General features: G+C 42.0%; 7 protein-coding genes, 2 long non-coding RNA genes and 4 other non-coding genes across 55 annotated transcripts; 5 read left to right on the forward strand and 8 right to left on the reverse strand.

The window, feature by feature from the left end:
* The first annotated feature begins 976 nt into the window (after positions 1-976).
* On the forward strand, positions 977-82,808 carry BLTP3B (bridge-like lipid transfer protein family member 3B). 6 transcript variants are annotated; one of them, XM_073327420.2, is made up of 22 exons: positions 977-1,208; positions 17,620-17,766; positions 36,471-36,633; positions 38,034-38,072; positions 42,366-42,457; positions 48,194-48,383; positions 50,120-50,260; positions 50,946-51,116; positions 52,458-52,638; positions 53,120-53,203; positions 55,597-55,779; positions 55,896-56,017; positions 58,173-58,314; positions 59,057-59,250; positions 62,439-63,943; positions 65,571-65,746; positions 67,566-67,702; positions 69,383-69,533; positions 75,184-75,440; positions 77,636-77,744; positions 80,440-80,621; positions 81,572-82,808. In XM_073327420.2, exons 3-22 carry the CDS (start codon positions 36,571-36,573, stop codon positions 81,698-81,700), a joined length of 4,248 nt encoding a protein of 1,415 aa, XP_073183521.1. In that variant the 5' UTR covers positions 977-1,208; positions 17,620-17,766; positions 36,471-36,570; the 3' UTR covers positions 81,701-82,808. The 6 variants fall into 6 exon arrangements, 4 of the variants coding, with proteins under 4 accessions (XP_073183521.1, XP_073183524.1, XP_073183520.1 ...); XM_073327419.2 differs by lacking the exon at positions 17,620-17,766 and having other exon boundaries at positions 978-1,208; XR_012156695.1 differs by lacking the exons at positions 17,620-17,766; positions 77,636-77,744; positions 80,440-80,621; positions 81,572-82,808 and adding exons at positions 73,541-73,799; positions 74,020-74,151 and having other exon boundaries at positions 75,184-75,262.
* Positions 82,809-118,537: 35,729 nt separating this feature from the next.
* ANKS1B (ankyrin repeat and sterile alpha motif domain containing 1B) lies at positions 118,538-865,546 on the forward strand. 10 transcript variants are annotated; one of them, XM_073327424.2, is made up of 27 exons: positions 118,538-118,956; positions 219,654-219,734; positions 231,661-231,817; positions 251,081-251,377; positions 257,465-257,540; positions 259,336-259,437; positions 285,322-285,438; positions 290,966-291,138; positions 309,044-309,184; positions 356,862-357,027; positions 358,233-358,277; positions 383,711-383,847; positions 396,692-396,860; positions 491,673-492,241; positions 501,805-501,877; positions 558,646-558,752; positions 592,782-592,880; positions 615,515-615,667; positions 787,939-788,046; positions 792,335-792,514; positions 806,076-806,150; positions 811,954-812,082; positions 815,301-815,372; positions 833,958-834,044; positions 839,433-839,570; positions 855,418-855,585; positions 863,698-865,546. In XM_073327424.2, the coding sequence occupies exons 1-27, from the start codon at positions 118,823-118,825 to the stop codon at positions 863,806-863,808; spliced, it is 3,864 nt and encodes a 1,287-aa protein (XP_073183525.1). In that variant the 5' UTR covers positions 118,538-118,822; the 3' UTR covers positions 863,809-865,546. The 10 variants fall into 10 exon arrangements, with proteins under 10 accessions (XP_073183525.1, XP_073183528.1, XP_073183527.1 ...); XM_073327427.2 differs by having other exon boundaries at positions 863,701-865,546; XM_073327426.2 differs by having other exon boundaries at positions 806,079-806,150.
* Positions 520,960-525,970, reverse strand: LOC144930101 (uncharacterized). The gene is made up of 3 exons (XR_013635185.1): positions 525,894-525,970; positions 523,786-524,012; positions 520,960-521,062 (listed from the first exon to the last, which is right to left on the reverse strand). It is a non-coding gene; the product is annotated as an uncharacterized LOC144930101 (long non-coding RNA).
* A 13,438-nt stretch (positions 865,547-878,984) lies between the features above and the next one.
* Positions 878,985-970,042, reverse strand: APAF1 (apoptotic peptidase activating factor 1). Of its 17 annotated transcripts, XM_073327438.2 has the most exons (29): positions 969,711-970,042; positions 967,600-967,937; positions 965,019-966,955; positions 961,923-962,103; positions 961,394-961,583; positions 960,431-960,628; positions 959,759-959,942; positions 955,197-955,309; positions 947,249-947,380; positions 946,576-946,814; positions 944,834-945,001; positions 943,021-943,152; positions 939,969-940,082; positions 939,141-939,325; positions 931,453-931,594; positions 923,162-923,287; positions 922,093-922,224; positions 919,381-919,506; positions 915,743-915,904; positions 908,898-909,026; positions 907,968-908,093; positions 907,280-907,399; positions 898,253-898,378; positions 895,295-895,420; positions 892,549-892,668; positions 891,606-891,731; positions 884,519-884,644; positions 883,456-883,602; positions 878,989-880,637 (listed from the first exon to the last, which is right to left on the reverse strand). In XM_073327438.2, exons 4-29 carry the CDS (start codon positions 962,058-962,060, stop codon positions 880,491-880,493), a joined length of 3,774 nt encoding a protein of 1,257 aa, XP_073183539.2. In that variant the 5' UTR covers positions 962,061-962,103; positions 965,019-966,955; positions 967,600-967,937; positions 969,711-970,042; the 3' UTR covers positions 878,989-880,490. The 17 variants fall into 17 exon arrangements, with proteins under 17 accessions (XP_073183543.2, XP_073183546.2, XP_073183544.2 ...); XM_073327439.2 differs by lacking the exon at positions 967,600-967,937; XM_073327441.2 differs by lacking the exon at positions 969,711-970,042 and having other exon boundaries at positions 931,468-931,594; positions 967,600-969,539.
* Positions 970,024-996,204, forward strand: IKBIP (IKBKB interacting protein). 2 transcript variants are annotated; one of them, XM_073327456.1, is made up of 4 exons: positions 970,024-970,229; positions 974,693-974,919; positions 977,967-978,084; positions 981,409-982,348. In XM_073327456.1, exons 2-4 carry the CDS (start codon positions 974,732-974,734, stop codon positions 982,243-982,245), a joined length of 1,143 nt encoding a protein of 380 aa, XP_073183557.1. In that variant the 5' UTR covers positions 970,024-970,229; positions 974,693-974,731; the 3' UTR covers positions 982,246-982,348. The 2 variants fall into 2 exon arrangements, with proteins under 2 accessions (XP_073183557.1, XP_073183558.1); XM_073327457.1 differs by lacking the exon at positions 981,409-982,348 and adding an exon at positions 993,964-996,204 and having other exon boundaries at positions 970,026-970,229.
* On the forward strand, positions 984,051-986,082 carry LOC144930103 (uncharacterized). Its single transcript, XR_013635187.1, has 2 exons — positions 984,051-984,098; positions 984,560-986,082. It is a non-coding gene; the product is annotated as an uncharacterized LOC144930103 (long non-coding RNA).
* Positions 996,205-1,000,734: 4,530 nt separating the features above from the next.
* On the reverse strand, positions 1,000,735-1,003,993 carry LOC140904994 (uncharacterized). Its single transcript, XM_073327460.2, has 2 exons — positions 1,002,328-1,003,993; positions 1,000,735-1,001,786 (listed from the first exon to the last, which is right to left on the reverse strand). The coding sequence occupies exons 1-2, from the start codon at positions 1,002,974-1,002,976 to the stop codon at positions 1,001,722-1,001,724; spliced, it is 714 nt and encodes a 237-aa protein (XP_073183561.1). The 5' UTR covers positions 1,002,977-1,003,993; the 3' UTR covers positions 1,000,735-1,001,721.
* Positions 1,003,994-1,006,023: 2,030 nt separating this feature from the next.
* SLC25A3 (solute carrier family 25 member 3) lies at positions 1,006,024-1,016,898 on the reverse strand. 2 transcript variants are annotated; one of them, XM_073327459.2, is made up of 8 exons: positions 1,016,786-1,016,898; positions 1,016,477-1,016,630; positions 1,011,717-1,011,841; positions 1,008,648-1,008,827; positions 1,008,321-1,008,502; positions 1,007,313-1,007,485; positions 1,006,456-1,006,566; positions 1,006,024-1,006,377 (listed from the first exon to the last, which is right to left on the reverse strand). In XM_073327459.2, exons 2-8 carry the CDS (start codon positions 1,016,622-1,016,624, stop codon positions 1,006,217-1,006,219), a joined length of 1,080 nt encoding a protein of 359 aa, XP_073183560.1. In that variant the 5' UTR covers positions 1,016,625-1,016,630; positions 1,016,786-1,016,898; the 3' UTR covers positions 1,006,024-1,006,216. The 2 variants fall into 2 exon arrangements, with proteins under 2 accessions (XP_073183560.1, XP_073183559.1); XM_073327458.1 differs by lacking the exon at positions 1,011,717-1,011,841 and adding an exon at positions 1,011,426-1,011,550 and having other exon boundaries at positions 1,016,786-1,016,894.
* On the reverse strand, positions 1,007,826-1,008,065 carry LOC140905647 (small nucleolar RNA SNORA53). The gene has a single exon (XR_012156893.1). It is a non-coding gene; the product is annotated as a small nucleolar RNA SNORA53 (small nucleolar RNA).
* A 14,167-nt stretch (positions 1,016,899-1,031,065) lies between the features above and the next one.
* TMPO (thymopoietin) lies at positions 1,031,066-1,075,705 on the reverse strand. Of its 11 annotated transcripts, none has more exons than XM_073327461.2 (10): positions 1,075,313-1,075,705; positions 1,058,827-1,058,953; positions 1,054,859-1,055,017; positions 1,043,510-1,043,610; positions 1,039,143-1,039,262; positions 1,038,934-1,039,029; positions 1,038,262-1,038,372; positions 1,037,326-1,037,430; positions 1,036,907-1,037,001; positions 1,031,066-1,032,161 (listed from the first exon to the last, which is right to left on the reverse strand). In XM_073327461.2, exons 1-10 carry the CDS (start codon positions 1,075,556-1,075,558, stop codon positions 1,031,867-1,031,869), a joined length of 1,455 nt encoding a protein of 484 aa, XP_073183562.1. In that variant the 5' UTR covers positions 1,075,559-1,075,705; the 3' UTR covers positions 1,031,066-1,031,866. The 11 variants fall into 11 exon arrangements, with proteins under 11 accessions (XP_073183562.1, XP_073183572.1, XP_073183563.1 ...); XM_073327471.2 differs by having other exon boundaries at positions 1,038,262-1,038,375; XM_073327462.2 differs by lacking the exon at positions 1,038,934-1,039,029.
* A 17,679-nt stretch (positions 1,075,706-1,093,384) lies between these two features.
* TRNAW-CCA (transfer RNA tryptophan (anticodon CCA)) lies at positions 1,093,385-1,093,456 on the reverse strand. Its single transcript has one exon. It is a non-coding gene; the product is annotated as a tRNA-Trp (tRNA).
* An 868-nt stretch (positions 1,093,457-1,094,324) lies between these two features.
* Positions 1,094,325-1,094,396, forward strand: TRNAD-GUC (transfer RNA aspartic acid (anticodon GUC)). The gene has a single exon. It is a non-coding gene; the product is annotated as a tRNA-Asp (tRNA).
* Positions 1,094,397-1,094,575: 179 nt separating this feature from the next.
* On the reverse strand, positions 1,094,576-1,094,647 carry TRNAD-GUC (transfer RNA aspartic acid (anticodon GUC)). The gene has a single exon. It is a non-coding gene; the product is annotated as a tRNA-Asp (tRNA).
* Positions 1,094,648-1,153,433: the final 58,786 nt, after the last annotated feature.

Below are 1,153,433 nucleotides of genomic sequence, written 5' to 3' on the forward strand. Positions count from 1 at the left end.
AATAAAGAGAGAAAACAGTGAGCTTGGAACAGAAGTTAATTTCTCATTATTAAAAGAGGACAAATTTTGTCATGGCACAAAACTACTCATTCAAGTGATAGTCAACAGCTATTATGTTTTAACTCCCTCCAAATAAAATACAACTGTCTACATTTGATATTTTTTTCTCTGTTATATGAAAACAGTAGAATCCTAGCTCCCTTGTTATGTATCTCACATATTGCATCTGTATTAATCTATTGTTTGTATTTCTTATTTTCAATAAAAGTAACAGGGGAATAGGGATCATGGCTGATGATCTCCTCCTCAAATTCTAGTGATGGAAATATGGGTTGGGGAAGTGAGGTAGGGAAAGGGCCTGCGGGCACCAGATGACACGGTGTGGAATGGGAATACAAATGAAGAAGGAGGCAGGCAGGATGCGGGTCTGGGGAATGACAGTGAGGGAAGGGCAGGGAAGCTTCAAGTGGAAGTGGGGTCGCAAGGGGTCGGCAACAAATATAATGAATAAAATTCGAGCCGGATCACTGCAGGGCGCACTTTAGCGTCTGTTTGAACAAAAGCTGCTGCCCACTCCCCAACCATTTTCGGCCCTGCTGGAAGGGGCAGGGGAAAGGGAAGGGAGTCAGGCTGAGGCGCAGCAGCAGGGCAAGGGAAGGGGGGCTGAAGAGGAAGTTGGCTGAGGTGAGACTGGCAGGGGAAGGCTGGTCAGGGTGAGTGAGAAGGCGGGGGGGAGGCGGACTGTGGATGAGGACGGTCGGGGTGACCTGTGCGAAGGTGGAGGCTGGTTGTGTAGAGACGGGCTCGGGGTGGGAGGCAGGATGGGGTGACTCCCTCCCTCCGGGATCCCCGAAGCGCCTGCCTCATGCAGCGAGGTGCGAGCTGGGTTTTGGCTCCTCCGAGTCCCGTGCGGCGCCCCGCTGGGGCAGCGGTGGCTGCAGGCGGCCCCGGCAGCCCGGGGGGAGGTGGCTCTGCCCGGCGCCGCCCCCTCTCCCCTCCCCCGGTCTCTGTCACTAGGTGATGGTGCAGCCAAGATGGCGGCGGGAGCGTGAGCGGAGGCGGCTCCGCTCCCCGACCCCGGGAGGAGGCAGCGCAGGGATGAGCCGCGTCCCCAGCCCCGTTGGGTTCCCGTGAGGCTCGCAGGGAGCGGGCGGCGCCCGGGCCATGGCGGGGATTATCAAGAAGCAGATCCTCAAGCACCTCTCCAGGTGAGTGCGGGGCCGGGGGCGCCGCCCCCCTCCCCGCGGGATCCGGGTGTGCGAGGCCGGCCGGGTTCCCCCCTCTACACTCGCCTCGCTGGCACCAGAACGTGGCGGGGACCGGGCTTCGCTCAGCTCCCGGTGGAGATGGGGTCCCATGAACGCCCCCCTCCGCGGGAGGGGCTGGGGGAGCCTTGGGGCGCTGGCAGCGGTTTTGTAGGATGGGGTTGAAGTTCTAGGGTAAGAAAAAAATCTCCTTGCTTGGCGCCAGGGTGCGGGCTCCTTGGAAACACCCGCGCGAGAGAGAACAGCCCTGAGGGGGGAGAGGGATTCGCGTTGGCGGGCGTAGGAGAGTCCGGGGATGAGTCACGCTGGCGGGGTTGGTTCCCCTCCAGCCACCCCCAGATCCTTGAAGCGTCCCCGTCCCGTCCCGTCCCCGAGCGCTGCAGGATACAAGGCGGCCTCGCAACCAGCCTGGCCATTTATCGTGCCGGGCTGTCGCAGAGGACGAAGATCCGTCTGTGCCCCTCTGCTCCAGCATCAGTGTGTAGTTGGAAAGGCGGAAAGACACAGTGGCTGAGGTAATATCGTTAATTGGACCAATTTCTGCTGCTGAGAGACAAGCTGTTGCGCTTACCCAGAGCTCTTCTGCAGGTCTGGGAAATGTCCTTAGAGTGTCACAGCTAAATACAAGGTGGGGCAGATTGTTTAGCATAAATAGTTATCCTGGATTTCAAGGGAGGACCATTCAAGGTGAAGAAATTAGATAGGTGAGTGAGTGAGGTGCGTGGGAGGGAGGGAGAGCTGAGCTACAGTCACTGCCCAGGAGAAGTGGAGTGGGTTGTAAATTGTACTTGACACGTTGTATGTGGGAGGAGCAAGCAACAGCATGGCTGATGTCATGGAGCCCAGTGTGCACAGTCTTTGCTGCCTATTCCAGACAGCTCCACAGACACACCACATTTGTCTCAGATGACATGGAATCCAGAACAGTGGTGAAATTTTAGCAGGCCCCACAGCGGATGGGGCAAATGAGTAATCTGGGATAAGAAAATCCCTGACATAGAGAAGGATGACTATACTAGGGAGCTGGCTGAGTGAAAAAAAGAGCACTTTGAAATCTGATGTAGTTAAGATGCAAAACACCTTTGCTGGTCTCTTGAACCCTTGACTTATCACAATCAAAACAATACATGTGTAGCCCCACATGGGTGTTAAATCAAATTCTTTTGCACATTTGCACAGCGCAGGAAGATTCTTTGTAACAATTCATGCCCTATGTGTCAGGCAGTCAAAAGGTTACACTTTTTGTACTGTCTCTGTGATTGATTGTTATTCAATTCACTTCATGGTAAAGGCCAACTCTGTTATAAAATATGCACTCAGTCCTGGGCGTGTACATGAATATGTACACAAACTTGTGTGTTAAAGATAAAAACTGTAACCAGAGGTGCCAGCTGTTATAGAATGTAGTGAGATGATCTGATTAATGGGAGTGTTTTTTTAAATACAATTGAATAATTTGGTTTCACTGTTTTAAAAGGGGGAGCCAAAAAATTTCACTGTATAGTCAGAATCTGTGGTGACAGCACAACATTGGCAGCCCTTCAGAGTTTGTTTGTGATTAGAAAAATTGCTCTGGAAAGAGCACTTTATTACTCTTCTTAGTTGTTTCATATGTGTCTTTCAAGTCATATATGATTTGCAGATTATGCATTTACTGCTGCCAATAGTAATAAATAGCAAATAAAAAAAAGAAAAGAAAACCAAATATAGTTGTGGATGACAGCTGAATTCTCTTGTGCCATATGCACCAACAACAGATTTGTTAGCTAAACTCTGATGCAAAATCTTGGCTCTGTGTTCTCCTTAAGGATTAGTAGTTGTGATGTACAAAGCAAAAATGATACAATTTTATTTTTTCTGATTTTTATAATGGCATTGATGATTGAGAAATCTCTTTATGACCTGAACATAATAGAACACTTTGAGAATGAAAATGGAATACCAAGATATCATTTGTACAGAATCAGTTTGTTAATCATGAGCATACATGAAATTGCAGGCCTTCATTTAGGGCCTGAGCCTATGTGGTGCTTGGCTTCTTCAACTTCCAGTGAAGACGGTAGGAGTTGATGAAGTTCAGCACATTGTAAGATCAACCCCATCATTTTCCACAAGAAGTGGTTGTTCCATATGTAAAGATCAAGAAGTTTGGAGTTCAAAAGCTCTAAGTTCCTGTATGCAGTAGTGGTATATTCTTTTCATAATACAACATTATATCTCCTGTTAGTAATGTGTTAATAAATTGTGTGCACCATGAAAGTAGAAATAGAACCACAATCTTTGTATTTTACGTTAAGGTCTTGTTTGTTTTTTGGTACATGTGCATGCCTAAAATCAGCTGTGCGCAGTAGTTGGTTTTATAATATAAATCCACATCCACATGTTAGGTCAGAATTGAGCCCCTAGGTTATTTTTTTTACTGTTCTATAATTTGCAGTTGGTTTCTAGTGGTTTGTAAGGATATGTATTGGAACACAACAGATCATTCAAACCTTAGAAGTTTGGTGATTTTTTTTAAACTCTCTGATAAGCTGACAATTTGAAATTTGTACAGATATGGGTTTTTATTGTCCTCCTTACACTTAAACTTTTTTATTGTTCTACTTACAATATAGTAGACACATTGTTTCGCAAAATCTGGACCCCATTCTGACACTTGTACTAATTTGGAAATCAGTGGGACTACTTGTGGAGGAAGGCTTTGCTCAGCATGAGTAAAAGGAGCAGGATTAGGCCTCTACTTAGCTGATACAGTTAAATATAGAGATCTGTCATGTCAATAAAATGGCTGATTTGACATGTCAATAAAATGATCAATGGAGAATAAAGAAAACTTTCCATTAACATCAGAAATGTTTTCCCTAGGAAATTAAAATTTGTATATAGTGGGGTATGTATATATGATTGGCTATATAGCTTTATATAGGCTTTATAGCAAAGGTAGAACAAACTGTCTTATGAATAGCTATTTGCTTTGCAAATACTAAACTGTCAGTCTCTAACTCTTGAAACTGTTTTCTGAGTGTGTTCTGTTTGCGGTTTTGGGGTTAATTAGGTATGTTTTAGCACTAGCAGTTAGGTGCACTAAACTTCAGGCTTCTTTCTCATAGTAGTTCTCAGTACTTCAGGGTTCTTTCTCACATATAACCTACTAATTTGTTTGCTTTAAATGTAGGGAAAAAATTGCAAGTTACAAATCAGTGTTTCTTAACCATTTTCTTAACGTGTTACAATAAAAAATTGTTGGATTACAGAGCTGTTAGCAAAAAGAAAAGGAGTACTTGTGGCACCTTAGAGACTAACCAATTTATTTGAGCATAAGCTTTCGTGAGCTACAGCTCACTTCATCGGATGCATCTGATGAAGTACTCCTTTTCTTTTTGCGAATATAGACTAACACGGCTGTTACTCTGAGAGCTGTTAGGTTTGTCAAATCAGTTTTCCAAACCAGACACAGATAAAAGTAGACAAAAGACCCTAGCACAATGGGGCCCTACTCTTGGCTGGAGCCCCTAGGCACTACCATAATTGCAATAAGGAAAAAGGAATCAGAATAGGTGCTCCCTTTACAGTTCTGGATGAGTTGAAATCGCTCCTCCCTCTCTCTCTAGGTATCAGTTCCAGCAGAAACAGAGACCTTGTCAGCTCATAAAGTATCCCAGATTGTCCTGTCGGGCTTAAGGAATAATGTGAGCGGAGATTCAGTAAGATTTATGCTCATTCAACCACTAACTTGGAGTGGAAAGTAAAGAAAAGTAAAAAATCAAAACCAAACTTAAACTGGGTAAATAAAACCAACCTGACAAAAACACCCTCCCTTTCCAGATGAGTTTTATACAGTCTTAGCATAACTTTGGTAAATGATTTTAGACCTTCTTTTTCTTCGGAATCCTTGGATAACAGAACCCTAATAAATAGGTTATTACAGTCTCTCTCTCTCTCTCTTTTTTTTTTTTTTGTAAATAGGCTGAGTTTGTGGGTTCCATTGTTGTGACTGTTCTCATTGTTTCATGTATTATAGGGGAAGCGGGTAGTGACTTCTATCTATATTTAGCTTGCTTAACACTTTCCATTATTACAAAAAGTTATATTGTTATTTTCTTTGAGAAGCTTTTGCACCTCTTTCGTTTGCAGCAGATCTTTGATATTTGGTAAGAGAATAACCCTCAGGCTACACAGATGCCTTTTCTTTGACCCATAAAATTCTCTTCAGCTTTTGCTGTGATATAAATTTAAAGATTGCCATTTCGCTTCTCTCATTTGTGTTCCTCAGGAAAGTGTTGGCAGTGATGAAGTGATGAAGTGAGCTGTAGCTCACGAAAGCTCATGCTCAAATAAATTGGTTAGTCTCTAAGGTGCCACAAGTACTCCTTTTCTTTTTGCGAATACAGACTAACACGGCTGTTCCTCTGAAACCTGTTGGCAGAATGTAACAATAAAAACTGAATGAGCCTGGTCTACAGTATGGGGGGGGATTGATCTAAGATATGTCAACTTCAGCTACGAGAATAGCATAGCTGAAGTCGACTTATCTTAGATCTACTTAGAATCACTTACTTCGTGTCCTCGCGGCGCGGGATCGAAGGCCACCGCTCCCCCGTCGACTCCGCTTCTGCCTCTCACCCTGGTGGAGTTCTGGAGTCGACAGCAGAGCGATCGTGGATCGATTTATTGTGTCTACACTAGATGTGATAAATCGATCCCCGATAGATTGATCGCTACCTGCCAATCTGGAGGGTAATGTAGACGTGGCCTAAGGCTGGACCATGCTGCTGCTTCCCAGCAACATATGCTATTGAGAATGCCTGGGAGGTGCTAGAGAAGCTATGGAGGAGGAGGACTGTGAGGAAGAGATCTGGGCACCACATGGGGATGGAGCTCCCTCAGCCCTCCATGTGGGGGGGGAGAGCTTATCTGGACTGCCCCCACCTTCTCTCCCAGACCACACTCCACACCCAGCATCTAGACCCAATAGTCCATGCCTCTTCTGGTAGCACCATATGGGTCAGGAACTCCCTCACTACTCCTAGGGGTGGTGAGAGAGCTGGGCTCACCCCACCCCCATCTCAGAACACACACCCTGTCTCCCTCTAGTTGGTAGCAGGAGAAGGCTGTTATCCCAATGGTAATCAGTCTTGTAGTTTAAGTGCTGGAAGTTTGTGCTGCAGTTTTGTGAATTAAGCAGCCTTAATTCTGCCCCCTGCTCCATATGCATCTTTAATTACATGTTCACATACTATGGTATTCGCAGGATCCATGTCTCATTCAATGCATAGGATGGATGCACAAGCGGGCAGAATTAAGATGACGTAGGAAGTATCAGATGTACAGTTGCCCAACTTTTGAGTGCTTGATTTTTGCAACCTAAAATAATGTCAATTTAACACTGGGGGGGTTTATATGGATATATTATGAAGATAACTGACTTAAGTAGGTTAAAATAAAAAGTTAATGGAGACCTGAAATCAAACACACAAGAGAAGTCTGATGTGGTTGAGGAACGTGAAAGAAGGATTGTCTTTGGGTTGCAGCTGTATTATTATAATATTATACCTTCTCTCAGCATTCAGATTGCTTTTGAACCATAGAAATGTAGAGCTGAAAGGGACCTTGGGAGTATTAGTTCATTCTGGCCCCCTTCTCCCACTCTTCCCCCCTGGTTCTCCCCAGTGCAGAGGCAGGATCAAATATACCAAGACGACTCGTTTCTTCTGTGACACCCTTAAGAAATTAGCTGACTAATAATGGCAAGGTTGGAGACTCACTAGGGATAGCCTATATCTGATAAGGGGACCGTGGGGGGAAAATATCAACACTTAGCTAACCATAATCATAAACTTATGTTTTTCTCTTTTCTCATGTCCTTTGTCTGTTGATCATACATTTGTTTTATATTTATACAATGACTACCACATTATGGGCACTACAAGGAATAAATAGTAAATAACTTAAATTCTCAGTTTTAATTATAAGGAGGTAATTTCCCTTATTGTAGTACTACAGAATCACCATTGAATTCACAATATTTTCCTATAAAAAGTGTCGGAATTACCCAGAATATCCATCTGTGTCTTAGTTGTAATTAATTTGTCTATCATTGTTATCTAGGTGCTATATAAAGAATTTGGAGAGCATAAATTCTCTCTGCAAGTACCTTAATTTTCCTGTTGTTTTCATTGAGGTGGGATGTGCTTTAGCTCAGTGAGGGAAACTCTTGGCCATTCTATAGCCACCCTTACTGAGGTAAATGAGATGAGTCTTCTGTTACAGTCTGAAGATAGTAAGACTTTGGACCAAATGCAGCTTCTGTATAGGCTTCACCATTGTTTCAAATGCTTTACTCCAGCGTGGAAACAACAAAGATGAGGATTGTTTACTAGATCAGCCTATGAAAGGGCTGCCGTCTTCAGGCTAGTTTAAAATGATAAAAACTATTTCTGGCTATACCTGTGTTTTCATGTCCTGGATTAGTGATACTCTTTGACTTATCTTTCGCAGACATTTTGTTGCTTTTTGTATTAAAAAAAACCTCCATTTATGCAGGATGAGTTACTCCTCCCTATGGGGAAGGAAAGACAGAGAGAGAACAAGAGAGATTGCTCTTTTTGTTTTTCTAATACTTATTAAATCCTCCAATCCTATGGTGATAGGTACAGTATAAGAATCTAGCTAGCTAAAGTCCAGTAAGATTCAGATTGCACACCACCTTGATCATGAGAGCGCAGATACGCTCAGTAACTTAGGTTGCTGCTAATTCTTCAGTGTTGGTCTCTTCCTACCAGTATCGCTTCTCTTTTACTTGCATAGAACCATCTGCTTGACCCAACTCATTTTCTTTAATGAACTTACCCTATTAGGTCACTGAGACATCTGAGTAATGCCATTATCTACCCTTGATAATGAGGTGGAGAGCTGGCTGTCATGTACATACTGCTGGCATCAAAGACCATATAATCTTACAGTCTCCTCTGTTGGTTTGAAATACATGTTGAATATATGGGGAAAATCTTGATCTTCATGTGATTCCACAAGTACCAGAGCTCTCAGGGAGGAAAAGTAGTTCATCAGGATCTTCTGGGGACCAGTCTAGAGGAATGAGCAAAATATACTTAATGCTCCCTGCCCTTCTAGGTCTTCTGTGTGAGTCCACAGGTCAGTGGGGTCAAACGCTGCCAATAGGGTCTAAGAGCACCAGTGTGGATATTTGTTCTGTTTATGACTATAAGGAGATGCTACATCAGTAGATCTCCTTAACAGATCTGGGTCTGAAGCTTGAGTCAGATGTGTCCAAGATACTGACAAGGGTGAGGTGTTGCTGAAGTTGGTTTTCTACCAGGTTCTCTACAACTTTTCCTAGAAAGGAAAGTTTAGTCACAGGGTGAGGTCTAACCTAGGCCCTTATCTTCTGTTTTTATGTGACCACATTAGTGCCTGCAAGATCCACATCCTTTTGTGGAGTAAGCTTTCATTTAAAATAAAAGTTCTAGCATTTTGAAGTATGAAGAAAACCTTCCAAATTGGAATGAATGCTGTATTGTCTAAAGCAGCCCTATATGTTACGAATTGTCCCATTCATGTTAATAGGATGTTAACTCTTAAGTTTAACAATGGCAACTTAAAGGGACACCTTATCTGCTATTTTTACAAATAACATCCAAGCCATTTTCATCTTCCGGTGCCAAAAGCCCCATCTTCCTTCGAAATGGCTTTCAAATCTCCATCTTCACCTTTCTCATTCTTACTTATCTGTGACAGCAGCTGTTAAAAAGCTATACGTTGGTGATACAGAATTCTGTAGCACACTTAAAATGAAAAATTTGGTGGCATCATACGTAATTTGAAAAGTATTCTGAAACAGATTTGTATTACATTTAATATCAAAACCAATAGTACAAGGAATAATGTACTAACTATATTATTCCTTTTCATATTTAATTCAATAAACGTCTCTGTTTTAGAATTTTTTCTCAGCTGATGAAGTGCCATTATGCACCAGAAATCACGGAGAATTTAGGTCTAGTGTATCAGAGAGTATGTGAGAGATAGGTCTAACCCAGGTAGTATGTGTGCTACAGAAATATTTGAGTTGAACACCAGTGTATATTAATGCCTATGAGGCTTGTGACAGACATCCCGTCCGGAAGTTGGTCCATTTAAAAGATACTACCTCACCCACCTTGTCTCCAATATCCTGGGGCCAATATGGCTAAAACAACACTGTAAGCAATTCCACACTTTGAAAGATTTGAGATGGCTTGCTTTGGGAACTCATCAACGTTGCATGGATTGACAAGGATCACCTTCTTGTAACTGCCTTCCCTGGATTGTGTGGATGCCCTCTGAGATTTCCCAGCATCTGCTAGCTAGGAAGGAGCTTTAGTTTTTGTTTACTCCCTTGATTCAGCATCCACTGCTTTAGTGTAATCTCAGTTTTGGGGAAAAGTGCTTAGTTAGGTGCTGCTTCAGAACCAGTAGAGAACACAATTGTATGAAATATTTTTTTATCTAGGTTTGACATAAGTAGCAATTCTTTCTCTTTTCTTGTTATTGAGTTGTATTTTAAAGGGTTCATTCTATGCGATTTTGCATTTTTGGTGGGCTTTTGCAGGTTCCAGATGTGTAGCATATGAAAAATACTGAAAGCAGAATGTTGATAAAGCTACTTGTGAAGCACTTTGATATAGAGATAGAGATGATGTTGAAGTAAGGAAACCTTATGCTGGGTGGAGAACGAGATAACAAGGGAATAAGAATGGTAGTGAACTAACTCAGGGCTGCAGAGGAAAAGGAGAAGAGAGGTGAAAATAAATTAAGAATGCCAGGATAATAGCTACCAAAACTACCTTTAATATTGCGCCACATTTTTTTAGAGAATTTAATTTCTGCAGTGTTTTTTTATTTGGGTGGTGATTTCACATTAAATAATGACAACCTTATACTATAAATTTGAGGCTTAAACTACTACAGTGTCTTTTAACTAACAATTTAAAACCATTAAAAATAGATCATACCCTTTCAAACAGGAGAACAAATATGTAGGAAAAGCCGGCAGAGAACGAGGCATCAGGATAAATGAATATTTACAAGGAAAAAATCATTTATATGGCATAGAAGTACTGATTACATGATCTTTTTTAGAACTACTAAAATGTTTTCCCCAAAATCCACAGCCTAGTGGTCACTGGTGGGACATGAGTATTTTTAGGTTGCGTACTTAAAAAAAAATCCTTGCTGAATTAGTGTGTGTGTTAAAGTTTGCTAGATTTTCAGCACGTTAACAAGACTTTTAACATTAAAGATAAGTGAATTCTTTGTATAAATATATGTATAATTAGTCACTGGCTTTTAGAGTAGATTTTAAGGGACTCCTGAAGTACATCTCCACATACTGAATATTATATTCATATTAATTTAACATTCCAATTTTTATGCAAAAAATTGCATTGAAGTTTATGTGGACTGCTTGAGACTTGTTATTATCATTGCTTACAAAAGAGCAAAACAGTTTGTATCCTGTTATTTCAAAATACTGAACAAAATGCACAGTAAAGGAGGAAAGTTACTATAAATCTTACAAGAAAAGGAGTACTTGTGGCACCTTAGAGACTAACCAATTTATTTGAGCATAAGCTTTCGTGAGCAAAGCTTATGCTCAAATAAATTGGTTAGTTTCTAAGGTGCCACAAGTACTCCTTTTCTTTTTGCGAATACAGACTAACATGGCTGTTACTCTGAAACCTATAAATCCTACAACATTAAGGCAAAATACTGAGTACTGAGCCTGGAAACAGTGAAGATGACTAATTTTTATGGGACTGTCAGGATTATCTTAGAGGCTTGACTGCCTCCCGCATGACAAAAACCCATGTCATTTACAGCCCTAGTGCCAAAATCCTCATCTTCATCCTTATAAGCATAGGTGCACCTCTGACCCCTCTGATGTTTCTATGTGCATCCCTTTGATCTCATGCTCTTACCTTTGCTGTGTTGAAATCACGCAATTCTCCCACTCAGATGGGGTCCTGTGCTACCGTACCCTGTATATTGACCATGCTAAACGAGCAGATCCAGCTGGTTTGGTACCTGCAGATCTTTCCTTTCAGAGTTTGTGAGCAGTCATGAATACAGTGGCCAGGCAGCCATCTTAAATCAAAGTATTGTTAATCCTAACAGTACAAAGCATAACATAAGAGGAAAAAGGATTTTTAGTAGAGCTGTCAAACAATTAAAAAAATTAATCGTGATTAATCACGAGATTAAAAATAAAAGAATACCATTTACTTAAATATTTTGGACATTTTCTACATTTTCAAATATTAATTTAAATTACAATATAGAATACAATGTACAGTACTCTCTATGTACTTTTTATTACAAATATTTGCACTGTAAAAATATAAACAAAAGAAATAATATTTTTCAGTTCACCTCATGCAAGTACTGTAGTGCAATCTTTTTATCATGAAAGTGCAATTTACAAATGGAGAATTATTTTTTTATGTAACTCCACTCAAATAAAACAATGTAAAACTTTAGAGCCTACAGGTTCACTCAGTCCTACTTCCTGTTCAGCCAGTCGCTAAGACTAACAAGTCTGTTTAAATTTATGGGTAACAATGCTGCCCACTTCTTATTTACAATGTCACCTGACAGTGAGAACAGGCGTTTGCACGGCACTTTTGTAGCCAGCATTGCAAGGTATTTACATGCCACATATGCTAAACATTTAATCCCCCCTCATGCTTCAGCCACTATTCCAGAGGACATGTTTCCATGCTGATGACACATTCTGCTTGGTAATGATCCAAAGCAATGCGTACTGACACACATTCATTTTCATCATCTGAGTCAGATGCCACCAACAGATGGTTGATTTGTTTTTTTGGTGGTTCGGGTTCTGTAGTTTCTGCATCGGAGTGTTGCTCTTTTAAGACTTTTGACAGTATGTTCCACACCTCTTCCTTTTCAGATTTTGGAAGGTACTTCAGATTCTTAAACCTTGGGTCGAGTGCTGTAACTATCTTTAGAAATCTCATATTGGTACCTTCTTTGCGTTTTGTCAGGTTCAGGGCCGGCTCCAGGCACCAGCGTTCCAAGCAGGTGCTTTGGGCTGCAGTCAGAAAGGGGCGGCAGAGTTACCGCAGCGGTTGCAATTCGGCGGCAGCTTCTTCGTTCCGCTGGCTGTGGCGGCAATTCGGCGGCGACAGGTTTTTTCACTGCTTGGGGCGGCAAAAATGGGAGAGTCGGCCCTGCTCAGGTTTGCAGTGAAAGTGTTCTTAAATCAAAAAAACATGTGCTGGAGTGTAATCCGAGACTGCCATAACACAAAATATGTGGCAGAATATGGGTAAAACCACAGAGCAGAAGACATACAATTCTCCCCCGAGGAATTCAGTCACAAATTTAATTAACACATTATTTTTTTTAAAGAGTGTCTTTTGTTTATATTTTTTACAGTGCAAATATTTGTAATAAAAATAATAAAGTGAGCACTGTACATTTTGTATTCTGTGTTGTAAGTGAAATAAATATATTTGAAAATGTAGAAAAACATCCAAAATATTTATAATTTTCAGTTGGTATTCTACTGTTTAACAGTATGATTAAAACTGTGATTAATTGCAGTTAATTTTTTTAATCAAGTTAATTTGTTTTCACTTAATCGCTTGCATTAACTTTGATTAATTGACCGCTCTAATTTTTAGAACAAAAGGTCTATGTGCATGTCTACCTTACCTAAGCCCTACTGTCCTTGAAATGGAGACCCTTGTAGGTCTAATTTCCAAGATAACTTAATCTCTGAAGTCAGTGTTCACCTTGGCTCTCACTTTCCCTGTCTGTGAGGGACTGTCTTGAAATCCAGCCAGAAGTGTTTGTTCTCTTAGCTCACGTTCTTGGACCTCGTTCCCAAACCAGTTTGGTGACCTCTGAGTTGAGCTAGGGCATTAAAGCAAGTGGTATTTCCATTGTGTCTCAGGTATTTGCTGAGAAGCATATATCTAGATTCATTTCCCCTTTCCAGGGTGCATTTCCTGAAAATCCTGCTGTTAAATTAACTCAGTATATGCATATAGTAACATCACAATAACCCAGTCAACCCACAATAGTAATAAATTATTACAGGTAACTCCACATAAGATATTTCTGCCTTTTATTTTTTTGATTTATCACAACTGTATTTTTATTTGGAATTATTTTGCTGCAAGTAAACCTATTTTTAGAAGATTTTGTGAGAGGTTTTAAAGGGTCTCTCATAGAGTTAAATTAGAGCTTTCCATTTTTAATGTCATTATAAGTAACTATGGGATCTTGATGTGTAACCTGCATTTGCTAGTATTCCTTTGTTTTAAATAAATGGAACTAAAATATTACATAAGGAATGTGCTACTCTGCCACTTTACATATTAAATATACCAATTATATTACAGTGTATGTTAAAGGTCACAGTAGGCACCAGTCTCAGTAAGGACTAAACCTCTGTACATATGTACGCTAAGATAAAGTTAATTGTATATCATGCTTCAGAATGTAAACTAATCACCCGTGGAATGGATGTCTGGCCAGAAAGATTTCACCCTTGCCTGACTATTGCATAGAATTGTCTGTTTTCACTTTCCTCAGATATTGGTAGAAGAGCTGGTTTGGTTTGCCTTAACAAATCCTTTGTACTAAGTGCCTACCTCAATTTCATTTGTTCATGCTGGTGAGCATAAAGGAGCCCAGAAACAATAAAGTGTTTTGTTTTGCTCTTCTCTTTATATTTATTACAATTAATAAATAGCTTCAGCCAATTTTTACAGCATTTTAGGGGGAAAAATACCCTCAGCTGAAAACTCAAATTGAAACCATTACAGTACCTTAATTACAGCATTGCAATAGTATAATTCATTTTGCTTAGTGTTATTGTTTTGCCAGTCATTGAGATTTTTAGAAATACATAAAATCCAGAAACACTGGTTGTAGAGTATTTGGGCTTTCTAATAATTAGGATTTGGAAAGTTTGGAATTTTTTACAGTCGAACCTCAAGTTATGAACACTTTGGGAATGGAGGTTGTTAGTAACTCTGAAATGATCGTAACTCTGAACAAAACATTATGGTTGCAGGTTTCAGAGGGATAGCCATGTTAGTCTGTATCAGCAAAAACAACAAGGAGTCCTTGTGACACCATAGAGACTAACAAATTTATTTGGGCATAAGCTTTCATTGGCTAAACCCCACTTCATCAGATGCATGGAGTGAAAAATACAGTAGGCAGGTGTGTATATATTACAGCACATAAAGAGATGGGTGTTACCTTACCAAGTGGGGGGGGAACATGCTAATGAGGCCAATTCAAACAGGGTGAATGTAGCCTATTCCCAACAGTTGACAAGAAGGGTTGCATATCAACAGAGAGAAAATTACTTTTTGTAGTGACCCAGCCACTCCCAGTCTTTATTCAGGCCTAATTTGATGGTGTCAAGTTTGCAAATTAATTCCAGTTCTGCAGTTTCTCACTGAAGTCTGTTTTTGAAGCTTTTTTGTTGAAGAATGGTCACTTCTAAGTCTGTTATTGAGTGTCCAGGGAGATGGAATGTAATATATGCTACCATGGGCCAGCAATGCCCCTCTGCCATGTACATTGGCCAAACCAGACAGTATCTACGCAAAAGAATAAATGGACACAAATCAGACATCAAGAATTGTAACATTCAAAAACCAGTAGTAGAGCACCTCAGTCTCCCTGGACACTCAATAATAGACTTTAAAGTGGCCATTCTCTAAGTCACCCGGGTTTGCACTACAAAATGTAATTTTCCCTCTGCTGATATTCACCCCTTCTTGTCAACTGTTGGGAATAGGGTTGGATAAGGAGCAGAGGGTCCTGGGGAGTAGTCAGGGGGCGGTGGGATGGGGTGGAGGTTGGGGGGGGCAGTCAGGGGACCGGGAAAAGGGGGCCTTGGATAGGCATGGGAGTCCTGGGGGGGCCTGTCCGGGGGCAGGGGTGTGGATAGGGTTCGGGGCAATCAAGGGATGGAGCAGGGAGGGTTGGATAGGGGGCGGGGTCCCAGGGGAACGGTTAGGGGCGGGGGGTCCTGGGAGAAGGGAAAAAGGGGCAAGGAGTGGGGTAGGGGTGGATGGTTTGGCGGTTCTGAGGGGGGCAGTCAGGGGGCAGGAAGTGGGAGGGTGCGGGGGGCCAGGCTGTTTGGTAGGGCTGGCTTAGGTTTTTTGCTGCCCCAAGCAAAAAATTTGCCGCCCCAAGCTCAGGTGGGGCTGGGGCTGGGGCTGGGGCTTGCAGGTGGTGCTGGAAGCAGAGGGAATGATGTCACCTCCCAGCGCCAGCAGGGGCTTTACCCCCTCCCCCGCTCGGCCGCGCAGAGAAGTCCCGATATAAGGGGTGGCACAAGGCAGCGCAGCCCGGGCTCCCTGGCAGGACTCACCCTCTCCTCCCCAGGTAGCGGCTGGGCCCTGGCAGCTCAGCATCCCGGGGCTGGGGCTTCCCCTTCCTGCTGCGGCCGGGGGCGCGGCGCCCTTGCCCCGTCTGAGAGCGCAACTGCCCCCCAAAAAAAGGATGGCTAGAATGTTGCCCCTGGAAATGTGCTGCCCCAATCACGTGCTTGCTTTGCTGGTGCCTAGAGCCAGTTCTGCTGTTTGGGGAGGCACAGCCTTCCCTGCCCAGCCCTCCATACAGTTTTGGAACCCTGATGTGGCCCTCAGGCCAAAAAGTTTGCCCATACCTGTTCTAGAGTGTGATTTCAAAAGGAAGAATGCTGGGACATAATGTGGAGTGGGAACCGATGGTCCATAGATGGTCAAGAAGTCTCAAGCCCAGCAAAACAAAACTAAAAAGAAAAGGTATTAGCACACATTAAAGTGAGGGTAAAAAGCATTTTAGCAATCTGGGATATGGAAAACATAATTTTACACTTCTTAGATTTAAAAATATGTTTTCAGGGTACCTTTAAAATCTTTAAAATATTAACTAATTATATTAGTAAATACATAGTGTGATTGTCTGTATCCCTATGTTCACCCTTTCTACAAGACTATGATAAATTTGATACAAAGTATGCCTTGTGAGGTATCATTTGAAAACTCATAATCTGCTGATCATTGTTGTCCTGGTAAAATATGTGTTGCAAAATTACAATATTCTACTGTATAACACATGTTCAGAGTTTAGAAAAGCAAGCACAGACTTGTTCCTCAGAGACAAAAGGCAAACTGACACCTCAGTCAGATGTCAACAAAATCAAATGCACTATCACCGGTTAAGTGGTTTTGGCAGGAAGAAGGGAGTAAGCGAGAAATTAACATGTTGACAAAGAAACAGCTGGAAGTTCCTGTCCCCCAGACTTGCTGTCGCCTGAATCCCAGCTGGAGAGGATTCTCAAAGAAGAGAAATACTATAAGAAAGGGGAGCAAACACCTCAGATTACCTCTCTCCCCTCATCTCTACTCACGGTATCAACAACACTTGAAAGACAAAGAAGGCAGCATTGAACTGGATTTTGGCTGAAGGAATCTAGCCAGATTGCAATAAGCATGTGGCGAGAGAAATCTTTTTGCTTTAAATTCGCTTAGCTTGTTAAGTTCAGTATTAGTTTGTGTTTTACTTTTATTTCTTTGTAACCAATTCTGACTTTTATGACTCTTGTAATAATTTAAAATCTATCTTTCTGTAGTAATAAACTTGTTTTATTGTTTTATCTAAACCAGCGTGTGTTTGGATTGAAGTGTTTGGGAAACTTCACTTGAGATAACGAGATTTGTGAATACCATTTTCTATTAATGAAATGATGGACTTTCTATGAGCTTATATTGTCAAGGAGGGTACTGGCCAGTACAAAACTCATGGTTCTGGGGACAAGTCTGGGACTGGGAATTTGCTGGTGTCACTCTGCAATATAATTCAAGGCTGGCTGGCTGGCTAGCTTATTGCACTCATACAGTATAGCTGGGGATGATTTACATGCTGGAGGCTGTGTGTGACAGACCAGGAGTGGTTGCTGTCCCAGTGAAGCAGTGTAAAAAGCATCCCAGGTTAGAGAATTGAGGGGACACAGCTGATCAACCATCCAAATTGTACCCTGGGTAATGTCACACACAGTGTGTCTGCCTTTTTAAAATTCTACATCAGCTATTTGTTTAAATGAAGTTGCAGCCGTGTAGCATCAGTACAGTGATGGATCTTCTCATGAATGTCCTCCCTTTACACTTTATACAAATTTGTCATTTCATTTTACAGAATGTCATAATGTGTAACGTCGTAATTATCGTTCTCTTTATTTAAAATTCTCTCATTATTGTATCATTCCTCTTCCCCTTTAAACTTGCTCCCTTGTGTGTCCCCTGTGTCCCATTCCCTGCAGCGATCCCTGCTAGCTCTGGTGGAGATTGATTTGATGTGAATATCCTTACTACCAAAATGAATGCCAGAAGCTCCTAAGAAACCACGGGAACTGACCACTTGCTCTCACCAGGAATACGGGCCTTTTGCCTGAATTTCTTGCCCTCAGGTAATACCCCCTTCCCCACCTTTTTAAAATAAATGTTAGAGGTGGTTATACATTTTTTTTAATAGTCTGTTTTGGGGTGAAAACTGTAAGTTACTAGTTGGATGCCTTTTGTGTGCCATCTACAATTCTATGAAAAGCAGTAGATTGTTATGCATCTAGATTTCAAAGAAAGATCCAAGGGTAAATCTGCAAAACTTTTGTGAACTAAACATACAAAACCACATAGCAAATAGGTTTTATAGGCCTACTTTCTGAACATAATTTTTTTCAGATGTTCCCCACACTTTAATGGTATTTTGGATTACTTTCTGATGTAGACTTTCACCTACTTGTGTCTTTTGTATTACTTAATGCTCAAAGACTTCTTGTAGTTGGTAGGAGGGATGCATTTAGCTATATTGAAAGAGGAATTGACACTGGATCTAGTTTATATTGGTGGAGATTTGATGGGGTAATTTAATTTTGTTAAAGAAATTAAAGATAACTCTTAATAGAACAGTGTAGATGTAATGGTCTGTTTAAGAGAATTATTTCATTAATAAGTAAGATTTGGTGCCTATACCTCCAGTTAGCATTAATTAATTATTTGTGTAATGCCATATATGTGGAGACTGCCTCCCCACTTCCTCCAAAAGTGAACTTATTTGAAACTGTCATGCTTTAAGGACCTGAAGAGAATGTATAACAAAAACCATAGTGAAACAGATTGTTCCGATTGTTGCATTCGATGAAGTGAGCTGTAGCTCACGAAAGCTCATGCTCAAATAAATTGGTTAGTCTCTAAGGTGCCACAAGTACTCCTTTTCTTTTTGCGAATACAGACTAACACGGCTGTTACTCTGAAACCAGATTGTTCTAGTTTGTTTAATTACAGTGAAAGAATGGCAGCAGTTTAGAGGAAACACATGCTCACACTCAAAAGCATGCCTTTTATTTTTCAGTGTAAAACACAAGAAGCTAGAATTTTTCACAGTGAAAGTAAGAGAAGAAGAGATGTATCTAGAATACAGCTGGGCAATTTATTTTTAGCCAAATAGTTCATCAAAAAATGCAGCATTGGATCCACCAAAACTATTTGTGAATTTGACACAAATTTGCTTAATAATTTCAGCACACCTCTCTTACCCCTTCCCTCCCATGCCCCCAAAAAATTCAGGCTATATTCACAGGGGTACTTAGATGCCTTCCTAAAAATTGGAGGTGGTAGTGCCCCCTTACACTCAGTAGCCCAAAGGTTAGATACTCGGGATGTGGGAGACATGGGTTCAAGTCCACAACATGGCTGATTTAGAGAAGGAATTTGAGCTTGGGGGTCTCATGTTGTTGGTGAGTGCACTAACCACGGAGCTTTGGAGTATTCTGGGTTAGGGCTCTCAGTCTGTTCTGTTGAAGCTGTTCCATGTTGTATAAATTAAATATGCATGGCAGCAGAGACTGGAACCCAGGTGAGTGTGCTAACCACCAGGCTATAGGGTCATTTTTTCTGTGTGGCCCAATGAATATTTAAATACTTATACAGAATGGAACAGTTTCAACTGGAGAGCTTGAGAGAGACTCTACTCTGAATACCTTTATAGCCTGGTAGTTAGGGCACTGACCTGCAACATGGAAGATTGTAACAGTTGGCCCACCTCTCAAGCACCACCTCTGTTTCCCATCTTCAGGGCTCCATAAATAGACTCCACTATTCCTGAATCCTTAAAATAATACTTTTGTTCATCTAATTTATTTATATATAATTCAGAAATAACACTCAGTCCTGGGGCTTCTCTCAAAAGAGAATGCTCATCTCCCCTCAGCCACTCCCAGGCCTTCCCACTTGGAGTCTTTTGTCCCTAGTACCTCAGAGTCAGTCCTAGGGCTTTTCCTCTTTTCCCTGGAGGTGATCCAAGCCTTGTAGCTTCACTTTGGTTCTCCCCTGCTTTTTGGAGGCCAGTCCTAGCCCAACCTGGCTGGAGTCTCATTTCTCAAACTCTCCTGCATCCTTCTGCCTTGCTGCAGCTTCATTCTGGCTATGTCTACACTTTTGGGGGCATGTAGAGTACATGCACTGCACATGTAGCTTCATGCTGCAGTGAAAGGCAGGCTGCGTCCAGCCTAGACGCTGTAATGTGTAGCTAAAGCCACAGTGAAAGGCTCCAGCAATGGGGGGATGCAGCAGAACACTACTCTGCTAAAAATAGCAGTGTAAACCTGGGAGGTACTGTGTGGGTCTGTAGAGAGCCATGTAGTGTATATATCTTGGGGATTCAGGAGTACAGGGCACTCTGCTCTACTCGCCTAAACTGCGTCTCATTGTCTACACTGCTATTTATACCTGGACTAGCTGGGCATGCAGCATCTGTACTGTACACGCTGCTATAAGTGTAGGTGTACCTTAAGCCACAGCTTCCTCTCATATTTCATGGTGCTGTCTCCCCCTTTATAAGGCCCAGGTGCCTTCCCTTAAGCCCATTTGGGCAGCAGGTAATAAATTACAGGTGCTTTGGACCCTGCTCCCTCTTAAAGGGGCTAGTCACCATGTGGCAGACAGCCAAGCTCAAATCCCTGCTGGCAAAGTGGGAACTTGAATCTGGGTCTTCCACATCTGAGGGCTATAGGACGTAGGGACAGCACCAGCACCACCACTGTTTCTTCCTCCTCGTCTGGGTTTGTGACTGGCGTTTCCATATTTCCTTTGCTTTTAATAATAAAAAAAGAAAAAGCACTTAAAATACCCTGAAAGCAAAATGAAGCATTTAGGGTCAAACGAAACATTTCATTCAATACAAAATGATTTTTTTTTTCACCATTGAACTCAAAAATTCATTATTTTCACAGCTGGAGTCCAGAATCTATACACAGCCCATCTTCCTCAGATACTGCTGTATCCATCTGAATCACTTCAGCACTGTGCATGCTGTCTTCATCAGGATAGGCAGAGAAGGGGAGAAGTAGTGTTGCCAACACTTAGGATATTATTGTGGGTCTCACAATATTTGTTGGGGTTCTTTAAAAGCCCCAGCTCTTGGAGTCTTCTGATTACATGAGAATCTTGGTCTTCATAGCTATGAAGAAGAGCCTGAAAGTGGGAACCCTAAAGCAGTGGCTCTCATCCTTTCCAGACTATTGTCCCTCTTTCAGAAGTCTGATTTGTGTTGCATACCTAAGTTTCACCTCATTTAAAAACTTGCTTACAAAATCAGACATAAAAATACAAACATGTCCCAGCACACTATTATTAAAAAGTTGCTTATTTTTTCATTTTTACCATATAATTATAAAATAAATCAATTGGAATATAAATATTATACTTACATTTTCGTGTATAGTATATAGAGTAGTATAAACAAGTTCTTGTCTATGTGAAATTTTAGTTTGTACTGATTTTGCTCGTGCTTTTTGTGTAGCCTGTTGTAAAACTAGGCAAATATCTAGATGAGTTGATGTACCCCCTGGAAGACCTTTGTGTATCCCCAGGGATACGTGTATCCCGGATTGAGAACCACTGCCCTAAAGGTTCAAAATCCAGTAGGTAAACAACCCCCCCCAAATTTACTATTTCTTAATAGCTAGTGATTTGGGGGTGGGAGGGCTGATGAATTATTTTTGAATACTTAGGGTTGTCAATAATGCAACTTGGACACATGGTGTGGGAGCCAGGAAGGAGGAGAAAAGAAATAAGGGGGAAACCCCCCCCAAACTCACTGCATACACAAGAGAAAAGAGTGTCAGAGAAGGAAAACATCCATCCTGCCAGAGACATATTTATTTAATAAGATTCCAGGCTTGTTACTATGAAGACTGTTATGTCTGTAGAGTCAGTGTGAAGAGATGGAAAAATATGCAAGTGTGGATGAGAGCTCTCTTTGTTTAGAATATCACCAGATTCAATCATCACTTGAATTTGCGGTCTGTTACCAACCAATTTTTAAGGTCTCGGCCATTTTCAAGTTTTTATACACATGATTTTACAAATTACACCTGTAATTTGAACAGCACAGGCTTTCAGCTACTACTTCTCTAGTAAGTCACAGACCAGACAAGCTTGCTATCTGCAAAAAAAAGCCAGTGCTTCACCATTACCTTATTAATTATTTCATAATTTTAAATTCTTCAGACTTTCCCCACTATCAGTCCTTTTCTGTATGAAATCATGTCTCTTCGCTTTAGTTCAGGAACATTATATTTTGAGCAGAAGTTAATAAGCCTTCAAGTACAGTCCATTTGTCAAAATGTGATAAGCTTATTTATTATTTTTGCAGTGCCCAAAGGTGCTAGCTATACTACATAAATTATATACGTTTGGGGTGGTATATGTTTTTGTATATAGGAGAAACTTAATGTTCTTAGTGTCCTGTAGTCATTGTGTTCATTAAGTTCCTTATCTATAGGACTACTATATTTGTAACAGCCCAGCTGGATTTGATAACATCTCTAACAATTTCCAGGCTTTCATAAGTGAACTGTGAAAAGACTATTGTGGGATAGGAAGGATAATTAATATGCTTGTGTGAGGACTTCACATTAAACGAAACAGAAAAAGAAGTAGATTGAAAAGTGTTTTATATTTTTAAAAAGTGATTCCCATTCTTGTAGTGTAAGTGCCTCATTCATGTGTAGGCTTTGGCTGGTATCTTGGAAAATCTGCAATGTGATAATTAGATTATAGCCATTGGTAACAGCAGCTGTTTCTGCTTCATCTATTTGTATCTGAAGAAGAACCAATATAGTTTTTCAAATACAAACCATTTTACCAATATTACATTGAGAAGTGGAATTTGTTGTAATGGGGGATTTGGTATTTGCACTGAATGCAAAAGATGTTGGAGGGAAGTCAGAATATATTAAGCATGAGGACAGGACTCCTTATGCTAGGATGTAAACTTGAGGGCAGTTTGGAGTAGTTAGGTCTCCAGAAAGTAAGCTAAAGCAGCAATCTACATGGAGGCCTGGTATGTGGTAATTGAAATGGAAGTGATTATTTGGAAGGGGCGATTTATTTGAATGTAGAAGCAAAGGATGAAACTATGGTCCCATTGACATCAGTGTTTTGCAACTGACTTCAGTGGGGACAGGCTTCATCCAGTGGGTGCAAAATTAAAGGACAAGTTATTTAAAAGAAAAATCATGAAGGTGTAACCCACTGACTAGCATATGTTACGTATCCACCTGAGTGCCTGATTCAGAGAAGTTATGGTTCTCTTATGGCTCTGGAATGGAGGGACACATACTTTTAGCTTTGGAGGTGCCCAGTTCAATCTCTGGCATGTGAGGATGGCAGCCATCATAAGTCGGACTCAGCTGGAATTCAAACTGTGGTGGGCGTTAGACTCTTGAGACAAGCTACCTCCTGTCCAGTGTAACCTACTGGTGAGTGTGTTTTATTTGTCTCTCTCTACCCAGTTCCCAGAGAATGTGTATCTGTTACAGTTCATGGCTACAGAGCTTGGCTCTTAGGAGTTTCAACATTTTGAGTTAGCTTTCAGCTATAGAGGCTCCCTGTTCAATCCTTGGTAGTTGGCCAAGACAGTGGCCATCTCAAAGGCATTTACTCTTATTGACATTCATGTAATATATTTAATATTGCATGACAATATGTGATACATTTATTAACAAATTGGCCTCCAAAGACCTGCCAACATTTGAACTTTATCAACCAATGTTCCTCTGGGGAATGGAATTTTCCTTCCATTGCCTGTAGACTTCTCCAGCTGTACATGAACATGATGAGAGCCAGGAAGTCTTACTATACCCAAAGCACGGAAGTGTGCCATGGTGTACCAAGTACCCTGACACACATGACCATTCCTGCCACTCTTCCTAATCAGTTTTCTGTAAGGTGGATTTTTTAAATTAAATAAATTAAATACTTTTATCTTTTTAAAAAAAATAAACCTATTTAAAATTAACTTTGAAATTATGACGGCCGATATTAAAGCCTAAACTAAGTATACTTAGGTTTGGCGGAATTTGATTTTTTATTTTTTTCTAATTTCGACAACTTTATTTGAAAGATTTTTTTTTCCAGCTGTGAGAGATAAGATTGGGGTTAGGGTCAGGGCAGTGCTGACAGCAGGGCTGCAGGGGACTCCTTGTGCAGCCAAGGTGCCCAGGACACTGGGGCACAAAATGCAGGGGTCTCCACTGTATACAGGGTTTTACAGTTTGGTTCAATGGCTCTCAGCACCCCCACTATACAAATTGTTCCACCACCCCTGGACCTTTCAGTGCACAGTCACAAGGGAAGAATGAAAAGGTGTCGCACATCTTTGATTTGATATGGGCCCCTAAGATTTGCTTAGGCAGCACTGAGCATTTGTGTAGAGTGGACTTGTCATTTGTTCTGCCTGAGGGATTTTAAAAAGGGTATGTCTTGATCTATCTGACCAAATGGATCAGATCATGTATTCAGCAGGTCTTCAGAGTAGATGAGACTCAGATGCCCAGATGTGATCCAGGCTCACTCCATTTGGGCAGTCTTCTTATTCAATCTGGAAGGTGAAGTTTAAATTGATGAATTATGCAAGGCACCTGGCATTCTCTCCAGACCTTCACTAACCACCAAAATCTGAATTTCCTCCCATCAGCTGGTGCATAGAGTGTCATAGAGTGCTTAAACCAGTACTTCCATAGGAGCAGCTTTCTTCAGGAGGGAAGAGGAAAAGTGTGCCATACAAACAGTTTCCTGAGAGTGGGGGTGTAAATACCCCACACTAGCCTGTTGCACACTAGGTGTCCATGTGGACCATGCTGCCATGCACTAAAAGTTCCTTAGTGAGTTTAATCTATCCTAGAGAGCAGATAAAAGAGCAGTACAGAACTTTTAGTGAGCGGCAGTAGGATCCACGCAGACAGTTGGTGGTGAGGTAGATTTACACCCCACCGGTGCCATGAATTAAGTGTTCATATAGACAAGACCTGTCTGTCCTCTACCCCATCCCTCTCCACCCTCTGTTCAAGTTAGCTTTGTGTCTCTTGACCAACCCTTCCACAAGTGATTTGGGATACTGCTGTTCAGAACCCAAGATTGTCACAGATCAAATCACAGAATATAAATGTTAAAGTGTGATAGAAATTCTCTCTGTATACCCTTTATTTTGATTCTTAATCTTTTGAAAAACTATTCTCTGGATTATTATTGCTTTTTCTGTTTGCAAATGTGAATGTATGTATTGTACAAACACACTTAAATATTGTTTGAAAAGTTCCAGTTGCTTATGTTGTCTTAGCACAGTGGTTTTCAACCTTTCTTTATTTGCGGAGCTCTGCAAAATTTCAAATGGAGGTGCGGATCCCTTTAGAAATCTTAGACATAGCTTGCGGACCTGCAAGGGTCCGCGGACCACAGGTTGAAAGACACTGTTCTATGGTAATGACAAACTTTTATGGGCCCCTTTGACATAGTCTGCGGACCCCCAGGGGTCCGTGGACCACAGGTTGAAAATCACTGCATTAGCAAATCATGAAGATAATGTTTTTTGCTATATCTGAAAATATTTGGTTTAGAAATAAATTATAAATGCTTTAAAATAATGTGTATGCAGATTAACAAGACTTTTTACTAAACAACAAGTATTACCAGATTGTACATATAAATTAAACCATAAATATAATGGCATAATAATACTTAACATTACATATACACATGGTAACCAGTTATGGTTGTTGTATCTTGTGGTGTCTTGACTCTTGTGAGTTGAAGATCTCAAATACTATTATAATATTGCCATAGTTCTTTGAACTGAATATTTGACCTTAGTTTAAAGCGACATTCTCAGATATAAACAATGAGGAGTCCTTTTGGCACTTTAGAGACGAACACATTTATTTGGGCATAAGCTTTTGTGGGATATAACCCACTTCATCAGATGCATTGAGTGGAAAATACAATAAGCAGGAATAAATATACAGCACATGAGAAGATGGGAGTTGCCTTACCAAGTGGGGGTCCAGTGCTAATGAGGCCAATTCATTTAGGGTGGATGTGGCCCATTCCCAGCAGTTGACAAGAGGTAAGAGTATCAACAGAGGGGAAATTATTTTTTGTAGTGACCCAGCCACTCCCAGTCTTTATTCAGGCCTAATTTGATGGTGTTAAGTTTGCAAATTAATTCCAGTTCTGCTGTTTCTCATTGAAGTCTGTTTTTGAAGGTGTGTTTTTTTTTTTTTTTTTTGAAGAGTGGCGATTTTTAAGGCTGTTATTGAGTGTCCAGGGAGATTGAAGTGCTCTCCTGGTTTTTGAATGTTACAATTCTTGTTGTCTGATTTGTGTCCATTTATTCTTTGGCCAAACCGGACAGTCTCTATGCAAATGTACATGGCAGAGGGGCATTGCTGGCACATGATGGCATATATCTACATTGGTAGATGTGCAGGTGAACGAGCACATCTACCAATGATGATGATGTGGCTGATGTGGTTGGTGTCCCTTGAACAGATACGCGGATAGAGTTGGCAACGGGGTTTAATGCAGGGGTTGGTTCCTGGGTTAGTGTTTTCTGTTGTGTGGTGTGTAGTTGCTGGTTAGTATCTGCTTCATGTTGGGGGTCTGTCTGTAAGCGAGGACTGGCCTGTCTCCCAAGGTCTGTGAGAGTGAGGGATCATCCTTCAGGATAGGTTGTAGATCCTTGATGATGCGCTGGAGAGGTTTTGGTTGGGGGCTGTAGGTGATGGCTAGTGGTGTTCTGTTACTTTCTTTGGTGGGCCTGTCCTGTAGTAGATGACTTCTGGGTACCATTCTGGCTCTATCAATCTGTTTTTTCACTTCAGCAGGTGGGCATTGTAGTTTTAAGAACTCCTGATAGAGATCCTCTAGGTGTTTGTTTCTGTCTGAGGGATTGGAGCAAATGCGGTTGTATCTGAGGGCTTGGCTGTAGACAATGGATGGTGTGATGTGGTGTGGATGATAGCTGGAGGCATGTAGGTAAGTATAGCGGTCAGTAGGGTTCTGGCATAGGGTGGTGTTTATGTGACCATCACTTATTTGTATTGTAGTGTCCAGGAAGTGGATTTCTTGTGTGGACTGGTCCAGGCTGAGGTTGATGGTGGGGTGGAAATTGTTGAAATCCAAGTGGAATTCCTCAAGGGCCTCCTTCCCATGGGTCCAGATGATGAAGATGTCATCAATGTAGCGCAAGTAGAGTAGGGGCGCTAGGGGACGAGAGCTGAGGAAGCGTTGTTCTAAGTCAGCCATAAAAATGTTGGCATACTGTGGGGCCAGGTGAGTACTCATAGCACTGCCGCTGACTCACAGATAATAGTTCAAACCTAAAATGTAGGTTTTGAGGGATAGAGGGAGGTTTTGCAAAAGCTAAAGCTTTCAAGATATTGAAAATAAATCAGTGTAAACATTTTTGTGTTTGGATTCCCCTGCAGTAGTAGCAAACCAAATATTTGCAACTTTTTATATTGCAAGAGGCAGGGAGCGGGCAATGAGGACATAGGTCAGAATTATCTTTTGGCCAAGTGGCTGCAGCAGCTTTATTAAACCTTTAATATAACTAAACTATATTCTAAAGTTAGTCTGCCCGGACAGTAGTAAAAAGGGGGTAGGCCTCAGCCAATCCAGCTGATTATCAACTTACTCACATTTTCACTGATAAAATTCCAAGCTTTCTAAATTTTCCATGGTCTGACCATAGTCACTACCAAGTGCAGATCACTGCATGAGGCAATCATTAGGCCTCATACAAGTGCCTGGAACTCCCTACAATCCAGTCCCCTTCTCAGTGAAGGAGAGTTAATGCCCAGTTCGCTGAAAAGGGGTAATTTATTTCCAACCTCTGTGGAGTTGTCAGTACCAGCCATATACTATCATTAACTCTATTCCAGATTAGGGAAATCTCACCCGTGCTGCTAGGACCAAATACTTAAAATTGCGATCTTGTAAATCAAAAACAAAAAAATTGCGATCTTGTAAATCAAAAACAAATTAATTATTCCATGTAATTGTACACTCACTTCAGAGTCTAGATGTGCCTGAATCCCAGAATATGAAGACCTTGCCTCACCCAATGTACAGTAAACATCCACAAAATACTCCTGAGGGCATTCTGCTCCAAAAAATTAAAAATTATGTGCCAAAAAAATAAAAATTTTGTGCATAATATTTGAAAATTCTGCAAGTTTTATTTGTCAATAAATAAATGTAGAGGTACCAGCATGGGAGTGGGGAGTACAGGCCAATGACTGTACGAAGGTGGGAGATCACTGTACAGCCTCCTCACCCCCAGGACACTGACTCAGTGGTGAGGCTGCACCCGACCCTAACACAACAAAAGGCCTGGGCCTGCCCCAGAAACACCCTGGGGGCAGGGTGCACCAGGTCTGGGGCTAGCAGGCACAACCAGGCATGATTCAAGTGTGGAAGGGCTCAGTGTGGGGGATCCAGATGTGGGTTGAGAGGATTCTGTGTGGGACAATCTGGGTGCGGGCAGCTCAGTGGGGGGGTCTAGATATGGGGGGATCTGGATGCACAGAGGCTCATTGCGGGGGTTCCAGGTGCAGGGGCAATGGGACTCTGCAGGGGCTTCCACGTGAAAGTGGTTGGGTCTCAGCAGAGGGGCTTGGGTGTGGGGGTCTCAGCAGGGGAGTCTGGGTGCTAGGGGAGTGCAGCTAGTTGGGGGTCAGTGATGTGGGGGCTCAGGGTGGTGCAGGGGGTGGGGCTCATCAGGGTGGGGTTTGAGTGCAGGGAGCTCAGTGGGGAGTGGTCTGGGTGAAGGAGTGGGGGTCCACAGGCAGGGGGTCTGGGTGCAGGAAGCAGCGGAGGATGCTGAGCTTCCTGCAGCTGGGGGAGGTTTCCGGGGGTGGGTCTGACACAGCCCCAGCCACTCCTTGCAGGGGAAGAGGAAGTCCCACCCTCTCCTGCCTCCAGCCCAGCTGGGAGTAGCAGTTGGTCATGGCTCAGGGTAGGAGCCACTGGCTGGGCTGTCCCCAGCCCTGCGGTGATTTACCTCTCCACTGGCTGCTCCAGGTGCCTGAAACGATGTACCTGCATTGCTAGGGAGTGGTGTGTGACTGCTCTTGCAGCTTCCCTTTGCTTCCTTGCCAGAAAGTCATTTTTCTGCAGGGAAGCAAAGAAATATACTGGGGACATGAATTCTGCGCACACGCAGTGGCGCAGAATTCCCCCTGGCGTAACAAAAAGACAGAGTGACATGAAATTGATGTCCTAGGTGCTAGTAATCTCCTGGGAGGTGTGAGAGAGGAAGGAGGGAAGGTGAGATTTTACAAGAGCATTGTGGGGAGGGTGATGCCTGTTTTGAGCCAGCACTGCTCTTTATGCCCCCTGCCCAGCTGCACGCCATCCAATCCCAGTGTTTATAGCAAGCATTGGGAATTCACCAACATCCTCTCTCCAAAGAGAAAAGAGTTATTGGTCAGCAGTCTTTGTGGTACCGCCCAGAGGTGTGGCCCTACCCTCCTGGCCCCTGGTCTTGAGGGGCCAACCTATTTTAATACATGAAGACCAGAGAGTGAAATCAACAACTGATAATAAGCAAAAGTGAAGATGAATAGTCTATTCTCATTGTGCAAGGTCAAAGTGAAGAACAAACATCACAAACGATGAAGAGCAAACTAGATCATTAATCAGGAAAAAGAAATTAAATTTGAAGTGTTATTAACTAGAGCTGGCTGGAAAAATTCCAGTGAAACTTTTTTCATGAGAAGTTTCCAGTTCACTGGAAACAATTTGATTTTGGTGAACTTCTGATGGAATCCAGTGAGGATGTTGAGGAACCAGTTGCCCTGGGAATCAGGGAGCCAAGGGATCCCAGGCTCTGACCTCTTCAGCAGCCTCTAGGCAGGCTGTGGTAGAGCCAGCACTCCCAGGACTTCCAGGTGCCAGGTATGCTGAAGGGGAGCTTGGAATCTGGAAACTCCAGCTAAGCCTGGAGGCTTGTAGCTTAGCAGCCAGCACTTCTGGCTAGGCTTCTTGCAGACCTAGGCTTCTGGTTCTTCCAACAGGCTGTGGGGGATCCAGGGACCCTGGAAGCCTGTTAGCTGCTGCGTGAAATTGACATGATTGTTGTCAGTTTCCCTGCTGACCACCATTGACTTGCAGGAGTGAAACTAACCAAACTGTTGTTAACTTGACAAAAATTACTTGTGCATGAGTATTTGCAGGAGGCTTATTCTTTCTCCGTTTGATGTGAGATTTAGAAAGAGACCTGTAGATGTACTAACAAGTTTTTGTGAAAATCTTAGAAAAATAGTTTGAATTTTTGGTTGTGAAATGTGGATGTTGGTGATGAATATATAATAAGGAATATATAAAAATGAAATAAATAGGTTCTCTTGAGGTTTCCTATTTTAAAAACACAAAATTCCCTGCAATACTAGTTTGCGATGCTGTATGTTAAAAATACTTAATGTTCCTGTTATGGTTGAAAACACTGAATGTCTACTGTACAGTTCCAGAATCTTGATTTTTAGCCAAAAGATGCAACTGGTAATGTGATCTCTGACATTTGGTGAGGCTTTACATTCTAAAATGAGAGGATTACTCATTCCTGTATTCAAGAAGGTTAATAAGCTTTTCTTTTCGTCTTCTTTTTGTTCCTTTGTTTCACTCCAGTTCTATTTTTATATGTACTTCTTTTTCTTCTGAGGTTGCATTGCTACTTTGGATTTCCCTCATTCTAGCTTTAGCAGCCTCTATTTATCAATCCAAGCTATAAAATAGTTAGTTCATCCTACATGGTAAAATGATGTAATTTACCAATGAGAGTGTCATGACACATCTCTAACTTCCTGTTGAAAGTGTTATGTAGATGGGGTCTCAAAAAAAATGCAAAATTGCCCTAAATAAACATGCATTTTCCAGAGCCCATCAAAGCCATCTTCATGTTCTGTGCATCAGTTGGCTCTTGTGGTGAGTGTGATGTGATAGAAAGTCTAGAGAATCATAGTGGAGCAAGAGCTAGTAAGCAAAATGTGAGGGGAGCTAAAAGAAGATTTAAAAAATTAGGTATATGCTTTAATCCCCTACTACCTTTTGCATGCAGAGTATAGAGAAGTACATAAAATGTATTTTAATATTTTGCAAAATTTTGAATTCTTCTTCGAGTAGACCCTATAGGTCCTCTACTCTAGGTACACTTGTACGCCCTGCCCCTCAGATTGAAGATTTTAGGTAGCAGTGTCTGTTTGTCCATAGATATGTTTTCTTGTTTCTTTCCTCTAGGGAAGTGGACTCTAGAAAGAGTATGTCTGGCTTTCCTGGGTTTAAATGTTACCTTTTGTGCCAAGAGGCTATCCTGGTCAGTGATGGACATTCCCACTGTATATTTGTCTCGGGGAGTCACATGTCCCTCAAAAGTGTAATTTCTGCCTCAAATTAAAGTCAATGTCCAGAAAGAATTGCAAACTAAATCTGTGTCTGCTTATAATGGAGAGTTCACTCCGACCAGCTTTCAGCCCCAGCCCAGGGACCCCTCCTCCATACAGTGGTCCCCAGATGAGGCCCACTCCATCAACTTCCTCAGCACAACACTCCCCTGCAACTTCAAAAAGGAAATCCATGGAATCCTCTCAAAAAGCCTCTAGAAAGCAGGCGTCAAGAGAATCTACCACAGAGACAATCCCTGGCCAGGTTGACTACCGTGGCACCCATTGATCTTCGACTCATTACCCATTGGGCTGCGGGCTCCTAAGGTACTCTCGTCGCCAGCAAGCCTAAGGACTCTAAGAGTTTGGGCTCAGGGAGACTGGTACCATTGGGTGAACAGGGTGGTTGAGAGAAAACCATCTCCTCTAAATCAGTACTGACAGAGTCCCGTGCGGCCTTGGTGCCTAGTACTTCAGCTCCGCAGAAGACCAGACCAACCCCTACTGGTTATTCATTGGAGCTCAAGAGACCTCTGGTATCATCAGCACCTTCTACCTCAGTCACCTCTGTTCATCTTAGCGATACTGCCCACCCTCCCAGTACTGCAGGAATTTTGCTTTCCCAGGTAGTTGGTGGTTTCAGAAATGCCTGAGTCTCCCCTGCTCAGTACCGACACATTTCAGGTACGGACTACCTCTCGCTCTCCACATGGTACCAGTGGAATCTCCCATAGCTTCCATAACTGCTCCACTTCTGCCAAGTGATGAAAAGGAAGACAATGATGATTTCTCATCAGTCTCTCACATTTCTGTCCAAGGCTCTCCTTTTCACTGTCAGGGAGCTTTCCATCCTGAGACCTCTTTGGAGCCAGTTTATTGTCATGAGAGACACTGCCCATCCATTTGGTACAGATGCCTTTGGGTCCCCCCACCCATGCCTTTTGCACCACCTCAGTGCCTTACTGGGGCCCCTGAATGGCTTATTGCCAGCAATTTTTGAAGGCCCGTAGTGTTTCTCACTGGGAGAAGAAAAGGCAGTCCTCTCCAGCTTCTGTCTCTAGAGCTCCTGATCCACAAGAGTAGACCTTTGAGTAGCAGGAAACAAGAGTAGACAAAACTACTCCTGCGACCAGCATTTCTCCATCCTCCTCTGATGAGCCCATTATGCCTCCTCTACTGACCTTGGCAGATGATTTTACACAATTTCAGGACCTTACAAATTCTACTAGAGGAGGTTAAGGAATCACAGCACAAGCTACTCAACTTCCTGCACACCTCATCTGCCCACATTGCATTACCCATTAACAAGGTCTTGCTGGATCCAGCAAAAATAATATGGCATATCCTGACAACGTGTAAGAGAGAGGACAAAAAATACCATGTTTCCTCCAAGGACTCAGACTTTTTATTTTCACATCCATCCCTGAACTCCCCTGTAATCGATGCTGTAAACGAACATGGCAGATGGCACCACACTAAATAGACCCCATGTGGCAGGGATTTTAAATGTCTTCACGTAATTGGATGTAAACCATACTCTTTGGTTATCTTACAATTTAGGATCACCAATTACCAGGCTCTCATGGCAAAGTATAACCATATTAATTACTCCAAACTGAATGCCTCTACTGAGCATCTTCCTACAGATCAGATGGAGCTGCTGACACAGCAACTCATTCTGTCTCCATGGCAGTGGTCATGGGGAGGGCTTCCTGGCTTCAGCTGTCTGGCTTTCCAAAGGAAGTCCTGTCTACAGTTGAGAACTTTCCTTTTGAGGGATCAGAGTTGTTTGTCGAGGAAACTGATAAATCCCTCCACACATAAAAAGACTTTAGCGTCACCGTGCACTCGCCGGGAATTTACACACCTGCACAGAAAAGAAGATCCAGTAAATCCCAGATAGTGCAGAGATCCCAGCCTACTCAATTTCTTTTCCCCCAGAGGCATTATGAACTCCAGCACAAAAGACAGTGATTGCAGGAAAGGAAACCAGCTGCTCCACAAGCATCTACTTCACAACCCTCTACATCTAAACATCAATTTTGATGGGTTGGTTGAGGGCTTAAGTTACCACCCCCATTCTTACCTGCTGCAACAGACCGCATGTCTCCTTCGCTTTGGTGACTGTCTTTCTTCAAAACGGGGAACACATAACTATGGACAAGTGAGTGTTGGAGCTCATTCTACATGATATTCTATCCATTTTACCTCTCTTTCCACCCTGCTACCTGTCCCTCTTCAGGGACCATCTCACAAGCACCTTCTATGACAGGAAAACAACTCTCTACTGAAGTTGGGTTCTATAGAACCTGTTCTCACACAACACAGAGGGAGGGGATTCTATTCCAAGTATTTCCTGATACTGAAAAAGAACAGCAGTTGGAGATCCATTCTAGAGCTAAGATCACTGAACAAATTGGTAAAGGTTCAGAGATTCAAAATGGTAACTCATGTAACAATAATTCCATCTCTGGACCCAGGGGACTGGTTCTCTGCCCTCGATCTACAGCAGTGGTGGGCAACCTGCGGGCTGCATGTGGCCTATCAGGGTAATCTGAATGTGAGCCGCGAGATATTTTGCTGACATTGACCGTCTGCAGGCATGGTCCCCTGCAGCTCTCAGTGGCTGTGGTTCACCGTTCCCAGCCAATGGGAGCTGCAGGAAGCAGCGGCCAGCACATCCCTATGGCCCATCACTGATCTACAGGATGCTTACTTCAATATTGTGATCCACCCATCCTGCAGAAGATTACTATTCATTCTAGATCAGGATCACTTTCAATACAAGGTGCTCCCATTCGATCTATCATCCATTCCCAGAGCATTCTCAGAGGCCCTTTCTGTGGTAGTGGCACATGTTCGCAAACAAGGGATTGTGTGATGGGTTGGATCACAGAAACTCCCTTGGGAACTGCCAACTGATGTGCCGAGACTACTTCTGCCCCTGCTTTCCTGCCCTGGCAGCTTGGGACTTCAATGCCCTGCCTGGTTTGAGCCAGACCCGCTAGCCTGCTTCAAACCCAGAGCCAGGTCTGAACCACGTCCCCTAACAGCTGTAGGCTTTATTGAAAGCAGCTTAAGAAGTGTTCCTGTCTTTAACACTCAGATGCCCAACTCCCAATAGGGTCCAAACCCTAAATAAATCGGTTTTACCCTGGATAAAGCTTATACAGGGTAAACTCATAAATTGTTCACCCTCTATAACACTGATAAAGAGATATGCACAGCTGTTTGCCCCCCCAGGTATTAATACATACTCTGGGTTAACTAATAAGTAAAAAGTGATTTTATTAAATACAGAAAGTAGGATTTAAGTGGTTCCAAGTAGTAACAGACAGAACAAAGTGAATTATCAAGCAAAATAAAATAGAACATGCAAGTCTATGTCTAATACGGTGAGAAAACTGAATACAGATAAAAACCTCACCCTCAGAGGAATTTCAGTAAGCTTCCTTTTACAGACTAGTCTCCTTCTAGTCTGGGTCCAGCAATCACTCACACCCCCTATAGTTATTGTCCTTTGTTCCAGTTTCTTTCAGGTATCCTTGGGGGTGGAGAGGCTATCTCGTGAGCCAGCTGAAGACAAAATAGAGGGGTCTCCCTGGGGTTTAAATAGACTCTCTCTTGTGGGTGGACACCCCTCTCTCCCCCTGTGTAGAATCCCAGCTACAGTATGGAGTTTTGGAGTCACGTGGGCCAGTCACATGTCCATGCATGACTCAGAACTTAGAGGTAGCAGCCATGGTTCACATGCTACCTTGAACATCCTCAAGTAGACTTCTTATGTGGATTGGAGCATTCCAAGATCCATTGGTCGTTAAGTGCTTCTTGATTTGGCACCTAATTTGCACATTCCTTTCTCAAGAAACTGACCAAATGCTTTACTAAGGCTACTTAAAGATCAAGCAAGTACACAGCCAATATTAATAATTTTGAATACAAAAATGATACATACATACAAATAGGATTAATAGATTCAGTAGATCATAACCTTTACAGAGAGATGTTACATGTCATATGTGGCATAAAACATATTCCAGTTATGTCATATGTACATTCATAAGCATATTTCCATAAAGCCTTATGGGGTGCACCGTCACATTATACTCTTTCCATACTTAGCCAATTGCCTGCTTAAAGCATTCTCCTTCAGTGAGGGTTTGATGGGCACACAAAAGGCCATGGACGTACTCCTCCGACTGGGACTACAGTTGAATGTCCACATTAACTCAAGTACATCTGCAGTAGCAGCCAAAGCATTCCTCCCCTCACACAGATTCAACACTGTGGTCAATTTGATCTTGACGGTCCAGGTCAGTCCTCACACATTGGCCAGAAACTGTCTCCAGCTACTGGGACACGTGACTGTGAGCACCTTTGTAATAAATCACATGAGACTTCACATGCACTGCAGAGTGGCTCAGAACAGTCTACTGATCAAGCAAACCCAGCTTAAATAAACTTCTCTCGATGCCCTCAATAGTCCAAAAGTCCCTCAACTGGTGAAAAGGCTATGCACTAGGCTATGCACTGATTGGCACAATCACACGGACTGTTATGCTGATGTAAGTAAATTATAATGCCTTTTAAAAAAATAGTAAAATGTACAGTATGTGTGTCATCTTTGAGATTTCTCAGTATATACAGAAGACCTTGCAATGTAGTCAGATCATGACACTTCAAAGTATACTCTGACAAAAAAACACTTACTGTAGGATTTATAATCCTGTCTTTGAATTGCTACATTGTAAATACACCAGAATCCTATGCAACAAACGAGTTTCTACCATTTGTTTTTGATAAATTCTGAAATTAAACCCTAGTGAATATTTTAAGTATAATTTATACAAGATTTTGTCAAGCTTAAAGTGAGAATAAAGTCAGAAAAGTGACTTTGTAAAAGTAACACCTTCTTACTCAAAAGATCTGCCACCAGATTTTATTCATAATCATATCTACTTATTTAAGGAAAAAATACATTTTCATTAGTTTTTCTCCTGTTAGCCCTGCAGAGCCAAAACAACAGTTCAAAGGAGAATGAGCTGGATTCTGTTCTGGCTCTCACAATGTCAAAAGAATTGTTAGCTAAATTCTAAGTACAGAATGTTTATTCCTGATGAGAGAGAGAGCCAGAAAGAACACATGTTAATTGTTTAATCCATTTGTTTACTTGTAAATGGAGCAGATTTGATATGGAAGTCATTGAGGGACAAATAACAGTGAAACCCCTCAGGGCCTTTTTTATCAAGTCAATTTTAGGGTCAAACTGTACTTTGAAGCCTGTTCTTTTCAGATTATTACTTTGCTGATTTATATAAATTGTGAGCTGTGACATGGCTAACTAATTGCTTTATGTGACATTAACTTAAGTTTTAATGCATATTCTCTTTTAGGTTCACCAAAAACCTGTCACCTGACAAGATCAATCTGAGCACACTAAAGGGGGAAGGTCAGCTGACCAACTTAGAGTTTGATGAAGAGGTGCTTCAGAACATGCTGGATCTTCCAACATGGCTTGCTATAAACAAGGTCTTTTGCAATAAAGCAGCTATTAGGGTGAGTATTTTATTATGTTGGAACAGTAATTAAGCAATCTCCCTTTTTTGTCTTTTCTGCCTTCTTAAAACTTATTTTCAAGAAGTCTGAAAATTGCTAATTCTGAATTTCATAATGTTAAAAATTTGCTGTAGGTGTTTAACAGCTTCATAAAAAGAAGTTGAAGGCATTAGATAGTAGAAAATGTTCTTAATTGTTATCCCTCGTAAGACTATTACAGAAGCAATGAAAATGAGCAGTGATTTAATTTATTTTTTCTTTATCCAAGTGGAATTTTCTTCATATGCACTTTGAAATGGAGCAAGGGATTGTATATTTTTGCAGAGAAAGCTACTGGAGTTTCCTTTGGCTATGTCATACCGTCTGCTTTAATTATTATTTTGTGTGTTACAGTAGAACCCCAGTTACGAACACTTTGGGAATGGATGTTGTTCATAATTCTGAAATGTTCGTAACTCTGAAGGAAATGTTATGGTTGTTGGTTCAAAAAGTTACAACTGAACATTGACTTAATACAGCTTAGAAACTTTTCTATGCAGAAGAAAAATGCTGCTTTTAACCATATAATTTAAATGAAACAAGCACAAACAGTTTCCTTACTTTGTCAAATCTTTTTTTTAAACTTTCTCTTTATTTTTTAGTAGTTTATGTTTAACACAGTGCTGTGTGCTGTATCATATTTGCTTTTTATTGCATACTTCTGGTTTCCAATCAGGAGTGTGGTTGACGAGTCAGTTCGTAACTCTTGTATTTGTAACTCTGAGGTTCTACTGTACTTTTTCTGCCACTTTCTTTCATGTGGTATCACCTTTTTTCTTTTATGCTTTCCCATCCCTCAGAGGCCATATATTATGGTGACATACTCTGCCTGAAAACTAGACAGAACTCTCTCTGGAGCCAATGGACAATGCTCCTTCAGTCTCTCTTGCTAGGAAGTGATGTGATACACAACACTACTACTATCCTGTCTCCCAGACCATGCTAGAATGGGAAATAGAGAAAGCAAGCTATCGTGATTTATATCGTAACATAGCAAATGTGGGGGTTTGTTTTGTTTTTAATGAAGGAATGTGAAAAACTGTTGGACTTTTCTTATGTCTGGCAACACAGAGTTAGAGACAGATTAATTTTTTCGGTCTTTTTTCCTTTCTGCCACCAGTAGCTCCTAAGCTACCTTTCCTTTTGGCCACATGACTTTGTGTGTTATATGATGTATATTTCTCACATAAAATAATTTATTATTTGTACTAGCTTCAAAAGATCACATGCAAGTCCAGCAGTTCAGTGTAAATTTTATTTTTATATCTAGAAAATAAAATTGAGAAACAGATATCTTGATTACTACGTATTTTCTTCGATGTTTGTTTGATTTGCTTTAGCATAATGTTTTATCTTTTCAGATACCATGGACAAAATTGAAAACTCATCCAATCAGTCTGGTAAGTTCTGAAATCAACCCAAAAAGTGTATATATATAAAAGAAGTTTCCAGAAATGACATTCTTTATGTCACTCTGAAGCCTAAAATGTCTGAGTCATTGTGGAGTGATGGAAACAGCTACAATCATAGTCGAGAACTTCTTTTGTTCAGCACAGCACCAGTTTGAATCATTACTGGGTTCTGTGGTCTTTTACTGTCCAGTTTTTAAGTTCTCAGCCACACATCTCTCCCAATATAACACAACTCATATACAAATAAACACAGCCATCAACAGAACAACACAACCAGCATCCACAATAACCTCAGACATCACTCTTAACACTAGGATGCCTGTTGAGTCAGTGTGAAGTGAGGGAAACAGCTATAAGCATGGTTAAGAATGTTTAGAATATCACCAGTCATAAATTATCACTGGAATTTGTGGTTTGTTATAATCCAATTTTTAAGTTTTCAGCCATTTCCAGGTTTTTTTACACATGACTTTGCAAATAATACCTGTCATGTGGTATATGTACCCCACGCAGGCTCAGCAGTCAAAGGGTTAATGGTACTGCCAGCCAGTGTTGATTGGTAGCCTCACAGCAGCTGGGAGAATAACAGGTCTGGGAAGCAGAAGGGCATGGGGCTATTGGAGGAGTGAGCAGATTGGAGAAAGGAACTCCTGTCAGCAGACTGCTGAAGAGCAGTTTAGAGACAACACTCCAAGAAGACATGAACAAACTAACAGTTGAAGAGCCTGCAGAGGCCCAGGGGAACGTAGGAAGGAGCTCAGACCACTGTCAGAGTCTGCGAACCCTGGTCCTGCTTGTCTGACTTGAGGGCCCTGAGCTGGAACCCAGTGGAGTGGCTGGGTTCTCCTACCAACCCCCTGACGGACCTGAGATCAGAGAGCGTTTTCCAGATTCTGGGGTAGCCAGAATATCCTGACAGCCCCACTGAGCTGAGTGAGCTGGAGCTATGCCCTGGTTGGCCTGGAGGGGCACTGTTGCGTTGACGCACCGACTCACAATACTCTTTTGATAGCATTGGCTTTCAGATAGTAGTTGTAAATACATTCCTTTTTAAAAAAGTTTTACGGTTTCCTTGAGGTTAATTAGAAATAATTTAAACCTTAGCTGGTGTGTACATTGTGTCCTTTGATTACCAGCAGATGGAGATGAGAAAACATTCTGGTGACTGTATCCCTATCCTATAAAGATGAGGGTCTCTAGGTTGTTGCTTGAGTCCCATTAGAAAAACTGTTTTTCTGTAATTTCTGATTATTTCAGCTTTACCTGAAAGATGGATATTTGTCTTCTAGTCTCATTGCAAGATCCTGCCTCCTTCTTGTCTGACTTTATTCTCTAAGGCCCTTTCCACACTACGACTGTAACCTAGCCCTGGTACTCAGTGACAGCATGGTTGTCCCCCGACCCAGTTGCAACACAGTTAAAACATGTCCAAGGCTTTAGTCTGGTTTTTAGTTGTAGACAGAACCCAACAAAATTAGGAGATGCATAGAACTGGATGGCTGCCATTTTTCAGTTCTCCATCTCTTTTCTTAGAAGCCTCTCAGGAGAGGTTGGAGAAGCCAGAAGTAGACTAGCTGACAGTCACTGGTTCTCATTATTCAGTTTCCATTTGAGTTTATTAATAGAGATACTTCTTCATTACTTGTATAAGTTGCCTGCAAACAGATTTAATGAATCGGAATTGGTAGGAAAGTTAATAATTCAATGATAGAATGTATCGGGAATTCACTGGTTCTTCTAGAAAGCAATGTATTCACCAGGATGGGACACTTCAGGCTGTTGGCTGAATTCTGCCCTCAATTACATCACCACAACCTCATTATCTTTGGCGCATGTGTGTATTTGAGCGCGCGTGTCACTGAGCAAGGCTCCTCTCTTGCCCTCTCCCCGCAGAAACTGCACAGACTCCTGCGGTTGTACCTTCACCGTGTCCTTTTATTTTAATATCCCGCCATCCTTTTCACAACAATCCCTGTGCAACAGTATATCTACAATGTTAACCTAGCTTTTGGCCCTCTCACCAGGGCCTGAGGGAAACAGGTATCCCTATTTTGAGCCTCTGTGTGGCTAGGCTTGGCTAGCTGTGTTCCTCCCTCTCCCCTCTTGCACTTCCTTCTTGTGCCTCTTCTTGTCAGCCGTGGGCTTGTCAGCATGGGGTAATTGACTCAGCCGGGCAGCCTGATTGACTATTTACCCCTTCAGCTTTTTCCAGGGGAACTAATTAATATCTAAGTGATCAGAAAGCAGGCTCACCTGTTTGCATCCTGCACTCTGTCACAGCAAGGTTGAGCTTAAATAGCCTTCATTTAGTTGGCATACTCTGTATACGTGATTTAGGTAGCTTGAGTATTTAGTGGTGCGCTTGCCAGAACTCAATTGTCTTTTGTTAAAAACTAAGGCTTTCAGGAAATCAGTCTTTTAATATGGTGGCAAATGTTTTAAGTGCCTTTGCTCATAATTAAATTGGCCTTTCTATTTGTACTTGTTAAGCAAAATAATGTCAAGGAGGACTCTTGCACAGACTCTATGTAGCAGTTTTCTGTACTAAAATAAAAACGATTATCAGCCCTTTTAGTGGGGAAAGGGGAGGAATCAGGCATCTATTTGAGAGAGCCCACAGTCAAGCTCTATTGTTTATTTGTATTACAGTAGCCCAATCAAGTCTGGGCTCCATTGTGCTGTGTACTACACAGGCATATAGTAAAATGCAGTCCCTGTTCCGAAGATCTTATTGCCTTATTTTAAGAAAAGGCCTAAGAAACTAGTGAAACAAACAGAAGGGGCAGGGAGGCTGAGTTAGGTAAATATGTTTTTACTTTTTTCATAAAAGAATTGTGTGTGCATTAGGAGTGTCTTTAGTTTTTGTGGGTTTTTTGTTGTTGTTCATTGAGCTAGGTGAGCAATTAGCTGTAGTTTCAGCTCACCATATCAGCTAGCAGCACACTGTAGACATCATAGTAAATGAGTCTTAAGAAGGAATCAGGTAATAAGTTTATGAATTTTTGGGGAGGAGGGTAGGCATTCCAGGTGTAATGGGCATTATGGAAAAAAAGTGCAAAGGTGTTTGTGAGAGAACTGGACAAGTGGGAGATAGAAGCTGGCATAAGTGTGAAGGCAATGGCTGATTGAGATAACTGAGCCATTCGGTACAACAAGGCAAAATTGTGAAGGAACCTGAAGGTAAGGGCAAGATGTTTATATTTGTGGTTGAAGTGGCGAGCAAGTGGAGAGACTTATAATGGGTGTGGTGATGTCAGAACGATGGGCCAAGAATATAATCTAAGCAGCAAAGTTTTCAATTGACTTGAGAGGAGGCAAAGTTACAGTAGCCCAGGCAGGAGGGAAAAAGGTTGCAGGAGCCAAGTTTTAAAAATAGGGATTCTCCTTAGCCGTTATTATAAATTGAAACCATGACCATTTTTAATATGAGCGGGCAAAGAGACTGTTTCTGCATTTAGATGGTCTCTTCCTGGGAATAACACATTGTGGGGTTTTTTTTTTATCATTTGTTAAATTATTTGGCAAGGTGCAGTTGTGCTTTTAATTATATCCTTCAATATCAATGGGATTGAGTGCCTCACACCTTTAGTCTCCTTTTTGAGAAGTCCAGCCTCAATAATAAAAAATAATGGCAAATATGACTGTTAATCTTAAATATTTTTTTCTCAAAAACTACACATTATAGCAAATCTATTGAAGATTCACCTCTGTAAATTTTCTTGCAGATACAAAATGTTTTAAAGATATCAACAAAATGTCTAGCGGCCGCTGATTCATTTCAACAAAAGACCAGTTTCAAACACTTTCCAGTAAAAATGTCTGAAAAGAAAAACACACAATAGAGAAAATTCAAAGGGCATAAAAGCTAATATTATGTGAACCTTCACACTGAAAGACTACTGTATAGAGAAAATCAAATTCTTCCTCATTTTATACTCATTCAGAATTCAGCCTTTGAGAAATATACTACAGTGTGATGAATAGAATATTTCCTTGACTAGAAGTCAAGAAGTATACAAAGTTTATATATGACTGTGAAAATCTAGGAGAGTTGAAAAAAATTATATCTGATATAAGCACTGTATAACCAAAGGTCCAAAAATGTAAATGGTTATGTATTCTATTTAAGGTTTTCTAATAAAATGCTATTGTCAGAGAATATTTATGAAAGATTTTTACTTAATGTTCTTACTTCTTTTTAATTAATAGATAACTTAGATATCTCAAAATCTAGTGCAGTAAATTGAAATTTGTAGCAAATTTCTTCATGTATTTTTCAAGTCCCTGGATAAAGTAATAATGGAAATGAGTACTTGTGAAGAACCACGTGCCCCTAATGGACCATCACCTATAGCGACTGCATCAGGACAGAGGTCAGTTGTAGTTTTTAAATATTGACATGCACTTGATACAAAATATTTAAAATTATCGGATCTGTTCTCATGAAGCAGCTCAGGTTGGAGGATTTATGTGCATCCGAAAGCAGGTTAGATCCATTAGTCTAAAGGTAAAGTATAACAACCTTTAAAAATATAGGGTCAGGGCCTGCTTGCTCAGCACGCCTAAAATTAGGCCACTTATTTAGGTGATTTAATATAGGTTTAGATGTATAATGTTAGGCACCCAAGCTTGAAAATTTACCCTAAATATATATTGCATTTTCTAGTTCATAGGATTGTTTAATCCACATAATGCATTTTAGGGTGGAGGAATAAATCCCAAATACCATAAGAAGAACATACTTTTGGGTAGGTCCAAGGCAAAATAGCTTTAATTATTCAGAAAACAGATATAATGCTTTCAAAATACTAACTTTTGTCTAATAGACAGCATTAAAGACCAGATTCTCAGATGGTGTGAATGTTCATAGTTCAGTTTTCTTCAGTGACTACATCAGCTGAATCTGACCTAAGAGATTTGACGTATAACCCAGTCTGACTAAAATATCAGATAATTGTTGGGACAGGGAGCCCCAGACTTGTGGTCTCATAATTTCTAAATCTGCCTGAAAGAGGAGACTGTAGTAGAGCTCATGGAAGTATTCCTTGAGTCTTCATGTTAATATGGCACCTTGACAAGGTAAAATAGGGACGCTAATATTTGTGGTGTCTAAGCTGCATAGGCAGTTATATTAAGCAGAAAATGTCTTGACTACACAAGGGTGTAGTACAGGGTCTAATCTGAAAATGTTCTGACTGCTGAACATAATTTGAAAAGGGTCAACCAGATGAAAGTGTTAGAAAATCAGTTAAAAGCTAGAACTAGTTAGATCCTGTGAGTACATTCAAATAAAGAAAAATTGAATAACCGTCTGTGAACCCAGCCTATTTGATTTTGACACTGAAGATTCAATCCTTGCAAACAATAACGGATGTGAAGGGCAGGAACTTAATTGGGACTCTTCCACATCTGTGACAGAACCATTGCAACTGCCAGGAAAAGAGCCGTACATTTTGAGAGCAACAGAATATTAATTTACTCCAACGTGAGTCCAATTACTCAGAGTCACAGATCCATAGATTTTAAGGCCAGAAGGAACCATTATGGTTGTGATGGTTTCCCCCTGGGGTGCCACCTGGAACTGGGGTACTGCTGAGCCCTCTGATCCACCAGCCTGGGCTCCCTCTCACACTGTGCTGCTGTGACAAGCTGCAGACCCGCTCCTGGTCCTACACTTCCACCAGCATTCACACAGGCAGGGACGCACCCAGCTGCAGTTACATTCAGGCTTTCTGACCAGCCACTACCTGAACCAACAACAGAGAGGTTACAGTCAAGATAACCACCAGCTTCCCAGGCGTGCACCCCCTTCTGGAGTATAAGCCCAAAATCTTGCTCTGCACAGGGAACTGTACAGCGTAAACTCCGAGAGTTCATTCCTCCCTCAATGTGGAGACGAAATGCAACAGCCCCTTGAGCTAAGATTCCCACGCACTTCACTAATCTAAACCAGTAAGTTTGGAAAGCATAAAATAAGTTTATTAATTACAAAAGATAAATTTTAAGTGATTATAAGTGATAGCAAAGAGATCAAAGCAGATTACCTAGTAAATAAACAAAAATGCAAACTAAGCTTAAGATACTAAAAAGATAGGATATGAATTAGCAAATTCTCACCCTTGCTGATGATACAAGCAGGCTGGCAGATTCTCAAGGTACAAGCTGCTCTTGCTTTGCAGCTTGGAATCCCCAGGTTTTTCATACACAGGCTAGAAATTCCTTTAGCTGGGTCCAGCACTTCCCCCAGTTCAGTCTTTTTACTTAGGAGCTTCTCTTAGGTGTTCTGTTGTGGGGGAATGAAGAACAACAGGTGATGTCACTCCTTGCCTTATATAGCTTTAGCGTATAGCAGGAACCCTTTGTCCCAAACTCAGTTTGTGGAAAAACACTGACATCCCAAGATGGAGTTCACAGACATGTGGCTGGTCACATGCACTGGCATAACTTGCAGAGTCATAGCAGCCATTACTTACAGGTTGTCTGGGATGTTTACAGGAAGGTTAAGTTCCCCGAGGATCCATTCTCTTTGCTGTTGGCCCATCAGCACTATCTGGCTTCTTCATTGTTGTACCAGAAAGGCTAGTTGTGGGTGTCACCCAGAATAAGCATATTTGAAATACAGTTACATAGTCAATATTCCTAACTTTAGATACAAAAATTATACATGCATACAAATAGGATAATCATATTCAGCAAATCATAACTTTTCCAATGACATCTCAGATAACCTATCTTGTACAAAATGCATAATAATTATGCCATAATCATATCATATAATAACATCACTGTGAAGAATATGGGGTGCAGTGTCACAATGATCATCTACTCTGACCTCCTGTATCCCACTAGCCTTAACATTTCATAATTAGGAAGAATCTGGGAAAGATAAAATAGTCCTTCATATATGAAAATGTGGAAGCCATAGTTTTGTATCTTAGCAAATTCATGTGACGCCAAAGAGGGAAACATCTCTGTTTTGGGACATCCTATCTGCTTCCCATTTGCTCAGTAAATAGAATATCACTGTCAGGAATCAGGGTCTGTAGCAGAGTCAGTCTTTGGGCAACCTAATGAAAGCTGCTGGGCTATAGTAGGCTGCCTAACTGGCTACACTACCTGATTGGTTGGAAGAGTCAGCAGACCAGCTCTTAAGTCCAACAGCAGCCGCAGTTCAGCAGCTGCTCAAAGCATTCGCCCATGGCTGAGATAGTTCCTGCTCCTGCCTTGTTCACAGTGCTGATCCTGCCTTGGACCCAGCCCTGCCTCATTCCAGGTAACCTGGTACTGATCTTCGGCTCCAATCCTGACCTGTGACTTCAGGTTTGACTCTGCTTCTGATCCTGAGCTGCTAACTCCAGCTCTGACCCTGGACTATGATTCCTGGCTACCGATGCCTGCGGGAACCACTTGGCCCAATGCCTGCTCTAACCACTAGGCATGACCACCCATGTCCTGGTTACTGACGGTTTGCGCAGCCCCAACACATACAATAAGAGAACTAGAGTTTATACCAGGGGTGGGCAAACTTTTTGGCCTGAGGGCCACATGTGGGTATGGAAATTGTATGGCTGGCCATGAATGCTCATGAAATTGGGGGTTGGGGTGCAGGAGGGGGTGAGGGCTCCGGCTGGGGGTGTGGGCTTTGAGGTGGGTGCAGAAATGAGGAGTTTAATGTGTGAGTGGGGGTCTGAGCTGGGGCAGGGGGTTGGGGTGCGGGGGGGGGATGAGGGCTGTGGCTTGGGGTGCAGGCTCTGGGGTGGGGCTGGGTATAAGGGTTTGGGGTGCAAGAGGGTGCTCCAGGCTGGGACGAAGGGGTTTGGAGGGCAGGAGGGGGGTCAGGGCTGGGGCAGGGGGGTGGGGCGTGGGATGGGGGTTGGGGTGCAGGCTCCGGGTGGTGCTTACCTCAAGCAGCTCCCAGAAGCAGCGGCATGTCTCCCCTCCAGCTCCTACGTGGAAGCGCAGCTAGGCAGCTCTGCATGCTGCCCCGTCCGCAGGTGCCACCCCTGCAACTTCCATTGGCCGTGGTTCCCAGCCAATGGGAGCTGCCAGGGCCACGCTTGGGGCGGGGGCAGTGTGCCGAGCCCCTTGGCTGCCCCTACATGTAGGAGCTGGAGCGGGGACATGCCACTGCTTCTGGGAGCTGCACGGAGCCACAGTATGTGCGGAGCGGGGCAAGCCCCCGACCCCGCTCCCCAACTGGAGAGCCAGAGTGGGGCAAGCTTGCGCCCCGGCAGGATCTCAAGGGCCGGATTAAAATGTCTGAAGGGCTGTATGTGGCCCCCGGGCCGTAGTTTGCCCACCCCTGTCTTATACAATGTGTGTGGATTCTTCAAAGGTCAATATCTGTATGGTGGAGATAGTGGGAGCCCTATAGACATTGCAAGCCCAAGTTGCTGCCCTTCAGGCATAGAATGCAGTCCTGCAGCTCAAGCCTTGGAGCCTTCAGCTCTTACCTCTGCTCCCCACTTGACCGTTCCCCTGCATGACAAGTTTAAAGATGATTGCAACAAATTTTGTGGGTTCCTAAATCAGTGTCAGTTCCTATTTCTGCTATGCCTGTAGTCCTACACTACTGACCATGACTGAGTGGGGTTATCAGCTTTCTTACTGGGGAGGCCCTGGCTCGGGCATCTCCACTCCAGGGACAATTTGTGGCTTCATTCAAGCTATTGCAGTGGCTTTTGATGACCCAAGTGGCAAGCTCCACAGCTCCCATTGGTTGGGAACTGCGGGCAATGAGAGCTGCAGGGGCGGAGGCAGGATGCAGAGCCTCCTAGCTGCAGCTCCACTTAGGAGCAGCAGGGACATGTCGCCACTTGCGGGGAGCTGCCCCACGTGACCACTGCACGGATCTGGCACTCTGAGCCCCCTCCTACACCCAAACTCCCTCCCAGAGCCCACACCCCCTCCCTTACCCCAGCCCTGAGCCCCCTCCCACACCCGACTCCATCCCTCTTAGTTAACCAGAATGTTTTACTTACTGGCACCCCCCATTCTCCCAACATGCTGGATAACAAAGCTTTTACTGTATATATAGGTATAATTGTGGTCCCAGTCATTTAATTGGATCTGCTTATGTCAACCCCTTTAGGGTATGGCTACACTGCACCTAAGAGTGGGCCTCCCAGCCTGGGTTGGCAGACTTGTTTGAACGGAACTCACCTTAGGGTGCTAACACAAGTCTGTGGACCTGGGTTGGGAGGCTCGCTCCCAGAAGCATTAGACATATCCTTAGAGAGCTGGCTCACCTTGACACAGGATTTGCCTGCATCAGTCTGGTTGCAGGGCTGGGACCTACATTAATAACCCTTATAGGTTCTATTTACTATTTAGAGCACTGTAAAAGAATAAAAGGCTGCAAACTACTTCAACTGTCTAAGCTGACTGAAAGCTTTTGTATTTAAAAGGAAAAATGGTGAAAAGTAAATTGGATTTTTAAAATTCTTTAACTTTTAGTAATGCAAGGCATTATTCATAACACAAATAAGAAAATTTCCTTTAAAAACAAGTTTTAACCAAAATGTCCCTTTAATCTTGAAATTCAGCTGCTTGAGTATATGCACTTAACCATTTTTGGATATCTTTTTATTTTATTTTATTTTTTTTAAAGCACAGTTTGCCTATATTATGCCTTCCCATCCTCACCTCACACAAAAAGGCATAAAATTTAAAAGTAATTATAGCTTTAATAAGCTTTGTTGTACAGATAAATATTAGCAAGGCTAATATGCTATTGTGGTGTTATTAATAATGTTAATTCATTTGACATTAATTTTTCCTTAAATATACATAAGTAGATGCTAGGTTGGTGAATAATGCTGAAGACTACTGTAACATTTAAAATGGAAACTTGCATGTGTTACGCTTGATTGAAGTTCAACTGCATGAAAAATTGTTTAGTCGTTAATTTTAAATTAGGAACATACAATAGAGATTATACTTTATTACAAATTTTTCAGTTAAATATATTTAATGAAAATTTATGAATGGGATGGGGTGCACTACAAGTTTGTATGGTATGGTGTGTTTCATGTCTTATTGCTTAATAAGTATCACTTTATGCACTAACATTAGATCTGTAATTTAAATCTTGGCATTTCACTTTCCAGTGAATATGGCTTTGCTGAAAAAGTGGTAGAAGGAATTTCTGTTTCTGTGAACTCCATTATAATCCGGATTGGAGCGAAAGCTTTTAATGCTTCATTTGAACTTTCCCAGTTGAGAATATATAGTGTAAATGCAACCTGGGAACATGGTGATCTAAGATTTACTCGAATACAAGAATCTCAGCATGGAGAGGTAAAGAATACTTTTTGCTATTTGCTTTTGTCAACTTTATAGTAAGGAAGGTAATTAAATTGTGACTTTATGATTTTAAACAATCAAAGGAATGTGCCCTGGGTGTGTCTGGAGGACTTGTGCACTCCAGCTAGTTTCAGCTGTTCCCAGTTGCCCCCAGGGCTGTGGGCAACAATTGTAAACTAGAGCAGCCTGGAGGGTTGTTTATAGAAGAGTGGAATCTGTCAGTGAAGGTAGTGAATATGAGATGTGGGGGTGTACTAAAGAAAGATCTCTTACTTGGACATTTCCTTGCTTTTAAGGATTTGCGTGGGTGAATGTTCTCCTTAAGCAACCTTAACTCATTTCTAACCAAGTTATTTCTTTGTTGGAATTTACTAGTATACTGTACTCTTAATAGTCAAATTAAACCATTCCATAGTGCAAGTAGCAAGGTATTTTAATTTTTAAAAATTATAAAAGTACTAGATTAATGGATACCCTTCTTTTGTTTTCTGCCCAGTACGCAAAATAATAATGTGCAATTGAGCTCAAAGTTAGACTAAGAGTAGCACGTTTATATTGAAAAATGATTTTCTCTAACATATGTTTGGTTATAAGTCAGGTGGACTTCATATTTTGAACTTTGACCTTATTGTTTTATTTAGAATTGGTTACTCCCAGCCAAAAAACTTTCAGCCAGAGTTAAAGTGACTGATGTCTATCATTTACGTAAGGGCAGAAACCCAAAGTGAACATAGTAATGATCTTAAAAACCCAACAAATGTTATCTGAGAAGATCAAAATTAGTCATCCAGACAAATCTTAACTCCCCCTTTTTACTCTTAACCCAGTGTACCTCTTGTAGATTATATGTAAATTAATGACCTGTTAATTAGAGTTTGTATCTATAACTGTGGATTTTTGAAATCCACGTTGTTTGCTTAAAATGTATGTTGAGCTGAGGAATTCTTTAGTACATGGCTTTTGTTGTGTATATACACATGTACACTATTTTATAATCCTAGTTTGTAGACTACCTAATTTTTAGTCTAGGATTAAGAGGTTCATAACCCTGAATAGGTTTTGAATGTGTCATTCCTAAGTCTCTCAGTATGACAACAGCACTTTTACATTTAAATCCCTTATGCTTATGGGGAATTTTGCTGAACAAAATTACTTGTATTTAAGCAATGAAAATGCCTGTCTATTCCATTTGCTCTATGTGGTCTTAAAGAAGGTAGGATTAGTTTTCTGCATCTTCAGCTGACTCCTTGCCTGTTGTATCCCTCATCAACTCAGAGTTATACGCTCAGTGGGATCCATAATGTTTGTAGTAATTCTCTTTAATTAAAAAAAAGTCTGCCATCAAACCTCTCCGCTTCCCCGAACTAACCAACAGCACTAGAATTGAACATTTTGAGGCTATTTGAGGAGTCCAATCCACAGAAGAAACCAGCATAAGACCTTTTAAAAAAAACTAAATGCAATCGAAGTGAATTAACAGACTTTATAATTAAATTCACTATGAAAAATATAAAAAAATCCCTGATCTTAGAAGTGACTGTGTTGGTGGGTGCAAGGGAGTACCGGTGCAGAGTCAGTTGAAGGGTCAGAGCTTTAATTACCAACAGTTTTAGTTGGAGTATGCAAATGGAACATGCCTTTTCTGCTGCTACTAAAACTCCATAAAACTTGCTTATTCTTAATGGCAAATAAATTGGCATATTAAATTAACAGGCTTTGTTTTGTTTTAGGTATTAACTTTTAAAGAGATCAACTGGCAAATGATCAGAATAGAAGCGGATGCAATCCAGAGTTCTCAGCATGAAATCATGAGTGCTCCAGTTCGACTGATTACAAACCAGTCAAAAATCAGGGTTACACTTAAAAGAAGGGTAAATTTGAAAACTTGTGAATCTGTGATATATTTATAAATTCTTTCATTTGTTTTTGTATTTGACATTTATTTTTACAAAGCACTTTGTATAGATAAGCACACAACAGAGATTCTGCACTTGGACTACATAAAATGTGGCACTCTGTAAATTTAAGATATTTCATTTTATTTTCTGAGGAAGCATCATCATAAATAGAATAGTTTACCAAGTTGTGATTACAGTAGTTAGACCTATGCAACGGACAAGAAATAGAGCAGGCAAAATGTGAAGACCATGGGGTTATATAGGTTTAGCTAATGGTCTAATTTGGCCTGTATTGCCTTTATTTGTGATGATGTGTAATGAGGAAAGAATTCAGCTTTACTTCTCAGGGTTTAGGTTGAGTTTGCAGGGTTAGCACTTAGAAAACAGCATCTTTTTATTTGTAAATTGAGCACATTTGATATGAAAATCCTTGAGAGACAAACATAGAACTTCATAATACTATTTTACAGTCATTTTTACTTAGTAGGCAAATCACACTTAAAAAGAAATATTAATGTAATCTTATGGAAAAAGTGTCACATTTCTTGTGTACCACGTCCTTTGCATTTTAACTTATTTCTTTTCAAATACCCATTTCTTACATCAAATGCAATATTCCCATTTAAATTTTTAAAATTCATTTTCATTTATTTAACAGTTAAAGGATTGCAATGTAGTGGCATCAAAACTGGTTCTAATACTAGATGATTTGCTATGGGTTTTAACTGATTCCCAGTTGAAAGCTATGGTACAATATGCCAAATCTCTTAGTGAAGCAATAGAGAAATCAACTGAACAAAGAAAAAGTTTGGCTTCTGAACCCACACAGGTAAGCTAATTGGTTGTCATAGTAAAGTTTTTAGTAAATACAGGTACTCTAAAACAGCATAATAAACAATTAGTTGGTTTAATTTATTTTGGAGAGCTCTTAGGTTATTCATTTTTGATCAAGAGGGTCAGATTTTGCATCTTAAATCATACTAAAAGTTATCGTAAGATCGGTCAATTCTGAGTATCATGACAAGGAAGTAAATTCTATTTATTAAATCATATATATGGAATATTTAAACATCTGTATTTATTTCAACAGTTGACTAAATGTGGTGTATAGTGTTGCATTTACAATGGGAACCATTTTCTGCTTTTGAATTCCAAAATATGTTTAAAGAGAGACTTACACACTAGAGCAAATTTTGAGCGAGAGGGAGGATACTTACACAAAATTTAGAAGTACTGGTACACACTGGTATTTCCCTTTAGTGTTACTGAAAAATTATGTTTTAATACAAGCTTTTCCTCTAACAACCTAGCCTCTCTTGTTTGAACTTGGAGTGAAATCATAAGTCTATATTTGATATCATAATCTGTTACCGTGGAAGTGATAATGATGTCACAAATAGAATATCGTATTATGCTGAAAACCTCCACATCCTCTAAAATACATAGCAAGACAGGCTAGCTGGGCTTTGGAATCTTTTTTCCTCCTTTTGCTGTCCATGAAGAAGCACAGATACTTCCCTAACACCACTACTGTGGTCTGAGGTTGAAGTACTCAGAGTGTCCCTCAGTGAATAATAATGACCAGTGAATCTGCATACTGACAAATCCACTTTCACACTCTTCCATGCAACCTTACTGCACGGAAATGTAGCAGGCTGGCACAGGGATGAGTTGGGGAACACTCTCTGTACACCAGCTGTATAAATCATTTATCACCCTCTCTCAACATCATATAGCAGAAATCCTGCTGAGCTGGGGGACCTTCCCAAACAGAGTAAGATTTGGCCGATCAGATGTGACTGCAAAATCAAGTAGTAGTAGATGTACTTGCTCAAGGGAGCAAGCTCTCAAGCATAAGTAGCACTGATAAGTGGTAGACGTGATAAGAAAAAAGACATGAAAAGATGTTACTATGAAGGCTGATTAAATGAAGTTGCCGGCGTTGAGTACTTGCAGGAAGTGCAGTAATTAGGGGTGAGATTTTCCAAGGCACATATAACAGTTGGGCATCTATCTCCCATTGACTTTCAGAGGGAGTTGGGAACCTAACTGCTACTTGTGCCTGTGAAAATCTCCCCCTAGAATTGTTTTTACATTTCAGTGTTAAAATGTTTGAAGTTCATGCTTTAAGGAAAAGTTTCTCTAAAGTTATGTGACTTAATTTTTTCAGAGTTCCACCCCTGTACCAACCCCTCAGCAAGTGAAAGCACACCAGGCTTCAGCAGCACCTGATCAAAATGATGCAATTGTAAAACTGTTCAGTGATTTTGATGTTAAGGAAACTTCTCATCACTTAGTAATTTCTCATTTGGACCTGCATATTTGTGATGATATTCACTCTAAAGAAAAAGGTAACAAAAATTTCCTTTTCCAAAATTGTTTTAATATCCTCAAACTTATTGTAAATTAGAAGAGAGATTGAGAAGTCTATTAATGTTTGTATAGTCTCTCTTAAATGACCAGAATAAAACTTTTATATACAAATGTACATTCAAACAGCCACAAGGTCATTTTTTTCTATTGTATAGCAGGCTGCTTTATATTTAATGGACATAGAAGAGATTAATAGTAATTAAAGAACCAGGATTTTTCAAAAGTATTGCCTTGATAGTAGCACCAGATTTACCAGTTACAAATTTATGGGCCTTATCTTAGGCATTGGGAGCCCATCCTGGCCATTTAGGCCAGGATACACTAATGCAAAGTTATTTTTGTGATACCTCACTTTTTGATCCAATACTTTTCACCGTGGTGATTCACTGTAATGAAAAAGTGAAAATTTACTGATGTAGGTCAGGCATCTACATTGCTAAATATTGCTTTCTTTTACAGAATCAAACAGAAGTATTACAGGAGGAGCTATGCAGATTTCCTTTAGCCATTTAACTGTGGACTACTACCCTTTTCACAAAGCAGGTATGTGAATTAATATTTATTAGTATATTTATTAATTGTATTTTGGTTTTAAAGATAAAAATTAGTCAAATGTACAGAAGACGTGGGCAATAATATTTCTACATACAAGTATTTGAAATATATACTTTTAAGGTCAGTTCAGTACATTCATATCCATTACATGTGGAATAAAAATACTGAGAACTGAACCAAGATTTTATACACTAGCTATTTCAAGCATAACTCTTTAGTTAACAAAATACTTTGGACATAAATACAGTTGTGTTGGAACATTGTAAACCATTTCATGTGAAGAAAGAGGACCTCAGGATTTGAATGTATTAATTTGAAATTTAAGGGAGAGCAAGGTACAATCTACTAGACGAGCAGTTCCCAAACTTTTTTTTGTTGTTGATTCCGCACTTGATTCTACAAGTGTGGTACAGAGATTCCGCAGAATTTCTTTAGTGCACTTACTTTTGTTAGTGTGCTACTATGGAAATGCAATGAGCTTGCCATGCAGCCGTCATATTAAGTCATGGAAGAATTGATTGATTGGCACCAAAATTGAAGCTTGAATTGCTAGTAGTAAATTCCAGACTAGGATTTGTTGCCAATCATTTTTGGCTAATAGATTTTTCCAGAAATCTAAACATTAAAAGATCATTTTTTTCTTTAGTGTCCATTACTAAATTTTGGCCAAAAGATACCTTTAAATTTGGGATTAGCTACAATTTGATATAGTGGACCTTCTTACATGACCAAGGCAAGCAGTGTATTTCTATTGTTTGTCTTGGAGGAGAAGAAATTGAGAAATTCTGTCTGAGCTACAGTTACCCTAAATTTCTGTTTTAATATAAGTTGCTGGATAAGAATTGATATTGTTGTGTTGGAAGGTGTTAATGGCTGCCATCAGTCACAGACCTGGTTAAATGGGTACAGTAAGTATCATTCGTTCAGGCTAGATGAAAGAGGAATTAAATGCCCCTTTGTGTAGTGACAGCTGGAACAGTAGAAGCCAAGACATTGACCAATATGGCAAGGCCTGAGCAGAAGCTAAGCCAGAAGTTGGGGCAATTGGTTGGTTGCAGTTGTGTGTCAGTGGTAGAAAAGGACCAGAAAAAGCCACGAGAGGGTAAACTGACAACAAGAGGAGCAGTTGTGAACATGTCGCTGAGAGGGAGCAGTGACAGTGCTCCTTGGGGCACAGGAATTGCTGGAAAGGCAGGCTGGAAATCAGTGTTCCCTCTAATTTTTTTCCATCCATGTGTGGAATGTGCACCATATCGAGGTAATGTGTAGATGTGTGCCACCAGAAGAAACAAAAAACCTAGATATAATATGTATTTTAAAAAGTTACCATAGGAATAATTACTCCAACCAGTTAGGCATTGTAGAACTCACTACTCAAAGAATTAAATTAAGAGAGAAATAACAATTATTTCGTAAGAGAAAAATAAAAGAGAGCAATAAAAATTATGAAATGCATAAACCAGTCAAAAAACTAAATCAAGATACTTTGAAAGAAGTATCAAGTAACAACAATACTACAATAATACAAGCAATACAATACTATTATAATAATACTACAATACAATACAATACTACAATAATACAGCAATAATACAAGTATGTGTTGGGAGGTGAGTGTGAAAGACTGTGTGTGTGAGAGAGAGAGAGAGAGAGGGACACACTTCTTTTGTGTGTGTCACTGAGAGAGACACACGCTGCCCCTTTAAGTATGCTGCCTTTTTAAGTAGATCGGCACTCAGCAGTCTGAAGCCTGTTTGTTCAGACACAGCAACAGCTGCCAGCAAGCTCCCTACATCCTGAGCCCTGTCATATCCCCCCTGCCGCTCTGTGGAGATGGGGTACAGGGGAGGGGGACACCCTGACTTCAGCACATCATAATCCCCCCCCCCCCCCCCCCAGCACAGGAGGCTCCTAGGAGAAGAGGACAGGAGCAGCGCGGCGAGGACACCTGAAGTGTGCGGCACTTGATAGCCTTTTGGGCGGCCGCACAGATTAGAGGGAACTTAGCTGGAAATTGTGATCAAGGAAACTGCTTTCTACTGTGATCAAGGAAACAGCACTTTGAGTACATTCTTTGTAGATGGCACTAAAAAAATTCCTTACTCATATTATCAATCTCTTCTCTTAATGGATACAATCTAGCAAGGCCCTGAATATTGCCTAACTGCTCAAGCCAGGGAGCAATTATATTCTTGAGGTCTGTGAGGAGTTTGTCAGTGCTATTACTTGCCATTTACATTACTGAATAGTCACAAGATTTAGTGCGATTACATTTTGAAGAAAATCTGAAAAGTTAAAAAAAAATTTTTCAATCGTTAGAAATATATTTCAAATGGAAATTTTTGTATTAGTTTTGGGCCACATATGTTTCTCTCTTATAGGAGACAACTGCAGTCACTGGATGCATTATAGTGATGCCACCAAAACCAGAAGTGGATGGGCCCAAGAATTATTAGATGAGTTCAAAAGCAATGTTGAATTGCTTAAGCAGGCTGTGAAGGATCATAATATAGATTCTCCTACTAAATCCCCACCTCATGGTTCTCCTCCAAACATACAAACAGGTACTTCGTCTCTATTCACAAATTTTATTGCTTACATTTAATATTCACTGGAGGCAGCAGTGTATCCTAAATGAGGTTGTTCTTTTAAATGACTTTGCCATTCTTATTTCCTACAGGCAAGGACCAACAGATACCTAAAGGAACTTCTAGGGCTGCTTCTGTATCTCCCCAACAACCAAAGGATAAACTCATGTCCAGTCCTGTTGTTGTTAGAGTTGCAGATTTCAATATATACCAGGTATGTTTTTTTCCCCCTAGTTGGTGAATTTGGGGTCGCTTTGTCCCTTAACTGCTTTACCTCTGATATATTAGCATAATTTTTATGGGCCTGATCCAAAGTCCATTGATGTCAATAGGACTCTTTCCATTGACTGTATCGCTTATTGGACTAGACTTTTATGGCTTGCTCTTGTTTGATATTAAAAAATTAATATCAATGGAATTTTTGTCATTGATTTAATGAGAGTAAGACTTTGGATCTGTGAGGGATCGCTGTCGTATAATGACATCACCTGTAGATGCTGTAGTTTAGAATCTTACCCTTTCATTGTGTCATGTGGAGTACTCCAGGGATTTACTGGTTTAGCATGTAGTTTTAGATTTCTCATTTTTAGGGGTTCATATTCCCTGTTTAAATATATGCTGAATTTATTTATTTCAGTGTCATGTTTAAACTGATTTAACATAGCATTATTAATATTTTACTTCCAATGATATTTTTTAATGGACTTTTTGACATTCATTCTTTTTGTTATTTGCTGTTGTTTTAATTACTCTCTCAGGTCCAGATTCACTCTCACAGGCATAGCAAGGGGGCAGCTGCACCAGAGGAGTACTTATCTCCAGGCGACAATGGCAATGATATTGGGGCGGTGCTCTGCTTGGAAAGGCAGCTTTACATTTCAGCTGAAGTCCCATAGTAACCCTGCCAGCAGAGGATGCCTGAGATGTGTGCGCCGTCAATGCATCTTCCAGCCACCCTAACCTTGCCCCTTCCCAGGCCTTTGGTGCTGTGCCTGCCCTAGTCTCCCTGTTAGAGTGGTGGTTGCTACCAGAATCTCACATTTGGATTTGAAATTTTTTTATACACTTCAGTAATGGCATAATTATTATATGAAATGTTTGTTTCTTAGTTTGATAGAAGTTTTAAATTTAATTTGCTTCTTTTCAGTTGCTTTACTCTCTCCTTTTGCCCTCTCTCTATTATTACTTCACAGTTTTTGTAGGACAGCTAGGAAGCTACTTATTTTAAGTTGATGTATTTGTGAAAGTTAAGTTTTGTATTTGTGAAATTATATTTTGCCATCATATTATTTATAATGATTATAGGTATTAATACAGACGTATGAAATTTAAGATATTTTAAGTGGGTGAGAGAGGTTTATACAATTTTACTTGAGTATAATTTCCAACTATACTTATGCAAAATTAATAAAAAAGAAACCAACCAGGATTGTATATTCAAAACTTCAGCTATTTTGAAGGTAGGAAGCTGACATACAAAAGCACTGGATGCAAGCATTTTTGGTTTGGCAGACATTTCTTAAATTAATCCACACTCAAAGAAATCTTAAGCGATCAGAAGAGCCAGATAAATTATGTACCAAAAGTAACACTTTTCTATTGTTGCATAATTTACTTTGGAGGCAATTAATGTAAAGTTTGTGTAACATTTATGTTGTTGAAAGCACAAGTGGAGAGATGTTGTTCTACTAGGGCTTGATTCTGCTGCGATGTGGATCTCAGGGTGTCACTGAGCCCAAAGAACCCTGCATTAGCGTACTGAGCACCCTGCAGAGCAGCATGTGATCCAAAGCCTGCCCCTGGAGAGATGGCACACAAGCTGCAGTGCACATGGCTCCAGAATAGTGCAGAGAGAGGGGAATTTTGTCTGTAGTCACCTCTCCAGCTGGCTGAGCTGGGAACACCATGAGTTGACCATCTTTCAGGCAAACCCCTTCTCTGGCAGACCTGCCTGTATTTTGGTCCATGGTGTTCTTGGTGAAGCTGCAGGTCCTTGCCTGATTCTTGTCTGTGTGGATATCCCCTTGTCTGCTGCATGCGCCTGCTGCTTCCCATACACACATGCACAGGGACTATAGTGCCAGGCCCTGACTCCATCCATCACCATGCCCCTTCTGTCCTCTGTGTATTCCCTTGGAGATGAGTGCATGCCAACTGCCTCTACTACATGATAGTCATGTATGCATTGCTGTCTGCGATGGGTGCAATTGGGGTTCTACATCAGTGGGGTTACCATGCCAGTGCTCAGTGTGTTGCAGATCCCATCTGTGAGGTAGCACTATCCCTTGTACCACTGGCGGAATCAAGCATTTTTAATGACTAACAAAAATAGTTACATATTGAAAAAACTGAACATTTGTCTTTTGCAGGTCTCTACAGCAGACCAATGTCGTTCTTCCCCTAAAACTCTGATTTCTTGCAATAAAAAGTCACTTTATCTTCCACCAGAAATGTCAGCTATTCATATTGAATTCACTGAATACTACTATCCAGATGGAAAAGACTATCCTAGTAAGGTTTTTGTTCTGAAAAATAAATCTCTTGCATTATTTTCCCTTTTGCGAAGCCTAATGGTAGCTTGAGATCTAATGGAAATATTGATTCAAGTTTGACATTCAAAAATGGTGAAAAGCTTTTTGCACTGAATTAATTGTGAAATTACTTTTGTGAACATAATACTTCACCATTTTACTGATGTTTCCTCCTAGCAACACATTTAAAGCATTGATTTTTGTAAATACTATATTTTAAGTACAAAAACGTGACATTTTTACCAGGAAATAAAATACTGATTCTACTATATATACATTTTTTGAACATTTGCACTCCTCTGCTGTTCAAAAGAAATCAAGCTATTGCAGACCTACCAAAGATGTAACAAAAGGTCTGCTAGAGTTATTTTAGTAACATGTGACAGGGTTCAGCATTCTCTCGTGTAAGGAAATCCCAGCAGGCTTCCTGGGGATGATGCTCGGGACAGAGGATCTTCTTTGGTCCTGCCATTTTCCTTCAACTGTGGTGCCCACCTCCTTTTTATTCTAGTTTAATTTAAGTTTTTACATGCAGTGATTGGGACATCAGAGAGAGTTGGGAGTGATACGCTTAGGCTCCTTCAATCTCCCTTTCCCGTGGTCAAAGGAGTGGGTTTTCCATTTCTTCCATGGCAGCAAGTAGAGGAGATGATATGGCCCTGCATTATTAAGCTAAAATAAATATTGTTGTTTGCTCTAATTTTGTTTTGTCTCTTCCTTAGTTCCATGTCCGAATCTTTATGTGCAACTGAATGCTCTGCAGTTCACTCTGGATGAAAGAAGTATTCTTTGGCTAAATCAGTTTGCGTTGGATGTAAAACAAAGTCTCAATCAGTTCATGGCCATGTATAAATTAAATGACAATTCAAAATCTGATGAGCATGTTGATGTTAGAGTGGATGGACTTATGTTAAAGGTACTGTATGGAAGGAGTATTTGGGGATTTTTTGGAGAAAAATACATTCTCTTTATCTCTGAAAAGAGTTATTAGCCAAGTAATGAAAAAAGGAAAATATGCTTACAGAGTATGAAGGTCTAAGGAAAGATGCGTGAGGCAGAACAGAGGACATGATGTAGCAGATCATCGTCTCTTCTGGACATAGCCCCTCAATGCAGAGTAGTCAGTGGGTTTGGCTAAAAGTCTCATTGGCAACAGGCCATCCTGGCTTTGCTGAGAGTGGAAAGTATGCCTGGATCACATATTTATAGTTCAGATCTCTGTGTGCGCAGTTGTACCTCTAATATGCAGAGAACAGTAGTTACTTGCCATAATTTTTTAGTTGTGAGATCTACAGCTTTTTGAGGGGTGTCTATGTTATAAGAGTGCGGTCTTGACACCTATCTGATCATTCCTTTTTCCTGCTCTTTGTAGAACTGCAGCTATTTGGCGGTGATCCTTTAGCATTGTGGATCTCGAGGGGAGAGTGCGGGTTAAGCAGTTTTATTATGCACAGTGAGAATTCTTCCTTTTTTGTAGTAATATACTACAGACTGAACTCCCCTCCACATCATGAAGCTGTAGAGGCCTTATGAAATTCTTGTACTAGAGAGATAAACTCCTGAGATATAAAGATCTGATCAGTTATCAGTTTGACTGTGTGCTTTTGAAATTCATTTTAGTTGGCTTTCAGCTGAAAAACAAACAAGATTTCAAAATGCAATTAAATTGTCATAAATGGCACTGTATAATAAGCTTATCCCTGTGAATGGAAAGGAAAACTCAAAGAAAAGGGAAAACAGAATCCATAACTGCCATTTTTACAGATATTGCAAGGCTTATCCGAATCGGGAGGTAATGCGCTTTACCACGGTGTGATTTCTAAAGCATGCTAATGAGTTGCACTTGAATTGGTCTGTGTAGACCCTGCTAATGCGCTTTAACATACTGCTGTTTCAAACAGTATTACATTAAATTGCACAAGGGAACCTTTAGTGCACACTAGCAGGGTCTACCCGGGCCAATTAATGTGCCACACCTTAGTGCACTTTAGAAATCACACTCCTGTAAAGCACATAACCCCACCATGTAGACAAGCTCTTAGTATGAAAGTGTGATGCTTTAAATGAAACTTCCTAAATATGCATTTTATATGTATATGTCATAATAGATATTGTAAGTTACACAAATACTGATTATGAAAATATACTTGTGGTGTAATGAATACTTACTTACAAATTTGGGATCTAACCCAGCATCCAGTTAATTACATGTGTAACTTTACTCACATAAGTAATTCCATTTAAGATAATAGGACAAAGTTACTTATGTGCTCAAATGGATGATTGCATAAGCCCTAACATTGCAAATGGATTCAGCCATGAAGATCCGTATACAGTAAAAGCTGTATTATCTGGCATTTACCAGCCGGAAAGCTCTATAAACAAGCATTTCTGATCTTCATTGAAAGTTTGATTTATAATCTGGGTGGCGCCGGGCTAGCAGGTTCCCTATCTGCCTCCACGTGGCTCCCTGGAAGCGGTGACATGTCCCTACTGCTCCTAGGCAGAGGAACAGCCATGAGGGGTTCGGAGTGCAGGAGGGGGTGCAGGGCACTGGCTCTGGGAGGGAGTTTGGTTGTGGGAGGGGGCTTGCGGCAGCGGGTTGGGGTGCGGGGTGCCCGATCTGTGCAGCGCTCACCTCGGGCGGCTCCCCGCAAGTGGCAACATGTCCCTGCTGCTCCTAGGCAGAAGCGTGGCTGAGTGACTCTCCACGCTGACTCCGCCTGTAGGCACCACCACCGCAGCTCTCATTGGCTGCGGTTCCCGGCCAATGGGATCTGAGGAGCCAGTGCTCAGGTTGGAGGCAGCGTACACAGCTGCCTAGCCACGCCTCCGCCAAGGGCAGTGGCTCTCAACCAGGGGTCCGGGGCCCCCTGGGGGGCCGCAAGCAGGTTTCAGGGGGACCACCAAGCAGAGCCAGCATTAGACTTCCTGGGGCCCAGGGCTGAAAGCTGAAGCCCCACTGCATGGGGCTGAAGTCCAGGGCCCTGAGCCCCACCACCCAAGGCTGAAGCCAAAGCCTGAGCAGTGTAGCTTTGTGGAGGTCCCTGTGGCATGGGGCCCCAGGCAATTGCCCTGCTTGCTATCCGTAATGCCGGCCCTGGCTTTTATATGAAGAAAACCAGTTATTGTGGCACAGGTGGACCGTGGAGTTTTTATAGCATATTGGGGGGCCTCAGAAAGAAAAAGGTTGAGAACCCCTGGCCTAGGGGACATGTCGCTGCTTGCGGGGAGCCGCCCAAGGTGAGCGCCGCCCGGATCTGGCACCTCGAGCCCCCTCCCGCACCCAAACTCCTTCCCCCTTAGTTAACCAGAATTTTTCACTTACTGGCACCCCCCCCTTACCCCAACAGGCTGGATAACAAAGTTTTTACTGTACCTGGGTAGTGTCCCATTGATCCCACTGGGATTATGTGTGGTGTCAGGAATCTGTGTTAGCAGATCCTCATGCAAGATCAGGGTCTAAAATATTATTTTCTTTTTAACACTTGGAGGGTAAAGATGTTCAATTTGAGATTATTCTAGCACACTGGAATACTTCAAGGTTTTAAGAGTTCTAATAAATTTACTTCTATAATAGCAAAAAAAATTGTTAATGCAACATTAAGGCTGAGATTTTAATCATTTCACGATACTGAGCAATCATGTTACGAAAGTTCCTTTTGTATCCATGTGGAAGGAGAGTTAAGATTTCATGTTCAGTTAACTTTAAAACAATTGAACAGATTTTTCACTAAACTATCTACAAAATCACTTCTGAGCTGACCTAAAGCATGAGAAACTTCATCCCAATGTAACCATCCTGCATATTTCAAAAACTAAAAGCCAGAGGCCCTGTCATGGACATCGCATGGACATTGAGATTCATGGCAACTTTCTTATGAACAGGTTTGCGTGTAGTGGCCTTGGTCAAAATGTGGGGAACCCAGATGAAAAGCAGAACCAGGAGCCTGGCCTCTTCTGTTCTGTATTAGTGTACATGATATCCTACAAAACTTTCGTGTCATTCATTTATTTTACCTCACATAACTATTGTTTTCTTTAAAATGGTGTGTACCTTTATAATCTACTTTGTAACTAGATGAATATATTTTTCTATTGCAGTTTATCATTCCCTCGGAAAAGAAACCTGAAATCCATAAAGATCAGCCACGTGCAATTTCTATTCAGAGTTCTGAAATGATTGCTACAAACACAAGGCACTCGCCAAACTGTAGACACTCTGACCTGGAAGCCTTGTTCCAGAACTTCAAAGACTGTGAATTTTTCAGTAGAACTTTCACCAACTTTCCCAAATCTCATGACAATTTTAATCTTCTACACCCAATCTTCCAGAGACATGCTCATGAACAAGATACTAAGATGCATGACGTTTATAAAGGTTATATCACCCCAAAGCTAAATAAATATGCACTAAAAACATCTGCTGCCACTGATGTCTGGGCTTTGCATTTTTCCCAATTTTGGATAGATTATGAAGGAATGAAAAGTGGGAAAGGCCGACCAATAAGCTTTGTGGATTCATTCCCACTCTCCCTTTGGGTTTGCCAGCCAATGAGATTTGCACAGTCACAAAAGGAACTCTTTTCTTATGATCAAACACCTTTTAACATTCCAAGAAGTGACTCTAGTGACCTAGCTAATAGACTTCAGCGCAAAAAACTTTTGAGGGAATATTATAGCACTGAGACAGAGCCCTTGACCAATGGCATTCAAAAGCTTCATCCTTCAGACAGCACTTCAGGAGTTCTGTCTGCAAGTTCTTCCTCTGATGCAGATGTACATGTCCTTATTCATATTCAAAAACATGTGAGCATGCAAATCAATCATTACCAGTTCCATTTCTTATTGTTGCTCCATGACTCCCTTGTATTGCTCCTCGAAAACCTAAGGAAAGATGTCGAAGCAGTGACAGGCAAACCTGCACAGCAAACAGATGTCTGCATTGGGATCTTACTTGAAAGTGCAGAAATAGCTCTGTTGCTCCATCCAGTGGCTCAAGCAAAACCCTGCAAGTCTCCAGTTTTGGAAGAAGAAAGTCTCATGGCAGAAGATCTTTCACCTTTGGAAAATGAGGAAACTCTTGTATCAGAGAGTAAACTAATAACTAATGATATAACACAGACTGATAGTGTGGATATTAATTATGTAACTGAGTCCGTGAGCACTGAGGTTAACAAAGTCATTTTGATGGACCCCCTTCTTTTAAAATCAGATAGTGATACGGATTTTCAGAAGGGAATATCGTTTTCAGATGATACATCGGATACGTGTTTGGGGAAAACACATGAAGATGACTGTAGTGGACTTTTTAGTAGGAGTGATTCAGAAGAAGTTTGTGTGGCGCTAAGTGACAAAAGTAGCTTGTATTCTAGGGATTTGGTGAATGTTTTAAATAACAGAGAAGATTCTGTTGAGTTATTCATTGATAAAGAGAATGACAAAAATATTTTTTCAAATAAGTTAACTGATCAGAAAAATGGAACTGAAGGCTCTCCTGTTAAAGTGACAGACTTAGAACCAGAAACAGCCTTACAATCTGAAGAGCTTGAACTCAACAAAGAAAAAGTGTCTACAGTTAGAATGCTTGCAACCCAGTCTACATTAAGGTATAAAAGATTTTATATTTTCATTAGTGAGGTCACTCTTTATGTCCCAGGAAAAGTTAGTTGATAGTGCAAGTCAAATAAAATTAATAATTGCCATAGATCAGGGATTGGCCATGTAAAGAGGGCTCAGCCTTCTTTGGGGCGGCGGGGAGCCACATCAGCTCACTACACACAGTTGATGTTTGGGGAAATTAGTCCGGCTGCGGGAGTCTCCCTCGGCGGCCCTTGCGGCAACTGAAATAAGCACCGTAAGCCCTCAGGGCGGGGCAACAGTGAGTCAGGTGCTCAGGCCCTCAAACAGGGGCTGAGCGGTAGCAAACTATAGCAATAAGCCCAGGCCCCCAAAGGACCTGGAAGAGGGGGAGACGGGGTGGCAGGGGGGACGCAGGCCCTCCCACTCCACTGCATCCCAGCCCAGGGCCCTAGCTGTGGCAGAAGACCTGCTGCTGTGTCAGTGGGGATCCTGGCCGCAACACACTGTCATGGGCTCTGGCAGTGCTACAGCCAGACTAGGGCTGGCTGCCCCCGGGCTACTTCCTGATTCCCCCTATTGTGGTACCTGGGTCCAGGTGGTGTCCTCTGGGGCGTCCATCACCATAGGTCCTCCGGGTAGCGGGTGCAGGGCAGGCCTGGCAACTCCCCCGGGTAGTGGGCGCAGGGCAGGTCAGGCCAGTCCTTGGGCTGCTGCGGCTTCCCAGTCACAGGCTAGGCTGGAGGCATCTGGCCTCCCTGGCGTCTGGCACTCCAGTGACCTCTGAGGGTCTAGCTCTGCCCACTCCGGCACGCGGATGGGCTCGTCCCTCTCTGAGGTGGCAGGGAGCCACACCGCCTCTCTATAGGCAGCCTTTGGCACATAGTCCACCAGGGAAAGCTGCTGGCGGGTCAGGACAGTCTCTTTATCAGCAGCGTCCGCAGGTTCGGTCGATTGCAGCTCCCACTGGCCACGGTTTGCCGCTCCAGGCCAATGGGAGCTGCAGGAAGCGGCAGCTGGCGGTTCTGCCAATGGCAGCTCCCACTGTCCACAGTTCGCCACTCCAGGCCAAAGGGGGCTGCGGGAAGCGGCGTGGGCCGAGGGATGTGCTGGTCACCACTTCCCGCAGCCCACACTGGCCTGGAGCGGCGAACTGCGGCCAGTGGGAGCTGCCATCGGCTGAACCTGCGGATGCTGCAGGTAAACAAACCATCCTGGCCTGCCATTGGCTTTCCCTGATGGGCCGTGTGCCAAAGAACTGAGAATTTAGTAGTTCAAAACAGATATCGTTTTAAGCATTAATAAATTCTGTAGATATGCAGTGACAGCGGAATCCCGCAATAAATTAGGGTTAAAAATTGAACATTCTGTTAACTAAACATTTGTTTACAGAATACTGTATTTTCATATTCTTGAATAAATAGTTGTGAAAAGTCAAAATAATTGACACATGTCTACAATGTAATTTACAGACTGCGGTGAATGAATGCTCTACTTTGTTTACCTCTATTTTTTCCCCCTAAGGATTACAGAATTATTTTATATTGCATACCAATGTTTCTTTCATTTTGTTCCTGTGTTGGAGGATTTTGATTTTCTTTTCTAGAATTCCTTTCATTTTAAGTAATAATTTCCTAATATCTTTATATTAAAAAGTGGAAAGCCTAAGGAACGCTGCCAGTCCAACCTCCCTGCATTCTCTGTTTCTTATAAGAACATGAAGAGAAGTCCATCACAAGTCTCTTTGGATACCATTTCTATTGATAGTATGATGTTAGAAGAACATTTGCTAGAGAGTGATGGAAGTGACAGCCAAAGCTTTATGGAGAAAGGTAAACAAATTTAACAAAATAATTACATACAATACATGAAAGTATTATCTAATAGTGTGCTAACAGGATATAGTGGGCTAAATCCTGTTTGGTTTACTCAAGCAGTTCTATTTACTACACCAGTTGGTGGCACAAAATATTTTCCTACTTAGATGAAAGATATCATTTAAAAATAAACTGACAATTGACTCAGTTATTACCTCTTTCCAGGGTGGTGGGTGTGGGATATTTTTTTTTTTTTGGAGGAGGGAACCAAATTATAGTGCTGTTGTAGGACCAGGAATTCCTTGGAACTACTCCTGTTAGTGGACTATAGGCCAGCAGTATATGTTTGCAGGATTGGACTCTAAATTATGGTGTTGTTTTACTATCGCAAACGTGTATCAAGATTTTTGGTTTTAAAAATGTGGGGATGGGTAAGTGGTTTTCTTTGGCATTAACACCAGCAATGCTAGTAACCAGACAGACAGATTTGACTCTCTCCTCATGGTGCAGTTCGTATTTATTGGCTGGATTCTGCTATCAGCTGTATGTCCAACTTCTGATTATTTCAGTGGGAGCCATTTGTGGGTATCTGAGGGATAAATTTGGCCTGATGTTGAATATCTGTTAGTTTTAGATAATCTGTAGTACTGTGGGGTTATGTAAATTATGATGAGCTTCTAAGAGAAGGCCGATGAAATAATTTAGTTAAAAAGTAATACGTACAGTAGCAAGACTCTAAAAAAGTCAGTTTCCTCTGTACTCCTATCTTACATCTGAATAGAAAAGTATTCTCAGCCCATATGTTCTTAATAAAATAAAGCTTTAACAAAAGAAAATAATATAGCCTGACTGAGTATTTCTATAAACAGAAGAACTGTAGTCACTTACACTGAAGGCTTTGAAAATGTATCTGTACATATTCGGCAGATCAGTAACTTTTGGAGGACTTCAACAAACTTCTCACAGGGTGAAATTCACTTCCATTGTGGAAGACAAGAGCAGGGCCCTTCTAATTTCTCTAAAAGTGTGTGAAATTGCCACATAGGGTGCTTGTACATCCCCTCTGCACTGTGAAAGATCTCTATCCTAGCCCATTTATACTGGCATAGAAGCCACAATGAATTGGCTGCGTTAGACAGGAAAGGGGTCACATGTTCATGTGGATCCAGTACCCAGTGTAAAAGACATGGAAGAGCTATGGGTGCTATTCCACCCTACAGGCTGGAATAGCAAGGACTCCACACCATGGCTGCATGGGTTGAAGGGGTGGATTTCATCTCACTAATTGCTCCACCATCATACAGTCTGAATACTTGGACTCTGTGTAGATGGAAAGGAGTACTTGTGCCACCTTAGAGACTAACAAATTTATTTGAGCATAAGCTTTCACAAAAGCTATGCTCAAATAAATTTGTTAGTCTCTAAGGTGCCTCAAGTACTCCTTTTCTTTTTGCGGATACAGACTAACACGGCTGCTACTCTGAAACCTGTGTAGATGGAGTGGATTTCACTCAAAGAGAATATTTTGTGTGAGAGAGATTAGGTGTGTGTATAGATAGATAGATCAATAAGAATATAGACAAATAAATTTCCTTTTGTGTTGCCATTGCTAACAATCTGTTTGCCACATGAACTTAGTAACATGACAAAAATCAATATGCCTATTATTTGACTAATTTATTTTAGTTTTGTTTATTAATAATTATCCAAATAAAAACTTTTATAAAATATATAAATATTAAGATTATACATAGTATCTTAATATTAATGCATGAACAATTCAGATTATATTATATTGACCTTTCATATTTTTCTGATGATATGCATATGGAAGCTATCACAGGCATGAATTACCAAAGGCCAGCAGAAAGTGTGCAAGATGAAGTTACAGGAGTTGACAATTATGGTGGGTCATCTCCAGATGCCATCAGTGCAGCTTCAGAGAGTGCCCAGGAGACTAATGAAGAAATGGTAATGTTACTGAAATTCATTAAAGGAGCAGGTTTAGTAACTTAAACAGTAACTGACATTAAAGTGTTGCTGAAATAATTGTTTTTTCTTTTAAAGGTGACTTGAAAATAGTTTTAAAAATTCATTAGCTATGTAGATTTATAGTCTGAATGCTCCAATAACAAGTAAGAGTGAATTTAAACACATAATTGATTTTAGATTTATCTTCTTTTAGGGTCTTTGAAGTTGAAGATTAACTACTTCTGTTCCAAGTAATGCTCAGTATGTACTATACTAGTGGCATTATACCACTTTGGAGACCCGGAGTATGGAGATGTCCTCTTGAAAGGTCAGTTAAGTGGCTTTTTTCTTTTTTTATATATGGCATGGTTTTGTGAATTTTTGTTAATAATATATATATATATAACCCAAAGTGTAGAACATATTTACTGTAATCTTTGTGTCACCATGCCCTGTAGTTTTAAAAAAAAAAAGCCACTTTTCTAACCATCTCCCCTCCCAAGGCAATCTCCATGCACTAATAGAGTTCCATGGTGGTTGCATCTCCTCTTTCTATTTAGCTGTCCATTTATAACATGCTCATCACTGTGGTTATCTGAGTTTCTTGCATAGTAACTTATTAGCATAATTCAGCATAGTAATCTGAGGGTACAGGGCACCTAAAAAAAGAAAAACATACTTTTGAAATCAGTTTTGTGCAGACTTCCCTCCTACGCTCCCTATGGAGACATTCAGCGTATAACTCTACATTTGCTGAGTTTTTAAAAAACACTTATAAATTACCTTTTTAAAGAAAACCTTACTTAACAAATGATTAGATATATACACTTAGGAGTAAGTATCCTTTGGGGTCAGTTTTCAATAATAATCTCTACATTTGTGCATGTAAATAATAAAGAATGTGTGAAAACAGAATCTGTGTGTGCAAATTAAGTGTGTGCAAATTCCATTTTAACTTGTAGTTTTCTATTTGTAGAAGATGAGTTGAGGCTCCTTAGAAAACTTGGCCTGTAATAATAAAAATAATTAGTAAATATTTCAAAAAGTGGCACCAAGACTTGAAGTTTTGAAGCTGTTGATTATATTTGTTGCCTGACAATAAGGTATTAAAATTTAATAAAATAAGAGGAAAGGGCACACTAGAAGCACAGTGCATTGCTGTGCAGTGTCAGCGTTTGGGACTCTAACTAGCGTTCCTCTCTCGGGCTTTGATTCAGCATTTGAATGGTGTCAGCTACTCACATGCTTAATATAAGGCACATGCTTACGGTACTATAGGTATGACTAAGGCAACGTATTCATTGTCATGGGGGAACCATCTCATGTTGTTGTGACCCTTCTGGTTATTTCCGAATCAGTATTGATGGGTTGCAGGGGGGAATAGCATCTGCTTTTCATTGTGCATCAACTAGTTTATTATAGGGTGGAAGGTGAGGAAATAAGAAGAGAAAAATAACTGTTCTTTGGGTCTCTGAGTACCTCTCTGGTGAGTGGGAAAAAGTGGGTGAATAAGGAGCTTCAATTCCAAAATGTTTGATTGAATTGCATTGATACAAGTTTCCTTTTGTAATATTTGAATGTAAGCTTGTTGCATTGTTTTTATTTGCACACTAATAATTGAAAGTTGTAATTTTAAAAAATTTAATTTATAATCGCAGTTGTATCTTAACTTGTTGATAGATGTCTGTTGTGGTTTTTAAAATCTTTGGCGTTAATGGTGAAATTGACATCAAAGGTGAAGACACAGAAGTATGCCTTCAGGTGAATCAGGTGATACCAAGCCAGTTGGGCAATATCAGTGTTCGACATTATCTTTGCAACAGAACTGTGGGTAAGAAATAAGAGATTTCAATTCTACTCTCACTATTGAATTTGAGTTGAAAAAACATTTGTTTCTACTGTGAAAGAGTTATTGGAAGTTTTATGGTTGTCTTCCCTCTAATACATAATCATATAAAAATATCTGTATTAGTCTCAAACTTAAAATACCAAAAAAGCCTTGTGATTCTATTAATGTTAGAATACCTGTTATCAATCAGTTTAGAATCACTGTACCAATTATCTTCTTTCCTAATTATCAAGCAATGAGTGGGAGGGAAATAAAAATAGAACTGCTCAGGATGGTGAGTAAAAAACAAAACAAAAACCAAATGAATTACATTGAATTCTGCTGATTCACATCTTATCAAATATCCTGCATTAGATTGTTGATATTTTATAAAGTTGTAACTTCATTATTATCACTCTCTAACTTTTTTTAATTTGAATATTTCTTGGTCTGGTGAGCCTTCAATGAGAGCAGATCATTCTTTACTTCAAAATAACTTTAAAAATTCGAGTCTAAGGAAATACATCTCAACACCAACACTTCATGTTAAAGTTAAATTTCTTATTTAAGGAAAGCTACTATCTAGCCCTGTACCCGGAGGGGTGAGGTGGAATTATATGATTTTTTTAAAAGCTTGATAAGATTCTAATGCTTAAATGCTGCAGCTGTGAATGATTATTATCGTAGTGCATTGCCAATTAACAGCACATTAATCATGCTTTTGCAATGATATGTCCACCTGGTCCAGAATCACTTTTGCAGTATGTCCAAATATGTCTACATCTGGAGCTCTACGCATCAAAATAAATAGAACTGTGTCGTGGTACGTGTCTCTTGAATGTATCATGCGATCATCATTTGTACCTTATTTCAATTAAATTAATTGCCTCTGTCCATAAATCAGATGCACAATTCCATAGAGATCTGTGGAGTTCTGTGGAGCATGGCTTCCCTTCTTTAGAGGCATCCCAGGGTAGATTGCAATGAAGGAAAATCCCACGGAGGTCAGGATGTGTATGAGGCTAAAAGCAATGTAGTAGAATGAGCTGGAAGACACTTAGAAAGTTACTTTCTTGGCTAATGCATAGCCAAGTATATTTGGGGAGGATAAGGGATAGCATAGGGAAAGAAATGAAAATAGAAATAGGAAAGAAATTATAATCCAAAATCTGGTTCCTGGTTAGTCATACTTCAATTAATTTAAATTAAATCCACCTTTAACTGTTTCCCATTTCCCAGTCTGAAATTGTTGGAATGCCTAGAGAACTGGAGAGGTTTAATTGAAAACATCTAAATTAATATTTAAAAATAATCCCTCTGTTGTGAAAGGGATAAATTTGAAGTAAGGGCCAGAATCTCAGCATAGTTCAAGTGACTTCACTTGAGTCAGCATACTTCAGTTGACTACGATCTGAGCATCTGGCCCAGTAAGTCTACTCTTTCGTCAGGATACTCAATGTGAATAGTGTAGTACAACTTAAAAATATTTGAGTGCAAGCCTTACAAATTATTGCTTTGTAACAATCAGCCAGTAAATTGATTTAAAAGGATTTTAACTATTCTTTTTGGTACTGATTATTTCTAGTGTGTTAAACCTGAAGAGATAAGAAGTAGAGAAAAGATCTATTTCTTTTGCACAGCAAATGGATAAATATGGAAACTTTATCTAATATTTCTGACCATCTTCCTCTTCTAGAAATTCCCAATTCAGTGTGTCAGTTGCCCTCTACTGGGTAGAGATAATGAGACTAATAATCAGAGACTGCTGCTGTACTTTATTAGTACACACTCCTGTTCCCTTTGAAGTAATGGGAGCAGCATCTGGCCCTTTATTCCAGCTATTAAATTGTGGTTTCAGTTTCCTCAGTTCCAGTTACTTTCTTTATACACGTTAAGGCTTTGATTCAGGGAAATATCCCTTCTTCAAGTGGTTGCACACTTGTATTTCACTCAGGTTTATGCATGCCCAGCACCGGAGCCAGAGAGTTTTCTGTAGCAGTACCTGTTGGGGTGGCGCACACGCCTTGCACATCCTTGTGGCCTCTCCTGAGGCTATATAAGGGCTCTACTGCTCTGACCCCCTTCAGTTCCTTCTCACCACCCGTGGCCTGAGTCAGAACTACCTGTGAGGTTTACTTCACATTTTTTTTCTTTTGACGCCTCATAAGCTTGTGGTGGCAGTATAGCAATAATGCTTGTGCTAGAACTGTGTCAGCGAATTCAGCTTTCTGCTTTTCCTGTAAATAGTTAGTACCCGGTAGTTAGGTTTCCTTTATTGTTTTAACTTGTTTTAATTAGTTTTGAATTAGTTTTTGGTGTGATGCAGCACTCACCGAGCTTTAAGCACTGCTTGTCTTGAGAGGTGTCTATTCACAATAATGACCCCTCCATGCTCTGCCTTTTGTGTCTCAGTAAGGAACATATTAAAGAGAGGCGCAGTATTTGCCATTCTTTTCAAAAACAGAACACAGATATCCAAAAATCTAGGCCTCAAGCATCACTTTATGAAGCAAGCACTGAAACCTGCCTCAGAGTCAGGGCCTTCAACTGCACACCCTGTCTCTTGCATGTAATCTGTTATGGAGGCTGCAGTGATCTCTGACAGATCCCTGGACTCAGACTCTTCTCCTTGGAGAAAGAGAGGTCAGTTATCTTCAGGGCTTCCCTGAAAGAGGACCCATAAAACATATTGGAGCCCCTCCAGATTGAAGAAATGTGGTTGTGGTTCTTCTTTGAAGGAGGACTGGAGACATTGCCGGGACTCCTTGGGTACTCATGTACAAATGGGCCATCAACCTGTGTCTCCCCAGCACTTCAGCGGGAAGGTATTGGTACTGTACCATCAACTCGGGTACTGGCTGTGGGATAGCTCTTGAGTCCAGTACAAAAGACACAGTTCTAGCACCAGCATTATTGGTGGCACCATCACCACAAGTTTATGGGGCATCAAAAGTCTGTCTCTTTCTCTCTCTCATGGATTCTTCCTGTGGTACAGGAGTCTTTTGAAGTGAAGGCATCTCCTGCAGCTCCCAGTCCATCTGGATCTTTGGCTCCAGTACAGAGATTTAGTGGTATCAGTGCCGGTATCAGCCAAGAAACATGACAAAGACTCAATCCTGGCATTGTCTTCGGCACCGATGCATATTGCGTTGGTATCAATGCGATCTTCATCTTTGGCATCAGCCCTCAATCAACAAGTCACCTACTTCCATGTATAAGTGTTGCTAAGTGACCAGATTCTGAGATTTGTAGTGGCAGGTCAACATTATCAATACACAGTACTTCCTTTTGTCCTGTCCTCAGCCCCACACATATTGATCAAGTGCATGGCAGTGGTGGTGGCGTACTGAAGGAGAAAGGGGATATGTGTCTTCCCTTACCTAGATGATGTGTTAGTGTAAGGCAGATCCAAGCACCAGGTTCTCTGCCGTGTCCAGCTTATCTATCTTCTCCATCATCTGAGACTCACACTGAACAAGAGAAAGTCCATGTTAATTCCCACACAAAAAATCAAGTTAATTAGGCCCACTCAATTCTACATATCTGATGGCTTTTCTCCCACAGGACAGGTTCAGACTGTTTGCCAGTTATGCACCTCTCTCTAGTTATACCCCACCACCACAATCCAGGAATGTCTACTGTTACTAGGCCACATGGCCTCATATACTTAAGTGACCCTGCATGCCAGGCTATGCGTGTGCATCCTTCAGGGGTGGCTGAAGTTAGTCCATTGACTGAACAGACACCGGTTGTACAAGTTGATCCAGGTTCCTCCTGCGTTCCCAATAATGGTGGATGGATAAGAAAAACATATGCAGAGGTGTGGTATTTGCTTGCCACCTCCTGATCAAGACAGTCATTAACAATGCCTCTCTGATAGGGTGAGGTGCTTTCATAGGTGGGTGTAGAACCCAAGCTTTGTGGCTGGAGCAAGTAGCAGCTCTTCATTTCGATGTCCTCAAGCTTCGAGAATTCACAATGCTTGCTGTGCTTTTCTCCCTCTCATCAAGGGCTCATCGGTCCCAATACTCACGAACAATTCAACTGCAGTGTACTGTCTGCACAGACCCGGAGGGGCATGATCTGAACAGCTTTGTGAAGAAGTGAAGAAATTCTGGCACTTTTGCATCAGGGAAGATATTGCTCCCATTGCTGCTCACTTACCTGGCTCCCGGAATCAATTGGCTGACCATCTCAACAGGACATTCTCCTGGAATCACAAATGCTCCCTCAAGAACAGTGGGCTGAGGACCGTCTTCAAAACTTGGGGTATTTATCAGTTGACCCGTTCACAATGAAAGACAATAAGGAGTGCCATCAATTTTTCCCTCAAGTGTGTGAGCTTCGGGCTCTAATGGCAGGCCCTCCATGTGTGTTGTTTTCCAAGATAAAGAGCCTTGAGGCCTCATTCTAAATTTTTAACCAAAGTAGTTCCAGCGTTCCATCTCAACAAACAATATACTTACCTGTTGTTTTTTTTTTCCTGAAGCTGCACTCAAGTAGTGATGAAGAGTGACTTTATACTTTGGACATAAGTTGAGCACTGGCCTATTATCTGGACAGAACCAATCCTTTTAGGTAATCTCCTGGCTCTGTGTCTCATTTGCTGACAGTAGGAAAGGTAAGGCAGTTTCAGCACAGACAGTTTCCACATGTATTACTTCCGTGACGGCATATGGGGTAGCATTAAACACCCCTTTCTGAAGAGACTGTTAGCCTGAACCCTCATTGAATGGGCCATCTCAGCAGCCCTGCAGATGTCGATCATGGGGCTGGGCCTAAGAAGTACTACCATTTGGTCCCTCTGTGCATACTTTCATGCATCATTATACCATCATGACTGCTTCAAGATCTGATGCAAATTTGGGAGAGCAATTTTGCCATCACTATTTAAGTAGACTCCAAGCCCCACCTCCTAATAGTACTGCTTGTGAGTCATCTGAGTGAAATACATGTTTGCAACCACTTGAAGATGAAAAAACGATCACTTACCTTTATTGTGACGGTTCTTTAAGATGTGGTTTGCATGTGTATTTCACAACTGCCCATCTCAAAGAACAAGAGTTGCAATACAGGTAAGTAATCATTTTGTTCAGGAGAGCACTTAGTTAAATGTGTTAAGTACTCTCCTGAACATGGATAGACTTAAGTGTTTTCCTGAATCATAGTCTTAAGTAATTTATTTAAAACCAAACCAAACCCCAAAAAAGCTTGTGAAGGGCTTGGTTTTGTATTTACTGTGCATAGAGATCTCCCATTGAAGATGACGAATTTTGCATGCAGAAAGAATGCAGGATCCTTATATATACATGTATACTGTTATGTCTATTACAAGCTACTTGTATGTACTGTTTGTTGCTCCTTGTACTACTTTTAAATTATGAATTAAGAGATGAGAAAAAAGGTGATAGAAAATTGCTCACAATACATTATGTGTATGCACTATTATAATTCTGATTTATCTCAAGTATGGGGTTTTTTGAATAAAAGAGTGAAATTGGTTAATTTGTTGGAAAACTAGTTATGTTTCTACTCCTCTCTTGTGATTATGTAACTACAATGCAGGTAGAAATGATTGCATAATGATTGCTTATTGGAGTGCCTTTTATGTGCTCTAAAATTTTAATCCTAATTTTGTTTTCTTCTACACTAGGTTCAGATCATAAATCTGTGGCTGGACCAATTAAGTCATCACCTGAAATTAATTTGAGATGGGAAAATGGGCCAAGTGCTGTAGTACACTCTCTGCTGGCTGTAAAAAATGGCTTTCTACAGTGTCACGTAGAGAATTTTAGTGCTGAATTCCTAACATCTTCCCTCACGAACATTCAGCATTTTCTAGAAGATGAAACTGTTGCAGCAGTAATGCCTATGAAGATTAAAGTTTCTAATACAAAGATTAATTTAAAAGTATGTTAACTAGGAGCCATTTTGCTTCTCTTAACTATTTAGACTGTATGTTCTTGTTTCTTTGCTGATAAATTAGTAATCTGGATATAGTTAACTTCAAAGAAACTCATATCTTATTCTTTAAAGTCTTAATTGGATATTTACGATTAGATAACACTAAAGCAATTCTAAAAATCCATGAACTGGGTTAGCTCAGTGGCTTGCCTAGAGATAAATTTGGTGCATGACCAAACTGGTTATAGGAATTAATGTTTTCTACTTTGTGTCTTTTTTTCCTTTACCATGTCATGGTCCCCAGAATAGCAGCAGCTGGGAATGTAACAGATAAGGTGTTCCAATTTCCCAGGGGTAGAATGAGCCTTTTGTAGCTTTGCAGTAACACCTGCTTTCCAGTCAAAATCAGCATTAACAGAGAAGTATGCTATAGGCTCATCAGCCCTCCTTCAAGGATAGTTGTGGTGATGAGAGCTTAGCATAGAAGGAGGAAAGAGGTTATAAGGACTAACTAGAGCCCAGATTTCATGTTCTACCCTATCTAGAAATAGTTACTAAATAATACAAGCCTTTGGCACTAGTGTGGCTTAAAATAGCAACATTAAGAGAACACTGCAGTGCAGTCTCCTAGTTTTTTCCCCTAGAACACTTAAAGCAGACAATGATTTCACTGAGGGGCAGCCAGAAAGGCTATTGTAAGTGTAAGGAAATTTATTTTTTAGAGATTTAGGGTTATAATATCACTGCTGCCAAAACCAAAAATTAAAACAACCTCAGACACAAATAGCCTTGGAAAATTTCAAAACAGTGAGAGATACAAGGGACTCAATTCCCAAATTTGGAACCCAAGATAAGGGAGTGCCTAATTCTACATTTAGAGCTCAAGCCTAAACTGTGCCACAGTCATGCTTAAATTTAAGCGCTGCTTTAAGTTGCACCAGCTGGGGCAGTCTCCATTCTGCCAGCTCAAGGAACCGGCACAGTTCTGATTCCCAACTTGTTCCAACAGCTCCTTGTATGCTGGCTTTACACTATCTGAAGATTGTCTGTGCTAGGGAAATTTTCAACTGCTTGCTTAGGCAATTTTAAAGTGCCATTTGCGCCACTGGAGCAGCACAAAGGGCACTTAGTGAAGGCTTTTGCAGCTCAAATGGTCACTTAAGCACCAAGTTGAGTGCCCAAATTCAGAAAGGAATGCTTTAATGTACATCCCCCTAATTTTGAAAACTGGGCTTCTGTATTTTCCTGGCAGGGGGGCAGGCTCAGGCAACGCTTTTTTGACAAAATAGTCAATTTTGTAGGTAAAGACTGTACATTAAGCTGATATTAATAAGAGGTTATGGGCAGTGAAGAATTCACTGTATGTGCATCCCTCACCAAGTCACCATGAAGTCAATCAATTCTTTACTTTGTGGCTGGATTGCCCATTTAGTGGGATATTTTCTTTGCACTGAAGTTGACACACTGTTTCCTGAGTGAGTTTTGAGGGTGGTTTTTTCATACCGCAGTCTTTGCTCTTTGAAAGAGCCATCACACTTTAACAATTTGTTTTTGTTATGTATTTGCTGATGCTGGTAATGCTTTTGATGTGTTTACTTTCTGCTGGCATTAGACACATGGCTCTGCTAGACAGGAACAGTGAACCGTAATTGAGGAGAAACCACCGCAAGCAGTTTGTGAGGTTTCTTTTGTCTTTTTTTCTGCAGTGGTATCGCTGAGCTGTGATAGCTATCATCCCAATGTAAATTCTTTAAAAAAAAACCTTCCCCCAAAGTATGGTAGGTGCAGCCCTACTGTCTTTAAATAGTCCAAGGGACAATCAGATGAGAGATTATACAGCACTGGTTTCTTAACTCCATTTCTGGTGAGGGTTCCTGTACTAAAGAATGTCTTGCTTTGCTTTGTTCTCATTGAGGTATTCTAGTCAAACCATATATGCTGACTTCAGTGGGCTTTCATCAGACATAAATTTGGCTCTTTGTTTTTCTGTAGGTCATACTAATTTTAATAGCACTGAAGTTTTGTAGATATCGGATTAGAAAATTCTGTCTGAATGCACTTCTAATGAGAGGGGTTTGTGAGTTTCATTAAGTCTGTTCAAATATGTTTACCTGAAGTTTTTGATTAGCTGGTTTGATTTCCTACCATTGATAAAGAGAGACAACATTAAAAATCCTGTTTTTATTACTTTTATTCTGTAGGATGACAGCCCACGTGATAATCTCTCAGCTCCTGAACCAGCCCCTGTAACACTGCATATTGACCTACTTTTGTTAGAGAGGAATGACGATGGTTCTTTTTGCATCAGAGGTGTGTATTGATAGATTTTCCCCCAAATCTAAGATGTTAACAATTGAAAGTACATGCTGCTATATTTATGTAATGTTTCTACTTTGTGTGAACATTGTTTTGGACATGTAGCTAGTAATTAAAAGTGAGTTACCCCACAGAATTGCTAATTGCACTGTGACTATGTCTACGCTATGAGCTAGGGGTGTGATTCCTAGTTCTTGTACACGCACTTGTACTAGCTCAGAGCTAGTGTGAATATAAGAGGATCACTCCTGTAGTTCATAGCGTAGATGTAGCCACAGTGGACATCATACATTAAAACTGAAACTTAAGTACGGTCTAGCCAGGGAAAACAATCCCCAATAGCAGTGTTTTGACTGTGGCCCTGGTCCTGCAAGTCAAACCAATGAATGCATAGTGGTTCATATCACTTCATAGCACATGTATTCGACTCCAGATTCTTTCAGAGATGACTAAACACAATTTAATTGTCTAAATGTTGCAGAGAAGTGGTGACTTGTTATCTCAGCTATTTCTTATACATATATATTACAGGTAAATACATAATGAACACTAATTACTGTTACTTATTACTATTTATTTGCATTGCAGTAGCAACTAGAATCCACAGCCCCATTGTGCCAGATTCTGTACATATAATAAGGAAATAAGTTAAAGCATTGTATGACGGAATGCTGAACCAGCACTCTCATCACTGATTAACCTGTTACCCCGCTGGGAGGGGGTTGATTAAGGAGAGGAGTCTCTGATTACCAGATGAGTTTGGAGCTCGCATACTAATTAGCCCATTAACAAGAAGAGTGGATAAAAGAGCACAGGAAGGAAGTGGGAGATGGAGAGAAGCAGAAGAGAGAGGTTGGGCCTAACAAAATGGAGTTCTCTGGGAGGAGACACCTTGTCTCCCCCCTCCCTTTTGGAGAAAGGACAGTAAAACTGGATGACATTGTTAATACTGTGACTAATTGAATATAGAAGGTGGTAGAGTAAAACACTAAATAAACTTAACGGTGGTGTGTACATGAGGGAAGACCTCTGAGCGATCTGTGTGAAGCAAAGAGGACAGGAGCAGTAGATACCTTATCAGATGTAGTTCAAAACAAAAAAATTTTCTGTCTAGAACAAGTATCTGCTTGTGATTCTGTGTATTATGGAGGTACTAGAGCAGTTCCATAGGAAGGATTGCATTGACATTTGCATCTAAAACTGGGATTTAACCTCTTTGTTACATATGAAAAACATACCTGTGTGCATACACTCATTTGCATACAAACACGTAATTTGTCTGGGTGTGTGGACATATGCAGTATGATTTGTGTGTATATAGTGTAACAACATGGCAATAAAGACTTCTACCACTTAGCTTGCACAGATACTTAATGAATCCACCTATATAAAGTGAGGATAGCTTGCATATATTTTTGTGTTATACATCATCTGGTACATTAGAATTATGCTTCTTAGTCATCGTAGATGCTTCAAAACTGAAAACTGTGAGTGTTTGTTATTGTATGTGCAAATATACAATTCTAAGGTCTCTTTCAATCATTTGTATACTTCTCCCCATTGGGTAAAATTTATTTAAGTTATAAAGTTCTCGTATGTTTCCCTAATCCTTTGGTGTAGACACCTTAGGTGCAGTGGATGCCAAAGTGGAGTTCAAGTACCTTCAGCAATGAAGAGATATGTGTATCTGTATATATAGTCATGAACCCTGAAGTATGTTTTTTTAATACAATGGCAAATTCATGTAGTTTAGAGAGAAATGTTTATGAAGATTTAGATTATTAAAAAACTGCACCTCTCATTTTGCCCTGCCTGCAAGTACATTAAACACTCGAGTGTATCTTTAATCATGTTAAATAGAAGAAAGTTTCTTTAATGTTAAACTTGGAAATATATAAAATTGTCTTGTGTTAAGGATCTGGTTCAGAAGGCTTTTCACACCTTGTCTTCATATGTAAGTACAGGCCCCATCCTGACTGGAACCCTTGGGGTATGTCTACACTTCAGTTAAAACCCGCGGATGACTTGAGTTCATGGGACTTGGGCTGCAGGGCTGTATAATTGCAGTGTAGACACTCAGGCTGGAGCCCACGCTCTGGGACACCAGGAAGCAGGAGGATCTCAGAGTCTAGGCTCCAGCCCGAGCCTGATTGTCGACACCACAACTTTACAGCCCCGAAGCCCAAGCCCCATGAGCTCAAGTCAGCTGACACTGGCCAGCCGTGGGTGTTTAACTGCAGCCTAGACATACACTTAGGCACTATTGTAATACACATTTATTATTATTATTTTATTACTATTAACAGACAAAACTCCCATTGACTTCAGTGCAAGTTACATGCATATGACGATCCCAGTCTAAAATATTATTTAGATTTTTTTGAATAGTTAGTTTCCGTATGTTAACTAATCATTTAAAATAATTTTTCCATGATGATGATTTTGACATTGTTCATATTTACTATTTCTTTAAGCTGCCATATATATATATATATACACACACACAGGCACACCTTTTCTCTCCCTTCCAAGATGTATACCTTTTATTTTAATGTGATATTGACAAGAAGATGTAGGTATAGTTATACTTAATGTTAAAATTGTACTTGTTGGCCGTTTTAATTCAATATTAACAAGATTCAATAAAAATTAAACATTTCAAACTTCCTGCTGTGTCTCTATGAAACAGATAATCAAACACTAAGCAATGATGTGTTGAACTACAAGAAATCGAGTGCTACAGTGCAGCAAGTGAGTGGCGTTACCAGACACAAAATGCAGGATTATGTGTCTCAAGCCACACAGACTTCTCCAGAAATCCTCAGACCTTCTGCATCAAGATGGGCTACAGCTGACTTCCTCAGAGAGGAGGTAATGATAAACCTAAGTTAATTTTATTTTAGTTTTATTAAATTGCATTGTAGTAATAAGCAGTCAAAAGTGTTTAATTGTTACAGATTATATATTTTGACTGTTAGAATATCATTTTTCTTGAGAAACTTGTTTTTGTGTGAACATAGAAACAACAAGGCACAGACACCATACTATGGTTAAATGCAGAGGATGCAACTTTAAAACTATTGTCTAATTGGGGTACCCACCCCAAAATAGCCGGCAGAGTTGTTCCAGTGTGGATTTCACCTGGTACCAATGTCCCGGGAATACCACAAATCTTAGGGGGAGTGTGAAGGCCATGCCCCCTCTATAGCCTCAAGCCTGCCCAGAGATTCATCCTTCACACCAGAGGTGGGAGGGTTAAAATGAGATTGAGCCACCAGCTGCATGAGACATAGAGGCATATTGCCTCACCATGCAATATGTGTGCCCAGGACTCGTACCCAAACAGCTCAGTCACACCTTTCCTAATCCAGCCACACCAGAACCTGCCAAAGTTGAAACTGTGATGTAAACTTTCCAAACCATACCTCCTGGCTGTTGGGTGGCAGGTGAGAACCCACTCAGCAGTTTGCCATATCGTAAAAGTCCCTTCTTAGACCCCAAAACTGGCAATCAGCCTAGCCCATGCATCACCAGAGATCCAGCTACTAGATTAAGGGTGGGACTGACACAAGGAGCTCACAGTGGCCACCTTGCCTTGGCAGCAAACTGTTGCATCAACCCCCGCTTCATGCTGCACTATCACCAAATGTGAGCTAATCACCTAGCTGCAGAACATGTCTCCACTGCATCCTACAGCATCAAAGCTGCCCCCCAGCTAGCCGGGTGAGCATCTGGGCCCAGCATTTGTAAATGTTACTCTGACAGGAGAAAGTTGCCCGTACACAGACTAATACCTTTCTCTTTCAATTTAATCCTTGCAGCTTATTGAAGAAAACGAATGTCTTAAACAGGAACTAGCCAAGGCTAAAATGGCTCTGGCTGAGGTCCACATGGAAAAAGACACTCTGCTTCATCGTATAAAGAGGATGACTATTGAACATCAACAGTAGTGGATAATGTGTTCCAAAAGATTGCACTGGAGTAAGAAGGGCTGTATTTAAATACTGTTTGTGAATTAGTGGAAGACAGTCTTTTGACAGGAGCATAGAACAACGTATTTGTGGAATAAATACTATTCTGAGAATTTACAAAAGATTAGGATTAGACATTGCAATTGTGTTTTTCTGTTTAGCCCTGTTTAAACTGCAGTGATGCAGGAAAAATCAGTTTTTACTGTACTTTACTAATTTTCCTAACAACAAGGATATGATCCTCTTAATTGTAATAATATCAGAGGAAATGTTATCTGGGGAACTGATCTGATAATGAGATAGCTCAAGGGGAAGGGAAGATGTTTACATGAGTAATTGAGTAAAATGTGTGTCATGCAGCATTGATATATGGTATCTTTATTCGCTAAGATTTAATGAGTTTACTTTTAACAAATATTTTAAAGGAGATTACATTTGCACTATAAACTGAATGGATCCCATTCTCTGGCCATTAAAACTTAATATAATTGGCCTCAAACTGGCCTAAAGTCAGTGTAACTAGCCCAGGCAGGATCACCAAGTTTAAGAGTAATCTTCCTGTGGCATAGAGACTTACACGGCTCTCTTCCACTGCTGGTATATTTGGGTAAAGGATTGGGACCTTAGGACAAGGATCGTAGCATTGGATACCCCTGCCAGGCGAGTCTTTTGCTTTATTGTGGGTATTGCAGTCTGGTGTAATTCAGATCATCACTTAAACTGTTCTACCCTATGCAGAAGGACTTGTCGTGCACAGAGACAGCAACCAGATCAGGGGTCTGTGCAAGATGAGCTTTAGCCATCTTTACACACACCCCTGCCCCACATGCTGCATGGCTCAGCCACGCCCAATGTATTTAAATATGTAACTGTTCATTTGTTAAAACAAAAACTTACTAAGGTTCATAAATTGTATATTTCTGTGTTTGAAAGTAAACTTTAGAGAATTATTAATTACCCTGTTGAACTTGAGAAGTTACATGAAAATGTAATTATGCAGTTTAAACTGGGTGATTTGTACAAATTGAACTATAATTTTCAGCTAAAAGAACTGATACAAATGTATAAATAAAAAGCACAAAATACAGACTTTGAGTGTGCTTCTATCAATTTTAACAACAACAAACAAAAACATGTACATTCCTTTGAGACTTTGTTTTTGCTAGATGTAATTCACTGAATAATTTAATTAGTGACCTTGTTGCATCTGGCAACTGAAGACATTTTAATTGATACTACACTTTTTGTTTCTGCACCATAGGATATTTGAAGGAAGTTTTGTTTGCAGATATGCAAACAAATCTATCATAGTCTTTAATATCCCATGGTTTGACTTTGCATATTCAGACTACTGAACTGTTTTTAACTAAAGTTTAATGTAGGACATCTTGGAGTCACTGGAAACATCTGCTCAGTGTGCAGTGGCAGTCAAAAAAGCTAGCAGAATGTTCGGAACCCTTAGGAAAGGGATAGATAATAAGACAGCAAATATCGTAATGCCACTATATAAATCCATGGTATGCCCACACCTTGAATACTGCATGCACTTCTTGTCGCCCCATCTCAAAAAAGATATATGAGAATTGGAAAAGGTACAGAGAGAATGCAACAAAAATGATTAGGGGTATGGAACAGTTTCCAAAAGTGGAGAGATTAAAGACCAGGATTGTTTAGCTTAGAAAAGAGACGGTTGAGGGGGGATAAGATAGAGGTCTATCAAATTATGAAGGGTGTGGAGAAGGTGAATAAGGAAGTGTTATTTATCCTTTCACATAAACAAGAACCAGTGGTTACCCAATGAAATTAACAGGCAATGGGTTTAAAACAAACAAAAGGAAGTACTTCTTTACACAACTCACAGTCAAGCTGTGTGGAACTTGTTGCCAGGGGATGTTATGAAGGCCAAAACTATAACTGGGTTCAGAAAAGAATTAGATAAGTTCATGGAGGATAGATCCATCAGTGGCTATTAGCCAAGGTGGTCAGAGATGCAATCCCATACTCTGGATGTCCCTAAGCATCTGACTGTCAGATGCTGGGACTTGATGAAAGGGGATGGATCTCTCAATAATTTCCCTGTTCTGTTCATTCCCTCTGAAGCTTCTGGCACTGGCCACTGTGGGAAGACAGGATACTGGGCTAGATGAACCCTTGGTCTGATCCAGTATGGCCATTCTTATGTTCTAATACAGAATTTGCACTGATATAAATAGTTGGTTAAAATCTATGATTTTTACTAGGAATTTTTAGGAAAGGAGTGGATTGTACACTATTTAAAAGCCCACCTTCTGAAACCCTTACGCTGGTGAAGCCTCCATTCTCTAGTGGAAGTTTTGCCTGAGTAAGAATTTAAAAATGAATTCAAGACTGGACCCAAAAGGAGAAACTAAATATAAATCATAGGGTATGTACTAAGACAATGAAGTGTTGATAGTATAGTCTGAGACTCAACTCACCAGCTCCTCAGCTGATATAAATCTGCTTAAAGTTAATGGAATTAAGCCAGTTAACACCAGCTAAGGATCTGGTCCAAATATCTGAGAGAGAGAAATGTAGAGTTCCTGCTAACGTGCTGCTGGGTTTTGGAGGAGTACTTTTCTGCTTTAAGGTATAGTTAATTATAAACCATAAGAAGGAATAAACCAGCAATGCCAAACACATCCTTGCTAGCACAAGGCAATTTCTCTTTCACTTTAAAAAGCTGCTTGTGGCAATACTGAATATTGGCATTCTGGCCCTGCTCCATTTGCATTCCAACACTGAATGTTTAGAGCTAGTTCACAGTAATGAGCAGTGTCTGGGAACAGTTTAAAAGATATGGTATCGTTTGTGCTGCGTTCTACAGTGTATTTTATGTAACTGGAGAAGGATAACATCCTGCTATTTAAATCCATGTTCTCTACTGAAATCATGTAAAGGGAAAGTTAGCTTGTTAATTTTTGAAATTACAAAGTTTAAAAACTAAGCCTTAATATGTTAAATTATAAATGGCAATTGATGGCCTCAGATTAAGTACAGAATTGTAATTCGTGCTCAAGGCTCTGCTACCATTCGTAAACCATCACAGTCCTAGTCTTAAAATTTGTGTCAGCAGCAGAGTCTCTTGAGCCTTTTATTCACTGAATGACCTTCTATTATCCTTAATGAAGGGGATGAGGGCATGGGGGGGGGAGGGGAGAAAATGAAATTCACACTGAAAATTGACTCCAGAGGGCTCATGGCTGAAGTTGCCACGACTGTATTTGCTGTTTTTCATGTGAGTTTAAATTGGCCTCGAATAAATTAAATGCTAATCCACCATCTTTAAAAATAGTGTTGAATGCCCAATAACTAGGCTAAGAGGTACAGCTTAACTCACTTTTAGTTCTTCTTTGAGTGCTTGTTCACGTCCATTCCACATTAGCTGGAATGGACCCCGTGCATGAGCGTCAGAAATTTTTTCCCTTAGCGGCTCCTGTATGGGCCACTGTGCTGTGCATATATACCCCCGCCGGCCCGACCCCCTCCAGTTCCTTCTTACCGTCCATGGTGGTGTTGGAACAACCTCTCTCTCTCTCTCCCTTTCTCCCTCGTAGAAGAGCAGTCCCTTAGCCTTTAGAGTAGCTGTTATCAGTTCGTTAACGTACCTATTGTGGACACTTAAGTCATTAGGTGCTTGGAGGCCTCCAGCATCTGCGCCACGTGCCACAAACCTATGCCAGTTAGTGACCCCCACGACTCATGTCTACGTTGCCTGGGGGACGGACATAAAATTGAATGGTGTAGGATTTGCAAGGCATTTAAGACAAGGAAAGAAAGAGACTTTCATTTAAAGCAACTGTTGATGGAGGTTGCATTGCAGCCTGTCAGGCCCAGAGCACCCGACGCTGGCTCAGGCTTCCTTGATGCGTAGTGCCCCGGAGCAGTCGAGAGACCCAGCACCGGCTAAACACCCTAAACTCTTGGCCCCAGAGCACCGCTCGTTCTCCCTGGTGCAGCCCCCGGCGCAGCTGAAAGGAAGGCGCTGTCGTTCACCGCACAGGAGGCCGGCGCCTCCTAAGGTCCTGAGCACCAATTAGAGTGGGAAGGTCGTGGTACCAGCATTGACACCGGCGGTCCCGGCAGCACAAGCCCCACCGAGCCCAGACCTAAGTGAGCTCAGTGCGGACAATGGGCTCGAGGGCATAACGGATCAGCCCTCTATGCCTGGCACCTTCGAGGCTGCAAAGGACCTCATTGAGCTGTCGGTGGCGAAGCCCCTTCCGTACGGGGAGAACCCTCTGGCACCCATACCTCGGGTGCTGTCGAGGGGTAAGCCGGCAATGGTGTGCCGCTCGAGGACACCGTCCTGGGACCGCTCAGCCCGGTGCCGTCCCATGGACTCCTGCCCCGGCCTGAGCCGGAGGCCCCTCCCATGGGAGAAGGGGAGCAGGAGGACCAACCAGAGGGGGTCGAGCAACAGCTAACCTCCTTGTCTTCCCCCGATGAGGCAGTGGCGGGTGCAGAGGTGTCCGTCCCTCCGCCGATAGACCATAGAGCCCACCAGGAATTGCTGCGCAGGGTTGCCCAAAACTTGGGGTTGCAGGCCGAGGAGATGGTTGAGCAGGAAAACCCCATGGTGGACATTTTGAGCCCCAAAGGTCCATCCAGAAGAGTGCTCTCGCTCATTAAGACCATTCAGTCCAATTGTAAGACTATATGGCAGATCCTGGCCTCCAGTGCTCCAACGGCCAAAGGAGTGGAGCATAAATACTTTGCCCCATCTAAGGGCTATGAGTTCCTGTTCTGCCACCTGAGTCATAGAATCATAGAATATCAGGGTTGGAAGGGACCCCAGAAGGTCATCTAGTCCAACCCCCTGCTCAAAGCAGGACCAATTCCCAGTTAAATCATCCCAACCAGGGCTTTGTCAAGCCTGACCTTAAAAACCTCTAAGGAAGGAGATTCTACCACCTCCCTAGGTAACGCATTCCAGTGTTTCACCACCCTCTTAGTGAAAAAGTTTTTCCTAATATCCAATCTAAACCTCCCCCACTGCAACTTGAGACCATTACTCCTCGTTCTGTCATCTGCTACCATTGAGAACAGTCTAGAGCCATCCTCTTTGGAACCCCCTTTCAGGTAGTTGAAAGCAGCTATCAAATCCCCCCTCATTCTTCTCTTCTGCAGGCTAAACAATCCCAGCTCTCTCAGCCTCTCCTCATAACTCATGTGTTCCAGTCCCCTAATCATTTTTGTTGCCCTTCGCTGGACTCTCTCCAATTTATCCACATCCTTCTTGAAGTGTGGGGCCCAAAACTGGACACAGTACTCCAGATGAGGCCTCACCAATGTCGAATAGAGGGGAACGATCACGTCCCTCGATCTGCTCGCTATGCCCCTACTTATACATCTCAAAATGCCATTGGCCTTCTTGGCAACAAGGGCACACTGCTGACTCATATCCAGCTTCTCGTCCACTGTCACCCCTAGGTCCTTTTCCGCAGAACTGCTGCCTAGCCATTCGGTCCCTAGTCTGTAGCTGTGCATTGGGTTCTTCCGTCCTAAGTGCAGGACCCTGCACTTATCCTTATTGAACCTCATCAGATTCCTTTTGGCCCAATCTTCCAATTGGTCTAGGTCCTTCTGTATCCTATCCCTCCCCTCCAGTGTATCTACCACTCCTCCCAGTTTAGTATCATCCGCAAATTTGCTGAGAGTGCAATCCACACCATCCTCCAGATCATTTATGAAGATATTGAATAAAACCGGCCCCAGGACCGACCCTTGGGGCACTCCACTTGATACCGGCTGCCAACTAGACATGGAGCCATTGATCACTACCCGTTGAGTCCATGCTCCCTAGTGGACTCAGCGGTAAACAAAAGGGAGCTCCATGGACAGCAGGCCTCAGCCACTAAGGCCAAGGAGGCGAAACGCCTGGACCTTTTTGGCAGAAAGGTGTACTCATCTGGGGGCCTTCAGTTGAGGATTGCAAACCAGCAGGCCATCCTCAACAGGCACAATTTCAACTCCTGGGTGGTGGTGGGGAAGTTTAAGGACAACCTCCTGCAAGGTTCCCAACAGGAGTTCACGGCCCTAGTGGACGTGTAGCCAAGACCTCTTTCCAGGCCTCCCTTGATTTGACAGATGTGTCAGCTAGAACAATCGCGTCAGGGGTGGCCATGAGGCGCTCGGCGTGGCTCCAGGACTCCAAGTCCAGAATACACTCCAGGACCTCCCCTTCGAAGGGTCCGGGCTCTTCTTGGACCAGACAGACATGAGGCTGCCCCTCAACCCCAGGGCAAGCCTCGCCATAGGCATGAGCCTTACCGTAGGCGAGGCAGGGATAACAGGTGATGGCACAACAACAATAGTAACAATAATGTGCTAGGCCAGAACCAAGGCCAGCGCAAACCCAAGCCGGGCACTAAGCCAGGCTTTTGAAGGTGCACTCGAGGACAGCGTACCAGACCAGTCACCAGATCCGTCCCTTTGTTTCCTGAACTGCATGTCCCATTTCTCCCATGCGTGGTCCACCATTACGTCAGACGGTTGGGTCTTACATACGGTGCAGAACGGGTACTTGCTGCAGTTCGCCTCCCTCCCTCCCACCCACTTTTTCTGTCCCTCTTCAGGGACCCCTCTCACAAGCATCTCCTAGAGAAGGAAGTTCGCTCACTGCTAGAGGCGGGGGCGGTAGAGGTGGTGCTGCACAGCGTAAGGGGAAAGGGGTTCTACTCCCGGTACTTCCTCAGCCCCAAGGCCAAAGGGGGGCCTTCACCCCAACCTAGATCTGCGCAGGCTCAACAAGTTCCTGGTCAAGGCCCAGTTCCGCATGGTCTCTCTGGGCACCATCATCCCATCCCTGGATCCGGGGGACTGGTATGCTGCCCTCGACATGAAGGAAGCGTACTTTCATCTCGCCATCCACCCAGCACATCAGCGGTTCCTACGCTTCACCATGGGCCAAGAACATTACCAGTTTGTGGTTCTCCCATTCGGTCTAGCCACGGCCCCAAGGGTGTTCACGACGTGCATGGCGGTGGTGGCGGCCTTCTTACGGAGGCAGAGAATGTGGGTGTACCCGTACCTCAACGACTGGCTCCTGCCAGGCTGATCCGAGGCGGAAGTGCAGGGCCATGTGGAGGTGGCCCTGAGATTGTTCTGCAAGCTGGGGCTCCTGGTCAACATCCCCAAGTCCACGCTCGTACCCATGCAGAGAGTGGAATTCATAGGGGGTGGTCCTGGACAAGGTGCAGGCCAGGGCAAGCCTTCCAGTAACCTGATTCCGGGCTATCCAGCAAGCGGTGGCCTCCCTGCGCCAGTTTCCAACGACAACAGCCAGGTGCTGCCTGCGGCTGCTGGGCCACATGGCAGCATGCACGCACGTGGTCAGGCATGCCAGACCGAGACTCAGGACTCTGAAGACGTGGCTTGCTTGGGTGTACCACCCAGGCAGGGACCCCCTGGACTTGGTAGCGACAGCCCCAAGGGACGTGCTGGACTCCCTGCTGTGGTGGCAGTCCCAGCCTGTGGTTTGCGAAGGCATCCCCTTTGCCGCCCCACAACCGGACCTGACGCTGGTGACAGATGCGTCAGACCACGGATGGGGGGCTCACCTGGGGGACCTCATGACACAGCCCTGACCCCTGCACCCCCCTCACACAAACCCAGCCGTCTGCCCTGACCCTGAACCCCCCACCCTCGAGCCCTCTGCCCTGACCCCTCACACCCCAGCCCCATGCCCTAACCCCTGCACCCCCTCTCACAATCCAGCCCCATGCCCTGACTCCGGCACCCCCCACACACCCCCAGCCCCTGCCTTGACCCCTGTACCCCCCATAAACCCCCCCACCCTGAGCACCAAACAGGAGCTCCTGCACTCCCCCCCCCCACATTCCCACCTGCACCCCTCGCGCCAAATAGGAGCTGCCCAGGTAAGCGCTCCACACCCAAACCTCCTGCCCCAACCTTGAGCCCCGTCCCTCATTCTAGCTCCTGGCCAGACCCTGCACCCCAACCCCCAGCCTGCTCCTTCACCCCCAGCCCTGTTCTCAGCGCACTCCTACTGTCATCTCAATGCAGAGAGAGGAAGAGAATGGTTAGAACCAGGGAGAAGGTAGGTACCTACTCTATGTGGACAGGGCCGGAACCCCAGACCAGCCGCGGGCTGAGCGGGGCCAGCAGCCAGGACCCTGGCTGGCAGGAGCCAGCAGACGGTACCCCAGACCGGCAACGGGCTGAGCGGCAGCAGGCTGAGCTGCTCAGCCCACTGCTGATCTGGGGTCCTGGCTGCCGGCCCCTTGCCAGCCGGGGTCCTGGCCAGAGGCCCCACTCAGCCTGCTTCTGGCCTAGGTGAACGGAATACCAGGTCGGCGGTGTAAGATCAGCATTTTAATTTAATTTTAAATGAAGCTTCTTAAACATTTTGAAAACCTTGTTTACATACAACAATAGTTTAGTTATATAATATATAGACTTATAGAGAGAGACACCTTCTAAAAACGTTAAAATGTATTATTGGCACATGAAACCTTAAATTAAAGTGAATAAATGAAGACTCGGCACACCACTTCTAAAAGGGTGCTGACCCCTGATCTAAACAATTCCCACTGGAAGGTACCTTCGATTTAAACCTAAGAGTGAAGGCTGCGTTTCTTCCACAGCTGGAAAAGAAATATGTGAACTGGTTGGTTCATACATTCACCCAGCACAAAGTACTTTTTGAACCACCATGACTTGATTCACTCAAACAATTTGTTATTATCTCATAAATTGACCAGGAGGCCTACTGAAGGAAGTGATACTCTGGTCCAGTAAAAGCTAAATAGGGAATGTCACCTTTAACAATTTGTCCTGGGGAACAAACTGGCAAGTCATGACGTTGTCATCATATCTCATTACAACGTTATCATGCAATGGTCCAGTGTTACTGTTGTGAAGCAACATCATCACAATGTAATGGCATTGTACTGGTCAAGAATTATGTTTCAGAACATTGGAATGCCCTGTTGAAACTAGAATTTTCATGCAACAATTTGGACACTTTTGAAGGAAAAATACAGCTAGACAAACTAATTCTCAGCAGTAGTAACTGTATTAAGATATTCTTCTCCCGACATAATACCCCCAAGTAAACATAAGTACCATAACCTATATGAAACCACCACTGGATGGTAGTACAAGAAATCATGGTGCATTACTGCTTCGTTTCCTTATGGTTACCATATACTGTCACTGCTTGACTTCTTGTCTCGTAAGCAGTCTTGTTAAATCCATGAAAATCTTAGCATGCACATTTTGAGTTTTTTTTATCTTGTGGCGATGATTAATTTTTATGGCAATATTTCAAATGAGGACATTTTTATGTTAGCTTCTTTTATGTCTACTTTTTCTGATATGCTCAGTTTTGCTCTGCTCTTTAAAATATTTTGCCAGTTCATATTGGTTTCTGAGAAAAACTTCAGTTTCTTTGCCTAGATTTATTTAAAAATATCTTATACATTATAATCTTTCTTACAATAAAATATTCATATTTACAGCACTTCATCTTCTCTGTTGTTGAAATGCAAAGTCTTGGAAATTTGTTCTACTTCCTTTCTCATTGCATAGATAAGCCACTTTGCTTGTACATTTTCAGTTTCTTTGTTTAGCTTTGTAGCTAGCTGGAAAATCTTTGTTTTTCATTCCACTCAATTCTAATGGAAGGTATGTGTGTAAATCCTCTATGCTACTTTGAAAATGTCAGACACATGAACGTTATAACTGGCTACATTCACCATCACTATATGGTAATATAATAAGGTATTTTACTATTAATATTAGCATGAATGGATTGTTATGTGGGGGTCATTTCTTTCTAGATCATATTTAGTGTCTCAAGAACTTCCAAGGAGAATGACTAAATAGGAATAAAACCAGTCCATAGGAATAGTGTCAAAAGCAATCTCCATGAAATTTACCAAAAAAAGTCATTATTTCAAATAAAAAAATTAAAATTCCCACTCCACCACAACTCTACGCAAATAGCTGGAGAAAACAGCATAAAATGCAGATGCATTTTCAGTATTTAATCTGGTTGTTCCTTCCCTCTAATCCCTTTAATAACAAAAATATTTCTGGTCAAGACTCACACAACAGTAATAATCTACCTCGTAGCCCTTAAGGTCGTAGTAACTGGAGAAACATCTTGTAGATATTGTTTCCGATATTTTGGGAGATGTGATGGGTCACAGAGACCCCCTTGGGACTGTCACCTGACCTGCTGAATTTACCTCTGAGCCCGTTTTCTCTGCAAGTTTGGGCCTCCAGAACCCTGCCTTGTTGAGCCAGACACTCTAGCCTGCTGCAACACAGACCCAAGGTCTGAACCACGCCCCAAAGCTGCAGACTTAACTGAAAACTGCTCAGCAAGTACTCCTGTCTTCAGCACCCAGACACCCAGCTCCCAATGGGATCCAAACCCCAAACAAATCCATTTTACTCTGTATCAAGTTTATACAGGGTAAACTCATAAATTGTCCACCCTCTATAACACTGATAGAGAGATGTGCACAGCTCTTTGCTCCCCCAGGTATTAATCACTTACTCTGGGTTAATTAACAAACAAAAGTGATTTTATTAAGTATAAAACGTAGGATTTAAGTGGTTCCAAGTAATAACAGAACAAAGTAAGTCACCAAGCAAAATAAAACAATACAAGCAAGTCTAAGCCTAATACATTAGGAAACTGATTATAGATAAATCTCAACCTAAGAGATGTTCCAATAAGCTTCTTTCACGGACTAGATGCCGTCCTAGTCTGGGCCCAATCCTTTCCCCTGGTACAGTCCTTGTTAGTTCCAGCTCAGGTGGTAACTAGGGGATTTCTCATGACTGGCAGCCCCATTTGTTCTGTTCCACCCCCTTTTATATCTTTGGCACAAGGCGGGAATCCTTTGTCTCTCTCTGGGTTCCCACCCCTCCTTCTAAATGGAAAAGCACCAGGTTAAAGATGGATTCCAGTTCAGGTGACATGATCACGTGTCACTGTAAGACCTCCTTCTTCATTACCTAGTAGCTGGAAGACACTACATAGGAAGGCTTGCAGGTAAACAAACCCATTCACAGTTCATGGATTCTGAAGCACCCTTAATGGCTTCCGCTTAACATGTTTACATCAGTAATACAAGTTTATATCTTATTCTCCTGACTCCAGACATAGAAATAATACATGCAAACGAATAGGATGAACACACTCAGTAGATCAGAAGCTTTGTGATGATACCTTATAAGAGACCTTTTGCATGAAGCATATTCCAGTTACATCATATTCACACTTATAAACATATTTCCATAAAACATATGGAGTGCAACATCACAGGAGATATTACAAAATCTAGTAATACACTGGACACCAAAACAGCAGCAACTGTTGACATAATTATTGAGTCGAGTTTGCTAGAGAAATCAGGCATTTCAAGCAAAATGCATAATAATAAAATGAAAATCCAGAAAAATCTGTTACATCTAAAACATAAGACAAATGCAGCATCTTATAAAATACTTCTTGGTGATAAATGCAAAAACATTTCACCAGAAAAAAAAATCTATTTAGAGAATTCTTGAGTTTTTTAAAGATGACCTAGTCAAGGGCTTAGCTACCAGGTCTCTAAAAGTGTAATCTCCAGCTTTTTAGTGTTTAAATGGCGAGTACAACAAGGATTCGGGTGAGCTGACAACTAATTGCTGTGAAAGTCCTCAAAGCAGCATATTAAACCTATTAATTATTTGTGGAGCTTTAATTTAATCCTGAACCCTAGTGGCCATATACAAACCTTTTCACTAACATCTGACAGTTTACAAATTCAAATGAGGACCTGAGTCAAAAGCTTTCAAACCATTTCCATCTGAAGAAATATCTTAGAGTGGTGATGACCTGAGAAGTGATGTGAAACTTTCCTCTTGCAATTATCAGAAGCATTTTCAGTTTAGACAACAGAAAAGGTGTCCTTCAAAATTATAATGTTAACGAGAATTGAAGAGACTCCTTGAAATGGGAGTGGAGAAACTGTTTCAACGGACAAAGAAAACAGGGAGTTAATCTCATTGCCTTTGAATTTTACAGCACAACGTGCCATATATTTGGCTCTTAGGAGTTAATGCCCTCAGTAAGGGGCATAGGTGGAAAACATAGAAAAGAAGGATTTGAAGTTCTTCCAGTGGCTCTGCATAATCCCACTGATGGGTATTGCGCTGCCTTGTGGGGCCTAATGGTAGAACCTTCTCCATGCAGCATCCATTAGACCATCTGTGCACCCCCTCCTACCTCTCCTCTTAGCATCTCCAAACGTTTTGACTGCTAGGCTTTATAGGGGGGTGCAGCACTCTCGACCAGCTCAGTTCCTTCCAACTGCTGTGCAAGAAAGAAGTGAACTGTTCTGGTCCCTTCGGATCCGTGGCTTTCTTCAGTTCTTAGTGTCTTTATAATTGTTTTAGTATAGTTATAATTTAGTGATAAGTATAAGTTAGTTAACTTAGTGGGTGATGGCAGAACAGAAGAAAAAAGAAGCTGGGTGTAGGTGGATGGGCCTACTGGGCAAAGCAGTGGATGGCCAGGCCTAATGGACAAAACAGCAGGCAACCAGGCCTTGTGGTTGGAGCCAAAGTTAGGAAACATGAATTGGAGCCAAGGGTAGGAGATGGGGGTCAGGAACCAGGCGACAGAGCCGAGGGTCAAACCCAGAGTCAGGAACCAAGCAGGACAGGAGCAAGGCTGGGAACAAAGCAGGAGCAGGATTAGAGCAAGGTTGGTAACAAGGCAGGCACAAGGGCGATCGCAATTGTGGTAATAAGTATTGAGCAGTTGTTGATTTAATACTGTTGCTGCATTTAAAAGCATTTCTGTTGGTTCCTTCAGGCAATCAAGTGATCTGACCAATCAGGTGATTCTACAGCAAGCCAACTGTGATTTAGCTGTGAATCCTCTTTTGCTCACTAGTGAGGTAAAGCCAGCTGGTCCCAGACTCAGCTGAAAGCTCTGCTTCCTGACACCAGGATTCAAGAGATATGCTTCATGTCTAGCTGTCTTCCGGGTGTTGGTCGACCATGTTAGATGTCTGAAGTGCTGGGAAGAGAACCATTCTCCTTCTGGGTGTTCCATCTATCAGACTTTCATATCCAGAACTCACAAGGAGAGGAAGAACATATTGCAGGTGCTTCTCCTTAAGGAGGCCCATGACGCTAAACCTGATTCTGGGCATGCTTCATATCCAAGGTCTAAGAGGCCAGTCTTGGCTCCTGTAACTTCCATCAGCAAGTTGAAGCAGCTTAAAGGTTCAAGGAAATCAGAACCTTTGCCAGGTCCAGCTCCAGATTCTGCTGCTCAAGCACACAGGGCTTTTAAATCACTGGTGTTGGAGAAGGGCAGACTGCCTGCTATGGAACCAAGAGCCATGTTGTTGGCGACAGCTGTGTCAGTTCTAAAGAAGATGGCAAAGGAGAAGATAGCCACTGTTAGTAGTGCTAGATCCTGTATGTCAGATTTGTTAGATTTGTCTAATTCTGACAGAGTCTCTACAGTTCTGGCTCTGAAACCTGGGCCAGCTCCAACTTCAGCTTTGAGGACCAAAGGGGTGGATCTGAGTATTACACTTGGTCCTGCGCTGTTCTGATCTTCAACTCTAGCTTTAACCTCTGCTCCAGTTTTGGGTCTGTTCTCAGACCCAAAGAGGATTTTTATGTTGTACACCATTCAGCTTCTGAGTGTTCCTTGGATCAGAGTGAGGGTCTCAAGGAAGAGATAGGTTTCATTGGTTCCAAGGTTGGCAGCATCTTCATCTGAAAGGAGAACAGGAGATTATTAGTTTTTCTCCTGATCCTTCTTTACTTCCTCCTCCAAAGACGCCTACAGGGTCTCTGTAAAGGCTCTCTCTCCATTTCTCTCCACCCTCCAGGTCCACTGCTGTCTTCAGTGCACTCCATCATGGATCCAAGGCCAGATCCAGGACTAGAGGAGGACAGAGGCACAATAAAGAAGCTTGTTTCCCCCTGGTTCATGCTCCCTTTTGCTCTTCTTCCTGCAGGTATGTTCCCAGATCCCAGTTGCTGAGGAGACTGGCAGTCCTGGGCTGCATGGCCTTATTGGATGCTGCCACAGGAATTTTTCAGTTGTCCTCCTTATGGATGAAGAGGTGATGTTTCATCTGCAAAGGATCTGGTAGTGGAAAAATCCTTGGATACAGTTCTAGAGGATCCATCTGCATGTCAGACAGTGGTGCCTGATATCTGTCTGAAGAGGAAGATGGGGATATAGCTCCACTTTTTGAACAAGAGCATGCTGACACACACTACAATCCTGATTTGTCACCAGATGAGCTTCTGAGAGGGGCTTCTGCCTCTTCCCATTCTGAGGGTGCTCTGCAGTTCCATGGCCTGCTGGATCATATGGCTTCCACACTGAACTTACCTTCAGTAGCTGTGGAGGAAATCTCCTATCTGGTGTTCAACATTCTTGGGGCTACCTCCAAGAGCAAGATATTGTTACCAATTCTAGATGGTCTACTGCGGCCTTAATGGTCTGCAACCTTGATGGTCTGCTGCAGCCGCAGCCCACTCCTGACTCTTGCCAGCCTATTTCCAAGAAGGTAGACAAATTATATACCCTTGGAGGGGTTTTCATATTTTCATAAGCATGCTGTACTTAATTCACTGGTAGTGGGGTTTAAGTCTGGACAAGCACCTTCCACCCCTACTGTTAGAGAAAGGAAGATTTATTCTCGTGGGAGAAAGGTGTTTTCCTCTTCCTCTCTTGATATTAAAGTGCCAAATTATCAAAGAGTTATAGCCCACTATCAATTCCATCTATGGGAAAAGATGGCACTGTTTGTGCAGGATTTGCTGGATTACAAAAAGAAACTTGAAAATGGAATTTTAATGGAGGATCAAAATCAGAATGTAATTTTGTGGTAGCAGGATGCCATTTCCAGTACCAGGTGCTCCCATTTGGCCTATCCATAGCACCAAAAGTATTCACAAAGTTTCTCTCTATGGTAGCTGCTCATCTGAGAAAAAGGGGTATTTTTTGTTTATCCATATTTGGACAATTGGCTGTTGAATGCTACAGTTTGTGACCATTTAGTAAGCCACATTGCCTGTACAACCACTCTTTTTTCAGCCCTGGGGCTGCTTATGAATGTCAAAAAGTCAAATCTCTGTCCAACTCAGATTCATAGCTTCGATACTGGACTTGGTGGCAGAAAAAATCTTTTTACCAGAGAACAGATTTTTTTTAAAATAGTGCAATATGTTTTAAACATTCAAATATGTCAAATTCAGAAAGTAATTTTCTTTCTGGGTCTCATGGCAGCTACTACTTACACGACTCTATTTGCACATCTGAGAATGGGGCCAGTGCAGCTTTGGATGTCTCAGTTCCACAGGCCAAACCTGGACAAACCTCAAATATGCTTTGAGACATTCTGGACTCGTTGATATGGTGGTCAGTCAGAGCAAATGTCCTCAGAAGCATCCACTTCAAACTCTCTTCACCATTAGTGAGGGTAAAGCAAATGCATCAAACTGTGGTTGAGGATGGGTGGGTGATGCATCTGAGTCATCTTATGGTTCAAAGTCATTGGGCTTCTTAGGAGAGGGGCTTACATAAAAACGTCGTGGAGTTAAGAGCCATTCTTCTGGCCCTCAGATCATTCCTCTTGTAGATACACAGGAAGATTGTTGAAGTAGTGATGGACGATACATCCTCTATAGATTACATCAACAAACGGGAGTGCTCACTCTGGTCAGCTATGGTGCAGACAATCAGACTTGGGACTGGTGCATCCTCCCCTACCTTTACCCAGTGGCCCTGGATTTAGCAGGACAGAACAACATGATTGCAGATTATCTCAGCAGGGACAGTTCTCAAATAAAGGATCAGGTCACCCACTGTGATATGTTCACTAAGAGCTTTAACAGGAAATGTCATCTTTTCTCTTTGAGAGCAGGAAGAGACAATCAATCCATCTTGATGCTTTTCTTCTATACTGGGGAAGCTTTCTATATGCTTTTTTCCCTTTCTGTTGATCCAGAAAGTGGTCAGCAAGATTCTTCAAGGCAGAGCAAGGATAACTCTGATTGCCTTGGGTTGGCCACATCAGTAGTGGTTTATGGATCTGCTTCAATGGCACAATGGGATCCTCATTACGTCTTCCTCTGTCTCCAGATCTTCTGTGTCAGCAGCTGGGCAGGATTCTTCATCCAGATCTGCAGTCCCTTCACCTGGCAGCTTTGGCACTTGGACTTCGACACAGTCTACTCTTGAACACACACATTCCTCCTTGGTGCAGAATGTGCTACTTAATTCTAGAAAACAGTCTACCAGAAAGTGTTATTTTTTTAATGGTCCAGATTTGTGTACTGGATGCAGAGAAAATCCAATTCTCATGTCTCAACTTCCAGACTTCATATTTTAGAATATTTAATGTATTTACTTCTGAGAGGTTATCTAACTCATCTTTGAAAGGTCATTTGGCAAGTATTTCAGTTTACCATTTTTGATGATGTATCGCTGTTCTTGCGTAACATGGTTAAAACGTTTACGAAGGGATTATCTAATATATATCCCCCTCTGATGGCATATGTTCCCAGGATAGGCCCTCAGTGGTAAGTCAGATGGAGAAGTAACTATCAGAATCAGACATGATCTGATGAAAAATACTAGCATTTGAAAGAAAACAAACTGACTCAGAATCTAGAGCAAGGACAGCAGGACAGAAAAACAACAGAGCACTATTCTAATTTAGGGGTCTAATTTAGAAGCCAGGGAAACATAAAGCAACCACTGGGATGAAGAAGACTCTTCTGGTACACCCTGAAAGACGGGCAGGGTTTGAACTGTCAAGGAGAGAGTTCTGTCGTGGAACATAGTAAGGGAAATAAGAGACTTAAAAGGGCAAGCCTGAAGAAGGCAGAAGTTGATTTAAGTTTATACTTTTATGCTAGGATTTTGTTAGGGCCTTCCAGGGGAGTGCCCTACTCTAGGGATAATACCCCCTTTTTCTTTTTTTCAGTAAGTTCATTCCCTTGTTTTCCATGAGTTGCCCTATGTAACCTTTGGTTGTCCTATGATATCTGTTCTGCCTAGTAACAGAGAGAGAGAGAGATCCTACCCTTTTTGGTGCCATGCGCAGCCCAAGAAGTGGGCTGGATTCAAAAAGTCAGTTGGCTGTCAGTTTGTAGATCACCGCTCAGAGACAGCTTGGGCGGAGCAATCAAGATGCTGCTATCTGTTCCACCACTTCAGAGGCAGACTAGGCCCTTGAATTACACTTACTCATACACACTGCCCGTTATAGCGATAGCATACCGTACTCACTCTGTCCAACTGGGGTAGTTTGCTCAACCTCTGGAAGAAGAACAGAAGACTAGGAGAAAAACTTACCTTGTGAAGGGATCTAGTCCAGCCACCTGAGGTCCACTGGAGGAGCCAGAGCCTAGCTGTACCTGGATATCAAGACTCCGGAACTTGGAAGTCGAGTGATTGGGAAACCTTATTCCCCCCTCCTCTTCTCATTCTCTCCTCTTTTATCCCTGCCACTATCATTTGCTTGTTAGGGACGTGGTAACCGCCAAACTTATTATCTTTATTATTAAGGTGTTAGTTAATAAATGTTATCTGGTTTACGTTATTTACCTGTCAGTTTTTAATTTAAATACACCTGGTGACAGATACAGAAGGGTTTGAACCTGTAAAAAGGGGTGGGATTTGGGGCCTAGGTTTCATTTCTCCCCTGAATGTTATAGATTTTAAGTGGCCTGTCTGTAACACTGAGTCCTAACCCAGAAAGAAGGATCAATCTAGAGAGGTTGTGGTGAAGAAGCCTGTTGTAGGAAGGAGCCCAGGAAGATAGTGGAGATGTTGGCTGCTGTTTATAGGGTCCCTGGGCTGGAACCTGTGTAGTGGGGTGGCCCAGGCTTCCCTACCAGCCACTGGTAAGTTGGTATGAGTCTGGAGAAGGGGACAAGGATTTTGAAAGCCCTGAGGCCAGGGTGTGAAAACCAAGGGCCCAGAGTTGGGGTCAAAGACCACCATGTTGAGAATCTTGGACTGTTTTATGTTGGACTTTCTGCTACCCCAGAAATGATGGACTAAATCATTACATAGCCAGAGGGCCGAGTTAAGGGAAGAGAGACCAATGCAGTGATGATGCAACCGTCAGCAGGAGTGCCATACAGGGAGAGAGCCACTATGCCACACCTGGCCACAAGGATGCACTCCTCCAGTGAGTGAGCATCTTCACTACCTCTTTGAGGGGTCCTGTCCCTCCTTGGGATCTTAATTTGCTGTCATTTACACTCAGAAAGCCGCTTTTTGAACCCTTGGTTGAGTGTTGTTTGTATTATTTATCTATTGAGGTAGCTTTCATTATTGCCACAATATCAGCCAGAAGAGCAAGTGAGTTAAATGGCTTGATGCTTGATCCGCCATTTACATCTTTTCATAGAGATAAGGTGGTTCTTAGATCTGATCCATAGTTTTTGTCAAAAGTACTTTCTGAATTTCACCAGACAATTAATTTGCCAGTATTTTTTCCCAAAGGCCATATACTAAAAACACAGAATTGGTTTTACATATTTTGGATGCAAGAAGAGTTCTTGCATATTATTTAGACAGAACTACAAATTTTTGAAAATCATCCGGATTATTTGTTACTTATGCTAAGAATCACATGGGTCTTACTGACAGGTTTCAGAGTAACAGCCGTGTTAGTCTGTATTTGCAAAAAGAAAAGGAGTACTTGTGGCACCTTAGAGACTAACCAATTTATTTGAGCATAAGCTTTCGTGAGCTACAGCTCACTTCATCGGATGCATACTGTGGAAAGTGTAGAAGATCTTTTTATATACACACAAAGCATGAAAAAATACCTCCTCCCACCCCACCCTCCTGCTGGTAATAGGTTTCCCTAGACTGTTTCTAGATGGATTAAACAATGTTGAATGTGACACCTTAGCAGAAACTCCTGTACCTACAATGGTATGATGTCATTCCACCAGAGCTGTGGTAGTATCTTTTGCTTTCCTTAAGCAACTCCCTGTTGCTGAGATTTTCAGAGCAGCAACCTGGATTCTGTGCACATGTTTACTAAACATTACACTTTCCATTTGGCTTTAAGGACTGATGCTAGATTTGGTAGTGCAGTCTGTATTCAGTTAGGACTGTGTTTCCTTCTCCAGATCATTTTCAGCACTGCTTATCAAACTGCCCATAAATGGGAATATGCAGAGCCACTTGAAGAACAAATTAAAGTTACTTACTTTTAATCAGAGTTGTTTGAGATGGCTCTGCACATTTACAGTACCCGCTCTCCTTCCCCTTTCTCTCCAACTCCTTTTGTTCTTTCTCTGGGTTGGCAGTGGATGGTAGAGGACTCTGTATCCCCTTATATAGTCTTGCCCTCACGATATTCAGAGATGCTGAGGGGAGGCATAAGAAAGGAGCACAAGCTCAATGGATGCTGGTTGGAGGACGTTCTACTGGTAGGCACTGCCAGGTGGCGAATCACCCATAAGTGTGAATATGCAGAGTCATTTCAAAGAACTGTGGTTTCAAGTAATATTCATATAATCTTTCAACTAATTTTAAATTACTTTACGCAAAATAGGCAAAGGGTATTAAACAGCACAGTCAAAAAGTGCAAAGTCAAACTGTACAACAAATTCTGAGGGCCTCCCTCAGGAAAACACATTTCTAACTATCTGTCTAGATTCTTATATGAGCCTCATCATCATTATATCTGAATGCCTTTAAATCTGTGAGAGTTTGCCTGAGTAAAGAATGAGTAAGGGCTTCAGGATTTTACCCAATGACAGTAATCAGTGATTTATAAACAGTGACAGGATATCTGACGAAGTGGGTATTCACCCACAAAAGCTTATGCTCCAGTACATCTGTTAGTCTATAAGGTGCCACAGGACTCTTTGCCTCAGTGACAAGATAGTCACAGTGTCATCTCGTACATGATGATGAATGTAGCCAACTCCAGAACAACAAAAGCTTCAGTGAGTATATCACTGCTGTGATCCTTACTTCATTGGCTCTCCATTCACTTTGGCACCAAATGCAAAGTTCTGGTCATAGTCATCAAGACCCTAAATGAAACAGGACCTAAATAAATCAGAGAACACACCCCTATCTGTGAACCCCATTCTCACCAAGCATCTTGCACTCCACAAAGATGGTACAGTTGGAGAAGCTCTGGGTCAGACTGTTGTGCACTGGAGGCAGAGCATTCTCATTGACAGAGACCTTGCCTGAACGATAGCCAAGACCCACCTTTTCACTAAACCAGTGTGCTTGATTGAAGTATTTGGGAAATCTCTACTCAGGTCAACAGGCCTGGTTCATATTCATTACCCTTTGTTGGAATGACGGACTAAAATTATGAGATTGTACCATCTAATGGCTTGAACAGTACAGGATGCACATTTCTGGGAGGCAAGGCTGGGACTGAGGGATATGCAGGTGTCTCCCTGTATTTATTCATGGATGCCTGGGCATAGCATTCATGTATTCAGCTGGGAGTGACTTTACGTTTACGTGTTGGTGGCTGTGAGTGAAAAGATCCAGGAGGGGTTTGCTGTTCTCTAGCAAGGCAATATAATGGCCATTTGATTATATGCTATGCAGATGTGTACTAGGGACTTTACAGAACAAGTAAAGCCAAGGTGCTTACCCGGAGTAATTTAACATCTAATTTTAGATGTGAAGAGATTAAATTTTCCTCTTATCTTACTGGGTAGAACTTCAGGTCAAGATGAAGGCATAGTAACACGGTGATGAGGAAAACTTGCATTGCTATTGCTCGTGCTGAGTATCTCCTCTGTACATCCATAGCTAACCTTCAGTCTCCATGATAGAAGGCCAGAAACTTAGTCCAATTAGGCTTGCTGCACACCACTCTTGGGGGCCAGATCCTCAGATGGTGTAAACTGTCATAGTTCCAGTGAAAGAAGCTATGACAATTTTCACCAGCTGAAGATCTGACCTACTAACAGTACAAAACAGATTTAAAACTAGCTTAAGTAGCCAGCTGAGGATCGCCCTGTGTAGAAGAATCTTCTAGCCATCATAGCCAGCTCTATTCCATTCTCCCAGTCATCTCCCAAGTATAAGGGCATGCCATGGGCATGGCTGAAGGTCTGGGGGTGTGGCCAAAGTGCATTTTTGATCCAGCAAATGTTTACTTGCCAGAACAGGACTAAAGCAGTCAAGTGTAACTCAGAGCAGTCCTGAGGCTTTTTTAAATTACGATACAGGCTGAACTGACCCTAAGATCAGGAGTCATAAAGGTGACTGAGAGTCATACCTCTACACAGGATGCCATGCCAAAGAGATCTTGGCCAGGCCCAGGAATCTACTCCAGATTAGCTAGCTTCTACATTCTTGCTCTTTAAAAAAAATTGCATAAATTAGAAAAGACTTATTGGGTCATCTAGTTAATTACACAATCTGTGCAGGATGGTTCCTTATTGAATATTTGCTATTGCTTTGCCTATGCTAGTTTTGAATGCTTCAGATGATGCAATTTCTATTATTTCCACTGAAAGACTATTCTCAAGTCTCACTGACACACCATTTGGAAGTTTTCCTAATTTCATTTTGCATTTTTCCTATTTCAAATTTCTTCCCATTATTCCCAATTATACCACCTTATACCATGTAGAGAGTTATGTCCCTCCCTTAATCAACATTAACCAAAAGGTATATTTTTGAATCTTTCTTCATAAATCAACAGTTCCCTCACCTCCAGTTTCTGACTCATTTTGGGTCAAGTGGAAATGCCCATAAGGCACAGTCTTACATGTGGTGAGGTATGAAGCCATACCCTCTCCAGTGGGGGCTTTATAAAGATTCTGCCTCAAGGGCTTGTGTACAGAAAAGTCTGGTGTACTAACCACCTTTTGGTCATCAAAGCACATGTCCAGATATTCAAATTCACCCAATGGTGATCACTCCACCCTGTTTCAGAGTAGCAGCCGTGTTAGTCTGTATTCACAAAAAGAAAAGAAGTACTTGTGGCACCTCAGAGACTAACAAATTTATTTGAGCATGAGCTTTCGTGAGCTACAGCTCACTTCATCGGATGCATTTAGTGGAAAATACAGTGGGGAGATTTATATACACACAGAACATGAAACAATGGGTGTTATCATACACACTGTAAGGAGAGTGATCACTTAAGATGAGCTAATACCAGCAGGAGAGTGGTGGTGGGGGGGGGAAGAAAACCTTTTGTAGTGATAATCAAGGTGGCCATTACCAGCAGTTGACAAGAACGTCTGAGGAACAGTGGGGGGGGGGGGAGGGGGAAGGGAATAAACATGAGGAAATAATTTTACTTTGTGTAATGACCCATCCACTCCCAGTCTCTATTCAAGCCTAAGTTAATTGTATCCAGTTTGCAAATTAATTCCAATTCAGCAGTCTCTCGTTGGAGTCTGTTTTTGAAGTCTTTTTGTTGTAATATTGTGACTTTTAGGTCTGTAATCAAGTGACCAGAGACTGAAGTGTTCTCCGACTGGTTTATGAATAATTCTTGACATCTGATTTGTGTCCATTTATTCTTTTACGTAGAGACCGTCCAGTTTGACCAATGTACATGGCAGAGGGTTAAGACTTGATCTGAGCAAGGCTAATAGCGATGTAGTTTTTCATTATCTAGTCTCCACCAGTGGAGAGGCAGTGAGGATGGGAATCACTGGCAAAATAGTCCTAGCTGTGCAAAGAGTCCTCCTACTACCATCCCACAGTGCACCAGTTACTGCTTAGGTGGCTTGTCTGGTCTCCCTTGAGTACTCTGCTATGCAGGTATCATGTTTGTCCAAATACATTTGTACAAACAGTGCCTGAATCTCATTTGTGCTCTGTGTTGATGGTAATCTATTTATTCAGCTCTGTTAGCATGTCTCAGGGAAGGCTTTCCTCTGAATGTACCTCCAGCTGGCCAAAACTGATGTGTGGCATGGGTGCACAGATTTAAAATGGAAGACAAGCTGGGCACAAACTGTTTTAAAGTCACATAGAAAGTGCAATGTACCAACTGAAAATATAGGAGATTTGTATTGCAATAAGCTCCATGTTGGGTAAGTTTTTACAGTACGCTGTATGTCAGCCCATGTGCTGGACGGAGGCACTTAATCAGCATGCTGCTCTTACCTGTTAGGATATAGATATTCAGGCCTGTCTGTAAAGTCCTATACTCTAAGAATTTAGGTGTATTCTTATCACTTAGCTAGTTAAAGAGGTATAAAAGAGAGAATTAAAATCACTGTCTGCCGGTGTAAGGCCCTTCTCTTACTGTGACAGTCTGAGGCCCTGTGCTTAGGTTAAGATCTTTGGCTAAGCAGCAGAGGCAGCCATAAGCTGGGAAGCGACCGGTCACATCCTCACATTCCAAACTAATCACATTGAAATAAGGTGCTATTGGGCTGTTAGGCATTATCAGGACAGGACTGTATTCCTATTGCCTCCAGAGAAAGGGAAGTGCCTAGAAGATGTAAAAAGAAACTTAGTTTGATAGCATCCTGTCTGGCAAGAACTCACTTACCAATAGCTGGGATGTGAAATCCTCACTTCTGTATTGTTTTGTCATTATAGTTCCCACTTTGCTATTTTTTATTTGCATGGTCTCTGTCTGGTTCTGTGATTGTTTCTGTCTGCTGTATAATTAATTTTGCTGGGTGTAAACTAATTAAGGTGGTGGGATATAATTGGTTACATAATCATGTTACATATGTTAGGATTGGTTAGTTAAATTTCAGTCAAATGATTGGTTAAGGTATAGCTAAGCAGAACTCAAGTTTTACTATATAGTCTGCAGTCAATCAGGAAGTGTGTGGGTGGGGGAAATGGGAACAGGGAATGGGGGTGGGGAAATTGGAACCATGTTTTGCTAAAGGGGGAAATAGGAACAGGGAATGGGGGTGGGGAAATTGGAATCATGTTTTGCTAAGGGCAGAAATGGGAACAGGGACACAGGTAAGGCTCTGTGGTGTCAGAACTGGGAAGGGGGACACTAAGGAAGGAAACTGGAATCATACTCCATGGAAGTTCACCCCAGTATACATCGAATTGTTTGCACCTTTGGACTTCGGGTATTGTTGCTCTCTGTTCATGTGAGAAGGACCAGGGAAGTACGTGGGTGAAGGAATAAGCCCCCTAACATTACCTACCAGCAATCACATTTCATTCTGTATTTCCATTTAATGCATGAAAAACAGTCAGGCATATTCTGAGAGCAAAGTGATGTAAAACTAGCACACCACATGAGGGCTGTGAATAATTATATTGTTCATTTGACCTGCTGTAATACACCAAATGCATGTAAAGAAATTTAGTGGATATGCTCATTAATTTTAGCCCTTATTATTTGGGCAAAATTGCACCAGGTACAACATGACTAAGGAAGACACCATTGCTATTTACATCAGTGTTACCCCATCAGTCACTTCCTAGTGATTCAATTATCTAGTGTAGGCACAGCTATGCAGCTCCAGGGCATGCAGGGAACAGCAAACTCACTACTATTAGAACCTTATAAGGAATGCAGCACCTTCCTCACTGTATGTTTAGCCAGCTCTGCTAGCCAATATCTGAGGAAACAGAGCCATGACTCTTCCCCATTGGGGTGTCTTGAGCCACAGTTGGCACACACAAAGAATAGCCTGCAATTGCATCCTGCTGCTGTGTAGGGTCACAAGGGTGTGGGGGGGTCATTTTCTTACATGCTTTCCTTGCTTGTACACCTGGACGAGGGCATAATTTCAGCCATTTTGCTGTTTGTTGAATTCCCTCCATCCCTCTGATAATGAGATGCCCAGAACTGAATGTGAATTCAAGGCATGGTCTAATCAGAGCTGTATAAACAGAAACTATTATTTCCATGCTCCATTATATAACACTTCTGGGTATACCATCAAGATGGCATTGTTTTTTCCCCATATGATATTGCAAATTGTGAAGGGACAAGCCCTCACTCTGGTGGAGAGGAGACTAATGAGCTCTTCTGGGCCAGTTCAGCTCTAAGAAGGCACACCTGCAAGTCTTGTTGTGCCTGGAGGGGGTGAGTTTAACAAGGGATAATCTGCCAGCTGAAAGGGAGACAGAAGCAGGCCTCACTTATCCTGAAGCCACATGGTGTAGCTGCACTGCAGTACTCCCCAAGAGGAGGGGCTGGAGGTATATCCCATTAAAAGACAATAAACGGGCTGATTGACTAAACCCAAAGGGTGGAATCCAGGAAGATTGCCTAAGATAGCCAGACTTTCTTTGTTTTCACACTGAGTCCCCTCTCTCACAAGGGAAAGAGATGGGAGAAGACCTCTCTTTTGTCTATTTGTTTTACTCAGAGAAGCCCTCATGTGCTATGAATTTGGAGGGGGAACTTTATAAACAACTGGAAGCAGGGTCTGGAGGGGACCCAGGAAGCCCTTCCCCCTCGCATAAACATGCCTCATACAAAGGGTTAAAATGCTCGCATAAACAGGCCTCATACAAAGGGTTTAAAAAGCCTTAGAGGGGATAGAGCTCAGTTGCTCCATTGAAGATGGAACTGGAGTGGTGGTAAGTGGTTAGTGGAGATGCAGCAGCAGCAAGCAGTTCAGCAACAACAGTTTCAGCAGCAATTCCTGCAACAGTGGACCACCCAGCATTACATTCAGACCACACAACAACAGCTGCTGAAGGAACTGATGGCCCAGCAGCAGGAGTTTCAAAAGGAAAGCAGAAAGTGCCAGCCCTATGCCCCCAGGGTGGCCCAAAGGCTCATGCTTCCACCAAGGGGGTTCTCCTGCCAGTGCCAGTGAAGCTAACCAAGAAGGAGACAGACAATGACCCTGAAGCCTTCTTAAGAAGCCTTCTTGAGTGGGTGGCAGTAGCAGGCTGGTAGCCCCCAAACAATGGGCTCTGATTCTGGACCCATATTTCATGAGTCCAGTGCATGTGGCCTGTTGTGATCTGGTCTTGGAGAGGGAAAAGGACTACAGACAAGTAAAGTCTGCCATTTTGGAGTTCTTGGATATTTCCAAAGAGACCCACCATCAACAGTTTAGCGCTGAGATCTACCCCAAGGGGGCAAGACTCCTTTGTAGCACAACTCTTGAGAGAACACTGTTGGAAGTGGCTCCATTTGGAGGAATGATCAGGGCCCTAAGTGGCCGAGGCCACTGTGACAGAATAATTCCTGAAGATATTACCCACAAAAGGCAGGGAGTGGGTACAATGGCAGCGCCCAGGAATGTTATCAGAAGCCGTAAGACTAATGGATTATTGTGTAGAAGCCAAAGGATCACTAGAGGCAGAATCACCCAAGCATCAGCAGGGCCTGGGACAGAATGGAAAGTGACTGGGAGGAAAAGCTAGAATAATTAACAATCTTTCTGAGGGGCCCAACCCTGAAGGAGTCCTTCCAGATGGTCAGACTACCCCTTAAACCAGGGGGGCCAGGCAGTCGGGCACAGACACAACACTGTCAGTGGGCCGGCCAGGCACCTCAAAGGGACTCACAGACCAGGGTCCAACTCACCCTCATCTAGGAAAGGTGCCATCCCATTAACATGCTATTCCTGTGGACAGACAAACACATAAAGTGGGAATGCCCTCTTATGGAATGTGAATATGCTCAGGGATGGATGGCAGAAATCTGGGCATGGAAAAAAACTTTCCCTAAGTTGATGGTACTGGTGAGGGTTCAAGGGACGATGGTTGAAGGTCTCTTGGATTCTGGCTGCAGTCAGACGGTAGTTCAGGCCTCCATTGCATGGGGTGACACCATTCATAAGAATACGTTCCACCTGAAATTTATACATGGTGATGTCAAAACATACCCAACCCAGCATCTAAAACTGACAGTGGGAGCCCATGCTGCAGTGATAACGGAGTCCTAGCTGAAAAATTGGCTTATCCCATAATTACAGGCCAGGACTGGCTCTTTTTCTGGCAAGTCATTAATGCACAAGCCTGGGTAGTGAGCGAGAATGCAGGGTCATTGTACAGCCAGTGCCCCAGAGCTTGGTGAGCATTGGGGAAGCTGACGACCCTGAAGGAATGTCCTGAGCAATGTGGCCACTGACTCCCCCAGGGAAAAAAGAGATAACCAGTAGGGACTTGGAAACCCTCCTAGAGAGTGGGAATTTTGTCCAAGAACAGTGCAACAACCCTACATTGAGCCATGCATATGAACAACTGGGCTCCATAAAAGACGAGATAACAGAGCCTCACAGGGTGGGCAATATCTGCACTTTTCAGTCAAGAAAGAGCGCTTGTATCAAATTGAAAGGGATAAAATAACTGGGGTGGTGTGGGCCAAGTTACTGGTGCCGCATGGGTACCACTGGGCTGTATTGCAGCTTACGCACGATATCTCATGTGCTGGACACCTGGGGAGAGAGAAGACATTGTTTTGGATATTAGCCCAATTCTACCGGCCAGGCATGCATCATGAGGTGAGAGAATGTTGTTCCTCCTGTTCAGACTATCAGCTAGCCAGAAGCAAAGGGATCCTTAAGGCATCCTTAGTTTCTCTGCCCTTGACTGAGACACCCTTCAAGAGAATCAGAGTGGACATGGCTGGGCCCCTATATTGGGGCATCAATACACATTAGTGATTGTTGACTATGCAACCAGGTACCTGGAGGCTGTTCCTCTGCTCTTCTCAAAAGCTATGGGGATAGCTCCAGAGTTCTTGAAGCTCTTCTTACATATGGGATTTCCTCACAAAATATTAAAAGATCAAGGGACTAATTTCACCTCCCCTCTGAAGGTCAGGACCCTGAAAAACTCAGCATACCACCCACAGACCGACAACCTAGTTGAGCAGTTTAATAAGACGTTGAGACACTTTGTCAGTAACAATCCCAAACAGTGGGACTGGCTACTCCCACCGCTCCTGTTTGCCATAAGGAAGGTCTCACAAGCCTCTACAGGGTTCTTTCCATTTGAGTTGCTTTATGGTGACCAACCATGAGTAATCTTGAACATGTTGCAAGAAGGCTGGGAGGAACAAGATGTGGGGACCTTAAGTGCAACCCAGTATTTCTTACAATTAAGGGAACAACTCATAAATATATGTTTATTTGCCAGAGAGAATCTGAGAAAGGCCCAACACACACAGGAAAGAAATAATAGAGGAGCACGACTATGGACTTTCCACATGGCTGGCCATATCCTTCAGCTACTACTCTCAGCTGAATCTAAATTAATCTCTGGATGGCAGGGTCCATTTGAAGTGGTCCGGCAGATGTGGCATATGGACTATGAGATAAGACTACCTGGGAGGAGAAAGGAAACAAAGATCTATCATGTGAATCTTCTCAAACCTTGGAAGACATGGGAGGCTTTGCTGCTAATTCCCTCTCCAACAGGCCCTGAATTTGGGCCCCAAGTACCTAGCAGCCAAGAACCAACAACTGTATCAAGGGGCTCTCCCCATACAAAGGAAGCAGCTTCCCCAATTGATCAAGGACTTTGGAACAGTATTCTCCACCTTCTCAGGGAGAACGCAGTTGGTCCAACATCACCTAGAAACCACCCCATGCCAGCTAATCAGGGAGCACCCTAGACCATTCTCACAGAGGATGTGGGATACAATCTGAAAGGAAGTGTGAGTGATGCCAGAGATGGGAGTAATTGTAAATCCAAAAGTGAATGGAGGAACCCCACCGAACAGTTTGGTTTGGTTCTGCATTAGCTTTAGGAAGATTAATTCCATCTTGAAATTTGACACATACCCAATGCTAATGGTAGATGAGTTACTAGAGTGACTGGGACCAGCGAAATGCCTGAGACTGTCAATTTAATAAAAGGTTCCCATTGTTTGAAAAAGAAAACAGCTTTCTTCACTCCTTTCAGACACTTCCAATTCAAGACTATGCCTTTCGACCTGCACAGAGCTGCCAAGACTTTCCAACAGATCATGAATAGGATCCGCAGCCCTCACCATCAATATACCATAGCCTACATGGACAACCTTGTCACCTATATTTCTACCTGGATGCATGCATTCTACATGCAGCAAGTAAAGATGGTGTGAAAAGCCCTGGAAGTGGGACTAATGGCCAACTCTACAAAATGTAAGTTAGCCATAGAGAAAGTAATCTATTTGGGGAACTGTGTAGGAGGCACCCTTATGAAACCAGTGATCAACAAGGTACAGGCCTTAAATTACATTCTCCACATGAGGCAAATGAGGCATTTTCTTGGCTTTGCAGGATATTACTGGAGGTTTATCCCCAGTTTCACCTCAATCGCAGGACCTCCTTATGGACCTCATAAAAGGCAACAACTCAAAGGGTATGTCTACACTTAACAGGGATCAATGCGGTGGCATTCGATCCACCAGGGGTCAATTTAGTGGGTTTAGTGAAGACCTGCTATATCAACTGCAGATCGCTCTCCCGTATACTCCAGTACTCCACCGGAACGAGAAGCATAAGGTAAGTCGACAGGAGAGTTTCTCCCATTGACCCAGCGCAGTGTAGACACTGCAATAAGTTGACCTAAGCTACGATGAGTCCAGCTACATTATTCATGTAGCTGGAGTTGTGTAACTTAGGTTGACATAACCCTGGAGTGTAGACCAGGCTTAAGAAGATCCAATGGGATGAGAAATACAAGGAAGCTTTTAGTAAATTGAAAACGTGCTCTTCAGCCCCGATTTTTCCCAGGGGTTCATACTGCACACAGATGCCTCAGACATTGGACTCAGCGCAGTACTCTCACAAGACTTCAGAGGAGGAGAATACCCAGTCCTATACTTGAGTAGAAGCTGTTTCCTAGAGAAAAGGCTTAGTCAATTATTGAAAAGGAGGAATTAGTGATTAAATGGGCCGTGGTTTCCCTTAGGTATTACCTGTTCAATAGCCCTTTCTCCCTCATCACAGATCATGCTCCCCTGTACTGGATTCATACCATGAAAGGCATAAATACACATATAACGCAATGGTACGTTGCACTACAACCTTACAGTTCCAGGGTACAACATTAGGCCGGAAAGGACCATGCTAATGCTGGTTTCTTTTCATGGGAGATCAGGGATGGAGACAAACCACCCCAGAATGCCTTTTCCAGCTTAAGGGGTGGAGTACGTGAAGGGAAACGTCCTCACTCTGGTGGAGAGAATACTAATGAGCTCTTCTGGGCTCGTTCAGCTCTAACAAGGCACCACCTGCAAGGCTTGTTCTGCCCAGAAGGGGCGGCTTAAAAACAGAATCCCTGCCATAGGAAGGGGAAGTGAATGGGAGGAGGACTGCTCCATCTCAGAGACTGCTGACAGCAGAGACCCACCAGCCAAGGGAGAGACAGCAGCAGACCTCACTGCTCCTGAAGCTGCACCACAGTACAAACCAAGAGGAGGAGCTCAAGGTAGACCCCATTAAAAGACAATAAACCCACTGACAGACTAAGCCCAGAGGGTAGAATCCAGGAAGACTGCCTGACAGTCAGCCCCTTTGCCTTTCTTTGTTTTCATACAGAGTCCCTCATCGAGAGTTTCTCTCTCATAAGGGAAAGAAAGGGGAGAGGACTTTTCTTTTATCTGTTTTATTTAGAGAAGCCCTCGTGTACTACAAACTGAGGGGAAGAACATTATAAATAACTGGAAGCAGGATCTGGAGGGGCCTTGAGGGAGCCCCTACTCCCCCCCTTCTTATCTAAGTCTGTTGCACTCAACCACCCGCATGGCAGGTCTCTTAAAACTATTGCTTTCTAAGTGTCTCCCTTTCAAAAATGGTTGCGGTTATTTTTCTCTAGCTGTATTAGCTGCATTTGTCTAATTTTAATTTCATTGTACTACCGGTCATCATATCTAATTTCTCTAGGGGTCTGATCCAGCAAATTGCTAAATGTCTTTTCCTGAGAGGTGCTGACCATTTCCATTTATTTTCTCTATGGAAGACAATCCAGCCATCTCACGGCACTTTCTGTGTTCTGTTTTGAAACCTGCTAGAAGAGCAGGGTATATATGAAGCTAGGCTTTGCACATTGTGTATGGTGGTCATTTGGACCTCACTGTGCCTGTTTGGTTCCTTCATATTATGCTTGTTGTGTAAAGACCAAAACACACAACGCTTTTCAGAGTCTTTGGGATGATATGCAGCACCTTGGGACTGGGAGTGTTTGGGGAGCAGCACCTTTAATTCCTTGGACATAAGGGCAGCAATTGTCTCTGACCTCATTCAGGGTATGCAATGTTGGGGAGAGGGACAAGAAATTTTTTTTCATTGCAAAATTAACTTGACAGGTTGTTTCATTATTTGTAGCTGTCTCATAATGGCTGCCAGCACTCCTTATTGAGTTCTTTGCATTTCTTTATATAATCTTGTGTTGGAGGATTGATGAGATCTTACCTTTTGAATCATTTGTTTTAGTGATATGCTTATGTATTTTATGCAACTGTTTGTTTGATTTTATGTTATCTATAATTTTGCTTGTATATAAAGGGGAAAAAGGAGGGAGAGAGAGAGAAAACCCAATTTAATCTGCCTTCAAATTGATATATTAAAGGAAGAAGGGGAAGTCAAGGAATTATATTCTGTCCTGATGAGATAACAAAACTGTGTAATGGTGGCAGGGTAAAAAAATTAATGAAAAAAAAATGCCCCAACACACTTGTAACAGTGATATCCAGTATTTTGAACTGACAAACACATTAAGAAATTTCTAGTTATGCTAACGCTCTGTCTTTGCTTTTTTGGCAAATAAAAAAAATGGAATCTAAGGCATTTGTTTCTGCTACAGAGAAATTTTGGAACTCTATGAATGATGCCACAATGGACATAAGTGAAAAATGCCTGCCCAAATACTAAAATCACATAATCAAAATTCTGCTCAGGTATGCAACAATATTATTCTAAAACATAAAATGTATTGAAACATATTTTGGAATTATTTTGCAAATTACTCTTATTGTACAAATTACATTTATTTTACAAATTACTCTTATCTCTCAGAATATATCACCAAGCTGTACTACATTTTAAGTCTCTTGAACCTGTTCATGGTGCATGTAATTTTCAAACTGCCCACAATGCAGTACTTATGCCATAAATAATTAAGAACATAAGAACTTTTAGGAATGGAGAGGCCATCTGGTCCAATCTACCTGCATTTCTGGTTCAATTGAATCCCATCATTCTGCTTCTTTTCCACTACACTCTACTATCAGTGTCATCTAGAAACAGATCAAGTTGTGTCCTGAATTCTCTGATTCAGCTGCCCTAGACCAATGTTTCTCAAATGCAGCTATGGTGGCTGCATGCAGCCACCGGCGGCTTTTCATGCAGCCATGACAGTCTTCTGGGCTGTGATGGAGTGTGTGTGTGTGGGGGAGGGGGGGCAAAGCATCGGGCCCTCCCATTCCCTCCTTGTTGCTCCCGGATGTGCTGCCCTGCACCACCTCTGGAGGAGCAAGGTGAGTTCTTGACCCACCTTGGGAGGAGAGGGTTTTGGTAGCAGGCTCCAGCAATGGGACTTCAGGAGCCTGGCTGTGTGACCCCAGGCTATGACCATGGGGCAGTGTGTACTGACCCCCCCAGCTTCAGCCACATGGCCCTGGCCTCCAGCTGCGGGGCTTCAGCCTCTGGCCCCTGATTCCAGATGTGTGGCAGCAGGCGCTGGCTCCAGTCCTGGGCTCTGGCTGTGCAGTGGCAGGCGCTGGCCACAGGCACTGACCCCCAGCCACACGGCAGCGGGCACCAACCCCTGGCTCTGGCCATGGAGCAGCAGGTGCTGACCACGGCTCCGGAGTTTGTCAGTTCCTCCCAGTTCCGGCCATCTGGTGGCAGATGCTGGCCCCGGCCCCAGCCCACCCGGTGGCCCCAGCCCCTAGCATTGATTCCCAGCCTCAGCTGCACAGCAGCAGGCACCGACCACTCCGACTGCGTGGCCCCAGCCCCTGGCACTGATCCCTGCCCCAGCTGTATGGCAGCAGGTGCCAACCCACAACTCTATTCCTGGGATTCCAGCCACACGGTAGTGAGAGCTGGCCCTGGGTGCCAATCTCTGGCTCTGACCACGCAGCAGCGAGCGCAGCCCCAGGCTCCGGCATCCAGCTCTGGGTTCTGGCCGTGCGGCAGCAGGCACTAGCCCCCGGCACTGACCCGCTGCGCAGCAGCGGGCTCTGATCCCTGGCTCCAGCTATGCAGTTCCTGTCCCCAGCTCCAGGCTCTGGCCGCAGGCATTGAGCCCTGGCCCTGGCCGCGTGGCAGCAGACACCAGGCTCTGGCTCTGGCCACGCGACAGTGGGACTCATCACCCATCCCCCCTGCTGCCTCCCACAGCCCCGCATCCATCCCCCGCATTGCTCCGGGTCCCAGCTGCCTCCCCCTGCATTCATCCCACCATCGCCTCTGGCCCCTGCTGCCTCCCCCTTCAGCCTCCCCATCACGGGCTTAATGAGTCCTGGGGCTTGCTGAGAAAGGTGATATTAACAAACATGCAAGTATCACTTTTTACAGTAGACTTACTAGTTATCTGTGAAAAGTGATATTTGTATGTTTGTCAATATCACTTATCACTTTTCATAGCCTCCCAGGTAGCTACTAAGTATGCTGTGATATTTACAAATATACAGATATCTCTCCTGAAGGGGGAGTCTGCCAAAACCCCCTACAAATATAAATTACAATGATTTGGATGTGTATCTGTGCATATTTAATTGTTTTTCCTAAAGTTAATTAAGTATTTTAGGGAAAAGTGTCAGTGCAGCCACCAGTGAAAGTTTGAGGCTGCAGTCTGAAGCCACCAAAAGATTTGTTGTGAGAACCCCTACCCTAGACACTTATCCATGAGTAACCCTTCTATTATATAGTTTGGCCCAAATTCCTTATCATTTTTGCTTTCTAATTTTTAGAATAATTATTTTAGATTATATCTGCTAACACAACCTAATGGATTTTTGGATTTTTTATTGCTGCTGGACACTGGGCTGATGGCTTCAACGGGGCATATTCTGAACTCAATTACACCCAAGGAGCCGCACGGAATTTGCCAGTGTCAGTGAGGGCACAATTTGGCCCAATGATATTTCCACACTGGTCCTCTGTTTCTTTCCTGATCAGTCTCCTGGATGGTATTTTCACTTAGCACATAGTCTGGGGAAAATAAAATCTAAGGACTAATTATATAACATTTGTTTACACTGAGTCATGTTTGCCATCTGCTGGTTCAATCACCTAAACAATCCAAATTCTTAAAATCTGGTTGTTCCTTAGCATTTGCTCTGCTTTCAATCTTCTTATTATCTGCAAACATGCACATTTTGGCCTTGATGTTGCAATGAGCATCACACAGACAGACCTCTGAGCCTGTGTGGAACCCCATTGACTTGAAGAGAGCTCAGCACAAGTGGAGGAGCCTGCCAGTGCAGAGTTTATTGCAGGGTCTGAGCCTTTGTTTTCACTACCTTCATACACACCATGTGCCACATTAGCCATCCACATAGAGGCAATCCCTTTGTCTGATGGAACTAAGGGCTACATTTGGCTAGCCATGTAATAGACAGAAAGCCTAGATTTAGATAGTGGAATATGGGAAATGGGGGTTACTCCATTTATAATTACTTTCACTGTTGGAACTGGATGACTAAGGTGTTCGGTAATAAGCTCTGCATTTTATTCTCTCTACTTTAGATAGATGGTTCAAATGTGACCCAGATCAGTTGTGACAAAGGGCTCAAACGGTAAACCTTAATTCACATATTTGTTTATTTATACAAAAATAAACTTTAATGGAAACACTGACATGAGTAAAGGCTTGCAGAATCAGGTCCTAAAATTTATGTTGTTTATATCAAATAGTGGTATGTATTCAGTCAGGAAGGCAAGAACTATAGAGAAGTCTCACCTAATAATTAGATGCCCTGTTACGTGTTCTGCTACCATTCTAGGGGAAAACATCCATAATTTCCCATACTACAAAATTTAAAATATGTAAGATTCATTTTCTGGATAGAAACTGATTTTTATTTGTTTAAATAGGCTATGAACAGCTATATTTGCAGCATTATGGGTGGACTGGGATTCCAAATGGTATATTTTTACAGTTACTGGAAAGTTTAGTAAAGATATAAACTTTACTTCATTTTTTAAAAGTTGCAATGTAATTAACTAAAACATATGAAATAAAACAGTTATATGATCTGCTATATATGGGGGGAAAGATGGCTCCCTAAAAGAGCAGTATTTCCCACCAAGGACTTAATCCATCTCCTTTTGAAGTCAACAGGTAAATTTGACTTTGACTTTGACGGAAACTGGATAAGGCCATGAGTATTTAATATGGTCTCCCTCAACATACTTCCTTAATCTCTTGCCTACCATGGTATGTTATTTTTGGTTGTTAACTAAGGCCTTGACTCTGCAAACACTTACATGTATGCATTAATTTACTCATATGAGTTTACTGAATCAGGGATTAATTTATTACCTGATCCTGCACCCACTGTTAATGGGTGCTTTGCCATTCCCCTCAATAAGGCAGGGCTTCTAAGGGGCATTGTCTTATTTGCCTGTAACACCTGTGTTGCTACAGAAATAATAAATACTAAAGGTAATCTACTAAATCAGGTGGGGGTGAAAAGGCTATTATTTGGCTTTTCATATATAAACAGTATCAAATAGTGCATTAGACAAGGATGAGCTAATGACTTGGGCAAGAGAGCAAATTTGCCACATAACTCATAAATCCCACTGGAGTTGTGGAGAAAAATTACTCTAGCTGCCAAGGTGGGAGAAAAATCGTCATCATGGAAGAAGCTTCACATTAAAAACACTCAGTGTCGGCATCACTAGCACCAGGATGGGGGAAGATCGAGTCTAAAGGGGGCCCCAGGTCCATCAGTGTTCCCCCTCCTTTGACAAACATGAGACAACCTCAGTGGACCCCTGCTTCCTCAATGAGTGACATCCTGACCCCAATGAAGTCAGTGGGAGTTTTGCCATTGATTATTTATCCTGCCCCGCATCTGCAGGGATCTGCTGTGTGGCTCAGAGCTATACTCCCCCGCATGGTCTCATGGCTGAATCCCAGAGACCCCTCTGTCTGCGCTGCCTGGTGCCTGGCAGGGAGCTGGATGTTGCCACTCCCACCCCAACTCATGCGCTCCTTCCCGTCGGTCCCATTTGCAATCCCGAGCCCCTCTCCCCACACAAGCGACGCAGCCCCGCCCCACCACCGGGCGGGGGGGGGGGTGGTTCACTCTGCCCTCTGATCCCAGCGTGAGGCTCCTGCCCTCTGCCTCAGCAGCACCTCGTCCCCCGCACTCCAAACTCCAGGACTCACCCAGCTGCCGTTATTCCGAGGCCACAGCAAGAACCACCGCCCCTTCCCCTGACCGAGCTGTAGCGGGAACACCTGCTTCTATCACCCCCCGGTAGCGGCCACCATACAGAGCCACTGCCTAGCGCTGTGTGCGACCCCTCCCCCCTTTGCACGCGCAGCGCCTTGTCTTCAGCTGCCGTTAACGGTCCCGCCGCGCGTGGCCCCGCAGTGGAGCGCGAGAAGCTCTTGCTCTTGTTGCTGGGCGGGCCGGGCCGAGCGGCTGAGGGGACAGAATCCCCAGCGCAGCATCAGTAGCGGTAGCAGCAAGGCGAGGCGCTGGGACTGGGATCCGGGGAGGGGGTGGGGCCAAACCCAGCCAGCCACTCAGAGAGAGAGATCTGTGTCTCCCCAGCAACGGGCCTGGCTGGCCAGGGCTGCGCCTCCTCCCTCCATCCCTCCCTGCTGGTCATTATCTCGTCTTCCCCCCGCCCCCCCCCCCCGCAGGTTCTGGGGCTGAGGCAGCCCCCCTCACTCACCCTGCAGGCTGGGATTTGGTGTGTGAGTGGGAAGGTCTTTTATTGGCCTAATTTCCTCCCTCCTAGTCGTCCCCCCCGCTTTCCTGCCACACTCCACCCAGAATTGAGCTAGTGTAACTAGGAGGTGATTCTCCTGCTCCCTCCTGCTGCTGTTCTGTAGGGACTGCAGGGATCTCCTCTCTGCCCAGATTTGAGGCAGGGCTTGAGGCAAGGAGGAGATTATTTGATCGAGGGAGGGGAATTTTTTGAAGGGGCTTAGCTATATCTATAGTATTTTGCGAGGGGGGAGGGAGTGTTTGGTTACTGACCATGGGGAAGGACCAGGAACTGCTGGAAGCTGCTCGCACTGGGAATGTGGCTCTCGTGGAAAAACTCCTGTCGGGGAGGAAAGGAGGGATCCTGGGCAGTGGATCTGGAGCTATTCCCCTATCCAGCTTACTGAGGTAGGGACATGATTCCCTAGCAGCTGCTAGGGATATTCACCTCCTCCCCATCATCACCTCCCTCATCCTCATGCCTGTATTCTTCACAGTAACCATAAATTGTTCACTCTCGCTAACAAGTACAATGTGTCAGTGTTTAAAGTCACAGCCATTCATTATATTAATATAGTAATTTTAAATTCCCTGCCTTCAATGTGTCAGCAGGGTACTTGTTTCTGTTGTATTACTAGCATTGGTGCAGAATTTAGGCATTTATTGGGTGGATTGCTTTGCACAATGGTGTAGTCACTCTCACATTTCCTTTAGAATGGTATCTTTTCTTCTTTGAATGCTTTTTTAATATGTGATCCAGTTGTTAATGACAGAGAAGCTATTGTGTGTTTGTAGTTATATGGAAAAACCCACAACTTCCCCCCACACTCTCACCCATGGTTACTACTGTCACTTGCAGAAAAAATTAACCATCCCATGGTAATGAGTCTGTAAAATGAAGAAAGGGAACCTTCTGATGAGAGGTCTTCAACACAGAATAGGTGTAAAACTTATGAAGCAGGTTAGGTAATAGCAGTGGTACTTTCAAGGTATCTGGATTTAGTTGAGTAAAATTGGGATACTGGTCATATCCAGGTGAAAGGAGTCAACTTTAGTCTTTAGTCATATGTCATGCAGTATGTAACAGGGCTTTTGATGTTAAGTTTCATCATGTTGCAAGTGAGAAGTGCATTATCATAAGCATTTATGACATTTGACATTTTTCAAATAAGAAAAGGTCTGCAGCACGCAATCTGCTACCAGTACTATACACTACACTAGGCGCAACACAGTAAGATAGAATGAATTGAAACCCTATTGACCTAAAACTTGAACTAATCATTAAATGTGCTCTACTGGAAGAAAAGAAGTAGACCCAGATTAATGGAAATTCTTTAAATGAAAGGCAAGAAAGGTTAACTCATTTGAGATTCTATTGTCAGTACATCTCTATTTTCGAGGGCCCAGGCCACTTTATTTATATTACATGTGATATCCTCCATAGTAGAAATTGTAATATTCCTGTCAAATTATACCAATTTAACTCTATTTTAAATTTATTTAAAAATTGTTATGGCAATAAACAACAGTTTAGACACCCTCAAAGTTCTGTGATGCCATAGTGGCCACAGCACAATTAACTTTTATTTAATTACTTCTATGTTGGCCAAAGTTAAAATACATTTGTGCAATTACTTTTGGTATTGTAATTGAATAGCCTGCGTAGCAAGAAAAATGTGAGATAATTGGTTGAATTTAAATGATAAGAATCACTTATTAAAATGTGATACATATTTCTTTGTTAGAACATCATTTTTACCAGAATGAAGTTCATTTCAGTGCAGTGATTATCCATTCATGAACCACTTCAACTAGATATATTTATATAGTTAATTTTTTTAGAGCTTTCCCCTCTGCACTGCTGTTGCACTGTTACTTTCTTATTGTAAATCACAAGTCCTATAAATCTCTGCAGGAAAGTGTGTTTGCTTGTGTTTTTTCTGATTATAGAAAATGGGTATATTAGGTGCATTTACAAAGTGGTTTGTGTAATGTACTAATGGATATAATAGAAAACTGCTTAATGGGTTATGGTAGTCATTGATTATTAGTGACAAAGTAAACATTTCATACTATATAAAGTCAGATATGTTCTTTTTCTACAGTAGGCACCTTGGTTTGTTTTACTATAATGAAAAGAAAACTAGTACATTATTGTGACTATGAAACTTCTAATGTTATGTCTCAAAACAAAGCAATGGATAAGCTTTTTAAACCTTTAAAAAACAAATAAGTGTAAACAGGAAACTTTAAGCAATTTCAGAAATAAAAATACAACATACAACAATTTTAAAGAAAAATTATGAAAGAATTAGATAGTGAACTGATAGATACAAGTGCAAATCTATGGACTCGATCCTGCAATCACTTACTACTCGGTGTAGCATTTTCTACAGTGAATAGTACTATGATGTTGTCACCTGGACTACTCATAGTAGTAAGTAGAGCTGAGCAAAATTTTTCAACCAAAACTTTTTTTGGTGAAAAAGGTAGATTTGGCAACACAAAAACATTTTGCAAATTTGTATCAATTTTGCCACAATGTTTTGGTTTAAAAAAACTACATAGACATAACGTATTATGTTGGGGGTAACAATAATAAAATAAAAGACATACATGAATAGGGAAGGGAAGGGGTGGAGTTGGGGAGGGTCTGGAATTCTTTAAGCCGGGGTAGTCAATTATTTTTTGTCAAGGTCCACATTTCTTGGTTAAGATATAGTCAAGGACCAGACCCCAACCCAGCTCCCCTCCCCTAGCCCCCCTGATTGCCACCTCAAGCTCCCTGATCATCTGCCATCTCCCTGCCCACTCCACCCGGAGAGTAGGGTGACCTTATTTTCCTAAACTGTAAATGGGACACATGGGGGCTGGCCAGAACCACCTATCATTGCTGCTCATCCCCCCTCCCCAAATGTTCCTTGATGCCCCCAATTGAGCCAAATAGCAGAGATGGAGACGGGGTGTGGAGGGGGGAGGAATGGGTATGGGATCTGGGCAGCAAAGCAGGGTGTGAGTGTGTGTGTGTGTGAGAGAGTACTTTTGAGCTTGCAGCCTGGAGAACTATGGACTATTGGACTATGATCCAGCTGGCGATGTGATGCCATGCCCCGCTGGGGGCTCAGATAGCAGAGGGGCAGAAAGGAGGCCCCAGGTAGTGGGAGGGACCAAGGACACTCAAGATAGCAGCCCTGGGGAGGTGGGGGAAGGCCGGGATGTGGCAGAAGCAGGTGACTGGAGGTGGACTGGGGAGGGAAAGAGGCCAGTCAGAGTGGGTGGGTGGGGAGAGGGCTCCGGGGACTGGCCCTGATGGACAGGGGGTGGGGAGGACACAAGACCAGGGTGGAGGGCTCTGGGAACCGCTCAGGGACAGAGACATGAGGCTGGGGTGGAGGCGTCTGGGGCCACACTGGGGGCATGAGGCTGTGTGTGGGGGATTTGCTGTGCCTGGTGCCCTGGCACAAATGGATGCTGTGGGACCCCATCAGGCACTTACCTGCTGGGTTGCCCTGTGGGGCCTACAGCCCACAAGTAGCAGCTCTGTAGTCCAGCCAGCCCTACTGTCTCCAGGGAAAGAAGAGAACAATTTGAATCAGCTCTGCTGTCTGATCGGGCTGCAGTGTGAGCATGTGACACCCCATCATCACTCTCTGATTGGTGGGGCAGGGTGTAGTGGAGACACATTAGGCTGCCCACAGCGGGGTGGAGATGTCTCCTTCCCACCCCCCCAACATTGCTGCTCGCCCCCTCCATCCCTGGACTACAGCCGGTGGAACTGAGGCTGTACAAGCAGCTGCCCAGGGACACACTGTGCCCCACAGCCCAGCCCAGCTGAACCATCCTCTGCTGGGGGGGAGGGGGGACCCAGCACTGGGAAGTGGGCATGGTTCCAGCCCTGGATCAGCTTCATGGTCTGCCTATTGACTACCCCTGCTTTAAGCCATCTCAACATGCTTTTATCCACATCTATCTGGAAATGGGGTCCAATTTTCTTCTAATTCATATGATTGCTCTCTATGTGATAGGCTATTCTTTCTTTTGGCTGTTAACTCAAACAGTTCCGAATACCACTGCTATATTCTGGGCATAAGCCTACTCTTCCATTTTTGTAGAAGAATGCGCTTGGTGATCACTGCAGCCCTCAAACACCAAAGTCTTTGTGGTGGAGCTAAACCCAGCTTAGCAGGTAACTAACTAAGGGTATAACTTTTGGCTGAGGTTTGACTGCTGAAATTGAGCACTATTTTAACTCTCATACCTTCTTTCCACACTTGCCTGGCTGTTGGAGAGTCCCACAGAATATGGGTCAAGGTTCCATTTTCTTTCTTCAAGTACCAACAATCATCAGAGGATAAAGCCTTTATCTTATACAACCTCAGAGGCGTCCAATGCTTTTTGAATAAAATATTTTGTTATAACAAGAATATGTTGAGATTCACAGAGGCATTTCTAAAATTATATAATATGCTGTGGCACTGGGATTCTTTTAAGGGCTCTAATAAAGCTCCTCCACGTGCTTTCATAAAGAACTCCAGACAGTGGAGTTTCTCTTTATTAACAAAATATACATAGTGGACATGGGCCTGGGGAGTTTATTAAGTGTCCAGTAGTTCTGGGACTTCTGGACAAAATGGATAAAATATCAGATGTCAGCTGTACGTACTGCAAGTCCACTTAGGAAGGCAGGTCATAACATTGTTATAGCGTTAGAAAAGGGACAAAGGCCTCATTATTGACCATCTGGGAAATCTACATGATGCCCATACTTAGCCAGTTCTTCTAATTTATAGGTTTGTTCCCAATTTGCAAGTCTGCGTTGCCCCAAATGGGTGCTTTTGCAAGACTGTGAGGGTGAAATTGATACCGCATGGCTGGGACAGCCCAGACCCTTAGTGCAGCCACCACTGTAGTCACCTTATTTTTCTCCATTGGACAAAAGAGAAATCGAGGAGACCAGCCGGGGGAATAAGATGTATTAATGCATGTTTAGTTTCCACCCACATGGGTGTAAGGGTATTTACATGCTGGAACCAGTTTGACATCTGTGACATCATAAAAGTTGAATAGTAATTTTTTAGGTTGGGAACCCAAACTCCCCCTTCTCTATAAGAGTTGGGCTGTTTAAAATGATAGCCATGGGAGTTGACCAGGGCCCCACAGGAAGGCTCTAATAATGCTATTTAATTTTCTAAAATAAGATTATGATCTCCTGGGTCTCAAACCCAGGCCTGTGAGTTCCTACACAGCAATTGCATCCCAGCATCCACCCAATGTCTGATTAAATGTGGTAGGCCAAAGAGCTACTAGGACTAAGCCTCAGCCAATGCACCACCCACAAGATCCCTGATTGGAGGATCACCCAGCTTCACCAGTTGGTCCAACCATGATATTTAAGCCAGAAGGAGGGACAGGAAGTTGTCTGAGCAGCTTGGTGATTCTCTGTTGCTGCTGTATTGGGCCCTGTTTCTGCCTGCATTCTGCACACAGCACTGTTCCTGATTCCTGCTCGGCTCCTGCCTTACCCCTGGTTCCCTGCCTTTGCTCCTGGTTCCCACACAGCTCTGTGGCTGTGTAGTGACCCAGCTAGGCTATGGTAACTGTAAAAAGAGACAGAGTCAAACAAAAAGGATTATTTAAAATTTTTAGAACTTTATAAGTGAAAACCCAAAAGTTGTACCAAGAGGTTAAATAATATAGAACATTACCAAGTACTTGCCACATATAAACTATAGGTTACTAACACAGTAACCTCTGCGAGCTTGTACAGGCTACTCTTCCTTACTCTGTGCAGTTAATATCAAATAACAAAAGAAATTACTCCACAATATACCGGGTCACATTAGGGAAGCATGAACTTTTCCTCTCCTTGGTTGTAAATCCAGCTCTACTCTTGCTGTCCGATTCTTTGCTTCTCTTCAGCTGGAAGTGCTCCTCAGATTCAATGTTTATGTGGCTGTACTTCTTTGCACAAGTTTATCCACAAGCAGAGTTTCTTCACCTAGTAGCCCTCCTTTGTCCTATTAGGCACCTTTGACCTGTGTTCTTTCAGTAGATGTTCAAACATTCATTCTCTCTGTTTGTTTACTTTAGGTCCTCTGTGAGGGTCTTCTTGTTTACTGTTTTCAGGATCTGTTTTCATTTTAACACAGCTTTTTGAGCAATTTGCTTTTTCACCATTATATGTCCTTTCAGTTTTTTCCCTTGATACTCTCTTAGTAAGTCTGTAGATTTTATTTACCTCTGCTTCCCTTCTTTAATAGTGTCTGCTCACGTACCCAGGTCTATTTTCTTCTGCTTTTCCTGACATGAAACCTTTCCTATTTTCTTTCTTTCCTTCTCACTTCCCAGTCCCCTACTTTTATTCTCCTATTCTTTTATCACCTCAGCTCATATCCCAGCTCTGGTTCATCAGCCAACTCAGCATCTAGATTGTTCTCCGTTCCTCCTTCTCTAACAGCTTTTTCCAACTGTCTTTTTTGGTTGGATTCCCAGACCCCCACCCAGCTCGAGCTGCCCTCTCATTGGCCATCTCTCCCCCCAGGATAGCATTATGTGCCACTGCATCACAGCTGCCGGAGGTGCCAGTGCCAGGGTTACTACACCTGATCCTTCCCTCTCCTCCAGTCCTGCCCTTTATGCCTTGCTTCCAACCATTAGTTACCAGTCCTGGTTCTGCCCGCTGGCTCCAACTTCTGACTCTGGCTTGACCCTTGACTTTGACATTTGGTATCTGACCCTGGTTCTGACTCTCAGCTTCGATTCCTGGCTCTGACTCTGTCTTGACCCCTGGCTCTGGTAATCGGCAGTTGACTCTGGTGCTGACCCTCTACTTTTTTCCCCTTCCTGAATGCTGCTCTGTTCAGTAGACCTGACTCCTGCTCTGACCACTAAGCTACACCACTTATGTCCCCTTCGCTATCACTTTGCTTGGACTGGTGGTGCAGAAGGCCCTGCAGAATGGAACCAGTGAGGCTTTCTTCCCAAAGGGAACCTGAAAACACTGAGTGGTAATCCACCTCCAGGCAGACTACCGGGCAACACAGGCCCGTTTTACCCAGTTGACACAGAGAATCAGGCAGCATACTGTGCAGAGAAAGCTGGCCTCTGGACTGCAACTGCTCTGGCACTCCTTGTGCAGGGACCTGTGACTCTGTTGCTGGAACATTTCAATGAGCATGGCATGAAGTTCTGTTGGTTTATAAAGCATTGTTGTGTCCAGTTCCTACTTCAGCTGCAAGTGTACTCTTCTGACCAGGCTAAGGTAGGCCTGGTACTCAGCCTGCTAATGGGGGAGCACTGGATTGGGTATGCCCCCTATTAGAGGGCAACTAACCAGTACTAACCAGTTGGGATGTCGTATGGCAGGCAATGTCAACAATCTTCAAAAACCTGCATTGTGCCTGCACTTCTGAGGATGTCCTCAAGATTCTCCAGAAGCGGCAGGGTACTGTTGCTGCCTATGTTGCTTACTTTTGACATAGGACGCAGAGTGGAATGGGGCAACCAGCTATTCCATTTTCAGTGAGGTCTAAGTGACAAGGTCAAGGATGTTCTGGTTCCAGTGGAAACTCCAGCGAGCCTGGACACCTTTATCGAGCTGATTATACAACTTGACAACCAGTTGTGGGAGCTGTGCAAGGAGAGAAGGGGGTGGTTCCAATCCCCTGTATCAACCACAACCATGAAACTCTGTTCAGTGTGCTAAGCAGATACAGATAGACTCTGCTCGCTGGAAACTTATCCCAAAAGAAAAAGACAGATGGTGATACCTCAATCTATGCTTCTATTGTGGTGAGCCAGGCCACTTCATATCCATCTGCCTGGCTTGAAGCCTGACCCAAAAGATCTGGAGAACAAGCCAACCCAGTCCTGGTCCAATCTGCGCATGAAAGTAAGGTATAACCCTGAGTCCCAAACACAAGTCCTGAGAGGGACACACACTGGATGCCACCAGGAGGTGCCAGAACTCCAAGTGCCTGTTAGGTTATGGATCCCTGGCCAGCCTCAGCAACTGCCCATGCAGAGAGCCCTCATTGATTTGGGCACCAACTATAATTTTATGGATGAGACAACAGCCCAGACCCTGCAGGTTCCCTTAAAATCAAAGACCCGAAAAGAAAAATGCAGACTCTCTACCTCCCCATCGGGATTATGATTGTCCTATAGACTTACAGCCCAGGGCAACAGTCCCATTCAGCCAGGTTTATGCCATGTCTGAATCTGAGCTAGTACCCTTATGTGAGATACCTTTGAGAGAAATACCTTTGAGAGAATTTGGCCACAGGTTTCATCTGTAAATCCAACTCACCTGCTGGGGCACCTGTTCTCTTTGTGAAAAAGAAAGATGGCAGCCTCCTTCATTGTGCAGACTATCGGGCGTTGAGCCAGATAACCGTTAGAAATCTGTACCTGCTGCTCCTAATCCAGAGCTGTTGGACTGAATAGGGGGCCACTTGAATATTCACAAAACTAGTCCTTCAGGGGGCATACAACCTTGTGCTCATTAGGGCTGAAGATGAGTGGAAGATTCTCGGACCTGCTATAGCCACTTTGAATTTTTAGAGATAAGTCCTGACAAATGCCCCTGCTACATTCTAGCACTTCATTAATGACAATGTCCTGGGACATCCTACATCAATACATAGTAGTATGCCTTGATATTATACTTTGTGACAGGGTCGGGCCAGATGGCTACAGGAGAGTAATAGAAGGCAGATATATTAGCCCCAGGTTAAGTAGGTCTCTTTTCCCTGGGTAAGGTAACAGGGAAGGTTCCAGAACAATCAGGAACCTTCTGAAGACAATTAAGACAGATAGGCTGATTAGAACACCTGCAGCCAATCAAGAAGCTGCTAGAATCAATTAAGGCAGGCTAATCAGGGCACCTGGGTTTTAAAAGGAGCTCACTTCAGTTTGTGGTGTGCGTGTAAGGAGCTGGGAGCAAGAGGTGCTGAGAGTGAGAACGTGGACTGTTGGAGGACTGAGGAGTACAAGCATTATCAGACACCAGGAGGAAGGTCCTATGGTGAGGATAAAGAAGGTGTTGGGAGGAGGCCATGGGGAAGTAGCCCAGGGAGTTGTAGCTGTCGCACAGCTGTTCCAGGAGACACTCTAGACAGCTGCATTCCACAGGGCCCTGGGCTGGACCCCGGAGTAGAGGGCGGGCCCGGGTTTCCCCCAAACCTCCCAACTCCTGGTCAGACACAGGAGGAGTCGACCTGGACTGTGGATTCATGAAAACTGCCAAACTGAGGGCTGCCGTGAAGCTCCAAGGCGAGCAAATCCGCCAATAAGCGCAATACCCACCAACGTAGAGGAGGAGGAACTTTGTCACAACTTATTTTTTCAGGCAATCCCAAAGAGCACACAACTCATGTCTGAACTTCCTGGAGGGGCATCGCCAATGTGGACTGTATGCCAAATTGAAAAAAGTGAGCCTTCGACTGTGTTTCTACTGACTTCCTGGGATTCATTCTATACCCAGAAAAATCAAAATGGATCTAGAAAAGGTAAAGGTGGTCCTCGGCTGGGCAGTGTCCCGGAACATCTGCAAACTGCAGTGCTTTCAGGGCTTTACAAATTTTGGCCGCTGGTTCATCTCAAAATTCTCAGGGCAGATCAGCCCTTGAACCCCGTTGTGTAAGAACACCCAGTTCAATTGGATTCATGAGGCCCAAAGAGTCTTTGAGCGCCGACAACTTGCATTGACCATTGACCCTTACTAGCTCACCCTGGTACCACATAAGTCTTCATTGTGGAAGCAGATATTTCTAACCTGGCAATTGGAGAAGTGCTCTCCCAGAGACCTGGGCCCCAGCAAGTGATGCACCCATGTGCCTTTTATTCTAGAAACCTCATTCCCACTGAGCAAAATTATGAAATCCTAGACAAGGAACTCCTGGGCATCAAGACTGCCTTCAAGGAGTCGTGACACTACCTCGAAGGGGTCCAACAGTCAGTCCAAGTATACATGGACCATAATAACTTGGAATATTTATGGAAGACCAAAGCCCTCAGTCAGCAACAGCTGTTCTTCTCCCAATTTAATTTTAAAATCTCCTGTCATCCAGGTACTAGGAACAACAAAGCAGACACCCTATCCCAAAAAGAGGAGCACTATGCTGACCTGAAGGGACCCACCAAAGAGACCTCCTACATCCTTAAGTCCCATAACTTCCTTGGTACAATGCTGCACTCAGATCTGTTTGCTATAATCTGCTCAGCCTCTACCAAGAAGACTTCCCCGATGATCAGGAAGCCACCAACCAAAAAGTGCATGATATCCAAGATGGACTGACCTTAGTGAAGGGACACACATATGTTTCCCATGGTTGCCCCCATATGGTGGCCCTGCAGATGTGCCATGATTCCCCCCAGTGGTGCATTTTGGCTGTTCCAAAACCCAGCATCTAGCCTCCCATTTCTTTTGGTGGCCCCAGATGCATGCTACAACACAGGCATATGTAGCATCCTGTGACGTGTGCGCCCACTAGATTTCATCATGGAGCTACCTGAGTCCAATAGCTATACAACAGTCTTAACTATTGTTCACCACCTCACAAAGATGGTCCACTTTGTGCCCTGCACCCAGGTACCCTTGCCTGAGGAGACTGCCTAGCTATGGGTAAACCAAGTCGTCTGCCTCCAGGAACTCCTGGAGCACATTATTTCTAACCGGGGTACTCAGTTCATCTCTCACTTTTGGCAGTAGACCCTCCGATTGTTGGGAATATGCTCCTGCCTCTCTTCAGCTTGTCATTCCCAAACAAATGGCCAGATGGCAAGGGTGAACCAAATCATGGAGCAGTATCTCCAGTGTTACATCAACCACCATCGGAATGACTGGTCCTTGCTGTTACCCTATGCAAAGTTCACATATAATAGCGCCGAACACACCTCTTTGGGACAAAGACTATTTTTTGCGAACTAGGAGTTCCATCCCCTCTTCCATTCTGAACTATGCACAACTTCCCCCAACCTGGCAACGTTGGAATGGGTACAACTGATCCATTGTATTCAGGGAAAGCTAAAGACCCACATGGAGGAAGCAAACAGGATTACAAGAGGTACACAGACCAATGATGACAGAAAAGTCCCAACTTTGCTGTAGCTCAAAAAGTATGGCTCTAAGCAAGGCATCTCCATACTGACAGACCATCCCATAATCTTGATCACCAGTTCTTTGGCCCATATTGAATCTGTTGACAGATCAACCCTGTCACCTTTGAACTCCTCCTTTCTCATTCTCTCATAATCCACTCTGCATTTCATGTATCCCTGTTGAAGCCATATGTGGCTAACCCTTTTCCACACAGGACCCAGCCAACCCACCCACTGGTGCCTGTTCAGGACCACAATGGGTATAACGTTCACAAAGTCCTTGATTCTAAAACTAAGTGGGGAAAGCTGTGGTACTTGATTAATTGGAAAGTTTACGGGCCTGAAGAGCATTCCTGGGAGCCTGCTGAAAAAGTCCATGCCTGCAAACTGTAAAAGCCTTTCACAAGAACCATACTGAGAAGACCAGCCCATTGACATCCTGAGGGTGTATGTGCGGTGATGTCCTGTGTCTCAAACCTAGGGCTGTGTGTTCCAGGACATCTGTCACATCCTGGCCTCCACCCAATGTTTGCTGAAACCTGATGGGCAGAAGAGCTACAGGAACTACACCTCGGCCCAGGTACCACCCACAGGATCCCTGATTGGAGGATTGCCCAGCTCCAACCATGCTATTTAAGTCAGAAGGAGTCACAGGAAGGTGTCTGAGTAACTAGGTGATTGTCTGTTGCAGCTGTATTGGTCCCTGCTTGTGTCTGCATCCTGCATTCTGCACCGAACCCTGTTCCTGGTCTGTACCTGACTCCCGCCTTTGCTCCTGGTTCCCACCATGCTCCTGCTCTGTGCCTGATCCTTGCCTCTCCTTGGGTTATGCCTCACTTCCAACCATCACTTACCTGTCCTGGCTCTGATCCCTGGCTCCGACTTCTGACTCTGACTCTGGCTTGTCCCTTGGATCTGGCATTTGGTATATGACCCTGACTCCGACTCTCAACTTCAATTCCTGGCTTTGACTCTGACTTAACCCCAGCTCTTGTAATCCACAGATGACTCTGGTGCTGATCATCAACTTCATTTCCCACCCTGGACCCCAGCTTTGTTCACTAAACTGGACTCCTGCTCTGACCACTAGGGCAGACCGCCTATGTCGCAGTCCCTAACACAGAAAGAGGAATATACACAGGTAGGTTGTTTAGACTATAGAGGAGCCTAGGCAGAATATTCATTTTTATTGTGTTAACCCTTCTCCACAGGCTCAGGGAGAAAGGGATACAAATAGATGGCATCCTAACTATATGAGAGAGGATCTACATTTATTTTCACTAGTTTGTTAATAATTCTTGATACTTTTATACCTAGGTACTTAATTACATCAGTTTGCCTTCAGAAACTCCATTGAGAGAAAGCATCACTACATGACAGTTGAGAGATTTCTAGTACAGTAGAACCTCAGAGTTACAAACACCTTGGGAATGGAGGTTGTTTGTAACTCTGAAATGTTTGTAACTCTGAACAAAACGTTATGGTTGTTCTTTCAAAAGTCTACAAATGAACAGTGTTTAAATTTACCATGCAGAAGAAAAATGCTGCCTTTCCTTCCTCAGAGTTCACGCCTGGGGACTCAGAGAAATGTCCCTTTTACTGTGGGCCACAATATTAATAGCTTTGGGCATTGATATCATGTCATTACCACCCAACAAATCAGCTGGTAACTTCTCAAGAAGCCCCACTTTCAAAGTACCACTTAAAACTTCCCCTTCCAATTCAATGTAGGCTAAAGACATCATTGTTAAATAGTCCTAAAGCTAGCAGGTTTACCTCCTCTCTTGAAACCAAGTGACTCTTCTGATTCACATTTCTCCTGATCAGGGAAACCTGAGCACCATAGTCTTCCCACCTCTGGCACACTTTGCTAGTTACTTCGGCCATTTTTATAAATTCTTTGTCTGCCTCCAAGAGGTCAGACCTGACAAAGTTAACCAAAGTTCCCTTTGCTGCTACTGAAGTCTGACTCAAAGGTAGCTGCATTAATCTGAACGGATCAGGGAGTGAAATTGGACACCTCTCCCACTTTCTTAGCGCATTGCTTTTTCATGTGATCGAGGGACCCACATGACTCACACCTTCTTGGGCCCCTTTTTTGGGCTAGGGTCGGATAACAGAGTTATTAGGTGGACACCAGTACTGGTGTGGGCTAGACTTCACTCCCTCACCCCCTCCCAGGGACAAACCAGGAACCCACTCTTACTCCAGGGTTTTGCCCTTCCTTTTGGGGCTTGCACTCCCTGTATAATCTCATTTGTAAGTACAAGTCAGCTATTTTGGCAACTGCTTCCACTGATACTAGAGTTTTCTCCACAGCAGTTAACATTTCCTCAGTGCAGGCTTTACCATATGTACATGCACAAGAGAGAGAAAGAGCACAGACCTCAGTGAACAGCTTCTGAGCAATTAGATCTATCAGCTGGTCATGGGTGTTTGCCCCTTTATTGTTTATATATTTTTTCAAATAATCCACCATTTAATGCACATGTTCTGCAGGACCTAATGTACCAACCTTCTTGAGTTTCCTGAATTTGAGGTGATATGCCCTAGTGTAATTTGAAACCTTTTACACGGAGACATTTAAAAAACATTGTATTTCATAGCCTCATTTACATCCATATAATTAAACATCTGTAAAGTTTTACAGTTAACTTGGAGATCAGAACAGTCATTCTTCAGACAGCAGGGATGTTATGTACACTGGAGATCCTTTTGAAGGTGCATAAATATTCTTCAGTGCAATCAGTCTTCCTGTAACTTGGGCACAATTTGTCTCAGTCATGTGGTCTTTGGAGTGGAGGAGTAGCTGGTGCCTGAGGGATCTCTCCTTTTTCCAGTATGCTCATGGCATGCAGCCTCTCCTTTCTTGGGCTTCTGCTTCTCGGGCTTTGCACCTTTTGTCTTCCAGCTCCAAAGCTCTCTGATGTGCAGCTATCTCTGCTGCCTGTTCTCTGTCTGCTGCTGCCTGTGCTCTCTCCGCTGCTGCCTGTTTCTCTGAGGCCACCCACATCTGGTATTCCTAGACCTTTTCTGATTTAGCTATCTCCAAGCTGCTCAGCTCTATCTGCAGAGCTGTCTTCACTGGGGGCAGTGCCTGCTTTCATCTTATCTTGCTTCATGAAGGGAAATCTCAATTCCTCAGTGTTTTTCCCTGCAGTGACTAAACCCTGACCTGGGCATTGCTCCTTTAGCTCAGAGGTGGGCAAACTACGGCCCATGGGCCACATCCGGCCTGCGGGACCATCCTGTCTGGTCCTTGAGCTCCCGCCTAGGGAGGCTAGCCCCTGGCCCCTCCCCTTCTGTCCCCCCTCCCCTGCAGCCTCAGTTCGCTGTGCCACCAGCACTCTGGGCGGTGTGGCTGGCTCTGGCCAGGCAGCACAGCTGCCAGTCCTGGTGCTCTGAGTGGTATGGTAAGGGGGCGGGGAGTGGGGGAGTTGGATAAGGGGCAGAGGTTTCCAGGGGGCAGTCAGGGGACAGGGAGCATGGGGTGGTTGGATAGGCATGGGAGTCCCAGGGGATGGGGGTGCGGATAGGGGTCGGAGCAGTCAGGGGACGGCGGGGGGGGAGTTAGATAGGGGGTAGAGTCCCAGGGGGGCGGTTAGGGTGGGAGTGTCCCAGGAGGAGGCGGTCAGGGGGCAAGGAGCGGGGGGGAGGGGGGATGAGGATGGGTTGGGAGTGGATAGGGAGCAGGGGCCAGGCTGTTTGGGGAGGCACAGCCTTCCCTACTCGGCCCTCCACATGGTTTCGGAACCCGATGTGGCCCTCAGGCCAAAAAGTTTGCCCACCTCTGCTCTAGCTGCTGCTTATTCAGTTTGGAGTATGTTTCTGGTCTACTCATTTTGGGGTTTTACTTCATTCTATTTCCCTTACCTAAAACAAACAAATAGAAAATACCTCACTTTTTCACAAGTGAGAAGATTGGGAACAGGCAAAGAAACTTAGGTTTTGTCTACACTGCCAATTGAATGGCAAAACTTGTCATTCACAGGTGCTTAAAAAAAGCCCCTCCCGAAAGACAAAAGTTTTGCCACAGCAAGTGGCAGTATAAATGGCTCACTGTCGGCAGGAGCCCTGTCCTGTCGACAATGTGAACACTGCTCATAGGGTGTGGAAATATTTTGTTGGCAAAAGTGCCGACAAACAGCGTTTACACTGCTTGACTTTTAGAGACATGGCCGTGTCGCTAAAAGCTGTGTAGTGTAGACAAACCCTTATACTCTAGTTTACAAGTGCTTGGAGTTCTGATCCTTAGCTAATCTGCAAAGTGGGTGTAAGATCCTGTTGACTATGCCATTGTGACACTCCATAGGTGTACCCAGTGTTATGAGGCACCTCACCAGCACCAGCCCTCAGCATGACGGAGTCTTGTTTGTGCCTGCTGTGGATCTGCTCCCAGCACAAGCACTATCTACCAGGCCTTCACAGGCCTCACTCTCTTTGTACAGGTTAGCGAAAGGCACACACCAACCCCGCAAGTCCTCAGAGCGTTCCTTGTCATGTGCAGCCCCCTGTGCACTGAATTACTCTTGGGGGAATTCTGCACCTAAAAATTCTGTGCATAATTTTAAAATTATGCAAATTTGTCAAAACACTATAATCACACCAGTTTCAATTATTTTTGTAATTTATTTCAAAATACCTGTCAGCAAGTATGTCTGTAACAATACAGACACACAAAACAATTCTCCCAGGAGCAGCCTGTAGAACAACCGAGTTCCTGTTTTTCTGCCCCCCTTCGCAGAGTCCAGCCAGGGGGCCAGACACTCATACCCTCTACTGTCCTAGTGCCCAGGGATCCAGAGGGAGAAACGGCCTGATACTGGGTCCTGGGCTTGCATGGAGTTCCCTGCGTGCTGCCGTCTCCTTCCTTCAGGATGTGCTGGGAACTGCTGCTGCTGGGAACCCTCCAGCTCCTTCCTCCTCCCCCTAGCAGTGTCTTCTATTTTTGAGCTGGGCTCTGCTGGGTCTGGCAGCCCCTAGTGGCAATCAACATCTCTGCAGCCCATTTCTTTGGGGAAAAAAGGAAATTCTGTGTGCACATTAGTTTCTGCAAAATTCTGCATTGCGCAGTGGCGTAGAATTTCCCCCAGGAATAACTGAATGCTCACAGAATTAGTAGGTCTGTTGTTCCTGAAAGGACAGTATCCAGCAGCTTGTAAGACTCAACTCATGATCACCACTTTACTTAACACCACAACACTTAGTTATATGTATAGTGAAAACAAGAATACTTTTTTTTTTAGAGTGACCAGATGTCCCAATTTTATAGGGACAGTCCTGATTTTTGGGTCTTTCTCTTATATAGGCTCCTATTACCCCTCACCCCATCCCAGTTTTTCACGTTTGCTGTCTGGTCATCCTATTTTTAAGGCTATGATTTTTTTCATGGAAGTTGTGGAAGTCATGGAATCCGTGACTTCCAGTGACCCTCTGTGACTTCAGCCCATAGTGTCCAGGAGCTGCAGGGTTCTCCCGCCACCTGTGGCAGTTGGCACCGCCCACTCCCCATGAAAGCTCCCGTCCGTTGTGGCCAGCAGGGCCCCCTGTAGCTCCCAGCCAGAGGAGCCCCTCTGTAGCTCCTGGCTGTTAAGGCTGGAGGGGCCCCTCCGTGGCTCCTGAAGCTCCTGGCTGCCACAGGGGGAACCCTGGAACTCCAATCCCCCACAGGCAGTGGGGGCAGCTGTTGAGCTTCCCATTTTGTCACAGATATTTTTAGTAAAAGTAACAGAGAGGTTACGGGCAATAAAGAAAAATTCATGGAACCCCATGACCTGTCTGTGACTTTTGCCCATGACCTCTATGACTTTTACTAAAAATATCCATGACAAAATCTTAGCCCTATTTATTATTAAAGAACAGAGATTCAAGTGATAGTGAGAATATCGGAAACAAATGGTTCTTCTTTGAGGAGTGTCCCTGTGGGTGCTCCACTTTAGGTAACTCTGCATCCCTGCACCTGCAATCAGAGAATTTCAGTAGCAGTGCCCGTTTGGGAATCATATTCGCTGTCCCTGCCTTGCACCACCTCTCGCAGTTACATAGCGCTGTGTGATCAAACCCCCTCAGTTCCTTCTCTACTATCCTTGGCTTGAGATGGAATAATCAGCAGTGCCTCTGAGTTTGCCTTCATCTTAAAAATTAGATTTAGCTTTAGTAGTTTTAGAGCCCAGTTAGTCAGTTTAGCCGTCCTTCTCTTCCCTGTTTGTTTCTTTTTCAGTAAATAAAGAATACTTAATCCACTAAGAAATTATTATTCCCAGTTACCCCCTTAGCATAGTATAGATACTCCCTCCCCACCCTGGGGAAACGTTATTCTTAGGGGCATGCCTGGATCTCCAGGTTTTAAATTCTGCCTAACTTGCCAGCAGTCAATCCCGGTCTCCAACAGACACTCACAGTGTATCTGCTGTCTCAGTGAGACACACATTCCACAATAGGGCTCGGATTGCCATAATCTTAAAATCTACACCAGAAAAGCAAGGGATCTTAAACTAAAACTTCTTTTGATGGAGAAGTCTCTGTGCCTGGCTTCCAATCCAGGATCGCGGATCCCTCCTGGACACTGGTCTTCAGTGACAACATCTGACAGACATTCCTCATCACCCTCACAGAGGAAAGAACACTCCTCTAAACAAAAAAAAAAAAAGAGAAAAATGGGCTACAACCTCTGCTTTCTGGGAATCAACTAAAAAGAGGCAATCCCCGACTCGTCAGGCATCTGGTTACAGACCAGGGCCCTCTGGTACCATGACAGACGAAGACCCTGAATGGACAGGCTCAGAGAACTCAGAGAGGCAAAGGGAACTTACCCTCCTTTTGAGTGGCTCCAGTGGTACCATGAAACATGCGGCACTGAGAAACTCAACAGCGTTGCTGTCTGTGGTGCCACCTTTTGCCTCTGTTGTGCATAGCGCTCAATCACTGGCACCGCCAACAACGTCTTCCTCAGTACCAACATTACCACTTTACCTACAGTACCACACAATCCAGGGCAGGTGGTCCTCCTCGGAGTCAACATTGCACATCAACCTACCAGAACTTCAGGCAGTCCACAATGCATGCTCACACTTTCTGCCCATGATCAGGAACAAGACCATAAAAGTGTTGACAGACAACATTGCTTATATGTTTTATATAAATCGACAATGGGGGGGCATGGTCACACTCCCTGTGCACAGAAGCAATGAGATTATGGAACAGGTGCATCCACCACAACATCAATATCTCAGCTTCCTAGTTGCCAAAATGCCAGAAAACCACAGTGGATGTGTTGAGCAGAAAATTCTCCCAGAACCATGAGTGGGAAATAAACACCACGGTATTACAGAAGATATTCAAATGCTGGGGTTTCCAACTATAGACCTTTTTTGCTATAAGAACACTAAGTGCCAACACTTCTGCTCGAGAGCAGGATTAGGACACTGATCTCTGGGCAATGCTTTTCTCCTCAAACGGGAGGTGACTTTACTGTATATGTCCTCCTCTGCCCCTCTCCTATCCAGGGTCATACACAAGATAAGGACCAACCAATCCAGAGTCATCTTGATAGCCCACATGTGGCCCAGATAAACATGGTTCCCTTACCCGCTGAAGGTGGTGGTATGCCACCATGCAGTCTTCCCCTTCTTCCATATCTCCCGTCTCAGGATGCAGGTCAGGTCCGCCACCTGAACCTGGAAATACTCCACGTGAAGGCATGGTTACTCCATGGGGTTCCAGGGCAATGAAATGACCTATTTGGAGGAGGTAAGGGTCATACTGTTAAATAGCAGAAGGGTTACTACACAATATACTTACCTGCACAAATGGAAGAGATTCCGCATATAGTGCCAGAATAGACAAACAGTGGCTACTACCTCTGCTTTACATTAGTATTAGATTATATACTGGAACTCAAGAAATCGGGCCTATCAATGAGATCAATTAAAGTACACCTTGCAGCAATCATGGCTTTTCATTACAAAGTCGAAGAGATCTCAGTCTTTGTCCACGCTACCACTAAACAATTCCTGAAGAGTATTCGTAATGCCTATCCTAAAATAAGAGTCCCTACTCCACCTTTGGATCTTAATCTCTTGCTATGTTGCCTTACTGGGCCCCCGTTTGAACCCTTGGCGACGTGCTCACTTATGCACCTCTCAAGGTGGCTTTTCTCATCACCATCACATCAGCACAACAAGTAGGAGACCTTGGGGCTCTCATGGCACACCCCCATACACAGTCTTCTTCAAAAACAAAGGTACTCTAAGACTACATCCTAAATATTTACCTAAGGTACCTTCCTTGTTCCACTTGAACCAACTTATCCATATAGCGTTCTTCCCTAAACCTCATGGGAACAAACGAGAAGCTATGTTCCACACCCTGGACATCAGAAGGGCACTAGCATTTTATGCCGAAAGGACTAAACTCTTCAGAAAGCTGACAAAGTTATTCCTTTCTATTACTGAAAGACCTAAAGGAGCTGCCATATCCAAGCAAAGGCTCTCAAAACGGATTTCTGGATGCATTGATCTTTGCTACCATCAACAGGAACTACAACCGCCACCAGGGACCTGCACACACTCCACCAGATTGCTTTCCATGTCGATAACCTTCCCCAACAATGTATCCATCATGGACATCATGGACATGGACATCATGGACATCTGCAAAGCATCTGTACATGCATTTTGCGATGATATTGATGACCAGCATGACACCAGCTTTTATTTGAGACCTCACATGATACTCTTTAGTGAACTAGAATGTACATCTGTCATAAATATAAAGGGAAGGGTAGTCACCTTTCTGTATACAGTGCTATAAAATCCCTCCTGGCCAAAGGCAAAACCCTTTCATCTGTAAAGGGTTAAGAAACTAAGGTAACCTCGCTGGCAGCTGACCCAAAATGACCAATGAGGGGACAAGATACTTTCAAATCTGGAGGTTAGGGGAAAACAAAGGGTTCTGTCTGTCTGTGTGATGCTTTTGCCGGGAACAGATCAGGAATACAGCCTTACAACTCCTGTAAAGTTAGTAAGTAATCTAGCTAGAACATGTGTTAGATTTTCTTTTGTTTAATGGCTGGTAAAATAAGCTGTGCCTTTTTGTAACTTAAGGTTTTTGCCTAGAGGGATTCTCTAAAAGTTTTGAATCTGATTACCCTGTAAGGTATTTACTATCCTGATTTTACAGAGGTGATTCTTTTCCTTTTCTTTAATTAAAATTCTTCTTTTAAGAACCTGATTGATTTTTCATTGTTCTTAAGATCCAAAGGTTTGGGTCTGTGTTTACCTGTACCAACTGGTGAGGATTCTTATCAAGCCTTCCCCAGGAAAAGGGGTGTAGGGCTTGGGGGGATATTTTGGGGGAGACGTCTCCAAGTGGGCTCTTCCCCTGTTCTTTGTTTAAAACGCTTGGTGGTGGCAGCATACGGTTCAAGGACAAGGCAAAGTTTGTACCTTGGGAAAGTTTTTAACCTAAGTTGGTAAGAATAAGCTTAGAGGGTCTTTCATGCAGGTCCCCACATCTGTACCCTAGAGTTCAGAGTGGGGAAGGAACCTAGACAACATCCTTGACCCAGGAGTTTCCTGTAAACACTCTGCTCCCCTTTACCAGATTGCATTAAGAGGTTCTTGGGTCTCACAGATCTTGTTCCATACGTTTAGAACTTAACTCATGGTGACAGTAAACATAACTTGACAATACCCACTTCACTGTCTCAGGTTCCTTTTCCCTTTAAGGATTGTGTTTGTCAGCCTTTCTCCCTCTTCTCTGTGGGAGATCAGCCTTCTCCTAGATGTAGGTAGGAGGGATAGTGGGGAAGAGGGCTCCCTAGTGATTCATTGGATTGAAGAGAGGAAGTTTATAGGCTTCTGTGCACCGAAGGGGAGTGTTACAAGCTTTTTCCCCTGCTCAGGGTGCCATTCTGCTTCAAAAGTCTTTGTAGCAATAGCTCCTACTCTTCCTGTCATCTTGCAATAGAGTAGGTGATATCACACTAGTCATCTTTTTGGTAACAGAGGAAGTGTCATCCTGTCTGAAGTGGCTCACAACTGTGAGTGCCATCTTAGGTCAGATAGTCAGAAAACAGACCAGACACCCAAACTGGTGGCATATTCTATAATTAGATTTCACCAAGTCAGTAACAAATGTGTACTCCTGGACCACTATATTAGTATTACCATGGACTCACAAACGTACCCTTAGGCTCTCCTTGCTGACCAGACAAACTGGACTTAGTGTTACTGGTTGCTATACCAAATAGTGCATCACATTAGGTTACTCTCAACCCCAGAGGGTCAGTCACTTACCCCAAGTCAATGGATACTCTTGGGCTCATACCAAAGACAATGCTGGCAGCCAGTTTCTCTAGTAAACTAACTAAAGATTTATTAGCAAAGAAAAAGAAATGAGTTGTTGAGAGTTTAAAACAGGTAAAACACAAACTTAGACTCACCTGTTAATGTAAGTCCAAAGTGATAGAAGAGATATAGTAATCTGCTAGTTTTCAAGAAGTCTTTTCAGGGTTACCCAAAATAACTGTGTGGATCTCTGTCTTGCATCTGGAACATTACCTTGTGCATGTCCAAATAGCTCAGAGATACAGGATTGATCCCTGGATCCATTCTTATAGCACCTTTCCACAGAAGGCAATTTGGCAAGTATTTTTATTCACAGCATGGGCACTTCCTTTGTTGATTAAATGCAAACAGAGTCTGTAAATTTCCATTGTCGGACACAATGACCCATGCTTTGAAGTTAGCAATTTTTAACATTTTTAAGGTTCCACTCTATGATGGATGAACATAAAGTAAACACAATATGACAGCCAGAAACAGTCCTTCATTAGTTTTCATGAAGTTTACACATCCAGTACATTCACATCTTAAAACTAACATACACTTTAATCTAGGGTTATCCAATTATCGGTTATACATAATGTAATGTGATAGTAAACGACAGATTACAGGTAAGTGAAGACAATAACATTAACATTTCTTTGACATTCACCCACAAATGAATTAGTCTATGGCTTTGATCTGAGCTGGCTTGTCAGCGTCACAGAAAATATATGACCTTTTGTTTTTGTGTTACATATATTTTTGTAAACCAATGTGTGGGATAATCTATTATATAACAATCTTTCAAATGATCTGTCATATCTATAGTGTGCCTTATGAGAGTTTGAGAACCACTACAAAATAACTGTAGAATGAGGAAGGTGTCTATACTAAATGAGGTGAATAGGTACCTAACTAGGAGGTGAGCTCTTGAAAATCTGGAACCAGTTGTGGATGCTGAGATTTTTTTGAAAATATGGCCCTGTTTCTATTGATTTTGAAGTTCTGCTGAATGGTGTCTTCAGTGGTGGTCTAAAGATGCAAAGACTTAACAAATAGATAACTATAAGGCCAAAGACAAACCAATTGCAGGTTTTATTTTCAGAGTAATGCAGTTAATTGACTCTCTCCCTAAGAAAACTGAAGACTGTTTACAATGAGACGACTTACACTGCATACGTTGGGATACATATTTTTTCCAACAAAGAAAAACATTTGTTAAAAAAAATGTTAAGGTTGCTTAAGAGGAAGCCCTGGCTTTAAAAGTCCTTAAGTGCAAGGAAATATCCACTTAAGGTATTTTCTCTAAAATACCACACACATTTTCACTGACAGACTATTCATCTGTAAAAAGTGTTCCAAATATCTCCAACATGTACAGTAATACAATACATACATTACATTCCTCATGATCAGACTATAATTCAAAACACTTTCAATACAGAGTATTTCCATTCGTTCTCTCCTCTGCTCCCAGAGTGTTTTCACAGTTTCTATCCGTGGTAGCAGCTTACCTTTGCAGAGAAGGAACCCTGATATTCCCATACGTGAACAAGTGGCTGCTGAAGGGACACTCCTACAGCAAGTCCTTTGTGGCCACTCAGAAAGCCTTAGATCTACTTTTCAGACTGGATCTGCAGTTAAACACTGAAAAGTCCACCTTGACCTCAGTATAAAGATTGGACAGGACTGAGCCATTTTGAAAGTCTCCCAGTTTGTTTGTGTGTATTGCAGACAGACTCCAACGAGAAACTGCAGAACTGGAATTAATTTGCAAACTGGACACCATTAAATTAGGCTTGAATAAAGACTGGGAGTGGATGAGTCATTACAGAAACTAAAAACTATTTCCCCATGCTAATTTTCCCCCTACTGTTACTCACACCTTCTTGTCAACTGTTTGAAATGGGCCATCTTGATTATCAATACAAAAGTTTTTTTTCCTCCTGCTGATAATAGCCCACCTTAATCGATTAGTCTCGTTAGAGTTCTCTGTATGTATGTGTGTATGTATATATATATATAAATAATGTGTGTCTGTGTATATCTTCCTACTGTAGCTTCCACTGCATGCATCTGATGAAGTGGGTTTTAGCCCACAAAAGCTTATGCTCAAATAAATTTGTTAGTCTGTAAGGTGCCACAAGTACTCCTTGTTCTTTAGACAGATCTAAGGGATCTTCAGTTGCCAAGCAAAGACTCTCTAGATTGATATCTGGCAGCATTACCTGTTGTTATCATTCTCAGTCTCCAATGTCCTCTGAGAATATGAACACTTTCAACGAGATCTCTCTCTACTTCAGTAGTCTTTCTTAAGTATGTCCCATTGCTGAAATATGTAGAGCTGCAGTTTGGACCTCTGTACATACCTTTTGTGAACATTATGCAGTAACCAATGACTAAGCTTCCAATGCTATGTTTGGCTTTACTGTGCTATCTTCAATTTTGGACTTGACCCCTGAGCCCACCCACTCTCATTACCAGGGTACTGTTAGGAAGTCATCTGAAATGGAGTACCAATGGAGTCCAGGGGCAACAAATTCTTCCTAAAAGTGGGGGGGGCATGAGGCCCCACCCCTTCTGTGGCCCCGCCCCTGCTGTTCCTCTTCCCCCATGAGGTCTTCCCCTCTGGCTAAGGTAGAAGCTGGAACTGGGCTGGGCAGCCTGGGCCCCTCCACCTGTCCAGGATGGGGGGGCCTGAGAGCAGCCCCCGGCCCATGTCCCCACCCCCCAGGTTCACTGCTCAGTGCAGATGGAGGGTCTGCGGCTTCCCATAGCTGCCTGTGTGGATCTTACCCTGATCCAGCTCTGGCTTCCAGTCTGGTTGGGTGTGGGGCCTTGGGGGCTGAAGAGCCACAGCTGGGCCATGGTAACAGCCACCCCAATGGGGTCACTACTTGAAGAAAAGGAAGGGGTTACTCACACTGTGCAGTAACTGTGGTTCTTCGAGGTGTGTCCCTATAGGTGCTCCACTACTTGCCCTCCTTTTGAGGTATCTACCGTGGAACTTTGCTGTAGAGAAGGAACTGAGGGTGGTATGTCCACGCAGCTCTATATAGCCATGGTGCTGAGCAGGGGGCCAGATAGGGCATATGCGTGGCCTGAATGGGCATTGCTATCTAAAATCTCTGATGAAAGGCACATGAGGTGCATGCACACTGGAAGTGGCACATCCATAGGGACACACATCTTGAAGAACCACAGAGAGCTTTTGAGATCCTAGAAAGCCTAATGCAACCCTAACTATGGAACTGTCAGTGCCTCCATAATTTTACTATAGAGTCATTTATATTTTGAATTCAGAAGCTGGAAAACAAGGGAATACTATTATTTTTGTTTTCTCTCTCTAATAATAAAGAGGCAAGTACGTTTTCTAAAGAAGCTGTCCAAGTTTTATATAGGAAGAAAAAGTATAGCTAAAAATGTACTGAATGCTTTTTACTTTTTTCCAAGTATTTTATGACTTTTACTTATACGCATTTGTTGTATAACCATACAAGCTACCAATACATAGGATACGAGTCTATACTCTACAGGTGAATGATAGTTCTGAGGGTTAAGAGAATATGATTAAAATTCTTTTAAATGTAATTGTTGCCTTGTCAATGTTCATTGGTTTCAATTTTAAGTAACTACTAAATATGACTAGTTTATCTTTACATCTAGGTCAGTGCTGTAGGTTAAAAAAAAAACAATAACATTGGAAGTACTGACCCCAGGATCCCAATTAAATCTCTGCTCTGGTTTTCTCAATAACATCAGTGTCACTTATTTTTAGTGTTCTATTTTCCCAAGTAATTATTTATCCACTTCCATATCCTGCTTGGCATCCCTGTAGCTAATCTGTCAAATTATGCACATAAATAACTTGCAATCACTTTGCTTCCTGTATTGTACACATATATTGCAGAGTAATATCATATGTAGTCAAGTGGCCAAGTGATGATTCAGGGACCTTCTTGCATAATGGGGATAAGTAACATTTCAGTGCACCAAATATAAATGTTATATATAAACTAAATTATATTAATATATGTTATCAATCAACCTTCTTGCCTGTTATGAGAAGGTTTTCATTCTGAGCTAGACTGTGCATTGGACTATGTGCCTTTGTAAGGGAGTAAGTAGTCCCCATGCCTACATTTGTGTGCTACATGGACATTGGGTCCAGGAGCATAGGAGTAAGTGGGGCTACTCACCCACTTACTTCCTCCCTGGAACAGGTGGGTAATGTGTGGGAGGCAAGGAATAGTTGTGTAATCTACATTGGTACTCCTCTTCCCAACTCTCTGGCCAGAGTAGCTGAACCAGCATATGTGAAGGGGATGAGGGAGGTGAGGGGGAGAGGAAAGGAGAAAGAGTAGCTGTTGGTTCAGGTAGTAATTTACTGCTGGTAAAGGCCAACACTAAATTACTACCTTCCCGAAGCAAGAAGGAAGCAGGGGAGGAATTGAGACTCAGAAGTGTGAGTCTCTAAGGCAAACTAACATCTGGGGCTACTCCACTGTGGTTGCAGCTTATGCACTATTTCTTGCTTAAGGCTGATATTCAGGCCTGGGAGCACCACCTATTATTAAGGTTCCCTGATACATTCCATTATAAAGATGCTGTTTTCAGGTTTCAGAGTAGCAGCCGTGTTAGTCTGTATCAGCAAAAAAAAAATGCGGAATACTTGTGGCACCTTAGAGTCTAACAAATTTATTTGGGCATAAGCTTTTGTGGGCTAGAACCCACTTCATCAGATGCATGCATTGGAAAATACAGTAGGAAGATATATATATACACACAGAACATGAAAAAAATGGGTGTTGCCAACTGTAACGAGACCAATTAATTAAGATGGGCTATTATCAGCAGGACAAAAAACAAATTTTTGTTGTGATAATCAGGATGGCCCATTTCAAACAGTTAGACTCATAGAATATCAGGGTTGGAAGGGACCTCAGGAGGTCATCTAGTCCAACCCCCTGCTCAAAGCAGGACCAATCCCCGACTAAATCATCCCAGCCAGGGCTTTGTCAAGCCTGACCTTAAAACTTCTAGGGAAGGAGATTCCACCACCTCCCTAGATAACGCATTCCAGTGTTTCACCACCCTCCTAGTGAAAAAGTTTTTCCTAATATCCAACCTAAATCTCCCCCACTGCAACTAGAGACCATTACTCCTTGTTCTGTCATCTGCTACCTCTGAGAACAGTCTAGAGCCATCCTCTTTGGAACCCCCTTCAGGTAGTTGAAAGCAGCTATCAAATCCCCCCTCATTCTTCTCTTCTGAAGACTAAACATCCCCAGTTCCCTCAGCCTCTCCTCATAAGTCATGTGTTCCAGTCCCCTAATCATTTTGTTGCCTTCCGCTGGACTCTTTCCAATTTTTCCACATCCTTCTTGTAGTGTGGGACCCAAAATTGGACACAGTACTCCAGATGAGGCCTCACCAATGTCGAATAGAGGGGAATGATCATGTCCCTCGATCTGCTGGCAATGCCCCTACTTATACATCCCAAAATGCCGTTGGCCTTCTTGGCAACAAGGGCACACTGTTGACTCATATCCAGCTTCTCGTCCACTGTAACCCCTAGGTCCTTTTCCGCAGAACTGCTGCCGAGCCATTCGGTCCCTAGTCTGTAGCGGTGCATTGGATTCTTCCGTCCTAAGTGCAGGACTCTGCACTTGTCCTTGTTGAACCTCATCAGATTTCTTTTGGCCCAATCCTCCAATTTGTCTAGGTCCCTCTGTATCCTATCCGTACCCTCCAGCATATCTACCACTCCTCCCAGTTTAGTGTCAAGTTGACAAGGTGTGAGTAACAGTAGGGGAAAAAATTGGCATGGGGAAATAGTTTTTACTTTGTGTAATGGGACTGGAGGTCAGGCAGACCTGGGGAGCTGGGAGGGAGACTGGAACTTGCTGGGCAAGCAGATTGGGACCGAGAATCAGTAAGGTAGGGAGTGGAAGACAGACCTGATGAGGAGCGAGAGTGTCGGGGCAGGCAAAGAAGTGGGACTGGCTAGGCAATCAGACAGGACAAGCAACCAGGGCGTGAGATACTGAGAATATGTCTACACTGCAATCAAAGGTCTGATTATACCCAGGCTAGCTCTAATCTGGCTTCTGTGGCTAAAAATTGCAGTGAATACTCAGTGGTGCAGACTTCAGAATAGGTTCCAGAAGCCTTCCCAGAACGCTGTGTATATTCATGTTCTTAGTTCATGCCAGGGTCCATGCCAGTGCATCTCCACTGATATTTTTCGCCATCTGTAATGGTTACAGCTGTCCCTCCAGAAGGGAGGCTACACCCCCTCGCTGCAAAGCGTCGGGAGGGGCACAGTTCCACCACTCAGCAGCGTAGAACAGTCAGTAAACTCAGCACAGGCCCTCAGGCAGGGCTGGGCACCGAACAGTTGGAGGTCCTGGCTCTGGCGGACCATTGACAAACATAGGCCTTTTGGCCTAGAGTGGGGAGCCTGCCATCTCTGGGTGGGATGGCAGGGGATAGGGGAATCTGGGCCCACCTGCTTCCACTGGGTCCCAGCCCAGGGCCCTAACAGTAGTGGAGTGGTCCGCCCCTGGGTCAGCAGGTAATCCGGCTGCAACACCCTGGCCAGCTGTCAGTCAGCATCGCAGCCAAACCATATTCAGGTTTCAGAGTGGTAGCCATGTTAGTCTGTATCAGCAAAAACAACAAGGAGTCTTTGTGGCAGCTTAGAGACTAACAAATTTATTTGGGCATAAGCTTTCGTGGGCTAGAACTCACTTCATCAGATGCATGTTATGATTCCTGACAACATTCAAAAACCAGTAGGAGAACACTTCAGTCTCCCTGGTCACTCAATAACAGACCTAAAAGTGGCAATTATTCAACAAAAAAAACTTCAAAAACAGAGTCCAACATGAAACTGCAGAACTGGAATTAATTTGCAAACTGGACACCATCAGATTAGGCTTGAATAAAGACGGGAGTGGTTGGGTCATTACAAAACCTAAACCTAATGTCCCCAATACTAATTTCCCCCTACAATTACTCACACCTTCTTGTCAACTGTCTGAAATGGGCCACTCTCATTACCACTTCAAAAATTATTTTTCCTCCCTTGGTGTCCTGCTGTCAATTGAATTGTCTTGTTAGACTGATCTCACACTTGGTAAGGCAACTCACGTCTTTTCATGTATTTATACCTGCTCCTGTATTTTCCACTCCATGCATCTGATGAAGTGGGTTCTAGCCCACGAAAGCTTATGTCCAAATAAATTTGGTTAGTCTAAGGTGCCACAAGAACTATATTCAGCTTCCCTGGACCATTTCCTACACTCCCGTTTGGGGGGTACCTGGGTCCTGGAGTCGTCATTTGTCTCACTCGGGTAAACAGCTAAAGGCAGCCCCAACAGGTCCTCAGTGACCAGCAGCTCCAGCAATCCCTTCAGGTCTTGGGCGCTGAAGCGGCCATTGTTGCATCCGAGCTCCAGCAGCAGGTGGGGGACATCCTTCTCCTTTGGTGGCTTCTCTCCAACTGAGCTAGAGGGCACACCTTTTATATTTCCGGCTCTTGTACCACTTCTCTGCTTCCGGAGGGGCAGGTGTGAGTGTCCTGGCTCTGCCCACCAGGGGGTGGTTGTAGCTATCCCTTCGTATGTCTGGGAGGGAGGCCACACCTGCTTGCTACACCATGATAGCTAGTAGTTTAAAACTAGCACAGGTATACATACGCAAGCTGCAATCACACCTCCAGTTTCAAGGAGTCCAAGGAGGAAGACTGGGACAGGGAGCCAGTGGGGAAATGGTATGTGGGTGAGGTGGGTGTTCACTAGTGGTCAGGATGGAGATGAGAGACTGATTAGATGAGGAACTGATTAGATGGGAGGGGGAGGAATTGGGACTTGCTGGGCAAGCAGACTGGGGACAAAAGGCTGGAGGGAGGGGGAGATTGGGAATGACAGAACAAAGAGACTGGCACTGAGTGATGAGGGGGAGTTTGGGAGTCCAGAGCGGTGAGAATAGGACTTGCTGAGTAAGGCGACTGGAACTGGGATGAGAAGCCTGAGGAATAGAGACTGGGACTGGCTCAATGAGAAGAATGGGACTGGGAGGAGGAGCCGGAAGTTGGGAAGAGACAGGACTGGGACAAGGACAGGTTGGAGGGGACAGGACATATTTATAAGGGGGCCACTTTAACATTACACAGGCAACCTAAAATCTCCCATTTACTAATTTTTGAATACTTGATTTTGCAACTTTAATAATGTTCTTTTAACATAGATTTTTGTATGCAATATATATTTATATTGCAAATATGGCTTAATTATATGGAAGTAAGGTAAAGAAATGGAACATACTGTGATGGATTTGGAGCTGCCTTTAATAATGTATGAATACTGTATTTTGCTGCCTGCCTCTAGCCAAAATCACTGTAGAGACCAAGGAGGATTTAGGAATCTTGATGATGGGAATATTGGAGTATATTCCATTTTGATATTTTGTTGGGAAATAATGTTGCACGATTGAATCAGGCTTCTGTTCTGTTGTCTGAGAAAGCTAAGTTGGGGTTGGAAGATCAAGTGCTGATTGCTTGTCACAGCAGAAGGTCATTTGTGAAGATGCAAGCTCAAAGCTTGGGGTCTTTCCCCCCACCCTGCTTGTGAAAAGAGAGAGAATAATTTCTGAGGAAACAGCAAAGGATTATCTCCAAGAGAGAGGATGGTTCCTCATAGTCACACAGCCCAGGGATAGAGACAGACACCCTGAGACATGGCAAAGCTGGAGGGGCTAGGAATTACTGCTTGGTTAAAACCAGCTTTACCAGGGATTAGGCCTCTCCTACCAAAGGGAGAGAAAACCCAGCATACAGTCTCAATAGTTAGCACATAAAGCATAAATTATCAATGCTTACCTCAATCTCTAGTAGGTGAAAGGAAGGGGGAAGTGGCTAGTTCAGGTCCCCGCTGCAGAATCAGAAATTTTGGGGTAATGCTGGTATGCAAGGGCACATAAAAACTTCCCATGTATGCCTAGAAGCATACTCATCCAGTTTGATATAAAGAGGGGAAATATGTGATGGAGTTGAAGCTGCCTGTAGTAATTTATAAATACTGTATGTTGACTGGGTTATTCTGATGTTTAGTGTATTTATATGTAATTATATCTATATAAATAAGACAGAGAAAAAGTTAATTGAGTAGCAGGAGTATCAGGAAATGCAACCAGGAGGGGGACCGTAGATCCAGATATACTATACTTTTCAGCAAACACCTGAGAGAAAATGTAAATGCCATTCACTTTCATACCTTGGCTCAGTCTCCTATGGAGTTCGCCAAGCTGGTTTTGGCAGCAAATCTAAGCCTGGAAAACTGGTAACAAAGAATTCTACCTTTATTTAAAGACAGGGCTTCAAGGACAGGGGAGAGGGAGTTGAGGGGAACAAACAGACACAGACCTCAAGAGGGTAGGGCTCTAGGGTAAAATAGGTCTACCTAAGAGTCTAGGTAAGAGACATATGGAAACCTGTTTTAAAATAATTTTCTCTTATGCAATGCTTTGTCTGTATGGTTAAACAATCAATATGTTAGTTTTAAGAAGGCTGTTTGAGGTCACTAACCCCTGGCTCTTAAAAAGAAAGAGCTACAGGTTCTAAATCTAGTTGGACCTGTTGGGTGAGCACAGTTGGTACACAGGGTAATGTACCTGGGACCTGAATTAAGAGTGGGGGAATTGCATGATTCTTCTTTGAGAGATTACACATATGCATTCCATTCTTGGTGTGCATGTGCTCTGTGCAGAGTTGTCAAGAAATTTTTCTCTCAGTGGTACCCATGGGGATGGGTTGAGCGCACTCTTTTGCCATGCACCACTGCAGGCTAGTAAAAAGGGCTCAGCAGCCTCCGAGCTCTCTCAGTTCCTTCTTACTGCCCGTGATGGTTGTTGGAATCGTTTGGCTTGCCTTAGCAAATGCTCGTGGTGTGTTTATTGTAAATTAATTGAAGGTAATTAGTGTAGATAGTGTACGTTCTCTTTTCTGGCCCCAATTAGGGTTTTTTTCCATTACTTGGTACCAAGGGATGCCTCAATTACTGGTCTTCTGCAGTGACCATGCACAGGAGCTCTTGACTGCAATCCCCAGGGCTTCCACAAGAGATCCAACAAACTTTACAGGATCTGCTGTTTGAAGGGTCTTTGCTGTTTTCAGAGCAACCTGACGAAGCTCCACTGCTTGAAGGACTCTAGGGCAGCTCTAAAATCTTTGGGGTAGTACAATCCAGCCCCATCCAGAAAACACTTCCACCCATAGCTGACCACTGTGACTCTACCCTTTCTCCTTGGCAGAACCTGCAGAGAAAGAAGAGTAGGCATTATAGACAGACCTCTTCCTTCTTCTGCCTCTGCATCAATGCCTGGTCCATCTAAACACCCAGGAGGTGCTAAACAAGCATTCTGATAGAACTCTCAAGGTTGCCATGCCTGTTTCCAGGATGCCAGATTCCATTTTCCCCAGGTTTGGAAACTGCATTTCCCACTTCCTCAGTGTTTTGTCCTGGATTACCTCAGACTACTGGATATTAAGCACTGTGGAAATGAGATATATCTTTCAATTTATTTCTACCTCTCTCTCCCAGTCCTTCTTGAGGGACCACTCTCACAAGGCGCTCCTAATCCATGAGGTTCAGTCTCTCCTTCAGGTAGGAGCCATAGAAGAGGTTCCACAGTGTCAGAGGAAAGGGGCTTTATTCCCTTTATTTCCTAATCCCAACACCAAAGGGAGGTTGTCTCAGACCAGTTTTAGACATCAAAGAGATAACGTTTTGCATGGTTACCCGGGCTTCCCTTAGTCCCTCCATGGATCCTGGAAACTGGTATGCTGCCCTCAAATTAAGAGACATCTACTTTCATGTGGCAATTTATCAAGGTCACAGAAAGTTTCTCAGGTTAATAGTGAAGCACTCTCATTATCAGTTCACTGTATTGCCTTTCAGCCTGTCAGCATCTCCTTGGGTTTTCACAAAATGTATGTCTCTGGAAGTGACATTCATGAGGAGACTAGGAGTATAGGTCTACCATTACCTGGATGACTGACTAGTCAAGGGCTGGTTCAAGGCTCAGATTCTCTCCAGTGTTAAACTCATCCAGTCAACCTTCGAAGTTCTAGGTCTACTGATGAACTTAGACAAGTCTACCCTTTGTCCAATGAAGAGGATAGTGTTTATTGGAGTAGTCCTGGGCTCTACTCAGGCTAGAGCTTTCCTTCTGGATACAAGATTCCAAACAATTTGATCTCTTGTGGCAGATCTCAAGGTTCACCCAATCACAACAGCTCAGAACTGTATGATATTCCTGAGACATATGACTTTGTGCACATATGTTGTCAACATGCCAGGCTGCACCTTAGTGGGTTGGCCTCCATTTGTTCATCAAATTGCCACCATCTGAACACTGTGCTCACTGTTTCCTCGCAGGTACTGACTTTGTTAGATTGGTGGACAGACCCACTCGATGTTTGTGGGTATTCCTTTTGTCCGCCTTTGGCCGTCTCTGACACTGGTGATGGATGCATCTGCCCTGGGTGGGGAGCTCAACTAGGCCCCCTCTGAACGCAAGGCTTGTGGTCTTCAAGTGATCTCTTTCTTCATATCAATGGCAGACAGCTAAGGGCTGTTTGCCTCGCCTGTCAGGCCTTCCTACTGCACATCAAGGGGAAAGCCTGTTTGTTCTCACAGACAACAATGCAGCAATGTTTTACCTCAACAGGCAGTGGGGAGCTCGCTCTTTCTTGCTTTGTCAGGACGCAATTCAGCTGTGGAACTTTTGCATTGCCAATTCAAACAATCTTAAGGCCTCTTACCTTCCAGGGGTGCAGAATGAGCTTGTGGACCACCTAAGCTGATCATTTACTAGCCATCACAAGTGGTCTCTCCAGCTGGGTATAGCCAGATCCTTTTTCCAGCAGTGAGGGATTCCCCAGGTAGGCCTATATGCAAGCAAAGTCAACAGGACATGCCAACAATTTTGCTCCCTAGAAGGCCACAGTCCCGGTTCCATCACAGATGCTTTCCTGCTACCCTGGATGAACAAGCTCTGCTATGCTTTTCCCCCAAGCCCACTCCTACACAGAGTGCTGCTAAAGATCAAGCTGGACCAGGCCGGAGTTATATTAGTAGCCTGAGCATGGCCTTGACTGCACTTATTCTCCACTCTATTGGATCTGTCTGTAGCAGCTCCAATTTTGCATTTCCCTGCTGGGCTAACTGATGGCACATTCCACAAGATTGCAGGAAGCACAGTGGCATTCCTTGTGCAAGTTCCTATCCAGAACATTTGCAGAGCAGCAGTCTGGTCTTCAGTTCACACCTTTGCATCCCATTATGCCATTACTCAGGACTCAGAGATGATGCTAAATTTCATAGATTCATAGATACAAAGGTCAGAAGGGACCAATTTGATCATCTAGTCTGACCTCCTGCACAATGCAGGCCACAGAATCTCACTCACCCACTCCTGGATGGTTTTGTACTCCAGTCTCTGTGCACATGAACTCTGATCCCTCCTCCTGTGTTATGGCTTGTGAGTCACCAAGAGTGGAATGCATATATGCAATCACTTGAAGAAAAAACAGTTACTAACCTTTTATAACTGTTGTTCTTTGAGATGTATTGCACATGTCCATTCCACAACCTGCCCTCATACCCCTCTGCATCAGAGCTGTCTGGCAAGAAGGAAATGAGGAGCTTGGGCGTGGCTGGATCCTTTATAATGGCACACAGTGGGGCATGGCAGCAGAGGGCACTCAAGGCACATTGACAGGTATCACGGAGAGAAAAATTTCCAAGAACTGTACACAGAGTGTGCACACACCAAGAGTGGAATGCAAATGTACAACACATCTCAAAGAACATTTACAAAAGGTTAGTAACCATCTTTTCCACTCTAGGGCAGGTAAAGGCATGTGGTCTAAAACCTGTAAGGGGTGTACTCAGAGATGGGTCAGAGATGCAACTAACTATAGCACATACCTTAAAGCAGTGTTTCCCAAACTTGGGATGCCGCTTGTTCAGAGAAAGCCCCTGGTGGGCCGGGCCGGTTTGTTTACCTGCCACATCCACAGGTTCAGCCGATCGCGGTTCCTACTAGTCACGGTTCGCTGACCTGGCCAATGGGGGCTGCGGGAAGCGGCATGGGCCGAGGGACGTACTGGCCGCCGCTTCCTGCAGCCCCCATTGGCCGGGCACAGTGAACTGCGGCCAGTGGGAGCCGCGATAGGCTGAACCTGCGGACACGGCAGGTAAACAAACCGTCCCGTCCTGTCAGGGGCTTTCCCTGAAGCAGCATCCCAAGTTTGGGAAACACTGCCTTAAAGAAATGTATGATATGTTTTGAAATGACTATCCATATATGCAAGTATTAATATTAATGTTCTCATTTGAAAATCTATTTATAAATTATATAACATTATGAAAATAGAGTCTATATGGGTAATAATTACTCATTTTCTACAAAATTACTTTTATGAAGAAAATGAAGTAGCCTCTTCATAGTTAAGGTTGCAACCAATTTCCTTGATAAAAATCTCTTTGTAACCATGGCACGAGGACAATGGGGGAATGAAACAGGGATTCACAGAAACCATTGTCCATAAATTTGCTCCTTTCTGCCATTTAAGTAAAGGAAGGAGGTAGAGTTATGACATGAACAGATATTAATGCTGCTCAGCCTGAGTTAATTATCACAATTTGATATACCCTGTTTTATCCTGAAATAATAAGCTAAGAACAAAGGTAATATCTTCTCAATACATTACAACATATTTTTGTCTCTGGCTCAGTAATTATATTAGCAAGGTTACAGCACTCTGCCAATTAGGGTGAAGAAGTAAATGTTGTAAATTAAACCAGTATTCTTATTCTTATCTAGTAAAAAAGAGTGGGATAGTCAATAGAACAGATGAACAAATACACTTGTAGAACAACTAGCCAAACATCTGAAACATTAACCCAAAACCATTGTGGCAAGATGGCCAATGTTAGTCTGGTGGGTCCTGCGCTTTTCTTGGTGGGGAGCTAAGATGCCACCCTTTGCCCCTGCTCTTGGGTGCCGAGGGCCCTGCTCCTAGCCCGAGAAGGTGGTAGAGGAGGGAAGCAGAGGAGGGGGCTAGATTTGCTCCTCGCTCTGAGTCCCAGCCCCTCTCAACGCCTGCAGGTTTCTTACCCTCATCCTGCTTAGGTGGGGTTACCCTTGGTCCTTAGATGCTTGGGGGAAGGGAGTCTCGCTGTCCTGCTGGGGCAGGGTCTCCTTTACTTCAGTTCTCAGGTCTTCCAAATCTCTCAACACACCTCCAAGCTCCCGTCGTCGTCGTCGTCGTCCTCGTCCTCGTCCTCCTCCTCCTCTGTCTGCCTGACTCAGGTGGTTTTATTAGGTTCCTAACAGGACCTTAATTGACTGCAGGTGCTCTAATTAACCTGCAGCCACCTTCCCTAGTCTACAGGGAACCACGCCTTAATTAGCCTTGAGCTTATATATTTCCCCTCTAGCACTCTCCCACTGTTCCCTGGCCTTCCTGTATCACACCAAGTAATACTTTAGACCCTGATTCAGGAATGCACTTAAGCTTGTGCTTAACTTTAAGTGTGTTTAAGTCTCATTGAAGTTAATTTGTATACAGAGCATCAGTGAAAGCTTTCTATGCTAGATGTGCAATTTTATCTTATTTTTATTTTTTATTCATTTTTTAAATGAAGAGATGTGTCATTGGGTATTACAATTGTAGTGTGTTAAGGCTTAGGCTATGTCTACACTACATCTTTTACAGTGGCGCAGCTGCACCGATGCCGCTGTGCCACAGTAGCACTTCTGGTGAAGACACGAGAAGGCAATGGGAGAGAGCTCTCCTGTTGTCTTAATAACTCCTGCCTCTGTGAGCAGTGGTAGCTATGTCGGCGGGAGAAGCTCACCCATCAACATAGCGCTGTCTACACCAGAGTTTAGGTCAGAATAATTTATGTCTCTCAGCAGTGTGGATTATTAACATTCTCAAGTCATGTAAATTATACCAAAGTAATTTGTAGTGTAAACGTAGCATTAGAGATTGGAATTGTGCTGGGTTTCAATGTTATCTACATATTTTATTTACTTGTCTGTTAACGTTTGCATAGTAGTGAGGAAATACCTTGAGCAAACTTAACTTCACTTAGTTTTTGGTGGGGGAATTAAGTTAAGTGAGCGATTAACACTGGCCAAGATAATATAATTTATAAATCATTGACTTTGAAAAAAGGAAATGCTTGTTTTATAGCAGTTATCTTTTATGTCTAATTTATTGAAAACTGATATTTTAAAACCACCTAGACTTTTGTAGGTAGGAAGAGCTATATCTTAATTGTCTATACTGAAAGAGCTATCAACTACAAAATCCAAATATTGGTTAGAATTTGAAGAAGACTTCTTGAGTGTTGACTTCTGAAAAGGAGATCTAGAAATGCTGAAGTGAGAGAACTAGCTATCCTCACCAAAGTATCTTCATCAGTACATTGGGTTCTGTTCTTCTGTGCATAGGCCAGATACTGTTAGGATGATGACTTGCATGCTTCTCTAGCTGGAAGAATACACTCATCTCCCACATTCTTTCTTCAAAAATTTGCAGTTCTGCTCAGACAGAACTTGGTAGTTGTAGAATTCTTGCTTCTCTTAAAGAAAATGAATTTTACTCTACTTATATTTAATCTTTCATTGAAATTGGCCCTCAATGAGTTCAGTTAATTGAGGAAATACTTTCTTTTAAAAAATCTTATCTTCAGTTTATTTTCTTTTGATCACAATGCACAGGAGTGTTCAACTAGTTATTAAAATCTTGGGGAAAAAACAAAAATAGACTTGTCTACATTAGTGGTCAAGAACACTGATCTTTAAATCCACTCTGAAAATTGACAGGGAAAAGCAGTAACTTTATCACCTGAAAGACTGCACATCTAACAGTTCAACTAGTATTGCATTGCAGTGCTGGCCCTGGCTATACATAATATACTATCTGCTTTCCTCATGTCTAAGTGGTTCTTTCATTTAGTCTGGAAACGAGAAGACTGAGATGGGACATAATAACATTTTTCAAGTACTTAAACGGTTATTACAAGGAGGAGGGAGAAGAATTGTTCTTCTTAACCTCTGAGGACAGGACAAAAAGCAATGGTCTTAAATTGCAGCAAGGGAGGTTTAGGTTGGACATTAGGAAAAACTTCCTAACTGGTTAAACACTGGAATAAATTGCCTAGGGAGGTTGTGGAATCTCCATCACTGGAGATTTTTAAGAGCAGGTTAGATAAATACCTGTCAGGAATGGTCTAGATAATACTTAGTACTGCCATGAGTGCAAAGGACTGGACTAGATGATCTCTCGAGGTCCCATCCAGTCCTATGATTAATAACAGATTTTTTTGGACAATAACTGCCTGCTGGCTAACAGTGTTATACTGAATATAGATCTAGTTTGTACCACTTAAAATTGGTTGTCAGGCTTTAGCTAACACTATATTTCTTGAGCACAGCATTTGAAGAGTAAGGCACTATTAAACAATTCACATTTCATTCATACCTATTAAGCTGTCTAGAGCAGCTCACAAATATGTGTGCCAACCTCAGTGCAGAGTGGTACAAACCAGGGCACAAACCCCAACTTGACTGTGTGTTCTATAATTAGATTTCACCAACCAAGTATCAAATGTGAATTTCTCAAGCACTATGGCAGCCTTAACATGGAGTCACAGACTGGAGTGCCCATGGGGTCAGTCTACCTTGCCACCTAGGCAGGCCTGCCTTTGTGATAGATGGTCCCTTACATCAAAAATCACAATAATATTCAGGTTACTCCCAGTCCAAAAGGACCAGTCACTTATGCCAGGTCAATTGTACCTTAGATCGCTCACCAAAGACAATGCTTGTAGCCAATCCTGTAATAAACTAACTAAAGATTTATTAACTAGGAAAAAGAAATGAGAGTTATTTACAAGGTTAAAGCAGGTAAATATACACACACAGATGAGTTACAGTTTTAGGTTTCAATAAAGCCATATGTCAAATATAAAGGGAAGGGTAAACCCCTTTGAATTCCCTCCTGGCCAGGGGAAAGCTCCTCTCACCTGTAAAGGGTTAAGAAGCTAAAGGTAACCTCGCTGGCACCTGACCAAAATGACCAATGAGGAGACAAGATACTTTCAAAAGCTGGGAGGAGGGAGAGAAACAAAGGGTCTGTGTCTGTCTGTAGTCGTCTTGGCCGGGGATAGACCAGGAATGGAGTCTTAGAACTTTTAGTAAGTAATCTAGCTAGGTATGTGTTAGATTATGATTTCTTTAAATGGCTGAGAAAAGAATTGTGCTGAATAGAATAACTATTTCTGTCTGTGTATCTTTTTTGTAACTTAAGGTTTTGCCTAGAGGGGTTCTCTATGTTTTTGAATCTAATTACCCTGTAAGATATCTACCATCCTGATTTTACAGGGGGGGATTTCTTTATTTCTATTTACTTCTATTTTTTATTAAAAGTCTTCTTGTAAAACACTGAATGCTTTTTCATTATTTTCAGATCCAAGGGTTTGGGTCTGTGGTCACCTATGCAAATTGGTGAGGCTTTTTATCCAACATTTCCCAGGAAAGGGGGAGTGCAAGTGTTGGGAGGATTGTTCATTGTTCTTAAGATCCAAGGGTCTGGGTCTGTAGTCACCTAGGCAAATTGGTGAGGCTTTTTACCAAACCTTGTCCAGGAAGTGGGGTGCAAGGTTTTGGGAAGTATTTTGGGGGGAAGGACGCGTCCAAACAGCTCTTCCCCAGTAACCAGTATTAGTTTGGTGGTGGTAGCGGCCAGTCCAAGGATAACGGGGGTAATATTTTGTACCTTGGGGAAGTTTTGACCTAAGCTGGTAAAGATAAGCTTAGGAGGTTTTTCATGCAGGTCCCCACATCTGTACCCTAGAGTTCAGAGTGGGGGAGGAACCTTGACACCATAGAAGCTGCTGTAATGTGCAAGCTTTATATGTCCTTAGGACTAACCAGGCTAAGCTTGCTTATGCTTAGAAATTTTGCCCTCTCCGAATTCCAGGCAGCATAGTGATACAATTCCTTCTGGTCAGTGATTTTTATTCCTTTCCCCCAGAGTTCAAGCTGTGATGGGACGAAGGTTTATGCATGTCCCCTCTTCATGGGTGTGGGGGGAGCAATCAACAAAGTCTTTTGTCTCTGATGTTCCACAATGGCTTGTCTAGTGTCTACAGGCCTTCTTTTGTTGGACAAGAGATTATGCCTCTTGTGGTAAACTAGTATTTTGCACTTGGTAAGATGGGGGGGGTTCAATTTCATAGCAAAAGCAAATACTTAAATATTAAATTATAACATGGGATACAGGTATTATAACTGAGAATAATGCATGCAGCAACTCACAAGCATTTCATAATGTCCAAACACTAAAGACTTTCTTAAAAACTTAACAACTATTTTAACAGTGCTAACACACAGGTAAGCTAGACTGGTTTCCAGCTATGCATTTGCCAGTGTTCAGTGAGGCCTATGGGCCATGGCACAAGCTGGCATCTGGTCTGCCAGTGTCACAGTACTCTTAGAATATATTTTTGTGTACTCCTTTTATTCACTATATTTTTGCTTTATACACTTCCTAATCCTCTGAGAAACTTGTGCAAGAATTTTATGATTTTTTTGTTTTTCATATACTTGAGCCAACTTCCCTCAAAGTATTAGTATTAAAGTATTAGACTTTAATATTAGCTCTTATAATCCAGTTGAACCACTTTCAAAGAAGACTAGCAGTCTTTTGAAGTTATTGAATTCTGTAATGACACTGTTCCTGTACCCATTTGGGCTAAATGTCACACATCAATTTTTTCCCCCTTACTTTGACCATTCAGTTCTTTCTTTTTTTAAACAGCTCTGCCAGTTCCCTCATCTATTCCACACTTCATAGTTAGTAGTCAACTGTCCTGTCAGTTCTTTGATAACATAGATTTTCCACTACAATTCCACTACAAAGTTCCTTTTTGTAAAATTTCCATAAAAAATTTGCAGCATTTACTGATCCACCTGTTTCTTTGAAGCACTGATGTCCCTTTTATGTACTCATGATTTAGGGCTAAATGTCAATGAAAACTAGAGTAGGAGTAAAAAGTGCTTAGAAGACATTGCAAATGAACTTAAATAGGTCTCTCCTTTGTAGCAAAAACTACGCTGCCTTTGGGGAGGGGTGAGGGCATGACCATAAAATCATGTGTCCCTCTTGTGGATTCTGGAACATCAGTGAAGAGAGCCAGTCTCTCCCACAAGAGCATAGCTTCCTCAAAAGTCATGATGCCATTGGCTCTCCCTGATATCCATATGCCCAATTTTCTGTCAAGGGGTGTGCATGAATGTGTGTTTAAGACACTAGAGGGGGAGTTAATTCTGGTCTAACCAGTATTAAAATAATACTGGGTTGCCAGGGCACTATACTGTAAAGAAAAGGTGTTTTCTGGCTCCATCCCTCCTGCTCAAACTTTCAGTTCTCCTTGGAGTGATTGTCCATATATATTCCACTCTCTGTGTGCATACACCCCAGCTGCTTCAGATTGGGAAATTTTGGTCAACAATATCACTTATGTCTGAGGAGGTTTCTTGAATGTCCTTGTGGTCTGTACCAAGGGCATAGCAGGCCCAAATGCCCCTCAGTTCTTTCTTACCACTTGTAGCTGGTAGATTGAACCATAGTGTCTGCATCTTACCACATTTTTTTCTGATCTTTAGTGTAGAAAATTTGTATGTTATAATGTTAGTTAGGTTTAGTAGTTAGGGCAGCTTGCCTGCTGGCAGTTCTCTCACAGTTGAGCTGTTTTGTTTTTATTTTTGATGGAAAGATTTTCTCTGGTACCAGGTTTAGCCTAGGCCCAATCCTAAATCCATGGGATTAAGAACTGTGGGTAGCCCTCTTAATGATGGTCACATTGGATGCCTTGTCTGCCTTGGGGAGGGTCATATCCCTGATACATGTTCTATTTGTAAGTCCTTTTTCAAAAGGCAAGAGGGGTATGCCATACACTATTACTGTTAGACTGCTCCACGCAGCGTTTCTCCGATCAGGGGAATGTAGACCACCTTGACTACCTCCATCTAACTCCAGAAATGCCCCCGTGAGCTCCAGATCATCATCTATCTTTCAAGCCCAGTCTTCTAAGATTGCTACAACTGCAGACTCAGTAGGACTGTTAGAGCTTGAGAGAAAAAGGAGCATTGCTCCTTGGGAAATACAGGGAGTCATCCCTGTCAGAAGTCCACAGCGAGAATAGGTTCAAATCACCTCACTACTCCCACTCTAAGAGGGCTTCACGATCCAAATTGGGTACCACTGGAGCCCTGTGGGAGCACAGTACCATATCCTCAGCACCATCTTGAGAATTGAGACTTCCTGGCTTGGATACTGAGTTCACTGTACTGATCTCTACCTCAATACAACCCACTTGTGCATCAATCCCTATGGTACCACTCACCTTGACACTAACTACTTTGGCATCATTCACTTTGGCACCGCCCACCCCAGTGCAGTGTATTTCTGCACTGAGATTTATTGCACTGTTTTTCTCTGTACCAAGGACCTTTGTGGTAGCATGAGAGCTCTGTGTAATGAAGAAAGCAGAGTATCTAGTGCTCTCCGTGGTGCTGAATATTTTCACCAAGGCAATAACTACCGCTGTAATACCAACTACCTCTATGGCACTGACTAAAACTACTGGCATGGCACAATCAAGCCCACATCTAGGATTGCCCATCCTTTCGATGAAAAGTGTTCCTTCTCACCTGATTGTAAACAGAGTGGTCAGGGATCCCCTATAAATTTCACAAATTTCATTTTATTCATATGGGTTGGAAAGATGGTCCAGGGATTCCTGTATGTCCCAGTCGTATAGGGTAATAGAGATAGGCATGTGTCTTGCTAACCTTCTCACTGGCTCTTTTCCGTACACCATTCAATCATGGCCCTATTGGAATCTTTGGGCTTTGCGCTACATGAGATGAAGTACATTGCATCTTCTGAAGTGAGAGTTTACTGCCCTTGACCTGCCCAGATAGCAAGGGTGTCTCAAGTGGCGATCTTCCAATTTGATCAACCAGAATAGCTGTCTGAAAAGGGAGCACTCTCAGATGGAAGAACAAACCAGGTCAGCTGCTATATCTTCATCCCTGGATGAGGCAATGGTTCCAACTATACAATCTTATCCCAGAGATTATGAGAACTTTCAAGATTTGCTCAAATGTATAGCTGATTCCCTAGAAATCCTAGTGGAGGTGGTAGAGGAGAGCTCCCACAGACTTTTGGACATACTCCATACCTCCTTACCTGGTTGCCTGGCATTACCCATAAATGAAGCCTTGTTAGAGCCACCACAGTTTATCAGCATCAGTGACACCTACCTCTAAAAAGGCAGATTAGTGGTATCAAGTACTGGTTATAAGTACCTGTACACTCATCTAAAACCTGTCTTGCTGATGGTTGCAGTGGCTAATGAAAGAAACAGGCAACCACCAAGAATGATACCAAAAGATAGAAAGTCAAAGTGACTCAATTTATGTGGAAGAAAAAGCTATTCATCAGCTACCTGCTATTTAGGATCTCTACGTACCAGCATTGTAAACAAGATATGAATTATTATGAATTCTTGGATTTCATTTAAAAACTCCTGCAGGAGTGCAGGGAGAAATTTAAGTCTTTGATTTTAGAGGGAAAGTTGATAGCGAAAACACCCATCCAGGCAGCTCTAGATGCCTTTGACACCACATCCCATTCTGTGGCAACTTGCATCATCATAAGAAGAGCATCCTGGCTCCCATCTTCCTGAGAGACGTGCAGTTGATGGAGGAATTCTTTGTGAGTCTGGATCTTTTTAGTGCAAAGATGTATGAGGCTTTTCATTCACTCAGGGACTTGGGTCATGCTTTATTCTCTTGGAGTGCGCACGTGCGCACACACACACACACACACACACCCCAAGAAGGAAGCAAGGAAAGCTTACATCAGGCAGAGATCATCACCCGGTATCTTTTACCACTAGAGGTCCACTGAATGTCCATGAATGTGGCAATGCTTTCAAAAGAGGGAGATATTCAGACACAACATCATCCAATCTCATGCTGCAACTATCTCAAAACATTCATTTTGATGAGTTGGTTGAGAGTCTGTATACAACCATGCTGATAGGTCTTTACCCCTCCTTCTCCATATTTGGAAACCATCTTTATTTGTTTCAGGGAACGTGGAAACTAATAACATCAGTTTGCTGGGTTTTAGAAATAATTTCCCTGCAGTCCCATATTGCTCCTATCTCTCCCTGCCTCCCCTCCCTTTTCACAAAGTCTGTTAGTGGAATTGGAAGTGGAATTGCATCTCTCTCTGGGAGCAATAGAGGAAGTAGCAATCCAATATAGGGAAAAGGGGAATTAGAAAATAATTGGAATGAAAACCAAAGAAAGAAGGATGGTCCCCTATCCTGGAGTTGAGGGGACTCAGTGCCTTCATTCATCACTTCAGATTCAGAATGGTAACCATAGCCTCCATAATTCCATTGTTGGATCCACAGGTCTGGTTTGTGGCTCTTGACCTGCAAGATGCTAACTTCCATATCTCCATATATCCCAGGCACAGAAACATCTAAGGTTTCAAGGAGGACAAAACTACTATCAGTTCAGGGTACTACCCTTTGGGCTGTTGTTCTGTCCACAGCAGAGAATTTTCACCAAATACAGAGTTCTGGTGGTAGCTCATTGCAGAAAATAAGGAACAACACCTGGCCAATCCAAGGAAGGTCACATCGGCAAGTGGAGAATTATATTAATCAAATTCTCCATCTATTCAGTGAGTTAGACCTGAAAGAAATAAAACCTTTTGACTTCACCACAAGGAATAGACTTCATTGATAGACACCACCACAATCAGAGCTGATTTGCATGAGGAAAGATTTGAATCCATGACCACGCTTATCAGCCAGCTGCAGCATCAGCCATATATCTCAGTGAAAATGTTTGAGTCTCCTCAGGTACATGGCTTCTTGTACATACATCACACAGCAGGCCAGACTTCACCTATACTGTAAAAACAGCTGGCTGAAGTCCGTGTACCTACCAAATAGACACCATATAGACATATCAATGCTACTTCTTCCCATGGTCCTTTCCGCCCTGAATTTATGGAAAAATCCCAATCAGGTATGCGAATGAGTACCATTCTCCCCACCTCTTCCCACCAAGACCCTAGTGACCAACACATATCTTGTAGGGTAAGGAGCTCATCTGCACCACTATTTACCTATGAGAAGAGATTGGACATAAACGTATTAGAACTAAGGGTATTCATTGAGTCTTCACAGCATTTCTTCCAAAGATTCAAGAATTCAGTCATCAAATTGTGACTGACAACATGGCATTTGTGTTTATATACACAGACAGGGAGGAGTTTGTTCAACCTCTATATACTAGGAGTCTGTTCTGGAATTGGTGCATCCACCATCAAGTCTCTCACGTAGCACTTCACCTTCCAGGACTACAAGAAGCTCAGGGAAATTGCCTGAGCAGACAGTTCTCCAGGGACCACAAGCAGACTGTCAATGAGTCCATAATATGAAGCATCTTACAGGAATGAGGTCAATCATCAGTAGACCTCTTTGCGATACACAGAAACAAAAAATGTCACAAGTTCTATGCAAGGGGAGGCCTAGCCATAGGATCCCTATCACATACATTCCTCATTTCATGGTCTCCAGGTATGATATATGCTTACTTTCCAATACCTCTGATCTTGAGAGTATTGAGGAAGATCACACGGGATTTAGCCACAGTCATCAGCTTAACCATGGCATTTTTGGTACTCGGAGCTGATGATCTGATCAATTCATTCTCTTTACCTTTTCTGTCAGACTTAATCTCTTAGGATGACAGGGACATCCTTCACCCAGATCCTGCTTCCCTCCACCTCACAGCCTGGATACTGGATGGATGACTGACAGACAGATCCTACTCTGTAGATGATCAAAACATTTTTATTCAGAGTGGGAAGGATTCCTCCAGGATAATATATGTTGCCAAGTGGAAGAGGTTCTCAGTATGGGCTGTGCAACATCACCTCCTATGAACACTCAATTCCCAGATACCCTGGCTTTCTTTGCAGATTTTAAAGAATTCAGGATTATCTGTTTGTTCTGCTTGGATGCATTTAGCTGCTGTTTCAGCATATCACCATCATTACCCCAGGATGCACAATTTTCTCCTACCCAAGTGTGAGCATTTTCCTCCCTGGGACTTCAGTGTGGTCCTAGTGGGTCTTGCAGACTTCTGTTTGAGCTCTTGGCAACTTACTCTGTTACATTTATCCATAAAAATAGCATTTTTAGTAGCAATTACATCTGCACTGAGAGTTGGGGGAAATACAGGCTCTTATGGCAGGCAGCCAATAAACTGTGCACACACATGACTGCACAGCAATATTGTATATACTGCACAGGTCAGAAACTGTGCTGCTCATGTCTGTGCAGCCCCAGCAGAAATTTGGCATGGCCCTTGCTGTATTCTGTTCTCCCCTCCCCACATAACAAGGTGTGTGGCCTCACCTCCTCACTGGAGGGCAGTGGAAGCACTTCTGGTCTCCAGGTCACACTCAGCCCAACCAGGAAGAGACTGTGGCTCTGGGGCACCCCTTGTGCGGGAGCTCAGGTGACAGACCTGGCAGGGCTCTCCACTGCCATCAGAGGTTGTAGAGCTGCAGCCTGACAGGGCCAAAGCACCACCCCCACCCTCTGCCCAGCAGGTGGTTTCCATAGGGATGGACATGGACACACACACCATTTTGTGTTTGGGCAAGTGTAAGCCCAAAGAAAATTTGGAGGGAATATTGACTGCAGGTCCTCCATATACAATTTTTCATAAGGATAAGGTCATCTTTAGGCCCCATACCAACTGTTTGCTAAAATACTTTAATTTAAACCAAATGATAAATTTACCAGTTTTCTTTCCCAAACCAAATACCAATCGGGGGAGGCTAGATTACTTTTCTCAGAGCACTATTATTATTTACAAAGGACTAGACTCTATAGCATATGCAGTCAGGTTGAAAGGGCAAGCTATTTCAACCCAGAGACTCTCAAAGTGGGTGTCTAGCTGCATTTAACTATTATGAATAAGGCTAAGATTTTGTCAGGGATATTTTTAGTAAAAAAGTTACGGATAGGTCATGAGCAATAAAGAAAAATTCACGGAAGTCCGTGACCTGTCTGTAACTTTTAATAAAAATATCCATGACAAAATGGGGAGCTGCAGAGTCCCCACACCGCTCAAGGCGGCTGGGCAGCTGCAGGGGCCCCAGCTCAGCTCTCTGGGGGCCCACACAGTTCCTGGACACCACAGGCTGAAGTCATGAAGGGCTCTTGAAGACACTGATTCCATGACTTCCACAACCTCCGTGACAGAATCATAGCCTTAATTATGAACTAGCCAGCTTAGATGTCCCACCTCAGATTAGTACTCATTCTATTTGAGCTCAGGCAGCACCTGCAGCTTCCTTGAGAAACATACCTCTCTCAAAAATATACAGAGCGTTTACCTGGGCTTCAATCCATATTTTTATAAAACACTATTCCTTAGTTGAAGCATCAAGATCTGATGTTTCTTTCAACAGTGCTGGGGAAGGACAAAGGAGCTGGGGATCGCCAGCCTGGCAATTCCCCAGGCTGAGGCTTTGGTTAAGACCTAAGCAGGTACTGGGGCTGCAGCCTGGCAAAAGGCAGAGGCAGCTGGTCCAACCACTTGCTGGTGATGAGTGGCTACTACGGACTGCAGTCTGCCCCTTGAGAAAGGGCCTAGATGGTGACTGGCAGTAGCCACTGAGGCAAGGTGGGTGTAGTGGGTTGGGGGTTCCCTTAGGAGGGGAGACCCAGCGTGTGAGGGTACTGCAGTGGGCAGAACCTTGAGAAAGAAAAGGACACTGGGGTCTGGGAGGGACATGGGGGCCCTAAGGCAGGCGAGACACTGGCCTGCAGAGGGTGCTCTGGGCTGGACAAGAGCTAATTCCCTGGACGACCAGCAGGCAGCGCTGCACCAGTGAATCATTGCTTTGCTACATGTGGTCTTTGTTTCGGTAGACTACTCACTCACTTCCATCTCAGCAAGTCACTGCTTGTGAGTTGCTAAGAGTCTGCTATATATGGATGATCAATGAAGAAATGATTACTTACCTAACAGTAACTGTGGCTTTTTGAAATGTATTCCATGACCCACATTCCACAGACACCACATCTCATCTCATCTCAAAGAGCTATGGTTACTGTAAGGTAAGTAAGTATTTCTTTCCCAACGACATGGTGTTTGTGCATAGAGGCTTTTGTGGGCTCTCAGGAAACAGCATGTTTCAGAACCATTGTGCTACCTTCAACTTTAGCACAATTTGAGGTGGATTTTCCACGTCATTTCCCCCCCTCTTTAGTGTGGAAAGGAGGGAAGTATGGGACCCTTAACTGCTGTATGTATCTAAAGTATTACCATATCCTTATGGAATAATCAAAGACTTCACAATATTAAGTGCACTGTTCATAGGCTTGAGTTGGTCTGGCAATGAACAACACTTGAGATAGTGCTGAGATGGGATCAGCCTATCAATCCATTCTTGTTCATAACAAGGTTTTTATATTTATACAGTAATTTTCATCAGCTTAAATGACTTGTGTCACAGTGTGTGTGCTTCTTAATAGTCTGGAGAAAAGTATGTGTTTCACCAAAACAGCTTAATGAAGCATTACAGCAGAGACTTGCCTGTTAAGTATTTCTAGCTCCAATTTTCTTTTTTTCACAATCTCACCACTCTTATTTTATTTCATCAATATTTCAACATTAGCATCCAATAGCATTAAACATATTGCCACTTTTTCTAATTTCAGTGTAGAAGACCCCCAAAAGGGAGTGATAGTGCTACTTTGAGTCAGTTTCTTTATGGATTAGATTGTTTTTCATCTTTCTTGCAATGAGCTCTCAGTATTTTCACATTATAGTATATGAGGATATCCTTATGTCAAGCACAGTTACTTGAGATGAAAATATAAGTACAACATTTGCAGCTGAAGTCACAAGGAGCATCATATGAAACAAAATTAGAGAAGGAAAAAAAGCAAGGAACATTATCAGTTGAAAGAATAGATCAAGTAAGTAGGAGGAAGAATATGGCAACAAGCAGTAATAAGAAAAGGTGCAGCTTTTGTCTAGTTACAAAAAGATTGGTGTTCTGACCTTAGAGAAACAGATAAGTATCATCAGATTGAAAACAGGTCAAAGCCAGACATTAACCCGACCAGTAACCAAGAAGAATGGCCTGAAATGAAAGAAAGAAGAGGCAAGTAAAACTTACTGGCAACTTCATAGTGCTTTGAGTTTGGATGGAGAATTTTTTGTGGTTCAGACTAAATAAATATATTTGGATATTGTATTGTCCTCTGGGGACCAGGGCAGCTATTATCACAATCAGTGGAAAATCCCAGGAATTTTCCATTCTTATACTAAAGTTCATGAGGGAACAAAAACCAATTAAGAAAGATCGGATAAGAACATAGAGTATTTCAGTAATTTGAAAAAGGAATTTAAGAACAAAATGAGATCTGATGTATCTGATGACAGTTGCAAATCGAAAAATAAGAATATTGATACTATGAATTACTGACAGTGAAGAGAAAGGTTTTGGATAGGTAATCATAACGATGTCTTTTGTGACATAAGCTTGCTTGCATTAGATGGGTGCCGTTAGTGTACTCTAGGCAAAGGCGACAATAGATGAATGACAATGACAATGAAATGGTCTAGTGTGGACTTTTGAATTTATAATGGAGGTAGGAAGATGGAGTTTTATTCCACAACATGAAGAATATTAATGTGCTAAAGCAGAGGCGGGCAACCTACGGCCCGTGGGCCACATCTGGCCTGCAGGACCGTCCTGCCCAGCCTTTGAGCTCCTGGCCAGGGAGGCTAGCCCCTGTCCCGTCCCCCGCAGTTATGCCGTTGCATGGGCAGTGCGGCTGGCTCCGTCCAGGCAACAGGGCTGTGAGCTCCTGCCGCTCTGAGTGACAGGGTAAGAGGGCAGCAGCGGTGGCATGCACACGCGACAGTGAAGGCGGTTAGGTAGGTGGTCCTGGGGGGCTGTCAAGGGACAGGGAGCAGGGGGGGTTGGATGGGGGTGGGATCCCAGGGGGGTGGTTGAGGCAGGGGGTGCCGGGAGGGTTGGTCAGGGGACAACCAGCTGGGGGGTGGGGTTGGATGGGTCAGAGCTTCTGAGGGGGGCAAGTGGGTGGGGGTGGATAGGGCGCAGGGGCCAGGCTGTTTGGGGGGCACAGCCTTCCCTACCTGGCCCTCCATACAGTTTTGCAGCCTCATGTGGCCCTTGGGCCAAAAAGTTTGCCCACCCCTGTGCTAAAGGGAAGTGCAGGGAGCATGGGGAAGAACAACATCGATGGCGATTATAATCTAGTGGGCTACAAAAAACTTGGTGTGATGATTCTGATAGCTAGGATGTGAATATAGAAAAATCATAGATTATTTAAACCCCAAAGAAGCTTTATGCAGGGGTGTAATGGTCCTCACTCAGGGTCTGTTGGGGAGCATGGCCTAGGGCTGCAACCCCTGACTGCCAAGAGGTTTGTGAGGGAGGGGATGAGCCCAGGCTACCAGGGCCCTTTGGGCTACCAGTGGTCTGGCAACCAAGGCTGCTTAAGGCTCTCCTCCCTTGACTGTTTCCTCTCATCTCCTCCCCCAGTCAGCTTAGTCCAAGGCTTTCCTCTGTTGGGGCAGTCCAAACCAAAATAAGTAAGAGGGGGTTACCAATATCCAGGGTCCACAGGTGAGGGAGAGGGGGATACTTCCCTCTCTGATTATCTCTGGGGTGGGTCCAGCTGTGTCAGAGCCTTTAGGCTTCCCTCTGCTCTGGTCAAACTGTGGACTGCAGGTCTGTTCACCTCCAGCTCTTTTACCCAAATGAGTTAATTCCCTGTCTTTTAATTCCTCCAGCAGAGGGCACATTTGCTGCAGGTGTGGTGGGGTGGGGGTGGCTGAGCCCAAAATAATCCCATAATCCCTTGATGCCCAGTGTGGGGTTGTACACACCATCCCAAAGGAGAATGATTGCCTGGATATCTGATGAGTAACAAATATGAATGATCATAGAGATTCGTAATTTATATAGAAGATTTCACACACAGAAACTATATTAAAAGAATTAAGGTTGCAAATGAAAGCATTCAAAAGTTAGGAGATGTCAGAATTAAGGTTTCCTGTTGCGCACACAACCTTAATTTGCCCCTTTTGTATGTATGCTTTACAGGGCTCGCTCTAGGCACCAGCTAAGGAAGCTGGTGCCTGGGGCGGCAAATCAAAAGGGGCGGCACTTCGGCTGTTCTTGGGGCGGCACTCCGGTGGGTTTTTTTGTTTATTTTTTCCTTCCTCGGCGGCACTTTGGCAGCAGCTTTTTTATTTTTTCTTCTTCGGCGGCCGCTTTTTTTTTTTTTTTTTTTGCTTAGCTGCTTGGGGCGGCAAAAAAGGTAGAGCTGGCCCTGATCCTTTATGATCCAGTCTTTAATTACATGATCACATACTATTTTTTCCACAGGACCCATACATCAGTCAGTGCACAGGATGGAATGTGTGCACTCAACGACCAGCTATTAAGTATTTTGTTTTCTTGTTGTTCAGTGTGTGGCCCTGTGCCTTAGTTACTCCACACTATTTAAACCCTGCTCTGAAAACTAACTTATTGATTTCCTCCCTATAGTATCTGAGTGCTTCACAAACATTAATTTATTTTCACAGTAATCCCTGTGAGATGAGGTATCCCCATTTTACCGATGTGGAATTGAGGCACAGAAAGGTTAAGATCAAAAGTATTACTAATGTTGGATGCCCAATTTGAGACTAGGACCTGATTTTTCAGCGTACTTAGCATTATATAGTACTCTGAATGTTCAAAGCACAGCTTTCATTGACTTCAGTTGCAGACGTGAGTACTCAATACTTCTGAACATCAGACCCCAGGGTCTCAAGTTAGGCATCCAAAAAGATGAGGAACACCACTTACTACTTAAAGTCACTTGCCTAGCATCACACAGGAACTCTGTGACAGAGGCAGGGATAGAATCCAGTTCTCCAGGGCAGAATTCAACAGCCTTAACCATGAGACTATCCTTTCTCTTCTAGCTCTCCCTTGCCTCATTCAGTATACACATTCCAACTTGGTCCTGCGTACAGCAATCTTCTTCATTACACAACTGTGATACTTCCCTAGAGCAGGTCCTGTGCACTGAATGATGCAGGGGTCCTGTGGAAAAAAAATAGGAAGCAATCCTGTCCTAGTTCCCCTCCCTAGAGAGATGCTAATCTGTTGGAAGTGGACTCAACCACTGGATCCCATGTGCTGCTAAAGCCCTGGGTCCTGGTGATGACTGGTCTCTGGTTGTAGCTCTGGGTCTCTCAAGCACACTCCTAGGTGCAGACTACAGGAGTGACACCCTTCTAGGCAGTGGGACACCATAGTCTAGCCGCCTTAGACCCCTGAACCAATGCCACAGCCCTCCCAAACCCCTATTTGCTTAGGCATGTTTCCACAAAGAGTGCACTTGGTTGTCGGAGCTCTGGTTTATAAACAAACCCTTCAGGAAAGCAAAGAACACAAGCTTAACAAAGGAATTTCTTAGCCACATACAGTTTACTTTTGAAAGCCCACTATAGCGTTACAGACCTTTGAAAAACAGCAAATTAGTGAATGCAACCTCCTTGGTCTAATCTCACCCTTTTTATGAGTTTAAAGCCTGGTCATGGGTGATTGGTGAAGCTTCCCCTTAGGGAGGCTAGCTCCCAGTGCCACCTCTTCCGGCCAAGACCACCTCCCCAATCACTGCTCTTGGCCACTCTGTGGCCCAGCTGGGGCAGGGGTGGGGTGGGGTTGACAGCCCAGTCAAGGCCACGGTCAGGGTCGAGCTCTCAGCCCCAGCTGGGACTGCAGCAGAGCTCTGGGACCTGGCCAGAGCTTTGAGCTCTGGAGACCCTCTCCCACTCTGCCCCTTCTGCCTGCAGTCCCACCCATGGCCCCGCCCCATTCTGCCCCTTCCCTCATGGCTCTGCCCCATTCTGCCCCCACTTCACCTCTTCCCCCAAGGCCCTGCCCTCGACTCGCTCTTTTCCATCTTCCCTTTCCCCACACACTCCCCCACTGTGGCCCTGAGTCTGGAAAAGCTCTGTGGCTGCAGCAGGGAGAGAGCTCCTCCAGCCCAGGGGCCGTGGTGGGGGGAGACTTTTCTGGGGACTCCAAATTGGCTGGTAATCTGAGACTGCCTCTCTCCACCCCCCCGGTGGTGTGAGGTTTAGGAATGCTTAACTTCCCCCAGCCTCCATTACAGGCCACCCAGGGGTCTGGTCAGTGTCTGTCACTTGCTCTCCCCACCCTCACTCACTTGCTCATTTTCGCTGGGCTGGCTCAGGGAGTTGGGGTGCGGGGGGTGGTGGGGGAGTTAGGGACCCAGCTGGTGGTGTGGGCTTTGGGGTGGGGCCGGGGATGAGGGGTTTGGGGTGTAGGAGGGGGCTCTGGGCTGGGTGGTGGAGCCGAGGGGTTCAGGGTGTGGTAGGGGGCTCTGGGCTGGAGCGGGGAATTTGGGTGTGGGGGGGCTGAGGACTCCAGCTGGGGTTGCAGGCTCTGGTGTGGGGCCAAGGATGAGGGATTTGGGATGTAGGAGGGGGCTCCAGGTTGGGACCAAGGGGTTTGGAGGGCAGGAAGGGCGCTGGGTTGGGGCAGGGAGTTGTGGTGTGGGGGGATGAGCGCTCCGGCTGGAGGTACGGGCTCTGGGGTGGGGCTGGGGATGAGGGGTTTGGGATGTAGGAGGGGGCTCCAGGCTGGGATCGAGGGGTTTGGAGGGCGGGAGGGGGATAAGGGCTAGGGCAGCGGGTTGGGGCACAGGAGGAGGGTGGGGGGGCAGGCTCCTGGCGATGCTTACCTCAGGCAGCTCCTGGAAGCAGTGGCATGTCCCCCCTCCAGCTCCTATGCGGAGACGTGGCTAGGTAGCTCTGTGCGCTGCCCCATCCGCAGGCACTGCCCCTGCAGCTCCCATTGGCCGCAGTTCCTGGCCAATGGGAGCTATGGAGCTTGCATTTGGGGCATGGGCAGTGCACAGAGTCCCCTGGCTGCTTCTATGCCAAAGACCCGGAAAGGAGACATGCCACTGCTTCCCGGAGCCTGCCGTAGCCCTGCTGCACTGCCAACCAGACTTTTAATGGCCCGGTTGGCAGTGCTGACTGGAGCTGCCAGGGTCCCTTTTTGACTGGGTGTTGTGGTCAAAAACTGGACACCTGGCAACTCTACTTAAATATAGTCTTTGACCCCTTTGGCCATATGTCCAGGCTGTGGGACTGCCATCCCTTCTCCTCGACAGTTATGTTTAGAAACTCATTGTTCTTGTGGATGGGCTGGTAGTTGAGAGACAATTGGAGTTGATGGCCCTTGATGGCCCTCTCATTGGCAGCCCTCTCCTAGGATTCCTACCCCTTAGCATGAGCACAGCATGGTCTAGAATAGACTGACCTTATCAAGATCGATTGGTTTTCCACAGTATCTTGATATTTTTAACCCAACACGGAGGTTACAACACAAAGTGAAAATTACAGTGAAAGATACAATCAAAATGGCAGTCCCAAAATATAACTGAGTTCACATATATTCCCAACTTGTCACCCATGTAATTAAAGACCATATCATAATACATACACATGGGGGGCCAAATTAAGGTTACAGAGGTTCATTGTTCCCAGTTTCCTTTCCTAGACCATTTCCCCCCCCCTTTTTGGCTCCCACTGTCCCCTGTTTCCCTTCCCAGATCACAATCCCAGTCCCAGTCTCCTTGCCCAGCCAGTCTGTCTTCCCCCTGCATCCCAAGTCCAAGTTTCAATTTCCCTCTCCTCCTGTGTCAGCCTCCAGTCTCAGTTTTTGCCCATCCAGCTATGCTCCTCCCTGCCTTTCCACCTCCACCACAAAAAGTTGTAGTTCTTACCCTCTCTGCATACAAATCAGACAGCTTTCTCCTCCGCACTATCTGGGCCCAGCTGGGGGATCATTGAGAGCACAAAAGAGAGAGACTTCCTGCTCTCAATTCAGATGTCTGAACCTGGTATGGTTCACAGCAGCTGAGAGCTGCAATTGCAGGGGAAATTCTGCTCAGTCCCAGGCTGGAGCATGTTCAATATGGACGGAATCTTAAGGGAATTTAGGTGCTAAAATCTAAGAAATCTCTAATGACCATGTGCAATCTACAATTCTCAGAAGGTTTTAACTTGGCCAAATTTGTGCCAATTTTTCAGGGGAAAAGCAAAAGGCATGTCATTTATACAGAGGCCAATTTCAGGTCCAAAGCATGGTGGCACTAAAACTTCCCAGAAAAGGTTTCCAGAATTTTTTAATATGGGCAAAACAGTGTATTTCCCTTATTTTCTTTCTTTGATTTGACAACCATTTTCCTAAATGTTTCCAAAAAGAAAGACACCCAACATATAAAATTTCAGCCCAAATGACTGAAATGTGGCAAAGTTATAAGCTAATGAAAACAGGGTCTTAATGGGAAGTGTTGGTCAACCTTGATAATAGGAGCTACCAGCCCCACCTATGATGACTTTACCATTGAGAAAGTAGACAAACCAGCCAGAGAAGTAGTATTCTTGAATCTACTTTTTATGGGTAGGGAGAAATTGATTGAGGAAATGTGAGATATCTTAAGAAGGTTGGCCCAAGAGACCATGACCTACTTGAATTCAGTATAATAGGATGAACAGATTCACAGCAAAGTAATACATGGGTAATTACACTCAAGGAAGACAAATCCTGGAGAATGAAGAAATCTGGTGAGTAAAGTGTAATAGAAAAAGTCTTAAATTCAACTAGTGTGGAAAAAGGCTGTGGAATCCTAAAAACATTGTTAAATGATGGACATTTCAGAAATGAAATAATGCAAGAAGCTTCCAATATGGCTTCACAAAAAACCCTCAAAACATTGTGATAGAAAAAGTGAAGAACCTATAGAAGACTACTTAGCCAGTAGAGGCTAGCGGGAGCAGCAAAAAAGCAATAAGATGATGGTCCACAAAAGGATTTAAGGAGGAATAAAAGGACACTTACAAATGTGTCAGGAGGGAAACAAAGAAGGTAGTACGGAGAAAGCAAATCCATCAATAAAAGAAGAGGAGAATTTAATTAATGTTGGCTCAGAATGGCTGAGATTTTGAATTCCTTTATTAAGACAGATTTTAACATGAAATATACATTTTAAAAGTTTTTGAGCAACTGATAAGGAAAGAAGATACTGTAGAAATAAACATTGATAAAGATGAGATAACAGAATACAATACTTGAATATTTGTTTATTCTGAAGGATAAGCATCCTATGGTATTAAGGAATTAGCTAAGAAACCTACTCTGACATTTATTTTTGAAATACCAAGGAGAACTGCGAAGATACTGAAATATGAGAGCAGCAAATATGATACAATTTGCAAAAAGGCAAAGAGATCCTAGAAGTTGCTGTCCCTAGAATAAATATTCAATTAGATTTCTTATTATTAGAATTATAAAAAAATCACTAATTTTCTACAATTAGCAGCAGTGATTTATGAAGAAAAAGTTGTGCCAAATTTGGGTCCATGTTAGGATAGAATTTTAAAATTGGAGGAGGAAGAGAATACAGTAGGTATAATATATTTGGATTTTAACTTATAGTGATGCAGTAGCTCCACTATAGTTAAGGTTACATCACAACATCTGTTTCAAGGTCAGCCTAAGTCCTCTAAAGTTGACATGTGTAGTCAGATTTCTTTGAAATTTGCTGTGCCTCAGGAGGGTGCAGTGACCAATATTTGGAGTCATCTGAGCCAATGGTTCCAGAGATATAAGACCCCCAGAAAATAACCCTTTTAAAAAAGTTTCTATGTGGGGGGTTTTTGCCCAGAGCCAGAGATCAAACTATTGGTGCAGGTCAAAATGGTCTCAATCTGTTGAGTTTTACCCAAAGCAGTGCATGGTGCCCATTAAATCTCTGGGGGACCCAAATTGAGAACAGTATTTAAGAAAATGTACATTTTTTACACTGTGCTTATGCCAATACAGAAAAAAATCTAGAGAGTTTCCATTCCTGCCATTTTATATTCTTTAAACTTGACACTTAAGAACTCTAATATCGAAATGGTTACTCAGATTGCTTTGAAATTTGGTGTGCCTCATGGGGGAACAGAGTAGCATTAGTGATCCAAATTTGGGATCATTTACAGTTTTCTCAATAAAACAGTTTCCTTTTGCTGCCTTGTAGAGTTAAACTGCGGCTATGTACACACTGTAGGTTTGGTCGGTATAAGTTATGTTGCTCAGGGGTGTGCATAAACCACCCCCCTCAGCGACATAAGTTACACTGACCTAAGCACCAGTTTGGACAGCACTATGTCAGTGGGAGAGCTCATGGGGGCTGGAGTAATTAGGTTGGTGGGAGAGCTCTCTCCCTTTGGCTTAGAGTGTCTGCACTAGCAGAGCTAGAGTGGTGCAGCTGTGCTGCTGTAAGCTCTGTAGTGTAGCCATAGCCTGAGAGGTACTAATATTGACTGGCTGAATCACAGACCTCTTGATGGTTGTGCAGAGGCGCCGACTTCCCCGGTTCCTAGTGGGTGCTTGACCCTCGCTCCGCGTCCACTCCACTCCTTCCCCCAAGCCCTCACCCCTCACCCTGCCTCTTCCTGCCCCTGCTCTGCCCCCGCCCCACCACTTCCCACCTCTCCCCCCACCTCCTCCTGCCCCGATCCTCCCCCTTCCCCCCAGCACCTCCTGCATGCCACTGAACACCTGATCACAGAGGTCAGGAGGCATTGGGAGGGAGGGAGAGGAGCTGATTCATGGGGCTGACGGTGGATGCTGAGCACCCACCATATTTTTCCTGTGGGTGATCCAGCCCTGGAGAATACCTGGTAAATTAAAATTTAAATTTAAATACCTGGTAAATTAGATCAAAACTTAACCAATTTGTATGCACCTAGGGGAAAATAATTTGCTAAATAATAGGCAGTCATTGTTCATTAAAAAAGAATTCCTAGGTAATCTAAATATATTATTTGATAGAGCAACAAGATTAGTGGATAAAGATGTGATGAACATAGCATAGTAAATATCTTGGCGTTAGTCGATTATTTCATACTGTTCCATATGGCATTCTTCTAGGGAAACTAGAGAAATCTATTTTAGCTGGGTATACAATTGGCTGGAGTCAGACAGCTTAGAAGCCTAAGTTGTTTTCTTGTCAGAATGAGTTAGGCATCTGCCTTACTCCACACAAAATGGCTGAAGGAGGAGGCAGTGGTGCTGGTGCCTACATTACAGCTTTTTAGCCCAGTGGCTAGAGCACTCACCTGAGATATGGAAGACCCAGGTTCAATTGCCCTCTTTTGCCGGATGAAGAGAAAGGGTTTGAGCAGCGGTCTCCCACCTCTCAGGAGAGTGCGCTAACCACTGAGAAAATAAATAGAGCTGACTGGAAAATGGAAATCCCTTCCTGCAAGGGGTTTTTAATGTTTTGTCCCAGTGTGGAATGAAAAGAATTACAAAAATGCAACATTTTTTGTGGAAAAGGATTTCCGTTTCCCAACCAGCTCTACTTACTTTTTTATTTTGATTGCTTTAAAGTGCTGTTTTACACTGAAAAGTGCCTCTGTATAAATGGCATTGTAAAGTAGTGAGGCTTGCACCATGTAGTTCTCTGTTATGTTGCACCATGTGTAGCTTTGACTGAGCTCTCTGGGTCCGCAGAAAGGCTGAGGGACAGAGTCAAAGAGCTCTGTGCCTGTTCCTGCCTTGCCCCCAGCTTTGCCTCTGTCCTATCCCTTTTGTCAATTTCCCTGCTAAAAGAAGTTGCAAGTGGGTTGTGTTCTTAACAAGGGCTAGTTTAATGAAAGAAACAAAAACATATACCCTAATTTATAGCAATATCTTCCTTACTTTAGATCTACATTACCTGAGATCTAATTAAAAAGATAGCAATACTGGAAGACAACCAAAACATCTCAAAGTTCAATTTTCATTTTGCATAGAAACAAGCTAGTCCTGAAATGTTTTGCACCCTCACTATTATTATTACATGTACGACCATAGTGTCTAGAAGCCCTAGTCATGGACCAGAACCCCATTATCCTAGTGTCAGGAGTTAGGGCCTGCAGCAGAGCTAATTTCCAGGCAACCTCATCAGTACAGCTGCAGCAGACTGCCTGATTGGCCATGCCACCTTTTTGGCTATAGGGGCCAGCAGGCTAGCTCTTAAGCCAGCAGGCAGCAGCAGTAGAAGCTTGCTGGCTTCTCAATGCTCATGCCCACCCTGTGCCTGCTCCTGCCTTTCCCCCATCCTTGCCTCTGTCCTACCCCTGCCTTGAACCCCTCCTTGCCTACTACCCAACTTACTCCAGTTCTTGCCCTCTGGTTTGATCCTTGGCTTTGGCTCCTAACTACTGACTCTGGCTTGACCCTGGGCTCTGGTACCCAGTGCCTGCCTTCCACTTTGACCCTTGGGGTTTGTTCCTGTCTGCTGACTCTGGCTGTATGGGGTGTGATGCCTGACTCTAGCTCTGGAGCCTGAGTGCCCTCATCCTGGTTGTCTGACACCTAGATGCTAAACAAACACAGATAAAATAGATGGTCCCTGCCCCAAGGAGTTTACACTCCAAGTAAGTGCTTACACTGGCTTGTTTCCAGATGTTGAGAGTAGTAGGCAGTTCTGTGCCAGAAAGGATGGTTAATTTAGATACTGGCCTACCCTGCCTTTGATCTGCAGCTGGCTTCCCCTCCACCCTGGCCTGAGTAAAAACCTAATTCCAGTTCCCATTGCTGCCTGGACCTCATTTCAGGAAACACCAAAGGTGGGCAATTCTGAAAATCTGCAAGGAAAAGGATGAGGTAGAATAGGCATAGAGCCCAGAGTACCTTTGCATGAAAGAATTCAGCCACAAGGAGAGTGAAGAAAGGGGAGGAGCAGATGCATCTCCTCCTGCCTTTTTTGATTCTTGCTGGAAGAGGTAAATTAGTGAGGCAGTAGGCACCTCTTTCAAAAGGAAAGAAGATTAAGAGAAGAATGAGATTAGGCTGAGATAGTATGTAAGAAAAAGATGTAAAAAGGATGGGAGTTGTGTTAATATAGAATTCCAAGAACAGATACACTTGTCGTTTGGGATTTAAGGGTTAAAGAAACAGACATCATCACTGCTGTCAGACTTCAAATCTAGCAATTATCCTGAAGCCAGCTGTCCCTAAAATTCCATTCTAAATTTAATATCCTCTAGAAAAACGTTATCTTTCTGAATTAAAATGATTTGCAAAGACATGGGTAAAACATAGCCAACTAATACATCCATACAGTCACAAAAACCCCCACCATCTTTACTACACCATATTATGCATTAGCCCTCACAGAATATTTACGATTTTATTGAAGATACCCTTGTCTCTTCTCCTGCACCCTCTTCTTCCTGCTCTGTTTCACTTTTTAAAGTTAAATCTAAGCTAAGTCTCAACCCTACAAACATTGGGCCTGTGTTTATCTTTATGCATCAGACTAGTCCCATTGACTTCAGTTACATTACTCACATACATAACTTTATAAAATAAAAGTACATTTGGGTGCCTATAGAAAACTTTTTTGAATTTTAAAAGTTCTTGCTTTACTGTATAGTGCCACTCCCTCAGCAGCATGATCTACTCTCATTCCTATATATTTTGTACCATGGTATTACTCCGTCCCATTGATTATTATCATTCCGTTAAGTTTCTGTGATGCCTATTACATCAATATCCTCATTTAATACCAGGCACTCAAGTTCCTCCATTTTAGTAATTAGACTTCTTGTATCTATATACAAGCACTTATACAATTTGTCAATATTTAATTGTCTGCCTTCATGTGATATAATTGAATGGGACTCTTTTTTGTTTGACTGTTTCTTTTCAGTTCCTACCCGTACTTTATCAGCTTTTATCCTCTCCTCTTTACAAGGATATAGAGTATCCCTCTCCCTTTTTCTTGCTGAGGCCCCCCTCAACATGCTATAGAAACTCCAGGGCCCAGTGAGGGCGGGGTGGGGGGAACTCAGGGCTCTGGGCCAGGGGGTGGGAGGACCTTTAGGCATAGGCATAGTTTTACTTCTATTTGGGGGCGGGGGGCAAGGGCTGGCAGAGCTCGAGCCAGCTCTGCATCGCGGGGTCCAGAGAGGGAGTGACACCTCCACCCCCGGACTCGCTCAAGAGGCCACCCAGCCTGTCTGAGCTGTGGGGGAATGCAACCAAAAAATATAACTCAAAGGAGAGACTTGGTTAAAAAAGTTTGAAAACCGCTCCGGGTGCAGGGAAAGGGTGGCTAGGGGCTGTGTACAGGTAGAGGGGTAGCTTAGGGTGCAGGGAGGGGTGTAGCTGGTGCTATGTGCAGGCAGGGGGTAGCTAGGGGCTGTGTGTGGATGGGGGAGGGTCCCCAGTGCAGCTCCCAGCTTCAGCGGGGGTGACGAGGGAGGTTCTGGGGTACCTGGCTTCAGCCCCCCACTGTTCCTGGCTTTGGGGGGGTTGTCGGTTTCAGCCCCGTGCTGCTCCCAGCTTCAGGGGGCTGGCGTGTGAGTGCCGGTGTAGTGGCACAAACTGCCCTCCATGGCAGGAGCTGCCCCCACTGCCGCGGCCCCGCCATTGGCCGTGGTGTCCCTCCCCACTGTTCCCTCCACCAGCTCTGCGGGTTCCCCTCCTCCGGCCCTCAGGGCATATGCCCAGGTGGCGGCAGCCCCTCTACCTGCCACTACATCATCTCTCCCGCCCACCGCCTCTGCTACCATCTATAGCGGTCGGGGCCCCTTCCCGACCTTGACCAGGAAGCACGGCGTCTGTTGCCTCCTGGTGCCCGCTTCGCCCCATGTAAAGACCTATGTGCGGGCATTAGCAAGGTTGGTGGGACCCACGGCCATTGTGGTGGCCTCCAAAATAAAAAAACAAAAACAAAACACCATCATCTCATCCACGCATTGAGACTCCACAGTTAGGCCTGTCTAACTGGCCCTGCTCATGGAACTGGAAGTATTTCTACCATGGAGATCCTGAACTTCAATCTCTTACCTAACAGCCTAAATTTACCCTCCAGGACCTCTCTCCTACCTCTCTCTTTGTCATTGGTACCTATATGTACCATGACAACTGGCTCCTCCCCACCACTGCACATAAATCTACATAGATGTCCTGAGAGGTTGCAAACTTCACACTCAGCAGGCAATTCACCATGTTCTTTCCCCCAACTAATTTTGTAATAGCTTTTTGCTATTGATCATGGGAGGTCGCCGTGTGAGTGGCAGGACATTTTTGGATAGTTAATTCTAGTTCTGTTGTGAATAAGCTTTAATAGTTTTGAATTGTCTGGTCTCTCTCAAATCTAGCATGTCTGATGTCACTCAAGACTAGCATGAAACACTGAGATTACTTTGTTATCCCTTCTACTTCATTGCCTTACACAGAAACATAAGATCTCTACACTCATAAGTTTTCCATCACGCATCTGCATAAATGTATTCTACAATCATCTGGATGGAAACAGACCTGTAATTACCTTCTCATTCATTCTCCTGCATTATGGGTCCAATTCTGCAAAGCACTTAAACATGTGATTAACTCTAAGCATATGCTGAAGAACAACCCTATTCAGCCAAGCACTTGAGCATGTGCTTAAATTCATTGAAGTCAGTGGACTTCAGCATGTGCTTAAAGTTAATCTTGTTTATTGAGGTCAGTAACAGGATTTCAGTAGTATTATGCCATTTCTAACTGACAGTTCTCAAATTTAGGCTTGAATACTTCCAATGAAGGTGCTTCGGTAACTTCCTGTGATGTAACCACCAATGGAGGAACAGTTTAAAAGGACAACGGTAGCCCAGGAACCTGCAGATGGCACCAGGAAGCAAGGCTGATGCTAAAAACTGTCAGGAATGGTAATGGCTTTGTGAAGGTTCCTTTAGCCGGAGTGGTTTGGTTTCCCGCCTTCTCTTTGGGAGCTGAAAGCCCTAAAGAGATTGAACAGGTCACTAAGAGACCGAGGAGAATTTGCTAAGCCAGTGACCATGCCCCAAACTGAGGAGCTCCATTTTGGTAGAAAGTGACCCAAGGGAAACACAATTTAGGGTAGCCCAATAACTGGGCTGAATTCTTTGATAAACCCGTAGGGCCCTGGGGCAGGACCTGGTGGAGTGGGTGGGCTGTGATCTCCCTATTTTGCCCCCTCCCCATTCTTCTGTAGTGACAACCTGTGGGTGATTGAGGCTCTATCTGGGGGCCCCTCTGGAATGACTAGGCTGGCAGAAACCATAAGGCCATGACCAGTATGCCAGCTGGTCATCAGACCTTCCTGCTACATTTCCCTTGACAACTTGTTTCACTAGAAATGGGGGGAGTTTGTTTTTGGATTTTTTGGGAACACAACACATCAATATTCTGTGTGGCTGATCAAGACCATTACATCTTGTTATGTTCTCATTTATTACCTGACCTGTTTACTTTATTAGTAATCTCTTCACTGTATTTGTGCAGTTAGCGATCTACCTTTTTCTTCTCAGCAGACAGAACATGCCCAGTTTTTTCATCCTTTTGTTATAGGTCTCATTTCCAAACCTTCTGTCATTTGTTTGTTGCCTCTATCCTACTTTCAATTCTATTTTTTTAAATAAGGTATCTAGAACTGAATATAATATTCCATTTGAGGTCCAACTGTATTTAAATCTACTAAGTAATTATTGTGATTATTTTACATATAATAATCCAATTAGTACAACCCCCTTTAGATTTTTTTTGGCAACAGCATCATGTTTATTCATATTTATTTTGTCATTAAAGGAAGGATAGTTCTGTTGTTCTCGGACTCAGAAGATCTGTCAGTTCGTAGTTCTACCACTGACTTCTTTTCGCTGGGCAGCTAACTTAATTCCTCTGTGCCTCACCTGTAAAATGGGGATAATTTTTTTCTGACTTCCTTTCTCACACCATTCTTCTGTCTTGTCTCTTTAAACTGTGAACTATTTTATTGGGAGGAGGGTGATGTAATAGAGTCCTTGGTGGGGTGGTGCCACCTCCCTATGTGGCAAGTCTTGCAGTCCAGACCCTCTTTTAATCAGTGGTGTGGTGAGGTGGGCAGTGGTAGGGGAGCCCTGGACTGCCCACTTCACCAGGCTTTGACCCAGAGCCTAGGAGGGTCACCAATGGCTACCAAAAGTACCCTCCAAGTTACCTTCCCTGGATTATTTCCTACCATCTGTTTTTCTCCCCCAGCTACCAGTACAAATTTAAGGTGAAAAACAAAAGAAAAGGCAATCAAACCATCAGCCCCAACCAGATTCAGCATACAGTCTGTGTCCCTCAGAGAGGCTTCTTCAGCTCCTCCCTGTTTCTGAGTTGGTTGCTCCCTTTTCTGCTTTTCCTCCAATTGGACCATGCTCTGCAGGGCTGGAGGTACCTGGGCCCAGCACTTAGGCTGACCAGATAGCAAGTGTGAGAAATTGGGACAGGGGTTGGTGGGTAATAGGAGCATATATAAGAAAAAGCCCCAAATATCGGGACTGTTCTTATAAAATCGGGACATCTGGTCACCCTACCAGAACAATCTTTTAACGCCTTCTGTGGGGTTTCACATTATGGGGTTTCTATTATGTGTATGTGAAGTATGTAGCACAATGGTGTCCTGATCTTGGCTGGGGTCTTTAGAGACTATTATAATACAAATAAATTATGATAATTATAACCCCTGGATGCTTCTGTGTGGTAACTACTGCCTAGTCAGTACTCTTTCCTCATTCTGTATTTGTGCATTTTATTTATTCTTCTTATGTAACCAGTTTTACAGTTTTCTTTATCAAATTTCATTTTATTGATTTCAACCCATTATTCTAATCCTATCCTCTAAAGTATTTTTGATCCCCTCCAGCTTTGCATCATCTATAAATCTGAGTAACCTACCCTTCATTCCATCCTCCAAGCTGTGAATGAAAATACTGAACTGGAAATAAACCCTTGCAAGTCCCCATTTGACAACTCATTTCAACTTGACACTGAGTCGCTAATAATTATTTTCTTTGTTTGATTGTTTTAGACAATTGTATATCCAGCTAAAATAGATTTCTCTAGTTTCCCTAGAAGAATGCCATATGGAATAGTATGAAATAATTGACTAACACCAAGATATTTACTATGCTATGTTCATCACATCTTTATCCACTAATCTTGTTGCTCTATCAAATAATATATTTAGATTACCTAGGAATTCTTTTTTAATGAACAATGACTGCCTATTATTTAGCAAATTATTTTCCCCTAGGTGCATACAAATTGGTTAAGTTTTGATCTAATTTACCAGGTATTTAAATTATACTTATAGAGAAAGGTTCTCATTAAGTCATTGATTGTTGTACACCATCATAGTTTTAGCATAGAGATTGCACATGGAAAAGACATTTTAGGTCATATACTACATGTTCTTCATAGTACCGTTTTTAGTATTTTGTCCAGTCTAGTTTTAAACATCCTACACTATACAGCAGCCCAGACTTAGGTGCCTAATTCCCTGAGAGAGGCAGGGTTTAGGATACCTCCCTGTCACGGGCATCTCCCATTGGCTAGCTTAGGCTTTGTCTAGCATGCTGGCTTTTGGGGATCTCATTCTTAGGCCAGGTCTACACTATAGATCTATATCGGTATAACTACATTGCTCAGTGGTGTGAAAATCCACACCCCTGAGCCATGTAGTTATACTAACCTAGCCCCCCATGTAGACAGCACTGTGTCAACATAGCTACAGCCTCTTGGGGAGATGGATTAACTATGCTGACAGGAGAAGCTGCTGTAGCACTCTACATGAAGACAAGCTCTTAGGCACCTATTTCTCCTCATGCATTGTATAGGGAACCTAGGTGCCTAACTTAGGCTTTGGTAGATCACAGTGTTGTTCCAGTGATTTTCTAGGTGCCTAAAAGCTAAGCATTGCTACACTGTGCGTCACAATGCCTAAGACCCTTTTTGAATCCAGGCCTTAGTAACCAAGGAGGATGTTAAACAGCATGTAACTAACGCTGATGTTGAGTTCACTGACAAGATCTCTGGCACTCTGGCTTTAATTTTTTAATGAATCATGGAGAATTCCAGAAGACTGGAAGAGTGCTCATTTTGTATCAATATTCATAAAGGGCAAGAAAATGACTTGGGTTAGCCAGTTAGCCTGACATCAATCCCAGGCAAAATAACGGAAAACTGATATGTGATTCAGTCAGTAAAGAAATAAGCATGGGAATATAATTAAATGCCAGCCAATATGGTTTTATGGAAAATACGTCTTGTCAAACAAACCTGATTTCATTCTTTGATGAGATACGAAGTTTTGTTGATAAAGATAAGTGCATAGATGTAATATATTTAAAACTTTGTAAGATGTTCAACTTACTATGCATAACATTCTGATTAAAAACCAAGCACTATAAAACATCAAAGCACACATTAAATGAATTAAGAGCTGGCTAACAGACAAATCTCAAAATGTAGTTATCACTGGGGAATCATCATCAAATGAGGGTATTTCTAGTAGAGTTCAACAGGGATAGATTCTAGGCCCAACGCTATTAAATATTTTGATCGATGATCTGGAAGTAAATATAAAATCACTGCTGATAAGATTTGTGAATGATACAAAGACTGTAGGAGTGGTAAATTTATGATGAGGACAGGGCAGTCATTTGGAGTGATCTGGATCTGCTGATAAGCTGGATCCATTCAAAGTATGTGTTTTAATATAGCTAAATACATGGCTGTACATCTAGGAAAAAAAGAATGCAGGACATAGCTATAGAATGGGGGACTGTATCCCAGAAAGCAGTGACTCTGAAAAGGTTTTGGGAGTCATAGTGGATAAACAACTGAGTATGAGCTATCATTGTGATATTGTGGGGAAAAAGGGCTTGTGACAGTGCTCCCCATAAGGCTTTATGGAAATATGCTTATGAATAAATATGACACAACTGGAATATGTTCTGTGCTACATATGCCATGTAACATATCTATGTAAAGGTTATGATCTACTGAATCTATTAATCCTATTTGTATGCATGTATCATTTTTGTATTCAAAGTTATGAATATTGGCCGTGTACTGGCTTGATTTCTAAATAACCTTAGTAGAGCATTTGGTCAGTTCCTGGAGAAAGGAATTCACAAAGTTAAGTGCCCAATTAAGAAGCACTTACGGAACAATGCATCTTGGAATGCTCCAATCCACATAAGAAGTCTTCCTGGAGACATTCAAGATACCATGTGGGCAATGGCTTCTGCCTGTAAAAACTGTGAGTCATGCATGGACATGTGACTTGACCAGGTGACTCCAGAACTCCATCCTGGAGCTGGACTTTGCATAGAAGAGAGGAGAGGGTCTCCATTCACAAGAGAAAGTCTGTTTAAGCCTGTGGGAGACCCCTCCATTTTGTCTTCAGCTGGTTAAGGAGATAACGTCTCCACCCTCAAGGATACCTGAAAGAAACTGGAACAAAAGACAGTAACTACAGGGGGTGTGAGTGATTGCTGGACCCGGACTAAAAGGAGATTAGTCTGTAAAAGGAAGCTTACTGAAACTGGTGAGGTTTTGTCTGTATTCAGTTTTATTAGACATAGACTTGCGGGTTTTATTTTCTTTTGCTTGGTAATTCACTTTGTTCTGTCTGTTACTACTTGGAACCACTTAAATCCTACTTTCTGTATTTAATAAAATCACTTTTTACTTATTAATTAACCCAGAGCATGTATTAATACTTGAGAGGGGGAAGCTGTGCATATCTCTCTATCAGTGTTATAGAGGGTGAACAATTTATGAGTTTATCCTGTATAAACTTTATACAGGGTAAAACAGATTTATTTGGGGTTTGGACCCCATTGGGAGTTGGGCATCTGAGTGTTAAAGATGGGAACACTTCTGTAAGCTGCTTTCAGTTAAGCCTACAGCTGTTAGGGGAGGTGGTTCAGACCTGGGTCTGGGTTTGCAACAGGCTAGCGGGTCTGGCTCAAACCAGGCAGGGTGCTGGAGTCCTAAGCTGGCAGGGCAGGAAAGCAGGAGCAGAAGTAGTCTTGGCACATCAGGTGGCAGCTCCCAGGGGGTTTCTGTGATTTAACCCATCAGAGTGGCATAGTCAGCAGGATCCAAACCCATCACAGGGCTAATGTCCCTTTTGGATGTATAAACAAAGGAGTACCGAGTAGGAGTAGGGAGGTAATTTTACTCTTGTATAACACATTGGTGAGACCAGTACTGGAATGCTGTGTCCAGCTTGTGTCCACATTTTTAAAAGAATGTTGAAAATTGTAGGAGTGCAGAGAACAGCCACAAAAACATTCTGAGGGCTGGAAAATATACCTTGCAGTGAGAAACTTAAATTGTTCCATCTGTTTAGTTGGTCAAAAAGTAAATCAAGTGGGGTAAGTACCTTCACAGGGAGAACATTTTGGATACTCAAAGGCTCTTTAATCTAGTGGAGAAAGACATAATAAGAGCAATGTCTGGAAGTTAAAGCCGGATAAATTCAATTTAGAAATAAGGCACAAATTTTGATGGTGAGAATGATTAATCATTGGTACACCCTCCTAAGGGAAGTGTTGGATTCTTCATCTCTTAATATCTTCAGATCAAGACTGGATGCCTTTCTGGAAGATATGCTTTAGTCGAACACAAATTACTATTAATTCATTAAAGAGGTAACTGGCTGAAGTTCTGTGGTCTGTGGTATACAGCAGGTCAGACTCTGGATGTGAATTAAACTAAACCAAATTAAGGCCTCTTTAATTATGAATGAGAGTGTTCATATTGGTTTGCAGCAGTTTAACAAAAGCACTTTCAATCTCCACCTTTAGTTTATTCAGATTAACTTTCCTGATGTCCCCGTGTAGACAAGTCCCTAGCTTTGGTTAGGCAAACCAAATTACATCCCTAGTTATACTTGAGCCATCCTATTGAAGGTAACCTGGGTTTGCCCAAGTTTAAGTGAAGACATCATTTGGTCAGAATAACCTTGTATGCAAGAAGCTCAACTCAATGCGATGTCATACATATTCTGTACCTGATTTTTCTCTGTAGTTTTAAGATGTTGCTTCAGGTACAATACATTGCAGTAATCCAGTGTAGAGGTGATAAAGGCATGGATTACTATCGAGAGATCAAAAAGAACGAGGAGTACTTGTGGCACCTTAGAGACGAACAAATTTATTTGAGCATAAGCTTTCGTGAGCTAAAGCCCACTTCATCAGATGCACCAAAAGAAAGGGGCACAGCTTCACTGCCTGTACTATTGACATTCCAAAGAGTACAATGATTTCAATAAATGAAAGAATGGGCAAAATAATTTTGCCTAATTTTGAACCTACTTGAATATTATGGGAGTAAACAGAGGAACAGAATTTGTACCTTTTGGAAGTTCCATTGAGAACTAACATAACATCACTTCTGGCTGCAGCTGAGAGCTTTGCACAGACGTTTCACCTCCTTCTCCCAACTAAACATGGACTGGAAGACAAAAATTCTGATTCTGAACATTCACTCACACACGTGTGCATACATCCCTGGCCCTCCACATCATGCTTCTGTGAAAATAGGAAGGGGGAATGTGAACAGGTGGAGTTATTGAGCAGCTCTAAACCCATCTATTCACACTGGACCAAATCCTCATCTAGCATAAATGGGCAGCAAGTTACACCAGCTGAGGATATGTCCTGCTATATTTAGTCCAGATTTAACCTCTTCCTATGATTTGGCTTCAGTGATAACTCAAATAATAATGACAGGTTTCAGAGTAACAGCCGTGTTAGTCTGTATTCGCAAAAAGAAAAGGAGTACTTGTGGCACCTTAGAGACTAACCAATTTATTAGAGTATAAGCTTTCGTGAGCTACAGCTCACTTCCTCAGATGCATATTGTGGAAGTGAGCTGTAGCTCACGAAAGCTTATACTCTAATAAATTGGTTAGTCTCTAAGGTGCCACAAGTACTCCTTTTCTTTTTTCAAATAATAATGACAACCAAAACTTAAAACTCATCCTAAATTACCTCCCCCAAAGGGTCACTCATGTCTCTTATGTCCAGGATGGAATTAATGAGCAAGGCCTGTCACAATGAGTCAGTAGGAAACACATCTCCATATAGGATTCCAACTCCAGCTAACAGGGTGGTTTATCAGAAGAATCCTTTATGCTTCCCCAAATGTTGAGCCATATTTTAGGGTAACGAAAATGGATGAGGCAACTAATAACTCCAGAGGATGATGGATTGGATGGGGTATTGGTCACCAATTCTTCCCCCAAATGACAATCAAAGGCAAGAGTATGGAAGAACAGAATTTGTTTGAAAAGGAAGGTTTGGAGGAAGAGTTATTGGCATTTTCACCTGTCCCTCACAATGGAAAGGAAATAAAAAAGAAAGAAAGAAAAATGGACAGGGATTTTTGTCCATTCCTTCTTCTTCTGAAAGGGGGTAGAGCAGGGAGTTAGGAGGAAAGGTACGGGAGGAGAAAGCTGGAAAATTTGCAAGCCTTTCCAGTTATTTTTTTCCTAAAGTTCTGAGTTTCATAAACCTCAAACTCATTTAGTGCAACTTCAAAATATATTTTTAATGGCTCAACAGGCTTGTGAACCCTGAAGTCTTCAAGGTTCACTAATCCCTATTTTAAAACAATCCAGTAGGTTTCTTAGAAAGATTATATTTGTTTCTGTAAAATTCAGTTAGCGCTACAGATGAGTGAAAGTTTCCTCTCAGAATTTTGGCAATAACAAAGTTAATCTTTTTAGATATATTTAAAGTTGTAAAACTTTAACATTTGAATTCCCTTTTTCCTGAAAAAAAATCTTTGTTTAAAGGGGCTTTCCCTTGTTATATAAAAAAGAAAGACCAGACATACATCTTCATTGTGTTACTTATTTCAGTTACTATTTATCCTCAGATTATTTGTATGTTCATGTAACTGTCAAAAAGAACAAGGGAAAAAGAAAAAACAAAACATTATTTAGTCAGACTGGTCTCATATCTGTAGTAGTATCTTCTGTTCTTGAATCATCTTGAACCATAGACAAAGTAAAATTAGCTGATTCAGCTTCAATAGTATATACAATTTACATTTGGTAAGATTGTACCAAATGCTGTAGTAAAATGCAAATTAAAGCCTTTGTAGTATCCTCATGTTGACATCTTGAAGTGTTGTTTTCTATAGTAGATATATTGACCTTTATATTGTTTCTCACTTGTAGGAGGTTTGAGCTATTTATTTCCTGGTTAGTAAGTCTCTGAATGGGTTCCTGTATGAAAGCAAAGTACCAGTATTTTCTTCGGGAGGAATTTGGAGCTTTTTACCAGAGATGTTAAGAATGTAATTTCTGCTTGGCATAGCTTAATGTCTAGGGACAAGACTGATTTCCAGATACAGGTAATGCACATTTGGCCTTAGGAAGAGACAAGTAAATAAACTTACTGCCTGTTTATATTTATCCAATTACAAAGTCTTCCACAGAATGTAATATACAGAAGATTGTCACACTAAATTTGTGGGTATGTGATTTTGTTTATAACATCTACTATATTTAATTAAAATTAAGTTTAAGATAGAGTCACGTCATATAGTTAGTATGCAAGGAGAGATGTAGTTTCCAGTTCTGAATTGTGTGTATATGGGCTAAATTGCTGTCTGTGAGCTGCTGTTTTCTTTTTCCTTTTTAACTGTGATCCGTGGGCTGGGGTATAAATTTAAGATTATATACTTTATTTATTTATTTATTTATTTATTATATAATTTAAGATTATAACACTATCTTTTATTATTTAAGTGCCTTATTGTTATATTCAGTATTATTCAGTAGGACCACTACTCTTTCAGTTTATTGCGTCTTTTCCTTTCCCATCTTTCTCAGTTTGTCTCTTCTTTCCTTGTCTTTGTATGTCTTCCTCCTCCTTTCTTTTCTTTACATTTTCCTTCCTGCATCAATGTCCAATCCCACCCATAAGGGCTTCGCTTCCACCGCAGTCTTCATTCCATGTGCTAAAATGAGCAATAACATATTAAATATTGACTTCTAAGTGTCATTTGTTGGCTTTAGATTGTATTGAGTTGAATGATGAGTTCACTCCTCTCAGAGCAATTGTTTCACACTGTGACCAGGCTCAGGGAAGACAACACAGCATCAGTTTATGTTTGGTTCAAGTGTGGAAAGTTTTCTTCCTAATCACGAGGGACAGACATTTTTTAAAAAATGAAAGCTTAGATTCTACAGAATCTGAATATGTCAACCAGGTCACATAAATACATCAAGCAGCTTGGCTAGCACTTCATCTACTAAGCAGGTTTTGTTTGTTTGTTTGTTTATTTCTACATTGTTTCTGGATGTTGTGTTCTTGGATGTTATGCTAAGGGAAAAAAAGAGTATTTACCTAGAGGGTTTTAGATACCTCACTGCTGCTTCCTTACTCAGTGTCATGCCAAGCTTCTCTACCACACATTTAGTGTCTGTGGCCTCTCTTAGATTTAGAAGGCCCATATCTTTCTTTTCTATTTTAAATTTAGTCAACCAGCGTCACCACTGGTACACATGAGTTATTGATACTTATTTCATGCCTGCAGTGAGTTTTGCCCAATAGCCAAATTATATAATAATTTGTCTCTGAGCCAGGGAGCAATAAATTGTTTTGAGTGGCCAGGTAACAAGAGTGATCATTAAGAATTGTCACTCGCTCACCTGAGACTGGCAAATGAGTTGATTAAACTATCAGTAGGAAGAAGATCATTATCTCAATAGTTTAAAAAAATAACAAGCTGTCAAGAAACAGATGATACTCCGAAACAAGCAGATCAACCTGGTGGAGACTGATATTTTAATAGTACTGTTCCCTCCTGTTGAATAGAATGGAAGAAAAGTCTCTAGATTGAGATCTTCAGGAATGTTATGAAGCATTGGATTGTAAATTACTTTGTAGTCATTTGTTTCACACAGTTATTACATATATTTGTATTCTTAGATATTTTAAGTGAGCTCACAAGTTGCAGCTGTTAGTCTTTGGAGAGAAAAGCTTGTACTATCTGTATGGTTTGTCTTATCCCAGTTCAATTTTAACCCAATATTGAGTTTAAGTTGCACACAACATATCAAAGAAAAGGGAAAAAGAAGCGTGAGTTTTACGATATAAATAGGATGATATTATGCACAAACTGAGATGTAAAGTTTGTAACCTGCCCATTTCCATTGCCTAATCTTCTGGGGCCATTTTTTAGCACTTAAGTCTAAAATTCCTCTTGACATTTAAAAATAGCCCCCAAACCTTCTTCTTAAATCAATTCATTTTTATGTCCTGAGTTTGATATTAAACTTGTGTCTCCCACGTGACTGCACTGTACTGTCAAAGAAATATACCGTTGCATGTATCTGTTCTGGGAATCCATTGCTCCATCAGCCTTTGAACTGCTGGGTTTTTCCATCTTTTCCTAATATTAGAAAAATATTAGAAAAAAAATATTAGAGGCAGGAAAGAGATATTTTGGGTTGGCTTTTTTTTTAAATTTCAATGTGATTTGTCTGTCAGTGCTTTCTGCCTTTCTATAACCACATCTGGTGAATTGCACAGACTTTGCATTCCTTCTGTTTGCATGCTCAAAGATGAGTTAGCCTCAGTAGCTCTCTCTGCAGACTCTTTTCCTGGAGAAGTGTTTGCCTGTTCTTTATCTGTCCACACTGGTCTCCATCTGGCAGGGTCAGAGTCTTTGTGGGAACACTTTGATGAAACCTGGGAATCCTATCCCTATCTGCTTCAGGGTCCCAGCTAACAACATCAAAAAGCCCCTGTTCTGTTCCCATGTTCAGCTCCTTCCACCCTTTCACTTCAATCAAGAGCTCCCCCCAGAGCTCTTCAGGATTTCCAGCTCTGGGATAGTCCTCCTCCAGCCTTCAATCTATAGGTGGTTCAACAACTAGTATGAATCTGAGGGTGAGCCTGACTAACCCTTACCCTTAAGGTGCCAGCTCCACCTAGACACCCTCAAATCATGTCACACTGTGTTCATATAGCTCCCTGCAAATCCCCACCACATGGACATCCCTGGTCATTGGTTCTTTAGACAGCTCCCCTTTTTGCCTGTCACCTCACTTAAAACACCAAGGATGGGTCTCTCTTTTTTGAGACCCTTCATGTGAGGGTGATAAATACCCTCCTCCTTAAAGAATAAACCAGTCTTCTGAAGATTCACCTGGATAATACAAGTATTTGTCCCGATTCTCAGCACATGAAGGGAAATTATTCTCCTACTCTAAGCATCCCAATTCAGGTGATTCAGGTTGCCTATTGCCAAATGCAAATGTGGAATTCTTGGTTGAACTGAACTATTCTGCTGTCAAGATACCTGAACCAACAACCCAAACTCCCCTTGTCCAGGGAACCATCAGAATGAGATGTAGGAAAGACAGATCTTTTTTTCCCCCCAATATTGCAATCCAAATGAAAAGGCCTGTATTATTTTCCTTTGAATTCCTTCAATAATTACTATCCAGCCAATTATCTTTTCAACCATACATTTCCATCTCCTCCTTCAAATCCCTCCTCAAAACCCAACTTTTTCAATAGTTCTTCAAACAACTATAAAAAAAATGACCACTCTCCTGTGTGAATGCTCTCAATTTAATACCCTTTAAAATAATAAAAAGAAATATATATTATATAAATGTTTTAAGAATAGCAGGAACTAATGTGAAACTCCCATCCCACCCTGAGCAACCTCATAATCTTATTTTGGGTATTGCTTCCCTCTTGCCTGTCATACTCATATGCACTTGGAGAGTAGATTGTGAAATGGGACTTGCATTTTAATACTAGCAAATATAATGTCTCGAAGTTATAAATCATAAAGCAACTATTATGTATCTTAGATTTTATCCTTCCCATCAGCCACATACTCTCAAAAGTCATAATTCTTTCTACCATTCTTTCACATGTGACTTTCTGATTGTCAGTAGCCAAAAGAACTTTTTCAAAATATTCTCTATGGGATATTTATTTTTTGGAGCCCCAAAGACATGAGTCTTTTCCCCCCGCAAAAAAAAAATTAGTAAGAGAACTGGATCAGAGCTGATCATAGTATTTCAGGACAGAATTGTGTACTCTTTTCAGTAGCCTCTGGCCCCTGTCAGACAAGATATTTGTTCATCAGAATCACATCATCCACAATCCGAAAGGTACATGTAAAAACACAGTATTGCATTACATCCTACTCAGTTTAGATTATAAACTCTTTGATCCGGGATAGTTCTACCATATGTAAAGTGCTATGAGCACATATGGGACTACATACAAATGTTAAATACAAATAGTAATAAGGGCTTCATCATTCCTGCAGGAGCTGTGGGGCCAAGAGTGGAGGTTGGAAAGTAAAGTCCACAGTCCCTCCAGGATGGCTTCTGTTTCATTGTCTTAGTAGGCTCCTTTCTCTATGGTTTCCTAAAATCAGTGGGATAGAGAGGGAGATATGCCTCCAAATTCCAGTCCCCCAAACACCTCCTTCAAGAAGAAGACTAACATTCCTCCCTTGCTGGCTGATTCCCACAGACTTTTTCACAGATGGGAGTCTGATACAGACAGGCTTGTGAACTGTCCTACCCGTTCCGCTTCATATGGGAGCAGGGGTACCAGGTAACAAGAGCACTAACAGTCTATTTGATTAATAGATTAGACATAATCTAAAATTTTGTATAACCAAATTTGGCATGTATCTTCTGCTGGATTGCTGATATGGTCATGGTCAATAAGACTACAATCTAACAGAGCACTTACAGTACAACTTGATGTACTGGTCTTGGTCTTTGGTCTTGCAGTATTATTTTGACATATGCAGTAATTATGGGTTTAGCATTTGTAGTTCACAGTTTTTGTTGTAGACCCCAAAAGCAGGGTGTTTATTTTAGATACATTTATTCAGTAACTATAAGTTCAGCATTAGTTCATAATTTTTTTACAGACCGCAAAAGTATGATGTTCTTTTTAGATAAATTTAGTAATAAGCCTTTTGTAGACTTTGTTTCAGTCTGGGGTATTATCTTAACATGAGCCAGATCTCTCTCTCTTGTAGTACATATTGCTGTGCCATTTGAAGATCTGAGTCTTGGGTTTCATGCCTACATTTGATAAGTGTTTTTTAATAGAAAAGAAACAATAGCCCATCATGGATTTGAATGAGAAACTTGAATATTAATTGACTGCAAACCAGATTCAGTGAATGTTTCTTGCAGTAATTACAACATTTTGCCTTGTAAGTTCTATTATAAATTATTTGTTAGTTTAATAAAAGACATTATTAGCTACATTTGTCTTTTTCTGGGTCATCCAAATGGTTACAAGCATTTTATGCACAACATTTTATTGGTGATTTGACAGCTTTGACCTGCAAATCTTTCATTAAACAGTACTGTATTATTATTTTAGAGAATAAATTATGAGACATTTGTGAAGGTCTTGTAAACCACCCAAAATACACTGAACAAACCTAGTGAAACCTTTAAACCTTTAGTTTCTCCTTTTAACTTATATTATTCAGCTTTGTTGTTAAAAGGGGTTTTCTGCTGGTGGGACAATCCAAATCATGCTCACTAGAGTAGTAAGAAACATGAGGCTCTGGGTGTCACTGTGCTGTCTCTGGCCTCTGTGGATGATGCAAAAGCAGATCAAGCATGTGCTCTGTAGCATCCTTTTGCCTGAGCAAGATTCCATATATGGGATATGGCTCACAGGAGAGATGGAAGAGATCTGTCCTACACTCATTATTCAGGGAAAGCTCTCTTTGACTTCTCCCTTTTTCAGCTTGAGTATGGAGTGTAGGATCTGGCCCCAAATTACCCTAGTTTATTACATTTCATGCCTGGTGTAGTGAATACTTTTGTCATAGAAGACACTTTGTGCTCTACGCTGGTACCACCTGGAATTTACCAAATTATGACTATTTGACATATTAAGGAATTACATTCTGAAAATTTTTGTGGAGACTGTAAAGATAATATTAGGTTATGCACTATGTCTGATATATTTTATAGCTGGCAGATTATAATCTGATATTCAAGTCTCTTAGAAAACATGGTCAGTGACTTGGTTTTGATCAACATTAAATGATTGTAATAACTAACTTCATATAATGTCAGTTCAATTAAAAGAAATGAACAATGAATTATTAAATTAAGGGTGTCTAATTAGGTATTATTTGCTATTTTATTCAAGAATCATAACTTGAATGCCAAACTGACGTACAGATGCAATTATATCTATTGAATTGTCATTTATTCAACATTAATTTCCATTACTTTGGCTTGTCATTTACTATATCTTTCTGTTTTACAGATGCCTGTCCTAATTTTCTTTGCTTAGGAATGGTGGTTTGATGTTAATAAAAGGCAGCAAGGGTTAGCATTGGGTGGGAACACATACGGTGTGAACATGTGCTGTGAACTTTTCCACACAGTTTTTACAGTTCACCTGTAATATGTGTTACTCCAGAAAAGACACTACTAACTGTGGCAAATATTGTAGTGCTTTTGCATCATGGTTCAGTGTTAAATCAGGACTAGTTTGAGACCATTCTGATCAAGGGCCATTTTGAATTATTTACAGCCCTGGAAATGTGTTCCTTAGCAGGTTACCAATAAGCTCTGCTCAGCCGTGGCTCATGACCTCCTTGGGGCTACAGAGGCTGAATAAGTAGGGAACTGTTATTGCAAAGAGTAGGAAAGATCACATGCTACTTGTATTTTAATTTATTTTCATAGGTTTCTGGTGTTGTGGATCTTGAAGCCTGCCTCAGGATTCTTATATAGGCAATCAACTTCCGCGGCTTCACCCATTCATTGTCCTCTTGGGCAACAAGCTCAAGCAACACTGCTTTAGTTAGGAGATATGGAGGCTTGGGAATGAGGTACAAGGTTATCGTGGGTACTTGAACTAACATCCTTCAGATTTAAAAATCTGGGGTAAGACTCTCATCCCCACTCTGGTCCCTGTATGCCAGGTAAAGAGAATTTCCCTGATGAAGGAATTAAATGTCACAGGCTGTTTTTTGAAGACCCCTTTGCAAACCTTATAATAAAGGGTGCCAGGCGTCCGAGCTGGAGGTGGGAGGGGTGCATTGGGGGCAGGAGGTGGCAAAGGGTATTTAAAGCCAGCTTAAATTCACTGCCCATAGGGTGCAAATTATGTGCTGTACCTCTTAGTGTATGTCTACATTGCAGTCACATGTGATTGCATCTCATGTAGACATATCTGAGTTAGCTTTAATCAAGTTAGCTCCGATAATGGAGAAGTGAAGCCATGACAGTATGGGCTTCAGAGCTGGGTGTCCAAGCACACCAGGAACCCTGGGTAATTACTCAGATAGCTAGCCAGAGCAGAAGCCTGAGATGCCAGGGCTTCACTGCTCTGATACCCAAGCTAGCTAGATTAAAGCTATTTTAGGTATGATTACATGAGCTGCAATCACATGCCATGATTGTAGTGTAGACATTCCCTTAGAAGCGTAGCACAGAATCTCACCCCTGGAGTTTTGTGGCAGAGTAAAGTCAGCCCTTTACTCTGGAATTCAGTTACTCCACCCATAGTCCAACAGTGTCACATTTCTTCTTGGGTATTCTGAGAGAGCAAAGGAAAAGCCTTGTCCTACACAAATAGTTACAGGCTTGAGTATCTATTACTTTCTGAAGAGTGCTAAACCTCCTCATAACCACAAGCTCAGGATTCTAGGTCCCATCCAGTCAAATAGCATAAATGTTCCACAGTTCTTAACATTCCACAAGATATCCTTGCGGAATAAATATTTTCCTGTCCCTGATGGATTTAATCATCATGAAAACATGTTGGTTCAACATTATACAGTGGAGCTTCAAAATCTTATTTTGAGAAAGCCAAACATAATTGTCTTCATTGAGCTTTCAACTGCAGCACTATTAGGAAGTCTCATCCCTTCTAATAAAAAAAACCTATCAGGCCTGTGCCACTGGGAGAAAGAGGAAAGGGATTTATTTCAGGTGGTGTCTGATATGAAAAATGTCAGAAGGCTTATGACTCATTCTGGATCTTAGCTATGTTAACCATGTGACGGGTTCAGTCACAGAGATCCCCTTAGGACTGTCACATGATATGCTGAAATTACCGCTGAGCCCATTTGCCCTGCCAGCTTGGGACTGTCTTGTTGAGCCAGACACACTAGCTTGCTGCAACACACACCCAGGGTCTGGTCCACACCCCCAAAGCTGCAGACTTAACTGAAAACAGCTCAGCAGGTTACCTGTCTCCAGCACCCAGACACCCAGTTCCCAATGGGATCCAAACCCCAAATAAATCTATTTTACTCTGTATAAAGCTTATATAGGATAAATTCATAACTTGTTCACCCTCTATAACCCTGATAGAGAGATATGCACAGCTGTTTGCTCCCCCAGGTATTAATCACTTACTGTGGGTTTATTAATAAACAAAAGTGATCTTATTAAGTATAAAAAGTAGGATTTAAGTGGTTTCAAGTAATAACAGACAGAACAAGTAAGTCACCAAGCAAAATAGAACAAAACATGCAAGTCTAAGCCTAATACATTAAGAAACTGATTACAGGTAATATCTCACCCTCTAAGAGGTTCCAATAACCTTCTTTTACAGACTATACTCCTTCCTAGTCTGGGCCCAATCCTGTCCCCTGGTACAGTCCTTGTTAGTTCCAGCAGACATCTCAGGTGGTAAGCAGGGGTTTTCTCATGACTGACCACCCCCTTGTCCTCCTCCATCCCCTTTTATAGCTTTGGCACAAGGCGGGAATCTTTTGTCTGTGCTTGTCCCCACCCCCGCTTCATCAGTGGAAAAGTACAAAGATTAAGATGGATTCCAATATCATGAGACATGGTCACATGTCACTGTAAGACCCCTAGTCTCCATTCTTCCTGGGTTGGCCCACACGTACACAGGAAGGCTTGCAGGTAAATAAGCCATTTACAACCAATTGTCCTAGTCAATAGAAGCCATCAAGATTCTAAACCACCATTAATGTCCCACACTTTGCATAATTACAATAAGACCTCAGAGTTATACTTCATATTTCTAGCTTCAGATACAAGAATGATACATGCATACAAATAGGAGGCATATATTCAGTAGGTTATAACCTTTGTTATGATACCTTACAAGAAATCTTTCGCATAAAGCATATTCCAGTTATGTCATATTCACACTCATAAGCATATTTCCATAAAACATGGAGTGCAACGTCACAAACCAGTTCTCTTTAAAAAAGAAATTCAGACTAGTTTCTCTAGGAGTAATTTTACTATTGTTTGAAACAAAATACTCTAGAAATGTGCTCTAGAGCTTATGAATGCTTACATTCACGTAAAGATACTTCCCAGTCACTAGATACACAAACATGTTCAAATCCCTTCTCCCACTTCCACTGCTATGCCTACAAGAAGTCAGCCACACATTTAAATAAATGGGTTAAGAGGCAGTTATCTGACAGGAATTTAGGGAATATTTATTTATTGATGTAATTACAAAACTAATACATGTACATTAAAATGTACATAGTCAAATATATTGTATTGCCTCAGTCTCTCCCCATTCCTGGTATGTTTCTCAAATGCTTGTCTTTTTAGCTTGTAAAATATTGATGACAGGGACTATGTTTGTACAGCATCTGCACAATGAAGTCCTGAACTGGTTGATGTGTTGGGGTGTTACTCTAATAATAATAATAGTAGTACCCGGTAATACGTATTTCAGACTTCTGAAAGATGAATATTGTGACCAATTCAAGTTACTTCCTGTTTGGTCTGGCTTTGGCACTGCATGTTTTTACAAAAAGGTTAATAGTTGTTGACAGTTGTTAACACAGAATAGGAGTTAATATTTCCCCCATCTGGATGACTGGATGCTCAAGATCACCCCTCTTGAATGGATCCAAGGAACTGTCTGACTGATCACTGGCAAACTGGAGTTACTAAGGGTTACCATAAACTGAGCAAAGTCCCAGCTTGTCCCTATAGACAACTGGAATTTGTTGAAATCCTTCTGTCATGGCTCTGATGAAAGCCTACCCCCTTTAGTCATTCAGGGTGTATTGGACTTGACTTTAAAACTAAGACAAAGCCAGCAGATATTATCCAGAAACATACTGTACTATGAATATTGGGTATTATAGCCACATGGTATCTAACAGCCATGTTTCCTGTTGAGACATCCATAAATGTCAGAGGTCATACACAAAGTTACCCTATCTGTGTAACGGAGTTCCTTTAACAAAATTTGACTTTGTGGGGTTTCCTGCATCTTCATGCTTATTTTTACATAATTCAGCTAAAAGTGAAAATGTGCCTCTTTCATTTCAGTTTTAAAGGGCCATATTTTTATCTCAGTTACACTGATATAAAGCTACTATAATTCCACTACAATTGCGTCATATCCACCTAAATACAGTTATTCCTGAGTTAAGGTATACTGGTCTAACAGAGTTCAGAACCAGACTGAAAATATTTCCAACAACTTTTGTCAGACTTCCATTCATTAGTTTTAACTCTATCTCAAGTACTAAATTAGAAACACCAAGTTTTCTTTCCTGTTCTCCTTCCGCCCCCTTACCTTGCTTGCCATTTTCCCAAGCAGAACATTTCTGGATTTAAAAAAATACCTATTAATACGTAAGCTTTTTAATTTGTTGGCTTGTAAAACACAGCTCAAAATGGAATACAGTTCTTATATTTCTGATGTTCTAAGTTCAGATTTGTCATGTAGGCTAAAAAGAAAAAAAAACAGCTTCTGCAGCAGTGTACTATACGTTTTTTAGACTGCAGAGTTTAACCTTCATGCGGATGGAGACAACAGATTCTCGATTGACCAATCATATACTGCAGCTGTCTTTTGCCGAATCTAAGTCTATTTTGCTTGCCAGTAAGTATGACAGCTCTGCTTGATTTTAAGCTATGTCAACTGAACTAGCAAAGTGTTTACAAAAAATTCTGTCAATTTCAATAGATTTGCAAGTCTGTGTAAGTGTTTCTTTTTAAGGTGGCTACATGAGAGCTAATAGATATTAGTTGTTTCTTTTTAATTTAATTGAGATTGCTTTCCATTTTCTAATGGGATATCGGTCATGGTACCATCTTAGAAGTTACAATGTCATGAAGAGAGAAGATTCACAGCAGAAAGTTTCCTGAATGTTGTAAGCCATTTAAATTCAACCTACCTATGTAGTGTTGATTTTTTTGTATTCTGTAAACAGATCTTAAGCTATTCAGAAAGAAAATTTAAATACAGTGATTTTTTTTTATAATGAAGGCTTTTTTTTTACTGAGTAATTAGGATCCCTAAATTTAGGGATGATTGGTGGTGTGCTCCACAAAGAACATTTCTGAGATTTTTCAGGAAGATTGATGTACATAGAAAAGACCAAACATTTTTTGAATGATAGTCCTGAATTCTAAAATCAAGCACAACAGGTATGGTAGGAAGATTCTGTGACTATTAACAAGGTTATTTTATAGATAAATTAGGTTAGAATGATCTGGCTGGAGCTGGGAAAAAAGTTTCAGCCAAAGCTATTTTTCACTGAAAAATGCAGATTCAGGTTGACTGAAATATTTTGTGTATTCATATCAAATTCACTGAATTGTTTCAGTTGAAAAAAAAACCCAGAAAAATCCTAAAAAGCCTAAATGTTTCATTTTGACATTTTCAAAACAAAACCTTTTAATTTTTCACTTTTTTCCCCCCACTTACATTTTGAATTTTACTTCATTTTTTACAAAAGCTCAAAAATGAAGCATGTTGTTCAACTGAAACAATTTCTTTAAAAATGATTTTTGAGAACAACTAGCAAACTGAAAAATCAGCTACTCAGACAGCTCTAGATCTGGCCCTGTTTGTTTGCTTTGTCTCTCTGCACTCTTCTGTGCCTAATGAGCAGCTCAAGTAAGTATGCTGTGTGCCGGAGATCTCTATGGAAGCTGGGAGGAAGGCAGTATCTCCAGTGAGGGAATGGTTATTGTATCAGCATAATGATGGACCAACTGGCTCTGTCCTTGTTCGGTTCCTCGTCTGTCCCTTTTCCTCCTCCAGGTTCCTACTACATCCTGGAAGGAAGTAAATCCCAGTGGACACAGATCCATGTTAGGAAGGGGATGCAGACAATGTTAGGTTGTCAAATCTGTCCACTGCCCAGTGGAGCTGGATAATTTCCTTTGGCATCAGGGACCTCCATGGCCAAAGAAATGGGGAAGCAGGATTTGCCTTTTAACCATTAGAATCAGCATGTCTAATTCTGCTCTCATTTACACCAATAACTTCATTTACTTCAGTCAGTATAATCTGAAAGCAGAATTTGGCACAGGGAATAGGTGGCCATATCAGCAACTATTTTTAATAAATCTTGGTAATATTTTAAACCCAAATCTTCACAAAAAGATACAGTGGGAGCTGCAGAACCTTATCAAAATCAAGCACTTTATTAAGTTAACACCTTAGGTTAAATTGTACTTTCTGTTACACCAATATAAATTAACTGAGGAGTCACGCCAGAATCAGTGTTCTAACTGAACAATGTTTTGCCCCTTCCATCCAAATCCTGCAGTCCTTATTCTGTCTTTACTCAGGTGAACTCCCATTGTCTTCTATGGTAGTTTTGTCCAGGTAAGCTCTGCAGGATTTAACTTACCTGACCATATCTCTATAAGCAGAAAAAAACAATCTACCAAACATATTCGTGCTGAGCTCTTTATGGCTTCATCATAGGCAGTATACACATATGATTAAATTCATCCAGGACATTCACCTGTTCAAGGTGCATCAAGGGAACAGTCCCTGGATCCAAGAGCTCAGAGTTCTTCTCAGTTGTGACAGGCTTTTACATAGGCTACACAAGGAGGGGATTGGTGGCTTCCTGCACACCAGCTGCCTCAAACGCTATCCCTGCATTAGGGTCACTCAGAACATGATCTTTCACTTTTTAAAATACTCTGATATTTAGCAAAAAGAAAAGGAGTACTTGTGGCACTTTAGAGACTAACAAATTTATCTGAGCATAAGCTTTCGTGAGTGCCTCTGAGTAAAATTATCACTGCAAACTACATTATTTCCCAGGTGGATTTTAAAGCCCAGATCTGCGAGCTTTGTTTTCCCTCTCCTAGTATAGATTGAATGGGGCATCTGACTCAATATTTCCTAATAGAAAGGCTGTGATATTACAATCAGTACTTTGTTCCAGTTATTTCTTTTACTTACTGCCTGCAGGATTTCACTGAAAAATGTTCCAAAAAGAGGAAAATAAAGAAGAAAGCATAATATCAACAGGGATAAAGTATTAACTCTGAGGGACTGTACCTCCCTAAGTGCACAATTGCTCTCTGAACTTTCCCTAGGGACGGTCAGCACTTGCAAGATAGCTGGTTGAGAATTTTTGACCAAACTTTTTTTTTTACACAAAATGCTGATTCATTGAAATCAAAACTGTTTATGAAACAGGATTGATTTCAACTAACCTTCCTACTTGAAAAATTATTGGGAAAAAAGTTTTGAAATTGTTGAAATGTCTTGGCTTAACATTTTCAAAACAAAAAGTTCAGGGTTTTTCATGTAGAATTTCTATTTAATGTAGACTAAAAAAAGTCTAAAAAGGGGGGGTGGTGAAGTTGAAATCTAAATGAAATGTGTCCAAACTATCAAAACAAAATGTTTTAATTGACCCAAGCTAAAAAATTGTTTGGTTTGTCAGTTCCCAATTTTTTTTTTGAGATTGTGACTTTTTGTCCTGGTTCAGGAGAGGAAATTTTTATCAAAATCTCAAAAGTTCTTGTGGGGTGGGAAACCTTCCTACCATGTCCACTTTGCACTGTACTGCCTAAAGGAATCATATAACCTGAAAGTAAGAAAGAATTTTTAAAAATGTAAAACCATGAAGTTATAATAAAAGCCTTACTTTAGATTTCAACAGGTAACAACAATATCACAACAAGAGGCTTGAATGGTGTCTCAATTTTAAAGAATCCCTTTGTCAGTTTATATTTTGGTTTGATGATAATATCTACTGAAATAAGGAAAAACTTCTAACATTTATCTTTTGGACTGTTTTCTCAATTTTCAGTTATGGTTATTTTTTATTCATTTGGCTTTTTAACACTCTATCTGTGTGTGCAGTAGCCCTTTACAATATTTCAGTGAAGATTTAAAATAAAAAGGATATTTTCAGCCTTTGTCAGTTCAAAACTTATAGTTGAGCTTGCCCACAAAGAATCACACTATGCTTTTTCTTTTCGGTCTCTTTGCATGCACAACTTTTGAATACTCTGGATTGTGTATAAAAACGTGTTTATTGGACTATATTGTATGTGAAAATTGTAGCTTGTCCAATTTCATTCACTAATGCATGCATTAAAGCTTTTAAACCTACTTTCTTGGGAAGCAATTTGAAAAAAACACCCCTAAAATTAAATGAAGTAGTACAAAATTATATAGAGAGCTATAAGAAAAGGAAAGAAACTAACTATTATTATGAAGAATAATAAATTTTATTTAATATTGGATTCCTCAAAGCTGCCACTGAAGGAGGAACTCTAAAAAGTTTAAAAGACATTTAAACTTTTTGAGCACTTTGTCTGGTAACAATTCATAAAAAGAAACTTTGAAAAGACTCATATATAATGGACTAGAAATTGAAAAAGTGATATATTAAAATAATTGTGGATAGGGTGACTAGATGTCCTGTTTTAGAAGGGTCAGTCACATATTTAAACCCTCCTGCAGGTGTCCTGACTTTTTCTTAAAAATGGGCAAATTGTCCCGTATTTTCTATCTCCCCCGCCATCAGTACTGGTGGGTCCTGCTGCTGGCTGGATCCCTGCTCCCTAGCCACCCTCCCATCAGCAGGGAGTCCAGTGGCCGACGATGGGGGTGGGAGTGCAAGGCTGGTGGCGGAGTGAAGATGCAGCGCGGGGGCTGGCCACTTCTCCCGTTGGTCTGTCAGTGCAGTCCCTGCAGCGTGCTGGCTCTGAGCCAGCAGGGCCCCACTCCCCGTCCCGTTTCCGGCTGGCACTGGCTCTGCGTTGGGAGCTGCAGTGGCTGGTGAGTGCGGGCAGGCGCCAGACAGCGGCCAGTTACATGTCGCTTCTGTTGCCCACCCATCAGCCCTTTATGTGCTCCCCCTCTCACTGTCCTCTCCCTGCTTTTCTTGTTCACTTCTCCAGTCCCTCCATATCCCCACTGGTGGGGCTTGTCCCACTCCCAGCGCTCTGCGGAGAATCGGCCCCTGGTCAGAGCACTCAATTCACCAGCAGCCTGGCCGGCATGCTCTTTCCTTCCCCCACTGCCTCTGGCTGGGCAGGCACCCTTGGAAAACCCAAGACAACTCTGGTTTGGAGCACTGGCCATGAGGTGCTGAGACTTGCTTGTGCCAAAGCCCTGCACAGCGCTGGCACAGGGAAGCCTCTCCGCCCCTCAGCTAAGCTCTGGAGTGGTGGTGGTGGTGGTGGCAGGGGTAGCAATTTCCAGCCTGTTCACGCCCCAAACCTGCAGCTCCACAGCAGCCCCTGGGGCAAGGGCTTAGCACCCTCTTCACTCCCCCACCCCAGGTCCTGCCCCCAGGGAACGTGGGGCTGCTCCGTCCCCTAGGCACCCTCCCCTACTGAGCCACCTCTCTGGAAAGTTTGCTGACGCCCCTGAAGTCAGGTTCCCTGGGCCCTGGTGCACAGTGCACCCTTAGAGCTTAACCCCTTCCTGCCTGCACTGTAGCCAGAGGTGACAGGAGGTGACTGGCTTATGTTGGTGGCCAGTAGTAGTCTGGAGGTGTTAGTTGCCTTTTGACACTGTGCAGGCAGGAAGGAACAAGCTGCTTCCAGCCATGGGTGGGCATAGGGGGATAGAAGAAGAAGTGAGCTCTGCCAAGACAGGGGCCCCCTTGCCCCACTCCTTCTCCCCTGCGACTGGAGCAGCTCCCGTCCCTTCCCTCCCACACAGTGCTGCAAGGCTGTTGCTGGCCACATTCTGGTGTGAACCCTGGCAGAAATCTGTGGGGGAATGTGACTCTGCATGCCCCCATATGTTGCCTCGGGAAGACACAGTGCCAGGTTCCAGGACAGGCGGTTCTGTCTCGGGGGCCCAGCCAGGCATGGAGAGCGGAGAGCACTGGGTCAGGTCGGGTTGGTTGGTTGGTCAAACTCCTGTATGAGAGAGATGTATGAGAGTGAGTGTGTGTCACCTCTCCCCTTGTGTGTGTGTGGGATAGGGTTGTGTGTGTCACCTGCCCTGTGTGAACTCTAAAGCCTTAAAGATAAGAAAAACAATGAGAAGTCTGGTGGCACCTTAAAGACTAGCAGATTTATTTGGGCATAAGCTTTCATGGGTAAAAACCCCACTCCTTCAGATGCATAGAGTGAAAATTACAGATGCAGGCATAAGTATACTGACACATGAAGAGAAGGGAGTTACCTTACAAGTGGAGAACCAATGTTGACAGGGCCAATGGAATCAGGGTGGATGTGGTCCACTCCCAATAATTGATGATGAGATGTCAATATCAAGAGAGGGAAAATTGCTTTTGTAGTGAGCCAGCGACTCCCAGTCCCTATTCCACCCCAAATTAATGGTGTTAAATTTGCAAATAAATTGTAGCTCTGCAGTTTCTCTTTGAAGTCTGTTTCTGAAGTTTTTTTGTTGAAGTATGGCTACTTTTAAATCTGTTATAGAATGTCCAGGGAGATTGAAGTGTTCTCCTACTGGCTTTTGTATGTTACCATTCCTGGTGTCTGATTTTTGTCCATTTATTCTTTTACATAGAGACTGTCCGGTTTGGCCAATGTACATGGCAGAGGGGCATTGCTGGCACACGATGGCATATATCACATTAGGAAGATGTGCAGGTGAATGAGCCCCTGATGGTGTGGCTCATGTGGTTGGGTCCTCTGATGGTGTTGCTAGAGTAGATATGGGAACAGAGTAGGTAGCAGGGTTTGTTACAGGGATTGGTTCCTGGGTTAGTGTTTCTGTGGTGTGGTGTGTAGTTGCTGGTGAGTATTTGCTTCAGGTTTAGGGGCTGTCTGTAAGTGAGGACTGGCCTGTCTCCCAAGGTCTGTAAGAGTGGGGGATCGTTTTACAGGATAGGTTGTAGATCATTGATGATGTGCTAGAGAGGTTTTAGCTGGGGGCTGTAGGTGATGGCCAGTGGTGTTCTGTTATTTTCCTTGTTGGGCCTGTCCTGCAGTAGGTGACTTCTGGGTACCCATCTCGCTTGGTCAATCTGCTTCCTCACTTCCCCAGGTGGGTACTGTAGTTTTAAGAATGCTTGATAAAAGATAAGAAGGTAAATAAAAAGAATCCAACTGTGCAGTCTTTCTTTTTAATGGGGGCTCAGTCAACTTGATGTTAATTTGAACATTTGTGCTGCATAGTTCTGATTGATTGCCATTGAACTCGCTTGAATATGAGTAATTTTACTAGGTGTCCTGTATTCAGCACAGGGAAATATGGTCACCCTAATTGTGGACCATGTGGTAACTATGTATTAAATAAAAGAGGGATGGGAGCTAGTGGGCATTTGTTCACAATGAGACAAAATTATGGTTTTGCATTTTAACAATTTGATGGTGTGTATAACGTGCAGAAAGATCCATATTTTCAAAAGTGCTCTTCAAAAGTGTGTGCACATTTTTGTGTGTGCCCAACCTGTGTGACCAAATTAACATGGGCAAATCAGGAATTTTTGCAGGCACATAACTCCTCACTCATGTGACCCTAACTTGGGTCTGCATATCAGGTGTATGCAAAAGTGAACATGCACATATGAAAATATGAGTCATAATCTTAGCAATAAAAGAAATCTATATGTCTTTTGCCCCTCCATTTAAGGTCTTAACTAGAACTCAAGGAGCAGCCTCAGCAGATACTACAGTAGTAGGGGTTAAGGACACATGAGGCACAACCAGAGCCATCCCTGCCACATAATAAGCTCAGACCCAGTAATGTGCAGGTGTGACCTCCTTTCCCCATCCACTCCAGGGGCATTGACACCTGAAGTGCCACCTTCCTCTTCCTAGCCATGTGGGTTCAGAGAAGAAAGTAATTCCAGGGAGGAGCTAGACCCAGGGATCAGTGAAACTTAAGAGCAAGAGCAATCTAGTGAGCAATCTCAGCAGGGACCACTGGCTACTGATGATGTCACTGGACTGCTTTCTATAGCGTTCTATAGCATTCTTATTCCTGTGCTGATTGCCTGTTTGCTCCAGCTATCTCACAGGCTTTTCACCTCAGCCTCACTCCACCCGCCCTCCATGCTCCCCTCTTTCCTTCCTTCCATCTCTCTTCTCTTCTGCGTTAGTCCACTTACAACTTCTGTATTCTAGGTTTCCTCTCCCTTCCTTTGTCTTTCTGTTTACCTAATTTCCTCCTAACAAAACCCCAGCCAAAAGAATTACAAAATAAAACAACCTGCTGTCAAGCTTCCTGCCTCCCCTAAAAAAACCCCAACAACATGGAACTAACATGATTTGTGCAAACCTTTACTCTGTAATTCTGCATATCTCTTTATATCCTTTTCTCTTACCTTTTGTGTAGTCTATTCAGATTGTAAATATTTGGGGGCATGGACTATCTATAATTCTATGTTTGTACAGTGCCTAGCTCAGTGGAGACTCATAGGCTTTACTGTAAAAAATAATTAATAAAGTGGTGCATAGGTCCTTGTTTGGGTCCTTTCCACAAGGGTGAATGAAGTGACTGTCTCTAAATAACAAATAAAAGCAATGAAAAAACTGCTATTCACTGTGGGCTAAACAATTTCTTTCATACTTTTATCTCCAGTATGACCTATACAATGTATTCATAGTTGGAAGTACATTGAATTTGATTCTGCTGTAACTCATAAAGGAAGTGAGCAACTTGGTGAGAATAGTGAGTTAGTAAGAGTGTAAGTCATGGGTCAGTAAAATGCTGCAAACATCAACATACCCATGTGAAACACACAGGACTGGTTGTGATCATGATTTTCAAGGCGACACAACATCTTTCAGTGAAACTGTAAAAGCTTTAGCAGTCAACTGAGAATGAAACATGGTGAAAGACACAGCTTGAAATCCAGTTCCATTCTACTCGTACCAAATGACAGTCTCTGAAATATTTGGACATTGTGAAGATTAGATTAGTGCCAGAGTTGAGAATGCCAACTTGAAAACTGTCATGACATTGAAGGACGTGGGCACTTTCATTATTTTATCACTTATCTCTGAGAATTCATTTACTGTCCACATTTTAATACTACCTCTTTCCCTGTAAGTGTACCTGTCCAAGCATAGGGCCTTATGTGGACCTAGATCTCTCTTGAATGCTAGCTGTGAGGTCCAGCTAACATGAGAGAGGACATATTATGATCTCATTGTTGTCATGATCCCCTGCACACTACGGGGAAGTGTACACTGCTTTTTTTTGTATTATGGTGTAGGTTCATAGATTATAAAACCAGAAGAGACCATTATGGTAATCTAGTCTGCCTGCTGGAAAGCACAGGCTTCTCTGAATTAATTCCCATTTGAATGAGAGCATATCTTTTAGAAAAAACATCCAATCATAACTTAAAAATTTCCAGTAATTAAGAATCTACCAGAACATTTGGTAAGTTGTTCCAATATTTAATTACCCTCACTGTTAACATTTTGCACTTTATTTTATTGTAGTCTAAATTTGTCTAGCTTCAACGTTCAGCAGTTAGTTCTTGTCTGCCCGATTGAAGAGCTCTCTATTATCAAATTTCTGTTCCTCATGTAGGAATTTATAGATTATGATCAAGTCACCACTTAGCTTTCTTTTTGATAAGCTACATAGATTGAGCTCCTTGGATCTTTAACATTAAGGCATGTTTTCCAGTCCTTTAATCATTCTCAAGACACTTCTCTGAACCTTCATCAGTTTTTCAACATCCTTCTTGAAGTGTGGACACCAGAAATGGACAGCGTTTTCCAATAGCAGGTGTACTGGTGCCAAATATAGAGGTAATATAACCTCTGTACTCCTACTCAATATACCCATGTTTATACATCCAAGGATCACATTAGACTTTTTGGCTACTGCATCACACTGAGAGCACATGTTCAGCTGATGATTATCCACCATGACCCACAAGTCTTTTTCAGAGATACTGCTTCCCAAAATAGTCTCCCATCCTGAAAGTATGTCCTGCATTCTTTGTTTCTAGATGTCTGACTTTACATTTGGCCCTGTTGAAATGACAATACAATGTAATAATATAAACAGAATAATTCCCCCTCAACAACATTTAGTCATTTTGTTCTTCACAGGAACTCTCTGCTCAGCCATCCAGTCCTCCCAAGGCACCTCATAGTTTAAGAGGAAAATGTTGCCCTTTGTACAGATAGTAGCTAAAATTTGCAGTACTATACACCACAACCATAACTGTCCCCCTAGGAATGCCAGCCTCTCATCATTGTGTTCACCAAACTACCCACTCCCGTCACACCGAATTACTACCCAAAGCACATACAACTACTAGAGTTGGGCGAAGTTAGTATGGTTAAGGGGTTTCTGTAGAGGGGAAAGTTGAGGGGGACAAATTCAAGCTGTGATATATGGTCTGTACTGTATGGTAGGTTGTGGTAATGGTAATTACTCTTGGGAGAATTCTACACCACTGCGCATGTACAGAATTTGTGTCCCCTGCAGATTTCTTTGCTTCCCTGAAGAAAAATGACTTTCTGATGGGGAAGAAAAGGGAAGACACAAGAGCGGTCATATGACCCTCCCCAGCAGTATGTTTTGGGTGCCCAGGACAGCTGGCAGAGATGTAAATCACTGTGGGCCAAGGGGCTGGACTGGGGAAGACCTGGCTGGTGCCTCCTATCCTGTGCTGGGCTCAGCTGCTATTCCCATCTGGGCTGGGGAGGATGAGACTTCCTCTTCCCCTGGCTGCATGGCATCCAGGGCTGTGTCAGACCCACCCCCAGATTTCTGCCCCTGGCTGTAGGAAGCTCTGCAAACTGCTCCCGTGCGCTTCCTGCGTCCATCACTCCTCAGCTGCAGGGGGAGAGATCACTGTACAGGGAGCTGCTTCCCTATACACCCAACCCCCATGCATCCAAACCCCCTCATACCCAGACCCTTCTGCTGAGCCTCACTCCCCCTGCACCCAGAACTCCTCCTGACAAGCCCCACTCCCCCTGTACCTGGATCACCCCACCGAGCCACCTGCACCTGGATCCCAACCCTAAGAAGCCCCAACCCGCTGCACCTGGATCCCTACCCCACTAAGCCCCAGTCCCCAACATCTGGAGTCCCCCACTGAGCTCCCAACACCAAGACCCCCCTGCCAAGCTCTATCCCCCCACACCCATACCCACCCACTGAGTCCCAACCACCTTCACCTGGACCCCCCTGCAGAGTCCCATTACCATTGCACGCAGAACTCCACAACAAGCCCTTGTGCATCCAGATCCCCCCCGCATCCAGATCGCCCACTGAGCTGCCCGCACCCAGATTGCCCCATACAGAACCCTCTCAACCCAGACCTGAATCCCCACTCACAAAGTCCCTCCACACTTGGATCCTGCCTTGCTGAGCCTGCATGCCCACACCTGGTGCACCTGGCATGGAGGGGCAGGGCCCCCCATGGGGTGTTTCTGGGGCAGGCCCAGTCCTTGTGGTGTGTCAGGTTTGTATGCAGGCTCACCTCTGAGTCCGTGTCACTGGGGGGAGCTGCACAATGATCTCCCACCTCTATACAGCCAGTGGTCTGTGCTCCTCAATGCCATGCTAGAGTCTCCACATTTATTTGAGAAATGAATTTTGCAGAATTTTAAAATACTGTGAACAGAATTTATAATTTTTTGGTGCAGAATTTTTAATTTTTTGGCATAGAATGCCCTCAGGAGTATGGCAAGGTGCAGGCCTGTGTGTGGAGGAGTATAGGCTATGTAGTGTTAGGTGGTTTAACGTCTAATTTCCTTGCTTTTGTGTTAGGTATGTTGCATGTGTAGCAATACTTACTTCACAATGAAGATTTTCTGGTGTATTAATATGTTCAGGATTTGTGATATGGCTCAGTTAACATTGTAAAATCAGCTTTAACTTTTGGAATTTCCTATCTCAAATGTTTTTCTTGCAATTTTAACATTCTATAAATGCTACATTGATGGGTTTTGTTGTTGCTGTTCATTTTAATTTAACTTATTCAGACTTTAAAAAAGTTTTTTTGGTTAATATTTTCCATCTGCTTAAAAAGGTCAATTTTGTCTACACTGAGAGTAAATGCCACCAAAAGTCTTCATGTTTCTACCAATGCAGTTGAAGCAGCACAAGAAACACAATTAAGTTCCTTTGTGCTTCTCTTCAGGAAATAGTTAATAGAAGAAATTAATTGTTGGATTCAATTACATAGTTTTTATTCAGCATCAATTTAAGCTTTACTTCCTTGAAAAAAGGAAAGTCTTCAAAAAGGAAATTTGCTTCATAAAATAAAACTACAATTTCATTATATTTTTAAAAGTATTAGGACAGGCTCAATAAATTTCATAAAACTCACTCTTACATTAGCTAACAGCAAGATTTCCCAGACTTTACTAATGTTTATAAAACCCTGTGAAAAGTTTCTGTTTGCTAAATGCACAGAAGAAATTTGGAATAGCAAGTTCGAGTGGTATTAAATACAAAATCACTTAAAGACTCATTTTTCTGTTAAGGAATATTCTTTCCTGGAGACTGAATGGTAACTTGATTTGTTTCACATTCCCTTTAGAGACAAAGAGTTGTCTTCCATAAGACATAAACTATTAAATGCATCTCATATATAGGTATCCACTGGTCTTGTCACTACTCATGGGTTAAACTTGCTAATCTCACAAGGAAGGCAATTTATGCTCCTCCCCTTCCTTCTTTGAAATAGGACTTCCTCTGTGGGACTGCTGCAGCACTGCACTCCTGCACCATATACTCTAACTCTGAGAGCTGCTTTAAACTAACTACTAGACACAACAGAGAGCTTTAGAGTGTGAGAATTTCCGCTCACAAACTGCTGGAAACCTCAAATGAATTAGATTTCCAGTAATTGGAGCCTTTCGACTTTCCTTTTAGGGCAAACTGAGGATCCCCTGTGCTGAATCTGCACTAATTCTGCCTCCCTCAGTGTCCATGAATGTCAGTGTCCATGCAGTACAGCTTAAACCAGCCTGTCATGTCACCACACTTCCCTTGGGCTTCCTTCAGCAACATAGCAGAGTGGTCTGACCAATAGCGGCAGCTGGCCTGTGTCAGTAGACTACATTCTTTCTGGCACCCTCCAACAGTGTGGCTCAGCCCAACCCACTATGTTATCACATCTTCCATAGGCTTTGCATAGGAGTGTAGCAAAAGTAGTCTAGCCCATCACACTAGCCTACCTGTGCTAGTAGACCTTCTGTATCCCACCACTTCCATAAAGTTTGGGTCTGTGAGTTTGTCAGTGCAGCCTGCCATTTGACCACTCCTTTCACTGGCTTTTCTCAGCAGCAAAGCAAATCAATCTAGCCCAGGGGCAGGCAAAGTTTTTGACCTGAGGGCCACACAAAATTGTATGGAGGGCCAGTTAGGGGAGGTTATGCCTCCCCAGACAGCCAGGCGTGGCCCAGCCCCCATCCTCTATCCAACCCCCCCCCACTTCTTGCCCTCTGATGCCCCACCCCCAGGACCCCTGCCCCATCCACCCCTCCCTGTCCCCTGATTGCCCCCTGCCAGCCCATCCAACCTCTTCTCTCATTCCTGACTGTCTCCCCGGGACCCCTGCCCCACCCAACCACCCCTTCTCCCTGACTGCCCCCGGAACCCTGCTCCTGACTGCCCCCTGCTGCCCCATCCAACCCCCCTCTCCTTCCTGACTGACCCCCAGGACCCCTGCCCCCATTCACCCCCCCCCCGTTCCCCACCCTCTGACCATCCTGACCCCTATCCACACCTCCGCCCCCTGACCACCACCCCAAATTCCCCTGTCCTCTATCCAACCCCCCTTGCTCCCTGCCCCCTTACTGCGCTGCCTGGAGCACCAGTGGCTAGCGGCGCTTCAGCCGCACTGCCCAGAGCAGCAGGACAGGCAGCTGTACTGCTTGGCTGGAGCCAGCCACCACTGTGCAGCACAGAGCACCGGGTCAGGCAGCGGCTCTGCCGCCCCGCAGCCCAGAGCATTGTGCTGGTGGTGCAGTGAGCTGAGGCTGCGGGGGAGGGGAAACAGCAGGGGAGGGCCCAGGTCCTAGCCTCCCGGGCCAGGAGCTCAGGGGCCAGGCAGGAGGGTCCCACGGGCCGGATGTGGCAGTGCAGAAGAGAGGTCTAATATCTCATGCCACCATCATGCTAGTAGACAATACAAATGGCTTTAATCCTGTAGCAGTACATCAGTATTAAGGGAGAAAAGTGGCCCAAATATGACATAGTTGTACAGCCACTGTAGCATGTCTATCTGAGCAAGGGAAGGTTCTCAAACACCAGTGCTACTGCCCAGCAATTCTAGTCTCTCGGTCTTAACCTCTCCTTTGTCAGAGGATGTTCCTCTCTTAGTTCAAAGTGTGCATTGTGTTAGCAGCAAACTGCTGTAGACGTAGAGGAGTCTAAAATCTCATTAGAATGTTAGTCAAGACAAAGACCCCAAGGATTTTTAACATCTTGTCCTTAAAGAGCCTTCCACCCATGAGGCAGGACAAGTAGGAGTTTCTCCCAAATATTTCATGCCTTCCGCAACTAGTCAAAAATCCTATGGGAAACATGAAGGTCAACAGGCTTGAAACTGCTGCATTATTTTCAATATTACTTTTTAGAAGACCAAAGATAAATCAATAAATCAATAAATAATAGCATTTGGAATGAACAAGTTGTAACCATTTTCCTTTTTTCTCAGAAGTGATCCTGATAGCACAGGGGAAGAAGAGAAAATGTATATTTCAGAGATGCCAGCTGTCTCTAATTTTCCATAATCCCTGGTATTGCTCAATCACTGCCCTATGTGGACCTTGCTGGACTATGTTAACATCCTCTAAGTACCTCAAGTATGCCTCCAAGGTCCACAAGGGGCAGTTAGAGCACAACATGCATCCTGTGGCTAGTGAAACCAGCACCCCAAGCCACACTGACAATTGCCACGGCTTGCTTCCTGTCAGACCCTCACTGTGCAGTCTGCAGGGGAGGAGAAACCTGAGGGGCAGGAGGAGGCAGTGGTAGAGGAGGAGAGTGAAAACATGAGAGATGAGAGAGAAAAGGAGTAGGATCATCCCAGGAAAGTGGCCAAGGCCCAAAACTAGTCAAAGTAATTAAGGTCCCTTGGTGGCGTAGGAGAGAGGCTTTCCCAGGGCCGATCCTCCCCTTCTCTCTTTTTAGGGGTGGGGGTCAGGGGCACAATGCGGGAGGGCGCACAGACTCCCCCTCCTTGGCAACATACAGGGAGGGGAGGGGAGAGGAGCAGGTAGAAATCCTGGTTTCTCCAGGGGCAGGGGAAGTGAAAGAGGAGGGGACTGGGGCAGAGAGGTCCTGTTTTCTGCAGGGGGAAGGAACGGGAGGAGGCGGGGGGAGAGAGAGAGAGAGGTCCAAGCCACCTCCCTAATTCCTCCCTAATTGTTTTCTTAAACAGCCCAAAAGTCTCAGAGCGAGGTTATCATCTCTGACATCTACATTGCTGAAAATGTATTTAAAGAAAGAGTCTCTCCACATAGTCTAGTATAGTGGTTCTCAAACTTATTTGATCGTGTCCCCCTTCTTTGTGTCTGTAGTCGTTTACATACCCACCCCACTCCCGCCACATAAGTACATATACTGCCACCCAGCTCTGAAGGCAGAGTAGGGAACGGTGGTCGCTGTCTGGGCACCCAACTCTGAAGGCAGTGCCGCCACTAGCAGCACCACAGATGTAAGGGTAGCAATCCATACCATGCCACCCTTACTTCTCCGCTGCTGCTGGCAGCGGCGCTGCCTTCAGAGTTGGGTACCCAATCAGCAGCTGCTGTTCTCTGGTCTCCCAGCTCTGAAGGCACTTGGAGAGAGAGAGAGAGCAAGAGATGGTCTGAAACCTGACTTGAGAACCTGACCTTTTCAATCCAAAACCAGACTTTTTGATACAATTTAATTTCACAAAAATGTTTGAAAGGTTTTGTTTTGATTCCAATCCAGCACAAAAACATAATATGAAACCTCGAAATCATGGCAAAATGGAATTATTGTCCTCTGGTCAACTCTACTTTTGAAAACTTTAGCTATGGCCCTCGGTACACAGTCTGAGCTTAACAATATACGCCCTGATCCTACAAACAAGCATGTGCTTTACTTTAAGCATATGACTAATCCTATTGACTTCAATAGTTTTGTATTTTAAGTACATAGTTTGTACAATAGTTATGGATTTCATGTACTTAAAATACACATATACTTAAATCTAAGGACATGTTTAAGTGTTTTCAGAATAAAGGCCTTAATAATAATTTTAGATTCAGCTGTATTTTGAATACATTCTTTCAGTGTTGCGTAAGAAAAACTAAAACAGTAAAATATTAAGTACTATATTAATAGCTGTAAAATACATTTACTCATCACTCCCTCCCCCCCCCCCTTTAAGGGTATATTTGGCCTAATAAATGTGTTGATTTCACAGAAGAGAAATTAAATGGCAAGAATTTGTTTCTAAATGATTCCATCATTCATCAGTTGTCTCTAAAGCAAAGTAATAAGCAATGCAAGATAACTCTTAGAGAAATTAATAAAGCAAAAAAGAGGAAAAGTTAGTATCCCATGAACAACTATTTATTGAATTGACACCTTAAAAATAAGGAATCAAATATGTTGAGATGAAAACAATTTTTGGTCTGGTTTTTTTCTACATAGCATTGAATTAGAGATACTCCCTCTTTTTTCTATTGAATGGAAACAATTTTTGTTCTTTGATTTGTCTAGAGGCTCAGCCTAAGTACAACCATCAGTGACAAATTAGTGGATATGTCATCTTTAGAAGAAAGGAATTAGCATCTAATAATGTTTCTTTTGTCAATTTTTTAATATGCCAAAATGCCTTTCAATTCTTCCTTCTTCAGGAAGCTGAAATTAACTTTTTAATTGAAGGGTCCAGAGATAAAGGTGACTCTTACAGCTGCAAGTTGCTCTCATGACATATTGAGTAACATTTTCAAAGTGGCTGGAGTTCCTATTATTGGACACACAGTGAGAATCTCTGGGTAAAAAAGTATAGACATAGTGCTTTGTATGTATAATGTTAGAACATAGGAAAATTGAAATACAGCTTTATAATTCTTGAAAGACACCAAGAAATAGATTTTGCTTCGTAATAACTTCCAAGAAGACATTTGAAGTCTGAACCTGCAAGGGGCTGAGTGTCCTCAATTTCTATTGATTTCAGTGGGAGGTGAGGTATTTAGCACTTCATAGAATCAAACTGTCCATAATGTACGGTGCTATTTATATAGAATGGCTATAATATTCTTCTTGGAAAAATACAATTATTTATAATTCTGAACTAACTAATCATTCAGGCACAAGTAGTGAAAAAAGATTGAAATATGGAAATAGGTAATCTCTAGAGAACAAATACAGACCTTAATATAAGAGTATTTTTAAAAAATCTATTAGACACATCTGGCCATTTCTACAGCCATGTCTGGTGACTTTGGTCATAGCAAACTATAGTAAAAGCAGAATTTGTTTTTTTAACTGAATTGCTTCAGACCATTTTCTTTGAAAACACAGCACATAATTCCCTAAGGAAGTAAAGGAAGAATATTGTTTGTCTGTGAAGGCTGAAAATTATGTTCATACTCGGTATGAATCAGGACAGCTGCTTAATTCTCATAATTCCATGCACTGAAAGTTAAAACATTAATTTCTTAAAAGTCCATATTAGATAAAGTAATATAGTACTAAATGCTTCCACAATTTAAAGGGACATATTTTGAAATTTAATCAATTAAAAATGAATTGAAAATACTTTCAGGTGCTGCATTGATTTTTGTAGTTTTACAATCATATTTTCCTACTTTAAAAAAAAGGTTCTTCTTCACGTCGATTCCAATTAGGTGTGCGCGCGCCGCGTGCATGGTTGTCGGATACTTTTTCCCTGAGCAGCTCCCGTCGGGTCAGCCAGGGAGCCCCCTGGAGTGGCACCCTCATAGTGCTCAATATATGACCCTGCCAACCTGACCCCCCTTTGGTTCCTTCTTACCATCCGTGGTGGCTTGGATACCACTCGTCCACAAGGTTCTCCTCAAGAATCCTCCTCAAGGTTCCTCCTCAAGGTTCTCCTCAAGATCCGCAGGGACAAGGCAGAGGTAATTCTGCTTGCTCCAGCGTGGCCGCGCCAACATTGGTATACCACACTTCTGGACATGTCAGGCAGCACCACAATTGCGCTGCCACTCCTTCCCGATCTGATTAGACAGGACCACGGCCACCTGCTTTACCCAGACCTCCAGTCCCTGCACCTCACGGCATGGAAGCATGGTTAAATGCAAGGGAGCTCCAGTGCACGGAATCGGTGAGGGAGATGCTCCTTGGTAGCAGGAAACCTTCCACCAGGGCCACCTACCTGGCCAAATGGAAACGGTTTTCATGCTGTTGTAATCTCAGTCAAGTATCTCCACTCCAGGCATCTATATTGTTCATCCTGGACTACCTCCTACACCTGAAGTGGCAAGGCCTGACCGGATCGTCTATCCAGGTGCACCCTGTGGCCATCTCAGCATTCCACCCTGGAGAGTTGGGCTGTTCAGTCTTGACCAGTCCTATGGTGGGCCATTTCCTTAAGGGCCTGGAATGCTTATACCCTCAGTTTTGCCCACCGGTACCGACTTGGGACCTCAATCTGGTCCTAGGTAGGTGATATTGGAGCCCCATTTGAGCTGCTTGCTACATGTTCCTGTCTGTATCTCTTGTGGAAGGTAGTCTTTCTGGTGGCAATCACATCGGCCAGGAGGGTATTGGAGCCAAAAGCATTAACCTCCAACCTCCCCGTACACAGTCTTCCAAAAGGACAGGTACAACTCAGGCCGCACCTAGCTTTTCTCCCCAAGGTAGTATCCCAATTCCACCTCCGCCAAGACATTTTTCTACCCATTTTCTTCCCCAAGCCTTATGCAAATGCACAGGAGCAGAAGTTTCACTCTTTAGATGTGCGCAGGGCATTAGCATTCTACACTGAGTGCACAAAGTCAAATCAGCTGTTTGTTGCAGTGGTGGACTGGATGAAGGGGCTTCTAGTGTCCTCACAGTGCATCTCTTCCTGGATTATGGATTGTATCCATTCCTGCTATGACCTTGCCAAGGTTTCAGCCCTGGCTATAATGGCCCACTCGACAAGGGCTCAGGCCTCTTCCACCGCTTTCCTGGCCCAGATACCCATCCAAGAGATCTGCAGAGCAGCGACCTGGTCCTTGGTGCATACCTTTGCTACCCACTATGCCATCACACAGCATGCTAGAGATGATGCAGCTCCCAGTAGAGCAGTGCTCCAGTCAGTGATTCCTTAACTTCGATCCCACCCCCGTGGGAGTCACCTAATTGGAATCGATATGAACAATCACTCGAAGAAGAAAAAACGGTTACTCACCTTCTTGTAACTGTTGTTCTTCGAGAGGTGTTGTTCACGTCCATTCCAATACCCACCTTTCTTCCCCTCTGTCGGAGTATCTGGCAAGAAGGAACCAAAGGGGGGTTAGGTCGGCAGGGTCATATATTGAGCGCTACAAGGGCGCCACTCGAGGGGGCTTCCTGACTGACCCGACGGGAGCTGCTAAGGGAAAAAGTTTCTGATGACCGTGCATGCAGTGCGTGCACACCTAATTGGAATGGACGTGAACAACACCTCTCGAAGAACAACAGTTACAAGAAGGTGAATAACCGTCTTTTTTTTTGCCATGTTGTTTTGTGAATAACCGAGGTAATCAACAGGGTAACTGATTGTAAAGGACAAATAATGAAGCTGATGATACAAAAATTACTGTCAAATGCATAATGTTAGCATGCTTAATAAATAGAGAAAATATTTTTCACCGATCTTTCAGTTATATAATCTGAGCAGTTATTTGTCAAAACAAGAAGTACATATAATGGGCAGAATGTGATTTTTAAATTGACAGTATCTCTTTAAAGGAGGTTATTGACAACAACTAATTTCACACTAATATAAAATAGGAGTAATTGAACTGAAGTCAACAAAGTTATACTGGTGAAAAACTGGTGTATATGTAATCACAATGTATCTCAACATATTCAGTAGAGAATTCCAAGTAACAGAACCTTATTGCTGGAAGAAGAGATCTGACTGAAATTACAAAATAGTCATTAATCGTTAAGAATTGCCCTACATGAAGTTCAAGATTGTTATAAGATAAACATACGCAAAATGATTTTTATAAATGACTTTATCATCAATATGTCACTTTCCACATACAAGGCATTTCTAGATAATTTGTGCCCGATAAATTAGCCACTTACATTGCAGGATCTTTACATTCGTATTATAATTTTGCCTATCTTCAAACATTTTGGTTTGCCATTACGAACAGTAATTTTACAATTGTGTTTTATTTGCAGCATCTGGCGAGGCCCAAATATAAACTGCACAGACAGTTCGGGTTACACTGCTTTACACCATGCAGCTTTAAATGGACACAAGTAAGTGCCATGTGCCCAATATTTACGGCCATATTTCTCTGGGTAAATTTATAGCATGTAGCATAACACTGACTTCTTCTTTGAGTATTGTCCCTATGGGTTCCATTTCAGGTGTTCATGTACCCCATGTGACTTTGATCAGAGAATTTTGGTAGCAGTCCCCAGTGTTCCCTCTAATTTTTCCCATGTGTGGAATGAATTTTGTTATGTGCACCAATATGGAGGTGATGTGTGACACATCACCTCCATATTGGTGCACATAACTAAATTCATGTGGTGGGATGGGGCTCAAGCCTGGGGCAGAAGGTTGGGGTGTGGGGGGGCAGAGGGGGAGGGAGAGGGCTCCGGCTCGGGGTGTGGGCTCTGGGGTGAGGCCGTGGATGAGGTACTCAGGACTAGGGCAGAGAGTTGGGGGGTGGGGCGGGTTGCAGGCTCTGGGGTGGGGCCAGGGATGAGGGGTTCAGGGGTGGGGCAAAGGGTTGGGGTGTGGCGGGGGTGAGGGCTCCAGCTGGAGGTGCAGGCTCTGGGGTGGAACTGGAGAATAGGGGTTTGGAGTGCACTGGGGCTCTCTGGGGCTATGGTGGGGAGAAAGGACTCCCCTTAGCTCTCTGTTCCCACAGCAGCACCTGGGCTCGGGGGGAGAAGCACCTCTCCCCCAGCTGCAGCAGGTCCAGGCTTAGCTGAGTTGGGGCCAAGGTAGGGGCGCCTGTCCCCCAGCCGCAGCAGGTTTGGGGCTGAGCTGAGTCAGGGCTGGGGGAGAGGGCAGGGCGTGGCAGTTCTGGGGCTTGCGGGGAGGCATCTCTCCCCACCGCAGCCCTGAGCACCTGCGTGATGCTTAATAAGTAGCTGCTCAGCCGTGCAGCTTAGAGGGAACTTAGGCAGTGCCCATTTGGTCTGCACCTGTACCCTAGCTAGCCTCATGCCCCATATCAAGTGTATATAAGGCAGTGTCAGACGAACTGCCCTCAGTTCCTTCTCAATAGCTTCAGCCTCAGATGGAGCAACTTTCATTGTGCACTTCTTTACAAGTTTGCTTTTAGAGCTAGTTTTTTCCTATAATTTAGTAATTATATATTAGCCTCCTTAGTTTTATTTTTTGTTACTGTTTGCGGGGATTTTTTCCAAGACAACTTCCATCTCCCTCCCATGCCTCCCCTTTTTTGAAGTCACCCCCTCTAACTTGCTGAGGGGTTTCTCCTTCTTCTTTTGAAGGAAATTATTTTCCTTGCTTGGGTTATGCCTGGATCCCAAGGTTTTAAGGATTGCCTAAGTTACCAGGAGTGGGTATTACACCACCAACCAGGGACCTTCAAAGATCCAGTGTGGTTAATGGAGACTTTCTTGAGGCTGAAGGGTTGCTAGTGGCAGAATTCCACAGGGCCTTGACATCACACAGGTCGGACCCGAGAGAGACCTGGGAGGGCAACGTCCAGTCAGTAACATATACTCTAAGGGATCCACCCCCAGGGAAGTCCTCCAAGATGGTTAGACTGACCACTAGACCATGGGAAATCCAGGGGGCAAGTTGGTTGGGCTCGGACATGAGACCACCAGTAAAACAACCAGTTATTTCAAGCAACTGAAATAGGACCTGCAGAATGGGGGGCTGGCCACTACTCCATGGCCGAGTTCACCCCAAGTTAGGAAAGATTCTGTCAATGCCAGCCCAGTAACTTGCTAATCCTGGGGGCAGGCAGAGTACATCAAGACAGATGCCATCTTATGGAATGTGAATACATCCAGGACTGGACTGCAGAAACCCACCTATTGAAAAGGATTCTCCCCAAGTTGATGGTGCCAGTGATGGTCCAGAGGAAGGGAGTTCAAGGACTCTTGGACTCCACCTGTAGTCAGACAGTGGTCAGTGCACCAAGCCTCCTTAGTATGGGATGATGGTACTCATAAAGGTTTGATTCATCTATAGTGTATACATGGCAATGTGAAAGCTTACCGCAACCAATGTTTACAACTGACCGCGGGGACACATACCAAGGTTATAACCGTAGCTCTGGCTGAGAAATTGGCCTACCCTATAATCATAGGCTGGGATTGGGCATTTTTGGCAAGTCATTAACAAACAGGCCCACCGAGTGAACAGGAGTCCAGATTGGTCATTGCAGAACGAACCCCAAAGCCTGGTAAACCTTGGAAAGTTGGAAGACCCGAAGGAGGGCACATCACAAGCAACAAGGTCATAAACCCTGTAGGGAAGTAAGAAAGGAAGAGGTAATCAACTTTTAGGGTAGAAGGTTTGTGGAGGAACAGAGGAGTGATCCTATACTTAGAGAAAAGGAGGCATTAGCGATTAAGTGGGCCATGGATTCCCTCAGGTATTTCCTGCTAGGCAGTCCCTTCTCCTTGATCATTGATCATGTTCCTCTATGCTGGCTCCATACTATGAAAGATCTGAACCTGCATATAATGTGGTGGTGTCTTATGCTACAGTCCAACGGCATCAGGGTGAAACACCAGGTGAGACAGGACCACATTAGAGTCAATTTTTTTTCTGCGGGAAATAGTAGACGGAGGTGACCTGCCTCAAGATTGTCCTTACAACTTGAGGAGTGGGATAGGTGAGCTGGCATGCCTTCACCTATTGAGGAGGAAGCTAACAAGCTCTTCAAAGAAGGAAGCCAATGAGCTCTTCTGGGTCCAGGCAGCACTAACCAGGCACACCTGCAGGGCTTACTTGGCCTTAAAAAAAGGAAAACCTGTCACAGAAAGGGGTGACAACTAGGGGAAGACTCAGAGACTGCTGGTTCTTCTTTGAGTGATTGCTCATGTCCATTCCATTGTAGGTGTGTGTGCTCATCACATGCACTGGCGCTGGAAGTTTTTTCCCTCAGTGGTATCTGTAGCTACCAAAAGGAGGAGGGGTGTTTCAGGATGGACTCTAACCCTGATCAGGACAATAAAAAGCCTGCCAACAAGCTGGGCCCCAAAAGGTGAATGAGAAACTGCCCAAGAGACTGAGCACTCTTTTTTTTCCTTTTTCCTTTCTTTGCTTTGATCCCCTCATCCTTGGGGAAGGGGGAAAGACCTTTATTTTGTCTAGCTTTACTCTTGTATACCCCAAGCAAGGGAAGGACTCTGTGAGTGTCAGAGAAGGGAAGCAATCCAAACTGTGGTCTGGTGGGAACTCAAGGGGTCTCCACCGATCACAGGGACAATTGTAAGACTTCCTAAAGACAGGCACTCTGCTCTGCTCACAGGACTCACTCAGCTACAGCCTCTAGACTTGTTACAAGTATGGGGAGCTGAAGAGTGCCCACAAGTGGTAGCTGGCCAGGAGAAGAATGTCAGGCAGCACTGGAGGAACAGACACAAGGGGCTTTTGCCAAAGGCCCAATGATGGGTCTCGGTGGGTGACTCCATTTTGTTTCTTTGCTCCAGACGCGAGTTTGGTTGGAGAAGAAATTTGGGCTGGACCCCCATAGGTACTATGCATTGTGTGTATCATGTGAAAAAGTTCTGGGGGTGCTCCTGCCCTTATCTGGGGTCTTCCAGAATTAGACCTCTTTGCCGCTGCCTCAGTAGGAAGTGTTGGAAATTTTGTTCAAGAGGGGGCTTGGGTCATCACCCAAAGGGCTAGTCTATACTAGAAGCACTCCATCGGTGCAGCTGCACTACTTACATGTGCCTGGTGAAGACACTCTGTGCTGACAGGAGAGAGCTCTCCTTTGGTATAATTACTCCACCTTCACTAGACGCAGAAGCTATGTTGTCAGGAGAGCCTCTCCCACCGACATAGCAAAGATGTGCACAGTGCTTAGGTTGCTGTAACTTGTCTCTCAGTGGGGTGGCTTTTTCACACCTCTGAGCTACGTAAGTTATATTGATTAAGTGGTAGTGTAGACATGGCCAGACTCTGTTAGAGTTCATTTAGAGGTAATTACAGCTTCCCATTCTGTGGTCAAAGGACTCTCAATCTTTGCTCACCCTACCACTTCTTGATTTACCAAACCTTCATCAAACCTTCTACTACATCTTAGACAACTGACCCTGACATGGGATTTAAGCTTGTTCCTCAGTGCCCTGATGAGACTTCCTTTTGAACCGGTGGATCCCTTCTACACCTCTATAAGAAAACTGCATTCGTAGTGGCTATTATATCTGGTAGGAGAATTAGGAGCTTTAATGACTGACCCTCTCTACACCACCTATTGTAAAGAAAACACCCTCCCTTTTTACCTAAGGTCACTACATAGTTCCACATTAACCAGGTCACTCAGCTGTTGGTTTTCTACCTCAAACCTCACCAAACTAAAGATGAAGCTTCTCTTCATATCCTAAATATCAAAAGAGCATTAGCCCTTTATTTGGAAAGGACTAAACTCTTTCGGGCCTCCCTCAGATTGTTTGTCTCTTTCACACATAGAGTTAGTGGAGCTCCTGTCTTGACTCAGAGACTTTCTAAGTGGTTCTCTCAATATATCCTCTCTTGTTGCAAAGCCACTAATATCCAATCCCCTCCTTGGGTATCAGCCCAAACCACTAGATCACAGTCTATCTCTACAGCCCTATCAAAGAATGTTTCAACTGCAGAAATATGCAAAGCTGCGACATAGGCTTTGGTTCACACCTTTTCTAAATATTATGTTCTAGTTCACACCAGGGCATTTGTTGCCTGTGGTTCTGCAGTTTCCAGATAGTCTTAGATCTGTCTCCGAAGCCCCTACCTCCTAGAGGGTCTGTTTGGGAGTCATCTGAAGTGGAGCACCAGTAGGGGCAATACTTTAAGAAGAGATTACTTACCTGGTACAGTAACTGGAATTCTTTGAGATGTTTGTCCCTATGGATGCTCCACCACCTACCCTCCTTTCCCTCTGCTTCACTGTCTTTGCCTTGTGGACTTCGCAGGAAAGAAATAACTGAGGACAGTTTGTCCGATACTGCCCTATATATCTTTAGTATGGGGTACAAATATAGCAAGGGCACATGTGCAGACTGAATAGACACTCTACCAAAAGTCTCAAATCAAAGGCACATGTGCACCTAAATGGAACACTCATTCTCAAAGAACTCCAGTTAATGTCCAAGGTAAGTAACCTCTCAGTCTTAACATGGGTGAAAACAGTCTAATAAATAGACTTAACAAAAATATTTGCATTAAACTCCTTTCCCAAGTGGCATATTTACAGAAGAATTTCTGAGACTATATGATTGGCATGGAAGAGACAGTATCATGCTCAAACAATTAGAACAGGAAAATGAGAGTCAGAATCAGAGTTCTGGATTCTGTTTTGATTGTTCCACTGTCTCTTGTTTGACTTTGAGCAAATCTCTTAGCCTCTCTGCCTTGATTACCCCATTTTTAAATTGGGGCTATTAATACTGTAATGTCTTTTCATGGTTTGAAGAAGAGTTGGACATCAAGACTGGAGATAAGGGCCTGATTCAAAGCCTATTGAAATTAATGGAAAGACTTGCACTGACTTCAGTGGGCTTTGGATCAGACCTAAATAAAACAACATAGACCCAGAATAATTGTATTCCTAAATCTATTTTATTCACAAATAGTTACACTCTTGGCTGCAGAAAGGTGAATTAAGATAGAAAAGACAGGGTATTTATTATGTGTGATTAATTGTGTTACACAAACCTGCCATTTCTCTAATATTACTTGTAGACTATATTCATCTTACAGCCCATAAGTGCTAATTTTATTTATAAATTTACAGACACAAGAGAAAATAATGCTAAGGTCAGCATTTTGAATCCTCCAAGCTTCACTCCTGGAGCTAGATCCAGAATAGTCAATTACTGTCATTTATCTCCCTGGAATTAGCCCAAAGTAATTAATGTAGTCCACTAAACTCTGTCTTTTTGAAAAAACAGAAACATCATGGGCCTTTTCTTATGATTTATTCCTTGTGCAACTGTGTATTCCCAGTTGTCAGAAGACTAAGGCTTAGCTTGCAAAAACTGCCCAGTTTTTTTAGTTTAGCTGTGAATATTTCAGAAAATATGGGAGTATTGAACACGAACCACCGCTTTGCTACTTTAAAAAGTGAAAATCTGAGCAGAAGCATAAATGTTTCTATGATATCCAGAACCAGCCATAGACTTCAGGCTAATCATAATAACATATTAGCATTCTCGAACATAAGGAGGATACGATGCCTCTTTAGGTCTGTTTACATTATCTATTTAGTTAATGTTTTCATATCTTACACTATTTTTTCTTTAAGAGATTAGGATATTACTTTCAAACACACTCATCGTTAGCCTAATTCTGCTTCCATTGAAGTCAAAGGCAGGTTTAGATAGGATTTTTTAAAAATAGGATTACAGCAAAAATGGCTAGAATTTGAAACTTGAAAGTTGGTATGGACATAAGGCACAATCCTATGGGGTATAAGTACCTCCTGACAGTTGCAGAGCATCCTCAACTCCGACTGACTTAAAAATCAATTCTAAGCATGCTTATTATAATTTGGTAAGAGTTAGGAACACCTAATGAAGCCTCAGTCTCCCCATCACCACTCTGAGAGATCACAGTGCACATTTATCCTGCCCATTTTGACAGGCAAGAGGACAGCTGCTTCCTTGAGTAAAGGGATGAGCAAAGCAGGTGCATCTGCTGGGAAAATGTATATGAGGGAATTTGTAAATATCACACTGGTAAACACAGGTTTTAAAATTGTTCAAAAACAATGTCTGTCTTATCATCGGGGACAGAAAACAAAACAAGAGTACAATTTTTCTGAAGATCCTGTGATTGGGTATTTGCATATTTGTTACATTCAATAGTATTTACCAAATATCCAGCTTTTACTATTCTTTTTAAAAAAGGAAATATCTCTCTGCGTTGTAACAAAAGAGCTGTCAAAATATAAACCTGTTAAAAACACTCTCCAGCCAAACAAAAAACAACCACCTGCAAGTGTGGAAATTAACTCTGCCCCGTTCCCATTCACCTCAATAAATTTGTTTGTGAAATTCACATGTAAATGAAAACAATTTACAGTAAAATTAACAACAGATGATGTCTTTTTTTCCCTTTTAATTTTAAATAGCAAAAGAAATGAAATGACAAAAGGTACATTAAAATGTTAGGGTTGCAAATTAAAATCACAAATAGTCAGAAAATTAAAAAATAGCATTTTCTATAGCAACATTAATTGGCTGTATTGCAGATATATTGCGTTGTCTGTTCCTGCCATTTTCTCGTTAAGCTTGTATGTTATAATAAATATATTACTATTTACTATAAAATATACAGGATGTACAGTGGAGCCCAATCAACATTGTTACTGGAGTCATAATTTTGACATTTTCTGATTGTTTGTGATTTTAAATATGAACCTTTAACATTGCTTTAATGTGGTTATTCACATTTATATAGAACATTTCTGTTAAACTCCTTTAAAGCTATTTTTTAGCTTTAGTCCATGACCTCTGATTCTTGTGTCCTATCAAAACAGCTTTTATCCTATCAGTTTCATGGCATCACAGTACATACTCTTCAAATGAGCTGTTAAAAAGACATCCATTCTTTACATTTTTGATAGATGTCTGTAGTAAGTTAAGGTTACCTTGGCACTCTTTGAAAGAGTAGAAGATCACAAAATGCGGAAGAGATGGCCAGCCCTCTGTGGAGATAGAGGCGGTTAGGGACTATTTAGAAAAGCTGGACGTGCACAAGTCCATGGGGCCGGACGAGTTGCATCCGAGAGTGCTGAAGGAATTGGCGGCTGTGATTGCAGAGCCACTGGCCATTATCTTTGAAAACTCGTGGCGAACCGGGGAAGTCCCGGATGACTGGAAAAAGGCTAATGTAGTGCCAATCTTTAAAAAAGGGAAGAAGGAAGATCCTGGGAACTACAGGCCAGTCAGCCTCACCTCAGTCCCTGGAAAAATCATGGAGCAGGTCCTCAAAGAATCAATCCTGAAGCACTTGCATGAGAGGAAAGTGATCAGGAACAGCCAGCATGGATTCACCAAGGGAAGGTCATGCCTGACTAATCTAATCGCCTTTTATGATGAGATTACTGGTTCTGTGGATGAAGGGAAAGCAGTGGATGTATTGTTTCTTAACTTTAGCAAAGCTTTTGACACGGTCTCCCATAGTATTCTTGTCAGCAAGTTAAGGAAGTATGGGCTGGATGAATGCACCATAAGGTGGGTAGAAAGCTGGCTAAATTGTCGGGCTCAACGGGTAGTGATCAATGGCTCCATGTCTAGTTGGCAGCCGGTATCAAGTGGAGTGCCCCAGGGGTCGGTCCTGGGGCCGGTTTTATTCAATATCTTCATAAATGATCTGGAGGATGGTGTGGATTGCACTCTCAGCAAATTTGCGGATGATACTAAACTGGGAGGAGTGGTAGATACGCTGGAGGGGAGGGATAGGATACAGAAGGACCTAGACCAATTGGAAGATTGGGCCAAAAGGAATCTGATGAGGTTCAATAAGGATAAGTGCAGGGTCCTGCACTTAGGACGGAAGAACCCAATGCACAGCTACAGACTAGGGACCGAATGGCTAGGCAGCAGTTCTGCAGAAAAGGACCTAGGGGTGACAGTGGACGAGAAACTGGATATGAGTCAGCAGTGTGCCCTTGTTGCCAAGAAGGCCAATGGCATTTTGGGATGTATAAGTAGGGGCATAGCGAGCAGATCGAGGGACGTGATCGTTCCCCTCTATTCGACATTGGTGAGGCCTCATCTGGAGTACTGTGTCCAGTTTTGGGCCCCACACTTCAAGAAGGATGTGGATAAATTGGAGAGAGTCCAGCGAAGGGCAACAAAAATGATTAGGGGACTGGAACACATGAGTTATGAGGAGAGGCTGAGGGAGCTGGGATTGTTTAGCCTGCAGAAGAGAAGAATGAGGGGGGATTTGATAGCTGCTTTCAACTACCTGAAAGGGGGTTCCAAAGAGGATGGCTCTAGACTGTTCTCAATGGTAGCAGATGACAGAACGAGGAGTAATGGTCTCAAGTTGCAGTGGGGGAGGTTTAGATTGGATATTAGGAAAAACTTTTTCACTAAGAGGGTGGTGAAACACTGGAATGCGTTACCTAGGGAGGTGGTAGAATCTCCTTCCTTAGAGGTTTTTAAGGTCAGGCTTGACAAAAGCCCTGGCTGGGATGATTTAACTGGGAATTGGTCCTGCTTTGAGCAGGGGGTTGGACTAGATGACCTTCTGGGGTCCCTTCCAACCCTGATATTCTATGATTCTATGATTCTATAACAAACAACCTTGAACATCAAAGACTATTTTAGTAAAAGAAGAAATGTTGGCCAGGACATAGAGGTTATTTACCACCGAATGAATAATGTGCTATGTTTGACCTCATAATCACTGCCCTATCCGTAGTAAACTCAGTGCTTTGTAAAGTGCTGTGGGGTACCTAGAAAGAAAAACGCCTTAAAATCAAATTCAGAACTATTCTAATTATACTTTTTTACCAGCTGATTCTATCACTTCTATCATTGTTCTATTCTGTACCTTTTATATCCCACCAATGATCTTTTTTTACTGCCAGTGTTCATCATTGTGTACTGCAGCCTACTAGTAGTCTAATATGTTATAATACGTTCCTTTAAGATGTCATTTATGGCCATCCAATATTTCTATTGTATGTCCTTATATTCTATTAGTTCTTGGTTATGTTTGTTCTCACTCCCAGGTCTTTTTATTGCTTAGTGTTCAGTTAAAAGTATACTCTTTAGGCAACTTTAACCCCCCTAGACTTCATTAATTTGTATCTGCCCAAACTGCAACTTCTGAGCTACCATGCTCATAAACACTCTAGCTTTCCCTGAATTTTGATTTCATTGTTCTACATCATTTGCTGATTCATCTGATTTGGAGAAAACAAAAGTATAAAATATGTATTTATTTACTACTCCATCTTAGTTGTATTTTGATCAAAATATTTTGTTTATAGAATAAATATTGGATCTAATCCCAATTGCTGCAGTACTCCATTCATTATCTTCTATGTTTTTTAACTTTTTACTAGTACAGTATGCTACCCTTTAAACAACATATTATATTTTCTCAATCAAATGGCTCTCATTCTGAAGCAAACTCCTAAGTTAACTATGCCCATCAGCCACTTGAGACAGTTCAAGGCACATTTTTGTTGAATGTAAAAGTGTTGGCTGCCGAAGAGCCCACATCATGTCAAACCTCTCAGTCATTTGCTTCCACCAGGAAGTAGTTGAACTTATTTCTTGGGTCCACCCCTTTTGGAGCAAAGAAGTAGTGAGGCTAACCTTGCTGCCTGTGGCCTTTTTTCACAGTTTGGCCTACTCAGTGGTAGGTAAAGCCCAGCATAAGATGTCACTCAAGTCCCAAGTGCAATGGTCCATTGAACTGCACAGCCTTTATTTGGCCTCCTTGTGCCAGATTTGTCATGTCTTCTTCTGAAGGCAGCAGTGCTCTTTCAGTGGCAAGATATGAGTGCGTCTCAGTCACTGGTAGGCTTTCTCCCTCCTTCGTCCAGTCTCTCTGACAGTATGCCATTGTTCTTATTGCAGTGTTTGGGACAGATTTAGGGACCACCGCTATTTCCTCAGGGTTTACGTTTGCCTGTATTTTTAGTCAAGGCCTAAGTTCTTAAGGTATTAAATAATGTTTTTTGCAGTCTGCTTTGAAAGTACTCCTAAGGTTTTTGGTACCTGCCAGCGCTTAAAGAGCCACTGTTTGCTTGCCAAGAACTGCCTCTACTAGCTGATGGGTTTAGTTAACTTATTAATTATTCAGGGCTGTAAGAAGATCATTCCATGAGAAGACAAATTTACAGGTAGGACACAACTGATTTATTTTTTAGCATACTTGCTAACTGTAGCTCATACCTTACTATCATTTTTTAAGCAGAACTCCCTGTTGAAATCAATATGGAATTTTGCTTAAAAATCAGTGGCTTAATATAGCCCCTTCTATTTAATCTCTTATTATAAAGTATGGTAAATCCCTACAAATTACAATTTAAAAATGGGTTTCAGAGTAGCATCCGTGTTAGTCTGTATCCACAAGTGCCACAAGTACTCCTTTTCTTTTTAATTTAAAAATGCTACCAGGAACCAGAGTAACAGCCATGTTAGTCTGTATCCGCAAAAAGAACGGGAGTACTTGTGGCACCTTAGAGACTAGCAAATTTATTAGAGCAAAAGCTTGTGCTCTAATAAATTTGTTAGTCTCTAAGGTGCCACAAGTACTCCTGTTCTTTTAAGAGGAACCAGATATAGATGAAAAAATAATAAAGTTGTTTTGTTCCTCATTGATCTTGGGAGATGGAGAGTAAGAAGCCAAAAATGAAAACAGGATTTGCATTGAGATTAGTAAACACCTAAGTGTGGTATCGTTAGATGATCTCTTGCTATGAGACTCTGTGGAGGCAATGTCATGAAGAAGAAAAAGGGGTTACTTACCAACCATAACGCTTGTACTCTACATAAACTGCTTTCCACACTGACCCTCCTTCTTCCGCTGTGCTTCAGAGCTCAACTCATAGCAATACTTCTGAAGGGGAAGAGGAACTAGGGAGTGGGATTCTTATAGCTTCATTCTGTGGAATGTAAGTCTGAAGGGACATGCATGTGCTCTCTTACTGCCAGCTACTGTTTAAAAAGGTTCTGTGACTATGTGGATAGGCTCATGTGTCTTACAATGTGTCTCTGTGGAGGCAATGCGTTAAAAGAATCAGCATTACTGTCAGTACGTAATTTCTTTATTCAGTCAATAAAATAAAGAACAAACATGAAATTCAGTCACATATACCATTTTGGGCTATGTTTTGTGGTCTGTATTCAGTTCTTAGACAAATTAATTTCAGTAAGTTTGCATGAATGACTGTGGGATTTGGCTTATCTGTTATTAAGAATAAACAATTTGACAATGTGTACAAACTTCATAAAACAAGCTGTCCTCTCAATTTTTAGCTTTTTTTCCTCCTTCCCCCCTGTTTTCCAGGGATATAGTTCTCAAATTACTTCAGTATGAAGCATCAACTAATGTGGCAGATAACAAAGGTTATTTTCCTATACACTTGGCTGCTTGGAAAGGAGATGTAGATATTGTGAAGATTCTCATCCATCATGGGCCATCACACTCCAGAGTGAATGAACAGGTGAAGTGATTAAAAATCTTTGTTTATGTCATCAGAAAATAAAACTAAGTATTGTTTAGGCTTGACAGAGTTACAGCCAGATTCAGCAAAATATGTCTGTTTTCCATGCAATTTAATGCTCTAGAAATTTATTTTTGGGTTTGGTAAAGTCTTCCATGTTGCATGCGCAGAATATATTTTCTGCTGAATTGGGCATAGGCACTAAAAAAACTATATTTAAGGAAGATTGAGACATTGCTATTTGTTTCTAGAGTTCTTTTGAAGGCAAAACTTTAGCTTTCACAGTACCCTCATTGTACAATCAAGTACAATAAGCAACATACTCACTTTTAACATATTCACTTCCTTAAAAAACTCTTATGCAGTAAATTACAAAATTTTCCTATCTATCTGGAATATTTGGAATGTAACATAAGACAAATTTATTGTGCAAACATATACTATAAACAAACATGGTATGCATATATCTGAGTAACAGGGGCTAAATTATCCATCCTTTCTGCTGTATGGCAAATGCTGGCAAAAAAGAAATTATAGTAGGTAGGGGGCAGGGTCTATTCAACAGGCTATTGACTGATGATATGGCTACTGTAAGACCCTCTGTGGCTGTTATGCATGTTTTATAATAGTTGTACTTGTGGGATTAGTGGCCAGACAGCAGCCGATCCTTGAGCAGAGCCCATGTCAACTGACCCCCAGGCTCAGGTATTTTCCTAACCCCACCAGAGCTGTAAATTAGTCTGTGTAATGGCACTACCTGGTCAGGAAACCTCTCGGTGCCTTGCAGTGTAACAGATTCTCTAGACTTCCAACCTGCTCTGAGGATGGTTCCTGTTCCTGCCCCAGCCTTGCCTAGGCCCCATTTCAGCCTTGTACATGCCCTGTTCTGATCTTGCTCCAGATCTGTTATACACCCGCTCCAGCCTGCATCTGCCTCCTCACCCCCAGACCCTTGGACTCTGACCATCCATATTTGAACATAAGAATATAAGAACGGCCATACTGAGTCAGACCAAAGGTCCATCAATCCCAATATCCTGTCCTCTGACAGTGGCCAATGGCAGGTGCCCCAAAGGGAATGAACAGACAGATTATCATCAGGTGATCCATGCCCCATCACCCAATCCCAGCTTCTGGCAAACAGAGGTTAGGGACACCATTCCTGCCCGTCCTGGATAATAGCCATTGATGGACCTATCTTCCATGAATCTATCTAGCTCCCTTTTGAACCCTGTTATATTATTGGCCTTCACAACACCCTCTGGCAAGGAGTTCCAAGGGTTGGCAGTGCGTTGCATGAAAAAATACTTTCTTGTGTTTGTTTTAAACCTGCTACCTATTAATTTCATTTGGTGGCCCCTTGTTCTTATATTGTGAGAAGGAGTAAATAACACTTCCTTATTTACTTTCTCTATACCACTCATGATTTTATAGACCTCTATCATATCCCCCCATAGTCGCCTCTTTTCCAAGCTGAAAAGTCCCAGTCTTATTAATCTCTCCTCATACGGAAGCTGTTCTATACCCCTAATCATTTTTGTTGCCCTTTTCTGAACCTTTTCCAATTCCAATGTATCTTTTTTAGATGGGGCTACCAGGCAGTATTCAAGGTGTGGGTGTACCATGGATTTACATAGAGGCAATATGATATTTTCTGTCTTATTATCTATCCCATTTGACTTTTGGCATGTAGCTGGACTTCAGCTACAATACTCATTTGACTTTGTCTATGGACTCTGATTTCAGTTTTGACCCCAACCTATGCCTGAACCCAGGTGCCAGCACTGCCCTTATCCCAATCCTGAACCTCTGCTCCATCCACAATGCCTGACTACCTGGAACCAGCACCTGACAAGGATGAGAACAGTTGAGTTACAGGATTATCACATTGTCAATGTGATGCACTCTTCTGCAGTTAAGTGCTGCCTCTGTGCAAGAAAGAAGCAAGGCAACCACTATGGCGATACCTGGCCACCACCTTGAAGAGACTTCTCAGGCTTCCTTGTAGCTCCTGGGTTCTTTGTCAGCACACTTGGAGAAGTAGGGCTGGTTGGAAAAGATGTTGTTGTTTTTTCATGAAAAAATTAGAAAGAAATGGAAACTTTTCATTTCCATTAGAATTTTTTTATTTTTTTTTTATTTTTTAAGAAAAACATTCAAAATGAACTAAATGAAAATATTCGGTTTGCTTCAAACGGAAAAATTGCATGTCTTTTTGAAGGGAGGGAGAGTTCCCTCCTTTTCTGAATGAAATAAAAATTGCATTTAATTTATTATTAAATTTTTCATTACAAAAATCAAACCAAATGAAAATTTTTCATGATAAAAATTTTGACCAGCTGTACTCTAAATCTGAAGAAAAAGCACATTTTCTGCTTCCTGAAGTAATGATTTGCCAGGAGCTGCTGCCAGTGCACATAGGAATAATGAACAGTTACTGGCCTTACTGAGGCTGTGCAGGTCCCTGCCAAAGGGCAAACCATCCCTGTTAGCCTACACAAAGACAGAAAGAACTCACTTGCAAGAGACGAGGCCCTGAAAGAACAGATGAGTCAGAAGATGAGGTAAGGGTTGTCAGCCCCTTTCAGTCTATGTCCCTACCCACACAGTCATTAGGTGCAGTAATAAATGCTTCATGAAGGCTTATACTTCTAAAAAAATCTTTTTTCTATCCTCCAAAGGAGTCTGGCTAAGACCTTCCTGGAAAACTTCCGTAACTTTATCCAGACAATTATTTGCCTCAGCCCCTAAGACTAAATCCATGAGTATAAGTGCCAGGCTTTGGCACTTCCTGAGTCTTGTTGTTTTGTTGCCTCCCCAGTTACCTCCTCAGGAAGGTGAGGTGTCAGATTAAGCTTGAGGTGCAGCCTGCTGATTTAGCAAGGAATCTCAAACAAACACTGGGAAAATGGTCTGAGGAATGTCTGAACCTATGAGACTTGGAAGGCCAGAGGAGAAACTGGATCCTTCAGAGCCACCCTTTTCCTGGGGGTGGAAAAGCAAGAAAGAGCTTGCCCTGTGCCTGAAATTTTATGTAGACAGCATTTACCTTCATGGATGACAAACAAGATTGTTCAGAAGATGTAGATGTCACAATGCCTGGAGTGACTCACAGTTAAGAATGACAAACTCAGGACCGACTGTCAGAAAATAGGACAGATAGTCCAAAGTGGTGGTATAGTCTATCGTTAGATTTCACCAAGCTGGTAACAAAAGTGTACTCCTGTATCACTATATTAGTTTTATCCTGGAGTCACAGACAGTCCCATTAAGCATTCCAGCCCCCTTTTACCACCCAGAAACCAGGCAGTCCAGAAATTAACAATCTCTCCCAGGATCCAGTATTTTATAGATCTTGCTCATAGCAAGACAAGCTGAAAACAGTTTGGCAGGTGTTCCCAGCATAGCATGTGTCTATAGATTTCCCATTGTGGGACATTCAATGACCCACTCTTTGAGGTTAAAACAAGGAGGAGTCCTTGTGGCACCTTAGAGACTACTCTGAAATCTTTGAGGTTAACCTTCTACTTCCCATGCATATACATGTAATCCAGTTATACTGATTTACATAAGGTAATTGCCAGCCATTCATTATAACAGAGATAGATAAGTGAAAACAATACAAACTGAAATTGTGGAAAAGCAGCATCACTTGCCCCATAACCTCAGCCATGCGGAACGCAATGCCATCCACAGCCTCAGAAACAACTCTGACATCATAATCAAAAAGGCTGACAAAGGAGGTGCTGTTGTCATCATGAATAGGTCGGAATATGAACAAGAGGCTGCTCGGCAGCTCTCCAACACGAGTTTCTACAAGCCATTACCCTATGATCCCACTGAGAGTTACCAAAAGCAACTACAGCATTTGCTCAAGAAACTTCCTGAAAAAGCACAAGATCAAATCCGCACAGACACACCCCTGGAACCCCGACCTGGGATATTCTATCTACTACCCAAGATCCATAAACCTGGAAATCCTGGGCGCCCCATCATCTCAGGCATTGGCACCCTGACAGCAGGATTGTCTGGCTATGTAGACTCCCTCCTCAGGCCCTACGCTACCAGCACTCCCAGCTACCTTCGAGACACCACTGACTTCCTGAGGAAACTTCAATCCATCGGTGATCTTCCTGATAACACCATCCTGGCCACTATGGATGTAGAAGCCCTCTACACCAACATTCCACACAAAGATGGACTACAAGCCGTCAAGAACACTATCCCCGATAATGTCACGGCTAACCTGGTGGCTGAACTTTGTGACTTTGTCCTTACCCATAACTATTTCACATTTGGGGACAATGTATACCTTCAGATCAGCGGCACTGCTATGGGTACCCGCATGGCCCCACAGTATGCCAACATTTTTATGGCTGATTTAGAACAACGCTTCCTCAGCTCTCGTCCCCTAAAGCCCCTACTCTACTTGCGCTATATTGATGACATCTTCATCATCTGGACCCATGGAAAAGAAGCCCTTCAGGAATTCCACCATGATTTCAACAATTTCCATCCCACCACCAACCTCAGCCTGGTCCAGTCCACACAAGAGATCCACTTCCTGGACACTACAGTGCTAATAAACAATGGCCACATAAACACCACCCTATACCGTAAACCTACTGACCGCTATTCCTACCTGCATGCCTCCAGCTTTCACCCTGACCACACCACACGATCCATCGTCTACAGCCAAGCTCTGCGATACAACCGCATTTGCTCCAACCCCTCAGACAGAGACAAACACCTACAAGATCTCTGTCAAGCTTTCTTACAACTACAATACCCACCTGCAGAAGTAAAGAAACAGATTGATAGAGCCAGAAGAGTTCCCAGAAGTTACCTACTACAGGACAGGCCTAACAAAGAAAATAACAGAACGCCACTAGCCGTCACCTTCAGCCCCCAACTAAAACCCCTCCAACGCATTATTAAGGATCTACAACCTATCCTAAAGGATGACCCAACACTCTCACAAGTCTTGGGAGACAGGCCAGTCCTTGCCTACAGACAGCCCCGCAACCTGAAGCAAATACTCACCAACAACCACATACCACACAACAGAACCACTAACCCAGGAACTTATCCTTGCAACAAAGCCCGTTGCCAATTGTGCCCACATATCTATTCAGGGGACACCATCACAGGGCCTAATAACATCAGCCACACTATCAGAGGCTCGTTCACCTGCACATCCACCAATGTGATCTATGCCATCATGTGCCAGCAATGCCCCTCTGCCATGTACATTGGTCAAACTGGACAGTCTCTACGTAAAAGAATAAATGGACACAAATCAGATGTCAAGAATTATAACATTCATAAACCAGTCGGAGAACACTTCAATCTCTCTGGTCACGCAATCACAGACATGAAGGTCGCTATCTTAAAACAAAAAAACTTCAAAACCAGACTCCAGCGAGAAACTGCTGAATTGGAATTCATTTGCAAATTGGATACTATTAATTTAGGCTTAAATAGAGACTGGGAGTGGCTAAGTCATTATGCAAGGTAGCCTGTTTCCTCTTGTTTTTTCCTACCCCCCCCCCCCCCAGATGTTCTGGTTTAACTTGGATTTAAACCTGGAGAATGGTCAGTTTAGATGAGCTATTACCAGCAGGAGAGTGAGTTTGTGTGTGTATGGGGGTGGGGGGGATGTGAGAAAACCTTGATCTATGCAGGAAATAGCCCGACTTGATTATGTAAAGAGTTGTCACTTTGGATGGGCTAGCACCAGCAGGAGAGTGAATTTGTGTGGGGGGGTGGAGGGTGAGAAAACCTGGATTTGTGCTGGAAATGGCCCACCTGTTGATCACTTTAGATAAGCTATTACCAGCAGGACAGTGGGGTGGGAGGAGGTATTGTTTCATGATTTCTGTGTGTATATAAAGTCTGCTGCAGTTTCCACGGTAAACATCTGATGAAGTGAGCTGTAGCTCACGAAAGCTCATGCTCAAATAAATTGGTTAGTCTCTAAGGTGCCACAAGTACTCCTTTTCTTTTTGCGAATACAGACTAACACGGCTGTTCCTCTGAATACAGGCAATATTCATTAGTTTCATGCAGAGTATACACATCTTTGATCTTAAGGTTAATTAAAAGAAAAGGAGTACTTGTGGCACCTTAGAGACTAACAAATTTATTTGAGCATAAGCTTTCGTGAGCTACAGCTCACTTCATTGGATGCATTCAGTACAGGTTACAGACAGATGAAAACAATACCATCAATACATTTTCCTTGATTTCTTATCAACATCAGTGAATGATGCCTACCAACTCAATTAACATCTCTTTGATATCCACTAACAAGTGAATGGATACAATTAACACTTCTTTGTGGGCTAGCTATCAGTGCCACAGTAGCTTCCTCAGGAATTTATAGAAATACGAGTTTCAGAGTAACAGCCCTGTTAGTCTGTATTCGCAAAAAGAAAAGGAGTACTTGTGGCACCTTAGAGACTAACCAATTTATTAGAGCATAAGCTTTCGTGAGCTACAGCTCACTTCATCAGATGCATATCGTGGAAACTGCAGCAGACTTTATATATACACAGAGAATATGAACCAATACCTCCTCCCACCCCACTGTCCTGCTGGTAATAGCTTATCTAAAGTGATCATCAGGTGGGCCATTTCCAGCACAAATCCAGGTTTTCTCACCCTCCACCCCCCCACACAAATTCACTCTCCTGCTGGTGATAGCCCATCCAAAGTGACAACTCTTTACACAATAAGAAAAGGAGTACTTGTGGCACCTTAGAGACTAACCAATTTATTAGAGCATAAGCTTTCGTGAGCTACAATGTGCATGACAATCAAGTTGGGCTATTTCCTGCACAAATCCAGGTTTTCTCACATTCCCCCCACCCCCATACACACACAAACTCACTCTCCTGCTGGTAATAGCTCATCCAAACTGACCACTCTTCAAGTTTAAATCCAAGTTAAACCAGAACATCGGGGGGGGGGGGGGTAGGAAAAAACAAGAGGAAACAGGCTACCTTGCATAATAACTTAGCCACTCCAAGTCTCTATTTAAGCCTAAATTAATAGTATCCAATTTGCAAATGAATTCCAATTCAGCAGTTTCTCGCTGGAGTCTGGATTTGAAGTTTTTTTGTTTTAAGATAGCGACCTTCATGTCTGTGATTGCGTGACCAGAGAGATTGAAGTGTTCTCCGACTGGTTTATGAATGTTATAATTCTTGACATCTGATTTGTGTCCATTTATTCTTTTACGTAGAGACTGTCCAGTTTGACCAATGTACATGGCAGAGGGGCATTGCTGGCACATGATGGCATATATCACATTGGTGGATGTGCAGGTGAACGAGCCTCTGATAGTGTGGCTGATGTTATTAGGCCCTGTGATGGTGTCCCCTGAATAGATATGTGGGCACAATTGGCAACGGGCTTTGTTGCAAGGATAAGTTCCTGGGTTAGTGGTTCTGTTGTGTGGTATGTGGTTGTTGGTGAGTACTTGCTTCAGATTGCGGGGCTGTCTGTAGGCAAGGACTGGCCTGTCTCCCAAGATTTGTGAGAGTGTTGGGTCATCCTTTAGGATAGGTTGTAGATCCTTAATAATGCGTTGGAGGGGTTTTAGTTGGGGGCTGAAGTTGATGGCTAGTGGCGTTCTGTTATTTTCTTTGTTAGGCCTGTCCTGTAGTAGGTAACTTCTGGGATCTCTTCTGGCTCTATCAATCTGTTTCTTTACTTCTGCAGGTGGGTATTGTAGTTGTAAGAAAGCTTGACAGAGATCTTGTAGGTGTTTGTCTCTGTCTGAGGGGTTGGAGCAAATGCGGTTGTATCGCAGAGCTTGGCTGTAGACGATGGATCGTGTGGTGTGGTCAGGGTGAAAGCTGGAGGCATACAGGTAGGAATAGCGGTCAGTAGGTTTCCGGTATAGGGTGGTGTTTATGTGACCATTGTTTATTAGCACTGTAGTGTCCAGGAAGTGGATCTCTTGTGTGGACTGGACCAGGCTGAGGTTGATGGTGGGATGGAAATTGTTGAAATCATGGTGGAATTCCTCAAGGGCTTCTTTTCCATGGGTCCAGATGATGAAGATGTCATCAATATAGCGCAAGTAGAGTAGGGGCTTTAGGGGACGAGAGCTGAGGAAGAACACTTCAATCTCTCTGGTCACGCAATCACAGACATGAAGGTCGCTATCTTAAAACAAAAAAACTTCAAATCCAGACTCCAGCGAGAAACTGCTGAATTGGAATTCATTTGCAAATTGGATACTATTAATTTAGGCTTAAATAGAGACTTGGAGTGGCTAAGTCATTATGCAAGGTAGCCTGTTTCCTCTTGTTTTTTCCTACCCCCCCCCCCCGATGTTCTGGTTTAACTTGGATTTAAACTTGAAGAGTGGTCAGTTTGGATGAGCTATTACCAGCAGGAGAGTGAGTTTGTGTGTGTATGGGGGTGGGGGGAATGTGAGAAAACCTGGATTTGTGCAGGAAATAGCCCAACTTGATTGTCATGCACATTGTGTAAAGAGTTGTCACTTTGGATGGGCTATCACCAGAAGGAGAGTGAATTTGTGTGGGGGGGTGGAGGGTGAGAAAACCTGGATTTGTGCTGGAAATGGCCCACCTGATGATCACTTTAGATAAGCTATTACCAGCAGGACAGTGGGGTGGGAGGAGGTATTGGTTCATATTCTCTGTGTATATATAACGTCTGCTGCAGTTTCCATGATATGCATCTGATGAAGTGAGCTGTAGCTCACGAAAGCTTATGCTCTAATAAATTGGTTAGTCTCTAAGGTGCCACAAGTACTCCTTTTCTTTTTACAGAAATACGGTGATTTGACCTGTCAAGTGGATTTTGTAGTCCTGCACTGGTCAAAGATAGCTGATTTAATCTTGGATTCCAACGTCTCCTTCAAGGATTCCTCAGATAGAATGGTGGTGGAAGTTACCAGAAAGATTTTTTTTATCAAAGTCCCATTCAATTCTTAGCTCCTAATGATTCTTCCTACGTATTCAGATCTTCCATCTACTGGTTGTCTGAGATAAAGCAGAATCTAGAATTTTGTGCCACTAACCCTAAAAATGATGTGAAATCTCTCAAAGATTTTGCTTGAAATTAATAGTTTAAATCAAATCAAACACCCTGCTCTTCTTCTGACAGCTAATGCATTAAGCTCGTTCCTAATGGCATGACAAACCCTATAGGTGGGGGAGACCTTTCCTTCTGGAATCATGGTCCTCAAAGCATCCACTTTTGGGGCAAAATACTGAATTGTATCCTCTCAGAAAACAAGGTGTCCCTCCCATGTTATAAAAGTCCAATCTTCTGGATTTTACACAAAGGGTTACTACGGTGGACGTGTTGTCCCTTGACTTTAGCAAAGCTTTTGACACGGTCTCCCACAGTATTCTTGCCAGCAAGTTAAAGAAGTATGAGCTGGATGAATGGACTATAAGGTGGATAGAAAGTTGGCTAGATTGTCGGGCTCAACGGGTAGTGATCAATGGCTCCATGTCTAGTTGGCAGCCGGTATCAAGCGGAGTGCCCCAAGGGTCGGTCCTGGGGCCGGTTTTGTTCAATATCTTCATAAATGATCTGGAGGATGGTGTGGATTGCATCCTCAGGAAGTTTGCAGATGACACTAAACTGGGAGGAGAGGTAGATACGCTGGAGGATAGGGATAGGATACAGAGGGACCTAGACAAATTAGAGGACTGGGCCAAAAGAAATCTGATGAGGTTCAACAAGGACAAGTGCAGAGTGCTGCACTTAGGACGGAAGAATCCAATCCACCGCTACAGACTAGGGACCGAATGGCTTGGCAGCAGTTCGGCAGAAAAGGACCTAGGGGTTACAGTGGATGAGAAGCTGGATATGAGTCATCAGTGTGCCCTTGTTGCCAAGACGGCCAATGGCATTTTGGGATGTATATGTAGGGGCATTGCCAGCAGATCGAGGGACGTGATCGTTCCCCTCTATTCGACATTGGTGAGGCCTCATCTGGAGTATTGTGTCCAGTTTTGGGCCCCACACTACAAGAAGGATGTGGAAAAATTGGAAACAGTCCAGCGGAGGGTAACAAAAATGATTAGGGGACTGGAACACATAGCTGTTTTCAACTACCTGAAAGGGGGTTCCATTAGGATGGATCTAGATTGTTCTCAGTGGTAGCTGATGACAGAACAAGGAGTAATGGTCTCAAGTTGCAGTGGGGGAGGTTTAGGTTGGATATCAGGAAAAAACTTTTTCACTAGGAAGGTGGTGAAACACTGGAATGCGTTACGTAGGGAGGTGGTGGAATCTCCTTCCTTAGAAGTTTTTAAGGTCAGGCTTGACAAAGCCCTGGCTGGGATGATTTAATTGGGGATTGGTCCTGCTTTGAGCAGGGGGTTGGACTAGATGACCTCCTGAGGTCCCTTCCAACCCTGATATTCTATGATTCTATGATTCTATGATACTTTTCTATCCCTGAACAAGTGACTTATCCAGTATTGATATCTTGTCTCTTAGTGCAGTAAATGACATGGTAGAGGATGGTACAGTGGCCAATTCCCCTCTTGTGTCTAATATTCTGAAACATTCACTTATTGAGACTCCCATTTGGTCCTTAGTTTCTCCCTCTTGTGGTAGAGAAACTAAGTAAACCATCATTTTAAGCCATTCAGTGCAACAGACCAACATCTTTTTACCTTGGAAGTGGTGTTTGTAGAGCCATTGAAATAAACATATTATGTGAATTACTATAGTGCCTCTGGACCCTGATCAGGATTTTGCTAGACACTAAGAAGACACACTCCAGATGAAAAAAATCTTACAATCTAATTAGAAACAACTTCAGCTATGAAGGTTGTGGAAACTGTGGCCTTATCTTGCCATCCACCATAGTTAACTTTTCACAGGCATAAGGTATTAGTTAAGGCTTACTCCAGTTTTCTTCCCTCAGTTTTCTCCCCTTTTATTTGACATTTCCTTTCCAAATTTCTGATTCTGCCTCCAGGCAAAGATAAAATGTGGCACAACTAAGATTTGAGAAGCACCCTTAAGTTTTACTTAACCAGGAATGAATACTTCCATAGAGTGGACTGACTGATCTTTTACTAGCTGTCTAAAGAGGGAGAGAGGGTGTAAAGCTATTTCACAGCCAGCTGGATCAGATCCAGTTTTCAAGAAGCCTGTGCAGCAGCTGAGACCCTGTGCCAGATCAGAATTTGGGCCCATTCCACTTGGGTTGTTGCCATCTCCTGCACAAAAAGAGGAGAAATGATAGTTGATGAGCTGTGCAAAGCAGCAACTGGGCATTATCTCTATACCTTTACTAAGCACTACCAGCATTTTCTCACATCAGTCAGAGTGCTTAGAGCTGTGCTTCCATCTCTTTCAGGATGGAATGGGAATGGAAACTCAGTCTTCCTATTCTGTGTCCCTCCCCTTTCCCTGTGCCCTCTGCTCAGATTAATTTTAGGTGTCCTGGCTGGCCCTCCCCGAGGGTTTGTGGTATGCTGCTATATGGAACCCATGGTTTCTGCTTTTGACTACAGAGAAATGAATTTTAAACCCATTTAGCTGATTATTTTTGTGTGTGTGTTTAGCCTGTGCCATCACAAAGGCCCTCCCTAAGGGACATTTATTGCAGCAGACACTCACCAATAGCAAGAGTAGGCTAACAACTTTTCTTTCAGATTGAGAGGAGTCAAACAGGAGGGGAATGGGGGGCCTAGAGAGTTCAAAAAATCCTGTAATTCAGTTGTTCATTATTTTGTCTACACCTAACCATCATAGGAATCCATGATCACATACAAATCCAAATCACATACAACTAATTTATAGGTAAGTGGGATTCAAATAGTTATTAGGCCTCACAAACTAATGCTCAAACATATGAAATGAGATTAAATATAATTCTGCTGCAAATGGAAGGTAGTAACAAAATAAGAATACTTAGGCTTGTGGAGAAAAAATAAGATTTTGAAAAACAAAATACCAAGTGGAATCATGATATCTGTTTAGAAATTCTTGATGGGAGTAACAAGGAGAGAGACACATTTTTAATGTGGTACAAAGGGATGTAATTAGAAGTAATCAGGTGAAAATAAGAAAAAAAATCATGGTAAGATTGATCTGTTAACAGCCCCCAAGGAAAGAAGTGGAAGCATTATAGTTTGACAGGTTTTAAAACTGATTGGAAGGAGCACTAGATAATATACTGTAGGGAACAAGCCCTCACTGGCAGTGGATTAGACTTGATAACTATATACTATAGATCTTTTCCAACTCAAATATCCATGAGTCTATGGATTTATATGGCAAATTGCCATATTATTTAATGTTCCATGCAGCATTAAGTCTTCCATGCAGCTTCTTCTTCCCTTGGAGGGAGAAGTAAGGCACAGTCACAGTTAGGTAGCCAATGGCAGTGTGGCAAGGCAACTGACCTGACTATGCTGTCAGAAAGGTAAGGGTGTTACCTGAGTGAAGCACAGAGAACATGGTATTCCACATAAATGCCTCGAGATCTGTGGAGTTGAATATATAATTTCCCACACATCCTCAGACTCTTCCTTGTTTTATAGCCATACTCTCTGCCACTTCTTGGCCATCACATTTCTCACCCACCCATGCAAAGTCAGTTTTTTGCATGGCTTGCATTACTATTTTCTCTTCTCTGGGTTTTTCTGCAGAAAGGGATAATTTTGGGCATGATTAAAATTGTTTACATTAATTTTGTAACATACCCTTACTTGTCACATAGGTTATTGCAATGTTATGTAAAATAAATGTTTCTGAAAAGAAAACAATATTAAAGAACAGAGCAAGAATCAAAGATGTACAGCAAATGAGAGCAGCATGTCCTACATAATAGTATTACATACACAAAACATATCAATTAATAGATTTCATATATGGTATTGTAAGTAAGCAGAAATATTTGCTACAGATTTAAAATATAATCTGCTAATGTCATAGAAACATATTCAGCATTTTAAGCTCTGAATGCCCCCTACTGTTCCAGTTATGTAAAACTGTGTCTTATAACCAGTAAGGAGGCCAACAATTGCATGACAATCATGGGAGAGGGAAATGTAGACTGACAACTCTCCAGAATAAACATAGATCAATAACTGTAGGGCAAATAATATATTATTAAGATTAGTGAAGGCATTATTTACATAGATATATTTTAGCTAATGTGAAAGGTATGTAGATTGAGTTACAAAACGTAAGAGGGTTGATATTGCAAAATGGAAAAATGTTTAAACCAAACTGATGTGGAATGCTGAAAATGTTTAAACTATAATTTGGCTGTAGATTGATTGACAAATGAGAGATCTGGATTCATTAATAAATTAATGCATCATATATCACTTAAAACTATAGGTACTATAAAAATATAATTGTCAGTATGTTCAGGCTAATACTTTCATAAATATAGTTCCATCTATTCGAGCATTTCTTGTGGCAATTATAATTTCTCATCAAAATATGTATGTATATTAAGAAGCCATAATATATGTTTTTAAAAGTTAACATTAACCAAAGAATAGCCACAAGATGGCTCAATATGTAAATGTGAGTAGTGCAAGAAAAACTTGAAAACATAATCAGGTATAAAAAATGAAAGATATGGAGGATGACTACCTGGTTCAAATTGTGATCTTTCTACATTTATTGACAAAATATGAACATTAACACATTTAGAGAAATGACATGGACACTGATGATGTTTCTAGGTAATTTTCCTCTCTACAGTCTGTTAACTATCTCTGCCCTTTTCTCAGCATCTGGCACAGACTTTTCCAGAACTTTATGCATTTAATTTAGAGCAGCATGCTTCAGTGCATCAGATTGTATTTTTCATTACAAAAGTAATCTTGTTTTATATTTCTGTAGTGCCTCTAGTACCTGTTCAAAAATCTGCTATAAGATGAGGAAAGGAGTGCTGGATGTCCTTATTGCTGTAATAACATGTTAATAATTAACTTTTGATACATTTATTGGGGCCCCTGAATCATCAGAATGAGGTATAGGTATTACATGTTCTTATTGATGTCACTTCAGTGACTTCAGTGGATGCAAGGATCAAGCCCAAAATAGGCTAAGAAAATGTCTTTTTTGGATTCTGTATTTAATAAAAAAAAATCTATTCTTCCCCCCACCCTCCATTTTTAAATGAGGATGTGGGTTGTCTCCTCCCAAGCATTCAGGGTATGCATAAAGCAACTTGAACTGCACTTACAAGAAAAAAAATGGGGAGAGATCTGAGTGTCATTGATTAAAAAAGCTCAGTACCTTTAATAGCTGCTTCCCTAAAGGAGAGAAATGAAAAGAAACATAATATCTCGCAACAAGAAGAGTAAATGGTCCTCAGCTCCTAATTAAATGATTATTTAAACATATTTATTTTCTTGCAACTGGCATTTGTAGCATCTGGTAGATAATTCTGGAATTTTACTACATTTCTGTTGCAAACATACTTAGTCTACAGATACTTAGTTCTCTTAAATGTCCTTGTGCTGGTTTGTTTGATCTTCTGATCTGGCTAACCACTGGACTTAGGTTTTCTTACTGGGAACTGTCCAAGGCTAGTTTATGTGAGAACAACCTATCACTATTCTCTCATGATCTCTAGATAGCCCAAATCATCCCTTTTCCATCCCCCACCCCCACCCAGTTTATGTTCTCCAGAAAACTATGATAAGATAATGGAAGCCGCATATATGCATCCAAGAGCAGAAAACAGTTATGGAAATGCAGACATTTTCTTAATTGAAGGTTAACATTAATCTCATCCCTGTATTTAAATCACCCAGTGGTTGATTTGTCATAAAATATTTGTAGTTTTCTGGGCAGACCAGGCCTTAGTAGGTCACGGAACCCAATTCCTCGACAAGGCAAGATAGCAGAAAGTTCAAACAGCTATCGAAGCCCCTAAATTAACAAACTGAAAGAAGCACACAAATCTCTGGAAAAATGCAGACCTCATATTAGAGAGCTCAAATAAGCAAGCTCTCAAGGTCCTACTTTCACAACTCTACATTTGCTCTAGGCTGGAATAGTTCTGTGAATGAGGGTTATTAGAGGAGTGGGGAGAAGATTGGGTCTTTAGTCTGTCTTAAAATACTCTGGATTTTTAATTTAAAAAAAATACTTGACTGTATTGGGCATGGGGTGAGTTCTGATTTCTGTTTGTTTTTGGATGGAGCGAGCTGTTTGTGTGGAAATATTTGGGCTGTACATGGCCCTGTCACTGCTCTTCCTTAGTTTACTAGTCCATTCCTGAAGCAAGGAAAGAAGAAGGGCAGGTGTCTTTCTAAACTTACTGTAAAACAAAGTCTGCACACCGAAAGAATCAAAAACAAATCCCTTCCTAGGGCATGGCTTTAACAAAGAAATTAACATCAAGCTCAAGAGTTCTCTCCAGTCATAGCTGCCCTTAGGGTTCCTACTACAGGATTAATCAGCCATTACCCCTTTCTAGAAAAACACTCCCAACTCCATTATAACCAAATAGAGTTAGGAGAACCTGCTTAACTTTTTCCAGCAGGATCAACACTTGATAACAGGGTGGAGTGCTTCAAGCAAGCACTGTCAACCTGTTATATGGCAGGAGGTGAATGTGGTTCATTTAGGATCACCCATTTATCTGTCTAGTATGTGTACCAACTCATGCTTTTGATGTCTCTAAGTCCTTGTTGTCACCGTGCCTCAGTGGGTCATAGCCATGTTAGATTTTTACTTTCCATAGGTCAAGTTAATTCATTCCTATGGTAAAAATAAACATGAGGGGTCTTTGGGGCAGGAATTTTGTAAGGATCCCCTTGCAAAGTTCCTTCCCATCATTTCAGTGGAGAGCAAGGTTTGTCTACCCTGCCTGGTGGATCTCAACAGTTTGGCATGTGTCATAGAAGGTCAGGGCTGTTTGTGTGGATACCCAGTGCCTCTTCACTGGCTCTAGTTCCTGGGTTCCCACCCTACTCCCCCGCACTCCCCTTCTTCAACCACACCCTGGCAAGGCTGTTCTCAGGATCCTCAGGAGTGGGCTCAGTGGAAAATACCCAGGCTGTATTATTTTTTCCACCTGAACTGCATAGGGCTGGAAACGGTAATTGTATCCCCCTTCCCTCTGACATGCCTCCTGTTTCTCTTCCAGCCAATCCAGTCTCTACACCCTCCCCAGTATCACCTTGCAGAGTGCATTCTGTGGCATCCGAAGGGCAGGGAAACAGTGCTGTGGAGATGGCTGATCACCCCCGCCCTTTTTCTTCAATGCACAGATCTGGTGGGATGATTCAATCCTTGGTGATGAGCATGCCATTGCCAGCATGTTTTCAAATACAGTCCACTCCTTATGCAGAGTCCAAACTCCTTCCTTCATGGGAGTTGATTTTATTAACACAGAAATGAACAGAAATATATTAAGTTCAGCTCAGATCTTATCTCCAAGACAAGTTGGGCAGAACTACTCTATACAAATCCTGTCTTCTGTCTCTGGAGAACCTCTTCCACCCCTCCTACATTCAGAGTATTCTGAATGTAGGAACCCACTTAATGTTCCTCACTAGTATCACTACTTACTTACAGGATAAAGTATTTCAGGGGAATACTGACAGTCTGTCAAATTAGTTAGATAAATATTGTACAGGGTCCCCAAATAGGTTGGAACTCTCTCTTTAAAAGTCAGTTATTCTGTCTCTCGTTCACGAATAATTCCATCCGTTATTTTTTTTTGGAGAGGTGTGAGGTTATTTTGTATTATTAAGGTTAATTAAAGGTATAACACAGTATATACATTGCCTGTTCTATCAGCAGATATATATTGTTTAATTAATATCAGGTCTTTTCCAAATTGGATCTATTTCTAGTTCAGCAATGCCTATTTTTTTAATTTCAAAATCAGTTTGTCTTATCTTTAATCCAAGTATAGTTTTACTTATGCCAGTGGGCATATGCGGGTTTATGCAAAAAATGTAGAACAATATTTTTCAGAGAACTGTGGTTTCCAAAAGCTCTTATTTAAAAATAGTGTTTTAAAATCTATTTTTCTTTAAATATGTTCTCATATAACAATTCAGGTCAGGTATTCATTATACAAAAGGAGTTAATTTTCATCCCATCCTACCGTATTAGGATTTTGGACTAATTGGTATCTTTAGATACCTATATGTTTGCAGCTAAACACATTTTGTTTGAATCATCCTTAGGAAAATGTAAATAGCCAGATCATTAGGGATGTGTGAACTGCAGATGATTTAATGAAAATGGAATTGAATTGTTTTCAGACAAATATATCAAAATATTGACATGAGATTCCAGATGTTTTATATATCATCCATGAATGGCTAAAAAAGTTATAACCCTTCAGATTAAAAATTCAATTGTATATTTGATGGGTAGCTATATCTGATTTATAATTTTATATTAAACTTCTGAACCTTTATAAAATTTCTAGGGCCCACATTTTAAATTTTATCCATACAAAATGTGGATGCAGCTACACATCTAATTTCTATGTGAAACTACTTCCATTGCATATGCAGATAAGGGAATTGCATGCACAATGTACCATAATTGCCTATTTTGTTCTAATTATCTGATGTGCATACATAATTGCTGTAAGTGTGCATGAAAATTAGGCTTCAATTGCCTGTTTATTTTAGTGCAGTTTTGTTCACAACGTTTTGAAAATTTAGGCCTGTATGAATGACTTGTACTTGTGGTTTGGGGTACGGTATTGGGGACAAACTGTTTACAGAGCTTTTCGTAACTGAGACTTGTATCATCAAAGATGCACTGGGAGTCATTAGAGCATACAAAGGATCTCAAAAATCTCAACCATTGTAGTTTGTCTGCAAGACAGGAAGAGTGCAGTCAAAGAAGATATTGCTTACTCTCTATATTGGTTAGGATGTGGACCCAAGGAGGTGTTTGAACCAAACTGATTATGGAAGATGAGTCCCCCAGTTATCAGTTCACTTTAGCAGGCATGCTCCACCTAGCTTGCACACCAGATACCTGCTTGGGGTAAAAATAAACAAAAGCTTTATTTAATGGACAAACCACATTTTCAAAGATGAAATAGTAAGGGAGAGCTAACATATACAAGTTGCACAGTAAATAAGCATAAAGACACAGCCTCAGGCTTTGCAATTCTATATTAGATAAAATTCCTTTTCTAATACAAGTTACCTATTGCCTTTGCACATTTTGCCAACCTACCCCCTAACTGTAGGGGGGATCCAGTGTTTCACAGACAGTTTCTGGATGAAAGACTTCTCTCGCCCCGCCCCCCCTTCCTGGCATGATGACTCATGGTTATTCAGATTGGGGAGAATTCCCAGTTGTCTCAATGACTTTCCATTAATTCTAATGGCCCATCATTTGTCTTTTCTTGGATAGTACAATGCTAGGGGCTTGGAGCTAGTCTCCTCTGGCTGAGAAGACTGCCCCTCCCTGCCTAACTGCCCTCCACCCCACTGTGAGGTGGCAGTGAAGCTGTAGTACAGATCATGAGAATGGTTTTCTGTAAACACAACTACATAAATCATAACCACAGTCTGTATACATATCTCATAATAACCATTAAGTTTATAGCATTAAATGTTTTCATGAAAGATCTTACTCCACATATTTTTATAGCACAATAACATTATAGAATATAGAATCAGTTGATTCAGCGGCTTATTCTTTTGGGTTCAAACCCCCGTTCTCCCCGGGGGTGTCTGGACTCTGATTATCCCACAAAGATCTTGCCACAAAGGTTTATAGTTGTCTTTAGCAGCAATATTTATAGTTAGATGCTAAATGATTAAAATGTTATTTAAACAATTTTCATTTTCCAAGTTTTCTCTGTATTTCTCTACTATCTTAACAAACTTTGCTTTTATTTCAAATGACCCGTTGTGGCAGGGCAGACTATTAAGTTGGGTGCTGTTAGAGCATTTCTGAGCAAAAGATCTTGAACCGTAATTTCAGAGGAAGCTGGGTCAAGAGAGAGGTAACAGGTCTTGCCAGATGGTCAGGGGCAACAGCACTGAAATTTCTTCCACTAGCAGTATGGTAAAGAAGATGGCTGCGACCAGTGTGGGCAAAGCTGAATTGCTGGAGGGTCACCAGGCTTGGTTAGAGACATTCTTACTAAATTAGTAACACTTCAGTAGATTTGTTTCCCAGGGTTTAAATTGCATCATATTTCAAAGCTTTTATTTACAATGGGTTAGTAAAGGCAGAGTTAGCATTCTGTGTTATTGAACATGAACTTCTTAAGATTTTCTTTTTTAACAGAACAATGAAAATGAAACGGCTTTGCACTGTGCAGCTCAATATGGACATTCAGAAGTAGTTGCTGTTTTACTGGAAGAACTAACAGACCCTACAATAAGAAACAATAAATTAGAAACTCCTTTGGATCTGGCAGCACTATATGGGCGTCTGCAGGTAGTGAAGATGATCATCAGTGCATATCCAAACCTGATGAGCTGCAATACTAGGAAACACACACCTTTGCATCTTGCTGCACGTAATGGCCACAAAGCTGTTGTACAGGTGCTACTAGAGGCTGGAATGGATGTCAGCTGCCAAGTTAGTGTCCTATTTTCTGCCAGTCTTTATATATAAATGAAGCTCCCAGTCATTTTTCTGTTTTAAAATACATGTATGTGGCATTTTTAAAAGAAATCATGAAATTCTGCAAGGTGATGTATAAAATAGACTAATATTTACAATCTATGGCATGTACTTAACTGCATACTATAGCCCTGATTCAAGAAAGTGTCCCTTGCTTAAATCCCATTATTTTAAAGTTAAGCATGTGCTTAAATGCTTCCCTGAACCAGGGCCTATGAGATTAATTGTATAGTTTGGGCCAGATCTTCATCTGATGTAAATTGGCATAGCCCCATCCTCAGCTGGTGTAAATTGCTATACCTCCCTTGGCCTCAATGACACTATGCTGATTTATATCTATTGAGGCTATGGTCCTCTGTGCTAAACAGAGTATGGAAGCTGGAAAATAAGTTTACCTGAAATTTCGCTTTAAATATACAGATAATCAGTTTATTCAACACACATAGACTTGAAGAATATATAAGAATGCCAAAACACAACTTAAGAAGACAGCTGTTGGCAAGTTCAACTGCATCCACTGATTTGCCTGCCTCACTAGACCGCTTTGGTTGTCACGTGTTTCTAACTCCACCAGTTAAGTGAAGTTTGCCTTGGAAGCTGTTTTGTTTTGTAGGGGTGGTTAGAGCCACATAGCTTCCAGTTTCCAATGGTCTATCCAGCTCTAAAGACAAAGATATGGATGCTCAGGAGTTCAATTTTCTGATTTTTTTGGTCTTATTACATAAGCCTAGTACAAATCAATATTCACTGCACCAAAATTGTACTGCAAGAGATTCCTGAAACTTCCGACTCAACATAATTATTTTCAGCAGCATACAATTCCATATTTAATAGGGTGCCAGTTTTAAATAAAAAATTATAGGGAGGCATAATAATACAATACTGTAGCAATAAACCATGTATATCCACTCTTCAATGTGAGGAAATGATCTGGCTTCTAAGTTAAAGAGTACGAGTAGAAATGTAGTGTTTGACTCTGTCTTACATAATATATGTGATTTCTCTTGTTTTGTATGGCTGGACTATGTCTGGAGTATAAATAATGTTTTTACTTCAAATATAAAATTGCTTGCTGGCTGCTAGGATTATCCTTTTTAGTTACACTATTTGAAAGTAAGAAAGCTAGAGAAAGGAGGAACACATCCCCCCAAAAAGTATTTCTGATCATATATCTCCTTTTGCATCTCCAGAAAATGAATGGGGAAGAAATAGACTGAAACTGCATTAATGCTGGATTGCATAAGAAATAGTATTTTGCTCTGAAAATCATCCATGTTGTAGAGCCATATAAATCAATAGAGTTACGTCAGGGATGAATTTTTATCCAATATCTTTACAAGATATGGGATATGCCCTTGTTATATAACTGGTATAATTTCACCACTGTTTTGAATTCTCCTAAGTCAATTTTATACAGTTTCATCATCAGTATAATACTTATTAACTGTCATATAAATATCTAGTTATAATGTATAAAATATTTTATTGAAAACATTCTTCACTCTATGCCTACTTCACCCCTTGACTCTTATTGTTGCTGATTCTCAAAAAAGTTAATGAAATTTCTTAAATGTGACCTCTCATTTTAAATCAGTGCTGTTTTTGAGCAGTTTGCAGCTGTTGGAGTGTTCTACATGATGTCCTACTAGAAACACTGATGACAGACAGTGTTTAAAAGACTTTAGTTTCTTAGTTTTGACACTGATCCTCTTTTAAATATAGATTTTACTTTAGTTTCTTGCTAGCCTTTATACAATAACTCACCTGTTTTTAGTGAATTATGAAACATATTCACAACTTTTTAATGTAATTCTGTTTGCCATCTATGTTAGAATCCTACAATTGCCTTTATTTTCAGGTGCTCTAATTTTTCTTAACCAGTTTTGAAGCTACCCTTAGTTTGTTTCACTTTCCATTTTATGTGCTGGATCAATTTCTGTTTCTGCTATGTTTGCTCTTCTCTCCATAGTGAAGAATTTATTTATTTTCCCAGCAATATCCATCTTCTCTGTCAATAAATTCCCTTCATTCTGCATCTTGGTATATTGCCAAGTTGGCTCTGTCTATATTCTTAACTTATTAATTCTGTAACCTCTGAATACTTTTTTGTTGATAATTACTATCAGTTCATTAAACTGAACAGAGCGTACAACATAAGTCTGTTACTTAAAACTGAACTCAGCTGTTTTAGTATTCATTAAATTGCTCTGCATCACTAATTGGGAGAGAAAATATAAAAAATGTAACCCCGTGTGGTAAATTAAATTGTACATGTTCATACTCTTTAAACAAATTCAGCTTTATCAGCAGTAAAGGACTCTCAGAATGTAGAGACACAATTATAGAAGTATCTGCAATCTCCTTTGTGTTTGTAAACATTTATTTGTGTAAATGGAAGGTTTACTTTAGCCATTTTATTAATCTCTTCTGCACTCCCTGACCACTTTTAATCTTAGTAAATATTTTGGCTAATAATAGACAACATTTAATTTTGGATTGAATTAATCACACATTTTATTCATTTCCCAGGTCTTTCCAATGTCCTTCAGTCTGAAATTATTTAGAAGTGGGCAATACAAATCTGCTTCAACTGTTTATGCTTTGAAGTTTTCATTTTAATTGAAACATATGAAAAATACACAGGTTTTGGTGAGTGATAGACTTTGGGCCCTTAGTCTTAAATGACATTGCACAGTAGAATGTGTTCCATGCATAGTTGTGAATGCTGTTCACAACTTAGCTACCTCTGTTTATCCAATCTTTTATCTTACCCTGTTTTCACCTTCCCACTCTGTTTCATTAATGACGGCAACCTCCATTGCCTGTCAGTCCATTTCTCCCACAAACACCTATGCCCTAGCCTTCTTGTTGCCACTTGTATGTGGAACACACTCCCTGAATCAACTTGCAAAGCTACCGCCTTGTACTTTAAATCATCTTCTCCAAACCACATCCATTATGAACTGCCTAATGATAAGGACTGGGCATGTTGTCTAGTAGAGATTCATTAAAATCTCTTCTTTACTTATATATTAAAACTAGGGCTGTCAAGCCATTAAAAAAATTAATCTCGATTAGTCATGCGATGAAAAAAATGTATCCTGATTAATCGCGCTGTTAACAATAGAATACCATTTATTTTAAATATTTTTGCATGTTTACTACATTTTCAAATAAATTAATTTCAATTACAACACAGAATACAAAATGAACAATGCTTACTTTATATTTATTTTTGATTACAAATAAATGCACAGTAAAAAAAAACATTGTATTTTTCAGTTCACCTCATACAAGTACTGTAGTGCAATCTCTTTATCATGAAAGTTGAACTTACAAATGTACAAAAAAACCTGCATTCAAAAATAAAATGATGTAAAACTTTAGAGTCTACAAGTCCACTCAGTCCTACTTCTTGGTCAGCCAATCACTCAGACAAACAAGGTTGGTTACAATTTGTAGGAGATAATACTGCCTGCTTCTTGTTTACAATGTCACCTGAAAGTGAGAACTGGCATTTGCATGGCACTGTTGTAGCCAGTGTTGCAAGATATTTATGTGCTGGATGCACTAAAGATTCATATGTCCCTTCATGCTTCAACCACCATTCCAGAGGACATGCTTCAATGCTGCTTGATAATGATCCAAAGCAGTACATACTGACACATGTTCATTTTCATCATCTGAGTCAGATGCCACCAGCAGAAGGTTGATTTTCTTTTTTGGTGGCTCGGATTCTGTAATTTCTGCTTTAGAGTGTTGTTCTTTTAAGACTTCCATACGCATGCTCCACACCTCGTCCCTCTCAGATTTTGAATAGCACTTCAGATTCTTAAACCTTGGGTCGAGTGCTGTAGCTATTTTTAGAAATATCACATTGGTACTTTCTTTGCATTTTGTCAAATCTGCTGTGAACGTGTTCTTAAAATGAATGTGCTGGGTCATCATCTGAGACTGCTATAACATGAAATATCTGCAGAATGTGGGTAAAACAGAGCAAGAGACATACAAATTCTCCCCCCAAAGAGTACAGTCACAAATTTAATTAACGCTTTTTTTTTAATGAGCATCGTCAGCATGGAAGCACGTCCTCTGGAAAGGTGGCTGAAGCGTGGAAGTGGCATATGAATGTTTAGCATATCTGTCATGTAAATACCTTGCAGCATCAGCTACAGAAGTGCCACGTGAATGCCTGTTCTCACTTTCAGGTGACATTGTAAATAAGAAGCAGACAGCAGTATCTCCCATCAATGTAAACAAACTTGTTTGTCTTAGCGATTGGCAGAGTAAGAAATAGGACTGAGTGGACTTGTAGGCTCTAAAGTTTTACACTGTTTTGGTTTTGAGTGCAGTTATGTAACCAAAAAAAACCAAAACAAAACCTACATTTGTAAGTTACACTTTCACAATAAAGAGATTGCATTTTAGTACTTGTATGAGGTGAACTGAAAAATACTATTTTTTAAATCATTTTTACAGTGCATATATTTGTAATTAAAAATAATTATATAAAGTGAGCATTGTGTACTTTGTATTCTGTGTTGTAATTGAAATCAATATTGAAAATGTAGAAAAACATCCAAAAATATTTAATACATTTCAGTTGGTATTCTATTGTTATAAGTGCAATTAATCACAATTAAAAAAATTAATTGTGATTAATTTTTAAGACTTAATCATGTGAGTTAGCTGCAATTAATTGACAGCCCTAATTAAAAAACTAACTAATAAAAAATCTTGCAGCTTGCAAGTGAGCCTGCAAATTGTACACCTAGCTGATCTTTGTATCGTGGTGTTCCAATAAAAGTTATAAAAGTTTTCTTTTCCCTCCCTCCTGAGTTGTTTTCTACCTGTTATGTATTCTCTCTGTTTAGCTATTAGCTACTTGGAGCAGGGACTGTCTTCTACTATATACCTAGTACAATGGAGTCTCAATCTTGATTAGGGCCTCTGTATTTACTGCATGGAAAACTGAAATCAGTGGATTCACTCTAGATTTGAGGGTAACATATACTCCAGAAGGATATAAAAGCCTGCAGGGAATAAGACAGAGAAAGTTGACTGTAAGTCTTGACTTTACTTGCTATAACATCGAGAATAAAAGTGTGCTATTATATTTGCATTATCAGCTGTAAATGAAAAAGGTCTTCACATTTGACACTTTAAAAAATTCTGTTTTAGTTCAAAATAATGCCGTAGCAAGAGATATTTCCAGTTTTTGCCATTTTATGTGGAACTAAGTTCTTGCTATTGCAAATCTGTGTAACTCTCATTATTAAGTTTCATGCTGTGTTGCACCTGAAAGGAATATGGTTTGTGTCATAAGACCGGTACATTCTTATAGTCAGGAATAACCAAAATCAGTAGTTTAATGCACAGAATAAAGGTATTTTTTCATTGAAAGTCTTTCCACCATAGCAAGAGAGAAACTCACAACACTAATACCCCCTTCTACTCAAATATACCCCTCAAGAAAAGTAAAAAAGAAACAACAACAACAACAGATTTAAAACACGCACACAAACAAATCTGTCCCCAAGTAGAGTTTTTACCTTGAAAATGGAGAAGAGCCAGAGATTCTCTGGGGTCCACTAGGGATTTCACTATTACTATTGATTTTGTATGGAAGGCACCCATATACTTTTGTGATGGGTACCAGTATGAAACCCTAAGATAGATTTATTTACTTACCCTAAGTTTTGTTGTCAGAGCTGCAATTTTTACTCAGGCAAAACTCCCAGTGATTTCACTAGGAATTTTGCCTAACAACTGCAGAATCAGGGCCACGTTTATTTACTGTATCTTGTTTTTATACGGTTATTAAGTGACCTTTATCATAGAACTTTCTCTGCTTCTGTATGTTGCAGCCCTATATGAATGGTTTTTAATAAATATTATTGGTAATTATTCTTGCCCAGACAACAGTCTTTTAATATAGTTAAGAGAGCAAAAAGTAAATGTTCTTTGTCTAAATATATTACTTTTTGAAAAGATTCCTTGGTACTTTAGTGTTTTTAATGCATCAGTATTGTTCTATTCCAGACAGAAAAGGGGAGTGCACTTCATGAAGCAGCCTTATTTGGAAAGGTGGATGTAGTACGCATTTTGCTAGAAACAGGTATACCACATTTCTCATGTGATTTCTAGACTATCAAGTGTCCTTCATATTTCTGATTTCCTAAAGTGCTTTCTTTTTGATCTTCTGTGTTAGCCTAGATGCTTGGGTATAGTTCCTCCTTGACCGCAGGTAGAGATTGTATCTATGTTGAGACTTTTTGGTGATGTCAACTTTGCATATTAGGGGCTCATCAGCTTCCAGAGAACACGGAGTAGACCACCGAGGCTTGGAAAGTTTCTAGCTGTACACTGTGCCTACAGAACAGCCTACTCATGCAGTGAGCCAGTCCTCCTGCTCCAGGGCCAGGAAGTTACCATTCTATCTGGCTTCCACATACAAGACAGACCCTAAGTCAGGTTATTCACCCATCCAAGTAGGTAGCAGACCAGGAAGTAAAACAGGTACAAGGTTAGGCTGAGACCATCTTTCCTACAAGAATCCCTCAAATGTGAAGGAGTCCCACGAAGGGCAGATTCCTGAGACACTCTCAATTGTAAGACGATTTAGGCAGATCAAAGCAGATCTCTCCTCAGAGGATTCATGCTTCCTTCAGATGGATTGTTAAAGAGTTTCCCCCTGCTTTTTCAGGTACCTCTCACCTGGCACCCTACCTGCGCTAGGGATTCCAACTCATTCTACAAGCCCCTCAGTGTCCGAACAAAGAAAGCCCCTTGTGCAACCTAGAGAAACATGGACTCCTCAAGTCTGGGCCCCTCTTGAAGCAACACTACCTATGCCCTAAAGCGCAGAACTGGTTGCTGCTGCCTCTTTCAACCCTTGTATTTACATATACACAGAGTAAAGCATGTATGACAGTCTAAATTAACTTTATTTTAGATTAAGCAAATACTACAGACAAAAAGGAATAAAAGTAATATCTCCACTTAAGGACTCAATGTTTATGTGACTCAGTTTATATCAAACTAGAGGCAAGTTTGAGACCGAAATATCTGTTGTGCTGTACACACAGAAAGAGAGCCAAAAATGTATGGGTTCAGCACACAAAAAATAAAGGACATCAGCAACAAGTCCCCCATCCCTCTCCATCCACAGGAGCCTCTGACAATCTGAACTCTGGGGGGTTTCTTTGGAATAGGCTTACTGTTTGAATATAGCCCAGGTATAGGTATTTTGCTATGCCACCTAAACACAGGTTTTGCCTTAGCAAAGAGAATGTGTTTGACTTTGTTCTAGTACTCATGTGCTTGGTACCCAAAGTGTTTTGTAGTTTCTGTAAGGGTAGAATGCTAGTATGTTTGTTGTTGATGTGTTGGGGCATCATTCAGAGAGATCAGAGATAAGGTATATACAACATAACCTTATATACCTTAACTCTTTGTGTCCTGGTTTTCAGAGGTTTAAATTTAGTAACTCTCCACATTCTGGAAGAGTACAATGCACCACTGGGAAACCTTAACTTTGCATTAACAAAGCTTTTGGGTATTTCATTTGTGTGTGGGGGGAGGGAGGAGTGTAAACTAGTTTCTCGGTTGCCCGATGTACTACAACCAAACTCTCCTTCTACCTCTCACTACTTGGCAACAATTACTCTGGCCACAGCATGCAGTGGTTGCATATTAATTCCATCATTCCTCCTGCATCATCTCCTCATTGCTTGTCTCTCTGCCTATCCAGCATAGCTTGATTCTCCCTTCTCAGGAAGAGATTCTCCTACACAGGGAGAGACAGGTGTTAGTAGCCATTTTGCGAACCTTGATGTACTACATTTATAAAGTGACACATTTTGAGTTACATTTTTCTCTTTCCACAGTACATTATAGTTTTTTTATTTCAGGAATTGATGCCAACATAAAGGACAGTTTAGGTAGAACTGTTTTAGATATCCTTAAAGAACATCCATCTCAGCAGTCACTACAAATTGCTACGCTACTTCAAGGTAAGTCATATTAAATTGTATACTAATCAAATGAAAGATAAATTAGAATAAAGTTACGGGTAAATTAAAATGTATACTATTCTATTCTTGTGTTACTTCATGATTTTCTTGTGAATTAAAAAGACTGCAGTCCATGGTTATTGGTTGGAAAGTAGATCTCATACAAAGTTCAATGGTTAGCTTTTGTTGTACCATGTTTAAAATTTCACCCTTTTCTCCCTCTGATAACAAAATATAAGACACACTTATTATGTCATTTGCACTTGATATTACATTACTATTTGTAAAATTAACTTTTGGTAATATCTCACTTCAGTTTCATTGTTTGCAGTGTTGTAGCCATGTTGGTCCCAGGATGCAACAGAGACAAGGTGGGCTAATATCTTTTATGGGACCAACTTCTGTTGGTGAAAGAGACAAGCTTTAGAGCCCCACTGACCTGAAGAAGAGCTCTATCGAGCTTGAAAGCATGTATTTTTCACCACAGAAGTTGGTCCCATAAAAGATATTAACTGACCAACCTTGTCTCTACCAATTTCATTAGAATTTATTACTTTTAAGTACTGTAGAACTGATTGGTCAGTACATTAGTAGTAAAACTGATTGAAAAATGAGGAAGCTACTCCACTGGCTTACCAGAGGCGAGCCAGGCCCATGCCAGTATATGCAATGCCAGCATTGAGTGCAGGCAAATTTGGCATCCTTGAACATCACTGTTGACCCTAAGGCAGGCAAAGCAATGAACATAGCTGCCATTATGGGCATAGTTGTTTCACACAGAAAATTTGAAACCTCTGAGCAGCCTTCTTTGCTCCTTTGAAGACATACTTGCAAGAACAGATTGGATGGCACAGCAGCAAAAAAGCATTAAAATGGATTACATTCTTTTTGATGTTTAGAATTCAGAGCATGCACTGATGCACCAAAAGACATGAGAGACACTGGAATGCCCTTATTCAGGGGCTGATGTACCAGGTAAGACAAGGTTTCATAGTTCAGGAGCACTTCGAAGAGAACTGGTTACTGCATGGAGCTGAGGTTACAATAATATGGTTCTAAAGAGCTGAGACAGGCACCAGGTTTGACACCAAAGTGACAGAAAAAAACCAGAGGAGTGGATGTTACAAAGTTATGCACTGGGATGCTAAAGCCTAGGCTGAAGTGCTTGAGGCAACCACTTAACAAAATATATATGCAACCATATGAATTGAGCATATATGGATGGGTAAATATGAAAAGAATATACTGATCTTCAGTAACACAGTTGGAGCAATGCAGAAATGAATTCTCAAACAGGGAACCGCTTTGCCAATTACAATCAAGAAATGAATGGAACATTCAAAGGTCAATATTTATACTTGGCAAATGATAGTCTATAACATTCAGTTGCAGGGTCAGGCTCATGTTCCACCCTTCTACAGCCAGGGGCGGCAGGTTTGTATAATTTTTGGTGGTGCCCAGAACAGGTCCAAGTCCCGCCCCTCTCCACCTGTCTTGTAAGCCAATATACAGTAACTCCTCACTTAAATTTGTCCCAGTTAACGTCGTTTTCTTATTACGTTGCTGATCAATTAGAGCAGTAGCTCTTAAACATTTTTTTCTGTGGACCATTTGAAAATTGCTGAGGGTCTTGGCGGACCACTTAATGATCTTTCCAAATATTGTTTGTACCGTTAGCTAACTATTGTAAAGCGCTTTGGATAAAAGTGCTATATAAAAAAACCCTTAATAATTATTAACTTTTTTTGTTCTACAGATAAAAGCACACAACTCATATTTTAATATCGGTAGTCTTAACCTTTCTAATGCGATGGATGTGCCCTCTCCCCCACCACAGCAGCCCCCAAGCTGGGACTGGGAAGAAGGGGGGGTTCTCTCCCTCTCTCCCCCACCGCAGCAGCCCTTGAGCTCGCGCTGGGCCACAGAGCTGAAGCTGGGAAGGAAGGGGGTCTCTCCCCAGCAGCTGCAGCCCTGTAGCCTCTTTCTCTGGCTGCAGTAGCCCTGCACGTCCCAAATTCCCCCCACCCTGTCTTCTCACACCACTGCCCCCTCCCACCTACCTCCTGTTCCCTCCAAGGCCACCACCTCACCTTACATGTGCATCTTCTCCAGGGTCCAGGCACCTAATTAGTGGAGCCACACCTGTGTGGCTCCACTAATTAGGTGGGTGGCCCTTCATTCTCCACGTGCGGTCGCCCAGGAGTGCACCTTAGAGGGAACAATCCATGGACCTGAATGGAGCTCGTGAACCACTGGTGGTCCGTGGACCACAGTTTGAGAACCTCTGAATTAGAGAACATGCTCATTTAAAGTTGTGCTATGCTCCCTTATAGTGTCGTTTGACAGCCGCCTGCTTTGTCCACCGCTTACAGAAAGAGCAGCCCGTTGGAGCACTAGTGGTGGGGGCTTGGAACCAGGGTGGACCGACAGCCCCCCTATCAGCTCCCCTAAGTTCCCTGTGCGGCTGCCACCCAGCAGACTATCAATTGCCGGCAGTTCAGCTGTCCCTCCCCCCCACTGCCTTCTGCTGCTCCTGCCCTCTGCCTTGGAGCTGCTCCCGTGAACCTCCTCCTTGCTGTGCAGGGAGGGGAGGGGGAAAGAGGGGTGCTGATGTCAGGGTGTCCTCCTCCCCCATTCCTGCCCCTGCATCTCCACAGAGCAGGGGCGGGATAAGACAGGGCTCAGAATGGAGGGAGCTTGCTGGCAGCAGCTGCTGTCTCAAAGTCTCTCTCTCACACACAGGGAGTGTGTCTCTGTCTCTCTCTACCATGCTGTCTTCCACCCCCCCACCACCCCCGCCCAGCCCCTCCATTGTGCTGCCTTATAGAGTGTGAGGCTGCATTAACAACATGTTAACCCTTGAGGGCTCAGCCAAATGCTAGTTCATCAGTTAGCAGTAAGGCATCCCCTAGGAAATATCCCACCCTCTGACTCCATCAACCAAGCTTCACAATCATCATTGCTGTGTACAGTATTAAATTGTTCATTTAAAATTTATACTGTGTGTATATATAAAATATAATCTTTTGTCTGGCAAAAAAAATTCCCTGGAACCTAACTCCCCTATTTACATTAATTCTTATGGGGAGATTGGATTCGCTTAAGATCATTTCACTTAAAGTAGCATTTTTCAGGAACATAATTACAACATTAAGCGAGGAGTTACTGTATATTTTTTAAAAAAATGTAAAAATGTGAGGGCTCTGGGGTGGGGCTGGTGATGAGGAGTTTGGGGTGTGAGGGGGCTCAGGCAGAGGTTTGGGGTGCAGAAGGGCTGTGGATGAGTGGCTTGGGGTGTTGGAGGGGGCTCGGGGTAGGACAGAGGGTTTGGGTGTGGGGGTGAGGGCTCTGGGGTGGGGTGGGGCTGGAGATGAGGGGTTTCGGGTGTGGGAGGGGCTCAGGGCTGGGGCAGAGGGTTGAGGTGCAGGGGGTGAGGGTTCTGGCCGGGGGTGCAGGCTCTGGGGTGGGACAGGGCTGGGGATGAGGAGTTTGGGGTGCAGACAGGCTGCCCCGGGGCAAGGGCCAAAGAGGAGGATTCCCCCCAGCCCTCTCCCCACAGGCAGCAGCGAGCTCCGGGGGAGGGCCCCTCTCTTCCCCCCTGCACCACACTCACCTCATACCACTGTCACTGCACTTGCTCCTAGGGCCCCTCTCAGGTACAGGAAGCCCCCTTGCCTTCCCTGTGGTGGGTGCCGCGGGGGGCTGCCATCACATTTGCACCTCCTGCCTTGCTGCTGCTCCTCACTGTAGCCTCAGTGGGGGTGGGCCTTCCCCTTGTCCAGCATGGGGCAGGAGCAGTGACTGTGGGCGAGGGGGGGGCTGTGCTGGTGGAGGGTCCCGCTGGAAAATGAAAGGGTCTGAGTGGGAAGGGCAGACCTAGCATGGGTGGTACTAGGACCCTGCGGTGGCAGTTGATGCTGAGAGGCAGAATGGAGCTGCAGGGGAGAGACAGAGACGCTCCGGGCCCTGGGGAGGTGCGTGGGGACAGCAAGTGGGGACCGGGGGACACTTGGCAGAGGTGCGTGGGGGTGACAGACAGGGCCGGGGGAGAGACCCAGCCCCGAACATTGCTGGAGCTGGGACCCCGGGCCCTGAATATTGCTGGAGCCAGGGCACCACGGTCCCATACAACTCCTTGCCCCTGTCTACAGCCATCTTCTCTAGGGTCAAAAACTTAAGTAATTGATGGAGTTCCATCAGTCTCATTCTAAGGAACTAAGATCCAAGAACAAGAATCCTGCCCAGATGGTATCTTAAAAAAGTATAATATCACTGTCATCAGCACAATTACAGAATTTGCTGCTAATTAGAGATGGTCAAAATTTGAAATTTCAACAAAAAATGAAAAGAAAAATGTAGATCATTCAAGAAGAGGACTTAGGTGGCACGGGACCTTAAACAGCACCTGCTTGAGCTGGCCTTGAGGCCTGACGCAGTACTGAGGCCTTCTTTGGGCTATAAATTGCCTTCCGGTTCAGAAAGTGCTGCTGCCTCCTGTTCCAGGTCAGGGGCCTCTCCAAAAAGGCACAGGAGTCATTCTTTGTTGTCGCAACAAAGAAGATGTTGAGTTGGACCAATCGGGAGCACTACAGGTCCCATGGAAACTCTTCTGCCTCCCATAAGAAGAGCATGGGCTGGCATGGGGCATCTCTGGCATGTGGGATGGCAAAAGTGCCTCTGAACCTCCCTCACTACAGAGCAGGGAGGGCAGACACCCCATACCGTTGATTCCGATTCTGGCCTCTGGGCATCCGTTGAGACAAGTACCAACGGGAATGATGCTGGTGCTGACAGTGTCAGTTACATCAGTGTATCAGGCCGCCGAGGACCTACTCTGCCTTGTGGTCCCATCCTCGCCATTCCAGGCTTCAGCCGCCAGAGTGGGGAGGTCAGGGCTTGAGCCCTGTGGGGTGGAGGGCTTGGGGCTTCTGCTCCACATGGCAGGAGGCGGGGCTGAGGGCTCCAGGATTCAGCCACCGGATTCAGGGACAGGGCTCAGGGCTTCAGCCATGAGGGACTGGGAACTCAGGACTTTTGCTCCACAGGGTATCAGGGCTTGGAGCTTCTGTCCCACAGATTGCCAGGGCTTGGGACTCTGGGCTGCCAGCATTAGGGACTCAAGGCTTGTGCCCCATGGGGTTGGAGGGCCCGAGGTATCTGACCCATGAGGTGGGAGGGCTCCTGCTTTAGCCCAATGAGGTGGGGCCGGCTTGGGGCTTAGGGTTCCCGGCTTTAGCACTGTGGGCTAGAGCAGCTCGGGGCTTCTGTGGAGTACCGGGGCTCAGGGCTTTAGCCCTTCAGTCTGCCGGGGCTCTGCGCTCCCAGTTTTAGCCCTGTGGGGCACCAGGGCTTGGGGCTCCGGACTCTTGACTTAAGCCTTCTGGGGAATTGACAGGGCTTGGGGCTCCTGGCTGTAGCTCCACGGAGTGCTGGGGCTCAGGCCTTCTGACCCATGGGGTTGGGGCGGGGTTGGGGCTCCAGGCTCCTGGCTATATCCCCACAGGACTGGGGCTCGGGTACTCCCTGAAATGGCTCATGGCCCCCGAGGGGGCTACGGACCTCCGGTTGAGAACTGCTAGTCTAGGCCACTGTTCCAGTTGTTCTTCCTCTCTTGTCATCTCCCTGTTCCTTTGGGGACAGGCTGGCCTGCTTTTACAATGCCTGGGTCTCGATTATTTTGGACAGTTGGGTCCTGGGCTATGACACTGTCAGATTGGGCTATGCCATCCAGTTTCTCTCCACATCCCCTCCCCTCTTCTGTGATCCCTCTCATGAGACACTGCTCTTGAGCAGGTCAACTCTCTGCTAGCATTGGGAGTGATGGAGGAGGTTCCGTGAGAACACTGGTGTTGTGGGTTCTATTCCTGGTATTTCCTGATACCAACATCCAAGAGTGGGATGAGGGCCATTCTTGACCTCCACAGACTTAACAAATTAATCAAATATGTGAGGTTCCGCATGGTCACTCTGTCAGCTGTCCTCCCTGCTTTGACTAAGAATGACTGGTTTGCTGCTCTGGACCTTCAAAATGCATACTTCCATGTGATGATTGTGCTGAGCCATATGAAGTATCTTCACTTCATCATAGGAGATTGCCACTTTCAGTACACAGTTCTCCTATTTGGCCTCTCTTCTGCTCCCACCCAAGTCTTCACCAAATGTATGGCGGTAGTCACGGTATATCTCAGGAGGAAGGGAATCTATTTCTTCCCCTACCTCGACAACTTGTTGCTGAAGGGTGGCTCCAGAGAGGAGGTTCTCACTCATGTTGACACCATGCTACTCTTACTTGACCATTTGGGACTCATTCTAAATACCGTGAAATTGACCTTTGCCCCCACTCAGCAAATAGATTTCACTGGGGCCCTGTTAGATTCTGAGAAGTTGAGGGTATTCCTGCTGACCAACTGCTTCCAGGTGATTTGACAGCTGTGCTCAGTTTGCACTCACAACTGTCTACAACAGTCCGTGTGTGTCTGAGCCTACTGAGCCTATTGAGCCTGCCTGCATCCAGATGGTCCAACTCACCACGTTGCACCATCACCCTCTTCAGATGTGGCTCACCCGGCCCTGCATTCTCTGGACAAGTTGGTTTGCCTTTCTCCATCAATCAGTCCTTGCACTGGTGGGAGTCCCCCTGCAATGTGTGCCAAGGTGTACTCTTCACTTGTTCCTCTCTGACCAAGTGTGGTTACCAATGCATCCCGTCTGGGTTGGGGAACACATCTGGACTCATTGAGTATGCAGGGTCTGTGGTCGGCAAAGGAGGTCTCACTTCACATCAGTGTGCTGAAGCTTCAGACCATCCTCAAAGTGTGTCGTGCCCCTTGGGACCACATCAGGCATTCAGTGGTTTGCATACTTATGGACAATACCACCGTGATGTACGATGTGAACAAACAAGGGGGAGCTCACTCCAGATCACTCTGCCTGGAGGCGATCACGCTGTGGCGGGTCTGCATCAAAGAGGGCATTACCCTGATAGGTGTCCACTTGCCAGGGGTCTAGAATTGTCTTGTGGATCATCTGAGCAGGGTTTTCTCCCCTAGCCACAAGTGGTCCCTGAAGATAGAGGTCCTTCAGATGATGTTCACAATATGGGACATCCTCATGATCGATCTCTTTGTGATGAGGGAAAAAAAGCAAGTGTCACCAATTCTGCTCTCGGGAGGGGCTCAGCCTGGGCTCCCTCTCCAATGCTTTCCACTGCAGCTGGTAGTCGACTCTGCTGTACTTGTCCCTCCTGTTCTGATCCTTCCACAGGTCATTGCCCAGGTGTGGCCAAGGCAGCACTAGTTCTTGGACCTTCTTGCTCTGGTGGTTCAACTTCACAAGCCAATTCCTCTCCTTCCCAATCTCCTCACACAGGGCAGCGGCCACACCCAACATTCAGCAAGCAGCTCCCTGCACCTTATGGTGTGGCTGTGAATGGCTGAATGAGAAGGAACGGCATAGCTGCTATCAAACAGGTTGTACTTAACAGTAGGAAGACTTCCACTAGAATCGCCTACTTGGCAAAGTGGATAAGGTTTTCCATGTGGTCCTTCGCTTGTGGGATCCATCTGGTGGGGGCTTCCATCCAGAACATCTTGGAGTACCTGCTACATCTGCAGGAATCAGGCTTGGCACACAGTTCTCAGAGAGTTAACTTGGCAGCGATATTTATGTTTCATCCTCCTATGCAAGGAAAGTCGGTTTTCTCCAACACCATGGTGATGAGATTTCTGAAAGAAGTTCTCTGTCTACATCCTCCAATTCAAGAGCTGGTCCCCTTGTGGGATCTGAACAGTGTGTTAACAGGTCTAATGGGGCCTCCATTGGAGCCCATTGGAGCCCTTCCTGCCCGCTGCCCCTCCTGTCTCAGAAAATTGAATTCTTGATAGCCATTACCTCTGCCAAGAGCGTGTGTGAGTTGCAGGCCCTGATGGTGGGGCCTCCTTAATATGCAGTTCTCCAGGGACAAGGTTACGCACCAGCCATACCCAAAGTTTGTATCCAAGCAGGTTTCTCAGTTTCATTTAAACCAGGCAGTGTATTTGCCGGTATTTTTCCCCGAGCCACATTCCTCCACGCAGGAGCAACATTTCTATATGCTAGTATTTAGACATTGTTTAGCCATCTATCTGAACAGCCTCACTCCTGGACTTGTTCCTCCTCCTGGTTACTCTGGGGATTAGCTCCAGGCCAATACCCCCATTCATGGTTTGCACACCATGGCTTTGGCTCTCCTTCCGGCCCACAGCTCCTCTCTCAGCCTCAGGAACTGCCACATCCTTTTCATGACTCAGCCCTCTGGCTAGGTCACTCTGTGTTTCCCCCTTCTGGAGAGGGGGAGTATAACTGTCTAATAGTCCAGCCACTTCCTCAGTGGCGAGTGCGGGGAACTGGGCCTGCCCGCTACTCTGGGTCCTGATCCAGAGACCATATGGATAGCAGCCTCTTGCTTTGACTCTTTAAATTCTCCCTATGCTGCTATGTCTCCCTGGGCCACTTCCCCATGCCCCCAGTACCTTTTTGCCCTTGCCTCAGGGCATGCAACTACCAATCCCAGTAGCCAGCAAGGAGCTCCCTCTTGCTCCCCGGTCCCTGCCAGCAGTTGCTCTGTCCCAGGTGCTGCAGGTCTCTCAGACTGCTAGAGACACAGTCCTCACTCCTTGACCTCTCAGCAGTGACTGACTCTGCTCTGCCTTGCAGCTCTTCTTATATGGGCCTATTGGCCCCAGATCGGCTGCTTCGTGCAGACCTTCTCTGATTGGCTGCGCTGCACACAGCCTCTCTATGCTACTTGGAGGACTCACCTCCACTGCTGCTTTCTGGGGCATGGTATGGTAGGACCCCAGGGCCTCCTTTAACCCCTTCCACTCCTGTGTGGGATGGACACCCCATCATAGGTGTGATTCCCCTGCTTTGTATACGCATACTCATGCTAGGCACTGTAAATTGTGCTAGTGTGAGTGTAAATAGCAGCAAAGTGTGAGTGTAAATAGCAGCATAGCCACAATAGCACATTTAGCAGGAGAAGAGGCAAGGCAGAGCCAAACCATGTACAAACCCACCTAAAACCAGTGAGTATGTACTTGGCACAGCTCAGCCATGCCTCTGCTGCTGCTTCCTATGCCACCAAGGCTACACTGCTTTGTATTTTAGCCAGTGTGAGTATGTGTACACAAGCAGAGGAATCACATCCCTAGCTCATAGTGTAGATATATGCCTTCTCTTACATGAATAAAGAAAAAGCCTATCATTCTTGACAAGATCATGGTACTCCTGCAAGAAGGTCTCCAATATTTGAAAATCAAAGATGAAAGTTTCTGTGGGAATGGTGGCCTCAGTTATCATGCAACCGTTCCCAAAGGGGTTTTTGAGAATTTGTGTGTTTAAAACAAGTAAAAAATGTTGCATATAAGAATTTTGAAGAGATTCTAGTAGTGGCTGTGATATTTTTACCTCACAGTCTTTTCCATCATTTTGATTAATTCAAGCTCTTGCACCAACAGTTTTATTGTGTCCCTCATTTGGGGTCTTTGTTTCATTTTGTGTTCAATATATGAGACTTGGGTGGTAGAGGAGTCTGCCCACATCTGCAAAAAGGTCTGCCCATTTTGTGCTAGAAAGAAAACTGATTAAATCACTTGCAAAAGCAGTCAAATACAAAATGATCAAACTACACATCTGTTTAAGTATTCTGTTGTAGTTATTAATCCTAGATGGATTGAATGGAAATGACAGTTCAATTTCTAAATATTTCCCATATGCTAGATGGAGTCATTTTCTGTGGTTTGTGTAGATGTGAGTTGCGTAGAACTTCAGAGTTAAAACAAAAATTGGAACTACTTATTGCAGTTTAATTGTCTTCACTTGCTGCTGAACAAATGCCTTTGTAGGCATTCTCCATTCAAACACTAAAATATCAGGATTTGCCAAGTAAGGCCAGTTTACTGGATATTTATTCAATGGATATAGCAAAATGATATCATTAAATATTGAAGTAGTTAACAGTGCTGGCATTTAGGGAATTATAATTAGGCTTTGAAGATGAAAGGAATTCTGCCAAGGCGGGGAGACCTAAAATTAAACCAACCAGCTGTGTTTTAGTTTTAGCACATGCTAATATGATGCAGGTGCATGTTGGACCATCCTTTAACTCTTCTCTGCAGCCTGCCCTACCCTATATTAGAATCCTTCTCTTTGACTAATTCAGGCAACAGGATTCTTGCTATTATGAAAAAGGGAGACAGTAAGCAGGCAGATCAGAGAAAAGAATGTGTTTTCCCACAAATGCAAAGAAAATAAATTTTCTTTCGATTGGTGTAGGATTATACAGTACAATGGTGAGGCCTATTCTACCTTCTTACTCTTTACTCTCATTGTAAACAATAGGACTGCTTCCAGAGCAAGAGACTATGCAACATGAGCAGTAGAGGGCAGAATGTGTTCTTGAAATTGCAGATTTCTTTAAGTTCCAGATTTCTATTTATTATTACAATTATTATTATGGTGATATTACGGGAATAACTATGCTTACCTTGTTTTATAAGTGCTTTGAGATGTACTCTGCTACAGGAGCTAGATATCATTATTGTTATTATTATTTATTTGTATTTTCTGTAGAGCCTAGGAGCCCCAGAGGGACCAGGACACCACTGTGCTAGGCACTGTACAAACACATGACAAAAAGACAAAGATTTTACAATATGTTTGACTCAAAGATTTTACAGTCTAAGAACTTGTCTACATGAACAATATGTTTGCAGCATGCTAGGGTGTGAATCTACTCTGCATTAGCCTGCCGTGAACTAATTGTCCATGTGCACACTCCTGATGAGCATTAATGTTTGTTAATATGCTTTGATCTAATCCTGTTTCAAAGAGGGCTAGTTTGACAGTTCTTTTCCTGTAACATAATGTGTGTGTGTGTGTGTGTGTGTGTGTGTAGGGTTTTCTTACTTGTCGTTTCTCTGTTTGTGGGTTTTCTATTCACCACTGGTCACTGGGTTTCAAGCTTCTTCCTCCAGGCCTGTGCCAGTGAGCAGACCTGCTCAATAGTTCCTGAAGTGCTTGGGAGAGGCAAACACAAATGACTATGCCAGATTTGCAAGGTGTCCAAGCCTAGGACGAACAATAGGGAGGCTAGGCTGATATTCATGCTAATGGAGATAGTGCTCAGGCCATCATTGGAGCTGTCCCAGTCTGACTTAATGCCAAGTGCTGCAGCTTCAGTGTGACATTCACCTCCAGGGTTAGCAGAATCATGGCACCATTCTCCCTTGCCTGTACCAAGAAAAAAACACAGGGCTTCCAGATAGGCACTTGCCAAAGGAAGATCTCCACCCTCTAATTCTGGTAAGAGCACCACAAGGAGTGGAGTAGAGTGCACCTGCAACCTAGGCACTCCTCCTCCAAATCTGTGCCTAAGTTGGCACAGTTGGCTTTAGTGCCACAAGGGACACAGTCGAGTCCAGTGCTGAAAAAGGTACCATCAACTTCTTCAGCACCGCAACAAGAGATCATCTCAGTGCTGATTACCACTGAGGCTTTTGCGGCAGCAAGAAACCTGCTTTGTCTCAGTGCCAGGTGCTTCCACCTCTGGTACCACAGTTGCCTGCTTCTTGGACAAGCAGTCTCTCAGTACCTTCCAAAGGGAAGCCTGCAATGATGGCGTCCCTCCACCCATCTCCTGGCCCCTGGCACCAACTGAATTGGCTCCACCATGGTGAGATGAAAGGGAATCCTCCTCATCAGACTTGAAGGTGGGGTTGTACATAATTCAATCCCAAAGCAGGACCCACCAGTCTCCGCACAGATCCTCTGCTCCCATTTACCACCATGATCCTTCAGTGGCACCTCCTATGGGAATGGAGCCTGGGCAATGAGGCCTGCCCTTTATGGCCATTTTGGATCCCTTGGGGGTTTCCCTGAACATCCAGATCTTCCCCACATCCTACATACTCACTGGCTTCATCTAGAAGGGCTGAGTCTACTCACTGAGCTACTCTGTCCCCAGAATCCAGTGATAGTCATGGTACGGAGCATCAGGAGGAGGTTCCAGAGCGAGAGCAACAGCTGGTAGAGGAGATTCTACCTCCTCCTCCAGTCTTGGCTTCATCTTTGTCCTCGCCAGGTGAGGCCCTTTCATCTGGCACAACTTCACTTCCTCCAGATTATTTTAAAGTTTATCAGGAGTTGCTAAAAGAGAGTGGCTGCAGACCTAGATGTACAGGTCAAAGGGGTCAGGGAATCTTCACATCACCTTGTCACGTCACATCACATTGACATTTTATCATTGGTGGGTACCTCCAGGATAACTCTGCCAATTATTGAGGTGATAGAGCCTATAAGGCTGTATGGCAGTCTCCGTCTTCATTGCCTCCCACCTCAAAAAGAGCAGAAAGAAAATATTATTTGCCCTCCCAAGGTTTTGAGTACCTCTGTACTCACCCACCACCAGGCTCATTACTCATGATGGCGGCTAATGAGAGAGAGCATCATGGGCACCAGGCTACCAGCCCGAAATAGAAGGATGCTAAAAACCTGGATTTATTTGGCAGGAAGATTTATTCAACACAGCAGTTCTGTATCACTAACCAACAGGCTTTGCTGAGGTGGTACAATTTTAATTTATACAGCTCCATGGAAAAGTTAAGAGAGCTGCTTCTGGAGAATGTTAGACAAGCGTTCTCTTCCCTTGTTAGTGAGGGCAGGCTAGTCAGGAGAACATTGCTGAAGGTGGGGCTCGACGATGCAGACTCAGCAGGTAAAATCATGGCTTCTGCAGCAGCCATATATAGATCATCCTCACTGCAATCTTCTGGTCTTCCCTATGAAGTACAGAGTATTGTTCAGGTCTTGACATTTGAGGGTCCTTCTCTGTTCTTGGATGGAAGGAACAGCAAGCTCCATGAACTTAACAACTCTAGAGCCACCGTGAAATCCTTAGGTCTGTACACTCCTGTTCCAGTCAGGAAATACGATTGGCCACAGCAGACTCACCATTTTTTTAATGTTCCTTCTCAGCAGGACCTATCAAAAAAGAGATCATAGGGTAATAGGTTGAGGTCTCCCGCTCCTGCTGCTTCATCTCTGGCTCCGGGCCCCTGAAGACACCTGGGAACTGCAAAGCAGCCATTTTGATGGGTCAGTCAGGATTGGCAAACCAGTTTTCATATGTTCAGACCCAAACCTCTCACTTTTGCAAATCGTCTGTCCTACTTCCACAGTGCTTGGTCTGAGAGTACTTCAGACCAGTTGGCCTTGAGCACAATAGAAGTTGGATATATTCTCCAGTTTTTATACCCTCTGAGGTTTTCAGTCAATTTCCAGTACTGAGAAATGCCTCAGTCACTGGGCTTCAAACCCTGCATTTCCTGCAATCAGGCTATGTCCATGAGTGACTCACACTCAAGCTGCTTGAAATGCCTTGGGGAAGCTCATATTGGGAGCCAAATTTGCAGAGACTTTAAGCCTTGCATGAAGAAAGATCATGAAGCCAGGCTAAAGTTTCTCCTTGTGGAGGTGGTCTTGAGACCTCCATCTGAACCAGGTTGGTCAGACTCAGCACCAAGTACCTTGGCATTGGTAAGGAGTGTGCCTCCTACTGTGCCTGAGTCCTGACATCATTCACCATCCCCAGTGCCTAAGAAAAGGCATAAGAAGCTGAGTGCCAAAAGGGGGAGATCCTCAGAACTGAAGTCTGCTAAGCATGGGGATAAGAATAGAGTGCAGTCTAAGTCTAAGCACGCCTCTGCTTCAGTATCACAGAAGACGTCACCATTAACTCAAGCACTTAGGCAGGTTCCATCAAATCTGGAGTGAGAAGGAGTTCCTTCCACATCCATGGCACTGCGCCATACCAACACTATCTCAATACCACCACGCCATAGACATTTGCGACTGCTAAGGTCCTCCTGACCTTATCACTGGCAGTACAGCCTCGGCACTGATCACCAGAACTGTCTGGAATGGCAGAGGTTAGGTCCTACATTTCTTGGAGCTCCTCTTGCTACCCCTCCGCTAGAGGTTTCCACTCTTCCATGGATCCTGTCACCTGACTACCATTGAGTGGTTGGCCAGGAAGTTACTGGGGACCTCCACCTGTCCAGTGGCCTTTCTGGAATCAGTGGGGCTTTCCCCACCCTCCAGATCGTATTTCAGGCACTCCTATTCAGTGGCATCAGAAAGGCATGTGGCACCGACCCACTGGGCAGCACCCATTCTTGACACCAGTAGTGAGCTGGGTACCAGACTCCAAGAGCTGGTTCAACAGGACCATTAAGATCACAAAAGGGAGGCAGAGCATCTGCAGCCAGTGCTGGCCTCTTCCTCCTCATCTGACAAGGCAGTCTCAGGAGGGGCATGTTGACTCCACCAGAAGACTATAAGGGGCACCAAGAATTGTTAAAGAGGGTTGTGTTAAGTCTGTGCATATAGATGGGGAAGTAAAAGAATCCTCTCATTGCTTGGTCAATATTTTAGCCACTATAGGTCCTTCCAGAGTGGCCCTACCTTTCAGTGGGCCATTATGGACCAAGTTAAGAGGCTGTGGCAAACCCCTGCATCCCTTCCCCCAACTTCAAAAAGGGCTGAGTGGAAGTATTATGTACCCACCCAACATTATGAATTCCTCTCCATTTCATCATCTGCTGCAATTGAGAATGAAAGGCAATGGCATCAGGGCACAATGCTAAAATCAAAAGACTCAAAGAAGTTAGACCTGTTTGGTAGGAAAGTTTTATTCTACCCAGGGTTGCAGATCAGGATTGCAAACCAGCATGCACTTTGGGGCAGTTATGATTTTAACGTATGAGACTCCATGCTAAAATTTAAAGGCATGCTCCCAGAAGAGGCTAGGCAGGAGTTCTCCTTGCTAGTGGACGAGGGAAAATTGATGGTAAGGGCCTTGCTACAAGCTGCTCTGGATGCTGCTGACTCAGCTGCTAGGTCCATGGCTTCGGCAATGGCCATGCATAGGAGCTCCTGACTGCAGTCCTCTGTGCTCTGCAGGAGGCCAACAGACTGTGCAAGACCTGCCCTTTGAGCGATCCTCGCTTTTTTTGGAGCAGACTAATGCTAAGCTCCATAGTTAAAATGCTTGAGGGCAAGCCTAAAGTCCCTTGATTGTACACCCCAGGTCCTTCCAGGAAGAACTTCTGGCCTCAGCAACCCCTCTGGTATTCTGCTCCAGCTGTTTATGAAAACTTGAAGAGAAAGAAGAGTTGAGGTTATTGCTATAGACTACCTCCTCCTTCTACCTCTGCATCGATGCCTACCACACCTAGACATGCAGCAGTTTCTAAGCAGGTGTTCTGATGGGCTGCTCAAGGATGCTGTATTAGTTTCCAGGATGCCAGGCCCCATATTTCCTTTGTTTGCAAACCACTTTTCCTGTTTCTTCAGTGGTTGGTCCCGTGTTACCACGGACTGTTGGGTGTTGAGCACAGCAGAAGTAGATACACCTCCATTTTATTTCTGTCCCTCCTTACCACCCTCCCTCCACATCCCTGTTCATGAACCTGTCTCATGAAGAACCTCAGGTCCAGGAGGTTCAATCTCTCCTTCAGGTGAGAGCCATAGAGGAGGTTCTGCAGAATTTTAGACAGAAAGGTTTCTACCCCCATTATTTCCTAATCTAGAAAGCTAAGGGAGGTCTGAGACCTATTTTAGACCTGTGTCAGCTCAACAAATATCTCAAAAAGATAAGTTTTACATGGTCACCCTGGCTCCATTAATCTCTCTCTGGATCCTGGAGTCTGGTATGTTGCCCTCGATTTAAGAGACACCTACTTTCATGTGTTGATATACCAAGGGCATAGAAAGTTCCTCAGATTCGTAGTGACATACTCACATTACCAGTTCACGGTGCTTCCGTTTAGCCTATCTGCAGCAACTCGGGTGTTCACAAAATGTATAGCCATGGTAGCAGTGTTCTTCAGGAGATTAGGTGTGCAGATCTACCCTTAAATGGATGACTGTCTAGTCAAGGGCTGGTCCAAAGCTCAGGTTATATCCAGTGTTCAACTCATTCAATCAACCTTCAAGGCTTTAGGCTCATTGATCAATGCAGACAAGTCTAACCTTATCCTGGTGCAAAGGATAGGATTCATAGCTATGTGTGGGACTCTATCCAGGCCAGAGCACTCCTCTTAGAGTTGAGATTGCAATCTATTTGATCTCTCATATCAGACTTCTAGATTCATCTAGTCACAACTGCCTGAAACTGTATGAGGCTCTGTGATGGTCCTTGCTCAGGGTTGGTAGGATAGCATCTCCTAGTGGCCCATTACCTGTGGGCGGGGAAGGGGGGGGAAGGAAGGTGTTTGGTAGGGGTCCCCAGGTCCTCCTACGTACCTTCCGGTGGCTGTGTGTAGTATGGGTAGCTCTTCTTTCTCGGATGGCACTGCTTTCTCCCACAGTATGGCCCACCCTCCTGAGCCAGATCAGTCCTACGGCTTTCCCCCGTGGGGGTAGTCCAAGAAAAATAAAGGGCATTAATAAAGTCTGGAGTTCATATGAGAGGGACAGGGGAATTCTTCCCTCTCAGTCTTTTTCTGTAGTAGGTCCTCCCTTCCCTCAGGGTGGGACCTTTGGGCAGTTGTCTTAGAAAGAAATTCTGCCTTTCCTCAGCTGCTCTCTGCTGGAGTTGCAGGTTGCAGGTCTGCTCTCTTCCCTGGTCTGCCAGCAAATGGGCTTGTCCCCTCCCTTTTAACTCCCCCTCTAGTTGGTGCATTTCCTACAGGTGTGGTGGGGACAGGGCTGGCTGAGCTCAGAGCAGTTGCTTAACCCCTTGTTGCCCAGTGTGGGGGTTTGTACACCTCATCACAGACTACTAAGACATATGACCTTGTGCACATATGTAGTACAATACACGAGACTGCACCTCAGACTCCTTCAGACACAGCTGGCCTCAGTGTATTCACCACTGTGCTCATGGTACTTTTGTGGGTTCTGATTTTGCTGAATTGGTGGTTGGATCCCCTCAAAGTTTGTGTGGGCATTCCCTTCCTCCACCCTCAACCATCAATGACTCTGGTCTCAAATGTGCTGGCTCTAGAGTGGGGAGCTCACCTGGAGCCCCTCCAAACTCAGAGTCTTTGATCCTTGACAGAGCTCCCTCTTCATATCAACATCAGAGAGCTCAGGGTGATTAATCTTGCCTGTCAGGCTTTCCTACCTCATATCAGGGGGAGAAACCTGTTTGTCCTTACAGATATCAAAGCGATGTTTTACCTCAATGGGCAGGGAGGAGCTCAATCATTCCTCCTGTGTCAGGAAGCAGTTCACATTTGGGAATTTTGCATAGCCCATTCAGTCAACCTTGAGGCTTCTTACCTTCCAGTGGTGCAGAACAAGGTAGCAAACTGCGTGTCATTTTCCAGTCACGATAAGTGGTCTCTGGGTCCAGATGTAGGCAGGTCCAATGATAGACCTATTTGTGAACAAATACAACAGAAAATGCCACCAATTCTGCTCCCTGCATGACCACAGTGCAGTCTCCATCACAGATGCCTTCCTGCTACTCTGGACTGAAAAGCTTTACTATGCTTTCCCCCCAATTCCACTTCTACACAGAGTGCTACTAAAGGTCAAGCGGGAACACGCCTGGGTTATATTAAGAACTCACCAACACTGGTTCTACACTCTACTGGACTTCTCATTTGCAACTCCCATCTCACTCCCATTGCACCCAGATTTGATCTCTCAGGAGCATGGATGGCTGCTCCACCCAAACCGTTCATTTAACAGCCTGGAGGCTTCATGGTTAAATTCCAAAGAACAGGCTTCATTGGAGAAAGTTCGCCAGGTCTCACTGAGCAGCAGAAAGCCCTCCACCAGAGTCACCTACTTGTAAAAATGGAAGCTGTTGTGAATCTGAGCTTGTCAAACCAGAATCTCACTATCTATCCAACAAATACTTGACTATCTGCTGCACCTGAAACAGCACGACTTAGCAATTTCCTCTATTAAGGTTCATGTGGTAGCAATATCAGCTTTCCACCCTCACGTGGATAACTGTTCTGTAGTCAAATAGAGTCCTGGAAAGTTTGTACCCTCAGTTAAGGAAGCCCATTCCCTTTTGGGAATTGAACTGGTTTTATCTAAACTTATGAGACTACTATTTGAGCCATTAGTAACGTGCTCCTTACTACACCTTTCATAGAGGTGGTTTCCTAATTGCTATCACTTAGGCGAGAAGGGTCTCTGAGCTGCATGCTTTCACATCCAAACTACTGTACACAGTCTTCTTTAAATATAAGGTGTACTTATTCTCTCATCTGAGTTTTCTCTCCAAGATAATTTCAAATTTTCATAACAATCAATCAGTATACTTATCTGTGTTTATCCAAAACCACAGACAAATAGAGATGAGCAATGGCTACAAACATTGGATGTTAGATGAACACTGGCATTCTACATAGACATTATCAAACCATTTTGGCAGCCTACCCAACCATTTGTGGCTGTAGCAGACAGAATGAAAGGTTTTCAGATCTCCTCATAGAGTACAGAGTTACCCTCTTGGGTAACTTTTTGTATCCGTGCTTGTTATGAACTGGCAGGCTGTTCACTACCAGAAAGCTGGGTGCTCACTTCTCAAGGTCGCAAGCATCTTCAATGGCATTCCTAGCACAGATCCCTCCCCTGGACATCTGTGAAGCAGCAACCTGGTCATCAGTGCACACTTTCTCCTCCCTTTAGGCCAATACTAAAGAGATGCTGCCAAATTTGGTCAAGCTGTACTACAGTTTGTGTGTATATGAACTCCAATCCCTTCACATATTTAACTGATTGGGAGTCATCAAGAGTGGAATGCACATCCACGATCACTTAAAGAAGAAAAAACAGTCACTAACCTTTTGTAACTGTTGTTCTTCGAAATGTATTATGCATGTCCATTCCATGACCTGCCCTGCTACCCCTCTACATCAGAGTTTCCAGAAAGAAGGAAATGAGGGTGCTTGGGGTCGGCTGGGCCCTTTATCCCAGTGACAGTGGCATGTGGCAGCAGAGGACACTTGAACCGCCTCTATGGGTACCACTGAGGGAAAAAATTCCAGCATGTACACCAACAGTGGAATGGACACGTGCAACACATCTCAAAGGAGAACAGTCACTAAAAGTTAGTAACCATTTTTTTCCACGTGGCCTCAGCGGGAAGGTGTTTTATTCCCAATATTTCCTAATTCCAAAAGCAAAGTGGGGGGTCTAAGACCAATTTTAGATTGGCGTCAACTCAACAAAGTCTTAAAAAAGATAAAGTTTGCATGGTCACTCTAGCTTCTATTATCCCTTCCCTGGATCCTGGGGACTGGTATGCTGCCCTTGACTTAAAAGATGCCTACTTCCATGTGGCAACCAATTAAGTTCACAGGAAGTACCACTGATTTCTGGCCAATCAAAATCATTACCAGTACTACCTTTTGGCCTGTCAGCAGCTCCCAAGGTTTTTACAAAGGTTATGGCAGTAGTAACTGCATTCCTTTGAAGATCAGGAGTGCAGGTTTAGCCCTACCTAGATGACTGGCTTCTCAAGGTCTGGTCAAAATGGCAAGTGCAGAGCAGTGTTGCTGTGATGCAGTCAACGTTCAATGCTCTGGGACTGTTAATCAACCCAGAGAAATCTCTTCTGTCCCCAGTCCAGAGAATAGAGGTATAGGAGGTGTACTGGACTCAGCTTAAGCCAGGGTGTTTCTTTCGGACTCCAGGTTCCATGCAATTTGTTCAATTGTCATTGGATTGAAGGCTTACCTGGTCACAACAGCATGCTGGGTCATATGGCCTCTTGAACTTACATGGTTCAGTACGCCAAACTAAAACTCTGCAGGACTGGCTGGCATCAGCCTACTTGCCAAGCTGCCATCAATTGATTCTGTGGTATGTGTGGCCTCTCATGTCCTCACCTCCCTAGATTGGTGGACACATCAACCCAAAGTATGTGTAGATATTCCATTTGCCCACCCACAACCAACTCTCACGCTAGTCGCCGATGCTTCAGCCCTGGGATGGGAAGTCAACCTCGGTTCTCTAAAGATGCAGGTTCTATGGTCCTCAGAGGTCTTAGCTTTATACATCATTGTAAGAGAACTAAAGCTGTCAGACTGGCTTGCCAGGTATTTCTGTCACAGATCAGGGAAAGCAACCTGTTAGTCCTCACAGACAATGTGGCGGAAATGTTTTACCTTGATAAGCAGGGGAGAGCCTGCTTTTCTCCATTCTGTCAAGAAGTGACTCTACTCTGGAAGCTCTCAATTGCCAACTCAATATTTCTAGAAGCATCTTACCTGCCAGTTATACAGAATGACCTAGCAGACTACCTGAGCAGATCATTAATGAGTTATCACAAGTGCTCTCTTCGCCTGGTTGTGGCCAGATACATCTTCCAGCTGGCTTTTTTCCCCAAGTAGACCTATTTGCGACAAAGTCCAACAGAAAGTGCCAGCAGTTCTGCTCCCTACGGGGCCACAGTCTAGGTTCCATGACGGATGCTTTTTTACTGGTGTGGTCAGTCATGATCATCTAAGCTTTCCCACCAATCCCACTCATTCAGAGAGTACTGCCAAAAATAAGACAGGACCAGGCCAGAGTCAGACTTGTAGCCCCAGCAGGGGCCCATCAGCACTGGTTCACCACTCTCCTGGTGCTGTCAGTCAAACCTCCAACCACTTCCACTGGACTTGGACATAATCTCCCAGGATTATGGTTGACTTCTCCACTCAAGCCTGCAATCCCTTCAGTTAACAGCATGGATGCTCCATGGCTAGACACTAGAGAGCAGGCTGCCTACATTTGTTAGTCTCTAAGGTGCCACAAGTACTCCTTTTCTTTTTACAGATACAGACTAACACAGCTGCTACTCTGAAACCTGCTAAATAGTAGAAAGCCTTCTACAAGAGTGACTTACCTTGCTAAACGGAGCATTTCTCCATCTGGGCTCATCAGTATGGGGTATTAACATCCAGTTCTTCAGTTCAACATATTCTGGATTACTTGTTATATACCTTAAACACCAGCATTTGGCGATTAGTTCCATCAAGGTACATCCGGCTGCTATTTCAGCATTCCATCCTAAGGTGGACAATTGCTTTATTTTCTCCAATGTCCATAAGATTTTTAAAGGGCTGAATCAAATTATGCCCTCATGTACAAGACCACATTCCCCTTTGGGTTCTAAACTTAGTATTGTCAAGACTTATGAGTCCCCCATTTGAACTGTTGGATACCTGCTCTCTGACGCTTCTACCAATGAAAGTGGCTTTTCTGGTAGCTTAGCTGGAAGTATGGGGGAGCTGCAGCCATTAATGTCAGGACCTCTGTATACAATCTTCTTTAAGGATGAGGTTTGCCTACCTTCTCATCCGAAGTTCCTCCCAAGGTGGTTTCCTGTGAGCAATCTGACCCTCAGTCCTAACATTTGCCTCCCACTGTGTTGTGACTCAAGACTTCAGAGATGAATCTAGGGTGGGATGAGCTGTTCTCCAATCTTTATTGAAATAGACTCTGATCCCACCTCCTGTTCTATGGCTTGTTAGTCACCAAGAGAGGAATGCACATGTGCAGTCACTCAAAGAATTAAAAACAGTTACTAACCTGTTCCTTAACTGTTGTTCTTTGAAATATGTGGCTCATGTCCATTCCACAACCTGTACCGTTCTACATCGTAGTTATGGCAAAAAGGAACTGAGAGGGGCTAGAGGTAGCTCTGCCTTTTATACCTGCATGCAGTGGTGCACACCAGCAGGGGGAATTTAAGCTACCTAACAGGTACCACTGAGAGAAAAAAAGTTTCCAATTGCCATGCTCTGGGCACACAGACACCAAGGGTGAAATGGACATGTGCAACACATCTCAAAGAACAACAGTTACAGAACAACTGTTTTTTATTGGATATCCTCCAGTCAGTAACACCTACCAGAGTTACCTGTCTGATCCGTGAGGAACTTCTGGTTCCTGCTAACATGATTTGGCAGATCCCAGCAACAGTACAACCAATTTGGAAGAGATCTGGCAAAAAATATAATGTCCCCAACAAGGACTATGAATTTCTGTTCTCCCATCTCACACCTAATTCTCAGGTGGTTGAGGCAGTGAATGAGCCACCCAGAAGGCCTTTCTTTGTTTCCACGGTTAGGACTCCAGCTCAATATAGAGAAATCCATATTAACCCCAGTACAGAAAATACATTTCATAAAGGCATCCTTGGTCATCTCAAGAGGCCAGCCTTCACATCAACCTATTGAAATGAAAGACAGTCAGGAGTGCCTGTCTTCATTTCCAGCTTCTCATTAGAGGAAAGTTTATTGAAGTCATGACAGACAATGTAGCCTGCATGTTTTATATTAACAGGCAAGGCAGAGCAAGATCCACCTCTCTGTGTGTCAATGCAGTAAAGATATGGAATTGGTGCATAGTCCATCACATTCGCATTTCAGCAATATACCTTCCCAGAGTGCAAAACTCCCTGGCCAGTGTTCTCAGCTGGCACTTCTCCCAGGACTACAAATGGGAATTGGATCCATGAATACTAGATGACATATTTTGAACAAGTGGACCTCTTTGCCACTGCCACAAACAGGAAGTGCCATCTGTTCTGTTCAAGAGGGGATTGAGACCCCCATTTCTTGGGGGATGCCTTCCTTCTATCTTGGTTGAAGGGTCTGTATTACATGTTTCCCCCATTGCCTCTAATTTTAAATGTGATGAACAAGATCAGGCAGGATAAAGCCAGGGTTATCCTAATAGTCGCAACAAGGCCAAGACAGACATGGTACCCTTACTTGTTTCAACTGTCTCCTTGCCTGGCGATCAATCTTCTGTGCATCCCTTGTCTCCTCTACCAGGCCGTCAGCCAAGTACTTCATCCCAACCTATAAATTCTCTGTTTCCAGGTGTGGCTCCTCAGTGGTTTGCAGGGATAGAATCTACCTGTTCTGAAGACGTACAGCAGGTATTTTTAAACAGCAGAAAAAAATTTACCCATAATATTTACTTTCAGAAGTGGAAAAGATATAACTATTAGTGTGAAAATCAGCAAGTTGCACTTCACTTTCACTTATCCTGGATTATCTGATACAACTGAATATAAAGGGTTTATCAAGTAGCTTAATCAAGATTCATTTGGCTGTGACAACAGTTTTTCATTCTCTAGTTGAAGGGTTTTCAGCGTTTTCTCAACCTACAACTGTAAGGTTCATTAGAAGTCTGAAGAACCTCTTCCCTTAAGTGAAGACTCCCACTCCAGTTTTCAGAGTAGCAGCCGTGTTAGTCTGTATTCACAAAAAGAAAAGGAGTACTTGTGGCACCTTAGAGACTAACAAATTTATTTGGGCATAAGCTTTTGTGAGCTACAGCTCACTTCATCAGATCTTAATCTAGTTCTCAGAGGTCTCACAAGACCTCCATTTGAACCAATGGCAATCTGTTCCTTACTGAATCTGTCTGGGAATATTGCCTTGTTAATAGCCATTCCTCAGCTCTTAGAGTTAGAGAAATTAGGGTGTTGATAGCTGATCCTCCCTTACGGTATTCTTCAAGGATAGGATTTCCCTATGTCCACACCCTAAATTCCTACCTAAGGAGTCATCTGAATTTCATCTAAACCAGACCCATTTTCCCCCAAAAAACCTCGTAGCTCAGGACAGGAAGCTTCTTTGCATACCTTATATGCCAGAAGAGCTTTGGCCTTCTATTCAGATAGGACCAAATCATTTTGGGAGTCTCCTAGACTATTTATCTCCATTGTGGACAGATCTAAGGGATCCATTATTTCTACAAAGAGACTATCAAGATGGATTTCAGAGTGTATTATCACTTGTTATGTTTCCCATTGTGATGGCCTTCACTTGGTCAGGCCTTAGACCCTTTGATATGCAGAGGGAGGGTTTGATAGGCGAGCCTGGGCCCTTCCACTCCATCAGGCTCTGGCCCAGGGCCCTGTGAAGGCAACAGATGGGTCTGACACCCAGGAGCACCTTAAAGCTGCTATCCCTGTGCCACTTCCTACCACATCCTATTGTCCAAAGTTCACAATCTGTAACAGGAGGCTATGAAGGGGGACAGCTCATCACTTGGCACCTTTGAACAGCTGGGCATGGCATAGTAGCTCTCTCCCTCTTGGGGTGGTGGCTGCTTCCTCTCATGCCTCGGCACTACGGCCAGATCATTTCCAAGTCTCTCCCCTTCCGGGGTAGTCCATAAACAAAACACAGGAAGCCGACACAAATAAACTTGCTTAGTAGATGGGGGGAATGCCTCCCTCTCTGAGCATAACAGAAGCAGGTCATCTCTTCCATCAGAGAGACCTTCAGGCAGTTGTTGAGGGGAGAGCTTCTGTCTTCCCTCAGCTCTTTTCTCACAAGCTGCAAGGTAGATATCCTTTCTCTTCCCTGGTCTGACCACAAGCGAGCTTTTCTGCTCCCTTCTAACTTCTCCAGTTTGTGCATCTCTGCTGGTGTGGTAGGGCAGGGCAGACTGAGCCCAGAGCAGTGCCTTAACTCCTTGTTGCTCACTGTGGGGTTTGTATACCCCGTCACACCCTCATTCTATAAAAAAGGGGAACATATGACAGTCCAGCCAGGAGAAAATTGCTAGTCAAGAGAGTTTATAAATGTCACCCAGGAAACATACAGTTGTAAAACTCTTCAAAGAATTCTGAAAGGTAAGATGCTTTACTTGGCATATATTGTTTCCTTGCTTATCCCAGTCTTTGCCACAGAGGATTATTTTTAATGTGGAGTTTTATTATTTACATTATTATTATTGTTGTTATTACTAAACTTCATAACCAGGCTAAATTAATATGTTGCTGACCATGGATATTAAACAGCTTGGGAAGATTTCACTGTCAAGGAAATAAGCCAGTTATTGATTTATAAAATAACTGCCCACACTACAAGTGAGATACCAGTGAGTTAACTTCTTGTGGTTCTCTCCCATATGTTACTATACGTACAATTATCTCCTCTTGTTATTAGAGTGTCTGCATAAGCAGATAACATGAAACCAAAAGGGTGAGGAGTCAAAATATCTTTGTCTAAACTAAGTCTAAACTATCTTTGTCTAAACTGAATCACTTAGAAAAACGAAGTCATGTAGCACAAGTTAACTTATTATGTATTGTTCTTATTTAATGTTTGTATTACAATAGCACAGAGAGGCCCCATTCAGGATCAGTATCTCATTGTGCTAGGCAGTGTGCAAACATGTATTAAGACAATCAACTATATACAATATGTACATTTACATATTTGTTATAATAAATTAAATCAGGCTTCGTCTGATCATCATTCTAGCTATAATAAACTGGCTGATCTCTTATAAGCATTTAAGCAGAGTTGATTCCTCAGGAGAGATTGGAAGGAGGAAAGGGTATGGATCAAATCAAGAAGTTAACGTTTAGAATACTGCATTTTCTAGACTGCCAGCTAAAATAAAGTTTAGGAGGATGTTGAGCGTGCATGTGCATGTAACATGGCATATTTGATCGCCAAAGTATTAATAAGCAATATAATTTTTTTACATTCATTAGCTAATTTTAATAAAAATAAATATCAGTTTAAAAAACAAAGATTGAAAAATGTCTTTCAACAATAATAACAGAATAGAGCATTTGATATGTGCATTTTAAACAGAGAGAGAGAGAAAAAAATCATTGCAGAAGCCAGAATTGATTAATTCTAAAACGAGATTTTAATATTTTCAGCAAATTAAATGAGGTGACTGGCTGGCCATTATGATGCTTTATAATATTTAAAATAAATAACACTGCACAGCAGTCAATTGTGCATGGGAAACTGAAAAACAGAAATACCTTTTCATGAGAAAAAAAGTTGACTTATTTTTGGTTGGAAAAAAGATGTATTTAAGACTTGTGGTGTGTGTTTTTAATTACAGAGTACATAAAAACAGGAAATGCAGCCATTTTGGAGGAACCTGCACAGGAATGCTTAGTGCCAGAACATCAGTCTTGCATTTTATCCCCAGAAGTTTCTCCATCTCAAACGACTAAACGTAAATATTTCTGTTTTATGACTGCAGAACCTAAGCCAAAGATTATCTCTCTAATAATATATTTTATACTACTAATAAGAGTTTATTTTATACTAATATACATTAGAGAGAAAGGAAATAAAGGAAGATATTGACATTAAGAAGCTTTATTTCTCAGGGAAACTAATGAGCTTGCCTCCACACTCCAATAAATAGAATAGCCGATTTTCTAATATTTGCAATATACCCAGTAATGAGTGTTTTGTAGGAAGTAGAGAGCTATTAATGGACCATAATACATTATAATGAATTTGTCTTATCTCTTTTTAAATTTGTTTAATGTTAAGATACAACTTTCACACTGAAGCAAAATAGAAACATGCTCTATGTGCCACAGGGCTTTGCTGGCACTTCCCCTTTAAGTGCCCAACACCGTTTACTCTTGCTCTCACATGCAGCTAGCTTCCCCTTTATTCCCCCCCTCCTCCTGTAAAGATCACTTTTATATGTTGCACTCCTATTCTCCAGGCAGAGAACTCTTACACCATGACTTTCTTGTACCATAACATTACTGTGGTTCCTGGGTGGTTTCTCCTCAGGTTACGCACTCACACACTCTGCACAGGACCAGAGTTTCATACTTCCCTTCCCCCTCGTCCCCTTCCACAGTTAAGAGCTCTCCTGTGTATGATGCACTCTGTTTAGAAATACCCCTGCTGTAGATACTCTCCACAACTTTGGTAGAAGCAACCCTAAGTCTGGCTCTTGTCACCCCAAAAAGAAACATTTCCCTATGTGAAATTCTAAAGTACTCTCTGGCAATAAAGCTTTATCTTTTCACTTTTACTGCTTTCTTCCCCTGCAAGAATGATCTAGACCGATCAGAAAACTCAACTTACTCCTGAGGGCCAGATTCTGATATTCTTAGTCATTTTGAGTAGTACCTTACTCCACAAGTAGCCCTTTTGACTTCAGTGGGATCATTCCTAGAGTAAGGTTCTTTTTAACAAAAAAGAGTATTAGAATGTGGCCTGAAATTAATTAATAGAAATTTAAGCATAACGTTTCTTTTCTTTTTAATAGTAAGGTCTTGGTCTTACATTTCTTGTTTCCACATTCAGGATGTGAATAATGTAAGAAAATATTATTAATTTTGTTTTTTGAGTTTTCTTTAACTGGACTTTTAAAAAAAGGCACAGAGACATGGTTTTAAAATATTTTTAATAGTGATCTCTCTAATTTTCATCTTATTTTCTTTATTACAACATGCATTTTTGTTAACTTCTGTTTTCTAATCAGAAAGCAAAATATGAAGGATTAAAAATCTTGATTCTGAGCCATGTTCTACCATAATTTTTGTGCAAAAATCCCATTGCAGTTAATGGGAGTTTTGAATATGGAAAGTCCATGGATTTTCAAAGTCAATGGGAGAATTTAACATGCAGCTCCTGCTGGTGGCTTTGAAAATCTCAGTCATAACTTTGGCCTTCATTGTATTTTTAAAAATTATCCTGAGCTAGATCCTGACATTTATGCCCTACTCTGCATAGGGGGCAGTGCAGAGCTGCACCAGGAAGCACATCTAAACTAAACTACTACATGCCACAAGAGGCCACAGCAGTGGTTCCCTTAACCCACCCAGCAATATTGTCAATCTATCCAACTATACTCTTAGCCCAGCAGACGAAGCTGTCCTATCTCGGGGCCTCTCCTTCTGCCCCTCCACCCCCACGAACATGATACAGTTCTGTGGTGACCTAGAATCCTATTTTCGACGTCTCCGACTCAAGGAATATTTCAAACACACCTCTGAACAACATACTAATCCACAGAGACCTTCCAACCAACACTACAAAAAGAAGGATTCTAGGTGGACTCCTCCTGAAGGTCGAAACAACAGACTGGACTTCTACACAGAGTGCTTCCACCGACGTGCACGGGCTGAAATTGTGGAAAAGCAGCATCAGTTGCCCCATAACCTCAGCCGTGCAGAACACAATGCCATCCACAGCCTCAGAAACAACTCTGACATCATAATCAAAAAGGCTGACAAAGGAGGTGCTGTCGTCATCATGAATAGGTCGGAATATGAACAAGAGGCTGCTAGGCAGCTCTCCAACACCACTTTCTACAAGCCATTACCCTCTGATCCCATTGAGGGTTCCCAAAAGAAACTACAGCATTTGCTCAAGAAACTCCCTGAAAAAGCACAAGATCAAATCCGCACAGACACACCCCTGGAATCCCGACCTGGGGCATTCTATCTGCTACCCAAGATCCATAAACCTGGAAATCCTGGATGCCCCATTATCTCAGGCATTGGCACCCTGACAGCAGGATTCTCTGGCTATGTAGACTCCCTCCTCAGGCCCTACGCTACCAGCTCTCCCAGCTATCTTCGAGACACCACTGACTTCCTGAGGAAACTACAGTCCATCGGTGATCTTCCTGAAAACACCATCCTGGCCACTATGGATGTAGAAGCTCTCTACACCAACATTCCACACAAAGATGGACTACAAGCCGTCAGGAACAGTATCCCCGATAATGTCACGGCAAACCTGGTGGCTGAAATTTGTGACTTTGTCCTCACCCATAACTATTTCACATTTGGGGACAATATATACCTTCAAAACAGTGGCACTGCTATGGGTACCCGCATGGCCCCACAGTATGCCAACATTTTTATGACTGACTTAGAACAACGCTTCCTCAGCTCTCGTCCCCTAATGCCCCTACTCTACTTGCGCTACATTGATGACATCTTCATCATCTGGACCCATGGAAAAGAAGCCCTTGAGGAATTCCACCGTGATTTCAACAATTTCCATCCCACCATCAACCTCAGCCTGGACCAGTCCACACAAGAGATCCACTTCCTGGACACTACAGTGCTAATAAGCGATGGTCACATAAACGCCACCCTATACCGGAAACCTACTGACCGCTATTCCTACCTACATGCCTCCAGCTTTCACCCAGACCACACCACAAGGTCCACTGTCTACAGCCAAGCTCTATGATACAACCGCATTTGCTCCAACCCCTCAGAGAGAGACAAACAACTACAAGATCTCTATCAAGCATTCTTACAACTACAGTACCCACCTGCTGAAGTGAAGAAACAAATTGACAGAGCCTGAAGAGTACCCAGAAGTCACCTACTACAGGACAGGCCCAACAAAGATAATAACAGAACGCCACTAGCCATCACCTTCAGCCCCCAACTAAAACCTCTCCAACGCATCATCAAGGATCTACAACCTATCCTGAAGGACGACCCATCACTCTCACAAATCTTGGGAGACAGGCCAGTCCTTGCCTACAGACAGCCCCCCGACCCGAAGCAAATACTCACCAGCAACCACACACCACACAACAGAACCACTAACCCTGGAACCTATCCTTGCAACAAAGCCCATTGCCAACCGTGTCCACATATCTATTCAGGGGACACCATCATAGGGCCTAATCACATCCGCCACACTATCAGAGGCTCGTTCACCTGCACATCTACCATTGTGATGTATGCCATCATATGCCTACAATGCCCCTCTGCCATGTACATTGGTCAAGCTGGACAGTCTCTATGTAAAAGAATAAATGGGCACAAATCAGATGTCAAGAATTATAACATTCATAAACCAGTCAGAGAACACTTCAATCTCTCTGGTCACTTGATTACAGACCTAAAGGTCGCAATATTACAACAAAAAGACTTCAGAAACAGACTCCAACGAGAGACTGCTGAATTGGAATTAATTTGCAAACTGGATACAATTAACTTAGGCTTGAGTAGAGACTGGGAGTGGATGTGTCATTACACAAAGTAAAACTATTTCCCCATGTTTATTCCCTCCCCACCCCCCACTGCTCCTCAGACGTTCCTGTTAACTGCTGGCAATGGCCCACCTTGATTATCACTACAAAAGGTTTCCTTCCCCCCCGCTCTCCTGCTGGTAATAGCTCATCTTAAGTGATCACTCTCCTTACAGTGTGTATGATAACACCCATTTTTTCATGTTCTGTGTGTATATAAATCTCCTCACTGTATTTTCCACTGAATGCATCCGATGAAGTGAGCTGTAGCTCGCGAAAGCTTATGCTCAAATAAATTGGTTAGTCTCTAAGGTGCCACAAGTCCTCCTTTTCTTTTTGCGAATACAGACTAACATGGCTGCTACTCTGAAACCTATCAAGGAGATTGTGTCTCAGGCAGGCACAATCTGTCTGAGGCTTCTTAAAGCACACAGACATTGTACAAGCTGCTCCATTCATTAGGAGGGATTAGATTGCTCTTCCTCAGTACACTGGCACCACTCTGTGGACTGGTGAGAAGGTGGAGAGGTCCCTCTTTTTCAGCATCTTACTCCCCAGGGTGGAGCAGAATGGAGCAGTCCTTGTACTAGCTAGAGCAGAGGTGGTGTTTGCTTATTGGGGGTTCTAAGCAGGAATATTTTTTGGGTCGCCACACAACACATACTAAAAAAGCAAATGGGGGTCACCTTGAACTGCTTGGGGCCCTAAGCAATTGCTTAGTCTGCTTATGCATAGCTCTAGCTCTTATCTAGAGCATAGGGAGTGAAGGGCCTTCTACTGAAGGAAACCTGTGCACACTTGGGCAAATGAAGGAGACTTCTTGTATGGCCCCTTACCATGGTCACTTACAATGTGGTCCTTCCTGTTGAAGGAAATGGTTTTGTACATACAGTGCAAAAGACATTTGTTTAGGGCCAGATTCTGATACTATTACTCATGCTGAATAGCACCTTACCCTGGAAGAGGTCCTACTGATTTCAATGGACTATTTTCAGAATAAAGTACTACTCAATATGAGTAAGAGTATTAGAATCTGGCTGGCCCTAATTAATTCATGGTCCCCATGGCCTTATCATCTGAGGACCTTGCATCACTAAAGGCAGCCATTAAAAAAGGAATAACATCTTCAAAGTAAAGAATTTAATAACCCTTAATCCTGCATTACCCTGAAACTCACCAAACTTGGATTTTTGTTAGACTGCTATAGGGAGCAGATTCTAGTATTATTTGTTTTTCAAAACATCTTGTCACAAATCCCAGAGAGTTTGATCCCTGGGACAGACAGATGGAATCTTATAGAACCTAGCCAACACCTTAATTGCCCAAAGATATAAACAGGTAGCCAATGCAAAGCATTCTGTGTGGTTATAGTGGGTTCTCCATTCTAGAGATGAATGCTGGTGTTCTTCACTAGCTGCAGTTTTTCAGGCTTAGAGGACAGAGAGAAGGTGGAGTCATGGCCAATGCCCCATCCACAGTGGCACACAGTGTACAAGAGAAAGCAGAGGATATAGAATGCCTCTCAGTGCTCCTCTTGGAGCATTACACTATCCTTTATTCAGGGTTGTGCGTCAGAGTCAAGATGTAGACTATAAGGCATGCAATGGAAGGAATAGTCTTAGTACCATTATATCTACCCCAAGATTCAAAAGTTTTGCATTACTTTTTAGCAACAAAAATCCCCCTTAAATTCTAATTATTCTGACTAATTATATCTATTTTTTAAAAGGTGAAGCTGTGACTGGAGAGTTATCAAAGCTCTTAGATGAAATCAAACTGTGCCAAGAAAAAGAATATTCTTTTGAAGATCTGTGTCATACAATATCCGACCACTATCTGGACAATTTTAGTAAGATATCAGAAGAAGAATTTATGAGCAATGGAATCCAAACTAAACTTATAGTAAGTAAGATGGCATATCAAATTAACTTTTTCAATTATATTTTACATTACTTATTGTACATTCAAGAATTAAAGAAAGGAAGTAATATAAAGAAGACTGATATAAGAAATCTAAGTATCTGTAAAAGTATACACTGTGTGTGTCTTACAAATATGGGACCAAATTATGAATCCCTTACTGGTGAGCAGTTACTCACACAATGACTTCAATTGGTGAGAAACTGCTCGCCAATGTGAGTAGAGGATTTATAGTCTAGCTCATAAGGCTGCATTCTGCAAATAGTTACAACAGAGCATAGAGCTTTCTATTGTCTATTTCTATTGAAGTCAGTGGGACTACTTAAGTTTTCAACTATTATACCTAGTACTAAGTGCTCACAGGACCATGCACAAAGTACGGTACTCAGTCCTGTAAGATGCTGAGCATATTCAACTCCATCCTCATACAGCATTAAAAATATATGGGTATGCAAAGGGATTAATAGCATTAAAGGAATAGGATCTGGTACTGTAACTCTTTATGGACATTAGTAGCCATTGACGTCAATGATTTTAGATAGGAATTTGACTTAAATAGGACTATTCCTGTGAATAAAGATTTCCAGGATTAGTTTCTTTTTGTACAGTAACAAGATTGCTTCCTTAAACCTGATTCTTCCACAATTATTTATGTTGAATTGTACCCTACTTGCTGAGTAAAATCAGTGGGACTACTCATGGAATAAGGTGGCTGAATTGGGCCATTTGTGTTCTTAAAGGAAACAAAGTCAGCTGCACCTTCAGATAATACAGTTCTAAAAGAACAGAACACTATATAGATACAAGGAAAACATAGGCAATTGAATCATCTTATGTGCTATTGTCTGTGTTATAGTATAGGGTCTCAGGGCCAGATTTATAAAGGTATTTAGATGCCTCAAGATGCAGATAGACACACACACACAAAAGTGCCTAAGCAGGTCAGGCATCTAACTCCCTCACTGAAGTCAATGTGAGTTATGTGCCTACTATCCTGTTTAGGCACTTAATAGATCTCTTTAGGCATCTTAAAACCTTTGCAAATCTGGCCTTCAGTTACCATCTTTGGTATATAATATAATCAATATAATCCTCTAATCTAAAATGGAAAATCTTGCAGAACTATACACAGTTAAAGGGAAAGGTAGTAGGAAATACTGATATACTTTAAAGTCTGTTCTTTACATGCAACAGACAAAAACAATGGTAAATTAGATAAATATATTTACTGAAAGTTCATCTAATCAAGATAATTTGTGTATTAAATTAGTAATAAAATTTGATCTTTAAAAAAATTGCGCTAGTTCATCACTAACAATTGTGGGAGAAATCCTACAGCCTTTTTCCAATCTTCACTCAGGCAAAATTATTGTTGAAGTCAATGGGAATGTTATTTGAGTAAGGACTAAGGACTGTGTGGTTTGCAGGCCCACTATGAAAATGTATGTTTTAAAAAGATAGTATAATATAAGAATTTTAACAGCTATGGTAAATACAAAGGTAAATACAAACAAAATATACTGAAACAGATTTTCTTTCACTCTACTAGGCAGTGGTATCCCTTTGATGGGGTAATTTGATAAACAATATCATACCTTGGAGGCAGGAGGCTTTGGAGGAGGTAGGGGCTGTTCTATCGTACTGCCCTGCTTCAGTTTCCTGTGGGAAGAAGTCTCTTTACCCTAATGGGCTGCTATCCTCTCTGCAGCTGACAGCTCCATTTCAGATTCATAAAAACATAAGAATGGCCATACTGGGTCTGACCAATGGTCCATCTAGCCCCGTTTCCTGACTTCCAACAGTTGCAAGTGCCAGATGCTTCAGAGGAAATGAATAAAACAGGGCAGTTGTCAGCTGATCCATCCCCTGTTGTCCATTCCCAGCTCCTGGCAGTCAGAGGTTTCGGGACACTCAGATTATGAGGTTATGTTCCTGACCATCTTGGCTAATAGCCATTGGTAGACCTAGCCTCCATAGACCTACCCAATCCTTTTTTGAGCCCAGTTATACTTTTGGCTTTCACAACATCCCCTGCAATGACTTCCACAGGTTGACCTTGCATTGTGTGAAGAGGTACTTCCTTATGTTTGTTTTAAACCTGCTGCCTATTAATTTCATTGGGTGACCCTGGTTCTTGTGTTATATGAAGGAGTAAATAAATTTTCCTATTCACTTTCTCCACACTATTAATGATTGTATAGACCATTATCATCTTACCCCTTAGTTCTCTCTTTTCTAAAATGAACAGTCCTAATCTTTGTAATTTCTCCTCATCTGAAAGTGTTCCGTACCCATAATCAATTTTGTTGCCCTTCTCTGTATTTTTCCAATTCTAATATATATTCTTTAAGATGGGGTGGCCAGAACTGCACACAGTATTCAAAGTGTGGGCATACAATGGATTTATATAGTGGCACTATGATATTTTCTGTCCTATTATCTATCCCTTTCCTAATGGTTCCTAACACTCTGTTAGCTTTTTTGACTGCTGCTGTACATTGAGCAGATGCTTCCAGGAAACTATCCACAATGACTCCAATATTTCTTTCTTGACTGGTAACAGCTAATTTAGACCCTATCATTTTGTATGCATAGTTGCGATTATGTTTTCCAATGTGAGTTACTTTGCATTTACCAACGCTGAATTTTATCTGCCATGTCGTTGCTTAGTCACTCCGTTTTGTGAGATCCCTTTGTAACTCTTTACAGTCAGCTTTGAACATAACTATCCTGAATAATTTAGCATAATCTGCAAATGTTGCCATCTCACTGTTAGCCCTCTTTTCCAGATCATTTATGAATATGTTTGAATGGCACAGGTCCCAGTATAGGTTCTTGGGGACCTTCTATTTACCACTTTCCAATGTGGAAATCGACCACTTATTTCTACCCTTGGTTTCCTGGTTTTTAACCAGTTACTGATCCATGAGAAGACCTTCCCTCTTATCCAATGACTGCTTACTTTGCTTAAGAACCTTTGGCGTAGGACGTTGTCAAAAACTTTCTGAAAGTCCAAGTACATTATATCAACTGGATCGCCCTTGTGCACATGCTTGCTGAGGTCCTCAACAAATTTTAATAATTGGTGAGGCATGATTTCCCCTTACAAAAGACATATTGATTCTACCCCTACAAATCATATTCATCTATGTTTCTGATCATTCTATTCTTTACTATAGTTTAAATTTGCCTGGAACTGAAATTAGGCTTACTCACCTCTAATTGCCAGGTAATTGTACGTCATAAGGTGTCTTTAGTCCACTCAGTCTCTCCCTGGCTGCCAATCAGTCTGGGAGCACTTTGTCCCCAGTGTTCATAGATTCATGGATTCAAAGGTTAGAAGGGACCATTGTGATCATCTTGTCTGACCTCCAGTATAACACAGGCCGGAGAACTTCCCCCAAATAATTTCTAGAGCAGATCTTCTAGAAAATCATCCAATCTTTATTTAAAAATTGTCAGTAATGGAGACTCTAACCATTAAAAACGTATGCCTTATTTCTTGTCTGAATTTTTCTAGCTTCAGCTTCCAGGCATTGGATCATGTTATACCTTTCGCTGCTAGATTGAAGTGCCCATTATTTAATATTTGTTGCCCATGTAGGTACTTACAGACTGTAATCAAGTCACTCCTTGCCCTTTGTTATGCTAAATAGATTGAGCTTTTTGAGTCTGTGAGTATAAGGCACGTTTTCTAATCCTTTAATCATCCTTGTGGCTCTTCTCTGAACCCTCTCCAATTTATCAGCATCCTTCCTGAATTGTGGGCACCAGTATTCCAGCAGCAGTCACACCAGTCCCAAATACAGAGGTAAAATAACCTCTTTATTTCTACTTGATGATCGGATTAGCCCTTGTGGCCACAGCATCACAGTGGAAGCTCATGTTCAGCTGATTGTCCACCATGACTCTTTTTCAGAGTCACCTCTTCCGAGGATAGAATCCCCCATCCTGTAAGTATGGCCTACATTCTTTGTTCCTAGATGCATACATTTAACCATTTCAAAATGCATATTGTTTGCTTGCTCCCAGTTTACCAAGTGATCCAGATTGCTTTGAATCAGTGACCTGCTCTCTTTATTATTTACCACCCACCCAATTTTTGTGTCAGTTACAAACTTTATCAGTTGATTTTATGTTTTCTTCCAGGTCATTGATAAAAACATTAAATAGCATAGGACCAAGAACTGATCCCTGTGGGATGCCACTGGAAACAACCACCCTCAATGACGATTCCCTGTTTACAACTACATTTTGAGATCTGTCAGTTAGTCAGTTTTTAATCCATGTAATGTGTGCAATGTTAATTTTATATCGTTCTAGCTTTTTTAACAAAATGTCATGCTGTACAAAGTGGAATGCCTTAGAGAAGTCTATGTATATTACATCACCACTGTTATCTTTATCAACTAAATTTGTACTATTATCAAAAAAAGATATCAAGTTAGTTATATAGGATAAGTCCCCAATTATTATTCACATTTTTTCTGAGTAAATTCTTCCTCACACCTTATTTGGCTCATAATTGTTTTCAGCTTTGTGAAATTGGCCCTCTTAAAGCACTATACATTATTATAATATATTATAATATAATTATTAATATAATATATAATATATTAATATAATATATTAATATAATATATTATAATATACATTATTCAAATATGATCAAGTCATGATCACTTGTACCTTAATTACCATTAATTTTCTGTGATCATTTCCTCTTTATCTGTTAGAACAAAGTCTAATATAGAATTCCTTTGTGTTCGTTTCAATACTGTTTGAGTTAGAAAGTTGTCATCTATTATGTTTAGAATTTCCAATGATATTTTACTACTGGCAGCATGAGACCTCCAGCATATGTCACTCAAATTTAATTCCCCCATGATCACACAGGTTTTTTCCCTATACGTTGCAGATAGATGTGCAAGGAAGCAGTCACCCTCTTCCCAAGTGAGAACTGGTGTTCTGTAGTATACACCAACTAGTAATCTTCTGCTTTATTTATTAAGACATTGCTCCATAAGCATTCAAGATAATTTTCTTCAGAGCAAAAGTGACTTGGAAACAAGTAATGCCACTTGTCCTTCCCTTTTGCCAACTCAATACTTCCTAATTAGGTTATAATCATTGATTTTAACAGTCCAGTTGTGCAGATCATCCCACCAGGTTTCAGTAATACCAACTAGATAGAATTTATATTCATAAATGAACAATTCCAATTCCTCTTGTTTGGTACCCAGGCTCCTAGAATTGGTGTAAAGGCAATTAAGGAATTTCTTCTCTTCATGTCCTTTGGTTTCTTGATTAATTTTGTTCTTAATTAAAGACTGTATCACAATGCATACACACAAGAAGGCTAAATTAAAGTTGCACCTTAATTCTAGCAATTTCCAACTTAGAGTGCTTGACTTTGCACCCTCAACTTTCTTTTAATGCAGTTTTTTGGATTTAATATTAGTTAAAGTAAGTATTAAAATAATTGATTTGTTAATCTAAATTCATCTACCACAAAAATATCCATAGTACAAGTTGTTGGTCATCAATTCCTTGCTAGCACTCTTCACCTAGTTAACGGCCTTTATCTGAAACCCTGACTGTGGGATGTTGTTCAAATGAGCCGTTCCAGGAGGAATTGCAAAAAAAAATTGTAATTCTGAGGCACTGTTGCCCCTGAGCTCCTGTGTTGCTCAAGGGAGGGGGAATATGTTGAGTTGGCCTGTTGCCAAAAACAGCATACTTCCTTCTCTATGTGCTGTGATGGGTGAAGTCATGGCTGTTCTTACCCTACACTGCTTTCTGCCCATTAGTTCACACTGGGGCATTTCAGCCCTGTTGAGTACACTCTCCCTCCACAACCCTACATAGACTCTTCGTCTAGGTAAGCCCTGGATGGCTGTGCAGCTGAATTAGAAGAGCTTTATACTCCCTTACTGCCCTACGAAGGCACCCAAGTCCATGTCACAGCTGTCAGATAACACAGTGTTTGCATCAGAAGAAATTGCTCAAAGAATAATTGAGATTGACTAAACAACAAGGAATGAAAGGAACCCTGGATTGATGCTTGTTTGAAAATATATAATGGAAATTTGAGTAGAAAAAGACATAGGGCAAATCTTTCACACTATGTGTAGCCTAAGTAAACAGGTTTTGCATGTACAAACATTCCTTTTAGGAGAAAATCAAGGCTATCTTAAGCATGATTGAATAGAGTGGTGTCAATGACAGCCTTTGACAATGAGATTTCCTAGTTTCTGATGTATTTCACTTTCCCTTAGAAACAGTATAATTTAAAAAACCTTTATTTTCCAATAGATGGCAGTCTGGCTCAGTATTTTAAAGAACAAAAGGAGCCATCTTATATAAGAATTTTTCAGCTTATTATTTTTTTCTTTACTGTGTTAAGGTGATAGGTTTTTAAACAGAATTTGCTGGACAAATTGCTTAGAAATAAAAAAATCTTTATTTCTTTTAATGAGAAACTCTATTGATGTAGTAAAAATGAATAGCATAGGTGTATAAGAAGCAAGCTAAAATCTAAGGGACAAATTTAGGGGTGTTAGGTAAGGTAACTTACATGTTAGTAAGTGGATGCTAAAGGAGTTTAAATGAATCCAAGGGAAGCTAAGGATGCCTACTTGTGTTCCAGGGAGACAGAAGAAAGGGATGTAGCAAGAGACCTAATACAGGGATGTAAACACACATGCACACACACACAACACTTTCTTACACCTTCTTCCGTCCCCTCTGTATGCATATTGCTTCAGCTTAGATGCCACTTTCCTTAAACTCTAATATATAGCTTACACCAATGCAAATTTCTGTGCAGGCTTGATATTGCTGCACAAATTTTTAAGCTCCAGAGTCAAAATAGAAATGTGCAGTCTTTATAATAATGGATTTGTTTAGCTATGCTTATGTGAGAGAAAGAGCAGAGAAAAAATACAGATATATATATATATATAGATTGTGCTAATACACACATACAGAGAAGGTGAATTAGCACAATCTATAATGGAAATTTGCAAAGTGGCTGCTTGGAGCTTGATTTAACACAATTCTTTTTATGTTGGAGTCTGATAAGATACCCAATTCAGGAGAACAGTCCTTCAGTCTCTTTTTCTCCTAATGTTCCTCAAACCTCTTTCTAGGGGATTGACACTGCTATTCTTAATGAAGGAAGACAAAAGGTTAATTTATAGTAAATAGAGTTCTCCACAAGCGTTGCTTCAGCAGGTCCACACTCGCCCTCCCTCTTTCCGTATTTCTTCAAGATTTTAATGAAATTCTTTCGAAGGACAAGAACTGAAGGGCATTTGATAAACAGAATTCTCTTCATAGCCTCTGTTTTTAATTTACTTGGACCCATAACAAAAGCACAAACCTATGCCCCAACTGTTTTGAATGGTTCTGTGGCATTATGTGTAAGCTAACACAAGTATATAGATTTGCTGATCTCCTGAGCTAATAGAGTACCTTCTGACAACTCGAGGTCAAGAGAACCTTCCTTTCTCATCTCCTTCTGTCATCTTTCCTATTTTAGAAAAGATCTGAGATCACCTGTTATCTTCCTTTGCCAGTGCAAGATTGTGCCCTATAGTACATTTTCTGGTGCTTTGGTCAGCTGAGTTTTAAATTTCTCAAGCAATGGGGTTTCCTCCTTCTCTGTTGGAGGACGATTTGACACTCTAATTGATCTCACTGTTTACTGAGAAACAGTATACATTCAAATTTCCATTAGTACATGGCATTATCATGAGAAACGTGAAATTGATTAAACAATACAGTTCTGCTGTGTTTTTGATAGCATTCAGAATGGATTTCTATACCCAAAAAATTGTCAGAGAGAAGGACAGTGTTTGCAATGATATTACCAACTGTAACTCCTTTTTATTACTTGGGACAAATTTTATGTACCAAAATTTTATTCCCCCTACGGCAAAAGGACTGCTCAAGAATAATGTATTAGGTTGATCTTTTATTCTTGATCCCAGTTCCCGTTTACCAATAACAGGCATATGCTTCCACAGGCATATGCTGATTATCATTTCTACTCAAAATAAAAATTATGTCCTTCCCTCCCAAACAATGGAAATGTCATATTTAAAATGCTTTCCTCATATGGAAAGGTCTATCCCCTCTCAAAACATAAGACTAGTACTCTTAAAATGAGATTTTTTAGAAGATACCACCTAATTACGATTCATCTAGGAGTCTTGGTTTCTAGTGCACATGATATTCCCCCATAGAGAAGAGTTCTACGTAAATTCATCACAATATAAGTACTTCAGAGCAAAGAACTTGTTTGTCTTTATGGTTGTAAAGCACCATGTACCGTTGGGATGCTTTAGAAATGATTAATAATAGTTTATGTATGCAACCCTATTTGTTTTTATTGCTGTATCCTACAGGGCAGATATTTTTATTAAGTTAATTACTATGGCTCTTGGATCTCTTTTCAAAGAAGATCCTACATTTTCAGAGCCTTTCAATAATGCATATATATGCCATAGAAGACTAAACTCTGCTCTTTGTTACAGCTGTGAAAATCCAGATTATCTCCACTGAAGTTGGTGTAATTATTTTGGAGAGCAGCCTGGCTACTGAGACAAAATGCTGGGTTAAGAATTTGGCCCTGGGCATCATCCTTTGCTAGTTACACTTTCAGCTACCTTACTGTGCTGGGCAAATGGTGTGAGCTCTCACACAACTGATTCCCAGTTGTTCCCATGCACCAATTTAATATAGTCATATTTATCATGTACGATACAACACAACAAACCTCAACCAGCTCGTCACTAATGGGATCAGAGTTAATACAGCACAGGTGTTCTTCAAAGTCTTTTTGACTATCCATTCTTATCCATCCTTCAGCTTCAGATGACTAACCTGTGACTCTTCGAATGGCTTTGCCCATTCAGACATGATTTCTCCGAGACCTTTATTAGAACAAGGAATTCTTAATCAAAAACAACTGCACTCTCAGTAACACACTTCTGTTGAGAATAAGTATTTTAATCCAAAAAATGTGTGAGCTGTTAGGAGGATAATAAAATGGTGACTGCTGCCCACTCACTTATCACATAATTTTTCCCTGCTTCTTTAATTTCTGTTCCCTGCTGCCGTATTTCTTGAACAATAATGCATTTTCTATAAGCTCCATCATTCTGCCACCCACCTATCCATCCTTTCTTTCACAACTTAAAGCAAAGGAAAAATATACATTTTCCAGCTAATTTGCTTTTAAACTGTGTTGAGATTTACAAATGTTTTTATGAGGATAACACTCAGATATTATAGTGATGGTGGATATATAGCTACATTTTTAGGTGTTTTACATGAAATGTTTTGATTTTTTTGCTGGGTAACTGCATTATAAAATATTATAGTTATGTTGACCCTAAATTACTTTTTCTTATATGTACTAAAACTAAACGAGCTTCAGTTTTTTCTTCACACTTAATTGATATTTCTAAAAATATTAGCCCTTGATTTCATTTTTCTTTAGGCCCTGATACCCTTTATTGCTGGTCTCTTTTTTATAGTAAATATTACACTGGTTCCACACATTGAGTCAAATTTTGGCATGATTCATTCAGAGTGAACATTCAGGCCTAGATACAGTGAGATACTTAAGCTCATGCTTAACTTCAGGCACATGAGAAGTCCGATTAACTTCATTGGAACTAGTCATGTACTTCAACAGAGCCCCCTACAAACACTCATTTTCTGCTACATGTGTGGGCACTTACACTGTGCTTACACTTGCTAGCTGTATTTCACCCCTAGGGCTTGGGTGGAGCTGGTTGAGGAGTCTTTGGCAGGAAAGGGGGTGATGTTGCCCTTCCCCCCATGGAGTTTCTTATGGATGAGGTCTTGGAGGAAGCCACCCACTTCTCTGTCATCTGTCTCCCTCATTGGAGAGGAGGTGGAAGTCCCAGTGGTTGCTGATGGAAAGGCCCCCATTTTGGATAGTGGAGTCCTCCAAGCAATCTTCAAGGAGATCAAGGCCCTGGGTCTGACCTCAATGCAGGTAATATTCATATGAAATATTTTGCACAGTTTTGTAACTTCCAGATTATTTTGTCAGATGCATACAACTCCCATTGACTTAACTATCAATTGAAAACACATAGCTGGTGATGTTGTTTGGCCTTTAATGTATTTTTCTGCTTGAACACAGCCATAGAATAGGAATAACACAGTCTTCAAGAGGCAGGAATTTTTGTATCAATGTTTCCAAGGGGTTAAATAAAAGAATATAGAAATACCGGCAACTTGGGTGAGGGGGAGAACAGAGTTAGAGGACAAATGTCTTACAGCTGGATCACTCTTACAGCTCAAACCTCCAGCTCTGAAACCGTAGTTACAACTGAGTATTCAATCATTGTTCCTAATGTGGCATCTGTTGTAAATATAAGTTAATAAGTAGGCATCAGAATTAGGTGATGAAAAATGCTAAAAAAGCTCTAGTACCAAATCAGACATTTTTGCTGACACTGAATTATTCTAATGGATACTGATTTAAAGTCAACATATTAGCCATGCTTCTACAGACTGAAGGTAATTAGGCTAAAATGGAGATAAGATAAGAAGAGAGGCAGTTTACTGTTTGGTTTTAGATCTCAGCTGTGCGGCATGGATTGCCATAGCTCTACTGGGTACACAGTAACAGATAATTTTTTAGCTACAGCGTGGTCAAAGATCAGAATTTCATGCTGACTATTTTGAGGGAAGCAACAGAGAATCAATCTTTATTATAGGTATTTTAACTGAATCTGATAGAGTGAATGCTGGTCTAAGATAAGGAGTTAATGGAGTGCCTTGGAACTAGGTGATTAAATCAGGTCTGCCCACCAACACCTGCCACAATCATCAATCTAAGAGGGTGGGACCACCAGCTGTACTTAATAACTGAGGGAAAGACAGCAAATAAAAGGGAGTAAAGCAGACTTATGGGTAATAGATATTTTATCTTTGGAGAAGGTCTGTCTAGGTAGTGAAGTATATAGTCAATGGCTTTGACTAATATGAGAGAAGGTCCAAACTTTGGACTGTTAATATACAAGGTGAGAAGGAGAGACTGTGGAGGCTGCCCTGAGAGGATGGATGACCTGGATTATGAATTGAGGAAGTGTTTTTATTTTTATTTAGAGTGACTGTAAACTATAATTGAGGGAAATAAAGAGACTGTTTTTGTTGAGTCCAGGGATGCAGAAGTTTGGATAAGTAAAGAGGATTTTCTCCTTCCTTCCTCTTCCCACTGACCTTTGGGTGCTGGTCTGTGCTCTTGGGTGCTGGGAATGGCCAATATTTATTATTAATAATAATTTAAAAAACTCTCATGGAGACAGAAAACCATGCTTACAACTAAAAACACATGTTTAGCAAAGTTATGGCTTCTCTAGTATGTTGGAGAGGGTGCAGATGAGCTTCACGGTAGATGGACATTCCATGCCTACCTTCTGGAGGAGTAATTCTGGGTGCTCAACATCTGAGTCAAATTCTGGCCCAGTTAAATTCAATAGTAGTTTTGCCATTGATTTCAGTAGGGCCAGGACTTCACTCTAAATCTTTTACTGTTATGAATATCTAATACTTATTTCATGTGTTGATAATCAAAGCAGCTGGCTTCTTTAAGGCTTTTATTAGATCTTTGTACCCATTAATTTCTTGTGGTTTTCTTTCTGGCTATTCCATTTTGGGCATCTTGTACAATTTCTCAAGGTTTCCCCCCCCCCTTTTTTTTTTTACATATGCTCTTCTGCTCCTGATAAACCTTTTAGGTTAGGACTATTAGAAATGCTGAAATTCCAGAAGACCATTAGGGTGTAACCTGTTGTTAATATGTTAAACTCAATTAATTTAGGATCCCTTACCTAATGGCTTTACCTGTTACTAATTCTTTTCTGGTGGTGACTGCTATGTATAAGAGAGTCTCCTTGTTTCTATTTTAATCTTTTGTAATTCAAACCTATCCTTTTGTAATTCAAAACATTTTTGGAGGTCTTCTGCTTCACTAAAGATTCTCTCCTCCCCCCCGCCAACAACTGTCTGGATAGTTGGAGTCACCCAAGTGTACTAATTCATTTTATTCTAGCCATCTGGCTAATGTCCATTAGACTCTATTTGTCCTTATTTACTCTTTGATGGGGGCAGTCTAGAAATAATCTGCCTAGAAAATATTTTCCATTTCCTCTGATTTTTTTTATCCATAGCATTTAATTCACACTACCGTGAGCCTGACTTACCTCAATTTCATATTTGTTTTACATAAAGTAAATCACCCCTTTCCTTCCTGTATTATATGGGGAAAGTTTATATTCATCTGCTGTTCATTAGCATGTCATCTGTTTGCCCCACTGTATTTCTGTAATGGCTAAATGATCATATTCTCTCTTTCCCATAATTCCCATTTATCCATTTTATTATGCATATTCCTTGCTGTTATGTTAAAGGAGCCTCTCATTTTATATATACTTTATATTTTTTATTTAGATTAGTTTATATTCTGTGAATTGCTTTCACTTGCCTATGAAGTTAGACTAGTTTGTTGCATTGTTTCTAGTTGTCAGGTGCTGTTACAGTTCTTTGCCACTTACTATAGGGGGCATCTTTAATATTGGTCTTTGGGCTGGGAATGCTTAAAATAACTTATCCCCTTTGCATGTAGTAAACTACAGTTGTTTTAGTAGTGCAGATAACTGGGCACATTGGAGGGCTTGGACTGACACCCATTTTACAGATTAGTGAAAGATGTACAGTCCTCTTAACAATATAAGTGGACCTGCTTGATTGCAAATTCACTCTCCCATGTTCTCTACTCCACACCCTCAATCTTGTTCTTCACTCTTCCTTTGTAGCTAAGCAGTATAGCTTTGGGATCATCAACTGCACTGTTTATGCCTTTATTTCCCATCTAAGCCTCAGAAGTCAAGTCATTAATGAGTTTGCTTAGTTTGTTGCCCACTTCTTATTTAGAAGGATGGAGTGATTGCAGATAAGGATGGGGAGAGAGTTGCACAAAGTTCAACTTCTTATAGGTTCAAATTTCCTGAACTCAAACCTTCAAGCAAACCTGCAGGTATGAGTCAAATTTTAGTTCTGGAGCCAAGTGGCAGAGTGCAATTGGGAGACACCAAGTAAAATTATTTGTTACACTGCATTTGGAGCACAGTATTAGTCACCTTATCTGAATCAAGAAATGAAGTTGGAGAAAGTAGGACTCAGATATGAGAATTTGAAGATGAGATACTATGATTAAAGCACTTAAAGCTGAGTGGTTATGAAAGTTAATCTTGACTGGTCTGAGGTCAGTGGACAGGCTGGAACTAGAAGACTAGAATTGGAGAGTGTTGTTTTATTATGCCAGCAGTGAAGGGAACTTTTTATTATACTCTTCCAGGGAATAAGAAAAGGAGTACTTGTGGCACCTTAGAGACTAACAATTTTATTTGAGCATAAGCTTTTGTGTGCTACAGCTCACTTCATCGGATGCATTCAGTGGAAAATACAGTGGGGAGATTTATATACATAGAGAACATGAAACAATGGGTGTTACCATACACACTGTAACCAGAGTGATCACTTAAGGTGAACTATTACCAGCAGGAGAGCGGGGAACCTTTTGTAGTGATAATCCAGGTGGGCCATTTCCAGCAGTTGACAAGAATGTCTGAGGAACAGTGGGGGGTGGGGGGAGGGATAAACGTGGGGAAATAGTTTTACTTTGTGGAATGACCCATCCACTCCCAGTCTCTATTCATGCCTAAGTTAATTGTATCCAGTTTGCAAATTAATTCCAAAGCAGCAGTCATTCGTTGGAGTCTGTTTTTGAAGTCTTTTTGTTGAAGTATTGCCACTTATAGGTCTGTAATCGAGTGACCAGAGAGATTGAAGTGTTCTCCAGCTGGTTTTTGAATTTTATAATTCTTGATGTCTGATTTGTGTCCATTTATTCTTTTACGTAGAGACTGTCCAGTTTAACCAATGTACATGGCAGAGGGGCATTGCTGGCACATGATGGCATATATCACATTGGTAGATGTGCAGGTGAACGAGCCTCTGATAGTGTGGCTGATGTGATTAGGCCCTATGATGGTGTCCCCTGAATAGATATGTGGACACAATTGGCAACGGGCTTTGTTGCAAGGATAGGTTCCTGGGGTTAGTGGTTCTGTTGTGTGGTGTGTGGTTACTGGTGAGTATTTGCATCAGGTTGGGGGGCTGTCTGTAAGTAAAGATTGGCCTGTCTCCCAAGATCTGTGAGAGGATAGGTTGTAGATCCTTGATGATGCGTTGGAGAGGTTTTAGTTGGGGGCTGAAGGTGATGGCTAGTGGTGTTCTATTATTATCTTTGTTGGGCCTGTCCTGTAGTAGTAACTTCTGGGTACTCTTCTGGCTCTGTCAATCTGTTTCTTCACTTTGGCAGGTGGGTATTGTAGTTGTAAGAACGCTTGATAGAGATCTTGTAGGTGTTTGTCTCTCTCTGAGGGGTTGGGGCAAATGCGGTTGTATCATAGAGCTTGGCTGTAGACAGTGGATCGTGTGGTGTGGTCTGGATGAAAGCTGGAGGCAGGTAGGTAGGAATAGTGGTCAGTAGGTTTCCGGTATAGGGCGGTGTTTATGTGACCCTCACTTATTTGCACTGCAGTGTTCAGGAAGTGGATCTCTAGTGTGGACTGATGCAGGCTGCGGTTGATGGTGGGATGGAAATTGTTGACCTCATGGTGGAATTCCTCAAGGGTTTCTTTTCCATGGGTCCAGATGATGAAGATGTCATCAATGTAGCGCAAGTAGAGTAGGGGCATTAGGGGACGAGAGCTGAGGAAGCGTTGTTCTAAGTCAGCCATAAAAATGTTGGTATAGTGTGGGGCCATGCGGGTACCCATAGCAGTGCTGCTGATTTGAAGGTATACATTGTCCCCAAATGTGAAATAGTTATGGGTGAGGAAAAAGTCACAAAGTTCAGCCATCAGGTTTGCCGTGACATTATCGGGGATACTGTTCCTGACGGCTTGTAGTCCATCTTTGTGTGGAATGTTGGTGTGGAGGGCTTCTACATCCATAGAGGCCAGGATGGTGTTTTCAGGAAGATCACCGATGGACTGTAGTTTCCTCAGGAAGTCAGTGGTGTCTCGAAGATAGCTGGGAGAGCTGGTAGCATAGGGCCTGAGGAGGGAGTCTACATAGCCAGAGAATTCTGCTGTCAGGGTGCCATTGCCTGAGATGATCGGGCGTCCAGGATTTCCAGGTTTATGGATCTTGGGTAGCACATAGAATACCCCAGGTCAGGGTTTCAGGGGTGTGTCTGTGCGGATTTGTTCTTGTGCTTTTTCAGGGAGTTTCTTGGGAATGTTTCTATATTTTTGGAGTGGCATAAGCAAATTGCCACAGTTATAAAAACAAAAGTAAGCGTGCCAAAGCATGCAGAAGGCATTGTTTATTATAGAAATCTAAATTTTTGTGACTAGAAGTAGATTGTCACCTTTGGGGAATAGAGGGCAAGCTAGGTTTTTGTTTTGTTTTTTTGTTAAGGGAGTGCTTTGTTTTTTGTCACAATGCTTAAAGCTTATATATTTCCAATGTAAACATATAGGATAAAAATGACAGATGGTAGCATAACATAATTTTAGATAGCAAGGCCCCGGGGGCTGCTTCTGATCCTACACAACTATATAACAATAGAACTCCTTCATGACCCAAACCCTGCAGAGTTCCCCCAATTCTCTTAATAATCCATGCAAAAATGCTGTTGCTATAGTAACACATGCTGTAGCACTACTTGACTGTCAGAATAACCTCAAAAAATAACAGATTTAGAAAATGAATCTTAAAATGCAAAGTAAACAAACATGCACTCTTAAAAAGCCCCCTTTCTCTTTTCCCCCAAGAAAAACCAACCACTCAAAAAACAAAAACAAAACAACAACAAAAACCCACCTAGGGTTTGATGCTCCAGTATTGTAATGGGTGATACAGTGAGTTTAAACCAAGGGAGTAAAAACTGGTGGAGAGCAATAAATTCTGAATTTAATCTTGGGTCAATGGGCTGGAGTCTGAATTTAGGACTACTTACTCGCATTTGGACAGTATATTTGCAAACGTGAACGCTCCAAACTTTTTTCTGTTAAATGAAAGTTTAGAATCTGAATGTTAGTGGGGCCATATAGATTCATAGATACTAAGGTCAGAAGGGACCATTATGATCATCTAGTCCGACCTCCTGCACAACGCAGGCCACAGAATCTCACCCACCCACTCCTGTGAAAAACATCTCACCTATGTCTGAGCTATTGAAGTCCTCAAATGGTGGTTTAAAGACTTCAAGGAGCAGAGAATCCTCCAGCAAGTGACCCGTGCCCCATGCTACAGAGGAAGGCGAAACATATCATGCAGGCTGGAACTGGTTCATGGGCCGGTTATTCTATATACGTGAGTTAGACGTGAGCAAAGTAACCACATGAGGCATGGAATTAAGATGGAAGTGTAATTTAGGGATTGTCTTCACTACTGCGCTACGTTGGTGCAGTTGCATTGACGCGGTCTCCTGTCGATGTAATTACTCCACCTCAACAGGAGGCCGAAGCTATGTCGGCAGGAGAGTGTTTCCCACCGACATAGTGCAGTGTAGACACTGCTTTAAATCAATGTACCTTATGTTGGGGGAGGGAAGGGGAGAGGGTTTCAAGTTACATCAACTTTAGCAGTAGTATAGATAAGCCCTTACAAGATGTGTAACTTTATTTAGTGTAACTTTGTTCTAAGGGTAGGGTTTTTCAGAAGTGTTCAGCATTTACCTATATCATCTACTGAAATAAATGATAAAACTGTGATTCACTTCAGTGGGATCAAAGATAGGCTAACACAGTATAATTTTGAAAATCCCACCCTACAACTCCTTACTAAGGATGGGGGCAGGAGGTAGGATCACAGTCAAGAAAAGGGGGATGATCTGTGTAAATAGAAAAATGCCCACCTTTTCTCCCAACAACCGTTATAGAATAATGACAGTGTTTAAAATGAAAACATAAAATGTGTTTCAAATATCCTCAGTGGCTCCACAGTAGACATAATTTTGAGTCTGTGCAACAAAGACTTGAAGCAGGAAACAAAACGGTAACAATAGAATCACTTTCCCTGAAACCCCTTGCCCTTGCTGTTTAGGGCAAACAAACATAGCAGGTTTTTTTTTGTTTTTTTTTTTAAATGAAAAAGCAATAAGTATTCACCATACATAACAAGTTACCTTTTTTCATCATTGGTAAACATCAAACTAAAAATGAAATCCTAAATTGTGATTAAATTTCTACTACTTCTCTGCAAAAGCCACTGGCCAATTCAAGCTAAAATGATTGTAGTTATATATATATTTTTAATTAATATAATATTTGGCTGTGGAAAGAAGATCCCATTATCTTCTGGTGTTTCTGCAATATTCTACCTACTGTACAATTTCTAAGAGCAGTAAAAATTTAATGTTAGTTTTCATTCTCTGCAAGCTGTAGTGGAAAAATAATGTAAAAATTAAAATTTAAATTAAAATGCTCTTTTTTTCAATTGAAAAGTTGCAGGGTTTCTGGTGTTGTACATTATACATAATCTGAATATTATTTGTAGACTGAAGGTGAGTAATAAGAGGATTTCAGAGACAGAGACTATTTAAAATACAGCTTACTGTAGCTCATCGCATCTTTTTTTCTTTAGGTAATATAATATGCTTTACTGATTATTGATTGAATAGATGCACTGTATTAAGTTGAAAATGCAGTATATTTATCAGTTTCTGGAAATGTGAAGTTTCTCAATCAATCTTAGCATTTTTAACTATGGTAAAATAAAGCAAAATGTTTCTGCATAATGTTCCAGTAAACTTAATTTTCCACAGAGGCCTTCATCAGCAAACCTCTCACCAGGGGAGGAGGAAGAGGAAGATGTCCGGGAAAACAGTTGTGGTCCTGCAGGTTTATGGGAGGCACTGACACCCTGCAATGGATGTAGGAACCTTGGATTCCCCATTCTTGCACAGGTATTTATCTTTCTATCTTAAAATCTGTAAGTTATAGAGCAGTGGTTCTCAAATTTTTTTTCATAGATCACTTGAAAATTGCTGAGGGTCTTGGTGGACCACTTAATGATCTTTCCAAATGTTGTTTGTACCATTAGCTAACTATTGTAAAGCGCTTTGGATAAAAGCGCTATATAAAAAATGTTATTATAATGAACATTTTTTGTTCTACAAATAAAAGCACACAACTCATATTTTAATATCAGTAGTCTTACCTTTCTAATGAGATGGATGTGCCCTCTCTCCCCCGCTGCGGCAGCCCCCGAGCTGGGGCTATAAAGGACGGGGGGGTCTCTCCCTCTCTCCCCGGCCGAGGCAGCCCCTGAGCAGGTGCTGGGAAGGATGGCCATCTCTCCCCAACAGCCTCAGCCCTGGAAAGTCACCTCTTTCTCTGGCTACCACAGCCCTGCACATCCCAAATTTCCCCCAACCCCCTCTTCTCATCCCACTGTCCCCTCCCATCTACCCCCATTTCTCCTAAGGCCACCACCTCACCTTACATGTGCGTCTTCTCCAGGGTCCAGGCACCTAATTAGTGAAGCCATGCCTGCGCGGCTCCACTAATTAGGTGGGTGGCCCTTCATTCTTTTGTGTGCAGCTGCCCAGGCGTACACCTTAGAAGGAACTATCTGCAGACCACCTGAATGGAGCAGTGGTCCGCAGACCACAGTTTGAGAACCTCTACAATAGAGTATTCTTACAATCTTTCTCTGCCAGACCCTTTGCAGCTGTTTCTATTATCATGTTTCTAAATCTATAGGAGTGCAATACAGTATCATCTAGATCAGTGACTACTCTACTCCTTAAAGGAATCTGATTTGTCTTGTATCCCCAAGATTCACCTCATTTAAAAACTACTTGCTTACAAAAGTGGACATAAAAATACAAAGTATCACTGCACACTAATACTGAAAATTTGCTTACTTTCTCATTTTTACGATATAATTATAAAATCAACTGGAATAGAAATATTGTACTTACATTTCAGTGTGTAATATATACAGCACTATAAACAACAGATTGTATGAAATTTGAAATTGTATGAAAATTTGCTAGTGCTTTTTATGTAGCCAATTGTAAAACTAGGCAAATATCTAGATGAGTTGATGTACCCCTGGAAGACCTCTGCATAGCCCCAGAAGTATGGTTACCCCTGGTTGAGAACCACTGATCTAGATTATAGACGTAATCTACTGGCACAAAAGTATCTACTACACACTTCTATTTATACAAAATAATAAATCTTTTCCCTGTGCTTTCCTCTAGAAAACAGTAACATTTTAAAAATGGAATAATGTACAGAAAAATAAATGTTATGAACAATGGACATCCTGTAGAAGTAGCAAAATTCTAATTTCCTGAACACTCTTTAAAAAGACACAGAGCAAAAGTGCCTAAGTGATTTCGAGATCCAATGAGACTTAGATTCTGAAGTGCCTAAGTCACTTTTGAAAATGGGAATGTCTCCTAAGTCACATAGGTACTTCTGAAAATTTTGTCTGCAATCTTTTAACTACAGAATTTAAAAGGGTAAGCATCATATTGTATTACCCATCTAGTTAAGCTTTATGTACAAAATGTTCAATTTACAAAGGCAATTTCAGAGGTTTGTTTACCCATGGTTTTGGCAGATTATTTCATTCTTCTTGGGAAATTCACAGGCTTTTCACAAGGCAACTGTGGGTGTCAGGGAGATGAATTTCTTCATGGTCACGTAAGACCATTAGACCACTGTACAGCTGCTACTGCATACACATGGGACAAATTCTCCTCTCAATTTTGTAACACATGAAAATTTGGCTGTATGTGTCTGATATTTTAGGCAAGAGTACATCTTGAGCTTAATATCTTAAGCTTTCTTGGAGAGCGTATTTACATATAACATTTTAGATAAGCTAAAATAGGTGGCTGTCTTTCAACTGCATCAAGCTTTCAGTAACAAGTTGTTTGGGGTTTTTTTTTGTTTTATTTTTTAGAGCATGAAATCTACTGTATAAAAGGGCAGCTGCTGTTGATGCCCCTCCCCCCAACCCCCAGAATAAGGAAATGTTTTAAAATAGCATCAGAATATGTAACATTTGTTAATATTGGAGCTGTTTGAAAATATTCAAATGGAACAGTTTTCCATTGAAAAATATTGATTCAATGAAACTGAAACATTTGTTTGAACTTTTGTTGTATTATAAATTAGAATATAATAGTCAATATGACAAAGATGAAACGTTTAATGAAAATTCCAAGATTTCAGTTTTTCTTCCTAGTTTGGGATTAAACAATATTTTGAAATCTTGAAATTACCTGCAGGTCAGAAATTCCTTCCCCTCTTAGTATAAAGGCACTGCAGTTCCTTCCTCCTAGAGTAGTTTGGGGACTTAATACTACATCTGAAGTGATATAATAGTATACCCCAAGACTCCTCCTTTGTAGTTTGTATAACTTCCCCAAAAAATCCACTTAAATCCTGACATTTGTCAAGTAATCATTAACACTCTTGATATTCTGGAAAAGGATAAAGGAAAATGGCTAAGAAATGTAGGGCTAAATCCTCCTTATCCACTGGAAGACTAAACACTAGCATCTATGCAGGCATGCCAGTAGGTGAGTCCTGTGCAAGGTGAATCATACTGCCACAGAGCAGGATGGCATATCAGGAATGTCCAGCTCATCAGGTCTGCCCAGTACATCAGAGTACTTGCTGTCTCCTTTCTCATGGTGCAACTTTCTTACTTCTGTTATGTCTTGCACTTTTGTTGTGCTACTGAATGTGGGCTTGTCCAATTTCTTCTATCGATTTCAGTGAAGCAGGATCAGTCAATTAATGAACTTGAATAGTGACAATCAAGATTTAGTCAGTGCTCCAGCTTTTTATGAGCTGCTTGTTTCTTCAACATTTCAACAGTTGCTTTCTACTTCATGACATTTATAATTTCTAGACATCTTTAACATCTTTGGTATGTAACAAGGTGCAGTGTTATCAGATCTCTAAAAGATATAGCAGTATTTTAGGTTCTTACTGGTTATCAACTCCTAGTTTTTCATAAATTACTTTTAATGTTGGTACTTTTCTGCTTTGGAGTTATGTCATTTATTGATTGATTATGCATTAATCTTCCCATGGTGAACATGTGTGAATCATAGAAAAATAGGAATGGAAGGGATCTCGATGGGTCATTTAGTCCAGACCCCTGCACTGAGGCAGAACTAAGTATTATTTAGACCATCCCGATGGATGTTTGTCTAGCCTGTTCTTAAAAAACCTCCAGTGTTGGAGATTCTGCACACTCCTGAGGTAATTAAATACCCTTACAGTTAGGAAGGTTTTCCTAATGTCTAACCTAAACTGCCCTTGCTGCAATTTCAGCCCATTTCTTGTCCTATCCTCAGAAGTTAAGGAGAACAATTTTTCTCCCTCCTCCTTGTAAAAACCTTTTATCATGTCCCCCCTCAGTCTTCTCTTCTCCAGACTAAACAAACCCAATTTTTTTCAATCTTCCCTCATAGCTCATATTTTCTAGACCTTTACTCATTTTTGTTGCTCTTCTCTGGACTTTCTCCAATTTGTCCACATCTTTTATGAGGTGTGGTTCCCAGAACTGGACATAATACTCCAGTTGAGGTCTTATCAGTACTGAGTAGAGTGGAAGTATTATTTCTCATATCTTGCTTACAACATTCCTGCTAATACATCCTAGAATATTTGCTTTTTTGCAACAGTATTACATTGTTGACCCATACTTAGTTTGTGATCTACTATGACCCCCCAGATCCTTTGCTGCAATACTCCTTCCTTGGCAGTCATTTCCCATTTTGTATTTGTGAAATTGATTATTCTTTCCTAAGTGTAGTACTTTGCATTTGTCCTTAGTGAATTTCATCCTATTTAACTCCCATTTCTCTAGTTTGTCAAGATCATTTCGAATTCTAATCCTGTTCCCCCAAAGCACTTGCAACCCTTCCCAGCTTAGTATTGTCTGCAAACTTTGTAAGTGTACTCTCTATGCCATGATCCAAATAATTTATGAAGTTATTGAACAGAACCAGACACAGGAGAGATCCCTGCAGGACTCCACTCAATGTGCCCTTTCAGCTTAACTGTGAACCATTGATAACTACTTTCTGAGTATGGTTTTCCAGACTGTTGTGCTCTCACCTTACAGAAGGATCGTCTAGGCTAGTGGTCACCAACCCATCAATCATGTTCAACTGCTTGATCCTGGAGCCTCTTCCAGTTGATCACGATCTCTAGGCCGCTAAAAGTCTGGCAGCGCAGCGGTGCTCAGGCAGACTGCCTGCCTGTCCTGGCACCATGCCACTCTCGGAAGTGGATGGCTGCTGGCACATCTCTGTTCCCCTGGGGGGACGGGGGAAGAAGGCGGGGTGAGGTTGCTCCGCACGCTGCCCCCACCCCCAGCACCATCCCCGCAACTGTCCCCACAACTCCCCAAAAAACAAAAAATAAGTAAAAAGACATTTTAACGTTTTGGCCATGCTGCGTTTTCTGTTCTCTTTCCTTCCTCGTGTAGTAATGGCCCTATCCTGTTTCTGGTCTTCCTCTTGTTTCTCATGTATTTGTAAACTGCTTTCTTGTTACCCTTTATATTCCTAACTAGTTCAACCTTGTTTTGTGCTTGCTCTTTCTAATTTTGTCCCTTCATGCTTGTGTTGTGGGGTTGTTTTTATATTCATCCTTTGTAATTTGACCTAGTTTCCACTTCTTGTATGACTCTTTTTTGAGTTTTCATATCATTGACAATCTCCTGGTTAAGCCAGCATTGCCTCTTACTATACTTCTCATCTTTCCTCTGCATTGGTATAGTTTGCTCTTGTTCCCTTAATAATGTCTCTTTAAAAAACTGCCAACTCTTCTGAACCCTTTTTCCCACTTAGACTTGCTTCCCATGGGATCTTACCAACCAATTATCTAAGTTTGCTAAAGTCTGCCTTCTTGAAGTCCATTGTCTTTATTCTGATGTTTTCCCTGTTTCACCATTCCCTAAAATCAGGAACTCATCATTTCATGATTTCTTTCATCCAAGCAGCCTTCCACCTTCAGATTCTCAACTAGTTCCTCCCTGTTTGACAGAATTAAATCCAGAATAACCTCTCCCCAGTTGCTTTCTACACCTTCGATAATAAAATGTTGCCTATGTTGCATTCCAAGAGCTTGTTGGATAATCTGTGTCCTGCTGTATTTCCCAACAAATGTCTTGGTAGTTGAAGTCCTCCATCACCACTAAGTCCTGTGTTTTTGGATGATTTTGTTGTTTAAAAAGTCTCATCCACCACTTCTTTCTCCTATTTAGGTGGTCTATAGTAGATCCCTAGCATGATATCACCGCTGTTTTTACCCCTTTTATCTTTACCCAGAGACTTTCAACTGGTCTACCTCCCATTTCTCTATCTCAGCCTCGTGCAAGTGTATACATATTTGATATACAAGGCACCTTCTCCCTTTTTTTCCCCTGCCTGTCCTTTCTGAACAATCTATACCTTTCTATACCAGAATTGCTGTCATATGAATTATCCCACCAAGTTTCTGTGATGCCAATTGTCATATTTGTGATTATTCGTTAGTATTTCTAGCTCTTCCTGTTTATTTCCCATACTTCTTGCATGAATATACAGACATCTAAGATGTTTATTAGATTTCCCCTCTGTATTCCCTCTTGTGTCTCCTTCACCTGGGCTGTGATTTCCCATATTGACCCCCAGATTCTGACCTCTCACCCAAGTCTCCATGTTTTGGATTTACCTGTGGGCTTTTGGGCTCTCCTGCCCCCATTAAACCTATTTTAAAGGTTAGCCAGTCTGTATCCGAAGATAGTCTTCCCCTTCCTTGATGGTGGACCCCATCTCTGCTCAGCAGTCTGCCTTCTCAGAACAGGGTCCCATGGTCAAGGAAGCTGAAGACCTCCTGTCGACACCACCCGCGCAGCCATGTATTTACCTCCAGGATGTATCTGTCTTTGCCCAGATTATTTTGAGTGATTTCATAATTTAAAAATAATTTTCCTTGCCTATTTTTAACATAAGACAAATGTAAGGGCTACTATAGTAGCAATGAAATTGGTTCAAGATTGTTTTCCAGATATGGGCTGGTCCCTTTTCCCTTTTAATAAAGGAGGTTCATTTCAGGATTTACTTAAACTGGAGGACAGTAATTTCCTGAACTAGTTTGCTTCTTTTACACTTAAATTGTTTACACTTACATTGTTTACACTAGTTTGCTTCTTTTACACTTAAATTGTTATTAAGCAAATTCAGTTTTAATAAAAATCATCTGTCACTCACTAAGAGGATAAAAAGGCTCTTTAATTGTGTACACTTAACTCTGTCTCTTTATTTTTGCCCAAGTCCTCCATTAGGTCTCAAAATATATCTAGACAAGTATTATATAAAAATGAGCTTTTGTTTTTTCTATTTTTTTTCCTATCGGACTAAAGGGGAAAAAGCCAAAGAGTAATAACATTCAAGAAGATACAGGGATAAGATCTGTGGTCGAAATGACAATATACTATATCTCAGTATCACTGTAGAAATGTCTATGTTGATATTAATACTGCACGTCTCTATCGGGACATCTGTAATTCTTATCCAAATGCTTCCATGCTCTAAATAGGGATCAGCACTGCCTGTGCGCAAAGTTCATAAGAGGCTTATTACCTTAATAAACCCCTATTCTAAATTTGGCCAAACTAAAGCCCATGTCAGACACAAAAGAAACCACATCTCTGGTGTGTAATCAGCTACCACAGGTAAAGAGCCACTAGGAAGATGGATGGGCATACGTATATTGCTACAGATATGGGTGTCTGCTGATGCTTACCACATAATGACAATTAAAACTTTGTGTGGCCACTTCCGGAAAGATAGGGCTGTAACTCTAGAGAGATTTGCAAACCTTGCTCCAAGTTAAATGTTTGTATTTTGTATCTTTGATGTATCCTTTGTATACATATCCACAATTAACATGGCCCAAACTAAGACTATCATAATTCACACATTTATAGTGAGCCTCCGAAAATAGATGAACTTTGGAGTGTGACTTGGTCTGCAGATATGGGCTCTGGAAAAACAAATTCCAGAATTGAGGACTCCTCACTGAGAATGTAGAACTGTTAACTTAAGCACTTTAAAGTATTGCAATAGCTAATGAAGAGAGAAAGAAACTGTTTTCAAGTTATCCAAGACATAAATCATTTACATTTTTTTAGATTTAAACTAACAACTTGATTTGGTTCCTCAGCTTGTGATGGGTTCAATCCAACTCCTATATTTCTCATGTAACACTGCAATAAGAAGTGTTCTTACTAGTCATGTCAGCACATTTGACATGTCAGAAATTCAGATCTCATTATGGAGACACATACAAATATAGAAATAAAGTATTTGGCTTCATCCTTTAAAAAATGCACCTTTTTTTTCCTGAGAAGCCAAATAGGAAGAATGGTCTGTCAATTATTGAACACCATCAGTTAGTACATTTTGCATTTCTGTTCTAGCTGGGAATAAATCTTAACTATTCTCTAAACACTGTATTTATAGATTAAAGGGGAAAGGCAAATGGAAGTTGATTTCTACTTTAGATAGGCAGTTGGCAGAATAATTCTAATTAAAAAGGTAAATCCTGAGTGAGATGAAGACAGTGTTTGTCTCTGACCTAATGAGCTAGCAGTATTAAGGGAAAAGAAGGATTGATTTTCAAGTTTGAGACTTGTTTGGTTTCTTTACTGTATTTGTATTTTAGTTCAGAAAAAGAGGTTGGCTGGCCAGAGTTCTGAGTATGTAATAGCTAATATCACATCCATACAGAATTCTGCTGCAAAGCGCAGTTTCCTAGTGCAGTTTGACCATGTCATCCCTCTCTTCGAATCCCTCAACTGGTTCCCTCTTCTCTATCCTGTCAAATATAAGCTACTTTTATTTATTTTCAAGGTCCTTTATATTCAGTCCCCGCCCTACCTATCAGCTCTCATTTGCTATCAATCTGTCGATTGATTGCCTCCACTCAGCCTACGATGACAGCCTTCGCTACCCACTTGCTAAATTTCAGACAAACACCTTTGTGCTTTCTTTCATACTGCTCCACATGCTTATGTGGTGCTTATGTAAACATCTGCAAAGCCACCTAATTATCCACCTTCAAATCCTTCCTCCGAATTCTCCTTGTGATAGCTACAAAAAAAACCTTGACAGTAGTCGGGCTCTTAGTGTGCAGGGACCATTACCTGTCATGCTGACCAGTATTATCTCATTGTATTCTTGTACTCCCCAATCTGTTTTTTATCTTATACTTAGGTTGCAAGTTCCTGGGACAAGAACCATCCTTTTGTTCTGTTTTAGCACAGTGCCTAGTGGGGTTGTGGTCCATGACAAGGTGTCGTGGGTGCTACGGTAATACAAATTAATAATAATAATTTCTGTTGTACTATGCGTAGGTTTTAAAAATATCTGACAATAATAACTGAACTTTCATGAAAGTAGCTCTTGTAGTCAGTGAGGACACAGCAGCTCCATACCCACTCCAGTTCAGTGTAGGAGGGGAGACCCTTATCCCCAGCAGTGTATCTGCATAACAGAAACCTTCCTTTACCCCCTCCTCGACCCTGAGATAATTTTAAATAAAATAAAACCCAAATTAAAAGTTGGCCAGAGGATGAATTCAGCCTACAACCCAGAGCTCTCAGTCCCCGCAGCACTCTAAACCTCTAGTGCTGGAGGGTTCATTGGCATTTGTTTACCCTGAAGCAAGCTTTTTGGTATGTTAATACCAGCCTTTATTCAGGTGAAGCGCTGTTAGAATCTCTTAGAGTACTTTCTGAAATAACTCTTAACATTTTAGTGATTGAATCTAATACTGGCTCTATCTAGCCTTCAAACAAAGTATGGCACTAATGAAAATTCTGCCTGTCCCAAGAGCCGGGCTTAAAGAGAAAGATACTGCACACAGAGTTCTTTGTTAAAATTGACTCAAAAGTGGGAAATGAGTAAAGAACTTTTATTTTTCATTATCTGGAGAAATCTCACTCCACTTGATCAGTGAGTGAAGGAGAGGACACTGAGAGGAAACCCTAACCAAATAACCATGAATGATGCCTGTTAATATGTTTTGTACAATTGAGAACAAAGTAGCCCGCTGAAACATGGAATCTTGAATCCAGAACATGTGCATAAGTATGTCCAAAATGTGGCAATATCTATTGGCTGAACTGTTCCCAAATATAGGGAAATATAGAACCCCGAAGTCCCCTTTCATACCTAGATTAACATTTATATTTGATCTATAGGAGTATTTCCAAATGAGATAACTGGTCTGCTGGCTTGGTCCCCACAGGTAATGGGTTAACTTTGAGACTATGGCCTATTTTTCAGAGGTATTGACTACCCGTGGTGTTCCCATTGACTTCACCTGATGTTATGGGTTCCTAGCACCTCTGAAAATCAGGACTGTTGTCTTTATATTGAAGTGTACAACACAAACTCTTTTCTTCTAAACTTTTTTGTGAAGAGACAAGTTTTCTCACTCAGCTGCCCTTCCAACAGAGCTGCAGTGAAGCTTTATTCAGGCATGCAGCAACAACCCAGCTGCACTAACATGCCCTTCCACTAGAGCCTACAGTGACTCAGCCCTCAGGCATGTGGCAGCAACCTCTCCCTGAGTCCACCCAGGGTCAGATGACCCCCATGCTCAGGTATTTTCCCAATCCTGACAGAGTTGCAAATCAGTCTGTGTAACAGCACTGTCCGGCCAAGAACCCTCCTGGTGCCTCGGACTGTATCAGACTCTTGAGACTCCCTGCCTTGCTTTTGCTCCTGTTCCTATTCCTGCCCCTACCTAGACTGAGCTCTGTTCCAGTCTTGTCCTTGCCATATTCTGACCACACTCCAGCCCTGTTACTGACCCACTCCAGCCTTGTCTCTATTTTCTGACCCTCCCCGGACTGTCAGACTCTGACCACCTGGCTTCAACTTCTGGCTTGCACCTGGACTTCAGCTATGGCACTGGTTGTCTATGGACTCTAATCTCAGTTCTGACCTGGCTTGTCCCTGGATCTTGATTCTCGTGCCACCCTTGGCCCAGTCACAACCCTACGTCTGGTTTTGACTTCTGTGCCAACAGCTAGGCCTGAGTGCCAGGAGACAGTGCTTGACAATTCTTTCCTTAATCATCAGTGCAAAGTGTTCGTAAACAAGCCACAGATTTACAGCAAAGAATTCTTCCTCTGTAGGGAGAACCTTTGCTTGCATAGAGCTGGCAGAAGCAGTATAGTCACCCCCTACACTAGCAGCTCCTCCACCCCCTGACATAAGGGAGAGGAGAAGATGTGAGGGAGTGTGATGGAACTGAGCTCTGCTGGGATCAGTCTTCCACTGGTGTAAGGGACCTTGCACCAGCAGCATAAGTTAAAGCAAGATCTCTGTAACCACACAACTCAGAACATATGGTTTCTAAGTAGAAATTTGTCATGTAGTCATTTGTTCTTTTCTTATCTATGCAGCAAAGCAAGGACAATGTCAGCATTGTGGAGCTACACTAATCTAGACCAGATGAGATTTTGGCTCAGTGCCTTCGGAAACCAGCAATTCTGATTGGAATTCTTATTCCTTTTTGTGTTTTCCTAAGTAATGTTTTAAAAGCTTTTAAGAATATGAAGGATGATTGATTGAAATAGGTAAACCTCTTACTCCATTTTCTGGATTTTTTCATAGTCATTCTCCTTTTTAGCAAAAACCAAACTTTATAACAAAAATATTGAGATATTATTCATATATTCATCTTGTTGACAAATTCAGAATTTTATATTTTGTTATCCTAATCTCAGGACACTCTCAAGGTATTTTAAATTTTAATTTTATATATATGTATATATTTGCTTTTTATTATAATCTCCTGAAATCTTGAGGTTGAAATCTGTCTATTTACAGAATGTATTTCCCTACTTGCTACATTCTGGATTGCTAGTGCTTATGATTGCAAGGCTGCTTATATTGCTTTTTCAGAAAGACCATTGAAACATTTGTTTGAGGAAGTGGGTTCAGGGACGGGAGTGGGAAGAAACATGGTTTCATAGATTTTGAAAACCAATATACTGTGCAAATAAATGCTTTGGGCCTGCCAACCTTTAAGCTTCTGCTTCTGGATGAGTTTCCACTGAACTCCAAAGGACTAGTCCCCTTCCTGGAAAATAAGGTCACTTTTAGTGTAACTGATTTTTAATTGATTTCTATTGCCTTAGGATTGAATTATTCCCTCAGGTATGCGCACACTGCACCATTGAAGTCAGTGGAAATAGCATGCATGAATCTGAGGGAAGCATTTGGCCCTTAAATTTACTTCATTGTAACATCTTAGTTTGACAGTTATTTTATTGTTATTTTCTAGTTCGATAATGCATAGTGTTTCTACCTGTTATTAAACAACTTACAAGGCCAGTAATGATAATGACTTGGGCCTAAATGTAGAATCCAACATCCAGCTTGAATAACTGAGCCAGGAACTGATCATACATAGACAGGCTGTGGGTTGGAATTCTTCCTTCCCAACCTCTTCAGCTATAGAGTAGTTGTGCATACAATCTAAACTCTCTCTCGTGCTAATACATACATTTGTTCTGCTATATTTCAAGTTAAGACCAGCTTTCCTTTTAAAGCTTGACCATTCTAAGTGCTCTAAAATCTGTACAGTTACTTCGATTGTCTTGAAATTTGGTGTACCTCACTGGGGTTCAGCATAGAGTCAGTGATCCAAATTTGGGGCCATTTGGCCACAGGGTCCTGAGATACATCCCCCTGGAAAATTTTTTCTTAAAGTTGATCTATTCTGGCAATGCTTTTTTTCTCATAGATAGGAATCAAATAATCATACCAGGGTCTCCAGCACGTGAGGATTACCCTAGCAGAGTGCATGGTACCCACCAGCCCTTTGATGGAAATCAAATTAAAATATTATTTGAAAAAAGAGTTTTGCTTCTCCAGTGGTTTCAGAGTAACAGCCGTGTTAGTCTGTATTCGCAAAAAGAAAAGGAGTACTTGTGGCACCTTAGAGACTAACCAATTTATTTGAGCATGAGCTTTCGTGAGCTACAGCTCACTTCATCGGATGCATACCGTGGAAACTGCAGCAGACTTTATATACACACAGAGAATATGAAACAATACCTCCTCCCACCCCACTGTCCTGCTGGTAATAGCTTATCTAAAGTGATCATCAGGTTGGGCCATTTCCAGCACAAATCCAGGTTTTCTCATCCTCCACCACCCCACACAAATTCACTCTCCTGCTGGTGATAGCCCATCCAAAGTAACAACTCTACACAATGTGCATGATAATCAAGTTGGGCCATTTCCTGCACAAATCCAGGTTCTCTCACCCCCTCACCCCCCTCCCAAGAACCACACACACAAACTCACTATCCTGCTGGTAATAGCTCATCCAAAGTGACCATTCTCCCTACAATGTGCATGATAATCAAGGTGGGCCATTTCCAGCACAAATCCAGGTTTTCTCACATCCCCCCCACCCCCATACACACACAAACTCACTCTCCTGCTGGTAATAGCTCATCCAAACTGACTACTCTCCAAGTTTAAATCCAAGTTAAACCAGAACATCGGGGGGGGGGGGGTAGGAAAAAACAAGAGGAAATAGGCTACCTTGCATAATGACTTAGCCACTCCCAGTCTCTCTTTAAGCCTAAATTAATAGTATCCAATTTGCAAATGAATTCCAATTCAGCAGTTTCTCGCTGGAGTCTGGATTTGAAGTTTTTTTGTTTTAAGATAGCGACCTTCATGTCTGTGATTGCGTGACCAGAGAGATTAAAGTGTTCTCCGACTGGTTTATGAATGTTACAATTCTTGACATCTGATTTGTGTCCATTTATTCTTTTATGTAGAGACTGTCCAGTTTGACCAATGTACATGGGAGAGGGGCATTGCTGGCACATGATGGCATATATCACATTGGTGGATGTGCAGGTGAACGAGCCTCTGATAGTGTGGCTGATGTTATTAGGCCCTGTGATGGTGTCCCCTGAATAGATATGTGGGCACAATTGGCAACGGGCTTTGTTGCAAGGATAAGTTCCTGGGCTAGTGGTTCTGTTGTGTGGTATGTGGTTGTTGGTGAGTATTTGCTTCGGGTCGGGGGGCTGTCTGTAGGCAAGGACTGGCCTGTCTCCCAAGATTTGTGAGAGTGTTGGGTCATCCTTTAGGATAGGTTGTAGATCCTTAATAATGCGTTGGAGGGGTTTTAGTTGGGGGCTGAAGGTGACGGCTAGTGGCGTTCTGTTATTTTCTTTGTTAGGCCTGTCCTGTAGTAGGTAACTTCTGGGAACTCTTCTGGCTCTATCAATCTGTTTCTTTACTTCTGCAGGTGGGTATTGTAGTTGTAAGAAAGCTTGACAGAGATCTTGTAGGTGTTTGTCTCTGTCTGAGGGGTTGGAGCAAATGCGGTTGTATCGCAGAGCTTGGCTGTAGACGATGGATCGTGTGGTGTGGTCAGGGTGAAAGCTGGAGGCATGCAGGTAGGAATAGCGGTCAGTAGGTTTCCGGTATAGGGTGGTGTTTATGTGACCATTGTTTATTAGCACTGTAGTGTCCAGGAAGTGGATCTCTTGTGTGGACTGGACCAGGCTGAGGTTGGTGGGTGGGATGGAAATTGTTGAAATCATGGTGGAATTCCTCAAAGGCTTCTTTTCCATGGGTCCAGATGATGAAGATGTCTATAGTAGCTGCTGTTAAAAAGCTGAATTTAAATATAAGTGTATATATCAATCATAAGCTACTTCTGAGTTCACCATAAACAGATACAGCTGCTAAGTTTATCTAAATATTTTTATTAAGAACTATACATAAGTAAATATCAGTTTTTTTCATTTTTCTAAGACACATCTATACGGTGATTTGGTGAGCAGCAAGCTGGGGTATAAATCTACAGTGCTCTAACTTGCCATGCATTAAGTGGAAGCATGGCCACCGCTGCTGTGCAGTAAAAGTTCTGTAGTTTGAAAAAGCAGCAGATCAAGTGCACTACAAAACTACTAGCATGCAGCAGCAGGGGCCACATGGTCACTTAGTAAAAAGAAAAGGAGTACTTGTGGCACCTTAGAGACTTAGATGCATCCGATGAAGTGAGCTGTAGCTCACGAAAGCTTATGCTCAAATAAATTTGTTAGTCTCTAAGGTGCCACAAGTACTCCTTTTCTTTTTGCGAATACAGACTAACACGGCTGCTACTCTGAAAAATGGTCACTTAGTGAATGGCAGGCTGATACGCTGCAGATTCACACCCAAGCTTGCTGGACACTAAATATCACTGTATAGACAAGCCCTTAGATCAGGGGTCAGCAACATTTCAGAAGTGGCGTGCCAAATCTTCATTTATTCACTCTAATTTAAGGTTTTGTGTGCCAGGAATACATTTTAACATTTTTAGAAGGGGTCTCTCTAATATATAACTAAACTATTGTTGTAAGTAAAGTAAATAAGGTTTTTAAAATGTTTAAGACACTTCATTTAAAATTAAATTAAAATGCAGATCTTATCAGTTTAGTGTGATCCTTGCCCTTGCTTTTCCTTGCTGAGTTTGCCAATGTCTGGCACATATTTGGATACTTTAAGCTGCACACAGGCTTCTGAGTGATCAGTTGTTAACCAGCCCTGAGAGGGGCAGAGGACAGATTTTCATGTGTGAAAATACCTGTTCATACAGGTTTGTGGATCCAAATGCTGAAAGCATTGCAAATGCAATTTTCTTCAAACAGTTAAATTTCACTGGCAGGGACGTCCAGCAGGTCAGAATAGAGGCCCCATAATCTCTCTCGATAGCTTTAAGTGCACTCCGCAGATCTCCAAACTTTGATGCCCACAGTTCTGAGCTTTTTAACTGAGTGAGCTACATTTTGAAATCTTCAACACCCATCCACTGAAATACAGACAAATCCAAGTCGCTTTCGGTGAACTTTTCCAGTTTAATTAGAAAAGAAAGCATTGGGCCAAATCGCTGGAAATCTTGAAATCTGTCAGAAAATTCTGATTCCAGTTCTTGCATGTACATTCCAATCTCATCGACACTGACAGTGCAATGTGTCAATAGCTCTTTTTTGTGTTGGAAGTAGCAGAAAGTCAAAGTTTGAATATCCTGATAAAAAACTGCTAGTTTTACAACAAATGCCTTCCAGGTTTCATAAAGATCCAGAACCATTTGCCCTGCACCCTGGAGACGGAGGTTGAGCTCGTTTAGATGAGTGGTGATGTCAGTTAGAAATATGAGCTTACATAGCCATTTGTCATCCAGTTCGGGGTAGTTTTGTCCTTTTTCCGATAAAAAGGCCTTGATTGCATCAAAACAGTTCACAAAGTGCACCAAAACCTTGCCACGACTTAGCCACCAAATGTTGCTGTGAAGTGAAATGAACGGACATCTAACTTTGCTTTCTTAGGAGCTGACATTTTGTCAAATGTACCCCTCAACTTATAGTGGGGAAAAAAATTGCGACAGACGGCACGCACGTCAAACGGAATGTGCTGTTCCACGTGACATGATAAGTGATGTAAGCAGCAAATCAAGACTTAAAAATATCCCAGTGGCGCCGGAACAATTTTTATGGTGGGGGTGTTGAGCTGTGCCACTTCTTGCCGCTGTCTGCACCCCTCACTGCCCCAGCTTGGGGCCAGTGGGCCACAGCTGGGGGTGGCTGCAGAGCCCCAGGCGGGTGGCCAGGACCCCAGGATGGCAGCAGAGCACCCGGGACCGGTGGCCAGGACCTGGGGCTGGCAGTGGGCTGAGTGGGGGCCAGTGGCCAGGACCCTGGGTGGCAGGGGGCCGGCGGTAGGAACCCAGGCTGGCAGCAGAGCCCCCAGAACTGGTGGCCGTGACCCAGGCAGTGTGAGTGCCACTCAAAATAATCTCACGCACCGCATATTGCTGACCTCTGCCTTAGCTGACGTGCTATTATAAGAGAGCTTTACATAGCTTTTATCATTAAGACTAATAACAAAGCTGTCTGCTTATACAACTGTTTCATTCCTTAGGAGCAGTAATATCTGAAAATTTTGGCACAAAGTTAAGATGTGCTACACTTCCATAGATTTTGCCATGGAAGTGGAATTTGCTGCAGATACCTCATTCTTGGATTTAGAGGAAACAATAAGACAAAATGGACCCTGACTTCATTAACAGGAAGTAACACAAGTCATGCACAATACTGCTCCATGCATTTCTGTATATTGACAGGCTGTGATGGGGGAAAGTGTTGCTGATAAATTTATGGCATTGGGAATATTTAGACTTCAGAGTTTGAGGATTAATTAATGTCTCCTGTCCTACTTTATCAAGTCTGTATTTTCATTTAGAGCACCACAGAAAAAGGAAATGGGATTTCCTCTCTCCAGCTGAAGCAAATCCCCCCTTCCAATCCCATATCACGATACATCTCTTTCCATATTGCTAGGGTTAATGCTGGAACTATGAAAAGTGTGATATTGATAATGGTTGTGTTGCAAAATTTCTATTCTCAAGACATTTCAGTTTACATGGAAAATGACTAAGGAAACTAGGTCAGAGGATGACTCATTTGTCACATATCCATCAAGTCAACTGATGCATGTTGCTGGACTCAAGGGAGTATCAGTATAAGGGCGATTTATTGGTTGGTCTTCATTCTTTTTGTTTTACTTTAGCATATTCTTCCACATTTAAGTTTTTCCCCTTATTATTTTCAGTTGCATTTTAGATAATTTTTTAAAGATTTGATTTGTCAGAGACTCCTAGCCATCTCCCCGTTAGTCTGCTGAGGTGCACTGGGTAGCATAAATGTTGAATGGGCTTTCATGGTACTCAATGAAAGCAGAAATAGAGAACACAATAATTTATTACTATTTTTGGCTAAAGTGCTTGAATGGATTGTACCCTAGCAATTGTGTCATCACTCTACTGTCACTATCTCCTAATGTATTTAATAGAAACACCCTCAAGTAGATTAATACAGAAACAACTAAGACTAACATTTCTTAATGCTGATGATCACAGAAGTCAGACGGAAAAATCCTATCGCACTACCTGCGAAAATATATATTAACTAATCAGGAAAACTCTCCTCTTGTTTAGTGAGCCATACAACTAATACCAGCAGCGGAAAACTTCTGTGGGTACACTTTATATTCTTGATTTGACAAAAGAACAGGAGGAGTCCAAGTGGTACTGTAGTTAAAAAGCCCTCATTACCTACATAAGGAAAACAAAGTTCTGAACAGAGACACTTTCTACAACATTCCCAGGCAATTTCCTAATCATAATAGCCCTAGTTGAGGCTTACTACTTATGCATCCCCATGAGAGAATGTCAATTGCAACTTCCTGAGATTCACTTCTGGAGGTACTCCTTTTCAGTACCAGATACTCCCTTTCTGCCTCTCCTCAGTTCTTTGAGTGTTTTCAAAAGTTTTGATACTCTATGGGACCAAGAAACTCACTTTCTGGATCACATGCTTATTGTGTCCATTGTTCTAGAGAGGAGTTTGCAATCTAGGGACACTAGTCATTCTCCTTACTCATGGCTTCATCATAAATTTGAAAGAGCTTCTCGCAAATACCAAGAGCCTGAGATTGGAAATCATCACAAATATTTGCAGTAATTTTATTAATTTTCATGTTGTTTCCCAACTTTGAATGCCTACCTAGAATTGCAATGACACTTTTTTTTAATGCCGCATCATGCAAATGCAACCGAATAAAAGGGTTTTGAGTCTGTATTTACCATCAATCTAATCAATTGCCAGAATGATGATGATTTTTAGTTGAGGTATGAGTGAGAGGTCACAGTCCCTGCGTAGAAAAGGGAAAAAAGTGAATCATGTTTAAGAGTGCCAGGGACCCACTACCCAATATTGAATATTATGACTGAGTTTCTCAGGTTGTCAGCCTGTTTCTGCATCACTAGTAATAAAGATTCTACTGTCTGAACACAGTTACCCATTCTGTTGATGTGGTGAAGAGAGAAGAATTCAGTTCACTCGTTCAAAGCTGTATTGAGTCTGCAGTGTTAGTAAACAAACACAACATAAACTTAACTCACACAACACCAAAAACACACATTTTCCTTCAACCCAAACTAACCTATTTGTCTTTCTGATTTCTCATGGATGTCCACCCATCAACTTCAGCTGAACATGGCCAAAAGTGAACTTTTGATCTCCCTGCTTCATCCCCCTCCCCCCAAACACTTTCTCCTTTCTTAGTCACTGGGGACAACACCACCAGTCACCCAAGCCTATAACCTGACTCTGCCCTTTCCTTTCTCTAGTTCCACACATCCAAGTCGCATCCAAAATTTTGAAGATTCTTCCAGCAAAACATCTCAAAGATCCAGCTTTTCCTCTCCATCCACCAGTTAAAATTAGACATTCAGGTCCTCATTATCTGATGTCTTAACTGCAGTTTCTTCCTTTCTGGTGTTGACAAATTCTGTCTTACTTTCTTACATTTGTTCAGACTACTGATGCAAAAATAATCTTCCTGACTCATTACGTTAACCATATTACACTATCTCTTGCACCATCCTCTGGCTTCCCCTTTTGCATTTCATTAGGCACAAACTGCTTGTCTTCACTTTTAAGGCCTTTCATGGGCTATGCCCTCCCACCGAAGCGTCCCTTATATGCTATTAAGCTGTTGACCTCCTGTCTCTGATTTGCCAATAATACCATCCTTGATTATCCTTTTGTGAAATTTTCCAACAACTCTGGACTTTCTTCTGTGCCACCCTTATGGATCAAAGAGATTCCTGTAAAAATCCTCAAATCTCTCCTTAAAACTCACCTTTGCCATGATGCCTGCAAAACAATTACAATAGCTAAGGAGCTAGTGTACTGTGATCACTGCTTATTACATAATCATATCGGGCTCACTGTTTCCTTGTACTCACTCTGTTTTCTCTTCGCTGGTCCCTGCCCCAAAGAGCTCATGCTATCCTTTCATTATCTATGCTCAGCCATGTAACACAATGGTGCCCTGATATCAACTGGGGCTTCTAGGCACTTCTACAATATAAATAACCATGGTAGTAAATGTTTTTGCCAAGTCACTTTTCTGACAGTAATTGCATTTTAAATTGGTCTCCATAATGTCCCACCCTTTCTAGTCTTGACCTAAGGAGATACAACCCGATTAGCTTAACTGAGTTTGTTCCAGACTCAAATTTTGCCCAAAATCTTTACACCTTTTTTTCTTCAATTGATAACATGTCAGCTATATTGTATTTAAGTATTTGGGGATATAGTTTATATTAAAGATGTGAGAGGGTCAGATCTTCCACTGGTGTAAATTAGTGTAGCTCCATTGAATTTGGGGCCATGCCATTATAAACCAGACAACAAGGCTAGCTCTAAGAAGTTCAAGGTATATTCTTTAGATATTACTCTTGTTTTCAATTTGATGCCATGGATTATGATAGTTTGTCCAACTCACAAGGAAAAATGAATAAATGAATTAGATAGCCCAAATGAGACAGGAAGACATTTATAGGAGTATAATTCTTCACTGTCATCTTTCCCTGTTAAATTGCTAGTTATAGCTTATTAAGATAATTATACCTATTACACTAGTGTTGTATCTGCCAGTTCATGTAAGTAGCCTGAACTACTTATCATGGTAGGGAATGGAGACAGGTGCCAGAGAGTGGTGGGACTAGTACAAGAAACTTTTACCTAATGACAGGTTTCAGAGTAGTAGCCGTGTCAGTCTGTATCCGCAAAAAACAGGAGGACTTGTGGTACCTTAGAGACTAACAAATTTATTAGAGCATAAGCTTTCGTGGGCTACAGCCCACTTCATCGGATGCATAGAATGGAACATATAATAAGATATACAGAGAAGGTGGAAGTTGCCATACAAACTGTAAGAGGCTAATTAATTAAGATGAGCTATTATCAGCAGGACAAAAAACTTTTGTAGTGGTAATCAAGATGGCCCATTTAGACAGTTGACAAGAAGGATACTTAACATTAGGGAAATAGATTCTATATGTGTAATGACCCAGCTACTCCCACTCTCTGTTCAAACCCAAGTTAAGGGTATCTAGTTTGCATATTAATTCAAGCTCAGCAGTTTCTCATTGGAGTCTGTTTTTGAAGTTCTTCTGTTGCAAAATTGCCAACCTTAAATCTTTTACTGAGTGGCCAGAGAGGTTGAAGTGTTCTCCTACTGGTTTTTGAATGTTTTGATTCCTGATGTCAGATTTGTGTCCATTTTATTCTTTGGCCAAACCGGACAGTCTCTACGCAAATGTACATGGCAGAGGGGCATTGCTGGCACATAATGGCATATATCACATTGGCAGATGTGCAGATGAACGAGCCCCTGATGGCGTGGCTAATGTGATTAGGTCCTATGATGGTGTCACTTGAATAAATATGTGGACAGAGTTGGCATTGGGCTTTGTTGCAAGGATAGGTTCCTGGGTTAGAGTTTTTGTTGTGTGGTACGTGGTTGCTGGAGAGTATTTGCTTCAAGTTGAGGGGCTGTCTGTAAACGAGGACTGGCCTGTCTCCCAAGATCTGTGAGAGTGAGGGATCATTTTTCAGGATAGGTTATAAATCTTTGATGTGCTGGAGAGGTTTTAGTTGGGGGCTGAAGGTGACACATAGTGGCGTTGTTATTTTCTTTGTTGGGCCTGTCCTTTGTAGGTGACTTCTGGGTACTCTTCTGGCTCTGTCAATCTGTTTTTTCACTTCAGCAGGTGGGTAGTGTAGTTTTAAGAATGCTTGATAGAGATCTTGTTTGTCTCTGAGAGATTGGTGCAAATGCAGCTTGGCTGTAGAGCTTGGCTGTAGACAATGGATTGTGTGGTGTGTCCTGGATGGAAGCTGGAGGCATGTAGGTAAGTATAGCAGTCAGTAGGTTTCGGTATAGGGTGGTGTTTATGTGACCATCGCTTATTAGCACAGTAGTGTCCAGGAAATGGTGGTGGTCTCATTTGTTGCAAGCCAGTTGAACAATTCTTTCTAGCATGCACTTAATCTGCCTTCAACTTGGCAGGTTCTCCATTAGCCTTATGAAAATTGTTGCTAAACTAATTGTGTTATCTTTGTAATTTTATAAAACTAGATTATAATTTTATTTAAATGAATTTCATCTGGGAAACTACAATATCCATAAAAAATTAAGATTATTTTTCATTGAACTCTTGCCTTAATGGTGTTTCTTCTACAGTTCAAATTAAACTGAAGGTAATTTCAAGAACATACCACCCACACATTCAAGCAGCTACTGAAAAGTGCAATATGTATTCTGCACAGAAAGAATCAGCAGGTGATGATTATACCCTGCTGAACAGTGATGTAAAATCAGCATATTGGGAAAAAAAAAAGTTGTGCCTTATTTTAATGCTACACTACATACTAACTGGTTGTAGTTTTTGAAAAAAGAATTAAACTAATCACTGACTCCTTGATTTAAAATATAAAAGTCCAGTTGTATATGCTTTCTGATGTACTGTAATGTATGCATTCTACTGTAGCAATTTAAAATCCATGGGACATTTTAGACACAAATTGAATGCAGAAAATATTCTGCAAGATTTTGTGAAACACCATAACCATTGTCACTGAATTATAAATACACTCACTTTAGTCATCTTGTGTAAAAAAAAAAAAAAAAATTATATATATATATCACATGAACATTTAAGGTCTAAGATGGAGCCCTGCAATGGGACTGGGAATCTGCAGATAATAGCAGGAGCAGGATAAAAATTCAGCGAACAATGTGGGAGCAGGTGGAAGTGATAGTGGGCATTGTGGGGTGGGATGGGAGCAGAGCAGGATTAAAAAAATAGTCCTGTGCAGAGGTCTAGTCTAAATTTCCCCAACACAAGAGCATTTGTAGTAGGGAGTAATGTGGATGTACACTACCCCAGCAGGAGCTCCGAAAGCACTGTGCCTTCAGAGTAGAGAGCCAACATGGGCACTGCAACATGGGTTTGGGTACAGATAGCTTCCTCTTCTCTCTTGTCCTCTCCCCATACTGGCTGTTGTGCGGGGGCTGGGCTTTGGATCTGTTTCCTTCCCATCACTTTTGAGAATGCTAGTGATGGCAGCTGTGCTGACCTTAGAAAAGTGCAAGAATAGCCAGTGTGACACCCCCCCACACACACATTTGCACTTCTACACAGGGGCTGGAAGGCTCATTATGCCCTTTCACCTACACAGAGGCCAATCACAATCTTGACTCAAATATAAAGGTCAAATCCTGACCACTAGATTTGGTTCACAGTACGATCACTATGCTAATGCAATATCAATAGTTAAAAGTAGCCAAAAAGTTTCAGTATATGAGAGATGAGGTCATGAGGCATGAAGGCAACTTAGTATGGAGACTATACTTATAACTTAAAAAACAAGTTAAACTAAAACTGTCTTATTTTAGGTATAAAAAAGCCAAGTGAACAAATAAGCACTAGGACTGTGAACTATTTCAAGTAGGTCAAGTATATACACTGAAATTAGAATACGATAAATATCTAATTCTCTTTTATTTTTGGGAATTAAGAGTAATGGTCAGTGATCAGCAGATATTAAATCTGAATCCAGATACTGACATGGCATGGTATAGTATAACTGTAGTGGTAGATGTATAAGGAGGATGCCAAAGTATACTTTATATGGCCATTTTCATGGGTCAGTAGTTATCTTAAGTACTGGCTGTTGCACAGACTTTTAAAATTAAGTTGTATAAGTATAAATCTACTAAAGTAGCTAGATTTCATCTCCACATCAGTTCTGAATCACAAATTGTAATGTCTGTAACTGAACTATGGTAAGGCACTCAACTATGAGGATTTTCAATATTGTAATAAATGTTTTCTTATGGTACTGTATAATTTGCAATTTTGTGGTAAACAAAATTAAATGTTTTCATAGATCGTCTTTGCTTTCTGTGCAGTTTTTTGCCTGACAAGTAATGGGGAAAAAAGAAATCTACATTCAATTTTAATATTGAAGATTAGAGTCATGGATAGCAAATAGTTTTGTATGCATACCACTTCCACTTTGTACTTAACACTTATGCTTGAACCCCAGTAGCTCAGATTTGGGGCTATTAAACCATCAAAATGGTCAACTGGAGCTGAAACTTCCTTAGAGGTTTGTTGGTTCAGCTGCCCAACTTTGGCTAATTATTAGTTTACAATTATGATTTAGGTTAGAGGTATCTTGTAGCTGTTGCTGCTGACTAGATAACCTGGAGTGAAGAGCCATTGCCAAGAGACTAGCAATTTGGCTAGCTGGAACTGCAAGATAGCTGGGGGTGCTGGTACCCATGCAGGAGTAGCACTGAGGTTCCAGAAGATATTGGTAATTTGTTTCTGGTCTGTAGCAGATCGAGCACTCACTACTGCAGCACCTCCTGCAGGTCATCTGGGAATTAGCTCTTTCCAGCCTTGGAGAGCCCCCAGCTGGCCGGTGTCTCTCCTGCCTCAGGCGCCCATGTCCCTCCCAGACCCCGGTGCCCTTTACCTTGGGGTTTTGCCCACATTCTCTGGGTCTCCCTTCCCAGGGGAACCCCCTCCCCTGTGCCCACCTTGCCTCAGTGGCTACTGCCAGTTGTCATCTAGCCCCCATTCTCAGGGGCAAACTGCAGTCTGTAATGGCCACTCAACACTGGCAAGGGGGTTGGACCTACTGCCTCTGCCTGTCTCTGCAGACTCAGTACCTTCTTAAGCCTTTAACAAGGCCTCAGCCTGGGGAGTTGCCAGGCTGGATCTCCCCAGCATCTTTTACCCTTCCCCAACACTGATCTGCTTCGGATACCCTTGTGCTCCCAGGCAGCTAGGTCCTTCTCTCTCCAAATCTAGAGAGAGACTATTTGCTCTCTGGCCCGGCAGCTCTTTTTTAGGGCCCAGCCTGGACCTGATAGGCTGCCTCCCAGCCTTTTCTTATTGGCATTGCCGCAGCCTTCTCCAAGGGCTGGCTTTTAACCCTTTCAGGGCCAGAGTGGGGTGACTGCCCCGCTATATGGTCCTGTTGGGCTATTGGAGATGCTAGTGATATGGTTGCAGATACTGAGCAGCTCCCAGTTAATCAGCATTGGATTTTTTGGACATTTTAACACTTTTGGGTGTCTTTTTTGATTTGGCAACATGTTCCTTTTTTTGCTGGTGGGGCAAATATATTTGAGAACCGTTGATGGGGAAATATTGAAAACTGTTGGGTAGTTTGTGTTTGTTTTTTCAGGAATTATCAGGAGTTGAGGGATCCTGGCTCCAAACAGCAATAAGAATAAAATCCCCAAGAAGTCCAAAAATTGACAGGAGTTGGTTGACAATTTTCTGGTTGCAATATCAATGATGTAGCAAATTCTTTGGTCAAGAAATTGCAGAATGCCTAAGGTATAATTCTGAACAGAAATTATCAGACTTACACATAGTGGGGAAAATAAAATGGATTTCTTGTAACAAAGAGCAAATGTGTTAGAATGCTGTATGAAGATCTGCCTGCTCTAATGGTGCATTTCTCATTGACTGTTGTAATAGGCCATCACCCCTACTTATTTACAAATTGGGAATATTGATTCTACCTTATAATGTATCTTTACACTCTCTGTATTGTATTTTAAAAAGTTCTCATAAATATTCACCAAAAATATTGTGTTAAGGGCAGACATTTAAAAAAAGATCTGTGCTGTAATTTAGGGATTTCGTATACATTTTAAATACCCTGTAGGATGTTTAGAGGATAACTTCAGGATAGTCTGTTTCCATCCAATTTGCATCTAATTGTCTATGCAATAATTGAGTATAAATTAAAGGTATTACTCATAACAGATATGTTTATTCTCATGTTACTTTTTGTTTGACTTGACTTTCAAAGAATTAAAATTTTAGTACTTGAAAGAAAAATATTTTGGAGCATCTCCTTGTTCCTGTAGTTAATTTAAAGGAAATACCTTGTTATGCTTGCAGTACTAATTTGTTAAGCTGAATATAATTAGATTTGCATTTCCTCAAGTAAAACTGGAAAAGTTATTAATGATGGGGAATCCCTCTTTCTGAAAATAATAGCTTTTACTTGCAACTTTTAAATCCAGTGATCATATCATCAGTTCGCTGGTTTCTGAGAGTGAAAGAATTTATAAAATACTACGGTTAGTTGAGAACAAATTGTACTGTTTCCCCACACAAATTTCTAATAATGCTAGAGAAGATGCTGGAGAGTCTCTAGAAATGCAGACATATATACAGAGTAACAAACAAGGAAGTAACAAACTGTGTTGCAGAATACTGGAAGGAAGAGGGAAGTGCTTCAATCATCCCTCACTATTGAGGTCATCTTCCCTTCCTAGAAGTCTCCCAGCATTTCTGGACTGTTTATCCGAACAGGGCTGAGAGCCCAAAAATATATGAAGAAAAACACCTATTTGTAGCAGTCCCTCAGAAAATGAAGAGTAGTTTTTCTCCTGGCAGCAGCAGCCTTCCTAAGAAACTGCCCTCTTTATATGTGCTTTTGAAAGTTAGGTGCAGCTGCCCTTTGTGTGTGTGTGTGTGTGTGTGTGTACACGCACGCATGTGGGTTTGGGAGGGAGTCCTCTGAACCATAGCTTCCTAATGCCCAAACAGATGTACTTCTGTTCACTACAGAAATTGGTTCATGCCGATATCATGTTTACAGGGGTCCTTGCTGATGTCCCAAAAGATCTGTACAACTTGTCAGAGTGCCATCTAAGTAATTGTATAGATAGACAGGGATTAAGTTACTGTATGTATTCCTAGTATTCTAAATAAGCAGTAATATGTAGGATTTAATCATTTTATTCTAAATCTTTTTCATCCTGAAAGTTTCTTTAACATGCTGATATGTACTCTGTATACTGATGAGTTTATTTTATTTATATTTTCTGTTGGGCAAATATTGCAAGTTTAAAGATTACAGAAAAATAAACAATTACCTGAAATAAATATTGTTATCCATTTCCATGGAACTAATAGTTTAGCTAATTTTATCTTTTCAAGGTCATACTTAATCTTTTCATGCATTTCTCTATAGAGTGATCTGCTTTTTGTTTAAAGTCAGCTAATGAAGACAAATGCAAAAATGCTCAGATATCTAGTTTGGAACTGCTACTATTGCTTTTTGATAGCCTAAATTAAGAATTATTGTTTGAAGCCAGTTACCATATTTTGCAATGTTAACCTAGATAATCATCAGCATTTGCATGAAACAAATTATTTAGAGTTTTAACAATATATTATTTGTAAGAGTAAGTTATTGTAGAAAGCTTTTTCATTACCTCCTCTTTGTATGCATGAGGTGGCATGTAGGAGTCTACAAACAATCTAACTGAATTTTAAATTGCAAACATTTATCAGTTAGAATTATGAAATCTCTTCTCTCAAAATGATGGGGACCATTCTATAGAGATTTCTCCTCTGTTGTAGTTAAAATTGTACTAGCATTTTCACAACTCACTCCTGTTTCTCAGATACTTATAACTAGAGCTATACTTTTATTTTGTTTTGCAGTGGTTTCGGCAAACATTCTTTGGTTTCAATTTGCAGGGATTCATCTCCATGTAGTTTTGCTTTGAGATGTTAGGTTTGAATGAACTTAAAACCTCTAAGAAAACTCACTTGTTTTCTTACATGTTGTAGCACAGAAGTCAAGTGCAAGCATGTTTTGGAGTGCTATATAAATAATCTTCAATTTTCGAAAATGCAGTCACGCGTTAACCCAACTTTGTGTGAACAATTTATGAACACTTCTATGAACATGATCTGAATTTCAAATTTATAACAATCTGTAGCAAGATGAGTCGTCTTGTTCAGAGTTTTGTTGGGAACATTTCTCTCCGCTCTTCAGATGACAATGGATATTTACAAAATCTGTTCCAAGTGTGGGAGAGGAAGAAAATTCATTTCAGCTAATCTTTGGGTATTTAATTCATATTGCTGCCTGTGGAGTGGCAATGTTGGTTGGTTGCCCCTTCTTAGGGTGCTGTCTTTATATGGTTTCTTAGCAGTTTGCTGGCAGGAGTTCCCTTCTTCAGCCTGCTTGCTCTTCTGGCAGCCACCCCACGCCTCTGCTTCCCAGCTGTTCCCAGTCAGCTTGGTCAATGGTACCTGCATTAATCCTTTGATTGCTGGGCCACCATGGAGTACATACACTGCCACAACAAATCCAGTGGTTCAGTCCTAATGCCCTTCCTGAAATGGGTATGACAAACTCTTTTTAAACGAGTACTATGAATTCTTGGCGCAAGCCAGAAGCAAATCCTACAGTCCAAGTGATTGCCCCTAACCGATGCCATATCACCACCGGGGTTCCCTCAAATTCTGTTATAAGCAGGAAATGAACCTTATTACCCATTCTGTGATAAATTACATATTCATGTAGCTAGCTGTCATAACAAAGTACATCTAACATAGTTTGACTCAGTTATAAAATGGTTCTAATTATGACATTACAAAAATTACTTGCATTAAATTACTAACAGTAGATAAAAAAAATCTCGTTTTTACTGTTCATAAAATTACAGCAACTCTACTACTTTCACATGAATGGAAAGCCACTCATAATGAATTATTTGCTATCTAATTATGTGCTTGGGTTATTTTGAAATTGGAAATATTTTCATATCATTTTTAATTCTACTTTATAACCATTTAAAGGTTTAAGAAAAATTCTCCTAGAACATAATTGTAACTGGAAAACAGATTTTCTAAAGACATCACATAGAATGGATTCCTACTCTTGGGTCTTGGCTCCCTAGCAGAAGCTATGCTAGCATGTGTTCGCAGGAACATTTAACACCCAGAAAAAAGGGAACCTTTCTCAGATGAAAAGAAAAGGAATACTTGTGGCACCTTAAAGTTAGTCTCTAAGGTGCCACAAGTACTCCTTTCCTTTTTGCGGATACAGACTAACATGGCTGCTACTCTGAAACCTTTCTCAGATGAGTAATTCTGCTCTACTTCTAATTCTATTGTCTAGAACTAATCAATATTTACGATCGTATCTCTACTTTAATGCAGTCTTAATTATCTGACAATATAATCTAAAATTAGTAAAATTCCTCATGTTTACCTGATTTCCCGTTCTAGCCCAATGACATCCCTCACCAGCTTAGAGTATCATCATGCAATAGTATTGTTTGCAACTACTTCTATCCCCATAAGTTCTTTAATTTACAAGTTAAAAACATAATGAGGAAGATTCTATCCACTCCTTATAGAAAAGCAAATCTCTCCCCATATTTCTGCAGTAACCAGAAACTGCATATTGTTGCACTGATAATCCCTGAGAGATATGCCTAGACACTTTTGGAGCCACTTCTCCTGACAGAGAATTTTATTTGTAAATTTTATTTCGTAAATATGTTGTCTGGGTAAATTGTAGACTATTGATTGATAATGCTCATCAAACTGTGCTGCTTGTGGATTCCAAAAGCAAAGAGGCTCACCTGAGATCATAGAATCATAGAATATCAGGGTTGGAAGGGACCTCAGGAGGTCATCTAATCCAACCCCCTGCTCAAAGCAGGACCGATCCCCAATTAAATCATCCCAGCCAGGGCTTTATCAAGCCTGACCTTAAAAACCTCTAAGGAAGGAGATTCCACCACCTCCCTAGGTAACGCATTCCAGTGTTTCACCACCCTCCTAGTGACAAAGTTTTTCCTAATATCCAACCTAAATATCCCCCACTGCAACTTGAGACCATTACTCCTTGTTCTGTCATCTGCTACCACTGAGAACAGTCTAGAGCCATCCTCTTTGGAACCGCCTTTCAGGTAGTTGAAAGCAGCTATCAAATCCACCCTCATTCTTCTCTTCCACAGACTAAACATCCCCAGTTCCCTCAGCCTCTCCTCATAACTCATGTGTTCGAGTCCCCTAATCATTTTTGTTGCCCTCCGCTGGACTTTTTCCAATTTTTTCACATCCTTCTTGTAGTGTGGGGCCCAAAACTGGACACGGTACTCCAGATGAGGCCTCACCAGTGTCGAATAGAGGGGAATGATCATGTCCCTCGATCTGCTGGCAATGCCCCTACTTATACATCCCAAAATGCCATTGGCCTTCTTGGCAACAAGGGCACACTGTTGACTCATATCCAGCTTCTCGTCCACTGTAACCCCATGTAAGTTAAATATTAGAAATGGCACTATCAATCACTGTAAGAATTTTGGCCAGTAGATGATAGCAAGTGAAGACAAATTTGTTTTGAACTCAGTGACATTTTCAAGAATAAACATGGTTAAGAACATCCATGCACCTATTTGTGATGCTTCCTAGGGGTACCCAGGGCTGGGGCACCTTGCTATCACCTGCCTTTAGTGTGAGGAAGTTTTGTCTGTGCCTGCTGGGTGTCAGCTCCCCAACTCCACCGGCCAAGGGCAACACAAGCACTCCCCTCTAGGCCTACTCAGTCCCCTCTCTCTTTCTCTCTCTACAGGTTAGCAATAGGCACTTTCCAACTCTTGAGACCTCTAAGCATCTCCCTGGAGCATAGGTGCTGGAACTAGGAGTGCAGGGGGTGCTGCTGCATCCCCTGACTTGAAGTGGTTTCCATTATATACAGAGTTTACAGTTTGGTTCAATGGCTCTCAGCACCCTCACTATGCAAATTGTTCCAGCACCCCTGCCCTGGAGTGTCTATGCCCTGTTCCGAGGTACATTCACAATAACCACAGATTTGCTGCTCCCAAAGAAGCAGTACACCTCAGTTTACTAGTTTCACCTCAGACCACCGCTCTGTTTAACACACAGCATGTGGATATGTTGCAGTGACAATAAGCCAATGTTTGTTTAACGAAGAGGAGAGATTCAAATGATAGAAAGTAGAAATATTGGAAACAAATGGCTACCTGTAAAAATCATAACGTGTATTTTAGAACCTAGGCTGCTACTATGAGTGATTGCACATGTCTGTTCCACTGTAGGTGTGTGTGTGCCCTGTGCACAGACCCTGGAGATTTTGCCCTTCAGTGGTGGCTTGAGTGCCCTCTGTTGCCACATGCCACTGCATGCTGGTGTAAGAAAATGCAGTCACCCCTGATCCCCCTCCATTTCTTCTTACCACCAGTGATGGCAGTTGGAGCGATTCCAGATTTGATTAATTCAGGTACTTTCCTCTCCTCTTTGTATATGTTTGTAAATTAGTAATTTGTTAGTTATAGTTAAAACAGTCTAAACTGACTAAAATTAAAGCTATGTTTCTGTGGAGGGGGTTGGTCTCTTTTTGACCATTTTTTTCCTCTTTTGGGACCAGTACTAGTATGACTTTCTTGCTGGCATTTAATTGCGGTTGGACCTGCACAAAACCTATGCTGGTCAGTGACCCGCACCCAACCTGCCTGAAATCATAGAATCATAGAATATCAGGGTTGGAAGGGACCCCAGAAGGTCATCTAGTCCAACCCCCTGCTCGAAGCAGGACCAATTCCCAGTTAAATCATCCCAGCCAGGGCTTTGACAAGCCTGACCTTAAAAACCTCTAAGGAAGGAGATTCTACCACCTCCCTAGGTAACGCATTCCAGTGTTTCACCACCCTCTTAGTGAAAAAGTTTTTCCTAATATCCAATCTAAACCTTCCCCACTGCAACTTGAGACCATTACTCCTCGTTCTGTCATCTGCTACCATTGAGAACAGTCTAGAGCCATCCTCTTTGGAACCCCCTTTCAGGTAGTTGAAAGCAGCTGTCAAATCCCCCCTCATTCTTCTCTTCTGCAGGCTAAACAATCCCAGCTCCCTCAGCCTCTCCTCATAACTCATGTGTTCGAGTCCCCTAATAATTTTTGTTGCCCTTCGCTGGACTCTCTCCAATTTATCCACATCTTTCTTGAAGTGTGGGGCGCAAAACTGGACACAGTACTCCAGATGAGGCCTCACCAATGTCGAATAGAGGGGAACGATCACGTCCCTCGATCTGCTTGCTATGCCCCTACTTATACATCCCAAAATGCCATTGGCCTTCTTGGCAACAAGGGCACACTGCTGACTCATATCCAGCTTCTCGTCCACTGTCACCCCTAGGTCCTTTTCCGCAGAACTGCTGCCTAGCCATTCGGTCCCTAGTCTGTAGCTGTGCATTGGGTTCTTCCGTCCTAAGTGCAGGATCCTGCACTTATCCTTATTGAACCTCATCAGATTTCTTTTGGCCCAATCCTCCAATTTGTCTAGGTCCTTCTGTATCCTATTCCTCCCCTCCAGCGTATCTACCACTCCTCCCAGTTTAGTATCATCCGCAAATTTGCTGAGAGTGCAATCCACACCATCCTCCAGATCATTTATGAAGATATTGAACAAAATCGGCCCCAGGACCGACCCTTGGGGTACTCCACTTGATACCGGCTTAGGTGAATGTTTAGGAGAACCCCACATCAGTGACAAAGGTCCCATCTGTAAAGGTTTCAAGCCCAGCTCAAAAACATATAGGGCAGTAAGCATTAAGTGCTTGCTTATGAAAGCAGCACTTCGACCCCCATTGAAGTTGTCACAAGGGGAGAGTGCCCCAATTGTATGGAACGCCCCACTGGAGATGTCTACTTCTCCTTGATTTCGTTCTCTGCTACCAAAGAAAAGACTCAGGCCTTCCTTGGGTTCCACTTCTTGCTCTTGTGTATCTATAGCAAAGCAAGCCAGAGGTAGGGACTCCATGAAGTGTTTGGAGAGAGGCTATCCCTAGAATGCTTATCACCTACCAAGAGGGAATGGCTGCCTCTGGAGCCTGTGTCAGGTCTGTCAAAGCTGCCCCCTTGTGGCAGGGTGGACTAGGTCCAGAGGCCCCCTGCTGGAAGCCTCATGGCCCTGCACCACACTGTCCCAAAATGGAGCAGTGAGAAGTCCTCCAGGAAGCCTAGAGTGGCTGCAAAAGAGTGGCCAATCAGAGGGGCTGATGGAGCTAGAGGAGTGAAGACTGGGTAACTGGCTGGCTGAAAGAGCAGCGGTACCATGGACAGCTCACTGTGGAGAGCTCACTGTGGACAGGACTGAAGCCCAGAGAAGGCTGCTGAAGACCAGGTGCCTGGCTGGCTGGAAGAGCAGCAAGACCCGCAGAAGGTCAGTGCAGGCAGGCTGAAGCCCAGGGGGACTGAACCCAGGACTTGGACAGACCAGGTTAGGATACCAAGATGGGCTCTGCTGGTCTGGTTGCAGACTAAGCCCAAGGAGACCTGCTGAAAAGGACACCAGCTGAGGCTACCAAGATGGGCCCCGGCTGAATGGTTGAAGAAGGCAGTGCCACGGGGAAGAAGCCTTAGAGCTACAGCCCCCTGAGAAAGAATTTGGATTACATACCCCGGAAGGGAGGACAACATGTGCGGCTTGGCCAGAGGGCTGAGCTGCCAAAGATCAGCCAAGAGAACCAGTGGCCAGGAGGTGGTGGTGTGTGGTTACAAGCAGCAGGTGCCATCCTGATGTAAGACCAAAAAAGAAAATCAGACTCACACCTAACTGAGAGAAAGGGGGCCGTCCATGAGAGGTGGGTGCCTCCTCCCCCCGTGAAAAGAACTGTGATTGGAGGTATATCAGCCAGAGAAAAGGGGGGCATGCAAAAGAGGCAGGTGCCAAACCCATTTCATCCCTTAAAGACATTTATGGAGCCAGCAGACAGTGCAGATCCCAAACATTCCAGAGGCATATGCAGCTGCAATAGACTTGCTTATCCTCTCGGTACCACTATCACCAGCAACTTAAGGCCTCCAACCAGTGTTGATGCTGATGCCTGTGGCAGATACCTCACCACACCAAGATCCTGTGGTACTACTTCCCAAACCTCTGCTGAAGTCTGTCTTGTTGAAAGGAAAACCTCCCATGATTTCTTTAGTACCGCCTTTCCAGGGTACATGAACCATTCACCAGTCCCATCTGAATTGGGCCCTCCTCTCTCAGAAGCATCTGAGTTCTCCTCAGACAGAGATGAGATTCTCTGTATCCAGTCCAGGACATGGCACATACCCCACAATCAAAGTCAAGGCCCATGGGCCATGCAGCAATGTCAACACTGGCCTCCTGCTAAAGATCAATGGCCCAGATGAGGATGAATCCTAAGTCCATATCAGTGGCCATTGTGGTCACTGTAGGGATTCCCCTTCAATCGTCTTGGACACAGCTGTGGCGGGCACACTGGAGACACCAGCACCGAGAGCACCATCCCCCAATAACCAGTGCGGAGACCAGTACTGATCACTGAGAGCAACATTCTCTTGTGCCCGCTACTGAGACTGGTACTGAGCATCCAGAACTCACTCAGACAGCCTCTCCACTGCAAGTTATGGACCAGACACCACTTCAGATGCCTGTTGTGTTCTCATCACCAGATGAGGTTATTGAGCCGTCAAGTCATTTACCACAACTGGAGGACTTCAGAGCCATTCAAGATCTTTTTAAAAGAATGACCTCTGCACTTGACATTTAAGCAGAAGTGGTGTACAAAATCTCTTTCAGGTTGGTGGACATCCTGGTGTCGGCAACTCTAGCTAAGGTGGCTCTGCTAATTAATGAAATTATCATGGAGCTGGTCAAGGCTTTTTGGCAGACACCCACCTCCCTGCCTCAACCTCCACAGCAAAACAAGCTGAGAAGTAGTACTTTGTCCCCTCTAAGGGATATGAACATTTTTATTCTAACCCCCTTGCCTGGATTCTCTTGTGGTGGCAGCCACCAATAAGCGGGAAAGATTGGGACAAGAAGTTTCCACGCCAAAAAGCAAAGATTTGAAGAGGCTGGATCTGTTTGGCTGCAAGTTTTATTTTTCAGGAAGCCTTCTCTCTCTCTCTCTCTCACCTAAGAAGACAAAGGAGGCAGACATCTGACTTTGGGAGAGATCCTGACCTGAAATTTGGCAGCCCAGTTGCTGAGAGCATGTGGTAAGAATTTTGTCTTGAACCAAGTCTAGTTTAAGTTTTAGCACTAGAAAGCACTTTTATCTTTTTATCTTGTAACCATTTCTGCCTTTTACTTGTACTCACTTAAAATGTCTCTCTGTTGTTAAATAAACTTGTTTAATTCTTTAATCAAATTAATCCACTGCTGCATTCAAACTGAATTGTTTGGGTAACTCCATTTAAAATAGCAAATTGTTAGATATTGTTCCCTTACAGGGGCAACAGATCTAAAATATTGAATTTTCCAGGATAGTGAAGAACACACATTTTGGGGGGAAATTCAGGACTGGGAGTGTGTTGGAGTCACCCTGCAAGTGTTAACTAAGGCTGTGGAAGCCAAAGTGTGACTGGAGTGCTGCTGGCAGGCTGCAGCTATACACAGACACTCCGGGTGTGACCTACATGCTGTCTGGCTGTTTGTGAGGGGGCCCAGGTTGGGAGCTACAGCAGCAAAGCATTGTGAGGTACTCCAGGTTGCAGGGCAGGTGGTGACGCAACCCCTCACTGGTCTGGATTGCACCCTGGAATGTCAGAACATTTAAAAATATTCATAGACCAATTATCAGATGACTGTAGACACAATTTTTCAGTAATGGCTGAGGAGGGCAAGCTGGTCACCAGGACTGACCTTCTAGATAGTTTGGATAGTGCAGATTTGGCTGCTCAAACAATGGCATCAGCCATTACTATGAGAAGGTATTCATGGTTGCAGTCATTTGAGCTACCCCAAGAGGTCCAACAGACTATCTAAAACTTCCATTTAAAAATTATCTCTCTGTATTCAGAGAAAACTGATGACAAGATTCATAGCCTCAAAGATTCCAGGGTGACACTCAAATCCTTTTGAATCCCCCAGAGATTAAAATAAATCAGTTTCATTCACAGCAGCCATACAGACACCAGAGTTTTATTCCCTGAGCCCAAGTTCCAACAAGAAAAAAAGGAAGGGCCTACAGGAGGCGATATCTACAGTCCTCCTCTTCAGCATCTGTAGACTAATCCCATCCAGCTACCTGTTCCAAACAATCATTTTTACGGGACAGTTGAGGACAGCATACCAGCTTATCTAAATTCCATCTGTTCCCCATCTTTTATGTACCAATCACTTATGAAGTGGGATAAGTGCTTGGGCCCACATAACGTCAGACCAGTGGGTCTTAAGCATGGTGGAACAGGCGTATGGCACCCAGTTCATTTCTACTCCCTTCCCTATCCCTCTTCAGGGATCACTCTCACTAGTCTTGTCATCCCTAGATTGGTGGATGGACCCTTTGAAAGTTTCTGTTGGGGCTCCCTTTCTCCCCGTGCTACCAACCTTCATGCTAGTCATGGACACATCTTCTCTGTGTTAGAGAGCTCATATGGGGTTATTCCAGGCTCAGGAGTCTCACTCTTGAGACTCCTTTGGTCAACTCAAGATCTAGAATCTCACAAGTATGAAGGAGTTAACAGTGGTACAGATAGCCTGCTTGGCCTTCCTCCCGCACATAGTGGTGAAAAAAATCTGTTGATTCTGACAGATAATTCAGTGACCATGTTTTACATAAACAGACAAGGAGGATAACAGTCAGACCAACTCTGCCAGGAGGCAGTCTGCCTCTGTGATTTTCGTATCACCCACTTAATTCATCACAAAGCTGCTTACTTTCTGAGGAAACAGAACATGTTAATGGATCAGGTTAGCGGATCCTTCTTCAATCAACACAATTGGTCATTATGTCCAGACGTGGCCAGGTTCATCTTCCAATTACGGGGGACTTCCAAAGTGGATCTTTTTGCAACAAGAACCAACAGAAAGGACCATCAGTTCTGTTCCTGGGGAGGGTTCGGCCCAGGATCACTTGACAGACGCTTTTCTCCTATCCTAGAAGAATTCCATCCTGTATATCTTCCCTCCAATTCTTTTACTTCCCAGAGTCATATTCAAAATAAAACAAGACCATGCACTCCTCATCCTTATAGACCCTACTAGATTTGTTGATTGAGCCTCCTCTGCCCCTTCTGTTGGATACAGACATAATCTCCCAGGACCATGGGCGCCTGCTTCATCATAGCCTCTGAGTTATCCATCTCATAGTGGGTATGGTTCATGGCTGACACCCTTTGAGAAGTCCTGCTTTAAGGATGTCCAAAATATGCTTCTGATAAGCAGATAACCCTAATCTAGAAACAATTAACTAGCTAAGTGGAATTACTTCTCCATTTAGTCTCATAGGAAAGGTGTATCTCCAGAGTGGGCACCCCAGGATCTTGTGCTGAACTATCTTCTAGATCTAAAACAGAATTTGGCTATTAGCTTTATAAGCGTGCAGCTGGCATTTATTTTGACGTGCAACATATCTTTAATTAAAAACAGTTATGGAAAGGTAGGTAACCATTTTCTTATTTAACTAGATACTGTCATGTCATGCAAAGCTCACCCCAAAGTCCTTCCAGCATTTTTCAGCAATGTCTGTCTATGATCCATTTGTCATGGGACAAAATGCTCTGCCAGCTTCTGCCCTAGGTAAAAGATATTGTATGTTTCTTTGTAACCCCAGTTATATCAAAACAGTGCCATGATCTTTATTCATAAACTGCTGTAAGGGACCGAGTCATAGGCAGTCAGGCCAAGTGGTTACTGCTGGGCTGGTGCCATGGAGTCAAGGGGTAATCATGAGGCAGTGGTTGGTTAGCAGGGGTCAGAGGAGTTGTGATAGCTGAAATCAGTAGGGAAAAGTCAGGATCAGTCAGGCTGAGGTTGGAAACCAAAGATCAGAAATAGCTACTAAGCTGGAGTCAGGAGATAAGAGTCAGGATCAAAGTTAGGCTCAAGTTAGAGATCAAAGATGAGAGAGTGAGGCAAGTCCTGGAGCATCAGCAGGCTAGACATCTGCATGGTTGCCTTGCCAGTGTTAAATAGTAAGCATGGCCAATCAGAGTGCCAGAGGGGGCTGTTGCTCTGGCACCTTTTGGGTGGTACTTTCTGCAGCACCTAATCTCCAGAGTGCTCCTTGGGAGTAGTTCTGCATGGCCTCCCAGAGGCAATGGGGGGATGTCAGCTGTCCCAAGCTCCACAGACCCAGGATCCTTACAAACAGACATGCTCCTGTTGTGTGTGTTCCTTTCTGTAGATTTTGCAGTTTTGGTTAGCTGGTGGCTCAGGATGTATATAGACTTACATTGTGAGAGACACAGTAGACACTAACCAGACAGAGAGAAGCGTCTACTACCCCATGCCTGAACAGAACCTGTTCAAGGCATATCATCTCTGGTGTCCTGAGCCACCATATGTAAAATATGGAGGCAACATTTAATTACATTAAAGTCATATATCAAAATAGAGACTTATGCACATGTTTGACTAGTTAGTTTTCAGATGACAGAGTATGCTATGGCCTTCAACGCCTAATCTAGAAGGAGTTGAAAGTGTTCATAAATTTAGAGTCCATAAATTATAAATAAGATATTATATGGTGACTCATGACATACTTATGTGAATTAACATTATGTAGAAATTGTGAATGAGTTTTAACACCACATTTTTAGAAAGGCAGTATGTCTGCTATTACTTTCCTGGCAGTGATTCCTGATTTTACTATTTCCCATGTTCCATAAGAGACTAAAGAGGCTTCAACTGGCTTGACTTCTATAGGATAGGAGACAGAAAGTATAAAAAGCTTGCCCGCAAATGAAAAGTCTTTCTTAATGTCAGTTCAGACTAGAGACTCCTTAACTCTCCACAGTTGGTGGTGGTTTTTGTTTTTAAGGTCACTTTTTGAGAGCACTTGACCTTGCCCATGATCCTAATTCTGCAGCCCAGAAGCATGTAAAATTCATATTATTAAAATGGGAATTATGTGCCCATAAAGAATGCAAGAGAATACAGTTTGCACTGAACAACTAAGCACAAAGGCATGACAAATATGGAATAATGAAGTCTTAACTCCAAATTTCCTACTTTGAGGATATTACCTGAGTTGTATAACATTGCTATTTGCATTTTTATGTGTTTAATTTGCCCTGGAAGTGTTTTCTACAGACTATTGTCAAGTGAAGCTGTCCTAAAATGACATTTTAAAATATTTTACCTCCTGATAATATTTATAGTATCATCCCTCCAAAACAAGAGCTGCCATGTTTAATGTCTCATCTTCGCAGTGGCTAATCTGTTACCATAGAGTTAAGTGAAAAAAATTCACTCCTGGAATATACTATTAAAAATAATGTTTTTAATGGATTTATTAACAATTTTGTCTTTCTACACCATTTTGTACTGTCAAAAAAGCAACAGGTGAACCAGAAAGATAAGATAATTTTCACACATGTCCAAGAACTAAAACAAAGCTGACATGGTATGTATGATTTTAGACAACTTTTAAGGACCAATCTTGACAATATCTCTTTAATATAAACATAGATTTTTGTTTCTATGACAGGATATTTAGACTATATATGTTTTCTAGTGTCATTTCACTAAAGGCAGGTTATTCAGTCTATTTAAAATGAGTTCTATTGGCACTCCAAGAAATAGCTAGTGAATTTTTAAATAGTGTTATACATTTGATGTGCTAGGTGAAAACCAAACATATTTCTGAATCCGTATTGGTGTACAAAACTGTCTGCACTAGTAGCAGAGAGAAATAAAACTGGATTGCTTTTTTCCATAAATGAAGTAGATGGATAATATAAACATCTGTTGTTATGTTATATTATCTCATATCTGACAATGAGATTTTTGTCAACATGCAAGTGGGAAATAATATTTTTGTGATATTATGGATTCAGCTTCATGGAACAAACAGGAACTCCTGAGTTCTAATTCCCTTCTCCAACCACTGACTGATGATTGAAAAATTGAGCCTCGATGTGACTCAAAGGTGGTGTTTAATCCTGGATACCTCAGTTTTTGGGTGCCCATTTTTAAACAGCTAGAGCCTGATTTTCAGAAGTCCTGAGTGCACTCATCCTTCATTGGGAATCTCAGTAATTGTGGCCATGTCTGGAGATATGTGCCTTAATTTCTGCGTTTGAAATTCCATTTGTGTAAAATAGGGGTAATGACATGTACTTCTCCACAGTGGTTTCCATTTTAAAAACATTTACTATGGATGCAGTATTTTTAATTTTTCCTATATTCAGAATAGGAAATAATGTGGTTAAGTAAGAAATAGCTGGAGAGGTGTGAATTAGTAAATATTTGTAAAATGCTTTGAAGCCCTGAAAGCACTATATACAGACATGGCAAAAACTCACTTTTCACTGGTCAACAGTTATCACACACAGATCCAAGAAGATGCCTAAGGCCCACTATATCCAGTGGGAAGCCTCTCACTTAGCTGAAAATTGCCTGGCAATACTACCTCCATAATTATTGTGTTTTGTTTGTATTGAACTGACTATCCAGATGTGCAGCAAGTTGCTGCACATCACGTCCTGCAATACTGTTTAAGCAGCTTTCAGTGATGCATGTAAAGTTGAGGGCCCCTTAGTTAAATCAAAATGATTTAACCACTAATTGACCACTAACCTTTTGTTAATCCATGTGAACCAAAGACTGTGATTCTGGTCTCCTGACACCTCAGCAGTTCCCAATAAAATTGAAATTAAGCCTATTAGGACATCACTGTCTTTAGGGTTTTTTCCCTAAAGCACTGAAGATAATTTACTTACACAGTAATGTCAAGATCAGACATCTGCAGTCCTATTCTTCCCTCACAGGTGTAAGTAACTCCAGTTGATTTCAGCAAGGTCTACTCATCTCATGTGACAAGAGAATAGACTTTCAATGAGCTTCCCTTTTCTCCAGTTTGTCAACAGTATTCGTAAAAGAAGTATTAAGTGCAGTGTCTAAGTTCAAACTGAGACAGTAGCTCAGGCTGGATTTGAACCATAGTTGCTTCTGACTTTCGGTTCTTGAGCCAAATTTATATAAGTGAGTACAACTGCAGCAGTGATTTGTCTCTTTAAAACTAAGCAGAAGGTCATACAGTCAGCCTTCCCATTGGTGTAATTTTAAGTTTTGAGCCCACTGGCTCACACAAATAGAAGCAACAGGTGAACCAGAAAGATGAGATAATTTTCACACATGTCCAAGAACATCTGGAAGATGTTACCACTCGCAATGATTATGTGTTGAAGATCTGTAAGATCTGTAACCTAAATATAGTGCATATACTTTGAGGTAGTACTCCTGAAAATGGCATCATAATATGATAAATTGACATTAGAGTGAATACAGACAATTGAGCCTTAAAGAAGCAAAATGGGGGAGGGAGGAAAATAAGGGCAGTTAGAGATAAACATTTTGTGTACCATGCTTTGAATTTACTCTAGTGGATTTCCATTCTCAGGTCTAGTCAAATAAAGTGACTGGCATGCAGTAACTTGAATAGAGGAGGTAGGGTACTAGCTTTATAGATCAGTTCAGGGAGGTAGTTCCTTCCATAAGGGCAGTATGCAAGAAAGCACAAAGGTGTCGGTGGTATATGTGGAGAAACTATCAATGATGCCAGACTCAATTGCCAGAGTGTACGGGCATAGGGCCAACATGATAAGAGATAAGTGGATAAGTATATTATCTGAGTATATTCTAACTGTGAGGGGTATAGTTGTAGAGGGTCTGGAAAGTGGAACAAGAAGCATGAACTGGAAACAGTAACGAAAAGGCATTCAAAGGTATTCAAAGGGAAGGCATTCAAAGAGAAGAGGTGCTGTGTTTAGATCTATAGTTATGAAAGGTTTTCTTGGCAGGTGTACTTTTGTATAGATTATAGGAAGTTATGTGGGTATGAAGGAGGCCAGAAAGGATGCCATAATAAGGCTTGGAAATAGTGTCCTGAAGTGGTTTTTGAAGTGTGGACAGAAAAGGTTGGATTTCAGAAGATTGTATGGAAGATGAAGTGGCAAGATTTAGATGTACAGGAATTGGGAGGAAAGAAAGATGACTCTAGGTTATTATCCTGAATGATAAGGAAGATGTCAATAGTGACAGAGAATGGAGTGAGTAGGGTTTTGACCATGTTAATTTTAAGAAGAGATGCTGAAGAGATTGGATGAAATGCATGTTTGGATGGTAGACAGGTCAAAAGTAAAATGGTAGATTTGTGAATCATGATCAAGATGATAGCTGAAATTACGTGAATGGATGAGATCACCAAGACAGAAGGTATAAAAGGGGAAGGAGGAGCCAAGGATTGAGTCCCTTGGAGACACCAAGAGGATGGAGAGGTGAGGTGGATCCACCAAAGGACATACTAACACCTTTTTTTGTCTAGGATTTAAAGGTGCAGTGTTATCTAGCTCTCTCTACCACTATAATGGGGTCAGCACCCATCTCTTGTGCATGCCCCCTTTTCTCTGGGAGATAGTGCTTGCAAACACAGTTCTTTTCACTGGGGGGGGGGCACCCACCTCTCGTGGATGGCTCCCTTTCTTTCAGTTAGGTGTGAGCCAGTTTTTGGTTTTACATCAGGTTGGCACCTGCCTCTTGCAAGGACCGCCCCCGGCCACCAGTTCTCTTGGCTGATCTTCGGCAGCTCAGCCATCCAGCTGAGCCGCACACGCTGTCTCCCCTTCTAGAATATACAGTCCTGAATTCTTATCATGGCCCTGTTATGGGGCTGTAGCTCTTGGGCTTCTTCCTAGAGGCACTGCCTTCTTCAGACACCCAGCCAGGCCCATCTTGGTACCCTCCTCTGATCTGGCCAGGTTTTGTGCTCAATCCCCCAGGCTCAGCCTGCCTGCACTGACCTTTTGATGGCTCTGCTGCTATTCTATCCAGCCAACCAGGCATCTAGTCTTTGGTAGCCTTTGCTGGGCTCAGTTCTGTCTGGTGAGCTCTCTGAAGTGAGCTATCTGCAGTCCTACTACTCATCTAGCCAGCCAGGCACTTGTTCCTCCCTCATCGAGCTCCACACAGCAACTGAAGGTTTTGTTCTGCTCCTTGCCTTTTATCTGGCCCTTCTGGCCCCTTATTGGTCACGCCAGCAGCCTCCAGACCTAGTCCACCCTGCCATAAGCATCTTTTAAATGTCTAGTCCAGATCAGGAAAGTTGTGCTTTAGCACATGCTAACCTAATCAAGATAAAGTATAGCAGGCAGCCTAGCCTTTAACTCAACCAGCTTACAAGTATGCCTTCTTTACAGTCAGCCTTTAAAATGTGTCTGCATCTAAGCCACAATATCTTTAATCCCTAGTTGAAGCAGGAGAATCAGGAGAAGATGGAGCCTTGGAACGCAAGGGAAGACCAGATTTGTGCCCTACAGTGTCAAGAGCAACAGAGGTTTGGTTTGTATGTTGATATGATCTTATTGAGCATTGTTATTCACAAGACCAGAATTTGGGCCATAATTTTCCAATTGAGAGATTCCCTTAATGTAATATTTCATTGTTCTGTTATTTTTTTCAATAGCCTATAGTGATGTAAATTAGATAGACTTTTGCCTTCTTCATGGCTTCCTAGCGTTTGTTTTTTATTTCTGTCTAGGAATCTTTTCCCACATATCTCAATCTTTTTTTCCTGTTTCTGCTCTCCACCCATCTTGCGCTCTTGGCCTAGATATGACACTTAAATCGTGTAGTTGAAAAAAATGAAACAGCTAATCAGTTGATGCTCAGAACCGTGCAAATTGTCTGGAGGTCTTCCAATCAGGGGGACTGGTGTGCCCCTGGCAATCTTACAGCAAATGCAACTCAGCACACTACTGTCATGATTAGGAGCAGCAAAGGCCAAATATGTTTGCTTCACCTGTTGCACTGCACTGTTGCTAATGCTTTTCCCACTGGTTGCAATATTTTTCCAATTATGTTGTTTATAATGTTCATCCTCTCTACTACACTACTAACTACAACATATTGCCAGCTCACATAGCTTACTTTAAAACTTTATGAAGTTCTTATTCCAAATTAGAACTAATTCTGACAACAGTTAGCTACTAAATAGCTGATATGCAGTTATGTATATAGCTTTTCTATCAAATCCTAGACAGCTCTGACATTTCGGATTAGTTTATAGACATTCAGGATTGAATCATCTCTAACTGGTTAAAATTAAATCCAAATACAAGTGAGATTTTGATTCTGTGTATTAAAGATTACTCAATAGTAATGCAACTATAATTTTAATGGGATTTATTATGTGCATTTGTACATTTAGGAGGCATGTGAGTCCAGTGTGGACTTACCACACGCTAAAATTGCATGGGGGATTGGGGTGGGGAAAAGGGAAACAAAAGCTCCCAGTACTTAAGCTTACTACACACAGCTTTCCATTTTAGAAATAAGCGAGGATTAAATTGCTTGGTGCCTGAGACTTGAAAACAATTTTATGTGATTTGCTAACATCTAGCTATTTAAATTGTACGTAAATATGCAATTCAAGAATGGACTTTGGCACATACAGAAAGGAACATATTACACCAACCAGGAAGTCTTCCCATTACTTTCTGCTGAAACAAGAGGTCAATTTTATATTTGCCTTTTTATCTACATATTCTTTATTGAGTTGAGGCTTAATTTTTTGAGTAAATTGCTTATCTGATACTGTTCCAGATGTCTTTGGATATTGGTTAAAGATGAATTTTTGCCTTTGGCATATGTAACTTACACTGGCCATTTTATTGGCATTATTTGAACTATTAGAATATTAGGGGGAGTTTGCTTGTTTGTAACTCAGCTTCCACCAACTTCACTAGTAACCCTATTACCTTTAACAATTTTTGCCTGGCACTTTATAGCAATCTTGCAACATGAGTTGCGCACATTTGTCCTGAAAGCAGAATTTGCAAACTGGAAATGTACATCTTGGGCATCCCTGAGCACCTTAGGCATGGCCACTCTCCAGACAAACAGTGTTGGTGCCTGTGGGCCCCCAGGTAGCTTGAGTTATAATCCAGTCTAGGCAGATTTGCCATCACCATGAGCCCTGCACCCTGTATTATGCCAGCAGAAGATGTCATGTACAAGGGCTAAATTGAGCTCTGCTATTGTATTTGGTTGCCATGGAAAATAAATTTGTGCTATCTGTCATTGTAAAATACAGTCATAAGCACAAAGGGGCAAATCCTTCCCCAGAGGTCATGGGAAGAAATCCTTTCCTTTGCTATGGAGTTGCAGCATCTAAAAACCCTCTGTGAAGGAGCTGTAGCCACTGGATTTGCAATGCGTCAGAACCATCCACACTAACCTCCTCCTCCTCCTTCAAGTTCCCTTGTGAGACTACTTGTAGGGAACCTCTGTGGAACAGAGTGCCAGGGGATGCGCACCCTTGGAATGGGCTCTCAAAATCTCCACCCTTCAAATAAAGTGGAACCACATGGGCTTGGTTGTGTCTGAGGACTGTACATCCCTGTGTGGGAGGGGAGATAGAGTACAAGCTTCATCTGAAAGTCAGGACAACTGTTATTTCTAAATTCAGAAGAAACCATGTTGTTTGCATCCCTACACTAATTTGAAAGATTTCTTCTCTTCTGTCCATTCATTAATTTCATCTACACAAAACAAACAAGAATAATCTATTAGGATGGGAGTTAGCATAGATAGAAGAGGTATTCTGCTTTTATTCTGAATGAAAGAAAGCAAACACTTTACTAGTACAGTGCTATCATTTCTATAAGAACGGCCATACTGGGTCAGACCAAAGATCCATGTAGACCAGTATCCTGTCTTCCGACAGCAGCCAATGCCAGGTGTCCCAGAAGGAATGAACAGAACAGGCAGTTACCAAGTGATCCACCCCCTGATGCCCACTCTCAGTCTATGGCAAACAGAGGCTAGGGACACCATCCCTGCCTATCTTGGCTAATAGCCATTAATGGACCTATCCTCCATAAATATATCTAGTTCTTTTTTTAACCCTGTTATAGTCCTGACCTTCACAACATCCTCTGACAAAGAGTTCCACAGGGTGACTGTGCATTGTGTGAATAAATACTTCCTTTTGTTTGTTTGAAACCTGCTGCTTATTTTCGTTTGGTGACCCCTAGTTCTTGTGTTATGAGCAGGCATAAATAACACTTCCTTATTTACTTTCTTCACACCAGTCATGATTTTATAGACCTCAATCATATCCCCCCTTAGTCATCTTTTCCCCAAGCTGAAAAGTTCCAGTCTTATTATCTCTCCTCAAACAGAAGCTGTTCCCTACCCCTAATCATTTTTGTTTCCTTTTTCTGTACCTTTTCCAATTCCAATATACCTTTTTTTGAGATGGAGCGACCATATCTACACACAATATTCAAGATGTGGGTATACCATGGATTTATATAGAGGCAATGTGATATTTTCTGTCGTCTTATCTATCCCTTTCCTAATGATTCCCAAGATTCTGTTAGCTTTTTTGACTGCCACTGCACTTTGAGTGGATGTTTTCAGAGAACTATCCACAGTGACTCCAAGGTCTCTTTCATGAGTGGTAACAGCTAATTTGGCCAACTCATTTTATATGTAATGTTGGGATTATGTTTTCCAATGTGCATTACTTTGCATTTATCAACATTGAATTTCATCTGTCATTTTGTTGCCCAGTCACGCAGTTTTCTAAGATTCCTTTGTAACTCTTCTCAGACCCTTGTGCAAAATACAGGGTTCTGTGTGAGCCAACTCGAAGGCACCAATCCTGCAAAGACTTGTCTATGTGCTATATTTTTCTCACTGTGAATAATCCCATTGTCCTCAAATGGACATTTTACCATGTTTAAAGCTAAGCCCATGTGTAAATCTTTGCAGGATTTGTATCAAATGCACCATTTTGTACATTCTTCATCTGGGGAATGAGACCATTTTGAGTTAAAAAAAATCATACTTAACAATGCAGGAGGCCCAAATGCAAAACTTGCCCAACTCTTTATTTATACAGTGCCCTAAAGTGCATTAGGCACTATACAGAAATATAAACAAGGATGCTGTCCCACAGAGCCTACATTCTGAATAGACAAACATACAGACAAAGGATGGAAAGGTAAAAGATGTAACAGTTTTTTTTTCCCTCCCCGTTCATTGTTTCCTTTTCTAAATTTTATTTAGAACCCTATTTGCTTTTGTTTCTCAATGGAAATTGTTAATCTTTAATTATTTATGCTAGCCTGTTTATTCTTTTGCATATATTCTATTTATTACAAATTTATATTTTTATTTTCTCTGAAAACCATTTACTATATTCAGTTGTTTAATCCACCATTTTCCATGATGTTGCTTTTCTTCCAGCTTCTTCTTTATACATGTCTTTCAATAGTCATCTCCTCTTTCTAAATCCACACCCCCCTTCTCCTGTTTCAACAAACAGTTCACTGAAATTTGGTTCTGCTAATGTTAGTATGTGGAATCATGAAGCGGCTATGAGGGTACTCATGCTGCTCTTGCCATGACGCTGCTGCCAGAGTCTCTGCCTCCCAGTAGGTTCAGAATTATCTGCTTTTGAACTTCCATATGTATCAGGCATAACTGAATAGAGGAAAAAACTGCAGAAGGTTCTAGTAGTTTAAAGGGCCAATGAATGCACAAATCTTCCACAGCAGAAATGGTCTGGTTATTTACAGCCATCTGTTTGCCTTGGGCTGGATGAAATATTTTTTAGTCTATGGGGAAATTGATATGCCATGAACTCCTCTGGGTGGCACATTCTTACATTGTTTTCTGGGAAGTACTTTACTTATGTGTGACTCTTATGAACACTAGTGTTTTCTGGCCCGTTGCATAGTTTCTTGTCCTATCAGATTTACATAGTGTCTGATTTCTACATGCATCCATATTGGTGACACAGAATAACCAAACACTGTGTTCCCGTGAGAGATTGTCCTTAAATGCTTTATCATATTTTGCTGGATTGCAACCACGAAATTAGAGAAATTCCTGTACCAGACTATTTTCACTCATGTTCTGAACCAGCCAAGCTCTACTTAATTTAGTGGTTTTGAATACTGAAACCAATCTCATGTTTTGGCAGAGTGAACATGTCATATCTTCTATCTGTTTGCTTCTTTCCAGCATTAGTAAATGTAGGGAGCTCATACTCCTAGAATACACCGCTAATATTTAAATATTTATTTAAGGCACAGTTTAACTCCACTTGAAGTCCAATAGGAGTCTTTTTATTGACTTCAGGGGGATTTGAATTGAGCCTGTAGATATCAAGGGATGCCTCTTATTTCTCAGGAAATCACAACTAGTAAGTATCCACTTCTAATTGTTTCTATTCACAAAAAAACACACACGTAAAAGAATATCCAAAGAGAGCCCTAGTGCCCATAACACTAGTCATTCAGGATATTCAAAGGAAACTAACCTCTTCTGGGTTCTGCCATCAAACAATAGATCAGGTTATCCATGTGTTATATGTATAGTATGAACAGACTCACAAAATCCGTGAAAACAAAGAAATTCCATTTATTAACTCTATATAATTCTGTTTCTTTCACAAAATACACTTTTAAAACCTGATCAGGATATATACCTGAATCAGAACTTAACAAAAATGGTACAATAAAAGCAACTGCATTAGAGTACTTGCCATATGTCAAATGAAGAGTTAAAGAAATCCATACACAATCTTCACAAATAATTTTAAAAATGTAATATTCAACAGTGAAATTTATTTATGATAGACTATAGGTAACCCCTTCTAGTCACTAAATTTAGGGTTTCAATAGGAAGTGATCTATTTAAACTGTTGAATTTTAAGTTCTGTTTTTGACAGAGTTATTGGACCATTTTCTCTTTTACAGTTTTACTGCATCCACCAAGGCTATTTTTATCATGTAGTTGCATTTCTACTTTTCAGGAGTCTTACCGAAAGAAAAGGAGCTATACACTGGAAGTAGTACCTTCTGGTTCTCTTGATGCTCATCCTTCAGAAAATGAAAACAACCTTTGTGATTTCATGGACATAGCAGTTACGAAGAAACCTTGTTCATTAGAAATAGCAAGAGTACCTTCCGCAAGAACAGGTAAATCACCACTATTCTCTTACCTTATCACTGGTACAGTCTGATGATATGTGTAATATTTCATTGTTGGCTTATAATATTTTTCACTACTATAATGCCTTCCATCCGAGGATCTGAGGGTGATTTATACCATTAATGAACTTCTGTGAGGGATGTAAATATTATCCACATTTTATAGAAGGAAAGCTGAGGCAAGGGTTAAATGACTTCCTAGATTCCCATGGAAGTCTGTGGAAAAGCCAGGAATAAAAGCCAAATTTCTAGAGCAAATTTCCCAGGCATGTGCAGTCACTTCCTCACCATCCTATTTTTACCAAGTACTTAACACTAATCTGTAGTACAAACAACAAAATAAATAAAAAAGATTCTGAATAGCTAACTACCTAACAATTACAAAATAACCACCAGAGAATAAAATTAAAGAAAGTACCTTTGAATTAATATATATGTATACAAAATAAAAGACCAAAGCGCCTATTTCATATAGATGCAGTGAATAAAAACTGAAAGAGACATGAAATGACAGTCTAAAATATTTTTAAATTTGACAAATTACTATGTGGATTACACAGTTCTGAACAGCAGTGAGTTATGTTTACAAGATAATAACAATTATACTGAGTCATATGAATAATACTATAAACAAGGGCTCTGTTTACATTTTCCAGAATTACATACTTCTCCCTGTTGCCCTTGTTTTGACTTTTCCTGTGTCACCACTTTGTACCAGATTTGCAAGGTATAATCTTCTAATAATACAAATAATTGGAATAAGAGCACGTTTTGACAAGTAAGAAATCACAACAGTATATGGAACTATTGGGAACAACACCACTGATTTTTTGATCATCATAATCTTGATCATGAATCATGGGTTTGGAAATATGTATGAATGTCAGATTATTAAGGGCTAGATCATGAGTTAATTATCTACTCTGAGCAAAGGGCAGCTCCTTCTTTTCCCCTCTGTTCCACTGTGGATAAATAATGCAAGAGTGGAGCAGGTGGACTGGATCTTGGGGCTCCCACCTCCTATCTGGGTGCCCTAACCACTGGTCTATAGTCTCTCTCTCTCTCTCACTCGCTCACTCTCGTATTTATCCACGGTGGAACAGTCATCAGGCCAGAGAGAGAACGACTGTCATTCAGTGGGAACACAGGGTCCAGTCCCATGCTCCAATCACTCTTTTGTTATTTGTTCACAGCAGTACAGCTTCAACAGGAGAGCTGGAGGGAGCCCCACACCCCAGGTGAGTTCTCTAACCACTAGACTAAAATTGGACACCTCTTCCTTCACCATTCTGTGTGGAGTGAGGCAGGTGCCTAACTTATTCCTACAAGAAACAACTTGGGTGCCTAAACCTCCGGACTCTGGGTGGCTGGCTCCCAATCATGGATTGCTAAGCAGAGATAAGCACCTCACTACAGTCTAGATGTAGTGCCTAACTCCAAGAGAGGGGTGGGATTTAGCACACATCTTTGTTGTCACCATTGACTAGCTTAGGTGGCTTTGCTCCTAGTTTGCTGGCTTTTGTGGGTCTCATTTTTAGGTGCCTATCTCTCCCCATTCATTGTATAGGGAGCCTGAGTGCCTAACTTGGCTTTGTGGATCACAGTGTTCTTCCTGTGATTTTCTAGGTGCCTAAAACTTACACAGTGTGATGCTCAGCTTTGCAAGATCTAAGTCCTTTCATAGATCCCACCCTCTGTTCTGTTCCTGACTCTGCAACAGGCTTGCTGAATGACTTCATCTCTCTCTGACACACCTTTCCCACATCTGAAATTAAGATAATACTTACCTTTCTCACAGCAATGTTCTGAGGCATTCATTAATTTTTCCAAGGATAATTTTGCAACTTTGGATTGAGTGGAAGTTCTATATTAAACAAAGTTTAAAAAAAGAATTCTTTCAGGCAATTTTTTTTGTTAGGTAGTCTGCAAATTGGGGGTTGAATTGCCTTTCTCATAACGGATCAGAAAAGTTCATTTGATCCACCTACTTTGGCTTTTTTCCTGAGTAAGACCTGGATTGCCTGCACTGGACACTTTTATTAGGCATTTTAATTTACTTATTGTCCTTCTTTAAAAAGATCCATGTATGTGACATACTTAACCTTGTGAAATCATAAAATCATAATAGTTAATAAGGCAGACATAATATTCTCCTGATCTTAAGGCTGTAGTCAAGCTTTGTGAACTTTTATCAACAACCATCATCCACTGAAAAGGTGTAAAAGAGGCCTTAGGCACTGGATAATTATGTTGCTAAAATAGTAACTACCAGGCACCTGCAGTGATGTAGAGTTTGCCCATTTTACATAAAAATCAATTAACTGGTGACTAAAATACCAGGAAAAGATGTTAACTGGATTGTGTGAGAAAATGTAAATATGCTAAGTTCTGCTAGTGTGCTAAATGCTGTGTTAAACACTTTAAAAAGTCCACACTGTAAAATCTCAAGACTGTTTTAGCTCGGTAGTAATATTTTATCCTGTGACAGTGGGCTTTGAGGATTTGTCAATTTATATTTCATAGCAATGGGAATTTGAGTTGGGCCATTTGTTTCAAACTAGGGGATTTTTTTTTGTAAAAGGTCACACCCAAACTCGGTGTTCTGCAGTAATGAAGATTGGGCCTGGTCTAGTCTGAAAAGGGTTATGGTTTATAATTTTAGTTAGGGTGTGATTTTTTTTTTTAAACAAAATAGTTATATCAGGAAAAAAACCTAGTGTAGGTGCAGTTTACTGTTAAAAAGTGATAAAAAGGTGGCATATACTAGTATATTCCTACACTATATATACACTATATACAAGTTTGCCCACCTCTGCTTTACATGATCACTACTATCAAAATTGGAAAGAACTCCTAAAAGCATGTCAGTAACCACTGCATCCACCCAAAACAAGAAAAAAGATATAGCTCAGAATACTATGCACCTTGGAAGCACATGCCAAAACCTAGGCTTGTGTGCTGGTTCAGACTGGGAATTTCCCATTTGAATTGGCAGAGACTAACCCACTGCAGGGTCAAACTGTGTATTTTCCAGTGCAAATAGTACCATTTCTCAGATTGCTCAGTGCCTAGCCAAAAGTTGAACCCAGGCAAGACTGAGGTGGAGCAGGTGGGAAAGGAGTGCTCCAAAGAACTAGCCATTTCTGCAACATTCCTCCCCCTCTCCATCCCCTGAAAGCACCTGCCTTCATATTGTTCAGTTAGTTTGTAGCCTTGGGGTCTGCAGAATAAGTGCTTCTGGATACCCCAAAACACTGACTTTCATTTGTGACTGACCAGAAGGTGGCACCCCATCCATTGAACTGCCATGATGCACTATTACATGAACTATTTTTCTGGGAGTCAGTAGAGCTACCATACCATAACACCGTGAGCTTCTATGCTTGTACTTGCATGTGGACTGAAACTGATGGTCTTAGTTAAAGGCCTAGCAAATGAATTTAACTTTAATGACTACACGGTGGCTGAGGGACAAAAACACACTATAGCTACAGCAACACAAGGCATTACCCACTCTATCCATGTCTGTGGATACTGCAGATGCAAAGATATGGATGGGTCATCTGACTCTGAGCCTAAATTCAGCATCACAACACATCCAAGATCTTCTTTTCTCTTCTTTTTGTGTTTCCACGTGTATTCATTTCAAGCGTAGTCTCTGTAGAAGTCAGGGAGATAATATCCATGCATTATTCCCCACCACTACCATATTTTAATTCTGATTCTCTTAAGCAGATGGAATCCAAGATGGTTTATGAGACCCACATATGCTTTTATCTGATCTTGATTAGCCCTTTGAGCAGTTTCTGAGCTCTGTAGAGAGTATTTTGGTCTTAACAAAGAATCTCACAATTTACTTCTCCTTAGAGGTTAATTTATAAAGAGCTATGCTCTGCATTCAGAGCTCCAAAATATAAATCATCAGCAGAACACAATGTAATAGATTCCATACTAAACTCCTCCTAATAGGGTGACAATGATGGCACACTTAATTTTTTTATCATGCTCACTGCCATAATATAGAGTGCACATTTCCATATAAAAATATCCTAGATTAATGCACCAGTATTTGTTTGCAAAGAGAACTTTTAAAATTTTACACTCAAAGTTAGTGATGTTTGGTGGAGGTTGGGGATTCTTCCCATGAAGTAGTATTATTTCTAAGCACCTATTCTCCAGTAATATAACAGATTTTCTGAATGTTCCCAAAACAATGCCTTAGAACCTTTACTGGTCAGATATTCCCTTGAGTACACAATTAATTTTCTCCTTTTAAAAATTTGCTGACATTTGCTGAAATTGCTTTTCTTTTACTTCCTCTCAAATTACCTTCTATTATTTGTGGGAGGCAGAACATCCTAGGGTTGCAATTTCTCTTCACTAATTATCTGAAATCATATCCATTTATTTTGAATCATATTTTTTCCAATGCAAATATAGATTTTTGTAGTGTATCCTCCTTTTTATTTACAATGGTCCCTGGAATGAGTATTATTGACCTTCTCTGTGTACTTCTCAAGTCCTATAACATCTCATATAAATGGTAGTGAGTAGGAGACAAGAACTTAATATTGTTCAAATACAGTAAAATCATAATGTAACTTTCACCTTGCTGTCTTCTCACATGCTGTTTACTTATATTAGTGGAGCATTTTAGAGGAATACTGGCAAACACTAATTTTCTTTGTCGTCTTGCATTATTTTATTAATTTTAAATGGTAAGTATTCTTATTCTGCTTTATTCCTACAATACAATTAAATGTCACTAACCATATTAACCAGCTTTTATTTGGTCTAAATGAGCATCCTTGCTATTGGGCTTGCAATTTCATCTGCCTGTTACTTTAATATTCTTCTATGGAGATTATCCAGCCCCTGCCCTCCCCCCCAGTTTAGTCCCATTAAGATGTTTGAGTTTGACTTCCACCTCAGATGTGGTAATTTCTACTTTCATATCCTCGTTCCCTTATTAAAAACCGAGGCAAATTATTTGCTTAGGTGCTGGGCCATGGATAGATTATTTTTAATTTCCACCCCATCTCCTCCGTGCTTAGTAGTTCCATTTCTTGTTTCCTTGTTTTCTTTTTATTTATATGGCTCTAGAACCTTTTACTATTGGTTTTAATTTTCTTTGCAAGGTCCCAATCTGTCTGGTTTTTGAAAATTTTCACTTTATCCCTACACTTTCTGACCTCCAGGAGGTAGCGTTCCTTGTTGATCCTTCTCATCTTCCATTCCTTGTAAGCTTTCTGGTAAAACAGTTGGCAAAATACTGGGATCTCACTTGGTAACCTTTCCATTAAGTTACACAGGGGAAATGACAAAATTTCAGTTATGAGTAATGTCCCAGTGGGCACTCCACTTTAGGTGCACATATGCCCCTATACCTTTGCTCAGAATTTTTGGTAGCAGTGCCCATTTCACCCACGCATGTGCCCTTCACATCCTCATACCCCATACTAAGGCTATATAGGGTTGCACAGGTGAACCGCCCTCAGTTCCTTCTCAACTACCTTCTGTCAGAGACTGAATTTAGCATGTGCCTCTTTATTATCTGTTCTGTTCATTCCCTCTGAAGCATCTGGCATTGGCCACTGTCAGAAGACTGGATACTGGGCTAGATGGACCTTTGGTCTGACCAGGTATGGCCGTTCTTATATTATGTTCTTATATTCTCTTTGCTCTGTGCCTGTTCCCTCTTTTATTAGCATTTTAGCTTTGATAGTTAGTTCTTAGTAGTAATAGGTTTAATACCTTAGAGTTGTTGAAACATTTCCTCCCCTTTTCTTTTTTCTTTTCTTAAATATACATGTAAATGGTTTTTCTTTTTCCCTTATTGAGGGGCTTGAACAAGTTTTCTTCTGTAGCGGATGCTGGGATCCCTGGGGTTTAAAGGTGCCTCTCATGTTGAGATGCAGTCCCCATTAACAATGGGCATTCCCAATGCATTCATTGTTTGGGGGACTCTCATAGTCCAAGCAAGTGCAAGATCTGCACTTCTTTTATGGATATACACTCTTAATGATGGAGCAACCCTTCTTTTAAGGGTACAGGCTCTTACTGATGGAGCAAGCCTTAAGACCGGCTTCTGATCCAGGTTCAGAGAACTCTCCTGACAGGGACCCTCCACCTCTGTCAGTGCCCTGTCATTGTCAAGAGCATGATCACTGAGACCTTCCAAGGGGAAGATGGCATTGAAACTGCAGTCTCAAACACTCTCCATGAGTGAGGTGTTGATAACCATACCAGCAGTACTGAGAGCTTCCCACTCAAACTCCAAGGAGGGGAGTAAGAGGAGGAGAACAGAGAGTTCCTCATCAAAGAAGATCCAGTCACAGGAGATCTTAGGTCCCAAGAGAAGTGCTAATGAGGCTCTGAGCACTTTGGGTACCATGAAGCACACTAAGACTTCAACTAAGTCCCATACCTCAGTGGTAAAGGGCTCGGTACCAAAGACTACTATGACCAAGGGAACAGTGTCAATAAAATCTTTGGTATAACCAGTGCCATCTTTCTCCTATCCAGTCATCTCTTTCCACAATCTTGGATTATCTGTTGGAATTGAAAACATCAGGCCTTTCTATGAGTTCCATCGAGGGTTTTTTTAGTGGCAGTAACAGCTTTCCATGTGCCAGTAGAAGGTTTGTCAATATTCACTCATCTGACTCCAATGAGATTCCTAAAAGGCCACATGAATTTTTTCCACATTAGATCCTCTACACCACTTTTGGACCTTAACCTGGTTCTTAACTGTCTCATGAAACAGCCCTTTAAGCCACTAGCTACATACTCACTGCTACATGTGTTTATGAAGACCTTTTGGTAGTCATCACTTTGGCTTGAAGGGTCTGGGTGATGGGGCCTCTAATGGCAGGCCCTGCATTTATTGTGTTCTCCAAGGAGAAAGTATTACTATGACCCATCCAAAGTTTTTTCCTAAAATTACTTCTGACTTTCACTTTAACCAAACTATCCACTTTGTTTTTATTTTCCCTAAGCCACATCACTTTACACATGAGTATGTCTTTCATTCGCTAGATGTTAAGAAGGCCTTTTACTTGGACAGAACTAGGCCATTCCGGAAGACCCCCCTGAATCTTTGTCTATTGCAGATAGCTCTAGGGGAGCCTCTGCCTCCACATAGACTTTCTAAATGGATCTCTGGATGCACTATTGCTTTGTTATGGTTTTGCTGAGATTCCACCTCCCCTGAGAGTGATTGCACACTCTGCCAGATCACGGTTTGTCTGTGGCCCCACTCAAAGATATTCCAGTTTCTGAAATCTGCATGGATGTAACATGATCCTTGGTGCACTCATTCTCTGACTACTATACAAGGGAGTCACTTGAAGTGGAGCACTCACAGGGGAAAACCTTTCTTGAAGAACTCCAATTACTGCAAAAGATGAGTAACCTTTTCTATGCGTCACAGTTCCTGTGGTAACTGCACCCCTGATCCTTTCATGGGCTCCTTAAGGGTAACTCACTTTTGTCTCAGGACTTGAGCTGTCATCTTTCTTGGTGTGGAGTCCTGTGACACACTCCCTCTAGATCTGAGCCTTAAACTGTAGAATCCTGCAATTTACTGTGATTATCTCAGCAGGTCTGACTTTAATTCAGCACCTGCTGTCATGCTGTCTTTGGCAGGGCCAGCTCCAGGCACCAGCGTTCCAAGCAGGTGCTTGGCGTGGCAGTCAGAAAGGGACAGCAGAGTTTCCATGGCGGCGGCAATTCGGCTGCAGCTTCTCCATTCCGCTGGCCATGGCAGCAATTCAGCGGCAGATTCTTTCTCCCTTGCCATCCATGGCGGCAATTCGGCGGCGGCAGGTTTTTTGCTTGGGGCGGTAAAAACAGTAGAGCCGGTCCTGCTCTTAGGGTATGTCTGCACTGTGATAAAAGACCCACGGGCATGGCTGCGGCTGTTGACTTGGGTTTGCAGGGCTTGTGCTGTGTGCAGTGTAGACATTCAAGCTCAGGCTGGAGCCCAGGCTTTGAGATCCCAGAAGGGGGAAGGGTCTCCGACCCCAGGCTCCAGCCCAAGCCTGAATGTTTACACTGCAATATTTAGCCATGCAGCCCAAGCCCAATGAGGTCGAGTTAGCTGACCCATGCTCTGAGACTCAGTGCCATGTAGACATATCCACAGGGGTAATGATAAGGTTAACCAGTGATCACTGCCAGCTTTCACAACCCAAACATTGCAGAGAAAACATGTTTAAAAAAAATAAACAGATTACACGCAGATCTTAGCTCATCAGGCATTCACCCATCTTCCATATGGAGACCCTGATGGCACTGGAGAACTTCAAGTAATTTCTGAGGGCCCTCTCTCTTTTTTCCATAGTTTCATTCAGTCATTGGACTGAGAGTGACCACCCTCCTTGTGTCAGAACGATTGCTTTATACCATTAACAGTTCTTTGACTGTCCGGCCTCTTGAACTAGGTCAAATCAATATATGTTGTTTTCCCCAAGGGGTGAAACTTCCAGGGGCTTGTTACTAGCATAGGGATTTGCATTAATTCCCTTCCCACTCCCCGTGATTTTGGTTCCTGTCAGTAGAATAGTTTAGCTCACCCATTTAGCTTGGAATACAATCATTAGTCAGTGCATAAAGATACACATTAACATTTATAAATCTGATACAATAGTCTTTGAATACTCCATGTGTTCCCTGCATCATATCTGTCACACTGGCACATATATAAGCACCTATTTCACTGCTATGTGGCTCAGTTTACATATGTATTCTCATAGCAAATGGATAAGAAAAATCAAATTATAAAGTTGTCCAGGCAGTATGCTGCTCTTTCTCCTGAGCAGACTGAGGAGTAGAAGACAAAGCCAACAGTCCCTCCCATCTGCTGTCCCTGTTAATCTGCATTTTAAACACCAGAGATATCCTCTAGGACAAACATTTACCATGTGAAATGTGACTGAAGACCTGAAATCCTCAAATTATTCCATAACTAGAAAGTGTCGAGGAGCTGCGAATGCAAAACATGACTTGAAATTTTTAGTTCTTTGCTGGATTTGTAAAAAAGGCAAAACTGTTCTTTTCTCTGTTTCACTTAGCTATTTCTTGCCTCTAGCTTAAAGCAGCATTTGCCAGTTAAACTGTTTTGCACTAAGCAAAAATGAAATTTACATGTCACAGATGGGGTAGCAGTCAGTGGAAGCTTTTGATTAATACTGCTTCTTGCTGTGTCACATTTTCATGGGCTGAATCTTACCCATGTGACCAGTGATGCTCAAACTCCCGACAGAAGGCATTTGAAGAGGGAGAGAGCTCATGTAGGCTTCTTGGAAGAAAAGCATAAAAATAATGTATAAAATTAATTTTCATAAATTGAAATGGGTTAAAACTGTCTAATTATTATTTTGTTTTCACCATATTTATGAGAAAGAAGGGACAGTATATGATAAGAAATAGTGATGGAGATGGGTGCAATTACAATCTTATATAAATATGGAAACAGACCCATTTTTAAAATCATTTCAGCTGCACGCATAGATTATATAAATGTCTGTGTCAGTGGCCATGTGTACATTGTGGCCCCAAATTCAGCAAAACATCTAATCACATTCTTAGGTCCCAATGAAATGTGCCTAAGTCCTTTGATAAAAAATATATAAATAGAATAGAGCCAAGAACCAATCCCTTTGGGACCCCACCAAAAGTATCTGCCCAATGAGTCTCCACTTACAATTACATTTGAAATCTATCATTTAGCCAGTTGTAATCCATTTTGTGTGTGCCATTCTGATTTTGTAACATTCTAGTTTATTAATACAGTACCAAGTCAAATGCCTTGCAGAAGTCTATTACATCACTATTTATTTTTATCAGGTTAGCTTGACAAGATCTGTTTTCCATAAAACCCATGCTAATTTCCATTTATTATACTACCTCCTTTAGTTCTTTATTAATAAAGTTGCATATCAACCATTCCATTATTTTGCCTGGGATAAATGTCAGGCTGCCAGCCCTATAATTACTCAGGTCATCCTGCTTTCCCTTTTTAACTGTGGCAATATTAAGTTTTTTCCAGTCCTCTGGAATTTTCCCAAGTGTTTCAAGACTTATTAAAATCAGTATTAATGGTCCAGATTGCTTTTGGCCAGGTCTTTTAAAACTCTTGGATACAAGTTAACCAGACCTGTTGATTTTAAATGTGTAACTTTAGTTGCTACTGTTTAACATCCTTATGAGTTACTGTTGGAGTCGAAAGTGTTTCATTTTCATGATGTGACTGTATCATCTGTGTGATAGGGTGCTATCAGCCGCACCCTGATCACTGATAATGCTGCAACCTGGAGAAGGCTGCAGGCTGAGCTGTGGGAAATTATACACTTTCTCTTGCGGGATTGTGAGCACCTGTGTGTCAATCACTGGGGTAACAAGGTAAGTGGGGAGACTATCAGGAGACAAAACAGGCTGGGGAGTGAGGGCTGCAGGGAAGCCTGTCCTGGCTATAACTCTGTGTTGCATGTTATGGGGATGTAAGAGGGACATAAATCCACACCTTGGTGAAGAATAAACAGCCTGGCATATGACTGTTTATGACTGTGGAACCACCTGAACTAGTCAGGCAGTGAGGTTCATAGGGTAGCGATGGAGATACCCTGTGACAATCTGTTTTTTCCCAAATACAGAACAGAAATAGTTATTGAACTTTTATGCATTATTATTGACAGTTTTACCATTGCCATCTAGTAAATGGACCAGTGTCATTGTTAGGATTCTTTTTGTTCCAAATATACTTAAAAACTGACTTCTTACTGTCCTTAACTCTGCTGGCTATAGAGTTCGCCTTGTGTCCTTTTGCTGCTCTTATCAATTGTCTACAATTACTAGCTTCTAATTTCTATTTATTATAATCAACTCCCCTTTTCCCATTTGTTATATAACTTTATTTTTTAAAATACTGCTTTCACATCCTCACGAAGCCAGGCTCGGTATTTGTTTTTTTTAAAACTAGTGTAGCCTTCTTTGACAACAGTTGGATTATGGCTTTTGGGTATCTAGTAAATTGTTCTTAAACAGTTCCCAATTATCATTCACATTTTTATGTTTAGATATTTTCTTCTATATGATTTGGCTCATAATCATTTTCAGTTTTGTAATTGGCCCATTTAAAGCACCAAGTGTGTGTGTATGTGTGTTTGTGTGTATAATATTACTAATTAAGACTTCATTCTGTTTCCTCATAACAAATATTTCAAGTCATGATCACTTGCACCTAAGGAACCACTGAATTTTAGTTATTGTGATTAATTCCTCTTTATCTGTGAAGCTGAGGTGTGTAAAATAATTCCCTTGTGTTGGATGCAACACTTCTTGAATTAGAAAATTGATTATCTTCTTCTTTTTCCTTTTTGCCACTTTTCCTGGTGAGGGTCATGATGGCAGCATGGAGAGTAGGGACCAGACCTCCTTTTCCTCTGCAACAGGTTCTGGCTTCTCCTGGGGATTCCCCAGCATTCCCAGGCCAGCTGGGAGATATAATTCCTCCATCATGTCCTGGGTCAGCCTCTGGGCCTCTGCCCAGTGGGATGTGTCTGGTAGAGTTCTAACAGAAGCCTCCTGGGGGCATCCTTATCAGGTGCCCTGGGGCCAGTTTCCATGCAGAGGACCAGTCTGTCGTGGTCTGTCCTCCTGCTGTTATTCAGGCATCTCACCTGACCCTCACCCTTCACCTTGTGGGTGGTGAGCCCACAAGATGGGTCCATGTCAACTTTTCTGGCTGGGCGTGGCTGAGTTATGTGGGTGGCCCAACCACCAGACACTCACCTGACACCACCCTCGGGGGTAGGTCCCAGTGTCCCTAATCCAGGTGAGGTTCGTGTGGACATTTTTGGGCGTTTATGAGGATCTTGAGGTGGATTGTTTTTAGTATGGAACCTCCCCCCAGACCTGTTTGCCTAGGGTGACCCTATCAGGAGCACTAGGCTCCAGATGACATAGCCCTGGGGTTCATTGGAACATGCAAGCCCCTCCATCACAACAAGGTAACAATCCTTGGAGGGGATGTTAACTATAATCTTTAGAAATTTCAAGGACGTTTTTAATACGGGTAGCATGAGATATCCAGACTGTCACTCAGATTATAGTCCCCCATAATAACAGTTTTTTCCCCAACACATTATTGAAGGGTATTTATAGAGCCCATCATCCTAGTCTCTAGTGTGATTTGGTCGTCTGTAGCAGATATCAAGTACCCCATCTTGTGCTTTGTATGTTAGAACATAGATCTATAAGCATTCAAGATCAGCTGCTTCTGAGTTGTCAGGAACATGGAAACGGGTAATCCCATTTTTTATATAGACTGTCACTTCCCTTCTCCTTTTGCTCACTCACTTGGCTTACGAAATAGGTTATAACCAGTGACTTTAATGTTCCAATCGTAAGACTCTTCCCATTAAGTTTCAGTAATACCAACTATGTTGAATGAAATTTGCTCATAAACGAGCAATTTAAATTTCTCTTGTTTACTGCCTAGGCTCAGAGCATTCGTGGATAGGCAATTTAAAGAATTTCTTCTCTTCATCTCCCTTGATACCTTAATTAATTTTGTGCTTGACATCTTCATTTTGTGCTAAATAAGTACTCATTTGTGCATTGAATGAGGCACATTCCACTGAATCATTGAATGAGGCAGGATCCTGTGGAAAAAATAGTATGTGATCATATAATTAAAACCTGTATCATAATGCATTTGTGGACAGGGACCAAATTAAGGTTGCACAGGCTGTTTTAATTTTAGCATTTCCTAACTTTTAAGTGCTTGACTTTGCAACCTTAACGTTCTTTTAATGTAGTTTTGTGTGTTTAATTAAGATGTGTTATGTTCTAATGACTCTGCTTAACGTGCTCCTCCACGTATGTGCTGCGCCGCACAAAAAGAGTTATTCCTAAAAGTACTGTAGCATTTTCCCAAAGGTAATACATGTAGAAATGAAGTAAGAACCTTTAATGGCAATTGTGCAACCAATCATCAAAACACGTGGGTGTGCATCTATCCCAATATGTGTCCATAAACATAGTTTTATAAGGGTAGAATGATCATTCCATTTCCATTGTACTGACAGTCTTTCTTTTACCAACAAAAATGTCAATCTGACATATTGTTAAACACTGCATTATGATTCATTATTTATTATTATTATTATCATCCATTAAACAACAATCAAAGGAAACATAGCTTTCAGGGTATATTTGAACAGTTTTAGGCACTAAGTACTGAAAGTATAATTTTTTCCTCATCAACATGCATAACTTCTAACCAGAACTAGGCTTCATTCACCCAAGTGGGATTACTATGCAGAATGATTGTGTCATAGACTTGACTGCATCTGTTCAACAAAGCCACTTTTTCAAATCAAGGATTCAGTGACATGTAATTGTTTTTGAGGTTCTCTATTTTAGAGTTTTTACATAAATGCTTTTTATCAGATTTCCTTTTTGTTAAATAGCTATTAGTTAAGTTATTTTGCTAGTTCATTTTAATTAGGGATGAAATGCACAGAGGTACTATACAAACCAGTTTAGTCTATTCAATAACTGCATTTTTAAAAAGCCTCTCAGCCATTATTCTGTCTGTAATTTAAACAGATATAAAACTGATGGTTAATTGTAAGTTTGAGCAGGTATATGGAGGATAATGTTGTTTTAAAATCTTATCTTATTTCGCTCTCGGTGGCAATTCGGCGGCGGGGACGCAACTCTTCTTCGGTTGCTGGCGGCAATTTGGCTGCTGCACTATCACTCTGCCTCCGTGTTCGGCGGCAAGTTTTTTTGTTTTTGTTTTTTCCCACTTGGGGCGGCAAAAACGCTGGAGCCGTCCCTGTTCCTGTGTACCCCAGTTGTGCAGGGAAGGAGTAATTTGCTCCTTTTCAAAGTGCAGGTTATTCCTCATGCCTGTATACATCCTGCCAGTGCCACTGGCTGGTGCTTAGATGTGGCAGAATTATGGTCATGTACACTCCCCACCTGCTCCCATCACTTCTGCCTGGAAGGAGCATCTGCTATGTGGTTACTGTGTTCCTTTCACCACCCAGAGCTAGGATACAGTTGCTTTGATATGACTGCATAAGTGTGGTTTGTAGTAATTATATTTCTGCTACTTTCCTGTGCAGTTGTGTTGAGCCAGTCACAGTCTAACACTAAAAAGTTAGGGCCCAGTTCTGAACTTCTTACCCAGACAGATCCCTTATTGTAAGTGTTCTCTGAGTAATGGCAGCACAATTGGGCCCTTGATGTTTTAGCATAATTCACTAGTATAGCTATCAATGTTAACTTCATTTCCTGCTGATCTGTGTCAGTTCTGAACTAGTAATCTAAGTGTGAAATGCTTCATATCTTATTACCAGTCTTTTCATTATCCAGATGCCTACAATTGGGGGGAGGGATAGCTCAGTGGTTTGAGCATTGGCCTGCTAAACCCAGGGTTGTGAGTTCAATCCTTGAGGGGGCATTTGGGATCTGGGGCAAAAATTGGGGATTGGTCCTGCTTTGAGCAGGGGGTTGGACTCGATGACCTCCTGAGGTCCCTTCCAACCCTGATATTCTATGAATTAAAAATTTTAGTTTAGGATTTGTCTGAATTGTTAAGGAGGTTGGCCTCAGAGGGCCACAAGATTTGGCAGTTAAGATTGAAAGAATTTTCATTGTGTTATATCAGGAACAGACTTTGTACATTAGCATAAAAGACACGGTAGAAGAACTCTGAAGTCAACTTTTCTGTAACTTTAGTAGACTTAAAAGGCAAAAATCTTGGCACAGTTTGCTTTATGGTGTTACATTCAAAATATTTGTTAAAATATTTACTAATTACAGAAATGAACCACTTCTGTACATAATGAACAGACTTGTTTTGTATAGTGTTGGTGATTTGGTTTAAAAACACATTGGTTCCCAATGAAGGAAATCAGTATTATATCTTGTAAAAAACCTCTTGTTTTATTTGAAGTTCAATAATAACAAATCTTGTTCACTTCCATTTTCTCTGTTTCTCTCTCCCTTGCTGCATCTGCTATTCGTGACAGCAACGTGGAGCTTGCTGCCAGAACACTGTTTCTTCCATTTTTTCCCTATATTTCATTTTTATTTTTATCACTTTTATTTTATGCAATAAAGAGTCATGAACCAGATTTTTGCATTTATTGCAGACCCAAAATTCCCTTCACTGGTAGGCTTAGGTGTGCAAAAAATACAATCCGAGGCCACCTCATATGGAAATTTTGATTGCACAAGGAATACCACGCAGAAGGTATAGCACTGGGGATGCTATTGCATTGTTATAGATGCAGAATAATTTTACTAGTGTGACAAGATGGCCAATGTTAGTCTAGTGGGTCTTGCGCTTTTCTTGGTGGGGAGCTAAGATGCCACCTCTTGCCCCTGTTCTGGGGGCATCAATGGCCCCGCTAGTGGCCCAGGAAGGTGGTAAAGGAGGGAAGGGGTCTGGGTTTGTTTCTCATTCTGAACCCCAGCCCCTCTCAACCCCTGCAGGTTTTTACCCTCTTCCCCTTTGGGTAGGGTACCTGCAGTCCTTAGATGCGGGGGAAGGGAGTCTCCCTCCCCTACTGGGCAGGGTACCCCTTACTTTGGTTCTCTGATTTTCCAAGTCTCACAGCACACCTCCAAGCTCCAGTCCTCCCTCCTTTCTCCTCTTTCTCTGTCTGCTTGAAGCAGGAGGTTTTATTAGTTTCCTAACAGAGCCTTAATTGACTGCAGGTGCTCCAAATAATCTGCAGTCACCTTCCCTAGTCTACAGAGAACCACTCCTTAATTAGCCTTGAGTTTATATATTTCCCATCTAGCACTCTCCTACTGCTCCCTGGCTCTTCTGTATCACACTAGATGGAATCATTAACTTCAGACAGAATAACAAGTTAATCAGCATCTCTTTTCTCCCCAAAATGTCTCTCTGAATAGTGCAAATGTGGGAGAACCCTTCTGAGAGCACATCAGAGAAAATGTGTTTTTCAGGCTCTTCAAAAAGATCATTCCATTTGCTTTGCACCAGTCTGTACTACCATTTACATTGGGGTGGGCAAACTTTTTGGCGTGAGACCCACATCTGAGTATGGAAATTCTATGGTGGGCCATGAATGTTCATGAAATTAGGGTTGGGATGCAAGAGGGGGTGCAGGCTCTGGGGTGGAGCCAGAAATGAGGAGTTCAGGGTGAGGGAGGGGGCTCCAGACTGGGGCAGGGGCTTGAGGTGCAGGGACGGTGAAGTCTCAGGCTGGGTGTGTAGACTCTGCGGTGGGGCTGGGGATGAGAGGTTTGGGGTGTAGGAGGGTCTCCCGGCTGGGATCGAGGGGTTCAGAGCGTGGGAGGTGGATCAGGGCTGGGGCAGGGATGTGGGAGGGGCTCAGGGATGCAGGCTCTGGGCGGTGCTTACCTCTAGCAGCTCCTGGAAGCAGCAGCATGTCCCCCCTCCGGCTCCTATGCAGAGGTGCAGCCAAGCAGCTCTGCAGGCTGCCATGTCCACAGGCAAAACCCCTGTAGCTCCCATTGGCCGCAGTTCCCGGCCAATGGGAGCTGTGGGGGTGGTTCTTGGGGCGGGGGCCACCTGACTGCTCCTAAACGTAGGATCCAGAGGGGGGACATGCCACTGCTTCTGGGAGCTGTGCAGAGTAGCCCCTGAGCCCGCTCCCCAGCTGGAGCTCGAGGGCCAGATTAAATCAGCTGGCAGACTGGATGTGGCACCCGGCCCGTAGTTCGTCCACCCCTGGTTTACATAGTACATCATATCACCCCATGCAGTGGAGCCCACCCTTCCTGAGAGGTGGTACCTAGAGCAGCCAGTAACAAAATAATTCTAGTGGAGCTAAGCAAACCTTGCTTCTCCCTTTCTCATCCACATACCATTCCCCTCCACTTATTGGAAGAGATTTGAGTGATGTATGTGTTTGCATGCAGAGAGTGACGCAGATGCTGGCCTGGCAGCCACCATGTGCTAGCAGCTGTGACACTTGCAACAAGAGTTACAAGATTACTGCATACACAGCCACCCAGCCGCACAGCAAAATAATACCTGGCAAAAGCGCAAAACAAACAACCACACACAAACCAACTGCCATAAAACATATTTGGACCAGCAGCTGGCAAGGCCATAAAAAAAAAGCCAGCCACACCAGTGAAAAACCACTAAGGTGGCAATCCTAGTTAAGTAGGGAAATAAACTATAGTGGCATGTCACCTTTTTATCTGTACAATTGTGCCCACACTAGATGATGTAATGGTATAACTCAGGGATCATCAACCTTTGGCACATGGCCCGTCAGGGAAATCCGCTGGTGGGCTGGGACGGTTTGTTTGCCTGCAGTGTCTGCAGGTTCGGTCAATTACAGCTCCCACTGGCCGTGGTTTGCCATTCCAGGCCAATGCAGGCTGCATGAAGCGGCGGCCAGCACATCCCTGAGCCATGTACCAAAAGTTGCCAATCCCTGGTATAACTCTTTCAGAAGAAGTCACTTTCCTAGCTGGAATAGTTCTCCTGGTTGAAAAATTGTATGTAGAGCAGGCTAAACCTTAACTAAATTGATATGCTAGTCTTAGACCCATTTAGTAATGTTGAAGAAAAGTGTTGCACTGGACACCTGCCCGACTTCTATAATGACATAAAGCCTACCACCCTTCATGCCATGCCAGGCATGAACAAAGCCCTTCCTGAACCTGCTGTGGGGAAGGCGAAAAAACCCCAACTCCACCTAAGCCAATCTGGCAGTAAGAGAAAAATTCCTTCCCAGCCCCACTAAAACGGGCAGCTAGCACAATGCCCACAGCAGGTCTTGACTAAACCTGGTATTTCACCACCTAAAGAGAAACAATAGTTTCTTTATAGCCAAGGTTATTGTTAGCTGTCCATTGTAAGCTTGATTTGACCATCTTCTCCTTTCATTCTCTGTGACTTTGACAGAATTCAAGTGGTTTGTCTGAAATTTCTCATATATGATCCTCTGGCAAAGGAGACATTTTTGGTAATGTTGGGCAAAAAGATAAGATGTGACAGTTCAAAAAAATCAGAGGCATTTCATTTTTGTAAAAAAAAAAATATTTTTTGCAACATTGTAAGCCAATGTCTCTAGTCTGGTTAAGCTGTGCAAGGCCAGAGATTTGGAGGGGATCCGTATGCTTCCTCTGTCTTGGGGGACAGAAACACTCCCTATGCTGGTAACTGGATGTGGTCAGTGGATAGGATCTGCCACTGTGGCTCTACGTCACTGGAGGATTCACCCATGTTGGGGGAATCTCTGCTGCCTGGATCCACCAGGTTTAAGTCCCCTTTGCTTCAGAGAACCAGGTCATATATCCAAAAAAAAAAAAAAAAAAAAAAAGCTTTATCTAAGAATTCTGTATTTGATTTAATTTTCTGTCACTGGAAATGACGCCTTTGAGTATTTTGCAAATTTTGAAGGTTAATTTAAAAATTAATTTGCTGTAGATTTTTGCAGCTCTTAAAAATCCCTGAGCTTTATGCAGACTTCATATAGTCTGTGGCCTCAGTGGGAGACTGTAAGCTCCACAAGTTGAAACACTTGATGTGAAGAATTTTTAAACGTCTCCAAGATTCACTTCTAATTTTAGTCTTTTAACTTTCTTGATTTGGCTTTGAATGTTACAAAATCCACTGGTACAGCCTACAGAATTCCTTAAATCTGGAGCTTAATTCACTGGGTTAAAGGACTTAAAAGATTCTGAAGCCCTAGAGTTTAAGAAATTGTGCTGCTGTGCTACCAAGCGGAAGATAAATTTGATGAGAGTACAGCAGTGTTAGCTAGTATATGATGTTGTTTAATTTACATTTACTAACCTGTTAGAGAAGGTTCTACATTACATGGACTATTTTGTTCTTGGCATATCTATAAAACAAGAAAAAAGACTAAGGAGATTCCCAGGAAAAAATTTTTAAAACAGAATTAAAATTGTAAAACCTGTGAGAAAATCTTACTAGGATGTTAATTATCAAAATACTTAAAATTCTGGATTTTAAAAAAAGTTTGTATATTTAGATAGGTAATGCGTACATCCACAGATACAGTAGATATTTTTTATCAGTGCTGTAAACACTCATGCTTTAATATCATAAGCCAACAACTAACAGTATTTCTTTCACCTTCCTCTGAAGCATCTTGTCCTGGCCAATGTTAGAGAGAGAATACTGAGCTAGATGGATGACTGGTTTGACCTGATATGTCAATTTCTGTGTTGCCATGAAATTCATAGTACAGAGTCAACAAATTATGTTAATTTTGACCATGTATCAGAGGCTATCCCTGTATGTATACAACAACCCCTTACACTTAACCAATATACCAATGTATAATTAACCAATGTACCAAAAGACCTCTTATGCATTTTTAATATGAAACAAAACCTCACTGTGAATACTTATACAAAAAATATTAAAATAATGATATTAAGGTTGTAAAGTCAAAATGAGAATTAAGGAAGCCGACACTTAACTATAACGTGAGTATCTTAACCTTAACCAATAGTTACCAGACTTCGAAACACTTAGTTGTTATTAAATTTCATCCTTATTGTAGAAATTTCAAGCTTCCAGATGTTTGGTTTATTTTATAATTGCAGTGTTTTTAAAAGGAGTTTTATTAAGTAATTGATACTTGTTAACACAGAAGGAAGGTTGTACATATGTAATGTTGTCTGGAAACTACATTGTGCTGTTGTACAGCAGACTGGATATAGGCGAATACTTCAGACTTTTACTTTGAAGACTGCTGAAGTCTGGTGATTACCGAGAGCAATCTCTGGAGGCTACTGTCAACTCTGCTAAAGTAGATTAGGATGGTTGACTCAGATGACATATCTCTGGTTGCATTCGGAAATGGACTGCAAATAAAGCATACCTCATCTGTCAGCCACTAAAGTTCTGACAATGCTTTCAGAACAACAAAGTCTGTCTATATATGCACTTTGCAAAATATTGTACTATATACAGGGTAGAATTCAATGGCCCAGTCCTGCTCCCACTGCAGTAAAGGGGAGTTTTGCTATTAACATAAATATGAGCACAATCAATCCTCAGTAACATCCTAGATTGTTCTCTTTGGGGTACAGTTTGCTATAGAAGATCAATAAGATGTTCCATTTTTTAATTAATTACTGATGTAATTGAACATTTTGGCATCTATAATGACATTCTTTGCTCTTCATTCACCTTCTAGAAAGCTAACAACTAGAATACCGAAACAAGGAAAATGTGCAAGGTTATGAAATGTCAGTTGTAGACAGTGCAAACATGCCATGTAAATATGCAAAAGCCAATACTAAACACTCATAATTTTGAGGTTACAAAAAACAAAAATAGGATAAATAACTGTAGCATTGTTTTGGGAAGTTCTGTTAGGCATCTACTGCTTGCAGAGGCAGAGTACCAAAAAATTATTCAGGAAATAGTGTAAATGAACAATCATCTCTCATTAGTACTTAATGAGAGAGGTCTTTTCAGACCATTGTCTGGCACTGCTAGGGTTATGCAAATTTGAAAAAAATTGCAAGGTCTATTTTTGCTTGTGGGTGATGAGAGGAAATAAAAAGTTGATAATCATCATACCCAAACTCTCAAAGATGATGCAGAAACAACTAACCAGACTCCCTGCTGCCACTGGAATGTACTTCACTGGTAATTAATTCCAAACACTATCTCAAAATAGCTACCAGATCCAGTACCAAGCTAGTTATAGCTACAAGTGCTTTCAAGAAAACAGTTGCAGCTATATATTTACTATCCAACTCAGAACAATGCTAATTCAGGTTTAAGTACATAGGAAACAAAGAAATTCAAGAGAACAAATGCATATAGTTTAGCGCAACCTGTTCTTCCCATATATCAAGTTTAGCTACTCACTGATTACATGCCTGAGTCTTCAATGTGCTCTTTTCGCATTTTCTCGAGTAATGTTTCTTGTGTCTTTAGATCCTAAAATATGTAATTTGTCCCGGTCTTTAATTCTGAGTTTTGTACCCTGGGGGTAGCTATGCATTGGTGGGGGGTGAGGATTCACCTATGGGGTTCTGCTAAGGAAGGACAGCTTTTACGTCTGAAGCCCCACACTGGTGGAGTCTGCCTGGAGGAAGTACTGAATCAGTGAAACTTCTACAAGTTTGGGAACTGCTCTGCCCAGTTTTGTGCTTGTGCTTGCTGGCTCCAGCATCTTCAGTGACTTGGGCCACTGTGCCTCCATTCCAGGGTGTTTACTATTGCTGGAAACAGCAGTCTGGCTTGCCTAATGGATCCCAAGGGATAAATCAAGCCCAAGTTGTATGGGACTCCCACTTTTTTTTTTTTTTCAGGTAAAACAAATTTTTAAACACAGCTATGTTTGAGTGCAGAATCCTGTTCTTTTTAATCACTGGTGCACTAAAGTCATCATTTTACTAATTTTTCCTTCATAGATGAATGCGCAATTCATGGATGTCTATGGAAGCCTTCATTATTGAAGGGAGTGGTTTCATTTTAGCATTCGCTGTGCTTTGCCAATGACTTCATAAAATAGTGGTAATTTCCTATAGCACTGTACAGATAATTCTGTTGAAAATCATTAAGATGAAAGTTTATGATAAAATCTTTTCAGAGCTAGTGTGGTTATTTTCTTATTTTTAATTTTTTAAAAATGTTATGACTGCCTTTGTTCTGCAACATGCTGAGTTTCAGGAATGTTTAATTTCTAAATCTAAAATTCAGAAGAGATTTGAATGTTGACAAACTATATATGGTCAGATTCACCAATATACTCTAGTTGTTTTACACAACTCCAGAGACAGTGTGACACAATACAGCTGGAAACCTGCTACCACCTAAACCGTATTTACATCTGATTTGTGTCACCAAAGCAGCACACCAGTTTATCTGGCCCCAAGATGCTATATTTAAAAACATCAGTAGAAAGCTGAGGAAAGTGTCTGATTTTAGCAATGTTGTTTGTCAAAAATTTACTGAATTGGTTAGACATTTTTTTAAACGGTATATTCAGGAATACTCAAGTGCAGCATTGTGTTTTAGAAAGGGCCTAGTTTTCTGCTTGGTACTGGCATACTTATTGCCTGCTTAATAATAATTAACAATATAATAAATAGGCACTGTATGAGTGCAATGCTGTCTATCATTTGGTTATCTTAAAATACTTGGCAAAGATGAGAATGACCTTCTGGGTCAGGAGATTTTCAATGTACAGTTGTTCCCCCACGTACAGGAAAATAAAAAACTGCTGCTGTATAAATTACATTGATACTTTGTGTACTACTGTTCATACGATAAGTTTGCTTTCTTCTAATATTGTAGCACATTAAAGGACACAGGCATCAGTGAATTTATATTTTAATTGATATTGTAAGGTCTGGTTTCCACTTGCCTGATTTCTTTATAATTCTAATTAAACCATTAATTTATTGATGTTTCCTTTTCATATGTAACAGTACATTTACATAGCAAGGGGAGAACAACATAGTTTGCAGCTGTAATAAAGAAGGCAAGCTATTTCTGATTTTTGTCATTCTGCTTTTTATAATTTTGGGGGGGAAACTGTAAATTTTCCTAGATATAAGCAACCCTAGTATGTATAAACACTAAGCAGCCACCACTAGCATGAATGAGACCTTCATTCCCTTCCATGACTTTTATTTCCTGTTGGTCTCCTGGTAGCCTATAAACTCTAGAAAAGGGTCAAATATTTCTCATATTGTTTATCATACTAGTAATAATAAGTAAGTTCCATCTTCAGTTAGACCTTTGGAGATAGTGGCCAAGATTTGCAAAAGACTGAGTGCCTATATCTCTGCTCCTAAATTGCTCAAGAATATGAGAGCTGATGGGTACTCAGTACTTTTGAAAATCAAGCGCAACTTATTTAGGTACCTTAATATGAATATAGAAGCCCAACTGTAGGCATCCATTTTGGCAGCCGAAGAAACATCCAGCTAAATATTAAACACTATTAGAAGGGCATTTAATTAAATACACCACATAATCCAAGTTTTATTTTATCTAAAGGTCATTGTGTATTTGAACGGATGTTGCAACAATTTGAATCGCTTTGGGTATTTATCTTGCAATTGTGTAAATGAAAGATACGGACGAAGAAATTAACTCCCAACCTTCTTGTTTTATGAAAAGATTAGTTATAGTGTTAATTCTTATATGTTTACTTTGTTAGAGACACGTTAGTGTATACCAAGAACTAAACTATTTTTTTACATGAACAAGATACCTGGATGACCATATTAATTATGTCTCAAAACTGTGAACTAAGGAGCAGAGAAGATTAGTGTCCCCACCTTTCTGCTGTTACATAGAACAAACTGAGGTTATACGGTAACTGTGTTAACATAATACATTTACACTTCTGTAACACTTAGCGTCGCAGAGGCATTTGACTGTCCTTCCTGACATTCTGCTTTAAAAAAAGCAGTATTCAAAAATCAAGGTAATCCAGATTAAGTGGATTTAAAACTGGTTAACTGACAGATCTCAAAGTAATTGTAAAAGTGGAATAATCATCCTGTGGGAGAGTTTCTAATTGGGTTCCACAGGGATTTGTTCTTGGTCCTGTTCAATATTTGTATCAATGATCTGGAAGAAACTCTGAAATAATTCCTGGAAAAATTCCCACATAATGATGGAGAGAGCTCAGTTATACATATAGATCTGGACTGGCTGGTAAAGTGGGTTTATTTGAACAACATGCTTTTTACCACAGCCAAGTGCAAGTTGTATATGTAGGAGCAAAGAATGTAGGTCATAATTACTTGAGTGGAGACAGTACCCTGGAATGCAGTGACACTGAAAAGGATTTAGGGATAATGGTAGGTAACCAACTGAATATGAGCCCCCTAGTGTAATTCTGTAGTTTAGAGGGCAAATGTAATCCTTTGGTACTCAAACCTGGGAATATCAAGGAGGAGTAGGAAAGTAGCATTACCCCTATATATGGCGTTAATGAGACCATTACTGGAACACCATGTCCAGTTCTGGTATCCACGCTTCAGAAAGGATGTAGAAAAATTAGAAAGGGTTCAGAAAAAAGTTGCAAGAATAATCTGAGACATGGAAAATGTGCCTCATAGTGAGAGACTTAAGAAGCTCAATCTATTTGTTTTTTTCCAAGAGAAGGTTAAGAGGTTATTTGGTTATGGTCTACAAGTACTTAAGTGGGCAAGAGATTTCTGAGGGTAGATGGCGCTTTAATATATCAGAAAAAGACATAACAAGATCAGGTGGTCAGATGCTGAAGCTTTCTAAAAGAATGCTATATCAAACAGAAGTTATGGACTTGATGCAGAAATTAGTGGATGAGTCTATGGTATGTGTTATGGAGAAGGTGGATTAGATCATAATGGTCCTTTCTCTTCTTAATTTCTGAATCACATCATATGGCTAAATTCTGTGCTAACATGCACCCCGGTGCAACAACTCAGTGAAATTAATAGGACTGCCTGGAATGTAAATCAGCAACAACAACAAAGATATTTGTTTGATCTATCTGGGTGTATGTTTATATATGCTCTAGTTTTAGAATTATTTTTTAATAATTTTGGTTATTATTTTTAATGTAAGAAAATATCTTATGGGGGCATATTTTCAGCTCTGCTTCTCTTAGTTTGTTCTGCTCATGTATCTCAAAAGGAGCAAAAAATGACCACAAACCCCTAACATGAGGGAGTTCATAGTGGGCACTGATCAGAAATGGCTTCTATGACACCCTACTTGTGAAAGCTGGTGTGTTAGGGGTAGGAGAGAACGTGACTGGCGCATGGATTATCCACTGGAGATTACTCGAATGCATGCTTGGGGACCATTGGCAGCTGGTGCATGCTAGAACAGCCCCTAGACTACTATAACTTTTCCTGGAACTGGCAGAGAATCAGACATCAGTAACTGGCTCACTGTCAGTTTAGTCTCTGGCTGCCAGCTCACTTTCCACTGGATGCAGCAGAGTCTGGCCCTACTGTTTCAAGGGTAAATTGCTTCCTTTTATCTTGAATTGCTGCACTGAAATTTATATTAGTTTGAATGTATTTACAGTTAGGGCTTTCATAAAAAAAAACTACCTAAAAATATTTTCTTTGGTCCTATTCCCAACAAACAGAAAGGGAAAATAAATTAGAGCATTATAATTATACAATAATTTATATTACAAAATAAAATTAATTCAAGGCTTTTTATTATTAATGAAACTGCATACCATATACTTAAACTAGAAAATATCTTTGCTATAGTTGAATTGGTAATGATTCTCTCTCTTTGATGGAGAAAACCCATGTGGTGCATCATTACTGGTCATCTGATGGTGGGTCATACAGTGAAAATAAAAAGCTGTTCACAATAAGGACATTGTTTATAAGAAACAACTACATATCTGATGCTTTATTCCCTTGAGAAAGGACAGAGGGTCTGAAATGTTGAGCTGTTGGGTTTTTTCAGGGTGCTTGCGTAATCGAAATACATTGTTTGTAGAATTTAGTATCTAAGAATATAAGGTTTCAGAGTAGCAGCCGTGTTAGTCTGTATTCGCAAAAAGAAAAGGAGTACTTATGGCACCTTAGAGACTAACCAATTTATTTGAACATAAGCTTTTGTGAGCTACAGCTCACTTCATCGGATGCATTGCAATAAATTGGTTAGTCTCTAAGGTACCACAAGTACTCCTTTTCTTTTTAAGAATATAAGGTATTCCAATAAACACAAAAGGACCTGATTCTTATCTACACTACTTCCAATTTATGCTGCTCTGGCAGTGTAAAGAAGATTTTAGGTGGGAATACTATATTTTTGCTCACTTTAAGGCCCCTTGCATGACTACAGTGGTGTAAACTGTGGAAGTGAGGAATCAGACCCTAGAGAGTGCACAGGTTTTACATATATTGTAGGCCTGAAGATTGCTTTTCACTGCTCTGGACCTGTAAAGCAGATTTTAAGTAGGGGTAAATTACGTTTACATTCACTTTAAGGCCAGAGCAAGGTAAAGGTGCTTTAGTGTAATTAAGAATCAGGCCGTATATGTATTTATCTTCCTAGAAATGTGTTATTACATCTCTCCCCTACTTCTCTAACAGGATTCATACTTTGATGTGTATATTTTCAGTGGTGTGTCTGTAACATTAATATACCCTAACCCACAGGAGCATATGGGCCTCAGTCCAACATAGCACTTAATCATGTACTTAATTTTAAGCATGTGAGTAGTTACACTGACTCCTGTGGGACTGCACAAATGCTTTAAATTAGGCACATGTTTAAGTACTTTACTGAATTGGTGCCTTGATGGTCTTATTACAGCAAAGCTGACTGAAAAGACCGGCAGTTGATATTTAGCCTTAGATTATTCTGATTATAAAAGCAGTATTAGGAACTGTGATGAGTAATTCAGAAAAATGAATTAAACAATATTTTTTCATTTTGTGTGCACTAATATTTAGGTACCATAGGGGGTGATATATACCAGCTTAAATGGAAAAAAAATATGTACTAAAAATATAGGATAAATATGCAGTATTTTCCTCACTGTCTGTGCTCAACAATGTTAATTTTTCAAAGTTGAAATATTGCTCTGTTTTCAAAAGTATTTTCTGATTTTAAAAGACATATACTGTTCTAGAATATGCAGTAGGTTCATCAAAATGCTATTTTTATTCACAGATAATGCACCTCAGGTAGCAATTACTGCACCAGGAACTGGTAACCATAGAAACAGCTCTACAGGCCCAACACCTGACTGCTCTCCTCCATCACCAGACACTGCACTTAAAAATATAGTAAAAGTTATACGCCCTCAGGTAGGTCATCAGAATAAACTCTCTTGTTAATTGTTTCTGATTCTGTGAACAGTTGACCGTGTGTGCACGCACATGTATGTATGCATGTACTCTGTCTCTAATAAGGACCTTTTGAATATATAAATGTAGATAATTAAAAAAATGGAGAAACTGAGACGTCCAAAATATTTTCTGACCCCGGAAAAAGATCTTGGTTATACGTGGGGAAATTAAAACCTCTGGGAATATGGTCAGAGAGATGTACAATGTCTTAAAATAATTATACAACTATTTCTTGTTACAGAATTAATGACAAATATTTTTTTTTGTTTAATGCTAGTGCTTTATTTGGCTGCCTTTAGTTTTCCCCCAAGTTTTTGTTCTCTTTTTATCCTTTTTCCAGGCCTCTTTCCCTCACTATACTTCTGTCCTCTTGATTCCATACCTTTTGGACATTATTTATTTTACTTTGTCTTATATTATGGTTGAGTCTACATAACTTTAAACTTTTCCACATATTTCTAATTCTGTGTATAGAATAGACGAAAGGGTCTTATACCTGCTTAACACTATAGTATCTAAATATCTTCCAGTAGGGCACTAAGCAACGTGACTAACATCTGTCACAAGTTATTTGTTTGTTCTCTCATCCTTTCTTCAGGAAGAGAAGCATATGCTGTGGTGTGTCTTGTTTTGGTTGTATTAATTTTTTATAAGACACATGTTGCTATGTATCTGTTACAGAAGGCAAGGTCAAAGAAATGTCTTATATTTTGAGTAGAAGGTGATGAGGTTTGTGATAGTCTTTTAGTTCTTGGAGAATTCACTCCACAGGCTGGGACCAGCTCCTCCCCCGCAGATTCTGTCTCCCGCATGGATGAGCTTTGCCCTTATTGTAGAGAACTCTGTTGTGCCAGAGAGCAAAGTTGTTGAGTACAGTCTTCATCCCAGAGCTTTAGGTGGTCTGTTAGCTAACCTGGGCCCAGGCAATGCAGTGCCATGAAAATAAGGACCTAGACTTTGAACTTGATTCAGTAGTACATGGGAAACTTGTGGAGAGACCAGAGAGGCTGAAGACTTCATGCCAAGGTATATCGTCACATTGCTATAGTCCAACTGAGAGGTGACACAGACATGAATGAGTTGATGCCATCCAAACATTGGTCCCTCGATGGTAGTGGTGTGGTTGTATGTGGTGAAAGACAGGCAGAGCTGTGTGTCATCTGCATATTGGTGCCACTTCAGTTGTCTGACCAATTCACTTAGTGGCTGCACATAGATGTTGAAAAGGACTAGAGAGACAATTGATCCTTGTGGGACTCCATGGTGAGGGTCTAGTGGTAGAGGTGAAGTTTCTCATCAGTACTCATTGGGTGCATGCCTCCAGGAATGACTCAAACCATATTAACACATTACTCTGCACCATTGCCGCCTCTCACATGAGAAGCAGTTGACATGGCTGACCGTGTCAAATGCTGCAGATAGGTCCAGAAGGTTGAGAATGGATGTCTGCCCTCCATCCACTGACAGCTGGAGATCATCCATTAGTGCCACTATCGCAGTTTCAGTTCTATGTTCTGGCCTGAATCCAGATTGTACTATGTCTAGAATATTATCTTCTTGGCCTTTTTTGCCTTTTCCCAATTGTCTCCCCCTTTTTCTATTTCTGTAGGCTCTCTCTTTCTCTATCTCTCCCCCTCTGCATCACAGTTCTATTGAAGTACCTTCTTCCCTCTTAGTTGTTTTTTCTAATCGGAGGCAGGCAGACAGGCACTGGAAATACTGTTGGAACAAGTTGTTGTGTGGTAGTTCATTGAAAATAGCATTTAAAAATCTGTTTTCATCATGATATTGCCAACAGATGGACCCAGAACATTGAATGGGATGTTCTTGTGCTAGTTCATCTTGAATAGTGTTCATAGGGACTCAGGGGAGGAGTTGTTTGGATTTAAATCAGACCCATTTACGCACTCTCAGTGTATATGGTATCAGCGCTGCTGTCATCCTACTGCAGAAGAAAAGGGGATATGGTCAGAACTTCACCATTCTTGTTAGAATGGACAGTCAAAATAACTTTAACATAATATTTAGCCACCCTTTTTGCTATGTAGAACACTTCAATAGTAGGAAGTATGTAACCTATTGGTCAGTGTGTATTTATGTGTCTGCATCTGTGACCAATCCACCGTGGAGATGGATCTGTTACAGCTCTCAGCTCCCCTTCCCCTTTTTTTTCCTGTATCTCCCTTAGATCCCTATCTGCTATGTCCCCCCCACCCTTCCTTTATCTTTCCATTTAGCTAATCTCCTCCCAACAAAACCCTACCCTAAGAATTTTTAAAAAAGAAATTGTGGAACTAACATGATGTTTGCAAAACATCACTCTGTTAATTCTGGTTATATATTTACTCCCTTTCCCCTGCCCTTTGTCTGTCTTGTCTATTAAGACTGCAAGCTCTTTTGAGCAGGGACTGTTACTCTGACTGTACAGTGCCTGTCTTGGTTGGCCTCTAGGCACTATCATAATACAAATAAATAATAATGATAATATATAATACACACAGATTAATTCATTTTAGGGGTATATTTTGTTCCCTGTTAGGGCCCCTTTACTCCATTCTGACATTGTAGAGAGGTTTTAAGGGGAACAGAAATAGCCTGCAGGGAACAGCCCCAGCACAAAAGTGGACTAAACTGCTATACCACTTTTTTCCTATTCTCTCTCCAGCATAGTGACATACTAGGGGAGTGACTGGATGGGACAGCGAGTGCTAGAATGTAAAATTCTCTGGCTGTTTGGGGCTACTGAGCTCCTGCAGCCCCTGCACTCAGAGCTGCTTTGTCCTTTTGCAAAGGCATACATCTGCCTCTGTCTTCTAGGACCCCACTTTGCCACTACCCACCCAATCCCTTCTGGATCCTTGCTTCCTTCATATTCCACTGCCTTCCCAAGTCCTCCATTCCCTCCAAAAACCTTCCCTTTACGGCTAGTCTCTAAGGTGCCACAAGTCCTCCTTTTCTTTTTGCGAATACAGACTAACACGGCTGTTACTCTGAAACCAGGCTATAGACAGGCTCCCTACACAGAAAGTTAAGAAGCTGCCTCTGATATGTGAAGGCAGCAGAAGACAGCATCCCACAGATTCCTCTGCCTGCAGACCCAGGGGCTGTGGAGGTCCTGATTTTCCTCAGAAGCAAGCTTTTCCAATTTTCACCATAATCAATAGGCTTATGCTCACTGATATCTAGAACATTCTTTGAAATTGATTCAGAGTTATCATGTTACATACGAACAAACAGAAAAATGGTATGAAGTTCAGCGTATGACTGAGTGAAGGTGAGATCCGTGATTTTTTTTCTTCTTCATTTTATTCAGACAAATTTTGCCATGGTCTAACTCCATCAAGAATTATTTTGATTACTAAACTTTAGCCTGGAAAAGGAAGTACAACTCCTGTTCATGAGTTATGCTTCTATGAAACACCAAGCTGTCACTCTGGAGTGTTCCTCTCACTCCGGAGTTACTCACAGCCCTTTGTGCTGAAAGGAATGATTGGAAACATTTTTTATAAAATGCCATGTGACATCAGAGTTTTGAATATAAATGTTTAATATTTGTGTGTTTCATAGCACATAATTGCTGGTTTCCAAACACTATCAGAGTCATTCTGTAAGTGAACAAAATCCCACTTTTGGAAACACCTTTGTAAAACTGCCATAACATAGCTTTTCGTTTTGTCTGCTTGATTTTATTTGAACCCCTTATTCTTTTATTTTCAACTTCAGTTTTGTTAGAGTGATAGGAGCTCTTGAACCTGATTCTCATTTACACTGAGCCCCCCTTACACTACTCTGGAAGTGTAAGAACCCCTTAAAATGGTCGTAAATTACATTTATGCCGACTTCAAGACTTTCTGATACTGGCAGAGTGGTGTAAAGGGGCTCTGTTTGGACTATGATTTAAAGGTGTGTTGTTAGATTGTGAAAGATAGCTTGATCTAAGTTACACCTTCTAAAACTTTAGAGTCCTTTGAGCTTTATTTTGACCACTTACCATGTACTAAAGTACATCTTGTCTTGTCTGCGCTAGAGCTGTAGAAGGTGTTAGACTGATTATATCTTTAAATCATAGTCTAAAACAAACCTAAAAGAGACTAAGCCCACATGTAAAGTCTTATGTGCATTAGTCAGCACACTGAACAAAGTACTCTGGATTACAGCAAGTCACTTGTTAATCAGCATTTGAATACAGGTATGTCTACACTGCAATTAGATACCAATGGCTGGCCCAAGCAAGCTGACTCCCAGTCTCTTGGGGCTTGGGCTGCAGAGCTGTTTAAGTGCAGTGTAGGCTTCCAGGCTTGTGCCACAGCCGGAGCTCTGGGACCCTCCCACCTTGCAGGGTCCTAGAGCCCAGATTCCAGTCTGAGACAGGAAGTCTACACTGCAATTAAACAGCCCTGCAACTTGAGCCCTGAGAGCTTGAATCAGCACTAGCCAGCTGCAGGCTTTTAATTGCCATGTAGATATACCCTAGGTGAGCCACATTCTCTTGTAATAATGTTTCTATAACGTTTCAAGACACAGATGTAAGGCTCAACCATCTCAGCATCTCCTTTTGTGAATTTGTTTTTCTTGGCCTAGCCATTTACTTGTGGAGTCTTGGGCAATAATCATGAATTTCAATTCTGAACTCTCGGAGAAACCTTTTAAAATTCTTCATTTATTAATTATAATGTATTGACTACTTTTTCTCTTCATGTCTTGCTAAGGTGGGTTTCATGTGGCTAACTGCAGTTATGGTTTTTGATGTCCAAAGTGTGGACTATTTAAAAAATGTCTCAGGCATTATCTTCCGTGAATAAATGCTCATTTTATGTGAACAGGATTGTTCCTTAACATTGTTGTCAGTGATCTGGTGTTTAATAAGTGGGGGTTGTCGGGGGGGCGGGGGGGTGGGATGGCAGAATGAATTTCAGCATTTGTGACAGGTCACATTTAGATGCAAGATTTTTTTTATCCATCTGAATATTACTGGCTAAAACTGGCTTCCTCTCACACTTGTTGTTTATATTGCTCAACTCCCAAATAACCTCCTAGAAGAATTCTTTTTAACATCATGTGTTCCGCTGATTTTGGAAGTACTGTCTTTAAAAGAATGGTAATCTCATACACTAGCAGCATATGGTGAACAAGTCTGAGTGCCAGCCATGGTCTGTCACAGCTGGCAGGTCTAGGAGCAATGTGGAGATAATTTAGGTCTTCAGAGGAGAGAGCAAATTATTTCAGTCACTGTAGAGCCTCTCTGGCTGACACAATGAGTGGCACTGATTTACATTTGCGGAGAAAATTGGATCCAAATGTTTTACAGGTAGATTCCTCCCCACTCACACAAGCATGCTATAGAAAGGTCTTTAAAAATGGCTGTGGGTAGGCAAAGGAGACATTAGAATCCCAGAAGACCATTTTCCCTCAAAAATTGGGCTAAAGCCTAAGGACTTGATCATGCTTTATGACACTACAAACATTACCAGGTATGCTGGGAAATGACTTAACATGCTTTTCCATCAATATGTAATAAGTCATTTTTAAGATGCAGCAATCATCATTAATCTGTGTTACAGTATAGCTGAGAGGTCCAAACTGAAACTGGAGTCCCATAGAGCTATGTGGTAGAAGAAAGGAACTATTATTTACCCTATTTTACAGATTGGAAACTGAGGCTCAGAGAGATTAATTGACTTGTCTAATGTCACACAAGTAGTCTGTGGTAGAGTTAATGACACTGCCAACATTTCAGCTGAAACAGTATGGGTTGTATCTCAAAGATTTTTTGAGATGTTAGCAGCCAGTTTCACAATTTTATTAACAGATAAACCACAAAGATCAATGTCACTGTTTCCCAGCACCTCAGAAATTCCTAGTAAATGCATAATATAGCTATGATTTTTTTCTATTTTTCTGACATTGAGTCAGGGTTACTTGCAGGCAAAGCTGCTGCAAAGAAAACTGGTGTTTACATTTTTTTTTGCTTGTTTCTTGCACTTTAAAAAAAAAAAGAACATAATTTGTTAGATACTGTTCTGGTGCCTCAGGCTGGTCATCCCATCCTCAGCATTACTCATCTCCACTGATTTCAACTTCCTTTAAGAGATCGATCAAAAATCATAACAGAATAGCAGGGGACAGTTAAGAAAATCTTATGAAATATCCAGTGGAACAGCCCTACACATGTGTGGAAATACTCTACTGCCAGCAGACCCATTAATATAGCATTTCATATAGAAAGAAAGAGAGAAAGAGAGAAAGAAAGAGCCAAGTTCTGTGAGATGCTGAGTACTCCCTGCAAAGTGCTGAGCTTCCCAGATTCCCATTAAAGTCAAGGTACTTAGCACCTTGCCCGATAGACCCAAAGCCTAGGCATGGATTTAGGGTACATCTCCACTGGAATAAAAGACCCACGGCTGGCCCAGTTTAGCTGACTTGGGCTTGCGGGGCTAAAAATTGCAGTGTCACATTCAGGCTCAGGCTGGAGCCTGGGCTCTGGGACCTTCCCCCTCACAGGTCCCAAAGATCAAGTTCTAAACCAAACCCAAACATCTGCACTGCAATTTTACAGCTCCACAGCCCAAGCCTGGCGAGCCCAAGTCAGCTGACCCAGGCCAGTCATGGGTGTTTAATTGCTGTAGACATAGCCTTAGTTCCTGATTCTCAGACACTTGTATTTGTTTATATGGAATTATTTTTAAACCTAAAGTGTTTACCCAAATCTACTGGGAATAGTTCAAAACCTTCCTTATCCTAGTAATACTGAAAGCAAGGACGCTTTATGAAATAGTCAAAAAAGAAATAACAGGTATGCTATTAATGTCTATTTAAAAAGCTAACAATTCATATACATATGATGGCAAGCAGAACAAAAAAAAACCTTTTGTAGTATTCTAAAATTATGTATATGAGTCATACATGTTTAGAAATAAAAGTATACTTTATAATATAGTTAGTGAGATGGCTGATAATATCTCCAGAGCAGAATATTTAGAAATCCTTGTTTAGATATTCAGTGACTACTTAACACCATTAACTAAAATATTATTAATCGTGCACATTGTAATAGACCTTCTCTTTTGACAACTCATTACAAAACATTATTCCAATTAGATGATTTTAATTAGAGCTAAGCAAATATGAAAATAAAAACATCTGTTCAATAGACAGTAGTGATGAAAAAAGAAAGCAAGCTGTTTGAGTGCATTAAAGCTTTGATCCACCCTTGGTTCAGCAAAGAATTTAAGCACATATCTAAGTTTAAGCATGTGAATAATCCTCACAATTAGTAGTGATTTGTTTAGAGAATATTGTTTCTAAATAGGTACTTTTCTCTTGTTGAAGATGAATTGCCTCTCTGGAACTGTCCTGTAGTTTTAGTTTTCTAATTCAGTGTGTACATAAGAGTCAGAGGAATTCAGAGTTATTCAGACCTCTATTTACAGTATATGGGCCCAAGCTCGTGCAGTACTGAACATCCTCAACTCTTTGGAGTCTATGATACTTGAGGATCAGGCCTGTTATAGGTAAATGGTTGAAAAGTGGATCACAGAATATGTAAAAGCCTCAATGAATAATTCAATAAACATTTTTCAGTGAATATAGTGCATATACAGTTTGTGAATATGGCGCTTTCTCAGAAGCTAAAGATCCACTGTTAATACTAATCCCATCCTTTAAAAAGGAACCAATACCCACAAAAATGCAACAGCTTTAGTGCATCAGAACAAAGTGGGTGTCACAGGAGGTATAGATAGACTGGCTCCAACCACTAGGTTGTATTATCTTAGTGGTCAGAACAGCACCAAAAGGAAGAGTCAAAGGCATAGCCGGGAGGCAAGCCAGTGGTCAGAGCCAGGAGTTCAGACATAGGCAGGGACTAGGGCTGGAGCAGAACTAGCAAGAATCAGAACAAGGGCCAGCCAAGAAGCAGGCCGAGTACGGATATAAACATGGAATACATAGAGCAGCCAGTGTGCTGCTGTTGCTACAGGGTTTAAATGATGATCTGTTGGCTTTTCTGACCAACTGGGGAGCACAGTCAGTTTGAGAGCATTTTTTGGGCCCAGCTGAGCTCACTGGGTTGCCAGGCACTGAGTCTGGAGGCAGCTGAGTTCCTGAGAGTGGGAGAGCTGCAGTAGAGCTGCTCAGAACTCATTGCTGCTCGCTGGCTGAAATTATGAAATGACAATTGGGGCCCAAGAAAGAGGAGAGAAGCATCATACATACCCTCCTTCACTCCCAGCCACTGGTGTCAAGCAAAGTGGTGGTCTGAGATAAAGCAGGGGAGGAGGGAAGAACAGCACAGCTGATTGCTGACATTTGGTTACCTCATCCAGCAGAGAAGTCAGGAAGAGGCGCTAGGATAACAAAGAGAAGAGGCACTGTGAATGCACAAGAACAGAAAGCACCGTGGATACTCCATGCACACAACAATACACAAAGGGACAATGGCAGCTGTGCCATCGTTGTGTGTATCAGTAATTTTCAGATGTCTCAGGAAGTATGCTAACACACTGTCAGGCCATCCTGAGGAAGTGTGGACCAGCTGAATGAGCAGCATGCCGGAGGTCACATTGTATTAGTTCAGAATCTCTTTAGTAGAAACAGAAGTCACTAGGAATCTTTTGATTAGCAATAAAATTAAATAAATTTAGTTTGAGTTTATTGCCTTTATAGTAGAGAATAATTTATGGTTAAAGAAATGCAAACATTTATTTATCCTTTCATTTTTTTAAAATTCCTATGACGTTATGAGGTTTCTGTTGTAGCTCCTTGGGACATATTTGCTGCTAAATACAGTATAATTACTGCCTGGTGCTCTGAATTAAGATTTTAGGCAAAAAAATCAAGATTATCAGTATGAATGCTGAAACTTGCTGCTTTTTTATCTTTAATTTTAGTCATATTTATAATTTGAGATATGAAATTGTAATAGCCATACCCATGAAAACATTAATGTAGATAATTAAAATGACAGTGTTTCTTCTATGTGTTCATTTATTTTGATGTTTGAAGAGCTAGTTATCTTGGGAGACTGGGTAATAGGACAATCAAGTCTTTCCAACTCTAGATTACTAGTTTGAACCAAACCCAGTTCAGTAGTGACTAAAAGTTGTTGCCATCTGATGACTGATGCTCTCAGTCCAGATCCTGATAAGCAGATGTACAATTAAAACACAGCTGGCACTCTTGTTGCTGCTAATATCAGTAATCAGGCCGAGAATGAAACAGGCATGTTGAGCCTTCCAGGTCAAAATTGAGGTTCATGGGAAGGCACAGGTGTGAAGCCTAAACCGTCACTGCCTATGTTGTACCTGTTCTTTGGGTAAACAGGAGTATTCTCTAGCTTCTGTGGTAATTCAGCACTTTTCATGAGCAAAAATTTCATTTTATGATTATTTACTTTGTATTTGAATAGCAAGGGGTGCAATCTACCACTTTTCTTTATTTTTCAGCTTACAAAATGCACATCTTTTTATAATGAGTGGAGAAACCATTATGCCTAGTATACTTGCCTCTTCCAAGGGATCATAAACCTATAGATGGCTCTAAACTGAGAAGGGAGAACCAAGTTAGATATCTGAATTTGTAATTGTTCTGTGTTGCTATTTTTTAGCATGTGAAATATTTTGGATCAAAAAGCTACAGAAAATTGACTTGCAATGACATTGCTTCATTTTGGACTGATGTCTTATCAAGGTTGTGATGTGGTACATATGAAAAAGGGTGTCTAGACTTTCATTGTTTCTCCACCACTGGCAATTTATAAATGGAAAAAAATATTTTTTTAAAGATATATTCTAGTTCACACAGGAACTAATTCAGGGAAGTCCTATGGACTGTGTTATTCAGCCTTTCCCCTGAGACCATGCCTCATGATGCCAATATTTTGACCCTAAGCTCCTGCAGAGGAGCTTATAGGCCATCAGTTTTCTCATAAAGAGAAATTTTGGCAGTTTTTAATTGCAGCAGATAAGGCTACCCTGTGAGTTTTCATTCTCGGTACTTCTGCTCTGACTTAATTTTGTACTAGGTAGATTTGTGCTTCTAGCCGCAACTAGCATATATTAATGAACTATTAGCAGATTGTAATAGCTTGACATTTTCTAGGACCAGGGATAAGAATCCTCTATTGTGCCACTAATGTTCAGGTGCTAGAACCATGCATAACTATACTAATTGCTGCATGCTGGCAGGTGGTTCTTGTTAGCTCCAATCTGAATATAACAGAATTAGACTGCCTGCCCCTCTAGGGAAAAGGGAACTAAAGGCTGAGCTAGAGAAGTTTCTGTAGAAGAACCCTAGGATTAGAAACAAATCTTGTTAAGTTTTCGTTTTGTTGATTTAAATAATAATGTCAAAGCCCAGGAAGAGGGTAAACTTGAGCTCTGTGTGCGTGTAGACTATATTCAAAGCAGAGTAGGAAGGTTATCTGCTTACCCATCTGTTCGTATGTTAGGTGAATTTGCAATCCCAATGTTCTGCATGCACAGGAATATTGAAGGAGTTCCAAAAATCAGTCCTTTGCATAGTTGTACTAAAAGACTCCTCGCTTAGATCTAAGTGCTCAGGCACCTTTGCCACAGTAGGGTGAAAGCACCTACATACAGACTACTGAGGCTATAGCTACTATCCATCTGCAGGTTAGGCTGCCTTATGAAAGTAATCAGACTTATTATTGGTCATTTAAAGCCGCATAAAGCGTTCCCTAAAACCAGGAAAGCATCACCCGTGGTTCCCTGCCATGCAGCCCTGCTCCAACAGTTGTGTAACATATGACCAAAAGGGAACCCTTCTGGCCTATTGTAATATCCTTCTCTCCCCTTTGCCAATTGGGATTAATGATTATGGCCCCTTAGTATCAGTGTGGGGGGAATTTAGGAGGAGGACAAATCCTAGGATCAACAAGAGATCACTTCTTATCAGATAAGTCCTGGAGACTTACTTGTGCAAAACACTCAAGTGCGTGCATCCATCCCTTTGAAATGAATGGAATACCTTTTTCAAAGATTTGTGCATGAGGTTTGCGCAGAAATTTTCAAAGAAAAGCCACTGTAGTGTATGTCATTCTAGACTAACGTGGTAAATCAGATGAGCAGTAATAGGCCAGCTGGTGGCAGTGTGGTGAATCTGCTGCTGCTGTTCTGACTGGCAACTGATATAGGACAGCCAGGAGGGGAAGGTTCCATGGCAGCTAGGAGGATGACTAGAGGCCTGGAAGAACAAAGATGGAGGTGGCTGCTCAGGGTGACTGAGTTGGAGATTCCAGAGCTGCCTAAGTGAGGTTGGGCCTGTCTCAGTTTAAGAGTAACTAGAGTCCTGTATTTTGTGTGAATAAACCAATTATACCAGACATAACTCCATGACATCAGCTTCTCTCAACAGAAGAAACTGACCTACTGCAAGGCCCCCAAATAAGAAACCTTCTTGCAACATATCCCTTTTAAACATAATTATGTCACTGCTGAATTGCATTTTAGCAAAAATAAATGGTGCACTTTTGTTGCATTTTTGTTCAGATCAGTAGTTTGGCTAAGACCCATACCAGTACCTCTTATTTAAAGCTATTTGATGCGGGAGTCTGTCCGCCTTCATGAAAATCTTCACAGCAATTACTAGCCCTAGGAAGGAGCCTTGCAAGCCATACATTATTTTTTGGATTATTAAAGAAGTTAATTCCCCTCCATAGACTGCAAACTAGTTGCAGCTGTGTGCCTATCCTTAACCTACACAACTTTTTCAGTTTTAACAGGACACAGTCAATTTATATTATGCCCAAAATTTTGCAATTGAACAAGAAATCTTTTACGAAACCTGAGTCAAATTACGTTTCAAAATTATTTTTTTTAACATTCCAATGGAAACAGTTGCTTTTTAGCAAAATACATTGTTTTCTGTATTTGTAATATAAACATTTCAACATTAATAACCTCAAAATGAAATGGGCCATAAACAAAAGTGAAAATTACTTCATTGGGCTAATTGTACTTTAGCATTTTGTGCTGAGTAAGGGGTCTGAGTAGCTACATGGCCTCAAGAAGAGCCATTGCTCCTAGGGTAATCATCTGCTACCGGCCCTCACCGGGAGCAGATTCTTTTCTTCAGATGATCTCTACATATGCTGTGCTACCCTGGCATGTTGAGAGGCTAACCAAAGCTCCACCTCCATTTTTGTACTTTCAGTTTTAATAATATAGAGTATTATACAAATAGGTGAAGGAATGAGTGTTTCCAATATATGGCTTTTAAGATGACATTGTCCCTTTAGTTCTAAATAAGCTTTTAGATCTTTGAGAGTCTTTGATTAATTAAGCTCAGCCTTGCCTGCAGTCACATTTAAGAGCCTTGCCTGTATGAATAAACATCAGGGGGCTGCCTGACCATGCTCAGTGGAATTTATTACCTATTATTACTGGTTTGTTACTTTCTAGACCATCCGTGAGATAGATCTAAATGTTTTGCAAGATATATTGTTGAGTGGAGCAAAAGCTCAGAGCCAGCTATCCAGCTGCTGAAAGGAGTGCACTTCTGTGTTTTAAAAAAGCATTACAATTAATATAGGTAAACCTGTAGAAGCATGTTATCTTCCTAAGCAAAAATTATTCTGTAATTAAGGTGACAAGTATGCAAAACTACTGTTCAGATTTTGGAGAAAAAGTTAGATCTAAGTCACCACACCTTGTCTTGTTTTTGGCTAAATAAATTTTTTAGAAAGAGATGAACTCCAATTATGTGGGGTGAATGTCAAATAATGAAGATGGGGGAAATCATCTAATGTCTGGTGTTAGTTACACTTTGAACTCTACTTTTTCAGCCCAAACAGAGAACATCAATAGTATCTTCTCTGGAATTTCACCGACTAAATCACAGCCACGATTATTTTGAAATCAACTCATCCATTGGATATGCAAGCTTTACTTCCAGTCCTTCAGTCAGTCCAGCTAATTTTTCCATTGGATCAATTGAAGAGAATGAACTTTTAGGTAAGAAAACAAATAAATTTCTTATGAAGCTAGGGAAAGGAGAGACATTGGGTACTAAATCAATTGAGCAAGATATCAGTTTTGTACTTGGAAAGGTTTTCATGAGAAGACAGAATGTAGCTTGGTAATGTTCCATATAATTTTAACAGAGTAGAAATTGGCAATATTTGTACTGAAATATTTTTCCCAACAAAAAAGTGATGCAACATCTACGTTTGACTGGGGAGGGGGAAAGTTTGACTGTGAAAGGGCAAACCTGTGTCTGACAATTTTCATGCAACTCTACAAGTGATCTGACACAATCCTACCACTATGATTAAAATATATTAGCTTTTCCTGGATTTTGGTTTTAATAAGTCTAGATTCTTTTTACATAATTGCATGAAGCATTGATATTATATGTGTGTAAAATACATTTAAGGTTTACAATTTCTGTGTGCATTGGAATAACCTAAAGTTCATATTGTGGAAGCAGGGTAAGGGAAAATAAATTGAATTAGAAATTATAACTTTGCCTCAGTAAAGATGGTGAAGGGAAGGCAAATTTCTTATTTCTACTATTGCAATAGAGTAATACTTTATTCTGTTTTAAATGTACTGTAGAGAGGTTTGTTATATATAATGTTATTCCATAAACACTATCTTTATTTAAAAGGGATTGAGGTTGGTTAAGTGTGAGATCGCCCTCCCTCCCAAAGCAAAACCTAAGAAGCAGGGAAATGCCAATTATAGGATGCTTCTTAACTGTACACCAAAGCCCGCAGAGCACATTTACACTGATAGTGACAGACTCTGTGTTATCACAAGGAACTTCCTTCTGCTTCTAGCTGATAAGAAATCACACTACAGGCAGCACATTAATCTCCCTTGCAAGACCCCAATTATGAGTTCATGCTTCCCCCATAAACACACATCAGTTCTAAATATTTGCTTATGTTCCTCAGGCTGTGATTAAGGTTTCACATTATACTATGAAGACATTTAGAATAGGAGAATGTCGTTAATATAATAGAAAAGATATGAACAAACAATCATTAATAACTTTCTTTATCACAGCCTAATTCATTCAAATGTACATTTGATAGCTGACCATGAGTTGTAATAATATGAAAAGTTTGAAATATAGGAAGCCAGACACTTGTTAGTAAATGGAGTAAAAAAAAATGTTAGATACAGGACATTTATTAAAAGTCCCATTTTTAAATTGGTTTCAATTAACTCATAAACTAAATAATGATTCAGTTGAAAATCCCTAGGGAACTGAATCTTTACTCATGGATTGAGCTGTAAATTACACTATATTTTTCATACAAAACAAAGAGGTTGAATCCTTGCTTTAAGTAAAAAGTTGAACCCATTCTTAATAAGTACAGCTGCTACCCTATCTCGAAAGTATACTTAACATGCAATTGTTTTTGTCTTGCACCTATTCCGACCATATTATATCGAAGTACCTGATACTGACAGTTTAGTTTAACAATATAACTCAAACAGTGTATTGTATTTTAAGTTTTAAAAGACTACCACCACCACCCTGCTTGAGCTCATAGTATAATTTTAAATAATTTCAGACACACATTCTTACATCAGGAACACTTTCAGTTAAACTAAAAATTGTTTTACTTTGTACTGACCAAAAAGAGAACAATACTTGGAAATGTAAATATATTGGGAAAATCTTCCTGATAAATGATCTATATTTCCTATTAATTGGAAGTGCTCATTGTAAAGACCTACTGTAGTTGAGTATTATAGAACTCATTTTTATAAGCTTATTTTGTTTTAGACGTATATCTGCCTCTGCTGATGTACATAATTTTAAGATCTTTTGTGGTTTAAACTGTCTTTCACATGACTAGCTTTTATAGAAGTGCATATCTTAAAAATACATTTTGGTTTAGTTAAGTATATTGGACTGTGGGAATATAACTATAATATAACAAACTGTCTATATTAATAAAAATATACTGAATTCTAAAGGAAAAATGGCATGAGTCAAACAACTCCAACATTTAAAAGCACAACAGTATTTGGAACACTATTAGTTTTGAGGTTGCACATCACCCTATCACTCAAAAGTATCATAACTACTGTAACTGAATGTCCATCATACAATATTACAGGATGCAATATTGATACATTTACATGTCCAATGTTTTGTTATATTTTTCTACTTCAGAACTAATTTAAGAATTTGTTGTTCTCAACTCATAGCAATAGTAAGAAAATGAAATTCTGTCCGTTTCCACCAACAGTTGTAATGGAATGAAAGATTCAGTCAAATGCCACTTTCTGAACATTAATGGCATGTAATTTATGTCTTTGCTAAGGAAACTCATGCTTTGGTGAGTTTACATGAATTGTTAACAGGGCCATTTCGTCACTAACAAACAAAACAATTGCTTTTTATAACTGTAGGTGATGAGCTTTTGACTTAGTGTATGGCACAGTCTGGAATAGTGCAGCCCGAGAAATAACCTTGACGGTCAGCCAGACAAATGTACATTTTATTATAAGGATGCAGGTGTTTTCTCTCACTGTCACACAGTTTATTATACCTGTCTATCAATATCTTTCTATTTCTTGATATATTTAAAAAGAAGCCTTATACACCTACAGACAGGGCTAGATTCAACCTTTGATTGTAAGCAGATATAATACAAAGTGCAGGCCCTCTCACAATGGAAGAGCCCAAAACCTTCCCCCTCAAATGGAAGGGCCTGCAGCTAGCCAGTACAGATGAAGGCCGGCAGAACTGTATGGTGCTGGCGAGGGTCATTAGTAGTATGGGTGACAGAAATCAGTACTGAAAACTAGGTCTGGCAAGAAAACAAGAATTCCATTTAATGAAAATAAATAATAAATCCAATGCCAGAAGGGTCCACTGTGATCATCTAGTCTAACCTGATGTATAAGATTCTGACATTTATTTTCATTATATATTGGAACAAAACTGAGACCTTTTGAATTTTTGTGTAGAAAAAACAGTCAGACTGGCAAGCCCACCCCCAGAATAGCCAGTATCCCAGTGGCTAGGGCACTCACCTGGAAAGTGAGAGACCCCAGTTTAAGTCCCTGCTCTATCTGGCATCCCAGTTGAGTGACTGAAGCACTGCACTGTTGGCTTTTTTTGGCGTTCTCTCTCTCTGTCTCTGACCCGAAATTCTGTCCTGGAACTGAAACCCTTCCTAACTAAATTTTAATTAAAACTGTTACGTTTCCATGAGAAGTTTTTGTTTTTGAATCAGCACTGTCCAACAAAAGAACATTTTGTCAAAAAATTCCCAATCCCAATTTACAGAAAACCTCCAAGCACTCAAATATCATGAGTCAGGTCTCAAACCTCATAACATTGGTTTAAAAATCATAATTTTAAAAAGACATTTGGTTCTTTATATTTGCTCCCTGGCTTTGTTTTAAGGTTTTCTCCACAACCATACAACTACAAACTTAAATTTTAAATAATGAAAGCTAAGATTCTCCTGCATTCTTGTGATTCTGGCAGCTGGGGCTCCAAGAAAAATTCCAAATATCATAAGCATGTGACAAAAGCGGGAGAGTTGGCAACACAGGGATATTCTGATTCAGCTTGTCGCTTGGACAATTTTTGCTCTGTTGGCTACCACAACTGCAATTTACAGCCCTCCTCCCCTGACAAAACCCTAGTGGTAGGCACCAATGGAAACACTTCCTACCTTCCCTTGAGAGTGACTTCTTCTCTCCATGGCACAATAAAGACCCCTCCATCCTTAGCTACTTCCTGGTACCTGTGGGATGAACAGAACCCATGCTGTTGAAACCTCAATACCCCCTTCTAAAAATAACAGATCTTTAACAAAATACTAGTACCTGATTAGCAAGTCATAAAAAGGAAAATATTCCACAGGAAAGTATTCTTTGAGACCCGAATTAACTTTTTCCTAAACCAGAAGGTTTTAGGATAATCAATAACAAGATCCAGCTCCACTTTAAATGCAGCAAACATTTTATAATCGTATATTTTGTTGGTTATTTTTTCCCACTCAAAAATGTCAGTTATTCAGAATAACCAGGGAAAAATCAGACCTCTGTTCTTTTAATAACTCACCCTGCTGCCGTAATTGAAATGCAGATTGTTCTATGGAGATTTGAGGTGAAAGGGGTTGTTGAGGTATAAAAGTTAAATAGATCTTTAATCCTGTGTTTACAGGATTATGGGACCATCATCAGCAGGAATTTATGATGGGTAGATAGACTACATGTGACAGACTTGGTGATTGTTGCTGGCTTCCCCAGCATCTCTTTTTCATCTGACAAATCTGCCTTAATCAAGCACAAGAGTCTATTAAAATCTTCTGAGTACCCTTTCTTTCAGAAAATCTGAAAAAGAATGAATTTGTTGCTGTTAAATTGTCTTTTTTAGACAGATGGAATTTTTTCAAATCGCTGTCTAATACTATACAGAGATAAAAAGAAATGTTAACCATTTTTAACATCATTGGACAAAAGTCTTCTAGCACCAAACAAAGGATGAGAGAGTTAGTCCAGAGAAAATTTTTTAAAAATGGACGCTTTCTGGCAATCATAATTCTCTGTCTTCTCCTCTGAGGATAAGGACAAGCTTACATATTCAATTTTGAAAACATGACCTGTTTTATCAAACCAAGTGCATACATGTATTCATGAATATAGCAAGTCTATTCAAGCTCAGCAGAAAATATTTACTTTAATGGTATTTTTCAGTTATTAGTGTTCATAAATGTTTGCTCCCTGCCACATTACAAATTCATTCTAATGATCAGAAGTTTATTGTGTACAACTGCAATGATGCTAAGCATGTCTTGAGTACTTGAAATTAGACAGAAGAAACATAAAATTAATTTGAGTTGGATAACGAATTTCTGAAAACTTCTTGTTCAGTGCTTTTAACCTGAATTTTAACCTGAGGTCAGGCTTGACAAAGCCCTGGCTGGGATGATTTAATTGGGGATTGGTCCTGCTTTGGACCTCCTCCTGAGGTCCCTTCCAACCTTGATATTCTATGAATACTGTCCTTGCTTTAACTTTGCTTAGGATGTTTGTTTTATGTAGAATAAACTGTAATGTTACAGGTTTATTATAGTCAGTACTTTTCTTTTAATATAGATTATTGTATAGTTTTATTTGCTGTAATAACTAAATTATGTGGAGCTATAGTACTTCTTGCTTACTTATTGTGCTTTCATGATACACTTCCTTTTAACCTGAGAACTGCATGGAGATTTTATGAAGGCTATATTTCTACATTTATCTCCAGTTGTTTTGTTTTTTTAATTTAGATTTATAATACAGACCAAATGACCTTATCCTAAGCCCTAGGCATCTTTGAAAGTTGTTTTAAAAGCACAATTAAACATATAAACAAAATCAGTAACACCCAATGGAACCTTTTAAGTAAGATCTCCTTCCTCAAATACCCCCATAAAAAAAGATTAGCTTGACACATGCCCTGACTATTTGGGCTCTTTTCTACCATTAACATATTTGTAATTGTTTATGCATTCATTAAATGCATTCAAACAATAAAATAAAATATAAAATAAACAGCTGAACCATTCCTCATCCCAGATGGAATCGGAATATTTTTGAAGTTAATGAACATACAAAGTCCTTAACCAAAATCTCCCTACTAGATGAGGAAAAAGAGGGAAAGGCACAGTCTAGCCCATATATTAGAGAAAGTGGGGTGCCTTTGAATGTTTGTGACAGTAATATTTAAAGGGAAATTCATAATTTTAATTGTTTATTATTGCCTTCAGATCCTCCAATTCGGTAAGAACATCTTTTTGGCAAAGCAGGATATTATTACTTTTAAGGTCAATATTAAATCTAATTTTACAAAGAAGAACATCAGGCAAAGCTCAATCTAGTAAGATACTGCAAGATCCCTGAAGAAAATCTAATAGAAGGTCTGGGCTCATAAGTGAATAAAGCATAGCTCATTTGGAACTGCAAGATTCATTTGTCTCCTAAGCAATATATTAAGCCTTTGCAGGAGTTTTTTGCAGTATTATTATTTTGCAGTAGGTTTTAATTAAAAAGATACTTCCTTTAGGTCTGTAAGTCCCGTATTTTTGAGTGTCAAAAGAATCTTCAGTGTCTTTTGGGTGACACATTGATATTTGTCTCCCACATAAAGTATATAATAATTTATTACCTAGGTCTTCTAGTAAAACCCATAAGGTGAAATCCTTCTGTCAATGCCTTCTATTCTTATCTTTGACTTAAATGAAGTCTGCAGTGAGCTGAACTGTGTAACAGTTGCTCATGATTCCTCTGCACTGAGTATACCTGTGACCAGATCCATACATTTGTTCTGATTGTTAAACCAGTATTAAAACAGGTTGGTTTACAGCAGGCATATTCAAGCACTATCATTCTGTGTTTCTAATATGTTTATCGTAGTTAGGGATGGGTGTGTAGATAAAACAAAAACTGGTATGAACATTTGACATTGTCCCAAATCAAACTCCTGAACCTTGCCTTGCACATTTCTTTGACCTTGCCTCTTCTAGCATAAACCATAGCTCTGTATGTGTGTATTATATAAATAAAATCCAAAACAAAACACTCCACTGCACACATTTCTACCCTGGGGAGAGTATTAGAGAATAAACCACATATGACAGATGGTGGCCACATAGAATCACAGAAATGTAGGGCTGGGTGGGCCTAAAGACGTCATCAAGTCCAGTCTCCCACGCTGTGGCAGGACCAAGTAAATGTAGCCCATCCCTGACAGCTGTTTGTCCAACTTGTTTTTAAAAACCTCCAATGATAGAGATTCCACAACTGCCCTTCGAAGCCTATTCCAGCACTTAACTATTCGTATAATTAGAAAGCTTTTTCCAATATCTAACCTAAATCTTCCTTGCTGCAGATTAGGCCCATAACTTCTTGTCCTATCTTCAGTGGATGTGGAGAACAACTGATCACTGCCTTCTTTATAACAGCCCTTAACATATTTGAAGACTGTTATCAGGGCGTCCCTCAGTCTTCTTTTCTCAGGAGTAAACATGTCAAGCTTTTTTATCTTTCACATTCCTCAATGTACTGCTGGAAGATACTCAGATACCATAGTTAGGAGGGCAATAAAAGAACCTATATATATATAGACACAATTATTATTATAAGACTAACAAGCAAGTACTTCAGTTGTATATGTAACTGTAATGCATAAGTTCTACAATGAAGAAAAGAATAAGAGAATTGAGTTCAAACCTAAACTTGAGTCAATTGTTAATCATTTCCATATTCCAAGTAGCTACGTACAATACTCAAATTTCTCCCTATTGTCCCAGTCAGCTCTCCACTTGCTGCTCTTCTTGTCAAGCTGGAAGTAAAATAACCCTGTAACTAGGCTGTCATGGAGTGGGAGCACTGCAGAGACAGATCACTCGGTCCACAGGCAGCTAGCTAGCCTGCCTTGCATTGTTCTGTTACAATCCCTATGGCTATTTAGGGGAAGAAGATTGACCAAGCCTAATGAGGGAGCCTCATCTAAGTTTCCTCAGCCAGAAGAGTTGTCAATGTGAAGTGAGGGCCTCAAGAGTGAAAGCTGCAAAACAATTAGGTGGGGTTTTTTTTCAATTATTAATAAGTGTAAAGGCATAAAAGAGCCTCAGAGAGAAAAATAACCTTTTAGTAAACAATCTCAATTTCTCCACTATTGGTATGAGTAGATCAGATTTCCCTCTCCTCTTGTCTGTTGTGAATACTTTTGAACAACCTTTCATTATTAGCTAGAATATTCAATGGAATTTATATTCAATATATATTTTTCTCTAATTATCCTGCCTACTTATCCTTATTTTGATAGATTTTCTGATTCTTCCCATTGCCAGATTGTTTATAACTTTTTAAAAAGCTTTCTGCTTATCAGTTATGTTTGTGTGGCATATGTGAGATGACTGGAGCAGAAAGAACTGGCAAAAACCTGTCTTTTTTTGTCTTTTTTTTTTAAATAAAAAACCCACAAAATTTCAGTTGTCTTTCTGAGTTATTCTATTGACCACCTGAAAAAAATCACATCCATCTATCTTTACACAGACCAACCAGTACTGAAACATGTTACTTTCAGTTCCCTTTTCCCCTTAGTCCTTTTGTAGAGGAGGGAAAATCTTTCCTGTTCTTTCTCCCTAGTCTCTGTACTCCCAACTCTGCTACACTGTTCTTATCATCTTAATGACCATTCACTGGAATCCTTCCAAGGGTAATGAATGTGACTGAGGACTTTCATTTTTTTTATTGGTACATGAGTGAACCCCAAGGGAGGAAACAATTTTTTTTAATGAACCTAAATAAGTGAACCAGAAGCTTAGATTTTCTTTTTAAAGGCCAGCGAGCGTTAGAGTTCAAAATTAAGTCAAACAGCTCACTACAACATCTGTGCTTAATATAATGTGGGATATCAGGGAAAACTGTATAGTACTTTTCCTGTACCAGCTTAATTCTTTTTTGAAGCACAGACAGACTTCTGTCTTTTCAGGACTTTTCAGAAAACATTACGAAGTCAAGGCTAAGGTTCTCTTTTGAGTGACTGTCAAAATATATATATTCCATTTATGGTATGCATGCACCTGAGATCAGTCTTTTGGCCAACAGTGTCCATTGTGGCTATGCATGTGTTCTGAGTGTTTTCATGCCCCTCACGGAGAACATAAAAGGTGACTTAGCACTTCTAGTTTCAAGATGGAGCTGCTTGCTGGCCATTCTTTATGTAGTGCTGTCTCTTGTGTTTCTTGTGTATAGTCCACCCCAGTTAGTAGTTAGTGTAAGAGATATTTAGGTTAGTTATTTGTCCATTGGTAAAACTTTTTAATAGGTTTCCTTTTGAAAAACAAGAAGAAATATATATGAGACCTGTTCTGTGACTGTTGCATTTCTTAATTTATTTAAGATATGAACCAGCATACTCTGGCATGCTAATAAATCTAGCTCCAACTGTAAGAGCCATTCCCATTGAAAATTTCTGCAGACAACTACGAAACGCAGGCCAGCCATGCTAGTTTTCCATGACAGGGAATATTGCTTCTTGACCCCCAAATAAAGAAATCAGTGCTATCCAGTACTTCTGAGCTCAGATCTTATATGTATTCTTCTTGGGCATCACCCATTGTGACCTATATATAAGCCTATGAGAGAGGTCCATCTGGTTGCTAGCCTTTTTTTTTCTCCTGTTACCGGCTTGCATACTCCTCACAGGCCTGAATCGGCAGGAGAAGAGAGAGTGGTTTCCTTTTGACCAGGAAAATTTTATATTTGTTATTTTTTGATACCAAGGTGTAGGGATCGCGAATCCTAAATCCCACAGATTGAAATATTGAACCTCATGAAAGGCTGCTATGCTTATTAATGATGGGGACACAAGATGCTCATTTACTTTGGGAAATTATACATCCCTGGTAAAACGTGTGATATGTGTGTCCTTTTCAAAAAGGATGTTGAAATCAAGGGAAGTCCACCTTCAAATGTTTTTAATGGACAGATTATTGAGACTGGCATCAGATCCTGGCGTGTCTCACTGCTTGTGTGTGGCATGCCCATCTGCGGGAGTGCTCCTATCAGCACAAGGTCTACCAGCTCCCAAGCCTCATCAGTCAAAACTTTAGCTCCAAGCTTGAGAAAGTCCAATAAGAAACTTTCTGCCAAAAAGGCACATAGCTTGGAGAACGTTAGAGGTAGATCCCCAGCAATTATGTTCTTTGATAGGATGGCTTCCCCATACCATTTGAGATCTAAGGAGACTTTGCAGTTCAGCGTGATTACCATTGAAGATCTCAGTACTGAGGCTTCAGCAGTGAAACAATATATGCAAACTATGGCTGCACTGGTACTGACTCATACTGTCACCTCTGCTTAACTCTCAAAACCATCAACCTCCAGTATAGTTTCCTTGGGACTCCTTGGGACTGCTACTCTGATACCAATTATATCAGTACCGATAATAACAGCATTGCTGACCCTTCAGCTCCACTTTTTGCCCCGCTGCACTGTACAGTACTGACAACATCCATGGTACAAGGGGACCTGCAGGTCAGGCAAGAGCATGAGTTCCCATTGATTTCTTCAACTCTAACATCAGTGGTGTCAAGACCATCTTCATCTATGGTACCAAGTATGTTTACAACTGTGTTTCAGCGATTGACACCTTGCTCTACTGCTAGACCTAGAATGCTTCTTTTCATCATTGTCTTTGTCATCATCTGAAAACAGTATGAGATACTCTCATATATGCTCTTTCAAGGGACACTCTGATTTCTGATACTTTAGAATACTTACTCAAGCTTAAACTTCTCAGTCTTTTGATTTAGTTGTGGTTTACCTTGTGGCCATCTATGTGCCTATATATGCTGAATTAGAATAATTAAAATTTTGCTGTGCTTTTGCTTTGATAGAATTTATAAATTCAGTATTAAATTTTGAATGTGACTCTAAACTTGAGTCAAGTCTGATTATATTTATTCAAGTACTGATGTGCATTAGATTCCCTAATGTAACTTCCAGACCATTGACATGTTTGGTCCTATTAATTTCTAGTTGAATCTTATTTTTTCTATGTTCGCTATAATTTTACATTATCACTTTTTTGATGGAAATACTAAAAGGAGTCAGAAATTTGAGTGTAGCCATAGGTTTTTCTTAGATTTAAACCTGTAAATCTTTGTTGTCTTTATGTTCTGTAACATATATCAGGTGATATCAAGTGCTTTATTTTCTGAAAATATGTAAAACCAATTTGATGTGTGTTATGATGAGACCCAAAATTTGCAACACCTCTCCAAGATCTATGTGAAAAGTGCCTCCCATGCTTTGCATTGATCTCACATGCTCTAATTGTAAAATGATTGGTCCGTCTCATCTTGGGACTTCACAATGGGTTCTGCAAGGCCGGGATCCATACAGTGGGTGTGGGCAGAGACTGAGTAGGCCAAGTCTTGAGGAGAGGAAACATCGCCTCCCCACCAGACCCACAGAGATTCCCAAGGAAAGGTAATACTCTCTGGGCTATATTGCTTTTTCATGCCCCCGCTGCCCCTCCACAGGGGGGAATCCTTTAAAAGGTGGCCTTTGCCATTTGTGGATACCCCACACCTGTGAGTCACTCTACAAGGAGGCAAACATCCTCCACAAAATGGAAGAACACAGGGAAAACACCACAAACTCTTCCAGGTTTTATGGTGGGAAGGAGAAACTGTGGCCTTTGCTTTGGAAGGATCCACACAACTCTCCTGCCAACCCACATGGGATTATATTTCCAAAGTGCGGGTGGAGAAAATAGAAAAAGAAAAATGGAAGCAGCTAGCCCCAAGAAGGATTGTTATGTGTTTTCTTTCCTTATCTTTAAAAACCAACATGAAAACTTAAAATAATTGGATGCCCCAGTTAAAGTTTCCCTTAATCAGCTTTAATTTGTGTGACTAGCATCTGGAAGATTGTGACAGCAACTGATGTTTATTGGGGTCATTTTTCATAGTCATAGTATTTTAATTTATCCACTGCATTGGGCACAAGCACTGTTTTCTTTTGCACCATGAATTGGTTTTCCCTTTCCAACTATTTTTTCTTGAGCAACCCTCAATATTGTAACCACTGAAATATAAATTCTTTTTTCTATTACTGTTGGTGTTCTCTTGTGCTACTTCTGCAGATCTCACAGTGTTGATTTGTGACTGTTCAGTACTTGGAGACTTACTGAAAATGAGAGCAGTGAAACTAAGAGACTTACAGTACTGCTAAAGTATTCATGTAGTGTTATTAATTTGTATTGCAGCAATGCACAAAGACCCCAGTTAGGATTAGCAGCCCCATCATGCGTAGGCATTGAACAAACACAGAGGGAGATATTATTCCTACCCCAAAGATTTAATTTTGGAGACAACATTTTTTGAAAGGGTAATTCTAATCTTGGCAGGAAGATCCAGAGTTTTTCTTCATCCTTGTTCCCCAAATTGTACACTGCCAACAATAGAAGATAATAAGAATGTGGTATTGTTTTTGTATGATCATAGATAGAATGTGCAGAGGCATACCATCCATTCCCATTAATTAAAGAACAATTTGCATTACTTACTAGTGGAGGTGGTCTTTCAATGAACTTGGGGTTCATTGAGTAACAAAGTAGTGAATGAGAAAGTAATAAAACAAACTGGAGAGTTACTGTGGTGAACTGCTGCACACAGCCATGCCCTGTTCCCAGCCCCTGCCTCCAGAGTACATCTCCAAATTATCGCACTCACAACACTGTCCCTTATGAGGGAGCATCTCCAAATCACAATCTTTCTTAAACGTATCTCTATAGTCTTCTTGAAATAGATCATATATTTTGCCATGTTGAGAACATGATTTCTCCCTGAAGGCAGCTCTTCTGCCTATTAGGCACTGGCACCCACATACACTCCCACTGAAGACAGTGTGGCTTTGGGTGGGTGAATGGGCATCTACCCTCACAAAACAGCTTCAAGATTGTGTATCCTCTTGATTAAATTGAAATCTGTTTTGGAAAATTCCATCAACCAGATCTGTATGGAAAGCTAATACATTGTCCCATTTTGATTATCACCATAATTATTTAACTAAGAGTCTGGTTTAGCTTAAATTCAGTTAAATTGAATAAATTGTGGTTCAGTAAATTTGAGAGTTATGACTAATTTGAGTATAGGAAAGTCTGTTTTAAGGCTTAACAGTCTTAACAGATTGAGATATTCTTGCTGGCTCCTTGGGCAAAAAAACACACACACACTCTCTCATTTAAAATATATGTATTAGACCTGTCTTGTTACTGTTGCACTTCTTAATTCATTTAAAATATAAGCATTAATAAATCATCCAAGAATAAAGTGGATAGATCGATCACTGTTTCAGAATAAAACAGTTATACAGTGCATTTTCTGAGACCTGCTAATGCTCAAAATAATTAAATGTACAATGTCAATTTCTTTTGATATTTAGTCTTCAGATCTCTAAACTGTATACTGCTTTTGATAAATTGACTTCCATCTAGAAAAATATTGTCATATATGGGAGAAAAGTATAACTGTTATCCTAATTCTTAGTAATTACTTTACTAAAGCCATTAGCATCCAAGGCTGGCTTCCTAATGGATTCTGCTTATCACTTGCCTTTCTGGTTATTAAATGTTTGTGTCTAAAAGGAACAACAAGGGAATAGATACCAACTTTGCTTCACTTGGAGGCATATTAAAAAAATTGATCAGCAAATCACCTAGTACTCTTCACAGCAAAACCACATTGGTGGGAGTGAGTTAATTTCTGTTGTACTATATGGTGAGTAATAAGCTTCTTCCAGTGAGCATACTTCTCTTTTATTCTTCCTGTCAGCTACACTAAATGATACATGGTTGTGAAGTGCCACTCCAGGTTTATGCAACCCACACAAATAAATACACTGAACACAGGTGTTTGGATTTAAGGTCACTGGCTGCAATACTTTTTCAAAATAACTCCTTTAAAGCAAATTGTTAAAACAGTAAATAATATCCAGCTTTGTCACAGCCAGCAAGGGTGGTGGTACCCAGTGATGAGCTGCCAAAATCTTAAGAACGGGTTTCCTCCTCACCCCACGAGGGGGTCGTTGCCCATGCCCGCCCCTCCAGGACTCCTGCCTCATCCAACCCCCCCCCCCCCCGCGTTCCTTGATGCCCTTCCCAACCCCATCCACCCCCCCTCCCCTGTCCCCTGACTGCCCCCAGAACCGGGCAGGAGGGTCTCATGGGCCACCGTAGTGGGCGCCCACCCCACCCCTAAGAGCCAGAGGCACCTGCTGGGGGATGAGGTGGGGAGTCCCGGAGGTGCTTACCTGGGGCAGCTCCCAGGAAGCATCCGGCAGGTCCCTCTGGCTCCTAGGGGCGGGGGAGCATAGCTGGGGGGGAGCAGGGGAAGCCACTTTTGGCCTATGGTGCCATTTTTGGCCAGTTAAATTTAGAAGCCCTTTTAGAACCGGTTGTCCCTGGCGGAACAACTGGTTCTAAAAGGGCTTCTAAATTTAACAACCGGTTCTAGTGAACTGGTGGGAACTGGCTCCAGCTCACCACTGTTGGTACCCCTATTTCCCTGCCTTTTATGTGGAGAAAAATGGGCATGTTAAGGGGGGGAGTTCTCAATCCTGTGCCACCACTGTCATTCCCAGTTTGAGGCTGGCTTTGTTGTGCTGGGCTAACTTCTGTCATATACTGCAACGTGGACACTGCTTTTTAAGTTGTGACCAAACATGAACAAACCACTTACCTATGCCTAGTCAGTAACATATCCGAAACAATCACTCCATTCAACATATGAACCAGCATTCTCTCACATGCTAATAAATCTAGCTACATCTGTAAGAGCTATTCCCACTGAAAATTTCCTCAGACAGCTACCAAACTCCGCCCAGCCATGCCAGTTTTCCATGACAAAATATTGCTTCCTGACCCCAAATAAAGTGATCAGTGCTATCCAGTACTTCTGAGCAAAGATCTTAAATGCTGGATATTAGCCATTTTAAACCCTGCTTGGGTGGTACCCATTGTGACCTGTAGACAGGCACATGAGGGAGATCCATAATGTCCCTCCACTACCTGCTGGACTTTTATTTCTCTCCTCTCACAAGGTGCCAGGTATCTGTTGCCAGCTCACAAACTCCTGCCAGGCCTGTGCCAGCCAGGAGAAGAGGGACAACAAAAGAGAAATAGATAGATGCCAAGACACAAAGCACTGAAATATCTGGTTTCTGGAGACCTGGAAAAGCCCTTCAGTCTCTGTAAATTATCAGGCAGACTTCTAAAAGTTGGTAAAAATCCACTTGATTTTCATAGAGCAACCTGGGCAAAATACCATCCTTTGTTTTTGTTGTAGTTTAGTTTTGTGTCACCCTTAAGGAGTGATGCAAGTGAATGCTGAGCATTGAAAACAATCTTTGTTTTACTGTATAAAACAATCACCAAATTATTAGGGCTTGGTTGACCCCAGCTTAGCCCTCCCCTACCCAGTGGTAAGAGGATCATGGCCAAAGTGAGCTGTACAATAACAATCCCTGAAGGTAAAATGGCTTCTAAGGTGTCATTACGAGTCAGTGAAACTTACAGCATCTTCTAACTGCTATCCATGGACAGAGAAAAGAGGCATTATTAACCTATTTTACACATGGGAAAGATCCTCAAATGTATTTAGGCCCCTAGCTTTAATGGAAGTTAGGATCCTAAATATTTTAGAGGATCTGGGCCAGAGAGATTATTCCTCTCAACCGTGGGCAAGTCACTTAATGGACTAGAGATCTCCTGAGTCCCAATCCAGCGCCGTAACCCAAGACAATCTTTCAGGAAATGCTGAACTGTTATATTGTGTCTTCTTTTATTCATCAAAATTCTTCCATGTTCTGCAGTATATCACAGAGATTTCAATATCACCAATAGCAACAGTAGCCTAGGGGAAACAATTTTCCTTTTCAGCAGTGAAAGCACACCATTGTCACAAAAGCTGTGCTACATCAGTATTAGAACAATAGCATTTTGCCATCGGTCATCGCTGGAATCTTGACCAGGTGTGCTCTATTACTGCACATTTAAGCTCTTTAGATTTTAGAGGGCATTTCTGTAAATTGAACAAAGTCACATATACTGGACTATGGTACACTATCACTTCTTACTCTATGGATGATCATGGGTTATATTAATACCTATTTCAACTATAAAAATACTCAGTGTAATTGCCTCTGGAAGTATTGTAAAATAATTTCCTTTCTTCACCTTATGGGATTTAAATAAGTCAGAGCTGGATATGCCCTGAATCATTTTTGAGATTTTCAGTATAGTTAAGCCTTGTGTTGAGATTTTTCTCTGTATTGCTTTTATTATAATGGTTAATGGAAAACTACTAGATTTGACTTTTATGGGAGTCGTGCTTCCCTCCAAAGATGGAATTTGGTTCATGGCTCTTTGTCAGAGCTAGCTAGCTATTCACTTTCATGTGCTGGTGCAGGTATGTAAAGGGATCAATCATGTACTTAGTCCTGGGCACAGTTATTACAAGTAGTCCCATTGCAACAAATGAGACTACTCAAGTAATAAGCGCTGCATTCTGGACTGTTAGTCAGCTGGTGAAGTCAATGTAGCTATATGACAATTTACACCAGTTGAGGATCTGCTCCTTACTGTTTGCAGGGTCAGGCTCCAACTCATTCTAATTCAGATTACAGATCTTGTTGAGTTTGGTTTTTAACCCCCGAACATATTGAAATTAAAAATAAATACTGAGCTCTTGGGAAAATATATAGAAAACAGTGAATGGACAGTTGGAACCATACCTCTCAAATGTCACTCATTTTAGTCCCAAAACTACCTATGTTCAGTACATATCTGATACCCCTCAAGAATCATGAGAGGTTATACAAAGAATTATTTGCTCTAAAGGAATGAACACTACACACTAAAGTTTCCTCAATGAATAATTTTTTGTGTTTCTCATTTTCGTTCTTTGTCATCCATTACAGCCTTCGTTTTAATCTTGGTGTTTTGAGAGCTATGGTTGGAACACAATGAGAATACTTCAGGGGTTCTCAAACTTTTTCTTTCTGAGCCTCCCCCAGCATGCTATAAAACCTCCATGGCCCAGCTGTACCACAACAACGTTTTTTCTGCATATAAAAGCCCGGGCCGGCGTTAGGGGGGTAGCAAGTAGGGCAATTGTCCAGGGCCCCACACCACAGTGAGCCCTGCAAAGCTAAGTTGCTTGGGCTTCAGCTTCACTCGGGGCCCTGGGTTGCAGTCCTGCGTGATAGAGCTTTGACTTTCTGCCCTGGGCCCAGCAAGTTTAATGCCAGTCATGCTTCGTGGACCCCCTGAAACCTACTCATGGCCCCCCAGGGGTCCCCAGCCCCCTGGTTGAGAACCACTGCTCAACTTCATAGAATATCATAGAATCATAGAATATCAGGGTTGGAAGGGACCCCAGAAGGTCATCTAGTCCAACCCCCTGCTCGAAGCAGGACCAATTCCCAGTTAAATCATCCCAGCCAGGGCTTTGTCAAGCCTGACCTTAAAAACCTCTAAGGAAGGAGATTCTACCACCTCCCTAGGTAACGCATTCCAGTGTTTCACCACCCTCTTAGTGAAAAAGTTTTTCCTAATATCCAATCTAAACCTCCCCCACTGCAACTTGAGACCATTACTCCTCGTTCTGTCATCTGCTACCATTGAGAACAGTCTAGAGCCATCCTCTTTGGAACCCCCTTTCAGGTAGTTGAAAGCAGCTATCAAATCCCCCCTCATTCTTCTCTTCTGCAGGCTAAACAATCCCAGCTCCCTCAGCCTCTCCTCATAACTCATGTGTTCCAGTCCCCTAATCATTTTTGTTGCCCTTCGCTGGACTCTCCCCAATTTATCCACATCCTTCTTGAAGTGTGGGGCCCAAAACTGGACACAGTACTCCAGATGAGGCCTCACCAATGTCGAATAGAGGGGAACGATCACGTCCCTCGATCTGCTCGCTATGCCCCTACTTATACATCCCAAAATGCCATTGGCCTTCTTGGCAACAAGGGCACACTGCTGACTCATATCCAGCTTCTCGTCCACTGTCACCCCTAGGTCCTTTTCCGCAGAACTGCTGTCTAGCCATTCGGTCCCTAGTCTGTAGCTGTGCATTGGGTTCTTCCGTCCCAAGTGCAGGACCCTGCACTTATCCTTATTGAACCTCATCAGATTTCTTTTGGCCCAATCCTCCAATTTGTCTAGGTCGTTCTGTATCCTATCCCTCCCCTCCAGCGTATCTACCACTCCTCCCAGTTTAGTATCATCAACTTGATCCAATGTTTCTCTTAAGTATCCCTCCTGAATATTATTGTACTGTTTCTGACAAATTTTTGAATTCTTTTATTTTTCATGTTCAATTTTATGTATCATAAGGCAGTGGAAATCAGAAAAGGTCCCTATGGTACTTGAATGGATTTCAGAAACTTCATTCAATGCGACCTCTGATGGACTGGTTTGTAGACTGAAAACTCTTAATGAAATATCTCAAAAAAACTTTGATTAGATACAATGCTCTACAACAGACTGTTCCTTGAAGGCAATAGGACTCCTTATGGGTGGATAGAACCAACTATCCAGATACTTTAGATATGGACCTATGTTTGTGCTATTTATATTTTTAAGTCCTGGTAAATGTAACAGAATCTCTGATACAACCTGTTCATTCTATTAAATTAAAAAAATATTTAAAATTCTGATTAGTAGTCAAAACATATTTACTCTTTAGGGTAAAGCCCATTGAAGTCTATGGGAAGACTTCTACTGAGATGTAGTGGGCTTTGGATTGGATCAGGCCTAGCACAATAAAATTACATGGGTGCTAGTTTCTTTATCACGTCAATTTTTTTTCAGTAAAAAATACTAGAGCCAAATGTATGCATTCAAAAATACTGGAGACACAATTCTAAACCAGACTGATATATGAATACATGTTTGAACAGTTATTTAAAATTGGGCTTTGTTGGACTGGAACACTTAATTGATGAGCCACAGGAGTCTGTCATGCTCTATAAGTGTTCAAATCTGTATGCTTTCCATGTTTTTGAGGTTGAAGATCAAAATCGGGCATTTTAGTACAAGATATCTCTTCAGTTTCATATTCTAAAAATTGCTTTGAAGTACATGCCAGAAGCAAAAATTATTTCTGACCCTAGATGAAATTACTAATTTTCTGCAGCTTCGTCAGATGTGAAGTCAGTAATTGCTCAAGAAAAAATATATTTATAAAATCAGTAACATAAAAACCCTAATGCCAGCTTTAGCATTCAGAACATTATCTGCTAAATTGCGGCATGTAGTCACAAGTCCTGCCCAAGGAGGAACATCAAGGACATTGTGTCTCAGGCAGGTGCAGTCTGCTCCAGTGCTGTTTCATGTTTATGGGAGCAGAGGGCTGGTACAGATTTTCCTCTGGCGTGCCAGCCCCATTGTGCAGGCTGGTGCTGAAAAAACACATAGCCATGGCCTCATCCTCCTGTCTCCAATGCCTTTTGACAACCTTCTTGGAAGCGGTGGGCAAGAGAACAGGAGCGGTCAATCTCTGCATTACTAAGAATACAAGGAGCAAGGGATTGCCATTGTGCGCTGTCCTTGAACAGCTGCACAAGCTTCTATCCCTGAATAGCTGAGCAAAGGCAGCACTCAGTCTGGACCTGTGTAGATTTAGAATGTTCCCTGAAAAATCTTTGAGTCCATAAATATTTTTGGCAGATTTTGGCAAGAGTAGAATTACATGCTATTTGAAATTAAACATTATACTAATTTTCCTCTGATCTTCACTCTGATATACCAAGCCAGCATCTCTACTGCTGTGGGAGGGAGAGGTAAATTAGATCTCACAGTGCTAGCAAGGCTCACTTGGAGGTTTCACCAAACGGGAGGCCAGGACTTGTTATCAGAATCCTTGGGGAGTTCTGGTTGGGGACAGGGAAGCAGTTTTAGTTTTGTCAAGAATTCCAGAAAAGCCCCACCAGTTGCTTAAGTTGGTGCTCTGAATAATGCATCTCTCAGCCATCTCAGCCAAACTAGTGATGTTCAGTATTTAGCTTGCATTGGCCACCTCTGGCGTCTCTTAAAAAGAGGTTGCTTTTTGTCCTGACTCTTCATTGGAGTTTTTGCCATCATAAGCCCTGGATGAATTCAGCCAATTATAGAATCATAGAAGTGTGGAAGTGTAGGATCAGAAGGGACCTTGAGAGTCATCTCGTCCAGTCCCCTGCACTCAAGGCCTACATAATAACTAGATCATTCCAGAAAGGTGTTTGTCTAACCAGTTCTTAAATACTTCCAGTGATGAAGATTCCACAGCCTCCCTTGGCAATTTGTTCCAGTGCTTAACTACCCTGACAGGAAGTTTTTTCTAATGCCCAACCTAAATCTCCCTTGTTGCAGTTTAAGCCCATTGATTCTTGTCCTATCCTCAGAGGTTAAGGAGAACAATTTTTCTCCCTCCTCCTTATAACAACCTGTTATGTACTTGAAAATTGTTTTCATGTCCCCACTCAGTCTTCTCTTCTCCAGACTAAACCAACCTAATTTTTTCAATCTTTCCTCATAGGTCATGTTTTCTAGACGTTTAATCATTTTTTTTCTGGACTTTCTCCAATTTGTCCACATCTTTCCTGGAATGTGGCGCCCAGAACTGGGGGCAATATTCCCGCTAACGCCTTGTCAGTGCAGAGTGAAGAATTACTGCTTGTGTCTTGCTTACAACACTGCAGCTAATTCATCCCAGAATGGTTACAATATTTACTCATATTTAGCTTGTGATCAACTATAACCCCAGATCCCTTTCCACAGTACTCCTTCCTAGGCAATCATTTCCCATTTTATATGTGTTCCTTCTTAAGTGGAGTACTTTATCCGCACTGAATTTCATCCTATTTATTTAGGACCACTTCTTCACTTTGTCCAGATCATTTTGAATTTTAATCCTATCCTCCAAAGCACTTGCAACCCCTCACAGCTGGTATCGTCCGCCATCTTTATAAGTGCACTCTCTCTGCTATTATCTAAATCATTTATGAAAATATTGAACAGGGCTGATTCCTGTGGGTCCCCACTCAATATGCCCTTCCAGCTTGACTGTGAACCATTGATAACTACTCTCTGGGAATGATTTTCCAACCAGTTATACACCCACCTTATAGTAACTCCATCTATGCTGTATTTCCCCTTTTTGTTTATGGAGAGGTCATGTGATACAGTATTAAAAGCTTTACTAAAGTCAAGATATATCACATCTACTGCTTCCCCACTATCCACAAGGCTTGTTACCCTGTCAGAGAAAGCTATTAGGTTGCTTTGACATGATTTGTTCTTGACAAATCTATGTTGACTGTTACTTATCACATTATTTTCTAGGTGTTTGCAAATTGATTGCTTGGTTATTTGGTCCATTTTCTTTCCAGGTACTGAAGTTAAGATGACTAGTCTGTAATTTCCCAGTTTATCCTTATTCCCCGTTTTATATATTGGCACTATTTGCCCTCTTCCAGTCCTCTAGAATCTCTCCTGTCTTCCATGAGTTTTTGAAGATAATCATTAATGGCTCAGATATCTCCTCAGTCCACCTCTTGAGTATTCTAAGATGTATTTCATCGGGCCCTGCTGACTTGAAGACATCTAACTTGTCTAAGTAATTTTTAAATTGTTCTTTCCCTATTTTAGCCTCAGATCATACCTCATTTTCACTGGTGTTCACTATGTTAGACATCCAATTTCTGCTAACCTTTCTGGTAAAACTGAAACAAAAAAATCATTAAGCACTTCTGCCATTTTTACACGTTTTCTGTTGTTGTCTTCCCCCCTCATTGAGTGATGGGTCTACCCTGTCCTTGGTCTTCCTTTAGCTTCTAATGTATTTGTAGAATGCATTCTCGTTACCCTTTATATCTCTAGCTAGTTTAACGTTGTTTTGTGCCTTGGCCTTTCTGATTTTGTCCCCATGTGCTTTTGCTGGGTTTTTTTATATTCATCCTTAGGAATTTGACCTAGTTTCCACTTCTTGTAGGATTCTTTTTTAGGTTTCAGATCATTGAAAGTCTCCTGGTTAAGCCAGGGTGATATCTTGCCGTATTTCCTATCTTTCCTAGGTAGTGGGATAGTTTGCTCATGTGTACTTAATAATGTCTCTTTGAAAACTGCCAACTCTCTCAAACTGTTTTTCCTCTTGTCATAAATATAAAGGGAAGGGTAAACCCCTTTAAAATCCCTCCAGGCCATAGGAAAAATCCTCTCACCTGTAAAGGGTTAAGAAGCTAGGATAACCTCGCTGGCACCTGACCAAAATGACCAATGAGGAGACAAGATACTTTCAAAAGCTGGGGGGAGGGAAAAACAAGGAGTCTGTCCGTGTGGTGCTTTTGCCGGGGACAGAACAGGAATGGAGTCTTAGAACTTAATAAGTAATCAAGCTAGATATACGTTAGATTATGATTTCTTTAAATGGTTGAGAAATTAAGCTGTGCTGAATAGAATGGATATTCCTGTCTGTGTGTCATTTTGTAACTTAAGGTTTTGCCTAGAGGGATTCTCTATGTTTTGAATGTAATTACCCTGTAAGGTATTTACCATCCTGATTTTACAGAGGTGATTCTTTTTATTGTTACTTCTTTTTTACTAAAAAGAAAAGGAGTACTTGTGGCACCTTAGAGACTAACCAATTTATTTGAACATAAGATTTCGTAAGCTACAGCTCACTTCATCGGATGCATAAAGTGGAAAATACAATGAGGATATTTTTATACACACAGACCATGAAAAAAATGGGTGTTCATCACTACAGTATGCATCCAATGAAGTGAGCTGTAGCTCACGAAAGCTTATGCTCAAATAAATTGGTTAGTCTCTAAGGTGCCACAAGTACTCCTTTTCTCATCACTAGAAAAGGTTTTCTCTCCCCCCACCCCACTCTTCTGCTGGTAATAGCTTATCTAAAGTGATCACTCTCCTTACAATGTGTATGATAATCAAGGTGGGCAATTTCCAGCACAAATCCAGGGTTTAACAGGAATGTCTGAGGAACAGAGGGGGGCAGGGGGGAAGAAATAAACAAGGGGAAATAGGTTACTTTTTATAATGACTCAACCACTCCCAGTCTCTATTCAAGCCTAAGTTAATTGAATCCAATTTGCAAATTAATTCCAATTCAGCAGTCTCTCGTTGGAGTCTGTTTCTGAAGTTTTTCTGTTGTAATATCGCAACTTTCATGTCCGTAATCGCGTGACCAGAGAGATTGAAGTGTTCTGCAACAGCCCCCCAACCTGAAGCAAATACTCACCAGCAACCACATACCACACAACAGAACCACTAACCCAGGAACCTATCCTTGCAACAAAGCCTGTTGCCATCTGTGTCCACATAGCTATTCAGGGGACACCGTCACAGGGCGTAATAACGTCAGCCACACTATCAGAGGCTCGTTCACCTGCACATCTACCAATGTGATATATGCCATCATGTGCCTGCAATGCCCCTTTGCCATGAACATTGGTCAAACTGGACAGTCTCTATGTAAAAGAATAAATGGACACAAATCAGATGTCAAGAATTATAACATTCATAAACCAGTCAGAGAACACTTCAATTATAAAAAGTAACCTATTTCCCCTTGTTTATTCCTTCCACCTCACCCCCACTGTTCCTCAGACGTTCTTGTCAAACCCTGGATTTGTGCTGGAAATGGCCCACCTTGATTATCATACACATTGTAAGGAGAGTGATCACTTTAGATAAGCTATTACCAGCAGGAGAGTGGGGTGGGGGAGAGAAAATCTTTTGTAGTGATAAACACCCATTTTTTTCATGGTCTGTGTGTATAAAAACATCCTCAATGTATTTTCCACTTTATGCATCCAATGAAGTGAGCTGTAGCTCACAAAAGCTTATGCTCAAATAAATTGGTTAGTCTCTAAGGTGTCACAAGTACTCCTTTTCTTTTTGCGAATACAGACTAACATGGCTGTTACAGACTAACATGGCTGTTACTCTGAAACCTGTCATTCTTTTTTACTGTTACTTCTATGAAAATTCTTCTTTTCAAGAACTGAATGCTTTTTCATTGTTCTTAAGATCCAGGGGTTTGGGTCTGTGGTCACCTATGCAAATTGTGAGGATTTTTACCAAACTTTCCCCAGGAAGTGGGGTGCGAGGGTTGGAAGGATTTTGGGGGGAAAGACGTTTCCAAACAATGCTTTCCTAATAAAAATAAACCCAGATAAACCTTTGGTGGTGGCAGTGGAAGTCCAAGGGCAAAGGGTAAAATAGTTTGTACCTTGTGGAAGTTTTTACCTAAGCTGGTAAAAGTAAGCTTAGAAGGTTTTCATGCAGGTCCCCACATCTGTACCCTAGAGTTCAGAGTGGGGAAGGAACCTTGACATGGTGGCAGAGCGGTAGGATTAACTTGAAATCATTTTGAGATCAATTTGAGATTTTTTGAACCAGAAAAACAGATTTTAAAAGGAATTTTTTAAAATCCTTTGGGCTGCTAGAAAGCAGGTCTCCAACTGGAAATAGTTGGAAGTGTTTTTTTTTTTTTTTTGCTTTGCTTTGGGGCCAGAGCAGAGACAAAAGGGAATTATCTTTTGTGAATTGCAGTTTTCTCTACCTAAAGGCAGAGTAGTTAACCTCCTGCAGGGAAATTCACAAGTCTTCACAGACCTGAAGTTTTTTTTTATCTAAAAGTAACTAGAGTGGTTTTCTGCCTATGTGCCTGGAGACAAAGGTGTTAGGGGTTTTTTTTAGGATTTCTCTGTAGGCTGACAATCACTATCAGAGAATATAGGTATCATATTCAGCACAGCAAAATTTTACAAGCCAAGTCTTTTCTTTTGTTTTGGTTTTCTGTCTAACTCTCGGGTGTAAAGTTAGTTAAAAACAGAGAAGTTAGGATGACAGATTCCACGGCTCAACAAAAGCAGGAATTAGCCAGATTTGAGGCTGAGGAAAAACAAAAGGAACATGAAAGACAGATAGAACTCATGTGGACGGAAATGGAGGCAAAGGACAAAGAAATGGAGGCAAAGGACAAAGAAAGGGAGGCAGCGAAAGAGGCAGAACAACACCAAGCAGCTGCTCACAAGAGAGCTGTAGAGGCAAAGGAAAAAGAACTGGAGGCAAGGGTCAAAGAACTGGAGGAGAAGGAAAAAGAGAGGAAGCATGAACTGGAGATGGAGAAGGCAAGAGCTCAGCAGAATATACCAACAAACCCTAGCAATCCTTCTCCAGGTACCACTTCCCATCCCAGAAAGTTCCCCACCTACAAGGCAGGCGATGAGACCGAGGCCTTCTTAGAAAACTTTGAAAAGGCCTGCCTTGGGTACAGCATCTCTACAGACCAATACATGGTAGAGCTGAGGCCGCAGCTCAGTGGACCCTTAACTGAGGTGGTGGCTGAAATGCCTAAGGCACAAATGAACCAGTATGAACTTTTTAAAACCAAGGCTAGAGTCAGAATGGGGCTAACACCCGAGCTTTCCCGTCGGTGATTCAGAGCCCTAAGGTGGAAACCAGATGTGTCATTTACCCAACATGCCTACCACATTGTGATACATTGGGATGCCTGGATATCAGGAGCAAGTGTTGAATCTCTAGTAGATTTGCCCTTCCTAATGCAAATGGAACAGTTCTTAGAGGGTGTTCCTGAGGAAATAGAAAGATACATCCTAGATGGGAAACCCAAAACTGTAATCAAGGTGGGAGAGATTGGAGCCAAATGGGTGGAGGTGGCAGAGAAGAAAAAAACTGGTAGCAGTTGGAGCGGGTACCAGAAGGGACAACCTCAGACTGCACCCTATTACGGGGGCCGCCCAAGGCCCCACCTAACCCTCAAGGAACCCTCCAGCCACCTTATTGTCCCGCCACACCGTTCTCCAGCAACCCACCTTGCCCCAGTGATCCGTCAGCTGGACGATGTTTTAAATGTAACGAGCTGGGGCATGTAAAGGTCAACTGCCCCAAGAACCCCAACAGATTGCACCGGAATCACACCAGAGGTCCTCAGGCCCAGATACCTCCCAGATACCCTTGGAGCGGAGGGAAACTGTGAGCGTGGGCGGGACACCCACGCAGAGGGACACCGGAGCACAAGTGTCAGCTATCCATGCTTCCTTAGTGGATCCCAATTTAATCAACCCAGAGATCCAAGTGATGATTCAACCCTTCAAGTCCAACTCTTTCAATTTTCCTACAGCCAAGTTGCCTGTCCAGTACCAGGGCTGGTCAGGAACGTGGACTTTTGCAGTCTATGATGATTATCCCATCCCCATGCTGTTGGGGGAAGACTTGGCCAATCATGTGAAGTCAGCCAAGATGGTGGGAATGGTCACCCGCAGCCAGACTAAACCAGCCGTCATGCCTAGTGCTGTTCCGGAAACTTCTACTAGGACCCTATCAGAGGTGATGGTCCCGGCCCCCGGGCCAATGTCTGCAACAGCAGTAGTGGATCCAGTCCCAGAGACCCAGACAGAGCCAGTCCCAGAACCGGAACTGGCGGAACAACCAGCACCAGACCCATTGCCAGCACTTAATCCAGTACTTGCAACCCCAACACCAGAGGGCCCCACCAAACCTGAACCAACAGCAGCCCATAACCCTACACAAGAGGCTCAGCCGGAGCCTGAACCCCAACTTAGTGCCCCAGCGAAGAGCAGTTCACAGTCAACGGAAACAGCCCCATCCTCTACATCACTTCCAGAGGGACCAAGCATAGGTCCACAATCCAATGAGGAACTGATGTCTCCAGCATCAAGGAAACAGTTCCAGACCGAAAGGGAAGCAGATGAAAGCCTCCAGAGAGCTAGGACGGCTGCACGGAGCAACCCACTGCCTCTCAGCTCTTCTAATTGATCCAGCTTTTTTGCGGAAAGAGGACTTTTATACCAGGAAACTCTTTCTGGTGGACACCAGGAAGACTGGCATCTTCAGAGACAGTTGATAGTTCCAACTAAGTACTGGGCCAAGCTCTTGAGCTTAGCCCACGATCACCCTATTGGCCATGCTGGGGTGAACAGGACCAAAGACCGTTTGGGGGGGGTCATTCCACTGGGAGGGAATGGGCAAGGATGTTTCTACCCATGTCCGGTCTTGTGAAGTATGCCAAAGAGTGGGAAAACCCAAGACCAGGTCAAAGCCCCTCTCCAGCCACTCCTCATCATTGAAGTTCCATTTCAGCGAGTAGCTGTGGATATTCTGGGTCCTTTTCTGAAAAAGACACCCAGAGGAAAGCAGTACATACTGACTTTCATGGATTTTGCCACCTGATGGCCGGAAGCAGTAGCTCTAAGCAACACCAAAGCTAAAAGTGTGTGCCAGCCACTAGCAGACATTTTTGGCAGGGTAGGTTGGCCCCCCGACATCCTCACAGATGCAGGGACTAATTTCCTGGCAGAAACTATGGAAAACCTTTGGGAAGCTCATGGGGTAAATCACTTGGTTGCCACTCCTTACTACCATCAAACAAATGGCATGGTGAAGAAATTTAATGGGACTTTGGGGGCCATGATAAGTAAATTTGTAAATGAGCACTCCAATGACTGGGACCTAGTGTTGCAGCAGTTGCTTTTTGCCTACAGAGCTGTACCACATCACAGTTTAGGGTTTTCACCGTTTGAACTTGTATATGGCCGCGAGGTTAAGGGGCCATTACAGTTGGTGAAGCAGCAATGGGAGGGATTTACACCTTCATCAGGAACTAACATTCTGGACTTCGTAACCAACCTACAAAACACCTTCCGAACCTCTTTAGCCCTTGCTAAAGAAAACTTACAAGATGCTCAAAAAGAGCAAAAAGCCTGGTATGATAAACATGCCAGAGAGTGGTCCTTCAAAGTAGGGGACCAGGTCAAGATCTTAAAGGCGCTCCAGGCCCATAAAATGGAAGCCTCGTGGGAAGGGCCATTCACGGACCAGGAGCGCCTGGGGAGCTGTTAATTATCTCATAGCATTCCCCGTCTCCAACCGAAAGCCTAAAGTGTACCATATTAATTCTCTAAAGCCCTTTTATTTGAGAGAATTAAAGGTTTGTCAATTTACAGCCCAGGGAGGAGATGACGTTGAGTGTCCTGAAGGTGTCTACTACAAAGGGAAAAGTGCGGGTGGTGTGGAAGAGGTGAACCTCTCCATGACGCTTGGGCATATGCAGCGACAGCAGATCCAGGAGCTGTGCGCTAGCTACGCGCCGACGTTCTCAGCCATCCCAGGACTGACTGAACGGTCATACCACTCCATTGACACAGGTAATGCTCACTCAATTAAAGTCCAGCCTTACCGGGTGTCTCCTCAAACTAAAACTGCTATAGAACGGGAGATCCAGGATATGTTACAGATGGGTGTAATCCGCCCCTCTGGAAGTGCATGGGCATCTCCAGTGGTTCTAGTTCCCAAACCAGATGAGGAGATACGTTTTTGCATGGACTACCATAAGTTAAATGCTGTAACTTACCCAGACAACTATCCAATGCCACGCACAGATGAACTATTAGAGAAACTGGGACAGGCCCAGTTCATCTCTACCTTGGACTTAACCAAAGGGTACTGGCAGGTACCGCTAGATGAATCCGCCAAGGAAAGGTCAGCCTTCACCACACATGTCGGGCTGTATGAATTTAATGTACTCCCTTTCGGGCTGCGAAATGCACCCGCCACCTTCCAAAGTCTTGTAGATGGTCTCCTAGCGGGATTAGGAGAATATGCAGTCGCCTACCTTGACGATGTGGCCATATTTTCAGATTCCTGGGCAGAACACCTGGAACATGTACAAAAAGTCTTTGAGAGCATAAGGGAGGCAGGACTAACTGTTAAGGCTAAGAAGTGTCAAATAGGTCTAAACAGAGTGACTTACCTTGGACATCAGGTGTGTCTAGGAACTATGAACCCCCTACAGACCAAAGTGGATGCTATCCAAAAGTGGCCTGTCCCAAAGTCAAAGAAACAGGTTTAATCCTTCTTAGGCTTGGCCAGTTTATTACAGGCGATTTGTACCGCAATATAGCCAAATCACTGCCCCTCTGACAGACCTAACCAAAAAGAAACAGCCAAATGTCAGTGAACTGAAGAGTGTCAGAAGGCCTTTAATCACCTTAAAGCGACGCTCATGTCTGACCCTGTGCTAAGGGCCCCAGACTTTGACAAACCGTTCCTATAACCATAGATGTGTCCGAGCATGGTGTGGGAGCAGTTTTAATGCAGGAAGGACCGGATCAAGAATTCCACCCTGTACTGTTTCTCAGCAAAAAACTGTTTGAGAGGGAAATCAACTGGTTGGTCAGTGAAAAAGAATGTTACACCATTGTCTACGCTCTGGAAAAGCTACGCCCATATGTTTGGGGACGGCGTTTCCACCTGCAAACTGACTATGCTGCGCTACGGTGGCTTCATATCGCCACAGGAAATAACAAAAAACTTATTTGGTGGAGTTTAGCTCTCCAAGATTTTGATTTCGACATTCAACACATCTCAGGAGCTTCTAACAAAGTGGCTGATGCACTCTCCCGTGAAAGTTTCCCAGAATCAACTGGTTAAAATCGTCCTTGAGATGTGGAAAATATTGTTAGTCTTTATGTACTTGGGAGTATATTTAGAGGTGCATGTGTCTTATTAACTCTGTTTTTTCCTAGAGCTCCAGTTTTTTTTCCTAGAGCTAGAGTTTCACCTTAGCTGTGATTTGGGGGGGCGTGTCATAAATATAAAGGGAAGGGTAAACCCCTTTGAAATCCCTCCTGGCCAGGGGAAAAATCCTCTCACCTGTAAAGGTTTAAGAAGCTAGGATAACCTCGCTGGCACCTGACCAAAATGACCAATGAGGAGACCAGATACTTTCAAAAGCTGGGGGGAGGGAGAAAAACAAAGGGTCTGTGTCTGTCTGTGTGATGCTTTTGCCAGGGACAGAACAGGAATGGAGTCTTAGAATTTAGTAAGTAATCTAGCTAGATATGCGTTAGATTATGATTTCTTTAAATGGCTGAGAAATTAAGCTGTGCTGAATAGAATGGATATTCCTGTCTGTGTGTCTTTTTCTAACTTAAGGTTTTGCCTAGAGGGATTCTCTATGTTTTGAATATAATTACCCTGTAAGGTATTTACCATCGTGATTTTACAGAGGTGATTCTTTTTATTGTTACTTCTTTTTTACTGTTACTTCTATTAAAATTCTTCTTTTCAAGAATTGAATGCTTTTATTTTCATTGTTCTTAAGATCCAAGGGTTTGAGTCTGTGGTAACCAATGCAAATTGGTGAGGATTTTTACCAAACCTTCCCCAGGAAGTGGGGTGCAAGGGTTGGGAGAATTTTGCGGGGAAAGACGTTTCCAAACAATGCTTTCCTAATAAAAATAAACCCAGATAAACCTTTGGTGGTGGCAGTGGAAGTCCAAGGGCAAAGGGTAAAATAGTCTGTACCTTGGGGAAGTTTTAACCTAAACTGGTAAAAGTAAGCTTAGGAGGTTTTCATGCAGGTTCCCACATCTGTACCCTAGAGTTCAGAGTGGGGAAGGAACCTTGACACCTCTTAAACTTGCTTCCCAGGGCATCTTCATGAGTTTGCTAAAGTCTTCCTTCTTGAAATCCATTATCTTTATTCTGTGGTTTTCCCTCCTACCGTTCTTTAGAATCATGAACTCTTATCATTTCATGTCAAAAGTAGAGCACAGCTGATAATAATCCTGCTAAGAGACATGGAAATTAATCTTGCATCCTCTTTCTGAGACTCCAGATTTCTAGGATAAGCAAAATGGACACAGTGTTCTGCTAAATTATTTAGAACACCATGTATGAGAGAATAAAATAGAATAGAAGCTGCTTATCCAAAATGTGAGAGGCATTTATGTTTTGTGGCATGTGGCATTCATGTCAATGAAATGGAAGTGTCTAGGATAGTCTGTTATGGAATTATCTTTTTGTTCTCTGATCTATGAGCAGAAATATACAGTTAATATCTGCTTCAGATTATCTTTATAACTGGGGATGACAATATGAATGTGCTTTAGAAAAGGTAATTATAAGTTTGTGTATGGTAGCTGAATCCTTGAATAAACAAAACACACTTAAATGTAGTCCCAAATGTGGTCCAAGTGTGGTTCTGCAAATATTTCTCATAACAAGATCAGCAAATTGAGAATACATATTTGTGATAGAGAAGGATTTGGTAAAAACTGTGCTTTCCTGATAGTGTGCAGAGTTTCTGAAAATCAAGTTAAATGTGAGACTCTCCCAGATGGTAAAATTTCACTCCAAGGAATTTAAATTGGTACTCAAAATGTCATTGTGTTCATGAAGATTCTTTTACATTTCTAAAGTGAAAGCTGCAATGTATTATAATCACTACCACTTATTAGAAAGAAGAGTAAATGTGAACAAAAATTGCAGATGTCAATTTACCCTCCTCCTCCTCCTCCTTTTTTTTTTTTTTTTTAAAAAGTGGCCTGTAACGTCTCCTGCTTTTCCTGTGTTGTAACCTACATAATGAGACATTACTTTCTTCTGGAAAATAGTTAAAAAAAAATGTCTGTGAGACAGACATCAGCACTGTTCATTATGGACAGATTTCTTTCCCCTTAAATACCACCTGTCACAATCTCTAGATGTAGGTTTTGGTCCTAAGAAGTATTTTTTAAATAAAACACTTTATTACATGGTTTGTAGCACTGAGTCAACATTTGATTACCAATAATCATCAAAATACCATTTAATAGTATGATGCTCTGAGGTCTTCTGCCTTTCTTCAGATTCCTTGTCATTTTAATACTTATTTAGTAAGTGCTCTGTTTAGCTATATTGTGTTATAACCCGTGCAATTTTCTTTTAAGTTTTGCATAGTTTTTTGTTATCTCAAGTTTAATACATACATTATGCTATCTGTGAGTCGATGCAAAACAAGAAATGCCTACTTGATTAAAATATTGAAGTTTAGAACTTTACTTTGCTATGTGGTATGCAGTATTGACAGCTAATTCATATAACAGATGTCACTTTGTCTCAAAATCAAGCTAATTATGTTGAAAAATATTAAATTATTTTTCGAAATTGAAATCTTGACACTCTTCTGAAAGAAAAATGGAAACGATTGTTCCGACGTTAAACAGATATTTGTGTGCCCCTATATTAACATGCCCGATTGCCTCAAATTTGTTGCATAGTTCATTAATGTTTTGTGAAAAACAGTACTATATGGGTATTCTTCTGTGTCCCATATTTTGGGTATGTAAGGGAAAAACTATGAAATGATCATGCTTAAATAAAAAAAGATCCAAATTAGCAATTAAGTTTGAGACCAAAAACATAACCGATAGTACATGAGTCCTCAAACTTTCTCATAGTATAGACAATATTGTAGTGTGTCTTGTGGATCACCACACCTCCAGTTCACAATTGTATAATGTTCCATGTTAGCTCCAGTAACATCTTATGTGGAAAGTATTGTGAAAAAAACTTGGTTCGTAATTCTGGGTAATTAAAAAATACTCTTTACTTCATGTGTTCCTCCCTTCTTCCTGCTTATGTTTCCCTGTTGCCCGGTCCTTCTCTCTACTGCACATGACTCCCTGCCGCTTGGTTCTCTTCTTCCCTAGATATTTCTTCCCTCAATAGACCTCTTCTCTTCTTTGTGCTCTGCACACATTGCCTGGCTGCTTCATTCCTTTCTTTACTGTTCTGGTGGACTTTCCTTTCCTGCTGGTGACTGGCAACTCGAGCCCCACCTTAGAGCAATTCCTGTTTTCTCTCCTCCTCCTCCTCATACTTGTTGCAGCAACAACTAGTGGAGGCAGCTAGGGTAGATTTTCCCCTTTGTTGCAGACTGCAAATACAGAGCCCCAGGCTCTTTTTTACAATGAAGAGCCAGCACACTTGTAGAAGCAGCTGGAACTAGAAGAGCTAACACCGTATGACCTGCTAGTTCTCAGCTGACAGCGAGTGGTCATTGTTACCAGCTCTTGTGATTTTATTGCAAGTCTCTCAATATTTGGCCCCAGCTCCTGGAGTCAAGTGATTGTGAAAATCTCAGCTTTCATTTACAGAAACCCAGTAAGTTTCTAGCCATCATGCTTGCAAAGAAAAACTTGAAAACATAACCTGAGTACACACTAAAGGCTCAGAAAGCAAAAGAAAGGAACTGTTTTCTTTTTGATGTCTAACTTATGATTTTAGCATACCTGAGGTTTGCAGTGCTGACTGGTACATTGACTACAGTTTGAGAATTGCTGAGATAAACTAGCCTGCAGTGAAAGAGAGAGAGAATCCAAAATGTAGAGGTGGCTCTGCACCAGGATAAAAATTTATAGCCTTGAATTTTGGAGAAATTCACTTCCAGAATTTAACTTAATGGGTCAGGCCAATCTCCACCAAAAAGTAGAGCTATCCCATGTTTCACAAAACCATTGACAGCACTGCATTCTGAATGGAACTCTCAGATAAGTATAGCTTTCCGTATAGTTTCCCATGAGCTCTTCATTTTTGGAAACAATCATTGAAAGATTTTGAGACTATTAAACTGTTCAGCTGGGAACCTATTCACTTTTTGGAGCTGCAGCATATCTTGTCACCAAGTCACAATGAGCTAGAAAATTAGATATATATTTTTTTTCAGAAATGAAACAAATATTTCAAAATAAATATATTAGTGAAACATTAATTACCAAGGGCCCAATTCTTCTTCCCATTGAAATTTGGCCATTATTTAAACAGGAACTGGATCATGCACTAAAATAATACTTAATCTGAAAAAATAATTTACTGTACAAAAGAATTGCATCACTACCTTTGTCTCTCAGTAGTACAGACATAGCCAGCAGCTCTAAAAGGCCAGCTTTAAAAAAAGGATTAAAAATCTAAGACTAGATGTTGCCCTTGTCTTAAGTATGAAGAGAAAGGAAAATGAAACAGAACTGGGGAAAAGAGTGAAGTGCAGGGGCAGGAACGGGGAAGCAGAGAGGGGAGGAGAAATTATGGCTGTTGCAGCTTACTTTCTTCCATTCTGAAAAGCCATCATAAGAACAAGTACTTCCAAAAGCTCCCCAATGCACAGGTGGAGCACAGACATTGCTTCGTCCAGCCCTGCCCCTCCCTTGCCCCTCTTCTTTTTGGAGTGGTTAGAGTCATGCAGAAGAGCTAAAGGACATTAAAATTAATTGCCTGTCAAACAAACTGATTATTTTGTTTTCAGGTACCTTTTTGTGTCTATTTTTAGTTCAATGTAGATACATTTCTAAATGAAACATCATTCTGAAATGAAAAGCTGCCACATTTTGACTTTTTTTGGAAATTCTTTCCTTGTTTGTTTTGGGCAGGGGGGCTTACACTATTTGCTGAATTTGACCTGAATTTTCAAAATGTTTCAGTCACTCTGAAACTGTTTTTTCAGCAAATAAACTATTAGATGAAAATTTCTTTGCCCAGCTCTAGTTGTGACTGATCTCCACACAGAGGACTCAAGGGGGGAGGCTCCTAGTACCCTCCATCCTCTCATGCACCAATCCAGGAGCTGGTCACAATTAAGCCTATCTAAAGTTTCTGTTTATTGTAACTGAAGGTGGTATATTTTTCACTTTCTGTCCAGGACTATTATGTAATTAAATGGCAAAAAAACCTTTATGATCATATAGTTAAGGTTGCTCAGGGATAGCAGAATGTTGAGTTCAGCAAAATTCAAACCTCAGAAAATATGGAGTTACAGTAAACATTCATGTAACCTTAACTCTGCCCCCTGGATCTGGCAATAGGAATACTAGGAATTACCTGCCTGCTCTTGAGCTGCATTTTCTGTGTGTGAGTCTTATCTATATTGAATGGTTTGAATGGGAGAGGATGGAGATTACTTTGAGGTGCATCTGTAAGAAACTGAGAAGTTGTATGGTCAGGCCTAGTGGTTGGAGCAGCAGTTATCATTCCTAGTGGTCTGGCCGGGGACTTGGCCGGGGCTCAGAGCAGGAATCAAGGACAGGCTGGAAAAGGCTGGATCAGGCACAGGCTAGGCTGGAACAGGAGCAGTCTGTCAGAACCACCAAGCGGTGCGGGATCCTCCTGGCAAGGTAGTGACAATGAGCAGACTGGAGTGGCTGCTCTCATTGGGAGCTTATATCCCTGGCCTTGGGGTCACCTGATTAGAACTGTATCTCTGGATTGTCTGAGCCCTGGTTGATTGATGGCGCCCTCAAGTGATCAGGCTGAGTGATGACTCATCAGGCTCAGCAGCACTTATTAGGCTCAGCGAGCACTCATCAGGCTCAGAGATGATTCATTACAGCATCAAAGAGCTGTGGTAGTGATATGAGGAGAGCAGGGTTTGTGCCCTCCTATGTGTGCGAGTAAAGGAAAGAGGAGCATGTTTATTGCTGGGGATGTTGTGAAGGCCAAAAGTGTAACTGGGTTCAAAAAAGAATTAGATGAGTCCATCAATGGCTATTAGCCTAGATGGTCAGAGATGCAACTCCATGCTCTTGGTGTCCCTAAACCTCTGACTGCCAGAAGCTGGAACTGGGTGACTGGGGATGGATCACTCAATAAATTGCCCTGATCTGTTCAGTCTCTCCGAAGCATCTGTACTGACCCAGCCACTGTCGGAAGACAGAATACTGGGCTAGATGGACCATTGTTCTGACCCAATATGGCTCTCCTTGTGCCTGGCCATGAGGCTAGTCAGTGCGCTCAGGCTAACCTCTTTCAGTCACTTCTCAACTGCCCCTGGCTAGAGATGATGCTACTTGCAGTCAGTTATGACTTTGCTTTCAATTTTGCATTTCTATAGTTAGTTGGCCTACTAGTACTTAGTGTAGTTATAGTCATAGTTTCCCTTTTTTTCTTATCTTTTCTCTCTAAAGTTTTTTTAAAAAGACTTTATTTTCCCAGGGTTTTTTTCCTCATTGGTGAGCCTTCTTCTAATGGGGCTTGCCTGGTTCACTGGCTTCATGAAGTGCCTCTCTTGCAAAGAGGCGATCCCTGTCACAGACAAGCACTCCCAGTGCATACTTTGCCACAGAGAAGGACATATTCAACAAAAGTGTTGTTTCTGCCAGCAACTCAGGCCCAGATTTCTTAAGGATAGAGAGCTCACTCAGAAGATCGTCTCCATGGAGGCGGCTCTCTGACCCTCTCCAGACATCCGCCACAAGTCACCTGGCAGACGTGAGTCTTCCCCACAGCCCTCAATGTCTAAAGGCTGTGGGTCAAAGAAACAAGCCGCTGACCCCTCTCAAAAATTGTCAAAAAAGGGAGCAGAAAGTCTGCACAGAGAGCCCCTAGAATCCCTGGCACACTTGGTATCCTCGGTCCCATCAGCACCAAGACAACCCCAGCTCAGTACCCATGGCTCACGGAAATGTACAATGGCAGGTAACTATTGACAAGCCTATGGACCCGATGGGCACAGGCACTGAGTCAGCAAGGACAGGAGGATGATCTCCCACCTCCATGCAGCCAGTGACCTGTGTTCCCCACTGCCATGCTGGAGCCTCCACATTTATTGACCAATAACATTTGCAGAATGTTGCAGAATTTTAAAATATTGTGCTCAGATTTTGTTTTTGGTGCAGAATTTTAAAATTTTTGATGCAGAATTCCCTCAAGAGTAGAATATGGATACAATGAAGAAGATCTTAACTTTTTTTTAAAGCTTTCTCCTACAATAATTGGAGAGTTTCAGATCTGATTCTGAAAAGGGCTGCCCGATCTTCATCTCTTAAAAAGAAAACCCACACAAGCAGTTTATTACCAGTTTTGCTAATAGGTAGCTGAGTTTTTTAGTATTAGTCACTAATACTGAGAGAGTTCTGTTTTTTCATAATTGGTAAATTAAAACTAATTTTAGATCCTAATTTCTAGAGCGGAGTGTAGCTCACAGTCTTTCAATTATTTATATGGTTTATTATGTGCATTTGTATTTTCAGCTGAGCGGTGCCTGAACTGTGACAGTTGCAGTCTACACCATGTTATTTATTTTGTTTGAGTGGCTATCTGTTGCAGTGGTGGGTGAGTGATCCTTATGTAAAAAAGAGTGAAGAATCAGATCTTTACTTGAAATCAACAGGAGAATTGCCTTCTGCAACAGGATATACAAATCCCACACTGGTAAGGAAGGAGGTAAGCAGTTGCTCTGGGCCTAGGTGGCTCCAGCCTGCCAAAACTTCAAAGCATACATGTCTTGAAGGAGGAACGCAAAAGGAGTACAGACCAAGAACAGAGGGTTGATGTGAGCTACTGAACTACATTCTGAGCTCCTGGGAAGGAGCACTGCAGGGAGTCCAGGTGCTTGCGGTCCCTGGCTCTGGGAACATTGCCAGACTCACAGAGAAGATACTTTTAACACTCAGAAGATCTGAGACTTTACCTTTCCTTTCTGCTACTTAATATCTATTTGATCTCTTGGGAAAGAGGGGACTGGGTAGGAAGTGATCCAAGGAAGCAGCAGTATAGCCTTTCTTGGTGCAGGACTTAGCTACATGCCACTGGGCCCTGGATGGGAACCCAGTAGAGAAGGTAGGCCTACCAACCCCCAGGAGATGCAGAAGGCAGAAAGCCGACCCCTGTCGGGATTCCAGGGGTGTGTCTGTGCGGATTTGATCTTGTGCTTTTTCAGGGAGTTTCTTGAGCAAATGCTGTAGTTTCTTTTGGGAACCCTCAATGGGATCAGAGGGTAATGGCTTGTAGAAAGTGGTGTTGGAGAGCTGCCTAGCAGCCTCTTGTTCATATTCCGACCTATTCATGATGACGACAGCACCTCCTTTGTCAGCCTTTTGATTATGGTGTCAGAGTTGTTTCTGAGGCTGTGGATGGCTTTGTGTTCTGCACGGTTGAGGTTATGGGGCAAGTGATGCTGCTTTTCCACAATTTCAGCCTGTGCATGTTGGCGGAAGCACTCTATGTAGAAGTCCAGTCTGTTGTTTCGACCTTCAGGAGGAGTCCACCCAGAATCCTTCTTTTTGTAGTCTTGGTAGGAAGGTCTCTGTGGGTCAGTATGTTGTTCAGAGGTGTGTTTGAAATATTCCTTGAGTCGGAGACGTCGAAAATAGGATTCCAGGTCACCACAGAACTGTATCATGTTCGTGGGGGTGGAGGGGCAGAAAGAGAGGCCCCGAGATCGGACAGATTCTTCTGCTGGGCTAAGAGTATAGTTGGATAGATTAACAATATTGCTGGGTGGGTTAAGGGAACCACTGTTGTGGCCCCTTGTGGCATGTAGTAGTTTAGATAGTTTAGTGTCCTTTTTCTTTTGTAGAGAAATGTGTGTTGTAAATGGCTTGTCTAGTTTTTGTAAAGTCCAGCCATGAGGAAGTTTGTGTGGAAGGTTGGTATTTTATGAGAGTATCCCGTTTGGAGACCTCATTCTTAATCTTCCCCTGTTTGCTGTAGAGGATGTTGATCAGGTGGTTCCACAGTTCTTTGAGAGTGTGTGGCACAAGCTGTTAGCATAGTCTGTGTGGTATGTAGATTCTACACCTGTGCCCCGCCACAAGGGTGCATCTGCAGTGAGTGAACACCTTCACACCTCACTAAAGCTTAAATATGGATGGCAGGATCTGATCTCGAAACGTTCTATAATATGATTATTCTGTATGCTGTATTTTGTTAGGACTGAGGATATTCTCTGAAAAAAATAAGTGTGAATTGTAGCTTCTTGAACAAATTGATGCATTTTGGAAATATATAATTGTTTAGTATTAGTTCTTTTTCAGCTTTATTGGTTTAAAAATGCTTAACAAAAATTAATGGACAGTTCCTCTGATCTATTCAATAATTTTGTGGTAAATGTAATCACCAATAAGTTAAATACTTCTCATTGTGAATGGACTTCCATACAGTGATATTACTTTTTCATTTTTTTATAATCAGCCTCATAACATTGGAACTGGGTTGCCTAAGCAACCAGAAAAACTCAAGGTTAGGGTTGCCTTTTTGCTACCTTGTATAATCTAAGCAGATATACTCTATGTGATGTGGCTATGTAAATTAACCAGGGTTTGTCTACACATACAGTACTGTAAAATGTCTGGAAATGTAAGAATTATACAAAACACCTTTCTAATATAATGATAATACTTAGTTTTTTTCATCCATAATTCTCAGAGAAATTTACAAAGTAAGATAAGTAAAGGAAGACTGATGGGAGGGACCTGTTATGTCTTCAAATAGGTTAAGGGCTGCTATAAAGAGGATGGGAATCAATTGTTCTCTATTTCCACTAAAGGTAGGACAAGAAAGTAATGGGTTTAATCTTCATCAAGGAAGATTTAGGATAGATATTAGAAGAAACTTTGTAACTACAAGGGTTGTTCCTCAAGGGACATTCAACATTCCTCAAGGGAGGTTGAGGAATTCCCGTCACTGAAGGTTTTTAAGAACAGGTTGGACAAACACCTGTCAGGGATGTCTAGGTTTATTTGGTCCTTCCTCAGCACAGGGGGCTGGACTTAATTACATCTCAAGGTCCCTTCCAGCCCAACATTTCTGTGATTCTATGATCATTAACCCCATTTGACAGAAGGGAAGACTGAAGCACAGACAAGTGAAGTGATCTGCCCAAGGTCACATAGCAGGTCAGTGGCAGAACCAGGAATAGGGCAAGTTTTCTTACTCCAAGTTCACTGTCCTGTTTATTAGTCCACGCTGCCTCCTCATGCTGTCTAAAATGAAAATGTTGACCCATCTATCTTACTCTTCACATGAATCACAGCCATTTATGTCTAAACTTATACCAATACTTATAGGAGGACAGATTACAGTTAAAGTGATCTCAATCACTTTCTTAAATGGTCACAATTAGAGCTGGTTGAAAACTTTCCAACAATTGGCTAGATGTATTCTCTGATGGTGGAGGAGGGCTGGGGTTTGCTTTCCTCTGAAGCATCAGAGATTGTCCACAGCTGGAGATGGGACACCGACAGGGTGGACCAGTGTTCTGAGATGGTACAGAGAATCCGCTTTTCAGATGCTTGTTTGGTGTGTCCTGGTCACATGCTAAAGGTCATATTGGTTGCCGTATTTGGGACTGGGAAGGAATTTCTCTCCAGATCAGATTGTCAAGGAAATTGCGGGAGGGCAGGGGTGTTTGCTGCCTTCTGTAGCATGGGACATGATTCACATGCTGGGATCATCGGGGCATATCTCATCAATCTCATCAATTGATCCCACTTCTCTAACAATACAAGTCTACATTTCAAAGCTCTAGAGTCTAACATGGCTTTAGGTTTCAGACTGGTTAGTCCATATCTGCAAAAAACAACGAGGAGTCCTTGTGGCACCTTAGAGACTAACAGATTTATTTGGGCATAAGCTTCCGTGGGCTAAAACCCACTTCATCAGATGCATGGAGTGAAAAATACAGTAAGCAGTATAAATATTATAGCGCATGAAAAGATGGGAGTTGCCTTGATTGCATGGCCTCGTTAGCATTAAAAAAGTATTTTTCCCTCTCTTGATATTCACACCCTTCTTGTCAACTGTTGAGAATAGGCCACTTCCACCGTAATTGAATTGGCCTCATTAGCACTGACCCACCCCCCCCACACACACACTTGGTAAGGCAACTCCCATCTTTTCATGTGCTGTAATATTTATATTGCTTACTGTATTTTTCACTCCATGCATCTGATGAAGTGGGTTTTAGCCCACAAAAGCTTATGCACAAATAAATTTGTTAGTCTCTAAGATGCCACAAGGACTCCTCTTTGTTTTAACATGGCTTTGTTAGCTGTTTATAAGGAATGGCCTTAATTACCATTTCTATACTTTTCTAATATGTCTTTAAAGGTTGAATTTGGGTCATTTAGCCTGCTGGTTGCTTAACCCTTTCTGGCTCAGTGTGACAACTTAAATTTGAGTTAATTGTGTATTCTTTTGATGGTAATTTAAATATCAAGATTACTGAAAATACTGAATCAATGATTTAAATGAGACTACTGAAGGAGGTAGGGTACTACTGAATGGGAGTAAGGGTGGCAGATTATGACCCAAGGTGATCAAAACATTTGACAACCAGTGGTTTTTCCTTTGTACACGTGTTATAAAATAAATATTAATTTTAAATTAAAATGTATTCTGCACATTTAGAAGAGGCACTCCTTCCAGAGGGCCTGATCATGCTAACAGTTGTACAGGTGTAACTTCACTCACCTGAGTTGTTCCACTGGAATTAATTTAAAATTACAACACGTGTAACTGTATGCTGGCTTGGTCCCTATGCAGGAGATAGGTCGAAATGCAATGTTTTCTCTTAAAAGAATTAACTAAACCATTTTTTCTACTTTTAATACTTTTGAAAACAGCAATGATTACCATAAGAAAAATGCTGCCTGTTTCTGAGGTAATTACAAGGATATGGAATTGACAACAAAATTAGTGCTCTTAGTTTTTATCACGTTATTAGCATCTTCTACATGCAGACTGAATAAATCTATTTTGTGCTGCTGCTCGCTAATTAGAAATATTAATATATTTACTGCAGGGAAAAATACTGATTGGTCATAAATAAACCTCATTAAAATGATTATCAGTAGTCAAATATAAACATCTAAGCAGATTGGATATAACAGATGTATTTAGTTCCTGTTGTCTGAAAGTTTACCAGATTACATCCTAACCAGTGTTAGTCAAGGGTTTTATTTCTGAGCAGTTTCATTTTATAGTCTGTTTTATAAAAAACTGTGTACATTTACAACACTATATTAATTATAATAAATAGGCAGAAGCCTGTGAAGAACTTTTCCATGCTATTAGTATACAGATGTTACAGAATGGTAACCTGACATTTCCAAAATCTAAATGCTTAAACTACCATATAGCCAATGCAGAAAAACAATGCTAGATAATTCTGACAGTTATAATTGCTTATTGCTAGAAAGAAGTAACTTGGATCTAAAAATACTTTGCTGTACAGCACTTTGACAATCCATTTTATTTACTAATTATTGAGAAGTAATGTAACCAATATTAAACTGTGAAAGATGGTTAATATGTATAGCAAAAGTAATAACTATAAATATTAAAGCAGTTTGTCATATAAAGAAACTGATCCTTTTTAAACTTTTTAACAGGATATTAAGGGCCTGATCCAGAGCCAGTCAGGAGAGTGTCCATTTTCTTCAGTGGGTTTTGGATCAAGGCCTAAGTGAAAATGTTTAACTTCAGTGCATTTATCAGCATTTGAAGTTTTCTCAAAAGTAGAATTATAAAATCACTGTTTATACACACATTCCCCATCTCTCACCACCATTCATATCATCCCAAACTCATTGTCCCAAAACTGTGATAGCACACTCTCATGTATTCCTTCAATTCCCTTTTCTGTGTTCCTGCAACAATCACAATGCAGACCCTTTTACCTGTGTTCTATATTCTCAGCCCCATCACAGTAGAAGTGCTATTTTTCATTGCATTTTGGGCCTTGCATTCCCATAGAGGGCTTGGACAATTTGGCTCAAGGAGAATACCGGGCACCATCTGTCTCTGATCTAGTTTCATTGTGTTATCTGAAGAGTAAAGACATCTGTCTTTTTAAAAAGAAAAGGAGTACTTGTGGCACCTTAGAGACTAACCAATTTATTTGAGCATAAGCTTTCGTGAGCTACAGCTCACTTCATCGGATGCATACTGTGGAAAATACAGAAGATGTTTTTATACACACAGACCATGAAAAAATGGGTGTTTATCACTACAAAAGGTTTTCTCTCCCCCGACCCCACTCTCCTGCTGGTAATAGCTTATCTAAAGTGATCACTCTCCTTACAATGTGTATGATAATCAAGGTGGGCCATTTCCAGCACAAATCCAGGGTTTAACAAGAACGTCTGAGGAACAGTGAGGGGGGTAGGAGGGGAAAGGAATAAACAAGGGGAAATAGGTTTCAGAGTAACAGCCGTGTTAGTCTGTATTCGCAAAAAGAAAAGGAGTACTTGTGGCACCTTAGAGACTAACCAATTTATTTGAGCATAAGCTTTCGTGAGCTGAAGTGAGCTGTAGCTCACAAAAGCTTATGCTCAAATAAATTGGTTAGTCTCTAAGGTGCCACAAGTACTCCTTTTCTTTTCAAGGGGAAATAGGTTACCTTGCATAAATACTTAACCACTTCCAGTCTCTATTCAAGCCTAAATTAATTGTATCCAATTTGCAAGTGAATTCCAATTCAGCAGTCTCTCGCTGGAGTCTGTTTCTAAAGTTTTTCTGTTGTAATATCGCAACTTTCATGTCCGTAATCACGTGACCAGAGAGATTGAAGTGTTCTCCGACTGGTTTATGAATGTTATAATTCTTGACATCTGATTTGTGTCCATTTATTCTTTTACGTAGAGACTGTCCAGTTTGCCCAATGTATATGGCAGAGGGGCATTGCTGGCATATGATGGCATATATCACATTGGTAGATGTGCAGGTGAACGAGCCTCTGATAGTGTGGCTGATGTTATTAGGCCCTGTGATGGTGTCCCCTGAATAGATATGTGGACACAGTTGGCAACGGGCTTTGTTGCAAGGATAGGTTCCTGGGTTAGTGGTTCTGTTGTGTGGTATGTGGTTGCTGTTGAGTATTTGCTTCAGGTTGGGGGTCTGTCTGTGAGCAAGGACTGGCCTGTTTCCCAAGATTTATGGGAGTGTTGGGTCATCCTTCAGGATAGGTTGTAGATCCTTGATAATGCATTGGAGGGGTTTTAGTTGGGGCTGAAGGTGACGGCTAAGGCGTTCTGTTATTTTCTTTGTTAGGCCTGTCCTGTAGTAGGTTACTTCTGGGAACTCTTCTGGCTCTATCAAACTGTTTCTTCACTTCCGCAGGTGGGTATTGTAGTTGTAAGAATGCTTGATAGAGATCTTGTAGGTGTTTGTCTCTGTCTGAGGGGTTGGAGCAAATGTGGTTGTATTGCAGAGCTTGGCTGTAGACAATGGATCATGTGGTGTGGTCAGGGTGAAAGCTGGAGGCATGTAGGTAGGAATAGAGGTCAGTAGGTTTCCGGTATAGGGTGGTGTTTATATGACCATTGTTTATTAGCACTGTAGTGTCCAGGAAGTGGATCTCTTGTGTGGACTGGACCAAGCTGAGGTTGATGGTGGGATGGAAATTGTTGAAATCATGGTGGAATTCCTCAAAGGCTTCTTTTCCATGGGTCCAGATGATGAAGATGTCATCAATATAGCGCAAGTAGAGTAGGGGCATTAGGGGACAAGAGCTGAGGAAGGAGAGTGTAAGGAGAGTGATCACTTTAGGTAAGCTATTACCAACAGGAGAGTGGTTTTTGTGGGGGGAGGGAAACCTGGATTTGTGCTGGAAATGGCCCACCTTGATTATCATACACATTGTAAGGAGAGTGATCACTTTAGATAAGCTATTACCAGCAGGAGAGTGGGGTCGGGGGAGAGAAAACCTTTTGTAGTGATAAACACCCATTTTTTCATGGTCTGTGTGTATAAAAACATCTTCTGTATTTTCCACAGTATGCATCCGATGAAGTGAGCTGTAGCTCACGAAAGCTTATGCTCAAATAAATTGGTTAGTCTCTAAGGTGCCACAAGTACTCCTTTTCTTTTTGCGAATACAGACTAACACAGTTGTTACTCTGAAACCTGTCTTTTTAAAGTAAGTATATCCAAATGAAAAGAAAAATGTGTATTGTCTGCACACTTTAATTTCACCCCATTAAAGGGACACTTTTTTGAATAATTATATTTCTGTCTGAAATATGTATATCTACTATATTTACAAGTAACACTTATAATTACTAAAACTGAAAGGAGTTAGAAAAAACATTTTTCTAACTTCTCAGTTCACTTTGTACATTCAACAGTATTTTGTGTTTTAATTGCAGAGTTTTCATTTTATAATCAATTTCTTGCAGGCAAAAATGACTCTTACAAACATCAGCATGGGAGCAGAAAAAGTCTTTAAACATTTTTAAAGGAATTTTAGCACTCATGGCTAAATCTTCAGCTAACGTTATTTATACCAGCTGAGGGCCTGGCCCATTATTTTTGGAAGAAGATACCACCTACCTCTTATATAGCACTTATATACCTCTTATATAGCACTTTCAACAGTTGTCATAAAATAAAGGGAAGGGTAAACCCCTTTGAAATCCCTCCTGGCCAGGGGAAAGCTCCTCTCACCTGTAAAGGGTTAAGAAGCTAAAGGTAACCTCGCTGGCACCTGACCAAAATGACCAATGAGGAGACAAGATACTTTCAAAAGCTGGGAGGAGGGAGAGAAACAAAGGGTCTGTGTCTGTCTGTATGCTGGTCTTTGCCAGGGACAGAACAGGAATGGAGTCTTAGAACTTTTAGTAAGTAATCTAGCTAGGTATGTGTTAGATTATGATTTCTTTAAATGGCTGAGAAAAGAATTGTGCTGAATAGAATAACTATTTCTGTCTGTGTATCTTTTTTGTAACTTAAGGTTTTGCCTAGAGGGGTTCTCTATGTTTTTGAATCTAATTACCCTGTAAGATATCTACCATCCTGATTTTACAGGGGGGATTTCTTTATTTCTATTTACTTCTATTTTTTATTAAAAGTCTTCTTGTAAAACACTGAATGCTTTTTCATTGTTCTCAGATCCAAGGGTTTGGGTCTGTGGTCACCTATGCAAATTGGTGAGGCTTTTTATCCAACATTTCCCAGGAAAGGGGGTGTGCAAGTGTTGGGAGGATTGTTCATTGTTCTTAAGATCCAAGGGTCTGGGTCTGTAGTCACCTAGGCAAATTGGTGAGGCTTTTTACCAAACCTTGTCCAGGAAGTGGGGTGCAAGGTTTTGGGAAGTATTTTGGGGGGAAGGACGCGTCCAAACAGCTCTTCCCCAGTAACCAGTATTAGTTTGGTGGTGGTAGCGGCCGGTCCAAGGACAACGGGTGGAATATTTTGTACCTTGGGGAAGTTTTGACCTAAGCTATTCGACATTGGTGAGGCCTCATCTGGAGTACTGTGTCCAGTTTTGGGCCCCACACTTCAAGAAGGATGTGGATAAATTGGAGAGAGTCCAGCGAAGGGCAACAAAAATGATTAGGGGACTGGAACACATGAGTTATGAGGAGAGGCTGAGGGAGCTGGGATTGTTTAGCCTGCAGAAGAGAAGAATGAGGGGGGATTTGATAGCTGCTTTCAACTACCTGAAAGGGGGTTCCAAAGAGGATGGCTCTAGACTGTTCTCAATGGTAGCAGATGACAGAACGAGGAGTAATGGTCTCAAGTTGCAGTGGGGGAGGTTTAGATTGGATATTAGGAAAAACTTTTTCACTAAGAGGGTGGTGAAACACTGGAATGCGTTACCTAGGGAGGTGGTAGAATCTCCTTCCTTAGAGGTTTTTAAGGTCAGGCTTGACAAAGCCCTGGCTGGGATGATTTAACTGGGAATTGGTCCTGCTTTGAGCAGGGGGTTGGACTAGATGACCTTCTGGGGTCCCTTCCAACCCTGATATTCTATGATTCTATGATTCTATGATTCTAAGCTGGTAAAGATAAGCTTAGGAGGTTTTTCATGCAGGTCCCCACATCTGTACCCTAGAGTTCAGAGTGGGGGAGGAACCTTGACAACAGTAGATCTCAAAGTGCTACAAAGGAGGTAATTATCATTATCCCCATTTTACAGATAGGGAAACAGAGAGAAAAGAGGTGAGGTGTCTTGCACACAATCATACAGGAGATCAGTGGTGAAGCTAGAAATCGAACTCCGGCGTCCCAGTACAGTCCTTTATCCACTTGGCCACACTGCAGCCTTCTGATACTGTATCACAAATTGGACTTCACAAAAATCTGTTATAAACATTCAGCTTGACAGTGCCCTTGTAAGATAAACTATCTGAAACTGTAATAATCTATGTTGTTGTTTCTATCACATAAGGATTTTTAATTACAAATATGTATGCTGGTTAGGGGGCAGCTAACTCCCTTTGAAAGTCCCAGTCATCATTTTAACCTAAACTGTGTCCCTCTAAGAAATGTTGGTTTTGTCCTGCTCACTTTTTTATCATCCATCTTTTGCTTTCTCTTGTTATGATTCAGCTCTGACGTTGAATGTTAATGAGTAAGAACTCAGGGCAAGCCAGGCATTCATTTTTAGTTTTGATAAAGTGATTTCCACAGGTTTTTTTTCTGGTTTTGAGACAGTCCTTTAGAAGGGATAATGTTACAGTTCATATAATTGGAGATTTTCCTGTTAGTGTACACTAGTGGGGATTAATTCTTAGAAGAGAAAGGTATTTTCTTCAAAGTATACCTTCATTTTGATCACTGGGTCTACTTATCTCTTCCACTTATGACATGACCTGGAGAATCCAACAGCCAAAAATATGATCTGTGATCAGTCATGTAATGTTTGACAAATATGTGTGGCAAAGCTTAGGTTGGTACCTTATATAGAAACCTAATTTAAGTTCCTTACCTCTCCACTCAGTACTTCATTGAATATGTTCCTTCAGGAATAAATGATCTTGGTATTGACCTTTTGATTGATAGATTTCTTGGATGTTTGCCAAAATGTAATAGATAATTGCTGTCTTCCAAGCAATTTGACTCAGCTTGTGTGAAATGTGTACAATCAACTATCTTTGTAAAGACCTAATAGCTTCCTTCATTTGTTGCTTGGACAATTGTTGCCTGATTACTGTTTTTACAAGGAAAAAAATTAGCTTAGCTGCATTTTTTCTTTCAATAGAAAAAGGAGTAGATGAATGTCTTCATTCTGGTGAACGTAGAGTTGAAAGGAATTAATTACTTTATTTAAACGATTGATTTGTTTGATATTATAAAACAGAGAACTTGCAGGAAAGCACCTATGGGTTTCTCATTCATCAAGCAAAGCAAGCTGTTACTCTTAAGGATGATGATAAATCAGGGGAATGGAAAATTAACATGACAGATTGAGGAGAGAGTTATATCACAATGAGTGACAGAAATGCATTATGGTAGTCACCCATTGAAATTGTGGAAGGGGAGTTTTTTGTCATAACGGAACGAAAACATCTAGATATAATATCAGTAACAATAGCAACATGATTATTAACACCCCAAACAACATACGTAGTATGTAACACCAACAGAGCCCATCACTGGTGGGCAGGATTGAACCTAGGACCTCTGGAGCTTAGTGCATGAGCCTCTACTATGTAAGCTAAACACCAGCTGGCTGTTGGCTGACGCTGTAGAGCAAACTTATTAATCTCTCTCTTGCGCTGTCTGCGCCACTACATGGGACAGAACACCACACCCAGGAGGTGTGTGGGTTTCAAGTAGACTAACCTTCACTGCATATTTAAGGATAAAAGCATAGACAAATTGACTGGAGTGGGCCCAGTGGTAAGATCTAGCATCCCATAGCATTCTGTCTTCACGAACAAGGTCAGCTCCCAGACTACTGCACTGGGCAGCACAGCATGGGGAGGAGGTGGCCAGCCCTCTGTGAAGAAAGAAGTGGTTCGGGACTATTTAGAAAAGCTGGACATGCACAAGTCCATGGGGCCGGATGCGTTGCACCCGAGAGTGCTTAAGGAATTGGTGGATGTGATTGCAGAGCCATTGGCCATTATCTTTGAAAATTCATGGCGATCTGGGGAAGTCCCAGAAGACTGGAAAAAGGCTAATGTAGTGCCCATCTTTAAAAAAGGGAAGAAGGAGGATCCTGGGAACTACACGCCAGTCAGCCTCACCTCAATCCCCGGAAAAATCATGGAGCAGGTCCTCAAGGAATCAATTCTGAAGCACTTAGACGAGAGGAAAGTGATCAGGAACAGTCAGCATGGATTCACCAAGGGAAAGTCATGCCTGACTAATCTAATTGCCTTCTATGATGAGATAACTGGTTCTGTCAATGAAGGGAAAGCAGTGGACGTGTTGTTCCTTGACTTTAGCAAAGCTTTTGACACGGTCTCCCACAGTATTCTTGTCAGCAAGTTAAAGAAGTATGGGCTGGATGGATGCACTACAAGGTGGGTAGAAAGTTGGCTAGATTGTCAGGCTCAACGGGTAGTGATCAATGGCTCCATGTCTAGATGGCAGGCGGTATCTAGCGGAGTGCCCCAAGGGTCAGTCGTGGGGCCGGTTTTGTTCAATATCTTCATTAATGATCTGGAGGATGGTATGGATTGCACCCTCAGCAAGTTTGCAGATGAGACTAAACTGGGAGGAGTGGTAGATACACTGGAGGGTAGGGATAGGATACAGAGTGACCTAGACAAATTGGAGGATTGGGCCAAAAGAAATCTGATGAGGTTCAACAAGGACAAGTGCAGAGTCCTGCACTTAGGACAGAAGAATCAAATGCACCGCTACAGACTAGGGACCGAATGGCTAGGCAGCAGTTCTGCAGAGAAGGACCTAGGGGTGACAGTGGATGAGAAGCTGGATATGAGTCAACAGTGTGCCCTTGTTGCCAACAAGGCCAATGGCATTTTGGGATGTATAAGTAGGGGCATTGCCAGCAGATCGAGGGACGTGATCGTCCCCCTCTATTTGACATTGGTGAGGCCTTATCTGGAGTACTTTGTCCAGTTTTGGGCCCCACACTACAAGAAGGATGTGGAAAAATTGGAGAGAGTTCAGCGAAGGGCAACAAAAATGATTAGGGGTCTGGAACACATGACTTATGAGGAGAGGCTGAGGGAACTGGGATTGTTTAGTCTGCGGAAGAGAAGAATGAGGGGGGATTTGATAGCTGCTTTTAGCTACCTGAAAGGTGGATCCAAAGAGGATGGATCTAGACTATTCTCAATGATAACAGATGACAGGACAAGTAGTAATGGTTTCAAGTTGCAGTGGGGAAGATTTAGGTTGGATATTAGGAAAACCTTTTTCACTAGGAGGGTGGTGAAACACTGGAATGCGTTACCTAGGGAGGTGGTAGAATCCCCTTCCTTATAAGTTTTTAAGGTCAGGCTTGACAAAGCCCTGGCTGGGATGATTTAGTTGGGGATTGGTCCTGCTCTGGGCAGGGGTTGGACTAGATGACCTCCAGAGGTCCCTTCCAGCTCTGATATTCTATGATTCTATGATTGCAGTGGAATTAAGGAATCCCCCCCTCACCTACCTGTAGAAGAAACTCACTCCGGGGATAGACTAGCAAGTAGCTGTGGCAACATCTTTTTGCAGTCACAAAATTCTTCCAGACAGTAACTCCCCTAACTTTACCAGAACCAACTGTGCATATATTAAATGCATATATGCCGGTAAATGGAGGGGTCTCGTGTTAATGCTCTGTGGATTGCACCAAAGATACTTCTTGCATATAAAACAAAACATTGTATTTGTAATATTTTGGCATTAAAATTGGAATAATTTCAATTTGCATTGTCTTCCTATGTTTTTGTCTTCCTTCTTTTTCCATTTTGTTTTTTTAGTGTTTTATTTTTCTCTCTAGAATCCACCACCTTCTTTTTTTCCACTATCTGGTTCCTTTAACCATAATTTTTCTCTCCCCTTTCCCTGTTGTTTCTCTCCTGTTTTCTCCCACACCTTTCTTTTGTTCATTGCTGAGAACTCTTCCTTCTGTTCAGTCACCACTTTCTTCTTTCTTATCTTGTCTCATGTTCTTTCCTTCCCTTCATCTAATCCTCTTCTCTCTCCACTGCCTGCCCACAACCTTCAATGACTAATTGCAAACAAAACATCTCCGGCACCCATGCACACTCTCACTGGAGCCAACTACACTCTCAGTTGCATCTTCACTAGGAAAAAAAAGTTTGTTCTTAACTTGCGTTATCTAGCAGGAAGTAATATCCTAGTGTAGATAAGGCAGCTTTAGTTTACACATGAGTTAGCAGGTCCAGTCTGACTACAGTTTACCTTCATCTGTTAACTCATGTGAAAACTACAAACTGCCTTATCTACACTAGGATTTAAGTCCTGCTAGTTATCTCGGGTTAGGAACATACCTTTTTTCCTAGTGAAGACAAGGCCTTAAGTCAGGCCTGCACAACTTGTAAAGCGGCGAGAGCCATATTACTCCAAAGAAAACAGCTGAGGGCCAAAATCCCCTGGCCCCACCAAAACACCCCCCCCACCCCCAGCGCCGCCCGGCCCTGCGGAAACAACCCCCGCCAGCGCTGCCCGCCCTGCGGAAACAAATCCTCCTTCCCCAGTGCCACCCCGCCAGGTGTGAGGGGGTGCAGGGGTCAGGGCAGGGGGCTGGGGGTGTGTGAGGGGGTGCAGTGGGCTGGGGAGATGTGGGGGGTGCAGGGATCAGGGCAGGAGGCTGGAGGTGTGTGAGGGGGTTGCAGGGGTCAAAGTGGGCAGAGGGCTGCGGGTGTGGGCTGGGGTTGTGGGGGCGCTCACGGCAGGGGCTGGAGGGGATATGCCTCGATTCCAACCCCTTCCCCAAGGCCACACTCCCTCCTCTTCTCCTCCTCCCCGGAGCAGTGAGCGTGCTGAGGCTCCGCTTCTCCCCCTCCCTCCTGCCAGCAAGCAGCAGCAGGGAGAGAGGGAGGGGAGGGAATGTAGCATGCTGGGGGTAGAGGCGGGGGAGGAGCTTGGCTGCCAGCAGAGCCCTGCTGCAGCAGGAGCCCCAGCTGACGGCAGCATCAAGCTTCTGCCCCCACAGGAGAGAGCAGGAGGACAGAGAAGAGCAGGCCAGGCCAGGGCCCTTTTGGACCCGTGGGCCCGGCACCATTGGCGCCATGGTAAATACGGTATTGCCGCCACTGCCTGCCCGCTCGCTCGGCTCATCATCCCCCCCACCCTCCCGCTGCCCTCTTGCCTCCTCAGCCCCCCTCCCCCGCCGCCAGCTCACCTGCCCTCTGCCACTAGCCTCTTCACCACCGCGCCAGCCGGCCAGCCAGGCAGCCGTTGGCTTGCCCCACCCAACCTACTCACCCCCCGCGGGCCGCACAGTGAGCCCCCCTACTCATCCTTCCTCGGGCCGCACAGTGAGCCCACGGGGGCTGCATGTTGTGCAGGCCTGCCTTAAGTTATGTCCTCGTTCCAGGCTAATTACAAGTTGGGCAATTGTGGGTAATCATCTCATGGTAGCCTAACTCACGAGTTAGTTCTGTCTAGTTCCTCATGCTGCTGTCACACCTGTATCTGCATTGGTGATGTATCTGGCTCATGAGAGGCAGTACAGATATCTGGATCCATATTTTGTGTTTCATAGTACTACAACTCACTATCCTGCTCCAGGCGTGCTTTTGTGCAACTTCTCTGCCCACTCTGGGAATTGTGAGAGGAAACTGTCTAGGCCCAGGAAATACGTTGGGCATATGGGAAAGACCTAAAGTGCTGTAGTGGTGTGCATTGTATCCTGTTGCTGGAGCTATGGATCCCACTATCCTAAGATCTGGGACCAACAGCTGCTGACTTTAATGGAGGAAATGTTTCTTTGGCATGTTTCTGCAGAAGCTGCTGCCAAGATGCAGTGGGTGTTTCCAATGCAGCTTTTTGCCCAGAGAGGGCAGAGGTAGTGACTTGCAGTTACAAACAGAAGCACAGCAAAAACAGACTGCGGTAGCATATTCATGGATACCCACATAGGATGTGCTGTCCAAGTGCATCGTGCCAGGGCGATCTCGAGGTCTGGCGTGCTTTGACACTGAAAAGCTGATACGTTGTTCTGCCTGTAATGACACTGTCATTATTGGGATGTCTGTGAAAATTGTGACTTTTTTTTAGGTGATCCAGCCTTATTTTCTGTTACCCTCGTCTGATGAAGGCTTATCCTGAATTGTACCCACTGGGCAGGAGGCAGTTCAGCTATATGCTGAGCAGGTGCAAGATGGTGGTGGAATGTGCGTTTGGCCACTGAAAGCAATGTGGCGCTGCTTACGGCTTTGTAGTATATATAATCCCATACGTGGGATGGGGGCTTGTTGTGTGCTTCCCACTATATATGAGGACAGTGGTGGTTTGCGGGTCTCTTAGAGACTATCGCCTTGTGCCTGCTGATGCTGGTGCAGGGTCTGTTACAGTAAAAGACATAAGAGATGCCTCATGCACTCACATTCCTGCACTGTGTAGAGTACACAGAGGATAATTAATGGGATGGCACACTGGGGCTGTTGCCTTGAAATCAAATGTTGTGTTTGCACATGAATTAAAGAAAGAAATATGGTTCATTTGGCATTTTTCTTTTTCTTTACTTAAATTTATTGAAGGTAAACATATGTAGGCAGTCCAGCTGCCCTAACACAGTTTAAAGATGGGTGAGGAGGGGAAACAATTGCAAAACAAACCTCCCAGACATAACACAAAACCTTGATGCATCACAAATAATGAAACTGCACATCGTCAGTGTATCTGTTCTATTACCCACATTGGAATGGGTACGGAGTGCAGCAGATACTGGTGATGCATTTCCATGGCTTATTGATTGCCTCAGTTACTGGTTCGCACATCCATTGTTCTCCATAGGTTAGAGGACATGGTAAAAGAGCTAAAACCTGTCCACATATTTTATAATATTTCAAATAATAATACAATGGCTGCACCCATCTTACCCAGCTGAGATGCTGTATTCTCCTCTGGCTCTTCCATGAGGATCCCCTCAACACCACTGTGCTCTTCCTGGTCCAAACCTCTTAAGAGTCCCTGTGACTTGGGACTGAGGTGGTCTTCCGGGAGGGTTGCTGTTTGTAGGGATGGATTCTGTATCCTTGAAGGCATCCAGGTTCCAAACCCATTCCTGTACTCGTTCCACAACGGAGTCCAAGTTGCAGTGGAGCTCTATGCTAAGGGCTCTGCTCAGCATGCAGTCATCTCCTCATAAAATGGGGAGCTCATCGCACATCCATTGTTATCCTTGTCTTTCTAGTAGCTCATCATGATATCTTGAATCTTCTCCCTTCATTGTTGTCTGGTACTGTTGATCCGATGATCAGGTAGTGGTTGTCAATTCACATTGTTATACAGTTGAAGTGAAGGTTCCTCTTCAAGGATCCAAGTCATGGGTTTTGCATGTTTCAGCCCAAAGATCACCCAAGATTTGGTGTCAGTTCCAGCCAGGTGACTGCATGCTGATACATGGGCTTGTTAGCAGGAAGTCTTCCAGAGACCAAAGAGATCCAAAGCAGCAGAAGTAGTGCAGGACTGAAGACCCTAAGTGGAAGCAGATGAAGGTAGTTGACTTCTGGTCAGTGCACAGATAGATGACAATACTGTACTCAAGATTGGGCACACACAGGGCTTGTAAGAAGGAATTGGTGAGCCATCATCTACTGATTATTGGCATTGGTCATATATTTTCACTGCAGTTTCTTTGGGTTAGCAAAATATGAGATAAGCTAACTCAGGCTCTTCCCTATACCTCAGGGCACGGTGGCTGCCTTGTAACGTGGCACAACTATGGCATGACTGTGGGGTGTTGTGTGAATGGGGAGTGCCTTAAGGAGAAAATTCCTGGTGGGAACATAGTTAAATTTCCAGTGAAGACAAAGCCACAGAGTCCGTAAAAGATCTACCCTAAACCTAAGGAAAGAAACCAATGCAACATATCGCTAAGTATCCAGAAAGTCTTGTGGTTCTCCAAAATCATGTTTTTTAAAAGAACCAAATACCTGGTTTTGCAAAAGTAGTTTAGCTGCTACAAAACTTTTCTATGACTTTTTATAATTTTCCCTATGATTCCCAAGAGCTGTGATATTGACAATGTTTTCATGACTCATCCACAAAATTGTCCATGACAAATCCGCAGCCTGAATTATAGCAGATGAAATAAAATGGAATACTGAAAATAATGCCATTATTATTTAAAAAGAAAAAGTTGCATAATAGCATAATTAAACATGTGCAAAGTACACAGTGAAACTAATGACCCCATGCAATGCACTTCAGCTACAAAAGACACAGGCGGAGACTGAGTATTAAACAAGTATTTGAAAGCCTTGGTTTGCCCCTAGACAACGATTTACAACAGATGTGGGAGATGATGGAGGAGAGTGGCTGAAAGAATCAGTGACAGCTAATTTCAATTTTTGTTAACCAAATGAGTTACTCAGCAGGAGATTTAAGTGTAGTAGTGCTAAAAGTATGTGCAAAGTATACCAGTTTTGCTTGAATGCAGCCTGGTATATGGATAAAGTTCTTGATTTATCCCTTGCTTAGATGAGAGCTAGAAATGTGTATGGATGGTTAGGAATAGGAATTTTAGAATCCTTTAAGAGTCTTCCTTAACTGCTATTTTTGAGTTCTTCCACCTTCTGCTTCTTATATATGATCCCCTATGCCTGGAATGTCGTCTTGATTCTGATGCACCAAATCAGTTTCAAATCCTTCTTTATAATCTTCTTGCTTTGCAAATTCTTCAAATGTTTCTCTTTAACATCTGCTTTGTAGAATTGGTATCTGGTGTATCCTAGAAATGTGAGTTACATTGTAAGCCCCTTCATGTAAGTGTCTTTAATACACTTTTGAAGAGCCATGCAAACTTTTAGGTAGAATGACCTAATATTAAAGAAAAAGACTAAGTCAGAAGACAGAGATTGTGTTCCTGACTCTACCTGCTGTATGATCTTCAGACTTAGCCTCTGTGTGCAGGAAGACAATACTTAATCACCTTTGCAATGTTCTTCAGAGGATTCTTTATATTGCAAAGGTGCTATAAAAGAACAAAGTATTATTTGTTATGTAAATAATGTGTTGTATATAAGTGGCATTAGCAGAAACACCACCTTGATTAAATCTTATAACTTGTTAATAAAGTAAGGTCAGGCCTTGTCAGAATTCGAGTGATCTCTCTCTCAAAAAAAAAGGGGGTCCTTCAGGAAGTTGATATTCAATATATGCTAGATGACCTCCTCTAAACCAGGCTTATGTTTTAATTAATTAAGCCTAAATTAAGGCTAAGGATGTAGTTTCATTTTAATCAGCAAAAGATTTTTCATTCAAATGAATAATTTGTAACAAGTATGTTAGTCATCTTTTGGCTGAGTGGTACACTCCATTGGCTCCCTGCTCTCAGAAGCTTGAGACCTGCTGATCATTATTCCTTAAATCTTATAAGGTCACCCTTGTTGACATGTTTGCTATATTCTCCCACAATGCTATTAAACAGCTGATTTTAGCAGTTAGAGTGATCTAGATTTGTATGGCTCCTAACTTCAGATTCCATTGAAGAATTAGTATGTTTCCTGATAGGTGAAACCTGTCTGAGAGGACATTTCTTGTCAATATTTGAGTGATCTGTATCTGAGTGAGAACTACCCTCTCAATCTTCTTGTAAGAGTGCAAGAGTGGTCTCAGGGATTTGTCAAAGACTGCCCCCAAATGTACTCATTAGAAAGGAATCCACTCATTCATATCTGGTTTACTACCAACCTCAGGTTAGACCATAGGTCCATAACATTCTGAGTCTTTGACAAGACCACAGCCATAATGGTTTATAAACACCTTGGGAGCTCAGTGGGAGGGCAAAACAGCATATTTGAAAAACAGTTCATCTTCCACTACAGCCACAGTATTTCTAGGCAGCAAGAGAGACCCTTGGAGGTAAGGCATCAGGTCTGGGAACTTTGAGTCATAGAATCATAGAAGATTAGGTTTGGAAGAGACCTCAGGAGGTCATCTAGTCCAACCCCCTGCTCAAAGCAGGACCAACCCCAAATAAATAATCCCAGGCAGGACTTTGTCAAGCTGGGCCTTAAAAACCTCTAAGGATTGAGATTCCACAACCTCCCTAGATAACCCATTCCAGTGTTTCACCACCCTCCTAGTGAAATAGTGTTTCCTAATATCCAACCTAGACCTCCCCCACTGCAACTGAAGACCATTGCTCCTTGTTCTGTCATCTGCCACCACTGAGAACAGCCAAGCTCCATCCTCTTTGGAACCCCCCTTCAGGTAGTTGAAGGCTGCTATCAGATCCCCCCTCACTCATCTCATCTGCAGGCTAAACAAGCCCAGTTCCCTCAGCCTCTCCTCATAAGTCATGTGCCCGAGCCCCCAATTGTTGCCCTCTGCTGGACTCTCTCCAATTTGTCCACATCTCTTCTGTAGTGGGGGGCCCAAAACTGGATGCAATACTCCAGATGTGGCCTCATTAGTGCTGAATAGAGGGGAATAATCACTTTCCTCGATCTGCTGGCAATGCTCCTACTAATACAGCCCAATATACCATTAGCCTTCTTGGAACAAGGGCACACTGCTGACTCATATCCACCTTCTCATCCAGTGTAATCCCCAGGTCCTTTTCTGCAGAACTGATGCTTAGCCAATCAGTCCCCAGCCTGTAGTGATGCATGGGATTCTTTCATCCTAAGTGCAGGACTCTGCACTTGTCCTTGTTGAACCTCATCAGATTTCTTTTGGCCCAATCCTCCAATTTGTCTAGGTCATTCTGGACCCTATCCCTACCCTCCAGCGTATCTACCTCCCCCCCATCTTAGTGTCATCTGCGAACTTGTTGAGGGTGCAATCCACCCCATCATCTAGATCATTAATAAAGATGTTGAATAAAACCGGTCCCAGGACCAAGCCCTGGGGTACTCAGCTTGATACCAGCTGCCAACTAGACATTGAGCCGTTGATCACTACCTGTTGAGCCCGACGATCTAGCCAGCTTTCTATCCACCTTATAATACATTCATCCAATCCATACTTTTTTAACTTGCTGGCAAGAATACTGTGGGAGACCGTATCAAAAACTTTGCTAAAGTCAAGATATATCATGTTCACTGCTTTCCCCATATCCACAGAGCCAGTTATCTCATCATAGAAGGCAATCAGAGACCATCCTCTTGTCACTTGAGATGGAATCTGAGGACCATTCTTGGGTCCAGGAGGTCTCCATGCCACCTACTTCCAAGAAGGCTAAACCTTCTTATGACCCTGTTCCTGATGCTCCAGTTGATTCTCCATTTCCCTTGACAACTTCTTTACCATGGGGACCCACCCTATCCTTATGGTGCATGAAATTTGGCTAAATTCTGCAGTCACCTTGAATATAGTCTCTTCAACTTCTGAATTTGCCATTGGATGCCCATCTGATTCAGGAAGACATACCTCTCCTCAACTTCATGCTTCTCTAAAGAAGCTGGTCAGACTAGATAATCATAATGGTTTCTTCTGGCCTTAAAATCTATTAATCTAAATGATTAGATATTTAACTTTTTTTTAGACATCTTGCTATTTATTTGGTATCTTAGAGTTCCAGCAAAAGAGCAGATTGGCTGTTCCCCTGAATCTCCTTTCACCAGCTGGGAATCATTAGCTAATGCCTGCCTTTATCCTGCTTATATCCAAATATATGGAGAGATGTTACCAGGTCCACAATGATGATCTGATAAATGTTTATACTCACTCCAAGTCAGGCTTTCTGGTTGTTAAGGTAATTTAATGAGTAGTCAAACCATGTTCCTCACCTTCAACAAGGATTTTAGGGAGAAAATTATGTATCTCTGCCACACTTCAAACGAGACCTGCAAAATTATCAGCAAATACTGATGCGGTACAGTTTCTTGTCCTGGGACAGACAGCTCTTGTTACTGAACCAGCTTCCAGAATTGGCAAAAAGACACGACGACAAGCATTTGAATCCTATGGGATTAGTTTACACTAACATTTGTCTTGACATTTTCTGCCACTGTACTACCACTGGTGCAGCTCCACCAAAGATAGCAAACCGTGGGAACTCTGCTGTGAACAGGCCACTAGGATTCTAACCACCATCATCTAGACTTGGGTTTGGGTTTGAGGGACGTGGTGGCTAAAATGTGGGCAGGTGACTTACACTAATGCTGACACCATTGCTAAAATCAGTAGAGCTAAAATGCTGGTAATGCAAGGTGGAAAACTCGAAGAAAAATGCTGTGGAAAATACATTAGTGGGTTTTAAATAATATTGTGAAGAGTTACTTACTCTTACTATTAAAAACAAAATGTAAATACTTTTGCAATATTTCTTTGCAGCATTGTTTAAAATCCTCTTTGAAAGTCATGTATTTAATTTCTTGGTGATTGATCTTGTTTTGCTTTCTCAAATTAGGATGACCAAATGTCCCATTTTTAAAGGGACAGTCTTGTATTTAAGCCCTCCTGCAGTTGTCCTGTCTTTTTCTTAAAAACAGGCAAATTGTCCCGTATTTTCTGTCTTCCCATCATCAGTACTGGCTGGTCCTGCTGCTGACAGGATCCCTGCTCACCAGCCGCCTGCTCACCAGCGGTGAGTGGGGGTGGGAGGGTCCAGTGGCAGACGATAGGGGTGGGTGTGCAAAGCTAGTGATGAAGATCCAGGATGAAGGATGAAGATGAAGATCCAATGCACAGGGCTGGCCACTTCCTCTGCTCATCCGTCAGCACAGCCCCCTGTCCCATTTCCAACTGGTGCAGCGGCTGGTAAGTGTGGGCAGGTGCCAGGCAGCAGACAGTTATGTGTCACCTCTGCTGCCCACCAATCCGCCATTTACGTGCTCCCCCCTCACTGTCCTCTCCCTGTTTTTCCCCTTCACCCCCCCCCACCCTCCCGAGCCCTACCGCTTCTCCATATCCCCCCAGCGGGGTGCATCCCACTCCTAGTGCTGTGGGGAGAACCAGGCCCTGGTCAGAGTGCTCAGCTCGCCATCAGCCTGGCCAGCAGGCTCCTTCCTTCCCCCCTGCCTCCAGCTGAACTGGCGCCCTGGGAAAGCCCCAAACCCTCTGGCCCGGGATGCTGGCCAAAAGGAGCCGAGCCCTTCATGTGCCAAAGCCCCACACAGTACTGGCACAGGAAAGCCTCTCCGCCCCTCAGCTAAGCTCTGGAGTGGCCGTGGGGAAGCGATTTCTAGCCTGTTAGCACCCTAGCTCTGCAGGTTCCACAGCAGCCCCTTGGACGGGCTTAGCACCCTCTTCACACGCACCACTGCCTTGGGTCCTACCCCTAGGGAGCGCGGGGCTGCTCCATCCCCTAGGTACTCTCTCCTGCTGAGCCACCTCTCTGGCCTGATTTGCTGAAGCCCCTGCAGTCAGATTTTCTGGACCCTGGTACACAATGCATCCGTAGGACTTAACACCTTCTTACCCGCACTGTAGCCGGGGAACAGGAGGCAGCTGGGTTATGTTGGTGGCCAGCAGCAGCCTGGAGGTGTTAGCTGCCTTTTGACACTGTGTGGGCAGGAAGGGACAAGCTGCTTCCAGCCACGGAGAACATGCAGAGGCATAGGGTGGGGAAGATATAAGCTCTGCAAAGACACGGGCCAGGGCATCCTCCCTACACACACACACACACACCCACCCCTGGGGCTGGAAGCAGCTCCCATTCCTTCCCTCCCGCACAGTGCCAAAAGGCTGTTGCTGGCCACATTCTGGTGTGAACCCTGGCAGAAATCTGGGGGTGCGGGGAGCATGTGACCCTGCGTGCCCTCCTACATGTTGCCTTGGAAAGACATGGTGCCAGGTACCAGGAGAGGCAGGTGGAGAGTGCCGGGCAGGGAGGGTCGGGTCAGCCCGTCACCCTCCCTGTGTGAGAGAGGTGTATGGGAGTGTGTGTGTGTGTGTTTCACCCCTCCCCGTGTGAACCTAAAGCGTTAAAGATAAGAAGGTAAATAAAAAGAATCCAACTATGCAGTATTTCTTTTTAACAGGCTCAGTCAACTTGATGTTAATTTGAACGTTTGTACTACATAGTTCTGATTAATTGCCATTGAACTCACTTGAATACGAGTAATTTTACCAGGTGTCCCAAATTCAGCATAGGGAAATATGGTCACCCTATCTCTAATACTACATAGCTGAAATGTGTTCATAGTAGCTTGATAGTAATATTAAATATTACCTATTTTCTGTTGTTCTAGATACTAATCTGAAAGGATAACAAACAGCAAAATGGGTTTAAAATTAGGGATGTTTGAACTGATTTGGATACAATCAAAATATACCACAACCTCAAACTTTCTCCCATTATTATTATTTATTACTACTTTTTTTTTCATAGTGCGTGCAGGCCCCAAACAAGGTTTACGTTCCTATTGTGCTGGGTGCCTTACAAACACTTTAAAAATCTTTCCACCTGAGTGTAAAATATTAAAAACTCAAATCAAACCTAAACCCAACCTATTTTGTGGTATAAAAACTTTAGCTACTTCTCCCAAATGTTTTTTTTTAAATATTTTTCATTACAGCTTTGTAATTCTGAGTTCTGGCTTGGAGCTAAGTGTCAAAATACCACAAGATGGTGGTTCTTACAGTGTTTCTGTCCTGAATGGAAATAAAATAGACTGGAGATCTCATGTATAACCCTCCTTTTGTGGACTCTGCAACCTATAAATGCAGAACTAGAGCATCAGCATTTACCAATAGTTAACTCTTAGTGTATCCCTAAGAACAAGAAATAACTATGATATTTCTGATGCTGTTTGTTCAATGTTGACATTGTGTGTTCATGTGCAATCTTGTTGGAACCAGTGGGAGCTGCATTTGTATATCAGAGGGGTAGAGTTGGACCCCAAATTTGGATTAATGGTGAACATGGAAATGTCCAAGTTATACTGAATCTTTCTTTGCAAATAGTAAAAATGCGAACATACAACATTTGAATCTGATGCTATTAGAATAAGACAAATTACATTTTGGTATAAAAAACCTTTAAGAAGCAGTTACACTGTTTGTGTTTTGATGCAGGGACCTGTCTTGTGTTGTGCTCTTTGATGTGCCTAAACACATCGGGGTGCTGTAAAATAATAAATAATAATGAAAGCTCAGAATTGGGTAGAAATATTTAGATGCCATTTACAAATATATGCCTGCTTTTTCTTTACGCTGCCAAAGTTTCTTTTAATCAATCTTTAAAATGAAGTTAATTTCCTCATGAAAGCATGTGGCATGTTCACCCCATAAAACACAGACTGCTAAATTTATATTCTTATTCATGTGACTCTCATTAGAAATTCTTCATTGGCACACAAAAGACTTATTTATGAATTACTGTTATTATGTAGAACCATTGGAGAGAGGTACATTAAAGACCTCTTAATAACTGTTGCTTAGCTGGATTAATCCTTTTTACATCATCATCAGACTCAAATGTTCTATTTTTTCAAATGTCATAGTCTGAACTAGTGATTTTGAATATAATAAATATGCTGTTAACCCAGTCAGTGTTATCTTTAAAAGCCCTTAGGGATTTATTATTGGAATCTCCTCTGAAAGATCATTTGTGTCTTCATCATCCTTGGGATTACATTGACTGTGCTCTATTGATTAGGTGATATACAAAAGAGGCTAAAATTAGGTCATTTCTTAACACTGCCATTATAGTATTACTCAGTTAATGTTTGATATTTGGAAATACTTTTGTCTATTCAGAAATAGTTCTGTGTTTCTAGTAAGAAAGTAAAAAAGCAACTGCCATTTTAATACCATTTTAAATTATCTATGTAAATATAACAGATTGCACTTTTGTGTCTGAAATACAGCTTTAACAGCACAGCTTGTTTCATAATCGACAAACCGTGATGTGTGCAAGAATACAGACGGCATCTTACCTCCCCTTGTTTTGTAAAGTGCTTTTGAGTTCTATACATGGGAAGAACTATATAAGAGTTTATTTTTGTTATACAACTGCCATTTTCAAGACCAAACTGGCATGTTCAAGTGTTCTAAGTAAAGTATTTTAAATCTCAAAGGTATGAAGTAATTTGTATAGGGGAGAGACAGCATAGCTCAGTAGTCCACATTATATCAAGTAAGTCACCAACAATTTTCACCCTACGTGTCTTTAGTGCACCAGAATGCATCAGAGACTTTATAAACAACCACTCCAAACCATGCAAAAACAGAATGGGAATAGAGTCTAAACTAGATACTCAGTCCAGCCGGGTCAAGGTTGATGTACAGTGTACTGATAGTAGTGAGAGTGAGAATTGTGCATAAGTTTGCATTGCTGCTGTATTAATTGTGCAGAAAGGACTTTTGTCTCCAAAATAGTCAATCCTGCACTGTGCTTGATTAAGTACTTACACGGAAAAAAGAACTTCTGGTTTGCCATAGGGAGGAGTGCAGAGAGAGTTCCTGGCTAGTATATTGATGAGTTATAGGTTGGCCACAGGCTCAGAAAATAACCTTATTCTCTAGAAACCTTGAAAGATGCTGTGAGATGTTGAGTCTTTGCTTTAGGGAGGGAGAGGAGAGCTGCATCATTCCATTCTCAGATGTGGAAGTGGTGCTGAGTGCTCTCTGGCTTCGCTTGAGAAAATATTACTGCAGGTAATTTCTTGTAGGCTTAATTTGCACGTCCATCTATTGGGTTAGCAAAATCCGTATTTGCATACTCAAACAGCCATTTAAGGTGCTCATACAAGTGTAATTGCTTAAGCATTTAGATACTTAGAGGTATATGTACATGTTTTCACATGCAAGGATGTCCTGGTTACAGGGCAAGCTGTATCTTACACCCCTTTTCACAGTTTGAAATGTGTCCCTTGGGTGTCAGACTTTGCTTCCCTCATCTCTCTCTAGGGTGGAACCCCAGAGTTAAACCATTGTGGGACTGGATTTCTGGATTGCAGCCCCCCTGTTTCCCAGTCATGTTAATATAGCAGCCCTAACTGTATTTGGCACTTGCAGGACACTTCTCTTGGGAGTCTGTAACTCCAAACCAAAACCAGTGGGTAACACCAAACAACTTTTTCAAACAGAAAAACAGAAGATTGTTTATTCACTTATGGTTTCATAGCAAGTAGAGAGAAGGTTAAAACATTGCAAACCAATAAGTGTCTGGTCTCACCTAAATGTTATCCTTTTCTTGCAAGTTTTGGAGTTTTGGTAAACTTCATTTAGCTCAGCTACCTCCATCTGTGGGCTGAGAAAGGCAAACTGCCCTACTGCATCTGATGAAGTGAGCTGTAGCTCACGAAAGCTTATGCTCAAATAAATTTGTTAGTCTCTAAGGTGCCACAAGTACTCCTTTTCTTTTTGCAGATACAGACTAACAAGGCTGCTACTCTGAAACCTGCCGTACTGCAGTTTCTCTCTCTCTCTGAACAGCTGCTGCCTGATCACCACCATTCCCCTTACTCTCCAGGCAGGAGGTAGTAACAGCTCAGTGTTCATTTGATTTTAGGCTCAGGCCTTGGAAAAATAGTCTGTTCTCCTGGGAAGAGACAGGCAGGTAGGCATGTCCCAATTACTAGTTCCCTCATTATTCTCTTACGGACCCTTGGTATTTTTTCTGTCATTGTTTTATGTGCTGTTGGTTTCCTCTTAATAGCCTCCTTGGATTCCATGCAGTCTGGCAAAATAATATCAAGGAAGTAAACTTAGGTACATATAATATTCATGCAAAATAATAGATATCTACCTTGTTCTCTACAAATGGCTGTATGCACAATTTTTTATTTGTTCATTTTACAATGGGTGCCTATATATTAAGATTAAATTCTCAAGGTTCAAACACATGCAGAATACTTAGAATCACAATTTTATAGGTTTGTTAGTTTTACATAGAGCGATCAAAAATGTAAAACATTTTTGTGAAAACTTGTCATTTCAGTTCCACTGATTTTTGAAAAGCTTTTTTTATTCATTTGCAAATTTTGATTTTAGAAATTTCAGGCAGTTTTTCCTCCACTTTTACCATCCCTACCTTCTTTTTTCTTTATTCCCCTTTTTCTTTTCCTCAATTTTTTCTTTTTTCCATTTGCACTGAAAAGGGGAGATGGGGCAAGGGAGGGGAAAGAAAAATGATAAATTTAGAAAACTATTTTTTCCAGTTTTATCCAGAAACTGGTTTATTTAAAAAAAAACATTTTTTTTTCAAAAACACTTTTGATTTTTCTTAAAAGGGCATTAAAAAAACTAAATGAAAATTTCAGCCAGCTCTAGTTATGTATTGGTGCCCATCACTGTGGTATCTGAGTTCCTGGGCTGTAACTATAACAAGTGTTGAGTGTTCATCTTTCTAAAGAGATGAAAAAGTAACTTTTGTGAAAGATCTCAGGAAACTGCGATCATATGATTTCCAATTTGTTCCAAGTGAAGAAAATGCTAATTAAAACAACTGTAATATTATTTCTACAATTATTTGTTAATTATGATTGATTCAATAAACTTCTGCCACATGCTCAATCTCTCCTACATGTTTGGTAGATTAGAGCAATTTGTCAGAGCTAGCAGTTCATGTTTGGTTCAAAGAAAGCACTGGAACAGTAAGTCTCATTGCAAAGCAGAATGATCCTGAATCACTGCAGCAACAACTGGTTATAAAATCTGCAATAAAGGGTCAGTTTAACCTAGCTATAGATGTAGAGAGTTATTTTTTCCACAGTTATTTGAACAATCCATTCAAAATTAAATTTTAAATAAGCCGTTTGAATCTTTAAGTAATGGACAGGTTTAACACCTTCATGGATTTCATCAACCAGATGCAAGCTCAGCTTCAAACGTTAATAAGAGTTTGCCTCAGACCTTTGGGTCAAATGGCCTCTTGTACTAATATCAAACAGCATGCCAGATTTCACCTGTTTTCTTTGCAAGGGTGGTTGAAATCTGTGTATCTGCCAAACAGACATCACAAGGAAATGGGAGTGCAGGTCCCCAGAGAAGTCCTCTCTCTCATGGTTAAATTGGTGTAAGGAACCCTCTCCAGATATGTAAAGGGCTACGGTTTTCTCCACTTCTACCTATCAATACATTAGTGACCAATGCTACTATGCTCTGATGGGGAGTCCACTTGGACTGGATCACATACAGACGCAAGATATCTGAACTGTCAAAGAGACTCACCTTCACATAAACTTTCTAGAGCTCAGAGCTATTCATTTAGTGTGCACTGCATTTCTTCCCATTCTATGTGGACAAACAGTACAGGTCATGACAGACAACACAACTATGTTTTATTTCATGGACAGGGAAGACCTCAGACATCACCCTCTTTTTAAAAAAGAACAAACACAAAACCAACTGTCCCTAGAACTGGATTTATCACCAGATCTCACAAGTAGCTCTGCACCAGCCAGGCTTACACAATGTCCTAGCATAGGCAATTCACATGTGATTGTGAATGGACTATCAAGAACTCAGTTCTGCAGAGCATCTTCTCCAGGTGGAGATACACATCAATAGACCTGTTTGCTACAGACCAGAACAAGAAGTGCAGAACATCCTGATCAATGGGGGCGGGGGGGGGGCGGGCGGGGAATCCTGAGTCCAAGTTCTCTGTTGGATGCTTTCATCATCTTGTGGAGTTCAGGGATGACATACGCCTACCCACCAATTCCATTAATCGTGAGGGTCCTGAGGAAACTCAGACAGGACTCTGCAATAGGTTTTTAAGTTCAGGCTTGACAAAGCCCTGGCTGGGATGATTTAGTTGGGGATTGGTCCTGCTTTGAGCAGGGGGTTGGACTAGATGACCTCCTGAGGTCCCTTCCAACCCTATAGTCTATGATTCTAATAGTGGTTAGAGCTGGGTAGAAAATGTTTTTCTTGTCCCATGAAAAATTTTGAGATTTCAAAAAATTTTCCTGTTCCATATCAGGCTGAAATGGCAACCTTTCAAAATTTGTCATGAAAGGGGAGAGAGACAGAAAAATAGACACACACACACACACACACACACAGCCAATGGCCCAGTGGTTAGGATGTTCACTTGGTATGTGGGAGACCCCTGATTCTTAATTATTCTACATGAGTGCCATAACTGCTGTGCTATTGGCTATTCTGCAGTGTCTCCCTCTCTCCGTTTTTTACCAGAAAGTCCACTTATGGCAGATCCACCTTACACAGTGTTCCATAAAGACAAGGTGACTCTTAAACTTCATCCTAAGATTGTTTCAGATTTTTATTTGAAACAGAAGATTCACCTGCCAATGTTCTTTCCCAAGCCCCACTCCAATCAGGAGGAAGTCAGACTGGACACCCTATAATGTAGTTACGGCTTTTTCATATTACCTTGAAAGAAGGAGCCATTCAGCAGCTTCCCAAGGCTATTTGTAGGGAAAGGTCAGAGAGTATCGACCCAAAGACAATCTAAATGGATTTCTAACTGCATTAAATCATGCTATGCACTAGCTAGATTATATCCATCCAGGTGGGTTACAGCCCATTCCACCAGGATTCAGGCAGCTTCTGTGGTTTCCCTGAGAAACATACTGTCAGTTACAGGGAGACCTGCCCCTCAGACCCCTCTGCAGTCCCTCTCAAGTACACCCTTCAGGTGACAGGTTTTGCTACTTTCACCTTTCTCTGGGTAGAACCCCAGAGTTCTACCAATCTTAGTCTGGTTCACATGGTAACAGACGGCCTGTTTCAACCAACTCTGTTTGGCACCTGCAAGAAACTTCTCTCAAGGAGCAGCTGATTGAAGTGACTAAAAACAGCTTCTTCAAAACAAGCACAATGTTTATTCACATAAAGATATGTAGCAATCAGAGAAAAGGATTAAAACAACCAAAGTCTATACACATCTGATCTTGTGTAAATCTTAATCCTTCCATGCAAATTTTGGTAACAAACTCCCCAGCCATAGTCTTTGCCTCTGTCAGAGGCTCCCCATCAATGTCTCCCCTTGAGCAGCTGCTGACAACTAACTCCCCCACCTTTTCTGTAGGGGAAACTACTTTTAACTATTATGGGTCCTTTCTATCTGGTGGCTCATCACCTTGGCAAAGCAGCAACAGTGGTGTCATTTGTGTTGGATCCTGGAAGTCACCTCTTCATAGCTATTGTCTCTCAGCAACAGAAGCAGTTGTTCGTTATCTGAGCTATTGTGTTGTCTTCCGGCTTGTTGTCCAACAGGCCACTATTAAACTGAACCAATACATTTCAATAACCCACTATAACTATGCACTGATTCTTATTAGCAAGATCCTATGTTCTCCACACATAACTATTTTGGAAATTTGTAAGGCAGCTAAATGGGGATCAGTGCACACTTTCACCGAGTGCTTAATTGAAGCATGAAGATCCGATGCCCATCTTAGTAGAACTGCCCTGCAATCATTATTTAAACAGATTGCAAGCACCCACTTCCTGTCTCTGAGGTCACTGAGTCAGCAGAAGTGGAAATGTATAGACAATCACTCTAACAAAGAACAGTTACTTACCCTACAGTAACTGTGTCCTTTGAGATGTAGTTCCACATGTATTCCATGACATGCATGCCTTCCTCATTACTACATAGTCCTATGACACCTGGATTCTGTGGTGGCAAAGAAACTGAGGGCCTGTTCCACCTTTTGTGCCTGTGGTGGGGAGACACGAGGGCCTCCAAGTGCACAGGCATGGCCCCAACAGACACTGCTGGCTAAAGTAATCTAATCTTGTATGCATGGGATGCATGCATACCAGAAATGAAATATGTATGGACAACGTATCTTGAAGAACCATAGCCACTGTTGGGTAAGTAACCGTTCTTTTAAGGAACTTTACTCTTTTTGTCCAGAGAGTCAATATGTTTTAACCGAATTCCCTGATAATATATTTATGTAGCTTGATAGATTTTTTTAAGGTTGATTAGAATTTTAACCGTCTTTAGAGAGGTTCTGCATAGTTGCACACATTAAATTTCATTTCTTGTCACTGTCTTCCCTACACAATGCGGCATAGCCTAGGGGAATGTGCAGTGAGCAGCAAGTCAAAAGATTGTGATTTCCACTCCCAGCTTTTTCAATGATACATTTTAAGCTAATGTTTATGGATATATGTAAATTAGCTCATTAAATTTCCATAAAATATCACCTGGAGTTGCACAAAATTTACAGCTATGGATACTGTGAAAAAATGTTGGAATTTTGGTAATATTTTGATGATTCATGTGCACACCTCAGTTTTCCTATGTGCTTTGTATTGCTATGTACTGAGTGTAAAGGGAAGGGAGGAGATATTTGACTCACATATCCACATTGGAGACGAGCATCATTAACAAACGGAATAGAGCCTATGAACATGAATGAAGGATTTGGAGAAGACAATGAAAACCTCAATGGCTGGGACGAATTCACATCTAGGGACAATAGCCAAGAGGAGAAGTTCCCCATACCTTTCTGCAGGGAAGCAGAGCAAAGGGCCTGAGCTGGAAAACAAAGGCAGAAAGTGTCAGGTGTCTGTGTTAAGAACTGGGCTCACAGATTTCAGAGTAACAGCCGTGTTAGTCTGTATTCGCAAAAAGAAAAGGAGGACTTGTGGCACCTTAGAGACTAACCAATTTATTAGAGCATGAGCTTTCGTGAGCTACAGCTCACTTCCTCAGATGCATATCGTGGAAACTGCAGCAGGCTTTATATATACACAGAGAATATGAAACAATACCTATTCCCACCCCACTGTCCTGCTGGTAATAGCTTATCTAAAGTGATTTCCAGCACAAATCCAGGTTTTCTCACCCTCCACCCCCCACACAAATTCACTCTCCTGCTGGTGATAGCCCATCCAAAGTGACAACTCTTTACACAATGTGCATGACAATCAAGCTGGGCTATTTCCTGCATAAATCCAGGTTCTCACATCCCCCCCACCCCCATACACACACAAACTCACTCTCCTGCTGGTAATAGCTCATCCAAACTGACCACTCTTCAAGTTAAAATCCAAGTTAAACCAGAACATCTGGGGGGGGGGGTAGGAAAAAACAAGAGGAAACAGGCTACCTTGCATAATGACTTAGCCACTCCAAGTCTCTATTTAAGCCTAAATTAATAGTATCCAATTTGCAAATGAATTCCAATTCAGCAGTTTCTCGCTGGAGTCTGGATTTGAAGTTTTTTTGTTTTAAGATAGCGACCTTCATGTCTGTGATCGCGTGACCAGAGAGATTGAAGTGTTCTCCGACTGGTTTATGAATGTTATAATTCTTGACATCTGATTTGTGTCCATTTATTCTTTTACGTAGAGACTGTCCAGTTTGACCAATGTACATGGCAGAGGGGCATTGCTGGCACATGATGGCATATATCACATTGGTGGATGTGCAGGTGAACGAGCCTCTGATAGTGTGGCTGATGTTATTAGGCCCTGTGATGGTGTCCCCTGAATAGATATGTGGGCACAGTTGGCAACGGGCTTTGTTACAAAGCTTTTTCAACGGCTTTTTTTTTTTTTTTTTTTTGTTACAAAGCCCGTTGCCAACTGTGCCCACATATCTATTCAGGGGACACCATCACAGGGCCTAATAACATCAGCCACACTATCAGAGGCTCGTTCACCTGCACATCCACCAATGTGATATATGCCATCATGTGCCAGCAATGCCCCTCTGCCATGTACATTGGTCAAACTGGACAGTCTCTACGTAAAAGAATAAATGGACACAAATCAGATGTCAAGAATTATAACATTCATAAACCAGTCGGAGAACACTTCAATCTCTCTGGTCACGCGATCACAGACATGAAGGTCGCTATCTTAAAACAAAAAAACTTCAAATCCAGACTCCAGCGAGAAACTGCTGAATTGGAATTCATTTGCAAATTGGATACTATTAATTTAGGCTTAAATAGAGACTTGGAGTGGCTAAGTCATTATGCAAGGTAGCCTGTTTCCTCTTGTTTTTTCCTACCCCCCCCCCCAGATGTTCTGGTTTAACTTGGATTTTAACTTGAAGAGTGGTCAGTTTGGATGAGCTATTACCAGCAGGAGAGTGAGTTTGTGTGTGTATGGGGGTGGGGGGGATGTGAGAAAACCTGGATTTATGCAGGAAATAGCCCAGCTTGATTGTCATGCACATTGTGTAAAGAGTTGTCACTTTGGATGGGCTATCACCAGCAGGAGAGTGAATTTGTGTGGGGGGGTGGAGGGTGAGAAAACCTGGATTTGTGCTGGAAATCACTTTAGATAAGCTATTACCAGCAGGACAGTGGGGTGGGAATAGGTATTGTTTCATATTCTCTGTGTATATATAAAGCCTGCTGCAGTTTCCACGATATGCATCTGAGGAAGTGAGCTGTAGCTCACGAAAGCTCATGCTCTAATAAATTGGTTAGTCTCTAAGGTGCCACAAGTCCTCCTTTTCTTTTTGGGCTCACAGAGTCATTCTGGAGACAAAGGGGACAGAGACAGCAGGGACGGAGCACAAGGAAGCAGGGAATGAAGAATGCTCTGTGTTGCAGCTGGCTTCTGCCTCTCTCCTGCTAACCCAAGGATTTTCAAATTCTGTATTCCAGGTAACTAATTAATTGTTACCTTGTTTTTAAAAGGCTACCTGGTGTGCTGCAGATACTGACTGAGAGCATTGTGCCCTGAAAAGGTGAAAAAAGTCAGGGCTTTGGAGCAGAGCCTGGAGCTGGAGCATAGAGCAGCTCTGGGGCAGTGGAGCTGCAGGTTTTTGCCTGGAGCTGGAGTGGAGCCAGAGCACAGCTACAAAGCCCTGAAAAAAGTCTCTCTCAGGAGTCTAGGGTGGCTGGACTTGCTGCAGGAAGCCACAGAGAGAGTCAGGCATTTCTGGTGCCTGAAGGCCCTGTTTTGGTGTTGTACATGTCATGGGCCTGTCCCTGTGGGGATCCTTGGGGTCCAGCATACTAAAGGGGTACTCCCATGAGACTGGTTAAAGGTCAGGGTATAAACCAAACCCTCTGAATCTGTGACCGGTCTGAACATATAAGGGAGTATTTAAGACTTCTAGAGCCCAGTCTGAAATCAGTTCTGAACACTGTTGGTACACAGACATCTTTTGTGCTGATGGTTTTATTTCCTGCTACCTACCAAAAATCAATTGGTGAGAGAAATTTCTTATTACTTCTTGGCACCAGAGAAACCTCTAGTTAAATTAAGCCTTTTGGATTTGGGGACTTATTTGTTTCTAGCTCTTGGGGGGAGAGGGAACATTGATTCTTCTCTTGCCTGCCTTGTAAACATAACAGTAAGAGGAAACAGAGCATGAGGTAAGAGTCCATGTCTCATTGACCAATCACACTCTTGGAAAACTTGAGACGCTTCATAAACCATGGATCCAAGGAGTACCTGGGCTGATTTGGAAACCTTAGTTCTGGCTTCATCTGCTCCCATGGTGTCACCAGCTGTCCAATCCCTAGGGCTCTGGGAGGCTCTCTGTCTTTTGAAGGTTATATGAGATCATCAGCTGTGCCATAGGCTCCAGCTTCCTCAGGGTGTTTATTATTCATTGGTGTGATCTGATAGAAACCCTCTTTTTGATCTGCCAGGGATGAACAAGACTCTTGTTTCAGTAACTTGGTTCTGGGAGCCATTTAGTTAGTCCTTGTCACCATCTGGGATGTACTTTGAGGCTTGGCTAAGCAACTTCTGGAGACAAAGGAGCTTCAGCCTCCAGGGGGTACATGTTCTTTCTATTCAGAGGGTTATCATGCCTCTTGGTGCAACCCTCTGGAGATTCTTAACTTGCTTTCAGATTAACCCTTGGGGTATGTGACCATATTAGCAAAAGCCTCTCAACACCAGGAGACCAAAAAAGGCCAGCTCACAACCCTGTTGGAACTCATTCTGCTGACCCTTCCCAAATTGCTAAGGAGGAATCACCACTTTCTTCATTGCCACCATCAATTATAGATCCTATTCCTCTCTCTCCGCTCTGGTGACTTATCTGTTTCAGATGAAGAAGAGGTAATAACAATTAATCTTATGTTGGTCAGGATGGTACAGCATCTACCACTTTTCATTAAAATAACATCATGTCTTTATCAGTGTAGTAGTCCCCTCCTGGTATCTACAGACTATTTTATGAAGTGTTATAAAATCCTTGGAGCCAAACAGCACCATGATTCAAGAGAAAATACATCATCTCTTCCGTATTTTGAAGACTTAATAGCAAGGGAAGGCAACCCTTCCAAGAGCTTGTTGTACCCTGCTAGTGATTTCTGGTTTACCACAACATCTGCACCTACAGTTGTCATGGAGGTAAATAGCTTAAACCAGGTTTGTCAACAGACTTTCAATATTTCTTCACTCAATCCCTCCTAGCTCTTTGATGCATTATGAAGTCAATAAGAAGTCTCACAAACTGTCCCATCTGAGAAAGAGGTTAAAAAGTTAGATTTCTTAGGCAGTACAGTCAACTCCTCAGGTAGTCTGGGAATCAGCTGAAGTACATGCCTGAGTGGAAAATTTCCGTTTTGAAGGAGATGTCCTTTCCCCTCCTCCCCCAATCTAAAGCTGATGAGAGTCTCGGAAGGATGAAGGAAGCCAGATCTACTGCAAGAGCTCTCAGACTGACTCAGTCTATTCAGAGGAAGACAAGCTTTACTTAGTCTTCCTTTCGATACCAGTCAGTACCCTTCAGTGGATATTTTTATCCTTCTCTAGAATTCTTAATATTACCAGCAGCAGAGGAGATGGGGTAAAGAGAAGGCACTTCAAACAGAGATGGAGTTCTTCTGCTTTTAAACATCCATAGTCTGACAAGTTATATCAGACGGACAGAACAGGTCGTGTGGGGGGCGGGAGGGAGTGGTACTATATGTGAAAGAAAATGTAGAATCAAATGAAATAATCTTAAATGAATCCACATGTTCCATAGAATCCCTCTGGATAGTAATTCCATGCTCTAGTAAAAATATAACAGTAGGGATCTATTATTGACCACCTGACCAGGACAGTGATAGTGACTATGAAATGCTAAGGGAGATTAGAGAGGCTATCAAAATAAAAAATTCAATAATAGTGGGGGATTTCAATTATCCCCATATTGACTGGGTACATGTCACCTCAGGACGAAATGCAGAGACAAAATTTCTCAATACTTTAAATGACTGCTTCTTGGAGCAGCTGGCACAGGAACCCACAAGGGGAGAGGCAACTCTCAATCTAGTCCTGAGTGGAGCACAGAATCTGGTCCAAGAACTATAACAGGACCGCTTGGAAATAGTGACCATAATATAATAACATTTAACATTCCTGTGGTGAGAAGAACACCTCAACAGCCCAACACTGTATCATTTAATTTCAGAAAGGGGAACTATTCAAAAATGAGGAGGTTAGTTAAACAGAAATGAAAAGGTACAGTGACAAGAGTGAAATCCGTGCAAGCTGCATGGACACTTTTCAAAGACCCCATAATAGAGGCTCAACTTAAATGTATACCCCAAATTAAAAAACACAGTAAAAGAACTAAAAAACAGCCACCATGACTTAATAACTATGTAAAAGAAGCAGTGAGACATAAAAAGGCATTTTAAAAAGTGGAAGTCAAATCTTAGTGAGGTAAATAGGAAGGAGCATAAACGCTGCCAAATTAAATGTTAAAATTTAATAAGAAAAGAGTTTGAAGAACAGCTAGCCAAAAACTCAAAAGCTAATAACAAAATGTTTTTTAAGTACATCAGAAACAGGAAGCCTGCCAAACAACCAGTGGGACCCCTAGATGATCGAGATACAAAAGGAGCACTTAACGATGATAAAGTCATTGCAGAGAAACTAAATGAATTCTTTGCTTCAGTCTTCATGGCTGAGGATGTTAGGGGGGTTCCTAAACCTGAGCAGTCTTTTGTAGGTGACAGATCTGAGGAATTGTCACAGATTGAAGTGTCACTAGAGGAGGTTTTAGAATTAATTGAGAAACTTAACAGTAACAAGTCACCGGGACCAGATGACATTCACCCAAGAGTTCTGAAAGAACTCAAATGTGAAATTGCGGAGCTATTAACTATGGTTTGTAACCTGTCCTTTAAATCAGCTACTGTACCCAATGACTGGAAGATAGCTAATCTAACGCCAATATTTAAGAAGGGCTCTAGAGGTGATCCTGGCAAGTACAGACCAGTAAGTCTAACATCAGTACCGGGCAAATTAGTTGAAACAATAGTAAAGAATACAATTGTCAGACACATAGAAGAACATAAATTGTTGCACAAAAGTCAGAATCGTTTCTGTAAAGGGAGATCATGTCTTACTAATCTATTAGAGTTCTTTGAGGGGGTCAACAAACGTGGAAAAGGGGGATCCAGTGGACATAGTGTACTTAGATTTCCAGAAAGCTTTTGACAAGGTCCCTCACCAAAGGCTCTTACGTAAATTAAGTTGTCATGGGATAAGAGGGAAGATCCTTTCATGTATTGAGAACTGGTTAAAAGACAGGGAACAAAGGGTAGGAATAAATAATAAATTTTCAGAATGGAGAGGGGTAACTAGTAGTGTTCCCCAAGGTCAGTCCTAGGACCAGACCTATTCAATTTATTCATAAATCATCTGGAGAAAGGGGTAAACAGTGAGTTGGCAAAGTTTGCAGATGTAACTAAACTGCTCAAGATAGTTAAGACCAAAGCAGACTGTGAAGAACTTCAAAAAGATCTCACAAAACTAAGCGATTGGGCAACAAAATGGCAAATGAAATTGAATGTGGATAAATGTAAAGTAATGCACACTGGAAAAAATAACCCCAACTATACATACAATATGATGGGGGCTAATTTAGCTACAACTAATCAGGAGAAAGATCTTGGAATCATCGTGGATAGTTCTCTGAAGACGTCCACGCAGTGTGCAGCAGCAGTCAAAAAAGCAAACGGGATGTTAAGAATTGTTAAAAAAGGGATGGAGAATAAGACAGAGAATGTCTTATTACCTTTATATAAATCCATGGTACTCCCACGTCTTGAATACTGTGTACAGGTGTGGTCCCCTCATATCAAAAAAGATATACTGGCCTTAGAAAAGGTTCAGAAAAGGGCAACTAAAATTATTAGGGGTTTGGAACGGGTCTCATATGAGAGAGATTAAAGAGGCTAGGACTTTTCAGCTTGGAAAAGAGGAGACTAAGGGGGGATATGATAGAGGTATATAAAATCATGAGTGGTGTGGAGAAAGTGAATAAGGAAAAGTTATTTACTTGTCCCCATAATATAAGAACTGGGGGCCACAAAATGAAATTAATGGGTAGCAGGTTTAAAACAAATAAAAGGAAGTTCTTTTTCACTCAGCGTACAGTCAACCTGTGGAACTCCTTGCCTGAGGAGGTTGTGAAGGCTAGGATTATAACAGGGTTTAAAAGAGAACTGGATAGATTCTTGGAGGTTAAGTCCCTTAATGACTATTAGCCAGGATGGGTAAGGAATGGTGTCCCTAGCCTCTGTTTGTCAGAGGGTGGAAATGGATGGCAGGAGAAAGATCACTTGATCATTACCTGTTAGGTTCACTCCCTCTGGGGCACCTGGCATTGGCCACTGTCGTTAGACAGGGTACTGGGCTGGATGGACCTTTGGTCTGACCCAGTATGGCCATTCTTATGTTCTTAAGTTGCTCAGGACAGAAGGTTCAGTTTGTCTCTAATACCCAACCTTCATTTTGGAAACTGTTTCATCCATTTCCTAGCTTCATGGAGTAGAATTATCAGCTTTTTAATTGTTGAAACTGGTTTAGTTCAGATACCCAATCCAGTTGTATTCCATGCCATCTTCCAAATAACCCTCCACCCACATCTCCTTTTCCAGGGATTCATCTCGGGAAGCACTACATAGTAAAGAATAACCTGCACTCTCTGAGTATAACTGCTTTCGACTCAACCAGCTTCTCTCTCCCACAAGCAAGACAAGCTGATAGAACTTCTTAATGCATTTATACTGTGTATTAACTTTCTGCAATATGCATAATATTTTGCAACAGTTTTCACTCATTTTGCAAATGTTCTCACAAATTTGCAAAGAAAAAAATGTTTCCTCTTGCTGTAGTGCAGAGTTGAGCTACTCAGTCAGAACTTTAGCATCAGCAAGTTATTGAAATGTGTATTTCTCCTGGGTGATATTGTGCAATATTTCATCTATCTGAAATGATGTGAGCTGTGATGAAATCCATGCACTGGATATCCAAAACTAGCTCTATTTCTTTATATCAGTGCTTCTTAAACTGCACTCCATGGATCACATGTGATCCATAATGTACTTGTTCATGGTCTGTAAAATACTACATTTTGAAAAGCAAAATATGAGGGACTGTAATGCTGGAAAATGAGATGGAGTAAAATACAGTACAGGGGCATTGTAATTATTCCAGAAATAAACATCATAAACCTAGGAAATTTCAGAGTTCTGTTTAAAAGTAAGAAATCCAAACATATTACAATATGGAAATTCAAAGTTGGGATGCCCAAGCACCCTTATTCTGCCCTGTAGGGACAGGCAACAGACCATGACATGGTGGGGGAGAAAATCAAAGGTGTCTTTAAAAATCAGTTTAATCTAATTCATTACCACAGACACTAAAATGCCTTAATCATAATCATACGGTTATTGTATGGTATCAATTTATTAATGACAAATCATTTTTGCATCAATATTGAGGTTTCATATGTGTAAATTACAGGGCAAATTGCCATGTTGCCAGTGTTGTGAAGTTGTAGGGAACCGGCCTGTGACTGCTGTGAGTCTTAGCCTATCCATATATTGATCTTTGCAGACTGAAAGAGCTATTGACCATGACTTTTGGCTATTCCACAGTGACACTGAATCTTGCAACCAGCAGGGGTTATGTGACAAAGCAGGGACTCCATAAAGGCCACATAACTGTGGGAACCGGAATGCCCCTTCTATGTAGTTATTCCCCTGCAGATGAAAATCTGGTCCAAAATTTATATTTGAACAGAGTTTTTTGTGCAGTTTTTTTAATCTTTTGCCAGCATGCATACCTTAAATATGTTAATCGTTTCTCCTCTCTGTAACATTAGGGCTGCATGCTTTGACCAGCATTTGTCCATTTCCTATAGATGTGTCAGTGCACTGTGGCATGTAGGTGGAGTTTTTGTGTGAAGTCCTTTCTATCCATTATCCTTATGCTGCTGCCCTTATCCTTCCCCAATCTCTCCACTGAAGATTTAATACTTCATGAACCTGAACCCCAATTCTGAGCCCCTTTTTAGGGAATTGTGTAAAGTAATTCTATTTTTTGTTTGGTTGGTTTACCTTCAAGACCATTCAAGGCAATTTTCTCGTTAATATTTATTCACTGCATGCTCCAAAGTATGGTAGGCTCTGGTAAATGGGACCAGAGTCTATGGTCTGCTAAGGCCACTTTTCACTTTATGCAGCACAACATGGCTCTAAACGTGCCAGAGATTTTCAGTAGAGAATTCCTACTCCATTGGAGAAATCTCCACTGGCATAGAGCAGGCAGAGATAACATAGCTGACCTCTTTATCAGCCACCCTTCCATCCCTAATGTAGAAGAATCAGGGAAGGTTGAGGGTGTTTTGGGATGGAAAGGAGCATTGGAGAGCTGAGCTCTGCTGTACTTAATCTGCTACAGGATCTTTCCACTCTAATTCATGCTGGGACTGGGCAGCTCTGAGTGAGTCTGGGTACAACTCGAACATATTGGAGAATCAGGGCCATGATCTGTACCCCAAAAAGCAAAGTTTAGAGAAGACATGACTAGGAGAAAACAAATAATAGGGAGGGATTGTGGGAAGAGAGGACAAGGGTTACTAAAAGAAGGGCATTGAGCAGTTTTCTAGAAGAGATGATCTAGCTCAACCAGAAATTATGGTCTTAATGCAGGAGTTACTGGGTGAAATTCTATGGTTGTGTTATGTAGGAGGTCAGATTAAATTATTATAATGGCCCCTTTTGGCTTTGAAATCTATGAATCTAGGGATGTCATGAACAGATCTTGAAGGTGAATATAACTCTACAGCACATTTTAACCGATTGATTTTATCGGTAATTTTTTTTAAATGACTGAGTTTATTTTCTATAGTAAGGGAAATGATTTTTTGTGTGGAGAAGAGAGGTTACTAATTGGTTGGATTAAAGAGCAGGAGAAGCAGGGAAGAATAAACAGGGAGGTTACTGATGCAGAGAAGATGGTCATGAGTAGGACCTTACCAAATTCACGGTCCATTATGGTCAATTTCACAGCCATAGGATTTCACGTTTTCAGATATTTAAATCTGAAATATCACAGTGTTGTAACCATGGGGTTCCCAACGCAAAAGGGGATTGTTGGGAGGTCACAAACCTGTTGTTGGGGGGTCATGGGATTGCCACCCTCACATCTGTGCTGCCTTCAGAGCTGAACAGAGTGGGGAGGAAGGGACATGGAGCTATCTGCAGCTGGGAGAGATACCCAAGAGCAGCCCTGCAGGGAAAGAGCAAGTCCTGTCCTGCCACAGCCCGGCCTGTACTAGCAGCTAGGACCCCCCTTTGCTGGGGCACTCCTAGCAGCACAGGGAAGATCAGACTCAACTCCACAAGTCCCCTCCAACTGCAGGAACCTCTGGGGCTGCTGCCCAGTCCCAGAGCATCCTACAGCAGATGGAGGCACCTGGTGGAGGTGGGTCTAGTCCAGAGGTGGGCAAACTACGGCCTGTGGGCCACATCCATCCCACGGGACCATCCTGCCCAGCCCCTGAGCTCCCGACCAGGGAGGCTAGCCCCCAGTCCCTCCCCTACTGTTCTCCCCCCCACCCCCGCAGTCTCAGCTCACCGTGCTGCCAGCACTCTGGGCGGCGGGGCTGCGAGCTCCTGCCGGGCGGCGCAACTGCCAGACATGCTGCTCTGAGCAGCATGGTAAGGGAGCAGGGTGTGGGGAGGTTGGATAAGGGGCAGGAGGTCCTGGGGGAGCAGTCAGGGGACAAGGAGCAGCACGGTGATATGGCTACCAGACATGCTGCTCAGAGCAGCATGGTAAGGGGGCAGGGAGCAGGGGGGTTGGATAAGGGGCAGGAGGTCCTGGTGGGTAGTCAGGGGACAGGGAGCAGGGGGTGGCTGGATGGGACGGAGGTTTAGGGGGGCAGTCGGGGACAGGGAGCAGGGGGAGGTTGGATAGGCGCTGGAGTCCTGGGGGGCCTGTCGGGGCAGGGGTGTGAATAGGGGTCGGGGCAGTCAGGGGAAAGGGAGATGGGGCCCCGGGGGGGCGGTTAGGGGTGGCTGGTCCCGGGAGAGGGAGGTCAGGGGACAAGGAACGGGGGGAGGGGGGAAGTTCTGAGGGGGGCAGTCAGGGGGCAGGAAGTGAGAGGGGGTGGATAGGGGGTGAGGGCCTGGCTGTCTGGGGAGGTACAGCCTTCCCTACCTGGCCCTCCATACAGTTTTGGAATCCTGATGTGGCGATCAGGCCAAAAAGTTGACTCACCCCTGGTCTAGTCCCTCCATTCCCCCTCCCCCCCCCAGAAGTGGCTGTGCAGGGGATGGACAAGTCCTGTCCCTCTCCAACCCAGCCAGAGCTAGGAGCCCCTTTTGCTGGGCCACTCCTAGGAACAAGGGGACATCGGATTTCACGGGGAAGGGCTTATTTCACTGTTCGTGACATGTTTTTCATGGCCGTGAAATTGGCAGAGTCCTAGTCATGAGTGATGAAAAAGAGTACTGATACAAACCAGAAGGACAAAGACAAGGGTCAAGATGAGGCACGAGAGAAAAATGGTGGCAGTAAGTGCCGTTAGATAGGTGTCAGTAATGAACCAGTTGTTAGGTGGAGGAGTCCAGTCAGGTGCCAAAGTGCAGCTAAAATGAAGGCTAAAATGATGTGAGATGAAGCAAAACAAAATATTATTGGGGGCTGAAAAAATCTGGTAGTGACCTCTGGGATACTTAAGGGCTTCAGAAGGCTTGTGCTGTCAGTGGCATTTGATGTTTGTGTATGGCATTTTGGGGCACTGAGAGCAGATTCCCTTGGAGTCAGATCCCTTTGTTTCTAGTAGGGAGAGTTTGAGATAAGACAGCTGGCCATTGCTGCTCCTTATTTGTGTTGCTATTGGTGACTAGAGTTTCACAGTAGAGAAAACACAAGGCTGTGCAATATCCCATGTTCTTGATAAACTGCTTAATAATTACATTACTACGTCTCCCATGCAGATCCAATGTACCTAGCTATAACATTTACTAGAGTGAGAACATACTGCAGCACCTCTTTAAAGAAATTTGCAGCTACCACATTACCTTCAAGTTGCTGGCCCTTGTTCAGAGCACTGTTGTCTGCCATATGAAGTAATAGGTTGCTGTTCTATTGATTTTCCATTTCAGAGCTGAAATACTGGAAATTTGTGACTTTATCTGGCTTATCATGTTGTATCACCTTGAAAATACAAGTGATGATATTGACACGCAAAGTATCCCAGTAGTCAAAGCCATTTTTTTTTGCCAAACAAGCTGCTATTCGCCTACCATCCTCCTAAGCAGGTGGCTCCAACTTGCATAAATATGTAAGAAAGCACAAGAGAGGCTCACTGGATACTCTGCTAATATCACTGAAATTGGATTGCCGGGTTTGTCAACTGAGTGATTATGTGGACTTCAGTGCTGAGGATAGAATTTTGGATAGCTATTACACATGTGCAGAGCATATTTCTAAAAGCATCTTTCCAGATCAAACACAAGCAGAATTTGAATAGATTAGAAGCACAGGTGTCATAATTTGGTTGTTACCATAGCTATGCACAAATCTCTAACAGCGAATTTTTATTCTACATTAGAAACCCTTGCCATGGCAACAACGGTGCTTGTTAAAGATGTAACTTGGTAGATAGAAAAAATGTTCAAAAATGTAATGGATAAATTCTTTCTCCTCACCCCTATTAATAGGCACTACTCTTTAGCTAAGTCTACTTCTGAAATGGGCATCTCTTGGGATGCAAGTATGAATAAGTCAGTTATAATAAGTCAGAATAGGAAATACACATAATGTATTTGAATTTAGAATACTCCTGAACTTTGTTTAATAAATTCAGCAGTCTCTGAGTGAGATTCAGAATGTCGTGTTAGTCTGATGAGGTATTTGTAAATTACACCACTCAAGCAGTGTAAACAGGAAATGGTAGTCAGCAGAAATCCATATTTGTACCACAGGAGGTGTACTGCGGTGCACCCATGTGTAAATAGGTGTTTAAATTGCACACTGTTGTCTAAATCAAAAGCTGGTTGTATATACCCTAGTGATACTAGCAAAATAGCAATATGAGGCTGTGAGATAATGGCAAACCTGGATTATTTAAGTGTCTGTAAATGGAAATATGTTCTAAAATGTTTTACATGCACTGCACACACGGTAATATTATGGACACTTCCATAACAAAGGCAGTCAGATAGGCAGGCAATACATGCACTGCACCCAAGAATAATGATGACATCAGAGGTGCTGAAACAAGTACACCTATATATATTTTTGCATTTCAGACATTGTTCGTGACTGTAAGCTTGTGGAATGGCACAGCAGCAGCACAAACAAGATTAATAAGTGAGATCTCTTCCTCAAGGTTTTTTTCTTTAGGGTTAGAAAGAAAAGAAAATAGTTTAACAAACAGAATTCCTCCAGGTGAGATTCAGCTGAGGAACTATGCCTTCTCCAAGTATTCTCTTTCTTGGGCATCCCAAGGACCTGCTCATATAGATCTTTCTCTGAGTACCTGTGCAAGGATAGGGAAGGCTTGGCTGGTGATGGTAACCCTTTAACAAAACAATGCCCTTACTTCAATGCCAATTAAACAAGTTGAAACAACAATTAAAGATAGTTATAAATACTGAGTGAAGACTGAAGAGCTTTAGAGGGGCTAAGAAAACTAGGGCATTGAGCACATTGGGAAAAACAATTTTAACTGTTCATATATGTGATGGATTTAAAATTAACTGAAACCATTCAAGAAACAACTCTAGGCCTCTATAGACAACTCAGTGAAAACAACACCTTTTCAGTGCCCAACAGCAGCCAAAAAGCAGGGTGGATTGATTTAAAGCAGCAAGCAGGAAACCTTGATTTAAATTGCATTTGTACTTTTCAGTTATTTCCCTGAAGTAAGGTTGATTATTGTTGGTTGGAAACCATTAAAACATGTTGATTTGCAACTAAATATAGCCACCACACAAGAGTCGGTGCTTCTTTTTGCTAACCAGGAGAATTCATTATTTCTGTACACATTTATTTAAGCAATTACAAGAATTTAAAATTAAGAATCTGAATTAAAGTAAGTTTTGTTTATATTAGGTTAGAAAATAGTGAATGATGCATTTCTTATTTATAATGATTAATTTTTACTTGAGATTTGTAGTAAGCTCTGTTTGGAAACTCAAATGCAAAGTAAAAAGTATAAAAATAGCACTATATTTTTTAAATTAAATAAAACTACTTTATATATGCTGGATACATATGTTTAAAATGTTTTGCATTTAAAATTGATTTATTAAACAAAGGAAGTATTATCTGAAGTTAGTAAATTGAACGGATTGTTTCTGGTCACCATATTCTTCAAGCTTTTAAAAGTAGTAGATCTCATCCTCTCACACCCAGTTTTTATTCACAGACTGGAAGAGGAAAACAAGATTTTCTGATTTTTTCAACGCCCACCGGTATCTTAACTTTGAATCACCTATCATTGAATTGAACTAGATGAATTAACGAAAATATTCTCTCTGCACCTGCATAAGTAGCTACTACTGTCAAATCTGGTTTAGCACTTCAACAAATTCGGGTTCCAAATACTTAATGATTTCCATCAGTTCAATGGTTTGACTTTCTTTAAAACCTGGCTGCAAACATGTATTGCTTAAAATTACTTTTGTATTTAATTTAAATAGATTATAATAAGGGTTTAAGTCTTAACATAAATTGTCAATTTCAATCTGTATTTAAATTTAAAAATCAATTTTTTAAAAATTTATTTATAAATAATCAATTTTTATCCACCCTGAAGAGGGGCAAGCAAAATATTGTTATGTATAAAGAATGGGATAGGAATTTAATATGTAAAATATCACATTTTGAGCATCCTTTGTAGGTATAGTCTAGAATACTGTGTCCAATTTTGGTCATCCATCCAAAAAATGATTAAATAGAAATAGGAGGCTTTTCAAGACAAATGATGATTATTAAGAGCTATGGAAAGACATCTATCTGAGAGTGTTTGAAAAAATAGGACTGCCTATTTTGGAGAGAAATAGAAAAGAAGGACATTATATAGGAGTATTTAAAATAAAGAAAGTATAGAGATGTTACATCTGGCACTCCTATGTACCCTCTCTCCTAATTCAAGACTATGGGGATGCACGATGAAGCCAAAAGCTAAAATTTAAAACTGATGAAAGGAAATACTGTTTCGTACAACATATGATTAACCTGTAGAACTCTTTGTGGCTAAATATAATTGAGGCCAAGAGCTCAAAAAAGGAATTAAAAAAATCAGACATCAATATGGATAATGAGAACATCCACAGTTATATTAGACAGAATAACATTTAACGATTTATATTACACCTCATGTTTCAGGCTAATGACTAGCGGTTTTGTGTTTGGAAGAAACTTCCATATGGGCAGGTTATTCTGTGATTATCCATTACTTGCTTCCTTGTGATGCATCAAGAATTATCCATTACTTGCTTTCCTCTGATGCATCAAGAATCGGCCACAGAGAAAGGATATTGTACTAGATAGAGCACTGATCTAGTCCACTGTTGAACTTCCTATATTCCCTCGACAAAATGGCACTAAGCACCCACAATACTGATGCTACAGCAAAATAATTTATTACACACAAAGAACTGTGTTAAAAAATTAATAAGGTTGAAAGTCAAGCTCTCAAAAGTTAGGAAATGCCAGAATTAAGGTTTCCTGATCAGACTGCTTCTAGTCTTATCTGTCTTTACCCTCCCTTCTGGCTTCCAGTTGTCTCCCTCCTGCTCCATTCCTCCCCCTACTGTTTACCAGTCCCAGTTTCCTTGTCTGAGCAATTCTAGTTTCCTCCCACTCAGTCACAGCTTCTCTCTCCCACCCACTCTCTCTCTCACTTCTTGTCGCAATCTATTCTCTTCCCTTCCCCTAGTTCAGCTTTTATCTCCCCTGCATTCAAGTCAGGCAGCTTCTTCATCCACACTGCTTGGGCACCAGGAGGGTGTTCCTTGATAGCATTGGAGAGACATGCTCCCCACTCTCGCTTGTGGTCCCTGACCTCACCGTGGCCCAAAGCTGCCCAGAGTAATAGTTACAGAGAAAACCCAGCAAGATCCCTACAGCCCTAGATTGGAGCATGCTCAGTTCCTCTGTGTGGAGGGTGCATGAGCAATCTGGTCAGCATTAGGAGTTGTGAGGGCTTGGAGCATGCAGTGAGGATGAAATCTACGAGATTTTAGCTGCTGAAATCTGAAATGTCTCTACTGTGCATGTGCAAACTAAGATTTCTTCAAAGGCTTTTAACTTGGCCAAATTTGGGCTGATTTTCACAGGAACAACAAAAGGCACTTGCCTGGCACAAGGGCCACTTCTCTGCAAGATTTCCAGTGCTTACTCCAAAGCATGGGGGCACTAGAGCTATTTGAAAAAGGTTGTTACATTTTGTTAAATGTCAGAACTTATATTTTCCCCTCGCCTTGTTCTTGGAAACAGTTGAATCATTTTGGCTTTAACATTAAAATAAATAAATCAGCCAGAGGCAGATAGCCAGCATAGCAAATTTCAGCCCAAATGGTTAAAGTTTGGCAAAATTATACTTATCTGAAAACAGTGTCTTATCATAGGAAGTGTTGCAGAATCTTAACGATAGGCAGTGCTACCATCCTTGCCTATAATGCACACTATTAAAATGACATTTGGGTGAAACTGTTATATTAAATATTCACATTACACTTCAGTAATATCAATGACCGTAAGTGGTATGTAAAAACAAAAAAAATATGCTTTTCAGTTCCTCTCCCATAATAAATCTTCATTGGGTAAAAAGTGAGCACCCTTCCACCAACGTTTTATATACCAGAAGTTTTACATACCAGTGTGGCTGTCCCACATTGGCCACATCAGATACGGACCCTGCTTTGACCTTTTGACAGACAAATGCAGATATCTGCATGTGTGCATGAATGTAGTTCCCGTTTGTTTCTGTTTCTTTTGTGTTTGGACTTCATTAGTGAAAGATGGATGCAACAAGACTACCAATGCTTTGCTAGTCATCAAAAAATTTACATAAAAAGATTCACATGTGAGGGACATTCGCTACCCACTGACAAAAGGAGTGTCTGTAAGAAGATTTGAATCTTATTCCTAATCACTCAGCTATTTTTAACCTTTGGTAACACCATACCCTTTAAATTTGGGAAGCTATGTTCAATAATTTTGTTATTTGGGTAAACCACACTAGAGGAAGTGTTGAAAGCTAAAATCATAGAAATCTTCCTACTTTTCTTGCACTTTGTACTTGAAAAGTACAGAGAAAAGAATTCAGTGCTCAGTATACAAAAGCACACTCAAGGCTTGTCTATACTACCGCTTAAGTCGAAGTAACTTACGTCACCCCGGGGGGTGAAAAAACACCCCTGAGCGACGTAAGTTACATTGACTAAAAGCAGTGTCTACACCACACTATGTTGGTGGGAGACACTCTCCTGCCAACATAGCTTCCACCTCTCATTAAGGTGGAGTAATTACGTTGAAGGGAAAGCGCTCTCCTGTTGATGTAGCACATCTTCACTAGATGCGCTACATCAGTACCGCAGTGGTGGTGAAAACAAGCCCTCAGATGTTTTTAGTTTGTATAAGAGATCAGTCATCAGCACTGCCATAAAGTAGCTCTTCAATAACCAGAATGATATTTTATTACAATTCTAATGAACATACTAAGCCAGTCACTTGGAACATGTATTTTTATTTGTCCTGTAAAGCACCTAGTAAAGTATGTCTTTGGCCTCTCTGCAAATTATGTTGATTCTACTTCCTAGAAAAAGTCTTCATGCTATGTGTAAGGATCTGGGGACTAGAACACAGTGCTGTAAAGCCTGGGACAGCTGATGGTCCCAAATTGCCACCAGGAGACCAGCCAGAGCCACATTCAGGGAGCACTCTGTAGAGTAGCTACCACAGGAAGTACTGCTCAAGAGACCCAGAGTGACAGTTACCTGCTGCCCTTTGATTGGCCAAGCACCCTATTTAGTCCTAGAGGGTGCCCCAGAAAGTTATTTGGGCAACCACACAGACTTTGGGCCTGCTGCAACTCCAGACATCACTTTATCTCCTGATCTCCAGCCTCTCATCCCAGCCTGACTCTGACTCTTACCTCCTGATTCCATCCTGGTGCTATCTCTGGTCTCTGACTCCAGCCTGGTGCTGACCCTGATTCCAGTCTCTTACTACATTTGATCTCCAACCCTGGCCTGATTTTAACCCCGATTCTTCCTTATTGAACCTGGCTCTAGTGATTCCTTCAACCGCTGCTCACCGACTATATTCCTGACATAGTCCAACTGTGACGGCTAGCAAGACTGTCTAAGCCCCGGTCCCTTATATTTTACTTCCAACCCCCTCCGTGGGAGCCTTTAACAGGTATATGGAAGGGGCAGGTCTAACATCACCCACTGGACCCCATGGGATACTAAATCTGCAGGAGCAGATCATGCATCTTCAAAGCTGTGATCCCAAGTAGCGCAGTTCTTAGCAGGAAATCAGACACTTCACAAGCAGCTAGCATGATCCCGGGAAGAGAATACCATACTTCAGGCTCAGGCTGGGCCATTGCTCTCTGAACAGGACCCCGCAATACCACTACATTAACATTTTGATGGAAACCACCAGAAGTTCAAGGGGTTTCTGAACCAATGCCATCTTTTCCTGCTCTGCCCTCAAATGCATCCCACCAACGAGGCCAGGGTGGGACTACTTATCAGTTTACTTGCTAGAAAAGTGCTGGATTGAGTTTCTGGATTGGCCATTATCTTTGAAAATTCATGGCGATTGGGGGAGGTCCCAGACAATTGGAAAAAGACAAATATAGTGCCCATATTTTAAAAAGGGAAGAAAGAGAACCGGGGAACTACAGACTAGTCAGCCTCACTTCAGTCCTCAGCAAAATCATGGAGCAGGTCCTCAAGGAATCCATTTTGAAGCACTTGGAGGAGAGGAAGGTGATCAGGAACAGTCAACATGGACTCACCAAGGGCAAGTCATGCCTCACCAATCTGATCGCTTTCTATGATGAGATAACTGGCTCTGTGGATATGGGGAAAGCAGTGGATGTGATATATCTTGACTTTAGCAATGCTTTTGATACAGTCTCCCACAGTATTCTTGCCAGCAAGTTAAAAAAGTATGGAGTGGATGAATGGATGATAAGATGGATAGAAAGCTGGCTAGATTGTTGGGCTCCACGGGTAGTGATCAACAGCTCGATGTCTAGTTGGCAGCCGGTATCAAGCAAAGTGCCCCGGGGTCGGTCCTGGGGCCGGTTTTGTTCAACACCTTTATCAATGATCTGGATGATGGGATTAATTGCACCCTCAGCAAGTTCACAGATGATGCTAAACTGTGGGGAGAGGTAGATACGCTGGAGGGTAGAGATTGGGTCCAGAATGACCTAGACAAATTGGAGGATTGGGCCAAAAGAAATCTGGTAAGATTCAACAAGGACAAGTGCAGAGTCCTGCACTTAGGAAGGAAGAGTCCCATACACAGGCTGGGGACCGACTGGCTAAGCATCAGTTCTGCAGAAAAGGACCTAGGGATTACAGTGGATGAGAAGCTGGATATGAGTCAGCAGTGTGCCCTCGTTGCCAAGAAAGCCAAAGGCATATTGGGCTGTATTAGTAGGAGCATTGCCAGTGGATCGAGGGAAGTGATTATTCCCTTCTATTTGGCACTGGAGAAGCCACACCTGGAGTATTGCATCCAGCTTTGGTCCCCCCGCTATAGAAGGGATGTGGACCAACTGGAGGGAGTCCAGAGGAGGGCAACGAAAATGATTAGGGGGCTGGGGCACATGACTTACAAGGAGAAGCTGAAGGAACTGGGGTTATTTAGTTTGCAGAAGAGGAGGTGAGGGGGGATTTGATAGCAGCCTTCAACTACCTGAAGGGGCCTTCCAAACAGGATGGAGCTAGGGTATTTTCAGTGGTAGCAGATGACAGAACAAGAAGCAATGGTCTCAAGTTACAGTGGGGGAGGTCTACGCTGGATATTAGGAAACTGTTTCACTAGGAGGGTGGTGAAGCACTGTAATGAATTACCTAGGGAGGTGGTGGAATCTCCTTCCTTAGATGTTTTTAAGGTCCAGCTTGACAAAGCCATGGCTGGGATGATTTAATTGGGGTTGGTCCTGCTTTCAGCACGGGATTGGACTAGATGACCTCCTGAGGTCTCTTCCAACCCTAATACTCTATGATTTTATTATTCTCCCCTGCTAGAGCAGGACAACCCAGTGTTAACAGACTGGAATTCCTTTCTGCAAGCATTTTAGCCATTTTTTATTATCCTCATCGCTCTCGCTCAGCGGAAGCTGCATGACAAAGGCTCCAGCACGGGCAAGGCCAGCTTCCTCATATGCTCGCAGCTGCCATTGAATGGAATGAGGCAGCCCAACTGCATAATTTTCAGTGTGGACTAAGTGAGGAAGTAAATGATGAGGTAGCCCATGGTGAGACCCTGACCCATTTGGATGCATTCATTGACTTCTCTCTCTGTCTCTCTCTCTCTCTCTCTGCATTGACAACTGGCTGAGAGAGCAAAAGGAGGAGCGGAGGGGCACCCTGCTACTGCTTCATCCACACCAAAAACCCCAGGGTCCAACCATGAACTGCTGCAGGTTGATCTGGTCCACTGACACTGGATTTTGGAAGAAAAGGAATGATGACAGCACAATAACCTGTTTTTTTTAATTGCAGAGCACCAGGACATGCCCTCAGCTCATGCCTGTCATGGACCTCAACCTGCAAGCAATCAGGAAGTGAGTGAGCCCAGGACGTATGGCAGGGATGGCCTGCCCATCGCCATGACACTATGCACTAGACCCACCCCCAACCCTCGAGACATGCAGGTCCTCCCCACGCTTCCAAATAGGAATAGAATTATGTCCCATGGATGGGGCCAAGCCAATTCCCCACCGCTGAGTCCTGATTGATTTCAGGGCTATTGATAACTTCATAGATGCCAAAGCTGCTCAAGCACTACAAATCCCACTCCATTTAAAGCCCATATTGGTTCTCATAGAAATGGTAGAGGGGTCCCTCCTGTCCTTGGGGCCAGTGATACAGGAAACAATACTCCTAGAGGTCATAATCTAGGGCTACTGGAAAGTGCTACAGTTCAATCTGATGAATTCTCAATGTTTCTCCCTAATTCTTGGCATCACCTGGTTGGAGCAGCATGGATCCTTGCAACTCCTGGCAAGAAAAGGATCAGCTTCTCCTCTGAATGCTGCCCTAAGTGGCCCCACCTGCCTACGTGCAGGTGGCCCCAACCCCCTAGTCCAGGATTCCTGCAGCTGATCAGAAATGACAGAACCTGTTTGGAAATGCCAGATGGCAGAAGCTGGCCAGAAAGAGTCACTCCCAAACCTGAGTCCCCATCTCCCTGAAAAGTATGGGGATTATGTGGATGTTTTAGAGAAGAAGAGCGCAGACACACTACCTCTGCACAGGGACTATGATTGCCCCATGACCTGCAACCCGGGTGAAGGTCCCTTATGGATGGATCTATGTAATGTCCAAGCCCAAGTTAGGAGCCCTTCATGCATGTATCCAAGAAAACCTGGCCTAGGACTTCAGCTGGCACTCCATCTCCTCAGCAGGGGTTCCAGTCCTTTTTGTTAAGAAAAAGGATGAAACGCTATGCCTTTGCATCGAATATCGGGCCCTAAGCCAGGTGATGGTCTGAAACAGGTACCCTCTCCACATAATCTTGGAGTTTCCAATCTGCCAGAATTTTCACCAAACTGGACCCCTGGGGCACCTATAATCTAGTGCTCATCAAGGCAGGAGACAAATGGAAGACTGCCTTTCAAACCTGATTGGGCACTTCAAAAATTGAGTTATGCCATTCTGGCTGACCAACGCTCCTGCATTCTTTCAACACTTCATGAATGACATAATTAGACACTTCCTTAACCAGTATATAATCGGCTATCTGGATGACATACTTGTCTTTTCAGATAATCCTGAGCAGCACTGTTGCCATGTTCATTCCATCCTGGAAAGAACATGGACAGAATTCTTGGGTTACATCTTTTCTCCAGACGGCATCAAGATGAATCCCCAGAAGGTGGAGGCTGGCTGCAAATGATCCATGCCCAGGACCTGTTAGGAGTTACACTGCTTCCTGGGCTTTGCAAATTTTTACTGATGGTTCATTCCAGGCTTCTCAGTACAAATAGCCCCCATTACCAACCTCCTCCGCAAGGCTGCTAAATTTGTTTAAATACCCAAAGCTCACAATTCTTTCAAATAGTTCAAAGTTGCCTTCACCTCTGCTTCCATTCTAGCACACCAGCACCCAGCCCAGGCCTTCGTAATGGAAGCTGATGCCTCCAAGGTAGCCACTGGGGCCATACTCTCTCAGAGGCATAGTCCACAGCAAATGTTGCACCCCTATGCCCACTACTCCTGAAAACTCACCTCTGCCAAACAGAATTATGAAATATTAAATAAGGAACTACTTGCAATTGAATTTGAAGAGTGGCACCATCACCCACCCACTGCAAGTCTTTTCTGACCATGAGAACCTTGAATATCTATCGAAGGCTCAAGCCTTGAACCAAAGGCAGCTCAGATGGGTGTTATTCTTTTCTCCATTCAATTTTGTCATCACCTATCACCTGGGATCCAAGAATGGGAAAGCCAAAGCCTTATTCTGAAAGGGGGAATTCTACCACGGGAGCAAGGAGCAACCAAGAACTACCCTTTCTCCTTGCAACTTCCTTAGTGCCGTAATATGCCAAGACCTCCTTGATCTAATCTGATCCACTTTGCGAGGCAATCTGTTATCTCAGGAGGTGACGGAACAGCCTGAGCAAATGAGAGCCAGAATCAAAATGCAGTGCTCCACACAGGATGGGATCACCTACCTCGATGAGCACATGTGCGTTCCACCAGGGCCCCCTGGCTAGAAGTGCTCCATCTCTGTCATGACACTTCATTGCAGGCCACTTTGGTCACTTTAAGACTTTCCACATAGCTTTCTATTTCTTCTGGTGGCCCCATATGTGGCCTGAAGTCCAGGACTATGTTGATTCCTGAGCTGTGTGTGCCCACTAAGATATGAAATTCTAAGTCCCTTGGTGCCCTAGCACCTCTGGAGACCACGCCTAGATTCTGGGCTTCAATCACAATGGACTTCGTAGTGGAAGTCCTTGACTCTGATAGCCACACTGTAGTCTTGATTTCTGTAAACCAACTGACCAAAATGGTGCACTTCATTCCCTGTGACAGCCTGCCCTCTGCAGAAACAGTGGCTCAACTCCTGGTGGTTCAAGCGATCCATCTTTGTGGGCTTCCATACCGAAGCCCAGTTTGTTTCACACTTTGTACATGAAGTAGTCTGGCTCATGGATGTTTGCACTTTTCCCTCCTCCTTTTACTTTTCACCGCGAGACAGATGAGCAGACAGAGAGAGTGAATTAAGAATTAGAGCAATACCTAAGATGCATTGTCAGCTACCATCAAGATAACTGGTTCTCCCTCCTTCCTTACTCCAAGTTCTCATTCAATGCCAATCACGCCTCCATGGGGCAGAGTCCCTTCTTTGCCAGTTATGGGTTCCACCCTTGCTTCTATGCAGCCTTGCTAGCAGCTTCCCTGAACCCAGCAGCTGCTGACTGGATCCAGCAAATTCACCATATCCAGGAAGAGCTTAAGGACACCGCAAAGATGCAAAATAGGACTAAAAGTGATACACAAACCGTCGACTCCAGAAAGGCTCAGCCTTCATGGTAGGCCAAATGGTCTGACTTGCAGCAAAACATCTCCATAGAAACAAGACATCTTCCAAGTTAGACCACCAGTTCAGCAAAAAAAACCCATCACCTTCAAATTGAAGCTCTCTCGAGCTCTTAAAATGCATTTTCCACATAACCCTGCTGAACTGTTATATAGACCTCTTTCCCAATCAGTCCCAACAGCTAGCTTGCCAGTCCAGGTCCATGGGTATGAGGAATATATAGTCCATGTTATCCTTAAATCTAAACTGCAGAGGGGCAGACTGTACTACCTGATTGACTTGGGGGAGGAGGGGCTATGATCCCAAAGAACACTCCTGGGAACCCGCTTCCCAAGTCCATGCCCCTTGACCTAGTAAAAAGGTTTAATCTAGACCACACAGATAAACCAGGCCTAGCACCCACCTGGAGGAAGGGTGCCCCTGAAGGGGTGTAACTAGAATTCAGGGATTAGAACCTTGGTCTGGAGAGCCTGGGACAGCTGATAGTGCCACAGTGCCCCCCCGGTGGCCATGCCAAGCCACAGACAGTGAGTATTGTGGAGAGTAGGCACCACAGGAAGCCCAAGAGATCCAAAGTAACAGAGTCCTGTGAGCCTCTGATTGGTCAAGTGCCTTATTTAACCCTGGAGGGTGCCCGAAGAAGTTGTCTGAGCAACCACACAGACTTTGGGACTGCTGCGACTCGAGACCTCACCTTGTCTCTTGGTCTCTGGCTTCCGATCCCAGCCTGATTCTGATCCTGATTCCAGACTCATGCTACCTTTGATCTCTGGTCTCCTACACCAGCCTGACTTTGACCATGACTCTTGCTTATTGAACCCAGCTCTAGTGATTCCTCCAATCCCTGCTCACCGATTACTGTCCCTAATGTGCGGACCCCAGTCTACCTGTGACTGCTAGGCAAGACCACCTACGCCCATGTCCCTTACACTAAAAACCCACAGTGAGTGAGCAATAATAAAACCAAGCAAATATATATATATAGATTGGATGTATTTACAGAATATTCAGTGTTCAACTCAAACGGAGAAAAGAAAGGATTGTATACAACAAACTATTAGAATATTCTATTTAAAGCAAACTATAGAAAGGAAAATGCCTAAAAAAAGAAAAGGCAAACTATCAACTAACACTTCTAAGTAAATTAGACACACAACCAGAGAGAGAGATCTCACAGTCATGGTTATTCGGTGCACAGTCAGAATGATCCTGCTCTCTCAGTAGAGTCAAGTAAGTCAGCTTATATACAGCTGCCACCTTCCAAATTTACCCTCCAGGTGATGCCCCCACAGAACTCACCCAGCAAATTTCAAAAGGTGAAAGAAAATAAGGGGTTTGCCCTCTTTTTCCCTCCCCAAAACAGACTTCCTGATGTCATTGATTCTGCAAACTCTATCACATCCCACGTCCTCTTCTTTGCCATAACATCCTACAACTTCTCTGTTCCAAAATGCTCAGGTCTGCCTAACAGATATATTTTAGGCATCTGTTTTTCAAAGGAGATAAGTACTTTTTCTTTAACAGGCTATTACATTCCTTCTAGTTCTGCTTAGTATTGTGCAATAGTGTTGAGCAATGTGCTTGGAAGAGTAGTTCTCCAATTTTTCAGACTATTGACCAGTGAAAGAGGAGGGCCTCTTGTGTTCAATCTCCTCTCCCAACTCTCTAGATCTCCCACTGCTTGTTTCTCAAATTTTGTTTCATTTTATGGACCATCAGGAAGGTTTCTATGGACCATAGTTTAAGAACCATGGTTTATGACAAGTTTTAGAAAATTGGAGGAAACTGATCAACTTTCTTGCAATTTATGATATGGTGATAAATTTTATTCCTTCTGATAGCTTCACTGTGCGCAAAAATCAAACTGACTTTAAAGGTTTTTATGTACAGTTTTTACGCTGTTACAATTATTTCCATTAGGAGGGTGATATTTGGTTCGGTTTTTAACTGAAATAGTTATACAGGTACAACCTTAGTGTAGCCACAGTTATACTGGTATAAAAGCACCAGGAATAATAAGGCGCATCTTTCACTGCTATAACTGCATCCATATTAAGGGGGTGGTACTGCTTTAACTTTACCAGTATAGTGAAAGCAGTACAACTTTTGTGTGTGGAGAAACCCTCAGTCCTTTCTCTTGGTCTGTGTAGATACAGGTTTACTAGGGCAAATACATTCCTAGTGGTTGCTAAAAAAGTGTGTTTTGTACCAAATCATACAGAAAGCTTATTGTAAAAAGAGAAGAGACATGGGATACTTTGGAGACAATAAAATGTATTGATTTCCTATTCTTTTTTTTTCTTTTTTTTTTTTATACAATGGCTGCTGTTACTTTGAAACTGTTCTTGCAGATTTGCAAGAAATAAAAACAAAATCCAGAACTGTTCTTTAGCTGTTGTCAGGAAAAATTAATCCTAGTTTAGATGCAAAGTTACTAACTAGGCTGTAGAAAGAATAATTATTGACAGTACAATATCTCTGTCAATCATAGTTGCACATGCTACATACAAGTGTACACAGATAATGTAGTTTATACCAGATTATATAGTTTGTACCTATTTCTTCTCCATAGCAAATTTAGAGAAATCATCATGTTAATAGATAAAAATGACCGTTAGTACCTTAACAATTCCCCTTTCTACTAGCTCTTATTTACATCAGTCCTGAGGTGTTCATGTTTATTTTCCAACCAAAGCCGACCAATTAATCAAATTTATCAAGAAAAAAACAAAATGCAATTTTCTAACAGATTAACAATAAACCAGTGCATGACTGCTATGATAGGAAATATCAAGCTTCTGTTTCCATACATATTTAAGTACCAAAGAGCATACCAAAAATAATCCTGTGTTAGGACCAGTATGGTTTTTAAAGATATTTGATGAAAATTATAAACAAAAAAACCCCTTACTATTTTGCAGAGAATCTTTGTCAGCAAGAAACATCCACTGAAAACAAGCTTCCCAAAGGATACCCCGCTGAGCAATTTGCTGGTCTACTTCATGGGTCATCACCTGCATGTGACCCACCTGAAAATCCACTTCAACTATATAGTAAAGCAAACCATTGCAGCGATCTACTGGAAAGCAGTTTAAACAAGAACACAGTACAACAGCAGGAAAACAGCCCTGATCCTCCAGCTAAGAAAAAAAAACCACAAGTTGTAAACAGAACCATATTTCATACTAAAATTAATCCATTAGAAAATCACACATTGGTTGGCACAAAAACAAGAATAGGCGAGCAATGGGTTATTACTACTGGGGGATTTGTGGAGCGAGCGTGCACACTTGGGAGGATTCGATCTTTGCCAAAGACGTTGCTTGAAATGCATTTATCCAAAAATGTTTCAAAGTCTGACTCTAATCTCATCTCCTATCCACCTAATGGGAAAAAAGCAGGAAGCAGCTGGAGTGAACCCACGCCAAGCCAACAAAATTCTAAAGGAAATTCTGAAAGAACACCATCCTTCACTTCAGAATGGGAAGAAGTAAGTCTTTGGTCACTTTACAAACAAACAAATGCATAAAATCGTGAAGGAACTATTCTCTTTTCAAAGTTACTGAGGGAAGAAATTACAAAGTGAATATGCCCAACAACAAATCCTCAGGGAATGTGTATCGTGGGGTAATAAATACATAGTGGTTTGACAGCTGGGACAAAGTGGAATCCACTTTTGCTCTCAATGACAAACACTTAGCAGAGTCTATTGTTTCCATGGGAAATTAAGTCAACCAGAAGTAATCCTGTAACTTTCTGTGATGTTCAGGAGAAAGCACATATTATATCCTACTAAACCTCTTCATTACTGGAGTTTATAAACTTGATAAAATATCTTCTTATTGCTGCTCTTCCTGGCTATTTCTATGCTTTTTGATTATTTCCATTTGTCTCTTTAGGGCACCAGTTAATGCCCACAAGGGACAATAGAGAATGGCAGATATGAAAAATCTGTAGATCCCACTTTTTTAAGTGGAACAAAACCTGTTGAGTTTCCATAAGCCCTTGATGTATAACACATCCTCTGACATTCAATTGCCCTTGTACACAGCACTTCATATGTTCTTGGTCCTGGCAGGAATAAGTGGGTGTTGGAGGGGAGCTATGCTTGGGGCTGTTTTGATCTGGGATGTGGGTACAGGTTAATGCTGCTTTTGTGATGCGTTTGAAGGACATTTTTCTGTAGTTTCAGAATTTGGTTTAAAGTTTTCAATATTTTTATAGCATCTTTACTCTAATTGAGTTTTTTCCTTACTGCTGTCCTAAATGATAAGCATATAAATTGTCCACAGTAGACACTGAAGTTCCCATCCTATTGTGGTGAATGAGTTGGGAGAGGGGGGCATTTGAAATATTGCAACTCTTGTGTAGCTGCAGTTGCCTTTCTTTAAAGGTAAGCTGCAAAAGGGGAGTATCTCTCTCCACACACACACCCCTCATTTTATGATCTATAAAGACGGCATGAAAGGTGTGGAGGGGTTTTGGTGTTTGGTTTGGTTTGATTTATTTTTAAAGCTTGTTTTTCAAAATTAGAAATTTATGTCCTATCTTTCCTAGAAGATTCTCTAATGACTAGCAAAGTGATGATAGTACAAGATTCAAGAGGGTGAAAACTGAGCAGTTGAGAGGGGAAGCCTTTTAGTCCCTGTTTAAAGATTATTTAAAAAAAATGTTATCACCTATTTGATGTCAATGACTGAGCCCTGGTCTACACTAGGACTTTAGGTCGAATTTAGCAACGTTAAATCGATTTAAACCTGCACCCGTCCACACAGTGAAGCCCTTTATTTCGACTTAAAGGGCTCTTAAAATCGATTTCCTTACTCCACCCCTGACAAGTGGATTAGCGCTTAAATCGACGTTCCCAGCTCGAATTTGGGGTACTGTGGACACAATTCGATGGTATTGGCCTCCGGGAGCTATCCCAGAGTGCTCCATTCTGACCGCTCTGGACAGCACTCTCAACTCAGATGCACTGGCCAGGTAGACAGGAAAAGAACCGCAAACTTTTGAATCTCATTTCCTGTTTGGCCAGCGTGGCAAGCTGCAGGTGACCATGCAGAGCTCATCAGCACAGGTGACCATGATGGAGTCCCAGAATCGCAAAAGAGCTCCAGCATGGACCGAACGGGAGGTACGGGATCTGATCGCTGTTTGGGGAGAGGAATCCGTGCTATCAGAACTCCGTTCCAGTTTTCGAAATGCCAAAACCTTTGTGAAAATCTCCCAGGGCATGAAGGACAGAGGCCATAACAGGGACCCGAAGCAGTGCCGCGTGAAACTGAAGGAGCTGAGGCAAGCCTACCAGAAAACCAGAGAGGCGAACAGCCGCTCTGGGTCAGAGCCCCAAACATGCCGCTTCTATGATGAGCTGCATGCCATTTTAGGGGGTTCAGCCACCACTACCCCAGCCGTGTTGTTCGACTCCTTCAATGGAGATGGAGGCAATACGGAAGCAGGTTTTGGGGACGAAGAAGATGAGGAGGAGGAGGAGGTTGTAGATAGCTCACAGCAAGCAAGCGGAGAAACCGGTTTTCCCGACAGCCAGGAACTGTTTCTCACCCTAGACCTGGAGCCAGTACCCCCCGAACCCACCCAAGGCTGCCTCCTGGACCCAGCAGGCGGAGAAGGGACCTCTGGTGAGTGTACCTTTTAAAATGCTATACATGGTTTAAAAGCAAGCATGTGAAAGGATTACTTTGCCCTGGCATTTGCGGTTCTCCTAGATGTAGTCCTAAAGCCTTTGCAAAAGGTTTCTGGGGAGGGCAGCCTTATTTCGTCCTTCATGGTAGGACACTTTATCACTTCAGGCCAGTAACACATACTCGGGAATCACTGTAGAACAAAGCATTGCAGTGTATGTTTGCTGGCATTCAACCAAAATCTGTTCTTTATCTCTCTGTGTTATCCTCAGGAGAGTGAGATATAATTCATGGTCACCTGGTTGAAATAGAGTGCTTTTCTTCAGGGACACTCAGTATAGCCCATTCCTGCTGGGCTGTTTGCCTGTGGCTGAACAGAAATGTTCGCCGCTGTTAGCCACAGGGAGGGGGGAAGGTTGAGGGGGTAGTCACGCGGTGGGGGGAGGCAAAATGTGACCTTGTAACGAAAGCACATGTGCTATGGATGTAATGTTAACAGCAAGGTTTACCCTGAAAGAGTGTAGCCACTGTTTTATAAAATGTGTCTTTTTAAATACCGCTGTCCCTTTTTTTTTCTCCACCAGCTGCATGTGTTTCAATGATCACAGGATCTTCTCCTTCCCAGAGGCTAGTGAAGCTTAGAAAGAAAAAAAAACGCACTCACGATGAAATGTTCTCCGAGCTCATGCTGTCCTCCCACACTGACAGAGCACAGACGAATGCGTGGAGGCAAATAATGTCAGAGTGCAGGAAAGCACAAAATGATCGGGAGGAGAGGTGGAGGGCTGAAGAGAGTAAGTGGCGGGCTGAAGACAGGGCTGAAGCTCAAATGTGGCGGCAGCGTGATGAGAGGAGGCAGGATTCAATGCTGAGGCTGCTGCAGGACCAAACCAGAATGCTCCAGTGTATGGTTGAGCTGCAGCAAAGGCAGCTGGAGCACAGACTGCCACTGCTGCCCCTCTGTAACCAACCGCCCTCCTCCCCAAGTTCCATAGCCTCCACACCCAGACGCCCAAGAACGCGGTGGGGGGGCCTCCGGCCAACCAGCCACTCCACCACAGAGGATTGCCCAAAAAAAAGAAGGCTGTCATTCAATAAATTTTAAAGTTGTAAACTTTTAAAGTGCTGTGCTTAAAGTGCTGTGTGGCATTTTCCTTCCCTCCTCCACCACCCCTCCTGGGATACCTTGGTAGTCATCTCCCTATTTGTGTGATGAATGAATAACGAATGCATGACTGTGAAGCAGCAATGACTTTATTGCCTCTGCAAGCGGTGATTAAAGGGAGGAGGGGAGGTGGTTAGCTTACAGGGAAGTAGAGTGAACCAAGGGGCGGGGGGTTTCATCAAGGAGAAACAAACAGAACTTTCACACCGTAGCCTGGCCAGTCATGAAACTGGTTTTCAAAGCTTCTCTGATGCGTACCGCGCCCTCCTGTGCTCTTCTAACCGCCCTGGTGTCTGGCTGCGCGTAACCAGCAGCTAGGCGATTTGCCTCAGCCTCCCACCCCGCCATAAACGTCTCCCCCTTACTCTCACAGATATTGTGGAGCACACAGCAAGCAGTAATAACAGTGGGAATATTGGTTTCGCTGAGGTCTAAGCGAGTCAGTAAACTGCGCCAGCGCGCCTTTAAACGTCCAAATGCACATTCTACCACCATTCTGCACTTGCTCAGCCTGTAGTTGAACAGCTCCTGACCACTGTCCAGGCTGCCTGTGTACGGCTTCATGAGCCATGGCATTAAGGGGTAGGCTGGGTCCCCAAGGATACATATAGGCATTTCAACATCCCCAACAGTTATTTTCTGGTCTGGGAATAAAGTCCCTTCCTGCAGCTTTTGAAACAGACCAGAGTTCCTGAAGATGCGAGCGTCATGCACCTTTCCCGGCCATCCCACGTTGATGTTGGTGAAACGTCCCTTGTGATCCACCAGAGCTTGCAGCACTATTGAAAAGTACCCCTTGCGGTTTATGTACTCGGCGGCTTGGTGCTCCGGTGCCAAGATAGGGATATGGGTTCCGTCTATAGCCCCACCACAGTTAGGGAATCCCATTGCAGCGAAGCCATCCACTATGACCTGCACATTTCCCAGGGTCACTACCCTTGATATCAGCAGATCTTTGATTGCGTGAGCTACTTGCATCACAGCAGCCCCGACAGTAGATTTGCCCACTCCAAATTGATTCCCAACTGACCGGTAGCTGTCTGGCGTTGCAAGCTTCCACAGGGCTATCGCCACTCGCTTCTCAACTGTGAGGGCTGCTCTCATCCTGGTATTCATGCGCTTCAGGGCAGGGGAAAGCAAGTCACAAAGTTCCATGAAAGTGCCCTTACGCATGCGAAAGTTTCGCAGCCACTGGGAATCGTCCCAGACCTGCAACACTATGCGGTCCCACCAGTCTGTGCTTGTTTCCCTAGCTCAGAATCGGCGTTCCACAGCATGAACCTGCCCCATTAGCACCATGATGCATGCATTGGCAGAGCCCATGCTTTCAGAGAAATCTGTGTCCATGTCCTGATCACTCACGGGACCGCGCTGACGTCACCTCCTCGCCCGGTATCGCGTTGCCATGTTCTGGTGCTGCATATACTGCTGGATAATGCGTGTGGTGGTTGATGTGCTCCTAATTGCCAAAATGAGCTGAACGGCCTCCATGCTTGCCTTGGTATGGCGTCCGCACAGAAAAAAGGCGCAGAACGATTGTCTGCCGTTGCTCTGACGGAGGGAGGGGCGACTGACGACACGGCTTACAGGGTTGGCTTCAGGGAGCTAAAATCAACAAAGGGTGTGCCTGTACATCAAGGAGTATTTCAGGCAGGACTGCACGGAGGGTTCCAATAAGAAATGGTGCACCAAAGTTATCGTTGTTATTGGAACAAGGAGGTTAGCCTGGCCTCTGATTGATACATGGCTAGATTAACCTCGCTGCGCCTTCTCTGTGACTGACTGCAGTGTGATCTAGACAGGGGAGGAGGAAAATGAGTACAAAACAAATCTGGTCTATTTCTTGTTCTGACCCACTCCATCTATCCTTTACATCTTTGGCTGGCAGCAGACGGTGCAGAAGGACTGCATGCCATCCACATCTCATGGCTGCTTGGCAGAAGATGGTACAGTACGACTGCTAGCCATCTTCATCTCTTGCCTGCCTGGCATAAGATGGTACAATATGACTGCTAGCAATCCTCATCTCTTGCCTGCCTGGCAGAAGATGGTACAGTACGACTGCTAGCAGTCCGTATCGCCTGCCCGCTCACCATAAGACGGTTCAATAGGACTGCAGGACTAAAGAGAATGACCTGGTCAAGTCACTCCAAATTTAGTCCCTGCGCCCATGTCTGCCCAGGCGCTCCCAGCTGACGTGGCCAGGAGCACCTCGGACATGACGAGGACGACTACCAGTCGTATTGCACCGTCTGCTGCCAGAAGGCAATGGGTTGCTGCTACTGTGCAGCAAAGCCGTACCGCGTCTGCCAGCACCCAGGAGACATAGGGTGACGGTTACCTGAGCGGGCTCCATGCTTGCCGTGGTATGGCGTCTGCACAGGTAACTCAGGAGAAAAGGCGCGAAATGATTGTCTGCCCTTGCTTTCACGGGGGGAGGGAGGGTGGGAACGGGGTCCTGACGATATGTACCCAGAACCACCCGCGACAATGTTTTAGCCCCATCAGGCATTGGGATATCAACCCAGAATTCCAATGGGCAGCGGAGACTGCGGGAACTGTGGGATAGCTACCCACAGTGCAACGCTCCGGAAGTCGACGCTTGCCTCGGTACTGTGGAAGCGCTCCGCCAAGTTAATGCACTTAATGCACTTAGAGCATTTTCTGTGGGGACACACACACTCGAATATATAAAACCGATTTCAAAAAAACCGACTTCTATAAATTCGACCTAATTTCGTAGTGTAGACATACCCTGACTAACATTATAGAGAGAGAACATTTTAGTTAAAGCTATGCCACCACTTCTTTTCAATTAAAATGTAAAAACTAACAGTGCATACTCTCAGAGATCTCCATTAGCTCCTCTAGCAAAACCAAGGACAACAGAGATTGATATTCTAAAGCTTGTCTACATTCAGGTTTTGTTTGCTTGTTTTGTTTGCTTCTTTTACATACAAGGGTTTGAAACTGGGCTAAGCCATTTTCTGGTGCAGGTCATTTTTTACACCAGTGCACCTCTATCATCTACCCTCACAGTTTGCACTGTAATGCTACTACATGAGCTACCTCCAGTGGAGACAAGCTCCAGGGTATTTAAAAACATTAAAAAGAGAGAAAAAAATTGAAAAGAACCCCAGAACTTTCACACGCTGCTTTTGTCTCAGAAAAAACTAAATTTTTAAAAAGGTTGTTGCAGGTCACTTTTACAGCTGATTTAATAGAGTCCCAACAAGGTGGCTTGAATTGTGAAAGCTATATCTTCTCAATGAAAAGATGCTTAGAGTCACATCATAATCTCAGTCACTGGTATACATTTTAGGGAAATCATGAAGTTACTGAGATCAAAATTTGACCTTTTAAAAATGAAAACTTAATTTACCAAAAACTGTGTAGTGGTTCTAAAATTGCAGATGCTGGGATTTTTATATCATCTCTCTGATTTTTCTCCTGTCACTGGTATTATCACATAGGAAAAGGTAGAACTCTTTCCTAACATTAAATATAGGAACAAATAAACAAAAAATTATTCTATTTCCAAACACTTTTTACTTATTGTCATCATGCTTTCTCACTTATTGTACTGTGCCAACCCTTGGACCCACTTTTTTCTTTTATGGTCTTCCTTGGAAGGGGGCAGAGGGAAGAATATAGGATTAAATTAATGAAGAATTCAAGGAGGGTATATAGTTAATCAAAATCAACACAGGTTTATTAAAAATAGATCCTGTCAAACTAACTTGATGTCTCTTTTTTATGAGATTACAAATGTGGTTGATACAGGTAATAATGTTGATGTAATATACTTCTGTAAGGGGTTTGACTTGGTATTGCATGACATTTTGTTTTAAAAACTACAACAATTTAAAATTAAAATGGAACACATTAAATGGATTAAAAGCTGGCTAACTGATAGATCTCAAAATGTCATTGAGCGGGCGTGTTTCTAGTGGAGACTGCGTCGTGGCTCTATGCCCTTTAACATTTTTATCAATGATCTGAAAGAAAATATAAAATCATCACTGATAAGATTTTCAGATGACATAAAAATTGGGGAGTCGTAAATTATACAGACGACAGACAGGTCACTTATACATAGTGATCTGGATTGCTTGGTAAATTGGGCGCAAGCAAACAAGGTGTGCTTTAATACTGCTGAATGTATACGGGTAGGAACAAAGAATTTAGGCCGTATTTACAGGATGGGGGACTCTATCCTGGCAGACAGTGTCTCTGAAAAAGATTTTCAGGTTGTGGTGGATAATCAACTGAAAATGAGCTCCCAGTGCAACGCTGTGGCCCAAAGAGCTAATACAATAATTGGATGCATAAATAGGGAAATTTCACATAGTAGTGGAGAGGTTATTTTACTGCTGTGTTCAGCACTGGTGTGACTGCCACTGGAATACTATGTCCAGTTCTGGTGCCCACAATTCAAGAAGGATGTTGATAAATTGGAGAGGGTTCAGTGAAGTGTCATGAGAATGATTAAAGAACTAAAGAACATACCTTATAGTGATAGAGTCACAGAGCTGAATCTATTTAGCTTAACAAAGAAAAGATTTTTACAGTCTATAAGTACCAACATAGTGAACACATATTTAACAATGGGCTTTTCAGTCTAGCAGAGAAAACAATCCAGTGGCTGGAATCTGAAGCTAGACAAACTGAGACTGGAAATAATTCATTTTTTTAACAGTGAGAGTAATTAATCAGTGGAACAATTAACCAAGGCTTATAGTGGATTCTCACCACTGGCAATTTTTAAATCAAGATTGGGTTTTTTTTTCTAAATGACATGCTTTTGGAATTATTTTGGAGAAATTCTGTGGATGGCTTGTGTTATGCAGGAGGTCAGACTACAGGATCACAGTGGTCCCTCTGGCCTTGGAATCTATGAAACTAGTAAAAACCTACAAATTAACAAATGTGCAAAGGCATCTTGCAAGGAATGCAATATGGCCTCACAACCCATATCACGCCACAGTAGGCACAATTATATTTTCCATCAGTAGGCTTGGAAAAACAAACAAACAAATAAATAAATAGAGGATTCAGAAAATTACCCTACAATTTTAAATGAACAGGCGAGGTGGTGCTTAATAATCCAAACCAATATCTCTATCCATTAGTGTGGCAAATATGTCAACTTCCTGCAATATCTTTGGGAGATCTTACTGTATTAAGTTTATATATCATTGTGGGCCAGGGATTTTTTTGTTTTTATGTTTTCTGTGTAATGCTTTTTACCTTAAGAATAAATGTGCTTATTTATACAGGGCCATGTGGTGACGTATAACCACTGTCAATTACGCTGTTCATAAGCCTTCAGAGAGAAAGCAAAGCACAGATGCTGGCCTCTTTAGGCATTCTGGCTTGCTGAGAATATCACAGTGTAGGCAAGGAACCGTACAGTCTGGAAAACCCCAGTGAAATGGAAAGGAGAAGCAGGTCTCCATGCAAGAGAGGTGACAGCTGAGGAGCCAATAGCCTATAATGAGTGCTCTGGATGAACAATTAGCATTGCTGTTTATATAGTCCACTAATGGCTTACAAACATCATCAAACAACTCAGTGCTTCACCTATAAATTATGTTCCCATTTCATAGATATAAAGGCAAAAGGGGCTATTGTCTTCATCTAGTCTGTCCTCCTGTATAATACAGTTCATAGAACTTCCATGAATTAATTCCTTAATAAACTAGAGCATATTTTTTAGAAAAACATCAAACCTTGATTTTAAAATTGCTAGTGATGTAGAATCCATCTTGGAAAGTCAATCCAAATGGTTAATTATTCTCACAGCTCAAAATTTGTGTCTTATTTTCAGTCTGAATTGGATCTTGTTATACCTTTGTCTGCTACACTGAGGAGTCTATTATCAAATTTTTGTTCTTATAAACTGTGATCAATTCACCCCTTAACCTTCTGTTTGTTATGCTAAATTGTCACCATTTATGTATCTTAACTTTTTCATTATTTATATTACATACATCTAAAGTATGACAAAATAGTTGAAAGTATACTGATACAGTTATATGTGAATAGGAGCTTGTGAATAGGAAAAGAAAAAGGAAAAATTAAAATTCAGCTGTGAAGAAGTTGCCCTTTACATTTTTCTTTGCGATCTTCTAGATTCTATTATTGTTTTTATAACAATAATAATGCCCTAGTTTCGGTACTTGAAAAATTGAAATAAAATACAATAGATGAGTTTATGATATTTTCCTGCTTTCTCTCTTACAGATTGATAAAATAATGAGTTCCATAGATGCTGGAATTAACACCGGGCTAGAGGAGATGAATGATGATACTGCAGGTAAGAAAGAAAATCTTTCTTTTCTTTTCTAAATATTATTTAATACGGTGGCTTTTAGGACACATAGCAAAATTGGTGATAGAATTCTACTAAGTAACCCAATATGTTGAAATCATCTTATATTTATTTTCATACCAGTGGACAGAATTTGTTTCATTCACTTTCACAGATGTAGTATGCCAGCTATTCCAGAATCATCACTATAAATGGCATATTGGAATCATTAATGTTGTTTTGAAACCTTAGCAGAGAAAAAGTTCTTGTCTTCGATAGGGAAAAGGTATTGTCTTCAATAGGGAAAAATTTTAACTCATTCAGATGAGTTTTTGTTGCCAGTGTTGGGATCCCTAGTGTAGACAGCCTACCAGCTGGTGACACTGTTTTAAGCACCATGTTATCTAACCCTGCTTGGAGCAAATCTTCGACACTGCTGAAAATGGTGCTGACAGCTTGTGCTGGCAGTCAGAGACTGGTGTTAGAAATAGTGGGAAATTTTTCAAACTTTCCCTAGTATAGACAAACCTGAGGTGTCTAAGTCATAGCTACCATGTTGACATGTCAGTATAAATCTATGTTACTGAGCTGAGAGATCAGATTTTAGAAATTATTTATCATTTCAACTCCCAGTGCTGGTGGAAGAAAGCGTTTCATGGGGAAAGAGCTTGGTGCCACACTACTACTGGAAAATCCCTGCTAGTTCTTCCATGGAGTAATACGTGCCTGTATTGGGCAGGGATTGTGCATTTGATCATTTAGGTAAAATAAAACAGAGTATTCTAATAGCAAGCTATTTCATGGAGCAATACTGATGTCTATACTAGATGAGATTATGCAGCTTATTAATTAGGCAGAAGTAATTGCTAGTCAATAAAAAGAAAATCTGGGAAAAATCTGGGGAAATAACATACTTGAATGCAAATATGGTTACAAAAAAGTACACCCCACATGCAGATTTGTTTCTGGAAGAGAATGATCAGTATGGTGGAAAAACCAGGAAGGTGAAATTAAGAGACTGAAAAGGCATGTTGTGCTGACTTTCTAGAATTTGTAGTGTCCGAAGTAGAATTATGGGTAGAGGACCTCTAGACAGTGTTTCTTAAGCTATGGTAGAGGATAAGCTATTATGGGTAGAGGATCTCTAGACAGTGTTTCTTAAGCTATGGTAAGGCTTCTCCAGCCAGAATGACAATGATTGTTATTATTTTGGACTATAGTAGCACTCAGAGATCTCAATCAAAATCAGAGCCTCGATATGAAGAAACACAAGAAAAATGGGGGGATAGGGGAAAGGGAACAACAAAAGAAATGCTAAAATGCACATCGGGTTACATAGCTTAGTTATGTGCAGATAGGCTCCCATCACTTCTTGTGATCAGAGATTCATTTTCCCTGTGATTTTTTTAAATTGTGTCAGGAAATCCTCCCAATAATTCTAGCCATCAAGCACATGTGCTTTCTGCCTTATCAGTGGCCACTATGTTCCATACTCTTTTTCCTGACACTCACATGTGACATTTGGTTCTCCAGCCCTTTCAACTGACAGGAAATCTATTATGTTCTTCACTCTTCTGTTCCAAAAGAGCCTCTGTGGGTCTCAGCTTCCTTCCTTTCAGTTTGCAGCTGGCTGACAACTCAGCTTTTCCTGTACCACTTTTTCTTTATCTGTGTAAGTTCAGCTGAGCTCCATTATATAATTCCACCATCAGTGAAGAATCAGAAGTATACAAATGAACAAAGTAAGACCACATTTTTCTAATCTAACCATCTTTAATGCAAACAAAGCTACCTTTAAAGAAGTGCTAGTCTCTTTCAGAGCTTGCTACAAACAGCATCACCATTACAATTTTCACTTTATAAGAATTCTCTGTAGTAACTCAGAGCTTTCTCCATCTAATGTCTCATCACCGGCTGATAGCAATCACAGATCAGCTACATGTCATAGGTAGTCTCATCATACCATCACCTCCATAAATTTATCACACTCAGTCTTGAAACCAGTGAGGTTTTTTGCCCCCACTGCTCCCCCTGGAAGGCTGTTCCAGAACTTTACTCCTCTGACACTTAGAAATCTTTGTCTAATTTCAAGCTTAAATTTGTTGATGGCCAGTTTATATCCATTTGTTCTTGTGTCAATATTGGCACTTAAATAACTCCTCTCCCTCCCTGGTATTTATCCCTCTGATGTGTTTATAAAGAGCAATCATTTCTCCCCTCACCCTTCTTTTGGTTAGGCTACCCAAGTCAAGCTCTTTGAATCTCCTCTCATAACGTAGATTTTTCCATTCCTCGGACCATCCTAGAAGCCTTTCCTTGCATGTGCTCCAGTTTGAATTCACCTTTCCTTACACACTAAATTTTAAAAAGACTTCAGCTAGATAAGGTTATGCTTTTTAAAACACATACACAGAAAGAACATTGTTTGATTTACCTGCATCTTAGAGGGCTGTAATAATGGCACCTTTTTTCAAGAAATTCCAGTGTGCAAGACAGAAACGCCTCTAAAATCAAACAGCTGGCTTTTACTGTCACGCTTCAAAGAATGCATGCAGGGAGAGCCATCTAGAAAGGAGTAAAGGGGAAAAAACTAGTTTAGCAGGGAGAACTCATCACAGAGTCATCCTGTATATCCAAAAAGCATATAAAGAAACATCAAGATCTCATTGATGTTAAACAATTGTTACTACATACTCTAACATTTCCAAGATCTCTTTTTATTATATATATATATATATATATATATATTTATTTGATATGATATGATTAAATCTTTTAAAACTATTATATCTGAATGAGATTTGATTTGAATGCTAGGAATATCTTCTATTTTGGCCTGTCTCTTTGCTGTTTTGTGCAGCTCCAATCACAACAAGGTCCTGGTCTGTGGCTGAGGCTACTAGGAACTACAGTAATACAAATAATAAATAATCAGAGATGAATGAAAATTTTCAGACAAATAGTTTATTCATCAAACAGTGCAGTTTCAGGTTGACTGAAACTTTTCACAAATTCATGTCGAGTTTGCCAGATGTTTGAGCCAAACCAAAAAAGTCAAATTTTTTTCAGTAATGTCAAAATGAAATGTTTCGTTTTGACCCCAAAAAATAATTTAGATTTTCAGGTATTTTGACAAGAGCAAAGCAAAGCATTCACAAAACAGCTGGAGGAAGAGGTGGTGTTGCTGCTGCTGCTTTCCTTATAAGCTTTAGATCAATGGATAGAGTGTGGGAATATGACTCTACAGCTTCATAGTTAGGGCACTCACCTAGAATGTTGTAGGAAACCCAAGTTCAAGTCATGCACAAAGGTAGAAGAAAGCCATCATGTCTTTCCTCTCCCTCTCCCAGGTCCTGCAGTGCACTCAGCTCAACCAGTCATGAGGCTCAAGCCTATATTTATATAGGAAAATTAATGTAATATTAAGTGACAATTGTTTTATATAAACTCATATTTTAAAATAATTTTCTAAATTTCATAGATATAGCAAATCTGTAGTTTTATTTAAATGCCTTTGTAAGAGAGTTTCAGAGATGCAGACTGAAAATGGTGAATTATTATTTAGAGTTCACTGTAGAAGTCAGAAAGATTTCTGACAATGTTACGTTCATTTGTTTGAAACTGGTTAGATTATTTAGTATAATTTTCAGGAAACATCAGTTTTAATTTAACAATCAATAAACATTCAAATAATACACACTCTGAAATGTAATATGAAATGGCACACTTCATTTTTATTTGTCTTCATTTGTTACTATGCTATCGTAATTTCAATATATGTTAGTAGAGACAAACAGCAGTTAAATGAAATTTACACACACGTACACTTGTTTAACAAGTATGAAAGGGTTTTGATATTGCATAGTATCTCACTTTCATTGAATTATATTTTTTGTGTATGAAATATGACTTGCATTAATAATAGAATGGCTAAATATAAATCTGCGCTATGATGATTATTATGATAACGTGAGTTAACTGCAGCCAATCGAGAGGTGGAGTTTAATCAACTAAATAGCTGTCTGTTTTTTTGGCAGACAAGATACTTAAATTTGATAAGTAATATACATCCTGCAAGTCTTTAGAAAAGCAAATAAGCTGAAATATCAACCATCTGCACTTCCCTGTAAAATAATAATAATAATTAGTAATAAAGTTCAAATTCACATTTTCTTTTGCCTGATTATAAGCAAATTTTTCTACATAATTTTTTCTTTCAAGGAGTGCAGAGTAGTGTTTCCAGATTAATGAGAGATTCATGGTTGCCCAGCAGCAATGCAGAGATATGGGGCTCAGAGTTTGTTTATTTCTGAAAGTTACTTGAAAGGGAATAACTAAGAGACTAACACTTTGGGGAGAAATGGCTCTTGAACACAAGGAATAGGAAGTACATCATACTAGAAATCAGAATGCTTCAGGGATCTAGTATTTAAATGAGTGATGAGTTAGGCAAATCCTGGATGGTTCCACATCAAAGCAAGTTTGAAGAACATAAGAATAGCCATAGTGGGTCAGACCAGTGGTCCATATAACCTAGTATCCTGTCTTCCAACAGCATCTGGTCCCAGATGCTTCAGAGGGCAGGAACAGAACAGGGCAATTTATAAAGTGATCAATCCCCTGCCATCCAATCCCAGCTTCTGGCAATCTGAGATATGAGGACACACAGAGCATGGGGTTGTGTCCCTGACCATTTTGGCTAATAACCATTGATGGACCTATCCTCCATGAACTTATCTACTTTTTTTAACTCAATTATGGGTTTGGCCTTCAGAACATACCCTGGCACTGAGTTCCACAGGTTGACTGTATGTTGTGTGAGGAAGTACTTCCTTCTGTTTGTTTTAACCTGTTGCCTATTAATTTCACTGGGTGACTCCTGGTTCTTGTGTTAGGTGAAAGGGGTAAAGAACGTTAGGTGAATAACTATTCACTTTCTCCACACCATTCATGACTTTATAGACCTCTATCATATCCCCCGTTAGTCGTCTCTTTTCTAAACTGACCAATCCCAGCCTTTTTTAATCTTTCCTCATATGGAAGCTGTTCCATACCAGTAATCATTTTTGTTGCCATTCTCTATTTTTCACCCCAATTCTATTATATCTTTTTTTTTTAGGTGGAGCAACCAGAACTGCATGCAATATTAAAGGTCTGGGTGTACCATGGATTTACCTAGTGGCATTATGATATTTTCTGTCTTAATATTTATCCCTTTCCTAATGCTTCCTGACATTCTATTTGCTTTTTTTGACTACAACTGCACATTGAGCAGATGTTTTCAGAGAACTATCCACGATGAGTCCAAAATCTCTCTTCTTCTTTTTGTATGGATAGTTGGGATACAGGTGATGGTTCATTTGCAGTTTAATAGTTATAAGTGTTGTTGTGATTGCTCCTGCCTAGATGTACTGAAAGAGGGTGTGAAATGATGCAGGAAGCCTCTCTCTCCCATTCCGTGTACCCATACAAGAGGCAGCTTAATAGACACAGCATCCCCTTGAGCAGTAAACTGCTTGGCTGGCTAATGTGCTAGGTGGTGCTCCTTACTGCAAAAAGGCATATCCATAGCCACATTTCCCCACTATCTTTTGTACCTGCCAGAGTCAGGCTGCAGGTGTTTAGAATAGCGCACACTATTCTTTTTTAAAAGTCTGGATTGCTCCTAGTCAAATGGGTGTGCTGCAGGTGGGGAAAGATTGCAACAAGCCACCTTTTCACTCTGCAGGGACCAAACACATTCTTGAGCACAAGAAGTGGGAGTGTAAAGTGGAGACAGCAGCACTAGGTTCTCCCATTAGGAAGTGATGGAGTGAGGGTGGGACAATGGCCAAAGAAGCTGAATGAGAGCAAGAAGAGCTCATGCTACTTCTATAATACTGTAGCCTGTAGGTGAGCTTTTCAGACCCATGCTTCCCAGATGTTAGGAGTCAGTCTTCCTCTCCTTCTCCCGTCTGTTCTGCACATGCTAAATGATGGGATACCAATACTCAAACATGAAATCTTCCCCTCCTCCAGTGTGCTTCTGCTTGTAAATTCTGCTAGAATTTGGCTTAAAAGACATCAAACTTTCTTTGTACATAGGAAGACTTGTTGGGCTGGCCCTATTCTCTGTTTGCTGCCATATGGTTGCAGCTTTGGCAAAGCAGTCTTCCTCCAAAGCTGTTAATATCCTCCCTCCTCAAGGGCAGAAAACAGATAAATTATAAGTACTTAATTAAGGCAGTATTTTAATTAGATATGTGTAGGCATGTTGGCATAAGGCTGTTTTCACAGTGGTTAGTTATATATTTGCAATGATATACTTTAATTGTAGTTTAGTGTGTTTAGTTTATAGCAATTGCTTCCTCTCTTTAACTGACAGCATTGTTAAACTTAGCACCTTGATATAATGCATCCAGTTCATGTACTTTAATGAGAGGCGCTCTGCTCATCTGTATTCCTTTATTTAGATTTACCATAACTGTCTGCTTCTCCCATTAGAGGGACAAGGTGGATGAGCTAAAATCTTTCATAGAATCATAGAATATTAGGGTTGGAAGAGACCTCATGAGGTCATCTAGTCCAACCCCCTGCTCAAAGCAGGACCAACCCCAAATAAATCATCCCAGCCAGGGCTTTGGCAAGCCAGGTCTTAAAAACCTCTAAGGATGGAGATTCCACCACCTCCCTAGGTAACCCATTCCAGTGCTTCACCACCCTCCTAGTGAAATAGTGTTTTCTAATATCCAACCTAGACCTCCCCCACTGCAACTTGAGACCATTGCTTCTTGTTCTGTCATCTGCCACCACTGAGAACAGCCTAGCTCCATTCTCTTTGGAACCCTCCTTCAGGTAGTTGAAGGCTGCTATCAAATCCCCCCTCACTCTTCTTTTCTGCAGACTAAATAAGCCCAGTTCTTCTTCGAGTGCTTTTGACACAGTCCCATATGAAAGGTTTCAGAGTAACAGCTGTGTTAGTCTGTATTCACAAAAAGAAAAGGAGTACTTGTGACACCTTAGAGACTAACCAATTTATTTGAGCATAAGCTTTCATGAGCTACAGCTTATGCTTATGCTCAAATAAATTGGTTAGTCTCTAAGGTGCCACAAGTACTCCTTTTCTTTTTCCCATATGAAAGTCTCATAAGCAAACTAGGGAAATATTGTCTAGAGGATGAAATTGCTATAAAGTGGGTGCAAAACTGGTTGAAACACCATGCTAAAAGAGTAGTTATCAATGGTCCATTGTCAAATGCAGGGGACATATCTAGTGGGGTTTTGCAGGGTCTGTCCTGGGTCCAATACCATTCAATATTTTAATTCATGAGTTGGATAATGCAGTAAAGAGTGTTCTTATAAAATTTGCAGATGGGAGGGGCTGCTAGCACTGTGGATTAGAATTGAAAACTACCTTGACAAATTGGAGAATTGGTCTGAAATCAGTAAGATGAAATTCAATAAAGACAAATGCAAAGTATGCAGTGTAGTTGTAACAGTGTTGGTCCCATGATATTAAAGAGACAAGGTGGGTGAGGCAATATATTTTATTGGACCAATTTCATTGGTGAGAGAGACAAGATTTCAAGATGCAAAGTGTGCTCTCACCAACAGAAATTGGTCCAATAAAAGATATTACCTCACCCACCTTGTCTCTCTAAGTGCAAAATACTATATTTAGGAAGAAAAAGATCAAATGCACAACTACAAAATGGAGGGAAACTGGCTAGGCAGCCATACCACTGAAAGGATCTAGGGGTTATAGTGGATCACAAATTGAATACGAGTCGTCCATATGATATAGTTGCTAAAAAGACTAATATTCTGTCGTAGATTAATAGGAGTATGTAAGACATAGGAGGTTATTGTCCTGCTCTACTCAGCACTGGTGATGCCTCAGCTGAAGTATTGTGTACAGTTCTGGGTGCCTTACTTGTAAGAAAAATATGGATAAACTGGAAAGAGTCCAGAGAAGAGCAATAAAAATGATAAAGTGTTTAGAAAACCTGATCTATGAGGAAAGGTTAAAAAAATGGCATGTTTAGTCTTGAGAAAAAAGACAATGGAGGGGCAGGAAACAGAGGTAACCTGATAAGAGTCTTCAAATATGTTAAAAGCTGTTATAAAGAAAATGGTGACCAATTGTTCTCCGTGTCCATTGAAGATCCAAGATGTTCTCTATCTCCAAGATGTAATCAGCTTAATCTGCAGCAAGGAGATTTAGGTTAGATATTAGGAAAAACTTTCTAACCATAAGGATAGTTAAGCACTGTAATAGACTTCCAAGCGAGGTTGTGGAATCGCCATCATTGAAGGTCTTTTAGAACACGTTGGACAAACACCTGTCAGGGATGGTCTACATTTACGTAGTCCTGCCTCAGCATAGGGCTTGACTAGGAAGCATCTAGAGATCTCTTCCAGCCCTTCACTTCCATGATTCTATAAGTGCTCAGCAGTTTTGAAAATCAGGCCACTTAAATGCCTCAACATGGGTTTAAGAGCCAAACATCAAAACCAGTTTTGAAAATTTTGACCATCACATTCTGTGTGTTCAAGTAATCTACTGTGCCACATAGGAAGATAGATTTTCGATGAAATCCTTGCCCCATTGATTTCAATGGATACAAGATTTCACCCTTCAGGTTTAAAGTAGACTCTCTTGTAATGAAAGCATGGAGTCATCTGAAGTCTTTACTTATCATTTTCTTCTCTTTTTTCACTATTAAGGAGTCAGAAGGTGGAAACCTAAGGAATTACTTAATAGTGAAGGACATTTCAAGTCATTTGACATTAACATTATATACCAGTGTGCATTTGAGTTTTTGACTCTGCAAGGCCTAAAGTCAAAGAGAGTTTCACTCTTTTGCTGTGTTCTTCTGCAGGAGAAATATGGTATTTTGTGTAACATTCATTTTTTAATGCCTGGGTCAATAATCTGAGTGGAATTTCAGTACTGTTATTAAATTTCCATCCTACTCGGATGTCCATATCAGTGGATAATGCATGGGAATTTGTTGTAAAGGGAAAATTACCTGTAATTCTGCTTCTCTAAAGATAAGTTGCACGTTTCTCGCTCCTGGGCCTTAGCTGTAAGCTTTTAGAACATGTACAGTACAAAATGAGTCGTTCCCCTACCGCCCCCCAAAGGCCAAATCCAAGCTATAGTGCATTTGTAAACATGTAGAGAGAGGGCCATGGAGCTGTTTTACAGCTGACTGATGGAAAAAACCCTGAGGAAGGCCTTGATAACAGCCTTGGCTCAAATCAGCTGAGCTTTGACATGAGTGAGACCAGCCAGGTCATAGCAATGTGAAATTCAGTCAAACATATCATTAGATGTGGTCCTCTTATAGTAACAGCATTGCCTGATGAATAGAAGAAACAAAGACAAAGAAACAAAGAGTTAGGTGGACTTTGAGTATAAGCTCACTGAACATTTAGCATCACACTTATGGAGAAGAGATTCCACAGGAACATTAAAATCTTTGCAGGACAATATGTGCTTTAATTTTACAGATGAATATAGAATGAAGTCATGGTACCACTTTACCCTTATAAAAATGGGTATAAGGTGGACCAGTAACCAGGCCTTGAAGTTCATTTACTTGGCGAACTGAAGGCATTGGCACCATGGAAATTATTATTCTATTATTACTGCCCCTTGGATACCTAGTCATGGACCAGGACCCACTGGACTAGACACTGTATGGACACAGAACAGAAAGACAATCCCTGCCTGAAAGAGCTTACACCATAAGTATAAGACAAGAGACAACAGATGAATACATACTGATAGATGGGGGTACAAGGAAACCATGAGATATTATTAGTCAGCATGATAGGCAGTGGTCACAGCACATGAGCAGCCTAACTGTTGTGAACTTTTTTGTATGCATCAACCAAAGGAGAATTTTGAGGAAGGATTTGAATGAGGATAATGAGGTAGCTTTGTGGATGTTCATAGGGAGCTCTTTCCAAATACAGTGGGCAGCATGGGTGAAAGCACAAACGTGCTGGTTATAATTAGCAAGTGGTCAATGGAGGCTTGTCTCATTGGCCAGTTGGAGGCAGGAGTTGATAACTCCATAGTAAATGAAAGGTGATAGGTAGGGTGGGGATAGGCTGCAAAAGTGAAGACAAGCAGCTTATGTTTGATGCACAACACAATACAAACATATTAGTTTGAGCATGTTAGCTCTCAAGGATTCTAAAAATTAATACTGGCCACTCCAGGCTTGTATTAAACTCCCAGGGTTACAGCTTCTCTCTGACCTTGGATGGGTAGATACTGCCACCACCCAAGGGCAAAACCCCTTGGAACCCAGGAAGGCACACTTGGTAATTCCTTCCTGTGGGGTACCCTCAAGCCCTTTCACCTACCCCCTGCTCCGGGGAAGAACTGAGAAAGGAAAACAAAGAAATCAGCTGTTGCCACCAGCTAACTAAAAAACATGTGCACAAACCTCTTAAGACACAAAAATACAAATCCTGTTCTTAAAAAGGTACATTTTATAACAACAAAAAGAAAGAAAATATATCTGAAAACTCAGGCTATTGCTTGATTTTTAAAAGAGAAATTCCAAAATTTAAACACCCAAAATAGTTTTCTGGGGGTTCAGCTTAAAGGTTACAAGCAACAAAAGCATCTGGGGTTAGCACAGAGGAATCCACAAGCCATAAGAAATAAGCAGAATATACCTAATTGCGTCTTTCTACACATTTTCTGATCTATTTACACATCTGTGTTCCAAATAAGCAATTCTAGGTATGATTCGGATGATTTTCATACCTGACCTTCAGCTTCTCACAGATAACTGCTGCCCTGTTCCCCTCTTTTCCGGAGAGCAACAACAGACACAAAGGGAAAGTTTTTTTCCCAATTTTAAAAAGTTCTAGCCTTCCCATTGGCTCTTTTGGTCAGGTGCCCACTCCCTTCCTTTACCTGTGGACTTTTTAACCCTTTACAGGTAAAGCAAGTAGAGAACAGTTACTAACAGGGATTTTATAGCTAACTGGCTAGCTGGGTGTCCATAAAAGGGAGCTCCCTGCTCCCCCCACCCTTCATTTATCACAGGGCCAAATTCATTCCAGATGTAACTTTGCTCTGCATTAATGGCATTGCACCTGAGATTAATCTGATATATGATGTCCAAAATGGGTTTAGGATGGCTTTCATTTGCCTCAAACTACCTGTGTGTTTACCATTAGAGGCTTTTTGAAGTCTGTATTTGTCACACTTAGAAAAAAGATTTCTTTCTTATAGGTATAATTTTATTCTCCTAGGAGCAGAAGGCTTTTTCCCCTTTTTCCCCAAGTATATTACACCACCATTTCAGCAAATGTTTTAGGAGGTCGTGGATTTATTTTTAGACATTTGGCCCTGTCTGAAAGGTTTATCCTATCACACACAATTCATTGATATGACATGCAGAGCTCCCCTGTAGGCTAGTTGCCTCTTCTTTTCAGGCAGCTTGGAACTGGGAAGTTCTCCCAAAGTTTAGCAGGTCACTTGAAATGAGTTTCCTCCTCAATAGTTGAGATTTTTTTTTATTATTTGCCACAGAAATACACAGATAGCTCATAACTATTTTTAAATGGGTAATTAAATTAGAACAAAGAAAACAGGGTCGATGGATGCATTAAAAAAGAGACTAATAAAAAAGCTTCCTGTAGTATATTAATCAATGGTATAGTATTTTCTGATTTTTAATACTCTGTTCATTTTTGGTCATAGCACCTTATGTTTTATATTTTATATATATATATTTGAGAGTTATCAGGCATACTCAGTGCTGTACAAACAAGAGAAGACCCAATTCTTGCTCCCAAAGAGCACAGACACAGACAATAGTTCAGATGTTCAGATTTAAGTTTTTAATAAAGTGATTGTGCTAGAAAAAACAACGGGGAGTCCTTGTGGCACCTAAGCCCTGGTCTACACTAGGACTTTAGGTCAAATTTAGCAGCGTTAAATCGATGTAAACCTGCACCCGTCCACACGATGAAGCCCTTTATTTCAACTTAAAGGGCTCTTAAAATCGATTTCCTTACTCCACCCCTGACAAGTGGATTAGCGCTTAAATCGGCCTTGCCAGGTCGAATTTGGGGTACTGTGGACACAATTCGACGGTATTGGCCTCCGGGAGCTATCCCAGAGTGCTCCATTGTGACCGCTCTGGACAGCACTCTCAACTCAGATGCACTGGCCAGATAGACAGGAAAAGAACCGTGAACTTTTGAATCTCATTTCCTGTTTGGCCAGTGTGGCAAGCTGCAGGTGACCATGCAGAGCTCATCAGCAGAGGTGACCATGATGGAGTCCCAGAATCGCAAAAGAGCTCCAGCATGACTGAACAGGAGGTACGGGATCTGATTGCTGTATGGGGAGAGGAATCCGTGCTATCAGAACTCCGTTCCAGGTTTCGAAACGCCAAAACCTTTGTCAAAATCTCCCAGGGCATGAAGGACAGAGACCATAACAGGGACCCGAAGCAGTGCCACATGAAACTTAAGGAGCTGAGGCAAGCCTACCAGAAAATCAGAGAGGCAAACGGCAGCTCCGGGTCAGAGCCCCAAACATGCCGCTTCTATGATGAGCTGCATGCCATTTTAGGGGGTTCAGCCACCACTACCCCAGTGGTGTTGTTTGACTCCTTCAATGGAGATGGAGGCAACATGGAAGCAGGTTTTGGGGATTATGATGATGATGAGGAGGAGGTTGTAGATAGCTCACAGCAAGCAAGCGGAGAAACCAGTTTTCCCGACAGCCAGGAACTGTTTCTCATCCTGGACCTGGAGCCAGTACCCCCCAAACCCACCCAAGGCTGCTTCCTGGACCCGGCAGGCAGAGAAGGGACCTCTGGTGAGTGTACCTTTTAAAATACTATACATGGTTTAAAAGCAAGCATGTGAAAGGATTAATTTTCCCTGGCATTCGCGGCTCTCCTGGATGTACTCCCAAAGCCTTTGCAAAAGGTTTCTGGGGAGGGTAGCCTTATTGCATCCTCCATGGTAGGACACTTTACCACTCCAAGCCAGTAACACGTACTCAGGAATCATTGTACAACAAAGCATTGCAGTGTATGTTTGCTGGCATTCAAACAACATCCGTTCTTTATCTCTCTGTGTTATCCTCAGGAGAATGAGATATCATTCATGGTCACCTGGTTGAAATAGGGTGCTTTTCTTCAGGGGACACTCAGAGGTACTCAGAGGTGCCCGTTCCTGCTGGACTGTTTGCCTGTGGCTGAACAGAAATGTTCCCCGCTGTTAGCCACAGGCAAACAGCCCAGCAGGGTTGAGGGGGTAGCCACACGGTGGGGGGAGGTAAAATGTGACCTTGTAACGAAAGCATATGTGCTATGTATGTAACGTTAACATCAAGGTTTACCCTGAAAGAGAGTAGCCACTGTTTTATAAAATGTGTCTTTTTAAATACCGCTGTCCCTTTTTTTTCTCCAACAGCTGCATGTGTTTCAATGATCACAGGATCTTCTCCTTCCCAGAGGCTAGTGAAGATTAAAAAGAAAAAAAACGCACTCGTGATGAAATGTTCTCTGAGCTCATGCTGTCCTCCCACACTGACAGAGCACAGACGAATGCGTGGAGGCAAATAATGTTAGAGTGCAGGAAAGCACAAAATGACCAGGAGGAGAGGTGGCAGGCTGAATAGAGTAAGTGGTGGGCTGAAGAGAGTAAGTGGCGGGCTGAAGACAGGGCTGAAACTCAAATGTGGCAGCAGCGTGATGAGAGGAGGCAGGATTCAATGCTGAGGCTGCTGGAGGATCAAACCAGTATGCTCCAGTGTATGGTTGAGCTGCAGCAAAGGCAGCTGGAGCACAGACTGCCACTACAGCCCCTGTGTAACCAACCACCCTCCTCCCCAAGTTCCATAGCCTCCACACCCAGACGCCCAAGAACGCGGTGGGGGGGGGGGCCTCCGGCCAACCAGCCACTCCACCACAGAGGATTGCCCAAAAAACAGAAGGCTGGCATTCAATAAATTTTAAAGTTGTAAACTTTTAAAGTGCTGTGTGGCATTTTCCTTCCCTCCTCCACCACCCCTCCTGGGCTACCTTGGTAGTCATTCCCCTATTTGTGTGATGAATGAATAAAGAATGCATGAATGTGAAGCAACAATGACTTTATTGCCTCTGCAAGCGGTGATTAAAGGGAGGACAGGAGGGTGGTTAGCTTACAGGGAAGTAGAGTGAACCAAGGGGCGGGGGGTTTCATCAAGGAGAAACAAACAGAACTTTCACACCGTAGCCTGGCCAGTCATGAAACTGGTTTTCAAAGCTTCTCTGATGCGTACCACGCCCTCCTATGCTCTTCTAACCGCCCTGGTGTCTGGCTGTGCGTAACCAGCAGCCAGGCGATTTGCCTCAACCTCCCACCCCGCCATAAACGTCTCCCCCTTACTCTCACAGATATTGTGGAGCGCACAGCAAGCAGTAATAACACTTGGAATGTTGGTTTCGCTGAGGTCTAAGCGAGTCAGTAAACTGCGCCAGCGCGCCTTTAAACGTCCAAATGCACATTCTACCACCATTCTGCACTTGCTCAGCCTGCACTTGAACAGCTCCTGACTACTGTCCAGGCTGCCTGTGTACGGCTTCATGAGCCATGGCATTAAGGGGTAGGCTGGGTCCCCAAGGATACATATAGGCATTTCAACATCCCCAACAGTTATTTTCTGGTCTGGGAATAAAGTCCCTTCCTGCAGCTTTTGAAACAGACCAGAGTTCCTGAAGATGCGAGAGTCATGTACGTTTTCCAGCCATCCCACGTTGATGTTGGTGAAACGTCCCTTGTGATCCACTAGAGCTTGTAGCGCTATTGAAAAGTACCCCTTGCGGTTTATGTACTCGCCGGCTTGGTGCTCCGGTGCCAAGATAGGGATATGGGTTCCATCTATGGCCCCACCACAGTTAGGGAATCCCATTGCAGCAAAGCCATCCACTATGACCTTCACATTTCCCAGGGTCACTACCCTTGATATCAGCAGATCTTTGATTGCGTGTGCTACTTGCATCACAGCAGCCCCCACAGTGGATTTGCCCACTCCAAATTGATTCCCAACTGACCGGTAGCTGTCTGGCGTTGCAAGCTTCCACAGGGCTATCGCCACTCGCTTCTCAACTGTGAGGGCTGCTCTAATCTTGGTATTCATGCGCTTCAGGGCAGGGGAAAGCAAGTCACAAAGTTCCATGAAAGTGCCTTACGCATGCGAAAGTTTCGCAGCCACTGGGAATTGTCCCAGACCTGCAACACTATGCGGTCCCACCAGTCTGTGCTTGTTTCCCGATCCCAGAATCGGCATTCCACAGCATGAACCTGCCCCATTAGCACCATGATGCATGCATTGGCAGGGCCCATGCTTTCAGAGAAATCTGTGTCCATGTCCTGATCACTCACGTGACCACGCTGACGTCGCCTCTTAGCCCGGTATCGCTCTGCCAGGTTCTGTGCTGCATATACTGCTGGATAATGCGTGTGGTGTTTAATGTGCTCCTAATTGCCAAAGTGAGCTGAGCGGCCTCCATGCTTGCCTTGGTATGACGTCCGCACAGAAAAAAGGCGTGAAACGATTGTCTGCCGTTGCTCTGACGGAGGGAGGGGCGACTGACGACATGGCTTATAGGGTTGGCTTACAGGGAATTAAAATCAACAAAGGGGGTGGCTTTACATCAATGAGTATTTCAGGCAGGACTTCACGGAGGGTTCCAATAAGAAATGGTGCACCTAAGTAATTGTTCTTATTGGAACAAGCAGGTTGGTCTGGCCTCTGATTGATACATGGCTAGATTTACTTCGCTGCACCTTCTCTGTGAGTGACTGCAGTGTGATCTAGAGGAATGAGTCCCCTAGACGGGGGTGGGGGGTAAGCAAATGAGTACAAAACAAATCTGGTCTATTTCTTGTTTTGATCCACTCCATCTATCTTTTACATCTTTGGCTGGCAGCAGATGGTGCAGAAGGACTGCAAGCCATCCACATCTCATGGCTGCTCAGCAGAAGATGGTGCAGTAGGACTGCTAGCCATCCTCATCTCTTGCCTGCCTGGCAGAAGATGGTACAGTAGGACTGCTAGCAATCCATATCTCCTGCCTGCTCACCATAAGATGGTTCAATAGGACTGACTGCAGGACTAAAGAGAATGACCTGGTCAAGTCACTCCAAATTTAGTCCCTGCACCCATGTCTGCCCAGGCACTCCTGGCCAACGTGGCCAGGAGCACCTCAGACATGACGATGATGGCTACCAGTCATACTGTACCGTCTGCTGCCACAAGGCAATGGGTTGATGCTGCTGTGTAGCAATGCAGTACCACGTCTGCCAGCACCCAGGAGACATACAGTGAAGGTTACCTGAGTGGGCTCCATCTTTGCCGTGGTATGGTGTCTGCACAGGTAACTCAGGAAAAAAGGCGTGAAACGATTGTCTGCCCTTGCTTTCATGGAGGGAGGGAGGGAACGGGGGCCTGACGATATGTACCCAGAACTACCCGCGACAATGTTTTAGCGTCATCAGGCATTGAGATCTCAACCCAGAATTCCAATGGGCAGCGGAGACTGCGGGAACTGTGGGATAGCTACCCAGAGTGCAACACTCCAGAAGTCGACGCTTGCCTCGGTACTGTGGAAGCACTCTGCCGAGTTAATGCACTTAGAGCATTTTCTGTGGGGACAGACACACTCGAATATGTAAAACCAATGTCTAAAAAACCGACTTCTATAAATTCAACCTAATTTCGTAGTGTAGACATACCCTTAGAGACCAACAAATTTATTTGGGCATAAGCTTTCGTGGGCTAGAACCCACTTCATCAGATGCATGGAGTGGAAAATACAGTAAGCAGGTATAAATATACAGCACATGAAAAGATGGGAGGAGCCTAGGTAACAAAATGGAGGAACTAGAGTTACTGGTGCAGGAAGTGAAACCAGATATTATAGGGATAACAGAAACATGGTGGAATAGTAATCATGACTGGACTACAGGTATTGAAGGGTATGTGCTGTTTAGGAAAGACCAAAATAAAGGTAAAGGTGGTGGAGTAGCATTGTATATCAATGATGAGGTAGAATGTAAAGAAATAAGAAGCGATGGAATGGATAAGACAGAGTCCGTCTGGGCAAAAATTACATTGGGGAAGAAAACTATTAGAGCCTCCCCTGGAATAGTGCTTGGGGTTTTAATATTTTTAATGAAGTAAATACTAATGGAAACTGCATGATCATAGGATGTGGCGGTTCAATGATGAGACAGAACACAGCTTTATGCAAGCAAGCAGGCTGGTCAGCTGAGATGGACTGTTCTGCCCCCCCCGCCTTCCACCTTCTCCTTTTATTATATTTCTCCCCCCTAAGCATTACACACTGCTACCGCAAAAAGATACACAAAGGAATGTATGACGTTGATTAATATACTTATTTACCATCCTCTATCTACTACAATCCTGGTTCTCAGGCCTTGAGCCCAGGCTAAGAAAGCTTCCCACAGTTGCTGTCCCAACAATCAAGTTCTCATGGTTCATATCTAGCCCTTGTCCTTGGATAGAGCAATGTGTGCATTGCTTCTACAAAACAGTCAGGGTGTGCCCTGCCTGCTTCCAGGTGGAATAGCTAAACATGAACCCTTCATCCCCCCGTTTTTTATTTAATGATATTTGGCCATCTCATGGTAGCCGTCAATTTGTTTTGTCATGCTATTTAACTCCCAGACAGACAAGGACATAAGTTGGGGAGCTTTCCAGGGCAAAATTTTACAAAGTCTTAACAAGGAAGGAATACATTGTACACAGCAGCAGCAAAAAATAAGCCCAATGATTACAAACACAGAATAACCAAAAAGCTGTCGCAGCCATTCTAGAGAGGGCAGCCAACCTGTAAGCCAATTCCAAAAACCCTCAAACCCCAGATCTTGGCGTATGTGTGTTGTAAGACTGGCCAATTCAGCCAGTCTAGTTTCTATGGAGCGACTATTATCAGTTAAATTAAAGCAACACATGTGCTGAAACGTGGAGCAGCCTAGATGGTGTTTCAGGAGCAGAAAATCAATGGCTGCTCTGTTATCCAAAATTGCATCCCTTAATTCGTGTTGTTCTGTGTTAAGTAAGGCAATAGCCTGGGATGTTCTATTAATTGCCTTTGCTGCAAAGCATGCCAGGTTATTTAAAGTTCTGGCTGAATACATAGCAAGCGCGGGGACCCCAACAATAGAGGCCGCTAAGGCAGTAATCTCAGCACGACTAAAAAGCTCAACATCTGCAATACAATCATCTGAAAGGGGTACACTTCTTTTACTACGTTTTTGACCAGCAAAAGGCAATATAAGTGTCATTCTACTAAGACAGCAAAGGGTGCCATCACTTAAATTTGCAGGAATATAATTAAAGGTGCGTGAACCGCAAGTAAAAAACCATCCTGATGGTAGGATGATATGGCCATAATTATATGAAACATTAACAGCATGGGAACAATTTAAAAGGGGTTGAGAAATTTTTCGACAGCCCAAGGGCACCTTTGTACTAGTGCAGTTAACTACACGCGCACAGGTGACATTGTGAGCCCCGGTTGGGTACGGTGTGTGGAGGGATATAGCCGTGCGAGGCAGAGTATAGTTGGCCGGGCCCCAATTAGCCATGCTAGAGTACTGGGAAGAAAGATTCGCATAAGCAGAGAACAGTGTCTTATTCTCCATCTCCTCAGGGTGATGACATACTGGAATAAGGCATGTACCTAACAAATCTCCGGCTGCTACAGAATTAGATAGACAAAAGTGGGTAACATTTGCTATTGAAGCCAATCTTTCCCATATATTATATGTCATTCGGGCTCGTAACGGGGGAAGCGCTTCCGAGCCAACCCCTACAGGAAATAGCAGGCTCAAAAGGCACACAATCATCACAGAATTAGCAGTGATTTGGACGAGAATCGCCACAAACAAAGTCTCAGGAGTCTCTGGCTGTTGATCTGCTGCCAGTCTTCGTTGGGCCGCGGCGACCAATGCTTTTTCTGCTCCCCATGTCACGGGCCGGTTTGGGACACTACGCCTCCTCCGTTTCCGTCCCGTCGTTGTCGACTCGGGGGGCAACGCGGTCTCCTCCAAAGTCAGCTGAAACTCTGGTATGGGATTCGACAGCCCCTGGTGCCATGCCATGTTGTTTAAGTGCCGGTCGCACACACCGAGCTGGAACCCACAACGGTCCTGCAGGGAGAGACGCAGCAGCATATCCCCGACCCCAAGTGATTAGAGGTACTGGGCCCAGCCACTGTGGATCGGGCAGCTGACGGTAAAAGACACGCGGTCTTTCCAGTACCTCAGATTTGTGAAAATGCCGATCCGCAGGGGTCTGCTGATCTGCATTCAGTGTTAAATTATTTAAAGTAAACAAGAGGATATGCATTTGTTGTTGAATGTCTCCTAAGGTTCGGAGATGCAGCTCCCCTTGTTTTAATTGTTTATCTAGCAAGGTTTTGAGTGTGCGATTGACACGTTCAACAATGGCTTGGCCCGTGGAATTATAAGGGATTCCGTGTTTAAGACGGACGTCCCAGCGGGCACAAAAGGTGGAGAGGGCTGCAGAGCAGTAGGCTGGGGCATTATCTGTTTTAATTTGGCAGGGGCGACCCATAACAGAAAAGCAGGCCAGCAAATGGTGAATAACTTTGTTAGTGGCTTCCCCACGTTGTGGGGTTGCCCAAAGGAAGCCCGAATAAGTATCAACGGAAATATGTAAAAACGAATAGGGGCGGAATTGTGGCACATGAGTAACATCCATTTGCCACAGCTGATTTGCTGCGGTACCTCGGGGGTTAACGGCATAAGAAAAAGTAGGAGCAGCAGCAGCACAGTGGGGGCAGGAACTAACAATGGAACGTGCGTGATCAGCAGGAATGTGAAACTGCCGGGCCAAAACAGAGGCAGACTGATGAAAAAAGGCATGGCTTTCAATGGGGTCAGAAAAAAGGGAATTTACCTGACCACGCAACGCGCGATTGGCGCGTGCATTGCCCTCAGTGAGTGGCCCAGACAGAGGGGTATGACTGCGAATATGAGCAACAAAGTAAGGGAAATGACAAGTGGCAAGAAGATGCTGCAAAGACAAAAACAGGCGAAGGAGGTCTGCATCAACCTGAGGGGTAATGAGGGCAAGGGGTAAATGATCAATTACCTGATAAACATAATGGGTATCCACAATTAAATTAAAGGGACAATCAGCAAAAAGTTGAAAGGCCAAAATAACAGCAGCCAATTCTGAACGCTGTGCAGAACGCTGAGGCAGTGTAAAACGAGAATGCCAATGAGGGGGGTCACCCAACTGATAAGTGACTACACCTCGGTGGGGAGAGCCATCAGTAAAAAGAGTGACAGCGGAAACAATGGGTTGAGAGCGGCTAAGACGATGAACAACTAGGGGCACCTTTTGGGTAATGACCAACCGAGGATCTTTTGGAGGATTGTAAGAAATCTCTCCCACATAATCACAAAGAGCAACCTGCCAGGCCAAGGAGGTGTGGCACAAAGAGTCAAATTCAGTACGGGACAAGGGGAGCACAATGGCAACTAAATCAGTACCAGTGAGTTGCACTGCACGGTGGCGGGCTTTACGAACAAGATCAGATAGGGCATCTAAATACGGATAAATATTTCGAGGAGGGGTGGATGAAAGGTATAGCCATTCTATAATAGAGACGGCTGTGTCTGTACGGGGTACAAACAGAGCTGCAGTTGGCGTATGAGGGGTGGCAAGAAGAACCAATCGTAAGGGACGGACCTCTGGGAGTCTGTCCACAAACTGCTGACTCAATGCTGCATTGATTTGTCGAATGCAGGCAGTATGCTTTTCAGTGATGGCAATAACTGCACCCGGTGCCCGGGCTCCACGCAGGAGCTCAAACAACGGCTGCAGCATTGAAGTGGGGAGACGAAAGTAGGGCCGAATCCAATTTAAATGACCCAAAATCTGTTGTAATTTAACAAGGGTTAGGGGTTGAGGTAGAATTAATTCCGGACGAACCGGAGCAACATAGGTTTGTAAAACCTTATATCCGAGGTAGTGGTAGGGATAAGAGCGTTGGATTTTTTCTGGTGCCACTAACAGGCCATTTTGGCCGAGAATCTGAGATAAAGATTCAAGCTGTTGTGCCGTGACCCGGGGACCACTTAGCAAAATGTCATCCATGTAATGGTAGACCTTTAGCGAAGGATACCGGGCATAGAAATGGGCAAGGGCTGACACAAGGTTGGACTATTTTTCATTCCCTGGGGCAAGACCTTCCACTGATACCTTTGAGAGGGTTGCTGATTATTATATTGTGGCACCGTAAATGCAAATTTTTCGCGATCTTGAGGGCAAAGGGGGATGGTGAAAAAACAATCTTTTAAATCTAACACACAAAGTTGATCGGTTTGAGGAATTAAATTTGGATTTGGTAAGCCAAATTGCTAGGGGCCCATAGGTTGGATGCGTTTATTTATTTCCCTTAAATCATGTAACAGCCGCCAAGCACCTGATTTTTTCTTAATAACGAACACCGGGGTGTTCCAGGGACTAGTGGAGCTCTCCAGTCACTGTGCTTGCAAATGCTGCTGCACAAGCGAATGAAGCACTTTTAGCTTTTCTAGAGGGAGGGGCCACTGGTCAATCCATACGGGCTCTAAGGATTGCCATACCAAGGGTAATGTGGAGGGCACGGTGGGTGAGGGAGGGTTTTGGGCCATCAGATGTTAATATCGAGGGTGGTGTCTAACTTTGTAAGTAAATCACGGCCCCAAATATTGAGGTGGACAGGGAGTACAAAAGGGCGGATAGTAGCAAGGGTACGGCCTCCCGGTTTAGAGACTGTGACCCAAGACAAACTGTGGCGCCCGGGTTTACTACCCCCGATCCCCCACAATTCTTTAGAAGGAACCGTAGGCCAACTAACCGGCCACTCCAGATCACGAATCACCATAACGTCAGCTCCAGTGTCCACCAGCCCTGTAAAAGGAACATCATTTAAGAGAAGTGTTAACTGAGGTTTCGAGGGGCGGACTGACATTGTCAGAGCAACAAGTGGAGAAGACGCGCTGTGAGACGGCGAGTGAGACAACGTCAATCCAAAGCCGCCTCCACCCCAAGTTCGATCCTCGGCAGCTGGCACCTGATAGGGGACTAAAATCAATTGTGCAATTGACCGTCCACGCGGGAGCGACTGTGGAAGATGAGTCCACACCTGAACCTTAATAATACCAGTGTAATCAGCATCAATGACCCCTGGAATGACAAAAAAGCCCTGTTTCCCAGCATGTGAGCGAGGGAGAACAAGACCTACAAAGCCGGCAGGGAGAGGTCCCGTCACCTGTGTAGGTATGGCACAGACCTCCCCTGGCAGCCAAAAGTCAGTGTCCTCCTGCATGATCAAATCAAGCCCTGCACTTCCAGCAGTCGCCGCCCTCATAGAGTCTACGGATTTTAAGGCAGAGGAGCGGTTGTCTGAGTGGGAAACACCCCTGTTTGGCCCTGGGTTCGGGGGGGACCCGTCGCGCGGTTTCCCGACCCGCTACGACACTGATTAGCCCAGTGATAACCTTTCCCACACTTGGTGCACTTCTTTGAGGGTCGGGCTGGTGCCTTAGATGAGCGGCACTCCCGCTGAAAATGACCCTCCTTACCACAGCGGTAACAACGCTTCCCCTCCTTCCCAGTTTTTCTCAGGGCAGCAGCCAGAACTCCAGCCTTGTGGGCTTGTGTGCCAATGTTCTGGCATGCCCGCAGCATGTCTGAGAGCTCTAAAATACCAGAGGCTTGCGCTGCCTGGAGAGCACGTCGGCAATCCTCGTTTGCATTTTCAACTGCCAATTTTAACAGGAGCTCGTGAGCTGCCTCAGTGTTATCCACCTGTCGGAGGATAGCCTCATGCAATCTGTTGGTAAAATCCAAAAAGGACTCTGAGGCACCCTGACGGATACTGACAAAGCTTTTGGTAGGCTTGCCTGAATCCGGGACCTTCTTGAAAGCATGCTGTGCACAGGTGGAAATAATGGGGAAGACGGCCTGAGGGAGTTGAGACTGCATCTCAATAGTAGCAAACGGGCCCTCCCCTGCCAAATGCTCATAAATGAAACCATGCTCTCTATGTACCTGAGCTTGGCGTTCTGCCATCTGCCGATACTCACTAATCCAAATAACATACTGACTGGGTGATAACATCATGCGCAGCAGCGTTTTCCAATCCTCAGGGATTAGGGAGTACCCAGTACCTATCCCTTCAATGAGACCACGCACAAAGGTGCTAGTCAGGCCAAACTCACGAATTGCTTTCTTTACCTCTCTAACCACCAAGTATGGCAAAGTGGTCCAGGTGCCCACGGGGTTGCCCTGGTCATCATTCTGCCAGGTCACCGGGCAAACTGAGACCAGATCAGCCAGCTCCTCCGCTGTAAGATCTGATCGAGCTTTCGCTGCGTGAACCATTTGTTGCACCAGCGAAAGCTTCTGAGCAGATACAGATGACCCTCCGGGGGGCCCCACGGACGGAGGGTGATCACACACTGGCTCCGGTGGGGAAGGCAAGGGAGGCGGTGGTAATGAAGACACTGGGGGCAAAGCAGGGAGAGGGGGGGCTGTGGGTACGGGAGAGGGTCTTTCCGAAGCGACACGCTGGGTTGCATCAGTAGAAGGGGGAGAGCTGCAACGGGGATGGCTACAGGAGCCGACGGGCGTGGCGAGATCACCAGCCTCGTGAAAGAGGGCCTATCCGAGGTGACACGCAGTATCGCGTCGCGACAGAGGTGCCAGGCATGTAAAGCCTGCACGGGCGCCCGAGGCTCTTCGTGCAATGTCTGGCCCAATCGCTCCCAGTCCGCTAGCTTAAGGCTTCCGGCTTCAGGATACCACGGGCACTGGGCACGCACCTCCTGTAGCAGGAGAGTAAGTGCTCGAGCGGGGCAGTCATGCTGAGCCTTACGCAGCAAATACTGCAGCTCATTGCGGTGTTGCACTTGCAAAGCAGAGAGGGAGCTTCCCATACTTACCACAATGAAAAATACTCACCGGGATCCACGAAGTGGATGAGTGACGCGTCTGAAACCCTTGCCGGGCGAGGTGAGTGCTGAGGGCCCCACGTTTGGGCGCCAGTTGTGGCGGTTCCATGATGAGACAGAACACAGCTTTATGCAAGCAAGCAGGCTGGTCAGCTGAGATGGGCTGTTCTGCCCCCCCCGCCTTCCAACTTCTCCTTTTATTATATTTCTCCCCCCTAAGCATTACACACTGCTACCGCAAAAAGATACACAAAGGAATGTATGATGTTGATTAATATACTTATTTACCATCCTTTATCTACTACAATCCTGGTTCTCAGGCCTTGAGCCCAGGCTAAGAAAGCTTCCCACAGTTGCTGTCCCAACAATCAAGTTCTCATGGTTCATATCTAGCCCTTGTCCTTGGATAGAGCAATGTGTGCATTGCTTCTACAAAACAGTCAGGGTGTGCCCTGCCTGCTTCCAGGTGGAATAGCTAAACATGAACCCTTCCATAGGAGACTTTAACTTCCCAGATATAGACTGGAGGACGAGTGCTAGTAATAATAATAGGGCTCAGATTTTCCTAGATGTGATAGCTGATGGATTCCTTCATCAAGTGGTTGCTGAACCGACTAGAGGGGAAGCCATTTTAGATTTGGTTTTGATGAGTAGCGAGGACCTCATAGAAGAAATGGTTGTAGGGGATAATCTTGGTTCAAGTGATCATGACCTAATTCAGTTCAAACTGAATGGAAGGATTAACAAAATTAAATCTGCAACTAGGGTTTTTGATTTCAAAAGGGCTGACTTTCAAAAATTAAGGAAATTAGTTAGGGAAGTGGATTGGACTGAAGAACATATGGATCTAAAGGCAGAGGAGGCCTGGGATTACTTTAAAACAAAGCTGCAGAAGCTATCGGAAGCCTGCACCCCAAGAAAGCAGAAAAAATTCATAGGCAGGAGTTGTAGACCAAGCTGGATGAGCAAGCATCTCAGAGAGGTGATTAAGAAAAAGCAGAAAGCATACAGGGAGTGGAAAATGGGAGGGATCAGCAAGGAAAGCAACCTGATTGAGGTCAGATCATGTAGGGTTAAAGTGAGACAGGCTAAAAGTCAAGTAGAGTTGGACCTTGCAAAGGGAATTAAAACCAGTAGTAAAAGGTTCTATAGCTATATAAATAAGAAGAAAACAAAGAAAGAAGAAGTGGGACCACTAAACACTGAGGATGGAGTGGAGGTCAAGGATAATCTAGACATGGCCCAATATCTAAACAGATACTTTGCCTCAGTCTTTAACAAGGCTAAAGAGGATCTTAGGGATAATGGTAGCATGACAAATGGGAATGAGGATATGGAGATAGATATTACTGTATCTGAGGTAGAAGCGAAACTCAAACAGCTTAATGGGACTAAATCGGGGGGCCCAGATAATCTTCATCCAAGAAAATTAAAGGAATTGGCACACAAAATTGCAAGTCCATTAGCAAGAATTTTTAATGAATCTGTAAACTCAGGGGTTGTACCGTATGATTAGAGAATTGATGACATAGTTCCTATTTTTAAGAAAGGGAAAAAAGTGATCTGGGTAACTATAGGCCTATTTGACATCTGTAGTATGCAAGGTCTTGGAAAAAATGTTGAAGGCGAAAGTAGTTAAGGACATTGAAATCAATGGAAAATGGGACAAAATACAACATGGTTTTACAAAAGGTAGATCGTGCCAAACCAACCTGATCTCCTTCTTTGAGAAAGTAACAGATTTTTTAGACAAAGAAAATGCAGTGGATCTAATTTACCTAGCTTTCAGTAAAGCCTTTGATACCGTGCCACATGGGGAATTATTAGTTAAATTGGAAAAGATGGGGATCAATATGAAAATTGAAAGGAGGATAAGGAATTGGTTAAAGGAGAGACTACAGCGGGTCCCTACTGAAAAGTGAATGGTCAGGCTGGAGGGAGGTTACCAGTGGAGTTCCTCAGGGATCAGTTTTGGGACCAATCTTATTTAATCTTTTTATTACTGACCTCGGCACAAAAAGTGGGAGTGTGCTAATAAAGTTTGCGGATGATACAAAGCTGGGAGGTATTGCCAATTTAGAGAAGGACCGGGATATGATACAGGAGGTTCTGGATGACCTTGTAAGTCACTTGGAGTAATAGTAATAGGATGAAATTTAATAGTGAGAAGTGTAAGGTCATGCATTTAGGGATTAATAACAAGAATTTTAGTTATAAGCTGAGGACGCATCAATTAGAAGTAACTGAGGAGAAGAAGGACCTTGGAGTATTGGTTGATCATAGGATGACTATGAGCCGTCAATGTGATATGGCCATGAAAAAAGTTAATGTGGTCTTGGGATGCATCAGGCGAGGTATTTCCAGTAGAGATAAGGAGGTTTTAGTACCGTTATACAAGGCACTGGTGAGACCTCACCTGGAATACTGTATGCAGTTCTGGTCTCCCATGTTTAAGAAGGATGAATTCAAACTGGAACAGGTACAGAAAAGGGCTACTAGGATGATCCGAGGAATGGAAAACCTGTCTTATGAAAGGAGACTCAGGGAGCTTGGCTTGTTTAGCCTAACTAAAAGAAGGTTGAGGGGAGATATGATTGCTCTCTATAAATATATCAGAGGGATAAATACTGGAGAGGGAGGGGAATTATTTAAGCTCAGTACCAATGTGGACACAAGAACAAATAGATATAAACTGATCATTGGGAAGTTTAGACTTGAAATTAGATGAAGGTTTCTAACGATCAGAGGAGTGAAGTTTTGGAATAGCCTTCCAAGGGAAGCAGTGGGAGCAAAAGATCTATCTGTCTTTAAGATTAAACTCAATAAGTTTATGGAGGAGATGGTATGATGGGATAACATGATTTTGGTAATTAATGGATCTTTAAATATTCATGGTAAATAGGCCTAATGGCCTGTGATGGGATGTTAGATGGGGTGGGATCTGAGTTACCCAGGAAAGAATTTTCTGTAGTATCTGGCTGGTGAATCTTGCCCATATGCTCAGGGTTTAGCTGATCGCCATATTTGGGGTCGGGAAGGAATTTTCCTCCAGGGCAGATTGGAAGAGGCCCTGGAGGTTTTTCGCCTTCCTCTGTAGCATGGGGCACGGGTCACTTGCTGGAGGATTCTCTGCTCCTTGAAGTCTTTAAACCACGATTTGAGGACTTCAATAGCTCAGACATAGGTGAGAGGAGTGGGTGGGTGAGAATCACCAGCCAGACACTACAGAAAATTCTTTCCTGGGTAACTCAGAGTTTTCACAGGAGTGGGTGGGTGAGATTCTGTGGCCTGCGTTGTGCAAGAGGTCAGACTAGATGATCATAATGATCTCTTCTGACCTTAGTATATATGAATCTATGAAACTGGGGCATCAGTGCTAACAAGGCCCATTCAATTAAAGTGAATGTGGCCCATTCCCAACAGTTGACAAGAAGGGGTGAATATCAACAGAAGGAAAGGTTTCAGAGTAGCAGCCGTGTTAGTCTGTATTCACAAGAAGAAAAGGAGTACTTGTGGCACCTTAGAGACTAACCAATGCTCACGAAAGCTTATGCTCAAATAAATTGGTTAGTCTCTAAGGTGCCACAAGTACTCCTTAACAGAAGGAAAATTACTTTTTGTAGTGCTAACGAGGCCAATTCAATCATGGTGGATGTGGCCCATTCCCAACAGTTGACAAGAAGGTGTGAGTATCAACAGAGAGAAAATTATTTTTGTAGTGACCCAGCCACTCCCAGTCTTTATTCAGGCCTCATTTGATAGTGTCAAGTTTGCAAATTAATTCCAGTTCTGCAGTTTCTCGCTGAAGTCTTGTTTTGAAGTTTTTTTGTTGAAGAGTGGCCACTTTTAGGTCTGTTATTGAGTGTCCAGGGCGCTTGAAGTGTTTTCCTACTGGTTTTTGCATGTTACAATTCTTGATGTCTGATTTGTGTCCATTTGTGTCTGATTTGTGAAGGTGTATAAGGAAAAGTTTAGGTTCCAAAACTGTTCTGTTATATCTGCATGCATTTGGAATAACTCAGTTGGAATCAGTGGAGTTACTCTGGATTTATATTAGTGTAAATGAGAGCAAGATTTTGCTCATGCAGTCAGTGGTGCTGGAACAATTTTTATAGTGGGGGTGCTGAAGGCAGAAACCATGTATTTGGGTTGTTATTACTACTTCAAGGCAGTGGGCGAGGCAGCACCCTAAGTTCTAGCACCTATGCATGCAGTCACTAATGCGTATAGAAGGCTTCGGGAGTAAAAGGCCTGCCAAATTTAGAGAATATAGGGCAGGGGAATGTTTGAGGATGAGGAGTCTGAATATAAGAATGCAACTTGAGACCTGAGAAAGCCAGGAAGCCAGAGCTCAAGGTTGCAGAAGTGATTGCAAAAGATGATCAAGCCATAATTGTAGCAATACAGGAAGGGACATATTTTGGGGATAACTTAGAGGAAGGAACTTCAAAAATTATCAACAGCCTAGATGGTGGTGGTTGAGAAGAAGAAAGAGAAGTGGAATATGGCAACAAGGTTGTGAGCCTGAGTGACAGGAAAGATGGTTAAATGGTGGGAGGGAATAGCCTGTGTGGGAAGGTAGAAACAACTATCAATGTAAAAAGGAGAAGCTGTTGGAGTCTGAGGCTAATAAGTACCATAAGAATTCCCAGAAGTATTACTGTATATCCAGATTTTATAGTTTTCTTCATCTAGAGATAAGTGAGTTGTACAAATAAAGCAAGGGATGAATATTGCAAAGTATTCAGCATGTATATCTCCAGCCTAGCTGTCATTGTACACAGATAGTTTGTCACTTGTTATTTATAGATAAAATATATAAATATATATGGTCCTATGAGTTTTCCAATTATTTAAAATGTGGGGCTATGAACTCTTATCACCACTAATATTTAGGAATTGGCCAACATATATGGACCTGATTCTCTTCTGCTTTACATCTAGGACAGGGGTTCTCAAACTTCATTGCTCCGCGACCCCCTTCTGACAACAAAAATTACTACATGACCCCAGGAGAGGGGACAGAAGCCTGAGCCCGCCTGAGTCCTGCCACCCTACGTCGGGGAGGGCCAGAGCCAAAGCCCGAACCCCACTGCCCCAGGTGCGGGGGCCAAAGTCAAAGCCTGAGGGCTTCAGCTCCAAGCAGGAGGCCTGTAAACTGAGCACAGCTCTGGGCACAGCTGCCCAGGCCTGAGGTCCTCAGGCTTCAGCTTCAGCCCTAGGAGGGTTTCTGCCTCAGGGCCCCAGCAAATCTAAGCCAGCCTTGGTGACCCCATTAAAACAGGGTTGTGATCCCCTTTGGGGTCCCAATCCACAGTTTGAGAACCGCTAATCTAGTATATTCATTTACACCAATGTAAAGTGAATGTAAAAGTCTACCATATCAGAATGGCTACATTTTAAACCTGTTTTAGGTGTAACTGACTACACAAGGTGTGAGGCAATGGAGAATTAGGTCCATGTGTTTGTAAATTTACATGAGATAAATTGTGGTCTTTGACATTCTTTGCAGAGAACATGACATGCATAATATATTGTATGTCCCTGAATATATCATTATGATTATATAAATTTGACAGAACAAATTATAAATAATTGGACTATTGTGCTGTTGGCAAGTACACTGTAGAAGCTTGAAAAGAAGAAATAAAGATATTCCTATATTTTAATGACTTATTGAATCCCAAAACAACCTTTCTAGATGACAAGGAAATAATGGGGCAAATGTTCAAAACGTTTTGTGGGTTTTAAACACAAGCTTCCTATTAAAGTCAATGGGAGTTGGGAGCCAAATACCCTAAGCATCTCCTTCAATATCTGTTATTTATATATTCCAGTTGCACTGGCAAATTTCACCCTGAAGGCTCCTAACCATAACAAACACATATATATTCTCCACACACCACTGAAATGCAGCCACCTTTGCAATAACATGCCACAGGTAAGGAGGAAAAAACAAGAATACTTTATCCAACTGAAACTACGGGGGAATTTTAGTAGCCAAAATACATTAACTTAAGTTTTCTATATCTCTGATATGCTCTCCTTTTTTATTCTCCTGCTTGCCACCAATAGCCTCAATACCTCCTTCACATCTTTCTCTCTTGTGCCTTTTATTTTTCTGTACTGCCCTTTATGCTTAGAATTCCTTCTCTGAACCTGTCCACCAAGCCAATTCCTTTACCACATTCAAATCCCTACCAAAAACCTCACTTCTGTCATTTCACATACTGCAAGCTAGGGGGTTTGGGTGAGGTGGAGTAGAGGTTAGGTAGTCAAGAAATATATTTTTTTAAATATCATGGTATACCTCACTGGGTAACTCAGTGATCTTATTGTCAGTCATGCCCTTCCTCTACCTCTTGGCCATTTGTGACTCTCACTTGTGTCATCCTAAATTTAGACTGACTTCAGTAGGACTCTGTGTGGGCAAAAGGGATTTCTGCCCACTCTGATTTAATTGAAGGATTAAGGCTTAAAACTGCATGATTTCAAAAGTCATTGTACTACTGGAAGTGCCATTTTTGGAGGAGAACTAAAACAGAGGTCCTTACCCACTTCTGGTCATCATTAAACTTTTCCCCAAAGAGACAGTATTAACTCTGGTGCCCTAGTCAATTGTATAATTTTTTAGCATCCAAAAGTGTGTTAAATGCCTCACAAAACAAGTAAAAACATGGATTCTTTACTGAAGAGCATACATTAGTACTATGTGGAGACATAAGGATCTACCTGTAGGAATGTGATGGTAAGACTGAGTCCTTAGGGAGAAGAGCACTGTTTACTATATCAACATATGTGGAGCTGGGAAGGAATTCTCTCCAGGTCAGATTGGCAGTGATCTTGTGGGGGTGGCTCCCCTTCCTCTGTAGAGTCAGGTTGTTTGCTTGCCAAGGTAATCTGGGGATATGTCACCTAACTGGTTTTCTACCATTGCAGAGGCCTTGGTCATTGGTGTACCTCAGTCCTTTCTGTTCTCTGGCTGTGGCACTAATAGTTTAGTGTAAGCAGGGGAATGGTCCCGCTATTGTGGAGAACTTTCCTGGCTTCTGCACTACCCCGGTGAAATGGGCTAGTGAAAGGATCTGAGTCCTCGCTCCCACTTTGTTTACCCAGAGGCCTCCCTGCCCTTGAGGACTCCCCTTCCACTCTCCTGTCTGGCAGAGTCCTCGTAACCCTGACAAGGCTGGGCCCAGGATTCCTGCGGGGCTCGACCCCCAACCCTACTGTGGTCACCTAGGACAGGGGCGAGGGTGTCCCCACTCCGGGGTACTCTCTCTGCACTGGGCACCTCCCTGACCCACCGATCATTTCATACAATTTAAAGCAAATACAAGTTGTTTAATTAACAATTAATTTAAAAAGAGAATAAGGAAAAATGGGAAAGGCTAAAGGAAAACACATCATCCTGCTCTGTGGCAGGGAACATTACAAACAGTGTCTCTGGACTTCAGGGCACTTCACACTATGTTCCTTGTAGGTCCCAGGTCTCCTTCTCAGGCCCTGGCTGTGCTGCAGGGATGCTGCAGGTTGGACACTTGTAATGGTGGTGGCCACACACCTCAGGGCTTTCCAGTGTCAGCCCCCTGTTGGGTTAAGATCCCCCTCGCAGTCTGGCCTGCAAGGACCCTTGGCTGGGGTGTCTTTCTCGGCTGGGCCCTTTGCCCAGGGTCCCCCCTTGCCTGTCCCAGTTGCTCACCATACCTGGCTCTGTGGCTGCAGCTCTGCTCCCAGCACAGCTTGGGCCCCTGCTTTCTTCTTAGCTCGGCCCCACTCTGTCTGACCCAGGCAATTCCAGCTCACACGGAGGACAGGACCCCCTGGCCTCCTGACTCCCTGATTAGCCTGCCTGCCCTGTCATTCAGGCTGACCGGGAGCATTGGCCTCTCCCTATTGTTCCTGGGGACTGTCAGCCTCAGGGTCCTGATTTCCCATCGACACTGGAGCTAGCAACTAAAACACCCCCACTGAATGTTAGTAAGGGGGCAACAGTCCCCTTACATTAGTCTCCTGAGGGCTGTAATTTGGTCTAATTTCAGTTGTTGGGTTTAGTGTGAGGGTGCTGGTGGCCTGTGATGGTCACACTAGATGATCTGGTGGTCCCTTCTGGCTTTAAAATCTATAATTCTATGACCCAGATCATTAACATAAGAGCATGTTCATCTCATTACAATCAGTGTTTACTGACAGTTTATTTCTTAATAAATCCTTGCAGCTGAATCCCCTCAGGTCCTGTGAGAGTTATACTTGCTGTGCTACTTAATGTCTCTAGTTCATAACCTATGGTGCCACAAAAACTCCCAGAACTTTGCTTTTCTGATAAATGTCACCTGATGCTTTTACATTTTAATTCAAGTTAGAAATGGTTGCATTATAAGTCCTCTGTAGTTCTTGTTGAATTATTCATTGCTAATAATGTTGGTGAAAAAATTGTGAATTATTCTTGAACCAAATTTAGTTTAAAAATATATATTTATTATTCATGACTAATCTTTGGATAGTTTGGATGGATAAACTTTATTTTATTGTTTAGAAACTCTCCAATTTGAGTATTTGCTAGTTGTTGTGTCTCATTAGTTATCTGTGCTACTTAGTTATTTCTGTTTTCTGATTGGATGTCTGAAACTTTTTAAAGAGCATAATTGCAAAGAATGGATTCTCTTTTTCAGGCACAAATAACCTTATTTGCATGTGATTATGGTATTTGTATAAAGAGCAGCCATTTCCCCCCAAATTTATGCAAACACAAATCCATTCCCCAAGAATGTTTGCAAACAGTTGAATAACAAGAGAATATGAATGTGGCTGAGTCAAACAGTGGCTCAGAATTTGAGTGAATGTCTACGAATGCTGATTTTGAGTACCCAACCAGCTCTAGTCTTGGGGCTTGTTTACATAAGATAACAATGGCAATACTAGGTCCATCTATCCCAGTATCCTGTCTTATTACAGTGCCCTGTGCCAGACGCTTCAGAGGGAGGGAACAAAACAAGGCAATATATTGAGTGATCCATCCCATCATCCAGTCCCAGCTTCTGGTAGTCAGAGGTTTGGGGACACCCAGAGAATGGGGTTGCATCCCAGCCCATCTTGGATAATAGCCATCCTCCATGAACTTAACTAATTCATTTTTGAACCCCGTTATGCTTTTGGCCATCACAACAACCCCTGGCAATGAGTTCCACAGGTTGACTATGCATTGTGTGAAGAAGTACTTCCTTCTGTTGCATATTGATTTCATTGGGTGACCATTGGTCCCTTTGTTACGTGATGGGATAAATAAGACTTCTTTATTAACTTTCTCTGCATCATTCATGATTTTCTAGACCTGTGCCATATCCCCCCTTAGTTGCCTCTTTTCCAAGCTGAACAGTTCCAGACCTTTTAATTTCTCCTCCACTAATCATTTTTGATGCCCTTGTCTGTATTTTTTCAAATTCTAATATATCTTTTTTGGGAGAAGTGACCAGAACTGCACGCAGCACTCAAGGTGTGCGTGTACCATGGATTTACATAGTGCCATTATGATATTTTCTGTCTTATTATCAATCCCTTTCCTAACATTCTGTTAGCTTCTGACTGCCTTTGCACATTGAGCAAATGTTTTCAGAAACTCTCCATGACTCCAAGCTCTCTTTCGTGAGTGGTAACAGCTAATTTAGACCGCCATTATCTTATATGTATATTTGGAATTATGTTTTCCAATGGGCATTACTTTGCACTTATCAACATTGAAATTCATCTGCCATTTTGTTGCCCATTCATCCAGTTTTGTGAGATCCCTTTGTAACTCTTCGTAATCTGCTTTGGACTTAACCATCTTGAGTAATTTTGTGCCAGCGAACTTTGCCTCCTGTTTACCCCTTTTTCCAGATAAATTATGAATATGTTGAACTGCACTGGTCCCAGTACAGATCTTTGGGGGATCCTTCTATGTAGCTCACTCCACTGTGAAAACTGAACACTTACTCATACCCTTTGTTTCCTACCTTTCAACTAGTTATTGATCAATGAGAGGACCTTCCCTCTTATCCCATGACTGCTTACTTTGCTTAAGAGCCTTTGGTGAGGGTTCTTGTCAAAGGCTTTCTGAAAGTTGAAGTATGCTGTGTCCATTGGATCACCCTTGTCCACATGCTTGTTGACCCTCAAAGAATTCTAATAGACTGGTGAGGCATGATTTCCCTTTACAAAACCTGTGTGACTCTTCCCTAACATATCATGTTCATCTGTGTGTCTGATAATTCTGCTTGATACTGAAGTTAGGCTTGCTGTTCTGTATTTGCCAGGATCACCTCTGGAGCCTTTTTTAAAAATTAGTGTCACATTAGCTATCTTCCAGTCATCTGGTAGAGAGGCTGACTTAGCAATAGGTTACATACCACAATTAGTAGTTCTGCAATTTCATATTTGAGTTCCTTCAGAACTCTTGGGTATATACCATCTGGTCGTGCTGGCTTATTATTGTTTATGCTACAGAACTTACAGTTGCTGACAATAAGTGTCAACAATGGGTGCAACTAACTTGTAGATTTTCACCATGGTTTTTGAAAAGTTACTGAAACCAGTTTATCCATGTCTATATTTGGAGCTAAACTGTGTTCAGGACCAGTTTGGCTGTTGCCAACAAGGGGTAAATTCTACAGTGTGGCCAAGACTGTAGGGTCTTCACACAATAAGCCTACTTTCTGTGTTGCAGTCTTGACTTTTTATACCATTATTATTAGAGCTGGTCTGGAATTTTTCACTACATTATTGTTTTTCATTGAAAGGTGCTGATTTGTTGAACCTGAAACTGTGAAACAGGGTTCTTTTTGACAAATTTCTCAACTGGAAAAAAATGTAGAGCAAAAAAAAAAAGTTTCAAAATTGTCAGACTGTTTCATTTTGAACTCTTCAAAATGAAAAATTTGAGTTTTCCAGTTCAAAATGATTTTTCATTTAAAAATGTAAGCTACTTAGACTGAAAAAAGGTTTTTAAAAGTCTAAATCAAAACAAAATGCTTTGAAATAAAAAAATGTTTGTTTTTTATTATTTTTGAAATACTAACTTTTCATCACGATTTGATCTTTTGGAGCCTAGGGTTAACTTTGACCAACTAAATCAAGGTTAAATGTGATAACCTGCATCTACACTATGAAAAAGGTGAGGTTAAATTGGGATTAGCTCAAACATGTTAGCAAAACCCAACCAAAGCTTGACTATCTTTCCTAGTCTAGACAAACTCAGAAGTGGATTAGCTGCCTTGACGTAGTGAGCGCGATTTTTTTTAAAAAATGACCTCACTCACTCCTTTTCCCCTCAATTCTAAAAAAGGCATAAGAAAGGAGATGAGAGAAAAAGGAAGATGGCACATATAGATGTGATAGATATTGTGAGCAATGAGACACCAAAAATCTAGGGCATGGCAGGAAAGGAGCCAGTGATAAAAGCTGTTAACTTGAGAAGGTAGAAGTAAAAACAAATGAGGAGAGATAGCTGAAAGAAGAGAGGGAAGCATAAAATTCCATTTGAAAGAAGAGAAAGAGGAGGGGTACTGAAAATAAGACAAAAGGAAAGTGTCCTTCCAAAATGACATGACATTAAAAAAAAATCTAAACATTCCATCTTGTATGGATTTAAGATTCAACACCTCGAGACATGAAGTTGGCTACAGTGTCATACAGGTCTTTCTGCCAGTGCCACTGGACCTTATTAGAAATGTAAGCAGCTCTCAAGTTCCTGAATGTTAAGGCTACCATTTATTTTACGGCCTTGCAAACTTTCATAGAATATTAGGGTTGGAAGAGACCTCAGGAGGTCATCTAGTCCAATCCCCTGCTCAAAGCAGGACCAACACCAAGTAAATCATCCCAGCCATGGCTTTGTCAAGCCGGGCATTAAAAACCTCTAAGGATAGAGATTCCACCATCTCCCTAGGTAACCCATTCCAGTGCTTCACCACCCTCCTAATGAAATAATATTTCCTAATATCCAACGTAGACCTCCCCCACTGCAACTTGAGACCACTGCTTCTTGTTCTGTCATCTGCCACCACTGACAACAGCCTAGCTCCATCCTCTCTGGAACCCCCCTTCAGGTAGTTGAAGGCTGCTATCAAATCCCCCCTCACTCTTCTCTTCTACAGACAAAATAACCCCAGTTCCCTCAGCCTCTCCTCGTAAGTCATGTGCCCCAGGCCCGTAATCATTTTCTTTGCCTTCCGCTGGACTCTCTCCAATTTGTCCACATCCCTTCTGTAGTGGGGGGACCAAAACTGGACACAATACTCCAGGTGTGGCCTCACCAGTGCCAAATAGAGGACAGTAATCACTTCCCTCGCTCTGCTGGCAATGATCCTACGAATACAGCCCAATATGCCATTGGTCTTCTTTGCAACAAGTGCACACTGCTGACTCATATCCAGCTTCTTCTCCACTGTAATCCCCAGGTCATTTTCTTTAGAACTGCTGCTTAGCCAGTCAGCCCCCAGCCTGTAGTGGTGCGTGGGATTTTTCCTTCCTAAGTGTAGGACTCTGCACTTGTCCTTGTTGAACCTCATCAGATTTTTTCTGGCCCAATCCTCAGTTCAGTCTACACGGTCCACTGCTTCAGACATTCCTGTGCAGGAAGGGTGCTCTTAATTCTTTTTTGAGTATTTTGTTAAAAAATTCCTTTATGGTCCACTTCTACTACTTTGCAAGACAAGTGTTCCTGAGGACAGAGCCACACAAATACCTGCTTTTAAAAATGTGTTTTAATTATAATGTTTTATGCTGCCATATACTATAGTATAAAATGTTCTTTTCCTAAAAACAGTATCTCAAAATGCTTTACTGAATTAAATAATACATTTTGAATCAGATTGTCATGCTAAATTTGAAGGATTTTAAAAAAAAAAGTAGTTAGAAGCAATGACAATAATTACTCATAGGTGGTGGGCATACTGTTACTGTTATCCCTAAGTACTTCCTGAGAATCTCATGCAAGCAGTAGGAAAAACATTCTCAGTATTGCTTTAATTGCTGCCTTACCACAGCACTTTCTGAGAAACAATCTCTTTCTTCCTCTGAAAAGACTATGGTTCACTTTCACTGAAGCTGGAGCATGAAGGAGTAAATTATACCTCCTGTGCCCCAAGGAAGATTTCTCACAAGGTTGGCAGGTGGTTATGCTGCTGCTGCCCTTCTGCAGGGATTTCTATTAGAAAGAATTTTAGGGGAAGAATTTTAAGTTACACCTAGGGCTCCATTAAGACATGACCCTAGTGTCCCATGCCTCAAACCCCTGGGGGAACAACATGGGGCATGACCTCCACCAAATCCCAGTTTAAGGGGGAAAGAGCTGAGCTGCACTTCCGCTGTAACCTCTCTGGATCCAACACATGGTGCCAGCAGCCCATCCTACTACACTGGGATAAAAGCCTTCTTCCCACTGTCAGCTAGTGTCCTCAAGAAGTAGCAGTGCTGAAGGCTCAGAGTTCAAACCCATTGATGAAGCGTGATGAAATTGTTGTTAGAACGATGGTAACAGAATTTGATTTTACCTTTGTCCTTAAAACACTCTCTCTCTCAGAAATGACAAACAAAAAACTACATTTGAAATAATATTATTTAGGTTGCAAAATCGAGTGCTTGAAAGTTAGGAAAATATCAGATAATCTGATATTGTCAAGTATGCTTAATTCACCCCTTTTGTATGTATGCATTTTGACCTGTATTGCAGGATTACATACTATTTTTCCATAGGACCTTCGTCAAGGAAGGGGGCTGCATTAACGTTGCACTCACAAGTCTAAAACTGGCATTTCCTAACCTTTGACAGTTTGATTTTACAATCGAAATCTTCTGGTAATGGTTTATGTATGTCACAAATATATATTGACATGATAAAGAACAGTTTCAGATGAGTTGTTGTTTGGATAAGTGATATTTGAACAAAAGCAGTTCATATATACAAAAAAAGCCAACTCAAAAAAAGTACAGTTCAGTCAAACTTTGACAAATCATCCAACTAGTTCCTAGCCAAAAGATTAATTATCCTAACAACTCATGCATGTAGGGTTGCAAGAAAAAGGAGAGTTGGAATTCCTCATTTCTTCATCCTGTGGAGGTCAGAAAGTCCCAGGATGGATTGATTTAAATCATTGATTTTAATTGTTTTGCATTTGTGCTTTTTAATTATTTAATTATTTTCCTAAAGAAAGATTGGTTCTTATTGGCTGGTAACCATTAAAATGTATTGAATTAGTACTAACTATAATCTTTACACTATATTTGGTGCTTCTTTTTGCTAACCAGGATGATACACTATATCTGTACACATTTATTTAAGCAATTATATAGCTTAACTGATATTTATTCAGATTCTTATTTTTTAATTATGTTAGAAAATGATGAATGATGCATTTCTTATTTAAGATACCTAGCTCTATTTGGCTGGTAATTCAAATTCAATTAAAAATGCACAAAAACTGCATTTTAGTTTTTTAAATTAAATAAACTGCCTTAAATGTGCTGGATACATAATTTTTCCTCATCAAAACAAGTTTTTCATTAAAAACTGATTTTATTAAACAAAAGAAATATTATCTGTAGTTAGTGAATTGAATTGAGTGTTTCTGGTCACCATGTGGCTACAGGATTTTAGAACTAGTAGATCTCATCCTCTTACACCTAGTTTTTATTCATACTTTGGAAGATGTGCTGTATTAATCTCAATGGAATATATGGGCCTGTCAGGGTTCCTTCCCCAATCTGAACCCTAGGGTACAGTTGTGGGGACCCGCATGAAAGACCCCCTAAGCTTATTCTTACCAGCTTAGCTTAAAAGCTTCCCCAAGGTACAAACTTTGCCTTGGGCTTGAATAGTATGCTGCCACTACCAAGTGCTTTACACAAAGAACAGGGAAAGAGCCCACTTGGAGATGTCTTTTCCCAAAATATCCCCCCAAGCCCTACACCCCGTTTCCTGGGGAAGGCTTGATAATAATCCTCACCAATTTGTACAGGTGAACACAGACCCAAACCCTTGGATCGAAAGAACAATGAAAAATCAATCAGGTTCTTAAAAGAAGAATTTTAATTAAAGAAAAGGTAAAAGAATCACCTCTGTAAAATCAGGATGGAAAATACTTTACAGGGTATTAAGATTCAAAACACAGAGGATCCCCCTCTGGGCAAAACCTTAAAGTTACAGAAAACAGGAATAAACCTCCCTCTGAACTCAGGGAAAATTTACATAAAACAAAAGATAAACTAATCCACCTTGCCTGGCTTACCTATACTGGTTGCAATATTGGAGACTTGGATTAGGATGGGCTGGAGAAAATGGATTTCTGTCTGGCCTCTCTCAGTCCCAAGAGAGAACAAACATGTAAACAAAGCGCACAAACAAAAGCCTTTCCCGCCACCCTCCCCACCCAGATTTGAAAGTATCTTGTTCCCTTATTGGTCCTTTGGGTCAGGTGCCAGCCAGGTTAGCTGAGCTTCTTAACCCTTTACAGGTAACAGGATGTTACCTCTGGCCAGGAGGGATTTTATAGCACTTTATACAGAAAGGTGGTTACCCTTCCCTTTATATTTATGACACGCCCCCCAAATCACAGATAGGGTGAAACACTGGCTGTGATTTCTTCCTGGAGCTTTAGAATAAAACAGAGTTAATAAGACACATGCATCTCTAAATATACTACTAACTGTGTAAAGACTAACAATATTTCCCACATCTTAAGGACGATTTGGACCAGTTGATTCTGGGAAACTTTCACGGGAGAGTGCATCAGCCACTTTGTTATAAGCTCCTGAAATGTGTTGTATGTTGAAACCAAAATCTTGGAGAGCTAAACTCCACCGAATAAGTTTTTTGTTATTTCCCTTGGCGGTATGAAGCCATTGTAGCGCAGCACGGTTGGTTTGCGGGTGGAAATGTTGTCCCCAAATGTATGGGCGTAGCTTTTCCAGCGTGTAGACAATTGCGTAACATCCTTTTCACTGATTGATCAGTGGCTTTCCCTCTCAGACAGCTTCTTGCTGAGAAACATGACAGGATGGAACTCTTGATTTGGTCCTTCCTGCATTAAAACTGCTCCCACACCACACGTGGATGCATCTCTGGTTACTAGGAACGGTTTGTCAAAGTCTGGGGCCCTTAGCACAGGGTCAGACATGAGTGTCACTTTAAGATGGTTAAAGGCCTTCTGACACTCTTCAGTCCACTGAACTGCATTTGGCTGTTTCTTTTTGGTTAGGTCTGTCAGTGGGGCAGTGATTTGGCTGTATTGCAGTACAAATCGCCTGTAATAACCGGCCAAACCTAAGAAGAATTGGACCTGTTTCTTTGACTTTGGGACAGGCCACTTTTGGATAGCATCCACTTTGGTCTGTAGGGGGTTGATAGTTCCTTGACCCACCTGGTGTCCAAGGTAAGTCACTCTGTTTAGGCCTATTTGACACTTCTTAGCCTTTGACACTTCCTGCCTCCCTTATGCGCTTGAAGACTTTTTGTAGATGTTCCAGATGTTCTGCCCAGGAATCCAAAAATATGGCCACATCGTCAAGGTAGGCAACTGCATATTCTCCCAGTCCCGCTAGGCGACCATCTACAAGTTTTTGGAAGGTGGCGGGTGCATTCCGCAGCCTGAAAGGGAGTACATTAAATTCATACAGCCCAACATGTGTGATGAAAGCTGATCCTTCCTTGGCGGATTCATCTAGCGGTACCTGCCAGTATCCCTTGGTTAAATCCAAGGTAGAGATGAACTGGACCCGTCCCAGTTTCTCTAATAGTTCATCTGTGCATGGCATTGGATAGTTGTCTGGGTGAGTTACAGCATTTAACTTACGGTAGTCCATGCAAAAGACGTATCTTCCAATCTGGTTTGGGAACTAGAACCACTGGAGATGCCCATGCACTGCCAGAGGGTCGGATTATATCCATCTGTAGCAGATCCTGGATCTCCCATTCTATAGCAGTTTTAGCTTGAGGAGACACCCGGTAAGGTTGGGCTTTAATTGGGTGAGCATTACGTGTGTCAATGGAGTGGTATGACCATTCAGTCAGTCCTGGGGTGGCTGAGAAAGTCGGAGCGTACCTAGTGCACAGCTCCTTATCTGCTGTCGTTGCATACGCCCAAGGGTCATTGAGAGGTTCACCTCTTCCACACCACCATCACTTTTCCGTTCATGGTAGACACCTTCAGGCCACTCAGCATCATCTCCTCCCTGGGCTGTAAATTGACAAACCTTTAATTCTCTCAAATAAAAGGGCTTTAGAGAATTAATATGGTACACTTTAGGCTTTTGGTTGGAGGTGGGAAATTTTATGAGATAATTCACAGCTCCCAGGCGCTCTTGGACCGTGAATGGCCCTTCCCACGACGCTTCCATTTTATGGGCCTGGAGCACCTTTAAGACCATGACCTGGTCCCCTACTCTGAAGGACCGCTCTCTGGCTTGTTTATCATACCAGGCTTTTTGCTCTTTTGGAGCATCTTGTAAGTTTTCTTTAGCAAGGGCTAAAGAGGTTCGGAGGGTGGTTTGTAAGTTGGTTACAAAGTTCAGAATGTTAGTTCCTTGAGTAAACCCCTCCCATTGCTGCTTCACCAACTGTAATGGCCCCTTAACCTCACAGCCATATAGAAGTTCAAATGGTGAAAACCCTAAACTGGGATGTGGTACAGCTCTGTAGATAAAGAGCAACTGCTGCAACACTAGGTCCCAATCATTGGAGTGCTCATTTACAAATTTACATATCATGGCCCCCAAAGTTCCATTAAACTTCTCCACCATGCCATTTGTTTGATGGTGGTAAGGGATGGCAACCAAGTGATTTACCCCATGAGCTTCCCAAAGGCTTTCCATAGTTCCTGCCAGGAAATTAGTTCCTGCATCTGTAAGGATGTCGGAGGGCCAACCTACCCTGGCAAAAATGTCTGTTAGTGTCTGGTACACACTTTTAGCCTTGGTATTGCTTAGAGCTACTGCTTCCGGCCATCGGGTGGCAAAATCCATGAAAGTCAGAGTGTACTGCTTTCCTCTGGGTGTCTTTTTCGGAAAAGGACCCAGAATATCCACAGCTACTCGCTGAAATGGAACTTCAATGATGGGGAGTGGCTGTAGAGGGGCTTTGACCTGGTCTTGGGGTTTTCCCACTCTTTGGCATACCTCACAAGATCGGACATAGGCAGAAACATCCTTGCCCATTCCCTCCCAGTGGAATGACCTCCCCAAACAGTCTTTGGTCCTGTTCACCCCAGCATGGCCACTAGGATGATTGTGGGCTAAGCTCAAGAGCTTTTCCCGGTACTTAGTTGGAACTACCAACTGTCTCTTTCTATAACAAACCTGGATCGATTAGAAGAGTTGAGAGGCGGTGGGTTGCTCCGTGCCTCTGTCCAAGGTCTCTGGAGGCTTTCATCTGCTTCCTGTTCAGCGTGGAACTGTTCCCTTGATGCTGGAGACATCAGTTCCTCAATGGATTGTGGACCTGGGCTTGGTCCCTCTGGAAGTGATGCAGGTGATGGGGCTGTTTCAGTTGATGGTGAACCACTCTCCACTGGTGCACTATGGGGTATTTCGGGCTCTGGCTGAGCCCCTTGTGTAGGGTCATCTGCTGCTGCTGCCAGTGCAGGCTCGGTGGTGCCCTCTGGTGTTGGAGCTGTAGATGGGGTTGCAAGCGCTGGACTCAGTGCTGGCAATGGTTCTGGTGCTGGTTGCTTCGCCAGTTTCAGTTCGGAAACTGGCTTTGGCTGGGTCTCTGGGACTGGATCCACTACGGCCGTTGCAGTTGTTGGCAGAGGATCCAGTTCCACCACCTCTATCTGGGTCTCTGGTAACACAGACGGGGCCCTGGTGGAAGGCTCAGGAACAGGGATAGGTGTGGAAGCTTGCTTAGTCTGGCTGCGGGTGACCATACTTCACAGGGTATTCAGATTCAAAACACAGAGGATCCCCCTCTGGGCAAAACCTTAAAGTTACAGAAAACAGGAATAAACCTGCCTCTTAACACAGGGAAAATTCACATAAAACAAAAGATAAACTAATCCGCCTTGCCTGGCTTACCTATACTGGTTGCAATATTGGAGACTTGGATTAGGATGGGTTGGAGAAGATGGATTTCTGTCTGGCCTCTCTCAGTCCCAAGAGAGAACAAACACGTAAACAAAGAACACAAACAAAAGCCTTTCCCCCACCCCCCCAGATTTGAAAGTATCTTGTTCCCTTATTGGTCCTTTGGGTCAGGTGCCAGCGAGGTTGTCTTAGCTTCTTAACCCTTTACAGGTGAAAGGGTTTTGCCTCTGGCCAGGAGGGATTTTATAGCACTGTATACAGAAAGGTGGTTACTCCTTCCCTTTATATTTATGACAGGGCCCAAAGAGTAAAAGGTTTTAACATGACCCAGTCACTGTCCATCGTTAAATAGTTTTAAAGAATGTTTGGTATACAGAAACCTCAGCCTGCCACACTAATAATCATTTTAACCTTTTATTAAAGATACAGAAAAGAAGGAAATACAGTTAAAGCATTTGAAATGTAATTAAGTAAGACTTTCATTCAACATTTTGTTTTGTTTCCCTCCTTGTAGCTGGAGAGCATTTTTAGAAGGAACCTTCCCTCTTTGACAATCTTGTGGATGGTACATAACTGTCCTTTTTGAGAAAAAGAGAAAAAGTTGGGCTGGGCTGGGCTTTGCTGGAGCTGAAATTATTGCTGCTACTGTTAAAGTCTGATCCCGTTTTTTCTAGAAGACAAAACAAGACAATAAACACAAAAGATGCAAGAAGGAAATAGCAAAGATGGAAAATGCAGCTTCTGTCTCTGGCGTTCACTCTCATTTGCAACATCCCTGCTAGAAAAATATGGGCATGGCACTTCATCTTATTAGGTGCTCTGAGACCGGGTAAATACATATCAGCATTGGTCTATTTAGGACATCTTGCAGAGTATGTCAATGCTGCAATTATAAATCCATGGTTGGCCCATGCCAGCTGACTCAGGCTTGCAGGGCTCCGGCTACGGGGCTGTTACATTGCAGTGTAGATGTTCCGGTTCAGGCTGCAGGCCAAGTTCTGGGATGCTCTCACTTCTCAGGGTCCAGCCTGCACCCGAATGTCTTCACCACATTTAAACAGCCCTTTCGCCTGAGCCCTCTGAGCCTGAGTCAGCGGTCACAGGCCAGCCAAGGATTTTTAATTGCAGTATAGGAATACCCTGAGTTGTCTCTCTGATCACAGGCTTACAGCAGTGTTGGTCAGCAAAGCCAGACTCTAATTTAATCAGATGGCAAAAAGAGAGGGATAGAAAAAAGAAGAAATAAAGTGAGGGAAGCAAAAAGATATATGGGAGGGAGGGGGATGGTAACAGAGTCTCATATCCCAGGTGGTGGTTGGGATTTAGCCAAAGCAAATAAAGGTAGCAGTGGCAATGGTGATGCCATGTGGGTTCGTCTCTCTTTCTCTCTCACCTGGTCTAGTCAGGACATCTCTGAAGATTATAATGATGAAGGTCCAGCAGTGATGCCTTGGATTCTCGGGGTCCAAGAAGACAGTGGGGATGGGAACCATGATGGTGAAGCTCGTACTTTTCCTGTTCACCCATCTCCCAGCCAGCCATTGTTTTCAGACAGCTTCCTCTTCTGCTAACATTTGTTCCCAAAGGTCTTTTCTATTAAGTATCCCAAAAGGGAGTGATGGGTCGAATAGCCTCCCCTTATTATTTTGTCTGCCAATTAGGCCTAATTTCCAACACACCAATTTTGGTTCATTGATTTCCAGTCCCATACTTCACTTGTTTACCAGGCATGATCTTAACACAGTTCTTGAGAGTTATATCAATTGGCTTTTTGTTTGGACTAATTCAGTCTTTCTGTCTTCCTTTTACACGTTTTCCCATAAACATTTGTTGTTACAAGTCATTGCAACATTTTATAAAGTTTCACTCACTCTTTACTGTTTCACTCACAATTAGGGTAAATTTGTAGGCCCAATTTCCTGCTTTTTCAACTTCCAGTTGGTTTCTTAGCTTTGAAAGAGCTAATTATTGAACTGAACTAGGTGAATAAACTGAAATGAAGAAAATATTCTCTTTGCATCTGCAGAAGAGCCTACTGCTATCAAAACCTGGTGTCGTAAAAATAAAAGGAAGGGTAACCACCTTTCTGTATACAGTGCTATAAAATCCCTCCTGGCCAGAGGCAAAACCCTTTCACCTGTAAAGGGTTAAGAAGCTAAGATAACCTCGCTGGCACCTGACCAAAATGACCAATGAGGAGACAAGATACTTTCAAATCGGGGGGAAGGGACGGGGACGGGGGGGGGACAAGGGTTCATCTGTCTGTGTGATGCTTTTGATGGGAACAGATCAGGAATGCAGTCTCAGAACTTCTGTTAGTTAGTAAGTAATCTAGCTAGAAATGCGTTAGATTTCCTTTTGTTTAATGGCTAGTAATATAAGCTGTGCTGAATGGAATGTATATTCCTGTTTTTGTGTCTTTTTATTACTTAAGGTTTTGCCTAGAAGGATTATCTGTTTTGAATCTGATTACCCTGTAAGGTATTTACCATCCTGATTTTACAGAGGTGATTCTTTTACCTTTTCTTTAATTAAAATTCTTCTTTTAAGAACCTGATTGATTTTTCATTGTTCTTAAGATCCAAAGGTTTGGGTCTATGTTCACCTGTACAAATTGGTGAGGATTTTTATCAAGCCTTCCCCAGGAAAAGGGGGTGTACGGCTTGGGGGGATATTTTGGGGGAAGACATCTCCAAGTGGGCTCTTTCCCTGTTCTTTGTTTAACACTCTTGGTGGTGGCCGCATACTATTCAAGGCCAAGGCAAAATTTGTACCTTGGGAAGTTTTTAACCTAAACTGGTAAATATAATCATATGGGGTCTTTCATGCAGGTCCCCACATCTGTACCCTAGAGTTCAGAGTGGGGAAGGAACCTTGACATGGTGGCAGAGCGGTGGGATCATTTTGAACCAGAGATCATTTTGAACCAAAAGCACAGACCTGAAGAGGTTGTTTGTTTTTTTTAAGGTGAGAGCAGCTAGAGGGTTTTCTGTCTAATTGCCTGTAGACAGAGGTGTTAGTTTTTTACAAAGGTATTTTTCTTTTTTCAGCTGGAGTTTTCTCTACCTAAAGGCAGGGTAGTTAACCTCCTGCAGGGAAATTCACAAGTTTTTCACAGACCTGAAGAGGTTGGGTTTTTTTTCCAAGTTGAGAGTAGTTAGAGGATTTTCTAGCTATTTGCCTGGAAACAGAGGTGTTATGTTTTTTTAAAAAAGGATTTTTCTGTAGGCTGAGAATAGCTCTCAGAGAACATAGGTATCACGTTACAGCACAGCAAAATTTTACAAGCTAGTAAAGTTAGTTAAAAACAGAGAGGCTAGGATGACCCAAACCAAGGCACAACACAAACTGGGGTTAACCAGACTGGAAGCAAAAGAGAAAGAAAAGGAACACCAGAGAGATATGGAGGCAGAGAAAGAGGCAGAAAAGGCCCAGGAGGCTGTCCACAAGAGAGCTGTGGAGGCAGAAAAAGCTCAGGAGGCTGCCCACAGGAGAGCTATGGAGGCAAGGGAAAAAGAGAGGAAGCATGCACTGGAGATAGAGATGGCAACGGCTCAGCAGAATATATCAACAAACCCTAGCAATCCTTCTCCAGGTACCACTTCACATCCCTGAAATTTCCCCACCTACAAGGCAGGCGATGATACCGAGGCCTTCTTAGAAAACTTCGAAAGGGCCTGCCTTGGGTACTGGCAGGTACCACTAGATGAATCCACCAAGGAAAGGTCAGCCTTCACCACACACGTCGGACTGTATGAATTTAATGTGCTCCCTTTCAGGCTGCGGAATGCACCCGCCACCTTCCGAAAACTTGTAGATGGTCTCCTAGCGGGACTGGGAGAAAATACAGTCGCCTACCTTGATGATGTGGCCATATTTTCGGATTCCTGGGCAGAACACCTGGAACATCTACAAAAAGTCTTCGAGCGCATAAGGGAGGCAGGAAGTGTCAAAGGCTAAGAAGTGTCAAATAGGCCTAAACAGAATGACTTACCTTGGACACCAGGTGGGTCAAGGAACTATCAACCCCCTACAGACCAAAGTGGATGCTATCCAAAAGTGGCCTGTCCCAAAGTCAAAGAAACAGGCCCAATCCTTCTTAGGTTTGGCCGGTTATTACAGGCGATTTGTACTGCAATACAGCCAAATCACTGCCCCACTGACAGACCTAACCAAAAAGAAACAGCCAAATGCAGTTCAGTGGACTGAAGAGTGTCAGAAGGCCTTTAACCATCTTAAAGCGACACTCATGTCTGACCCTGTGCTAAGAGATGGGTAACCACCTTTCTCTGTACAGTGCTATACAATCCCTCCTGGCCAGAGGCAAAACCAAGTGTTTGGGTCTATTTTCACCTGTACAAATTGGTGAGGATTTTTATCAAGCCTTCCCCAGGAAAGGGGATGTAGGGCTTTGGGGGTTATTTTGGGGGAAGACATCTCCAAGTGGACTCTTTCTCTGTTCTTGTTTAACACGCTTGGTGGTGGCAGCATACGGTTCAAGGCCAAGGCAAAGTTTGTACTTTGGGGAAGTTTTTAACCTAAGCTGGTAAAAATAAGCATATGGGGTCTTTCATGCAGGTCCCCACATCTGTACCCTAGAGTTCAGAGTGGGGAAGGAACCTTGACAGCTGGTTTAACACTTCAACTAACTCTGGTTCCAGGTGCTTAGCCCATGACTTCCACCAGTTTAGTGGTTGGACTTTCTTTAAAACTTGACAGCAAACATGTACTGCTTAATACTATTTTTTGTGTTTAGTTTAAATTATTGTATAGATTATAACAAATCTGATAACCTATATAAATGCCTGATTTCAAATTTAATTTTAATAGGTTTATTTAAAAAAAACCCCTGTATTTAATTTTTTAATCCAATTTTTTAAATATTTGTTTTTAAAAAACATTGATTTTTATTAACCCTAGAAGGTCTCTAGAAGAGAGGACCTCACCACTCCTAAGACTGTGTTTATATGTACAGCAGTCACCATTGGTGATTTTTTTTTAACTCACTAAATGTGAGTTGGAGAATAGATTTGTCCAGGGTTAGTTTAGCCATATAAAGATGGCATTTCTCCCTTATATTAGAAAGAGAACAAAACACAATTAAGTCTAACTTGGTCACCCTCTCCAGAGTTCAGAGTTCCCATGATTAAGACTATGAAGGAATGTCAAATTAGCCTTGAGAGTGACTTTATTTATCGGGATCATTTATTCATTTTTTGTGTGGTTGCAGATGTATATTCCCATGAGATGTGCACATGCCCAGGGCACTGAAGCTAGAGACCTTTGTCTAGCAGTACCTGTAGAGGCAGTGCTCCCTCCCTGTGGCCCTTAGCCCCTTCCCTGGCTACTTAAGGGTGGTGCCACTCCAATCCCCCTCAGTTTCTTCTCACCACCTGCAACCAAATTTGGAGCATTCAGTATTGTAGTTTACCTTTGCTGCTTATCTCAGTTTTTGCTGGGGCTTTAGTAGTACTCTTAGGTCTAGTTGTACTAATTGGTTAGTTCCTGCTTCCCCAATAATTCAGAAGCATTTGGAAGCCAGGGCTGCTCCTGCTTCTTGTGATGGACCCTTGGCACTGTCTGATTTGGTCACATAGTTGTCTTTGTCAGCACCATATTCGATTCCACCTAAGACTCAGATTCAGAATTGTGGTCAGCATCCTTTTCGGTACCAAGGGGCCCATCAGTGTAGATGCTGTCTTTGGTACTAATGATGTCTTTGTGGCACACCTCATCTTTGGGTTCATTACTAACTTCTGCTCTGGGACTGTCATTTGCACCAGTACCCAGTGGAACTGTGATGCCTCTTTGAGTACTGAAGACACCAACAGCTCCTTCATCCTTGGTACTGATGCCATCTCCTTACTGATTTTGAGATGAGGTTGATTGCTTGCTTGCCGCATTAGGAGCAACTCCTCTACTGCCATCAGGCAACTTCCAGGGCTCATCAAGATAGAGTTCGTAGACATCTTTCTCCTTTCCATTCTCAGAAGTCCTGAAAACCATCCTCTGATCACCATCGGTACAAGATTGGCATCTTTCGTGAATTAAAAACAGGGGTCCCAGGCTTAGTCCCTCCTGGCCACCAATGCCTTATCCCTATGCCCAGCAGTCGCCTTGGAATTACTGAGATGTTTCCCAGTCTGGAAGATCCCATTTTTCAATGCAGTCCAGGGCTATGTTGCTAATTTTGACTGCCGTTTCTCTTCCTGAGTTTTACCTCTATTACAAGCACAGGCTGAGGTCATTCCTACTGTGATGGTCCAGATTGATCCTCTCATATATGAGTCTCTCTCCCATAGGAGCTTGCATTGCCCCGCACCCTCCTTCTTTTTCCAGGAAGGCTCATAGGTCACAAAGGAGGAGAGCTTCTGGGCCCAATTTCAACCAACCATTTCACTCTTCTCCAGTGCTAAGGAAGCAGCCATTTTGACTTGTATGTCCAGGACAGCAGTCCAGTTGTGACCTCTCCATCCCTGTTTCAGTTCCAGGACAGGCTGTCTTGCTTTTCCAGTGCTTGGGACTCAGTAACCATGGACAAATGGGTCCTAAGCACCGTGAGATCAAGTTATGCCATCCAATCTCCCCTTCTCATCCCTCTTACCCCATCTCTCTTCAGGGATCCCTCTCACAAGCCAGGTTTCAGAGTAGCAGCCGTGTTAGTCTGTATTCGCAAAAAGAAAAGGAGTACTTGTGGCACCTTAGAGACTAACAAATTATTTGAGCATAAGCTTTCGTGAGCTACAGCTCACTTCATCGGCATCCGATGAAGCTCATGTAAAGCTGTAGCTCATGAAAGCTTTGCTCAAATAAATTTGTTAGTCTCTAAGGTGCCACAATTACTTCTTTTCTTTTCACAAGCCATTTATCCTTCAGCAGGTCCAGACCGTGTGTGCTTCTGGAGCTGTCAAGGAGATCCCTCTGCAGCACTGAGGGAAGAAAGTCTATTCCTGGTTCCCAAATCTAAGGGAGAATGAGACCTATTCTCAGTTTCTTCGCAGACTCAACAAATACATCAAATATGTGAGATTCCATATGGTCACTCTAGCGATGATTCTTCCTCAATTAAGTAACAATAACTAGCTTGCTGCCCTGGATCTTCAGGATGCTTACTTCCATGTAGCAATTTTTCCCAAGTCACAGTAAATTTCTAAGATTTGTCCTGGCAAGTCAATATTATCAGTACACTGTGCTTCCCTTTGGCCTCTCCTGGGCTCCTTGAGTTTTTACCAACGGTGGCAGTGACTACGTATTTCAGGAAGAGAGGAATTCACGTCTTCCTGTACCTAGACGATTGTTTAGTGAGGGGCAAGTAAAAAAAAAAATCCTTTTACACATTCAGTTCACATTATGCCTTTTCAATCATCTGGGCCTGAGCTCGGACAACGGGAAGTTGATGTTAATACCAACTCAAAAAAATTGAGTTCATTCGGGCCCTACTAGTTTTTATGAGTTCGAGTCTTGTAATCAATCTTTAAGTAGACTCTGAGTTCCACCTCCTTCTGATACTGCCTGTGAGTCACCTGAGTGGAGTATACATCTGCAACCACACAAAGAAGAGACGATTATGCACCTGCACGATAACTATTGTTCTTCAAGATGTGGGTGCAGACATCTATTCCACAATCCACCCTCCCTTCACCGCATCAGTGTCTCAATTCTTGATGTTCAGTACAAAGGAACTGAAGTGTTTCAGCACTGCCCTTAAATATCTAGGGGAACGGCTAAGGGCCCCAGGGCATAAGCACCACCACTGTGGGTATAGCTAGGCAAAGTTCTCTGGCTTTGATATGCTCATTGCGTACACACCTGAGTGAAATACACATCTGCACCGACCTCTCAAAGAATAACAGTTACAGTACAGAAAAGTAATTGTCATTTTTTAACAATTGAATTGATTTTTCTATTTTGGGTTCTTTATATTGTGAAATGTTTAATCAGCTATTGCTTTTTAAATTTAGAAAAGTGGTAATTAATCTGTATGATGCAAAAAATTAATATACATTTTAATAAATATATACTACCAACAAAAATACTGGAAATTTAGGACTAATGCCATTTCTCTGAATGTCAGTGTATATTGGTTGTACACAGAAAGCTCCCTGTAAGCAAAATGTAATGAAAACTAGTTAATTACTCTATATTGGGCCTTATGTTACCCTCATGTGGCCTACTACTCTCCCCTCTTAGGAGTTGTGTTGTCATTGGATTTTCTGCCCATATGTGTACTATATTCCCCTCCTCAAGAAGGGGTAAGGGCATAGAATATTACTCAGTGCTGCTAAGATCAGTATTAATTCTATCTGGATATCTGCATGGCTGTAAGGGAAGCATTTTATGTACAGTGGCTGTTGTCACCTCTTAACGCCTTCAGGCACAACCTTTACCAGAGCCCCATTCCAGCAAACTAGAGAGAGAGCCCCAGATCCACAAAGTCTAGGGCACCTAAACCCTAGACTTAGGCACCAAAGTCCCAGTTTTAGGCACCACTCCAATCCACAGAACTCCCACTCACCTGCTGCGTAAGCATGTAGGCATCTAAACTCACTCAGCAACAGGGGTGAAAGTAAGGCGGTACGGGCCAGTACGGCGTACCGGTAAAAAGTAGCCGCCAGTATCAGCCCATACCGCTGACTGTAAAGCGCTGCCGTGGCACTTTAAGGACCCTCCTTAAAACACTGCTGTGGCAGCTTTAACATCGCTGCCCCTTTTGCGCCCCCCATCGGCAGCCCTGCCAGGTCCCTTCCAGTAGGGCCGCCGATGGTGGGGGAATAAAAGGGATGGCAATGACCCGACAGTGCTGCCGATGGGGGGCACAAAACGGGCAGCGATGTTAAAGCGCTGCTGCAGCAGCGCTTTAATGTCATTGCCCCTTCCCCCCCCGGCCACCAACGGGGATGGCAAAAGAAGTAGCTGCCCTGGGGCTGCGATTTAAAAGGGCTCAGGGCTCCGGCCGCCACTGCCGCGGTAGCCCCAGGCAGCACGGGCCAGGCAATGCAGATGGGCTGGCTGGGGGATGCTGACTCCAGCCGCGCCCCTTCCAGGGGGTCCAGAGTGGCCCCGTACTGGTAAGAGTTCAATTTTACTTTCACCCCTGCTCAGCAACTAAATTTTTGCAATAAAAGTTACCTAGGTACCTATGTTTCTGCCTCCAAGCATGCATGCCACAGCCTCCCTCCAGGGATCTGGCCACATATCTCCTACCTAAGCCCCAGAGGAGTCCACAAACAGGGGGAAGATGGGTGGAGGAGCACCTCTCTCTCCCATGTGGCCTAATCTGCTAAGCATCTTCTGATCACCCCTACTAGATTGGCTCTGTTTAAAATCTGGCAACTGCAGAAGGAGCAGCAGCCGCCACTACCCACTTTATACATTTTAGCCCAGTGGTTAGAGCCCTCACCTGGGATGTGGGAGATCTAGGTTCAATTATCCTCTCTGCCTGATAGGGAGAAAAAAATTGAATAGGGGTGTTTTACATCTCAGGAGAGTGCTCTAACCACTGAGCTTTGGGATATTCTGACGTGGGGCTCCCACAGTCTCTCCTGTTAAAGCTCTTCCACTTTGGATTAAATAACTAAAAAGTAATTGAGCCAGAACAAGAGCGTGACTCTACAGTCCAGTGGTTCCACCAGGCATCCACCTGGGAGGTGGGAGACTCAAGGTCCAGTCCTCCTGTTCCAGTGACTTTTTAATTAGTCTTATTAATGGACTTCTTAATGGAACAGGGCAGATTGAGTGAATCCCATGTCAGAATATCCCATAGTTCAGTGGTTAGGGTGCTCTCCTGAGTGGTGCCTGTTCAGATTCTTTCTACCCATCAACCAGAAGGGGGAATTGAACCCTGGTCTTCCATAACCCAGGTGAGTGCTCTAACCACTCAGCTAATAATTATTAGGTGGGCATGACCAGCACCACCTCCTTCATCTGATTTGTGTAGAATGAGGCAGGCGCCTAACTCTTCACAAGAAATGACTTAAGTGCCTAAGCCACTGGGCTCCAGGAGAGGGCTTCCTGGTGTGGATCACTAGCAGAAATAGGCTCCTGCCTGCAGCCTGGACTTAGGCACCTATATCTGTGATGGGGTGGGGCCCAGTGTATGCACCTCTCGTTGGCCTCTCCCATTTGCTAATATAGGTGGTTCCCTGCCTAGCATGCTACCTTTTGTGGATCCTATTCTTAGGTTCCCATCTCTCCCAATTCATTGTATAGGAAACCTAGGCACCTAACTCAGGCTTTGTGGATTACCATGTTGTTCCATTGATTTAGTAGGCACTTAAATGCTTAAGCCCCTTTATAGATCTGGGCCAGAGATATTTCCACAAGTTTTCAGGAGGAAGACATAGTGCAAAATTCTGTGATGACCTCAGTCCAGCAGTTAAGTCTCTTGGTGGACCCTGTACCTGGACAGGGCTGGTTGCAGGATCAGGAACATATCGAGCAATGTAAATTAGTCATGAGGTGCAAGATAGTCAGGAAACAGATGGATGTGGCAAAGATGCACTGATTTGACATTCTGCAGTACTGCAAAATGAGTCATAGGTTTTATCTATACTAAGAGAGTCCCCTGGTTCAAGGACATTGATTTAAAAATTGATTTAGTTAAAGTAGTGCAAACCCCTAATGAAGACACATTGAAACCAGTTAAACCCTCACTTATATCAATTTAGTTTGTGTTATTAAATTACCAATTTAGTTTAAATTGATATGAGCAAGGGTTAAGTGTGTCTAGATTAGGGATTTGCACCAGTGTAACTAGGCCAGTTTTAAAATCTGTTTAGTTAAACTGATCAACTTTTCTAGTGTAGTCAAGGCAATAGCTTCTGTTACAGAAGAAGGAGAAGGCAGGTAATGGGAAAATGAGGCATGGCTAGTGAAAAAGAGGGTCTGCTCAGTGAGAAAGTCCCAGTAAACCTAAACTATGGACTTGCAAATGTCCAGAAGTCAGTAACTGAAGGGTGTAAGATAAAGCAGCAACCCCAGAGACAAGCTGTAAAATCTACCTGCACCACTGTAGATCTCTCTAGCACTCCAGGCAGCACACACAATGGACATGGACTGTTTGTGTGAGTCTCTCTATGGTTCCTTTGTGCAGTGCTCTGAGCACAAGTAGTACACTAATGTACACCTTCCACTGCAAAATTGGTATCAATGTTGCATAATGGCCATGTGGATAATGACAACAATTTCTTTAAATAACTTGAACTCCAAAGGCCTTTATTTATATTTCCTAGGTCATAACTAGAACTACATGTATGCAAAATATAAAAACTAAATTTTATTGTTTTGCTTCTTCCACAAAAAGTAAGACAGACAAAAAAAAAGATTTTTGCCAGCAATTTCTATACAAATACAGCAAAAATTAAAATAACCAAGTTTAGTCCTGCCCAATAGTGCAATTACTATCATATATTTTGAGAAATACATTCACAGTAATATCAGGACTTCTATTAAGAATTATAAAAATTGTTGTTTGTACTATTTTTGTGTTTCTCCCAGCAGCATTAGTGCCAGGAGTCCAGCTAAAGAGATCTTAGAGAAAGAAATCAGAAGAAATTTCTCTGAGTAAACTAGTTCAGAATAAATCAGTCTGACATCATTATTGCTAGATGCAAATGCTGTATATCATGGAGAGAAAGGGGATTTTCTGTTGTGTTTGTAGCTCTGGAAGGGCATGAGATATCGTACCTTGAAAATTTGAATGGGTCCAGAAGTGAAACTTGTCAAATGAAAAGTCATTGGTTTAAACACACTTTTTATTGGATTGTGTAAGTAACAACACCTTTAACCATTAAAATTCAGAGATGTTAAAATCTAACCAATTTTTTAATACACATGGCATAGCTTACTTTAGCATTTAATTAAGCTTGGATGATGAAATTAGATTTGGTCATGATCTGGCAAATTAATGCATTGGTTCAAATGCTTATGCCTGTGCATATTGCTCCTGTTCCTGACTCTGTTCTGACTTACACCGTTGTGAATCAGCCGTAACATCTTTGGAGTCAATAAAGTTATTCATGTGCAAAGCCAGAGGAAGTAAGGTGAACCATTGTTTTCAATGCAACTCTGTATGAACATAGGTGTTAGCACCAGTATATCTGTCTCAGGACTGGAAGTTTGAGGGTGCCCTTTGTAATCAATGGGAGTCTTCCCATTGACTTCACTGGATGCTGAGTTGGAGCTTTAGTTCATCGTACTTTCTGATTCTCATACATAAGCAAAGTGCTGCAACATTTAGTTTGCAAATGTTGCAGGGGAATGTTTAAATTCAAACTATTTGCATTGATTTTGTTTGTGTGTGTGTATGCCATGAAAACATTTTGGTTTAATATTAGGTTTAGTAAAAGTAATTTATAACAAAACCTAACACAGTCATCCAAAGTAATAGAAAGCTAGCCCACTGGCAAAAATTATTGGATTTAAATAATGCATCTGGTTAGGTCAAAGTTCTATGAAAGGAGGAAAGCCAAAGTCTAAGCACTTGAATTATGTAGTTCTTGAGAGTCCAATTTATCATTTGTGTCTTTGACTTTTCCCTTGTATATTAAGGGAGAATACACAACCTCTTTGCCTTTCATTGAGACTTATATCTGTTATCATTCAACATTGATTTTTTGAGAAAGGATCTGTACTTTCCATTTTACTTTGCTAAAAATATCCCTTTAACTGTTAATTTGAAATGGTAACCTTTTCATGTTGAATCATAAATAGGCTAGAATGAAGGTTTTGTTGTGTCTAATAATATTTTACGGTTGAAAATCCTGGAGATAGTAAACTAATTATTTTGACTAAAAGGTTGTTGCACAGTTTATGTCCTGTGGAGGGTTACAGGAAAAACATTCTAAAATGTATTCATTTGTTGTTGGTTCATTAAAGAAAAGGAATGATTATTTTCAGAATAATGTAAGTTGATCTACAGACCAGTATTTATGATGTATTTAAAAGAGAACATGTAGTAAACCATGCTATAGACTATGGTTAATGCTTTGCATTTCCTGATGTCTTTTGAAACGTAAAAAATCTACAACAAACAGATCGGTAATGCGTAACTGGTATGAAGATTCGATTCAGATTTAAGAGCTTTAGTTTGCTTTGAATCTTTCTATTTTCTGCATTTGTTTTGACTGCTCTCATCATTCAAGATTGACACTTGGATGAGTGTGTAGGAGGAAGCAGCAGCAGCAAGCTTACAGCTTGCAGACAAAAAAAATCTGCCTTATCTGATGGCTATTATTGAAAATGCGAGGTGTAGCCTAGGCTGGGTAATGAAGGGGAGCGAGCGAGGGGGAGCAAGAAGCATGGAGCTGCATACTGATGAGTGTAGGAGTACTTGATAAAAAGAATTCTTGCTGCTGGCAGTGCATTGCTCATTGTGGAGTATTCCAACAATCACATATAACGGCAAACAGCTTAGCTGACAGCTTGATATGTCTTTTTTTTTCACTGTATGACGTTATGGTCTATAGTAAAGAATAACTAAGAAATGTTGAGCTAGGATCAGATCTTACTCTATAGACTGCCCTGTAAACTATGTTTTACTTCTGACTTTCTTCCTTGCTGAAATCATTAATCTGTCAAGCTGGCGGGCTCCTTTGATAGCAACTTTTCCAGGAACATGATGTGGCAATGCCACCTCTCAGCCCAGGACTACCGCTACTATCCAGTGGATGGCTACTCATTGCTTAAACGCCTCCCTCTTCACCCCCTTACAGGACCCAGATGCCCTGTCCAGACAGTGGGACAATGGTTGGAAAATATTGGGCTACCTCAGTATGAGAACCACTTGCTGGCTAATGGATTTGACAATGTGCAATTTATGGTAAGAATCCTTCTCTGTATTGCTGTGTATAGGCACTGTAGCTGTTGTTGTTGTTTTTTTTTTATTGTCTGTATCTCTGTGTTTCTTATGTGATTTTAAATAGCTTAGAACTATTCTGCTTTGCATTGAAATCTGGTAGTGTTTCAGTTTCCTGCATACAGCTGAATCAATATGTAAGGTGTTCTCAGGATAAACTTCCAAAATATGCATGTTATGAAATAATATCTATAGCCAGGGACATGGCCAAGGAGAAGTTGGGGGTTAAGGTTCTCTCCCACCCCCATATCAATCTCCAGGTTTTAAAAAAAGTAGAAATGCATAATACTTGTACACCATCATTGGGAGGGGGCAATTCCCCCGTATGTAAAGGTTTGGCCACACCCCTATCTGTAGCACATCACATGATATTACTTTTATTTAAACATTAGAACCAAGTTAATTAAATAGCATCACATGCCATTGTTACAGGAAGATGTATTTTAATTATGGATAATTATTGAACAAATTGTGCCAACTCTAACTAATTCTGGATGTCTTAGTAAAGTGGGGTTGTTTGGGGTTTTTTAGGTAATCAGTTTATGGGATTCACTTGTTTGAACGGGAAAGCAAGAGTATTCCTTTAAATGGATACCAAAAACTTTAGCTTAACTATAAATATTTCACTGAGATGAACAAAAGGACCAAATTATTTCAGATACCTTAGAATTTAGGGTATACACATGTGGTATGGATGACAAACCTCATGTATACAATCTTTCCACTTGAAATTAATATGGTTAAGGCAGGAAGGTAACCTATAAAATTGCTACATAACCATGAATATACCTCTTCCAATGTTTATCATTTTTATTTGTGGTAAAAGTACTCACCATACTTGTTGTACAGTACCAGATCTCCATACATTATTCTTTGTCCCTAATTAAGGTATTTTTCTCTGTAAATATTTTGATCCTTGGATAGCTCTAGAGCTACTAAATTAACGAACAGCTTACATACAGTATGTAAGATGTACAAGTGGACTTTGGCATGAATATGCTATGATTACAAAGGCATATTTGTACATCAGTCATATTTTTCCCATTTTTCTTTTTTTACTAATACTAAGTACACCTATGGGTTACTGATAAGAAAATTGTGAAACACCCATCTATTTTTATTTCCATATGTATTTTTGATTTTTCTTCCTGCCTCTACATGGCTGCTGTGTGTTCTTTTGCTTATATCAACAAAAATCTTAGCAGTTTTTGCTCCTCTTTTAAATATTCTTGATTTTAAAAGCAGAAAAATTAGACCCAAATAAAAAATAAAATAAAAACACAAATGTAATTTGTAGGCTTCATCCATCCAATAAAAGTTCTTAAATGGATTTCATTGTAGCGAAACTTGCAACCACTAGTATCTTACATATTCTGTAGCTTTAGAATTATGAAAGCAGATGAGCATAAATCATAAAAAGATTACAAAAGGGAAAATGTTCACCAGGGGTCATAGATGGCATAACAAATGTGTAGAGGTGCACCTACCACTAGTAAACAGTGAGCAGGTAGGAGCTACAGAAATTGACTTGGATTGCTTTCCAAACATTTACTAAAGCTGTAGGAGCCTGATCCAAAGTCCATTGGCATCAATTTGGACACTGTCATTGACTTCAGTGGGCAAGTCCTAAATTGCTCATTGACATAATTATGTAACTGTATCTATTCAGCATGAAGTTCTTTTAGTAAATACCCAAACCAAACTTTTTCAGGTGCCATGTGAGTTAAGTTATGGCATGGGTGTTTGTACGGTAACCACAGCATTCTGGTCAGCTTAGTCTACTAGTTCTTTTCTAATTTAATTTCTTCTTGAATATATATTACAGTTAAAACATACAATTTCCAGTGATGTTATTTGGAGTTCGGTGCATGTATGAATAAGAGATTAGAACCCTACATTGAATTAAATAATTAAACATATTGCTGTGAAATAATGTTGTAATGAAACAAGAATGATATAATAACTTTTCAGTATTTACAATAATTTGATATGCTGTAGTTTGGGCCACAATATATCAAATATTTTATTGCAGCAAAAAAGTGATCATAAAATCATAATTTGCTGGTTTATATGTTATTATTTTGCAAACATCATCATTACATAATGTAACAGGTTTCTCCTGGCATAATTCAAAAAATGTTTATTGTCACTAAAATACTTTCCTTTCTATCCAAAATTATAGAGGAAAATTAAACCTGGAATGTAGATATTAAAATTGGAGAATAAAGGTCTGTTAGGGTAATAGGAAAAATGAGATATCTATTAACCTTAAATGTGGAGTGTTACATTTTTCTAAAATATCATAAAATTGTTTATTTTAATCAAAATTGTTTACATATTCATCTACTTTATGTAAACTTATTTATTCAGTTGTAGACTTGGCTAAAATCGGTTGGCTGTCTGCTTTTGAACAACATTATTGTTTTAATGCAATGAAAAATCAGTTAGACATGTCTGTTCTTCATTCTGTACCATATTTCTGCTTTTGTTTTTCCGAAAGCACATTCTGACCTGCATTTATTCATCTTGTTACCTAAGCAACAGCCACTGCACTCCTATTATATATGATGTAGTAGTACAAGTCTTACTAAATGTTTAGAACAAGAAAGGGAATATCATGATATAATTAATGTTAGAAATATCATACCATATCTGAGAACAAATATATTATATTTAGGCAATTCTCAGCAGCAAAATTTTACTAATTAAATTAACATTCTGGTAAGTAAGGTATTTTTTAGATAAAAGGATTTCATGCTAAATCATTCATTAGATTCATAGAAATTATATCCTTGGGTTTATTCTCCCCTCACTGTGCAGGGAAGATAGGCACTTAACTAGCATTACAATTAAGAAGATTTACTCTCACAATTTTCTGTGCACGGACTCAAGAAATAACCTCTTTACCTATAAACTTCACCATCTGAATTATTCTTTTCCAGTAGTTTGTCAGTTCACATAGGAGTGTTACAATTATTTTAAAATATAGCATTTAAAATCAGTATTTGAAAAATTGCTCTTGCTTTTCTTACCAAACCTGTTTCTATTTTTAGAGTATTTGTGCACACAGCAAGCAAAATTCCTGTCATATTATTATTATAATAATAGAGCAGCAACCATGTAACATTTAATGGGACATACATAGGTTCAGTCCCAAGACTTGGCTAATAGTCACTTGTAGAGATAGAATCAAGCTCAAACATATCCAGTCATTATTGTGATTATATTATTTATTTTATTTTATTGTAATGTGTCAAACAAAGGGTTGTTGTATCCTTTTGGATGTACAAACTTGCAGTAAAAGTTTGGTGCAGTGCTGTGGAAGTGTGGTAGAGACATTGATAACATAGAAAATCTGACAATGTAAAGATTCATTTGCAATTAAACTGACTCCCAGACAGAGGAGGATTTATATCCTGACAATTAGACCAGTACAACTAGTTGTAAATTAGAATAAGTTGTCTGGATCTAAGCAATGAGGAAACCAAATGAACTAATGGACACCCTGATGGATGGATGAAAAATACATGAGATCATAGGCTAGTTGGTTGGTTGCATATGTCTGTTTATAACTTTGGAGATTGATCATAGACACTTTCATTTTTGATTAGTGAGATGGATGCCCACAAACAATTGCAACAAATCAGATCACAGTATCTATTGGGGACTAGTTCTGACTGAGGGTTGCGTATGACCATGCATTTGTACATTTTCCTAAGAGTTTAAGTTGAGATGTTTAAATCATATCACTTGCTTAATATTACAGTCTGACCAAATTGAGCTCTGAGACCTATAAACATTATGTGAGAGGAATGTGGATCAGACCACCAAAAAGAGGCAGAGTTCATAGAAAAATATGAGACATTTGATTTGATGGACAAATTATTTTTATCTTCCAACACTTACTGTTCACTAGTATCCAAACATTTAACAGTCCATTAACTTTAATTGGCATTTTGACACTGGAACAATGGTTAGCCCAACATTTTATCCTTCCACTACTTACATATATGGGCCCCTATTTGTCCAGGTACTTATACGGCCTCCAACACCATAGTATCTGACATCTCCCAAATATTGATACATTTATCCCCATTTCACAGATGGGGAACTGAGGCACAGAGAAATTGACTGACATGGCCAAAGTCACACAGGATGTATGTATCTCCTGAGTACCCATTAAACAGCAAGACCCCCTCTTATTATGCAGGAGCACAGGCATCAGCAATTTAGCCACCTCCTACATATGTACATTGGGGGCAGATGAGAGTCACTGCATCCTCTCTCCTTTCTTCACTACCCAGATTCCTTAGAGCATGCTTCCAAATTGAATTCATAGAAACTCCAATTAAAATTAATGGGATCTGCAGGTGCTCTGCACCTCTGAAAATCAGGCCACTTTTACTTAGGTGCTAAGATTTAGGCACCCAAGCTTTAAAAATGTTTTACTCAATTTCTAGTCACAACAGTTCAAATTACATCTGGATGCATGTGCAAATTTGCATTACTCCTTTAACTTCTCTGTCACCTTTTTCCTTCCTAATGGCTGATTTACGTGGGGGCTGAGTTAACTGCTGGAGTTATATTTTTGTTGTATTAAATGGTGTCTTTTTAAAATATTGTCACACTGTCTAGAACCAGACAGATTTTTTAAAATATATTTCCATAAATCAAATAATTTTATCAGGTGTAAATGCAATATATTCTCTCTTTCCCATTTTCGACTCTTGCTCATTTTCAAAGGAGTAAAAATCAAGCATATCAAGCTTAAGGAGATTAAGGGGTGACATGATAGTGGTCTTCAAATACTTGAAAGGCTACATAAAAAAGACAGAGAAAAGTTGTTATCTCTTGCCACAGAGGCCAGGACAAGAGGCAATGGGTTCAAACTAGAGCATAGCAGATTTAGATTAAATCTCAGGAAAAACTTCCAAACTGTAAGAACAGTAGGACAATGGAACAGACGGGCCTAGGGAAGTTGTGGAAGCTCCTTCACAGGAGGTTTTCAAAGGGAGGCTGGATAGCCATCTGTCTTGGATGGTTTAGACACAACAAATCCTGCATCTTGGCAGGGGGTTAGACTAGATGACCCTTGCAGTTTCTTCTAACGCTGTGATTCTATCTGAATAACCTAAACTCAGCTTTAGTGCAATTTGAAGTATGAGATAGGTAATTGTAGACACCGATTACTTTATATACAGTTACTCTCAAAATATGTATCTTAAATGCAATTATTTAATGGGTCTACTTGTGTGACTGGGAAAATCAGGATTGGGCACTAATACCATTACTAGTTTAGGTCGTGCTACAAAAGTGCACTGAGCTAAAAATATGCACTACTCTAAGAAAGAGGGTTAGGGTTAAATACCGTCTCTTCTGTGTGTAAGCACAATTAGGTGTCACCATTGCGTTGTTTAAAAAGAGGGGGAAAATTGAGACCACATGTTTAAAGAATTTTCTTGTTGTCCATAAGTATTAGTATACACAAAATTAGCAGCAAGTATTTTCTGTGAAAGCTGAGTTGAAACAACTGAAATTCAATTAACATGGTATATTCAAGCATGACTCTCTAGAGTGGCAAAAAGAACTGCAGACTGATTCTGCTTCCGTTGAATAATAATAATAATATCTAGCTCTTATACAATGCTTTTTGTAATAATAGGTTCTAGAGCAGTAGTTTTCAACCTATGGTCCGCAGACTCAGGGGGTCCACAGACTATGTCTAAGATTTCCAAAAGGGTCCATGCCTCCATTTAAATTTTTTTAGAGGTCTGCAAATGAAAAAAGTTCGAAAACCACTGATGTAGAGTATTAATCAATGAGACATCAAATCAGGCCTGCCGACAGCAATTCGGGGCCCCAGGGCAGAACAGTCAATGGGCCCCCAGCCCGTGCAGACGCAGTCTGCCTGACATTTGGGCGGTGCTGTGCCTGTGCTGGCTGGTGCCCAGTGAGTTGCCACCTGTGCTGCGAGGCGCGCTCTTCCAGCACGGCCAGGGCTTCCACATGCCACCCCAGCTGCCTTTGCTGCTGCCAGTACCACCCCATGTGCGCCTAGGAGCCCTCCAGAGGCGACTAGTGGGAGGGACACAAAGGGGGGGCACCAACTAAGGGGCGGAAATGTGACCCCTCCTGTGTGACCTCCCACGTGACTCCTCCCCACCGCGATCCCAGGGCCCTGCGCTCTCCCCGTCCCCTCCTCCCCATCCCACGTTACCTGGGCAGGGGGCTCTGTCCTCCTGCTGTGCTGGCCCAGCTCCCCCTGACTATTTGGCTACTCTTCTGGTAGTCAGGCTCTGGAGCCACTCCTGGATGCTGCCCAGTGCAGCACAGCAGCTGCCTGGGAGAGCGTCTGACTGCGGCAGCAGCAGGCTGCCTTCCCAGGCTTAGCTACTGGTGACAGTGGCCAAGCAAGCCGGAGCCCCCTCCCCAGCATGCTCAGAGTCAGCTCCTGTCCCAAGAAGCTGAGCCTGGGCAGGGACAGGGCTGCCGCTGTCGCCGCTCCCTGCCTTGGCCAAGCTCAGCTTCTGGGGACTGAAGCCGACTCTGAGCATGCCAGGGAGGGCTCCGGCTCACGTGGCCACTGTCCCTAGAGAAGCTGAGCCCAGGGCAGCTGCTGTGCTGCACCGGGCAGCATGGCCAGAAGAGGAGAGGCTCTGGCCCTGCCCCTTTCTTTCCCCAGCTGGGGCTGGCTGCTGGGTTGAGTGCCTCGAGCAGGCATCTGGGGAGGGCGGGCTGCCGACCCTTCCCCCCACCCTGGCATCGCCTCTGAGCCCTGAGGCCTGCCCGGGCAATTTAAAAGGGCCCGGGGCTCCCAGCCACAACCACTGCAGCGGTGGTGGCTGGGGGGCCCTGGGCAATTGCCCCCTGTGCCCCCACCGTCAGCGAGCCTGCATCAAATGGTCATGTCAACTGGTTTATTAATCAAAGATTAGACATCTAGGATTAATCAGCATGAATACAGAAAGGTCGTGTATACTGATTCGGGGTCCAGGCTTGTCCACTTCCACTGGTCCACATTGTTAACATTTTCATGTATATTTATACATTACTTGGTAACCTTATATTACAGTTTGTGGTTGGTTGCATTACTGAGCATTATCCAATTATTATCAAATGTCAACATATTCCATTATGCTCTAAATTTCCAGTTACAAAGAATCATAACAACTTTTAGCCTATTTAGCAAGAGCTTAACATGGGTTTAAAACAAGTGTCTTAACCAGTCATTTCATTTTGCTCTTTGCGGTTGGTTACATACTCACATTTAACATTTTCTGCAAGGTGATTTACATTATTTTGCTAATAGTTTCCCATTTCTCCTTTTACAATGTGTCTACCTGCTTCTCCCTTTCTTGTGATTTTTGTTAGTTTGTTATTCACTTAGCAAAAAAACAACCTTAAGCAACTGCAAAAACAGGTTATAAAAGGGTCATGCCCTTAGACACATTTCTGTTCTGTCAGTAGTATATTTTACATGCATTTATATGCCAATATAAAGTCAAATATATCTTTTAGTTCTTGTGACAAAACTTGTGAGGGATTCTGGAAATGCTTAGGCTTGTATGACATTTTCATCTGTTGATCTCACAGCACTTTGCAAAGGCAGGTAAGAACCATTCTCCCAATTTTACAGATGAGGAAACTGAAGTACAGGGAGATGAAGTAGCTTGCCCAGTGTCACCCAGCAGACCAGGTACGGAGCCAGGAACAGACCCCAGCTCTCCTGAATCTCAGTCCAATGTTCTTTCCTTTAATCCAACAATTCTCAAACTGTAGGTCAGGACCCCAAAGTGGGTTGCAACCCGATTTAATGGGGTCGCCAGGGCTGGCATTACACTTACTAACTGGGGACCGGGATCAAAGCCCAAGCCTCACTGCCCAGGGCCAAAACTTAATCATGAGCCCCACCACCAAGGTCCGAAGCTGAAGGCCAAGTGTTTTAGCCCTGGGTGGCAGGGCTCAGGTTACAGGCCCCTTGCCTGGGGCTGAAAGCCTTGAGCTTTGGCTTTGTCTCTCCCAACCACCCCCTGGTGCGACAGGACTCAGGCAGGCTCAGGCTTCAGTCCCCCCTCCTGGGGTCATGTAGTAAGTTTTGTTGTCAGAAGGGGGTCAAAGAACAATGAAGTGTGAGAACCCCTGCTGTAAGCCACACTGTCTGGCACAAGTGACATATTGTCATTGAAGTCAATGACAAGATTCCCAAGGCTCAGAAGTGACTCTACCTGAAATAAAGTGTATGATGCTACTCCTTAGAACTAGGAAGGATACAGAAAAACAGATGAAAATATAAAGAGAGACAACAAAAATGATATAAAGACTGAAAATTGACAAAAGAGTTAAAACTGAGGGAAATAATGTATATAGTTCAGAAAAGAGAAGACTTGAGGGACATATAGTGACTGGATATTTCAATTTATATTCTAGAATATAGATGAAAGAAGAGAAATATTTACAGTGTAAGTTGACAATAGGAATCGAAAGGAAAAGTTTGGTTATTATGTAACCTATCAGGGGGAAGGTCTTAACACCAAGAAAAATTGCGCGTTGTAAGAGATTTCAAAGGAAGCTGGTCAATGCACCATTATGGAAATATTTGAGAACAATATTGCCTGATAGGAAGGAAATAGTTGGGAGGTAAACTCATCTTGCACAATGATTAACTAGTAGTATTCCCAGACTACATTAAGGATGCAGCCATTAGGAGATAGCAGTACAAAAGGACTTGATTACAAGTAATTACATTTTGAAAAATTAAAGGAGTTAATAGGTAAAGCTTAATGGCTAGAGGTTCTATAAGATAACTGGACATGTGCATAAGATCCTGAGAGATACTGTAATCAAGGCAGAGCAGATAACTATCTCCGTACAAAATAAAATTAGGTAGTATGAGGGGAAAACTGGGTATACCAGCAGCTGCTTAAGGAGTGGAAGTGAAAAGTAAATTAAATCTAAAATAAAAAAGAGAGAATACAAAGTATGAACAGGTAGTAAAAGCAGCAAAGGACACTAAGGGAAAAATTAAGCAAGCAAAATGATGTCATACTAACTAGGGAACTGAAATGAAATAAGAAAAAGTTTATAAATATGTCAAGGTTAAAACAAATATTAAGGAAAATATATGACTGCTGTTAAGTTCAGATAATAGAAGACACAGAGAATGTTCTGAAATACTGGAGACTTATTTTGTTTTTTTGCATAAAGAATAAAGTAGGAAGCTGAGTGAAATACAGTAAATGTTAATGAAGACCTCAGAGATATTAGGGACACAGAATTTATAGGAGACAGTTAAAAGAATACTTAGATAATTAAAATATATGAATCATCAGGGTCAGAAGATATTTGTCCAAGGGTCTTAAGAAATTGGCAGAGGAAATATTAGATCTATTGGCAATCCTCTCTGAGAATTTATATGGAAGACATGAGGGACTAGAGGACTAGCAAAAATGCAAAATAGTACCAAGATTCATTTCAGAGAGCAGGATTGCACTCTGGGTACACAGTCCCACTTTACTGATCTATTTTCACTAAACCCTCCCCATTGAGACAATCTGGTGCACCATCCCAGGAGGAAATTGGTAGCAACATTATTACCACTAGATAGCTACTGCCAGTAGTGTTGGGCTTGATGGTGCGGGACGAGAGTAGAGGATAGTATGCAGCAAAGGGAAAAGATTTATTGTACCAGAGACAGTGCCTCTCATCAGTAAGACAAGCAAGCATTACCTCCATCAAAGCCAGTTCAAACATCAAGAAGCCGGAGAAGCTATGGAGGAGGGCCTAATTACCTGCCCATAGCTAAGGGGAATGGGGGAAATTGTGACATGACCCTTTTAAAATAATTTTCTTTCTTCACATGCCTTTGTTTACTGCACACCCTGCTCAGAATACTGAATTATTAATTTACTCATGGGCTTATTTAAGTTTTCACAAACATTAACAAATGTGTTTCATAACTCCCCAGTGAAATGAGGGAGTATTATCCCGATTTTACAGATGGGGAGCTAAGGCACAAACAGATTCGGGTCAGACGTATCTGATAATTTTAGATGCCCAATGTGAGACATCCAGGACCTGATTTTTCAGAGCACTTAACATTATGTAGCACTTTATATATTCAAAGCACAGCTCCCAGTGACTTCAATTGTAGATATGAGTGTTTAGCACTTCTGCATGTCAAACTGTAGGGTCCCAAATTCGGCACCCAAATGAGGATACACCAATATTATTGAACATTTGTGATGAGTTTGGTTTAAGTGACTTGTTGAGCATCGCATAGGAGCTCTCTGGCAGAGACAGGGATATAGCCCCATTATCTAGGGTAGCATGCAATAACCTTAACCATGAAACTATCCTTTCTCTTCCTGGAGTCTCCTGCCTCATTCACTACACACCTTCCAACTTCTGCAAGAAATGAGGCAAGGGTCCGACAAGTCACAGTCTCCTTTATTACATAATCCTGATTCATCTTCAGAGTAGATCTAGTCTGTACCCTGATTGAGGCAAGGGTCCAGTGGGGAAAAAATAGTATGTGATCATGTAATTAGACTGTAGTATAATGTATACACACAACCAGGCTGAATTAATGCTGCACAAGCAACCTTAATTCTAGTGTGGTAGCCATGTTAGTCTGTATCAGCAAAAACAATGAGAAGTCCTTGTGGCACTTTAGAGACTAACAAATTTATTTTGTGGGCTAAAACCCACTTCATCAGATGCATGGAGTAGAACATACAGTAGGAAGATATATATACACAGCATATGAAAAGATGGGAGTTGCCTTACCAAGTGGGGGTCAGTGCTAACAAGCCAATTCAATTAAGTTGGAAGTAGGCAATTCTCAACAGTTGACAAGGAGTGGAAATCAGTTTTGTAGTGTTAATGAGGCCAATGTAAACAAGGTGGCCCATTTCAAACAGTTGACAAGAAGGTGTGAGTAGTTAGCAAGGGGAAATCAGTTTTTATAAAAACAATGAGGAGTACTTGTGGCACCTTAGAGACTAACAAATAAATTTAGTTTTTGTAGTGACCCATCCACTCCCAGTCTTTGTTCAGGCCTAATTTGATGGTGTCCAGTTTCAAATTAATTCCAGTTCTGCAGTTTCTCATTGGAGTCTGTTTTTGAAGTATTTTTGTTGAAGAATTGCCACTTTTAAGTCTGTTGTTGATTGACCAGGGAGATTGAAGTGTTCTCCTACTGATTTTTGAATGTTATAATACTTGACATCAGATTTGAGTCCATTTATTCTTTTGCATAGAGACTGTCCGGTTTGGCCAATGTACATGGCAGAGCAGCATTGCTGGCACATAATGGCATATATCACATTGGTAGATGTGCAGGTCAATGTGCCCCAATGGTGTGGCTGATGTGGTTATGTCCTATGATGATGTCCCTTGAATAGATATGCGGACATAGTTGGCACCGGGTTTGTTGCAGGGTTTGGTTCCTCAGTTAGTGTTTTTGTTGTGTGGTGTATAGTTGCTGGTGAGTATTTGCTTCAGGTTGGTGGGCTGTCTGTAAGTGAGGACTGGCCTGTCTCCCAAGATCTGTGAGAGTGAGGGATCATCCTTCAGGATAGCTTGTAGATTCTTGATGATGCGCTGGAGAGGTTTTAGTTGGGGGCTGTAGGTGACAGCTAGTGGTGTTCTGTTACTTTCTTTGTCGGGTCTGCCCTGTAGTAGGTGACTTCTGGGTACCCTTCTGGCTCTGTCAGTCTGTTTCTTCACTTCACCAGGTGAATACTGTAGTTTTAAGAACATTTAATAGAGATCCTGTAGGCGTTTGTGTCTGTCTGAGGGATTGGACAAATTCGGTTGTATCTTAGAGCTTGGCTGTAGACAATGGATCGTGTGGTGTGGTCTGGATGAAAGCTGGAGGCATGTAGGTAAATATAGCGGTCAGTAGGTTTCCGGTATAGGGTGGTGTTTATGTGACTATTGCTTATTAGCATTGTAGTGTCCAGGAAGCGGATCTCTTGTGTGGACTTGTCCAGGCTGAGGTTGATGGTGGGGTGAAAATTGTTGAAATCCTGGTGGATTTCAAAAATACTAACCCTGCAACAGACCCCAGTGCCAGCTATGTCCGCATATCTATTCAAGGGACACCATCAAAGGACATAACCACATCAGCCACACCATCAGGGGCACTACTTCCAACTTAACTGAATTGGCTTGTTAGCACTTGTCATAAATATAAAGGGAAGGGTAAATCCCTTTAAAATCCCTGCTGCCCAGAGAAAAAATCCTCTCACCTGTAAAGGGTTAAGAAGCTAGGATAACATCGCTGGCACCTGACCAAAATGACCAATGAGGAGACAAGATACTTTCAAAAGCTGGGGGGGAGGGAAAAACAAAGGGTCTGTCTGTATGATGCTTTTGCCGGGGACAGAACAAGAATGGAGTCTTAGAATTTAGTAAGTAATCTAGCTAGATATGTGTTAGATTATGATTTCTTTAAATGGCTGAGAAATTAAGCTGTACTGAATAGAATGAATATTCCTGTCTGTGTGTCTTTTTGTAACTTAAGGTTTTGCCTAGAGGGATTCTCAATGTTTTGAATCTAATTACCCTGTAAGGTATATACCATCCTGATTTTACAGAGGTGATTCTTTTTTTACTTTTTACTTCTATTAAAATCCTTCTTTTCAGAAACGGAATGCTTTTTCATTGTTGTTAAGATCCAAGGGTTTGGGTCTGTGGTCACCTATGCAAATTGGTGAGGATTTTTACCAAACCTTCACCAGTAAGTGGGGTGTAAGGGTTGGGAGGATTTTGGGGGGAAAGGCGTTTCCAAACAATGCTTTCCTAATAAAAATAAACCCAGATAAACATTTGGTGGTGGCAGTGGAAGTCCAAGGGCAAAGGGTAAAATAGTTTGTACCTTGGGGAAGTTTTAACCTAAGCTGGTAAAAGTAAGCTTAGGAGGTTTTCATGCAGGTCCCCACATCTGTACCTTAGAGTTCAGAGTGGGGAAGGAACCTTGACAGCACTTAATTGAATTGGCTCGTTAGCACTGACCCCCTCCCTTGGTAAGGCAACTCCCATCTTTTCATATGCTGTGTATTTATACCTCCCTACTGTATGTTCCACCCCATGCATCTGATGAAGTGGCTTTTAGCCCACAGAAGCTTATGCCCAAATAAATTAGTTACTCTCTAAAGTGCCACAAGGACTCTTCATTGTTTTTGCTTAATTCTAGCATTTCCTAACTTGAAAGCTTGACTTTGCAATCTTTATAATGCTCTTTTAATTTATTTTTGTGTGACATTAACTAGATTTTTAAAAAAGCAAACTAAAAAAACCCCAGATATTTCATCATGTGGCATCATATTGCGACCTACAGCATTCATAACCAGGGCTGGAGCCTTTAGATCCACTACACAGACTTCCACCACTTGAGCTAACAGAATAATGAATAGCATTAGTAGGTTGTCATCTTTCATGTGGACCAGCACTAAAGGAGGAGGAGACGCATTGCCAATGTGGTTCACAGTTATTTGCTGACAGTAGAGGAATGGTTGAGACTCAGGAATCTTGGGTTCTATTCCATGCTCTGGAGGGGCGTGTGCTCTAGGAATCACAGACCTTTGTGTCTGTTATCCCAAAGCTTGAGCCGTTCTGTCCCATCCCGTCCAACGTAACCCTAACGCAGTCCTGTTGCTTCCCCATCCAAGTCTCATTATCCTTTCCTTCCCAGTCTTAGTCTCCCCTCCTCAGACTTCTCTTCCAAGTCCCAGTCTCCTTGCCCAGCCACTTACTCTCCCACTCTTGGTTCCTTGTCCAATTCCAAGTATCCCATTCTCTCTCTGCCCCCATTTCATGTCTAAATGCCCAGTCATTTCCAGTCCCCCCTCTTCCTGGCTCTTCATCCAGTCTCTCTCTCCCCCCATCCAGCTTCCACCCTGCCCCTTTTTTCCACCTCACACTGGCTCCCTTTTCCCTCCTCAGGCTCCTCCTCTCTCTCTCTCTCTCTCTCCCTCTCCCAGTCTCCTTATTCAGGCAGTCCCAGTCAACCCTCTTTCCCCCAGCAATTTGTCTGATCTCAGTGTCCCTCCTTCTCAACTGGTTCCCAGTCTCCACCACCCACATTTCCCTCACCAGCTCTGAATCCCAGTCTCCTTGCCCAATCAATCCCACTGCTCTCCTTGGCTCCTAGTCTCCCCATAATTGCCCCTATCGGAGATTGAGGCCAGGGGTATGTTTATACTTTGAATTGGGGGTGTACTGTAGTTCCCAGTTCAAGGACATATACTCACTCTAGATCTGATCAAGCAAGTGCACTAAAACTACCGGATAGCCACAGCAGTGCAAGTGATAGGAAGGGCCAGCTACCCTGAGTATACACCCGTCTGAGATGCTAGGCATGTACATAGGGCAGCTAGCCCCTTTGACTATTTGCACTGCCACAGCTAAACTCTAATTGCAGCACACTAGCTTGATCAGAGCTCACGTGGTACATGGGATCCCTGCTCTCAGTTCCAGTGCCTGGCTCCACCCTGGCCTGGAAAAGCAATTACAGGGTAAACTGTCTTCATTTCTTTTCGCTGGGGCTAAAGCATGCTCAGTCACTCTGAAGGAACAGCGCATATGAAGTCCTGTCAACACTAGGCATTGTGAGAGGCTGGAGCATGCTCAGTCAGGATGAAATCTACAGAGATTTTAGTTTTTAAAACTGCATGTGGTCTCTACTGAGCATTTGTGAATTGATTTTTTTAAAAGGCTTATAACTTGGCCAAATTTGCACAGATTTTCACAAGAAAAGCAAAGGCATATCCCTGACACAAAAGTCAACTCCTGCCAAATTTCTAGTTCCTGCTTCAAAACACAGCAATGCTAGGGCATTTCAAAGAAAAGATCTCAAGAATTAAAATGGGCAAAACAATGTATTTTTTCCTCACTTCATTCTCTGCAATGGCTAGATCATGACGGCTGAAATTTCCTCCCCTCAAAAAGGTCAGCCTGAAGCAGATGCCTAGCATAGAAAATGTCAGCCCAAACAGTTAAAGTTTGGCAATATTATAAGCACCTGTAAACAAGGTCTGACAATGGGAAGAAGGAGCAATCTTAATAATAGGTGGTGCTACCAAACCTTCCTTTAATTTAACTCAAAATTATCTGGGTATCCAATCTTATTAATATTCATCCTCCCTCTGCCATTTCTTTTAATTGATTTTCTGACTGGCAAAGCCCCAGAGTCAAATTCACGGCTGGTAAATTCATTTGGCTTCACTAGTGTTGCACCTGCTTATACCACAAGTGGCCAGTTTGACCTCCAGTCTTTTACTTAATCCACTTTTGATGGTAGTATAGTTTCAAGAAACAAGTAATGCAAACAAGTTAGCAAATAATTAAAGAACCTGAATTTTGCAAAGAATTATTTATGTATTCTTACCATTGAGACTTATTAGAGTTCCTCATATAACTCCAGTTAGTGTACAGGTGAGATACCATCTCTTAACAACAATAAATTGTATTTCTCTTATTTTGTATCTTCTGAAGCTGATGCTAAATATAACTGTTGATAACATCTAACCCCATGTCTCAGTTGAAATCACAAGTTCCAGACCTTTATTAATAGTCTTTCATGCAGTACGGTATTGAGTTATTGAAATCCAAGCAGACTATCTTTACCATTTTTATTCATGTCAGCTCCTCAGAGAAGTTAATCACATTTATTATATACAACTTCCCCTGCTTTAAAGTTGTGTTAACAGTCTTTGACTGGACAGTATCAATTCAAAAGTTATTATTTTGACTCCAACAAAAAATCTAGATGTGAGTTAGGCAGTACCAGAAAAAACAAGGATCTCATCAGGAACAGCTTGGAGGAATAAGTTCAGTGCAAATACAAATGCCATAATAACAGATGCAAAACCTTGAGATGTAGCTTCACTGCTGCAATGATCAATACCTCCCACAAAACACCTTTCAAGATCCATGGGTCCTATATATGCTTATCACAACATGGGGTGTACCTCATCCAGTGCACTAAATGCCCCAACAACAACTACGTGGGTTACATAAGACAATCACTACACTCTCAAATGAACTCACACATAAAAAAGATAAAAGACAAAACTGCCATGTTACCCATGGACGAACACTTCAAAAAGCGCTCTGACCTCTCATTCTTCATCCTCAAAGGAAACCGGCACAACACCACACCTTCAAAAGATGATCCTGGGAGCTTAAATTCATAACTTTGTCAGAAATTAAAAACCACGGACTCAGTAAAGACACTGGGTTTATGGCTTATTGCAACAGTCTATCACCTACTAACGCTCCTTTGTCCTACAACTTCAGAGGTGTTATCTGCCTACTTCACCTCAAATGGTCTCTTACAATAGTGGTTCTCAACCAGGGGTACTCAGAGATCTTCCAGGGGGTATATCAACTCATCCAGATATTCACCTAGTTTTACAACAGGCTACATAAAAAGCAATAGTGAAGTCAGTACAAACTAAAATTTCATAAAGACAATGACTTGTGTATACTGCTCTATATACTATACACTGAAGTGTAAGTATAATATTTGTATTCCAATTGATTGATTTTATTATTATACAGTAAAAATGAAAAAGTATTTTCCAGTAATAGTGTGTCTGGGACACTTGTATTTTTATGTCTGATTTTGTAAGCAAGTAGTGTTTAAGTGAGGTAAAACTTGAGGGTATGCAACACAAATCAGACTCCTGAAAGGGGTACAGTTGTCTGGAAAGGTTCAGCGCCACTGTCTTACAACATGCTAACTCCTCATGCTAAACAATCTGATCCACCTTGTATTTAGCTGTGACACTCTGAGTACCTTTCCTAGACCTGAAGAAAAGCTCTGTGTAAGCTTGAAAGCTTGTTGCTCTCACCAGCAGAAGTTAGTCCAGTAAAATATATTACCTCATTCACCTTGTCTCTCTCATTGTTAGGTTTATATGTTAACAGTATGTTGATGTTAACAGTGAACACACTTCTCAGTCTGTCTGCTGTCTCCAGACAACACTTCAGTAGATACGTGTGATTCATGTTTTCAAGATTTTCTTCACTAACATGAGGGCACAAAATTGTATATTACCTCTTGGATTTTCCTCTTCAAATCTCCATTATAATGGCAAGCCTTTAGGGAAGAATAGACGGGCTGTGAGGATGTAGGATATCTCCAGGTTATGTAAGGTATGAAACATGAGAGAAAGTGATAAATGCCTTTTAGGGGATGAGAAATTACTGAGAATAGAATTCTTGAATTGGAGGGAACTTTTCTTTTATTCACCAGCAGTGAAGGACTAAGTCAGTCATGACACATGTATGTAATTTGCACAGCAGCATAAAAAGTCATGTCAGGTAGTTAATTTCTCAAACTTCCAAGTGCCTGAGCTGCTCGCATAGGGGAGGAGGGCCCCACTTGTATTGCAAATGACTGAGGTATTAGTAGTGACTGCTGTTTTCATGGTATATCTAAGATACAGGAAATATGTGTAAAGGGGTGAAAAATTGAATACTGTGCGGTTGTGAATGAAGGGGGAAATGTGGACAGAATGAGGGGTTAGACTAACTGAACCAGGTGTGGAAGCATGATTTGGATTGGGAAAAACTAAGTGCTGTAGGAAGAGAAGTAGATGTGGGAGTGGGGTGAGGGAATTGGAAGGGAGGAAAGAGTTTAGTATAATGGGCATGAGGCATGGCCAGGAGCCTAATCAGGTATTCCTTCTCACCTTTGAAAGTCAAAAGTTTTATTGCTGCTGGGCTAGATAATTAAAAGACTATGAAAAATCTGTTTTGATGCGTGTAATAGTTAATATACTGCATGGAATCAACTTTACAGCTTGTGATTTAGTTTGCTGTAGGTGATGCTATGCATGCCACTTGAAATTTTATTAAAAACAATGTCCCAGTGAAACAGTAATACTATAATCAGGGTCCAATTTGTAGAGGAATTTGCTGCAGAATTCACCCCTCACCTAGCCCTTGCCACAAAATTGTTTTCCAAAATCTAACCTTTCATTTTTAAATAAAGTAGTTCTCTGATTGGTGTATCCCATTCCAGGACTCGTTAAGCAAGTATATGTAATTTGCTTCCAATTCTTTCAGTATTTGGTATGGGCCAGATAGTGATAGATCAGTGAATTGGAGGGAGGAGCTTCCCCTGTTCCCTGCATACAGTAAGCATCGGCCTGCCTCAAAACATTTCCAGAGGGAACTGCTCCTTCTTTTAACCCTTGGATGTACATCATCCCAAAGAAGATGGGAAGGAGGCTGAGCCATGGCCCAGCCATCCTATGCCAGGGCAAAGAGCAGGCCTAGCAGAACAGGAGACAATGTTGCAAGCCTGAAGGGGTGCGATAGCTGCAAGTTCCCTCTGAGCACTGGAGGCCAACTGAGCCCCAGATAACCAGCAGAGCTGAGCAGTAACTATGTCCCTAATGATTATGGGCTCAGTGCTGCAATGCATTTAGCACTCAAGTCCCAGTTCCACAAAGCTGTTAGATAAAACAAGTTTAACTTTACTGACGGGTTTTAGAGCAATTTGTGTAGTGGGGGTGCTGACAGCCATTGACCCAAACTGTAAACCCTGTACATGATGGAAACCACTTCAAGTCAGGGGGTGCTGCTGCACCCCCAGCACCTCTAGTTCCAGCACCTATGTTTACTGATATCAATGGAACAACTCATGTGCTTAAAGCTGACCATATATTATGCACTTTGCTGGATCAAGATCTGAGAAGTAAGGATCAAACCTAATACAGAGAGAAGGCCAACTGGGCAGATCTCAGTACATTCTACAAGGCATGTATCTACCTTCCTGGTGTCTCCTCCTCCAATGGCTCCTAGTACAGTGATGTGGCCCATGCACCAGCCAAATGCTAATTAGTCTTGTTTTATCAGAATGTGGAAAGATAGTCTCAAAAATATTATCGGAGAACAATAGCACCGTATATCGACATAAAGCTCCTGGGATCATAAATATAAAGGGAAGGGTAAACACCTTTAAATCCCTCCTGGCCAGAGGAAAAACCCTTTCATCTGTAAAGGGTTAAGAAGCTAGGATAACCTCGCTGGCATCTGACCAAAATGACCAATGAGGAGACAAGATACTTTTAAAGCTGGAGCGGGGAAGAAACAAAGGCTCTCTCTGTCTGTGTGATGCTTTTGCCGGGAACAGAAAGAAATGGAGTCTTAGAATTTAGTAAGTAATCTAGCTAGATATGCATTAGATTCTGTTTTCTTTAAATGGCTGAGAAAACAAGCTGTGATGAATGGAATGTATATTCCTGTTTTTGTGTCTTTTTGTAACTTAAGGTTTTGCCTAGAGGGATTCTCTAGGTTTTGAATCTGATTACCCTGTAAGGTATTTACCATCCTGATTTTACAGAGGTGATTCTTTTACTTTTTCTTCTATTAAAATTATTCTTTTAAGAACCTGATTGCTTTTTTCATTGTTCTTGAGATCCAAGGGTTTGGGTCTGTGTTGACCTATGCAAATTGGTGAGGATTTTTATCAAGCCTTCCCCAGGATACGGGGTGTACGGTTTGGGAGGATTTTGGGGGGAAAGACATTTCCAAGCGAGCTCTTTCCCTGTTAGACGCTTGGTGGTGGCAGCAAAAAAGTCCAAGGGCAAAAGGTAAAATAGTTTGTTCCTTGGGGAAGTTTTAACCTAAGCTGGTAAAAATGAGCTTTGGGGGTTTTCATGCAGGTCCCCACATCTGTACCCTAGAGTTCAGAGTGGGGAAGGAACCTTGACAGGATCATATTACAGCAACCTTGTTGTTGCCACGGTAACTAGAGTGGGCCAGCAAAATGAGCTACTCAGCAGCTGAATTGGAAAGAATAAGAAAAACACAGCCCAGTTCCTATGTGAAATGAATTACAATAACAAGTAAATAAAGAAAAGAAAATTGTCAACCCTTAATCAAATGTTCTTATATTTTTAGAAAGAGTATGGAGGAAATAGAGATTATCTCCAATTACCCCTTGGGTTTCAGGAACATGGAACGTAAAATTTCTGCACACACCTTGAAAGTAAATCACACCAGATTGTATAACAGAAATCTCAGGAGTGTGCAATATTAGATGGCAGCTCATTCAATCATACTATGTGTTGTGTCTGCCTTTAGGAGCAAAGGCCCCGATTTTTAAAGGTATTTAGGTGTTGCTCGTGCTCAGCTTTGCAGCACCAAACTGATTTAGGAGCCTGAGTCCCTTCTGAAAATGAGACTTAGCCAAAATTGTGCTGGCTCCTAAGCCAAACTCAACATTTTTCCCATTGACTTTCAAGTAAATAAGAGACCACAATTCTCAGTTGTTTTGTGGCTGCTCTGTTGTGCTTGCAAATGTAATTGTCTTTAATTTCTGTTTATTTCTTTAATGTCAATGTTACAGATTACTATAGGCATAGCAAAATGTCCAGGAAACGTAATTAAACATGCTAAATCAACTATACTGCAAAAGCACACTTTTGTTTCTAATAATTCTCATTTTCAGAGTTAATTTATCAGATTGTTTTTAAAAGATGTAAACATAAAAGAAAAAAAATCAGTTCAGGTACTAAATTCCTTACTGATGCTTATTATTTTTAATATTATACTATGGAACTCAAATTTGAGCTAGCCACTTTTAATAAGATATAGTCCATGCCCCCAAAGAGTTTACCATTTAAGTCCTTGATCTTGTATTGTAATCATCACAAATGGACTGCTGCATCTCTGTGTATCACAGTGAGTTATCAGGATCAACGTTTTAGATCTGATACAACTGAGGATGACAAATTATAGCAAGGCCAGGAAGGACAAGTTTGATAAAAATAAAATGCAGTTATCTTAAGATGTGTGCGTGAGTAGTACTGTGGGACTTTTCTAGAAGTGACGGGTGGTTTAAGTTTATTACAGACATACTAGTCTCATCTTTATAGTTGAATTCCATTTTTCACTTAAAGCAGGGATTCAACATCTTTATGTGTGAAAAATACAGCGTTTTCTACCCAAACTTACAGCACTTACTTCTGAACTAAAAAATATTTTTTCTGAGAATGTACATGTTAATTAGTTTAACTTAAAATTATTTTAAAATGGGTCCTTTAAGGAATTTAGCATTTAATTCAACATCTTTTCCTTTGTCTCCAATTACCTTAATTATGTAATAATACAGACTCTTCAAAATTAGTTAAAATTAATTGAAATCTTGTGCATAATCTACATTTGAAGAAATTAGGCTGTAATTAAACTAAATCATTAATAATTGTTATAGCTAATTATTGTGATTATATAGATTACATGTAGGTTTAGATCAACAGTTCAGGTAATTCTTAAGTGAGTCACTGTGACATCAAAAATAATTAATCATTTCTTTATAGATAATCTACATAGAACAATTCTGTTGTTTGTAATGAGGAAGAAGTGTCAACAGTTCTCACTGGTTGATTACTTGGTCCAACTGTCACTTCCGTTTGAAGGTTTCTGGTTGATGATAGTTTGGGCATCTGTCCTTGAAAGGCTCCTGATGGCATTGCTGCCTCAGCTCCTGTGAAACAACTTTGTGGGGGAAACCCTTAAAGTGCAGACAGATTGGGACTCAGGAGCTACTTGACTCCTCTCATCCTCCCTTTCACATAATGCTGACCTCACCAACATAGCCTTCTCAAACAATAAATTATCTGCAATTGTAGGGCCGGATTTATTAGTAAACATAGGTTGCTTGGATTTGTTCTACTAGTGAAAAACACCTAGAAAAACAGTTTAATTAGTCAGTGCACACTGGCTGCTTTGCACGGCATTGTATACAGGTGAAAATGCCATGAAAAATATTTTTTTTAAAAAGCGAATGTTGGTACTACATTTCTTTAAACTGTTAAAAATATTGCCTGGTAACATGCTCTTCAGGTTTCTTGTTTAGTGTTCATGTATGAATTTTTAAGAAATAGGAAATTCCAAGACAGAAAACTACAGTAAGTTGAAGTTAAGGTAGAGAGTATGTATCAGTATTGGTAACTTAAGGGTACAAGAATTACAGATATGTTGTAATTATTCCCAAGACAAAAAATTACAAAACCAGGAAAGTCCAAGTTAAGATTACACTTAAAAGAAATCCAAACGTATTGAGTTATAGAATTGTACATTTAAGTCACTTGAAAAACCTTAACCTTCCCAGTAGTGACAGCATGGAGGAATTTTTTTTGAAAAAATCTGGTGTCTTTATTAATTAATTTAATCTAATTTAGGACCACAAATGTTAAAATGCCTTAATCATAATCAAATGGTTATTGCTTAGCATATTAAATCCATTTTTCCTCCATCCACATTTTACATACATTTCACAACGTGACGCGTGTGCATTTATCGTTGCCTCAAGATTTCTTTCTAGGCTTGTAATAGCACTGAGGACATTTTTATAGACTTATATCAGATGGAACTCAGTTAACAAAGATAGAACAAGAGTAAGACCAAAAAGCTTCTGCAGGTGATCTACACCCATCCACCCAATCACTATCATCCATCAATTTATATAATTCTTTTTTTAACCCAGTTTTGTTTTGGCCTTCACAACATCTCCTGGAAACGAGTTCCACAGGTTTACTGTGCATTGTGTGAAGTACTTCCGGCTTCCTGTTAATTTAATTGGGTGACCCCTGGTTCATGTGTTTCATGAAGCCGTAAATAACACTTCCTTATTCATTTTTTCTCCACACCATTTATGATTTTATAGACCTCTAAAATATCCCAATATCCCAATCCTTTAGTCGTCATCTCTTTTCTAATCTAAAGAGTCCCAGTCTTTTTAATTTTTCCTTATATACAAGCTGTTCTATGCTCCTAATCATTTTTGTTGCCCTTCTCTGCACATTTTCCAATACTAATATATCTTTTTTTGAGATGAGAAGACCAGAAGTACACACTGTATTCAAGGTGTGAGCATACCATGGATTTATATAGTGGCATTATGATATTTTCTGTCCTATTTTCCATCCCTTTCCTAATGGTTCCTAAAGTTCTGTTTCCTTTTTAGACTGCTGCTGCACATTGAATGGATATTTTCAGGGTACTAACCACGATGACTCTGTCTTGAGTGGCAACAGCTAATTGAGACCCCCATAATTTTGTATGTGTAGTTGGTATTATGTTTTCCATTGTGTATTACTTTGCCCTATCAGCATTATATTTCATGTATCATTTGCTTGCCCAGTCACCCAATTTAGTGAGATCCCTTTGCAACTCTTCTCAGTCAGCTTTGGACTTAATTATCATGAGTAATTTAATATATTCTGCAAATTTTGCCATCTAGTTGTTTGTCCCCTTTTTCAGATCATTTATGAGTATATTGAACAGCACAAGTCCCAGTACAGATCCTTGGGGGATCCTGCTATTTACCTCTTTCCATTGTGAAAACTGACCATTTATTCTTACCCTTTGTTTCCTATTTTTTAACCAGTTACTGATCCATGGAAGGTCCTTCCCTCTTATACCATAATAGCTTAGTTTGTTTAAGAACTTTTGGTGAGAGACCTCATCAATGGCTTTCTGAAAGTCCAAGTACATTATAGCAACTGGATTACCTTTGTCCACATGTTTGTTGGCGCCCTCAGAGCATTGTAATAAACTGGTGAGGTATGATTTCCCTTTACAAAAGCTGTGTTGGCTGTTCCCCAACATATCCTTTTTATGTATGTATCTGATAATTTTTTTCTTTACTATAGTTTCAACCAATTGCCTGGTACTGAAATTAGGTTTACCATCCTGTAATTGCCAGGATCACCTCTAGAGCCTTTTTTAAAAATAGGTATTACATTAGCTATCTTCCAGTACAGAGTCTGTTTTCAGCAATAGGCTACATACCATAGTTAGTATTTCTGCAATTTCATAGTGGGCATATTGTTTAAAAGGAATCTTGAACCTTTTTATTTTGTGTTTAAAGTGAATAAAGACTGTCTACAAACCTAGAAATCTTTTGCTTAGTGTGGATATTAGAGTATCTTTGAGCTGTTTTGTGCATAAGTTTTTGTGCCATTACTGACAGAGATGGTGCTCTATTGCAACTCTACTGACCTATTCAAAGTAAATTTCTCTTTATAGGGCATATGCATATATTATATCCATATATATCATCCCTGGAATAAAGCCATATTTGGAATGGCTATATTAACCATGGGTAGAGAATGTCATAATTGATATATATGGGTATGTGATGGGGTATATTCAGCCTTTGCAGCTCCTTGTTACGGGCCCACAGTCCTACTACACCCCACCCGCAGAGGAAAAGAGCAGAGAACGAAAGTCCTCCAAGCTTGCCTAGAGGACTCTCCAGAGTGGCTATTTTTGAAACAAGAGAGACCTGGTCCTCCAAGGGATAGAGGGCCTAGCAACAGCCAGTCAGGGCCCTGCTGCCCTGACCTTAGCAGTTCAGTTCCTGGCTGCAAGCAGAGTGACATGGAATGGTATGCCTCTCTTGCCAAAGGAACTTGAAGGATAGACAGAGTTTGTTTTCTGGCTGCATTTTGTATAGCTGGGTTTGTAGGGAGAGGGAGGATCTAAGAACCTTAATGCTGAGATGAGGGTGAAACTAAAAGGGCTGGGTAGGAAAATGCCAGGAGAGGAGCCCCTCTGGACCTAGGCTGGTTACTGGAGGTTCCATCATGGTTGGCACCTACCCTCCTATCATGCAGCAGCACACCAGAAATACCAAAGAGAAGAGGTTAGGCAGACCCTACCAACAACCTGGTGGTATGTTTTCACTGTGGGAAGCCGGGGCACTTCAGTCAGTCATGTCATGTCGTGGAGTATGATTTCCTAGATTGTGGGATTACAGAACTGTGCAACAGCTTGGATCTCAATTTTGATCTGTGCCATAAGGCATATGTAGCCCAAGTTGAAATCGGGGGGGAGGGCACTGTCCAGATTGTGGACTCAAAGTGTTCCCTCACATTGATTCAAGAGGCCTTGCTCAAACCTAACACCTTTCAATATGACAACAGTGTGAAGGTGACATATGTACATAGAGTTGTCCACTCCTATCCTACAGGTTAGTTGCAACTGAAGGTCAGTGACTACAAACCAAAAACCCATACCTTTAATAGATATGCCCTTTGAAAGGATAGGGATTGATATTGTGGGTCCCCTAGAAAATAGCTGCATGGGGACAATATATTGGTCATGGTGAACTGTGACACACAATACCCAGAAGCGGTCCCTGTGTGCTCAGTAATGGCACATTCTGTAGTGAGGAAACTGCTACAGCTTTTCGTTTGGGTAGGCACACCCACTGAGATCCTCACAGATCAAAGGATGAACTTTATGTCCTGATTATGAAGGGAAACATGAGCACTCCTAAATGTTAAAGCCCTCTAGACCTCCAGAAAGGTTTAATCGAACCGTGAAAAACATGTTAAAAAAATTGTATCTATAGAGAACCCTTACAATTGGGTCCAAGTCCTGACATACTGGTATGAGAGGTGCTGCAGGCATCAACAGGTTTTTCTCCTTTTGATTTACTTTATGGTGGAAAACCCCAGGGAATCCTGCACCTGTTCAAGGGGACATGGGAGAAGCAGCCTTCCCAAGACCAAAATGAAGTCCAATACCTGGTACAGATGCATGAACAACTAGTTGTTCTTCAAATAATGTCCCTATGGGTACTCCACTCTCAGTGCGCATACACGCCTTGTGCCTCAGATGAGAGATTTTAGGTAGCAGTGTCCATTCAGCTTGCACCTATGCCCCATGCAGCCCAGTGCTCAGCAGCGTGGCTATAGAGAACTGTGCAGGCAAAACACACTCAGTTCCTTCTCAATTGCCTCAGCCTGAGACGGAGCCTCAAAAGTGTCCAAGTTGAGCTTACTTCAACTGTATTTTTTCTCTTATCTACTAGTCAGTTAGTACGTAGTGTTATTTTTCCATTTTTTATATATATGTGTATATATATATATATATATATATATATATATATATATATATATATAGTGACAGAGCTCTGTCCTTGCCTCCATGGGTCCCGCATTTCCTGGCGGATTTCGCTAGCCTCAGAGGCTCACTGTGACCCTCCACATAACCCTTCTTTCTCTAGAGACAAGGGTCACAGTGCACTGAGCCATTTTCATCATAAGCCAGCGAGGGAGGTGAGGAGAAGTTATCCTTCCTTGCACAGTCTCTGTTGTCTCCCAGTCTCAGTGATTAATCAGGGGACAAAGGTGGGGGGGGGAGCCCGGGCCCACCCTCTACTCTGGGCTCCAGCCCAGGGACCCTAATAGTATCAGCTATGGTAGCTGACCTTTTAGAAACATGACATGTACAATTCCCTAGGCTACTTCCCCCACAGCAGCCCTCACTTCCTCAAGCTCCACTCCACCCTTACCTCAGGGCTTCCTTCCTTGTGCCTGATATGGTGTGTACTACTCAGCCTCTCCAACAGCGCAACTTCCTCCCACAGCTCCTGACATGCATACCCACCTGACTAACTGGGAGGCTTTTAACCAGTTTCAGCCAGCCCCTGATTGGCTTCAGGTGTCCCAATCAACCTAGCATTCTCCCTGCCTTCTGGAAAGTTCTTAATTGGCCCCAGGCATCTTAACTGACCTTGGGCACCTGCCATTTCACTTATCCTGGTACCAAGGATTTGTTTAGCCTGGAGCTAATATATCTATCTCCCACTACTTTTCTATAGCCATCTGGCCTTGCCCCGTCACAATATATATATATATACTGAGAGAGACATACTAGTTTAGCATAAGGACTGTTGTCCTTTTGTGTCCCTTTTCCCCCTCAGAGGAACTTAAACACTGTGAGGGCATGCCCAGTTCTGATTTTAAGCACTGCCTTTCATGCCAGAAGGTAACACTGGTGAATGATTGACACTCCCAATGTGTCCGTTGCCTTGTGGAGTCACATGTTTCCCAAAAGTGTAACTTCTGCCTGGCATTAAAATCGAGAGTCAGAAAGAACTGGAAATTTAAGCTTTGTCTACTGATGACTGAGAGTTTGTGCTGACCGGCTTCTGACCCCAGCCATGAGACGCACCCCAGCCGTGGGACCCACCCCATACAACAGTCTCTGAGCAAGTCAATTGCCTCAGCTTCCTCAGTGCAGCACTCCCCTAGAGCTTCAAAGAAGAAATCTCTGAAATCTTCTCAAAAGGACTCTCGGAGGTAAGCTTCAAGTTCTCTAGGGAGAGAATCTTCTTAAAGAGACAGTCTCCAGTTCAGATGACCATTTTGGCACCTCCCGATCTTCCACTGTGTACTCACAAAGCTGCAGGTTCCTCAGATACTGTGAGCACCAGCAAGCCCAAGGATTCTAAGGGTCCTGACTCTGGAATATCGAGCAGCAGTCTGGTACTGCGAGATTAGCAATCAAGTGGTACTTGTGCCCAAACCAGAAGGCACAACCAAGTTCTGTGTGGATTTCAGGGGCTTGGATGTGGCCACAGAATTTTGCACTTATCCCAGGTCCCAAGTTGACAAACTGTTTACCAGCATGGAAAAGCAAGGTATGTTACAACACTGGATTTGACGAAAGGATATTGGCAAATACCCTTTTCAGCTGACTCCTGGGGAAAAAACAGCTTTTTCCACCTTTTTAGGGCTGTTCCATTTTATAACCATGCCCTTTGGGTTAAAAGGGACACCAGCCACCTTTCAGCTTCTTATGGACCATGTGCTTCTTCACCCCAGGCAATTTGCAGCTGCCTATCTGGATAATGTGGTAATCTTCAGTGAAGACTGGCAATCACATGTGGGGCATACAATGTCTGTACTGCATTCACTGAAGGAGGTTGGAGTCATGGCAAACTTGAAGAAATTTAAATTTGGCATCCAGGAGACCTTGGCTATCTGGTAGGGATTATCATCAGTTTATTCCCCATTTTGCGACATTAGCCACACCATTGACAGATCTTATCAAGATGTCGGTACCGAAAACAGTATTGTGGACCCAGGAATGTTGAACTATTTTTTTAAAAAAAGACATTTTGTGTCCGTACCTGGTGCTCCAATGTCCAATACCTTTTATTTTACACACCATAGACTTTGGAACAATACTGTCTTAGAACTTTCAAGGGACAGAACATCCAATCCTGTAGGAAGCTCCAACAATGCAAGACCAAGTATTCCACCATAAAAAGAGAATGCTTGGCCATACACTGGGCAGTGGTGGCACTATGCGATTACCTCTTGGGAGCCCCATTTGAACTATTCATGGACCACACTCCCTTGAAGTAGATACAGAAGATAAAAAATACCAACTCACGGATTACACAGTGGTAGCTGGCACTTCAACCTTATGTCTTTAAATGATGGTATCACCCAGGAGTCCAACATGCGATCACAGATTTTTTTTCCCAAACAGGAGTGTGATAAATGAGTGGATAGCTCCCTTTTGGGGACACCAAGCCAGCCAGTTAACTACAAAATCCCTGTTAGTAGCTGTTCTTTACTTGCTTTACCTGTAAAAGGGTAACAAGCCCCCAGGTAAAAGGAAAGGAGTGGGTACCTGACCAAAAGAGCCAACGGCAGGGCTTGATCTTTTTAACACTGGGAAAAAACTTCCCTTTGTCTGTCTGTTGCGGTTCTCTGGAGAGTGGAGACACAGAGCAGCAATGCTGTAAGCAGCTTTAAGCCAGGTATGGTCACAGATCATCAATTCATACCTCTAACCTACTTATCTGAAGCCTCAGATATGTAAGTAAATTAGGGAATGTCTAGAAAGATGCGATTAGGGTTATTTCTTTTATTTCTTATTGGATTGTGGACTCCTCTGTGCTAACCCCAGATGTTTTTGTTTGCTTGTAACCTTTAAGCTGAACCTCAAGAGAGCGATCTTGATGCTTAATTTTTGTAATTGTTTCTTTTAAGATCTAGAAAAAAGCCTAAGTTCCAAATGTATTTCCTTTCTTTTGGAGTTTAATAAAATTTACCTTTTTAAAGAACAGGATTGGATTTTTGTGTCCCTAAGAGGTTTGTGTATGTTGTTTAATTAGCTGGTGGCAAAGGCTGATTTCCTTTGGGTCTTTTTCCAGCTCTCCCCGGGAAGGTAGGTGAGGGTACCCCACAGGAAGGGATTCCCAAGTGTTTCTTCCTGGGTTCTAAAAAGAAGCGGGGGGCAGCTACTAACTACACCAGGGGTTCTCAAACTTCATTGCACCACAACCCCCTTCTAACAACAAAAATCACTACACAACCCCAGGAGGGGGGATGGAAGCCTGAGCCTGCCTGAGCCCTGCTACCCTAGGTGGGGGAGGGCCAAGGCTAGAACTCCACTACCCCAGGTGGGGGGCCCAAAGCCAAAGACCAATGCCTTCAGCTGTAGGCAGGGGACCTGTAACCTGAGCACCGTTGCCCAGGACTGAAGTTGTCAGGCTTCAGCCCTAGGAGGTGGGGCTTGGGTTTCTGCCTCGGGCCCCAGTAAATCTAAGCCAGCCCTGGTGACCCCGATAAAACGGGGTCTTGACCCACAGTTTGAGAACCACTGTACTACACCCTGCCCAAAGAAGCAGCAAGCTGAGAGGAAAAGAGCAGTGAAGGTGCGTCCTCCAAACTTTTCTAGAGAGGAGTCTCTAGATCAGCCATTTTGGAAACCACAGAGACCTGGTCCTCCCAGGGCTAGAGAATCAGGATCACAAGAAGGGCATTTGGGACCAAAGGTAAGAGCAGGGGCAAACCTGAGTCTGGGAGTAGTGGAGGAGTTCATAGTGAGGTTCCAGGCCAGGGTCAATACCAAGGGTCAGAGTCTGAGTCAGATTTCAGGATCTGACTCAGGAGATGAAGTCCAAATCAAGCTGAGGTCAAAGCCAGGAGTCTGGAAGCAGGAATGGTTGTGGCAGCTACGGGAGATCTTCACTGTTGCCTGTTCGCTTCCTGGGATGCCCTTTGGGTTTAGGTAGGGTGGGGAGCCAACCAAGAGCAATGAGGCTGCTGCCTGTCAGACCTCTTGAGACAGGATTTCCCATAGTCTGTCTCCACACCAGGTCATGGGCAACGGAGAGTAAGCTGGTTATGGCTGCCATTGAGTGGCAGCATGGAGACATCTGCTGCCTGGCAGCTGTGTAAGCCTGGGTTCTAGACCTGCTGAGCCTTTTATTGAGAGTGTAGCAACAATTAATCAGGGCCCTGCTGGCCTAAATGAAAGAAGCTGCATGGCCTTAGCAGGTCAGTTGCAGGCTGGGGCCAGAGGGGCAAAGGAACTTGAAGGATAACTAGAGTTTGTTTGGCTGCATTTTACCTAGTTGGGTATTCAGGAAGAGAGAGGACCTAAGAACCTTAACCCTGAGATAAGGGTTCATTCAGACTTTGTGAATGAGTTCATTCAGACTTTGTGACTTGCTGGGGGGTCAAGCCACTAAAGACCCACCAAAGCCAGTTGGTAGCCTACAGGGGGCATCAGAGGGAGAAAAGGACTGTGAGCATTTAAGAGGTGAGTGCCCTGTTACAAGATCATCCCAAATGAATGCAAGTAAAATATTTATACTACACTGTCATGCCATTTGTTTATTACTTATTTACAGAAACTATTTTAGAATTTGAAGCGGGAATTAATATGATTTTTCATACCTCTCCTTTTGAAAAGCCAGATTCTCCATCACTGACCATATTTAAATCAGGATTGGATGCTTTTCTAAAAGTTGAGCTTCAGGAATTTTGGGGAGAAAGTTTGATGGCCTGTGTTATGCTAGATAATAACAATAGTCCCTTCTGGCCTTGGAATCTCTGTACAGAATTGCTATCCAGAATTCATATGCAAGACCTCCCCTTTGTCTTCAAATTCTGATCTGTTATACCTGGGTAATTCCACTGAAGACAATTGGGTTGCACAGGTGTAATTAAGGCATAATCTGAGGCTAGACATGGGACTGCCAAAAATCAGCATTTCAAACCTGATTAGACAGAAAAGCAACCTCATAGGAAAGGCTGTTCTCATAAGATTTCCAGCTCAGGTGCTGATTTAATGTAAATATCCAAGCCTTATGAGGTTCATCCATCACTAATAATGCATATTCAGTGTGTTCATAGAAATACTACACTAAGTCATGAGTAAGTAATGTGTTTGCTTTATTGATGTGTTAGCAGCTTTGCTTGAAACAAGTACTTCCTTCCAATACTGATTCACATGCAAAAAGTGTTTGTTGAAGGAAAACTCAGCATAATATGAAAAATATTTGATAACTACTTAAATAACTAATTTTACAAGTCTTACAATGTAATGTAAAAGAATAATTATCAAACAGGAAATTGCCATCTTGATAGTTTGATGCAGATTAGGCCTGAAGGAAAAAGTGCACTGTTTGAAAGTTTATTGTAAAGTGAGTTTTATGTTTTTAATCTTTGGATGGTTTATTAGCAGTGTTTTATCTTAACTGTTAAATTAACTGAAGAAATATTTTTAAAATGAGTAGACTTTAACTTACAAAAGCTTTAAAGCATGCTGGGCCAGATCCTTAGCTGGTGTAGATCACCATAGTTCTATTAAAGTCAATCACAAGGAAATACATTAAAGGGAATGAGGTTATATTAATGTAGAACTGGAATAAGAGAGATCTAAATCTGGCCCACTACAAGCAGTCTTCGCAGATCTTTCCTACTTCAATTCAAAGCTGAAAGAATTTGCTAAGGACTATAGAACAGACTTAAGAAACCTACAGCATCAAAGCCTTTGGTGTTTTCATTAAAGGTGGAGCAAATAACAATACCAATAGTTAAGGTTGCCCTCAAGTGATTGCATATGTCTATTCCAGTGTAGATGTGTGCACGTCTTGTGCACAGTTGTCGGATCGCTTTTTCCAAGTAGTACCCACTGGAGCAGCTTGAGCACCCTCTGTTGCCACACACCTCTGCATGCTAGTATAAGGACAGAGCCGCCTTGATACCCCTCAGTTCCTTCTTACAGCCAGTGATGGTTGTTGGAGCAGTTCCAGTCCTCTATCGCAAGTTTATTTTCCTCACACTTGTATATAGTCTTTTTGTCGTTTAGTAGTTAGTTAGATATAGAGTATAGTCAGTGTTAGTGATAGGTTTCAGTTTTTAAGTGCTTTTTGGACCAAATTTGATTCTTGGTTCCAAGACTAGGAGCGGAGCCATGCCTCACTCTCAGGGTTTCAAGTCCTGCTGGTTGTGTGTCAGACCTATGCCGATCAGTGACCCACACTCTAGCTGCCTAAAATGTTTGGGGGAGTCCCGCATCAGTGACAAGTGTCACATTTATAGAGGGTTTAAACCTTGCTCTAAAGAACATAGAGCAGTGAGACTTAAGTGTCCCCTTATGGAGGTGGCACTTTGCCCTCTATCAGAGCAATTTGGTTCAGAGCATACTCTGAGTGCGGCACCATCAATACTGAGTGCACCTCCTGAGATGTCTTCAGCACCTCATTTGGTGTCCCCAGTACTAAAGAATAGATACAAATCTTCTAAGCACCTGGTACCTTTGGTACAAAGGACGTCTAGAGGCAAGGTTTCTGGGAGGGACTCTGAGGCGAAGTTTTCCCCCAGAGAATTGCTCTGCTACAAAGTGGGGGTTCATTGACTCTGGAACCTGTGTAGGGTCTGTTGAGGTCAACCCCTGAAGTTGCTGTATGCCAGACTCATGACCCAATTCCAGTACAGAAAATTGCGGAGGTATATGTTGCTGCCAGAGAATTGTTTAACCTTTTGGTACCAGCATTCTTGGTGTGCAGGAAGGCTTTCAGTTGGTACCAGCTACTGTAATTTCTACACCAGCTCCACAACAGCATACAGTACCAATGCCACTTTCAGTACCTGAAAGCCTGGAACATTCCACGGGCAAGCCACTGTTAATATCCCCTGGGTTTGGCTCACCTATCTCCTGTCCACATGGGTTCTGCTCCACTGTTATCAGAGTGATCTTTGTCAGTTTCTGAAGTGGGGTCTTTTGTGTCCCATACAGAAGGGAAGCTTACCCTCCATCAGAGTCTTGAGGTCCCTGGCTGTCACAGCAGCCTTGAGGTCCCTGGATGTCACAGCAGTTCTATGTACTGTGTTATACAGGAGGTCAGACTAATGATCACACTGGTTCTTTCTAGCCTTGGAATCTGTATACTATGTATGCCAAGTTTAATTCACTTTTGGGAGTTGAGGGTGCTCTTCAGGCATGTAGATGAGTGGCCTCTTGGCTCCTGGTGGTGGCCACCAGGTAGGCCTGCACGCATCCCCTCACCTCAATTTGCCTTCTTGGATCCCCAAATAAATGCCACAAGTGGTTTTTCCAGTCCGGGCACAATAACCCTACTTAGAGTCTGATTTATTAACTTTAAGTTCAAAACTAAACTCAAAGGTCTTCCCTCCTTCCTTCAGCTGGGTACAGCTCTAACTCCCCTGTTCTGGTCAGAATCCTCCTCACTTAGCAGGCTATTCCAAACCCTTCCTAGCTGGAGCAATTTCCCTGGTCTCAGGGTCTTCCCTACATTCTCTGAAGTCTCAGTACAACCTCTTGAGTTTCCCACTTGCTGCAATCACCTTTTGCTCTTTATAAGAAATGCCTGACTCAGATGGAGCTCATTCTGTGATCAGGGTTTGCTTTGCCCCAGCCTCTCCAGTCCAACAGCAAGCCACCTTGTTACAAGGCATTTTACTAACATATTACTAAATAATTCTATCTACCTGCTTCCACTGTGTTGATCTTATTGTATGTGATGTTTTTTCTGACTTGAGGAAGAAAGGATATCATGTATGGGGCAGGGGGAAGAGAAACAGATGAGGCACTGTATGCATATAGTTAAATTTTATAATTACATCCCTGTCCTCAATCAAATGACAGGAGGGGGTAGAGGAGAAAGATTCACTTATGGGATTTGTTTTTAGTGGGAACTGTAGTTTCTCCATTGGCAGTTCGGCCAGCGCACTAGTAAGTGTCCATGAGTTCAAGGTCCTTTCACATTTTATAGACCTGGAAATCAATGCAATCATCAGTAATTTATTATTCTTGTCATACTATATGTTAAATAAAGTTATTTTCTTTTAAACACAGTTTAAGGGTTTGTTTCAGGATTGTTTCAGATTTGAATATCTCCTTTTTCAGGGAAGCAATGTAATGGAAGATCAGGATCTGTTGGAAATAGGAATTCTTAACTCTGGACACAGGCAAAGAATTCTACAGGCAATCCAGCTCCTTCCAAAGGTACAGTTTCTTTTATTATCTGGATACCAGTAGTATCACCAAGAGCTTTTAATTCTTAAATACCATTTTTATATAGAAATGTGGACATTGTGAGCCTAATTCTCCACTGCCTTGTGCTTTTCCTAGTCAATTACACCATGCAAAGTGGGTGTAAAATACTACCATTCTGGATTGGTAGTGACTTACGTCCACTTTGCACAGACGTAAATGACTACACAAGTGCAGAGCAGAGGACAATCAGGTCCCATATTCATGATGCTAATTATTTTAGAAATGATTATAGAAATGTTTGGTTTTTCAATATGTTAGCACATAAAGCCAACAACAAATGAAGTGGGGCTAGGGATGTATTTTAGGACGGTTTTTGCATATAAATTGTTGCATCACCTCCATAAATAAATTTCTGTATAAATCCCAGAGGAATTTTTCTTAATATAGAGGTAAGATTGGAAATACCATTAAGTAACCCTAGAGACTCAAGATATTCCATTATGGATGCAATACATATCTTTCATATGTGAATTGGAGACTATCAGCAGTTGCTATATTTTATTTGTTTGTCCTGTTGAGTATATGAATTCTGCTCTTCAGATGTGTGATCCTGTAACTTGTACCCATTTTTCCAGTGCACTTAGGGCGTAGGATGGTGTTCATTGCAGATTGAGAATGTGTCAAGCATGCTAAGAGACTACGATTGTATCTTTGGGATTTAAACTACATGCTAGATGGAACACCAAAATTTGCCAGTGGGTAGTTCACAGCTGATTGCTAATACCTGCTTCTTGCTAACTTTGCCTTGTGCAGAAACCTGAGAAGATGGACTGGGCATATTGTGACCCTGAAGGTTGTCACATGATTTTGGAAGCCATCTAAGGGAATCATGCTAGGCCAAGTTGTATTCTGCCTGAGGCCAAGCAGGGCCCTCATGCATATTGGCTCTGTAGAAGATAGAGCAGGAACAAAGCCCATTGTAAGGTGTATGTGTTTGTGGATAGCATGTACAGAACGATCAAGGTAAAGATGGAGCTCTGTATCCAGTCTCTGACCCCTACAGGGAATGTGTGCAGAGCAAATAAAAGATTTTTCCCGTCTGTACAGTGAAGATGAATTAGGTGAAATAGGCTTTCTGGTGCATGGATGGATAAGGAAAGATGTGGTCTTGGGGCCTCTTGTGAAGAATAAGATGATCTGGCCTGTACTGAGAAGATGGACTTGAAGAGTGAGCTTCTGGTGCATCCTTGTATGTAGACGGTCACAGTCTATATGTAGTTCAGCATGATTAAAGATAGTGATATGTATTCCATGGACTGTATTGGGAATATAGATGGAGGTAAGAAGGACTAGGAAATAGATTAGTTTATAGGCAGAGGGTAGGTTAAGGTGCTGAATTAAGTTTGGTGTTTAAATTTTAACTGTGAATTTCTTGAGTTTCTGGCTTTTTTTTTTTTTAGCTGTAACATTGTTAACATCATTTTTTTACTTTTATTGTTAGCTCTGTACCACTGAAATAGTTTGTCTGTATGTTTCCTTTTTTTATTTTTTTTTTAGTGGACGGGCATGCTTTTTTTTCATCTAACTCAAAAGCTAGTAACAGGATTTTGTAATATTATATGTTAGTGAGATCTGCACTTAATAAATGGGATTCATGAAGACTACAAGTTCTGAAGGCTAGACTAGAAACAGTATACAAGACATGCCAAAATTAATTCCCACTATCCTGGTTATTTTTATTATTCAGCCCTAGACGTACATGAAGTTCCTATGCTAAATCCCATGATCTGTTCCATATTTGCAAAACAAATTTGACAAAAAATCCACAACTTGCACAAATACAGAAAATGATAAACGTCCGTTTCTAATTGTGCTTACTGTATGTGGAGCTAGAGACTCAAAGATTCTGCCACACATATTCCTATTGAGTAGTTACCTTACTTTAGAAGTAGGGACTCCTTGAGGCATGAGGTACTACTCAGTATGAGTAAGGATGGCAGAGTCAAGCTCTAAATGAACTCTCAAAACCAGCTGTTTCTGAGAACAAATGAGTCATGCAATTTCCTGTTAGAATCCACATTCTGTAAATCTGAGATAGTTAAATACCTTTGAATGACTGGAATCAGTGCTGTATAACAGTCAGAGGGTGTTTAGAGGTTGCTAGCTGCAGCAAAAAATAGTCCAAAAAGATCACGTTCTTAATGCATCTTTAATGCAGAAATATTATACCAAAATGAAGGAGGATGGAAGCAAAAGCTGTGCATCACAACTCTTTATTTAAATGACTTTGCAACACAAGAGAGCTTACACAGAAACAGTACATCATTTTCTATTCAAAACCCAGGTTATTTTAAGGCAGAGCTGCAAAGGAAGCTATATGACCCATAAATCAGTATTATAACAACTATTATCTAATAGAGCTCATCCTGGTTATATTCTCAATAGCACACTGCAAATTTTGAAAATCCTTTCACATCCTGCAGGGAAACATACAGCACTAGCATATTTGTTAAACTGTTCATGAGTCCAGCCCTATCATATTTTCAAGATAAGTATATACATTTTAAAGTGTGTTAAAATACCCAAACATGTAAGAACAGTAGGACAATGTAACAGACTGCCTAAGAAGGCTGTGGAAGCTCCTTCACTTGAGGTTTTCAAAAGGAGGCTGGATAGCCATCTGTCGTGGATGGTTTAGACCCAAAAAATCCTGCATCTTGGCAGGGATTTAGCCTAGAAGACCCTTTTGCAGTCTCTTCTAACCCTATGGTTCTATGAGTGATGATAGATAAAAAGCTTTTAATTTAACTTGCTTTTAAAGCTTCCCTACTTCCATTCACAATTCTTTTAAAACTTCCAGGAGTTCTTGTGAGACTTTTTTGTATTTCTCCTCCTGTGATTTGTCTATAACTAGAACACCGAAGGAAGGAAGAAGTGCTTTTTTTTGAGAAACTCTTATGTCTTGACACTACTTCAAACCCACCTTCTTGCATCCGAAACTGCCGGATAAGCTTAGAGAGTAAAATAACAAGTGACAAATCTAATGTTAGACTTTCATAGAATCATAGAATATTAGGGTTGGAAGGGACCTCAGGAGGTTATCTAGTCCAACCCCCTGCTCAAAAGCAGGACCAATCCCCAATTAAATCATCCCAGCCAGGGCTTTGTCAAGCCTGACCTTAAAAACTTCTAAGGAAGGAGATTCCACCACCTCCCTAGGCAACGCATTCCAGTGTTTCACCACCCTCCTAGTGAAAAAGTTTTTCCTAATATCCAACCTAAACCTCCCCCACTGCAACTTGAGACCATTACTCCTTGTCCTGTCACCTTCTACCACTGAGAATAGTCTAGAACCATCCTCTCTGGAACCACCTCTCAGGTAGTTGAAAGCAGCTATCAAATCCCCCCTCATTCTTCTCTTCTGCAGACTAAACAATCCCAGTTCCCTCAGCCTCTCCTCATAAGTCATGTGTTCCAGACCCCTAATCATTTTTGTTGCCCTTCGCTGGACTCCTTCCAATTTATCCACATCCTTCTTGTAGTGTGGGGCCCAAAACTGGACACAGTACTCCAGATGAGGCCTCACCAATGTCGAATAGAGGGGGATGATCACGTCCCTCGATCTGCTCGCTATGCCCCTACTTATACATCCCAAAATACCATTGGCCTTCTTGGCAACAAGGGCACACTGCTGACTCATATCCAGCTTCTCGTCCACTGTCACCCCTAGGTCCTTTTCTGCAGAACTGCTACCTAGCCATTCGGTCCCTAGTCTGTAGCTGTGCATTGGGTTCTTCCGTCCTAAGTGCAGGACCCTGCACTTATCCTTATTGAACCTCATCAGATTTCTTTTGGCCCAATCCTCCAATTTGTCTCGGTCCCTCTGTATCCTATCCCTGCCCTCCAGCGTATCTACCACTCCTCCCAGTTTAGTATCATCCGCAAATTTGCTGAGAGTGCAATCCACACCATCCTGCAGATCATTTATGAAGATATTGAACAAAACCGGCCCTAGGACCGACCCCTGGGGCACTCCACTTGACACCGGCTGCCAACTAGAATATGTTAAATATAAAAGTATTAAAGTATAAAATATAAGTAAAATATGTTACTGTTTTTCCCTTAGTAATGATTTATCTGAGGAGAAATTGGTTGAGAGACCAGAGTATAGTATAGCTATAACAGATAAACATAGTTGGAATCATCCAGTCAGATTACTGCTTTCATAATGGAGCCATTGATCACTACCCGTTGAGCCCGACAATCTAGCCAACTTTCTACCCACCTTATAGTGCATTCATCCAGCCCGTACTTCTTTAACTTGCTGACAAGAATACTTTGAAAATGTTGATCTTTTTAAAGCTTTCCCTTACCTGATCCAACCTTCATTTTTGTGGAAATAGGATTGGAAATGCAGCAGAGAGCCAGTAGTGTAAAATGAAAACTGTCCTTTGATGCTTAGATGCTGGTTGCCTGCTGAGTAATGAAACTTTTGTATTTCTGACACCAGTGAAAGATTTAGGAGCTTACCTGCTAAAGCTTACAATATTTTAGAATTAGAAAAAAAATTACTTTTTTTTTAAAAATAGACAAATTTCATTCTATACTCCCCTATACTGTATTTATACCAGTATAACAAAGTGGATTTAACCTAGAATCTTTAAAATATGTTACTGTTTTTCCCTTAGTAATGATTTATCTGAGGAGAAATTGGTTGAGAGACCAGAGTATAGTATAGCTATAACAGATAAACATAGTTGGAATCATCCAATCAGATTACTGCTTTCATAATGCCATTTTTTTATTATAGTGTTGGGTTGGAGATACTGGACCAAATTCTGGTCACTCACTGATGTATGTGTGGAGTAACTCCACTGAAGTTAATAGAGTTACTCAAGATTTATATGAGTCTAAATAAGAGCAGCATATGGCTCATTACTATTAGTTTAGGGTGAGAAGGGATTTCTGTACAAATATAACTTGTGAAATTATTGCTTTTCAATTGAAATATATCATACCTGGTCCTAGCTTGAGAGCAAATTTCTTAACAGAGTTTGACAAAATCTGGGTCATTTGTTTCTGAGTGAAGGGAAATATATTAATTAGGATGGAATAAAGGGCCCAAAGAATTAAAGGTGTTAACATAGCCCAGTCATTGTCGAACATTAAATAGTTTTAAACAGGTTTGGGGCTTGGTATACGGAGACCTTAGCCTGCTTAGCATGATGGCAAATGCACCATTAAACAGTCTTTTAAAGTTTGTTAAAGATACAGAAAAGAAAGAAAAACAGTTAAAGCATTTGAAGTGTATTAAATAAAGCTTTTATTTTAACAACATCCCTTGTTCCCTTTCCCTTTAGCTGAAGAGTTTTGAGAAAGAAAGGCCCCTTGTTAGACAGTTTCTTAGATGGTATTAAAGATGGTATCTGCTGTCCTTTCTTGGGAAAGGAGAAGTTAGTTGAGATGGTCTGGAGCTGTTGATGATGTTACAAATCAGTCCTGTTTCTTATAAAGACAAAACAAGACAATCACACACAAAAGGGGATAGAAAAGAATAGGAAAGATAGAAAATGCAGCTTCTGTCTCTGGTTTGCAGCCTCACTGCTGGAAAAACACAAGCGCAGCACATAGTCTTATCAGCCACTCTGGCAAACTTGTAGCAGCTGTTTTTGGGCATTGTTTTTAGTTGCCTCTTTAGTCACAGGCTTATAGCATCGTTGCCAGCTAAGATAGACTCTTATTACACAGAAGGCAAAAGAAGAGAGATGAGAAAGAAAAGAAATGAGGTGGGGAAGGGAAAAGACGCACAGGAAGGAGGGGAGAAGTAGGAGATGAAGTCCCATCCCAGGTAATGTTTGGGATTTAACCGGTGCCAGTAGAGGTGGCGGTGTTATTTGGGTCCTCCTTTTTGGCCTAGTCTGGTCAAGACATTTCTCAGGATTAGGATGAAGAAGGTCCCAGAAGATAGTGGAGGTGGCAACCCTGATGATAAAGCTTGCTGCAGTGGTTATTGGCAGACAGTTGCTTCTTCCCAAAAGTCTTTTCTTTTTAAGAACTCCAAAAGAAAGTGTTGGGTGGAAGAGTCTCTCCTCTTAGTATTTTGTCCACAAATAGGCCGAATTTCTGACATACCGACTTTGGTCCATTGATTTCTGGTCTTCTATTCCTCTTGATTACCAGTCACAATTTCAACATTGTTCTTGTGTGATATTAGTAAAACCCTTTCTGTTTAAATTAATTCAGTCTTTCTATCTCCTCCTTACATCTTTTCTTAATGATCTGATATATAAAATTGTTTGTGACCATTTATGAATTTCTGCTCACTTTTTACAGTTTAGTTTACAATTAGGGTAAATTTGTAGGCCCAATTATCACAATATATTTAAAAAATAGAATTTAAGTTTTAGGGGTGGAATTTTCAAAAGCACCTAAGTGAAGAGGAAGTACAAGTCCCATTTGAAGAGGGAATTCACACAGTGCACAGGTAAAAGGAAGCGCAGACAAGTATAGAGATATAGGGGGACATCTAGTGCACAGCAGGCTACTGCGGGTAGATTAACATCCCAACTTGCTGCAAACTAAATGTCAGTGTAGAAAAGTCCTTAATGAGGCACTTTTGAAAATTTTACCCTTAGGCAAGAATGGACTTGTCCAGATCCTTGATGGTTAAAACAAGTAATTTAATATGGAGAATGAGAAGCTAATGAAAGGGTTTGAAGGAACATTTGGAGGAATGGGATAGCCATGTGATTTTTTTTAACTCCATTGTTTTGGATAGAATGGAGAGAGAGATGAGAGGTTACAGCTGTCTTTTTCGGTAGTACCAGCAAGAGGCCAAGGACCAGCTGTGTCAAATTGTCCTCTTACTCTTAGAGGTGCTCCCTCCAGGTCAAAGGTTTGAGGCATGTTGGTGGTACGGTGTGGGGAAGCCTGGCCTGCTACTGTCCTTACTATACTACTGTCCTTTCACGATCACTACAATCACATGGAAATGCTTTATAAATGGCCACTAAATGTTGAATCATGACAGTAGATCTGGAATTAATGTTCAAAACTGTCCGCATCAACAGCAAAGCAACAAGTTTTCTCACCATTGTCTATTCATATCACTGCTAAAAAACACACTCACATTGTATGAAAAACAAAACAAACAAAAAGAACCTCCTAGCTACAAAGAAGCTGTTTGTAGTTTACTGTATTATGTACAATGGGAATGGTGTTCATAGTTATCTAATCAAATTCAGTTGCATTTTCTAACGTGTAATCCCCTTAAAAAGGCACACAATATGTCCAGAACTAAAAAACAAAAATTGCAAATAAAGTCACATAGCCTCTTAAATCAAATCTTTTATTTCCAATGTTGTGTTTGGCTATGCCTTTGCGGAAAATACTGTTCTTTAAAAGACACCATACACACAGGATTCCTACTTTTGAGTCTTAGCTTCCTTGCGTAAGACATTTGGAACTCCCCTTATTCTCAGATTTTTTTTGTACTCCGAGGACATCTGTAGTAGGACTTGAGTCCTTTCCTGTGTTCTATTTCAATTACTATTGGCTCATTTCCCTTCAGAATCTTCTCAGAAGTTGTGCCCCAGATTTTTCCCAGTGCTGCTCCAGCTCTTTCTAGGACACTGTCTTACTTCAGGCAGTCCTCTTTATTCTGTATTGGTCTCTCTCTTCTCAGTTGTTCCAATTAATCAGCTTTCAACTGGTATTTAACCTTTTGTCTTGGATTTCCTTTGAAGCTACAGTTGTTTTTTTCTTATTGAAATCTGGGGTTTGAAGCAACTGCTCTTTTTTCTGTCCCTGTGCGTGCTCCACTTTAGGTGTCGGTGCATCCTGGCACTGCTTATCAGAGACTTTTGGTAGCAGTGCCTGGTTGGGATGCGCGTGCATAGTAGCTGCTTTGTGGTACCATTGGTGCTCACACTTCCCGACCCCTTCAGTTCCTTTTCATCCTCAGCTGCAGATGGAGCTCCAACAGCAGTGTCTTAAAACGACCTAAAATGGAGAAATAGAACAATTTAGATAGCAATTAGGGTTTAGTTAGTTATAGTTAGTAGATAGTGTAGAAATGGTCTTAAGCTTCAGTTTAAAACTATTTAGACTTCAAAAAACAAACACACACACACCTCGGAGAGATCCCTCTCCTTCTTTATTTCTGTTTAATTAGGAAATTAGAAAAAGATAATGCCAGGCTTGCCTAGATTCAAAAGATGTACTTTGTGCAAGGACGCGATACCTCTTCAGACGGCCGCTCACAATGCGTCCGTTGTTTAGGGGAAGTGCACATTCCCCAGAAATGCGCCCACTCAAAGCCAGAGCGAGGAGAGACAGGGATCTTAGACTAAAAATGGTCCTAATGGAAAAATCCCTTACTCCTCCATTGGACACTAGCAAGCCACCAGGCAGGGGGTCTCCAGGCACCTCGTCCCTGGATAGAACAAGTACCCTTTTCTCTCAGTCACCTCTTCAAGTGTGATGTTTTGGCTTTGTGCCATCTTTCTAAACAATTCTTGGAATTGTTTTGAGTCGTCCACTACTGTGGGTGGGGAGGGGGGTCATGACTGACTCATCTGGGGATGAAGAGGAGCTATGTTCTCGTGACAGGACCTGTGTAGTGTCTTCCAACTCCTCTACTGTGTCCTCAGGTGCCTCAGAGGGTCCTGTGGCCATCTCCTTAGGGGGTTGTATCTGCTTTCTTTGAATCATAGAAGATTAGGGTTGGGAGAGACCTCAGGAGGTAATCTAGTCCCACCCCCTGCCCAAAGCAGAACCAACACCAACTAACTCATTCCAGCCAGGGTTTTGTCAAGCCGGGACTTAAAAACCTCTAAGAATGGAGATTCCACCACTTCCCTAGGTAACCCATTCGAGTGCTTCACCATCCTCCTAGCGAAATAGTGTTTCCTAATATCCAACCTAGACCTCCCCCACTGCAACTTGAGACAATTGCTCCTTGGTCTGTCATCTGCCACCACTGAGAACAGTCAGGCTCCATCCTCTTTGGAACCCCCTTCAGATAATTGAAGTCTGCTATCAAATCCCCCCCTCACTCTTCTCTTCTGCAGACTAAATAAGCGCAGTTCCCTTAGCCTCTCCTCATAAGTCAAGTGCCCTAGGCCCCTAATCATTTTCATTGCCCTCCCCTGGACACTCTCCAATTTGTCCACATCCTTTCTGTAGCAGGGGGCCCAAAACTGGACGCAGTACTACAGACATGGCCTCACCAGTGCTGAATAGATGGGAATAATCACTTCCCCTCGAACTGCTGGCAATGCTCCTACTAATGCAGCCCAATATGCCGTTAGCCGTCTTGGCAACAAGGGCACACTGTTGACTCATATCCAGCTTCTCATCCACTGTAATCCCCAGGTCTTTTTCTGCAGAACTGCTGCTTAGCCAGTCGGTCCCCAGCCTGTAGTAGTGCATGGGATTCTTCTGTCCTAAGTGCAGAACTCTGCACTTGTCCTTGTTGAACCTGATCAGATTTCTTTTGGCCCAATCCTCCAATTTGTCTAGGTCACTCTGGACCCTATCTCTACCCTCCAGAGTGTCTACCTCTCCCCCCAGCTTAGTATCATCCACGAACTTGCTGAGGGTGCATTCCATCCCATCATCCAGATCATTAATGAAGATGTTGAACAAAACTGGCCCCAGGACAGACCCCGGGACACTCCGCTTGATGGTGGCTGCCAACTAGACATCGAACCGTTGACCACTACTCATTGAGCCTGACAATCTAGCCAGCTTTCTATCCACCTTATAGTCCGTTCATCCAATCAATACTTTTTTAACTTGCTGGCAAGAATACTGTGGGAGACCGTATCAAAAGCTTTGCTAAAGTCAAGATATATAGATATATATATATATAGATACATACATATATAGAGGGAGAGGGAGAGGGGGAGAGAGAGAGAGGAGAGTGACTCCTTTGCAGCTGTGATCTGTATGCCGACCATGGGTCCCAGTGTGCCCATTGCATCAGGAATGAAAAGCATGGGAACATCCATGGGGGTATGTCTCTGTGAGGATGGTCCCTGGCACTTGTGTGGGATGGTTGAGGTTTGATACTGGAAGGGGAGGAGTGTCTGGAGTAGAATACTCCCTCCTCCATGTCATTCTCCTCATTGCTTGAGAAGTGCAGTATGGACGTTGAGTCCTGGTTTTTTTTTGGTGCTGGCGGTCCCAGGGGGCGGTCGGTGCTGAGATGGGAGAGCCTGGTAGAGCGATTATTAGCATGTCTGGAGCTGAGGTAGTTGGTGCCAAGTAGATATGGTCAGGCACCTGCATTGGTGCCGCCCTCTTCTGAGTGGCTTTGGTCAGTGCTGATGTTGGCGGTTTAGATCTTGTGGGTCCTTGCTCCATAGGAGGCTGTATCAGGGGTAGCATTGTTGTTTTCGGTGCTATCAGCACTGTGCCCTTCCTGGGAGTGGTCAGTGCTGTGGAGAAGGAGGCTGTCTTATGCCTGCCACTCAATTCCTTGTCTTTACTGTTCATATTCCTGGTGCAGGCGGTGCCGGAGGTGCCCGGAGCATCGAACATGCTCACCCTGCAAGCCATTGGCACTGAGGGCAGTGATCTTGCTGGAGACCGTTTTCTCTTTAATGGTTCTCCCTGTGTCAGTGATGTTTCCCCTTTCCTCGATTTGTTGGAGGAAAGATTACTTGCTTTATCCAGAGTGGAGGTGCCTGGAGACTCCCTTCTGGGGGCTTGGTGACTGAGAGTCAACACCAACTGTCAGTGTTCCTTCCCAACTCTGAACTCTAGGGTACAGATGTGGGGACCTGCATGAAAACCTCCTAAGCTTACTTTTACCAGCTTAGGTTAAAACTTCCCCAAGGTACAAATTAATTTTACCCTTTGCCCTTGGATTTCCACTGCCACCACCAAACTTTATCTGGGTTTACTGGGAAACGTAGTTTGGACACGTCTTTCCCCCCAAAATCCTCCCAACCCTTGCACCCCACTTCCTGGGAAAGGTTTGGTAAAAATCCTCACCAATTTGCATAGGTGACCACAGACCCAAACCCTTGGATTTTAGAACAATGAAAAAGCATTCAGTTTTCTTATGAGAAGACTTTTAATAGAAGTAAAGGAATCACCCCTGTAAAATCAGGATGGTAGATACCTTACAGGGTAATTAGATTCAAAACATAGAGAATCCCTCTAGGCAAAACCTTAAGTTACAAAAGACACACAGACAGGAATAGTCATTCTATTCAGCACAATTCTTTTCTCAGCCATTTAAAGAAATCATAATGTAACACATACCTAGCTAGATTACTTACTAAAAGTTCTAAGACTCCATTCCTGTCCTGTCCCTGGCAAAAGCGGCATACAGTCAGACACAGACCCTTTGTTTCTCTCCCTCCTCCCAGCTTTTGAAAGTATCTTGTCTCCTCATTGGTCATTTTGGTCAGGTGCCAGCGAGGTTACCTTTAGCTTCTTAACCCTTTACAGATGAGAGGATTTTTCCTCTGGCCAGGAGGGATTTTAAAGGGGTTTACCCTTCCCTTTATTTTTATGACACCAACTATTAAAAATTCTACACCCAGCATCCACAACGAAAATAGCACTATCAGTGAAGGACACACTGATGGAACCAGCGGAAACAGTATGGCAAACACCAGCCACCATACCACCTATGAGCAAAAGAGCTGACAGAAAATGTATGTCCCTGTAACGAGGCGGTGTGGTCCTCCACCGCCCCAGACACCAGAGTGGGTGGGGCCAGAGAGCTATGAGCCCACCTCCCAGAGGGTCAGGCGCAGGACAGGAAGTAGAAAAGCATGGGGACAGAGTTCACTCGGGGCACAGCCGCTGGAGAGGCCAGATGCCTCCCGCCTAGCTCCCAGCTGGGAGACCCCGGCAACTGGCGGCGGAGCCAAAGACTGGCCCGCCCGACCAACACCTGAAGAACTGCCAAGCCCACCCGTCACCAGTTACCTGGAGGAGCTGCCAATACACGATTGGGCATGAATAACTGTTTTGTGGCATCTTCCTGGTCACCCCTGTGAGAGACTCCCGTGACCAGACTGATTCCACACCAGCAACCGTGAGGACATAATGAGGCAGTGTGGTCCCCCGCCACCTCGGAGAGGGACGAGCCCTGTTAAGCCCCTCTACATGTGATGGAGAATGTGGGCAATGGTCCCCTGACCCCTGTGAGAAGGGGTCTGAAGAGGAACGTGCCCAGGATGACCATGGACATGGACAAGCTCATTAAGTTCCTGGCCAAGAGCCAGCAGCAGGAAGCACCCCAGCTTCAACAGCAGCAGTAGCTGGTCCAGCAGTTAGGGACACAGCAGCAATAGCTGATATTGGAGCTGGGACACCAGAACTGGAACCACCAGCAACAATGCCTGCAGCAGTTGGCGACTCTGCTCCCCCATCCTACGGAACCCCAGCCAGGAGACGCCACTGGGCCATCCACTACATCCCCGTTGATCCAGCTGACCAAGATGGGCCCCAGCAATGACCCCGAGGCCTTCCCCATGACCTTTGAAAAGGTGGCATTAGTCGCAGGGTGGGTCCGAGACCAATGGGCCACCCTCCTGGCCTCGTAGCTGACCGGGACTGCCCAAACCGTGTACCAAGGGCTATCAATGGAGGAGGCACAGGACTACACCTGGGTAAAGGCGGCAATCCTAGATGCCTTGGACATCAGCCTGGAAACCTTCTGGCAGCAGTTCCGGAGACTGACATACCCTGTGGGCACCCGACCCTGGTTGGTGGCCCAGGAGCTGAGGGAGGCATGCAAGTGGTGGCTACCGCCCGAGAGGCAAACCCTAGACAACCTCACTGAGCAAGTTATTCTGGAACAATTCATCCACATCCTCCCGCCGCGAGGAAGTACCTGGGTCCTCTGCCATCGGCCTGCAATGCTGGCTGCTGCCGTCACTGTGATGGAGGTTTTCTTCGCAGCTGAAGCCCCGGGGGGACCAGCTGTTCGAGCCCATCCACAAGGGCCCAAGCACCCTAACCTAGAGAAGAAGGGGAGCACCTGAACAGAACTGGAGAACCCTTTACAGGGCCAGGAGCCCCAGTGTAGACATCCCAAGGTGCCAGTTCAACAAGCCCCAGCGCCCCCAGGGGGACCAATTGAAGCCTCCCAAGGAGCACAGTGGGAGCGTCCACCTGGCCTGGGCATCCAAAGATCAGACTATGTTTCTCCTGTGGGAAATACAGACCCCTGCAATGGGACTGCACCAAGATGGACAGCAGCTTCAGTCATGTTTGCACTGGAGAAACCTGCGCCCAACGGGCCGCAGGCCACCAAGATTATGGTGCTAGTAGTTGTCGGAGATTGCCCGACCCCGGCCCTGATTGATTCAGGCTGAGGCCAGACGCTAATCTGCCAAAGTTTAGGCCTCCTAGCTGACCCGCACCTGGGGATGATCTGACTGCAATGCATCCACGGTGATGTACGGCCCTACCCCAGTGCCCGAGTCTGGCTAACTGTGGATGGGGTCAAATGGCTAATGGTGCTTGGCCTAGCTCCTCGATTAGCCTACCCAGTGATCCTGGGACATGATTGGCCCGAGTTCCCAGAGGTCCTTTGCTCAAATGCCGAGAAAGGCCCTGAGGTCACCCCAGCACTAGAAGGGGGCTGCCCTGAGACCCGCTTCAAGGAGGGGGAGGAACCAGACCGCAACGGACTTGGAGGAGAGTCCAAGGACCCCCCGCCAGGGCCTGCCATTGAATCCGTGCTTAACAGTGACTTTTTCCAGGACCAAATGGAGGACCCCACCCTCAGTCGAATGTATGAGTGGCTAGCAGCCATCGATGGGACCCTGATCAATCCGTACCGGGCAAAGCTGTGGCCTCATTTTGAGTTGCATTGCGACCATCTCTATCGGGTAGAACAAGACCCCCACACTGGAGAGCTCCAGACCCAACTGCTTGTGCCTCGATGTCACCAACAAGCTGTAATGTAACTCGCCCACGACATCCTGGTTGCAGGGCACTTGGGCCAGGAAAAGTCTCTCACCTGAATTCTGACGTGGTTCAGAATTCTGAATTCACACGTGCCCGGTGTGCACCAGGAGGTGAGGAACTATTGCAGTTCCTGTCCAGAATGTCAGCCAGCTGCCCCCCCCATGGAGGCCCAAGGCCTTGTTGATCCCCATGCCCATTGTAGAAATGCCGTTCAATCAAGTGGCCGTGGACTTGGTGGGCCCCCTTCCGAAAAGCACTGATGGATTTCAGTATGTGCTGGTCATCATGAACTATGCCACCCATTTCCCAGGAGCAGTACAGCTCTGGAGCATTATCGCCCAAACCATCGCTGATGAACTCATGAAGGTCATCACTCATGTGGGAAATCCCCAGGAAATCCTCATTGACTAGGCCACCAACTTCACCTCCCAGCTGCTGCGGCAGGTTTGCGAGCTCCTGGGGATTAAGCAGCTGTGCATCTCCATCTACCACCTGCAAACCGACGGCTTGGTTGAACGGTTTAGCTACACCCTGAAGGAAATGCTGTGCAAGTTTCCCCCAGAAGACCTACGCTGGTGGGATCAGCTACTCCTGCCCTTGCTTTTGGCAGTCTGTGAGGTGCCCCAATCCTCCACAAAATTTTTTGAGCTATTGTATGGATGTTGCCTGCAGGGGGCTGCTGAACCTCATGCGAGAGATATGGGAGCAAGCCCCATCACTGACCCAGGGCCTCCTGAAGTACATCCTCCAGCTCCAGGAACGCTTCTCTCAAGCAAGAGCCCTGGCTTGGAAAAACTTGAAGGCCACGCAGGAAGCTTAGGCCCAAGCCTATAACGGGGACACCTGGCTCCACGGCTTCAAACCCGGCAATTGGGTCCTGCTCCTCCTCCTCCTTGAGCGAGTCAAAGCTACTGGCCCGTTGGCAAGGGCCCTATGAGGTGGTCCGAAAGGTCAGGCCCATCACCTTTGAGGTCAACCAGCCCGACTGGCACAAGAAAACTCAACTATATCATGTCAACCTTCTGAAGCCCTGACGGGAGTGAGAGGGGCTATTAATTAACCCTTACCCACTGGAGCCAGAGCTGGGCCCCCGTGTACTCCTGACAGAGGACCCTGTGGGACTCCAGCTCAGGGAGACACGTACCAAGGGGCAACGTAAGCAGACCCAGTGCCTCCTGCAGGTGTTTCCGTGAACCTTCACAGTCCAACCGGGCTACAGAATCCTAGTTGTTCATACCATTCAGACGGAACTTGGGGTGGTGATCCGTGAGCCAACCAGGCCCTTGCCATACCGCATGCAGCAAGTCGTTGAAGAGGAAGTACAGGCTGTTAGACCTGGGAATCATTGAACCATCACAAAGCGAATGGCGCAGCCCAGTAGTGCTGGTATCCAAGCCTGATGGAACACGGCGCTTCTGTATCAACTTCTAACGTGTCAATGCCATTTCAAAATTCAATGCATATCCGATGTCCTGTGTAGATGAACTGCTGGGCCATCTAAGGGAGGCCTGCTTCCTCACCACACTCGATCTGAGTGAAGGGTACTGGCAGATCCCCCTCAACCCAGCCTCCAGGGAAAACATCACTTTTGCCACCCCAATGGGCCTGTATCAATTTACTTAGATGCCCTTCGGCCTCCATGGGGCACTGGCCGTGTTTCAATGGCTGATGGACTGCATTCTCCAACCCCACTGAGACTATGCTGCAGCATACCTGGATGATGTGGTTGTTTACAGCCGCCATTGGAAGGACCACCTAGAGTGGGTAGCTGTGATCCTGAGGTCCCTGCAGGCAGCCGGGGTGACAGCCAATCCAAAAAAATGCCGTACTGGATGGCAAGAGACCACATATCTTGGGAACGCTATAGGGAGAGGACAAGTGAAGCCCTTCATGGGAAAGGTTCAGGCCCTGGCGGCCTGCCCGCCACCCACCATGAAGTGCTAAGTGCGCCAGTTCCTGGGACTTGCCAGCTACTATCAGCATTTTATTCCCCAATTCGCATCCATCACAAACCCCTTGACCGGGCTTTTGACCAAAGACAGCCCCCGGCATGTGGTTTGGACCCTGGCGTGCGAAGATGCCTTTTAGACACTCAAAGAGAGTCTCTGCTGTGAAGCTGTCCTATATAGCCCAGACTTTGACCGGGAGTTCATCCTCCGGACAGGTAGGACTTGGAGGTAGGACTTGGGGCCGTCCTGTCCCAGGGGATCAATGGAGAAGAATATCCGGTCTTGTATTTTAGCTGGAAATTGTTTCCATGGGAGAAGAACTACCGGTTGTAGAGAAGGAGGGCCTTGCAGTGAAATGGCCTTGTGACGCCCTTTGTTACTACCTCCCTCGGGGACCCCTTCACGTTGGTCACCAACCACACCTCGCTCCAGTGGCTGGCCAAAATGAAAAATAATAATGCAAGAATAATGCACTGGTACCTGGCACTACAGCCCTGTGCTTTTACTGTTCACCATAGGGCAGGTAAGGACTGCGGACTTTCTGTCCTGCCTGGGAGGTCTGGAAGAGTCTGGCACCGACAGGTGGGAGCCAGACTTGAGTGGGGGAATATAATGAGGTGGTGTGGTCCCCCACCACCCCGGAGAGGGACAAGCCCTTCCAGACACAAAACTGGGCGGGGCCAGAGAGCTCCGAGCCTGCCTTCAGAAGGTCAGGCACAGGACAGGAAGTAGAAAAGCATGGAGCCAGAGCTCACTTGGAGTGCAGCCACTGGACAGACTAGATGCCTCCAGCCTAGCTCCCAGCTGGGAGACCCCAGCAACCTGCAGTGGACCCAAAGGCTGGCCCGCCAGACCAATGCCTGACGCTGACCAGAGCCCAGAAGAGCTGTCAAGCCTACCCCTCACCAATTATCCTGAGGACCCCATGGTGTTTGACGCCCCCGGAGGACACCATCCTGACCCAGGTACCTCTAGAGGGGGAGTTCTGAAGTAGCTGGAGGGCAGCCGACCCTAGTCTGGCTGCAGCACTGCCAGTGCCAATGTCAGTGTGTTGCAGCCAGGATCCCCACTTACGCCGGCAGGCCTTCTGCCGCTGCTAGGGCCCTGGGCTGGGATGCAGTGGAGTGGGTGGACCTGCGTCTCCCCTGCCACCCAACTTGTGGGTGGCAGTCTCCCCCTAACTCCCCGGCCCTTTGGAGCCAAAAGCCTGGGCTTGTTGTTAACCTGGCTGAGCTCAGCCCCTGCCTAAGGGCCAGAGCCTTAGACTCATTGCTGCCCTGCCCTGACCCAGGCCTTGGGCTTGGTAATTGTAGAACTGTTGCTCAGTGCTGCCTGAGGACCTGAGCCACTGCCCACTGGCATTCACCGCCCTTGATTGAGCACATTGTTTTGTGGAATCTCCCTTGTCACTCCTGGAACTGGACTGATTCCATTACAGCAACCATGAGGACATAACGAGGCGGTGTGGTCCCCCGCCACCCTGAAGTGGGACGAGCCAGGCTAAGCCCCTCTACAGTCCCCAACAAAGGCATGGACTTTTTAATCTCCCACCCACAACCAAATTCATTGGTGGCGGATGCCGTAAATCAGAAGGGGAAACAGCCCCAATTTAAGAACACACCTCAAGACAAAGATGCCATGAGATTAGATCTTTTGGGCTGAAAAGTATACTCGTCAGTGACACTCCAATTCTGTCCAGTGAACTATACCGCCCTATTGGCGAAGTATGACCAAAACTACCACCAAAAACTCAATGAGTTCCTACCAAATATTCCGGAGGAAAAGAAGGAGCAGTTCCTTCCAAGCCATCATGATGGAGGGACAACTAGTAGCCTGAACAGCACTACAAGTTTTCCTTGATACAGCAGACACAACAAGCCGTACAATAGCTACTGCCATAGTCATGAGGAGAGCCTCCTGGCTGCGAGCCTCAGGAATCCCACGGGAACTGCAAACCAAAGTAGAGGATCTCCCGTTGGATAGGGAGAAATTATTTTAATCAAAAACAGATGATGTCCTGCACTCAATGAAGGACTCCTGTGCCACACTCCATACTTTGGGTATATATACACCCCCAAATAGACGCAGATGATTCCAACAGTATAACAGGAATCATGACAACCTGAACCAATGATTGGTTGAGGGTCGACCTCCCACAACTTCCAGAGCAAATTATATCGAATACCCAAACTTTGGGTCTCCGACTTCAACCATTTTACCTAGCATGGGCATCCATCACCACAGACAGTTGGGTGCTGGAAATAATATCAAGATATACTATCCTTTTTAACCTTCATCCCCCCTACTCACCCCACTTCCTCATCCCTCTTCAGGGTTCCTTCTCATGAGCATCTTCTGAGACAAGAAATAAACCATCTTGTACAGCTAGGTGCCATAGAACAGGTTCCAACAGAGCACAGAGGGAAAGGGTTCTACTCCCACTACTTTCTAACACAAAAGAAAAACGGAGGATGGAGACCTATCTTAGATCTCAGGAAACTCAACGAATTTGTTCAAACCCACAAATTCAAAATGGTCACACTGACGTCAATAATCCCAGCACTGGAAGACTGGTTTTCAGTCCTCAACCTACAACCTGGCTCCAGGGCAGGCTTCTCCAGAACCTGGGGACACTGGGTGCCCTGGTCAGGCACCGGCCTCCAGGTGGACTGCCTCAGAATCAGAGCTCTCAGGGCTTCCGCGGTCCCAAGCTCTGGGGAAACCTGCCAGTCCCTGTTTTATGATCTAAGACAACAATCTCACATTCATCGTATAAAGTTTTGTATCCAGCACGTGCAACAAAGAGCCAGAGAACAGTGACTGACACCCACGCCCCCGAAGTGTGCCTAGTTTTGCCTGTTCCTCCAGGAAAGTGCAACAAAATAAGATCAAGATCATGATGTGCTAGATGTCTGCCAAGTATTTGAAGTGACAGCATTGTATATTTCGGTGAACACTACTCCAGCTTTCAAAAGCAAACTAAATTTTTTCTACTGCCTTGAATTCAAATTACATTTCAAATAAACTGTAAAGAAATACAATTGGTTCAAGCAAGATTTTAAGTTCAGCACTCTCTACTTTTGAAATTACGTTGTCATTCACTTAAAACTTAAGCTCAAAAGCATTATGCTCCTGTCATACTTGTTTTGTTCTCTTAAAGTAAAAATGTGTATAGCAGAGGAAAGTAGGAGACTAGCTGCCAGCACTCACTATATTAAAGTTTCAAACATACCATAAATTCTGTGCAAAATATAAGGCCTTCTAAACCTCCTAAATCTCCTTTAAAATTTACTACTGTAATATATGACTAAGTTAGCAATAGTTACACTTTTGTTCAGCGATGTGATTCTTATAATATTATTGCACATTGATGCTATTCAGTAGTTCATTCTTCTGGCATATGCAGTTTGATCCAGTACTTATGACTGTCGATTCATCGTAGTTAACTCAGACGATTAACTAAAAAAATTAATCAAGATTAATTTTAATCTTTTAAAAGATTAAATGCAGTTTTAATCGCACTTTTAAACAATAGAATACCAATTGAAATTTATAAAATATTTTGTATGTTTTTCCTACATTTTCATATATATTGTATTCTGTGTTGTAACTGAAATCAAAGTTTATATTATTTTTATTATAAATATTTGTACTGTAAAAATTATAAACAAAAGAAATAGTATTTTTAAATTCACATCATACAAGTCCTGCAGTGCAATCTCTTTGTCGTGAAAGTGCAACTTACAGATGTAGAATTTTTTTAGTTACATAACTGCACTCAAAAACAAACCAATGTAAAACTTCAGAGCCTACAAGTCCACTCAGTCCTACTTTTTCTTTAGCCAATCGCTAAACCAACAAGTTTGTTTACATTTACAGGAGATAATGTTGCCCCCTTCTTATTTACAATGTCACCAGAAAGTGAGAACAGGCATTTGCATGGCACTTTTGTAACTGACATTGCAAGGTATTTAAGTGCCAGATATGCTAAACATTCACATGCCCCTTCATGCTTCACCCACCATTCCAGAGGACATGCTTCCATGCTGATGACGCTTATTAAAAAAGATACATTAATTAAATTTGTGATTGAACTCCTTGGGGGAGAATTGTATGTCCCCTGCTCTGTTTTACCAGCATTCTGCCATATATTTCATGTTAGAGCAATTTCGGAGGATGTACCAATGTGAGATTTCTAAAGATAGCTGCATCACTTGATCCAAACTTTAAGAATCTGAAGTGCCTTCCAAAATCTGAGAGGCATGAGATGTGGAGCATGCTCTCAGAAGTCTTAAAAGAGCAACACTCTGATGCAGAAACTACAGAACCCAAACCACCAAAAAAGAAAGCTGCTTTGCATTGTTATTGAGCAAAACCTGTGTCATAAATATAAAGAGAAGGGTAAACCCCTTTAAAATCTCAGAGGAAAAATCCTCTCACCTGTAAAGAGTTAAGAAGCTAAAGGTAACCTCGCTGGCACCTGACCAAAATGACCAATGAGGAGACAAGATACTTTCAAAAGCTGGGAGGAGGGAGAGAAACAAAGGGTCTGTGTCTGTCTATATGCTGCTTTTGCCGGGGATAGAACAAGAATGGAGTCTTAGAACTTTTAGTAAGTAATCTAGCTAGGTATGTGTTACATTATGATTTCTTTAAATGGCTGAGAAAAGAATTGTGCTGAATAGAATGACTATTTCTGTCTGTGTGTCTTTTTTGTAACTTAAGGTTTTGCCTAGAGGGATTCTCTGTGTTTTGAATCTAATTACCCTGTAAGGTATCTACCATCCTGATTTTACAGGGGTGATTCCTTTACTTCTATTTCTATTAAAAGTCTTCTTGTAAGAAAACTGAATGCTTTTTCATTGTTCTCAGATCCAAGGGTTTGGGTCTGTGGTCACCTATGCAAATTGGTGAGGATTTTTACCAAATCTGTCCCAGGAAGTGGGGTGCAAGGGTTGGGAGGATTTTGGGAGGAAAGACGTGTCCAAACTACGTTTCCCAGTAAACCCAGTTAGAGTTTGGTGGTGGCAGTGGATATTCCAAGGACAAAGGATAAAATTAATTTGTACCTTGGGGAAGTTTTAACCTAAGCTGGTAAAAGTAAGCTTAGGAGGTTTTCATGCAGGTCCCCACATCTGTACCCTAGAGTTCAGAGTGGGGGAGGAACCTTGACAACAGGTAAAGCAAGCAGAGAACAGCTACCAAGAGGGATTTTACAGCTAACTATCTGGGTGCCTGTCCATCAAAGGGAGCTACCCCTCTCCTCCTCCCTCCCCCCCCCGCCCACCACACACACTTCATTTATCACGACTTGTATTCGGTGAATTGAAATATACTATTTCTTTTGTTTTTTTACAGTGCAAATATTTGTAATAAAAAATAAATATAAAGTGAGCACTGTACACTTTGTATTCTGTGTTGCAATTGAAATCAATATATTTGAAAATGTAGAAAACATCCGAAAATATTTAAATAAATGGTATTCTATTATTGTTTAACAGTGCGTTTAATCGCAATTAATTTTTTTAATAGCTTGACAGCCCTACCAGTACTATTATATATTGCTTTATATATTCATATGAATGGTATGTCATCAACAGCTGAACATGCAGAGGTTTTACAATTTTATTCTTTCAAATTTTATCATTAATAGTTAACTTGAAAATCTTCACTTGTGTCATTGAGGGCAATTCAGAAAGAGAAGTCACAGGTCTTTACTTATTTGTAGCTTAGTAGAATTTAGAAAAGTAAAATCAAAATCCTAATACTTCTATGTTTTTTCAGATTGTACTAATCATTAAAGGAATATTCATAGAATCATAACACTGGAAGGGACCTTGAGAGGTCATCTAGTCCAGTCCTCTGCCCTCAAGGCAGGACTAAGTATTAACTAGACTATCCCTGCCAAGTGTTTGTCTAACCTGCTCTTAAAAATCTTCAATGATGGGGATTCCACAACTTCCCTAGGCAATTTATTCCAGTGCTTTACTACCCTGAGAGTTAGGAAGTTAGGAACTGATTCTTCCTTCCTAAGTGGAGTACTTTGCATTTGTCCTTATTGAATTTCATCCTATTTACTTCAGACCATTTCTCCAGTTTGTCTGGATCATTTTGAATTTCAGTCCTTTCCCTCCAAAGCACTTGCAATCCCTCCCAACTTGCTATCGTCTGCAAATTTTTTGAGTGTATCTCTATGCCATTATCTAAGTCATTGATGAAGATATTGAACAGAACTGGACCTGGAACTGATCCCTGTAGTACCCCAGTCAATATGCCCTTACAGCTTTACTGTGAACTACTCTCATTTATCACCTTCTTATCTTCTAGGTGCAAACTGATTGCTTAATTATTTACTCCATTATCTTTCTGGGTACTGAAGTTAAACTGACTGGTCTGTAATTCCCTGGTTGTCCTTATTTCTCTTTTCATAGATTGGCACTATATTTGCCCTTTTCCAGTCCCCTGGACTCTCTCCCATCTTCCATTACTTTTCAAAGATAATCACTAATGGCTCAGACCAGTCAGCTCCTGGAGTATTCTAGGATGTATTTCATCAAGCCCTGGTGACTTGAAGACATCTAACTTGTCTAAGTAATTTTTAACTTATTCTTTCCCTATTTTAGCCTCTGATTCTACCTACCTATTTGGTCAAATGAAGATAACTCTGATCCAAAGAACTTAACACATTTTATTGTTGTCATAAAAGTTGCTTAATAATATTTCTAGTAATACTTAGTCATTTGTATATTTCAGATGAAGCAGATTGGTAATGAGGGCTACAACCCCACCTCTGTGGCAGAGTGGCTGGACTCCATTGAACTGGGTGACTATACCAAATCCTTTCTGATTAATGGCTATACATCGATGGACCTTGTGAAAAAAATCTGGGAGAGCGAATTAATTAATGTAAGTTGATTTATTTGTAGAATTAAAAGTCTGCTATGAACATACTTTTAAATACCCTTCGATGTATCCCATTATAAATCAAAGAGATAATATGAAAAGAAATAGCAATATAAATTGATATTCTTATACTGTTCCTATCTCTTATTTATTGTTAAAGATTACAGCAGGGGTTCTCAAACTGGGGGTCGGGACTCCTCAGGGGATCATGAGGTTATTATGGGAGGGTCATGAGCCGTCAGCCTCCATCCCCAAACCATGCTTCGCCTCCAGCATTTATAATAGTGTTAAATATAAAAAAAACGTGTTTTAAATTTATAAGGGCGGTCGCACTCAGAGGTTTGCTGTGTGAAAAGGGTCACCAATGCAAAAATTTGAGAACCGCTGCATTACAGCTTATATACCTTCAATTTTCATTTACTTGGTCCTTCTCTTAGTCATGTAACTAAATTAGTATGGTATGTCTTTGGCTTCAGGGAGACTAACAACTCTTTTAAAGTACATTTTTCCCAAAAGTATATGAAAACAAAGGTGATAACTATAAAACATATTGTCTCCAGTTTGACTGAGAAGAGTATAGCAACAATACTTGCAATAAGGTTGCTTATAATTTATTTTTTCATATACTCCGGCTAAATGAAGCATAGCTAAAACAAGCCTTGAATGTACTCAAGAAACTATGTTTAAGGAACAAAATATTTTAACTCTTCACTTCTGATTGCAACTTGTTTTCTTATCTCTCAGTTAAGATAGATTTGGTGATGCACAAATACCTGGAAGTAATTGTGAAGGTGTTATATATTGGCCGTAGACCAAGTCCAATTTTGCACTGTTATAATAACTAACTTGACAGCACATTATCATATATAACTTCCACAGAGGCTAAGGTATCTGCAACCGAATTGTTGTCTATTTGTAAAAGATGGATGCTACAACTGCTCCAAGCATCCATACAGACAGCTGAACTGGCCTGTAGGGGGTTCCCTGGATGGCAAAGACCACTTATGTCACTCGCTTTCTGCCCTCCCCACAGAAACAGAGGTACTCCTCTCCCTGGTGAAGAGGGCATTGCCATAGTGCTTCTATGCCCCATCAACCCCTGACTGCCAGAACAGTCCCTTGAGGACCATAGGCAGCCAGGCATAAGTTAGAGTAGCTGCTCTAACTTATGCTGGGGAAAACTCAATGAACTCCAGGGTTGCGGAAAGAGAGGGCATAAAGATGGTATAAAGCCATCTTCCACTATCCCCTGAGCCGCACAGAGCACAGCTCAGATGCAGCCCAGAACAGGGACTTGAAAAAAGAGAATTCATAAATTGAAAGATAAAATTATTATGTGATACAATTTCTTCTCCTCACAATGGTTCCGTGAAAATCCCATTACACGCATTTATTAACATGAAAATGGATTGATGTAAGGACCAATTTCTCCCCAGATGTTCTACACATGCATAATGCCCGTTGAATTCAATGGGTATTGTTTGAACATACCTGAAGACAGTTTAGAGGCTGATGTCCAGATCCTAGCTCTAAATGTGACCTTTTTTTAAAGTATAACTGTGAAGACTGAGGCAGAGTGAAATAAAATCTGAAAAACTTTACTTCAGAAGTTTACACAGACAAATCACCAGCACTGAGCTGAACAAGGTAATAGGTGGAGAACTTTGTTTCACAGGGCTCCCTGTCCATACTACCTATTCTAAAATAATTATGCACTCTGAACACTTTGCCAAAATCAATTGGCAACAAATTACCCTGTAGCTCCCCCCAGTGGCTCTTTAAACTTCATTAAAGGCTTCTGGCCTGATTCTGATCTCACTTAGACTAATGTAAATGAGGAGTAACTACACTGAAGTCAGTACAGTTGCACTACTGTAGAACTGGTGTACGTCAAATCAGAATAGGACCCTACAGTTGTTAAAGATTAACCTTATATCTCCTTTGAGAATTGTCCCTGCTCATTCCCACTTTGGCAGACACCATCCTTGATGCCATCAGCTCTAGAATTATTTGAAAAGCAATAACTCTTGTAGCTGCCCACCTCTTACCCACCAAACTGAACACTGCAGATTAATGGTTTCATGGTTTCTGTGTATATATAAGTATATATAAGTTTCATGGTCTCTGTGTATATATAATGTCTTCTGCAGTTTCCACAGTATGCATCCGACGAAGTGAGTTGTAGCTCACGAAAGCTCATGCTCAAATAAATTGGTTAGTCTCTAAGGTGCCACAAGTACTCCTTTTCTTTTTGCGAATACAGACTAACACGGCTGTTACTCTGAAAACTGCAGATTAAGTTATTCAAGATTTCTTACCCTAACAGTTCTCAGGTCCTAACCTTCTGCCATAAGCAGCAGAGGCTCAGAAGTGTCATCTCAGTCTATTCAATGTATATTTTACTAATTTCTTTTCTCTTTTGTTCTTTTCTTGTTAATTATTGTAGGTTAGCCTATTAACAACTGTACAAAAATATAATTCAGTTAGCAAACTTATAATTTAGGTAAGTATCTACTGTTGTGTGCAGTTGTCATTTCCGATCTTTTTTCTCAGAAATCAACACAAATATTGGGTTTTAGGCATTGTGCATCCTACTAAAAAAAGATGTCCATCTCAGACCAACACGTCTGCTGTTTGAATTGCTTGTAAGAAGGGTCCACCACAAGCAGTTGTTTAGTATATACTGGCTTCACCTTGGGCCATACAAACCAGGAATTTATAACAAAAATTTTCTCAATGAAAGAAACTGTAAAGGCAGAATCCTATAATTCTGGAACTATAGTTTCTGTTTTAATAAGTCAAAGCCCAAGTACTTGAAAGAGAGCAAAGAATCAGATCTGAAGCTCTAAAATCAATTCAAAATATTCTCAGTTGTGCTGTCCTCAACTGTGAAGTTCCAGAAGCATGATATCAAGAAGAAGCACTTCATTGAGCCCAGCACAAATATCCAATAACAAATATATTAGAGACTGCAGCTCTGAGCACCTCTTAATGTTGTCTCCAAGTGTATCCAGTGGAGTCTTTGAATCTGAACCCCTCCTTGGCTCTGTGTAAAGTATCTTTGAGTTCTCACTTAGTGCTTCATTCCTTTAAGTCTATGGGAAGCCCTTGGTGCTTTCTGAGAGGTGAACATTCTTCATCCTACTTTTCTATGTCAGATCTCTGTGTCAACATCTGTTTCTAAACCTGAGGCTCAAATTCATGAATCTTTAGGTTCTGCCTCTGTTCCATAACAATAATATTAAGTGTATGATATGAGTCTGAGATCAGTAGCCTCATCTGTTATCTTATGTCGCTCATGATTGTATTCCTCAACTTCCACGTGAGGTACTGGTCAAGTAGTTGCTTCTTTGAGTGACTGCACACATCCATTCCACTGTAGGTGTGTGCACGCCTTATGCACGGTTGGAGATTTTTCACTCAGCAATACCGGTCAGAGCAGCCCTCTCTGCGTTGTGGCACTGCACACAAGTATAAAGGGCAGAGCCACCCCTGATCACCCTCTCAGTTCCCTCCTACCACCAGTGATGGTTGTTGGAGCTGCTATCCTTGCATTTGCAATTGTTACTCTATTTAGTGTACATAGTACCTGTAGTGTTAATTTTAGTGTAATTTAGAGTCTTTGTACATAGTATAGATATAAGAGTAAATTTAGATAAGTATTTAGTAGTGTGAAGTCACCAGTTCCCATCTGAGTATCAGCACTGGACTCACGCCTTATGTAAGTCTTCAGAATATTTGGTGAAAGCCCCGAGTGGAGGCAAGGACATGGAGTCACTCAAAGAAGAGAAACTCCAAGGCACAGTCTTTAAGCCAAGAGGGGTTGCTGACTTCAGAGCCTAGGAAACTTCCACTGAAACCAATTCCTGAAGTGCTGACAGAACATTACCACAGAGCCAAGAGCCCTTTCTAGAGCTGTCTACTCCCAAGGCTTTTGAGGCAGCTCAAGAATTATAGAACCTGTTGGTACTGGTCGCCCCAGCTACTTAGCACGCCCACCTGGTATTGGCATCTGGCATACACACTTCAGTGGTTCTGGCTCCAGCCCCAATGCACCATTCAGTACAGGAGGCTGCTAAAACAGCAATGATCTTGCCAGTACTTCATTTTCATACTCAGAACTGCTCTCCCCTGTACTGACAAAATCAGATCCCCCTTGGTCTGAGGGAGTGGACTTCTCCCCAAATTCTGAGGTCAGCTCTTATGTATCTCACCCCAGATATGTTCAGCAGCCCCAGTGGGGTGCCTGCCTACTGTGGTACCAGCCACAGCCTCAGCATTCCAAGGACCAAGGGCCCATACCTAATTGTCCACCCTCCATATCAATGGCCCTTTTGGAACCTTGGGGCTTCCCTCCACAATCTAGAGCATCTCTGCTCCCCCCCCTTGTCTTACTCCATCGGTTAGGTGTCAGGAGTATCTACAACAGGTTACTATCTGCCCACCCCCATTACCAGCAACAGTACTGTGCATGCGGAATTGCATCTTCTGGATTCTCCTGTGGATGACTCAGAGAAGGCTTGACCTCAACTTAGCTTTCTTTTCTTCATCTCCTGATGAGGTGGTAATAACAGAGTTTGCTTCTCTCTCTCCCGCTCCTGACAATTACAGAGCTCATCAGAGCTTGTTTAGGAGGATGGCTGCAACTCAGGATATCCAACCAGGAGAGATGCAGAAAAAGTCACATGGGTTGATTGACATTTTAGCCTGGTCAGGACCCTCTAGGATAGCTCTCTCTATTAATGAGGCTATCCTGAAGCCTGACAGGGCATTATGGCAGACCTCATCTTCTACACCTCTTATTTCAAAAAAAGGTGGAGAGAAGATTTAATGTCCCTTCATAGCGGTTTGAACATTTTTTATACCCATCTCCTCCTTTCTACCCAGTAGTCTCAGCTGCTAATGAAAAAGAGACAGTTGACACCAGGTCTCAATGCCAAAAGGGAAAAGAGCAAAGAAGCTGGACCTCTTTGGAAGGAAGCTTATTCCATATGAGATTTATAGCTTAGAATCGTGAACCATCATGTTCTGCTGGGTCAGTATGATTTTAGCCGGTGGGATGGGTTCCTGAAATTTAAGGACAGGCTTCTGGACAAGGCAAAGCAAGAGTTCAGTGCTATGATGGAGGAGGGCAAGCTAGTTGCCAGAACAACCTTACAGGCAAGTCTAGATGAGGCAGATGCTATGGCTTGAGTTATGACTTCCTCATCACTATATGGCATTCCTCTCAGTGGCAGTCATCAAATCTTCCCCAGAGGTGCGACCAACCATCACACACTTCCCATTTGAAGGCTCCTTGCTTTCTGAAAAAACTGACGAGAGGCTACGTAGTCTTAAGAATTCAAGAACAATCCTTAAGTTTCTGATGATTTATACACCAGCAACAACAACAAAAAAAGCTGTTCTGCCCTAGCAGTCCCAATAGTTTCCACTTTTCATGCCTCGTACCCAGACCTGTCCTGAAAGAGGAGCAAAAGTTACAAGAGGGTCCTCCATCTCTTCTGTAGCAGCCAGTTCATCTAAAGACAGGTTTCAGAGTAGCAGCCATGTTAGTCTGTATCCGTAAAAAGAAAAGGAGTACTTGTGGCACCTAAGAGACTAACAAATTTATTAGAGCATAAGCTTTCATGAGCTACAGCTCATTTCATCGGATGCATTCAGTGGAAAATATAGTGGGGAGATTTTATATACACAGAGAACATGAAACTGTACAGACTGTAACAAGAGTGATCAGGAAAGGTGAGCTATTACCAGCAGGAGAGCAGGGTGGCGGGGGGGTTGGACCTTTTGTAGTAATAATCAAGATGGGCCATTTCCAGCAGTTGACAAGAACAGTAGGGGGGGAAATAAACAAGGGGAAATAGTTTTACTTTGTGTAATGACACATCCACTCCCACTCCTTATTCAAGCCTAAGTTTATTGTATCCAGTTTGCATATTAATTCCAATTCAGCAGTCTCTCATTGGAGTCTGTTTTTGAAGATCTTCTGTTGAAGAATTGCCACTTTTAGGTCTGTAATTGAGTGATCAAAGAGATTGAAGTGTTCTCCAACTGGTTTTTGAATGTTATAATTCTTGACGTCTGATTTGCGTCCATTTATTCTTTTACATAGAGACTGTCCAGTTTGGCCAATGTACATGTCAGAGGGGCATTGCTGTCACATGATGGCATATATCACATTGGTAGATGTGCAGGTGAACGAGCCTCTGATAGTGTGGCTGATGTGATTAGGCCCTATGATGGTGTCCCCGGAATAGATATGTGGACACAGTTGGCAACGGGCTTTGTTGCAAGGATAGTTTCCTGGGTTAGTGTTTTTGTTGTGTGGTGTGTGGTTGCTGGTGAGTATTTGCTTCAGGTTGGGGGTCTGTCTGTCTAAGCAAGGACTGGCCTGTCTCCCAAGATCTGTGAGAGTGATGGGTCATCCTTCAGGATAGGTTGTAGATCCTTGATGATGCGACAAACTCATCCTCTTGACAAACATTTTTACCCATTGGTTGAGAGCAGTCTGCCACTCCCCAGAGTACCATCTTTCTCCACCCCAATATTTTCCAATCACCTGTCCCACTTTCTAAGTGCTTGGTCCCACATCACATCACTGGGACATACCCTACAATTTGTTTCTATCCCTCCTTCTCACCACCCTTTCCTATCCCTTTTCAGGAACACACTCACAAGAATGTACTACTTTAGGACTCTAGTCTTTTCTCCTTGTGAGGGCCGTAGAAGAAATTCCCATCTTGCTCAGGGGGAAGGGATTTTATTCCTGGTATTTCCTAATCCTGAAAGCAAAGTAAGGGGTTATCAGGCCTATTTTAGATGTAAAACACATAAATGAGTTCCTTAAGAAAATAAAATTTCAGATAGTCACTCTAGCTTCTATTACCCCATCTCTAGATCCTTTAGATCTTTAGACAATTTAGACCTTGTCTAGATCAAAGGTTTGTGGGAGACTCCCCACATGGATTTATTTGCAACAAATAAAAATGTCAACTTTTGTTTTTTCCTGGGCAGGCCACAGCCCTCCTCCTATCCTGGTCAAAGAGTCTGCTGTCTGCTTTCCCTCCAATTCCACTCCTACCCAAGGTCTTGGCCAAAGTCAAACATGATCATGCTCACTTTATACTAATAGCCCCAGAGTGGCCCCATCAGCATTAGTTCTCGACTCTGTTAGCCCTATCTGTCAGACCTCCACTGTCACTCCCATGAGATGTAGATGTGATCTCCCAGGACCCCAGCCACCTCCTTCATCCCAACCTGGAGGTTCTTCACCTGACATCATGGATACTTCATGGCTGAAACCCTTGGAAGGAGGTTGCTCTAAGGGAGTGCAGGAAGTTCTTCTACACAGTAGAGAGCCTTCAACTAGAACTACTTGATAAATGGAAAAGATTCTCCATGTGGTTCACACAGAAAGGCATTTCCCCAGCTAGAGCACCTATTCATTGTATATTGGATTGTCTCTTGTTTTTGAAAAGAAGGTTAGCGGTTAATTCCATCAGAGTCCAGATGGCAGCTATTTCAGCTTTTTACCCTCCCATGGATAACTGATTGCTTTTTTCAACCCCTATGTCCATCAGATTTCTGAAGGGTTTGGACAGATTATATCCACAGGTTCACAGTCTGATCTCCCCGTGGAACTTAAATTTAGTTCTAGTGAAGTTGAAGGGCCCCCCTGTTGAGCCACTAGCAGCCTGTTCTTTGTTACACCTTTCTATAAAGGTGGCTTTCTTGGTTGCAGTTACCTTAGCCAGGAGAGCAGGGAAATTGTGAGCCTAAGTATCAGAACCTTATATGATCTTCTTTAGAGATGATTTTTTCCTACTTCACCCAAAGTTCTCAACTAAAGTGGATTCCAGTTTTCACATTAACCAAGCATGTATATTTGCCAGCTCCCTTTTCAAAGCCTCTTTCGAGTAAAAGTAAAGAAAAACTTCATACTCTAGATGTTAGAAGAACTTTAACTTTTTACCTGGATCAGACTAGGCCATTTAGGTCTTCATCACAGCTGTTCACTGAGGGTTTGGACAGAATAAAGGGCCATCCAGTATCCATCAAAAGGATCTCTTCCTGGATTTCCAGATATATTCATCTTGCTACTGACTGGCTGGTATTGTACCACCAGGTAGATTGTTGGCTAATTTGACCGGGTTGTAGGCAGCTTCTATGGCCTTTCTGGCTCATGTGTTCATCTTGGATATTTGTAAGGCAGCAACCTACTCATTGATCAATATGTTTGCCTCTCACTAGGCCATCTCTTATCAGTCTAGAGATGATGCTAGATTTAGACAGGTGATACTACAGTCCCTGTTCACTACAGTCCCTGTGGACTCCAAAGCAGCCTCCAGTTCAAAGTACTTTTGAGTCACCTATGGAGGAACGGACATGTGCAATCATTCAAAGACGAAGAAACAGTTACTAACCTTTTTCTGGAATTGTTCATTTTGAAATGTGTTGCACATGTCCATTCCACATTGTTCCTTCCTTCCTCTCTCTATCGGAGTCTTTCTGGTAGGAAGGAACTGAGAAAGGTCAGTGATAGCTCCATGCTTTATATCTTCATGCAGTGGAGCGAGACAGCAGAGGACACCCATGCTGCCCTGACGGGTACTGCTGAGGGAAAAAATCTCCAGTAACTGTGCCTGAAGCATGCACACACCTACAGTGGAATGAACATGTGCACCACAGCTCAAAGAACAACAGGTACAGAAAAAGGTCAGTAACTATTTCTGTCCATTTGAAGGGACAGACTTATTCAACACAAAGACAAATGATTTTTTTTTTTTGCAAAGCAGAAGTAGGTTAGAACTGTCAGACCTCTGAATTTTACTGTCTTGCTACAGAGCAGCTCTTATTCTGGTTCCAACATTAGTTCTAGCAACCCCAGAGCAATTGTCATTGGGGTTACTATACCCAACAAAATGGATATTCTAAGAAAGCCTAAAGAGGAGGGCAGTTTGAGTCTTTGTCTGCAATAGAGGCCAACCCATTTAGCTACTCTAGTTCCTCACTCCATCTTGCTGGCACAAAGCAACTATTTTGATATGCAACTTAACAGCTATGACCTAATGCCTGCTACGGTGTCTGTTATTCTTTCCTTAACCTTTTCAAAATTCTCTCTCATTCCCTTGCACCATGGAGTAGAATTACTTCAAATAGTTTAATCTTTGAAATCACAGGGAAGAAAGCACTATTCACTTCTTCATGCTGGCTTCCAACTTCCTTCCCTATCCTCTTTTCCAGGGACCCTAACTCTGTGAGTTAGACTCTGTTAGATTCACTTCTCCTACATTGGGATCAAAGATTTATGACAGCCTCCCAATCCTCCTCTATTGTGAATTTCTCAGGATGGTGAGATAGGACAGAGCTCACATTGTTTTAACAGCCCGACCTCGGCTTGTCAGGCATAGTACTGAGTTCTCCTTGCTCTGAAAATGGAGTTTCCAGTGTTTGTGCTCTTACCTTTCAGATTTCCTAGTCCATGAGCAAAGTGAAATTCTATATCCAGATTTAGGTTCACTTTATCTAGCTTGGGTGAATGTTTAGACCTTTTCTAGAACTCAGTCTGGCTTTCTGAAAAAGGTTAAGCACATTCTTCTGAAATTGCCTAATTTGTCTAAAATGATGACCTATGCTTTCAAGTGGAAATGCTTTTCCATGTAGATTAATAACAAAATGTTCCTTGCTCTTGCTCAGTGTCTTTTATTCCGAACTACTGATTCTCCCTGAAGAAATCTTGTTCATCTTTCATCTAGATTCGTTTATCTAGCAGCCACAGCAGCAGTATTCCGACACTACAAGAATATTCTGCTTCCATACATTCTAAATGATTTCCTATATGGATGATTCATCTTTATCTTTATTGTACATAATCATTTAGCTTCAAGTGTTCTTAAATTTAATTCTTACCAGATTTGTATCTCCATAGTTTGAGCCTATGGGGAGTGTTCTTTATACCATCTCTCCCAAATTGCATTGTTGGTTTAAATTATTTCCACAAGGTGGGTAAGAGAAATTCAGGCACTTATGTCAGATTGATCTTTCACAGACATCAGCAAGGAGGAGATGGTGTTACTTTAAGGATGAATTTAGGGTGATAATATATTTTTACAATTTCTCTTGAATTCATCTACTAATTTCCCACTCTTTTTCCCAGAATCACAAAGCTTGCCTGAGAAAGCCAGACTGCACAAATGAAGTTTTAAGAGCTGTAGGCTACCATTTGAAAAATTTGAACAAGAACAAATCTTTTAAAAAACCAGCTGTTTATTATTTTTGAAGCGAACTCAAGGAAGGAAGTAATCTCTTTTCAGATATTTTCAATAGGGATCACAATCTGCAGAGATTTTCAAAATGAATCTTGCTCTGTGCCCAGATTTGCTATGACCGGGTAGGTGTCCCACTAAGCAGTGTCAGTCTACTCCTGTAGAGCAAAGGCAGGTTCCACAGCTTGACTGAAAAATGCAAACCATATACAGCTAAATTTTGTACAGCTGCTATATGGTTATTCAGCTTTGCTCTCTCTATTCTGGGCCTAGATGAGATGCTTTTTTTCTCTTTTTTTTTTCTTATTTTTTTTCTTTTTTTTTTCTTTTTTTTTTTTGTGGAGAGTATTCCATCAATCACCCTTCAACTAAGAACATGAGTTCTTCTATGGCTATTTTTACTGCTTAATCTCCCAAAAGTGCCATCTTCAGAGGCAATTCTGGAAGGAAAATGAAAGATTTTTTTACCAGTTACTTACCAACAACAGGCATTCTCAGACAATATTACCTCCTGTGCTATATTTCAAAATAGTTAAAAGAAACTGAGAATGTTTGGAGGCACAGCCCTTTAGACTCTCTCAGGACATTCATTTCTGACTGCAAAGGTTGCAATTGCTTTTCAAATGATTGCAGGACTTTTGGTGCTGAGAAATGCTTTCAAGATTGTGGGACTTGTGTAAGTAATAGTCTCTGGGAACTCAAGTTATTGGTAAGAAACTTTCCTGTTAAAAATTATGGGAGTTTGATGAAAATTTTTTTTCTTTCAGATAACTTAAGAGCTCAGAGAATTCTGTCTGCTTTTATGTGGAACTCCTTCCAGATGTTTAGGAGTTTTTCTCTAGTTTCTGCAGGTTTCAGACAACAGCATGTGCATCGTCAGAACAGAGTCAAATTAGCCAAAGTTGGGCTCTGTGAATATGGACTTATAACAAATATATGTAGTTAAAAGTTAATAGATATCAGAGCTAGTTTAGTGACAGTATTTTAAATTTAGGCAGGTAACTTTAGGAGAGGCAGCCATTTTGATGTCCTTGGTTGGGAGTTCTGCTCTGATTCAAATTTTGCATTGTGATCATATGGATACATACATTTTTGCTTGTTAAGAAGGTTTGGTTCTCTATTAACATTTTACACATTTGGGGCCTGATTGAAAGCCCACTAAAATCAATAGGAATCTTTCCACTTACTTCACTAGCATTTCAATCAGGCCTTTCCTGAAGGGCTGTGGTGGATATGGACATGATATACTACTGTTAGTGGTGTTTTTTTTTCTAGAAGTCATGCTTTTAACATACAGTCACAGTACTTGTCCCACAGGGCTTTTACTCAATGGAATGCACCAATTTCACACTCCAGTAAATGATGGTGGAAGAAAGTGCAGAAGGCTCAGCGAAACCCATTCACACTCACCCCTGTACAGGGGTCAACCACAGTCTTTGTATTCCCAGGGTGCAATGTCCAGGATAATTTAGAATAGGTGATAGTGCTTGATTCTGCAAAAGGGGTGAGATGCATGCGAGGCCATAGACTGACCCCTTTATATACCAAGCACAATTTAGCCACAATGCCTTCAGATGCTGCTGCTTTGTGGGGTTGGGTGGGTTGTATTACATGATCACACGCTATGGCTTAAATGTCATAAAAGAGTCCTTATGGTCTAGAACTTATTTTCGCTTCATCTTATTAAGTTGCCTCTTTGAATCCAGGATACCCACAACTACATTAAATTAATACTTAAACCCATCAAAACAAGGTATGTAGATCTGAAACGCATATTTTTTCTTCCACTTTTCTCCCAACCTGCTTGTTTTTGAAAATATGAAAAGCTCTTGCAGAATACCCTACAAAGCGTTTTTTAAAAAATTTCCATTCACACTTTATTTTTAGATGGTATTTGTTTCTTCTTATCTCTGCTTGAATGCCGCCGCACTAGTAATGTATGGGGCAGAGCCAGCATAGTAGCATTGAGGGAAATGAGACTGGGTCCATCAGAGGTTAGACCGAGAAGTGACATTTCCCAGCTCTCACTCACACACTTTTGGCTCTGACCCTCCCTACCAGCAGGTTCCTTCTCATTCAAATCCCGGACTATTGCCGCCTCCTCCCCCAAGTATCTCTTTGATTTAGAAGGAGATAATATAAACACAGCCACTTTTCACCCGTTAACTCAACAGTTTCCCCTGTTTTAAATAGTAGAGCCTAATTCAGATTGTAATGAATGCTTTGCAATTTTTTCCAGTAGTAAGAATTTCAAAAGACACTTTATTTATTTTGCACTCCTATAATTTAAAGGAAGTCTATCAAAGGCCCAGAATGTAACCTAACTATTTTCAGTACTTTACAATTGTGATTTGTGATCTTGAAAAGTCTGCAAACAAGTCATTTTGTTCAGCTGTTCCAGTGTAGTACGTATATTGGACTCTTGGTTGCACCCAGCTGTGCTAGATCTTCAAAGATTACAGCCAATGTGAAATGACTGAACCTGTCTATTCTTCTGGGTAGATGTATATGATAGTTATATTAGGAACCAGGTATTTCTTGCCTGTCTAGTTATTATGGGAATTTTTAAAGATTTCTAGCAGGCAGCATGAGTTACTGTTCTTTCAGCTACTAGTTATGTAGTCTATATATAGAGGTGATTAGCACATGTAAGAAATTCCTTTCGGTTGCATTTTGAGATGTTTATATATAAATAACCCGAAATACATACATCCACATGTGGGTATATATGTAAATAACCTCGAGTCTGAAACAAAGAATTCATGTATATGATTGATTTGGAGAAATGTATAGGGGGAAAAGATTCAAAATTCATTCAAATACATGCTCCCAGCTTGTCTGTTTGCAAACACCTGCTATATAGTATAAATAGTGGGACCACATACCTATAGTTAGGCAGTTTTTTGTGGATGTTTGACAATAGGATGGTTACTCATACACATAAAACATCACATTTGCAATCACATTTTCATAACACTGCAAAGGAATTGAATGACTTTTCTTGGCATGTTTTTTTTCTTCGTGAGTCTAAGCTGTGTGTATGAATTTGCTCTATATCTCCTGGGAGTAAGAAAATTCTATTGCATATATTAAATTAATTTGGTGCAATATGGTGCAACTGTAAATCCAAATGACAACTAGTTCTTTTTGAAATAGTGTTAGTAATATGTTGTGTTCAATAAGCAAATTGTATGAAAACTATGTATACTGTAATTTGTTTCCCCATCCCCCATTTAGTTATGTGTTTAACATGTCCAGGATATGTACTGAGATCCTCAAAGATCTTTGTATTGTACTGGGTTGTTTTTTAGTTTGGGGTTGTTGTTTTTTGTGGGGGGAGGGGCTCTGTTGTGCAAGGACGGAAGTGCTCAGCTACTGTAGTCATATAGGTCAATTTCTTCTATTGGATCTTGCCTTTGGTCATGGAAAAGGATTCCTTCTAGAATCCTTTTCTTCCCACTTGGAATAATGGTAATGGCCTTATCAGTCACTGAGTCCTTGAACATCTATAGTTGTTGCTGGTTTTTCAAAAGCTATTGTTATGCTTTTAATATTGCTGTCTTCTGCCAGATGTCCTATTGGAAGTTAACAATACTTGATATCCCGCAGTCATGTGTCTAATGTGGCAACAAGTTACTTCACTACCTTTGGATTCTCTGCTGAGGTTATGCTTGTTTTATGAACATCCTTCACTGACAGTATCTCCTGCGAACTGTGATTGCCTCACCTGTTGTCTGGCCTGATACACAAACTGTTTATCCTGCTCTTGATGGTAATACAAAACACCTTCTAAATATATCAGCAACTTCAGCCTATGCTGTTTCTAAGTGAAAGTTAGGATACTGGAAAAATTGCCAGGGCTTGCACAAGTTTTCCCCTGCACTACCATCTGCTCCCACTTCATCTTGGATCTCAACAAGGCTCAGATTCAGGGGAAAGTGGGTGGAAAAATAGTTCCTTTGATTAATAAGTAGTTTGTTCAGTTTTACAATATACATAGGAGTAAAACAGAAGGTAGGGAACATTTCCACTGTGGATCTCATCAAAAGTATAAATAGTTTGCTGATGAAATAGTGAATTTCTTATCTATCTTGTGCAATTCTTCTTCAGAAGCTAATTAATGAGACAATATATGTAAATATAACATAATCAGTTTCCCACTATATTTAATATTCTTTGGAGTTTATCAGTTTAATAAAAATGGTTCACTCTTTCTGATAAAAGTTACAAATAACATGACCATTATAACATGTTTGATTCAGCAAACCTTGTAATTGAAAATGTCATATTTCTTTAAATTAAATTTAAAAATTTCACAGGGAAATTGAAAACTAAGATCTTCAGTAACATAACCATGCCTTATAACAATGCCTCCTACTCATCTCCTGATAGGCAAATGTTTGTTTTTATATTAGGACTGTTTTAAAGACAAGTTACAATTTTTTTTCCTGTCTTTCCTTAACACCTCCACTCTTTCTAAAACACGTTACAGTCAGGTACTGAAACTGCTGATAGGCAGCAATTTTAAGCACTAATAATCAAAGCTGAGCAATGTTAGAATCTATTGTGTGTTACTTGCAGGAGGATTTTCTTATAGTGGAACACTGTGCAGCACAAATGAGTCATTTATTATGTAAGATGTGTTTTTATTATAGAGAGTTTCTCTGTTTGTTGAAGCAGAGGGTGCCCTCCTAGAAATATCATAATGAAGTCTTCCATCATACAGGAAAAAAATAATCTGCCATATCACCTAATCAGCTTTATTAAATCTTAATGTTTTCCTTCTGAAGTCTCAGCATAGTATCTCCATTCTAGGAAGCACAAGAGCAAGATAATAAACTCAAGAGCAACCTTAGCATTCCCACAGCCCTTAAGCAAGTAGAAAATGACCCACCCCTGCCCACACACACACTTACTTCACAGCCCACAGTCTCGCACAGACAACAAACAAATAAAATAGTTACCGTAGGCAACTTTGTTCTGCCTATAGTATGTTTGAACAACCCTGAATAACATAATTATACTTTACCTTCTTAATCCTTTTGGTATCAGTGAACATACACCACAAATACAATAAAATGTGACATGCAGTCAAAAGATGTGTCCTCTGTTCAGCTATCTTAATTCACATTATTTAAGAAATTTAATCACCAGAAAAGCCTCATGAGACACACACCTCCATTTGTTGAGGTCCCAGCAAACATGCAGTCTTACAGTCTCCTTCAGTACCATAAAAAAATTATATAATAGAAGACACTCCCTCTAAAATCACTGAACAGTGACTATTTAAGTTTTGTCTTTGGATTCTAAAGCCTTTTTGTAAGTCAAATAACGTTTGTGCTAATTTTGATGGAACAAATTGTCAGGTTCAGGTTGCTACCTCCCATAGTTTTGGCTGCAGGCATTTAAAAATAGATTAGGTTTTGTGAAGACTGTATTTGAAGTCCATGATAGATTATGTCAGCACAAATATACTGGGGCTAAAGTTATGAGCACATTTATACAGTGTTGTAAACCAATGTTACTACTGCCTTTGTGTGGGAGAAACTTTGGTCAATTGTAGAGGTCACAATGAAGAATCCCCAGTTCATAGGAAAGTGAAACCTGCAGAGTTTATTTATATAATGCGTCCACACACTGCAGTACCGCCCTTTGCTTTTACAGGGACATTGCCAATTTTCAAATAGTGCTCTCTTTGAATAGCTTTCTCAGGGGGAAAAATGTTTAAAGCATTAAAAATAATGTTTTTTATTTAGGTTCTTCAGTTCCTTCGTAGTTTTGAGAGATTTTTATTGTGGGTCTCAGCCCATCTAAAACACAGCCAGAACCATGTCTTCCTCCACCCCCTTCCTTCTCATTGTATGCGTTGCTACCTAGGCGTCTTTCCCTTTCAGTTGCCTTGGCAGACAGCAACCCAACATTCCTAACTCTCACTTCACCTCTCTGCTCCATCCCCTGCCAAGGACTGGAGACCACCACCCTGGCTCCCCAACCTGCTGGCTGCTTGGGCTTCCCCAACTCCTGTGGAGGAAGCCCAGTTATGAAATAGAAGAGCTATGAATGGACTCTGGCTCCTGTGGAGGAGGACATGAGATCCTGAACTTTCCCAGTTGCCCTTCCCTGCCTCCCCCCATGCAGATTTAGTGATGAAGGATGGAAATAACAAAGAGCTTGGCAACAATTTTAGTCACAGAGATAGTGACTGAAAGACACATTTTAGAGACTGTAGTTTTTGTTCTACAACAGGATTTAGGGGTGATAACTCCTCCCTCAGGTATCTACAAACACCAACATTGTTAGCATAGGTGAGGGCAGCATTTTGAAAATGTCAACAGTGATGTAATAGGGAGGAGGAGAAGCTGCTTTCACTTTAGCTGGAAAAGGCCTGTTGCCTTGTCCAGTGCATCCCCAGAAAGTGAGGGATTGTAGCCATCAATACATTTTTGAGATTTTGTGTGTTTTCTTTAATGTCCTAAGCAATGAAGCTTCTGTCACTTCCCATGGGAAACTATTTCATATTCTAATAGACCTCACTGTTGGGAATCCTTTGATATTTTATTTGCATTTTCTTTTATTAATTATATCCCATTATCTCTAGTTCAGAGGTTCTCAACCTTTTTCTTTCTGAGGCCCCTCAACATGCTATAAAAAACTCCACAGCCCTGCATATGCATGGTTTTCTGCATATAAAAGCCAGGACTGGTGTTAGGGGGTAGCAAGCAGGGCAATTGCCTGGGGTCCCATGCAACAGGGGCCCCTGTAAAGCTAAGTTGCTCAGGCTTTGGCTTCAGCCCCTGGTGGCAGGGCTCGGGGCCCAAGGCTTCAGCCCCATGTGGTGAGGCTTTGGCTTTCTGTCCTGGTCCCAAGCGAATCTAACACTGGCCCTGCTTAGAGGACCTAGTGAAACCTGCTCACGGCCCTCCAGAGAGGCCCTGGACCCCTGGTTGAGAATCTCTGCTCTAGTTATACCTTCTTCTGCAACTCCAAATAATAAATCCTCAAATCCTAGCATCTACACCATTTCAGTATTTATAAGAACTTGTTGCTGTTCCCTTCCCTTAGTAGTCACTATGTAACCAGACTATGCATACTTAGCTCTTTTGATCTTTTTTTAATCTCAATTTCTCCAGCCTCCAGATTTGGGGGGAGGGTATTTATTTATTCTCAAAACATGATTCTCAAACTCATATAAAGAAGTTAAAATACTATTTTCGTCAGCAGAAATATATGGTTTAAAAATTCCTTTATTGTAGAATTTGGATAGGAATTTAGGAAAGTGGGGGTAGAAGTGTGTGTATGTCCACTGATACACAGAACAATACTCACATAATGAGTTTGCAGTATGGCTGGTTTAGATCTGCTTTTCTTAGTTTGCTAAAAAACTTGAGAGCTTTCCACTTTGTCATGAAAAATGGCACCAATATAGTTCTAAGCATTGGGAAAATCCTGTACAATGTTAAATCTATGGCTGTTCAGGATCAGGAAGAAATAAAATAAAAATTTTGATTTGGGTGCCTAGTGACTAGCAAATGGTACAAACATTGAAAAAATGTAGTCAGATTCTGATCTCCTTTACACTGTTGTAAATCCATTGACGGTGGAGTTACTCTGGATTAACAACAATGTAACAGATCAGAATCTAGCAAAGTAGTATTTATATTTCTGTCACCCATAGCAATTATTCCTAGTAAAAAAAGAAAACCTAATTACATATCCATTCTCCTAACTGCTATTTTTATTATACATACAGGAATCAGCCCAAGGTTTTGGCCATCCCGCTTTCCTCAGGGGTTACACATCCAAGATGCTACACTACTATTTAAAACAACATCAGAGAGTCAAAACTAAACATCAGGGGTAGACGCAGCTGAGCTGCCTCACAGCTGATCGGCCAGCTACATCATCAAAGAGGATTCCCCCCTCATCCCCTCTTCATGCGTAAGCCACCTGAAGAATCAAAATGCAGCCATCATAATAACTACTGAAAATACTTGTCCTTTCAATGATCAGCAAAGGAATCCATATACTGTACAGCAATAGAGCAAGATTTATGAAAATCTATATAAGTGAATAAAGTGAATTAAACATTCATGTTCCCCAACCCAGGATGTTTCTACAATGTTTTCAATAAATATAACTAAACACAAATCAGTTTGTGCTTCCTGTCTTATGAGTTCAACATCTGGAAGACCTATATTAACAAGAACATTGATGCAGTACCTGAGGAAGATTGGATGGCAAAACTCTGGGCCGATTCCTAAATGTACACTATAAAAAGAGTACTAGAGAATGGATATGTATGTGATTTCTTTTGTTTAAACTAAAAACAATTTGCTAATGGGTATAATAAATTTAAATGCTGTAGAACCTATTCTCTTTCTTCTCACTAATCCTATTAGCACTGGGATGTACAGTGGATCTGGAGTGGGATCACATAGGTTAATGGTGTCTATCTATACCATTAACCTATGTGATCTGGTTTGATATGCGATTTTGTTTTTGTTAGTTTGTGGCTCCCTGGAAAGTGGAAATTCAAAATGTGAATAAGGTGGAGAAATGAGATTGAGGAGTTGAATGTAATATTAAATATGCTTGTCATTTTGTCAAGATTTTTAAAATACAAGAGGATTTTCATATAAGGTCTGACTCTCTTCCCACTTAAACTAGTTTTACATTACAGTAACTCAGTTGCTTTTAGTGGAGTAACTCCTGATTGACATTGGTGTAGGTAAGAAGAGAATTGTGCCCAAAGTGTATATATATCTCCACTGCATCTTTAGAATCAATGATATTGAGATCTAGTATGCTCTCATGCTTAAGTGGGGAATTTAATATAGCAAAAGAGGAGAGAAAAAAAATCACACCTGAATAAAAATGAGCAAACCAACTGAAGCTGACCTATAACCAAAGTTTGCACATACATTCTTCCCAGCAATATACCTTGCAGAAGTTACATCTACCTATCAACAAATAAAGCCTTTTCATTTGTTAAGTAAATTTTGTTCTTCACAGTAACAAAAATAGTTATGTTCCTGAAATCATGACAGTTTGTGTTACATCAACTAAGGCTGTATTTAGTTCTTATTTTAGTCCTTTAGTACTCTTGGCCTCAACCAGACTATAACTGAAACACAAAATACCTTATTAATATCTAATGATTGCCTTTTCATTAAGTAAATGTTACAAATTACCATGCAAACCCCAGCCTGATGGATTAAAACATTTTCAAATTAAGTTTTAGACATGCTCAGTTTGTGTTCTATATGCCAATGGCATCAGTCCCATAATAAATAAATCTCCATGTTAACCAAGCTCGCCAATATTTGTCATGTCAGAAGATAAAATGATACAGGTGCCTCATAACATCTGTATGTTTTAAAAACAGTGGCATGTAATAAAATATTGAAATATGTTTTATAATGAAGTGCTTCATAGTTACGGAACTCCTGGTCCTGAGAAGAATATAAGTATAGTAGTGATTTAGCACTGGGGCTTGCACCAGCCAGGCCTTCATATACCCACCACCCTGGTGATGTCCAGTGACTAAGTAAACCGTTCAGGAGTCCACTTACATCCTCAGACCTCATCTGCATTGGAATAATCATTCCTCATCTACCCTGTGACACATGACTCTGTAAATTGAGTAGTTTGCAAGCTCTTTGGGGCAGGGAACTGTCTTCATGAATTTCCTGAAAGCCATTAGAACACTATACAAGATATTTCCCAAAACCATAGGCTGTACTGTTGATAATTAATCAATGTTTATATAACACCAAAATGGAGCTCTGGAGAAAACTGGAAAGACCCAGACCACGTTTCAAAGCATCCACTATGTATCAGATGAGACAAAACACAGGATCTCATTTCAAGTGGTATGGCTTGCGTGGAGAGTTCACTGGAGAGTAGACCAATGCAGGAAGGATGGTTTGAAGAAGTGGATTTTAAGGTGCTATGCTTGCTAGTACATTTTTATTTTGGGCTGTGCATTAATCAAATTTGCTTTTTCATTGTAAAATTTGTGAATGTTCTTTGGAACTCTGATAAGGAGCAAAAGGGCAACTGCCTGCCTCCTTCTCTGCATTTCCTCAGGCATGCTCTTTGCATACAGCTCTTCCTATTTAATTTGAGTACACTCCACTTACTCTCATGAAGCAAGGTGCTGTAAGCAAATCAGAAGGGATTTCATGTTTAGTGCTGCCCATTTACTGTGTTTCCACAAGTAAGCTAGGTTTATTGCTCTATTTTGTGGCTCTAATATGTACTGTATTTTAGTTTAAGTATGCATTGGGTCTTGGTCTCTCTCTTGTAAGGAGCAAAGGGGTAAATTTTGTTCACAGTTCAGTATGGATCCATGAACAAGGAAGTGAACATTTTTATTTGGATTTGGCAATCATTTGGTTTAACTCTTCCATGTCACCACCTACAAGTCAAATACACAGCAGAACCTCAGACCTCGGGAATGGAGGTTGTTCATGGCTCTGAAATGTTCGTAACTCTGAACAAAACATTGCGGTTCTTTCAAAAGTTTACAGCTAAACATTGACAATACAGATTTGAAACATTACTATGCAGAAGAAAAATGCGGCTTTAACCATCTTAATTTAAATGAAACAAGCACAGAAACTGTTTCCTTACCTTGTCAAACTTTTTCTAAACTTTCCGTTTTTTTAAGTAGTTTACATTTAACACAACTGTACTGTATTTGCTTTTTTTTGTTTCCCTCTGCTGCTGCCTGATTGCATACTTCAAGTTTCAAATGAGGTGTGTGGTTTGTAACTCTGGTGTTCATTACCCTGAGGTTCTATTATATGTCAAGGCCAGGAAATCTAAAACTTCTAGCAGCACGAGGTCAAGGTGAGGATAAATGACTGAGGATATTCAGTACTTGTGGCACCTTATAGACTAACCAATTTATTTGAGCATAAGCTTTCGTGAGCTACAGCTCAGACTAACATGGCTGTTACTCTGAAACCTGAGGATATTCAGAAACTTATGTTTACTGACACTATAGGTAATCAGTCATCAGAATCCCATCTACATCATTCTTACCATCTGAAACTTCACATTAAAAAAATAAATCTAAGATTCTACTTGTTCTTTAAAAAGAAAAGAAAAAGTATAAAAAAAAATAACCCCCATATAGCTACCAATAAGTGTTTGGGTGGATGATTATTTGATGGAGGAAATACCTCTGGGTGAGAATGCTACTGTTGTTTAAATAAAAAATTATACTCTCTCACTGTAGTGCCTGAAATAGACAAGTATTACAAATGGTACCTGGTCAGTCTCCTGCACATGAAACTAACCTGATAACTATAATTTAGCATATTTTATCTATTGGAAAGGGTAGCTGACTCCTGAAAAGCTTTGAAGAACACTGTTCAGAAACAATTATGTTTATACATCATTTTGTTTCCACCCAGACAAACTTTTTTTCTCTCCAGGGATGTTTTTCATGAAAACCGGAGCTTTTGTTGCTTCAGAGTTCTTCTGTTCCTACTGTTAGTTTTTCACTTGAATTCTTAATCCTGTTTTGGTGACAATTCTAAAAGCAGCTCATTGTGGCTCAAACAATAAATGCTGGTAAATGTTATAGGAGGTATACAGAGGGCTTGGCATTTTTTTATTTTTTATTTTTTATTTTTTTTGGTATGGATTAATGACTTCAGTGAAGCTGTGCCCATCTAAGATAACTGACAGTTTGGCTTGTGATATGCATTCATGTCAGTGTGTGTATGTCCCTTCCTATCTATCTAATTTACCTACTTATATGGGTCATCAGTATTTTAGTAACCCAGGATGGATGTTCAATATATTACTTGTTATGCGATGCTCAAGGAGGTTTAAAATGTATGAACTGTTTATTACATTAAGGCAGTCTGAGGAGTATAGATGTGTAAAAGCTACATACAAATTTAATAACATGAAAAGGGGGCAAACACAATGATGTAATTTAAACCATAGCGATGTGATCTGCTTCTTATATTATGGATATCTGGCTCGCTTCCTCCCTCCCCTGCCATCTAAAGCTGAATACTTCTCAGTTTCCTGCCTTTAAACAGTATTGAAAGCAGTAGTGCTGAGAAATCAGGAGGAATGCCATTCTCATGGGGTTTCTGACCTAGTCAGAACTAGGAGGTTCAGTAGATTCACAGTTAAGTTGTTTAATAAAAGTACTTTAGAGGCTGAAACATTTAACTGGACATTTCCAGAATTCCTGCACACTCCAAAGGGTGTTTTATGCCAAATCCACACCTTTTCCAGCTGATGCACAAAGGGGGCATTGTTTGGCAAAATGCACCATTAAGATAATCATCCATGCATGCATTAGAATAAGAAGGCCAATTCAGGTTAAAATATATTCCAGTCATTAGGTGAAATAACTGAAGTGTAGTAATGCAGAGCCACTAGACAGATGGAAGGCTGCATGTTTTTCACAGACGCAGCTGTTAATGTAAAAGGCTCAATGCAAATATTAACATTAACATTAATATGGGACACTTCCCAGATGATTTTATTTCTACTTACAAAAAACTGGCTTGAGAGACCAATTTTTCTCCCAAAGGTGTCATGCTTTTGGAAGGGAAAATTCAACCCTCTTCCTGAAACTATCTTCCAGAAGTTTCAAAAGCTAAGAAGCATGTTTCTGCATGAACCAACTTGGAATTATGTCTTATATAGGAAGATCACCTCTTGAAATTTCAGACATTTGGAATAAGCAAATTATTAGTGTTTCTTTAAACTGGTTGTGAACACTGAGTCAAATTAAGCCCTGGCATAGGTAGGCCTTATGAAATAAATGGAGTTACAACTGCTTACAGTCGAGCTGAATGTGATTCCGTGTAAGAAAACAAAATAGAAATTATTTATCCAAAATATGAGGTGCTGGAAGTGTTATGGCTGTAACATACTGCAGAATATAGCACATCTATTAGGGAAGTGGAAAGGATTGTCACACATCTGTTTTTTAGTCCTGTCATGCTATACAGTGTTAATTTTCATGGCATGTGTGGCACAAAATATAGCAACCACTACTGCTTGCTTTTGTACCCTAATCTTTTAGTGATCGTAATGATGAATTGACAGTGTCCAGCATAGGCATTAATTGAGGATTAGTCTTACTTTGTATTATATGTTATATTGGGGGGGAGGAAAGCGTAGAATAATCCAGTGTAGAACAGACTTTCACCTGAGCTGTTGTGTTATGCTTGGCTTATATCCCAAATATTTTCTGCCAAATCCTGCATTACTCACTTGGGAAAAATTCACATTCAGGTAATTTGGGGCCTGACTTTCAGAAGTACTGAGCACCTACAGCTCCCACTGACTTCAACTGAAGATATAGGTGCTCAGCAGCTCTGAAAATCAGGAAAAAAATTTGAATTTTGCCTGAAGGAGTACTGAAAGTTGGACCAAACTGCACTTAATACGATAAGTTCCAAGAAGGATGATGTTCTTTGTTAAGTTAATTGCAGAGTAATCAGAGTCCATTTTGTGCTTGGCAGCAAGAATAAAACACCTTATACCCAAATACTCACTGAAAATACAGATCCAAATATGTCAGCTAGATTCAGTTGACTATGTGCTTCAGTTTTGCACAGATCCCTTCTTACCTGCAGATCCATATAGTGAGCAGATCTGGGCAAAAAATTTTGGCCAAAACTTTTTTTGACAGTACTAAAACATTTTCATGTCTGTTTTGCCAAACTGTTCATGTAAAAAAAAAATTCCAAAATGCTGAAATATTGACATTTTTAAAATGAAATGTTTTGATTTTTGTTTGAAATTTCTTTGTTTGACATTGCCTTCAAATTTTTAAAAAGTCAAAAATGTAAAGTAATTCTCAATTGAAATGAAACATTTTGTTTCACATTGAACCAAATTTTTCATTTGACCCAAAACATTTTTTTAAACTTTTTACCAACTTTTGATGTGCTTGACCCAATTTTTTTTTTAATTGCCAGCAAATTGAAAAATCTGTAATTTTCACAGCTTTAGCAGTGAGATCTGTCACAGGCTCACAAGGGTTCCAGTTTAATTCCGTTGTCCTGTTCACAGAAAAATCAGGAGGTACACATGTAAAACTCATCAACTTTAGGTTGCACCCATCTGATTAGTGAATGGTTGTGAGGCAAGCCTGACTAGGTCGGTTACCTGTTGTAAAAATGACAACTTATAGATCCAAACTGTCAAAATGTATCTTAAGCCAGGCTCAGTTTGTGTGCACTAAGTTACATGCATGCACGGTTTGTGTACGTCGTTGTCTAGCTATACCAAAAGGGGGACAGGAGACATTTGACATGGGTTTAATCAGGCTGCAACTTTATTATTAGATGTCTGGGACTATCCAGCAGATAAAAGTATACAGTGCATGTAACCCCTATGTTTATTCCATAATTGCCTGGGGGGCTTTTATCAGCTCCCCCCTTTTCCATCTAGGTTCCTCCAGCAGATCCATTGCTGGGACCTTACCATCCACACACACACACCCACCCACACAGGACGGTTAAGGTGGGCTATAAGAATGGGGGATTGGCTCCCTGCCATACCAATCATAGGAGTCCCCAACCGCTCCCCATTTGTTCCTTTAATGAACACTTCTTTAAGTCCTTTTCCAAGCCATTTATCTGGTCACTGTATCCCTTCCCTATGGAATACCTGCACTGGACATCCACCCTACATTTAAAAAATGAGTTGCAATATACAGGCTACCGCCCTTCATGCCATGCATGAACAGAGCCCTTCCTGAACCCACTGTGGGGAAGGCAAAAAACCCCAACTGCACCCAAGCCAATATGGTAGTAAGGGAAAAATTCCTTCTCAGCCCCCCTAAACAAGGGGCAGCAGCTAGCGCAATGCTCACAGCAGGTCTTGACCAAACCTGGTATTTCACCACCTAAATGGGAGGGAGGGTGAGTCCTGCATCAGTCTGCTCCATGTAAAAGGGAGGCTTCAGACACAGAGCTGCCCCTTTTAAACCCTCAAACCTAGGGGATGAGTCAGTGACCATGCTGACCCTTTTGCAGCAGTTTTCATCTCCCCCGCCTTAAAGCACTGTTCCCTTCATTTGGCCCACCCCACCCACACCCATGCTTAAAGGTGTAGGGCGGTCATTGGTGACCACAATACTTATACAGTGCATAGTTGAGGTGTGTAAATTGTTGGTGCATGAATAATAGTGTGCAAAAATGTTGCCTAAGGTTGTGTGTGCACAAGTGGGTTTTTAAATGTGACCCAGAACACTGTGTCAACTCTGTCTATTTAAGTTCTGTAATAATTGCTTCTCTCTTGTCTCCTAATGTTCTGAACAAGAGAGTAAACACCAGGCTAATGAAATTTACAGATGTTACTATATTTGGAGGCATTGCAAACAAGTGAGGACAGAGAAATAGAATAAAGAAACCCAGATGGACAGAAAATAATAAAATGAGATTCAAGCTGGAAACATTAAAGTTATAAATATCTGTGGGAACACATTCACATTATGGGGGGAGGTGTCTAAAAACAATAATGCTGACAGTCTAAGGAGGATTTCTTGCTAGACATGTGATAGAGCACCAAAAGAGAGACCAAAGTAGTTCTCACTTATGAAAAGTATCACAGTGCTAGGAGCTAATAGTTCCTAATGTCACTATACCTGGAATATTTCATTTAGTTCTTGGCACCTTATTGTCAGAAAGATATTGACCAGAATCCAGACAAACAACAAAACTTGCAAGGTAATCAATGAAAATTTACAAGAAAAGGTTAAAAGAGTTAAATATCTATATCTGTGTATATAAATCTTCACTATGCAATGTGAAAGGAAAGTGATAAATCTACATATATGTATGAAGAGTATAAACACTAAGGAGGCAGAGGAATTTATTTAGAATGGTACAAGGGGGTATGACTGAAAATAATAGGATTAAATTAAGAAAAGGAAACACTAAAATGAATTAAGGTAACTTCCTGATATCATTTATGAAGGCTGTGAAGCAGTCTCCCAAAGCAAGTAGTGCATCTATTGGCACATATAAAACCAGAGGAAAAAACAATAGTGTGCAATAGGGGAATGGTCCTGCAATGGAAGGAGATGAACTAAAGACCTAATGTGTCTTTTCCATCCCTAACTCTTAGGTTTCAATGGGTTGTATTATATATTAGCATCTAACATCCCCTGAAGGGAGCTTACATTTGCAATTACAGTTTACAAAATGGCATTAAAAAAATCACTGTAGTAAATGAAAATTCCACTAGGTGGGCCTGGTGTTCTTCTAACAAGTATCAAGAATTTAGAGTGTTCTAATTGTCTTGCTTTGCCATCAAATACTCATGTCTCAAACGATGCTGCATATGTCAGATCCTGAAAATGTGGATATTTTCCCAATGGATATATTAATATCTGGTTACAGGTATGTCAGTATGAGACATCTTAGTATTGTTAAATTGCATTGGTGAGTTACAGTGTAGTGTTTATCAGTTAAATCACTGCTGGAGTACATTCTCTCCCCCCTCTCCCCGAAGTTCTACCTATGCAGCTTTGCTGAAATCTGTAGTGTTGCATGGATGTAAGTGAAGACAAAATTTAGTCCAGTAAACATGGCCATATCATTTCAGTGGACATTGAGCCAGTTTTATTTTGTATGGCAGCATTAATCTGCTGTTATATTTAAAGGACTGAAATATGTTTAGAGGATGCTGCAAATTCTACCAGAGTTAAAACCAGGGCATTTCCCCCTTTATATTATGTAGTTTTTTGTTGGTCCTTTTCTTTGGTGCATGCAGTTAGAGCTAGATGACAATTTCAAAAATTGACAAATCCAGTATTCACTTGAATAAAAAAATTGAATTTGCTTCAGCTGTGTTTGTTGCTCACATATTTGAGTGAATGAATTGACTGTCTGGAATGGTCACATGAATTTTAAGCAAATATTAGAGAATAGTAAAGAAAATAAATGTTGAGTATTTGCACCAGAAACTTGATTATAAGACATGCTCATCCAGACAGGGAGCAGAAACCATGCTAGATGAACTATGTGTCCAGTCAAAATTAACCAGCAAACAGTAGCTGTCCTGTAGAATTTTGAATACTGACAACTAAATGCTTATGAACAAATCACAGACCAAACATTATTTTATGTTCTTAACAGACACTGCCATCTACAAAAAAAAAAAAATTAGACCAAAAGGAGCACAACCAGCCCTTCCAATTCCACCTTCTCAGCTTCCTTCATTTCTCCCACCCCAGGTAGCTGCTGAATCCACTTTTTGAAAAACATTGACACCAGTTGTCTTTTTTGATAGTACTTTCTACAGACATTTCAGACTTGGAGTAAAACAGTCTCTGTTAAAGTGTCTTTAAGCCAAGCTTCTCTTAGTTCACATTTGTGCTGCTTTGTGCTGGCAGCTGCAGTAGTTCATTGGAGTAACTTCTCAAAACTATGTGCACCTTGGTTAGGTCACTTTTCATTTCTTTTGGTGAAATTCATCCATTCCTTCACAAAACCTGAGAAATCAGATTTGCACAAGGTACAAAGCCATAGGGTTGCACCAGCTGGCTTCATCTTCTGTGCCAGCCCATTCCCTTTGCCTCATGCCCAACAGCTCTCTTGAACAGGGACTACATTGGCTGACAGATGTGTGGGGGTGGGGGGAGGAGAGGTTGGTTTTTGTTTTATTTTGTTTTTGTAAGGTGGATATAGGAGGGACATTTATTTCAAGCAATGGACAAAACTGAGATTAGAGGCAATTTGCTGACAAAGAAGACATCAAAAGAAACTGTCACACCAATCACCAGTGTGATGACGTTCAACATGCAAAATAAACAAATATAAAAAGCATTGGGATGTGCTGATTTGGCCGATGTTCACAAAACTCCCTATTTTTCTGTACAAAAAGAGAAGAAACCCTAGAGAAATTCTAAGACAAGAAAAGGAAACAGTTCTTCTGATGCCACAATCCCTCTCTTATCTTGCAATAGCAAACTATCCATATCAAAAATATAGAAAGTGTGTGAGATGAGACACTTTTTAACAATTCACAGGGATCCAGGCAAAAAAATACAACATAAATAGAAGATCAAATGTACAACAGATTAGGATTTGTGTTTTGAAATTGTGGCACTGGCAGACCAGGTGCCAGCTCATGCCAAGGCCTCTAGGCCTCACTGAACACTGAGAAATGCATAGCTGGAAACCAGCCTGGTTCACCTGTGTGATAGTACTGTTAAAATAGATTTTAGAGTGATAAAAAAATGTGTTTAGACTTGATTAAATGCTTGTAGGACTTTGCATCTATTGATCTCTCTTAGAACAGCCGTAACCCAGGGTATAAAGTTATATTGAGTGTTTACATTGTAAACCTCTGTAACTGTGCAACTCACCAGGAAAGAAGCATTAATTACTGTAAAGCTTGCACATTACAGAAACTTCTATTACTTTTTGAAACCTAAAACTGTAACTCATTTGTGTGTGTATGTTTTAAGCTTTAAGCTTGTAAATAACTCTTATTTCTTCTTCCTAATCAATAAATCTTTAGTTAGTTATTATAGGATTAGCTACAAGTATTGTCTTTGGTGGAAGATCTGAGGTGCAATTAATCTGGGGTGATCAGTCCTTTGGGACTGGGAGTAGCATGAATATTGTTGTGATTTTTGGTGCAAGGGGGCATCTATCACGAAGACAGGCTTGCCTGGGTGACAAGATAGGGCGGAGTGCCCAAGGGGACTGTCTGTGACTCCATGTTTAGGCTGTTATAGGGCTTGAGGAATTCACGCTTGATACTTGGTTGAAGAAATCTACGTATAGAACACACAACCAGTTTGGGGTCTGTGTTGGCACTCATGGTCATGAGCCACTCCAGACAGCTTGACTGAAATACCTTTGTGGTTTGTGTTATTTTAGAAGGACAATAAGACCACTTAGATGGAGAGAGATTAATGCAGAGAGATTAATTCTCCCATAGCCAAGCCCTATGTGTCCTGCAATTAATCACCCGATAACCAGTTTTAAACACATAATGTTGAAAGTCCATGCACTTACCAGTGCAACATGTGGCAACTGAGGAGGGCATTGGTGATAGATAAATAGATCTCCCTGAAAACTTTGATCTTTGTGCTTCAAACGTCAACATATGCCCAGGGATCTGATGAGTTAAATGAGAATTGGATGTTACTACTTTAAAGATAATTTGATCACTATTGTTGTACATTATTGGCAACTGCGGAGTATCATTATGACCAATGCTAATATATGGGGAAGTATGGGGAACCAGTGAAGGGCAGTACATGGTGTGAAGACCAGCAAGCCTGAGCCACCATTCTTCACTTTAGACCACATGTCATCCGTTAGACAAATGAGTGGTACAGAATACTAGAATTCCAATAGCCATATTATAAAAAACCCACATGATGTGTGAAAGCAAAATAATTTTCAGCCAACACTTGGCATTTAGAGTGTGTCTCACTTCTGGGAATAAAAACAATAGAAGTGTTAAAATACACAACCCTTTCATTGTGACTTTACCATCTGCACTTTCATAACTGGAATCATAGTAAACTGAAAGATTTTCTGTTCTTTTCTTCTGGTATGCTCAATGCAATGCTTCTATTCTATCTTTAATAATGTCTGTCATTGTGTACTATTATTACTAGAGTACCAACCTATTGTATGTAGTTTCCAATGAGAGCATATAAAATGTCACTGCCAAAACTGGCAAATTTTACCTTCTCTTGATAGTACAGTGTTAGAAACGATCTTAGTGTGCCACTAAAAGTCTTTAAAGAGTAGCTTCAGTCTGGATTCTGATCGCATACGTGTTTTTCAAAGTCGTAACTCCTTCATTCATTCATTTCAGTGACACTTCTCCAGGTTTACACAAGTATAACTTGGACTGGAATCAGGCCCATGCAGCATAGCGTGTTGTAAACTACAAGCAAACTTCTGTGACTTTGCTGGCAGATTAGCAATAGATACTATGCAGGTGGTCCTCAGATTCCCCCCAATTGATGATAATTGTCTGAGTTGAGACTTGACAATGTCAGACTCTCTCAGACTCTTCAGGTGTGGAAAGAATCTGAACACTGACCTCGTTATCAGATTAAGTGAACATTGTAAATTTGAAAATCATATTTTTCAACCATTTATTTTTAGAATATTTGTCCTTTTACTAATCTGTTTATCTATAGTTAGCAGTGTTTTATTTTGCAACCTTTTTTTGGTGGCCCTTACATTTTCCTAAACTGGAGTATGTATCTCAACAAACACCAATCTAGGAACATGCATGTAATTGTTTATTAGTTGATGGAGGGAAACTCTACATTGATGCCCACCTATTGCCCCATTCCTCCCTTCAGAGTTTCTTTTCAAGTCCAGTCCCTTTTAGATTTCTTTTTTAAAGAATAGGTGCTTTAAAAAAAAAGTACATTTTATTTTTGTTTCTTTCCCACGTTCTGATCACTGTCTTCTGTCCTGATAGTCTAGTAGGGATGGTTTGTGACATCAATCTGAACTTTATGTTCACATATTTACATGTATACCTATATTGTGCCACCTTAAAAATCAACAGCGACCAACACACATACTTAACTATGGGCATTTTCCCCCTCAATTTTATTAAATTCCATCATAATCACTGTCTTGCTGGAACAGTTCATTATGAAAATCCAAATGCCTGGATCAGGGATTTAGGAGGCTGAAGTCTGGCAGCAGAGTGGAGGTTATCTAGTTTATTGCACTGAAGGGAGCATGTATGATTACCTGCCTTGTAGGCAGATGGTGTATGTGTGCAAGCAACTCATGGCCATCAGAGACTGAGTCAGTATGAGTTCTTGATACTAGTATGGCTGAACAGAAGGAGTTAAGGGAGACAGGGAGATACATAGACAAGACTTTCTGTGACACAATAAAGCGGTTCTGGTTTCACCTCCCCAGGCTGACAGCCTCTGTGCTGTTGAGGAGGAGGAAAATCTCAGGGAAAGAGAACATAAAGCTGGAATGGAGGGAAACAATCCCATAGTTGGGAGCCTCCTTCCAGATGATGTCACGGGAATCTTTCACACTGAGGGTACCCCAGTTATTAGGAAGAGACAGGTAGTAGTAATGGGGGATTTGATTATTAGAAATATAGATAGTTGGGTCTGTGATGATGGGGAGAATAGCATGGTGAATTGCCTGACAAGTGTGAAAATTACAAACATCTAGTTAGATTTATGTGCAGTGATGGGGAGAAGCCAGTGGGCATGGTACATGTAAGTACCAATGACATAGGGAAAAATGTAAGAGAGAGGTCCTGGAGGCCAAATTTAGGCTGCTAGGTTAAAGTTCAGGACCTCAATGGTAGCATTTTCTGAAATGCTTCCAGTACTACACACAGGGGCAGGTAGACAGGCAGAACTGCAGCGTCTCAATGCATAGATGAAACGATGGTGTTTGGAAGAGGGATTTAGGTTTATTAGGAACTGGGGAACCTTTTGACAAAGGAGGAGCCTATAAAATTAAAAAGGTTGTAGAGGCGTTTTAAACTAAGGGAAAGCTGACGGGGTGGAGGAGCACATGGTTCAGACAGACACATCCCTTAGGGGAGGAGTAATTAAAAGAGATTCTCTAGATCCTAGTAAAGAAGACAGGATAGAAGTTTATAAAGCATAGATAGGAACTGAAGAGAAACAGTCAGATGAAAAAGAGTCCCCCAGCTACAGCCCAGGCCTTAATTAGTCTTTCCGCCCCTTCTGAAGCATCTGGTTCTGGCCAGTCTTGGAAGACAGGATACTGGGCTAGATGGCACATTGGTCTGACCCAGTACAGCAATCCTTACATTCCAATGAAGTGAGCTGTAGCTCACGAAAGCTTATGCTCAAATAAATTTGTTAGTCTCTAAGGTGCCACAAGTACTCCTTTTCTTTATTCTTAACAGGGAATTTTAATTAGTGTGAAAAATATTCCATTTTTGTTTCTCCCAATTCAGTTTTATAAGCAGCAGTTTGAAAGGTTTAAATTTTAATTTGGACTCTAACGTACCCTTTTGACATTGTGCTGTAAATACCAGGTTAGCATATTATAGTGATTTACTTTATTACGGTATATTCCTCTTAAAAGCTGAACTTTTAAAAACTTGGGCAAAGCAAGGATATGGTAGTATCTAGATCAGCGGTCCCCAAACTTTTGAGTATTGCGCCCCCCACTTACCCTTGTCCCCTCTCCCCTGGAGCCAGGAGGGCTGTGAAGGTGCGGTGGTGGACCTGCAGCCAGGCTGCGGTGGGGGCCGGAGGCCGGCAGCCAGGCCCTTGGCCGGGTGCGGCTCCGCTCTGGCCTTGCCCCCAGCCTTGGCCCTGGGCCGGGAATAGAGCCGTAGCCAGCAGCGAGGCTGGGGGCTGGTGCGGGGCCATCAGTGGAGCTGAGGACGGGGCCAGGCGCAGGGTCGGGAGCTAGGATGTGGCTGGACCAGAGCAGAGCTGAGGAGGAGCTTGGTGCCGCTCCCTTCCCACCTCTGTGGGGGCTGGCCCAGGCCCTGCCAAACCCTCCTGGACATTCCTCCACGCCCCCGTAAGGGGGCCAACCCCTCACTTTGGGGACCTCTGGTCTAGATGCTTGGGACACACACACAGAAAACTTAGATTATTTGAAATAATTTGTTAAAGTGGTGTATCTCATTACCAATTTACAGTCCATCAGTCTTCTGTTTCCCAACAGGCACCTATTCTGAGATACCACGATTTGCTCCCTATGGGTATTTGCTTGCTTCAGTAGCAAACAATAACTTCATTTGATAAGTTTACATTGATTTTGTAAGAAAAAGTCTGCTACTTTTTACTTCTGTCAGCTCTGTAGAGCCAACCCAGTCATGGAAGAATGAATTAAATTCTTTCTGGTTTGCACATTAGCAGAGTCATTAAGTTATAATTGCAGAATCTTTGCTACTGTTGATGATGCATGAGCCAGAAAGAAGTCAACTTGACTTTCAGTTGCCAGGCTGAGTTTTCAGTATTGTCATTTAGAAAAATAATTTTTGAAATTGCAAACTAAGTCAGTATGAAAGACACAGAAATCCATGATCCACTCTTATGGAGCTGTTTTGCAGATGGCATGGAACAGTATTTTAGCGGTAGCAAAGAAGAGAAAATAATGGATTTTTGGCGATAGAGGGAGAAACAGCAAGATTTAGCAACAACCTGGAAATATGAAGGGAAATGAATGATATATGACACCATGTTTGTGAGCCTGGGTAAACGGGGCATGGGGTGAAAGATTGACATCTCCTTAGATATACTACAATTTGGTTTTAGGTCAAGGTCATTCTTTGTCTTTGTTTTTTACAATTAGCTCATTGGCTAAAACCCAAAGTCCCTCAAATTGTCTAATCCAAACAGTAATTTGTTATATCCCTCATGTGTTGTTTAGTCAGAGTATGATGCTAGGGTTTTTCTTATGAGGCAAAGCACAGTGAAGTATTTCCTGTTACTTTTGTTAAAATCCATTGTTGTTTTATAGGGTTGGGGAAAGTTCTCCCAGAATATAATTAGCTGGATTTTTATACAAGTATGTTGACCATTTTCTGTACATGTTTTTGTATCAGTGACCAAAATATTTGGATCTTTGCGTAGTTTCCTATATGAGTGTGCAGTGACCTATTTGTCCATATCCTCTCCAGCAAACGTTAGGAATGTTAGACATCATTTGGTTGGTGATTACTGGAATATAGATGTAGCATGTAGTCATTTTCTATTGAGAATCTCTACATGATGGAGGTAGTGATTCATATTTTTGAAGTATATCTGCCCAAACGTCATTTTAGAGTACCTTGAAATTCGGCATTTCATTTTTCCTTTCATTTCACTGTGTGTGGTAACTTAACTATTTCAGCTCTATTCAGAGCTTTATAAAGTATGGTAATATCTTTATCTGGTTGTCTGAATCTTTTCAATATATTTTAAAACTTAAACATGGGTTAATGGATGTCTGTCCATCTGTGATTGCACTGTGGTTGCCATTAGAAAGCCAACACTTACCAACAGATATCACACCGTTACCACAATTATTTCCCATTCAGTTTCAGGAGGGAAAATCTGGGTTATCCCCAATGAAAGTATGTGTTAATTGTTAATGAATCAGGACTTTTTAATGGTTACTAATGTAATAATGTCAGAGATCTGAGTTCAGGTGAGTCAGATGTGAAATCATTTACATGTGAAGGGGTTGATCTAGGTGTATTAGTTTATTTAAGCTATGGTCTTATGAAGGCAAAATCTGGGATATCAGAAAGCTCAGGAAAGTTTTGTCTCATAGCAAATAAATGTGTTATAACTTGGCTTTTGTACCTTGCACCTTTGCATATTTATGGGATGGATCTAAGTACTTATATGACCCCATCATTTTAATATCTGAGCATCTCCTAGGTATTTGAAATAGATATAACAATAACTAGTTCTCTCTCTCTTTTTTCTCAGACTATAAGAGAAATAACTCCATTAATGTAATTTTGTGTGCATGCTGTCCTTGTTAAACTGAAGGAAAGCTAAAGCAAATAAAAGAGTTTTTCATTTAGTTCTGGAAGTAATGAGTTTGGTATTCAGTATCTTTTGTCAGACTGAGTCCATAGTCTAGGCCCCGGTCCTGTGAAGGTTCTGTCTGTTGATAGGTTTCATTGTTTCAATGGAATGTAGCTGAATTTTACAGGGGCACGGGCCTGACAGAGTTGATTTCTTGGATAGCTAGGGACAATAATGGGGGAGCATTGACTGTCAGGATGGAGAACTTGAATTGGAGTCTGTATTCATTGGGGAGCCAGTGCAGAGAGCAAAGCACTGGGATTCTGAGTTCACAACAGCTTTACTGCTAAACAAAGTGTGTGTGACTTATTCTAAGCACCATAAATTGTAATAATCAAAGCTGGAGATCACAAATGTGTGGATCCCCATGGCCAGATTTATGTTCAGTAGGATGGAATACAGATGGAAGTGAGCCATGGCTATTTGGGCATCCAGTAGTACTGAGGAGACCAAAAATATCCCAAGGCTGTGGCCTGATTTAACAGTCTGAGGGAAAATGCCCACAACAGTGAGAGATGTGACAGATGAGGCTAGTTCTTCCATGTGCTTTTCTTTTCCCACCAGTTTCACCTTAGTCTTGCCAAATCTTTACCATTTGCTGATTTCAGCTAGGTTCGGGAACGCTGGGACATAGTGCTGTTTACATATGGCAATAAAGGACATGCAGAGCTGCAAGTTGTCTGCATTCTGGCACTTCAGCCTGCGTTGGCTCACCGACTCACCCATAAGATACTTCTTATGGCACAAATCATCAGACGTCACTGTTACATGGAGTCTTACAAGTTCTTTTTCTTATGTGTTGTAGTTTTTTGAAGAAATACTGTATTGTTGTTAGTTTGTTTTGTAGTTACAGGGTTTTTTTGTGGGGAGTGTTATGGCAAATAGCTAAAGAATTTGTTAATCTCTCCATATGAATACATGCTTGTTGTGTAATTGCTTCTTGGGAACTGGGCATTGGATTTTGGACTGAGATTCCTGAAAGGGGGATTGCCTGTGTGCTGTTTAGGACCACCTCTAGTCAAAGGCTGATCTACAATTTAAAATGAACAAATTGCATTAAGCAATGCCCTGCTAGACTCCATGTCACTTATTTCTCCTCAAAAGAGGAAACTGACCCATGTGGCCCTGGCATCTGCTATATGGCCCCTATTTCTATGGTATCTGGCAACAATTTTTATAGGTATGGAATAATGTGGGAGAAAAGGACTGAGTTTTGTGGGTCTCAACAAGTGACTGGTTTGGAGGTGGAGGAACAGTTGCCCCTAATGACCCTCTGGGTTTGATCTGACAGGGAAGACATGAACCATATCAGGCCATTTCTGATCATCCCTACGACCGTTTGGAGGTAGAACAGGAGTATTAGGTGAGCGAAGTATCTATACTGTAGAGAGGCTATACAGGCTGAGTACGGATGTGTTTTCCTTGTTTCCCCACAAAAAGAAGGTAATTAGCAAAAGGAAGAAGACTGTTGTGTTTCTGGATTTGGTCTTTGCTTGTTGTTCTGGATAGCTTCCTAGGAAGCTATCTAGATGTAACTGATCTTCCATATGAACCGACAATAATTCCCCTCAGCAGCCAATGGTATGTTCTGTAGTTGAGTGGGCTTAGTCTAGGTTTAAAAATAATTTTATAGTCCAGAAAAATTCTGTGGGTCTTGACTGTGCTGTCTCTGTAGCAGAAAAGTTTGTGTGCTCTCCTTCTTTCATGGCAATAAAGAAAGTTTGTAGAAATTCTTTGCTCTGTATTTCTTGATAGCAAAGTGTGCTTCTGACACTGAAGCTTGAGTTTTGTTTTTTCCTGTTCCTAGCTGCTCCGTGTACTCTCTCATGAAGATCCAATTTTTGTTCTAATTTTATTTTACTCTTGTTATACTATAAAGGTCATTCCTAACTGAGAGTATCATATGTTTGTTCTTTGTGTATGTAAAATATTAATAAAAATTTGTCTGAACACTGTCACAAATTACATAATACAGAAAATGCTGTTTAAATTAGGGTTGTCAATTAATCTCAGTTAACTCAAGCAATTAACACAAAACAAATTAACCAGATTAAAAAATTAATTGCAATTGATCACAGTTTTAAATGCACAGTTAAACAATAATAGAATGCCTACTTAAATTTATTATAAATATTTTTTTACATTTTCAAATATATTGATTTCAGTTACAAAACAGAATACAAAGTGTACAGTGCTCACTTTATATTATTTTGGATTACAAATATTTGCACTGTAACAAAGATAAACAAAAGAAACAGTATTTTTCAGTTCACCTCATACAAGTACTGTAGTGCAATCTCTTTATTGTGAAAATACAACTTTCAGATGTAAAGTACATTTTAGTTTTAACCATCAAATGAAAGTATGATTGAATGACTCACATTTATTGGCTCTTCCAGTTCTAAGTAAGATTTCATGGTTATGACAACTTCTTAGTTTTGCCACTGTCAGTCCAAGCTCCACTCCAGAACACTGTGGTGTATGTGAAAATTGCTCAGAGGCTGGCCAGAGCTTGACCACAGAACTAATCAGTGCTAGGACAAAAGATAAAACCTTTCAAGTGCACTTTAACAAGGTCTTGGACAACAACCAAACCTCCAGGCTGGGAAGGCACATCTGCTCCTTCCTAAAAGAGATGAAGCAGATTCTGAAGCGTATTGCATCCACTGAGCCTCCCATGCTATTGAACAGCATCCAGGAACAATCTGGTGGCGTGTGGTGGAGGGGCAGAAGTTGGCAGCAGGAGCAGCACAAAGGTGGGGACTATGACAGGGATGGGGACTCTGAACGCTCCAGATTCTAGGGACTGACTATCAAAGCTCACCACTGGGAATGGAAGAGAGAACTAAGGAGAAGGACCCTCCAGACAAGGTATTTTGCTCATTATTAAAATGATTTTCTTGTGTGTGTTTTTGTGGGGCCAGCCACCAAATTCATTGATGCATTGTGCATACCTTTTGTCATTTTAAGTGTGGATATGGCCTCCTGCATGAAAGAAAGTTGCCCTGCCCTGCCCATCCATTTATAAGTCATCAGTAGGGCCCTACCAAATTCACAGCCATGAAAAACATGTCACGGACTGTGAAATCTGGTCTTGTGTGCTTTTACCCTATGGCAAACAGCCAGGGCATAGGAATCCCAGTGTGTTGTTAATTAACGCCTAGAAAACCAACTGCTTACAAAAAGGAACTCTCAGCCCCTCGCAGGACCACTACCAACCTTGTTCTCAGTTTCCCACCTTTGTTATGAATCTGGCTCTAGGCAACTGCTGTTTTTTCAACTGTGTTATTTCTTCTGAGTCTAGAAGTACATAGGCTTCCCCACTGGTAATTGAATTGCACAGTTACTGATACCAAAATGGCACTAGAATGGCACAATTTAAAAGTTTCAGAATAGACGCAGCCATCATTAAAGCCTATTCACAAAGCCTATTTATCACACTAGGCTACTTAGCAATTACCAGTTAGGCCATTTGTACTTGCCATTAATGAATCAGCCCAGTTGCACTTAGGTGCTGGGACTGGACAGCTGTCTACTACAGGTAACAATTTATCTTTGTTTTAACTTCTCTGTTTACCAGGTTTCAGATCAGTAAGCCACTTAAACATCCATTCTGCCAAGATAGTACTGAGTTTGCAAGGCAAAATAGCCTTTTCCTCTGTTGTAGCTGATAAGGCCTGTCCACATCACCAGAGTGTCAGCACTTACATAAGTTGATGCTAACTCAATTATAAATCGAACAGGGCAGATTTGTCCAATACAAACAGATCTTAGACTGGTGCTGGAACATCCAGGGCTTCAGTGTCTAGTACTGTGCTCTCATTTAACATCTGATCCCATAGGAATGTTTATGTAAGACCCTAGGCTAAACCCCACTCCAAAAAAGTGGTAAATATTAAGAGCCAGATCTTCAGATGAGGTAAATCAGTATAGCTCCTGTACCCACATATCCTTCATGTATTTCATATCTGAAACAGAGTCAGGAAATGCATTGCACTGAATATTCTTCATGCTTTTCACTTCTGTTCCAGATGCTGCTGTGAGAAGGGAGAAGACAGCACAAGACAAAGGCCACACACCAGTAAAAAGAGGCCAAAATAAGCATCAGCTGCAGAACAGCACTGCAAGCTTTATAAAAAGAACAGAAGACTAGAAGATGGCATCTTCCTTGTTTTACATAGGGGGCCAAGGAGGCCATCTGATTTGTTAAAGGCTCTGAGCAAGGGAGAGGAAGAGGAATAAGCAAGGAGGAGGAGGATGATCCTCTGGTTGCCTATTGAGATCAGTATCTACCAACTCTTAGTTAATATTTGGTCCGAGGGATGAGTATATGTAAGACCCAAGACTGAACCTTTCCCCACCCCAAAGTGTTAAATGTTAAGTGCATCCAGGATAGCACTGCAAATAGAGAAGGAAGAATTGAGACTGCAGAAATCTACGCAACACGAGGAGAAAGTGGGATGGATGAAAATTGACCACAGAGTCTGATGGTTGAATTATAGTTTAGATGATTGAAGACTTATGTCAAATCTGTGCACCAAAAAGCTCAGATGTAACATGCCAACAGCATTGCCTAACTCCAGCATTTGCTCTCAGGCCTCCTCCTGCAGGACCAGAGCAGCGAGACAGGATGCCTCTGCCCACCACAGAAGTGGTGAGATAAAGAACAAAGGTGAAAGGAGATTTTCATTAAACCCAAAGCATTTATTAGCCCGCAAGACACAAATAACTAACATACTGACCCATCCTCCAAACTGCAAAGTAACATATCCCAAGAGTATCCACAATACCGTGATTGTTAGAGATCAAAAACCATATGGGAAACAAACTCCCTTAAGCCTCTACAAGCTCTCTTCACTGGCTCTGCTTCCTCTGGAGCATTCTCAAACAAACAACAATTTCCTTCCTCCACACTGTCTTTCCTCCAGCTGCCCTGAGAGGCAGAAGAGTCTATATTTTAAGGACTTTCAAGCAATCCTAGCATGCTTAGCCATTAAAAGACTGACATCCAGACCTTCTCCCCTCACTTCTGAAATGGCATACTCCTTCCTCACTGTTGCAGAGCCAGTCTTCTCTGAATCAGGTGTTGAATCCACCCTTCAGGTAAGAGAGGGATAAACTTTTCAGGGCTAGCTTCCTGTCTTTCAACCCCTGGAACTGAGTAACCATGTTTTCTGTCACTGGACGAAAGGGAAGCACTAATCCACCCTTTTCTCAGACCTACAGTCTTGGGACCTATGACAGAGTTCACTCACCAGAGTGGCACTTCCTGCTCGTTGTCTCGAGGATTAGCTCTCTCAGCTAGCATGCCCTCTTATGGTGATGTCTCTCCTGCTGCCCTGTCCGCCTGCAGACCCAACTCAGCCCCGGAACCGCAGCATCCTTTTCATGACTCAGCCCTCCAGCTGTGCCACCATATGCATCTTCCCCCTTCTGAGGGGGGAATTAGTATTGCAGTCCAAATCCTGCCATGTCCCCAGTGGTGAGTGGGGGAGGACCTGGGCCCACCCGCTACTCCGCAACCCAGCCCAGAGACCCTGTGGATAGCAGCCTTCTGCTGCACCTCCTCCACCTCTGCTGCTTCAATTCCCTGCGGTCACAGCACTTCTTCACCTTCTCAGGGCTTTCAGCCAGCAAGTTGCAGCCAGCCAGGAGCTCCCTCTTGCTCCCTCCTTCCTTGCTAGCAACTGCCCTGTCCAAGGTGCTTCTTTCCTGCAGCCTGCTAGGAACACAGTCCTCTCTCCTTGGGCTCCCTGCAACAACTGACTGTCTCTGGCCCTGCAGGTCCCTTTTATGTGACCCTTTTGGGCCCTGATTGGCTGCTCCCTGTGCAGTCTCCCTAGGCTGCTTTTAACCCCTTCCTTTCTGGTATGGGGTGAACAGCCCATCTCAGGGCCCTAACAAAATATGAACAGGGATATAAAGTGCAGTTGTTAGTGAGACCGATTTCTTTCCTGAGACCCTTTCTTTACCCTCCCGCCCCAACAGCTTGTCCTGTCACATTCTCCTTTCTGCCTTCTCTGGAGCAAAATCAGAGGTAAACCAGGAGACACAATCTTTGAGCACATTTTTATGCTCCTGCTCATTTCAAATAGCAAAATTCTGTGTCCGCATTAGAAGGTACCACCTATTTTCATATGAGTTGTGAGCTTTCATGTTTTTCAACCACTGTAATCCTTTTACTATTCATTTTGAAAATAAAATGTCACCCATGGAAAAAATTGATCCACTGCACTGCCCGTTCTCTTTCTAAACTGGCCTATATTGTTTCTCTCTGAAAAAGCTTTCCCCACATATAAGCTACCTGGCATTGTCCTCCTTTTCCTGTAACAATGCCTCTCCCAGGCCATCTTCAGAGGCATCTACTTGAACTCTGAATACGAGAAAAAAAAACAAGCACTGAAGTACAAACTGCTCATGTATATTCTTTTTTAATGCTTTGCAACCCAGGTGTACTGACTTGCAACTCCCGACACACATCACAGAAATAAAGAGGAGCTTCTTTCTCACAGTTCCTTAAGAGGCATAACTCTGTACTAAAGTCCAAACTGAGCTCCCATTGCTAAAAGCAAGTTTCCTCCTTCCTTCTGAGCATCTTAAAACAAGTAGTGCACAAGGCATTCTTTCATGTGGGACAAAGTGTATGGTGGGATTCACAACTCTGTAGTTTGGGCTTTCACATTTTCATTAATTAAATGTGAGGAATGAGGAGGAAAGCTATAGTGAAACTAATGCATCCCCAGAATAGAGGCTGCCTGCCTCACTAAAGGTTCTTTCTATCTGTAGCGTCTGCCCAGCACCAGAAACTTATTAGCTTTACTGGAAATTAAGTGATCCATCTCCAGAAGCACTTCTGCTCAGTCTTGTAGGTTATAAATTAAGGCTTCTTGCTAAATGAACAACTTTCCAAGAAAAGTTGTTCTGCCCACTGACAAAACAAATATGTTACTGCTTCTCCTTTGTCCCAGTTTGTTTGGGTAGGCAACAATGGTCATATTGTCTATAAATGATCACCTTGTCATTTATATTTTTATGAGCAGTTGTAAGAATATTTGTTAGATTTCCAGCAATAAATTCTTTGGAGCCAGGTTTGTGTTTCTGTTTGTACTGCACATCATCCAGCACACTTTTGCCAGTGGCAACAATAATGAGCTGGTCAAATACAACAAAAAAGAAAAAACCCACCAAAAATGGCCAATTAATATTCAGACAGCTCTAAAAAATAAGTAATCTGAATTTTAGGAAATGTATGTGCATTTTCTATTCTGAATGAAACTACTTTAGCTGTAATGTACTGTTAATTTAACAGGTTTCAGAGTAACAGCCGTGTTAGTCTGTATTCGCAAAAAGAAAAGGAGTACTTGTGGCACCTTAGAGACTAACCAATTTATTAGAGCATAAGCTTTCGTGAGCTACAGGTGGTGATTGTGACTAAAGCTTTGCAAATAACCCATAGTGAATAACGTATTCAATTAATTTTACCTCAGTTTCTGTATGTGAATTAGTCAGGAGAATCTTTCTATTTTCTCAGCTGTATTCACTATTCAAAATATTTCATGGAATAATTTCTCTGAATAACTCTAGGTCTACAGATTGTTCACAATTGCAGGTATTCAAAATTCAAATATTGAGCTGTTTTAGAGGCATACAATTGGAAATAGTATGTTTCTGTTCCAGGACTAGTTGAAAGAAACGCTTAAAATCAGATGTCTATTGTGACTATTCATATTTTCAAGTTCAAAATTTGCTTCATGTGAACGTTCTCTAATAAATGCTTAAAATGATCTGTTTCTGCAAAAAATCCTACTATTAATCTCATTCACTGCAATATGCACAGATAGTAAACACAAAGGACTGAAAACCCAGCCAAAGTAGATTCACTGTGTTATTCAAGCAAATCTTAATGGAAATGTTGAGCTATCCTATGAGATCTAGTTATGACCCACTGGTCAACCCAGATTTCCTTGGGCATGCTCACCTGGAGGTTTCTCTGAGCTGCCAGGGAAGAGATGACCTCATTTTCTCTACCTGGAAAATGGGATCACCTAGATCCTGAAATCTATGGACCCTTTGAAATAGAGGAGATAATTCATGAGTTCTAGATAGCTTGTGCTGGGTTAAGTGCAGGTCTTAGTCCCCCTTGTGACTCTGAGCATGTGTGTAGCCAACTTTACATACTAGCCCAAAGCGTTTAGCTGTCAGTAAATATTCTTTCCTGCTAGAAATTTTACTGACTTCAATGGCACTACACAGATGTACACCAGCAAAGGTCTAGCCTGGATTTTTTATTTATCTATTTAATATTACTTTTCAGGAAGCCTTCATAGAATTTTATAAAGCAATTAGCTTAAACATGTATGGACTTAAGCTACATTGTTAACTAGGCAAAGGTGATGTTGTTAGTGTGAAAATTACACACTAATCCCAACAGACTACAGTTAATGGAAAAGATGTAGAGAAAAAATAATTTGCATGGCTATAATTTTGTAACGCCTAGCAGATTATAGGCAAAGCAGATGTTTCGCTTGATTCATTTCTTTGCTAAATTTGAACTAGATATTTATCAGCTATTACCACAGGAGATGCCTTTCACGTGCAGTCTTGTCTCAGGTACCACTTGATGAAGAAAACATTAGAGGACTAGGGAAGACAGGGTATATGTAGACTTTTCAGGTGAGCAGAGCAATGCAGTTCAGATAATTTTCTGATTTTTTTCCAAATGAGTTTATAGACTGGCTTCACCCTTCCTGACTGATACTAGTGCTAAACCTTGTTGGTAAAATGTTTTACCAGTAACAATCATTTGCAAATTCTAAACAATATAGGGGTCTGTGACAGGGTTGGGACTCACCACCACAGCACCTCCTGCCGTTCACTCTGGGAATTAGCTCAGTTCATGCAGAGCATCCTCCGCTGGTGGTGTCCCATCCATCTCTCGCCCTCTGTTGGCATCTCGACCCACTCCCAGCGTCCTCTTCAGGACACTGCCCCCAAGTCCTCACTTGCCCGCTTCTGGGGAGGTTAACAGCAGTCTTTTCTCTTCACCCCAGCCACAGTGGCCAACCACATCCCCAAAGTCTAACCCCTTCTGTCAGGCATCAGGTGCAGTCTGCTATGGCCACTTCTAATGGCCTGGTGTAGCACAAGGGGGAAGGGGGGACTCAGGTCCACCCTCTACTCTGGGTCCCGGCCCAGGGACACCCTGGTGGCAGCCTCCCTGCCCTCCTTCACTCCCCTTGTCCGCCTCTCCTTCAGTCCCCTTGCACCTTGTGGACCCTTCTATTGGGGCCTGCAGCCTGGTAGGTATTGGGCTGGAGCTCTCCTCAGCTCCCCCAAGCATGCAGAGCAGAGACAGACCTTCTCCCTTCCTGGGCAGCCTTTATATAGGGCCTAGCCTAGCCCTGATTGGCCAGTTGTAATACTGGCCCTGACTGGCTCTCTAATAGGTCCTCCCTGATTGGCTGCCATCTTGCGCAGCCGCTCTGGCCTGTTGTAGCCCAATCTGGCACAGGGGTGGGGCACCGCCCCACCACACACCTCCCCCCTTAAGGCTATTCTCATGGTGGAGGCGGGAAGGAAGGGGATCCCAATCGCCCCAGCTTCCTTCGCAGCTGGGCCCACACTTTGGAGCCACCTGCTTCCCTCTTCTAGGGTCTGGGTTCCCACCATAGACCGCTCTGGTCCTACGTGGGTTCCCCTCTCAGTTTGGGTCACCACTGTAGCCCCCCTAGGTCTTATGTGGGTTCCCAGTTTGGTCTGGGGTCTCTCTGCCCCTGACCGTTCCTTGGTTGGGGTCCCTGCCTTCCCTGTCCCGTCAATCTGGTCAGGTGTGGGCTGGGACCCTTGATCGACACTCCCCTTCTCCTAAGGGGGCAGTGTCTTTTTAAATAGCCCTCTTTGTGGTACTGGAAGCACCTCTTGTGTCTTCCCTTCGCCACGGCCCTCCCACAACTTGTTTTGGGCTTAGCCCTTCCCTCAGAACTAGCTTGGGCCCTGTGAGTCCTGTAAGGGCACTCCCTTTTTATGTGTGCAGGCTCTCCAGAGGCCCAACAAGTTTGGGCCCCCCCCTGTTGACCACACAGGGGGTGCTGGTGGGGGGTGGGGCCCCCTTGCTCCCTCCCAGTGGGGACACTCCCTCCTGAAGTGTCCCAGTCACCCGCAGGTGAAACAGTTCTTGAGCCCAGGCCCTGGCCTCCCGCCTTTGGCACCTGGTCTCTTATAGAGTCTGGGTGCCCACCCCTGCAGCAGCCAGAGCAACCCAGTCTGCTGCTCGGCAAGCTGGGCCGCCCAGGCCCTCCCATAACAGTCCCTTTTGTCCACCATTTTCTCCTTAATCTGTTCTGGGCAACTGTCCCACAGTCCATGCTTTGCCCCTTTTATCAGGGGCGGACCGCTCGTGCCCACATTCTCCACCACTTGTGACGGGGTTGGGACTCACCACCGCAGCACCTCCTGCCGTTCACTCTGGGAATTAGCTCAGTTCATGCGGAGCACCCTCTAAGACTGACTCTAAGACAGACTCTAAGACTGACTGCAGGATAAAATTAAGACATCTATCACCGTTCCTTGTCCTACAAGACCACAATTAATTCAAAGATAATATTTTTGATATGTGAGTAACTACATACAGCGATTAAAATTTACGTTCTGGGCCACTACTATGTAAAGTCTGCTTTCTGTTTTGCTGATACATCGGATTGCCTCAGGCCTGTGACTTTTTGCCTGCTTGCCCATGACTCCACTGTACCATTTGATATAAAACACTTCGTTATATTTTGGTTACCCTGCCTCTACCCCTAATAATATGCAGCAAAGATAGAAATAAACAGAAATAGGTGATTGTGCTCCCCACCATGGTGCACCTGGTATGAAAAGAGCCATGTATGTAAAAATATTGATCATTACAGAATATTTTCCCAACCTCCGTTAGGACCCCATCCTGAAAAGAACATGAGAACGGCCATACCAGGTAAGACCAAAGGTCCATCTAGCCCAGTATCCTGTCTTCTGACCGTGGTCAATGCCAGGTGCTTCAGAGGGAGTGAACAGAACAGGTAATCATCAAGTGCTCTATCCCTGTCGCCCATTCCCAGCTTCCGGCAAACAGAGGCTAGGGACACCATCCCTGCCCATCCTGGCTGATAGCTATTGATGGACCTTAAAAGCACTTAAGCACCTATTTATCTTTAAATGTGAGTAGTTCCACTTATTAAATAGACTTGAGTGGAACTACTCAAAGCTTAACTGATTTGCTGGATTGGGGCCTATGAGCGTAAGAAGACAGTGTAACAGCCCAGATTTTCATTTTGGCCACTCTGGAACTGGAGTAGCTAGAGATAAATGCTTGTGCCAATCTAATCAGAGGCAATGATATTTTTTACAGCAAGCTTTAATAAATTTAGTAAAAAGTACCTAATAAACATTATTGTTTTGGAAGAATGCTTTGTTTATTCTGCTCAATGCAGCATTCTGAAATCTTGCAGGGTAAGAACCATTTCTTGATACGTATAAACTGCCAGTTATATTTTAGAAGTATTTCTTTTTATGTTGGCATTTCTGAGCCTCCTATCATCAGCAAGAATCTTGTATAGTGAAATAGTGATATATTAAGTAACACCTTTTATTCAGTCAGATATACCAAAATTGGTATCATTTACATTCCATTATCATTAACACTTATATTCTAAGATGCAGATTAACTAAAAGGTTAAAAGTTTTAAACATATCTGGACAAATTCTGCTCTTTCTTATACTGAATTGATTCCAAAGTAACTGTCGACTTCATTCTGGAATTACAGAAATATAACTGAGGGCAGAATGTGGGCCATAAATTCCATCATTGACTGCCCTTCTTCTGCTCATGTATCTTCATTGCGGGTTTTAATTTCTGAAGCTAGGGATGCTGTTTCTGGCAACTGTATGAAAAACTATTTAAGGCATTCCCTATAAACAAATTGATGTCTAGAGTGTACGGTGGATGCACTTAAAAAGTGCACTCTGATTTTAGAGATATTGCATCTATGCATATTTGCTAAAAAAAATACTTCAGATAGCAATCCCATTTGACAACCAAAAGGAAAATTGCCATTTTCTCTTTACAAATTAATTTAATGAAAATAAACACTAAGAAATCTCTTATGTTTTATGATGGCTTGTTCTTCTGCCTTTTTTTCAGGCAGAGGGACAACCATACCTAACATAGGACCCCTGAAGGAAAATCTCTAGAAATTCCTGGAAGCACTGCCACCTGTTGGATCATAGCAGAATGGGAGCCCTCAGATATGTAGATGTTAATGATCCATCACGTCTGCTATACTTTCTATAAAGAACAGAAGATACACACAGCCTTCCATTTTAATTTTGGGTAAGCCTCTTTAACATAACTTTTATGAAAAGATGTTGTTGGCTTACCTGAGGCCCTCTGGGATCACTAGCGTGTGATCATCATTATGTGATGTTACTAAGTTAAAATGTAATAATAAACTAAATACCACCAACTGAAAACATTTTTGCATTTATGAGTCTCATCTCTTCAGACAATTGCCAAAGATTATTATCTATCAACATAAAAAACTTAGTAATATAAAACAAATATAAAAGCTATTCCTTCAATGAGTAGATAAACCAAAATCTAGTATCCCTAAAAGACCTCTTGAATAATAAAAAGTGTTGACAAACGTTCCCATCCTTCTGGAAATCAAAAAGAACAAACCTAAGAGCCCAACTACCATTCCTCCCTTTATTAAAGCAAACTGAAAAACATACCAAGACTGACTTGAGGCAGAATTAAATGACTGTGCAGTTGTTTTCACAGTACTACTGGAAATAAACTCTTATAGATACTAAGAGCAACACTACCTTTCCCAAAGTATTCACAAGACAGGTCACATTTGTTATGAAGCACCTGATACATTTTTAAAATGTGCTTCCAAAAAGCAAGATGAAATGAGAGTAGAAAGGTCACATTAGACAGCATCTGAGTGGCTTGTGAAAGGGAAGAAAGTGGGATGAATGACTGCTGTTAGAAGAAACACTCTGAGAAGCCTGTAATCATCATTGAAAGAGTGATTAAAAATAGCACTTTCTGTCATGGTGTATCCACCAATCTCGAGATAGCAGCTACCATACTGGGTTGCATTCATATATGTAAAGCATGAAAGCAGCTCTGTGAAACACCTGCAGCAGGACTTAAGCAAACTGCCTCCTGCAGCCAGCTGTTCTGTAGTAAATCAGAGCATCTTGACCAATTCTCCACAGTAGCAAAAAATCTTCCACATCATGATTGAACAAAATGTTGCTAATATTTTTCAAGGCAGAGCTTGATCTGTTCAAGAAATCTCTGTAAAACCTTCTCACCAGACTGCCTGATTCAGTGTTTGTGCTCACTAATAGAGCTGTGTAAGTGAGCTTTCTGTTCAGAGACCAAACCAAAAAAAAAAATCTGAAAAAAATTGCTCCTGGTCAACCTGAAATAACAATTTTAGTTTTTTCTTGCTGAAGTTAAAAACAAAAAAAATTGTTTCAGGTCAAATGAAATTTTTTATTTCATTCCATCGTCTCAAATGTTTCATTTTGGGGGTGATGTTAACCTTTTTTGTGTCTTATAGTTAAATCTTGACAAAATTTGAAATGAAAACTAATTTCAAAATGAAAAGTTGAAATGTTACATTTAGAAAATATTGAAATTAAATTTTTCCCATACCACCACCACCATTTTTTCAACCAAATCTATTAACTTTGTCTGTCTAGATTCACAAACCGTTTCAGTTGACCAAACCCACATACTTTGGTAAACTAACCATTCACTGAAAAATGTTACCTACCTCTGTTCGTTAATCTATCCAGGCCTCTCTGTTACAATTTCTGGATCTGGCCCCCCTGTGATTTTCATTCAGACACTTTACCTGATAATTCCTTCATACATCTCAGACCTGGAATATTGGACTATCTCAATAGATCTCCATTACTTTAACCAAGGTTGTCCCTTTGACTATCAATTCTAGCATTACAATCCCCCTCTGCTGTCCCTCCTAAAGTTTATTATTCTTCAGACCTTATCTACTCTTCACAAATGCAAGGCTAAAAGTGAGCATACTACAGCCTCTAAAAAATCCAAGAAACTAGTTACAAAACATTAAAAGAAATCTACCCTATTTTTTTCTGTAGACGTGAACAACCCACCTCTTGTGCCTCATCTTCATCCTCTTTCCTATCAGGTTCTGATTTTGACAGTACATCAAGACTGTTTAGGAAGACAAATGTCAGTTTAATCGAAAATATTACCAAAAACATATATAAAGAATTACTGTAAGGAATCTTCTAATGGGCATTTTAAATAAAACTCTCAAAGATACACTTGGTTTTCCAAATTGTGGCCGGGGAATGGTCTCAGCACCGGCAAAAAATAACTACCTACAACACTTGGCAAAAGCTGTTATAAAATCTAAAAAGATACCATAGAATAATATTCAACTTTCCCTAAGGTAGATGCTTCTATTGCTCAGCTAATCAAAAAAACAGTTAATAATAGCGTTTAATCTCAAAAGTGCCTATGTGATGTTTTGGTGAATCCAAGTCTGCTACAGTCTCAGTAAGAACTTCCTTATTCTGAATCTGAAATTTTCTTTTCTGTCACATTCAAACTTTAGGATAAGCAAGTACAAAAGTGTTTTGAATCATCTTTTTTTCCATGTATGATTTTGTAAGTGATATTACCTGTTTTACATCCTATAGTCTTGTTTATTCCAGTCTCACAAAGAAGGAAATTCTGATTAAAAGCCTGGGGAAAAGACTCAATCATCAAAAGTCATTTTTCTAAAACTCCCTTTTATAGCTAGAAAGTTTTTAGAGATTATTTGGAAAATGCCAATAAGAATGCAAGAAAGGACAACTTTCTGAGGAGCCCAAGGAGAAGAGTTACAAAGGGACAGACTTAGAGCATTCTTCTCTTCTAGTCAGATGTATAAAAAATAAAAATTAAGTTGCCAGCCCAGCATTGTTAGCCCTACATAGGGTGCAGATTGAAAACTGTTTTCTCACATCTGTACTGCTATTACTCAAATCAACAGCCAACTGTAGATTATTCAAGATGCCTACTCCATTAACGTTTTCTCTCTCCTTTCCCCTTATTTTGTAAGCTCTGTTCAACTGTTCAGCGCAAACAAGAGATTAGCCTTCTTAAAGAGGATCCAGAATCTCCTATCCCAAGTAGCTTTTGTTCTGATCCATTCTCAAAACATGTCACGTAAGGGTTATTCAAGACACTGTCTATCCTTCAAGAGGATCTTAAACCTGGATGATTTAATCAAATATGTTCTGAGGCTTCACTTCCAGATGGAACACATTTCCTTTTCTCATGCAAGATATTTCAGCCGAGCATTTCTTCTATTCATAAGAGCTGAAGATAGCCTTCTTTCTAGTCTCTTCCCTCCATTCCCTCTCCTTACATCACCTGGTCATGTAGTCATCATTTCCTCCATTTGGAATATTATCAGATTTTTCCAAGCCCATGGTAAGCTTCATACAATATATTCCTTCTGGTTGGAGGGCATTCGTGTGTTTTACTATTTATACAGCTGTGATGGGATTTTCGGGGTACAACCTGGACCTGTTATCACTCAGCCACCAGCATACAGAGACACACCCAGCTAAATTGCATGAATGCTCTCCAAGTCACTCATGAACTATACAGAGGGAAACACCAACAAATCCCCCAGCCTTGCACTCCAGAAATATATTGTCTTACTCTGCTCAAGACCTTCCCTTGAACAATACAAGCTCATTAATTAGTTCGTCACTTCGTCAAAGGATAATGGACGTGCTCCAGCTTTGTAATCTGAGTAGATTCTCCAAGAACTTCAGACAAACTCACTGGTAAAGATAAAACATTAAAATAAGTTTATTAACTACAAAAGATAGATTTTAGTGATTTTAAGGGTAGGCATAAAGATCAGAGATAATTACCTAAGAAAATAAAAAGCAAACATGCATTCTAAATCCTGAATTTTCAGACTAAGCAAGATTTTAATCAAACAGTATTTCTCACCCCACTGGAAGAACATCTCACAATTGTTAATACACAGGTTGAATTTCCTTCTCAGCCTGAAACCAGTTTCCTCAGTTCAAAGTCTTTGTCTTCCCAGCATTCTTGTTGCCTTCAACGTAGGTGGGGGAGGAGAGAGGTGGTCTCATGATGCCACTGTCCCTTATTTTATATTCTCAGTTCATGTCTCTGGACAGATACTGGTCCAGGCATGTCCTGGTAGGCCTTGTTGAGTCACAGAGTTGAGCAATCCCCATTGTGTGGGGCTTGCAGGACTGTCTCTTACAAAATTGTAAATCTCTTATTTACAATTCCCTTGCTGATCAATGGTTATTTAATATCTGCCTTGGTGTGGGTCACCGCCCTTTTAGTCCCTGGAGAGCTAGCAGTGAGCATCTCCCAAACTCACATCATAGTTCAATAACAACCATGTAGCATAAATCTCACAAATTCATACACACTAACAATATACATATTTTGACAGAACAATGAGTTTCAGCAGATCATGACCTTTATTTATATGGTATCTTATATGGCATGCTTTGTATGAAATATCACAACCATGTACAAATTATGAATATGGAGATTACAGGATGCTACTTTGAGGTACAGTGTCTGACAACAGTATTCTAGAAGTTGCCGCAGACTCCAGGACTTCATGCCTTACAATCCATGGCTTTGTGATAAATTTCCAAAAGAGCTTTCTTGTTCTTATTCAAAACATCCTACACCAAGAAGTGTAATACCTTACCTGGAAGGATCCAATTCTCCTTCAAATCAGGTTTCTCAACTGAATTTCTAGATCCCCATATTACCAGTTCTTCAAATGTTGGATCAACTGGTCTCTTGCACAGTGGGGACATTTGTAGAGCACTCAGCACAAGGGGACCCTGGATCCTGTTTCGGGTCTTTGGGCACTAATGTGATATTAATTCATTTGTAATAATAATAATAGTTCATTATGAGACATCTACAAGACTTTTTTATTTTCTCAATGAGTTATTTGGGAAGAAAATTTACACCAGAACATAGTCCTTCCCCCACTCTGCAGAGTACTCCCTTCCTTATACTGGTGGACAAATAGACAGTCCTAGAATCCACTGAAGATCTTCCTTTCTCAAGAAATACCACTATCTCTCATCTGGTGGGGGTTCCCCAACAGGGAATGAGACAACTTTATCTACCTATAAATTGATCTTGTCAGAGTGGGTGCAACCAGCAGACGGTATTATAGAAATTAGAGACAAGACAGGATTTTCTCTACCTTAAATTTCCTAGAGTTTTGACCAGAATAGCAATGGGGCCTCCCTACTTTACCTGGGCAATCTTGAGGATCCGTGCCTCTCACTTTTTTTATTGTTTGTCTCTTATTTGTATGGATCATATTCTCCATCTGAGCTACATTCATTCTCTTTGGAAATAGTCTCCAAAGAGGGTAGTGGGATGCAGTCTTTGTGCACTTCATGAGACTGGAATACATCCCATGAGCATACTATGGACCACCTCTGTGGGTGGGACAATATAGTACCGATGCATCCAAATTACTATATAAAGTACTATGAGAAAACAAAACTGCATCTACAACAAAAATATCTCATTGACAGTGATGGGCAGCCATATCAAGGCTACCTAAGAGTAAAATTGGTATTTTTAGATTCTGTAGTGACATTCTTCCCAGATGACTCAAAAATAAATATCTGTGATGAATACATGAATGATGATCCCACATGCTATGGTTTTCAACAATTAAAGAGTAGTAGTAATTTTGGCAGCCTCACATTACAAAGATATTGGCATTGATGAACAACAGTCATCCCTTGAAAGCAGGAAGAGAAGCTTGAGAAACATTGCTCCACATAGATTGGATCATTAGGAAATCGCATGGACCACTCCCTCCACTCCTTCTATTTGAGTGTTATAAGGATAGAAAACAGAGTTAAATGCAAACTTCAAGAAATCCATTAGAAAGGAATGGGACACAGCTCAGTTTGCTCCCCATTTAAGAGAGAAATTATACTATTTTGACTTTTATCCGTTAAAAAAGGGTTTACAGAGAGGAGTAGAATAAGCCATGAGAGCAGACAAACATATACTATGACATACACTATTTGTCAAACCCAGCTAAGCCTTCAAAAGTGGCACCTGATCCCACAATAACAGTGGCAATGCTGTGAAACCAACAAGAATCATGTAGTCCTTCCACTTTACTGTCTGTTTCCCAGAGGAAATGTACGGCTGTACAGGAGCATAGCCCAGTTAGGCTTGTGTAACTGAACACTTCCTTGAGATTTTGGAAAGTGAAAGAATAGGAAAGCAGTGAGCAACAGAGAAATAGAAGGAAAGAGAGAAAAGTGAGGAAAATGTAAAAGATAGTCAGAAATAAGGAAATAAGATTTAAGAGGGAGGAAGAGGAGGTTGCTAACAGCAATTGCACCAGATGTTAAACAAAACATCTTTAGTAAAGCCTTCATCTGGAATAATATAGGTGGAGGTCCTCTCCCACTTCAAATGCAATTAAAATTAAAGCCCTGAGGGACTCAGCAGCCTTTTGCTTAGGTGCTGGCATTCTCAATTTTTACTTTCAAAAACTAAAAATAACCATTGCTCAACATTAGAGTGTTCCCTCTCCTTCTTGCACCTTTCAATGCTAACCTTTGGGGCAGGAGATTCAGATGATTCTCTTTTAAGAGCTACTTGAACACCTGGTCACCTTCGTCTGCTCCCCACCCTCACTACAATCTGTAGTGTAACATTTGATATGTAAATTGAGAAAATGGATCAGAGAACACAACAGAATGAGCTTAGCAGATGAGAGGTACGCCACGAGCATACCACCACTTACACTAACGTGGAGGGACAGAAGTATCAGCACATCTTGCAGATCATAAGGTACCCTTTAATGTTTGCTGATCAGGTAGCTCAGAATACTAACAGTAGCACACAGCCTTTTTCTTCTACTTCTGGGTGAATGCTTCTATACCCAAAGTTGTTGTGTAATGGCTGTTTGGTGGTTTGTGTGAATGAGTTTTATGGTCTCAGTTCCAGTTTCCACATAGGGCACAAATTGCCAGTCTTCCTGGAAACCAAATGTAAGATCAGGGATTGAATGGATACAGAGGCAAAATTTTCTCATGTCCCTTAAGATGATTCCTCCAGAAATGAGTTGAACCACTTTGTTAGGCCTGTTGGTACGCTGGCAGGTCCACTGCTCGTGCTGTGCCTGTTCTGTGAAGAAACATTAGGACGGGAGAATGAAAAAAAAGCCAGGGAAGATGTTAAGAGATACTGATACAGTGGGCAGTGGTTAAAAGAGAGGTGGGATAGCTGAGGTAAGCATGAAACTGAATTTAAAAAAATGCAAATACAATATTAAATTGAAGGAAAGCTTCTGAAGGAAAAAATATAGGGAAAGAACTATTAACAGGAAACTAAATAATGAATTGCATCAAAAGGGGAAATAGTCTAAAAAAGAAATGAAAAATTGTATGAGATAAAAGAAACTGAGGGACACTGTAAAATGTATTAAACATAAAAATATGAGGGAAAACAAGAGTGTGAAAAGACTGAATAAGGTACTCATGCATGGCCAGGGAGCATATCATCTGATGTGTGGATGCATTTCAAATGGCTGTTTACACTCCTGAGAATAAATCTTTGTTTTTATCAATTCTTATTTTCTCTAAACAAGTTATTCACAAGCACTGTACATCTGGGTTGCTAAATCATATTTGGAGTTTTATGATATTTGGCAAAGAATTTGGAGTGTATTTATAGGTATGAAAAAATGAACATCTCTTTCCACAGTTGATAACTGAAAAATTCATCTTCTGCTGAATATGAAAAAAAACCTTTACTTTTTTTATTAGTGAGTGTGACAATGCACTCCATTTGATTTTATTAAAATATGCTAATAAGTGTGAACATAATGTAACTGGAATATGCTTCATGCAAAAGGTCTCTTGTAAGGTATCATTACAAAGCTTATAATCTACTGAGTGTGGTTATCTGATTTGTATAAATGTATCATTCTTGTATCTGAAACTAGAAATATGAAATATAACTCTGAGGTCCTATCGTAATTATGCAAAGTGTCGGCCATTAATGGTGGTTTGGAATCTTGATGGCTCCCATCAACTAGGACAACTGGTTGTAAATGGCTCTGTTTACTTGCAAGCCTTCCTGTGAGTGAGGCCAGGAAGAATGAAGGCTTGGGGTCTCACAGGACATGTGACCATGTCACTTGGCACTGGAATCCATCTTAAACCTGGTTCTTTTCCATTTAGAAGGCGGGTGGGGACCCAGAGAGACAAAAGATTCCCATCTTGTGCCAAAGCTATATAAGGGGGTGGAACAGAACAAAGGAGGATGCAGTCATGAGAAATCCCCTAGCTACCACCTGAGCTGGAACAAGGACTGTACCAGGTAACAGAGTAACAGCCGTGTTAGTCTGTATTCGCAAAAAGAAAAGGAGTACTTGTGGCACCTTAGAGACTAACCAATTTATTTGAGCATGAGCTTTCGTGAGCTACAGCTCACTTCATCGGATGCATACCGTGGAAACTGCAGCAGACTTTATATATACACAGAGAATATGAAACAATACCTCCTCCCACCCCACTGTCCTGCTGGTAATAGCTTATCTAAAGTGATCATCAAGTTGGGCCATTTCCAGCACAAATCCAGATTTTCTCACCCTCCACCCCCCCACACAAATTCACTCTCCTGCTGGTGATAGCCCATCCAAAGTGACAACTCTCTACACAATGTGCATGATAATCAAGTTGGACCATTTCCTGCACAAATCCAGGTTCTCTCACCCCCTCACCCCCCTCCCAAAAACCACACACACAAACTCACTATCCTGCTGGTAATAGCTCATCCAAAGTGACCACTCTCCCTACAGTGTGCATGATAATCAAGGTGGGCCATTTCCAGCACAAATCCAGGTTTTCTCACCCCCCCACCCCCATACACACATAAACTCACTCTCCTGCTGGTAATAGCTCATCCAAACTGACCACTCTCCAAGTTTAAATCCAAGTTAAACCAGAACATCTGGGGGGGGTAGGAAAAAACAAGGGAAAATAGGCTACCTTGCATAATGACTTAGCCACTCCCAGTCTCTATTTAAGCCTAAATTAATAGTATCCAATTTGCAAATGAATTCCAATTCAGCAGTTTCTCGCTGGAGTCTGGATTTGAAGTTTTTTTGTTTTAAGATAGCGACCTTCATGTCTGTGATTGCGTGACCAGAGAGATTGAAGTGTTCTCCGACTTGTTTATGAATGTTATAATTCTTGACATCTGATTGGTGTCCATTTATTCTTTTATGTAGAGACTGTCCAGTTTGACCAATGTAAATGGCAGAGGGGCATTGCTGGCACATGATGGCATATATCACATTGGTGGATGTGCAGGTGAACGAGCCTCTGATAGTGTGGCTGATGTTATTAGGCCCTGTGATGGTGTCCCCTGAATAGATATGTGGGCACAGTTGGCAACGGGCTTTGTTGCAAGGATAAGTTCCTGGGTTAGTGGTTCTGTTGTGTGGTATGTGGTTGTTGGTGAGTATTTGCTTCAGGTTGTGGGGCTGTCTGTAGGCAAGGACTGGCCTGTCTCCCAAGATTTGTGAGAGAACCTGGATTTGTGCTGGAAATGGCCCAACTTGATGATCACTTTAGATAAGCTATTACCAGCAGGACAGTGGGGTGGGAGGAGGTATTGTTTCATATTCTCTGTGTATATATAAAGTCTGCTGCAGTTTCCACGGTATGCATCCGATGAAGTGAGCTGTAGCTCACGAAAGCTCATGCTCAAATAAATTGGTTAGTCTCTAAGGTGCCACAAGTACTCCTTTTCTTTGTACCAGGTAAAAGGACTGGGCCAAAACTTGGAAGGAGTCTAGTCTGTGAAAGAAGCTTATTGGAACATCTCAGAGGGTGAGATTTACCTGTTTTCAGTTTCTTACATGTATTAGGCTTAGACTTGCATGTTTTGTTTTATTTTGCTTGGTAACTTACTTTGTTCTGTCTGTCATTACTTGGAACCACTTAAATCCTACTTTTTACACTTAATAAAATCACTTTTGCTTATTGATTAACCCAGAGTAAGTAATTAATACCTGGGGGAGCAAACAGCTGTGCATATCTCTCTATCAGTGCTATAGAGGGCGAACAATTTATGACTTTACCCTGTATAAGCTTTATACAGAGTAAAACAGATTCATTTGGGGTTTGGATCCCATTGGGAGCTGGGTGTTGGGTGCTGGAGACAGGAGCACTTCTTAAGCTGTTTTCAGTTAATTCTGCAGCTTTGGGTCGCGTGATTCAGATCCTGGGTCTGTGTTGGAGGAGACTGGCTTGTCTGGCTCAACAAGGCAGGGTTTGGAGGCCCAAAGTGGCAGAGAAAATTGGCTCGGAGGTAGTATCAGCACATCAGGTGACAGTCCCAAGGTGGTTTCTGTGACCAAACCCATCACAGTGATTTGGAAAAAAAAGATTCAAATATGATGGAGAACACTATTCTCTCCATCATTAAGGATGAAGTAAGGATCCCATTATAAAGCCACCTTTCACATGCATACGCACATTTTTGCTCTAACTTTTCAAAACAGAAACCAAACTATTTGATATTTAGTAGGCCACAACATTATATAATACACATTTTTGTATAAAAGTAGGTGAAATCCATCAAGATGCCTTGAATGTATTATTTCAGAGTAACAGCCGTGTTAGTCTGTATTCGCAAAAAGAAAAGGAGTACTTGTGGCACCTTAGAGACTAACCAATTTATTAGAGCATAAGCTTTCGATGAAGTGAGCTGTAGCTCACGAAAGCTTATGCTCTAATAAATTGGTTAGTCTCTAAGGTGCCACAAGTACTCCTTGAATGTATTAATGTCATAAGTGTTCCGGGTTTGAACTTTTCCTGAAATTTTTTTGCTCTCCTTTAGAGAAATGCTGATGGAGAGCTCCATCTGTACAAACTTTAGATGGTTCATTACACTGGAGCTCCACTCCTGTGCACCTCCTAAAGGGGAAGGAGCTTCTCTTCTGATAATTTTGTGCACCTGTAGAGATACACAAGAGGGGAACTTTGCTACACCAGACCTCCTGAGCAACACAGGCATATTTACGTTAAAAACTGGTCAGCTTGAGTCCATGACTATGACCAGTAAAAGTGGAAACATGCATAGAAACTGTTCTACAAGTTACAAAAAACACACTCAAAAGACTCTGTAATGCCAAATGAAAAGCTCTGTTAGGTTTGAAAGGGTGTCTACATTCTCTATTGCCATCAATCCAAAGAAAAGCACTCTCCAATGAAAGAAACATAAGTTTTCAAATATTTAATATTTAAATATCAGAAAGTTTGAATATCAGTAATTAAGGTATCTAGTTAGAGCCACACTGTCATACCTTCCCTATTCATTAGCTTGAACCAAGACATTTTTAACTAGAGGAATCTGAAGGAAAAATTTAAATCTAAAGCCTTGTTTACACAGGAAAGGGTTTTTTACATAGTTTTACTTGTAATTATACAGATATAACCAAACCAAACGAGTAAGTCCACATTGTTTTGTCTAATGTGGCTTAAGCTACTTTCCTGGTGAATCATATGCGCACAGCATTCTGGGCAAGTATCCCAGGGTGCAATGTTCTGCTGCTAGGCTGAATGTATTATGGGTTATTTATCATGGTGGATTCTTAGATTCTCTCCATAACTTACTGGAATATTGGGACTTGGAGTTGAAATCTGAAGATTCCTTCCATGGTTTCCCATAATTTGTCTGGGTTTTGCTAGCCAGCAAGTATTTCCAAACTGTTTCCATTTCAAATAAATTTTAAAACTGCTGTCAGGCAGAATAGAGGAAGCACTGCTGAACACTAGATTCCTGACCCTCATTAATATGAATAGGCTGCTCCAGATATATTGGCAATCACACAATTCGGTGGCTTTGAAGGAAATGGAAGATCACTGCTGTCATGATGCTACATGGACATTGCTAAGGAAGGAGGAAGAAACTCAGAAGTTATTTCTGCATGATATTTTCCTGAACTGACTTCACTCAGTGGAGCACCGTCAGCAGGGGGCCTGGTCAACCAGCAACAACTGGACAGGATAGTGCTGCAGACCTGGGATGATTAGTAGTGGTTGCAGAACTTCAAGATGCTGAAGGCCACTGGAAATCTGCACAGAGCTCAACCAGAGCTACAGAGTCAACCCACTAACATGTGAAGAAACAAGAGGTCATTGCTATCTGGAAGATTGCCAGCCCTGATTTCCATGAGCCAGTAGCTAACCAACGTAGTCTTGGTAAATCAACTGTTGGAGCTGTTGTCTTGGAAGTGTGCACTATTATTGAGAGGCTGCTGCTGCTCCACTTCATAAATCTTGGCAATGTACAGGGGGTTGTTAACAGCTTTGAATACTTCCCAGATTGTAAAGGGGCCATTGATAGGATGCATGTGCCTATTATTTGTCCTCTCTTCCCCAGCAGGCTTCAGAGTTCATAAACAGAAAAGGAGTATTTCTCCAGAGTGCTGCAAGTTCTGGTTGATCACTGGGGCAAGTTCACTAACATTAACATGAATGTGGGTGGTCTGAAATATTCCATGATGCCAGGCTCTTTTATGCAATGAAAAATGGAACATTTGCTTCCAAAACCAATATGGACATTAATGGTGTTGGATTCCAGGCTGGAAGAGGGATCTGGTCAGTGAATATGGTGTCTGAAGATTTAAGCTGCAAGCAGGGTAGCTAACCTTCAAGAATTTCTGCATCCTGCCCAAAAGCAGCATTTAGGGTGAGAAATTACTTCTTGAAACCAGTCTCTTTAAGATCTTAAGCTTAGTATGTGTGTTTTGTTTTATTTGCTTAGTAATCTGATTTGTTCTGTTTGCATAAATTCTGCCTTTTGTAGTTAATAAACTTGTTTTTCTTTATTATAAAACCCAGTTTGTGCAATTTATAACTGGGGGGGGGGCAAGAAGTTGTGCATATCTTCCTCCACATTGAGGGTGAATATATGCGTGTACGTCGTATAGATTTCTCTACAGCACAAGACATTATTATTTTGGGTGTGCTTTCCAGAGGGCAGCTACATTTGAGTGCTGGGCGATTTCTTAGCAGAGTCTTCCCATAGAGAGCTGCTTTCAGACTCTGTGTGATTCTGCAGCTGGTGCGTCCCTACCTGTGTGTGTGTGCTGCCAGAGGCTGGGGAGCCTGATTCAGCAAAACAGGGCAGGGGAGCCCAGGCTAGTGGAGCAGGCAGGCTCGGTGAAACTCCAGCACATCAGGTGGTGCCGTGAAAGGGGGGTCCAACCCCGTCACAATGTGATGCCTTGGTACATGTCAGAATGGTGCCCCTCAAGCTGTTGCTGGAATGGAAGGCAAATGCTACCTATATGGACAGCCCCATGAAGGCAACATTGCCTTGTAATGTGCATGCCAAACTCGATTGCTATCTTTGACTAGCATTCTAGTTTATAATACCAGCTGATCAGCACAAAGTGTGCTACAAATAAATAGATTTTTGCAGCTGCGATGCATGGCCTGTAATGAGTTTACTAATGTAATGTACCGCAACAAATGAGTGCTTGTCGAAAAGCCTTTTTAACCCTTGCAACTGCGAATGCCTTATAGAATCTATGGAACATGAAATGCTTAAAAGAACCCTTTTAATCTCAAGTGCCCAGTTTACCTTGTTTAACTTTTACATGTACGAAAATCTTAATATTTATAAAAGTTCAGGGCAATGACCAAATTGTGGTCATAAGTGAATTTTCTACTGTTGTATTTCTTGCTTTTTCTTTTGCTACAATAAAATTTCCTTGGATGCAGTGAATTTGTCTTTTAATTTTTTATCTCTGTTGTGTGGCTGCCAAACTTGTATGGTGCCATATAGCCGGAGGCAGGGAAAGGGGAGGCAGAGGCAGTTGATGGGTAGGGAACATCACGCAGCATGGGGAAGGGTAGAGGGCCAGTATGCTTGGGTGTGAGATTAAATATTTATTGGAAAAAAGCCACTTTTAACTGTTACATTTTCTGGCTTGGACACCATGTTGAGGCTACGGGCACTGCACAGGGATGCACACATCTGCCTTCTGCCTTAGCAATATCCACCAGCCATGGCAACATGTAGCCAGTACCAGAAGACAGGTTTCCAGATGCCCATAAGCAGACACAAATGGAATAGATAGTTGTAATACAGCCCTTTATGTGGTCTCCTCAGCTGTGCTGTCACTCTGGGTCTCGGGGGGCATCTGCAGCTGGTGCCTAGCTGGCTCTACAACATACTGAAGAGATCTTGGCTAATTGAGGAAATTTCCTCCTGTTTGACTCTGTGGCTGCCTGTGTGCTTTCAGTGCTGCAGGCCATTGGCAAAATGTTCATCGTATATTGGGGTTCTGTGGTGGCATTTCAGCCAAAATCCAGTCCAGCTCCTGCTAGTATGCACAGATACTGGGATTGTTATCAGAGGTCTTAGTTTTGTCTTTGGTGTTTTTGTAATTCTGCCTCAGCTCCTTGGCTTTGGCACAGCACTGACTCATGTCTTAGAAGTACCTTGTCTCCTGCATTTGCTCCAATAGCTGCTAGCAGATCTTGGGGTTCTGGTGACTACAAGAAAGATGAGACTGATCATGTGCCTCTCCCCAAAGGCAAGGAAGTCCAGAATCTCCAGATGAGACCACACAGAAGCGGCATTGTGACTGTAATGGACTCAGGGGCTGTGGACTTCCCACAAGATGGAATCGCTCACAGACGCACTCAGATATGTGCCAGCATTTAAAGAGAGATGGGTCAAGATGACCCCAGACTGTGGAGAGTGCATTGGTAACCAGACAGGCCATCCAGATGCCAAGCAATGGAGTGTGGGATAGCAGTGGGAGGACTACCTGAAGTAGTATTTGAAATGGGGATGCATCCACACAAACCTTATTGTGCTATAACTCATTCTGAAATAGTTATAGTGCTCCCATAGTGGGTTAATTATAGTGAGATAAGATGCAACAGAAAGCAAAACAACAGATTATTTGTGTGTGGATGCCAGGCAGTGTATTCTAAAAAACTTTCCCCAGGAGACAATCCCCAGGAGACAAGGCCTAAATTTCAAAAAGAAGACATTTTAATTACTGAAAAGGTTTACTTGTACCTTTTCAGAAAACTAACGCTCTAAGCATGTTGTAGCATCACCAATTTGCACATTATTATTTTTCTGCATAACAGAGGTTTAATCCCCTCTAAAACTTCTCAATACAGCTTTTGATATGGAGTCACCAGCAACACCTCCAAATTAAAACAGAAAATCTCTACAAAGTCTGGAGTAGGTGGCTACCAGAGAGGGTAAATCAAGCCAATAATATTGAAAGTAAAACCAGAATTCAAATAGAAAATAATTTGTTCCTTAATAGCATTTTTCAAAATAGCTCTTACTTTCTGACACTGAATATACCATCTCCTTAATAAAAAAGAAAACAGCGTTATCAGTAGTTTTTTTATATCAGGGTCTAATCCAATAAGAAAAATTGTAAGCAATAACTACGTTTTTTCTTTAATTCCATATGGGTTTCATCTAAAGCCCATGGCAACAGTAAGAAAAGTAATATTAGCTCCTTAAACTTCATTAGATTATTATGTATTTAGTCTCTTTGAAGATGACATTTGAATCCTTCTCTACTGAAAGTTCCCTGGATCCATCCTAAAGTGTCTTTGATAGTCTCCTAAAAAAATATAGCAAGTGTAAGAAATTGGTCTGTTTTGTCAGATATACATTGTTTACCTTAATATTTGTAATTAGAAAAGCTTCCTTGAGAAAAAAAATATGTATATTCTTCATACGCTATCCAGTTTATCATATAGCAATGACTTTGTTGGTATGCGTCTATCTGTCTAGTTTGTGATCTGGCCTTTGTTTGTATCTGGGCGTTTGTTTGTGAATTCTCTTCTTCCTGCTCAAGTTAGTGCAACATGGCGTGGCAGGGTGTATGTTGTGCTGAGACGCTGCTATGCCAAGATCTGTTGTCTGAGTGTTGCTACCATTCAAGTCACATGTGGTGACATTTTGCCTAGTGCACGCCCTGGAATGTCTTACTGAGATTAGAAAAAGACCCTATATAAATCTTACTATTATTCTAAACTAATACAAACAAAAAAGAAATTGTTATATAAAATAATTATTATATAGCTAAAAACAGTTTCTAAGACTAAAATGAAAGTTAAAAATCAAATGAGTAAAATACTTGTTTCTTTTTACTAACTTTTCTTTTCTTTTCTTTTTTTTTTCTTATTTTTAGGTTATTGTTTTCCTGCTATGGACAGCCCTTCCCCCTCCCCAAATGCACCAGCACCCCAAGGCTTAGCCATCCCTTAAATGAGACTTTGGCTTACATTCTTATCTCTAAAAACAGCTGAATCAGGAGTTTTGTTTCACTTCTGATTCATTATATCCCTGTGACATACAAGGCAAACATGGGCACAGTACTTGTGTAATAAAGTGTGGCTCAGAGCCACATCTCAGTTTCCCAATTTCAAATTGCCACTTTGTCTCTTTCTAAGAGTGTTTCCAGGACAAGGCCCTGAATAACACTTCAGAGCGGGTTATTGACTTCTGGCCCAGGAAAAACAGGACTCCCTTCAGAGACCATTAAGATTACTACTTAATCAGCCAAAAGAATTACTATTGTGTGACATGAGGCATTTTTTATCCTTAAAGGCCAACTCATGCTGTCTGCACAGTGTTTCCAGCCTGGAATGAGAGACCAGGCCATGAAATTGATTCCAGGTCTCATTTATGGTAATGCAGAGCACTGATCAGATGGCCATTGTGCCAGCTTTAGCCTCAAAGATTGATGGCATGTACTTGGTTTTAGGAAAATATTAAACAGTAGGATACAGCCTTAATTTTATTCTAAAGTGTTATCAGTCTTAGGTGACCTGTTGTTATTTTGGAGTCCTGTTGCTCAATTTCAACAATTATTAGCGCTGCATTGTTCTCAGGACATCCAAGCCAGTTATTATTAGGAGTCATTAAAACACAGCTCAGTAGTTAATTAACTTTGTCATCCAAAGAGATTATCATTCATTAAACAACATCCTTTTTTTTCCACTAATGAAATAATTTAACTATAATAGTTAGGAAAACTGGCAAATAGGGGAGAATTCAACACAGTTGCCTTCTCCCACTGCAGTTCACAGGAGGAGGATTGGACCCTCTATCCCACCTTGAGGGAGAATGGATGCCCTCAGCAGTTAAATCATTGTTTAAACTTTTTTTTTTAAATCTTGCTTTTTTTCTTTTTAGTACCTTTTAAAAAACACGGTAGACTTTCATCTAGTACACACGGGAAACAAGTTTCAATGAAAAACAAAGTATCAGGGAGCAGGATGGTTTCGGGTGTGCATGTTAGCCCTGTGGTTGATGGTGGTGGTGTAGGCATGGACTAATGACCACTTTCTACTTCTCACTGTCAAAGTGCTTGCCTTGACCTTCTTTGTGGGTTCGTCCTGCAAAGTGCTGAGCAACTCCTGCAGCACCCTCGGCTCCCATTGACTTGCTCAGTTCCTTACGTGTTCAAGTTCTCTGAGAGCTGACACCAAAGAGTGATACGCTTGCCCTATTGTTGGACTAGATGACCTTCTGGGGTCCCTTCCAACCCTGATATTCTATGATTCTATGATTCTATTGACAGTGGGAAACTGAAAGACAGGGGTGGGGAAGAAAAAATTATTTAATAAGAAAAAGTCTGGAAAGTAGATTGAACAGGAGTTGATATGGTCCTAAAGCTATTTGATATTTCTGATATTTGTTTGTATTTTAATTGCTTGCATGGAGAAAGAACATCCGTTATCTTCCCTTCCCCCTCCCGCGCCATGCATTTGGAAGAGAAAATGGCAGCTATTTTCTGATTATATATAAGGTATTGTCGATTAACCCTTTCACTGATGAGCAGAAGGATTAATTTATAATAACTTACACATCATTTACAAAGTGCTGTAATTATAGCCCACTGGTTCTCATACATCTGCAACGCATAAAGTGCATTTGCTTTATTTTCAGAGTTTGCATATAAATTGCCAGATTGTGTCATCAGGTATAAGAGCATGGCTCCCATTGACTTCCATCAGGGCTTGAATTGGAGGCGGTACATGGTGGTATGTTTTACTGGCACGTCTGTATTTTAAATGTTAACACTGTTAACTGTTTAACTGCTCATCAGAGCAAGTAGAAAGGAAATGAAGACTCACATTATGAAGAGCTACACAATCTACTCTGAGCTCATTGTGATACACAAGTGGGTAGACATGAGAAATACCTTCACTTATTTTTATCCCCAATCCAGGAGGAGCTAAGCAGAGCCAGCAGGGCATTTGAGCATCACCAAGGGGGAGCCAAGCCAGAGGAGCTTAGCAGACCCAGGGAGCACACAAGATCATAATTTGAATACCAGTACAATTTGTTGAGCATATCATTTTTGGCACCACATAGGAGCAGCTTATTTTGTAGATGGTGCTTGGAAAAGAGCCACTACTTCTCCTGCCTCCCCCACCACCAATTCAACCTCTGACTTCTATGCAAGTATTACTAGTTATATGCCCAATGGTAGAATTTGGCCAAGTATGTTTGCAACACTATCTATAGAATAGTGAAATGAGAAAAAATAAAGTTAACCTGTAAACAGGAGCAACTGACCAGTAACAATTGCGTCGGTGTATTCTAGGGCTTGTTGGCCCCAAACAGTAGCCAATCCGCTAGGAGGTGGGGGTCACAGTGGTGCAAAGTGCTGACGGTCTTCACTCTATGGGGACCCTAGAGCTGGCCACTCAGCCTCTATAGTGGGCAGTGCTGGCTAGAGGCAGGGCACATTGACCGGGTGCCTGGATGATGTGTTAGTTTAGTGCACAATCCATACAGTCTCCACTGATAGGTCTCCTGTGGGGCCTGAGCCATAAATTAAAGCTGTCCTGCCCAGCAGAACCCAGAGGGGATGACAGCAATGTCTACCCCACCCATGCTCCCTTGAGGTGATTCTCCTTGGAGCACATGTAACACCGACAGACCCTAGTCATCAGTGGGATCGAACCTTGGGCCTCTGAAGCTTAGTGCATGAGCCTCTATTGCATGAGCTAAAAGCCACATGGCTGTTAGCTAAGGCTATAGTAGACTCATTTATCATTAAGTGGTCTCAGTGCCACTACATGGGACAGAGCACCACGCCCAGGAGGTGTGTGGGTTACAAACAGTTGACCCAGGGCCAGCAGAAGCCAAGCAATCCTTGAGTAAAGCATCATAGAAAGTGTGTAGACTGGAAATGTTCTCTAATCATCTTTTAAATGCTTTATAATGAAATGGGTAGCCATTAAAATTAATATGCAGCAGCTGTTGTACCGTAACTATTCGGTGTGACAAATATTTCATATATAAGTTATTTATGTATAACTGTACTCTCTAGCTCACTTAACACTTTATAATTCATTGATAGGCATCCCTTCAAATGAAATATTACCTAGGCCCGGGCATGTTCATATAGGAATGATATGAAGATAGTAAACATAAGACAACCATATGGTGCTAAAATGTAACTTGCAGATACTTCTAAGGAACACATTTTGAGAGCCACGAGATTAATGGTTGAACACTTACTAATGAAGTAAAGGTTTCACAGTAGCAGCCATGTTAGTCTGTATCTGCAAAAAGAACAGGAGGACTTGTGGCACCTTAGAGACTAACCAATTTATTTGAGCATAAGCTTTCGTGAGCTACAGCTCACTTCATCGGATGCATGCAGTGGAAAATACAGTGGGGAGATTTTATATACACAGAGAACATGAAATAATGGGTGTTACCATACAGACTGTAACAAGAGTGATCAGGAAAGGTGAGTTGCATAATGACAGGTTTCAGAGTAACAGCCGTGTTAGTCTGTATTCGAGACTGGGAGTGGCTAAGTCATTATGCAAGGTAACCTATTTCCCCTTGTTTTTTCCCACCCCCCCCCCCCCCACTCCTCAGACGTTCTTGTTAAACTCTGGATTTGTGCTGGAAATGGCCCACCTTGATTATCATACACATTGTAAGGAGAGTGATCACTTTAGATAAGCTATTACCAGCAGGAGAGTGGGGTGGGGGGAGAGAAAACCTTTTGTAGTGGTAAATACCCATTTTTTCATGCTTTGTGTGTATAAAAAGATCTTCTACACTTTCCACAGTATGCATCCGATGAAGTGAGCTGTAGCTCACAAAAGCTTATGCTCAAATAAATTGGTTAGTCTCTAAGGTGCCACAGGTACTCCTTTTCCTTTTTCAGGAAAGGTGAGCTATTACCAGCAGGAGAGCGGGGTGGGCCGGGGGGTACCTTTTGTAGTGATAATCAAGGTGGGCCATTTCCAGCAGTTGACAAGAACAGTAGGGGGGGAAATAAACAAGGGGAAATAGTTTTACTTTGTGTAATGACCCATCCACTCCCAGTCTTTATTCAAGCCTAAGTTAACGGTATCCAGTTTGCAAATTAATTCCAATTCAGCAGTCTCTGGTTGGAGTCTGTTTTTGAAGTTTTTTTGTTGAAGAATTGCCACTTTTAGGTCTGTAATCGAGTGACCAAAGAGATTGAAGTGTTCTCCAGCTGGTTTTTGAATGTTATAATTCTTGACGTCTGATTTGTGTACATTTATTCTTTTGCGTAGAGACTGTCCAGTTTGGCCAATGTACATGGCAGAGGGGCATTGTTGGCACATGATGGCGTATATCACATTGGTAGATGTGCAGGTGAATGAGCCTCTGATAGTATGACTGATGTGATTAGGCCCTATGATGGTGTCCCCTGAATAGATATGTGGACACAGTTGGCAACGGGCTTTGTTGCAAGGATAGGGTCCTGGCTACTCTACTTGTGCTACATTGATGACATCTTCATCATCTGGAGCCATGGAAAAGAAGCCCTTGAGGAATACCACCATGATTTCAACAATTTCCATCCCACGATCAACCTCAGCCTGGACCAGTCCACACAAGAGATCCACTTCCTGGACACTACGGTGCTAATAAGCGATGGTCACATAAACACCACCCGAAACTGGAAACCTACTGACCGCTATACTTACCTACATGCCTCCAGCTTTCATCCAGACCACACCACACGATCCATTGTCTACAGCCAAGCTCTAAGATACAACCGCATTTGGTCCAACCCCTCAGACAGAGACAAGATCTCTATCAAGCGTTCTTACAACTACAATACCCACCTGCTGAAGTGAAGAAACAGATTGACAGAGTCAGAAGAGTACCCAGAAGTCACCTACTACAGGACAGACCCAACAAAGAAAATACCAGAACGCCACTAGCCATCACCTTCAGCTCCCAACTAAAACCTCTCCAACACATCATCAAGGATCTACAACCTATCCTGAAGGATGACCCATCACTCTCACAGATCTTGGGAGACAGGCCAGTCCTTGCTTACAGACAGCCCCCCAACCTGAAGCAAATACTCACCAGCAGCCACACACCACACAACAAAAACACTCACCCAGGAACCTATCCTTGCAACCACATTGTGTCCTGGTTTAAGTACCATTGCCATAGGAAGTCAGTGGGGTGGCACCAGTGTAATGTAGGGTAAAATTTGGCCCACCATGTTTCAGTGATTTCCACAGTTGTGCTTCTTTGGCAATTAAATTATTTTTATCATCAAGTGAATGTCAGCAAACTATTTGAGAGAGAATACCATGCTCAAAAAGCAAAAGAAAAGAGTGGTTCCCTGTTCCTGAAGAGAAATCATTAAGGGGATATTCTACATCTCTGACTCCTAATGCAAAGTAGCAGCAGGTTGGTAGCAATGTTTTCCACAGCGACTCATGAAAACTTCCTGAGGGGTTTAAGCCTTCCAACAGTTTAGAAGCCTTCAGTAGAAGGACACATCCAAATAACTTTGAGCATTTATTTACTTACACAGACTTCTCAGTAGCACTTTATATGTATCCTCTTTAGAATGGTTCATAATGCTAAACCCTGATCCTGCAAACACCTACACATATGAGTAATCCCATTGATTTCAGTGGGTTACTCAAAAGTGTTTTGCGAGATGGAGCTGTATGCATGCTCTGATTCTTTTGTAACTTATTTAAATCTCTGATTTACTTTCATTAAACTGTGTTCATTAATATTTCACCTGTTCTGAAATTGAAACTACAAACACTTTGATAAATGGATTGGATGGTTGCCTAGTTTCTGTAAGTGCCTGTGTATCCTTCACTGAAATGCTATTGTGGAACTGAAAGAATCAAAATACTAGTGAATTAGCAGAAATATTTTTTTTTGTCTGTTTGATAACAGATTGGGTCTTTGCATATATGCTAATTTGAAATAAAGACCCAATGTTTTAATCAGTCATCTGGAATATAATCACTCCATGGGTATTTAAGAGTTATTGCTGAAAACTTTATGGGACTAAAATAGTGATTTAAAAAAATTCTTTAAAACAGGTAAGGCTAGGTGCAGAGAATGGGAACGTGAACAGTAGGCAAAAAAAAGAGAAGAAAAGAACAGAAAGAAGACATTTGGTAATGATTAAGGAATTGGTGGTGTATATCAAATGGAGACAATAAGTTATATAATAAAATGTATTCATCCAATTATCCAAAATATGAATCAATTACAGAAATTTTCTGGGCAAGAATTTTAAAGTATTCAACTAATCAGAGCCAATGATTTGTATAATATGGAATATGGAAATTGCACTGGTTTGTTACTTACTCATATGAAAGAACAGAACTCACTGAGCAACCAAAACAATTCTCTGGGTTTTCTTTACAGAATTTCCATCCAGAAACAGAGGCCTGATACTCTTTTAGTAGCATATGAGATCTGACAAGATCACAGTCCAAGATGATAAAGTTTCAAGCTGTAAAAGGACAGTTCCAGCAGACTAAGATCTGCAATAGTCAACAAAATATAAAGTGCTTCATTTAAGATTGTGGTCCTGCATAGACAAGTTTGAATTCATTTGGATTTTCAGGATTTTTTAAAAATCTGAAAATTGTTTCTCACTATTATATACTAATCAGAAAAGATTAGAGAAAAACATTAATGTTTCTATTTTTTCCCACTTTGTTTACTTTGTGCACTTCACGGCACTGTGTATAGTCACTTTCATTGTTTTTCCTATGTGTTATTTATATTGCAGTTGATGTCCAAGTCCTATTGTGCTAGGCCCTGAACACACACAATGTAAAAATGGTGCCTGCCCTGAAGAGCTTGCAGTCAAAATAATCAGTGCAGTCATTCAGTTATCCCTGGTTTTATTATGGGTCCTTTCACTTAGCAGTGGGAGAGAAAAACATTATTTTAAAAATAAGAAAAGAAGGTTCTAAAACTCCAAGGATTGCTTAGGGAGCTCAAGGATAGCTTCCATACCTGAAACTACTTTTAACTCATTTCTTCAAACTGACTGGATTTCAGGTTGACAGTGTCCCTTCAATGCTTCTTCTAACAGACAGCTGCTGTAAGTTTACAAAGCACAACAAAACAAAAACACAATTACTAAGGAATAAAGGAGCAATTCCAGATCAGGTAACCACATGGATGAAATCTTGGCCTATTGAAATCAAGGACAAAATTCCTCTTAACTTCAACAAGGCCAGGGTTTCATTCATGGGTTTTAAAGAGTTGCATCACTCATGCAACCATGGGGAGAATAAAGGGGACATGCCCTTTTTACTATCTTGTTGATTTCCCCCCATGATGTTGATTTCCCCCCCACCCCCCCTTAGTTTCTTCTATTCTTGTGCTTTTCTCTCTCACACACACAGACACCACTTTTTATTCACATGTAGTTGCAAATCTAAAAACAAAAAGTACTTGGAATGATATGGGCCAAATTCACTGCTGGTGTAACTTGGTGCAACTCAATTGACTTCAGTAGAGCGGCACCACTTTACACGAACAATGACTTTGGCCTGCCAGTGTTAAACTAGGATAAATGGCTAACCAGCGCTTCCACAGTCGATGAACTTCTGTGCAATGTAATCTGTTTCTTTTGTGAACCCACTGCTCCATCAGGCTTGGAAAACAGCTGGGTTTTTCTACAGTGTCCAAACACGTGAAGCTTTTATTTCCTTTATCAGCCTTCTTTACACTGTCCTTTGGTGCCACATATATAAAACTGTTTGTACAGCTCCTCAGTGTCCTGCTCAATACTCAAAGCCAGTGGCTCCTCTGAACTCTTTTCAGGCAATTATCTTTAAATGTTCTCCCTCTCCCTCCGGTTTGACCCCATCTAGTAGGGAAAGGGTATTTACAGAACCACTAGGGCCGACCTGATGACTTTCCTAACCTAGCTGTAAAACCCAGACTTCTTATCAGCACCAACAGCTGTTAAGTTGGCCCAACAACAACTTTACAGGGCTCTGGCTCCCATACTCAAGTCTTTGTGCTGTGTGCCCCCACACATCTCAGTTTGCTGATCAGTGTCTGGGGAGGGTTCTGTTTCAGCAGGTACCTTGCTTCGTGGCAAAATTTTGCCAAGAACCTACTTTATTTCTGACCTTTATTCCCTATACCTGACAGCCAACACAGGATGGGTCATTCAGAAAGGAAAGAAATGTGGACTGTGCACCTGCACCTCTCACACCCCTATCAACTGCTATACTGGTGGGCTCCTACTGCCTCTAGTACTCCTGCTCTTTCCTTATCTCAATCTCTTGACGTTCATCCTCCAGTTTGTCTCCCTCCCTTCAAGTCTCCCTGAGGATGTCTCTTCCCAGAGTCAGCCCTTCACTGGCTCTCCTATCTCCAAAATCGTAATGTCCCTTTTGAATCAGAGGAGATTTGCGGGTTCTCACTCTTTTGAAATTCCTTAAGAACTCCATCTCTTCTAGATGTCCTTGTGAGACTTAGCAGTCTCTTCAGCCTTCTCCATGCAAAGTTAATCATGTAAATGCTTCTGGTTTCAAGTACTCCCAGTCTCCTTCAATAGCTCACTCTGATCCAAACCACCACCTCTAGCCTTCTCTAAATGGTGTCCATGGGAGTCTCCATGCCTTCTCTAGTCTTCCTTAAGCAGGGACACAAATAGTATTCCACGGGAAGCAAGCCAGTCCCTTCTTCCAGGGATTCCCCCAGGCACCAAAGATAGTAAACTGTGAGGTGGAAAAATCTGCAGATGATACAAGATAGTTAAGTCCAGAGAAGATTACAAAGAGTTACAAAGGGATCTCACAAGACTGGATGACTGGACAACAAAATGGCAATTGAAATTCAATGTTGATAAATCCAAAGTAATGCACATTAGAAAACATGATCCCAACTATACATATAAAATGCTGGGGTCTAAATTAGTTGTTACCACTCAACAAAGAGATCTCAGAGTCATTGTAGATATTTCTCTGAAAACATCTACTCAACGTGCAGTGACCATCAAAAAAGCTAACAGAATGTTGGGAACCGTTAGGAAAGAGATAGGCAATAAGACAAAGTATCATAATGCCAATTTATAAATCCATGGCACTCCCACATCTTGAATACTATGTGCAGTTCTGGTTGCCCCACCACAAAAAAAGATAATAGAATTGGGAAAGGTACAGAGAAGAGCAACAGAAATGAATAAGGGTGTAGAACAACTTACATATGAGGAGAGGTTAAAAACACTGGGACTTTTCAGCTTGGAAATGCAACAACAAAGGAGGGATATGATAAAGGTCTATAAAATCATGAATGGCATGGAAAAAGTGAATAAGGAAGTGTTATTTACTCCTTCCCATAACACAAGACCCAGGGGTCACCCAATGAAATTAATAGGCAACATGTTTAAAACAAACAAAAGGAAGTACTTCTTGACACAATGAACACCAGATATGAATAAAATTATGCTTAGCCAACCCTCATGTAGATATGCTTAGCAGGGTGTCAGGTCATTTTGCCACAACAACAGCTTACAGCAATACCTGAGCTATCAGTCCTTTTGCGATCAGGAATTTTTTCTCCAACAAAAGTTCTCACTGAAAGTTCCTTCATGTGGGAAGTTTCTTTGTGCTTATTAATCTTAAAGTTCACCTTTCACTTGGTGATCATATCAGCAAGGATAGGTAGTGCTCTTGTAATATTTTTCTATCAAGCAGCATATATATGAAGATAAGGGCAACTCAGGTTCTATGCAATGACCCTCAGTTTTCCAAGCCTGACAGACCAACAGATTTCCATGATGAATAATAAAATGATCTATAACAGAGCAATAAAATTTGTTTCCTTAACTACAGTTTTGTCACCCTGGAATAGTAATCTGATGCTCCACCAGGACCTACCCTGCGCTGGTTGCTCTTGGCAACTCTTTGTTCAGTTTCATAGTGTTGATCAATGTCATTCTCATCAGAAGATTTTTGGTTGTAGACAGAAGGGAATATCAAATATATCCTGCTTGCTACCCATTTTTCATTGAGAAACTATTCTTTCTTCTTCGAGTGATTGCTCATGTCCATTCCATGTTAGGTGTGTGTGCTCCACCAGTTTTTCCTCACTGGTATCCATAGGGGACCAGCTCTGGTGCTCTCTGGAGTGGCATGCCTATGCACCATTATAAGGGCTGCTGCCGGCCCCCTGCCTCCCTCCCTCAGTTCCTTCTTACCACCAGTGTTGCTGCTGGAATACTCCCCTTGCTCTAGCAAGCAGTTTCTGTTCAGTGGTTCTTTGAACTTTTGTGTAAATAGTTGTTAGTTAGTAGATAGTTAACAGTTCTTAATAGCTAGTGGATCTTAGCGCATAGTCCCCCGAGAGACTTAGCCCAGGGGCAGGGCATGCCCCATTCCCTGGGCTTCAAGCTGTGCGATCGCTGTAAGCCCATGCCAATCATGCCGCACCTACGCTGTTTGAAGTGTCTGGGTGAGTACCAGAATCACAAAAAGTGCCTCCTTTCTAAGGGATTCCAGCCCCAGACAAAAAGGAAGAGAGACATTAGACTTCACGCGCTCCTATTGGAGTCAGTGCTGGCACCGGCCTTGGAGCTGGTACATTCGGCCTTGATACTGAGGACGTCAGTACTGACGAGAAGCGCACCGGCACTGAGTTCCTCTTGGCGCTGTTCCATGTCTCCATTACCAGCCAAAAGGCAAAGGAAGCACGTGGAAAGGGGACACTCCCCCTGGTACTCATAAGACCAAGGACAGGGCAAAGATGGAGTCCAGACAGACTCGGGCTATCTCGCTGCCCCCGGAGCTCAGGCAGCAGCCTTGCCAACGGGACCCAGTCCACCCCACAAGCTGCCACAGGCACACAGTACCTTATGCTACCATCCAGCCTGGAAGCCTTGCATGCGGCAAGAGATATTTTCTCTCTCCCAGTGCCACCAACTCCGCGGGAAGAGAAGCCCAAGGACCGTGCCCTACCACCTGCTTCAAGGAGAAAGCCGTCAAAGGTGTCTCTGCACAGGTCGCCCCGAAGGTCCCCAGGACTGTGCCAACAACCTCTGGAACTGCATCCCGGACCACAGATCCAAGACCAGGCAAGTCTTGGTTATGAGACTCTGGATATGAGTCAGCAGTGTGCCCTTGTTGCCAAGAAGGCCAATGGCATTTTGGGATGTATAAGTAGGGGCATAGCGAGCAGATCGAGGGACGTGATCGTTCCCCTCTATTCGACATTGGTGAGGCCTCATCTGGAGTACTGTGTCCAGTTTTGGGCCCCACACTTCAAGAAGGATGTGGATAAATTGGAGAGAGTCCAGCGAAGGGCAACAAAAATGATTAGGGGACTGGAACACATGAGTTATGAGGAGAGGCTGAGGGAGCTGGGATTGTTTAGCCTGCAGAAGAGAAGAATGAGGGGGGATTTGATAGCTGCTTTCAACTACCTGAAAGGGGGTTCCAAAGAGGATGGCTCTAGACTGTTCTCAATGGTAGCAGATGACAGAACGAGGAGTAATGGTCTCAAGTTGCAGTGGGGGAGGTTTAGATTGGATATTAGGAAAAACTTTTTCACTAAGAGGGTGGTGAAACACTGGAATGCGTTACCTAGGGAGGTGGTAGAATCTCCTTCCTTAGAGATTTTTAAGGTCAGGCTTGACAAAGCCCTGGCTGGGGTGATTTAGCTGGGAATTGGTCCTGCTTCGAGCAGGGGGTTGAACTAGATGACCTTCTGGGGTCCCTTCCAACCCTGATATTCTATGATTCTATGATTCTAAGTTCCAGGCACAGATCGCTGAACTCCAGGCACCGATCACCAGGGCCCAACACCAGTCACTGGACCCGCAGTACCGGGCTGCAAACACATATCGTCGGTCCCTGGAGCCCCAGAGCCAGTTGCTAGAGTCCCTTCGGCGCTCTCATGAGTCCCAGCACCGGTCGTCAGAGCCACAACATTGGTCTCCAGAGCTGTGATGCCGTCTGCCGGAGCCCCAATGCCGGTTGCCGAGCATCATACCGATCACCACAGCATCATAGTCACCAGAGCCGGCGCACCATGCCTGAAGCAGGTGGCATTGCTCCCCAGACTATTACCAGGCTGATACACATCGCTGACGGTTGTCAGAAGCACAGCATGGCTCAGTGGGCTCCTGGTACCGCTCCCCAAACGGTAGGCAAGAGGCTGCTGGATACAGTGGGAAAGCCTACCCTATGGTGGCGACAACGTGGTCACCAGAGGAAGAATATTCCTCCTCAAGCTGGAGAGTGAGGAGTTGCTGGCCCCCACAGACCTGCCATCACCAGTGCAGCCAGCAGGCCAGCCTACGAGTGTGTGGCCACAAGGACAATGGTCGGGGCCCTGGCAGTGATATAACCCATGGTCATATCCACAAGCTGTAGGACCTCAGACTCGGCAGTCAGAATCAGAAGGACCTTCAGCATCAGAATCTCGCCCCTCCCCCCTAGGCTCACAAATCAGGTTGGCCCAAGGGGCCCAGGACCAACCCCTCCAGGACAGGTGGCGCCTCAGGCACAAGACGCACAATCTATCCTTCGTCAGGGCTGGCCTCATCATCATCATCGCTTGATGAGACAGTTGCAGGCCCCTCGCAGACAGTGTCCCAGGATGATGTAAAAGCCCACCAGGAGGTGCTTATACGCGTCGTAGCAAACCTGGGACTAAAGGCAGAAGAGATGTCCGAACCAGCTGATTCCCTGTTTGATATGCTGGCTACAGCAGCACCAGCAAAGGTGGCCCTGCCAGTCCACAATGGGGTGGTCAAAATCGTAAAGGCCCTGTGGCAGACCCTGTCATTCTTGCCACCTAGGTTCAAAAGAGCAGAGCATAAGTACTGTGTTCCTGCAAAAGGGTTCAAGTACTTGTATGCGCACCCTTCCCCCAGGTCTCTAGTCGTCGCAGCTGCCAATGAGCATGACAGATACGGTCAACCTAGCTCGACCCCTTAAGAATAAAGACACCAAGTGGCTAGATCTGTACGGCAGGAAAGTTTATTTGACAGCCAGCCTACAGTGTCGTATAGCTAACCACCTTATAGACGTTTTTAAGGCCTTGCTTGACAAAGTCCTGACTGGGATGATTTAGCTGGAATTGGCCCTGCTTTGAGCAGGGGATTGGACTAGATGACCTCCTGAGGTCTCTTCCAACCCTAATCTTCTATGATTCTATGACCAGGCCCTGCTCGGCAGATATCATTTTAATGTGTGGCAATCCACAGCCAAATTTGCTGATTTGCTCCCGCAGGATGCTAAGCAGGAGTTCAATGCCATGCTGGATGAGGGCAGGGCGATTGTGAGGGCCTCCCTCCAGCCTGCCTCAGATGCAGTTGACCCATGGCATCAGTGGTCTCAATGAGACAGGTGTCGTGGCTGCAGTCATCTGGCCTCTCAGTGGAAGTCCAGCAATCAATCCTGGAACTCCCGTTTGAGGGCTTGGCCCTGTTTGCTGAACAAACGGACAGCAGGGTTACATGGCCTGAAAGACTCCAGAGCCACTCTTCGCCTGCTGGGCCTATACACCCCTGTCCATGCCAGAACACAATTTAAGCCTCAATATACCCAGAGGTTCCTGAGCCAGGCCAGAGCAGAACGATACCACAAGAGAAACAAGAGCTATAGGCACCGCCAAGGTCAGCCGGCAGCAGCAGGAGCACATTCAGGCTTGAGTTGTTCCCCTCCTAAGAACAGGCAGTCATTTTGAAGGGACGCTCAAGGGCGACCTCCCAGTCTACAACCAGGATCTGTCTTGTCCCTTATTTTCCCACTGTTAGTTGCCTTACCTCCCTGCTTGGACCACCATAACTATGATCATTGGGTCCTCAATACAGTGGCAGCGGGTTACACCCTCCAATTTTGTTCTATCCCTCCAACCAACCCCCCATTCCGTGTCCCTCTTCAGGGACCCTTCTGATGAGCAACTACTCACCCAGGAGGTGCAAGCCCTTCTGCCACTGGGGGCCATGGAGAAAGTTCACACAGAATGAACAGAGAGAGGTTTTTACTCATACTCAAGGTACTTTCTCATTCCAAAGGCCAAAGGGGGCCTATGCCCCATCCTGGACCTGCGAGACCTCAACAGATATCTCAAGAAGTTGAAGCTCCACATGGTCTCCCTGGCCTCCATTATCCCCTCCCTGGATCTTGGAGACTGGTACACTGCCCTCGACTTAAAGGACACTTGCTTCCACATATCAATATTGGAACACAAGAGATTTCTACTGTTTGTGGTTGGGCAAACACATTACCAATTTGCAGTGCACCCATTTGGCCTAGCAACAGCGCTGAGGGTGTTTACAAAATGCATGGCAGTAGTCGCAGCCTTCCTCAGGTGTGAGGGGGTCCAGATCTATTCCTACCTGGACGACTGGCTTATCAAGGGCCACTCTGAGACACAGGTACAGCACAGTATCGAGATGTTGCGAGCCACTTGTCACATCCTGGGCCTGTTGATAAACAAAAATCAACATTGGGTCCCATTCAGAGGATAGAGTTCATTGGAGCAGTCCTCGATTCTACTCAAGCCAGAGCATTCCTTCCACAAACCAGGTTCACGGCCATGTCAGATCTGATTGCCCAGGTCACCACATACCCTCTCACCACAGCTCGGGTCTGCCTCCGACTCCTAGGGCACATGGCCACATGCACATATGTAATCCAACACACAAGACTGTGGCTGAGGCCCCTCCAAATGTGGCTGTCATCGGTCTACTCTCCAGCCAGGCACTCCTTGGACAGGCTGCTTATGATCCCACCCCAAGTACTCACCACCCTACAATGGTGGTGCAACCCAAACCCAGTGATGGAAGGGGTTCTGTTTGCGACTCCATGGCCCATGATGTCCCTGGTGTCAGATGTGTCCGACCTCGGCGGGGGAGCACACTTCGGTACCCTCAAAACTCAAGGGCTGTGGTTGCGGGAGGAGCTGTCACTTCACATAAACTTAAGAGAGTTCAGTGCCATTTGCCTAGCATCCGAGGTGTTCCTGCCTCATCTGTCTGGTCGGGTGGTGCAGGTTCTGACAGACAACACGGCCTCCATGTTCTACGTCAACGGACAGGGGGGATCCCAGTCGTCAGCCCTGTGTCTGGAAGTCAGGGCCGTCCCTAGACGTTTTGGTGCCCTACGCAGCCCTCCAGTGGTGGAGGGGGTGGCCCCAGGCCTCTGTGGGGGGGGAAGGGGCTGGCCCCAGGCCTCCGTGGTAGGGCAGAAGCAGGCTTGGGGGGGTAGGGGGAAAACCACTCCCCAGCATGAGCGGGCAGTTGTAGCTGGGTCGCTTCACTTCCTGCTGCCTGGTGATGGCAGGGCGGGCCCAACCCCACACTCACGGGGCAGCGGGAAGTGGAGTGACCCAGCCCCAGCCCACTCCACTCTGGTCCCCTGGGTCCCAGCCTTGGGACTTGGGGGGCACGGCGAAACCTCCCCACAGCACTCACTGGTGGTGCGGAGCAGGCTGGGGCCAGGTCACTCCACTTCCTGCTGCCTGGTGAGTGCAGGGTGCGCCCGACCCCTGCTGCAGTCCCCCAGGACGTTGCTCAGGGGAAAGGGTGGAGTTGGGGCGGGGCTTGGGGCGGATCAGGGATGGGAAGAGGCAGGGCTGGGGCAAAGCAAAGGGGGCCAGGGGGAAGAGGCAGAGCAGGGGCATGGGCAGCTTTCCTGGGTGGCTCAGCCAGCTGGGGGATCAGGCTAGCCACTGGAGCAGCATGCAGCTGCGTAGGGCACCAGGAAATTTGGGGCAATTTGGTGCCCCACTTTTTCTGGTGCCCTATGTAGCTGCGTACTTTGCATATGGGTAAGGATGGCCCTGCAGGAAGTCCTTCACCTGTGGGACTTCTGCATCCAGCACGCTATCTGCCTGGAAGCCTCGCATCTCCCTGACATCCGGAACATGGATCACCTCAGCAGGTCTTTCTTTTCTCACCATGAGCGGTCCCTCCACTCAGAGATTGCCTGAATGCTCTTCCCCAAGTAGACCTATTCACTACCAGGCAGAACAGGAAATGCCACAAATTCTGTTCACTACAGGGCCTTAACATTGGTTCGCTGTTGGATGCTTTCCTTTGATCGTGGTCAGATGATCTCATGTACACCTTTCCGCCGATCCCGCTAATCAGCAGCCTCCTCTCCAAGATCAAGAGGGACAAGGCATGAGTCATCATGATCGTGCTGACCTGGCCTCACCAGCATTGGTTCGGCATTCTCATGAACTTGGCAGTGGCACCCCCAGGGATCCTGCCCAACTGCCTGGACCTGCTCTCTCAGGATCATAGGCAATTGCTGCACCCGAACCTCGCCTCTCTCCACCTCATGGTGTGAATGCTATGTGACTGAGCTCCGAGGAGCAGGCCTGCTCCACTCAGGTCCAGCAGGTTCTTCTGGAAAGCAGAAAGCCTTCCACTAGAGCTATCTATCTTGCAAAGTGGAAGCACTTCTCTTGCTGGGCTTCAGAGCACAATATCTCCCCGGTTGGTGCTTCTTTACAAGCCATTCTGGACTGCCTCCTGCACCTACAGCGCCAGGGCCTCATCAATCAATGTGCACTTGCGGCCATAACAACTTTTCACTCATACATTGAGGGAAGATCAGTATTCTACCATAAGATGACAATAAGGTTCCTCAAAGGCCTCGAGAGGCTGTTTCCTCTGGTCTGGAATCCTATTCTCCAATGAGACCTCAACCTGGTCCTTTCCAGGCTTACAGGTCCCCCTTCCAAGCCACTAACCTCCTGTTCTTTCTCACACCTGTTGTGCAAGGTCACATTTCTCGTAGCCATTATATCAGTGAGTCAAGTCTCTGAGATTAGAGCCTTCACTTCAGAGGCCCCGTATACAATGTACTACAAGGATAAGGTGCAGCTGCAGCCACATCCGGCCTTCCTGACAAAGGTGGCGTCATACTGCCATGTCAACCAGGATATCTTCCTTCCAGTGTTCGGACCGAAGCCCCACAAGATCAATGAGGAGAGACGCCTGCAGGCTCTAGATGTCAGGTGCGCTGTAGCTTTCTACATGGAACGCACCAAGCCCCTCCACAGATCGACTCAACTCTTTATTGAGACTGCTGACAGAATGAAGGGCCTCCCAGTGTCCTCTCAGAGGATTTCAAATTGGATCACCACCTGCATCTGCACTTGTTGCACGAGTTGCACGAGTTGGCATGGGCCGTGCCTCCACCGATAGTTAAGGCTCACTCTACTAGGGCTCAGGCATCTTCGTCTGCCTTCCTGGTGCATGTCCCTGTTCAGGACAGCTGCAGGGCTGTGACATGGTCTTCAGTACACACATTCACCATGCACTATGCCATCACCCAGCAAGCCACAGATTACACTGGGTTCGGCAGAGCTGTGTTGCAATCGACACATCCATGAACTCCTACCCGCCTCCAGTGGTGCTTGGGAGTCACCTAACATGGAATGGACATGAGCAATCACTCGAAGAAGAAAAAATGGTTACTAACCTTTCGTAACTGTCGTTCTTCAAGATGTGTTGCTCATGTACATTCCATGACCCACCCTCCTTCCCTACTGTCAGAGTTCTGGCAACAAGGAACTGATGAAGGGAGGGAGCCATCAGCACCCATTATATCAGTGCATATGAGGGCCACTCCAGAGGGCGCCAGAGCCAGTCCCCTACAGATACCACTGAGGAAAAACTTCCAGCACCAGTGCATGAGGAGAGCACACACACCTAACATGGAATGGACATGAGCAACATATCTTGAAGAACAACGGTTACGTAACCATTTTATCCTGAAGCTTCAATATTTTATCTGGTTTTGTTTCATTTTAAGCTGCAACACTTATGCACATGAATGACTTCAAGCACATACATAGTACAGGACCACTGAACTCAGTAATACTACTCGTGCTTAAAGTTAAATTTGTTCATCGAGGTTTGCAAAATCGAGGCCTTTGTTTCTGTATATTTGGCAATATGACCTGACGAAGATGTATCCGCAGTTCCACAACAGTGCCACTAGAGGATACTATAGAGACACTATAGAGGGATTTAGAGCAGCAGCCATGTTAGTCTGTATCCGCTAAAAGAACAGGAGGACTTGTGGCACCTTAGAGACTAACAAATTTATTTGAGCATAAGTTTTCATGAGCTGCAAAACTGCAAAGGAATTCTGTTGTTCTGTTTCTGAGATGCAACTGAGATGTTTTCCAAGCCTGACAGAGTACTGGATTCCCATTCAATGGAAAGAAAACAAGGAAATGTGAATTTTATTAGGTTTTTTAACAATGTATGTATTGAAAAAAGATATGAGAGAGACTAGAAATACAGTAGAACCTCAGAGTTACGAACACCAGAGTTATGAACTGACCAGTCAACCACACACCTCATTTGGAACCAGAAGTATGCAATCTGGCAGCAGCAGAGACACACACACAAAAAGCAATACAGTACAATACTGTGTTAAACATAAACTACTAAAAAATAAAGGAAAAGCAGCATTTTTCTTCTGCATAGTAAGGTTTCAAAGCTGTATTAAGTCAATGTTCAGTTGTAACCCTTAGAAAGAACAACTATAATGTTTTGTTCAGGATTATGAACATTTCAGAGTTAGGAACAACCTGCATTCCCGAGGGGTTTGTACCTCTGAGGTTCTACTGCTTTTTTGGTCCAAAACCAAATTATTATAGCTAGATCCAAAGAGAGTGGAGACAGAATTTGATCTAAATTACAAGCCTACCAATGTGGTATGATACTCCAGTCCATACATACTTATTCCAACAACTACTAATATGGGGAAAAGAAAACACAAAGATGCTGGTTTGGCTGCTCTTGATTCTTACTCTGCAGATTGAAAAAAAATGAAGTCCAGTTGCACAGCAAGTTGTATTCTCAAATCTTTTATAAAAATAGTCCAAAGTAATTAAATTTCTTTATGATAGAAACCAAAAAAGAACAGCCAACCTTAAAGTAAAGCAGAAAACAATACTCCACATTGTTTTGCAGGTACAGGTTTTCCTCCTGTTAATTGTCTGCCACAAAGGGCTTGGGTATATTTACCAAAATATTAGCTGAGGGTTTTGTTTTGTTCTTTTTTTCTTCTTCTTCTTTCTTTAGTCAGATGTAGCATGTGATTTCAGTCGTGTCCTTTGCTTTTGACTAACGTCACAATTGTGCTGACTGAAGTAGAAGCTCAAGTGATGTGCCCGATATCACACACTGTAAGTGACTCAACTTAAATCTGAACCCCAAATTCTCAGCCCTTCACTTTAATCACTAAACCACACTCCTTACTGATAGAGAGAAATTTGTGTGTGTCATTCCATTTCACTGCACTAGCTAAAACCTACAAAGATGTATATATGGTAAAAGGACAGTAGTCTAGACAGAAAAGGAAAGATAAACAAAAATAATTGAAATTTTAAAGGTACTACATTGTTTACATCAAAAAACTTAATTCAGGTTTTGTTTCCTACCCAGTACATTTAATTGTTAGTCTTTTGTTCCTTCAGTTTTTCTTATCTGAAGTAAACAAATTATCAAAATTTATTTTTGTTACCATTGTCCTCAGTGCTTTGACCTCTATAGTTATAATTTATTTGATAAGACCTTAATACTTTAAAATGGGGTATACACCATGCAATGAGAAATTATACACTTTATACTGTATTCATCAACAACAAAACTGCCTGTATCAGTGATGGACAGAATCAGGTTGATTTCACACTCCAGTCTAGGCAAGCGTCTTCAAAATGTTGATTATTCTAAAGCTACTTTTTATGATATCCTAAAAACGTCTGTTGCATAATTATCAACTGTCAGTGCCACTGCACATTCTCAGACAATGGTGCAAGTTGGATCTTCCTGCACTATATCAGAGAGATATGTATCTACCAAAGATAGAAACTACTTAAGCAAAAGGCCATTAAACAAGGACTAGATTATCAGCTGTGTCCAGCTTCTGCTGGTTATCTCAGAAGGGGGACCATCAGGTTATGGCTTGCTGAGTCTCTACCTTATCCCACCTTGAGCAGTGCAAAGGAAGTAGAGTGGGGCAGAGAATCTGCCCCTATATTTGACTCTGTGGCCTTGTAAAAGTATTTAGCAAAAAAAGACACGGGCTTGAAAGAACAAGTGGCTCCTGTAAGAGGGACCATTGAGGAACGTACAATTCTGGTTTCAAAGTGTGTTTGGTCAGAAATTTCCCAGTTTTAAATGTCCAGAACTATATACAGCCAAACAGTTACGTGCTTAATTTCAACATGTATTAAAGTAATATCTCAGCTATTATAAAGTATTGTTTTTATTTGTAACTTTATTATTTTAGTCAGCATTTTCCTACTGGTTTGCAGAAGCAATATCTGAATACTTTTCTGCTGATTCATTACCAAACATTGTTTTTATAGTTGGAGTTTTCAATCTGTTATGCTTTATCATTGATAATAAAGAAATTGCATCATTAAAATATTGTGGACAAGATTCAGAAAACCTGGCACAGAGAAGTGTAAATCATACCTTCCCTGATCCAACTAAACTCCCTTGTCTGGAGGTGGGATTCACCCAGCAGATCGTGGTACCCTCATTGCTGTGCATGCTGGTTCTGATGGGAAGTAAAAGCTTTATCTCTTTCTAGAAAGCCACAGAACTCTGTCAGTGGGAGCAATGGAGAATGGCTGAAACAGTGTCCTCCCTGATAGCCCTAACTGTGCCCCCTCCAGCCAGTGAAACTAGTTTTTTGAGATGTGCTGGCTTCTTCTAGGCCCATTCCCCCAACACAAGCAAAGGTAGCTACTTTGTGCTGCCTGCCCTCATGCCCTAACAGACTTCCGTCTGGGGCCTATCTCGAGGCTTACACTGTTTTTCCTCAGTGTCGACTCTGGGGTGAATCTGGCCCTATATATCTTTATTTTGTGTGTTTCATGTTGCATTGGTTTGAAAAATCGTTATAAAGCAAAAACACCACTTCGTACTGCCTGAATCAGAAATGTAAGAACTGTTAGAACTAGGCTTAATTCACTGTTTGTAAATAATCTGACTGGGCTTTGTAATTAGTAAAACATTGCTTTTGGAAGTATGTTTGATAGATAACAATGATGAAGACTATCATTTTTTGCAGAGCTAGAATCTGTGATAGTATGAACTACTTAAATGATGACACTGAATTCTTTAAGATGAACTTGACTAAAATGAGGAGTGTGATTTCCACAAGTGGTCACAAAAAGCCCATCAGAAAAGATAGAGAGATTTATGAGATTTCCCAAGGAAATTATATGAAACCAGGGGATGAGAAATGCTCAAACTGCAGCACCAGAAGTACCACAAGACACTGTTCCAACTCCCCAAAAGAAGTCCTGGAACACTGTTCTGGAGCATTTCAGCATGACTTGAGCCCTGTATGAAACCGAATAGTTAGCAAATCCTCTCCATCAAGAGACAAAGTTGGCTCTCACTCTAGCTACTATTATTATAAGGAGAGTGGTAGCACATACTAGAATTTGCTTTTGCTTTTTTAAGAAAAAAACTAGGAAATTACATCCAAAAAGCTCTGTTAAAAGAATGTTATTTAGATTGCACAGTCAATCACTCCAAAAGCTGGGAAATCCTAGAATTAAGATCGCCAGTGCAACCATTATTTGGCATCCTTGTGCATCTATGTTATGATATGAGAGATACTGTGCCAGAGACTTGATGGAAGACCACTAGGGACTTCATTATCAATTTTACGTGGAAGGCACTCAGATACTATGGTAATGGCGTTTTTAGTATAAAATCCTAAAGTAGATGGATAGATGGATGCATGGTACACCTCCATGAGTACGTACTTGAGCAGCTAGCTAGAGCCACCACCAGTGCTACCACCGGTTACACTTCTATTTTTTAGCTTGCTAGCTTAAAGAGACCTTGTGCATGTCTGGCTACCTAAGCTAGAAAGCATTCTCCCAGCTGCAGTGTAGACATACCCACAGTCTTAATTTACATGATGACTTACTATTTTTTCCGCAGTGTCCCTGCCTCATTCAATGCACAATTTGGACGGTGCCTAGTGAATAAATTAGGGTTGTGCAGTGAATGAAAGTCTTGTCTGTGGGCCTCCTTCCTCATTCATTGTAGTAACTGGAAGGTGTGGAGCGATGAGAAAAGAGCAAGGACAGTCTTTTGGATAAGGCAGTTGAAAGCCACCCCAAAAGGTGTAGCAAACCACCAGAGGGAATGCAGCAGGAGAAGGAAAGCATTAATAAATAAATGCATTTATATAAGCCAAGTAAGTGTGCAACTAGATAGTTCTGAGAAATATTTAAAATGCAAATTAAGGTATAAACAAATAGTTAAGATAAATATCATAAACAGAAGTCTCTGCTGGCCAACTACCTAGTCATTGCCACTTAGCAATTTGCCTTTAATCATAGTGCTGCCATTCTGAAATAAAATCTAAGATGGCAACACTAAAAAGGAAATGAAGGAGGTGCAAACTTGGCTGTTTCACATCTTAACTTGAATATCCGATCAAATTTCATTTTATAGATAAGTATTGCAGCTTTAAACTGAAGTTTTTTCAACTATGTGAGGCATCTCAAAATGCCTAGCAATTAGCATGGAAATGAGAAATCGAGGCACCAGCCATACTAACTTGCAAGGGACTAGTGTAGAGAATTCCCCTTCTGCTTTCTGTCTTCTTGTTCAATAACTAGACTTGGAAGGATTAGATATTTATTGGTAAATATCAGTAAAAGTCGCACACAAACAGACAAAAAATATTTACACTGATAAATAATTGAAATTTACAGATAAGCACAGTAAGAAAAATGCTGCTTGAGAACTTTAGAGTCAAAATCCGGTGATTTAGATTTTTTAATTAGGCTTGTTACAAATGGACTAGCAAATGAATACTAAAAACAGGTATGATTTGTTGATTTAAGGATATTTACTTTGTATATTTGATATGTGATGTTGACAATTTGCGGTTTAACTGTTTATAAAGTTTTAACATTTTGAATCTCAACTGCTACTATCATTAAATAATTATTGTCTGCCCCACCCCCATAATTTCCTGCAACAGTAAAAAATCTAATCAATAAAAATCTAAAAAAAGTTTCAAATAAATATTGATATTATCTGTCAAAAATTATTTAAAAAATAAAAATCACATGCTGCCAAGCCTATCAATAACCTTTGCTCTGGTTTACAGGTCCCAACCCCTGTTAATAAGGTCCTGGGCCTGCTCAGGAATTCAATGCAACCATTAATGAGTTAGTGAGTTTTTAAGGCAATTAATTTAAATTATATCCAAAACAAATTTTTAACTGAGAATTAGGTTTTATAAACCTACTGAATATTGATCACAGCATAGCAAGGTCAATAAACATGTTTCTTTGTTTTATTTACTGCTGAAAGGGTTAAAAGACATTCGTCATCATCATCATCATGTTCCTATTACGCCTCTGGCTTTTAGGGCAGTGACAAAACTCCTCCACTCCTGTCTGTTTCTGGCAAGTCTGTCAATGGTTCCCCAGCTGTGCCCCAGGTTTTTCAGGTTGGCTTCCACAGCTCTTCACCATGTTGTTTTTGGGTGGCCTCATTTTCGCTTGCCTTCAGGTGTCCATCTTATTGCTACGCTGGTGATGGAATCAGTTTCCATCCAAAGCATATGACCGATCCATCTCCAACGCCTCCTGGCAATGATGGTGCTCAGATCCTCTTGGCTACACTGTGTCAATAGATCTTGGTTTGAGATTGTTCTGGACCAAAAGATACGGAGGATTTTTTTGAGGCAGGTTGTATGGAATGAAGGCAGTTCGGACATGTCATACTTTCTCATTTCCTGGCATTCTGCACTATAAAGTAGTGTTGAAAGTACGCAGCTCTGATAAATCTTGAGTTTGGTTTTGGTGTTGTATTTTGATGATTTACAGACTGTATTTAAGCTCCTGAAGGTGTTCCTGGCTTTACTGATTTTGTTCTGGATGTCCTAACTTGTTCCACCGTCCTGGCTGATGGTGCTGCCCATGTATGTGAATGTTTCTACATTGGTGAGAACAAAATCCTCTATCTGTACTGGTGATAGTGAGGCAATATTAAAGATCATGATATCTGTCTTATTGCTGTTGATTTTCAGTCCAATTTACTGGCTGAATGCATTGAGTCGAATTGCTTTTCCTTGTGTATGGTGTTGGGTATGTGATAGGAGAGCGACATCATCTGCGAAGTCCAGGTCTTCAAGAGATGAGAAGAGTGTCCATTTAATGCCTCTTGGTATGTCTTCTGTTGTACGCCACATTAAAAGACATTACAGTATTGGAATTTCTTCTTTTATCTGAAAGCAATCTATTGCTTACACTATTAATCTATAGATTGAATTATTATAATTGTTCAGCTAATTGGATAGCAAAGGAAAGATATTTAGGAATAGTGTTCATGCGTCATGAGAGAAAGCCAAATTATGAATGGTTCTAATTCCAGACTGATGAAAGGATGAAGATATGAAGTAACAAAAGTTGCTTGTTTGTGTGTTTTAATTCAAAGTTTCTCCAAAGATGTTCAAGTAATTCTTGTTCCATTAATAATTAAAAGACAAATTCTGACCTGATGTAATTCCATTGACATCGATTGAGTTACATCAAGGAAGAATATGGCCCTAAAATTTAAAGAAAAGTGTAAAAACTTTTAATAGCTGAATATATTCAAGAGGAGAGAATACTTGAGAGGGGAAGTGCTGGTACAATGTTATTATGCAGGTTCCAAGAGACTGCTCACATAGAGCTCTTTACAGGACTGGGACATAAGTGGTCGATGTCATCTGTGGACTGGTACTGACTTTTTTACATTATAATATTAGCCCAGCATAAAAGGATTCTGTCTCCAAAATCAGATATAGGTTTTACATCTGGCTCTGTAGCCTATTTTTCATTTAATCAAGCCCATGTTCATTATTCTCCATTTATATCACAGACACATTAATGTTCTTAATGTAACAATTTTTGAAGCAAACATTTAACAAAATTAATGACTGGCTTGCTTATGTAATGGAAAAGAATAAAATACCTGTTTTTTTAAAGTACAGTAGTAATTTATTATTGTAGCTATTATAAAATGAGAAATTTGTCTCATATTTTGCTGCCTTTGAACAAAAGCTTTAGATTAATATACCTATAGAATCATTTTGGCTGGAGGTGACTTCTATGGGGTCATCTGATACATCCTCTTGTAACATGCAGAACTGATTTAGTTATTTATAAACCATCCCCAAGAATAATAAATGGACTTCTTATACAATAGTTCAGTCTAAAATGGCAATGTCAAAACCTCCCTGGGTTGTACCATCACCTCACTGTTTGTATAGTTATACAATCTTTCCTACTGTTTAACCTACATTTTCCCATCTACATGTTTCCCATCTACATGAATTGGCGGCTGTGATTGCAGAGCCATTGGCCATTATCTTTGAAAAATCGTGGCGAAAGGGGGAAGTCCCGGATGACTGGAAAAAGGCTAATGTAGTGCCAATCTTTAAAAAAGGGAAGAAGGAGGATCCTGGGAACTACAGGCCAATTAGCCTCACCTCAGTCCCCGGAAAAATCATGGAGCAGGTCCTCAAAGAATCAATCCTGAAGCACTTACATGAGAGGAAAGTGATCAGGAACAGTCAGCATGGATTCACCAAGGGAAGGTCATGCCTGACTAATCTAATTGCCTTCTATGATGAGATTACTAGTTCTGTGGATGAAGGGAAAGCAGTGGATGTATTGTTTCTTGACTTTAGCAAAGCTTTTGACACGGTCTCCCACAGTATTCTTGTCAGCAAGTTAAAGAAGTATGGGCTGGATGAATGGACTATAAGGTGGATAGAAAGTTGGCTAGATTGTCGGGCTCAACGGGTAGTGATCAATGGCTCCATGTCTAGTTGGCAGCCGGTGTCAAGTGGAGTGACCCAGGGGTTGGTCCTGGGGCCGGTTTTGTTCAATATCTTCATAAATGATCTGGAGGATGGTGTGGATTGCACTCTCAGCAAATTTGCAGATGACACTAAACTGGGAGGAGTGGTAGATACGCTGGAGGGCAGGGATAGGATACAGAGGGACCTAGACAAATTGGAGGATTGGGCCAAAAGAAATCTGATGAGGTTCAATAAGGATAAGTGCAGGGTCCTGCACTTAGGATGGAAGAACGCAATGCACAGCTACAGACTAGGGACCGAATGGCTAGGCAGCAGTTCTGCAGAAAAGGACCTAGGGGTGACAGTGGACGAGAAGCTGGATATGAGTCAGCAGTGTGCCCTTGTTGCCAAGAAGGCCAATGGCATTTTGGGATGTATAAGTAGGGGCATAGCGAGCAGATCGAGGGACGTGATCGTCCCCTTCTATTCGACATTGGTGAGGCCTCATCTGGAGTACTGTGTCCAGTTTTGGGCCCCACACTACAAGAAGGATGTGGATAAATTGGAAGGAGTCCAGCGAAGGGCAACAAAAATGATTAGGGGTCTGGAACACATGACTTATGAGGAGAGGCTGAGGGAACTGGGATTGTTTAGTCTGCAGAAGAGAAGAATGAGGGGGGATTTGAAATCTGCTTTCAACTACCTGAGAGGTGGTTCCAGAGAGGATGGTTCTAGACTATTCTCAGTGGTAGAAGAGGACAGGACAAGGAGTAATGATCTCAAGTTGCAGTGGGGGAGGTTTAGGTTGGATATTAGGAAAAACTTTTTCACTAGGAGGGTGGTGAAACACTGGAATGAGTTACCTAGGGAGGTGGTAGAATCTCCTTCCTTAGAAGTTTTTAAGGTCAGGCTTGACAAAGCCCTGGCTGGGATGATTTAATTGGGGATTGGTCCTGCTTTTGAGCAGGGGGTTGGACTAGATGACCTCCTGAGGTCCCTTCCAACGCTGATATTCTATGATTCTATGTAAAATTAATTGTTCATTCTTTGATTAATCAGAAAAATTGACCCACTTTATGACATCCCTTTAATTTTTTGTAAATAGCTACTGATATGTCTCTTTTGGCTAGAATGAATCTATTTAACTCTGTTAACAGTCCCTCATAGGTCTTGTTCTCCAAACATTTTCATTTGTATTGCTTTCTGACAAGCTTTCTCCAACTTGAACACATCTTTTCATAAGTGTGGTCCCCGTATTGCTCAGTGTTCATGATAGATTTTTCAGGGGCCTATAGGAAGTGGTATCTGAGGCTTAGGGAACCCAGTGAGCATGGAGAAAGAGGCCAAAGTGCAAATCATGGGGAGGATAATGAAGTGAGGGATAGCAGTTGGAAGAGCAGCCTGGGAATTCCTTGCCATTGCCTACTGGCACCAGAGTCCAGTGGAACCACACACAAGGAATAGGTGGTGATAGTCTGGCTGGCACATTAGAGATATGTATGTTATGGAATCCCTGGAAGAGGGGTATTTTGTGCACTTAAGCCTTAAGCCGAGCCATGCCTTAGTTGGTTATATATGTGATATTCCTATTACTTAAAACAATTAAATATAGCATTGCTCTCTTCTATATCAGCTTTGAACTCTTTACTTAGGGCTTGTGTACACTACAAAATTGAGTCAATTTTATCTATTTCAACCTCGAGCCTCCGAGTTAATTAAGTCAATTTTGGGTGTCCACACTGTGGTCATTGTCTCAATGGAGTGCGTCCTCACTAGCAGTGCATCAATGCACAAAGTAGTGAATAGTGGGTAGCTATCCCAAAGTGCAACTTGCCGCAGTGTGTTTTGGGAAGTCTGTGCAATGGGACCAAAACATTGTCGCAGGGGAGAATGGGATCATTGTGTTGGCATCCTGTGATGCACTGTGCTCAACGTCAAACAATCCAGTGGTTTTCATGCCTTAAAACCGCTGTGCATATGCCATAGCCCCAGAAGCATGGAGCCTGCTCATTTGTGCACTCTTGCTGTGAGCATCTCAAACACCTCATGCCTTCTCCTGAAGTATTTCCAGAGCCGAAGTAGGGTCCACCGCATGGAATGTAGCGATGTCCTGCAAGCAACCCTGCTGCAAGCCATTGAAAAAAACAATTCACAGTTGCTGCTGGCAGTCACAGAGCAGCTGCACTCTGTTCAGTGCCGTTTCTGGTCCCATGAAACAAGCACTGACTGGTGGGACTACATCGTTTTGCAGGTATGGGACGACGAGCAGTTGCTGCAGAACTTTCGAATGCAGAAGGGCACCTTCCAGGAACTTTGTGCAGAGCTTTCCGCTGCTCTGCAGTTCAGCAACACAAAAATGAGAGCTGCTCTGACAGTGGAGAAGCAAGTGGCGATCACTATTTGGAAGCTTGCAATGCCAGACAGTTACCAGTCAGTGGGGAATCAATTTGGAGTAGGTAAATCAACCATGGGAGCTGCTGTGCTCCAAGTGTGCACGGCCATTAATTGACTTCTGCTACGAAGGGTAGTGAGTCTGGGAAATGTGCAAGACTTAGTGGATGGTTTTGCCATGATGGGGTTTCCTAATTGCAGTGGGGTGATAGATGGCACGCATATCCCCATTTTGGCATCAGACCACCTTCACAAAGAGTACACAAACTGAAAGGGATATTTTTCAATGGTGTTGCAAGTGCTGGTGGATCACAGGGGGCATTTCACCGACATCAACGTAGGATGGTCAGGAAAGGTTCATGATGCGCTCATCTTTAGAAACTCAGGTCTGTTCAAAAAGCTGCAATCTGGGACTTTCTTTCCAGACCACAAAGTGAACATTGGCAACATTGAGATGCCTCTTGTTATCCTGGGGGACCCAGCCTACCCCTTACTCCCATGACTCATGAAACAATACGCTGGCTGTCTGGACAGCAGGAAGGAACAGTTCAACTATAGGCTCAGCAAGTGCAGAATGGTGGTTGAATGTGCCTTTGGTCATTTGAAAGGGCGCTGGGGAAGTTTACTAACAAAGTTGGACCTTAGTGAAGAGAACATCCCCATAGTTATAGTTGCCTGCTGTCTGCTCCATAATATCTGTGGGAAAAAGGGAGATTTTCCACAGGGGTGGGCAGTTGAGACAGATCGCATGGCAGCCATTTTTGAGCAGCCAGACACCACAGCAATAAGAAGAGCACAGCAAAAGGTGCTGCATATCCACGAGGCTTTGAAAAGCTGTTTCATTAATGAGTCACAGTAATGTGAGCCGCTTGTCTGCATTGTGCTTTCCCAAACCTTCGCCTGCCTTGTATCATCATCCCTGTAAAGCCAACCCCCCACCCAAGCCCACTGCTTCTACTCAATAAAAACATTTATTTCTCAAATCCATTTACTTTATTTAACAAACATAAGTAAAGAGGGAGAACAGGGGGGAAAAGGTAACCTTGGGGAAAAGGGGTTGTAAAGTTGGAACAGGAGAAACATTTTCGGCTGTGTAACATAATACCGCATTCCAGACCATCAAAGGTCTGTTCCTTGTACCCTCCCACTGAGTTAAGTGAAAGGGATAACGGATTTTTCACCCACACCTCAGGGAATGCTTGGTGGAGGGTGATTCTGTGCCAGGCAATGCTGGCTGGCCATCTACCAGGGTCTGCAGAGGGACTCTCCCCTCCTGCTTCCGTTCCTGCAGTTCAACCAGACGCCTCAACATGTCCGCTTGGTCCCTCATAATCCGGAGCATCTCAGTCTGCACCGCACACTCTTGCTCATTGGAAACTTTCCTGCTCTCCATGTCCATGTCTAACTTCTTGGACAGTGAAATCCTCCACGCTTTCACCTCTATGTCAGCTGTTCTGGAGGTGTTAATTATCTCGGTGAACATGTCCTTCTGTATGCTCTTTCTCCTTCTAATCAGTGAAAGTCTGCTTTCAGGTGTTGATGACATGCCGAAGGACACATTTCCAGCTGTCAGTCATGGGAAAAAATAAAGGAGCCATTGTACATGAATAAAATGTTTCCATAGCAAGGCTGTTTACATTAAAAAACCACCCTTATTACACTAGGTGCAAGCCATAACATAATCAGAATCTGTAACCATTCACTGTGCTGTTTTGCTGCTCCAGCCAGGGTGAGTAGGCCCTCCTGGCTCATGTCGGGAGTAGAGGTAGCTAGTCGAACAATGGCTCTTCCCCATAGCACCACGGGAAGATGTTTACGAATGGGGCAGGGGAGAATGTTTTCACTCCCAAATTGAGAATCTCTCATGTAGTGCCCCAGTCCCCTATCAGCCACTATAAGCTACTTGCTGACCCATGCGGAGCACAGCAAAGGCACATTAGCGGCCATGTGGTTGGTGATCCAGAATGTGTGGGGGGGGTTGGAGGGGTCTACATGCCCTTTTTTTTCCTTGTAGGAGCACTTTTAATGAGAACTTCCCCCATTTCCCCTAGGCAACCCTATGCGATATCAGTCTCCTGAGGGTAACAGAGGCAGAAATGAAGGAGATGCTGCAAGCATTCTGGGTATAGACTCGGTCCTTAGGCTGCTATGCTGTGTACTGCAATGATGCCAGAAGAATTAATTCAGGAGTTGCATGGGAAAGTGTCCTACCATGGTGGAAGAAATAAGACTGCCCTGCCCACACACCTTCTGCAAAGGATTGCAGAGTACCTCCATGAAAGTTTCCTAGAGATATCCATATAGGATTCCCAGGCTATCCCAGTCCACCTAAACAGTCTTTTCTGGGGACCACCCTCTGCGTTGCTGGAGTGGCCTCTTGTAAGCAGAGACCCACAGCATCTTGCTTTTTCTTCACAGTAATCATGCAATACCACCGAATGTGTGTGCCCACTAAAGTTTAACTGGACTTTGATTATAACTGTATACTCACTAGAGGTGCCTTCCTCGACATCACGGTCGGCCACCATGATGTCCTGCAACCCACAGGACTCCAGGGTTAAAAATATTTCCTGGCTCTCGTGGAGAATGGATCCACCGCTCACCTGTCTCCCATTCTCCTCCTCCTCCTCTTCCTCATCCACCATATCATCCTACTTGTTGTCCCTAGACTCACACACTTACGTTGCTTGTGGGGGTGCTGGTAGGGTCACCACCAAGAATCGCATGCAGCTCATTGTAGAACCTCCCTTGCCTTCTGGTATGCTTGGCGAAGTTCTTTTATTTTCACACGGCACTGCTGTGTGTTCATCATGTAGCCCTTCTTCCCCATTCCATGAGCGATCTTTGCATAGATGTCAGCGTTTCTTCTGCTGGATCTGAGTTCTGCCTGTACAGACTCTTCTTCCCACACAGAGATGAAATCCACCACCTCCTGTGCAGACCAGGCTGGAGCACGTTTGGGGCATGTACTCTCCATGATCAGCTGTGCTCAGGCTGGCATATTCCCAATGCTGATCAAACAGGAAATGGGAAATGAAAAATTCCAGGGGAGGAGCTGTTTAATGTGTACCTGGCTGCAGTGCCACAGAGTTGAGAATGATTTCCAGAGAGGTCACAGATGAGCATTGTGGGACACTACCTGGAGGCCTATTAAGTCGAATTACACAACACTGCATCTGCACTATCTTGCAGTTGACCCATTAAAATCGAATTAAGCACTACATCTCTTGCAGAGGTGGATTACAGAAGTCAACATTAGAGGCAATTTAGGTCAGCGTAAAGGACCCAGTAGTGTAGACACATACATTAACAGGTCGACTTATGGCGGCTTCCGTCGACCTAACTTTTTAGTGTAGACCAGGCCTTAGATTCAGTTTATATGTATTCCAGGAGGAGGAAGAAGTGAGAATTGTTGGATCTTTAATCTTGGCCTATACTATGCAAGAGGTCAGACTAGGGGATCATAATGGTCCCTTCTGGCCTTAAAATGTATGGATTCTCTGAGGTAATACTACCACCCTCTATTTTTCCAGTTTATATTTATGTCTTTAATTATTCCTCACTCTGTAAAGTACTTTACATTTTTAACTGATTCTCATTGTATTGATTTCACAAGAGCTGAGCAAAATGCAAAATTTCTGTTCCACAGAAAATTCTAATATTTCAACATTTGGTTTTGTCCCAAATTGGGACAAAAATTTGAAATTTTGAATTTTTTCAAGAAATAAAATATATAAAAAATTCAATTTAAAAATGCTGAAATGTCTCTCTTCAAAAATTTTCAATCAGAATGAAACATTTTGGCATTCCCAGTATTGAAATTTTTGGTTTCAGTTTGTTTCAAATCAATTTAACATTAAACTGCATTTCTCCATTTGTGGCACATTGCCTCACGGAAGTTGTACTTTGAGAGCCTGATGCTGCTGTCCTCTCCTATGTGCCATGCTCCTTGGCCAGACTACTTCTCGCATGATGCACCCATAGTCATGTGTCTCCTATTATGCACCATGCAGTTTGGTCAGAGTGGAATCCACTTTACATTAAGTGAGATGTAGTCGTCCAGAAAGCCTGGACCATAGTAGACAAAAATTCCCATGCAGCAATGCGGTCATAGCGAAATGCAATGTGATATTTTATTGAACTGGTTTTAAATGAAATACTGTGGATCAGTTCAACAAAACAAAACATTCTGATTTTGGTCAAACCAATGGAAAAGGAAATACTTTCATTTAGATTTTCCCAGTGGAAAACTGAAATTTTTTGGCACAAAATTGAAATTTTCCAATGGAAAATGTTCATTTTGTGAAAACTACATTTTCTATCAGAAAACCATTCCAATAGAAAATTGCTGACCAACTCAGTCCATGCAAGATTGGTCCCAATGACGATAATATTTATAACATTATTTTCCTGTAGGTGCTCACATTGACTGCTTATTTGAGCAATATTCCAGGTATTTAAGTTAAACTTACTTGGAAGCAATATACTGTCCTGCAGTTCTCAGGCCATGTTCCACACTATGTATTCACTAATCAGGATTAACTAGGGACTCAATCTTTTTGGTGGCTCTCTTTCAGTGCTTACCTCTTGATCACTGATTAGACTACTGAGCTCCCTTGGTCTCTTTGTTTAATTCTCCTCTGTTTTGTCAAAAGGTGGAATACCTATCATTAGAAAAGGTTAAATGGCTCTATCATGCATTTTTCCCTTTGTTCTTCACACCGCTTCTAACTTTATTGATGCCACATGTCTACATCATACTTCTCTCCAGTTCAGGGACTTATCATACTTTGTCTCATTTAATGACTGTTTGTTCTTTGTTCTCTTTGTTCTTTGTTCTCTGTCCGCAGTTCTTTGTTTCTTTTAGAGATTTCAGCAGCCATTCAAGTTCTGCTTTTTCCTCCAGAGTAGAAACTGTCTTATACTTCGTACCTATGTAGACCTCATAGTCTTCATTCATAAACAGAAATGTTGCATAGCCTTCACATCAGATTACCTAGGGTCCTTTAGAAGTCATCTTTGCAGCAGCTTTTGCTTGGATTTCAGGATACTTCCTCACTTGCTGGAACATGTTAATGTAAAAAAAGAAAAAAATGCCATGTACAGTCTCCTGTTCACTGCTAGGATAACTTTTTGAATGTTCTATGTTTTTAGCTCCCACACAAAGCCAGTGCTAGGCATAAGATGACTAAGCAATTGCTTAGGGCCTCCAGCAGCTCAAGGGGGCCTCCTATTTGCTTTTAATTATAAGAACTTGCCTGTTTTAGTAGTATGTGGGGGGGGGGTCAAAAGTATTCCAGTTTAGGGTCCTCAGTGGGCCAGCACCAGCTCTGCTCCCATATATGCTAATCATGACATTATCTCAGTTCACTTCTCAGCACCTAATTCCCACTCAGGTTAAACTGGTTTGCATTCATTAGATTCCTGTCTCATTCAGTTGCTAGCTAGCCTCTCAGAGAGTAAATCTCTTGTCCAATTTCTTGTTTTCAAGATGATCCAGGATCAGGAGCCTTGCTGAAGTGTCAAAATACAAGAAGTATGTGCACTCCCTATTTCTTAAAAATCATGTTGTTCCCTTCTGTTTACTGCTCTGTCACTGTGGTCTCTACCTGTCTTAGATGGTGTCTCTTATGGTAATTTGTCAATACCTTCTTCTGACTTCCTCATCTGCTTCAGAGTTTTCAGATAGTGCTCAAATCTATGTGTAAGGCCAACAGTCCCTGATTGTCATTGAATCCGGGACCTCTGAAGCTTAGTGAATGAGCCTGTACTGCATGAGCTAAAAGCCACACTCTTAGCTAGAATGGTAGCAGACTCATTAATCTCTAGATGGTCTAGATGCCACTAGAGGGGGACAGAGCACCAAACCAAGCAGGCATGGGTTACACATGCACCTTCTCTTCCAAGGTAACCTGCTTGCATTTTATGAAGTGAAAGTTAGTTTTATCTTCATGTATATCCTCAACGTTGGACTAATCCTCAACATTAGACCCTTTCCAGGAGGGTGCCATTGTTTCATAGAGTTTCTCAGCTCAAGTTGATAGGTATCTAATCTATATGTTTTTCTGAGGTGCCTATTGCAGTGATATTTAAGCACTGCAAAACAATTAAAGACAACCAAATATAGCAATATACCCATGCCTCTCTTGTTCTCAAAATGCAAAATAGTGGTCACCAGGGTCACCAGGTTAGGAGAGTTCCCCCCACCCCCCAGGAAGACAGTGAGCATTCTGGGCACATCTCTTCATTTTTCTTTCATGCGTTCTATTAGGGGTGAGTGTGAGTGAAGCATTCTTCTCAGCCAGATGGACAGGGCTGTCACCAAGGGAGGGCAAGTGGAAATACTGTCTCAGGCTAGCTCTTCTACTAGGCTCCCAGAGCAATTTTTCTTTAATTAGCACTAGCAGTTCCATGCAGTAACAACCGGGGGTACCTCAATCACCTCCCTCTCTCCCTCTCCAGCATGATACCACTGGCAGGGAGGAACCTGAACCCAGGTCTGCAAAAGGGAGACAAAGATATGTTGGACGTGCACTTGAGTTGCCTCCCTCACAACTGGCAAGTTTGGGGAAAAGACAGGAAAGAAGAACAGTGTTCCCTCTTCCACTGGCATCCCTGAGTTGTTGACATTTGAATCCATTGATGTGTCTGGCTCTCCAAGTGGTCTCAAGAATATGCTAAAAAGAGAGGGAATGATCTTGACCTTTGCAGAAGCCCACACATGAGAGCTCTTGGAGTGGCAGCGCTCATTCTCTGTGATCCATCTGACAGGAATGAACTGAGTCAATATGTGCTATTCCATCCTAAGTTCTTTTTTAGTGCTAGTTTCCTGTCCTAGTTTACACTGTGCAGTTAAATATTTCCCTAAATCCTACCATTAAAACTTGCTTATCATGCCTTCTAAGGGACGGGGTGTGACTTAGAGAGACAGCTGGCTTTGGAGAGGAAGGACTGTGGGAGCCCTCAATGAGGAATCCTGGCTGATTCAGATTCGCCTCTCTCCTGTCAAACTGGGCAGCCATGTTCATATAGGACCCTTAGATTACACACACTCTTCATGATCAAAAAGGTAAAATGATTCCCTATTCATACCACTCATCTGTTGTCCACACCAAAATGCCCTCTCCAGCAATACCACCACTATTCAGCTGCAGAGCGTAAAATTTCTAAGCTTAGCAAATTGGGCTCTCATTGCCTTTCTATTCTGTTTCCTTACTTAAGGAAAACATAAAGAAAAATACAATCCAATAGTAACAAACACACAGATATCCCAAGACCAATAAAGAAGAATGACTTTACTCCCACTTCTGGTTACCCATTCAGCTCTGGTTCTGATGCCTAACTCATTCAGTGCCTAACTCTCTCTCAGAGCAAACTCCAGTTTAGTAGGATGAGCACTGCTGCTTTTTCTGTTCTGGTGGCTTCCCATTGCAGTAAAGGTTTAAATTAGTACAATATTCCAGTACAAATACGCAGTACTTTCTACCATTGAGATTTTCCATTCAAGTCATTTTTCTATTGTTTTTGTAATTTCACTTCTGCTCCGTAAATATTGCTCTCGAGTCTTTTACCCAGCTCTCTGACCATTATGATGATCTTGAGTACTTATAAAACCTATAATTGGGATCCAACTGTGTAGTTGTAATTCAGGTGAAAGTCCCCTGGGAGTCAATGAGTTTTGCCTGATTAAGGACTGCAGGACCAGGTCCTTTAAATCTTATTTTATATTGTTGTATCTTTCACTTTTTCCCAGTGTACAGAGAGCTGCTCAGGAGCCTTAGACTTCCAACCAATGATTAATTTTAGCTTGTACTGAACTCTAGTTCCCTTGCTACAATGATGATAAGTGGTGGTATTTATGTCAGCAGTCCAGTCCAAACTGGCAGTGCTAATTTTTAACACTGAGTCAAATGACTCAGATCTAAAAAGGAAAAATGATTTAACACTGAGACTTGTGGAAACTTGTTTGAGCATTCAGGGCCTTATGATAATATTAAGAAGGTTTACTTAAAATTGCTTTAACTTACCTTTAAGAGATAATTAATTCATTATCGTAAAATAATAATCTTCATTGACTAGAAAAATTTCAAGATCAAGATTGACTAGATATTTATTAACAATATATTTTGGAAAGAAAACAAGTTTTCCCCTCCCTCCAACAGACCTCAATTTGCTTTAAAAAAAAAATCTGCAACCATCCACTTAAAACACCACAAAAGACCACAAAAACTCAAAATCTGGCTTCTCAGTAAAAGCTGCAGGATCTGCTAATCTGCAGAACCCATTTTGTTAAATATCTGACCAAAGTCTGCTATGCTTTGTCTCCCAAAAAGAGGAGAGCTCATCTTTATCCATACTTTGAGACACGGAAATGTGTGACTTGATGAGCTCTTTGGCCATCTTCACTAGGGTTTTTTTGTTTGTTTGTTTTTGTTTTTTGGGGTGGGGGTGTGTCTAAAAAATAAGCCTGCCTGTTTCGGTCCAAATGGAGAATGTTTCTCTTTCCACAAGAAGACAATGAATGGGATGCTTTTTCCCGACACATAAAATACTAGATACAGCTCCCCTTGAAATCAATGCAAGTCTTTCCATTGGCTTCACTGGAAGTTGGGTCAGGCCTGGAGTCAATGACTACTGAAATAATTATGATTGGTGTGTGGAAGTCTCTCTGTAAATTTGGTCTCCATAAGAATGAAACATGTCTCAACGTACTTGATTTCATGGCCTACATGGAAACAAAAGAATTCTCTCTGGCCATCTCTAGACTCACACATATAATCAGAGATATGATGAATCATATCGTAAGGCTAGGAATGGGTACTGGAGAAATCCTCAACATACCATGCTTCTGGTCTGACCATCACCTTGTCCAGGCGAAGATCAGAGTCTTCGCTCCTTCCTGCCAGGGTAATGAGCATCCAAAGCTGGTCTACCCCCAAAACTCCCTGAACTCTCTAGATTTTCAACTCACCCTAAGATAACAATTACCCAAATACAAGGCAAGCTGCCAATGAGTTAGTACATCAGTACAATCACCTGATGTCTATTACCATTGACACGTGCGCCCCCTCACCAACGAAGAGCATCAGCATGGTTCGCAGATGAACTAGAGTAGATGAAGTGCACAGATAAATAGTTACAATGTCAATGGCACAAAAAGCATTCTGAATCCATCCACCATCAGCACCAACAATTTTACAGGATACACCACTGCAGGAAGAATCACAGACAGTAGAGCTACTCCACATAGTGAACTCAGATTGCATAGCCCAGATGTTGGACCAAGCATTGACCACTATGAAAAGCTGCCAGTGTACTGTGCTGTTAAGATCAACTGATTACATATGAGATTAAGCAGGAAAGAAAATTCCATTCCTGATCAAATCATATTTTCCATCCCACCACCGCAAATTAATTTGGCTCCATCATACATAGAATCATAGAACTGGAAGGGACCTCGAGAGGTCGTCTAGTCCAGTCCCCTGCACTCAAGGCAGGACTAAGTATTATCTAGACCCTCCCTGACAGGTGTTTGTCCAACCTGCTCTTAAAAATCCCCAGTGATGGAGATTCCAGAACTTCCCTACACAATTTATTCCAGTGCTTAACCACTCTGACAGTTAGGAAGTTTTTCCTAATGTCCAACCTAAACCGCCCTTGCTGCAATTTAAGCCCATTGTTTCTTGTCCTATCCTCAGAGGTTAAGAAGAACAATTTTTCTCCCTTCTTGTAACAACCTTTTACGTACTTGAGAACTGTTATCATGTCCCCACTCGGTGTTCTCTTCTCCAGACTAAACAAACCCAATTTTTTCAATCTTCCCTCATAGGTCATGTTTTCTAGACCTTTACTCATTTTTGTTGCTCTTCTCTGGACTTTCTCCAAATTTGTCCACATCTTTCCTGAAATGTGGCACCCAGAACTGGACACAATACTCCAGTTGAGGACGAATCAGCGTGGAGTATCGCGGAAGAAAGACTTCTCATGTCTTGCTTACAATACTCCTGCTAATACATCCCAGAATGATGTTAGCTTTTTTTGCAACGGCATTACATGGTTGACTCATATTTAGCTTGTGATCCACTATGACCCCCAGATCCCTTTCTGCAGTACTCCTTCCTAGGCAGTCATTTCCCATTTTCTATGTGTTCAACTGATTGTTCCTTCCTAAGTGGAGTACTTTGCATTTGTCCTTATTGAATTTCATCCTATTTACTTCAGACCATTTCTCCAGTTTGTCCAGATCATTTTGAATTTTAATCCTATCCTCCAAAGCAGCTGCAACCCCTCCCAGCTTGGTATCATCCACAAACTTTATAAGTGTACTCTCTATGCCATTTTCTAAATAATTGATGAAGATATTGAACAGAACCAGACCCAGAAGCGATCCCTGCGGAACCCCACTCATTATGCCCTTCCAGCATGACTGTGAACCACTGATAACTACTCTCTGGGAACAATTTTCCATCCAGTTATGCACCCACCTTATAGTAGCTCCATCTAGGTTGTATTTCCCTAGTTTGTTTATGAGATGGTCATGCGAGACAGTATCAAAAGCCTTACTAAAATATACCACAAGATATACCACATCTACCGCTTCCCCCCATCCACAAGTCTTGTTACCCTGTCAAAGAAAGCTATCAGGTTGGTTTGACATGATTTGTTCTTGACAAATCCATGCTGACTGTTATTTATCACCTTATTATCTTCTAGGTCAGTGATTCCCAAACTTGTTCCGTCGCTTGTGCAGGGAAAGCCCCTGGTGGGCCGGGCCAGTTTGTTTACCTGCCGCTTCCGCAGGTTCAGCCGATCGTGGCTCCCAATAGCTGTGGTTCGCTGCTCCAGGCCAATGGGAGCTGCTGGAAGCGGCGCGGGCTGAGGGACGTACTGGCTGCCGCTTCCAGCAGCTCCCATTGGCCTGAAGCGGCGAACCGCGGCCACTGGGAGCCATGATCGGCTGAACCTGCGGATGCGGCAGGTAAACAAACCAGCTCGGCCTGCCAGGGGCTTTCCCTGCACAAGTGGCGGAACAAGTTTGGAAACCACTGTTCTAGGTGTTTGCAATTGATTGCTTAATTATTTGTTCCATTATCTTTCCGGGTACAGAAGTTAAGCTGACTAGTCTGTAATTCCCCGGGTTGTCCTTATTTCCCTTTTTATAGATGGGCACTATATTTGCCCTTTTCCAGTTTTCTGGAATGTCTCCCGTCTTCCTTGACTTTTCAAAATTGCTAATGGCTCAGAAATCTCCTAAGCCAGATGCCTGAGTATTCTAGGATGCATTTCATAGAATCATAGAATCATAGAATATCAGGGTTGGAAGGGACCCCTGAAGGTCATCTAGTCCAACCCCCTGCTCGAAGCAGGACCAATTCCCAGTTAAATCATCCCAGCCAGGACTTTGTCAAGCCTGACCTTCCCTGCGTCAGGATCCTGAACTCAACCAACTCATGGTCACTGCCTCCCAGATTCCCATCCACTTTTGCTTCCCCCACTAATTCTACCCGGTTTGTGAGCAGCAGGTCAAGAAAAGCACCCCCCCTAGTTGGCTCAGGCCCTAGTGATTTGAAGACATCTAACTTGTCTAAGTAATTTTTGACTTGTTCTTTCCCTATTTTAGACTCTGATCCTACCTCATTTTCACTGGCATTCACTATGTTAGACGTCCAATTGCCATCAACCTTCTTGGTAAAAACTGAAACAAAGAAGTCATAGAATCATAGAATCATAGAATATCAGGGTTGGAAGGGACCTCAGGAGGTCATCTAGTCCAACCTCCTGCTTGCTCAAAAGCAGGACCCATCCCCAATTAAATCATCCCAGCCAGGGCTTTGTCAAGCCTGACCTTAAAAACTTATAAGGAAGGAGATTCCACCACCTCCCTAGGCAACGCATTCCAGTGTTTCACCACCCTCCTAGTGAAAAAGTTTTTCCTAATATCCAACCTAAACCTCCCCCACTGCAACTTGAGATCATTACTCCTTGTCCTGTCCTCTTCCACCACTGAGAATAGTCTAGAACCATCCTCTCTGGAACCACCTCTCAGGTAGTTGAAAGCAGCTATCAAATCCCCCCTCATTCTTCTCTTCTGCAGACTAAACAATCCCAGTTCCCTCAGCCTCTCCTCATAAGTCATGTGTTCCAGACCCCTAATCATTTTTGTTGCCCTTCACTGGACTCTCTCCAATTTATCCACATCCTTCTTGTAGTGTGGAGCCCAAAACTGGACACAGTACTCCAGATGAGGCCTCACCAGTGTCAAATAGAGGGGGACGATCACGTCCCTCGATCTGCTCGCTATGCCCCTACTTATACATCCCAAAATGCCATTGGCCTTCTTGGCAACAAGGGCACACTGCTGACTCATATCCAGCTTCTCGTCCACTGTCACCCCTAGGTCCTTTTCTGCAGAACTGCTGCCTAGCCATTCGGTCCCTAGTCTGTAGCTGTGCATCGGGTTCTTCCCGGGTTCTTCATCGGGTTCTTCTATCCTTATTGAACCTCGTCAGATTTCTTTTGGCCCAATCCTCCAATTTGTCTAGGTCCCTCTGTATCCTATCCCTGCCCTCCAGCGTATCTACCACTCCTCCCAGTTTAGTGTCATCCCCAAATTTGCTGAGAGTGCAATCCACACCATCCTCCAGATCATTTATGAAGATATTGAACAAAACCGGCCCCAGGACCGACCCCTGGGGCACTCCACTTGACACCGGCTGCCAGCTAGACATGGAGCCATTGATCACTACCCGTTGAGCCCGACAATCTAGCCAACTTTCTACCCACCTTATAGTCCATTCATCCAGCCCATACTTCCTTAACTTGCTGACAAGAATACTGTGGGAGACCGTGTCAAAAGCTTTGCTAAAGTCAAGATACAATACATCCACTGCTTTCCCTTCATCCACAGAACCAGTAATCTCATCATAGAAGGCGATTAGATTAGTCAGGCATGACCTTCCCTTGGTGAATCCATGCTGACTGTTCCTGATCACTTTCCTCTCATGTAAGTGCTTCAGGACTGATTCTTTGAGGACCTGCTCCATGATTTCTCCGGGGACTGAAGTGAGGCTGACTGGCCTGTAGTTCCCAGGATCCTCCTTCTTCCTTTTTTTAAAGATGGGCATTACATTAGCCTTTTTCCAGTCATCCGGGACTTCTCCCGTTCGCCATGAGTTTTCAAAGATAATGGCCAATGGCTCTGCAATCACAGCCGCCAATTCATGTAGATGGGAAACATGTAGATGGGAAAATGTAGGTTAAACAGTAGGAAAGATTGTATAACAATAGCAGTCTGGGAGCTGACCTTGTTAGTGAAGACAGAGGCAAAAAAAGCATTGAGTACATTAGCTTTTTCCACATCCTCTGTCACTAGGTTGTCCCCCTCATTCAGTAAGGGGCCCACACTTTCCTTGGCTTTCTTCTTGTTGCCAACATACCTGAAGAAACCCTTCTTGTTACTCTTAACATCTCTCGCTAGCTGCAGCTCCAGGTGCGATTTGGCCCTCCTAATTTCATTCCTACATGCCCGAGCAATATTTTTATACTCTTCCCTGGTCATATGTCCAACCTTCCACTTCTTGTAAGCTTCTTCTTTATGCTTAAGATCTGCTAGGATTTCACTGTTAAGCCAAGCCTGGTCATTAAGTCATTAAGCACCTCTGCCATTTCCACATTTTCTGTTATCGTCTTTTCCCCCTCATTGAGTAATAGGCCTACTCTTTCCTTGATCTTCCTCTTGCTTCTAATGTATTTGTAGAATGTTTTCTTGTTTTCTTTTATGTCCCTAGCTAGTTTGATCTCATTTTGTGCCTTGGCTTTTCTAATTTTGTCCCTACATACTTGTATTATTTGTTTATATTCATCCTCTGTAATTTGACCGAGTTTCCACTTTTTGTAGGGCTCTTTTTTGAGTTTTAGATCATTGAAAATCTCCTGGTTAATCCAGGGTGATCTCTTGCCATACTTCCTATCTTTCCTACGAGGTGGAATGGTTTGCTCTTCTGCCCTTAGTAATGTCTCTTTGAAAAACTGCCAACCGCCTTTAATTATTTTTCCCCTTAGACTTGCTTCCCATGGGATTTTTCCTACCAACTCCCTGAGTTTGCTAAAGTCTGCCTTCTTGAAATCCATTGTCTTTATTGTGCTGTTCTCTCTCCTACCATTCCTTAGAATCACGAACTCTACCATTTCATGATCACTTTCTCCCAAGTTGCCTTCCACTTTCAAATTCTCAACCAGTTCCTCCCTATTTGTGAAAATCAAATCTAGAACAGCCTCCCCCTAGTAGCTTTCTCCACATTTTGAAATAAAAAATTGTGTCCAATACATTCCAAGAACTTTCTGGATGATCTGTGCCCTGCTGTATTATTTTCCCAACAGATGTCTGGGTAGTTGAAGTCCCCCATCACCACCAAGTCCTGTGCTTTGGATGATTTTGTTAGCTGTTTAAAAAAAATTATCCACCTCTTCTTCCTGGTTTGGTGGTTTGTAGTAGACCCCTACCATGACATCACTCTTGTTTTTCCCCCATTTATCCTTACTCAGAGACTTTCAACAAGTCTGTCTCTTATTTCTATCTCAACCTCAGTCCAAGTGTATACATTTTTAATATATAAGGCAACACCTCCTCCCTTTTTTCCCTGCCTGTCCTTCCTGAGCAAGCTGTATCCTTCTATGCCAATATTCCAGTCATGCATATTATCCCACCAAGTCTCTGTGATGCCAGCCATGTCATAGTTGTGTTTATTTACTAGCATTTCGAGTTCTTCCTGCTTATTCCCCATACTTCTCGCATTAGTATACAGACATCTAAGATACTGATTTGATTTCCTGCCCCCACCCCAAGTTCTGTCTTGTCTCTTCCTTATCTCTGCTATAACAGCCCATGCTCCCCCCAGATTCTGACCCTGCTCCCAGGTCTCCATGTTTTTGACTTACCTATGGGCTTTGGTCACCTGCCCCCATTAAACCTAGTTTAAAGCCCTCCTCACTAGATTAGCCAGTCAGTAGCCAAATATGCTCTTCCCCTTCCTCAATAGGTGGACCCCACATGCCAAAGCTCAAGAAGCCCTAAAACATATTTAGCCACAACCTGTAAAATGGATCTCTGCCCCTCCTTACTGATAGAAGCTATCCTCTATCAAGGGTCAACTATCCTCACTACTAATGAAAATTGTTAATGCCTTCCTTAGAGAGGCATACTTGCCAAACTCACTGAAACATACAACACTCCCACCCAATCTTCAAGAAGCCAAAAGTGGACCCTAATGACATAACTACCATCCCATCTCCAGCTGCCCATTCCTGGACAAATTAATTGAGAAAATAGTAACACCAAGCTTCAACAACATGTGACACCAGCCAACATCTTTGGATGCATGACAATCAGGGTTCTATCCAAGCATAGCACAGAGACAGACCTCGTAGAACTGAAAGACTGCTTTCTTATGGCCACGGAAGCAGGCACGATCTCCATGCTCACATTGATGGACCTCTCTGACACAAGGTACTGCTGACTTGCCTACATGGTATACCAGGAGTAGCTTGCGTAGCATTACAATGGTTTCATTCATTCCTTTCTTGCTCACCTGCAGTATCCCACAGGGATCCCCCTCTTCAATATACAAATGAGATCCCACGGAGAGAGTGCAACACCACCAGCCCAGCTGCCAGCAATATACAGACAACACTCAGTTATTTCTCATTCACCATTGACACAACCTCCGTCACTACCAAGTTACCCGAATGCCTACAAGAGTTCAGATCTTGGATGGAGAGTCACTGGCTCAAGCTGAATCCAGATATCAAAGTGATGATGGTTGAAAAGGGGAAGGATGTTGAAGAATTAGCTACAATACAGAAGAATTAGCGACAACATTGAATGAGTACAGATCCCATTCATCAAGTTGGTGCAAAGCCTTGGGGTCCTGTTTGACACCTCACTAATCCTGGAGGGCAAGATAGTGTCAGTTTCTAAAAATGCCTTCCTTCACCTCCAGTTTGCTAAGAATCTTCACATCTTTCTATGACCAGCCATTTGTTACCTCCAGGCTGAATTATTGTAAATCACTATATTTGAAGCTGAATATGAAGATGGTGCCCACCCAGGCTCTAGTTGGCATAGAACATGGTTGCCCACCTCCTCCAAGGTCTAGGAGGTCATAGTGATCACATCAGATCCATGCTCATGTCCCTCCATAAAAGGATGGGGTCTAAATTAGCTGTTACCACTCAAGAAAGAGGTCTTGGAGTCATTGTGGTTAGTTCTCTGAAAACATCCACTCAATGTGCAGCAGCAGTCAAAAAAGCAAACAGAATTTTGGGAATCATTAAGAAGGGTATAGATAATAAGGCAGAAAATATCATATTGCCTCTGTATAAATCCATGTTATGCCTACATCTTGAATACTGTGTGCAGATGTGGTTACCCCATCTCAAAAGAGATATAATGGAAAAGGAAAAGGTTCAGAAATGGCAACAAAAATGAGTAGGGGTATGGAACAGATTCCATATGAGGAGAGATTAATAAGACTGGGACTTTTCAGCTTGGAAAAGAGATGAGTAAGGGGGGATATGACTGAGGTCTATAAAATCATGACTGGTGTGGAGAAAGTAAATAAGGAAGTGTTATTTACTCCTTCTCATAACACAAGAACTAGGGTCACCAAATGAGGTTTAAAACAAACAAAAGGAAGTATTTCTTCACACAATGCACAGTTAACCTGTGGAACTCTTTGCCAGAGGATGTTGTGAAGGCCAAGACTATAACAGGGTTCAAAAAAGAACTAGATAAATTCATGGAGGATAAGTCCATCAATGGCTGTTAGCCAGGATGAGCAGGATGGTGTCTCTACCCTCTGTTTGCCAGAACCTGGGAATGAGCGACAGGGAATGGATCACTTGATGATTACTTGTTCATTCCCTCTGGGGCACCTCGCACTGGCCACTGTCGGAAGACAGGATAGTGGGCTAGATGGACCTTTGGACTGACCCAGTATTGTCATTCTTATGTTCTTATTGGCTCCCAGTCAGTTTAAGGCCTTGGTCCTAATCTTCAAAGAGCTTAATGGATCAAGCCCCAGCTACACTAGACACTGAATTTCAATCTATTAACTACCGAGACAATGCAGATCACAAAACTCAAGACAAAGCACATGAGAGCTGAGGACAAAGCATACTCAATCAAAAGGATTCACCTATGGAAACAACTTCTAGAGGAGATGAGGCAAAGTGAGAGATTGACCATCTTTAGCAAGTGCAGCGAAATGTTCCTCTTCAAAAAAGCCTTTCCAGCACAGGGAGAATGACACTCACAAAATAGACAATCCATATACAATATTTAATATTTTTAAAAATTATTGAAATGAAACATTTCAATACTTTTGTTTTCTTGTTTCTAAAATAAAAAAAATCAAATTTCTATTCCACAAAAATTTCAACATTTTAATTTTTTGTTCTAATTCAGGACAAAAACAAATTTCAAAATGTTGGAATTTCCCATAGGATAGAATTCCATTTTCTGATCAGATCTACTCAGTATAGACTTGTTTCCAAAAAAAGGTCCAATCATGCAATCCAATCTTCACAGATACAAGAGTCTGCCCAGGTAGATGTAATTATAGGATTGGGGCCTTAGGAAGCAGCATAAGATATTCAGTCAAACAGAATGACTCCCCAAAAACCCTTCCAGGATTTTGTATTGAATTAGGCCTAAAATTCTCAGGTGTTTATTTGGCAGATCTACTGACATAAATTCAGTCATTATATACAAGAGTTTTTTTTTTAAAAAATATTGTGGGAGTGCCTGTCTGTGCATCCATTCCAGTATTTTAAACCACACACTGTAATCAGCAATTACACAAGTGGGCGTTATAATAAAAATAACTTTGTTCACTTTTTTTAAACCTGTATTACTCTATCCAAAGTCAATATTATGCTTTACAATTTTTTCCAAAGTGTGGGTCAGCAAAATAATCATTAAGTGTCACATAACTTTTCTATTTATGCCATATCAGTTAAGGTTTTTTTGTGGAGGGCGGGGAGAAGGGAATGGTCTTTACCGTAAACACATTGTATTGTTATTAACAGAGTAATGAAGTAAGATTTTTATGAACAGTAAACATTTACTGTTTGAGTTATGATGCTTTTCAAAATGTTTCAGCTCAGCATTGGTTTAAGACATAATTAAGTCTTCGAGGAATAACATTTCAAAAGGGCCTCAACCAAACGGTAATGCTGTGCACAACATAACTAATGTCTGCAATTCTGTGCACATACACATACAAAATGAGAATGCCACCGAATATCACTTTTGTTTTAACTTATAAGTGAATTTAGTGACTGCAAATAATAAACTCAAGAGTACTGGCTTTGTGTGTGTAGGAGCTGTTGAAAGGTGTCTTCAGCAGCTCTGTCACTGCACCTCAGCCCTGAACTGCTACATCCGTCCCTCCTTTAGGGCTGGTCTACACTACAGAGTTAGGTTGAAGTAAGATAACTCCTGTAAGGGTACGTCTACAGTACGAAATTATTTTGAAATTATTCGAATTTTCAGAAGCTATTTTATACATTCGGTCTTCTGTGTCCCCACTAAAGCGGGTGAATTCGGCAGATTGCGTCCACAGTACCAAGGCTAGCATCGAATGTCGGAGCGGTGCACTGTGGGTAGCTGTCCCACAGTTCCCACAGTCCCTGCCGCCCATTGGAATTCTGGGTTAAGCTCCCAGTGCATGATGGGGCAAAAACATTCTCGCGGGTGTTTCTGGGCGTGTGTCATCAGAAAGCTACATCAGACAATCATTTCGCGCCTTTTTGGCATGCAGACACCATACTGCTTTCAGCGTACGGTGCACCGCTGCTCTCCTGCTACTGTGAATCTGCCTCTCCAACTCAACGCTGCTCGGCCATCGTGAACCGAGCAGCACAGCTTCCGCCGCCAACTCTGCTCTCCCACTATTGCCACGCTTCCGAGCTTCTCCATGTTGTCTGTCCTGGGCTCCCACCTCCGTGAAAGCCACAGAAGACAACCATTTGCAGCCGTTGTTCGGCTGCCGTGAACTGAACAGCACAGCTTCCGCTGCCACTCTGCTCTCCTACATTTTGCGCCCTTTTTCCAGGATTACCTGTGCAGGCGCCATAGCCATGGAGCCCGAACAGATCTCCACTGCAGTTTTGACCATTGTAAATACCTCGCGCATTATCCAGCAGTATGTGCAGTACCTGCAAAACTGGACGAGGAAGCGACAACAGCGCGATTACTATAGTGATGAGGACATGGACACAGACGGCACGGCATGTGGCAATTGGGAGATCCTGGTGGTGTTGGGCCAGGTTCATGCCATGGAATGCCGATTCTGGGCCCGGGAAACAAGCACAGACTGGTGGGACCGCATAGTGTTGCAGGTATGGGATGATTCCCAGTGGCTGAGAAATTTTCGTATGCGTAGGGCCACTTTCATGGAACTTTGTGACTTGCTGTCCCCTGCCCTGAAGTGCAAAGACACCAAAATGAGAGCAGCCCTCACAGTTGAGAAGCGAGTGGCCATAGCCCTGTGGAAGCTTACAACTCCTGACAGTCGGGAATGAGTTTGGAGTGGGGAAATCTACTATGGGGGCTGCTGTGCTGCAAGTAGCCAACACAATCATTTACCAGCTGCTATCAAGGGTAGTGACTTTGGGAAATGTGCAGACCATTTTGGATGGCTTTAATGCGCTGGGCTTTCCTAACTGCGGCGGGGCAATAGACAGAACGCATATCCCTATCTTGGCCCTGGAACACCGGGGCGGCCAGTATATAAACCGCAATGGGTACTTTTCCATGGTGCTGCAAGCACTGGTGCATCACAAGGGACGTTTCACCGACATCAACGTGGGATGGCCGGGAAAGGTGCATGATGCTCGCATCTTCAGGAACTCTGGTCTGTTTGTACAGCTGCAGGAAGGAACTTATTTCCCAGACCAGAAAATTACTGTTGGGGATGTTGAAATGCCTATAGTTATCCTCAGGGACCCAGCCTACCCCTTAATTCCATGACTCATGAAGCCATACACAGGCACCCTGGACAGTAGTAAGAAGCAGTTCAACTATAGGCTAAGCAAGTGCAGAATGGTGGTAGAATGTGCGTTTGGACATTTGAAAGTGCGCTGGTGCAGTTTACTGACTCGGTTAGATCTCAGCACAACCAATATTACAATTGTAATTGCTGCTTGTTGTGTGCTCCACAATATCTGTGAGAGTAAGGGGGAGATGTTTATGGCAGGGTGGGAGGTTGAGGCAACTCGCCTGGGGGCCAGTTTCGCACAGCCAGACAACAGGGCAATTAGAAGAGCGCAGCAGGGCATGCTTTGAAAGCCAGTTTCATGACTGGCCAGGGTAGAGTGTAACAGTTGTGTTTGTTTCTCTTAAAGTTACCTGCCCCCTATATATATATGAAAGGAAATAAAGTCACAATTGTTTAAAAACCGTTCTTTATCATTTGTTGCACAAAACATTGAGAGAAATCAGAAGCTAGATGGGGGGTAGGGAGGTGTTTGGTTAGGGGTCCAGAAACCAAATCGAAATTTAGGATATGCCAGCTTTCTGCTGTTTGTGCAATCCTCTGGGGTTGACTGTGTGGGTCCCCATAGCCTCCTCTACCCTATGTTCTTGGGTGTCTGGGTGAGGAGGCTATGGAACTTGGGAAGGAGGGAGGGCGGTTATTCAGGGGCTGCAGCGGCAGTCTGTGGTCTTGCTGCCTTTCCCGCATTAGATCCACCATACAGCGGAGCATGTCAGTTTGCTCCCCCATGAGCTTGACCATAGCATCCTGTCTGCTCTCATTGCGTGCGTCCCTCCTCTCTTCATATTCATGTAACACTTTACGCGACTCCACAATTGTTTGCTTCCACGCATTCAACTGGGCCCTATTAGTGCGGGAGGACTGCATGAGCTCCGCAAACATGTCGTCCCGAGTTCATTTTTTCCACCTTCTAATCTGGACCAGCCTCTGGGACGGAGTACACAGGGGCCGCATTGAAACATTTGCACCTGCTGCAGGAAGAGAAAAAGGAGGGTAGTATTTTAAAAGATACATTTTAGAGAACAAAGGGGACACTGTTTCTCAGTGAAACAGGCAATTCATAGTACACAGCACATGTTCTTTCTGTACAAGGTCTCATTTTGCCTTCTATACTGAAGTGCCTGCCACTTTGGTGTGAGTAAGCCATCACATGCAGTCAGGCAACAGAATTCAGCTTGCAGACAGCCTGCGGGCTCTCTGGGATGATCGCTTCACACAACACCCTCCCCCCCGCACACACATACACACACCGAGGGGCTCCGATAAGGCTCTGAACAGGGATGAGCCCTTTAAACTAAACCCGAACAGCCCAGCGCATCTGGGTTTCCCCCCACCCCACACCGTGTGGCTCTGATCAAGCTCTCACTCACCAGAAGTGCCTTCTCCAGGGTCATGGTCCGGGAGCATGCTTTGGGAGTGGGGGGAGGCTATTGGCTCCAGCGTTAAGAATAGTTCCTGGCTAGGGGGGGAAACAGATTCCCCACTTGCCGCCTATGCACTGTCCTCCTCCTCCTCCTCTTCGTCCTCCAAAAACTCATCCTCCTTGCTCTGTGCTACTCCCCCCTTGCAGGTGTCCACGGACAGTGTTGGGGTAGTGGTGCGTCACCCCCCATAATTGCATGCAGCTCATGGTAGAAGCGGCATGGGGCTGTGACCCAGAGCACCTGTTTGCCTCCCTGGCTTTTTGGTAGGCTTGCCTGAGCTCCTTGATTTTTGTACGACACTGCCCTGTGTCCCTGGAGTAGCCTCTTTCCGTCATGGCCCTGGAGCCTTTAGCATACGTATTTGCGTTCCTTTTTTTTTTAATGTAGTTCTGACATAGCAGATTCGTCTCCCCAACATGCAATGAGATCCAGTACCTCCCATTCGGACCATGCTGGAGCTCCTCTGTGAATCCGGGACTGCGTGGTCTCTTGAGATGGTGGACTCTGCACGGTCACCTGTGATGGTGTACTGTGCTGATGGTCACCTGTGCTGATGGTGACCAAACAGGAAATTCAAAAGTTCCCGGGGCTTTTACTGCCTACCTGGCTAGTGCATCAGAGTTCAGAGTGTTGTCCAGAGCGGTCACAAGGGAGCATTCTGGGATAGCTCCCAGAGGCCAATATCGTTGAATTGCGTCCACAGTACCTGTAACCCAGAACTGCAATCTTGATTTAACGCTACTCCACTTGCTGAGGTGGAGTACAGAAATCGGAGTAAAGAGCCCTTTAAATTGAAAAAACTGGTTTGGTCGTGTGGACAGAACCAGTTTTATTTCAAGGTAACTTGGCTAATTCCGAAATAACCGCATACTGTAGACCAGGCCTAAGAGTCTGTATTACAACGTTGCTCCCGCCGAAGTAAGTTGCTCACTGCACCGACCTAATAACTGCACCTCTGCAATAGGCATAGTGCTTAGGCTGATGTCGTTAGGGTGATGCAGTGTCCATGTAGACACCACATTACTTACATTGCATGTTGGCTGCCAGCCTCATGTGGGGTTCACAGCTTGAGCCCCCCCTGCTCCACTTAGGTTGGTGCAAGCGCTCCTGCTGAGGACATGCCTCACTCAACAGCAGCAGGAGGATAGCGTGGACACCAACAGCCAATTGAATTACTGTGGTGACTGTACGCTGACCTAAACTAGCCTTTTTTCAGAGTAGTAGCTGTGTTAGTCTGTATCCACAAAAAGAAAAGGAGGACTTGTGGCACCTTAGTCTCTAAGGTGCCACAAGTCCTCCTTTTCTTCTAACCTAGCCTGGTCGACTTAATTTTGTAGTGTAGACAAGGCCTTAGTCTTTCTTTTGCAGAGACTGCAAATCATACAAAATTTTAGTGTGGTGACTTCAGATGTTTAGAAATCAAGAATATGGGGCAAAACCACTAAATTCACTTTTTTGTTTGTTTTTAGTAAACCCAACATCTAAAAAGTTAGGCCCTGATCCTCCAATCCACAATTGAGGCTATGTGGGTTCAATTGCAAAATAAGGGCCTAAGTTCTTTAACCCACTAGTTCCTAGAGTAAACCTTGCAGTCTATTGGAACTGTACCACAGTAATGTAATTTTCACGAGAAACCACACACGTCACATCATTGCACTTAGCTCATTGTAGTATGATATTTTGACTTGGCAAAATTCTGCTCTTAGACCCACTGGGCAGACCTTGATTGATAATGTGCTCATCTTACATACACAAAACTTCCCTTGGGGGAGTGAAATAACATTTGAGAGCCACCATGGGGATCTGTGAGTGCAATTCTGCCCTGAGACATTTTTAAAAGTTAAATATTAAGGAAATTATCTTTTGTTTTATATTTCCTTTATTCGTGGATGCTGTTGGTGCTTAGGGGGACGCCTTTCCTGAAGGAAACAATCCGCTGGGGTGGTTATCTGCTCACATTAACTCATGAATTTTAGATTTGCTAAGATGTATTTAAACAGTGATGTAAAACAAAGTGCCTGAGCTGAGAGGAGAGACAGGGAAGCTGTTTGGCAGCTGGTAGGAAACAAAATGGGTTTCTCCTCCTCTCTGCAAGTTGCAGCCGCTGCAGACAGTGACTTTCCCCTGGCCCTGCACTTTCGGGGTCCTGCTGTCGTGCCCCCCACCCCATTCCCGCTAGAGGAAGGGGCTGATTTGTCTCTGGCCCGCCATTGCGGGGGGGGGGCGGTTCTACCTCCAACCCCACCCGTCTCCTCTGTGACACCCCCAGCCCCGTGCCCCGGCTGCCCGCAGCCTCCCCGGCTCCTGCGCAGCAGCCCCATGGTGGCCCAGGTGCAGGCGGCGGCGGCCGGCTCCCCGGGGCGGCATGTGGGCGCCTGCAGAGCGGCCGCCGCCCCCTCCCCGCGCGGGGGAGACACCGAGAATAACCATAGTAACGGGATGCGAGCGGGGGCGGCGGGGGGCGCGTAGCAGCAGCAGCCAGCGCGGCGCCGGGACCCAGCCAGCCCCGGGGTGCAGGGGAGCGCGCGCCCCCCGGCCCGGCCCGGCCCGGCCCTTCCCTTCCCTTCCCCCCGGCGCGAGGGCAAGCGGGCGCGGAGCGAGCCGCTGCCCCGGCCCGGAGCGCGCCACGGGCGCGCGCGGAGAGAGGCGGCGGGGGGGCGGTGCTGGCTGCGCGGGGGCGCGCGCGGCGGTGCCGGCTGGCTTCGGGAGGGGAGCGGGGGAGCGCTCAGCTGTGCTCGGCTCCGCCGCGCTCTCCCTGCCTCACTCCGCGGGGCAAGGCAAGATGCACAAAGGCGAGGGATAGCAGCTGCCGCACTGAAATCTCCCCGAGAGCAGCGGCCTCCCGCCCAGCCCGGCCGGGCTCGCCCCCCACCCTGCCGCCGCCGCCCCTAGGTGAGACCGGGGGCCGGTGAGTAGCCAGTGCGCCGGAATTGCCATTGCATGGCCCGCTGGTCCGCTCCCTCCAGCACCCCCTCCGCAGCCCCCCGGGTTTGGTGGGGAAGGGCGATTTCTGCAAATGGGTCCGGAAGCTCAGCCCGAGCCTGGAGGGGCTCACCCCTCCCTCCCCCCCCCCCCCCCCGTTGCTGTAGTTTGGGTTGATGCTAAGGGTTATTTTATGTTAACCTGTGCTGTCTGCCTATTTATTTGCCCGCCTTGCTCCAGCTTTGTGGGGTTGCAAAGTGCAGGTGATCCCAAGGATCGGTTCTTTCCCCCTCTCCCCCCCCCCCCCCCCAGCCAAATGCTCCGTCTTCAGGGATGTCGATCTTCCCTTGTTTAAAAAAAAAAAACGGAAAAGGTAAAGCAAAATGTTAATCGCGTGCGCTGTAGTTTCAGCTGCCTGATGGAGATGGTCCTGTCGTCTGGTGAGTTTTCATCACCTCTGAGTGGTACTGGGAGGAAGAGACACTGAAAAGCTTTATATACACTGTGCTCTCTCCATGTATTTTTAAGCAATGATTAATCTTTTGGGGTAGGGGAGAGTGGGCATGTACTTTCAAGTGATACACCCTGGAGAGCTATAATATAGCATGGAGAGCCTGCAATTGCTGCTTTCATGAAGGTTGTGTCAGCATTTACATTGTAAACCTCTATTTTCAGTGACTTTATAACTTGGATGTAATTTGCTCCGGACTAAAACTTGTCAAAGAAGGTCTCAGCTTTACAGCCATACTATTTTGCCCTTTTTGTTTAGACATTGTCAAGAAAATCAGTTCTGCTGTGTAAGGGCTATGAACGTGAAAGAGAAAGAAACAGCGATGTGTACAGGTTGAAATTATGATTCATGCTTTCATAATTCAAAAAGGCTTAGATTTTAAAAATAAAGTATAACAAGCCATTATTTTATATTCTGGAATTAAGGTTGGCAGTATTGATATTAGCATATTATTTAGAATGCTATTTCACATGTGCAGTAATGGTTTTCTTTAAGGATTTTAAGCATGTGGACTAAGACATATTTTCATGTATCTTGCAAAATTCCTTTCCACTTTTGTACATGTGTGTGAAGTGGTTGGTTGCTGGCAATCCATGCCCACATACATGAAATCAAGATTTATTCCACAGTGCTCTGGACAGCAGCAATATTAACAAAATAAACCATAATGTCCAGTTGGGGAACATTACTGACAAAACAGATCTTATTGGTTCCTTTGGAGACATTCTGGTCTATTGTGTCAATGAGCTACAAACTAGTCTGAAAGTAGCCTTTGCTGTCACAGTCAGTAACTGCTCTTTTGGATCCATGTTAAAAATCCACATATTTATGTGCTACACTGTATATGAGAAATAATAAGATATAATATTCTGCTGAAGAGATAAGGTCAGGAGAATAGAATGTTGTCACAGTGTAATGGTTTCCAATTTCTAAATGAATACCAATACAAATCCAAGGCATTTACGTAAAATGAGTAGACGTTTATTTTCAAAGCAGGACGCCTTGATCCTGCAATGTGCAATTACCATGATGTTATAAAACTCCATTCTGATGGTATTACAAAGTGTTTAATGGTGCTATAAAATCAATGAAGATTTAGTTATTATAGCTGATGAATTTTGGTGTAGTAATTTGACACTTGTTCACCATGGGGGTCTTTTTCCCTTTGATGTGGATTTGTAACTCTCATGGGCCTCTTGATCTTTCAGTTTCTTACAGGTGTGCTTAACTTTAGGCATGTGGGCTGTCCCAATGACTTCCTCTGTTAGCCGTGTGTGCAAATGAATGCAGGATTGGGACCAGCAAAAATACCCATATGTATCAACGGGGGAAAAGAATCTTGTAACACTACTGATCTGTTAAATTTTGTTTGGTTTAAAAGAAGGAGATGTGGTGATCAGCCAATGCCAGACGAGCTTATCCATAAAAATGCAATTACAAAAACCTATTGTGCTTCTGTATATTAATTCAAGGCATTTATAGTTCACCTATCACAATACATCTAAGCACTGTGTGGTAAAAAACAAAGTCAGATGGTTAAGGACTCAGTTTTTCTCCTTGTGATGCCATCTTAAAACACCTCCCTCCACTTTCAAATGGATTAATTTCCAAATTACTTAGAGGAATGGAGAAAAAAGGGGTAGAGATGCAAAAACAAGACAAGGGAACTCTAGCTGTGGTCTGCAGCCTTCCCTAAATGCAGCCAGTGAGAGAATAAAGGAAATCTCTGGGTAGTAATTCTGTAACTGAGGATGTTCAAGAAGGACCATTGATTGCCCCCACTCAATTATGATTAAACTTAAGTTCCAAGAACAGACTACCATTAATTGTGTTTCCATGGTGGATGTTTTTATATATTTATTTGTTTTCTTTTAAATTTTATCAGCAATCTGGGTGGTACTGATTCCATTTTGTTTAATCTGTCAAAAGTACACATTTTTGAAAAAATCTTCCTGTGTATTTATCTATTAAACCATAATGATAAACATAATGAGCTGCAGTCTTCATGTATATATCAAACTTCCACAGTGCTCTGAAGTTTACTGAGATATTGTCAAGCCATGTACTGAAGTCCCCATGACAGTTAGTCCTGGGAGATTTCATTTTGCATGCAGGATAGGGGTTGTGGTGGTGGTGCGGTGGAAATGAAAGGTACCTTTCTAAGCTCCATACATAGTCCAAAATTCAGCCACTTAAGACAATTGAGAAACAAAACACCACTCTCTCTAGACTGTAGAGAGATTCATATTGTTGCCCCTCTCCCATGATTTGCTCAGCCTTGATTAACAATGTTGAAAATTTAAATTATAATTAGGCTTCAAAGTTAGCACACCTTTGAGATGAATTGACTGGTTCATACCTCTATCAGAGTTATCGTTTCAGGCTGTTTGCAGACTCAGGCAGACATCACTTTATACTTGATTCACATTTTTAAAGTTTTCTTCACAATTGTAAGAACTAGTGAATGCTTTTTCATTGTAAAAAAATGAAAGTTAAATTCTGGAGAACAAATGACATCTCCAGAGAATTACACCAGCCTTCTGAACCACCACAAATCAACATAATTCATCCCTTGGTGTAGGCAGTACCAGTGAGTTGCTGGCACAAGGCCTCTTGGTCCTCATGCCAACTCATGTCTAGAACAAATAATCTTTGGTCCCAGGTGTTCAAGATGTTCTAGAACTTGTCACTGTCAAGGAAATGGAAATGGGAAACAATTGTTGTCATGGTTTGATGACTGCTTTTATGGAGATTTATTGATCCTATTAATTTCCAGATACCCTGGAAGATACGTCTTTTCTCATCCGTTCCAAAGTACAGGTTGTCTGATATATCTCTGCAACTGTTCAGCTCTACACAACCACCAGCATGCTCCTTTCTTCTGAGCCATCTTCAATAGGTCACCTTGATTTGATTACCTGTAACAAATGAAAAAGTGAAAAGAACACTAAGGAGTTTCTGTGAGAGGTCCAGCGATTAATCTGTCTCTGACACAAAGAGTTCTTGCAACGCTGTGCAGCAGTCAGCATGGGGAGAAAGACAGACCTTTTTTCTTCTGCCTTTGTATTTGCATTATCTGCACTAAATTGTCCAGATTTAGGAATTGAAATCTCCCTTATGAGATCTGGAATAACAAGGTGAAGGTGGAAGAGGGCAGCAATACTGTAAACCTATATCCAAAGTGGAGAAACTTGCAGCTTTGCAAATAGTATGCCTGACTTCATGTTAACTGTATCTGTGCCCATTCTGGCTGAAAGGAATATCGGCTACTGTGAAAAAAGTATTTTCAGGGCTCTGCTAAAGAAATCAGCTCTGGACACCAGTGTCCTGAATAACTAACCTCCTCTTTCTAGGAAAGATAATTGAAAAAGTGATAGCAAACCAATTCCAAAAATATCTCAGATCTGACATATTCAGAATTAGGCAACAGCATGGAAATGGCTCTTATTGCCACGGTTGATGTTCCAAGGGCACTGGAAAAAGGCCAGTCACCTTTGCTGACATTCCTCCATCTTCAACAGCCTTTGACGCTATCATTCATGAGATACTACTTACACAAACTGCCTGCTATAGCAGGTGTGGATGGAATACTTTAGAGCGATCCTGCTCATTTCTTTCTAGTCCTTCCCAAATGGTGGTGATGGGTGTCTGCTCTTCCTTAGCTGGGCCCTCGTGTGTGGGGTTCCAGAGGACCCTATCCTTTTCTATTCAACACCTGTATGAATCTTTTGAGAGAATCATGAGATGATATGGGCTGCAATGTCATCAGTATATTGCTGATATGTCTGACCCAGACACCACCATACAAAGCTCACAGAAGCAGGGATCTAGATTGAAATCTTTGCCTTTTGTCTGGACAAGACAAAGTTGATGCTAACGCTCAATAGGAATAGCTTTCAGGACCTGGGAAAGTCTGTAACTTCTCCATCAACAGAGGGTATTTGCTGAACCATTATTAAAGTGGTCCACAACATAGGGACACTGCTTAGAACCATCACTGCTCCCAATCTACAAATGGCAGAGATGTTCCTGTTGTTTTTCCCCATATATAGATCTTATCTCAGTTATCCATGTTTCATGACCTCTTGGCAAGATTGCCGAAATGGACTCTAGTAGGATTCTTTGTAAAAACCAGTTGGAAATTCCTGCTAGTTCACAATGCAGCCACCCCTTCGAGTGAGGTGGTCAGGTGAAAACACATCACACTTGTACTTGCGTTTCTGCACTCTCTGCTATTCAGCTGCTCGATGAAATTCAAGGTGCTTGTGTAATATACATTTACCTTAACTGAGGTGACTGTAATGAGCATCAGATTATTCCCCAACCCACCAGCTGATGTAGATGCATCTGCAATGTTTGAATTCAGTGGCCTGTGGGTCAGATCTAACGGAGTTGCAAGCAGGGCATTCTCTCAAGCAGGCCTGTGCCTTTTGGAATTTGCTCCCCCCAGAAATACATTTAAGCACATCTGGACACATTTAGAAATTGCTGTAAAATGCATCTCTTTGTTCAGGTGTTTCCATCTGGTTCACTTAGGAGATCTTGAGTCCTCATGTGACTGGACAGTTTCTTCTCCATTCTCTTTTAAAACAGCAGGCCACAGGGAAGCAAGTGGTTCTACTCTTATTTGAAATACTGAAGACCAGATACATGGTGCTGGCACTTTGTACTAATAACAACAAATGAAGTCAATGGAGAGTCTTGCGTGTTTGACTGCAGGATTTAGCCCACTGATTAAATTCTAAAACACTTTCTTCAAGCAGTATTTTTCTTTTGGGGAGAATAAAATAGTTTAAAAATCAGAGAAAAATAAGATGAGAAATATTACATAAAGGAGGGTGAATCATTCTTTCACTTGTCCTACTGTAGCTAAGTATTAGCTTGGGAGCTGATCATGTAATCCCTTAATTAGGTGAGTGGTCCCACTGACTGCAATGCAAGACCAGACCCTTAATGTAGTCTGTGACACGAGCATGTATTACTTAGGACCCCGTCCTGCTTTGATTGAAGTCAGTGGGAGTTGTCTCAGAAATCAGTGGGAATAGCAGACCTATTAGTGTATATGTGCTCCAAAGAGGGCAGTTTCTTTCTTCTGATTCTATGTTGCAGTGGTGAACATCGTATTATACCTAATTTATTTTAATTTCTAAAAGCTATGAATGATTGCAAACTCACAGGTAGAATAATGAGTCAAAGAAACGAGTGAGTGGGATTATCCCTGTATATGAAAATACAAAGTGAATGACAATGTTCATCAGAGTTTATTGCTATATAGTTAAACAGTACCAAAATGTGTGGATGAAGAGCAGCTATAGATTAAAATGATGTGTTTATAATGGTTGGCCATCTGTTCATTTGTTTTATGGGTCTCATCCTGCTATCATGGATCCACAGGACTGGTGCTTTGCCCCCAACTTTCAAACAGTCTCTAGGAAGAACCCCTCACGTGTGCCAGACCCCTTTACCGGTCTCTCTCTTCCTTCAGGGTAAGCCATGTGGCTTCACTGCCTCCTTAGACTGCACCTCTGGGCCCTCAGCATTCATGATTCACACCATGAGCTCCGTCAGCGAGTCCAACTGAGACAGAGTCCTGATGGAGACTTGAACATTCTTCAGGGATTAATACACCTCATACAGCATTGTAAAAACAGTAAGATTTATTTGTGAACTGGAACGCAGGATAGGAAGTCTTTACAGTAGTAGAGAGAACTGAAGATCAAAGAGCATAGTTCATTCTGGTTAGCCCAGAGCCCAGCCAAAATGCAGTGAACTCTTGGTTCAAGCTCTGTTTGTCTCTCCATCTGACTTCCTTGGTCATACTGAAGATGTGAGCCCTGAGTCCTTCCAGAAGTCAACTCTTATCTCCCCACCTCACACCTTCCAAGTCATTTGTTCTCTTGCTGGGGAATGTTGCTCAGCCTACCTTCTGAGAAGTGGGGAGATCCAAATCCCTTGAGTCCTTGATTGCTAGGTCTCAATGTCTGAGCAATTGGATTTGCGTTTGTCTTCTCAAGTGCTCCACTGATATGGGGATCTAGCCACAGACAGATAGGCAATGCTCACACCCTTGTCTCTTAGCCTGCCCTAAGAGCAAACCGTCCTTTTTCGCCCCCACAGCGTAACAGCACACCAGGGAAACTGAGGCACACACAATAGTACAAATAGTACAAAAAATTCCCACTTTGTCACACCTGCTTTCATTGAAGTCAATATCAAAACCCCCATCAACATCAAAAGGCTCCAGGACGTTTTGCAGAAATAATCTATGCTGATGTTTTATTCTGCTTTATAAAGTCTTGCATAGTTTCAAGTGTAGTTTGAGTTCTTGAGTAAGCAACAATTTAGAAATAGTTAAAAATTAGAATTTAAAATAACAGAAGGTGCCTAAGCAGAAAAGCCCAGTCTATATAGAAACAGTAAAACATTTATGCCATTTAGTTGTTTTGATATTTAATTTTCCAGATATGACTTCATAGATCATACCAAAATGTAATAACAGTACAATATTATCAATAATGCAGTCACCTAGAAAGCTAATTTTTAAATTTAAAACCTGATTCACCTGTCAAACATCTGTTCTGTAATTATGATACATGTAAGTAAATCGATAACACTTTCCATTAACATTAATAAACTACTATTGAAGTCAGTGGGCTCCAAATGCATAGAAAAATATTTTAGTAAAAATTATTCTGTAAATGTTTAGTGAAAAGAGAGAGTACAATATGCATGCTATGGTGTTACAATTAAACTGCATTACAGAACTGTGTGCACATAATTATTTTCCTTAAAAATATGAAAGTGAATTGGTATTCATGAAAGTGAGGGGAGAGTCTTGGCTCTAGCCTGAGTCAAGAAACCAGGAAGAAAGGTTTTTCACAGAACTGTGCTAGTGCGTCTCAGTACTGATTGGCAGTGTCCTGTGTTATTCCGTCCTCAGGCCCCTCATAAGACTGATTATGTATTTATTGGCTTTCCAAAATACCCAAATAGAGACTCAGATGAAACAGCCAAACTAATTTTCACTTGCAATCTGATATGGGAACTCAAGTCTCCAGGGATGTACTTGCCCATTGCACCAATCTGTTCACTAGAGGATTCCACACCACTGATTAACTTTATAAACTGAGCCTTGATGATAATTTTCATATCCATACATGATGGGAATAAATCTTTGAGCTCATATAATTTTTGCAAAGTTTCATTTATTCCAGGAATCGGAGGATGACAGCAGTGCAGGAATAATATGAAATATATAATTTTCTACTTTTACGCAATCTACTCTAGTTGTTTTGTTATAATTTGAGTAGGCATCTGTATGGCCATGTTATGTAACAGGTGGAACTCCTGTTTAGAGTCTCTGCCTGTGAAAATTTTGAGAATGACATTCAGTGATTTAGGGCTAGTACATAAAACCAATTTCAGAAATTCTGTTCAAGCCTTACCCATCTCAGAACATATCTATATTGCTCCACTCGATCCAGTCAAATGCTTTTTCTACGTTAAGCGTGATCACTGCACAATAATAACAAAGTTATATAATGTTTTCTATGTTGAGGGCACTTCCGAAACATTCTCTAACACCACCAACCAGCCGCTATGTGATGTTCTGTAAGACCGGAATTCATGGAGCACATCAACTGCTCTATATTGTCTGTAGCTGTTCAGTTTTTCACAAAACTTAGGTCTTAATTATGCCATTAAAATGGAGAGCTGCACAGCGAGGTTGGGGAAAGGGTCACTAGCTATCTTAAATGGAGGTGCTTAGAGGCATTGGGCCAGATCCTCAGGTGTAAATTGTCATAGCTCCATTGATTTTAATTGAGCAATAATTTGTGTACGTTGGGGATCTGCCCCATTATGCCTATGTCAAGGATACTATGCTTGGGTATTGGTGGGAGGCGGTGCTGAACAACATCTCTTGCTGTATGCTTCTTTAAAAGGTTGAATCATCACTTCCCTCAGCAAAGCAGGTGCTGGTGGGGCAGCCTATCCAGATGTATCCTTTCTGGGGCAGCAGGCATTGCATTAGCTCGCTACATTATGGCTGCCTCCAGCGTGGGTATGCTAGGGCAGAAGTGGCTGCCTGAGCCCTCTGCTTCCTCCTGTGTACCTCTGCTAGGGAAGACATAATTTAGTAAGACATAATTTATTTACTGTTGAACCTGTCATGTGGAGTAAGCAATCAACTAGAACTTCAGAGAAAATGTCTGTGTTTAATCAAGATACAGGCCAAAATTTTCAAACTTTGTTGCCTAAGGTTGGGCTCCACATTTTATATTTCAGCACCTAAATAGAAGTGGCATGATTTTTCAAAGGTGCTGAGTACCTGAAGCTCCAGCTGACTTCAGAGGGAGCTGAGGTTGTTTAGCATGTCTGAAATTCAGGCCAAAGTCCCACATTTAAAAAATTTTGGCTCAAGCTTGCTAACTCGGGTGATTTCCCCCTGGGCTACCCTCCTTTAAGTATATACAATCAGGCAACCTGTCTGGCTGGAGAATTTTACTGATATCCTTTTGTGCTTCCATTTTGAAAACTAAAGGATAATGTTACGGATTGTGTTTTCACAATAATAAAATAAGAATAACAACATAAAATAGGTTTCAGAGTAGCAGCCGTGTTAGTCTGTATCCGCAAAAAGAAAAGGAGTACTTGTGGCACCTTAGAGACTAACACATTTATTAGAGCATAAGCTTGAGTGAGCTACTGCTCACTTCATCGGATGCATACAGTGGAAAATATAGCAGGGAGATTTTATATACACAGAGAACATGAAACAATGGGTGTTACCATACAGACTGTAACAAGAGTGATCAGGAAAAGTGAGTTATTACCAGCAGGAGAGCAGGGTGGGCGGGGGGGGAACCTTTTGTAGTGATAATCAAGGTGGGCCATTTCCAGCAGTTGACAAGAACAGCAGAGGGGGAAATAAACAAGGGGAAATAGTTTTACTTTGTGTAATGACACATCCATTCCCAGTCTTTATTCAAGCCTAAGTTAATTGTATCCAGTTTGGAAATTAATTCCAATTCAGTAGTCTCTCATTGGAGTCTGTTTTTGAAGTTCTTTTGTTGAAGAATTGCCACTTTTAGGTCTGTATTCGAGTGACCAGAGAGATTGAAGTGTTCTCCGACTGGTTTTTGAATATTATTATTTTTGACGTCTGATTTGTGTCCGTTTATTCTTTTGCGTAGAGACTGTCCAGTTTGGCCAATGTACATGGCAGAGGGGCATTGCTGGCACATGATGGCATATATCACATTGGTAGATGCGCAGGTGAACGAGCCTCTGATAGTGTGGCTGATGTGATTAGGCCCTATGATGGTGTCCCCGTAATAGATATGTGGACACAGTTGGCAACGAGCTTTGTTGCAAGGATAGGTTCCTGGGTTAGTATTTTTGTTGTGTGGTGTGTGGTTGCTGGTGAGTATTTGCTTCAGGTTGGGGGGCTGTCTGTAAGCAAAGACTGGCCTGTCTCCCAAGATCTGTGAGAGTGATGAGTCATCCTTCAGGATAGGTTGTAGATCCTTCATGATGCGCATCTACCAATGTGATATATGCCATCATGTGCCAGCAATGCCCCTCTGCCATGTACATTGGGCAAACTGAGACCTAATAGTGGGAATTCTTCAACAAAAAAACTTCAAAAACAGACTCCAACGAGAGACTGCTGAATTGGAATTAATAAATTAATTAAGATTTCAATAAAATCTTAGAATGCTTTGAAATAAAATCTGGACTAATGTATATTTGTCTAAAAAGTGAGTTGTCAGTGACAGATTTTCCTCTTTGAACATTTTGAGTACATTCAAATGACAATGATAATTAGGTTTTTTTAGTGTAAATATGTACTTTATCCTAATTTTTTCTTACTTCACTATCTCCTTGATTTTTGTATCCTTGATATTGATGGGGAAACCCTGTATTGTGACTAATTCTGGCTCAGAGTATCATTTGAGTCAACAGAAAATTGAAAAACTTCCCTGTTTCTAATTAAGATAGGGTCACAATTATTTTCAGTTAGAGGAAATCTAGGCCCTAGTCCTGCTGCCAGCTGGTGCTGATGGTATTGGACACACGAGGTATCCAGGGTCCCAATGCATTCGGCAAGGTGGTAACTGGTTTCCCAACCTACCAGTCCTTTTAGTGCTACATTTATCCTGCTTTATGGTTTTGCGAAGGGAACAATTCCGTGATTCCCCTTCACCTGCAGAGCAGAGTGCAGCACTTGTTCCCAAAGAATATTTGTTTCACTTTGTTATAAAAATATTTCCTTTGCAAAAAATGCTTAGGATAAAAATACTCTATAAAGAAACAAGTGCATCAGACCTGGTGAACAGATACAAAACAAAAGTTTTCATGTTTTTGTGGTAATATTGACATGTATGTTACATATTTTGAGTTATGCAATACTTACATAAAACAGTCTTGTTATTATTACAGAAATCATTGCAGTATATTTCTTTCTGGAGGTACAAATATGAAATTAAAAGTTTGTCGTAACTAGTCTCTTTCTTTAAAGATTTCTGCCCTTCACAGTATATTTTGATTTTCAGTTTAATGTGAAAATATTACATTCACATATCAGTCCTGTGTTCAAGTATTATACAGTAGCTGTGTCTGCTGTTGCTACTAGTGTTTAGAGTGAAAGTGTCTCCTTTATAAAGTCTCATTTTTAGAGTCTTTATAGTTCAGCCACAAGCAAATATGTTGAAACTCTGACATATTACTCCAAATTCAGCAGTGACATAAATAGTGGTGTTAGTCTGGCAAAAAGGTGTAGCTGAATTTTTTTTTTTAAAAAAGGATAATTTGCATTGGTTTGGGATGTTACAGGGATCCAAAATGAATCTAACTTTCATGTAGTGGGAGCACAAAGTGGTGATGTAGCAAGAAAAACATTTCACCGGAGAGAATAAAATAAACGGGTTTAGCGCTTCTAGTTTATCTTGATATCTTCCTTCTATATGGTCCCCTTCTGTTTCTTCAGCATGCTTCCACACACTGCATGCCAAATCAGTGCAAGTTACTCTGCTTTATATACACTAACTCCCTCGACCATATCTTGATTTTTGCTCTGGTCCTTTTATGCTTCTCCAGTGGTGCAAAAGGACTGAAAAGCTGCTCTATCAGGCCAGATTAGGTTTTCCTTGGCACAGGGGAATCTCTGGCTAGTGCAGCGCTGACTATACCAGCTCTGTGCCATATCAGCTGGCTCTGCTGGCTCACCAACAGCATGGGGGCATGTTGGGGAGAGAGTAAAGGTATTGCTGAAGCTCATTCTTAATGGGCTGTTATGAGCCAAAGAAGGTTAGATCAGTCCTGATGCAGCTGTAAGTGATGTGAGCGTCATATCGGGCCCCAACAGCCCTGAGGATCGGGGGAGCACAAATATAGGTTAAAAAAGCCTTTGCACTCCAGCACTGATGCTGACAGAGATCTGGACTCTCAGTGTGCAACTTGAATCACCACTTCATTCAGACCAGAGGTTTCCATAGCTGGTACATCTGCTTATGCCAGGTCTGAGTTTGCACCACAAAGTCTTACCTGGGTGCACATGTATATAACTTTTAAAAACGCACTATAGAATTTTTTAATAACAGAAATGAAAATAGTTTACTGATTTTGAAGATCTATGTGCTGCTGTTCCTCAAAAATATCTTTTGTTAAAAGAAACCTTATGTATATTGTACGTTGTGGTATGTAAACTGTGTGTAGAGTATTTTTGTTTATACTGTAGAGACATTCCAAAGAGCTGTGTGATGAATTCATAATGACATTCACAACAGCAACCACCCCTTCCTGCTTTTTCCACCCATCCCTAAAGACATGTGACCAAGCAGAAATTTCTATAACCTGAAAAAGGAGAAGAGCAAGACTCACAAGAAATTCATGATGGACTTTGCTATTACCAGTCTATTTGACATGGAAGGTGTCAAACCTCTGGGACTGGACAGATATAACTTTGGCCTGGTGTTTTTAGCCTACAGTCTGAATTTTCTTGCTTTTATAAGTTTAAGTTGGTGCTTTCTTGTAAGATGGTGATATTACTTTTGATTTACAGTTTGCTAAAATGTGTCATTTGTGCAATTTAACAAAAAAGTCAGATAATCCTAAACAGAATTTTAGGTGGTTCTTTGAGCTTTGCCTGTGTGGTTCCACAGTCTTGCATGATGAGGTTGCCTATGTGCTGAATTCAAGCCAGAGACCTGAAGTCTGCTAAGGACTCAGCCTCTTGGTACTGTGAGTCATTATAATCCTCTTCAGGGCCAAGCAAGTAGAAGTGTAACCACATTGCAGGTGAACACCACCCCAGCAGACATCATTGATTTGGTCAACTTAATTACCCTCTCCACAACCATGCATATTATACATCATTCGAAAGCTTTTAAGATGAGGTATGATGCAGTGCTGTCAAATGGTGCAGTTACCATGGATATGGGGATAAACAATGACACCATCAATAGGTTAAAATGGCCACTTTGAAATATTTTCAGTTGTTTTCTGTTAGTTTAATGACGGTTATTTCAAGACATAAAATTGGATTTCTTAGTGACCTCAAAGCATCACAACAACAATCTAAAGGGTAAAACAAAATTTAATAATAAATCTTTACAGGTGTCATTGAAACGTAATAGCTCTGGTGACATTTTTAGTCAAAATCATTATCGTCATCTTGTTCATGATTCTCAGCTCAGAGTGCACGGGTTACTGCGGTCTTCATGGCCTTGGCGTGTTGTGCAGTTTTGTTTAGGGACGATTGTTCTGACTACAGATACAGTTCATTGTACAGTGACCCCTACGAGCACAAGCACAAATATCATGTAGAAACTCAAGCTATTGGGCCCTAGAATACAGAAAGTAATTCATCCACATTTTTCCACCCACGTTGCAATGATGATCCAATGGCTGGTTTACCTCTGTGCAAAGACATCCAATCTTTGCAAAGGTTTTCTTTTGACATATTCTTCCAAACTGTCCTCACATGCTGGGAGTTTGGCCAATGACTTGTCCTCTTTGAGGGTGCAAACAATTGTAGTCTCTTGGTCTCCTTTTCTTTCTCATTGTTGTCATACAGCACTGCTACCCACTTCCTTGCTGCAGAAATTGTGGCTTGTCCATCAGTCTTTCCCAATGGGGCAAGATCTCTGAAGTGGTAAGCTTTCTTTGCTTTGACAACATTAAGCACAGATTTTTTCGCCCCTGATACCAAATAGGAAGTCACATCCTGTTTAATGCAGGTACAATAGGAAATGTGTTGCAGAAGTCAAGAGTGAGTGCATCACTGATTGCACACACAGGTATGAAGCGACACTTGTCACTTAGGCACTGTTACCAGCATGTTTCAATCCGTGTTATGTTTGTTCCATTTTGGAAAGCAGTAAACAGCAAGAACCAAAACATTTGTATCAGGTGACCTAATTACTATGGTTCCTTTGACACCAAGAGACCCGAAAGTGATATTGGCAAATTCAGCGTACAGAAGCATGCTTGTGTCCACTTCCTCGTGAGTGCAGTACAAATCTTGGACTTCTTCAAGATTTCTATTGGTGATAGACCGTCTTCTTGCTAGAGGAGCAAAGTCTGTGTTGGATGTGCTTGCATGTGCATTTTGAACCATATAGGAACAGAGGGATTTTACAAGTGGCTGCTTCTTGGATGCCACTTTAGACACTTTTCCATGGAGGCAAAGGGTATTATTCACTTGGTATTTCTTGCATCCAACCTTAGATCTAGTCCAACACTCTTTCTGAAGTTTTTACAGTTACTGTAGTCCTATCTATCAAAGACTTTAATTACAGAATTAGCTTTGTCAAATCCATTTAGGACCTGTCTCAAGTATTCATCAGCTAGTTCATCGAATGTGTGGAATTTGCCTCTAGGCATCATTTGTATGACAGACATGACATTTCTGATGTACACTCTGGTTTCTTTGTGGCATGCTCTTAGTTTGTGGATTCTTTCAGCTTGAGCTTCCAGCTGATGCCCTAATTCAGCTTTGTCTGTTCTTCTCATTGTTCCATCAGCATGGAAGAGGGACATAGGCACAGGTTCTACTGGGTGGAATACTTGCCATTGAGATGTCATCCCTGCATCTTGCTAAGGACAGGGCTCTGCAGAAAACAATGTCTGGAGTAAAAGCTTCTCTGATTATCCCTCCATTGCCAGACCTATACTTGGCCTTCGTGGCCATATGAGCAAATGTTTTGATGCCAGATTTCTTGACTGGGCTGAAGAAGCAACGTGTCCCATCAGAATCAAGTGCACCTCTCAATTTGTTCTTCACTAACATCAGCTGTTTTCAGTAGACTCTTGTACATCTGATGTTACATGCAGTCCAGTAAATTTGCTAAGCACCTGTGGATATGATTCAGAGTCAAATGGGTTTGTCGTATTGTGGATGATATGGGTGATAAGAGCTGTAACATGCTCTTCATCCCTCTTCAGTGCACAGGCAAGGACTTATTTGTGGATTCTGTTTTTACTACTACTTTTTAGGTCGCTTCTTTCCCTCATAGCTTTTGCATATTCATAATATGAAGCTGTGTATTGCCACTAACCCTGACTTGTGCATCGTCACTGAATTAAAAAAGCTAGTTTCTAGAATATTTTTAGACTAGTACTGCATATGTAGGCAATTACAAATTAAAACCTTCTATCAGGCAGACTAGGGAGTTGAAGTGGAATTGGTTCAAGACAGTATTTTGAGGTGAGCTGGAACCAAACTTGAACCATAATGTTGTTCATCTACTGAACCTGAACTGGAACTGAATTGGGGGGAAAAAAATGGGTTACTGGTTAAATGTTGATGTTCACCATTTTTTGCCATATGCTAAACAGCTTCATAACTTCTGGAAAAAAAATAATACTTGCCCATGCAAAACTAATAAAAATCTTTCAATACATTGTTATTTGTTAGCTTTGACTAATAAGCACCATATTAAGGTGTTGAAATTAGCTTAAACATTACAAAGTGTAGCCATAGTCATGTGGCTGTGTTTCTGGAACTATGCAAAAAAATGACACCTTCTCATTTTGAGGAACATTGTTTCACTTTGCCTGTAGGCTTACAACATCACTTGGCAGCTCCACATCATACCCCATCTAAACGTACATAAAATAAGCTTTCAAATGCTATTTGATGTGGGTGTATGGAGGGTGGATACTTTAAACTCCAAAAATATGGTCGTTTTTAGAGAATTGCTGCATGCCTATGTCATGACTGAGATCTTCTGGTTTTCTCTTTGGGGTGCTAATAGTAATAGACAGTCTCCCCTTTGGAAGTCTTGACTCCTCTGTCAGAAGATAGAGAAGAGACTCTGGAAGTTCAAAGATTTAAGAGCTGCTTTTGAGATCTCCAGGTTTCTATGTTCCATACTCCAAGAAACATTCTACCATCTTCTATTTCCAGAGATAGGGGTCATCTAGACAGTGTAGTTGTTAGTGGTCTTCTCAAAGATAGCTTGCTTTTACTACATAGAAAAGTAGATGTCTGAATCTGCCTTTGCTGGTTTGTTTCTTACCATGTCTAGGAGAAAACATCAGGTTTGACAGTTCTGTCAAGAGCCTTGAAACAAGTTTCACAAGAAAGTACTGAGGAACAAAATAATCTCTCTCCTCCAAATAGGAACATTAGAGAAGATCTCTTAGCTGTACAAAAGTAAGGGGCTCTATTCAATTACTGAAAGGGGGGTTTATGTTGCAAACTGGATCCAAAGTGCTCAAAAGTTTGTCAAGCAGAAATTCTGTATAGTGTGTGGCAAAATACCTTGTTTGCCTCAGTAGGCTCAATCCTTTTTTAGCCTTGGAGACTCAGGTTTGGGGCAAGGCGAATCCATATAGGTGGTACAGGGTCCTCCTACTCCTCTCCTCAGTCAGTCCCTTGTGCTTGTTTTCCTTCCCTTCTGGGGAGCAAGTGCAGCCTCCCTACTGGGAAGGTCTGGTGTCTTGCTGCAAACAGCCTACTGGCAACTTCCCTGCTCCTCTCACTCCCTCACTCTTTCCCTCCTACCACCCAGGAGAGGGTTTAAAAAGGTCCCAAGTAGTTGGAGTCAGCTGAACCTAACTGGTTCCCTAGCAACCCCTTTTCCAGCTGAACCTTATTGTCCTGTGGTTCTCTCTCCTCAGTGGATAGGGAGGGGCCTTTTAATCCCCTGGGACTAATTACTACCCCGCTTTTGTAGCTGTTTGTCCTGGGTTTACCACCGGTGACATTGGCATCCATATTTCCCAGGATTGTGTTGTAGCTCTCAACTTCTAAGAGAGACATTTCCACATCATGAGTAGCCTTGCTTATTGAATACAGCTCCCATTTTGTGTGGGTGATTAGACACAACCTGCCCCTTCCAGGAAATACACCTGGTTCAACACCAGTGTCTCTGGGTCATAGTTGCAGCCCTTTAATCTCTCTAATCTTCCTCACAGAACACTTGCCAGTAAATATCAGGTGATCCTGGCTGCTTTTCTTAACTGTATTTTGAGGGCCTTGCAGATGCTTTCAAAACCCATTATTGACTGCCTCTGACTTCTGGGTTTGAAAAACCACTAAACTTTTTGATTTAAAACAGTAAACATAACATAAATATAACAGCAATCAGTAACTCTTCTACTTCTTACTCCCAGAGAGAGAGCCTAATCTTAGAAGAGTTTGGCCCTGCTTCCCTTCCTGATCTCAGTCTAGCTCTTAGACCCCCCCTCTTACTCCTTTTCTCCTCAGGAGCCAGCCAATGGTCTTTCAAATTCAAACCCCCTAAAGTTCCAAATGCGAAGTCTGAATGGATTTTCCGTCCAAGAGCGCAACCCTCTGTGTCTCTGTGCACCCAGCAGCATATGTTATTTTTGGTGTTCATCCAACAATATACTCCATCATACAGTTTTGCTTAACAACACTTACCTGTAACAACTCATATCATACAATTTCAGGTAATTAACATTAGTCCCTTCTCCCTGGTGAAAAACCACCAATTTTGTGTTCCAACAATTTGGGCTCTCCACGGCCTCAAGAATTTTAATTAAGTTCTTGACAGTAGGGGTATCCCACCTTAGAGATAACAAGTCATTAATAACTAGTCATGTTTTGATATTTCACTGACACATAAAGGTAGTTTCTCAAAATAATCTGCATGATTATTCCAGTCCCTGATCCTCAGAACAAACATTAAAAAATCCACTTGCATCCTGAAAAAGATACTGGAGCTTCCGCGGGTGGTTGTGGATGCCAGACCTGCAGGATGGATTCCAGAGAATGGTCAAGATACTTCTGGTATTTGACATCAAATAAAGATCTCAAATGTCTGTAAGTTTCTGTCCCTGGTTTCATATCTTCCTGCATATATGTGATTCTCAAAGCCAGACTTCAGTTTAATCTATTGCAGGGTTGGCTGAGAACAGTATCTTGACTGTATCTAGTTGAGATGAATTGAGTGGTTACTGTGCCTCTTGCAATTTTGGGTTACCTTCTGTGGTGGATAGAATCAGACCATATCTGCCAGGATGTTCTCTTTAGCTCTACTTCATCTTCTGCAATCATAGTAACAGACACTTCAGATCTGGACTGTGGCACAATCCAAGGACTCTGAATGCAGGAGGTTTCCAAACTCTGTAAAAGCATCTTGGAGGTGAGAATAGGTTGCTTGGCATGCAAGACATTTCTGCCTTGTAGAAAGTGCACATGAATGGAAACCCTGACAAATAGCACCACTGACATGTATTATGGCAACCTGCAGAGCAAAATTCCATCTCTGTCACTTTGTTGAGAAGCTGTGATGGAGAAATGGAGAAGCCATTGCATCACACCCATGGCTCTGCATATTTCAGGCAATGGGAATAGTCTGTCAGATGAGCTCAGCAGAAAATACTCTGCCCAAATGGCTCAAGGTTGAAGTCTGTATCCTATTTCAGAAGTTGGAAGCCCTTCAGATAGACCTATTTGTCATAGAGGACAATGCAAAGTGCTGTCAGTTTGCTTCCAGGGTACATGAATACGGGGGTCTCTGATAAGTGCATTGCTCTTTGTCTTAAGTGGACGCTCCTTTATAGGTTTAGTCCAATTCCTTTTATCCCTAGGATTCTCCAAAATATTAGGGAGGACAATACCCCACTGCTGCTCAGAAGCCCAGTATCAACTCACTAGCTTTGGGTTTCTATTTTGGTAGTGGAGATTCAAATCCTTCTGCTCATTGTGCCGAATCTTCTGTCTCGGGGGTAAAGACAAATTCTACAACCTAAATCCAAAGTCTCTGTCTGACTGAATTATTTGAATTATGATTCATAGATTCATAGATACTAAAGTCAGAAGGGACCATTATGATCATCTAGTCCGACCTCCTGCACAACGCAGGCCGCAGAATCTCACCCATCCACTCCTGCAAAAAACCTCTCACCTATGTCTGAGCTATTGAAGTCCTCAAATCATGATTTAAAGACTTCAAGGAGCAGAGAATCCTCCAGCAAGTGACCCGTGCCCCATGCTACAGAGGAAGGCGAAAAACCTCCAGGGCCTCTTCCAATCTGCCCTGGAGGAAAATTCCTTCCCGACCCCAAATATGGCGATCAGCTAAACCCTGAGCATATGGGCAAGATTCACCAGCCAGATACTACAGAAAATTCTTTCCTGGGTAACTCAGATCCCACCCCATCTAACATCCCATCACAGGCCATTAGGCCTATTTACCATGAATATTTAAAGATCAATTAATTACCAAAATCATGTTATCCCATCATACCATCTTCTCCATAAACTTATTGAGTTTAATCTTAAAGCCAGATAGATCTTTTGCCCCCACTGCTTCCCTTGGAAGGCTATTCCAAAACTTCACTCCTCTGATGGTTAGAAACCTTCGTCTAATTTCAAGTCTAAACTTCCCAATGACCAGTTTATATCCATTTGTTCTTGTGTCCACATAGGTACTGAGCTTAAATAATTCCTCTCCCTCTCCAGTATTTATCCCTCTGATATATTTATAGAGAGCAATCATATCTCCCCTCAACCTTCTTTTAGTTAGGCTAAACAAGCCGAGCTCCTTGAGTCTCCTTTCGTAAGACAAGTTTTCCATTCCTCGGATCATCCTAGTAGCCCTTCTCTGTACCTGTTCCAGTTAGAATTCATCCTTCTTAAACATGGGAGACCAGAACTGCACACAGTATAATGGTACTAAAACCTCCTTATCTCTACTGGAAATACCTCTCCTGATGCATCCCAAGACGGCATTAGCTTTTTTCACGGCCATATCACATTGGCGGCTCATAGTCATCCTACGATCAAGCAATACTCCAAGGTCCTTCTCCTCATCTGTTACTTCTAATTGGTGCGTCCCCAGTTTATAACTAAAATTCTTATTAATCCCTAAATGCATAACCTTACACTTCTCACTATTAAATTTCATCCTATTACTATTACTCCAGTTTACAAGGTCACCCAGATCCTCCTGTATCATATCCCGGTTCTTCTCTAAATTGGCAATACCTCCCAGCTTTGTATCATCCACAAACTTTATTAGCACACTCCCACTTTTTGTGCCGAGGTCAGTAATAAAAAGATTGGTCCCAAAACTGATTCTTGAGAAACTCCACCTGTAACCTACCTCCAGCTTGACAGTTCACCTTTCAGTAGGACCCACTGTAGTCTCCCCTTTAACCAATTCCTTATCCACCTTTCAATTTTCATATTGATCCCCATCTTTTCCAATTTAACTAATAATTCCCCATGTGGCACGGTATCAAACGCCTTACTGAAATCTAGGTAAATTAGATCCACTGCGTTTCCTTTGTCTAAAATGATTTTCCATGGAGGGTAACAAATTTTATTGGAAAGCAAGAATCCTTCCAACAGTAATACTTACTCTTCAGAGTGGAAATTGTTTGTTTTCCATTGGGGTGAATCAAAGGACTGGATGCCCACTAGTCAGCCCACAATTAATAGGATGGATATCTGCTTCCTTTTAAGTAATTTGGACTTTATCATTTTAGAAAGAGTGCATCTGGCTGTAGTATTGGTCTTTTGTCTGTCTGTTTAGAACTACATGTTTGTTTATCCTACAGAGAAATTCTTGAAGGATTTACTTCATGAGTTTGCTCTGGTGCATGAACCACTCCTATAATTGTGGCATTTCCCAAAGTTTTGGAACCCCAGTTTGAACCACTATCACCACTTCTTACTAAGGACTACATTCCAGAAAGGGAGAACTTCATTGTGGGGAGTCTAAGATACAGGCATTGATCCTGAACCACTCTGTATGGTGGTCTGTAAGAATAAGGCAGTCCTTTGCCCACATCTCATGTTCTTATCAAAGGTGGTCTCTGATTTCTACTGCAGGCAGTCCCTCAATCTATCTGTGTCTTTCCCCAAGTTCCATTCACCACCAGACGAAGCCAGTCTACACTAGATATTGAAGGCTGTAAACTACTTTCTAAACAGGAGTAAGCCAATCTGGATTGTTGGTAGCTCTTGAAGATAATAGTAAGGGCCACTCAGGTTGCACACAGAGACTGTTCAAGTGTGTTTATATTCTGCATACTCTCTTGCTATGAACTAGCAAGACCTAAAGGGTGTATGTATTCCTGTCATGATTGACCTAGCCAGCATCACAATACCAACTGAGGTTAGGGCACTTTTAACAATTTCCAAGGCAACTTTTACTGCATGTCTCAGAAATGTTTTGATTACAGATGCTGCTACCTGGAGTTGTGTTTATTACTTTCCATGGCATTACTATTTTGGTTTAGTCTCTAGATCTGTAGTTCAATTTGGGAGAGTAGTCCTGCAGTCAGTCTTTAATTGAGTCCTCGGATCCACTTCCCTTAGGGCTTCGGGGCTGTTCGTTAATCACCGACAGTGGTGATCAAGCAGGCAATGCTTTAATAAAAAAAGAATGCTTTCTTACTCTAGTAACTGAAGCCCTTCAGGGTGAGGATCATTTTCATGGATCCACACTCCCATTATGTCAGATTTTTCCTGTAGATTCTTGGTATATAAGTAGAGGAACCTGAGTAGTAGCAGGGGCCATGCAACCTTTTATACACTGGCTAGTGATGGTACATATGTGGGCTAAAAGACACCAGTAACTAGAAGGTTCCAAGCTTACCCTGCAGAAGCTACATCTTGCCCAAGAATATGGATCCAAACCAGAAATCATCTTGAACTATTGTTCTTTCTTGGTTACTGAGGAATTTGCACAGTATAAAAAACCACCATAATCTGTCAAAATGGGGATGAAATATTATGCAGTCAGGGTGTCTTTTTCTTCTTTTGGAACACTGGACATAATTTTGTACACCTGACAGTATGCTAAAAAGAGCTAAAGATTCTGTAAAGAATAGTATTGTGCAATGGTGCATTGAAATCAGAAAGAAAAGGAATTGCATTTAGTGTTAATGAAGCTGACATTTTAAAGTTCCTATTGAAGCAACACTAAAAAAAAATCAGACGTGGCAATATTAATAGTATGCACACACTCTCTCTCTCCTCCCTTCCCCCCCCCCACTTATGTGTCCATAAAATATTCCAAGAAGCACCTCAGCAGGAACATAAAGATATTGTCAGTATTGTGTAATGCATGTTTTATCTAAACCCAGCCTCTGAAGCTACTTATAACACGACGATCAAGCATATTTTATTTAAATTTTGAATTCCTGAGCATTGGAATGGGTTATTTTGTGTTCTTTCTGAATGTTCTGTCGACATTCAGATTGTTTTTTCAGTGTAGCAGTGACTTTGCTCAGTTGCTAGGTAACAAGGTATTGCATTATTTGTAGGAGCAGTAGATGGGTTGCTATTAGTGGCAATGAGTTATACAAAATGTATTAGTATATATCGTAGCAGTAATAATAATTGAAGTTGCTGATTTTATTTATTCTTGTTAATAGAAAAAATATAATTAACCCATTAGAATAGTTTCCCTACTGTAGGGAAGAAAACAGATTGAACATTAGGAATGTCCAGTTTTCCAGCAAACTAGCTAAAGACACGCTATGTATTTGGCAGACTTTCAGATAGACAAGCTTAAGATTAAAATTATATAAAATGCTACAATAAAATGTTATAAAAATACAGGGAATTTTATTAGGACAAGTTTTCATAGATTATATTAGTTTTCTCTTTCACAGCCAGGCTTGGTTTTCCAGCAACATTAAGTTTCCCTCTACAGGTGAAGACCAGACCTGTCAGTCATTGGGTTAGAAGTTGGTTCATCCCCTCCGGCAGCCTGCCATTTCAGTTCTGCCTCCAAGCAGACTAGCTGGTGGTCTACAGACCTTTCAGTGTTCTCCTTGCTTGCAAAGAAGATTGAAAACTCAGAATGGACCTGTTTGCCACCAAGATAGACCATATACTTTTACTCCAGACACAAGAACTGAAGAGAGAGCCTTGGATATTGTCTCAGCCATTTCCAAAAGTTCTCTACTGTGTATTTTCTGATTCCACTATTATCTATGCTTAGGTGACACCTGTGAGTTGAGCGATTTTTTTTCCCCATGATCCTGATGTTCCTCTTTCTCAGAGCTGGTTAGACTCTTCTCCCATCCTCCAAAGTCTCTGCCTGTCAGACAGGATGTATTAACTCAGGGCCCACTGCAGTTCTTAGATCCTGAAAGACTCCAGTGAACTTCATGGCTTTTATGAAGAGTCAATTAAAAAGGAAAGACTGCTTGGTCTAAGTGATGGGAAGCGCTATTATCTTTAAAGTAATTGCCTATCGCATATGTCAAAATATGGAAAAAATTCGTGCATGGGACAAATCTAAACAATATTAAACTAATCAATCAATATTGCCCAAATCCTTGATTTCCTCAAAGATGGATTTTCCTAGGATTGAAGTTAAACATTTGTAACATTTGTTAAACTTTGTACTCTGTTCGATTCATGAGACACTCTGTGTTCTACACTTACTCAGTAGCCTGGGCCTCATCCTAAACAATGGAAAGTCAATATTGGTCCCCTGTCAAAAATAATCAATTTCATTGGGATCCTAATAGATTGAACGATTGAGAGCATTTTTGCCAACCAGTCATTTTCAGACGATTCACCGCGTTTGTCTGGGGCTGCAGTCTCAACTCTCTACCGCAGCTCAAGTGTGCCTGAGGCTGCTGGGTCACATGGCTACATGCATGCAGGTTGTATGTTTTGCCAGATTGAATCTTCGTCCTCTGCAAATGTGACTGAATTCAGTCTATCATCCAACCCATCATCCCTCAGACAGACTGGTCTGACTGCCTCCACCCATCCTGGATGACTCAGCGCAATGTATGCCAGGGCATTCCTTTTGCTTGGCCCCCACTGACTAGGTCTGTTGTCACCAACTGTTCCTTGATATGCTGGGGAGCACATCTGAGGTTGCTGAAAGTTCAGGGCCTGTGGTCAGAACAGGAAACTTCACTGCATACCAACATCCTGGGGCTTTGTGTCGTCTACGATGCCTGTCACACTTTCCAAGATTACATCAAGGGCTCCGAGGTTCACATACTCACCTTCAATACCACCATGATGTATTATATGAACAGACAAGGGGGAACACCCTCAAGTGTTCTGTGTTAGAAGGCGATCACCCTCAAGTGATCTGTGTCAGAATGCTCTGGTGGTTTTGCATCAGGAAGAGCATTACTCCAGTGGCCAAACCCTTACCTGCGGCTCAGAATCTACTCGTGGGTCACCTCAGCAGGAATTTATCTTTGAGTTACAAGTGATCTCTGAAGCCTAGTACTCTGTGATCCATCTTTGCAGCTTGGGGCATGCTGGTGATTGACCTGTTGCTCATAAGAGACTACAAAAAATGCCATCTGATTTGCTCTTGAGGGGGGTGTGAGTCCAGGCTCCCTGACTAGTGCCTTTCACCTGAGTTGGGAATCGGTGTTCCAGTATGCTTTCCTTCCGATTCCGAACATCCCACTGGTCATTGTCAAACTGAGATTGGAGTGTGCCTTGGTCATCCTCATTGCTTCAGCATGGCCGAGGCAAAGTTCATTCTCTGATCTTCTTGCATTATTGATTTTGTCCCTTCATCCCAACCTCCTGATTCAGCCTCATGGTCAGCTTTTTGCATCCTGCGGCTCAGCCCTCTACATTTCACTGTGTGGATGCTCCATGGTTAAATGAGGAGGAAGAGCAATGTTCAAAGGCTGTTTGACACATTCTACTCAATAATAGGCCATTCTGGTTGAGGGCTTCCCATTTGGCCAAATGGAAGCATTTTTCGATGAGGTCATTTGGCCCATGGAGTTAAACCAAAGATGTCTATATCCAAGATGTCATGGAGTACTTGTTACATCTTCAGTCATTAGGTCTTGTTCTTATTTCATTGAGGGTGCATCTGGCAGCTATTTCAGCATTTAATCTGCCCAGCCAAGGGAGGTCGGTATTTTCGAATACCATGGTAACAAGGTTCTTGAAAGGACTCCTTCATCTTCACCCTCCCATGAGAGAACCAGTTCCTTTGTGAGTCCTTAAGATTTTAGCAGCTCTGATGGGACCTCCATTTAAGCCTTTGGCATCTTCTTTTTCTCTTTTGTGTCAAAAAAACCTGCAGACAGAGGTGGTAATAACATCCTTGAGGAGAGTGTATGAGTTGCAGGCTTTGATGGCAGAGCTTCCTTACACGCAATCCTCCAAAGATAAAGTGACCTTACAGCTGCACCCTAACTTTTATCCGAAGTGGTTTCTCAATTTCATTTGAACCAGGCAGTGCATTTACCTGTGTTCTTTCCTAAACCACATTCTGCCCCAGAGGAGCAGCATCTTTACATGTTGGATGTCAAGCTATGTCTAGCCTTTTACCTGGAGAGTACTGAATCTTTTCGTGCTTCACCTTGTCTGTCTGTGTCATATGCAGACCGAATGAAGGGACAGGCAGTCTAACTGTCTAACATATGAAATAGCTCTGACTACGCCCCCTCAAAGAGTACGAGCTCATTCTACATTGATGGCATTTTTAAGTGACGTTTCAATATTGGACATTTGCAGGGCTGCCATTTGCTTGTCATCTGTCCATGCATTTATGAACCATTATGCCATTACCACAGCATCCAGAGCAGATGCAAACTTGGGAAAGCAGTTCTGCAATCCTTGTTTAAATAGATTCTGAGCCTCACTTCCTGCGAATACTTCTTGTGAATCATCTACGTGGAATACGTGGCTCCACCTACTCAAAGAAGGAAAAAACAGCTACTTTTCTGTATTGCAACTGTTGCTCTCAGAGATGTGATGCAGACGTGTATTCCACAACCCACCCTCCATCCCCTCCGCATCGGAGTCTATAGCCCTGATATTCGGTGTGAAGAAACTGAGGGGGGTTGAGGTGATGCCGCCTCATATAGCCAGGGGAGGAGCTACAGCCATGAGGCGCAAGTGCCATCCCAACAGGTATTGCTAGACAAAATTCTCTGGCTCCAGTGCATTGGATGGGGACACAAACACAAACACACACACACCTACCTACCTACGTGGAACATGCGTCCGCATCACCTCTCGAAGAACAAGAGTTACAATACAGGTAAGTAGCTGTGCTTTAGGTGACCCTATAGTTCATTCAATCTTAAATCATCTTCTCCTCACTTTTCTCTATCTGGTAAATGTAATCCGCTATTTTAGGTAATACACTTAGGAATTAATACTTATCATTTTTTGTATTCAGTATAAAGATTACACTTCTCTCTCTGGTAAAAAGTGTACCTCTGTAGAATGTCACTCTTCTGTTTTGGCATTTGTGATAAAAAAGCTGGCCGTTTTAGATGTCAGCCAGCAAAGCACCAACTTTTCCCTCCAAAAGTAGAGTTGTTTCCTGAGGGAGAATGCGCTGATTTTTTTTTCCCACAAGGATCATGTTTAGTTTATGAAAACAAAGAGCAGAATAAGAATACAAAGCATATAGTTTATATTATTTACGGCAGACAGTGAACGTTGTGGGGCAGATCCTGGAGTGTCTGGCCAAACTGCATACAGTGCGGGTTGGGGTGGGAGTACGAAGTTTCATAAAGCTCTGCTTTGCATTGTCCTTGATTCTGGGACTTGTGTGTAGGGCCAGCATGGTCTTGTGATTTAGGGCATTGGATTAGGACCCAGGAAATCTGGATTCAATTCCGGGCTATGTCGAAGACTTTCTGTGTGACCTTGGGCAAATCCCTTAATCTATCTGTGCCTCAGTTCCCCTTCTGTGTTTTAAAAAAAAAGTGTAAAACTTCTTATCTCCCACCCTCTACCCCTGCACCTAGATATACTGTGTCCACAGCCAGATTCTACCAGTGTTGTAGCACAAAGTAGCCGCTCTGCACAAGAGGGTCTGGTCCTGTGCATAAAGTATGTGCATTTAAACAAAAGAAGTGAGAATGTGATCTGTGTGATCTCATGTGGGGATGTGAGATAATTGTCACAGGAAAATCAGGGTACAAAACTAGATTGCATGTAAAATAATGTAGTGATCAAAGTTTATTAGTGATTATGAAAAGTAATTCTTCTGGCTGCAGGGGAGTCAAAAGGCTGAAAAGCAGCTGCCACAATTTCCTAGTCCCATTCTCCTTGGCAGTCGCCTCTATGGAAGCATCTTGGAGGTTGTGGAAGGGCCAAAGGAGTATTCATGGCATGGTTATCAGATTCACAAATTGCACAGATCCAAGGAAACTGGCTGCACAATAGTATATTCTGTGTCTCTGCATGTCATTCCACTGGTGGTATTCTTTTAACCCAGATAAATTTAGTTTTTCACTGTTTTTCCTCCTCTTCCTCTGTTGATTTCATGTGTGGGCTCTTTTCATGTGAGTCTGCTCTCCCTGTTTAAGAGACAACTCACCTTTTTAAGGCCTTTGCATAATTTCTGTGAATATTGCAATATATATTCAGGCATTGAGAAGAGAATAGACCCCCTAAACTTGGACTGTTCTCACTGACCTAAATTCCCATTTTACCTTCCATAAGCTACCCAGGTACAAAGACTCTGTGCTGCTGGAGGAAGATAAAAGGTGTAGGTTTGTATTCCATTTTTCGAAGAAGCTGGATAATGGGCATAGAATGGACGCATGCAGCAGCCCATCAGAGTGGTTCTGTGTTGTATTAATGTTGTGAAAGCAAAGTTAAAAGAACATGTCATCTTTTGCTCTTCACTTTTCTTTAATTATTTTTTAGCCTGCTGTGAAATAAAACATCATCTCATAATTTTCTTATTCTTAAATCTCTTTGCTCAGCCCCACTCTCATTTATCTCGTGAATTAGGAAGAGCATGAGTAATGTTTGGAAGTAGTTTCAAACACAGATGTTAACACTGACTGGGAAAAAAATATATTCAAGCACATATTTTGTGATGGCTAAGAGGAAGAGGTTATATCATCCCCTACACAGGAAAGCTCTGACAGGTTCAGGGTTTTCTATAGATGATTCAGTTGGAGTGCTTGTTTGCCTCCCTTCTCCCCACAGAATGGGAAGTAGTTTTGCACTCCAAATCTGTGGATATCCCAAACTCTGTGGGGAACATCTTAAAGATCTTGGGCCATCCATGAAGGGGTTTGGGTTGCTGCCTGAATACCCTGGTTCCCTTCTGACATGGGAGCATTTTTCTTCTCAGGATCTATACCACCATGGTCTCCCTGCTTGCTTTTGCCCCAGCAACACACTAGTATTCACAGTTCAGACCGGGAAGGGACAAGAGCTCATAATGTACAGTGGAAAGCAGGTAAAGATAATGACAGTGACCTCATTATTTTATGCTACTATGTCCCTGCTGTTGTGAGTCGTGAGATGCTGCTTCATGTAATGGCTGTCACCCAGTATCGGTTCCAACAGGGTGGGCTCCAGAGAAAGGAGAAACATACCTCAAAGGTGCATATCTCCCTGTCACCCAGGGTCCCTCCCTGTTTTGCTCACCTCACCAGTGTAACTGGAGGGGAACATGGGATCCAATAATGAAAATAATGCTGGAGGGTGTTGGTGGCTGCCTAAAAGCATGCCTTTGATCTAAGGGCAGTCACAGACCTCACTGAAGCTTGTGTGCATGGCTAGCCACACTTCATTCAGGCTTTGTTTAATGCCCCTCTGTTTAGTGTTAGGGCCCTACCAAATTCACGGTCCATTTTGGTCAATTTCACGGTCCTAGATCCTGGTCATTAAAATCGTAAATTTTGTGATTTCAGCTATTTAAATCAGAAATTTCACGCTGCTAGAATTGTAGGGGTCCTGATCTGAAAAGGAGTTGAGACAGGGAGTGCAAGGTTATTGTAGGGGGGGTTGTGGTACTGCTCCCCTTACTTCTGCGCTGCTGCTGGCAGCGGTGATGCCTTCAGAGCTGGGCAGCTAGAGAGCAGCGGCTGCAGCCCGGGAGCCCTGCTCTGAAGGCAGAGCTGTTGCCAGCAGCTGCGCAGATGTAAGGATGACATAGTACGGTATGATATGGTATGGTATGGGTATCACTACCCATACGTCTGTGCTGCTGCTGGCGGGGCGCTGCCTTCAGAGTTGGGCACCCAGCCAACTGCCACTGCTCTCCAGCCGCCCAGCTCTGAAGTCACTGCAGAAGAAAGGGTGGCAATACCACGACCCCCTCTAAAATAACCTTGTGACCCCCTCCCCGCAACTCCCTTTTGGATCAGGACCCCCAATTTGAGAAATGCTGGTTTCCCCCATGAAATCTGTATAATATACGGTAAAAGCACACAAAAGACCAGATTTCACTGGGGGAGACCAGATTTCACGGTCCGTGATGTGTTTTTTCATGGCCGTGAATTTGGTAGGGCCCTAGTGATAGCTCCTTCCTGATGCTGATGCTGCTTTCACAGGTCTCCTCCCTGATTTTCCACTCAAGGCACTGACCAGCAAGGCAAGGCCTGAGTAGAAGCTGAGCCATGTTGTCTGAGGGGTTTCTCTGGAAACTGATGGCAAACACTGGGGCTCGGGCATTGATTTGGTTATAGCTGTCTGCCTCAATTTTTGAAAGGAACCAGAAAGTGAGCAGACATCAAGGGAAACCGTGTGAGAGTGTAGTCCTGGGAAGAAGCCTGGAGAGAGCTTGTTCTGGGCAGAGTACTCCCTCCTCCCCCTTCCCATTCTTTCTCCTTTTGTGAATGGCATTATATCCTTCTCTTCTCTCCTCTCTCCCTCCAGGTTGCTTGTATCTACCCTCTGCCCATTTCCTCACCCTCACCTCTTCATTCAACCTGCAGCCCTGGTTCAATTCGACCACTCACCAAAAGAGCCATTCATTTCATTTGTTCTTCACCAAACACTGCTGTCTCTCTGATCTTTCTTTGGCTGAGTTCCCCTCGCTCCGACCATCACCTGGTCTCTTTCAGTATCATCCATCAGTCCCCTGCTCCCCAGCTCCCTGTCACTCACTCTTTCCATGACTTCCAATCCATCAACATTGATGCCTTGTCTTGTCTCAGCCCTCTATCCCCTTTCTTCCGTTGATACGGTTGTTGATTTTCTTCATTCTTCTCCACCATTGATTCTTTTGCCTAGGGTGACCAGATCGCAAGAGTGGAATATCAGGACACATTGGGCGAGCGGGCGGGGAAGAGACACAGGTGCACAGCCCCGCGTGGAGCCATGAGAGGGGGCCCATGGGGGTGGGCCCATGCTGCACCATACCACTCCCCTGCCCAGCGACCCCTGGGTCCACTATGCCCAGAGCCCCCCCACAACTCTTCCACCACAGATGCACAGTGCTGTGCACACACACCCCTGCCCAGCACCCCCCTGCCCACAGCCCCACCACAGCTGCCCAGCACCCCACACAGAACCCCCCACTCGCTACTTTCCCAATACACACAGATTTCCCTTCCCTTCCTTCCTCCCTCCCAGGGCCCTTCCCCACAGCCCCACCACCACAACTGCACAATGCCCCACACAGACCTCCACTGCCCAGTGCCCTGACACACACAGATCTCCTCCACTGCCCAGCACCCCCCAACAGGCCCTCGCTGCCTAGCACCCCAAAACACACAAACCTCTCCCACTTCCCAGCACCCTCCACACACCTCCCAGACACTCGCCATCACACTCCTGCCCCCTTCCCTGGCTGCACTCACCAGCCCTGCTGGGAGATCTCTGGCTCCTAGGATGAGAGCTGCGAGGGGAGTCTCCAGACTCTCCAGGTGCTGCGCCCGCCACAAGCACAAGGTCCGTGGCACCCATTGGCCGGGAAAAGCACCAATGGAAGCGGCTGGAGCCGCAGAGCGGGGCTTGCAGGCGCTGGCAGCATGCAGAGCCCCTGCCACCCTAAGAGCCAGAGGGACCTGCCAGGGGGCGAGGTGGGGAGTCCCGGCGGTGCTTACCTGGGACAGCTCCCATCCCGGGAAGCATCCAGCAGGCAGGTCCCTCTGGCTCCTAGGGTTGCGGGGGGTGGGCGGAGGACTCTCTGCCCGCTCCCGGTGCCTGCAAGCCCCGCCCTTGCAGCACGCAGCGCTCCTGTCGGCGGGCGGGTACCGGGAACTGCCCCAGGAGGCGGTGAGTGGCAGTGCCGTGACTGCGGGTCCGGATGGTCCCGATATCGGGACAAAGGGCGTCCTGACCGATGTAAGGTCAGGACGCAGGACAAATCTTCTAATATCAGGACGTCTGGTCACCCAGCTCTTGCCCCACTTTCTCATCACGAGGTCTGCCCTGCCAGCCCTCAGCCCTGGCTCACCCTTAACATCCACTCCCTGTGCTGCTGTTCATATGCTGCAGATCAACTCTGGTGAAAATCCTGTGACCAGGCTGATGTCTTCCATTACAAAATTGTTCTCTCTTCCTTCAGCTTTGCCATCTTCCTAACTAAGCAACTCTAAATGTCCAGATTAATTGACTCCCATACCTGCCATCGCTGTCACTTTTTCACCGCCTTTGGACTCACTCCTGAAGCTCTTGTGACTCCATTGCTTTCTTGGCACAGGATCTTGCTGACTTCTTCCAAGAGAAATTGACAAAAATATAAGATCTTCTCCCTCTCTTCAACTCACCATCTCTTCCACTTCTACAACTCTCTCTCCTTTATTGCATCAAACATAAGCTACTTGTCATCACTTACAAGTTACTTCTCAATCTATCCCCACCCTACCTATCATCTGTCATTCACCACTGAAATGTTGCCTCGTACCTTTGATCATCCCATGAGGCTAGCCTCCATCACCCACTTGCTAAATTTTCAAGCAAGGACCTTTGCGTCTTCTCCCATGCTTCCCTTCACATTTGGGAGATGCTCCCTATAAATAGTAGTAGGCATCCTTCAGTCTCGAGAGACCATGGGTATGCACCCAGGGGAGATAATGAATTTACTCCATTGGTTTTATGGTAGCTGCAGCTGTGGCTGAAGAGACCCACTTGTGACAGGTACAGCAGAGATTGTCTCTCTCATTTAAAAGTGATGTTTCGACCTATTGGGCTCTGCCTTCTGCGAGCTCTTTTCTCCTCTGCTAAGCTGAACTGCTTCCTCTTGTAACTCCGGAGACCTTTGTTTAGCTCTTGTTTCCAAACTCTGTGGTCTTGAGTATGATCTCCCCAGTTGTCCACATCCATGTCCATTTCCTTGGAGTCTTGCACACATCCAAGAAATGCAATTTTGGGCACCCTTTGGGTCTTTTTCCAGATACCAATTCGCCGTAGAGGATGTCCTTTGGGGTGCACCCATCCTTCATTTTGCACACATGCCCAAGCCAATGGAGGCATCTCTATTTGGGGAGTGTTTGCATGCTGGGTATGCTGGCCCGCTTGAGCACTGCAGCGTTGGTGACTCTCTCCCTCCAGCATATTCCAAAGATTCAATCAGGGCAACGCATATGAAAGCTGTTGAGCCGCTTTTCCTAGGATGAGAGTATGAGGTCCATATCTTGCTCCCATACAAAAGTTATCTCATTAACTTCCTTCAAGTCATTCCTTAAAACTCTCCGTGGCTATGAGGCCTACAAAAAACTTGGGAGTGGTTAGGCTACTGATGTGCTGAGATTATTGCCTATCTTGCTGATTGATAATCATAAAATTGTAGAAATGTAGGGCTGAAAGGTCAAGTCCAACCCCTTGTGCTGAAGTAGGACCAAGTAAACCTAGATTATCCCTTACAGGTCTTTGTCCAGCCTGTTCTTAAAACTCTACAATGATGGAGATTCCACAAGCTTCCTTGGAAGCCTACTGGAGTTTATCACCCTTATAGTTAGAAAGTTTTTCCTAATATCTAATCTAAATTTCCCTTGATGCAAATTAAGTCCATTACTTCTTGCCCTAACTTCAGTGGACAGGGAAAACAATTGATGACCGTCATCTTTTTAATAGCCCTTAACAAATTTGCAGACTGTTATCAGGTCCATCCTCAATCTACTTGTCTCAAGACTAAACATGTCCAGTTTTTTTAACCTTTCTTCATAGGTCAGGTTTTCTAAACCTTTTACCATTTTGTTGCTCTCCTCTGGATTCTCTCTCCAATTTGTCTGCATCTTTCCTAAAGTGTAGTGCCCAGAACTAGACAAAGTACTCACGCTGAGGCTTCACCAGTGCCAAGTAGAGTGGGACAGTTACCTCCCATGTCTGTTAATACACCCAGAATTATATTGGCCTTTTTTGCAACTGCATCACATTGTTCACTTCCATTCAATTGGTGATGCACTATAACCCCCCAGATCCTTTCAGCAATGGTACCAACTAACCAGCATTCCCTCACTTTGTAGTTGTGGATTTGATTTTTCCTTCCTAGGTGAAATTCTTGGCACTTGTCATTATTTAATTTCATTTTGTTGATTTCAGACTAAATCTCCAATTGTCAAGGTTGTTTTGAATTCTAATCCTGCCCTCCAAAGTGCCCTCCCAGCTTGGTGTCATCTGCACATTTTATAAGCATACTCTTCACTCCATTATCCACATCACTAGTGCTGTCTCACTGTTTCCTTACACTCCCATGTCTCTGTATCCATCTGTTGTCTCTTGTCTTGTACTTAGATTGTACGCTCTTTGGGGCAGGAACCATCTTCTTTTTTCTGTACGTGTATGGCCCCTAGCAAAATGGAGTCCTGGTACATAGATCGGGCTCCTAGGCACTATACTAATACAAATAATAACAAAGCACTGGAAAATCAGACTTACAAATTGTAAGCAAGAAAATGGCCCCCTGTTGTTTGTTCCTACTATGTTCAGGGAAATGGGCCCTATGTACATTTCTGGCTAACCACTTGGACCGAGGGGCACAGTAATTTCCATCACTGTCATCTCTATAGTAATCTCCCTTACACAGTATAGTCAAAAAGGAATATAAATGTCATTTATTTGCATTACGTACAAGGCCAAATGCAATACAGGAAATGACTAAAATAAAGAGATTGGACAAAAAAACTTCCTTTCAGCAAAAAGGAGCACACAGTCAAATATCTTCCCATTATCCCTTAAAATAGAGCTAGTGACCATTTATTCTCAAATATCGTGTTTGTGTGTGAGTGAGAGAGAGAGAACGAGAACCACCTAACTCCATCCACAATATCAGTTTTATGTCACATGTTTGGTAAATGTGGCATGTATGTCATTTAATATACAGGACTATGAATGACATACATGAATTACAGTATGCTGTCCTATATGTAAAAAGAAAAGGAGTACTTGTGGCACCTTAGAGACTAACCAATTTATTTGAGCATAAGCTTTCGTGAGCTACAGCTCACTTCATCGGATGCATACTGTGGAAAGTTTAGAAGATCTTATTATATACACACAAAGCATGAAAAAAATACCCCCTCCACCCCACTCTCCTGCTGGTAATAGACCACTAACCCAGGAACCTATCCTTGCAACAAAGCCCGTTGCCAACTGTGCCCACATATCTATTCAGGGGACACCATCACAGGGCCTAATAACATCAGCCACACTATCAGAGGCTCGTTCACCTGCACATCCACCAATGTGATATACGCCATCATGTGCCAGCAATGCCCCTCTGCCATGTACATTGGTCAAACTGGACAGTCTCTACGTAAAAGAATAAATGGACACAAATCAGATGTCAGGAATTATAACATTCATAAACCAGTCGGAGAACACTTCAATCTCTCTGGTCACGCAATTACAGACATGAAAGTCGCTATTTTACAACAAAAAAACTTCAAATCCAGACTCCAGCGAGAAACTGCTGAATTGGAATTCATTTGCAAATTGGATACAATTAACTTAGGCTTGAATAGAGACTGGGAGTGGCTTAGTCATTATGCAAGGTAACCTATTTCCCCTTGTTTTTTCCTACCCCCCCCCCAGATGTTCTTGTTAACCCTGGATTTGTGCTGGAAATGGCCCACCTTGATTATCATACACAATGTAAGGAGAGTGGTCACTTTGGATAAGCTATTACCAGCAGGAGAGTGAGTTTGTGGGGGGGGGTTGGGGGGGTGAGAAAACCTGGATTTGTGTTGGAAATGGCCCACCTTGATTATCATACACAATGTAAGGAGAGTGGTCACTTTAGATAAGCTATTACCAGCAGGAGAGTGGGGTGGGAGGAGGTATTTTTTTCATGCTTTGTGTGTATATAATAAGATCTTCTAAACTTTCCACAGTATGCATCCGATGAAGTGAGCTGTAGCCCATGAAAGCTTATGCTCAAATAAATTGGTTAGTCTCTAAGGTGCCACAAGTACTCCTTTTCTTTTTGCGAATACAGACTAACACGGCTGTTACTCTGAAACCTGTCCTATATGTGTACTTTATAGTAACTCTTACCTTTGCTGCGCAACAATTAGCTTGTGGCGTGAAATAGTCTGATGGAACTATCACAATGGCTTTTGCCTCAACAGAACAGTTAATGATGGAACAACCAAAGGGTCAAATTGTGCATTCACTTATACTTGAGCAACCCCATTGTAAATTTGATCTGCGGAATCTCTATTATTGCCAGTGATGTAAGAGCCAGAAAGAACATAACTTACTTTTCAGATCCTGTGTTGCATTTGCAGGCTGATCATGAGGAACACCATTTTACTTGTAAATTTAACAAACTTGACCTGGAGGTCATTGAGAAGCAATAGTACTGAAAAGTGATTATGTAAAAAGGATAGACTACACTCACATTTCAATGTATTCCCAAATCTCACAATTTTATTGTCAGCCTGGTAATATTTGGTATTTTTACTAAAAGCCCCAACTCCTGGAGCAATGGGATTATGTGAGAAGTTCAGTTTCATGAGGGCTGGGGAAGAAAGAGGCTTCTAGCCCTCATGGTTGCAGAGAACAGCTTGAAAATATGATGCAAGTGTAATATAAAGACTCAAAAACAAGAATTCAAATAAAGAGAATTCAGCGTTTATTTATTTAATAAATGGTGCCTAGCTCAAGTTTTTGAATGCTTGGGATTGGCAAAACTGTACAGTATTGAAAAATCAAGAGGTTTTTTTGAAATAATAAATGATAAATTCTTTTTATTTGCCTTCTAGTCCAAGCCTTTAGAACTAACTTGTTTCACATTTTTTAAGCTTTTCCCTGTAACTAGGGGGGCTAAAAACTTCCTTTATTTTTTCACCTCAGAACTAAAATTCTCATGCAATCTCCAGATTCCAAAATTTGGGTTTTCGAGAAAAGAGTCACTATAAAAAAGAGTCACAATAAAATCAAGAGACTTGGCAACTCTGATCTGCATCACTCTCATGTAGCTATGTTGCCTCTGGCATGATAACACAATAAAAATTCAATCTTCTTTAGTCACTAATGTAAACAAATCTGAGACTGAATATATGCATAGAGCAGTTCTGCTGAGTAAGACAGTGCCATAATCAGTTTTCATAGTAGAACCACATTTTGAATGTGTCCCTTTCTGTGATGCAGTACAAATTCCATTTCTTTTGGAACCCAAACGCTTGGGTGAAATCCTGGCCCTGCTGCAATCAAGAGGTGTTTTGCAGTTGGTGTCACTGGGACAGGGATTTCCCCCTTGGTGACATGAAGCATGACTTGACAGCGGGTCCTGCAACAAAGTGTACATATGATCTCTGAGCTATCTGTATGCATATAGGCTTGGAAGAATTAGAGTTTTATCAGAAAATGTCCGTAAACATCGATTTCACTGTACACACACAAACCAACAAAAATATTTTCATTGATAACAATCATAATTTATAGATAAACAAAGTAAGAATAATGCTACTGGAGAGCATTTACTTTGAATATTTGACAGGTGATGTTGACAGTTTGAGTTTTAACAGTTACAAAGCTTTAACTTTTTGAATCTCAACGTCTGCTGTCATTAAATAATTAATTATTGTCTGGCCCCCTCCATAATTTTCCAAAACTGTTTAGTTTAAATTTATTAAAAATAAAAAAGCTTAAAATCCATAATTTGCACAACTGTGAAGATTTTTAAATAGATAAAAATGTAAAACGCTTAAATATAAGCATTGATATTATCTGTTGAAATTCTAAAAAAAATTAATTCTGCCATCTAGATATATATCATTTTTTGAAAAAAATCTTGTGTTGCTAATGTAGATATGCTTCAGGTAATGTTAGTCTCTGTTAACATGATAGTCTGTATACACTCATATGATAGATTAATTCATTTAAAAGCAGGGCCTATATTTGCCAGAAGAAACAAGAAAGCATGGACCTAGAACACAGGCATAAACCTCGCCCCAGATAAGGTATTAACTGTGAGTTGAATGCTAACCATGTAAATCAGGCTTGTAGATCTCCTATATCCCTTCTACACCAGATCTATAATACTCAGCTCCAAGGGGGAGGCCAACAAGCAGTTTTTCAGCAAGATGCATTGCCTTGCTCATGCACAGATTTCCACAGGCAATGGGGAGAAAAACATTTCCTTCTGCCAGCAGGATTTTGTCCTTAATGTTTGAGTTAATGAAATGTCTGACCTATTGAATTACTTTTCTAACTATTACCCCACTTTAAAATGCATGAAAAATTTAATACTACTAACCTAGCAAAAATGATTTGAGTCTTAAGTGTTCATTCAGTGCATAATAAACTGGGAGTATTTGGATAACTTTTCAGTTTGGTGCACAGAGATTTAGCCATGCAATTTTGATCAAAGTTAAAATGATGATAATAAATGTTTCCCATTTAATTCTAGATTATATTTCTCAGTAAACAAATACATGGACCAGATTCTTGGCCCAATTTGTGTCATCCTTGTGGTGCAAAGCAGCTTTAAAACTATGCTATTATCTTCCTTGCATTTCTTTCTTTTAAAAAGACTGGCTTACGTATGAGATTTTGTTTAACTCTACAACTACCCAAATACTGTTACAGTAATTGTAATCTTGAAATCTGCAAGTTGTGGCTTTCCTAACTAGTCTTCTACCGATGCAGCCATGGAATATTTTATTCTTCGGGAATTATAAAACTTATGGTACCTTTACAAAGAAAAGAAAATGCCTTTCCTCTCACTATATTCTCAGAGGCTTTGTAATTTTATCTCCCATCATCTACCAGTCCACCTTCCCCACAGCATTGGGGATGCATAACACACAATATGCTTTCTACATTTTGCTTGAAAAATGAAACTTGCCTTGGTTTTAAACTTGGAGTAGACTATATGAACAACTCTTTGCAAATCTTAATGACTAATTGCTCACTTACTATGATGTTGCACATCCAAGAAATATTTGAGACGGCCCTTATCCTACCCCTCTCTGCCAATTTTGGGTAGTGGCTAGTGCTGCTGCTAGCCAAACACAGACACATATGTGCAGGCATTTAAGGAAGGCAGAAAAGTCCTTGCATATTTTTCCCACCCCTTTGTGTACGCACACGTACATTCCCCCAGAAACCAGTGCAGAATCCGCTCAAAGGAGTAATACGGCCTCAAGTTGCAGTACAATTTGCAGGGGTTCCTATGTGCCATGGAACCTCCCCTTTGGGGGACAGAGGCGGAGGAATTAGGGGGAATGTGTGAGCATGGCTCCGTGGGAGAAATGTCTAGGACAAAATTTTCAAAAAGGGATACAGTCCAGCTTCTATTTTTGTCCATGCAACTTTTTGCATATGGTTATTGTGCATCTGAATGATAGCATTTGTATGTGCACCCTCAACGTCCATTCAGGGCAGGCTTTCTACATGGACATATTGTCAGTTGTGTACATAAATAATAGTAAACAAATAGTTACGTGTACAAGTGACTGCCCGTGCACATACAAAGGCCATGTTCTGAGGGTTTCTCTCCTAGCACATAGGCTCAAGAGGGTGTGTAAAATGGTAGAAATCATCATGACTGGTCCAGAGGAAAAATTACCCTCTCCCCTGCCATAATTTAAAGTGATCGGTGTGAAAAAGAAATTCAGCCAGTTTTTGGTGTATGGCTTCTTGGTGTTCGTTTTGGAAAAATAATTCCATGGAAATTTTAAAGTGTAGTTTGTGTAATAAGAAAAGGAGTACTTGTGGCACCTTAGAGACTAACCAATTTATTTGAGCATAAGCTTTCGTGAGCTACAGCTCACTTCATCGGATGCATACCGTGGAAACTGCAGCAGACATCCTTTATTCCCTTTAAGAATTGTATTCTGCTTGTCAGTTGTTTCACAGTTTTGCACGTATTTTAAATGAGAGAGCTGTACTATGCCTCTTTAGCATTTAAATGAAGCCAAATAAGTGTTACACCAGCAAGCAGAAGGAAGGGGTGCTTATAATACAAAGGTGTAGGAGGAGATGGATAATCTTGCTGATACAAACACATGCCATGTTTTCTAAAAAATAAAATTCAAAACTATTGCTGCAGGTATGCTAACGCTGCTTTGGGTGGCTTTGACATGCATGCCAATTCTTGGTCTTCATGTTTCACTTGGTACTAAAATAATATGCTGTTAAATTAGAGTATTTTATTAGTATTTTCTGCATTATGCCATAATACAATTCAGTTTAGACACTGACAAAATGTATCTACCAATGAGGTGATTTCGCAAGAGGCAGACAAACATTTTATATTGCAAAAATTTGTTCATTGGTTGATACATTTTGACAAAGTTTTTCATATCTAAAAATTAAGGTTCACAACCTTTTAAAAATATATGACAGAAAATGGTGGTGTTAAGTGCACTCATACTCACTTTTATAAGGTATTATTTAAAAGCCATTCTGCAGAATGCCTTATATTGGTAAAACAATGGATATATACTATTTACATTTTATATGCATCAGTAATAATAAAACAGTAACATTGTTTTTAATAGTGAATTAAGGCATCCGAGGCCCCAGTTCATAACAAGGATTTGTTGCAGTATTCATAGCAGCAGCATCTTGAGTGTAGTAGAAGACTGATAATTCACAAATTCAACTTTCAGAGTAGAAAGTGGAGGTGTTCACCATTCTCTTTCATTTTTTAGCTGTATCTCTGAGTGCGGAATAAGAACCAAAGGTTGCCATACAGGCCAAATCCATATCGAGGTTGTCACCACAGTAGATGATGCATGCAAAGGGAATTAAGTACTAAGGTAATACATATATTCAAAATATGTATTATATATTATTTTACTATTTAAAAGGATAGCCTCAATTAACTCAAATCAGATATTATTAATCCAGCAGCTTGCCTTTCATTTTCTTTACAATCTGTTTTGCCTTGCCACTCCATCTTGTCTGTGTTTTTTCCTCATACTCTCCTTCAGTTTTGCCATTTCTCCCCTACTCTTCTGTATTGTTCAGCTGGTTGGGATGGCAAAATGAAGTATGGACTCAAATTAAATTGCTGAGCCAGGAGGGAGAGTGCAAAGAAAGAGAATGGACCAAGCTGCTGTGTGAAAAGGAACTCAGGTGGGCTGCTGAGTGAGTAGGAGAGAAAAAGTTTTAAAGAGAGAAAAGGTTAGCAAACGAGAGAGAAGGACCTAGAAACTGCAAAGAGGGAGAGATTAAAGTAGTCTGAATAGCTAGAAGAGGCAGACAAACATATTATTTACTGTGATTTACCACATACATCTTATAGATGTCACGTCTAATATCTTTCAAATCTTTATCTTTACATTTAGTTGTACCAATGCCCAGTGCTGCGTTAGTTATTTCTTATCTGATTACTCTAATGATCTCCTTGCAGATCTTTCTATTTCTTCTCTGTTAATTATGCAATCTCTTTTCTGCTGCTCATTTATCATTGATCCCACAATTCCCATTTTTACCTTTTTTCAGTGACTTACATTGGTTGCCTCTGAAAATAGGTAGTTTCATTTAAAATTTTATTTTTAGCATTTAAAGGTCTTTATGCATAAACCTATTTGTATGTTCAGAATTTTTCATGTTCATAGGTTTTAGTTTATACTGCCTTTTCCTTTGTTGTCTGTGTATCTTTGCCTTCATTCATTTAACACTGGTATGGGGAAAATTTCTGTCCTACGTGAGATCTCTTTACTAGAATCTCAGTTTATAATATGTCCATAAAATAAGTTTGTTTCTTCTGTTGTTGTAATGCACCTTATTAGTTGTAAGGTGTTGTTGGCTATGTGCCATATAAATTCATAATGAAGCATACAGAAATGTACTCAGTACACCCACAAGCAAACCAAGACCTTTCAGTTTGTTCCCAGAGGTTAGATTCCAGCACTGCTGCAAAACAGCTCTGAGCTGGAAGGGTGTTCTGGGGTGGTGACGTGGAAATAAGAACACTAAGCATCCCACTCTGCTTCAGAATTCTCCTATCCAGCAGCATCACAACAAGCAAGTTTTGAACTGGAGCCTCTATGTCAATATCCAGAGGATTATTCCATCTGAAAGCTATTTCCTAGCTACTCTGGAGCAAATGAAAAGATTTGGGTGTGGTTGCACTATGTTCACTTCTGTGTGTGCTAAGTTAAAACATGCAGATTGTTTCCCAGTTTGAGACTCAAGACCTTTATTTTGCATCCTGGATGTTTTTTTTAAAAATATTCCATTGATATTACATCACATACTAAATCTCCAAGCATGATACATTTGGAAAATGATTTCTAACTGTGCATGGTAGACTGTGATGATCATAACTTCAGCTTGCACCTCCAAAATTGATCATGTACTCTTGGTTCACAGCAAGAGAGGATACCTGAATCTAGAAATCTCAGTGGGAATACTGGGACTCAGTGAAATAGAAAAGATATAGACTACAGTCAGAAAAGATGAACTGTACATTAATTCTATTAAGAAATGTATTAAATATTGAATGAATCCCTAAAAATCAGAAAATTAAACCTACTGTCTGTCATAAGGGAGTTTAATGTGATACTTTTAAAAGACATCTTCTCCTTAAATATTTTTCAATACTTCTTCTTAAACAACACAGTCACTTTCACTGCACTGCAGAAATTCTGTTCTCTTACGCTATTGAGTCTCCATGACATATCTGTAACAAAGAAAATATGAACGCAAATCAGGAGTAGAAATATTTTGAGCTCTAAAAGTACAGAAAGTGTGTGTTACTGCAGGAGCAGCAAGAGCTTAAATTTCAGTTTTCTTGGACTGGATTTATCCCGTTTTTTTTAATTACACTTTGCTGCACCCTAAATATAAGAAATACATGGAGAATTTAAAGAAAAATTCTATAAATTGGATGTGCACAAGAATAATTGAGTGTTTGAAACTATACTTAATTAATAGTGCCTAGATTTAGCCTTATTTATTTATTCCAAAAAAGCAGTCAGTTATTTAATATTGCAGTTCACATCGGACATAAAATTGAAACTAAATACACATATAAATATGTCCCAAAAAGTTATACATTAGAACACTGAATGACTACCTAAATTACATTATTATTTCATCATTTTAACTTAATGAAGTCTTTTTTTCTCTTTTCTTGTTATTCATACTGTCTCTGCACTTCTGATTCATTATTAATCATAGCTCATGTGGTGACTTGCTATAAAATGTTCATGACAGGTTGTTGGGGTTTTTTTTTTTCTGTAGTGAGTTAATTTAATATGTACCGTAGCTTACATTTGTGGAGCGATGATGTAAAAACCTGTCTGGCTTCACAAGAATATTGTTGATTAATATTCCCAGTGCTGTATGTTCAACTTATAAATTAATACTTTTTTCCTTTCAGATTTATAGTTTCAAGATCTAGCAAAGATTCACATTCTGCTGTCTTGTCACAATAAATGCAGATCTGTAGTGGCATTATTTCCAGTCCAAAGACTGATTCTCTTGTGCTGTAGTAGCATTTGTAAAATAGGATTTATTGGAGAATAGACTGAAATCAATTATATGAGATTTAATAAGAGAAACGTAAAATGATTGATGTAGGAAGCAACATATAGGAAGGGCTGTAGGATCATACACAGTAATACCGGGAGGAATTACCTGAGGGCCGTAGTAGATATTGAATTGAACATGAGTCAACAATGTGGCACCAAAAAAAAAAAAAGCCCAATTCTATACAATTTTGTATACATTAATGGGAGTAATACATAAAATAATAAGACCAATTATTCTACTCTTATGGTACAGCTTTGTAACCCTTCTGCCCGTCAGAGTTGGCAGCAACAAGGGCCGGGTTCAATATCTAGGGGATCCATTCCAATAACACAATGCAAACCGGCTCGAGCCCCCACCCAGTGACCTGGGACAAATATATACCACCCCCGCTGGGCGCCTCCAAGAGGCAATACTTTCCCTCTCGCAAGCACCTAGTCTGAGTTTAGCAAAAGCCTTTTAATAACAGAGAGAAACAATGTGGCATTATGTTTGGGAAACACCACCAACAGGATTCATAACACAACCCATGAGCAAAAAAAACCCACCCCAAGCAAATTGGGGCATGCCCTTTTCCCTTTGGTTCTTGAGTCCAGCAACCCCAAATCACCCAAAGTCCCAAAAGTCCAATGCCCCAAAAGTCTCTGTCCCTGGTCAGGGCAGCCCCAGAGTTTGAAAGTTTATCTGCGGAGTTTACCTCCCAACCTGGGTGGAAATGGGACGGGGGTAAGAGGCACCTTACATGATCTGAAGCTGACCGCCCCATAGCTCCATAGCTGCGCTCCGCTCCGCCAGCCACCCCACGAACTCCTTCGCTCAGCTGCGCTCCGCTCCGCCAGCCGCCCCACAAACTCCTTCGCTCAGCTGCGCTCCGCTCCGCCAGCCGCCCCACGAACTCCTTCGCTCAGCTGCGCTCCGCTCTGCCAGCCGGTCCGCAAGGCACTCCAGCCGGCCCGCCAACCGCTCCACAATATAGCTTCAGGCTCCCCCACTACTTAACACAACACTCAGTGATTTCAGCTCTTAGGTGAATTCAGCTTGTAGTAGGGGAGCCCCAGTGCTTGTGCACTGTCAGCCCAAAATGAGCTCAGCAGCCTATAGCTAGACTTCTAATGAAATCAAAATTAGCTCTGATATTCCACAGTGGAGAGAGGAGGAAGTGCAATTAGCATGTAAGGCCCTCACCAAGGGGCCCATGCCACCAAGTGTTAATACTTGTCCCCAGCCTCTCTCCATTCACACAGTTTTGGAACCCATGACCCTTGCCTAGCGAGTGCTACTTAGTTGATGGTGAATCCCTCCATCATAACAAAAGACCACGTACAGTTCCAAGCACAGTTCCCATAATCAGGGTAATAACAATTTATTCTTCCTGCCCCAATAACAGAGACACTGGGGATCCCACAGCAGCCAAAGTGACCATTTGGGCAGCTATGGTCTCATTCTAGGTGTGGTGGGTGTGCCTATGCAAATGAGATCGGCCCCTGAAGTTCTTTTCCACAACTTGCCACACCTCACCACCAGATGTCAGGGTGGAGCTCATCCTGACACTGCTTACAGCTTAAGTCTCTGTTGGGGTACTCCACACAGTCCCTGGGCTCTTTTTTATTAAAACAGTCACAGTTACAGAAAATTCAGGGGAGATCAATATATAAGATAAACATTTGAAAAATAAGAAATATGGTATCAGGAAAGGGCAAAAGAAAAGAAAATTGGTCTTGTACTCACTTTTTTTTTTTTTTGCTGCTTTATCATTTATAAATGTAGAAGTCTAAAAAAAGGATTTTTTGCAGGGCGCAGTGGGTTTCTTTTTTAATCTGTTTGTTTGTACATTAGAAACTCAGTCCTGTCTTGCCTGGAAGACTCTCTGATAACTGGAGAATTTGTGCAATAAGCATGCTCCATCTAGTGAGAACAAGACTGAAGGCAATTGCAGCTCTCTGCCAATATGTAGAGGGATGTTTATAAAGGAAATAATGATTATTTTCATAACTCAACAAGAAGAGAACAAGAAGCTATGGTAGAGAAAATTTGGGTTAAATATTAGGGGAAATGTTATAACTCCACAATAAGACTGGCTAGGCATTGGCTCAAGGAAGTTTTATAAATTACAATATTGGAGATATTCAAATATAGGATTAGTTACTCAAAAAGGAATGGTTTGGTAATAATCCTGGGCATGATTGTAGTGTCCAACCCCTTTTCTCCCTCCCTGTATTCTCCATACATGGGTCTCAGTCCAGCAATGAGAAGAGTGCCCAGTAGGGTTGGCAACTTTCTAATCACAGAAAACCGAATACCGTTGCCCCGCCCCTGCTCACTCCATCACCCCTCCCTCCGTTGCTTGCTCTACCTCACCCTCACTCACTCGCTCATTTTCACCGGGCTGGGGCAGGGGGTTGGGGTGTGTGGGGGGGTGAAGGCTCCAGCTAGGGGTGTGGGCTCTGGGGTAGGGCCAAGGAGGAGGGGTGCAGGAGGCAGCTCCGGGCTGGGGCCGGGGGGTTCAGAGTGCAGGAGGGGGCTCAGGGCTGGGGCAGGGGAGGGGCTGTGGGGTGCAGGCTCCAGGCGGTGCTTACCTCAGGCGGCTCCCAGGAGCAGTGACATGTCCCTCCGGCTCCTAGGCAGCTCTGTGTGCTGCCCCCACCTGCAAGCACCGCCCCCGCAGCTCCTATTGGCCATGGTTCCCGGTTAGTGGGAGCTGCGGAGCTGGCACTTGGGGCAGGGGCAGCTCATGGAGCCCCTGTGGCTGCCTCTACACCTGGCAGCCAGAGGGACATGCTGGCCGCTTCCCAGGAGCCACATAGGGAGCCTGACAGCCCTGTGCCAACTGGACTTTTAACAGCCCGGTCAGCAGTGCTGACCAGAACCACCAGGGTCCCTTTTGAATCAGGTGTACCAGTTGAAAACTGGACACCTGGCAACTCTTAGTGCCTAGGCCCACTGCAGCCAATGGGACTCTGTGTGGATACAGAGATCTGACCATGGGGAGCTCCTTGCAGAATTGAGATAATGGATTTGATTCTTCTGTGTGAAGGGTAGGGGCCAGCCTTCCTGCCATTGTCCTGCCTTCCTGGGACTTCACTCCCAGGATCTGCACAGGGTGAGGAGTAGGAAGTGGGTGGGCCTAAGGTGAGGAACAAGACATGCACACCATTCCCACACAGCTTCATGGAGATCAGAGTCATCACCCTTTAATAGGGTCCTTTAAGAAATATTTTTTCCAGAGACCTCTGAAAAAGATCACAAAAATGACAACACTATGGAGGGGGGAATTCTACAGCATTCTACGCTAACAGCCCATAGCAATAATTTTGTATAAGAGAAAATTGGACTGGAAATTATTGAAAGAGAGGCTTTCCCATGATAATCCACGAGTTTGTGGTTTTGGCCTAAATGGAAATACTCCAAGAATAGCCCTTCTCACTACGTGTCTGCCAAAACTTGGAAACACAAGAGAGCACCTCAGTAAGTTCTGCCTAGTTTCTTCCCAGTTTGCTTCAAGACCAAAACTGTTTTTGCTCACGCCATGCTAATGTTGAATGTTTAATGAAGAAATCCGCATAAGAGGTGTATGATTTTTAATGGCCTTATGAAATCAATTTATCTCAAATAGTGCAGGTTATGAATCTGTTGTGTGGATATTTGTCATGTTACTTAGAGCCACAAGGGAGAACTCTCTTCAGCTATTGATGGATGAATATTTTTTGCCATTTTAGTTGTATCCTTTTGTAACCCCTTGTCTCTGATAATGTTCACCTCAAGGCATGAAAGGAAAAGATATTTTGAGAAATGCTTTTGCTGTCCCCTCTGCCCCTAGTGGAGTTAATCCAACTGTCCTGCTGTGCTCACAGAGTCTGTTTTCTCCCACCCAAGGTGCTTCTTCCTCACAAATTAAGAGTCAAAGTACAGCATGATGCCAGCCTGTGATGTACGAGATTAACTGGCAATGAAGAACAATGTCTTTCAAGCTAGTAACTTCATGTAGTTCAGCTGATTCTCTAGGAACACTTCTGTGATACTTCGGGGTATATGAGAGGAAGATACTTGTCGTCTTCTTGCTGTGACTTCCCTATGTTGTCATATTGACATTGTTGAGGATGATTCTTCTTTCAAAATGTACAAACAGGTTTCACATTTTTATTTTTTAAGCTCTTCCTTTGTAAAGTGACTACACTTATACTTTAATATTAATGCAGTGTTTGATCAAATATTGAATTCAGACACTTAGCAGGTAAGGATGAGTAACAATGGCATTTTTTGGAAAAATATGTCATTTTTTTTTTATTCTCTGCACATCACCATTTAACACAAAACAGCCTGAATGCAGGCGAAAATTGTCTTTACTGACAGTTTTGTTTGACTAAGGCGTGCAAGGTTTGGGCTCATGCTGTTCGGCTTAGTTTGGTGCAGGGACCCAATCATTTACTAAATGGAAAATTCTCAAACATAATAATAATTAGGTTATCAACCAGAGAGCTGTCTGACTTGTAAATGTATCAGCAAATGGAAGCTACCTCTTCTAAATTAAATGACGTTTTTCAAAAGCATTTATTCTGATGATTAACAGAATTGGTCATGTTGGATATTTGACCTTCTCTGTACATGTTGAAGATGGCTTTTGTAGTGTTTTGTGTGATGTCACCATGTTAATAGTATGCATTAAATTTTAATGTTAAGAGGAGGTATCCAACACTATATTGTATTAGTTTTTTATTATGTTTCATTACCATTTTTACCATGATATATAATCGCATGATGTAAAAACAAACGTATATAATCAAATTTCTATTCTCATATATTTTTCACTATAAAATATTGCAATCATTACCCTTATGTTAGAAAAAGAATTATTTTTGTTCCATACGTATCAGTGTCTATTTTTATTATAATTGTGAACTACAGTAAGTTGCACTTTTTGTACCAAGTGGCAAATCATTATTTGCTCCCTTTGGTATTCATTGGAATCATCATCATCATCATCAAATTATTTTGGCACTTGTAATATATAATTCTGTTTAGTAATTCAGTGAACACTTATTAAAAGAATGCGCACTTTCCTTTTACTCGGAATCAATAATCTTGATAGAACTGTGTCATACTTAGCAACTACATCCATTTTACCCCAGTGAGTATCAGAGATTGCTGTAGAGATTCACATTTCATTTTTTAGATTTCACCACCCTAAATGCTGTTCATTCTTGTATACAGATTTCATGTGCTTTGCAGGCAGCAAACTATTTGAAATACTCTCCAAGATTAGAAGAACGATGTAGGATTTATGTTGCCAGTGACACAAATTATGCTTTTAGATTATCTGTTATACAAATAATATTGCAAGATAAAATGGGATAACACATGGGAACTCGGGTCTTTGTGCTAGCCCTACCATGGGGTAGGACAGAAGAGATTCCCCAGGTCCATGAACCCATCTACTCTGTACATCTGGATCTGAGGGCTTGCAGCCATTATTTCAATTCTCAGGCAGGAACAGAAGCCAATGGGGGGGATTAGCTACATAGCAATTCCATGTTCTAGTACTGGGTGGGAGGTGGATTTCACCTGTATTACTGCACCCACTCCACCCACATGGAGCCTGAATAATCTGGCTTTGTGAGGATGGGAGAAGTACATTTTACTGTTTGTGTCTATAAAACAGTTCATCATTAAGTGCTGTTTAAATAAAATGATAAATCATTTTTGGCCTTGTGACTCAGAATAAGCCAAGTTGATCATGATTCTAATAATTCTGGGGCGGAGAGGATATTGTTCAATGGGCTTTTTAAACATCTCAGTTTAATGTTTTTGCAAATATAATCAGATATAATCAAAAATTCTTTTTTTATACACACTATATATTTATACAAACACCGTGTGTGTATATGGTGTGTGTATAAAACAAAAATGTATATATTACAAATATATAAAATCTTTGTGTGTGTGTAAATGTTTTTGTTACATCTGTGGTTTGCAACAGTATGAAATCAGGATGTTTTTAAAACAGGATGTTTCCATGAATGTGTTCATGAAAAACTAAAGTAAAAGTTGTTCTAAAAAGTGATTCAACATGCAGCCTAAGACCAGTCAGGGGATATAGTGAAAATCTTTAATGACCAGATCTAATTTAATAGAAATTAGGAGAAGACCATGATAAAGAAATGAAACTAATAATTTTCAGTTGCAACATTAAAGATCATCAGTTACAAGCAGAAAATCAGGATTATTATTTTTATATAGAACTCAATAACAGGAAGCACTTACAATCTAATATATTTTCTTAAGACACATCTGATCCTGTCACTGAAGTAAATGAGAATTTTGAAATCAGGTTGATGGCAGGATGAGGCCCAGAGTATAAATCGAAGATTTTCTATTTAAGTCAATGACCAAACTCCCAGTAACTTCAGTGCTACAGGATAATGCTTAAATAAATAAACATAAGATGCCTGAATCTGATCTTGCATTACACCGGTTTTACAACAGTGTAACTCAGTTGGCTTCAGTGGATGTATTTCTGATTTACACCAGCACAGATGAAACCAGAATCAGGACCCATAATTCCAGATACTTAAAGAAGACATAAGCCCATCAGAACCCTTACTTGCAGAACTGCATTCTGAGTTATACTTGAGCCTTATTTTTCCAGGTAGATTATTTATCTCACTTCTTCATGACTGACTTATAGAAACAGAATTTATTAGACAACCATCTGTCTTTGTGGAATGTTGTTGTCACCAAGACAACTTGACAACTGTTTCAAAATGGTTAATATATACAGTAGAATAATGACACATACCCTGTATCATTTATAAGCCAGTCTCTCACCAGCTTGATGTACATGGAAGTAGTGACTTCTGTTGAAACAACGGCAACCAGAAATATTGTTGTCTTGTGTCCAGCTATGTTGCAACAGCTCTTTTACCTCAAGATAACAGCAGACCAGTGTATTCCTTTTTTGAAGGCATTCATGGTGCGTGCACACCAAGGAGCCTTCTAATGCATTAAGCATGCAGACGATCTGCTGATGTTTTGGGGTAAGGGCTGTGTTTAAGATGGGGAAGAATAAGGAACTAGCCACTCTACAGTACTATCCCCTGCAAGCTGGCTGGATTTCTGGGTAAAAAGGTGGCTAGGAGTTAGCACAGCATGGAGCTGTATGAATTTGCATTGTCTATGGCTGTTCCTGAGGAGCTGCAGGAGCACTCAGCTGATGGCAGCTTGGCACCTACAAGGCCAGGATTGATTCTCAATGCCACCATAGTTCTAAGAGTCAGAGGGCCAGCAGAATAGCGTGGAGGGGCAGGTATCCATTGCAGACAACTCCCGCTTCCATGGATCTAGCAGGTCCCCTCTACACCAATTCCTAGGATCTGTGGGGTTGAGACACCTCACTCCATGCAAACCCTCTGGGCCTCAGACCACATGCCCTTGAGGAAGAACAAGAAACTTTGTTTCTTTAACAAGAAACTTTGCAAAGTGAACATCTGTTTTTCCCTGTGTCTCTACCACCCTGCAGCAAGTTTCTCAGCAGGACGGAGCAGTGAGGCCCGGTGTAATTGTATCGGTGTTGCAGGTTACATAAATATGTACAGTAACTGTTAAAAGTTTAACGGTTTAGCCATATTTATTTGTCACTAAAATGGAAATTATTTACCCCATGTAATGGGTACCAACTTTCAGCCCACGGCAAAGTTTTTTGGGTAAATTATAGATCAGGAAAGATGGACGTGTGCACTAGTGGGACTGCTGTACTTCGGTTTCTCACCATTTTTCCTGAGGAAAGACTCTGCTGTGTTATTACTACTGCCTTGTCAGATCCTGTTATGACATGAATCCTGTGCTCCAGTGTTTTAAAATGTATTTTAAAAAAACACAGTGGAGGAGTATAAATGCTTTAAATTTTAAAAATGTAAAATATATTTTAATACTTTAAGTGCATAAAGTTCCACTATGTATATGGGGTATCACACACATTCAGAAACTGCTACATCTCAATGCTCTAATGGCTTACAAAGATGACTCAGGTTTGCCACGAGCAATTGCAACCAAACATGGTTTTAACTATATTTGAAAATAGATCCAAATACAAATTACTGTACAAGTCCCAGTGTGAACAAGGCCTGAGTTTCAGGGTTTGGCCGATCGTTTTCTATACAGCTCCAGTGCTGTGGTAGAATGTTGTAACACAGTTTGTATCCATACTTAATATTATTTCATACCATAGGATGATCATATCTGGAAAATGATCTAGATATTTGCTTGGGGGTTCATTTATGGCAGGAGCTCTGCTAATTTATAGATTAAATTTTCCAAATCTTTATAATACCCATCACTCAGCTGAGTAAGAGCATCTGCAGAGGAGAATTTGGGGAGGAATCATTTCTACAGGCCTTCAGCTACAAAACTGATTCCCTGGGTGTGGGTGTGGATTGAAATCCAATTCATTTTTACATTTCCTGGTCTCCTTTTTAGACCCTCATGACTCCACACTGGCTGATTCTTGTTCCCTGGATTCTTCCTTTTCACAAGAATCGTAGCCTTATGTATACATTTCTAAAGCACCCATTGCTGCAGTATATGGGGGCTCTGGACACTTAATTCTGGTGGTGATTGGTATTATCCAACGAGGGGCCACGCTGCGGGGGGGGAAGTGGTGATACTCAATTTACTATCTGCACACAGTCCCAGAAAGCTTATGGTTTCACCTAAAGTGATCAGCAATAAAATAGTTAACAGTGTTGAATTTCAGTTAACATTTTAGATGTTTACCTGCAGGCTCAGGAAGACAGCACCTGATTGGTTCATATTTACAAGGTTTCCTTCGCAACCCTAAGGCCTTAGAAACATTTTTTAATTAATGAAGCTTAAATACTGGAGGAACTGATTATGCCACTCGTAAAATGTTAGTGCTATTCTGAGCTCTGTTTACTTTCTTGTACTGCTTCCAGCTCAATGGCATCGAGGTGCTGTTGCCTCCTAACTGAGTCAGTCTCCAGCCTTCTTCCACAGCCATGGCTGTTAGTACTGCTGCCCTGCCTGTTCCAAACTACCCCAAAACAAAGTCAACACGTTAGCTAGAATAAAAAACCCATCCCCTTTCTGGGGTGTGGATTTGTTAATAAAGAAATTAAAAGTAACATAATATTCCGTTCAAGCCCTCTCCCGAGGATTGAATGCTCTTAGGATTTCTAATTCAGGACTGCCCAGCCCAGACCCTGACTCCACTGTCTCTAGAGAAATGCTCCCACCTATCTTAGATCTGCCTGGGGTAAGGAGCTACCTGCCTCAGTGACTCAGCAGAACCCACTTATCCCTTTTCCAGCAGGATCAATATTTGCTAACAAGGTGGGGTGCTTCAGGCACACTGACAGCCCTATTAAACTATTCTTACATAATATTCACCAGAGCTCATAATTTTTCAGGATTTGTTTTCTTGAATTCTGTTAGCCTTTATAGTCCCCCCAAAAAAAATTATTGTGTAAGTTTATGCCAACCTTAGCAGACATAGCTTTTCCTTTTCCAGCATCTGTATGTATGTAGTCACCAGGGAGTTATCAGGATACGTGTGTGTCTGTGTTTTCATATCTGTCAGCTAAATCAAAAATCCAAATGCAAAATGTTGCAGTCATATTTTGTGAATTTGTAATATTCTCCAGTGGAATGAATGGAGAATATGGAGACATAAATATAATATTACTTTATTTCTGTGCCTACATTTTTCTTTTGACAAATGACTTGCTCCACTCTTCTTGTAATTGTATTACACCACCAAGTATAAAAAAACTCACTACAATGGAAGTTATACTTAATCCAAAAATGTGATATGGGCTTTCACTCTTTTGTGGCGTGTATCGTGTTTGTCGGCAAAGTGAGAGGCATATCACACACGTGCTTTTTTGTCTCTGATACGAAATTTAGCCTTAAGCTACCGTAGCGGTGTCATGACACAATCTATATGATTTACCACCACCAAACTGCAAAAACGTGTTTCACTGCCATGTATGAAATATGCTACAATCTTTACTGCATAATGCTAAATTGCATAACAATTATATGGATGCTATTAATTGACTGTAGAATTCAGTATTTGTTCAGTGTTATTTGTTAAGTATATCAGTGTTAACCTGATTTTGAAAATACTGATGGGGCACTAGATGGCTGGGTGCACCAAGTAAGTGAGAGTCTCTTATGGCCTTTTGGTGTGAAACATTAGGATACTTGTAATATTATGCTGCCCTAGGCCTCATTCCCTTTACATACTATTGACCCATATTTCTGATATTTGACATTTTTGCTAAATACTGTCAGGGATAATCTATCACAGAACAATTTTTGAGATTATCTGTAGAACTCTCTTCTTATAACTCAAATGTATAAGGGCTTCAGATAATGACATTTCCTATTGGGAAGATGATCAATGAACATCCAGGTAAGACAATTATGAGGGAGCGATTGTGCATTTTGAGACCAAAACCAAAGCATCTTTCATTAACAAAGTGGTTAGTCCCTGATCTGTGATTAGGTTTTCCTATTGGCCAAATATGAAATGTTTCTGTAAGGCGCATCTTCAAATCCTTCCACATCCAGATTCACAGTAAGATCCACTTTTCATGAAGGAACAAAATGTGATACAGGTTGTGTGGTGTTCCTAGTATTCTGAGATCGATGCAGCTTTTAGATTAAGCCCACTCTTTTCAAAAGAGCTTAATCAATTGGAGACCCACCTCCAGAGCCCTGACCTGCAAAGTTCCAGAGACTCATTCCTCTTCTGTCATGGTGTTCATCAGTTGCATGAAGCCACAGGAAGAGTAAGTGACACTCAAGTCATCCCTGCTCTGATTTATTAATTAGCAATCTTGCTAATGCTTCTTAGTAATCAGTTTCAGTAGTCTTGGGGAGAGAGGCAATTTCTCAGATTGCTAGGGCCAAGCCCATGCAAAGCTTTGAATATCAAGACAGAGACTTTGAACTGGACTCTTCATTCAACTGGGAGTCAGCAAAGAAACCGGAGCACTGGAGTTATGTGTTCAGAGTGACCTGTTGTGTTAAACGAATGATCTGCTACCTTTTTGTACCAATGTGAGCATTTGGGGATGTTTTGATGTCATTCCTAGATATGAAATGTAGTGATGAAACATGAAGATCATGAATGTGTGTGTTGCTTTGGCAAGGACTGATGTGATGTGATGGGGCCCAATCTTATAGCAACTAACAAGTATAAGATGGGCTTTTTTTCCTGCCATTGATAATTGGGCATTCAAAGCTCATGTTCAATGTGTGATCCACTATAAGCCCCAGATCCCTTTTAGCCGTAGTACTGCCTAGCCAGTTATTTTGTAGTTGTGCATTTGCTTTTTTTCACCCCTAAGTGTAGTATTTTGCACTTGTTTTTATTGAATTTCATCTTGTTGACTTCAGACCAATTCTCCAATTTGTCAAGATTGTTTTGATTTCTAATCCTGTCCTCCAAAGTACTAGGAACCCCTCCCAGTTTGTCATCATCCACAAATTTTATAAGCATACTCTTCACTCTGTTGTTCAAGTCATTAATGAAAATACTGAATAGTATCAGGCCGAGAAGAACCTTTGTAGATCACCCTCCCAGTTTGACAGTGAACCATTGATAGCACTCTTTGAGTATGATCTTTCAACCAGTTGTGCACCCATCTTATGGTAATTTCATCTAGAACTACTTTTCCCTCATTTGCCTTTGAGAAAATCATGTGGGATTATGTCAAAAGGCTTACTAAAATCAACATATATCCCATCTACAGCTTCCCCCCCAGTCCATTAGGCCTGGAAGGAAATTAGGTTGGTTAGGCATGAGTTCTTGACAAATCCGTGTTGGTTATTACTTATCATACCATTATCCTCTAGGTGCTTACAAATTGATTATTAAATAATTTGTTCCAGTGTCTTTCCAGGTATTGAAGTTAGGCTGATTGATCTATAATTCCCTGGGTCCTCTTTGTTCTCCTTTTTAAAGATAGGTTCTATGTTTGCCCTTCTGTGATCCTCTGGACCTCACCCATCTTGGTGCTGTTTACATTTGATGTAAAGTGGATGCAGACTTTAGTGTCTCCTGCATACTGCTGGCATTTCAGCCTGTGTTGTCTCACTGACTTTCCTAATGTCTTCCTATATATCTTGAATAATATGAAGATAACAAGCTTGTGGGACTTTTCAGGGGGGCCTGCTGTGGAGGAACAGCTACTCACAATGATCCTCCGGGTTCAATCTGAACAGAAAGCCCTGGTTTTGTGCTGGTTCCAGTGACCTCTTTAGCTGCAGGCAACCAGACTGTTAGATGCTCACAATATGAAATAGCACAGACAGGACCAGCAGGGTGAGTGTGAATGTAGCTCTCCTATTTGTGGACAGGAGGAGGTCAACTACCAAAGCAACAATAGATGTCTCTGTACTGTGCCCTGTTCTGACACCAGATTGAGTGGGATCTAAGATATTGATTGCTGAAAGGTTGCTGACTTCTTGATCAGGTTGCTTAGAAAAGGGATGCTAGAGACCAGGCAGTAGTTTGGGAGGTCACTAGTGTCGAAGAATGGTTTCTCAATAATGTCCGGGCCATTGCCTGTTTTAGTGTGAAAGAGAAATCCCCTGCATCCATGTCAGTGTTGACAGTCTCTATTAGTAGTCGCCCCACAATGGAAGGTGATGTGCTCAGGAAGAAAGGAAGCAATTTGAAGCCTGGAAGGATTCTACGAAGGTGTGATTTTGCCATTTTTATGATTATGACAGAGCAGAGGTTGGATCTCTGCCTCCTAGCTCATTGGCATAGATTTGTAGAAATTCTTTGTATCAGACTTTATTTTCTGCCACTGATGCTCAGGTTTTCTGCTTTGTCCTTACACCTCCCGTCCACCTCATATTTCCAACAACTGCGGGGGTGGGGGAGGAGGTGAGGGAGAGAGCTTGCTTTGATGCTAGAGCATCAATAGAAGTAGTTAGGGAGTTGTAGTGACACAGTAATTATTCAACTCTTGATCAGCTATCATTTTTTATAAATTAAGGTTTGGAATTTGGCAAGTCCAAACATTTTTGGTCAGTCCACTGGGGGTAATTGTTTGTTGTCTTGCTGTGGAGAGAGGTTTTATTTCTGTCTAGAGCGGGACGGGGTCGGACCAGGATTGGCAGGAATCAAATCTGTGTTTCTTTGGTGCACACCATGCCTGAGGGTGTTGCTGACTCTGTGTGTGGAGGCTGAGATTGCTTCTGAGAATCCTATGGTGGAGAGTTATAGAAGTACCAGCTTTTCTATTTGCTGTTCACTTCCTCCCTCTGTCATTTCTTTCCTCTCCCCTTTTCCTCTAACCATTAGTCTGGCCACTCTTCACTCTTCTAACACCAGTATTCCTCCATTTCAGTTGCTCCCTTTATTCTCCATTGCTCACTCTTGTCTGCAGTCCTACATTTTCTGCCCCAGTCTTTTCTTACTGGTTTTATTTTTTCCCTTTTTTCTGGTACTACTGTTCCATCTGGAATTCAATCTGGAATTCTCTCTCCCTCCACTTTGATTTCACTCTTCTCCCTACTCTGCTGCTCTGCCTGTCTTTGCTTTCCTTAACTGTACCTGCTTTTCTTTTCCCCCCATTCTATATCATTCCTGCCTCCTTTTACTCTGCATCCTCCTCTCTGACCTGTAACCCCCTCTGCTAATCTTTATACACCTTCCACTGCACGCTCGCTCTTTCTTTCTCCTTGACCAATGCAGAGTACTTACCTCTTAAGATGTTTATAGAAAAGGCGTTTGTTTCTGACTGGTTCTTTGTTTAATGATTTTAATGAATGTTCTTACCTGAGCTTTCATTATTTTTCAGGTTTTAAAAATCAGCTTGGTTGGCCACAGGAAACGTATTTTGGCATCTCTGGGAGACAGGCTTCACGAAGACCCTCCTCAGAAACCACCAAGGTCAATAACCCTCAGGGTAAGTTTCTAGCAAATTTGGTATCTCGTAAAGTCAGCAATCATTTAATAAAAATACTATTTAAAAAGAAAACTGAAAGCAAAAAGAATTGTCACTTAGTAGCTAAGCATATAGAATGAGTTTTATCACTTTCCTTTTTGTTTGCTGCTCTGTAGTGCAAGTCTCTGCTTTAGTTACACAAAGCTAACTGAAATCAGTGAGATAAACATGTATAGATATCAAGGTGTTTCTGGGTATCTAAAGTTACTTGTCTTACTCAGTTTCCATTAATAACCCCACTCCTGCAAGCCTGGTCATGGTACCTCCGGGGATTTTCCACTTTCACTGATTTTTATATCCCTCCCATTGCAATAAATTCACTAGATTTCTAATCCCAGAAATTTTGCTTTCTTGGTATCTATTATCCGTATTACCTTATGGTCTGGGGACCCTGTCTTTACTGTGTTGTGTTCAAGGTAGTTCATGCTCATTAGCACCTTTTACTATGACATTTTCATTCAGTTCTTCCCTGTTTGAGTAGATTTGATTTGAGTATTTCCATGGTGACTGCTCCTCTGATTGGAATTTCATTCTGGAATGGATTTCCAGTTGTCGGGCACATAATGTGCTCCCTAGTTGTATTTCCTGGTGTTAGGAGGAGAAGGTAAAGCTAGAGTGGGAACTGCTGCTGCCTTTTATAATCTTATTTTAACAGAAAATTATCGATTCTGTGACCTCCCTGTTTTTACCCTCTTTAGTGTCAAACGCTATATACAAATGCTTAGATTTAGAAATCTATAACCTGTTTTTTAATATTGTGCTAGCAAAAGTGCCTTTCAGTTCATGATGTCCTGCCCTAGAGAATTGCTCAAAATAGGGTATTTTTAGTTACATTTTATATCTCGGTTTGTTGTGTGAATGGCCTCCTGGCACACTGCAAGTGCTAAAATAAAAAAGAAATGGCCAATGCTGAAAGTAGCACACACTCACTCAGGGGTTTCGATGTATTGGATTTGAAAACTATTTCTATACATGGGAATGTTCCTCTTCTGCTGGTGGAAAAGCTTTCACATCCTACGTTACTAGCAGCATTGTACATTCTCTGTACAGTGAAAAGTACACTAGATCTCCTCCTCATGTAATCAGGATGAGGAAAAATATTTCACTGCCCAACAGCTAGAATTACTAATGCAGACAGTAACTAAATATTATTCATCACTTTATGTACAGTTGTCTTCAATGGGAGTCCTAAAGGAAAGGACATGAGTTTGGATTAAGATCCTCTACTCCTTCAATAGCTGAGATACTGTACCATAGAAATACTCAAACAAAAACATAGGGGAGTGTTTACCTTATAATATGCACTAATGATTTTATTTCAAGCTGAAGAATAGTTTGGATACGGTGAAATGTATATCTGCTTCTGTAGGAAGATCTGTTTGTGTCTAGCACATTGAAAGAACCATTTTTTGGTGTGAAGATTGTTCCTAAAAGGATGCCAGTATAAGTCTTAGCTGGGCTAATAGCCTCAGACCACCACTTCAGTTTTTCTAGTTCCTACAGTAGCTTTAAACATTATTTTTTTAATGAAGAAAACATTGGTAAATATTAAAGCAAAAGTAACAAAGATACAGTATGAAATGCGGAGATTGATCACTCTTACCTATGAGCAGAAACCTTCCATTGGAAGAGCAACCAACCACATTAGACCACCCCAGGCCTCCTTACTCTCCTCCTGGTCTCTCAGCAGCTTGAAATAGGGTGCCTTAGAGCGGTCCACAATCTAGTTTGGCTCTGTGGAAAACTGAACCAAGAATCCCCTTTAGTTACTCCTCTAAAACAATAAGAAGTAGGTTTTCCTCCCTGCGCCAGAGCAACCATTTGTATCTCGGCATTGTTGTACGGTACCTTCAGGCCCATTGTTGTTCAATGTTAAATAGTTATATTATAGTTATGCTTCATACACATAAACTGGCACATTCCCTGCTCCAAATAACTTAATCTAAGAAAATTGTCTTTATCTTCTCCTGGCACTGTTTCCTGGTGCATGTGATAACTGGGCCATCTGCTCAACACCTGGTCAGAAACTAGACTGTTCCTGATAGTGGAGTTCATCTGTAACTGTATCTCCTGGTCACCCCAGATCTGGACAAGCACTCTTGTGAACCTCAGGCCAGCTTAAGGTATCCTTGCACAAAAGCTTCTTTTGAGAAGTGATTCAAAAGCAGCTTGGGAAGCTAACACTGAAATTTGACGATTGCACAGAAGTGGATGCTGGCAAAAAGGGGTACACACATGGAGACCGAAGGTGCGCTGCCCAGTTGTGCAGGTGAGGGCTTCTGGAGAACTTGACTCTACAGCAGAGTCCAGAAAATTGATCAGAGTCCACTTAAGAAGTGACTAGTGCATTGTGGGACAGATGTGGGAGGAAGAATTGATCCAGTGCAGTTGCTATGCTAGTGTTTGCAGTCCCTACTGGTACAGCACCCGCGCAGATTGTCATGGTGGTAGAGAGCATGCTGTTAGCTTTCCTACTAGCAAGTGGAACTTAACTGGTAATATGAACACCTGAACACTAATGTTTGCAATGTTGTGTTGTTGGATGTACGAGAAGGTTGCAACTCCCAAACTACCCCAGTGTCCTAGACAAGACCACCGTGTCCTGCATCTGTTACAAACAGTTTGGCTAGATACTGATACACTGATGTTTTCTGGAGCCCTGGGAGTTGTAATCTGTGTTCTGTTTCTCTCTCTAATTTCCCCATATAAACTGTATTCTGCAGGGCCATTACAAATTGTATGTAAAGTATGTATCTTATATCTCTGTCCACTCATTTTCTCTCCCAACAAGGGAAGACATTGCTGGAGTACAAACCACGTGGCTTCTCCCAAGTGGTGGTATATTGCCCCTTACAAATAGTTAAGGCATCAATCGTGTGTTTAGCTGGACCCTGACAAGGGCTGGCATGTAGCTGTATCTTCCCAGCAGCAACTCTGGGAGAGGACTTGGCTCAGAGTTGGGAAATGGGGATGTAATTTTCTACCAGCCTATACCAGTAGCAGATTACTTCCCCTTCCATGCTGCTCATTCGCCACCCATCTCCATCAACTTCCATCTACACAGGAGGAATCATGTCTCCATGGAGCCTGCTCACAAACTGGTGATGTGGGGAGGCTGTGAGGAAAATAAGGGTGCATTACTGCCCTCTACAAGTTGTGTAGGGCAAGTCACAATCTAATACAGGGATCCGCAATCTTTCAGAAGTGGTGTGCCAAATCTTCATTTATTCACTTTAATTTAAGGTTTCGCATGCCAGTAATACATTTTAACGTTTTTTAGAGGGTCTCTCTCTATAAGTCTATATATTACATAACTAAACTATTGTCGTATGCAAAATAAACAAGGTTTTCAAAATGTTTAAGAAGCTTCATTTAGGGTGCTGGAGTCAGGGCTGGGGTCGGGGGGTATAGGGGTCAGGGCAGAGGGCTGGGTGTGTGAGGGGGTGCAGGGGTCAGGGCAGAGGGGTGGGGGTTGTGGGGGTGCAGGGGTCAGGGCAGAGGGCTGGGGTGTGTGGGGGGTGTAGGGATCAGGGCAGAGGGCTGGGCGGGTGTGAGGGGGGTGTAGGGGTTAGGGCAGAGGGCTGGGGTTGTGGACGGGGTCATGGGGGTGCTCGCAGCCCCTTGCCCTGGGCGGCTCACGGCAAGAGGCTGGAGGGGATATGCCCTGATTCCACGCCCCTTCCCCAAGGCCCTGTCCCCACCTCTTCTCCGCCTCTTCCACGGAGCAGCGAGTGCGCTGCGGCTCCACTTCTCCCCCTCCCCCGCAAGGGCCATCAGCTGATCGGTGGCAGGGAGGGAGAGGAGGAGGTTGGGCAGGAACCCAGCACGCTGGGGGAAGAGGTGCGTGAAGGGGAGCTTGCCTGCCCTGCAGCAGCAGCCGGCAGGACCAAGCTTCTTCACCCTGCCCCGGCGGGGGGGCAGAGAAGAGTGGGCCGGGGTGGGCAGGATTTTTAATGGCACGCTGCTGCCTGCCGGGGTCCCGGCCTGGGTTCAGCAGCAGGCTGAGTGGGGCCGGTGGCTGGGACCCGGCAGGCAGAAGCGTGCCATTAAAAATCAGCGTCTTTGGCCCGCGTGCCATAGGTTGCCGACCCCTGATCTAATACAAAATAACATTCATTCATCATAAATTCTTTCTTCAGGAAATGCTCCTACATTTCGTATTGACAATAGTTCAAATATAGTTTTAAACAGGTTGCTTGAAGACATAAAAATGGTATTATACCATGCTACATTTTCCATTTCTATCCAGGAACCCAGCGGTAACCATACTCCTCCTCAGTTGTCTCCCTCACTTAGCCAAAGCACTTACACTACCGGTGGCTCCCTAGACGTTCCTCACATTATCATGCAGGGGGATGCAAGGAGAAGAAGAAATGAAAACTATTTTGAAGATATTCCCCGGTCAAAACTGGAGAGGCAGATGGCACAGGTAAGGTTAAAAAAGTGTCCTCATGCTGTTGATCAAAGAATTAAACCTAGTCATTGTTGCATATTCAGATATTGGGGCCAGATCCAAATCAGCAAATGCAGTATCCGTTTTTGATGTTTTTTAGTTTCAAAGCAGTGTTTGCAAGGGTTAAGAATCCTAAACTAGATTAGTTTGTGCACATATATATATCATATTTTCAAAAGTGTGTGCATGTACTTCATTTAAGACTCTTAGGGCCAGATTTTTAAATATATTTAGATGCCCCTAAATACAGGTAAATGCCTATGTGCATTTGAAAATCCCAGTAGGTGCCTGTTTGCATCTTTACGCATCTAAATACCCTTAAAAATGAAGCTCACAATCTTGCAAAGAGTTAATCTTATGAATGAGTCTTTTGCAGGATCAGGACCTACATTTTTAAACTCATAGTACTGAACCAATTTTTTTTAAAGAAAGAAATACATAGTAGCAAGGAAAGAAATTCTAGAAAACAACTTTATAAAGAAGTAAGTTAGAATAGGACATAGAAAAAGATTGGGGATTGTTTATACTTCCTTCCAGGAGGCCAAGATATTGACTGACTAGCCTTAAACAAGTAGTTGGTAGGCCCTTGCTCAAGAAGTCATCACTTGATGTTAAAGGCATCCCTGTCCAGCTTGAAAGTTTCCCTTCATGGGGAAACTTAATGTAGATTTTCTGATACCAGCCCAGGTGCTGCTGACATGCCTGTGGGATCTGAATAGGGTTGTTTTTTGCTGACTCTATCCCATCCTTGTTGACGGGTCTTAGAACAGAGTTTAGGCGTAGCTCTTGCTCCCCGAGAGTCCTCTTACAAGCGGTTCCTTGTGGTTCCATTCAGTTGCCCTGCCTGTTCTATACAGACTGATGTACAAGCTCCTGAGAGAAAACTCCATTTTAGGCTGTGTTTTCATCAGTATTCAGAAGACATTAGTTTCACGTCTCCTTTTCAAGAGAAGGTGCCAATTCGTAGCACTGGCTGAGAGAGCGACCCATGTAAAAATGAGCTGGCAGAACCTCACTATAGAAAAGACAAACATGATACAGGTTTGAAGAGAAACTAATGAGGGGTGTGACTGCTTCCAGTACTGAGTGTGCCCATCATTTTCCAAGGAAGTTTGTATTCTTGGGGTTTATTTGGACATTCTTAAAAGGTTTGTAATTTATTTATATAATGACTTACGGGCCCATCACTGTAGCACTAAATGCATCTCAACATTAAATCAAACTGTCCACAAAAGACAGCATAAATCAGTCCCCTTCCCTGTACTCCTTCAACCAACCAGAGATAATGTACTGATGATTTTAAATCAAGCATATGCTTGACCAAAAAGATGGGTCTTGTACCATTCTGAAGGTCAGTAAAGTTAAGCTATCAGCAAAAGTGCCTCAGGATGATCTCTGCTGTTCTTTGTGCATAGGGAGAAAGATACCAAGTCCTAAATCATGTAATGCTTTGCAGTGTAGATCAAAAATAAAACTTGGAATTGCACCCAAAAACAGATGGGAAGCCAGTGCAGTTCATGGAGCACATTTGTAACATGAACAGTTCACTTCACTAAGCAGGCAGGCTGTTACGTTCTGCTCTGTGTGAAGCTTCCAAGTAGTCTTCAAGCATAGCCCAAAGTAGAGCGTATTTCAGTAGTTCAACCTTAAAGTGACAAAGACTGTGCAAATAACTGTGTTATAGTCTACATGATAGAGAAAAGGCTGCAATCTCTTTGTTAAATGCATGTAGAGAAAAAGCAATTAAAAACGCAAATGAAAAACGAAACCCATATGCTACCTGGGAATCCAAGAGCAGTTGATGAATCCCATTTGTTAAGGCAAACATTTATAGGAAAGTGAAATTAGATCTTTTTTCAAAGAAAAATTTAAACTTGGCTGTTGTATAATTTTATCCTACTGAATTAGGGCTCTCATTCTAATCCAGAAACAGAGCTGGGGAAAGTTGCCCAGTGTGCAAGCTTGCTTTCAAACATAAATTTGCGAGGCTTTCACGGTGAGTGGAAGTTTGACTGAAGTCCATGGGGGCGGGGGGGACGACATTTATCCCTGTACCTACTTAACCACTTTACCTACTGTAAAAATACTTCTTTGAAGGTCACAAATCTTGGAAGTTTGAATATGAAATATCTCATAATTTGTGGTTGAGTAGACTGATTTGTGCACATTTTATCACTTGGTTCACACTTCCCTCTTCCTCTTTTAGTCTCTAATGTTTTGGGTTTTTTTAAGTACCATTTTAGCAGCCCAGCCTGCCTCCCTTTCGCTTTCCTTTCTTCCTGTCTTAACATCCTGATCCTCCAGAGAGGTCTGAAACATCCCTTCCTCAGATACATAGGGACTTTTCAGAAAAAAATATTTTTTTTCTGGAAAAGCCATCATATGTGCCTCCTATCTAAAGAAAGAACGGGGCATTTAGTACCTCTCCTGCCTCAATGTATTTGTAAAACCACTTAAGTGTTGGTGTTTTCCTGAGAGTTGGTACACAGTGAATGCTCTTCTGCTCCTTCTCTCTCACTTTCTCAGTGAAAAACTAGGACAGTCATCCTTCAGGATTCCTTCAGATACCAAATGAAAAAAGACAGATCCAGAATGAAATCACAGCTTAGAGTGGTGGCTGTTTTAGCATCAAATCTAGCTCTGTATTCAGTTCTGTGGTACTGGTGTATGCAGAACTCCCATTGACATCAATGGGAATATCAGTGACTCCATGTGGTGATCATTCTCAGTTTGTCCGAGTCATGCTTTTAAGAGGTTAAACTGGGCTTTGCTCAGCCAATCTGGTCTCAAAATAGACATTTGAATTGAGGGTTTTTTTTCTCAGCATCTTGACATGTGCCCCAAATGCTTTGCTGAAATGAACCTTATTTAGAAACATAGGACTGGAAAGGCTCTCCTGGATCATCAAGTCCAGTCTCCTGTTATCATAGGCAAATCCATTATGTAAGCCATTCGTAAATTTATTAAGATCAATTTTAAAACTGGTTAGTCTGTTGTTTTTGGTACTCATAGTGAAAGGCTGTTCCAGATCTTTAGTCTCTCCCAAAAATTCCTCTTGAAAGTAAAGCATTCAGTTTGATCCTATGCATGGATACACTGCCCTCTGTTGTATCTAGCAGTCTCTTCTAATCCAAACATTTGTAGGTTCCTTTGGTTTGTCCCAGACTGACTTCTTCGCAAGCAGTTATTGAAAGTGTCCTGCCCCCAGCTAGAGTACTTCTCACAGACAAGTCCTTTTTTATTCTACCACATGTTACTGGGGCTAGCTTGCATAGTTCCTTCGTCCCTTAACCCTTTCTCTGCCAGGTTCCATTCAAGGGGTATACACTCAATCATAGGGAGATTCATGTACTTAAGTACCTCAGGATCAAGTCCTCAATGCTGTAATTTTGGAGGGTTTTTTAGATTCATTTTTCATCACATATTTAATGGGCACATTTTAGCTTACATTGGAGAGAGGCTACTGGATGAAAGACAATTTACAGATTTATAGCTTACTAAAAGGAATGCATGGCTATCACACTGTTCACTTTAGCTCCTTTCTCAACTTTATTTGATTTTAAACTTTCCGGTAAACCTATTTTGAGCTTTAATTTAAAATCTAAAATCCAAAGAAAATATTTTAAAAGAATCAATGCACTCTAATTGTTCTGTCATTAATATGACACATATTTTCACTATATGCTATGTATTAATCATCAAGCATGCTGATTTTTGCATTAGATATCAACCCTTCTGCTTTTGTTAAGGCCATTTAATACTTTAGAGGACAAAAGGTTTACATCATTCTTCTAAATCATACTCCGATCTTATTTCTAAAAATCGATGACTTATTTGCTTGATTGAGACAAGATTGTACTAAATTAGTTTAACACAGGTGAGCCTGCCACTACAGGAGGTCAGACTAGATGATCACAGTACTTACTTTCTGGTCATTTTGTAGTACAGGGAGGTAAAAAAGAGTAATGCAGAGATTTTCAAGGGAGCCTAAGCAATTTAGACACCCAAATCCTATTGAATTTCCTTTTAAAATCCCAGCCAAAATGTAAAATCTTCGAAGTCCTTGAGATTACCAGAATGTAACACAGATGATTGTGAAAAGGACTTTGTGAAACCTATCAAGATAAGACTGACTAGCCTGTGTATCATTGGTATTGGAGGCAGAAGATGATTTAGTGCTGAGCCTGCAAGTTATAGATGAACGTGATCAAATCAGCATATTCAATGTAGCTCCAGTTACACTCGAGATTAGTAAACCTTGAAATTGGAATGGAAATCACTGATTCATTTGTTTGGGAAATGAGTGAAATGACTCCTGAAGGTCAGCAAAAGGCAGCTTGTCACAGGCAAATGAACTCTTTTCAAAGGAGAATATTAATCTGCGTGCTCAAAGTGTCCATTTAGAAAACCAGACTAGATATGTAACTTGAGGATCCTTAGTTTGCCATAGGGGTCAAAGAAGCCTAACTGGGGCGATGGGGCAAAATGGGGCTCAGATTCATCCAAATGTCAGGCCCTTCTTCCTGCCTCCTCCAAATATGAGTGGGGAAAAGTTCCACAGCTCCAAAAGGTCACTTCCGCTGAGCAGTGCTCGGCTCTGTTTGCCTTCTCTCTGACCACTGGAGCCAAGCACAGATCAATTTGCTGAGCATTACAGGAGATCATAGTGGTGGAAGCTGCTGCTTCTGAAGTGTGGTTGGCAGATCTTTGGAGTTCAGTGCCTTCTCCAGTGAGGCACACATCATGGTGCACTTAATGATCCTAATGTTAGCTACCATCAATCCTGACTGATAAACTTCATAGAAATATTGTTTTTCCAGGGCAAAGACTAAGGGCTGGCTGAAAAGCTCATTGATGACAATGGAAAGAGTCCTCTTGCAGTTAGTGAGGTTAAGATCAGGCTCTAACACCTCAACAAGATCTGTCATTTGTGGCAGGGAAAATCATGGGTGTGAAAAGGAAGCCTGGTTAAGTTTCTTAAGAAACGCTGCTTAAAATCTCAGCTCTTTAAGACTAAAGATTTTACAGACAACAAAGAAACTCTAACACCTAGAGTAAAAATGCATCAAAGGTTGCAAAACCAGGACATTGTTGTTCCTTCATTACTTTGGCCTTGGTATTGTAATACTGTAGTAATAGGAAGAAAGACATTCTTTCGTATCTCAAAAGGGTGGGAAAAATTGAATTCACATGTTCTTGGTCAAGGGAATTCACTGAAGAGGGAACCCAGGGCTGAACCCTATGCCCACTCCATTTTTAAGCCTTTCTGGGCTCTTTGTTTTCATTATTTGATTTGACATTCTATTCTGGAACTTAAGAGCCAGGTAATGTAAGAGGATAATAGCTTGAGTGTGCATTTTTTACATAAAGTCATTCCAATCAGTGTAGTGCCACCGTGGAATGTGAAGTTTTGGTAGATCTGTAATTGATTGAAGGATTAGGACTAAGACATAGGAGCCTATACCATAAGTAGAACTATACCTACTAGCAACAACTAAATATTATCTCCAGTTAAGTAAAAGTGTAATAAAAGCTAGAGAGGGAGATACAGATTTCTGTGAAAAGAGCTAAGGGAGAATGTTTTCAGCTCTTTATACCTTGAACTTCTATACTATCTTCCAAGTGTTTCACGAAATTAATTTATCTTCAAAATGTCCTTGAGGCTATCCTGGGTAAATATCATGTCTTCCAGTTTACTCCTAGGGAAACTGATGCACAGAGAGATTGTGATGTGGCCAGGGTTACAGAGCAAGCTTGTGGCAGAGTCATTAATAGAACCCAAACCTCCTGAGACTCAGTCCTGTGTTTTAACCATGAGTCTGAATTTTTGTTCGTTTATCGTATTGTGTATTTCTTTTGTTCTTTCCCCCCACTCTCACCTTTGGAGGGATTTAAAGATTATGGAGGAAATTAAGGATTGAATGTCTAAAGGAAGACACCAATGTGCAAGATGATCATCTGCAAGAAGCAGTGGATTAAAGTGAGAATAATGTGTTTTATCAACAGTTGAAATTGTTGGTGAAATATATTATGGCAAAGAGTACTTTACTATTGCAGTGGATTTAAGAAATGATTAAAATGAGGATGAGGCCAATGTGGATGAAAATCTTTTGTTCTGCTTTTGTTGGAGAGTTTGACTTCTGTTTCAAAATGCAACCAACCGATGGAAAATATAAACGTTGAAGAACACAAGACAGACGTAATGCAAGAAAACCTCAATAAGAACCTAATGAAATGTTGAAAGTTTCGCCTTTTTAAAATGTATTATATTTTTAAATACTGAAAGATTGCTGAACTGTGAAGAGCTTGAATTTATGGCAGAGGAAAAATGACTATATGAGATTTTGGGCTGTATGATAAATATGTTACTGAAAGAATGTTGTCTTTTTGTATACATATTTTCTATGAAGCTCTAAATCTCACCTCCTAGTATATTGAATATGGCTAAGTAAACTATAAAAACGGAATTAAGAACTAACTCAGTAATTTCTACTTGAAAAATCTTAATATTTTCAAAAATGTGACACACTTTTGCTTTTTGAAATAATGCAGTGGGATGTATATTAGATCTGCACACGGCTTCAGCATACAGAGTCCAAGAAGAATGTGCAACTTTAATAGTTGGTGTTAATGGTACAATTAATGCCACAAATGCTAAACCAAGATGCGGACATATGTGATAATTACTCATTTACAGATTTTCTCACTTATACAACCATTATTTTTGTAAGGATGATCTGGAAGATCCAGGGAGAGTTCCTCTTGACAAAGTAACTAAAATAAAAAGTTCAAGGATCTCTGGAGTCCAGAGAAGAGCTCTAAGCTCCAGTATCCAAATCTTTTAGCTCCTGGAAAGGACTAAGGCCTTCCAGTGAAGCTATGGGTGTTTTTTTTTAAAAGGAGTCCATATATTTTAGGTGCCTAATATGGATAATTGGTGCTTAACCGAAGGCAACCAAATTTTAATATTATGTCCTCTGATCTTAAATATTGGTTGTTAGTTCAGAATTTTGTGTCACATTACCTGCCAGTCTCCACCTTAAATCATCACCTGCACAGAAAGTCAGGGTAGCTATGGTGAAATGTCTTCAGTCCCAAGATTATGAAGATTTCCTTTGTTAAGTTCATCAAGATGTTGACAGTCTGTTTTTTCCTTGTATATAGTATTAGCATTGAGATGCATAAACCCAGGAAGCCCAGCATGACACTCTCCAGAGATGTCCAGTCAGGGAATAACTGACAGATGCAAAGATAACAGGCTGGGGAGCATTTGTGGGAAAAACATTAGCATAGGGGAAGTGGTCAGTCAGCAAAAGATTTGCTGTACACTGTATATCAGTGCACTAGTACTCTGAACTGTAACAATGCATCTTGCTCTGAGGAAACTGATGTGTTTTCTCAGATCACACAAGGCAGTAATAGTCTACAAAAACTGACCGAAGGAACCTTAAGCAATCTCCCCCAGAAGAAACCAGCTCCTGTTTAATGGGATGAAAACAAATCTGAATCATCAGCTTGTAGTCGACCGAGTCTCTCTGCATGTAGCAGCTCATCTCAACCACAGGCACGTTGATTGAGTGGAGAGGAATTCCATCCTGGGGATCATAGTCAAGTGAAGGAGGTCTTCAGCTGGTTCAAGACAAACAAGGGAGTCCCTTTGTTCTCTTTATATCAAAGGACAACTACAAGGTACATACTTCTGCAGCAGATGTAGCCATGGCTCAAGTTGCTTTCTTAGGAAAATGTCACTTCAAGATGGCCTGCACTTTTCTGCAAATCCTCCTCATGTGAAGAATTATCAGGAAGGCAGAACTCCCTCCCCCTCCATTTTCACTAGGGGGCTCAAAAGGGCTTGTTCGTGAAAGTAACCTTTGGATATTCCTACTTGTGAGATGCTTTTCCACACCCCCGCCTGGCCTGGGAGAGGAGCAGTGGAAACACTAGAACCTTGCTGCTGCATGTTCATGCCAACTGCTCACCTCCCCCTCTTCCTCAGAGTTCTTCTTTCATGTGACTTCTCTTGGACTCGGCAGAAGGAATTGAGATAGCTGGATCTGCACAGCTCTTTTATAACGGTGGTGCCGGAAAGAGTCTGCTCCGTGCACAAGAAACCCACTCTACTTACAGTAATGCAAGCTGGGAACGTGCTGCTTTATTCAGCTACATAAGAGAGTGGAGGAAACACCCACTAACTAAACAGGAGGTAAAGGAGGAGTGGAACATGGCTCCAACGCATAATACTCTGAGTAACTCAGTTAACCCCTTGATTGCCATTTTACTACAGGCTCCAAACATTTCATACAGCAACAGAGCATTTATGTGGCCCCAGTCCTCTCTGGGGGACTGCTTTCTGGATAGCTCTCAAGCTCCGTTCTACAAGGGGGTTGCATCACACAAGCATGACTATGCAGAGGCAACTCGCTGCAAGATCCACAGTTACCCTGGTGTAGGACCATTTTAAGAGATCATTATGATCATATTAGTCTGGCTTTCTGCATAGCAGACTGGACATTTTTCACCCCATGATTCCTGCATCAAGCACATAATCACTAGCTGATCTAGAACATATTTTTAGAAAGATATCCAGTCTTGGTTTAAAGTTGTCAAGTGACGGAGAATTCACCACATCCCTAGGTAAATGGTTCCAATGGTTAATTACTCTCACTGTTAAAAAAATTGTATCTTATTTCTAGTCTGAATTTATTTTATCTTCAGCTTCCAGCCACTGGCTTTAGTCTAACAGACAATGACAGAACAAAAGAGCTCTCTGCTTTCGGAAATCCCTTCCCCATGTAGGACTGTGATCAAGTCCCCAATTAACCTTTTGTTGTATAAACTAAATAGCTTGAGCTTCTCTAGCCTCTCGCTGGCAGGTTTTCCAGGCCTCAAATCATTCTTGTAGTTCTTTTCTGAAACAATCTTGCCAACAATCTTTTTTAAAATGTTGACACCAGAACTGGAATCAGTATCCCTGGAATAGTCTCACGAATGCTATGCCTTGGGGTAGTATCACCTCCCTATACCTACTCAGTATTCCCTTGCTTATGCATCCAAGGATCCCATTTGAATTGCCCTGTGAGAATATGTTCAGTCACAGAGGCACCCCCCGCCCTACACGCACACACATAGAGGTGCTGAATTAAGGGGCTGCGAGCTTCCTCCCATCCATCCCTGCACTAGTGCAACCATGAAGCTGCCCCATAGATCACAAGCACTGAGCATTGTTCATTTATCCCATGGCTCAGCAAGATGTGTAGTGTCTGTAATTACAGCTGGGTGAATTAGATCCTGCTTTGAATAAGTGTACAGGAGTCTAGACTCTCATGACTAGCTAAGGTTAATGCAGTGTTGTGGTAGCCATGTTGGTCCCAGGATATTAGAGAGACAAGTTGGGTGAGGTAATATCTTTTATTAGACCAACTTCTGTTGATGAGATAGAGAGACAGAGAGAGAGAGACAAGCTTTTGAGTTTACACAGAACTCTTCTTCAGATCACCTGAAGTTGGTCCCAGAAAAGAGATTCCCTCAGCCACTTTGTCTAATAGCCAAGGTTAAAGCATTTTTCAATTCCAACTTTTACCATTTTATTTGAGGGTAGGGGGATGGAGTTACAGCAGAAATGGTATAAGGTGGTTGTCTGTTAATCCTTCCCAAGTTCTCAAAATATTACAAGCTCACTCGCCATGTTTAATAGATGCAACCTCTACTTGGTGGGGGCAAAGGGCTGTTTGTCTTGAACTCCATATGTATGTTTATGAGGGAAGTAGGAAGAAGGGAGAAAAGTGTACAACCTTTTCTCTTCTCAGCCTCTCCACTTGTTCTCCCCTGTTAGCTTGAGTTAGAATGGTTCATAACTTGGTTGGGTACTGCTCTTCCGGCAGATAGGGCACCTGGAATGCAGAGACCTGAGTCCTAATCCTGACTCTGCCATTGACTCCTGTGTGGGACGTTGGACAAGTCCAACTTGGACTGTGCCTCAGTTTCACCATCTCTAAAATGGAGATAATGAGGCTGGTGAAGTGCTTGCAAATCTAATGAAAAGCGTGACCAAAGTGACAGGTAAAAGTAGTATTTTATTAGAACACTTACACTCTGCACCAGTATTTTGGTTATACCGGTGCAGATGTGTCTCAGGATTTATGAGAACATTCTCAGACAAGTTTTAGACATGTTTTAGAGAGCAGGGCTAGCATTTTTTTTCACCTATGGAAATACTGGACTGCAGGAAAAAGGAGAGTAGATTAAAAGAAAACTGGGAAAGAGTGAGGTGCTCAAACATTCTGTGGTATGATTGGCCATTACCTGAACAATGGATGTCTGAAATAGTAGAAAGAAAAGGAGGACTTGTGGCACCTTAGAGACTAACAAATTTATTTGAGCATAAGCTTTCGTGAGCTACAGCTCACTTCATCGGATGCATTCAGTGGAGGAAGTTCACAGGGGGGAAAAAGGCTAGTCATATTTTTTTCTTTGTGTGAATATATTTTATGAAAGTAAGAAATTAAAGCGAGGTTGACAGAAGCAATGAAAGTTTCTTAACACAATTCTTCTAAAGTGTCCCAAGTTGTAATGGGACAATGATCTGAGGAACCTCCTGTATATTTGATCTATCTGTATCTATTTTGTGGGAATGTGATTTCATATGAATATGCATGTTTTGTTGTTTTGTTTGAATGTTAATAGTTTGCATTTATTTCTTTGTGCATATATTAATATTTATTAGGAATAGCTGATGACATTTTTTCTGTCCTTCACAGTATCCCTTTGCAAAATGTTGCTAGTTGCTAACCTTTTCTCACAGAGCTCTGTGTTCCTGGTATTAAGTGGCCAAGGTTTTTTTTGTTTGTGTACACTATTGTTCAGATAGGAGGGTGGCTATACATTTTGTTCTTTTCTTGTTTTGAGGTAGCATGTTCTAGGGGACTGGGAATTGGTAGCTCCTGAATTCTAATCCCAACTCCCCTACTAACTAGTTTGTGACCTTGGACAGTCACTCAATCTCTCTTCTTTGGTCAGTTTCTCCATATTCAAAATAGAAAAAAAGCAAACTTACTTAGCTGCTTCGCAGGGAATTTGATACTTCATTGATTACTGTTTGTTCAGCACTTTGAAGCCACAGAAGATGTATACAGTAAATGCTAAATACTATTTTCTTCAGTGGCAGGAAAATCTTGGTTTCTGCATAAAAACCCATTGTCCTTTATAACATTAATATTTTTCCTCTCTGCCTAAATTTTCTATCCACTGAAACATCAGTAGCACAGAACTGTGTTATGAGAAGTGCTACATCCCATTGGATGTTGCTATAGTCATATAGAATGCTCTTTAAATCACTTTAGTGCCTCTTTTCAGAACTTTTACATTTCAAAAAATAATTTCTCTTAAGTCCTGATCCTGCAAATAGTTACTACTGGGTGTATGGCTGATTACTGTGCATAGCCTGCTCACTGGGACTATACACAGGAATCAGTGTCGCACCTGGCAGTAAGTTTTTGCAGGATCAAGCTGTTAGTCACTGTGAACATTTTGTCCAAATCAGAACTCAATTAACACCTTGCTAAATGAGATATGTTCTATAGAAGATTGTACTCCATTATACAGAGTAAAGCTGGGCTGAGGTAATTCTTTAGGAGAATTAATATTAACTGTAAAAAGTACCTTTGTAGACTACTAATGCACTATAAATATAGTTAGTTTTGCAAAAGCGTAGTTCCCTTCCTTCACCCAAGTGTCACTGCAGGCAGTCAGAAAGTCATTCTGGAGTGCCTCTTCAGTGGAAGAGTAGGCATGAGAAGTTCTGAGAATATGGGGTAGATAAAAAGAGGAATCAAGTGACCCGAAAGAATACTCTGTGAAACAGCTTAAGAATATGTGGGCAAGAAGAGTATTTGGGGTTGCATTAACACCTGGCCCTGCTACTGGGGAAATGTATTTCAAGATAGTTAGTAGCAGGGTGAGCCTGAGGAGGACAGGAGGGCCAGAAGCAATGTCCTTAGATGTGGGGATATGTTTTGAGATGGATAGCAGAATCAGGATGGACAAGAAGGAAATTGGAAAGGTCAAGGCTATGTTTTCATTAGATATTTCATGACATCAAAGTGTACTGTCCTGTGGATCCTGGAACTCAAATTATTAAAGTCACCAGTGGGATACAGAACCAGGAGATATGACTTTTGGGAAACAAAATGGGGAGCCAAAAAGTGAACAACAGATACGGAAGGGTTTAAAAGATACTTATGGGGGGAGATAACATTTTAAAAAAATATCTCTGGAAACTTGAGGGAAATAAAGACAAGTGAAAGATACTAGTTTGCTACCAGCCAATCTGGGAGGACTTGCAGGTTAGCCCAGAGAAAGCCCATCTGCTTTTGCCAGTCACCAGAATGTTAGCAGTGACCTAGCCTGTCACCCTGCAAGGCATCCAGATTTCACACAGCAAAAGGTAAGGGCAAGAGTCACTTTCTTGCACACAGTTGTGTCTATTTGAATGCTAACTTTTTTGGACACTGATATTAAATTCTTGGTGTTGTCTTTAGCTGCCAGCTATGCTGTGTATATTGCAGTTAAACTATTGATGTACTAATTGCTAGCTATTTTAGAGGCTGCAGTTGCATTTCTCATGTGTTTAGTGCCTTTTGTTGCTGCCCACTCAGGATACTGTGGGCAGTTCCCACATCTGGCGCTTATTTTAGTTGCTTGGCTACTATGAAATGTTATCTTAGCATTTCTTGTAGTGTCACAGTGGCTTTTCTCGATGGCATCCCCACTAAGGAAATACGCAAAAGGGGCTGACAGACGCTATGCCTATATTGTTCTGTTGCTTTTGCTACAGTTACTGCAATATGATCCTTACTTTACTGTTGTTAATGCAGGTTTCTTGTAAAATATTGGATGGACAGTGTAAGACCAATGCTGCCCATTTGATTAACTTCAGAGGGATGCAGTAGAGGGCAGTATTGGGCCCTAAATGTTTGAATGAAAGGGAATTACTGTTGGAGGGAGATGGTTGGTGATCACCTTACTCTCTTTCATTTTCCTCTATTAATAGCTACAGTGCACATGGAATTTTAAAGTTATTTCACTATTACTAATTTTTCCTGATTTCACACCCACCCAAAAAAATCTCTGTGAACCCTCTCGCTCCAATGTAACTCGAAAACCAAAATACAACTGGCCTTTTGACTGGTAAAAAACAAACTGAAAGCAACCCATTTTGCCTCCTCTCTCACCTTTTTCCATTTATTTATTTTTGTTTATTTATTTTCTATTTACAGAGCTGGGTTTCACCAGTATTTCTGATTAAATTATTTTTATTGTATGCGCAGTGTGAAATCTCTTCTGAAGTCTCTAAATAAACTATATTTTTAAGTAAGTCCAAAAAATGTTTTGTCAACAAAGAAATGAAAACTGACTCTAGGTGCTGCCATTTTTAAACTGTTGTTGCTATCTTTTTCTTTTCATACTCTTATTCCTGCTTTTTGATGGTTGTAGTGCATTAATATTTACAAGATGAGATGCAGTTTTCTGTTTATGTTAGCAGTCTTCTGTCTGTGAGATATGGACCAACCAGAATGCAGGATTTCCTTTCTCATCGATGCATCAGGTTCATAATGTAAGATGCTGTAATAAACGGCTATGTTGTCACTGTATGGAAGTGTAATGTGTTGCCATGATGTCGTTAGTACTTATATATGGGTGTCGTGTTGAAATTGCAAAACAATTTGTACTGTCTGCTGACGTGTGGGATTATGTGTGTGTACATTCATTTATCATGGTGTGTGATTAGTTTTATGTTGATTGTGTGACTGGAGATGAAGGAATTTTTAGTTCTAGAGTTAAGTTAAAACTTACCTCATTGTAGATTTGATGCCTGTTCCAGCACTTTTTGTTTGCTCATTTATTTTAAAGCAAGAATGTGTAAGTTGCTTAGTTTGTGCACCCTGTTTTGTGCATCAGCCTTCCTGTTAATAAGCAGGATCTACATTCCTCATACCTAACTGATGAACTTTGAGATGATGCCCTCTTTGCTGTGGCAGTAAGCCATTTTTTGTGAATTATATGTGACCTTGATAATGCCCCAAATTTATGTAATTTATGTGAAAAACTGTGCTATTCAAGTGATAGTAAAAAGTTATCTGTAACATGCTGTATGGAACACCCTCTTAATAGTTTACGTTTTCCCCATATATGATACTTTTAAGAGGCTCATGAAGGTCCCATACACATGACATGACTGCCATCTTGAATTACCTCTGTGGTAGAAGGATACCTCAGCTACCATTCTTTAGAAAGTTTCAGAGTTTCTTCAAGCATAACAAGAAACTTTTTGAATCATTTGAATAAAAAACAAAGATTTGAAAGGTTCTGAAATGGCCATAGGAAATCTATCTTCTGACTGTGGATGTTAAAAAAAAATTGAACTAGATTTTTGACTGGTCCACAGAACACTTAAAATTCCTCCAGGGACAAAAATTTTAAAATTTCAGCTAAAAGCACTGTCTTGTGTGTGCTCCTGTTTATAGTCCTGGTAACTAATGCATAGCGCTGGAACTAAGGCACCTGGCTTTACTGGTGGACAATTACAACAAATAGTCTCAGTTAAAAAACAAAATTTAAAACCCTTTAAAACAGGCCTACTCTAGCTTTTCTGTGTCAAGTTTTGTACCTTCCATATTTTAGAAAGAGATTATGAATGGTTTAGAGAGTTTATAAAAATTGTTTGGGGATTACTTCTGACATCTCTGTCTCTGCAGTCAGATTCCTTAGTTACCTTGAGTCAAACTGCAGGAGGGAAAAATTAAAACTAACGTATGTGCAGCAATTCTAAAAATGGCCTAATAGTTTTAATCTACTTTTTCAGTGTCACTTAATTAATATCTAATAAATCAGTCTTTTCTAGGGCGAGAAGCAAGAATGGTGTGGTCCACTGGGAAGCTGGAGGTCTCCCCATTCCCAGTGATATAAAGTACTGTAGGAACATGAGATACTTGAATTCAAAGCTTTGACATTTATGGCTAGAAAATCCATCACTGACAAAGGACTGAATCTTGCCCCGCTGGACTTGGTTTGGCGTAATTTTGTGAGGGGAAAATCCATATTTGTAGGAAGGAAGAGAAGGAAACATTTCTCTCTCAGGGTAGTTTAGGGAAAACAAACAAACAACACAGTAGCTGTTGGAAGCTGGGGCGGGGGGAGTGGTATGGAATGTTAAAATAAGCCCCAAGGAGACAGACTAGTGGGCATGGGATGCCACCACAAGCATGTGATAAATTGCTCTGGTATTTGACAAACTAAAGACATGTAATGAATAAATTTATCACATGTGTCTCCAATTCATCACAGCGATATCACCTCCACATATATGGTGTGTTGTAATATGAAATATTTAGTTGTTTGGTTATCTCTGGGTCTTACAAATAAAAGTACTGAAATCAAAAGATTTACAAGAACATACGTGCTATTTAAAACTAAATTAAAGATGATAGGTCCAGTGTCGTAGCTTACAAATGGAGACCATTGTATTATTTTTATAGTGGCTGAAGATGCATTAGGTACTTGCGAATGGCCTGAATCCCAATATACGGACCATGAGTTAGTATCCAAACTCACCCCTCAGGTTTTTTTATTATTCGTAACTCAAACGTTTAAGCCTAAGCTTCCTCCTCAAGCCCTACAGTTTCCCTTTAGGATCTCCTCTTGCCCAAAGAGCTGCTTCCACTCCTTTATATCCTGGATGGAATAAACTAGACTCCCCTGCCAACATGACTCAGCTATAATTGTCCTAAATTTCAGTACAGCATTTTATTGACTCAACAGAAAAGCCCTTTATTCCTACACAGGGTCGTAGAGTCTGCCCTGTTACCCCACAGAATAAATAGAAAGACATGGTCCCCATCCTGAAGAGTTTACAATCTAACTTTAGACCTGATGGGAAGAGTGAAGGTGAAAATCAGTAGGGAGACGATGGAGTAAGGATAGACAAAGGCTACTGCTCTGTTTATACAGGCATGCGTATTTGTTCCAGTCTAAGTATTTTCAAATAGTAACTGCTATTATTGACTTAGGAGAAATAGCGGGTATTGGCAATAGCGTTGTTTAAAATTATAAGGAGCTTGGTAGGAGGCAATCAAAAAGAAATGAGATGAAAATATAGCTTCAGCTGAATGCTAAAGAACACATGATATAGTTACAAAAGAGCATTACAGGGCTCTGTGGGTAACATGCCTTCTTTTTTCATCAATCAAAAATTATCCACGCATACAATGTTTAATTGTTTGCAGCATTTCTTAGTAGTTGCTATCTCTACGAGAAGATGCTGATTGGAATACACAAAAGGTCTTCAACTCCAATAGTCTGTCAGTAACAGCAGGTTTCTGTAGCTCTCTCAGCTGTGTTATGTATTTAGATCCACCATTCTAGTCCCAAGCACTTTTAGGGTAATTTTATCAATTTTTTTTATCTAAATTGAAAGGGAATAGGGTCTTTGTTTCTATCATTGTATTTATTAATAGAGTGATTAATACAAAGGAATGGTATCTGTACAGTCCCTCTGCAAGTGTGTCATACTTGATCTTTATTGTTTCATCTGAAGATTATTTCTTATTTCCTCAAGATTGTTGCTTCTTAGCTCCTTTATACATTAGACCTGTCTGTTAGCAATATTCACTGTTTCTCCTGCCACTGCTCTCCATTCAGAGACTGAAATATTGGTTCCTGAACAGCTTTTAAAGGTTTTTTTAATACTTTTACTTTTAATATCTTTTGTGCAAAAATGGTCCAAATTGTAAATTAATTTACTCATTTTGCTCCTCATTTAATCTCCTACTGCTATCTGTCCTCTGTGTATGGGAGTAAATCCTCTTTGGACCAGTGCAGCATGGGGGTCTAGAGACATGACCCAGTGTCATCTCTACTGTGGGACTCCTGTTCCTACCTTATTAAAACCCCTGAAATAGTCAGGGTTCAAGAAGCAAGGATCAAAGGCATTACCTTTATGGCTTCTTTACTCCATCCATCCTTTTATCAGGCCTGGTCCATGGCAATGTCCTCTTGCTACATGCATGAGGCATGCCCCCCGGCAGAACAGTTTCCTCCTATAAATTGTCCAGCAGATCTTTAGTTCATTAAAAGCCACTACTGAAACAAAAAAGCCTTAAGGCAAGAGGATTTCAAGTGTTCTGACATCTAGGGGCCCTTGAACAATCGACTATTAAGGACGACATAAAGTCTCCTGAAGGATTCAATCCTGCTCTCCTTTTAGCTGGTAGTAAATCCTGCATTGAATTGAGAGAGAAGAAAATCAGGCTCCAAATCAATGCCCTTTCTTTTTAATCATATTGAATCAGTATTTCTGTAAAAGAGGGTGAATATTCTCTGAACACATCACAATATGCCCTAACTGGAACAGTGGCAACACTGCTTTCCTTCCAAAATGTGAATGTTGCAGCTATGCAGTCTATACTGCTAACTTCTGCAGAGGGACATTCCGTAGAGCTGCTAGGTACTTATAAGGTCCCTATTTTTGGAGTATCTAAGCAACATTAAATAGGCAGATTGTGAATTACTGTACTGTACCATCTGTGGATGGGAGCAATAATCTTGGCGTTAAGCGGCTTCTACTTGTTTTATGATGTGTACACTTGCTTTAAGTTATCACATTGGCAGAGTAATATTGATGTTTCCAGAGTTACCTCTTGCTTTTCATTGCAAAGTTGTGCAAGTTTCTGTCCTTTCACTACTGTGTGACACATGAAAATGGATGTACCATCCTTGTTTTGTTTACTCTGTCCTGGTTTAATTGATAAGGTGGTAGTTTGCTAGACTTTTAAATCGCTCTTTGGTTAGAATATTTCCATATGTTTTACATCAATTAAGTGTTTCCATAACCTTTTTTAAAAGGAATCTTAACCCAATTCCATTTTTCTATTAAATTACATGTTAATTAACTGCCAACAATTTGTTGCCAATTCCAACCCAAACTGAAAAAAGTATTGCAAAGATGGTAAATATCCTTGTAGATGTAGTGGTAGAAAAAATGGTAGAACAAATCAAAGTAGAAAATAATCACATAGGAGAGGAAAATGGGGAGAGGGAGAGAGAGAGAATCTGTTGCAGAAAAAAGAGAATTTCTGAAGGTTGATCATAGCCCCAGAATTATACATGATGGGGAACATCCATGTCTGAATCATCAAGTTTGTGATGGCCTTTTGGACTGGAACTCTACAACCTTTTACTCTGGGAGCAAACTATAACCCTGATGAAACAATTTAGGAGAAAACTACAAGCCCGCTGATTATCCTGGAGTGGGTTGGAGACATATCTGGCCCTGAGAAAAATGTCAGAAGAGGGTAACAGAAAGAGACAAAGGTAGTCATTAATACAAATGTTAAGTGTGAATGTGAAAAGGAAATAGTGTTAAATATACAGGCAGACATCAATAAAAGGTGATCAAAGTAAATGTATAGGTAGAGAGATTAAAGAGGAAAGAATAATGTAGACAATAATGATTTAAAAAATGAGTAAAAAAAAAACACAGCTCCTAGCTCAGGAGATTAAAATTTGGGGGATAATAGGGAGAAACTTAAAATGATATAAAACAGTAAGAATTGTTCACAGCAAAGAGAATTGATGCATACAAAACATTTACAATACATTAGGCAACTGGGCTTTCAAAGGTCTGCTTATAACTATTTTTGTTAACCTGAAAAATAATCATATTATGAATTTGCCTCATTCCATAGTGAATTGTTGATGACTGTTGGTGGCAACAAATTGTCTTTGATTAGCTGGTGGTGGCTCACTGCCCTGGCACAAAATTTTACTCTTCAGAATTGTTTTTTGCTTTCTAAGAAGTGAAATTGTGCCTAATTACAACAGCATATTTAGCTTTTTAGCCTTATATGTTTGTAGACAATAAGTATTTAAATCATATCACAGTCTGAATTATTTAGATTGTTTGGGAAAATATACATATTGTATTATCAATTAATGACATAAATTGGGGTAATAGGAAATTTGTTAGCTGTGTAGAAAAATCTCCAAAACACAAAGCAGAATTATTTTTCTATGAATGGGAGGGATTTTTCTATATCTTATGGCTTTTCAAGAGCTCTCATTTTCATACATATCTTTCAAACTTAATCATGTTTTTGAAAGAATTCAAGTGTTTACTTATTTTATTCAAAAAGTAAACAAATTAAGTTCAAGCATCACTGAACTGTACAGAAGGTGATTCTTGGATTATAAACTAAACCATGAAAAGTATTATACAAGTTGTATTCATATATTATATTATTTACATAACATAGAGATAGTAAGTACACAATAAATGTAAATTAGATAGAGCAATAGAGAGCTAACTTTATAGCAGATTTGCCTGCAACCTATGTTATTTTTAGAATAAATATGATTTTCAGACAGGAGACTGGGGAGAACCTTCAATTACCTTACGACCACCTAACGAAGCGACAGCATCAACTCCAGTACAGTACTGGCAACATCACCCAGAGAAACTCATCTTCCAGTCATGTGATTATAAAGCATTTGTAAGTATTGGTAAAATCAGTGCTTTGGTTTCTGATAGATTGCATATATATGTGTTTCTGATCATGTTAAATGCTGACGGTGTTGAGTTTTTTAATTTATAATATTTTCCAGCAACAGGAGGTTGTTCTTTATTTTTAATGGACCAAGGTATTTCCTTTGAAACAATTCCATAGTTAATAAATAAGAAGCAAACATCAGAAATATTTTTTGTTTTGGTTCTCTGATGTATTACAGCCCATGCATCTATAGCAACTGAGAAATGATGCCATCAGAAAAAGGCTACAGGGCTATCCAAGTGACAATGAAAGCAAATGGCACACTTTCTGTGACCATGCCGCATTCCCCAATCTTATAAACTGATGCTTTTATACACACAGCACACAAATTCAGCCACAATAGAATTTTCAGATAGTAAGGTATCTATTACAAAGACGTTACAAACACCGGTAAAATTTCAAGGGCTCATGGCCCCATATCCTACATGTATCAGACAAAAAAAATGAAATCCATTTCACTTTTCAGCTTTTTTTCCATATTTTTCCTTACAAAGTTTACTAATTGACAGCTATTTGTGTTTAATGAAACTTTTCCTCTCAAAGCTCATCTTACCTTGCGCTTTGATCCAGCAGTGAAGTCATAATCAAATATAACCATTGCCCATTATTTCCATGGCACTAGATGAAAATGTGCATAAACCAAGGATCATGGGTTCTTTGTCCCTGCAGGATCAGTCAGAAGACAGGATATTAAAACACATGGGGCACCAACGTTCTTTTATACACAGACTCTCATTTGGGGTGGAATAAAGGTGCAATGCCTCAGCTGTAGCTCCAGGAGGCTGTGACAAAATCTTCAGGGAGCCCAAGCTGTTGTTACTCTCTAAGAGGATGCACCATTCCTTCTCCTTCGCACCTGGCCACCTGTGCTTTGTCCTCTGCCTTCTTTGGGGTGTGAGCTCTTCCTCCCCTTTGCTGTGAGCACAGGCAGTAGAAGGAAGCTGGATTCTCATCCCTCTGGCTTTCCTGCAGGCAGCATCTGGCCACCTCTGCTCTTCAGCTGGTGTGAGGACCCTTCTCAGTAGCTGTTAGCCCCAAAGGGTCGCTAGTGGGGAGAGCTGAGCCTGCTGCTGCATGTCTAATAGCACTTTGGGGGTTGGGACTGGCTTTCCCTTCCCTCCCTTGCCCTCCTTCTGCCACGGGCTCGACATTGATGAGGAAAGAGACATTTTTTCCATGCCTGTCTGCCCATGTGAAAGTTTTGGAGGAAATGTTAAGTGGCTGTGCCTGTGCCTTGCTGTCAGAGCAGCACAGGAACCACATTGTGCAGGGGCAGAGCACAGGAGCAAAAGAGCAGGGGCAGTTCCTGTGTGCCCTCTCCTTGGGCCTGTACAAACAGGGAGGCCCAGTCTTGCCCAAACTGTAGATAAGCAATGGGTGAGTCTCCACGTAAAATGGTGCAGCTGTAGCGCTTCAGTAAAGACGCTACTCCACAGATAGGAAAGCGTCTCCTGCCGACGTAGTGAATCCACCTCTGCGAGAGACGATAGCTGTGTCAACTGGAGAAGCCCGCCCGTCGGCACTGCATTGCTCAGGGGGGTGGATTTTTCCAATACTGATGTAAGTTTATGGTGTTGACCTGGCCTATAACAGCAAAGGGAGCACAGAAAGACGTTAGCTGAGGGCTGGTCTACACTGAAAACTTACATCAGTGTGTAAGAAATCCATGCCCCTGAGAGAAGTAGCTATACCAGCCTAACCCCCAGTATAGCCAATTCTAGGTCAATGGAAGAATTCTTCCGTCAACCTAGCTACTGCCTCTTGGGAAGGTGGATTAAATACAGCGATGGGATAACTCCTCCCATTGCCATGGCGAGTGTCTACACTGAAGCAGACAACACATCTGTACCAGTTTTAAGTGTAAGCATACCCTAAGACTATATGCTTTAGTTTAAATGTTCTTAGATCAAAGGTCGTTCCAATGTGAATGTTCTATCTTAAGGGCCCAAACTTGTTTCCACTGAAGTCAATAACAAAACCCCCATTCACTTCACTGGGGCAGAATCTGTCCCTAACTGGGACTCGATCCAAGACTTAGATAGAATCACAGATGTTTAGCTTATATGCTTCAATTTCAATTTATTTTATAACCTACAGTACTTAACTGAATAAAACTAGACTACCGTATATTTATGCAGTTGCACAGGGCTTTCTTACCTTTCTGTCTTAGCTGTAATGCACCAGGTTATGGCCCTCAGTACTGTACTGTGCTCCACTACTATCTATCCTGAAACAAGTGTACATTTTTACCTTTTTTCAGTCCGCATATCTGTGGCACACAGGTGTGAACTAAAGTCTTTAAAGAGACTTTCTGACTGTAGGCCTAGAAACAGTGTATTTTAAAAAAAGAAAAGGAGGACTTGTGACACCTTAGAGACGAACAAATTTATTTGAGCGTAAGTTTTCGTGAGCTACAGCTCCCTTCATCGGATGCATTCAGTGGAAAATACAGTGGGGAGATCTATATACATAGAGAACATGAAACAATGGGTGTTACCATACACACATAACACCCATTGTTTCATGTTCTCTATGTATATAAATCTCCCCACTGTATTTTCCACTGAATGCATCCGATGAAGGGAGCTGTAGCTCACGAAAGCTTACGCTCAAATAAATTTGTTCGTCTCTAAGGTGCCACAAGTACTCCTTTTCTTTTTGCGGATACAGACCTCACGGCTGCTACTCTGAAACCAGTATATTTTAACTATCTGTGCATATTGATTGGCTCACATCAGCTGCACATAGCTTAGCTTTACTGTCTTCTGCAACTCTATAATTATATACAGTGATGTGATTTTTGCAGATGGCTGCTTTAAAAAAAGTGGTAAATGCTTTGTTTTGCAATCAGATGCAATTTTTTAAGATGGCACTCTGGAGTGCTTTCTGTTTAATTTGAGGAACTACTTGCTGGTACCACTTACAAGTTCTCCCTCTAAATTCATTTGTTAGTAAATGTTCCTGTTTTATACAGAATATGGAGTAGCAACCTCCATTTGAAATTCCAGTATCTCAAAGTATATAGTAAAAAAAAATCCAAATCCTATAATATTTAGGCTACCTACTACTATTCTGGTTTCCTCAGCTTTTTAGCAGTCTTTTGTAGATTTGTCTTTGCTCTGGATTTTAACTACAGAAAATTGAATGTACTCTTATTTTAGTATTTAGGTTCTATGCTGGTAAAAGAGCTTAGAGGCACAGAATCAACACAGGATGCCTGTGCAAAAATGAGGGTAAGTCAATACATGTATATTTTCCTGTCTAATAATTGAAATAGTAGGTACTGTTGAGTGAACTAAAGTTACCACTTTATAATGCCACATTATGCATCTATTTTCCTTGAAATTACTTCGGTATTCAATAGAAAGTCCATTCTGCCCTTGATCTTGATTTTAAGTAATAGATGTTTTATGTAAATTTCAATGATCACACTAAGGCTAAAAGATATGTATATATTTGCTTTGTGTGCTAAATTTGCTATTAATTCTTTGAAAATATTTCAAAGTACTTTTCATACATTTGAGCATGCACATTAGTGAGAATAAATCTTTTTTATTTCATTAATGTTATGGCTTGTGCATGGTAATATAAATACAATTTACTAAATGGAAATATATATACTAGTGAATAATTTATTAACATGTTACAAAGTCATTATTTCCTAATATAGAGCACAGTCCTGCAATCACTTCAACATATGAATAACTTTACTTTCATTAACAGTCTCTTTCTGTTAATGAAACTACTCACGTATTTAAAATTTTAAAGATCAGGCCTATGGAGATAAATTCTTTTCTACCCTTTTACAGGAAAAAATGGCAGATATTTGCAAACTATTAAGAGCAAGTTTTTATGTTGACCTAGTGCCTCATTCTGTATGCTTAAAGAAATTATTAGGAAGCCCAATTTGGATCTGACAGTCATGATACTATTAGAAACAAAATATAGACAGCCTAGCTATACAATATCTATCCAATTGTAACATATTTTATTATGTGCACATTACAATCAACTGTGTTCTCATACGCATGTTAGTCTGAAGTGGTTAAGAATAATGAAGAATATAAGTACTGAGTAATCTATTGCAGATGAAAAACTGTGTGCATGGATGAGTATAATGCATTCATTGATTTATGGATCTTAGCGGCATCATGCATGATGCCTCTTCAGTGCTAGATTTAACATTTGTATCTGCTGTGGAGCTAGAGAATGTGTAAAACTCATGCAGTCAGACAACCATTTCCTTATTGGTTACATATCTACAGTACACAGGCTTTCACACAAGTTATTCTAGCTAAGGGCTGACAGTAATTTATGCTTTATAAATTGCCTGAAGATCTGTGTTTTTTCAGCTGACTGCATACTAATAATTCTAACTCGCATTGGATACTCCCCCTCTTGGTGGAAACTCACCCCTTTTTGAAGGACCCACAATCACAAATGTGTGATTTTGGGGGGGCTAGACAAAGGGAGAGTGTACTATCTATAATTTAGGTTTTAAGCCCCTCAAACTCAGTATTAACTTTGTTTTTCAGAAAGATGCATATACAGATCTGAGGGCAGAATTTGGCACCTCAGTAATATATGACATCCTCAATAAATTTATTATATTTGACTCAACTCAGAACAACATCAACATAATTATAAATATGCTGTGGTCAATTTATGAGTATTTAAAATGTGCCATCACTTTGATTCAGATTTAAATTACATTTCTTGAAGATTAATCTTATGAAAATCAGCTGAATAGGAATTTTAGATTTTCCCTGACAGTAACAGATAGCTTTATTGGTAAGATATGTGGAACTGATACAATTAAATACTATTCTATTGCTTTTTAAAATTAAACTCTTTTTAAAACATTTTAGTTTAGACAAAATTCTGCTGATGGTCTTATTTTTCATTGCAAGGAATATTCACATGAAAATAGAATCTTTCTTGCTTAGGATTTCACCTACTCGTGCTTCTTACTCTTTGGGCTTTCTCCTATTCCTATTGAAGTCAATGGCAAAAAAAAATCATTGATCTAAAAATCTTTTAATGAAGGAAATTATATCTGGCATTCAAAAATTTTTCCCTCTGTGTGTAGCCCAGTGGTTCCCAAACTGTTGGCCAGTCCCCACAGGGGGCAGGGAGAGCGCCACCCAGCCCTGCTCTGCCCCCAGCCACAGCCCCATCTCCCAGCCACGGCTCCACACCCGGCTGCGGCCCCAGCTGCCAGCCCCCACCACAGCCTGGCCGCAGCTCTGCCCCAGCCTCGGCCCCCAGCTGCAGCTCTGCTCCCAACCCCAGAGCTACAGCCCCAGCCTGGCCCCCTTGACCAGGCTCATGGTGGGGGCATGAACAGGGGTTGGAAGTACATGGCCATGAAAAGTTTGGGGACCATTGGTGTAGCCTAACTGTTGGCATCTGTGATTTAGAGGGATCAAATTGTCCTAAGCCATCTTGGGTCCTAACCTTGTTCATTACTGTATTTTATGCACCATTAGGTTTATTTATTCTTCTATTATGGTTCTATTTTGCTTTAATTAAAATGCACTAAGAAGATGTGACATTTAATGTATATTTGATTTTCTATCGGGTACCACTGGTACACCCTCGTTAAAGTTAGAATGATTACATTGATGTAACAGAGAACAAAATTTGGCCCGTTGCCTTTAACTCTTATTTTTCCTTTTACATTCGCTAAGCCTGTAACATACTTAAGTTTATGCTATAAATGAACTAAGTGTTAGTTATTCTTTATGGAGTCTGGCAGGTCTTGCTTTTGAAAAAGGATCTGTGAAAATTAGGTGCCTGGAATTTTCCTTAGTGTGGCTTGTGTTGCTTACCTTTGGCCTTATTCTGTTACAAGGAATTTTGATATTCCCTTGATGAATGTTATCTTCCCATCAGTAGATGCCCAACTTGATGATCACTTTAGATAAGCTATTACCAGCAGGACAGTGGGGTGGGAGGAGGTATTGTTTCATGGTCTCTGTGTGTATATAATGTCTTCTGCAGTTTCCACGGTATGCATCCGATGAAGTGAGCTGTAGCTCACGAAAGCTCATGCTCAAATAAATTGGTTAGTCTCTAAGGTGCCACAAGTACTCCTTTTCTTTTTGCGAAGTCTGAAAAAGACCCATCAGGAGAAAAAGTGTCTTAGTCTTCCTTAACCCTTCATGGAATCAGGAAAATTAGGGATGGACATAACCTACTTAGTATGTGATCTGATTTATCCCCTGCCCATGCTGGATTATTCCCTACAGTACATTTTCTAGTTGTTTGTGTTTCTAGTTCTGAACCTGGGGGTCGCAAGCACCAGGTCCAGGGGACTGGCAACCACTCTCTCTTGTTTATGTTGTAACATGGGGTTGCAGTATAGAAGAGATCAGAACCACTGTTTTATTAGGGATCCCTTTTTTGGTCACCCATTGTGCTTTTCAGGTTTTACATCCTAGTAAGTCAGGTGATGAATTTGTTGGGGAAAAAACTCTTCAGGGGCTTCTGGAAGTGATTTCAGCATGGCGCTCCCACTGAAATTTTTGATTGCTTGCTTGCATCTGCGAGCTTATCGCTGCTCTTGCATTCATCCAGAATTATGGACATTTGGCAAGAACTGCGCCCATGAGAAGGATTACTTTTTTCTCCCATCCACATAATTTGATTGGATTGGATTTATTTTTATGTCTGCCTGTTCAATTTCAGATGACTTCTCTTACAACATCTCTCCCTCCTTCTGCAGACCACAGCACGCACTCCTTATCTTCTTTCCACACCTGCTATAAGATGACCTTTGGTATTTCAAGATTAAATTTTTCTGTCCTGGCCCAAGATGCTTTTATTAATTATATTGAGAGATACATCCAAGAATTTAAGGACTTTCATCCAGCTCAGAATGAACTGGGAGATAGTAAAAGCTGTTCTTTTAGATTTATTGCCTTTGCTTCAAATCTCTGTAAGAACAGGAAGACAGAATAGAATGCCTTTGCCTTTGAAAAAGAAGTCTCCTATCTGGAGCTGGGCAGAGTCCTGTTTCTACACTAGGCTCACACTGGTGTCCACATATCTGAATTCCTTGAATATTGACTACACCAAGAGGGCACTATGTTATACTTACTACCAATTCTGTGAGCACAAAAGTAAGGGGGCTACTTCACTGCTAGTAATCTAAAAAACCCTAAAGTTGAACAACCAAATCATTCAGATTCTAAACAATCCGATCTACAGGGGCATTTGAGAGGATATATGAGAGGATATATTCTTTGGATCCCAGGGCCTCTCTAGACAATAGAAAGAAAGACTTTTCTGGATATGGGGATATGAAGAATCAAGGTTCTAGGGTCCCGATTCAACAAAGTGTGTGCTTAAATGCTTTGCTGAATTGGGATTTAAATACTAGTAGTGTCACACAGCTCAGTCCTTCCATCTTCAGTGATAGGGATAAGCAGAAGGTGGCCTTTCTCAGCTGATGTACCTTATATGAAATGGAGAAATGGAATAGACAGGGGCAGCCTGTCAAGGCCCAAATCTTTTCCTCCCCTCCATGTAAAGAGGAGAATTTGGATGGAGATTGTGGCCTCTTGGACTCAGTCATTCCTTCCCCCCCAAACAAAAGTGAGATAAGGAGATCATTTCCTCTCCCCTACATGTGCCAGCCATTGGAGCTGGCAGGGCATGCGGAGGGAGAGGAGGAGAATCCCACATGCTAAAAAAGTCTTAACAAAGTACTTCCTAAGTACCCCTGCCACTCTCCCCTCTTCTCCCACCCCCACATGGGATTTAAGCGATGTCATTGCCTAAAATCTGGGTTCTGTAATTTCATCTACTAGAGCATGAAACTCACATATTAGAGCTGTGTTTGTATCTTAGAGGGCTAAGATAAACAAAATTGATTAAAAAAATCATACTTGACAACTTGAGGCAAAAGGGCAGCATTTGTCAGATGCCTATAAAAGGTATTTAGCTCCGTGTGATTAAACTGGCTTGTGCAAAATATGATCTCAATCGGAGGCTGAATGTGTTTTGTTCGGGCTCAAACAAAAACAATGAATATGAAGAATGAGCGGGAAAATTGTTAGTGGCACAAGTCAGTGCTCATCAAGCACCATGAATAATACCCATCATTATCACATCAGATGGCAGATTTGTACGTAGTTTGTCAGGTATTAACTAGAGAGTTTCTGTATTCTTTATTTTTAAAAAAACTTTATGAATCAGAAATAAATGGTGACTGTAACTTACTCACATTTTTAGAGGGGTTTGATATGGCTTTTATTGCTGAAGATGAGCCAGAGTCTCTAGAAAAGCTTGTAACGTAGGAGGGAATGTTGGCAGCTGTACACTTGTTGCGTCCTGGGAGGATTCTGGGTGATGCTATTCAGAATTTTGCAAGATCTACAATGGTCAGCTGACCCCAGTCTTGTTGGGAATATTTAAGGAAGCTAACAATAATAGACTTTTCTTGATATATCTGAATAAAGTAGTAATGTCAGTCAACCAAAACAAGGTAGAGACCTACAGCAATGTACAAAGTACTATCTAATATAATTCATTAACGTTGTGTTTAAAGTATTGCAAGAGTGCTTATGGGCTTAATGGAGGAGCTGGCACCAAAATTAGGGCATAATTTCTGAAGTTGTTTATAAAAGAATGAATTCTGAATACTAACTAATGAGGTCTCTTCTAGCTAATGTGACACATGAAAGATTCATGCTACACTGTCATCATGATGCTGGATATGGAGAAGGCATTAGACAGGGTGGAGAGGAATTTGTTTGCTAATCTCAAAAAGCATATTTTTTGGTTAATAGTATGCATTTATTTTAGATAAATCCAACAGTTTCTATTCTATGTACTAATGTTGATCCTGATAGTAGAATTGGATCCACATGGGCTCAAGGAATCTGCCTATGAGAGTCTGACTGCAAGATTGGGGCATAGTTTCTCACCATTTCAAGTATCAATAGATGTAAGGCAAGGATGCTTCCAGTATCATCTTTTGTGTATTATGTCTTTGGACCTTTTTGCCATGGCCATTAAAACAAATATCTTATCCAAAGAGATTACATTAGTATTATATCCAATAAGAATATAAGTGATTTTGTAAAAACTCATGGAACCAAAGAAGCTTGCAAATTTGATAGAATGTATGAAGTACTTTCAAAATTGCCTGGCTACAACACTAATTGGACAAAAAGTGAATGTTTCTTACTATATTCTCTCTTACACAAACAACATTGTCTAAGTGGACCATACAGAAAGTCAGTAAGGATATGTAATCCCCAGAATAATTGTAAGTAAGGCACTTGTGGGTAAAATAAGGGCGAGTGAGTCCTGTACTGAAACACTGAACTTTGGGGGAGGTGGAACAAATTGCCACTAACAATATGGAGTCATGTTCAGACTTTTTCAGAAAATGATATTGACGCTACAGTTTAATTACATATTTGGTAATCTCCACCTATAATCTTCAGATAGCTTTAGAAAGCAAATACAGGCCATAATTAGCAGATTCATTTGTGAAAATGGAAAGCCTGGATTAAACTTTAAGATTTACAAACTCATAAACTTGTACTCCCCATTTATGTATTTATTATGTTGCTAATGGCTTGGTGTAATTGAGTAATCTCTTTAAATAGTATATGCAACATTCAATTTGATTAGTTATAGAGGAAAAATCTGGAAATTAACATGATTTTATATTAGCCAGTATATTTTATTAAGTTGTTAACAAATCATAAAATATAATAAAATTCTTAGTCTTTTTATTAGGGCTGTCGATTAATCGCAGTTAACTCACGTGATTAACTCAAAAAAATTAACTGTGATTTTAAAAAGTAATCGCGATTAATTGCACTGTTAAACAATAGAATAATTGGCATTATTAAATTTTTTGGGATTTCTCCAGTCTCAAATATTTCTATTTCAGTTACAACACAGAATACAAAGTGTACAGTGCTAACTTGATATTATTTATTACAAATATTTGCACTGTAAAAATGATAAACAAAAGAAGTAGTATTTTTCAGTTCACCTCATGGAAGTACTGTAGTGCAAACTTTTTATCATGGAAGTGCAACTTGCAAACATAGGGGTTTTTTGTTACATAACTGCATTCAAAAACAAAACAATGTAAAACTTTAGAGCCTACAAGTGCACTCAGTCCTACTTCTTGTTCAGCCAATAGCTAAGAGAAACAAGTTTGTTTACATATAAGGGACATAACGCTACCAATTCTTAATTACAGTGTCACCTGAAAGTGAGAACAGGCGTTCGCATGGCACTGTTATAGCTGGTGTCGCAAGATATTTACATGCCAGATGCACTAAAGATTCATATGCCTCTTCATGCTTCGTCCATCATTCCAGAGGACATGCTTCCATGCTGATGATGCTCATTTAAAAAAAAACCACCTTAATTAGATTTGTGACTGAACTCCTTGGGGGAGAATTGTATGTCTCCTGCTCTGTCTTACCCACATTCTGCCATATATTTCATGTTATGGCAATCTCGGATGATGATTCAGCACGTTATTCATTTTAAGAACACTTTCAGTGCAAATTTGACAAAATGCAAAGAATATACCAATGTGAAGTTTCTAAAGATAGCTACAGCACTCAGACCAAGATTTCAGAATGTCAAGTGCCTTCCAAAATCTGAGAGGGATGAGGTGTGGAGCATGCTTTCAGAAGTCTTAAAAGAGCAACACTCTGATGCGGAAAGTACAGAACCCAAACCACCAAAAACGAAAATCAACCTTCTGCTGGTGGCATCCGACTCAGATGATGAAGATGAACATGCGTCAGTCCGCACTGCTTTGGATGGTTATCAAGCACAACCCGTCATCAATATGGACACATATCCTTTGAAATGGTGATTGAAGCATCAAGGGACATATGAATTTTTAGTGCATCTGGCATGTAAATATCTTGCGACACCAGCTACAACAGTGCCATGCAAACACCTGTTCTCACTTTCAGGTGACATTGTAAACAAGCAGGCAGCATTATCTCCTACAAATGTAAAGAAACTTGTTTGTCTGAGTGATTGGCTAAACTATAAGTAGAACTGATTGGACTTGTAGGCGCTAAAGTTTTACATTGTTTTATTTTTGAATGTAGGTTTTTTGTACATAATTCTACATTTGTAAGTTCAACTTTCATGATGCACTATAGTACTTGTATTAGGTTAAATGAAAAATACTATTTTTTGTTTTTTACAATGCAAGTGCTTGTAATCAAAAATAAATATAAAGTGAACACTGTATACTTTGTATTCTGTGTTGTAATTGAAATCAATATATTTGAAAATGTAGAAAACATCCAAAAATATTTAAATAAATGGTATTCTATTATTGTTTAACAACACGATTAATCATGATTAATTTTTTTAATCGCTTGACAGCCCTACTTATATTTTTATTACAGTAGCACTCAGAGGTCCCAGATTGAATTGAGACTCTTCTGTTAGGTGTTGTACAAACAAATCCAAATACATGGTTCCTCTCTTGAAGAGCTTACAATGAGGTGAAGGGAGATAGATGCCACCAAATATATATGATTTGTTTATGCATACATTTCTTCTTCTTTATTTAATTACTAATATAATTAGATACAACAAACCCCATCTTCCTCTCAAGCAATCATTAATAAGACGATTTTCAGGGGTATAATGGCAGGGTGGGTCTCAAATGAAATGGACTTGAATTGGGTCCGTGCTACCACAGCAGGTGTTTATCTGGGTCAATGCCTAAATCAAAATATAGGAGGAAATGATTTATTGGTTGAGGACAGGATTTATAGTCATGTGGAAATCTATTTTCTGATTCAGAGAAGATGATTTTCAGGCTTCAGTCCCACATTTTATTGCACAAAGGAAGCATAGGACAGAACATAGACATAACATAGCAGAAATTAAATCTAGAGGATTTATAATATATTAACAGCTGGAACACTGCATTATTAAGTATATATTCATGGTTCACTGAGCCCCTTATAGGCTATTTGTTGTGTGACTTTCCTTACATGTCCTCTCAAAAATATATTCTACCTTAATGGAGTTTAGTTATCCAATTAATTCACTTCAGTCTTTAAAGGTCATGTGGAAGAAGAACTGAGAGTTCAGATCTAAAGTAGCTATTGGGGAAAGATTTCAAATGCATCAGGACAGTCACAAATGAAAATAATGTTTAAAATTATTCACAGAGTACATTGGACACCAACACACCTTAAACTGTGCAAGTTAATTGACAAATGCTGGTAATGTGATAATCAAGGGGATTCTATAGTGATTTCCTATACAAATTCTATAGTGATTTCTGTTAGGTAATATAGATATTCAGGCCTGTCTGTAAAGGGCTATACTCTAAGAATTTAGGTGTATTCTTATCACTTAGGTAGTTATAGAGGTATAAAAGAAAGAATCAAAATCACTGTCTGCCAGTGTAAGAGCTTTCTCTTACTGTGACAGTCTGAGGCCCTGTTCTGAGGCTAAGGCCTTTGGCTAAGCAGCAGAGGCAGCCACAAGCTGGGAAGCGACTGGTCACTTCCTCACGTTCCAAACTAGTCACATTGAAATAAGGTGCTATTGGGCTGTTAGGCATTATCAGGACAGGACTGTATTCCTATCGCCTCCAGAGAAAGGGAAGTGCCTAGAAGATGTAAAAGGAAACTTAGTTTGATAGCATCCTGTCTGGCAAGAACTCACTTATCAATAGCTGGGATGTGAAATCCTCACTTCTGTATTGTTTTGTCATTATAGTTCCCATTTCCCTATTGTTTGTCTGTATAATCTCTGTCTGGTTCTGTGATTGTTTCTGTCTGCTGTATAATTAATTTTGCTGGGTGTAAACTAATTAAGGTGGTGGGATATAATTGGTTAAATAATCACATTACAATATGTTAGGATTGGTTGATTAAATTTCAGTCAAATGATTGGTTAAGGTATAGCTAAGCAGAACTCAAGTTTTACTATATAGTCTGCAGTCAATCAGGAAGTGTGTGGGTGGGGGAAATGGGAACAGGGAATGGGGGTAGGGAAATTGGAATCATGTTTTGCTAAAGGGGAAAATGGGAACGGGGATTGGGGGTGGGGAAATTGGAATCATGTTTAGCTAAGGGTAGGAATGGGAACAGTGCAACAGGTAAGGCTCTGTGGTGTCAGAGCTGGGAAGAGGGACACTAAGGAAAGAAACTGGAATCATGCTTGCTGGAAGTTCACCCCAATAAACATCGAATTGTTTGCACCTTTGGACTTCGGATATTGTTGCTCTCTGTTCATGCGAGAAGGACCAGGGAAGTAAGTGGGTGAAGGAATAAGCCCCTTAACAATTTCTTAGAATAGTGAATACTAAGAGGCAAATATGTAACATTAAGAAGATACGGGATTCTCAAATACCACACAAGTGTGAAAAATATTGTAGGTTATTGTGGTATCTGAGCAGATGTCTCCAGATCTTTTCAAAGATTATTGAAACTATGGTTATATTAACTGATAAATACTAAATGGGATTTTGCCTGGGGAGAGCCCACTGAGAAGGACACAAGGAAGAAAGGAAAGCAGACTTTGACTCCCTCAGGGAACTGATGGGCAAGATCCCCTGGGAGAATAACATGAGGGGGAAAGGAGTCCAGGAGAGCTGACTGTATTTTAAAGAATCCTTATTGAGGTTACAGGGACAAACCATCCCGATGTGTAGAAAGAATAGTAAATATGGCAAGCGACCAGCTTGGCTTAACAGTGAAATCCTTGCTGATCTTAAATACAAAAAAGAAGCTTACAAGAAGTGGAAGATTGGACAAATGACCAGGGATGAGTATAAAAATATTGCTCGGGCATGCAGGAGTGAAATCAGGAAGGCCAAATCACACCTGGAATTGCAGCTAGCAAGAGATGTTAAGAGTAACAAAAAGGGTTTCTTCAGGTATGTTAGCAACAAGAAGAAAGTCAAGGAAAGTGTGGGCCCCTTACTGAATGAGGGAGACAACCTAGTGACAGAGGATGTGGAAAAAGCTAATGTACTCAATGCTTTTTTTGCCTCTGTCTTCACGAACAAGGTCAGCTCCCAGACTACTGCACTGGGCAGCACAGCATGGGGAGGAGGTGACTAGCCCTCTGTGGAGAAAGAAGTAGTTCGGGACTATTTAGAAAAGCTGGACGTGCATAAGTCCATGGGACTGGATGCATTGCATCCAAGAGTGCTAAAGGAGTTGGCGGATGTGATTGCAGAGCCATTGGCCATTATCTTTGAAAAATCATGGCGATCAGGGGAAGTCCCAGACGACTGGAAAAAGGCTAATGTAGTGCCCGTCTTTAAAAAAGGGAAGAAGGAGGATCCTGGGAACTACAGGCCAGTCAGCCTCACTTCAGTCCCTGGAAAAATCATGGAGCAGGTCCTCAAGGAATCAATTCTGAAGCACTTGGAGGAGAGGAAAGTGATCAGGAACAGTCAGCATGGATTCACCAAGGGCAAGTCATGCCTGACTAATCTAATTGCCTTCTGTGACGAGATAACTGGTTCTGTGGATGAAGGGAAAGCGGTGGATGTGTTGTTCCTTGACTTTAGCAAAGCTTTTGACACTGTCTCCCACAGTATTCTTGCCAGCAAGTTAAAGAAGTATGGGCTAGATGAATGAACTATAAGGTGGATAGAAAGCTGGCTAGATTGTCGGGCTCAACGGGTAGTGATCAATGGCTCCATGTCTAGTTGGCAGCCGGTATCAAGTGGAGTGCCCCAAGGGTCGGTCCTGGGGCCAGTTTTGTTCAATTTCTTCATAAATGATCTGGAGGATGGTGTGGATTGCACCCTCAGCAAGTTTGCAGATGACACTAAACTGGGAGGAGAGGTAGGTACGCTGGAGGGTAGGGATAGGATACAGAGGGACCTAGACAAATCAGAGGATTGGGCCAAAAGAAATCTGATGAGGTTCAACAAGGACAAGTGCAGAGTCCTGCACTTAGGACAGAAGAATCCAATGCACCGCTACAGACTAGGGACCGAATGGCTCGGCAGCAGCTCTGCAGAAAAGGACCTAGGGGTTACAGTGGACGAGAAGCTGGATATGAGTCAACAGTGTGCCCTTGTTGCCAAGAAGGCCAATGGCATTTTGGGATGTATATGTAGGGGCATTGCCAGCAGATCGAGGGACGTGATCGTTCCCCTCTATTCGACACTGGTGAGGCCTCATCTGGAGTACTGTGTCCAGTTTTGGGCCCCACGCTACAAGAAGGATGTGGAAAAATTGAAAAGAGTCCAGTGGAGGGCAACAAAAATGATTAGGGGACTGGAACACATGACTTATGAGGAGAGGCTGAGGGAACTGGGGATGTTTAGTCTACGGAAGAGAAGAATGAGGGGGGATTTGATAGCTGCTTTCAACTACCTGAAAGGGGGTTCCAAAGAGGATGGCTCTAGACTGTTCTCAGTGGTAGCAGATGACAGAACAAGGAGTAATGGTCTCAAGTTGCAGTGGGGGAGATTTAGGTTGGATATTAGGAAAAACTTTTTCACTAGGAGGGTGGTGAAACACTGGAATGCGTTACCTAGGGAGGTGGTGGAATCTTCTTCCTTAGAAGTTTTTAAGGTCAGGCTTGACAAAGCCCTGGCTGGGATGATAATTAGGGATCGGTCCTGCTTTGAGCAGGGGGTTGGACTAGATGACCTCCTGAGGTCTCTTCCAACCCTGATAGTCTATGATTCTATGATTTTATGATTTAACAGTAATAATCAGTTATTGAGTTATTGTTATGCATAATTTGATTCCATTTGTGCCCACACTGTGCTATGTCCTGTACAAATATAAAGGAGGCACAATCTCTCCTGGAAAAAGATGAACAGATGAACAGCAGAGAACATACAAGTCGTCATAGTGGTGAATGACCATCTCATGGTAGTTTGAGGATTGATAACACAATGTTCTTTGAGTGTGTTTCAGTGTGGATCCCAGTGTAGGTGCTTCAGTGTCTCATGTGCATAAGATTGGATTCTTTTGAAAAACAACGTCCATTAGGGCCACATTTGTGCCCTGTCACTCCTCATGCTTCTATGTGAGGGCATAAAGGGTGAAGCAGTAATCACCATCCCTGAGTTCCTGCTTACCACTAATGGGAGCGAGATGAAACCCAGTGAGTGTCCAACCCACTATTTCTGAAACTAAATTGGTGAATAAAATTATCTTCACCCTTTGTCTTTCCTTGTTGTCCTTGAATTGGGTGCGCTAAGTGTGTAGGCAACTGTGTGTAAGTACAAGAAAGAAGAGACACATACACCCTTTACAGCAGGGTGAGATGCTTTGCATCAACTGCCAGCCACAGGGTGGTCACCAAGTTGTCAAGGTTCAAATCCTGCCCATCCTGTGACAGACTCCCCTCATCGATGGGCACAGCCAGTGCTGCCATTGCCGGGGGACAGCTCAGCATGCAGATAGTTTTCTTCCAGAACCCACAAGTCCAGGGATGGTTGACTTGTGACATTTGCTTAAGCAATCTATGTGAGTCACTTCAGACTCAGAAGAAATGAAAACTGAAGTGGAGTCAAAAGAGCAAACATCAATCAACGCTTCCCCAAGCAGAAACCATATCCCAGAGTCAGTCAGAAAAGGGATGGCAACAAAGAGGACACTATCAAAGCCAGCACGGAGAACCTCAACACCAGAGCTGGCACATGTGCCCTGACGCAGAAGGGTGATGCGAAGAGAAGAAGCCACATAGTGCATAAATATAGTTTCAACCACCACACAGGACCATCCTACAAGGAAGATGTAAAAACATCACTCCATGGATTAAGCCTCCAAATCCTCCACAGAGTTGGGAACAGCACAGAGTGGAGGATTCCCACTACAAACATCAACATCTATACCAGTGCTGACAAGCTTTTTGGTCTAAGCTTCACAAATGCAGCTAGGATTGTTCTCCCCATCAACAAGAATACTTCAGCTGGGTAAGGAACTCTGGCAAACCCCAGCCACTCTTTGTCCCATGTCTAAAACTGGTGGAAAAAAGAAATGCCAGATGATCTTAAAAGGCTTTGAACATTTGGTAGTATCCACAGTCCAAGAGAAATCCAGGTTCTCAGAGGGCACATCTTAGGACAAAACAAAGGCAGCAGATTTGACTGCAGTGTTGAGAGCCACATCGGAACTGATCCAAAGCCTCCCACTACTTTCGCAAACCACCTAACCTCTTTCCACCATGTTTGATCCACTACTACATCAGACAAATGGGTGTTAACAATGGGCAACGATGTCTACTGTGTTCGTTTCTACACCTTATCCCCGTCCCTCTTCAGAGACCCATCTCACTGTTACAAAAAGAAGTGACCTTGTTGCTCCTTCTAGGAACCATAGAAGAGGGACCTAAGCAGTACAGAGGAGAAGGCTTTTACTTCTGGTATTTCCTTATGCTAAAGTGGGGGAGGGACTTTGTGCTATCCTCCAAGGAGAATAAGCAAATACATGCACTGCATCAGATTCAGAATGATAACGCTTGCCTCTTCATACCATCTCTGCAGACTCAGAACTCTTGTGGCTCTTGAGTTACATGACACATACCTCTATAAAACTATCTACCCAGCCCACAGGAAGTATCTGAGATTCACAGTGAGATCAAATCACTAGCAGTACAAGATGCTGCCATGTGGACCCTCTGTGGCACTGACAGTCTTCACAAAATGCCTAGTGATGGTAGCAGAATTCCTGAGGAGATAGAGCTTACATGGATGACTGTAAAGCAAGTTCCAGCAGGAAGTGGCAGTGAGCCTAGAATATGCTACCTCTCTGTTCACGCAGCTAGGTCTCCGACTGAAATATGAAAAATCATCTCTTATCTCATTACAGATAGAGCTGATAGGCACTATGATTGAATACAGATTGCTGAGAGAGTACCTGCCAAAGACAGGTTTCCGTCACTGCAATCACAAACTTGCCTTGAAGTGTTAGGTCATATGTCAGAGTGTATATGTTTGATACTGTTTGCCAGACTTCACCTTCAGTCCCTACAATTCTGACTCAGGTCCATTTACTCTCCATTGAGACACTGCAGTGATAGGAAGATCTCAGTGCTACCTCATGTCCTCACAGAGTTGATAGGGAGGATGGAACCCAAAAATCTGTGGGAGGTGGTACTGTTCTCATCCGCCTTCCCAACAAAGAGTGTGATCACAGAAACGTCTGGGGCAGGGTGATGTCAGCTGGACCACCCACAAATGAATGGGACCTGGTCCTCAGGAGACATAGGACTTCACATAAACATCCTGGAACTCAGAGCTGTCAGGCTAACCAGTATAATGTTCCTACCTGTCCTCCAAAATTCCATAGTGCAGCTCCTGATGGGCAACATCTCCATGATGCCCTACATAAACAAGCAAGCCAGTGCCCACTCATCACCCCTCTTCCTGCAAGCTATCAAACTTGACATGGTGCCACCAACATGGGAGAACCCTGTTGGCTCTTCACCTCTTAGGAGTCAGCAATGACCTGGCAGAATTCCTGAGCAAACAATTATGACCAATCATGAGTGGTCCCTGCAGAGGTCCATCAAAGCCAATATTCTATTGGGGAAGGGGGTCCCACGATAAACCTATCAAAGACAATACCAAGCGCCAGAATTTTTGTTCCAGAGGGGGCATGAACCTGGGGTCATTGCCAGATGCCTTTCTTCTGCAATGGAATCCAGGCCTCCATTTGCCTTTCCACCAACTTTCCTGATCCCCAGGTGATTTCCAATATCAAAAGAAACAAACCCACAGTAAATCTCATCATTCTCCCTACTGGCCAATGGCTGACTGACTTAAAGATGCCCATGCACCCTTTGATTCAGCTCCAAAACTGCCCGGTTCTGATGTCACAGCACCACAGTCAGATAGTCCAACCAGACTCAAAGTCCCTTTACCAGAAAGCCTGGATGTTGGCTGGTTGAGTACCACGGAAAGGGAGTGCTATAGGCAAGTCCCAGAAATCCTGATATAGACAAGGAAAACATCCACCAGAGGGACTTATTTGTCAAAATGGAAGAGGTTCTTGATATGCAGAGCCAGCATGGCTTAGACCCTCTGCACACTTCAATACCAAAGCGCGTAGACTGTTTGCAGCATCTGAAACAGTCTGGCCTTTCATTCAGCTCCACTGAGGTTCATCTAATAGCAATATCAGTTTGCCATCCACCTGTGCAGTCATGTTCCATCTTTCACCCAGAGTTATCAGAATTCATCAAGGCCCTGTTACATACTTACTCACTGGTAAAAAGAACCTGCTCCTACTTACTCTCAAGGCTTTCAGGATGCTCCTTACTTCATCTCACTCTGAAGACAGTCCTTATGGCTCACCCTCTTATCAGAACATTTCATAGGATAAGGTGGTGCTGAAACCCAGGCTCATCCCCAAGGTGGTGTCAGAATTCCATCTGAATCAACCAATCAATCTGCGTGACTTCTTCCTGAAACCCCCAATTTTTAAAATCTGCACGGCGGCAATGTAGAGTAACCCACTGACATTCATCAAATGCTGTGCCCTGGACTAGACAGCCAAGGCAAAGGCCCAGTTCAGGAGAGTGGTACTACAATCTCTGACTAATGCAGCTGATACTACTCTTCCCTCCATCCAGAGGGAGTACTGCTTGCCAGTCACCTATCATGGGATTTATGCTGCCATCCTCAAAGAAGAAAGAATGGTTATTTACCCTACACTAACTGTGGTTCTTTGAGATGATGATATCAGTCTGGATCCTATAATCTGCCCTTCATCCCCACTTTCAGAATCCTCAGTGAACACAGGCTTCAAATTGCAAGAGAACTGAGGGAGAGTCATGGCCACTCCACCCTTTGTGCCTTCCTGTTGGAACATGAGGATGCACAGGGCCCATGCATAGCCCTGACAAATGCTGGTATTCAAAAGATATCCAATCTTGCGCACATGAGGTATATGGGCATCTATAGTAGACTCCACACTGACAACATCATCTCAAAGAACCACAGTTACTGTAGAGTAAATAACAGTCATTCTTTTTGTTATTGTTGCTTTTCTTTAGAAATAATCTATCCCCTGTTATCTCTCAACCTTGACATGGAGATCAGCTAGTTTATGCAGGTGTTACATAGAATTGGCTTCTCAGGGAGGATTTAAATGCAGATAGTGGCCTTGCAGATCAGATCTGAGTGGGGGTGTTCCATCCCTAGGGGGTGGTACGGAAGAAGGGCAAAGGACTAATGAAGTGGAGTAATGACATGTAAAAGCTGGCATCACTGGCAGAGTAAAGGGGATGGAGGGGAAGGGAGTGACATTGAAACAGCCAGGATGGAAAAATAGGGAGGGCAGAACTATGCAAGGTTTTGAAGGCAAGGACATAAAGGTTGAACTTGAAGGAAGTCCTGTGGAGAGACTAAAAGAGATGATGGTGTGATTGGACCAATGGACAGAGAAGATTAATTTAGTGGGTGTGCTTTATATGGATTAGGAGAGAGTGGATAGTGTTGTTAGGAAGGCCAGACAGGAGGCAGTTAAATTAATTAAGATAAGAGACAGAGTCCCTGAACAAAAGATTTTGCTGTAGGGTAGAAAGAAAAGGATGGAAGTTAGAAGCTGGGTTGCTAGATGATTAAATCTGTGTTGTCATGTTTATGAATATTTTGTCTGGAAATGGGTATATTGCTTGCTATTCTGATAGCTGGATATACAGAAGCTTTCATAAATTCACTGTCACGCGTTCTGTGAACTGTCACTGAATTTTATGAAGAAGCTCAAATTTGACATCTTTTTCACACACACACTCCATAGGCATCAGTACTCTGTTTTCCATGCTCAAGAGAAATGCGGATGGAATTAGTACCTTAATGCAGATTTTGCTACATTCTCTGAAATTTCCATTTACTCTTCCCTTTTTTTAAAAAAGGGAACGTTTTTAGCCCTTCTGGTTACAAGAATCTTTATCCAGTATAGATTGTCTTGTTCAGTCTGCCACCATTAATAAAAGAGATGCAACCACACATGCGCACGCACACACACACAAAATATATATAGGTGTTAACTATGGAACTTGATTAGCACAGACATAATTGCAGAATCTGGTTGGCTATTTGGTTTTGAATTACATGTTGTCACAAATGTCTAATTCTGTTTGAGTCCTGAGGGAGCAGGATCCAATTAGAAGAGCTGATCATTGGCCCTCTCCTTCAAGCTCATGATTATTTTGCTGTCTACTGTTAACTCTACTTTTTTCTCAGGCACATTATTTCCAGATACAGCAGCTATTCCATAGTTTAGATCTGTGCTTATGATCTTATGTATATGATGCTCCATAAATATTGGATTTCATCTTACTTAGTTGCTCTAATAATCTGTCTAGGTTACTTTGCAGTTTGGATCTCTCTCACTGTTTAATCTCTCTGATTTTGGTGTTATCTCCATATTTGATTGCAGTTGAATTTGTTTTCCTGTCCAAAAGATAGATCACTGATCCCACTTCATATTTTTCCCCATTTGTAGAGCTCACAATGAATGAGTACTCTCTGAACCATATTTACCAACCAACTACTAATCCATACTACAATAGTTTTATATGGTAGAGTTTTGGCCCTACTTGTATTTCACCTTACTAAAGTGCAGATGTATCCATTGCATTCCTTTTCTCTAGCAAATCAATATGTGTGTTGTAGGCTGTGTTGGCAGCTGTTTCACAAGCGCAAAGCATAATAAAGAGAAAGAGACAAATATTTAAATTAAATTTTGTTTTAATGGAATTCACATATATTTTTCCATCAGGAGAAAAAGAAGAAAAAAATTGAACAGGCTACACTCGCCAGTGCAGAACAAACTATTCTAACAGCTGTCTCATTTTTATTTCAGAAGTCTACAGAGCAAATGAAGAAAGTCCCTACTATTGTTCTATCAGTCTCTTACAAGGGAGTCAAATTTATTGATGCAACAAATAAGGTATGTGTAATTTTTGGTCATAAGATTTTATTCCTCATTATGCTAGATAGCTTATCTAGTAAAAGCCAGATGGGGATCAGCGCTTGAATTTCAAGTCCTCTGCCCTCTTTTTTTTTTTTCTCTCTCCTACCCTGAACAGACAAAGTACCTCTCTCGCACTCCAGAAGCCCACTCTTGTGGACAAATAGAGCAGTTCTGGAGGGAATTGTGCCCAGTCTTCCCTCATCAAAGGGAAGCTCATCACAAGAAGGGTTTGGCAGGATGCCCCTCCTCACCTGGACAAAATCCCCCAACCTATTTTCCTTTTACAGTACATTATGCGGAAAAGTATGTGTTCCTTGCTTTTCAAAACACAAAATATCCCATATGGGGGCTTTCCCCACCCCCCTGTAAGTGTAGTAAAATTGTGTGGTTTTATTCAAGACCCAGCGCAGCAAAGGTCAAGAGGTATGAGACTGGTATAATCACCTTCCAGCTTCCAACCATTTTAAGGGAGTGTTATAGGTTGTGCCTGCCCTTTAGTGCCCCCTTCTGGCCAAGTGTGGGTCTGCGGAGGTGTGCCTCAGTTTCGCCTTAACTTAGACTCACTTAAAAAGTCAACACAGGCAAGATATACAGAACTTGCCCCCTTTGGGGGTATAATTTAGTGTTCCAGCCTGAAGTCTTTCAAAAAGAAAACTCAGCTTGGCTCAGTTCTGCCTCCCTGATGGTCTGGAGTTTGGCTTCTCCTGCTGTGTTCCCCCCATTGACTCAGGAGCCGCTTTACTCCTTGCAGGCATCTGCCAAATACTTTAATCTGTCTCCCCTTTCCTGAGACCCAGGTACCTTCCCTTAGGCTCAACTGGACAGCAGATAATCAGTGCAGGTCACTGGACCCTGCGCCCTTTCTTGCAGGGGCCAGTCACCCCGTGACAGGGGGTTTACAGGTATTTGCACTCTGTCTTCCTGAACTGCAGCAGCCTCTTCACAATCACTATGAGTCTCCTAATTTCTTCATTCTACTGTGTACCAGGGCATCTGGTGTTTGTTTAGGGTTCTTTTCTCCTATTAGATTTGCAATGTTATAAACCACAGCACAGATAGAAAGATAGAAGAACATAGTGCTGGAAAGTATGATGATTTCTTGCTCAGCTAAAATAAAATTTGCAAACTTCCTAGGGGGTATAAAATGTACTATTTTATAAAGGACTCTTTCTTCTCTTGACCTCTAAGATGTCAAGAAAACACTAATTATATCAATTCATGTGAATGACAAAACATTTTTGTTGTTGCTTAGTTTCATATGTGTGACTGCCTATCTGACCAGGTTGCTAGGGTTTATGACTGTTTTGCATTGCTAAGCAGCCTGGCTACAGTGAAGAACTGGCCCATATACTATCCCGTTATCCCTCAACCTTGCCATTGCCAATCACTTTATGTAGGTATTGAATTAGAAGTGGGTCTTCAGAGAGGATTTGAATGTTGACAGAATAGTGGTCTTGTGGACCAATTCAAGAAGGCTGTTTCATAGATTCTAAAGCTAGAACGGACCATCGTGATCATTTAGTCTGACCTCCTGCATAACATAGGCCAGAGAACTTCCCCCAAATAATTCCTAGAGCAGATCTTCACTTTCAGAAAAACAACCAATTGTGATATAAAAATTGCTTGCATAGAGGGGTGTGCGAAAAGACCAGAGCTAGTTATGCAAGAAATAAATTAATAGCATGTCAAGGTTGGCATCACTGGCAGAGAAGAGGGCCCAAGCATTTCTTTCAATTCTTTAAAAGCGGCAAAGAGTCCTGTGGCACCTTATAGGTGGGTGACGAAAGCTTATGCTCCAATACGTCTGTTAATCTATAACGTGCCACAGGACTCTCTGCCACTTTTACAGATCCAGACTAACATGGCTACCCCTCTGATACTTTCAATTCTTTGTTTTCCATCAGGGTCAAAACTGATTTTTCACCTCTCCCTCCTTTCTTTTGGAGGAAGTTGGCAAATTTTATGTTTGTAAGCCTTCTACACTGAACTCTTACATGGTAGAGTGCAATAATTTTTCTGTTTTGGCTAGAAAGATAAGTAATGCCTCAGTCCTATCCAGTTTCTCAAACAGTAGAATATCTTCTCACACTTATGAAATCTGGACTGCATTTCCCTGCTGTAAAAGTCCATGTAGCAACCTGCCACTCTCCTATGGCCATTGCTTCCATCTCTGCCCATCTGTGTGCTCTATCCATTTCCCACAAATAAGTGTGTGGTACCTCAATGCTAGCGCTAACCTGGTTTGCCTCCAGATAAGCCTGCAGCTGATGGCTCCTACTATTTATCAATAAATTATAGAATATTTAGTGGCCATAACAGCTACTAGTCATGTACATGAAAACCCAGCTCTCACGGTTGTTCCTCGTTTACACTATGTCATCAGAATAAGTTGTACAAGATCCTTCCTAGAGTCGTGTCTGATTCCCACTTAAATGAAACCAATATCTTTCCTTTATTCTGTCCAGTTCCTCATAACATGCCTGGTAGAGCCAAACTCCTTAACTTGGATATTCAAATGTTAGAGTTGTTTCTTTGACAGGACTAAATGTTTTCATAAATCACATTTGCGGGCTTAGCTATTTCAGACTAAAGACTATGTAAATTAATAAAACTTTGTACTCTGTGTTGTTATGACAAGGCAGGGGTTTAGATAGCAGAAGGACTCACAACTCATTACACCAGAGCTATATCAATGGCTATTTGGCATTTGAGTCATACTTTGACTCAGCACACTGTTGAGGCCTGATGCAATGCTAGTTTAGAAAGAGCAGTGTTTAGCTTTCTTTATAGTTGATCACATCTCGTTCCCTACTTTCTGTAGGATTTGTGCTGCTAGGTCATCTCCCAAGAATGGGGGGTCAGCTGAGACAATTCAGGGAGGAGAAGGGAAGGTTGGTTTCCAGTAACTAGAGCTCTCTAAAGGTATTCCTTAGCAGAGCCATGCTCAGCTTCCTTTCTTTGTTGCCTTTTCAGAGCTTGCTGAGAATTTTTGTAGCCCAGGAACTAAATGATATTTTGTAGATGGGACCTTTCATACCGCCTTAGAATCTTTGACCAGTGCCATAGGTGTGCACCTCAGAACAGCAAACTGGTTTATAATGGTTTCAATGCCTACACAGTAAGGGTATGGTTCTGCTGTGGCAGTGTCCCAAGGGAACTCTAGGTCATTGCAGGCAACTCCTTATGGAGGGAGAGGACTTTGTACAAAAACTAGATAAAGTGAAACTCAGCTGTTTGGTTTGGACCATGGAAATTCATGGACTTTCTTTCTTTCTTTCCAAAAATCTCAGTATACATAAATGGCAAAAACCATGAGATTTCAAGTTAAAATGCTGCAAAAGACTCTCCTGAGTTTCAACTAGTTTCAAAACACAAAGCTCTAAACCAGTGCAGGTTTACTCAGTACTGAGTCCAGGGTCACTTGAGAGCTTCACAAGGGTTAGCAAAACTTTCAGTGAACTGAACCTGTTTTCAAGCATATAGCACACTTGAAACCAGATGAGTATTATGTGGCTCCTTGTTTGGGGGTAAATATTTCACATAGTTTTAATATCTTTTGAGCAATAATCCCTTTTCATCTGTAATGCAACATTGGTAACACATCATGATCATATGGTAATGTATTACAGTTTTATTTGTAGGAAGCTAAAACCTTGCTTTTTAGTATTTTAATTCTGATAAAAATCTTTGTGTACGCCAACAGTTCTCAAACTGAGAACAAAAGAAATATAAAGAAAACCATGTTATTGTGTTTTGCCTAAAGCAACATAAAATCAAATGAACAATAAATATAATTAAGTATGAAGATTTTCACAAATGGGTGTCCATTAAGGCATAATAATTGTTTGTCATTTGGTATGAGTAATACATTATACAGAAATAGAAATCAAATAATATGCTACAACAGTTTAAGATTAAGAGGATTATTTTGTGTCTTCAGTTACAATTTCCTTATTTTGGATTTTCGCATAATTTGAATATTAAAAAGTGTTGGAATGCTGCCCTTTTATCCAGAGTTTACTCACTCATTATTTCCTCAATTAGATATTAATAGGCCTTTCAGAAAACTTGCCAAGTATGCAAGTATATCTTGGCAGGTTAGAAGACAGAGGAGAGTGATTCAAATGACCGAGTTACATATAATCTCCCCTCCAAAAAAAGAGAGATCCTCAAAGAATGCTTTTAATTTGCACAGATGTTACTGACACAACATTTAGCCATAGATCTCACTGACTGTGACATTAGACATCATATATGTTATGATAATACTGTATGCTTAGTGCCAAAAAACAGTGAGTAGCAGCACTATAGTATTTTGATCAAGTAGAGCTGTCATACTGCAGACAGGAATATTCTATGTTTGTGGAAATACAGTAGCCACATTGAATAAGGCTATGATTTAGGAAAGCACTTACACATGTGGTGAAGACCATCCTTATTCGTTGACTCACTTTGAGCATGTGCCTTTGCTGAAATCGAGGCTTAAATCTGTGACCATAATTCAGCCTCCTCTTTGGCTTCCTGGGTCCTCTGGCCTAAACAAGGTAAATATACAGCAGTATTTTTACATAGGTAAACATTTATTATTTTCTCCAAAGCTTTAGACAAAGTCGTCTTTTTGTACATCAGGCAGACATGTCTTGTCTTTGCCTCAGTACCATTCTGTAGTTTAATTTGGCCATTACATAAGTGTCCTGGCAGTAAATTGAGATATATTGCCACATCTTTCCAAAGTAATCCTTTTCCTGAAACCCCTTCAACAGCTCCATGCTTATACATTGATGATTATTGTTCATTCTGTTTGAGGTGGAAGAGTCAGATTGAATTTCTTCAAACTGTGCATGCAAAGATCCAGAGAATGCACCTGCACTGTCCTACCTTTTCCCATCTACCTGTGGGCTGCAGTGGTACTGATTGTTAGAACAGAAACAGCAGCATCAATGGGCATAGAAGTAGAAAATTAATAGTCTATTATAGTTATTCTCTCAGCTGTGTCCCATGAAAGATGCCTCTCTGTCACAGGATACCATGTAAATTGTACAGTGCTCTCATTTGAAAAGCAACACAGAACTGGAGGAAAACTCCAGGATTTTGCAGTTTCCTGTAGGATTCACTATTGATGACAGATAATATTTTGGATACTGTTGGAGGGTCCAGAATTCAATGGTCTGTGTAAGAAGCTGAACATGTGGTGTTTTAATCACATTGTAATTAAAAGACATAGTACCTTTGAAATATTTTAGTACAGAGGATGACTATAGCCTTAAAATGCTAAAAACAGATTAAGTTATTATGTAAGGGGCATCTACACTTAATTCCTGTGTTGACTGAAAAATAGTGATACTTTAGTTCTTTTTTTAACAGAATATTATTGCTGAACATGAAATCCGCAACATTTCCTGTGCTGCACAAGACCCTGAAGACCTCTCAACGTTTGCATACATCACTAAAGACTTGAAGACTAATCACCACTACTGCCATGTATTTACTGCATTTGATGTGGTCAGTTTACGGAAACTGTTGCATTTGACAATTTCCTTTATAAATCATTTTCATTAAAAATTATCAGCATAAAATTAGTAATAGTAAATGTTACATATATTGAAAAGGCTTAGAAAGAGCCAGCTAGGTGATGAAATGACACCACTGCAGGATTACAAAGCATTTCTCTAAGATATTAGCTCATTTCCCCTCACTCCTCTGTGGAATAATTTTTTGTCTACAACAAGTTTGTTCTTGTTTCTCAGCTGTTGATTGTAACTATCAGGTTTGGCACACAGCTTTCTCCAAAGCTATATAATACATACAGTTCCTTTAACTGGCTGCTATGGTAGTGGCTCATAAAAGTTCTTTACAAAAAGTTTGGTCACCCCTTCTGAAATCTCAGGGCACTACAAAGAAGTAAAAATCAAAATACTTTCAAACTCTGATCTATTTCCATGAAAACAACAACATATTGCACAATTGGACTGATGTACTTTATGCTTTTTGGGCTTATCCAACAAGCAGTCGAATAATTTGGCTCGATCCAGGAACGCACATAAGCTTAACTTGAAGCATGTGAGTAGTCCCATTGAAGCCAATGGCACTGCAAATCCTGGAAATGAATGCATGACTGAACAAATGGTGTTGACAGGAGGGCTTTGGCTTCCTTGGCCCTGGGGTGCTGTTCCAGGAAGGAGAACTGCTGGAGGGAGATGGTCTAATGTGTGCATCTTCACACACTGACTCACCAACCTAGTGAGGAGGGCTTTAAACTAGGTTCAAAATGGGGAAATAACAAAAGCTCACATATAGGTATTAAAAAAGACTACCTTAACAGAGGGCTAAATGTTGGGCGGGAAAAGGAAAATTACAATAGGGACATAGGAGCATCAATAGGATATCAGTGGGAGAATCTGCTCAACTTCTTAGGTATCTGTACACAAATACAAGGAAAATGGGGAATAAACAGGAAGAACTGGAAGTATTAGTCCATAAGATAAATTATGACTTAATGGCATCACAGATATTTGGTGGGATAAATCTCATGACTGGAATATTTGTATAGAGGGCTATAGTTTGTTAAGCAAGGACAGGTGGTGAAAAAGGAAGGAAGTGTTGCATTATTGTAGCAAAGTGAGACTCACGGTGGAGCTCCTCCTGCTGGTCATCTGGGAATTAGCTCTTTTTCCAGTGTACAGAGCGCCCTCTGCAGGCCGATGTCTCACCTGCCACTGGCCCCGTGTGCATCCTGGATCCCAGTGCCCTTTACCTCAGGGTTCTGCCCTCTGCAGTATCCCTGCTCTGGGTCTCCCCTCCCAAGAGAACACCCACCCCTTTAAGCCCACCTTGCCTCAGTGGCTACTGCCAGTCATCATCTAGCCACCACTCACTGGGGCAGACTGCCGTGTAATGGCCACTCATCATTGGCAAAGAGGTAGGACCTGCTGCCTTTGCCTATCCTCGGGCTGCCCCTCCGCAGCCCCACTACCTTTTGGCTTTAAACAAGGCCTGCAGCCTGGGGGTTTACCAGGCTGGAGCTCCCCTGCTCCCTTTGCCCTTCTCTAGTACTGCTCCGCTTCCGGTACCTTGCTCCCAGGCAGCTAGCTCTTCCCACTCCAGAGCTAGAGTGAGTCTCCTTCAGCTCCTGGCCCTCAGCTCTCTTATCAGGGCCAACTGGGCTGGCCATAGCTGTGGTCAGCCACTCCCTTAGCTGCTCTTTTCCCCTGTTCTGCTGGAGTGGGGCAGGCGCCCCCCTACAATTATACATTAAGAATAGACACACTTGTTCTGAGATTCAGAAGGAGATGAGAGGCAGAGCAGCTGAAAGTCTCTGGGTTGAAGATAAAAGAGGAAAAACAGGACTGACATCGTGGTACGGGTCTTCAGACAACCAAATCAGGAGGAGGAGGTGGGTGATGCATTTCTATAACAAATAACAGAAATATCTAAAACAGAAGACCTGGTATTAATGGGAGACTTTGACTACACAGAATCTGTTAAAAAAGTAACGTAGTAAAACACAAAATGTCCAGCAAGTAAGTTCTTGGACTGTAGTGGGGACAACCTTTTGTTTCAGAAGGTGGAGGAGGTAACCGGAGAACAGCCATTTTAGATTTGATGCTAACTGACAGGGAGGAATTGGTTGTTAATCCTAAAGTGGAAGGCAATTTGGGTGAAAATGATCATGAAATGCTAGATTTCATGATTCTAAGGAAATGAAGGAGTGACAGCAGCAGAATAAGGTCAATGGACTTCAAAAAGGCAGACTCAGAGAACTGGTAGGTTAGGTCCCATGGGAAGGAAATATAAGGGGAAAAGAATTCAGGAGAGCTAGCAGTTTCAAAGAGACAATATTAACGGCGCAACAGCAAACTATCCCAGGGTGAAGGAGAGATGATAAGGCTAGTTAAGAGGCTGATATGGCTCCATCAGGAGTTCTTTAATGACCTGAAAATCAAAAAGGAATCCTATAAAAAGTGTAAACAAGGACAAATTGCTACGGATGAGTACAAAAGAATAGCATAAACATACAGGGACAGCATCAGAAAGGCTAAGGCACAAAATGAATTAACCTCGAAAGGGACATAAAAGCCAAGAAGAAGAGATTCTATAATTAGTAGCAAAAGAAAGATGAAGGAAAGTGTAGGTTCTCTATTTAGCAGGGAAGGAAAACTAATAATGGACGACATCAAGAGGGCTAAGGTATTTAATGCCTATTTTCCTTCAGTCTGTACTAAAAGGGTTAAAGGTGACCAGATACTTAACACAATTAATATTAACAATAAGGGGGGCAGTAACACAAGCCAAAATAGGGATAGAACGGATTAAAGAATGTTCAGATAAATTACCTGTTTTGATGGCAATAGGACCTGATGAAAATCACCCTAGCATAATTAAGAACTTAGCTGAAGCAATCTCGGAACCGTTAGCAAATATCTTCAAGAATTCATGGAGGATGGGTGAGGTCCCAGAGGACTGAAGAAGGGCAAACATAGTATCTGTCTTTAAAAGGGGGAACAAAGATAACCCAGGGAATTATAGACCAGTCAGCCAGACTTCAATACCTGGAAAGGTACTGGAACAAATTATTAAACCATAAATTTGTAAGCACCTAGAGGTTAATAGGGTTATAAGTAGTAGCCAACATGGATTTGTCAAGAACAAATTATGTCAAACTAGCCTAATTTCCTCCTTTGACAGGATTATTGTCCTAGTAGATGGAGGGGAACCTATAGATGTGATATATCTTGATATTTTTGTAAGCCTTTTGATACAGTCCCACACGACAGTCTAATAAGAAAACCAGGAAAATGTAGTCTAGAATAGATTAAATTACTATAAAATGGGTGCAAAACTGGTTGAAAGACCATATTCAAAGAGTAATTAGCTGTCAAAGTGGTGTATCTAGTGGGGTCCTGCAGGAATCTTTCCTGGGTCCCATACTGGGTCAATATTTTCATTAACAACTTTGATTATGGAGTGGTGAGTATGATTATAATATTTGCAGATGACACAAGCTGAGTGGGCCTGCTAGGACTTTGGAGGACAGGATTAGAATTCAAAACAAATTGGTGAATTGGTCTGAAATCAATAATATGAAATTCAGCAAAGACAATTGCAAAATACTGCGCTTAGGGGTGAAAAAATCAAATGCACAACTATAAAATGCGAAATAAGTGGCTAGATAGTACTACTGCTGAAAAGGATCTGGGAGTTGTAATAGATAACAAATTGAATAAGAGTCAACAATGTGATGCAGTTGCTAAAAAGGCTAATATAATTCAGGGGTATATTAATAGAAGTGTTGTACATAAGTCACCAGAGGTCATTGTCCCGCTCCACTTGGCACAAGTGGAGAACTGCGTCCGGTTTTGTGTACCATCCTTGAGAAAAGATGTTGTTAAATTGGAGAGAGTCCAGACCTACAAAAATGATAAAAAGTTTAGAAAACTTGACCTCTGAGAGAAGGTTAAAAAAAAAAACTGGGCATGTTTAATCTTGAAAAAAAGAAGACCCAGGGAGAGGAGGTAAAAGTCTTCCGATACGTTAAGGTCTGTTATAAAGAGGGTGATCAATTGTTCCCTAAAGAGATGACCAGAAGTAATGGCCTTACGGTACTTCAAGAATGATTTAGGTTAGATAAATATTAGGACAAACTTTCTAACTGTAGCCATACATAAGCACTGGAATAGGCTGCAAAGGAAGGTTGTGGAATTCCGGTCGTTGGAGGTTTTTAAGAACAGGTTAGACAAAGACCTGCCAAGGATGCTGTAGATAGACTTGGTCCTGCCTCAGTGCAAGAGACTGGACTAGATGACCTTTGAGGTCCCTTCCAGCCCTACATTTCTATGATTGTGTGTGTTTAAGAGTTTTCCTGTATTGGGCCAGAGTGCTCAAAAATAAGTCGCTTGATCTTGCAATATTCTAAAAGTTATATGCTTAGATTTTTACATTGTGTCCAATTAATTACACACTAGAAAAGCTGAGGGTATAAAACTTTCTTTGCTAATATATGCAATGACATGAAAATGTTTGTATCACATGTTTACATTTACTTTGATAAAATATATTCTATATTTAAAGAGATCACATAGATAGCTGAACTACAAGGCTATACACCTCTCAAGAGATCTGAGGACACCATGGTAACTAGCTACCACAGTGAATCTCAAGTGGTTTGTAAACTCATCAGAAAAAAATGGTTACTAACTTTTCCGTATCTGTTGTTCTTAGAGATGTGTTGCACATGTCCATTCCAATGTAGGTGTGTGCGTGCCCCAAGCACAGTAGCCAGAAATTTTTTCCGTCAGTGGTACCCATGGGAGTGGCTCTGGCACCCTCTGGTGCCACACACTCATAGCGCTGGTATAAAGGGTCCAGCCGACCCCACACCTCCTTGGTTCCTTCTTTCCGGCCAATTCCAATAAATAGGGGTAGGAGTGCTGGAATGGACATGTGCAACGCATCTTGAAAAACAGTTACAGAAAGGTTTGTAACTGTTTTTTCTTCAAGTGATTGCACATGTCCATTCCAATGTAGGTGGCTCCCAAGCAGTTACAAAGGAGGTGGGATCGGAGTTCATGGACGTGCTGATTGTAAAACAGCTCGAGCAAAACTGGCATTGTCCCTAGCCTGTTGAGTATTGGCGTGATGACTAGAGAACATATGCACTGATGACCAAGTCACCGCTCTGCAAATGTCCTGAGTAGGACTTAAGCCAGGAATGCTGATGATGCCTGCGCTCTCATGGAGTGGGTAGTCAGGATTGCTGGTGGCAGAACACCTGCCTGCTCATAACACGGATGAATGAATAATATGATCCACAACAAAAGTCTCTGAGCTGAGATAGGTAGACCTTTCATCCTTTCAGCAATCGCTATGAAGAGTTGGGTAGATCTATAGAATGGTTTTGACCTCTTTAAGGAACACTTGGGCACATCTAATGTCCAGTGTGAAGATGTTCCTCCCTAATCTCATGTGACTTTGGGTAGAAAACAGGTAGGAAGATTGCCTGATTACTGGGAAACTGGGAAACCACCTTCGGGAGGAAGCTGGGGTGAAGACGCAGCTGTACCTTATCCTTAAAATAAACTGTGCATGGAGATCCGACGTGAGGGCGTAGATCTCCGAGACCTTTCTGGCCGCAGTAATGGCCATTAAGAAAGTCACCTTCCATGAAAGGTATGACAAGGGACACATTGCCAATGGCTCATATATTTTGATAAGACCAGGTTTAAGTCCCACGGAAGGACGGGTTCTCGTATTTGGGAGTATAGTCTTTCCAGGTCCTTGAGGAAATGAATGGATATCTGGTATGAAAAAACAGACCAGCTTACCACCAGGGGGGTGGAACACCGAAATCGCTGCAAGGTGGACCTTAATTGAGGGAATCGCTAGAAACCTCGCTGTTTCAGGCAAGGCAAATAGTCAAGAATGTCCTGCAGAGACAACTGCATGTGCAAGACTCCACTCTGGGAAGCCCATATGGAGAACTGTTTCCATTCTGAGAGGTACGTAGCCCTGGTGGAGGGCTTCCTGCTCCCTCAGACCACCTGGCAAACCTGCTCCAAGCAAGCCAGCTCTCTGGGATTTAGCCATGGAGCTTTCCAGGCCATCGGGTGGAGGGAGCTGAGGTTCAGGTGGACCAAACGACCGTGGTCCTGGGAGATCAGATTTGGATATAGAGGGAGCGGAATCGGAGCAGCCACAGAAAGGCCTAACAGTGTGGTGAACCAGTGCTTCAGGGGCACGCTGGGGCTATGAGAATGACCCGTGCCCGATCCCTCTTGATTTTTAGCAGAACATCGTGCACTAGTGGGATGGGGGGAAAGCATAGAACAGGTGATCTGTCCATGGGAGCAAGAAAGCATCTGGGGGCAAACCCAGACTTTGGCCTCGCAGGGAGCAAAACTGGTGACACTTTCTGTTGTGCGTAGTTGCAATCAGATCTATCTGGGGAGTCCCCTATCACGGGAAAACATCCCTCATGATGTCCAAGCAAAGTGACCACTTGTGGTGATTGGAGTAAGACGTGCTGAGGCAATATGCCAGTTCATTCTTCCCTCCAGGAAGGTGAATTGAGTGAGCTATTCAGAAGTCCAGTAAGAGGATAGCTTCCTTACACGGGGAAAGAGCGAGACCCTCCCTGCCTTTTGAGGTAGAACATGGCTGCAGTGTTGTTCATAAGCACCAGCCCAAAATGGAATGCTTTTCACAAATTTCTGCCATTGATTTGTTGCGAGAGCTCTTCTGGAGATCACAGGCTTTGAGTCTTGAGGAGCCCTAGGTGAGCTCCCTAGCCTAGTGCTGATGCGTCTAAGACCAGGGATATTGACGGATGGGGCTGTGAGAAGGGAATGCCCACGCAAACCACCAGTGTGTCCAGCCACCAACTGAGAGAGGCAAGAACCAGGGAAGGAATCATGAGGACCAAGTCCAGATGGTGGCGATTTGGCAAGTACACTGAAGCCAGCCATGTTTGAAGGGGCCTGAGGTGTAACTTTGCAAGCTGCACCACATATGTGCAAGGCCATGTGACCCAACAACAGCCTCAGACAAGAGTGGGCTGTTGTAATGAATGAGCTGGACTCCTTTACTACCTCCACTTGTATGCCCAACTTTTTGGCCACCCTATTCAGCAGCTCCTGGTGGGCCTTGTAGTCGTCCTGTGAAAGCAACATGCCCGTTCTCGACACAGCCTTGTCAGGAGAAGAGGAGGAGGAGGAGGCCGGCACCGGCTGAGGGCACTCCTGCACTGACTGACTCTCGTGACGCCAGCTCCTGGTACTCGGTACCAGAGTCCAGATTGGACTCTGCCCAAAGGGGCGGCAGAGCCCTTCCCTTCCTTCAGAGGCCATTGAATAGGAGCACCTTGACTGCGGTCCCTGCACTGAGGGAAACGCCCACGGGTTCCAAAAAGGCCACTGCATGTGTACTAGCCCCTGCCAAGGAGGCCAAGTACCCGATGGCATTTCCTGGCTCCGGTTCACCACTGGAGCGTGCCAACTTGAGGAGTGTCGGGGTTGACTCCTGAGTAAAAATTGCACAAATATGTAAAATCCTCAGAGTATATTGTGCATGTGTTCTTGAAACACATTTCCCATGAATATAGATCAGTTAGATACATCAGAAACAATTCAGCTATGTCTGAACATACCGCTGTAGCTGTTAAGACAGGCAGTGTTGCTAAATGGTAAAATAGAAAGGTTTAATTATTTTAAATAGCTGTTCAAGGCATTTAGAAGAAATTTTAGTTTTCATTAAATGTTTGTATTGATTAATTTCTTAATGCTTGAGATTTGATCTGAATAGGGACTAGAAAGAAAATTAAATTTATATTTAAAAATATTAGACCTTGGTCAACAAGATGTGTTATTAATTAAAGAGGGTGGAATTAATAAAAAGTGAACCAGCTAGAACTGCCCTGATTGAATCAATATGGATTATTAATTTCCCCAATCCTTTGAAAAGCTCATAATAGCTACAGTGTACTGTCTCTTGTCAATAAGGCTTAACCACAAACATGTAGAGTTTCAGGTGTAGTAGATATAATTCAGTTTTTCTCTGCCTTCCAAGTAGAGACTAGAGATACAGGATAATTCCAGTATCTTCCTTACCATGGGGGTAGTACTAAATGCCATAAGCTCTTATAATAGCTATTTTAAGATGTACAGATAGACTTTCATGTCTGGCTGTTTTAACATAGTATTCTCCTGCTGTTTCTAATTCTCACCAGGGTGCCGCCTGTTCAAATATTCTCTCTGTGTTTTATTTTTTTCCTCAGGATGTAACATTTCTGATGCAAGGATAAGTGCCATCAAAAAAAAAAGCTAAATAAGCACAACATAAACATACAGTAGATTGAGATCACTTTTTCTATTTAAAGTACAGTACTTGTTTGTTCCTATGGTAGCTTGATCTTGCAAGCAGGTTTTTGCCCATAGAAACAATACAGTCCTGGGCTACATACCACATATATGAATAACTGCAGAAGGTGTTCTTATATTCAGCATATTACAATAGCTCTTTCCAGCAAATCCAACTGTATCAGTAGAAAAATGGGAATTTGTATTTATTTTTATTTCTAACAATATATTTTGACAACTACAAAATAAATATTATAGAGACACAATACTTTAAAATCAATAACTTTTTCTCCTCTTTTAACTTGCAAAAAAGGCTTCATCTAATTTCACATTTTCCTGGGGAGGAGAAATCAAATTTAATGTAAGGAGAGGTAAACTACAAGATTTGTTGATATTTAGTATTCAGGGGAGACTATGTGCAGCTTAGCACACTCACATACAGAGTAATGTTTCTGCATGAAAATACCCAAAACATCAGACTTTGAGAATATTGTACACAGGTAGGACCTGATTCATCAGTACAACAAAGGTTGCTTTGCACTGTCCAGTAGCACAAAGCAGCCCTAAACCTGGTTTCACTTGCCACTGAAGCATTTCCTGCTCCACAGAGGGATCCTCCAACAATAAAAAGTCACCATGGCAGATCCTATGCCAAACTCCAGTTCACCACAGGACACAGGCCCTTAATTCGGCTGGTCCGTGGCTCCTGGTGATAGAAAGCCGCCAGCACAGATCAGAACAGCTTTCAGCCTGCTCTAATTCATGCCAGACCAGACCAAAGCCTGCCCATCATAAAGCCACCTTCTCCTTCTTTTGCATCCCTCTAGACTTGCACTGAACACTCTTCGGCTGGATCAGAGAATTGGGACCTAGGTATATCCATATCATATGGAAAAGCAAGAGGAATGTTAAAGGTGATCTTCAAAAGGAAAAACTGGGCTTGTTCTGTTTTATTGCTTCATTATGATGGATAAAGACAGCCTGAAAAATGTATTAAAAAAAAAAAGTTTCCTGATTGCCTTCATATTAGAAATTCTGGGCTCGTCTGCCCTTGAAGATTCTATCCTGGCTGAGAACTAGGCAAATTTTGAAATCCCAAGAGACAAGAAACTAAAAGTTAGCAGTTGAGCAGGGAAGGGATTTTTAGTCAATTATTTAAAACTCCACTGTACTTTTGTTGGTTTTGCCAACACTTATTTTAACTCCCATATTTGGGACACTGGATGGCCTTATTAACCTGCCCCCTTTCTACTGAGATGTGTTAGCTCACAGTAAGCTTTTAGAGGCAGACACACAGAACCAGAAAAACTTATCTAGTAAAACCAGGCAGCATTCCACCACAGCAGTGAAGACCAGACTTGACAATCCTGAGCTGTAAGAAAAAGAATTGGGGGAAAAAATCTTTATGAAACAGAAGGAACGCTTCAGGTCCTCCTTATACACCACCACCCCCCAAAAAAAGAGGGGGGGGCCAAAAATCTTTATTTTTAACAAATTCTTTGCACATCACCGTTAATGGAAAATCTATAAAAACTAAAGATCACATGTATGATCTACTCTTACTTTAAATATCCTAGAAGCTTTAGTATAGCCTCATAAAAACGTTGTTAACACAGTGAAGATACAACAATAATATATGTAGTGCCATATGTAAACCTGTGAAACTTTCACACAATAAAAAGCACTTAATGTAATAAAACTAGGGCTGTCAATTAATCACAGTTAACTCATGCAACTAACACAAAAAAATTAATCGCGATTAATGGCACTTTTAATCGCACTGTTAAACAATGGAATACCAATTGAAATTTATTAAATATTTTAGGTTGTTTTTCTACATTTTCAAATGTATTGATTTCAGTTACAACACAGAATACAAAGTGTACAGTGCTCACTTTATATTATTTTTATTACAAATATTTGCAGTGTAAAAATGATAAACAAAGAAATAGTATTTTTCAGTTAATCTCATATAAGTACTGAAGTGCAATCTCTTTATTGTGAAAGTGCAATTTATAAATGTAGATTTTTTTTGGTTACATAATTTCACTCAAAAAACCAAAACAATGTAAAATTTCAGAGCCTACAAGTCCACTCAGTCCCACTTCTTGTTCAGCCAATTGCTAAGACAAACAAGTTTGTTTACATTTACGGAACATAACGCTGCGTGCTTCTGATTTACGTCACCTGAAAGTGAGAACAGGCATTTGCATGGCACTTTTGTAGCCGGCATTGCAAGGTATTTGCGTGCTAGATATGCTAAACATTCGTATGCCCCTTCATGCTTCAGCCACCATTCCAGAGGACATGCTTCCATGATGCTGATGCTTGTTTTAAAAAAAAACCCACCTTAATTAGATTTGTGACTGAACTCCTTGTGGGAGAATTGTATGTCTCCTGCTCTGTTTTACCCACATTCTGCCATTTATTTCATGGTACAGCAATCTCAGATGATGATCCAGCACATGTTGTTCATTTTAAGAACACTTACACTGCAGATTTGATAAAACACAAAGAACGTACCAATGTGAGATTTGTAAAGATAGCTACAGCACTCGACCCAAGGTTTAAGAATCTGAAGTGACTTCCAAAATCTGAGAGGGACAAACTGTGGAGCATGCTTTCAGAAGTCTTAAAAAGAGCAACACTCTGATGTGGAAACTACAGAACCCAAACCACCAAAAAAGAAAATCAGTGATGGCATCTGATTCAGATGATGAAAATGAATATGCGTTGGTCTGCACTGCGTTGGATTGTTATCGAGCAGAACCCCTTATCAGCATGGACATATGTCCTCTGGAAGGTGGTTGAAGCATGAAAGGACATATGAATCTTTAGCACATCTGGCACGTAAATATCTTGCATCACCGTCTACAACAGTGCCAGGCAAACACCTGTTGTCAATTTCAGGTGACATTGTAAACAAGATGTGGGCAGCATTATCTCCTGCAAATGTAAAGAAACTTGTTTGTCTGAGCAATTGGCTGAACAAGAAGAAGGACTGAGTGGACTTGTAGGGTCTAAAGTTTTACATGGTTTTATTTTTGAGTACAGTTTTTTTATACATAATTCTACATTTTTAAGTTCAACTTTCATGATAAAGAGATTGAACTACATTATTTGTATTAGGCGAATTGAAAAATACTATTTATGTTGTTTTTACTGTGCAAATATTTGTAATAAAAATAATATAAAGTGAGTACTGTACACTTTGTATTCTGTGTTGTAATTGAAATCAATATATTTGAAAATGTAGAAAACATCCAAAAATATTTAAATAAATGGTATTCTATTATTCTTTAACAGTGCGATTAAACGCAATTAATTTTTTTAATCGCTTGACAGTCCTAAATAAAACAAATATAAAATAGTAATAGAACAATCAGAATACAAGTGACAGGAGACTATTGGGTCAGGCTGGCCTGCTGAAGCATGTATGCATTACAACTTGAACTTTAAAAAAAGAAAAACAAGACAATCCACCTCTTCTGAATTTCTTTCTGATGTCCTGGACATACCCTGGCAGGATTAATTTACTTACTTTCCTCCTCGACCATCCTTGGGCAAAGGGTAGGCCACCAGCCATTGCAGGAGTCCAAGTAGCGCATGGGTCCAACAGCTTTGCTTCCTTTCCAGGGAGCCTGAAAGGGGCTGTGGGGGCAGAAGGCCTCCACAGATATTGGGGGATCCACTGATTTTTCAGTGCTGAACCTCCTTGGTCATGCCACTGGGAGCAAACCTATGTCCTCCACAAACACCCCAAGTGGAAACTCTGCAAGGGAACCTTGTGGCATTTCCACTCCCCTACTCAGGTGTAGCACATGTAAGGCACCCATATTGGGCAACTTCAATACAGTATTCCCATTCCAGTATTGAATACACACTGTAAATGAGAAATCCCCAAAACTAACCCAGTTTGTATCTAGATTTTTTTTGCAGTTGAGTTTTCCTGTTTTAAAGATCACCAGAAGCCTGAAGACTCTTAATTCCACTGCATCCTTGCCTCGTTTCAAGGTGCTTTCTAATTTAATACATCATGTCTGACTCCTTTCCCACTTACAGACATAATATTCTTTAATGCAATATGGTCCATTCTCTCTACTAGGATATATTTGAACATATTTACTAGGCACACCTATGTTCACATGTGACTACTGCATGTCAAGCGCCTCTGTGGATTATTCAGGTTCTGGGCATGACTGTCGTCCCACTATATAATGTGATCCCTTGAAGTATTTTTAACTACTACTGGAGTTTTAACTACCCAGACTACCTGGACATTTCTTCTGTCGCCGCACGGCACATTCTATGGTCCCGTCTGCTCTGTCATCTCATAATTATCCAGTGCAGACTGTGTCCCGATGACCTCGTATGCCAGGTTGTAAAGTGCACTATCACAATGCTGCTGGACTTACTTTTCCAGGACCATTATTCTACCCAATCCCGTCAACTTATTCCTTATCAATATCTAATCTTCACTACAATTAATCCAGTCTTGCGGGGCAGTGCGCTGTCATGTTACTACAGCAGTGCAGGATGTGTCTCTAAAGTCTTCATCTTGTGACATTAGCATAGGCACTCCGTTGGGAGTCATAAAATGTGTCATTCTATACATTTGTGGCAAATATGACCGATGGGTTTCTCAATTTGTCGCCTATGTTCAGCTGGATTCACGCTAGATTGGCATAATGATCCCTTTAGGCCTTAAAATCTGTGAATTTTTTGCGGCAAACTACATCTGCAGCACTGACCAATTCTGAGCAGGTTTCCCTAAGTCAAGTGGTTGGCCCTACTCTTGTCAGTTCAGGTAGGTGATTTCAGTGTCAAAGGTATGAAACCTTGAGCAGCTTGTGGTGGTAGATGTGATCATAGCAACTGTGATGAACTGAGAAAAAGTCTGTGTTATTTCTTATGAATGCCATGGATGAGTTGGTTTCTCTGTTCAATTTCTGTCTTGCTGCCTACTTGAATGCAAAGGGTTAAGACAGACTGGAGCTTGAGGTTGGCCTAGGGGCAGGAACCACAACAAGTACTAAGATTTAAGACAGCTTCAGGTACACACTCTCAAAGCAGCTAAGAGAACAATCACTGGGCCCTCTTCTAGGGGGAGAAGTTACCTAGCTGGCTCCATCCAGTTTAGAATGTCTTTACTCTGCCCAAGGCTAAGCCTGGGAACAAAGGAAACCTGAAACCCCAACGATCCTAGAAAAGGGAAGGTGACCGTGAGTGAGCTGGGAGAACTGGCCCTAGGTGTGTCAATGAAAAAGCTGACACACTGGAAGAACTCATTCACAGGCAGGAGAAGTATGCGGCATGAAGTGTAGGCTAGATCTCCCATCTCAGAGATAGGAAATAAGACAGACCTTCTTGAGCTATAGATATTGCGGTTAAGATTAGGTAAGGAAATATGCATATAAGTCTCTTTGTTCTTTTAAATCCACTTCGCAGGGCACTTTGTACATTTTGGCAAAATAAATCCTGCTTCGTTTTAAATAAGCTATTTCTGTATCACTGCAAACATATGCTGTTACAGCATGATTGACAACTGGGGGGGGTGTAACCCAGAGACCAAGTCAGAAAGTGTTTGGCTCATGAGATCCCATCCCAAACAGAAGTGAAGGCATGGGCCTGTCACTTGAAAAAAGTGCGCTCAGTGGACTGGAAAAGGGTCTTAGCAGGGACAGCCTACCCAGGGACCTTGACAGCAGCTGATCACATTTGGATGGACAAATTAAAAAGTAAATTTTTCTATCTAGTCTATCACTGGACAGTGACCAAAGCTGGTTTTATAATGAGCCAAATGCAAATCTGGGACCCAGTTACAATGAACCTAATCATTTGCATGGATGCAACTGTCACATAAGGCAGTGGGAATTGCACCTGTGCAACTGATGGAGTAATTGGCCCCTTTCGTTAGCTGAAATGATTGGAGGTGCACCTGCTTTCAGAAGGTCTGAATTTGGTACACTGTTCCTAAAGTGGGTGTTACAAGAGCATGAGAGAAAATACCTTCACGACAACAGTGGGGGTTTAGCTTATGGCTTGAAGTAAGGAGATAGGATAAAATTATACTGTCTAACTAGTGAAGGGCAGATTTTATACTTATGCAAATCTTGTATGGCTTCATTGTTTTTTACAAACTAGAAACATACACACGGTTAGCTGAAGGATTCACTAACCTATTCAGTGAGCTTGTGCAAATGTATGGCTTTGCATCAAAGTCATGTGTGATTGATTTAGCATGGTTTCAACCTGAAACTGAATGAAGCATGGTGGTTTCCACTAAATTTCACTTTGAGATTTGGGTTTTGTGCATATCTGAAGCTCAAAGGTTCCACAGGGAAGCTGAACCGACATTACTCAAAACCAAAGGAAATGGTCACACTAATCCCTTAAATCCAAATGTCCAAGTTTCACAACTTTTTGAGCAAGCAGCTACTTTAACAAATCCTACATTTTGCATATACTCAATGAATGAGCACTCGTATTATTCTAGTTATGCAGTCACCCAGTGATCTTATTCTAGTAGAATCTGACTTCTTTGGTAACAAACACACAACGATGTACAGTAACTCCCAGGATTCTCTGATGTTCTAGTTCTAAATGAGAATTTGAACATCCAAGAGCCCTTTGGCCAGTTCCTGCAAAAGACAAAGCCTGAGAATGTGGCTCACGGCATTTTCAACTTGCAGCCCAGTAAAGTGAAGGGTGCACTTGTAACCATTTTCCTTTAGATTTTCTGGAAATGCTTACTGAAGTTGAGTTCCCTCCTGCTCCTTTGCTATTCTCTGATAGTGTAGCACAGAGTGTTCAGAGACACAAGAAAAGGGAAGTAATGACTCAAACTGCAGATTTTGAAAGAGGGCATGTCGGGAGATCAGGCTTGAAGCAGAGCTGGGTAAAATGTTAAAGAAATAATGGAACAAGATGGGTGGCATCTTGAAGGCGAGTCAATCAAGGTTACCTGGGGGATGATGCACACAGACTTGGTTGAGGAAGCATGTGATTTGGCTCACCCTCCCCTTCCACTGGCTCAGTTCTGTGATCTGTCACTAAAATAAAACTTACAGGAATTTCCCTTGAATTATCATGCTGGAACACAGAATGAAGCCACAGAGAAGAAATACAAGAACATCAATTTATGTATTGGTAATGTGGTGTCAGTAGGCCACACTGACCTAATCTGGTCACCTGTTTTAATGTTTAGCAATTGAGAGATTGTGTACAATAATTGAATAATGCCTTTTATGAAGGCAAATCACACTTTGATTGCCCTTTGATAGATATACATTGAATCACAGATGTTGAAGATACACTGAAGATGACCTGCTAGATCTTTTCTATTTGTATTATTAATATATTTATATGGTAGCATTGACTTGTACATTACAGACATGTAAAAGTCTACCCCACGGCACTAGGCAGGATTGTCCGTAATTAATATTCATAAATGCTAATTTATCCTAACTCTAATTTTGAATGTTTTGTTGTTGTTCCAGAATTTAGCCTATGAAATAATTCTAACACTTGGACAGGCATTCGAGGTAGCCTACCAGCTCGCACTACAAGCACGAAAAGGAGGCCATTCTTCGACCCTCCCAGAAAGCTTTGAAAATAAACCCACCAAACCAATTCCAAAACCACGTGTTAGTATTCGAAAGTCTGTGGTAAGTAGCAAATAGGAAAATCAAAACCCAGCTATACAAAAAAATACATTGGCATGAATCTGATAGTAGTTTACATATTTGTTTGGTCAGAAAAGCACCCCCCAAGATAAGCTAGGCCGCATCCATCACTCCAAAGACAGTCTGCAAGGAGTTGTAGAATCTCAGCATGCCAACAATTTGTAACACTTTATCTCAGACCCTTCCACTCTAAGGAGTAGTGTATGTAGTACTAGTCAGGCATCTCTTATGCTGTTATTCCACTGCTTGACATGTTTCAGTGTTTATTTCCATGTGTAATGTAGCTGTTTTAAATGCCATGGACTACAATCAGCTCTGATTTACAACCTGTGCGATCACATTGACTTCACTGAGATTGCGACAAGGTGTAAATCAACACAAAATGTAGCTTGATGTATTTTATCCCTTTTTTTTTAAACTTTGACACTAATATGAGACCATAACATTGATATGTTCATCTTTAGAAACTAACCAAAAACCAGTCCTCTGAGGACAATCAAGTATTAGCACAATAATCCTGTTGTGTCTTCTAACTGAGTGCCTTTGACTTCCCCCAATACAGTATCACTGCAGATGCAAATCAATGATTGGCAAGTTTTGAAAGCACAGAATTTTGGTTCAGATAAGGCCTCTGACAACTGAATCCTAATTTGACTTGACTGAACTTTCAATTATCTTCCTTTTCCTTTCTTCATATTCTATCCTTTCTCCCTATTCTATTTTTTTACATTTCTCCTCCCATCAGAACCAGCTCATTCTCCTTTCTTCCTGTCTTTTGATCCTCAACAGTCTCCCTGCTTTCAAAGCTCCTCTTCTCTGGAATCCACCCCACCTTTCTAATATTTTCTCCATAAGCCCAAACAGGTTCCCTGACCTGATCTCCCTCTTCACAATTCCTAACAAAATCACGATCTATAGTGACATTCCACTTAAGAAGGAAAGGTCTTCAGTCTCATCTTTGGGTATTGGTTGAACTAGTCAAATATTATTTGGAACATGTAGAACTTAAAGATGTCCCAGAATTCATTGGCCCCCACCACACACACAACTTCTTTCCTGGAAACTTGGAAAAGAGCTAGAAATTGTGAGACTTAAAGACAGTCTGCCGTCCAAGAGATTGCTAAAATCTAGTCTGAGTATAGTCAGGAATTGTCCAACTAAAGAGTCAATCAAAAAATGCTGACTTGCTTAAATATTTCACAAAAACACTTTGGATTCAATTAATTTTTGTCAAATTATGGATACGGTTCTACTGGGAACAGTGGGCTTCAAAAGTCCATGGTTCCTGGGCAACCATGCGGTCTGGTCTGGGTCCAGGGACCCCAGGGCTTCCAGGCTCCCTGTAGTGGAGCAGGAAATCCTGGAAGTCCCAGCTTTAACTGGGATTCAGCTCCTAGCTTCAGCAGTGGGGAGCCTGAAAGCCCTAAAATCCTTGCTTGAGCTAGGGCTCTGAGGTTCGAGGCTCCCTGCTGCTGCAGTCAGGAGCATGGCATCCCTGGGAGCCATAGCACAAGATGTGGCTCTCAAGGTCTAGGCTCCCACAACTGCAGCAGGCAACCTGAAAGTTCTGAGAGCCCCAGCTTATTTGGGAGTCGGGGGTTTTCAGGCTCCTTGAGGCTGAGCTGGACTCCCAGCCAGCTGGACTCCCACCACCACCAGTTAGCGCCACTGGCTGCAGGAATGGGAGTCGGGCAGGTCAGGGAGCCAGCTGGCCTGGGAGCTTGGAAGCCTTGGGGTTCCTACCCCAGGAGCACTCTGCATGGCATGGCTGCCCCAGATCCATGGCTATCAGAATCCCCAGCTGCTGCTGACATGATTCATGTCAGTTCTACTGGTGGCCACCACTCAATAGCAGCAGTGAAACTGGCCCATCAAAATCAGGCTGAAACTAATGTCAGAATTTCTTGTGAACTGGAAAGTCTGAAATTTGGTCAGCTCTAATACTGAAGTCTCAAAAGATCTAATAAGCATCTGTCAGGACTGAAAAGAAAGCAACCACATTTCTAACCTAAAATAAAAATTGTTTAGATATAGTTTGGTTTTTGGTGAGGTTATTTCATCTAAACTGATACTCCTTCCCAAATGAAGGCCAGATCAGCATGGCTAGAACATATATGTTATTAATTTAACTCAATTTAAAACTCCCTTCTGAAGTGTGTAAATGGCACAGAGGTATTGTTCTCTTGGACTGCTTGTCCCTATGCATATTCCACGGTGAGTATGCACGCACTCCATGTGCATGAAGCCAGAGAAATGTGAAAGCAAGTCCGTTGGTCCGCACATACGTCCCTGGCTATCCTCATGCCTCCAACTGAGGAGATAAAAGATGGGCTGGGGCAACTACCTCCCCAGTTCCTTCTCACCGCCACGTAGTCCGGTTTGGAACCTCCAGAGTCCAAAGCTTTGGATTTCTCCTTTTTCTGGGAATATGAGAACATATCTGTAAATAGTGTTCATAGTTCTAGAGTTTTAAAGTTTGTATCTGATCATTTTAGTGTTTCAGAGTTACTTAGTTAGCCTCCCTGATCTGGGGGTACCGCATTATGTCCAGGACTCTCAGCTTCAAAATTTGGGCTTCCTGCCCGCAATTCTTCTTAATCAGCATTGACCACCCAACCTGTTTGTAGTGCCTCAGGGACACCCACGTCATGGCAAGGTGTAATACCTGCCCTTCATTCCCCTGCCAGACCCAGGAAGTGTGGTAACTTCACCTTAGGAAGCATCTAATAGAAAAGGCCATGAAGCCTCAGTCAGACCCAGGCCAGGGAACTTTCCCCCCTGCCACCCCCCGCCCCAATATCAGATTGACTCAGCAAGGAGTGCACCTCCTGCCACAAGGTCCAAGTCCAAAGCGAAGGGGTCTACCCCCATAGATCCTTCAGTGACGTCTTGTCAGGTGAGCTGGGAGAATTCCCATAAGCAGGAGGCTAAGTCTTCCTCCAAACCTACTTCAAAGAAGTCAGATTCATCGCTGCCTAAACTGAGCAAGCTCAGACCAAGAGAACTTAGTGTGTCCCAAACCATGACAAGAAAGCCCTCAAGTCAAGGGCGTCCACGAGCACTGGATTGTGATCGAGGACACTGGTGCCTCTGGTATCCCCCAAACAGAAACCGTGGGATCCACCAGCACCGATGAAGACCAATCACCAAGAGCATTACCCACAGTACCATCTTTGTCTTCAATAGCTGAGGCACAGACTGTGGTTTGGGTGGCCAGGACCTTTCTTACTCCAGGAAGAGCTGAAACCTACACTCCTCCTGAGCATATTTTCACTTTCCCCCAGACCCAGAGTCTCCCACTCCATTGGGTCCCACCCTCTTGAGAGAGGTTATAAATCTACCAGGGGCAGATGTGCCAACTTCCCCAGTTTCCAGGGGGTGCTTGAACCCTGGTCCCCCCAGGCCCCACCCACACTGCACCCTTCCCCCCAAGCCCCCACCCTGCCCCAACTCTTCCTGCCCCACCCCTGCCCCATTCCTACCCCTGGCTCCAGACCCACTCCCAGCTACAGCCTCAGCCTCAACCCACTTTACCCTGTCTGCATCTCCCGCTCTGAGTCACACCCCTGCTCCTGGCCCCAGTTGGGTGGGGGCATGGACAGCAGTAAGGGGGGGCATGACCCTGAAAAGTTTGGGGACCACTGCACTAGAACAGTCTCAAGCAAGAAGTGGAATATTTCTTACAGTGAGGAATGATAGAGTGGATTGCTCTGCAGTACTAAGGGGGTGGTTTTTACTTGCCATATTGCCTAATACCCAAAAAGAAGGACGGTTGGAGATCCAGTCTGGACCTCTGCCATCTCAACCTCTTTATTCACAAACTCAAGTTCCTTATAGAGATGTTGGCATCTATAATTCCATCCCTGGAAAAGGACATGTGCTTTACAGCTCTTGACATGGACGCCTACTTTCGTGTGGACATCCACCCTGCTCACAGACACTTTCTCAGATAGATTCATGGTGGGCTCTGATCACTTTCAATACAGAGTACTCCTTTTCAGCACTGCTACCTCCCCAGGGTAGTTACCAAGGTGTTTCTGTAGTAGAAGACTATATGAGACATTGTGCCTGCACCATCTGGATCAGGAGATCATTTTGACAATTGGCTCCAGGTCATGCCAAGAGGCCCGTACATTGACTTTGACAATGCTGCAACTCCTCTCTTCTTTGGGGGATCAGCGTAAATGCTGGAAAAAAATCCATCATCACCCCTACATTGAATTTATACTTCATTGAGGCTTCCTTAAATTCATCCATGGCCAGGGCTTACCTGTTTAGGACAGGTTTCAGCTATGAACACTATTATGGACCAGGTCATAAGCAACCCACAAGTGCCTGTCAGGACCTGTCTCTGTTTCCTAGGCCATATAGCCTCATGCACTTATGTCATGCTATTTGCAAGACTCTACCCTCATTGCCTACAAGCATGGCTCCAAGCTATGTACTTGCCAAACCGACAATCCATGAACACCATAGTGACTGATCCCACCAAAGTGAAACTGTCGCTGTTATGGTGGAAGAATCCTCACCAGGTATGTGTTGGTATTCCCTTCCTCGTCTCTGCACCGGACAGGATGATCATTACTTTTTGGGTTGGGGATTGCACATGGACAAACAAAGCACAAGGCACCTGGACATCTCGAGAATCCAGGATGCACATCAATGTTCTAAAGCCATGAACAGTTTTAAGGACTTGCAAAGCCTTTCTCCTGGTCATTCAAAGTCACTGTGTCTTCATAATGTTGGACAACATCACAACTGTCTTTTACATCCAACAGGGAGGAGCGAGATCCATCTCCCATGTGCAGAAGCTATCAGTCTGTGGAACTGGTGCATCAGCAATCAGATTACCCTGTCAGCAGTCTACCTACCAGGAAACCAGGAATGTGCTAGTGGACTCTCTCAGCAGACACTTTTCTGTCGATCACAAGTAGAACTTACATGACTCTGTGATGAACAATATTCTCATTCTCTGGGAGACCCCCCACCAGGGACTTGTTGACCTACCGAACAAACATGGAATGCAACATTTACTGTTCCAGACGAGCCATAGGTTGCCACTCACAGGATGATGTTCTGCTGCTTCCATGGTCAAACCATCTGAATTATGCCTTCCCTATGCCACTACTACTCCTGTCTCAAGTTTTGCACAAGATTCAGCAGGACAGGGCACAAGTCCCCATCTGGCCCAGAGAGTTTTTGTTCCTGAACCTCCTACACATGTTGTCTCGGGCACTGATCATTATTCCAACATTCTTGATCTCCTGATCCAGAGGAACAGCAAGATCAAGTATCCCAACACACATCTGCTTCATCTCAGAGCCTGGTTTTTGGATGGGCATCATCCTTAGAGCGATCATGTTCTGAACCTGTACAGAACATCCTTTTTAACAATAGGAAGGATTCCACTGGGAAATGTTGCCTAGCCAAGTGGAAGCGTTCTTCTGTCTGAGCACATAAACGACACACACCCCTAGAAGCTACAGGTATTACTCTCATTCTGGACTGTATCCTTTCCATAAAGACAGCAGATTTATCCGTGAGCTCCTTACGGGTCCACTTGGTGGCAATCAGTGCATAAGAACAGAAGAATGGCCATACTGGGTTAGACCAAAGGTCCATCCAGCCCAGTATCCTGTCTACCGACAGTGATCAATGACAGGTGACCCAGAGGGAGTGAACCTAACAGGTAATGATTAGTGATCTCTCTCCTGCCATCCATCTCCACCCTCTGACAAACAGAAGCTAGGGACACCATTCCTTATCCATCCTGGCTAATAGCCATTAATGGACTTAGCCTCCATGAATTTATCCAGTTCTCTTTTAAACCCTGTTATAGAGTGGGGAGAGTAGGGGAACCAAGGCCCACCCTTCCCCCACCAGGTTCTGAACCAGGGCCCTTCAAAACCAAGTATCCTGACACCGGGTTCAGGTCCCAATACCCCCAGGCACATTCCCTGAGTCGCGTCCTAGTCTCGTCCCAGTCCCTCCGGTGTTGTTTCTAGGGTTGGATGTGGGATCCCTCTCAATTTCCCTCTGCTTCATCCCTGGCAGCTCCTCCACTGGCAACAGCAACTCATCCCCTTCTGTTCCTGTAGTTGACTGGCTTCCCATGGTGCAGCTAGGAGATTCAGCCCCGGCAACTTGGAGTCCCAGTGGCTTCCCAGCAGGAGGCTGCTGCACACAACCGCTCTCCTCCTCAGCCAGCCCCGACTGGGTTGAGCTGCTCCCTTTTGAATGCTCCATCCACTGGGAGCCTGCCCAGCAAGGGTGATGGGGATGGCCTCTTGGACACAGATCAGTTCATTAACAGGGAACTATTGATCAGTCAGTCTGACTTCGATACCTAGGAAGCTACTCGAGCAGTGCACAAAACATCCAATTGGTGAATACCTGCAGGATGAAGAGGTAATCACCACCAGCCAGTATGGATTTACCAAGAACAAATCATGCCAAACCAGCTTGATTTCCTTCTTTGTCAGGGTACCTGATTTGGTGAATAGGGGGAATGCTGGGGACATATTATACCTGGAATTCAGCAAGGGTGTTTGGCACAGGCTCACATGACACACTCTGAGAAGAAAGCTGGAGAAATGCAGGCTGGACAGAACTACTATTCAGTGAATACATATGTGGTGAAACAACCCCAAACAAAGAGTAGCTATTAATGGAATGAGGTCAGATTGCCCTCCACTTTCACAGGGCTCTTCGATCTTCTCACACCCACTGACGAGCAGATTCTGGAAAAACCTAATCAGAACCTTTCCACCTTTTTAAAAAAGAAAAAAAAAGATACTTCTCAATGGGACTTGAACCTTGTTCTCTCAGTACTCACCAAGGCTCCTTTTGAATTATTAGCTTCTTGCTCCATGTCTCTCTCATGTCCATGAAGGGTGCATTCCTGGTAGCCATCACCTCAGCCAGATGAGCTTGGAGTGCTGAGGGCGGATCCTCCTTTCATTATATTCCATAAGGACAAAGTTTCATTATGTTTACACCCTAAATTCACCCCAAAGTAGTCTCTGAGTTTCACCTGAACCAGACAATTCACTTACCTGTGTACTTCCCAAAATCACACACATACTCAGAAGAAAAGAAGGTCAGGGGTCAGGATATAAAAAAAAAAAAAAATCTCAAAATGGATCTCAGGCTGTATTTTGCTCTATCAGCTGTCTAATCTTCTCCCACCTCCTGGGGTAAGAACTCATTCCACAAGAGCACAAGCAATGTCTATGGCATCGCTTCAAGAGGTGCCTTTACTCAACATCTGTAAATCAGCTATGTGGAGCTCTGTCCACATGTTTGCGAGACTCTGCTTTGGTATAGGACTCCTCTGCTGATGCATCTTTTGGAATGGCAGTCCTTCATTCGGCTCTGCCACCTATAGCCTCACAACCTCCTCCTAGTTGAGTACTGCTTGTCAGTCGCCCACAGTGCAATACACTTAAGAACGAGCATGCGAAGAAGAAGTTACTTACCTTATAATAGCTGCAGGTTCTTCGAGATGTGTGGTACTTTTCTGTATTCCACTATCCACCCTCCTTCCCCTTTGTTTTGGATCGTCTGTTTTGTGGTAGAGAAGGAAATAAAGAGGTGGTCAGTTTGCCCCGCTCTTTATTTCCTTGGTTGGAGGTAGGAAGTGAGCCAGGGTGCATGCGTGGACGGATGGATGTTGCTGTCAAAATTCTCCAGCTCTGGGCACATGAAGCACATGTGTACCCACAGAGAACTACAGATAGGGACCACCCATCTCAAAGAACCTCCACTTACTATAAGGTAATTAACTTGCAGTTTTGTGATGTGTGACAGAATGCTTTGCTTTGTAAAAGATTATCTTAAGAAAGAAAAATGTTTGGCCACTGGTGCTGTCATCTGGCTCTATATTAAAAAAGGTTAGAGCACATCTCAGGATCAAGCCGTTAATAAAGCTTAGTTATAAGTAAGCTATGGTCCTGTACAGATTTCGCTGTGATGGTAAAACCATGGGATTTATTCTATGACCTCTTCAGCAGACGCAAAACTAGTATGTGAGATGTTTTGTACAAAAGTGCTGATCCAGTTAAGTGTGTGAATTTATTTGTATTTGTTTTAAAGCAGATAGATCCATCTGAACAAAAGACTCTTGCCAATCTACCATGGATTGTAGAACCTGGACAAGAAGCCAAAAGAGGAATTAATACCAAGTATGAAACTACAATTTTCTGATACAAAACAGTCCTCTGGTTCTTGTTGTGCCTTGCACTCCAAGTAGTCACAGCACAGCCTTTCCTTTACGGCAACATTTCAATCCAGTAGAGAGGAAGACTGCACTGTAAGAGTGGCCTTGTAACTAACTAAAAAAGGCTGGTAATTATTTCTTCCTGCAGCACTGACAGGAGAATGACACTATGTGAAGACTTTTAAATTACAGTCTGCAAGGAGAGTGAGGAAATATTTTTCAAGCAGTCCTCTTGTAACTCCGCCACAGTGCTTTCTTTGATTTCTTATTTTAGGATTCTACTTTTTAAAAAGTTCTCTAAACTAACATTAATGCTGCCTATGAGTATGGCATTTGATTGGTTATTTAAATCCTGGCCGGTTTTAATTGAAATAGAATTATTAAATACAATATTTGTGAAACCCCTGAACTCCTAAGAATTAATTACTCTTCATTGTATTAAAATAATAATAAAATAACAAGAAATTAGTTACCCCAATTTCTGTATGTGCTGGTTTTATATGTAATCATTAGTGTCCTTTGATCCTCTTAAAAATAACCTATCACAGTGTGACAAAGGATGAGAATTTTATGATTAGTTAAAAAGAGGAATGAATAATGCACAGAAAATGTGTCTTGTATTAGATATTTTTATGGAAAAGAATGCTATGGGAGAACATAGAAATATTTATGGGAGATGAAGTCAGATTAACTATGAAAGATTTTGTTTATTTTAAAGTTGACTAAACAATTGCTACTGTACCTTTAGCAAAATATCAATGGTGGATGCACTAGTTGGTTCATCTGATGGGAGCAGAATCGAAGCAGACTAGTCATTGCAGTACACATACAACAATTTACACAGTTTATTGTTGCTTTAGTCATGAATTCTACTAGTATTTTTTAAAATCTTAACAGCGGTTCTAGAGAACATAATCAAAACTACAGATTTTGCTATCAAGGTTTCTGTCAAAGAAAGCTTGTTTGAGAGAAGAAGTTCTATTGCAGACATTTTTCTAAATAAAAAAAAGAAAGAGAAAAAAATTCCAAAGTAATAAAACTGTTTTCATGAAACAAAAATGGTTAAGCATTTGCTTGATGAAATGAAATTTACTTACATTTTCTTTCAAGTGTTTTAATTTTTTTAATGTCTGTGGAGTATTTGTATAATACCATAATGTATATTTATGTAGAACTGAATTATAACAGTGCAAATATCATTATAGGAGAAAAATGACATTTTAATGTATATCGTTCTATCCAGTCAAATTGTGAATCATTTTGAAGTTCATTATAGAGATATTGATAAATTGTGTGGTTGTCTTAATGTTTTTTTATTATTATTATTTCATATCTAACTGAGCTTTTCAATTACAATCATCAATTGGTGAATTCCAAAAATGGATAACTGGACTTGGTTTAAAATTGATAATTGTATATGGTTTAATTAAGCCTATAGCTCTGAGTAATGAAAACCTTTTAATACAGTATTCAATTTACTTGAACAAATAGTTCCTTGTATATATTTTGCTTATTCACTGTTGATATGTATGTAGTAAATTGACAGTAAAAATAACTGAAAAATATGGTACCAAAAGGAAAATTGTATAGGAACAAAGTAAATAAGAGCCTCACTGCAACAAATATATGTAAATATGCTTGGGCTTCCAGTTATAAATTTTGTAATTTTGTCATTTTATTTATATCCTATAAAAGCACACAAAATAAAATGAAGTTGTACAGTCACTACGGCTTTGTGCATCCTTCTGTTATTCTTGTAGCACATAAAGGGCCTGTTCTGAAGTCCAGTGAACTTAGTGCAAGTACTCCTTTTGAAGTCAATGGGTTTTGCATCAGACAGAGCGTTCAAGGGGAAAATGTGCATGCATACACAGGGTCACACGTTCTGTTGACTAAAGTTTACACAATTTTTGTGTTAGGGGCCCAGTTTTAGTTAAACGGTTTACCCTTTTAAATGTACTGGTTCTCAGGTACATCGCTGAGCCACCAACTGGCTATCCCACCCTGAGAGAGGCACAGAGGTGGGGGTTGTTGGAACATATTGACTGCAGATGTAGGAGGTACAGGGTGACCAGATTTTCAAGCTGAAAAACCAGGATGCCTGTCATACAGGATGGGGACAAGGCAGGAGGAGTGTTTTAGTGGGGGTTCTGTCTAGATGCAAGCAAAAGGATTTGGGAAGGGATGGAGCAGGATGCGGGCATGATTGGTTGGTGGCAGGGTGAACAGTTATCAGGGAGGCTCGGTGGGTGCCAGGTATGGCGGATGGGTGGGTGCCAGATACCCAGGCTGGCTTGATGAGAGGTTGGATTTCTGCCAGGCAGACTTGAGCGCTGGAGGGTGACTGGCTGGCTAGAAGGCAGAGTGGGTAAAAGGTTGCTGGGAGGGTAGGGTCTGAGGCTAGGAGAGAGGCAGGAAGGCAAGTTCAATTAATGAATGATGGTGACTCTCTCAATTCTGTAAGTGACGATAGGAGGCAACGGCAGGAGTTCGTAGCTCTAGGGCATGAGCCCATTCACAGGGATTTTTGGAGGAAACATTATATCTCCTGAAAACTTACTCCCAGGGTTTGGGGTGGGAAAAGTAGGAGAAGGGTGTTACCATGCCCCGCATTTTCTAGCAAGCCCTTTGAAGGCCCCCACTTGGCAGAGTTTACCTATGCTCAGGGGTTCCTTGTGCGTGTTTGCCAAGGCTTCACTAGAGCACAGAGAACCACCTGCTGGGACCTGGCACATTAGTTACCAGCTGGTCCTTATCTCCTGTAGCTTGTGTGAGAAGGCAATAGCCCTTCCTCTAAAAAGCCTGATGTTCTGGAAGATTGTGGGATAATGCCCCTTTCATGGGTTCCCCCTCCCCCACAAGAATGAAGATGGGGAGGGGTGAGCAGCCACAGCCAGCAAACAACAGTGTGTGGAAAGCCACCATGCTTTGAGAATCCCAAGGTAAGAGGAGAGTTTGGGAACACACTCAGGCCACTTTTGAGGGACTGAGAATCTCAGGATTTGGCGGCACTGCCAGGAGTAACTTGGATACAGCGCTGGGTGAGTTGACAAAAACCGGGGGGGGGGGGAAGCAGGCATAATGAGGTAAGCAGGGGAGATACTGGGTTTGAGGTAGCCACTTGGATGTGGCAGACTGGAGCAAGCAGATGGAAGCTGCTAGAATGACAGAACAAGCTGCTAGGGGTTAGTTTTGAGACAGTAGGGAGCTGCTGTGGTGCAGAAACAGAGTGATCTTTGGGAGGCAGGAGTGGAGGCAGGGTGTTAGGCTTGCAAGGAGGCAGGGTGCCAGTTTGGAGCTGGGTGAGGGAAGGTTATAGGCATGATCACTGGGGCCCAGATCCACTAGGTGGTACTAGGTGCCGGTGTGATTAGAACCGTGTTGGTGCATAAACTCAGCAACTACATTTTCAGGGTCAAAGTTCCCTGGGTGCCAAAGTTTCTACCTTTGGGCAAGTGCAGTGGTACCTCCCTCTAGGCATCAGAGCACCTACCTCCTGCCTAAGCCCCGATGTGTTGTGTGAACCAGGCATTCCTCATTCCACCTGGGGGCCCAAACCACAAGGCATGCTCAGAGCTTGCCTACAAGATTGGGTCCCATTCAAAACATGAGAAAGAGGTGGTGGGCCTGCGCACCATATAACTTAGCTCACTGGTAGCACCCTCAGCTGGGGTGTGGAAGATAGGGAGAATTGAACCTATCTACCTGATGCAGAGAAAAGATTTGAACAGAGGTCTTCCAAGCCTCTCAGGTGAGTGCTCTAACCCCTGAACTATAGGATAGTCTGATGGGAGAAGGGGGCATCCTCTGTCTCTCCTGTTGAAGGTGTTCCATTTTGGATAAATAACCAAAGAGTCATTGGACTAGAAAGAGAGAGCATGTGTGTCTATTTGCCTGGTGCGGAGGGCACCCAGCTGGTAGGTGAAAAACCCAGGATCCAGTTCCCCTGCTCCAACAACTCTAATTATTTATACAAAGTGGAACAGCTTCAGCAAGAGAGTTTGAAACAAGCCCACCGCTGAATAGCCCACAGCTCAATGGACAGAGCACACTCTTGAGAGATGGGCAACCCCTGTTCAAATCCTCTCTCTCCCTTTAGTAGAGGAGGGAAATGATTGGGAAATGCTCCAGGAGATTAGAGAGATTATAAAAATAGAAATTTCAAAATAATGGGGGATTTCAACTCTCGTGATATTGACTGGGTACATGTCACCTCAGGACAGGATGCAGAGCTAAAGTTTCAGGACACCATAAATGACTGCTGCTTGGACTAGCTAGTCCTGGAGCCCACAAGAGAAGAGAATTCTTAGTTTAGGCCTAAGTGGAGCACACCATGTGTTCTAAGAGGTGAATAGAGCTGACCTGCTCTATTGGTAATAATGACCATAATGTAATTAAATGTAATGCCCTGGGGGACACCAAAGAAGTCTACCCAAGTAACATTTAACCTCAGGAAGGGGAATTACACAAAAATTAGGAAGCGAGTTAAACAGAAATTAGAAGTCAGAAAAGTGAAGTGCCTGCAAGCTGCATGGACACATTTTTAAACAAGAGGTGCACATTAAATATATACCCCACATTAAAAAACATAGTAAAAGGACCAAAAAAAATACCACTGTAGCTAAACAGAATAAAAGAAGCAGTTGGAGGCAAAAAGACATCCTTTGAACATTGGAAGCCAAATCCTACTGAGAAATATAGAATGGACCACAATCTCTGTCATGGGATAGGTGGGAAGATCCGCTCATACAGCAGTCACTGGTTAAAAGAGAGAAAACAAAAGATAGGAATAAATGGTCAGAATATAATAGAGGTCTATACAATCATGACTGGTGTGGCGTGGAGAAAGTTATTTACTCCTTCACATAACACATGAACCAAGGGTCACCCAATGAAATTATAGGCAGAAGGTTTAAAACAAACAAAAAAGGAAGACCTTATTCACACAATGCAGTCACCCTGTGGACCTCATTGCCAAGGCCAAAACTATAATGGGGTTAAAAGGAAATTAGGTAAATTATTGGAGAATAGGTCCATCAATGGTTATTAGCCAAGACGGTCAGGGATGCAACCCCATGCTCTAGGTGTCCCTAGGCCTGGAGTGCCAGAAGCTGGGGCTGGACGGCTGAGGATAGATCACTTAATGATTGCCTGTTCTGGTCATTCCCTCTGGGGCACTTGGCACTGGCCACTGTCAGAAGACAGGTTACCGGGCTAGATTAAACATTGGTCTGACTGAGTATGGCCGCTCTTATGTTTTTATGAGAAATGAACCTGTGTCTCCTACATCCCATCAACCTCTGGACTGAAAGGCATAAAGTCACCCCTGCCTTCTGCAGCCATTTTGTGTGGCACGAGGCAGGCACATTTAAGTCCTTCTCACAAGAAACAATGTAGCCCCTCCTCCCCCCAAGTTGCCTGTTTCCAGTAGAGGGGTTCCTGGCTAGGGATAGCAAGCAGAGCGAGGTCCCTCCCTACAGCTTGGACTAAGGTGCCTAACTGTGCAAAGGGAGGGAATAAGGACACATCCCTCTCATTGGCATCTCAGGTGGTGAGCTGGCTACCATGCTGGCTTTTGTGGATTGCATTCTTCATCACCGCTCTCCCCTCATTTTTTGTATAGGGAGTCTCAGGACGCTGTCAGGCTTTGTGGATTCCATTGCTGGTCAATGACTTTTTTTAAGCACCTGAAAGTTAGCCATTGCAATGCTGAGTGTTGCAACCCCTCAGTCAGGCTTTGTAGAGTCTAGCCTGGGGCTTTGGGACTAGGTCACTGACCTAGCCTAGAGGCTAGAAGAGCCAGTGTTACACTGAAGGTAGGGAGTGACCCAGTATGCCTGCAAACCCAACAACTAGGGGACACAGGCTGCAGCTCCCACTGAGCCACAGTGTTGCACAGCAGCACCCCTCTACATTAGCTCCCACAGCTCAGCAGCAGTGGCCATGCCCATCAGTCTGTGACTGTAGGGAAGGGAAGGTCATGCTGGATTTTTGTCATTATTTGCAGAAAGTAGCCAGAGCCTGGACAGAAAGTGGAAAGCAGGAGAGGGCAGTTTAAAGAGGTAAGTGAAGGTGAACCTGTGACAATAGGATGGGTCTGGGTCAAATTGTGAACTCCCTTTTGTACTAGATGACACCCATACAACACACCAGGCTTTAATTTGTAAAATATAAAAAAGCCAAAAAATGGCTGAGATTTAAACATCAGATGGTAACAGATCACCAACCCCAGGGATGATTCAACCCGATGATATTCTAAACAAAGGAGCTCTCAGCCATGCCTGTAGCTGTTTCTGTCGTGTCACATTGACTCATGGTGGCGGCATAGTGACACTGATTATATGGCTTGTAACTTCCCTTTTGGATTATGTGCTGAACTCATGTAGGGGTGAGAACTTACACTGATGAGGCAATTTCACAGGTGTAACTGAGGGACTCTTTTTCATGTACAGTTAACACACAATAGCCTTTAACACCACCGGCACATCTGCTTGTAAAATAATATGGAGACACCAGGGTAACTGGCCAGCATGGCTAGTTTGCATTACAGCTGTGCAGCCAAAGCATGGAGGTGAATCTGACCCTAAAAGTTAAGATTGAAGCGATGATGTATCAACAGTCAAAATATTACACAATAAGAGTCTCCTGGGGTTTCTTGTCCAGTATTTATGTATTTTTGACATTTTAAAATCTTTTTAAAAAAAGACAAAAAAATTCCGAGACAAAAAAACGTTAAGAATAGAGAAAGGGCACATCGGTAACGAAGTAAAATACATTACAGAGATGTTGTAATCATCCCCAAACAACATTATAAACCCTGGAAATTCAGGGTTAAGGTTAATATCAAAAGAAATCCAAAAAATGCTAGAACATAGAAATGCATAGTAAGGGCACATAAACAATCTTAACTCTGTCCTGTAGTGACACCATGAGGAGAAGAAATTGTTTTTTAAAACCAGCTTAATCCAGTTAAATTTCTGAAACTATGAACACTACAGTGCCTTATGCAATAACCATGTGTGTCTGACTTACCACACTACATTGCAGATTTAAGGCTGTTTGGTTGTCCTGTGTTTTACCATACCTTAGCATGTTTGAATCTATGTTCAAACTTAAACCTAGGAAATTCATTGTTATGAGACAACCCTAGAATGTATTATTACCCCAAATTATTGTTATGTACTCTCACCCTTATTTCTATTTTAATATCATTTTTATCGGGAGTATTAATCTGGCTGTGGTTGGAGGTATGGTTTTGTGTTTGAGGGGGCCTATCAGGAATCAGATGTGTGAATGGTTCTGTATCAGAATTGTAGAGAGTTTGTACTGGAATGCTGGATTGTGTCTGGGGACTATGGCGTCTGAGCAGAGATTGGGGTGAATGGCAATGCTGTTGTAACTGCTGATTATTTTTTTTTCCACCCAGTGATTATACTGATAGGAAATGCATTTGGGCAGCCTTAACTCTAAATTAAGAACAATTTCCTTTGGGTTGACACAGAGGCTACTGTAACATCAGACTTTGCTTAATGTGTTGATATTTTCCTGGTCCTTATCTCTAGTGGCACTTGATTTTGATCACATTTGAATGACCTTTCATACCATTTGTTACCCCAGAGTGCCTCAGCTGCTGAAATGCCATCCACGTGTGTGGGAGAGGGGGGTGGAAACAGTTTCTTGTCTCGGTGTCATTTTTTTAGAGCTCTGAAAAGAAAACTTCCCCTCAATTTTTTCAACCTTCCTTTTTCCAGGGGTCTGCAGACCAGAGGTTGAAAACCACTGAGAGCACACAAGAATAAAAGCTTTGTTCCTACAGCAAAACAAGCAATGATTTTGTTTTTACTGCTGCTGTCCCTTACTGGAAATTCACCAGTCTGGAGCGCACCACTGTCATGATTACAGGACTAGCTTCACCTCTGCCCTCTGTGGTTTCTGAATGCATCCTCTCAGGCTTTAGGTATTGACCTATCCTGGGATAGAATTTCACAATTCTCCCACTCCTAAACTGGGCCAGAGGCTGTTGTAACCTGTGTATCAACCACCTTTACCCAGTAGGTCTGACTGAGTTCAGGCACCTGCTGTTCTTCCCTTCAGAAGCTGTGGCCAGTGCCACACACTGATCAGCTAACCTTCTTAAAACAAAAGTAGTGTGTTTTTAGAATCCTTTTTCTCTAAATTCTTTGTTCCTACTGAAAAATAAAGTCTACACCCATTTCTATCGTATCAAGTCTGAAGTGCAATAGCAACTCTGCAGTAGCATCTCCTCACAGCATTGATTCCTCCACCAGGATAGTTGAGTGACCCATTCGGAAATATGAACCACCCTTTGCAGGGATGTTGGGGCCAGTGGCAAAGGATTTAACAGGAGGCACATATGTGGCACAGGCAGCTTTGCCAAGTCTGTGGAACTCCACAACTCCTAGGATATCCGTGGGTTTAAAAAACCGAAGCCCCTGTACACTCCAGGGGTACAAAGGAGGAAATCCTACCCTGACAAGAGTTTGCAAGTTTTGTTCCCTTCAATAGGTATTGCTGTGGAAAGAGATGACATGATCATAAGTTTGCAAATTTTTGACTTATGTTTAAAACATTTCCCAAGCCAAATTAAAATTTCCTGGCCAGACTATGTAATAAGTTAGCAAAGAGTTAAAGGCCTTTTTAGTGGCTTCCATAAGCCAATCAGTTTGCATCTGTCTCCAGCAGCCATCCCCTGAGAGCATCTTTCTTTGAGTACTGTGATAGTCAATGACATTAGAAGCTCTAGCAGAGATTTCTATCTTGCCGCCCACCACAACATGTAACTTTGAAAGGAAGAACATTGTACCCTGAAGATTTGCCTCAATAAACTTATTGCTTCCAGTAACCAGCTATTGAGTCACAGCAGCAGTTTGACAGCTGACCCCTCCAAAACCAGCTAAATGAGCTTTATCCAGTCACTCTTTTCACTAGTTTTAGAGCAGAGGAAAGAACATAGTTGTTTTGCTTCTGTTTGAGAAATTAATATAGTGAAGCACCTACCAGGTATTTTAATGTTTTAAAATAGTTTATGAAAATTTAGGTACCTCAAAGTAGCAAAGAAATTATATTGTCCCTATTTTTAAAAAATGGATTGAAGCTTTCCTAATATGTCAGCCAGAAGCTTACCTCACTTCTCTCAATCAGCATCAGTTCAGATCCTAATATGTATAGTATTCACACCTAGGGTGACCAGATGTCCCGATAAAATTGGGACTGTCCTGATATTTAGTTGTTTGTCCCACGTCCCGACCGATGTACGGTTGGGACACTATTTGTCCTGATATTTTGCTTCAGCAGCATGCCGGCTTTTTTTTTTTTTTTTTTTTGCTTCGGTGGCACTCCGGCTTTTTGTTGTTGTTGTTGTTTGGGGCGGCACAAAACCTAGAGCCGGCCCTGGTGGGAGGGGTGAGCCTGTGGCTGCCTACCCCTGTCCCCTCTCCCCCCATGCGTCCAGATATTTTGTTCTTGTCATCTGGTCACCCTATTCACACCACTCGTACTTCTAAACTGGAACTCTTGAGCAATTCACATGTTGTACAGCTTACTTTTAGAAGTTGCTTCCACTATCTGTTGTTCACACATCTGGATCTATAAGCCTCAACTTCAGCCCTGTAGTGTCTTAAGTGAACTGCACAGAACATCCAATCGAGTCAAATGAACACGCTAATGCTATTGCCTGTGTGCTGACCAACAGAGAGATGCAAACTTCAGAAGCTTTTTTTTAAAAAACAGGAGGTAATTGCTCTGCGTTCTAGAGATACGGGCCTATGGAAAGTTATGTATACTAATTGATCACCCGTTCTTTCCGCTGATGTTCTGTTAAAAAACACCACACACTAGGCATTTTCTAATCCTCTGTTAAAAACATGTCAGCTCCTCCATATTGTCTACAAAATCCCTCTCCAGGGATTGGTTGTTAAACCAAAAACAAATTTCCTCCTACTTCCCTAATCTTTCTTCTTACCCTTTGGAATGAGGTATATGAACACAAGCAAACACTCATAGCAATTTTGAGTTTCGTTCTTTCCTTCATAAACTGTTCTAACTCTGACGTGCCTGGGAAAAGAAAATTACCTGTAATGCATTCTCTTTCTGAAGGTAGCAGTTCCATACACTTGGATCCCTACTCCCGATGCATAACAATATTCAGAATGCTTCACACAGCTAAAGTCTGAGCCAGTAAACTGCCCTAAACCAGCAGGTTTTCAAGCATACAAACATTTAATAAACTTTGAGTCTAGTAGAGAAGAAGAATATGGATCTGCTGTAATTACTACCAATTATAAATACAAGAAGAATTACAGGTAAGCAATTTCCATTTTTAAAAGTGTAGTAGACAAGATTGTGGATCTATTAGATTAGAATGCTCCAGAAATACCTATACAATTGTGTAAGATGAAAAACATTGTCTGTTCCCCTAGATTCATTAAAGTATAATAGCTTTGTTAGGTGTAAACGACTTCCAAACAGTATATAATATTTACATATGCAGGTGTGTATTATAAAAGATATACCACCTATATAGTATACATTCTCAAACAGCTGGAAAGGATAAATTTGTTTTACCTGGTTTTGAACCAATTTAAACATCATGGGTTCAAAAGTTCAATCTGAGCTCCTACACTACTATTGAGTTTCTGTTCATCTATGAAGAAACTGGAAAATGCCGAAGAGAGAAAACAAAACACAGACATACTGTGCGGAAAAGAGCACAAAAGAGAAAAAGATAGAATAAAAGCCTCAATATATAGCGTATATAAGGAAACCATTTTGAGATGGAGCTCTCTCTAGTACATAGCATAAGCTTCTCTTCAGCTAGAAAAAAAATAAAAGTCTTCAACTGCTCTTGGAGCAGGACCAAATACATTGGGTTGAAGTTACAGGGAAACAAGATTAACAAGCTAATTAGTTTTGTAAACACTGCCACTCCAAAAAATAGTTTGAAAGCATCACAAGACACTGCGATTCTCCCATCTGTTACACACACAAAGATTTAAAATACCAGGTTTAAAAAAAAAATCCAAACAATTCCCTCAGCAAGACACAACCCACAAATAGAATATATAAATCAGGAGCAATGAGCTACTGTCAACCAGGAAATACATTTTATAACACTAAATAGCCAAACTTTGGTTTATATACCAATGCAGAGTATATATGTGAAAATGGTTTGTAAGTTTATGCAGAGAACAGTATGTGCTGGCTCTAAAAAACTCTTGGATGGAAATGGGGCTGAGGTGCCTTTGATCCCATGAGTCTTAAAATTATTCAGGACTATTAAGAAAAAAAACATGGAAATATGTAACAGTCACTATGAGTTAGCAGTCTAGGAAGACAGTTGGAGAATTTTTTTCAAAGAATCTTTATCTTTGGGTAAGTTTGCCCTATATAACTGGGATTGAGGCACTAAGGGAACCTGTTTATTGCCTCTCATCTTGGGCTACATCTGGGAGGTCCAGTTATTCCCCTGCTAGGAGTGGGGCCCATAAGAAAAATTAGTCATGGGACTTTGATCAAGGAAACTGCATTGAGAGAGTGACAGTTAACAGAGACTCAAAAAGGGAAAGCTACGCATTGAGTGACAAAAGCTGAAGTACTGTGTAGAAGCCCTGTATTGACAGAGCCATTAAGGAAACAAGCATCCAGGTAGAGTAACTACTCACTTAATGTTGTAGTTATGGTGCTGAAAAATGCGACTTTAAGCAAAACTATGTTAAGCTAATCCAATTTCCCCATAAGAATGAATGTAAACGGGGGGGGGGGGGTTAGGTTTCAGGGAATTTGTTGTTTTTTTTTTGCCAGACAAAAGGCATTATATACATTTTAAACAAGCAATTTAATACAGGTATAAGTTTTAAACAAAACAATTCAATACTACAATCATTATTGCTGAGTATGAAGCAATGGGAGGTGCCCCCACCTTACCCCACACAGGCACAGCCCACTGGCACTGCAGACAATGAGGCTGGTGGTGCTGTAGGCTAGGAGAGGCAGGTTGCTCAGCAGCAGCTTCCCCTACTGTGCAAGCACCAGGGGCAGGGGTCTCAACCCACAGCCCGCCCACTCCATCCCTTCCCCCAAGCCCTCACTCTTAACCCACCTTGCTTCCCAAGGCCCCCCTTCCCCAAGCCTTAGTGCAGGGATGTTTATGGGATATGGGGCATGGCACGACAAGGGAAGAAGGGGCTAAAATGACCCCATCTGGCACAGCCTACATCTTGCCTCTGGCTTTCTTATCCTGGCTCGCTCCCCGAAGCCTGCTGGAGCACCAGCTGCTGCAAATGCCTCAAAAGGAGAGGTGGAACTGAGGGGACAATCTCCTCAGTAATCAAATGCAGCCCTGTGACATGGCTGGGAATTAGACCAATGCATTATTAAACTGAACTGTTAGTCTAATCATTTGAAATAAAATTTGGAATTTCCCTCAGGAAAGCTCTGCAGTGCATGTGGGGGAGTGGGGAAGAGGGTGTCTTCCTGAGCCACCTGCTTCTATGGAGACAGCTAAAACTGGAAGGAACCTCAGGAGGCAGGGCAGTCCCTGGCTACCTGTGACTTACAGGATTCGTTCGGCCCCCAAGTTGCACACAGGTTGAAGTACCCATTGTAATAGCTCTGGCGTCCTTAGCACAAAGAAGAAGTTAGAAGCAGTAATTTCTCTTATTAAAATGAATGTCATACTGAACATCAGATTAGAAGAGACAAAACACTGAGAAATGAAATTAAAGCAATAGTGCAAGTTAAGGCAATGTAAGGTTTCTTGAAAACACTGGTATTGTGGGGAGTTTGTCCAGCCTTCCTCCTTAGTAAGGAAACTCAAGAAAGCAAAGATTTGTGAAAGTGTTAAGGGCAGCGTTTATAGATGAAGTGACAGAAAACCTCTGCAGCAGCTTAGATAAGGAAAATGGTTTCTGAAAAGAATACTTAAAACACAGTATCATCCAGAGACTGACTATGATGATGTTATTGATTTTAGCTGACGATAAGGAGACTAGATAACAAAACTGGAGATGTTCATTAATTGGTTTCTGAGATTTGGAGGGAGAAATGTTTCCATTTGATCTGGCACAACAAGAGATAATTGGGGGTACCAACGCTATCTAGATAAGTTGCTTCTGGCTAAATTTTGTTCCTTTTGTGTTAATTGGAATATAGCTAAGCATCAAGGAAAACTACTGAATTTGCTGACCAAGCTGTATTTTCCTACCTATTATGTTGCTATAAAACTGTGTCTTAACTGTGTTGTTGCTTTTCATTAAAAGAAGTTGCTGGTATATTTGGCCCCTATTTCATTTTATTTTTTTTAGCAATATGATTTTATGTGAAGCAGCATGTAGATTTTATGTTCTCTCATTCTCCTTTCACAGCTCACATCTTCTATTTGTCTCCTCTGTTCAGAAACTTGAGCAACATTATTGACTCTTCTCTCATCAGCTATATTTACAAGGCTACAATTGCCAGCTGTTGGGATTAGTGTTAACAGAGGGCACCACCAAGACACAAATTCAACCATAAGTTCCTTTATTAAATCCAAAGGGCAAATGGCATTTATATAATTGCTCTAACTATGCCTAAAAGCCTAAATAATTACTACATCTAATCAGTAAAAGACATTCATAGACATTTGATTAAGATACTCACAAAAGAACTAGACCTCAGGGGTACTCTCACCCATGTTGGCTGTCTCCAACTCAGTTAGGGCAGGTACTATTAATGACCCCTTCAAGAGTTCACCATTTATACCTTTCAACGAACAGCAATGCCACTGCCAATTGCTGATTTCTGCTAAAAAACAGTTTTGTCCAATTTGGGATTGGACTCTCTTTCTTAGGCCAGGAACAGACAAGAATATGACTGGGCTCGTTTCCTCAATATAGCAGTGGTATGTTAGGGGTCAATAAAGTTTAACACATTGCAAAACTGTCTGTTAGAACCAGTTTGGACAATTCAAGGCTTCTTTTATTAGTTACATTTTGAACTCAGCATTTTTACAGCTTATCTTGCCGGTGACATTTTTTTCTTTAAGGCGTTCTCACAACTGCTATAGATCTTTAACTACAAAAGACATATATCCCTTAATTCCTACACCGCCTTACGTTTGCCCATATGACCTACTGCTTTGACTCCACCTCTACAGATAACCTCAATCATATCACCTCCTATTCTTGCCTTACAACTTCTTGCACATACTTTTCCAAGACTTAGCTGTCCAGGTTGCAACATGTGCAGAATGCTACAGCCTTGCCTTCATGCACAAAACAGTGTATCCACATCATCTCCTCCCTCAAATGCCTACACTGGCTCCCTAGTCATTTTAGGACCCAGTTTAAGATTAAAATCCTCCAGGGATTCACTCCCATCTCTCACTGACTTTGTTTAGCTATACTTTGTTCCTCACTTTCTCCACTAATATAGCACCAGGCTTTTTCCTGTCCTCCCAACCCATGATCTCACTGCTTTTAATGTGAGTGCCTGTCTGTTGTAGCTCATTGACACATCCTTCCTGTAGCTCATTACCTAATTAGCTGGCTGCTTTCAAATACATTTGAAATGCTGGATGACTTTTTGTGTCATGCCTTTATGAGGAACAGCATGGAAGGTGAAGGTGGATTAAAGGCACATTTGCACGCTTGAGATTCTGGGCTGCTAGTATGATCCCAAGTGTAAATTAGAACTGCAAAGGGCCGCTGTAATTTATAGCCGCCGTCTATGGGCTGGCTGCTCTGTAGCAGCCCAGAACCGCCTTTGGTGCTCAGTGCTCCAGCTCCCACTTGCTGCAGCTTGCGTGCAGGGCATACAGGAGGCCAGAATCCCACCTCTTACCTTTTTATATTCCTTCAGTCTTTGTTATTTAATGCTGACTTTATTACTTAACTCGCAAAGCATTATCTTATGCAGTTTGAAATTTCATTATATTTTGTGAATTTAGATTGGTAACACACATGGAGAGATTTGTCCCCTGACCCTGCTTCTCTCTTGTGCATGTTGCTCGTGAAAAAGAAAAAGAATTTCAGCAAACTTTGCATTTTTTTCCATCCTTGAACCCCCTGCTCCCATGAAGTATAAACTGAAGAGCTCCAAGACTTAGTCACTAATTAGGCTGAAACAGCCTGTTTTTTTTTTTTTAATGCTTTACATATACATATTCAATATCCAAAAAAACCACACACACTCTTCTCTTACATTTATTTTTAATTACATTCTTTTACATCTGACTGTATAACTTCATTACATTACCCGTATTCACTATTGCTTTAATACAGTCTAATTGCAGAAGATTATAGATGAAGAAATGAAAAAGTTTGGTTGTCATAGAAAAAACACTGATATTTTAAAATTTATTCTGAAATACAAGATGAACAATTATTGAAATTGAGAATTGATAAAGTCACTTTATCATGTTAAACATCCAAATACTGACATTATAAAAGGGTTTTGCTATTAATTGCAAGGTAAGGAAATCACAGTTATTACCGCCTGAGTAAGTTAACTAACAGTCAGAATCAACAAACTAGAACAAGGCTTACTTTAAGTTTGATTAGAAATAGTTTGTTATTTAATTAAAAAGTCACAAAATCTAAGTTAAGAAAAAAAGGCAGCTAGTGTAGAATATCAGACACGTTATTCCTTTTACTGGATCAAAAAATATGTTAAAAAAAATCACATACTTTGGGGGGAAAAAAAGGATTCCTCTGCATAGGATCCCCTGTAAACAAAGCTGACCAGGATTGCACACATCATCATCTTCATGACACAAACTGGAGTGAAAGCTAAAGTTAAAAGGAAAATTTCTATATTTTTAGCCATACCATAGACACCAGTATTTTTGAACAAAAGCCTTTCGACCCAGTTCCATTCTCAGTTTAGCTGGCTATCGTATCTTTCCTCCAACTAGAAAACGAATATGCAATCTCCACCAATGCAATTACCAACGCCCTTTGAGTGTGTGCCTAAAAAGAGTTGCAGCAATTATCTTCTCCCATTGTAAGCCAAACACACTACCCTTCTATAATGCATCTCATCTCCACAAGTCTGGAAAGCAAGATGGTTCAATACAGTAGTATAAAACAGTGCTGCGGTACCAGTTGGAGAGCTACTTGATTCTTCTCTAAAATATTTGTATATTCCTCAAATAGTACCAAGTTTGTACTGAAAAATGAAATTCTAACAAAGTTATTAATTCTTTCTATTCTGTATTCATTAAAACAATGTCACACATGCATAGTAAAAGATCATAATTTTTGGTATTTTACAGTCACATTCATGACCTGAAAACATTTGCTATCAGTCTTCTACAAACTAGGATTTCCATGTATCATACTCCTATTATGACTTCTGCTGTTAACAATTCTCACCCTATTTCAATAAAACTTAACATAATTTTACCAACAGTGTAATAAGGTGCATACTTAGTATGCAGATCAAAATTTAAGGACAAACCATTAATAATAACAACACTGATCAAAAACAAGATTAAATGCATGCTCATTTGCAAAAATTTACATAAATATTATACATACAAACATTTAATGAATGCAATACTGAAAAACACTTCATAGTTTAATGAATGTCAACTAGATTAGTGGAATTTTGTTTCCAACTCAAAACTCTGTATCAGTTGCATGAGTTTTAACATCCACCATGCTCAATGGATTTATTCCAGCATCTGTAGCACATAAAGAATACCGAGGTTATCAATGGTCACATATACTTTGAAATTAGGGGACACATATATTGACTTGAGGTTTGTTCCATTTGTGTAGAATGTTTGTAAGGATTCTCCAGTAGTTACATTCCACCACTATAAAAAGAGAAACATTTTAAATTAGTAGGAACAGAATTAGAATATAAGAGGTTATAAAAATAGGTTTAGCATTGTGGGCCTAGTTGCCTGTTAAGTTTTCTTCCTTCATTCTGCATATGAGGAAAGAGTCAACAATCTTAAATAAAACAAGGGGTTCAGAGGGACAAAAATTGTTAGAAGCCTGAAAGATGTTCAGATGAGAAGATACTGAAGAGATTGTGGCTGTTTAATTTAGAGGAGACACATGATAAAGGCATATATAAAATAATAAATGGAAGAAAGATGATTAAGTCAGATACCCCTGTTACTCCTCTCTTAGTACAGGAGCAAATGAAACTGAAAAATAACATTCAAAACTGAAGAGATATTTTTATACAACATAATTACTGTGAAAAGATATCATTAAGGCCAAGAGCTTAGTTGGAGTCACAAAAGAATTAAACATTTAAAAAGATAATGAGATCATTATCCAGATAGAAAATTTGTTAAGAAGTATATAAATTCAAGCTTTCCAGGGCATAAATTAACTACTAAATACTAGGAATCAAGAAGAACTTTCCCATGGGAAGTTTACTCCATAATTATTCACAAAGAAGTTTCTTGCATTAGCCAATGTCAGAGACAGAACACTGGATTACATGGATCAAGAGTCTGGCCCAACATGGCAATTCCTAGGGTGCAGTTCTGTTTCAATACTACTTTAAAATAATGTTTTCAACTCCCTCCCCTGCCCTTGCCTTCCAACATCTGCTGCCAACCCTTATATGTAGCTGATTCTGGAATTCTTAGCAAAGACAAAAGGCCCAACGTAATTTTCATTAATGACTTGGATAATGGAGAGCACGCTTATAAAATTTTCAGATGATACCAAGCTGGAAGGAGTTGCAAGCACTTTGGAGGACAGGTTTAAAGTTCAAAATGACCTCCACAAATTGGAGAATTGGCCTGAATTCAACAAGATAAAATTCAATAAGGACAAGTGCGAAGTACTTCACTTAGCAAGGAACAATCAAATGCACAACTACAAAACGGGGAATAATTGTCTAGGTGGTGGTATTGCTGAAAAGGATCTGGGAGGTTTTTGGGGACCACAAATCGAATCTGAGTCATCAATGATGCAGCTGCAAAAATATGATTCTGGGGTGTATTAACTGGAATGTTGTATGTAAAACACAGGAGGTAACTGTCCAGCTCTACTCGACACTGGTGAGGCCCCAGCTAGAGTACTGGGTTCGATTCTGGGCACCACAATTTAGGAAAGATACTCTCTTCTACACTCTTTCCAATTTGTCTGCCACAAAAATGATAAAAGGTCTAGAAAAACTGACCTATGAGGAAAGGTTAAAATAAACCGGGCATGTTTAGTCTTGAGAAAAGACGACTGAGGGGGGACCTGATAACAGCCTTCCAATATATTAAGGGCTGTTATAAAGAGGATGGTGATCAGCTGTTCTCCATGTCCACTGAAGGTAGGACAAAGTAGTAATAGGTTTAATCTGCAGCAAGGTAGATTTTAGATTAGATATGAGGAAAAACTTTCTAACTATAAGGGTACTTAAACTCTGGAGTAGGCTTCCAAGGGAGGTCATGGAGTCCCCATCATTGGAAGCTTCTAAAAACAAGTTGGACAAAACATCCGTCAGGAATGGTTTAGGTTCACTTGGCCCTGCCACAGCGCAGGGGGCTGGACTTGACTTCTCAAGGTCCCTTCTAGCCTTACATTTCTATGGTTCTATGATATCCTATCATTTTCCACACATGGAACTCATACTGAAGTCTTTGGAAGTTGTGTGTAAAAAACAGGTAATAGGATACAGCTCAATGAATCTAACCATAATAGTTACTGTGAATCTCTAATGGATTAAACAAATGTACCCAATAGAAGTTTCTTCTCCAATGACAAATTTCAATTTCCTGTTTTAACTTGCATCCTTTCAGAGGATTTTTACAGTATGTCTTTCAAAGTACAGCACCACATTATTATTATAGCCTGTAGGAGATCTAGTCAGAGACCAGGATCACATACCATCACCAACGCTTATGTATTTATGAAGAAAAAGTGAACAACCCAGTATTTGATGTTCAAATCTTACAAAATAAGGGTCCACTCCTGCAAGGTGCAGAGCACACAACTCTTTCTGAAATTTACGTTTTGGAGGCACTGAACACTCGAGATTGAGGAGATCTGAGGGTGTTCAGCAATTACCATGGCCTTAATATAAGAACATTTGTTAGCGGGGGTATTTTGCTAACATCAGTTTCTACTCTTAATCATAGTTCTGGTAATTTAAGATTTGTCACTTCTTCTTGGGTTATTTTTATTTTCTTCTTCTAAGAAAAAAAAACCCCTCTATTGATTAGCCTATTAAATAATTCTGTTACCATGCTAGATACAAAATCAGAGAGATTTAGAAATGCTCATGAATCCATTGATCATCATAATTGAGTATTCAATTCTATTTTCTCTGGCATTGCAAATACAGTGGTTTATAGATCATAACTGGTTCAACATTTAAGATACATAGGAAAGCTTCCCACCAATCTATATTCAAATAACTCAGAAGACACAAATGATTTTACTCAAACTTTTTTTTTTTTTTTTTTTAAAAAAACAACAAAAAAACCTTTGGACAGAAACCAAGCATGAAAAAATGTCACCCCAAAAGAAATTTGAGAAAGTTGTAAGCAATCGGAAATGGGGGCTGTGAGAGGGACACAGTTTTTAAAACTAAAGTAGCAAATATGACTAGGACACCAAGGGTGTCACCTTCCAATCCTGTTACTTTAATTTAAAACAGTATTTTGAGGGGCTTACCTTAAGATATCCTCCACATGACACAAGCATATTACTCTCAGGAGAAAAACAGAGGTCTGTTACCCAGCCACCATGTGTTGATTCTCCTTCATCTACAGTAACAGGGGAGCAGAGATGAAGTAATTCACCTCTTGAGACATCCCAAATCTAAGAGAGACATAATTAATAACATATACAATCTATTAATGGCATTAAATAAAAAGGAATATTGCTGCAAGGATGACAGGATTCATTTTTTCCCTCTTTTTAGTGCTAGAGAAATACAACCTTTACTTCAAACATTATATTTGGTTGCAAAGTGAGAGGGCAATTCAGATAACTCCTCTTATCTTACACCTTTATGGTATATAGAGGGTTTAATTCACTGACTCATGGGAGACTAATTAGTAAAGAATGCCAGACATCTATAGAGCACCATAACCATCATCACTACACCACCATAAAAAAACCAAAAAGTCAACATGACAAATATATTTCTGCTTTCAGGGAGCGAGGAATGGGCATAAAGCCACCTTACATTACATTTTCTTCTTTTTTCGTGCAAAACAATCTTAAAACAAAATACTTACAAGGAATCCCTAAAAAGGGAATCCTTTCCTATCAATCCATAAGTATATTTGTAAACCATGAGTCCTCAAAATGGACAATCCAGAGTCCCACCACACAAGGAATATCCATGATAAAAAAAAAAAGAATGCAAAAACAGGTGATCAAATCCAGAGGTACACATACACATCTATTCTGAACATTCTTTTCTTGTATTTTTGTAGTCTTGACCCTCTATTCAGTCTAATCTTGTAGATATTTTTCTAAAGCAATTCAATAGCCTATAGTTTCTAGATGACCTTCAGCTCAGTTGTGCACCCACTACAAAAAAAAATGCTGCCACCTTGACAGCAAAGGATCCATTATTTATTCCTGACCTGCAACGTTCCCTAAATGGGATAGGGCAATTAGATAGGCAAAATATAGTTACCCAAATTCATATCTGGCAAGTACACTGGGCTAAGCACCCCTAGAGTTGTTTTGACTCAACGTATTACTAAAATGTCTCCAAATGTACCCTTATTTCTCCATTGTCATCTCCGGTGGCCAAGAATTTATCATCGAAGGAGAAAGTGCAGCACCGCACGCAGCCTTTGTGACCATTAAGCTCATGAAGAACAGATGAACTTTCAAAGCTCCATATCTAAAAATGAAATGTTAAAGAAAAAAAGTAAAGATAAGTGGTACTTCATGGAAAATTTACACAATTTTATCTGTCCACTCCAATCAGAAACATGTGTGTTAACACAGGGATTAAAATACTCAAAGTACATAAATCCCAGATTAATTAAATCTGAGAGCTGTAGCTCACGAAAGCTCATGCTCAAATAAATTGGTTAGTCTCTAAGGTGCCACAAGTACTCCTTTTCTTTTTAAATCTGAGAGGCATTTATTTGTTAGGTATTATTTGAAAAAGTGTGCACAATTTTTTTATTATTACACATTTTAAGCTCCTAACCTGTTAGACAGAAAGTTCATGAAGTTATTAAGGAAAAGGTACTTCATGAATCAATACAAAGATATTTTTATAAGAATTTTATCAAGCTAGGAAGCACGCTCTGGAGTGTAATACAATGGAACATTTATTAAGCAGCCCACTCAAGGGGCTGACGAGAAGTAATCTCAAAGGAGGTGGTCTTTTAATAAAGATGTCTATACATTTTCTTTGAAACTTGAAGGGAACCTTAAATGATCTACTTATTTGTAAAATAATTCTTAAAAATAAGTTCCATTTCTCAAAATATTTAGAAATTTTTGAATGTGGCTTTTTTCTGAACAGGAATAAAACCGGAAAATTTTGACACTCTCTGGAAGGAAAATTCTGAAAAGTAATGATTTTGAATCATTAAGAATATTTAGCTTAGACAATATAAAAATATATTATACACAATTTTAAAGAATTCTAAACAAAAAGTCATTTAAAAATGAAAAGTCAAAACATTCTGACATGTTGGAATTTGTTTTTCCAGTTTTCTTCCAAAACAAAATTGGAGTAAAACAGACTTGACTTCACAAAGTGTTTTGATTTTGAAGGAACTGCATATTCTGATGAAATACAATTTTTTTAAAAAAATATTTGAATTACAAGTACTGCACAAAATAAATTTTTTAATGTCTAAAAGCAGACTTGCAGATAATAAGGATCTGACTGCTAGTTAACAGTTCGACATACAAGGGGTAAAATACAAAGTAGGCCAACAATTTTCAAAAACAGAAGCCTAAATTGAGATTCACAAATCCATTTTTAGGAACATACCTGATTTGATGTCAATGAGGGTTGCTGGGTGCTCAGTACTTTTGAAAATGTGAGAGATACCTAAATACTTAGCTATTTTTAAAAATCTTGTCTTGTAAAATATTTGTAGTTAGTTGCTTAATGCTTTAATTCAAAGAACCTAAAGCAATACACATAACTATGCAAAATACTGGGCATACATATACTGTGTACCTTATGAGAGCTAAAGCCAACAGTTCTCCTTAAGAGTGTGTGTAGTCGTCTCCAAGATAAATTCTGGGAGGTCGCTAAAGCTTTAGAAAGTAAAAACATAAGAATGGCCATACTGGGTCAGACCAATGGTCCATCTAACTCAGTATCCTGTCTCTGATAGAGGTCAGTGCCAGATGCTGCAGGGCGATTTCAAGTGATTCATCCCATCGTCTACTCCTAGCTCCTGGCAGTCAGAAGTTTAGGGGGACACAGAGCATGGGGTTGCATCCCTGACCATCTTGGCTAATTGCCATTGATGGACCTAGCCGCCATGAACTTATCTAATTCTTTTTTAAGGCAGTTATACTTTTGGTCTTCACAACATACCATGGCAACAAGTTCCACAGATTGATTGTATGTTATGTTAAGTAGTCCTTCCTTCTGCTTGTTTTAAACCTGCTGCCTGTTAATTTCATCAGATGACCCCTATTTCTTGTGTTATGTGAAGGGGTAAATGACACTTCCCTATTCAATCTCTCTTACCATCCATGTTTTTTTATAGACCTCTACCATAATTTCCCATTAGTTGTCTCTTTTCTAAGATGAACAGTCCCAGTCTCTTTAATCACTCCTCAGACTGAAGATGTTCCATACCCTTAATCATTTTTGTTGCCCTTCTCAGCACTTTTTCCAATTCTAAGATGGGGTGACTTGAACTGCACGCAGTATTCAAAGTGTGGGCATACACAGATTTATATAGCGCATTATGATATTTTCTTTTTTTAATCTATTCCTTTCCTAATCGTTCTGTTAGCTTCCTAACTGCCACTGCATATTGAACAGATGTTTTCAGAGAACTATCCACAATGACTCCAAGATCTCTTTCTTGAGCTAATTTAGACCCCATCATTTCATACATAAAGTTGGGATAAAATCATTACATACCTTTTGTAACTGTTCCTTAAGATGTGTTATTCATGTCCATTCCATTCTAGATGTATGCCGCGCCCATGTGCACAGCTGTGGAGACTTTTGCCTTAGCGGTGTCCGTAGGGCTGGCTGTGACGCCACCTTGAGTGCCACGCTTATGCGTCGGTATATCAGGTGCCGCCGGCCCTACACCTCTCTCAGTTCCTTCTTGCGGGCAACTCTGATGGAGGGGTGGGAGGGCGGGTAATGGAATGGACATGAGCAACACATCTCTAAGAACAACAGTCACGAAAGATAGGTAACCGTTTTTTCTTCTTCGAGTTCTTGCTCATGTCGATTCCATTCTAGATGACTCACAAGCAGTGTCCCTGGAGGTGGGCTCGGTGTTCACAGGCTTGTAATACCCATCTACCGAAGCCAGCATTGTCTCGGGCTTGCTGGGTAAGTGCACAGTGAGATGTGAACGTATGTACAGACAACCAGGTGGCGACTCTGCAGATATCAGAGATTCGCACATGGGCCAGGAAGGCTGCCAACTAGGCTTGTACTCTGGTTGAGTGGGCGGTTACGATCGCCAGTGGAAGCACCTTTGCCTGAGAGTAGCAAAATCGGAGGCTGTGACCCAAGAAGAAATCCCCTGGTGGACATTGGACGACCTTTCATCCTACTTGCCACCGCGATGAACAACTGCATTGACTTGCGTAATGGCTTGGTCCTCTCAATGTAGAAGGCTAGCACTCTCCTGACATCCAGGGAGGGCAACTTACATTCCTCCTCAGACTTACGAGACTTTGGGCAGAAGACAGGCAAGAATATGCCCTGGCTTATGTTAAATTGCGAAACCATCTTGGGCAGGAAAGCCGGATGTGGCTGCAACTAGACTTTGTCCTTGAAGAACACCGTATAGGGCAGCCCCGATGTAGGCACCCTAATCATGGAGACCCTTCAGGCAGAAGTTATCGCCATCAGGAATGACACCTTCCAGGAGAGCAGAAGAAGGGAACAGGATGCCAAGGGCTCAAAGGGAGCTTCCACGAGCCGTGCAAGCACCAGCTTCAAGTCCCACAGAGGGACTGGGTCCCGGACTCAAGAGTGGAGCCACTCCAGAACCTTTTAAGAACCGGACCATCATGCCATGAGCCAAGACCGATCTGCCCTGGGACAGAGGGTGAAAGGCTGATATAGCAGCCAAATGGACCTTAACTGATGAAAGGGACAAACCTTGGAGCTTGAGATGCATAAGGTAGTCTAGCATCAGCTGCAGCGAGGCCTGCTTAGGCCTAACGTTTTGGGCCGAGGCCCAGCACGTGAATCATTTCCAGGTGGTCAGATAGGTCGCTCTAGTGGAGAGCTTTCTACTCCCTAGTAGGACCTACTGAACTTGGGCCAAACATTCCTGATCCTCAGTAGTTAACCATGGAGTATAGGGATGGAGATGGCTGAGGAAAAGATGGGGTAGATCCAGGGAGGTAACTGGGGCGTCGCTCTCGAGCACACCCTCAGAATGCCTGCTTCTGGCCTCCATCATGTTTCACCCGGCCAGGTTGTACAGGTGAGCAGGAGGACGAAGGGCAGCAGCAACTGAACCCACTGTCCCTTCTCCTCATAGAGTCCAGCCAAGGCTGCCAAGGCCTTGGTGGTTGGAATGGCAAACTGAAGCATATGCATCTCCAGAGAGCGGAGGGTGGCCCAAGCGTCCTTCAGACCGTGCAGCCTCACGTCTGTCTGATCGGAGAACATCTTGACTCCATCTAACGGAAGATCTTGTATGGAGGACTGCATCTCCTGGGACAGGCCGGAGGTCTGAAGCCACGAGCTGTCAGGAATGACCACCACCAAGGCGACCACCTTGGTCACTAAATAGGACGCATCCCAGGCCATCTGGATGGAGCACTGAACTGCTGTGGTACATTCCTCCACAAGAGCCCCGAACTCTTGGGCCATTTCCTTGGGCATGGAGTCCTTAAACTTGTGGAGGGAGTCCCACTGGTTGAAATGATAATGCCCTAAAAGAGCCTGGTGGTTCGTGACCCGGAATTGGAGACTGGCCATGGAATAAATTTTTCTTCCAAAAAGGTCCAGTCTCTTGGCCTCCTTACTCTTGGGGGTGGAACTGGCAGGCCCCTGCTTGTCCTTTTAGTTGGCTGCTGACACAACCAATGACACTGGGGGTGGGTGGGTGGGTGGGTAGGTATAGAAGTATTCAAACCCGTTGGCGGGGACAAAATACTTCTTCTCGGCCCTCTTGAAAATGGGCAGGATGGAGGACGGGGTTTGCCAGAGGGCTTTGGCAATGTTCAGGACAGTGGCATAGCTAGGTGGAGCGAACAGGGGCAGCGGACATAAAAAAAGGTGCCACCCACTTGTACTCACCAGGCGGCACCCTGGGTCCTTGGTGGCACTGAAGGCCCCAGCTGTCGAAATGCCGCCGCTGAGGACCCGGAGCGAGTGAAGGCCCCCGCTGAGCTGGAGCGCATGAAGGCCTGTGCCGCTGAAGACCCGGAGCGTCGCCGGGTGAGCAAAAATTAAAAAAAGGCACCTATAAATTAAAAAGGCACCACTTGTGCTCAGAGGGGGGGTGGCCGCTTCCCCCCTGGCTACGCTACTGGTTCAGGACTTCGTGCACTGGGAGTGCAACACGTGTGGGGATGGACGTAGAGAGCACACTGAATGTGTCCGATTGCTCCACCTTGAGGCCTAAATTGGTAGCCACCTGTGGGAGCAGGGCTTGGTGCTCCCTGAAGTTGTCTAGTGGGCTAGTATGGGAGGGCCCTGCCACCGTCTCGTTTGGAGAGGAGGACAACGACTGAACCACTGCGGGAGGGTCCGGGGCATCATCCCCCACAGGGGCAGGTGGTCTTGGGGTGGGCACCTGTTCCTCCACCACAGTGGCCACTGGTGCTTCCTGCACCAAGCCTCGTGCTGCCAGTGTCGATTGGGGTTTGTCTGACGCAGTGACCAAGGACTGGTAAGACGGGGGCATCGGCATTACCGGCATTCCCCAGGCATTCCAGTAAGGCCATTGCACTGGCCACTGGCCCTGCCCCCAGGTCAGCACTGCTGTATTGGATGCACCCTCTGGAACCTAGTCGCGATGGTGATGTCTTGGTGAGGGGCTGAACTCCCTGCCTGTGCCGGAGAAATCCTCCTCCAATGACCAGGGTGGGGCCATCGACATCAGAGTCTGTCAGCTAACCATCGCCGTGGGTGACCAGTGCCTTGAATGGTCAGATCAGTGCTGGGAGTAGGGGAAGCATCCCCAACGTGTCGGGGATGGTGACGGTCAGCATGAAGATGACCGGTGCTGACTGTAAGGCAACTGGCACGTGCCTTTGGGTGAGGTCTGGTGCCATGGTAGAGACTGAGAGCATGGTGCTGGTGACCAGTAGCGGCAAATCAGTGAACTGGGCTGACATGGACACCAAGGACACAGCAACAATGACCCTCACTCGCCTTCTGGGAGGCCTTCACAGCTGGCTTACCCTTTATAGGGAGCCTTCACTGGGTCCATCGCTGCACTTGGTGCGGCTGCAGCGGGAGAGTCCGTTGCTCTCTGGGCACTGGGAGCTGAGAAGGCATTGACTGCGCCATTGACTGGGTCCTCTACCGCTCTCCGGAGTTGGTGGCAGATCCCTTAGGGGGGTAGTAGGTCCCCTTGGGGGTGTGCCCCCTTGCAGCCTCGGTGTGGGCAGGCGGCCCAAGCAGGGTCCTTTGCCCAATGCTCCAACTTGCTCGGTGCTGGGTCCCTCTTCTAAGTCTTCTTCTTGGGCAGCAACGAAGGGGATTGGTACCGGGAAGAGCCCAGTGCCAGGGATGCGCTACGCAAAAAGGCCAAAGTGCTGGGAGTTGCATCCGGCCAGGCCGGCTCTGAGGCTGGGCAAAAAGCGGTCTCCATGAGGAGGGCCCTTAAGCGAATGTCACGTTCTTTCTGTGTCCCGGGACAAAGTTCTTACAGAAAGTTCTTACTTCTCTTTAATTTGGGATTCCCCCAGGCACTTCAAACAGCTACCATGCGGGTCACTAACAGAAATAGGCCTGTTGTAGTCAGAGCAGCGCTTAAAACCCGGAGACTGGCTATTGCCTAACTATAGTACTTAACAGCTACTTACTAACTAATCTACTATAAATAAACTATTTACAGCTGGAACCCAAGGTTCAAGGAGTAGGGGAAAAAACCTTTGACCACTTGTGAAGCAAGGGAAAGAGACGCTCCAACCAACCACCACAGGCGGTAAGAAAGAACCGAGAGGGTGTAGGACTGGTGGCGCCTGATATACCAGCGCATGAGCATGGCACTCATGAGGGTGCCACAGCCCATCTTACGGATACCGCTAAGGCAAAAGTCTCCGACAACTGTGCATGTGGGCATGCTCAAACCTAGAATGTAATCGACATGAGCAAGCACTCAAAGAAGAATATATTTTCCCTGAGTTAGATCTGTCCCCTTGTCAAGGCACTTTACGGGGTTAGGGAAATCAAAGGACAGCAGACTCATTAGTAAACTCAGCCTAGCCTAGCCTAGCCAGACACTTGGCTCAGCACACAGACCGCAAAACAGATCACACTATAACCTCGCAAGCAAGCATACAAACTAACAGATGGTCACATGACCCATATACAGAATATGATATTTTGAAATGCTTAGAGGTATTTGGAGCGGTTGTTAGCTACCTAATGAAGTTGGTCTTAAGCACAAATTCCAGGATATACCTCATTGTGCAGATTTGTCAACATTACGTTTACTAACCTTGGCAGTTTTGTCAGCAGAGGTAGATGAAAACTTGGTGGCATCAGGTGAAATAGCACAAGAAAGAACAGCATCTTCATGGCAAACAAAATCATCTTCTATTTTTCCAGTACAAATATTCCACACCTATAAAATATTATTAAAATTTAAAATGTACAGACTACTTTTGCAGTTTTTCACCAATTCAGTATCTATAAAACAGTTCTAATAGAACAATACGAAGATACACTGGATTAAATACATCAAGAACATCCAAATATAATAAAGGTTTGTGGCTCTTTACAGATATGCAAAACAGGAAGGGTGTAATAAGGAGTAATAAGGTGAATAATTAGAAATACAATGAAAATGTAAATTTGAGCTTTTAAAAATGTTGCAGTTTATACTTTTAGTGCTAAATTACATAATGTAATGCAGAATTAACCAACAGCAGAGAAAGCAATCTATAATCAAAATATTCAGTTAAGTTTTTTTTATTACCATATTTTCCTACTGGACTGACTCTAAAACCTTTGCATTTCCTAAATATAGCAGTTGTGCCTACTTTTAATCCTTGTTTACATTGGGATTTTTAGCATCCAGTGTAGCTACTCTGGTGGGAAAGAAAAAAAAAATCATACTTTATACTGATGCACCACATCTACAAAAGGGGCTTGCACTGGTGCGTGCCGCTATATCACATATTTCAGAGTAGCAGCCGTGTTAGTCTATATTCGCAAAAAGAAAAGGAATACTTGTGGCACCTTAGAGACTAACAAATATATTTGAGCATAAGCTTTCGTGAGCTCACATAGTTTCCACCTCTAGATAAAAACCTTGGCATAGACTGGGCCTAAGTTTCATTCTTTGAAAATTAAATATACAATTTTATAGTTTTTTGCTACCAATTAAAAACACAATGCACCTTCTGTAATTTGTCAATACAAAGAAATTTTATATTTACCTTAACTGTTCCATCAAATGACCAGGAAAGAAGTCTTGAATTTTCCAAAAGCCTAAAATTCTTCACTGCTTCCTTGTGACCTTTTAAAAATATATATTCTTCTGACTGCCAATTCCACACCTGCTTATAAACATAGAATTTGTAAGCTTTTAAAACAATGGGTTATCCTCCACATTGAAAATATAAATTTAACAATGATTAACTTGTTTTTTTCAGCAGAAAATATCCATTGTCTTCCACTCCAAATAAACTATCGAAGATACCTGGCCTTGTTGCAACTCACCTTGGGTAAGCACTAATGTGAGCCAGTCACAAAAGCGTATTATGATGGCCAGCTGGTAAAAGTTCATGTGAATGAATTAAATCTTGAGAAAAGTCTGAAAAGGGAAAAAGCCTCCCCAATAAAATTTGTATAATGTGACTTTCAATAACTAGCTACCATTAGTGAGTTTGAAAACTTCCCCTGCAAACTCAAATTTGGGGCCTAAAAACCTTGATTATTTCAATCAATAACAATTTTTCACACTTTAACTCAGATTTATTTTACAGTAAAACAATTTTACTCAGATTTATTATACAGTTAAAATACATTTTTAATCAAATGTCACTTTTTGTTTTAAAAGTTTGTAGTTTTTTCTTTTTAATTTCAGCAACTGTGCATTAAACATTCAAAGGATGTCACTTTATCTACAGAAATTATTAAACAGCTCAAGATTTTTTTTTTTTATTGATTTTACACCTATAGCCTTCTGCACCAAAGAAAAAAGTTTATCCAATAGCCAAGAAAAGTATGTGGTTGAAAATCTAGAAAATTTAAGTGCTAAATTAGCCACTAGAGGGAATCCTAGAACAAAAAACAACTTGTCAGACAAGGTAAATAAAGGAATTAATAACATTTTCCTTTACTCAGTAATTCTTACCTCCACATGGGTGCAAAAAAGAAAAATACAAAAAAAGAAAAGAAAAAGAATCAGACTTCAATCTCAGTCCTAGCCTCCCATGTGCAAGTGTGCATCTCCACATTTTTAAGTTAGCTACCATAAAGGCACAATCGAGGGCCTGATCCAAAGCTCACAGAAGTCAGTAAGTCTTTTAATTGACTTCAGTGTACTTTGGATCAGGTCCCAAAATTCTTAAATTACTAAATGGTTGAACTGTCTATTTTGAGAATCCATATTTCTTTGCAACTATGACCTAAATTTCACTTAAATTTTACCAAAAGGGTGTAATTCATCATTATGTGAACACAAAATAGAAAAGTTCTAACACACACAATGGTCACCACACTACTTTAGATTTTACTAAACATTTGGTCCTTTGTAGGCCATCAAGGAAGTGCTCCTTTTTCTGACTTGGTTCATTTTGTTTCTGTCCAACAAGATAAGCCTGCACAATTAATTACTTAAAAGAAGCAATTTGCTGCCCCCATTCTCTACATTTTTTTAAAAATGAAACACCTACCAGTTCTGCATTAAGTCTGAAAATTCTTTACTCTCTACATATCCATTGATATCAAAGACCCAATTCTGAATGTCAGTGGAGATTTATTTGTAACAAAATAAGTACTTCCGATTTTGTAACTTCAAATTATAAACCATCAGAGCTATTGAACTTGGTTAGTCCGTAATCCAGAAATCAGACAAATTATGTTGTATCTGTGGTTCTAGGAACACAAGTGTAGAGAAGTTGTGAATGTAGAGAAGTTGTGAATGATGCCATTAGAAAGACAGCCAGCAAGTTTCAATGGTGGGATTAGGAGAGGTAAACAAGAGGACTGACCTAGCTAACAGACATTTCCTTGTCAGTCCACATTGCTCAATTGTGATGGCCCTCCAACCAAATGGACCATGAGACTAACAATGGTCAATGTATCAGGGGGTAGCCGTGTCAGTCTGTATCCACAAAAACAACAAGGAGTCCGGTGGCACCTTAAAGACTGACAGATTTATTTGAGCATAAGCTTTTGTGGGTAAAAACCCCACTTCTTTAGATGCATGGAGTGAAAATTACAGATGCAGACATAAATATACTGACACATGAAGAGAAGGGAGTTACCTCATAAGTGGAAAACCAGTGTTGACAGGGCCAATTCAATCAAGGCAGATGTAGTCCACTCCCAATAATAGATGAGGAGGTCTCAATTCCAGGAGAGCAAAGCTGCTTTTGTAATGAGCCAGGCACTCCCAGTCCCTATTCAAGCCCAAATTAATGGTGTTAACTTTGCAAATGAATTTTAGTTCTGCTGTTTCTCTTTGAAGTCTGTTTCTGAAGTTTTTTTGTTCAAGTATAGCTACTTTCAAATCTGTTATACAATGTCCAGGAAGACTGAAGTGTTCTCCTACTGGCTTTTGTAGGATACTATTCCTGATGTCCGATTTGTGTTCATTTATTCTTTTACGTAGGGACTGTCCGGTTTGGCCAATGTACATGGCAGAGGGGCATTGCTGGCACGTGATGGCATATATAACATTAGTGAGGTAACTCCCTTCTCTTCATGTGTCAGTATATTTATGTCTGCATCTGTAATTTTCACTCCATGCATCTGAAGAAGTGGGGTTTTTACCCATAAAAGCTTATGCTCAAATAAATCTGTTAGTCTTTAAGGTGCCACTGGACTCCTTGTTGTTTTAATGGTCAATATAGAAAATGCATGGAGTTTATTGAGTCTGCACTATCTGTAGTGTAAACCTACTTTTTCTTTAGTAGTTTTGAATGCTCCAATGTAAGTTTAAAACATTTTCCACACCTGTATAGTTGAATCATCAGAGCTTGAAATAAGCGTCTGTCCATCAGATGTAAACTGGCAATGTTGTACAGATTTCTCATGTCCAGTCCTGGATTTGAAAACTCTCCTATTTGACAATTTCAGAACCTTTATAATGAAAATCAGAAAGATCATTTATGAAGAATTAAAATACAGTCATATACACAATAAACAGAGAAAGACATGTAAGCAAAACATCTGAAGTAAAAATAATGGAATACTATACAGTACTACACAAAAGTGAGGATTCAGATCCAAACCAGTCAGTGAGAAAAAAATCCATATGTTAACCTGACACTTGGAAAAAGTGAGCAGATAATCTACTTTGTTAAAAATTGGCTAGAAGTCCTTCAATTTCCTTTGGGTAGGTCATAAACATACAGCTAAGGGTAGCTTAGAATTCCTCCTTATCTGTAAGGGGTTAAGAAGCTCAAATAGCCTGGTTGGCACCTGACCAACAGGACCAATGAGGAAAGAAGATACTTTCAAATATTGGGAGGGGGGAAGGTTTTGTTTGTGCTCTTTGTTTTGTGTGGGGTTCTCTCTTGAGACTGAGAAGGGTCAGACAGAAATCCATCTTCTCTAACCCATCCCAATTCAAGTCTCCAATATTGTAACCAATGTAGGTAAGCCAGGCAAGGCGGATTTGTTTATCTTTTGTTTTTCTTGTGAATTTTCTCTGTGCTAAGAAGAAGGTTTATTCCTGTTTTCTGTAACTTTAAAGTTTTGCCCAGAGGGGAATCCTCTGTGTTTTGAATCTGAATACCCTGTAAAGTATTTTCCATCCTGATTTTACAGAGATGATTTTTACTTTATTTTTTCTTTCTTTTCTTTTTTTTTTTTTAAATAAAATCCTTCTTTTAAGAACCCGACAGATTATTCCATCGTTCCAAGACCCAGGGGTCTGGGTCTTTGATAATTCTGTAACCAATTGGTTAGGATATTATTCTCAAGCCTCCCCAGGAAAGGGGGTGTGAGGGCTTGGGCGGATTGCTGGGGGAAGAGGAACTCCAAGTGGTCCTTTTCCCTGGTTCTTTGTTAAATCATTTGGTGGTGGCAGTGTTACTTAAACCCAATGTACAAGGGAGAATTTGAGCCTGGGGCGTTTTTAACCTAAGCTGGTAGAAATAAGCTTAGGGGGTCTTTCATGCGGGTCCCCACATCCGTACCCTAGAGTTCAGAGTGAGGAGGGAACCCTGACAGGGTATGTATCAGACATGTACGTACCAACCTGTGTGTGAAGTTTGATATGTACTTGTGTTTGTTGACCAATATATTCTGCGATAGCGTATGTGCATCACATTACCAATATGTATTATTCGCATCATACAGATATCAGTACGTATTAAGCACATAAATGAATATAATAGCCGTTATATAGCCTTAATTGGCCTATGCTTTTTATATAGCCCTGCTCACTTAAGCTAAGTATTCCATAACACCTTGCATTCACTGAAGTAAGTTTTGGCTTAAGCAAACAGGGAAGCTGTTAAGACCAGGACAGATGAGTGCTTTACCATAGCAACAGGAAGAAAGTTACTCTTGCAGACCAATACTGAAATGTCCCAAAGGAAAAGGATAAGACATGATTGTTCTACCCTAGTACAGACCTAGGAGGTGTCTTCACACCCTTTGGTACCTGGAATGTATGTATTTGTAACAAAGAGATGAGGAATACACCATAGTACCATAAAAACAAAGTAGAAAGCTAATTGATTAAATGAAGTTTCAAATGATGTATACAGTACCTTGCACTTGTAAAAAGGTTGGATATGAAAAAATGGCTTTAGGTGGTTTAACTTTGGAAGCATATCTTCTGTTCTTTTCAGGTGAATGTAATAATCCTGCACAAAATGGCTTCCCGCAGAATGGTATCTTTTAGAACCTTTTTCAGTACTATATTATTATTGGCTTATATCAATAAACCTAACTCACAGTTTATTTGGTCTCTTAAATATATTTCATAACAAACCAAAGTGTGGTCAAACTATTGACTATGCAATTTATCATGTTCTATGTTTTATGTTAACACGACTGAAACAACAAATTTGCCTCTAAATTTATTTTATGCTCAGCAATTAACAGATAACAGAAAAGTGCAATTTTCCAAAATTTGTAGCTACTTGTCTCTGTACTGAGAGATGTGAAATGAGTCAAGCGGCCAACAAGTGTAAGACACTGCTACTCTTAACACTCTACTTACTCCTTTTATGTGAATGGACAAAGGTATGGGGATAAATGCCAAGATGGTGCTGATATTTATAAACTGGATAATAAATGTGGTAGTCTTCAAACATGCATGTCAGCAGGGGAACATATTTTTTCTCCCTTTTCCTAGTACCTCCAGTTGCATCAGGAATCAACTCAGGACACGAGGCTCTATTAAGTTTCAAGCAGTACTCTCTCTGCACTGTGGTCTCCACATTCTGGAACCCACTGTAGCTGCTCTGAGAGGAAGCAGAGGACAGCTAAAGGGGACCATTCAGCAGCACAGAGGTATAAGCCCTCCAGTAGATCCCTAGATCCATGCAGATATTGGGGTCTGTGAGCCAACATCTTGCTTCTTTTGTTAGAAGGGGAGAAAACCCTGATGACAGAATTCTGAGGAAACTCCTCACGGATTACCTCTCAGTTTTCCTTCCCTAAAGCCATTCCCACTGTTTTTTCCTCATGGCAGGGAGTAACCTGGGTTGATATACTCATTGTTGGGTAGGGGAGCAGTTGATTTCCCATAAAACGGGTTTACAACACCATTTCTTTTAATTTTCAAGAGTATAACATACTGTGTCATCAAAAAGCAATAGCTGAATTACTTATTCTCTCTCTTTCTAGAATTTAAACAAGAATGTTACTTTTGTATTAAAGAAAGCTAGTAAAAAATCATTAGAAACACTAACCAGTGGATTTACTCAATACTGCCCAAAAATCAGGGTACAGTACCTTTACTGTTCCATTCTCCTCTCCAAATGCAGCATATTGAAGATCTTCACTTAGGCAACAGCAGCAAATAAGAGATTCCTCGGCTTCAGTCAGATAGTCAGTATGGCCTGTATTTCCATTAATTAGCTGCAACCAAAAATGTGAATTATTAAGCTATAGCAACTTTGTACAGCATCTTTACTTTAAAATACATGACAAACCTACATCTTTTGTGGGACCCAACATCAGAATAGCACTGTTTTAGCATACCTACTTGAACATAGGATATAGTACATTCAAATGTGTTTTTCTAACCCAGAAAGAAGTTATAAAAGCTTTATAACTAGCTCCAGGCACTTGTTCTTTGGACAAAACAAATTTAAGCTGACAGGATTTTACAGCTCCTGCAAAACATTTTTCAAATACATCAATACAGTCAGAATTTTACACACCTAGCAACTCGGTATGATTCAAAAATGATTAATATACACATCTAGTACAGTAGGTCTTAACTACATGTCACCTCTGTCCACATCAATTCAACTATCATGCAATCTTCAGGGAAAGATCTTTGGAATGCAATGATTTACAAACAAGTGAAAGCTTCTTTTAAACCAGGGATCTCCAACCTTTTTGTGCCCAAGATCACTTTTTGAATTTAAGGGCAACCCAGGATCTACCCTGTCCCTTCTCCGAGGCCCCGCCCCACTCACTCCATCCTCCGCCTCCCGCCCCGGTCATTTGCCCTTCCCCACCCTCATTCACTTTCGCTGGGCTGGGGTAGGGGCTTGAAATGGGGTGCGAGCTCTGGGCTGGGGCCAAGGGTCTCGGAGTGCGGGAGGGGGCTCTGGGCTGAGTGTGGAGTTGGGGTGCAGGAGGTGGTGAAGGGTGCTGGCTCTGGGAGGGGGCTGGGGTGCAGCCTCCTGGCGGGCAGCACTTACCTCCAGTGGCTCCCGGTTGGTGGTGCAGCATGGCTGCTGCTAAGGTGGGCTCCCTGCCTACCTTGGCCCCAGGCCGCTCCAGGAAGGGGCCAATGTGCCCCTTCGGCCCGGGGTGAGGGGTGGGGTGTGTGGCACATGGCCCCTCTCTGAGAGCACCGCCCCTGCAGCACCCATTGGCCACAGCTACCCGTTCCCGGCCAACAGGAACTGCGGGGGCGGTGCTTGCAGGCAGACCCTTCCCTCCCCACCCGGGGCCACACTGGCTGCTTCTGGGAGCGATGTGGGGCTGGGGCAGGCAGGGAGCCTGTCTTAGCGGCAGCCCCGCTGTGCCGCTGGAGATCGCGATCGACTGGGAGATCCTCTAGGATTGACCAGTCAATCATGACAAACCAGTTGGTGACCACTGTTTTAAACTGTCTCGGGGGGTGGGGGGGCGCAGAAGCTTTGCTTACAAACAAGATGTTAGGGATCTATTCTCCCGTGGATGTGCAAAAAGTAACTATACATGAGCATTGAGAAAAAATAGCATGGTTTGATTCTTTTAACGAATGTACTGATTTTGACATGGGCTAGAGACTGAAACCTTTCACTGGGGAGGGTTATTCTAAAGATGGTCACAGGCCAAAACCAGCAGCATGTGTGTGTCTTCCTATATTGGTCCCTTCCTAGATCCATAGACAGGTGTCTGATTCTCATTGGCTAACCTCCTTTAGATAATGAACATAGGTAATTTGTTCATATTGTTCACAGAAATGTTAGAAAGGCTTAAAAAATTCACTACCAGAGGCAAAGTGGAAAGTTTTCCTTGGTGTGCAAGCGGGCACTGAAGTCCATCTATTTCTGAAAATCAGAAGTCAACTTTTTTTTTTAAAATAGCAAGTGGCTACCTGTTCACTAGGAACTAGTCTAAGAACACATTTATAAGCCAGCCATTAGAGGGAAAGGACTTGGACACTCCTAACCTTGGACACAATTCAACTTGCGACCTCGAGGAGAAATATTCTATACTTGATAATCAAATCCTCTGAGTCATCCAATCCCACTTCAAAGTTTCAAAAAAATCCACCTGTGTATTTCTAGAATTAGAGAATACTGAACTACTGTAACTATTGCTTTGCTCTGTATCCCTTCTTATAACAAAGTGGAAACCAGGTATAAATGATATCAGAACTTGAGACTAAAACAGTTTCAAAGTCAATCATTGAAACAGAAAATCTTTAGAGTCTACCACTGCCTCACAAAAAAAAATGCAATTGTATAGGTAAAATAAGAATGCTGTTTAAAAAAATTCTTCTTGCTGGGGGAAGAGGTTTTGTAATTTTTTAAAGTTATTTTATTTACACTCCTTTCGAGTATTCCTTAATGACAAGGAGATAAAAGCACGTGGACAACAGAAGACACATTCTAATGTAAAACACTAGAAATAGTAAAGATGACAAAACAAACAAACACATATAAGAAGAGACAGAACCGAGTAAACAGATAGGTAGAACCAAACAGATAAGCAAGATTGGGAAAATGTTCAAGTATCTTACCAACTTTTTTCTCCATGAAGAATATGGTTATGCACTCAGATCCTCTAATACATAGATACTCAAATGTCCAGAGAGAGAAAAGAATGTTGGGAAAAAGGCCTTTTCCTATAAAGGTCCAAATAGTTGTAACAGATTTGCCCAATAGTAGGTAAATATTTGATATTTTGTTAAAATATAAAATAATGCAACCTAACAGTTTATGTCAAGTATACAACAGAACCTCACTTACCAACACTTCATCAATATCACACACAGTCTCTTCCTACTCTACTGTAAAGATTTAGTAGCAGAGAGCTGCAATGAGAGCTCTATTATACCTTCCACTACTTTAACATATACTACAAAATATTATAACTAGAAAAAACGCTTTGCAAAAGAACCAAATACATTTTGTGATGTGTTATTCTTGCTTTAAAAAAAAAGTTATGCTGATTTTCTAATCTAATTGAACAAAGACTAAACCCTCTGAGGTACTGAGTACGCTCCCATCCCCTTGAAGCCTGCTGGATTTTCAAAGTGCTGAGCACCGTCACAGGAAAGTCCCTAATGAAGATGTTATATTAGTCTAAGGTATTATTGTAAGGTGGGCAATAGATATAGAGCAAATGTACAGTACAGATAAATCTGTACCTATGACTTCTGAAATTACTTTGAAAATAAGATTTAATCTCTGTAGTTTTAATCTAGTTCAAACAACGATTAAAAAAAAGCTATGAAAAGCTGTTATTTTAAGTTCTAGTGATGTAAATAGTAAGACTAAGTCACTAATTATATGTAATATCAATTCTGGTCGATAGGATGTGAAATTCAAGAGTTCATATAATTAAAAAAATTAATATACCTGTAGCGATGCTTATTGTTCACCCCAAGCATTCTTAGCCCACTTTTTCTGATACTACTTGGCCCAAATTTCAGAAGTGCTGACTCTTCATGTCAAGCTTTTAATTTTCTCTATTGTTCTTTTATAAAATTTAAAATGTGTTTTTTTCTCCCAAACAAAAAAAGTAACGCTGCAGGGTAAATGCTGTTGAGAGATAAAGCCTGGTTGCAGTAACAAGTTGAGAGCTCAATTCTACTCTTCGAATTTCTGCTTAAAATGAACTGGGCCTTACAAGTCACAGATACATAGATTCCAAGGCCAAAAGGGACCACTGTGATCATTTACTCTGACCTCCTGCATAATACAGGCCATGGAATTTTCCCAGAATAATTCCTTTTGAACTAGAGCTTTTTTGTTTTGTTTTTTTTTAAAGAAAAGAAAAAGAAACCAAGATCCAATCTTGATTTAAAAATTGCCAGTGATGGAGAATTAATCATGACCCTTGATTAACTGTTCCAATGATTAATTACCCTCAACATAAAAAATGTACACCTCATTTCCAGTCTGAATTTGTCCAGCTTCAACTTCTAGCCATTGGATCATGTTACACCTTTCTCTGCTAGACTGAAGAGCCCATTATCAAATATTTGCTCCCCAGGCAGGCACCTTATAGACTGTAATCAAGTCATCCCTTAACCTCCTCTTTGTTAAACTAAATAGATTGAGCATCTTGAGTCTACCACTATAAGGCAGTGTTCTTCATTCAAGGCCTGTGAGCCAGTGGTAGTTCTCATCGACCCTAAGTGCGGCTCGCTAAGTTCCCTCTATAAATAACCACACAGCAGCTACCGGTAGGGAGAGGGCTGGGGGGAGTCCTCTGGCCCCAGTCCTGGAGCAGCCTGCCTGCACCCCAAAATCCTCATCCCTGGCCCCACCCCAGAGCCCGCACCCCCAGCCAGAGCCCTCATCCCTACTCCGCATCCCAACCCTCTGCCCCAGTCCTGGGCCCCCTCCTGCACCCTAAACCCCTCATCCCTGGCCCAACCCTGCAGCCCTCACCCCCGCACTCCAACCCTCTGCCCCAGCCCTGAGCCCCCTCCTGCACCGTGAACCCCTCATTTCCAGCTCCACCCTCGAGCTCTCACCCCCAGCCAGAGGACTGAAAAGAAAACAGAGGAACAAACTGACCAACAGACATTTGGACTGCCTTACTAGGATTGCGATGACAGATTACAAATACTGCACGAACAAAGTCGAGGAGGAACAGGCACACTTTCGCTCATCCAGTTTTTCAAGTAAGTTTTGCACTGTTCTGCTCTTAAAAAGTTTATTTGCATAGGTGCCTTTTGAATTCCATATATTTTCCTGGTTATTATTTTATAAAAGGAGTATCATTTTATTGTACAAGTAGACTGTTTTAGTTATATGAGTGGCTCTGTAATATTACATAATTAAGGAGTAGTAAGCAATGTGTTAATATAGTACTTGATGTGGCTCTTACACTGAAGGTTTTTTGCTAAAGTGGCCCCCACTCAGAAATGTAAAATTTAAAAAACTTACTGGTACGGGGGCCAGCTCCAGCCCCCCCGGAAGGGGCGGGGCTGAGGGTCAGCGTCCCCCAGCCAACCCTTCCACGCTGCTTGGCCCGAGCTGCCTGGGGCTCCAGCGGCAATTTAAAGGGCCCAAGGCTTTGGCCGCTGCTGCCGCAGCAGCAGCCTGAGCCCTTTTAAATCGCCGGCCCCAGGACAGCTGCTCCTTTTGCTCACCTTCCCCCCCATTGGCAGCCTTGCTGGGGGGGGGTGGGGAGGCCAAAAGGGGCAGGGATGATAAAACAGCACTTTAATGTTGTTGCCCCTTTTGTGCTCCCCCGTCGGCGGCCCTGCCACTAGGGACCCAGCAGGGCCACCAACGGGGGGCACAAAAGCGGTAAGACAGTAGGGACCGGTACTGGTGGCCACCTTTTACCAGTATGCTGTACCGACCCATACCGCCTTACTTTCACCCCTGCCCCCACTTCAAAAAGAGTGAAGAGCACTGCTGTATGGCATGTCTTCTAATCCTTTAATCATTCCTGTACCTCTTCTCTGAACCCTCTCCTATTTATCAATGTCCTTGAATTGTTGAAACCAGAACTGAACACATTATTCCAGCAGCAGTCACATACAGCAGCGTCAAATACAGAGGTAAAATAACCTCTAGATCCCTGCTCCTACTTGAGATTCCCGTTTATTGACTTATGGATGACATTAGCCTTTTTGGCAACAGCATTGCAGTGGGATCTCATCTTCAGCTCTACCACAATGCCCAAATCTTTTCATGATTTGTGAATTTCTCTTCTTCATGAAGAGGCATATAAATTGGTCCTCTACTTGTACGGTTGGGTCTCCTCCGCTGATCGGATGTAGGTAATTAGAATTCTAGATCTACGTGAGCCTGGTCAGTACACTACTTGCCCACCATCTTTCCTCTAAAACAGCTATTCCATAATTACCATAGGAAGGTATTATGATATTTCAGAAATACATCCATTCATCGTAAGTAAGCAGACGATGTGTGTTACCTTAGAAAAGAGTCCAGTTACGCTATTGCATATGAATTGCTTGGACAAATAATGTTGGCAAAAATACATTAACATTTTCAACTGATTAGATTCACGGTTCCCCCTCCCTGAAACAAATAAAATAAAATAAAAGTTAAGGGTGGACTGATCAGAAAACCCTTTTCAAAGAAAATAAATTGATCAGTAAAGACTTTGTCCCCACTCTCCCCTTCGTGCAGTGCGTGTCCTCCTACTCAAACAGTCCCATAAAAGGGGCCGGGGCACAGCAGCTCTGAGTAGAAAACCATTTGGTACCTTTGGAGGAAAGGGAAGAGGGCCTATTGCTTCAGTATAGGCCTTTTAATTAGCCTTGATGCAGGCTCTCCAGGCAGAGGAAGAGAAACAGTTTGGTGAGGAGATGGAGGTGGGGGAAAGACAGAAAATAGGAGAGGAGAGAGAAAAAGAGGGGGGAAAAGTAGGTAAAAGGTCGCAGCAATGAGGAAGATCCCTTTCTGGGCTCTTGCTAGACTAAAAGGTAAAAATGATGGGGGTTTTCCTGCAGGGGAAAACACTTCTGAAGGGAAGTTGTCAGGGAGGTTCCCCTTCAGCCAGGCTTGCACAGATAGAATGCTGTAACAGCCTCCTTTAATCAAAAGAATGGACATGACCCACCTATGCCCCACTCAAAGGACAGCAGCAGAACAATCAGTTTCAGCTATCCCCTCACACTACATATTATTGGCAGCCATAACAATTTGTTGAAGTTCACCCAAGAAGGGCTGCCAGGCCACCTGCTGGCCAATCAGGCCTGATACAAAGCAACTGAAATAGTTGCTCGCCTGGTCAAAGGCAGGTCTAGATAACACTGGTTAAAACTCTGGAGACCTATCTTCATTAGCACTCACACTACTGCCACCACTAGTAAAGCTGTAGCAGTGGAAAATATGAAGAGAAAAGGCTACTGTAGACAGAGCCTGAAGAATTTAAAATAACCACTAAAACAGAATACCAGACTAAAGGGCCATGTGTGTCTGCGTTTTATATGTGCTATGCCACATTTTTTGGAGGATAGAAGTTATTAAGTATGGAAATGTTTTATCAGTCTCTCAATTACTTCATTCACAATCTAGAGATTCATGGAATTGATCTGAAGGCAACATTTGGCTCTAAAAAAAAGCAAAACTTGAAAGAAAAAGTAAGTGCATATAATGTCACATAAAATGTTTTTGACTCCCTTATCAAGAAACACAGAATTCTACCTTCCATTTGAAATGGTATGATTAAAACGAAAGTCAAAAAATCCAAAATATTAAAAAGCCAGAAGACAAACGTACATATGTGTACAGAGACAATAAGACTCAAACAATTACACTTGAAAATAAATGCTTAATGAAGACTAATTATAGGTGAACAAATAACTTAGAATTGGGGGAAAGATACTGATTCCTCGTTATTTCATTCAGTGCTCTCAGATAAGAATATTGATAATGCTGACATTAGACAGTTGTCATTCACCAGCAGAAAATTTGTAGAATTTGACGGTCTGAATTACTACACAGGAAATGTAGATCACCTTGCTGGTGCCATGCAATATGGGCATTCAGTTTTCACAGCTATAAAAGTTAGTGCCATTGCTTTAAAATGCATCACTTCTGCAGATCCCACAAGAGTTTACGCTGAAGGACCACCGGAATCATATAAACAATTGTCTACTGAGTAAAAAAAACCACTACTTGTCATTCCTGAAGCTTTAAAATTTTCTATTTGCTTTGGGTAGAAAAGGCATTTTACAGGCTGAAAAAAATACTTTCAGCTACAAGGATTACCTCATTCTGTCTCTTCCATGGCCTATAAACACTTAGTGTATCCCCAGAAAGCAAGATTTTTAGATGGTTTGCATTAGGGTCCAGTTTCCTTAGTGCACCTGCATGCAGAACTCCCACAGAAAGACAAGTTGCACATGGATGGGCAAAATTTGGTCCGTAATATGTATTATACCTATGCTGCTGTTAAGTGTCCAGCACAGCAAGAAAGAATTCAGAAAGGGTTAGTGACAGACCGTTCCACCCTATCTATTTTGTCAGATGTACTGGGGTCTTGTAAACACATTCTGCAGCTACTACTTATCCCTAAAGAAAGTGTTGAGAAAAGTCTAAATTATTTAATTCTGCTCACCCCACTATTTATGCTCTACTTTCAATTTACCTTTGTTTTAGAACTTTTTGGATACTCTAGGATTTTATAGCTCAAGGATTAGAGATAGGTCTAAACATGCCAAAACTATGAGAAAATTTGGATCCAAGCCTTGTGGCTTGGGCCCATTTTTTTAAAGGTTTGGATTCAGGATCTTTTAAGACAACCTGCATTTCAGACATACATGCATAAGGATGATGCAAAAATTTGTACAGGGTAGGCCATTAATTAACAACCTAGTATATTTAATTGTCTGATCTGACTTTTAAAAAAATAAAAAGTTAAACTGCAACATACTTATGTGAAAGGAATTTTTGACATTTAATATGAAAAATACTTTGACAAATTCTGGACAGCATTTTGTAACAAAAAATAAATATAAGCATGTTTTCTTGTAAGCTATTATAGTTAAGCATGTCAGTGTTCTAAATGAGCTAAACTAGCCACTTGATGCATCACTTCTACAAGATGTCACATCACATAACTAATATAACTTGACATAAAATTATGGAAGGTTACATGTTAATTCAAAAATATTTCTATTACAAAAGTGAAGACAGCTACATGTGTGTGTTTAAAGTATTTAGTATGCTTAGTTTCACCAGAGTATAAACAATTTGTATTTTTAGCTCATACAGAAATATTGTACCCAAAATTAATAAAACATAAGGTATACAATTCGTAAAGAACAGTTATTTTATAACAGAAAAGGTCCTCTACCCTTCTCCATGCAGTCAGATTCAATTTGCATATCTTCCTTTTCAAGGGAAAAAGCCCACAAACTTTAACAGGTCTTGCTCATTAAAATAGGCATAGCTCCTTTGTCTGGACCTAATGTACAGTAATTCAATCATTTAAAGAGTAAATTACAGAACATTAGCCATTTACATGCCAGATCCAAATGCTTAAAATCAGAAACAAAAATAACTTAATTCTTAATGTGCTTTTTTTTGTAGATTACAGAGACCCTCGGGCATATTATTGATTTATGAATTGAAGTCCATACAGAAATACACTTACTTGTAGATGCTTCTGATTGAGAATTGCTAAAACCATCACTTCATCATCCTGGAACACGACATCTAGTTCACGTTTTAACACAACAGCAGAGGACTTGCACACTTTACTTGACTCCCAAATCTGTTAAAGAGAATAATGTTCTCAAAGGTTCTATAAAGAACACGATATAAAACTTTCAGTCAATAAATAAGAGTACAAGCAAAAAGCAAGAAACTCATAAATGGAATAATTTTAAATCATCGAGAATAACTGCTCAATACTTTTAATGGGTTTCATTTATTAGACTACTAGGCAGGGATGTACAATCCAAACAGATAAAATGCAATAGTGATATTTTTCCCATACTGACTGACTCCCCTATACTTCTACTCAGAGAAGTCACATGCACAAAGTTCACCAGCTCCTAACTTGAAATCGAAGAAAATAATTTAAAAAAATGAAAGTACCAGCTATTGCATTATATATTTCATTCGCATAAGAAGTTTCAAGAATATGAATAGTGACTATGGAAGTTGGGAAAGAAACAACAAGGAAAAGAACAGGGTTACCTCTCCTAATGGTAGCACTGCAGTTTATCACAGGAATTTAGGGATCAAAAAACATAGCACAGGTATTATACACAAGTACGTATCCTAAACAAGTAACAACATGTAAATATGCCCAAACAACTGGAAATAAGTTATCTTACCCTTATTGTCTGGTCATCCGACGATGTCAGAAATAAAGATCCATCAGGAGAAAATGTCACACAGTGAACCCAACTCAGATGTCCTCTGCAATCAGCTACTTTTGAAAAGGATTCTGTATTCCATAACTACAGCAAAAATATAACAAAGGAAGATCCAACTGTATCACCACCACTACATTCTAAATACGAAACACAAAGCACATACAATAACTTAAGAACACACTGATTTTTTTCTACTAGTATTTGCTTTCAGTCCTCATCCTGAATATACTAACTGTAAGAGGGAGTTGTCTTCTGCTGTCACTATTTACTACAGATATTTATTTTTCGAAAGATCAGCCTTTTCAGTTGTATAACTAAATCAATCCATGTAGTGCTCAAATGTAGACTTAAATGTATCTGTTTTAGAAAATATGATACTTAAATGTTTTGGGACTAGAATGGATAAAGTAAGTATTCCATGCACTACTTAAGTGTTTTTCACTTGGCTGAATCATAAAAAGCCCTATAGTGTACCAGTATATTGTACAAGAGTCTTTTATACTATATTATCTCTTGAAGACTGAGTTTTTCTGATTTATTTTGCTTTTAACATGTACAGTTAAATAAAATGTTCATTTTGCAGCTTATGTGAAAATATAAAATATAAACATGTTCAAAATGAAAAATATGTATAGTTCAAAAACAATATTTCACCATTCAAAATTATACCTCTAATAAAATGGGTAAAAAAATAAATAGAAAAATGAAATTAAGATATTACATTATGTGCTAAGAATACTTAACTAAGTTCATTTTGAACACATATGCACATGTGCAGTTATTGGAAAGTTCTAGCTCTCCAAAACTAATGGATTTAGACACTCCATTTTCTCCATGTAGTATCCCAGGAGGACTATTTAAATTATGTTAACAAGGATAGTCACTTACCTCAACAGAATAATGTGATAAAGCAACTGCTACCAACTGATTGCCAAGACAAAAGTCACAGTACTGGATTGTACTGTGGTGACTTATAAGGACTTCTGCTAACAAGTCACTGGTTAGAACATCAAGAAGCTGCGAACATATACAATTCTAATAATTATATTGTATTAACATCATGACTATTACATAGCTCCTCAGTAAAATACACCCTTGAATATACAATAATTACTCCTGAAGGAAATGTGCACCAAAAAAATAAAAAATATGTGCACAATATTTTAAAACGCTGCAAATTTTATTTGTCAATAAATAAATGTGGAGGCTCCAGCATGGCAGTGAAGAACACAGGCCACTGGTTGCACAGAATGAGAGATCACCCTGCAGCTTCCCTCCTCTCCCAGGACACAGACTCAGTGAGGCTGCACCTGACCCTGACACAGCACAAAGGCCAGGCCTGCCTCAGAAACACCCCAGGGCTCTGCCTCTCTGCGCCAGGTGCAACAGGTGTGGGCAGGCACGCTCAGCCCAGCAGGATCCAAGTGTGGTAGGGCTTAGTGTGGGGGGATCCAGGTGTGGGGTGAGAGGGTTCTGTGCAGGGCAGTCTAGGTTCGGGTGGCTCAGCGGGGGGGAGGGGAGGGGTGCAAGGGAGGGATCTGGATGTACGGGCTCATTGGGGGGGTTCAATGCAGGGGCAATGGGACTCGGGGGGGGGGGCGCGTTCAGGTGATAGTGGTTGGGCCTCAGCATGGGAGATGAGGCTCGGGGGGGGGGGCGGGCATGTAGGATTCAGCGGGAGGAGGGGGGTCCCAGAAGCTAGGAGATTGGGGCTTGGTAGGGTGGGTGTCTGGGTGCAGCTGGTTGGGGTTCAGTGGGTCTGGGTGCGGGAGGACTGATCTGGGTGCATATGGGCTCCAGATGCAAGAGGTAACGCTTGCCAGGATTGGGGTTCAGGTGTGGGAGGCTCAGCAGTGGGATTTAGGTGTGTGGGGGGTGGGGGGTCTAGGTATGGGGGCATCCAGATGCACAGGGGTTGGGTGGACAGGGGAGCAACCCCTGTACAGTGACCCCTCCCGCCATGGCTGAGGAACAATGGGGAAGGAAGTAGGGGGTGGAGGTGCTGCAGAGCTTCCTGCAGTCGGGGGAGTGTTTTGGGGGTATGTCTCCCCCAGCCCCAGCTGCTCCTTGCAGGGAAAGAGCAAGTCCTGTCCTCCCTCAGATCAGCAGAGACTAGCACCTGAGCCAGGAGCAGAGTAGGAGCCACCAGCCAGGGCATCCCTATCCCCTGCAGTGATTTACCTCTCCACCAGCTGCCCACACTGCTGGGGACAGACGCGTGACCGCTCTTGCGGCTTCCCTTTCCTTCCCTATCAGAAAGTCATTTTTCTGCAGGGAAGCAAAAAAATCTGTAGGGAAGCAAAAAAATCTGCGAGGGATATGAATTCTGCACACAGAATTCCCCTGAGAGTATAGAATATTTAAAATATATACTAGTTTTGACCTCAAAACATGCTACATTGGCTTTACAGGTACTCTTAGGATACTGTGTAAATGAAATTTTTTCTTTTAAATATTTGTATGATGCAGCCAATTCTTAAAGGAAACAACTCTGCATTAGTACTGGCTCTTAACTATAGTCAACATGCTGTAAAATTGTAACTTTTCTTCAGTCATTTCCTTTTTTCAAATCACCAAATATTAAATTAAATCTGATAGTCCATTTTATAAATTAAAGCCATTTTTGAGTTGTACAACTAATCCTGAAAGTATCTTACTTCTGCATACCAGAACTTAAAGGCTGAATGCTTTATCAAATCTAACAAACAGAAGGCTATTCCTACGACAATTTTTAATCCTGAACTTCTTTAATAACTCTATTGTAAGAGCCTTAAAAAATTGAGTTTAATACTAATTATTACATAATGGCAAAATTAGACTTTGAATCATGTCCTGACTCAATCCACAGTGATTTGACATGGTTTCTAGCTTCCCTCAAATGCCTTTAAACAGGCTACCATAATTTAATAGTTCACAAACACAGTTATGCCTTTCCCTTCATGGAGCACATTTACAATGTAATCCATGTCTCTCTATACCCACTAGTTGCAGGGTGTCACACCTACGGCCTGCCGGCCACTTTCATCCATCTGCAACTCCCTCTGTGCACAAAGAGGACCTGGCCTTTTGCTGCTGCTCCTCCACAGATTATTCGAAGGGGCCAGGAAGGAGGAGCAAGCTTATGCAGGGTTAGGTCTTTCCTCCTCCTGCTGTTGTCACCAAGACTTTCAAACTAGTTTTACATCTGACTAGTTGCTTTGCTTCCCCTCTACTGCAGCTACCATAGAAGGCTCAGAGGAGGAGCAGTTTTTCAAATGCCCAGGGAGGCTCCTGTAACTCAGGCCTCTGGGGCTCTCTAAACTATGCTGGTGTTTCTCCACAGTCCCCAGAGCTCAAATAGAAGATACTCATCCAGAAGTCCTGGATTCAGTCCCTACAAATGACCTAAGCAAGGATGTTGGCTATGCTGTCTGTAACCCTAGAACACAATCTGCTTCCAGAGCTAGAAAGAAAAAACAAGAACCCTGATGCCCAACACTCCTCTGTGTTGCATAAGTATTATGTAACCCTCTGGCAGTGTGTTGCATCCACATATCAGCATGCTTTCTCTCTCACCAGTTATTCCGATGGCTAAAGTGGAACAGGTCTCTGAAAAGAATCTGAAACCTATGAGTTCAAACCCTGCTGATATCAGTATGGGGGTGGGGGGAGGAAGGGGGACAGGAGAAGCATGCAAGTTAGTATAAAGTCCCCGCAGTAATTGTTGGCATAAATTACGTTGCAAAATATTGTATTTAGAAAGGAATTTGGATTTTGTGTTAGTATTTGTCTTAGTGCTGTAGTTTTAGTGTTGGTATTTTGGCTAATGGAAGCTATCCTTCTAAGACGGATATTGATAAATTTGAGAGTTCAGAGAACAGCCACAAGAATGATTAAAGGATTAGAAAACATGCCTCACAGTGATTGAACTCTTTGATCTTAACAAAGAGAAGATTAAAGGGTGACTTGATTATAGTCTGTAAGTATCTATACAGGGAACAAATATTTAATAATGGGCTCTTTAATTTATCAAGGAAAGCTATAACATGATTCAATGGCTGGAAGCTGAAGCTAGATAAATTCTGACTAGAAATAAGGCATGTATTTTAAATAGTTATAGTAATTAACCATTGGAACAATTTACCAAGGGGCACTGTAGATTTGCATCACTGACCATTTTTAAATCAAGATTGGATGTTTTTCTAAAATATATGTTCTGAAAAATATTTTGGAGAAGTTCTATGACCTCTGTTATTCAGGTCAGACTAGATAATCAAATGGTCCCTTCTGGCCCTGGAATTTGTAAGAACAGGATTCAGAGTAACAGCCGTGTTAGTCTGTATTCGCAAAAAGAAAAGGAGTACTTGTGGCACCTTAGAGACTAACTAATTTATTTGAGCATAAGCTTTCGTGAGCTATAGCTCACTTCATCGGATGCATACTGTGGAAAGTATAGAAGATCTTTTTATACACACAAAGCATGAAAAAATGGGTGTTTACCACTACAAAAGGTTTTCTCTCCCCCCACCCCACTCTCCTGCTGGTAATAGCTTATCACTTTAGATAAGTGAACTCCAGAAAGGACAGAATTTGATTTAATAAATTTATCTTTCAAGAAAGCAAGCCTTGTTCTCAAAGGCCTTAGAGCACTGCTGAGCTACAGCACTTTTCATTTTTAGATTACCAGTTTGAATCTTTCCTACCGCAGCAGGGATTAAAAGTTGTTCCCATATAATGGAAGTTCAGTAGACCCTATGTTAGATGAGTTTGAAAGTCCCAGTTCCAGCTCTGCTGTCACACTCACCACTATGTTCTGAGACTAGATTAAAATCTTCATGTTAGGGAATTTTTACCACATGCTATGCATTGTACAGACACAATGAGGGCTTGATCTTGGTTATGACCTCACATGAGAACTCCTGCAGCAGGGGCCAAAACTGCCTTACTCACCTCAAGTTTTTCGAAGTTGGCAATACTTTTTACACACACACTGGAGGTGGGCAAGAGATCAAAAATCAGAAAGACAAAAGACACATGGTTTAATTTTTTTAATTCACTATTTTGGGTCGAGTCTGAATTTTTTTTTTTAAACTTTTGAGGTTTGCAGTACTGCACGCTTTGTAATACAGAACCTGATTTCTAGAAGTGCCGAGCACACACGTTAACGGGAGCTGCAGGTGCTCAGCACTTATGAAAACATGGTCTAAACCAGGGGTCTCAAACACGCGGCCCGCGGGCTGCATGTGACCCGAGGGCCGCGAGGCTATTTCCTGCAGCCCGCCTAGTGGCCTGCGCCCCGCCCCCCCCCAGCCTACCTCCAGGCCAGGGTTGGGCAAACTACAGCCTGCAGGCCGGATCCAGCCTGTGGGACTGCCCCCCGTGGTCCCACGCCGCTCCCTGAAGCGGCCAGCACAATGTCCCTGCAGTCCGAGGGGGGGGAGGAGGGCACAGAGGGCTCCGTGTGTTGCTCTGGCTTCCAGACACCACCCCCCGCCGCTCCCATTGGCTGGGAACGGGGAACCACAGCCAATGGGAGCTTCGGGGGAGGTACCTGGAGGAGCAGCAAAAGCAGCGCACGGAGCCTGGAGCCCTGTGCCCTCGCCGCTCCCCTCCGGGCCGCATGGACATGGTTCTGGCTGCTTCCCAGAGCGGAGCAGAGTGGGGCCAGCAGGCAGGGAGTCTGCCCTGGCCCAGGTGTGCGCCGCTGCCACCCCAGAGCCACTCTAAGTAAGCGGCGCCGGGCTGGAGCTCGAACCCCTCCTGCACCCCGCCCCCCAACTCCCTGCCGTAAGCCCCCTGCCGCACCCTGCGCCAACCCCCCTGCCTGCACCCCAACCCCCTGCCCTGAGCCTGGCCGCATCCCACACTCCTCCTGCACCCCAACCCCCTGCCCTGAGCTCCTGCCACACCCCGCACCCCTCCTGGGGGCAGGGAGGGGGCGGAGTTAGGGTGGGGACTTCAGGGAAGGGGTTGGAATGGGAGCAGGGAAGGGGTGGAGTGGGGGCGGGGGCAGCGAGGGTGGGGTGTCAGTGATGCAGCCCTCAGGCCAATGCACTTGTCCTCATGTGGCCCTCGTGGTCATTTGAGTTTGAGACCTCTGGTCTAAACAGTCTAAACATATTATTCCACTTTTCTCAAAACAAAAGAACCTTTTGTTTGATATTAGCAGAATACTGTGGGCCAAATACTGCCATTGATTACATCTGAACAATACCAATGGCTTTAGTGAGGATTACTGACCTAAACAAGAATACAATTTTCACCAAGCAGTTTTAACTTTCAGGTTAATTTATAAAGCTCCATACAATTTCTGAATGAGCTGTTTTATAAATTTTAAAGTCAAAAGTCAGAATTGCTTCCCCTCCTTAGTACACCATATTTCATTCCAAGTCTTCCAGCCATTAGTGCAGTTCCTACCACCAATCCATAGAACAGCATTTCCCAAACTTCGTAAATTGGCCCCTCCTTTTGGAAAATCCCTGGACTCTTGCCAGATATTGCTACAAGGCCTTCAGATCTTAATTTATATATCATCTGCATTGTCTGCGCCTTGCTAGTTTTTCACACCCCACTTTGTTAAGTGCTACCTCAGAAGAAGAAGAATAGGCTGGTCATAGTTGCTTGTACCTCTCTCTCCCCCACATAGCTAAACTAGTGAATCTTGATCTCCAGGACAGTTGCACTGTAGGAACAAGCATAATTCAAATATTTTTTTCTCCTTATACTATAAAATGTTCCTGCTATCCTACACTAACAATTTGTAACAAAAAACCACACATTTTGGCAACAAAGTATTTTTTTAATTTGACTAATAACGTAAGAACGGTCATACTGGGTCAGACCAAAGGTCCATCAATCCCAGTACCCTGTCCTCTGACAGTGGCCAATGGCAGATGCCCCAAAGGGAATGAACAGACAGGTTATCATCAAGTGATCCATGCCCTGTCACCCTATCTGAGCTTCTGGCAAACAGGCTAGGGCACCATTCCTGCCCATCCTGGCTAATAGTCATTGATGGACCTATCTAGCTCCCTTTTGAACCCCGTTCTCGTACTGGCCTTCACAACAACTTCTGGGGCAAGGAGTTCCAGAGGTTGACAGTGCGTTGCGTGAAAAAATAACTTTCTTATGTTTGTTTTAAACCTGCTACCTATTAATTTCATTTGGTGGCCCCTTGTTCTTGTATTATGATTTTATAGACCTCTATCATATCCCCCCTTAGTCGCCTCTTTTCCAACCTGAAAAGTCCCAGTCTTATTAATCTCTCCTCATATGGAAGCAGTTCTATACCCCTAATAATTTTTGTTGCCCTTTTCTGAACCTTTTCCAATTCCAATACATCTTTTTTGAGATGGGGCGACCATATCTGCATGCAGTATTCAAGGTGTGGGCGTACCATGTATTTATATAGAGGCAATATGATATTTTCTGTCTTATTAACTATTCCTTTCTTGATGATTCCCAACATTCCGTTCATTTTTTTGACTGCCGCTGCACATTGAGTGGATGATTTCAGAGAGCTATCTGCAATGACTCCAAGATCTCTTTCTTGAGCTGTAGCTCACGAAAGCTCATGCTCAAATAAATTGGTTAGTCTCTAAGGTGCCACAAGTACTCCTTTTCTTTTTGCGAATACAGACTAACACGGCTGTTACTCTGAAACCAGCTAATTTAGACCTCATCATTGTATATGTATAGTAAAACAAAACAGAACACAGGAAGAAATAAGAGTTTGAATATTATGAAGTACTTACTAAAAGCCGGTTTTTGGCTGCCACCATTATTGTAGCACAATTTGCTGACCAGGAGCAACACTTCACTAACACTTCCACATCATCTTGGTGTTCATCTGCATTTCTGAAGAAGTCTTTTATATCAATAGTTTTCAGTTCATTTGCTGAACACACTTCCCAAAGCTTCAAGAACAAATATATTAAAATCAGCCTTAAAAATCAATTAGTATAGATGACAGAAATTAGCATTAACCGATTACAGTATGAAAAAGCACATACAATATTTTTAATTTAATTTTCAAGATCAACTAGAATGTTGCTGTACATTCCTGTATGCAAACAGGTCAGAGCGAAAAGAAGATCGCCCCTCTACACTGCTGTGTTGAGATTGCACTTGAAAGCATACTCAGTTCTGAGCATTTGTGTACCAGAAAGGTATTGCAAAATTGGGAGAATTTCAGAAAAGATCAACAAAATTATTGCAAGTCTGAAATGTTGACTTTTAAGGAAAGATTAAAAGATCTTGTATGCCCTACCTCACCTGTCCTCCCCCCCCAAAAAAAGACAGGGGAAAACATAATGTAATACACTTTAATCTTTGTTGCTTTTGAAATGCATTTAGTTATAGGTTATGTTTAGCTATTAAATATTAAAATTGCACAAAGCAGTTTTCCCTCAAAGTTATTATAAACATATTTTCAGAGAAAAACCTAACATTTCTGGGTTTAAAATGCAAGACTATTTTATAATCCCTAACAGAAAACATGTTTTCGTTTATGGATTACATTTATTGTAGTTTTTCATGTCCACACCACAAAGTAAAAACAGCACAACATACGTTCCTTAGGCATGATGTTTAATATATACGCCATTATGTACAAGACTATTTTGTATTAAATTAAAATGTTTTGAAGAAATTTCCAGTTTGGTAATTGAAAAACTTTGTACTGAATGTCTACATAAACTTATTTTACACATTCCATGGGGACTTAGTTGCAATTTTTCCATCAAAACTTCCTTATTCAAATATTACACTTGTGTATCTGTTTGCATATTTTATATATTTTTTTCCTATCAATCTATTATTTTAAAACTATCGACACAATCCCTTCAGTGGGAAGCACTGAGGTCATAGTAAAACTATAGGCCAGGCCAGCTACTATTGACTTTTAGAAACCGAGAAAATACAATTGCCTATGGTAACCCTAAAATTCTACCAGATGTACTATCAAACTCCCTTCTTTACCTGACATTTATTCAACTTTTGTTGAGATACTCACAAGTGAATGGTAGTTTATTAAACATCATAGCCAAACCTTGTGAGCAACTTTTTTCTTTTTACAAAAGTTATTTATCTAGATTTCCCTTTATGGCTAAATGAGAATATTTATCATCAACAATAAGCCCCAAAATAGAAATAAAGCACACACAATTCTAGACAATTTAAGTAATAACATAACAGTAGTCACCTAAGCCCTGTGACGGAAGTGAGATTTTTATTTGCAAGAACTCAAATTAACTTTACCTGTAGAACAACAAACACAGATAATCCTCCACCCCAGAGTAGTAACACATATATGTGACTTTGACCTTGACTGTACTGAAGAAGAGCACTGGCAAAAAGGGATCCTCCACTTTTGAGCATACAATTGCACAAATAGCAGACAATGCTGCACAGTATTAACTAAAAGAAAGAGGCAGATTAGACTGATTTTTCTGATATAGTAAAAGATGTGGCTTTCATATCTTCTGCTATGTGCTCTCAGGAAGTGAAATCACAGGCTGAATATTCAGAGGTTAAGGTGTAGAATTTGAACTTCCCTCGCCAGAAAGATGAATGATAGATGAAGGTAAACAAATTGTTCTCCAGCACTGGAGTCTTAAAAGAAGAAAATATATTGAAACTAACGTTTGAAACTAAAGATTATGTCACAGCATATCAAGTGCTTCATTGTAAATGCAAGAATTCAAAAATACAGACTGAAAATTCTTAGAATGGTTAGAATGAATATGTGTCCATGTCAAAAAATACATACTGGATATAAATGGAGTCCTAGTAAACTAGGCACATTTTTCAAGGGTAGTTTACTGTACTGACATTATTATTCTGAAGTGTGACCATGATTAAACTGCTCTCAAGATGGACTATATGACACCCAAATTAGATCTGTCTGCAGCAGGCAAGTTTAACTTTACGTTGTGTAAGAAGCTCAGCACAAGGGGGACTGGTGTACCGAAATGAGATACTAAAGGAATTATGTATATAAACTTGCCCTGAATGAGTTGATGTTGGAATAGTTTGCTGGCACTCATTCTTTGTGAGTATTTTGCTTTTAAAATGTCCTGCTTCCCTGAAGCATGCTACAGAATTAACAATGCCCACCTGGCTGGCTTCTTTGTATAGTTTCTCTGAGCAGCTATCCAAAGTGATTGTTCTTTGTTCCCACAGAAGCATACAAGTAGCACAGAAGAATCAAGGGATCCTGCCCCAATCACAGCAGCAAGGGGTGGAGACAAGAGAAAAGCTAAATCTCCTCTCGGCTGGCACAGTGGTAGAACAGAAAAAGGAAAGAAGTGTGGGAGAAAGACAAGAAACAGCAACAATTTTTCCCTAACAGCTGGGAGAAAAGGGCAAGAAGTAAGCAAGCAAGCAAAGCTTTCACTTCTTCCCAGCTGCCTAGGTTTGGGAAGAGCACCAAGTAACCACAAGCCAAAGCTGACATGAAAGATGGGGACTGTTTTATGGCGGGACTACTTCCAATCAGGGAGAATTCCAGGTTTCTGGCCAGGATATTGTACCTGGACTCAGCTAAGGAGGATACAGACAGTCAGCCTCTAGCCAGTATTTAAATCTACCAGCTAAAAAGGTTTCTGATATATTTTTCAAGCTCGGTCCCCAGATCTCATTGATGCATTCACGAAAAACAAACTCAACCACTTTTAACTTTTATTTTTTAACAGCAGCTACAATAGCACTAGCAGCTCTTTAACATTCCTGATTTAGCTCTCTTATGGCAAGATAAAAGCTTCTTTGAACAGTGATTCTAAAATGGTACAAGCTTTACGTCGTAATTGGCAACTATACCTCCTTTTTTAAAAGAAGAAAACATTACAGTATTGGGGAAAAGAGCTACCTTAACCTCCAAAAAAACAAAACAAACAAAAAACAAAAACAAAAACACCGCTTTGCTTCAGCTGGTTTGTGTAAAATTACATTAAATTCAAGAATACAATGAATGTTAGGAATTCCTGACTATCTTATTGAAGATATATTTTTATATGTCAGATCTCTTTTCCAATAAATCTAAATTTTCTATTACACACATATGATTTAAAAATGTATCCCAAAAATCATTCTCTCAGTTAGAAAAGTTACATGACAGGAAGGATGGTGAAGATAAAGGACTAAAAATGAGACACCCTGAGTTCTATTTCCATCTATGACACAGAATTACTCTGTGACCGTTAGTGAGCCATTTAACCTCTGGATCCTTGGTTTCTCATCTTTAAAATAGGAATGCCACTGAGCTACCTCACAGTGAAAATACTAGGCTTAATTCATTAACATTTGTAAAAGGCTTGGAGATTACTGAATACAACACAGTGTTAAAATATAAATTTCCATTATAAAAAACAGACTGGTTATTTACAAAGCATACCTTTAATGTTCCATCTGCTGAGCAACTAGCCACATATTTGTCATCTGGTGAAAATTTGCAGTGACTGACAGAATTTAAGTGACCAAACATTGTATTTCGACAATGCTTTTTGTTCAAATTCCAAAGCTGCATAAAAAGTAAACACAACACAACTGCTGTTTAACCAAAAACCAATCTAAAGCTAAGAACATCAAAAACTTTCCTACCCAAAACAGGAATCCACGTTCAAAAACTGAAGAAAAGCTTTAATTCAGATTTTTCTTCACATTCACAGCAACACAGGGAAGCCAGTGGCAACACTCATTTTTTAAGTTACCTGAACTTTTAGGCTGAGATTTCCAAATGTCTTACCTTGACCTACCAACTCATGTGAAAACTAAAAATTACCGGTCTTCACTAGGATTTACCTCAAGTTTTCAATTCTCTTGAATTAACTAACTCAAACTAAGAACATGCTTTTTTTCCCCCGTAATGAAGACAAGGCCCTTGAGGGAGAGAGAGAGAGGGTATGGAAAGTTTGCCTTGATCCCAATGCTTCTTAAAACTACCTCCCTTTTATCTTATCTTCCTCTTGTCTTCCAAGTTCAGGAGCAGTTTATTAACAATTCCTAAACTCAATCTGATCCCCTCAAATAGTCTTACATCCTATTAATGTACTCTACTGAATCCACCCTTAATGACCTGCTAACTAAATCAAAAGGACACTATAATTTTTCTTTGTCTGCTGACTTTTGAACTTTTTGATATCACTCTCCTCATTTCTCTGAGTCTATGATCTCTCTCAATTCTCATCCTAACTGGCCTTTCAGCATTACTTTTAGCAGCTCTTCTTTCTTCCTTTTGTCCTTTGTATTGGCACTACCTAGGTTTCTGCCCTCGATCTTCTCCAGTGCATCAGACAAGATACTTTAAGAGTGACTTGGTAATTTTGGGTGCCCAATTTGAGATATCTTAAAAGGGCCTGAATTTTTAATAAGTGGGTAGGTGTTGAGCACTTTTTGAAAAAATCAGGTCCCTTTAAGGTATCTCAAAAATTGAGGCATACAAAGTCACTAATCACATGAAAATCTTGGCCACTATCCTAACACCTCATCCATTCCCATGGTTATTACTACTTTTATAGAGGAAACATCTAAATCTATCACTCCAGCCTGTCCCAAATGGTCATACTTCACATCTCAAGAGTCCCCTCAGACATATCCTCTAGGACAGAGGTGGGCAAACTATGGCCTGCGGGCCACATCCGGCCCGTGGGACCATCCTGTCTGGCCCCTGAGCTTCTGGCCCAGGAGGCTAGCCCCCGGCCCCTCTCCCCCTGTCCCCCCCGCAGTGAGCTCCTGGGGCAGTGCAGCTACAGATCCCGGCCGGACCCGGTGCTCTGTGATGCATGGCTGCCTGTCCTGGTGCAGCCGCGGTGCCAGCCACCAATGTTCCAGGCAGCGCAGTAAGGAGGCAGGGAGCGGCGGGCAAGGGGGTGTTTGGATAGAGGGCAGGGGAGTTTGGGGGTGGTGGGCAGGGGTGTGGATAGGGGTTGGAGGAGTCAGAGGACAGGGAACAGGGTGGTTGAATGGGGGCAGGGGTCCTGGGGGGGCCCCCATCAGGAAGGGGAGGGTTTGGATGGGGCGGCGGAGGGCCATCAGGGGACAGGGAAGGGTGGGTTAGGGGCCGTCAGGGGCAGGGTCCTGGGGGAGCTGTCGGGGGCAAGAAGCAGGAGGGGGTCAGATACAGGGTGGGGGGCGGGCCATGCCTGGCTGTTTGGGGAGGCACAGCCTCCCCTAACCAGCCCTCCATACAATTTCAGAAAGCCGATGTGGCCCTCAGGCCAAAAAGTTTGCCAGCCCCTGCTCTAGGATGTCCAAGTACAATCTTAAAACACAGTCTCTCCAAAACTGAATCTCTTCTAATCTTTGTCATCTGACTCACCTCTGTCAACAACTACTTTTTACTATCAATTCTTATTTTCTGCAACCCAGGTGTCATCTGATTCGTCCATCTCTTTCTCATTTCCAGTCTCTTAAGTCATTTGGTTCCTCTTCTTATTATAGTTATAATCCAACACAATAGCTAAAATAATCTTCCACGCATTGGTCATTTTTGCCTTAATTACTACAGTTTACCTTTCTGATTTTTTTGATTCACTTCTTCCACCCACTGCTCCCAATCATTCCAAAATGCAGTTGCTAAAAACATCTATTTCTTTTGCTACTTCACCATAACCCTCTTCCCCCTGGAGCCTCTTCAATAGCTTTTTGTACACTCTGACATCTAAGGAAGGATCAGGATCTTGAATTAGAAGATCACACATAATCTTTCCTTCTCCAAACTTTCTGCTCTTATCACTACTCCATTCCCAATCTTTTCCATTAGCCTTTTCCCAAATTCTCATTGTCATACCTTTTAGCATACTGTCCCCTACTGCTGGGGAAGCATCCTTGTTCTCTAAGCTAAGTGCCACTCCACCTTCTCGGTAGCCCCTGTAAAAACCCACTTCTAAGAATTCCACCTACCTTCTGATGAATTATCACTATATTCTTCCTTACCTGCATTGTTGTCATGTGTTGTGTCATACGTTTGTCTTATCCAATAACTTACAGAGTCAGCTTTTTGAGTCAAGGAACTTGTTTTAAGGTGATTATAAAGTGCATGTACATTTACAACAATTCGTTTTTAATAGTAAGCAGCATAAAAATAATCTCAGCATTTCCCACTTACTTTGATGTAAGTATCATTTGAGCAGGTGGCTAAGAGAAGTTGATCATTTCTGTTGTTAAACTGGCAGCAGTTGACCTGTTCTACATGTTCTTCGTATACCTGTACGAGCTGACCTGTTCTTGAGTTCCAGATCTAAACAGAATTGATTTAAACAACCAAAAAAAACTGTTTGAAATATATTCTATACAGTTATTAAAAACAACAGGGTGTGTTTTTGTTGGATATTTTTTACAACTATGCTGGAATATTTAATATAAATTACATGCACTTTTCTCATAAGTTTGTAACTATTTAACAGTATTTCTCCCAGTAATATTTGAAAGAAGATGGGGAAAATGTGAAATTTTTACATTAAAAAATGAAAAATATTGTTATGTCCAAGTAATAACAATTTGTGGCTAAGAGAGGAAAATAGAGGATGCTTTTAAAAATAACAGTGGTCTGACAATAAGCTTTTACTAAAAATATGATCCCAACAAGATGCTTGGAACTATCTTTTCACATCAATTCACTCTTGCCAAAATATAGTCTTAGGGTATTACTAAAATGGACAGGCCTGCACCTTGTTGAAACATTTGAAAAACCGAGGTGACTTTAGAAAACATTCTTGAGTAAAAGATCCGAATTTCATATATGATCCTACTACAATACTAAAGAAATATACAGAAGCAGCCTAAAAAACCAAACAAGACAAACAGAAGCAAGTGAAACAATACCGGCAACAAGCACGAAGGAAGTTATTATGATACTGATGTCACTCATGTTGTAATGATTCTGTTCACACACTCAGATATTATTATGCTCCAGTCAGACTACAGAATCATCTTATAAGAGAATACGATAGTAAATTATGCTTTACACAAAACTATGCTTTAAATTAAGCACATCTAAAATAAAAGCATGTCATTTAAAAATATTTTCAAGTTGAAAAACAGTACCTATAATACTTGTTCTCCACATAAGGTATAAACAAAAGATCTTAAAATTGGTTCAAGTTAAATTGGTTCAAGTTTAGAAACAGAATTACTTGTTCTACTCTGAGGAAAAGTGCTCACCACCATTGCCTTACCTTCACTTTTTTATCCACTGAACAAGTTGCAACAAATCTGTCATCTACAGAGAAAGTGCAGCAAAGTACTTCATCATCATGAGCCTTTATTTCGAGAAGCTTCTCTCCACTTTTCGCTTTAAACACCTACATAGGCAGAATATAACACACACTGAAATCTTAGGCCTACAGTACTCTGAGCTAATTTCAGAATACTCTACAAGGCATAAAATTGCTATGTTCTCAATTTTCTTATTTCAAGTGTTCCTTATAATAAAGGGAAAATTGCCAAATAGTTCAGGCTACATTTTTTTTTACCTTGAAAATGTTTATAATCTCATTGAATGCGTGCCCAGAATTTTAAATATCTATTCTTTACAAAGTTGGAGCTCAGATCAGAGACCACAGGAACAATAAGAATGTCCCTGAACTGCTAAAAGTGAAATCTGGGGAGGGTTAGAATTATTCTTAAAAATATTATCACAGGTTACAATTTAGGCTTGAGATGAAAAATTTAAATAGTGATGGGAAGATTGTGTGAGTGGTGACAGACGAATTAAAAAAATATGAAAATAAATTTGTCTTTGGGTACAATTGTGTTTCTATTCAGGTTCTTCACTATTTAGTGTACAAAATTTTGAATGTATAAAGGACACAATCATTTGGTTGTCAAATAGTAGTAGTATTTTAATTTTAAATCCCAAAGACAAAAAAAAATTATATATTAATATTTTTTCCTTTTATCCTCCATGTGGATAACTGTTTGCTGGAGTCTATATTAAAATGAGGAATTCTAGGTCTATAGATCGCGAGAATCAGATTACTTGGACATATTAAGGACCTTTTCAAGAAACAAATAATGATTTTGAGGAAGAAGGGGAGACACTTCAAAGTCTGATCAAGGAAGACCGTACAACAAAATATTTCATTCCTGAGTTTCCCTGACTCAGGATGGGAAGAAGAAACCATATCCTTCCATCATCTTGCCAAACATTCTCATATTTACTTTTGTGATAATGCAGAACCCTTGCTTAATCTAAACTACACTTCCCTACTCAGAGCTATTGATCCTCAACAAAAGATTGTTCAAGGGAATTTTGAGATGCCAACTAAAGCAGGACCAACGTAGTTTAAATTTGGCTTTTCTATGTTTTCCCTTTCTTGTTGTGTTGAAAGGGAATAAGAATGATAATGAAACAGATTTTAAAAAATAATCTAATAATGAATATTACGTTTAAGGTACAAGGAAATCAGAATTTGTAATAAATTCTGAAAATTTGGATTTCCCAAATCTAAGGACCACCATATTTTGGTTTCAGTCAAGATCTTTAGGTAATGGTTGTGGTGGAGGGTACTTGAAGAGTAGTGTATTTCCAATTTTTAAAAAACCTTTTCCATAGTATTATTTAATGAGGAATAGAATAATTATCAGCAAAATTTAGGCAAGTTCCCTTTCAAAGGCTATTTTATTCCATAAACAGCTACATTTTCCCTCCACTACACTGAGGGACAGGGACAAGAAACAGGCAAAAGATGCTGAAGAGAGGAATGAGATAGCCAGGGACTGGAACCTGAGGAAAAATGGGAGGATGATGCACAGAGGACTGCGAGAGAACATATAACAGATTCATACCAATACCAGGAAGAGACAGGTCTATGTTATGTGGGACTCCATACTCAGAAGAAACAAAAGGGCTGTGACCAGACCAGATCCAGAGGACAGAAGAGTGTGCAGTCTCCCAGGAGCAAGGATACGAGATGTGGACGTGAGGCTGAAGAAGATCCTGATGCGAGTGGGGAAAAATCCACTGATTGTGCTGCATGTCAGGATAAATGACTCTGCTAGATACCGATTGGAATAGATCAAGGAAGACTACGCTCGACTGGGTAAGGCGCTTAAAGAAGCGGAAACTCAGGTGATTTTCAGCAGAATAACTCCAGTTCCTAGCGAAGGTGTAACAAGATAATAAAGGTAAACATATGGGTCAAGGACTGGGCTAGGAGGAAGGTTATGGGATGATCGACCACTGGAAGGCATTTATAGAAATAGTGTTGAACTCAACTGAGGGACTCCACTTGAGTACCTGAGATATTAACGTTCTGGGCTCAAGGCTGGCATGACTGGTAAGGGCTTTAAACTAGGAGATGAGGGGAGAAGGTTGGGAAAAACACGTGAAAACTCCATGATTGGTTTCAATACATAGGAGCTGCAAAATCAGCTAATGGAAGATATAACAAGAGATAATGGAACACCACAAGCTAGAAAACTGAATGAGGTCTGAGGGAAACTGGAATGCTTGTACACAAATGCAGCGAGTCTGGGCAAAAAAATAGAGGAACTAGAACTACAGGTGCAGGTCAAACCAGTTATAGAGCGATTACAGAAACCTCGTGGAATAGCACTCATGACTGGAACATAGGTATTGAAGTGTATGCACTGTTTAGAAGACATGAGAACAAAGGTAAAGGTGGTGGGATAGCACTGAATGTCAATGAAGCAGTAAACTGTAAAGACATACGAATAGTATGGACAAAACAGAATCTGTCTGGGTCAAAATCACTTTGGGGAAGGATTGTGAAAGAGGTTTTATTGGGATAGTGTTAGAGGTCTGCTATACATCCCAGGGTCAGATTCGTATATGAATAGTAATGAATCTAATATTGTTAGAGAAATAAATACTAGGGTTGTCAAGCGATTAAAAAAATTCATCATGATTAACTGCAGTTTTAATCGCACTGTTAAACAATATTAGAACACCATTTATATAAATTTTTGGGGGGTTTTCTATATTTTCAAATATAGGGTCAGGGCTGGGCTCTCTGGGATTCAGCCCTGCTCAGGACTCCAGCCACCGGTGGGGTGTGGAGCTCCAGCCCCCATTCTGCCCAGGAAGCTGCATGCTGGGGCTGCTCCAGCCCTGCCGTCACCTCCAGTGCTATCCTGCTCCAGCCCCTCCGCCGCCTGTGAAGCAGCAGGCTGGGGCTGCTCCAGTCCCCCTTCTGCCCAGGATGCTGTGGGCTGGGGCTGCTCGAGTATCTCCGCTGGCTCCAGAGCTGTGGGCTGGGGCTTTAGCCTCCTGCTGGGGATGGCTCCTGCCCCGCCTGCAGGTATGTGATTGACACCCTTTAAAAAATGAATGCATTAATTTTGCTTTCAGTTAATCGCAGACGTTAACTGCAATTAATTGACAGCCTTAATAAATACTTTTGGGAATTGTGTCACAATGGGAAACTAACTTCCTGGAAACAGATTGGAGAATAAATGCTACTAAGACTAGTGGGGCTCAGTTATTCTGCGATGTGATAGATGACAGTTTTCTTCATCAAATCCTCACTGAACCACAAGAGCTGATGCAATTTTAGACTTGGATTTAATAAGTAATGAGGACATCATAGAAGAGCTGGTCGTAGAAATAACGTTGGTTTGAGTGATCACGAGTTGATTCAGGTTACATTAAATGGAAGTATAATCAAAACCATATGGTCAACTATGATATTTTATTTCAAAAGGCCAAATTTTGGAAAGTTAAGGGAATTAGTTAAAGGAGGCAGCTGGATTGAAGAACTCAAGGACTTAAATGCAGAAGAGCCTTGAAATTTCTTCAGATGAACTATACAAAAACTATGCTAAATTTTCATCCTAAGAAAGAGGGAAAAAACTTGTAGGGAAAGGCTCAGACTCAGATCAGCTGGATGAATAACCACCTCAAGGTGATTATTAGGAGTAAGAAGAGAGCCTATAGGAAATGGAAAAAGGGGCTGATCAGCAAAGAAAGCTGGAAGTTTACAAAATGTAGGAATAAAGTGAGAATTGCGAAGTCAAGCTGAATTAGCTCTTGCCAAGGAAAATTAAATTGAGGGTTTTTTTAATATAAATATAGATATAAATAAAAAGAATAAGGAAGGATGAGTTTGGGCTGCTATGCAGTGTAGATGGGAAGAAGATTAAAGATAATCTAGGTGTTGCCCCAAAACTAAATTAATACTTTGCCTCAGTTTTCCATTACTATGATAATATGGAACATGCATATGAAAGCAGTATGGATGATGAAAATGAGTGTCTAGAAATAGAAATGACCACATCTGAGTTGCAAGAAAACTTAAAGATCTTAATGCACTCAAATTAGGGAGACCGGACAATTTCCATCCCAGAATACTAAAAGAACTGGCACATGAGATTGCTAGTCTGGTAGTAAGGATTTATAATACATCTATCTATTGAGGGGTCATACCACATGACTGGAATATTGCTAACATCTGTATTTAAGAAAGGGAAAATATGTGATCCAGGCAATTACAGACCTATTGGTCTGACCTCAATAGTACGCAAGGTTTTAGAGCAAATTATGAAGGAAAGAATAATTAATCAAACTAAATGGTAAAAAGGATGCATTGCAACATGGGTTTACCAAAGGTAAACTATGTCAGACTAACATGATTTCCTTCTTTGGGAAAAGAAGTGATTTTTTAGATAAAGGAAGTGCAATATAGCTAATATATTTGAACTACAGTAAAGTATTTGACATGGTACCACATGGGAAATTAGTAGATAAATTAGAGAAGACGAGGCTGAGTACAAGCATTGAAAGGTGAAAAAGGAATTGGCTAAAGGGGAAGAAAGCAATGGATTGTGCTGAATAGTGAACAATGGGACTGGAGAGAGGTTACTAGCAGATTTCCTCAAGGACAAAATGATTCAATATTTTTATTAATAACTTTGGCATAAAAAGTAGGAGTGTGTTAATTACATTTGCTGATAATACAAAGTTGGCAGGTATTGTCAATACAGAAAAATTTCAATGACCTTAAAGACTGAAGTTAGTATTTACGATGGATTTCTGTCACAAGTGCAATGTCATGCACGGGGGGACTAATAATAAGAATTTCTGCTACAAGCTGGGGGCTCAACAACTGGAAGTGACAGAAGAGGCACGAGACCTGGACATGTAAGTCCATCGCAGGATGACTGAGCCACCAATGTGTCATGGCTCTGAAAAAAGAGACAAAATATGATCCTAGGATGTATTAGGCAATGCATTCCCAGTAGAGATAGAGAAGTATTAATGCCATTGTACAAGACATTGGTAAGACCTCATTTGGAATACTGTGTACAATTTGGTCACCCACATTCAAAAAAGATTAAATTAAACTGGAATAGGTGCAGAGAAGGATGATCAGGGGAATGGAGCATCTAACTAATGAGAGAAAACTGGAAGAGCTTGCGGGGGTAAATACCAGGGAGAGTGAATAGCTGTTTAAGCTAGAGGACAATTTTGGCACAAGAACATATGGGTATATACTGGTCATGCACAAGTTCAGGCTGGAAAATAAGAGGGTTTCTAACCATAAGAGCAGTCAGGTTCTGGAACAGCCTCCCAATAGAAGTTGTGGGGGGGGAAAACAACTTAATTAGTTTTACAAGAGAGCTGGATAAATTTATATGGCGGTTTTGCTGATGATGGTGGGGGACAAGGGTCAACAGACCTGGGGCTCACTCATGTTCCTAAAAGTTAATGCTTCAGGGTTTTAGCCAGCTGCCTGCAGGGGGATTCCCTCCCACTAATGTATTCGAGAGGTTTTTATCATCTGCTTCCTCTAACATATCATGGATGGCCACAACTAGAGATGGGACACTAAGCAGGGTGGGCCAGGGCTCTGAGGTGGCACCAAGCACTCACTCTCTCTCAGGAGCTTGGCTAGCTGGTTCTTGCTCATATGCGCAGGGTCTAACGGATCACCATTTGTGGGGTCAGGAAGGAATTTTTCCCCAAATCAGATTGCCAGTGACTGTGGGGAATTTTCGCCTTCCTCTGCAGCATGTAACTATGAGTCACTTGCCAGTATTATTTGAGTATTTCTCACTTAATCATTTCCCTACCATTGCAGGGGCCTCAAGCACTGGTGTACCTTGTTCCCTCCTGTTCTCTTTCTGTGGCAAACAGTCTAGCCTCCTATTAGGGGATAGCCGTGTCAGTCTGTATCCACAAAAACAAGGAGTCTGATGGCACCTTAAAGACTAACAGATTTACTTGGGCCTTAGCTTTCGCGGGTAAAACACTACTTCTTCCGATGTAGTCTAGTCTCCTGTAGATCTCATTTCCATTGTTGGGTTTAGTGAGAGAGTGCTGGGTAATCTAGTGGTCCCTTCTGTCTTGAACTTTATGACTGACATTTTTTAAGAGAAATTTGTACTCTTTCGCTAATAAAGCCATTAACTACGGAAGCACAGCATAATGACATCAGCAAAGCAAACCAAACAGTACATGCACAAGGTATTTTCTGAACTGGATGTCATTAGGCTTTTGTAGTAGCAGCCAGCAAATAAAAACAACAATATACAGTATATTAAATATCTACATTAACCGTGTATAACCAGAAACTAAAACACACACCTAGGAATTAAGATGAATATTCAACTTAGTAAGAATCCAAAAGGATAAAGAAGGTTTGCAAAAAAGTTACTCGTTACCCTTATCTTTGGCTGTCTGGAATACGTACACCTTACTGGGGTACTGGTTGACTGACAGCTAGCATTCTAGAGAGCTGGCTGGCTCCCTCTAGGCAGACTACTGATAAATTGGCATCAGTCATCTCTCCTCCGTTTTCCTTTTTGGAAGTTCCCCTCACCCAGCTTCTGATTGCAAGCCATCCTCTTATGTCCCAGTTTTTACTCTAATCCCATCTCCCATTTCTGGAGCTCATTCTACCACCACCCCTCCACTAACATTGGGTTGATAAAATATTTTATGCAAAAGTGGGGAGAACAGTTTAAATGTCTACATATAGTTTTACAATTTCCATACAGATAACTGGTACTAACCAGTACAGGGCTCCTCCAGCACTGGCAAACTAATTTTCAGTTTTTAAGAAGGTTAATAGGCAAAGCATTTTTGTGTGAGGTTAATTTAGGCCTGGTTGACACTTAAAAATTAGATCAACATAGTTATGTGTAGAATAAATATGAAATTAAAGAATTAGAGTTAGGTTAAGTTTGGTTAAGAAAATGTGTTGTAAAGAAAGGCCCTGACTAGCAAGTAGAAGGAAAGCCTTGAAAACAATGAATTGTAAGGCCAAAATGAATGGAGTAGAGAGGATGTCTGGTTCAAAAAATAATTAAATGAGATGAGGGAGTTTCTAAAAAGAAGGCCTCTGACCAATAAAGGTGACTGAAGATGATTTTAAATAAGACAAAGAGAATGTGTCTTTAAAAGGAGCCAACATGGACCTTCCCACCCCACATACCAGTGTTATCTTAAAAGTAAAGCCTATCTGAATCCAGGTGCAACAAAAAAGCTGTTGGTCAACAGGAAGGAGGGGAAGAGAAAAGGAGGGAAAAAAAGACTGTAAATCTTATCTGGATTAAAATTGAAAAGTAGAATCAATGGCCTCAAATTAGGTGTTAGCTAAAGAGGTATTTCGCTATGACATCATTTGTTTGTTGAAGGGAATAAAATTGTTTTTTTTTTTTAATTTTAAGGCTCTCTGTCAGACCATGCTGGAGCACACCAGGATGAGATGGGTTTTCCCTAGGTCTGGTCTATTTGTCAGCATGCTGACCACATGCTTATGAATACTTTGTTACTGTGTTGGATATATTGATGGCTTATTTTTAGGCTGTTAGCCATGTTTAGAGCAATTGTATAAAATGTACAGAATATAAAATACGTGACCTTTAGACTTAAAAGAATTTATGGTTACATTAGTGTCTGGTGGTCTCACATTATATTAATAATTGTAGTATTATTAATAAATTCCACCACTATGTCACTCGGGCTGTGAAAAATTTAATCCCCTGACCACCATAGTTAGGTGGACCTAACCCTCTGTGCAGCCATGGCTAGGTTAATAGAAGAATTCTTCCATCAGCCTAGCTACTTCCTTTCAGAGAGGTGGATTAACTACATCAATGGAAAAATCCTGTCCTTTACTACAGAGGCACAACTGCAGCACCATAGTTGTGCCGTTACAGATGCTGTATTGCAGATGTGCCCTGAGGCAACATGATCCAGGGGTGTACTTAAAGAAAAAACAAACAAACAATCTCTATATTACGTTGGCTATAGCTGCATTTAGGGGATATTAACCCTTGAACCATATAATCCTGTATCCTTCTGAATAAAAAGATGACTTAAAATAAGTTATACAGTTAAAATAATTTAGGCACCATTGTCTATATCCTTTTGAATTATTTTCCCTCTGAAGTACTCTAGTTTCTTAGCATCCTTGTCTAGTAAAACAAAAATAGAAAAACTTAAGTACTATTTTGCCTGGATTGTCATATTATATATATTTATTTAGTTTAGTTTGCTTACATTTATGTATTTTACCTGTAAGGTTTTATCAGCACCACAAGAAGCTATTCTCTGTCCATCCTTGGAAAAACACGCATGATAAACTGCATCTGTATGGGGACGGACAACCAAACGGGAGAGGTTCTTCATGGATTTTTTATTTCTACAACACAGAAATAATAGTCAATGATTTAAGAAAAATACTAATAAGTGAGGTTTCTTCTTTCAATCTAATCCACACAAAAAATACCTGTACACCTATGTTTTGCAGAGCACTTTAATATCTTTCACTTTTGTCTTCCAGATTTCAGGGCATAAGAGTAACGTATATTGCAACCTGCCACATGCATTATAAGGGCTCGGATAGCTATATGTCTGATCATCCAAAAGTGGGATAATGTTTGTATGAAGAGTTAACGATCACCTATGTGTTAAGTTGTTGCTCACTAGTAGGGCACTTTCCTTCCAAAAGCGTATTTAGGACAAGTATAGAATCACAGACGTATAGGACTGGAAAGGACCTCAATAGGTCATCTAATCCAGTCCCCTGCACTCAAGGCAGGACTAAGTAATAACTAGACCATTCCTGACAGGTGTTTGTCTAACTTATTCTTAAAAATCTCCAATGACTTATATTCCACAACCTCCCTAAGCAATTTATTCCAGTGCTTAATTACTCTGACAGTTAGGAAGTTTTCCCTAATGTTCAACGTAAGCCTACCTTGCTGCAATTTAAGCCCATTGCTTCTTGTCCTATCCTCAAAGGTTAAGAACAATTTTTCTCCCTCCTCCTTGTAACAACCTCTTATGTACTTGAAAACAGTTATGTCCCCCCTCAGTCTTCCAGATTAAACAAATCCAATTTTTTTCAATTTTTCCTCATAGGTCATGTTTTATAGACCTTTAATCATTTTTGTTGCTCTCCTCTGGACTTTCTCCAATTTGGCCATATCTTTACTGAAATATGGCACTCAGAACCAGACAAAATACTCCAGTTGAGATCTTAGCGCTGAATAGAGTGGAAGAATTACTTCTCATGACTTGCTTACAACACTCCTGCTAATACATCCCAGAATGATGTTCACTTTTTTTGCAAGTGTTATGCTGTTGATTGTCATTTAGCTTGTGATCCACAATAACCCTCAGATCCCTTTCCACAGTACTCCTTCCAAAGAAGTCATTTCCCATTTTGTATGTGTGCAATTGAATGTTCCTTCCTAAGTGGAGTACTTTGCATTTGTCCTTACTGAAAGTCAGACTATTTACTTCAGACAATGATCTGGACAAACATTTCTCCAGTTTGTCCAGATCATTTTGAATTTTAATCCTATCTTCCAAAGCATTTGCAATCCCTCCCATGTATGTCTTCTACGGGTGTTCAAATCCCACCTTCCCTCCCAAGACTTATCTCCATACATGTTACATTTTCTGTTTATATCTATCTATCTATCTTCTTATGGTTTCTTTCTATACTACATGAATTGCTGTTTTCAGCACTAAGAACCAAACCTTACAGTCTACAGTTTAGGTATAGAAGTAAAAAACAAACAACAACTACCTACTGTGATGGGGCAAGGCCAGATGGCTATAGAAAAGTAGTGGGAGATAGATTTATTAGCTCCAGGCTAAACAAATCCTTGGTACCAGGATAAGTTAAATGGCAGCTGCTCCAGGTCACTTAAGACACCTGGGGCCAATTAAGAACCTTCCAGAAGGCAGGGAGACTGCTAGGTTGATTGGGACACCTGAAGCCAATCAGGGACTGGCTGAAACTAGTTAAAAGCCTCCCAGTTAGTAAGGTGGGGGCGGATGTCAGGAGCTGTGGGAGGAAGTTGCACTGTTGGAGAGACTGAGCAGTACACACCATATCAGGCACAAGGAAGGAGGCCCTGAGGTAAGGGTGAAGTGGAGTCTGAGGAAGTGGGGGCTGCCGTGGGGAAGTAGCCTAGGGAATTGTACGTGTCATGTTTCTAAAAGGTCAGCTACCATAGATGATACTATTAGAGCCCGGGCCCGGGCTCCCCCCTGATAATCACTGAGACTGGGAGAAAACAGAGACTGTGCAAGGGAGGACAGCTTCTCACCTCCCTTGCTGGCTTATGATGAAAACGGCTCAGTAGACTGTGACCCTTGTCTCTAGAGAGAGAAGGGTTATGTGGAGGGTCAAAATGAGCCTCTGAGGCTAGTGAAATCTGCCAAGAAACGCAGGGGATTGGTCCTGCTTTGAGCAGGGGGTTGGACTAGATGACCTCCTGAGGTCCCTTCCAACCCCGATATTCTATGACCCACTGAGACAAGGACAGAGCTTTGTCACAACTGGTGTTAAAAGTGGGATTTCATACAGCGTGGCGGAAGAAAGGAGGTTTAAAAATAAAAGTGCACTGGGGTTTTGGATTTTTTTTTTGTTTGTTTGCTTTGTACCACAGTGGAGGATGTGGTAAGAGCTCTGGTACAAGCCACGGCAGCCCAGCAGGAGGCCACCCGGGTTCAGGCAATGGTGCAACAGGAGTCTATGCGGCTACAGCAGGAAACCAATCAATTATTGATGAGTCAGATGACCCAAGATCGTGCCTTCTTGGGAGAGGTGGACGACAAGCTGAACATCCACCCAAGCCCGAGGGTCTGACGGGATGCGAACCCTGAGGGCCACTGGTTGTCTGCCAAAGATGACATCAGGAGATGACGTAGAAGCATATCTCCTCTCATTTGAAAGGACTGCTCAGCGTGAGGCATGGCCCCAAGAGCAGCAGGCCAGCATTCTCGCCCCTTTTTTGTGTGGAGAGGCCCAGAAGGCCTACTTTGATTTGCCTGCCATGGATGCCATGGACTATACCCGTCTGAAGGCAGAGATCCTAGCACAATCAGGGGTGACGGCAGCAGTAAGGGCCCAGAGGTTCCATGAGTGGAATACCAGGAACAAACCCCTGAGGTCCCAGCTATTCAACCTCATACACCTTGCGCGGAAGTGGTTACAGCCCGAAGTGTGCAGCCCAGAAGAGATTTTGGAGACCCTGGTCAAGGACCATTACATGTGGGGACTGCCGCCAGATCTCCGCAAATGGTAAGGCCAGAACGATCCGTCCACGTACAACGAGATGATCATGCTAGTAGAAAGATGGATGACAGCCAGGGAACTGACCCAACTACCCAAGGAAGGCCCCTTTCGAAGCAAGCACCTGACCCCACCCCTGGAAGGTTTGTCAGCCAAACCCCCGGGGAGTCCTAGGTGGAAGGGGGGGGGGCGCGAAAACCAGCAGGGACCCCAGAAGGAAGGGATTAGCCTGAGTGGAGAGAACTCCGAGACTAAACCCCCTAACCCCCGGGATAGGGGAGTGACTAAAAGCAATTATAGATGTTATGCATGTGGGGAGTGGGGACACATAGCAGCACAATGTCCCAGCACCGAGGAGCCTATGCAATGTAACTTGAAGGACTGGGAGGTCCTATGCTCCCTTATCCACCTCACGGGAGTCAGATTAGCCTCGCATAATTACACCAGGCCAGTGAGGAAAAATGGAGCAGAGACTACAGCGCTTGTGGACTCTGGGAGTGCTATCACCCTCATATCGGGTAAGCTGGTAAAAAGTAGTCAGCTGCTACAAGCCAAACGCGTAGCAGTGACATGCGTGAATGGGGCTGTGAGCCATTACCCCACCATCCCGGTGGAGATAGAAGTTTAGGGGAACCCCATTGAGGTGACAGTGGGCGTACTTCCTAAACTCCCATATCCTGTAGTCATTGGGAGGGACTATCCAGGGTTTGATAATTTATTTCCCCCGGAGAGGCTGGAGTGAGGTCGGGACCCTGAGGACAGCAACTCATCACTGGGGGCATGTCAGCTCCCGATGTTCGCTGAGATTTCTCAGGATCTGTTCTCAGCCCCCCCGAAAGACCATAAAAGAGAGGAAGGCTGTGAAGGCCTTGGGAACCCGGATCCTAGTAGGCAGATGGACGCGAGCAGCCAACAGAGAAACTCCCACCACGGAAGGTGAGCCAGAGGCTGCCCCCAGCCATGACGGCGGCGAGCCGTTGGAAGAAGCAGAAGCCAGCCCCTGGGAGCTTGGGCAGGTTAGTCCCGGGAGAGAGACTTTCGGGCAGGACCAAGCGGAGGACCCCAGATATGATAACGCCAGGCAAGAGGTGGCTGAGATCGATGAGATACCCGTGGATGGGAAGGTCTGGGGTTCCGGACCTTACTTTATAGTGAAGAAAGATCTCCTGTACTGCGTGGGGCAAATGCAGGCGCAAGAGATACAACAACTTCTGGTGCCATGAAAACATCAAAAAGCCATATTAAGTCTCGCCCATAGTCACCCGTTTGGAGGACACCTAGGGGTAGAGAAAACCCAGGCATGGATCCTGTGGTGGTTCTTCTGGCCAGGAGTACATGAAGATGTCCGGCGATACTGCACCTCTTGTCCAGAATGTCAGTTACATAGCCCTTGCCCACACTTGCGGGCTCTTTTAATACCTCTTCCAATAATAGAGGTTCCTTTCGAACGCATAGCCATGGATCTGGTAGGGCCCCTAGAGAAGACAGCTCAGGGCCACCAACATGTACTTGTACTGGACTATGCAACACAGCTTCCAAGACAATAGCTAAGGCACTAGTACAGATCTTTGCCTGGGTTGGGCTACCCAGGGAGATATTGACCTTGTGTGTCCAAGTTTATGAAAGCTCTCTGTTCGTTGCTTCACGTACAAGCCCTACAGACCTCTGTATAGCACCTGCAAACAGATGGCCTTGTGGAAAGTTTCAATAGGACCCTCAAGGCCATGATCAGGAAAGTGGTGAGCCGGGATGGGAAAGATTGGGATACCCTATTGTTTTACCTCATGTTCGCCATCCGGGAGGTTCCACAAGCATCCACGGGTTTCTCTCCATTCAAACTACTATATGGGTGCCCACCCCGGGCATATTGGATATAGCCAGAGAAGCCTGGGAAGAGGAGCCAAATCCAGGAAGGAACATAGTTGAGCATGTACTGCAGATGAGAGATCGGATAGCCCTAGTTACGCCCATTGTACGGGAACACTTGGAGAGAGCACAGGAGACCCAACGAACCCATTATAACCACCAAGCGAAGCTTCGACAGTTCCAACCAGGGGATCGGGTGATGGTACTGGTGCCCAGAGCAGAAAGTAAATTGTTGGCCCAGTGGCAGGGACCCTATGATGTAATCGAAGCCGTGGGAGAGGTGAACTATAAGGTGCAGCAGCCAGGCTGCCGGAAACTGGAGCAAATTTACCACATCAATCTTCTAAAACCTTGGCACAATCGAGAGGCATGCTTAGTCACACAGGAGAACCTCCCCTAAGAGGGTAACTTACACGAGCAATTGAGGATATCATCTGACTTGACGCCGATCCAAAAGATCGAGGCAGCCGACATGATTAATCACAACTGAGATGTGTTCTCTACAAAACCAGGGTGGACGACTGAGACCTATCACCATATCCACACAATCCCCGGAGCCAAGGTAACATTGAGACCCTACCGAATCCCAGCAGCCAAAAGAAAAGAAATTGAGGCCCAAATAAAGAAAATGTTAGAATTAGGGGTTATTGAAGAATCTTAGTCAGTGGTCCAGTCCAATTGTTCTAGTGCCTAAACCTAGATTTACCACAAGATTCTGTAATGACTTTCGCCAACTGAATGAAATATCCCAGTTTGATGCATACCCCATACCATGCATTGACGAACTGGTTGACTGACTGGGTAGTGCCCGATTCCTGATTACACTGGATCTGACAAAAGGGTACTGGCAGATTCCTCTGACCAAAGAAGCTAAAGAAAAGACAGTGTTCTTTCCTTTTGCTATTCCAGTACACTGTCCTCCCTTCTGGGCTACATGGGGCCCCAGCCACATTCCAGCGCCTCATAGATGAGCTGCTGTGCCCCCATACTAGTTATGCAGCCACATACCTAGATGATGTCATCATCCATACACCAGACTTGGGGACCCACTTGGAGAAAGTTGAGGCAGTACTGCGCACCTTAAGGCAAGCTGGCCTCACTGCTAATCCCGTTAAATGCGCCATAGGGCTAGCAGAGGCTAGGTACCTGGGATATATTGTGGGAAGGGGCATAGTGAAGCCCCAAAAGAATAAGCTAGAGGCAATTCAAAACTGGCCCCGGCCGACCCGAAAGAAGCAGGTCTGCATGTTCCTAGGCGTGGTAGGCTACTTCTGACGTTTTATTCCCCACTTTGCCACTAGGGCAAGTCCCCTAACGGACCTGGTGAAGGCCTGAAGTGCAGACATGGTAAAGTGGACCGACGCAGCAGAGGGAGCATTCACAGACCTTCAGACGGCCCTCTGTAATGACCCCGTACTCATAGCCCCGGATTTTAACAAGCAATTTATTTTACAAACAGACGCTTCTGAGGTGGGGTTGGGAGCGGTTCTGTCGCAAATGGTGGGAGAAGAGGAACACCCGGCCCTCTACCTAAGCAGAAAGCTTTTCCCAAGAGAACAGAAATACGCAGTAGTCGAGAGAATGCCTTGCTGTCAAATGGGCTATGGAGACACTGTGTTATTACCTCTTAGGCTGGCGATTTACTCTTGTGATGGACCATGCACTCCTCCAGTGGATGCAGCGGAATAAGTAAAAGAATGCAAGGGTCACCAGGTGGTTCTTATCCCTCCAACCATTCCAGTTCTGCATATGACACAGGGCTGGATGCCACCATGGTAATGCTGATGTTCTGTCACAAGCATACTGCCTGGCATCCCAAGATGCCCAACTCTATGGTGTTGAGCAGAGCAGGGGGGATACGTGATGGGGCAAGGCCAGATGGCTATAGAAAAGTAGTGAGAGATAGATTTATTAGCTCCAGGCTAAACAAATCCTTGGTACCAGGTTAAGTTAAATGGCAGCTGCTCCAGGTCACTTAAGACACCTGGGGCCAATTAAGAACCTTCCAGAAGGCAGGGAGACTGCTAGGTTGATTGGGACACCTGAAGCCAATCAGGGACTGGCTGAAACTAGTTAAAAGCCTCCCAGTTAGTAAGGTGGGGGTGGATGTCAGGAGCTGTGGGAGGAAGTTGCGCTGTTGGAGAGACTGAGCAGTACACACCATATCAGGCACAAGGAAGGAGGCCCTGAGGTAAGGGTGAAGTGGAGCCTGAGGAAGTGGGGGCTGCTGGGGGAAGTAGCCCAGGGAATTGTATGTGTCATGTTTCTAAAAGGTCAGCTACCATAGATGATATTATTAAGGTCCCTGGGCTGGAGGCTGGAGTAGAGGGTGGGCCCAGGCTCCCCCTGCCGATTAATCACTGAGACTGGGAGACAGAGACTGTGCAAGGGAGGACAGCTTCTCACCTCCCTTGCTGGCTTATGATGAAAATGGCTCAGACTGTGACCCTTGTCTCTAGAGAGAGAGAAGGGTTACGTGGAGGGTCACAGTGAGCCTCTCAGGCTAGTGAAATCTGCCAAGAAACGCAGGACCCACGGAGACAAGGACAGAGCTTTGTCACACTACCCACCCCAATTGAATTAACTTGCCATATTATCTTTTCGGCCTTTTTGAAATAATTTTTAGATTTACAATTCCTCAAATAGCTGCATTTCTTTTTCTTATCAAAATCATAATGCTCTCTAAAAGTGTTTGTGGATTAATTGTACATAGAAAATAGTTTTCAGAAGAGTTGTTTAGTTTCCCGGTATGCAAGAAACCAGTATATCAAGACAGTTTGTAACTACTTACATCCATTCCAGGTAAAATGCTCCTTTAACAATTTCTTGCTGAGCTTGCAGTTTAGCTTGTTGATACACTTCTGAAGTCTCTGGTTGACACAGCCCTAACTGTATGATGTTAGGAAATGGCTGCCTTCCAAGAAGGTGCCCATTTAAAGACAGAAATTCCTGAAAGTTTTCACGTACTATGCTATCCTGTGAACGAAACAGGTATGTTTGATAATATAGTCAGAACTGAACATGGACATTTTTCAAACATATTATTCATATTTTTGCATCTTGCATAATAATTCTAATCTTTCAGAAGTGTAGTTTATATTTAGTCCTGGAGCAAACAGATTTAATAAAACGGAATATTTGGAAGTAACCTACGTATTACACTGATTCCCCCAAAATAATGGGCCAGATACCATCACTTTTACTCACAATGAGTAGTCCCTTAATCCCAAAACAGCTCTCAAAGTCAACCAGTTATTTCACAGAGTAAGGGTGACAGAATCTGTCCCAACAGGATGTGGGGACTACAGGAACCCTACCAGTGTTACTTCTTACTAATTATAATAATTCAACATTTTTACAAGCTCTACATAAATTACGATTTATTTATTTTCAGTCTTCACACTGACTATATACATTATGGTCTGTTACTCATCTACATATTAAATGTCCAAGAATTTATTTTTTCTTCCCCAACCTACAGGCTTTACTGTAAGGCAACTCCATAGTTCACCACTCTTTCCTTTGGCCTCTAACCAATTAATTATTTTTAATAACCTGAAATCAAACAGAAAAACAGGGTCTGGTTAGAGACTTAGTCATTTATCTTAAAGTAACATACCTTCTGATCCAATATATGGCTATATTCTACATATTCATGAATCAAATGGGCAGGCCCTACCAACTCTGTTTTTGCTTTTATCCAATGTAGAGAAAACATGAGAGCACAAAGCTCCTGTAAGAAAAAGAAATGAGTTTAACAAATATATATATAGAAAAAAGTTATTGCATATATAAAATTGTTGTGTCTAGCATTTTTTAAATGTGTACAGTAAAAATCAACATCCCTGTAAGGCTTCAAAGCTTAAATAGACTGACATCAAAGGGAAAAAACACCATATTAAAAGAAGCCATAAAAATCTAAAATTGATTACTGGCAAAGTTTAAGGACAGGCCTCATCAGTTACGAACACTTAAAGAGAGAGTCAGAGACAGCTATGCAAGATCCTCAAAGAGGGATCCTCAGCCAGAGCCTGAAATTACTTAGTACTGTGACATATGGAAAGAGAGGAAGGATAAACTTTGCAAATATTAGTTTGTTAAATGTTCAAAAACAAGAACATAGTCCAACAGAACGTCCCACAAAGATTGACAGAAGACTTTTTAAAGCTTTCACAGTCCTGAAAAAAATCAGAAGTATAACTACTATGCATAAAGCTGCCATTGCCAAACTTTAAAGCAGTTTCAGGGTAAAATAACCAAAATGGATGGAATAAATTCTGTCTAGCAAAAGGATGAAGCTGTTTCTAACGTCACCTCTATTGTGCATTAACCTTATTACCCAAGAGCACTACACTATATAAAACTAATTAGCTCTATTTTAGCAGAGAAGAAGTTTATAACTTGAAAAACTGGTCGACAGACTTTAATGCCCCTCCTACAGTAGCAAGTGTTACTGCCACTTCTAAGCAGAGAAATATTTATAATAGTGAGAGAGGAGGGGAAGGGAAATATTCCATAAAGTGAGATTGAAAACCCGAACCACTTCTTTGAAGAATTTGAATGCCTTGTATCCCAGATATGGACACAGGACATTTTGTTTTGAATGTGTCCTAGCCAGCGAGTAACTGATCTTTAAAGAAACGTCCCATTACAAAAAATTATAATGAAAAGTTATGAAAATTATATTTTATGTAAATTACATATGGCTGACCAGCTGTTACTTTTTTCGGATTCAATCTCTTAGTAATCTTTTTCCAAGCATCCCCAATTTACCCTACCAGATTATTTTTGTTACTTTCTGGTAGCACCAGTCTAAGTGTAGAAATGAAAGACAATCCTATGCTTCAAAGTTTACAACTTAAAAAAAACAAAACAACCCTATAATTTTTTTTTATGCTTGAGCACAAATGGAGTTTCAAGAGAATACAACATGAATAAGGACCCTGCAAACAAATTATCTCTTACTTATACAAATAATTAGAAACCTAAAACCTGATGAAAACATTTCTAAATTTGAAACTGACAAAAGTTCAAAACTCAAAAACAAAAAATGGGAGAAGCTGATGTAGTTTTCCATAAAGCGTCCCCTCCCATTTTTCATCCAATTATAGAGCTAACTGAAATTTTTCATATTTTGAAAAAAATACAAATAGGAAGAAAAAATTAAATGACAAAATTTCTCTTTTTGACCACTGTCAAACAGAATACAAAACCCAGTAAGTAAGATAGATGAAGGCATCGATGTAGATATCCCCCAACTCCATATCCACAGAATGGCTCACATACAACATAACAGAACTATGGTGAGAGCAAAAATTAAATCTGATGAGATAGTTAATCTAAACTATTTCCCCTCCCTCAGAATTTCCCCCTAGCTAAAACAAGCTACTTGTAATATAAGAAGGAAGCAGTATGGCGAATCTGAAGTATTTAAAAATCACGAGGTAGGTGTCCCAGTTCAGGACAACTGCACCTGTATTTCACTGCAGTGATCCATCAAGGGGCATGCATTCTCTGGCTTCCAGCTCCCCAGCCATTACCTCTCTTGGGTGGAGACCTGCGTCTCTCTCCCTTCTGACTAGAGTATTTCCAAGCTGCACAGTTCTCTGCCTTTACTGTATTATTCTCAGAAAGGGTCTCTGCCTAAGCAGGTTTGCTTACTTTCTCTTCAGAGAGTAATAACAGAGTGATTACCTAGAGTTATAAGTTACCACATAGCTCTTTCTATTTATTCCTAGGGCAAAGGCAGTAAGTACGGAAAAAACATTAAAAATCGTAAGTGAAACTACATGCATGCTAATAAGCTTACCAGAGATCAACCCAACTTGAACATGGGCTCTGTCAGGTGATTAGTCCTTAAAATGCACAAAGGCGTTTCTTCTGCGGCCACAAGTTCATAACAGACCCAGCCAGTAGGCCAAGTCCTTTGAATCCTTCCCTAAGGATTGGGGCCCCTTGGTGGACCAGTGGTCCTGCCCATTTGCTGGATCAAGAAGGCCCTGAGTCTGTTTGAAACCAGGCTATTTTATCCAAAAATCGTCTTTGTCTGTGGCTCCCTGGAAAATCCAGTTTGAACTAGTATATTGAAATCTCTCCAGTGCATGGCTTCAAAATGATGATAATCAAAGGAATTACATTAGCATACCCCCTCCTCCTAGAGAAGTTGCATATAATCTCACACCACCACAAATACCTGCATTTTTAATACAATGAACTACAACAACATTAATCTTAACTCAATGAGATTTAATTTAATTAAAGTTTGTCCACAATATTGTCCTCTGCCACATTAGGTTCCCAAAAAATCATGAAATTTTAAAATAATAAAGTTGGGGTTCTTTTTATTTTTTTTTATTTTTGAGCCTTTAAGGTTCATGTTGTTAAACTTCTCTGAAATTATGAGACAGCTAGAAAGTTTTTTTAAATGAACAAAGATGTGGCATAACCACCTGATTCTAAGAGCTGGGGCTTGGTTTTTGTGTAAAAACACAATGACAACAACAAAAGCCAACAAAAATCAACCAACACCACACCAAATATTAAAAGACTTGCAATGAAATTACAGGATTTTGCAACATTGAGGAAGAGACTTTTGTAGGAAACAGTTATGTAGGGAGACAATATGTGGTTGTGGGAGAAAGGAGAGAGAAAGTACTTAAGTCTGAACTTACATTCTGCATGTTGGCACTAGCCATGTGGTATGCTAGAAAGTTATACCAGTACATACAGTCCTCTTGAGCTGGAGTAGGTATATGTAGTTGATAATGTTTCATGTACTGATTTACTATCTTTTTATGCAGCTCCTGCAACAGCAATAAAATTTCCAATTAATACTATATCAAATCCTGGGCTAAAATATTTCTATTGGTTTTTGGTTTTAAAATATTGTATTGAATGAATTCACTTAAAATTTTAATTACCATTGCTATAAAATGTGCAAGAAGTGAAATAAACATCTAAATTCACTAATCTGAAAGATTAATTTTTCTCCTGCAACATTTTTCCACAATATCTTTCGGGTAGTCCCATGTCTAAATCAGGACCATATTTTCACTAAAGGAAATCTCCGAAGTTCTGGGAACATCACACCATATTTGTCAAACACTGTAAATGTATAAAGCACTTTACAAAATAAAATCACTTTGATCACTGGATCACCAATTAAATCACCCCAGAGTAAGCCTGCAGGGCAAAGTTGTAAATTGATAGATTGTGGATGGGAAGGAGAGTGAAACAAGGCTAATTAACCAATTACCCAGAAAGTAGAAAAAGCACAAGAATGAAGCGCTCAGGAAGGGAGCCTGGGAGGCATTTCAGAGGCGGAGCCGGGAGAGATCACTCAGAGGGAAGATGCATTCTGTCTCCCCCAGCCTTGGCTGAGCGTGCTGTTGCCAAGTGTATGCTATTGTAAATTCTGAGCTGCACAAGTTGTAAAGGTGGTGAGAAAGGACACTGTAAATAAATTGCAAAAGGTGTTCGAGAGAAAGATTTCCAAGCATTTCTTGGCTAAAGAAAAAGAGATGGGAGCAGGACGATGCCCTGTTACGCCCTTTCTCGTCATTACCTTCCAGAAAATAATGCGATCTATTTTAAGTACTACTATGGGTTTAAATAACCAAAATTAATAATAGTTCAGACTTTGCCTGACCTACTTTTAACTTGATTCTCCAAGTTCATCCACTGAGCTTTGAATGTGCTGACCATTTGGTATGTCCAAGATATGAATTTGGAAACATTACGCTCCAATTATGGAACTAAACTGGAAGTGAAATATGGGAAACTATTTTTTTAAGATCTAAATTTTAAAGGTTTTATGCTTGTAGTCAGCCTTGAGTTGTAAAGCCCTTTGTAACTTACATAAGTAACTTTTGTTGTTCTTGTTCTTTCGCTTTCTTTCCTCACTGTTAGTTTTGTTAAATGAGTGTGTGCTAGAAGATGAAGGGAAGAGAATCTGAGAAAAATAGACTATTTGCAATCACTTTCTCATTCCTTCCCTAAGGTTTCATTCAAGAGACCACCAATGTGCACACACTTTTCTATTTTCTGCGTTTAAAAGAGACCAAAATAGAAGTGGTAATTCCAATTCTAGTGTCATCTTAACACTTCTTGATATCATGTAGTGATGTGGATATTGCATCATCTTCTACTAGCAATGGGTTATAGCCAGAGAAACAGAAGACAAGAGAAGAAATATATTGGGGTGTGTTTGGAATTATGTATTTCAATGTCAGCCCAGCTCCATGTTTTCAAATTACTCAGTATCAAAATAGTCAAAAATGAATGACTGAGGGGAAAAAAAACGGTTTAACTTAATAGGCATAATTAAAGTTAAGTATTTAGAATCTATCTCTACAAAAATGGTTAATTAACATTCTGTAACATAGGAATGATTTTAGACCACGACTATTTTCTTTTACAGAAGTGTATCTAACACACGAGGCTGACCAATGTTAAAGAGTAAGTATAAACTAGTGGTTACTCTACCTGAAGCTGATTGCAATTCTTCTCTGTGAGGAAGTCAAGTTGAAGATCATGCAAATAATAATGGAATGATTTCCCATTACGATCACAAAATAAGAGAGATTTATTAACAAATTCTTGCAGAATATCTTCAACTTCTTCAGTCTCCATATCCCAAAGAATACAAAGCACCTAAAAAAACATTTTAAAAAATAAAAAGGGGTAGGACTAAGGAAGCAATATGACTATTACCCCAAAATTACAAGAGGTCACAAAATTACTTATTTAATTTATAATGCATAAAACTTCTTACATAACAGACAAAACAAAGATGTCAGTGAAGCGTGGGTGGAGGGATAGCTCAGTGGTTTGAGCATTGGCCTGCTAAACCCAGGGCTGTCAGTTCAATCCTGGAGGGGGCCATTTAGAGATCAGGGCAAAAATTGGGCATTGGTCCAGGGGTTGGACTAGATGACCTCCTGAGGTCCCTTCCAACCCTGATATTCTATGAAAGTTAACTTTTCCATACCAAACTAGATCACAGGTCAATCTAGGTTTACATAAAAATGCGCTTTAGGCATTTTATTAGCACTAAATATTGCCAAGAAATGCCTGAAGTTCTTGAGGAGGGATTTCAACCTCCAAAGCATGCACATATAGAATCTTTGTACATGACAGAGGGGCACTGCTGGCACACTATCAAAGGCTCATTCACCTGCACATCCACCAATGTGATATATGCCATCATATGCCAGCAATGCCCCTCTGCCATGTACATTGGGCAAACTGGACAGTCTCTACATAAAAGAATAAATGGACACAAATCAGATGTCAAGAATTATAACATTCAAAAACCAGTCGGAGAACACTTCAGTCTCTCTGGTCACTCGATTTCTGATCTCAAAGTGACTATCCTTCAACAAAAAAACTTTGAAAACAGACTCCAACAAGAGACTGCTGAATTGGAATTAATTTGCAAATTGGATACAATTAACTTAGGCTTGAATAGAGACTGGGAATGGTTGAGTTATTATAAAAAGTAACCTATTTCCCCTTATTTATTCCTCCTAACGCCCCCCCCGCCACGGTTCCTCAGACGTTCTTGTTAAACCCTGGATTTGTGCTGGAAATGGCCCACCTTGATTATCATATACATTGTAAGGAGAGTGATCACTTTAGATAAACTATTACCAGCAGAAGAGTAGGGTGGGGGGAGAGAACCTTTTGTAGTGATAAACATCCATTTTTTCATGGTTTGTGTGTATAAAAACATCTTCTGTATTTTCCACAGTATGCATCCGATGAAGTGAGCTGTAGCTCACGAAAGCTTATGCTCAAATAAATTGGTTAGTCTCTAAGGTGCCACAAGTACTCCTTTTCTTTTTACGAATGCCAACTATCTTAAAAAGACAACCTAGGACTTTGGGTATTTGTATCAGAACATAAGAATGGCCATACTAGGTCAGACCAGTGATCCATCTAGCCCAGTGTTCTAGCAATGCCAGGTGCTTCAGAGGGAATGAACAGAACAGGTAATCATCAAGTGATCCATCCCCGGTGGCCCATTCCCATCTTCTGGCAAACAGAGGCTAGGGACACCCAACTGACTTCAGCAGACCTGCATTTTGATCTTTTAATCCATTTCAAAGTATTATCCTTGATCAACTTATAGTCTATAGTAGAATGCAGTAAGTACATTTTTTTTCTTTTAAAGTGAGGAGTTCTATCTCACTAACCATAAAACTTTTAAGTTTTGCTGTTATTACCTTAGTTGGCACCTTAACATCCTTTTGAAGGACAGAAAGATCTTTATAATAGTCTTTAAAATTTTCATTTAACATTTCAACACTCATGGACATGGCTTCATCAAGTGCTTCATAATCATAAGATGATGATTTCCTTATTCTTTTAAATTGCTTATTTTGTAGCTGTCTGAGGTAATACTCCCAACGATTAGGGAAATCTCGTAATAATGCACCTATCAATGACACTACAAGAGGGGAACCTGAAAAACATGAAGAAAAAGGTTAATCTTAAGTGGAGATAAACTGTTAAGTAAAAGGATCCAACAGTTAAACGTAGCTGTTGATGAGGAAGTCAGGTCAGGTTCTTGTTTCTTCAACAAAGGCTGGAGACCAGGCAAACAGAATAAGCTGTCTATGTATGTGCTTGTGATATGAAACTTTTGGGAATTCATTTGAATACTCTCTCTGTATGTACTCTAAACAGATTGAGAAGGGGTGTAGAAAAAGCTGTATAGTCAAAAACCAAGATAACCATTCATTTGGCTTACAAGCAGAGGTCCAGTAGTAAATTGTGGTGTTCATTTAAAACGATGCTGTATTACAGAATTAATGTCCCTTACTTTATTTCTATAAAGTAGAAACTAAAAACTACAAATATTTCTGATTATAAAATAAAAACTAGCAAACTACATACCTTTGCATTCCCTTACAATACTATCAGCCTCTTCTGGCAGATCTGTTGTTTTCATATTAACAAATAGAGATAAAATTTCAAGGCCTTTGTCATGTGCTAATCCACTCTCCACAGGAACTTCATATTTATTGCCTGGAGGTTTAAATTAAGTTAAAAAAAAAAAACCACCTTAGTAAGAAATATCTGAAATATTTAAATTAGCGTGTGTGCAAGAGGTTAGAGGACTTCCAAAACAAAACTTTAAACAAGGTACAGGCTTGGAGAGTTGGCTCTTATTTCCCTGTATGTATACTACAGTACTTCTGTACCAAGAGTGATGGGAAAAGGAGCAGAAATTGCACTTATCAAAACCAAACTGACATTTAATAATAATATTAAAAATAACTGTTACTATGATAATTATTAGGCTATAGTTTAGTATTCAGACCATCTCCTTCCCCACTCAATAAACTTAGTATTTAAAACGTACTAAGGAAAAATGGTGGAGCTTGGCAACTTAGGGAAAACATCACTGACTGTACAAATTTTGCAAGTGTATTTTTTTTGTCATACTGTAGGTATTTATTAAACTGTACAATATGTAAAATTGCTAAACAAGTTCCCATTCCAAAAAGCGAACATTGCAGAAGCCCAAATCTAAGACAACAGAGACGGGAAGATGGTCAACAATTTCACAGAATAGAGGAGGATTCTCAAGTGTCGAAGACTTAAAGGGAATGCACTTGGCTAACATTAACTATCCGGCTGTTAGATGCTTATGGGAGGGGACAAAAGGCAGCAAACCCAAGACAACTGGTATATTTGAAAGGGGCAAGAACTGAAGGTCAGTTTTCTTAATAATAAACATGTTTACACTTTAAAAATAAACCTAAAACTGTACTGCTTTCTTGTGGCACCTAAGAGTAGGAGAAATATCCCACTATTTAGGGAAGGAGGAAATTAAGTTCAGCACCCATCCTTAAGAAGTCGAGGAAGGAAGAATGAGAAGGTTACTGGCCAATCTGACCAATATTAATATTCAGGCAAAATCTGAGCATGAGTTCAGTATATGAACATTTGCAAGCAATATGCAATTACATGATGTCTTTATTAACAGGTGATGCCAAAATGTCAAAAGTAATTAGTAGATAACAAATATATTCAATACAGAACTGTGTTGTGGGTAAGAATTTCAAAAACTACTGATTTTGGGTGCTCAATCGGAGATACTTCAAGGGGTCTGGATTTCAAAAGTGCTAAAAACTGACCCTCTGAAAGCAACAGTCTTAAATTGCACACCCAGAAACAAAGGCAACTAACATAACTAGCAACTTTTTGAAATCTTGGCCCATATTGTTACCTGGTTGATATCACAGAATTATAGACTTTAAGGTCAGAAGGGACCGCTACGATCATCTAGTCTGACCTCCTGCACAACGCCGGCCACAGGATCTCCTGTAACAAACCCCTAACCTATGTCTGAGCTACTGAAGTCCTCAAATCATGATTTAAAGACTTCAAGGTGCAGAGAATCCTCCAGCAAGTGACCCATGCCCCACACTGCAGAGGAAGGTGAAAAACCCCCAGGGCCTCTGCCAATCTGCCGTGGAGGAAAATTCCTTCCCGACCTCAAATATGGCGATTGGCTAATCCCTGAGCACGTGGGCAAGACTCACCAGCCAGAAACCCAGGAAAGAATTCTCTGTAGTAACTCAGATTCCACCCCATCTAACTTCCCATCACAGGCCATTGGGCATATTTACCAATAACAGTCAAACATCAATTAATTGCCAAAATTAGGCTATCCTATCATACCAACCCCTCCATAAACTTATCCAGCTTAGCCTTGAAGCCACATATGTCTTTTGCCCCCACTGCTCCCCTTGGAAGGCTGTTCCAGAACTTCACTCCTCTGATGGTTAGAAACCTTGTCTAATTTCAAGTCCAAACTTCCTGATGGCCAGTTTATATCCATTTGTTCTTGTGTCCACATTAGCCCTTAACTTAAATAACTCTTCTCCCTTTTTGGTATTTATCCTTCTGATGTGTTTACAGAAAGCAATCATATCTTCCCTCAACCTTCTTTTGGTTAGGCTAAATAAGCCAAGCTCCTTGAGTCTCCTTTCATAAGACAGGTTTTCCATTCGTCGGATCATCCTAGTAGCCCTTTTCTGTACCTGTTTCAGTTTGAATTCATCCTTCTTAAACCTGGGAGACCAGAACTGCACACACTATTCCAGATGGAGGTCTCACCAGTGCCTTGTATAACGATACTAATACCTCCTTATCTCTACTGGAAATACCTCGCCTGATGCATCCCAAGACCGCATTAGCTTTTTTCACAGCAATATCACATCGGCAGCTCATAGTCATCCTGTGATCAACCAATACTCCAAGGTCTTTCTCCTCCTCTGTTACTTCCAAGTGATGTGTCCCCAGATTATAATCAAAATTCTTATTAATCCCTAAATGCATGACCTTGCACTTTTCACAATTAAATTTCATCCTATTACTATTACTCCAGTTTACAAGGTCATCCAGATTGCCCTGTATGAGATCCCGGTCCTTCTCTGTATTGGCATCACCTCCCAGCTTTGTGTCCTCCGCAAACTTTATTAGCACACTCCCACTTTTTGTGCCAAGGTCAGTAATAAAAAGATTGGTCCCAAAACCGATCCCTGAGGAACTCCACTAGTAACCTCCTTCCAGCCTGACAGTTCACCTTTCAGTGTGACCCGTTGTAGTCTCCCCCTTTAAAAAGTTCCTTATCCACCTTTCAATTTTCATGTTGATCCCCATCTTTTCCAATTTAGCTAATAATTCCTCATGTGGAACCATAACAAATGCCTTACTGAAACTGAGGTAAATTAGATCCACTGCATTTCCTTTGTCTAAAAAAATCTGTTACCAGATCAGACTGGTTTGGCACAATCTACCTTTTGTGAAACCATGTTGTATTTTGTCCCAATTACCACTGACCTCAATGTCCTTAACTACTTTCTCCTCAAAAATTTTTCCAAGACCTTGCATACTACAGATGTCAAACTAACAGGCCTGTAGTTACCCAGATGACATTTTTTTTCCCCCTTTCTTAAAAACAGGAACTATATTAGCAATTCTCCAGTCATAGGGTACAACCCCTGAGTTTACAGGGTTCATTAAAAATTCTTGCTAATGGGCTTGCAATTTCGTGTGCCAATTCCTTTAATACTCTTGGATGAAGATTATCTGGGCCCCCCGATTTAGTCCCATTAAGCTGTTCGAGTTTGGCTTCTACCTCGGATGTGGTAATATCTACCTCCATATCCTCATTCCCATTTGTCATCCTAACATTATCCCTAAGCTCCACATTAGCCTCATTAAAGACTGAGGCTAGGTATTTGTTTAGATATTGGACCATGCCTAGATTATCCTTAACCTCCACTTTCTCCTCAGTGTTTAGCGGTCCCACTTCTTCTTTATATGGTGTGACTCACCACCGCAGTGCCTCCTGTTGTTCGGTCCGGGAATTAGCTCAGTCCATATGGAGCGTCCTCTGCTGGTGGTGTCCCGTCCGTCTGTCGCCCTCTGTTGGTGTCTGGACCCACGTTGCTCCCTTCTCGCGGAGTCCTCTTCAGAACACTGTCCTCCAGCAGTGCTCCCTAGTCTACGCTCACCCCCTTCCGGGGGGAGCGTGGGGGGGGGCCAGCGGTGGGGTGTTATCAGGAGTTATTCTCTTCGCCCCAGCCACAATGGCCAACCCCAAAGTCTAACCCCTTTTGACAGGGGTCTGGTGCAGTCCGTGATGGCCATTCTTAACGGCCAGGTATAAGTGCAAGGTGGAAGGGGGGGGACCCAGGCCCACCCTTTGGCGGCAGCCTTCCTGCCTGCCCTCCTTCTTTCCCCTTGTCCATCTCCCCTTTGGCCCCTTTGCACTGGCTAGGCCCTTTTCTCAGGGCCCGCAGTCTGGCAGGTACTGGGCAGGAGTTCCCTTCTGTTCCCCCGCGCCTGCCCAGCACTGCGCTGTCCCTGGTGCTAGTCTCCTCGCACAGAAGACAGACCTTCACCCTCTGAAGGCCCAAGAGAGATTGCCTGCCTCTTACCTGGGTAGCCTTTATATAGGGCCTAGCATGGCCCTGATTGGCTGCCTCTTGCTCAGCCCTGATTGGCTCTCTAACAGGTGCTCCCTGATTGGCTGCCCGTCTGCGCAGCCGCTCTGGCCTGCTGTAGCCCAATCTGGCCTAGGGGTGGGGCACCGCCCCTCCACATATGGCTATAGAAACTTTTACTATTGGTTTTAATTCCCTTTGCAAGGTCCAACTCTACATGGCTTTTGGCCTCTCTCACTTTATCCCTACATGTTCTGACCTCAATAAGGTAGCTTTCCTTGCTGATCCCTCCCATCTTCTACTCCTTGTAGGTTTTCTGCTTTTTCTTAAGCACCTCTCCGAGATGCTTGGTCAACCAGCTTGGTCTGCAACTCCTGCCAATGAATTTTTTCCCCTTTTTTGGGATGCAGGCTTCTGATCGTTTCTGCAACTTTGACTTGAAGTAATTCCAGGCCTCCTCTGCCTTTAGATTCACAAGTTCTTCAGTCCAACCCACTTCCCTAACTAATTTCCTGAATTTTTTAAAGTTAGCCCTTTTGAAATCAAAAGCCCTAGTCACAGATCTATTTTTGTTTATCTTTCCATTTAGTTTGATCTGAATTAGCTCATGATTGCTCGAACCAAGGCTCTACTCTACTCACCAAAACCAAATCTAAAATGGCATCCCGTCTTGTTGGTTCAGCAACTACTTGGTGAAGGAATCCGTCAGCTATCGCATCCAGGAAAATCTGAGCCCTATTATTATTACTAGCTCTTGTCCTCCAGTCTATATCTGGGAAGTTAGTTTCCCATGATCACACAATTCCCATTAGTATTTACTTAATTAAAAATATTAAAGAGGTCTCTATCCATATCGGATCCTGGTGGTCTATAGCACACCCCAAGCACTTTCCTAGGGGAGGCTCTAGTAGCTTTCTTCCCCAATGTGATTTTTGCCCAGACAGACTCTGTCTTATGCATTCCATCACTTCTTATTTCTTTAGTCTACCTCATCATTGATATACAGTGCTACTCCACCACCTTTGCCTTTATTTCTGTCTTTCCTAAACAGCACATACCCTTCAATACCTGTACTCCAGTCATGACGACTATTCCACCATGTTTCTGTTATCCTTAGAATATCTGGTTTCACTTCCTGCACCAGTAGCTCTAATTCCTCCATTTTGTTACCTAGGCTCCTTGCATTAGTGTACAAACATCTTAATTTTTGCTGTTTGGCTTTGCTCACATTCTTTACCCAATTAGGCACAGACATTCTATTGCCAGTATCACCTATTAGACTGGTATCTACACTACCCTTCCTCCTCATGTCCATTCTCCTATCCACAACTGTATCCCTTCTTACTTCGTTTTCTTCCCTCTCAATGTTAAAATCCTGTGTGGAGATTACCTGGACATCTCCCAACCATCTCCCCCAAATTCCTAGTTTAAAGCTCTCTTTAAATCAGTTGTGCCAGCCTCCATCCTAGAAGTCTATTTCCCTCCCTACTCAGGTGAAGTCCATCCCGAGAGAACAGTCCTCTGTCCATGAATGCTTCCCAGTGGCCATACATCCCAAAGCCCTCCTTATGGCACCACTGCCTGAGCCATCTGTTGATCATCATAATCTTGTCACACCTTTGTTGCCCTTCTCTAGGAACAGGCAGAATTCCACTGAAGATCACCTGTGCCTTGATTTCCTTAAGCATCTTCCCCAGCCTGGCATGATCTCCCTTGATACGTTCCAGCAAGAATCTAGCCGTATCATTTGTTCCCACATGAAGGACTATCAGTGGATTCTTTCCCGCTCCTGTTAGGATCCTCTTCAGCCTCAGGTCCAAATCCCGTATCTTAGCACCCAGCAGACAGCACACCCTTCTCTTCTCTGGATCAGCTCGGGTTACAGGCCTGCCTATTCTTCTCAGTATGGAATCCCCAGTCACACAGACCTGCCTTTTCCTGGTGATGGTGCGATTCTCTGGTCTATCCCCTGTTCCCTCTGGCTGCAAGTCCTCTCGATTCCTAGTCTCCCTTGCAATCCTCTGCAACCCATCCCATATCTTCCTGGGGCTCATATTTGGTGTTTTCTCCAATGACTCTTCCCCTCTTCCTATAGGACTAGTTGCTCTTCTCTTCTTCCTTGCCCTCTCACCTTCAGTGACCACCTGCTGTGCCTCTTCTTCGTTTTCCAACTCCGCAAATCTGTTCCTGAGCTCTATTTCTCCTTCATTAGCCCGTCTTTTCCTCTGCCTGTTTCTCCTAGTCACATGCTTCCACTGTCCACTTTAGTCACCCAGCAGTCTCCCTTCAGAGTTCTTTGGTCCTGCTTCCATCTGCAAGTCTGAGCTTTTCCCTTCAGCCTCCTCATGTCTTTGCTCCATCATCCGCTCGAACCCCCTTCTAAACTCAACCAGAGTTTCCACCTGCATCTCTAATCCTCTGATCTTTTCTTCCATCAGCTCTACCAGGCGGCACTTCATGCAGACGAAACTCTTTTCAGGTACCCCCTCTAGGATCACGTACATGCTGCAGCTTCCACATCCAGACATCTTCATTGTGTCTTCCACTGCTTGGGTCACTACCACTGCTGCCTCTGTATCTGTCATAGCCTTCTCACCTAAGTCCTGTTAGTCCAGGAAACACAAACCAAAGCAAAACACCACTACTCACAGAAAAACAAACCCCCAACGAGCACCAAAACACTGCCAGAACACCCCACACTCCCTTCACTAGCCTGTCTGTTCCTCTGCCTGGCTCTTAGTCTTTCCCACAAACTCCCCTGTTTACAGCGGTTTGCTGGCTCCTGTGCCACTGCAGCTGTTTTTAATATTATTTATTATTAGCATGGATTATTAGAAATCAGGTGAACAACAGAAAAAATAATCACTTGCAGAATGACCTCCACGTGGAGAATGCTATCAAGTGGGACTACAAAAGGCATTTGGGACTTATTTCTAATGAAAATATTAACTCTTAAAAAAGACAAATTAACTATGATCAAGTATTTCAACACTAACAGAACAGACTAGCTGCAAACTGATTTGGAGAAATCAGAAAGAATAGATTCCAGGCAACAATATCAGATTCAATGCCAATATACGAATCCATATATCAATTAGTACGTTGTGTAGCCGTGGTGAATATTCCCATAAACATTTTCCAAGTACATGTGAGCAAAATCTAGGGCAACCCCCCCCCCCCATTTACAGCTACATTCTCAAGTGAAGAGAAGGTCCACTGAAGAAAACACACAACCAATTTGGTGTTCTCAGTGCCAATATAACATATCATTGTCACAGGCTCAATTTTCCACTCACCAAGGCAAACGGGGCTAGGAGCAATCAGGAGCTGCCTATTCAGCCCATGAAGAAGGCAGAAGGAAGTGGCTTATACACTGTCCCCATTCCTTTCTCCAATAACCCCTTTAAGTTGGCCAAAGAAATAGTATTTGTGTCCTTCACTGGGAATTACATCATGCCTTCAAACTGTATAAACAGTTTGAAAAACATAAGAGTCTTGGAGGACAGGAAGTAGGAAGGATAGGATTCTAAAAGGCTTTTCTATTTCGCACACAAGACGACAGAATCTACTTCACAGGCTGTTGTATGTTTTCATGGTCTTTGTTAACAGCACGTAGAATTTTCTATGCACATACTTATGGAATTGGAGTGTAGCAGACAGCAACTCTACTTGTGTCCCTTAGATCTCCTATTACTTCAGCCACCTGCACCTGAGAGAAGTAGAGCATACCTGAGGAATGATTTTTATAACTGAAGTGAAGGAGAAGAAAGCAGTATCCTTTCAACAGGAATGCAAACATTTAAATCAAAATTCATTAGTTTTAAAAACATACATACATACATACATATTAAGACCTACGAAAGGAAGAAAACAATCCTTACCAGTCACCAAGTCTGTCACACTCCTATCCCTACTGGTAATAAGAACTTGACACTGATTATCAAAAGCTTTTAATACCCAGGAATCCCAAATGTCATCCAGAACCATGAGACACCTAAAACAAGGGGAAAAAAAAAAAACAAAAAACGGGGTCAACTGATCACTTTTCAAACAAATACTCTGGAAAGTTATATTATTAAAATGCTGTCTTTAAGATGCATTAAACTCTGCAGTTCAGGGAAGAACGGTATGTTTTGAAGCCATATATCTCAAAAAATAGTTAAAAGATATTGCCATTCATGGCTTTGTCAATAGGGAAAACATACATCTTTGCTTGTAATTTATGGCTACATGTATTTGTCACAGCAGAAATATATATTAAAGCATTTTGAGATTTTTCTTTTTAATATCTTTCAGGACAGATAAATAAATATGTTTGTTGGCCAAGCTTGTTGGCCTTACACTCCACTCAACAGCATTTATCTTTGTATAGTTATGTTTGTGAAGTGTAACTTTTGAACACTGCATCCAATCAATTCCAAAATTTCAGAGAATGTCCTAAGCATCAATGGCCAGCACTCATTCATTTTGGAGAAAATCAGAATACTGAAAAACGGGACACTGGAGGACATATTGAGCCCCATGTGATCTGATTAGCACAGCTACAGCACAGCAAGCACCTCTGCAATTTTCTACAGATCAAATCAAACAAAAAATAACCAAATGGTTGATGACACCCATTAACGCCTTCAAGTATAACATTACCCCAGCCCGTAGACAACTAATTGCTCTCAGAGCTCGGAGCCACTTAACAGCTGTGGGGCAGTGCTCAGTCCTGATATCCACCCTCCACAAAGTCTGCTCCATGGCAGGGGAAGAGATCACCAGCCAACACCTGTCCATTGCAATCCAGAGGGAAGAAAGGTACTTTTGGGGGGCAGGGCAGGAGTGGAGGGAAAGACACACAACCCCTGGCATGGCAGGAAAGAAAAAGAGCCCTTAGCATGGCAAGAATGTGGACCCTGCTATGAGGGAAAGAGGGACTACACCACGGGGGGGCAATTGAGTGATCCTGGTACAGGGGAAAGGAGGCACACAGAACCCTCACCAGGGGAGAGATTGGGGAATCCTGGGGATGAGAGGGTGGCACACAGGGAGTTTGTGAGGTGGAATGGAGAAATGTAAGAAGCCCTGATGAATGCAATAAGGTCAGCCCCCAGAAACTACAATGCATATGTCCTCCTAGTCGGTATGAAAACAAATAAGAAATATCCTACCGTTTGTAAGATAAATAAAGAAGTTGCACAGAATGGCTAACTGAATTTTGCCTCCCATAGGACAAGTATAAACTTTTTTTTAGGAGAAACAAGTTTCCAGCTGGCTTGGCTTGTTGCAAGTTTGTTTGTTTTTTAAATCTTGAAAAAAGTTATTTTGTTTCATAGCCTCAAGATTTTGCTATGATGCGACCACTCTATTTAAATGAACAACATTTTTCAGGGACTATACATTGAAGTATTTCTGCAGCAGGGCTATGCAGTGCAAATAGACATCTCAGACTAATGAAAAATAGCCTTGCCCACACCCTGCATCACCACAGAAAGAGGATCTTATCTGTCAAAGAATATGGTCCCTTTTCCTTAAAGGTTCACTGCCTCAGAGCAAAGAGCCCAGAGCAGATGAACCAGGAGATGAAAGGGAGCCTCAGTTACTTGCATTACGAGCACTGTAGAATAAAACAGATATTCAGCTGAATTGCATTACACTGTTTAATTTTATTGCTCATTCTTTTTGGGGATTTTCAAAAAGCACTCAGAATTGGCCTAACTGTTCCCACTGAAGCCAAATGGAGTTTTACAATGGACCTCAACTGAAGCACAGTTAAGCCAATAGCAAGCACTTATGAAAATCCACCACATATATACAAATGCATACACGCTATAGCTGAGATTTTCAAAGCTGCCAAGGGGCTTTAAATCCTAATTCTTCTTTTTAATGCAAACCAGGCATCCAAACACCTTAGATTACTTTGAAAAATTCAGTCTATACAATTATAAATTAATGAAAGATTTACATTAGGACACAATCTCATGAGGGATAAGGAGGAATGACCCTGGAGTACTGTCACAGACATGACTGAGTAACGTGAAAAGTGTTGTACACCATATCGTGAAAAGTGTTGTACACCATATATGTAACTGGCTGCTCATATGTGTGTATACTCCAACACTTCAGGTGTAGTCCAAAGTTTTCCCAATTTTTTGGAGCTGGTGACCGACCCCCCCCCCCCCCGCAACACTAAGGAAAGATTTCTCATCTCCATCAAAACCTCTAATCCTAATCACACTTAGGAGAAATGTTATGACTATAACCATGCCAGAACTAATTCTGAAATTTAAAAAAACCTCAATAAGAAGTGCGGTACGGAGTGTTAAAATATAATCATAATCCAATATGATGAATGATGTCTTGTTAAGAAAAATATTCCCAGGTACTGATTGGGAAAACACAGTCCAGTTTTCCTTTCATCAAAGGCAATTGGAATGCTTTATTTTCATCACCAAAGAGAAAACTGCAAGATAAAAATGGAGTTAGACTTGAAAATCTTCACAACTAATGCTGGATCCTCTTTCAGAGGTAGCTGAAACCTGCTGAATTCCTGGCTAGAGAAAGTCAGTTGTAGCATCAAGTCCTAGGTGAGGTCTGTCAGTTTGTCTTGAAACGGCTTTGTTAGTGCTCTCAAATCAACAGCCACAGGTTAAGTGTGCCACTAAAGTTGATTACTGAATATGTTAACAAGGGGAGATTGCTGATGTTTCATAAAAATCTGCACTTCTCTTATTTGAAAGAATCAAGATAGTACTTCACATTTTAAACCTCTGTCACTTCAACAAGGAGGAGTTGCTGTCATCACACAGTAAAAAACAAAACAAAAAAAGTCAAGAATTCATGGAATGACCCTTACCAAAGCTCATTACTATGAAAGCTTCATGGAGGACTACACATCGGTGTTCAGGTATTTTCTTGGAAACAAAAATTTGGCAGTATATGAAATAGTAAAGCAATGAATGTGTGTGAACAGCCCTCTACTTTTCTGCCTGACATCATCTATAGAACTTGCAATATTACTACTCCAACTAAATACAGAAGTCTTTAACTACTTCCTCAAAGTTCACTTTTAGATACCTTTCCTGCTTGCCCCCTGGCACTGCTTTACAGAACATCAAGTCTTCTGTACAATCAGAAACGTCTCTCAAACGTGTCAGAAGCTCTGCAGCACCAGAGATGTTAGTTGACACTTCAAGTCAATTGCTGATTTGTCACTTTTCCTAAAAGGTTTGAAAGTAGTTGGGTTGTTGGATACAGTCAGCCATATCGTTACTATGACACAAAATTATTATTTGAATAAAGCACTACTTTCACTTTAAGAACCTGCTTCAGGCCCAACAACTTTTGAAACCAAGTCTATTGCTTAAAGAAGGATAAGATTTTCTGCAATGGTATATGCCTTACATTGTTGTGTGACACACACAAGACAGCTGAAGGGCATTTGTCTGACATTTCCTGATGGAGCAATTAAATCTTGTCGATTTCTCCTCAGGTTTCTCTTTCAGTGACAGATATGTGGTTTCTGAATATCACCACCACTTCAAAGATCACATAATCTTGGCAGCCAGTACTTCAGATCTGACCACAAGCTATGGTTTCAAGTCAACTAGTGAGAAACCATATGTAGTATTTCTACATTTTCTTTTTGCCTTCTGAACCATCATTGGAATAACCTATCACTGTCTTTTCACAAAAGATTCATCTTCACAAAAGGACTCCTCTTTCCTTGTCATCCGTCAGCCAGAACTAATCTCCAGCATAGACTGAACAACAAAAGCAACATGGTTGGGCAAGGCTTAGCCCTGCCCTAGGGTGTCGTGAACAATCACACACACTGTCTAGTGTTCCTAATGACACATTTTGTCATAGTCTGTGTGCATAGGTACTTCATGGTGTACATGTTTAATGGGAAGTGTACTGTTCTGCATAAAGTCCAGGCACAGAGTTATATGTTTAACATGATTTTACAGCAGAATATTCATGCACATATTCACATCCAGGACAAGTCTACACTGAATCATTGGCAAGTGTTCTCACTTTACAACAGTAAGTTGATTTGGAAGGGATATACTACTACATAGTGTACATTATAAATCCTTTTACATTTTTGTGTATGTAATTTCAGTTTTTGCATAGCTTCCTGAACCCGCCACACACAGTCTGGGAAATCCTGATATAGGGACTTTCATTTGAGAATCATAATATGTTTAAGAGTAATCCAACTTCTTGAAAATCTTTCCAGTTTTGCCTTACATAACATTTCCTCACGATCTACAGCATTACCTCCAAGGATATTCAAAGGCTAGGTTGGAAAGAATTTAAAGGGTGACCATGGTATTACTGCATATTACAAGTTTTGAAACCAAGTCACAAAAAGGTTAAGCAACTTAACCAAGATCATGGGTTTTTTACATATAGCCTAATTCCTCCAACACATCCTTTATCCCACTAATAGTACCTGGGGTATTTGCGCAGTATCAGCAGACGAAGGCGGTCTTTAGCCTCCTCAATATTAAGCGGTGGCCTTTGTGAAAGAGAGAAGTCCTGGTCTAGTCTACTACAAAGATTCTGGAGTTTCATTAGGAGCCCTGCCTTGTCTTGTTTTCCAACAGAAATCCAATGTACTCCTCCTGGGAAGCAATCTAACAAAAAGATGATGCAAAGTTAAAATTCATATTTTTAGTTGAGATATATTTGCTATGAGTGACAAATAGAAGCAAAATTACGTTAAGAAATTACTTTAGATAAAGCTAAGATGGGAATAAATTTTAGGCTCTGATAAGTAGCTGTCAAACTAGATAAACATATTTTGAAAAGTCAATAAAATACTTCCATAATTCTAAATCCAAATACATTTGTACATCACCCAAGTAAGAGTGACCTGCTTATGCCCTTACTTAAAATACTATCCAGGATGGAAAGTTACTCTGGGAACCTTTTTCCATGAATCACTGCACTATCCAATGATCCTAGAGTATAAGATGATGATCAGAGGTATAAATACTGGATGAGATTTTTTAGAAATGCCCAAATCATTTAAAAGTCTGAATCCCATTTACCTGCAATGGGACTTAGGCGCTATAATAATTTATGAAAATTTGGTATGTGTATAAAGGATGGGCATCTGTACCTTCCAAGAGATGGTGATCCCGTAGTGCTTCTGCTGTTAAAACAGACTTCCCACAACCTGCCATTCCATAAACAGTAACCCAACCTGGATCACTTCTTAAGTTGTACAGTTTCTGTTGAATTGCTTTTACCAGCTTTGGACGAGTAACAAATACAACTGGTCTTTGTGGTACTCCACCCTCACAGAGGACTGTCCTCACTGAAATTTAAAAAAAAAAACATATACAGAAACAGAAATAATTTCTAAGTGATTTTTCCCCAGCTCTTTAATAAAAAAAAAACAAAAAAAAACCACACCAGACACACCACACACCAAAAAGACACCCCAAAGCTTCCCCCCCACACCCCCATCATAAAAAGTACTGGATCACCAGTTGCTGAAATCCACTGCTTGTCCCCGGAACAGATGGAAAGGTTACAAAACAGGCATTTAGGATCATTTGAAGTCTATAATTAAAAAAACAAACACTTATGGTAGATGAGAAATTTCAACCAATTTTTTAGTATGTCCCAAGTATTGAACAAACATAAAAGAAAGTTTTATGGGTGGGAAATAAGCTTCCAAGATTAATGAGATTTTCAGAGTTCGACTTCCATACTCAGATTCAGCTTCTCTAAAATATACTGACAGGAAAGGTCTTCCTCCTGACTACCACTTCACAATGACGTATTTGGATTTAAATGGAAATATAGGACATGTAAGCCTTCATTTAAATAATAATAATCAACAAAACATTTCTTAAAATAAAGTTACTGGACATGAAACTGTACCAATTTCAGACAAAACCCTCTCTCCCGCCACCCCATATGCCAGATGAAATATGGAAACATTGACTAGTGCCATACCAGATCAAACTGTCTCAGGAAGCAGTACGTGAAGCAACATACTTACTCATTTTATAGTAATTAAACTAGGATTTAATTCTTTATCTTCAAGAATTGAGAATGCAAGAGTTATACTGACCATACGAAGTAACTGCATCCATAGACTTATTTCCATTACAAGAGGAGATAATAGGGATCCCATCCTGAAGAACGGCAGCTAGGTCTTTGTACCCTTCATGAAGCAGTGCGTTATAGAAGGATATGTATGAATAATTATCTTTTGCAAGAATAATTTTTATTAGCATAGCAGCTCGTTCCTTCTGTGTAGTCTAACAGAAGCAAAAAAAAAAATGGTTATATGCAATCACAAAAATTGGGAGATCTATTAGGTCATCTAGTTCCAACACCTGGCTAGTTAAGGACTGTGCTTCTTATTGCCAGGAGTACTTGCTGCTAATACAGGTCAGATAATGGACCTGCATTAAGACTTTAATTCAGCAAGGTATTCAAACACACACCTAACTTTAAGTATGTAAATAGTCCCACATCAAGTTTAGGTACCTTGCTGAATCATGGCCTAAGATGTCAGAAAACTATTCAAATGAGTATATTAAAACATGTTGAGCAATCTGGGAATAGGAAAGTAATTAAGAAGATATGCATTTTACCTGTGCTTTTACTTTCTCCTCCTCCTGTAATGTTAGGACTTCATCAGCAACCATATGATCCATAATGTAAGAGGTCTTGATATCTCTTTCCAATGCTTCATGATTCAGAAGCAAATGATTTCGAGATTTCACATCCATTTTTCTTCAGTGTAGAAAAAACAAGTTTGCACAGGAACATGTACTAGTCAAGACATTAAGAAACATTAAGAATCAATTTCAAAATATATTTCCTTTTGTAACTTAAGAAAAGCGTAACTTAAGAAAAGTGGCAACAGTATTCCCAACATTAACTCCAGTTGAAATGTAGCTGATCTTCAGTTAGTTTCATGTTATGAATTACTTCTTACTAGAAAGTACACAAGCAACCAACGTTTCAGCCTATTACTGGTGTTTCTTGACAACACTATATATAGATTTTCATATCATCCTCTCCAAGATGCTCAGATGCTTATGTCCACCTGGGCTGATGAATGTAACAGATTAAGAAAACAGAGGGAAAATCCCACTTCCTGCTTCCGTCCATTCCCAACCACCCAACTTCTACCTAACTTCTAACTTACCCCCACTTCATTTCCCCATCTATCCTGTCTCCTGCTCCTATCCTCCCCATTCTCTTCCAATGCCTGGCTCTTACCCATCTCCTGCTCCTACTGATGCCCCCTAACCCCCAGGCTCCTATTGGACCCTTCTGGCTCCTGCTCCAACTCCTCCACCCACCAGTGCATCGGAGTCAGGCTGCTTCCTCCTCCACTCCATGCTGGCTCTGTGCCAGCAAAAGGCATCTTCTCTCCCATGCTCTCAGTCTCCCTGTTCTCAGTTCCTGTGCCTAGTACCACAGCAGCAGCAGGAGAAATTGCTAACAAAGTCTTGTTCAGCTCCTGCAAACCCAGCACAGATCATACTCAATAGGTGCTCTATGGGGATGGTGCATGAGCAGTCGAGTTGTAGACACGAGCTGTGTGGGGATGGAGTATGCTCAGTGCAGATGGAATCTTCTGGGAATTTAGCTGCCAAAGTCTACCAAGACTCTCCTGAGCATGTACAAACTGAGACTTTTCAAAGATTAATGATTTGGGCAAATTTTCACAGGAAAGGTAAAAGGCACAACCCTGATGGCAGGGCAAGCCCCCCCACAGCCAAAATTCAAGTCCCTTCTCTAAAGCATGGAGGTGTTTGAGCTTCTTAACAAAATCACTGAAATTTATTTATTTTTAACATCAAACATACTTTCCCTAATCTCACTCTCAGGGGAAAAAAAAATCAGCCTTAGGCAGACACCCAGTATGGAAAATTGCAGCCCAAATGGTTTAAGTTTGGCAAAGTTAAAGCCAACAAAACAAAGATTCTCCCAGAAGTAGAGAGTTAAAGAAACTCCTGTGCCCACAAGGATCCTCACTGCAGGATCAAGGTATAAGTTGCCCCAAAGTAGGAGAGATGGGGAGGAAGGCAGAGAGCAAATTAATCAGTTGAGAGAATGCATTATATTAATGTCGGTCCCCAATCTCTTCCCAGGGAGAGGAGAGAGTGCTCCCTGCTTCTCTGGGGGCAAAAAGACCCCAAGACCCACTTAACTGCTCATAGCCCCCACTCTTCTTCAGCTCACCCTCCCTCAGGATCCTTGCCCCAGGGACTGTTTCTCTCTCAGCTGCTCCTCCCACACTCACTGCCCCCTCCCTCAGGGCACAGCCCTATGACCTCACCTCTTTTATGGAGATTGACTCCCCATCCCACCCCACTGCCCCCCCAGCTGCCAACACCCCACCACCACAGGGTATCCTACGCTCCCCCACCACTACTGGGTACTCCACCCTCCCTAAATGGCGCTCCTGGTCAAGGCACTCCAGGACTTCCCTATAGAAGCTTCCGTTATCCCCATGCCTCTGTAGGGCGGGCACAGCGATGGGGACAAGGGGTGTGCACTGAGACTGCCTCTCAGTGTGGAGCACAGGCCACTGGCTGCACGGAAGTGGGGGGGGGGGAGAGAAATCACTCTGAAGCCCCTCCTCCCCCCAGGACACAGACTCAGTGGTGAGGCTGCACCTGACCCTGACACAATGCAAGAGCTAGGCCTGCCCCATAAACACACTAGGGCCCTGCCCCTCTAAGCTAGGCGCACTGCGATAGCGAGCTAGAGGAACAGAGTCTTGCAAGCTCGCGCAGCCCAGTCCTACCCTCCCTCCCCAAGGCAGTGATTTACATCTCTCCCAGCTGCTTCCAACATGCCTACTTGAGCAGGGCCATCCTTAGGATTTATGGTGCCCTAAGCAGTATTATTAAACTGGTGTCCCTATGCCCAACTTGCTCTTAGCAACACAAACATAAGCTTACAGTATTGGAAAACTTGCCATATGCACTTTATTAAAACCAATTTAAATGAATTAAGTATGCTAGAATGCTGATGGACTATACTTGCACTAAAGAAGTAGCGCTATAGAAAAAAATTCTGATTTATTGACAGAATGATGCAAATAATATAATTTTTTTAATTTGTCAACATTTTATTGGAAATTTCTATGAAGAGGTATTGAAACAAGGATTTGTTTTTAATTAAAAGCAATCTTTCTGGCTTTTTTGGCTGCAAAAAGAGTAATAATGACAAAGTAATGTCTTGTTCGATTGCAAGAACAGCAAGACCAGTCAAGCATTCCTGACTCATTGTAAAGCAGAGATAGTTTTTAATGAGCTTTAGTTTTGAGAAACTCCATTCTCCTGATGCTACTGTTACAGGAAATGTCAGTAGGATACGAATGGCAATGTACATATTAGGATATATGTCAACAAGTTTGCTGGTATGAATAAACTGTACAATGTCCATCACCGACTTTGCATGTGGCAACACTGATGACAATGTACTCAGTTCTTCATACAGTTCAAGTCAATTTAAATCAAAACTATCACCGTGCTTCAGGAGGCTCTCTAGGTTCTTGCAGTTTGTCATTAGCTGCTCTTGTTTTCCTATTTCGTTGAATTTAGTTATGTCATACAAAAATCCAAACTGTTCTTGGTGTGCTCGTAAGGTATTAAACTTATTATTTATGAAATTATTCATCAAAGGCAGATATTGCTTTTATCCATCACAACATTAAAAAATTTAACCTCAAATTTCTTTTCTGGATCTTCTAATGGGCTCATCTGCTCCTTCATATTCCGCTTGCCATTTTTTCCTCGAAACTCGTCACATTTGGACATGGAAATTTTGGTTCTACACTGAGTGCCTCTCCAAACTCTCTTGCTGTAACCTTTGCTTCTTTGAATCCATTTTCTCTATATTTCACTAAAAGTCTTGTGTGTTGTTTAGTAAGGTAAGTGTTGAATCAAGCTGCATCACTGGACTCTGCATTACTTTGCTGACACTTGAGATTTTAACAAGAATGTCATACCAGATTACGATAGATGTTAGAAACTTGAAGCTGGATATTTTAGAGGCCAATGACTGTGCTTCACTTTTAGCTTTTGGATCTCTGGCTTCTTTCGAAATAGCAACCTGTGCTTCATCACTGTGTCAAATTTTCCCAGCAGTTGTACAAGGCCCAAAAAATTGCCATTTTTAGGCTGGTATAATTTCTCAACACTTCCTCTAAAAGCAATATTGTTTGTCAATAGATATTCAACAATAGATAATAGATGTTCAAGAACACGACGCCAATGCTGCTTCTCTGACTCCAGTTTTGGGCATCAAGAGTTGTCTGATTTTTTAACCTTACATTCAACTCAGAACATTTGTAAATACTTTCAATGTGGTGTTGTGCCTTTTCATGTTGCGGTAATGTGTAACTAAAATTTTGTCAATCGTTAATAGCCATGGTTGTGATGTTAAAATTGCAATTGTTGAAAATCTTGCATGGGAAACAAAATACAGCATCCTTGCATGTAGAATACACAAGCCACCGTCTGTTGACGATTTCACCATTAGAAAGTCTTTTGTAGTAATTGTTTTCTGTTAATTTCCTACCTCTAATGTATTTAGGATATTCAAGACCTTCTATTCTCACAGGGCCTCTCTCAAATATAATGGTGCATAATTCGTTGTTTAAAGATTGCGGCCATGTGCCAATGTCATCTATATCTCATGCTAGTAAACAGTTTCAACTGTTATAATTTCTTGTTTTGTGTCTGCATCTGTTTCAAATGATAGTTCCGTGTTTTGTTGAGTTTCTTGAGCTTCTTCTGCATAAAAATTTTCTTTGGCAGTTACCTGATGATTTTGATCAACTTCGTTGTTTTCATGACGTACAAACTTAAGTATAGAACACTTCTGTGCTTGTATAGCTAATTCTATTTCATCTTTCCGTTTTCTTCTTTTGAGATCCGGAAAGTTATTTTCAATACGACATTATAACTTATAAGGGTGTTTTTTTAAAGAAATAACTGTTTAAATTATTGTCAGATTATCAGAAATATTATTTAAAATAACTAATCTAGGACCTTGAGCTAGTGTGGAGACACCTCACAAGGCAATCCACCCTGACTGGGACACAATAGAGTTGGAAACCGATGTCATTTTTACAAAGTCACTTTTTAGTTTTAAATATGTAGTGGACGTCAGTCTTAATATTAGTTACAACTCTATATCAACCTTATACTGTAAATAGATCAATGGCATTATTCAGTTTAAGAAGCTGGGTTTCCAAGCAGCGGGAAAATAGGACCGTAGTTTTATTCCTAGGTAAAGCACAAAGTCACCAAAATGAAGTCAACACAGAATCATCTCTTCTGGATTAAGGTAGGACAGAAATGTTACAGAAGTCCTATCCACTAAAATTAGTGCAGCGTGGACAGAGACAAGCTAATTTCTTTTTCCAACCTAACGTGCCCTTGTTACAGAAGGACTCTCTCTCTCCAGGTTTTGTCACTCATCCTTTCTGATAAACAATGTCAATTATGAAACTGAACTTCCATCACCAGTTCATTTTACATAGATAACTGAGTCATCAGATGATAACTTCTGTTCACTTGCAATCTTGACTGGATATCAGAGTACTGTGCTAGCAGCACAACTGCTTGAAGAGCCGCTCTTTTCCATCAAGAGCTTACTGGAAAAGAAAAAAAACAAAACCTTTGAAATATTTTTGTGTTGCACACACACCTCTAAGCTCTGCTTGTTCGTAAGTCTGACCTTAAATTGTGCCTTATTTTTGTTTGGAAAGACATTAGCAAATAGCAGCACATTTTGGGCACTGCTAGAAATACATGATAAATCACTGCCTCTAAAGTTCCATGAAAAGCTGACATTTTCACAGCTCTAGCATTATCTGCTGCACAGATTCTTCACTAGTAAAGAGATAAGTATATTACAGTTGTTGGAGGGCTCTATTTAGCAGTAACAGGGCTACAGGAAAGCCTGTCAACATATTTTGTTTCTCTGATGAAAGCTGGCCCACTCCCTCCCCCAAACTAAACTTGTCATAAATAATTGTCAACAACTTAATTTTCTGTTTTGGGCTAAGATTCATTCAATATTGAAATTGGATTCAGGATTCTTAGCAAGCATTTTTGATAAACAAAGTTGTTAAATAACAATCAAACATGATTTTGATAAAGGTATTTAAAATGTCACCAAAGTCTGGCAAACAAGGGAAAACCAGTCTATTCTGAAACCTGTGAAAAACATAAGGTTAAAAAAAAATGCTCAAAGCTGATCAATGGCAACACAGTAGTGCTTTCATGCTTGGCTCACCACCGGCCTGCTGGTCCAATAGCTGCAGTAGAGGAGGAGATAGGTAGAAAGCCGTGGGACCCTAAAATCCACGTCTTGGGGTGCAGAGTGGCAACAGCAGCAGCAAACTCAGGTCAGGTCAGGTCAGGTCACGCCACCGCGCATCACCGACCACGGTGAAGTGTGGCATCTCGGGGCCACGGGACCCACGGCAGCTCCTCCTGCCCCGCGCGGCTACCCCGGGACCGGATGGATCGCTGCCGCGCCTGCTGGGCAAGAGGCGTGCTCCCCAGCCCAGCCAGCTGTGTGCATTCCAATCCAGCCCGTGCGGTCACTTGGAGCAGAGGTGCTCGGGCTAGCTGCCAAGAAAGTAAGTCACTTTCACTTCCTCGGCATGCAGCCAGCCAGCCCAAGCAGCACCCATCCCCACACGGGGGGGGTGGGGTTGGGGGATGCGCTCCGCATTGGGGGGGACCCCACTTTGTGGGGGGGAGCGGGGAGAAGAACATACGTTATGGGGGGCAGCAAAAGGATACCGCTGGAGCCACCTGGCCCACCTCACAGAAGCAGGGAGAAAGTCACACACAGGTGAGTTCCCACGCCCCTTCCCAGAGACCTCAGCAGCTAGTACCCTCCCTCAGAATGCACCGCTGTGCCGGTGCATTCAGCTCTACAACCCGACCCCGCTCTTACCTGCTTGCTGTCCCGTCCCAGCGGTAGTGCCCCAAATTTAGTGGTGGCCTACGCAGCTGCCTAAGGACAGCCCTGTGCTTGAGACAGCTGCTGGGGAGGGACATGTGATCCCTCTTGTGGCTTTCCTTTGCTTCCCAGTCAGAATCTATTATTCTGCAGGGAAACAAAGAACTCGCCCGTGCACAGTGGCACAGAATTCCCCCAGGAGTATTATATGGAGTTTCTTAAACCTTCCTCTGAAACATCTGGTTCTGGACACTATCAGAGACAGTAGTACTGAAGTAAATGAATCACTGGTCTGCTCCGGTCTGGCAATTTCTGTTCATACAGGCTCCCCCTGCATTAACACAACGTACCACCCTTTGGTTTTCAATACTACTTAAGACTGTTTAAAATAAATCATTAACTTTCATAAATCAAAGTTTTAGGCCTAAACTACTTATTAATATTAAATTAATATTATTATTTAATTTTAAAATATGTTTTAAGTCTCCCCAAAAGACAGATCTCCTCTCAATTACTTGGATCTCCATATTATGCCATCCTTTAGGTAAGGAATGAAGCATGTACTAAACAGAACAAGCAACTGCCAATAAAGACAAAATAGTTCCTATTTATTCTCATGTTTAATAAATACGCTGAAGCAATACAAAAACCCCAACCAGCATTTTCTTGCAAATGATTACTACCGCAAGGGTTCATTACATACAGGATGAAGTAAAGCTCCAAGTAAAATAAAACTCAGACTGAAAAAAATATCCAGGCAAGAAAAACTCTCTCCACAATAGAAACAGAATTCAAATGCATTTCCAGACACGCACTAACGCTTCATGTGAGAGAATTTACAAAGAGGACAACAACCGCTATGTCATCTCCACGTAACAGACCAGCCGGCAGAAAATGAAGGCTTCAGCCTGAAAAGTGCCTATTAATAGCGCCCTCCCGCGTCCACCCCCAAAACCACAAAGGCAAGTTCCCGGGCACAGTTCGGCAACACCCCCCCGCGAAGCACGCGCCAGGGGCCCCGACCTCAGGGAACTCAAGCGGCGCCTGGCCACGGCAGAAGCTCCGCCCCGTTGGCTCCGGCAACGGAGAGGGTCTGACGCCCCCTGCAGGGAAGTCGTGGAAATACGGAACTGAACCCGGCCCGACAACTTTCCCCGAGGGTCGCCCCCATCCGCCAGGCCCGCGACGGGGGCCACACGCGTCCCTGGGCGCCCGGCGGGTGTCACGCTGGCCGCCAGGCTAAGGCGCCAACGGGAAAATGAAGCTCGTCGGCTCACTTCACACCCCCCGCCCCACAAACACGCGCAGCCAGAGCGGCAGCACGCGGGGCAGAGACCCCTCCCCCGGGGGCAGAGCCCGCTGCACCCCCGCGAGGTCCCACCCCCCCCCGGGCCTCTCCCCCGTCCCCAGGCCAGGCGTGGGCGCGCGGTTACCTGGCGGGGCAGCCCCTGCGGCGCGCGGGGCAGGGTCTCGGGGAGGCCGTCGCCGGCTCGAGACAACAGCTTCGGAAGCCGGACGGGGCAGGCACGGCGCCGCCAGCCCGGGGAGAGGCGCCCCAGAACCAGCGGCCACTTCCTCCTTCCGAGGGGCTGGGAGGCCCGGGCTGGCAGAGCAGCCTGCCAGGCGCCTCCCACTCCCAAGCAGCGGGCACCACTCAGCCCCCGACGGGCGGCCGCGCCCCTCAGGCCGCCCCCAGCGCCCAGGACCTCGGCACAAAGCGGCAGGCTCCACCCCTATCCCTAGCCGCTGGGGGCTCGCGCGGGCGCAGACGCGCCCAGTGCCGTAGCCGGGAGCGCGAGCGGCGGGCACGCGCCTGACGTGGCGCGCCCGAAGCTGTGGGGAGGCGCAACCGCCTCCGGAGGCGCGTGCCCAGGACAGCAGTTTGTTTGAGCCGGACTGTCCCGCGCCCGGCCCTCCCGAGCCAGAGGATAACGGGGATCCGGGAGATCGGGGTACGGCGGAAGGGAGCGGTGGGGACGAGTCCGGGGGGACCGGGCGGTGAGGGCGCTCGAAGGGAGGAGGAGATCGGGGTGGGGGCACGGGACGGCGGGGGGTGGCCTTGTGGGGCCAGGGGGGAGCTGGGGGAAGGAGGGATGGGCTGCTGATGGGAGAGCCCAGTGGGGTGTCGCGGGATTGCTGCGGGGGGACGGGGTGGCCGTTGGTGACTGCGGGGCATCGTTCAGTAGAAGAGCCTCCGCCGGGGAATGGCTTTGTGGGGCTGATGGTTTCCCCCCCCCCCCCCCCCCCGGCATTACCGTGAGGCCGTCGCGATCCTTAAAGCCGGGGGGTGGGTTTTGTCTTAAAAGCTGTTGTCGCTTTTCACTTTCCTTCCGAAATTCCGTTTGGTTCGAATTCTCTAGGGCTCTGCCCGGGCTCTGCCCAAAGCGACTTTGTACAAGTTGAAAGAAAATCGGTTCTGACACGTTTGTGCAGAGCGCGGGGATTTTTTTTTCTTCATGCTCCACACGCTCAGACACTTCTTTGCATTTGTGTAACTCACAAACATTTATTTTTAAGCTTCATATTTCTGATGGACTTAGTCCTTAAGAAGTACCGAACGAAGCAAGTAAATATCTGGATAGCTGTAGAATGTTTATATTTATTTATGGATGTGGATTTCGGTCTCAGTCCTGCAAAGAGAAATTTGCAGAGCCCCATTGACTTCATTTTGGGCCCTGTAGCGGTGCAGTGGTAGACTCCAGGCACACAGCTCTCTGGACAGGATGGGAGCTGTAGGTATAAACACACTTGGAGGGGATAGCCCTATGATAAATTGCAAAACTATGTAATAAATGTATTTATCATGCATCTTTGCCCACTTCACTTGCTTTTCCCCCACTAGTCCATTTCTCTTGGATTTATTCTTATATTCCAAACTGCTTCAGACAATTTTTTTTCTTTCAACTTGCCAAATAATTCTTTTCTTCTCCCCAGACATGAAATTGTCTCCTAAAAAACAACCCCAAGCCAAACTACATGATTGATATGAGTCAGTTCTAGGTCATTCACTGAGTTTTTCTAGATTTAAAAGTGTGACTGTTTTAATACGTCATGGTCCTGAAAGTCTAGAAACATGAGTTTTGTTGCATTGGAAAGTAGAGATTGTCAGCTTCCTGCCTGAACCCAATGAGGCTTGCCTTTAGCCCCCCAAAAGATCTGAGATATTGGACTTTAAAAAGGTGACTTATTTCTAAACCAACGTTTTAAATAAACAATCGCACAAAGGGAAATGAAGAATTAAACTCTCATCTGCTAGTAGCTACTACACTACTAATAGCTTCTCACTGGAAAAAGAAAAATAGTCCAGTTCTAGGGGAATGACTCAAAAAATACAGAAAATATGGGAATATTAATGCACCAGTTATATACCCAGAAAAATGGAGAACAAATAGATATTTGGTTACCATTTATTTGATACTCCAAAATACATCCACCTGCAGAAAAAAAAAGTGCACCCTGTCCAATTTTTTTTTGACTTTCTGGTCTGTTAAATGTGTAATTCACTCAATTTAATAAAATAATTAGAAACAGTAAGTCACAGATGAAATGATGCTCATTTTGTAATATGGTAAAGTGTCACACCCTGTTAAATAGAGACATAACTATGGGTGTGCAGAGTTTCCTTTCCCCAACAAAAATGGGCTGCAGTGCAGCTAGGGGCCACTGGACCCAGCAGAGTCCAGCTCACACATAGAAGACACTGCTGGGGGGAGGGAGCTAGAGGTTTCCTGGCAGCTGCAGTTGCCAGCATGCCCTGTGGGAAGGAGAGGGCAGCATGCAGAAAACTCCATGCAAGCCTGGGATCAAGCATCAGGCTGTTTCTCCCTCTGGATCCCTGTGCTCGGGGATGGGGGGATGGACAGATGGCTGGGCTCTGGGGGGGAAAGGGGATGCGAGTATCTGGGGTCTTACCTCGACGTGGGGGGCTCCACTAGCGTGTCTCTGCAGCTCCTACGCGGCAGAGGGGCCAGGGGGCTCCGTGCACTGCCTGTGCCTGCAGACCCCGCCCCGCAGCTCCCATTGGCTGCAGTTCTTGGCAATCGGAGCTGCATGGCTGGTGCTTCTCGCAGGAGCAGCACTCGGAGCCCCCAGACCCCTCCACTGCCTAGGAGCTGCAGAGATGCGGAGCTGGGTAGGGAGCCCCTGCCAGCCCTGACAACCCTCCCACCGAGCACCAGCAGGGGTCCCACTCCTGGGCCGTGCACCGTGGCCCGCCCCAGCACCAGAGGGGGTCCTGGGTCACACGCTGCTGCCTGCCCCTCTCTCCTCACCAGCACCAGTGGGGGACCCGTGCCACCTCCCCCAGCACCCATGGTGCCCCCGGACCGCCCCCGTTCCCCCGCCCCCAGAGCACCTGTGGCTCCCCCGCCCAAGTTTTACTTTGGGGTAAATAGTAAAAGTCATCGACAGGTCACGGGCTGTGAATTTTTGTTTACTGTCCATGACCTGTCCATGACTTTTACTAAAAATACCCGTGACTAAAATGTAGCCGTAATGATGATTCAAGCAGGCTGCAGATATTCTTAAGGGGCCAGTTGCACTTGCTTACAGCTTAAAAACCCCAGGTGTTTCTTTCATAGGCTAAAAATCCCTTTAGCCTGGGTCCAGCACTTCCCCCCCAGGTCAGTCCTTGTTCCTCCTGTGTTTCCCAGAGTCTCTTTGGTGCAGGGAGTCAGTGAAGAACCATGATGATGTCACTCCCCTGCCTTAAATAACTTTTGCATATGGCAGGAACCCTTTGTCTCAAAGCTTGGTTCCCATGCCAGACAGTTGTAAAACACTGGTATTCCAAGATGGAGTCCAGTACCAGGTGACCTGGTTACATGCCCCTGTAGTGCCACAGAAGCCATTGCTTGGAGGCCATTTGTAGCATCCTCAGGAAGACATCCCCTCTCCCCACCCCACCCCAGGAGATAAGCTTCTTCTAAGGCCTATTGTTTTCCCCTAATGGCTCACCAACCTGAATGGGCCCTTCCCAGCCAGCCATCTAGACCAGGGGTTCTCAAATTGGGGGTTGGGACCCCTCAGGGGGTCGCAAGGTTATTATGTGGGGGGTTGCGAGCTGCCAGCCTCCATCCCAAAGCCCACTTTGATTCCAGCATTTATAATGGTGTTAAATATACAAAAAAGTGTTTTTTAATTTATAAAGGGGGGTTGCACTCAGAGGCATGCTATGTGAAAGTACAAAAGTTGGAGAACCACTGATCTAGACTGAGCATCTTTTGCCTAGCTGGCGTTCCCCAGGTGTAAACACATTTGTAATACAGATAGTAAATATTCCTAACTTCAGATACAAAAATGGTACATGCATACAAATGGGATAATCCTATTCAGTAAATCATATCCTTTCCAATGATATGTCACATGACCTATCATGCATAAAATACATTATCATTATGTCTTAATCATATCATAATAATATTACTGTGAAGAATATGAGGTGCAGTGTTACACTGGGCTCTCGGGGGGAGAGGTTGTGGGTATCTGGCCCCCTGGCTGGGCCAGATACCGGGGGGGAGGGGGCAGAGAAACAGGAACTGGGTGTCATAGGGGTTTCTTTAACTCTCTACTCCTGGGGGAATTTTTGTGTGTGTCTGTATTGTTATAGACATACTTGCTGACAGGTATTTTGAAATAAATTACCAAAATAATTGAAACTGGTGTGATTATGTAGTGTTATTTTGACAAATAAAATTTGCAGAATTATAAAATATTGTATGCAGAATTTTTAAATTTTTGGCACAGAGTGCCCCCAGGACTATACAGTAAATAATGAACCTGGCTTTATGGGTGGACATATTTAAAAAGTTATAACAGAAATATTCCTAAATTAGACTCCAAGATGATTCACAATCCCATATTTTCTATGTCTTAAATGTGTATCTCCCCTTTTGCTGTGTGAAAGACTCAAAGTATAGTAAAGCAACAGATTAGTTGATCAAACATGAGAAATAGTGAAACTGATTAAACAGTGCTGTCTTAAAAAAACCAAAATGTCGTCTAATGTCTTCTAATCTCTTTTATGTACAGTAATCTTAAGAACATCTTGAAAACTCTAGATGCCTATGCAGCCTGAAGGAGTTAAAAGTTTTCCTGGACAATTGCCATCAGCTTATGTAGAACCCAAGTTTTCATTTTTTTAAAAGAAATTAAATCTATAGTCTTAGTGCTATGGAAAATTAGACAATTTCTGCTATTCCGAAAGTATGGAAGGGGATAGCTATGTAATGGAAAAACGAATAGTTATCGTGACATTTTCTTGAAAATGATTAATGTAACTGAATAAACATCGATGTGGTATACATCAACAGCAAGCAGTTAATTTTTAGTGCAATTGCCTAACTGCATATTTTGGGAAGTCTCTGTGTGAACTTGGAAGGGACTAAACATAACTCATTTTGCTTTCTTCTGCTAGATCTCTGGTTGGTTTCTGTTTCCTAAAGACTTTCTTAAAATGTCTGACATGAAGCAAAGAAAGAAAGCTGTTCCTTCACCGAAGCACAACGAAGATCCACAAAAGCAGAGCAATTATGGAATGATCTCAGGTCCCAGGAGCAGCAGCAATAGTCAGAATTCCTTTTGGATAGACTCACGGACAGCCTTAAACCTGCTTTGCCTTGTTGCTTGTCTACTGCTCACCTGGTAAGTGATCCTCTAAAGGTAACTGGATACAGTCAGTTTCACACTTTCAATTTTACTCTTTCTGGTTTCCTCCATGTCATATACAATGGAATCCACTATATATGACATATTAGTAGAATAGTGTTCAGTTCTGGTGTTCACAGTTTGAAAAAGATGTTGACAAAATGGAAAGAGCTCACAAAAGAGCCACCAGAATGATTAGAGGTCTGGAAAACCTGTCTTACAGTGGGAGACTACAGAAACTCAATCTATTTATCTTAACAAAGAGAAGGTTAAGAGGTTACTTGATCATGATCTCTAAGTACCTACACAGGGATAAGATTTCCAATAGTGCAGGGTTCTTTAATCTAGCAGGCAAAGACATAAAAATATCCAATGGTAGGAAGGCAAAGCTGGAAATTCGGCCTAGAAATAAGGCACTATTTTATTTTATTTTATTTTATTTTATTTACAGTGAAGATAATTAATCATTGGAATAACTTGTCTAAGGATGTGGTGGATTCATCACCATTTCAATTCTTTAAATCAAAATTGGATGTCTTTCTAATAGATATGTTCTAGCTACACCAAAAATTTTAGGCCCTAAAGTCTATGGGTGAAAGACTTGCCTCAGTGAAGTCTATTGCAAAACTCCCATTTACTTCACTGGGACAAGAATTTCACCCAATGAATGATTGAGTAGTCACAGGACTGTCTAGATTAGAAGAATAAAAATTGCATAATTTTGATTCTCCTTAAACTGTCCCACATCTGGGATAGGTATAGATTACAATTTCTTAGTTTTTGCTCCAGACCTCAGTCTCAACAGTCGATTATTACTGTTCTGGAGTTCTCACTTTAATTGCTGTACATTATCGTAACAAATAAAGAATTATAAAATGTATGTGAGAGAAAATAATCTTCTACATAAGTTGATTCCAAAAAGGGGATACCTGGACAGTCTGCATTATCCCCATCTTGATTCGGGATTGATAAACTTCCAGCAAATTAACCTTCTTTCACTGCCATCTTAGGGCCCTCTCTGTTGTCTCCCATTTCATCCTGGTTCAGCTATAGTGGTGCTGCTTGCCTACATGTCCCCATCTGCAATCTCACAAACAGCCTACAGCATGTAAGTCACTACCAGCAATGTCTGTGTGAGAGCTGCAACCAGCCAGCCACACCTTGGCTCTTACGAGTCTTGGGTATAGTACAGAGTGCCCCAATATACTTCGAGTCTTAGATTTCCCCCCATGAATATATGTTCTGTACCGTCCAGCCCTCTCCTAGACAATACAAATATGTTAAGTCTGTTTAAGATGAAAATATGATATTTTATTATTTTAAATAGTTTGTCAGATAGTTCAATTTAAACACATTGGATTAGCTAAAACAGTAATGAAGTAGATAAAACAGTAAAACAAGTTTTTTAACTACAAAGAGAGAGATTTTAAGTGAATCCAAGTAATGAAGCATAAAAGTCAGAAGTGGTTACAAGAAAAGTAAAAAACACAACTGATGCCCAGCTTAACAAACTTCGTTAAATTCAAAGCAAAGTTTTTCTCACCACGTGCTCTCAACAGTCTTACTGGCCAAACTTCTTAGGCCACGATACCTTCTTCTCTTTAATGGCTGCTTCCTTTGTCCCTTCTTGTGCTGTGAATCGAGAGAGGGAGAGGAGGGGGTCCCTTTGTGGCATTTATTTCTCCTTTTTATAGTGTTAGTCCTCCTTCTGGAAAATACTTCCAGCTGAGATTCAGGAGACAGAGGCTTGGCCTTCAGTACAGACTTGTCAGTATAACTACGTTGCTCAGAGTGCAACACAGTTATACCAATCTAACCCCCCATGTAGACAGCACTGTGTCAATGGGAGGGCTTCTCCTGTCAACAAAGCTACCACTTCTCAGGAAGGTAGAGTTCCTATGCCGACAGGAGAAGCTCTCCCTTTGGCATAGATAGTGTCTGCACTATGGCCTATATCGGCACAGCTGCAGTGCCCAGAGTGCATATGTAAGGATAATCCCTGCTGATTTTCCCACCTGTTTGTACTCCCTTTGTCTCCCTTCCTGCTTGATGACTCTGTTTACTGCTTAAATGCTAATTAAGCAGAGCACATATTCTTTTGTTTGAGACAGACCTGTTTGCCAGCTTCTGCTGTGGTTTGGAACATGTGTCAATAACATTATACAGGAAAATAGTATAAACGATGTTGTCACACATTTTATCAGGACTACATTGACCAGCACATTATGAGTTTTCAGATACCTCACAAAACCTCCTTTGCACTAAGATTATTACAACAGTGTGTAGGGTGTGGACACGGGTACATTCTGTCAAACCCGCTTTATCACTATATGTTTAAGTTGTTTACAGAACTGGCAACCCTGAAACCTACCAAAAAAAGATAATTTTAACTACATTTTTTGTTGTTTAAAATAAATGTAATGCTTGAGAGAGGTGCTGGACTGAGAGCCTGGAGAATAAAGTCTATTTCTCCACAGAACAGGTACATCACAGGCAGCAGCAATACAAACTTTTCCACAACACAATAGCAATGGCTAAAATTAACACAAAATTAGAACTAGATTGGCCTTTCCTAATTCAGAGCTCCCACATGGTTGTGAGAAGTCTGGGAAGAAAGGTCAAATTATCTTGTTTTGTTTAACTTGGCCTTCTAATCAGCTAACCATTTAAAAAAGTAATTTTCACTAAGGGCTTCCTTTACCATGAAGGTACTTTTTTTCCCACATATGTACATTAGGTCACAATGAAGCAGTTATGTAGGTTTGTGATAGCTAATTGAGTAGAACACACACACGTATACACACTCTCTCTCACTTTAAATGCAAATTATTATTTGTTGTCTATTTCCTTATTTTGGTAGTCTATAACTTCAATATGAAGACAGACCAAATTCATTAAATAAGCCCGGCTCTTTTCTAAGGCTCTGATCATGCAAGGAGCTGTGTGAAGGTAGAATCCTACACTCGTGGTGCTCCTTGCAGGATCAAGGCCTAAAACATTTAATGCGTACCAATTATATTCACTAATTTTTTCATGATTTGCAGGTTCCTATTTCAGCAGTCAGGCCAACTTGCTCACATGGAAAAAAAGTATCATTTATTACAGCTGGAAACTGGAAAATGCCAGGATATGGAAAATAAAGTTAACTTAATTTCTGAAAAGGTAATCATTGGAATTTTAATTGCAGAACTTATATTGAACATTAGCTAAAATGTATTAATTCATATTGACTTAGTCAAAGTTAACAAATGTGTTTTGAGATTATGGACATTTTTAGATAACCAGAATTACAATTTTATATCTCTGAAATTAGACCATTTAAAAATGTTTATTCAGTCATCTTATTGGGAGTTAATGGGACATCTGGTTGGCCATCAGATCTGGCTTCTGTTCTGTTCTAAACTCATAAGACTATGTTGCTTAATATCACTTATGTAAGTAAAAGCATGCCGACAGGTGGATGCTTATAAAGAGATACTAACATTGCTAAGGAAATTCTGCCGTCGTTGAAGTCAACTGCATAACTCCCATCAACTTCAGTAAGGCCAGTATTTCACCCTGTGTGAAATAGCTACTTGAAAATGTTTCCCTTTACTTATATTTTTGTTTTTCATTGTTGATCTCTTCAGGACCTTCAATACTATTTTCATGTGTAATTTCATAGCAATAAAGTGCTGAATTTTTTTTAATGTCTAGAATATGTATGACATCATTCACCAGATGATTATAATCTTAAAGTATGTCAAATTTGGGGCTTAAATTTGTCGATCCATTAACCATGCATATTAAGTAACTGGATCCTAATGTTTCTTTTCCAGAAACTTAAGTCCTCCCTTGAATTCATATGGCTCAATTTAGAAGTTTAATTCTCAATATAGTTCAGCTACATATTGTTTTAAATAGAAATTCTTGTATGGTAAATTGGTCTTGCTCCCACTTCAGTCTATGTCTTCTATACTGCTAATTTAAAATCTTAAAACTGCTTGTCCAGGCTGATTCTCCACTCTGACACTGTGGGTGCCGAAGGTGGGGGCCAGCAAGGATTAAAAAAATTAATACTGGCCGCTCCAGGCTTGTATTAAACTCCCAAGGTTACAGCTTCTCTCTGACCTTGGATGGGTAGATGCTGCCACCATCCAAGTGCAAAAAAACCCCTTGAAATCAGAAAGGCGCACTTGGGAATTCCTTCCTGTGGGGGGTTACCCTCAAGCCCTTTCACACACACACCCACACACCTGGGAAGAGCTGAGAAAGAACATAAAGGAAATTAGCTGTTGCCCCAGCTAATTAAACAACATATGCACAAACCTCTTAGGACACCAAATATCTAATCCTGTTCTTAAAAAAAGGTAAATTTTATTAAAAACAAAAAGAAAGAAAATACATCTGGAACTTAGGCTTTTGCTAGATTTAAAGAACCCACTTACAAAAATTAAACAGCAACCTTCTTGAGGTCCAGCGAAGGTTACAAACAAGCAAAACAAAAACATTTGGGGTTAGCACAGAGAAGTCCACAAGCCAATAAGAAATAAACAGAAATAAACCTAATCGCATCTTCCTAGACATTCCCTAATTTACTTATATATCTGGGGTTTCAGATAAGCAATCTCTAGGTATGATCTGATGGTTTTTCATACCTGGCTTTCAGCTTCTCAGAGCATAACTGCTCCCTGTTCCCCTCTTTCCTGGAGAAGCACAACACACAGACAAAGGGAAGTTTTTTCCCAATTTTTAAAAGTTTTAGCCCTCCCATTGGCCCTTTTGGTAAGGTGCCCTCTCCTTTCCTTTTACCTGTGGGCTGGTTAACCCTTTACAAGTAGAGAACAACCACCAAGAGGGATTCCATAGCCAACTGGCTGGCTGGGTGTCCACAAAAGGGAGCTATCTCCTCTCTCATTTATCACACTGCTGATTTGCAGCAATGTGTTCTTTTCCTTTCATAGTGTTGTGTTGTCTGTTAGAAAAGTTAGTTTTACTCCAAGATCATTTCCTGTATGGTAGAGATAATGATGAAAGCATAGCAAACCAAGTGCTTATAGTGCCATTTTAGCATTGATCTTATAATGTTGACAGTCAAATAGGATGCAATTTGAATCTCTGTACACTTCAGTCTAGAGAGCTGACTGCCAACTTGGAATTCCCTTTTGTGTACAGGATGGATAAAAATCAATGACTTTTTAAAAATGGGTTTTTTTAATTTAAATTGGATTATTTTATTTTGTTTTTTAAATTATAGTAAGTTTTTCTTTTTAAAAAATTAACCTGTTTAAAATTAAATCTGAATTTAATATGAAATATGTTAGGCCTAACCTTATAATCTTTTATAACATTTAAATAAAAAATAAACATGCTAAATCCATGAGCCTCTATCAAAAACTTTGAGTTAAAAACTGCTTTTCTGTATAAAGAGAGTCAGGAAAAACATCTAACTTTTGACATCAAGTTTTATAAATATATCACAATAGGTAATGTACTGTATTAAGGGCTTATTTGTGTAATAAAAATAAAATTTATATGCTGTTGTGTGTTCAGTTAAATTCCAGTTACCATCCTAATGCAGTTTGAAAGAAATCATGGGTACAAAATTCTTTATCTAGGTAAATAAGCACCATTTTCTAACACACGAAAAGTTTAGAATTAATAAGAATCTGAAAATACTAAGCTGCATAATTGCTTAAATAAATATATATGCTTATAGTGTACCTCCTTGGTAGCAAAAAGATGCTCCCTTTACAGCTTCATTTGTGCTCTTCAATTGATCAAGGAGTATTACAAAGTTCTCCTGTGCTCCCTGACTGAAATTGTGGAACCCATTGAAGTCAGTGGCAAAATTCACCGTCTTCTGCCTGAGTTTAGTGTGTTGTTTTCTTAGTGCTCACATGTTCTGCTAGCTCACGCAGTGAAGAACCACTAATATGTAACCCAGTGTCCGGTTCCCTATATGGTAGTGCATTGTGGAGACACTAGACTGGTGATCTAGCCCTGTATCATTTGGTCTGTATCAAAGGTCGCGATATTTGATTTGTATTTTGAAGGTATTTGTTCTAAGTTTTTTGCTCAATATTTTTACAGCAATAAGTTATGGCAGTTCATTTTTTATAAATAGAAACTGAGGTCAAAGTGACTTGAATTTAATAACTCTGGTTCTAAGTAACAAATTGACTAGAGTTACTCACTCCTAAATAAAAATACATGTGTGAAAACTGCCCTAGAAATTCTCTTTATAGCTTTCACATGCCAGAATAAATTGGAACAATAATATTTTAAACATAAATTATTAAATTAAATAGGAAGATTGGAAATGTGTATCAAGTCAATAAAGTGCTCAATTTTTTTGTATGTCTAGAATATGTATGACATCATGAGCTTTCTCCAAGAGACTGACTGAGCCTTATGTATATATTGTACTCCCAGTTGTATAAATATAAGTGCTCTTCCAGTCTAATATTAAGTAGACATGGACATTGTTTTGTGTTACAAATGCAGCTTGAGTCTTCCGAAAGTATCCTGCAGGAAGCTACCTCATCCATCTCTATGATGACCCATTTTGAGCAGGAAGTGTCCACTCTCCGTAACATCATACAGGACATTCAGAACAGTGAGCAGACGTTCTCTGAAAAGATGCAAAGCATTAATGAGACATTCCAGAATGTCATGGACTCCTGGAAAAGAAGCCTGGATGAAATGAATGCAAACACTAGTAGTTTAAAATCTGAAGCAAAATTCATACATACTGAAGTTACAACCCATATAAATACTGCTGATCAAAATATGAAGTCTCTTTCAGAAAGATTAAAAGATTTAGAAGACAGTACAATAAGAAATATTAAAACATTAAAAAGACAGGAAGAAGATGAGCTTTCTAGAGTTGAACAGCAGCTGGAGTTGGATACAAAGACAGTTGAAAAATTAGAAGAAGAACAGAATACCTTGTTAGCTAGAGACATAGATTTGAGTCAGAAGCTTACAGACTATGAACCGAAAATTGAGGAATGCAAGACCCACTTACCAACAATTGAAAATGCCATTCAGTCCATTCTTAGAGTATCAAGTGAGCTGATAGGTATAGAGAAAAAAATGGAAGACTTGACAGTACAGATGTTTACTATGGAAGATGAGATGCTAAAAACAGTGTCAAATATAATGGAAATGCAAAAGGTTCTTGAAAGCATGCAGTATGACAACAGCATATTAAAACTGCAAAATGAAATAATTGTTTTAAAAGAAAAAGTATATGACATTACAGTATCTTCAAATACAAGAGAAGTAGTACCTTTAGAATACAATCTAGAAAATGAACAGAGTGAGGGTGATGATCAGTGAATTCAGGCTCATTTTAATTTATGTATATTACTTGACAATATGGACAGTATTTATAGCTCAGTTATGTTAATGTGTTTATAAACAAACGATAACCAAACACCACTAGTCCAACAAACTTTAAAAATAGCAGGGGTCTTGTCATTGCTTTTTATTAACATTGGATCAGACCTTACATGCCTAAACTATACTAGAGAGAAAAAAAAACAAATGTAATGGGGGAACAGACAGACTCTTTTTCATGTATTTTATAATGATTATCTTGAATGTCCATGAAGTTCTTTTTCATTAAAAGGAAATTTGAACCAAAGTATTTAGATGCAAGAACATCTGGATGTTAAGTCGGAATTTTAAGCACAATATTCTGTATTTAAATTTATATTCATTTTTTCTAATTATAGCTTTTTGCAAAGTTATATTTCATGCTTCTGTATTAGCTACATTATAATATATGAAAAATTAAAAACCTGTTTCTGAGCAGGTTCCATGAATTGTAGTCTGATTCTAACATACCATATTGACTATAACAAACAACAGTTTCATATATTTGGTTCCATTCAATAAAATTCGATCACAATTTACACCTCTTTTGTGGGGACAAAAGTCTGTTCCTGGTTAATGGAATGGAATTATTCCAGATTTACACTGGTGTACTGAGAGCAGAGAATTTGACCAGGAGTCCATCCATACTATTCCATACAGGAGATCCTAGTAGTGTACACACGTGCCCCCAAAAGAGCTGTAATTGTGATCAATTTTACTTACTGGAATAATCCAAAAGTTTTCTTCTGATGTCAGTTTAAATTCAGAAAGCACTGTCGTTACAGGGACCCTTAGATTTTGGGTCTGCACCTATGTTACGGTTTTCTCTACTGCCAATAATTGTAATATTTATTAGGGCTGTTGATTTAATAGCAATTAACTCATGCAATTAACTCAAAAAAATTAATCGCAATTTAAAAAATTAATCGTGATTAATCACAGTTTTACTCACACTGTTAAAGAATAGAATACCAATTGAAATTTATTAAATATTTTGGATGTTTTCCTATCATTTTTAAATATATTGATTTCAATTACAACACAATATACAAAGTTGACAGTGCTCACTTTATATTATTACTTTTTATTACAAATATTTGTACTGTAAAAATGGCAAACAAAAGAAATAGTATTTTTCAGTTCACTTCATACAAGTAACATAGTACAATCTCTTTATTGTGTAAATGCAACTTACAAATGTAGATTTTTTTTGTTACATAACTACACTCAAAAATAAAACAATGTAAAACTTTAGAGTCTACAACTCCACTCAGTCCTACATCTTGTTCAGCCAATTGCTAAGACAAACAAGTTTGTTTACATTTATGGGAGATAATGCTGCCCGCTTCTTGTTCACAATGTCACCTGAAAGTGAGAACAGGCATTCGCATGGCACTTTTGTAGCCGGCATTGCAAGGTATTTATGTGCCAGTTATGCTAAACATTCCTATGCCTCTTCATGCTTCGGCCACCATTCCAGATGACATGCTTCTGTGCTGATGATGCTCATTTAAAAAAATAATGCATTAGTTAAATTTGTGACTGAACTCCTTGGGGGAGAATTGTATGTCTCCTACTCTGTTTTACCCACATTCTGCCATATATTTCATGTTATAGCATTCTCGGATGATGATCCAGCACGTGCTGTTCATTTTAAGAACACTTTCACTGCAGATTTGACAAAACACAAAGAAGGTACTAATGTGACATTTCTAAAGATCGCTACATCGCTCGACCCAAGGTTTAAGAATCTGAAGTGCCTTCTAATATCTGAGATGGACATGGTGTGGAGCATGCTTTCAGAAGTCTTAAGGGTACGTCTACAGCACGAAATTATTCTATTTGAATTTTCGGAAGCTATTTTATACATTCGGTCTTCTGTGTCCCCATCAAAGCGGGTGAATTCCGCAGATTGCATCCACAGTACCGAGTCTAGCATTGAATGTCAGAGCAGTGCACTCTGGGTAGCTATCCCACAGTTCCTGTAGTCCCTGCGGCCCATTGGAATTCTGGGTTAATTTCCCAGTGCATGATGGGGCAAAAACATTCTCGCAGGTGTTTCTGGGTGTGTGTCATCAGAAACCTACGTCAGACAATCATTTCGCGCCTTTTTGGCATACTGCTTTCAGCAGACGGTGCACTGCTGCTCTCCTGCTACTATGAATCCACCTCTCATTTTCTCTCATCTTCCTATGTAATCTCTACTATCTACTCTTTCTCTTCCTCATCAAACGCTTCTGCTGCCAACTCTGCTCGGCTACCGTGAACCGAACAGCACAACTTCTGCTGCCAACTCTGCTCTCCCGCTATTGCCACACTTCCGAGCTTCTCCATGTTATCTGTCCTGGGCTCCCACCTCCGTGAAAGCCACAGAAGACAACCATTTTCCGCCTTTGTTCGGCTACCATGAACCGAACAGCACAGCTTCCGCTGCCACTCTGCTCTCCTACATTTTGCGCCCTTTTTCCAGGATTACCTGTGCAGGCACCATAGCCATGGAGCCCAATCAGATCTCCGCTGCAGTTTTGACCATTGTAAATACCTCGCGCATTATCCAGCAGTATGTGCAGTACCTGCAAAACTGGACGAGGAAGCGACAACAGCGCGATTATTATACTGAGGAGGACATGGACACAGAAGGCATGGCATGTGGCAATTGGGAGATCCTGGTGGTGTTGGGCCAGGTTCATGCCGTGGAACGCTGATTCTGGGCCCGGGAAACAAGCACAGACTGGTGGGACCGCATAGTGTTGCTGGTATGGGATGATTCCCAGTGGCTGAGAAACTTTCGTATGCGTAGGGCCACTTTCATGGAACTTTGTGACTTGCTGTCCCCTGCCCTGAAGCGCAAAGACACCAAAATGAGAGCAGCCCTCACAGTTGAGAAGTGAGTGGCCATAGCCCTATGGAAGCTTGCAACGCCCGACAGCTACCAGTCAGTCGGAAATGAGTTTGGAGTGGGGAAATCTACTGTGGGGGCTGCTGTGCTGCAAGTAGCTAACACAATCATTGACCAGCTGCTATCAAAGTGACTTTGGGAAATGTGCAGACCATTGTGGATGGCTTTAATGCGCTGGGCTTCCCTAACTGCGGCGGGGCGATAGATGGAACGCATATCCCTATCTTGGCCCCGGAACACCAGGACAGCCAGTATATAAACCGCAAGGGGTACTTTTCCATGGTGCTGCAAGCACTGGTGGATCACAAGGGGCGTTTCACTGACATCAACATGGGATGGCCGGGAAAGGTGCATGATGCTCACATCTTCAGGAACTCTGTTTGAACAGCTGCAGGAAGGAACTTACTTCCCAGACCAGAAAATTACTGTTGGGGATGTTGAAATGCCTATAGTTACCCTTGGGGACCCAACCTACCCCTTAATGCCATGGCTCATGAGGCCATACACAGGCACCCTGGACCGTAGTAAGGAGCAGTTCAACTATAAGCTGAGCAAGTGCAGAATGGTGGTAGAATGTGCGTTTGGACGTTTGAAAGTGCACTGGCGCAGTTTACTGAGTCGGTTAGATCTCAGCACAACCAATATTCTAATTGTAATTGCTGCTTGTTGGGTGCTTCACAATATCTGTGAGAGTAAGGGGGAGACATTTATGGTGGGGTGGGAGGTTGAGGCAACTCGCCTGGCGGCCAGTTTCACACAGCCAGACAACAGGGTGATTAGAAGAGCGCAGCAGGGCGCGCGGCACATCAGAGAAGCTTTGAAAGCAGTTTCATGACTGGCCAGGGTAGGGTGTGACAGTTGTGTTTGTTTCTCTTAAAGTTACCCGCCCCCTATAAATCGATGAAAGGAAATAAAGTCACAGTTGTTTAAAAAAACGTTCTTTATTATTTGTTGCACAAAACATTGAGAGAATTCGGAAGCTAGATGGGGGAGGGGGGTATTGGGTTAGGGGGGTGGAGGAGAAGGGAAGGACAAGTCCAGAAACCAAATCAAAATTTAGGATATGCCAGCTTTCTGCTGCTTGTGCAAACCTCTGGGGTTGACTATGTGAGTCCCAGCAGCCTCCTCCCTCCCCCTCCATGTTCTTGGCCATCTGGTGAGGAGGCTATGGAACTTGGGGAGGAGGGAGGGCGGTTATTCAGGGGCTGCAGCCTTTCCCGCATTAGATCCACCATACAGCGGAGCATGTCAGTTTGCTCCCCCATGAGCTTGACCATAGCATCCTGTCTGCTCTCATCGCACATGTCCCTCCTCTCTCCGTATCCATGTAACGCTTTATGCAACTCCGCAATTGTTTGCCTCCACGCATTCAGTTGGGCCCTATCAGTGCAGGAGGACTGCATAAGCTCGGCAAACATGTCGTCCCGACTTTGGTTTTTCCTCCTTCTAATATGGACCAGCCTCTGGGACGGAGTAGATAGGGGCTGTGTTGAAACATTTGCACCTGCTGCGGGAGGAAAAAAAGGGAGGGTAATATTTTAAAAGATACATTTTAGAGAACCGAGGGGTCACTGTTTCTCAGTGAAACAGGCAATTCATAGTACACAGTACATGTTCTTTCTATACAAGGTCTCATTTTGCCTCTTATACTGAAGTGCCTCCCACTTTGGTGTGAGTAAGCCATCACATGCGGCCAGGCAACAGAATTCAGCTTGCAGGCAGCCTGCGGGCTCTCTGGGATGATCACTTCACACAACACCCTCCTCCCCGCCCCCCACACACACTGCGGGGCTCCGATGAGGCTCTGAGCAGGGATGAGCCCTTTAAACTAAACGTGAACAGCCCAGCACGGCTGGGTTTCCCCCCCTCCCCACAACATGTGGCTCCGATCAATCTCTCTCTCACCAGAAGTGCCTTCTCCAGGGTCATGGTCTGGGAGCATGCTTTGGGAGTGGGGGGAAGCTACTGGCTCCAGCATTAAGAATAGTTCCTGACTAGGGGGGAAAACAGATTCCCCACTTGTGCACTGTCCTCCTCCTCCTCCTCTTCGTTCTTCAAAAACTCACCCTCCTCACTCCGTGCTACTCCCTCCTTGTAGGTGTCCACGGACAGTGGTGGGATAGTGGTGGTGTCACCCCCCATAATTGCATGCAGCTCACGGTAGAAGCAGCATGTATGGGGCTGTGACCCAGAGCACCCGTTCCCCCCCTCCCCCCGCCATGGCTTTTTGGTATGCTTGTCTGAGCAACTTGATTTTTGTATGACACTGCTCTGTGTCCCTGGAGTAGCCTCTTTCCGTCATGGCCCCGGAGACTTTAGCGTACGTATTTGCGTTTCTTTTTTTTTGGAACGTAGTTCTGCCATAACAGATTTGTCTCTCCAACATGCAATGAGATCCAGTACCTCCCGTTTGGACCATGCTGGAGCTCCTCTGTGAATCCGGGACTGCGTGGTCTCTTGTGATGATGAAGTCTGCATGGTCACCTGTGATGGTGGACTGTACTGATGGTCACCTGTGTTGATGGTGACCAAACAGGAAATTCAAAAGTTCCCGGGGCTTTTACTGCCTACCTGGCTAGTGCATCGGAGTTCAGAGTGTTGTCCAGAGCGGTCACAGGGAAGCATTCTGGGATAGCTCCCAGAGGCCAATATCGTCGAATTGTGTACACAGTACCTGTAACCTGGAACTGCGATCTTGATTTTAGCGCTACTCCACTTGCCGAGGTGGAGTACAGAAATCAGAGTAAAGAGCCCTTTAAATCGAAAAAACTGGTTTGGTCGTGTGGATGGAATCAGCTTTATTTTGAGGTAACTCTGCTAATTCTGAAATAACCGCATACTGTAGAACAGGACTTAAAAGAGCAACACTCCGTGCAAAAACTACAGAACCCAAACCACCAAAAAAGAAAATCAACCTTTCTGCTGGGGGCATCTGACTCAGATGATGAAAATGAACATGCATCAGTCCACACTGCTTTGGATTGTTATCAAGCAGAACCAGTTATCAGCATGGACACATGTCCTCTGGAACGGTGGTTGAAACATGAAGGACATATGAATCTTTAGTGCATCTGGCACATAAATATTTTGCAATGCCAGCTACAACAGTGCCATGCAATCTCCTGTTTTCACTTTCAGGTGATATTGTAAACAAGAAGTGGGCAGCATTATCTCCTGCAACTGTAAACAAACTTGTTTGTCTTAGTGACTGGCTGAACAAGAAGGAGGACTGAATGGACTTGTAGGCACTAAAATTTTACATTGTTTTATTTTTGAATGCAGTAAGTTTTTGTACATAATTCTACCTTTGTAAGTTCAACTTTCATGATAAAGAGATTGCACTACAGTACTTGTTAGGTGAATTGAAAAATGTTTTTTTACAGTGCAAATATTTGTAATCAAATAAATATAAAGCGAGCACTGTACACTTTGTATTCTGTGTTGTAATTGAAATCAATCTATTTGAAAATGTAGAAAATATCCAAAACTATTTAAATAAATGGTATTCTATTATTAACAGTGCAATTAATTGCAATTAACTTTTTTAATCGTGTGATTAATGGCGATTAATTTTTTATCGCTTGACAGCCCTAATATTTATGCCTCAGTGGAAGTGTGTGTTTGAGAGAGAGATTAGACATGTACACACTTCACTTCCATTGAAGCATAGATAGTATAATTATTCTCAATGTAGAAAATCCTAATACAGTTAGGTGCTGACCCAAAATCCAAGGGTCCTTTCAAGGACAGTGCTTTGAGTTTAAACTGACAGCAGAATAAGAGAACTTCCGGATTACTGGTAATAAATTATGTATATTTAACACAATTTCTATATGCTGGGCCAGATTCTCCTCTGAACTACATAATTACAAGCACCTTAAACTCAGTAGTATTCCACCAGTATAAATGAGAGAAGAACGTGGTCCCCTCTTCTGGTGACAGGTGATCTCTGAAAACGCCAGATTGCAATGCAGAATACCATACCACTTTTGCTAAAATATCCCCTCCTCTCCATTGAGATTTTATATGTGTTAATGGATTATACAACAGTTGGTCTTTAAATTTCTGTCTCTTCTTCCTTTCCTCGGCCACATGCAAGTGGCCTCCTCACTCCGCACTTTACTGTTGACATTCTTAATATCATTGTGACAAATTGTGATACCCTTATTCACATTTAATAGCACCATTCTGCATGAATAGTCTCACTGAAGTCTGTAGGACTGGTTGTGGAGTTAAGATGCTTCTCAACCTGAGTACAGCATTACTGTTAGTAACCTTCCATCATTTCAGTTCCTTGTCAGGAAATCTGCCACATCTTCCCCCAGAATCTCCCTTTCCCATTTACACCTGCCCAACTATTTTTGTCACTGATTTTTCCTACCCTTTATTACTTAAATTTATTGCTGAACAATAGGGATCCAACTTTTCATGAAAAACAAAAATTAAAAAGTTAATTCCAAGACATTTATATTTCCTTAATTTTAAAAGAAATTCGTTTGTGCCATCTATTAACGCCTTTTCATGTCAGTATTGCCAGGTTTTAGTCCTTGTGTAAGGCAACTGAACTTGGTGCTAATCGCATACGGGATCTAACTTCCATTATAAATAAATCATTTTTTTTTTAATGGTACACTGGTAGGCCTAAAGAAATTATGTGACTTCCAATATAAACTGTTGTATTCCAAAGTCAAAACACAATTAATATATAATCTCAGCTACCAGGAGGTGTTTAAGGCAAGACTGTTCAAACTTTGCCCAATCAAGAGCTGCACTGGCAGATTGCTGGAGCCAGAGAGATGTGCCAAAGTTACATGAACAGTGTAACCACCATTATTTTCAATGCAGAAATGTAACCTTCACAGATTTATTTAGATCAAACTGGAGAACTACACACTGGGATTTGTAGTATGTAAAGGCCTCTCTTCTATATTGAAGTAGAGGGCAGCTAGAGGCTGAATTTTAAAACTCAAAGGTATGTCTACACTGCAATTAAACACCTGAAGCTGGCCCATGCCAGCTGACTCAGGCTTGCAGGGTTCAGGCTAAAGGGGTGTTTAATTGCAGTGTGGGCATGGGCTGGAGCCCAGGCTCTAGGACCCCAGTATGGGGTAGGGTCCCAGACTGCAATTAAACAGTGCCTTAGCCTGAGCCCCGCAAGCCTGTTTCAGCTGGCATGGGCCCACTGCAGGTTTTTAATTGCAGAGTAGACATACCCAAAGTGTTCACACACTGGGGCTACAAACAACATTTTGGCTACTCCTGATTTAAGACTCGGGATATCCAAAATGATAAAAGAAAAGGAGGACTTCTGGCACCTTAGAGACTAACAAATTTATTTGAGCATAAGTTTTCGTGAGCTACAGCTCACTTCATCGGATGCATTCAGTGGAAAATACAGTGGGGAGATTTATATACACCGAGAACATGAAACATGGGTGTTACCGTACACACTGTAAAGAGAGTGATCAGGTAAGGTGAGCTATTACCAGCGGGGGGGGGAGAACCTTTTGTAGTGATAATCAAGGTGGGCCATTTCCAGCAGTTGACAAGAATGTCTGAGGAACGGGGGGAGGGGGAGGGGTGGGAATAAACATGGGGAAATAGTTTTACTTTGTGTAATGACCCATCCACTCCTAGTCTTTATTCAAGCCTAAGTTAATTGTATCCAGTTTGCAAATTAATTCCAATTCAGCAGTCTCTCGTTGGAGTCTGTTTTTTAAGTTTTTTTGTTGAAGCTATCTAGATTGCTCTTCTCTTGTTTAACATTTTATGGGAAAGAATTTTTGCAATTAAACACATTTTAATACTTTTCATAAGTTTGGTTTTTTCAACTTAGAATTTTCTCTTTCATATAATTATTTTTGGTTAACAAGAGTAAGGACTGAAATCACATTTTCAGCATCTTTAGACTGTAGGTTTGGATCAACCCAAATTCCATTGCAGACTAGAATACATAGTTGAACAGAAAGTAGTGGGCACGGGTGTTACAGAGTTCTTAGTCTAGTAAACAAATGGAGTTGCCCGAAAATCTAAAGTCTGAGAATCACAGGCTATACCAAATGATCCTACGTTCACAGGGGATGACCAAAGTTCTTCACTAGAGATGAAATTCTGCCTGCACTGAATCAATAGGAGTTTTGCCATTGACTTCCATGAGGCCAGGATTTCACACTAGGCCTTTTCTGTCTGCTAAGTATGAATTTGTGAAAATGAGAATAGTAATTACAGCCAGATAAACTAGACTTTTGTCCCCGGAAGAAAAGTACATTAAATAGTTTATTAGGGATGAAGTAGTGTAATACTCATTGGCATGGGTTCACTAAAAATTAACCATGTCCAATAAATCTGATCAATTTAATATAAAGAACCGAAAAAGGGGGTAGTTCAGTCTGTAAATTTCAGTTTTGGGTTTTATCACACAAGCAGCTGGTGAACAAGATAATAAATGTGGATATAATTAAAAATAAACTTAAAAACAATGTCAGCATCAGTGCTAAAAAAGTAAGCTGAATCAAGAAGTAGTTGGCAGACAGAATTATACATGGGGCCCATATCCACTAAAAATCACAATAATTAAATTTGATAAAAAATTACAGTATCTAATTTATGATTTTAATTTTTAATTCAATAAAAACCTATTTGAATGTTTTCCTGTGCAATCCAAGTTGCAGAATTTCCAGCTTGCAACAAAATTCAGCTCCGGTGTGCCTCAAATGTAATCATCATTATAACTCATATAACCCCAACAGTGTGCTTTTACAGACAAGGAACTTACAGACGAGAAAGATAGTCTTAATTTTCAATGTCAGCTCCATAAGGGTATAATAGGTGATGCAAGTTTGAAAACAAAATACTCGTTTGTAGCAGTAATGGGATGTCCGCGCCCTACCTGAAGTACGGTCTTAAGATCAACTTCTATAAATATTTACTGTTGTCTTCCAATCTGCGTTACTCCTTTAGAACAGACACCTTCATTCTTTGTCAGTTAATCAATTTTACATTGCTGTATACACAGTGTTGTGCCATCAACAACTTTCTGTTCCTTCGTCAATCTACATAACTTGCACTACAAAATACTAATGCACATGCACTTTAAAATATATGCACACAAAGAGCTGCACTGGCAGCTTACTGGAGCCAGAGAGATCTGCCAAAGTTACATGAACAGTGTAGCCACCATTGTTTTCAATGCAGAAATGTGACCTTCACAGATTTATTTAGATCAAACTGGAGAACTACACACTGGGATTTGTGTAATCAAAATAAAATAAAAAAATCAAAAATGCAATCATCCTTTTGTACAACTATGAGTGTTAAGGGGACACAGCTCTTTTTTAAAACCAATACTCCACTGAGCCCATAAATAAGAGTCTGACATACATGATATCTTGTCCATTTTTACATTTTTGAAAGAGATGGCCAATAGAAAAATTGACATATAGTAAATCACCTTGATAAAGATTCACTATAAAGTGCATATTGTTTCAGTTGCATAATAGATAGCCATTTTCTACTGTTACACTGTAATATTAGGGGGATATATTTTTTTACCTTTTTAAAAGACCGATCCCATTTTGATGTGTTATACCCAGGCTGCAAACAGACCAGTCAAGATGCTAGACCATAGACACTAGATTGGTCATTTCCCAAGAAATTTCTGCTCCAACACTTCCTTGTGTTACATGATATCAATTCTGTTCTCTCTTGTCTTCCTTTTGCCTTCTTTCTAATAGTTTCCAAACTTTGCCACTTTTGGAATTAATTTAACTTTATGATTTCACCATTATAAGCAGCATGACATGCTCCGATAGCAACTGGCCTTTTTTCAGCATGAAAAAAAAAACAGTGGGAGGAGACCAGAGCATGCCAACTGGATTTCCTCTTGGACTGGAGAACGAAGTCATAGTCTCCAGACTAAAGTATACCTGTTTGTAATCAACATGTCTGCATACTGTATCCTGCCTCACACATAAATGAAGCCGTATCAGGCAGAAGGTTCTCCTCTCTTGTCTCATCTTTGCATGTTTGTCTGAAGAGCAGGAATAGATCTTTTAAAAAAATCTGTTAAGACAAAACCTAAGAGTGGATTGAATCTTCTCTCATTAAGATAACTTTTAGTGAGAGCAGGAAACTGTTTAAACTATGTTTTCCCTCTGAAGGATTTTGCTGAATATAGTTTAAAAATTTGCCCCAAATGAATAATCATTTAACTTTTCAATTCCAAGTCTTTATATTTTCTGTCTGTTTCTTTTTGTTATGTGAATGTAATAAATACTCAAAAGAATTTTTATGCTGTGTTTGCTCTAGTGAAAACAGGAAAGAGTTCCTTTACAGAAAATTCATGGATCACAATTAATTATTTTAAGTCAATGTCTTTCTAAAAGATATGCTATAGTTCAAACAGACGTTATGGGCTTAACGCAGAAATTACTAGGTGAAGTTCTGTGACCCATGCTATGCCGGAGGTTAGAGCAGAAAATCATACTGGTCCCTTCCAGCCTTAAAAAATTATGAATCTATGTTATAACAGTAAAAGAGGATTCTAGTGATGCATATGAGCCTGTTGCCTATACTTACGTGGAAAAACTGAGTTAATCAGTGGAAGTCTGGGACACATGCATTGTTGCAGAAATACTGTTCTCTAAAGACCCAGGTTCATGGATCCATCACTGTTGATTAAGAAAGATATTTCAGTGAAACTTAACTGTAGTTTTGACCTGAACTTATTAGTTAAAATCGTGCTTATCTTTTGAAATACTTTTATTTGTATCTCCCTCTAGTGTGAAAAGACTCAAGACTTAATGGAACAACTGGAAGCTCTTCAAATAATTTCTCATGTTAAACATCTACAAGAGGGTCTCTATGGCATGAAAACATGGTCTAAGAGCATAATTCAAAAAAAAGAAGAACTGCAGGAGAACTTAACAACTCTTTTTCATGCAGTTGTAAAAGTTGAGCAGAGTACAGCTTCTGTAGCAAAAGATGTATCTCTAAAGATTGCAACAGTAAAAACTGACATAAGACGCATTTCAGGTCTAGTGTCAGATGTGACCTCATTGACTGATTCTCTGCAAGCACTGGAAGATAAAGTAGATAAAGCTGAAAAGAAGACAGTACAAAATATAGGTGATCTACTTACAAGTAGCATTGACCGTACTGCAAAGCTACGAAGTTTTGCCTCTGATAACTCAAAAAGAATTGAACAGATTAAAATCACATTGTCTGACTTGAGAGGTGATTTCAATAAACATTCAGATAGGCTTTTAAATCTGGAAAGTAACAGAGCAAAAGTTCTGAAAACAGTTACTTTTGCAAATGATTTAAAACCCAAGGTGTACAACTTAAAGAAGGACTTTGCCCGTTTAGAACCAATGATAAATGAGCTAACATTAAGAATAGGAAGGTTGGTTGATGATATATTACAAAGAGAGAAAGAAATTGTTTTCTTGAATGAAAAACTGTCCAATTTAACTACAGTTCAGACTGAGATCAAGGATATGAAAGATGAAATAACCAAGATTTTAGATATGAATTAATTACTTTCTGAAACTATAGATTGCCTAAAAAGCAGTAGCATTTGAAGAGCGATAATCTAATCAAGGCTTGTACTAAAACACTGAAAGGGAGGTGTAATTTAAAGGCTTCTTTTCAAAGCATACTGAAACAACTTTGGAGGTCAATCCTCCTTTTGAAGAGTGACAAAAGTGCCATTTACATCAGAGGGACCCAGATCAGGTTCTTCATTAGCAAAGCAGGGTTTTTTTTCATGAACTATTTGTTTTGTATAACTAAAGTAGAATATTTTTATATAATTTTAAAAATGTAAACTATGTAATTGCTATTTTTGTTCTTACCTACAAGTTTGCTTTCTTGGCTCAGGTAGGCCTGCAAATTAACAAGTGGGTCTTCAGCCTTCCCTACTGCTTTCAAGTCAGGGATAAAATGGTGGATTCCAGATTCAGGCTCAAACACAAGTTCACAAAACTGCAGCTTCATTTGATGTTCCTCTTAAATAAATACCAACCCCAAGATTTTCCAAAAGTGTCTGGGGTTTCATTTTTATTTTAAATCTATCAGTGTATTATGGATATAGAAAGGAGTAATGGCCAGAAATAGTGTTCTCTCTGAAAAGGGAAGATGGTCAAAAGTTTTCCATGTTAAATGCAAAGTATTATTTTTATCAAACAAAATGGAATCCTTTATTCAGGACTGTAGTCACAACAGAGTGGAGTTCTAGGATTTCTTTCTACAGCAAAGAGAACCCTATGTAGGGATAGTGTCATGAAAGAGGTACTAACTCTAGCAGAGAGCCCTCAGTCCAATGTTTTTGGGTCCCCTGTCTGAGGTGCCTCTGCACTTCATTTGTCCCCTGCATGCACTTGATCTGTAAAGTGCTAGAGTGAAGACCAAAGTTAGCACAGAAGGAGTCGTTGTCTAGGCTCAGAAACATCAGAACAGACCCCATCCAATGTGATATTGCTCTGGTAAGAGAGAAGCATTTATAGAGCCACTGAGATTTGAGAGGGGCAGGTAAGAGTAAGAGATGGAAGAGGTGTGGTGTCCTAAAGACAAGAGAATGCAAATAGATGTACCAGCAGCGAGAAAATAAAAAGCCCTGGTACAAGAACAGCAGTGATTATGAAGGAAATAGATTGAGAGAGGTAAGGTACAGCTGTTGAGAAAATTCTTGTAAGACCACACAGCCAGAAGTCTTAGGGAATGCTAAGGCCCCCAGAACTTTATTGTTTAGCAGTTAGTAAGTGCTAGTTGACTTTTTTTGAAGTTACTATATACGGATGTGTTGAAAATTCCAGTCACTCTCCTCTATCTTTTCATCCTCTTTCCATTGGCTCTGTCTTTTTTATTCCCTGTCCCTTCCCCTCTGGTTGCTCCATCAAGCTTTTTCCTCTTTCACTGGTACCTCCCCACTACTCTGCGTCTCTTATCTTGTCTTCAAATAATAGTCTAAATAAGTTGGTTTATTTTTCCTAAAGTCATACAATAAATTATTTTGAAATAAAGGTTTTCATACTTTGACCCACTCCAATCAAAAAAATTTCATTGCTAGAACTAACACACATAGGATCAAAGCACTTGCTATCTAAAATATCCTTGAAACAACAGGTAAAAATATAAAATACCTGGGTTTGTTTAATTTTGGGGAGTTCTCATCTGTGGATTTCTTGTGCAGCGTTAGGTTCTCTCCTCTATAAAACCAATCACATATGTAGAAATCACCACCTAGTGAAACCCACTATTCTCGCCTCTGGAGGGCACCAAAGTCTTAAAGGAATTTTAAGATTTTTTAAAAATGTATTTAAGGCAATCACTCTATGAGGAGTCATACCAAAAGAAAAAGGTCATTGCTCCCAACAGGAAATTAAAATTGGATATCTACTACCCACATTAGCCGGAGCAAGTTATGTTTGTGAAGATCAAGTAAATTCCTAACAGTTATCAGAAGTGGGGTGGCAGCAGCAAGTGTATAGGGAAACCTGTGTTGTGACTTTCTGAAAGAAAAATAGGTTGCTTAGTAGAAGTGATCTTTAACTAAAGGTTGATCAAAATATTAGAAGCTATGATAATTTTGTCAGGTGGTTACTCAAAGCAAAGGACTGCTTAGAATCTGCCATATATACATGTTCTATTATATTTTAATCAGGCTTTTTCATGTATACAGTTTTATGGCAGTCAGTAGTACTTATTCCAAAGGCCATGCATGATCTCTTCCTCAGACTTATGTCATCATTTGTATTCTAGTAGTATGTCCAATATGCTAGGCACCGTACACACCCCAAAAGTGCAACCCATACCCAAAAGACCTTACAACCTAAGCCAGGGGTGGCCAACCTGTGGCTCTGGAGCCATATGTGGCTCTTCAGAAGTTAATATGTGGCTCCTTGTATAGGCACCAACTCTGGGGCTGGATCCAACTTTCCAATGTGCTGGGGGGTGCTTACTGCTCAACCTCTGCCCCTGCCACAGGCCCTGCCCCCACTCCACCCCTTCCCTGAGTGTGCCATGCCCTTGCTCCTCCCCCCCAGAGCCTCCTGCATGCTAGGAAACAACTGATCGGGAGGTGCAGGAAGGTGCTGATTGGTGGTGGGTGGGAGGCGCTGGAAGTGGAGGGGGGGCTGCTGACGCATTAGTGTGGCTGTTTGGCAATGTACTTTGGTAAAGTCTAGCTCCTTTTCAGCATCAGGTTGGCCACCCCTGACCTAAGCTATAAAGTGAGTGCAAAATTAATACACTGAGGACTCTTCTACAGGCCCTGAATAAGCTGGCTCAGGTGGGTGATGAGAAAGATTTCAAAGCCAGAGTTTCACAGGCCACGTGAGATATATCAATAGCGTAGAGATATTATTCAAACTGATAAATGCATTCTAGACCAAATATATTTACACAGTCCCTTATCTTGTAGCATATGTACAGTTTGCAATGTGGGAAATTGTATGGTCATGATGAAAAATTAGAAGTTCATTTGGGCCTAGTTGAAGGAATATTGACAAGTCAGCCAACTGCTGAGATGCTTATCTGAACATTTTGATATTTGCTCATTGAAGATGGTAAGTGGAAAATAAAGAGGCTCAGGAGCTCCAGCCTGATAGATCCAGGGGGGACACAGGCAACAATCTGGGCAGAAGAGCAAGCTTTCTGCAGGGGGACAACAGTGGGAATATTATGAGTTCAACCAGGTATAATAATGAAATGGTGAATACTAGTCTCTAGGGAAGAGGTATCTGTCATGGTTAATGTTCCTGCTGGAGAATGGTTCTGGGTGTTCAAGGAGCTGTTTTCAACTAATACTGTCTTAATGACTCCAGCATTTAATTAGGGTACGTATAAGAGCACCTCTGCTTCTTGGGTCATTCAAACCTGTAACGACTGAGTAGAACTAAAAAATAAACCTATTTCCATCACTAAAACTCAAGAGAGTGAGAATAAAGGACAAAACAAATGCGAGTTACTGAAGCAGCAGGAGAATTTAGAGCCCGAAAGGACCACATCATCTTGTACGACCTCCTGGATAGCACAGGCCACCAATACTATCCCACACCCTAAGCAACTTTAGTGCTTCCCTATTGGAATGGATGGAATAAGCCATCACTCAAAAGTCATCCAGTCAGAGCACCGAAGATGTATAAAGAGATAAGGGTTCAATATTACAATTATTAACTTTTTCAGCTTATGTCCCAATTGTGTTACAGATTTGGTTTCTGGAATACACTGCTGGACAAGATAGATGTGCACATGTAGGGGTAATAGTAGCTTACTGATTTTGCAGTTGCATCACCTAAAGCTAGGTTTATACTAGCACTTTTGTCAGACAAACTTTTGTTGGTCGGGGGGAGGGAACTCCCCCTATCAACGTAAGTTTCACTGACAATAATACTGTTGTGGACAGCGCTATGTCACTAGGAAACATTCTCCCTCCGCTCATTGAGGGTGGTTTAATTATGCCAATGGGAGAGCTCTCTCCTGTCAGCATAGAGCACCTACACAGGAGGCCTTACAGCAGTGATGCTATAAGGTCTGTAGCGTAGACACAGCCTAAGGGTATGTCTACACTATGAAATTAGGTCGAATTTATAGAAGTTGGTTTTGTAGAAAGCGCTTTTATACAGTTGATTGTGTGTGTCCCCACACAAGTGCTCTAAGTGCATGCAGTCGGCAGAGTGTGTCCACAGTACCGAGGCAACCGTCGACTTCCAGAGTGTTGCACTGTGGGTGGCTATCCCACAGTTCCCGCAGTCTCTGCTGCCCATCTGAATTCTGGGTAGAAATCCCAGTGCCTGATGGGGCTAAAACATTGTTGAGGGTGGTTCTGGGTACATATCGCCAGGCCCCCATTCCCTCCCTCTCTCCGTGTAAGCAAGGGCAGACAATCGTTTTGCACCTTTTTTCGTGAGTTACCTGTGCAGACGCCATACTACGGTAAGCATGGAGCCCGCTCAGCAAACCGTCACTGTATGTCTCCTGGGTGCTGGCAGACGTGGTACTGCATTGCTACACAGCAGCAGTTAATTGCCTTTTGGCAGCAGACAGTGCAGTATGACTGGTAACTGTCATCGATGTAGTCCTGGGTGCTCTTTTAATCGGGCACCTGGGCAAACATGGCAGTGACTCAGCCAGGTCATTTCCCTTTTAAGTTTTGTCTCGGTGGCATTCAGTCTTTTAACCTCCAGCCAGCAGAAGATGATGGCTAGTCATCATACTGCACTGTCTTCTGCTGAGCACCCAGGAAATGACGGCTAGCGGTCGTACTGCACAGTATGCTACCAGCAAGATGTATAAAGATAGATGAAGTGGCTCAAAACAAGAAATAGACCAGATTTGTTTTGTATTCATTTTCTCCTCCTTCCCTCTGTGAAATCAATGGCCTGCCAAACCCAGTTTTGAGTTCTATCCTTGAGGTGGCCATTCAGTTTCTTGCAAAGCCATCCCCTTTGTTGATTTTAATTCCCTGTAAGCCAACCCTGTAAGCCATGTCGTCAGTTGCCCCTCCCTCCGTCAGGGCAACAGCAGACAATCGTTCCGCGCTTTTTTTCTGTGCAGACGCCATACCACGGCAAGCATGGAGCCCGCTCAGATCACTTTGGCAATTAGGAGCACATTAAACACCATACGCATTATCCAGCAGTATATGCAGCACCGGAACCTGGCAAAGCGATACCAGGCGAGTAGGCGACATCAGCGCGGTAACATGAGTGATGAGGACATGGACACAGACTTCTCTTAAAGCAGGGGCCCTGGCAATGTGGGCATCATGGTGCTAATGGGCCAGGTTCATGTGGTGGAATGCCGATTCTGGGATCGGGAAACAAGCACAGACTGGTGGGACCGCATAGCGTTGCGGGTCTGGGATGATTCACAGTGGTTGCGAAACTTTCGCATGCATAAGGGCACTTTCATGGAACTTTGTGACTTGCTTTCCCCTGCCCTGAGGCGCAAGAATACCAAGATGAGAGCAGCCCTCACAATAGAGAGGCGAGTGGCAATAGACCTGTGGAAGCTTGCAACGCCAGACAGCTACCGGTCAGTCGGGAATCAATTTGGAGTGCCAAATCTACTGTGGGGGCTGCTGTGATGCAAGTAGCCAACGCAATCAAAGATCTGCTGATATCAAGGGTAGTGACCCTGGGAAATGTGCAGGTCACAGTGGATGGCTTTGCTACAATGGGATTCCCAAACTGTGGTGGGGCCATAGGCAGAACCCATATCCCTATCTTAGCACCGGAGCACCAAGCCGGCGAGTACATAAACCGCAAGGGGTACTTTTCAATAGTGCTGCAAGCAGTGGTGTATCACAAGGGACGTCTCACCAACATCAACGTGGGTTTGACTGGGAAAGGTACATGACGCTCGCATCTTCAGGAACTCTGGTCTGTTTCAAAAGCTGCAAGGGACTTTATTCCCAGAGCAGAAAATAACCGTTGGGGATCCTGACATGCCTATATGTATCCTTGGGGACCAAGCCTACCCCCTTAATGCCATGGCTCATGAAGCCATACACAGGCAGCCTGGACAGTAGTCAGGAGCTGTTCAACTACAGGCTGAGCAAGTGCAGAATGGGGGTAGAATGTGCATTTGGACGTTTAAAAGAGCACTGGTGCAGTTTACTGACTCGGTTAGACCTCAGCGAAACCAATATTCCCACTGTTATTACTGCTTGCTGTGTGCTCCATAATAATCTGTGAGAATAAGGGGGAGACGTTTATGGCAGGGTGGGAGGTTGAGGCAAATCGCCTGGCTGCTGGTTTTGCACAGCCAGACACCAGGGCGGTTAGAAGAGCACAGGAGGGCGTGATGCACATCACAGAAGCTTTGGAAACCAGTTTCATGACTGGACAGGTTATGGTGTGAAAGTTTTGTTTGTTTCTCCATGATGAAACTCACCGCCCCTTGGTTCACTCTACTTCCCTGTAAACTAACCAACCTACCCTCCTCCCTTCGATCACCGCTGTCAGAGACAATAAAGTCATTGTTGCTTCACATTCATGCATTCTTTATTCATTCATCACACAAATAGGATGATAATTACCAAGGTAGCCCAGGAGGGGTGGTGGAGGAGAGAAGCACGAGGCCACACAGCACTTTAAAAGTTTAAAAACTTATTGAATGCCAGCCTTCTGTTGCTTGGGCAATCCTCTGGGGTGGAGTGGCCAGAGGCCCCCCCCCCCCCACCGCGTTCTTGGGCATCTGGGTGAAGAGGCTGTGGAACTTGGGGAGGAAGGCGGTTGGTTACACAGGGGCTGTAGAGGTGGTCTGTGCTCCTGCTGCCTTTCCTGCAGCTCAACCATACGCTGGAGCGTATTAGTTTGATCCTCCAGCAGCCTCAGCATTAAATCCTGCCTCCTCTCATCATGCTGCCACCACATTTAAGCTTCAGCCCTCTCTTCAGCCCGCCACCTCTCCTCCCGGTCATATTGTGCTTTCCTGCACTCTGACATTGTCGTCCTCCCACACTGACATAGCACAGACGACTGCGTGGAGGCAACCATGAGCTCAGAGAATATTTTATCACGAGTGCGTTTTTTTCACCTTCTAATCTTCACTAGCCTCTGGGAAGGAGAAGATCCTGTGATCATTGAAACACATGCAGCTGGTGGAGAAAAAAAAAAGAGGCAGTGGTATTTAAAAAGACATTTTCTAGAACAATGGCTACACTCTTTCACGGTAAACCTTGCTGTTAATATTACATACACAGCACATGTGCTTTCGTTCTAAGGTTGCATTTTGCCTCCCCACACCACGTGGCTAGCGCCCCCCAGCTAACAGCGGGGAACATTTCTGTTCAGCCACAGGCAAACAGCCCAGCAGGAATGGGCACCTCTGCATGTCCCCTTAAGAAAAGCACCCTATTTCAACCAGGTGACCATGAATGATATCACAGATAAAGAACGGATGTTGTTTGAATGCCAGCAAACATACACTGCAATGCTTTGTTCTACAATGATTCCCGAGTATGTGCTTCTGGCCTGGCGTGGTAAAGTGTCCTACCATGGTGGGTGGAATAAGGCTGCCCTCCCCAGAAACCTTTTGCAAAGGCTTTGGGAGAACATCCAGGAGAGCCGCAAATGCCAGGGCAAATTAAACATACTTGCTTTTAAACCATGTATAGTATTTTAAAAAGGTACACTCACCAGAGGTCCCTTCTCCGCCTGGCGGGTCCAGGAGGCAGCCTTGGGTGGGTTTGGGGGGTACTGGCTCCAGGTCCAGGGTGAGAGTGAGTTCCTGGCTGTCGGGAAAACTGGTTTCTCCGCTTGCTTGCTGTGAGCTATCGTCTTCCTTGTCTCCAAAACCTGCCTCTGTGTTGCCTCCATCTCCACTGAAGGAGTCAAACAACAAGGCTGGGGTAGTGGTGGCTGAACCCCCTAAAATGGCATGCAGCTCATCATAGAAGCAGCATGTTTGGGGCTCTGACCCAGAGCGGCTGTTCACCTCTCTGGTTTTCTGGTAGGCTTGCCTCAGCTCCTTAAGTTTCACGCAGCATTGCTTCCGGTCCCTGTTATGGCCTTTGTCCTTCATGCCCTGGGAGATTTTGACAAATGTTTTGGCATTCCAAAAACTGGAACGGAGTTCTGATAGCACGGATTCCTCTCCCCATACAGCGATAGGATCCCGTACCTCCTGTTCGGTCCACGCTGGAGCTCTTTTGCGATTCTGGGACTCCATCATGGTCACCTCTGCTGATGAGCTCTGGCCAGCATGGCAAGCTGCAGGTGACCATGCAAACAGGAAATTGAAATTCAAAAGTTTGTGGGCCTTTTCCTGTCTACCTGACCAGTGCATCCGAGTTGAGAGTGCTGTCCAGAGCGGTCACAATAGAGCACTTTGGGACAGCTCCCGGAGGCCAATACCCTCTAATTGCGTCCACAGTACCCCAAATTTGACCTGGCATGGCCGATTTAAGCGCTAATCCACTTGTCAGAGGTGGATAAGGAAATTGATTTTAAGAGCCCTTTAAGTCGAAAAAAGGGCTTCATCGTGTGGACGGGTGCAGATTTACATCGATTTAATACTGCTAAATTCGACCTAAACTCTTAGTGTAGACCAGGACTAAGCTTACCTTTGCTGATTCAACTTCATTCACACCATTCCTTCTGATCTTAACCAGCACTTTTCCTCACTCTTGGAGTTATTTTGGAGTGTAATTTTACATAGACATCCAAACAGATTACTTCCATTACAAAAGTGTAGGAACATCCATATAGCAACAACTAGATATTACCAGTGGAATATTAGAAATTCAGATTAGCTGTAACAGCAAAAATAAAAAACAAACCACACAAAACTCCAGCCAGGATAGATGTAAATGGAGTATCCAAAAATGGGAGCTGTTTAGTTGTAACTCAGTTCTTGCCTGTGATGGAATGACATACTAGACATCTAGTATAGTACTTCTACAGCCTATGCCTCAGAAGAGTCAGAGTAATCCTGCCAGAAGCGAAAGCTAAACTTAAAACTAAATTCAGCTGGCCAGAAAAAATGCTGCTCCTGCAGGAAACAGGAGAAGAAACTAAGCTTATCCACCCACTTTAGCTTCTTTAAAAAGGAGTACAAGAGTGATGTTACATAAACCTTACCCTCATTCCCCAGAATGCTGCTAGAATATTGTATAGGATGGCAGTAGGTAGAACCACTTGGGGGGACGGGGTGATATAGAAGTCTACAAATCATGACTGGTGTGGAGAAAGTAAATGAGGAAGTGTTATTTACTCCTTTTCATAACAAAGAACTTGGGACATTAATAGGCAGCAAGTTTAAACTAACCAAAGGAAGTATTTCACACACACACACACACACACACACACACACACACACAACCTTTGAAATTCCTTGGCCTTCACAACATCCTCTGGCAAGACTATAACAGGGCTCTAAAAAAGAACTAGATAAATTCATGGAGGCTAGGTCTATCCATGGCTATTAGCCAGGATGGAGTCCCTAACTTGTTTGCCAGAAGCTGGGAATGGGCGACAGGGGATGGATCACTTGATGATCACCTGTTCTGTTCACTCCCTCCAGGGCACCTGCTACTTGCCAGTCGGACAACAGGATACTGGGCTAGATGGACCTTTGGTCAGACCTAGTACGGCCGTTCTTATGTTCATTTACCTTAGAAACCTCAAACTATTCTTGCACTTCCTAGTTTGGTAAAGATATACTACAATTGTGTTTTGGAGAAACCAATACATCCTATGCAGCCTTACAATATATGTAAGGTCACAGAATAAGGCATTATGAAGTGTCTTCAGTGAAGAAAATGATAGTGGATTTCAGTGATGGGTAAGGTAATTTAAAGCTTGTTTCTGTGCTACCCATCACTCATATCCTGGTCATTAAGGGCATTCAGCATGTATTTCTGGCCTTAATCTTAGTTACTTACACAGTTCATCTTAACATTGTATGTGTTCCTAACCAGTGCTCAAGAGGTTTTTTGTAATATTTGCCAACATTTTGTGTTGATTTCACCTGTGACTCATTCTTCACTCAAGCTGCTAGAGGGAAAAAAAAGTAGCTCATATCTACACTGTTCTTCAGCTAGCAACTTCAACTGACCCAAGTTTCTGCTAGTTCTCGCCTCACCCCTCTCTTTTCTGTTGAGGTTTTGGAAGAGTATCATACAACAACAAAATTAAATTTTCAAGAGGTACTCATGCACTACAAGAACCAAGCTGGATGTTTATTATATTTTATCATTGTGCACTGCATCATCTCTTTAGATAGAAAGTTAAATGAATTACAACTATTCATATTGTCTATAACCAGACTGTTATTCTTAACCAGTACATACTTCCAAATAAATACCCTAAGAATTACTTAAGCAGACACCTAGTAATTTCAATACTGTGCTAGTGGAAAGCAAGTGTATTTGACAGGTACAGCATAGTCTTTGATATACATAAAATGAAAGCAGTTTTCTGTACTTCTAAGCCAGCTTGTACATAATCAAATCTGGTTGCCATTCCCATGGTAGCAGCAGAACAGGGAGAGAGAGTTAACACCCCTCTAGACAGTACATCAGAAAAGTGGAGGGGAGAACCCTCCCACCCCCCATGGGTTCTCCCCTCCTCTCCAAGATGGGATTAGAGTTGCAGTGCTGGAGCAGAGGGTGCTACAGTGGGTGGTTGATGCACCTTTAGTGAGTGAGGTGATGAGGCAGTGGCAGCAACAGCAAAGGAGAAGGACACTGGCCTATGACCGAGACCCTTCGTCTCCCCCCATGAAGTTGCACCTGGGTGGGTTGATAAAAGAGAAAAAGGCTCTGTACTAAAGTTGGGAATCACTGAAATAGGTGGTTGTCATACAGAGTCCATGCATCATATGGATTATGCACCACACCAAAAGCACAATCTGGTCAACAAGCCAGCGTAAGTTATCTGGTCTGATAAGTGATAAAGAGACCTACAAGGTAAGTGGCTGATGACACCTCTTCACTGCCCCAGGGTGCCCCCTATCCTGCACTTCCCTGGCTGCCATTTCGCAGTCAGGACTGCTGGCTGCTCGAAGTTATGGTGTCTTCCTTCAGACTACCATAAATTGTGGGGCAGCCTCCTGGAATCAGCCAGCAGCCCCCAAATCACTAAAATGCAAAATTCAAGTTTATGCCACCTTTGTATCCCTAGAACTACATTTGTGCTCTTCAGATATAGCTAGGGACATGGTGCTTACTACTTCTCTCAAGATCTGAGAGAGACTCTTGGAGATCTTTATGAGATGCCAGTTCTTGCATTTCAAGAGCTTCTAAACTTTGGGCTCACTTAAAGATTCAAAGGTACAGTATTTGCTCTTGCAAAGTTTTAAATTTACATGTATGATACCAAATGACACACTAATCACTCTAGTTCCCATTTATTTAAACAGATAATGACAATAGAAGTTTTTGAACCCTCACTTGGGATAAGGGCACAACCAATAATTGTATCAGTTACAGAATTTTAGTTTCCTACATGGTCAAATATATAAAAGTTTAATGAGCATAGTTTCTCATTAATGCTGGTCAACCAGAAAAGTCAGTCCATGATTTGTCTATTCAGTTAGAGCCAGCTTCTTCTTTAGGGATTCTGGCATTTCAGGTGGAGGTGGACGAGGAAGTCTGAAATAAACCTTGACAGAATCGTAGATGAACCACTGTAGTGCAGTCAGCGTACCAATCATAATAATACGAGCAAACAGACCCTTCCATACCCCTGTTGAGTAAAGCATAAGCATTAGCGACTGGGAGACATTATTATACATAAAACTCCTGTCCAAGTTAAAGTTTTTACCTTTGAATCCAAGCCTCACAAGAACCTGTGAAGCCGAACTGCCCTTTTCCTTGTTCAGCACAGACACCACAGAGTCAGCAGGATGAGAAACAATGGCACAGAAAACACCAGCTGAAAGAAATGTATCAATACAGTATTTACTGTTTGCTATAGTAGAATCAAAGGGACTTCGCTTAACAGCAGTTACCTGCTAATGGAAACAGCGCCACATTTCTGTGCAACTTAGTAGCCAGGCAGCAGGGAGAACGTGGCTGCCATAGCTCTTAAATCCTGACAGAACAGAGTCTGCTCTTGTGTGGCTTGGGAGCCCTGGTCTGCAGTCGTATGCAAGCCTCACCTCTTGCGATAATCTCTACCCTATCCCAACAGTGGGTCAATGCCCATCTGATTCGCTAACCGAGTGGCCCTGTGCACCGCTGCTCTGCTCCTGTAAATCTCCTCTGTGTAGAGGAGTTTCATTCTGACAAATTTAAGGGTGTCAATTATGTAATCACTTCCTCCTGCAAGCCTTCCTTTGCTCTGCTAAACTAGTGCTCTTTCTGCCAAAACCTGTACCTCTTACAGCTTAGGAGACACAGGATCTCATGATTGCACCTTACATAAAGAGCAATGTTCGTGGCATTTCATAATTCAGTTGAGAATCAATAAAACCAAGACCATTTTTCGTGTAGCTACTCATTCTTTTCCTAACAAAAGTTTTGTAAATTTTTCCCTATCTAACCTCATTAAGATGTTCAGAAAAAGTACCTAATTTTCAATTATAGTTTCTGGAATCACAGTAGTAAAAACCCAGGACATAAGATGGTTCATAGTTTTCAGACACTTCTGAAAGAATCAGTGTTCAAAGGCCTCCTTACCAATGTAGCCAGCTATAAATGTGACAACCAATTGTTCTGGCTTGGAACATTCACTCCGGGGCTTCGGAACCACATACTTGTAGAGAGCTTCAACTGTACGTTCAAAGCAGGCAAATTTCATCATTGTGTATGGAATCTGTCTCATCCACAAAGGAACAACACCTTTGTAGAACCTTAAAAGTGGAGAAAGTCAGAATTGTAGCAAATAATAGCCTACTCTGGAGTGCAATTCTACTCTGAAAAGAAAACAGACAGCACTAAAGCAGCTCCAATTTACTATCTCAGCGGCCTGTATATCTAAGTTGTTTGCTTACTTTTAGTTAGGAAATCTAACTGCCAGACCTGAAAAGTGAAGCTGTGTTTCTGGCTTGTGCCATCTACTAAGAAACAACTTAAACAACTGTACAGGCTCAAGTGTTTGTCAGAAAGATAAACAGTTATGACAGGAAGGAGAAAAGTCAAGGTGATGCCATTTTGTAGTCATTTCCCTGTTGTAAGTGCAAGTTAATAACTCATGTCTGCATACCAGCCAAGTCCTGATAGTGAGAAATGACATGTAGATCTACAGCCATTGATATCAGAACACAGGCAAATGTGCAGGTATATTACTCTCACATGCCAATGACTCAAGCATCTTTGACTGTACAACAAAAAGTTGCTGAATATCAGTTGACTGGAACTACCAGAAACTAAAGTTAACAAGCAGAACTCAGTACAAGAGATATCCACAAAGATGGATCTAAGGAACATGTTGACTACATTAACTTGCTGACGTCAGCGTCCTGTCTTAGCAATGTAATGATTTCCTGATATTCTGTTTTGATATACAGAATCTTCAAAGTACCCTTCACTATTTATGTACAATATATGACAAGGTAGAAAGCATCAAAGATTTTACTTAATGCTATAGCCACTGTTAAGGCTAAACAGAAGAATTATTTTCCTTCGCTAATAAGAAGTTTCTTGATCCTTATATTCCAGCGGAGAGAAACTGATACAGATACTTACGCCCATACACCTTCTTCTGCAAACATTTTTGGAGCAGCTTGTCTCAAAGTGTTAGCATATCCAGGCTGGGTCTGGATGCGAACCTTTGCAGCTTCCATTGGAGCCAGAGCAATATCAGCAAAAAACTCTGCACTGGCAGAGGCAGCCAAGTAGAGTGATGTACGCCACAAATATGCATTCTCCTGAAATGCAAATGGAAACAAAGATTTTATACTGAAGTATTCTTTCAAACTGAATTCAGTATTTCTGTTGTAAAGTGAATTACCTACACAAATATGCAACACAAACTGGGTTTCAAAAAAGTGTGGTAGACAACTTAAAGCTTACCTCTCCTAGAATGTTGCCATACAGAACTTTGAACACTTCATAGAAACCAAATTTGCAGAGCCCTTGCATTGAGTATCCAAAAAAGGTTGGAGCCCATCCCTTAGCCAGACCACGAAAGCCATCTTCTTTAACTGTAACTGAGAATCCATTGAAGATGCTTTTGTATTTTTGTGGGTCCACCTAAACAAATTGGAAAGTTAGCTATATGGTACAGGCAGTAGGTTCCCACACCCCCCCATCCACAGTAAGTTTTCTACCCTCTTCCCATAGTGCCATTATACAGATTTCTACACTAAAATCACCTTTACTTATAATCTTAATGGTCGTTAACTAGTCTCAATTATTAGGCTTGCCGCTGTCAGCTGAAATTCAGTCTGTAGATACTGACATGAGAAATTATGCTATTTCAAGTTATTTTTACTGTTTGTTCCATATCTATAGCCTCAAAAGATGTGGCCCTTTGACTACATTAGAAATTTTGCTGGATAGCTTTCCACACAACCTTTCAAGTGTGGGCACATTTATACTGGCATAACTGTACTTATGCCAGTTCCCTGAATTAGAATAAGCAGTTACATCAGTATAGCTGTTTCCACACTTAAGGATTATGCCAGAACAGCAATGTCAGTTAAGAATGTGATTTTACTGGACATGACTATGCTAGTATAAAATGTAAGTGTAGACTGAGCCCTTAAGCTCACCTCACCATTTGCTCAGCAACAGAAGTAGTATTTCAGTTACTAGTTGGGTTTTTTTGAAACTACAGAAATATGAATTATAAAAATCTTACTGAAGATTCTTAAGTAATCTTGGGCCTAACTTGTTGCCCACCTCACTATAGACTTATCAAGGCCTCACCTTCCTTCGGTCTTATTTCCTGTTCTTATTTTTACTTCTGTATACCAGGAACACACTGCAGAAGATGTAAACTTTGTGAAAATATGTTTGAGTGATATTTCAGTAATAATCCAGTATTCAGTTCAGTAATGTTCTTAGAGCTAGACTACCTTTACTGTTGTAAATACTAAAGGAAGCTAATCCATTTAATACTACTGCTACATCATGAGATTGTGATAAAGATTTAGAGGAAGTCTCACTATTTCTTGATTTTGTGCATTTAACACTTGACATTAGCTTCTCTTATTTGAGACTCAGGGCAATAGGAAAGGAGAAAGCCACATAAAGCCATAAGAACGGACAGGGATGACAATGGCGCATAGTCAAAAGACACTAGATTTCATGTATACTAAAGAGACACTTTATAAGTTAATAACTCAGAAGTGTCAAGCATGTCTAATTACTTTAAAATTCAGGATCCGATGGCTCTTTAGAGCCTGTTTTATGGAGGCAGTTTCAGAGTACAACGTTACAGAAGTGCTCAGTTACTTGCATACTTTTAGAAATTATGAATATTCCTCTATTTAGAGTAGAAGGAAGTTTACTTTAAGTAAAACATTTATCAAATTGCAGGTTTTATTTGGTAAAACATGAATATTTACTTGACTGCAGGGGTTTCAACCCAAACCATGTACAAGAGTTTATGATGCCTTCACCTGAAGTATAGTGTATTTGACTGAATGCTAGTTAAGTTCACTGCATCTTTCATAACGGGATCACAACTGCCCCAAAAAAATACATCAACTTCCACCGTTAAAGCAGGTTTAGAGATTTCTGAATGACATGCAATTCTAAATGAAAGGATAAGACTGTTCCTTTAAGAAATCAGGAACTGTTGCACAGGCACAAAGTTCACATCCATTTCTCCCAGTCTCAGAAGTTTTACCACAATTATATGTCTACTAGCTCTAGAAACACTGCTCACCTCACACAGTAACCTGAAAGCCAGTGAATTTCTAGCAGTTTAGAGATGTGCTTTAATCTACCTCACTCTTTGAGCATAAGCCTTTGGCTGAACAGCTGCTTAGTTGTGCCATTAACCAATGAATGTATAATAATTAGATACTTATTTTTCCATGTAAGTAATGAATACATTCAAATGGAATGGGCATTCAGTTTCTCCAAGTCTACTTAATCGTGTTTTACCATTTGACTGCTGGCCTACACACATTTTTCGTATAGTCGTTGATAGCTAACCATGCAAGCATTAATTTGATCTGGAAACTCAAGTAATTCCAAGTTTTAGTATCATTTTAACACAAGCGTTAGCTTCCAACTGCTATGCATTTTCCATTTGTTCATAAGAAAGCCTCAAATTAAAAACTCAATCCAATATCCATGCACAGAAGTCCTCTGTATTAATTTTCATATAACTCTTACCATATGCACATCATGCATCTCAGATACTCTGAAGATAGTTTTATTTCCCCCTACTTCTGGAATTCTGAGAAACAGGTATATTATTCCTATGCCCCTCTCACAGGTGTTTCACTAGTCTTTGGTCACAAGATACTTAAGACAATTGGTGGCAAACTTTTGAATAAAGTTTTGCCATGAGTTACTCAAAAGCACGTTTCTCAACTGTAATTGAGATTTCAGCCTGGATTTGTTTTACCTAAAGTGGTTAGAAGTTTTCCCTATTCATCTATGCTACCATTCATCTGCATCACATGGATGCAAAGTTCTTTTTATTAATCCAATGGATGTTCATTTAATCCAAAAACGAACATTAAAGCTTACTTATTTCTTCTTTCTACCTAGCACTAGTGTTAAGGTATTACACTATACCCATTGTAAAACTCAAACATACAGCCTCTGGACTAAATATGAAAATAGAGTAAGTTAAAGAAGCTTTGGAGTTTGTTTCCTTCAGATACAAACCTGGATACGACATTTCACTAAATCCAGAGGTACGACTGCAGTGTGCGTCAGGCCACAACTTAGGACCCCACCAAAACCACAGAGAGCATAAAACTTGAGCGAGCCATATTCACAACTGTATTCTTCTGCAGCAAAAAATAAAGACACCATGCTTTTATATAAGCCTCATGCACAGCTGGTGAACATCTTGCTTGATGGATAACTTACTCCTCCAGCTTCTGTTAGCAGACATGTATCACACTTCATTACCATGCTTTGTAAGTTTTACCACATTCAACATGCAAAACAAACCTGAATTCTGCATTTAACCAGGTCTAGGGGAACCAATGCTGTATGTGTTGTGCCACAGCTAATAATCCCACCAAGGCCACAAAGGAGAAAGAATCTGCCTGAGCCATATGCACAGCTATACTCCTCTGTTTAATCAGAAAGAAAAGCGTTAAAGTTTGTACACTTAACTGTACAAGCCTGTGAAGAAGATACTGTTAGTATTTCATGTTTAAAATCCAATCTAATATGCTTGAGGATTATTGGAAACGGAAGTGGTTGCCTTAATGAGGTCTATCTTCCTGAGACAGATACTAGTTGACTAATGGGTAGCTCAGATACTATGCCACTGGCTCCTGGCTTCATTCCTAATTTTTTGGACCAAAGAAAGAGCAGCTAGTTTGAGTTCTGGGCCTACCAACTTGAAACTGTCCATTTACATTCTCATTTGTCAAAGTTTCCACTGAGGGAGCTTGTCCTTTTAATGAAATATTGAGCCAAATATTAAAGTTTTTAATTTAGTAGTGCACCTCATTCTTTACAGAAGAGTTTTATTTAGGTGCAAGCAAAAATTTAACAGATTGAAGAAAGCCTTTTGAAGAGATAAGCAGTGAAACAGTTAGGACTCTGGCCTGGTCTGCACAATGATGCACTGGTTGTAAGACCAGGTTAGTTGAATCAGTGCAGCTTTGGTAAGGACACTTACATGAGCATGATTAAGCACATATGTAAGAGAACCCATATACATGAAGTCTAACTGGTTTAACAATACCTCTAGTTCAGTGATCTCCAACCTTTTTACGCACAAGACCACTTTTGGGATTTAAGTGCAACCCAGGATCTACCCTGCCCCTTCTGTGAGGGGCCCACCCTACTCACTCCATTATTAAACCATTCCAAATTGTGTTTAAACCGGCCTAAATATGACCTTTTGTTCAATGTCTCAGCTGCCATTAAGACTCCAGAAAGTAGCTGTGAAAGGATAATCATATTTCACTCTTATATTTGAGAATATAAACAAAAGCAGGGACACGCTGGAAGCCTTAGTAAGGCAAAGTAGCTTCCTTGTAGTAACAATTAAGGCTTATTGGGAAAAAGAGCTCTTTCCTTCCAACAGCAAGGGCTTCAGTTTTACTAGACCCTCCATTAGAGGGTATGATGCAAGACGATCCACAAAGCAGGATCCAGCAAGTAAGTATACTTTAGCCCAGCAATCACCACCTTCCCGGCAAATTTACTCCTTATTCTGATTGGAGCAGTCAAAGGGTTTAGCATCTCTACTTTCATATGGGCCTCAGAGACCTGCAATACTACATGGCCAAATTCAAACATTAAGATTCAAGCTTAAATAAGATGTCCTTAAATGTACTAGCCAGAACATGTCCAGATTTTTAAATTAAGGTCAACCAGAAGCAACCTCTGTATCTAAAACAGTATGGAATCGTAAGTTAGTAATGTAACAGACTTATTTACTTTAATGTATTAAATGTGCAAGTTTTTAGCCTGCCTGGTTTTGAATGTTTAATTTCACCTGTAAAGTGACTACACACAACAAATGCCACCCTGTGAGTTGCTTCTGTTCTTTAGGCGTTTATATCTGGTGAAGACAAGCTAAGTCAATGGCAACGCGCTCTCCTGTGAAGTCTGTTCTCCACCTCCCTAAGAGGTGGAAGGTAAGTCGGTGAATAACCTTGAACTTGGGCTCTCAAGTACGAGGCACAAGAGCTGTTTTTCAATGTTTCTACATTAACCCAATTTCCATTCAAATGTGGACTGGGACAAATCACAAGTTGTTTTTTCCTCACTCACTAAATCAATCTAGTGAAGAAATGCATCATTCACCATTTTCTAACATAATAAGAAAGTAAAAATTAAGACACTAAATATACACAATTATGCAAGTTTGTATACTGTATATTCTCCTGGTTAGCAAGTATCAAGTTTATTAGGCTATATTTACTTTAAAAAAAGTAAACATGTTTTAATGCTTATGCCAATCCATGAAAACTAACTCTTTAGGAAAACTCAAATGCAAAACCAGGATAAGTTAATCAAAGTTCTCTGGCTTGCTAATGTAGGATTAAAATTGGTGATTTAAATCAATATATCAGCTTATCACTGAAATGTATTCATTTGTAATTGTATGAATCCTGTTAGCTTAAGAGCTTAAAGTATTTCAAATGTAAAGGTTGCGTGTACTTTTTTTTTTAAACCATAGTTTATCCAGTGTTCTTGCCTTTTCAATCAGAAAGAAAAGGCATGTTCAGTCCTATTACTGGAGGATTCCCATTATCCCAAAGCAGAAATACTCAAAGTAGTCTTGCATCCAAAAGTTATGCTTTCAGAGTCTTATTCTTGGATGACCATGAAGCCACACTTAAGTATTTTTAACTTTGTTACTGTATAATAAAATTATTCAGCGGAGACAATGACAAGTGTTACATTTCTTCAGTTTACTAGGAAGTCAAGATCCAGGGACAGTATCAAATGGCCTCCAAACATAAAAGAGATTAATGTTTAAGTTATTTCCTTTATTCTGTTTAGGTTGGAGTCTGGGACAACTTTCCAGAAGAATACACTGTGGTCAATACCACCTCTACAGTTTCTCAGGAATAATTCAGAGTCTTGGTTAGAACAAAGACAATCAAAAGGTACAATAGTTATTTCCTCAGGAACCAAATAAAGCCTTTCTGAAATGATAATAGGACAGAACTGATAAGCCAGTATTAATATAGGGCATATTCTACAAAAGTCATATACTACACTTTTAAAAATAGTCTTGACAGAGAAAGGATGATCTTATGCTAGGTGCACTTGACTAGCATCAAAACTAACGGATTCTGTTCGCAGTGTCTGTGTGCAGCCTTGGGAAAGCCACTGTTATCTATGAAGTGGTGATTACACTTTTGTACATCCTGGAATATAAATTAGTATGTGAGGTGCTCAGTTACTCATCACTAAAGAAAAGCCTGAATTTATCCCTCTATGGCATTCTTAGTGTCTTTGCAGCACATTAGCGTCTGTGCAACCAAGAAGGGAGAAAAGTACATAATGAAGCAGGAGACCATCTTTCTTTAAGAAAAGATGTCACCTTAGCTGCATATTCATTTTATAATAAATCCCAGCAGTTTAACTACAGCCCACAGGACCATCCTGCCTGGCCCCTGAGCCCCCAGCCCCTCACTTTCTGTCCTCCCCTCCCCCACAGCCATGCCACCGCAGGGCTGGCTCCATGCAGGTGGCAGGGCTGTGAGCTCCTGGGGGTGGGGGAGTTGAATAAGGGGCAGGGGATCCCGGGGGGCAGTCGGGGGGGTTGGATAGGGGGTGGGGCCCCAGGTGGCAGTTAGGGGCGGGGGTCCCAGGAGGGGAGAGTCAGGGGACAATAGCAGAGGGGGTTGGATGGGTTGGGGGTTCTGAGGGGGGCAGACAGCCTGGCTCCCGCCCACTGTTTGGGGAGGCACAGCCTTCCCTACCCACCCTCCATACAGTTTTGCAACCCCGATGTGGCCTTCGGCCAAAAAGTTTGCCCACCCCTGGGCTAAAGCACCGGACCATGTATCCGGAGACCTGGGCTCTATTTTCAGCTCAGCCACTGGCCTGCCAGGCGTCCTTGGACAAATCACCTCTATGACAGAGTTTCATACTAAAATGGAGATAGTGATACAGACCTCCTTTGTAAAGAGAATGGAAATCTAATGAAGAAAAAAGTGCCAGTATTATTAATTAACTGGAAACTTTCCTTGATACAAGCATCACTCGCTGATTTTTTTTTTTAAATTACTATTGTTACCCACACAAGATTATGGCCATGACATGATAGAATTTTTCATTTGCCACACTGCAGAGTTTGACAGCACTTTATGTCTAGGAAGATACCTTTATATCAATTTTTTGAGACAGAAAAAAAAACAACATTTCATAGACTCATGACTGTGAAGCACTGAAAATTTGGCTAGGATATTTGGAGAGAAGAGGGTGGTACTTTGACTAATTGATGAAGTTATCTAGATTTCCAGTTTGCATCCAATTACTTTTAAAAATTTACAGAATTTGTACATCCTTCAAATGGAGTTCGCATTACAGGAAAAAAATAATCAAACCATGTAGGATTTTCAATACATGCCAGATCTATTCCCTCCATTAGCAAGATACTCCTCTTCCCTTTAAAAACTCTGGTGGTGGGGGCCACAGGAAATTTACTTTCTACAGATAACGTGCCCCTACTTTAATTTAAGACATGGATGGTGGGCCTAGTCTATGGCGGTGTGTGCCAATGAAATACGTAGAGAAAGGAATACATGACTGGCAGTCCTTGTAGTCTCTGCCCGCGCTTCCCTGGGTGGCTGTGAACTAGCAGCAGCCACACTGCCCTGTGTCCCAGCACCTGGCACAGGTTTCAGGGGCTCACGCACTGGAGAAACTGTCCACTCTGGCTCTCCCAGAAGCGGGGGACACAGGCCTGCGGCCTGACCGCGCCAAGGTTACCGCGGCAGAGCCGGGCCCAGAGTCGCCCCGGGCGCGGGGCGACCGGACCCGGAGCACCTGGGACCCGACACAAGCCAGGAAGGAGCCGAGACTGGGCGCGCCTCCCACGCCCCGTGCCCTTCCTTGCCCTCCAAAGAGCATTGGAGAGGCCCGCGGGAGGCGGCCCCTCCCCAGCCAGGCCGACATGCAGCCGGGTAGTCCAAGTTCCTCCCAGCTCCGGCGGGCAGAGCCCGTCCTACCCCCGGGACGGAGAGACTCGGGAGGGCGACCGCAGCCTCCCTTCCAGCTGCTCCATTTACCTTCGGCGACAGCGGCAGCCGCCAGGCTCCTCCGGGGGCTGGGCGGCTCGGTGGGGTCCGGGCGCTTCCTCACGCCGTCCTGGAGCAGCTGCAAATGGGGCGCGTGGAATGGGTTTAGGCGGGCGAGCGGCGCGACGGACGAGAACATGGCGGCCTGGGGAGAGAGGCGGCCACGAAGCGGGAGTTAGCAGCGGCCGCGCGCTCGCCGGGGCACCGGCCGCAGCCCCGCAGCGAGCAGGACCCAGAAGCTCAGTCCCGCGCGCTCCGGGGAGAGCACGCGCCGGCTCAGCCCAGCTCACTGACACTCACCCTCTAAAATGGCGGCGGTAGCGGCGCGCGCTCTAGGTTCCGCTGCTCCACCGGCACCTCGGCTCAGAGGCCGTATAGCGACCCTGCTCAAAGACTTTGTCCTTCTCCGACGCAGGGGGCGCGGCAGCCGGCCAACAAGTGGGGATGTGATTGGCGGAGAAGCTCCGCGGACACACGTCACCACACTGACGTCCTCGAAAACCCAACCCTCGTCTTCTCTCACGCCTGCGCACTCCTTTACACCTCCCCTTCCCCCCCTTAGCGTCCGGTGCAAGGACTGTTGGGGGAGGGGCAGGGCGAGTCATGACTTTCCTCGGACTACTGGGGACCTGGCCCTAGCCCAGCCTTGCTGAGTGCGGGGGGGGCTGATGGGGTGACGCTGCTGGTGTCAATGGAAGCGGAAAGGAAAGTGTCCTGGGTCTAGACAGTCCACTTCTGTGTCTACACGGGGGACATTTGCCAGGTGGTTTTAAATCAGTCCCGCTAACTCGGGTGTGAAGGGGTTCCACCGTGGCGCGGGCTGTAACGGGCCATCTCTGCGTCCTTGGCAAGTTGTGACATCGGCGTAGTTGGGCCAGATTTAGAGCCAGGCAGAAAATGCGGCCCCGCCCGCCCCCGTTAGCCAGACAGGTAAGGCCGGTGGCAGGTACCTCAGTACACGTACCTGATTGTTAGCTCCAGGGTCTGCCCCACAAAATCCCCTGCCTGGCCAGGCCATCCAGTCACCTCTTTGCAACTCCTCATCCTGGCAGGCGCGAAGCATGGTAGGTATCCCAAAGCCTAGTGCCATCCTGGCTCATGACAGCTGAGTCCTTCCGAAAGACACAATTTCCCTCTGTCTCTCTCTCTCTCACGTGTTGGAAACTATGCCAAAGGAGGGTGGGCGTTCTCTTAGAGAGTGAGGAGACACTGAACAAAATAGTGGGAACAAGTTGTTTTAAGCACCTGTGTTCACTGTACTTTTAAGGGACAGATACTGACCTCTGTTACCTGCACTCCTGTAACCACCCCAGGGGGAAATAGCACCTCTGTATCTGAAAGCAGATTTTCTCTCTCTATATGTAAAGTTAAATTTCACTGCAAAGTGCTTCCCAAAGGATATAGCTAAATTGCTACATTGTATATCGTTGTGCAGGGGTGGTGCATAGGAAAGTAGATTTTTGGATCTAGATGGACTAGAGTCCCTGCACCTTTTGATAAATATAGCTCTGTATAAATAAAGGTTAATTACTATAGTATTCCTTTGCTCCATCAGGTCAGTGCACATTTTTTCTAAGATATTACTAAGTGCTACCTAAGCACTAAACTTTATGTAAAAAGCACAAAAGCCAAAAAGGTGTCCTCTCTGCCTCCTCATTGTTCCAGGGAGTTTGTTTGTAATATGAGAATGGCCATACTGTGTTCAATCGGTGATCCATCTAGTCTAGTAACCTCTCTCTGAAAAAGGGAAGAATCATATTCTTTAGAGGGAAGTGCAAGAAACCTGGAAGTGGGTGTTATGGAATAATACCTGAGAACTGGGGCTGGAGAGCCTTGTAAACCATACAGGGATATAGCCTGTTGCTGGCAGGGGGCCAGCAGTCAGTACAGGAGGAAGGCATAGGGCTGCAGTCTGCAGGCAGAAGAAGAGTGTGGAGGGAACTTAGGACCTTGCTACCTTGTATACCTCTGGACTGGACAGCCCCTAGGGAAATGTTGAGTTTATCATGGCTTTTGTGTTGTAACAATGTAATCATACCTAGGGTGTTTACTAAGGCTGCCAGAAATAAGTTGCAAAGAAATTTCTCTATTACTTGAAATGTGCGAGTGTTCTTGGGACCCCCCCACCCAAAGCTAGAGCCTGAAGAACCTAGTACTTGGAGCAGCACGTTATTCATCTCCAAGGTGGTAGTAAATCTATAATGGTACCAGATAGCTAGAGAAAGGTGTATTACTACACTCAAAGCAATGACCTGAAGTGGGGTCAGTTACAACATCTGTTATACATTCCCCTTCACTGTCTTCTTTTATTGTCTGTTTCTATTATCCTCTCATATTTCTTTCTGTCCAGTTTATATTACTTCACTCTCTGGCCCTGTTTACACTAAGGGAAAAGGGCAATGCAAAAAAACCCCAAACAAACCCATAAGCTGAAACAACTTCATCTTGTGTCTCCAGCACCTTGTATCCACACACAACAACTGACAGACATTTTACAAGAGTTAATCAGTGCCAAAACCAGGAGCCTAATTCTTCACTGCTTTGCACCTTGTGTGGTCATTTACACCTGTGAAAAGTCAGTGTAAAATTAGAATTCTGCACTCACATACACCAGTGGTAGTATTTTACATCCACTTTGTATTCACTTTTGCACAGATGTAAATGACTACATCAGGAACGAGTAGTGGAGAATCAGTTCCAATGTCTTTAGTTCATTTCAGGTCTGAAGCAATGCATTCTGCAACTATTTCTGCCCATTGTAAACAGGAAGCTGTAAGCATTGCAGCTGCACAATTTCAGATTGTCCTCCTGATCTCCTTGCCCCATCAGATCTCCTTTTGGTAAGCCACGCTTATGTTGGAATAAGAGTATTCACATGAGAGGTTATACCAGTATAACTATATCTCTATAACTTGGTAACATTTCCCCATATATACAAGACGTTATTCCGATGTCCAGAACATATCCCATGGTTAAGAAAGAACTGTTAAATATTAGAGGCCAACTGAGGTGATTAAGAAAAGGTCACATCAAAAATGGTTTTGTATCACAAGGAAGCACTTTAGAGTTAACATTCTAGATTGGCTCTGGAATAGAAATCACAGTTATTGTGATTACAGAAAACTAGCTCCTGGGCTTTAAATGAGCTATATTTCCAGCTTTATATAGACCAAATCTATATAACCTGTAATAAAAGATATGCAAGTATCAGGAAAAAAAGGATGAGACCGAGCTAGATTCCTTGCCATGTTGTACAGACTGAAAAAGTCATAGTTAAAGCTGTCATACATAGAACACCAGCTTTGCAGCACAATTTAATGTTTGGTTCTATTAACAGAAGATCCTTCGGGTGGTGTAGGGAAAATATTAATTCATTTACTATGACCTAAGTACACTGCAAGTTACTCAAGCATGAGAATTTCCTCCCATGTTTATTCTTTTTATGCCTCTACCGATAAATCTGTTTGGGGTTTACTTTCTCTGTGTGTAGGATCTAGCCGATTTGCAGACCTCCTCATGCTTTACATATTTTATAAACAAAAAAAGTAAATAAATATTGTAATTGTTATAGGTATCATCCTATTCAGCCTCAGCTAACCCTGACCTTCAAACTGGTGCGCAATAGCAAGTACTGTAAGTACTAAGCAGGAGAACAAGTACTGTTGTGTTTATTGTTATGTTTATTTTGCTAAGAGAATTCTTCAGGGAGGGTAGAAACAAAGGGGAAGGGAAGGGAAAAAAGATACACAAATAAAAGGAAAAATGGTGGGCACTGAGTATCTGATCGTGCCCCGCTGAACTCAGTAGGAGATATATCAGTGACTCTTATGGTTGCAAAATAGAGCCCTAAGAGAGAGTGAAAAACAACAGGTGGAGAGAAAGAAGGGGCAGAGAAGGGTGAAACAGAAATTCAAGAGGAAGCTGACAAGAGACTGCAAAGAGAGACAGCCAAAGAGAAACTGTTAATGGTAACTACTGATATTGATTTACTTTAACATGTGCATAATTTGTGCTGCTCACAAAAAAACTGGCGTTTTGCATTCAAAGTGCATCAGCCTGACACATCACTATTTGGTGACACCCTGCTTGCTTTCTGTCAGATACAAAACTATGCACGATGGTTGGTGAATCCGTTTTTTCAGCCCTTTTTCTACATTACAGATTTTATTGTTTTGGGAGCAACACATTATGGCACAGTTTAGTTTTGCCAGTATGGACAGACCAAACATTTTTTTAACTTCTGAAACAACATAACAATCCTGTAAAGATTTGGGCAATAGCCTGGAGCTTCAGCATCGTTTTAACAAAAAGAAAAGGAGGACTTGTGGCACCTTAGAGACTAAATAAATTTGTTAGTCTCTAAGGTGCCACAAGTCCTCCTTTTCTTTTTGCGGATACAGACTAACACGGCTGCTGCTCTGAAACCTATCATTTTAACAGCTTGTCTTACCACTCACACAACCCCACGTCACCCCTAGTACGAACTCTGTTATAAACACAGTGGCCAGAAATGATAACCGTTGTAGTACACAGACAAGTGTCATAGGAGGATGAGAGGTTGATTGCTAACCTTTCTTCTGAAAACTTCCAGCTGGTTTGACTTTAAATTCAATTGCCTTAGAATCACAGTGTTGTTATTTTCTGTATTTCTTTTGACTGGTGTAAATCTTTAGCTGTTACATTATCTGGAAATACTATTTTGCAGGGGTGGAGCAGTGATATGCTCCAACATGAGCCTTGTATTTCAATTAAAACCTTGCAGGTTTCTCCTGGGGAGTGGGGAGAAGGTAGGGGCATGTGTTTGTATTATTTATACATACCCCATATGTTTCTTAGGTTTTAGGAGCAGATCGCTTTTCCTTCCATTATCAGGAGGGGGTATTGAGTTTTTGGGTGTTTGGGCTGACCATCTGACTGCTTTAAGTGTGGATTTGGAAAGGCTGGGCAGTGAATTTGAAACCTTTCTGTCTGTATCTGCATTAACTTTGTTTATTACAAAGGCATTCTATCAAAATGTAGATACAGGAAAGGAGGATACAGGAACAGGATAATGCAAGATTTACAATAAGATTCTTCTTTCTATTTGCTGTTCTTTGCTAAAGTTCATATTCTGCTGTTACCTTTCATGCTTCTTCCTCCTCCTTAAACAAGTTGATTTTCAGAAGACACCCCGCATTTCTTGGTTGTTGACCAAAATAACGAAAATCACATGTACTAAAGTGTGATTGTCTTCAGAGATGGCTTTTGTAGACCTTAAAACTTCAGTGCTGTATCTCATAGCCACATCCCAAATTGAAAAGTAAAGGGAAAATATCATCTATCTTGTTGGGGGGTGGGGGTGGGGAGGAGAGAATGTTTCTAGCCTTTGCAGTGATAACCTTGAAAACGTTCAACAATACAAGCCTGGGTCACTGATTTCCCTTGAGAAGGTTATTCACAGGTTCCTCACAGTGACTCAGGGCTGTCCTTTGGGAGCTGGAAAAAACATAGTAATAGGTCTCTTGGTTTTTGGGAAGGCCGCAGATTAGTTCACAGTGCTACCCGGAGTCCTGCTGGTGGTGGTAGTGCTGCCCAAACACCCTACCAATGGAGGCATCTCCTCTGCTGAGCAGCTGTCATGACCTCTGGCCGCAAACACGGGCCTTTCTCTAGGATGAGAGGCAGCATGTCTTAATGGGATAAAAACAGGATTGGGAACAAGGAACTAATCCCAGTTCTAACACAAAGCTCCACTGCAGCCTTTGTGAAATCATGTAGGTCAAACTTCTCAAGCAAGGGGGCCTAAAGTTAGGAGCCTGAATTCAGAGGTGGCTGAGCACCCCCGGTTCCCATAAGTAGGTCTGATCACACTGGTCAAAATTCCTTGACAGTTAGGGACAGGTGACAAAAATTTTCTTTATAAATCCATGCTCCTGCCCTCGACAGAACTATGATGCTAAGACTCCATATCAGCTTTATGCTGATGCATTGCAGAGGCTGCCTTGAGCCCTAGCGTTCAGAGAGATGAGTGGGATATGGTGGGTGGAAATTCTAGCCATTCCTTGGCATGGCGTGGTTCACACATCAGCCGTGCAAGCTGCTGCAGTCCTGAGGGTGTAGAAACAGCAATGGCACAGCTCTGCTGCCAATCTGCAGCAAGATCCCTTCATCTCACTGGCTCCTATGGAACTTCCCAGTGTGCAGCCTGATTACCCAAGAAGTGCCCTAACTTCAGGGCAAATTCAGACTGCATTGCCTGAGCAAGATGATGTGTAGGTGAACAGCCAGCCAGAAAACACGTGCTAGTGTCAAGCCTATCTTGAGTGAACCAGATTGGGCAGGCTCCAGTGTGCTCCAAGAAAGGCAAGGTCAGCTGAAATACAGCTGCATTCTGTGCATAGTTCAGTTCATGGCAGGGGGAGAGCGTGACATGCAATTCAGATTGTGAGGTTTAAAATACAGCATGCTGTTTTGTTTCTCAGTACAGTACATGGTAAAGAAAACTTTTAAATTAACTATTCTATCCTGTAATGAGCTCTTGCATGTCCTGGTGTATTCACTTATATCCAAGGAACTCTAGGAAACATAGTTTTATCCAACAGGGAAATGGTGATGTTCTTACTCACAAAATGTTGGAATGGTTTAGTAACTGCCAACTGTAATCAGTATTAGGGCTGTGATTCTAAGATGGGTCATAAAGGAGAGCTGTGGCAGCCATGAAGTTTTCTACAGATTAAGTTTCCATATTAAAAAAGTTTCATTCCCAGCACCTGGATAAAATTTAAAAAGATTTAGGTGCCCTACTACATTAAAACTCAGTGTGGGCCTGCCTCTCAGTGCCTTTTACATTGGGATAGGTCCTGGGTCTGCTGGTAGCAGGGTTGGTGCCAAGGTTGCCAATGTTGAGGGTGCCAGTGACAAGGTTGTGTGCTTGAAGATCCTGGTGCTGGGGATTTTGTCACCTATTTTGATGATCTCTTCACCACACTCAAACCCAGAGTATGGTGCCTGCTTTGCTGGGGCTTTTGCCATGGAGAGCCTTCTTGACACATTTGACAGTTCCCATTTCCTTGGGATTGGATGTGACTTTCATAGTTGGTGCAAATAAATGTAATTTGAGCCTTGCGTCTCTGTCCTATCCTATCCCTCAAAAATCCAAAGTGGCAGATCAGTCATCCTTCAGAGGTATGTCCTTCCCCACAGCAGAAAAGACATCTGCTGTGCCTGTCAGTCGCACAATGGAAAGAGATTAGACTCTGACCGTTGGGAATCTACCCTCCTGGCAGTGGTGTGGAGAGTCTTACCCTACTGCACAGGCGTGTACAGGGGAAAATTGCCAAATTAGACTATATATGTATTTATATTAGACTATATATTAGACTATATATTAGACTGTATATGATCCTGGAATGAGGGTAGTCCTCCAAAGCATTCAGCAGAAACCCAGAAGTAGAAGCCAAGATGATGAATAGCCTGTCCGACACTGTCCAGATTCCATCTCGTTGCCAAGGGGAGTTAGAGGGAAGGTTGTGGCTGCTCTGCACTTTATGCCCTCGCACATGATGGACGCTACTACTCAGAATTTGTGAGCATGAGCACAGGCGCACCTACAGTGGGATCCATGCAGACACATACATGAAGTGGTGATTACAATAAATACATATGGGGAGGAAAAGGTCCCCATGGCATTTTTACAACACTGTCCACACCCTGAAAGTTTGTGAACTCCTGACTTATGGGACTCAAAAAGTCAGTGTCTAATGATGCAAAAATAATCCCACAATAGAAACCTACACCATCCGAAGGGGCCTGTCTTCTGAGTTGCTGAGTGCCCTGCTTTGCTAGTAAAGTAAATTGGAGTATTCTTCACTTCCCAGGCCCTTATGAGTGTGATGGTTTTGAACTCAATTTACATCTCACTTGTGGAGTTCATGAACACAAATGCATTTTTACCCCATATAAACATGAAGTTATGAGTAGTTCTAGGTGCCCTAGCAATAAGTTCCTATACAGCAGTTTCATGTATAAACAAAGAAAGTGAAACAGTACAAGGGGGAGGAGCAGCACCAGTACCAAGATGCTGGCTATAGAAGGGTCTTGTAACCCTTTTTTAAAAATTATTCTTTTTTATTTTTATTAAGGAGGGCTGATTATTTTGTTTTCTGTGACTTAGTGACCAGAGGAAATACAAAAGAGATAGTTGTCTTATAATCGAACGGTGATGATGTTTGATTACTAGCTATCTGGTCCAAATTCAAAACCAGTCACCTATAAGTGAAAGGCTCCAATTTCCTAAGTCTAACCCTAACCCTAAGTGTCTGATTTGATAAAATATGGTGTGTTCTAGAAAGTCATAATTTGAACTTTTAAAAAAATCCATACTATGCTTTGCTTTCTCACACACAGAGCAAAGGTAGTTACTTATGTGATGAGGACATGAAAACATATTGACTTGTGATATCAAAAGCAGTAAGATTCACAGTGGGAGCTGCTATATTAAATCAAAATTCTCTTTTTATCCATTCAGACATATAATGAACAGGGTCCATATCATTTAATATTTTGTACATGTAGATTTCCATAAACTTATCTTCTGATTAGTAGAGGTCATATTTCAACTGCAAAGGACATTCAAATTACTTTTAATGTATTTACATTGAATATTATAGGTTTCAGAGTAACAGCCGTGTTAGTCTGTATTCGCAAAAAGAAAAGGAGTGGATCTATGACTAGGAAAATGCGGGCATCAATATTTACAATATATAATTGGTTTAATTTAATACTGTTCTTTATCACAGATGTCAGTAGGAAAGAAGAATTCTTGTGGAGTTTGCAGCTTAGTAGATCTTACATTGTGGGCTTTGCCAAACACGTGAGTTTGCAAACTTCCTCCTTTTAAAACTTATTCTTTTCTTCCATAGGAACATGATGTTCTTGTTAAAGGCGCTCTGTGCAATGCATTTGAATCTATCTGTCCTAAGTAGCCCACTCCCCAGCTGTTGTATAAATACTTTTTAGATATTCCCTCCCCTGTTCCTAGTTTTCCCAACCCATGAGTTTCCTCTGTATTTGTTTTTCCTATTCTGCACCCTTCTTGCTTCATCTTCTTCCCTAATTTTATACTGCATTTTCCACCTATATACTTTTATACTGCATATTCCGTGAAAATAAAGGAGTCTTGCCCAGCTTGCATACAAAGTCAAGCAGGTTATACCTTAAGTCAAGCTCTTGGACCCACAATGTTAGAGAGTTTAAAGTTAGGCAAATGAGTTTGACCATCCCTAGTAGCAGCTGTGTTAGTCTGTATTCGCAAAAAGAAAAGGACGACTTGTGGCACCTTAGAGACTAACAAATTTGTTAGTCTCTAAGGTGTCACAAGTCCTCCTTTTCTTTTTGACCATCCCTAGTATTTGAAAAATAATGTTTATATGAAGCATATGGGTATTCTTTTGTGCCACTTTTATGGCCATTTCATAAGACAGTTAGGCTTAGACAAGTCATAAGTTATACCTTTTACTGTTTATGCATCTGTGAAGACTTGCTGTGCATAGGCAAAAAGCAACCTAGCTTTCTTGCTACAGATAAAATACAAAGTTGTAGCAGAAAGGAAAAATATGTAACATTTACTGGGACCGATCAATCCCTTTGCTTATTAAGGAATAGCAGGGCTTGTTTGTGATTAAGTCATGTAATTAAATCAGGATGGTAACCAATATTAACTAATAGTGGACTCACATTATGGAATTGAAGTTTCAGCAATGTAGGTGTCATCCAACATCCCATGGAGAATTAAAACCAGAAACAAATTGCCAAACACCAGTTTTGACCTGCCCTAAAAATTGCTCTGATTATACCTAGGTTTTTGGCCTACCGAGTGTGCAATGTTTTGAGAAATCACATGGCTTTTATCCGTGGGGTTTTTGTTGTTTGTAAAAATCTGCTCTCAATTTTACAAGGTATTTCCTCCCTGAAATGACCTCTGGGGGAAGATTGAAAGAACTTGCGTTTGTTTAGTGTGGAAAAGGGAAGACTGAGAGGGGACATGATAACAGTCTTCAAGTACGCAAAAGGTAGTTACAAGGAGAGAGAAGAATTGTTCTTAATCTCTGAGGACAGGACAAGAGCTAATGGGCTTAAATTGCAGCAAGGGAGGTTTAGGTTGGACATTAGGAAAAACTTCCTAACTGTCAGGGTGGTTCAGCACTGGAATAAATTGCCTAGGGAGGTTGTGGAATCTCCATCATTGGAGATTTTTAAAAGCAGGTTAGACAAACACCTGTCAGTGATGGTCTAGATCAGAGTTGGGAAAACTACGGCCTGCGGGCCACATCCAGCCCGTGGGACCATCCTGCCTGGCCCTTGAGCTCCCGGATGGGAAGGCTAGCCCCCCTCCCCTGTAGTTACATGCAGGCAGCACAGCTTGCACCTGCCCACCTCTCAGGCTTTCCAACAAGCCAGTCCTGCCCCTCTGAGTGGCATGGTAAGGGGATGGGGAACGGGGGGAGGGGGTTAATAAGGGGCAGGAGGTCCTGGGGGGCAGTCAGGGGACAGGGGTCAGTTGGATAGGTGGACTTTCTGGGGGGGAGGGGCAGTCAGGGGACAGGGGGGTTGGATAGGGTGTGGGAGTCCCGGGGGTGGGGTGGTCTGTGGCTATGGATAGGGGTCAGGGCAGTTAGGGGACAGGGAGGGCTTGGATGGGGTGGGGGTCCCAGGAGGGGGCAGTCCAGGGACAGTTGTATAGGAGGTGGGATCCCAGGGGGTGGGGGGGGGTGGTCAAGGAACAAGGGGCAGGGGGAGTTGGATGGGGCAGGGATTCGCAGGGGGGCAGTTGGGGTAGGAGGGGGGCACAGCCTTCCCTACCTGGCTCTCTGTACAGTTTTGCAACCCTGATGTGGCCCTCAGGCCAAAGAGTTTGCCCACCCCAGTCTAGATAATACTTAGTCCTGCCATTACTGCAGAGGACTGGACTAGATGATCTCTTGAGATCCCTTCCAGTCCTATGATTCCCTCATTATACATGCTGAAGACTAAATGAAAGAACCTCCAGTGGGCAACTTATCTTAAGCAATCACTTTATTCTACACTTGACATTTTCATTCCAGTTTTAGACTTTCATTTGAGTACCTCTGTTTGCCAGAAGCTGGGAATGAGCAACAGGGGATGGATCACTTGATGATCACCTGTTCTGTTCATTCCCTCAGGGCACCTGGCACTGGCAGAAGATAGGATACAGGGGTAGATGGACTTTTGGTCTGACCCCGTAGGGCCATTCTTATGTACTATTATGCAATGGATTTTGCTGCTCTGTTGAGTGTTTCTTTATAGAAGAGACAGTCTAGTATAAGCTAAATTGTCAGAAATTGACATTTTAATACCCTAAAATTTTTTATGGTACATTACCCACTAGATCAAACAGATCAAGGCAGGAAATGAACTAGGGTGTCCTGTATGACAATACAGCATACCAACAGGTAGCCTAAGGAACTAATCTCCTACCCCCAATTGACAAATACCTTCAAGGCTTCAGGACCGCATTCTATGAGGTCTCTTTCATCCGAGACCTCTTAGAATAGTAGAGTCCTGACCACTAGGCAAATCGCTACACTCCTAAAGTTATTAACCACCCTATATCAAATGTAGCAGTCCGCACAGTAGTTAGGTTTCAATACAAGTCTGAATCTAACTTTTCAGTCTGTGGGATCTAGGCCAGACATTAGTGACCAACACTGTCATGCATGAATGCCACACCTTAAAGTGGTGGACTCCCCAGAAAGATGCCTATTCAATTCCTTTCATATATATTTTTGTAATAGATTTAGGAGCCTAGTCAGTTAGCTGCTTTGGAAAATTTTACCCTAAGCCACTTTTGAAAATGGCACCTAATACCTCTTGGAAGTCAATAGGTCTGAGGAGCCTAAATCACTTAGCTGCTTCTGAAAATTTTACCGGCATGAAGACTTTCCCTAAAAGCTTGTTATTTAAGAAGTTTGAGGGCTGGATCTACAAAAGAACTTAGGCACCTGCCACTTTAGGTGCCACCAAGATCCTCAAAACACCCTCTCAGCTACTAACTCTGTAGGCAGCTAGAGTTCTATGGCGCTTAAGTTTCTGCCAGTAAGCATGCAAACGGCCACTTCAGTTTAGGTGCCTCTCTTGCATATACAGCCCAGCAGAATCTTCAAATTCAGTGTTTCCCCTGCCTAGGTAGTAGGCAAGCATGCCCATTCCCACACAAAACAGCCAGAGGTTGTGCCTCCCTTATAGCTCAGTGGTTAGTACACACATGCTGGTGGGACACCAGATTCAGTTGTCCCACTGCCTGATGTGGATAAAGGATTTGAACTTAGGTCTCCACCCTTTCCCCTCAGGAAAGTACCCTACTCACTGGGCTATAAAGGTATCACGGAGCAGGCCTCACTCTTTCCTGTTCCGCCATGGATAAAATAATTAGAGCACAGGGAGTGGAACCTGGGTCTTCCACATCACTTTAAGCACTGGCTAGACATTTAAGGGGGCACCACCACCGCTCCCACCTCTGCCTTGTTTCTTAAAATAAAAAAAAATTGTTGGTTTAGTGCATAGATACTGGGCAGTGTTGGTGGCCTGTACTATACAGGCCAGATTACATATTCCAGTGGTTCCTCCTGGCCTTAACTCGATGACTAATGCATTCCAAGATGTAATAAGTGCTTAACTTCCTCAGGGATGGGGTCCAAGCCATTTCCTACTGGCTACCTTAGGTGACTTCCCAATCAGTGTTCTGGCTTTTATGAATCTCATTCTTAGGTGCCTAAATCTCTCCCTGCATTGTGCAAGGCATCTAGGCACCAAACTCAGGTCTGTGTATTCCACTAGGGAGCACGGCTCCTACAAGTTAGGCACTGCAACTCAACATTGCAGCACTTTAGTCCCTTTATGGATCTAGCCAATAGTCCACTACCGAATGTTGGAGAAATAAGAGGAAGTTGACCAGTATAGGTGTTACTAGCCAGTAAAGATCAGCTATCAAAGGTGTTTTTCCCTAAGTGCTCAGTGACCCTAACTTCCACTGCAATCATTTGAAAGTGCACATGGTCAGCACCTTTAGAAAGGTTACATGCTAAAGTTATCAGATCAAGGGACGACTCCTCTCTGTAGGTGAAAGAGTTCCCTTAAGAATTGTTTGCCTTCTATAAATACCAAATACTTGAAAGGATTAATTCATAATGCCATAAATGAGTGCCACTAATCCAATATAATGTACAGTTATGCTGTTTCCACTGTAGCTTTGGAAGATGTATATAAATCTCTGAAGCAAGCACAGCTGAATGAAACAAATGACATTCACTGAAAGTACAATTCAGTTTTAACAAATTAACAGTTTGGAGACAGGTCAATACACAGTACTTTTTTTTTGGGTAACGCTATACCAATCTGTAATAGATTTTCTGTCCCACAGCAAGTGAAGCAAGTTAAACCTCTTGGTTCAGTAAAAGCAAAAATGGAGCCCATCTTGGTACATATAAGTAGAGAAAAAACAGGCTCAATTTAGACTTACTGTAAATCAGACATTTTCCCAAAACAAAGAGGGAACTGGATTCACTGTGTAATAATCATTGACAGAGATTTTATTCTGGGAATGTTTAAAATTTTTTACTTCAGTGGCAGAGGGCTTTAGAATGTTATATATTTCTACACATTTTAGATCAGAAGCAAAAGCAAAGCCCTTCATATAGAATACGTTCTAGCAATACAAGAGAGCACATTAAAAGTAACTGATTTCAGTTCTTATGAAAATAAGCACTAAAGTACACAATGCATCTTTATTTTTTCCACATTTTGACACCAAAAAAATTAATGTTTTCTGTTACAGTTTTTTAGAGGATGAACACAAGTTTTATTATTTGATTAAAATCAAAAATTAAAAGAATTAAAGCATTTAGACAAAAGGCTATTGCTTTGCTACCAAATAGAAGTAAAAGTTGCCTCAAGTACATAGCAAGTAAGAGTTTCCATAAGAGCAACTAAATATTACACTGTATCAAGTAAAAAAAGATATGACTATATTAATTTATATCTAAGTTTTTTTAAAAAAGAGAAAGTACCACTTTTATAAGGTTACAATGGTAATTTTATATAGAATATGCAATATGTTGCAGACTTAAGTGCACCAATTTTATACATTCACTTTATATTCTATTTGTATTTCAGACTTCACTGGTTGTGTAAAAAATCAGTTGCCTGTAGCTAGGTTATGGAATTTAGAATGTTTAGACCTATTTCCACTGAAAAAAGAAAATAATTAACTGAATCCAAGATGAGTAATTTTAACCTAAATTAAAAGTCAAAGCATAACAATGCCCTCTTCACATCAAACATGAAACTTCATGATATAAGGAGTATCCAAGAGGAGTATAGAAGCAACGCATTTTTACATGAACATCTGCAAGGAGTATCATCTTAAGCTGTGTGGGAAAGACTTGACAAATTATGTTTGAAGAACATAGCCCTGCAGTAATTTTATCTGCAGTCTGAATCATGCTGGTGAAAAATTTAAGATGTAGCACAGTGCTTTAGACTTTGAGTCCTTCAATAAACAACAAAAAACAGATTCAAAGAATATTTTGGTAGCAAATTATATTTGATGCAAATTTTATTTTCACACATATTACTAATAAATAAGTTCCTCTATAAAGACAGATCTGTTGCCAATTAGATCTGTAATTATTAGGTTCCTACAACAATATTAAGCACTAAAATTAAGGGTTACAATTAAAAAAACCTGATGTTATTCTTAGGTGGAGTTACTAACGTTACTAAGACCTTACAGAACTGTCTACAGCAGGGTTAAAGTTACATTTACTAAAAAGTTACAGTATTACAGAAGAGTTTATTGCCAGACTTTCCCTACAAGCTACAATATATCAAATTCAGCTGAACAATTACAATAAAATGCATCCAAGAATGCATTTCCTTTTGTCAGGTTAATATCATCTCCTCCTTCCTCACCCCTACATTGTGTAGTAGAGAAAAAAGTATAACCTCTTTTCTGTACGTAGTCAAAGCATTTAAACACAGCTTCATATTTTACTACATTTTTGCCCTTCTCAGCATCCAAGTTTGCAAAAACAAATATACAGTTTCTCAAAAATGAATTTAAAGATGTCCACATTAAAAAATAACTACAAAAAGTCCCAGAGATCTAAAAAATGTTACTCATATGGCACAAAGTTATCTCCTACTAGTCCAGAAAAAGTTACTGATGTCCATTTATACTGTCTTGTTTATTTATGCTTCATTATTCAAATTTGTCAAGTTGCAATCACATTTGTAAGCAGTCCTTGCGACGACAGTAGGGAAGAAGAGTTTTTTTTCTACAATTAAAAAAAACGGAGACCAAGTTGGGTGTGCCATAGGAGATGATCAATTAGCTGGGATATCTGCCTCAGAGACACCAAGATACTTAGAAAAAGGATTTCCTTGGTTGGTTTCCATAGATTGATAAACCACAAACAAGAACACTGACACAACAACAAACAGCAGAATCTTTATCCACATGGGAATGGAGCGTTTTTTTGTTGTTGGTTTCTCTGGTTTGTCATCTGCTGAGGGAACATATTTTGGAATATATTTAGATGAAAAGCTTTCCTCCATTCTGAAGTCACTGAGCTCTATAGGTCGGCCAGCAGCTCCTTTGATTGGTCTGCGGCAGCTAGCACTGTTAATTAAAAAGAATAATTTGTCACATGTTTAAGCGAGCAATCTGAAGTACATAAAAAAAAGTTTTAGTTTAAATGGATTAAGGATCTGTTAAGGATCAAAATGCACACCAGATACTCTGTTTTAAGAGGTTAAGGACAGATTTCACTACTGCCCCTGGGTAAGCTTTCAAGCATACAGTTCACATTTTACTTTCTCTTTCCCATCACTGGTGAAGAGTGTCTTTCAACCCTATATGCAGAAAGATTGATGGGATACACAAATAGCCAGACTTAGGTATCAAGCAGGGCTGTCAAACAATGAAAAAAATATTAATTGCAATTAATCGGTGTTTTAATGGCATGGTTAAACAATAATAGAATATTTAAATATTTTTGGATATTTTCTACATTTTCAAATATATTAATTTCAATTACACAGAATGCTTGCCAAGGTGGACTGGATGAGGCTCCAGATGTTGGAAAAAAAAAGTTGTTAGTGATTAGTGTCCTCTCTACTTTACCAAAGTTCTTTGTGCCTTGAGGTCTTAGCTCTCATTGTTGTCCTTCCTCAGGGAAGGACGAAGAAGTAAAGAGGTGGAGTTAGTCAAACCAGCAGTGCAAAGAAGAAGAAAAGCTGCTTTGGGAGGGACTACTCTCCTTGCCCTACAATGGTACCACAGCAAGCAGACAGGGGTCCATACTGATAAAGAGGAAGTCCCTGATTTTAGGGACATGGGGCAGACATTCACGGATATAATTTCTTAACTATTAGAATGTATGTGCTTCTGAGGCATGCAATGTTTAAAAATGGTCTCTGTTGGGACATTTTAAATTCCAGTAACAACGTCAGTGCTTCCTGCATACCAGCAGTGAATACTCAACACTTCATTTCAATGAACTACAGTAAAAGCTGTGTTATCCAGCACTTCACCAACTGTAAAGCTCTAGAAACTGGCATTTCTGATATCTCCATTAAAAGTCTAGTTGGTGCAGGGCCAGCAGGCTCCCTACCTGGCTCCTCGCAAGCAGCAACATGTCCCTGCTGCTCCTAGGTGGAGGAACGGCCATGAGGGCTCCGTGCGCTGCCCCTATCTCGCTCCATTTGCTGGCTCCGCTGTTCCCATTGGCCAGGAACCGTGGCCAATGGGAACTGCGGGGGCAGCATCTGTGGGCAGAGGCAGTGCGCAGAGACACCTGGCCATGCCTCCACCTAGGAGCAGCAGGGACACATCGCCACTTGCAGGGAGCCGCCCAAGGTGAGAGCTGCCAGATCCAGATCCAGCGCCCCAAGCCCCCTCCTGCACCCAAATTCCCTCTCAGAGCCCATACCCCTTCCCCCATCCTTGAGCCCCCTCCCACACCTAAACTCCCTCCCTCCATTGATAAGTATAACTCTTAGTTAACTGGAATTTTTGACTAACCGGGACCTCCCATTTCCCCCCAACATGCTGGATAACAAAGCCTTTCCTGTACAACCATTCTTTAAAGAAAAGACATAGGCATCAATGTAGGTAGCTCAATGAAAGCCTGTTACTCTGATCTCATCATCTTACACTTTCAGTCTGTGCAGTTGCCACTGTTGTCTATTTATAAAGAGCTCCTAGGCACAGACCACCTTTGTTATGTGTTTGTAAGATTACTACCACAATAGGGCTCTAGGCTTTACGTGTTACTGTTGGACAAGCTGAGAACAAGAATTCTCACTTTGTAGCAGCAATCAAAAACAAAGTGTTTGGATGCACAAGAATGAGAGAGTATATTAAAAAAAGTCAGTGATACACTGAATACTGTACTTAATGTCTGCTCATTCTATCTCAAAGATTTAGCAGAAATTTCAGGAGGTTTCACAAATAAATTATAGGAATCAGGAAACATACAAAGCCTTCGGTATGTTGAATCTCGAAAGAGACTGGGGTTACTTAGTTTAGAAGATAAATCAGAGGCATATGATGGAGAATGAAAAATAATGAATGGTATGGAGAAGAATTCAAGTCAGTCGTTTCTTTCTACCTTCCTACATTATACAAGGAGAAAAGGAGATTTAATGGAATTCAAAAGGCAACATACTTTTAAAGTGAAATCCCTTTTAACACAACAACACCTATTGACTCAGGGAACTCTGTCTCAAGATATTGTGGCCAAAAGCTTAAAAAAAAAAAAAAGAGTTACAGTACGATTTAGGACTGGAAGTTCTATACAGATAAGAACATCTAGTTACATTAGACAGCATGCCTATATGCTTCATGCTTCAGTGCATTAGGCAATCACTAATTGAAGAAGATTAGAAAAAACAAAGGGAAGTTATGGACAAGTTATTCCATAATTTTATATAAATTTTTTTTGGACACTTTCCTTTGAAGCAGCTGGTACTGACCAATGTCAGTCCAGTGTCTGGTCTCTATATGGACCATTAAGCTGATTATGGCTACAGAATTCAGTGCTCTGCTGAAGCAGTACTTTTAAAAAACGTGTCCTGGATTCGTGCATATCCTTCTGCCTGGAACACAAGCTAACAGGATATTTTTAGCCTCAAATAAGTTTTTAAAGTTTTACCATTTTTATTATTTAAAATCCCATTGTGGAATACTGGACTTCATTTCAGAAGAAATTAAACTGGTTTAATCTAGATGTTAGTTTGACATCTGTAGTACGCAAGGTCTTGGAAAAAATTTTGAGGGAGAAAGTAGTTAAGGACATTGAAGTCAATGGTAAATGGGACAAAATACAACATGGTTTTTAAAAAGGTAGATCGTGCCAAACGAACCTGATCTCCTTCTTTGAGAAAGTAACAGATTTTTTAGACAAAGGAAACGCAGTGGATCTAATTTACCTAGATTTTAGTAAGGCATTTGATACCATGCCACATGGGGAATTATTAGTTAAATTGGGTAAGATGGGGATCAATAGGAAAATTGAAAGGTGGATAAGGAATTGGTTAAAGGGGAGACTACAACGGGTCCTACTGAAAGGTGAACTGTCACGCTGGAGGGAGGTTACCAGTGGAGTTCCTCAAGGATAGGTTTTGGGACCAAATCTTATTTAATCTTTTTATTACTGACCTTGGCACAAAAAGTGGGAGTGTGCTAATAAAGTTTGTGGATGATACAAAGCTGGGAGGTATTGTCAATTTAGAGAAGGACAGGGATAGCCTACAGGAGGATCTGGATGACCTTGTAAACTGGAGTAATAGTAATAGGATGAAATTTAATAGTGAGAAGTGTAAGGTCATGCATTTAGGGATTAATAAGAATTTTAGTTATAAGCTAGGGATGCATCAATTTGAAGTAACGGGGAGGAAAAGGACCTTGGAGTATTGGTTGATCATAAGATGACTATGAGCTGCCAACGTGATATGGCTGTGAAAAAAGCTAATGCGGTCTTGGGATGCATCAGGAGAGGTATTTCCAGTAGGGATAAGGAGGATAAGTACTGTTATACAAGGCACTGGTGAGACCTCACCTGGAATACTGTGTGCAGTTCTGGTCTCCCATGTTTAAGAAGGATGAATTCAAACTGGAACAGGTACAGAGAAGGCTACTAGGATGATCTGAGGAATGGAAAACTTGTCTTATGAAAGGAGACTCAAGGAGCTCAGCTTGTTTAGCCTAACTAAAAGAAGGTTGAGGGGAGATATGATTGCTCTCTATAAATATATCAGAGGGATAAATACCAGAGAGGGAGAGGAATTATTTAAGCTCAGTACCAATGTGGACACAAGAGCAAATGGATATAAACTGATCATTGGGAAGTTTAGACTTGAAATTAGATGAAGGTTTCTAACCGTAAGAGGAGTGAAGTTTTGGAACAGCCTTCCAAGGGGAGCAGTGGGGGCAAAAGATCTATCTGGCTTTAAGATTAAATTCAATAAGTTTATGGAGGAGATGGTATGATGGGATAACATGGATTTGGTAATTAAATATTCATGGTAAATAGGCCCAATGGCCTGTGATGAGATATTAGATAGGGTGGGATCCGGAGTTACCCAGGAAAGAATTTTCTGTAGTATCTGGCTGATGAATCTTGCCCATATGCTCAGGGTTCAGCTGATTGCCATATTTGGGGTCGGGAAGGAATTTTCCTCCAGGGCAGATTGGAAGAGGCCCTGGAGGTTTTTCGCCTTCCTCTGTAGCATGGGGCATGGGTCACTTGCTGGAGGATTCTCTGCTCCTTGAAGTCTTTAAACTACGATTTGAGGACTTCAGTAGCACAGATATAGGTGTGAGGTTTTTTGCAGGAGTGGTGGGTGAAATTCTGTGGTCTGCGTTGTGCAGGAGGTCAGGACTAGATGATCATAATGGTCCCTTCTGACCTAAATATCTATGAATCTGTGTAATTTTACAAAGAAGATTCCTTATCTGAATTAATTCCATTTATAAAAGACTTATTTACTTTTAGTATCTGAAGCCTAAATCACATCACATTTCAATAACGTTTGTGACACTAGAGCAAACTCTTGTTAGCCCAGGTAAATTCAGTTTTAGTTCTAATGGGATAAGTTAATTTTAAACACAGTTATATGCAGAAAGGCGTGCCACCTAGCTCTATGGTGTGCTGTGAGGTTGAGCCACAAAGCACAGATTAATTCTTAGAGATTTCCTAGCAATACAACCTAATTACACCCAGAAAAAAAGGTCTTTGTTCTATCAAAATTGACAGGTTTAGAGGGGTAACCATGTTAGTCTGTATCAGCAAAAACGAGGAGTCCATGTCTCCTCAACGTTTTTATCAAAATTGAGTAAAACATAAAATACTTTAATTGTACCTAATTCCTGTAGGTGTGGATACTTCATATGGGAACATTTCCTTAAGAATATCTCTTTCTACTCTTCGTTCTTCTGCTAGTGTTTTCTCCACCACCTATAGGAACAAATAGAACAATTATAAACCTTACCAAACTCAATAGCTTTTTTCCTCTAGTATAGATATTTAGAGCAACCATAACCCTAGGTGATTTGAAAGGGAGAATTTGGTTCACCCAGTGAATTTTAAGAAGTCTTTCCTGGATTTTAATTGTTGGTTTAAGCTTTGTTACTGGCAGCTGTCTAGTGAGTTTTGGAGTCCAGATGCATTCAGCGTTGTCCTCAGTTTCCTTCAACATGAAGAATACTTTGTTGTTACTTATGCAGTACTTATACACCAATCAGACAACAATACAGATGATCAAAAGGGACTAGTCATCACCTCTATCATGGCTGTGTTGAGCAGATCACTGGATTGTGTGTGACCAATGTTAACAGCATGTTTATGAGGACGACCTGTTTCCTCTTGCTGTGGTAAGTGAAAGTGCTGCAATATAGCAAAACACTGACTTCACAGGCTTATTGGGATTGAGACAGTAAAGCACTCGTTTTTAATAAATTTAATGGGTATCTGCTCAGTTACCAACATGGTGTCAGATCATCTCTGTATGCAAATAAGGTAGCCCATTACACATTACATGAAGATGTGGACACTAGTTTTTAATTAAACATTTCTTACCTATTTTTAAGGATGAGTTTTATTCAAAATGAGCAATGCAAAAGTGATAAATTCTACTGATTTCTATTAGGAAAATAATGCTGCAGAATAGCATACAATATCAGGTCTAAAATTTTTAGTATATAAAAGGTTTCCAGAGATAATATAGTCAAACACTGTAGAAGTAGGGGCATTTTAGCTATTAAAGAAGAGGCAGATCTACTCCAGTAATGTTACCTTGGAGGCTTTTGGTTTAAAATAATCCTGCTATTTGATGCTGGAAATTAAGCCACAGACTTGGATCAATTTTTCAAAATTCAAGAGTCATGTACTCTCTCTATTCAACTGACTTGACAAGGAATTGTACAAAAAAAGCAACATGCTACACTGATGACAGAAGCAGCACAAAAACTGCAAACATGACCCCAGAAATGCAGAATGGCTCAAAACTAAACAGGTGTTTTACTGGCAAAACTTTTAAACCTTAACATTCATCAGTCAAGCCATGGTACAATGCTAGTGTGATCTGAATATCCTCATACCACCTCTTAGAGAAGTACACCCTCATTCCCACTTCTGCAGGAATGCATAAATAAATAAAATAAATATAAGAACTCTATCCAGAAAGAATAATGATAATCTAAATTTTAATTCATTTACTTCAGCTGTCATCAATGGTTTCTTTGGTGTTCTTCTGGGCAAGTCTGAGAATTCACTGATTGACAGTGTAGGAGCTGCATGCTTGAAATTTCCAGGCACCCTATTGACAACCTGCTGAGATTCAAATTGTTCAGACTCAATTAACCAAAATACAATAGAAAAACAAAAATAAGACAAAATCTGTGTTAAACATTTGGGTACTAAAAGTTATCACTCAGAGGAAAAAAAAGGATTTAAGAGGAGCTACTTTGGAAGAACGTTCTAAATACATTAGTGACATAGTTTCAGTATTTTTTTCTTAAAGCGGTTTAGTGACAGAAGCTCACAAACACTCAAGGCAGGTTTGTTGCACATGTTAAATAAAATGGACCCTCCATGAAGGTTGTGGTACTGAAGTTCCCCAACCTTCCACTTTTAAGAAGATAGGAACTATCATACAGGCTCAGACCAGGCCAGCCGCAGGAGGCTTCAGGGAATGGTGTAAGAACATATGCTCATATAAGACTGATAAAATGGAGAGGAATGCATATCTGATAGAAAGTAAAAATACATTAAGTATTGGGGGCTATCAAGTAGAGTTAGATTTGTTTAAACTGAAAATGCTTTCTAGTGTAAGTTAAAAAGGTACATTACAGAAGGATACCACTTGTATAATTTATTAGATATATTTACTAGGGTCTCGTTGCTTGAAGCCACTATAGTTTCAGCTATGGGAGTACCCTCTGACATTACTGCATCATCTACAGGCAACTGTGCTGTAGTTTCCACCTGTTTGTTTAAAAAAAACAAAACAAAAACAGTGAGTGTAAAAAATAGTCTCTAGGGCCCTGACAATCTCAGGAAAAAGTAAAACGAGTCTAGATTGCAATAAGCCTCATCACCCTTTTCCTTGGTGTTCTTCTTGATACTCTTGTAGACTCCCTAGAAACTGCCTGAAGAGGTCCACTTTTTGAAGATCCACTTGTCCAGATAGCCTCAGTAACTCCATCTTGAGAATAGTTCTATTCAAGCATCAAATACATTAGCAAGCATATAAAAGCCATGTCCCAACACTGAAGTGTCCATAACTAAAAGGCACAGAAGCATGCATATTCCAGATGTATGTGTGTAGCACACTTGCTTTCCAAATATCTTGCTTTTTAGAATACTGCAATATTGGATATCAAGGGATAGTACTCAACACTACCCTTAAGAGGATTCCTATTTATATGGAGTTGAACAGGCAATGTATAATGACTATCAGAAAAAAGTGAGAGCTACCATCTCCAGTAAGTGTAGAGTATAAATGGTTTACATCACCACTGGCTAAAACCTGATCTCTGGCTTGAGCCTGGATAAGAACCACTGATGAGCGGATATGCCATTTTACATTTAACCCAGATATCTTGTCTGCATAAATAAAAAACAAACCTCTTGGGCATTTGTGGAAACAGGTGTTACCAAAACCCTTTTCTCAGATGCAATTTTAGCTCCTCTGAACACAAGATGGGGAGATTTCCAAAAGACACATACAGCAGTTTGAAATTCATCAGAAATTGTTTGCCTAACTACCATTTGTGCTTTTGAAAGTCTCCCCCATAACTGTAACAAGTGTTATATCCATAAATTAAGCTTTGCCCATTCCTTATGACTAAGACTTGAGACATAATTAATCAAACCTAAACCAGTCCATTGGATACTAAAAAACAAATGTCATACTAGTATTAGAATAAGATTTAACTTATGAGTTCTGCAATGGGGGCACTGGAGGAAAGAGGTCATTCACCACAGTAATAATAGTATTGTGGGTTTAAGTAACTGCGAACACACTCTTCAGGTTAAGTCTCAGGGAGTGAGGAAAGACCCCAAATCTACAGAAGCAGCATAAAAGCTGCAGTTTTACACTGGCAACTTGAAACACGATTAAAAATCCCAAATCCATAAAATAGCCAATATTGAACAGTAGGAAACCAGAGCGTTACCACTGTATTTAAAAAAACAAACTATTTTTTGAGGGAAAGAAGTTTACACTAGTAAAAAAGCAAGCTAATAATCTGAAGCCAGTAGCAAAACAAATGCAATGTGCATGTTTTCCTTTTCTTTAAAAGGAATAAATAAATTCAGGAAGTTTGGTAGTTTGCTGTTATCATTTAGAAGATTGTTTTTTCTCTGATGTTTCAGGAAGAGCTAACCACCTCAGATTAAGATTACCCCCAAAATCCATAGAAAGTTACAAGTGGGGCCCTGAAAAATCACACAAGAAATGGTGGATCCTCCTTTCTGTCGTAGGAGATCCCATTGACACAAGATCAGGTCACAGAACACTTTCATGTTTTGCAAGATTTTAACAAAGCAGGCTGGAAGATAAAATTATCTAGTGTCTGTTTCCAGTAAAGAGTATCCTCCAATCAAGTAACTAATATAGCTAGAAGTCAAATAGCAGGATTCTCTGCACAGTTTAAAGATTGCTTGTTTATTGTTGCTACAAATCCAGGAGAAGGAGTACAAGTTTTTATTTAGGTGAGACAAGTTATAGTCTCCTAAATTTTTCAGTTACTAAGTGGTGAATTTTTAATTGGATTTTGAGAAAACAAACGTCACTTCCCACTAGATCCTAAGTTTCTGAGCCTAAACTGTTGGCAATATTTCTTTAAATTGTAAGAAAACTCTTCTCAAAATAACCATCTCCCTTCCCCCCCCACAAATTTTGGATTATTTCCTTTCCTAAAAAACAAGGATAATTTTGAAAGTTTACTGTACTTTACTGAAGTTCATTCATAAATCTTTGCCTGTTACAGGTTTTAAATTATATCGTTTGCAGCTTTAACCACTCAAAGTACTTTCAGCTTCTACTATGGGCATTTAGCATTTCCATTTTCTAGATTTTAAAAGAATATTAATGGGTCCAGGTCAGCCTACCTAAAGAGAGGGTTATGATGGTTTGAATCAGTAAATATTCATCATTTTGAAAAATTTGTATGAAGAGTTTTACTATTCGCATTGAATCAACCTGGTGAATTGGATAAGATACCAGCTGAATTAACACTCAGTCATGGATATTTTCAGGAAAAATCCACACACGCTATAAAACCATCTCAGAGATACTTAATTGTACATCACTGAGTCTGAAATCTGCACTGATATATTATAAAAGAAGCTACTGACAGTAAACCTTTGTACTTCCATAACTAAAGTGGAGTACTATTTTGGCAGACCAGATACATTTGAAATAAATACTTAGTCTGGGGTCCTAGATATTTCAAGTGATCAGGCAAGAAAGTCAAATTAACACCCATTTGTTTAATCTAGGAGGTTGTGAAAGCAGGTTGTTCTGAGGGTGTATTCTCAGATATATTTCTCCTGTTGGTCTGACAAACTGCTAAGATTAAAGACATTCAGGTGACACTGCAAGGTCTATTTGATCTCTTGGGGTCCTGGGAGAGAAGGGGTTTGTTTGGAGTACAGGCATGTTTATTTTGCCAAGTGGGTCCATTCAAGGGGCACATATTGCCTTAATGTATATTTTATTAAAGACTTCACAACACTTGGTCTTAACTTTGTTTCTCATTATGGTTCTTAGACAGGATGCCACTGATTTCAACATGACCGAGATGTCAGAGTGCTCGCTCTTGAAAAAAAGACAAACATATGCATGCTCCAGGATAGAGGCCTGATTTTTCAAGATATTTGGACATGTCAACATCTCTGTCATATTGAAATCAGTGGGAGCTGCTGGAAAAGCATCAATGGGGGGGGGGGGGGGGGAGAAAACGGGGACGGGCGGGGGCAACGGGAGGAAGAGGTGGGAGGGATATCAGGTATCTTGTTTAGGAATCTAACTCAAAGTATTCATTTAAAAAGGATTCTTGGCTGATTAAGTGTTTAAATATCCTTTAAAATAGTATTGTGCAGTCAACAATTTTGAATTTTTGCTTCAACTGAAAGAGCAGAAGTGTTTCAGTATGACTCCTTGATTTTGATTCCCATCAAAGTGAACTGGAACAGTTGTGACAATAAGTTACATTATCATATGTCTATGCATGCCCCAACCCAGACAAAATTAAAGTGGTACTTGGATGTCTGTTTCAAAAAGATATCAGACAAAATTAGTAAGAGTTCACCATTTCTAAGACAGCCACTGGTGACAAATTCCAGAGAAAGGAAAGATTCAGAGCAGTGTGCACTAGTATCAGTGGCTAAAACACCATTTTAAAAGAAATGTTTCTAATTTGTCCCCTCATACTGCTGGACCACCCTCACCAACACAGCACAGATCATTGCGAAGTTCTGCAAAAGCCAGTTACTCAAATACTTGCTCCACAAGGATTCCACTACTTTTCTTCAGCAAAAAGAAATGTTGGTCAGGGCACTACCACCAGCCAAAACTGGATCACCGGATGAAATACACTAATCTGGACAAAAGGATATTCACATTGATATGCTAATTTCACAAGGGTTGATTAGCTACAGGTATTTGACAAATCAAACTCCTGAAGTCCACATGATCAATTCATTTTTTTTAAAAAAAAAAACAATCTACACACCCTAAAACCCAAACAAAGCAGCCTTCATTAAGCAAGCTAGAGCATATTAGCATTTCAAAGTGAGGCACTCAAACGTTAATAAGTGCCTATATGTGGATGCATTGATAGTATGTGACCATACAACTGAAGCCTTTTCCCCCACATAATATGTTCTTCTCTTAGGATAACCTCCCCACCACTTTTAAGTCCTCACTCTAAAGCACAGAGGCACTAAAGCCTCTCAAACAGATACCAGGATATTTTAATTAAGCAAACAATTACTTTCCCCAACTTTGTTCTGAGAGAACTTTACGGAGCTGATTTTGCTGAAGGTTCCAAAAATGTTTCTTGGAGACATTCAGCAAGGAAATTTCAATAATTTGGCAAATTTATAAGTCACTGAAAATGGTTTTATATTGGAAAGTGTTATGCAATACTAACTACAGCAGTGCTGCCTACAATATCATAGAAAAAAGCAAAAGCTAACTTTAGCAGAATATAGCTGCTAATCTTAACTGTTTCTGAGTAGGCAAAAATATTAAAAAATAGCTCCAGGATTAGCTAAAACTTGGGTTGTGTTTAATTACCGCACGATTCCTGGAAAACTTGTGATAAACAGATTAGCCCACTTAAAATATTAACCATATGCTAATATTAGTCAAGTGCAATATGAAAAATTCAGCTACTGCGAGTATACTCAATTACAATTACAAGTTGGTAAGAAAATGCCATTAAAATAAAGATACCTGATTATGTTCAACAACTCTTCTTTGTTTGAGTGTTACTGGAGTCTTTGTCTTGGCCTTCAGTGGTTCTCTCTTCTCAAGTCTGAACTCTACCTTGGGATCTGAGAATAAAATCAGTCACCATTATCCTGTGGCACTGAAAGAGCCAAAAATCCAACGGAAGAGCCCACTAATATTTTACCTAGAATATTAAAAAAATGCAATCATCTTAAGTAACAGCCAAGACCATAACATAACCCAAATAATGCACTTCATTAAAACAGACCATTTTAGCTGCCAGAATGGTTGAGTTATAACTTGTAATATTCTCTTAATATAACTAATATGGGCAAGTTTGCATTGTGACATACCGCTTGCCAGTATGCAGGTCACTCCCAGATGTGTTTGTGTAACCCCAGCCTGCCAGTCTCATCCTTCCTCTCACCAGCCATGGTTATACTGCAGGGTGACTAACACTCTCCCAGGCCTGGCTTTTCCAGGAAAAATGTATGTCTTATATGCCCAGCTTCTCTTGGGCAGTCCAAATATACGAAGTCCATTATTCCTTAAGGGAATAATATACGCACAACTTGCCACCTTAAATGGTGTTACCTAGACATTTCAACTTAAACATGCTAGATTAGATACAACGCGTTTATTAACTATAAAAAGATAGATTTTGAGTATCAGCAATGAGGCATAAAAGTTAGAAATGACTAAAATCAGAAATGATTAAAAAGGAAAGAAAGTGCTTTCTAGTTCCCAACAGTTTTCAAGTACATTAAAGGTTGCCACAAGGAGGATGGAGAAAAATTGTGCTCCTTAATCTCTGAGGATAGGACAAGCAATGGGCTTAAATTGCAGCAAGGGTGGTTTAGGTTGGACATTAAGAAAAACTTCCTAACTAAGGGTAGTTAAACACTGAAATTACACCATCTCTTATCATCTAACCTGCTCTTAAAAAAATCTCCAAACACTTGTCAGGGATGGTCTACACTACAGTAACTCCTCACTTAATGTTGTAGTTCTGTTCCTGAAAAACGTGATTTTTAAATGAAGCGATGTTAAGCAAATCCAATTTCCCTACAAGAATTACTGTAAATGTGGAGGGAGGGGTTAGATTCCCGGGAAAGTTTTTTCACCAGACAAAAGACTATATTATAAGTTTTAAACAAGCAATTTAATACTGTACACAGCAATGATGATTGTGAAGCTTGGTTGAGGTGAAGGAGTCAGAAGGTGGGATATTTCCCAGGGAATGCCTTACTGCTAAATGATGAAGTAGAACTCAGCTGAGCCCTCAAGAGTTAACACACTGTTGTTAAAGTAGCCTCATACACTACAAGGCAGCATGAATGGAGGGAGGGGAGACAGCATGGCAGACAGAAAAAGAGATGCGCATTGCCCCTTAAGTATGCTGACCCCACTCTAAGTACGCTGCCTTTTTAAGTAGATCAGCAAGTTGAGACAGCAGCTGCTGCCTCCAAGCTCCCTCCGTCCTGAGCCCTGTTGTGTTCCCCCCAACTCTATGGAGATAGGGTAAGTGGGTGGCAGGAGCAGGGGGACACCCTGATATTAATCCCCCTCTTTCCCCCCCACCCCACATAGCAAGCAGGAGGCTGGGAGCAGCTCCAAGGCAGAGCGCAGGAGCAGCACATGGCAGTGGGGGGAGGGACAGCTGAACTGCTGCAATTGATAGCCTGCTGGGGGGTTGCTGCACAGGGAACTTAAGGGAGTGGGGAGCTGATGGGGAGCCCCCACCAGCTAGCTGCAACGGGCTGCTCTTTCTGCAAGCAGTGGACAAAGCAGGCGGCTGCCAAACATTATAAGGGAGCATTGTGCAACTTTAAATGAGCATGTTCCCTAATAGATCAGCGACGTAACAACGTTAGCCAGGATGACTTAAGTGAAGAGTTACTGTACTTGGTCCTGCCTTGAGTGCAGGGGATTGGATGACCTCTCGAGGTCCCTTGCAGTCCTACAATTCTACATCTCTTTACAACAATCTGTAACCCCTAGCCCACTTTAAGTAGAGGTATTAATGGCCACTTCATTTTGCAATGTGTTAAATCCTACACTTAACAATCAGTCCCACCTTGTGTTTAGCTGCGACTCTGATTACTTCTCCCAAACCTGAAGAAGAGCACATTGGAGCTTGAGATCTGTCTTTTTCCCCAACATAACTTGGTCCAATAGAAGATATTCTCAGCCACCTAGTGTCTCAAACAACTTAGGCTATGTCAACACTATGCAGCTTTTAGCGACACAGCTGCATTCCTACAGCTACGCGGCTAAAAGGCACGCAGTGTAGCCGCTGTTTGTCAGCAGGAGAGAGCTCTCCTGGTGACAAAAAACTTCCACCCCCAACAAGCAGCGTTAGCGTTGTTGGCAGGACAGTGCTCCTGCCAATAAATCGCTGTTCACACCAGCACTTGTCATTGACAAAACTTGTGTCTTTCGGGGTATGCGTGCGCACATTTTTAACACCTCTGAATGACAAAAAGTTGTGCCTTTCACTTGTCAGTGTACACAAAGCCTTAGTAATTTTTATCATGTTACCTTCTTACTCCAGCTCTCATACATCATTACAATGAGCTGTTTTGAATGCCAAAGAGTTATAAAAATCTCATGTATATGAGCCCAACTTTCATTTCTCCTTCCACGTTTGAGCATTTCTTAGAAGAAACATTAGGTAGGAAGAAATAATGGCCAGGTCTATACTACGGGGGTAGGTTGAATTTAGCTGCGTTAGGTCAATTTTAAAATGAATGCGTTCACACATCCAACCCCATTCCGTCGACTTAAAGGGCTCTTAAAATAGACTTCTGTACTCCTCCCCGCTGAGGGGAGCAGTGCTAAAATCGACCTTGCTGAGTTGAATTTGGGGTACTGCAGACGCAAATCGATGGTATTGGCCTCCGGGAGCTATCCCAGAGTGCTCTATTGTGACCGCTCTGGACAGCACTTTGAACTCCGATTCACAAACCAGGTACACAGGAAAAGGCCTGGGAACTTCTGAATTTCATTTCCTGTTTGGTCAGCGTGGCGAACTCAGCAGCACAGGTGACCATGCAGTCCCCACAGAATCACAAACAAGCTCCAGCATGGACCAAAAGGGAGACACTGGACCTGATTGCTGTATGGGGAGAAGCATCTGTGCAGGCAGAACTCTGATCAAAAAGAAGAAATGCAAATATATTTGCCAAAATCTCACAGGGCATGTTGGAGAGAGGCTACAACAGGGACACACAGCAGTGCCATGTGAAAGTTAAGGAGCTGAGGCAAGCCTACCAAAAGACAAAGGAGGCAACTGGTTGCTCCGGGTCAGAGCCCCATACATGCCGCTTCTATGATCAGCTGCATGCCATTCTAGGAGGTGACCCGACCACTACCCCACCACTGTCTGTGGACACCTGCAAGGGGAGTCTCTCACACAACCGGGAGGAGGAGGAGAAGAATGCGCAGCAGGCAAGCGGTGAATCCGTTCTCCCCAGCAGCCAGGACCTTTTCATCACCCCAGAGCCAACACTCTCCCAAGGCGAGATCCCTGACCCTGAAGCTGGAGAATGCACCTCTGGTGAGTGCACATTTGTAACTACAGGGTTTAAAAGCAATGGTGTTTAATGTTTGATTTGCCTTGAAAAATTGGGATGCATTCGCGGCCAGTACAGCTACTGGAGAAGTCTGTTCACATGTCCGGGGATGGAGCGGGAATTCTCCAGGGACACTTCTATGAAGCTCTCTTCTGGAGGGATTCTGAAAGTAGTCTGGAATCACTGCAGCACAATGCATGGCAGCGAATGGTTCTGGGTTTTGGTCGCATTCAGGCAACATTCGGTCTATATCTTTGTGTTGTTAGCCTCAGGAGAGTGATATCATTCATGATCACCTGGTTGAAATAGGAGAATTTTTATAAGGGAACAGTAAAAGAACCCCGTTCATGCTGGGCTGTTCGCGCTTGGCTAAAAGGGATCATCCCAGAGAATAGCCACCCAGTGGGGTCACAGGAGGTGTGTGCTTCACATCCACCCGAAAACTGCAGCCCCTCTTTTTAAATGTGAAGCCCAACCCATTGCTTGCTATGGGAAAGAATGGTGCTGCAGTTTGAAATCATTCTCACATGTTATGCATAAGAAGCCAACCCTGTGTACCCTTTGCCTTACCATGGCTGTATGGAAACCGAACTCTGTTGCCTAGCCATGTGTGATGTGTCACCATACTGGCAGGCGCTCAATATAAAAGGCAAAATGCGACCTCGTACCTAAAGCACATGTGCTGTCTGCTGTGAATTGCTTGATTCACTGTGAAAGAAAGAGTCTCCCTTTTGTTCTCAGAAAGGAATCATCTTAAATATTAGTCTCCCTTTTCATCTCCCACCAGGTGCAAATGTTTATAGGCTCCCCCTACCACCTCCGTCCCTGAGGTTATCGCAGATTAGAAGGGGGAGGGAAGAAAAGCACTCCCGATTACATGTTTTCTAAGCTCCTGCAGTCCTCCCGCACTGATAGGACACAGTTGAATGCATGGAGACATCAGTGTTAGAGGCTATGAAAGCATTATGTGAGCACGAAGAGCAGAGGCAGGAGGCGATGCTAAGGCTAATGGGGGAAGCAAACGGACACGAAGCATCTGGTGCAGCTGCAGGAAAGCCAACAAGAGCACAGACCCCTGCGGCATCGATTGTACAACCGCCTGACCTCCTCCCCAAGTTCCCTATCCTCCTCAGCCAGATGCCTAATAGAACCCGGGGGGGGGGGGGGAGGAGGAGGAAGGAGAGACATGCATGGAAGAGGCTCCAGGCACTCAGCCACTCCACTCCAGTGGATGGCCCAAGCAAAAGAAGGCTGTCATTCAAACAGTGATTTGTAGTGTGGCTCCTCCTCCCTCACCTCATCCCACTCGGGCTACCCTGTCAGTTATCCCCCCCCCCTTTTTAAATTAATACAGGAAGAATGCATGGTTTCAAAACAATAGTTACTTCATTTAGAGGGGGGGAGGGTGGTTGGCTTACAGGGAATTAAAATCAACAAAGGGGGTGGGTTTGCATCAAAGAGAAACACACACAGCTGTCACACCGAAGCCTGGCCAGTCATGAAACTGGTTTTCAAAGCCTCTCCAATGCACAGCATGCCTTGCTGTGCTCTTATCACCCTGGTGCCTGGCTTCTCAAAATCGGATGTCAGGCGATTTGCCTCAACTTCCCACTCTGCCATAAATGTCTCCCCCTTACTCTCACAGATATTATGGAGCACAGAGCAAGCAGCAATAACAATGGGAATGCTGGTTGCGCTGAAGTCTGACCTAGTCAGCAAACTGCACCAGTGAGCTTTTAAATGTCCAAAGGCACATTTTACCACCATTCTGCACTTGCTCAGCCTATAGTCGAACGGCTCCTTACTACTACTGTCCAGGCTGCCTGTGTACGGCTTCATGAGCCATGGCATTAAGGGGTAGGCTGGGTCCCCAAGGATAACTACTGGCATTTCAACATCCCCAGTGGTAATTTTCTGGTCTGGGAAGTAAGTCCCTTCAAGCTGCTTGAACAGCCTGGAGTTCCTAAAGATGCGAGTGTCATGCACCTTTCATGGCTATCCCACGTTGACGTCAGTGAATGTCCCTTGTGATCCACCAGTGCTTGCAGCACCATTGAGAAGTACCCCTTGCCGTTTACGTACTGGTTGGCGAGGTGATCCGGTGCCAAGATAGAACGCATATTCTATCGCCCCACCACAGTTAGGGAACCCCATTGCAGCAAAGCCATCCACTATGACCTGCACATTTCCCAGAATCACTACCCTTGATAACAGAACATCAATGATTGCATTGGCTACTTGGATCACAGCAGCCCCCACAGTAGATTTGCCCACTCCAAATTGATTCCCGACTGACCGGTACCGGTCACGCATAGCAAGCCTCCACAGAGCTATCGCCACTCGCTTCTCAACTGTCAGGGCAGCTCTCATCTTGGTATTCCTGCGCTTCAGGGCAGGGGAAAGCAACTCAGAGTTCCAGGAAAGTGGCCTTACGCATGCAAAAGTTTCACAGCCACTGTGAATCATCCCATACCTGCAACACTATGCGGTCTCACCAGTCTGTGCTTGTTTGCCGGGCCCAGAATCGACGTTCCACTGTATCAACCAGCCCCACTGCCACCATGATGTCCCAATTGCTACAGCCCGTGCTTTCAGGAACATCTGTGTCCATGTCCTCATCAAAATCATCCTTGTGCTGGTGTCTCTTAGCCCGGTTCTGCATATGCTCCAGGATAATGCGTGAGGTGTTTACAATGCTCACAACAGCAGCAATGAGCTGAGAGGGCTCCCTGCTTGCCACGCTATGGCGTCTGCAGGAAAGCAGAGTTGCAGCGGAAGTGGTGGATGATGATGGATGCCACGAGAATAGATATTTATACAGAACAAAGAGAGGACCTGCGAGGTGGATGCATAGCACCAGGAGAGCAGAGTTGCAGCAGAAGAGGTGGATGACGACGGTTAGCAGTCGTACTGCACCATCTGCTGACGGCAACACCCAGGACACAACAGCAGCAGTGACCGTGAGCTGAGCGGGCTCCATGCTTGCCGAGGTATGGCGTCTGCATGGAAAAAAGGCGCAAAACGATTGTCTGCTGTTGCTTTCACGAAGGGAGGGACGACTGATGACATGTACCCAAAACCACCCGCGACAATGTTTTTCCCCCATCAGACATTGGGAGCGTAACCCAGAATTCCAATGGGTGGCAGAGACTGCGGGAACTGTAGGTTAGCTACCCAGAGTGCACTGCTCCATAAGTCGATGCTAGCCATGGTAGTGAGGACACACTCTGCTGACTTAACGCGCTTAGTGTGGACATACGCAATTGACTGTATAAAGCAGATTTCTAAAAATCAACTTCTATAAAATTGACCTAATTTCGTAGCGTAGACATACCCAATGAGTAGAGATACCAGTAGGTGATTTCATTTGGTCCTACAACCCACCTTTCCCAGTTGGTCATTACTTTGGTTAGACCAGTAAAAGTGTACACACGTAGTTATTAAGGAAAAGCTCTATAAAATTTACACCCTACCTTAATCCACATTAGTTTTCAAGTGTGGACAAGCCCTAACACCTATTGCAATAAACATGACAGGGTTTTTCACAATGAATGAAAGCTATTTAAAAAAAAAAAGTTATCCATCCACAGAGGGGCATACTGCTTACAAACTGCAGTGAAAGTACTCTGTTGTAAACCCATCCTTCCACTTGAGAAGTCCGTTTTAGTTGTATAAAGGGAACTGATCTCTAATGCAGGAGTTCTGGGCAGAAAAGTTTCCATACAGGATTTTTGTTCCACCAACTGACTGGAGGGAGTGTCACTAGTCTTGACATTAAGCAGCACTACAATAGGAAGATTTCACTGCGTCTGACCTTTGAGAACTGACTGAGCAGAGGACAAAAGGAAGGAAAGCATACCTAAAAGCAGTGTTTCTCAAATGCAGCCACTAAGGGCTTTTTTTGTGGCCACAGTCTCCTGGGCTGTGATGGGGGGAGGGGTGGAGCAGGCAAAATAGCAGCCCCCCCCCCCTTGGTCCTGGATGCACCACCTTTGTTGCTGGGGCTGCCAGCAGGGGGTAGGGGCTGCCCTCCTCTGGAGACACCTGGAGCACAACGCTGGAGGAGTTGGCAGCCAGTGAGTTCCCCACCTTCCCAGGGGCAGTGGGGCTCAGGCTTTGGGCTTCAGCCCTGTGGTGGCAGGCTCTGGCCTCCTGCTACCTTCCCTGGCCCCCCATCCAGGGCTTACTCAGTCCTGCTAAGCCTGGGGACAAATTAAATCTACTGTGAAACAGAATACTTGTGGTATTAAACATACATTTCACAGACTTACTAGCTAGCAATAAATAAATTACTATGATTTGGTATTTAAATCATTGATGTATATGTGCATATTTATTTGTTTTTCCTCAAGCTAATTAATTAAAATGAGAGAGTGTAGCCACCAGCAAGAATTGGTGGCCACACTCTGAGGCCACTAAAAAAATTTGTCCTCAGAACCCCTACCTTAGAAGTCACAATCCTGAAGAAAAGCATTGTTCGTCAACCACAAATCAGTTTAGGCAGGCTGCTTGCCCAGTCATTGAAAATCCATTGGAAGATTTTGGTCTGCAGAGTTTAGGCTCCAAACCCCCATAACCGCAACCCAGAAAATACACCAGTCTGCTTGTGTGTTGAAGCTTTTGTAATTAATGCTGCCCTCAAGGACATAAATCATGAAATGGTTCAGGACAAAGTCCAATGACCTCCAAAGTGCTCAAGTGTTTACGGATGTTCCCTTATTGATAAAGAGTGTACAACTGTACAAGATGATAGAATGATGAGTGAAGAGGTGCGCGCCTATTTCTACAGTTACCAGGCCAAATTATTGAAAGGTAACCTAATTACCAATGCCATCCACCTGCATTGTTAAAGCAAGGAGACTATCCTCCTGTGCTGACAGAGGTGTTTAGCAGTGGTAGGGAGAGGACAAGACTGAAGGCAACATTAATATTGCTGATGAACACATATGAGCTAAGCAGTATCTATGTTTATGCCTTTTTTTTTTTTTTTTTTTTTTTTTTTTTAAAAAAAGCAGGTTGAAGTTACGGCTTTATATCTCCCTAGAAAAAAAGTGAGGTTATATGAATGTTAGAAGAAGAAACCACCCACCCAGTGAAGTCAACAGTGAAGATGGAAAGAAATACTATGAGGTAGCAAGCTTTCTACAGAAAGATTTTATTACAGGTGAGATTCTAGCAAAGTAAGACTCCACTCTAATTGTACCCAGGTTAGTAGTGATTCCAAAACAGTGCATAAATTACGGACTCAAAAAACCTTAAGTTGAGGTGGTAGAAAACTATTCAACTAAATGAAGCAGTGAGAACTAAATTCTTCTGAAATTTAATATTATCAAGGGTTAAGCAGCAAACTAAAGAGATCTATGCAAATCCCAAGAATACAAGAACTTCATAAATTCTTTCACAGCCCTCATCAGGTTCAGGTTTGGTTGAACGAGAAGGGACGATGGATGCCACAACTTTCTAGTGACAATTTTTCTGGGAGTTTCAGATGTAATCACTACATCTGTATCCAGTTGACGTAAGCAAACTGAAGCTTGCACTGATCTTGAGGACTTTGATCTAAAGCATAGCATACATTTTACAACAGGATTCTACCAGAGGTCCTGAATTTACATAAACAAGTGAAGATAATGTTGGAGAAGTGACAGTGACACTACGACTGAGATGCTGACAGAAGTTTAGCTTGATAGCAGATTACAAATATAAAAAGGTCATAAGTTGAGCCCAGAACAGGAAGAATTCACAGAAAAAAAAAAAAAAGAGCTGTTCCTTTCTTCTTTTAAGGCCTTAAAATCGAAGATCCAAATTTTCTATCCTAAACCTATGCTTGTAAAATCATGACAATTCATTGGATCAAAGTGATAGAAAAACTGTGGGAGATCCACAGAAGATCATTTAAATTGAACGGATAGAACTCAGAATTAGAGAGACCACCTGCTTCCCTGTCCAACAACGTCAGTATAAATATTTTTAGCATGTCTGTACTGTTCTGGCAAGACTAATAGGTTAGGTCAGTGGTCCCCAACCTTTCTGTGAGAATAGCACATTCCTATTCCCGCCACTGCCCCGGCGGGCGCCCATCACTGCCCCGACAGGCGCCGCTTTGGGGACCCCTGGGTTAGGTGCTGTAAAAAACAAAAAGTACTTCTATCAGTGTGTATCTATCCAAGGCTAGATACAAAAGTGGGCGATGAGGTGGGGTGGGAACGCTGTCCAGGAGTTCAGAGATGTGCATTCTATTCCTGGCTTTGCAGCTGACTGGTAATGTGACCCGTTTCCCCAAGTATAAGATGGGTATATTAGACTTACCTTTGTTCGTAAAGTGCTCCGAGAGCTAGAACTGAAAAGCAATAAGTATCAACTAGTTCAGGGATTGGCAACTTTTAGCCCACGGCCTGCCAGGGTAAGCCCCCTGGCAGGCCAGACTGGTTTGTTTACCTGCCGCGTCTGTAGTTTCAGCCGATCGCAGCTCCCACTGGCCGCGGTTTGCCGTTCCAGGCCAATGGGGCATGCGGGAAGCAGCGGTCAGCATATCCCTTGGCCCACACCACTTCCCGCAGCCCCCATTGTCCTGAAACGGCAACCCGCGGCCATTTGGAGCTGCGACTGGCCAAACCTGCGGATGCGGCAGGTAAACAAACCGGCCCGGCCTGCCAGAGGGCTTACCCTGGTGGGCCGCGGGCCAAAGGTTGCCGATCCCTGAACTAGTTAATAGCTAGAAAGCTATTATTGTATTCTACTTAAAGAACGGCAATCCCTTCATTTTGGACAACGTGTGTCTTTTTATATCTGAGGAATAAATATACTTGACAAATCACATAACTAATATTTGTCTTTAACCTTTGTGGGGTTTTTCCACCCATCAACTCTAAGAGAAAGCATGTTTTTACCAGGCTTAAGGGGGGGGGAAACAAAACACCCTCTCTGTACATTGCATTTTTCCTACCACCTCCCTTATCTTTTCCTGCTCTCCTGTCCCCACAGATTTCAAGACTAGATGAGACCATTCAGATCATCACTTTTAACCTCCTGCATTTCAGTAATTCCAGCACTGAGCCTAACAACGTATGGTGGAACCAGATCATCTTTTACAAAAAATCAGTATCTTTTAGATACCCTCAGTGATGGAGAATTTACCCTCTCTCTTGGTAATTTATTCCAGTGGTTAGTTCTCCTCGCACAGTTAAAGGTTTGCACACTTTCCTCTGACAAATCTCTCTTTTCCTCCTCCTCCACCGATCAACACACAGGCTGAGTCTGGTTGTCCCCCTCCTACTCCTGCGGTTAAGCAGATGTGGTATCTGGCTTGCTTAGATTCCTAGCTCACCTTATCCACAGAAAGTAACAGTGCCAGCTCTTCTATATTCTGGCTCTCCTCCTCCCTCATGAAGAGGTGTCTGAGATACTGTGTTCACAGCTAATACTCTTAAAAGGAGTAGTCCCTGGCTACTCTGTTGCCAGGCTTGATAACTTCCCAAAGAGGAAAGAGCCAGCAACTCCGCTCCCTAGCTTTCATCAGCCCACTTGCATGTCCAAACTCTGACCTGCTCCATGCAGCAAGTTTTGTCTAAACCATGATACAGTGGTCAATATTGGTGAGCTCAAGTTCTGAGCCAATCCCAATTTTGAGAAAAGTTAATTCTGTCTCCAAACACATCACTAGTGTGAAAGAATGCTATGTTTTGTTCTTGCTCATAAGTTCCCTCATGTAGGTACAATTACAACTACCATTCTTAACTCAAGCAATTTATATTTAGAGTTTCCACTTTAGTTTTACCTTCTTCGTTGTCACTGTACTGGTCAGAATCATTATTTCCATTCTGTTTGGTGTTCTCAGCTGATGAAGAAACTGTTGGTAGAGGTGTCGAAGATCCCAACGCTGGGCCTTGTTCCTTCAGTTTCTGCAATTTCTTCTCATAGATCTTTCTTGTAGTAGCTGTAACAAGGCAAAAAAAATATACTCAAAGAATTGAGAGACTGTGCACCTTTACTTGACTCCAGTGTTGGACCTTCCTGGTTTACAGACCCGTGGCGGTCTTACTGGCTACTTCTGTTACAATTTGCCTCTGTCTGTTTGGCCAAACAGGTTTAGAAAGTAAGAAGCTACTCAACAGGATATGCCTGCTTATTTTTTTTTTTAATTTTTTATTTTTATATTTTTTGAAGTTAGAGCATTCTACTCACCTGTTTTATCTAAATCTGGATTCCTTGAGACATGCTAGAATATGAAGAGAGCATGCTGGATCTTTGCTTGAGCCATAAGTATCCCTTCCCCAATCAATCATGCAAGTGACAAGTTAGTTTCATTGTTTAGTTGTTGGTGGGTTAAAAGGAAGATGTATCAATGCTGAACTAAGAATATCTTTTCTTCAATTAGCAGGACACACAGATCTGCCTGTCAGTCTTCAGCTTGCTCACAGGTCTGGTTCTGCCCCCAGAATTAGTCATTGGAAGTAAAGAATGCCACTCGGGCAAATGCCTGACATCCAAGGCACAAGAGGAGAAAGTATCAAAAGGAATTTGACCTATTGCTAGGTATCCATAAACAAAATCATCCCCCAGAGGCACAATAATCAAAGGAACCATGGACTTCCTAAATAGCAGTTTTCAGCGTTTCCAGGATCTGGTCTGTACACAGTTGGCAGCTATTGGCTAGCTTCAGGAGGGGACCCTAATTAAACAACTTCCTATAAGAGGGACAGATAAATCATTTCCCATCAGGTGCCACTATCAGAAATATCAGTACTTCTATGAAAGTACTCAAAGAGATGTGGCTAGATAGACAAATGCTGTTTAATGAAGGAAGCTCCTGCAAGCCGTTCAGATAGGTATGAAAGGCATATCTCCTTTAGGTCTATGGGTGAGAAAACAATCTCTGGGAGATGGCTACTAGGGTGTACATCAGTCTCGGCCTCTCAGAGGGTTGCTAAAAGTAATTCAGATAAATTACTTCTCTCTTCCCACACGGTCAATTGTGAACCAAGATTAACAAGCAAGAAAAGAGTTTCTAATAGGAGTATCTAAAAGTAGCATTACTTCCTTCCTACTCACTTTCTTTTATGGGTTGTTTGAAGTTTAAATCTGCATTTGAGAATTTTGATCAATCTCTCTTATTCCTTCTGGGCTATATCCAGAAGTCATTCATCTAATGTCGTAAGCATCCAGCTTTCTGCAAACAGAAATGTACTAGCAAATCATTCTGTCTGCTTCAAGGAATTTCAGGGCAAACTCATATGATGCTCGCTAATCTATTTACCCTTGTTGCATTAGTTCTCTTGCATTTGCTTGCTAAGAAACTTTAGAGCTACTGGATCTATAGGATTTTGAGTATGGATTGTATTCTTCTTGTACTGATTCAGACACGAGGCCCTTCCCAACTTCTTGTTCAGAGAGCTTTCCCACTTAATACTTAGTGGTGCCAACTGTTTGGCCTGGATGTCCACTTCCACTAGGTATAGTATAAATATAAGACAACACTCTAGTCCATTATTCCAGCTACGAAACACAGGATATCTAAAGATGCATCTGATGTTATTGTAACTACAGAGATCTTTCAAAGTGGACTTTCTACCCACAAAAATTTTATAGCCTGAAGATGTATGAGGTCTAGTGCATCTCTTCCACATCAGAGCTACTCATGCAAAGCCCATGGAGGCTGGCAAAGCCCTGAAAGTAGCTGATGATGCTTTGTTTCTACTCAACCATGGGCCTACCAAGTTTTCCTTCAGCGGGAGTGGCAGTGTCTTTCTCAAGACAGTGTGATCCATTTTTGGTAGGTCACCAGGTCTGTTCCGATTCAAATTAAGGAATCTTCCCAATTATAGGTTAAGCATTTGGATTTTGCAGGTGGCTCTTCCTCCAGTGTTACTTTAAGGGTTTTATGTAAGTTTTTGCACTGGCTGTTGATGCATACTTTGGGACAGAAAGTCAGCACAGAAAAATTTTAGATAGGCAGTGTTGATAACATATCTCTGTAGCTAACAGTTCCATTAGAGCTCTGCTGCAGAGGATGCAAAACAGGCTAAGTATATACCTACACCAGCAATTTAGATGTTTGAACCTATTTCAATTGGGAAAGGAGTCTTCCTATAGCAAGCAGTTTAGAGTAGGAAAGTCCAATCTTTGGTGTTTTACAGAGACTACTGGCACCTTCATCTCACTGTGATGACTAGTCTTGGGGAGGCATACTCAAAGGGATTTTTCGGGGAGAGGGAAGAAAAAACAAAAACAAAGTTATAACAAGGAATTGCAGTGTGAAAGAGCTTATATTTGAGTTCCCACCTCTGCTTTCCCAACAGCTCCCTAACATTACTGTGCATCATGTTTTCTTCGTCAGCTTGCTGAGCAATGCAAATTCTCTCCTGTGCAAGTGACCTATGAAAGCCATGAGCCAAAGAAAGGTATATGAATTATTGGATATATGGAGATCTAATGTCCAGTTTCTCAAATCTACTCCATGAATTGTATTTGTTCAGACTACAGAAAAAATGTGTTCTGAACAAAGTAGATGAAAGTGATTTTTAAAAATCAGGTAGATTTAAATATTTTTATAAAAATAAGTCTATTTAAAATTAAATTTGAAGGTATGACAACCTATGTTTAGGCCTAAACTTACTATAATCTATTAACATAATGGACATTAGATAAATGATTATGCAGTATATGTTTGAGGCTGAAGTTTTCAAGGTAGTCAAACGACTGACCTGGTGGAAGTCACTGGCTAAGCACTTGGAACCAGAGTTTGTTGAAGTACTAAACTATCTTCTGACAGCAGTAGCCTCTTCTGCACATTCTCCTCATTTCAGTTTATTCAGTTCAATTACTACTTCAAAGCTGACAAATTAATGGAATTGAAACAGCAGGAAAGTTTATCTTCCTCTTCCAAACTAGAAACATGAACTAGGTGGGAAAGATGAGATCTACAATTCTAAAAATCTTGGAAGGATCTGATGACCAGAAACAAATCAGTTCACTAACTACAGACAATACTTTGTTTAATAAGTCAGTTAGTTTTAAATGTAAGATACGTTTTGATAAACTTATTGTACCTTGTGTATCCAGCACATTTAAGGTAACTTTATTTTTAAACAAAATAAGTAAATACTGTGGTTTTGTGCATTTTTATTTGCATTTCAGTTTTCATCCAAACAGAGCTTGACACAAGTCACAAGTAAATAATTAATCAAATCAGTCACAAAGATGGATACAGAGTCTGACCAGGAAATACAAGGAAATGAGACAATAGCGGTCAGCAAAAGAGGCAGCACACCAGAAGCCTAACCATTGTCCATTTTTTTGAATAGGCCTCTAGAGCATGTTTTAATGATTACAAACAATTAGCCTCTTTTTAGGGAAGTAACTGAAGGACAAAAGCAAAATAAGATTAAAATAGATTTAAATCAATGTATGCTAATTGCTTATTTAAAATCAATCCACTAATTCTAAGGTTGTACAGTTAGTCTTCTCATTAATGTAAATTGTTTAATTTCACATGTATGGATATTTGTAAGTTAAATTACCTGTTTGGAATACAAACCCTCTCTAGCAATGATTGTTGCAATTACCTTCAATTAAAGAACCAGAAGTGTATTGTATTTTTATTTTACTTAAAAATCATACTTCTCACAGTGTATTAGCTCTTTACACTGTAAGCTCTGCAGCACAGACCATACATTACTTATGTGACGCAATATTTGTATGTAATTATACAAAGTAAATCAGTAGAATTTGATATCTTTTACCTACCTAAAATTGGACCAGGGGTCACTCCATATTTTAAAAGTTGCTCTTGAAGGTCTTCATTACTGAGTTCTGTTACATCTAGGTCATCTTTCTCCTCCAGCCTAGGTTTGTCTGTTTTCTTTGTGGCTTTCTGTAAAGGGAAAAAGAAAAGAAAAAAAATACACCATTTCTCCACGCATTACAAAACCAAAGTCTCTGTCCCTATTGAAGGAGTAAAGAGAATGCATGTGGGCTGTACTGAAGCAACAGAGGACAGCAGTTTTGATATTCACTCATTTTTGTTTAGTAGTGTTACCTTTATCAATACCAGATAAAAATATTTCACACAGCATGGAAGTCTTAAATGAACACAGGCCTGCTGGCCAGTTTTAGACATGAAAGAACGTGTTTTAAGAGCTTCGGAGATAAGATCCTACTCATTTTTCTTATCTTCTATGCTGATTTGGACAAGCACAGGCCATCACAAATCTTATCTTTCCTACAAATGATAGATCAGGTTTGAAAACTTCCCCAACACTATTTGTCTGAACACTAAGCCTACTGGCCCACCAAGCTGAAAAATACCTTTGCCATCACACCCCACAAGCTCTGTATTTAGTTTCCAGTGGCATATCTTCATGCTCACCCACCCCTACCTTGCAGGACTCCACTACCCTTGTGGACACACAGGAAGTCTTGGGCCTTCGAGCACCTCTTTCCTCTTAAAGTAGTAATGGGCTCATGAGCTGCTCTGCTCCTGCCGCTCCCAGCCATTCTCTGGAGAGTTACATTTTAGTTTAAAAAAAAAAAAAATTCCCCCAAGTCCTATCTACATTATTGCTGCCACTATTGCTACCACTGGTGAAATTCTAAGTTAGTAACTGCAGACAAAGCCAGGGGCAATCAGCAAACAGTCACTGTCTATAACTTTTATAACTCTGCCAAGCTGCACTATTCCTCAATAGGAAATGTATTTATGTCTCACCTGAAAATTTCCTTTCTTGGAGTAACGAAGCCTGCAGATTCATAATATTGGGTACTCTACTCTCTGCAGCCTTGGAGACCGACCAAGCTTGTCAGAGGCAGGAGAGGTGTGTCTCCACCTCTGAGAAACTGCCAGTGGCTACACTTCCATAGCCTAGGAAAAGCTAATTTTCCTCTATATCTCAGGGGAAAATTAAGTACTAAGACTAAACAGAAAAAGTCTCCTGCAAAGCAAAGATTTCAGTGAATAACTAACTGAATGCCAATTAATAATTTGCTATCCTTTTCCAATGAATAGTCCATTCAGGGTAGTTAGGATGTGTGGACCTCCATGCTCCAAGAAAAAAGGTTTTTAGGTAAGATACAGATAAATTTCCCTATTCTTGCTTGTAATGAAGTACATGGGAGAAACAGGGATTTAAAAGCTGGGTCCACTCAGATGGGGCAAAGAGGACCCTAAGCTGTTATGTGCAGATATTAAGGGGGATAACCCTTTCCTGGTAGTTTTTGTGACACTACAGTGAGGAGCACCTATCTACCAAACCAGCATCCGATGACTGGATGTGTAGCTTGTAGAATTCAAAAGGTGGTATGAACAGATGATCAGATAGCTGCTTTACAGATTTTCTTGTGTGAGGCAAATGGTATTTCTGCCCAGGAAGCTGCCACAGCTCTAGTGGAGTGAGCTCTGATACTGGAAAACGGAATTAGGCTTTTTGACTTGGATGGTATGCTTCCGAGATGCAGCATCTGAGCCACTTGGGGGAAAAAAAACCCCCCCACAAACAAACCAAAAAAACCCCCAACTCTTTCCCTTTGACACTGGATTATAAGAGCATGTGTTTTTCTGACCTGACCTGTGTGATGAATATGCACTTTGAGAGATCTGCAGACATCCAAAGAATACCAAAATTTGTCTTTGGAGTACAACGGCGCTGGACAGAGCTCCTAAAGTCAGCTATCCTGTGCTCAGACAAGACTATCATCAAAAAAGGCCACTTTAATGGTTAAAAAGTATGAGACACCTTAATGAGTGGTTCAAATGGAGGGTCTCTAATGGCACTAAGACCACCAGGTAAAATTCAGTAAGAGAACTTTTTATGCATATTGGGAAAATGTTGCTCTCATAAGAAAAAGTACTAAAATGCTGGACATCTGGGGAATATGAAATTCACTACTTATCTGCTGTACTAAGGATTCTAGACAAAGCAGCAACCTGACCTCAGAGCCTGAAGTGCCAGGTCTAAAAAAATCTAAATACATTTTGAAGAAATCTGAGAATATGTGGTGTCGATGCAGACGAGGGAGACAACACTGTTGTCCTAGAATCAGTGGTTTAAAGCTCAAAAGGGTCCATAAATATGCTGAATTAGTATATTTATTTCTGGAAGCTAAAATTGTGGATATTGGCACACTGAATAATCTCTTTGGCCTCAGAGGCTCTGTTCAAGAACCAGGCAGCTAGGCTTGGGCTGTCTGGATTCTGATCCAGATCTCTCACAGTGCATATTCACCACACGGGTCAGAAAGACAAATGCTCTTGTACTTTGTTATCCAGTAGCCCTTGTAAGATCATCTCTCTTCTGACTGGAAAGCACATGGGAGATGTTTATACCTTGTCAAGGAGACCAGAGAATCAAGCCCTCCATGGCCAGACTGGGGATACCAGAATTACCAGTGCTACTTTCTCTCCTGAATCACTCTGGAGAGGAAAAGTGGGGGAAAGGCATAAAAGGAACTTTCTGGTCATCTTTGCAACAAGGTATCTGTTGCCTTGGTTGTGAAACAACCAGCAAGAGAACAATGCTAAAACTTCGTGATTCCAATCGGAGGCAAATAGATCTACTGCTGAGAGACTAAATTTGTTTACCAGGAGATGAGACACCTTTGGACATAGTCAAAGAACAGAAGACACAGTCAAAGGCATCAGGAGGTGAGCTTCTCTCTGGAAGACTGTATCTGCCATTATACTCCATGGAGGTGAGCAGGGAAACCAGGTGCTGAGGATTATTTGCCCTGCCACACACTGCAAAATTATGCAGCTTGAAGGAAACTGATTTTGCTATGTGCCAACAAGAGGAATCACATGTATCAGACTCTTCAGAAGATGAAAGGGATTAGAGTCTTTTTTTGGGAGTGTTTTATGTTGGGGCAACTAGAGGGGTCTGAATATCTGGGACACTACTTTCTTATGCCTCCCCTTGATCCAGCTCCTGAGGAGAAAGAAACTTCAGACTTCTAGTTCCTGGGGTGGGAAGGGGAGTGGGTGGTTCTTCTGGTTACTCTTTTGCACAGCTGTCTTTTCCTGAAAAAGAGGTTTGTGCTGGACTGGGTCAAAAAGGGGGCTTCTCAGGGTCTCACGCTTTGTTCAAGTGAAATTCCTCCATGTAGCCTGGAGATGTGATGGGCACCAGGCTCCAACCCTGGACATTCAAAGGGAGTCCTCGGTCCATTTGCTGCAATGGACCTACACTGCTGGTAGGAATGGAGGGAGGGGTTGGGCTCAGGGGCCCCTTACTAGGCTCACCTTGTCTCTGGATCCCTGTCAGTAGCTCTCTGCCACTGCAGCAACAGTGCGCAGCTGCTCCGCAGCCAGACAACGTGGCTGAGAACTTGGACTTTGGTGACTGGGTGGGAAACTTTGCAACTCTTTGATACCATGTTTCAACCTACTGTGGAGGAGGGGAGAAAGGGAGCCACTGCTTGCTGATCCCAGGCCAATGTAGTCATCTGTGCCAGACCTGGGGGTTTTGCTATTGAGATACTGCCACTGCTTTCTGGGAGCTGTCCCACTCAGGGAGGAAGGCGGCAGAAACCCTGCCCCGCCTTTGCACTTTAGAGGCCTGGGTCTCCACAGAAAAGGCAGAAATTCCATCTAAGTACTTAATCAGCAGAGAGACAATGTCTAGTTTTCCCACTTAGCCTTCTCTACCAGAGTCCCAGCAAACGTCTAGCTGTCCAGTCAGAGCAGCTGTTAGCTTTGTATAAATTTGCAAGCAAATCTGCTCTTACTTCAGGGATCACACTACTGTAAATAAAATTAAATGAGGGCATTAGTGACAGCATCCCAACTGAAATTGGCTGATTGGTTATCAATTGCTATGGATTTTCCACCAATATGTATCTTCTTGGGCTCTGGAGTGGAGACTTGGACTCTCTTAGCCCAGAAATTCCCATGGCGTGCTGCTCTCTCTCTACTCATACAAAAAAGGAAGCTTCTCAACGTCTAGTTTGAGCCTGATCAAGCCCACGGCAAGAACAGAAAGGTATCTTCAGTAGAACCTATCACAGCTCTTTACGCTTGGCTTGGAATCCCTTAATTCCTAACCTAGTCTCTTTGAGATTCAGTTTACAAATGTAATCCAATTAGGGGATTAGTCATATCCCTAAACCACGTTTACCCCATTTTGGTTTTCCATATAAACATTCTAATTGCTTCAATAACTAGTTCCAAAACAGTTGAAAACTATGAAGCCTACAACATAATAGAAGAACTCAATTTATAAAAGAAAAAAAAAAAAGAGGCCTTTTAAAAGTTTACTTATTGGTCTGTCAGCCACACTCAGTTTGTAACATTAAACATGGCATTCATCTTAACCAGTTTCACATTTGCTCAATTTTTTCTTACTTATCCTTTTTGGTCAAGGCAATGAAATAATTAAAGACTCAAACTCTAGTCAGCATGTTAAAACTCATGCTGGATTCTCTAGTAAGCATCTATTTAGGCTAGTACCTTATTGTAGTGGTGGTAAAGCACTGGCCACATCAGTGACCAAATTGACACTACAAAACAAAATACCTCAGCATGCCAGAGGAGTACAGCTAGGTGTGAGGGAAACAATTACAGACATTTAACATTCAAAGAAAATAACAGCAACTGAACATAATTTACTGTATTTCTGTACAGATATCAATTCATCTAGGACACGTAGGAAACTTCCCCAAACAACTGCTATTAGCTTTTCCAAATTCAGAACTTTCATTTTGAAAAATAAGTTTAAGATGTTAACGCTACAAGGAAAACCTTCCTACCACAGAAGTTAATCTGATGCACAGATGTCCTAACTATGCAGCCAGTTCTAGCATCTCCGCAGCGATCCTGGAGATTCTGCAAGCTGCAGCAGAGTGAAAAATGGCTACTCCTGCTAGTTTTTATTGCTGTTTATTCAGATCTCTGTGGGTAACACTGAAATTGATAAGAACCAATTCAATTTCATCCTGCAGATGCTTGGGAAGCTTCTGACCCACAGCAAATGTAGGGTATTTGATGGGAAGGGGCACTCAAATGAAGGTGTGGACAGGAAGAAGGGGTTAAATAGTGGAAACAATACAGCAACTCCTCACTTAAAGTTGTCCCAGTTAATGTTGTTTCGTTGCTGATCAATTAAGGAACATGCTTGTTTAAAGTTGCACAATGCTTGCTTTGTCCACTGTTTACAGGAAGAGCAGCCTGTTGCAGCTAGGCTAGTGGGGACTTGGAACCAGAGTGGACCGGCAGCCACTCTATCAGCTTCCCGCTCCCCTAAGTTCCCTGTGTAGCAGCCGCCCAGCAGGCTATCAATTGCCAGCAGTTCAGCTGTCCCTCCCCCACTGCCACCTGCTGCTCCTGCCCTCTGCCTTGGAGCTGTTCCCGGGAGCTTCCTGCTTGCTGTACGGGGGTGGGGAGAAAAAGGGGGGCTAATGTCAGGGTGTCCCCCTCCCCCATGCTCTTGGACACTGCTTATCCTATCTTCCATAGAGCAGGGGGAACACACAACAGGGCTCAGGATGGAGGGAGCTTCCTGACAGCAGCTGCCATCTCAGCTTGCTGATCTACTTAAAAAGGCAGTGTACTTAGAGTGGGGTCAGCAATGCGCATCTGTCACACACATATGGTGTGTGACTCTGTCTGCCATACAGTCTCCCCTCCCTCCATTTGTGCTGCCTTGTAGTGCGTGCGGCTACAACAATGAGTTAACCCTTGAGGGCTCAGCTAATTGCTAGTTCATCATTTAGCAGTAAGGCATTCCCTGGAAATATCCCATCCTCTGACTTCACCATCTCAACCAAGCTTCACAATCATCATTGCCGTGTACAGTATTAAATTGTTTAAAACTTAGTGTGTGTGTGTGTGTATAAATAGGGAGGATTAGGTTCCAGGGAAAGTCTTTTGTCTGGTGAAAATTTTTTCCCCTGGAACTTAATCCTCCCTATTTACATTAACTCTTATGGGGAAATTGGATTAGCTTAATGTCGCATTTTTCAGGAACATAACTACAACGTTAAGCAAGGTGTTACTGTATGTAAAACTTTAGAGCCTACAAGTCCAGTCCGTCCTACATCTTGTTCAGCTAATTGCTAGGACAAATAAGTTTGTTTACATTTACGGGAGATAATGCTACTAGGGATGTAAACGCTTAACCAGTAAGCGTTAGGCTTACTGTTAACCAGGCCTTAACTCCCGGTGGCAGGCTGGCTGTACCCCAGCCCTGCCAGTGGGACCCCAGCCACTGCTGCCCTGACCCGCTGGAGCAACCTCAGTTAATGGTTTACTGGTTAAATGATAGAATTTTAATAGTTTAACTGGTTAACTTTATCTGATATTTACATCCCTAAATGCTGCTTACTTCTTATTTACAGTATCACCTGAAAGAGTGAAGAAGTGTTTGCATGGTACTCTTATATCCAGTGCTACAAGAGATTTACATGCCATATATGCTAAACATTCATATGCCTCTTCATGCTTCCATTCCAGAGGACATGTTTCTATGCTGAATTGGTATTCTATTATTAACAGTGCAATTAATTGTGACTATTTTTTTTAATCTCATGATTGTGATTTTTTAAAATTGTTTTACAGCCTTAATTAGGTTTGAACATTACTCATATATTAGATAACATTTCAGTATTTGTCACACTTCAATTATTACAGTGGGTTATTTGACCAATCCTACAGCTGGTCAAATATTAGTAACCAAATGAGATATTAATACCAGTGAAATTCAAATATATTCATAATTCCCTCCCTTGACATTTGGGCATTAAGAGAAAAAAAGAAAAGGAGTACTTGTAGCACCTTAGAGACTAACCAATTTATTTGAGCATAAGCTTTCGTGAGCTACAGCTCACTTCATTGGATGCATCCGATGAAGTGAGCTGTAGCTCATGAAAGCTTATGCTCAAATAAATTGGTTAGTCTCTAAGGTGCCACAAGTACTCCTTTTCTTTTTGCGAATACAGACTAACATGGCTGCTACTTTGAAACCTGAGATTTAAGAGAATGGTTGATTGAACAACAGTGTGGTCAATGCAGCATGTAACAACACATACTGGTTTTAATTCTTTTACATTGCATGGGACGTGGGTTGGGGGTAATGGAAGGGAAAGGAGTTGTGGAACAGGCGTGTTTCCACCCTTGCTAGTAGGCTTAATCTTCTGCCTAACAGAAGTCAGAAAAACTTTTCAAGCTCCCCCCCCCACAGTGTTTTGTTGGTTTTGGGTGGGGGGGGGAGGAGAGAAGACACATGTAAACCTAGACTAGAAAGTGAAGTTACCCACTGTGCATAACTTCAAAAGTTAAGCTTCATTTCCCAAAGTTTAATGGCGTGACTACTCTTTACTGAGAGGTAGATGTGTCTGAAGTTTAAGACTTCAAACACCTGCCTTATGCAAATACAAAAAAAACAAACAAACCACAACACATCAGTAAAAAGTATTTTATCCATACTAATGTAAACAGCTGACTGTTTTGCTCAAACCTACCACTAACTCCTTGAATTTTCTTCTGCAAGGCTAAGTCAACAGCATTTGGGCTCACAGTGGAGAAAGGTGAAAGCGAGTACTTGAAATGGGGTTAGACTAGAATTCCCATCTGATCCTTTGTTAGTGTTTAATATAGTGTTATTTATAAACCAAATTACTGTGTAGATATAAATGAAGTCACATCTACACTTGGCTTATATAGTTTTAAAACTATGGTTAATCTGTTGCCAGTCAAACAGTGTTCTGTCAAGGTAAGCGGACAAAAAGTCCTGGTCTACAGTAAGTAGGATTTTTTTGATATGTAAATCTATGTTGCAGAGTAACAGCCGTGTTAGTCTGTATTCGCAAAAAGAAAAGGAGGACTTGTGGCACCTTAGAGACTAACCAATTTATTTGAGCATAAGCTTTCGTGAGCTACCATTGGTTAGTCTCTAAGGTGCCACAAGTACTCCTTTTCTTTTTGTAAATGTGATTCCCTATGACTGATGCAGGTCCACTACTGTTAGTAATAAGAGTATAAACAAAGTTACAGTTATAAGCAGACTTTCTCGTAGATCCAGAAAACGTTAAGGAGCTGGATAGGATCAAGGATTATCTCTAGCTCTGTATCACTGGAGTTTAGAATTTCCTGTGACACTGGGAGATAAGGTAGCTAATTACAAAGAACTTTGCCCATAGCAGGGCTAATTAAATATTTGTTGTTAACATTGAAGCACTTTGTGTGTTTTCAGCACATAGAACTATACATAAATCCTAACACAGCAGCTTGGTTAGCAGAGGTCCACTAAATAATTTAAAAAAAGAAAAAGGTATTTGTGACACCTTAGAAACTAACAAATTTATCTGAGCATAAGCTTTCATGAGCTACAGCTCACTCCATTGAATGCATTCAGTGGAAAATACAGTGGGGAGATTTCTATACACAGAGAACATGAAACAACGGGTGTTACCATACACACTGTAAAGAGAGTGAGCTGGTAAGGTGAGCTATTACCAGCAGGAGAGAGAACAAAAAAACACAAAACCTTTTGTAATGATAATTAAGGTGGGCCATTTCCAGCAGCTGACAAGAACTTGTGAGGAACAGTGGGGGGGGGGAGGGAAGAGAGAAACATGGGGAAATCGTTTTACTTTGTGTAATGACACATCCACTCCCAGTCTTTACTCAAGCCTAATTTAATGGTGTCCAGTTTGCAAATTAATTCCAATTCAGCAGTATCTCGTTGGAGTCTGTTTTTGAAGTTTTTTGTTGAAGAATTGCCACTTTGAGGTCTGTAATAAAGCGACCAGAGAGATTGAAGTGTTCTCCGACTGGTTTTTGAATGTTATAATTCTTGATGTCTGATTTGTGTCCATTTATTCTTTTACGTAGAGACGATCCAGTTTGGCCAATGTACATGGCAGGGGGGCATTGCTGGCACATGATGGCATATATCACATGGGTAGATGTGCAGGTGAACGAGCCTCTGATAGTGTGACTGATGTGATTAGGCCCTACTATGGTGTTCCCGGAATAGATATTTGGACACAGTTGGCAACGGGCTTTGTTGCAAAGATAGGTTCCTGGGTTAGCGTTTTTGTTGTGTGGTTGCTGGTGAGTATTTGCTTCAGGTTGGGGGCAGTCTGTAAGCAAGGACTGGCCTGTCTCCCAAGATCTGTGAGAGTGATGGGTCATCCTTCAGGATAGGTTGTAGATCCTTGACGATGCGTTGGAGAGGTTTTAGTTGGGGGCTGAAGGTGATGGCTAGTGGCGTTCTGTTATTTTCTTTGTTGGGCCTGTCCTGTAGTAGGTAACTTCTGGGTATTCTTCTGGCTCTGTCAATCTGTTTCTTCACTTCAGCAGGTGGGTATTGTAGTTGTAAGAATGCTTGATAGAGACCTTGTAGGTGTTTGTCTCTGTCTGAGGGGTTGGAGCAAATGCGGTTGTATCATAGAGCTTGGCTGTAGACAATGGATTGTGTGGTTTGGTCTGGATGAAAGCTGGAGGCATATAGGTAAGTATAGCGGTCAGTAGGTTTCTGGTATAGGGTAGTATTTATGTGACCATCACTTATTTGCACTGCAGTGTTCAGGAAGTGGATCTCTTGTGTGGACTGGTCCAGGCTGAGGTTGATGGTGGGATGGAAATTGTTGAAATCATGGTGGAATTCCTCAAGGGCTTCTTTTCCATGGGTCCAGATGATGAAGATGTCATCAATGTAGTGCAAATAGAGTAGGGGCATTACGGGACGACAGATGAGGAAGCGTTGTTCTAAGTCAGCCATAAAAAATGTTGGCATACTGTGTGGCCATGTGGGTACCCATAGCAGTGCCGCTGATTTGAAGGTATACATTGTCCCCAAATGTGAAATAGTTATGGATGAGGACAAAGTCACAAAATTCAGGTTTGCCATGACATTATCGGGGATATTGTTCCTGACTGCTTTTAGTCCATCTTTGTGTGGAATGTTGGTGTAGAGGTCTTCTACATCCATAGTGGCTAGGATGGTGTTTTAGGAAGATCACCGATGGATTGTAGTTTCCTCAGGAAGTCAGTCATAACACAAAGTAAAACTATTTCCCCATGTTTATTTTCCCTGTTTTAGATTAAAAATTTTTTTTACTAACTTACAGAGTGCATGAATGTAGATCTTCTTTCTGAAGTTAGACTACACATCTGAAGGCTTTTCATCCTAGCTTAATCTTAGACCTTGAGTGGATAAAAAAAAGCACTCATTTCTTATATTAGAGATTTATGTAGGAAAAAACCTCTCCATCCGATGGAAGTTGGTGATGGGGAAGAAAGGAGAGAGTTATCTGAGCCATTGTGTGTGTTGCTATCTAGTTGCATGGACTCATGACCAACACATACTTCAAGTATACAACTACAGTATGTAATATTTCAGATCTGGATCACAAAATTGCTTCTTAGCTGAGGACAAGATTTCTCTTGTATTCTTCTATAGGTTCTATCATGATGGGGGCCTGAGGTCTCTAGGCTATATTGCAGTACAAATAAGGGATAGCTTACAAATACCACAGTTAAAGAGGAGTGTTTCCATTCACATGTCAAAACAATCTGTCTTTCTAGCTCTAGACAGATGTACAACACTAGTGTTCACTATACATTACCAGCTTGTATTAATGGACTAAATATAGGAGCATAATGTTTATCACAATCCACAGAACTGGTTACATCCTTAGTAGCGGATACTAAAACAGCTAGGCATAGCCTTTTACTGCGACGCCTACAGGAATTTTACCACTCACTGCAGCTACTATTCCTCAAGATTATATTTAAAAGAAACACGATCCAACACCTGATCACACTGACTCCAGTTCCCTTTCCAGAGTGATACCATAAATACAAGCAGGGGAGCCCTCACATATATTATAGAGCACTAAAAATAGACTGTCAAGGAACTATTTAACAGGTGGAGATAAAAATCAATTGTTTACAGGTAATGTTATTTTTATTTCATAAAGAGGGAGACAGATGCGCTGAAGGTCCCAAGCAGCAAGTTGTATTTCAGTTTTTTTCTGGGGGGGCAGGGGAAAAATACCACCTCTCCTAAAGTAGTGTGGACTGACTTCATCTATGCAAAACACAAAGCTATTATGTCACAGCTGTTATTAAACCTGACAAAGTATGTCATCAATTCTTAGACTCACAGGTACAAGATGTGTTGTGTTACTGGATGCCGTTTTTACATTCCAAGAGACCTTTGACGTTAGATTATATATGAATTGTAGAATTTTTATAAACCTAGTAAGTGTATACAGTATTGCAACAACATAATAGTAAAGCAAATCTTTGGGTTTAGGAGCAAGAGTACACGCAGTGAAAAATCCACTTGTTACCAATGTTCCATAAGTAAGAAATGGAAGTCTCTACCCTTAGCAGCAAGGCCCCTACCACATATTCGTTAGCTATCTGTGCAAAGGGATCTGGAACCTGACAGACTGGAGAATTGGGCCCTAAATGTCCAAACAAGCAATTAAAATCAGTGGTGGTTCCACACAGTTTTTCTAAGATTGTTGTCTTAGCCTTACACCCACACTATAACCAACGTACAGCTTATGACTTGCAATCTTTCTTCAAGGTGAACAGCGACAGATCCTTCAAAAACCTGAAGCCTTACCAATTAGTCTCACTAAGCTTGGGGTGGGGAGGGTGAAAGAATGCAAAAGAAAAAAATTCAGTTCTGCATGTTGTCTCACCCTCACCTTTGCTGCTAAGAAAAGATCCAACACTGAGATTGCTAGTCACCAGGACCCTTGCTGAAAATAAAAGGACTAGAAGAATTTTGCCAAGAGCTAAGATATGTTGTATTAGGTCAGATTAGTCATTCTACTACTCCAATAGTTTGTCTTCAACCGTAGCTGGTACCACATGCTTTAATGTAAGGTGCCAGAAATCATCTGGACAACTATGAAATAACCTGCTAATAAGAGGATGTTTCTTCCTAAAATGAGGACAGTTACTCTGCAGCTACACTAGGATTTTCTAAAGCCTTAATCCCAAACAGCTGCAATTCCACTACTGGTAGTGACACGGCTCAGGCATCTTTACTACTACTCAGAAAAAAGAAAAAGGAGTACTTGTGGCACCTTAGAGACTAACCAATTTATTTGAGCATAAGCTTTCGTGAGCTACAGCTCACTTCATCGGATGCATTCAGTGGAAAATACAGTGGGGAGATTTATATACATAGAGAACATGAAACAATGGGTGTTACCATACACACTGTAACGAGAATGATCACTTAAGGTGAGCTATTAGGTGCCACAAGTACTCCTTTTCTTTTTGCGAATACAAACTAATAGGGCTACTACTCTGAAACTTACTACTCAGAAAGGGGCTCTCTTAATACCTGTTTAATACAAGTCTTGTCAACACCACATGTCTGCTGCCAAAAGTGAAACTATGTACCCTGGGAATCATGAATACAAAAAATGCTAATGTATGATAAGACAACCACAGAAGGCTGGTCTATGAAGCATGTGAATTTGTATTTCTCCTGTATTTTTTGTTTACTGTAACTAGGATGTTTTTGTCCATAAGTGTCTAATCCTTTACAGAGTCCAACTGAGCTCTTGATCTCAAATATCTTGCAGCAATGATTATTTCCTTGCCATTACTTATTGTTGGTATACCAACATTACCTAAAGGCTCTAATTAGCATAAGTTCCTGTACTGTACAAAGATTTTACATATTCTATCACACACAAGAATTTTGAGAACATTAAAGTTGTAAAGTCAAGCACTCAAAAGTTAGGAAATGCCAAAATTAAGGTTACCCATGCAACCTTAATTCAGCCCTCTTGTGTGTATTCATCATTATACAGTCTTTAATTACATGATCACATACTCCCTTCCCCTTCTCCCCACCCCCGGGCAAAGAATGATCCTGCTCTGGAGATGAATCAGAGGAGATTTGCCTGGAGGGCCCCTGCTTCATTTACTGCAGAAGTGTATAGTGAACGAGGCAGGGGACTAAAGGAAGAGAAACTATGACCTCACAGATAAAGGAGCTGAATACTACCCTGGAGACCTGGATTCTATCCCTGACTCTGCTGGACAATTCCTACATGATGCTAAGCAAGTCACTTAAAACTTCTCATAGATGGCACTAGTTAGAGATTCATTTTCTGGGTGTCTGACTTGCCCAAGTACTATATAATGCTAGTTACTCTGGAAACAAAAATAAGGATCTAGACATCACAAATTAAGCACCCAAAGTTAGTGGATACTTTTGAGCTAGTCTTTGTGCCTCAGTTTTGCATCTGTAAAATGGGGATAATAACGTCCCCACCACACACAGGGCATTGTGAAAATAACTTCATTAAACTTGAAGCTCTCAGATATTAATTTTTCTTATTGGCTTATCACTATAATAATTCTGTCTTCAGGAGCAGGGTTTGAGTAGTGTGCCATAAGTATTTAAAAACAAAAAACCAAAACCAAACCCACACTTCTCATTCACTGAGCACCATCTATCCCAGGGATAGGCAAACTATGGCCCGCAAGCTCCCGCTGAGGTCAGGGGCTGCACCACGCAGCTTGGCCCCACTCTGGCGCTCCAGCCAGGGCGCTAGGTCAGAGGCCGCACCACGCAGCTCCCAGAAACCGTGGCATGGCCCTGCTCCAGTGCTCCAGCCAGGGCACAGGGTTGGGGGCTGCTCCACACGGCTCCCAGACACCGTGGCATGACCGCATTCCAGCTCTTATGCGCTCCAATGGCCTCTTCTGGCACTCCAATGGGAGCTGCAAGGGCAGTGCCCACGGATGGAGCAGCTTACAGACCCACCTGGCTGCGCCTCTGCATAGGAGCTGGAGCAGGGACATGCCACCACTGACTAGTGATTTAAAACAAATCCACCCCGGTCTTGACCTTTAGCATTTTTATAGAACTATTTGCATTTTCCAAAATAAACATTGTTTATGTAGTATTCAGATATCACTTTTCCATTAAGGCCTCAAGTACAGAATAGAACAGCTTCCGACAGCTATAAGAAAACTTTGGAGTTCTGGGCATTAACCACAGTAATGAAGCTTGTGCTACAAAATGTTACCAAAATACTCAGATTAAATCAAATCTTAGTACACAAAACTACATAACTGATCCAACTGACTTTTATAAGGTAGTTACTGTATATCTACCCCTCCTCACTTACAAACCAATTGTACCATTTTCAAACTGGAACAGGCTCCCAGTAAGATAATTTATTGTGATTTTTAGAGAAAAGGACTTCACCATCAGACACATAATAAACTAGAGGTTTATTGTTCTTGCAACTGTCACATAACCCATGTAATAATATTCTTCACAGTAGTCTTGGCAGCAGGGTGGGGTTTTTTGGTCTTTTAGGAAAAGTATTGGATCCGTGTGTTCAGTTTAGAACCATGTTTTAAAAAGGTCACCCACAAAGGATTTTTTTTAAATTGGGTTTATACTGCATTTTTGTGTCCTTATGATGGACAAGAGAGGTCCAAAAATCTGTCTACATTTAATATATTCCTCCTGGGGTTTTTTTTGGTGCCTCAGAATTATGAAGCATGTCAAGGATGGCTTTCCCTGGTTTTGCGGGAAATTTTCTTGAAAGAAAAAACATTAAGCTCTAAAGAAAGACAGCCTTTAGGCTTCTACTCAGGCATTTGACTTCAGTGTTCAAACAAAAAGTAAGTTTAATAGTCTGACATAAAAATCCCTTCCTCTTTCAGTTTCTTGACCCAAGATGTACTAGTTTCATCAGTTGTTACTCACTATACTACATCTGAATTTCTAGTGTTAAAAAAAAAAAAAAAAAAAGGACAGATTTGTTCCGAGCACTCTCTTGTTTCCCCTTTCACAAGTCACCTTTAAAAGGTACAGGATTTTAGACACCTGGATTGTAAAGATCAAAAGAACTACAACTCATGAAACTCAACCTAGCAGTGATTATTTATTACAAGTCTTTGATATGAGACCCATCCCCATGGTATTTGGCTGTATTTTAGATTACAAGCAAAATTATTTCCTCTCAAGTACCGTTTAAATAAAGTTTACCCAGTATAGGCAAGGCCTGCATATCCATCACCCCACTTTCTCCTTGCACGCATGCTTGGGGGAGGGGGGGGGGAGGGGAATGAACCAGCTTTCTTAGCTTGTTGGTTGTTACCCAAACAAGTGCACTGAACAAGGCACTTCCCTATAGCATATCCACTCAGATACAGGTAAGTGCAAACACACATAAAACATTCCTTAGAATCATTAACTATTTCTTCCTTCAAAAAGAAAAAAAAATAGACTTAGTAACCATCCACCAATGTGAACAGAAACGTTCACACTTGTCTGAGTTATTCCAATGCAACTGAAACTCTGTAGGAGAGCTGTAAGTTTGTTTAGATCACAAAGGCAGTCTTGTGGATAGAAGCCTGAATCTCTCTTCCTTTGATGAAGGTTTAAGTTTCTGGGTATTCAAGTCATGGGCAAATTGGTCTAAACATTAGTAACTTACTTAATTCCATTTCTTTTTAAATACTTCACACACACAACTTCTTTAGCCAGCTCGAGTTACAGCATAAGAACCTGGCATGCTATAAACACGAAAGATGCGGTTACCATATTATTTTATTCTACATATTATAAATAAGCACCCATCAGATGATTTACCGTTCAGCAACTTCACTACTAAAGTTTACAGCGGCATCAACAAGACACCTCGATCTTCCAGCCTAGCCAAACATCTTAGTCCCGCAGGCACTCCTTGCGCTGGCAACCCACACTCAGCGAGCCCCCGAGCTTCAGGGCGAAGCGGGCTGTCCCAGACACAACAGAGTACACCCTAGTTTGAAGTTGCTAGGAAAGGAAATCCCGGCAGAGCGCCCCTCTCCCCGAGCACGGGCAGGGAAGGTCCCTGGCTGCCGGCGCAGGGCGCTGCACCTGCCAGCCCCTCACGGGGCAGAGACCCCAGCGGAGTGAAGACCCCCGGCGGAAGAGGTCTGCGCCGAGGAGCTCGTATCGGCCACCGAGAGCCGCTGCTGCCCCACGCGGGGGCCGCCAGGAACTCTGGGGGAAGAGAAAGCACCGAGCTCTCCCCTCACCCGAGATAAGCCGCGGCAGACAGGCCGGGGCCGCCAGGGCGCGCTCCGCACCTCCGATAGAGCGGGAAGCGGCGCTCGGCCTCGGGCCAACTCCCCGCGGGCGGGTCTGTAGGCGCGGGCCGGACAGAGGGGTGGGAGCGCGGGCGGCGGTCAGGGGCCGCCACAGCCCTTTGTACTGCAGCGCTGGGGTCACCCGAGCGGCAGGGGGCGGTCTCCTACCCGGCCGGGGGCGGCTCCTCCTCTGCTTCTGGCGCCGAGCGGGGTGGGCTCCCTCTCCTCGTCGCTGGAGAAGTCGGGCTGGGCGAGCGCGGCGGGCGCGTTGCGGGCGGTGAGGTGCTGCAGGTAGAGCTGCACATACACGTCCTTGCGCTGCTCGCCGCCCGGCAGGCTCACATTGTTGGCGATGAGCTCGCTCTTCAGCTTCTCCTTGGTCAGCACCCACGGGTCCGCCAGGAACTCGGGCATCGCCGGCCTCTGCCGCCCTCCCAGGAGAGGCACCAACAAAGCGGGGGGGGGGTGGAGAATCGCCTCCCCTGCCCAGCGGAATGAACCCAACAACTCGCAGCGCGCTCGGCGAGCGCTTCACCCAACCTCCAATAAAGCGTGTCTGGATTGGCCGGCCGAGTCACGAAGTGGGGCTGCTATTGGCTGCGGGCTAGAGGAGGGAGCGGCGCAAGGGTTCGACCAGCATTAGTGCTTTGCGCGAGGAGTAGTAACGCAGTTTAAATTCGGCTCAGGCGGGAGAGGCGCTGGCGTTGTGCCGTCTCCCTCCCCCGGGGGGGAGGTGCCATGATCCAGACGCCTCCCTCAGGAGAGCAGAAAGCGAGGTCCTGCCGCCGCTGCTCACTGCCTAAAGGTTCCTCATTGGTACCACATGAGCCTCCCGCCCATAGGAACAGGAGGTCGAGGTCTTTGCTGCTGGAGAGGGGCAGGGGCGAGACCCCCTAGCTGGGGAGGAAGTGCCCGACTCTGCTGTGGTCGCTCTCTCGGAGGGGAGCACAGAGGGTTTTACTCCGTGTGTTTCGGTGAGACATTTAAGAGCTCCCTAGAACCCGGCGTGAAATCTCCCATTGGTCGCGTGGTCCCGCGGCAGGTCGTCTGAAGCCAGCCCCAGTGGCGCGATCAGACCCACACAACACCGCTTGTCCCATGCGTGTCCTTTGCTTGTCAAAACTGTCACTGTCAGAGGCAGTGTGAAGTGCCTTCTCGCACGCGGGCCTGGCCCTCCTGGACTCTTCAGGAAACATCTTTGATCTGGGCACTGATTGGGCGGAGAGAATAAAATCCAGCCAAGACATTGCCCTTGCCATTAAAAGCTGTGAATAGTATATAAAAAAGTAAAGAAAGAAATCCCTTCTAGTATATTGCAGAGTTTGAAAGGGACATTGGCCATTACTTGAGTCCCGATACCACAATTTCCCCACGAGCGCAGGAGCGTGCCCTTGAGAAACAGGTTGCAGGATTGGGACCTTAGATTGCAAGGTCTTTGGGGCAGTGAACCCTGAGCTCCAGACCGCTGGATGAAATTAATGGGCAGCAGGTTTAAAACAAATAAAAGGAAGTTCTTCACACAGTGCACAGTCAACCTGTGGAACTCCTTGCCTGAGGAGGTTGTGAAGGCTAGGACTATACCAGTTTAAAAGAGAACTAGATCAATTAATGGAGGTTAAGCCCATTAATGGCTATTAGCCAGCATGGGTAAGGAATGGTGTCCGTAGCCTCTGTCAGAGGGTGGAGATGGATGGCAGGAGAGAGATCACTTGATCATTACCTGTTAGGTTCACTCCCTCTGGGGCACCTGGCATTGGCCACTGTGGGTAGACAGGATACTGGGCTGGATGGACCTTTGGTCTGACCCAGTATGGCCATTCTTATGTTCTTATAATCTCAGATCTCACTGGCTTCAAGGGAATGAGGGTAGGGCGCCAGGGTGAGGCCACAACCTGGATTAGGGGAGGTTTAGCCTCCCCTGGTTTATGATGTCCGCCACCCGTGCTGAAAATTTAAATCAGTTTTTTTTACAGTTTTTTCCAAAATTGCACTTCCCAAAACTAGTGAGGGCTGCTGCACCCTGGTGGATTCATTCCAGGGGTGACAGGCAATGTTTATACCCCCAATTTTCCTCTGGGGTTCCCGAGAGCAGTTAGTTTTAAATTGCAGTTGAAACTTGGAAACCTCTTTATAGACTTGTGAATCAGAGACTGCCCTGTCCGTGATTCCTCCCCACCTAGCAACAACTACTTGGGGGCTGGGCTGGGCAGCTAAGGGCTCCCTTTACAGAAGGAGTTTTGAATACTTCTTACACCATCACACCTCCACTCTGGACAGATTTTCTGCCAGTGGTGGATCAGTGCTGACGCTAGCTTGGGAACTTCAGTTACCTTGCAGTGCAAATAACCATTAATGAACTATGATTGTGTGCCTTCATTCTTAATAATTTCACATCTATTGAGGAAAGAGTGTCACAGAGCAAGTAGGATTACAGAATTAAGTATATTATCAGGTCAGTTTGTAAGAGAATTAATTTGAATTGAGGATGGAGACTGTTTTTCCTTATTGAGAGCACTTTAAGCAAGTATTTCTAAAACAAAGGTACGTTGACCACTGTCATCCATTTCCATGCTTGCATGAAACAAATCAGATACCATATGCTTTATTAAACCTCAACCAAGGTTCATGCAGGTTCAATACCACATAATGGGTGTCTTGGAAATGCTTAAGAAAAAGAGAATCCCTGCCCTAATTTAAAATTAATAATTCAAAATGTAAATAGTATCTTTCATCCAGAACAACCTAAAAGTGCTTCAAAAACTGTAAGCATACATAAACACAGCACTACTGACTTACATCTAACTCTGAGATAAGAAGGCAGCAGAACAGAGCATACTGCACAAAAGCTGTGTCGGAAAGCTAGTTCTGGTCTTACACTAGTGTAAACCAGGAATAATTCAACTGATGTCAACAGAGTTACACCACTTAAAAACTTGCAAGGAGAGAATCATCTTTGCAAAATGTTGATCAAAGCCATCAGTGAAAACCCCCAATCTTACAAAAAGTGCCATTGATACTATTGAAAGTCTATGCAGACAATAACAGGATTTCTGTATTTAAGATCTCAAGTTTAGTTTCCCCTGCTGCCCCTAAGCAGGATTAAGCTGCTTCTCATACTAGACTGTGCATATTTTCATAATATGATCGGTCCTCTCTTTTTTGTGTGTGCTTCCTCCAACAGTGAAATAGTTAAAAATGTTGACACTTGTAATTGTTATACTTCAATGTTAACACTGTATTGTGGTCAATAGGCAAACGTCACACCTCTCAGGGCTATTATTACAGACAATCTGCAGACTCAGGTCTTGTCTACACTGCTCCACAGTTTGGACTATGGGGATGTGAACAGCAGTGAACACCACAGTGCTGCACTGTAACTCCTCCATGTGGATGAAGAGCACTACATTATTGCGCACTAGGACCTGTCCAGTTCACGCCCACAGCATTCATACAGGGGAGTTACAGTGCAACACTTTGGTGTGCATTGCTGTTCATACTTGGGAACTGCAGTGGCAGTGTAGACATAGACTCTGGTAGACATCACTGCATTGGTTTTTGCTCAGTTTACAATTTGAAGGTTATTTCCCCAACCATAGTAACTAGAGGCTAAGGGATTGCCTGCACAAAAGATTTTTTCCAGGGTATATCTATGCTACAGAGACAGTAGCTACTCTGGCATTACCCTGTAGCATAGATGCAGCCTAAACCGAAAGGCCATTGTTTTTTTTCCATTGGTGTAGGAACACCACCTCCCCAAATGATGGTAACTATGTCAAAAGAAACATAGACTTTTCACACCAGTGAATAATGTTGCAATGTTGGCCTAACTTTTAAGTGTAGACTAGTACACTATAATTATACCAGTATGGTTAAACCACTATAGTTATACTGGTATAATTCCCCCATGTAGGGACTCATCCCTGGTAGAATCATAGAATATCAGGGTTGGAAGGGACCCCAGAAGGTCATCTAGTCCAACCCCCTGCTCAAAGCAGGACCAATTCCCAGTTAAATCATCCCAGCCAGGGCTTTGTCAAGCCTGACCTTAAAAACCTCTAAGGAAGGAGATTCTACCACCTCCCTAGGTAACGCATTCCAGTGTTTCACCACCCTCTTAGTGAAAAAGTTTTTCCTAATATCCAATCTAAACCTCCCCCACTGCAACTTGAGACCATTACTCCTCGTTCTGTCATCTGCTACCATTGAGAACAGTCTAGAGCCATCCTCTTTGGAACCCCCTTTCAGGTAGTTGAAAGCAGCTATCAAATCCCCCCTCATTCTTCTCTTCTGCAGGCTAAACAATCCCAGCTCCCTCAGCCTCTCCTCATAACTCATGTGTTCCAGTCCCCTAATCATTTTTGTTGCCCTTCGCTGGACTCTCTCCAATTTATCCACATCCTTCTTGAAGTGTGGGGCCCAAAACTGGACACAGTACTCCAGATGAGGCCTCACCAATGTCGAATAGAGGGGAACGATCACATCCCTCGATCTGCTCGCTATGCCCCTACTTATACATCCCAAAATGCCATTGGCCTTCTTGGCAACAAGGGCACACTGCTGACTCATATCCAGCTTCTCGTCCACTGTCACCCCTAGGTCCTTTTCCGCAGAACTGCTGTCTAGCCATTTGGTCCCTAGTCTGTAGCTGTGCATTGGGTTCTTCCGTCCCAAGTGCAGGACCCTGCACTTATCCTTATTGAACCTCATCAGATTTCTTTTGGCCCAATCCTCCAATTTGTCTAGGTCCTTCTGTATCCTATCCCTCCCCTCCAGCGTATCTACCACTCCTCCCAGTTTAGTATCATCCGCAAATTTGCTGAGAGTGCAATCCACACCATCCTCCAGATCATTTATGAAGATATTGAACAAAACTGGCCCCAGGACCGACCCTTGGGGTACTCCACTTGATACCGGCTGCCAACTAGATATGGAGCCATTGATCACTACCCGTTGAGCCCGACAATCTAGCCAGCTTTCTACCCACCTTGTAGTGCATTCATCCAGCCCATACTTCCTTAACTTGCTGACAAGAATACTGTGGGAGACCGTGTCAAAAGCTTTGCTAAAGTCAAGAAACAATACATCCACTGCTTTCCCTTCATCCACAGAACCAGTAATCTCATCATAAAAGGAGATTAGATTAGTCAGGCATGACCTTCCCTTGGTGAATCCATGCTGGCTGTTCCTGATCACTTTCCTCTCATGCAAGTGCTTCAGGATTGATTCTTTGAGGACCTGCTCCATGATTTTTCCAGGGACTGAAGTGAGGCTGACTGGCCTGTAGTTCCCAGGATCCTCCTTCTTCCCTTTTTTAAAGATTGGCACTACATTAGCCTTTTTCCAGTCATCCGGGACTTCCCCGGTTCGCCACGAGTTTTCAAAGATAATGGCCAATGGCTCTGCAATCACAGCCGCCAATTCCTTCAGCACTCTCGGATGCAACTCGTCCGGCCCCATGGACTTGTGCACGTCCAGCTTTTCTAAATAGTCCCTAACCACCTCTATCTCCACAGAGGGCTGGCCATCTCTTCCCCATTTTGTGATGCCCAGTGCAGCAGTCTGGGAGCTGACCTTGTTAGTGAAAACAGAGGCAAAAAAAGCATTGAGTACATTAGCTTTTTCCACATCCTCTGTCACTAGGTTGCCTCCCTCATTCAATAAGGGGCCCACACATTCCTTGGCTTTCTTCTTGTTGCCAACATACCTGAAGAAACCCTTCTTGTTACTCTTAACATCTCTGGCTAGCTGCAGCTCCAGGTGCGATTTGGCCCTCCTGATAACATTCCTACATGCCCAAGCAATATTTTTATACTCTTCCCTGGTCATATGTCCAACCTTCCACTTCTTGTAAGCTTCTTTTTTATGTTTAAGATCTGCTAGGATTTCACCATTAAGCCAAGCTGGTCGCCTGCCATATTTACTATTCTTTCGACTCATTGGGATGGTTTGTCCCTGTAACCTCAACAGGGATTCCTTGAAATACAGCCAGCTCTCCTGGACTCCTTTCCCCTTCAAGTTAGTCCCCCAGGGGCTCCTGGCCATCCGTTCCCTGAGGGAGTCGAAGTCTGCTTTCCTGAAGTCCAGGGTCCGTATCCTGCTGCTTACCTTTCTTCCCTGCGTCAGGATCCTGAACTCAACCAACTCATGGTCACTGCCTCCCAGATTCCCATCCACTTTTGCTTCCCCCACTAATTCTACCCGGTTTGTGAGCAGCAGGTCAAGAAAAGCGCCCCCCCTAGTTGGCTCCTCTAGCACTTGCGCCAGGAAATTGTCCCCTACGCTTACGTTTACACTTAAAATTTAGATCAACCTAGATACATCACTCGGGGGTGTGAAAAATTCAGACCCCTGAGTGCCATATTTAAGTCAATTTAACCACTGGTGTAGACACATTTAGACTGATAGAAAAATTCCTCTCTTGACCTAGGTACTGCTGCTCGGGTAGGTGGATTATCTATCTCAAAGGAAAAATTCCTGTGCTACTGTAGTGCCTGTAGACATGCCCTTTATTCTGGGATAAAAGTGGCTTTTTTGGTTTAGCTTAAACTACTCAGAAGGCAACATAAGCTAAATTGGAAAAAGGTACTCTTCTACTGCAATAAGAGTGTCCACATGGGGTGTTATACAGGTATAACTATAGAACTTTAAATCACATTCTAATGCATACCAGTAAAACTTCCTCATGTAGACAAGTCCTTAGGGCCAGATCCTTGGCCCCTGAGGTGCACTTTGTACAGGGGAATCCCTGGATTGCATGATGATGGTATAGCCAGTTCTACATCTCCTAGGTGTAATGGCAGGTTTCAGAGGAACAGCCGTGTTAGTCTGTATTCGCAAAAAGAAAAGGAGTACTTGTGGCACCTTAGAGACTAACCAATTTATTTGAGCATGAGCTTTCGTGAGCTACAGCTCACTTCATCAGATGTTTACCGTGGAAACTGCAGCAGACTTTATATACACACAGAAATCATGAAACAATACCTCCTCCCACCCCACTGTCCTGCTGGTAATAGCTTATCTAAAGTGATCAACAGGTGGGCCATTTCCAGCACAAATCCAGGTTTTCTCACCCTCCACCCCCCCACACAAATTCACTCTCCTGCTGGTGCTAGCCCATCCAAAGTGACAACTCTTTACATAATCAAGTCGGGCTATTTCCTGCATAGATCAAGGTTTTCTCACATCCCCCCCATCCCCATACACACACAAACTCACTCTCCTGCTGGTAATAGCTCATCTAAACTGACCATTCTCCAGGTTTAAATCCAAGTTAAACCAGAACATCTGGGGGGGGGGGGGTAGGAAAAAACAAGAGGAAACAGGCTACGTTGCATAATGACTTAGCCACTCCCAGTCTCTATTTAAGCCTAAATTAATAGTATCCAATTTGCAAATGAATTCCAATTCAGCAGTTTCTCGCTGGAGTCTGGATTTGAAGTTTTTTTGTTTTAAGATAGCGACCTTCATGTCTGTGATTGCGTGACCAGAGAGATTGAAGTGTTCTCCGACTGGTTTATGAATGTTATAATTCTTGACATCTGATTTGTGTCCATTTATTCTTTTACGTAGAGACTGTCCAGTTTGACCAATGTACATGGCAGAGGGGCATTGCTGGCACATGATGGCATAGATCACATTGGTGGATGTGCAGGTGAACGAGCCTCTGATAGTGTGGCTGATGTTATTAGGCCCTGTGATGGTGTCCCCTGAATAGATATGTGGGCACAATTGGCAACGGGCTTTGTTGCAAGGATAAGTTCCTGGGTTAGTGGTTCTGTTGTGTGGTATGTGGTTGTTGGTGAGTATTTGCTTCAGGTTGCGGGGCTGTCTGTAGGCAAGGACTGGCCTGTCTCCCAAGACTTGTGAGAGTGTTGGGTCATCCTTTAGGATAGGTTGTAGATCCTTAATAATGCGTTGGAGGGGTTTTAGTTGGGGGCTGAAGGTGACGGCTAGTGGCGTTCTGTTATTTTCTTTGTTAGGCCTGTCCTGTAGTAGGTAACTTCTGGGAACTCTTCTGGCTCTATCAATCTGTTTCTTTACTTCTGCAGGTGGGTATTGTAGTTGTAAGAAAGCTTGACAGAGATCTTGTAGGTGTTTGTCTCTGTCTGAGGGGTTGGAGCAAATGCGGTTGTATCGCAGAGCTTGGCTGTAGACGATGGATCGTGTGGTGTGGTCAGGGTGAAAGCTGGAGGCATGCAGGTAGGAATAGCGGTCAGTAGGTTTACGGTATAGGGTGGTGTTTATGTGGCCATTGTTTATTAGCACTGTAGTGTCCAGGAAGTGGATCTCTTGTGTGGACTGGACCAGGCTGAGGTTGGTGGTGGGATGGAAATGGTTGAAATCATGGTGGAATTCCTCAAGGGCTTCTTTTCCATGGGTCCAGATGATGAAGATGTCATCAATATAGCGCAAGTAGAGTAGGGGCTTTAGGGGACGAGAGCTGAGGAAGCGTTGTTCTAAATCAGCCATAAAAATGTTGGCATACTGTGGGGCCATGCGGGTACCCATAGCAGTGCCGCTGATCTGAAGGTATACATTGTCCCCAAATGTGAAATAGTTATGGGTAAGGACAAAGTCACAAAGTTCAGCCACCAGGTTAGCCATGACATTATCGGGGATAGTGTTCTTGACGGCTTGTAGTCCATCTTTGTGTGGAATGTTGGTGTAGAGGGCTTCTACATCCATAGTAGCCAGGATGGTGTTATCAGGAAGATCACCGATGGATTGAAGTTTCCTCAGGAAGTCAGTGGTGTCTCGAAGGTAGCTGGGAGTGCTGGTAGCGTAGGGCCTGAGGAGGGAGTCTACATAGCCAGACAATCCTGCTGTCAGGGTGCCAATGCCTGAGATGATGGGGCGCCCAGGATTTCCAGGTTTATGGATCTTGGGTAGTAGATAGAATATCCCAGGTCGGGGTTCCAGGGGTGTGTCTGTGCGGATTTGATCTTGTGCTTTTTCAGGAAGTTTCTTGAGCAAATGCTGTAGTTGCTTTTGGTAACTCTCAGTGGGATCATAGGGTAATGGCTTGTAGAAACTCGTGTTGGAGAGCTGCCGAGCAGCCTCTTGTTCATATTCCGACCTATTCATGATGACAACAGCACCTCCTTTGTCAGCCTTTTTGATTATGATGTCAGAGTTGTTTCTGAGGCTGTGGATGGCATTGCGTTCCGCAATGGGTGTTTAGAGGCATGCCAGAGATAGGGAAAGACTAGTAGGTGATATGTCCAGAATCTCTAGCCTCTATTATAATTTATACTGGAGGCCTTGTAGGCCTGTGGCTACTTCTGGGATTAAAGGTCAGGTCCACCTGAGGACCTGGCCCTTATTTTTTTTTAAATGAGAACTTAGATTCTGGAGTAACAGACGGTACTAGAAAAATGTACCAAGTCACTACAAGCCAGTCCAAAGGGACCCCTGTATTGAATGCAAAGCTATTGGCTGGTGACACCTTTTGTAAAGCATTACTTTATTTGAAATTAAGGCTAAATTTGTATCTACCAGTGAGTTCTGCTTCTCAAGGGTTGAATCAGTAATAATCACATTCTCCACTGTCCCTACCTGAGAGACAGGTAGTTGTATTTTACCTATTGTCAAGACATATGCTAGTAAGAAGAGGAAAAGAGAAGAGAGAGATACAAGTGTGAGATTGTGTCCATTTTCAACTGCTGAAAAGTTACTGTAAGCCTGCCTAAAAATGTGAAAAATGTTGAAAGCAGAAGCCAAAAATACTTTCTGTACAGGACCCTTCCAAATTACCAGAATTCCTCAGCTTTCCAGAATGTGAGAAGAGATTTCCAGTCAAAGACTTTTCTTTGATGTGAATGGGCCAAGGCTGACTAGCTTTTAAATAATCTCAAATCTTGAGTTTAGTGGGAGATTCCTCTGCTTTATTGATGACCCTTGTTCTATAGCATTGTAAATAAAAACAAAAAGTACATTTCATGTTGCATTGAAATGTAAGATTTTTACTTTCTAAGTTTGTGTATTAAAAGATGATTCATAATGCATTTCCAATGGAGATTTTTGGATGTTGAAATTTTAAAGGTATTTTTTCATATTTAACTCTAAGTGCAAAGTAAAGATAACAATAAATGCAGAAGAGCTCTGTATAAGACAGAAAGCTTGTCTGTCTCACCAACAGAAGTTGGTCCAATAAAAGATTAGACTCACCCACCATTAACATTTAAATTTGAAGCTCCCTGTTAAAAGCATTTAAATTTAAATGTTAAGAATGTGATTTAAAATAACCCACCTTGATTTATAAGATTTAGACATTAAAATGGAAATCCCTTTATCTAAAACACAACTTTAAAAAACATAAATTGAATTTTAATTTAATCCATGACAAGGTTTGGCAAAGAAAATAAAGATATTTACCAAGTATGCAACAGAAGATGGAAATAAGAGAAACAGTTGCCTAATCATAATTGTACACTGTAATTATACTTAGTTAAATCACATTGCTTTTCCATGTTCCTGAGTGAATGAAAGAGGAAAAATGAAAAAATTGCTTGTACATAATTCTAGTTTTCTCATCAGAAGGTTCATTTTTTAATACACTTGAAATTGAGTTTGCAAAGTAATATGAAAGAAACATATCTCACTATCGTGGGCCAAATTCATCTGTGGTGTAACTCCATTAATTAAAACAGAGTTACTCCATGGCTGAATTTGCCTAATCTGTTTTATTCAAGCATAAAAATTCTCAAATGGTCATCTACTCGTATGAAAAAAAAATCACAACTGAATTGTATTAATATTTTAAACTTTTTTTGCTACTGGCATTTTGACAGACACAGCCCCAAGTGAATGAAAACTGAAAATAGAAGTATCAGTTCCTACTTTGAGTGAACTGACGGTTAGAAATGATGTAAAAAATGGTTACTTTACAGTTTTCCATGCTGAATCATTTCCAGATGTGAGTTTAAACTTGATAATATACAAACAATAACTCAGAAATTCTAGTCACCATCTATAAAACTACTATTGTAAGCTTAAGGGGTCATTTATTAGATTTTTTTCCAGCTTACAGAAATATTTGTCTCCATATTAATATAACAACAAAAATGTATACAATAAGTTTTTCAGGTTGATAGCTACAATACATTAACACCTCCATTCTTAGGACACACGTTTGGATCTGGTCACAAGTGACATGTGCTTTGTGGTTTCACCTTAGTTCCTAGGGGATATTTGTCTACCTTGTAGTCTGGCACAACATGCAGTCTCCGTTCCAGAGAAGCTATGGACTAGTATCAGTTAGTTCAGAGGACTTGCTCACACTATGCCAACCTTCAACTAGTCCTAGTCATCTCTCACTTTCATAAATGTTTGCAAATTCATCCCATATACCATTTTATAAAAAAGATTATAATTGTTGTTTTGTGAAGATGTTACACGTGTACTAGAATTTCCGTGTTTCTCAACAACTGGTCTGTAGACTAGTGCTGGTCCCTGAGATTTCCCTGAAACAGTTTAGGAAGGCAACAAGCCGGTCCCTGATATCAAAAAGGTTGAGAAACACTACTGGATCACCATTCAAGTGTGTGTTCCCAGCACAAGAGCAGACAGAAACTTCCTTAGTTTAATGTTCCAAAGCTGTTAGCTACAGCAGGGGGATATAGCCACCATACGTGTTCCCAAGCAATAGTTCCTATATAAACAAGAGTTTTAATGTTATGAAATTTGGGGAAGAGTAACAGAATTATAGACCCCAACCTCAAAAGAGGTGAGCGTAAGGGCTTTGTTCTAAATGGCAGTATATCTTCAGAGAACAACAATTACAGGCACACAATTATCTCTTCTTCAAAGATACAACATATGCTGTGGGATGTCTCCATTCTTGGTAAAAGCTAATGCCAATGGGCCAACCTTGATTTTTGCCATGGGGCTGAGTCCAAGCAGTAATCCTTTGTAAATGTTTTCAAAAGAGTTCTGTGCGGCCACCTAATAAATCTCCTGGGGCCCCATTCTCCCACTTCAGTGTGAGTTTGTCATAACCTTTTGAAGGAGAGTAGGCCCTCCAGATGTCAACTGGCTGCACGTTAGCTGCAGAAGTACAAATCCCTTGGACTGAATGTGCCTTGACATGGCCATGAAGTTGCAGGCCTGGCAAGGTACAGCTAGGGTTGCCAACTTTCTACTCACACAAAACTGAACACCCTTGCCCTGCCCTGCTCATTTCCAAGGCTCCGCCCCACCCCTTCTCCGAGGCCCTGCCCCTGCTCACTCCACCCCTTCCTCCCCCCCGCCCCACATCATCACTCACTCACTCACTCCTTTTCACTGGACTGGGGCAGGGGGTTAGGGTGCAGGAGGGAGTGAGGACTCCGGCTGGGGGTGAGGGCTTCAGGGTGGGGCCAGAAATGAGTTCAGGGTGCGGGAGGGGGCTCTGGGCTGAGGCAGGGGGTTGGGATGCGGGTGAGGGCTGGGGATGCAGGCTCTGGGGTTGGGCCAGGGATGAGAGGTTTGGGGTGCAGGAGGGGGTTCTGGGCTGGGGGGGTGGAGCAGAGGGGTTTGAAATATGGGAGGGGACTCTGGGCTGAGGCAGGGGGTTGTGGTGTGGGAGGGGGTATGGGCTCTGGGCTGGGGATGTGGGTTTCAGGGTAGGGCCAGAAATGAGGGATTCAGGGTGCGGGAGGGGGTTCCAGGATGGGGCAGGGGGTTGGATGTGCGGGGGGAGATGAGGGCTCTGGCTGGGGGTGCAGGCTCTGGTGTGGGGCCAAGGATTAGGGATTTGGTGTGCAGGAGGGGGCTCCTGCATGGGATCAAGAGGTTCAGAGGGTGGGGCAGAGGGCAGGGGTGCAGGGTGGTTCTTATCTCAGGCAGCTCCCAGAAGCAGCAGCATGTCTCCGCTCCAGCTCCTATGCAGAAGCGTGGCCAGGCAGCTCTGTGCATTGCCCCATCCGCAGGCGCCGCGCCTGCAGCTCCCATTGCCCGCAGTTCCCAGCCAATGGGAGCTGCAGAGCCGGCGCTTGGAGCACTTCTAACAGCCTGGTAAGCAATGCTGACTGGAGCCGCCAGGGTCCCTTTTCGACTGGGCGTTCTGGTCGAAAACTGGACACCTGGCAATCCTAGGTACGGCAGTGTGAGATATAGACAGATAGCTTTTTAGACATGGTTCTTTTGGAGAGAGGATCTATTGTATTGTTAAAGGGAACACAAAGCTGGATAGACTTTCCATGACTATTAGTCTAGTACAGACAAAAGCTTAGAAGCCTAGGGAAAGTCAAAAGTCTGACTTTGTAAAGAAGGGGCTCACTGGTATGAAGAAAGTAGACAAATTGGTTGACAGATTTAGGTAGATTTCATCTATTTTATTTATTTTTTTCAGATTTAAGAAGTGCGCCAATTGTCCATGCCTCTGGGGGAATGCACTTACAATTATCAAAAATACAATCACATTTTTTAAATTATACTGCCTTTGCCAACAATCAGCTGTAAACAGGCCACTCCCCAAATTTTCTTGTATCACAATGAGAAGTATAAACTCATATGGAACAACCCACGCCAATGACATAATATAATGCTGTGTTGTTAAAACGTCAATCTCTTTGAAAAACTTGCAACCCCCTGAAAATATCACCTCTGTAATAGCCAGTGAATGACGCCCCAGTATATGTAATGGAGGGCACCTAGCAGAAGATAATAATGCTTGCAGCAGCACTCATACTAAACTATCAGGAGGGTGTTAGAGAGATACATGCCAATTTGGCTGTTCCCTATATCTATCTCCTTTTCACTGACAGAGACAACATGCTTGGAAGATGAAACAGAAGGACTTTCTCAGGACTGGAGTTGATGGGAAGCTTCTAGCAGAATATGCACCTGATTTGATTTTCCTCCTTATGTTTCTGGAGTAGATTTCCAGGTCTTTAGTGTTTAGGAGAAGAAGAGACAATTATTTTCAAAGCAAGACACACAGAACATTGCTAATTTCAGTAACTTAATTTCTGTGATACCACCTGACTGATGTAGATCTAAAACTCATCCAAACCTCTTATCTCATTCTTTTCTGTCATTGTTTGAATGATACCAAACAATTTTCTCTGTACCTAAGCCTGAAACCTTATTCTTATCTTTGACACCTCTTTCTCCTTCCTCAACATCCAGGCTATCACCAAATCTTGTAATTTCCTCCTTTATAACTTCATTAAATGTTATCCTTTCTATCCCAGTTGCTAAAATCTTAGTTCTTGTCTTGATCATCTCATGTCTTGGGCCTGGTCTACACTGGGGGGGGGGGGGGGGGGAATCGATCTAAGATACGCAACTTCAGCTACGAGAATAGCATACCTGAAGTCAACATATCTTAGATCGACTTAGAATCACTTACTTTGCGTCGTCGCGGCACGGGATCAATGGCCGCCACTCCCCCATCAACTCCACTTCCGCCTCTCACCGTGGTGGAGTTCCGGAGTCAACGGCAGAGTGTTTGGGGATTGTTTTATCGCGTCTACACTAGACACGATAAATCGATCTCCAATAGATCGATCACTACCCGCCGATCCGGTGGGTAGTGTAGATGTGGCCTTGGCTACTGTAACTTTCTCCTCCATGGACTTCTTGCCTTTGGTATCTCCCACTCCAATCCATCCAAAGGCTGCTTTGAAATCATCTGCCTGTCACACCCCTCTAACGTTATCAATGCCTGAAATGCCTTTGTTGACTTTCTCCTTTCACTCCAAATTCAATCTTCTTTTGTTCATCTTTGTCAGGGTTCTTTCCCCACTCTGAACTCTAGGGTACAGATGTGGGGACCTGCATGAAAGACCCCCTAAGCTTATTTCTACCAACTTAGATTAAAACTTCCCCAAGGCACAAAGTCTTTGCCCTTGGATTAAATAAACACTGCCACCACTAAGTGATTTAACAAACAATCAGGGAAAGGACCATTTGGAGTTCGTATTTCCCCAAAATATCCCCCCCAAGCCCTTATACCCCCTTTCCTGGGGAGGCTTGAGAATAAACAAGATGAGCACAGACCAGCCTTGGATTTTTAAGACCCAAAAAACCCAGTCAGATTCTTAAAAACCAGAACTTTATTAGAAGAACAAAAAAAAGATAAGAGAACAACTCTGTAAGGTCAGAATGGAAGATAATCTTACAGGCAGTCAGATTCAAAACACAGAGAATCCCTCTAGGCAAAACCTTAAGTTACAAAAAGACACAAAAAGAGGAATACACATTTCCTCCAGCACAGCGAATTTCACAAGCCAAAACAAAGCAAACCTAACGCACTTTCTAGCTGGATTACTTACTAGCTTTACAGGAATTGGAGGGCTTGCATCCTTGATCTGTTCCTGGCAAAGGTATCACACAGACAGACAAAAGCTTTTCCCTGCCCCTCCAGATTTGAAATTATCTTGTCCCCTCATAGGTCATTTTGGGTCAGGTGCCAGCCAGGTTACCTGAGCTTCTTAACCCTTTACAGGTAAAAGGACTTTGCCTCTGGCCAGGAGGGATTTTATAGCACTGTATACAGAAAGGTGGTTACCCTTCCCTTTATATTTATGACAATATTCAAGACTCTTTACAACATACATATTTCTACATATTTGCTTCCTTATATCCCTTCCTACATATTTGCTCTCATTTACCCCACCCCCAGCCCCAGCCCTTAAAACTCCCTTTCTTTTCTTTGCTTCCCATCTTCTTTTATGCCACTTTCTGTAGTTGAAACAGCCTCCTGCTTCCTGTGTGCCAAGCTCCTTGCCTCTCTTCTTACAAACAAATTCTTCTTTACAAATTGAAAAAAAAATCACGTTTTTTACCTACCCTGCTAGCTCTTTCTTGAGAATATCTTCTCACTTTAATGTGTGCCTACTGCTGTCGTTATATAATATTTATCTAATTTAAATAGTAAGATCTTTGGCACAAGGACCAAGTCTTTAAAATATGTTTTTAAAAAATACTTTCATACACACTCTAAATAAATAAATAAATAATAACAATTTTATCTGATGTGATCTTTACTATTATGTTAGTGCAGCAATAATCATTCACTGTGGCCCTGAGTCCGCTAAGCACTTTTCCTTAAGCACAAGTAATTCCATTGAAGCTAAATAGTGATGAACTCATGTGCTTGGTTAAGCATGTGACTAAATGCTTAAATAACCATGCACTGAAATGCTTTGCTAAATCAGGGCCTATATCTCTTCCATTCTAATTGATTTAGAAAACAAATGCTGATTTGGCCAATCTGATGCATAAAACCTGAAAGACAATACTGTTATGAATTAACTAGTATCAGACTGTCTGATGTTAGATATGTTTTAAAGTACTGATAAGTGAAAAGTGGTCAATCAACTTGCAATGTTTGGCTGTAGGATTCTATTTTCATACTAAACGTATAAAGAGACAACACAGGAATTTAAATCATTTAACTCCAGGAATTTAAATGACTCAATCACGTATGTACATTTTATTTTATTTTCACATAATAATCAGTCTCAGGAATGTTTTCTTCCATCTGGATAAAAAGTAAAAACTATACAAATAATGTAAAATCAGAATGTTGACTCACAGATACTCTACACCCAACACAATTTATTTTGGGGCTCACGGATAGGGCTTCATGTTTGTCATGGAGGTCATGGATTCCGTGACTTTCCGCAACCTCTGTGACTTCTGTGGTGGCCAGTTTGGCTGACCCCAGCTGTTCAGGTGGCCCTGGGTTCAGCCACACCAGCTGCTGCTAAAGTAGCTCCACAGCCAGTCACTTGGGCGTCCCCGCAGCCAGCTGTACCAGCCGCTGCTGGAGTGGGCTTGGGGCCAAATGCACCAGCCACTGCTCGGGTGGCCCTGGGGACTGCCCGAGCAGCGACCAGTATGGCCGGCCCCAGGGACTGCCTGAGTAGTGGTCCTGGGGGGGGAAGAGCAGCTGCTGTTGGTGGCCCCCGGCAGCAGTCCCAGGGTGGCTGGAGAAGCTGCTGTTGACGACCCTTGGCAGCAGCCGCTGTTGGTGGCCCCCAGCAGTGGTCCCAGGGCGGCTGGAGCAGCCGCTGCTCAGAGGTCCCCGGCAGTTGGTGCCGCTGCCCCTGGCTCCCCGCAGTAGTGGCCTCCCCAGACATACCCCACCTCCCCCCCGTAGTGGCCCCCTCGCTGAAGATTTAATCAGGGGTATAAGTCATGGAGAGGTCACAGGCCATGAATTTTTGTTTATTGCCCATGACCTGTCCATGACTTTTACTAAAAATACCCGGGACTAAATCATAGCCTTACTCATGGATGAGTATATTCTGCAGTATAATAACTGCAAGGCATCACGATTTGGTCAGAACAATTTTTATTTATTGTCAGGCAAAACCTTTAAGATACTGGTGTGGCTGGATAGTTCTCCAGGCTTGGACGCCCAAGGAGTATGTCTTTGCTTTATAAGTTTACAACATCAGTGCCTCAAAGTTATTATTTTTGCAGTTAGCAGTATTCAGGTACCATTCATAATTTTAATGGACAAAGCCAGCTAACCAAACCAAACCATGCTAAAGTGGTGGCTGAGATGTGGCCTGCCAAAACAGCCCTTCTCCGGAAAATGTAGCTTTACCGGGAAATATTGATTCTTCTTCAGCTAGTGTCCCTATGGGTGCTGCACTCTAGGTGTCTTTGCATCCCCAATGTGAGGGCCAGGGATGTGGCTACACCTACAATGGAGCACTCAAAGGGGGACACATCTCGAAAAACCATCGTTAGTGCGCAAGGTGACTAAACTTTTCTTCTTCTTTGAGTAGTGTCTCTATGGGTGCTCCACTGCAGGTGTATCCGTGCGCCTCAGATCGGTAGATGCAAAGACACGTAGAGTGGAGCACCCAGCACCCACAGGGACACACTTCTCAAGGAACCGCAGCTACTGCACACGGTGAGTAACCTCTTCCTCACTCTCAAATCTTCTCTGAACTGTTCACTCCTCACTAATGCGCCCTTGGGTGCCCCAGCAGGGAACTGCGTGAATGCGAGATGCTAACGCCACGATGTGAGGCAGGGGAAAGGAAATGGGGGTCTTCAGGTTTTGTTGTATTGACTACATAAAATCCTTCTCCCCTGGTATCTTGTCACAGAAATGCTGAGAGCTGGGTCTCCTGCTCTGGGACATTCCCCGTTTTGTAGCTGTGTCCCCACCCAGAGCACCAGTAATGCCAGGGACCGGATCAGGGCGGAGGACTGGGAGGCGGCGGGCGTTATGCAGAGTAGGAGGCTAAAGAACCAGAAGTAAAGAAGGAATGAAAAGAACCAAAAAACGCTAGTTGACCCCGACGTGATTCGAACACGCAGCCTTCTGATCTGGAGTCAGACGCGCTACCGTTGCGCCACGAGGTCCTGCTGAGCTCCTTGACGCCCAGCGTTAGAAATTACCAACCGCCACAAGCTAACGGCTGCTCCCTCCCAACCGCGCCGCGTCCCAACTCGCAGCGAGCGAGCGAGCGGGCTGGGGACACGGCCCAACAGCGACCGCCTCTGTCCCGCGCGCCCTGACCGCGGCAAGGCGCCCCCCGCCGCCAACGGTCCAGTCGCCTCGAGCCTCCCACTCCCGGCTCTGACCCGCGGCAGCCCCGAGACCAGGGCGCCGAACGGCCCCTTTCCCCCCAGCCTGGCCCGGGACAGGCACCTCCGCCGCGGACGGAATCGCGGCCGCCCCTCCGCCAATGCAGACACCGCCGCCCTCCCGGCACGTGGCGGGGCAGGCACCAGTGGCCTCAGAGCGAGCGGGACGAGCCCGGCAGCCGCCCCGAGCAGCCCCCGCCCAGCCCCCAGGGCGCAGCAGCAGCAGCCCCCGCCCCCGGAGAACAGCCCCCCCCCAACCGGCAGCCCCTCACCTATCCCGGGCCGCAACCGCCACTCCCTCACCTCCCCGTGCCCCCCTCTAGCCTCACCTCCGCCATCCTCCGCCCCCTCCCCGACCGAGCAGCCTCGCGGGCCCAGGAGCTCCACTTCCGCTCGCTCCCCGCGCCCTGTGACCTGACCTTCGCAGGGCTCCCACGAAGAGCCCCCAGTACTTCGCCGCCTGCGTGTCCTGCCTCTCCGAGCCCCGCGCCTTCACCCGCTCCCAACGTATCGGCGCCCGGAACGCTGCCGCTCGCCGTGGCTCTCAGCGTCCGCCCTGGCAGCCCCCGCGGGCTCGCGAGCGATGGCGGTTCCGGTTAGGGGAGCTAGAAGTGGAGGCATCTTCAGGCTGTGGCCAGGAAGCTCCTCGTTAGTATAGTGGTAAGTATCCCCGCCTGTCACGCGGGAGACCGGGGTTCGATTCCCCGACGGGGAGGTATTGCATTTTTGAAACGTTCACTGCTTTAGCCTTTTTTCCCTTTAAAAAAGAAAACTTAAAAGAATTAAATGTATTTAAAATTTTAAAGAAATGAACGTTTCTAGGTAGGAAGGATATTTTAGTTTCTGTTTACCTTAAATAAATAAAGCAGTAGAGGAAATAAAAGGTATTTTTGCCTCCCCGTCGGGGAATTGAACCCCGGTCTCCCGCGTGACAGGCGGGGATACTAACCACTATACTAACGAGGAGTTGGCTGGTAATGCTTTCAGCAGGAAGGTTATTTCATATCACTTAGGGAGATTGTTCTTCATGTATTGGGAGATAAGAGGTTGCTATAAGGCCTGTTGAAGTCACTGGTGAGACTCCTAGTGATTCCACTGGAATTTGGATCAGGTCTTTAATGCACAAGTGACCTCTCTGATCCCTCTGAGTAAAAGAATTTGCAGAAGATAGTGCTGCCTTTCTTCCATCAGACTTTATTATCCCTTCCCAGCCAGATGCCTAACTCGGAAAATCACAAGGAAAAGATGGCTTTTCCACACGCAAGGGGAACAGTGAGGGTAATCGCAGAGGGGGGGAAGGCATGTGGGTAGGTGATGCATTTTTGCCGCCTTAGCACTGCACCAGGGCTCACACTTGGGTTGTGTTAGAAGCAAACTGCAGCTGCTGCTACCAGAAAGCACGTCTACATCTTCGTCTACATCTCTTGTCTACATCTCTTGTCTACATCTTCGTCTACATCTTCGTCTACATCTCTTGTCGTTCCGTAGAGTGTGAGCATGTTTTTGGAAGGCTCAGCATTAAGCTAGGTTTTATTTTCAGCTGAGGCCCCTAATGGGATGGGATGTTGGGTGCAGGCAGCCATGGCCAGCGTGAATGTGTGGCTGTGTGTATGGAGCCTTTTGCCAGTAGTGGAAAGAGGGGAACCCCAGTGTGAAGGCTAAGGACCTCTCATGAACGGGGGTGCCGCACCCCACACTCCTTGTTCCAGCACCTATGCTCATCGATGGTCCTAACCTTTCTGGCTTCCCTGTAATCATTCTGTTTGGGTTGGGGTAGGGTTGTTTCATTGTCTTATTCACGGGTTAATTTCACATTTGCCAACTTTTACGCGGTAAATAAGCACCCCGACTTTCACAATAAGCCAAAAATCAGGGTAATCCCATTTCAAAACAAGGCCAAAACAAGCCAATCCCTAAGAACCCCAACACTCTATGTGACTAGATTCCCCCCGGCGTGCAGTCTGGGACTGTGGTGGGCCCGCTGTGCACCCTGACTCTCTTCTTCCCTTTGTCCCTGCTTGCCAGGAGCTGATCAAAAAAAAGAAGCAACAAACTACAAGCCACAAACTAGCCAACAAGCAACTCACATGCCAATTAAGCCAAAAACAAACCCAATTTTTGCTTTGTGTTTTTTTTTGTGGATTTGGCATATCTGGTTAATTTATTTTCCTCCCATTCCCCAAAGGAATATTTTGTGCGGGGTGTCTCTTGAGGGGATCCACGGAGATTTCCTCACGTAGGCATTGCCGTGGGAAGGGATGATCAGAACCAACTCAATAAAAAGAAAAGAAGCAGTTCACGTGACTTTGCGTTTGAAACGTGGGATGTGCTCTGGTAAGGGTGGAAGAGGATTTTGTAATGAGAATTTGAGAAGCAACTTGAGTCAGCAGCCAGTGAGGCGAAAGAAGGTCAAACACCTGCTGCCTGACTATCTAAAAAGGGAAAGAGAAATGGAGACCAATTACTTTGAGATCTGTAAAAAGAAAAGGAGTACTTGTGGCACCTTAGAGACTAACCAATTTATTTGAGCATGAGCTTTCGTGAGCTACAGCTCACTTCATCGGATGCATACCGTGGAAACTGCAGCAGACTTTATATATACACAGAGAATATGAAACAATACCTCCTCCCACCCCACTGTCCTGCTGGTAATAGCTTATCTAAAGTGATCATCAGGTGGGCCATTTCCAGCACAAATCCAGGTTTTCTCACCCTCCACCCCCCCACACAAATTCACTCTCCTGCTGGTGATAGCCCATCCAAAGTGACAACTCTTTACACAATGTGCATGATAATCAAGTCTGGCTATTTCCTGCACAAATCCAGGTTTTCTCACATCCCCCCCACCCCCATACACACACAAACTCACTCTCCTGCTGGTAATAGCTCATCCAAACTGACCACTCTCCAAGTTTAAATCCAAGTTAAACCAGAACATCTGGGGGGGGGGTAGGAAAAAACAAGAGGAAACAGGCTACGTTGCATAATGACTTAGCCACTCCCAGTCTCTATTTAAGCCTAAATTAATAGTATCCAATTTGCAAATGAATTCCAATTCAGCAGTTTCTCGCTGGAGTCTGGATTTGAAGTTTTTTTGTTTTAAGATAGCGACCTTCATGTCTGTGATCGCGTGACCAGAGAGATTGAAGTGTTCTCCGACTGGTTTATGAATGTTATAATTCTTGACATCTGATTCAAGATGAGGTGAGAAAACCTGGATTTGTGCTGGAAATGGCCCACCTGATGATCACTTTAGATAAGCTATTACCAGCAGGACAGTGGGGTGGGAGGAGGTATTGTTTCATATTCTCTGTGTATATATAAAGTCTGCTGCAGTTTCCACGGTATGCATCCGATGAAGTGAGCTGTAGCTCACGAAAGCTCATGCTCAAATAAATTGGTTAGTCTCTAAGGTGCCACAAGTACTCCTTTTCTTTTTGCGAATACAGACTAACACGGCTGTTACTCTGAAATTTGAGATCTGTGAGTGCAAAGTTGAAGGACACTTACAGAGATGGTACTGACTCAGTCAGCAGCAGGGTAGTTATAAAATAAGTGTGCATGTCTGCATCACAGTGACATTAAATCAGGAACTATATTTAACTTACCAATTTGTGTCTGGTCAGATGTACAGTAAACATCATATATAAATGGTCATAGGTATAAGCAAACGTATTGTCTGACTGCAATAATAGAGACAAATATCTCTGGATAAAAGGAGCCTATGCCAGATTTTCAAACATGGGTGGCTAAAGGATGGCTCAATTCATATTTAGGCACCTAAATTAAAAAGTGATTTGCAGCTCCCATTGAAGCACCTCTGAAAATCAGGCCACTAATTTAGGTGTTTAACCCTTGTGGGTTCCTCATTTTAGGCAGCCAAGTTTGAACATTTTGAGTTGACAATTGAAAAAGAAGAGTTACAGTCAGATACTAATTACATTCTGTTGTAGGGATGCCCTGTTTAGATGAATCATGAAGTCATCCTGTATCTGGCATATAAAAAAAAAGATCACATGAAAATTTTACAAATTTCCTAGGCTGCTTTTTTTCCCTCCCACCAGGTCTGTGCCCCCAGTGCATGGAGTTCTGGGGACAGTTGGTATGGGCTGCATTTTTCTAGGTGTAGTGACTTGGGGCAATCCTGCTCATCCTGGCTGCTACAGGCACATAAGAGCTCTCTCAGCGCTGAGGGCCAAAACAGTCCCTTGAAAGCCCAGGATTATGGGGTGGTGGAGAAGCGGGACAATGCACCCACTCTAAGTTCCTGTGGCAGGCTGTGCGCAAGAACCAAGATTTTCACGGGTGCAATAACTTAAGTGTGACCTGAGGAGCTCCTTAGAGCAGACTAAATTTGAGTCTGTTTACACTTTTACAAACATTTCTCTGAACGCCTGATTTGATTCTAATATGATTGCCGCTGATTCACATCAAATCCGACTCTGTGTATACTCTTTGTGCTGTTTGGATTTTGCTCTGTGCCTTTACACTAAAAATCTGTCGGCACAGGACTCTTTGGCAAGGTCTCAATACTTACATAATGGCATATTAATTTACAGCACTGTCTTCCTAATGATTAGCATATAATTATTAGCCTTGAGTGGTTGCTGTACACTGCAATGTACACTCATGGTGCTAAACGATTCCCTAATAGCAAAGTTTCAATACTGCTACACTTTGATCACACTGCAAAGTAAAAGTTTTAGAAATAATCGCAAATGATTTTTAAAGTTTTTTAAGAGAGAAAGGCTGAAGCACTGTGGCAAGTGAACAGTTCAAATGCATTGACTGTTAAACTGCAATGCATTAATAAAACGCATGTAGTATTTTGCTTTTAGCAAAAAGTAAGCACACTTTCTTTTTAATTTACTTCAGTGTGCATTAACAGATGCTATTTGTTGGTGGGAAGAAGATTAGAAATTTACTTCAAAGATAAATACTGTGTTAAATAATAAACATTTTTTATTTCTGCTATTTTGTATGATTATCTTTCACTGATCTCTTTGGGAAAAGAAGCTGGGGTTTCAAGTTCTCAGAAGTATAAGCTCCCTCTAGTGGCGCTCGGAACTGCTCAGCTTCGTAGTTAGTGAATTTTAGAATTAAAAACTATTTGGAATTTAAACAATAAGGCTATTAATTTATTTTAGTTATTGTACAAAAGAAAACTGGGAAAATCAACCCCCATAGACCCAAATGTATATTGAGATTAGAGCAAATTAACTCCCTCCCAGAGCCTGGTGCTTTGTTAACTTCTAGACATCTGGCAAAGAGAATAATTGAAACATCACTAACTTCCTCTCTCACATTCTATGCATTTAATCAATCCATAAATAGCAAACATTTTGTTCATGCTTTGCATCTGGAAATCAGGGGGGGAAATATAAAAAAACACTTTATGATGGAATGTGCAGTTTCACTTTGCAACATAAAGCATTAAGGGTTTTCTTTTCTTTTCAACTTGCATTATTGTGAAAAATAGCCCTTTTGGAAATTAAGTCCTTGTCAGATGCATCTGACAAGGGGACAGACTGGTTCTTGCCAGATCTAAAACAGAAACACACTGAAGCCTGATTTTTTCCACAAGCAATTAATGAAAAATGTGGAAGAAATTAGAGTCTTTCCTCTACTTTTGTGAGTGGAAGGGACCCAGTTTTAAGGTATTTTGCAAAGAGTGAGGCCAGTTCTGCAATATCTTCCTTTTGCCTATTCTGCTACCCATTTTCAGCCCAGCAAAAGTGCCTGCCTGATCACATAGTGCTTGGATGTACATCATCAGAGCCTTCCAGCTCCATGGGGTTTGCAGCCATCACTATTGTACACTGTATGCCCCACAAGGCACTGAAACCCGAGCCCGCTTCCTCCCTGAGGCTGAGGGAGAAGAGTGACAGACAGGAAGCAGGACTGTCAATTTTGGCCCCTGTTACACTCTGACACCCCAATATTCACCACTGTCATGTACTTAGAATATGTATTATACAAAGTGTGCCTTGTGAGGTGTCATTCTAAAAGTCTTGATCTGCTAGACAGTAATGTCTCATTGGATTGTGTGTGCTATCACCATGTGTGAAGTTATGAAGTTTGACTATGTATGTGTTGCTGAAACATGTCCTCAAGCAGCCTTTCAGGTATGACAGTAAAAAGGCCAAACAATGTTACTGGCTTATTGAGGAAATGGATACAAGCACAAGGATTACTCCAGGAACTGTGTACAGTAGAAACCTCTCAGAGATAGCACTACACAGTGGGAACTGTTTAACCCAGGTCACAGCAAAAGAGCTTTCCAGCAAGTGAGGAGAAGATATAAAAGGGGGAAAATGACATTACAGGGTGACCTCACTCTCCCTACAACAACACACCTGGAAACACCTGAGGAACAAAGACTGAACTGGGGGAAGTAATGGTCATAGGCTAGAGGATTTTTAGCCTGTGTATGAAAACCTGGGAAAGCCAAGGCAACCTGTGCCTTAAGGATCTGCCAGCCTGTTTATCACTGAGGGTGAGAATTTGCTAATTTATATCCTACCTATCCAGTGTGTTAAGGTCAGTTTGCAGTTTTTGTTTATTTACTAAGGTAATCTGCTTTGATCTGCTTGCTATCCCTTATAATCACTTAAATAGTTAATAAATTTATTTCTTGTTTATAACATAATCCCATTTGTGCAATTTATAATGGGGGGGGGCAAGAAGTTGTGCATATCTCTCTCCACATTGAGAGAGAGGGCGATTTTTATGAGCTTGCACTGTGCAGATTTTTCTACATAGTGCAAGACAATATTAATTTGGGTTAACTCCCTAAAGAGGGTATACACGTGAGTACTGGGTGAATCTCTGAGCTGAACTCTCTCACACAGAGCTGACTTCAGTCTGTGTTTGCAGCTGGGTGTGGCCATACCTGTGTGCATGTGTTGGTGAAGCCTTGAGGGCCTGGCACAGCAAAAGCACGGCGAGGAAGCCCAAGCTATGGAACGGGCGGGCTCAGTGAAACCCAAGGACATCAGATGGCATCCCGGATGGGTGGTCCAACCCACCAGAGCCCCCATTCTGATCAGCTTAACTGGGTCAAATTTCTTTGGACTAATATACCTCTTTGCAAGGCATATGACTAGAGAAGATAGAGAAGAAGATATCAGGGATAAATTGTAATAAAGGACAGAGGTGGCGGTTCAGGAAAAATTTCTTTCAGGATATGGTCCCAACCAATATGGATTATAGTTTGATGATTCCCTGTATGGGTTCCAGTGTGGGGTGGAAGGTGACAGCTAGGGATATGAGGTTGGAGGGGGGTTTATTTCTGTATTGAAGTGGGTTCTTTCAGGGTATTTGGGTGGCCTCTTCCAATTCACTTTGAATGGTCCCTTGAAATACTATATGTATTAACTAAACATCTTCTCCACCTTGTATTTACCTGTGACATTCTGAGTACATTTCCCAGACCTGAAGAAGAGCTCTGAAAGCTTCTCTCTTTCACCAACAGAAGTTTGTCCAATAAGAGATATTACCTCACCCACATTTTCTCTCTAATACCCTGAGATCGATACGGCTAAAACACTACATACAAACTTTACAGACATATTTGCTTCTGAGCTGAGAGAGCGCATGAGAGGTTTCAGCCTAATGGCTCCTTTCATTTAAAAGTTAAAAACAACTGTAAATGGGAGTGCTGTGTCAACCATAACTATAGTATCACATGGTCAGGAGCTGAGACAGTGCATGTGCAGTTAAGTACTGCCCAAAGCAATCTGCATTAATGAGAGAACCTGACTCTTGCTATTCCTAAATTAGGGGCATGCTAATGAGGCCTTTTCAAAGCCTTGAAAGAGATGAAGAGTGAGCATTGTATTTAGAAGCATGAAAACATGCTTAGAATCTGAATTCACATTATTGTGTATAAGCAGAGAATATAAGAACGGTCATACTGGGTCAGCCCAAAGGTCCATCTAGCCAAATATCCTGTCTTCTGACAGTGACCAATACCAGGTGCCCCAGAGGGAATGAACAGAACAGAGAAGAGGAACCAGAGCATTTTAGGAATACAGAATACAAATTTGCTAAGCCCTGGTGATTAGAAGAATATAATCAACAATAAAATCAAAATACAAAGAGGGACCAGTAGCCCCTAAAGAAGCAGAGGAGTTAAACAACCAACACACGCTCAGGGATTTATTATTTTTTAATTCTTACTGATGATTGGTAAATGATGCTACCATTCTTGTAATTTCCATCTAGTTTTTTAAACCAGAATTTGTTTGCAATGTGGGGAAGCTCAGATGCTGTGGAAATAACCTATTTCTCATGTATCACACACTAGTGAGCTTTTAGAGTGGTGATAAAAGAAGCAGATATTCTGAATAGCTTGGTCCTGTGACCCAGTCCCACATTCCCTACAGTGGAGCAGCCTATGTAGGACATAGGAAATTATGTGAGGCTGTCCTTGTGGAATTTCCCTTGGACTGCCCACTTATGGAAAGCAGGGTTCCTCACCCCCGAAACCTACAGCTCTCAGGGGATCTTCTGGAAGTAAAGACTATCAGTGAGAAATCAACAAATTTCCATAAGACCTTGTCTAAATAAGTAAGTTATATAGGTTTAACTTAAATTAGTTTTTAAAATCAATTAGATTCATAATAGTCTTAAGCTAAAATGAAGTAAGTCTGGTTTTAAATGAAATAAGTGTCCATTCGGCCTTTTGCAACTTCATCCCTGGCTTTAAACATTCCCCTTTTCAGAGAGGAATCCCTGACACGTCTCACTAGGTGATGTCAGCCCCTCCATCACCCGAGGTACTTACTTAGCAAGTTTCAGAGTAACAGCCATGTTAGTCTGTATTCGCAAAAAGACAAGGAGGACTTGTGGCACCTTAGAGACTAACGAAAGCTTATGCTCAAATAAATTGGTTAGTCTCTAAGGTGCCACAAGTACTCCTTTTCTTTTTACTTAGCAAGGTCCTTTGGATGCCCACTAGCTCTGCTTCCTGTCTTTCCTTCAGCTGTTACAGAAGGGGACTGCAAAGATGCTTATCAAAGACATGGAAAAAGTGTCCAAAAGGGAATCAGCCTGGCAGAGGATTGTTCAATGTGATGAGGCTTGGAAGGATTAGATACTTATTGTAAATGTTAGTAAATGTCGATTTCACTGTAACACACAAACTGATGGGAAAATATTTCCATTGATAATCAAAATTTACAGATAGGCAAAGAAAGAAAAATGCTGCTTAAGAACTTATTACAGTTTAAGATATTTACTTTGTTTATTTTGACATGTGACAGTCTGTTTTATACTGCGTTGCTGTAGCCATGTTGGTCCCAGGGTATTAAAGAGACAAGGTGGGTGAAGTAATATCTTTTATTGGATAAACTTCTGTTGGCAAGGGAGACAAACTTTGGTCCCCTTTGTATGCTCGACAGCTTGTCTCTCTCACCAACAGAGGTTGGTCCAGTAAAACATATTACCTCACCCACCTTATCTCTCTAATCTGTTTTAACATTTATAAAGTTTTAACTTTTTGAATCTCAATGTCTATTGACATTACATAATTATTGCCTGCCTCCCGCAGTGGTTGCCCCCTCATAATCTCCTACAACTGTGAAAATATAAATCAAATATAGAAAAATGCTTAAAGTTATCAATATTACCCATCAAAATATTAAAAAAAAAAGATCAAATTCTGCTAAGCCTAAATATGGCTGTTAACATGGACACAAGACATAGGACTCATGCAAAGTGGATACGAAAGTTGGAAGGAGGGGACTGGTGCTTATGCAGCCCCTCTGCATTTCCTCCATCCTTTGGGGCTTGAGGAATGTCTTGTGCAGCCCATGTATTCCACTCAAAAAACATCAGAGGATTTTCCTGCCAAAAATCCACTGGATACTAATACTGCCATTGACAGTAGTAACTTCCAATACACAGGTTCTTGGAACAGGCAGGAAGCAGTATGAAACTGAATCATAATTGTTGCATGGCTATTGAGCTGACCATGGGACTGGGGGAGGCGAAATGTTGGAGAAGTACAACGGGGCAGGCATCCATGCAGATTCTCCAAGATCCACAGGGTTGGAGCCAGAATTAATTCTTGGGCTCTGCATGATGAGGAGGCCATGCTTCCTGCCACCTTCTGTGATGGCTAACTCCTCACCCCAAGTAATTAATGTTCCATGGTGTCAGTGCCAGAGAAGTGGTGTATTCATTCCCCACCCCCTTTACTGAGTTTTTCTATGGATGAGACTCAGTTTTAATTTGTATTCTTCATGCTTCATTACTACAGAGATGACTCTATATGGTCTAGTTACTTTGAGAATGAGGAGTCTTTTATAAAGAAGGACTTTTTATTAAACTGTAGGTTTGATGCTTCCAAAAGGAAGTCCCAGGAAAAGGGAAAGCCTCAACTTTATGTGTATTATGTCCAAATATTGTCCAAACCCAGCTTGATAACTTTTTATAATTATATTTGAAGCAATGGCCTTTTGCCAAAAGCCTATCAGTTATTATTCCATTGGGTATGTCTGGGTAAGATTCATGTCTGGTTTCCCCTAACTGAACTATTGCATGAATTTATTGTGGCGGTGAGGTCACAGAGAATATTATTAATAATAGATTGGTTCAGTACTTGGAAATGGAAAATAATGACAGTTCTATCTGTCAAAGGGACACATGAACTCTGGGCTTGCTGGATTCATTGTTTTCTGAAATCAATAGCTTCTCCAGCACAACAGGTGTCTAATAGCAGAATTTGGGGATTCATTAACGTGCACCACTGTCAGGGGAAAGAAAAAAATCTTATAGTAGAGGGAAATTGTAAAATATTTAATTGTGTCAAACTTTTGCAGTGGAGAGACTTTTTTGGTAACTGTAGCAGTAACCAGGACTATGAAAGCTGACTGTTTCATATAATGACTGGTTACTCCCCATCAAATGCAGATAAGCTGGGGTGGAGAAGGGAAGTTTATATAAAGAAGACAGCATCCTATAGAACAGGGGTCCTCAACCTTTTTCTTTCTGAGGCCCCCTCCCCAACATGCTATAAAAACTCCAGGGCCTGCCTATTCCACAACAACTCTTTTTCTGCATATCCAGTAGATTAAAAGCCAGGGCTGGCATTAGGGGGTAGCAAGCAGAGCAATTGCCTGGGGCCCTGTGCCACAGGGCCCACAAAGTTAAGGTGTTCGAACTTCTACTTCAGCCCAGGGTGGTGAGGCTCGGGCTTCAGCTTCATCCCCAGGCCCCAGTGTGTCTAACAGTGGTCCTACTCTCTGGTTTATTTTGGCGGATGCCCTGAAACCTGCTCGTGGCCCCCCGACTCTTGGTTGAGAACCACTGATATAGAAGAGTATTAAAGGCCCTTCCTTATGTAAATATAAATGCTTGGATTCCAAAAAAGTTTTTGTTCTACCATCTACATATATGGCATCTGCTTTTCTGGGCTTTAAAATTGGGGAGGCTTTTTTGTGGCCACAGAGGAGGTTTTCTGCTCTGCTAACTGCCCTGAATACCCACCTAGGGTCTTGGATGGGACGGGTACATGCTAGGGCGGCTAGCGCATCCCACCACACGTGCTGCTACAGTTACATTCTATTTTTAGAATAGCGCTAGTGTGGCTGTACGTCCTTGAGCTGGGAATCACACCCCCAGCTTAAATTGTAGACATACCCTAGGCGTAGGAAGATGCCTGGAACTTGGAAGAGGCACCAGCAAGCTTTGTCTGTGCACACATGGCTGGAATGCTAGCTGCAGGTGTAGTTTCTCTGCAAATAGTTCTCTTAATAAAGATCCAGCTTAGTTTTAGAAAGATGTAGTCCACTCATGTTATTATCAGGCACACAGTACATGAAACAAGGTCGCAGCAGTCAGTCTAGCGAAACCCACAGCAAGGAAGAGAGTGCAATTATCAGGCAAGTAAAGCAGTACCTAGAAAACAGAGCAAACAGGCAGCACAGAGGGACTCACCACCAAGAATGCTGGATTTCTGGGAGTGGGGAAGAGACTTGCCAGAGCACGGAAGCAATGAAAGCAAAAACTGAGTCTGTGACAGAGCTGACGATGGGGGATAAAGATAAGAAAATGAAGGTAAAAGCTGTTGTGCCATCTCATTGGAAAACCAAACCAAACCAAACCAAAACAAAAACAAACAACAAGAAGTGAAGGTTAGAATGTTGCCAGGCATAATGCCCAAAACTCTGGAACAACTGATAAAGGTGTCTGATACGTACAGTGAACTGCAGGCAGAATGAGACTGGAGAGATACCGGTTTTTTACCTGACACCAAGAATCAGAAGAGGGAATAAATACTTATGTTACAGAGCTGAGAACTCTGGCATCCACATATAACTTCGGAGACATTAATGATTTCTTAATTAAAGACAGGATTGTGGCAGTGGCTCAATTTTTTGCACCATTTTTCTCTGCTGTCCTGCCAATCAGGTCCATTTGTGGTCCACTTTTGCCTTCTGACTTGGCCCTCTGGCTAGATCACCTTCTGTCTCATCCTTTTTTGGAGAAAACCAGGGTTTTCACCCAACAGTCCCAGAACCTCATACCAGGTCAATGACCCTAGTTCAGACCCTAATAGTCATTCTTCTGACCTTTTGCATCTGGGGTCTTTTTGCTAGTCTTCCCAGTAAGGCTGTACAGGAACTTAGTCCATTCCTCTACCCTAGGTTCCAGACCAGGAAGAGTAGCAAATAAAGGTCTGACAAGACGGACCTTAACCTTCTTCCTTGCTGGGCTACTTCCTACATCAGCCCATCTTCTCCTCAGAAGACCCATATTCTCAGCGGGGTCAAGCCCTTAGTTCCAGTTCTCAGCATAACAAAGGAAAGGAAACTAAATCAACAGAAACAAGTGGCTTTAGCTTCTCTCTCTTACTGGGATACTCCAGCTGCTCTGTGCTCATGGGCAACCTAAGGTAGTTTGCCCTCTCTGCTGTGGTCCTTTATGGGAGCTGAGGGGTGATAGGGCTATCCACCTCCCCAGGCAAGGGTCTTCTGAAGTGAGTTTCTCCCTTTTTAAGGCTCCTTCTCCAGGGTTGGCATGTCTCGCAGGAGCAGTGGGGTGAATCTGCCTTAGCCCAAAGCTACTCTTTAACCCCTTCTTGCCTGGTGTGGGGTTTGGGCATCTTGTCACAAGGATCATTTGTGAGACATGTGATTCCAGCTTATGGAAGAGATTGGAGAGAGAAAGATCTGTCTTAGAGAAATATATGAAGGGCTGCTGAACTGTCCAGGGAAAGGATCTAACCAATAACAGCCACTAGTGAAGAACAAGTACACAAGATCAAACTAAAGGAACCTAGGAAGCAAGAGAGAGACAGTCTAAGAGTGCAGGCATCATGGTCCAATGTATATACTGTAGAAAGCAACATGAAAGGCAGAAAGAAAAATGCCCAGCCTAAGGGCAAAGGAGAGCACCCATGTGACTACAATGCATGGAGGCTCCAGCACTATGAGGTGAGGATAAGGTACTGCTCAGGACAGTCACTACTAGTGGCAGATACACTGAGCAGGCATACCTTCCAGAGTACAGCATGATAGCTCTGTGGAGATAGAGCTGATCAATATGCACAATAGCTTCACCCCTGGTATGGGAGGCTCCTGGCAATCCAACAAAGCTCTGAAAAGAATGGGGTGCTTGTGACGTTGCACTCCATATGTTTATGGAAATATGCTTATGAGCGTAAATATAATGTAACCTGAACATGCTTTATGCAAAAGGACAGGTTTCAGAGTAACAGCCGTGTTAGTCTGTATTCGCAAAAAGAAAAGGAGTACTTGTGGCACCTTAGAGACTAACCAATTTATTTGAGCATGAGCTTTCGTGAGCTACAGCTCACTGAGCTGTAGCTCACGAAAGCTCATGCTCAAATAAATTGGTTAGTCTCTAAGGTGCCACAAGTACTCCTTTTCTTTATGCAAAAGGTCTCTTGTAAGGTATCATTACAAAGCTTATAATCTACTGAGTGTTGTCATCCTATTTGTATAAATGTATCATTCTTGTATCTGAAACTAGAAATATGAAATATAATTCTGAGATCCTATTGTAATTATGCAAAGTGTGGGCCATTAATGGTGGTTTGGAATCTTGATGGCTCCCATCAACTAGGACAACTGGTTGTAAATGGCTCTGTTTAGTTGCAAGCCTTCCTGTGAGTCAGGCCAGGAAGAATGAAGGCTTGGGGTCTTACAGGACATGTGACCATGTCACCTGGTACTGAAACCCATGTTAAACCCCGTTCTTTTCCATTTAGGAGGAGGGGTGGGGACCAGAGAGACAAAAGATTCCTGCCTTGTGCCAAAGCTATATAAGGGGGTGGAACAAGGAGGTTTCAGTCATGAGAAATCTCCTAGTTATCACCTGAGCTGGAATGCACAAGGTCTATACTAGGGGAAAGGATTGGGCCCAGACTAGGAAGGAGTCCAGTCTGTGAAAGAAGCTTATTGGAACATCTCTGAGGGTGAGATTTTATCTGTAATCAGATTGTTAATGTATTAGGCTTAGACTTGCATGTTTTGTTTTATTTTGCTTGGTATCTTATTTTGTTCTGTCTGTTATTACTTGGAACCATTTAAATCCTACTTTTTATACTTAATAAAATCACTTTTGCTTATTAATTAACCCAGAGTAAATAATTAATACCTGGGGAGCAAATCGCTGTGCAGAACTCTCTATCAGTGTTATAAAGGGTGGACAATTTATGAGTTTACCCTGTATAAGCTTTACACAGAGTAAAACAGATTCATTTGGGGTTTGGATTCCATTGGGAGCTGGGTGTCTGGGTGCTGGAGACAGGAGCACTTCTTAAGCTGTTTTCAGTTAAGTCTGCAGCTTTGGGGTGCGTGGTTGAGACCCTGGTTAGCACATTAGCATAGCTGGCTCAACAAGACAGGATTCTGGAGGCCCAAACTGGCAGAGAAAATGGGCTCAGAGGTAATCTCAGCACATCAGGTAACAGTCCCAAGAGGGTTTCTGTGATCGAACCCGTCACAGTGCTACAGGCCGTAAAACAGTTCAGAATCCAGGACTGGACAGAGTGCCACAGGAGGTTACCCCTACCACTAAAGAATTTTTAGCACTAAAAATTCTTAGTGCTGGAGCAACCCTGTTCTTACTGTGTGAGTGAGTTAAACAGACCTCCCCCTGAGCAGAGTTTAAGGCCTTTTGTTTTAAATCTTTGTGATGGGGGTCCAATGACCCAAATAATGGAACTTTATCTGTAAACAAGTGAAAGCCATGACTTGTTCCACAAGATGGCCTTCTATCTTCCAGAGGGTTCTTCCCAAAAATCTTGACCTTGGTCTTGTTATACTTAAGAACCAGGTCTTGAGAGTTACAATCTGAGGAAAAATGGGATAATAACCAGTGGAAGACTCTTGGAGCTTGTGATAAAACAACCATGTCATCTGCATATAACACCAAGATAGATTTACTCTTAATTTGCAGCAGAGAAAAATTATCTTCCTTTAAACCATCCACCACATCATTAATATATAAATTAAAAGGAGGAAGCACTAGAAGGCATCCCTGGTGTACTCCTCTAGAGGTAAGGAGAACGGACTCAGTACATTCTTCATTGACTTTGGTTTGTATGCTAGCTATATTGCCCGGGTGTAAAGCCTCCAGAATACGCAGAAGTCTTATATCAATACCCATTCTGCTTAATTTTGCTCAAAGTTTATCTCTGTTAATAGACTTAAATGCCATCTTCAGATCTATGAAAGCAGCATACCGTCTAGTACACTTAACCCAAAATATCTATAATGCATATAGGATAAAATAAAACAAATAGCAAGTGTGGCTCTGCCAGCCCTAAAACTGGACTGCTCGTGCTATAACAAATTATCCTTTAAAGCCCATATTTCAAGTTTAGATAGTAAAAATCTGGAATAAATTTTCCCTGCCACGTCTAACAGATTAATATGTCTATATGAAGCAGGGTTCCTTCTGTCCCCTTTTAAAAAAATAGAAATTATAATACTAAACTTCCAGCCAGACGGAATTCATCCCACGTGAGTGATGATAGTAAATAATTTAGTCAAGACTGGGGACCACGGATCAAGATTCTCCTGAAACATTCCACAGCAAGAAAATCTTTCCCTGGAGCTTTCTTCTGTCATGGGGTTAAAATAAATAACTGAATTTCTCTGCCTGTTACCAGAGGCCAAAGTGGTAACTCAAAAAGGGGATTCCTCATTACATCGGCTGTGCTAGAATTAGATTAAAAAAATAAGCTGGTTTGGAGGAATCATTATACCAAAAAAAAAACAAAAAAAAAACTAAAAAGAAAAAAAACCCAACAACCCAAGGATATCTTAAATTTTTGTGGGAGGATTTTGAAGAAGCTGCTAAAGCTAAAAATTCTTTCACGTTTTGGAAGATAACAGCCTTAGGCTCAAGCAGACATACTTTATCTGAGGAACCCCATATTAATGATAAACCCTAGATAGCACATTTTGGCCAGGTTTTAATGATTCCTCAAGGCATCTGATTGGGATATTTTGAATATTGAGAATCCTTGTCATAGTGAAATAGGATTCCTTAAGTACCACTTACACTTATTCTACTCAGCAGCTTAGACTTTTCATTTCCCTCAGAGTATTCCTGCAGTGGCATAAAATGGTGACATCCAACTATGATGTATGTCCTGAGACATATTTATGAAATATTTCTATATAGCTATTTTGTAAAGTACAAGACTATAGTTTTAAAAGTGTATTTGTGTGACCACAAATAGGTGGTGCTAAAGCAGTGCTGACAAGAAAGTAGACGTGATACTTACATCAAAAAAATCCCATTACTTTCTATCTACTGCCAAGCACTTTTTTCCCCTGCTGATTATGGGCGAATTTTAGTAGTAACTGGATTTGATTTGAGAAATGTTGTACATGTATTGATATGAAATTTATTTCTAACTGTGTGCCAGACTCTCTATTGATTTCTCATCATTCTGTTCTCTCTTTCTGACACCTCCTCTTGAACAATGTAATGAATTCTGAAGACTAGAAACGAGGTAAGTAATGCAGCAAATGTTTCTGATATGAAAGAGAGTTTTTTAAGAAAAAACACCAGTGAGAGCTCCTTGCAGACCGTCACTGAAATGACATTTTGGACAGACAGACAGATTGTGAGGGCTGAAGAGATGTATTTGCAGCTAATTTATTCACTAACATTTGTATTGCAGAAGTAGGGCAGCAATACAATTAAAACATCAAAAATGTTAACAGTCTGAATAACTCTGTAGCCTTGTGTTTCTTCCTTCTAAAGAGCTTTCTAAGTAATTTCTCTCTTCCAACACAATCTTACTTGTCTTGTTCTCAGACATTAATTCAGCACTTAATATTAGCTCTACCGCTGCTTCCTTTGCTCTAAAAAGAAGCTGCCAGGGGTTGAACAGTAAAAACTGGAAGTTGGCAGGAGGGTAATGCTGTAATTTAGGCAATTTCTAGCAAAATACTGTTCTGTTGGGTTTCTCACTTTAAAAAAATAAGGATGTGTGGGCACATTCCACTTTATCTTGTCGAAGAGACACTTCCTGTAACAGAAGCACAGATGCATTCTACCCTTCTCGTTTATATTGAATTTAACCCATTGTTTAAATGTGGAAAATTGATGCTCAGTGCCTCTCTCAACACAGGTGAATGAGGAGACGTTTTCAAGAGTTAGTAATACAACAAATATAACAAAACTCACTTTGCTTCTTTTTGGGTAGAGCATTTAACTGGATCATCACTAGAAAGAGTTTTTTTCTGATGGGTTAGGGTGGATACAGGGAGGGGACTGTTTATGTTGTCTGCCAGGGACACTTAAATTTAATGACATGTTAAGTGTTTTTTATTTGGTCTGGTCTACACTGCAAAGTTAGGTTGATGCAAGGCAGCTTACTTCAACCTAACTATGGAAGTGCCTACACTTAAATTTTGCTCCTTCTGACTTAATTGCCCCATTATGCCAACTTAACTCCACCTCCATGAGGGGTGTAAGTCAAAGTCAAGGTAATTAGGTCAATGCAATGTCAGTGTAGACACTGTTTTGCTTACATCGACTGTTACTGACTTTCAGAAGCCATTCCACAATGCCCCACACTGACAGTACAGTCGATAAAAGTGAGGACATGCACTGCTGATGCAAGAAGCAAAGTGTAGACACAAACAAGTGATGTAATTACTGTGGCGGCTATATGCTGACACACATTTGGTGAGCTTAATTTTGTAATGTACACATGGCCTATAACTTAGACCCAGATGCAGTAAGTGCATAACAATTATTAAATAATTACATCAACCTATTTATCCCGTGCTTTACAGGCTGTATGATTACAAAGAAAACCTTCTCCAAGTGAATCTCTGCAATGATATTTGCCTGAAACAATAGTTCTAAGGGATGCATAATTTACCCATTCATCTTAATGGAATGTTAACTTTGAACGCTAATAATGACAATTTGAAGATCAAGACTGTTAACTATTTCACTGCTAATTGTTTTAGCAGAAACATAAATCTAGGCTTCGCCTACACAGGTTTTGTAACTATAATAATTTTAATTTTGAGTGGGGGGTTCGGGGGGGGGAGGGGTTGTTTTGACCAAAATAGTGAACTTGGTACACTCTCTAGAGTGTATGCACTTATACCAATCTAACTGCATCCACACAAGGGGTTTGTATTGTTTTTACTATACCATTTTCAAATGGATATAGCTAAAGTAGTACAAAATCTGGGTGTAGACAAGTCCTATTGTACTCACTCCACAATCCCAAACTGCCTCCCACACCCTTCCAAGTGCCAAAAGTCTCATGTGTCTCTCACCAGCTGTCAAACCCTCCAGTTCCACCCTTTAACAACATCTGCCGTACAAAAATCTGCAGCACAATGAAACCTAAAACTTTAAGGTTAGCAGAAAATTACATTTGAGATCAAACACAGAAACTACACTGACTGTATTCTTCATTCCTTAACGGAGCTCCAGGTTGTAGGGCTCTTTGTTTTTGTTTTATTTTAGCTACAGCTGCAGAATTTCCAAGCTGCTACAGGAGGCACCTTGGAATTTGTCAACTTTTCCATGCGTAGATGGGTCCTGGACAGAGCCACATCCATTCTCCTATTCATATGCTCCCTAGTTAGAAAGGTGTCTTTTTGAGGGGTCTGCAGTGTCTTTGACCAGGGATGGTCCTGTCACTTCCATCTTATGTGACGAAGTAAGAAGGAAGGGCATGGAATTTTTGAGCCTGTTCAGTGAGCCTATTAGTTAGTTAAGGAGCTCCCAGTCAAATTTTGTGACCCTTTCCAGTGGAAAGTGAAAAGGGAAGCAAGGCTCCTTAGATGAAAAGCACTATATATTACAGAAGGGGTGTTTATCACTTCTTCGGGAAAAGTGTTTCCTTGCTGTCGTGTTGGTCTGATGTTCTGCCAACTTTGGAATATGAAGGTTGCAGCTAAACGTTCAGGAAGTTGAAGCTCTGAAAACTCATCAACTCAAAGGCATCTAGTGGAAAATGTCTCTTGGGTTTTTCCAGATTCTAAAGCAGACAATTTGCCTTGCAAAGGATAAGGAGGAAGACTGTGCTTAGAGGATTTATTTTTTAATGGCTTTCTATCTTTTACTCCCCATTTTGGTTGGGCTCTCTGAGGACAAGGAACCATTTTGTGGCTTGTGGCACCTTAGAGATTAACAAATTTATTTGAGCATAAGCTTTCATGAGCTACAGCTCACGTCATAGGATGCATCCGATGAAGTGAGCTGTAGCTCACGAAAGCTTATGCTGAAATAAATTTGTTAGTCTCTAAGGGTGCCACAAGTACTCCTTTTCTTTTTTGTGGATACAGACTAACACGGCTACTACTCTGAAACCTGTCATTTTGTGGCTTGTTTTCTTCTTTGGAGATTTGTCTGCCATTTCATGTTGTGTTTCATGGACTTTTGTTTCCTGTACTTTGTACTTTGTGCTGGCTAAGAACAGGAGAGGACTCTGTCTTTCTAAAATTAATCAGGCTCTTTACTAAAAGCTATTTACAGAGATGCTGCAACTGCAGCTATCATTCAAGCCATGTGCATGCAGTCTGGCTATGTGATGCCTTGTCCAAACTCTTCCTTCCTGCAACTTCTGCTCCTCTTTCCAAGTTCCATGCAGCTTGCAGCATCTTTCCTTTCCTTTCCACTTCTTTTGTGCGCATTTGCTGACTTGCTGGGGCACAGGTTACTAGCACATAGCCCATTCCTAGGGACATGGCTTTTACATCCTCCAATTGTTGCCTGTTAGACCTCATAGTCCTTCAAGTGTGCTGGCCTTCAAATCAATCTCCCACTTCTTGTTTCTGTTATCTGTGTTGGTGGGAGGCTTGCTTCCATCCTATTGCTGCCTTCATTTCTCTGGGTGGCATACTCTTGGTCCTATGTGTTGCCCATACATAGAGATTCTTCTGACTCTCCTACATCAGACCAGCTGATGGCTGAGATTCTAAGTCCTGATGGTCCTAGCCTGTCTGGGTGTACCAGCTGTCTACAGCTACTATGCGGTTGTCTTCAGTTTCTTCTCTGCAGCAGCCCTGAGTCTGTAGCTACTTTATTAAGCCATGCACCCCACTGCAGCTTGGACTGGTGTTGCTCTTTCCCATTGCTTTGTGTGGCTATTTGATTATTAGACCTAGAACAGACTACCCTGATGGGAAGCAGAGTCTTGGTTCTCTGGCCCATCAGCCCCTGTACTGGACTACTATCCAGTCCCTGGGAGGGTGTATTGCAATGGTTCAACTTTGTCAGATAAGGTTATCCCTGCCTGTCTATTTTGCCTTTGCCATCAGTATCTTGGCTGTCTTTACTGCCAACTCCGCTTTCCTGTTGTTTTGTGAGTTTTCAGGGGGAAATATCTTGTGTTCAGATTCCCATTTGGTGCTGAATCATTTGAATTCTATGTACTGTGACCCATTTTCTGAGCATAGAGCGATAGGTATGTCTTACCTTGCAAACTGTGCCTTTAATTTCATGATCAGTTTTTTCCTGAGTGTCCCCCAGAGAGTCCACCACCCAGAAACTGAAGTAATATGTACTGGGAATATAAAATGAATAGGCCTGTTCTGACCTTTTCCCAGGGCGGGGTAGGGATTTCATGAAGCTGTACAGACTCCTGTTGCACACCGCATACTGTTTCATGTACACTCAACTAGGCGTTCATGCCTGGCCTGTTGACTAACTCCTTGGCTTCTCACAGGCATGCTGCTATCACCAGAAGTGAAGCATGGATCCATCTCATGATGTCGGCTCTTAAACCTGCTGGGTTTACTGCTTGGTCCCCTTTAAATAAAATCCTATCTTGGGCATGCAGACCATCCTTCACCTAGTGGTAGGGGTAACCTCCTGTGACACTCTGTCTAGTCCTGGATTCTGAACTGTTTTACGGCCTGTAGCACTGTGACGGGTTCGATCACAGAAACCCTCTTGGGACTGTCACCTGATGTGCTGAGATTACCTCTGAGCCCATTTTCTCTGCCAGTTTGGGCCTCCAGAATCCTGTCCTGTTGAGCCAGCTATGCTAATATGCTAACCAGGGTCTCAACCACGCATCCCAAAGCTGCAGACTTAACTGAAAACAGCTTAAGAAGTGCTCCTGTCTCCAGCACCCAGACACCCAGCTCCCAATGGAATCCAAACCCCAAATGAATCTGTTTTACTCTGTGTAAAGCTTATACAGGGTAAACTCATAAATTGTCCACCCTTTATAACACTGATAGAGAGTTCTGCACAGCTATTTGCAGATGCTCTATCGAGTCTTAAGGTCAGTTTAGGGGCCAAATTTTGGATATTGTTCACAATAATTTTCCGACTTCTGAGAGCAGGCTGGATTTTATCCCTTTTGCATAGAAAAGCTTTATCATCTCCTCAAAGGATTATAAAAAAAACAAACGAGGAGGACTTGTGGCACTTTAGAGATTAACAAATTTATCTGGGCATAAGCTTATACTCAAATAAATTTGTTAGTCTCTAAGGTGCCACAAGTACTGCTCTTTTTTTTTTTTTGCTGATACAGACTAACACGGCTACCTGTCAAAGGATAGTGTTTTTAGTATTCTCCCAATCTCCACGAGGAATTAAATCAGTGGCAATTTTTGCCTTTTTAGCATCGTGCCAAAGAAGAGAGTTTTTATGAAGTTCATGTATTATATGTATGTTGCTGTTGTTTTAGATTGTATGTTTTTTTCCTTGTAGTTGCAAAGTACAAGTCACATGTGGCCTAATAAAACAGATGGATTGATTGCTTTGATTTCTTTAGGAAAATTTGAGACATGAGAAATTATGTTTCTTAGAGAAACTGGGATGGCTTAATAAAGAGTAGGAAGTAGGAGCTAGAGGGCTTAATCCCAAACTCATTTAAATCAATGAAAAGATTCCCATTGACTTCACTGGCCAGAGGATCAGGCCCTAAAAGAATCAAGCTGAATTCTAATTAGTGGGAGATGGGAAAAAATGTTTGTGGTCATTCAATGTGATGTCCATTATGCAGGGTTTGACATGGATTTTTATTTAGGAAAATATTTGCTTTAAAAAATTTGAATTTTAAAAATTTCCATTTCCCCTCCCTTTCTTCTGCACCCCCCCCCTTTTTTTCTCTTTCCCATTGAGTGCAATAAAACAATGATGTGTAGGGTTTGTTTTTCCCTGATGCTTTTTCATTTTTCTTCTCCTTTTGCTACTTTGTAGTGGCAGAGTTAGAGTTTTGTTAAAGAGCATTTGTCTATAACTAAATCCCCAGTTTATAATTGTTAATCACATTCTTGGTTAATTTTTAATGTATACAGTTTTTCCAAAAAATATTTTCATGCAGCCATTCAAGGGACATGGGGACCTATCCCACTACATTTGAAAGAGTAGAACTTCCTTTGATGTCAACAGCAGTAGGAGCAGGGCCCTCCAAAGGTCTCGTGCTGCATACCACAATTATCTTTTTTATTCTTTTAAAAGAGAGTTGTGGTAACAGGTTCAAGTTTTAAAATCTATTGGGGGCAAGTTCAGAGTGAATTATTTTATTTCTAGAAGGACACTGCAGGAAGTTATATCTATAATGCAGCTTTGGAACTAAAAGAGGTTCACGGTCATTTCTCATAGTTCTGTACTACAGTGTACTTCATCCCTGCCCAAGTTCCAGGGACCATAGAAGATTCCTTGTGGGTGCTCCCAAATTAGTAGACTTCTACCTGAGTTGAGAGAGACAAGAAAGTTGTTTTAAAGACTCTGGGGAAAAAAACTCTCCTTGAAGAAACCAAATCCAGCCCCTAAAACTAGAGCAGCCATAACAAAAAAAGAGAGTAGATCCTCAACCAGCCCTGGTCTCTGCTTTAAATTTAAATTAACCTAACTACATCAGTCACACAACATTTCGCACCTCTGAGCAGCGTAATTAAATGGACTTCCCCGCAGTGTAGACCCACCTAGGTCAACAGATTGTTTAGCTATCCTGGGCCCAGGCCATTGAGCACCTTGAAGATAAGGGCCAAGACCTTGAACTTGAGTCTATATTCTATGGGAAGCCAGTGTAGGGAGGGGAGGACAGGTCTGATGAGCCAGAGTTGCTGAGGAGATACCCTGCAGAGTTCAGCACTAGTTGGAGATTCCTAATTGCTAAATTTCAGAGTAGCAGCCTTGTTAGAGGCTAAAGGCTTCTTGCCCAGATAGCCTGCATTGCTGTAGTCCAGAGTCCAGTCAAGAGCTTATGCTTTAGCTTACATTGCTTTGGAAGTGGTTTAAGCTACACTGGAAAAAGGTACTTTTATTCTGCAATAGGAGTGTCCAGAGGGAGTTATATTAGCATAATTAGAGCAGTATAATGTCAGTAAATCTCCCCGTGTAAACAAATCCTTAAGCTGTCTTTGTCTGACAGTATGTCTCTCACCTTACATTAGCTTATCGCTATTACAGCACTATTCAAACCCACGCCTTACAGCACTGTGTAATGCTGAAAGACTCAGTTCTTGGGAGCATGATTTGACTGCCAGGTGAACTAGAGCAGGGGTTCTCAAACTGGGGGTCGGGACCCCTCAAGGGGTCGCGAGCTGTCAGTCTCCACCCCAGACCCTGCTTTGCCTCCAGCATTTATAAGGGTGTTAAATATATTAAAAAGTATTTTTAATTTATAAGGGGTGGTCACACTCAGAGGCTTGCTATGTGAAAGGGGTCACTAGTACAAAGGTTTGAGAACCACTGAACTAGAGTGATGCAATCAGCATCCTCCCCATGAGAGCTAGGGATGGTCAGCTCTGCCACAAGCCTGCTCTGGGACTTCAGTGTAGTTATTCCATAGTCCCTGAACCTCTACAATGGCAATGCAGGGAATCAAGCTGGCTGTGGTATATGTGCTTTATCCAAGGACTGAATGATTCAACACTATATTGTAGTCAGATCTTGAAGGAGCAAGCTGGGAGGATTGCATTGTCCTGCCTGCAGATAGCCTGTGATCCATGACGATGGGTTCAACTTCTACTAATTGCCCAGAGCTTGAAATAGAAGAGTTTATGACACTTTCTGCAATTCAAGAGTGGCAGTGAGCTGATTCACATCAGTGATTCAGTTCTTTCCCCTGATGGCTGCTGCCGTGTGGTACAGAATCCATGCTTTCATGTTTAAAACACTTAGTCTCCATCCTCGATGATTGTGAAGATAAAATTCAAAATGCAAACCAGGTGATGTGATGTGTGCCTCTCTCTGCAGACACACTAGGTCTGAGGAGAGCTAACCAGAAACTGGAACCCCCTTTCTGCAGGGAATTCTGAAGTTAGAACAACAAACAAAATTCTAGACCTGACCATAAATTTTAACTTTCAAAATTTCCCATGAAATATCCGTTAGAAAAAGTCAAAATGACATTTACCTTTGACCTTTTCTAAACATTTCTGAGGCTCTCTGAGCTGCCTGGTGCCCCAGCAGGCTGCCAGGAAACCTACCTGGCTTCCATCAGAATTTTTGAGAAAGTCAACATTTTCTTGCAGAACACTTCAGTGTTGATAAGTTGGCATTATCCAATGGGGGAAAAAAACCCCAATTTAATAGGAAGATTTCTGACCAGCTCCAGCTCAGAAATAGATATAATGAGCCAGTTGACATTGGCCAGGCTTAATGATGACATTTAAAAAAATTCTCAACAGCTGACAAAAGCAAGACTAAGACAAAAGTATGATCTGCCCAATGTACAGAGTGGTGCCACGACTAGCAGGAACTGGGATTGTAGGTGAAATTTGGAAGTGTATGCCCCGTCATGATTTGGGGTTCAACCCAGACCAGTAAGACCATTGTGTCACCAGCTGTCTGTAACCCGGGTGCCTTAAAAGCCCTGCCGCTGTGGCTCAGAGCCCAGACACCAACAGCCAGCAGAAGAGCATGCAGTTCCCCTAGTGTCTGTGTGCTGGGCAGCTGTGAATCAGCACTCTGAGCCCAGCAGCCTGCCTACGACACAACAACTCCACCCTTCTCTCGACCAGCCTTGGTTACCATTTTCAGCTCCCTTCTCATTTCTGCAGGTATGTGGATTACATACTTTACATTTGTGAGTGTGAAGTTGGGAACATTGTTTAACTCGAGAAATGAAAATTGCAAGAAAGTCACTTCTTCAGAAGAAGCAAAACCCATTCTTGCTGATGATATCGTGGACCAGATCCTGGACCTGGCTGTGTCATCTATGCACCATTCTAAGCCATCTTTCCATCCCCTTTGGGCCACTAAAGAGCAAACCAGGGTTGCCTTGGTGTAAGTGAATGCCTAAGTGGTGTAACACTGGTATAGCGGGCTCTAAGCCAGGCCCTGATCCCCTTCTAGCTTAATACAAGCATGGCTAGAACCACTGGCATAGCCAGAATGCACTGTATGCCATAGAGGTGTTTCCGGCTAGCACAAATGAGATCAGGGCTGAGGCTGGTCTAAACTGGGCCAGAAACCAAACTGTACCCTGGCTTCCACTAGAGTTATTGGGAGGGAGGAATGGAAATGTACCAGAAAACCAAGTGTAACTCAGGCACATCTGAGGATATGGCTTGTGTACTTAAATGAATGTAGGTTGTTACGGCAAAGTTTGAAGGATTGTACAATAAACTCAGCAGGTTTGTATTTTTGTGTGACCCATAGCTGAGACCTTTCCAAGTGAGCTGATTTCCTATACTCAGACACGTAGAGGGCCCTGCACCCCAACTCTGCAGTCAGACGTGACTCTCAGCCAGCCGGTAAAACAGAAGGTTTATTAGACGACAGGAACACAGTCTAAAACAGAGCTTGTAGGTACAGAGAACAGGATCCCTCAGTCAGGTGCATCATGGGGGGGTTAGGGAGCCCAGAACCCAGTTCTGGGCCTCCCTCCATTTCCCCAGCCAGTTCTAAACTGAAACTCCCTCCAGCCCCTCCTCTGGCCTTTGTCTCTTTCCCGGGCCAGGACACCGCCTGATCTCTTTATTCTCAAACACCTTCAGTTGTCACCTTGCAGAGGAGGAGGGGCCCAGGCCGTCAGTTGCCAGGAGACAGGGTGTCAGCCATTCTCTGTGCAGACAGCATCAAACTGGACCTTTAGGGCTCTGCAACAATCACACACTCGAATCCCACCACCTAGATACTTAAGAAATGCCTAAGGGAAACAGAGGCACCCACACAGTATTCAGAGAAAACAATAAAAACATTCCCACTTCATCACACCCCCATCCTCCGGTCCATCAACGGCCCATCCTATCCTGTCCCATGTGTGTTACTCTGCAGGGGGCCAATCACTTCCTCCACCAAAGAAGCTTACACAGCCAGAGATGAGGTTGGGGAGCAGAATTTGCCGAACGGCACATATTAGTAGAATGAGATGAATGTTTTTTTTTCATTTCTCTTTCTTTCATTTCTCTCTGGAACATTTTGTCACTCTCTTTCTCCTCCAGCATGTTTGCAAATTCTTCCTAACTTGGTATGTCTGCAAATTCAAACAATTTAATTATCCCTCTGCAATATTTATGAAGATATTAAACCTTGCAAGTTCCAATTAAGGAGAGAAAATTTGGTTCAGGAAATATAAGAACCAATGCAGTTTCAGTTATTCATCCTTTGAAATCCTCCTTTGAGAACTGTTAAAAAAAATGCTATTTTACAACAAACCAACAGAGAGCTGGCAAGTCATTTAACAATTTCATATGGTAATTCTTTAAGAACTCTTGCTTTCATATTCTTTGGCTCTGCCAATAACTATGTCCATATTTAATTAGCTTCTTAACATTTCCACACTTTCATGCTCTAATTACATTAAAACAATTGAAAATGGTTCTTATTCTTCAACCTTTTTTCTTCTCCCCTATTCCATCTGGATTTATATCTAAAACCTTATTTCCATTAACCTCATTAATTAACAATTCCTTTGTATCTCCAGATTATATTTGTCCTGCTGCTTTTGTTCCTTTTCTATTTTATGTCATTTTTTCTGAACATCAGCAACGTTCAGTTTTAACTCCATCCATAAATGCTCCAAAGTGCACACACATGGCAGTTTTAGTTCAGTAATTTCTATATAAAAACACCAAGTTTAGAACAAATCACTACCTCAACTCACCCATTCATATAACTTCCCCTAAACATCAGAGACTGGTAGTCAGTATTTGCCATCTGATATCAGTGTCTTACTTAAACACATCACGCCTGCCCTGTGCAGGTGAGTAATGGAGTGAGAGGGCAAAAGATTTCCCTCCCCCTGCCATATCTTGAGGTGGAGAAGGCCATTATAAGAGTCTTTATGCCCTCTGAGCACAAGGATCGAAAGAGTCTAAACACCACCGATGACTCTAGACACCCAAAATGAGGTGAGGACAGAGCAGAAGAATAACCCTAGCCCATCTTAAACTGGCCAACAGAGCTGAGATGGTGTGGAGGGGAGCATGTTGCACTCCTTTAAGAGATCTTGTGTCTGTTGTGTGTCCCCCTCAAGGCATTCCAGCTCAGCCAGATGAGGAGTATAACTGAAATTCTTAAAACATAAACTGAGTCTACCAGCCACAAATGAGTTAAAGGGCTGTACTCTCTCCGTTGGAATCTAACAGGAATTAAACTCTCAAGATTTTGAAATTATGCAAGCAAAGTTTGGCTCTTTGTGTGTGTATTTTGTGTCATTTTAAAAAGACTAACAAGTTAATCCAGGGGTCGGCAATCTTTCAGAAGTGGTGTGCTGAGTCTTCATTTATTCACTCTAATTTAAGGTTTCACGTGTCAGTAATACATTTTAACATTTTTAGAAGGTCTCTTTCTATAAGTCTATAATATATAACTAAACTATTGTTGTATGTAAAGTAAATAAGGGTTTTAAAAAGTTTAAGAAGCTTCATTTAAAATTAAATTAAAATGCAGAGCCCCCCGGCCTGGTGGCCAGGATTGGGCAGTGTGAGCGCCACTGAAAATCAGCTTGCGTGCCGCCTTTGGCACGGGTGCCATAGGTTGCCGAACCCTGAGTTAATCCTAAATAATTCTTGTCTTCAAGCTTTCACTTTGTGAACTGAAAGAACTTTCGACCACAGGACACAAACTACATGCTTATCATTAATTTGCACTGAGATAAACCTAAGAATCATTGGGTCAACCAAGGAAGCATGTCAGCTAGATTATTGACTTCACATCACAATTGTTGAATCTTGCTCTTTTCGGGTGGAAATTGTATCAGTTTGCTGTGTTGTGTAAAAGTTGTGTAAAAGTTGCTGTGTAGACACCAGGCTAATATAAATGGGTCGTATGAGAGTGTTAAACACATTGTTGTAACTGTAGTATTGACAGATCCTTACATTTGCTACTTTTGGTTGAACATGAACATGGGTTATCCTCAGAATCTGACTAACACTTTTTCCTTCTCAGATGTTGTATCAGTAAATACCCAATGCCTTTATATATTTGTACTCTAATCAGACACTGATCAATACATGTTTAGCATAGGTAGCCATTATGCTTTTGCCCTTTGAAAGATGGCAATAAGTGTACTATAAAAATTTGCTCCCACGGAGGTGAAAGTGCTTTTGAAACATTAATTGATTAAAGACCATTCCTTTAGCCTTTGTGCGCATGAGTAATCCTGATGTAAATAATTTCTGATTTCAGTAAGGGAATCATTGATTTCAATGAGGTGAGTAAGCGTTGCGGGAGCAGCCCCTTAATTCTCATCACTAACTATAATTGGCTGAGGATCATAAACCTACGAAACTCAACTGTAGTGACTTCAGTTTTATTTCAAGATGTCAAGGATTGAGATTTCATTCTGAAACAACCACCTTTTTCTACATTTTTGGGAAGAGCATCACGAAGTCAAGGTTCAACAACTGTGATGTAAAGTCACTAATCTAGATGACAACTCCCCAGTTGACCTAATAATCCTTAGATTTATCTGAGTGCAAATTAATGATCAGCATGTAGTTGTAGAAGCCTCATCACTAGAGGTTTTTAAGACCAGGTTGGACAGACCTGCCAGGGATGATCTAGGTTTACTTGGTCCTGCCTCACTGCAGAGGGCTAGACTTGATGACTTCTCAAAGTCCCTTCCAGCCCTACATTTCTATGATTCTGAAGTCCTATGAGCCCATATTACTCATTATGTTGTCTCAAGAAATTAACAGAAGTTCTCCAGCACAGATCTTGTTCATGTTCCTACATTAACAAGCCTATTTCAGTTGCTGAGGTTTAATTGAGCATCCTGGACTACTCCTTCAGCTTGATAGTGACCTCTTCAAGAACTCAGATTACAAGCCCTTTTCAACTGACTTTCATCAACATTTGAATGCATTAGTCAGTCTTTGTTTTGGTGTGCACTCACCATCAGACCACCCTTTCATGCCAGGAGGCAGTGTTTCAGGGGTTCTTCCATGATATCTCTGCCTGGTTCTGCAATCATCTGCCACTTCCATGGCCTAGCTCTCCAGCCAAGTCACCTCTCAGTCCAGTTCCTTTCTGGGGTCAACAGAAAAGTCCCAAAATAGGAAACACTAAAGTCTAGTGATCTCTGGGACTGGCCCTCAGCCATCTGGAATGCATCATTTGTGGCCTCTTTCAATCTTGAAGCCTCTACTTTCCCTTTTGGTCTGGGGGAAGTGGTAAGGGAACCCAGGCTCACCCTCTGGTTTCGGCCCAGGGACCCTGTTTTAGGCAGCTAAGGACTGTTTCTTCAATCCCTCACCACTTCCCTGGGCTGCTGCCACCTTTCCCCTGCTTGTCAGTTTTCTCTCTAAGTCTGTGAATGCCACTATTCCCTCCAAGGATTTGTGGCTCCTTGTGGCTTCTCTCCAGCCAGCTACTGAGGAGCTTTCTCAGAGCTGCTCCCAGCCTCCCAGGCACCAGCTGGGCTGTATTTCAAATAGTCCTTATTTCCCATCTTAACACAGGTGTCTTCTGACCCTTCCTCCTTGAGCTGGGTTGTGGTTCAGGCTCTCCTGTCTCTTTTCTTTAAGGCCTGAGTCCCCCAGTTCTTCTCCTGGGCGGGTGTGTAACTTAGGCTATCTATAAGTCTTAGCCAGCTTCTCCTTCAGCTACTCCTCCCTGTCCCACCACAAAAAAATCAGTCCTCAGAGGACTCAGCAGGCTGTCATTCTCCTGCTAGTGACTCTCTGCAATGCGTAAGGAGACAGTATATATGCTGGGTCCCTTCCTAAAGCTCACCCCAATTGGTTGGAAATGAGGGGAGCCCTACCCACTCTGCAAGGCTCCTGGTTCCAGGCCCTTAAGAAACAGGTTAAATAGGATTTCCTCCCAAAACACTATTTTTATTCACAGGAGCATTTCCTTGCTCCCAATATCTCCTAGTTGTTGGATATATACAACCTCCCAAAATCATAGAGGACCGTGCTACATGATGGAGGTGGGCTGAACCCTGTCACCCCTACCCTGTCACATTCTTCCTGATATATTAACCAACAGCTTAGCTCAGTAACAAAATGACTTTATCTAAGTATATGAGAAGGAAGATGCAATGGCTACAGTAGACTGCATTATCCTTAGTAGATCCCATATAGTTAATACAAGAAGTTAATGAAAACCCCTTAAGAAAGAGGGCAATGTTAGCTTGGATAAAGTGAAGTTTTCTGAGTGATTTAATTATGATCAGATCTCCATCTAAGTGACATTTATTTTCTGGTGTGATTCTATGACTAAAGTGTCTGTATTTAAAGTACAGGACCTTAAAGATCTTGAGCCTCAGTAGGAGTTCATTAATGTAACTTCCCAAAGGCTTTAAAGATGGCTATGACTCTGTTCACCACACAGCTCATACCTAATTGGAAAGAAAGAAAACTCCTTCCAACATTCTGCTTTTATATACCATTGTTCCTATTACCTTATGAAAATGCAGTAACAATTTCTAAAGGAAGCAGTTCACAAGCATTTTCTATAGGCTGGTTTAGCTAAAGGACTAAAACAGTTCCTGCTAAGTTTGAGCACAAAATGGATGATTTTTTTAGAAACGTAGTGATTGTTCGATTTTTTTTTTTTTGCTGATTCTAGTGACATTCAAGAGCATCTTTACAAGACACATATTTTGTACATATTCTGCAGACCAGCACTTGTTATAGACTTGTTGTAGTAAGAAAAGAATAAGAATATACGTGACCTGGATCCACTAAAGAATAACTGGTGCCAAGAGGATGTGGAGAAATTCACATCCTTTTTCAAACTGTGGGAACCATTTGGAGTATGGAATTTGGGCTTGTTAATTAAACTGTTTGTCAATGGAAGCTCAGGTTTCAAATTCCTTGGGGCAGAACCTGAGCTGCTATAAATTGCTGTAGCTTCAATGAAGTCAGTAGAGCTACGCTGCTTTACACTAGGTGAGGATCTGGCCTCTTGGTTGCTATGGGTTGCTTTAGTTTTGTGGTCTGGATTTGGTTTTTTTGATAGAAACAATACTCCCAGGAGTCTTTAAAACAATTTTGTCTCACTCAGCTCAGGTGGATGTCTACTGACCCAGAATACTTGACAGCACCCACAAGGAATCTTCTGTGATCCTTGGAATTCAGGCAGGAAAAGAGTATACTATAGTACAGATGTATGAGAAATTACATCTTTCCAGTTCCAAAGCAGCATTATAAATACAACTTCTGACTGTCTCCTTCCTGGAATAAAAGTGATTAACTCTGACTTTGTAAAATCATCCACTACAGATAACTTGGACATGTAACTAGGGCTGTCAAGCGATTAAAAAAATTAATCGTCCTGTTAATAATGGAATACCCTTTATTTAAATATTTTGGATGTTTTCTACATTTTCCAAATATATTGATTTCTATTACAACACAGAATATAAGTGTATAGTGCTCACTTTATTATTGATTACAAATATTTGCACTTGAAAAATACTATTTATTTTTGTTTTTTACATTCACCTCATACAAGTACTGTAGTGTAATCTCTTTATCATGAAAGTTGAACTTACAAATGTAGAATTATGTACAAAAAATAACTGTATTGAAAAACAAAACAAAGTCCACTCAGGCCTACTTCAGCCAATTGCTCAGACAAACAAACTTGGTTACAATTTGCAGGAGAGAATGCTGCCTGCTTCTTGTTTACAGTGTCACCTGAAAGTGAGAAGAGGCATTTGTATGGCACTGTTGTAGCTGGTGTCACAAGATATTTACTTGCCAGATGCGCTAAAGATTCATATGTCCCTTCATGCTTCAACCACCATTCCAGAGGACATGCGTCTATGCTGATGATGGGTTCTGCTCAATAATGATCCAAAGCAGAGTGGACCTATACATGTTCATTTTCATCATCTGAGTCAGATGTCACCAGCAGAAGGCTGATTTTCTTTTTTGGAGGATCAGGTTCTGTAGTTTCCGCATCTGAGTGTTGCTCTTTTAAGACTTTGGAAAGCATGCTCCACACCTCGTCCCTCTCAGATTTTGGAAGGCACTTCAGATTCTTGAACTTTGGGTCGAGTTCTGTAGCTATTTTTAGAAATCTCACATTGGTATTTTCTTTGCATTTTGTCAAATCTGCTGTGAAAGTGTTCTTAAAACAAACATGTGCTGGTCATCATCCGAGACTGCTATAAAATTAAATATATGGTAGAATATTGGTAAAACAGAGCAAAACCACATACAGTTCTCCCCCAAGGAGTTTAGTCATAAATTTAATTAACGCATTATTTTTTAGACGAGCATTGTCAGGGTTCCTTCCTCACTCTGAACTCTAGGGTACAGATGTGGGGACCCGCATGAAAGACCCCCTCCCCAAGCTTATTCTTACCAGCTTTGGTTAAAAACTTCCCCAAGGTACAAACTTTGCCTTGGCCTTGAACAGTATGCTGCTACCACCAAGCGTTTTAAACAAAGAACAGGGAAAGAGCCCACTTGGAGACATCTTCCCCCAAAATATCCCCCCCAAGCCCTACACCCCCTTTCCTGGGGAAGGCTTGATAATAATCCTCACCAACTGGTAGACAGCCAAACCCTTGGATCTTAAGAACAATGAAAAATCAATCAGGTTCTTAAAAGAAGAATTTTAATTCTAGAAAAGGTAAAAGAATCACCTCTGTAAAGTCAGGATGGAAAATACTTTACAGGGTATTCAGATTCAAAACACAGAGGATCCCCCTCTGGGCAAAACCTTAAAGTTACAGAAAACAGGAATAAACCTCCCTCTTAACACAGGGAAAATTCACATAAAACAAAAGAACCTAATCTGCCTTGCCTGACTTACCTATACTGGTTGCAATATTGGAGACTTGGATTAGGATGGGTTGGAGAAGATGGATTTCTGTCTGGCCTCTCTCAGTCCCTAGAGAGAACAAAAACGAGCATGATAGACAGATGGCCTTAAAACGCTTGGTGGTGGCAGCATACTGTTCAAGGCCAAGGCAAAGTCTGTACCTTGGGGAAGTTTTTAAACCTAAACTGGTAAGAATAAGCTGGGGGGGGTCTTTCATGCACGTCCCCACATCTGTACCCTAGAGTTCAGAGTGAGGAAGGAACCCTGACAAGCATCATCAATGAAGGGGCGTATGGATGTTTAGCATATCTGGCACATAAATACCTTGCAACGCTGGCTACAAAAGTGCCATGTGAATGCCTGTTCTCACGTTCAGGTGACATTATAGATAAGAAGCAAGCAGCAGCACCTCCTGTAAATGTAAATAAACTTGTTTGTCTTAGCGATTGGCTGAACAAGTAGGATTGAGTAGACTTGTAGGCTTTAAAGTTTTACATTGTTTTGTTTTTGAGAGCAGTTATGCAACAAAAAAAAATCTACATATGTAAGTTGCACTTTCATGATAAAGAGATTGCACTACAGTACTTGTATGATGTGAATTGAAAAATACTATCATTTTTACAGTGCAAATATTTGTAATAAAAAATAAAGTGAGCACTGTACACTTTGTATTCTGTGTTGTAATAGAAATCAATATATTTGAAAATGTAGTAAAACATCCAAAAATATTGAATAAATTTCAATTGGTATTCTATTGTTTAACACTGGGATTAATTTTTTTTAATCGTAATTAATTTTTGAGTTAATTGCATGAGTTAACTGCGATTGACAGCCCTAGTTGTAACCATAATTTTATTTAAAAGAACAATCAAGATAATTGCTGTATGGAACATGAGGCCTTTTCACTTCCTAAATAATGCTTGCTCATTCATATTTAGATAATTCCCAGTGACTAGTTGAATTCTGGTTGATTTTTTCCATCATTCATTTTAAATATGTAGATTCAAGAAACTGACATTGAACACAAACAGAGAAGGCAGTCCTGAATTTTATCACAAATTATAAGATGATTATTCTTATCTAAAAATGCTGTAAAAATATTGTTAATATCACTAAGTCATCACTTTCCTTTTCCAGAATACCTAAATCTATTTTTTTAATAAGGTAAAAGTCATGCTGAGTGAGGAAAGAATTTATCCATGTCTTCCAAAACAGAGATAAGGACTATATATTAGATATATTCTGAGGTTCTTTTCTTAGCTGTGAGTGACTTAGTCTGACTCTGAAGTGATGCATAAAGTGGTGTAAATTACACTCCCTTTTGACGCTCTCCAATGTATAAGTGAATATAGGAGGCAAGTTGTTTTAAGTAACATGCCAAGGAGCCAAAAGAAGGTTTTAAGAATGTCAATTAAAAACAGAGGATGGCCTGCCTTAAACCTACACTTCCTTACACTCTCCTGTGACATTTCTTGCTACAGTCCTTTCTTTCTGGCTTCGTAGCCTGCAAGTTAAACCAGTGTAGACTCCTGTACAGTCACTTAGTCTCAGTGGGTCAAAATCAGAAGTAAGGGGGAGGATTATAACTAAGTAAATAACTCTAGGACAGTTTAGACTAAAGGAATCTAAGCTGGTAATATTTTATGTAGAAACATAGGGATTCTCATACTGGAACTCAGTGGCCCATCTAGTCCACTGTGTTGTGTCTGACAGTGTCCAGTGCCAGCTGCTTTTCAGTAAGGTGCAAGAAACATGAAAAAAGTGTCTAATCCTCTTTTGATTTGTGCTAAACTCCTGGTTTCTGCTATATTGTGGCAATGGGTTCCACGGGTTATTTTGTCAATGGGTAAAAACATTGAGGGGGTCCAGAAAAAGGTGAATATTATTTTCATTTAGTCTCTCCCTCTAGATTCACCTCTGAATTTGGAATGTGTGTCCTACCAGATCTGACACCTTCCAGTGTCCTACCGGATATGAAACTTAGATGGACTCTTAGGAACAGGTAGCACCTCTCCCAGGTCAGTTAGCATCTCCTGTTGACCCAGTACCAGTCTAATTTTATCTAAACTTCTATAGATTATATGTCACAAGACTCATTTTATAATGAAAATGGGATATAATGTTTTAAAACTTACTTTACAATGTATCTTCAGAAAGCAGTAAAAGCTGTATTCTTCACCATTATGGAGCTACGGGAATTTAGATCATCATCTGCAGATTGCTCATACTGCTGTAGGTGAGGAATTAGCCAACTGAAATAATGCATATAGTAATCTTGTCAGTATTGTTCAGTAATCCACAAAAAAAAATAAAAAAAATAAAGAAGCTAAGTTAGGCGCTTAATTAATGCCAGAATTAAGGTTGCCTGTTGAACCTTAATTCAGCCCCTTTGTGCCTATGGACTACAATACAGTCTTTAATTACACTTTCTCTCTCTTGCTGCCCTTCCCATCTGATCCTTCCCTTATGCCCCCTGCAGCTATCCTCCATGAATTCCCATGGCTCCTGATACCCTCTCACTCTACTTCTATTTCAGACCAGCCACATTGATATACCCACCCTCCAGATCTGACCTCCTTTCCTCACTGTTCCTATCCAGCTCTCATACCCCCCTGCTGTTCCTGCACAGGGCTCTTGTCTCCCACTACTTCTCCCTTCTTTCCAACTACTGTTGCCCCTCTTCTGCTTTTCCACACCCCCTATTCCTCCAGCCCCTTTTCCATGTGTTCACCCTGCCCCCCAACTCTTCATCTCTCTGCATTGTAAGTCAGGCTTCTTCCTTCTCCTCCTCACTCTCTGGGTGTAAGCAGGGGAGCACTGAGAGAACAGGCAGAGGCTCCCTGCTCTCAGTTCTGGTGCCCAGCAACACAGTGGCCCAGAGCAGCAATTGCAGAGGAAGTCTTCTTCAGCCAACGTAGCCCAAGGATGGAGAATGCTCAGTTGCTCTGGGAGGATGGCATATGGGCAGCCTGTTCAGCACAGAGCTGCTGCGAGGGGAAGGTGCATACTCAGTACAGATGAAATCTTTGGAGACTTTAGCTGCCAAACTAAAGTCTCTACTGAACATGTTCAGAAGCTCATAACTTGGCCAAACTTATCACTTTTTCATAATAACAGCAAAAGACACATCCCTGATGCAACAGCAACGTCCCTGCCAAATTTCACGTTCCTGCTCCAAAGCATGGAGGCGTTAAAGCGTCTAAAAGAGTTTCTACAACCAATTCATTAACTTGGGCAAAGCACCATATTTTCCCCATAATCTTATTCTTGGAAACAGCAGAACCATTTTTGCTGAAACCTTCCCAAAAAACTTCAGCCTGATGCAGACATCTGGCATAGAAATTTTCAGCCCAAACAGTTAAAGTCTGGCAAAGATTTAAGCAACTGTAAACAGGTTCCTATAATGGGAAGCGTTGGGCAACCTTAGCTATAGGTGTTGCACCACCCGTAACAACTTATTTGCATCTTTTAGCAGGGCCATAGTTACTTTTTACACTAATTATTATGTAAGCAGGGGAATAGTCTGCTATTGTGGGGAACTTTCCTGGCTTCTGCACTACCCCGGTGAAGTGGGCTAGCAAAAGGATCTAAGTCCTTGCTCCCACTTCCTTTACCCAATGGCCTCCCTGCCCTTGAGGACTCCCCTTCCACTCTCCTGTCTGGAAGAGTCCTCGTAACCCCAACAAGGCTGGGCCCAGGATTCCTGGGGGGCTCGACCCCCAACCATGCTGTGGTCACCTAGGACAGGGGCTAGGGTGTCCCCACTCCGGGGTACTCTCTCTGCACTCGCCACTTCTCTGACCCATTGACTATTACATACAAGTTAAAGCAAATGCAAGTTATTTAATCAACAATTAATTTTAAAAAGAATAAGGAAAAATGGGAAAGGTTAAAGGAAGCACATCAACCTGCTCTGTGGCAGGGAACATCACAAACAGTGACTCTGGAATGTCCGGGCTGTTCACAGTCTGTTCCTTGTAAGTCCCAGGCCTCCTTCTCAGGCCCTGGCTGTGCTGCAGGGATGCTGTGGGTTGGACACTTGCTCTGGTGGTGGCCACACGCTCTCAGGCTCTAAGTGGTACGACCCTTCTTCCCAGTGTGGCCCCCGCCCTATTGGGGTTATGATCCAAGCCTGGCCTGCAGAGCCCCTTGGCTGAGGCATCTCCCTGTGCTGGGCCCGCTGCCCAGGGTCCCCCTCGCTCTCCCCAGCTGCTCACCGCACCCAGCTCTGGACTTCTCCAGCCCCAGCTGCACCCCTGTGTCTCTGCACTGCTGCTGATCTGCCTCCAGCTCCCTGGGCTGCTTCTTTGGCCCCTCTGGCTCTGGTTGCTGCAGCTCTGCTCCCAGGACAGGTCTGCTCTGCAGGCTGCTTGTGTGACTCTGCTCCCAGCACTGACCTGCTTCCTGGGCTGTTTTTCTGGCCCCTCTGGCTCTGGTTGCTGCAGCTCTGCTCCCAGGGCAAGTCTGCTCTCTCTGGGCTGTGCCTCTGGCTTTGGGGCTGCAGCTCTGCTCCCAGGAGAGGGTCTGCTCTCTCTGGGATGCTGTTCTGGTTCCTCTGGATCTGGCCCAGCTCTGCTCCCCAACTTAGCTTGGGCCCCTGCTTTTTCCTTAGCTCGGCCCCACTCTGTCTGACCCAGGCAAATCCAGCTCACACAGAGGACTGGACCTCCCTGGCCTCTCGACTCCCTAATTAGCCTGCCCACCCGGTCATTCAGCCTGACCTGGAGCATTGGCCTCTCCCCATTGTTCCTGGGGACTATCAGTCTCAGGGTCCTGATTTCCCATAGACCCTTCCCCTTTGAGTACTGGGAGCTAGCCAACCAAAACACCCCCACTGATTGTTAGTAAGGGGGCAACAGTCCCCTTACAGTTAGTCAACACATTTTGGGCTGGATCTCATCTAGAAAGACCTCTTTGTGCTTAACAGAGTGTGTGTGTGGGGGTGGGGGGGAGGAAGTCAAGGCCTGCAATCAATGCTGACTGGAAACCCCCCATTCATAAACATACTCACAAATCATAAGAGCACCAGCTCTTGTTTGCTATTATTCATGGATTGATGTTATTTTTTTAACTGTAAGTATTTGGACAACTGCTGGATCTTCCTGAAAGTTTTCATTAATCCCCCAAAAGTTTCATGAACACAATTAATTGTTTGCCTGAAAATTTGAGGCAAAAGTACATTATTTGTTATTCATCCATTTACTGGTATAAAACATTTTTGTCATCTAATCAGGGAACTCAAACAATGTCATGTGATTTACGTTACCGACAACATCATATTCTGACAAGCAACTAGTCAAAATGAATGGTTCATACAACCTGCAGGCTGACAATTGTGTGTCCAAACAGTCAGCATATATCTACACAAATATATTGGCAGAAATCAGGATTGGTGCGTGAATAATTTACAAAGAGAGCTAATTCACTACAAATACTATTCACAACAAATAATTCAACTTGCTCCAATCACATGCACCCAATGTTTCTGTATGCTAAGGCCAGTTGTAACTGGCAGACAATGTGCACTTACCCTGAAATACCCACTGCCGGACAGGTGTGTCTTTGCAGCAGCCCTGCATCCATTTCCCCCTTCAAGCAACAATTTAAATGAACTCCACACAGACTTTATTTTTGTTCAACAATTGCCCCTTCTCCCAGGGCCTAATGCATTTGTCTTAAACAGAAGACAATACTCAGTCCTGGGGCTTCTCTTCTCTTCTGTCCTTCCCACCCACCCCCAAGTCTGATCTGGAGTCATTTCTGCTCCCCTAGAGTCTGCTCTCCCTGGCCCTCCATTCTGGCTCTCAGGCCCAAATCCTTTCCCCCAAGTCCAGGGTCTTCCAGGAGACCTGTGTAACTTCTGCTCATACCAGTTCCTCCAGAAACTTCCCCAGCTGCTTCCCTCAAGCACCTTTCAGCAGTTCCTTGGGTGAGAGAGATCCCCAAGTAACAGCTCTCTGCAACCTGCAGGAACTGTGCCCAGTGTCTGGCACAGGTGTCTGCTCTTAACCCCCCACCAGGTAATCTTTCCAGGTATACAGGCCCCTGCTCCCTCTTAAAGGGGCCAGTCACGTGGTGACACTGGCATATCAGAATACTGTTAGCTGGATTTGTGTTGGAGTAGTGAGGACATCTTGTGGCCTGTTTGAAAAAAATCTAGGTCTCTATATTTTCCCCATCCCCCCCAGGGATATATTTAATACTCGATGCTCCTTCTTAAAGGATCAAGTTAGAGCAAAACTGAAGTAACCTGTACTGTATCTGCATCATCTCTGTCTTTCATCTTGTAAATAACATGCTAATTTAATTTTTTTAGATCTATTTAGGAAATTATCAAGTTTACAAATCCTTGACTGTAAATATCAGAACCAAAACAATCATTACAATAGTTAGCTTTTGTTTAAAGAGACATTATACAGGACTATAGTCAGATATTTCTACTGGACAGGGTGTTATCATATTGCAGAGTAAGCATCATTACAACACTGTCATTTCTAGTGATTTTAATAAATTGAGTGAAATCTCTATAGACACATATTTAACAGACCAGGTAGGTCTATCAAATGTTAATATTCAAAAAAATTTGACATGTATAATGAGCTTTCTTTTTGGCAGGTGAATTTACTTTGATTACTGAATTAAAGGTAATCAAATATCTAAGTATCTATCGGTTCTCTGTCTCTTTTGTTGGGTATGTAATTGGTGTATTAATTTTTCCATAACCACAAACTCCCATTTTCTTTGAACCATTTGGAGGATGGTGTGGATTGCACTCTCAGCAAATTTGTGGATGATACTAAACTGGGAGGAGTGGTAGATATGCTGGAGGGGAGGGATAGGATACAGAAGGACCTAGACAAATTGGAGGATTGGGCCAAAAGAAATCTGATGAGGTTCAATAAGGATAAGTGCAGGGTCCTGCACTTAGGATGGAAGAATCCAATGCACCGCTACAGACTAGGGACCGAATGGCTAGGCAGCAGTTCTGCGGAAAAGGACCTAGGGGTGACAGTGGACGAGAAGCTGGATATGAGTCAGCAGTGTGCCCTTGTTGCCAAGAAGGCCAATGGCATTTTGGGATGTATAGGTAGGGGCATAGCGAGCAGATCGAGGGACGTGATCATTCCCCTCTATTCGACATTGGTGAGGCCTCATCTGGAGTACTGTGTCCAGTTTTGGGCCCCACACTACAAGAAGGATGTGGATAAATTGGAGAGAGTCCAGCGAAGGGCAACAAAAATGATTAGGGGTCTAGAACACATGACTTATGAGGAGAGGCTGAGGGAGCTGGGATTGTTTAGCCTGCAGAAGAAAAGAATGAGGGGGGATTTGATAGCTGCTTTCAACTACCTGAAAGGGGGTTCCAAAGAGGATGGCTCTAGACTGTTCTCAATGGTAGCAGATGACAGAACGAGGAGTAATGGTCTCAAGTTGCAGTGGGGGAGGTTTAGATTGGATATTAGGAAAAACTTTTTCACTAAGAGGGTGGTGAAACACTGGAATGCGTTACCTAGGGAGGTGGTAGAATCTCCTTCCTTAGAGGTTTTTAAGGTCAGGCTTGACAAAGCCCTGGCTGGGATGATTTAACCGGGAATTGGTCCTGCTTCGAGCAGGGGGTTGGACTAGATGACCTTCAGGGGTCCCTTCCAACCCTGATATTCTATGATTCTATGATTCTATGATTTCTCAATGGTTGGGCTATTTTTCCTTTTTCCAGTGAGAGGCTATCAGTAGCTGAGCAGCTACTAGCAGATGAGAAATTAATTCTTCATTTTCTTCTGTGTGACCATCTCCTTGAGGAAGCCCCAAAAGGATTACCAAAGGATCAGCTGGTAATAAATGTCTAACAATTTGTGATATTTGGTTATGGATTGTATCCCAATATTTTGACTGGACATGTCCATCATATGTGCATAAAATCTCTTCTTTCACCACAATTTCTCCAATGTTTATTGCCATTCAGTCTGTATATTTTTTAACTTGACTCTTCTTGGGGACCATTGAAACAGTATCTTAAAGGAATTTTCTTTTATTGTGCTACAGACTGAGTTTGCTGGTCCTCTTTTCCAAATCAAACTCCATTCTGTCTATTCATATCCTTTTCCCAGTGTATCATATATGGACATGTTTGTTAGGAAAGCTGTCTACAAAGATTGATATAAATTAGCTATAATTTTCATTTCCTAATTGACCAGATGCCACTGCTTTTGTACAGAAAGCTAACTTTAATAGAGCAGGTTGTCTAGAAAGTTGAGAAACAATGCCTGAATTGAAAGCATTGGTACCAAGAGAGAATGGGCCAGTTAAAGTAAGTTTTGATCTCTAAGTAGGTTTCTTTACTGAGTAGGAGGCCAACCGTGCATATGCCATGTCTCTCCCAATCTTTGAAGCTCTCTGATTTGTGATTTGGATTAAGATCTGTCTTATTTGTAATGGGTGTCATTGGTGAATGAAAATAACTTATCTTTAGTTCTATCCCAAATTCAGAGTAGCCTTTGTCAAAGTTTCTGGAGGGTGTGAATTTTTATTAATCCATGGTAGCTGTAATAAATGGAGGGAGGGGGGAGCTCCCTTTTACAGGCACCCAGCCAGCCAGTTAGCTATAAAGTCCCTCTTGGTGGCTATTCTCTGCTTGCTTTACTTGTAAAGGGTTAATAAAGTTCCCCAGGTAAAGGAAAAGGAGTGGGCACCTGACCAAAAGAGCCAATGGGAGGGCTAGAACTTTTTAAAATGGAGAAAAAACTTCTTTTTGTCTGTGTGTTGTGGTTCTTCAGGATGGAAACACAGAGCAGCAATGCTGTAAGCAGTTTTAAAACTAGGTATGAAAAAACATCAAATCATACCTCAACTTTACTTATCTGAAACTCTAAATGTGTAAGTAGATCAGAAATGTTAGAAAGATGTGATTAGGGTTATTTCTGTTTATTTCTTATGGCTAATGGACTCCTCTGTGCTAACCCCAGTTGCTTTTGTTTTGCTTGTAACCTTTAAACTGAACCTCAAGGGAGCTTAATTTTTGTAATTGTTTCTTTTAAGATTAGCAAAAAGCCTAAATTCCAAATGTATTTCCTTTCTTTTTGTTTTTAATAAATTTTACCTTTTTTTAAGAACAGGATTGGATTTTTGTGTCCCTAAGAGGTTTGTGCCTATGTTGTTTAATTAGCTGGTGGCAACCACTAATTTCCTTTGTTTTCTTTCTCAGCTTTTCCCTGGAGGGGGGTGAAAGGGCTTCAGGGAGGTAAAACCCCACAGGGAGGAATTCCAAAGTGCTCCTTCCTGGGTTCAAGGGAGTTTTTTGCATTATGGGGGTGGCAGTGTTTACCAAGCCAAGATCAGAGAAAAGCTGTAAACTTGGGAGTGGGAAGTATTAATTTTTAAAATCCTTGCGGGCCCTCACCTTCTGCCCTTGAAGCGTCAGAGTGGGGTTTCAGCCTTGACAGTACCCTTCACTTTTTACACAACCAAATTTTCTTGTTCAATAAAGGCCCATGGCTTGGCTGGGTAAGAGCAACCCCAATCCACTACTGCTTTAAGCAGACTGGCTTGATAGTACCTTAGAACAGTGATTTACAACCTTTTTTCCTTTACAGATCCCTAAAAAATTTCAAATGGAAGGGCAGACCCCTTTGGAAATCTTAGTCTGTGGACCCCCATGGGTCCACAGACCTCAGGTTGAAAACCACTGCCATAGAGTATTTAGAACAGCTAGTTCACCCTATCTAATGGGTCTACTCAAAGTATCTGCTCTCAATCTTGTTAGAATGTATATGGAATAAGACAAGACCAATATTCTCTGCATTCCTGTTAAAGTTTTATCTGGGATAACCACAGAAGGATTTTGAAACAAAATATCCTTGGCAGAATATTCATTTTGACTGTGGCTATTCTTCCTAGCTAAGAAATTGCATACTTCCCCCAGCACTTTAGATCTTCTGATTTGCTGAAGTAGTGGTTTGACATTTATATCCTAGAGCTCTTCTAGGTTAGTTGAGGTTTGAATTCCCAGGTATTTTATAGAATGTTACCAATTTGTACCCAAATGTTTTCTGGAGGAGTGACTTTTCAGAGTTTGGCAAATTTATAGCTTGCATTTCAGGTTTGGCATAATTTACTTTAAACCCACAAGCTTTCCCAAAGTCCTGGATTTCTTTAGAAACTCATTTTAGGGAAATATTTAGTTTACATAAAACTATTGCATTGTCTACACATAATGCTATTTTCTGATGTGTTCCTGCAAGTTTTATTTCTGTGATGGATCCATTGTTCCTTATCTTTTGTGCAAAAGGCTTCCTGACCAGTGCAAAAAGTAAAGGAGACAAAGGACATCCCTGCCAAGTCCCTCTGTGTCATTCAGAGAGGGGAGATTTAACCCCATTCACTCTCACAGCTGCTTTTTAGGCTGATGTAAAAAGCAATTATCCATTTAAAGAACTGGGAGCCCAAGTCCATATGGGACAGGACCTGAAGCAAAGTTCTACTCTTTTCTATCGAAAGCTTTCTCTGTGTCTAATGATAAGAGAAATTGATTTTTTTTTTTTTTGGCTATGCCATTATAGATGATTCCAAGTACTCTGTCTGACATTTGTCTACCCTTAATTAATCAAGTTGGATTTGGATTTATATAAACTGAGACTATAGACTAATTGTCTAGCTAGTATTTTTGCTAAAATCTTTTTTGTTAGGACTCGGATATGGGCCTATAGGAACTACCTGACCCTCTATTATCTACTCCTGTCCCTGTCTCCTCTCCTGGCTCTCCATTACTAGATTTTTGTTTATTGCCTCTCTCCACACTCTGTACTCGCTATCAGCCTGATTAGACTATCACAACACTTCTAGAAACATGTCCTCCTTACTCCTCCTCGTTTGCCTTCTTGTCGGACAGAAGTGCTCTGCTGGTGTGTAGGAACTGGCCCTCAAAGGCTAGGGTTGCCAACGTGGTAATAATTAAAAAGCAGACACTCCAGCAGGAGAGCAGGAACCTCTCCTGCCCTGCCTCTTTCCCCGAGGCTCCAGCCAGTCCACTCTTCTTCCCACCTCCCTCCGTCACTCGCTGCTTTTCCCCTCCCGCCCAAGTTGGGAGGGACTTGCCTGTGGAGCCAGGGCTCGGAGGTGCAGCTGACCGAAGCAGGTAGAAGGCAGCCCTGGCTGAGTAGGGGCTTGCGTAGGTGAGGAGCCAGCGCCTCCCCACCTCCTACGCCCGTAGAAACTAGATTTTGCATGTCCAGTCAGTAGATATGACAGGACATTCCCAGACACTTTTCGATCAGCCTTTCTGAAGTTGCTGATCTATTCCATTGATGCTGAGCAGCTGGAAAGTGCTCCTCCCTTACAGATGTAAGCAGTGTCAGGATGAGCTCCACCCTGACATCTGGTGGTGAGGTGTGGCAAGTTGTGGAAAAGAACTTCAGGGGCTGATCTCATTTGCATAGGCACAACCACCCCGCCTAGAATGAGACCATAGCTGCCCAAATGGTCACTTTGGCTGCTGTGGGATCCCCAGTGTCTCTGTTATTGGGGCAGGAAGAATAAATTGTTATTACCCTGATTATGGGAACTGTGCTTGGAACTGTACTTGGCCATCAACTAAGTAGCACTCGCTAGGCAAGGGTCATGGGTTCCAAAACTGTGTGAATGGAGAGAGGTTGGGGACAAGTATTAATACTTGGTGGTATGGGCCCCTTGGTGAGGGCCTTACATGTTAATTGCACTTCCTCCTCTCTCCACTGTGGAATATCAGAGCTAATTTTGATTTCATTAGGAGTCTAGTTACAGGCTGCTGAGCTCACTTTGGGCTGACAGTGCACCAGCACTGGGGCTCCCCTACTACAAGCTGAATTCACCAAAGAGCTGAACTGACTAAGAGCTGAAATCACTGAGCGTTGTGTTAAGTAGTGGGGGAGCCTGAAGATATATTGTGGAGCAGTTTGCGGGACGGCTGGAGTGCCTTGTGGACAGGCCGGTGGAGCAGTTCGTAGGACGGCGGGAGCTGCAGGTGGGACGCGGAGCAGTTTGTGGACCGGCTGGTGGAGCAGTTCGTGGGACGGCGGGAGCCGCTTGTGGGGCTGCGGACCTGAGCGAAGGAGTTCATGGGGCGGCTGGCAGAGTGGAGCGGAGCGAAGGCCTATGGAGCTGTGGGGCAGTCAGCTTCAGATCATGTAAGGTGCCTCTTACCCCCGTCCCATCTCCACCCAGGTTGGGAGGTAAAGCTCCGCAGATAAACTTTCGAACTCTGGGGCTGCCCTGACCAGGGACAGAGACTTTTCGGTCATTGGACTTTTGGGACTTTGGGTGATTTGGGGTTGCTGGACTCAAGAACCAAAGGGAAAAGGGCATGCCCCAATTTGCTTGGGGTGGGTTTTGCTCGTGGGTTGTGTTATGAATCCTGTTGGTGGAGTTTCCCCAACATAATGCCACATTGTTTCTCTCTGTTATTAAAAGGCTTTTGCTACACTCAGACTATGTGCTTGCGAGAGGGGAAGTATTGCCTCTTGGAGGTGCCCAGCGGGGGTGGTATATATTTGTCCCAGGTCACTGGGTGGGGGCTCGAGCCGGTTTGCATTGTGTTATTGGAATGGATCCCCTAGATATTGAACCCGGCCCTTGTTGCTGCCAACTCTGACGGGCAGAAGGGTTACACAAGCAGCTGAGAAAATGGTGCGTTTACAGGACTCCCAGCTCTTGCCAAGTGGTGGAGCAACAGAATGGGACCAGAAACTGAAACCCAGACTCCTATAGGAGTGGGTAGAGCCTTTCTTTAGGCCTTACAGCTAGCCCTGGAACCTTCACCACTTCATATTTAACAGACTGAGCAAATGGAGACATTTTAACAAAGCTTTATACATTTACACCATTACTTATCTGTCTAGATGTACATTGTGCGTAATACAAATGTAGGGCCAAATCCTGCAAGAATCTCATTGCAATAAATAGGAAGTGAGTCTAACAAGATTTGTCTCTTAGGTACATAGACACACAGGCAAGGTTTTTTGGTCTTTGCATTCTGTTTCGTTTCCCATTGCAGATCTTTTCCCCCACTATACCCATTCGCAACTGGGATGTTCATTTCTCGACTACAATCACCTTGAAATTGCCACGATGTTGTTCTCTATCTTTGCTGCTTATGCTATGGTTAAATTCATTTTAAAAGTTTAAAATTTGATTATTCTGCAGGTGATGTGACTCTGAGCAGTAAGACTCTTGGTGTTGTTTCAACTCTACTCTTCTGGATGAGCAGCTGTTGATTCCATCAGGCCTTATTTATTTTTCCCCCACAATCAAAAAAGTTTAAACTCCACCTTTCCCTTCCGTTTCATATATGCGTAATATACTATTTTGTTTTCAGACTGCCCATGTTTGGCTTCTAGAGCAGTTATCTCGGATTGTCTTTTCTGATTAAGTTATTGTATATTGCATCTTGAGACATAAAACAAGAGCAACCAACAGGTGATCTCTCAACAAGATTAGGAGAATAAACCTAAGTGACTAGCAAAACAACCCCCCCCGCCTGCCCGTGGGGGAGGCATGTGGCGCCGCGTGCTACCTCTCTCAGCAGGCACTGCTCCCATTGGCCACATCTCCCTGTTCCTGACCAATAGGAGCTGTGGGGGCAGTGCTTGCAGACAAGAACAGCATGTAGAGATCCCTGCCCCACTCCATGGGGCTGTGGGGGCATGCTGGCCACTTCCGGGAGTGGCGTGGGACCATGGCAGGCAGGGAGCCTGCCTTAGCAGCAGGCAGCCCCACTGCGCCTCCACGATTGGCAATCACAATCGACTGTGTGAGTTTCCAGGATCGTCAAGTCAGTTGGGATTGACAGGTTGGTGATCACTGCACTAAAAGCAGCTGCTCTGCTGTAAGCTCTCTAGCACAGTGGCTTTCAACCTTTCCTGATTACTGTGCCCCTTTCAGGAGTCTGATTTCTCTTGAGTACCCCCCCCTGCAAGTTTCACCTCACTGAAAAACTTCTTGATTACAAAATCAGACACAAAAATACAAAAGCGTCCCAGCCACACTATTACTGGAAAATTGCTGACTCTCATTTTTACCATATCATTATAAAATCAACTGAAATATAAATATTGTAGTTACATTTCAGTGTACAGTATATAAAGCAGTATAAACAAGTAATTGTCTACATGAAATTTTAGTTTGTACTGGCTTTGCTAGTGCTTTTTATGTATCCTATTGTAAGATTAGGCAAATATCTAGATGAGTTGATGTACCCTCTGGAAAACTTCTGAGTACCCCAGGGGTACATGTACCTTTGGTTGATAACCATTGATCTAGTGACGCCACTTTAAGCTGACAGGAGAGAGCTCTCCCATTGACTTAATTAATCCAGTGACATAAACTTTGGAGACATAAGTGGTAGTGGATGTAAGAGGACTGAAACGTAACTCATGAACAGGCATTGTGCTCAGAGATTGTGTACTTTGTAGGCTGTTCATTCTATAAATCAAAACTAGACAGCGCTTAGATTTCTGCAGAGAAGTAATCCCTGCTACTATTTACCTATCTTAATTTTTTTATGCAAACGAGAATTAACTGTATATAGCAGTCCCCCTACCCACCCCAAAGCGTGGATGCAGTTCTATAGGTATAAAGATGGTATTCCTCTACAGCAGTGGAAAAAACTATGCTGATGTAAATCACCTTTTATACTGGCATAATTGCATCCACACTACGGCAATTACCAGTGTAACTCTACCAGTAAAAAAAACAAACAATCCCTAATTGACATAGCTATAGCTGACAAAGCTTGAAGTGTAGACAAGGCCTTAGTCTATCTGTACTTATACTAGGGTTTTTTGGAGAAGTTTCCCCTATTGCTAACACAGGTGTAGCTCCCCTATTGGCTGTGATAGTGGGAGCGTACTATAGACAAGGATCTTATGACCACTGGTGATTTTAATGGTGTGTCATCTAATCCTGCTGAAATTGTTTCGAGAGATGCCACTGGTGGAATATATTTTTGGTGCTTCTCTATCTAAAAATATTTTTTGTTTTTTTTGTTTTTTTGTTTAAAAAAAGTTTGCAGCCCATAATGTAAATGGCCCACTTTGGTATTTATCTTTAGATGGATCCAACCTTTCTGATGATGACGTTTTTTGAAAGTGGCTTCTGTTTAATGCAGAGTAATAATTTCTAACAATGATTGATCCATAAAACAAAATCCATATAATTGTTCATACACATTCTAACTTGGCGCAGTGATGGCATATGTGCTAAGAAGTCATATCAAAGCATAGCTAAAGCATTGCATGCTCTTTGGCAGAGCTGGCTAAAACTTAAGGGCACAGCTCTGTTGTCATTAATGGAGTTTCACCTGTTCACACCAGCAGAGAAGGAGACAAGCCACAAAGTAATCAGTGAATTTTTTTTTTCTTTTAAAGAAGAAAAACAAAAATGCTCTTACAGTTTGGGTTCTTTATCCCCTGTGGTATTGGGCAGACAAAAACAGAGGAGGACATGAGGATTGGATACAGCAATTGGGGGTGAATGGCTGGTTGTACCATGACTTCCTCTGTGTTAAAATACAATGGTATTTTAGACAGAATGTCAGTTGCAGGACCTTCCACAATCTCAGGTGGTGACTTTGCAGCTCCACTTGCCCACAGGACAGCATATAATATAAATACCAATGTGAGGAGCAGAATATAAAGGCCCATAACAGCAGGTCAGCCTAAAATACAGCCATAATTTTGACTTCCAGTCAGAATACGTTCTAAGGCTGGATGGAAAGATAATGCTGTTTTTAGTAAAGATATTTACCCTCTATCATATGAAAGTGTTTTTAAAAATATAAATTTTGCATTTGTAAAAGGCACCCTCCTTTATTTGGCTCAGGTGCAGGTACACAATCTAATAACACATCTAACTGTACTTCTTATCAAAGACAAAAACAAAGCAAAAAGGACAATACCCCCAAAGAAAAAAAAATCCCTGCCCACCCACTTCAGGCAAGCCTCTGAGAAAAGAGATGTGTACCCAGGCAAGAAGGTACCCAGTACTTATAACACATGCCACCTTTCACTCAGGGTCCTGTGAGGGCTCTTTTTCCTCTGCCACCCCATTCTGATCTCAGCTTGGTAGTTCTTTGCATTGCACTAGCCCAGCCCAATACCTGAGCTTTTTATTATAATGTTGTTTGTATCACCTCTTTAGGCAAAGAAGTCAGTATCCTTTTGTAAGGCGGCCACTTGCCTCATGAGCACCTCTTAGCTGCTGGACATGGTATTGCACTGCCTTTCTCCTCCTTGGTGCCCCTTCCAGGTTGCCAGCCAAACTTTGAGGGTCTTCAGTGGCTTTGCCCCTCCAGCTGAGGCACAAAGTCCAAATGAACCCCTTCTGGGATATTAAAGACCCAATAAACAAACATCCCCATTGCCCTCGCTAGGGTCTTCAGCCCCAACTCTGGGCCCTTTTAATTCAGCTCTTTGTTCTGGGTCTCAACTAAGCCCTGTCCCCTTCTTGGGGTTTATGCCACTGTGGCTGGTAGGGGAACCCAGGCCCACCTACTGCACCAGGCTCCAACCCAGGGACACTACAAACAGCAGCTATTCATTGCTTAATTTCTGTTTGTTTCTTCCTTGGCCTCTTCCTAGTTAGCCCCTTTCAGCTTCACCCTTACCTAGGTTCTTATGACCTTGATCTCCCTGCAACCCCAACTTGAGCAAATGCAGCCAGAAACAAACTCTGGTTATGCCTTTGGCCAGAATGAAGCACGCTTCCAGGGCTGTCCTACGATTTATGGGGCCTTACACAGTATTATTAAACTGGTGCCCCTGTGCTCCACTGAAGGCAGTTCCCAGTTGGTGCTGCTGACCCCAGTGGGTCGAGGTAGCACAGTCACCATCCCCACCTTCGGACCCCCAGAACTCTCCTCTCCCCCCATTGCTGACACACACTGATGGTCATACGCAGCAGACGCTGCGGCAGTGACTCAAGACAGGCTTCGTGCTGTCACATGGAAGCTGCATCTTGCCAGAGCCCACGGCGCTCCTGCAGCCCCTAGCCGCTCCTGACTCACCACAAGCATTTGACAGGAAGTATCAAGCAGTAATAACAACAATAATACAAGTGTGTGTGTGAGAGAGAGAGCCAGTGCATGTGAGTGTGTGTGTGAGAGAGATTGTGGGTGTTGGGGGACTTTGTGACTGTGTGTGTGTTAGGGAAGTGTGAGAGACAATGAGCACACTGTCACAGCCCCCCTCTTCCCTACCTCCCTCCCCCCAACCCCCCACTGACTCACATAGAAGTTTCGCTCCTCCTGTCCTGGCCCCTGCCAGAGATCAAGAGGCACAAGCAGGTCCAGGGAGGGAGGCCACTCAGGGCGGTGGCGGGCCAGGGCTGCACCTCTCTGGGCTCCCCGGGGCTGAGATGGCAGAGCCGGAGGCTGGAGCCCTCAGCTGGCCGGCTGAGGAGGGAGGGAGGGAGGTGGGTGGGGTTGGGGCTGGAGAGAAGCCCAGCGCAGAGGAGGTACCAGAGACAAGAGGATTCCAGCTGTGGCCAGCGAGGGGAATGGTGCCCCAAATGTTCAGGTACCCTACACAGCCACGTATGCTGCGTATGCCTAGGGACAGCCCTGGATGCTTCCTTGTCTCTCTGGTCCCACCCATGGACTTAGCTGCTATGGCCGTCACCTTGCAGCTGCTTTTAGCTGAGCCTGCTAGGCTCTAATTGGCTGCTTCTGTGAGGCCTCTCCAGGCCTGCTAGAGGACTCACCTGTGATGTTGCACGCCATATGCTTTATGAAAATATGCTTATGAATGTGAATATGATGAAACTGGAATATGCTTTATGCAAAAGTCTCTTGTAAGGTATCATTGCAAAGTTTATAATCTACTGTGTGTGTTCATCCTATTTGTTTGTATTTATTATTTCTATGTCTGAAGTTAGGAGAATAAGATATAAACTTGTATTACTGATGTAAACATATTAAGTGGAAGCCATTAAGGGTGCTTCAGAATCAATGAACTGTAAATGGCTCTATTTACTTGTTTACTTGTACTTCCTGTACATGTGTGGGCCAGCCCAGGAAGAATAGAGGCTGAGGTCTCACAAGACAAGTGATCATGTCACCTGATAGTGGAATCCATCTTAATCCTTGTACTTTTCCATTGATTAGGCAGGGGTGGGGATAAGCACAGACAAAAGATTCCCACCTTGTGCCAAAGCTATAAAAGGGGGTGGAGCAGGACAAAGTGGGCTGCCAGTCATGAGAGAACCCCTGCTTACCACCTGAGATGTCTGCTGGAACTAACAAGGACTGTACCAGGGGAAAGGATTGGGCCCAGACTAGGAAGGAGTCTAGTCTGTAAGAGAAGCTTATTGGAACATCTCAGAGTGTGAGATATTACCTGTAATCAGTTTCTTAATGTATTAGGCTTAGACTTGCGTGTTTTTGCTTTATTTTGCTTGGTGACTTTGTTTGGTCTGTTATTACTTGAAACCACTTAAATTCTACTTTTTATACTTAATAAAATCACTTTTGTTTATTAATAAACCCAGAGTAAGTGATTGATACCTGGGGGAGCAAACAGCTGTGCCTATCTCTCTCTCTGTTACAGAGGGTGAACAATTTATGAATTTACACTGTATAAGCTTTATACAGATTTATTTGGGGTTTGGATCCCACTGGGAGCTGGGTGTCTGGGTGCTGGAGGCAGGCTAGCGTGTGTGGGTCAACAAGGCAGGGTTCTGGAGTCCCAAGTTGGCAGGGAAAACAGGCTCAGAGGTAACATCAGCATGTCAGGTGATAGTCCCAAGGGGATCTCTGTGACCAAACTCATCACACCACCTTCACTTTCCTTTCCTGGGTGGGGTGTAATAGTAGTCTCTTTGTTCTTTTGATATTTCCAGTCTCCTGGGGTCCAAATACCTGCCACGCACGCACATGCACACACGTAGCTAAATGCATGATGAAGCAGATTGTTTACATAAGTAGTTTAGCGCACATTCTAAGGGACAATTCCAGGTAGAGTGGCCCATTAACACTTTTGCAGCCATAGAACAAAAAGGGGGAGTTAGTAGGTTACAAATTGTTGTAATAAGCCAGGACTGTCCAAACTGTGGCTCATGAGCCACATGCGGTTCTTTTACTGTTAAAGTGCGGCTCAAAAGCTCCCCAGGTCCTCCCCATTCTCCACCTACCAGAGTGGCAGCAGGCAGGTTCAGGACCTCTGCCTTGCAGTGGGGTGGTGGGATAGGGACTTCTGTCCAGCAGGGAGTGGGGTCTCGGGGCTTCAGTTCTGCGGTGTGCACTTACTGGGGCTTGGGGCTTCAGCAAGAGTCAGGCTGGAAGCCCTGAGGTATAGTACCTCACCCACCTTGTCTGTCTAGTAAAGCATAGCACTTGACAACCCGACATGAAAGCACATTTTAAACGTTCTCAAAGGGCAAGCAAGATACTTTCAAAATACAAAAATGCCATGACAGACTCCAGTTCTGAAGTTACAGCGATTGAGGATGCCCTTTGAGAGTATAAAACAGCAGATACATGAATTAAAATAGTGTGTGTATTAGGCTCAGCAGCTCGATCCATGGCATCTGCCATATGTATGAGGAGATGTTCATGGCTGCAGTCTTCCAGTCTGCTTCCTCAACTATACCCCCTTCCAGCTTCCCCCCTACCCCTTCCAGTGTCCTCTTTTTGGGATCCTGAACTATGGTAACCTTACTTGGTATCTACAGACAAATAGGAAACAGTTCCAGCCCCAGGAGACTCACAGATATCAGCGCTTTATACCTGGGCCCCAAGACCTGCTGAGAAAAAGGGGCAGGAATTAGAGAAGGCGACTTCTCTGTGGCATCAGGTTCCCCTCAACCAGTGGTCCAGTCTAACTAATTTTGGCGGGTTTGTCGAGAGCAACACTACCTACAGACCTATATTCCTATTTGTACCTTTGCCAGTCATCTATCCAACTTCCTTCATGCTTGGAGTCACATCACATTGCATCAGTGGATCCTAAGTACAGTGGGTCTAGGATATTCCCTTCATTTTTTTTTCTACACCCCCTTCCCAATCCCTCTTCAGGGACCACTTTCACAAGACCCTTCTTCAGCAGGAGGTCCAATCTCTCCTTCTAGCAGAGGTCATAGAGGATGTTTCTCTGTTTCTCTGGGGGAAGGGCTTTTATTCCCACTATTTCCTTATTCCCAAAACAAAAGATGGTCTTATATCTATTTTTAGATCTAGGGGAGTTAAACAAGTACCTGAAGGAAATAAAGTTCTGCACAGTTACCCTAGCTTTCATTATTTCTTTCCTGGAACAAGGGGATTGGTATGCTGCCCTCAATTTACAGAACATTTACTTCCATACAGAGATCTGTCCAAACCACTGCAAGTTTCTCAGGTTTGTAGTGAATGGAACCAACTACCAACTCACAGTACTTCCATTTGGCCTATCCACAGCCTGTAGTGTTTTCACAAAGTGCATGGCAGTGGTAGCTGTGTATATGAGGAAACTCGGAATCCATGTATTCCCTACCTGGATGACTGGCTGGTAAGAGGCCAGTCCAAGTCTCAAGTACTGTCCAGCATGACAGTCATCATCCAGGCCATCTTTAGTGCACTGGGGCTGTTACTTAATCTCAACAAATCATTTCTAAAAACTGTGTACAGAACAGAGTTTACTGGAACACTCATGGATGTCATGAAAGCCAAAGTGTTTCTGCCTCAGTCAAGGTTCCAAGTTGAGGTGTGGTATTGAAACTAAAAGCATATCCCATTACCACAGTGCACACCTCCCTCAGACTCCTGGGGCACACGGCAGCATGTACCTACATAGCACAGCACGCCAGACTACACCTCAGAAGGCTTCAGAGATGGCTAATGTCTATCTATGTCCCCTATTGTATTTCTAGAAAGAGTAATTTGCATTCCAGAGTTAATTTTGTCCTCTCTGGACTGGTGGATAGACTCTCAGAATGTCTGTGTGGGAGTTCCCTTCATTTCTCCGCAACCAACACTTACATTGGCCTCAGACACCTTGTCCCTGGGTTGGGGAGAACACATGGGAACCCTACAAACTCAAAGGTTGTAGCCCTCACAGGATCTGAGGACTCTCATAAAATGTCAGGGACCTCCATGCTATCCATCTAGCCTGTTCGGCCTTCTGCACAAATATTGTGGGGGAAAAATCTGCTAGTGTTAACAGACAGCACAGCAACTATGCTGTATGTAAAGAGAGAGGGAGGGGTGTGTTCATCCCAGCTGTGCTAGGAGGCAATTCTACTTTGGGAGTCTGGCATAACACTCTGTTTACCTCAAAGCTGCTTACCACCCAGGAGACTAAACACGTTAGCAGATCACCACTCAGCACGAATGGTCACTACATCAGGACATGGCCAGGTCCATCTTTCAGCTGTGGGAGACTCCCCAAGTGGATCTGTTTGCCACAAAGGCCCACAGAAAGTGCCATCAGTTTTGCTCAGGGGGTGGGGGTCATAGCCCAGGTTCTTTGATGGACACTTTCCTGCTATCATGGATGAACTCCTTACTATGTATCTTTCCTCCAATACCATTCCTACCCAGTGTTTTGTTCAAGGCCAAGCAGAACCATGCTTGACTCATATTACTAATAGCACTGTCATGGCCTCGCCAACATGGGTTCTCAACCCCACTAGCATTGTTAGCGAGACCCCCTCCCATTGGATCCAGACATAATTTCTCAGGACCCTGACTGTCTGCTCCACTACAACCTACAGCATGGATACAACCTCTACTTGACAGCATGGATGCTTCATGGATAACACCAGTGGAAATGGCTTTTTTGAAAGGCATTCAAGGAAGTGCTTCTGAACAGCAGAAAGCCTTTAACTAGGCATGCTTTCATGGCCATGTTCTATCTGGTCTCAACAGAAGCATGTATCTCCAATGCAGGTTTCCATTAAACATGTTTTGAATTGTCTGTTGCACCTAAAACATCAAAGTCTGACAGTTAGTTCTATTAAAGTACATTTAGTAGCTGTTTCAGCTTTGTACCCTCCAGTGGGTAATAGATTGGTTTTTTCCAAACTCATAACTATACGATTTCTAGAAGGGTTAGACAGGTTATACCCACAGGTATAAGAATCTGTTCCCCTTGTTATACCCACAGGTATAAGAATCTGTTCCCCTTATGGGCTCTCATCCCGTTAACAAAATTAATGGGGCCACCTTTTGAACCTCTCATAACTTGCTCCCTATTCTACCTCTCTATGAAAGTAGCATTTCTGGTTGCAATTACCTCAGCAAAGACAGCGGGTAAATTGAGAGCATTGGTCTCCGAACCTCCTTACACAGTTTTCCATAAGGATAAAGTTTACCTCCACCCTCACCCAAAATTTCTGACAAAGGTGGTTTTCAATTTCCACGTTAATCAGGCAATTTATTTGCCAACATTCTTCCCAGACCCTCACACGCAGAGAGATGAGGAGGAGCTTTTTGCTGCATGTGAGGAGAGTTTTAGCTCTATACTTGGACTGTATCAGGTCCTTTAGTTCCTCAATGCAGTTAATTATTATGTAAAGGATAAACTGGTTTCCACTCAGAGGATTTCTTCCTGGATTTCCTCTTGCATTTGTTTGTGCTACCAGTTAGCTAAAGTCATGCCACCTCCTAGAATATTGGCTCATTCGACTAGCATGCAAGTAGCTTCAGCAGCTTCCCTGGAGTAAGTACCTATGTGAGTCATTTACAAAGTGGCGACCTGGTCATCAGTTCACATATTTGCTACTCATTATGCCATTTACCATCAGTCGAGGAACAATGCCAGTTTTGGACAGGGTGTTCTAGAATAGCTGGTCATGTAGACTCCGAGTCCACCTCCACGTTAATCTGCTTGTAAGTCACCTACAGTGGAATGGACGTAGGCAATGACTTGAAGAAAAAAAACAGTTACCTACCTTTCTGCAACTGTTGTTCTTCCAGATGTGTTGCACATGTGTAGTCCATGACCTTCCCTCCCTCCCATCTCTATCAGAGTCTATCCAGTAAATGGTAAGTGATGGCACAGGGTGCTCAAGCTGCCCTGATGAGTATCGCAGAGAGAAAAAGTTATTTGACAAGGTGCGCACACACCTACAGTGGAATGGACATGTGCAACAAATCTCAAAGTTACAGAAAAATAGGTAACAGGTTTTTCCCCCCATGTTTTATGAAGCACTGAGATCTATGAATTAAAAGTGCTATATAAGAGCTAAGCATTATTATTAATTATTATTATTTTATTTTAAATTACTACCAAAAACTGATATTTTAAAAGCATAAAATTAGAAAGAACACACAAGCCTCAGTATGGCAATTTTCCTTTTATAATTGCTATTCTATTCCAGAGATCAATGTGATATAACAGCATGAGAAAAAAGTGCCATAATCCCTATTGCTTTTCTCTCTTCAACAAATTCATTTTTGACAGCCTATAAACGTAGCCACTGGATGGCAGTGCTTTACATGGAATTTCAATATCAGTTTCAACAGTTTAATAAGTCTCATGAAGGTGCTCATCAGATTAAAACTGCCATCCAAATACTAGGCTAGCACTTATTTGAATTCCATGTTTGTTGCACTGACAAAAATTGAACTGACAGTCATATTACGGAGAGGCTACCGCCTCTGCATTGTTAAGGTTGAGACTTGCTTTCTATTATAAGCCCAGCTTTGACTCTCACCTCTGAAATTCTCAAAAAGGCTCTTTTCTATTTCAAATGTCATCTGTGCAGTGGGTGGCAAGCGGAGAATTTTTGCTCAACTTTCAGATAATTTGGACAAGCTAATTATTTTTTGATTTTTAGGTTCCTGAAAACCTGTATTATGTTTTGAAAATTCCTCTGATACTTCTTTGCCACATCTTTCCTCAAAAATGGCTTCTCTGAGAAGCTTCATATAAAACTTATTTGAAAGACCTCAAAGAGGTCAAGTGCATGGGATCAATTTTGAGACAGGAAAAGGCATATTTGTCAAAACTGGAGGTGAATTTGCTCCAGCCAAGTTGAGGTGCAGGCTCTTTTGTGTTGGGTCTATTGAGGACATTTAACAATCAAGTTTTACTGGCATGAATGTTTGCAGAAAATTAATTCCAAAGTGGCCTGCGTAAATATTTGCAGTACACATTTTTTTAAAAATGTTTTCATGTCAATATTTGTGCTAGAAGCACTCACACACTCCTCTTGTCAGGGAACGGAAACAATATCAATCATGATTTATTAGACAAATCACAACTAACCAACATAGCTCAAACGGGAAATGTTGGACACTTCCTGAGACTGTATACCATCAATCCACAGAGTAAAAAAACCTTAATACTCACAAGGTATCAGAGGATAATTTCAAATAAGAAATTTCAGAAAAATCATGCTCTGTGTGAGGAGATTCCATGAAAGGAAAAGAGGCTAAACCTACTGAATAAATTGTTACTTTGTTCTACCCACCCAGCTCCCAGATCCTGACTCAATATCTGCTCCTGTAGTCTTCTCCTGACTCCTGCATATCATGCTAGGGCTGGCATACACCAGCTGAATCTTCGTTCCCAATAAACTCCTCTCAGACATATGCTCAGTTCCAGTGACTGTGTCAGTCATGGCCACAGGAGACACATCACCACTGTCCTTCCCCTTCTACCTGAGTCAATTCAGCTTCTCTAAACCCCTCTCCCTGAGGAAACAAAGTCCCACTGAGGGCATTATCTCCTGAAAATATTTCTTAGTGCTGGGACGATTCAGGGATGAATTTCCCTCCCCCTCACACACATATTGAGGGGGAAAGAAAGAAGCTCTCCTGCACCTCCATATACTAGTCTCATCCTCCTACTGGTAGCAACCGTGTCTCCATGTTATACCTTCAGAATACACAGGATGCAGATGCTGCAGTATTCCTCCTGCTGTGAAAAATACAACTCTTCCTCCCCTCCTCCCTGGTAGTGGTGCAGTCTTCAAATCCACTCCTTGGGCTATGGCTGTGAACTTCTTAAAGCCCTTAGAAAATGTTCCAATCCAAAGATAGCATTTTTTACATAGCAGGTAAGAAAGGGACAAAGAAGGGGAAAATGGAATCTGGTCTCAGTACTGGGCAGAGTTAAAATTATTGAGATGTCCCCACTGCTTTTTCACACTGTTGAGTGTTTGGGATTGAAGTTTAGACTTAACTCTGAATTCCCTGGGTTTCTAATGGCTATTTTTGAGAACTAGAATGTTCTTGTAAAATATTTTATCCTTGTTACTGATAAGTTCTCTCAAGCTTTACTTCAGCTTAACACCTTTTTTTTTTTGGTCTGGGAATTGCACAAGACTTAATGTGCTTTGTTACTATGTAAAACTAAATTCACAGGGCTGAATTCATAGTTGAACAACCCATTTCAAATTTGCAGCTTCCATTCCTCCCCCCCCCATCATTAAGGATGATGCGTCACAAAAAGCATATAAAATGCAGTAACATAAAATGAGGGAGAAAAAACAGTTTGTGGTACAGAAAATAAATTAGACTTACGTTGTCTAGTCCTTGCTGAGAAAATGAGCTTACACAGTTCTAGCAGTAGCATAGTGATAACATTTGCATGGTTTCTGCGCATCAGCATTTCCATGACTAAACCCTTTCCTTCAGGAGTTTGTAACTTCAGTGTGAACATTTGTTTTGGCATGAAGTTTGTTTATCAGTTTATATTTGTATGCATGTACACGTGTATATCAAACTAAGTATTTAAAAGGGGAAAAAGCATGCACTTAAATGCTTAGCTATGTATTAAGCTGATTTAAAACACATGGTTTTCTTACAACCCTAAGTGTGTTAGCTTAAGATTCTGTATGACATAGGTATTACAGATTCTTACCATAAAGGAGTTTTTGTTGGCAGGTTTATGTGATGGCTTTTGTGTTCTGGTTCTTGGCTGCCACTGATAAAGTAGGTCACTCAGCCCCTAGAAAATGGGTAGGTCTCACAAGCCCTCTCTCTGGCTGGTTGAGGAACAACATTGATTAGCTCCAAGAGAGTTTTTTGATTCATCATGGCAAGGAGGATTGTAAGAGCTCTAAACTGTTGTAAACTGGTGACAACGAGCATCTCAGGGTACATTTTACCCTGTATAAGGTGCATGCAAATGGGTTGGGGGAGCACAGG

This window comes from Lepidochelys kempii, chromosome 1 (genome assembly GCF_965140285.1).
Source record: "Lepidochelys kempii isolate rLepKem1 chromosome 1, rLepKem1.hap1, whole genome shotgun sequence".
NCBI lineage: Eukaryota > Metazoa > Chordata > Testudines > Cheloniidae > Lepidochelys > Lepidochelys kempii.

Bases quoted from the DNA above. Each gene is read 5' to 3' on its own strand.
- IKBIP (XM_073327456.1), top strand. From the start codon at position 974,732: ATGTCTGACATGAAGCAAAGAAAGAAAGCTGTTCCTTCACCGAAGCAC. The intron at 974,920-977,966 runs GTAAGTGATCCT...CATGATTTGCAG, and splicing joins GCTTGTCTACTGCTCACCTG to GTTCCTATTTCAGCAGTCAG. The intron at 978,085-981,408 runs GTAATCATTGGA...TTACAAATGCAG, and splicing joins TTAACTTAATTTCTGAAAAG to CTTGAGTCTTCCGAAAGTAT.
- LOC140904994 (XM_073327460.2), bottom strand. From the start codon at position 1,002,976: ATGCACTGGTCAGGTAGACAGGAAAAGGCCCACAAACTTTTGAATTTC. The intron at 1,001,787-1,002,327 runs GTGAGTGTACCT...TTTCTCCACCAG, and splicing joins AGGCGGAGAAGGGACCTCTG to CTGCATGTGTTTCAATGATC.
- APAF1 (XM_073327440.2), bottom strand. From the start codon at position 962,060: ATGGATGTGAAATCTCGAAATCATTTGCTTCTGAATCATGAAGCATTG. The intron at 940,083-943,020 runs GTAAGTTCAGAC...TTTTTCTTACAG, and splicing joins CTAGTGCCAACATGCAGAAT to GAGCTTTGTGCTCTCATGTT. The intron at 915,905-919,380 runs GTATGCTTTGTA...TTGTTCTTGAAG, and splicing joins CAGCAGATGGAACATTAAAG to CTTTGGGAAGTGTGTTCAGC.
- TMPO (XM_073327471.2), bottom strand. From the start codon at position 1,075,558: ATGCCCGAGTTCCTGGCGGACCCGTGGGTGCTGACCAAGGAGAAGCTG. The intron at 1,058,954-1,075,312 runs GTAGGAGACCGC...TTCCCTTTACAG, and splicing joins GAGGAGCCGCCCCCGGCCGG to AAAGCCACAAAGAAAACAGA. The intron at 1,055,018-1,058,826 runs GTAGGTAAAAGA...GCCTTGTTACAG, and splicing joins GACCCCTGGTCCAATTTTAG to CTACTACAAGAAAGATCTAT.
- BLTP3B (XM_073327419.2), top strand. From the start codon at position 1,165: ATGGCGGGGATTATCAAGAAGCAGATCCTCAAGCACCTCTCCAG. The intron at 52,639-53,119 runs GTAACAAAAATT...TTTCTTTTACAG, and splicing joins TATTCACTCTAAAGAAAAAG to AATCAAACAGAAGTATTACA. The intron at 55,780-55,895 runs GTACTTCGTCTC...TATTTCCTACAG, and splicing joins TCCTCCAAACATACAAACAG to GCAAGGACCAACAGATACCT.
- SLC25A3 (XM_073327459.2), bottom strand. From the start codon at position 1,016,624: ATGTTCTCGTCCGTCGCGCCGCTCGCCCGCCTAAACCCATTCCACGCG. The intron at 1,008,828-1,011,716 runs GTTTGTTTTGCA...CAATTTGTTTAG, and splicing joins TGGTTAAATGCAGAATTCAG to GTGGACCCACAAAAATACAA. The intron at 1,007,486-1,008,320 runs GTAAGTATCTGT...TCCACTTTTAAG, and splicing joins GCAGAAGAAGGTGTATGGGC to GTTCTACAAAGGTGTTGTTC.
- ANKS1B (XM_073327424.2), top strand. From the start codon at position 118,823: ATGGGGAAGGACCAGGAACTGCTGGAAGCTGCTCGCACTGGGAATGTG. The intron at 257,541-259,335 runs GTATACCACATT...TTTTTATTTCAG, and splicing joins ACGCATTTTGCTAGAAACAG to GAATTGATGCCAACATAAAG. The intron at 592,881-615,514 runs GTACAGTTTCTT...TGTATATTTCAG, and splicing joins CAATCCAGCTCCTTCCAAAG to ATGAAGCAGATTGGTAATGA.